The 1,153,433-nt window shown below is 45.9% G+C and overlaps 5 protein-coding genes across 14 annotated transcripts in view; 2 read left to right on the top strand and 3 right to left on the bottom strand.

Moving 5' to 3' along the window:
• Window positions 1–17,564: 17,564 nt before the first annotated feature.
• On the top strand, window positions 17,565–264,330 carry GON4L (gon-4 like). 3 transcript variants are annotated; one of them, XM_085639370.1, is made up of 33 exons: window positions 17,565–17,695; window positions 25,504–25,959; window positions 61,847–61,959; window positions 62,287–62,413; window positions 64,035–64,237; window positions 71,829–71,903; window positions 73,601–73,651; window positions 74,210–74,260; window positions 75,000–75,098; window positions 76,236–76,355; window positions 78,206–78,373; window positions 81,608–81,800; window positions 102,972–103,073; window positions 104,391–104,431; window positions 120,878–120,987; window positions 144,102–144,300; window positions 148,871–148,957; window positions 174,052–174,250; window positions 178,885–179,029; window positions 181,657–181,807; window positions 193,567–193,683; window positions 196,230–198,179; window positions 200,072–200,342; window positions 215,702–215,883; window positions 226,740–226,937; window positions 233,467–233,610; window positions 236,466–236,609; window positions 245,546–245,668; window positions 246,966–247,085; window positions 253,943–254,114; window positions 256,158–258,726; window positions 261,899–262,001; window positions 263,048–264,330. In XM_085639370.1, the coding sequence occupies exons 2-33, from the start codon at window positions 25,527–25,529 to the stop codon at window positions 263,195–263,197; spliced, it is 8,910 nt and encodes a 2,969-aa protein (XP_085495496.1). In that variant the 5' UTR covers window positions 17,565–17,695; window positions 25,504–25,526; the 3' UTR covers window positions 263,198–264,330. The 3 variants fall into 3 exon arrangements, with proteins under 3 accessions (XP_085495496.1, XP_085495495.1, XP_085495497.1); XM_085639369.1 differs by having other exon boundaries at window positions 256,155–258,726; XM_085639371.1 differs by lacking the exon at window positions 74,210–74,260 and having other exon boundaries at window positions 256,155–258,726.
• A 54,455-nt stretch (window positions 264,331–318,785) lies between these two features.
• On the bottom strand, window positions 318,786–385,434 carry MSTO1 (misato mitochondrial distribution and morphology regulator 1). Of its 2 annotated transcripts, none has more exons than XM_085636988.1 (14): window positions 385,128–385,434; window positions 381,493–381,628; window positions 378,410–378,485; window positions 369,052–369,127; window positions 359,446–359,494; window positions 336,237–336,387; window positions 334,796–334,913; window positions 334,581–334,715; window positions 333,972–334,124; window positions 332,544–332,675; window positions 323,925–324,106; window positions 323,010–323,105; window positions 322,712–322,827; window positions 318,786–322,105 (listed from the first exon to the last, which is right to left on the bottom strand). In XM_085636988.1, exons 1-14 carry the CDS (start codon window positions 385,209–385,211, stop codon window positions 321,873–321,875), a joined length of 1,737 nt encoding a protein of 578 aa, XP_085493114.1. In that variant the 5' UTR covers window positions 385,212–385,434; the 3' UTR covers window positions 318,786–321,872. The 2 variants fall into 2 exon arrangements, with proteins under 2 accessions (XP_085493114.1, XP_085493113.1); XM_085636987.1 differs by having other exon boundaries at window positions 359,446–359,497; window positions 385,128–385,326.
• A 30,073-nt stretch (window positions 385,435–415,507) lies between these two features.
• Window positions 415,508–508,872, bottom strand: DAP3 (death associated protein 3). 2 transcript variants are annotated; one of them, XM_085637968.1, is made up of 13 exons: window positions 507,802–508,872; window positions 463,737–463,783; window positions 446,035–446,160; window positions 440,998–441,099; window positions 439,991–440,099; window positions 438,501–438,593; window positions 437,547–437,677; window positions 436,880–436,960; window positions 435,573–435,731; window positions 422,557–422,616; window positions 421,961–422,050; window positions 417,082–417,199; window positions 415,508–416,767 (listed from the first exon to the last, which is right to left on the bottom strand). In XM_085637968.1, the coding sequence occupies exons 2-13, from the start codon at window positions 463,776–463,778 to the stop codon at window positions 416,682–416,684; spliced, it is 1,197 nt and encodes a 398-aa protein (XP_085494094.1). In that variant the 5' UTR covers window positions 463,779–463,783; window positions 507,802–508,872; the 3' UTR covers window positions 415,508–416,681. The 2 variants fall into 2 exon arrangements, with proteins under 2 accessions (XP_085494094.1, XP_085494095.1); XM_085637969.1 differs by lacking the exon at window positions 507,802–508,872 and adding an exon at window positions 487,332–487,390.
• Window positions 508,873–509,044: 172 nt separating this feature from the next.
• Window positions 509,045–1,108,978, top strand: ASH1L (ASH1 like histone lysine methyltransferase). 4 transcript variants are annotated; one of them, XM_085637966.1, is made up of 28 exons: window positions 509,045–509,182; window positions 546,230–546,763; window positions 678,495–682,521; window positions 762,600–762,704; window positions 782,624–783,341; window positions 784,408–784,587; window positions 823,334–823,428; window positions 847,035–847,108; window positions 859,400–859,445; window positions 860,344–860,452; window positions 861,672–861,878; window positions 873,705–873,851; window positions 882,695–882,803; window positions 912,467–912,628; window positions 915,003–915,097; window positions 915,288–915,445; window positions 926,716–926,868; window positions 927,776–927,830; window positions 927,928–928,060; window positions 944,758–945,006; window positions 945,418–945,504; window positions 953,185–953,275; window positions 991,431–991,569; window positions 1,007,339–1,007,511; window positions 1,007,638–1,007,804; window positions 1,053,932–1,053,972; window positions 1,101,168–1,101,469; window positions 1,106,583–1,108,978. In XM_085637966.1, the coding sequence occupies exons 2-28, from the start codon at window positions 546,350–546,352 to the stop codon at window positions 1,106,672–1,106,674; spliced, it is 8,328 nt and encodes a 2,775-aa protein (XP_085494092.1). In that variant the 5' UTR covers window positions 509,045–509,182; window positions 546,230–546,349; the 3' UTR covers window positions 1,106,675–1,108,978. The 4 variants fall into 4 exon arrangements, 2 of the variants coding, with proteins under 2 accessions (XP_085494092.1, XP_085494093.1); XR_014972077.1 differs by lacking the exon at window positions 991,431–991,569 and having other exon boundaries at window positions 1,106,583–1,108,542; XM_085637967.1 differs by lacking the exon at window positions 1,101,168–1,101,469.
• Window positions 1,108,979–1,128,274: 19,296 nt separating this feature from the next.
• The window catches only part of RUSC1 (RUN and SH3 domain containing 1), a 145,486-nt gene continuing 120,327 nt past the window's right edge, over window positions 1,128,275–1,153,433 (bottom strand). For all 3 annotated transcript variants that reach the window (XM_085639441.1, XM_085639439.1, XM_085639440.1), the window contains 3 exons: window positions 1,152,642–1,153,433; window positions 1,150,614–1,150,742; window positions 1,128,275–1,134,147 (listed from right to left, as the gene is read on the bottom strand). The exon at window positions 1,152,642–1,153,433 is cut by the window's right edge and continues 532 nt beyond it. In XM_085639441.1, coding sequence (XP_085495567.1) covers window positions 1,133,979–1,134,147; window positions 1,150,614–1,150,742; window positions 1,152,642–1,153,433 — 1,090 coding nt within the window. In that variant the 3' untranslated portion in view covers window positions 1,128,275–1,133,978. The remainder of the gene's footprint in view (window positions 1,134,148–1,150,613; window positions 1,150,743–1,152,641) is intronic.

Below are 1,153,433 nucleotides of genomic sequence, written 5' to 3'. Positions count from 1 at the left end.
AGATGAAAAGCTGAGTTGGCCCTTTTAGTATTTGAACCAGTGTCCCGCAGGTTAAACTCTGAAGTCTATAGTCGGAGCATTAACTCACTAAGCCATCTTAAAACCGTGGAATCTAAATGCTTTGGGGAAAAACGCTTCCCTGCTGGGTGAAGGTAGGGGATGTTAGGTGCTGACATCAGATATGCATTACTGCAATACAAGTGTATGTAAAACACGCCATGAAACTGCCTTCCAGGGAATACGTGATTTTAAATTTCCCAATAAATAAATGTTTAAGCTATTATCAACCAGAAGTATCGCTGCACCTTCACAGAGAGTTATTTTTTTTTTAACTTAAGTAGCTCAGTGGGTTGAGGCGCGTGCTTCAACCTGCCATTTACAGGTGTGAATCCCAGCCTTGTTTCCACGAGGAGGCTAAAACCACCATGGCTGACTTAGCATTAATGAATTAAAGGTCATTAGTGTGCGCTACACATACAGTTGATATAAGACGCAGAACTTTCTTACCCCCCCCCCCCCCCTCCCTCCCCGGAATTGAAATGAAGCTATCACCTAACCAGAGTCACAGCAGAACACAATACCCAGAACATATCAGCACAGGATGACCCTGGGCCTGTGCGAAGCAGGGGCGTAGATTTCACTTGTGCAGCAGGTGCAGTGGCACCAGGGCCCGAAGGCCTGTAGGGTCGACTGAACCTTGATTCCTGCGATATAATTTATCATTTAAAGAGTAGCCAGTGGGCCCATTTCCTACTTTGCACCAGGGCCCGTGACACAATGGCCTCACTTCCGGTGCAGAGACACCCCCACAGACAGGTGGCAACGCAGTTCTAATGGTGCCTCGTGCACTACCCTGTCACGACTTACGAATCGCTTCTTAGGAGCGCAGAGCAGTCGGATGAATTCCAATTTGTGTGAGAGCAGGTGTTTTTTAATGACTGCAGATGGGAGTAACTTCAGTTTTCACTGGGCCCACTTTACCACGAAAAAAAAATGGCTAAATTCGCCTGGGCAAATATTCAGGAAAAAATGTGACACATTCAGGAATCAAAGAGCAAAACATTGATTCCCCTTCCAGACCTGCAGAACTCGGAATAGGTGGTAATTACCGCAGCCGGTAAATATCAGACCCACTGGTAATGTTAGTTACTGGGAGCAGTTGTTGCCGCCAGTTTATCACTCATGGAACGAGGTGTAAACTGACCAGGGCAGGGAGATGTCATTTTGTGGCTGCTTTAGGCCTTTGGGTTTGTACCCAAACCTCCCTATCCTGTACCCCTCTCATCAACAGACTTCTGTTTTCCTAAAGTATTTATTAACTAACCGCTCCTGGCATGGATTTGCTGATATCTTGGCAACATATAAGGAAAAACTCCCCGCTGCAATAGAAATATGAAGGAAAAAAATGATAAAAAAGAAGGCAGAAGTAATCGACTGGTTATTGAAAATAAAAGGACAGGATTGGGAGGACCCCTGTGGAAACCACTGTAATTACCGAATGCAATAAAGTCCTCTCCCATTGTTACATTTTAGCAAATGAAACCTGACAGAATTTAATGGGAGAAGATAGAGCGGTATTTACCATGACATGCGGATTTTGGGGCAGTAAGTAAGAACATGTGTATGTTATCCCCCCACAACTCAGAATAGATGTGCAGTTTATCACACTGGCTAAAGTCCAGCCCCAGGGAGTCAGCTTTCATTGGATGCGCTCATAACGGGCATGAGAAGTGCCCAATGACAGCCCCGGATTATCACAACCGCGTTGGGTTTGAAGATAACCAGAACCTATGTAAATGATTTCCATCCAGCTTCTTCAAAAATGAACCTTTTTCTCCACGGCTATTCTAGAAAGTGTAGCATTGGTGCAGAGTAGAATTATCATGTATTACCCCAAAAAATAAAAAAAATCGTATTTTTCTTAAGAGTGTTGTTCAACGTAAAATATAGAAGTCTAGGGCTTTAATGTGCATGAGTAGCAGCCAATCATGAAAAATAAATATGAGCAGGTTTCCGAACATTGGAGGCCATCAAAAACTGCAGTAACCATGGGATCCAAACTCATGCTGTAAAACGCGCATTATGGTTTATGACAATTTTTTTATGACATCTGGTAACTGATATCTTCAAGTCAGATGCCACAACAAAATGAAATATTCCCCTGTCACCTCTGGAGAGCAACTCCTCCCGTCCCCACTCACCACAAAAAAACACAAAGTTCTGAGCAGATGAGCGCAAAAGAACATGCCATGATTGGGCAGAGACCAGACAAACTGCAACCCTGGGCCCCTCCAAGGACTGTCCGACCCTTCCAGCCTGGAAGTGCATATTAGGGCCAAACCAGAATTCTCGTTTTCTCTGATACAGACTCCCACGTTCTTCCATTCGTCTACATGTTTGTACAAGGGGGCCACCCAGATGCCCATTATTGGCAGATAAGGGCGCGCTGGCCCATCAAGTCTGCCCATTCTAAGCAAACAAGGATCCCAAGACCCATCTAGCCTGCCAACACTCTGTGAACTGAACTCAGGGTTACGCAGTTAGCCCTTGCAGGTAAGGACCCCAAGCCCTTCCAGTCTACCAGATTCTTCTCTAAGTATGCCTGACAGCGACATATAGTCATTCTTTTCAGATATGGATCCCCAGGCCTTCTTGCTGGTCCATTTCCTTGCAATATGGACTCACTGGCATTGATGTCACTGTGCATAGGTTCTTTGGATCGAAGCCCCATTATTTAGCCAAGTGGGGGCTGGTGGTATAGAGGGACAGAGACCAAGCTAAACACTGACAACTATTCACAATTAAGTAAAAGTAGAGGATTTAATCAGAAACCCCTGGGAGTTAAAAGACATATCACTGCCCTGCTGATGTGCAGTATAAGCTTCACAGTAATTAAACTGTAACAAAAACAATAAGCACAGTTGTTCAAAGTTTTTCTTATATAGCTGCAGTCAGTGCTGCTGCATGTTGTTGTTGCTGAGCACCAAGGCTGCCTACTTTTCGTTCCACCTCATAACATGCTATGCTGTAAAGCACACATTTTCCCCCTTCAGGCATCTTGGCGCTGAATAATGGATGTTTATTCTAACCCAATTAATGGTATTCATTTTATTGCCTTTCAGAGAATGAAAGGCTGAGAGGACCTGCAAGGGTTGAAACCTAAGACCAAGAGGCCAAACCATGATTTCTGAAGTGGATACATTAGTCCACAGGGCCCTGCCCATGCCTCTTTATTCCACCATCCCACAGTTTGTCTCTTTATCTCATTTGTGCATGTTCTTTTGAATCCCTGTATTCTCCCCTTTTCACTGTTTTCAATCTTCCTTCACCCTTTTCTGCCTTTTTCTTGCTTGTTCAGAGTCAAATACGATGATGAAAAATTGGCCCCTATTCCCAACAAGCATTTGCAATGCAATAGGTCTCGCAGTTACGAGAGTTTCAGCTATTGGCATTATAAATAACAATGCCTTTTATTTATGTTTTTAAAAGAAAAACAAAAATAAAAAGTATTATTATTTGCAATGTCAATAGCTCAAACTCGCGTAAATGCGAGACCTATTGCATTGCAAATGCTTGTTACAAAGTAGCAATGTGCTTAAATTAAAAACTATCAATCTTGCTAGTAAAATCTTGGGCAACAAAAACAAACCAAATTAATGTCTGTTTCCAGGGGTCTGTAGGGAGAATTGAAGTGGGGTGAGTATAGGCACTATTAGTTACTACAGGCAGGGTGTTAAGTGGAATACAGACACTGGGGGATCTCTCCACGGGGCGTGGCAAATGTAATTAAGAGCGTGACTTAAAACACGTGAGCTAAGAATCTGTGTTTAGCATAGTGTGCCGCCCAACTGGTATTTTGCTGCTTCTGTCATTGCATCCAGATATGCAATACAAGAAGTAACATCACACCTACAACAAGCCGGGACTATTGGTTTTGTCAATGGCTGTTAGTTGCCTAAAATACATAAGCAACAACTATGGCTTTGTTGTATACAACATTGAAAATGCGTCAGTTTTGAAATGGTGAGACTGGAAGAACGATAACGAGTCTCTTTGAAGGTACCTCAATAGCAGTGAAGGGGCGTACTGCTGCTGAGTTAAGATTTTTTTTCACCCTGAGAGTGAGGACAAAAATGGAGAGCCCGATAGGGACCCGTCTCAGCACATGCTTTTTAGAGCTGCCGGAGCTGAGCACTGGCAAGACCCGGCCCACTTAAAGCCCTGACTGCAGGTAACTCAGGTGCGCTTCCAGTGTGCCCCGGGCTCTTAGCATTGGTGTCCACTGGCCTACAAAGATGCCAATGTCCATAACACTAACTATGGGAGTCGAAGCCTCCCCTCCCGCCACCACCTCACCCGGTGGTGATTAAAACAGCCATCGTCGAGGTACAGGGGACCTCTGGTGCACTGCTCCTGCTTCTCAGACTAGAGCGGGTCTGCCTGCGGAATACTGCCCTGTAGTTCTGATGCTGAAACCCCTCCCCCCGCTCTCCAGGGCTCCAGATTGCAGCGTTTTATGGCTGCGCTGTGATTCACTGAAGGAATGGTTGCACCCCTATAACATTTATGCCCCCCTTTAATCGTGCCCACTGAATGTATTCGAGCATTAATTGCAGCCTTTGAGTGGGTGGTCTCCAGTTAACATTCACGCGAGGCCTCGTTTTACACGAGTCATCCTTTGACGGCAGGTCAGAAGTTCAAATCTCCCCGTGCAGATGGTTATGAAAAGGAGATGGCGGCTAGGTGGACATTGTTAGAAGACATGTCTGCATGCCTAGCGACACGGACTAAGCGTGTTCACAGGCCTGTGCACTGTTAACACTCACACACGCAGGCACGCGCATGCACCGCCTGGCACGGACCCACCTGGAGATTACCGGGAAATTATCTTTTTAAATGCACGAACATTGTATTGAAATTGATGTTTCATTTTTATATAGCGCTTTTCACCCAAAAACAACAGCGTCTGTGGCATTTTATACGAGAATATTGTTTTTAGCGTGAGGAATCCCCCTGTAAACTAACAGGAACTCTTGAGTGCATTTATAATATCAGTGAAGCTCGTGAGACGCCGCCTGAGCCTCGTGCTCTGGTCCACTGGTGGCACGCAGCTCACAACATGACAACTGTCAGTGTTTGGTTAAAGGAGGCCGCAAATGTTGGGCTAGGGGGACAGCTGGAGAGGGGTCAGTCAGTGAAGGACACACACGTATCTAGCCCAGATATTCACTCGGACAACAGAGGCAAGAACGCGTCGCCCTGACACCCACTGTGTTTACCTAGGAAGGCGGCAGAGGGGTTGGCACACAGGGAGTCGCTGCAAGTTGTGATGACAGATTGCCGGTGGGTATTTCTGCACGCCGGTTTGACAAATGCCTCGCTGAAGCCCCTGTGCCAAGGCCGAGCAGCTATGTCTACAGACTTTGTCACAACCATTCCGAGTGCGGCTCCTCGGTAGACAAGCATCGGCCGCACCCGAGCCTCGCGCTTAAAGTTAAAAAAGAAAAGAAAAACAAGACAAGCCCGGCAGAGCGTGGCGCGCGCGCGCTTGGGGCGGGGGAGCGGACCCTTTGAAGTGCTCCCAAAAGGCGGATTGCATGGCGGCACGATGCGCGTGATTGTGCGCGTGCTAGCCATGCAATCCGCTTTTTGGGAGCACTTTTCAAACCCGCTTTCTATAGTCTCGCTTTGCGATCGCTTACGCGATAGCAAGGTCGAGACCTAAAAAGCATGGGCAAATTGAATACGTCTGGAGGTGGATGATCCAAGCGGCCACAGACCAGCTAGTGACTAACCGGGCCCCAGTGCCTTAATGCTTCCAACAGAATGAGCAACACACTGGTACACTTAATGACCAGTTGGCCCCCCGTAAAAGTGCAACTTAAGATCCAGAATGCAAAATACTTTTGTCTAAGAGGCAGGTATGACTGAGGGTGCTCATCACACATGTCAAGACCACTTGGCAGTTATCTAATGGGTTAATAGTTTCTGTCCATTTCTACCTCATAGTCATACACTTACAAATACAGTATATATTGTATCCCTACTGTTAAGTGGGTTTTATTTTCATAAAAATTTCGCCATCAGTCAGGACATGTACAACACTTCTTTCGGTACAAGAAGTTGGAACTACAAATGGAGCAAAAGCATTACATAACGACGAGGAAGCACTGTGAGCTGGTATCCTGCACATACTACTGAAAAGTAGTCCCATCGTCAGGGCCACCGGAATTATGCAGCCGAGGAGGACCAAACTATGCCGCAGATTTGAGTAAATTAAGAGGCACATTTGGTGTCAGGTTTACCTCATTATTACTGGATAATTATTGGATTACTTAATGACAATGAATATTACTACATACTTGTGTACTGACCTAGGTTTTCATGTGTATATACACTCTCAAAAATACATAAGGATCTCCCCTTTCCACTAGGTAGACCCATTATTTCAGGTACTGGAGGACCAACTGAGAGGGTCTCAGAATATGTGGATGACTTTTTACAACAGTTTGTATGTAAATTACCATCTTATATTAGGGATACCAAGCATAGTCTGAGTTTATTGGGTGATTTTATATGGGACTCAGATATGATAATGGTAACTTTAGATGTTGTATCTTTGTATACGAATATTACACTGACAATGGAATCTGAGCTCTTAGACATTTTTTGAGTATAAGACCTATAGACTTGTTGGCTCACACTAATATGTTGATCTCAATGACAAAAATTATACTTGAAAACAACGTTTTGTAGTTTAATGATGACTGGTATCGCCAGCTATGCGGCACCACAATGGGATCCAGGTTTACCACTTCTTATGCCAACCTATCTATGGGTTAGTTTAAGGAAAGGCAGTTCTGGGATCCTGGCGGTGCAAACTGAATTGAACACACATATTGCAGGGGGAAGATTAATCAATGATCTCGTTATGATTTGGACAGGTAATGAATCTGAATTAAAGATTTTTTTAAATATTTTGATAAGATTGATTGTAATATGACTTGTACACTACAGTAAGTTCTGAACACATAATGTTTTAGATGTAGGATTCTACATTAAGGACACTAAGATTCAAAGTAGAATGGTTTCAGAAAAAGATTTCTTGTAATGCATTAATACATGCTTCTAGTTTGCACCCTACTTTTCAAATAAAGGTAATACCATATGGTGAGATGGTTATAGTAAGGTGTAATTGTAGCGAGGAATGTGAATTCCTTCAGACACTTCAAGGTATGGAGCAGAGATATACAAAGAGAGGTTATGGTATTCATATAATTAACTCTGCAATTATTAAGGCTAAGAGATCAGATTGTACACTAAGTCTTTGTACTATTAAGAACAAACATTATTTGAATAAAGTTGGAATGATTAGCAATTACAATGTAGATGTGAGTACATTTTGGAAAACCCTACAGAGGCATTGGCACTTGCTTACTACTGACAAATTACTGAAAGGCCATGTATCCATGCAACCCAGAATTACTTATGGAACAGAGAAGACTCAAAAATATTCTTTGTCCCAGTTATCCCAGATCAGTAGAACTTAATACAAGATTGACTCCCTTATCTGTAGGGCTTTATAGATGTGGACATTGTAGTATGTTCAAGTTGGCCATGGATAAAAAGAGAAACTTTTGTTATGGTGGAGGACAGGAACGTTTGATGAACAAGCATATAACCTATGGTACAAGATTTGTGGTATAAGTACTTGTATGTAAGTGCAATAAGATGTACATAGGAAATACTATTAGACCACTACTGGAAAGAATTGGAGAACATTTTAGGGCCTGGAAGCAGGGTGATGTTAACTACCTCATAGCGGCACATGCAATGAAACGTGAAGCACAAGCGCTACATTATAATTTCTTGTTTCATTGAATAGCTCATGTATTTAAGGTTTCCTGGGGAGGTAACTGTGAATTAAAACTCAAAGTCCCTAGTTCATCCTTGCAGGGCGTCAGGTGGGTTCTATTCTCAGATGGGCATCCTTTCGGCCGTCGCCATTTCCCAGATCCAGGATCTTCTCAAATATCACTGTCTTCTGCAGGGTTTTTAGGTCTCACATGCGTTGCAGCGCAAAGCGCTGCTCCGCCTCCGCGAGAGATTTTGTAGGAGAGGATTTTCAGAAAAGGACTTTAATCCCAGCCCCTCATTTCCATTGGCTGGCGTCACCTTTTATGGTAAACAGTGGCCTGCCATTGGAAATGAGCTTTCTGGGTTGCCTCCCTTTGGCTTTTTGTTCCGGCCCACCCGGACTGGCTCGCCTGCTTCACGGCTGTCGTGAAGACTTTTCTTATCTGCTTGTTTATTTAACAAGCAGATAAGAAGAGTCTTCAGGACAGCTGAGAAGCAGGCACAGTGCTCTGAGGCGCACGGGTTCATGGGGAGGACAGGGGGATCCCAGCAGATTCTGTGTTTTCCTGCCGAGGCAGCAATTACATTTTGTCATACCTAAATGCAGTTGTGCACTGATGAGTATTGGCTTGGATTCCAGATCACAAAAGTACTCATCCGTCAGCATGTTAAATACTCGCAAGCATTAGTTGCAATCAATGGAGCACATGAACCGAGCTTTCAAGTTGTAGCACGTGCATTCCAAAAGTATTGAATGTCTCCTTGCATTAACGATGGCTCAGATTGACCCGAATGCGGACTGCACTCGCAGCTCAACGCGACAATTGGCTCGGGTTGCAGGCAAGCATTGTTTGGTGACGTGACATGTCTTACCTTTCTGCTCTGTGGCATAAACATGTGATAACATAACATAGTATAACATAACATAGTATAACATAACAAAAGATAGTATAACATAACAAAACATAACAAACCATAACATAAAACAAAACAAAAACATAACATAACAAAACACAACACAACCTAGCCTAACACAACATAACACAGCCTAGCCCAGGGTTACTCATAGTACGGCCCGTGGGCCGCTGGCGGCCAGCCCGGTCTTCATTGGCGGCCCGCGGACCTTGTTCGATTACACTATGCCGCAGTTCCTTCCTTGGAGTGAACAGGGAAGATGGCCGCAGGAGCAAATGTTGTGAATACGCTTGAATACATATTCACAACGTTTCCTCCTGCGGCCATCGTCTCTGCTTACTGCTTGCCTCTGATTGGCCTGCCTGCCTGCCTCTTACGTCACACACAGACCCGGGCGCGAAGCTCAGGCCCTTTAAAAGTCAGCTGTAACTAGCGCTAGTTACAGCTGACTTTTAAAGGACCGTTTGGTGAGCTTCCTGTGTCCCTGTTGACGACGTCCTTCCAGCCTGCAGCCCCGGAGAACCTTCACAGCAGCCTGGTGCCCGGAAAATCTTCAGCGTCTCTTCACCTGCACAGGTATGTTTTTTTTTCTTTATATTTAAATATAGCGTTATTATTTATGTGAGATTTGGTTGGCTCTGTTTTAAAGTAGCTTTGCGCGGGAACAAATTTGCACGAAGTAGGGGCATTGATTGATGGCGGTTGATTGATCGGGTTCGGCATCAAGTATAGATATCAGCTGGCATAGAGGACAAAGTTGAGCTACAATGTTTTGTTAAAATTGTCAGAATAAGCAACAGACGATGTAGTATGTGTCAAATATGGCAGGGCCATAATGGTGTGGAAAAGACTTGCAAACTAGGATATTTTCTCATGCATGTTTAAACTGCTCTTGTGGGGGAAGGGATGAGAAGTACTGATGACAGAAACTGCATACCATACTAATCCCCACCTGAAACCAGGGCTCTCGGTCTCCCCTTGTCCACTGCAGGGGCCTGTGTTCTACCTCATGGTCACAGGTTCAAATCCCGGCGGGACCTGCCCTTCATCCATCTGAGGTCGATATGATGAGTTGGGTAGCAACAAACATCTGTTATTTAGCGCCAAGATACATGCGCGTGAACGTGGGCTTTTAGATATGTGTGTGTGCATGCCATTTATTTCAAATCCCTATTGAGTGACATGTGCAGGTTTACCCATTATGTTGTATGTTTAAACAAAACATTACTTTGATGTTGCTCACAGATCTGTTGCGAGAAGTGTTGTTGGTCCATCGGTCGTGACGTAGTATCGGTCGTGGGGTGTGTCGGTTTATCAGTCGTAGGGTGCTGTCGGGCGGAAATCCGATTCCTGGTCCTTGTTACTTATTGTGTAGTAACAAACTAGCTGGAGAGCTCCACAATGGCCTACAGTCCAGTTTCCGAGCCTTGCAAACGACCCAGATCGATCCAGAGCGAACACAGGACCTTCCAGGAAGCATGGGAAGAAGAGTACTTGTTTGTGGAATGCCCAAAAGAAAAAGCCACTTGTTTGCTTTGCAAAGAGAAAGTAAATGTGCTTAAGAGGTATAATCTGGAACGGCACTACAAAACGCGGCACTCTGGATACACTGCAAACTTTCCACTGAACTCCAAACTGCGTTCTGCGAAGGTGGCATCACTGAAGGAAGCCCTTCTATCCCAACAAAAGCTCTTTCTGTGCCAGATGAAAGAATCTGAGGCAGTAACCGAGGCATCCTTCCAAATTTGCTACTTACTTGCCAAACATAAAAAGCCATTTACAGAAGCAGAGCTGGTTAAGAAGTGTTTTCTCTCGGCAGCAGACATTTTATTTGCCAACTATCCTAATAAATCAAACATTATGAAGGAAATAGGTGCATTGCAACTGTCAGATTCCACATGCACACGTCGAATCGAGTCAATGGGTGACAATGTTCTAGCACAGGTCATCAATGAAGTCAAGCTGTCCCCTTTCTTTAGCATTGCTGTGGATGAGTCAACAGATGTAGGTGATGTGGCACAGTTAATGATTTGGGTGAGGTATTTGGAACAAGGAATCATTCCAAAGGAAGAGCTTCTCTGCCTTTTGCCATTGCGTGGTCACACAAGAGGAGAGGATGTATTGGCCAGCATGTGTCATTTCTTTGAATCTCATCACCTGCCATTGAACAATCTTGTAAGTGTCACTACAGATGGGGCACCCTCCATGATTGGACATGAGAAGGGTTTTGTATCTCTGTTAAGAAAAAAACTTCAATCATCCACTTTAATTGATTATCATTGTATAATCCATCAGGAAGCATTATGCGCCAAAATAAAACAAGGACAACTAAATGATGTTATGAAGCAAGTCGTTAAAATTGTTAATTATATTCGAGCAAAAGCACTCAACCACAGACTTTTTAAATTATTGCTGAGGGATGCGGAAAGTGAATATGCAGATCTGTTGTTGCATACTGAGGTTAGGTGGTTGAGCAAAGGTAGAGTGCTAGAAAGATTTATTAGTTTGCTTCCAGAAATTGAACAATTTGTAATCAGCCGAGGGCAGTCCTTCCCAGAATTATATGACTTGCAATGGCTCACCATGCTCCATGTTCTATGTGACATCTTCTCACATTTCAACACACTCAATCTGGCACCTAAGGTAGACAGAAACCTGTGTCCTCAATGATGAGTGCCATATACTCCTTCGAAAGTAAACTGGAGCTGTTCCGAGAGCAGATGAACTATGGTGATCTCACACACTTTCCTAAGTTGCAGGCTTTAACACAGACGGTTGAAAAAGCTCAGGAAATGTTGTTCAGTCTCAATCTGTGTACTTATCTGGAGGAAATGTCTGGAGACATTAAGAGGCAATTTTCTCAGTTCAGAGTTCTCACCACACTTTTCAGGCTTGTAGAAAATCCATGGATGGTTAGTGCAACGAATCTTGAAGCTATTGAACTTCTTGGTTTGAAAAGGGCACAAGCTGAAATGGAACTAATTGACATGCAATTCAGCTCTGTGCTCGAGTCTTCTTTCTTGGGGAAGGAACCAGAAGATTTCTGGCAAAGTGTGCCACCTGAAAAATTCCCTCTTCTTTTTACCTTGGCACAGAGAATACTTTGCATGTTTGGCTCCACATTTGTATGCGAGTATTCCTTTTCTACAATGGGTGCTATAAAAAATAAACTAAGAAACAAACTGACTGATGCACATCTGGATCACCTCATGAGACTTGCACTCTCTGAAAAGGTTCCAGAATACAAGAAGTTAATTGCGGACATGAAATGTAAAATTAGTGGATAAACTCTGCGCCTTGGGATAGACTTTTCCCCCATTATCTTTGCCTTTGTACTTGCTGTTCTACTTTCACTAAATGCCTTCAAATAAAAATGTATTATCAAAATGTGCTCTTTGTAGTTGCATCTGATTGTGAAATACAGCATTGTCTAATGTTTTGAAAGTTTTTTTTTTTTACTCTAGCTCTGCCCCCCACTGATCCCGCCCCCACTGACTCCACCCCTACCAGTGCGGCCCTCGGCCACTAACCACACTGTAATTTTGGACCCCGACAGAAAGTTTGTGAGTACCCCTGGCCTAGCCTAACACAACATAACACAGCCTAGCCCAACCTAACACAACATAACATAGCCTAGCCTAACACAACATAACATAGCCTAGCCTAACACAACAAATCATAGCATATCATAACAAAACATAGCATAACAAAACATATCATAACAAAACATAGCATAACACAACAAAACATAGCATAGCAAAGCACAACAAAACATAGCATAGCATAACAAAACATAGCATAACAAAATACAACAAAACAGCATAGCATAACAAAACATAGTATAGCATATCAATGCATAGCATACCAAAACACAACAAAACATAGTATAGCTTCACAAAACATAGCATAACAAAACAAAGCATAGCAAAACACAACAAAACATAGCATAGCAAAACAAAACATAGCATAGCAAAACACAACAAAACATAGCATAGCATAACAAAACACAACAAAACAGAGCATAGCATAACACAGCATAGCATAGCAAAACAAAACATAGCATAACAAAACACAACAAAACAGCATAACAAAACATAGCATAGCATAACAAAACATAGCATAACAGAACACACCAAAACACAGCGTAGGATAGCATAACAAAACACAACAAAACATAGCATAACATAACAAAACACAACAAAACATAGCATAAACAAAACATAGCATAGCATACCAAAACAAAACAAAGCATAGCATAACAAAACATAGCATAACAAAACAAAACATAGCATAGCATAACAAAACACAACAAAACATAGCATTGCATAGCATAACCTAGCATAACATAACATAAGAAACCATAGCATTACGTTTAATAAACTCATAGTAGCGGGCTAGCTAGCTTTAAAGGGCAGTGACTGTAAGCACCTCCGTCAACCCAGAAGTAGTCACTTGGTCACCTTTGCTCTTGTATTGCAGTGGCTTCGTTTGTTAAACAGTGCCCATATTTATACTGTTAGCACTTTACTTGTGCAAATTTCAGGGCTCACAAATCTTTGATGAATCGAAATTCACAACTGAGGCTGTTAAGTTTGCGCTATATAAAACCCCAAGGATAAATAAAAAACATTGCCATTTACAATGTGAATAGCTCCAACAAATACAAGACCTATTGCAAAGTACAAAACATTGCCATTTACAATGCCAATAACTCCAGCTCCAACAAATACGAAACCTATTGCATTTCCAATGCTTGTTTTAGGTGGCAGTGGGAAGTTTTAGGGGCCAAATACCATTAGTCAACTCCATGATGCCACATCCTCCATCTACCTCTGTTCCAAACCCTCCTGCACAGCATTCTGGGGTAATCCAAAATGGTGGCTTCAAGTTTTCTCTGGAAAGAGCTCTAATGAGGGCCTCAGCTTCACTCCTAGCTGACATCACTGCCTGATCTCTTTCCAACAAAACGTCAAAGACGAGACCCTCTGTTGGCTCCAGATGTCTGACTATACCCCCTTTTGTTCTAGTGGGCCTCAGCTGTCCCAGCCCCGGTTCAGTGTGACTAATTAGAAGATGCAGATTTCCTTCCCACCCCTTCCTTTCCTAGCAGCTGAGTCGGTCACTGATAACTGCTCCTTCTGTGTGGGGAGACCTTTGATCTGATGCTGGGGAGCAAAGCAATTAACTTGACCCAGTAAACTGGGCAAAGGCCTAGAATCTGATTATGAGCTGAGGTGGCGAAATATGACAATTCCTGAAGTCCAATAACGTGTGGATGTGGTGTGCTGAGGACTGCAAATTGAAACTTGATGTGCATGTTTTACCCCAGTTTGACATCACTTAATCCTGTAGGACTTAGTGGAGGGAAACTGCACTTAGAGGAGATTTTGCCTATGTGTATAATACAGTGAAAGCACTACAGTTTTCATTACAAGACTGGAGGCTAAGATTATGCATTATTCCTACAAAAGTCATACATCATAAAGAAAACTATTCCAGAACAGAACCCTCAAGGCACATAATAGGCTCATGCACATTACAATCTGCCTTTTTTAAATGCGGATCCACACAGATAAGTAACTTGTTTTACATCCTCCTTTATTTTCCTTTCTGGTGTTGCATTTTCTTTCTGCAAGCGTCCTCGCCTGTTTTTGCCTGTTGTCCTCCGATCTCCAGAATCAATTGGAGTTCTTTACTCGGGCCTTCGTGTGCTCCTACAGGCTCCTCCGGCCCTTCACGGGCTCTGGCACTCGTTGTTTTGGGCTCTCACTTACATTTGGAGAATTTCCTCCCCGCGCATCCCCGCAAGGCTTATGCTTGCTGGGTCCAGGCGTAAACTCTACAGACCTACACTATGAATGTCCACTCATATTAGAAGGGCTACTCCAGGTCAGCAGCAATTTTTTCAGAGTCCCTTCTGCAACAGGCTACCTGTGTTCAATTAACACAATGTGCATTACGCTAGCCTTACATGTGCAACCTACACACGCGTTCATATGTAACCAGCCAACTGCCTCTTCCCGTAGCTGTGCAGAAGTGACCTTTTAGTCAAAAGTGGACCCCGGCGATTGAAACTCACTCACACTAAAAAGTTTTTTTATTTTTTAAAAGGGGTAGTCATTTGTGAAAACTCTTGGTGGACTAAATGGGCGGACCCCATTTGCTACACATGCACTGTAAAAATTTCAGAAATATCTGTCTGTGTGAGTAATTACACAAATAATGATTATCACTTACTAATGTTTTCAAATTTCTTTTATTGTGCTACTTATGCCAACACTTTTACATTGCACACAAATATTCTACACGGACAATGATTCATAAAAAATGTAAATCATTCTACAGGAATTGTGACAAAAGATAATGTGAATTTCAAGGTATAAAAAGGCATCACATACCATTCATAAAGATAGGCCTTATATGTTAATAGGATTTCGTCTGGAGCAACACAAAGTTCTAATTTTACACACTGTGCTTTGTAGCCGGCCGATTCATCCTCTATACTACTATATACATAGGCAAAACACACAACTCTTCCGCTAGTGCATTAACCACCAACATTATCTTATGGTTATTGTTATCCACTGAAACTTCCTGGGCATATTAAAGATCTCTGCAGCTGATGACTCAACCCTGTAAGATATTTTAAAATTCAACCTGTTTGTGACCAATTAAGTAAGCCATACTAGATTTAACATCAGACTTGTCCTTGTTGCATGTCCTTGTTGCAAATTTCTAGCAGCAGGGCTTTGATAGATACATCTATAGGTTGACTGTCAAACTCCGCTTTTCATGACTTGACTCCACCCCTTTACTGCAATGCCACAACTTAACCCCCAAATGTAACGGATCCCGGAATAATTTTGATCCATTTCCAGCTATGAATTTAATAGAACTTTGTAATGATTTTTATTACTTTTCAATGGAACCCATTTCATTAACCCTGGACTAATAAATGATTGACATATAATTTGCAGGGTACATGTACCTGTTTGATGCTGGTGCCTAATGCACTGAGCTATTTTACCCAGAATGCCACTGGTGACCTTCAGGTAATGCCGCGATCTCAGCAACAAAACATTAACCCAGCAATCGACCTCACATAAAAGAAAGTTCTGTGACATACATGTTATACGCTGCGCTGTGCAGTAGGCACATTAACCATCTGAGTTTTTTTTTATGATGACTGAAATTTGTGACAGGAAATTGATTGCAGACCTCAGGCAGTCAGTCAGTCTGCCTGACTGATTGCAGACCTCTCCTGCAATTACAATAACCATCATAGGTTGACAACTGGTGTTTCTGATACTTACTGGATACATCACCAAAATATCTTACGGTGCAATCTGCTTGCGACCAATTAATTGTTCAAGAATACCTTTGTAATATATGGGATTCTTCAACACCTGTATAAACGCTCGTTTCTAATTTCTTTATGATCGGTGACTTGTGATGCACCCAGGCGCCGATTATAAAGAAAAGACATCAGAAGTCATATGTTATAAGTTATTACAGTTGAGGTCTGATGGCACAAAGCCGTGGAGGTGAAAGGCAGGCCACGGAGCATAATTAAAGCATCTATTTAAAGTAACGAAAACGAAATGCAGCTTTTCTGTCTTCTGTTCTATTTTTCTAGCTTACATTGACAAGCAGAAAGAACATGTTTATTTTTTACACTCCTTAGATATTTATAGAATAATTAGAATCTTTCTACATGTTTCTACACATTCTGAGCTACTGCACTTTAAAATAAATAAATTCTGACTTGTATTGAACTGTTTCTAATATCTTTTTGCAACAAATATCTAAGAGGTTTTTGATGTTTTAGTTTTGCGCTAGAGGTTCTAATTTTATTCTTCATATTTGCAAACAAGCTCTCTCTCTTCCATATGAAAGAGCTACGCACCAACGTTTTAAGAGGGTAGTGGGAAAAGTGATGGTGGGACCATGTATTATATGAGATAACGTACCCCCGGTCGTACATGATAAGGATATTGAAGGCACCTCCGAATTCCATAACCTTATAAAGGAACTGGTCCTTCGGCTTTGTTCCTCTATGTGGTTATGGTACTCCTCTGTGAAAATATCCTTATAATGTACAGAAGGGGGATACTTTATCCCTTATATTATAACATTTATTCTTTTTGCTAACTCTCTAAAAGACAGAATTTGTAAGCTAAAAGTACCTAGGCTGTCTATTATGAGCTGTCCGTTATACTGCTGTACTGGTATCGATTTGAAGCACTGGGCCTCTCGAAACTCTATAGGGGGTGCTTGTGCCAGGGCCACTGGAATTATGCAAATCTGCAGCTGGGGCGATTCCATTTTTGCCTAATTATGTATTTGCCGCATTTACCACATAATCTATCATCTCTGTCACATGATCTGCAGATTTTAACAAAATGTTATTTCAACCTCAAACGGTTCAAAAGTTACAACAACAAAAAATATGGTGAATCGGGTTCCTGAGTACTGGAAAGCTTTTCACAAAGGTTGGCTGTATGTGGGTGCTAGATTGGTACTAATAAGGTAAAATGTTCCCAAGATACTGTTACCAGGCGTAAAAATGACAAAACAATGAAGTAACGATATCACAGAACGTGCTGCATTGTGCCGCATAATTCAAGTGGCCCTGCCAGTAACTCAACCGCTTACCGAGAGCGACAGACTGGGCGGCGGGTTTAGCGAACACTCTGGGGCTTTCACGTGGACGGAGCGTGGTTGCTATGGATTTCAAAGGTACTACTCTAATGGGAACTAATTACTCGCACAGCGGAACCTTCCGTTGCGGCTCCTGTTTCTGGGCGGACCGGAAGTACACTCGACATTTGCGCGCGCTGTATTCTGGGGACAGTGCAGTCTCCCGGTTTCCGTCTGCGGAAGAAAAGGCGATCCGTTAAATGGGAGAGAGGGGTATTGTTAGGTAAGTATGACAAACAACCGGAGAGCAGCCAGCGTTGAGCAGTGCAGGGGCGGTGAGAGGAAGCGGGGGCGCAGCGGAGTCAGATAAATGTAGCACGTCGCGCCAGTGTCCCTTAATTTGTATGGAAGCAAAGTACTTTTCCTGTTTACAATGTACTTACGTGACAATAAACGTAAGTCATGAAACGGATCTTGTACATTTAGGGGAAATAAAAAACAATGCCGTTCTTAGTGCAGTGTTGTGAGAAACGAGGAAGCTAAACCCCAGAAGTCATCTGGCTTAGGAGCTGACAGTGTACAAGGTCTGGTTACTGGGCGTTGGGTCAATATAAATAAATATATTTCTAGTATAGAAGTCACTGTCGTGTTTTTATCAGCTAAGCGTACCTACCTCAGGGACACATAGCTGGCAAGTTTCCGAGGTCCATGCGTGATGTGCTTCCTCAGTCCAGTTTTGTTTCTTAGAATTCTGGGTACTGTAGTCCTGGCATATAATGGCATAACCAACACTACAAGTACCAGAACAAAACAAGCATTGGAAATGCAATAGGTCTCGCCTTTGATTTGCTTTGCTAATGGTATTGTATAGCAAAGCAAATTGCTTCAACTTAATAAAAGGCGAGACCTATTGCAATTTTTAATGCTTGTTCAAGGATGTTGTTTTTTTATTTACAGGCAGCATACTGCTCTTGTGTAGTGCATAATTAGAACTGAGTCGCATCCAAGTGTTTATAACCGGCACAATTGAATTGTGGCTGAATATAGTGTGCGTTTCACTGAATTTCTTTTCGGGGCAAAAAGGTGTTCAGAAATTGTGATTGTTCAATCTTCAGCGCTGCTGCAAGGCCCACAGAGCGATTTTCCGGTATGCCGATTGCCGTTGTGATTCTATGCAAATGTGTGGGATCAGTGGTTCTGAGTACTCTCAAACTTTTCATTTAGGAAAAAGAATGGTAGCATTTCAAGTTGCAGTCTCTGGTTTCCCTTGCATTTGTCCTATAAAGGGGAGCAATGGGTTAGCGTTGTGCATAAAAAAACTTATAGGGAACCTGTTAAGATGCACGACCTTGTAATTTGTCCATGCAGGTGGATTCTGTTGAGACAATTAAACCTTTTATTGGATCAACGCAAACAATCTATGGATTTAACCAACATATGTTAGCTTCCGGGTCTAAATGACCCTTTTATTGGGATAGTGCACTTTCTTTTTCTTTGCCTCACAACCGAAAATCTGAGAAGCGTAGACGTGTCTAAAGAGTGCAATGGAGTGAAGTGGGTAGACGTGCACTCGCTACATTGGGCCCTGTCCATTCGATGGTAATATCTGCAGGCGGGTGAGATGGAGAGGCGTGGGCATGTGTGCACAGTGCCTCCTCCTGTCACAGTGCACTTCTCTGAGAGGGAGGTAATACATGCACATGGTTCAGATTGCTGTTTCCAGGCACCAAGAGGGGTCTGGCAGACTTGCGACGTGCCCTCTTTAGTGCCACGCGCTTCCCATAGGTAGGTGCGAAGCCTTAAAATACCAGATAATAAAATGTGTAATGAAAAGCAAAACCAAACATCATGTTGTTCCATCTACCCCTGGATATTTGAATATTTTCCCAGCTCCAAGCCTTTGTATGCCTTTCACCCTCCGTCGGATTACTGGGGCTCCTTCAGAGGTAGGCACGGCCTTTATACTTTTTACACCCCTATTAAAATCCCAGCCTTTTGCAGCCGGCTCATTTGGCACTCGCAGTCCCAGTCCGGGCACCTCCTTTGATCTTCACACCCTTGTGTGCCACACTTTACTGGATGTTGGACATGCAAACAGACGTTGGCATTAAACATAAATAAAAAGAAAGGGGCGCTTGGGTCCTAGCACTCATTCATTCTGGAGCATGTCATGGGCCCCGGGGGAGGGGGTAGAATGAAAGGGAAGCGCCCCCTGGCTGCAGGCTGCAGCTGTCACCCTATGCGCTTCTATAGGACCGGGACGCACGGGATGGGCAGACAGCCCAAGCTCCCATGAGAAGCATGCCATGTGCTGGGGGTGTAGAGCCAGCTCAAGTCCACATGCCTTTCCTTTAGGTTTGCCAACACACAAGAAAAAAACACAAACCGCTGAGAGGGGAGGGCTGAAAGGGAGGAGGGACGCAGGGGTGGGAAAAACCAGCACAGGGCGCGCACTGTCCCACCAGGCCGTGTGCCGGAAGGGTGGCTCTTCTGGAGGTTTACGTTCTGTGCAGCCTTCCCAACAGGAGGCGTATTTCATGACAATGCGCAAAATGAATCAAACACACACACTTTCAATGTGTCTGACAGCTTGTGCCACCATGACAGCTATCCAAGAAAGACATGGTGCCCCTGGCTCGACTCTGCGCCCAGCAGAGTGGGCATTATTATTAGTAGTATTGTTATTACTACTGCGGTTACTTCTGTTCTCGTTGTTAGTATCTGCAGCAGCTGTACTATGGTAGTAGAGGTACACATAATAACAAGAGTGAATAAAAGCACGGTAGGATGCTCAGCGGTATTCCTTTTTCAGACTGACTTGCGTGCATTGTGTCAGGAATGCATGTCCCAAGAGACCTGAGGCTGCCCGCCTCCAAGGCCCTGTGACCTGGGGATGTCCTGAACCCTCACTGTCACAATGTGTTCTCTGAACGTGCGAGACATGTGGTAAGAAAACCTGCCCTGTCCCTGCTCCTTGAGGCCCTGTGAGGGAGGGGAGTAAAGCACCCCTACATTAAGCACACCGCCCCCTGAAATTAGACTCTAAAATGCATTCTGCCGCGTCAGAAAACTATTGCATTTACTGCACTATGCCCATCCGTGCTCCTTTCATTGAACGGGGCAGGGAGGGCCCAGGGTGCTGCTCGGGCACCGTGCCCACCCACCCATGCTCCTTGAGAAGGGCTCTCCCCAGATAGGGGTGCTCCCTGGGTAAGGGGCGGGCCACTACTGCCCTACTGTAACAACTATGCAGCCATAGGCCGTGCTCGCCCGCACCGTTCCTACTTCGTGCCCATCCATGCCCCTCTCTGGGACAAGCTTGACTGAGGAGGGAGGGGGGTCACAGGACCTCCACCTACCTGAATCATCCGGGGAGGGGGTGAACCCGGACTACAGAAAGCAGCAATCTGCAGTGGGTCAGTCTGCCCGTCCTGTTCCTGCTCCGTGCCCATCCACCTCCCTTTACTGGGCAGGCTTCCCCGAGAAAGAGGACACACAGCAGCTCATAAACAGAAGAGAGGCGCTCTACCCCCGCCCCCTGCTTTCGGACCTGCATCATAAGTAGATCTAACGGGCAAAAAAAGGACACCAAACATTGCACTGATATCCCTTTTATGTCCCAGCTTTCTAAGCGCCGCGGAGCACCTTCAATCCGCACAGCGCTATAGACGAGAACCAGATACAAAAAAATGCATTCCTAAAAGTGCCCCCGCCCTGCTCGTAACACCAGCCTTCAGACAGACGCTTGAGCTCGGACTTGAGGACGATGAAGCGCAGCTCAGTGATCTTCTTAAGCCGCTGAAGAGCGTGAGTATGAACAGCAGTCGCGTGTTTACTTTCATCTTAAAGTGAAAGCGCGATGAGAGTAAACATGCGGCTGACATTTCCAAAGCTGAGTGAGAATAAAAAAGTGCGTAGGGAGTAATGAAGGGGAGAGTGTCATGCCTCTGGTAAAAAATCAAATCCCGGTGGGCGTGGCCAAAAGGAGACAAGGCGACAACAAGGAGTGACTAAGAAGCCTCCTTTACTATCAAAAGCCAGCGTTTTGCATAGAAGCTGACGCTAGCCATTTAAAAAGATGGGCGGGGCTTCAACTCCGCCTCCGAGAGCTTCGAAATCTGTATTGATTCCAAGAAGCTCGCATGCACGCTGCTGCTCTCCAGCCGAGACCTAAAAACTGGACTGAAGCAGCACATCACGCATGGGTCTGGGAAACTTGGCAGGGCTGTGGACATATTTTTCAATAATGAGTCTCATTTTTCCCAAATATGTTGCTTTTCCTTTTTGCTACACATACTCTCAAATCTTCCAGAAAATTAGTAAAGTTAACTAAAGCATTTAGCATAAACTCCAGTCAGAACCGTTATTACATTGCCTAAGTGGTTGCTAGAAAAGCTCACTCTGCTGTTTCCTTTCAATGTTGAAGTTCAGTAACCACACATGGAAAAGTCAAAATGGCTAATAAAAAAAACAAACGTTTTTTTTCCAGTAAAACAACACGATTATGTCCTTTTGTTTACCTGGATAGTGACTATTGCTTTATAGGTGGCCACTATTAACCGTAGCACATCAATGTTAGCTATGTTAAAGAGAGTGGTTAGTGTTTTGAGAACTGCTTCATACCTGACTTTAAGTAAGCAGCAGACTTTTGTCTAGTCCCTATCTAAAGTTACATTTTGTTGTCATTTCAGCATTTATTAATCTCTAAAAAATCTAAGAAAACTGTCTTTTCTGAAAAGTGTCTTTTCTGAAAAGTGAATCGTTAGAAAAAACTAAAATTCCCTTAAATAAATTGCTGTTCGGTTTCAATGATGTGCGTTCTATTCCCATGGATATGAAAAGTAAAATGATCCAGTTACACTGAGGATGCACCTCGCCGTTTGAAGAGACAGTCTCTGGCGCTCAAATCCCTGGGGTTTAGGAGCTGTTTCCCAACAGTTTGAGATTGCTCTGCCCTTAAATCCTTTGCCCAGCACCCTACTGGCAAATTATCGCTCTCAAGTGACACCAGTGTGACGTTTATCACCATAATGAGTGATTCTTAGACATGCTCGTACGCTAACCATCTATATGTAGACTGCAACATACAGATGTTAGACCCCAAAATCCTGTGTATTCATATAAATCCGATCCTAATTGTGGTTATCAGATACATCTTTATTTACTAAAACATTCCTTTCAGCTGTAAATCGTATGAAACAATTCTGAAGACCAGCTGATGGCTAGTGGACGGACACCTAGAGGACCAGTGGTGCTGGAACAATTTTCAGAGTGGGGGTGATTCCATTCATGTTACATTTATTTATTTGTTGAGCCATTTATGTGCCTCAAGTCCTTGGGATTGTGAAAAATCCAAGTGTTGCACTAAAAATAAGTGTAGAAAATATGCCATGCCCATTCAGCATGAGAGTTCTATGGGTGTGGTATCTAGCTGGTGGTGCATTTTGAAGCACTACTGAGGTAACGCAGTGTAATTTACACACAGCGGAATTTCAGTTGAAATGGCATCCAAATTTGCATACACATATAGTTTTACTGGTAAAACTATGTGGCGCTCAAATGGAAATGGGTGGAAATCGGGTTTCAGCGAATGTATATCACTTGCAAATCAAGAAAGGTGTCTTGATTTGTTTTTATCCTATTTAAATGTGCTTACTTTGTGCTTGTCTGATTGATGATATATATTTCAATATGTATAGTTCATTTACAGGTATTTAAATGTTTTGTGTTAGAAAAAACTGACATCCTGCAGGCTTACCCTTCCTGTACCCCAGCAATCTTTTCATCTAGGTCTCTTTTACAAAATCCTCTCACTTTGCAGTCTGAGAAATTAAAGTAAACACCCTTTTCCCCAATAAGCAGCAATTTGTCAGAAGACATAGCCTGACATTTGACCTTTGTCTTTGAACGTGCAGCAAATTTGACTAGATAAACACAATATTTAAAGAGATCATTATTGCTCATTCACCCCCTGTACTCCAGCATGCTTAATTTTGGGGATGCTGCAGCACCCCTTTACCCCTACTACTAACGCCTATCTAGCGGGACTGGGAATATGCAACTCAATAGACACATTTAGATGTGGAAGATGTAGGTGGTGGTGTAGCTGAGAAGTAGTGTGATAGAGTTTGCAGGGTAGGGGAGTTATGGAAGCTACACATGTTATTTACTGGTGTAAGAGGGCCTTTGAAGGACACAAGCAGGTAAAATAATAATGGTGCTGGTGCAAACAGTTGTGCACATGGATATTTTATGGCTGTTCAGGTGAAAGGGGCTGCAAAGAGCCAGGCTAGAGTGGTATTTTAGAAATTAGTGCTTGTGAATGGCAAGCACACGTTAATAGCGTAGGTGTCTGTAAGGGCTCAAGTAGCGGGTGTTCAATAGGAATATGTTTATGTAGCGCAACAGAAGTTGTTAGGTTTTACACCGCACATAAATGCCTATTGGCTGTAAATAGTGCAGGAGATTAAGGCAAGCTTACTGTGTACCCACAAGTTTACACAATGGGGTTGAAAGTCTTGGTATTCCATGATCTTATTGAGCTCAGGTGCTCAATGACCATTGCGCCCCAAGATTGTTTCACAGTGTCCCTTGTTTCCCATGTCAGGGAAGCTTCCATTTAGTATCCCAATAAGCCAATATGGTACTTACTTGGTCTCCCTGTCTGTACTACAGTTGGTTGTTAGTGCCCTCTGACTAGTTCCCCTTTCATTGATTTATCCAGTTTTATTTTTCAGAATTCCTTTTAGGGTTCAGATCCAAACTGCTTTCTCTTTAAGAGGCTTCAAAATGACAAAAGTTGTCATTAATGCAGCGCAGTAACCTTTGAATTGTGCAGCACAATTAATTGGTTATACATCAAAAATGCTCATACGAGTTGAATCAGTCAACATTTGTAGAGTGCAGCACTGCCACCCCTAGGTGTATAAGGGCGCTGAGAGTGGCATGTCTCTGTCGAAAAGCCAGGTCTAGAGTTTCTTTCTGAAGTCCACCAGGGAGGGAGCTGTTTGGAGTTGAAGGGGCATGGGGTTCCAGGTCTTGGCGTCGATGTAGGAAAATGAGCGGCCCCCGCTACGGCTGTGATGAATGCGGGGGTTGTGAGCAAGGATGAGTGAGACAGAGAGCAGGTGTTTTGTCGGCTGGTTGAAGTTCAGTCGATGGTTGATGTAAGATGGTCCTTGATAGTAATGGGCTTTGGAGGTGTGTGTGTGTGAGAATCTTGAACTGGCATCTTCTCTGGATGGGGAGCCAGTGGAGGTTTCTGATGTGGGGGGGGGGTCCATTTGGTGAGGTCCTGGATGAGTCTGGCTGCAGTGTTCTTTATGGTCTGTAGTCATCTAAGGAGCTGGGTGAATATTCCGGAGTAGAGAATGTTGCTGTATTCGAGGCAGCTGGTGATGAGGGCCTTCATGGCAGTCTTCCTAATGTTGATTGAGATCCATCTGAAGATTCTGTGGAGCATGTGGATGGTGTGGAAGCAGGAGGAGGCGAGTGCGTTGAGATGCCATTTCATGATTAGTTGTCTGTCGTGGATGATGCCATGGTTGTGTGCATGGTCTGTTGGTGTGGGTGTTGGTCCTAGTTCTGCTGGCCACCAGCTGTGGTCCCATAACAAGGTGACCACAGATGTACCCGAAGATCAGTACTACTGTTTTGTCAGAGTTGAGTTTGAGGTAGTTGTTGGTCATGGCGTTGCAGAAGTTGGTTTTGGCATTGCAGGGATCCTCGGTGAGCGAGATGATTAGTTTGAGTGTCTTCTGCGTAGGTGATTATGTTGAGTCCTTGGGATCTGAATAAGCCTGCGAGGGGGGAGTGTCAATTGACTAAGACTTAAAAATCACAGTGATTTGAAATCTTGTACATGATTATTTGTTTTCATTATATGTCATTACATTGATTCTCTACTCCCTTTCTATGATGTACTTTAGACTTTCCATACCAGATTGCCTGTGTCTTTGAAGCTCATAATTGCACATCTTCAAGTCCCAGACCACAAGAACCAGTAATGTAATTGAAAATATTTAAAGCTTGAAACCATCTGCGACAAAATGACTGTTCGGTTTACACTAAACTTGCCATGTTACATTTCAGAATAAAAGCCTGCAGTCACAAAGATGCTTCCCTGCAAGAAGAGAAAGGTTATGGAACCCTCAGAGGCAGAGTCAAATCCAAAAGTTCCCCATAAGGGCGAACTTACGACTTCGGACAGAGAACACACGCAAAGTCAGACTATTAAACCAAGTCCAGAAAGAACTGTACAACAAGGAGCATTAAACAGTGATGAAGGCCTTGTACGCACTGCTCTGCAGGAGAGAGCACATGGCTTGAGCTGTCAGGAAAGACCTCAAGACAGCACTGACTCTGGAAACTCCCGAGGGACGTCTACTACGACACAGGATGGTACTTGGAAGACTTTAGGTGGCCTCACTGAAATTTCTTCAAGGATTGCAGAAGAAAAAAAACTTGAATCAGACTGGGGAAAAGACCGACATGAATATCCCTCTCACGCAAAGGAGGCAGAGGCGCCAGCCCAGTGCTCATCAGAAGGTAACTCACATTAAGTGTGTCATTTCTGTCTGTTAGATAATATTTGTTACATTTTAGATCCTCTAACCAGTCAAACACTTGGCCCCTGACATATTTCAACTCCTGCTATTCTCTGACACAGTTCAGGCGAAAGAAACACGTATGCAACTTTGTTACTTTATTTGGACGCTGGTCCCAGAACAACACATGACACAAAGTAATCTACTTTGCATCCTTTTAAAAAGGGCACAAGAGAGAAAACCCTGATGGCTTCCATGGGCTGCAGTTTCGTTTTTAAGTTGAAAAGAAGTGACAGAAGTTAGTGTTAATCAAGAATTGGTAAAACCAATAGGTCTCGCATTTTGGCTTTGCCAATGTAGACCTACTAGTTTGTCAATGCTTTCGATTTGTTGTCACATGTATCTTATTTTATGCAAACTCGAGGATATGACTTTTTTGATCTGAATTAAAAGGAATGACTCATTGGTTTTTCCCGCTCATTCAACGAAATTAGAAAGTAACTTTGTGGGTATTCTTTGAACGAAGAGTATCGTCCTTGTGCAACCCCAAAATGTCCTATGCAATACCTGTGAAATGTCATCAGCCACGTTGGAGTCCATCCAGCAGATGGCCACGTTTCTGGGGAAACATGACAAGAAGGTGTTGGGCACTTAGTCTTTTCATTCTGATGTTTTATTAAGTGAGTCTATTATTAATCATATGTTCAGGTTCGCTGTGCGATATTCCTCAATGTATTATGTGGACAAATAGGACAGAAAAGTTGACTCTCAATCGGTTCACCGTTTTTGTTCTGACTGGGGCCCATTTTGAGCTTCTGCTTTTGTTCTGGTATTCTGGTTTCTGATATAAAGAAGTAGGTGCCAAAGAATAATATTTTATGAGGCTGTTCATTGCCATGTTTAATATAAGCTGTGAGCCTGGCTCCCCCCAGTCAATTATTAAATGTTCCTCTTCAGCTAAACACAAAAGATATATTCTTCCATGTTGGGATAACTGCTTTGGTGTGACATAGGGTGATAAGTGTGGAAAGTGTAACGCCCTGAACGTCTCAGGATCGTTTAACAGACAAGACAATGAGGACGCAACCACTTGTGAAGGGTTAGTTCTTTTAATGAAGGCAAATAAAATACAAAGAACAAACAAAAGTTATAGTCACTGGAATCCTCCAGGCTAAGTACGTTACCAGCCCACAGCACGGATGGTCCTAACCATCCTCTGCATATACGCCGATCCCGGCGTATGCCAACAGAGGGCAGAAATGAAATGGCCGACAATGCCAATCGGTAGGCTGTGAGGGGCACGAAGAGTGTTGGGGAGAATCGAGGAGTCAGGGAAACACCCAGCCGGGGTCTCTACCTGAAGGGAGCAGCCGCTCAACCTCTTCCTCAGACTGCACCGGGACGCGGGGTCACCTCCTGGTGATGCGTCACCGATACCCCAATCACAAGCAAGAAGACTGAACCGAGAGCAGCCGCTCGATCGATCCTGTGGACTTCCGAGTCTGTAACGCGGCAAACACCTCCTGGTGTGCGTTACAGCTGGCAGTCCCTGTGTCTCTGGTCGGGCTGGGAGTTACGACTCCAACCAGCAAAAGCGCCACTGCGCTTGGACTCAGCCGAGTCAAAAAGCGAAGCTCAATGGTTGACCGGTAGAGCTTCCGGGTCCTTCACAGGTGACGATGGGGCAAGACACGGCCCAGGGAGTAACGACTCGACCTACCTCCGTTCTTGCCTTACTGGAGCACCACTCCGGAACACTGCTCTTCACAAAGCAGGTACGTCGGTGTAAACACAATATCCGACAGCCTTGTACCTCCCGGTTCCTCCCTTTATAGGGCGTGTTTTCCTTGAGTTATGTAACAGCTCTCCTGTTTACATAAGGGCGTGTTTCCCTTGAGTTATGTAACAGCTCTCCTGTTTACATAAGGGCGTGTTTCCCTTGAGTTATGTAACAGCTCTCCTGTTTACAGAAGGGCGTGTTTCCCTTGAGTTATGCAACAGCTCTCCTGTTTACATAAGGGCGTGTTTCCCTTGTATGACAGGAATTCTTGACAGTACATCCTCCCTCTCAGCGGCTCCCCACGGGTCCAGCGCTGGCAGGAAAACGCCGATGGAACAAGGAGACCAAGCGCGGAGCATGAACCCCTTCAGCCGGTTCCCATGAATGCTCCTCCGGGCCATAGCCTTTCCACGCAACCAGGTACCACAGCTTCCCCCTGCGCCATTTGGACGCCCGTATGCCCGACACTTCATACTCCACCTCCGACTCCACGCATACCGGCCTAGGTGTCCCAGACGGCTTGGAGGGTGCTGGTTTGAGCAATGATACATGAAAGACAGGGTGTATCCGCAATGACTGGGGCAAGCACACCTTCACGTTCACGGGACCCATACACTTGGTAATTCGATAGGGGCCCATGTACTTGGGATGGAACACACTGTTCTTTCGAAACCTCATGTTTCTTGTGGATATCCAGACGTAGTCTCCAGTGCGGTACAGTGGCCCGGGCCTTCTCTTCCTATCTGCCGCAGCCTTGTATCTTCTCTTGGCCTCTATTAGGACAGCCCTTGAGCGCATCAACGTGTCTTTTATGTGTGCCACCCTGTCCGCTGTGGCGGGAATCCTGTCCTCTCTGAACGGATGTAGAAATGGCAAGAACCTGGGATGTTGGCCATAGTTGCTTTAGAACGGAGATGACTGTGTGGAGCTGTGAGTGGCGTTGTTATAGGCTATCTCTGCAACCCATAGCAAGTCGACCCATTCTTCCCTGCCCTGGTCCACAAAACATCGCAGATACTGTTTGAGCGTTTGGTTCAGGCGCTCGGTTTGGCCGTCCGTTTGAGGGTGGTAGCTGGTGGACAGGGCGGTCTTAACATGCAGCGCAGTGCACCAAGTCTTCCAGAATTGCGCAGTAAACTGCGACCCCCGGTCCGACACGATCACCCCAGGTAATCCATGCAGTCGTACCACATTCTTTAGGAGTAGTGACGCCAATTCCCCGGCCGTAGGGACTCTCTTGCAGGGGATGAAGTGCCCCATTTTCGTCAAGTAATCCACCACCACCAGTATTGCCGTCATCCCCTGGTCTACCGGTAGGCCCACCACGAAGTCCAGTGATATGCTATCCCATGGTCTATCCGGGGTCGGAAGTGGATGTAAGAGCCCTTGGGTTCGGCCATGGTCGGCCTTCATGGTAGCACACGTAGGACACTCCTGTCCCCACCTCCTGACATCCACTCTCATGGTTGGCCACCAGAAATGCCGTCCCATGCTAGCCACCGTTTTTTCAAAGCCCAAATGACCTGCGCATGGAGAGTCATGGCACCAGATGAATGCTTGTTTCCTTAGCCTAGGCGTGGGTATCAATAGGCACCTGCCCTTCAGGGGTATCCCGTCCTTCAGCTGCCATTCTCTGTGACTGAGGAGCCACCTCCGCCATGCGAATGACCTGATCCCTCTCTTTATTCCCCTCAGGAAAGTATCCGGTTGGATAACCCCCAATACCATCCTCGGGGAAATGATGGAACGCTCGGTTGCAGGCAATGGTTCCTTAACTGCAGATTGACGGGACAGGGCGTCCGCCTTCCGGTTTTCCGTCCCCGGCCGATATGTGATGCGGAAGTTGAACCCCGCAAAGAAGATCATCCACCGCAGCTGCCTGGGAGAAAGGTGTCTAGTGGCCGTCATGAACTGTAGGTTCCGATGGTCCGTGTACACCGATACCACATGTCTTGCCCCCATCAACCAATGCCTCCATTCGGTGAAGGCGTCCTTGATTGCGAGAAGCTCCTTCTCCGCAATATGGTAGTTGCGTTCGGCGTCGTTGAGTTTGCGGGACATGTACGCAACGGGATGAAGCACCCCTGTGTCGTGGTTGCGTTGGGACAAGATAGCCCCCAGCGCCACATCCGACGCGTCCGCTTCCACCACGTAGGGGAGATCCGGATCGGGGTGAGCCAACACCGGCGCCTTACCAAAGGCGCTTTTCAGGGCCTCAAAGGCTTTGTTCGCTTCAGGGGACCAGACAAACTCCTTGGACTTCCTCAGTAGCTGTGTGATTGGGGCCACCACTCCTGAAAATCCATCTATAAACCGCCTGTAAAAGTTGGCGAAGCCAATGAAACTTTGGACGTCCTTCACGCTTTGGGGCACCGGCCATTCTTTCACCGCCTTGATCTTTCGTTCTGCCATCTCCTGTCCCTCTGGACTCAGCATCACTCCGAGGAATTCCACGGATGTGACGTGGAAGTCACACTTGCTGAGTTTACAAAACAGCATGTTTTCCCTCAGCTTTTGGAGCACAGCTTTGACGTGGTGTACGTGCTCCTCCACACTGGACGAATAGATGAGGATGTCGTCGATATATACGACCACGTAGATATCCAACTCCTCTCTGAATACCTCATTCAAAAAGTACTGAAAGGCTGCCGGGGCGTTGCACAGACCGAACGGCATGACGAGGTACTCAAAAAGGCCGAACCTGGTCTTAAAGGCGGTCTTCCACTCGTCTCCGTCCCTCATGCGCACCAGATGGTATGCCCCTTTCAAATCCAACTTGGTGTAGATACGAGCTTTCTTGACCTGTTCCAGAAGTACACTGATGAGAGGCAAGGGGTACCGATTTTTTATGGTTATCGCATTCAATGCCCTAAAGTCCACACAGGCTCTCAGCTCCCCATTAGCCTTCGGGATGAAGAAGAGTGGCGAGGCGGCCGGAGACTTGGACGGGCGGATGAATCCTAGCTTGAGGAGTTTATCCAGGTACCCCCGGAGATGCACGTTTTCAGGCTCCGTCAGGGCATACAGCCTGCCGCTGGGAACGCTGGCCCCTGGCACCAGGTCGATCTGGCAGTCAAACTGTCTATGTGGTGGTAGCACTTCCGCCTTCACCTCATCAAATACATCCTCAAAACTGTGATAAGCCTGGGGGAGAGCCACATCTTTTTCTGCCGCTGTAGCCACCGTCTGACTCCCGCTCTCATCTGCGTCAAGGGATTCCGTTCTTATTCCACAATGCAGGATGCAATACGGTGACGTCATTTCGATGCGATGTGTTGGCCAATCCACAAAGGGGTTGTGTTTCTGTAGCCACGGCAATCCCAATATGACGCCATATTGGGGCGCTCGGATGATGTTAAAATCGATTTGTTCCAAATGGTTCCTCCCATATCTCATCGGAAGGACCCCCGTGTGCTGTCCGATGGGCCCCGTCACCAATCGCCTTCCGTCTACCGCATAGACGTCTTCGGGTACTGCTTTGGGAAGAAGCACTAGCCCTAGCCTGCATGCCTCGTTGTGGTCCATAAACATGCCAGTGGCCCCTGAATCCACCATGGCCACAACGGGTATCCACTGGTCATGCACTCCCACGTGCACCGTGATAAACAGGTGTCGTTGTCCCTTAGTGACCGAGTTGGAAAGTGAAGGGATGGATGAGTGACTCCGAGATGCCCCTTCTCTGGTCTTGGAGTCCTCTAGTTTTCCGCCGGTATGTCCACCACGGCTGTTACCGACCGGTTGGCCCGATAACGTGACGTCTTCTGTTTGGCAGGGCATTCACGTACGTAGTGGCCTTTTTTGCCACAATATAGGCACAATCCTTGTTTACGGCGTGACTCTTTCTCCGTGGCTGTGAGGCTCGCTCGTATTGCGCTGATGTCCATGGGTTCTCCCTTGGATGCGGTGGAAGTTTCAGGACTTCCCACCGTCACATAGGATGGAAGGGATTTTCCTTTTCTCCCATGATCCCCCTTTCTTTCACTTAGCCTATGTTCCAGCCGTAATACCAGGTTGATAAGGCCCTCACATGTCTTGGGTTGAGGGTCAATATGAGCCACGGCGTCCTTGAGCTCATCGCACAGCCCTTGATGGAAGAGCACCGTCTGTTTAGCAACAGGCCACTTGGTTTCCGCAACCAGCCTTCGGAACGCGTTGAGATACTGCACCAGGTCGTTGGATCCCTGTCTCAACTCAAGCATTTCACGGTCCGCCGTGTACGAGTCAGCCCTTCTGTCGAATACCTTCAGGAATTCCTCGCGAAAAGCACCCCAATCACATAAGAGGGGGTCGTCCCTGCTCACCAGAGGTACGGCCCATTGTGCCGCGTTTCCAGCCAAATAGGATATAAGGAAAGCCACACGAGCCTGACTCGTGGGGAACGCCTTTGGTTTGCACGATAAATGTAGCGCCACTTGTGTGAGGAATACCTGCACTGTGTTAGGATCCCCACTGTACCTCTCTGGTGTTGCCAAGGGGATGGCTACCGGCATTTCCACTACTACCGCAGGGGTCTGGTTCGTGAGGGAGGTGCTGGGCGTGAGCGGGTCCAATTGGATAGCATCCAGTCTGGCTTTTACATCGGCTGTTTCTTGCCTAGAGGCAGCCACTTCAACTTGCATGGCCGCTAAAGCAGCCAGCACATCATCAAGTGTTGCCATGTCTGTTATCGACCGGGAGACAGTTAGTGTTATTAAGGTCGGATATTTTGTAACGCCCTGAACGTCTCAGGATCGTTTAACAGACACGACAATGAGGACGCAACCACTTGTGAAGGGTTAGTTCTTTTAATGAAGGCAAATAAAATACAAAGAACAAACAAAAGTTATAGTCACTGGAATCCTCCAGGCTAAGTACGTTACCAGCCCACAGCACGGATGGTCCTAACCGTCCTCTGCATATACGCCGATCCCGGCGTATGCCAACAGAGGGCAGAAATGAAATGACCGACAATGCCAATCGGTAGGCTGTGAGGGGCACGAAGAGTGTTGGGGAGAATCGAGGAGTCAGGGAAACACCCAGCCGGGGTCTCTACCTGAAGGGAGCAGCCGCTCAACCTCTTCCTCAGACTGCACCGGGACGCGGGGTCACCTCCTGGTGATGCGTCACCGATACCCCAATCACAAGCAAGAAGACTGAACCGAGAGCAGCCGCTCGATCGATCCTGTGGACTTCCGAGTCTGTAACGCGGCAAACACCTCCTGGTGTGCGTTACAGCTGGCAGTCCCTGTGTCTCTGGTCGGGCTGGGAGTTACGACTCCAACCAGCAAAAGCGCCACTGCGCTTGGACTCAGCCGAGTCAAAAAGCGAAGCTCAATGGTTGACCGGTAGAGCTTCCGGGTCCTTCACAGGTGACGATGGGGCAAGACACGGCCCAGGGAGTAACGACTCGACCTACCTCCGTTCTTGCCTTACTGGAGCACCACTCCGGAACACTGCTCTTCACAAAGCAGGTACGTCGGTGTAAACACAATATCCGACAGCCTTGTACCTCCCGGTTCCTCCCTTTATAGGGCGTGTTTTCCTTGAGTTATGTAACAGCTCTCCTGTTTACATAAGGGCGTGTTTCCCTTGAGTTATGTAACAGCTCTCCTGTTTACATAAGGGCGTGTTTCCCTTGAGTTATGTAACAGCTCTCCTGTTTACATAAGGGCGTGTTTCCCTTGAGTTATGCAACAGCTCTCCTGTTTACATAAGGGCGTGTTTCCCTTGTATGACAGGAATTCTTGACAGTAAGCTGTACGGTGCCAGCTTCGCTGCATCATGGAGGGCAGCAGTTTGCTGAGTCATAAAGGGAGTGTAGGGGTTGTTTTTTTTTCTTCCAGTGCCTAAATTCTGCTGCGTAGATGATCTGTGAGAATTCTGCATGTTTCAGTATAATTGATCACCTTTGTTGTGGTTGCCCATTTGTAGTAGTCTGTCGTTTCAAGTAGTGATACTTTTCTCCTGCAGAAAGTAGATAAAGGGCGATTTGTTTTTTTTATACATTCTTCAGTGATGTGATGTGCGCTGCATTTTTCGCTGCATGCTGTTTTTTCTCATACTGTGGACTTTAGTTTAGACGCTTGTTACAGTTTGTTGGCTCTTAGTATTGACACTTTGGTTCTCTCAATAGTGCCACAGTAAATAGAGCACACCTATCACCAGTGGTGGCCGGTAAGTACAACTTAAGAGGGGTGCCCACATGCAAACAAACTGACTTGCACCCATGCATTCACATGCAGGCACACACACCCCTTCACAACACTCACTCACAAATACGCATCCATTCGTACCTAACATGCACACACCAAACAGTCACTAAAAACACAACACTCGGGGAGAGAAGGGGAGGCTGCACTCCCCACCTCGTCACAGAGTAGATTGGGTTCAGAGAGACTGCTGACCCCACCCACTCTGTGACAAGGTGTCAGTGATACACCTTCAGCCCTGGGCACGTCAGGGCTAAAATCTGAATTACCCAGGTACGAGTCTATCACTGATGCGCCCCCTCGTCAATAGGGAGATGTCCTCTAGGACCTTGCTGAGCTGAGGAGTTCACGCCCACAGGAGCTGTCTTTTCCTCAGCCCAGCAAAGTTCAGCTCTTGCAGCCAGGAGCCTGCGTGTTTCGCTCATGTCTAGCTCCTGGCTGCCTGACTCCTCTGCCCTTAAGGATGGGCCCTTAAGGACGGGCCCTTAAGGACTACCATTGCTTGATGAATATGGTTTGGATGTTTATGAAGGTGTGTTCTTTAACCAGATCTAAATTACTGAGATCTTCGAATGATAGTTGCAAGCCTCAACAAATGGATGAGATGGTGCTCATGCACACTCAGCAGCTGTTAGCATGCTGAAGTATGCACGCACCTGTGTCACGACATAGCTGTTATTTTTTCATTTATTGCTTCAAGATCCCAGCTGTTCATCTTGGAGTATTAAAAAAAAAAAATACAACATCCATCCGTAAAAATGTCTTTACGTAGGAGCAAACCAGCAAAAATAATAGACTAGAAGGGTTGGATGATACCATGGATGAACTGGGAGTTAGGGATAACCAACCAGTTTGAGGTGGAAAGTTGCACACGAGGGAGAGAGCAAGCAAACACATGCACTCACAGCTCCAGAAGAAAAAAATTAGTTCCTTGAATGTGAGCAATGGATGGATACAAGTCCTCCAATCAAAAGGACGGTAAAAACTCAAGTTGAATAACTAACGCCTTAAAATGAAAGCCATCAAATAAGAAGCAAGCAAATGAGTGACAAGAAAACCAACCAGTGATGAGCAACGGGCTCTCTGTAAGCTCATTGTAATTTTTTGCGATGGTTCACAAGAGGTCTGTCGACAACAGGCGGCTAGGTCAGTCAGTGCCCCAAGAACATGCTAGGTGGAATCTTAAGTACTCTAAGATAGGTTTAAATGCTTAAGGAATTAATGTAACTGCTCACTGCACATTATGCAGAAGGTTGCACTTTAATTATCGGACAACACAGGCAGAAGGTGAACTGGTAAAATAAATAGTGGGGGCATGAGTGTAGGTAGCGCGGTATGAGAAGCTCATTGTTTTGTGTAGAGTGTTGTGTGATGCTCATTATCTCAGCAGCATGGAGTTTTGTTGACCAAGATCCTTGAGATATTTGGTCTTTTACTGTACATTGGTGAGCTATTGCAATGTGGTGCACTGAGTGGAACTTCAGTGTTGTATAAATATCATTGCCTCATGTGTACATCATTCATGTGTTGGGTGGAACTGTGGATTTTAGCTTTTGGCAAAATACATATTGTGGAGCTTGATTTGTATTATGTGGGTCTACTGTATTATGTGTCGCTTGTGAGTTATCTTAAACAATGCTGTTGCCTTTCGCATAGATTATTCTTTATTAATTATGCAACATATTGCCTTTTGCGTAGTTTGTTTCTGCAGAGCTCATTTAGTAAAAACGCTTATTTTCAGATCCTCCGACAATGATAGTTGCTCACCAGGGAAATTATTACTTCCTAGAGTTTGTGATGCATTGTTTGTCTTCCCAAGGATCTGTTTGCCATGTACAGGATATCTTTGTGTAGAGTGTTGTGTGATGCTCATATCCAAGCCGTATTTGGAGTTGTGTATAGGATATCATTGTGTGCACCATTTTGACATCCAGTTCACTGGTTTCAGATGTCCCATGCTTGCAGCTGTTGATCCTACTTAGTGGTTGGTTGGTTGGCTGGTTGGAATATTATATGAAACTAGTTTAAGTCTTGGTGCTGTGCCCATTGCATGTCACTAGAATGGTTTAAGAAGCAATGGGTTGACTTTTTTAAGGTAAATTCAAATTTTTAGGAAAAATGGATGTAGCTAATTGTGAAAAAGTAGAGTGCATGGTGTGCAAGTTGTTTAAGTATGGCTATCTTTCAGATACCAAAGATTGAGTATCTTAAAAGAAAATTGACCGATTGTGCCCAAAGTAATTAATTACTAGTGGTTTACAGCTATGCTGGGTTTTCCATCTATCAGTTTTGTGGTGTTTGATAATTCACTTTAAATGGCATAGTTATGCCAAGTTTGAGTCCCAAACATGCTGTTCCATAGAGACTTCAGCTCAACTATCCTGATGAGGCTAGGTAAGGCAGGGACTTGTCCACAATTGCTTGTGTTTCTGGTTAGAAGGTCGCGTTGTAGCAATTCAGCCTGCCCCTTTTGTATTTTGATCAAGACTGATTTGTGGTCCACACCTGTGATTGGACAGGTGAGCTTGAAGTGATTGCGTTGAACACGTTCAGAGTAATTCCTTGTGCTTAAGATTGCTTTAAGCATTAGCATCCTTCCATTGTGTGCAGCCCATTGTTTGCGTGAGCATTGAAACTAAACCGTTCTTGCTTGCAGATCACCAGGCCAGGTGTAGGAAGTTTAAATTGTCTGCCTGATGCTTGATCTTTGACGTATTAGTATCAGCAATTGGAACTCCTTACCACTTGCTGATTTGATCTCCCTATTCATTCAGTTTTTGTCTTTTCAACTAGTTATGTTATAGTTATGTAGAAAGCGTACAAAAGCAAAGTTTCTCATCATTCAGAGGAAAACCTAATTTTCTATTATTGAAAAAGAAAATGGTAGAATTACTGCTTTGAAAGCAGAGTTTTGATCTAAAAATCGCTAGATGGGTTTCTGCGCTGCTGGTAGAGAATTGCACAGTTTCACTGCGGCAATAGGAAAGCACTAGCTCCATAAGTTACCCTTTTGGCTTGGGGTACATTAAGATAAGCTATTTTGCGACTGCTAGCACTTACTTGGCTAATAGAAGTGTAAAGAGTGTACATTTTTATGTCAAAAAGGGAGAATTGTGTTGAACATGAGCAAAAGGCTTTGACAGACACCCAGGAGTGGATTATTAACCAGTGAAGAGATCTTAGTATTGAAATCTGGTCACGCTTTGAGATGCTGGAAACAAAGCATGCAGCAGCATCTTGACAAACTGGAGATAAGGGAAAAGTTTCTCCAAGTCAGCCAGGTATATGGTATTTGCGTTGTCCAATCTAGATTGGATCACGACTTTACCACCAATATGTGCCAGCTGTTATCAGTGGAGGGTAGAAGCTTTCTGAGAGTGCAGATATGACTGAAGCATTTACTGGACACCATTGGCACTTTTGAGTCAAGAAAGGGGTTTGTATTGAGGTGAATGCCAAGATTCTGTACAACTTTTCCTTAAGAAAACAAGGGATATATGGATTCAGTGCAGCATACTATGACCAGGAAGAGGGCTTTCAGAGAAACTAACACCTGTCATTTCTGTAGTGATCTTGAGAAATATCTAGGACAGGAGCATGTTAGGCAAAGCCACTAGCGTTGTACCTTTCTGTTATGAGGATTTGTCACCTCTAATCTTATATAGGCTAAAAAATTTGGAATCCACATTATGGTATGTAATAGATTGACAGTGGAGACTGTGTCATGTGTATGGGTGATAAGAATGAGAGACCAAATCAACCCCGAGAGGGACACTGCAACTGAAGTTTTTGGGAAAGGTTGAAAAGAGGTGTGGGTTGATATAATTTGTTAGTGGTTTGAAAGGAAAGACAATTTAATTGTTTCCTTGTCTGCAGAACCCTTCCTTTATTAAGGTTTGCTTCTGGATGTCGTTGTCTGAAGTGTTGGGGGCTTCTGAGAAGTCTAAAAGCACTGTGTCTTTCGTAAACGCTGCCTTCGGATTCGGTAATAGGCTTGTTAGTCCCTCCTTTGGACAGCCTTGTCTTCATTTGTACCCTCCCATCATTGCGACTGGCCCCTTTACTTTGGTTGTTTCATGGGACCTGTTATTTAGTATGTAAGCACTATTCACTTTATTGAGTTTCTCTAATTGCCGGCCGGTCATGCGCTGCTTCAGCTGAAACCACTTGTGTTTTTTAAGCAGCACGGCGTCCCCCCCCCCCCCCCCCCCCGTAACACGGGCGCCTACTTTCAATCACTCTAACCCGGCATTATCATATGTCCGTTGGACTACTCCCCCCCCCCCCCCAAGTAAAATGGATTTAGAAATGATTAGCGAATTAAGTCATGTGAATTCCAGGTAGCACATAATCCTGTGCTAATAAATGGGCTGAAGCTGACAACAGCATATGTGTTACAAGGTCATCTGTACTAAAGCCACCTGACGGGTTGTTTTCAATAGCCTGTTTTATTAACACCACCACCACCAATACCACCACCATCAATACCACCACCAATACCACCCCCACCGCCAATACCACCACCACCAATACCTCCACCACAATACCACCACGATCACCAATACCACCATCACCAATACCACCACCACCAATACAACACCAATACCACCGCCAATGGAAATACCACCACCAATACCACAAATACCAAAACTACCACCACCACCAAAACCACCACCAATGCCACTACCACTACCACCTCCAATGCCACCTCCACCAATACAACCAATACCACTGTCACCACCAATACCAATACTGCCACCACCACCACCACAACCGCCAATACCACAAATACCAAAACCACCACCACCACCACCAATACCACCACCAGCAATACCACCACCACCAATACTAATACCACCAATACCACAACCACCAATACCACCGCCAATACCACCAACACCAATGCTACCACCTCAAATACCACCACCCCCACCAATACCACCACCACCACAACCAATACCACCACCCATACCACTACCAATACCACTACCACCACCATAAATACCACCACCACTACCATCACCGCCAATACCACCACCACCAATACCACCACCACCAATACCACCAATACAACCACCACCACCAATACCACAAATACCAAATCCACCACCACCAATACCACCACAACCAACACCAATACCTCCACCACCAATAGCACTACCATCACCAATACCACCACCAATGCCACCACCAAATGCCACCACCACCAAATGCCACCACCACAAATGCTTCCACCACCAATGCCACCACCACAAATACCACCACCACCAATACCACCACCCATACCACCACCATCACAAATACCACTACCAACACCACCACCACAACCAACACCAATACCACCACCACCATAACCACAACCACCAATACCACCACCCCAATACCACCACCATCATCCCCACCAATACCGCCAATCCAATACCACCGCCAATCCAATACCACCGCCAATCCAATACTACCACCACCAATACCACCACCAATACCACCACCACCTCAGCGCCCTTTTGCTCACTAGTAATAGCAGGGACACTGTACGAGGCCGAAGCTGCAGCTGAGACCATCTCTCCCTCCTTCCATACCTGCTATAAAGCAGTCGGCCCTGCACCAGGAGGTGAAGCCAGGGCCCTACTACAACTGGAGTGTTTATTAGGCCAAAGATAGCAATGACGTTACGCAATGCCACACTGCACACTGAAATCACGGAGGGGGCAGGAAATAGTCCCCCCGCTCTTCCTCCTGAGCTGCGACAAAGTAATCGCAGACCAAAAGGTGTTGGAGCACTTAGTGTTTATAGCTTAGATCATATGTAACTCTCACTTCACACTTTGTGTCTGTGTAATTTACAACACTTGTACATCTTCTTCCCTGCACTATTTATCACTACTTAGAAGACGTCGCAGGCCGGTCTCTTTCTCTCATACTTACTATCTAACAAGCGGTTGAGAAGGCCCTTTATTGCAATGCAATAGGTCTCGCATTTGCAAGAGTTCAAGCTATTAGTATTGTAAATGACAATGCCTTTTATTTATGTTTTATAACCCAAAACATAAATAAAAGGCATTGTCATTTACAATGCCAATAGCTCAAACTCGCTTGAATGCGAGACCTATTGCATTGCAAAGGCTCGTTCCAAAAAACTGGCAGGTGGAGGGAAGCGGGTAAATTGACCAAAAGTTGTTGGGATCCTGTGAGTCAAGGGAGGCTTTCATTTTGAAAAGGTGCCTTACACTTAAGAACAGATAAACAGTTCAAGAAGCTAGGTTTTACAGAATTGTTTCAATAATTTAGCTGGGCTTGCGTTTTAAGGGGATCTGTCTGGTCGCAGCTTGCAACTGCATGGTTGAAATCTGCTTCATTGATTGATGTTGACGAGTATGATGAGGGCCTAGAGAGTGTGCTGTGATTTGTAAAAGGGAGATTATTTGGGTGTACACTTTTTCCGCCTGAATGTGACTTATGAGCGCAGTGTTATTGATGAAGAATTGGGCAGTTTATGGAAGAATGATTAGATGGTTGATGAGGAAGTGCTATTTGTAGTTTTGAGATTATATGGAATGATCATTTTGATAGATTAGTCCCCTTTCTTAGCCACTCTGATTTTCATTTGTAGATTGCTGGCAACTTAGTATACTCAACTCTGTTTTCTTTTTTTAGCATGGATCTTGTGTTAGTGTATTTCTGCTCTGTACATCATCTTTTATTGGCCCAAAAAACTGATTTCTTTTTCTATGTGAGTCTTGGGTGGTATTTTGGAGCAAAAAATGCCAGACATTAATCTAACAAAGAACAAAAACAAAAAAGTCAGTTTTTAAAGTTGTTGAGAAGAGAGGTGGTGACGATTTTTTAAAATTATGTTAGAATTGGATATATTTTTGTTAAAGCAGGAGCTAGAATGTCCAGGTGCCACTAACGTTATCGGACTGCATTAGTTAAAGTAATCTGTGGTGTGCCAGAGGGAAGGATAATCTCAAAAGCAACGTCATGGTGATCCATGGAAAATAAATAGAATGGGTTCTCCTGCATGAATTATATCATTGGTGGAATGATAGGGTTGAGGACTTCTAATTTATTTAGAAATTTAAGGGCCGAGATCTCTTGAGATTCCCGACACAAATGAATGCCTCGCAGAATTTCTTCATGGGTCCTCGGTGGTAGTCTTCTCAATCAAAGAAGAAAGATTTTTATATAGGCGAGATATGAGGGTGGTAAATCTGAATAAAATTCAGTTTATTGTTGACCAATTAACATTCATTCCCTAGTGTGTGTTGGATTAGTGGACTGTTTTTCCCAGAGTATTCCTTAAAATGTGTTTTGTGAAAATAGTGTCCCATTCTATTGGGGGAATTTGTAGTGTACAGTATGTATTGTATTGTGTGCTGAATTTTATACCCTTCTCTTCATTCTGTTAAAGGGAATATTTGTCCATTGCCTGACCTGAGAACAAGTTGCCCAGACTGGCATCGCTTTCAAATTATGTAGCTTCAACGAAACATATTAAGTACAGTTGGTCTTTAAATTGTATGTTGTTGGACGCCAAACCTGTTGGTTTGAGCTGGGAGGGAAGGCAAACCTGCAAGCGTATTTATGGCATAATGCATTGAAAGCTTGTTAACCTAAACTTTCCAGGCAAAATGTTCTATTAAACCTTTCTCAAAATTATATCACTCAGGGATGATTCATGTGTAGCATCACAGGAGATCGTTCATAGTTTGCCACAGCACTTTGTAACAGCACATGGTTTGACAGGAGGTTTTAGTAATGACATGACAGTGCTCTGCAAGTGTAAAACATTTTAGTATTTTGCAATTCTTTATTTCCAAGGAAGGCAGCCTACTAAGTTATATCTGGGAAAATAGATCTGCACTCAGTTTTGGAAGATTTGGGGTTTTGCCAGAAATCGTGCTAATGGCCGCAACATTCCATGTACATTCTGGCAGCATCCTTTCATGTCTTGAACATAACTTGCATCAAGTAATTGAAGTTTCGACGCAAGTTTGTATTGGTAGGAGACTGGGTGGGCGGCAACAAATTGTACAATTCCTTTATAAGTTTATGTATATTTTGGTGGGAATTAAAATGAGATGAAGGATTGTTCCAAATGTAAGTTTAAGGAGTCTTTTTACTGTCGCAATGCTGCCTTCTTGTTTCTAGCCAATGCATTGGTATTGGTATTTGGGCTGGAAGCGACTAAAAAGAAAATAGGTTCCTTTGTCCTTAGTATAAAAAATGAACTAATCAGACAGTTAAACAAGCTTTAGCAATGCAATAGGTCTCGCATTTACGCAAGTTTAAGCTATTGCCATTGTAAAAGACAAAGCGTAATATTTTTGTTTTTTAAAACATAAATTAAAGGGATTGTCATTTACAATGCCAATACCTTAAACTTGAGTAAATGTGAGACCTATTGCATTGCAAATGCTTGTTTTATCTGCAGTTTGGTAACTTTAGCCCGTTTTATTTCATTATAAGTTCAGGACTGCAGGTAAGAGTGCAAAAAACAGACATGCCTGAAATTGTCACACATGGGATGGTAAAGTTAAGAGCTCTGGCGCAGTCAACTAGCTTTATGGTTAACATCAATGGTGTCATTTTACTTGTAGGGACTGCTTGGAGAAATTCAATATTCGAATTTGCGCGAAATATACTACAGAGAGCAATAATTAATTTTGCTAACGTTGTTTCACTATTTTGCATCAATAATTAAATCTGCGATGACAGGTGAGTCGAGGTGTCATACGTGGGACAAGATAATTTACACAGGTAGAACGTAAAAACTTAAGTGTCACACATTATCAGGCTGAAAACCAGAACAGCTCTGGATATCTGCAAATGTTAAGAGATCCTGAGAATTTGGCTTGGGGAATGCTTCTGGGTCAAAGGCTCTGGCCTGCTGCAAACAGGAAAGGGACCACCATTTTCTTTAAAGAACGCTCGTGTGGCACGACGACTCCCCTTCTGGGACGCCACATGCTTGAAGAAGAACGGCAGCACCAGGGGTGCGTTTTTCCATGTGAGGGCACTCGCGCGCACAAACACTACCTGTCTCCTTCATGGGTGGTGTCTGTTCGACTTTGGGAACCGCGAGCACTGCGGAGACTGTAAATGACAATGCCTTTTACCCCCTGTTGACCCCCAGGTGCCTTGGCAGTCACTTAACTGTGTCTCTCTCGTCACTCACTGCATCAATTCCCAGGTGTCCTGAAAGGCACTGAAGCTGTCTGTTTCTCGTCACTCACTGCATTAATGCCCAGGTGCCCTGGCAGTCACTGAACCTTTCTCTTTCTCGTGCATTATTCCCCAAGTCCCCGGAGCTCTTGGAGTCAATGAAGCTGTCTTTTTCTCGTCACTCACTGTATTAATAATGCCCAGGTCCCAGGTGTCCTGGCAGTCACTGAAGCTGTTTCTCTCTTGTCAGTCACTGCATTAACCCTCTAATCCCAGGTTCCCTGGCAGTCACTGAAGCTGTCTCTTCCTCGTCACGCACTGCATTAATCCCCTAGTCCCAGGTGTCCTGGCAGTCACTGAAGCTGTCTCTCTCTCTCTCTTCCGTCACTGCATTAATCCTCAGTGTGACGAGTGTGAGAGGAGCCTGGCATTAGTCGCTTGTAAACACAGGGGCCACGCACGCACAGCGTCACACCTGTCCCGGCACACCCGCGGGTGAGCAGGAAGGAAGTGGGCAATCACGGGTCCACCGGGCCTCCGGATCCTGCCCTGGCAGGAGGAGCTGTTTGCACTGGACTTCACCTGTGCAGGTGTGTAAACAGGAGCCTGAGGTGGGAGGGTTCAGTGAGGGGGAGGGAAAGTACGAGGGTGCAGTGGGAGAGAGCGAACAGGAGAGACAGAGGTATCGAGGTGGAAAGAGAGAACCCGAGGCAGCCAGCAAGAGAAGAATGAAACCGTGACAGAGTGACGGGGAAAGACAGCACGCACGAGAATTATCGAGGCAGGAGAGACAAACCTAACCTACAATTTAAAAAGAGAATCTACACCTGCGGTAATGCATCTCGACAGCGGCTAAAAGCCCAGCAACCCCAAAGTAGGTTACTGTACAAAGAGCACCTTCACAACCGGGCGGAAGCCTCGTAGGTGCCAACTCGCGGGCTCCGTCGGCAGCGCTCCCAGAGACAAGTTCCTCACACGCAGCCGGTATCTCATCTCACACGCAGAGACTTACCGTTACACTACCAGTGTGTCCGGTGACGGTCACTGCGTGTGCTCTTACATGGTATTTTGCGGTCCCACGGAGGCGCTGTGTGTCTGATCACGGGTCGTGTGCTGAAACGCCGTAGGGAGGGAAAGCAAAAGCACGCCATGCGCGCGTTGAGGGAGACGAGCCATACGCATGCTCACGTAAGCAAGCGGCCTTATGGTGCGAGCAGGCATTGTAATAACGCCGCGAGCTCTACGCGTGCACATTGGCTGTCTGGGCTGAAGCTTACCAGACGCCGTGAGCGTGCACATCGCCTGTCCGGAGAAAGTGCACATCTCCTGTCCCCCTTCCAAACTCAAGTCGACAACAATGGATCTCGCTAGCGACAGCGCTGCGTCGCTGGGCGAGACTTAAAAAACCAGGAGTGAAAATAATACTACGAAAAATAGAGTAAAACGACTCCAGAAGCACCAGGTTTTAGAAAGCCTCGTTATGCCCTTGATGAAAGGTTCAAAGATCAGTATTGAGTTAAAGTGCTTCCTTAGTAAAACTGTGCCTTCTTCTTGGAAAGGGAGCATTTTGGTTCCTTTATTCAAGAAAGGCGATAGGGATAAGCCAATGAACTATCGCCAGATAGCCCTTCTTGATGCTATTGGAAAAGTTTTTTCCAAGTGTCTTCTATCTCTAATTACTGATTGGGTTGAGGTGAATCAGATATTACCCCTCGAACAAACTGGTTTCCGTAAGGGGCATGGCACTTTGGATAACCTTACAGCCCTGCAGGTTATTTTGGATAAATATGTAAGAGTTCGGGGAGGAGGAGTGTATGCGGCTTTTATTGATTTCTCCACAGCATTCGACAAAGTAGATCGCCTTTTGCTGTGGAGAAAGTTAGCAGCTTTGGGTATGCCCCCACCTCTATTAGATCTAGTTCGATCCTTACATACAGACACTTGGTGTCGAGTGCTACAGGGTGGAGAAAGGGGCTTATCACGGGCTATACCATCTATTAATGGATTAAAACAGGGTTGTCTTCTGGCACCACTACTGTTCTCCCTGTATATTGCTGAGCTTCCAGCTTCGCTTGCATCTTGTGTTGGCATAGCCCCGGTAGTGGGGGGCTCTTCTATTTCCTGCCTTTTATATGCAGACGATATTCTTATCCTTGATTTAACTCCTAAAGGTTTAGCTAATCGTCTGCAGGCTTTACATCATTTTGCAGAGACCCAGTTCATGAGGATAAATGCCACAAAAAGTAAAATTATGTGCATTACAGGGAGGAAAAAATCTAAATCTGAGAATTTTGGCTGGTCAGTCGGTGGTCAGAAATTGGAGGTGGTTAAAACATATACCTTTTTAGGAAAAATAATTTCTGCAAACCTGAGTGAGAAACCTCATATCGATAACAATTCTCGTAAAGCCCTGTCCCAAGGTATAAGTTTGAGTGCTCTTTATTCCGCCACAGGGAGAAGACACTTTGCTTGTTTACTCGAGGTTTATAGGGCAAAAATTCCATCAACCCTCCTGTATGGAATAGAAGTGGTCGATCTAAAGCATTGGGGTTTTCTACAGACGGTCGAAGGAAAATTATTAAGGTCTATAACCTCTCTTGGGGGCGTGGCCAACCGGGCAGCGAAATGGCCGCTCTGTGAGCGAGCTCCACCGGCTGCACTAATTAATCCTTCGAGAAATCCTGCACCGCTCGCACTGGGAGTCCCGATCCACACTCCGGGAGACGCCGCGAAGCCCAGTGGTGCATCGACAGCAGTTTGATACCTGGCCGAGACTGGGGGGCTGAGCTATGCCCCTTGGCGTCCCGCGCGTGAAGATCCTGTGACGCGCGCCCGCTGCTGCGGCTGCCGGGGACGGCTGGGAGCGGCCACTGGAGACCGAGGTTGCTTGGGCCTGTGGCGAGAAGGGAAGCTGCGGCCCCCACACTGCAGGTCGCGGACGGAGGGCACAACGTGTCGGGTGGTGCGGATCCACCCGGGGGCCCGGCCGTTGGTCTTCGGATGCTGATCTGGGTGCTCCGTTGCTGATCCCGGCTACCGCTGGCGTGGGGAGAGACGACGCGAGAGGCGGGGACGCCATTTTGTGGCCACTGCAGGAGGCGGACGCGCGGCAATCTCTGGCTGTGAGCTGCTAGATCCGATCCTTGGCGACCCCGTGCCGCCGCACATACGCTGCTGTGGAGCCCAGTGACTGCTTGAGGTGAGCTTGAAGCGCGCTGCAGCCCGAGGTCGAGGGTGCAAGGCGAGCCGTGCGGGGCTGGCCTGCCTCCTGGTACCGAGGATTGTCCCTGCGCTGAGGAGCGGTCGGGGCTGGACCTGCGGGGAGCCTGGTGGTCGTAACACCCAGGAAGTGACAGTCTTGGCTGGTGAAATTTGACTGAGGTCCACAGCGGGGGAGCCGCCGGGGGGGGCCCCGGGCCGCTAGTGTTTGGCGGGGGGCCTGCCCTGTGCGATGACCCTACCTGGCCGGAGGTGATGAGGCGGCGATCCTAGCCCGGCCCTGCGAGCGGAGCCCTGGGAGAGCGGGCGGCCGGAATCCTGAAGCGGAGTTGAGTGGACACATCTAGGGTGCGCGCCCGGCCTACCTATAACGGAGAGGCCCCACTAGCGGACTTGTGGTTGAAATCTGCTGGCCGACGGCTGCATGAAAACCTGAGCGCGTGGCGCCCTGTGGTGGGAAATCTAAGGTGGCCCGACTGGCGGCCGTGACCGGTGAGCTGCAGCGAGGCCCTGGGGTCCTGCCCTCCTGTCCCGCTCTGATAGTGCCTGTGGCATTGCCCGTGCCCCTGCAGGCCCGAGATCGGCGGAGCGACAGCCTTGTGCGAGGGAGACTGGTCTGCCTGGGTAGCGGCCGGGGCCGTTGACGCTGTCGTCTGGACGCGGGGCTGCCTTGTTGATCTCGGCTGGCACTGCCCCATAGCCATGGGAGGGAAAAACGAGGTGAAGCAGTCCAGGCTCACGTTTGAGCATAAGCGTCAGGCCAAGCAGCAGACGGCGGACCTGGAGGCGGCGGAGTCCTCCTTGCACGGGACAGAGCCGGAGGTGGACTACCGAGCGCTGATGCTGGAGGTCCGCTCAAGTCTCAAAAGCATCGATACCAAGCTAGACGCCATGGCCACCCAGTTGGACTCCGTCAAACAACGGGTAGACTCGCACGAAACCAGATTGGACAGCCTGGAGAGTGGGCACGCTGATTGCTGCGAGTTCAGACACGACACCAAGAAACAACTCACGGCCGTGGAAAAAGAACTGGAATTCCTCTGGGCCATAACAGATGATTTAGAGGCGAGGTCCCGAAGATCCAACATCCGAATCACGGGCATACCAGAGACGACGAACATTGGCAAAATGGAAATGTATGTCTCAGAACTCCTCCATGAGCTCTTTGATCCGGCGCTCTCCCCGGTGTTCACGGTGGAAAGGGCGCACCGCTCGCTCGGTAAGAAGCCGCCGGTGGGGGCGGCGCCGCGTCCTATCCTGGCTAAGATCCTGAATTTCCAAGACAGGGACCTCATTTTACGCCTTGCTCGCGAAAAGGGGAAAATTGTACACAAAGGGAATAACATCTCCTTTTATCCGGACTTCACTCCCTTGGTACAGGCAGCCCGGAAGGGATTTTTACCTGCTAAGAAGCTGCTACTCCAGGCTGCCGTCCCGTATGCACTGTTATACCCAGCGAAACTAAGGGTGACACACGAGGGTACCACACACTACTTCACAGAGGCGAAGACAGCGCTGAAGTTCGCCAAGCAGCTTGGGGGGGCTGCGTCGAGACGCAGGCCGCCACAGGTGGAGGTGGACGAAGGGCACTTAAGTGACAATGATTGACCTTGGTGGGAGTGGGTGTTATGTATGATCCGTGTGGGGTGTTCTGCCTGGCGGGTGGGGTGCCAGCCCCGTTCCGTCCACGGTTGCTCATGGTTTACAGTTTTTAGTTGCTAAGGGGATGAGTGGGGCCTGCAAATGTTATGTGTGCTGCACTTGCTGTATTGCTCCTTCAGGACAAGGTCTCCCAAATAGGTATCAGCTTGGATCTAAGTGGGTCGGGCTCAGCTGGTGTGACGCGGTGTTTGCTATAGTGCAGCCACCCTGTGCAAACGGGGGAGTACGCTTGGTGCACCACGCCCCATGGGGTGCATCCCAATGTTGGTGAGTTTGAGTTGCAATCACGCTTCGCGTGATCCATGGGGGGATTTGTCACAACCTGATTGGGGGGTTGGTGAGGGTGGGGGGCGGGGGGGGAAGGAGGGTTGGTTTGAGTTATGTTGGTTCTGGTACGATGGATGTGTATGTTCGCAGATCACCATGATACTACCATATGCATGGCCCTGGTTGAACACTAGGAGAGAGATGCAGTATGTAGACGGGGGTGGAGGAGAATTCACGCAAAATGGCTGGAGTGATAGCAGGCGTTAGGATATTAACGTGGAACATTAGAGGACTCTGGGACTATAAAAAAGCTCGGCTCATGCAGGGGTACCTCTCCCGACACAAGATAGACATCTGCTTCCTGCAAGAGACGCATGTGCAGTCCACCCCCTCACCCAGACTGAAGCGCTCACGCTGGGCATGGGTACATTCCACAGCCTATTCTAATTATGCTAGAGGGGTGGCGATCCTCATAAGAGCCGGGCTAGATTGGAAGGAACACCGCACTCACTTAGACGCAGAGGGGCGCTACGTTATTACCCATGGTGTATTGCAGGGGAGGGAGATAGTGCTGGCGGCGGTGTACGGACCCAATGTAGATGACCCTGACTTCTTCAGGGATCTATGGGCACGGATTCTGCTAATGGACTGCTCCACGATTATCCTGGGAGGGGACTTTAATGTACCACTGGTGGATGCGTTGGACCGTAGGGGTGCGGGAGGTCCCACACACACCAGAGCGAGGCAGGCAGTCCTTGACATCATGGAAGAGGGGTTGCTGTCAGATATATGGAGAGTCAGACATCCGGCGGATATTGTGGGGACATGTATTACGAGCCAACACGCGGCCTGGTCCCGGCTGGACTACTGGCTGGTCTCGCCGGATGTGGCATCCTGGGCGGAAGAGGTGAATATTCAGGCCCGGTCACTGTCTGATCACGCTCCGTGCCTGTTGGTGGCGAGGATGCCTGATGCCCCTGCTCGCGCGTTCTCCTGGAGGCTGCCCCCGTACGTGTTTACCGACTCTGTCTTCACGGAGGAAATTCGAGAGGATATTGTGCGCTATTTCGATATAAACGCGGGTACAGTGGATACGGAAGCGGCCCTTTGGGACGCATTCAAGGCGGTAATCCGGGGCCAGTGCATCTCTAGGAGGGCGGGGGTCCTCGGGGCAATACGCGGCACACTGAGCAGGCTGGAGGGAGAGTTGCGGGACTTGGATGTAAGTTTCTGTAACGACCCGTCGCCCGCACTGGCGGTTCAGATGAAAGCCAAGCTGTTGGAGTTCGGCGAGGAGGCGCAGCGCGAAGTGAAGTGCCTGGGAAGGCAGGCGGAGGCCCGTCGATACGGTGAAGGAGATAGGCCTAGCAGAACCTTGGCGAGGCTAATCTCCCCGCGTGCGCGGTCTGATTTCATAACGTCCATAAGGGACGGGTCGGGTGAACTCCGGTTAGGACATGATGCAGTTCTGACTGCCTTCGCTCAGTTCTACTCGGCCCTCTATACGTCCAGGCAGACTACAGCCCCGGAATCCCTGGAGGCCTTCCTAGACTCCATTGCCATTGTTTGGTTTAATGACCACCACCGTCGATATATGGATGTCCCGTTCACTGTTCGGGATGTCGCGCAGGTGATTAAGAGCATGCCGGCGCACAAAGCTCCCGGCCCCGATGGGTTGACCACTAGTTTTTATAAGACCTATGTTGACGAACTGGCCCCTAGGCTCCTCTCGGTCTTCGCTGAAGCCCAGGAGACGGGCTCCCTGCCGGACTCGATGCGGGAGGCACTGATAATCACATTGCTAAAGCCGGACAAAGATAGCCAGTTGCTCGACTCGTACCGTCCACTATCCCTCATCAACGTAGACGTTAAAATCTACGCTAAACTGATCGCAGACAGGCTTCAGCCCCTATTGCCCATGGTGGCACTGCCCGATCAATCGGGATTTGTCCCCGGCCGCGCCACGTCGCACAATCTAAGAACGATATTCTCAGTACTGCACTACCTACACCCCTCCATCCGGGCGGCGGTCATTTTTCTTGACGCTACAAAGGCGTTTGATTCGCTGGAATGGCCCTACTTGTTTCGGATTCTAGGCAGAATGGGATTTAGCCCCCTCTTTATAAACTTAATACGGCCCCTATACGCAGCTCCCAGGGCGAGAGTGCGGGTGAACGGGCTGATATCCAAGCCATTTGGCATATCTCGCGGGACCAGGCAGGGGTGCCCCCTGTCCCCGCTGCTATTTGCCATTGCCATGGAGCCTCTGGCGGCTCGGGTCCGCCAGCACCACACCGCCCGGGGTATTGGCTTCAGCTCTCGCAGCCTGCTGATATCCTTGTATGCGGATGATGTAACGTTATATGTTGCTGACCCCGCCGAAAACCTGGATCCACTGCTGAGGGAGTTTGTCAGATTCGAGGGACTGGCAGGCATAGCTATAAATTGGTCCAAGTCTGTTGCGTTCCCTCTGACGGATGCCACCCCGGAGGTGACTTCGGATTATCCCTTGCGCTGGGAAACACTCGGTCAAATACCTGGGGGTCTGGATTAGTCACAACCTGAGTGATCTGTGGACACTGAACTATGGGAGAGCGGTGGACTGGCTGGAGGGGAAAATCGAGATCTGGAACAAGCTCCCCCTATCTTTAGTTGCGAGGATAGCCCTAGCCAAGATGGTAGTCCTCCCGAAGTTCCTATACCTCTTTGTAAATCTACCGTTGCCCTTGACTGCGCAGTTCCATGCCCGGGTGCGGTCACTGCTGTTGACGCTGGTCTGGGCCGGAGGCCAGGCGAGATCGTCCTGGGCGCTGCTCACCCTCCCGTTGAGACAGGGTGGACTGGGGGCCCCAGACATGGCGCTATACGCGCTATGTGCGCAAGCACAATTCCTACACTTCTGGGTTTTCCCCACCCCCTACCAGCCGCATGTGGCGGTGGAGAGGGCAGTGGCGGCTCCATTGCCCCTTAGCGTGGCATTATATGTGAGGGCGCCCCGCCCGTCTGGAGACGTGGACACGGTGGCCTTGCTCCGCTGGTCGTGGCGAGAGCTGCAGAGGAGGGCACGTCTCCCTCTCCTGTATGCGCCGGCTGTGCCCCTGAGGGGCAATCCACTGATTCCCTGCCTGAAGGACTGGGGGGGAGATGTCGTGATTAGAGGGAAAGTTCTGCGCACTTTCGCGGACATCTACCCCGACGGCACCTTTGGGGTTCCTGTAGAGGGGGAACCTGAAACACCGGAGACTTTTGCGGATATGTTCGCGCTCCATAAGCTTAAAGAATCCTGTAAGGCGCTATGGCCTCTGTTCCCGGATAAGCCCCCGCATTTCCAGGCGCTGCAAAACTTACTGTCGAGGGCTTCCCCCAAAAAACTTGTGTCCCGGTTATACAACTGTATGCAGGAGCAAGCTCCTATTATGGTGCCGCCCTCGCTGCATGCGTGGAACGCGGAATTAGAGTCCCCTCTTTCGGACGAACAGTGGACCTTTTGTTGTGGGCAATTGAAGGAATTGTCGCCTAACTATAGGCTGCGCCTCGTACATTTTAAGTTCCTACACAGATACTATCGTACACCTCGGTTGCTGCACCGTATGGGCCTCAGGGAAGACGACACTTGTTGGAAATGTGGGGCCGAAAATGCCACTTTTCTGCATGTGGCGTGGAGCTGTCCACGCCTGGAGGAATACTGGTCGAGCATTTTTGTAGCTATTAATCATATCCTCCATAGAGCCGACACGCCGTCTCCACACCTGGGGCTACTAGGTTATGTCAAAAATACTCTACCAAAATCTAGGAAACTACATGCGCTGTTGCTCCTCTATGCTAAGCGACAGGTGGCGGTACGTTGGGGACGCAGATCCTTGCCTAAGTTTGTGGACTGGGTGAAAGACATGGCAACACACAACTTGAATGCTATTGGGAAACAATGCCGGTCACTTCCCGACCTAGGGACATCTGGGAGCCCTTCTTGCAATGGGCCCGTGAGAGGGCGGACTCCCCACGATCCACAGGTTCACTGTCTGGTGAAATATCTGATGATATGGGTTAAGGTTGATCGGGGGTGTGGAGGAGTTCGCATGCGCCGCAGGGCTCTGGACGACACTGTAAGGGGTGGTGGCCGGCCAGGTGAAGGGGAGGTGAAGCTGAGCCTCGCCGTTTGTGGGGTGGAGCGCCAGGGTGGATAGGTCCCCGGGTCTACAGGAGGCGGGGAGGAAGCCCACTTGGGTCCCGTTTAGCTGGGGTGAGTGTCCAAACTTGATTACTATTGCTGTGTGTTCCTCCGAATGAGCTGTTCCCTCTGCAGGAGTCGTTCATCAATCGATAGTGCGAACTGTTTGGTGTTTAATGCCTTCCATCTGTACCATTGTTTGTTTTGGTTCTGGTTTATATGACGGTGAATTTGGGTGTAAAAGAAAACTGATTGTTATATACATGCTACGTTACAGTGGTAGATTGTATCAGAAACTGCCAGCTTTTGCCACGGCTCTGCATATATTTAACTGTAATGTTCTAAATTTGCTGACCTGAATAAACAAAATTGAAAAAAAAAGGTCTATAACCTCTCTTAATTCTGCTTGTTCTGTAGCTTCCTGCAGACTTGAGTTTGGTCTCCGTAGCAGTTGGGTGCAGGGCCTATCTGCCTTAGTACGATGGGTTGCCAGCCTCGCTAGAGGTGAAATGGGGACTCTGAGATTCCTTCTCAAGGGGGAATTGTTGGGAAGTTTTAGAGAGTACTCTCAAATTGTTAAAAATTTCAGAAAGGCTGTGGCTCTTCTTGAATTAGATGAGAGCACTATTTTTGTTATCTCTCCCTCCCAGCTAAAATCTCTTCTGAAACAGGCTTCCTGGACTCTTTGTTTTATGTTGGACAAAAAGTCCATGGTAGCTAAGAAGGGAGGTGTTATTCTGACTAATACATACCTAAGGAAGTTTGTCCATCCCTATGTCATTTGGAATTTACCTCATGGTATTCGGAGATTTTGGTTCCTCTTGAGGCAGGATCTATTGCCACTTAATACTCTTTTGGCAAAATGGTATGGGTCCTCTCCTTTATGCAACTTATGTAATATGTCTGCACAGGATCGTAATCATGTATTGTTTATATGTCCGGTATTGCGTCCACTTCGCTTAAAGTGGTTAAGATCAACATGTTTGCAATTGGGTATCCTGGATATGAACTCTTTTCTGCAGGCTTTATATACTCCTCCAAATGAAATGTTTTGCTTCAATATTTTTAAGTTTTTTAAAGGTTTTTTAGCTATTTATTGATGAAATATGGAGGTCTGTGTCGTAGTCTGTCTTTTTCAGCGGAGAGTGTTGTAATTGTTATTTTATTCTTTGGGAATATGTATTTGTATTTGTGTATTTTGTTTATGAGGCCCTCTTCGGAGTGCCAAAACATAATAAATAAAATTGAAATTGAAAATTGAGTTAAAGTTCAATCGAGGGATACTTATTCATAGAACTGGTTAGCTGCCACTCTGTCCTTTCCAATGTTTTCTCAATTCAAACATATTGTCTCTCCAGTTTTCCAATCAATGGCCAAAACGGAGTAAAACCATAATTGGCAAAGTCAATACGTCTCCTTTACGCGAGAGCCATTGGCTAGTCAATGTTTTTTTTGGCTTTGTTGTTGAGCAGTATAGCTGAAAGTAAAGTTTTTAAAGGGCCATGATGCGGGCTGAACTTTATTTTCTTTAATTTCAGCCATGTTCACATTAGCTGAGCTGCTGTACAACATGACTAAAACACATTTACAAAGCCTCTAGCTCTTGCTTTGCCAATGCTTGTTAATATAGAGTGGTCTACAAATACTCAAAGACACATACAGGGTCGGGATACATTCCCAGTAATTTGCACTCACAGGCACCAGAGTATAGAAATCCAGTGCAACCCATACTTCACTGCTGACACCATTAGACAATAACAACCCAAAACAGGGAATGAATGAGACAATGGCTGGCACCCATTACTGAAGACAGGCACAGGGAAAAGCCATCACTAAGGCACATGGATGCAAAAAAGAAAAAATCAGTCAAAGGAGTGAGTTATGTCACAATAAAGATTCAAGAGCTGCACCAAACATATAAGCTGGGTTACAACTTGAAAACCGGGCTCAGTTGGTTGAGCTTCCAAAGCAGAGATTTACATAATAAATAGCCCGGATGTTGTATTCAGACATGGCCAGCTCACTCTATAATCCTTGAGAGGTCAAAACACAGATAGCGCCGAGACGAGTAATAATTACGCCATGTAATACATAAGTCTTCAGGCGATCTGCATTGCCGAATGCAGAGTGAATAGTCATTATTATAAACACCTTGTCACAATGAATACTGAGGATAGCTTGTTATTTAGAAGTGCATTGCATGTTTTAGTCTCCATGTGAACGTTGTATGCTCTCAAAAGACATTCAGAAAATTAGATATTAACAAAGTGTCTTAGATTTTATCTGGGTCTTGACTCCACAGCATAGGGCATATAGTGAACGTGTGTGTATGAGTGCAGCGCCACAAAGCTGTGTTACTGTCAGAAGCGAATTGCTTCTTGCTCTAAAACTGAAAGTACCTCCACACGAGTGCGAGCAGCGAAAAGACACTAGTAAAGAAATGAATCAGTTCTTGGTCCATGCTCCAGGGAAGGAACAAAAAGACAGTGAGGAAGTGAAGCTGACACATGCTGGACAAGAGAAGCATGGAATTGCTAGTGACAAAGCGAGCCAAAGGTAAATAATGGGCGGGTGCTAAGCTCTTTTTAGGTTTTTTTTTTAAACAAAAGATCTCACAGGCAACAGCGCATGTGCCCTCTCAGACGAGACCTAATTAGAACCTGTTGAGCACATGCAGGCTAGTCAAAGACCTGATAAAGTACCACAAAGACGTATTGGAAAAGCCAGTAGATCTGACTTTGTCCACCAGCCTTTTGGCTTTGCTTTGTCAAGGGTTCTGCAAAATGTTATTGTTGGGGGAACTGTGGGCCATCAACACTATAAAATAAAAAAATAAAAAGCATAAATGGTTTTGGTCTTTAAAAGCAGTCATTGATTTAGTAGTCCCCAGTTATAAAGTAAACTACTTTGCATGTAGATATGCACCCTGGGAAACAGCAGAATACAGATAATTTTGGCAGAGTCAGCCAATGGCTGAAGTGGGCTAACCCATTGCCTGATCCTGTATGCTGTAGTAGGCTTTAGAAAAATGTGAATGACACAAGAATGGGCCAGTGGTTGAAGTGGGCTGGGTGAAAGTCCCTCAAAGTAAGTAAATGATACTTATAATTTTAGTAAAATCAAAAAGTCATGACTAATTCCAGACTTAAAGATATCAGATTCTGGTTAGGAAGGTCTAGGGGTAAATGGTGAAAGCACATAAACAGGAAAATAAGATCACGCAAAAGAGAGGTATATCACAAACTATGAGAGCATAAAAGAACTTTAAAAAAAGAGGCAGATCAGATGAGCGGGAAAACACTGGCTGTGGGAGTAGGACATATACAGAATGTAAAGGAGTGATCGAAATAGCAGCAGGGTGGGCCCACTTTATGATATTTTAAGCCAAATGTAGAAAAACCATGTATCTTCTACAATTGTAAAACAGAAAGCACCATTGTAAAGTGCATGTTTGCATGGGCTCAGAGTCCATTTTACATCTTATTTTGTTAGCGCAACAACTGTTTTAAAGTTTGTACATTATTTTTTTGGGCATGCATGTCGTAATTATATTGCAATGTCAGCCGTTAAGTGTTGGAAGTCTTTTACTTGCTCTGATCCAGGTCACAAAGGCGGGGACTGTGTGCGTTTTTCCCCGTATTGTTTCTGCATGCTGAACATTTCTGGTTTTGGTTCATGCTGCCCTTGTCCAACACAGATTGCCACAATGCAGTGTTAATAGAGCACCTAAAACTCTATTATCGATTCATGTTTAGAAAAAACAGTTGGCTTTGTCAGTTCGTGTTATAAAGCACTTAACATATCAGGCATTTTATAGTTCTAATGGCATATTAAGGCATATTAAGGCCACATCAAATTGGAGAAAGTCAGTTTTTACAGTGTTGGCATGGTTGTGATGGAACTGGTTATTTTTGGAATTGTAGCATGCCAACTTGGAACGCTCTTGGAGAGTATTGATCAGTTAGATTGAAGGCTAATCTCAGCCTACGTCGAGACTGAGTTATAGGTGTGTTATCGTTGAGCTTTGATAATTAAAACGTTCGTGTATGCCACTTGTCGCAAACTATGGAGCCACACTTTTTTGGGGGTTGGGGGAACGAGAGTAAAGTTATGGGCAGTCTAAATTTGCATCCACCCGCTAACGATAACCAAATACCGCAGGGCAAATGAGACACAGTAAGATCAACAACAGGACTTTCCCTTCTTTTTATGAAGATAAGACAATAGTTTATCTTCTGTTTGTCAAGATAGAACCCTAAACATCTTTCTTTTTCTATTGTGCTCTGGGAGTCAAATATATCTTTTTAAAGGTACAGCCTCACACACCCCTGGGTATCATGCTTCATCTTTGGCCATCCTTGCTGAACAGAGAATTTTTCTAGTGGTGGCCCGACTCACTATACGGAGCACTTGTAAATGAAGGATGGGGGTTGGGATCTAGGATTACAAGGGCTAAAGTTCTCGGTGACCTTCAATAAGGAACTACATTTACTCTGTTCTGGAGGAAACTAGATGGTTAAAAGCTACAGCGATATCTAGGAGTCATGATTACTCCTGCATCTGTGGGTCAACATGTTTCAGCCTTTAGCCCCATATGGGGTCCCGTGGCTTACGTCAGTACAAGGGATCCCTCTTTTCCTAGACTGCTAGTATAAACTACTTCACACATACAGCAGGCATTCACACAGTACCATCTGGTATATAGTTCCTTTTTTTCCTGCTAGAGTGAAGGAACACTTCATCAGCATGTGTTTGGGAGGTCCTCTGGTGACCTATATTAACAAGCATTTGCAATGCAATAGGTCTCGCATTTACGGGAGTTTGAGCTATTGGCATTGTAAATGACAATGCCTTTTATTTATGTTTTGGTTTTTAAAACATAAAATAAAAGGCATTGTCATTTACAATGCCAATAGCTTCCTCGCGTAAATACGAGACCTGTTGCATTTTCAATGCTTGTTAGATGAGCTTCAAAGACTTTTGAATGGAAGCATTAAAAGAAAACCTCTGCTAACTGTACCAACAAATAGGTCCTTTTTCTCACCAGGCACATGGCATGCATGATTAGAAGCTGTGTAGAAATAGCGCTTCGCGGTACTATGGTAAACACTAATGTACTGGAATCTTTATTTGAATCCCTTTCGGAGCAGTCAGTAAAAGTGGCAAATATAATTGATAAATTGAGCAGTTAACATGCACCTTTTGGTTTCAATTTTCCAAAATTATCCTACATAAAATCCTACTGAGCAATGTGCTGGGGGTTACTCACTTGGTGCACATGGGGTCTAAGTTTATACTTTTTGACAGGGCTGTTTTAAATTGCCAGTCCGGCCCTGGACGTGTTCCAGAGTCGAGTCAATGACAAAGAAGTGGTCCAAATGCTATGTTCAGAAGGGGGAGGGTGTGGCTTAACGGCCAGTGCAGCCGGCTTGGGCACTGAGAGATCCAGGTTTAAGTCTCGTCGTGTGCTCAACATCCTGTGATACTGGGCAAATCACTCCCCCCCCCCCCCCCTGCCTACGGACAGCGCCTACAGACCCTCATGGGTTATTAGCGGCGCTATACAAATCCAAGTATTATATTATAGTATAATTATTAAGAAGAGAAAGGGGCAGCCAAAAGACGAGGATCAAATGTCCAAGCAAAATGGAAAAAGTGGCCTAGAAGGAGACTAGATAAGAGGGGGGGGGGGGGAATGGCCCGAACGCTACTCTTAAAAGCTGATGAAACACAACTAGTAGAAATGGACAAAGTATTGAGGAACTACATGCAGCCGTTCCAGGTGTTCTGAATTTCCGGTACTGACGGGAATCTCTGTACGCAATTACGAGTTTGCAGACCAAGAAATACTTGGCATGATTCTGCATGGAAAGCTGCATGTTTAAAGCTACAGATCACATTTTTAATGAAACTGCACTACAGCAACAGCACCGGCCCGGATATAATATTAATGGCCGCCGAGCGGCACGATAGCAGCAGAAAGCCTTTTAGGCTCTTACGCAACACATAGCTAAATTAATTATTTGCAGGGAAAGGATCCCATACCCCCGGCAGCCTCCGAGAGATCAGTGAGAGCCAGACTGCGGAGGCGCTCATTAGCGACCCTCAAATGTCAGACACCGGGAGGAAAGAAGAGGCCTGACAGGGAAGGAGATACAGCGACACAGAGATCTGGAAGGGAGGGGGCGCGAGAAAGACCGGGACAGCGAGGTACAATGATGGAAAAGGTGGCGACGGAGCGGGCACAAAGAGGCGAGAGGGCGCGAGGTAGACGGGGACTGCAGGTTAGACAGGGACAGCGAGGTACAATGATGGAAGAGGTGGCGACTCGAGAAAGGGAGCGGGCACAAAGAGGGGAGAGGGCGCGAGGTAGACGGGGACCACAGGTTAGAGATTGGAAATGATGGAAGGCTCATGAGAGAGAGCAGGATAGAATGGGGAGAGCGGGAGAGACAAAGAGCAGTAAATTCAGACATAAGCGAAGAGAGAGAGAGCAGTAAATACAGACATAAGCGAAAGGGAATGGGGTCATAAGAGAGACAGAGGCCTAGGAAAATGAGGGGAGCCAGGTAGAGAACAAATGCGTATTACGAAGAAAACAAGACAAGCCCGGCTTCTAAAGTGCTCCGGATGCGAGCGAGCGCCCGCCGCGCGAAAGTGAAAGCAAATTTGTCACGGCGAGACGCCGCGGAGCGTGGCGCGCGCGCTTGGCGGGGGAGCGCATTCCAGGCGGGGGAGCGGACCCTTTGAAGTATGATGCCGAGGGCGCCAGTGGGCTGAAGCGCTTCCCCAAACGGATTGCATGGCGGCACGATGCACGTGATTGTGCGCGTGCTCGCCATGCAATCTACTTTTGGGAGCACTTTGAAATGCCCCTCTTACTGGAGTCTCGCATAGCGATTGCGTAAACGCAATAGCTAGGCGAGACCTAAAAAGACAAAAGGCAATTTTTAATCAACAAAGACAAAAGAAATATCATAAGGAGGCAGTGCCCCCAAAAGTCCAGATTCCAGCAGAAGGTAAAGAATCTTGCTGTGCTCTTGGATTTATTTTTTGTGTTGTAGTTCAATGCAAACTTGTGAAAAGCACATCTATGAGAGCACATCAGTGAATACTCCGTGATACACTGCATATCGGTGCACAGGTTGTGTGGATGGTGATAGGACACAGACATGCACATCATTTCTCATCAAAGGTTTCTTCACGTAACCTAAACTAGACTAGGGTAGGGCCTCATGGAGGAGATCGAGGATGGCCTTGTAATCACACACTGAAACATTGAAAATGTTTAGAAGGAACTAAGGTACGTGCATTTTACAAACAAATGGTGGCAAGTCCATAAGTGATACTCCATTACTCACAACGTCAGAGGCTACACCCTGCTTTGCCACTTACTTCAGCATCTATTTCCTCCTGATGATGTAATGGGAAGGGAAAACCTGGTAGAAAAAAGGAACTGCCTCTGCATGTCTGTGAGCTATCACCATCCACGCACCCTGTGCATCGAGGTGCAGTTTACCACCAAGTGTTCACTGATGTTCTCTCATAGATGTGCTTTTCATGAGTTTGCATTGAACTACAACATAAAATATGCACTTATTCAACATGATCGCTTACCTTCAATCCAGCCAATTTTTGGGGCACTACCTCCTTATGGTATTTTGTTTGTTTCTTTCTTTGCTGATTAAAAATTGTCTTTTTGTCATGTTACCACAGGACCTCCAAAAAACACTTACAAAGCATTCCTTCACTTTAGCAGGAAATAGAGAAAATATAGCAGATGGTATTGTGCAAATGTATTCGTGCTTTATGATTGCATTAGTTTATACTGGCAGACCAAGGAAAGCTACAGACCCCTTATGAGCTGAAAGCATTTTGTCCCACAGATGCATGAGTAATCATAACTCCTGTTCATCTGTGTAGCTTGTAACCTTCTCATTTCCTCCAGAACAGATTAAAAGTAGTTCCTCACTGAAGATCACAGAGATTTTTAGCCCTTGTAATCCTAGACCCCAACCCCCATCCTTCATCCGCAAGACCTCCCTAAAGTCCCATAGTTAAGCCAGGCCGCCGGAAGAATAATTCTCTGGCAAGCAAGTATGGCTGATGATGAAGCCTGACACCCAGGGGGTGTGTGGGGCCAGAGAACAATAGAAAGAGCAATATGTTTAGGGTCCTATCTTGACAAACAGAAGAAAAACTATTGCCTGGTCTTCACAAAAAAGGAAAAATCCTTCTCCACCACATCCACCACTAAAATCTAGTGTGAAGCAGGTAATGTACTCTCAACAAACCCAGAGGAAGAAGTCTGGTAAGGCAAAAGCAGGGTCTTCCAGTAACCAGCTCGTGTGCGCCCCAAGTGGTATATGGGGTTCCAAATGGCTTTTAAGCCAGATTTGACATAGTAGTGTAAAAAAACATAAACTATGACCAAAGCCCCAACCCTCCGTATTCAGTGGAGTTCAGAAAGACCTACTCTGCCCATTCAGGTCGGCCTATTGTTTGCTCCTGGAGAGCATGTCACACCTTTTTCACACCTTTCAAGGTAGAGCACGGGCCCAGATGTGATGAGGCTTGTGCTAATTAGCCTTCTAACAGTCCAGCCTAAAAGTTACCTTTCCTTAATATTTATTAAAAATCTGACTTCACCATTGAATTGGAATTTTAATAGCTATTAAAAATAGTTGTTTATTTTTCTATCTGGTCCCATTCCCAAGATACAGTATTAGTATTTCTTTCCATTGTTTCTCTCTGGATCAGCCTGCCTTCCTACAGTGAAAATTGCTTTTGTCTGCTATGCTTTTAATTTGTTAAACCTTTAAATTTGTACATGTCCTACTTTTGAATGCAATGTACACGGCCTTGGGTGCTACAAGGTCTGCGTGAGATTGACTTATTAACATATAAATGGGTGTTTTTTGCCTGTCAAAGTGTTTATTTTGACAGTTTGCAGTGCATGTTTTGTACTGTTAGTCAGGGTACACAGAGTAGGCCTGAAGCCAGGCTTGCACTGCCACTATGATGGAGGTCAGAATAGGTGCTAAAGTCCATAAGTGGTATGTAACGTTTGGGCCCTGTGTGCACTTTTTTACGCCATATAATAGGAACTTACATGCAAGGTAACAGTGCCAATCAGGAATAAGCCAACTTAACCATGTTTAAAAGTTCAAAAGTCGACAACGGTATTGGGCCCAGCAATAAGCAAAAAATCGTAAGTGACCACGCAGAAACGGCTGATTTTTTTACTGCAGGGATGTGCCATAAGTCTACAGTGTAGATTGTCGTACGATTACCTACAGTTTATTTAGACAAATACGTTTATTTACAATCTTAGTCGCAACAAATGACGTGTGACGTTCTGTTTAAGTTGAGAAAGGAATGTGTTTGCTTGTCCCTAGAAGAAACAGGAAAAAACGGATTTTGTCTTTCTTTTTACAAGGGAAAAACTCCAAAATGAACAATCCTGTTTGTTCAAGCACAGACTCATTGAAAGATCCCTCGTCCTCCACTTTAAATTCACCAAAGAAGGCAGTGATGTTTAACAGAGAAGAGGTAATGACTGTTGCTCATGCTGTTCATATAGTGCTGTTGACAAAGATATAACCCATTAAAACTGCAAGTTTAATGATGTTTGCTCATAAGACCCTTCGTTGTTGCTGGACACTTAGGTGTTGGTTAGACTTCGAACCTTTTAGCTGCTGAAAGATTTACTACTGGAATTATAATATGCTAAGCTAATTTCAACAGTGTTAAAAGCCCATTTGGTTTCGGGTAACTAGTGCTTTGTGGTGTGAGCTTAGACTTTGTTGTGGTTCTGGGTCTTATGAATACATTTTGTTGTACACTTTAAAAAAAATGTTTTTCCTTGCCTTGAAACAGTTTGCGCCAGTGAGGCGGTCACTGCAGCTGGGGGAGCCCCCATCTTCTAGTGGAAAAATAAAAAGCACTGTGGAGTGTCCCACAGATGAGGATGACATGGAGTTCAGTGAGATGGTGATCACGTTGGGTAGGTAAATCGGGGCACATTCACTGGTAACCCATTAAAAAGTAACCTCTATACATATACAGCTCTAAACCAATTGGATTGTAGAGTCACCCATGGCATCGGCCAATGTTCAAAGGTGGTGGGAGGGAGCAAATGACGCTCGGATACGTGTTTATTTTATAACCCACAGACTGACACTCACCCTAAAATAAATGGTGCCCATACTCCACTATAGCTTAGATATGTATATAAACTGGCCCTTCCTGGTCGTTTATGGCTTAAGAGGTCACAGCTGGATCTGAAGGGCTACTAAGAAGAGAATAACCAAACCTTTTGTATCTATTGCGGACGCATCACTGTGTTCACTGCATCTGTCTGAATGCTGCTGTCTTTGACATTTATGCACTTTTACAGTTTATGAAAGTGCTCTAAAGTGTTTGCTAATCAGCATGTTGGCCCTGAACAAAACACCCAAATAAGACAGCAGCTGCATGTTGAAAAGTTAGAAAATGGAGGCGTGATATTCATGCTCGAAAGTTAAATCATAGGAGTTCAGAGAGCTCCAAGATGTAAAGAACTTTCTCCCCTTTCACTTTCTTAGCTTTACCCACCCACTTAAATATTTACTTGAGCTATCAATTCTGCAGTATCTCTCTTCTTGTACTGCTTCTCAGCCTTTCCTGTTCCTTCACGCTCCTGTCTCTTCAAGCCATACATTCTAGCCTTTTCATTATTTCTCACTCTTATGCTATCTTGTCTCCACATGCCCATTTTGTTTTCATCAATCCCACGTTTTCCACCATTGCACATTCCAATGATCTAGTTTACCTAATTTGTATAGTACCAACTTATTGTCACCGACTAGTTCCCAATAAATGTGAACGATTTTATTTTATCAGTTTCCAGTCACATAAAAGTCATTAGTGCTACAAATATAATTTGCACCTACAGCTTAAAAATTGAAAAATTCAACTCTTCTGCTCTCCGGTCAAGCTTGTTCATGCTTTGCATAGTCATAGTTTTACAACCGCATCCAGTTCAGAAAACCACTCCTGCAGCAATACTTTTTTCTTAAATATATTTCAGGCAATCCAATATTTCCAGTTATTCAGTGTAATTTCTTTGCACATTGTGTTTCGGCTACATTTGTTTAGCATAGACTTTCTTCACAAAAAGCCTGCATTTAAGAAAGCCAGCAAATCCATAGATCTTGCATGATCAGGCTGTCATTGTGTTTTAATAAGTCTGCTTTAATGGTTCCCGCTTCATTCATATCTTGCTCTACTGATCCCTTGCTTGCAGCTGATTGTTGATACCCAAATAAAACATTTGTGACAAGTTTAAATAGAGATAGCTTCATTGCATCCAGTCTTTGTAGTTTTTCACTTCTATTCGAGATTTTAACCTGGAGATTTCCATAATAGGAAGCCCCGAAGCTTCAATTTCTGTAAACGACAGTCCACAAACTTGTACTCATAACACCCTAGAAATATGTTGAAGCAAGATGTTACTTAAACTCTATAAACCAATTGCTTTATTGTTGTGTGCAAGTGGCTTTGTTTTACCATTCTCTAAGTCTGCTAAGTTTTAGTTGTGGCCTTACGGTGTCTTAGAGCCCACACCTTTATTACATTTATCACAGAGGAAGACGAGTCAGATAGCAGCCCAGATCAGAGAAAGAAGAAACGGAAGAGGCCATTGGCCAAACGTAAGCGAGAAAGCAATGGGGAAGATCCAGCCACTGTGCCCAGCAATATTGAGTTGGACAGTGTGCTAGAACACGCACTGGAGGACCGCGCCAAGCTCCATAACCTGACTGCCACCAACGTGCGAAACATTCTGCATGTGAGTATATTCAGGGCACTCACAAAATAACTTTCTGTTCTGTGGGCTGGCTTTAATAACATTGCGGATTTATATACGCACGGGTTTAAGTATAATCGCCTCTGACTGCCTCATTGAAAAAGCACTAAATATATATTTTTACAGGCGACCTTGTACAAGTGTCATCATACAAACTAAATGGAGCTGTGTACCATGTGAATGTCCTGACCAACCAGGCTAAAGGGGATTATAAAATGCCTGACACAGGGCTGGGCAAGTGATAACGTTTGGATGATGGTGCTAAAGTGTGTGGGTTGAGTGTAAATAATGTGAGATAAGTCTCATATGGTCAGGTGAATAGTTTGATGTTATGTTGCCCTTTAGAGTAACTTAATGGTCAAAAAAGATTAGTTCAGGCACATGTGCAGTGACAGCTTTATTGACATTTTGTAGGACAGGGGAAAATGTGGGGGCAGTGAATAGTGTTTCAAAATGGGGGTGCATAATAAAGAACAGGATGCTGTGGGATGAATGCCCACTCGAGAGACGTTGTGTGCCCTGCAGATATAATCAGACAATATTGAGTGAAATATTCTGCCTTCTAGGTCTGTAAATTGATGACCATTTCGTTGTCTCTGTCTTTGCTATGTAAATCTCTCTGATAATTGTTCTGTAATGACAACATGTATTAAGCACTTTCAAGAGGAACTGCTTCCATTATAAGTGGATTGTGTCCTTCGCTGTGCTGTTTTGTTTGCTGTATGTTCACCTGCACATCCAACTTTCATCCTAAGCTACTGCTGCTTTGAGAAGAGGTGTCCACAAAAGTAACTCTCCTGAACTCCTTCCAGGAAACACTTTACAGTATGCCCACCGAGGGTCAACCTATGTAGGCGACATATTCCCCACTCCCACCCCACTGCTTCTTCAGTAGACCCTTCCATGCACTTAGGAGTTAAAAATTACAGACATGAGCTTCAGAATACTATCCCTCGATCTCAACAAGTCCCTGCACCCTCCACATGACCTGTTCTTCACCCATGCTAAATGCCCTTTATTCGCCTTTGTGCTTCTTTTAACTTGATTTTGAATCGATCCCTTGCTTTCATTGAAGCAGCATTAGCAGATTGATGTTATGAACGAGAGGAGGGCAGCATCAAGGAGACTATTGTCAATGTCTTTGAATTTCATCATGAAACCTGCCTATGGTTTCATCTGTTTCAATAGTTTGTAACCCCTGGTCTCTGGATAAAAATATTTGGTGTCTTAACCTTTGAACTGTGTTGGCTTCTGAACAGTCATATATTATGCTTCAAACACATTTGTATCACTAATACCACATGCTGCTCCTTGACCTTTTTGTGATTGAAATAGGATTGTGTCTGGAATGAACCTTCAAACCACTTTTCAGGAGTTCGGCCTTGACAGCTCAGCTGCAGCTGCCAGTAGAGAGACACAGAAGCTAGGGAGTTTTGGTTAGCAATAGAATTCCTCTATCAAGCTCCAAATCCCAGGTGGAGATTTGTATTCTCATCTTTAAATCTGCTAGTTGCTACCTATAACCTCCATGCCTAGAATAAAAGCCAGAAATACGGCAAGAGACAAGTCTGTGTGGAATGTAAATGGTGAAATGCTGCCACTGTTGCGCACTGCCGCTTATGCACCCTGTTACCTACCATTGCCAGGGGTCCTCGCCGTCCATTTTCCTGCACTAGTTGCTCATCATTATCTTCAACAGCAATTGATCCGGTAGCCACTCATTTCCCCTATCTGGCCTTTTATTAGACTTGACTCTAAGCCCATTTCCCTTTAATGCCAGCCCACAATTTCTCCTCCCTGCCTCTGCCGTCATTTGATTATTCCTAGATGTGGCATCACTTGAAATGTTATTGAGGACGGCCTGGCAACAAATGGACAGTGTTTTGCATCTTCAGCCTCTTAATGACTTATCCAGTAATAACCCGACAGCTGTTGCTTTTACTCACTTCTTTGCCCACTCTACCTTCACTTCCTCACCACGTGCCCAATGGATGCTTCTGTTTTTCACAGGCACACCTGTCACCACTGTGCAAATGTCAGCTGGGCACAGCAGTTTACATTCTGCCCACGAAGCCCGCTTCCGCTACTGGCACTGACGCAGGAGTATAAATATCTCTGAATGAGTAAAATCCCTTGGATATGTCCTTTGCTACTGTCTCAGCCCGCCACCCATCCCTCCCTTGGCTTTGAATATCTTTCTTCCCCACAAATCACCTAGAAACACATATGGTACTGCCCCTAGCATTGGCCCTTATCTCCAACCCATGACGAAACTTGCTTTCCACTGGACTGCTGTTTGCTTTTCTTCTCTTATCTGCCTTTGCCAGGCAGCCCAGTATTTTCATCTGATGCATCCATCTAGTAGGATTGAATTAGAGAGGCAGAGTGCGGCGCTACACGCGGCACCACAGCTCCTGCTGCCACGTGAATGGAGAGAGACGACTGAATGTGCCCACAGCTGATGTGCTGACCTCCCTTCCTGCAGCAGATGCTCTGAAAGAAAACGTGCCTAGCAGGCAGCTGTAGAAAGTCACATCCTTCTGGATTTGAAGGATTTGCTGTGGCTGCACGTGCAGAGTTCGCAATACAAAAATGTGATCTTATCCCCTGTTTGCATACTCTGTTCAGTAGTGTTAAGAGCTCAACGTTGAGCTCCTTACTGGGACTGAAGTGTAAGTTTTAAATTCATGAACAATATAGTTATTAATAGTGGCTGTGCAGTCACTGTTCCACAATCTAAATAGTTTTTGTCTATTCATGTTTTTTCTGTTGTTTAACTCAAAGATACTGTTTTAACTTCCATTGCATGAAATGCTAGGATAACCTGCTGTGATTGGTACCGGTGGATTGCAGGCTTGATTTAGGGGTGGGTGATTAGCTGTCTGCTATCTTACCTGTTAAGGCCTGTATGTCGATATTCCATAAGGGCCTGCCTTGTAGTAAAGCAAGATAGTAAACGAGGAAACCCGATGTTTCTTTAGGCCTACAGTCTTGGTCTGCTGCTCATTCTTAGTCTGCAAAGTTATAGTGCAAAAAAATAAATGGCAAAATCAATGTATTTCACTTTGGTGTCTTTTTTCCTCCAAGGAAATGGCGGGAAAGGCATGTACAATGTGAATGGAAATACTCTATTTTTGACCTGACTTTCATACACCAAATCTTCTTTTTCAAGATCCCGGTGAACTAGGGACTAGGTAGGCAGGATGGGTCGTGTAGTCCTTTTTTTTTTTAAAAGCAGAAAAAATGTGCCAGACCTTTCTTTTGTTCTATCCCACCTGGATTACTGCTGTAGCACGTGTACTGGTCTGTCAAACAAATTTGCTTTTAAACTTCCAAAGAGTTTTTAATCTTACACCATTGGTTGTCTGGCCTACAAATCACGAGTGCATCATAATTAAATCGAAATTCCTTCATTGGCCTCCAGTAAAAGAACGATTTAAGTTGAAAAAAAATTATCCTGCTCACAAATCCTTATGTTATTGTTGACTGGACTTTCTTCCCAATTTATTTTCCTCTTGTTTTCCAATTAAAAGTCTAAAGCCTGCACTTTTAAAACTATTATCCGTACGTCCAACACATTATGAACCTCATTATCTAAATAACCTAATTGAGACTAAGACTTCCAACTCCAGCTCCTTTGCAGGTATGTGTTATTTTGATAGCAATCAGGCCAATAAGATGCTTGAGACCAGATGTTGCCTTCTCCATTGAAGGCTACTTTTTAGGTCGAGGGACCATCCGGTCTGCCGAAGGCAGAACCGGAAGTCCGGAGATCTTATGTTTCTGAGAGTGGCTCTTTAGCCCGCCTCTCTTTTTGGCTCTCCTCCATTGGCTGGCTTCCTAAACGGAGGCCAGCCATTGGAGGAGAGAGCCGTCCCTCCAAATAGGCTCCGTCTTTTTCAGATTCGGGGGCGTGTTCCGTGCTGTTCTTTCCACTTTTTAGCCTCGCCCTTTTTCGAACAGCAGGAACACGCCCTCGAATCCGAAAAAGTTTGGAAGCTTCCATCTGCCATTTTTTAGCAATCACGCGAAGCTCAGAGGGCGTTGCGGGCGGCGCCGGGCTCGGGAATCCTGTGCACAGCTCCCAGGTGCAGCCTGCTCCATGCCCGGCTGCCCTGTGCTCATCACAGACCGACAGCCTCCTCCCGAGGATCCCGGTGGCTGCGCTCCACCCTCAGCCCGGCCGCTATCTTCCAGTGTCGTCCGCGCCGCGGCACCAGCAGCAAACAGCTCTGGGATCGTGCACAACCGGGAGCCCCGTGAGCTCCCCCAGAGAAACTATGACTGTCGGAGACAGCCGAAAGAGCACGGAAGAGCCGAAGATCCGGGCCACAGAAACACCCGAACCTCTTCGGCTAACCTCGGAATGGAGGGAGAGGCGCAAGTACGATGCAAGAGGGGCTCTGGAGGATGACATACAAGCTACTACTTATCACTCACCCAAGGCATCTGCGAACTGAGATTTTCACAAATTCCTGTCACATACAGTTTGCGGCTGTAACTGTTTCTGAGCAAGTCTAGTGGGTTTTGTTTAAATATTACTTAATGTTTCTTCTTTCGCTCTGTGTATCAAATATGAAGAAAAAAAAAATCGATAAGACTTCTTGACGTGCCTTTCCAACTCATACATTTATGTTTTTAAGAAACTAGTGTCACGCGCTGTGCAGTGTGGTACAGAAACGTATTCGGGCACGCAGTTGCCTTCTGGCATATCTTTAGCCTTCAGAGTACAAGGAAAATCCTGTGTTGAGAGACGAGAGTTGGAATAGTAATGGATAAAGCAGGACGCAGGAATGCAAATGCTGTGATGATAAATTACTCAAGTGAATGCAGGCTCGTGCATTTGATTATCCCTGCCTTTCAGTAAAATGGCGCTCGTTGCATGTATATACTAGGTAGGGATGACTCAACAGATAGAATCTCTCCTTAAAGACGCCGACTGAACCAGTTAGCTTGGTTTGCCTTGCTTTAACTAAATAAAAGATACCGACAACACATACACACGTGATACCCAAGCATGGTGTAAGGAGGAAGGGCTACAGACTTCTGCATTTACATAATTTTCTATTAAACTTCTACCTAAAGTAAGAAGCACCACAGAATTCTCAACAATTCTTTGCATAGGGATTTAGTGAGTAATATTTTACATATCCTATTTATCCTCGAAGCCGGAAGTTTCTAACAGAATGAAAGCATTTCAATGCACAACTCGTAAACACGGGCAATGGTAATGTTATTTAGACTGAAATGAGGCATCACAAACGTAAATTCATACAGATTTTGATGCAACAGCACATGCCATGCAACGAGTAACCATTCCGACGTGCTATTCAGCTCAAAAACGAAGGGTCCCATTTATCCACTGCACTTTATTCGTGGTAAGCACAATATGTTATATTAATAGTTGGCATCGAAAAGTCATATCTTTTCCAAATGATGACAGGCACCTCAGCGATTGGCTACATTATGCTTATATGGAACATTTGTTGAGAGACTGAAAAATACTTGTTTAGTCTTACACACAAGACATCCATATTTCTGCTAAAGGTCAGCAGACTAGTTTATCTGCCTCTCACAAACGATTCTTCAGCACAAATATAATGAAGTCCATGTTCTCCACTTTAGAACACAATTAAAAAGTAAATGTAAGTACTGTAACACTTATTTGTATTCGTGAATGAGCTCAGAGCAAATGCACTTCCAACTACTTCTCTCTCTAAAAAGATCACTACCTCACTCTCTATATCACAACTTCACTCTCTCTCTAACTCACTACATCACTCACTCTATCTCTCTCTACCTCACTCTTTCTATCTCACTAACTCACTTTCACTGTCTCTTTCACTACCTCTCTCTATCTCACTACATCACAACACCACTCTGCGTACATCTCACTACCTCACAACATCCCTCTCCCTCACTACATCACTGTTTCACTACCTCACTCTCTCACTACATAACTCTCTCTACCTCACTACTCCACTCTATCTCACTACCTCACTATCTCACAACTTCTCTCTCTCAAAATATCACTACCTCACTCTCTAGCTCACAACCTCACAACTTCACTCTCTCACTCACTACCTCAATCACTCTCTATCTCACTACCTCACTCTTTCTATCTCACTAACTCACTTTCACTCTCTTTCACTACCTCTCTCTCTATCTCACTACATCACAACATCACTCTATGCTTATATATCACTACCTCACAACATCCCTCTCCCTCACTACCTCACTCTCTCTATCTCACTACCTCACTCTCTATCTACCTCACTCTCTCTCACTACCTCACTCTCTATTTCAATACCTCACTCTATCTCACTACCTCACTCTCTCTGCTAATGCAATAGGTATCACATATGCAAAAAAAAAAGCTAATGCCAATAGAAATGACAATGCCATTTATTTAGGGATACAAAAATGATAAAAAAAAATAATGAGCAATACCAATAGCCCTACCTATAATATTGCCGAGACCATTGCATTGTAAATGCTTGTTTTAGTTTGACCTCATCCAGGGCTTTATCGTTTTACCTCAAAATCTGTGCAGATGACCACCCCTTCAGCAGGTTCGCTGACTTAGTCCTCCTTCTTATTACCATATGTTCCACTCTCTTGAAGGTATCCAGATCACCAAGAGGACCGGAGACTACCCGCTAGGTGGTGCGCAGCACCTTACAAAACAACACGTAAAATTAAGTTAAAGGTGTAATCGCTAAACAGTCCCACCATCTCTGATTGCAGCTGTCTAGTTGACATGTAGTTTCTGACATTTAAGTATATTGAGACTACACAGAATAATCCAGTTTTAGGCCACAGTGGTTACATATTCTGGTTACTTGTCTGGATCCTCTTGTTAAGGCCACAAAACAGATGTATTTATCCATTATCTGTCCCTTGTTGGGTGTTCAGTAATAATCTTTAGAAGACCCCTGAAAGGGTTGTTTAAGTATTATATCCTTGAGTTCAGTTTAACCATGTCCTTGCTAAAATCTGTTACTGTTGTCAAGATCAGCCTGTAGAAAGTTCATCTTCCCCAGTTCAGAATCCTATGTCTCATTTGCTCAGTAGTTTGGATGTTTCTCGTTCTGCTGTTTTACCAACTTATGGCTGAAATGCAGCCAGTCAGAAGCCCATTTCTGCTACCCTGGAGGATAGATTCATACTTCTTCGGGGCCTTTCCCTATCAAACCATCTACTTATGTTAGAAGCAGACTCGCAGCAATATTGTAAATGTCTGAAAATGCACCTATTCAGTGGGATTATCAAGTGTGCCATGGCTAAGTGACTGAGGCATATGATCAGTGACCTTTTCAGTAAACTGAGGGATTGTTTATTCCAGTAAGAAAGGAAATAATAGGTAGCAGCTGGTTTCACTAGAACCTTTAAAGAGCTGAAGTATCCCAATGACCTGCTTTGCAGTAAATATGGTTCCTTATGTGGGCATGTCCTTCTTCACAGTGAATTTACTCTTCATGTGGGATACAGTAGATGTACTTTACACATGCAGTGCATCTCGACAGAGATGAGAACCGCCCCAGAGCTAATGTTGTTGCTTGTGACTCTGCAGGAAGTGATCACCAATGAGCATGTAGTGGCGATGATGAAGGCTGCTATAAATGAGACCGACGAGGTGCCTGCTTTTGTGAGTATTTATTTTATAGTTTTATAAAGTTCTGCACAACACCTTTCAGATACTTTAAAGCGCTGCGTGTTTATTTGACACAACGGTCAATTTTGTTGTGGGAGGTTAGGAAATATTTGGGTCAGCAAGAAAATAAGTTCAGTGTTATTAATTTATGACCTCGAAGTACTATAAATTTTAGTTCATCGCAAGTAGCTCTTTTTGTCCTTCGATGTGTTCTCGATTTAAAAATGTGTAAAGTCAGGATGTGTTCCCAAGGCTCAGGGCCTCCTACTTGAGCTCTGCAATGTCTGAGTTTGGTTCACTTTCTATTGGGATGATAAAGACGAGCTCGCACACATCATGGTGTTGGGCCTCATATATGCAATACAAGTGAATATAAATGGGGCTCAATAAAATTTTATTTGGAACAAGTTTGCTAATCAAACCACTGTTTGCTTACAACCTCATTCCGCTTGTCACAGTTGCATTACAGAGGAAAACAGTTGAGACTCCACTTGTATATTCTTATTAATAAAATGCTATTCCCACCTGCACGGATTTAAACATGTGCTGTGGTTAAATGTTTAGATATTTAAACAGCATGACACAAACGATGCATGCTGATCCTGCAAGAGTAATATTCTGCTGCTTATCATCACTTAACTCCTCTGCATAGATGAAATATATAATGTAATCCCATTCTCACTGCCCGTCGATCTTTATTTTATTGTATTGCAATGTAAGGAAGATGTCTATTGATTACAATCGCAAAATATAAAGCCCACTTCATTTTTTTTTGTCTGTAAACTCATATTTTCCTCTGTACAGCCTCTTTCTATTGTGAATATTAATATGCACACACCGATGCTATGACTGGAATGTAGAAAGTCTTAAGACCGAGCTACTGAAGGCAAAGGATGTGAAACTATGTATTAGAGTTAATATTTTGACCACAGGGAAACAACCAGAATGGATATAGAAACAGTGGTCTGACTTGATAGTTGAGCTAGCGCAATAGATATGCATACGTTTGACATCGAGTGACACAAGAAATTACTGTAAAACCAGAGGCCTATATTACCAGGGCGTGTTCTGCTCAAGAATAGTCACCATTCAGCTGGTGCTGCTTCTGAGTCCTCTTAAGAAGGTGCAACCACAGTGGCAGGAGCCCATGAGTCGATAGAATACTTGTTGATCTGTATGGAGACTTGGTAACCCTACATATTGCATCTGGCAAATGCAGTCAGTCTTTTACGGGCTCGTGATCCCTCATTTACGCCTAGGGGTGAGATTAGACTGATACAAATGAAGGGTAGTTAAATTGAGAATGGTCATATTTACCCCATCTGCCTGTTTGACAGTATAAAAAAATCTTGTTTCAAGAGGACTGGCAGCCTAAAACCTCACTCTCAAGCAGAGTTTAACAAGAAAATAAGGGCTTTGGATCAGGTCTTTCGTTCATACCCAATGGTAGAAAATTATTTAATGAGAATTAAATAATGCCTTCACTACTGTGAGGTATTCAGAATTTGTGTACCTATTACCTTAGCAGTCTACGGGTAGCTGTTTCATTTAAAGGTTTTTTGGGTTTTGGTATTTGGATCTGACTCCATAATTGTTTGTGATTAAATGGCTTTCGGATCTCCCTGGAATATTTGTTATTAGCTATACTGCTTGCCTTCTTCTAAACCCCTTTCCCTACAATTCACATACAGGAACCGAAAATGACACGTTCCAAGCTGAAGGAAGTTGTGGAGAAGGGAGTGGTAAGTCAATACATTCGGCACGTCTCTGCATACTTGCTCTATCCTGTCAATGCACCCTACAGCAGCATATTTGGTGTTCTTAAAGCAATCTTTGATATGTAAAGCCCACTTTGGTGCCTTAGGAGAGTGAGAGGATTATTTGTTGTGTGTTCCTTGAAATGTGTATACTTGCACTGTCTCAACCTTTCTCACCTGCACAAATTAATCTACCCTCTCTAGTCTGAGACGCTGAGACCATTAATGTTCAGAATTGTGTACCTCATTTCTCAATGTGTTTGACTTGGTGTATTCTGTTGATCTTGGGTTCTAGTGTTTTTAGTCCAAGGATAACACTAAATGTTTTACCAGGTGATCTCATCTCAGTTTGAAAAGTATTTCTGTGGGGAGGTTTAAGTGAAAGTATCCAGTTTGCTCAGCCTATTAAATAATAGCCAGGCAGGAGGTGGGTTATTGTTACAGGGAGGATGGGTACCGCATTAATTCTTCAACTCAGTTTACCACTCATGATTTTGATTTTCTTTTTCACCGCTCATCGCTATTATTTTTCCACCTTCCCAGGTCATTCCATCGTGGAACCTTTCTCCAGTTAAGAAGGCTCGTGAAATCAAGGTTAGCCCCAGAAACCTATACGCCAGTAAATGGCGTGTAGGCCACCTGCGCTCTTAACCCCTATCTTCTACTATCCCACCCTCCTCAACATTTTTAGATTAGACATGCCCTTGGGCTGCTGGTTTCGAACAATGGCACAGTGATTCTTCAGAAAGCGGATGGGAAGTGGCTACTTGAACAATCTTGTCATCCCTTCATGTTGGGTTCATTAATTCATTGTATGTTATATATTGCAGTGCGGAAGTAGCTACGTCAGAATGCTTAAGGGCGCATTGTACTTCAGTGGAACACTGTTGATTGACCCGCCACCATAGGCTTACACATAACAACTTTTCTCATTCATACTTACAACTAGTGAGGATGTTTCTGGGTATTTCAAGTGTATGGACCGATAGTTCATGTCACAGATATCCTTCAGATGAAATGGGGCATGGCAAATGACATTGGCCTAGTCCTTCCCTTATTTGCACCCACCACCCTGAGGCATCACTGGTTTTTCAGCCAGCTTGCCATACCATTCTGGTCATGCTTGCAAGCGCACCATGAACAGGTCTCAGTGGCTTATGCGCTCCCGGTGACTTACCGTATGTATTTAGGTGCTTCTGTTGGTGGGTTAGTTCTCCATACTATTTGCTAGATTTGACCTGTGGTTGTTTGTCTTTAATATCCTTGTTTTCTATGTCCGTTTAGGTGTCTACCTGCATTGAAAACTATTTTTTTTAAATGCTTTTATTTGCAGTTGCTCCCTCAGTTTGTGGATATCCCACTGGCAGATGAAGATTCATCAGATGAGGAATACCAGCCAGATGAGGATGAGGAGGACGAAACGGCTGAAGAGGTAGAGGGACAATTTGTGAAAACCTAGCCATGAAACATTGGTATGGTATAGGACAAACTCAAGAAACATACCTATTTTTGCTTGTCAGATTATCGGTTTATATTAAGTTACTGCTAGTGACTTTGTATGCTTTACATTTGGAGAGCACAGCTGACATAGTAGGTAATTTTCAAACTAGCTGACCATTTTATTTGAGTTGTCAGAAGCTTAAGTCGTCATGGTTTCTGCAGGAAGATGTTTAGAGCAGAATTTAGGGCTACAACACAGTTTATATCAATACTCGGTTTCTCATTGTCTGTGAGCCTTTCTCTTAATACCCTCATGACTGGTTTCATTGGTAATTTGGATGTAGGGAACGTGTAGCATGCAGCTGAAAGAAAGTTTAAGGTTATGCTTTTTCACATCCCCACAAAATCCTTTTATATATTCTGAACATAAGTTCCTGGTAGGAGATATTTCAGTGTAAAGGGCAAGGCCAGTTGTACACTAGAGAAGAAATAATTTTGTGTAAAGCGCCTTGCCAAGCTGGAGACAGAGTAGCGGTGTGCAATATCAGCTGCCAAAGTTGTGGCAGTACTAACTGGTCCCATTGGTCAGATTGAGTTTAGTCCAATTTGAAGAAGTATTTTTTCACATGTTCTCCTAGAATATTCTGCTCCTTTTTACAGTTTTAGATGTATTTTTATACTGTGGCAAACTTGTACAACTGAGATAAAGGTTTCCCTTCCATGTTGCACATTGTCATTGGACTTACGTATTCTTTATTTTTGCCCCAAAAAGGCCATTAAATGCTCCCCTATCCTTTAGGAACCAAGTCCACAGTGGACATAGTACCTCAAATCCCATAATGTCATCCTGAGAAGATTTGATTTGCATAGGTCTGTGTTGTAAGGGCTACAAATGATGAGCAGGGTAAGATGCTTGTATGCTAGTAGAAGACGCTATGCTTGTGGCAGCACCATTCAGAAAAAGTAGATTATCACCATGGATTGAGCCAAATCACTAGAGGCATGTTACTTAGCAGTACTGGCTTTGTTAACTATTAAGTGTGAACTTAGTAGATTTACCTGGATGTTTGTACTTCCATTCTTGTTTGAGATATAATGTTTTTATGTGGTAAATGTCTCCCACCCACAGAGTCTCTTAGAAAGTGACATGGAGAGCACGGCCTCCTCTCCCCGGGTACTGAAGCGCTCAAGGTCCCGCTGCACTTCCGAACTCCCAGAGACCGACGAAGAGGGAGCTGCTGTCCCTGAGGTAAGAAGCCCAGTAAAATATCTCCATTAACATCCTAATTCTTTTTCTACAGATAACAAGCCTAGAATCCAACAACAGCAGATGTTTCTATGTTAAATTATGCGCAAAATTAGTTTAATCCTTGTGCTCTATTTGAGGTGCCCTAAAGTAAGCCATGATTGACCTTTTATTTGCTTGCACTATCCTATGTATGACGAAGATTGGTGGACTTTGAGTTTGTTTTCTCTCTGTGACAAATTCAGATTGACTCTGAAAGGCAAACCATAGTCAGGCTGACGCATTTATGTTATCTTTGTGCTTTCTTATTTTCTGGGTTGTTTTACATTCTTTTGTCTAGTTACACTCTTTTCCAAAATATTTTTTATCTTCAATCATTGCTATCTTTCTTGTTGTCTAGGATTTTTTTTCTTTCATTAATTTTTACTTCTTTATTATTGTGCACATTTGGCCCTTTATTCTTTGGCCAGTGAAGTACCTTAGTGGGGCTTTTACATTCACTGCAGAGATCCACGTGTCAATGAGTCAATCCAGGCACGTAGAAACAGAATGTTTTGCTCAGGTTGATAATTTAGGTAATGGTAATTTGGATGATAGCTTTTGTAATCTCCTGCTAGAACGTTCAGTTTGTTAGTATGCTAAGTACATGTAGTAACTTATTTTATTTCTCTGCTTTTATCACTTCTCCAAATTAGTTGGACTTGTTACATTATTTGATTGTCCCCTTTCATTCATTTTTTTCACCTTTTCTTGTGTCTCTTCCTGGGGAACCTTTTTACATTTTGTTGATCTTTCATTAATTTTGTATAAAAAATTGCTTCTTGTCTACTAGTTAGTTACTTAAGTCCTTTTATAATTTCTTTCTTCTGTTTTAGATTTTTGTTAAATCTGGAAGTCTTTTTACTAAAATCTTTCCTTCTTCTTTTTGGCTCTGTCACATTTTGTCCTTTTTTCTTTCGATTTCTTTCTTTTTGTGTGGTCCCTTACATTTCATTTGCAATATTAATTTTCTGCTGGGTTCTCCCTTCTGATTGGCCGCTTGTTCTCCCTCTTCGATTCATTCTTTCAGATAGCTCTTACATTTCCTTTGCCTTTCTCTGATTTTCTTCACCTTTGTTATTAGCTGCACTGCCTCCAGTATATGCTTGTTCATTGTATTCTGTTTCCACATTATCCAGTGGGTTACTTTCACTCTTAGTGTCTTACTCTGTCTTGTTCCCTAACATGTTCTATTACAACCTGCTGGGTTCATTTAATTAATTTACTTCTCCCATACATCACAGTCAGGGCTTTTTGCAATTCCTCTGTTTGAAAGTAGGGTGAATACTCAGGGTGGTGTGGTACATTAAGCCAAGATTTCTCTGTCCATTTTGCAATAGTAGAAGAGGGTAGATCCTATGTGTAAAAATAAAGGGTTGTATTTCCTTCTACTTTGAGTGTATTTTATTGGCTCCTGCCCAGCACAGCAAGTCTACATTCTTGATTTGTTCGCCTTGTTAGTGAGAACTATTTTACCCAAGCTGCACCTGCCATAACAAAAGGAGCACACTACAGTTTCAAATGCTACAATGGAGCGGTGTCTCAGCCCAGGCTTGGGCTCCAGTTTTAGTTATGTGAAAATGATGTTCATGCTGTGAGAAAATGGTAGCACTGCGATTATGTGAAGATTTTGACCTTTCCGTACTATTTTGAATTTTGTCTCTTCTCCCTCATGTATGTAAAGGTAAATACTGCCCACTTGCTACATAAACACAACTTTTGTTTCATTTATGCTGCCTCACTCTTTTATATCCGTGACCATGCTTAGACCATAGTCGCTCAGACTTTGACTTGCTTGTCCTATCTTTTGACAGGCGGACAAAGATGCAGCCACTTCTTTAAGACACATTAGTGCTGAAGCAGTACCCATGGGGCCCCCACCTCCACCAGCCAGAGCTAAGTCGAGCCAGGATACTGCATTTATGGAAAAGTTACATGCTGTGGATGAGGAGTTAGCTTCTGTGTCTACCGAACCGTTCCAGGTAACTGGGTGTGTGAAAAGGGCCTGAAACACCAGTGTCTGCAGAAGGGACGTTGCTGTGATCTACTTTATTGGCTCTTACAATATGCAGGTGTATGCATCACGTGGACTCTTGGGCTGCTCATTTATTTGTAAATTTGAAGTATTTGATGCCATGAGTACATTTGTGCACTTCGATGTGTGTAAATGACCAAGTGTATTTTATTTATTTTTTAACCTTCAAGGACTTCTATACACAGGGCATTAACATGAAAACATTTTCTTGTTAGCACCTGTCTGCCAAGAAGTTTATCTGTACATATTAGGAACAAAATAATTAGAAGAAAAATGTATTTCCTTGGTAGTAATGTTACTCCTTATTTATTTTTGGGAGTATTACCTCTATTTAAAGGAACAAAGATGTCCCTTTAGGCCACTGATCTAAATTCTCCTCACCATGCCTCACTGGGCCTGAGAATTTGTCAATGTTTGCTAGTAAAACACCTATCGGGTTTAAGTGGTGTCATACGCTCATTAAACATTTTGTTCATGTTTTGAAGCCTCTACCTATGCACAGGTTTGTGTGTGTTAACATAGTCTCAACACTGAAGATGAGAGTAGGCTCTGCGATTGTCTGGTGGGATAGTGGGGTTCGGAGGTCAAGAGTAATATCCCCTATATATAGGTTGGCGATGGAGAGCATTGGTTGAGTTGCGTTATGGTTCTCTATAGACGTAACACTAATTGGTCAGAATAGAAGTGATCTGAACAGTGGCCAGGCTTCCATTAGTCTTTTGGACAGATGATTAGTTTACAAATATTTTATTGCCTGCTGGGTTAGAGTCATGATTCTTGATGAACCAAAGGTCATGGTTTGAGAATGATAAAGGTAAATAGATATTGAGACAATTCTTGTTTACTGATCTGGCTAAATGATTGCCCCGAAAAGTAAATCAAAATATGTTGTGGCTGGAGGGTGCTAGTTAGAAGAGTGTGTTTTGCATCCTGCTTTGAGGAGGAGGAGAAGATGGTAAGGTAGATTCATTGCCTGCCTACAGCTTGCCGAATAAAGAATTTGTTGTGTTTGATACAGGTAGGGAATATAGGTTTGTCTCAAGTCTAGAAACCCATGAACGCTTGTAATTCAGTCCTTCTAATCCTCCTCCTTCACTGACTCCCATGACCCTCTGCGCATATATGTACCTTTGAACACATCTCGCACCATACTCTGTAAATATCCTATTGAAGCATATTTGACATTTGTCTACTTGCCACACTCTCTGGCAATTATAATTATGTTCCCATAATTTTGTTCACTATCTATTTTGAATGGTAAAGCTCTCCAATGCCACTGCGTGCTACTTAAAACCGCAAACTAAATGAATAAGTGTTTTGGAATAACTTTGAAATGACATATATTTTCTTGGCAAGTCTGATAAAAGGCATTTTCTGTTAAAAAATGTCTTTTATTTATATTTTCACTGATGTCCTTCAAAAATCAGGGGTGAATCAACGAATGAATCTGGAAAAAGTGCTGCTTTATCAAATTCATTGCCAGAGGCTTTGCGAAACCCAGTTTGTCTGTATTTTGAGTTGAGTCTGCATCATGATAGTAAGCTCCATCTGTAGAGAGAGATACGTTGAGGGTGCAACACCCCCACCCAAAATAACACCCTTAAGTTGGCAACACTAGATTTCCACCAGTTCGTGTTGAGCTCCTTCTTTGTAAACAATGCTTGCTTCTATGAGTGTTACTAGAGATGTTGTTGTCTGGTTTTGGGAAGTCAAGATATAATCACCTGCATGCATATTGAGCTCGAATTCATGCCTGATAACCTGCAGAAGCTCATAATCTACATGAAACATTAATTTCTAAAGCACACAAATAAAATGGATCTTGTACAAGCATCTATTGCCGACTATAAATATAGAGCTTAGTTGCAGCTAGTTGATCCTACCTCAGAATTAGGTCTGTGTTCAAAATGTATTTGTAGATGTTTATGTAAAACACTTGTAAGTCCTATGCTGCTTCTGCATCCTGTGCCACATGACATACAATCTATTTCCAAGTGCAGTCATTCAACCAGGGATTGAAAATAGACATACCGTTTCACGCGAGGGAAATCTCAAATCCCATGTAGCATGTGGTCACCTTCACTGTTGGATACTGTATTGTAAGGCTAAAAAGCCCTGAATATTAAAATAGTTCCACATTTGGAGTTGGATTGGTTACCGTACATGAAAAGGCACCTGGGGTTGGGTGTTCACCAAGTACTTTGTGGTGCATACATACAACCATCATATGCACACTCCACACAGTCTGTTGCAGTTTTCCTGTTTATTTATTTTACGTTCTATTTTTATTTGTTGACGTTTCCATTCTCAAAGTTCCAGTTTCTCTTAAAAGGGAATGCTTTTGTACTTCAACTTCCCACTTGTGGGATTATGAAGCACGGAAAAGCATATTTTAATGCAATAAGATATGGTTTGGAGATGCAAGAATATTTCCTAAGACGAAGATGCTCAGAAATGTCCATCTACACTCCAGAATTATAGCCTTACCTGATGCCTCTTAGAACTATTTAAATTGATATCTTTGTTACAGGCTTACTAGATGAATGTGTTCTAACCAACACATTAGTTTTACAATAACTGCACTTTAGAAAACATAAACAGGAAATCAAACCTTTGTTCTACATTCCCTACACTTCCTTCCCTTTACTCATTGTCAATGTGCCTCTACCAAGGAACTCCTAGTGCAAAGGCAACAAATTGCTTGGGTGACACTGTCACCCTGCTATGGCCAGAGTGTTTACTGGGGATTTGGTTATCGAACAAGAGTGGTTCCCTGAGTAAGCTGCTTAAAATCTGGGTGGAGAGTGAGTAGGGTGATCGTGTGCATAGTGAATTCTTCTTGGCAATTTTGGGGTAGCTAGTTGGGTTTTTGAGGGAGCTGTTTGACTCTCTGGCTGTCCTGCTGCACATATGTACATGTTGTAAAATTTTGGTTTGTCGTGTGCTGTTCCTTTAACACTATTAATAATGTGACATGATCCTTAAAACCCTTAAATCTAAATAATGGTCATATGTAATTGTAGACAATCTTTTCTGTTTGTGGCCCCCATTTCTTTGGCCTATAAAGCATACTGAGATAATTCAATTATTTGGTGTGCTTGTGCCCTCAATCTAATATTTTAAAATTAAAGTACAACAAGAGTTTTTGGGCAGAGTCTGATTATTCTATCCTTACATGCAGCCTATGTCTGACAGCATCATTGCCTGCCGCACACGCTCCAAGATCACCCTTAAGGACGTGCCTATCGGTCAGCTGGAGGCTGAGCTCTGCGCCCCTGATGCCACACCGGACATGTATGACCCCAACACTGCAGATGATGAGGACTGGAAGTTGTGGCTTCAAGGCCTTATGAATGACGACATGGGGAATGAGGGTAAGATTAAAGCTGAGCAAGGGCCAAGGACAGCGCCTATAAGTAGTCTGTGCTGCTCCTCTAGTGTAAAAAACACACAAGTGGCACTACTAACCAAGCAGAAGTCTTAAAGATCCCTCAACACTACTGTTTACTTATCACTGTAGATCCCTTTACAGGTACTCATTCTTGACTTGCATATGCACAAGAGACTATGTGACAATCTCCCCAACTTGGGCATCCCCAACTTGACAAACAGCAAATTCACTTTATAAAGTGCTATTAGGTCTATGCCCAAATGCTAACCGGCGGTCACAAAATGTTATAGTAACAGTCTCTCACCGTTACGAGACCGCATGGCTGAGATGCTCTATCTAATTCACTCTGTAAGGCACTGTAATTGTGTAGAAGGGCCTTCTGGATATTTCACCACGGGGGTCACACAAACGTTTCAGTGCTCCTCTTAAAGGTTCCCTCAAAGCTGAAGGAACATTCCAGATTTTGTGAAGTTTAGGGGTTGTCCCCATTGTGTATCCAGTTTTATGAGCAAAACGTGGTAAACGTCCCATTGTTGTACTGAGCACAGCACACTACAAACTCCCATTCAGTTTTAACTTCATTCCCAAACTTTTCTGTTCTCTGAATCCCAGTGGATACAATTTTGATTGAAGTGTGAGTTTTGGGTGCCTCGCATATTCGGTCTACTGTGTGTGTAATTAAAGTGAGGGCAGACTGGTCACACTGCAGTGAGCATCAAGGCCCATTTCCATACACATGGCGGTGGCCAACTCACAGATCTAAAAGATGGAAGGCTCAGCCGGCAGAGACAAAAGGTCAATTGGAGTTACTCGTTGAATGTTGAAATTTCATTTGAGGTACTATTGGTTTGCTAATTATTTCACCGGGAATGATGGCACCCAGGCTTGCTGGAATTTGCGGAAAGATTTCTTAGAAAATGAGTTTTGCCTTTTGCATGTTCACCCAGTTTTTAGCTACTCCAAATTTAATTTCTTGATAGGAGTGTTTTAAGTGGAAGGATGTCATCCATGGTGGTTGCCTTATCTTTTTGTGAATACCTGAATTTCTGTGTGTTGAGCTAGAAAAAGTCAATGAATGCCAACTGTATATTGAAAGTGCTTGGCATTTTAGTCTCTGTAAACGAACAGTGTCATCGAATGCTTTGAACGAGCCTATGTAACCATGTAATATCTGCAAAAACAGGGGGGCACCAATCACTTCACCTGTCTCATCCAGCCCAAAACAATTGGGCATACGCTCTCTGGCACAACATTCACCTTTTAGCGCAGTACACAATGGGTGTGGACAACCAACTTGCAAATCTCCTCAGCAGGAGGCAATAACTAGTTCACAAGTGGGCGATCAGCTCACTTGTACTATTCCCATTCTTTCGTCAATAGGGTCACCCACACATAGACCTGTTCGCAACAGCCAAAAACACAAAATGTCTAAACTTCGCCTCCAGGTTTCAACACCCTCATTCCAAGGGCAATGCACCATAGATTAGTTGGTCAGGGACATTTGCATACGCTTACCCACCCTGCTTTCGTTTGTGGTCCGCAAACTTCGACAGACATCTCTAACCTTCATCCTGATTGCTCCCACATGGCCCAGACAACCATGGTTCACCACACTACTAGAGCTATCAGTAGTCCCACATTAGGAACTTCCCAACTGGCAGGACCTTCTAACAGAATCAGGGAGCGGTAAGACAACCAATATATGGATATTCTAAAAGAATCCAGAAGGCCTACAACATGAGCCTGCTACGCAGCAAAGTGGAAATGTTTGCCCACTATTTCCATTTATATAATAGTGACCCATTAACTGCAACCTCAAGATAATATTTGTTCACGTCCATAAAAATACATCTCACTGCAGTGGCTGCATATCTACAAAATAGAGAGCACACCTTTATATTCAGGATTCATGTAATCAAAGCTTTTCTACAGAGGCTCAAAAGAGTTCTATCGCCTAGAGTCTCACCAACTCCAACTTGGAATCTCAACTTTGTTTTAAGTAGGTTAATGGGTCCCTCATTTGAACCTCAACATAAATGCCCCCTCCAATACCTCTCATGGAAGGTTGCATTCCGCATTGCAATCACTTCATTCAGGCGTGTTAGTGACCTTCAGGCATTAGCTCTAGAAGAACCATTCATTCTGCTTCATAAGGACAAAGTTGTACTACGTACCAACCCAACATTCCTACCTAAGGTGGTTTCCCAGTTTCATCTAAACCAACCTATTGAGGTGTCCGTATTCTTCCCTCAACCAGATTCAGTTTCGGAAGGGGCCTTACACACTCTAGATGTGAAAAGGGCAATAATGTTCTATATTCATAGAACTCAGCCATTCACGAAAACACAACAACTTTTTCTGGCATTAAACAAACCGCACAAAGGGAGGGCAATTTCTAAATCGGGCATCCCACGATGGATGGTAAAATGCATCCAGACATGTTCTGCAAAAACTAAAAGAACTCTCTCTATTCCCCCATAAGCTCATTCTACTTTCACAAAAGGAGTTACTATGGCTTTCGTTTGAAACATACCCATGGCTAACATATGTAAAGCAGCTACATGGACTACTCTGCACACATTTACCAAACTTTACTGTGTGGATGTCATGGCCCGTCAACAAGCCCATGTGGTCCAAGGGGTTTTACGTACATTATTTCGAGCAAATACACCCGTCACAAATTAGCCACCGCTTTGGGAGGAGAACTGATTTACAGTTTATGCTAAGCATGTGTATCTGCAGCCACACATGCCATCAAACGGTGAATGTTATTTACCCCGTAAGCATCTCTTTGAGGCATGTAGTGCTTTAGATTCACATGCACCCACCCTCCTCCCCACCAATCTGTATGGGTTCCAATTAAATACATTACACTATACTATCATGGTCTTCTCAGTAGGATACATCATCCTTTACACTCCATCCTCATCTGCCAAGCAGAACAACAATCTAAAAGTGGAGTTTAGGGCCATTTGCACTTTAAGCAAGGGGAGAAGTCACTATACCTTGTGACTCGAAATACTTCTTAAAGAAAAACAACTTGCACACTTTCAATCCCAACACTAAATGGCTGACTTATGCTAAACATGTGAATCTAGAGCACTAAATGCCACACACAGATGCTTATAGGGTACGTAGGGGCTTTCACCAGCCCTTTTCATCCAGTGGTCTGTTATTTTGTCATTCAGTTTTTTTCTGATCCTATAATGCATGTGGCAATTGGTCAGCCCACTTCAGTCACTGGCTAACTTCACTATGAGTGACAGCATTCTTCTCTTTCACAAGGTGCCTATCCCTACACAAAGTAGCTCCCTTCAGTGCCGGACTACTATGGCAATGTGTGCTTTTTGACAGCAAAAATGTTTTGGGTTTTAGCCATTTATTTGTTTAAGATTGAGGGCCCAGAGCTTTCTCCACGAGAACGTTTTTCAGAAACAAACAGTTTTTCCATGTGTAAGAATAATTGTATTTTTTATGTTAACTTCATTCATCCCCCTGTGCGTGTATTCTAGTGGTTTACACTATCTCTCTAGGGAACAGGAACCTGTTTAGAACGCATCCCTCACATTCACAATCCTTCTAGTGTACTGTATTCTCTGCTGTATTTAGATTCCCTTGTATCTAATTTTCCAGTCGTCCGCTCTGGTTTCGTGGTGTTCAGCAGCATCAGTGTTACTTTGCACGTTCGCCACCCAGGGCTGGAGTTTCTCAGAATTTTCATTAGATAATGAATCACTTGCTTCCAAAATGTAATTAAGACATAAAAGCTTTTGCTTCTGGAAAACTGCTGAAGCAATGGTATAACAGGTTGTAATATGACGGCTGAATAGAGCCAGACCTAGGGTTATGTGCTTCAGCGCTGCATGGGCTACTGAGTACTTACAACAACACTCGTGGGGAAAAGAAGCAGTTAGCAACATGTGGTTGGTTTAGGCTGCTATCCTCTATCATGCCTAGCTTGGCTGTGAATCAGTGTTGAATGAGTGGAGGTGAGGCTAAGATACACATGTTGGTCATGTGTTAAAATAGGATACTCTTAAACACGCTTTATCTTGCTTCCAAATAGTTTAGCAAGATCTTCTCTTTGAAGTGGCTTAATTCTCACCTAACTGTGTTTTTTGTTTTTATTTGAAAGTTATTCAATTTTTTTTTATAGCTCGCGTCCTCCCACCATGTTTTGTTAGTGCTACAGAAAAATAAAGAGGAACTGGGTCGCCTTTGTCATTCAGCTCCTACAGTCAGTCTTCAGTTTCTTTCTTAATATGTATGGTACTTACACTATTTAAGAGTTGACTTAAGTAATGTAGGGGCATATCTACTCATGCAGATATGCCGTCACCTGTGGTATAGTGCAGCCTGCCTTAGGGCGGTAAGGCCTGCTAGAGGGGTGACTTCCCTATAACTGCAGGCAGTGCTGGCTGGCATGGCACTCAGGCAGGATGCCATATTGGCTTCGTCGTTTTCACCTCCGCAGCATGCAAGCTGCAAGGGCAGTGGCATGGTCCTAGTGAGGGGTGTCTAAGGGGGCCCTCTGCAGCTCCCAGGCCCTAGGTACTCAGGGTACCATTTACTAGGGACTGGTGGGGGACAGAGGTACCAATTGTGGGTATGTTTTAGGGAATAAGCACTGGCACAGGGGATCTGGTTGGCAGGGACCATGTGCACTACAATCGAAACCACGTCAAAACCATGCAAAAAGTGGGGGCTAATCATGTTCAAAGAGACACTTTCTCACAGTCATTATATCAACCTGCGCTTAACCCCCTTGGAGCTATGGTTCATAGCAGACAGGTTGAACTTAGAGGTAATGTGTAAAATGTTTATGCAGTACTAAAAACAGTTAAAAAAATGAAATGCAGCGCAATAAAAACCACAAACTGCATTAGAAAAATAGCTGCTTCGTCTATCCCTCCGCTACCTTTCTCTGTCCAACTGAATAACACATCCACCACTCAAACTACTTTCATATTTCACTATACTAATTCAGCACTAATCCTTATGGGTTCCAGAGTAGCGTGATACTCACCCAAAAAAAAAATAGCGCTTCAAACCCCATCAGGTGTAGCACGCGCTATATAAATACAAACCTCTTTCCCTCTTCTATCCTGCCGCTACCCTTCTCTATCCAAATAACTGAATAACATATCCACCAATCAAATTACTTCATATTTCACTATACTAATTTTCAACACAAATCCTTTTATGGGTTCCGGAGTAGCACACTACTCGCCAGAAAAGCGATTCAACACCCCTTCAGGGGTAACAAGCGCTATATGAATGCAAACCTTTCTCCACCATCTATCCCTCAGCTATCCTTCTCACTCCAAATAACTGACTAATATCCACCACTCAAATTACTTTCATGTTTCACCATACTAATTTACCACTAATCCTTTATGGGTTTCCAGAGAAGCGTGCTACTTTTAAAAAAAAAAAAAAGAAAAAAGGCGCTTCAGCACCCAATCGGGTAATTATCGCTATATAAATACAAACCTTTTTTCCTCTTCTATCCTTCCGCTATCCTTTTGAATCCACATAACTGACTAACCTATCCACCACTTTAATTACTTTCATATTTCACTATACTAATGCAACACTAATCCTTTATGGGTCCGGGAGTAGCGTGCCACTCGCCGAAAAAGCACTTTGACGCCTCGTCAGGGGTAGTAATCGCTATATAAATGCAATTACAATACAATAAGCAGAATGACATAAACCAAAAATGTGGGCCTGAATGTCTGATAATTTAAAATTTTAAATGGCACCAAGAAGTACAAAGTGCCAATGATAGTCAATGGTCATGGTAGAACTGCACCTAGGCAGATTTTGCTGCAAGCCGGATACACTTACCAGGTACGGCTTGGTTAGAGATTTTGCCTTCTGATTTTTGTCCTTTAAGTCTCAATTCATCACAGGTGTGCACTTTTGAAGCCCCCCTAGAACCTCAGGGGAGGCACTTATAAACGCACAGCATGGCAGGCAGAGGCTGACTGGAGGGTCCAGTCCAATTGCCACTCAGTAGTTGCAGGCAAAGGTCTCTTGTAGCTAGTTGTGTCCCTGTAGCTTTAACAGGAAGTCAGTCTTATGGCCCTTGGAATCCACTCCTATGATCCGGGGTCAAGGGGGAGAGCATGTCTTTTTCTTTAGGTCCCTTCTTACATCTCAGACAGCAGGTTCAGTCCTAGTCTTATCTTCTACATGTCCAGCAGTGTTCCAAAGTGGGTGACTAAAGGTGCCATATTTGTGCCTGGCACGAGATAGTGGGTGTGAATGGCCCCTGGGGACGTGCTAACTAGTGGGGTAAAGGTATCCAGGGCTTTTAACTACCCACTTAAGGCATTGTCAAATCTTAGACACTGAGGTCTGGGGGTGTTTGAGGGAGTGTACTAAAGTAATCCTTGTGTCCCAGTGCTTTGAGCAGACGGTTTCTGGTGCTCGGCACCAGCACCTAATTGTCAACACCACACTTATGACACTCTGCCACATGGTGGCGTTGCTCCTCTAATTTAGAGATGAGCAGAACAACGGTTGTTTATTAATACTATACACACTAAAAATGAATACCTGCCTCCCCAGCCATTCCTTTAGCTTTGTGGACATGGAATAATCTGAACTATAGCACTTGCAGGCAAGAGAGATGGTTAGTAGTTGTTTTGGTACCGTCATTGGCAGAGTTGACGGGCAATGGGTGATGCAAGCTGCAGTGGCCTTCTGGGCAGGGCCCTGGCAGTTCTTATTTTACAAATTGAGCACTGTAATGTCTCCATACCTCTAACAATAAAATCCAGTTTTAGGTAGCACCTCTACCCACAGTAACCTCAAAGACTCAAATCTGATAGAACGAAGCTGAGTTGTCAGCAACCAGATGTGATATACAAGAATTGTTTTGGCATCCTGTCTTCACCCTTTGAAGTGTTCCCCAAGTTTTATATGAAAAACCCAGCAGACTTGTAAAGCAAGATGTGGCATTCCAGCAGAATTTGATGTCATAAAGAGGCCCACTCTGAGGCCTGCCTGGCTGGTGGGACAAAAGAAGGGCCCTGCCCAAGTGTTAGCTAACATTTGCCTGTTATAGGTGAGGACTGTATGAAGTTCATTAAGTTCCTTGTCACGGCCAGTCAACCTTCCAGGGTATCAGTACACCTCCACACACCCAAAGCCGTTTGTCCCTGTCTGGAAGCAGTTCACACCTAACCAATGGGAAGCATCACCTGCCAGTTAACAGTTGGAATTGAACAGATAGGCCTCTGGAGTCCTAAGACAGAGGAAAGGGGGATTTCCAAAACATTTATTACAAATCCAACTTCACCATTGAATTGAACTTGTAATGTATATTTCAAAAAGTCAAAAAAAGGAAATTGTAGCCATTCCCTAGAAGGAGTTTACAATTATTAGAGCAAATATAGTATCCTATTGCTTTCCCTTTAGAACAGCCAACCCTGCAATGGCGAAAGTAGCTTTTAGGGCCTTTTCATTGCAAGGCCAATGTAGGAAGCTGGCTCTTTATATGATATATCAAAATAAGATATATCGTACAAAGAGTCCAGGGATTCCCTTTTGAATGGACAGGGCCAATCCCAAGGTGCTCTTCTAGGAGGTAGTGTGGTCGAGCAGCCTTAGGCTTATCAGAGAGGAGTGTTCGATATCTGCAAATATACACAATATTCAATAAATGATGCACACAACTCAATAAGGAGATCCACACCAATTTATAATAATAACACGTGTATTTATATAGATATATTTAGTCACCAGGGCCAATTAGATGAGGTAAAAGTTGATACGGTGCAATTTTTGGAAGGTGTAATGTTATCCTATGGTTGGAATAACAAGCACTGCATTGAGGTACAGTACAGCGACTTATGGGACCAATTTCCGGGAGTTAAGATGAGTGGTGGACAAGGTTCAAAGCAGCACCAGTAGAACACCACCAGCGGCACTAAGGAAGCTGGGTGCAGGGGTGCAAACAGCGTCTGGTGCCCAATGTTACTTTATAGGGATCAGTCTTTGCTTAAAGTGGCTGCAGGCTTTGACTGGCAGCCAAGTCGGGCTAAACCAACAGGGGTGGCTTCGGACTCATGATGTTCAGGGATGTAGGGACACCTTTAGTCCACCTCTCCACGGCCCAGGGGCGAGGGGTGCAGAGGCAGGTTTTCCTTTCCAGGAGCAGTTGCGGTGGAGGGGAACTGCATGCAGAGGCTGCAGGCGTCGTCGGGGAGTCAAGGAGAGGCGAAACCACAGTGGACTTGGTCCCCGGAGGGCTGGGGGACCACACTGACATAGTTGGCCCACTTCAACTTGGGCTTGGAGCGACGGGTGTAGTGGTGTCTTTAGGCATCGGATTTTTGTGGTCTGAAGTCCTCTCGGGTCTCTTGGGTTGCCTTTAGAGTGCAGGGAAGCAGGTCTGCTGCTTCACTTGAGTACTTGGTTCGTGGGTGAAGTACTGGACTGCCTCCCAAGCTTTAGAGAGATAGCAGCTGGAGGGCAAGTCCGTCCTCTTCTTTCAGGTCGGCAGGATCTGATTTTCTGGTGCGAGAGGCTCCCCTAAATACTGAATTTAGGGGCATTAGGGGAGTGCAGAGTAGTAGCCAATGGGCTACCGACTATTGGAGTCACTATGTCCCCTATATGACCACTTCCTGTGGGAAGTTGGTATAACCCTGTCCCAGAGTTCCTAACTTTGCTAACACACCGATTGCTAACTCTGCATAGTTGTGTCTACCTCACAGTTGCCCACCTTAGGGGTGGTTCTAGCCTGGAGGTGGCACGCCTACCTGACGAGCTAATTTTCCCACCTGTCCAGGTGCCAAGGGGGCTCTGATCCGGGGGCGGCTTCCTCTCCTTTAGGGGGAGCCAGCTTCACATTCCAAAGGCGGCAGCTTCTTTGAAGGTTGCCGGCCCAAAGAGGCTTATCAGCAGGTCATCCTGTGGGAAGGGGTGTTGCACCCTATTCCCGGACAGGCTTTTGTTCTGGGTCTCCTGAGAGCAAAAGGCTTTTACCCTAGGAGGTCAGGACAGCATCCCGGGTGCCAGGTTGGGAGTAACCAGTCATAAGGACACCAGAGGCTGGTAGGTGTTCAGTTGGCACCTCTAAGGTGCCCTCTGAGTGCATGTATTGTTAAAACCGACTCTGGCATTAGTGTGGGTTTACCAATATGAGATGTTTGATACCAAACATCTCTATTTTCAGTGAAGCCATCCTGTAGCTGGGGAACTAGTTTTCACCAGTGTCCAGCACATGTCCTAAAATGGCTTACCTGGTCACTTGTACTGACAGTAATGGAATTGACCAGCACAGGTACATATCTGTTCATGCAGGTATGCCCTCATATGTAGTACTAAGCGTGCTGCCTTAGGGCTGTCAGGCCTACTGTATGGGTGACTTTCATGTATCACATGCAGTGGTAGGATACATGGCACACAGAGATGTACGACATGTGTTTTCACTCTTGTCTTCACCAAGACATGCGTCCTGCAATGGTAGTCTGGTATGTGCTTGGTGAGGAGTCTCTTAGGGTGGCACAATTTGTGCTGCAGCCCTTAGGGACCCTCTTTTAGTACCTTAGGCATTAGGTACCAGGGTGCGACTTACAGAGGATGGTAAAGGTTTTCCCAATTGGGGGAATAATTGTACAGTTTTGGGAAAGAGCTCTGGCCCTGGGGACTTGGTTAACAGGAACCCAGTGCACTGTCAAAATCACATCATATACCAGGCAAAAAGTGGGGGTGGCCATATAAAAAAAGAGTCCCTTTCCTACAGCGATTCCTTGCTTATTGTAAAAAAAAGAAGCCATACAATTGGCATCCCATTTCCTCACAGGATTATGCATCAGTGGTTTGTGACCCTTTCAGCAGTCACAGATTCTTATAGGATGTAGTCATCTGAAAGAGAGTGGTATCCGTCAGCGAAGGGGAAGCTGCTGTGAGAGACCACTCCCTCAATTTGGCAATTCACTGTGGGCACCAGGAAGATCAGACAGTTGTCCATCAGATCAGAGAGTGCTCGTCCTGATGTATCTTTTGCACAGTGCCACTTTCTAGTGTTTTTTTCAGTGCAGGAGCTGTCCCTTAAAGGTATGGGTAGCAGGGACACCATTTTGCAAATGCTGGGTGTTCTTACAAAGTTATATTTCTATATCATTATTATGGAACGCAAACTTATGTTATGGAACAGAGACTATCCGATAATAATAAACGTAGGTTCGATATTCGAGGTACACAGTGATGAGCTCTGTGGTCTGAGGACCCACTGCCCTCTACGAATTGAACTAATATAAACTGTCTCTGAAACTCTATTACAAAAGTATTATCCAATATCAACTATCCCGTCTGAACAGCAATTTAGCAAGGTGAACTGGAAAACAGGGGAAAAATGCACAGGGTTTTGTACATGTAGGTCACAATGTGTGAAGCATTTGAACGTCCTGGACCATCTGTTACGTGACTGCTCTGTTTGAGCAGCAAGCGGCACTGTCTACGCGCGGCTTCTCTGGTTACAAGCTCCTGACGTCGGTGAATGTATGATCGGCCTCATTAGTCCTTATGCCTGTTGTCTGACAAAAGGCCCAGGCAGCCCACTCCTAACCTGCGTCATGATACTTGTACTCAAGTGTTTTTTTTTAATGTATGACACATTTGCATTGTTTGCAGAGCTGACTGAAGCCACAGTTTTCATTTTTTTTTAAATCAGTGAAGTCTCAAGAACTTGTCAAACCTTTTCAATTTTTTTTTTTTTACTAAATTAAATATTTATCGTTTTGGAGGAGCTGTCTGATTTCCATCTGTTTCTTGGACTCGTCTCCCATTTGCTTTGTTGCCCACCTGAACAACTGCCTCATTTCAGGGTAGCGGGGGAGCAGTTTGTTGTAATAACTGTTAAGGTGCAAAGTCCATCCTTGGAAGCTGGGCATCCAGTATGTCCTTTGTTCTCTCATCAGCTCAGAATAGTTATTTCATTTGTAGAAGAGATTACTGTAGAAGAAGTGCATTTGCTGCCAGATGATTTGCTTTGAGGCATCAGCCAAATACCTCTTTAAAAGATGTATGCTGATTTCACACAAGTCGACTGGGCTTGTAATAATTAGTGCACAATCACCAATATCTGTGAGTTTGAGGCATGTGGGCTGCTGAATTCATATCTGTGCATAGATCGCCGCCTAGTGTTGGGTCCGGATGATTGCACATTGTTGTCCTGGAAGAGTCTTCGAAGTATCCTGAGATGGGTGACTCCTCCCCTGGACCACAGTGCGCATGGGCATCCTCTCCATCCCCAGATTGTTTTTTTCCGCCATTGGGTTCGGATGCAACTATCTTAGCTCAACTTCGGAATACTTAGTTTTAGGCCAAAAGGCCTATAGTTTTCGTCGGTACAGTTACCGTTCGGTGTCGACTACTAGTTCTAGTGCTCCACGCCCTCTTCCAAATTTCGGACCGAATTGGTCCAAACTTCGACGCTCGATCGACGATGGAATCGAGAACTACGTTCAAGAGGTGTCCGTTGTGCCACGCCAAGTACCCTCACATCGACGTCCACCCGGTCTGTAACAAATGTCTCTCGCCGGATCACGACGAATCGAAATGCATGGCCTGCGCGTGGTTCCGATCCAAGAAAACTCTACGGACCCGACGGGCGGCGAGGCTCGAGGCGCAGCAGGCAGCGCCCGCACCCACCGACATATTCAGCACCGAGGACGAGGACGCCGAGAGCGTGGAAGAAATACTATCTAGCCCCGCTTCAGGGCATGGTTCCCGATCGGACGACGATGACGAAGAGCTCTTTCGACGTGAAGAAGCCGTCGACGAGGTAGGGGACTTCGACGAAGCCTATGGGGCTGAAGAAGACAGCTCTCCCGAGGAGCTAGGCCAATCCGTCGAAACGGAGGCCGAAATTAGTCGTCAGGCTCTGGTCGAGGGATCGCCTTCGGGCCTTACCCAAGACCTAATCCATGGTTCCTCGGCCCCGCCTTCCGGCCCGGCATCGAACACTATGCAAGAGCCAATATTACCCAAGACGACCGGGTTGTTAAACCCAAACACATCCATCGCTCCAGTCCCTTCAAAATCGAAAGCGAAACTGGTGGTGGTCGGATCAAAGGCGTCGAAACAGTCCACTGCCCCGGCGCCGAAGAAAGTCGTCGGCTCCGAACGCGTACAGAAAGACTTCGGCGCCGAGGTCACCGCAGCAGACGCGGTCGACGCACAAAAGAAGCGCGCCCTCGGGCACCACAAGGCACCGACACCCTCAGCGCCGACACCGAAGCCTGTAACCTCCGCAATCAAAATGGCCGCCTCGGCTACGTCGACGCCTAAAGCACCGATGCCGAAGAAGTCCTCGACTACGTCGACTATCGATGCATCCCTTCAAACCAGTGACCCCCTTCCGACAAAAAAGTCGGGGTCGGCCTCCACGCCTACTACCAAGATGCCCACCAAACCACCATCTCAGTTTGCTGTGCAGCAGGTCTCTGCATCTCTACAACGTATCTGGGACCGGGTAGCCCTCCACTCTACCTCTGGTCCCGACACTACCTCACCCTGTAGAGTGCACTCGGAGCCCACCAACATTACCTTTGGGCTGCCACCGACATCGGCACCAAAACTCTTTCAAATTCGGACACGTGTCCTCCACACACAGTCCACCACCTCTGGCCTAACAGAACAAGACTCTTCAGGGCCACAATTTATCGACACCGACACTGGCAGGCTCATGCTCCACAAGCGCAAAATCACGCCAGTCAGGGAAGAGGTGCCATACAAAATTCCTCTTAAACGCAAGCTACCGGCGGAGCAGGAACCAGTGCTACAAGAACACTTCCATCCCCTCCAACTAGACCCGCAGTCCTTTTCTCCTACCCCTTCTGAATCGGACCCGATGCAGGAATATGGTGGGGACGATACCATCTACCCCGGGGACGCAGATCCCGATGAAACACAAGATCCTGATCAGGCATGGGATGACCCCACAGACCAAAGTGTCACGCCACATACTCAGGATGCGCAACTCTACAATATTAAAACGTCTCCTACAGAGGAAACGGCCGCATTTAATGCCCTTATCGAACGGGCTGCTGCTCATCATGGGGTGGAGCTACATTCTGACGCCATTGAGGAGGACTTCCTGCTTGACACTTTCGCATCTTCAGAAAGGACTGTCAAGACTCTGCCCATGCTTAAAGGGGTTCTGAAGCCTGCCAAAGACATTTTCAAGGACACCACAAGAGCCCGGGTGTTAAACCCCAGGATTGAAAAGAAATATAAGCCTGCACCTGGTGACCCTAAATACATTAGGGGTCAGTTGCCATTAGACTCTATGGTGGTTGCCAACGCTCGCAAAAGAGCCCACTCACAGACAACTGGTGATGCTCCTCCCCCAGACAAAGAGTCAAAGGTCCTTGAAACATCGGGCAAACGTGTTGCAGCGCAAGCAGCCAATATCCTGCGCATTGCCAATACACAGGCACTCCTGGCACGTTATGACAGGTCACATTATGACACGCTCGAGTCACTGCTCCAACACCTACCAGAGGAGTATAAAGAGTCAGCCGAACTCCTCATTAGAGAAGGAGAACTCCTCACTAATGCGTCCATAAAATGCGCCCTAGACGCAGCTGACACAGCGGCCAGGGCAATAAACACAAGTGTCATGCTGCGACGCCATGCCTGGTTACGCATCTCAGGCTTCAAACCCTAGATCCAAAACAATATCCTCAACTTACCGGTTAACACGGAATTTTTATTTGGCCCAGACGTTGACACTACCCTAGAGAAAATAAAAAAAGACACAGATACTGCCAAATCTATGGGGGCGCTACAAACCCAACACTTTCGTAGTGGCTCCTTTCGTCGCACTGGAAATAGGGGAACGTCAAGGGGTCAGGGGTCACAACAACAGTATGCTAAAGGTGGCACACAAACCACCTACGACAAAAACAACAGGGGTGGATATCGTGGATCCAGCACGAAGGGCAGGGGACGTGGATATGGCAACACCAGGTCCTCCCAAAAAACAAACAGTGACGCCCTCTCCCTACCCCCCGACCACTTAACACCTGTCGGGGGACAACTCCAGCTGTTCCTGCCCGCATGGAAGAACATCACCACGGACAGGTGGGTCAGGGACATCATTCAACATGGGTACTGTCTGGAACTAACTTCCACTCCACCCAACATACCACCAAAGCACCGTCCTATGTCAGCCGAACACTTAGATTTACTCCAGCAAGAAGTGCTTGCCATGCTCGCAAAAGGGGCCATAGAAGTAGTGCCCACCGCCCAGCAGGGCACAGGGGTGTACTCTCTGTACTTCTTGATCCCAAAAAAGGACGGCTCGCTCAGACCTATCCTAGACCTGCGACCCCTAAACCTATATATGCTATCGGAGCATTTCCATAGCTCACCCTCCAACAGGTTCTCCCACTACTCAGTCAGGGGGATTTCCTAGCTACGCTAGACCTGAAGGATGCATACTTCCACATACCAATACACCCTTCACACAGGAAATACCTCAGATTCACCATTCAAGGGAATCACTATCAGTTCAAAGTTCTCCCCTTCGGAGTAACAACAGCACCCAGGGTCTTTACCAAGTGCCTGGCGACAGTGGCCGCGCATCTGCGAAGACAAAATATTCACGTCTTCCCTTATTTGGACAACTGGCTAGTTCAGGCCAAGTCAGCACAACAATGTGACACCCACATGGTCCACACCATTCACCTTCTTCACGATCTGGGATTCTCACTAAATTACCCAAAATTAAGTCTCCAACCTGCGCACGTACAACAGTACTTAGGCGCGACAATCAACACTCTGGCTGCCACAGCTCAGCCAACTTTAGTGAGAATCAACAGCATGCCACTGCTGATCTCAAAATTCAAACCTCAACACTCCCTTCCGGCGCGAGTGTTCATGCAGTTGATGGGCATGATGGCCTCCTCCATCTTCATAGTCCCACACGCGAGACTACATATGCGCCCGCTTCAGGAGTGCTTAGCACGTCCGTGGAATCAGGCTCAAGGACAGTTGAAAGACCTAGTGTTGGTGAGCGGTCGGGCATACAACTCTCTGCATTGGTGGAATCCACAAAACCTTTGCAAGGGCAGACCGTTCCAAGAGCCTGTTCCACAAATAATACTGACAGCGGACGCGTCTCTCCAGGGATGGGGAGCTCATGTACTCAATTACACAGTGCAGGGACTATGGACTACACAACAAAAGAAGATGCACATCAACCTTCTGGAACTGATGGCAATCTTCCTGGCAATGAAAGCATTCAAAGTACACCTGTGCAACAAGGCTGTGTTGATCCGGACGGACAACATGACTGCCATGTACTACATACAGAAGCAGGGAGGAACACACTCTCCACAGTTGTCTCATCTGGCTCAGAGCATGTGGAAGTGGGCCATTCAGAGGAATATATTCCTCATGGCGGAACACCTCCCAGGCAAAGACAACCAAATGGCGGATCTGCTCAGCAGACACAGCCGCCAGATGCACGAGTGGGAGTTACACCCATCAGTACTCCAACCGTACTTCCAGCAGTGGGGTCATCCAGAGATAGACCTATTCGCCACAAGGGAAAACGCAAAATGCCAAAGCTTTGCCGCCAGGTTCCCACATCCACAGTCGCAGGGCAATGCGATATGGATGAACTGGTCCGGCAGATTTGCGTACGCTTTTCCCCCAGCGCCGTTGATACCGCTGGTGGCACGCAAACTGCGACAGCACTCACTGACACTCATCCTGGTTGCTCCAACATGGGCACGCCAGCCATGGTACACCACCTTTCTGGAACTTTCCGTGGTGCCGCATCAAAGGCTGCGGATCAAACCCGCGCTTTTGACGCAGAACCATGGAGAAATTCAACACCCAGATCCGCAACAGCTGAACCTGGCAATCTGGCTCCTGAAGTCTTAGAGTTTGGCTACCTAAACCTGCCACCTGACTGTATGGAGATCATTAAGGAAGCTAGGAGACCCACTACCAGAGCTTGCTATGCAGCCAAATGGAAGAGGTTTGTCATTTATTGCAACAACAATCACATTAACCCGCTAGACGCATCTATTCAGAACATAATCTGCTATCTATTACACCTATACCGATGCAATCTGGCATACACCTCAATACGTTTCCATTTAACAGCAATAGCAGCCTACCTCCAAAACAGGCAGCACCTCTCTTTATTCAGAGTGCCTGCCATCAAAGCCTTCTTGGAAGGACTTAAACGGGTGATTCCCCCAAGGCACCCCCCAGCACCGGTGTGGAACCTCAACTTGGTCCTCACCAGACTAATGGGTCCACCCTTTGAACCTCTCCATTCTTGTGAGATTCAATTCCTCACCTGGAAAGTGGCTTTCCTGGTTGCCATCACTTCCTTAAGAAGAGTTAGTGAACTCCAGGCACTAACCATTCAGGAGCCATTTATACAAGTTCACGCAAACCGGGTCGTACTACGTATCAACCCCAAATTCATGCCTAAAGTAATATCGCAGTTCCACATGAACCAAACCATTGAACTGCCTGTTTTCTTTCAAAACCCACAAAATGTCGCTGAGAGGATGCTCCACACACTAGATGTAAAGAGGGCCCTCATGTACTATATTGACAGAACTAAAAACTTTAGGAAGACTAAACAACTCTTTGTTGCCTTCTCTCCACAACACAAAGGCAACGCCATTTCCAAAGCAGGTATAGCCAGATGGATCGTTAAATGTATCCAAATTTGTTATCAAAAAGCTAAACGCACATTAACGATTCCACCACGAGCCCACTCAACACGGAAGTTAGGGGCGTCCATGGCTTTCCTGGGAAACATTCCTTTACAAGAAATATGTAGAGCAGCCACATGGTCCACTATACATACATTTACCAAACACTACTGTGTAGATGTACACTCAAAACAGCAGGCAGCTGTAGGACAGGCTGTTCTCAAAACTCGTTTTCAGACTGCTGCAGCTGGCACGGGTAGCCGCCGCTAATAGGAGGTACTGCTGTGTATTCTATGCACAGATATGAATTCAGCAGCCCACATGCCTCGAACTGAATATGCTACTTACCAGTATGCATCTGTTCTTGGCATGTAGGGCTGCTGACATTCATATCGCCCACCCTCCTCCCCGGCGCCTGTCGCAGCTGCAGCTCTCAGAATTACTGTATAGCATGGTCATCACTTCCTGTACCTACTCCATCACTGCCACAATGGCGAAAAACAATCTGGGGATGGAGAGGATGCCCATGCGCACTGTGGTCCAGGGGAGGAGTCACCCATCTCAAGATACTTCGAAGACTCTTCCAGGACAACAATGTGCAATCATCCGGACCCAACACTAGGCGGCGATCTATGCACAGATATGAATGTCAGCAGCCCTACATGCCAAGAACAGATGCATACTGGTAAGTAGCATATTCATTTTGTGCACTGAGCCTCTCAGAACCCCTCTCCATGGACCGTCAAAAGACGTTGAATGCATAAGATGGAAAGAAAGTTCCCTCCTGTCATGCAACAGTAAAGGTGCTCTCATATGAATGTCTAAGAGCATGTGTGTGACCTTGCAGTGAATATTGCCAAATCCTCCAAATTAATTTGGACCGGGCATGGTTGCCCCAAATATGTAGCCTCCCACACTCCACTAGCAGACTTACAGTGGTACAGCAAGGGCTTGCACTATGTACCATCTCAACAACCAGCAGTTAAGGTTTGGCTGGTAATCTGAAGACTGCAGCGCTGAAGATAGATTTCAGAAGCTGCTACCTTCTTCTTTCTAGGCAGAGTACTTTCCATCACCAGGGGTATGGAATTTAATATAATATCTCCTTGTCCACGGGGCAGGTTGGTTAAGAAATCTACTTGTCCTGTAAAAAAATCCACTTGTCCCTTTGGTGCCTCGTAGCGCAGTGACAAATTATGGCAGAAATCTCATTATATAAAAGCTCTGATATTAGCCTTTCAGATTATGCCAGGAATCATACTTTAGTAGGGTTTGAATTCTGGCAGTTTCTCTATTTTACAAATCTTGCATACCCGTCAATCGGGGGCGTCCCCCCAGGCACAGCTCGATCCCAGTGGGTTCTTTACTTTGTTTTAATTATTCAAAATAAATTTCGCTCTTCACGTTACTTTGCAAAACATTTCTTCATGTTTATTATTTCATTCAAATAATTTCTTATCTTCTTAATTACATCATGCGTTTGCTTGCACATATAGGTTTATATACATTCTATGTTCCGATGCATTTCAGGTACCAGACCCTTGCTCCGGGAACAACCACCTGGAATGTGAAAAAACTGTGTGTCATGAATAACTCATCACGGAGATATTTTACCCATGAATGAGGAAATCGGGATGTATTACTTCACTATTTATAACATTTACCGCCTGTATGAGGGTGTTATGTCATGAATATTGTTAACAAAGTTTGCTCTTAGGTTTCTTGTTTCTATCAGGCACTTACTATAGAACTCAAATGCGTTACACTCCACACTAACCCACAGTGCACACTAAACTTTATAAACTTTTTGGAGAAACCAAGGCTGTGCGCACACAACTACAATATTGATTTATAGAACTTCCGTTCCAAGTGCAAAATACTTTTAATTGAAGATATCTCCCTCCCAAAACTCCAATAGGCACCAAACTGAGTCTGGAAATTTTGCAACACGTGGCCTGCGTCAGTAGGCAGCATCTTGACATCAACAACACATCCCGGGATGCTGTGTCATGGGGACATATATGGTGCCACCTGGGCCACATAGTTCAGTTGCCTTCGTTTGGCCCCCTTTGACATGGATCTGATGTGCTTATCACTGAAGTTTTCTTCTGAAGTTTTGTTTGTGTTACTAGTGCCCTATTTGTTATTTATCTCATTGTTATCCTCTGGGCCCTGCTGGCTAACACTTCTGTGTTCGCTGGCTGCGGCGGACGGTATGTGTTCCTCCGATGAACCATGGGGGCCAGTATTGACTCCAATCTAGTTGACTTTGCCTTCCTTCGGTCCCTTTACATCCATATGGTTAAGAGATGTCCCTTCTGTCTGAGGTCACACTCTACCTCTGGGCAGGTTGTCTGTTCTGAGTTGCCCCTCGACTCGGACCTTGATGGCATCTTTGGCCTAAGGTCCTGCCTGGCTGGGCAGAAAGCTGGCAGTGGTGACTAGCTCTGTGTAAGCAGCATGCCCGGTACTTCTGAACGATTTCTGGCTTTTGTGGGATCTGGTGCTGACCCAGCTCAAGTGGCGGTGTTTAATCAGGCTCTGCCAACGAGGCTTAGGTACTTGGGTTTCTCTTCTTTATTTCCAGCTTCATCCATTATTGTTTTGAAGAATTGTCTGTGAGGTTGTGGATGAGTTCAGTGAGCTGGTTTCTGCTTTGTCATCTTTGTAGGGAGAAAGAGATTGTTAAAAGGTCTTTCATGACCCCAGGGATTGATATTCAGAGCCTAATTGTGAACTCAAATGGGCCACTGGTTTCCCTTCAGATGACTTTTCTTCTTTCCAGGAGACAATGTACAAGGCTGCGGAGATCTTGAATTATCCCCTGCCTGTGGAAAAGGTTATGACCAACTTATTAACTGAAAGTGTCCAGACTAGCTATTGCTCTTCGGAGCTCTTCGTTCCTTTTAAGTAGACTGTGATGGACCCATTAATTGTATTTAGAATTGGCCATACTCTGCTCAAGCAGTCAGTGGACACACAAAGTTGCTGGTTCTCCTGTATTGGGATTGACAGTTGTTTGTGGCTTCGACCATAAGGATGCGGCTGCTTTGTTCCCTTTCTGCACCACCCTTCCCTGTACCCTGATGCTGGAGGGGTATTGTCTGTCTTTGGGGTTTCTTGACACAGCTTGGGGACTTTTCTACTCTGTTTCACCCCACCATGTGAGCCGGGGTAATGCTTACATAGCCATGAATATTGTCAGGGAGAGGTCTTCTTCTCATGTTTGAAAAGGTCTTTTCATTGAATTTGTTCCCGATGTTCCTTTGTATGGTGCCCAGTTTTGCCATGCCAGTCTATGCCATAGATCCTGCCCACTTGGGCTGACATAGAATACCATATCTTGACTTGTTTCTTCTGATTGGTCCTTTGTAAGTTGCTAATCTCTTCCCTTTTGATCATGTAACGTCTCATTGGTAGTGCTGGTGTGTTTTTGGATGGCCTCCATGGATTTTGAGTGACCTATGTTCCTCCGCTCTGGACTGCTATTTTCTGTGGTTGAGGCCTATGTGCAGCAGCGTGGCAGGATCTTATTGAGAGTGCTTGGCTCGCTCCACTGGTGCTGTTGTTTTCCCTCCTGCTAACTGTCTTGGTAGAGAGCACAATACCATTACCGGCTGGATGAGTTGTGATTGTTCTGTGCGCTCGAACTTCATTTAGTGATGCTCATTGTTCCACATGTTTCTGTTTCGTTGTTCAGTGTCTGTTACTTTTATATATATTTTTAACCTGCAGGGGGATGAGAGTACACTGCCTCACATCACAGCATAGTTCGCCTGTTAGCATTATGGTAAATGGACTACAATGTTTGTGCTTACTTGATTATTAGTTGCAGTTTTTCACCAGTGTTGGTGCAGATAGTGCTGATTGTCTCTAGACACATGTTTCTGAATTTTATCCTTCATCAGTAGAGATCAGTAAAAAAAAATTACGTCCGGGATTGCTGAGAATGCTGCCCCAGTCCTCTCAGGTCTTGGCACCTCTCAGTGGCCCACAGGTGCATCTCCAAAAGCTTATCAGTTCGGTGGCTCATGGGAGCCTTTTAAAACACCTTGTTGCACACTTTATTGCATTGTTGATTTTCCTTGTTGCAGTAGGACGTTGCTGGTTATACGCCAGTTGAAGCTAAAGATAACCACAGCTTGCTCTGCTTTGGAAGACTTGTGTATCCAGTTTTCACAGCCTACTAACCTGTAGTTAACAGTCCTGCCTAGGTCTACAAAAATTGCCACGAGTCGTACTGCTCCATCAAATGTGTTAGTTTGGTCTTGTGTATCTCCACCCTTGTATGATAATTTACTTGCATTACAGAAGTGATCCTTAAGTAGATCAGGTGATAATCCGCGAATGTTCATCATCTGTTACAATGTGAGATACTTGTTCAATTCAGATTTCCTTAAAGACACTCTTACTTAATCAGTATTTTCACCCTGTGGTTTCTTTTATAGATGAGGGCGATGATGAGGACGATCCAGAGTACAACTTTTTGGAGGATCTTGATGTACCGGACACAGAGGACCTACGAAACGACCGTGCAGTGCGTATCACAAGTGAGTGTTTCAGGCTACCCGTGCTCAAGCAAATACAATAAAACACCTGGAGTTTACGAATCTAGAGTTCCTGGGAAGACAGCAGACTGGTGGTTTAGGTTGAGTAGGACCATGACTGGTCTTCTTTGGTTTTCCTCAAAATATGTTTTCCTTAAAAAAACAAAAAAGTCTTCTCTTTGTCATGTTTTTGGGGTGAAATGTGAGGCGGGTTATGTGGGTGGGGGCAATAGTATCCTTTTTTGGGAAAGAGAACTGAAAAGTATTCGCTACTACGTGACGGTATCAGTACTTTAGGAGGTATCTGGTTTGTTTTTGAAACTGAATTGAGGAAGGGCAGAGAAAGGCGTTATTAGATCAGAAGAACTACACAGCAGTAATTGAAATAATGTGTAAGGAACCCTGGCAGTCATTGTTTGCTTTGATATTCTGAGTTGAGCTAAATACAGCACAAATGCTGACACTGGAAGGAGAGGATTTGTTTTGCCGTTCATAAATTGAACAATTCTGCGAGACCCGGTACTGTAAAGAGAACTGGATTGATTGTGAGTGGTAGGTTCAGGCTGATAGTGGTAGGGTTTGGTTTCTCAAGGGAGTTGAGGGGTGGGACAAAATATGAATGATTGAAAAGTTCTTTGTGGCAGAGGGTGCAGAGAAAAAAGTACAAAAAACCTAAAGATGTGCCAACACGTTGGAAACATGTTAATGAAAACTCTGGTGATGCTGGTTGGTGGTAATTGCAAATGTGCATTTTCTAAAGTTACATTTAATACCCAGCATTATTATGTTGCATCCTACAATCGCCCAATATGGTCGAGTATGGAGGCAAGGGTTTGAAATCTAAAACCCCAAATTCCACATCAAACAGCATCTCCTCATAATCAAGGTGGGCTACTAGTTGGTTATCTCTAAATTACATATTCCCTTGTTAAAACGGTTTATTAAGAATGAACATTCAGATGCTGGTGCTAGCACATTTTCCTTCTGACAGGAGAGCTTAACAGACCAAAAAAACCAAGTTGATCTTAATCTCGAAGGGGTTGTTAACCATAAATGTTGTGTACACATACCTAATCTTTACATGTTATGGCCTAATCTTCAGTTTTGGCCTGGCTTATACACAACTTTCTATGCCACTAACTAGGAAGCTTTATTCTTCTCACTCAAGTTCTAGCAAAATTGAGAATTAAAGCCATGTCAAGATCTAGCAAGTAAGTTTAATCATTGTGCCAGCATAAAGATGTTATAGTTGTGCAGTTCCGTCCCTGTTGTCTATGTAAAGGAAACACCATTTAATGCACATATTTTCTTTGTCTGCAGAGAAGGAAGTCAATGAACTCATGGAGGAGCTCTTTGAAACGGTAAGGGAAAATGGTCGTATTTTGGTTTTTGGACTGCCAATGGTTCAGTGTTAAGGGACACTGCAAACTTCTGTACTGCAAAGTTGTTTATAAGACTGCGTATGCCATAGGCTAAAAACTAGTACAATTCAACGAGAAGACCTTGTGCTTTGTCGCTGAGGTTTGTGCTTCCAACAGCAATAACCATGAGGTGTGGGTGGGGATATGTTACGAGAAAGCATATAAAACAAGCTAATACACACTGGCTTACAGGGGGTGCCTTTGATTCCAGAGCACTACATGTTAGTGGCTAGGGCCATTCTTCGAACTTTGCACAGCAACATCCATGACAGCCTTCTATATGAACACTACATTAACACAGTTATTTATGTCCTTCCACATTAGTCTCTTGAAGGTATTTGTCTATATTTCAGGGGTAACACTGTTCCCATGTTATATTCCTCCGCTCTGCCCAAGAACATATGTTAGGTCAGTCACAGTTCATGCGCCTCTGAAGGTCTCCTCAAGACTGGATTTCGCAGTTTGTTTGCTCCTTGTCACCCCGTACCAGATGGCATATTTTGTTTGTGCGACTAATCTTGGTTACACCTGTCATTTGGAAACTAAACGCACCTTCCTCATATGGTTTATTTCTTGAAAAGGGCGCAGTTGTGTTTATCTTGAGAATGTCTCTCAAAATGGATCAATTCTCGTGCTATAGTCTCGACCTAATAAAGGAAGACCGTCACTCTTGGGGCCATTCAAATCAGCCTGTCTTTATTTACAAGCTGAAGGGCAAGGGCTTTGCACAGACGGTGCTTTTGGACTCTGCACCCATTGTTAGCCCCCCCCCCCCCCCCCCCCCCCTGACCTAGCTCCCTACATGTACCATGGGGGCTCTTGCGGTATAGATGGAGCCATTTAAGTGAAGCAACACACAGATGAAGGTGGCGCTTCCGTCCAATAGACAATGTCATACAGTTTCTTAACTTACGCTCTGGGGGATGATTTGTGGACTGTGACATCCTGAGGCAGTGTTCTCCTCTTCCTGCTCTTGCTTCCGTTGGTCTTGTGGTTGGTGTTCTGACTCGGCATTGTCGACTCTTTTTTGCAGTTGTAAGCATTTCCGCAGATAGACCTTTCTTTTGGTGACCCCCCATCGCGTCATTCTTCCATTTGGATCTATGATGTTTTCAGGCACCCAGTCATTCAACTGAGTATTAGGAGGTTTGTTTGCATTCAGTGAAAATCGGTGTGCCAATTGCAACCACTTTTTCCAAATGCATTCTTTCTACAGGTATTTGTTATTTTCATTTGTATTTCTTACCATAAAAAGTGTTTTTCTTGACTTGGAATATATTAAGGCCTAGTCTCACAACTGCACACCTAGCTGGGGCACCTGAAATTCATATCTTTATGAATAGGGTTGCGCTGTGTCCTTTCCTTTAGTTATGCTTGCAGTTGTTAGCTAAAAAAAACAAGCATTGGAATAGCCAATAGGTCTCGCCTTTGGGACCTTATAAGTGTTTAGCCATGCAACAGTTAATATTGTTGCACCAAGGATATTGTGCTGCATAATTAAATACTTATAAGGTCCCAAAAGCGAGACCTATTGGCTATGCCAATGCTTGTTTTTTTTATTTCACATGAACCAGAAAATCAGAAATAAGGAGCATCATTCTGGGTACAGCCGATTTAACTATATATTTATGCCTTTTCAGAATATCCTATATTCTGTGGTTTTTGTGATAACAGATAGTAACTAATTCCAAAGTTAGAGGTCACTGCATAGAAGGCTCTGCCTCCTTTATTGAAGTTTTGATACTGAAACATCTACGTCACCTTTTCTGGTGATAAGTGCAAAAAGGCATTGAGGGGGAAGTTGCACATTATCAGGAATGGTGGACCAGGGATTTGGTCGAGGAGCTGCGCCTGCCCATTCAGTGTGCAGTTTATTTCTTTGTGGGCAAGGATCCATTGAATTGCTGTTAAAGCATGATGCGTTTCTGTCTCTGTTGCAAAGCCTGACAAAGAGGAAGCTTCTGCATTCTTTGTTAGAGTGATGTGATAAGGGGGACATTGAGAAAGCTTACCTGGGAAGTGCATTCCAACCGTTGCTTACCATCTGCTTTGTGGTTTGTAACTCACATTTTCTAGGTTTCTATTTGCTGGCTTTATTTGTTTTAGGCTGTCCATCGAGAGTTCATCCCTCTCAGGCAACAAGGCCTTTTCACTGCAACTACCCTTGTCTTCCACAAGTGCGCCTTTCTGTAAACAGGCCTGTAAATCTTGTTCTTATCTTATCACATTTGCTGTGCATTCATAGACAGGTCAAATGTCAGGCTATGTCTTCTGAGGGAGCTTTGTGTTTACTTTTCTTTCTCTGACATCAAAGTGAGAGGATTTGTGTGTCGATCTTGCTGGATGCTTGATGGGGTAGGTTAGCGAAAGCAGGTCATGCGCCGCATTTGCTATTGCGAGTACCTTTTGGAATCGATTCTGCCGAGGGCTTGCATGCACGCGTCTGCATGGACAAACCTGGCTGCTCTTGCCATTTATCCATAGCAAACAGCATGCGCGTGTCAGTAGTCCGTAGGTACTGTGGACAGCCCGACGCCATTTTGCATTTTAGTGTCCTAGCAACGAAAATACCGTTTCCTGTACGGGGTGGAAGGTGTCCTAGCAACGAAAATGGTTGTTATTTATTTATTCTTAACCGTCACGTTTCTTTAAAATGCCGCTTACACTGAGTTTGTATTTATTTTGTTGAAACGTGCGCCGTGTAACTTGGTGCACATTTTTGTGTGTTTTTATTGTTAAAAAGGCTTCTTTCAGTACGCAGCTTGCCGGGGTTTGATGACTTTGAAAGTATGCAGCTTGACGGGGTTTGAAGGGTTTGGAAGTACGCAGCTTGCCACATTTTGGTGTTCTAGCAATGGGAATGCCGTTTCTTGTACGGAGCTTGTCGTAGTTTGATGACTTTGTATTTATTTTGTTGAAACGCGCGCCGTGTAACTTGGCATTGGCATACTACTCACTCTCTAGTACTCACTCTCTACCCCTCTATTACCCCACCCCTCTACTACCCCTCTACCCCTCTACTACCCCCTACCATCCCTCAACCCCTCTACTACCCTACTACCCCACTACCCTACTACCTCACTACCCTACTACCCCTCTACTACCCCACTACCACTCCACTATCCCCTACTACCCCTCTACCCTACTACCCCTCTTTTACCCCACTAGCCCCCACTACCCCTCTACTACCCTACTACCCCCTACTACCACACCACTCCACTACCCCTCTACCACCCCTCTACCCCACCCCTCTACTACTCATCTACCCTACTACCCTACTCCCCCCCTACTACCCCTCTACTACCACCCCACTACCCTACTATCCCTCTTCTACCCCACCCCTCTACTACTCCTCTACCCTACTACCCTACTCCCCCTCTACTACCCCACTACCCCTCTACTACCCCCCTACCCTACTATCCTTACCCCTCTACTACCTACCACCCCACTACCCCTCTACTACCCCACTACCCTAGTACCCCCCTACTACCCCCACCCCTCTACTACCCCAGTGCCCCTCTACTACCCCAGTGCCCCTCTACTACCCCTCTACTACCCCACTACCGTACTACCCCTCTACTACCCTTCTACCACCCCTCTACTACCCCTCTACCCCTCTACTGCCCCACTACCCTACCACCCCTCTACCCTATCCTTACCCCTTTACCACCCCACTACCCTACTACCCCTCTACTACCCCACTACCCTAGTCCCCCTCTACTACCCTACTACCCTTCTACTACCCCACTATCCCTCTACTACCCAAGTACCCCTCTACTACCCCACTACCCTACTACCCCCCTATTACCACCCCTCTAGCCCTCTACTACCCCTCTACTACCCCACTACCCTACTTCCCCCACTACCCCTACTACTCCACTACCCTACTACCCCTCTACTATCCCTCTACCCCACCCCTCTACTACCCTACTACCCCTTTACTACCCCACTACCCCTCTACTACTCCACTTCCCCACTACCCCTCTACTATCCCACTAACCTGCTACCCCTACTACCCCACTACCACCCCACTACCCCTCCACTACCCCTCCACTACCCCACTACCCCTCCACTACCACCCCTCTACTGCCCCACTACTAACCCACTACCCCTCTACTACCCCACTACCCCTCTACTACCCCCTACTACCCCTCTACCCCACCCCTCTACTACTCCACTACCCCTCTACCCCACCCCTCTACTACTCCTCTACCCTACTATCCTACTATCACCCTACTACCACCCCACTACCCTACTACCCCACTGCCCTTCTACCCTACTACCCCTCTACTAACCCACTACCCCTCTACTACCCCACTACCGCTCTACTACCCCACTACCCTACTACGCCTCTTCTACCCTATTACCCCCTACTACCCCTCAGCCCTACTACCCTACTACCCCACTTCCCTACTACTCCACTACCCCCTTCTACTCCACTACCCCTACTACCATACAACCATACTACCCTACTACCCCTCAACCCCACTACCCCTCTACTACCCCTCAACCCCACTAACCCTCAACTACCCCACTTTCCCACTACCCCTCTACTACCCCACTACCCTACTACCACTCTACTACCTCACTACGCCTCTTCTACCCTACTACCCCACTACCCTGCTACCTCTCTACTACCCTACTACCCTACTACACCACTACCCTACTACTCCCCTACTACCCCACTACCCTACTACCCCTCTACCAACCCTCTACCCCTCTACTAACCCTCTACTACTCCTCTACTACCCCTCTACCCACTACCCCCCCACTACCTCCTACTACCCCACTACCACCCCCACTACTCTACCACCCCACTACCCCACCCCTCTACTACTCCACTACCCCTCTACCCACCCCTCTACTACGCCACTACCACCCCTCTACCCCACTACCCTACTACCCCACCACTACCCCTCTCCTACCCTACTACCCCCTACTACCCCACTACCCCTCTACCTCTCTACTACCCCTCTACCTCTCTACTACCCTACTACCCCACAGCCCTACTACCCTACTACCACTCTACTTCCCTACTACACCACTACCCCTACTACTCCACTACTTCACTACCCCTACTACCCTACTACCGCACTACCCTACTACCCCTCTACCCCACCCCTCTACTACCCCTCAACCCTACTATCCCACTGCCCTACTACCCCACTTCCCCACTACCCCTCTACTACCCCACTACCCTGCTACCCCCTACCCCCCTACTACACCACTACCCTACTACTCCTCCATTACCCCACTACCCCACTACCCTACTACCCCACTACCCCTCTACCTCTCTACTACCCCACCACTACCCCTCTACCCTACTATCCTACTACCCCTCTACTACCCTACCACCCCACTACCCCTCTACTACCCCACTGCCCTTCTACGCTACTACCCCTCTACTATCCCACTACCCCTCTACTACCCTACTACCCCTCTACCCTACTACCCCTCTACCCCACCCCTCTACCCCTCTACCCCACCCCTCTACTACTCCACTACCCCTCTATCCCACCCCTCTACTACCCCTCTACCCTACTACCCCTCTACTACCCCACTACCCCTCTACTACCCCACTGCTCTTCTACGCTACTACCCCTCTACTACCCTACTACCCCTCTACCACCCCACTACCCTCTACTACCCTACTACCCCACTACTACCCCACTACTACCCCACTACCACCCCTCTACCACCCCTCTACCACCCCTCTACCCTACTACCCCTCTACTACCCTATTACCCTCCTACCCTACTACCACCCCTCTACTACCCCACTGCCCTACTACTACCCCACTGCCCTACTACCCCCCTACCCTACTACCTCACTACCCCTACTACTCTACTACCCCGCTACCCTACTACCCCTCTACCCCACCCCTCTACTACCCCTCTACTACCCCTCTACCCTACTACCCCTCCACTACCCCTCTACTACCCCACTACCCCTCTACTACCCAACTACCCCCACTACCCTGCTCCCCCTCTACTACCCCAATACCCTACTACTCCTCTACTACCCCTACTACCCCTCTACCACCCCATTACCCCTCTACTACGCCTCCACTACCACCCCTCCACTACCCCACTACCACCCCTCTACTACCCAACTACCACCCCTCTACTACCCCACTACCCTTCTATTACCCCACTACTACCCCTCTACTATCCCACTACCCCTCTACTATCCCACTACCCCTCTACTACCCCTCTACTACCCCACTACCCTACTACCCCTCCACTACCACCCCTCTACTGCCCCACTACTAACCCACTACCCCTCTACTACCCCACTACCCCTCTACTACCTCACTACCCCTCTACTACCCCCTACTACCCCTCTACCCCACCCCTCTACTACTCCACTACCCCTCTACCCCACCCCTCTACTACTCCTCTACCCTACTATCCTACTATCACCCTACTACCACCCCACTACCCTACTACCCCACTGCCCTTCTACCCTACTACCCCTCTACTACCCCACTACCCCTCTACTACCCCACTACCGCTCTACTACCCCACTACCCTACTACGCCTCTTCTACCCTATTACCCCCTACTACCCCTCAGCCCTACTACCCTACTACCCCACTTCCCTACTACCCCACTACCCCACTACTCCCCCACTACCCCACTACTACCCCTCTACTACTCTACCCTACTACCCCAGTACTCTACTACCCCTCTACTACCCCTCTAGTACCCCTCTAGTACCCCTCTATCCCTCCACTACCCCACTACTCTACTACCACCCCTCTACTACTCCACTACCCCTCCACTACCCCACTACCCCACTACCCTACTACTACCCACTACCCCTCCACTTCCCCACTACCCCACTACCACCCCACTACCCCTCTACTACACCACTACCACCCCACTACCACCGCTCTACTACCCTACTACCCCAATACCCCTCTACTCCCCCCGATACCCCACTACCCCTCTACTACCCCAATACCCCACTACTACCCCAATACCCTACTACCAGCCCTCTACCCCCTCTCTAACCCCCCCCCCTCTGCCCCCCTCTACTACCCCTCTACTCTCTACCCCTCGACAGTGGTGACTTTGTTCAATTCGAGCAGAACAATTAGAGTAAAGTACCCATTATGCAAGTCCCTATATCATCTGTCGTTTGAATAAAGAGCAGACCACTCTAGTATAGTACCCTACTGTATACAGATTTGAGTACTCCCAATTAATTACAAGAGAAATAAACATCCATACTAATTATCCCTATATATATCCCCAACAACAAAATCAAAAGAATACAGTCCTAAATATGTTGATCATGAGACATTACCCAGGACCAATATATAGAAAAGGAGATTGTGATTGTTTTAAAAAACATCTAAAACTCCGTGCTCGTAGCTCTTAACGGTAGCAGTGGTGATCATGAGCTCCAAATGTTCAGTATATGGGGAAGAAGAAAAGGAAAGATTTTTTAGAAGTAAAAGTACATGTTCATGTTCTCATTTCAATATTGGATTTCTAAGGTCATAGTCCAGGGAAACAAATCTACAATAGTCTCTGCATTAAAGGTCATCGAAGATTAAGTTAAGACAGGGTGTACATCTCTCTGTTTGACATTCTATATATATCACATGCGTCATATCAACGTGAAAGGATACAAAAAATAAAACATGTTACAGGGATGGGGTAAGTGACATGATGTAAAACAACAAACAAAATAAAATCTAAACTTCTGTGAAAAGAACTTTCTAAAAGGTGCAACAGGAGGCTTCATTCTTCTTAATTATTCATTCTATAGATGTACATGCATCTCTTCATCATTGTTCATCCCAAACGGAGCTACACTACCAGCCCGCAAGATGAACCTTGATTCTGTTCTACGTAAAGCTTGTATTCTGTTTCCACCTCTGTGGTTTTTGGGGATGGTATCAAGGGCAAAGAATTTTGCCTTCGTCCAATCCCCATTGTATTTGTGTATATATATATGCATATGCATTTATATATGTGTGTGTGTATGCATACATATATAAACATATATATACATCTACATATCTATATACATGCAAATATAAATGCATGCATACATATACATATATGCATACATATGCATGTTATGTACATGAAAGTTTGAAAAACACTAATAAAAGCAAAGTTAAAAAGCAACCTAATTACAAACAGAAATGCTTTAACTTAAACGAGGGCGAGACCTATTGCATTTTCAATGCTTGTTTTTCTAGCACACAACAGCATTTAAATAAACTGCAGGTATTTCAGAATTAGGTACAGAAATGAAACACCTTTTTTGTTAATTCTGAAGTGTTTTGGAAACAAATACTTTAATATGATCAGAACAAATCAGTAACTAGGTGAGCCCATTTCCACATATTATTGTTTGTGCACTGTATAGTTTTATTAGTAAAACTGTATGTCTGCCACAGCATGCATACTCCACTGTATTCCACTCCATTCTACTCTGCACCATTCCACGCCACTCCGCTGTACTCTTCACCACTCTACGCCACTGAACTCTACTCTGCACCACGCCACTTTACACCATTGCGCACCACTGCATTCTACGCCACTCTGCACCACTACACTTCTCGCCACTTTACTCTACACCTCTCTACTCTATACCAATACACTGTTTGCCAGGTCACTTTACTCCTCTCTACTCTGCAACACTCTACGCCAATGCGCTCTTGGCCACTTCACTGTACGCCTCTCTACTCTACAACACTCTACTCTATGCCAATGCACTCCGCAACACTCTACTCTATTCTAATGCACTCTTCGCCACTGCACTCTGCATCACACCACTCTACACCACTGTACTATTCAACACTCAAATCTACGCCACTGCATTCTACACCGCTACATTTATGCCGCTGAATACTATGCCACTGCACTCTAGACCACTATACTCTGCAACACTCTATCCCATGGTACTTCTACACCAGTCAACTCTACTCTATGCCACTCCAGTACACAACCCTGCATGCCACACCACTCCACTCTTTGCCATTCCACTGTATGCACACTATCCTCTACACCAGTATTTTTTAGCCATGCTGAACAGCAGTCACACTGGTGTACAGCATGGCTCACTGGTGTACTTACATGGATCGTCCACTCTGATCCACTGACAGAAGTCAGTTGTGAGTATCAGTTTTCCTCATGAACAATCCTTTCAGAGGATCTACCATATCTCCAGTTTCCAACCAGATTTACAGCTTTTGACACATTTAATATATCCTGGAACATTTATGGCATCAGTCAGTATTTAAACTTTTATATGCCTCAAGATGGTCAGCTGCATGTTTGCGACAATAAAAACAGCATTGGCAAAGCCAGAAGGTCTCACCATTGCAAGACCTTTTGGGTTTGTCATTGTGTTTTAGCCATGTTGTACAGCCGCATGGATCTAGTGCGTCATGGCCAAAGGAACGAAAGTCCTAAACAAAACATTGACAAAGCCAATAGCTCTTGAGTAGTTGAAACCTATTACCTGTGCCAATACTTGTTTTTAAAGCACCGAGGAGAATGCTTAGGCAATTTCCGTATGTGCAATACGACTTGTTCTTCTGGAAAGCTATGTCCAATTTTGTTTTGCAATGATTGGTGAACCCAATAAACAAGTGTGCCCATTGCTGCAAAATGCATGGTACACTATTTTAAAATAGTTTGGGCACAATACAGTTTATGCCCAGAGTGCCAAGGGCCCACAGGCTGCCACTCTGGGAGCGACAGTTAAAGAGAACTTTCGCTGGGAAAAGTTCATATAGGTAAGAAGTCCGGAAAGGAAAGTTTTATATATGAGTTGAGCCCCAGCCTGAATAGTGACTTAATAGCAATGTACTAGGCAAACAGGTGTTTCGTTTAATAAATATATACCTTTGAAAAAGCACAGGCTTCTGGGTAAAAATAGCCCTTTGGCGGACATAGAGGGTGATGCCTCCTTTTACATCCTGTTGTGCATGTAAAAGGCAGCGTAATCAAGCAAGGTGACAATGCAGGTGTCGCCTAATGTAGACACTTCAGGGTCAGTCCTAAGTATAAAAAGCACCACCTTAAAGCAACAGTTGTTTCAACAGTGTAAACGGACTCTTCAAAGAAGGAGCCATTTGCCCACAGGCTCTTGAAGGTTTGCAGTTAACAGGGCTTTTTGTAAATAATCCTGATTCAGAATATGAAGCGTTTAGTAGTGAAGTTATTCAGTTTTGAGAAACAGCAGAAGCATTTAACTGGGGCAATGCCTCAATGTGAACCTGCAAGCGCCTGCTTTTGCTTTAGCATCCTTGAGAAATACTTCCAGCCTACTGGGACACTTACTGGTCAGTGGATGATGCTATGATATCCGAGAGCTGCTTGTCTCAGGCTCTGGAGGGTGGGGGGATGTCAGCTGGGGGATGAAGTATTTTGGAAGGTTTCCTCACTATCTCAAGCCTTGCTCAAGCTTGCCTCATGAGCTTCAGATCGTTTTGAAGCTGGAGCTTAGGTTTGCGCCCAGTTGAATTGCTGCAGAAAAGTTAAAGTCCACAACTGTTAAGTAGTCTGGCTGTGCTCCTGCATTGTGGACACTGCAGCCTCACAGCGTTGGACTTAGTGTATGCAGATGGGGGAGAGGATATGGCATTCTGGCCAGAGCCGCCGACTGTGGAACTGGGGAACACGACCTATTGTAACGTAACTTGTGCTCATGTAAAATACTCCAGTATCTTCAGGTCTAGATCGCTCTATATAAACCAGCAGAAAAAAATAAATGCAAGCTGGTTGACTGACCGCTGTAAAGTCTCAATCTCCGTTGAATGGCACTAAACGAAAATAAAGTGGATAGTGGTGGGGAGAAAAGGTGACAGGTGGAAAACAGATGCTCTCCTATGGAGCGCTTCTCAAAAAACAAAATAAAAGTGCCCAAAAAGCAGACACTGGCATAAGCGCTAGAGAAGCCAATCAGAGAAGTGTTAAAAAGGCTATGCTTCATGAGAGGGACAAACGCAAGCCAGATGACCTTTAAGAAATAAAGCCAGTGAATAGATAGTAAGCAAAAGTTTATGACAAAACAAAAAGCCAATGGTAAGCAAAGGGCTGAATGCATTAGTAGGTCACCTCTCGACTTGTCCCCAATATGTCTCCATGGCAAGGCTGCTGCTCTGTCTAATAGGCTTCGACCTAAAGAGCAAGAGCCCTGTAATCTGCCTAGAATACTTAACCAGGTAGTGGCACTTCTGAGGTGAGCCCTGCCATTTTAATTTGAGTTGTCTGCTAGTAGTGCTTAAGTAGCTGTTTGGCCTCAAAACTACTTAAGGTGCCCTCTGTTAATGGAAAGCACCTTGCCTTACGAATCTTTGCAAAGCACTCTGAGAATGCAGGTCTGTATCGGCGCCACCACTCCATTTTGAAGAAAATGTGAGTTCAAGAAGTTGAATTATTCCTGTATTTTGTATTATTGTCCTGTCTCTGATATTTTTATTTCTCTTGCACCTATTGCCCCGCTGCTAAATTCTGTTGCGCTGTCTAGAACTTCATTCGAGACACACCACACTGTGAGAATAGAGTAGATCGAATGCTGTCTGTCAAGTGGCCTCTCAGAGTAATGGTTGGATTTTGTGCATGAAGCCCAGAGTTGTGCTTCATTGTATATTGTCACTGTGCTTATTTGTGAATTCAAGGCAAGAATGGGTGAGTGCTATAAATGCATGAGCATGGTATTGTTGGATTGAAGCATGGTATTGGTACATGGTATTGAATGGACGGGTGGGGTTGGTGTAAGTGCTTTGTGGCTTAAGAAGACAGTATTTTGACGATGTGCTTGTATGACAGAGAGTGCAAATAGTGTCAAAGGACATGTGCTGCTCAGCATGCGCTCGAGGGAAAGTATTTGAATACATGTGGTTGTGGTTTCAGATCCATATCATCCTTGTTGGGATCGATAGCAGTCAATCAATCCACTGTGATTATGAAGCATAGTAAATTGCCCATTTCCAAAGGGTGTTACCAAGAGAAGGTGCAATCTTCCATCAGCTGGATTGTATACAAAGAGTCAAACAGGAGTGGCAGGCAACCTCCCTTAGGAGTGGCCCTTATCCCACTGGTGATGACTTCTACACGGAGGAGTCCACCCAGGAGCGGCCAGGAGCATCCAATAGGAATGGGAATAATACAACCAACCGCATAGGTGTGCAACGTATTCAGGCTCTGGGCCCGTAGTGTCTTGTTTCTCTGTGAAGCTGTCACATGACATCTGATTGTGTTTGCTTGTTTCCATGAATAGCTGTCCTGATATTGGCATGTACCACTGCTGATTTTCATCATCATTTTCTTATCTCTGCATTCCTTCCCCCCTCCCATGAGGCTGCTATGTCTCTCCAGCCAAGTGCATGGCAACTTTTGGTAGGTTACTTTATTGTGTGCAATATTTCGTGCGTTCAAGATAAGAACACGTCCAATTATCTCCGTTCACAAACAAATAATAAAACCCAGCTTTAACCAGTATTTACTGTGGTAAGCATTTAGATTTAGAGACACGTGTGTAATATTTATTTAAAAAAAAAAATACATTTAACCTATATGTTGTGTTGGACTTTCCAGCTACTCTTTCACAGTTTCTGCATATGCCCGTAATTGGAGATTGTGCTAATTTTTATATTTTTCGGCACTAGGAGGAAATAGGTTTACCTTGAATTTCTGGGAACGGTTCATTTTCACTTTTCTGTTTTGTGTATAAATTCTTGTTGCAAAGTTCAGTATTGATATGATGACTCACTAGAAATCTGATTTATTGGACGCTGTACATAAGTGTTTATACAAATATAATTATTTTAGCAACTAAAGCACCATGAAACTTAATTAGGTTTTCTGGTGGGTTGCCTGGCTACCATCGCCTGGGGCTGCAGCTGTGTTTGAATCTGCAGGTTAAGAGCAGGGTGCCCTTTCCAATGCTTCCACTCTATAGCCCGACCTCTGTTAATAGCATGTGGCAGCAGGGTGCTTCTGGCATTCAGCACATTGTAAATCACGTATTAATCATAAGTGGTATGCAGAGGACCAGCATGATTCATTTCAGAGAACAGTGAGACTTTGAGGAGGAGGTTCATGGTGAAGTTTGTTCAAAGTAGGAAACCGCAGCAAAGTGTTTTCTAGTTTGGCAGAAGAGGACGCTGAGTGAAGTGAAGAAAGATGAAACAGAAAGAGAGAGTACAAGGGATTGAACTAAAGACGAGAGGGAAAAGAATGGGCATACACGGAATGGAGGTGAAGATTGGGAAAGCAGTAAAGGTAACACAGTAGGGAAGAGATGAATCGTGGGTTTCATGAGTACAAATGGGTGAGCGGTAGAGGAGAACAAAAGGTGAATGCAAATAAAAAGACAGGCGGAGGAGGGAACATAGAGTGACTGGAATTAAAGACGAGGAAATGTGAAGGTAGCGATACAGGACTTATGGATCTTAAAATAGAGAGCTGCAGAAGAGATCCCATTGTGAATGGAACCAACAGTGTGGACAACTAACACTGTGGTGCAGGGAGTGTAATGTAAGTAAAGATGGAGCGCAAGAGGATGGTACCTGGTGAAATAGTGCAGTTAGTAAGGAGGTGGCATAGCATGAGTGTAATCAAACATGACAGATCGGAATTGTGGGTGGCACAGGGCGACCAACCAAAAATGAGGAGCCTTAGAAGAGGCTGCATATAGTCAAGGTGACTTAATATAGTGAGAGCTGCAGAATAGTTCACATGCTTAATTAAAATAAAGTGGGTGTGAGCTGGAGTAAGGCTGCAATAGAAATAACAATGAGAGGGTCAAAGGATGAATTTAGTTATAGGTGAGAGGGTATGAGATTGGGAACAGGCAAAGGAAGGAAGAGGTTGTGATCTTTGAAATAAAGTGTGGGCAGTTTTCAGAGGTATAATAGTAGAGATTAAGACAAACACACACATAACGTAGATTAGATTGTACTCAGAGAGAGGATGGTAAGGAAGGAAGAGGGTCTTTTGAAGAAAAAGAAGAGTCAACAATTTGAAGTTTTACATCGTTTATTTTATCATTTAGGGTTTTTAGGAATATTGTGGAGGCTTTCTGAGAGAGCATGCACAACTGTCAAAGGAAACAACACCGTTTGGATGTGTGAAAATTCTAATTTGACTGTATGCCATGAGTACCCCTGTGTGTGTGTGTGCCCCCCCCAATGGAGTGAAATAAGTAGGGTGTCATTTTCTCATAAACCGATGTAAGGAAGCCACCAAACAGGAATGTTGTACTTTGAATGTTTGTGCTTGAGATGCTTCCCCGTTCCTTCTGGTGATCAGGAAGCTGGAACAAAGGATATCAGTCTGTTTTAGAGAATGTATGTAAAAGTAATGCTTCTAAGGACAGGTAGCACCGGGCTGCCTCCAGACTGAGCACCCACAACAAAGGCACAATAATGTTTGAGAGCCTGCATCATCTGTTATTCATCCTGTTATTCATCCTTCGTGCAGCAGCACTCATACATGTGAAAAGAAAGGCCCTGCCTAGAAACGTCCTCACCTGAGCAATAGAAATTGCAACCCGCCTTTCACACTTCTCATCTCCCACAGCTGCAGTGCTCAGGAAGAACCAGGTAATCAGCAGCCACTGCCCAACAAGACCCAGTGATGGCTGCAATAGGTTCATTGATTCAGTGTTGCCACTTGGCCGAACCACTGTTTCGAAAGCATCCAGTCTTTTGCTTCAGCTGTGGAAAGTGTACACTTGCAACCTTGATAATGCCACTCTTGTCCACTTAAATCCAAAGGAGTACAGGTTGTAGGGCATGGCGAACAAGAATATGCACAAGTCAGCACGTACACAAAAGGTTTGCAAAAGTTATGGAAAAACTCCACAGACCACGGTGTACAAATTTATCAGATAGATACAAAAACGGCTGAACTCGTATTTGTATCATTCAACCTTTACCTCACAGCAAATTCTTGATTCCTGGACATGCACTGTGCAGCAGTCTATCCTTATTGCTTGAACTAGCCACTGTCTTTCTGAGCATCCATATTTCCTGAACAACCAATGTTCAGCACTCTTTTGTTCAAACCTTGATTCCAAGGTGCTGCTTTCTGATTCCTGCCGTTTTAGTTACTAGTGTGACGTCTGCTTGCTTTCAGCCAAACATTCTCAGTGTTCTGTTCTTTCAGGATAATCACTACTTCACTCTAGCTTGTTGTCTGTCATGGCTGTGTACTGAGTTCCCCACCATTGCTGTTACTTGTTTGCGTGTTACTGCATGATCATTAAGATTCGCGGGCGCTGCTGGCATGGTAGGTGGTGTCTCTCATCCAGCATGAGTATTCTCTTTTAGAAGATCACCAAAGTTATCTGCTCCAAAGATGCTGCCCTTGTATGCATGTCCTAACTATGGATATTTTGCAGACAGTACCTGTAACAGCAGTTCGGCTTGAGAAACGTACTGAGTTTCAATATTACCATATCAAACTCCGTAGTGCTTTAGCTCACATCTCCTTTGGTATGAATGTATGAGTGTTAGTGACTGTCATTTATGAGCTGCGACTTTTCGCTACCTTGGGGACTCCCTTATCCTCTGTCCCCATATGTGATCTTGGGCAGCTTTGTTAACATTGTCTTTCTAGAAGGCGCACGTTTTTGGGACTTAAGTGCTTAAGTTATAGTTTCTTCAGTTAACTATAACCGATAAATTTCAGTTGTCTTTTTTTTATAGTTTAAAATGTTATATTGCAACTGGCGTTTTCACATTCTCTGTCACTTTAACCTGATGTTTTGCCTTTACTTACAATTCATGGACCGCTTCATGTCTAGTATACTTGCTAATCTCTTATGCCATGATCTGTTACTCTTTATTTCCTTGCTTCACCTGCTTGAGTTCTTTAGTTTTTGGACTGGATGGCAATTTATCTTCTGCAAACTCCCAAACAAAGTGATCTCCTTCATCGCAAACTGTTTACTCAAACAGGTTTCTTTGTTGTCATTGTGCACCACTTGACTGCAGTGTTAGTCTTTGTAAAGGGGTTTCTGTTTTCTCTTGTATAAGGTAAAAGAAGACTAACGTTCAATAATTCGAATTTTTGTTTTTGGGGGTTGTGTGGCAGGGGAAGAGGTGTTTGGTTTTGCTTTCATTTTTGCTTCTTCCTGCTTCAGGTCACCAGTTGGTGACAAATAGGGTACTACACACTCTCAGAAATCCTGACTCCTGAAAATAATTTTGTTGTTATTAGAGATTATTGGAATTGTGTTTGTGATTAATTGCTTGTTTTATCGCTTAGTTTTGCGATATCCTAATTCAACGCAAGAAAAGGTTTCTGTTCCGCTAACTTGTCAAGTTCTTTGTTCATATACAGAATACTAGTACATTGCCTCTAACACATATTTAACCAGGCTTGAGTAATGTGCCTTCTCTCTCCAGTTTCAGGAAGGGCCTGGCATTCACATCCGAAAAGATGACGAGCTAGAGGAAGAGGATGAAAGCAGTGGTCCAGAGGCCTCTGGAACCTTCAATACCCCACAAGCAATTCGGTAAGACGTTGTTCGTTTAGTGAGTAGAATGCAGCTGCTTTACATTGATCAATTCACACAGTATACTATAATATTTCTACAAGGTTCTCCTAAAGAGTAAGGGCGCGCAAGAGTGATATATAGCGATTGTAAAGTGCATTTTTGCTATGTACAACATATATACATGTGGCTGATGGGTACAATAGATTGTTTTGAAGTCCACACCCATGAAATGAGTTTTGACATCAAAGATCAAGATTCTTAAATACACTGTCCACATGTTATTTCTCGATGTTTCGACTCCTCAACGTAGGCTTTTAGAACGGGGTCATCATCAGGACGAGAATTATCTAAAACGGAGACACCAAAGGATTGGGACATAAATTTCATCAATCAAATAAATGTCAGACAGTTTGTCCTGGACCAACTTCAAAGTAGATATTTGGTATGCCCTAATTTTCTTTGGACATTGAAAGTCCCATATATGTAGAAGTGTCACATAGTTCCTAAAGACCACTTCAAAATTTTGTTTGCACAACCAAGGTATTCAAAAAATGGTAAAGCTGGATATGACAGTATACCATTGTTTCACCTACAATGGGGATGCATTTAAACAAGCCTCAGATTGCTTCAAGAAAACAAGCATGAGGTAATATTGGGTCCGAAATTTTAAACCAGCGTGAGCAATGGCTGCATTAATCATCCAAAGTGAAGTGAGAGGCCCCTTTTAAGGCGAGCTCTTTATTCAGTTTGTGTGAATGCAAATGAAACGCTGCCCGTGCTCAGCTAAGTAGAGGGGTCGATATGCCGACAAATAACACATGTGGACTGTGATTTTAAGAATCTTGATGCTGGATGTCAACACTCGTTTCATGGGTGTCGACTTCAAAACAATCTGTTGTCCCTATCAGCCACATGTATATATGCTGTGCATAGCACAAATGCACTTTTCAGTCGCTATATATCACTCACTGCGCCGTCACTCTTTAGGAGCACCTTGTATAAGTATGATGTTATACTGTGTGAATTGATCAATATATTTATAAATAAGATATGCATAAATAAATGCACTAAAACGCATTACTGAAACGTACTCGTGAGAGTTTTTTCTACTTTCCCTAAAATAACACTATTGCCATGGTAGTCGATAGCTACACTACCCTTGTAGGGACCAGTTTATTGTTTAGTTATTGTCCATTCCAGGTTACTGGGTTGTTCCTTTTTCTATTTAAAAGCCAAATGAAATAGGCAAAAGGTATTATGGAGGTGGTTTATTTGCTATTCATGCAGTAAGTCTCTTTAAGTGTTAGGGTTTTTAGGATTAAATCTTTAAAAGAAGACTTGTATTATCGGAGTACGACTACTCCTTGTGTGTGATGGAGGAATATGCCAGATCATGTGCTATGTGTTAAATCTAGACTCATTTCTGTCAAACCAGCAAGAATCCATAAGTGAAACCCCTGTCGTTGAAACTGGCTTGACCTACTGGATATAAGTTTGAATTAGGGCAAGTTCAGCTCGCCCTTCCGTACTCCTGGAGTTTGATAAATTGATTACCACTAATTTGATGGTACTACCATCTGTTATTTATGCTGCTTCAAAACAGCTGAAGCGTGTAGTGGAAATTGTGGTGGGTGAGTCAAGAAATTAACAGGGCGATCCAAGCCAAGGGTCTGTCTGGGCTCTAAGAGCCCATGCACTAGCCAAGCCCTAAAATGATTTCACATGTAAATCATGCAACAAAGATCATATCTTCAAACTGTAAACAGCTTTATTTCTTTAACATTGGGGAAGAATGTCACTATAGTGCATCAGATTATATCACTGCAGTTTGAGGCATTTATTAAAAGTTTTTAAACATGAATGTGTACACATCATGTCACCCACCCGGATGACCATGCCATTAGTGCACAAAGAGTTGAGGTGGTAAAGGCAGAGAAAGCCAACTCAGCTTTTCACGCCTTTCAAATACCAACAAACTGAGCGCTGTTAAATTAGGAAAATGATAATCTACTTACTTGTTAGCGCTCAGAAAAAGCAAACTGCTCCACTTTGCGCTACAATAAAAACAAGTTACTTACAACTGCTGAGAGTAGAGTAGACCAACAAAAATCAAATTCCTTTTGCCTTCAAAGCTTTTGAAGTGTAGAGTTCACTGTAGTACTTGTCAATACTAATGGAGCTTTTCCCTTCCCTTCCCCTCCCTTCCTTCTTTTTACTATTGCCCCGCGTTCATGGCCTCCCACCTCTAATTTAACACCTGACTAGATGATTCAGGTGCGGTGGAGGAGACCTGACTTGTCAAAACGAAGGCCCTGCCCCACTCATTAAAATCACACAAGACGCAATCTAAGCAAAGACCAGCCCTGCATATACTGTGCCTGAACTAAAGAGCCTGAGCTGGCCTTATAGGTCGAGGCTAGCTAGAGGCTTGATTCCCAGGGTACACAGAGAATGTTTGATTGGAATCTCTGAGGTCTGACCTCACTAGTCTAGAAGGGGCAGTACATGTTAACTCTCCCCCCCCCCCCCCCCCTCCCCCCCTAGTTTTAAAGAACACAAACTCGCCTCTTGGTACTGGAGTGCTTTACATGATCACCAGTTACATTATACAAGGTCAGATAGATTTTTTTGGGCATGATGAGATTAAGTGATTTGCCCAGAAACACAGGATGTTGAGCCAACCCCGGGACTCAAACTTAATTTCCCATGTTCCAAAGCAGCAGCTGGAAACAACAGCAGGTGCACACTACTTTTCCCTTTTTCTGAAATGTATCTCTCACATTCGTTGGCGGCAATAAGATGTGAGATACATTTCCAACAAAAGTAAGAGTAGTGTGAAAACATGGTGTAAATTAGCAAGCCACTGCACTTTGTCTTGCGGAGAAGAATTAGTTGGAGTCCACAGGGGATGAAAGGTCACTTTGGGAAGGGCCAGGCTTGCCTGCTTTTGGGCTTGAGGGTCCAAGAATACCATGAACCGAGACAGAACCAGGCGTTTCGCTTGAGCCAGGCTTGAGCTTTCAAGTGCTCACCCACCTCTAATGAAAAGCTATACATCTTCCATATGTAATAATGTTATTATGTCAAGGCAAGAAGAATCATGCTGTTATCTTTTTTGGCTGCAGAAGACATTTTGGGTTTTGGAGTAGGAACTAGTCTATGTACGCCATTATGTTACAGCAGTGTGACTTATTAGAAGTTGTGGAAGGAAGATTTTGTGAGTTTTACAGCAGGAGTATGTTTATTTTTGTGGGAATCGTATGATCTTTATTTGCTGGCTGCCGAAGACATATTTGCTTTCTGGACTGAAGAGTTGCATGGATTTTGGGAAAGAAAGTCATATGATGTTGGGGGCAGTACAATGGGCTTGTATTGGGGCATTGAAACTCTTCTGGGGTTTCTAGAGTGTTAGGTTGTTGTGCCATTGAGACTTGTGATACCAAATTGGGTGGCGAGGGGTACATAGAGGCATCATGGGTTTAGAATATTTCTATTATACAAAGCTCCTAGTGTGTTTCATTTTCCTCCCCCCCCCCCCCCCCACCATCAATTTCACCTATTGCAGAAGGGTCTCTATCAGAGGAATGGCCTCATTAACCAGATAGGAGCTCTCAGAGGCCTGCCATATGAGCAGTGAGCACAGGAGGAGCATCAGTACAACTACACAGGTTAGGGTCGAACAATTGAAAACAGAAGTGGATTTTACCGTGCCAAATGGCAAATGAGGGCAGAGAATAGCATTGCACCAGAGGATACACACACAAATGGGGGAGCACCTACAGTTGAGAGAATGCATAGGGGAAAAGATACGGTCTCAGTAATTTGGTCTCAAAGAAGAAGTCTCACATACTTGGTGTGAGTTTCATTCCTTAGTCTTGGAATCTCCCATATTTCCCCAGTATCTCATACCCGCAGTACAGTCTTACTTATTGCCGGTGAGTTACACTTCTTGGAACACCAGTTTACTCTTGGGCTTTCTGATGTCATGAACAGATAAACTTATTTTGTTTGGTGGTGTTGAGCACAATTCCTCGACTATCACTACAATTCCTTGAACATCACTTCTTAAGACAGATGTCATTGAAATCTTTGGGACCTAGGCTTTCTAGGCAATGATGAGACTGCTGAAGTGTCATAAGTAGGATTTCAAAAGACATGTCTACTTGGAATGATCTATGCAAAAGATAATATGTCTACTGTGTTAGACCTGTCAGCCCTTTGGGTGGTCCCTCCTCATCATTATTTATTTTGTCCCACTTTTGCCTCAAACCCTGTTTGAATTTTTCCTTTTTGGGAACCACCAGACTTTTTAGTGTTGCTGCAGATTCAGGGAGCCATTTTAGCTACCCCTGAAACTTCTGTCTGAGGGCCTGGAGCACAAAATGGTGGCCACCTGTGACATCACCAGCATCCACTGGAACCTACTAGCACCTTCCAGAACATTCCAGAACCCTGTGACCGTTGGAGGAGGTTTAGAATGTGGGGAAGCTAAGAGAGAGAGTTGGCAGTTGGAGCTGGCAGTTGGCACCTGACTGGTGAAGAGAGAGGAGCACAACAGTGAAGGAGGAAGGAGTGAAGCAGCAGGGGTGGAAACTTGTGCCTGGAGTGGGGTCCATAAACCCACCCTTGATACTTGTCCCTACTGATGGATCCCAGCCTGTAGCCCTGTGTGGGAAGAAGCCAGAAAAACTCATCCTAAGGACCTGGACAGCAGGAACAGGCCTTAGAAGCAGAAAGCAGCAAGATCCTGACCTGGAAACTGGTTTCCCTGGAGTCCGGCGTCGAGTAGCCTAAGACCTGGAGCCCGAGGTGGAGAAGCGGCGCTGACTGAAGAAGCAGACGTCGTACCCGGAGCCGCCTGAGGTCGTGAGAGGGCGCCGACGGAGGTCGTGAGGAATACCAAAGGTCGAGGAGGAAGTTAACCGAGGTCGAGTGAGCGGCGTCATCGGAGGAGTGAAGTCCGCCTCCGGAGTCGTCGGAGACCGAGGTGAAGTGTACCGGAGGTCGGGAGTGAGGATCGCACTCCGGAGTCGCCCGGAACCTGAGAGGAGGAGCACCGGAGGTCGGGGGTAAGGATCGCACCCCGGAGTCGCCGGAAGTCGACATCGAGGCCAGGCCGGCCGACGTCATCGAAGCCGAGAGCGCCATCGGACCGGAGCCGCCCGAAGTCGACATCGAGTAGAGACTGCCCGACGCCGTCGAATCGGAGGTCGAGATCGAACCGAGGCCGCCGACATCGGACCGGAACCGCCTACCGGCGTCGTCTAGAACTGACATTGTGTCGAGGCCGCCGAGACCGAACCGGAACCGCCTCACGGCATCGACACGACTCCAGCGGCGTCGGAACATCAGAAAAAGGGCAGTAAGTGGAGTAGAGGGCGCCTAAGGCCCTGTGGAGACCTGAGAGACTGCTCTAAGGGGCTAGGGAGGTGCTGGAACCAACCTGACTGTGCCAGGGGTGAACTGGGACTAATCTAGAGAAGTTGTGTGGAGAGAGAGAGCCAGGTCTCTGGTATTTCCCCCCTTTATCTACCTCAGTTTAGGCCTCAGCCTTGTCCCAGCCAGGGAGTAGAACCCCTCAAGCCTTCCACAACCCTACAAGCTGTGCCTGGGCCAAATCAGCCCTTAGGAATTGAAAAGTGATCTGATTACATGAGTGTTGCTGTATACTTTTAATTATTTATTGGGGGCACTGTATTTATTGTGTTTAACCTATTTATTGCTTCACTATATTTATTGGTCCACAGGACTTGTTGGTGCACAATATTTATTGGTGACAGTATTTATTGCCTCAGAATATTTAATTGCCTGTATTACCTGCACTTATATTTATGTCCTTTATATTTATGATCACCCTTATTTATTGAATCTTCAGACAGTATTTATTTGACCTGCACTATTTAAAATTTGCATATTGTGATTGACTTATTTATTTTTCTAATCAGCAACTAAGAGAAAAAGATAAAGAAAGATATTTTCATAATTTTTACGGTGTAGAGTCGTTTTTGGAACGGATGCACGCATGGTTATTGTTTGGGTATGTTGTATGCTTAGCACGGAGCCTGATTCCTGACCACTCGAGCCAAGCTACCACAGTGTGTTCGGGGAGTCCACCACCACCCTGCGGAGTGGGAGTGGGCTGTTTCCAACATAAATTGGTGTTCAGTGGTGGGATAGAGCTGTGCCTACGCATACTCAACAATAACTGTGGGTAGTCCATAGGCCTACACCGGGAGTTTTCTCAAAAGCGGCCTTCCTAATTGTGGGTTTTTGTTTTTTCCAAATTTACTCTGGTGGTGGGAGGAGGTATTATTAAAGGTACCCCCCTCCATTGTTACTGCACAAAACCTGTCCTCTAACCTGAGTGGGCAAGATGGAGTTTGTACTAGAAAATCTAGAAACGTACACTGTGGCCCAACTCAGGGAGTTTTGCCAGCGGGAGGGGGTGTACTGTCCCCCAGGAGCAAAGAAGGGTGCACTCCAAACCAGCTTAAGGGCTTGGGGGGAGGCACGCCGAGAAAGCAAGGCTGAGGAGGAAGACAGGGATGGAGAGCCTGACCCCGAGGGGGCTGAGATGTACCAACCTGAGGTGGGGAACCTGTCAGCAGGGCCCAGAACCATTTCTAGGAAGGGCAGCAGTGCCTCTAGCGGTGGCTTGTCTGAAGTGGAGCTAACAGACCGGAGGGAGAAAAGACAGCTCACATGGGACTTAGCAAGGCTGGAAAAGGAGAAGGAGGAGCAGAGGATGGCCCATGAATTACGACTGAAAGAAATAGATCTTCAGATCTTGAGAATCGGGGCACAACCTGTTCCTAATGGTGGCAGCCAAACCCAAGAGATCACCAGGGAACCTAAACCATACCTGCCAAAGGACATAGTAGCTAGCTATGGAGTGGGCGACGATATCGCCAAGTGGCTAGCGGCCTATGAGGTCTCATTGAGGGCCCATGGGGTTCCAGAGAAGTACTGGGGAGGGGGATTGTACAAGTACATGCCTCCAGCGGGTAGGGATGCTTTATTGGCCCTCGAGGAGGATGAGCAGACCCACTACCCCACCATGAAACTGGCGCTCATCAGAAAGTTTGGACTAACACCTGAAAAGTACAGACAGAAGTTCAGGGGTAGTCACAAACTGGGCACGCAGAATTGGGTGGACTTCCTGGACTATGCAAAGAAGGCACTGGAAGGTTGGATTCAGGGCAGTGAAGTGAGGAACTACGAGGGGTTGTTTGACCTAGTACTGAAGGAACACCTGCTCGAGAAATGTTTCCCTGAACTGCGGCAACACCTGGTGGATAGCAAGCTGACCAGTCCCCGGAAGCTTGCTGAGGAGGCGGACATTTGGGCTAGTACCCGGGTGTCCACAAGGGGGCTGGAGGGGATACTCAAAAGGCCGGACAGGGCGCCCCCCAGAAGAAAGAGGGAGGGGAAAAGAAAAAGGAGTTCTCCAAAGGCCCCCAAAATAACTTCCAAGGGAAGGGAACAGGATTCACCCCTAAGGCTAACCCGCCCAGAAACCCTAATCCTGGCCAGAGTCAGCAGCCAAGGGTTGTCCATTGCTATGAGTGCGGTGGCGTTGGACACTATAAAGGAGATCCGAAGTGCTTGAAACGACCACCCCCTCCCACTGGAGGAAAGACCCCCGGAGTAGCTAGTGCAGTGCTCGGGGAGGAGATGCCCTTAACTAAGGGAAGGGAGTGGGCGGGTGTCACTTTAGTGTCCCTGGGAGAACGGGAGATGGTTCCTAAGATCCAGGTGCCCGCAAATACCGCAAAGTATGGGCAGTGGGTCACCATCAACGGCCAAAGAGGGGAGGCTCTGAGAGACACAGGAGCCAGTATGACTATGGTGCGTAGTCAACTGGTGTCTCCAGAGCAGGTAATTCCCGATGTACTCCACCCAGCCGCGATGGCTGACGGCAGAACAGGTCACTATCCCGTGGCCGAGGTTCCCTTTGAATGGGGGGGGGTTGCAGGTTCACTTCGAGTTGCCGTAAGCCCTGCCGTGCCAGTCGATTGTCTGCTGGGGAATGATATGGAGCACAACGCTTGGAAGGAGGTGGAATACCGGACTCACACCGAGATGCTGGGTACACCTGACTGGGCCTGTGTTAGCACAAGGTCCGCGACTACCCGAAGAGGGAGTTCATTTCGGCTGGAGCCTGGAACAAAGGCCCAGCCAGCTGCCAGTCAAGGGAAGAACCGAGGGCAGGAGGAGCCTGCCTCGGCGTCTCCACCCCGTAGGACGGATAGGCCACCGGAGGTGGTGGACCAGGAGTCTGCGGAGGGGGGCGTTACCGACCTGGAGGACCTACCCATCCCGGCCGAGTGGCACGTGGAGGGAGGCCCGTCCAGGGAGGAATTCTGCCAGGGCCAGAGGGAGTGCCCTACCCTTGAGGGGCTGAGGCGACAGGCCGAAGCCCAGGCAGCAGGGAACGTTGAAGGGAACTACAGTGTTTACTGGGAGGATGGCCTCCTCTACAGTGAACCCAAGGCACCCCTACATGGATCGTCACGAGCCTTGGTAGTTCCTCAACGTTATCGAGCCTTCCTTCTGGAGTTGGCTCACGAGATACCATTGGCAGGACACTTGGGGCAAGACAAGACCTTCGCCCGTCTTGTCCCACACTTTTATTGGCCTCAGATGAAAGTGTCGTCCGATACCTACTGCCGGACATGTGTGTCTTGCCAAGCCAGTGGGAAAACAGGGGTGAAGCTGAAAGCTCCCCTGGAACCACTTCCTGTCGTTAGCACCCCCTTTGAAAGGGTGGGCATCGACATTGTGGGTCCATTAGATCCGCCGACTACAGCTGGTCACAGGTTTATCCTGGTTCTGGTGGATCATGCCACACGGTACCCAGAGGCAATACCTCTGAGGACCATAACAGCACCTGTTGTGGCAAGGGCCCTGATGGGAATCTTTACCCGAGTGGGTTTTCCCAAGGAAGTTGTGTCCGACAGGGGGACCAACTTCATGTCAGCGTACATGCGGGCCATGTGGAAGGAGTGTGGAGTGACATACCGGTTCACCACTCCTTACCACCCCCAGACCAATGGTCTGGTGGAGAGGTTTAATAAAACCTTGAAGGGCATGATCAGAAGTCTGCCTGAAAGCCTGCGGAGGAAATGGGACGTCCTCCTACCCTGTTTACTCTTTTCCTACAGGGAAGTGCCACAGAAGGGAGTGGGCTTCAGCCCCTTCGAGCTTCTGTATGGGCACCCTGTACGTGGACCTCTCAACCTGGTGAGAGACGGATGGGAAAGAACTCCCAGAAAGCTTCCCCAGGATGTGGTGAGCTACATGCTGGCCTTCCGGAGCCAAATGGCTAAGTTGTGGAAGCAAGCTTCTGACAACTTGGAAGCCAGCCAAGCAGTAATGAAGGCGTGGTATGACCACAATGCTCACCCGGTGGAGTTGGAGCCTGGCCAGAAGGTGTGGGTGATCGAACCCGGAGAGCTTAGTGCCCTCCAGGATCGCTGGTCAGGACCCTTTGAGGTGTTGGAGAAGAAGGGTAAGGCTACCTACTTGGTGGACCTGAAGACCCCTCGTCAGCCCCTGCGGGTGCTGCATGCCAACCGCCTCAAACCCCACCACGAGAGGCCCGAAGTCATCTTGATGATGGTGACTGACGGAGGAGAGGACGTGGAAAGCGAGCCTCTCCCTGATTTGTTTGCGTCTCAAGAGAAGGATGGGTCGGTGGAGGGAGTGATTCTCTCCCCATCTCTAACTCCTGAACAGCAGGAGGACTGTCGCCAGGTCCTGGGGCAGTACTCTTCGTTGTTCTCCCTTGTCCCGGGTAGGACTCACCTGTGCGTCCATGACGTGGACACAGGAGACAGCCCACCTGTGAAGTCCAAGATCTACCGGATGTCAGACAAGGTGAAGGCCAGCATTCATAGTGAAGTCACTAAGATGCTGGAGCTAGGAGTGATCGAACCTTCTAGCAGCCCCATGTCCAGTCCGGTGGTGTTAGTACCAAAAGCTGCACCACCGGGTGCCCAACCAGAACTGAGGTTCTGTGTGGACTATCGGGGACTGAATTCAGTGACCAAAACTGATGCTCATCCGATCCCTAGGGCGGATGAATTGATTGACCGGCTGGGAGCTGCCCAATATCTAAGTACCTTTGACCTTACTTCAGGGTACTGGCAGATCTCTTTGACTGATGGAGCAAGGGAAAGGTCAGCCTTCTCCACGCCCAATGGCCACTACCAGTTCTGTGTGATGCCCTTTGGGCTCAAGAACGCACCTGCCACGTTTCAGCGCCTGGTAAACCAGATCCTCACCGGAATGGAGAGTTTCTCTGCTGCTTATCTGGATGACATAGCCGTCTTCAGTAACAGCTGGGAGGATCACTTGCGTCACCTGCAAGCTGTTCTCCAGGCCCTGAGACAAGCTGGATTGACGATCAAGGCCAGCAAGTGCCAGATCGGGCAGGGGTCGGTAGTGTACCTTGGACACTTGGTGGGTAGGGGAGCGGTGCAACCCCTCCAGGCGAAGATCGAGGCCATCATGGCCTGGGAACCCCCCAAGACACAGACTGAGGTCCGAGCATTTTTGGGCCTCACGGGATACTACCGCCGCTTCGTGAAGGGGTACGGTACCATCGTAGCCCCCCTCACGGAGCTCACGTCCAAGAAACAACCTCGACGGGTAGTCTGGACGGAGGCTTGTCAGCAAGCCTTTGAGAAATTGAAGAAAGCCATGTGCGAGGCCCCGGTCTTAAGGGCCCCAGACTTTTCCAAGAAGTTCATTGTCCAGACAGATGCATCAGAACATGGCATTGGGGCAGTGTTATCGCAACTCAACGAAGAGGGTCTGGATCAACCCGTGGTCTTCCTATCCCGGAGACTACTTCCCAGGGAACAGAAGTGGAGTGCAATAGAGCGTGAAGCCTTTGCAGTGGTATGGGCTCTGAAGAAGTTGCGGCCATACCTGTTTGGCTCGCACTTCCTAGTTCAGACCGACCACAGACCCCTTCGCTGGCTGATGCAGATGAAGGGGGAGAATCCCAAGTTGTTGAGGTGGTCTATTTCCCTACAGGGGATGGACTTTCAGGTGGAACATCGGCCTGGAGTGGACCACGCCAATGCAGACGGTCTCTCAAGGTATTTCCGCCTTAGTGATGAGAACTCCCAAGGGGTTGGGTAGCTCTCCCCACTTTCAGCTGGGGGGGGACGCGTGTTAGACCTGTCAGCCCTTTGGGTGGTCCCTCCTCATCATTATTTATTTTGTCCCACTTTTGCCTCAAACCCTGTTTGAATTTTTCCTTTTTGGGAACCACCAGACTTTTTAGTGTTGCTGCAGATTCAGGGAGCCATTTTAGCTACCCCTGAAACTTCTGTCTGAGGGCCTGGAGCACAAAATGGTGGCCACCTGTGACATCACCAGCATCCACTGGAACCTACTAGCACCTTCCAGAACATTCCAGAACCCTGTGACCGTTGGAGGCGGTTTAGAATGTTGGGAAGCTAAGAGAGAGAGTTGGCAGTTGGAGCTGGCAGTTGGCACCTGACTGGTGAAGAGAGAGGAGCACAACAGTGAAGGAGGAAGGAGTGAAGCAGCAGGGGTGGAAACTTGTGCCTGGAGTGGGGTCCATAAACCCACCCTTGATACTTGTCCCTACTGATGGATCCCAGCCTGTAGCCCTGTGTGGGAAGAAGCCAGAAAAACTCATCCTAAGGACCTGGACAGCAGGAACAGGCCTTAGAAGCAGAAAGCAGCAAGATCCTGACCTGGAAACTGGTTTCCCTGGAGTCCGGCGTCGAGTAGCCTAAGACCTGGAGCCCGAGGTGGAGAAGCGGCGCTGACTGAAGAAGCAGACGTCGTACCCGGAGCCGCCTGAGGTCGTGAGAGGGCGCCGACGGAGGTCGTGAGGAATACCAAAGGTCGAGGAGGAAGTTAACCGAGGTCGAGTGAGCGGCGTCATCGGAGGAGTGAAGTCCGCCTCCGGAGTCGTCGGAGACCGAGGTGAAGTGTACCGGAGGTCGGGAGTGAGGATCGCACTCCGGAGTCGCCCGGAACCTGAGAGGAGGAGCACCGGAGGTCGGGGGTGAGGATCGCACCCCGGAGTCGCCGGAAGTCGACATCGAGGCCAGGCCGGCCGACGTCATCGAAGCCGAGAGCGCCATCGGACCGGAGCCGCCCGAAGTCGACATCGAGTAGAGACTGCCCGACGCCGTCGAATCGGAGGTCGAGATCGAACCGAGGCCGCCGACATCGGACCGGAACCGCCTACCGGCGTCGTCTAGAACTGACATTGTGCCGAGGCCGCCGAGACCGAACCGGAACCGCCTCACGGCATCGACACGACTCCAGCGGCGTCGGAACATCAGAAAAAGGGCAGTAAGTGGAGTAGAGGGCGCCTAAGGCCCTGTGGAGACCTGAGAGACTGCTCTAAGGGGCTAGGGAGGTGCTGGAACCAACCTGACTGTGCCAGGGGTGAACTGGGACTAATCTAGAGAAGTTGTGTGGAGAGAGAGAGCCAGGTCTCTGGTATTTCCCCCCTTTATCTACCTCAGTTTAGGCCTCAGCCTTGTCCCAGCCAGGGAGTAGAACCCCTCAAGCCTTCCACAACCCTACAAGCTGTGCCTGGGCCAAATCAGCCCTTAGGAATTGAAAAGTGATCGGATTACATGAGTGTTGCTGTATACTTTTAATTATTTATTGGGGGCACTGTATTTATTGTGTTTAACCTATTTATTGCTTCACTATATTTATTGGTCCACAGGACTTGTTGGTGCACAATATTTATTGGTGACAGTATTTATTGCCTCAGAATATTTAATTGCCTGTATTACCTGCACTTATATTTATGTCCTTTATATTTATGATCACCCTTATTTATTGAATCTTCAGACAGTATTTATTTGACCTGCACTATTTAAAATTTGCATATTGTGATTGACTTATTTATTTTTCTAATCAGCAACTAAGAGAAAAAGATAAAGAAAGATATTTTCATAATTTTTACGGTGTAGAGTCGTTTTTGGAACGGATGCACGCATGGTTATTGTTTGGGTATGTTGTATGCTTAGCACGGAGCCTGATTCCTGACCACTCGAGCCAAGCTACCACAGTGTGTTCGGGGAGTCCACCACCACCCTGCGGAGTGGGAGTGGGCTGTTTCCAACATACTGCGACAAAATCCTAAGCACATCTTTAACTGATGCCTGACTTGAGAGGTATGAGTTTGCGATTGCAGTGAGGCAGATGGTAAAACATGAAAGATGTGTGTCAAATGTGTGAAGTGGAGTGGGGACAGAAGACAACACTCACTCTGATGTGCTAGAAGGCGCAGAGACAGCCTAAGGAGAGGATGTGGTTGAGAGGGAACTGATCAGAAGAAGATAGTAGGGGTATACAAAAAGACTTAAGAGTGCTGCACAATATGCATGACTATCAAAAACAACAAGCAGCAGATGTAGGGGCCTGCAGGCTGCGTTAAGTACACTTAAGTTAGGAAGGGCACTGTTTGAGTAGCACCTGCAGCATGGCCAGTCATGATATTAACAGGAAGTACATGAAGTGGGGTCAGCAGGAAGCAGCAGAATGGGCCAAGTCAATGGTTGCCAAAGTCCGCTTGCGCTATATAAGCAAAACTTCTCTTGGCCTTTATAGGAGACTGGTTGGTGAGAAGCATAGATGTACATAGTGGGGAGTTGATTTTCCTGTGTGTTTTAAAATTTTGTTTTTAGCATGATCTCTTTGAAGGTCAAGGGACTTTTCAGGTGTTAATGGCATGCGGATTGAGTGTAAGGGCATAGCAACTAATTTATCATTGAGGACCTGGAAATTCAGTGGACTGTGGAAGCACTGAGGTGAGTCATGGGCTTTGAAGATTGTTGGGAAGGGCGGTAGTGAGGCTGTCACTGAGAGCTGACATTGCTGGGTCAGAGCATGGTTGAGGTTTGATCATGATGAGGACTCTCTGGTTTCGGAAGTTGAATGCTTGCAGATGACATGTCTTTTGAAAGTGTGAGGTGACCCTCATTGGGTAGATCTTTAAGTGAGGTTGAGGTTTTTTTTTCCTGATGTTGTTTGACCTTTTTTACTGATGTGATTTGATCTTTTTTACTGATGTGATTTGATCTCTAGCTTTTGAAGTAGCTTCAAAGATTATCGCAAAAAGGATTGCAAAGGTCATTATCCGTCTTTAGGGAGGCCGCTGCAGTACAGTCATCTCTATATCAGTATTTCCTGCAAAGCTCCCCATCTGATCCAGGGGATCGATGCTCTTTCTTTTTTTTTCTTCGTAGCCCATTACAGAAATGTCACTGCAGTTTTACAGCACTTGGCTTAGCAAGTGTTGAATTCATTCATCAATAATAACGTTTTAAGTCCATTAGTGCACTTTGTGGAGTTTTATTGGTTCTTGGAAATTCACCAACTTTGTGTGTCCAGGCCATTACCAGGAATTTTACTGCCCTCTGCCGCCATCTGAAATACAACAGTTAAGGCTGGTGATTTAGACTTTGCAGAAACAACAGCAGTTGTTATGCCTCATATATTCAGAGATTTTGCAAAATAAATATCATTTTCTAAGGGCAAGGTGATTCAATTCATTCATAAATAACACAGCAGAGGAGTTATGGAGCATTGTTTTCCTATTGACAGAGATAACGCCAGAACTAGAGGAAAAATAGACGAAAATAAACGTAATTTAAGAGGTGGATGAGTGGGCTTTGGGGGAATAATGGGGGACATAGGTCTTTTATATCAGATTCCCGGAAAATGGGTAACGCAGTGTGAAAGAAGCGTAGGTTGAGCTGAATATAAATTAAGATTCACAGGAAAATATATAAGCAGAACATAAGAGAGGTTATGTTAACACAGTGCACATCTATGTGAGGCCAATTTGTAGACAACTGTGTGTTTCTTATCTGCATGTTGTGCCCAGCTCAGGAGAACACATCAGCAGAAGGATGAGGATTGCCGGAGGGATGTAAACAGGCACCCGAATGGAGTATGGTTTAAGCAACATGCGCTATGCAAAGGCTCATGGCTGTTAACATCTATACTAGAAGAATGAAGTGATATCTAAATATGAAACGAATTTCTAAAAACACACTTTATAAGCAGTTGCACTTTAGATTGCAAAATGGTACTAGAACCAGTGCTTTAAATGGGCCGGTACTCACCGGTACTGAGTACCGGCACTTCTCATTTTTATTGCTCTGAGTACCGGCACTTCTCTGCTGCCAAGTTGAGTACCGGTACTCATCCAAGGTAGGGTCATTGTTGCTAGTGCTCACGGGCACGAACGAGGCTGTCTGACAGCCAAAGCGCCTCTAGCCCAAGCTGAGCCACCTCTAAACAATTCAGCGGGACCACATTTGCATAAAGTCTGGTGTTCACCACCACCTGTGTTTGACAGAGCAGGGTCCATTAAGGCCCTGTGCTGTTAATCACAATCACACCATGGTGTATTTGTGCACACACTCGAATCCAGGCATCCCGCCGACAGCAGCAACAGCAGCAATTTAGAAAGCCGCGGGAGATAAGGAGTGTAAAATGGCCTTTATCCCACCTGAGTCTTGTGTGTGAGTGTCTGTCTGCTTGTGTCGGGGTGTTTGCCTGCTTGTGTGCACATGTTTGTGTGTGTGTGTGTGTGTGTGTGTGTGTGTGTGTGTGAGAAAAGCGAGTGAAATAGGGCGAGAATAAAGACACTAGGGAGGTATTTTAAAGGATATTCTTGGAATGCTTTGTGTGAGCATTGCTGCTTGTTTCTGTGAGTGCGCACTCAAGAATATATAAGTAATCGGCCACATAGTAGAAGTGTCTCATATGTCTTGTCCTTAGCCCCGCCCCTAGCCCCGCCCACTTGTTACACTCATATCTCATTTTAAGAGTACCTGCACTTATTTTTTCCCATTTAAAGCACTGACTAGAACTTACAACAAGAAATCGAGAGTGGCCACCTTATGTTTGTGTGGACTTTAGCCTGCTCGACTCTAGTCCAAATAAAGTCGGACGCTCCTTGAAAACCTAGAAGGCTTGTCTGAGCAGACAAGCCACTTTCTCTCGGCTCAGCTAGTGCGTCCAGAGGCACCCTCTACTTTGGACAATTGGAGACGTAAGCTGTCTGTTAGAACACAAGGCTTTAATAAAAGTTTCCTTAGTAAATCTTTACTTATGTTCTAAAATTGTATCCACAGTGAGATTTGGATATTTCATCCCTTAGGCCCTAGTTAGTACCTTTGTCATGGACACTAATCTTTCAAATTTCATTTCCCAAAACTACCGTAAAGGTATGTGTTCCATGACTTCACCTACTGTTTTTCTACAAACTACCTCAATTTACGTTAAGAATGCAGTGCTACTTTCTGTTGTAGATTAGTTTTTGGGTGTGCAGCAATTTTGGATATTGCCTCCTGATTTCACTGACCAAGATCTTCTTGAAATCTATACCATTAAGAAGTATCTTCTGCACCACCAGGAAGTTCTGCACAGATTACAAACACAAAGAAGATGCACATGCAAGAGAAACTTGATTGGAGTGATATGTCCCTTTTTAAGGCAAGCAGGATAATGTGTGGTAATACGCAGGGCCTGAATCCCTCATAACCTGAATTATAAAATCAGTGTTTCATAAATGCTGTATTGCCTGTCGAACACTTATCACAGAAAAGGATTACCTTTCCATCATTGGACCTCTACCTTACAACACAGAATAGTTCTTCACCCACGTAACATAAATGTTTAGCTACCTTCAATTTTCAGAGTTTTCTGTGTTGAACTTTCACAGCTTTTCATTATGTTTATGCCAATAGTCCATCACCTAATGAGTGCTATCAAGCATATTTGTGTAATCCGATACTAGTCCTCTGCTGTAAAAGAATACTGGTGATCGGACGTCTAGGTGTGATTTATGAAACTTGTGATCTATGAAATATACCAACCCTTGACAACCGTAGTTGAAGGTAGGTTACTTTTTTTCCTACAGTGACTAATGTTATGCTCTTTTGTGATACTTATTGTGCTGTACGTGAATGTTTGAAACACCTCCTTGCTTGTGGGGCAGAGCAGCTCGAGATCAAGCTGTAACTGTTTGGGAAAGGAGGTAGAACAATTGCTGATGAGATCGCAACGTGCCCCTCCAAAGGAGTGTTTTTGGAGTGGGTCTCCGAACTTTCAGCGACACTGTCTACTATGACAATTCTTGTGTGGTTTAAATCTGGTGGGTCAATGTCTTGATTGAATTCTTTAATGTGAGTGCATTATTATAATGTGTAAATACTTTATGTGCCCTGTCTGCTCATTCTATGTACAGTTGTCAAGCAAAATGGACATTTGCTAAGGAGAGCACATTCTTTTGTTCCAATACTGCAATGGGAAGACTAGGAGCCGAGTTGTCTTTGAGGCCTTGAACTTGTAGAAATGTTGCTGCCTCCCTTGCTCCACCCTCTCTCCGCACTCCATTCTGAAAACTTGTTGGCTTTGTACTTCATTCGTAATTTCAATCAGTGAAGTAATAGTGTGGGCCATTTTTTATGAATCTTGTCACACTAGCCATATAGTAGTTTTGGGTATATTAATATCCGTTTAAGAACTGTTTGTTACATTGCTATTGTCCAGAACTCTCCTTCAACAAAAGATGTTATATAATGTTGTATAAAAAATATAGCGCTTGAAACTTCTTGAAAATACTGCAAGTCATTAATAGTTGCCCAACAATAGAACATCCTGCCTTAATTCCACCTCTGCAGTCCTGTTATTCAAGCAGTTAAAATTGTTTAATTGAGCTCAGAATCCTTCATTGCCAATCGTTGATTCCTCCAGGTTCTAACACAGCATTACAAATTGTTGTGAAAATCACCTCAGCCACTCAGTCGAAGACGCAAACAGTGCAGTTTACAAAATGAGCCATCCGTGAAAGACTGTTCTATGTTGCTAGACCAATACTTAGAAACGATCAAGCAGAAGACCTCCTGTGCTGGTTCACACTATATCTTCAAAACATACATCTTGCCTCATATTTGAGCCTCAGTATCCCTATTACTTTAGTACCATTCACTATGGAGTTGGAGCATGTTGACGTTTAATCAGTTTACAAAACAACATAATACAAATACGCTTCATGTGTCTCTTGTTTCTGGACCACTGTTCTACCTGTCTTCAGGTTCCAAATATCACGTACTTCATTTCTTTGGCCTTGTTGCTAGATTTCCTCCTTCTCTAAGCCCACTTTTCTGTGCTTTGATTTTTGATCTAGAAGGATTTTCCCTTCTGAATATATTACAAAGAAGCACAAGGTAGCATTTTTGAATGGTTATGAGCTTCGTCCTTCTGATGGATACTTCTAACCGCAGACTTCTCGCCTTGGAATACTCTACAGGCACCAGAATGGACCCAGAATGTTTTCCTCAGCAGTGCTGCCTCATGCCACTAGGCTCAGTCCTTATGCCTGTTGACCCCTGCCAACAGTTTCCACAGCAGCTCAAAAGGTGTTTAGGTTCCTTCAGAGGACTGCAACAATTTCCCCAACCAGTATAGCAGTCTTCCAAGTGCTTTCGAGGCCATGGATGTGGGTCTTGCAGATTGTAAGACAGCCAGCAGGGACTTAAGCCCTCCCATTCCTCTTTCCCTATGCAACAGCCACAAATCCACATTTGTTTGCCCTTTGTGATTTGTGCCCATCCAAGTGGGGACAGAATCCATACTTTTCTCCTTGGGTAGCAATCCATCAAGTCTGACAGATGCATCTTACAAATTGTTCAACATGGCTATGCACTACCTTCTTTCTGCCATGTCAAATATTCCTTCCACATCATAGTGAACTTCATACGAGCACCTATTTGTTCTTCCACAAGGGATGCAGTGCGGCTTTCCAAGGGTGCTATTCAGCGGTTATCAGAGTCAGAAAGAGGAGAGGGCTGTTACTGTCTCTATTCATTGATTCCAAAGAACTGAGACCAAAGGCTTGTTTTGGTCCTTTGGCCTCCAAATGCAGAAGGACAAATTAAAAATACTCATGCTGGCCCATGTTATACCTGCCGTCAACCTTGGTGACTGGATGGTGTCCTTAAGCCTACAAGTCGCTTATTTTCATATCCCTGTCCTTCAGTCCCATAAACAGCATCTGATGTTCAAGGTAGGCTTGAAGCCTTTTCAGTTTTTCTGCCCTCCTTTGGCCCCACAAGTGGACCTTGGGTGTTCACCAAAGTGATGGCGGTGGTCATAGCGCCTTTTATGAGGGCAAGGATAGTGGTTTTACGCTACCTTGATGACTGGCTGTTGAAGGCGAGCTTGCCATAGTCCGTTGTTATTAACATCCAGAGAGCGGTGAGCCTCTTGACATTATTGGGTTCACTATCAACAAGCCGAATTCGCACCAAAATCTTTTGTATTTGGCTTCCATTAATTTGAGCTGTCCTGGACACAGTGCAGTACCAGGCATTCTTTATACTGCAATGATTCCAAGACTTTCAGGCTATGAACTTGATGTTTGTCTTGGTTTTGAATCGAGGTGAGACAATCTCTAGGGCTTCTTGGCCTCCTGCATCCTCCTTGTAAGCTACGCCAGGTGGCACATGTGGCCTCTGCATTGAAATGTGAAGTTTCAGATGTTGTCCTGATCTTGAGGGAGACCGCTTATGATCTGTATTGGTGGTCGTTCAACCAAAATTGGTCCAGTGACAGGCCACTGTCCCTACCTGACCCACAGCTGATGGTGGTGACTGATGCATCCCTTCTAAGCCTGGCTGCACATCAGTCTGTTAGAGTTACGGGCTATTCACCTGGATCTGAAGGCATTCCTGCCATCCATCACGTGGAGGCTTATGCAGGTCCTCATGGACAACACCTCTGCCGTGTGGTACTGCAACAAGCAGGGAAGAGTGCAATCCCAGATCCTGTGCCAGGAGGTTCTGTGCCTCTGGGGTTGATTGGAGCACCAGGGCATTTACTTGATCGTGAACCACCCATCAAGGTCGCTGAATGCCAGAGTGGAGTAGCTAAGGAGGCAGTGTCCTGCGGATCACTAGTGGCTTGTACATACCGAGGTAGCGTTGGACATCTTTCAGCAAAGGGGATTACCCTAACTAGATCTTTTCGCCACTGTCAAGACAACACATAATCAAAAGTTTGGTGTTCTGGAGTAATCGCCAGTGTAACTGATCTAGAGTTGGACGAATGTGAATATATTTATAGAGCGTTACAAAGTTGGTTGCTCAATTCTGCAAAACCTATAGTGTCTGTATCAAGAACAAGGGTTGGATTAAGTAGACCGAGTTGTTAGCCTCCAAATTAAAACCTGTTCGTGTTCGGAAGACTAGGCGTCTATTTTTAAATTCTAGGTAAGAAGATAACATTCCATAAAACGTAGAGTTGGTGATAGCAGGAAGAAGTGATGGAAGACATCTGTAGGCCATAGTAATTTAGGCGTCCGTCTTTACCCACAGGCATTTCACCACTGGTAGGGGGACAGACGGCCTCAAAACAGCAGGCAAGTGTCGCCCAACCAAAAGTCACAGCAAACCTCAGCCTTGTCTGCATTCAGCTTGAAGATGATGTGCCCCATCTACGCACGCATGAATTAAAGATTTTGTTGAAAGGACAGATAACTCTTCCCAGTTGTCCAAATTCAGAAGTATTTGTCATTGGTGTACATGTACGCTTTGACACAGTGTTTGATAAGCTGAGAGTCTAGTGCCTTCATATAGATATTGGGGTGAGGGCGATGAACCTTCAGAAACACCACAAGAATTGCTCTCTTTGCAAGGTTTAAGTAGCAAGGTTAGTCGCCTGAGAGGGGTCCTTTAAAAATTATTGAAACCACTGCAGTGAGCAACTCTATATTCTGCTGCTTTGATACAGTCAGGTAAAATAGCATGGCCAGTGTTATCCAATGCGTCGGACAGGTCGGTCGGTTGTATGAACTACAACCTTCTCTAATCTCAAATCTTCAAGTGCAGAGACCATAATGGAATCCGTAATGTGCCCCTGTGGAGGGCTGGCTGCATCTTGCAGAGCACCTGGTGAGTCTGCAGATACTTACTAATCATTTTTGCAACAAACGTTTCCAAGACTTTTGCCGCAAACAGGAGTAGAGAAAAAGATCAGTGGGTCTTGAGTACAGTTAAATCCATATCCAGGCTTTTGCAATAGTGGGAATTGTGGGATGATCATTGCCTGGTTGAAAAGCTCCAAGCTCCAAGACTATGCCTCTTTCTGATGAGGAGTTAAAAAGCTGGCAAAGCAGCTGGGCGATAAACAGCACCAAGTGATTAGATATTCATGGGGCAAGGATCGGCTATTGAGGCTGATTTTACCAATTGCATCAAACCCACCACTCCTTTACTTATGAGGTGGGAAAATGGGTAAAACATGGCTCCTCCAACCAGTTGGCAGCCGACTGTTTAATGGTGCTCAGAGCAGTGATTTCTTTCCTGGTACTTTCTTTCTCTACAAAGAAAGTATTATATTATTCACTAATATATTGAAAAGGTGAACCACTCAGTGACGTAGATGAAGAGTCTGTGAAAGTCCTATGGATAGCAAAGGTGTTTTTTGGAAATACTTGGTTGAAGCAGAACAGTAGAGCTGTTGAGCTTTCGCAAAGCTTTTTTTTTTATATAACTCCTTAGCGCATCCTCGAGGAGCCGTTTAGATTCCCGAGTTGAAAATGTGCTCCTGAGAATTCTTAGCGCCTTAATTTAGTTTTTGTGAGCCTTAATTCTGGTGTCAACCAAGGAATAGCTTTTATTTTGCGAGGATGGGTCTTTTGTGTCAAATGCACATGCTTAGCACCTTGTGAGCAGTCCAATCATGGAGAGCCACAATCTGTTTATCTAGCAGTATAGCATGGCTTAGGTAGTACACATTTCCAATGTAACAAGAAATTATCTGACTAGCATACAGATTAATAGAGAAGTCAGCTAGAAGTGGGTCAACAGACCAGAATTGTTCAAGACTATGTCCTGTTACATAGGCATGGGAAAAATATGTGACTTGCTAAATTAATGGATGACTATGAGTGCATAAAGCTTTTCGCGGATGGGTTGTGTATGCTGCACTAATCAAAAGATTAAAATCATCCATAAGTAGAAGTCTGAAGCAGTTGAGAAGTCTTTTACCAATCAGAGTGTGCAAGTTCTCTAATAAACTAATAGGCGCTTTCAATGGTCTGTAAACTAGAATGACCTTCGTAATAATGTTCCTGCACCTTGCCTTAACTGTGACACTGGCTTTGTAATGCGAGACCTCCGGAATCTCAATAATTACATACATGCTTTTAAATATGACAGCAACCCCCACCTCCTTTCTCCCCCCCCGCAGTTTGCTCCTGATATTTTATAACCAAATGTGAGCGCACTAATAATATCTGGACCGGCACTATCTGACAAACGAGTTTCTGCTAAAAAAATAGTTGGTCAAGTTTAAACTTCCCCAGTAGGTAAAAATTAAATTCTGTGCTGTGTTTAGGAAGAGACCGAGTATTGAAAAAAGGCACAACATAACTGTTATATGCCTCTCTAGTCAACAAACTCAGTGAAATTCTTTATGGGGCGGCCTATCCTTCTCAGGCTGGATCAAATAGATCTGCTCTTATGTTCGCATCAATTGTTCCTACATATTTGCAATACTTTAATAGACCTTTGTCTTTGATCACCACAAAACTTGTGTATTTTAAGAACGGAGTCTATTGTGCTGATCTGTAATACTTCATATTTTTCTTGATGGGCCGCAGCTAAGGGCATTTGTTTATATGAACAAAAAGGACTACAGTTGAACGAGTCATTAACATTACACACACATTAGTAATTAAGAGGCTTGTGTCTGTTCCTTGGGATAGATGGAAGGAGAAGCTCCAGTTCCACATGTGCACTTCACTTTTCACCATTGCCTCATCTACACACATTTTAGGATAGTTATGTTCAGATATGTGTTAAAAGCTTAACCTCATGTCAGACTAATGGTCCTTTAATTTCTGCATGTGTGATCTCACCAAGCCTATCAATCAGCAAAACATGCCCTCCCTATGTTCTCCCTGCAACCCGAACAGTTTTATACCTCCTTTTTTTTTTATTTCTTTACTTTGTGATGTGTGATGAACTTTGAGTCTTACGTTTTTTTCTTAATTCCTGCCTTTGTGGGAGGTCTAGCATCTGAAAACTGTCTTTGTTACTCAGATTTGAAGAGCCCCTGGCAAATATGCTGTCACAGCAGCACATGACCGTGAAAAATCAGCTTAAATTGATGAGAATGAAGAGATCAGCCATGAAGCTTCAGCAGGAGATGGATGGCGCTTCTCTTCAGAACGAGAAGCAACCGCATCCACTTATATTGGACGTGGGGCAAAAGAAGAGGCTCCAGCAGCAGATGCAACAGGTTAGAGGCACTGAACACTTGATATTTACCTCCATAAAAGGGAATACTCTATCAATGAGACCACGTTGACCTCCTTAAATGGGTCCTACTATACCAGTGAGACCATTCTGACCCTAGAAATGTGGTCCACAGTATCAGTGAGACCTGAGAGCAATTAAGAATGGTACTCACTTTATCAATAAGATACCTACGCTTTTCGAATGCAACTGCTAAAAAAGGGGAAGTGTCCCATAAGAAATGTTTTTATAGCTTGTAATTGCTTAGATTGAGAGGTCTGTTTACATTGGTCCTAAGGCTTATATTATCTCCTGGGACGTGGGTGTGGTCGCCTCAAGGTTGTCTGTGTGTGTTTAGATCTCTACAGGGGTGTGCAGAATGTTTCATTCTGCCCGTGAAATTTGACGACTCTGCGTTGCTCTTGTATCATGGAGTTCCGGACAAATTCTGCCTATCGCCGCATGGTGGAATTTTTTCCCAGCAAAGCTCTGTAAATGCGAGCTAGATTTGGCGTTCCCTAGCACGATCTTTTAACTGGAGTGATCGTGGTCAGAGGGCTGCTTCTCTAGTAGATTTGCTGCTTCTCAAGTAGATTATCTACTTCTGTCTATTGCTGCATGGTGGAATTTTTTCCCCGCAAAGCTCTGTTAACGCAAGCTAGATTTGGCGTCCCCTAGCACAATTTTATAACTGGAGCGGTTGCGCTCAAAGGGCTGCTTCAGGAGATGATTTGCTGCTGCTCAAGTAGATTTTCTACTTGAGCGGCAGCAAAATCAACTTGAATGGCTGTGCACTCTTACGCATGGTGCAGTTCGCACTGGTTTTTCAGTGCTGTTCGTGCTACTGGCACTAAATTGCTGCTCAGCACGGATATTTTCCACACATTCGCAGAACTCTGCGGAATCTCACAGGGCTCATATGTAACTCTGCGGAGTGGAACTCCTCAATTTCCGCCCATCCTTGTTCCCTAAACTCCCACTAACTGGACCTGCAAATTGGACAAAGGGGAAAGTGATATATGGACCATGGACTTACTGCTGGCACTTGGATATGACTCTGGTCCCAAGAAGTTGAATAAAAGATGCCACCCCTAAAAATTTACACCCTGGTCACCCATCATCCAAACAATTGGGATCCCATCCAACAAAATGTTTTTTAAATGTCTTCTGTGCTCCCGAAGAGTGTTGTCCTGGAGCCCATAATCCTGTTGGGCACCGTATCCAGTGAACTGGAGTGCAAGGATCGGTTAAGCAAGTAACAGGTGGCTATCTCAATAAGACAGATGATTGATGACCTTGATGTTCTGTTTCTGGCTTCAACTTTAATGACCTGTACTTAAAGATCCAACGGCCATCATCAAGATTTCTTGGTGGCGTCCATGGGATCAAATGCAGTCACTATTGACCCAAGTCCCAACTGGCACTAACTAAATTTAGGGTTAGACTTGTCTGAGTCTCTAACCAGCAATATCTCTAGAAATATAAGTGCTAGAAGGATAGTTGGGCAGATGCAGAGTCATGGTAACCACCTCTTCCATCTGGCAGGAAAAGCTTCCACACTGTGGGTGTTTAGGCATACAGTCTCTGATCTGGTTGAGGCCAAAGAAAGCTGTTTATAGGCACCCTACATGCATGAGTTGAGTTTGAGAATAGTGTGTCTCATCCTTATCCATTTTCAAGGCAGTGGAGTAGCTTCTTGTTCCATATGCTGTAGTTTCCTCCTGGGCAGGTAGGCTGCAGCAACTTAGTCCGTCATGCTGATGGACTATTAGGTGAGATACATTTATACATTTCTGGATTAACCTTCTTTTCTCTGCACTTCTGCATTGTTACAGTTTATTAAGTACATTTCTTCCCAAAACCATACCATCAACAGTAAATTAGTGTGTGCCGCATATTACTCTGCAGTTACTGTTCTGTCTGAATCCTGTCTATGCAGAGTTCATTAAAAGGAGTGTATTCTCCCAATTCTTTTTCACAAAGGGAACCAGAGTTAGAATGGGGACAGTGGAAGGAACAGTTTAAAGCTCATATTAAAGAAAGTAGGGGGGCATTTTAACGGTAAAAAAGAAAGTCAGCTTTGCTTAAACATTGTCTGGAGGCTGTGAGGTGTTGCATATTAAAATGTTTGTTCCTGTTGCTGGTAGATGAACAGAAAAAAGAAGAATTGGATTAAATCCAACAAGCTGTGAGTCAGACTTAAATTTTGGAAAGAAAGTCAATGAACCGATTGTGAGGCATGAACCTTTAGGGGCTTGGGCTGGGAGCTGCAGTTTCTGTTGTTCAGGTGAGGAAGTTTCTAGGCAGGATCTGTCCTCCTTTTGTTTGTCTTTGATTTCTGCTTAAAAGAAGCTGATGACCGCCTGATGCAGAGAACTGACACTTTGTTCACCTGTTTTAGATACCCTTGCTGGAGCCAGCCCAATTTCTACCTGCTATAAAAGCCATCACTTTGCAAAAAGGCTGTACCTGATAAGGTGCTTGGAAATGACATTTGAAAATGAACCAAACTGGCCCCAAAGACAAACACGGTAGCTCCATATCGCCGGTCTTGAAAATGCGTGTGCAAGTGGGATCCAAACCATCGCACTTTGTTTCTGTCCCAAGTTCTTCTCGACCAAGGGTCCGCTCCACAACGTACTTGAGGAGTTGCTGTGCTACCAGGGCTGGTGTCTGCCTGGCAGCCAGTCTCCCAAAGGTCAGCGAACATCACCCAAAGTCTGCACTTTCTGCAAGAGGAACTGAGGATCTCCCCAGAAGCCTGCATGCCTGCTAATATGCAAGGAGTGTGCCTGGTTCTTCATGAGGTGAGAGGCCCAGCATATTCCCAATATGAGGAGCACCCAGAGAAAGCAGAGTTGCCTAGAGCACAATGCAAGGAGACCACCTTCTCCAGGCAGTGTTGAGGAGTCCCACAGGTGACTCTGGGCAGGTTTAGTGTAAGCTGCAAGAAGACTCAAAGAAAACACTCCTGTCTTGTAGGAAATTCTGCTGCTGGCTGAGAGTTTATTGGTGCTGATGCTGCAAGATAAGTCCTCACCACTGCAGAAGCAGGAACCCTAGATTGGCCTCAATGCTGCAACTGTGACACCAGAACACCCGTCTAACCGGCCAGGAAAGCCGCCTCCGCTGATGACCGACATTGATACTTAGGCCTGCTTTACCTATAGTCCCTGCAGATATCGTCCCAAGCAAGGCTGTCAGCCTGCACTGTTTGAGAGGAGCCACTGTTGAGGGCTGGGGCGTGCTCTGCTTCTGCAGCACATCCCAGACTGCTACAACAGTCAGGAGGTAAAACTCAGGGTTTAGCCTGCACTGGGAACCAGAGGCTAATTCCGCTGAGACAAGTCTGCTTTATACATTAAGACCTTTTGCCTAAAGGGGTAAAAAAAACTCATTGAACTGAAGTTGCATAATTTACTTGGGAAAGTAATTAAGCTATCTTTTGCTGTGGCTGTTCCTTGCCTGAGCCGGTAACGTGTTTGGAGACTGTGGATGCTTTCCACGACTACAGTGGTAGAATACCGGAAGAAGAGATGTAGTGCCTCACTGTTGACGCAACTTAAGTAAAATCATGTATGTGATTTCTATAGTATCATGCAGTATTTAGTTCTGCTGTGAAATCAAAGTACTTTACTTTTACATAAGATGAGCACCAGGCTGAACATGATCTGATTGTGTCTTTTGGTTGATTGTTGATTTCTGAGCTCCTGCCCCCATACCACCTCCCTGAGAAGCCTTTGACTCCTTGTTCTTACTGCCCTAAGGATTAAGTGTAGTTGACCCAGTTTGCCGAGCCATGATAGGATAGACTCAGGACACCATTGGCGAATTACTTCTGGCTCCACCGTTGTTGTCCAGTAGCCCCAATCTGCCCTGTGGACCCTCAAACAGGTCTTGACATGGGTTAGAGAAGGAGATAAGGTTGAAGATACTTGTTTTTCAGATGCTCTTGTCTGAATATACCAATACAAATTTAATGAAATTTAATAAAATCCCGATCTTATGTCTCAATTGGGAAATGGGATCACTTAAGGAATCTGCAGGAGCTGTCATATCCATCAGAATGAACATTGCCAAAGGCAAGTAAGTTGTTCTCAAGATATGTAGACCTCTGCATGTCATTTGCATATAAAGTGGAATAGTTCTTCAATCCTTTACTTTTCTGCCAGATAAGTTTGCGTTTGACATTTCAGGGTGAGAGAAGTAAAGAACTTTATCAAAGGGCAGGAGTGTTGTAGCGAAGAAGAGTTACTTTTTTCGCTGTTTACATGGGGTTGGATGGGATACCTCAATAACATTGATTTGGTAGAGGGCATCTGTCTTGGCTGCTTGCTTGAGTGAAGCTTCCATCTATTTTCAAACAACGCATTGTAGTACCATGACTTGTAAAGAAGCAACTCTCTAGATTTGGATTACTGATTCAGTGCACGAACTGTACCTGGTTTGCTTTAGTTTGTTCTTGACAGCCTGGTCTATGACCAGTTCAAGATGTGCAGCTAATTTGATAACGTGTGCTTGCAAGTAAAATAATTTTTTGTTGTAAATCCTGATCCCAAATTTTTGTTTTGTAGCACGTTCAGCTCTTGACACAGATGCACCTGCTCTGCAGCATCAACCCAGCTTTCAGTGCAGAGGCCCAGAGTGCCAGCATCTTCTTGGTAAGTAGGTTACAAAGTAAGAAAAGTGTTAATATTCATGCAGAATAGTTTCTTTTGCATGTCATGCTACTGGGAAAAACGCATGTTATAGTGTTTGTGACTCCTTGTGAAATATTGGTTAATTTAAACCAACAAACAAACCAATTCTTCTATAGGGACATATCAGTATTGCATCCCATAATGATCTGCTGTTGCTTATTTGCAGCTACCCAAGATTTCTTCCTCTGTGCACAGTAACTGTGATTGTTTGTGAATGCATTTTCATGATATGTATAATGACTCAGGAGTTAATATTTCAGTTGCTCTTTTATCAATTAGTTGTTATATTCATGTGTAAAAAACATTCACCACATTGATAATTTGTTTCTTAAAGTCTGTTGTTTCGAGTACCAGTCCACAGTCCTTAAGTATGCATTTTCATATGTCGGCTTCATATCAGAGCTCATTAAGATATTGAAGATAAAAAAACACATTTGCAAATGGACTTCAGTATCTGTCCGAAATTAGGTAGTTCCAATTAAAAAAAGAAATATTTGCATTCTTTACCTTTTTTTGGTTTTGCTGCCTCATGGAAATATTGACAGATTGTAGGCTTATCTCAGGATTGTAAGGCCTCCTCAGGGTATTTCAAAGACGTACAAATTAAAAATAGAGCATTGCAGTTCTAGTCTATTCTTTATCCATCATTGCTATAAACCACTCATTTTAGTTAGTTAGTTAGTTAAAAAGTACTTGGTAGAGCGCACTGTGACCAAGCGGCTTCCTGGCGCTAGAGTAGAGGACTGAGGAGCATAGAAGTCTGCCGATAAGAGAATAAGTAGGAGTACGCTTGGGAAAACAGGAAGGTCTTAAGGGCCTTGCGGAAGTGTAAGTAGTCTGGAGTAGATCTAATGGACAGTGGAAGACTGTTCCAAAAGCGGGGGGCTAATACAGAGAATCTAGTCCCGCCGGTCTTAGATCTGCGGAAGCGAGGGACAGTGAGAAGAGCCTGATTGGAGGAGCGGAGGGCACGACTGGGAGTGTAGGAGTTAATGAGAGAGTTAATGAAAGCCGGAGCAGTGCGGGCACGGGCCATGAAAGCCAGACATCCCAGCTTGAAAAGGGATCTCTGGCAAATGGGGAGCCAGTGAAGGGACTTCAGGACAGGGGTGATGTGGTGGGACTTGGGAAGGTGATAAATAAGTCGGGCGGCCTGATTCTGAATAGACTGAAGACGGCGTAGTTCGTAGGCCGGAATGCCCGCATAGAGGCTATTCCCGTAATCGAGACGGGAGAGAATCATTGCCAAAATAATAAGTTTGAGAGCATCGGGGGGGAAAAAACGGGACACTTTCCGAATAATCCGGAGGGAAAGAAAACAAGAGGAAACAACTGAGCTAATCTGGGCCTGCATGGAGAGGTCCCGACTGACTTTAATGCCCAGGGTCTTTGCAGAGGCCGCCGATACTGGCGAGGGGCCGAAGGTGGGAGGCCAAATGGCGGCAGACCAAGGGGAAATGGTGGGGCCAGTCAGGACTAACTCCGTCTTGTCCAGATTAAGTTTAAGTTGGTTGGTGTTCATCCACTCGGAGATGAAAACTAGGGTAGAGTGGAATTTAGGCAGGGAGTCCAAGGGAGAGGAAAGATCAAAGACCAACTGGAGGTCATCCGCATATTTATATACGGAGACCCCCCATGTCAAGAAGAGAAAGAATAAGGGGATAAATGTAAAGATTAAAAAGAAGAGGGGATAGGGAGGAACCCTGGGGGACCCCGCATGAAACCAAGCGGGTGGGGGCAGAAAAGCCAGAGAGATGGACCGCCTGAGTCCGTTCTTTAAGAAAGGAGGCGAGCCAAGAGAGGGCAGTGCCCCGAACGCCCGCTGCGCTGACACGGCCAAGAAGGATGGAGTGATCGACCGTGTCAAACGCAGCGGACAAGTCAAGGAGCACCAAGGCTTGGGGAAGGTTGGAATCTGCTTTACTCTTTAGCTCATCTAAAATGGACAGGACCACTGACTCAGTAGAGTGGGCCGGGCGGAATCCCGCTTGGTGGGAGGCCAAACGATGGTTGTCCTCAATGAAAGTGGAGAGACAAGAAGTGATGTGACTCTCCAAGATCTTCCCTAGGTATGGAAGAAGCGAAATGGGTCGAAAGTTAGACGGAAGGGAGGGGTCTAACCCAGGTTTCTTTAAAATGGGGAAAACTATGGCCGATTTGAAAAATTTCGGGACTAGGCCTGAAGAAATAGGCATTGAGGAGGGAGAGGGGAGGGTCAGGGCAGTGAATGAAGAGCTCTCTCAGAATGCGAGCTGGAACGCAGTCAGCTGGAGAGCCTGACTTCACTTTCTGGAGTAGAGCAAGAAAGGAATCCAAAGAGATAGGGGAGAACTGGTCAAGAAAGGAAGAGGGCGGAGAAAAGACAGGGGGGAAGAGATGGCGAAGAAGCTGAAGGGATCTTGGATTTGATCTTCGCAATCTTCTCTATAAAGAAGTCATTCAGGGATGAACAGAGAGCTTGGGACGGGATGAGATTAGGGTTGGCCCTGTCAGAAGCAACTAAATTGCGAACTATAGAGAAAATCTCTTTGGGCTTATTGGCGGATGATGTGATTTTATCCGAAAAGTAGATGGTTTTGGCTGAAAGAATAGCCTTCTTGTAGTTAGCTAAGAGAGACTTGTATTTAGCTCGCAAGAGAGGACAGTAGTTGCGCCTCCAGAGGCGTTCGGAACGCCTAAGGTCCAATTTAAGAGTTTTCAGCTTGTCCGTGAACCACTTTTGGGCATCATGGGGGCGACCGGCCTTGACTTTTCTGAGTCCACTGACTCGCGCTAGTAGTCAGCGCGCTTTAAATACCATCGGCGGGGGGCGTGGCCTGACGGCAGTGGGCGTGGCCTGTGGGATCAGGGAAATGGCGTCAAGAATGTAGCCCGCGGCAGCGAGAATATCAGCTGCGCGGGGATGCCCAGAGCAAGGTGAACAAGAGTGAGTGCCCGGGTGGGGGGGGGGGGGGGGGGTTTAAAAGTAAAACACAGTATCACAACAAGTTTAATTGCAAGCGTTCTCCCGGCTGCGCCTCAGGAGATAGAATGTCCACTGACATTGAAGAACATCGGCTAACATTCCTCAGGTATTAAATGTATTTCATTATTTCAAGAAACAAAATATAGCTACAATACCCACACATATCTGACCATATATATTATTGATGCTCAATACCATCTCACGGAGCAAATGTGCCTACCATAGAATAATTATATGTCCTGTTTGCATTAGAAAGGCTAAATATCATACCAGTCCCTATAAGGTTGTATGACCTCTTATCGAGAAATAAAGCTGTATCAATCATTTACATTTTTTCATCCAAAATCAGCTTATAAGGGATTTTATATCTGATAAATGATGGTTTAAATGCCTCCAAACAGATCCTTTAGTGTGCCTGAAATCCTTAGACACCATTGTTCGATCCTTGGGGACAGCTGTCACCTAATGCCCCAGCACTAAAATGCCTTCCACAGTCGGCTCTGGACTTGTCATACCTTCTGGACAGCCCACCCTGTAGGCGGAGGTTCTGCTTAACAAAAGGACAATATTGGTGGTACCTGTGGGAGAAGGAAGCACAGGATTTGTAGGAAATGTCCCTTCTTTGACTTTGTCATCCCCACTTTTTGCCTGCTATTTGATGATATTTTGACTGAAGTGCAATGAGTTCCTGCTAATCAGGTCCCCAGTGCCAGTGCTCTTTCCCTAAAACAAAGTAACTGTGCAGTTGCTCTCCAATTGACAAGACCTTTACCACCCCTGTAAGTTAAGTTCCTAGTAAATGGTACCCCTGGTACCTAGAGCATGGGTACTAAAGGGGTCCCTAAGAGCTGCAGCATGTATTGTGCCACCCTAAGGGACCCACCACCACACTCATGTCAACTGGCAATGCAAGCGCGTAAAATGGTGCAGACAAAAGTGAAAACACGACATGACACACTCCCTGTGTACCATGCCCACAGACACTTCATGCACTATGTGTAAGTCACCCCTGCAGCAGTCCTTGGAGCCCTAAGGCAGGGAGCACTATATGGCATGTGAGGACATATGTGCAGGAGCAGAGATGCCCCTGTGCTGTCTAGGTCCATTGCTAGATAATAGAAGTGAACAGAGAAGCCATCTTAAATACATATCCTGGGCACTGGTCATTACGAGTTCCCCAGCTACACGGTGGCTTCACTGAAACAAAATGTGTTTGGTATCAAACACCTTATCTTAATAAAGCCATATTGATGCCAGTAGTGGACTTATTAAAACATACACCCAGAGGGCAACCTTAGAGGTGCCCCCTGAAAACTTACTACCATCTTAGTGTGCTGACTGACTGGTATCATCCAGCCTCCCACCACAGACCTGTTTCTGACCCCCTGCAGGTGAGAGCCTGCGCTCTCTGAGGACAGGAACAATGCTTGCTCCAGAGGCAGATGTTCATACCTCCTGCGGCAGAATGGCTAGTGAATCTGCAAACCAAGGCCAGGGACTTCAAAGCCCCTGCCACCTTTGATATGCAATCCCTGCTTCCCCCAGACTGCCCTGAGGCTCATTTGGCACTAGGACAGGTGGGAAATTAGTTATGCTAGGTGGCGTGGTGCACTACCACTCTTAAGGTGGGCTGCCTGATGTGCTCCACGAAAGAAGGGTTCCGCCATTTTGATTTTGTGGAAATAGGAATTTTGGTACATGGTTACGCCCAGTCCCCACAAGAAGTGTTCATATAGGAGGTGTAGTAACCCCAAAGGTAAGTAGCCATTGGCTGCTACCCTTCTCCTCCCTTAATGCCCCTAAATGCAGTATTTAGGTGGTCCCCTGACACCAGAAACTCAGTCGACCGACTGAAGAAAGGGTAGGACAAAGAAGAGCTGAAGAAGTAAGAACTGCGGGCTGGTGGTGGTCTTTAACGCCAAACTATGCTGGCCTATCTGCACCCGTCTCGAACATTGTGACTCCCAGACTCGTACTGCAGCTGTGCAGAATTCCAAAAGCCTTGGAGGGCCTCCAGCACTTCGCCAAGCCGTCAGCATCTCACTTGTAGTGGAGGAGCCACTTGCCTGCACGTCTGGTTCGCCGTTCTGCTGTACACCGGGACCACCGACGCAGCAGCTGCCCAGAAAGAGGTCACCATGCTCCTGGAGGTCAGATCCATCTGCCCACCAAGTGAGAAGACGTCCAGAACAACTGGAGCCGCCCTGCACCAATACCTGGGGTACCGGACCACTTGCAGCAACCAAAGCTTGTTTGAGTCCAATCTGGGCACTCCCCCACCGCAAAGACCAAGCAGCTGATGAGAGACTACAGCACCGCAGAGGCTAGCACTGAGAGTGGCCCAGCTGTCCTGTTTTGTTCCGCTTTGCATGTCTAACCGAGACCCATGGGTGCCCTCGACGCAAGAGCACCAGTCGACCAAAACCCCCTGCACCCGAGCTCCCCGGGTCCACGACACCCAGCGTTGCTACCCTGCTCCAAGGACCCCCATAAAACTGAGCTCTCTGTCTGTTGGTAGCTCCTGGACTTTTCCCCAAGTCCCCCTCTGCAGCCTGTTTCTACTTTGTCCCCTCTTCACCTATGATGTAGCTAACGCGCATGGCTACCAACCCGTCCAGCCCCTTTGCACCCAGACACGCCACGTCAGGTAAACTTTGAACTACTGGTGATACTTTGGACCTTCTCCCCCTAGCACCCTAAGTCCTAAAGGGGACTCCGGAGAACAGTTTGCAAATACTCTTATGCAGCCTATGCATTTTTCTCCATAGGACAGCATTACAGTGAAAAGACACATTTGAGTGAACACTTTTACTTTCCTGCAAAAACTGATCAAGTGAAAAGTACTTTCTCCATAGCAAAGTTCTTGGTGTTTAAAATAAATATAAGAATTCTAAATTGTTCTCTAGTTTCTCCTTGAGTGTGTTACTCATTTGTTGACTGTGTGTGTGTTCAACAAATGCATTCACACTACCCTCTGATAAGCCTTAACTGCTCGCCCACACTACCATAAAAACAAGCATTGGCATAGCCAATAGGTCTCGCCTTTGGGACCTTAAAAGTGTTTCGCCATGCAACAGTTGCATAACTGAATACTTATAAGGTCCCAAAGCGAGACCTATTGGCTATGCAAAGCAGCCGTGAAAGTGAAAGCAATCGCGGTAAAGCGCGGCGCGCGCGCACATGCACTGTAGCTCTAGGCTGGCCTGGTAGCACTTTTTGGAGCCCTCTCAATAAGTCTCGCCAGACCAGCGCATACGCTGGGTCAGGCGAGACCTAAAACCATTTGGGATTATTAATTTAAGCCCTGTAAGCCAATAATGGTTGTCTGGACTTTCTACATAGTATACCTTGTTTTGGTGTACTACATAAAAAGCTAACTTCCTACAGGATTCTACTCCAATTGCTACTTTTTCTCCAAGAAAACCAGAGGTACGAGGCCCTTATCAACCTTTATCTCCTGAACCTATTTATTTGGCAGGGCAAATTAAATATGCTATTGCGAAGCCATGTCCTGAACGCCTTCAATGCGCTTGGGATTGGCAGGTGTCCCTGGACATCCAGGTCATCTTTTTCCATCTATCAATCCTCACTGCCTAAATTTATTTCTTGAGGTTCTCCTAGAAGGTCCCAGCACTATCCCCTTTCATTATTGCATTTCCACTGTTCTGCCATTCTCATGTCCAGCAATTCCTAGCAGTGGCTACTTGAAAATGTTATTTGGCTGTCCTATCTACCTTTGTGCGCCTTTCTGACCAGCCTTCCCTGTTTTGCACCACTAGTGGCTGTTTTTCTCAAAGGTTGGCTGTATTTGCATACTGTCACTTCCATCATTGTTCCTCATTGAGATTTAAATCCCTAGTTGACTTTCCTCATAAGCATCCGCCCTTAAGCTGGTGCAGTCTCCCAGGCCATTTTCTCAATCTGTTGTCTGTCGTTGTGGTTGCAATGACTTGAACCTGTAGGCTCCGAAAACTTCAGGATCTCTTGTTTGAACCACTACTCACTGATTTCTACCTGAATACTTTTGTTCTGCACACAATACATCTTCATACTAAAAGTGGAATCTACTCTTCATATGGGCCAATCCATTCTCTTCCATCTTTCCTTCTCATTCCATCATGGAGAAGTGGTAGCTTCTGAGAGTGGATGCCAGGTGTGCAATATCCCACAAGGGGACCTCTAGTCAGATTGGCATTGGCAGATCCATCCTTGAATGCATCTGTGCTTCTTGACTCCGCTGCATTGTCCATCCTGCTTCCAGCACAGACGCACATTCTGACTTAACAGCTGGCACGCTGATGCCTCAGGATCCAATTGTACTTTTGGACATTAATTCAGCAAGACCTCGACTAAAGTTGCTCCTCATTTAGCCTCAAATGCAGCCGATGCAACCCCATTCGGATTCGCCCAGGTCTTTATAGAGGCCCGGATGCATTCCTCCTGGTTTCCATTCCTGGCCAACTTGAGGATGAGATGACTGGGTCGAGGCATATCATTATTTTGATAAGGTAAATCTTTTTTATGGACCTTCAGGATGCCAGTAGTTTGGACACCTCCCCGGACACTGGTTGAACTGCTGCCCCTGTCCCACTGACCACCCCAGCCTCTTCATGGAAGAAACTGGCTCCTTTGCTGTAGTTATAAGGTGTACTTCCGAAGCTTTGGACCTCCATCTCTCATTGCACCGAAGTCCTGACAGAAGTCTTTGGACCTGGATAGGCTTCCACAGAACCACTTCTCTACTTACATGGCTCTTACAGACACATTTATTGGCTAGTGGGCTAACCCGTTGCCTACCCGTCAACTGACAGTTGCCAATCGACACAGACCTGCTCCTGAAGACTTTCTTTCTTCCTCCTGAAAGCTTAGTGGTCCAGGTGTGGATAAATAGGTTCAACCTGAATTAATTCCTTACTACGCCTCAAGGCTGGGAATGCAAGATGGCGAATTGTAGCTAAATAGTTAATCTGCTCTAGGTTGGATACCACTGACTGCTTGAGCAGAGCAGTTGGTGCCTTTGTGGTACTTTGGTGCTACCGATGGGTGAGATGCACTGGCTTCTCTAATGAAGTTCAGGCTTCTCTGATGAACAAGCCATTTCATGGCACCCGTCTCTTCATAGAGCTGGCAGACTCTGCCCTGGAGCGCTTCAGAGAGAGCAGAGCCACAGCTCTCTATTAGTCTTTCAGCGCTCATGCAACAGTATCCTCAGCAGTTTTGCCACTGTCAAGGCTTCGGAAGAGGTTTGGATAACAACGCTGAGGTCCACCTCGGTATCGGACACCCCAGATCTTTAGTTTGGGGTTGTGGATCCAGCCATCAATGTCTAGGCCCTCAGGCACAACATACTGTTTTTTTCCTGCCACCAAACCACTTTAGCTTGCCCACTGCAGCACATGGCCATTCCTTTGGCGGCAGGGTAAGGTATTTACCTCCACGTGTGGTAAAACATTACATATGACAGACATGTGCTTCAAATCGTCTAGCATGGATATACTCTACTATGAGAAAGTGCCCCTTTTTGACTTGGTCACCCTCACTTTTTGCTTGATATTTGATGCAGTTTTGACAGAGTGCAATGGGTTCCTGCTATCTAGGTTCACAGTGTCAGATCTATTTCCCTAAACTGTAGAATTGTTCCCCCAATTGGCAATACCTTTAGCACACCCTGACATTCCCTAGTAGATGGTACCCAAGGTACTTAGGGTATGGGGTATGAAAGAGGGTCCCCTAAGGGCTGCTGCATGTATTATGCCACCCTAAGGGACCCCTCAACACCATCATACAAAATGCCATTGCGCACTGCATGCCATGGTGCAAAGAAAAGTGAAGCCACAACATGGCACACCACCTGTGTGTCAGGCCTGCAGACACTGCATGCAGTATAGGTAAGTCACCCCAACAGCAGGCCTTACGGCCCTAAGGCAGGGTACACTGTAGTACATGTGGGGACACATCTGCATGAGCAAATATGCCCCTGTGATATCTAAGTCAATTCTTAGATATTACAGGCGAACGGAGAAGTCATTTTAATTACAGGTGCTGGACACTGATAATTATGAGTTCCCCTGCTACCTGATGGCCTCACTCAAACTAGAGATGTTTGGCATCAAACATCTCATATTAATAAGCCCACACTGATTCCAGTGATGGATGTATTAATACATGCACTAAGAGGGCTCCTTAGATGTACCCCCTGAACACCTACTGATCTCTAGTGTACTGGATGACTGGTGCAGACTATGCTGCCACTATCGATAGGTTTCTGACCCCGTGCTGGTGAGAGCCCACACTCTGTGTGTGCAGGAACAGTTTCTGCTCTGGCCAGACATGTTGTCACCTCCTCCAAGCAGGATAGCTAAGAAATCAGCATTTCAAGGCAGGAGGCTTCAAAGGCCTATGCGGCTTTTGATATGCAACCCAGGCTTCACCCAGACAGGGAAACTGCACCAGGACAGGAGGAAAAATTAGCTAGTCAGGAGGCATGTTCTCTATCAGGCTAGTTTCACCCCTAAGTTGAGTTACCTGATGTGAATACGAAATCTAGAATTCCACTGTAGGAAAGTAGCCCTTTTTGACATGGTCACCCCCCACTTTTTGTCTGGTAACTGATGCGATTTCGATTGAAAGTGCACTGGGTTCCTGCTAACCAGGTCCCCACTTCCAGAAGTCTTTTCGCAAAACTGTACAATTGTTCACTCAATTGGCAAAACCGTTATCATCCTCTGTTAGTCCCTTGTAAATGGTACCCTGGTACCTGGGCTTGAGGTACTAGATAGGGTCCCTAAGGGCAGCAGCACGTTTGGTGCCACCCTAAGAGACCCCTCACGAAGCACATGCAAGGCTGCCATTGCAGGCTGCGTATTGTGGTGCAGACAAAAGTGAAAACACGACATTTCACACATCCATGTGTGCCAAGCACCCTAACACTGCATGTAATATTTGTAAGTCAGTCCCTACAGCAGGCCTGACCGTCATAAGGCAAGGTGCTGAATAGTACATTTGAGGGCATACCTGCAAGAGCTGATATGCCCCTATGTTGATAAGTTCTATTACTGCCAGTACAAGTGACCAGGGAAGCCATTTTAAAATGTGGTGGACACTGGTGAAAATGAGTTCCCCAGCTTACATGATGGCTTTACTGACAATAGGGATGTTTGGTATCAAACATCTCGTGTTGATAAACCCACACTGATTCCAGTGATGGATTCACCAGGATATGTACCCAGAGGGCACTTTAGAGATGCCCCCGAAAACCTGCCAGCCTCTGGTGTGCTCCCGGACTGGTTTCTGCCAGCATGCCACCAAGACACTGTTCTTACCTCCTAGGGTGAAAGCCTTTGCTCTCAGGAGGCCCAGAACAAATGCTTGTCCAGGTGCAGGATATCACACCCCCTCCCAAAGGATGACCTGCTGATTAACCTTTCTAGGCCAGCAAGAGATGCTGCCTTTGACATGCGACTCTGGCTCCCCTCACAGGAGCTCTGGCTCCTGTGCCCAGAGCTCCCTTGGCACATGGACAGGCTGGAGAATTAGCTAGTCTGGTAGCTGTGCCACCCTCAGGCTAGTACCACCCCTAAGGTGGGCTAAACTAAGGAGGACACTATTTTTCAGAAGCAGCCATCTTTGTGATGGCATACTTGGTAATTTTGCGGCTGGGTTATGCCCACATCCAACAGGAAGTGGTCACATAGGGCATTGAGTGACCCCAAGGGTTAGTAGGCCATTGGCTACTACCCTACACTCCCCTAAAACCCCTAAATTCAGTATTTAGGGTAGAGCCCCTGGCACAAGAGGAGCAGATCTTGATGACCTGAAGAAAGAAGACTGACCAGAGTTGCACAGCAAAAAAAGAAGACCCAGCAACTGACTTGGCACCAACCCAGCCGGCCTGCCTACTGATTTCGCCCTATGCACCAAAAGTCGACTTGTCCTGCAGCTGCTGAGGTCCCAAAACCTGGCCAGCCTTCGCCCAGAATCGAAGACCTCCCATTGCTCAGTGGAACTGTCCCCTGCATCCTGCAGACAGCAAAAGAAGGACCAAAAGAGCTCCTGCCCTGCCAAAACCTGATGCCGCCAAGCACCACTGCACCCGAGTGCCCCGGCTCGTGTTGAAGTTGGCCAACGGTGTCAGCGTGGTCCCCAAGCCCTCAAGGTATTGAGTCACGGTGGAATGACTCCTGGTGAACTCCCCGACCTCACCTGCAGCCTCTGTCGGCAGGCCCCCCTTCTCAACCACGAGTGTTGCTGGACAGAGAAACCAGACACCCAAAGATCCTCTGCACCCAACACCCAATCCTGAGGAAAATAGGGCCAAAGGTGTCCCCACGTCACCCAGCATTGCAAGAACCATTTAACGAGCCAGCTTCCAATATCCACCATCTTAGTTTTTGGTGTAATTAGGCTCATTTTGTCAGGCTTATGCCTACTTCCCACAGGAAGTTGATATGGGGGGTGTAGTAACCCTAAAGCTAAGTAGCCCATTGGCTACCACCTGTTACGCCCCTTAATGCCCCTAAATTGAGTATTTAGGAGGCACCCGTGATGCCAGGAGATTAGATTAGTTAGATCCAAAAAAAAAGACCAAGAAGAGCCGCAAAACAACGAGAATTGAAGACTGCTGTGGTGCCAAACCCCGACTTCCTGCACCAGTCTCGCTAATTGTGACTCGTCCTGCAGCTGAACAACTACCAAGAACCCCAGTAGACTGCCAGCCCCTTGCAAATTGCCAGCAATCTACCTCGTAGTAGATGAGCTACTCCCCTGCAGTCCGCAGGCACCGAAGAAGCAGAGGTTCACTGCATTGCCGCTCCCCTGCGCAGCCTGATGCTGCAGCCACCCGCTAAGAGGTACCAGTGCTCCTGGAGGACAGCTTCCTACGCATACCATTCCTTTCCACCCTTGAGCAAAAAACACACCAGAGTGGCTGTTTGTATACCACTTGTCCATCTTACAGAAGGAAGTCCGATTCTTTTGGACAAATGAACCATCTAGAGGGTCCCAGTCCTCATCAGAAATAGGGACTGGATGCTACTCCTGCTATTTCCTGATGCTGAAAAAGGACTCAGGCCTTTGTCCTATTTGAGACCTTCACCATCTCAACTTGTCTGTCAAGAAGGACAAATTCATGATGTTCATGCTGGCTCAAGTTCTGTCCGTTTTGGATCTAGGAGATAGGTTGGTAGCATTGCATTTGCACAAGAAGCTTATTTGGACATCCCTGACCTGTATTGTATTGTAATTGCATTTATATAGCGCTTACTACCCCTGACGAGTCTTCGAAGCGCTTTTTTGGCGAGCAGCACACTAGAACCCATAAAGGATTAGTGTTGAATTAGTATAGTGAAATATAAAAGTGATTTAAGTGGTGAATAGGTTAGTCAATTATTTGGATTCAGAAGGATAGCGGAAGGATAGAAGAGGGAAAAAAGGTTTCTATTTATACAGCGCTTGTTACCCCTGATGGGGTGTTGTAGCGCTTTCTTTTGGCGAGTAGCACGCTACTCCGGAAACCCATAAAGGAGCGTTACCGTCTGTTTAAAGTAGGCCATAAGCATTTTCAGTTTTCTGTTCTCCCTATCGGCATCACCAGCGCCCCTCATTGATGACTAAAGGGATGGTGGTGTTCGCAGCAGATCTACAGAGGTTGGGAATACCACTTTTTCTGTACTTTGATGACTGGCTGCTGAAGGCGGGCTCTCCACAGTCCGTAGTAGACCACCTCCAGATGATGGCGAACATTCTAACAACTTTGTGAGTTCTTGTTCAATGTGGGGAAGTCACACCTGACTCTTGCCCAGAGGCTCCAGTTGACCAGAGCTGGTCTAGAAATGGTGCTGTTTCGAACCTTTCCACCAGCTCAATGAGTGCAGGACATTTAAACTAAAATACCAATGTTGCAACCTCTAACCTTGTTCGACACCAAGCAACCCTGTCGGATTGCTTCCAGGTTTTGAAGGCGGCTGTAAAGTGCAGCAGTGGAAACTGCTTGAACGCAAGGGGACTGGTGGCAGACCCATCTCCTTACCCAACCCAGAGTTGACGGTCATGATAGTTATATCTTTGCTGGGTTGCGGAGGCCATTTGGGAGAGGATGAGATCAGAGGACTCTGGTCTCCTGTGGAAACGCCCCTTCACATTAATCTGTTCGAGTTGAGGGTGATATGCTTGGCACTAAAGGCCTTCGTACCATCCATCTATGGGAGGCTGGTTCAGGTTCTCACAGACAACACCATGTGGTATTGCAAAAGACAGGGTTGGTGGGGATACTAGGTCCTGTGCCAAGAGGTTCTTCAAATCTGGAACTTACTGAGCCGCTAGACCATCTCCCTGGTAACCAACCACCTGGAAGGACGTCTGGGCAAGAGGCTTGACAAATTCAACCTGATGTAGTCTACAAGGTGACGATTGGCAAATACATTCAGAGGTGGGGTATGACATCTTCCAGCAAAGAGATGCTCGATATTTATGCCACCACCAGGCTCACGCAGTGTCAAAGCTTTTGAGCACTGAATTTCCCAATGCGATTCTCTCTCGGAGACTCTACCCCTTCTGCTCAAAGTTCTGAAAAAGATAAAGTACAACCGGGCCCAAGTAATCTTAGTGACTGCAGTTTGGGCCCAGTCTAGTGTGGTACTTTTGGCCATGAACATCTGTCCCCCATCAGATTTCCACTTAAGAAGGATCCTTCATCACAGCAGCTGGGCAGTCTTACACCGGGTTGTGGACAACTTACACCGCCACTCATGGAGATTGAGAAGTGACAGTTGACTACTTTTGATTTCCCTCCTGAGGTAATGGATGTCATCTTAACTGCCGGACGTCCACCTACAAATATATTTATGCTGGATGTTTGGAAGAGTTTTTGGATTGGTGTACCTCTTGGTGGATGAGAGAGGATGTGGTCTCACGTCTAGACTGCCAACCAAGGTTCGAGCATTGTGGTCGACTCCACATCCTGTGATTCTGGGTGAGTCACTTAATCTCCCTGTGCCTACCAAAAAAAAAAAATGAATGTGTCCTTGTGTAACATAACTAGTGCTCATGTACGGCGCTTCAATACCTTTGGGTCGAGTTCGCGCTATATAAATCTGCAAAAAAAAAAAGCCAGATTGTTAGATGAGTTGCTGTTTGTGCAATTGTTGGCAAGGACTGTTGCGGCCACGGTTAATGTTATTGATCAGACTTTTCTGCCTTTTTAAGTTTACTAAATCAACCATTGTTGTTTAAATTGCCTGTTGTGATGGGTTTTCTGAAAGGATTACTCTACTTTTTTCAACCCAAACCTTCTGTGATGTCACAGTGGGACCAGCGGCAGTTTCTCCTCGGGGGCAGAAGAGTGTTGCCTCACTAGGCGCCAGTGCCATAAATTAAGTCTTTTCGCCATGCAGAAGGACTACTGGGCCCTCTGGCTGCTCCGTAGGTACAGCCTGCGGGGGCATGAGGCAGAGGATGGCCAATGGGAGATTGGCAGTGAATGCTGTAGGGCAAACACATAAGTTGACATCCTGTGCGTATGTCAGGTTGGACAGGTCTCGGACTGTGCCCGATCTGACATGCGCACTTCAGGCTTAAAACACAGCTCTCGGTTTGGGAGCCGGAGGAGAAGTAGAGCCCCTCTAGCCTCCTTTGGAGCGTTGTGTTCACCTGCTCCAACCAAACTCTGCTTTGCTCTCATGTAGCTTTAAGTATAAAGCTGCATGAGAACGAAGCCTGGATTGGTTTGTTTTGGGAATAATAGGCAGAATGCAGTGGTAATGTTACTTTGTGCTTCTAGGTCACAGTCTGAAAGAGAAAGCTTAGAAATCGCTGCCCTTCAGCTAAGTTTGAAGGTTAATGGATGTGAGGTCTGGCTGCTAACATGGAGGTTAGCGGAAAGTTCCCTTTCCCTGAGAAGTTCTGCCCCGTTTTGTGGGAGGGCCTGCCTTCCAACTGGGCTTCTGTCCTCACAGCACCTGGTCACTGAGCAGAATATAGAAAGTCCTTTTAATTTCATTTATAAAGGGACTGAATTTGTATTTCCTTTGGGTGCTTGAATTTGCCAGAATTGTGGAAGCTTACTGCCATCCGCTGGATTTAATGTGAAAAGCAGGCTTTACAAATAAGAAGTGGACTTTTCCTCTCACCTGAGATGATAGTGTATGAATTGTACTATAAAATGGCTGATATAACATCCACTGCCTGCAGTTTGAGGTGAAATGTCGCTGTGTGAGGTATATCTGTATGGCAGCAGTTGCTGTATATATGTATGTGGTTTACATATCTTCAGGTAGTAGTCCCTTGTGGGCCCACGCTTTCAAGGAAGCTAGGCGACAGAGGCACACTTCCAGTGGATAAGGCCAGGCCGATAGTCTGAGATGGGATCACAGACCCCTAGGGGTCAGCGGGCCCCCAGTTAAGAACCGCTGGTCTGCAGTGTTCATGACCTCTGTGGCGGTCCTAATCCTTCAGTGTTGCACTAGAGCTCACACAAGTTGAAATACAAACATGTCAGGGGCATAGCTACCAGTAGGGCTGCAGGTGCGGTGGCACCAGGGCCCATATGTGGCAGGGGGCTCAGTTTGAACTGCACTAGCTGAAGTTCTTTTAGACACTGCCTGCTTAGTTTTTAAACACAGAGAGGGCCTGGGGCCTGGCTTTGGAAACGTAGGGCAGAGCTTTGAGTGTCTATTTGCATGTGATGTGTGTAAACAGCGGGTAATTGGTCTAAACACAGACTGAGAAATATACGAGGGAAAGACAGGAGTGAAAAATAAACAGCAGCCGATAAATATGCATAGGAGTAAACACCAACTAAAGTAAAAATGTAGCACAAAAACATATGCATTCCAGACAGGGGCATTCACGTTCAACATCCTGAGACCTTTTTTGACTTCCAGTGTTAAAACAAAAATTAGATTTTTGCATTTCGATATTTTGTTGATAATTGAACATGGAATTTGCTTTATACACTAGTCAAACCAGTTGGCAGATTTTAAGCAGGCAGTGTTAGATCTCCTGATGCTGGGCTCAGACTCTATGACATCCCCCAGACTGGGACTGGCTCGTACTTAACCCGCTTCGACAGGCAGGGGAGGCAGAGGTGTGCTATGGAGTGGAATACAGCCTTTACGGCCTCTCATGTCCAGTGAGCCCCGCGGCGTCACTCACCACTGTCACTCTGAGGCAAGAGGCCACCCCCTCCCCTCACTGCCGCTATCCCACACCCCCTCTCAGCCCCCTCATCTCAGATATTAGAAGGATCTTTACGTTGAGCTCTTGTCAACCCTCTCAGCCGTGTCACGTCAATCACAGACTGAGGAAGACTTAGCCAAAGCCATGTCAGAAACTACCGGGCCATATAGAGGGAAACTGTGATTGAACTCAACGCAGCTGTAAGAGGGGAAAGGAGCTCATTACAGAGTGTGCACGAGACCAGCAAACAAAAGGCAAAGAAAAGTAAGTGACAGAAACGTAATAAATATAAATGCCCAGCATGAGTGGTTGTATGATTGAATCCAGCATATCTCATGTAATTATCATTGTCAGTCTCCAGGCGGTTGGGGCCTGCTAGCAAGGGGACAGATAGTACTCACATTTTTGTTTACACCCCATGATATACCTCTTGTGAACGGAGAAACATTGGCCTTCTCTTTAGAATCTGCATCCCTTGCCGTGCATTGAAAGTCTACTACCTCAACTCTAATACATTAGCAGAACACATTCATACTGCTATATTTATTTTTCTTGGCCACAGCACCCAGCCTTAATTTTAGTTTGTGTGTCCTAAAACAGAACTGCAGAAATCCATACCTTAACTACACATTTTGCTTTGTTAGTGATATGAAATGGCCCTAAACAAAATATTTTCTATGACAGATTTGAGTTGTACCTTTTCTTGGTTTATAATTAGAAGGTATGTGACCGGAATACGTTTTCCCATTATGTTTGCTTGCTTCACTTGCTGCATAAGTCATACCCAACTTTTGCACCTCACCACTTTCAAATGTCACAGGCAGCCACTGAGTGGAACCTTAATTTGGTTCTCACATAATTGATGTGCACCCTCTTTAAGCCAATATATAGCTGTCCGCCACGCCATATGACTCTGAAAACAATCTTTCTCAAAGCGATAACATCATCTTGTTTCATGAATGAGTTGCTGTAGGAAAGTGCTCCTTTTTGACATGGTCACCCCCATTTTTTGCCTGGTATTTGATGCAACTTTGAGTGAAGTACACTGGGGTTCTGCTAACCAGGTCCCCAGTGTTCTTTCTCAAGAACAAGATAACTGTGCAATTGTTCCACAATTGGTAAGACCTTAAGAACACCTGTAACTCCCTAATAAATGGTACCCCTGGTACCTAGGGCATGAGTACTAAAGAGGGTCCCTAAGGGCTGCAGCATGTATTGTGGGATGGCTACTTATCAGCATATCAAGGCAGGAGGCTTCAAAGGCCTCTGCTACCTTTGGTATGCGACCACAGATTCACCCAGACAGGGGAAATACCACCCCCTGCCCAGGGCCCATTTGGCACCAGGACAGGTGGAACATTAGCTAGTCAGGAGGCGTGTTCGCTTTCAGGCTAGTTACATCCCTAAGATGGGCTACCTGAAGTGAACACGAAAAGTAGAATTTCACTGTCTTGGTATTTGGTGAAATTAGATACACTGGGTCAGGGTTATTCCCATTCCCAAATGGAATTGGTCAGATAGGAGGTGTAGGCACCCCAAAGGTAAGTAGCCCATTGACGTCTACCTTACATTCCCCGTAACTCCCCTAAATTGACTATTTAGGTGCCACCTCTGACACCAGGAACTAAGATTCGACAGACACAAGAAGACGAGGACAAAGAAGAGTGAAGAAGCGAGAACTAAGGACCAGCTGAGGTCAAACCCTGCCTGCACCTGTCCTTGCAATCTCGCAACAAACTGACTCGTCCTGCGGCTGTGCATTTGCCAAGAACCCCGGTAGGCTGCCAGCACTTCGCAAATTGCCAGCAATCTCCCTTGGAGTAGAGGAGCTACTCCCCTTTAGCTTGCAGGCAGCAAGAAGCAAAGTCCGGTCCACCATTCTGCTGTCCTCCGGTTCCACTGACGCAGCATCCGCTCAGGAAGAGGTTAATGTGCTCCAGTAGGCCAGATCTATCTCCCCATCAAGAAAAAAGATACCAGGACCAACCGGAGTCACACAGCACCAATACCCGCGGTATCGGACCACTTGCAGCAACCAAAATCTGTTTGAGTCCAAACCGGCCCCAATAACTCCAAGACCGAGCAGCCATCGAGGGATGTCAGCACTGCAGAGATCCACTTCGAGAGTGGCCAAGCTGTCCTGTTTTTGTCCCCTCAACTTCTGAGACCGACAACCGTGAGTGCCTGTGACACACAAGCCCAGCCAACCTAAACACCCTGCACCTGTGCTCCCCAGCCCAGGTTCCTGAGAACCGACTGCGCTTCCTTGCTCCCAGGATCTTCATGAACCGAGTCCCCAGTTGGGAGCTCCCGGACTTGTCCCACGTCCCCTCTGCAGCATGTTTGTAGGAGCCCCCCCCACCTCTCCTTCGGTGTGGTGCACAAAGCTAACAAACCGACCAGTACATCTACACCAGTAAGCGTCAGGGCAGATAAAGACTAACTGTTGGTGGTTCTTTGGACCTTTCTCCCCTATCATCTTAAGTCCTGAAGGGGGTCGTCGGGAACGTTTTGCAAGTAACTGTGCAGTAAATGCCTTTTGTCCCGTAGGACAGCATTACCGCGTAAAAACTCATTTAAGTGAACATCTTGCTTACCTGTAAAAATCAATATCTCGAAAAGAATTTGTATGATAACGATGTTCTTGATATTGAAATTTATATAAAAGTAGGTGCTATTTTTCTAATTTGGTCTCAGATTTATTCTAGAGCGTGTCTCGTTGATTGCCTATGTGAGTACAAAAAATGCTTAGCACTACCCTCTGATAAGCCTAAACTTCTCGTTCACACTACCACAAAAGAGAGCAATTGGGATTATTACTTGTGCTTCTGTCCTCTGTAAACCAATAGGGGTTGCCTCAACACTAGGCACATTGTACCTCGTTTTGGTGCACTGTATAGAGAGCCAGCTTCTCATCTCCAGCAAATATACACCATCTTTTTTCTGGAGAATTTGGTGCTAAGGGCTAGTACGGGATTCTCACCCACCACCTTTCCATATCTGTCTACCCAACAACCTTCCGGCATTCTTTGCTCCACCTGATCCCTTAAAAGAGGAACAAGGGCTCCATTGTTTCGGTCCAAAGAGAACTTTGACCTCGGTCATACAAAGGACCATCGATTGGACAATCAGCTGTTTGTAGGATTCACAGGAGCAAAGAAGTGTAAAGCAGTGAAAACAATAACCCATTTCAAGGTGGAAAGTCCTCTGCATCAAAATCTGCTACATCCTGGCCAAGAAGCAGCCACCAGAGGGCTTGAAAGCTCATTCCATCAGGACCAAGGCTGCTGCCACTGCGTTGGTACTCGGACTGCCTATCCTCAACATCTGTCAGGCTGCAACGTGGCCGTCAGTTCAAACATTTGCGAAGCACTTTTGTCTTAATAGTCTGGTACATTGGGAGAGACGTTTTGATCTTACAATCTTGCAAGACTTTTAAGTCTGAGCCATTCCACAGACCCACAACCTTGGGAGGTATTGCTGCAGTGTCTATTCACAAGGTGAGTAGTCTGAGGTTGGAAGTATCCATCGGAAGAATAAGTTACTAACCTTTGGTAACGCTCGTTTTGGTGGATGCACTATCTAACCACCGATTCCTCAGTGACCCTCCCACCTCCCCATTCTGTGGAATGGCTTCTTTTATCAAACTTTAAAAGTCCCCATTTAGAGGTCTGCACACTATCAAACTTAATCAAACAATGGTTATATGTCCGTCAGTGCATGCAGAGTTCAGAAACAAACTGACGTCAGCATGCATGGCTACGGCAACACTTCGAGGTGTGGCTGAGTTGACCTGGATGACACCACCTACTGGCACGCGAAGGAATTGCTGGAATCCAGTCTGGTGCCTGGGGATATGCACAAAGTGAGGAATCTATTAGATAATGTGTACACCAAAAGAGTGTTACTGTAGGTACGTAACTTGTTTGTGTGCTGTATTCATTGCTATAGTTCATACTGTATGATTCCATTGGTTATTCTCTGCAATATTCAGAGGCAGGCAGAAAAAGTACCAGGAATGCGTAAGTTGGCAATATATACCCGGAAATCATCACATCGGCAATGTGAGGAGTAGCCCCTGAGGCTGCGTGACCCCACTTGGCCACCCTGCAGAGCTTTTGCTAGGGAAAAAGTTTCCACATCCCGTCTGGCACCAGGAGGATAGCCATAAGTTAAGGAATAAGCTGAAAAGTCCTGTATCCTTCAAAAATACACTTACCAGAGGTAAGTAACATTTTCTTCAAGAACATACTCAAAACACTGCTCTTAAAGATGCAGCTAATACAGTAAAACTCCTAGCACTGAAAATCCCTAGAATTAAAAAAAACTATCCAATATGTCTAGTTGTCTGACTTGTTATTGCTTGATCCCACACGCTTGCTCATGTTAAATGATGAGCTCTCCTGGGAGCTGCATTTTCAATTTGAAAGAAACATTGTTACATTGTTATGCCCGGCCTCTCGAGTCCTAGCCAGAAAATGTGTTACCCATTCAAGAATTCTAAAAATTCTTTCTCTGATGCTGTTCATTATAAGATGTGAACATTGACTGACCAGAATAATTAAATGTACCTTAGCCTGATTCTTGAATGTTGGGGTGGATGAAATAGGGGCAAATCTAGCTCGCCTTTTATTTTGGCCCCTGAATACTGCCCATCTTCTTCTCACCCACAGTTACAGTCCACAAAGCCATAGTTGTACTCTGAATACTCGCTAACGTGGTATTGCTTAAGAATTATTGTCCTTTTTCATCTTACCGTTACGAAACACACAAACGTTTTAAAATAGGTCACCATGGCTGTTGTTCATTTTCACAGCCCATTATACCAGCCTGCATTTCTGGTTGATTTGAAGTAGTATTGAACAAAAGTATTTGGTAACAAGTCTCGAAACTGGTGTTCCTCTGACGTGTGTTGGTCACGTAGAAAGGAATCTAATTTATATTGGTTAAATAGTGTCAATTTGTCTCTAAAATGTTTTTTCAGTAACCTCTGCAAAAGTTTGTCTCACTGTCCATTTCTATCGCGCAAAGAAAATCTGAACATTTACATTAATTAGAAGACTTTGATGATTTAAACAATGTCTTTATATTTTTCTTTTGACTTTTGGTGGATTTCATATTTATTTGAGAGATGGCATTTTCGCTCAGAAATATTGTAATAAGAATGTGATGGAGCACCGCATAGATTATATAAGTATAATTGAAACATTGAAAGTACAGGGCAGCTTTGTTTGCGTAGTGCATGCTGATAGTTTCCCTATTGGCACCCGCTTAACCTACTTCTGCTGCTCCTCATGCTCCCTGGCAGCCTCAAACTCAGCATGCTGGAGTTGATTCCAAGTATGGGGCTATAAAGGAGCCTATATCCCCTGTGCATCTCAGACACATGGGAGTGGGAGCCTTGCCCATGGTAAGTAGTTTTTGGCATTCATAGTAGATCCTGTGTAGGACCTTAGACTGGCTAAGGCGTAGACGAGCCTTGATCGCCACCTCCCAGGGATGCATCCGTGCAGCCTCCCAATCAATGTCCTCCATTACGCCCAGATCCTGTGTCCATCTCTCCCTCTAGTGCCCCAATGAGTCCGGTATGATGATCTTTACGGTCCTGTATGTCTGTGATACTGTGCCGCTGCCAAATGCCTCCATCAAGATGCGCCCCTCTAGGGGTATATTCCGGAATGTCAACCTCATCCAAACCCTCCATCTGCCAAGCATGGCGTAATTCAGCATAGTTTAAGAATTTAATATGTTGCAGTTTGTATTCCTGCCTCATCAAAGGGAATGACATAAGCATCCAATTCTCGAGCATATCTCCTATTTTGGAGAGTCCTTTTGTGTTGCAAGTCCCGTGACCTTCCCCAACCATCTACCCCTCCATAAAGGTGTCTCCTGGGTAATCTTGTGAGCCCTTTCCAACGTTTTCATGGCCTTGTGCCACGTCTTCAAGGACACTTGTGTTGCTAATGCAAGAGTATGTGCGCCATTGCCCCCATGTAGATAGTGTAGGTTTGTGCATTTCTCCAACACTGTATGTTCCAATCAAAACGTTGGGTGGCCCTGTGGGTAGTATAGCCAGTCATTGATAGCAATTAAATGACCTGCCCATTAGTAGCCCTTAACATCTGGGAGCGCTAGGCCACCATTGTTTTGGAACCTTTGCAGGGTGGTGACCACTATCCCACAATAGTGTACGTAACCCTCAGTTGACCCTAGTGAACACTGACTGCGCTACCAGATAGTAGGTGTTTTGAAGCACATACAAGAATTTTGTCAGGGTGATCATTTTAATCAAGGCTGTGCGACCCATCAGTGTAAGGGGAGTCCCCTCAACCTGTCCACATCCACCTGGAAGTTCGGGATGACTCTTCCAATATTGCGTTGGGCGCAGAGGTCCCTTTGAGTGGTCATAAAAAATCCCTAAATAAATTAAACCCTCTGTGGAGAGTCGGAGACCCTGTGGTAGAGGCAGGAGTGGTACATGTGCCTGTGGAACATATAGCACTGATTTGCTCCTATTGACCCTATAGCCTGAGTGCGCCCATATGTTTCCAATACCTCGAAAAGGGTTGGAATGGTAATATAGGGTTCTGTCACATAGAGGAGCATGTCATCTGCATACAGAGACAGTTTTTCCTTCGTGGCATCACCGAGCGAAATACAGACCCGGTGTATCTTGGGGTTCTACCTAACTACGCAAGCCAGTGATTCCAGTGTAAGGGCAAATAGTAACGGGGAGAGGGGGCATCCCTGTCTCATCCCTCTTTCTATGGGGAATTCCTCCGATGTTTTCTCAATGAGCCTGACGGAGGCCATCAGGTTTTTGTATAACAGCGCAAATTGCTTCTGAAATTGTGGCAAAAGATGAACTTCAAGAGAATTTGCTCCAGGAAGGGCCGATGGACAGCGTCTAATGTTTTCTAAGTGTCTAATGACAAGAATACATGGGGTGACTAACGGGCCTGTATCGTTGTCATTCAGACGTGTGTGCGTCGCAAATTGTTGCGGGTCGACCTACCGGGCATGAATCCTGATTGGTCGCGATATATTAATGGGATAATGACTTGGATTAGGCTTGTCACTAAAATGGTAGCCAGTATTTTGGTTTCTGCGTTTAATAGGGACATAGAGCGGTATTATTTGCACCTACCCTTGGGTTTACCCTCTTTGGGAATGACCACTATTATTGCTGTCTGGAGGTCCAGAGGTAGCTCTCCTTTCTCTTTGCCCTCCCTAAACAGGTTCAGAAGATGCATGCAGCCCTAGTAAGTTCACATTTCTTTTTTTAGACTCAGCTGGGATGCCATTAGGTCCTGGTGTTTTCCCCATTCGCAGGTTAGCCACCGTATCCTGCTCCTCACCCAACATACGTTCTGCATCCAGGGGCTCACGGTCCTCTGCATCCAGAGCTGGCGCAGTGATCTGGGTCAAGTATGAGGCAATAGCCTGTGAGTCATGAAGCTATCTAGCAGTGTAAAACTGTTAAAAATGCTGTGCGAATTCATCCACTATCAAGATATCAGTTTGAAGATAGTCCCCTGACTGACTCATTAATGTCTGCACCCATACGGCGTCCCGTTCCCGGCGACCCAGCCACGCTAGTAATTTGCCTGCCTTATCACCTGTTTTGAACAATCGGTGTAGGGAGGCTATCTTTTTTTGTTTGGACTTTTCTTGCACCAAGTTCCTGTATTCTGCCTGGTACGCCGCAATCTGCCTTATAGGCAGGGGAACCGTGAGTGAACTCTGCGACCTCTCAAGCTGTAAAATCTTACTCTCCAGTGTGTCTAGTTCAGCTCTTTCTCTCCTCCTTTTTTGGGCAACCAAGTTCTGGGCTCTGTTCCTAAGCACTAACTCACAGAGTGTTCTTTTTTTCTTTGAAGTAGAATTCTGTGTCGACTGTAAGACCCTTTTCTACCTCTCTGTCCTTTAACTCCCATGCATTAAGCTCCTGCATTCTTAATCTTTCAGTCTTTTCGGAAAAACGCCTTTCCTTTCTGTCATGTTTAGTTTGTACCACCGTAGGAGGAGAAATGAGGGTTGGGTTGAGTAAGGTTTTTCTGGCTGAACTTAGGCCTGCAGTACTGAGAGCATGAGGGTTTGGGAGAGAGTGAAAGAGTAACTTCTACTTTTCACCTCACTGTGCGACATCATTCCTTTTATATCCGTTGGCAATGACACCACTTATTTTTGCACACCATTTTTAAATGTTGGAGAACAAATGTGCAGTGCTCATGGTATTGTAAATAAGGATTGCATTGTTCATCGTCCTCCAGCTGGACATTGGTTTCTCAATAAACACCATCTAAATAGGACTGTTTCTTCGGGGAATAACTGCTCAAGCATGATAAACCTTAAACTTCTAAGCCATTAATGCTTCAACCTGCACCTACATCCTATCCAATTCTCCTCATAAAACCCACTTGAAACAATGTGACGCTGACCAAAGTATTGTCAAGGATACTGATATCCATGCACTTTGAAGTGCATTTCTTGTAAGTTCATGTTAATGGGCCTTTTACCAGAGTCTTCAGTATATTGTTTCCTGCGACAGAATTTCAAATCAGTATAATGAGCAAGGATGGACACTTCAGTGACCTTCTCAGAGACATCATTTGAGGTTCAATTGGTGCCTCAAGTAGCAAAAGGTGAGCAAAAGAACAATGGATTAAACCCAGATCTTTGTGACTGGGGGTAAATGTTTGCATTGTGCAGCATTCCGTCCATCAATTTCCCACTGAGACAGAACATTATATTTCTTGTTAACCATTTTTTGTCTGTTCCTTAATATCCTAACATTGATAAAGTCTTTGAATGACTTTGGCACTTAACGTGTCTCCAGTGCTAGCACATTGAGTTTTGCGAGTGGAATGTTGTGTTGCCGCATTGCATTAAATATTGTTTTTTCTCTATTTCCCAGATTGAGTTGTCCTCCTTTGCTACCAACTCACTGCTACTTAGGCGACCATTCAACCCGGATTTCCAGACCGCCTTTCAGACCTGCAATCTGAAGGATGCTCTGCAGCTCGTCCTGGATTTTCACACGCTGGTGCCTCAAGATTGGAGTCCATGCAAAGAGCAGACGCGCAGTATGTCCAAAAGTGGAACCCTCAAATGTGGTGAGTTAAAGACCCGTCTGTAAACTCTACAAATAGCTTGTTGTAGGTGGACACTCTTCATCTACACTCTTTTTGTTCACACTTATGAAATCTTAAGTGTGGGGAACTGTCTTGCACAAGACATGGCATTGAAAATATGAGCCGGGGCCTGTGGAGTCGGGGCTATCAGCACTTATTGCAAGCTTCCGCTCAGAGCAGCATTATGCTTCCTCCCCCCTTCAAGCCATCAGTCAGATTAGTTAGGATAGTCTTTCATGATAAACGGACTGTAAGGTCTTTTCTTGGCTCCTGGGGTAGTCCTTGGTTACTGGTTATCTTTGTTGTTATTATAGTTTACCTCTATTGCTCCATTGCCACGATTCTAATGCACTCTCATTGAGTAACCAAGATATTGCTTTTGGACACTTGACTTTCTCGGCAGAGCAAGGATGAGCAGTAGACAATTACTGTACGAGGTGGAAGAAGTAAAAAAAAGAGATTTAGACACAAAAGATAATGATAAAAATAAACTACTATTCGTTATTTTAGAACTAGAATAGGACTGGAGGGGTAGGAGCCAAGCTGTAGGATACAGAGGATTGAAACCATAGAGCTGAATCACTTCAACAGAGAAATGATCCATGATAGGAAGGCAACCCAGTCAGTACACCATGGAGGAGACAGGAGGATAATCTGAGGAGCAGAAAGAGGTCAACCCTGTAGCGTCTTGTGAGTCTGAGATGACGGGACCCTATTAGGTACCTGACTGACTCCGTAGAACAGTGACGTAAGTGTGTGAGTGATAGAATTCATGATGTAGATTGTTCAGTTAACTGTTACACACTGAGGAATAAAGACGTGTAATACTAAGCTCAGTGTGTGGCATGATCATTTGCATGTACTTGCCTGGGGAGGACGCTACAACTGGCGACGAGATAGGGGATTACGTAAACCGCATGACCCAAAAAACCAAGCGTGCTTGCTCTGAGAGTTTGCCGTGGTCCAGCAAACTGCTCATGCATGCCACATGTGCCTCAGTTGAAGTGAAAATCGATGGTTGGCATATGTGGAGTCAAAGCGGCAATGTAGCCAGTGCAAGGCCTGTGAAGAAAGTGAATGTCTCACAAAAAAGTTTGTTTCTTGTCAGCTAGAAATTTGCTAGTTAAGTCGAGACAAGATGTACTGCGCATCAATGTGACACAGATCTATCATTCATACAATCCGACAATGCTGAAGGCAGTGACAACCAGGTACAGAGAAGCTCTAAAGGCAGGGATAGCCGAATGCAAGAAAGAGATAAAAGTGAAAATATTCCTGCGCAAATAAATGCTAAAGGCAGTAGAAACCATATACAATACAAAGAGGTGAGAAGGGTGAAGAAACCGTGTCGGAGACCAAGCTGCTACCACCGCCAAGGAAGAAGACAGCGCCTCACAGCTGTAGAGCGGGCATGACGACCCAAATGTCAGCACACAGATGACGATGGTGCTGGTACAACCGGGCAGCAGACGCTGCCAGAGTGAGCTCTGCTCCCGACAGCAGAAAGTTCCACACGTTATGATGATGCTGCATTCCTAAAACCACCGCCTCCCTTTGATATCGCCAAATAGCAGAATATTGGTGACAGATGGACTGCCTGAATTTAAATCTTTGATGATTTCATTGATGTGCTGGAGTAAGCATATGACAAAAAGATCATTAAATATCTAAAGAATTTAGCAGGTGAAGGAATAAAAGAAGTGATAAAGAAAATACCACAAGGTTAAACACCAAGTTCATTCTAATGCCGAATGTCGACTATGAAAGGTTAATTTTCAGTCAGGAAAGGCAGAGAGCTGGTGAAATGATAGATGAGTTTCTAGAAAGATTTGATTCGCTCAAAAAGCATTGGAAGTTTAGTGAGTTCAATGATGAAGAGGCCATGCGTCTAATAGTAAGAGATGGTTGCCTCTCCGATTTCCTTCAGATGGCGAATGCTGAAAGAGTCACTCAGATTGGAGCGAGTACTCATTGCTGCCAGATGGGAAGAAAGAGCTGACAGACAAGCAGCTAACAAGGCCCAAAGTGAATCCACACTGAGTATGTAAAGTAAGTCGAAATACAAGGTAGAAGGCCAAAAAGTAATCTCTCCAAAGAAAAAGAAGTTGTGTGATCGGTGCGGATTTTCCTTTCCACATGAAGGTAAATGTCCTGCCTTTGGACAGATATGCAAAGGTTGCGGGAAAGAGAACCATTTTGTAACAGTTTGCAAAGCGAGGGAATGTTCAGGTGCGTCACGTCGAGAAAACAAAGTTGAGTAAAGATCAAATTTGTCATATCAGAAAAACAAAATTGATGCTTGAACGTTCCAGACTCGATGGTCTACGTGCGCGCACAAGGCCCAACAACCACATCAGTTGAGGCAAAAAGAGACTGATCAACATCGATTGTCGTCAAATTCCTCATCTAAAAGTTTGTCACAGTCATTGTCGATAGTGAGGAAGATGGATTTGCAATGTCCATGTTGACTGCTGAACGACGTACACATGTAGGATTACCTTTGTGCAAGGTAGCAGTTTAGGCTTATCAAAGGGTAGTGCTAAGCATTTATTGTTCTCACAGTGTTGTTCTTCCTGTGGGAATTGGGCATAACCCTGACCCAGGGAGCCTAATTCCGCCAAACAAAGATGGTGGAGTTCTAAGTTTGATGTTCACATCAGGTAGCCAACCTTAGGGGTGGAACTAGCCTGATGGGGGAACAAGCCTCCTGACTAGCTAATTTTCCCACCAGTCCTGGTGCCAAATGGGCTTGGGGCGGGCGTGGCATTTCTCCTGTCTGGGGAAGCCTTTGGTTGCATATCAAACGCGCATAGGCCTTAGAAGCCTCCTGCCTTGATATGCTGATTAATTAGCTATCCTGTTTGGAGGAGGTGACAACACCTCTCACCAGAGAAGGCATTGTTTCTGCCTTCAAAGAGCGCAGGCTCTTACCTGCAGGGGTCAGAAACCTGTCTGTGGTGACAGGCTGGTCTACACGAGTCAGTCAGTACACTAGTAGTCGGTGAGATTTCAGGGGGCTTCTCTAAGATGCCCTCTGGGTGCATGTAATAATCCATCACTGGATTCATTGTATGCTTATAAATACAAGATGTTTGATACCAAACATCTCTAGTTTCAGTGAAGGCATCATGTAGCAGGGGACCTCATAAATACCAGTGTCCAGCACATGTTCTCAAAATGTCTTCCCTGTTCACTTGTAATACCTAAGAATTGACTTAGACATCCCAGGGGCATATCTGCTCATGCAGATATGTCCTCACATGTAATATAATGCACCCTGCCTTAGGGCAGTAAGGCCTGCTGTAGGGTGACTTACCTATACTGCATGCAGTGTGTGCAGGCATGGCACACGGGAGGTGTGCAATATTGTGTCTTCTCTTTTCCATGAACTGTGGCACACAGCCTGCAATGGCAGTCTGCATGATGGTGCTGAGTGGTCCCTTAGGCTGGCACAATACATGCTGCAGCCCTTAGGGTTCCTCTTTAGCCTCCTTGCCCTAGGTACCACGGGTATCATTTACTAGGGACTTACAGGGGGTGCTAAAGGTATTGCCAATTGGGGGAACAATTGTACAGTTTTAGGGAAAGAGATCTGGCGCTGGGGACCTGGATAGCAGTGCTTTTCTGTCAAAATTGCATCAGATACCAGGCAAAAAGTGGTGTTGACCATGTCAGAAAAGAGCACTCTCCTACATTTAACCAAGCATTGCAAAATTTACAGCTGGGTGAGGGACAGCCCAATGTATGAAGCTTGTCACTTCAGTGGATGAGGAGCTTGCATTCTAGGGGCAGAAATGTCAGATGGGGTCATCCACACCATTGCCTGTTCTGTATTCTCCTATTCCCCAAGCCTCCCATATTTTATGTATATAAGGTGTTTGTGAATGTCTGACAACACCAGGCACGTTCAGACAGACCATGGATTGATAAGTATTAGCTTTAGAATGAGGCTTACATCCTTTGACGTTTCCATGTGAGATTGTCACAACAAAGGAAATGGTTAATAGCCTAGATGAACCTAGGGAAGGGGAAGCTACAGTGGACAAAGTAAATGGCTAGCAACCTCCCCCACCCACCATATTTGGATGTTCACGAAGGGGAGAAGACGGATGAAAATGAAAGACACACAAAGGAGACAATCATTTTATGCAGAAGATATGCCTGGGCATCTAATGGGCTCCACCATTCACCTGTCTGCCCATAAACCACACATCTTGCACAGAACATGCACCCTTCATACATGCCCCAGGATTAATGGCAGTGGACCCCAGTTGTGAGGACTGGGCCTATTTTACTTAGGATAACCAGTTGCATGTGTGTCTAGAGAAATACAGTTGAAACGCCCTGTGTCACTGGATTATATTTTACCTTATTTTGCCCTATGTCATAAATGCTCACATTGCCTTATCTTTAACTTATAGTCCATTCTATTCCATTTATCACTCGCTTACAATACGTATTGTCTTCTCTTTTACTCGTCTGACCCTCCCTTACAATCACCTCCTTCCCTATATTTTGTCTTTGGAGATGTGTGGAAGGTCAGTAATTACCATTTCTGTTTGATAATCCTACTTTGTCATGTATTGCTTATTGTATTTACACCGCTTCCTTTGTAGTCAATGATGTTGTCTGCCTTCCGAAGCAGCTGGCCTGGATGATGGCAACTAGGAATTTGTTCATGTATCCCGAGCTGCTCCCCATCTGCTCCATGAGGACACAGAAGCCAAATGACAAGCCTGTGTACACCAAGGCAGAGGACAAGTAGGTGTTCAGAGTAAGGGAATAAAAAGCAACAACCCTTCTTTGCCAAAGCAGAGTACGATTGTCTGTTCATTGTATGGAGTGGAATATCAAAAGCGCAGACTTGGTTGAGACAATATATGCGTCGTCATGTCCTAGTTTGAACCAGTCTCTTTTAACAGATGTGGGTTCCCCAAGGAGTTATTGGTCTGTGGTCCACAGTAAAGTCGAAATTCCAGGCTTGTAGAGCCTCTAGAGCCATTGTTGTAGACTTCTCATATTAAAGTCTGCGTTCAAGCAGTTGCGTAGAGTATGCACCCTTGTAATCATGGGCCACTGACTTTCATCCTCTAGCAATGGCACTTGGCTTCAGATGGCCAATGTAGTCTTCAGGTTGTTAGGAGTCTGAATATATAGTTTTGGATATAATGTTAAGCTACATAGTCAGCCTTTAGTCTGTCTAACTGTGCCCCTGCCCCTTCTTGCCTACTCCTGTTGCACATCGCTGTAACTCCCCTTGGTGCTGCTTCCCCCACCATCCTCCTGTAAGCTATCCCACTGCCCTTTTCTCACCCTCTGCCTCTCTTCTGCTTTCTTGGCCCTGCACCCCTTTGCCTCGTTTTTCTTCTCTTTCCATTGTTCTGGCACTTCACCCTTCTGCTTCCTTCAGGTGCTATTCCTCTTCCTGCTGCCAGCATGTTTATTGCCCTCCGCTTGCTCTTTACTTCAGTTTTTTATATGTTTTCCTTCATTCTCTTTAATAAAGGAATCTTCCCCCCAAAGCTTGTTTTGTTCTGCTCCTTCCTCACCTGCTCGCTATCCCTCCACCTTTTGCTAATTTTCCTTCAGTCACTTGCTGATCTTTATACAGTAGGATAGCTTCCTTTTCGTCCTGGGCAACTTTTATTCTCTTTCCACATGGTTCATTGTCCTTCTGCCTATTCCTTCGTTAGTTATCCTTGTTTTTGCTTTTACCCTCTCCTCCTCTTTTTTGTACATCTTGAAGATCCTCTTTTCTTTGCTTCTTTCGGGTCCTTCTTTCTTAAGTCTGTCTCTTTTTAGGTCGAGCACAGGCAGCGCGCATGTGCTGTCTGCAAAACCTGTTACCTCCTTTATCGGATTTTGGCATGCCCATGAATTGCCATTTGTTCATTGTTGTGCCATTTAGAAATCCGGGGGTTTTATTGGTGACTCTCCTGCCTTTGTGTGCTTAGATCACGCCCAGGCGTTTTCTCTTATTGTTTGCTTGCGTTGGCCATCCCAATATGTCCACGGTTCCTCCTGCTCATCCTGATCTGCCTTTTTATTTTGTAGGCTATCAACATCGTTTTTGGATTTTAAGCCGTTTCAATGAGCAATGCTCTGTTCGGCACCTGCAAAGTGTCAATTTCTGTCCGATAGCTGTTGAGCTATGAGTTATTTCCTCCAGCCTCCTTTTCCGTTCCCCCTTTTCTGCACCTTTCTCTCTTTTGCCCTCTTTCTCCCTCTGCCGTCCCTCTTTATCTCTTGCTGATCCCCCTTGCTCCTTTTGTCTCCCTTTATACCCTACTTTCTCCCTTGGCCCCTTCTTTCTTCATCTGCCACCTTTCTCCAATAGTCCTCTTTCTATCGCTTCCGCCTCTTGCTATACCTAACCTAACTTGCTCCTTCCTTAACCCCCTGGCTTTGTCTGCAACCCTTTTGCCTCCTCTCTGGCTCTTTTTGCCCCCTTTGTGGCTATTTTTTGCCCCTCTCCTCTAAATTCTTTTGTCCCGTCAAGGCTCTTTCTGCCCTTCTCCTCTGGCTCCTTCTGCCCCTCCAGCTGCTCCAGCCCCATTGATTCTTCTGCCATCCTCTCTTGCTTTTCCTTCTGCCAGGTTCGTCTTGCTTTTCCTTCTGCCGCTCCCTCTTCGTTTTTCTTTGTACCCCCCAGTTGCTCCTTCAGTTTCTCCGCTTGCTACATCTGCCTGCTTCTCCTTTATTCTGTCTCCTCTTGTTGCGGATTTCTACTACCTTCCCTGTGTACTTTTTTTGTCTGCCTGATACAGTCCTCCTGAGCGTTCCACGCTGCTCATCCTGATTCCACTGAGGGATTCCCAGTTCCTCTCTTACTTTTCCTGGTGTTACATTCTTTATCTCAATTCACATTGTATTCTTTTTGCGCACATCTTCCTCAGTCTCTTGCACTACTTTATCTTTCACCAACTTTCCCTTGAAGCACTTTGCTCCTTTTAAGGCATGCGGTACCTCTTTCCATCAAGCACTGGGTCTCTATCACTAGCCATCTCTGTTCACCTGTTTGCAACAAAAACCTCCCTCAGAAACCACCTAAGGTGCTTGGCATTTTCACGTATGCACTGTATATAACATCTATTTTCCTAGTTTGTGGTGCTATTGTAGGTCTTTGTTTCCGACAATATTCAGGCAGACTCTGTTCAAATGTTGTGTATTAATTCACATGCTTCTTATGTTTCAGTTCTCTTTTGATTAATTTACTGTCCTCGGTTCATTGCTGTGGGTTTAATTTATTGCCTCTCCTACTTTAGTTTATTGGTGTTTAGTTTGTCACTGCATGTCTGATTGTGTGTTTGGTGTCTTGAATGATTCCTTTTTCTCTCTGTCTGAGGAAATCGCAAGTGGGCTGACTAAGTATTTCTTTTCCTGGACAGTTTATTGGCTCTGGGACTGAAACACTTTGAAGGGACTGAGATGCCCAAATCATTGATTAGCAAGTACCTCGTGGTCACAAAGACGCCCCAGCAGGTCAGCGTGAGAATCAAGAACCTCAGCTACAGCAGGGTGCCTGATAACATCATCAGGGTGAGTTTGGGATGGGAGGCAAGGATGAATAGCAGGAGCAGGCTGTGGCTTGACTTTAATGGGGTCTTCAGATCTTGTGTTGCAGGGTGTGGGTTGTGAAGATTGGAAAGGCTTGCATGGATTAAAATTGGGTTGTTAGTCTTCCTTACTATTGACACACTATTGAATTTTTATTGGCATGCTGCTTGAGTGTCTAGGTCTATTGCTGTTTCTTCTGTCATTTCTGCTTTCCCGTGTGAGCAGTACTCACTCACACTATGAGGCAGTTTGCTTGGCAAGCCTACAATCAGGAAAGGTTTGGCGAGAGCCTGGCATGATTTCACTTAGAACTTGATGGTGCTTCAGAGCTACCAATCCCACCAAATCTTTCCTCTCCTAAACTCCTTCACCACGCATTCATGCTCTGTTTCTCAATTTCCTTCGGAAAACTATCTTCAGGTTTACCAGTCTGACATTTGCCTCCAGGTATGTATTATCTGGCTGTCCAGTAAGCAAACTTGTGTGCCCAGTGAAGCACTGCAGTGCCTTTCCTGTGTGATCTATATTCTTACACATTTTTGCCTCTTTAGAAGCTGTATATAATATATAAATTGGTGTTGTGCAGGACGCCCCGTTGGCAGAGTAAATAAAAAATATAGCTTTACTCAGAGCTCCCCAAAAATCGATTCTTGAGATAGCATGTGCTTTTCTGAGGGGATATTTTATTAATGTGTTCTAGTCATAAGCAAGTCTTCCCACTCGTGGTGAAATTCATCAGAGCCTTATGGCATCCCCTTGATGAAATGGTCATTACGCTTGAGGCCTGTTTCAGTGGGATTCAGATATCCCTTGTGCTTGCATTGAGAGAGGAGTGTCATGGTCCCACGCTGCCTCAATCAAATAGCCAGCCTCTTAGTAGAAGTGATTAGACCCAAGAGTGCACAATGTAGCATGATATAAGTTGCCGTTGCACACGCGCGTTGCTGCAGTCACAGCCTGTTCATATTTTATCCGTTTTCAAGATGTTGCTTCTCTTTTTCTCAGTATTCCTTGCTCCTTCATTTTTTATTTTATTCACTATTTTTCATCATTCCTGCTGACAGTAATATTCTATTAAGCCAAGTCCATTGACCAGCAAAAGAATTGTGCTACTCGCTGTATTCGAGCCGGTAACAACATCCTCATGACAGTAGAGCCTGCAGGCACAACGCTGTGTCGCAAGTGGGCCAGCTTTGCTGTGGATCTCACTAATACAAAAAAATAATTGAGCCTGTAACCAAAAATTCCAGGACAGAGTTTTGCTGTTCAAACAGAAGTAGAATGGGCTTCAACTTGGTAATACTCTTTCTATTGTATTTATTTAAAATATGAACAACATTTCTCATCAGTAAATAATATAGAATGCAATTAAAGTGAGCAATCAAAGAGACAAGCCACACTCTTTATGTTCGAGGCATGTGGGCTGCTGAATTCATATCTGTGCATAGATCGCCGCCTAGTGTTGGGTCCGGATGTTTGCACGTTGTTGTCCTGGAAGAGTCTTCGAGGTATCCTGGGATAGGTGACTCCTCCCCTGGACTACAGTGCGCATGGGCATCCTCTCCATCCTCAGATTGTTTTTTTCCGCCATTGGGTTCGGATGTGCTATCTTAGCTCAAGTTAGGAAAAACTTTATCGAGGCCAAAAGGCCTTTAGTTCGCGTCGGTACTGTTTTCTCGATCGGTTTCGATACTCCTTTGTTAGTTAACAACTTTCAGCACCGACTTTTCGCTTCTTACCTGCCCATCAACGACATCGACGATGGAATCGAGGACACCGTTCAAAAGATGTCCGGTATGCAATGCGAAATATCCCCACATCGACGTCCATCCGGTGTGCAACAAATGCCTTTCGCCGGATCACGACGAATCGACATGCATGGCCTGTGCCCGGTTCCGTTCCAAGAAGACTCTACGGACTCGACGAGCGGCAAGACTCGAAGCGCAGCACGCGGCACCGGCCCCGGCAGACATCTTCAACGCCGAGACCGAAGATGTCGAAGAATTGGAGATCCTACCCTCCAGTCCCGTTTCCGAACATGACTCCGGATCGAACGACGTCGACGAATCACTCTTTCGCAGAGATGAAGACGACACCGAGGTAGGAGACTACGATGAGGCCTTAGGGGCCGAAGAGAGTAGCTCCAATGACGAGCAAGGCCTACCCGTTCAGACTGAAGAGAGCCCAGTGCCACAGTCTATGGCTCCGGTCGAGGGATCGCCTTCGGGCCTTACCCGAGACCTATCCCGCAGTTCTTCGGCCCCGCCCTCGGGCCCGGCCTCGGACGTTCAGCGGCAGCCATTATTACCTAAACCGGCTGGTTTCCCTTCTTCCAAACCGAAACCGAAAGCTGCACTGGTTCAATCGAAACCGAAACCAAAAGTGGCGCTGGTCGGATCGAGGCCTTCCACACCTTCGACGCCAGCGAAGCGCGTCGGCACCGAGCGCACCAAGCCAGACTTCGGTGCCGAACTTGAAGCGGCCGACGTCGGAGTCGGCATGCGGAAAAAGGCCTTCGGTGCCAACAAACCTGATCGGTTCCCGGCGTCGACGCCATCGACTCCGACACCAAAGGTCACACTGCCGGCTGCGTCTCACATCGCTTCCACGGCAACACCGAAGCCTCATGCATCGAAGACGTCGACGGCCATTCCCGCCCCTCGACTCGATGACCCGCCGGCGCCGAAAAAGTCGACGACCGCCTCAACAGACCTGGTCGGCGCAAAAGCCTCAAAGACGCTCCAAGTGCGACCTGGTGCAGCACAAAGCAGCAAAACCAAAACGGTCCTCCAGGACACGTCGGGCTCCGGCCCAATAAAAGCTCCAGCAGCCTCTTCGGCGCCAGCCAACATTACTTTTGGCCTGCCTCCGTCCACGATCCCAAAAATATTCCAACTCAGGACACGGGTCGCCCACACCACGACTACACCTGCTGAGGCGTCTCCGTCACATGTCATCGACGCCATCACCGGCAGGATGGTTATCCACGAACGGAGGATAACTTCGGAGCCACCTTTGGACCCTTTCCGGATACCACTGAAAAGGAAGCTGCCTGTGGACTCAGAACCTCTCCTAAGCGAATCTTACCACTCGCCCTACCAAGATCCACATTCATACTCTCCCACACACTCCGACACGGATGTGTTGGGGGATTACATGGATGACCAAGTCCCCTACCACGGAGACATAGAGCCTGATTACCAACAGGACCCTGATCAAACTTGGGGCGACCCTGTAGATCCAGGTGCACCTCTAGATGCACAGGACCCACAACTCTATGGGGCGAAAACATCTCCCACAGAGGACACTGCAGCGTTCAACGCTCTTATCGAACGTGCCGCAAATAATCATGGAGTGCAGCTTCACTCTGACACCATCGAGGACGACTTTCTTATTGACACCTTCGCATCCTCAGAAAGACATGTAAAAACTCTTTCCATGTTGAAAGGGGTCCTCAAACCAGCCAAGGACATCTTCAAAGAACCCACCAGGGCACGAGTGATAAACCCCAGGATCGATAAGAAATACAGATCGGCGCCTGGGGACCCTACTTACATCAGAGGCCAATTACCACTAGACTCCATTGTCGTAGCGAATGCTCGCAAGAGGGCACACTCGCAGACGACAGGTGACGCTCCTCCCCCGGACAAAGAGTCCAAGGTGCTAGAGACCTCCGGCAAGCGAGTTGCCGCCCAGGCTGCCAACATATGGCGCATAGCCAACACTCAAGCGCTCCTCGCTCGCTACGATAGAGCGCACTATGACACATTGGAACAACTACTCCAACATCTCCCTGACCAGTACAAAGAAGGTGCAGAAATTCTTATCAGAGAGGGACAGCTACTCACAAATGCTTCCATCAAGTGTGCACTAGATGCCGCAGACACGGCTGCCAGGGCCATTAACACAAGCGTCATGCTGCGACGACATGCCTGGTTGCGAATCTCCGGATTCAAACCGGAGGTGCAAAATAATATACTCAACCAGCCTGTCAACCCCGACTATTTATTCGGACCGGAGGTTGACACCACCCTTGAGAAAATAAAAAAGGACACGGACACCGCAAAGTCCATGGGGGCTCTCCAGACTCAGTCCTTTCGGAGCAGCTCCTTTCGTCGCCCCGGAAATAGAGGAGCAGGTAGAGGACAGGGGTCACAGCAGACATACAACAAGGGCAATACACAAACCACCTACGATAAAAACACCCGGGGTGGATATCGTGGCTCCAGTACAAAGGGAAGAGGACGCGGCTACGGCAACACCAGGTCCTCCCCCAAGAACAAGCAGTGACGCCCTCTCCCTTCCTCCCGACCACATAACACCTGTCGGGGGAAGGCTACAAAGGTTCCTGTCCACGTGGAACTCCATCACCACGGACAGGTGGGTCAAAGATATTGTCAAATACGGTTACTGTCTAGAGCTAACCTCCACTCCACCCACAATTCCTCCAAGAAACCGTCCTATGTCCTCAGAGCACTTAACGCTCTTACAGCAGGAGGTGCAAAGCATGCTTCTAAAAGGCGCAATAGAGGTCGTACCCGTCCACGAGCAAGGTACGGGGGTGTACTCCCTGTACTTTTTAATACCGAAGAAGGACGGGTCACTCAGACCTATATTAGACCTGAGACCCCTAAACAGATACATTCTTTCCGAGCATTTTCACATGCTCACTCTCCAGCAAGTCCTCCCGCTGCTCAAGCAGGGAGACTTTCTAGCCACACTAGACCTCAAGGATGCGTATTTCCACATACCCATTCACCCATCACACAAAAAATACCTCAGGTTCACTGTTCAAGGACAGCACTACCAATTCAGAGTCCTTCCCTTCGGCGTGACAACGGCACCAAGGGTGTTTACAAAGTGCCTAGCTACTGTGGCGGCACATCTACGGAGGCAGCACATACACGTCTACCCTTACCTGGACGACTGGCTCGTTCAAGCGAAGTCAGCCCAGCAATGTGCCAGCCACATGTCCCGCACCATTCACCTCCTTCACAGTCTGGGGTTCTCACTAAATTACCCAAAATCCCATCTCCAGCCCGCACACGTACAACAGTACCTAGGTGCGACTATAGACACTCTGGCGGCCACAGCTCAGCCAAATTTAGTGAGGATCAACAGCATGCAAATGCTGATCTCCAGGTTCAAACCCCAACACTCACTTCCAGCACGAGTGTTCATGCAGTTGATAGGCATGATGGCCTCCTGCATTTTCATAGTCCCACACGCGAGATTACATATGCGCCCGCTTCAGGAGTGCTTAGCACGTCAGTGGAATCAGGCTCAAGGACAGTTGAAAGACCTAGTGTTGGTGAGCGGTCGGGCATACAACTCTCTGCATTGGTGGAATCCTCAAAACCTTTGCAAGGGCCGACCGTTCCAAGAGCCTGTTCCACAAATAGTACTGACAGCGGACGCGTCTCTCCAGGGATGGGGAGCTCATGTACTCCACTACACAGTGCAGGGACTATGGACGACACAACAGAAGAAGATGCACATCAACCTTCTGGAACTGATGGCAATCTTCCTGGCCATGAAGGCATTCAAAGTACATCTGTGCAACAAAGTCGTGTTGATCCGGACGGACAACATGACTGCCATGTACTACATACAGAAGCAGGGAGGAACACACTCTCCACAGTTGTCTCATCTGGCTCAGAGCATGTGGAAGTGGGCCATTCAGAGGAACATGTTCCTCATGGCAGAGCACCTCCCGGGCAAGGACAACCAGATGGCGGATCTGCTCAGCAGACACAGCCACCAGATGCACGAGTGGGAGTTACACCCATCAGTACTCCAACCGTACTTCCAGCAGTGGGGTCATCCAGAGATAGACCTCTTCGCCACAGGCGAAAACGCAAAATGCCAAAGCTTTGCCGCCAGGTTCCCACATCCGCAGTCGCAGGGCAATGCGATATGGATGAACTGGTCCGGCAGATTTGCGTACGCTTTTCCCCCAGCGCCGTTGATACCGCTGGTGGCTCGCAAACTCAGACAACACTCCCTGACACTCGTCCTAGTTGCTCCTACGTGGGCACGCCAGCCATGGTACACCACCTTCCTCGAACTTTCCGTGGTGCCGCATCAAAGGCTGCGGATCAAACCCGCGCATTTGACGCAGAACCATGGAGAGATTCAGCACCCAGATCCGCAACAGCTGAACCTGGCAATCTGGCTCCTGAAGTCCTAGAGTTTGGCTACCTCAACCTGCCACCTGACTGTATGGACATCATCAAGGAGGCCAGGAGACCCACTACAAGAGCTTGCTATGCAGCCAAATGGAAAAGGTTCGTCATTTATTGCAGTAATAATGACATTAACCCGCTGGACGCATCCATCCAAAACATCATTTGTTACCTCTTACACCTATACCGATGCAATCTGGCGTACACCTCTATACGTGTCCATTTGACCGCAATCTCAGCCTATCTGCAAACCAGGCAGCACCTCTCACTATTCAGAGTGCCTGCCATCAAAGCATTCTTGGAAGGACTCAAACAAGTCATTCCACCAAGCCACCCACCGGCTCCAATGTGGAACCTCAACCTGGTCCTCACACGCCTGATGGGTCCACCCTTTGAACCTCTACACTCATGCGAGATTCAATTCCTCACCTGGAAAGTAGCTTTCCTGGTAGCAATCACTTCTTTAAGAAGGGTTAGTGAACTCCAGGCACTAACAGTTCAAGAGCCATTTATACAGGTTCACGCCAACAGGGTCGTGCTACGTACCAACCCCAAATTCATGCCCAAGGTAATCTCGCAGTTCCACATGAATCAAACTATTGAACTGCCCGTTTTCTTCCAAAACCCACAAACTGTCGCGGAACGAGCACTCCATACACTAGACGTAAGGAGGGCCCTCATGTACTACATCGACAGGACTAAACCCTTTAGGAAGACAAAACAACTGTTCGTTGCCTTTGCCCCACACCACAAGGGTAACGCCATCTCCAAAGCAGGGATAGCCAGATGGATAGTTAAGTGTATTCAAATTTGTTATCAAAAGGCAAAACGCACATTAACTATTCCCCCACGAGCCCACTCAACACGTAAGTTAGGGGCCTCCATGGCTTTTCTAGGAAATATTCCCCTGCATGATATATGTAGAGCAGCCACCTGGTCCACCACACACACATTTACGAAACACTATTGTGTAGATGTGCAATCAAAACAGCAGACAGCTGTAGGACAGGCTGTTCTCAAAACCCTTTTTCAGACCGCTGCAGCTGGCACTGGTGGCCGCCGCTAATAGAGGGCACTGCTATACATTCTATGCACAGATATGAATTCAGCAGCCCACATGCCTCGAACTGAATATGCTACTTACCAGTATGCATCTGTTCTTGGCATGTAGGGCTGCTGACATTCATATCGCCCTCCCTCCTCCCCGGCGCCTGTAGCAGCTGCAGCTCTCAGAATTACTGTAAGCATGGTCATCACTTTTCTGTATCTACTCCATCACTGCCACAATGGCGAAAAACAATCTGAGGATGGAGAGGATGCCCATGCGCACTGTAGTCCAGGGGAGGAGTCACCTATCCCAGGATACCTCGAAGACTCTTCCAGGACAACAACGTGCAAACATCCGGACCCAACACTAGGCAGCGATCTATGCACAGATATGAATGTCAGCAGCCCTACATGCCAAGAACAGATGCATACTGGTAAGTAGCATATTCATTACATTCATTAAAAATGCATTACTGTTTCCCATAGTAAGTAATTCATCAATAATGTACAAAAAGACTATACATAATTTTCCCAAAAAAATGACATAGCCAAGTTCACACATTTTATTGCACAGCCACTTAAGCAATTTTCTCACCCATTAAAGGCTCCCTACTTGCAGAATCTGTTGTAACACAGCCAGATCTCAAAAGATTGGGTGTATGTACTTCTTCCAAGGCCTACAGGGAACAAACAGCAAATATGTGCTTTTTATTCTGTTTAAAAGTGACTTCATCTGCACTAATTTTACAGTTTGAACATCAACACCATGCAACTTCAAAAGAAACATTGGAGTAGAAAGAAGTTTAAATCGAAGAAGTTAGTGGTGTTCAACTAAGCCTGCCTTTTAAAATGGTAGAAGTCCGATAAGTATATTTGACTGCATATCCGAGAACATTCAGTTAGATCGCGAGTAACGGATGATTCTACATTAATAGTCCATCTTAGTATTAAGAGCAGGGGAAGCACTCTCCACAGTTCCAGTTCTATCCCTAGTTCTTACCTTTACACTCCCTTTGCATCTAGCCTATGATTGGCTGGAGTCCCTGCAGGTTTCCCATCCATTATCCCTCATACGGATTATACTTTGTCCAGTTTATGGAAAGTAAGAGTAAAGCCTTCTATATTTCCCAGGGTTTGTGCTGTAATGAAACATCCCTTTGTATCCCCTGTTTTGATTTTTACATTATTTTTTTTCTTTTCTTGTCATGTACATATTGTACATGGTGTTTACTTCTACCGGAGAGACAAACCCTTCAGGTCTGCTCCTTGCACTTACAGGGCACTTATGTGGGCATCTGAGTTCTGTCTGTAACTCTCAAGTTTGTTACCTGTTTATCTGAAGGCCTTGAATTCTAATCTTCCTCCCTGGACCACTTTGTGTGATCCTTGACAAACCAAATTTTTACCTGTCTGCTACGATTTTCTTATTTACTCAAATTGGCACGTTTAAAATTGTGTGCCAATGCTGCACTTAAAAAAATAAAATAAATAAAGTATGATTTCTTTGTATAACTTTGATACATAGTCTTCCTTTATATGCCACTGGACAGGTCCTGGCTGAGCATTGAAATGAGTTGATTCAATTGAGGCAAACAGGCTATAGAACAGCACTCGACCTAAGTATGCAGGCGAGCTGTAACATACACACAGAGTAGTATTGGACAAGAAGTGGCTTTTAACCAGAATCAAAATGGTAACTGATAATGTTTGAATGCATACTTCATCCAGCCAACATTAGAGTACACAACCAATAGAAAATGGCTAGTGAGTGGATCGTTTTTACGCTTCCCCTCCAGAAAGATTGTCTTTTTCAGGATTTAAAATAGACTTCAGAATCTGCAGTTTTAAACCTCATTAAAGGTCTTCAGGGTGCTGGCAATGTTAGTCATTCTAAATTATCACCTCATTAAAAAACAAAACCCTTGGCTGCAAATCCTGCTCCTTTGTTTTCAGAAATAGGAAACATGTTTGACGCTGGTACTGTAGAGAAATAGTTTTACTAGATGGTTTGGGTCTGTCTGTTCTTTTTACTCACTGGTTCAGAAAAAAAAACCCATTGTCTGTTTTGAATAGAGGAAGTTCAAAAACGTAAGTAAGTGCCAAACCTCTATCTCCTTTTTCTGAGCTCTAAAATGCCTTGTCTTAAAAGGGTTGCAGTCACTCACATTCCAGACAGTACAGAAGTGCTGATATGTACAGTAGCATTATCATTACTAGTTTACTGCTCTAGTTTGCCAGAGGTGTTTAATTAAATATTATATTTAATACTTAGATTGATACTGCATTTGGCAAGTTTCAGTATGCTTGTGTATGGTAAGATAATACAGTGACCGTGGTTTGCACCGTCACGACAAAACACCTTAATTTCCCTAAATTCCAACTGCACACCATAGGGTCCTTCAGCTAGGTTTCTCCTTGTGTTGTCTTCTAACTTGAAGATGCTGCTTTTTCAGGATGTGTAAATAGCCTACGCTAACTGCACATATATCTACTAACAAACTTTGAGAAGTATTGTTTTATGCTCTCCAATAGGTGAACTACTGTTACTACATGTTAATACTCAGAACATACCTGCAGAGACCCTTTACACAAATATTATTCATGCCATTCTTGACATGGTAGCTCTGTACCATCTAATACACCTATTTTTTCTCATATGCTGGGCATTGTAGTCTCTTGTGTTAAAGTTCTTCCTATAGAAGATGCCTCATTTATAGTTTTCGAGATGCACGCAGTTCGAAAATATTGCTCACTTACTCGCACTAGTAGTTTATGGTACTAATACAATGAAATATATAATTCTACATGGTAAATGTGAATAACTGGGATGCTTTTCAAAGAGGGGTTCTGAGTGACATAACATAGACATAGAGATCGAAGCTCAAGTTGTCTATAGTGTCACTCAGAAACTATAGGTTCTAAAATAACCTTTATTCATAGGTACCAGTCGACAATGTTATGTCAAACATTGGTTTCAGGCCTGTCCACTATTATGAACAGACTTTTTAAATTGTGGTATTTTAAACATTTAAAAAAACCTTAACCAGGTAGGCAGCTTTCAGTTCCAGGATTATGATTGTTACATCACAGCAGTATAAAACGTTTTTATTTTATTTTACTGTTGTGATGCAATAGAGTGAATAACATATTTCTGGAAAGCCTGTTCAGGAAGGGATGGGAACTGGACTCATAAAGAACGTATAGAATGATATACTGATAACCAAGGGGTTGCTAGTGACAATTAATACAACAATATTTGTCTATGATGTCACTCAGAAAACCAAGGTGAAAAACACCCCCTTATTGACAGTTGTCTAGCTGTAATTTCATCTAATGTATGATCCTTCCATTTCCTCTCCTACTGCTTTCATCAGCTGTACAGGAAGAGGAGAGTCACAGGGGAACCAAATTTGATTCGGCTCCATCAGTGCACCTCCCTGCCTCCTATTATACCTAGTGGCCTGGCACCCACCTCCACCACTCTCTACCCATCCTTCCCATCTACAATCCCAATTTCAAAAACAAAACTTAACATCCTACCACCCTCCGCATTACCCTGCCCTCTCCTGGTTCCCAGCACCAATCCCCCCCCCCTATTTACCATCTCCCTAGAATAAAGGAAACCTGTGCTGTCACCCACCGACACCACTGTTTCTGCAGTTCTTCATCATGCTCAAATGTGTAAAAAGAAAACCTAACCTCCTGACACACACCTCCATCCACAAGATTGAATCTCCCTCTCTCAGTGAGATGCTGGCCTGCACTGATTTTTATTTTCCTGTATAGACAACCCTGTATAAATCTGCTTTGACAGGGAGCTGTGACCGTTGGTGCAGTGTGTGTATCGCTCATGTTCTCAAGCCTCCCTCAGGTCTGTGTAGGTGTGGCAGAGGTATGAAAAAGCAGGGTAGCCCATCAGCCACCATGTTACCCCCTCGTTTGTGTAAGGTGGCGGACCACAACGGAAGCGAGCCCTTCCCTTTGGAACCTCGCAGCAGTGGGAAACAACCTTTGCGTCCCTCTGTTGTTATATCATAGCATTAAATAACCTGATTTCAATCAGGTTTTGTATTCCAATGGATTCCAAAGGAAGCTATACACAACTGTATACATAACGGATAAACTTATAGATGATTAATGATTTTCAATTCGGCATTGTGACTGACACGAAATAGATCAGTTCAGGCATGGGTTGCTAAGATTAAGCTGCAGGATGTTTTGGAGTTTTAATTTCTGTACTTGACTTTAACATGTGACACATTTTGTAATACTTGCTAAGCACTTTGAATAAAGCATTTTATAAATACATTGAACAAAAGTAATATATGCTTGCAGGTAGCAACACTAGTTCACAGTGAGATGGAGAGCAATATAGCTGTTGCATTCTTTCTGAAGTGAATTAGTACCTAGTGTCTTATTTGTTTATTATTTGTATCTGTGAAATAAAATAATAAGAAATTTAAAAAAAATAGTTGACGATCTCTGTGCTGTTTTGTCTCTTCCTCGCAGTATTACAAGAAGACCAAGCGGGTGCCAGTACTCTTCAGGTGCTGTGAAGATGTGGAGCCTGCCGATGCCAAGCCTCCGGTGGAGCGCGAAGAGCACCGTCTGCCCTTCTGGCTAAAGGTAGCTGCTTGTATGAGGTTATGTGCCTTTTCCCTCACATTCACTAAAATACATCGTAGATGGTAATTTCAAAAACTCACATTTGTGTTTGATTTTCTAAAGCCCGACTTGGAGCTCTTATTCGACCTTCTGGTTCTGTATCTTTTCTTTCTTCATATCGTCTGTGTTCAGCCCCACAACAGCTGACATGCTATGTACGAAACGGTATAAATTGTACATCTATGTTTTTAACTATTTTAAACTGAATCGATACAGAGCCTCAGACGATCCAATACATTTGTGGGCTTGTGTGTACAACGCTGGGAAAAGGTCTATATTTAAAAAAAAAAAAAAAAAAAAGTCGTAATTCCAGTCAGTGGAATTCATACATTCAGAACATGCTGTACATTAGCTTTGTACGTCATGTCATTGGCTGTAGCGTGGTCCAAAATAATTGTTTGCCAGGATTAAGAAAGTTGCAGTTACTTGCAGCCAGCAGAATGTAGCTCTCTAGATCAGAGGCATTTTCCAGGATTATGGGGATAAAACGTTTTGCTGCATGATTTTGTAACCTAAGCATTTCCATGATAGTAGATCTCAAGCAGAAATACATTCACCCTTCAATATTGTAGTTATTAATTTAGAGTACACCGTCCAGGACCAGCCACAAGACCTTGCTTCGGCCCAACCACTGGACTAGCAGAAGTCTTGAACTGAGCATTAAATGGTATATTAGCGTATGGAGGATCGAAGTCTATTTAGAATGGCCCTGCTGACCACCAAAATCCAAATCTATGAGTCGAAACGCTCTAAAAGCATGGAGATTCTTAAATGGTGTTTCTCTTCGCTACCCTCTCCTTTAGGGAGTACAATGTTCTTTGGGGATGTGTTTAGCTGCTACCAAATTGTTTAAGGTGGGCCATTTTGTAAGTTGCATAACTTTTTTTCTTTTTAGGTAAAAGGGTTTTATAGCTTATTTTGCCTTCTTTCAGCTTGTGATGCCTGACGAACCTCTGTCTAGCGTGCCTTTTCAGTGCCTCATGAGTGGCAGTCCTTATTGATCAAATTCCTTGTTACATTTGAGCAGCATGCATACGGAGTAGAATTGAGTTTGAGTATGTATAGTTGCAATTATGTGATTTTCAAGAGTTTGAAAATCTGATGGATCACAATTAAATTCTAATTAGTGATGAAGCCAATTAGTTGGTGTGGGTGACTAGTGAGGGTAAGATTCCTAGTTTGTGTACATTTGTAGCCATTTTGTTTCTGAGGGAGGTCACCAGAGTGTTTGAGGATGAATTCAATCAAATCTTAGTTGGTTTCAATCTGAGGGAGTAGGAGGAGGTTATCCAGTTAATGCTTTTCAGCATTGAGCTGTTTTATGGCTTTCGTTGTGTATGCTTGTTGAATGCAGATGTCCTTATCAATTAGAATGGTGCCTTCTAATTCCATATAGGGATAGACTAAATGCAAAGATATAATTGATTCTTGCAGTAGTTTAGCGGAAGTGTTTCAGGTCTGTGGAACTCCGATATTAAAAACTGGGTTCTTGAATTAGGAATAAAAGCAAACCAGCTTAAGACTTTTCTTCAATCTGCATCTTTGGCAAACGGATTCTCAGCATCTATGGGAAGGAGAGATGTCTCTCCTTAATTTGTTCTTGTGGAAATAGTCTTTAAGGTGCAGACTAAACAGTGCTACACCTGGGTGAGTTTCCATTTTACTCTGCCCTCTGAGCCTGACTATCGCTTCATTTTCCTGAGTGCTTTAAATGATGCTTATGCTATTGTTCTTTGTTAATAGAATTTATATCTGTGTTATGGAGTACTTAGCCACAAGTGATGGTTGCATCTGGCAAAGCATATTTCTTAAATGTGTCATTTCTTCAGCATATTGATATCCAGATTCTTCTTCATTTCTGGAGCTGTTTGAAGGCCAGCCTTACTGGGCCTGTTAGCTCAAACGGATGGTGTGCGATAGACTGCCTTTGAAAGCACCTCTAATTCAAAATAGCTTCTTTCAGCGGCACCTGATTGGCATAAATATACAAGTGCAGCAGCTATTATTCAATCCAAAAATTTTTTAGTGTACAGAGGGATAACTTGAGAAAATTTTCCTTCTGAATAAGGTAAAGCTGCGTTAATAACCATGAATACCGATAAGGGAAGCAGAGGAAAATGGCATCTGGTGTAAGACAAGTGAGTTTTTTTCCTCAAGAAAATGGTCAATTCAAATGGTAGCCTCGCATGGGAGGAGTTTTGGCACAACCTGGAATAATGTAATTAGGCCAGAAGCAGATATGTGGACAACAAATTTAATAGGACACAAGGAGGACGGAAAGGGTCTATATTGTTACTGCAAGTAGATTAATGGCTTACCCGGATGGGACCCATGGTTCTCATCCGTAGGAAATCTGCAGTCTGATGTAAACTAAAGAGGAAAAGACTGATTTGAAGTTATCTGTTTTTAGTATCGGTATTACCGTGCATCATATTTTATTTTGAATTCAGATAGTTATATTAGAGGAACATTCTTTTATTTCTTTGTGTCTTATCTTCCCAATTTAGGCGAGTTTGACAGGCATTCAGGAAGAAATGAGGAAGTTGCAAACAGTGGAGCTGTCTGATGTACCAGGTGCTGCCGACTATTCGACCATTAAGGGAACAAAGAATCAAGGCTCTGAACTTGGATCTGATGGAAAGAAATATCCCCTTATAATACCCAAGGACCTTGAACTCACCTTAAAGCCATTAAGAGGTCGTTTTTCTGTGGGATCCTGGAGGCAGAAGAGTTCCTTGTTGAAACCTATTCTCATGAAACCTAACCCCGCTGCCCAGGCTATTTCAAGTGTAACTGCAATGCATAAGTCCTTGTCTCGGCCTGCTGAGCTTTTGGTCACCAACAATCAAGGCGGCCAAATCGGTCGGACACCTTTGACTGCTTTGACGTCCAGTGCTAAGCCTTGCCAGCCAGCTCCTATCTTGCGAGTTCTTTTGCCTGTGGCACCTGTCCCCAGCCTTCCTAAAATGGCATTGCCAGCGTTGACCCCAAGGTACAGAAGGCCCTATAAGAGGCGACCACGCACTCGGAAAAAAGCATTGCCCAATACCACCTTCTTAATGAAGAATTTTCTGCATTCTGCTCCACTTGTCTTCACAGTCCCTGCTGGCGGGTTTGACATACTGAGTGCTGGCAGTGGCTGCAGCATGGTTCAGGCTGTTCATGCACCCATAGGCCAAGGCACTCCAGGGATCCCAGTCACAATGCTGGTGGACCCAAAAAATGTAATGATGACTGAAAAAACGATAACCATGCCAATTCAAGTTTCAGAATTCCAGCAATTTACAAGTGTGGTAGATGGTTTATTTGTAAAGAATGAAAGTTCAGAATCTTCTCGGGATTCCAATCAAAAGACAGCAAATCTAGTGAGTGAGAGCCCAGTCTTCCAGAATTCAGAACACAGCCAAAATGCCTCTATTTTGAAATCTCCATATTCCACAAATATTGAGATCCTGAATCCCCCCTGTATGGATCTCCCAAATCCTCCTGCTGTGGACTTGCTGACCCGCCCTGTCATGGATTGCTCGAGTCCCCCCAAAAGCGACAGCTTGGATTCCCCCAATGCGAAAAAACTAACATCCCATACTAGGGAGAGCTTGAATTCTCCAAATGCAGACACACCTAATTCTCCTAACAGGCATAATCCAAATTCTCTGAAAACAAACCTGCCCAATTCTCCTAATAAGGACAGGTTAAATTACTCCAATAGAGACATTCCAAATTCGCCTGATAAAGACATCCAAAATCCCTCTGACACAACCAGCCTGAATGCCTCCAATACTAACGGCCACAGTCCCTCTAAACATGACAGGACAAATGCAGAAATGGGTCTTGCGTCTCATGTGCAGGGACCTGTGAAAGTGAAGCAGGAATGCACCTGGGATGCCATTGAGGACTCAGTAGCGCAGGTGAAAGAAGAGTCCATTGAAACAATCAAAACTGAGATGGAAGGCTTCAGGGATTCCCTGGAGAGACAAAGCCCTGCCCTTCAGGTGATGCTTATGAAAGACACTTGTGGCAGTAAAGGTGACAAGCCATCTGTTTTGACTGCCGGGCAGGGACAGTGTTTTAAATCGCTGGTGCAACATGCAAGCAAAGATGGGGCAGAAGCAAACACTGAAAGTGCGGCCACATCTGAAGCAGCTGATGGGCAGGTTTCAAGCTCTGATAAAAAGCAGCAGGATCAATGCCCAGCGCCAATGGAGGAGGGTCCTGAACAACTTGGTACTGTTACCTCTTCCAATGACATCAATGCTGCTCTTAGCAGACAAACCAGAAAAACAGATGACTCGTCAACTGCAGATGACCAGTCTGTCAGCTTTCCAGACACAGGTAAAGATAAAGACAGACAAGAAGAGGAAGAGGAGGAAGACTTTGATGATCTCACCCAAGATGAAGAAGATGAAGAAATGTCATCTGCTTCAGAGGAATCTGTGCTGTCTGTTCCAGAGCTTCAGGTAAGCACGAGACAAGCTTTTCCGAAGTTTGTAGTACACACTTCGAGTGTTCGTATTAACTAACACTCCTATTGAGTTCTGTTAGTGAGGCATCCATACTAATTTACCAAATATTGTTGCGTTTAGAACGTAAGTGAAGTTAGAGCATGCAAAGATTATGCATGTTAATACTGTCCTTTTATACACCTCTCTACTCCCTATTCCAACTTTGTAGTTTCTTTCTGTTTGCACATGGCTGTGAGACGGATTCTGTTTACACCTGCATGTGACATCAGCGTTCTGCATTACAGTGTCAGTGCCTACGCCTGATGGACATCTGCCTGAAGTGTATATGTTTTCATAAATTGATGTGAAGTTCCCGAACACATCTATGCCCACTGCAGCGCACGGGTATTCCCTACACAGCTGCTGGAGCTGGGTTTTACAACATTCGATTAGTTATGAGCAACCTGAACCAAAATGAACGAACAACTTGACGATTCATAGATTTTAACTGACTGCAGTTAGTTAGAGAAAAAAGCAGTCCCTGTTCTATCCGAAAATACATTCAAGACACTAAAGTCGAATGCAAAAGGCCACAAAATGAACTTGCAGTTATGGTTCTGTCAAGTTGATCCTCCTGCAACTGGCTCTAACTTGGAAATTGTAGTAGGGGAGTGTGGCTCCTGGCCTTATTCCCCATTCGCTGTGTAGTAATTGATAAAGTCTTCCAATGGTGAAGTCTTTTGTTAGAAATAGTGGACACAATGGTACTCCATTATAAAACACCCCACCCCTTTTCTTTCATCCCTTCTAGAAGGTAATTTGGACCGCTCTTCATATATTGGTTCGTGCAGAAAACTCTGGGTTGACCCTCTTGCTGCATCCCTCCAGCCAGAAGAAGATGATGTCAAAACATGCTGACACTAACTGCATGTTGCTTGCTAATGTGCAGGTTTTTACAAGCCGGCTTTATGGATTATTGTACGAGTTTCAATTTGAGTGTGGCCATCTATGTGTGCATAGCCTGGCAGGCCGAAAGCTTAATAAAAATATAACATTTGCAAACCAAGAGAACAAATGATGCATTAGTTGCACTTCCTTATTTGAAAAAAAGTTAACGGGAAAAGTCTGTACCGGGTGTAAATCCAAAAGAAGGGTCAGAAGCACTAAAGTTCAAAATGACCTTACTGCACAGTGTCCTGCCTTTGCTGGAGATAGGCACCTTAACATCAAAGGTTTTCAAGTGTTCACTATTGTATGTCACAATGCATCATACACAGGGTTTTGCAGTTGGTCTGAAATGTTACCAAAACAAGCACTGCCAGTAGGTATAAGGTCCATGTCAGAGTGTTTCTAAATGATGTCGGTAGTAGCAGTACACCTTAAAAGAAGCACGATACATTTTTACCTTCATATTAACTATTGACTAATCCAAAAAACCACTTTATCAACGTGCACCAAATACAATGTTCTTGCAATTGCACTACTTGAAGATCCCAGCGAAGAGTACAAAATCTTCACGTAGGTAACGTCCCTGCAGCGTAAAGCATGCATTCTTTGAAAAATGCAGAGATGTTGAGAAAGGGGACTCCGCATACACCCACATTGAAGATGATACAGAAGTTCATGGCGTTTGGCATCGTAGGGCAGGTCTTTTGATGGACAAATCACAAGCCTACATCAGTTTATTTTTCACTTAAAAACATTCCAGGTAATATTCTTGACCTGAGTACTGGTTTTCAGGATTATGCACAACATGTGAATTTGTACCATTTGCAGTTAGGCTCTTCTCTATTTAATGCCACTTGATATTGATTTTTCTAAAGCTGCTCCTCCTTGCAATGGTGTCTCTCGAGTTATGAGGTATGTGGTGCACTTGGAAGTAATTGGTGATGATTTTTCTCATTCAGGAGACTATGGAGAAGCTGACTTGGCTGGCATCAGAGAGCCACCTGAGCCAGGAGGGTGAGTCGGAGGAAGAAAATTCTCAGGAGGAGATTTCTGAACCTGAGGAGGAGGATGAGGAAGATGCGGAAGGAGAGGGCGAGGGAACTGGTGACAACTTGCGCAAAGATGAAGAAATGGTGGGCGAAGTGGTTGAAGACACTGTGGAGACAGCCCCATCATCTTCTCCCACTCTCAAGTCTCCTCCAAAAATACAGACTAGCAAGGTGCAGCAGGGTAAGTTTCCCAGAAGATGCTGGATGTGATGTAATGTTTCTGATGAATATTTCTAACCGCAGATTCCTCACCATTAAAATGAATACCCTAACTCCAGGCTGGATCCGGAAGCTTTGCACAGCAGTACTTCGGCGTAGATGTTGCTGTCTTGCTCCGCATTGACTTTGTTCCACCCCAGAAGCGATGAATTGGAGCCAATATAGGCACCACCCATGTACGCTGACATCAGTTCCTTCTTTCCACGCCTTCAGAAGCGGATCCAGAGCTCTGCTCTTCCCTACTTTGTGGGTCTGACAAACTATGGCAAGAACGTCGTTATCAGGTAAGTACTTTTCAAATATTGAACTTCATAGGTAAGTAAACAGTTCACTTGAATGCGTCTTTACGCAGCAATGCTTCCCTATGGGAGAAAAGGCATATGTTGCATACAGTTATTTACGGTTGGTTTCTAGAGCCCTCCTGCTGAACTTAGGGTGATAGGGGCCGAAAGTACCACCAGCAGTTACTTGTTACCTGCCCTGGGGTGTCCGGGTGCAGAAGTGCCGCTCGGGTTGGAAGCTTTGCACGCCATGTCGGTGAAAAGAAGGGTGTCCACCTCGAAACAGGCTGCAGAGGGGGACTTGGGGACAAGTCCAGGATCTTCTAACCGGTGTTCGGGTCGGAAAGGTCTTGGGAACAAGAAGGGACAGCCGGTTCATCAATATCTGGGCTAGGGTACCCAGAGGCAGAGTTAAAAGGGCAGCTGGACTCTGTGCATCCTGGGGCCTAACAGTTGTCTGTCTCGCCGGTTGAGCGTGCCAAAATCAGGACAGCTGGGCCACTCTGGGAGTGGGTCTCTGCTTCTTGGTGTTGTTGGAGTATGGCTTGTTCGCTACAAGAGGTCTGGTATCCTGTGTATTGGTCCTTTATGGCTGCAGTCGGTCCTGGTGTCCTTTCACTCAGTAGAGGGGGAGACAGATCTGACCTTCAGGGGCACAGGTACCTCTTCCTGGGGGGCTGCTGCGTTGGGCTGGCAAGGGAGCAGCAATGCAGTGAACCAGACTCCAGCAGCAGCACTTTCGCTAAGGCGGAGGAGCGTTGCCCTACAGGAAAAATAAAATTATCATAACACCATGTTATTATAATTTTATTTTTCCATACTGGCTCTGTTTAGGGACGGGGTGGAGCTGCCTACAGAGCAGGGGGAGGAGTTGTGGGCGCTTTCTAAGTGTGCATGAGGGTTTGGCCGGACAAACAGTCATGTGCACTTAGCATTTCTCCACCTGGCTGTATTGCTGGGTGTAGAACATGCACAGCCTCCCACCTTCTTTATGTGGGCCGAATCAGGCCGCTCAGACAAAACACGATGCGTCTTTAATCCTGGTGACAGCAGCGTCTTGATTGGCTTAGGGGAGTCTGGGAGACTTGGTGCTTCCTGTTTCCTGTGTCGACCGAAGAGGATGGAGGAGAGGTGGTGGCCAGCAGGTAAGTGGATTTTTCTTTTTCTCCTTTTCTTTTTTCTTTTAAAGACTCCCTGCCCACCACTACTGCCCCCAGCAGCTGCTATTGCCAGTTCTGCTTCTTTGGTGCCTGTGGACTGCAGGGGAGTAGCTCCTCTACTCCAAGGATGATTGCTGACAATTTAAGAAGGGCTGGCAGTCTACCGGGGTTCTTGGAAGTTGGTCAGCTGCAGGACAAGTCACTAGGTCACGATTGTCGAGACTGGTGCAGGCAGGGTTTGGTTCCAGTAAGTCCACAGCAGTCATCAGTTCTTGTTGTCTCGCAGCTCTTCTTTACCCTCTTCTTCTGGATCTGTCAAATTCTGAGTTACTGGCATCAGGGGTGCTTCCTAAATACTCAATTTGGGGTGTTAAGGGGAGTGACAGGTAGTAGCCAATGGGTTACTTACCTTTAGGGTGTCTACACCCTCTATATAACCAGTTCCTGTGGAAAAGAGCATAACCCTGAACCAGTGAGCCTAATTCCACCACAACCAAGATGGCGGAATTCTACATTTCGTGTTCACATCAGGTAGCCCACCTTTTGGGTGGAACTAGCCTGGTGGGGGAACATGCCTCCTGACTAGCTAATTTTGCCACCTGTCCTGGTGCTAGATGGGAAGGGGGTGGCATTTTCCCTGTCTGGGGAAGCCTTGGGTCTCATATTAAAGGCAGCAGAGGCCTTTGAAGCTGCTTGCCTTGATGTGCTGACTATGTAGCCATCCTGCTTGGAGGAGGTGACAATACCTCCGGCCAGAGAAGGCATTGTTTCTGTCCTCAGAGAGAGCAGGCTCTCACCTACAGGGGGTCAGATTCCTGTCTTTGGTGGCAGGCTGGTCTACACCAGACAACCAGTACACTAGTAGTCAGTAGGTTTTCAGGGGACATCTCTATGGTGCTTTCGGGGTTCTTGTATTAATAAATCCATTACTGGCATCAGTGTGGGCTTATTAACGTGAGATGTTTGATATCAAACATCTCTATTTTCAGTGAAGCTGTTGTGTAGCTGGGGAACTCTGAAGTACCAGTGTCCAGCACATGTACTTAAAATGGCTTCCCTGTTTACTTGCAATTTCTAAGAATCGACTTAGCTGCATAAGCAGATGTGCCCCTGTGATGTCTATGTCCCCACAACTAGTATAGTGCACCCAGCCTTAATGCTGTAAGGCTGCTGTAGGGGGGACGTATCTATACTGCATGCAGGGTCTGCAGGCATGGCACACATGTCGGTGTGCTATGTTGTTTCATCACTTTTCTCTGCACCATGTCCTGCAGCCTGCAATAGCAGTTTGCATGAGTGTGCTGAGGGGTACCTTAAGGTGGCATACTACAGTATGCAGTCCTTAGGGACCCTCTTTATTACCCTATGCCCTAGGTTCCTGGGGTACCATTGACTAGAAACTTACCGGGGGTGCTAAAGTTATTGCCAATTGGAGCAACAAGTGTACAGCTTTAGGGCAAGATACCTGGCACTGGGAACCTGGATAGCAGGAACCCAGTGCACCGTTTTTAAAATGGCATCAAATACCAGGCAAAAATTGGTGGTGACCATGTCAAAAAGAGGCACTTTCCTACTCTGAACACCAAAAGAACCTGTGCATGTCCAGCTCCTCTTCGAAGTCGAGAGCATGGACTTGGTGATGTTCCTGCTCCCGCTCTTGAGGAAGTTCCTGGGACAGGTCCTCAAAGTAGTCAAGCAGTAGTTATAGAGGAAACATGCAAAGGAAATCCGAAACACGTCCCCAACATGCCACTATCCCCAGAAAAGTTGTAAGGACGTAAACGTTCCTCTCGATCTTTCTCCTGATCTGCCGAGAAGCTGATTCCGTGATTGAGTCCGGTGTACCGCAAATTTCCTGAGTCATTGGTTGTATTGTAACAAATTGAGGCCTTCTGGGATGATATGCTGCACATATTGCTACTCTTTCGATTCCTTCTGACGCAATCTTAGGGAAACAGCGGTGGCCTCTAGCTGGGTTACTGCTGGCAGATTTATCCTTGGTGCCATCTTTGCCCTTTAGACCTGATTCGGATTCTGCGAAAGCGCCAAAAATCTGCACCAGCCTCTTTGACATCAACACTGGTACTGGTGCCCTATACAGATTTTGGTGTCCGACTCCAAGCCATACTCATCTAGGTTGTGACAGAGGTCATGTCTGGAATCTTCATTGACATTCCAGGTCTTCATTCAATCTGAATCTGCCAGAGCACTGCCCCTGCCAAGGAGTTGCCGTCAAGTGTTCCACCAATTTGTGGTTCAGAGTATGCTGCTTTTTGAAGATAATGCTGCTGGTGCCGATATGATACCCGCTCACTAGGATGAAAACAATTTCTGTATGGACTTGGATAAGGCCAGTGGGCTTTATACATCCGCTGATACTGGGTTGATTTCTCAACCTTGGATCGACGGCAGAAAGTGGTTTTTTGACTGTGGTTATTAGACGTGCAGCAGTGGACTTGGTCCTATAACTCTTCTGTGTAGGTCAAAATTAACGTCCTTACAGGGGTTCTACAACTTGGGCAGGCTTCCTGGGAGCTCTTGTTGGCCCTTAATGAATCCCTGACTGATACATTGATGGGCGTGTGGGCTACGCATTGTTCATGCTCATTGGTTAACAGCCAGGCTGCCAGATGCGAAAGGCTGGCTCCGTGCAACCCTATTTTCCTGACTCAGCATTTCACTGCTAAGAGTCTGGTGACTCAAGCCTCTATCGGCAAAGTGAACCCCATCATTATTTCTATGGTTCCCCAGGACTTAGCGTATTACAGGTTTGAGGCATTTGGGAAACAAATATTCTCATCAACCAGTCTAGCCTTGAGGTCAGACAATGTCCATTGTCTGCTTGGCCAATATACGCATGCCCTTTGGGACATGGTCAGCTGGATCTTGCGGCAGCCACTGAGGACCTTTGGGCGTTAGTGGTGCAAATCATTCAAGATAGCCAGGTTGCAGCTAAATAAGTCATTCGGTCTGCCTTGGACACCACTGATTGCTTAGGCCAAGCAGTCGAAACGAGTGTGGTCCTCTGTCCCATGCTTAGGTGAGTTCTACTTGTCTTTCTGGGGATGTCCTGGCCTCCCTTATGGCAATGGCAGTACCTTTGGGTATATGTTTGCGCTCAATAAATTACTATAACATAGCATAACAATGCCATCTGATGAGCCTTGCCTATTTGGCAAGAAAGTGTATCCTACCCTGGAAGGTTTTAAGGAAAACCGAGCCACTGCACATTTGTTAGACTTTTTGGCTCCTACCAGGTAGTTCCCTCAGCAAAACAATCCCTTTTGGGAATTCTACTGAGAGTTGGCATACAGACCGTGCCAGCAATGTTTCCACCACCTGCCACCACAGCAAACATCTGAGTCCTTTCAGAGCAGAGGGGACAAAGATCAGGCTGGCAACGTTTAGGTCAGTAAGGAATCCAAACCTGTCAGTCCCCCCTAGCCCTGCGGCAGCAGCCTTCAAGCTGCTTCAGCAGCTCACTGCCACCCAGTAGGAAGCTGGATCCACCACCACCTCCTGATTGGCAATAGATTACGTCGGACAGATGGTTTCTCCAAATTGTTCAAGAAGCCATACACCCTTCTATTCCATTTCGACATGTTGTATCTTACTGCAGGCTAAGGGGCTACAGGGAGGGTAATCGCATCTGAAATACGGACAGCTGTTATTCCCCCTATTTCCTGGTGCTGAAGGAGGACGAAGGACTTTGTCCTATTTCAGATCTTTGCCCTATGAATGCCTTCCTGCGGAAGGACAGATTCAGGATGCTCACATCGGCCATGTTCTGTCTGCTCTGGATCTGGGTCACTGGATGGCATCCCTGGACCCGTAGGATAGTTTTTTTATTTCATGGTTAGCTGGAGTTATTTCCAATTTGCTGTGCTCTCCTCCTCCGTACCAGTGCACCTTGTGTGTTCATGATAGTGAGGGCGTTGGTCACAGCAGATCTTCAGAGGTTGGGGATTGGGGTTTGCCCTACCATGATGACTAGCTTTTGAAGACTGGCTTGCCACAGTCTGATATAGATCACATCCATATGACGGTGACCCATCTTACATCTCTGCGGTCCATGATCAATGTGCCAAAGTCACACCTAACTCCTTCACAGAGGCTTCCTTTTGTTGAAGCCATCATCGAGGTGGTGCTTTTAAGGGCCTTACCGCTTATGCAGTGACTTTGACATTCAGGCTAAGATCCTGATTATTCGATCTCAGCGATATGGCTCCTGAGGCTTCCTGGGTTATTAGTCTCCTGCAACCTGCTTGTCAACACTACCAAGCATGGGCAGGCTCTTCAGTGGGATGTGGAGTCTCGGTGGGATCAGCACCAAGGGAACTTATCTGATTCCATCCAATTTTGGAGGAGACTGCAAAAGACTGGAAATTGTGGCTACTCCACTGCATCTTTAGGAGTAGACCACTTATCTTCCCTTCACTGCTTTGTTGTGGAGGGCATCTGGGGAAGGTGACTATCAGAAGACTCTTGTCTCAGCTGGAAACCTGACTCTGTATCAATCTGTTCAAGTTGCAAGTCATCCTCCTGATGTTCATGGCATCCCTGCTGTCCATTAAGTGGAGGCTGGTGCAGGTTCTCACAGACACCACCACCAACATGTGGTACTGCAACATGCAAGGCAGAGTGGGGCGCTGTATCCTGTGCCAAGAGGCTCTTCACCTCTGGAGTTGGCTTGACTGTTGGGGCCTATCTGTGGTTGTGAACCACCTGGTGCGATATCTGAATGCCATGGCAGATCGGGCCTGGCAGTTTACAAATGGTGACTAAAACTTGGGGTGGTGCAGGGAGTCTTTCACTAATCTGGGAGAACCCTAGTTGGATCTTTTCGCCAGCACCTAATACAGTGTCAAAACATTTCTGTGCTTGAGTTCCCAAGGTGGCTCTCGCTACAAGATGCCTTCTGGCTATAGTGGAGCACTGGACTCCTGCACGTCTTTCCACCACTATCTATCCTTCCCGAAGTTCTGAAGTAGATAAGGAGTGGTATGGCCCAAGTCATCCTAGTCTCTCTTTATTGGGCCAAGAAAGTGTGGTACCCTGACCTTCTAGGCATGAACCTTCTGATCAGGCTACAGCTTTCAGAGAGCTTCTGTAAACATTTTCATATGTTTGACACAGGTCCTGAGGTTGTGGATGTTATAATTGCAGTGCAACGCCCCTCTTGAAAATCTGCTTATGCATGGTGCTGGAACAGATTTGTGGCCTGGTGCTGAACCCGCAACACAGCCTTGTTGCTGACTAAACTTGCTGACATTTTATTGTTTTTGTCTTTGGCCCAGCAAGACCTTGCAGTAGGCACCACGTAAGTTTGTTTGTCAGCCCTTTCACTTTGCTGGACGGAAAACATCGTTTACCATGAAAACTTCTCCCCGCAGTGAATTACAAAGCGGTCGTTACAATGCCTGCATTGTAACCATGCATACCATTACTCCTCAAGTTGGAACAATGACTTGCAGAGGGGGCAGAAGGTGTTGGAATTAAAATCCAACACCTTCCCTACTGTTGCGCATACTGGAGTTGGATTAGTAAATGATACTATTCCAACATCCAACGCCCCCCCCTCCGCAAGTCGTTGTTATGACTTGTGGGGTAATGGTATGCGTGGTTACAACGCGGTCGTCGAAACGACCGCATTGTAATTACCTGCGGGGGAAAAGGCACGCGTTAAAAAGAGGTATATTCTTGCTGGACCAGCTGTCCTTGTTTAAGTCACCTATTGTGATAGGTTTGTTGCATATGTTTTCCCCCAAAACCCTTTGTGGTGCCACAGTGGGAACTCAATGACTTTCCTCATGTGCTATCCATTTGACCTGATGCACAGCTGCTCGGTGCGTCTACTCACTCTGAAATCTGTTTTCATTTCTGAGGTGTCTTCAGCCTGCCATGTGAGTGGGTTTGAGGCCCTCTTGATGCAATCTCCCTACACCTCCTTTCCTCCAGAAAAACTGATGCAGAGGACCAGAGCAACCTTTTTCAAAAAGTTGTGACTCAGTTTGGGCAATCCATCACCCTCCCAACATTCTTTGCTCTGCCTCCCCCTTGAAAGAAGAGAATTGACTCTATTTGTTGGATCCCAAATGAGCTTAAAACTTGTAGATCTATCCCTTAAAAGATTATGGATGGACAACCAGCTCTTTATAGGGTTCTTTGGGGTAAAGAATGACAAGGCGGTGCAGAAAAAGACTTTGTCCAGGTGGATAATCTTCTCCGTCAAGATCTCCTAAGCCTTAGCCAAGAAGCAGCCCCCAGAAGGATTGAGGAATTATTTCACAAGGACCAAAGCAGCTATCACTGTGTTGGTAAGCGAAGACCCTCTTCTGGAAATTTGTCAGGCTGTGTCTGGACGTCAGTGTACATGTTTGCAAAGCACTATTGCCTTGAAAGCCAGGTCCGATGGGAAAGGCATTTCGACCATTTGGTTGTGGAGGACTTTTTGGTCTGAACCCACTCCACAAACCCTCCACTTTGGAATGTACTGATTTGGTATCTATTCTAAAGGTGAGGAATCAGCGATTAGAAATATCCATCAGAATAAGAAGTTACTTGCCATCAGTAATGCTCTTTTAGTGGATACTCTATCTAATCACAGATTTTTCACTGCCCTCCCACCTCCCTTTCTGTGCAGTGGTCGTCTTTCCCATCTTAAAATGGTCCCAGTCTAGAGATCTCTACACTGGCACCTCTGTTTAGGTTTTGGCCTCTTCTTCTGCTGCCGTCAGACAGGAAGAAACTGACATCAGTGTATAGGGGTAGTGGTGTCTATCCGTCACATCCAGGGTGAAACAAAGTCAATGTGGAGCCACACACCGCCACTTACCGACTTGCAGAAGCAATGCTGTGAAAAGGACTCTGATCCAGTCTGGTGCCTGGGATTATTCTAGAGGCGATGAAGCTGCGATTAAATAGAGTTTCCACCAAAAAGAACATGGCTAAAGGTAAGTAACGTATTCTTCACTTACCTCAAGCCTGCCCTTACCCTCCCCATCTTCCTCTGAGTCTCACTGTTCCCCCCTTCTTCTATGCGCATTCCACCCACCTCCAACCAAAGCCAGATTTTTTAGGTTTCCATTTAACAATTTTCCTTTTTTTTTACCACAGTCTCTTTTTTTTTTTTCTTTACCCCTTAAATCTTTTTCCATTCTGGTCAAAATAATCCCAGTTCGAGACATGTGGGCTGCTGAATTCATATCTGTGCATAGATCGCCGCCTAGTGTTGGGTCCGGATGTTTGCACGTTGTTGTCCTGGAAGAGTCTTCGAAGTATCCTGGGATAGGTGACTCCTCCCCTGGACTACAGTGCGCATGGGCATCCTCTCCATCCTCAGATTGTTTTTTTCCGCCATTGGGTTTGGATGTGCTATCTTGACTCAAGTTAGGAAACTCTTTTTTCAGGCCAAAAGGCCTTTAGTTCGCGTCGGTACTGTTCTCGATCGGTATCGATAGTATTTTTGTTAGTTTAACTAACTTCCAGAACAAACTTTCGCATCTTACCCGACCGTCGATTCGACATCAACGATGGAATCGAGAACACCATTCAAGAGGTGTCCGGTATGCAATGCGAAATATCCCCACGTCGACGTCCATCCGGTGTGCAACAAATGCCTTTCACCGGATCACGACGAATCTACATGCATGGCCTGTGCCAGATTTCGATCCAAGAAGACTCTACGGAATCGACGAGCGGCGAGACTCGAGGCGCAGCAAGCGGCACCGGCCCCGGCCGACATCTTCAACGCCGAGACCGAAGATGTCGAAGAAGTGGAGAACCTACCCTCCAGTCCCGTTTCCGAACATGACTCCGGATCGGAAGACGTCGACGAAACACTCTTTCGCAGAGATGAAGACGACACCGAGGTAGGAGACTACAATGAGGCCTTAGGGGCCGAAGAGAGTAGCTCCGGTGACGAGCAAGGCCTACCCGTTCAGACTGAAGAAAGCCCAGTGCAACAGTCTATGGCTCCGGTCGAGGGATCGCCTTCGGGCCTTACCCAAGACCTATCGCGCAGTTCTTCGGCCCCGCCCTCGGGCCCGGCCTCGGACATTCAGCGGCAGCCATTAATGCCCAAAACGGCTGGTTTCCCTTCTTCAAAACCGAAACCGAAAGCTGTATTGGTTCAATTGAAACCGAAACCGAAAGTGGTGCTGGTCGGATCGAGGCCCTCCACACCTTCGACGCCAGCAAAACACATCGGCACCGAGCGCACCAAACGAGACTTCGGTGCCGAAGTCGAAGCGGCCGACGTCGGAGTCGACATAAGGAAGAAGGTCTTCGGTACCACCAAACCTGCTCGGCTCCCGGCACCGACGCAATCGACTCCGACCACAAAGGTCAAACAGCCTGCTGCGTCTCACACCGCTTCCACGGCGACACCAAAGCCACACTCATCGAAGAAGTCGACGGCCATTCCCGCCCCTCGACTCGATGACCCACCGGCGCCGAAAAAATCTACGACCGCCTCAACAGAACCGGTCGGTGCAAAAGACTCCAGGGCGCTCCAGACGCGACCCATTGCTGCGCAAAGCACCATCCACGGCCCCGAAAATGTTCCAAATCAGGACTCGGGTGACCCATACCACGATCACGCCTGCCGAACGCTCTGCGGAGACGTCTCCATCGCATCTAATCGACACCGACACCGGCAGGATGATTATCCACAAACGGAAAATAACTTCGGAGCCGGCTTTGGACTCCTTCAGGATTCCACTTAAAAGAAAGCTGCCTGTGGCTACAGAACCAGTTCTTTACGAACCTTTCCACTCACCCTACCAGGATCCACAATCCTTCTCTCCCACACACTCCGACACGGATGCGTTGGTGGACTACATGGGTGACCAAGTCCCCTACCCCGGAGACATGGACCCTGACGGCCAACAGGACCCTGATCAAACTTGGGATGACCCTGTGGACCCAGGTGCACCTAGACCCGCAACTCTATGGAGCAAAAACATCTCCCACAGAGGACACGGCAGCGTTCAACGCTCTAATTGAACGTGCTGCGGCCAATCATGGGGTGCAACTTCACTCGGACACCATCGAGGACGACTTTCTTATGGATACTTTTGCATCCTCAGAAAGGAATATAAAAACTCAATCCATGTTGAAGGGTGTCCTCAAACCAGCAAAGGACATCTTCAAGGAACCCACCAGGGCAAGAGTGATAAACCCCAGGATCGACAAAAAATACAGATCAGCGCCTGGGGACCCCACTTACATCAGAGGCCAATTACCTCTGGATTCCATTGTCGTTGCGAATGCTCGCAAGAGGGCACACTCCCAAACAACAGGTGACGCTCCTCTCCCGGACAAAGAGTCCAAGGTGTTAGAGACCTCTGGCAAACGGGTTGCCGCCCAGGCAGCCAACATATGGCGCATTGCCAATACTCAAGCACTCCTCGCTCGCTACGATAGAGCGCACTACGACACATTAGAGCAACTAATCCAACATCTCCCTGACCAATTCAGAGAAGGTGCAGAGATCCTCATCAGGGAGGGACAGCTCCTCACAAACGCATCCATCAAGTGCGCACTGGATGCCGCAGACACAGCTGCCAGGGCCATAAACACTAGCGTCATGCTGCGACGACATGCCTGGTTACGAATCTCCGGATTCAAACTTGAGGTGCAAAACAACATACTCAACCAGCCTGTCAACCCCGACTATTTATTCGGCCCGGAGGTTGACACCACCCTAGAGAAAATAAAGAAGGTCACGGACACTGCAAAGTCCATGGGGGCTCTCCAGACTCAGTCCTTTCGGAGCGGCTCCTTTCGTCGCCCCGGAAATAGAGGAGCAGGTAGAGGACAGGGGTCACAGCAAACATACAACAAGGGCAATACACAAACCACCTACGATAAAAACACCCGGGGTGGATATCGTGGCTCCAGTACAAAGGGCAGAGGACGCGGCTACGGCAACACCAGGTCCTCCCCCAAGAACAAGCAGTGACGCCCTCTCCCTTCCTCCCGACCACATAACACCTGTCGGGGGAAGGCTACAAAGGTTCCTGTCCACGTGGAACTCCATCACCACGGACAGGTGGGTCAAAGATATTGTCAAATACGGTTACTGTCTAGAACTAACCTCCACTCCACCCACAATACCTCCAAAGAACCGTCCTATGTCCTCAGAGCACTTAACGCTCTTACAGCAGGAGGTGCAAAGTATGCTTCTAAAAGGCGCAATAGAGGTCGTACCCGTCCACGAGCAAGGTACGGGGGTGTACTCCCTGTACTTTTTAATACCGAAGAAGGACGGGTCACTCAGACCTATATTAGACCTGAGACCCCTAAACAGATACATTCTTTCCGAGCATTTTCACATGCTCACTCTCCAGCAAGTCCTCCCGCTGCTCAAGCAGGGAGACTTTCTAGCCACACTGGACCTCAAGGATGCGTATTTCCACATACCCATTCACCCATCACACAAAAAATACCTCAGGTTCACTGTTCAAGGGCAGCACTACCAATTCAAAGTCCTTCCCTTCGGCGTGACAACGGCACCAAGGGTGTTTACAAAGTGCCTAGCTACTGTGGCGGCACATCTACGGAGGCAGCACATACACGTCTACCCTTACCTGGACGACTGGCTCGTTCAAGCGAAGTCAGCCCAGAAATGTGCCAGCCACATGTCCCGCACCATTCACCTCCTTCACAGTCTGGGGTTCTCACTAAATTACCCAAAATCCCATCTACAGCCCGCACACGTACAACAGTACCTAGGTGCGACTATAGACACTCTGGCGGCCACAGCTCAGCCAAATTTGGTGAGAATCAACAGCATGCAAATGCTGATTTCAAAGTTCAAACCACAACACTCCCTTCCCGCGCGAGTGTTCATGCAGTTGATAGGCATGATGGCCTCCTGCATCTTCATAGTCCCCCACGCGAGACTACATATGCGCCCGCTTCAGGAGTGCTTAGCACGTCAGTGGAATCAGGCTCAAGGACAGTTGAAGGACCTAGTGTTGGTGAGCGGTCGGGCATACAACTCTCTGCATTGGTGGAATCCACAAAACCTTTGCAAGGGCCGACCGTTCCAAGAGCCTGTCCCACAGATAATACTGACGGCGGACGCGTCTCTCCAGGGATGGGGAGCTCATGTACTCCATTACACAGTGCAGGGACTATGGACACAACAACAAAAGAAGCTGCACATCAACCTTCTAGAGCTGATGGCAATCTTCCTCGCTATGAAAGCTTTCAAAGTACACTTGTGCAACAAAGTCGTGTTGATCCGGACGGACAACATGACTGCCATGTACTACATACAGAAGCAGGGAGGAACACACTCTCCACAGTTGTCTCATCTGGCTCAGAGCATGTGGAAGTGGGCCATTCAAAGGAACATGTTCCTCATGGCAGAACACCTCCCCGGCAAGGACAACCAGATGGCGGATCTGCTCAGCAGACACAGCCACCAGATGCACGAGTGGGAGTTACACCCATCAGTACTCCAACCGTACTTTCAGCAGTGGGGTCATCCAGAGATAGACCTATTCGCGACAAGCGAAAACGCAAAATGCCAAAGCTTTGCCGCCAGGTTCCCACATCCGCAGTCGCAGGGCAATGCGATATGGATGAACTGGTCTGGCAGATTTGCGTACGCTTTTCCCCCAGCACCACTGATACCGCTGGTGGCACGCAAACTGCGTCAACACTCACTGACGCTCGTCCTGGTTGCTCCAACGTGGGCACGCCAACCGTGGTACACCACCTTTCTCGAACTTTCCGTGGTGCCGCATCAAAGGCTGCGGATCAAACCCGAGCATTTAACGCAGAACCATGGAGAGATTCAGCACCCAGATCCGCAACAGCTGAACCTGGCAATCTGGCTCCTGAAGTCCTAGAGTTTGGCTACCTCAACCTGCCACCTGACTGTATGGACATCATTAAGGAGGCCAGGCGACCCACTACCAGAGCTTGCTATGCAGCCAAATGGAAGAGGTTCGTCATTTATTGCAATAATAATGACATTAACCCACTAGATGCATCCATCCAAAACATTATTTGTTACCTATTACACCTATACCGATGCAATCTGGCGTACACCTCTATACGTGTCCATTTGACCGCAATATCAGCCTATCTGCAGACCAGGCAGCACCTCTCTCTATTCAGAGTGCCTGCCATCAAAGCATTCTTGGAAGGACTCAAACGAGTCATTCCACCAAGCCACCCACCGGCTCCGATGTGGAACCTCAACTTGGTCCTCACACGCCTGATGGGTCCACCCTTTGAACCTCTACACTCATGCGAGATTCAATTCCTTACCTGGAAAGTAGCTTTCCTAGTAGCGATCACTTCTTTGAGAAGAGTTAGTGAACTCCAGGCACTAACCGTTCAAGAGCCATTTATACAGGTTCACGCCAACAGGGTCGTACTACGTACCAACCCCAAATTCATGCCAAAGGTGGTATCGCAGTTCCACATGAATCAAACCATTGAACTGCCCGTTTTCTTCCAAAACCCACAAACTGTCGCAGAAAGGGCACTCCATACACTAGATGTCAAAAGGGCCCTCATGTATTATATCGACAGGACCAAACCCTTTAGAAAAACACAACAACTTTTCGTTGCCTTTGCCCCACACCACAAAGGTAACGCTATCTCCAAAGCAGGAATAGCCAGATGGATCGTTAAATGTATTCAAATTTGCTATCAAAAGGCTAAACGCACTTTAACGATTCCCCCACGAGCCCACTCAACACGTAAGTTAGGGGCCTCAATGGCTTTCCTAGGAAACATTCCTTTGCATGACATATGTAGAGCAGCCACCTGGTCCACTACACATACATTTACCAAACACTATTGTGTAGATGTGCAATCAAAACAGCAGGCAGCTGTAGGACAGGCTGTTCTCAAAACTCTTTTTCAGACCGCTGCAGCTGGCACTGGTAGCCGCCGCTAATAAGAGGGCACTGCTATATATTCTATGCAAAGATATGAATTCAGCAGCCCACATGCCTCGAACTGAATATGCTACTTACCAGTATGCATCTGTTCTTGGCATGTAGGGCTGCTGACATTCATATCGCCCTCCCTCCTCCCCGGCGCCTGTAGCAGCTGCAGCTCTCAGAATTACTGTAAGCATGGTCATCACTTTCTATATCTACTCCATCACTGCCACAATGGCGAAAAACAATCTGAGGATGGAGAGGATGCCCATGCGCACTGTAGTCCAGGGGAGGAGTCACCTATCCCAGGATACTTCGAAGACTCTTCCAGGACAACAACGTGCAAACATCCGGACCCAACACTAGGCGGCGATCTATGCACAGATATGAATGTCAGCAGCCCTACATGCCAAGAACAGATGCATACTGGTAAGTAGCATATTCATTTCTCTCTTGTTCCTACAAAGATCCTGGCTTCCTAAATTCCCCTTACTCATCTGCAGCTGGTACCCACTGACATTCTTCTTGACTCTATTTCTTTTAAACTTGTCTGTTTTAATTCCTATGTCATCTGCCACTGACCTTCCTGCTACTCTCTTCCTAAATGAGCTGGCCCAGCTGGTGCTGGGCCAGTTGGATCCAGCCTTGTTGCTTTCAGTGCTGGCCTTTTGGCCACTCCTCCATCAGCTTCCATGGTTCCTGCAGCCGATCTCCCACATGGCTCAAATGTTACTTCTTTCATCACAGCCTTCCTCCACCATTGGTATAGTCCCACCAAAAATGCAATTTTCCACACAGTATCGTATCTTCAGTACTTCACATCTTATCTTTCTAATTGTTATGGTTTCTGAACCACACCTTCCCTGACAGTCCGGCCCCCTTATTTGTCTGGTTACGTTTTTTTCTCCCAACCGGCGTTCTTAATTGGGCCTTTTTGTAAGTCTGCCAATATTGTGTTTTTTTATCCAGCTGAACGTGGCAAAGGTGCTAGTAAAGGAAGGAACTCTCATCGCACCCGAAGCCAACGAGGCCGAGCACGTATGAGCAAGGACACTGCCAAGCTGCTGCTGCTTTGTGATGAGAACATTCTGCAGAGAGATCCCCTGCGAGATCAGAAAGACATGGCATTTGCTCAGGCTTACCTCTCTAGGGTAAGAAATAGTGACAAGTCTGTAGGAGGAAGCCTATTGTCTTTGTTGTTTTATGTATTCTTGACTCATGTTGGGAAGATTGAAGAGCATTAGTAAATTCAAATGAAATGAATTACTGCACTCATAAAAGATTTGTTCTGACGTCCAGGCTGTATCTTGGGGGCCCTGTATGGCCAATTTGCACAATGTTGGATTCTTTTGCTCCAGGTGGGCAGCTCTGGCCACCAGGAGCATTTTCTTCATTCCTCCTTGTCCCCAAAGGGGCAGTTTTTGTGGGGAGCATGCTCCCTGCACCAGACCCGTCCTCTGCCTGGCTCCTGGTGCTCTCTTACTTGTAGTGGCATCATACGAAGGCCCTCAGTTTCCAACCAGCAGAACACCCCCCCCCCCCACCCCCCGCCATACTCCCCTGACCACATAGCTTTGTCTTGCAGGTCACCTGTGCGTCAGCAGGGTTATTGCTAACCTTCCTGTAAAAACCAATCCACAGACGTCTTAGGGGATCCCTCCAGGATCTCCCTGCAGGTCCATCCCCACAGCTGTTCCTCAGGGGCATTAGTGGTTGTAGGAAACTGACTCTATATATACTACACCAAAATGAGGGATAGTGTGTATAGAGTCCAGGTGACCCCAGAGGTAGGCAGAGGTTAAAGTTAGATAGAACCTTACTCTCTATTTGTCGTAGAGTGGTCAAGCAGTAAGGCAGTATCAGAGGACAGTGTTAAGCATTTGATGTACACACTATAAAAATATATACTGTTGTTTTTTTTAAGAACCAAGCAAGCCTGGCACAGGTAAGCATTAAATACTTTTCAGTAATAAGTCACTGGATATAGACCAGTTTGAAAATGCAATAGAACTTGTACTTTGTTTGATTTACAAGGGAATGAAGCAGGTTGCAACACTTAGCAAATACAGTACATTGAAATCAATAGGCTTTTTCAGGAAATTACAAGTAACAGGGCTCGAAAAATCCGAAAAATGGTACTAGTCCTGCAGGTCTAGTACCTTGAAAAATCTCCTCGACCTAACTGCAACCTACTTGACCTCCGTCTCTGAAAGCGGAGCAAATGTGACAAGTTAACAAGATTTAAAGGCATCTTTATTGCTCATTCGCTTTGTGAGCAATTAAAATGCCTTTAAATCTTGTTATCTTATCACATTTGCTCAGTTTTTAAAGACAGAGGACACAAGTTAGTTTGTTTCCCTACTCACCAGAAAGGGCGAGTAGGACCTAAAAATAGCTCGTCCTCATTAATTCTACCTCGCAAATGCGAGCGGGCAAGTGGAATTGTCGAGCCCTGGGTACGTTACTTTTTACGTTACTTTTCTAACTCAGTGCTGGATACCTAGATTCAGCACTGGGACATTTCCTGTAAACAGGTAAGTAATTACGTTTTGGTTATTCACATGATTTTTTAAGAAAATCTTTAGATTTCAAAACTCCACACTTAGAAACTTTTTGGAAGACAATTGTCAATGTTATCCTATGGAGGAAAAACAGATTATCGGTTCACAGGTAAGTAATGGTCTGTGGGAGTTAAGGTTCTGGGGTTAGACTCCGGGGTCCCCCAGGGTCAGTGATGCACTTTTGTTTCTCCCTCAGCAGCACTAGGGCGGCCGGGTGCAGAGTGTTGAGACCCAATGTTCAGATAAGGGGCCTCCGGTTGGTGGCTGCTGGTAAGCAGGCCACACGGCTGTGGGAACAAAGCTCCTAGGGTTTAGGTCAGGGCAAATCGGGAGCTAAAATAGCACCATAGGTGCACCCTCAGCGGCACTAGGGCGGCCAGGTGCAGTGTGCTGTTTTGAGGTCGGGTGCCCTGTTGTTTTCAACGGAGAACCTCCGGTTTGCAAAAGCACAGCAGGCAGGTAGACAAAGGAGTTCTGGGTGCGACCACCACTTCGAGAGGTGGGTTGGGAAGTTAAGGGTTGGTTAGGCACCGTTGGTTTGGGCGCACAAGGCCGTGGGGCGTCGGGTGCAGGGGAGCCTTTTGGGGTTGGATCTTCTTACCAGCTCCGGGTCGCGGTCGGGGGGGGGCCTTCTGGATTTAGGCTGCAGGCGTTGGCTGGAGGCATGTCAGGGGTCACCGGATCTCGGGTCAGGATCGCCTGGGGGACCTCCTCGTTGTGTTTTTCCACTCGAGCTCGGGCCGGGTTCGGCGGGTGCAGAGTGGGCTGGATTCACGGTATCCAACCAAGCCAGAAGCTGCAGTTTGAGCACGGGAGAAGCAGTCTTGGAAGTGAAGGCAGGCAGGTCCTCCGGGGTTTTCGAGGCTGCTGGCTGCAGGACACAACGGGATTTCGCAGGAGCAGGTTCGAGGGGAGACAGGCCGGTAGGGCTGGGGCCAAGTCAGTGGGCGTCGTCCTCTTGTTAGCTGGCTGCACAGCTGTTCGGTCCTTCTTCTTTTCTTCTTGTTGTCAGGTTGGATCTGGGGAAGCAAGGTTCAGGGTGCCCCCTAAACACTAGATTTAGGGGCGTTACAGGTAGGTAAAGGGCAGGGACCAATGAGCCTCTCCCTGGTTGGCTAGGTCCCCCCCATACTCAAAATGGCGGGACTCAGAGTTGTGCTTCACCTCGCCTCCCCCACCTGGGGGTGGAGTTTGCAGAGGTGAGCACACCTCTTTCCCTCACTTGTTTTTCCCGCTGGTTCTCCCGCCCAAAGTGGGGGGTACAACCAGTGGGGACCAGTTGCTGAAAGTAGCAAATGGTCTGGGGAGGCTCACAAAGGCAGCATGCACCTCGTCACAGGATGTGCATTGTTTCAGGCCCCCGGGAGCAGTAGGCTCTCGACCCAGGGGTCCAGAAACATGTCTGCTGGTGGCAGCCTAAGCAGCCACTCAGTCAGGTCACTGATAGTTGGTCGTTTTTCAGGGGGCATCTTTAAGATGCCCTCTGTGGTGCATTTTACATTAAATCACTGGCGTCAGTGTGGGTTTAATGTGCTGAGAAGTTTGATACCAAACTTCCCAGTCTTCAGTGCAGCCATTATGGTGCTGTGGAGTTCGTAATGACAACCTCCCAGCACCATATACTCTTAATGGCAGCACTGCACTTACAGGGCCCAGGAATGGACCTGAGCACTGTAGGGGTACAGGGCTCGTGCACCTGTACCCTCACCACTGGCATAGGGCATCCAGCAAGTGGGGTGACTGATGTATGCCAGGGCAGTGGTTTGTAGGCATGGCACACAGGGATGTGGGCCATGTCGTCTCTTTGTTTTGTTCTGCACCTAGACACTCAGCCTGTAAAGTCAGTGTGTGTGCGCCAGGGTACAGGGCCTCTAAGGGTGGCACAATTGGTGCTGCAACCCTTAGGAGCCTTCTCTGGTCACAGTGCCCTGGGTACATGGGGTACCATTTACCAGGAACCTACCTGTGGCCAGAGCTGTCAATTGGGTTTTCATTTGACAGCTACCCTTGAGGCGGAAGCCGGGGGTGTTTGCTCAGTAACTTTTAAACCCTGTAAATTGCGCTCTTTGCACATTGCTTACTTTTTAATATTGTGTTGTTGCTGAATTGCTTTTACCTTATTTCTGGTGCTCTTGGGCTGGTCATTTTCCCCGGACTGCTGAGACAGTGCTGGGGTGGGAAGGGCGAGCTCCAAACCGCCATCGCCACCTTCGAGACACCGGGCCATGCCCATCGCAGATTACCACACCCTCTTCCATTCCCTATAAATATGCACACGCCTAGGAAGCGCAGCGGACAAGCGCAGCGGGCACGCCCTCAGCACGCCGAAGACACGCCAAAGACTAGCCCGTCTGTGCCCGTCCGGGCCAGTACGGGGCATGGGGCAGAAGGCTCTGCTCCCCCCGCCCCCAAGAGGCTGGTAAGATCGTCGTCAGAACTTCGTGCGCTACGCCCAATTCTTTACCCAAGTTGCACCCCACTGAATCTTCATAGTACTGGGATTACTTCCTGTTACAAGTGCAAACTCACTACCACTATCCTTCAACCTTTCCCTGATGCTGTCAGGAGACATAGGAAACATAAACAACATCGCATCAGAGAGGGAAAGAAATACGTGCTTTACAGTACAAACTGCCGCTCACTACCCAAGCACAGACTGGACATTTTCAACCTTTTATTGGAGGCAAATCCTAGTGTCCTCTTTTTGACGGAGACATGGTTGCACGACAGTGCGGGACCTGATGTGGCTACTGCCCTCCCTGCAAACTACGCTATCACTAGGATTGACCGGCAAAATCAGTCAGGAGGTGGAATAGCTATCATTTTTTATAGAAAACTGAAGTGTACTTTAGAACAAATTGCCATCCCTGACTGTGAAGCTGTTTTTTTCAAAATCTCCTTGAATCCGAATTGTACGATGTCCGGCATATTGTTATACCGGCCCCCCGGAACTTCTTCCAAATGGGCACCTAACTTAGCCAACTATATCACTCCTTATTATGTTGCATCTAAAAACTTTTCACTCATTGGAGATTTAAATTTACATTTGGAGGATCCTTCCATTCCCGTTTGCGCAAACTTGCTTGATGATCTTAAGGCCCTAAATCTGACCTTAATTAATACTGGTCCAACTCATAATAAAGGTCATCTGCTTGACCCCATTTTTACCAACTTTACTGAGCTCAAATGGCACAATACGTCTCCCATTTGTTGGTCAGATCACTATTTAATAGAATTGAGAATTTATCTTCTTCCTACTGCCTTCACGACACCCGCCATTACTGTTATGTCGAGAAAAAATTGGAAGTCACTCGACATGGCCAAGTTCAATGAGGCACTTCACGAAAACCCTCCTAGGAAGGTCCATAACATGAACAGCCTGGCGGAAGCCACTCACAAATGGCTCAGCGATGCTGCTGACTACTGTCTACCTACCACTTCTATTAAAGGTAATAGACACCGTCTTCCTGCTCCATGGTTCAATGATCTACTAAAAAGTGAAAAATCAAGATGCAAGGCATTGGAACGTAAATGGCGCAAAGACTACGCCCCTGAAGCTAAAAAAATCTATCACGAGGCCAGGAATTTATATCACGCTGCCTGTGCAAAAACCCGTGCAGCTTTTGTTTCCCACTCTATCACTGAAGCAACTAACAAGTCGAAAACTCTGTTTAACCTGGTCAAGGATTTAGCAGGCTCATACACCACAGCCTTGGCCCCCCCACTTAATTCTCAACAATGCCAAGACTTGGCAGTTTTCTTTTCTGAGAAAATTGAGAAAATTATTACGGACATTAACACTAACAATACCGTGTCTCCTCCTCTCATTGATTTGGAATTTGCCTCCCCCGGTGAAAATACCCTGAAAGCCTGGCCCCTTATTACAGTAGATACTATGAAAACTATACTTAAAAACACTAAATCCGGTTCACCCAGGGATCCCATCCTGATTAAATTCCTTAAACAACTTGATGACCAGTCCTTAGGAGTCATCGTTGAGACGCTTCACTTGAACTCTCCTCAGTTCCAACTATCTGGAAGCACGCTATGGTTACGCCATTGTTAAAAAAGCCTTCAGCTAATCCGGATTGTTTGGCAAACTATAGACCCATTTCCCTGCTCCCTGCCTTCTCCAAGTGCCTGGAGAGACATGTCCATACGGCTCTGTCCACCTATGTCGAAAATAACTCACTCTTGCACCCCTCACAATCTGGTTTTCGAGTTGGTTTCTCGACTGAAACCACTCTTCTCAGAGTTACGGAACACATCCGTAATCTCCTTGACAAAAGTCAGACGGTCGCGCTCGTGCTCCTTGACTTGAGCGCGGCCTTCGACACCATATCCCAAGATATTCTCATTAAGACACTGTTTAAAAATGGTGTCCGGGGTAAAGCACTTGAATGGATCCGTTCTTTTTTGGGAGACCGGACCTTCCAAATAACATCCTCTACGGCCTGCTCTGACCTTTTCAATGCACCTCATGGCGTGCCCCAGGGGTCTATACTTAGTCCACTATTTTTTAATATTTATCTCAGACCCCTTGCTGACTTAGCCGAAGAATCCGGACTCTCCCTTATGACTTACGCCGATGACTCCCAAATAATTTTTTCCCTATCGGAACCGGGTTCGTCCTCTTCATCTCCCCTCAAACTCGGGCTTCAAAACATCCTTAATTGGATGACGAGAAACCAATTAAAACTTAATGGAGACAAGACAGAGGTTCTTCTCTTAGGAAAACAGCAAGAACTCTGGAATCCCTCTCACTGGCCTGACCAGTTGGCCGCTTTCCCCACCCCAGTGACGCAGGTTCGCAACCTGGGTTTCATCTTGGATAATGCCCTTTCCATGAGTAAACAGGCCAATAAAGTTGTTGGTCTCTGCCTCACCATCATCAAATGGTTGAGGAAAATTATCTGGATGCTGCCCTCTTCTACTCAGAAGACTGTAGTTAATGCCCTTATCACGTCTCGACTTGACTATGGCATCATTTTGTATCTCGGGTCAAATAAAGCAGTAGTCAGTCGACTGCAACTTGTGCAGAACGCTGCAGTCCGTCTGCAAGATCCCTAAAAACTCAGGGGTCTCAAACTATCGCCGTGAACTCCACTGGCTCAGGGTGGAAAACAGAATTCGCTTTGAAGCCTTGACATACATGTTCAGAATCAAGGCAGGAACAGCGCCTAAATACCTTCTAGCTTTGGCCCAGCCTTACATCCCCAAGCGTAGTCTTCGTTCACAATCACATTCCAATTTTTGTGTTCCGAGATTTAAATTGGCTAGAATGGGGGGCAGATCATTTGCCTACCTTGGTCCATCCCTCTGGAACGCACTCCCTCCTTTCATCCGAAAAGAGGAGAACTATGTCAGGTTCCGAAGGCATGTCAAGACCTGGTTATTCGAACAATAACTTAGAATAGCTTGCACTTCGCCCCTGACATTTTTGCTGTATCTCGGCACCGGGAAACCCTTTTTGGGTAGCTGTTGCGCCTTACAAGTTCAAAAAATAAAATAAAATAAATAAATTTGGGGACGGAACACAGGCCCTGGGGTCCTAATTGGCAGGGCCCCAGAGCACATCAAGTCAAAGAGCATCAGTAGTCTGGCAACAAAGAAAAAAGGGGGAGGGGGTTTACTGCAACAGAAACCAACTTTCTCACATGCATCACAGGAGTTTTTAGTTTCTGTGTGAAGTGCTGGCAGGTCTCTCGGGCTTTTGGGACCTAGCAGCTGCAGAACAAGTCGTCTTTTGGCGAAAATGTCGAAGTCAGCAGGCAGGTCGGCAGGGTCGGCGCCAAGTCAGTTGCTTGATCTTCTGTTCTTGCTCTTGGCAACTCTTCATGCCAGACTTCTTCTTTCAGTGTGGCAGAATAGGGGGTGTACCCACCCCAGGAAAGGGACCCATTGGTACCTGCCCTTTACCTAGCTGTAACGCCCCTAAATTTAGTATTTGGGGGCATCCTGAACCTTCTTTCCTCAGATCCAGCAACCACAAGAAAAGATTCCCACAACCTAAGAAGAAAAAGGACGAAAGAAGACGCCCAGCAGAGGAGACTGCAGAGAACAACTGACTTGGCCCAAGCCCTACCGGCCCGTCTGCAGTTTCCAGAGATTCTGCGCCAACAATCGTCTTGCCCTGCAGCTAGCGGCCTCCAGAGCCCCTGGGAGGACTGACTACCTTCAACAAAGACCGGATCTCCTGTGAACAGCAGCCCTGTTCAAAAGAAACTCCGATTGACACTCCGAAAACAGACTCTGAGCCTGCTGAGAACAAAGAAACCCGACACCTATAACGCCAACGGCCGGAGTTTGAGTGGCTCACTGGTCCCAGAGAGGTCCCTCAGCGCTCCAGAGTCAGAGTCCACCGTGGGTTGACCCCTCCAAGACTCCCCGACGTCGCCTGCCGCCTCTGCATAGAGACCCCGCCAACTGCAAGTGGCCCGGTAAGGTGAAATCCGACCTCAAAAGACACCCCTGCATCCAGCCGCCCTGCGCCCTGGAGGAAAGAACCCGAGGTGCACCTACGTCCCCAAGCCCTCCAACTTACCTGCCCAGCTGTTGGTTCCTCCCGGAAGTCTTCCTGGACCGAGCCTGCAGCTGAAAACCAAAACCGAAAATCTCCATTGAAATCAACAGGGCACCCGACCTCAAAACAGCACCCTGCACCCGGCTGCCCTAGTGCCGCTGAGGGTGCCCCTATGGTGCTAACTTGGTCCCCAACTTGCCCTGAGCTTAACCCTAGGAGCTTTGCTCCCACAACCCTGTGGCCTGCTTGCCAGCCGTCACCAACCGGAGCCCCCCTATCCTCCATAGGATAACATTGGGCCTCAACACTCTGCACCCGGCCGCCCTAGTGCCACTGGGGGTGAAACAACAGTGCATCACTGACCCTGGGAGACCCCTGAGTCTAACCCCAGAACCCTAACTCAAAAGACCGATTACTTACCCGATAACTCATTTTTCCTCATAGGATAACATTGACACTTTTTCTCCCAATAAGTTTTTAAGTGTCGACTTTTGAAAACTAAGAATATTCCTTAAAAATCGCACAAATAACCTAACCGAATTTTCTCAACTGTTGGCAGGAAATGTCCCAGTGCTGAACCCAGGTGTCCAGCACTGAGTAAGAAAAGTAACTTACCTGTGAATTGAATTTCCTTCCGTAGGATAACATTGGGGGTTCTATGTGAAAACGTTTCTAAGTGTCAACTTTTGAAATACAAGAATATTGTTTAAAAATCGTACAAACTGCAAAATCGTAATTACTTACCTGTTTTAAGTAGATGTCCCAGTGCTGAATCTAGGAGTCCAGCACTGGATTACAAAAGTAACACAAAAGTAACTTACCAGCTAAGTGAATCTCCTCCTGTAGGATAACATTGGTGATTCTATGTGAAACAGTTTTTAAGTGTCAACTTTTGAAATACAATAATATTCCTTAAAAATCATACCTTTAACCAAAACGCATTTACTCACCTGTTTTCAGGAAATGTCCCAGGGCTGAATCTAGGATCCAGTCCTGTGGTTAATAAAGTAATCTGAAAAGTAATTAACTGCATTTTTCTTAAAAAGCCCTTTCGATTGAATGTACTATACCTGCAATGTGTTGCAATCTGCTTTCTTAAATCTGTAATCAAAACCAGTACCAGTTATACTGCAATTCTGAACTGTGTTCAAACAAGACAGTTTCTACTGCAAAGTATTTATATGCTTACCTGTACCAGGCTTGCTTCGTTCTAGAAATAAAACAACAGTATATTTTTTTTATACAAAACAGTTGGCCTAGAGTTCAGTTCTTGAGTGTGTGAGACCATTTGCTGACTGAGTGTGTACATCAAATGCTTTACACTGTCCTCTGATACTGCCTTACTTCTCGACAAAGCTACCACTTTAGAGAGTAAGGTTCTATCTAACTTTAACCTCTGCCAAACCTCTGGAGACTCTTGGACTCTATACACACACTGTACCTCACTTTGGTGCAGTATATATAGAGCCAGTTTCTTACAACGCAGCATACCTGCTTCCCTGCATCCTGCAGGCACCCAAAGATATGTGAGAGGACTTCAAAACTGTGAAAACCCGGCACCTAAGGACACCATTGCACCTGTCGCTCCAAGCCCGAGTTGAAGTGGGCCAACAGTGGCAGCATGGTTCCCCAGCCTTCCAGATACAGAGTACACTGTGGTTTCGCCTCTCATGGACTTCCTGATGTTGCAGCCTCGCGCAGCCGCGACTGCTCCCGGTAATGAAAACCCGACGGGTAAAGACACCTCTACACCGTCACCCCTGGCCTGTGGAGAGTAGGCCCAAAGGTGTCCCTACGTTCCTGAGCATCATGAGGCCTGAGCCTCCCTTTTGGTTCAGCCCGACTGGCCTCCCAATCAAAGCCTGCAGCCTCTTTACGCTAGGACCTATTCCCAGAGACTAGTATTGGGCACCCCACACTGTTTTGCACCCCTGCACCCTGCTGCCCTAGTGCCGCCGGTGGTGTTCTGCTGGTGCTGCCTTAGACCTTGTCCACCACTCATCTTAACTCCTGGAGATTGGTCTCAGAAGCTGCTGTACTGTACCTGAATGCTGCACTTATACTAAGCACCCTACCTTGTGTGCTACAAGGCCTACATATGGGTGACTTGTTAATATTTAATAGAAAGTTTTTATCTGTCAGCATTTTATTTTTGACAGGTCACGGTGTATGTTATCTGCAAATGTATATTAATGTTACTCAACATCTGCTAAGGGTAATTACATATATCATGATACTGCCTGCAACTCTGTTCAAGCATGTGAATCTATGAAAGTTACCCCAATACTTGATTAAAAAAAGAATAAGTTACTTACTTGTAACTGCAGTTATCCAGCATTGGTATCTTTCATAGATTCACATGTGACCCACCCTCTTTCACTTAGAGGCTCCTCTTATAGATGGAATATTACCGACACTTGTGTTGGAAACTCTGAGCCTCTCTTGGAGTGTTATAAAGGCTGCTAGTAGCTGATTGTTATAGTTTATACTTTGGTCCTTTTTCAAAAAGATGCTGTTAAACTGATGGCCTATTGCCATTATAGCCTATAATATTTTTATCATACTGCTTGATTATGGTACCATGGGACTCCCACTTCAACGAGGAATCATTCAAGCATGTGAATCTATGAAAGGTACCAATACTGGACTTCTGCAGTTACAGGTACGTAACTTATTTTCTTTTCTTACCCTGTGTATGCTCCTTAACCTCTCGGTCTTGAGAGATTGACCTGCTGATTGAGAGCCGCCTCTTGTACCCTATCTTCATATGCTGCTCAATCAATGCATTGTGGTCCCTGAGACCTGCCTTCTTCTCATATTCAAATCTACACTTGCACCTCAAAAGATTGACAGGCCTGTTTAACAGTCAAGATGCAAATATTTTTCCCACCTTTGACTTGACCTGTCCTGCTGTTGTCTGTAGGTTCGAGAGGCCTTGCAGCTTGTGCCAGGAAAATATGAAGCCTTTCTCCGCATTATCTATGAGTTTGAGACCAGCAAAAATGAGGCGACAGCCGTGGAGCTGTATTCCAGCCTTCAAGATCTGCTCATCGATTACCCCCAGCTGCTCAAGGACTTTGCTGCCTTCTTGCTGCCAGAACAAGCGCTAGAATGTGGACTGGTAGGTGTGTGTGTGTTTGTCAATTGGGGGAGCAAGCATTTATTAATTAACACTTTTGGGCAATACTCTTTTTCAAATCCAATGCAATCTGTACTTGATTACTCATGGGTGTGTGTAGCATGGAATGAACCATTTCTTAATGAGCTTTCAAAGCAGTATATTGGCAAATCCGACTAAATAATTAAGCATTTCTGGTGGACTGAGCTACTTGCAAAAGCATTTGCCTGAGCACAGATTTTATTAAAAAAATTTCTTTGTTGTTTTTCTTCAGAGCACTACACATAACCATGTAGTGGCCTCAGAGCAGTGATAGTCACCCAGGAATCTAACAAACCCCCAGCCTAAGTGAGAGAGATTTTTTTGAGTTTTGTGCATTCATGTAGCACTTACTACCATTCGTAGGGTCATGTAGCTATTTTGAATATTGCGTTGTTTATTGTTCTAGGCTAGGGTACTCATTAACTGTAGCTGGAGTGGGCTGTTAACAGGGTATTAGATTGTGGTTAGCAAGGTTAAAATATAGACTTGGCCAGCTGGATCCTATGCTTGATGAGCATTATGTACATAGGTTTGCGTCATCAAGGCTTGACATTTGTTTTGTTCTGCTGGGATTTACAGTTGCCCGTTGCCTAGTTTCAGGTGGCTCTTACGTTTCAAGACAGCCTTGCCCATTATGTAGTTTGTTTTCTGTGTGCTTAAGGGTGTGGTTTAAATCAACATATTGTGGATGTTATATTGTTATATTGATTTGTGTAGCCCCCTAATCACCGAGAGGATATCCAGGTGCTTGGGCAGGTGTATAGGTGTGTGGTCCCCAAGGTGCTTATACGAAGAGCCAGGTCTTCAGCATCTTGCGGAACTCAAGAAGTGAGGAGGAGGCTCTGATGTATTGAGTGAGGTCATTGCATGTCTTGGGTGGCCTTCAGTTTTGCTTTTTCAGATGCGAGAAATGTGTGCAATTGAGAGTGAGGCAGAATGTAGGTGTCTGGTGAGTTGGTGAAAGTGTATGCAACTGTTCAGGTATGCTGTAACTGTATTGTGCATGAGAAGTTTGAATTGGCTGCGCTTGTGAATGAGGAGCCAGTGAAGCTTCATGAGGTGCAGTGATGTGGGTGCGGCTCGGGAGGTCGACTAGGAGTCTTGCTGCGGTGTATTAGATGGTCTGGAGTCTGTGTAGGAGTTTAGATTTTCCAGCGTAGTGTGCGCTGCCTTAATCCAGCCTGCTGGTGATGAGTGCTTGCGTGTCTGTTCTTCTGAGGCAACAATTTGAAGTATTTTCACATAATGCTTAGGATGTGGAATCAGGAGGTGCACACTGCATTGACTGGAGCCACCAAGTTGAGCTTGTCGTCTACTAGTATCCCTAGATTTCTTGCACGGTCTGTGGGTGTTGGTCCTAGCTCAGATGGCCACCAGGTGGAGTCCCATGGGGAGGTCTTGTTGCCAAAGACCAGTGCTTCTGTCTTATCGGAGTTCAGGTGCAAGCAGTTGGTTCACATCCAGTCTGCTACAATAGTCATGCAGTTGGTGAAGTTGGTTCTGGTGGCGGTTGTCTTGTCCATCGATGACAGTAATGTTTTGTCAGCGGATGATATTGTAGGAAAGGGCCTCTTTTGACATGGTCACCCCCATTTTTTGCATGGTATTTGACGCTATTCTGACTGATGTGCACTGGGTTCCTGCTAACCAGGTCCTCAGTGCCCTTTCCCTAGAGCAAGGTAAAATGTTAAACTGTCCAAAAATTGGCAAGAACTATAGCACGCCTGTAAGTCCCTAGTAAATAGTACCCCAGGAACCTAGTGCCTGGGTACTAAAGAGGCAATGTTGACGAGCGGTGTCATATATATGTTGAAAAGGTTGGGTCTGAGGGATGACCCATGTGGTACTTCGCATATTAATTGTTTGGTCTCCTATGTGAAGAGTTGCAACCTGACCCTTTGGTTCTTCCCATGAAGAAGGAACAGATTCATTTGAGAGCAAATCCTTGTTTGCCAATATTGTGGAGCCTTCTGATGCGGGTTTAATGGGAGACCGTGTTGAAGGCAGCAGAGAGGTTGAGCAGAATGAACGCTGCTGTTTCTCCTTAGTCTAGGATGATTTGAATGTGATCGGTGGCTGCGTTGAGTGCTGGTTTGGTGTTTTGGTTCTTTCTGAATTGTGACTGAGTGGTGGCTAGAAGGTGGTGAAGTTCAAGGTGGGTTGTGAGTTGCTGGTTGATTGCCTTCTCAATCACTTTGGCTGGATCGGGGAGCAGGGTTGGAAGTTGCTTAGTTCATTCCGGTCGGCTGTAGGCATTTTGAGGAGAATGTCGATTTCTGCAAGTTTTCATTCATCTGGGAAAGTGGCAGACGTGATGGAGGAGATGTTGATGTGAGTCAGGGTGGTGCTGATTGATGATGTTCCCAGGTTCTAGATGTAGTGGTGGCATGGGTCCATTGGGGCCCATGAGTGGAGGTCCTCATGATTTCTGCGGCATCGTTTCTGGTGAGGGTTGTCCATTCGGTCAGGTGGCCGTCTTAGATGGTGGTTGGTAGGTTAGCAACGAGTTCTCTGAGGTTGGGTTGATGTGCGAAGTTCCTGTAGATGTTTACGAATTTGCTGTGGAAGAAATAGGATAGGTTGTCACAGAGTTGTTGGGAGGCAGCAATGTTGTTGACAATGGCTGAGAGCAAGGTCAAATCCTTAATGCTCGAGAAGCTCCCCGTGCAGCTGTTGGAGCTTCCTTCGATAAGGTCCACTAGTGCTTTTTTCTTGGTGTCTCTGATATTATTATTACCGCTTATGAAGCGCACGGCTACAGCAGTTTGGGGAACGGCGTCCCGAATCTAGTACCCTAAGGAGTGCTGCGGAGTATCGCTGGGTGGTGATTCGACCAGTGTTCCTGGCGCTATGCCTGGACAGGGTTCAGATGGGCTTGCCTTTGGCGCGTCCGTGTTGCAGCTACCATTACGTAGGTTTTGGGAGTGGGAAGGAGTGCAGGGTACCGTGATGTCATTTCCTGTGGTGATGGGAAATGAATTCTTATTGCTTGGCTTCTTTTTTAAAGACTGTTTTGGCGGGAAAACAAGTAATGTGACTTCCTGTCCAGATGGATGATGGGAAATTCCAGTGATGTCACTTCCTGTGTAGGTGCATGATGAGATACAATGGTGTCACTTCCTGTGCTGATGGATGATGGGAAATTAAGTTCCCATACTTGGATTCTTCTTTTAAAACTGGATGGTTGATGTGTAGATTAGTGAAAGGATATCAATTTGTTGTTGAGGAGGCACTTAGTCAACTATATTGCTTGGTATCCTGCTGTACATGTCTCAGTGCCAGGGCTTGTGTTTAATGTGTATGGTTGACGGAGAGCAAGGTGCAAACATAAATTTATAAGAAAGGTGCAGATTCTTAACCAACTACATGACCAGGATGTTTTTTGTGTGCATGATCATGCCAGAAGTTATGTCTAATTTGTACATTTGGTGTGAGTATAACTTATATAAAATGCCATTGAGGTGGAAATGTCTATCCAGCTATATGACTTGTAGATGTGCTGTGCACATGATTTATATGGATTGGAAGTCCTGAAAGGCATTGCTAATTGTTTTGTCCTGCTGTTGGTGCTATTTTCCAGTTTTCAGCTTCAAGGGGCAATTCGTTTCAAGGCACCTCTGCCTGTTATGTAGCATTGGTGTTATGTGCCTGTGGATATAGTAACTTTGTTAGCTCCTTCTGAATGGTGATATCCAGTTTGATTAACTGATATAAATGTGTCATTGAGGTGCCATTGCTTTGCCAAGCATATGTTTGGATTAGTTTTATGAATATGATGGTGGTGGGGTTTTTCTAATGTGTACTCTTGGTGTTGGGTTATTTGTTTGCTCTGTGAACCTCTATTAACTGAGGACATAGTAGATAGGTGCCTTTGTATTGTTTATCTGTTGAATTGTCCAGAAGGAGAAAATATGTGTACAGCGTACAGTGGCAGGCTAATATTAATTTTATAGATAGATACGTAATAGGTAACCTTTCACTATGGTCCTAAATTTCCATTGTGATGTTCTAGTATTCCCAAATGGTTTGTATGTGTTGTGAGAAATTGTCTCTTTTGCATGGTTAGCCCCTCGCTTTTTGCCTGCATTTGATGTGGTTTCAAATGTAGTTCATAGGTCCCTGCCAACCAGGTCCCCTGTGCCTGTGCTCCTTACCTAAAAACAAATCCCTAATTGGCACCTGCCCTCAGTAAGTCTCTAGTAAATTGTGCTCTGAGTTCATAGGTCCTGCCCCCCCCCCCCCCCCCCCTTCACTGGGACCATGCCACTGCAGCTTTCCCCTTTGAGGGAGAAAACGACAGTTGACATGGCACCCTGCCTGGGTGCCATTCCAACTAGCACTTCCTGCAGGCATAGATATGTCACCTCTCTAGCAGGCCTTACAGCCCTAAGGCAGGGTGCACTATACCCCAGGTGAGGGCATATCTGCACGAGCAGATATGACCATACAATATTGGGGTACATTTCCAAATATTGTAAGCTCCAGAGAAGCTCTATGGACTGGAAACTTGACAACTCGAGTTCCACAGCACCATGATGGTTTCACTGAACATAGGAGTGTATGGTACCAAGTAACTCCTCACAATAAATCCACACTGATGCCAATGTGGGATTTATTGTACCATGTATTTGGAGGGCACCTCAGAGGTGTCCCCTGAACACCTACCAACCCTGGTGTGGTCCCTGGCCGGTTGTAAGAAGCCAGCCACCAACAGACATGTTTCTGGACCCCTGAGTAGCGAGCGTAATCGGAGTGGCGCCCTTTGGCTGTGCTTTGTTTCGTGGCACTTCACGATATACCTGCACCTCCATTCACCTTGAGAATCCTGCGCAGTGTTTATTACGCCTGACCCATTAATTTAGCTCACTCCGTCCGTCGTGCAGTATGGTGCACCCACCTCATTTCACGAGTATCGCTCTGGTGATCTATGGACTTTTTTTTAAGTCTTCTCAGTGTTTGCCACTAGTATGTGTCGAGCATGTTCTTTCAACACACATTGTCTTATCAGTGCCACTCCGATTACGCTCGTGCATGCTCCCAGTTAGCACCGACCTCACGGTGCACTGGGATGTTCACGTCCTGCACATATGAGTTTACATTACTCGACAACTATGGCATGACGATCTCCTGTTGTTTTTTTCTCCCCCCCCCCCCCTCCTGTTTGTTTTTTGTCTCCAACAGGCCACACACAGGGTACACGCATAACGGCGTGTCCCACCCCTAGTACCTCTAGACCATACCCTATAAGAAGGACTCATGGGAATATAGGGCGTTCTTTTCCCCATTCCCATTTCTAATACCCTTTCCTCTGGTCCTGATGAAGTGCTCTAGGATCCACTAGGGACCACCAATTTGCGCGAAACATGTCGACCCCATGATACATCTATACACTTTTTCTGATATTCACTACACGGGTTGAGAGAAGTGGGATCTTATTTGTTTAGCTTCCCCTCTCAATTAGGCAATAATTTTGCATCTCCATCCCCGTGATCTTTTTTTATCCAGACTCAAAGGACTTCTTCAATAAACTGTTAGTGTCCTTTGGCTCTTTTTATCTCACCCATCACCACCTCTTTGACACCCACACACCCCCATGCACAAATGCGGCAACTCCTAAAAGATCTCCACCAGAGAGCCCCTTGAAACAGGCCCGTGAGGGACTGCAGCGCCACCCCCACGAGGAGCATCTGCCCGATGATGATGCTAAACACCCGCAAGGGTGTGTGAGGGCACTTCTAGATCCACACAGGAGTACTCTTTCTCTTTCTTGGCACACTCAATTTATTTGGAGACACTTGACATTTTTACAGCTTACTTGGCTGTTTATATATTCTTCCCCTTCTCCTTAGGAACTGACACCACCCATATTGCTGTTATAAGAGGATTACATCTTTGTGGTACAATAGAAACACATGAATTAAGCTTTTCTGCCATTAGACCCAGTTGTTTTATTATGTCAGTTGCTTACTATGGAATCATGTGAGACAATAAGTATTATTTAGAGCATCTATACTAATGAACACAAATTGACACCTTTATTAAGTAGTGGAAAGGTCGAATTAGTATCGGGCATGTATGGTTGACTGAATGAAAGTAATTAATCGGAGTCCATTTACAAGTGTTTGGGTGACCACATAAATGTATACGTTCGTTAGAGGCTTTTACATTTCACATTGTATCAGAGAATTGAAGGACCAAACACGGTAATCTTGGGCGATTACACATTGGTGGTGTAAGAAAGCTGGTCCTGTACAGGTGGGCAGTCTAACATTGCTCTTAGTTCAAATTATTCGCGAGTGCTACATTTATACTTATGCCACACTGTTTTGTGTCATGATCCCCTCATAATCTCCACCATATCTGCGGCTGCTTGTCCATAACACAATGCATTAGCATGCTACAGTTAGTTGATGTCATGTTTTATCCAGGTGTCACTTTTTTACCCAGGCTGAAAAGAGTGATATAATATTGCCTTTTTCCTCCTTCACAGTTTGAAGAGCAACAAGCCTTTGACAAAAGCCGCAAGTTTCTTAGACAACTGGAGATTTGCTTTGCTGAGAACCCTTCGCATCACCAGAAAATCATCAAAGTTCTCCAGGGCTGTTCCGAATGTTTCCCAGAGGAGATTGAAGAGGTATCTGGGCATGAAACTTATCACATTTTCCCCTTTCTTTCTACATCTTTAAAAATCTCCTATATTTTCACCCTCGTGCCCATCTTTGCATCTAGGTTTGCTCACTTTGAGCATCTTAGCAGCTGGTGCAAGGCTGTTGCTTTTCCCTTCAAGCTCCAAGCATGCCTTTACTCCCTGAAATGAAGCTTCAAGTTGTACATTCGCTTAAGAAAGATAATTGCAAGGTTAGAGTTAAAAATCCTAATTTGAGTAGATTTCACATAAACACTTACTTCTGGTTCTCTTGGCACCATGACACACTCTTCAGGAGACCACCACTCTTTGCAGTATGAAGTTGTAGTGTATGGACTCCCACCATAGCCCTGAAGCTTGCAATAAAATGTTTTAGTGGCTAAACTCTCATATTACATTACAGTTCTGTCCTCCCAAAGTCTCTGCACTCCTGTGGGCCAACTCTGCAGTAAGCTGCTTCCACTGCTGTTGGATGTACTAAGAGAAAATAGCTCTCCAGGGATACTTTTTGAATACTTTTTGAAGGCTTAACTCTATCACATTAACCTAAAAGGAGCCATCCGGTGCACAGGAAATAGGCTAATAGTCACCATTTATAAACTTTTCAGAATGTTTTTGTCGGCTTAGGTTTTGAGATCTACTGAGACATCATTCACTGCATGATCCATTAACCTCTTGTACCTATTCATGGCCGGGAAACCTCAAACACTAAAAGGCAAACCTTCTCTGGCCTTGCATAAAAGGAGCCCAGTGAGCCTTATTTAAAAAAAAAAGAAAAAGAAAAACTTTAAATTGTCCATTTCTAGCTATCAACAAAGAACTGATTTCTACTGCTAGCTTCTGAGTGACATCTTTGAAAACGCTGATTTACTCAGAGGGTTTGGATGAATAATATCGATGTCAGTGATGCTTTTGTGTCTTCAATGCGATATGCTATTATTTTGAACCCAAGTACAGAAAATATCAGGGGATATTCTTTTAACCATAATTTAGAGGACATTTTTCAAATGTGTAGGAAATGACCCCAACTGATGACCTGAAAGAATAATGATTTAACTGGCCATAGTCTCAGAGCAAAACATGTTACTCTTGCTTGAGTTGGATACAGAACTGACGGGTGATCACTCCAAGAAAGTCATATGAGAGAGCACCATTCTCTTTAGGTATTTCAGCAAACTCCCACAGTTATGTGGTACAAAGTGGTCTAGCAAAATTGATCAAAAAGGTTCAGAGACAGAGTAAAATTAAAGTGACCAGGCAAAGTTAGGCATCTTTTACTCAGGTATTGGATAAAAGAAATATTGAAAAATGTGTTGTTTAAGCTGCTATTCAAATCATCATGACTTATGAAACACACTAGCCACAATTCAAAACACATCCAATTGATTTAAGAGTTTTTCAACTTTTAATTCTGAATAGTTATTTAAAGCAAAATATTCATTTTATCAAAGGTCCCATCTTCCCTCATTTTACTGTCTGTTGTGTGGCTATAATGCTTTGGCTTGTCTGCCTGTACCACGATGTTAGTAAAACGCTTTAATATCCCCGTTGGGTTGTAAGCTTCAAACTGTGAATGCTTGGCTGGATGAAATTGTCGGAAGCCAGCATCTTTATGACCGGGTCTAGCAACAGTCACACTGCAGTACAAAATATTTGGTTACAGTTATTGGATTCTCCATTAATTTTCCATCCTAAATAACTTGCTTCATAAAGTACAATAAACTGTGGAAAAACAAATGAGTTGAGTGGGCACAGCTGTTCAGCTTGTTGCTTTATTTCTAGTGTTTGGTCTTCACTGTTTATTTTAATCTGTGAGAATTTAACCTGTGATAGTAAAAGGTCTTAGCTTGAAATAAAGTCAAATAGTGAAGACTTACGTGGCATGTATATCAGGGATTAAACACCATACGTTCGACTAGGTTCTCAAAATTATGCCTCGGGGTATCTAGCACTTTGTTCTTCAGTGTGAAATGGGATTCATCTCCACTAACAAACTAATCTCTCTGGCCCACCGTCCACTGTTCTGTCAACCTCCAAAGCTAGCAAACATGGTGGCTATTATCATTGTTCATAATGATTGAGACTATACATGATTCCATACAATCCATGCTGGATTAAGCAACTCCAGGATGGCATGCTACATATGGCAGTACCTCATATACCACACTTTAAGTATTTCTTTTCTTTCTGGCCCCTTTGTCCCCCACTAGTTCCCAAATGTAGCAAATCTTATTCAATTTCTCAACTGGTAATTTATGTAAATGTGAAATATTTTCAATAATCATCACAACTGTATTTGCGTTCATGAGAGTGGTAAAGGCAAAGACTGAATGAACATGATTCAAGTTAAGGTTTGGAGGTGCAAGAAGAGAGCAAAACATTTTTGCCTAATGTTAATTCCAGTGTTCATGTAAAGGCTATCACTTGTTTCCCTTTTGTAAACATGGGCTTGTGTTGCCTAATAATTTCTGGAAAGAAGAACTCTAAAGGGTGGCGATCAAATAACACTGGTTTTCTCGCTGGTGTTTTTCTCTCTCGTTTTTCTTTTCTCTTCAATCTCCTACCAACGCTGGTTACAAGCTAGTTACATCTATTTTGAATAAGTAAATTTTTCAAATGAAAATTATGCTTGTAACACCTGGGAGCCACTTAGCAAGAATAAGCATGAAGGTTTGAGTTATGTTGCTTGTACTCGTTCATCTGCTGATGCTGAGGTGTACGAAAAGCTGTCAATATGTGATGAGAGATGCATTTGAGAAAGCTCTAAATTGGTACATGTCAGTTTATTTCTCTCAGTAAATAGAAACATGAATGTGATTGTGATTAATCTGCTGTGCCCCCAGTTGAAGACACAGATGGGGATGTTGCTGAAAGGACATGACCACTTGCAGGAGGAATTCTCCATGTTCTTCGATCAATTGCGCCCACCTGCCAGCCGAATGGGAGACTTTGAGTTCATCAACTGGACAGAGGAGAAGGAATATGAGGTACTAAAATTCTTTACTTTCCTGAAAAAGGAAGTAGTAGGGGAAGCTGAAGAGTGTGTGCATGTGTGTGTATGTCTCCAAGGGGTGAACGATTATAAGACAACATGAATAAAGGAGTGTTGATTTTATGGGCAGACATAGAGCACCTCTTATCCACATTATCCGTTTTATCATTGTCCTTCTGCAACAAAGAACACAGATTATTCGGAACGTGAAATTTCTTTTTTGATGCTGAGCACTGGCAGCTAATGTTGTGCCCAGAACAATGCAAATCAGTTTTCTTAACATCTTTATTTCAGCATCAGGCATGACTTGAATGAATCATTATTACTTGACCCTGAAACCCACAGTGCACTCTGGACACAAACTCCACCTCAGATTTGTTTCTGTTGTATGTTACTAGGAGCCTTTATTACATATTAAGTGACTTTTTATTGGGAGTTCAAGTTGAGGCCATCCTATAACTGTTGGTTAATGCTGCCTGGCTGCTTCCCTGTCATTTACTTGCTGCTTTTCTTGTTCTTGGTGTCTCCTATTCGCACTGCCCATTGGTTGGATGAATTTCGCACTCATGTGCAGAACGCTTTAATAAGTGATTTTGTGAAGGTTAAATGATAGAATATGTCAATTTGTGATAATCCTGTGATGGTTGATAGGACGGATAAGTGCATCTGTTCATTTTAATGCTTGCGTCTGCATTCTCCAGCAAAAGAAAGCAAAGCAAGGTTATCAGGTTGATGTGCTAAGTATTGTGTTACAATAAAATCTTCCCCTATACACAGTATTCAGAGAGCAACATCAGGCTGCCACTTTCTGTTGTGATAGATTTACACATGTTGTGGACAACTAGATAAGTATTTAAAATGTATTGCTGCAGTGCATGATGTAAAAAGTGTGAATACCGAGTGGTTAAAGTCATTTCACATGTAAAGTGTACATTTTACACACTTTGACAAGTGGTTGGGTAGTAGTTTATTTGCTGAATACTCAACGAATATGGGGAAAATTGAAAGGGGGCAATTTGAGTTTACAAATTAGGGAGCAGAGCACCTCCTAATATAGTTAACCAGATTACATGTATTACTACAATCACATTGTTAGCAGCCGGAACCTAGAAATATGATTCAGGCTATGTAGTCACCGTTTCCCAATCCATGTTGGACCAAAGACAGCATGGCTATGTGCTGGATGTTTCTTCGAGTCTGTGTGACCTATTTCACAATATTGTAGCTGAAATAGGGCAATATCAATCCCCAAATGTGATATATTGATCTCATTAGCCATGGTACTCCCAGTTGAAAGAATTCCTGAATATTGAATTAATGATGACGATTTAGGCACCTGGTGAAGCAACACAATTGAGCATGATCTATCAGGTTGTGGAATTTCAATTCGGTTATCCTCTGACCCCATCAGAGAATAGAGGGAAAACAAGGTGATAAAAGAATGTTCGAGGCATATGAGCTGCAGATCACACACTGAGGATAAGATCGCCATCTGGTGTTGGGCTCGGATGATTGCAGGTTGTTGTTGTCTTCGGAAGAAGCCTTTGGTCACGAGGTTGGTGACTCCTCCCCTGGACAACAGTGCGCATGGGCATCCACTCCATCGATTGTTTTTTTCCGCCATTGGGTTCGGATGAACTTTTCCGCTCCAGCAGAAAACTTCCAGCAATCGATTTAACTCTTCAATCTTCATTCTATCGACATCGAAATCAACTCGGACCGCTTCCGGAAGCGGCTGATGGACAGGACACCCTTTAAAAAATGCCCCCAGTGTGGAGCGAAGTTCCCCCACAGTGACCACCACGAGGTTTGTAACCTCTGCCTGTCGCCGGAACACAACGAATCGACCTGTCCAGCTTGTGCCGCTTTCCGTTCCAAGAAGACCCTCCGGGACCGAAGAGCTCGACGCCATATTATGGCCGAACCAGCTCCAGAACCAGAGGACATCTTTGCTCAGGATGTTCCTGAAGATGACACCGAAGATCTCGAGATCGTGTCCGAGGCCGACGATTCCGATGACCTCATCACTCCAGGGCAGCGTGTGAGTACCACTGCCCCTGCCCCATCCAAAAAGACATTGGTCAAGACTCCGCCAGCTGGGCCCAGTCGCAACCGGAAATCCTCTTCGGAAGCCCCGCCCTCGGGCCCGGCTCCGAAGACATCTAAGCCTGTAGGTGGCTCGGGCTCGAGCAAACCTCATGTGATTGTACCTATAACACCTTCGGCACCGAAAAAACCACTGTCGGCACCGAAACAGGCTTCAAGACCAAAATCTCCTTCGGCACCGAAACGTTCCTCGGCACCGAAGTCTCCACCGGCGCCGAAACGTTCTTCGACATCTATGCCTAAAAGTCCCTCGGCACCGAAGCCATCGGCGCCGAAACATCCATCGGCACCGAAAACTCCATCGGCTCCGAAAAAACCATCGGAACCGAAACATCCATCGGCACCGAAAACTCCATCGGCACCGAAGACTCCATCGGCACCGAAAACTACGTCCACACTTAAAAAAGTTCATAAAGACCCGAAACGGCCATCACCGCCACCACCTTCGGAGCCGGATGAACTTTTTCGCCCAGATCCTACTCAAAAGCGGATCTACATCAATCCCGAAACTGGACATGTGACTGCCGTCCCATACAAGAAACGGAAGCTGGACATCACACCTCCTCCAGCTCCCATACGGAAAAAGGACTGTGCTACTTCACCACTTCGTCCTTCCTCTCCTGTATTACCTCCTAACCCGTCCCCCCCTCCTCCTCCTCCTTCTCCTTTACCTTTACCATCTCCCTATCATTCACCTCCTCCACAGGATGATAATGATGACTTAGGGGGAGGGGCGGACCCTGATTTATTTAATGATCCTGTTGATCCAAACGACCCTTTTACATTTCCAGACACAGCACCAGTAGATGACTGGTCTTATCCAATGCCTGACATGCCTGACCCCACTACCTACTCTTCCAAGCCCTCCCCTCCTGATGACCATTTGGGGTTTGGCCAACTAATAAATAGGGGAGCAACATTCCATGGCGTCACAATGCACACTGACCCCCTTGAAGAGGACTTTCTCCTCAATACTTTTGAGCAGTCACAAACAACTGTTCACATACTGCCCATGATTAAAGGGGTTATAAAGCATGCCACTGAGGTCTTTAAAGACCCTGTTCGAGCTAGGGTTCTCAACCCACGCATCGAAAAAAAGTACCGACCAGCCCCGCAGGACCCTGCATACATTAAAGCCCAGCTCCCTTTAGACTCCTTGGTCGTATCAAATGCCAGGAAGCGCGTTAACTCACAGACAACTGGAGAAACGCCTCCCCCGGACAAGGAGTCTAAGCTTTTAGAGGCCTCAGGCAAACGAGTCGCCGCACAGGCGGCGAACCACTGGCGTATTGCCAATACCCAGTCCCTGTTAGCCCGGTATGATAGGGCGCATTATGACCAACTTGAGGACCTTCTGCAACATCTGCCTGAACCCTTTAAATCTCGGGCCACTGACCTCATTCAAGAAGGCAAGTTAATATCTAATGCCTCCATTAAATGCGCCTTAGATGCGGCAGACACTGCTTCTCGGGCGGTCAATACTAGCGTCTTACTCAGACGACATGCCTGGCTCCGTATTTCCGGTTTTAAACCGGAGGTTCAAACCGCAATTCTAGCTCAACCTTTTAACCAAGAGCAGTTATTTGGCCCTGCAGTGGACACTGCATTAGAAAAAATGAAGAAGGACAATGAGACTGCCAAGTCTATGGGAGCACTGCAGTCTCCTCAAAACCGGGGTTCCTTTCGTCGCTCGTTTTATAAAGGAGGCTCCAAAAACACGGCAGCTGAGACCACGTCCACCTTTAAAAATTCTGGACAAACATCCCCTAACAGAGGTTATTTCCGGGGAGGTTATAGGGGAAACAATAACAAAGGTCGAGGGCGGGGCAACAACAACAACACCCGCACCTCCCCAGCCACCAAACAGTGACTTGCCACCACTCCCCCCAGACCATTCCACTCCGGTCGGGGGGCGGCTCCAACAATTCCTACCTGTCTGGACTTCCATCACCACAGACAGGTGGGTAAGACAAATTATCCAGTCTGGCTACTGCTTCGAACTCATACAATCCCCCCCAAACATACCACCCAAACAACGTCCAATGTCCTCACATCTCTCTCTCCTCAAACAAGAAGTTCAATCCCTGTTACAAAAACATGCGATAGAACCAGTCCCTCTTCAACATCAGGGAACAGGGGTGTATTCTCTATACTTCCTCATTCCCAAAAAGGACAAAACATTACGGCCCATACTGGATCTCAGACTACTAAACCAGTATATACATTCGGATCATTTTCATATGACCACCCTCCAACAAGTCCTCCCACTATTACAACAGGGAGACTTCCTTGCCACGTTGGACCTCAAGGACGCGTACTTTCACATCCCTATGCATCCCGCTCACAGAAAATATCTACGATTTGTGGTAGATGGGCAACACTATCAATTTACAGTTCTCCCATTCGGAGTAACAACAGCACCCAGAGTGTTCACCAAGTGCTTAGCAGTCGTGGCGGCGCACCTCAGAAGACAACAGATCCATGTCTTCCCCTATCTGGACGATTGGCTCATAAAAGCCAATACTCACCAAAAATGCGTTCTCCACACTCATCGCACAATTCAAACTCTCCACAATTTGGGATTCACTATCAACTACCCCAAATCCCATCTACAACCTTCCCACTTACATCAGTATCTAGGGGCAACCATAGATACATCCAAAGCCATTGCTTATCCCAGCACTGCCAGGATAGCCAGTATACAAAATCTCATCTCTCAATTTCAAACTCATCCATCTCTTCCAGCAAGAGTGTTCATGCAGCTCCTAGGCATGATGGCGTCATGCATCTCCATAGTCCCACACGCACAACTTCAAATGCGTCCCTTACAGGAATGTCTAGCACAACAGTGGAACCAAGCTCACGGACAACTTACCGATCTGGTGTTGGTGGACAGTCGCTCACTGAAATGGTGGAACACCATCAACCTGTCCAAAGGGCGGCCGTTCTTAGAGCCTCTTCCACAAGTTGTGCTAACTACCGACGCATCTCTCACAGGGTGGGGAGCCCACCTCCTTCACCATACCACTCAGGGCAGATGGACCAGTCAACAGAAACTGCTCCACATCAACCACCTGGAACTCTTAGCAGTGTTCCTAGCACTAAAATCCTTTCAGGTACACCTAAAGAACAAAACTGTCCTCATACGCACAGACAACATGACGACAATGTATTATATACAGAAACCGGGAGGGACACATTCTCTCCAACTGTCCCAACTGGCACAGCAAATCTGGAGATGGGCAATTCCACAAAACATCTACCTGTTAGCAGAACATCTCCCAGGGATCCACAATCAAGTGGCCGACCTCCTAAGTCGCCACACGCAGCAGATCCACGAATGGGAATTACACCCCAAGGTTCTACTCCCCTTCTTCCAAAAATGGGGACAACCAGACATAGACCTGTTCGCCACACCCGAAAACACAAAATGCCCAACCTTCGCCGCCAGGTTTCCACACCCACAGTCGAAGTGCAATGCCCTATGGATGAACTGGTCAGGCAGATTTGCGTACGCTTTTCCGCCTCTCCCACTAGTTCCATTTGTGGTACGCAAACTGAAACAACAGTCGCTAACGCTAATACTAGTAGCTCCCACTTGGGCACGTCAACCGTGGTTCACCACACTTCTGGAACTATCTTTAGTTCCACATCAAAGGCTACGCCTCTCCCCGGATCTATTAACCCAGAACCATGGAGAAATCAGACACCCAGATCCTCAAACACTGAACCTAGCGATCTGGCTCCTGAGGTCTTAGAGTTCGGATACCTCAATCTCCCTCCAGACTGTATGAATATCATAAAGGAAGCTAGACGACCTACTACTAGAGCATGTTATGCCGCAAAATGGAAACGATTTGCCATCTACTGCGCTAATAATGACATACATCCATTGGATGCTTCCATCCAAAACATCATTTGCTATCTACTACACTTGCAAAGATGCAATCTAGCGTATTCCTCTATACGCTTACACCTAGCAGCCTTGGCAGCCTACTTGCAAAATAGGCAACACCTGTCCCTTTTTAAGGTACCAGCCATCAAAGCGTTTATGGAAGGTCTCAAAAGAATTCTTCCCCCAAGATTGCCACCTGCCCCAGTGTGGAATCTCAATGTGGTTCTAACAAGACTTATGGGTCCCCCCTTTGAACCTATGCACAAATGTGAATTACAATTCCTAACATGGAAGGTAGCTTTCCTTATCGCAATCACTTCCCTACGCAGAGTAAGTGAAATACAAGCCCTTACACTAGAGGAACCTTTCTTACAACTACACCGTAACAAAGTGGTTCTTAGGACAAACCCTAAATTTCTTCCAAAAGTGATTTCCCCTTTCCACCTTAACCAATCAGTAGAGCTACCAGTTTTTTTCCCAAACCCAGACTCCGTAGCTGAAAGGGCCCTACATACCTTAGATGTCAAAAGAGCCTTGCTTTATTACATCGACAGGACAAAGCCTTTTCGAAAGACAAAACAACTCTTTGTTGCTTTCGCACCACCACATAAAGGTAATCCCATCTCCAAATCCGGTATAGCCCGGTGGATAGTTAAATGCATCCAAATATGCTACCAAAAGGCTAAACGTACACTTACAGTTCCCCCTAGGGCGCACTCCACGCGTAAAATAGGGGCTTCTATGGCCTTCTTAGGTAACATTCCCTTAGAAGACATTTGCAAGGCAGCCACGTGGTCTACCACGCATACCTTCACTAAACACTACTGTGTTGACGTGCAGGCCAAACAACAGGCCTCAGTGGGCCAGGCTGTCCTAAAAACTTTATTTCAAACTGCTGCAACAGATAGAGGCGACCACCGCTAAGGGGAAGCACTGCTGTATAATCTATCCTCAGTGTGTGATCTGCAGCTCATATGCCTCGAACGGAATATGCTACTTACCAGTATGCATCTGTTCTTGGCATGTAGAGCTGCAGAGTCACACACGCCCGCCCGCCTTCCCGGGACCTGTATCTGTTCCAGCATCTGTCTTACTTAGACATTACACATGGACATCCTTTCTTTCATTCCTATACACTCCATCTTTTCCCATCATGGCGAAAAAACAATCTGACGATGGAGTGGATGCCCATGCGCACTGTTGTCCAGGGGAGGAGTCACCAACCTCGTGACCAAAGGCTTCTTCCGAAGACAACAACAACCTGCAATCATCCGAGCCCAACACCAGATGGCGATCTTATCCTCAGTGTGTGACTCTGCAGCTCTACATGCCAAGAACAGATGCATACTGGTAAGTAGCATATTCCTTCATTGCACCAAGTCTTTGGCAATATATTGAATATTTAAAGAGCCCTAAATCATTTAAGTTAAGATCCAACGAATACCAGATATAAAGACGTTTGTGGTTTGTTTTGTTTTCTTATACTATTGTCATTGGTATATAGCTCTCTAAAATTATTATTGCCCCTTAATACTTTTCAGATCTGGTGGAGGGTCTTCCAAAACAAAGGCGATCACTCAAAAGGCAATATCTTGTTGGATTTTCTGCTGCTTTCGACAGTGCTATAAGACAGGCAACAAAATGTTTTCACGGGACATTACATTAAATACCAGGAACAGAGCAGCAGAGTAGCTGTTACTTTTTCCTTGAAAAAAAAACCTCGTGATTAAGATGCTACAACTGATTCTGAGTTTAGAAGTTCAGTGGTTCAGCAACGTTGGTAGATTTTTCTTATGTTGGCTAAGGCTCTATCATCCAAATTGTAAATTATTGCTAGTGGAACTTTCTAAAGAATGATAGTCAACAGAGCGAGTCGTTTCTGTTAGTTTAAATCTGCGGCACTCACAAAATAGCATTGACAAAGCTGTTAGGTTTTTCCAGGTTGTTCGCTGAGCTAATTGTAGGAATAAGTACAGGATGGGTGCCACTAAGACTGTGGAGGAAGTGTCAATAATGTGTCAATAAAGAAAAAGTCCCCAGTTAGACATGGGTTTAACGAGAGCTTTAAATGACTATGTGGACCAGTTGCGTAACACAAGAATGTTTCCTGAATAACGTTTAATTACTACTTTTAATAAAAACTATCACATTGAATACCATACCTCAATCCACTTGTATGTTTATTTAGCTAAATGTTGCACGTCACTTCCATTTGTAGTCCTTCCTTTAAGCTGTTGAGTTCCACCTTCTGTTGATTAGTGAAGAGACATAAATGCGGTTGGATGGATGTAGGATGCATAAGAAATTGTATTATGTGCTCCTTAGTAGTTACTAACAGGCTGAAAAACTTTAATTTCAGAAATTTCTCCTTTGTTTTTAAGCTCATTTTAATTTTTTTGCTGTACACTATAAGGGCCTTTGTGTCTTTGGTGAAATCCAGATTTCTAGTGCCACTCTTGTTAAGGGAACCCTTTATTCAAATTTTACAGAATGAGAACGCAGCAACCCGAAGACCTTTCCTTTAAATAGTGGACAGGGGCATAGAAAATACATATCTGTCCCAGTGATGAGATGTTAATTGTTGGATTAATAAAGGAAGATTGTTATTTGATAGGTTGTGGGCGAAGGTGGAGTGAGAGACAACATCCCTTCAGCACATTTAGCACCAGATTAGGGAAGGGAATGAGCTCCAGGAATGATGTCATAGATCGTACCAACCCATCATGAAATTTGATAGACAACAATACACATCTGTGCAGCTACTGTGTTTGTCGCAATATTTGCTTGGCTATTCAGATTGACTGTGCTAACTTCTGGCTAAAATGTCTGATCCAATCGTATTTTGTATGTTTAAACTGATGGCATTGCAATTGTGTTGAATTGGTCACACTAACTAAAAATGAACACATTTAATTGTTATTTACTTTTAGTTTGATGGTTTTGAAGAAGTTATGCTGCCAGATGTTGAGGAAGAAGAGGAGCCACCCAAGATGCCTCCGCCCCCAAGAAGCAAGAGGAGGAAAGACACTGGAGGAGGGCGAAATAATGAAAAGGTTGGGTCACGAGTCTTAGGCGACACAAAAGTGTTAAACAACGGATTTCCTACATGCTACATGTCTAATTTCCTATCTTCGTTAATCCTTTCCCATTCTACCTTCTTTGCCATTAGCTGCGTGGCGAGGAAGTAGAGTGTCATGATTTCTGCCCTTATAATTTGCTAATTAAAGATGTCCAATGTTGGGCCCTTGGTGTCATGCATAAGTGGGCACCCTCTTTTCCTATGTTTGTGCACCATATTCGCTCCAACCTGTCTCATTAGTGCGTCTGGTAGTACCACAATTCTTTTCCACTGGCTAACAGTAAGCTGTGTTCCTTCTTTCAGTTTGCAAGATAGTAACACTGTAACCCACCCACATCACCTTTTGGTCAGTCTAGTACTTCACCTTACCTCTAATGGATGGCAAACACAGTATGGTCCTCACATAGGGTTTTTTCATTTTGGCAAAATGCCCCGCATCCTCCACCCATTGGTTAGGTCACAAGTGTCACTATGCTCATTGCTTAGAGTTTGTCAGACATGACTCTGCATCTACCCCGTGGTGATTGACTACATGCTAGTCCACCTTATTTGGTAGGGAGTGACACCATGCTTTTTCTTCTGACTGGTTACTTGATGTGTTGCTCTTACCATGTAGTTGGCTGGTTGGATCCCTTACTCTTCCATACCTGCCTTGGCAAGTACTGACCCCAGGCTCTTTCTATGGATTTAGCTAGTCATTGACATCATGATGTTCCCTTTGGTTGAGCGGTAGTGGCACCATGCTCCTGATTTTTTGGTAGTAGAAATGTCATGTTCAGAAGAGTTTGGCTTGTTTGTTTCACCGTCCTCCATCTCACCAGTGGGTTTGACTAGTAGCAACAACATGCCCCCTTCCCCTTTTATGTTTTGGCTTGTGTTGATGCTGTGTTCGAGCTTAAGGTTTGGCTGGCCCTGGAAACATGCATCAAACTGCATTTGACAGCCAGTGATTACATGCATCTCTCATACGCTTTAGCATATAGTGATTCAGTGCTCCTCCCCGAGGTTGGCTGGTCAGTTGACACCATGATACTCCCTTGGGTTTGGTGGTAGTGATGACACCATGCTTCTCCCCTGCTTTTTGACAAGTGGTAACACCATACTCCCCCACTAGATTTGGTAGTATTTACAGCATTTCCCTTTCCTATGTTTGTCAGGTAATGCTCCCGATTTAGTTCAACTCGTAATTCTTATTCTGGAGTTGTCCCTATGCGTGTGATGTTTCTTTATGCTCAGTCGATTAAGAGCATTTATTTTGCTCTCGTCTGCAGGAGATGGATTCGACTGACGCTGTGGGAACCAAAGAATGTTCCTGCTCCTGTCATGAAGGTGGTGGTGAGCAGAGGCTGAAAAAGACCAAACGAAGGACCTGCAGCCAGTGCAACTGTAAGGTAAGTCCAGGTAGTAGTAACGGACTTGTATTAATGGGAAATATAGGCTCGTGGACTAAGATTCTGAAAGTGGAAATGAAGCCCAGTGAAATATTTTTGTTATTTTTTACCCCTAATTCTGAAATTGAATTATTAGTATAGGACTGTTGCCAACAGAGAATGAATGCATCTTCTGGGAAGGTGGGCAGTCAACCAAAGCATCTGTGCAGGTACCAATGATTGAGCAGCGTAGTAAGTTTTATTAGGTCACAACAATGATTTCCATTAGAACAAATCCCTACCAACGAAAAGTCAATACAAAGAAGGGGTCAAGTAACTAATTAAATATTTGTAAGGGTTGCTATATGGGTGGAAGGTTCTGGACTCGCGACGCTACAATCGTTAAGGCCCAATTTTATATGTGGCACAGTCCTTGTAAATGGCTACACCCAAGAGCCATTGAAAAGTTAAGGTTAAGAAGCGATGGAGGGTAGTGCCTTCTTAATTGATCCACGTCAGTGGATAATCAGCATGAACGACACTGCTCGAATGGAAATCATTAGTGTTATTTTTATTTGTATTTTTATCAAGGAAAAACAAAAGCCGACACGTGTTTCGTCCTAGTGGCCCATTGGCCGTGGGCTTTTTCAAGGCGGTGTAAATTAATCATCAAAGTCTTCCTGTGAAAGTGGAAAATTCAGTCTCTGTGGTCTTCGGGAAAGTTTTGCTGATTATCCACTGACGTGGATCAATTAAGAAGGCACTACCCTCCATCGCTTCTTAATTAAATATTTGTTTTGGTCTGGCTAGCTAGCCCAGCTATCGTTGAATCTGGTGTCATCAACAGAAAAAAAACGTCAAGAGGCAGTGCTTAGAGATGTGTTAATTTTATTCTTTAGGCTGTTTAGATTTGGAAGAAGGCATGTCCTTCCACTGAAAAAGAGGGCTTGTTTTCCCTTCATGTTCACCTTTTAAGGGTCTCTTTTCATTAATTTCCTTTTTGAGTGCCTGGCAGTTATGCAGATAGTTCTACCAGGCTGCTTTCTTGGCACTAATTTGATCACAGTGCACAGCATCCTACTGCTTCTAAACCGAGCAACCATCTTAGATTGTCAGTGTCCACAGTGCCTCATTGTTTTACTGTTCCAAGGTGGCAGTCACCTTTAAAAGCAACATCTTGACCCTATTGGGTCACATTGTACACAGTAGCATCCCAAGATGCCTCCCTGTAGTTAGAGGAACTATTTTTTAATGTACTTGTGTGTACTGTATACTTATTTTACCATTCTAAGGAGGATGGCATGTTACTTTTATATATTTTCCATCAGCTGTGTTTAATATTTTACGTATTTTTTGTATTACAAGCAGTTGACCACCTGTTGTAGGCGGTGACATTTTACATTTTTCTCTACTTTATTCTCTTAATTGACCTTGCATATGTTTATTGAGTTTGTGCGATTTATTGTGGCTGGTGCGTGGGTGAATGCAAGAATGAGTCACATAGTGGATGGTTGTATGGATGCTAGGATGAGTGGTATGATGCGTTCTTGAGTACCCAGCCTCACTAGTGACTGTAGAGGTACTTTATCATTTGCATTGACAGTGATTGGAAATATTGATCTCATTGGCACATTGAAAAGTATTGCATTGCGTAGGACTGAACCAGCTCAAAGGGAGGCCACATAAGTATAATAATTACCACACTGAGGTTCCATGTAGGGACTGGTGGTGGTCTATTCTCTTCAGCCTACCTCCATGAATGCTGTGGTGACTGGAATTCTAACTAGGGAAGTGTATTGCCTGTTTGAATAAAATAATGGGGCAAGTTGGTTATTTTGACTTAACAGAGACGAACAAGCGCTGGAGTCCTTACTATTGTTCATTAAACTTATTTTTGCTTTAGAATGACTTTGAGGGAAAAACTGGGTTGAAAACTAGAAGGGATCTACATGGATGTCACTGTGTATTGCTGTCTGTCATCAGAACAGGCTTCTTAGTCTGCAGATTTTTGTTTTTGTATTTTCAACTTTATTGGTGACTAGAATGAAGCTTCATTGTGAGTGATTAAATCCAGCTTTATACATACCTTGTTACTGAAGGCAATTGGTTTGGCTTGATTATTAGAAGGATGCGTTTACGGTCAAGTTAGGTGTAGGAAAGTTTCATGGTCACCCCCACTTTTTGCTGGTGTCATTCAGTTTTTCTGACTGTCTGACTGGGATCCTGCTAATCAGGACCCCAGTCTCTGTGTTTCTCCCCTAAATTTGACATAAGTACTTAGGTACACTCCAGATTGGCTACTGGTGTACCATTATAAGTCCCTAGCATATGGTACTAAGGTACCCAGGGCTTAGGTACACCAGGGGTCTCCCATGGGTTGAAGCATGCATTATCCAACCCATGAGAGACTACTCAAATTGTGACTACAGGCCTGCTATCGCAGCCTGTGTAAGCTAGCACCACTTACGACAGGTATAAGATTCCTTATATATGGGGTCACTGCACTTAAAACCTATAAGTCACCCCTAAGGCCGGCCTTTCAATCCTGAAGGCAGGGTGCTCGGTTCTAAGTTTGAGGGTGCTTCATGAGTAGGACACCCCTACAATCCACCGAGTCCATTTTCACGGGTTGTAAGTTCATCGGCTATTGAGACATATGGAGTGGCCGTGCGTCATTATGCGATGACCATCTCTAAACTGGCTGTAACGAACCCTGTTGTGTTTGATATCAAACATGTGGGAATCCTACCCCCATGCCGTATTCGGTGTGGGAGGTGTGATTCCATGCACTGTAAAGCTCCTCCGGGAGGCCCTCAGTGTTCCTGGTACCAGTCTGATAGACCCGAACAGCAAACTATGGCTGTTGCCGACTAGAGAGACAATTCTGCCCTCCTGCTGCTGAGCCAAGCTCGAGCAGAGGCAGGAACCTCCAAGACAGGACTTAGTGTATTTGGACATGGTGTGGGCGCTTGCCAGCGTCACTCCGTCTGCTTGAAGGGCATTTTTGGTGCCTCCCTTCTTTCATACCAGCCGTTGGCTCCTGCTCTGGTGCGAAACTGGGCAAAGGACATGGGAGTAACCTCTCCACTGTCCAGCCCCTCCTCTGGGAGGGACCCCTGAATCGTTCCAACCCTTTTCTTAGGGCACTTAAGGCCTTATCTGTGTGTGGGTGTAGAAAGCTGGCTCTGTATTTATAATCTATACCAAAATGGTATAGTGTGCACAGAGTCCAGTGGAACCTCAAAGGTAGGCAGAGGTAAAAGTAGATGGCACCTTACTCTCTATTTGTGGTAGTCTGGGCGAGCAGCAAGGCTTTATCAGAGGGGTAGTGTTAAGCATTTGTTGTACATACTCAGGCATGCTGTTGGTTGATTTACGGGTAAGTCAACAGTTCGAAACTACTTTTCAGTTACTTTACAGACTACTGTGCATGTTACTTTTTAAATTACTTTTGTTAGTTTTGACACATATGCAGTTTTTCAATGTTTCATACAAACCAACTCCACACTTAAAAGAATTTTCAAGGAAAAGCAGTCAATGCAATCCTATGGAAGGAAATGAAGTTATCGGTTTGCAGGTAAGTACTTACTTGTGGGTGTTGGTTTTCTGGGTTTAGAACTAGGGTTCCCCGAGGGTCAAGGATGCACTCTCAATGCACCCTCAGCAGCACTAGGGCGGTCAGGTGCAGAGTGCTGTGGCCCAATGTTATCCAATGGGGGATAGGGGGCCTCCGGTTGGTGGCTGCTTACGAACAGGCCCCAAGGTTGTGGGAGCAAAGCTCCTGGTGTTAGGCTCAGGGCAAAGGGGGATCCGGTTTAGCACACATAGTGCACCCCCAGCAGCACAGGGGCGGCCGGGTTTAAGGCGCTGGTTTGGCATCAGGTTTCATTCAATCCCACCCTGGCATCAGTGTGGGTTTAATGTGCTGAGAAGTTCGATACCAAACTTCGCAGTTTTGAGTAAAGCCATTATGGGGCTGTGGAGTTCGTAATGACAAACTCCCAGCACCATATACTCTTGATGGCATTACTGCACTTACAATGTCTAAGAATTGGTTTAGACACTGTAGGGGTACAGTTCTCATACACCTGTACCGTTACCACTGGTATAGTGCATCCAGCTAAAGGGGTGGCTGACCCATGCCAGTGCAGTGAGTTGTAGGCATGGCACACAGAGATGTGTCTGAAATACAGAGAGAGGGGCCCCACAGACCCAAAGGGACAGGGCACCGAATAAGACTTAAATGTCAAGTGTATAATTCCCTTTGGATGCGCTTGTCTTGCAACCACTCCACAGCTACTCACATACGTGGAACTAAACCCAACAGAAGCACAGATTTGTAGGATATCGAAACACTTATAAATTCAATTTAATAAAAGCCTTTAATCACATGTACATAGTATTAAGTATAAAAAATTCTAAAACACATAAATCAGACAAATTTGATAATTAAAAACATAATACAGATACATTTGATGATATAAAATTCGGAAAGGACTCTAAAAAGACAATCTCATTTGTCATCAGAACATTAATTCATAAGAGTACATAAAAACCAACACCAAAACACGCAGCCTGCAATGGCAATATGTGTGTGCAAAGGTACAGGGCCTCTAAGGGTGGCACAATAGGTGTTGCAGCCCGTAGAGGCCTTCTCTGCCCGTGGTACCTATGGTACCTTTACAAGAGACTGACATGTGGCCTAAGAGTGCCAATTGGGTTTTGTTTGAATGCAGTTTTAGAGAAAGAAAATAGGTCCTGGTTGGCAGGAGCCCAGGGCACACTCAGTCAAAGTACATCAACAGTTTGGCAAAAAGTGGGGGCAACTATGCAAAAAGAGGGCACTTTCTTACACATGGGTCCTTAGATTCATTGTGGGACAAGATTCAGATCCAACACCACTTCAACTTCGACCGTCTGGGCACTCTGGACATCTCTGGACTTTGCTTTTGGGAACTGAGACTGCAACTGGGAAGACTCCTGCTGTACCTGGCATCGTCGTCCTGCAAGTCTGCTGCAACATCTGTGCCTGTGCTCTATATAGGTTCTCCACAAGGCCTGTGGACATTCAAGACACCCGAAGGAATCTCCCTTGGAGTGAAGGAGTCACTCCCCTGCATCTGCAGGCACTGCAGCGAAGCTGACCGGTCTGCTGATCCTGGGCTCCGGCGGACTCCGGAAGGCTCAGCAGCACAGGTGGTGGTTCTGCCCCTCACTTGAGGCCTGCACTGTCTTCCTAGCAAGTTGGAGGTCAGTATCCCTCGTCGGAACGGCTGGAGCAGTTGCCCTATGCACCGCACCGCGTTGACTTGCTGTTGCCAAGGCTTGTTGATTCTCTCCTCCGGAGATCTTCGGACTCCAAGAAGCTCCACCCTGAAGCATCTCCTGCAGCCATGTTCTTCGCCTGCATCGCATCCTCTGCACCGTGGGCCTTCATCCTTTAGTGAGCTGCTCGAAGTCCTCTTGCAACTCCTGTGCCTCCGGCCTGTGGGTCCTCTCGAGGGTCTTCTTCGACTCCAGTGGGCTCCCCTTCTTGCTCGGGGCCTGCTCTGACATACCTGCTTGTGATGAGTCACTTGGACCTTGATGGTCCCGACACTGCACCTTTTTTGTCGACTACGTTGTTTGCCACTGCCAAGGCTTGTTGGTGCCCCTGCCAGACACTGACCCCCTTGGCTGTTGACATCCGACAGCTCGTGAACAGCTCCTGGTCTTCAACAGCATTGCCTGGCCCGCACAGCTGCAACTTCAAGGGCACCGTCAAACTGCCCTGCATCTCCGACACATGTGGGCATTCGTCTTCTGTGCCTCCTGGTCACTCCTGAGTGGCATAGACTCTTCTCACCTTGAATCCACCTTTGGGTTCCACCAGACTCCTTTGCCTTCTTCTCCAGCAGCACCTTTTCTGAAGTCCTCCAATGTGGTCTACGGCGGTTTCCGACGTCACTTGACACATTTGCATTTGGCTTCCCTGGTGTAGATATCCTTGTCCCTGGGGTATACACTCCAACCTTTCATCTTCCATGGGGTTTCTTCAGGGTCCGCTGGGAAGGGTCCCTCTTCTTTAAAACTGCAACCGTGACTTACCCATAGACTTTCATTGAGCATGCAGTTGTGTTCCCACTCTGCACACGACCTCCGTGGGATTCCTAGACTCTCACCTCAGGTGGTTCCTTGGGTCCCCGACACTTCTACATCTTCTGGGTCCACTCTTGTCTTGAGTCGTGGTTCGCATTCCACTATTTTATTATATGATTTGGTCTCCCCCTGGAGAACACTTGTGTATTCTGTGCTATTCACTAATTCTATTGACAAAGTATTGTGTGTTTTGTGTTTATATCTCCGGGTAGGAGATACTGCAATGTGTTAGTGAGTGTTTATAATAAATACATATTTTTATAACTATAGTGTGTGGTTCTTTTTCACTTAACCTATACCATACGATTACGTATTGGTAAAACAAGCTGCTTTACACTTCTTCTGGACCAAGCCTGACGGCGGCGCTCCACAGCTACCACTTAGAGAGCTTTCTAAGGTTGTCTAAGACCACTAAAATCACCATAAGGGTTGTCTGGATTAGTGCAGGGTGCTACACTTACATAAGTGAGCACCATATACTAAGCCAGCCTCTCACAGTTGGAAATTCAAAGTCTAAACCTGTTGAAAATTTGAGCAACACATCTTTTACTTAAGAGAATCTTCCATACAGAAATAATGATTTAAACAAGGCTCATCTTTGTAACATATGTCAAAAATGTGTCCTACAAATTAGTGATAATGAGGATTCTTTTTAATTTTAAAGCCTAATAAATCTGAAAGACTGGGAGAGTTATGATTCAGACAGTGACTGGGGAAGCTCTTTCCTTTTTGTCTCTTAGGTGTGTGATGGCAAGGCAGTGAAGTCCAAAGATCTGCAGGAGGTGGCAAGTGCCAATCTTCAGACTTCTTGTGAAAAGAAGGATGCTGGGATCCGCCGCGCAAGTGCAGAAGAGTTACAGAATGAGAAGATGGATTCAAAGGCCCCTCAGGGCCAAGTGAAGACTGCACAAGGTTTGTTTAGCATAGGTCTCTGCCATGGACTACAGTTTCTTTTTTGTTTTTGTCATTTACCGTATTTGGGAAGAATGTGATAAAACCCCAGTTGAAAACATCAGGTGTAACTCGGGCTTAACAAAACGTAGTCTGTGTAATTGCAATCTCTAGGACATGGCTCTTTTTAGAGCCATTCGCAGTTTTCTGTCATTCAGATGAACTGTACACAATTTATTTTGGCGGCCTTCTTTAGCATCCGTAATGAAAGCCAATTATTTTCCAGGTAGTTTAGACTCTCTCATTCTACGATGATTAAAAAGCTATTTTATGGCTGTTTAACCCAATACTCAATAATATTTGCATCAATTTGATGCCTTTCTAAGACATTACACAATTCTTTGTTTTCATAGTTGAGCATTGGATGGTTCCTCTTTGACTCATTCATATTTTAGTATGGGTAACAAGTCGTCATTTTGAACGTGTGTTCAGTTTTCCGCATAGGTAAAGGAAACAACCTGTATTTATGTGAACTGGATGAGATTTGAACATCAGATAACACTGGCTTGTCTTCCTAAACGTAACCTATAAAAGGTCTATGTAACGAAAAGCTTAACAGAGAAAGTAAATAGATGTACGTTGTCTCCCTTTGGAGTCTGTTGGAGGATGGACAAAGGCTCGAGTGCAGTTACCCTCTCGCCTTTAGTGAACTCAGTGCAATGACTGTGATTGTGCTGCTCTGGCAGATCTCCTACAAAGAAGAGGCTGAACTTCTCGATTGCTTGCTTATTGCGAGGTGGACTCTTTCAGAGCGATATCTGGAGTGTATGTGGAACTGTGGTTCACACAGTTATCTGTGATGCCGAAGAAACTCCTCCATTTTTGTCGTTTTTACCTCCACAAAAATGATTGATCCCTTTGGTGTCAATTGTGTGAAGTTTGTTTTATCAAGGGCACCTTTGTGTAGCATTCAGACCCACTATAAAAACCTATTAGCAAAACTAGCCTTGTGTACATGGGTGGCTAGTCTCAAGCATGAAATATATATTTCATTTTAATGATTGTCCCCCATGCAAAGGCATCCAAGTTCCACCAACTTAACCACTTAGTAACCGACTCTACTGTCCTTGGCATCAAGGGTCTCTTCTACGCAAAAGAAATGTTCTGCACCATCACTACGTGGAAACAGTCACGCTATATAACTTTGTCAGTTTGCTGTGTGGTCTCATTTTCTATAACTATCAATGTCTGCATTTAGATTCCAAGGCCAATGCAGAGAATGGCCATGCAAACTTCAAAGGAGGCCTTCTTACTTCCTTGCTCCAGGGGCATCCAATTTACTTTTTGTTACAAAGAGTGTAGTAAGGATGTTCATAGTGAAGAAATATATCACAAACTTTGTCCAATCATTGTGCAGGATGACTCGCATTTGCATACTGTGTTCATGTCAATCATCATTTGATTTGGTTCAGAACATCTTCCTGCTTTTCTCAAATGAAACTTGATATCCGCAGACCCAAGCGTGGCAAGAATAGTAATCTGTGACATCTGAGTGCAGCCCACAAAGCACTACAGTTGGGTGTTATTTTCATAATATGTATTTGCATTACATGGAATGGAAGTACTGGGCTCGGGACATTTGGAGAAAAGCACAATTAAAGCCTCACGTGCTGTGAAAGTTTACTTAAGATCAGATCATGCTTTATGGGTGGGAATGCGTAGAGGATGTCCTTAAATCCACACTGCATAGGACACCAACACAGTTTTAGATTATATTGTTCTCGAACATGAGTGTTCATGAAGAAACCATACACAACCCTTCTTTGTGCAAGTTTGATAGAGGGGAGTTTGCTAATACTGTGTTTGCTCAAAAAATAATAAATGATGCTTCTATAAATAGCTGAACCACAGACCACGTATCATTTCATTGGCTCACATGAATCCTGTGGTGGGCATGCAGTAACCTTTTAAGTGCCAGGAACCTCTCCGACGTTAGCCACATTGAAATTCCAAAACAGTGGATATGTAGCAATCCTTAATGTCTTATCTGTCTTTTTTCAGTAGGTTGTCAAACTGTGGGAACATCCTCTACAATCCAGGAAGAGCTTGCAGACGAGAGAACCTCACCAGAGAAAGAGAACAGTCAAGTTTCAAACATCAGAACCAGCAGCCCAATTCAGCTGCATAACACTGGCGAAATCCAAGCTGGCAAAAGACTCACAGATACTGTGCACACACAACCTTCTAGAGACAGAAATGTTGTGGACATTCCCCTAAAGCCGCCAGATCCAGAAGCTCCTCGGCCCAGCCAGAAGAGTGGTCTCGCCCTTGCTGCCAGCAGCAGTAGTGAGGCAGAGGGTCCAGGCATTCTTAAAGGGTGGGAAAAAGGGTCCAGTAGTACAGTGATTCTTCCAGCCCCTATAGTAGCACCAGAGCGACATAGTTCAATCTTAGGTAGCCAAACAAGTTTGGACCTCAGTCGTTCCTCTATCTGCCCTGGTCCCCTGGTTCAGCCAGATAGTAGAGTGATGGGAGTAAGGCCATATGACGGCATCAGCTACCCTGCAGAAATACCCAGCAGTGTTAGTTATTTGTGTGGAGCCCAGAGTAATGCTGGTTCTGTACACAAATCATTGGACAGCTCACATGAACTTTCTCCTTCCTTGACCATGCCAGTTCACCCTAGCTCGCTTGGCACTGTACCAGCCCCTTCTGCCATCTTTGGAACAGTGCCAGTCCCTTATGCGGCCCTTAGTGGCATATCAGTACCTTCTGGTGTCCTCAGTGCTGTGTTGGTACCTTCTGCCATCCTTGGTACAGTACCGGTTCCTTCTGCCAACCTCAGTACAGTGTCTGTCCCACCTGCAGTCCTTGTTCAGGGTCAGGTCCCCTCTGCTTCCCTCAGCACAGGGCCAGTCCCTACCACCGCCCTGAGCACTGTACCTGTATTTTCTATTGCATCGGCTCTTCCTTCAGGGCCAGTCCCTTCAGCCTCTCTTCCATCTGGGCCACTTCCACCTGTCACCATGCCAGTACCTTCTGCAGCTCTCAGTACTGTAAAAGTATCTTCTGAAGCTCTCAGCACCACATTAGTCCCAGCTACCACACTGTGCACTTTGCCAGTACTTTCAACTGCCCTCGGCAGCTCAACAGTCCCATCTGCCCTTAAAGAAACAGATCCTTCTTCCACCCTGCGTACTGAGTCGCTCTGTTCTAACACTCTCAGAACCACTGCGGTTTCTTCTGCCACCCTCAACACTGCCACCCTTGGTGATATAGAAGCGGTCTCAGCTACCACTGGCACCATGCCAGCTCCTGCTGCTCTTGCAAAGCCAGCCCCATGTACTTCACTAGGTGCTTCATCTGTCAATTCGCTCATGGTCAATAGCCAGCAGGGACACTGTTTTGGGCTCTGCAGCACCCAGGTACCATTTGTAGGTTTTGGCAGCACACCACTATTACCTAAAGATGTGAGTGGTACCCAGGTTCCATCCATGGGTATCAACCGATCCTTTGGGCAAAGTGTTGAGCTGAGCAGCCCTCCAGTGTCATCTGCGACCAATAGTAGCACACCTGTGGCCTTTAGCAAGTCATATGCGTCTTCTGTAGCCTTCAGCAGCACACAGCTACCAGCTGCAACTGCAAGCAGCACTCGTGTGCCACATGTAAGCCTCAGCAGCACTCAGCTGACATCTGTAGGAGTGGACACTACCCAGTCTTTACCTGTAGGTATTCCTAACACCCAGTCTTCACCCCTTGATCTCTCCAGCACTCAGCTGCCATCTGTAGGGCTTGGCAGCAGCCCAGCACCACCTCTATTTCTAGGCAGCACCCAAGTGCCATCTGTAGTGGACAATACCCAGGTGCCATCCGTCATCCTCAGCAGCACCCAGGTGCCATCTGTCGGCCCTAGCAATGCCCCGGTTTCACCTGTAATTCTCAGTAGCACCCAGATTCCATCGGTCGACCTTGGAAGCATTCAGGTCGATCTATGCAGTACCCAGGTAGCCCCTCCCACCTCCTCCTCAATTGTCCCCATTGCCACCATCAGTAACTTGCAGGTTCCATCCCCAGGTCTCGGGCCCCAGGTTCTTTATGCTACAATAAGCAGCTCTCAGACCGCACCAGGTGGGGTTATAAATTTGAAGATACCTTCTGGCACATTCATCAATTTCCAAGTGCCACCCGGCAGCCTCAGTGGTTCATGGCAAGCCCCCAGCAACCTCTGCAGCCCACAAAAGACTTCCAGAAGCTCCAGTGCCATGCCAAAATCCTCTGCCTGCCACAGCACTACACAAGACTTACCTAGCAGTCTTAACAGCTTGCAGAACAGTCAAATGAATTTTCCTAAACCTGCTCCAGATTGCCTTGGTTCATCCAACCTGGATTCGAATACCTGTTTGGAGGCATCCTCTAGCAGAGCAAGCTGTGAGATGGGCTCAAGGACAAGTTTAGATATCAGTCCTAGCCGCAGTGAGCTGGTGTCTGAGATGGATACTTCCAGCTTAAATGAAGAAATGCATTTACACCAAGAAAACACCTTGAGGCCTAATGACAGTGGAGCTGAGCTTCCAGTGTGTGCCAAGAACAGCAAAGTGAGCTCCACCGGGGAGAAGGTCGTGCTTTGGACCAGGTATGACTCTTCATTGGTTAATGGTGTATGAAATGGCATGTTCGTGATGCTGATTCTGAGGTAGAAACATCATAGGGAACCATAAGAGAAAAACATACCACAAGTCGGTAAGAGAGAGTTTCAGAGAAACCAAAATCCACAGTTTACATCAAGGCAAAGAACCACCTCATCCATTAGTCGCCCCTCAGGAGAAAACTTCCATAGGTCATTCTGGTTACTGACCCTCCATAAGCCGCGAAGACCCATCATGACCCCAGGGAGAGAAGCTCATAGTAACCTCCTGTGAGGGGCACAATACTAGACTCCACAGAGAACCTACAACATAAACCACCAAACAGTGAAACTGTGGAGTGCATTTAGTGAGGATGACATGCCCCTGTGCCGAAAAAATACATAGTTGCCATTTAGGAAGAGAACACCAGACATTCTTAACAATACTCTTACCAAACATATGTCCTAGAGATAGCTTACATCTATAACTCACAGTGACAAAGAAGCAATACCATGGTTTACCCCCTGGTAGAGCAGAGCCATATGCACCACCACAGGAGCTCCCTCAAACAAACCACCAGAGTTACACCTTTGTAGGAAACACAAAGCAAGACTAAGCAAAGGTCACCCACCGGGGGAGAACAATGTAGGAAGCCATTTAAAACAGAGTGAAACTGGAGGTAACCTTCACTGTATGTAAAACCTATAGGTACGCTAAATAGAGATCACAGGCTAGCCCCACAAACAAATAGTGCAAGGACCATACATAATTCCCAAAGGGAGTTCACCCTTAGGCATACTGCTGAGAGAGGAGCACCATGGATTGCCCTCAATGTGGAAAACTATGGTGTAATCCTAGCAGCAGAAATTAGAATACAGCATTGCAAAAGTATCATAATGCAGAACACCTGCTGTACAAATCTCTGTACTGTAACATAAGTTAAACTCCATAACAGCTTGTACACCCACCTCACAATAGGCACAACCCATGGGTAATGCATATGGTACAAGATAACTGTAAGTTAACCACTGTAGATTACCCCAAGGGAGAGGTGGTCCATGAGTCCAATCTATGTAGGGAGGCCCATATTTCCAGTACCCTCTTTAAAATACTGTTTCCAAACTTGGTTTCAAGATCAAAGCAGGGAATGGAAAAGCCCCAAAACACTTCCCAGCAGGGAGAACCCTTGGATCTACTGATAACATCTCCTGAGTTTACCAAAGAGTGTTAAAAAGAAAGCTAACGGCAGGGCCTTTCTGCCCTGTGGAATGGCAACCCCGATGATTTAAGATTGACTGATAAACCTCTCTTCCTATTGGTTTTAAACAGTGCTTTATACCTCTGATGAAGTGCTAAAGCACATTCACATATAGAAAGCAGACTAATCAGTAACTCCACGGAGCTATAGGTGTGCGTGTCGTGCTTGAGGATCTTAGTCTTCTCATGTTTTCGAGTCTTGGGTGAATCTGAAATGAAAATGAGCATGTGATAGGGTGCTTACGCGTTAAGTGCTAATATGTCGATGTGTAGGAAGAGTGAGTCATGGCCTATGTGGAAGTATTTGGTAGCGACTTCTCAGACAGTCTGTAGAGGAGTGTAACTGTGCCTGGGCATAGGAGTTGCAGAAAGTGTGAGAATAGACGCGGCCATGCATGCATGCATTGCATCTGTGCGGATATTCTGTGCCAAAGACGATTAAGTGTTCTATATACATTAGAATACTTCCAGTATGGGAAAGGAGCAACCCATGTGAATCGGCATTATGTAACCAGCCATGGTGGATGATCAAAGGATTTCCAAGGGTAGCAAGGGGCAATTCATAGGATTTGCCAGGATATGACTCCATATTGTGCATGATAACATCTCTTATTCTAAGGATGTATGCACGAGAAAAATCTCTAAAGAAATAGAACCAGCATTGAACCTCTGTACAAAAGTGAACCAACTTGGGAAACTAGGTGAGAACCAAATCAACATCGCACACATTTGTCATAGGACCCCACGGTCAGAGAACCAAAAGTAAGAGGACCACAATACATCACCTCAAGGAAGAGGAAATCCACAGAAACCTTTAGTTTGAGAATTAATAGGAAACACCAGGTATAGAATTACCAATTGGGCCTCCAGAGAGAGAAAAAATACAAAGAGTACTTATGAGAGACCCACAGTCTCAGTCTCCCCAAAAAGAATGACCTGAGGACCGCCAGGAAGAGAGGGCTATCAGTGAAATTCTGCAAGGTGAGAACCTGTATGAGAATGTCAGGCAAGAAAACCATTATTAGAACTGAATGGGATAGAATCATCGGAGGCATTCCCTGGGAGGGAGTTAAAGTTGGAATCTCTAGAGACAGTGAAACATCCGAGGCACCTCTACAGACAGAATTGGAACATCCAAAGAGAGAAGCACAACAGACACCCCCAGGAAGAGACATACTATGTGACGTTCAAGGGAAAGGATCGTTGTATAACTCCCCATAGAAATATCTTTCATAAGAATCCTCAGGGACACACCCTCCATAGGAATTACCATGGAGAGAACCACCTCCCAGCAAAAGAACATAACCGGAACCTACAGATATAGAGCCCCACAGGATAAAATTACAAACTTCCCACCTCCACACCATTCCATACATGTTGATACAGTTCACCAGCACCAATAAACATCACCCATAGGGCAAGCACCTACGTAAGCCAGTATCAGGGGGACTAGCACAGATACTGTGGGCACACAATGGCAAGCCACAAGTGCTAATTGTATAGGTGTAATGCGTTACGCTAAATCAGGGATATTTCCTAGGTATCTAGAGATTTTTGAGCGTCAACCACTGCTCCCCGCTAATATAAGCTCAACACTTTTTAGGATAAATTCCAGCTAGAATAATTCTTCCTCTGGTCAACTCATTTTATTCAGTGCCTTCACCATGAGAATGCCGAAAATGGAGCATGTTTCTTAAAATGAGTTTTTGCACATATCCTATGATAGTGAAAAGGAGCTAAATGTACCAGTGCATTAAGTTCAGCTCTCTAATAAAAGGTTGCCTGATCAGGGTTTATTATCGGAGGCTGATGCCACTTCACAAATGGTCAGCCAAGAGAAGAGGGATAGAAAATGTTTGCTCGTATAGTGTCTTCCAATGCTCCTAGAATATTAATGATTGCTTCTTGTTATCTCCTTTCCAGGGAAGCTGACCGAGTCATACTCACTACCTGCCAGGAGCAGGGAGCCCACCAGGAGACTTTCAGTGCCATCTCCCAGCAGCTGGGACACAAAACTCCCACTGAGGTATAAGACACGGGCTAATGCAAACTGAAGAGTTGGGTTGTTGAGAACCCAAGACTGGAAGAAAGATTATTAACAAATCTATTAGTCCAGCATATACGCTCCCTAGAGAGAAATGGCTTAAGTCTGTATGTAAGCAGTTAGGAACTCGCAACTATGATGAGGCTTTGCAAATTTTAGGGACGGGTCCAAGACCGCTGGTGGCATGTTCAGTCCCTATGTGGGGTATTAGGAGAAAAGTGCAAAAGTCTTTAATTATTTGTTTTTTAATTGTGCTAACTGTAACCATTTATTTTTTATTTTTATATGGTGTCTTAGCTTGGGAAAGCATTCTCGGTATTTTTAGGATATGTCCTCTGGAGAACCTAGACAGCATAGCTGACCCTTTTTTTGCCCACTTTTAGGTCTTTTTAGAGGCTTTTGCTGCTATTAGTTTTACTTGGATAATTGGAGGAAGGCCTGATGATGTTGGCTGTCACTTGGTATTAGCTAACTCTTGACAATTGTTCCTTGTGTTTTGAAATATAGGAATTTTATTATGTATTTTAACTAATTTCATTATGTACTGTTCATGTTGCACTTTTATGGTAATTCAACCAAAATAAAGTTGATTGATTGACTATTAAATCACAGGGGACATTGCTAGAGAGAGGACAACCTTGGATGATGAGGGATCCTCAACACTAGGTGGAAGTAGACAAGTTGGACGCTATACTTGGAAATAAGTGTTGGGGTCTGAAGCAGGCTTAGATTAGATAAACTGCCAAGAGCAGTCTTGCAGGAAGATGAGAATTCATATCGTAAACAACATCCACAATGATACATTTAATGTGTAGGAAACGATAGAAGAGAATTGAATAGTGGTAATGTGAGACTTGTTTCAAACTAGAGACTGTTGGTTCCTCAAATAGAAATCTTCAGCACAAAGGAAAGTGGCATAGCAGGGAATGCAAAATGGATGAGAGTGATAGGCTATTGACAGGGGGGGAATTGGCGAAAGAGTTTTTAAGTTCCTTGACTGACATCTTTGTTTCTGTTCCATCCTCCAGATTTCCCGCCGGTTTAGGGAGCTGATGAGACTATTTCACACTTCATGTGAAGTCAGCTCAGAGGAGGAAGAAGATGCAACAAGCACTAGCAACACAGACCAGTTATCAGACCGCGATCTGGCACTATCCGAGGAGGAACAAGATGAATGATGAGTGCAAAGGTGATTTGAATCCATTGATGGCATGGTACCGCCTTAGATGAAGGAGAAAATGAACACACTGGCACAGCGCTGGATTGATGCCCACCATCTTTGTCAGTGAAAAGGCCCTTGTACAAGTGCAAAGAAGCACACCACTTGTAGCCTGGGCCATCTGTCTACATCTAATGGGTACAGCAGGGACAGCTCGGAACTGGGTTCAGGGTGAATGAGCAATGGGGACAAATTGCTGAATGAGCACTGGGGACAAATTGCTGCTGAACAGAAAAAAAACATTGTGCAGTATAGCCCATTTGCAAAGCATGCATCACAAACATCCTGTGGATGGACCGAGGAGCTTTGTTTCTGTGGAGAAAAATTCCCTCGTCATGAGCTGCAGGCTTCTCAGGCAATTGAACCACTAGCTCTGCAAAGGTCACCTCATTGACACATCCTTTAACAATATATCGCAGAATGGATGTTTATCCTCACAGCGATTTCCATGTTCTTAGCAGCACAAACCATAGGACATCTGATTGTAGTACCGAAGACATGGAGGGTCCTCAGAGACGCAGGTCGTGGTAAGACATGGTCTGCATTCCTGGAACCCAGGAATTGCTGATGAATAGTGCAGAACATGATGAAGACTGCTCTGCATAGAACGTATGCACACTTGAGAAGTTTTGACTGGAGCATGCCGACACAAGGGAAATGGCTTATGCTTGCCACATAAGGTCATCAGTGAAACATAAGATGTGAATCTTTGAGTAAAAGTTAAGTTTCCTTCAGCTGGTAATTTGGGAGAAAGGGTGTTGTCAGTGCCCTGTAGTGCCCAAGAAACTTTTCTATGTTTGAAACAGCTAAAGAAATCAAAACAGGTTGACATTTCTGAAGGTGAAATATTTCACCCATCTGTCTTCTTCTTTCCAGTATGGCTTCACATCCAATCTGGATCTTCTAGAGGACCTTTCCAGCTGCACCGAGTAAATATGTAAATAGTGCATCAGCACAGAACTGTTGGGAGCAGAGAGGGAGTTACTGACTTTGTAATATTTGTAAATGTTTAAGGGAGTTGTGTTTCCTTACAAAGGAAAAGAGCACAGTTAAGTTTGTACTTTTGTCCTAATAAAAAACAAAAATGTGCAACTTGGTTTCCAAAGCTATGGTACTCAGCCTGTGAACCTACTTCTCTTCTCAACATTTCTGTAAAAGGATCATGGCCTTTATTGCACTGCCGTGGAGTTACAGCCTTTGAAATAATCCTGTGACCTAACTACAGTCTTGGGGGTTTCATTGCAGATGGTTGCAGAGCATAAGGCAGTGCTCCCGACCCTCCCTCATTATTTTAGTCCCCATGTGTGAACCAAAGGAAGCATTGTCATAGTTGGGCATAGGAGGCGGACAGAGAGGGAAGAGTGACTGACAAGTACAAGACTGTAGGTGAAAAACCAGAATGTTCAGGCCTGTTAGACCTAAGATTGAGTAAAGTATAAGAGAAGTCCCAGTGTTGTTGATTGTCAGACATTAAGACTATGTAGGGCTCACTATGGTGTATTCCAACTCTTTCTTTTCCATCTTGGTTCTAACTAGTTATGCGTGCAGTGCTTTGAGTAAAGTCCATGCTAACACATGCTCTTTTTGACCACTTTTATGTTTGATTATGTTATCTTTACCTTTTTTCTCACAAAGGTTACATTTTTCCCTAATACAATCTGCTTATTTAAGCAGTGTGAAGTGCATTCCTGGGTGTGAAATCAGCTCGAAAACCTTTAATAAGAAACAAGTTGCTTATGTGAGTAAAGCAGTGGGCAAGTTTGCAGCAAGAGGTTGTTCTAGATTCACATGCTGGTTGGACCGTAAAAACATGCATGTCTGGATAAACATCCTAATTTGGGTGTCGACTATAGGATGAGTCCATGGGCCCCTTAAAACTTTGTCCGTATGTCCATAATATTCCATTGTGTGACCACAGTTTTCAGGTAATTGTTTTTGGGTCATTGGGATATTTTCAGCATCGGGAAAGGTTCAGCATTTTGAGTGTAGAAGGTTTAAGATTTGATTGATAAGGTTCAATTTGTTTATCTACTGTGTTCTCATGGATGCCCCTGCGTTTGGTCATGGAAACAGTGTTTAGGTTTTGCAATTGGTAAAGACCTAGGTATCAATTGGTGCAATTAATGTCGCCCCATTGAACCACATTATAACTGGGTGTGAGGCTTGTGTGGTTTTCAGCTGAAAATATAGAAGGAACAATAGGAGAAAAGGTGGGCTTATCATGCCATGGCATTAAAAACTGATCTACAAACGCACAGAGTGTCAAGGAAGGAGATTTTAGGGACCCAACCAACATCTCTCCCAAATACACAAAACACAACCCCAAATACACAAAACACAACAATAGGACAGTGTGGGGTCTGTTTGGAACAGAAACACAAAAGTGGTGCTTAACTTAGAATAAAAACGTAGGCCCAAAAAGAATAATCTTTTAAGAGAAAAACCCTCGCCTGCCCTTGGGTGGCATGCTCATCGTCCAGTCCCTCCTAATAACACTAGCAAATGTAGTAGTGGAGTGGGCTACAACTTTTCTAAATCAGGCAGAAGAAGAGCCACTATGAACACTGTGACAGAGGTTACACCAATGTGAGCCAACTGGTGTTGGGGATAGAGTGTAGTGCCAAACAAAAGTGTGGGGGGTGATTAAAAATGCCTCTCTACTTCAGTCAGTCAGATTCACTTTATTCGGTTAATTAAAACCATAAAAGCATACTAAGAATAAATAAATACACAATACAAATATTTCCTTGGTATTACAGTATCTGAAAGAAACACGTTAGTTAGATTCCTCACCTTAGAATATCCCCAGGCCTCAGGCTGGATCCGGAAAGATTTTTCGTCAGCAATACCCCTTGCGGGTCGCTAGGCGTCGTCTGAGGCTCCGCGTCCGTCGTCGGCGTCGTGCGCCGGAATGACGTCGTCGGAGTACTTAGACGCGGCCCTCTCGCGCTGACGTCAGTTCTTCTTTTTCCGCGCCAGACAGTTCCGATCCGGGAAGAGCTTACCCCTTAGTCAATTTTTGACTAAACATTTTGACTCTTTTTGGTCTTTTGTCGACTCGACTCTGGTGCCGGTAGGATGCCTGGATTTAAGGCCTGTGACGCCTGTCATCACCTGATGTCGGTGACGGATCACCATCGCCGGTGCCTTTACTGCCTGGGGGCCGACCACGACTCGGAGTCGTGCCCCGATTGTCAGGCCTTGACCTCGAAGGCTAGGCGGGAGCGGTCCCGTAAGCTTCTTGAGCTTCGGCACTCAGCTCCGCTCACGGTCCCGGTCCAGGAGGAGGTCCAAGGACCGGTCGCGGAGCCGAAGTCACCATCATCGCTCGTCGGGCTTGAAGTCTTCGGGTAAGTCGAAGCGATCAAAGAAGTCCAAGAGGCGACACTGCTCTTCGGACTCCCCTCGCCGGTCGCGCGACTCGGCCGAGGGTCAGGGTGGTCACACCCCCGCGGCTTCGCAGGAGCCGCGTCCGTCTCCATACCCGCCGGTCCCTGGGACTGACGCGACTCCGGCGGAGGTCAGTGCCTTCCTCGCGGTCATGAGGGGCCTGGCTCCGCCGTCGACGCCTGCCGGTGCGCCTTCGGGCCCCGCGGGCTCGACTGGGCGACCTCGTGTGCCGGCGGCTCCGGCCCCGGCGATGACTTTGGTCCCGACGCCACAGGTCCCCGAGGGATCCAGGCCTGGATCTCTGTCGGCGCCGGTCGACCTCACGACGCCTCCTCCGCTGGCGCCGACACCGGTCCCACCTCCGGCGCCGTCTCCGGACGACGCCGTTCCACAGTTTAGCCCCTGTCCGGACCCGACGCCGGCACGGCGCCGATGGATGACCGTTTCATCTACCGTCCGGCTCCGATCGTTCCTCCTGTTTATCAGGAATCTGATGACGGGAGCGACTGGGAGGGGTCTGAGGACCCTATGGCCCTCCAGGGTCAACTTTCACAGGACTGGGCAGACGAACTGGGGGATGCCAGTGGTCTGGACATTTCGCCGGACGGTGGCTTCGGAGGAAGGTGCAGCTTTTTCAGTGGTGCTGCGCAAGGCGGCCGAAGCCCTGGGGCTCGAGTTGCCTGCTGTGGCCGTGAGGACTAATATCCTCACAGAGGTGCTTCAACCGTCAGCAAGCTCCACAGAGCCTCTGCTGCAGTTCAATGAGGCCCTCATCAACGTTCTGCAGGGCACTTGGTCCAAGCCCTCCACCGTTCCTCCTGTGGATCGGAATGTGGCCCGGCGCCACCGCCCTGCTCGGGGCGACCCCAGTTTCCTGTCCCAACACCCCACCCCCGAGAGCCTGGTTATCTAGGCCTCCACTTCCCAATCCTCCTTCCCGTCTGCTCCTCCGGATCGGGAATCCAAGAGGCTGGAACAGTTCGGAAAGAAACTGTTCTCTTCCCTGAGTTTGGGCCTGCGGTCTTTGAACACCGCTTGCCTCTTGGACCGTTTCTCCCACTCTCTGTGGGATGCGGTGAAGGACGTGCTGCTACTGTGTCCGGAGGAGGCCCGGACATGTCTCTCCCAGGCACTTGCTGACGGGCGAGATGCAGCGCGACATGCCATCCGGTGTGGACTTGACACCACGGACTCGCTGGGTAGGGCGATTTCCACCACAGTGGCGCTCCGGCGCCACGCCTGGCTGCGGTCCACGTCTTTTTTGGGGGGATGTCCAGAGTACCCTCATGGATATGCCCTTTGATGGCGCTCGGTTTTTTGGTGAGAAGGCGGATAGTGCGCTGGCTCGTTTTAAGGACTCCCGGGCTACAGCCACGTCTTTGGGTCTCTCGGCCGCACGCTTCCGCCTTTCGTTGCCAAGGAAGGGGCGCCTCCTCACGTCCGCCTAGTCACCGGCCGCAGAACCAACCTGCACGCGGTTGCGGACGTGGGTTCCGCCGTGGCGGTTCTAGAGGACCACGCAGTCAGTCCACATCCACCCCGGCAGCATCCGCCTCAAAGCCCTCCTAGTCCGAGCTTTCAGGCCCATTCCACGCCAGTGGGCGGCAGAGTTCGCCATCACCTGCTCCACTGGCGCAACATCACTTCGGACAGGTGGGTGCTGCAAATCGTCCGAAGGGGCTACTCCCTCCCCTTCGAGGCGACCCCTCCAGCCATGCCACTGCAGTGCCACCGTATATCGGAGGATCACTTGAATCTTCTGCGGGAGGAAGTTACGGCCCTCTTGGCCAAAGAGGTCGTCGAGCGCGTTCCTGGTCCAGAAGTAGGCCGTGGTTGCTATTCCCACTACCTTCTGGTTCCCAAGAAGGGCAAAGGGGGCCTACGCCCTATCTTGGACCTCAGGAGCGTCAACACCTTCCTCCGGAAGGAACGGTTCAAGAAGCTAACTTTAGCTCAGGTTCTGGCTGCCCTCGACCCTGGAGACTGGATGGTAGCGTTGGACTTGCAGGACGCCTATTTTCACATCCCCGTCCTGCCGGCCCACCGGCGTTACCTGCGGTTCACGGTGGGTCAGAAGCACTTTCAGTTCACCGTGCTCCCCTTCGGCCTCACCAGTGCCCCTCGGGTGTTCACGAAAGTGATGGCGGTGGTCGCAGCTCATGTGCGCAGATCGGGGGTTCCAGTCTTCCCCTATCTCGACGACTGGCTGTTGAAGGTGGGCTCGCCCCAGCAAGTCGTCTCCTACCTCCAGACTACTGCCGACCTCCTGCATTTGCTGGGGTTCTCCATCAACGTGCCGAAGTCACACCTGAGTCCCTCCCAGAAGCTCCTCTTCATCGGAGCGGTTCTCGATTCGGCGCAGTTCCGGGCTTATCCTCCGGAACAGCGGGTCCGGGATATTCAGGCTCTGATTCCCATCTTTCGGCCTCTATCCTGGGTTTCGGTCAGGTTGGTGCTGCGGCTTCTGGGGCTGATGGCCTCCTGCATCCTGTTGGTGCATTACGCCAGGTGGCGAATGCGGGCTCTGCAGTGGGACCTGAAGTTTCAGTGGGCCCAGCATCGAGGCAACCTGTCCGACCATGTCTTGATCTCGGAGGGCACTGCGAAACAGTTGCAGTGGTGGCTCACGGACCGCGATTGGTTCAGCGGCAGATGCCTCTACCTACCCCAACCGGAGCACATAGTAGTGACGGACGCCTCCCTCCTGGGATGGGGTGGCCACATGGGAGAGGCGGAGATCAGAGGATTCTGGTCTCCAGCGGAGACTCACCTCCACATCAACCTTTTGGAGCTGAGAGCGATCCGGCTTGCACTGAAAGCCTTCCTTCCCTCTGTCCAGGGAAGTGTTGTGCAGGTGTTCACGGACAACACCACCGCCATGTGGTATTGCAACAAACAGGGTGTGGTGGGGTCGTGGACCCTTTGTCAGGAGGCTCTGCATCACCCTGGTGGTTCAACATCTGGCGGGCTCTCTGAACGCCAGAGCAGACGAACTCAGCCGCCGATGCATGATGGATCACAAATGGCGTCTGAACTCGGACGTGGCGCAAGGTCTCTTTCTGCAGTGGGGAGAGCCTTGGTTAGATCTATTCGCCACCGAAGAGTACGCGCAATGTCAGCAGTTCTGCGCATTGGAATTTCCAAGGCAGCACTCGCTCGGAGACGCTTTTCGTCGCGAGTGGAGTTGCGGTCTGTTGTACGCCTTTCTGCCTATAACACTTCTGCCCAGAGTGCTGAAGAAGATCAGGCGCGACCGGGCCCAAGTTATCTTAGTGGCTCCGGATTGGGCACGAAGGTTCTGGTATCCCGAGCTACTCAGTATGTCAATCGATCCCCCGATACGACTGCCTCTTCAGGAGGACCTTCTGTCGCAGCAGCAGGGGACGGTCCTCCACCCGAACCTGTCCAGCCTCCACCTCCATGCGTGGAGATTGAGCAGCGGCAGTTGATGCCATTTGACTTGCCTCATGAAGTCTGTGATGTCATTCTGGCAGCCAGGCGTCCCTCCACAAAGACGGTATACGCCTGCCGGTGGAACAAATTTGTGGCATGGTGCACAGCAAAGGTTGTGGATCCCCTTTCCGCCCCTCTTTCTGAGGTTCTACTCTTTCTTCTTTCTTTGGCCCAGCAGGGCTCTCCTTTGGGCACCTTGAAAGGTTATCTTGCTGCAATCTCTGCCTTCTTACGGCTTCCTGATCAGCCTTCTCTTTTCAAGTCCCCTGTTGTTTCCCGTTTTCTCAAAGGCATTACTCACATGTTCCCTCCTGTCCCCTTCGTAATGCCTCAGTGGGACTTGAATCTTGTTCTGACTTTTCTGATGTGCGCTCCTTTTGAGCCTCTTCACAACTGTCCCATTCGTCTTCTGACCCTGAAAACTGCGTTCCTGGTAGCTATCACCTCGGCTAGACGGGTGAGTGAGCTCCAGGCTCTGTCATCTAAGCCTCCCTTTCTTTCTGTTCATCCGGACAAGGTTGTCCTCCGGCCTCGTCCTTCTTTTCTACCGAAAGTGGTGACCCCCTTTCACCTCGGGCAATCTGTCACGTTGCCCACCTTCTTTCCGCCTCCGCATCCTTCAAAAGAGGAAGAGAGGCTCCACCGTCTGGACCCAAAACAAGCGCTGTCCTTTTATTTGGACCGCACCAAACAGTTCCGGGTGGACAACCAACTTTTTGTTGGATACGTAGGAGCTAAGAAGGGAAAAGCGGTACACAAACTGACCATCTCACGGTGGGTCGTGTTGTGTATTAAGCTTTGTTACTCTTTGGCAAAAAAGAACCCTCCTGTTGGGTTGAGGGCCCATTCCACCCGGGCCACAGCGGCTACTACTGCCCTGGGCCGAGGAGTTCCCTTGCGGGACATCTGTCAGGCGGCGACGTGGGCTTCACTGCATACGTTTGCCAAGCACTATTGCCTGGACAGCCAAGTCCGGAGGGATGGCTTCTTTGGCCGTTCTGTTCTCCAGGACTTTCTGGTGTGATCTTGGTTCGCAGACCCACCACCGGGGTTGGTATTGCTGGGGTATCTATTCTAAGGTGAGGAATCTAACTAACGTGTTTCTTTCAGATGAACAAGTTACTTACCTTCGGTAACGATGTATCTGTAAGAAACATCAGTTAGTTAGATTCCTCACCGACCCACCCATCCTCCCCGTTCTGCGAACTGACATCTAGGGTTAAGTTTATCCTTTTCAGGGCCCTTATTTGGGACCAGTGTCGGTCTCTTGCATGGCTCTGCGTTCCTGGCGCGGAAAGCTATGTACACGAACTGACGTCAGCGCGCGAGGGCGGCGTCTAAGTACTCCGACGATGTCATTCCGACGACGGACGCGGAGCCGCAGACGACGCCTAGCGGCGCGCAAGGGGTATTGCTGATTAAAAATCTTTCCGGATCCAGCCTGACGCCTGGGGATATTCTAAGGTGAGGAATCTAACTAACTAATGTTTCTTACAGATACATAGTTACCGAAGGTAAGTAACTTGTTCCTCAGATGCATCTCAAAATATCAGAGAGGTTCTAATTAATCAATTTACACTTGATAAAAAGGGAAATAAAAATTTCATACAATTTCTAACAGGGGTACTAATTTTCCTTTCCTCCTTAGCCTGACCGCTCTCTACTTTAAAAGATTGGTCTAGGTCCAGAAAATTACAAAGGCTTGCAGAGTCGAAAAAGATACACATTTATTTGAAAGTCAAAAAAAAGTCAAATGCTAGATGATAAGAAATAATACTTTTAGCGAAGCAATGAAGACTTAAATGATTCTAAAAGGGACACACAAAATACCAAGGGGAGATAGTGATGGCATTGAGGAAAGTCAGGGATATTTCTCCGTCATGGCAGTTTCAGTATCTTACATGAAGAGGGGGAGGATGTTAGTTAAGAGTATCTCTGGGGTCCTCTTAAAGATCCTCTTAAACAGGAGGGTGTGGGAGTAGAGAGTGATAAATTGGATATGGGGGCACTACTCCATCATTATCATGAATGATATCCTACTAGACCATCTCTACATGCATTCAGAACCAGATTCCCTAATAGTCTCAACTGCTAGGATTAGACTGTTTAATCCAACAGTAAACTCAGGCCCACCACCTTACAAGGAAAATAGGAAGGAAAGAGGTGATAGGCAGGTGCTAAGAATATAGTAAGTGGAACCCCAAACGTAGGCAGAGATAAAAGTAGATAATACCTTACTCTCTATGTGTGGTAGTGTAGGTGAGCAGTAAGGCTTTATTAACCCCTTGCCTGCTCATGACGGAACCACTCCGTCATGAGCCACGGGCACCGTGTGCTCATGACGGAGTGGTTCCGTCATGCTGCGGCCGTTGGCGGCCGCTCCGCCCTCGCGGCACTGATTCCCCGCCTGTGCGGGCGAACAATGCAAGTGGGCGGAGTCGTGACGGAACCACTCCGTCATGAGCACAGCGCGCCCGTGGCTCATGACGGAGTGGTTCCGTCACGAGCATGGCGGCGCCGCTAACACCCCGAACCCCCCCAGCGGCGCGGCAAAATTCGTGCCGCGGCGAAGGGGTTAAAGCGCAGTGTTAAGCATTTGTTGTACACACTCAGGCAAGAAATGATATCACACACTCAGACCAATTATTTTTTTTTTTGTAGAAAAATATTATTTATTTGTATTTATTTTCTAGAACCAAGCAGGTAAGTGTAAATGGTACTTTTAAAGGCAGGTTGAACAGTACAAGCAAGTTTTTGTATATTTGCAGTTTCTTTGAGTTTCATACAAACCAACTCCACACTTGAAACAATTTTCAAAGAATAGCTGTCAATGCAGCCCTATGGGAGAAAATGAAGTTATCGGTTTACAGGTAAGTACTTGATTGTGGGAGTTTGGTTTCTGGGGTTAGAACCAGGGTTTCCCCAGGGTAGAGGGTGCACTCTCAAAGCACCCTCAGCGGCACTAGGGCGGCTGGGTGCAGAGTCCGGAGGCCCAATGTTATCCAAACGGGGATAGGGGGCCTCCAGTTAGTGGCTGCTTACAAGCAGGCCACAAGGTTGTGGGAGCAAAGCTCCTGGTGTTAAGCTCAGGGCAAAGGGGGATCCGATTTACCACACAAGATGTACTCAATGCGGCACAGAGGCGGCTGGTTGCAGGGAGCTGGTTTGGCGTCGGGTGCCCTGTTGATTTCATTGGGGATTCTCTGGTTTCAACAAAGACTGCAGGCTCGGGGACAAAGATCTTCTGGAGGCGACCACCAGTTGGAGAGGTAAGTTGGGATGCCTGGGAAAGCTGGGTCACCCAAAGCCTTGGGATGTTTGGTACAGGGGTGTCTTTAGGCGTCTCGTTTTTCTTACCGGCTCTGGTCATGGTCGGGGGATCCTCCAAAAAGGGGTTGCATGCATCGTTTGGAGATTCGAGGCAGGTCAGAGATCACCTGATCTCAGGTCAGGTTCGCCTGGGAAACCTCCCCGTGATGTTGGGCCACTCGAACTCGGGCCGTGGGCGTCGGGTGCAGAGTGGTGCAGACTCGCAGATTTGGCCAGAGTCTGTGGGTGAGCAAATCCGGTGCTCACGGGAGACAGTCTTGGTTTGGGAGGGCAGGTCCTCTGGGTTATTGGGGGCTGCTGGCTGCAGAACTTGGCGGGATTTCTCTGGAGCAGGTTTGAGGTGGAAATCAAGTCAATGGGCATCCTCCACTTCTTAGTTCAGCACAGCTTCTTCGGGACTTCTTCTTCTCTTTTCTTGTCTGAGGGAATGTTCGGGGTTGCCCCTAAATATTAGATTTAGGGGCGTTACAGGCCGGATCCAATGTGTCCCTTCCTTGGGCTGGGCACACCCCGTTATGCCACCCTCCATTGGGAGGGGGGCATAACCCTCACTCTGGTTGGCTTGGTCCCCCTGTCTGCAAGATGGCAGGAACTGAGAGCTGTGTTGCACCTCACCTTCCCCACCTGAGGGGTGGGGTTGGCAAAGGTGGGCACACCTCTCCTCCTAACTTGTTTCCCGCTGATTCTGCCACCCAAAGTGGGGGTCAGAACCAGTGGGGGCCAGAACCGGTGGGGGCCAGCTCGCAAAGGAGGCAAGCCTTTGAAGCTTCCCCTTCGTGGACTCTGCCCATCCTAGGGGAGGAGGCTTGGCACATTGTCCCAGGATGTGTATTGTTTCAGGACCACGAGAGATGCAGGCTTTCCACCCAGGGGTCCAGAAACATGTCTGGTGGTGGCAGCTGGCGAACAGCCACTTAGCCAGGACACTTGACTTAGGTGTTTTTTTAGGGGGCATCTCTAAAATGGCCTCTGAGTGCATTTTTTATTAAATCCCACACTGGAATCAGTGTGGGTTTAATGTGCTCAGAAGTTTGATACCAAACTTCCCCGTTTTCAAGAAGCCATTATGGTGCTGTGGCGTTCATAATGACACACTCCCAAAATCATATACTCTTAATGGCATTACTGCACTTACAATGTCTGAAAATTGACTTCGACACTGTAGGGGTACAGGGCTCATGCACCTATACCCTCACCACTGGTATAGTGCACCCAGTTAGGAGGTGGCTTACCTATGCCAGGACAGTGGTTTGTAGGCATAGCACACAGGGATATGTGCCATGTCGACGTTTCACTTTGTTCTGCACTAAAACACGCAGCCTGCAATGGCAGTGTGTCGGTGTAAAGGTACAGGGCCTCTAAGGGTGGCACAATAAGTGCTGCAGTCCTTAGAGACCTTCCCTGGCCACAATGCCCTTAGTACCTATGGAACCTTTACAAGGGACTTACATGTGGCCAGAGAGTTGCCAATTTGGTTTTGCAACAGTACAATTTAGGGAAAGAACATAAGCCCTGGGTACCTGATTGGCAGGAATCCAGGGCATACTCAGTCAAAGTACATCAACAGTTTGGCAAAAAGTGGGGGCAACCATGCAAAAAGTGGAACTTTCCTACATTACACAATTGCTCATTTTTCTGCTCTGTTAAGCAGATGTGGATAACAGCAGTGGGATAAGTTGGAAGAATTAACCCCAACACCTTCCAGAAGTGTAGTGAAGAGCTCATGCTTTGGTTCAAGAGTGATAACCCTCTCCAACACATATAAAGTCTGTGCTGCATACCAAGGACAAGGCCCACCTTCAGCTAAGCACAGGTTCTGTCATATGAAGAGATGACTAACTGAGAATGAGGTTCAGGCACGTATAATTTTTTCAGTATAGTAGCTTTATTCTTTCAGAGGCACAACCTTAGAAACGTAACAATAAATAATGAAGTTAAAACATCATAAAAAACAGCATGACCTTTGTATCACTTATTTATGTACAATAACTAGCATTGGCAAGGCCAATAAATCTGGCATATAACAAAATGGTTACTTACTAGTAGGAGTAGTTTTGCTGCCTGAAGAGTTTTCTGGATTCACATACTGTACATCTATTCTGCTACTAGTGTTTGGGTCCTGAATTGTGTTTGTCCTTCATCTCTCCCTCTCTTTTAGGTCTCGCCTGACCCAGCGCATGCGCTGGTCTGGCGAGACTTATTGAGAGGGATCCAAAAAGTGCTACCAGGCCAGCCTAGAGCTACAGTGCATGTGCACGGGCGCACGTGCCGCGCATTTGCGCGATTACTTTCACTTTCACGGCCGCTTTGCATAGCCAATAGGTCTCGCTTTTGGGACCTTATAAGTATTTAGTTATGCAACTGTTGCATGGCTAAACACTTATAAGGTCCCAAAGGCGAGACCTATTGGCTATGCCAATGCTTGTTTTTGTTGCTGTTTGGGCGTCGTCTACCACCGTCGGTGATAAGTCCATCCCCTGTATAACATCAGATGGCGCCCTGGAAGTTCCTCTGCGTGGTCACCATTTTCAGATTCTTTTTTCTCTTGGCATCTGACCCGGTTGCAATGTTCCTTGCTTTGTAGTGTTACTAAACTCGCCTGTTTGCTCTTACGCTTTACGGGGAGGCGGTGGGTCGCATGTGAATCCAGAATAAACTCATTAGGCTGCAAAACTACTCCTACTGGTAAGTAACCATTTCATTTTGCATCATGAATCCTTCTCTGGATTCATAGGCAGTGCATCTGATTACGTAGCTGTGTTTTGTTGCTTGGATAGCTTAGGTTGAAATGTGGATGCAATGGCAAACCGGTGTTGCAGCACACTATGTCCTACCTGCGATTCCTTGTTTTTTTTTATAATCAAATTTATTGGTTTTTAAAACCGTGGAAAAAAACAGCATTTATCAAATACAGCATTTCGCAGCAATTGTAGGGCGTCGTCATGTTACCCTACAGAGAAGGCCCCTGGAGTACATGATTACAAAGAAGATGACAAAACAAAGTCTCGCTCACAATCCCACGAATGAGGTATTATTATTGTAGTGGCCCCAACCATTTGCCCCAGACTTTGCGATATTTCGCCGGACACCCTCTCACCTCGTACATAGGTCTCTCCTGTGCTGCGCACCAATTCACTCCTCTATGCCATTTCGTTATGAGGCAGGATTCAACCAGTTGGCCGAATTGTCCCTCCATCCTGGCTGTATTTAAAAATAATTTGTCGGCTCTAGACCCGTCCAACCCGTCAGTGATTCCCAGGAGTACATTTAACAGCTCATGTGGGCCCTTCCAGCCCAGAACCTCTGTGAGCTCCATCTCTATGGAGTCCCAGTATCACGTGATGACGGGGCAGTTCCATACCATCTGAAAGAAATCTGCCTGATCCTGATTACAGGGTGAGCATGATGCATTGGCTCGTAGCCGTGCGCTGTGGAGGCGTTTTGGTGTTAGGTAAGCGGTATGTAAGTAGTATAGCTGGACCAAACGGAGCCTAGCGGAAGTGGTGACTGTTTTGGGTACCATCAGTGCGTCTCTCCAGTCTTCCTCCTCCAGAGGCTCGATCCATCCCTCCCACTGATCCCTTAGTCTGTCTGACGTGTTGGGGTGTTAAGGATCAGTAGATACGGGAGATCCCTCCCTTCCCCAAGTTACCTGTCATGCTTTGCGCCTCTGGTGCACTGTATTCCAGTAGTGAGGTGCCACTGGATATGTGGCTGTGGAGGGCGTGGCGTAGCTGCAGATACCTGTAAAACTGAGAGGAGTGTAGGGAGTATCGGGTTTATAAGTCTTGAAAAGTGCACATGTGGTCGCCTCCCCATACGTCTCCGAGTTACGAGATGCCAATAAGGTCCCAAGCCCTGAATCCTTCTAGGCTGCTGACCTCCCGAAGTCAGGAGCCTTGCCAGAGTGGCGTGTATTGGGTTAGCTTGTTCAACCACTGGGTATGGCGCAAGGAGGCGCGCCAGGCCAGGAGAACCCCCTGTGTCACCATGGGCAAAGATCTAGAGACAGTCCCCCGTACATCATCATCTCCTGGATCCTGGGTAGGCCCAAGATACTGAGTTCCACCCTGTATGCTGGATCTGACCAGCCTCCGTTGAACCAATCGTGCATCGTAAGTAAGCGGGTCGCCAAGTAATACAGGTATGGGTTAGTCATGCCCATTCCTCCATTGAAGGATGGGATCCGGCATTAGGACAAGACCAAGCGACGTCTCTGACCGTTCCAAAGGAACTTGGTGGCCAGGCTATCTAGTTCCTTAAACCAAGTTCGTGGGAAACAAAAGGGTGTATTTTGAATTGTGTGTAAAAACCTGGGCAGTATCATCATTATGAAGAGAGCGACTCTTCCCAGAGGGTTCAGCAGCAACATCTGCGGAGGTCAGCTCAGGCTCTCCTCACCAATGGGGTCACGTTAAGCGACCACGCAAGGTCAGGAAGCAGGGCCATCCAGATTCCAAGGTATCTAAAGCATTGCCTCCTAAGAGGTATTGTGGACTGCCAATCGAAGCAGTCTGTCGAGACATGGAGAGGAACCAGGACGGATTTGGTGGGGTTTAAATGGAGGCCGGAAGCCAGTCCAAAGAGATGCAACGCCCAAAGACAATGGGGTCCAGACTGGGCCGGTTCAGCCAGAAAGAGCAGGACATCGTCTGCATAAAGGGTGATTTTGTCCTAGTCTAAACCTGGCCATTTCCTTCCCCTAATTCGGTCATCGGGTCGTATGAGGCATGCTAAGGGTTCCATCGCTAATGTTCCCTTTCTAATAGGTAACGGCTCTAACAAAGCCATGTTAACAAGGACACGTGCCTGCGGTCTGGTGTATAGTATCTTAATTAAAGTACGGAAGTGTTGCCCCAGGCCCATCTCAAGCAGTACCTCTTCCAGGTACCACCAGTCTACAGAGTCAAGAGCCTTCTCAAAGTCAATGAGGAGAAGTACTAAGTAAGGGGTCACTGACTGGCAGTGTGCTAGAGCTAGGTGGAGGCGCCTGAGGCAGTGCCTAGTGCTTCGGGATGGCATAAACCCACATTGGTCAAGGTGGACTGGTTTGGCAAGATAGGTCCTCAGTCGATTGGCTAGGACCAATACAAATATTTTAACTTCCGCATTAATGAGAGAGATGGGGCGGTAGTCGGAGCATAGCACTGAGGGAGGCTGGGATTTAGGAATCACCACTATGGTGGCGGCGTCCGTTTCCGGCCGGAACAAGCTAATCTCGACCACTTCGGCGTACATCCAAAAGGCGGGGAACAAGTGTTTCCCTATAAGCCGCGAAGCACTCCTGTGGGGACCTATCAGGGCTTGGAGTTTTGCCTGATGCGGTAAGGGATATGACGTTATTGATCTCCTCGAGTAATGAGGAGGTCCAGGTCAGCCCTTTCTGCTGTAATGAGGCGAGGGAAAGAGATGCGCTCTTGGTGGAGCAACTCGGGGAGGGGGAGGCTAGGGTGCTGCTCGCTGTAAAGCCTAGAATAGTAGGCAGCAAAAGTCTGGGCCATCGCTGCAGGTGAGCAATGGATAATACCATCTGGGTCTTTAATCTCTGGGATTATGTGATTAGCCATGGGGTATGTGGCCAGTCGATGTAGAATCTTCCCGTTTTTGTCCCCCCACCCATACACCCTAGCTACAGATGATCTCCATAGTAGCCTAGCGGCCTCCATAGAAGTCTGCCTAATCTCATCTCGTAGGAATGCCAGTGATCTGTCTTGTGAGTCATCTCTCTGCTCTGGTGCTCGGTTTTCAAGGAGGGTTGCCTGGGCCTCCAGGAGAGTGATATGGGAGTTCTGTGCTAGCCACTTGATCTTAAGCTGGCCTTTGGCAAAGCTGCGAATGATGGCCTTGCCTGCTTCCCACAGAGTGCCCGGGGAGGAGACGGAGTCTTGGTTAGTGAGAAAGTATTGCTTGAGTTCTTTACCTGCAGTTTTCTTAAAGTCCTTGTCTTGGAGGAACCAGGCATTCATCCTCTATATCAGGCGCAGAGTGTCCCGATGGTCTCCCACTCCCAAAAACATGGGCGAATGGTCAGATATACCCCAAGGATGGATGGTAATGTCTCTAATTTTCTGACAGTTGAGGGCGGGTATGAAGATGTAATCAAGTTGCGCATGTGTAAGGTGCGCGGCAGATGTATGTGTGAATGGTTTGCTCTGGGGGTGCCAGACCCTCCAGGTGTCACAGACTCCCAGGGTGCTTGCCCAGTTTGCCAGAAGCTTAGCATGGGTGGATCTTGTGGCAGATGGGGTGTTTGCGGTATCAAGGACCGGTTGCATTACTGCATTAAAGTCACCTCCAATTATTGTTGTCTCGGAGGGCAGAGAGGCGATGAGGTCTGCGGTGCGTTTGAGGGTAGGAGCAAGCAGTGATGGCGGGGAGTATACAGACATTAAATTGAGGGCAGTGCCTCCTATGGTTCCTCTCAGGGCTACAATGCATTCCAGGGGATCATTAGTGACTTTGGTAAGTACAAAAGGGAGACTGCGCTGTGAGAAAGTGGCTCTGTATATACTGTTCCTTAATAGGTACAGGGTGTACAGAGTCCACAGACCCCAAGGGTTTAACAGAGGTTAAAGTTAAATATAACCTTACTCTCCAAAGTGGTAGCCTGGTCGAGCAGTAAGGCAGTATCAGAGGACGTGTAAAGCATTTGTTGTACACACTCAGTCAGCAAATAGTTCCACACACTCAATAACTGAACTCTAGGCCAATGGTTTGTATATAAAAAATATATGCTTGTTTTATTTTAGAACCAACACTTGGAATTAAAATATACTTTCTCGACAAGAGATGTTTCATAAAAATACTTTTGTATATGCGATAGACTTTTTAGTAAACAGGTACAAATAGTTGCAGTAGGCAACTCTATTTCTAAACACAATACATTGAGCTCAATGATAAATTCAAATTATATGCAACAGATTACTTTCAGATTACTTTTGTAATTCCAGGCTTGGATCCTAGATCCAGTCCTGGGTCAGTTCTCAGAATCAGCTGTTGAAAGTCGACTTTGGTACTGTACTGATTTTTAACTAATATTTAGCTATTTCAAAAGTGAGCACTTAGAAAATATTTCAGAGCAAACAATCAATGATTCCCTATGGAAGGAAATATAGGTTACAGGTACAGTAGGTTATCGTTACTTTTGTAATCCAGTACTGGGTGTCTGGGTTCAGTACTGGGACATTTATCCAAAACAGGTAAGTAATTACGTTTTCAGATGTTATACGATTTTTGAGGAATATTTAGAAATTGTAGAAATCAACACTTAGAAGAAATTTCACAGAAAAGCAGTCAATGGTTTCCTATGGGAGAAAATGGGGTTACTGGTAAGTATAGATGCGAGTATTCTTCCGAGCCAGTGCTGGGCACCAAGATCCAGCACTGTGAGCCCACCTGAGAACAGGTGAGTTTTTGCGTTTTTGTCGCTCGGCTGATTTTTAGTGAATATTTGAAGATTTGAAAAGTCCACACTTAGACGAAATTTCAAGAAAAAGCCAGTCAATGTTACCCTATGTAGAAAATAGAGTTAGCGGTTTTCAGGTAAGTTCTCGGCTGGCAAAGGTGAGGTTCTGGGCATAGACTCAGGGGTCCCCCAAGGTCAGATAAGCACAGTTAGTTCACCCTCAGCGGCTCTAGGGCAGCCGGGTGCAGAGAGAGTTAGGCCCAATGTTAGCCTATGAGGAATAGGGGGGCCTGGTTTGGTGGCTGCTGACTAGCAGGCCACGCGGCTGTGGGAGCTGGGCTCCTGGTCACTCACTCAGGGCAAGTGGGGAAGTAGGCTAGTGTACTGCCAGGGCCACTCGGGCGGCTGGGTGCAGGGTGCTTTTGAGCCGTCGGGCGCTCAATGGAAATCAATGGGAATGTTCCGGTTAGGAAAAAGGCTGCAAGCTCGGGGACGAGAATGCTTCAGGTGCCACCACCACTTCGAGAGGTAAGTTGGGTAGTTGTAGGTTAGGTGGGTACCCCGGGATTGGGCACAGGGGGCCGCAGGGCGCCGCGTGCAGGGGTGCCTTTTGGTGTTGGGAAATCTTACCCTCTGATGATCGCGGTTGGGGGGCACCTTGTTCCGAGGCTGCAGGCTTCTTCCGGAATGTCGAGGAGGGTCCTTGGGTGCCGGACTCGGGGTCACAGTTGCCGTGGGGTCGTCCTCAGGGTCTTTGTCCACTCCGGTACTGGCCAGGCTTGGCTGGTGCAGAGTGTGCTGGGTTCGCGGTTCCGGGCTGCTGCCAGGGGTTAGGAATAGGTTTCTGAGTAGAGCCTCTACCCATGGGAGTCCCAGGGGCTTAGAGCCAAAAGGTAGCCAGGTCCTCCGGGGTTGGTGAGGTTGCTGGCCACGAGAGGTGCCGCGCTGGTGCAGGTTCGGGAGTCGACAGGCCGGTAGGGCTGGGGCCAAAGCAGTTGGTGTCTTCGTCCCTTTTTAGCAGCTGAAGGGCAGGTCTTTGTTCTTCTTGTAGTTTTTCGAATCTGGAATCTGGGGAAGGAAGGTTCAGGGTGCCCCTAAATACTAGATTTAGGGGCATTACAGGTAGGTGAAGGCCAGGGACCAATGGGTCCTTGTCCTGGGGTGGGTACACCCCCTATCCTGCCTCTCTCCTGTGGGAGGGGGGCAGTAGCCTAATCCTGATAGGGTAGGGCCCCCCATCTTCAAGATGGCGAGAGCCCGGAGATGTGCTTCACCTCGCCTCTCCCACCTGAGGGGTGGGGTGGGCAGGCTGGCACATCCCCTGTCCTTGTATGGGGTTTCCGGCCAAGCTTCCCGCCAGAGTGGGGGGTTGCAGTGGCCTGGGGAAACTCCAAGAGGCGGCATGCCTTTGAAGCTTCCCTTTGCTCATCCTGGGGGAGGAGATTTATCTCCTCACCCAGGATGTGCATTGTTGCAGGCCCGGGAGAGCAGGGGCTCTCCCACCCAGGGGTCCAGCAACGTGTCTGCTGTGTGGCAGCCTGGGCAGCCTCAGAGCAGACGTGGATTGTAGGTTAGTTGTAAGGGGGCATCTCTAAGATGCCCTCTGGGGTGCTTGGTACATTAAATCCCACTCTGGCATCAGGATGGGTTTAATGTGCTGAGAAGTTTGATACCAAACTTCCCAGTCTTTAGTGTTGCCATTATGGTGCTGTTGAGCTCGTGTTTGACGAGCTCTCAGCACCATGTACTCTTAAATGGCAGCACTGCACTTACAGTGCCCAGGAATGGACCTGGGTACTGTAGGGGCACAGGGCTCCTGCTCCTGTGCCCACACCATGGGCATAAGGCACCCAGCCAGAGGGGTGGCTGATATATGCCATGGCAGTGTGGGTGATGGGCATGGCACACAGAGATGTGTGTCATGTCGACTCTTCATTTTGTCCTGCACCCAGACACTCAGCCTGCAAAGGCAGTGTGTGTGTGTGTAAGGGTACAGGGCCTCTAAGGGTGGCACAATGAGTGCTGCAGCCCTCAGAGGCCTTCCCTGGTCACAAGGCCCTGGGTACCTAGGGTACCATTTACTAGGGGCTGACATGTGGCCAGGGTTTGCCAATTTGGAGTTTGTGTGGTTTAAGGAAGGAACATAGGCCCTGGGCACCTGGTTGGCAGGAGTCCAGGGTACACTCAGTAAAAGTACATTCAGCAATTTAGCAAAAAGTGGGGGCACACCATGCAAGAAAGATGGCTTTTTCTCACACAACCCCCCCCCCCCCCCCCAACGAAAGGTGATGAGACTAACCTTGTCCTATGGAGTCTTCATTGTCTAAGAGGAAGAACCTGGAAAGTCCATCTGCATTGGCATGGGCAGTCCCTGGTCTATGTTCCACTTCAAAGTCCATTCCCTGTAGGGAGATGGACCACCTTAATAGCTTTGGATTTTCCCCTTTCATCTGCATTAGCCATCTGAGAGGTCTGTGGTCAGTTTGAACCAGGAAGTGAGTACCAAACAGGTATGGCCTCAACTTCTTCAGGGACCAAACCACAGCAAAGGCCTCCCTCTCAATGGCACTCCAACGCTGCTCTCTGGGGAGTAGCCTCCTGCTTATAAAAGCAACAGGTTGGTCTTGGCCTTCATCATTGGTCTGGGATAGGACCGCTCCTATCCCTAGCTCAGAGGCATCAGTCTGCACTATGAACTGCTTGGCATAATCTGGAGCTTTTAGAATTGGTGCTGAGCACATTGCTTCTTTCAGGGTGTCAAAAGCCTTTTGGCAACTAACTGTCCAGTTCACTTTCTTGGGCATTTTCTTGGAGGTGAGTTCTGTGAGGGGAGTCACAATGGACCCATACCCCTTCACAAACCTCCTGTAGTATCCAGTCAAGCCAAGGAATGCCCTGACTTGGGTCTGGGTTGTTGGAGCAATCCAGTCCATGATGGCCTGGATCTTAGGTTGTAAGGGCTGTACCTGGCCTCCACCTACAAGGTGGCCCAAGTACACCACAGTGCCCTGCCCTATCTGGCATTTGGATGCCTTGATAGTGAGGCCTGCATTGTGCAGGTCCTCTAAAACTTTCCCAAGGTGGATCAGGTGATCCTGCCAGGTGGAGCTAAAGACAGCAATATCATCAAGATAAGCTGCACTAAAGGACTCCAGCCCAGCCAGGACACGGTTCACCAGCCTCTGGAAAGTGGCAGGGGCATTCTTAAACCCAAAGGGCATCACAGTAAACTGATAATGCCCATCAGGGGTGGAGAATGCTGTTTTCTCTTTTGCTCCTGGGGCCATGCCAATCTGCCAGTACCCTGCAGTTAAGTCAAAGGTACTGAGGAATTGGGCAGCTCCTAATTTATCTATCAGTTCAACTGCTCTTGGTATAGGGTGAGCATCTGTCTTGGTGACAGAGTTGAGCCCTCTATAGTCCACACAGAACCTCATCTCTCTCTTTTCACCTTGTTGATGAGGTTTGGGGCCAGAACCACTAGGCTGACCCAGGGGCTCTCAGAGGGTTCAATGACCCCTAACTCCAGCATCTTGCTGACCTCCGCTTTGATGCTCTCCTTGACCTGGTCTGACTGTCGATAGATTTTGTTTTTGACAGGTGCATTGTCACCAGTGTCCACATCATGGGTACACCAGTTGGTCAGACCAGGGGTCAGGGAGAAGAGGCTAGCATACTGCTGCAAGACTTGCTTGCAGTCAGTTTGCTGTTGGGCAGAGAGGGTGTCTGATAAGATCACACCATCCACTGACCCATCCTTTGGGCTGTAAGAGAGGAGGTCAGGGAGAGGTTCACTCTCTGCTTCCTGCTCCTCATCAGTCACCATCAGCATGGTGATGTCAGCCCTGTCATTGTAGAGCTTGAGGCGGTTCACATGGATGACCCTCTTGGGTGTCCTGCTAGTACCCAGGTCAACTAAATAGGTGACCTCACTCTTTCTTTCTAGGATAGGGTAAGGGCCACTCCATTTATCTTGGAGAGCCCTTGGTGCCACTGGCTCCAAAACCCACACCTGTTGCTCAGGTTGAAATTCAACCAGTGCAGCTTTTTGGTCATACCAGTGCTTCTGAAGCTCCTGGCTGGCCTCAAGGTTCTTGGATGCCTTTTCCATGTACTCAACCATTCTGGACCTTAGGCCAAGCACATAGTCCACTATGTCTTGTTTGGGTTCTTGAAGAGGCCTCTCCCAGCCCTCTTTTACAAGACAAAGTGGTCCCCTTACAGGATGACCAAACAGAAGTTCAAAGGGTGAGAAACCTACTCCCTTCTGTGGCACTTCTCTGTAAGCAAAAAGCAGGCATGGTAACAGGACATCCCATCTCCTTTTGAGTTTTTCAGGGAGCCCCATGATCATATCTTTCAATGTCTTGTTGAATCTCTCAACAAGGCCATTGGTTTGTGGGTGGTAGGGGGTAGTAAACGTATACTGCACCCCACACTCCTTCCACATGTGTGTTAGGTAAGCAGACATGAAGTTGGAACCTCTGTCTGAAACCACCTCCTTAGGAAAACCCACCCTGGTGAAGACACCCAGGAGGGCCTTGGCTACTGCAGGAGCTGTAGTAGTCATAAGGGGAATTGCTTCAGGGTACCTAGTGGCATGATCCACTACCACTAGAATAAACTTGTTCCCTGAGGCTGTGGGTGGCTCAAGTGGACCCACAATGTCCACTCCTACCCTTTCAAAGGGGACCCCCACCACTGGTAGTGGAATGAGGGGGGCCTTTGGGTGGCCACCTGTCTTGCCACTGGCCTAACAGGTGACACAGGAGCTGACAAACTCCTTCACCTTTTGGTGCATCTGGGGCGAGTAGAAGTGACTCACTAGCCTTTCCCAAGTTTTAGATTGCCCCAGATGCCCAGCTAGGGGGATGTCATGAGCCAAAGTTAGGAGGAACTCCCTGTACTTCTGTGGCACTACCACCCTCCTGGTGGCTCCAGGAGTGGGGTTTCTTGCCTCAGCATACAGTAATCCCTCTTCCCAATAAGCTCTGTGGGTACCACTGACATCTCCCCTGGCTTCTGAAACAGCTTGCTGCCTCAGGCTTTCAAGAGTGGGACAGTCTCGCTGACCCTGGCACAGCTCTTCCCTAGAGGGTCCCCCTGGGCCCAAGAGTTCAACCTGGTAAGGGTCAAGCTCCATGGACTCAGTTCACTCAGGGGTATCCAAATCCTCTCCCTGGGAAGAGGGGTCCTGAATGGTTTGCTGTGTAGAAGCTGGTTCCCCAGTCTTCTTTCCTTTTCTCTTGGTTGGCTGGGCCATTATTCCAGGCTCCAGACCTACTTTTTCACCCTTCCTCTTGCTCTGTGCTCTGGTTTGCACACACACCAATTCAGGGATGCCCAGCATGGCTGCATGGGCCTTCAGTTCAACCTCAGCCCAGGCTGAGGTTTCCAGATCATTTCCAAGCAGACAGGCAGCTGGCAACTTTGGAGAGACCACTACCTGTTTCAGGCCAGTAACCCCCCTCCCCCCAGCCTAATGTTACCATGGCCATGGGATGACTAGTGGTGACACTGTCAGCGTTGGTGACTGGGTAAGACTTCCCAATCAAGTATTGCTCAGGGGAAACCAGTGTGTCTTTCACCATAGTGACACTGGCACCTGTATCCCTCAGAGCTTCTACCCTAGTTCCATTCACCCAGGGGTACTGCAAGTATTTCTTTAAGTTGGGTGGCCACACAGCTACAGTGGCAAACTCCACTTCCCCCAAGGAGACTAGACTGGCTTCAGTGTGTTCCCAGATTTGCTCAGGGTACACCTCTGATCCCATTTGTATGCTTGCTGCCGCCCCAGGAGTAGCTGTACTGGGTGCCTTAGGGGCTTTGTTTTGGGGGCAAGCTACAGTTAGGTGTCCTTGCTTCTTGCAGGTATTACACCCGGCCTTTAAGGGATCAAAGTTCTTCCCCCTATATGGTTGGGGCACATAGGGAGTAGTTTGGGTCCCACCCACCTGAACAGGTTTTTGGGGCCCTTTGGAAGACTCAAAACTTTTTATCTTGGGGGTTCTCACCACCTTTCCCCTGGGGAGGTTTTGGGACCACTTTCTTTTGGTCACCCCCAGTGGTTGTCTTAGTCACCCTAGTCTTGACCCAGTGGTCTGCCTTCTTTCCCAATTCTTGGGGAGAAATTAGACCTAGGTCTACCAAATGCTGATGCAACTTTTCATTTGTGCAGTTACTCAAAATATGTTCCTTCATGAATAAATTGTACAATCCATTAAAATCCTGCACACCATGTCCAGCTAACCAACCATCCAGCGTCTTCACTGAGAAATCTACAAAATCAATCCAGGACTGGGTCTGGGTTTTGTGAGCCCCCCTGAATCTAATTCTATACTCCTCAGTGGTGAATCCAAATCCCTCAATCAGAGCTTTCTTCATGAGGTCATAGGATCCTGCCTCTGGCCCAGAAAGGGTCAGAAGCCTGTCTCTGCAGTTACCAGAGAACAGTTCTCACAGGAGTGCCCCCCAGAGAGGTTTCTTTACTCTTCTTATTTCACAAGCCCTCTCAAAGGCTGTGAACCATTTGGTGATATCATCACCTTCCTCAAATTTAGGGACAATCCCTTTGGGGTTTTTAAGGTCAGAAGTTTCCTCCCTATCATTATTTTTATTATTGCTGCCACCATTGATGGGTGCTAAACCCATCCCTCTCCTTTCTTTTTCTAGAGCCAGGAGCCTGGACTCTAGCTCTAATCTTTTGGCCAGCCTCACAAGGCTGTCCTCCTCACTGGGGGGTCCCCCAGTGTTCTCTCTGGGACCAGAGCCACCTGTGTAGTCTCTAGGTTCCCAGATGCTAATCCTTGGATTGGAGGGTATGGGTGCCCTCTCCTCCCTAGGGAATAGCATAGAGGGGTTGTTGTCAACCTCCTCTGCTTCCCTTTCCTCATCTGACTGGCCATCACCATGTTCAGATGGGTGGATGCAGGCCCATTTGTAATTTTTTAAGTTTGCATAAGGACCTCAATTCCTTGAAAGACAAGTGTAAGTAAGGTGCGAGGTCGAGCTCCTCCACCAGGTCCATGTTATTATTATCACTAATAGCTGGGTTTGTTTGAGACATTCTAACCTGACAGTTCTAACCCTCTACCCTGACTATAGTGACTTTTATTTTTCTGAAATTCTAATGGGACTTAAGCAAGGCCCTAGCAAGACTTTTAGTAATTTTGGAAAGACCAATCAGAATTCTAAAGGCAATTTTTAGGAGTTCTGTCGTGTGGTCAGATGGTAACCAAGTAGTCCAACAAATGCAAGTTTGTATCCCACCGCTGATCCACCAATGTGAGAAAGTAGCTCTGTATATACTGTTCCTTAATAGGTACAGGGTGTACAGAGTCCACAGACCCCAAGGGTTTAACAGAGGTTAAAGTTAGATATAACCTTACTCTCCAAAGTGGTAGCCTGGTCGAGCAGTAAGGCAGTATCAGAGGACAGTGTAAAGCATTTATTGTACACACTCAGTCAGCAAATAGTTCCACACACTCAATAACTGAACTCTAGGCCAATGGTTTGTATATAAAAAATATATGCTTGTTTTATTTTAGAACCAACACTTGGAATTAAAATATACTTTCTCGACAAGAGATGTTTCATAAAAATACTTTTGTATATGCGATAGACTTTTTAGTAAACAGTTACAAATAGTTGCAGTAGGCAACTCTGTTTCTAAACACAATACATTGAGCTCAATGATAAATTCAAATTATATGCAACAGATTACTTTCAGATTACTTTTGTAATTCCAGGCTTGGATCCTAGATCCAGTCCTGGGTCAGTTCTCAGAATCAGCTGTTGAAAGTCGACTTTGGTACTGTACTGATTTTTAACTAATATTTAGCTATCTCAAAAGTGAGCACTTAGAAAATATTTCAGAGCAAACAATCAATGATTCCCTATGGAAGGAAATATAGGTTACAGGTACAGTAGGTTATCGTTACTTTTGTAATCCAGTACTGGGTGTCTGGGTTCAGTACTGGGACATTTATCCAAAACAGGTAAGTAATTACGTTTTCAGATGTGATACGATTTTTGAGGAATATTTAGAAATTGTAGAAATCAACACTTAGAAGAAATTTCACAGAAAAGCAGTCAATGGTTTCCTATGGGAGAAAATGGGGTTACTGGTAAGTATAGATGCGAGTATTCTTCCGAGCCAGTGCTGGGCACCAAGATCCAGCACTGTGAGCCCACCTGAGAACAGGTGAGTTTTTGCGTTTTTGTCGCTCGGCTGATTTTTAGTGAATATTTGAAGATTTGAAAAGTCCACACTTAGACGAAATTTCAAGAAAAAGCCAGTCAATGTTACCCTACGTAGAAAATAGAGTTAGCGGTTTTCAGGTAAGTTTTTGGCTGGCAAAGGTGAGGTTCTGGGCATAGACTCAGGGGTCCCCCAAGGTCAGATAGGCACAGTTAGTTCACCCTCAGCGGCTCTAGGGCAGCCGGGTGCAGAGAGAGTTAGGCCCAATGTTAGCCTATGAGGAATAGGGGGGCCTGGTTTGGTGGCTGCTGACTAGCAGGCCACGCGGCTGTGGGAGCTGGGCTCCTGGTCACTCACTCAGGGCAAGTGGGGAAGTAGGCTAGTGTAGAGATTGCACTGCCAGGGCCACTCGGGCGGCTGGGTGCAGGGTGCTTTTGAGCCGTTGGGCGCTCAATGGAAATCAATGGGAATGTTCCGGTTAGGAAAAAGGCTGCAAGCTCGGGGACGAGGATGCTTCAGGTGCCACCACCACTTCGAGAGGTAAGTTGGGTAGTTGTAGGTTAGGTGGGTACCCCGGGATTGGGCACAGGGGGCCGCAGGGCGCCGCGTGCAGGGGTGCCTTTTGGTGTCGGGAAATCTTACCCTCTGATGATCGCGGTTGGGGGGCACCTTGTTCCGAGGCTGCAGGCTTCTTCCGGAATGTCGAGGGGGGTCCTTGGGTGCCGTACTCGGGGTCACAGTCGCCGTGGGGTCGTCCTCAGGGTCTTTGTCCACTCCGGCACTGGCCAGGCTTGGCTGGTGCAGAGTGTGCTGGGTTCGCGGTTCCGGGCTGCTGCCAGGGGTTAGGAATAGGTTTCTGAGTAGAGCCTCTACTCATGGGAGTCCCAGGGGCTTAGAGCCAAAAGGTAGCCAGGTCCTCCGGGGTTGGTGAGGTTGTTGGCCACGAGTGGTGCCGCGCTGGTGCAGGTTCGGGAGTTGACAGGCCGGTAGGGCTGGGGCCAAAGCAGTTGGTGTCTTCGTCCCTTTTTAGCAGCTGCAGGACAGGTCTTTGTTCTTCTTGCTCTTCTTGTAGTTTTTCGAATCTGGAATCTGGGGAAGGAAGGTTCAGGGTGCCCCTAAATACTAGATTTAGGGGCATTACAGGTAGGTGAAGGCCAGGGACCAATGGGTCCTTGTCCTGAGGTGGGTACACCCCCTATCCTGCCTCTCTCCTGTGGGAGGGGGGCAGTAGCCTAATCCTGATAGGGTAGGGCCCCCCATCTTCAAGATGGCGAGAGCCCGGAGATGTGCTTCACCTCGCCTTCCCCACCTGAGGGGTGGGGTGGGCAGGCTGGCACATCCCCTGTCCTTGTATGGGGTTTCCGGCCAAGCTTCCCGCCAGAGTGGGGGGTTGCAGTGGCCTGGGGAAACTCCAAGAGGCGGCATGCCTTTGAAGCTTCCCTTTGCTCATCCTGGGGGAGGAGATTTATCACCTCACCCAGGATGTGCATTGTTGCAGGCCCGGGAGAGCAGGGGCTCTCCCACCCAGGGGTCCAGCAACGTGTCTGCTGTGTGGCAGCCTGGGCAGCCTCAGAGCAGACGTGGATTGTAGGTTAGTTGTAAGGGGGCATCTCTAAGATGCCTTCTGGAGTGCTTGGTACATTAAATCCCACTCTGGCATCAGGGTGGGTTTAATATGCTGAGAAGTTTGATACCAAACTTCCCAGTCTTTAGTGTTGCTATTATAGTGCTGTGGAGCTCGTGTTTGACGAGCTCTCAGCACCATGTACTCTTAAATGGCAGCACTGCACTTACAGTGCCCAGGAATGGACCTGGGTACTGTAGGGGCACAGGGCTCCTGCTCCTGTGCCCACACCATGGGCATAAGGCACCCAGCCAGAGGGGTGGCTGATATATGCCATGGCAGTGTGGGTGATGGGCATGGCACACAGAGATGTGTGTCATGTCGACTCTTCATTTTGTCCTGCACACAGACACTCAGCCTGCAAAGGCAGTGTGTGTGTGTAAGGGTACAGGGCCTCTAAGGGTGGCACAATGAGTGCTGCAGCCCTCAGAGGCCTTCCCTGGTCACAAGGCCCTGGGTACCTAGGGTACCATTTACTAGGGGCTGACATGTGGCCAGGGTTTGCCAATTTGGAGTTTGTGTGGTTTAAGGAAGGAACATAGGCCCTGGGCACCTGGTTGGCAGGAGTCAAGGGTACACTCAGTAAAAGTACATTCAGCAATTTAGCAAAAAGTGGGGGCACACCATGCAAGAAAGATGGCACTTTCTCACATGCGCCGCATAAGGATTGCCACATCTCTTGATCCCCGACTGAACCCTGAATGCCAAACTCTGTCATAGCCGTATCATGCCAAAAAGGGGCAGTTTTGCAGCGTGAATCTTTCTGGATTCACTATGCTGTGCATTATTCCGCCATCTAGTGGTTGGGTCCGGAATTGTTGTATTTCTTCTTTTTTTTTTTTTCGTGGCCCAGGTGGGCATCAACCATTTGGTGCCTCTTCGTGACGTCGACGTGCTTCCTCCTGAAGCTCCACCTTTGGTCGCCATCTTCAGATTCTTTATTTCCGCCGTTGGGTCTGGATCGTCAGTGAAGGAGCTCCACAACTTGGAGAGAAGAATCCAAGTGAAAACAACAGGAAAATTGGAAACTCACCTTAGAACATACCGGACTACGAGTCAAGCAGCGGGGACGACGAAGAAGGAGAAAAACTTTGAGAACTTCGACATTCCTAGGGAGAATGCGCACACGAGGGGCTCCCTGGGCGTGGTAATGGACAAAACACCCTTTAAATTCTGCGTCACCTGCCACCACAAGTACGTGCAGAAGGACCAACACCCAGTTTGAAATCTCTGTCTGCCGCTTCACCATCGAAGCGAGGACTGCAACGCCTGCGCGGCATTCACCCCGAAGACCCTCCGAGTAAGAGAGAGGCAAAGAAGGGCAAACTACAACATGCAGGGAGTACCTCCATCGCTCCGAGACTTGGGCCTCTCCAGTGGAGAAGAGGACATCATCGCCGAAGGATCGGAGGACGTCACAGTCGTCGAGGTCCAAAAGAAAACGCCGAAGGAGGAAAGAGAGTCGTCGAACCCCAGGCACTCCGCTGATACTCGAAAGAATGAGCCCAAGTCCTCGAAAGGAGCATTGCCGTCGAAACACTCGACATCCGCAAATGCATACAAGGACAATCAGGTTCCTTTGACAAGGACTCCCAGACAGCAAAACCCCAACATAAGGCAAAGGCGTAGAAGAGCAGTCCAGAAGGGGACCCTTCGACCTCAAAAAATGAAGGGTTGAAATCGGCTACGACTTCGCCGACAACCGCGAAGAGAAAGGCCAAAACCATCGACGCCAAACACGCGTCCCAGATGGAGAAGAGGCTCGAGGCTGAAATGGCGAGCATCTTGCAACGCAAGAGGGACTTCGACGAAAAGATGAGGCAGTACACTATGCCGCCAAAGCCCACCGCCGAGGCCCAAGGGTGCGTCGAGGACCTTCAACCACCGACTACACCAGAACCAGTCGAGGAACAGGAGAAGGAAGACCTGTATTATGGCGATGCCGAAGGTGAGAAAGACGAACTGACTTACCAGGGCTCGACATCCTCGGAGGCGCAAGACTTACAGTGGCAGGATCTCGACGCCGAATCCCCAGAAGAGGGAGTAGAATCCTATCCTTTTGAGGCCTTCGCCGCCGGAGTACATAGGAATCTATAACCAGGTCGTTAAGAGGGCTGCAGACACGTATGAAGTGCAGCTGATGGAGGAGAAACCTCAATCTTGCTTCCTTTTGGAGACCTTGTTATCATCCGAAACAAGAAGCCAGTTCCTACCCATGCTCCCAAGTGTGCTGGACCAGGGGAAGGAGGCCTTCAAGGAAACTGCTATGTGTAAAGCAGTAACTCCAAGGACTGAGAAGGAATACAAACACTCTTCCAAGGACCCTATGTATATTAGGTGATCAGTACCAGCGGATTCAATTCTAACATCCACTGCGAGGAAGAGGGCCAATGTACCTACAAATACAGGACCACCTCCAGACAAGGAAAGCAGGAGAATGGACCTAATGGGGAGGAAAATGGAAAGGAGTGTGGCGATCCAATGGCACATCGTCAATTCAAATGCGCTCATCAACAGGCACGCATACCAACACTGGGAGGAACTGGGCGAAGTTAAAACATCTGCCAGAGCATTACCAGGGAAAAGCAGGGCTAATACATGTCTGAAGTCGGCCCTGGATGCAGCGGAGGCATCAAGCAGGCAGATGATGATGGGGGTAACTGAGAGAAGGCATGCCTGGCTAAGAATTTCAGCCTTCAAGGCTGAAGTACAAAACATCCTCCTCAACACACCCTTCAACAGGGAACAGCTTTTCGATGCCCCAGTTGACAAGAAACTCAATCAACTCAAGAAGGACAATAAGACAGCTAGGTCCATGGGGGCACTACAGTTCAGAGGCATGCGAAGAGAAACACCTTCAAGAAGACCAGCAGGTAGGGGGAGCCACTAACCTGTGGCACCACACCAAACCTTCCAACAGAGGTATCAAGGAGGTAACCAGAGCCGTCAGCAGCATCAAAACTGGCAGTACCAGCCCCATGGGCAATCCTTTCGAGGGCGCGCATGAGGAAGAGGAAACGGACAGAGAGGGGGTCAACAACCCACATCCAAGTGACTCCGCTGTAAGACCAATGCGCACCCAGGCAACAACTCTACGGGTGCAGCAAAAAATAAGACAAAGACGAGAACTAATTCAAGACCAACAACAGTTCCTCCAGCATGTAACACCAGTAGGGGGCGGGATAAAACACTTTTTCCAGGAGTGGAGGAAGATCACATCAGACAAATGGATACTAAACCTCATACAATACGGTTACTGTATAGAACTAGAAAAACCACCTCCAAACAGGAAACTAAACAGCAAAGTACACTCTGCAAAGGAGTTCTCTCAGTTGCTATAAGAAATACAGGAGCTTCTAAACAAAAAGGCCATAGAAATAATACCACACAAAGAACGGCATAATGGTGTCTACTCCACCTACTTCCTCATACCAAAGGTGGACGAAACCTTATGACCAATTCTGGATATAAGGTTCTTAAACAAGTTCATATAAACTCAAAGATACAAAATGACATCTCTTCAAGAAGTAATACCCCAAATACGGGAAGGGGATTACATGGCAACTATCGACTTAAAGGACGCTTACTTACACATCCCAATCAACAACAAACACAAAAATCTACTAAGGTTTATGATCAACAAGACTTACTACCAGTTCACAGTGCTGGCATCCGGACTCAAATCCGCACCAAGGGTTTTCACAAAATGCCTGGCAGCAGTAACAGCACACTTAAGGAGACAAGGAATACATGTATACCCATACCTCCTCGACTGGGTGGTATAAGCAAGCTCATACAACCAATACAAGCGACACATGCAAGAGTTTATACAAACACTAGTTCAACTAGGGTTTTCAATCCATTGGGATAAGTCATCAATAGAACCAGAACCAAGATATTTTTAGGAGCAGAGATCAACCCATTACAGAGCAAGGTGTTTCCGAGCACAAAGAGAACTTTGGCAATATTGAAGGAGACACATCTTAACCGCAAGGGGCAAGCTCTGACAGTAGGACAGTGGGCAAAATGATGGGAATGATGGCGTCATGCATACATTTGGTCCCAAATATCCGCCTCCACATGGGACCATCCCAAGAATGGATCCAACAACCATGGTCACAGGCAACAGGGAGTTGGTGGAAAGATCTAGTGGTTGTCATGCAAGCAGTACAGCAAGAAATAGTGTGGTGGAACAAGAAAAACATAACACAAGAGAAACCATTCTCATAACCAACTCCTACAGTGACCATCACAACGGATGCCACCCAGCTGGAAAGGGGAGCACACACAAACACCCTCAAAGTAAGGGGATTGTGGTCACAACTGGATGCGATAAAACAAATCAACTACCTAGAGCTGAAGACAGTGTTCCTAGCCTTGAAAGCCTTTCAGAAACAACTGTATGGACACAGAGTACTAATCCAAACAGACAATACGACCACCATGTTCTACATCAACAAACAAGGAGGAACACAATCAGTGACACTATCAGTGCTAGCACAGGAGATATGTAGGCGGGCAATTCCAAGGCAAATAGAATTGTTAGCAATACATCTGCCAGGAAAGGACAATGTGGAAGCAGATCGGCTCAGCAGACAGACGTCAGCATCCCACGAATGGGAAATCAATCAACAGGAAATCCAGAAGATATTCGAGAAATGGGGAACTCCGCAAATAGACCTATTTGCATACACCAAAATGCAAAATGCCAAAACTTCGCATCCAGACAACCGTGCAAATGGTCCCAGGTGAACTCGCTATAGATAAGCTGGTCAGGGACATTTGCCTACGCTTCTCCACCGATACCAATTGCTACACAAGGTACTAGACAAGTGCAGAACCAGCAACATAACGCTAATACTGATAGCACCTCAGTGGGCCAGACAAACCTGGTTCTCACAGATTATGGAAATGGCACAAGCACCTGTACACAGGCTCTCCACAAGAAAGGACCTGTTAACGATGCAAAACGGAAGGGTGCTACCCCCAGAGCCAGAGAGCCTCGGCCTAGCAGCATGGCTCCTGAAGACTTAGAGTTTGCACACCTCAAACTACCAGCAAGCACAATGGTGGTGCTGAGAAAGTCGAGGAGGCCTACCACAAGGAAGTGCTACGTAGCAAAGTGGAATAGATTCTCCAACTGGTGCATTACGGAAAAATTTCATAAAAGGATTACCAAGGAGTCAACAGTACTGAAGTACTTAACACATCTACTACAAAATAAACTAAGCTACACATCACTAAGGGTGCATTTAGCGGCAATAGTGGCATACACAAGAGTAGAAACAGGGAAGAGTTTCTTTACTTCCCAAGTGGTAAAGAGGTTTCTAGAAGGCCAAAAAGGACCGCACCACCAAACAGAATGCCACCTCCACCAGGAAACCTCAATGTAGTGCTTACTCAATTGATGAAGACACCATTCAAGCCTATGCATAAAGCAACACTGCATATGCTCACCCTAAAGACAGCCATCCTAGTGGCTGTCACATCACTACGAAGAGTAAGCGAATTACAAGCGCTAACACTGCAAGAGCCCTACCTACAAATACACAATGACAGGATTGTAATGAGAAATGACCCGCATTTCCTGCCAAAGGTGGCGTCAAGGTTCCACATAAACCAGACAATACAAATACCAAGTTTTCTTCTAAACACCAACCACACACACAGAAAGGGCGTTACATACACTGGACGCCAGGAGGGCAGTAATGCACTATATAGAAAGGACAAAAGAATGCAGGAAAACAAAGCAATTCTTTGTGTCTTTTTCCAGCAGTTTTCTGGGACGGCCAGTTACCAAGAATACCATTGCATGATGGATTGCACAGACCATACAATTCTGCCACAAACCGGCAGGGCAACAATTAAAAGGAGCAACACACGCTCACTCAACAAGGAAGAAAGGAGCAACAATTGAGTTTCTCGCAAATACTCCTATTCAAGACATTTGCCAAGCAGCAACATGGTTCTCAAAGCACACGTTCACTAAGCACTACTGCGTAGATATTCAGATGAACAAGTAAGCACAAGTGGGACAAAAGGTCTTAAAACACATATTCAGTAACCAATGCTCATCTTCCACCCAGCCACCACAAAACTAGCAAACCGCTACAAAGTCTATGCACAGCATCATGAATCCAGAAAGATTCACTCTGCAACGTATAGTTTCTTACCTGTCGGTGTAGTTTTGCAGCTTGAAGACTTTCTGGATTCACTAGAGATCCCACCCTCCTCCGCCAGAAAGATGAGACAGGAGGAAGACTATAAAAAATGTTTTTAAAAAGAGTCCGAAGATGGCGACCAAAGGGGCACCAAATGGTGGTATGTCGACGACCACCTGGGCCACACAAACAATTCCGGACTCAACCACTAGATGGCGGAATAATGCACAGCATAGTGAATCCAGAAAGTCTTCAAGCTGCAAAACTACACCGACAGGTAAGAAACTATACATTATTACCTCGGACATGGGTTTCTTGGAGCAGTAGTATGTCAGCTGAATGGCGCTGCGCATAACCCGGGACTGCTGTCCTTTTAACTCTGTCCAGTAAGCCATTGACATTCCATGATATTATACGGAGCAGTTCCCTGCCATTACATGTGTCTGTCATGGTGGGTGGAAGTGCAGATGAGGACCCACGGGAAGAGAGTGAAGTGCAGGGAGCACTGATCTGCGTGCGAGCTGTGGGCTACAAGAGCGTCTCTGCAACTTCTGCTGTATGTGCGAGTGTCATAATGCTGAAGAAGAGTTCTGGTGTAGCAAACAAGGTGTACTAACAAGAAACCGGGACAACGCCCCCCCCCCCCTATACTTTGGGTACAGAAGCATCTGTCAACCCTAACAACCAATGCAAAATACCAAACTGAAATGCATGAGCGTGGAGGACCCCACCTCACATAAAGGATATTTTATCACAGCAATCAGAAGAACTGGAGTTGCAGTAGACACGGCTATCGGCAATAAGCCACGTCTTATGTTTCAGGCAGTCAGCCACGGCGCAGAGTTAGCATTCAAGGAGTGCTGGACTCCAAGAGAGGTCCGAGTCCGCCAAGTCCACTGGAGAGGTTCGACGCGAGGCGCCCCCAGGATCTGAATGGCCTGTTGAACCAGCTTGCCGCGACGAGTAGCAGTTGTTCAAAGGCTCCTGCATTTTTGGCTGCAATCCAGGACCCAAGGCCGATTCCGATCTAGCCCTGCGCATTCCTCATCCCTTGCGTATGCGTCTGTTGCTTGGCTTAGGCAACCTCACCCAAGCGTCCTCGTTGGGCCTTGGGGCATCAATCTGAGGCGTTCAGTGGCAGGGGGCGCTCCTCTGCAGCCATGTCCAGGCCGCCTCAGGGGACTCAAAGAAGAGGGTTTTGTTCTGGAACACCAATCGGAGGCGGGCTGGAAAAAGAAGTCTATTTTGGAGGTCCAAGGCACAGAGTTTTCGTTTAACCTCCACAAATGATCGTTTGGACCTCCCATGTGTAGTCGGGGGAAGATCATTATTGTGTGGCCCTGGTACGTTGGGGATTTTTGCTTGCTTGCTTCGGTGAGGATGGAGTCTCTATCTTTAAAAGTGAGGATCCGAGCAATTATCGGTCCAAGTGGTGCACCCGGTGGAGGTTTTGGGGAGAGGGAGTCTTTGGGCATCCATGAGTGTACCCAGTGTTCAATGAAGCTGCTCATCTGCCCCTGTTTTGAGCCCCCCCGGAAATCCTACCAGACGGAGATTATTGCGTCACAACCTGTTTTGCGCATCCTCTGCTCGCTTATGCAGTTCTTTAGTGTGGTCTGCAGACGCACGACTTGGTCTTTTAACTAGTGGACATCGTCTTCTACTGTGGAGATACGGGACTCGGTTTCTTAATTCCGGGCCATCGCGTTGTGGAGGTCCTCCCGGAGGAGGGCCATGTCTACTCGTACCTCACCAATTTTGTTCTCTACTGAGGGTTGCGAGACATTGATTGCTTGAAGGATGGTGCTGAGGTCGGCGACTGTGGGGGCATTCTTTTCCATGGATCCGCCTGTCGCTCCGGTCTCTGTGGTAGTGTATTGGTCCATTTTGGTCTGTGTTCTGGGAGGCTTCGGGCCTCGGTCCCTCACAATAGCAGCGGGTAGATGTTCGCCCCCTCAAAGACCAGCACCTTAAGATGTTCCCAGTAACACCAGAGGAGGAGAAAGTGCCTCAGGTCGTGAAATGTGGGTGAAACTGGGGAGACCAACCGGGCCCGGTAGTCAAGAGTCTGCCCCTCCGTGAACATGAGCGGCAGGTGGATGCAGGACAGGCCGCTCTCCCATGGCCCACTTGGTTCGCCCCACCACTGCGTGATTCCGCAGTCGACCTCTCCACAGCCTAGCTAAGTGTTGCTGCATCTGGTTGTTCAAAGGGGTCGGTTGGCCGATCACCCCTGCACGTTGTCGCCACCCACACCCACCAGGCCGCAGGAGGTCCAGGGACCGCAGGCTTCTTGTAGGATGGCAGGTCGACAGGTCTCACTGGGCTGTCTTATGCCCACAGGATCAGGCAGAGGGGGGGATGCTGCCTTTGAGCCCCTCGCTGCTCAAAATGGCAGCCGACCCCTCAGCCCCGTCGCACTCGCCCGTCAGGCGTGTTCACCGCAGACCCAGACCGTTCCAGGAATCCTGTCGGCAAGTCACTCCTCATCAGGGATTTGAGGCCCAGGGTTCAGGTCACGCCCGTACCAGCGACCTCCCAGTGACAGCGGGGACTTCCAGGAGGCTTGTTCAAGCAGACAGAGGGCCCAGGCTCAGGGTCACAGTGTCTACAGGTAGGGTTGTCCTCTGGCTGGTGGGCCTCTAGGCCGCAGGACACAGGAGCAATTTAAGGTGTGCCGGAGCTTCCATAAGCAGAGGATGAGGGGAGGGGGAAACCTACGCAGAGATTCCCGCTGCCCAATAGAGACAGCCGATCTGCCCTGACTCAGTTTCTCCCCCCCCCCCCCCCCCCGCTGTGGGCCCGAAAAGTTGCATATTGTTGGGGACATGGCTGCGGTTATTCCCGGCCCGAGGGATGAGCTCCGGGCAGGCCTCTTCCTCCTCACAAATCGCGGTTCCCTCACTCACCAGGCTGCATGAGGCTTGACAATCGCATGCTTCTCCGTATGCCAGCGGGACCTCAAAATCGTAGGGCGTCCATGGTCCAGCACCCCACGCAGGCCCCGGCAGCTCAGGCTGGAGCTCGAGACCGCCCTGTGCCTCAGGATCTCAGCATATAGGGTGGGGTAAACCAGTCTGCAGGACTCTCGCTGCCTGCTGCCCGAAATAACAGCTGATCCCTCACTCATATCCCACCCAACAGCTGCCGCGGGCCCGGCTCGCGCCCCAGCTCCGGTGGGGGGTGGGGGGGGCGGAGCTCTTCTTACTCGGTTGCACGGAGTAAGGTCATGCCGCGACTCCACACCTCACCCACAGCGGATAAGTCACTCGGTGTTCAGCCCGTCAGCTGGCCATGCCGGAGGGGGCCCTGGTCCGCCACAGGGGCACCCCCACCCCACCAGTCCCAGCGTCCAGGCGTAGGCTACGGCAGCAAAGCATAGTGAGTGGGTGCCGCCATCTTAAGTGCGGCGTGGCCCTGAGGTCTGGATACACGACTGGCCGCCGCTCCCAAGGTCACAGTTTTTTGGCTCCAATAACCGGCACAAGTTGTGGAAGGATGCAGGCGGCAGGTTAGCGGGGTGAATGATTGCTGATTGTGGCGGATTCTGGAGCAGATACCGGAGGGCTACGGACCACTCTTACAGTACGACCGCCATCTTGACGCTTCAAGCCACGCCCTGATTCCTTGTTTATCTGGATGTCCTAGCAGTAGGGTTTTGTGAAGGTGTGGGGATGATCACGGCACAGCCATGCAGATGTCGCCAATGGGTATGATTGCTAGGAACCCTAGGGTTGCACCCTTCTTCCTGGTTGAGTGTGTGCTGGGGCAGGTGGGTAAGGTTTTTCCTGCCCTTGTGTAGCAGGTCTGTATAGTTTCCACTATCCAACATGTGATGTATTTTTAGCCACCTGCAAGGAGTCATGCTTTATCTCTACTTTCCTCCCACAACTATCTACTTATGTCTTCCGTAACTCGTATGTAAAGCGCTCTGATACCCACTTGGGTCATGTTCGCGCTATACAAAACTTTCAATGAATAAATAAAATAATCCCAAATAGCGCTCCCACAGGTGTCTTTAGAGAAAGTTTTAGAATAGTAAACTTGTAACAAGGCACTAATCGACTTCCTACCCATTAACCCATACGAATGGTATGTCTAAGGTACTCTGGGGATACCTGTGACCACCGTAGCCTCCTCCCTTGATTACTGGGCTTCAACAATCCCCTAGGTCCTCCAAAGGTCTGCTTGATTGCCTCACCCCAGCTTAGAGAGAGACAGTTAGGGTTGTGATCACTGAGCGGACGGCACTCTATTTTAACCTCTTAGATTTGTGAGAAAATAAGAGGCGAACAAAGATCAAATCTACAAATGAGGCAGACCGTCTACCAGTAAAAGTTGGGAACAGCTCACCACCTGTGGAGTAGACAAGTGTATAAAGTGCGAAAACTAAATCATGCTTATCAAGAATGTAATTTAGTAAGTTCCTTTGTGTGGAATGATCCATATGCAGACCCTCAGGCAATTCAGCAATTAAGAGGCTTATAGGTAGTAGGGTCCTCACACAAGTGACAATTAAAGTTTCCTGCTAGTATGATGTTCGAAACCTCTTACTTAGTCCCCTCCAGATGGCCAAGAAAAGAGACCAGGGCATAAATATTATCAGTATCCTGCAAGGAGTTTTTTGTGTTATAAAAGTTAACATCAAGGTTTTGGGCGCCCCTGGAAAAGAGTAAGAGTGCTTGTAGAGAGGTGTGGCGCCGCGGCCAGGGCGACTGACGCTGGAATCTGGGGCTCACAGTTTGATCCCCGGCACCGGCGGCAGGTCAGCCCAGCACCATATAACTCTGGGCAATAGCTTGCTTAATCTTCCCGACGGCCCCCAGTGCCAGGATGCCTTCGGGTAGCTGTTCGCACTTTACAAATACTGGATTTTATTTTTGTAGTTTGAGAGACCCTGTGTCACAAATCTCGACATCCCCTTAGAACGCAAGTGATTTAAAAACAACCAGACCACCCTTCGCCCGACCCTTATGAGATTCACGTACGGGTATAATTGTACCCCTCCAAATTTGCAACTGACTAAAGCCCAGTTCTCCTGTAAACGTTTCACTGCAAACTGTTTCACACAATTAATCCAAACGGGATCAATGAGTTTAGATCAGAGACCCGCTATATTCCAGCTAGTAAGTCTGATAACTTTGGGGGCCTGATTGGTTACAGCAACCAGTGGTGGAGTACATGCCCCCGGTGTAGACCTCGAGATGGTATCCTACTAAATCAGTTAATGACACCAGTCCAGGGAACTAAGCAGCAGGAATCGGTTTGCAGTGTCCACCTTAAATGGTTCCTCTAACCACATATTTTGACTCAGAAGAGAAGAGGGAATGAGTTGTCCTATAGTGGGACACTTGGCCCCACCTGTAGAAACAACCCAAGGGCAAGATTGTTACGGCTGTTTTCCTGTCGGGTCTAATAGAAGCAAGGACGCGCCCTGCTATATCAGATCTGTTTAAGTTAATAATCGCACAATCCCTCGAGAAAGCCTTTGGGGTGCTTACAGTCCAATGCACACGTCTGACCATGTTGATCTGGGCACTGAGATGCACTCTCATGGTTGTGTAGGTGCCCAGCCAATGCATCTCATTGTTCTTAAGTTGTATATGGTTCTCAGAAGGGTCTGAGTGGGGAGGGTAAACATTCCTCAGTAACACCAAATAAGGGGTCACCTCTAGGGGCAGGTTGATGGTAACTTTGGGGATCTTGGACCTGTCAAAGAGTTCATTCTGATTAGCAGGAAACTGGGCGGTACTTAAATTCTCTTGTGACATGGATTGAGGGTGTTCCACATGTGTCTCCCCTTTTGGTCTTCCCAAGGTAGATGGCCCACCTGCCTCTTTTGACATCAACTGACTCTGTCCAGGAGCTAAATTTGAAGCCGGAGCAGCCCGAGTCTAGAAAGCCCTTGGGAGGGTACTGCGTACCTGGTTAGTAGTGCCTGCATGTCTGACCTGTCGATATGCCCCCCTGAAGTGATTAACGGTGGGGTAGCTACTTTTGATGGTGCATCCCCTGTTCGGTCCTTAATCAATTGTTCAATAGTGTCCAAATGCAGAGAATTGGTGTAGGAAACTGGCTCTGTATATACTATACCAAAAAGAGGTATTGTTTGCACAGAGTCCAGTAAGTCCCCAAAGATATAGCAGAGAATAAAGTAGATAATACCTCATTATCAATTTAACGGTAGCTGGGCTGAGTAGTTAGGCTTACTAGAGGGTAGTGTGAATACATTTGATGTACATACTCATACAAGGCAGGAACACACACAAAGAATAACTCCAGGCCAATGGTTTGTAAAAATATTACTTTAGTTACTTTTAGGAACTAAGTTGAACTCAGTTACTGGTAAGTAGGCTTTTCAGGTATGCAATACTTTCAGGTTATTACAGGCAAAAGTTTGTATAGCATCAAACAATACTTTACATGTGCAGGTAATGCTTTTTAATGTAGGAAAAAGATACTTTGTATTTAGGAAGAACACTTAGTACAGTGACAGACCAATGCAATCCTATTGGAAAAAAGACAGGCACGTAACTTACAGGTAAACTACTGTTTTCAGATTCAGTCTCTGGGGGTTTTGGTCAACACTGGGCAAGGGTTGGACCAAGGTGGGAACTGCACCACCAGCGGCACTGGGGCAGCCAGGTGCAGAGGTCACTGGGCCCAATGTTTTCCTACGGAGGCTGGGAGCACCTCGAAGAGGCACCGGTTACAGGTAAGTACCTGTGGATCAGCACTGGAGGGGCCACCAAATAGCAATGAGACTGCACCGGGGCGGCCAGGTGCAGAGTGAAAAAGAGGAGTTGGGTGCTCTGTAGAAACCAATGGAGATCCTTGGTTGGAGAAAACGGCTGCAGGCTTGGGTCAGAAGGCTGGTTGAAGGAATCCAATGACTGGAGATGTTGAATAGTGGGGGGATGCCGGGACACCGTCAGTTGGGCACACCAAGGCCTAGGGGCTGCGGGTACAGGGGAGTCTTTAGGCATCGGGTTAGTCTCACCAGATCCGGTAACTGTGATCCTTCAGGTCGCGGCTGCTGGCGTTGTGGGGGAGGTCATCCAACATTGGATCCCAGGTCAGGAACGCTGGGGTGACATCACTGGATCGGTGGGCCACCTGGACTTTGGCCATGGGCGACGGGTGCAGAGTGGTGCAAGGTCCGCTGATCCGCCTGGATCCAGAGTCCTTGTTAGAGGTTGCATTTGCTGGACAAATCGGGTGTCCACGGGAGAAACGAGTCTTTATTGAAGGCAGCTCAGGTCTCTGCAGTTGCAGGCTGTGGAACACGCAAATTTATTTGAGCAGGTTCGTTGGAGGAGGAGACAGGCCAGTAGGGCTGGGGTCTAGTTAGTTGTCGTCTTCTTCTCCACTGCTGCACAGCTCTTTGTTCCTTTTTTGTAGGTCATCGAATCTGAGGAACAAGGTTTAGGGGAGACCTTAAATACTAAATTTAAGGGCGTTACTGAGGTTGGGGGCAGAAGCCAATGGTTACTTTCCCCTAGGGTGACTACACCCTTTAGGTGCCCCTCCCTTTGGGAAGAGGGGCACATCCCTGTTCCTATTGGGCCTAATTCTCCAACTCAAGATAGAGAATTTGGAAGAGTGGGGTTCACCTCAGCTCCTGGCCACCCTAAGGGTGTGTCAAGCCAAAGTGGGCACTCCTACACTGCTGGCTAATTTTTTTGCCAGTCCAGCCTCTAGGAGTGGGGCTGGGACGGGGGTGGGGGTCGTACAGGCATTTCCACTAGTTGGGGCTGCCAAAATCTGCATGACACAAGGTGAGAGCCTTTGAAGCTCACCGCCAAGTGCTGCTGTTCCTGCAAGGGGTAGGTGTAAAACACCTCCACCCAGAGCAGGTTTGGTTTCTGACCTCCAAGAGTACAAATGCTCTTACTGTATGAGGTCAGAAACCTGTCTGGTGGTGGTTGGCTGGCAGGGACCGGGGTCAGCCAATACACTGGAAGCTGGTCGTTTTTCAGGGTGCATCTCTAAGATTCTCTCCGAGTGCATTTTATAAAAAATTCAAAACTGGCATCAGTGTGGGTTTATTATGCTGAGAAGTTTGATACCAAACTTCTGAGTCTCCAGTTAAAGCCATCATGGAGCTGTGGAGTTTGTGTTGACAAACTCCCAGCCCATGTACTCAAAGTGGTTTCACTGCACTTACAGCCTCCAAATATGGACTCAGGCACTGTAGGGGCATATTGCTCATGCAGCTATGCCCTCACCTATGGTATAGTGCACCCTGCCTTAGGGCTGTAAGGAATGCCGGATGGGTGACTTACTTTTGCCACAGGCAGTGGTGTGTAGGCATAGCACTCAGGAATGTGTGTTGTGACGACTCTTTTAGTTTAGCTACATCACAACACATATCTTGCAATGACAGCGTGTATGTGTGTTGTGGGGTCCTTTAGTGTGGCACAACCCATGCTGCAGGGACCTGCTCTGGTCACAAGGCTCTTGGTACTACTGGTACCTTTTACAAGGGACTTATGTGTGGCCTGAGGGGTGCCAATTGTGGAAGCAATGGTACAGTTTAGGGAAAGAACACAGGCACTGGGAACCTGATTGGCAGAGATTTCCAGTGCACACTTAGTCGAAGTGCATCAGAAATCTGGCAAAAAGTGGGGGGGTTTCTACAACAGAAACCCACTTTCCTACAAACAGGCTCTAGGAATTCTGTGATGAGCTTCCCTATCTTCAAATAAAAACACTCAAGGAGGGTTAGTGAGCAGCCAGTCCCCTTGGCCTTATCTACACCGCTAGGTGGATATCTTGTCACCTTACGAGGAGACAGAACACAGTGTCTAGGACCATATTTCTTTTTTCTCTTCCGGGCCTTCAAGGTCAGTTCGGGTGAATAGGGAGGCTGGTGTATAAATGCTTGAGTCTGAAGAGTACCGTTGGTGAAAGTCTCAGTGTTTGTGCCCTGCTCTGGGTGTATTGTGGTAGCAACAGGGGCAGGATCTGGGATAACATTCTTGGGCTTCATCAAGCAGGTGTAACCATGAACCCGGGCTTGAGAGGCCAGATCCTCCTCTACGTTGACAATTTCTTCTGAAAGTGGCCCCACGGATGAGGACAGATACGTTAGGATAGATGACTTACCCTGTGCCATTCTGGGTGCCGTCCTATCCTTATCCAAGGTGGCCTCTTTAACGGGACTTGCTTTCCTTTTGCCCATGATAGCGTGCGCCTGATGTTATATCCAGAGGACTGCTAGGTCAGAGGTGGGGACCGGGAACGGGCACAGATGGGCCTGTCCTTGGCTCAGGGTTTGCCTGTGCACGTTCCGCACTGCGGGAAATGAAGTGCGCTTTTGTAGCGTTTCATAGTCACAGGTGATGCTCATTGCAGGGCTCTTCTGCCCTGATGGTTACTGGGACAGGTAGTCCCTCTCTGTCGGCAAATCGCTGCTCCTGCGCTTTGGGACACGAAGTGTGCTTCACAGTCCCAGGTGAGGCTTGTTGCAGGGCTACTCCTCCGCCCTGATGATTGCCGGGACAGGTAGTCCCTCTCTGTCAGCAAAGCACTGCTCCCGTGCTCCGGGACACGAAGTGCGCTTATGTAGCGCTTTGCAGTCCCAGGTGAGGCTTGTTGTAGGACTCTTCCTCCGCCCTGATTATTACTGGGACAGGTAGTCCCTCTCTAATGCACGATTAGGTGCACTATATAATAGAACAAGTTGACTGCTCCTAAACATATCAGTGTAAATAGAGTATTAATGTGTATATATATATATATGTATGTGTCACATAAACACTCTTAATTGTGTATATATGTGTGTACATAAGAGGTTTTAAAAAATTGTATGTTGTCTATGTTTTGTAGCTCTGAAGAAGTCCTTAATTAGGACGAAACTCGTTGGCTACCTGTGAAGAAAAAATAATAAAAGCATAAAGACTAAAGAAACTTGTGAACCAATTTACTTGGTGGAACTAATTACTTGCGATCAATGTGTGCGGATCAAATCATTTCTGTAAATTATTGATGTGAAAAGTATTTTACATACTAAGAAACTATGAGGTCTTGTTTCTTTTGATCCTTGCACCATATGTTAATTTCCCAAGGTACAAATAAGTGCGGTTTATAATCCAAGACCTCTTTTGTAAATCATTTTAGGTAGTCCCTCTCTGTCGGCAAAGCACTGCTTCCGCCCTGCGGGACATGAATCGCGCTTTTGTAGCACTTCACAGTTCCAGGTGAGGCTTGTTGCAGTGCTCCTCCTCTTCCCTAATGATTACTGGGACAGGTAGCCCCTTTCTGTCTGCACTTCGGGTGCTCCACACAATGTCCCGGTGTTCCTCCCCTCCAGACACCTGCACTCGCACCAGGATCTACTTGAAGTTACCTTCCGGATCGCTTTCCACTTCGCAGAGAGTGCAAAGCCTTGGCCATACCTTTCCAGGAGTCTTTTCACTACTAGGAGTGCAAAGATGCTGTTCTCTGTTACTCCTCTGGCATTGGCTATTATGGTGGTTAGATGGACCTTAAGTGATGGGTAGGTCAGGTCGCTGTCTAGTCGGTAGGTGAGGTATGTTAGTAACATATCGTGCTCTATCCTGGTCTCCATTTTTTGGGTTGTCCCTCTACCAATGGATGTATCTGCTCCAATTGTCTGTGTGGCACTTCTTGAGAGAGGCTAGTAAGCCAAGAACTAGGATTTCCATTGTCCTGGAGTGAGAAGAGGGAGGGAGGGGGGCAACTGTAGGTTTCCAAACTCAAGGTATTCAGGAACGACACTGCTGGGCTGAGTGTGGCTTGTTCCACGTGACACAGCCTTCCGTTTTGCATAGTTAACAGGTCCTGTTTTGCCTTGAGTTGAATCATCTGTCCTCTAGACATTTCCAGTAGGTCTGAATACTATGCCACTGCAGGGCACGGAGAACGACTGATGGTCTAGGTTGATTTGCCTTGTCCAGGACCCTTGGGATCAGGAGAATAGGTGGAAAGGCTTATGCAAATCTCCTTGACCAGTCTCTCAACACGGTATTACCCACGAACGGGTTGTGTGGGAACCTGGACTTAAAGTTTTGGCTTTTTGCGTTTTCTGGACTTGCAAATAGGTCTATTCTTGGTTTGCCTCAACATCTGAACACATCGTTCAGTACCTGCTGCTTTACCTCACATTTGTGGGAGGTATTTTCCTGTCTGCTCAATCTACCTACCTCGATGTTCTACTGTCCTGGAAGGTGTATTGTTACTAGGGTCGTGTACTGCTGGATTGCCCATTTCTATATCTCCTTTGCTAGTCTTGACACTGGGAATGACTTTATTCCTCCCTGGATTTTGAGGTAGAACATCGTTGCTGTGCTGTCTGTCACGTGTGCCCGGAATGCTTTCAGTGCTAGGAAGACAGTCTTTAGTTTCATGCAGTTTGTGTGCTTCATGGCATCCACAGGACTCCAGAGTCTTCTGCCCTTCAGATTGTCCATGTGTGCTCCCTAGTCCTTGTGGGATGCGTCCGTCATTATGGTGACTATGGGAGCAGGTAATTTAAAAGGTCTCCCTATCCTCACGTTTGTCCGGTTCCACCGTTCTATTTCCTTTTGTACCCTTGCTTGACAACCACTAGATCCTCTCAGCTCCCCATGGCTTGTGACCGTCTGTTGCAGATCCATTCTTGTATGGGTCGAATATGTAGTCTCGCATGTGGTATGAGGCTGATCCATGATGCCATCATGCCCATCAATTTCATTAAAGCCCTCACTGTCAGAGACTGCCCCTTCTGGTAGAGGCGAGCTTGTGCTGCTATTGCTGACACACTCTTCAGGACTGGGTATGCCGTGCCGTTCTTGCATCTAAGCTTGCTTCCAGGAATACCTTCACCTGCTACGAATGAGTTAATGATTTCTTGAGGTTTATAGTGTACCAGAGGTGTTGTAGCGTGACAATGAGTGTTTGCCTGTCATTGTAGCATATTTGTTTTCACTTAGCCTTTACTAGCCAGTTGTTGAGGTATAGGTAGACGTGTGTACCCTTTGTCCTCAGGTGTGCTGCTACTGCTGCGAGGCATTTTATGAACACCCTTGATGCGGGTTTTATGCCAAAGGGTAAAACTCTGAATTGGTAGCGTTCCTTGTCCAGGACGAATCTGAAGAACTTCTCACGTCTCCAGTTCATTGGTTTGTGCAGGTAGGCGTCCTTTAGATTGAAGGTAGCCTTGTAATCTCCCTTCTTTAGCAGTAGGATTACTTCTTGTAGTGTTGTCATTTTGGAATGGTGCGGTGCGAATGAACTGTAGATATCGGAGGTCTAGGATCGGCCTCAATGTTAAGTCTTGTTTTGGTAGTAGGAAATAAGCTGAGTAGACACCCCCGCTTGCCTCCCTTGGAGGGACCGTCTCTATGGCTCGTTTTTGGTTCCTTGACCTCTTTTCGCAATAGTGTGAGTTCCTGTTCCCTTAAGGTTCTTGCTCTTGGAGGAACATGACGTGGTAGTACAGTGGGTTCTATGCAGTAACTGTGTCTTATGTTTAAGATCCAATTGTATTAGGTGATTGCCCTACACTCATGGAGGAAACCTCCTATTCTGTTCCCCACTGAAGTTCTGTGGTGGTGCTGTGGGGCAAGGGAGTTGCTTGTTTGCAGGTCTCCCTCTTTTTGGAGACTTTCCTCTTCCTCTTGTCCTCTCTCAAAAGTACTATCTTTCTGAGTGTTGCCATTGTTGTTGTGCCGCCTGCTACGCCACCTGTTGGCTGAAGTTTTGGTGTTTTTGCTAGTGGTGTTGGTAAGCCTGCCCTCTCCGCTGTTATCCTTGCTTTTGCCCTTCCTAGTCTGAAGGGTCCCTTGAATAGTAGTGCCCCCCCATCGCCTTTACAGTGTTATCCTTTTTGATCTGTTGCAGTGCTACATCCACTGCCTGTCCGAAGAGGGCCTCGGCCATGAAAGGCATATTGATGAATGATGCTTGCACTTCCGGGTTGAGACCTGAAACCATCAGCCTGGCATGTCCTCTGCGTATGATGCCTTTATACTCTGCCTGCTGGGTGTCTGCTGCATCCAACTCAGACCTGATGTTGGAGATGTTTTTTCTTTGCTGGACTACGACTGGCTGTCTTATGGAACTCCTCTGGGAGGTGTTGCTTCAGTCCCTCAATATCGTCCCACTGTTGGTGGCTGTATTTGTTGAGGGCATGGAGTTGGCTATGCCCCATTGTGTGGCCACCTCTCTTTCTTCCTGCCCACCAGATCCAATCTCTTACTCCCTTTCTCTGGTGGTGGACGCGTTGATGTGGGAGCGTTGTGCCTGCGGTTGCCACAATTATAGAGTTATGCAGAGACATCCCCCTTGATGTATTGGGGATCCTGTGTGGAATGTTTATACTTCTCCACATGAGGTGTTAGTGCTTTTGCTGCAGCTGGCTCTCTGAAGGTTTGCTTCCCCTGATCAAGGATGCTGGGAATCATGTGCAGGTACAGATTAGCCATCTGGAAAGGCATGAGAATCTCCAGTAGGAATGAAGAGTCTTCCTTTTCTTCCTCCAAATGGACACTGTATTTGTCTGCTGCCCTTTTGATGAGGCTGTTGTACATCGACAGGTCATCCATGGTTAAAGGCCTCGATGGAAAGTTATCCACACCTATGGGCGACTTGGCATTGAAATCCTGCCATATGTCCTCAAACTGACCATGTTCCTCAAACATTGCTGATTAGTCGGCCTCGAACACAAAGAATTCTTTTTGTTCTTTCTCGTGCGGCTCTGGAGTCATGGGTACCTGCTCTTCCCCTATCTATGGGAAACTCCTTCAGGGTGTCATCAAACTCTTTTTTCCTATCTGAATGAGAGCTGCCATTTTGGCCCTAAGCCTCAGTTTCTTTCATTCAACCGCAAGCGCTCTGTTTGGCATTGAACGTGGAGGGAGTTTTTCTTTTCGGTTTGGCGGTTCTCTCACCTTTGGCTCCTTGCCTTTTCCTTCACTTCCTCTCAAGCGGCCACTTGCATAGAGGGTTTGTTTGAAGCCTTTTACCCCATCAGTGTCTTTTGGTCGGTTCTGGTGCGGCTCCTTATGCTTGTGCTGGCCTTCAGTTGACGGTTGTTTCAATACTGTGGCTACTTTCAAGGACTTAAAATCCGAGGATTTAGTATCTGAGCCTTTCTGCAGGTTTGTTACATCGACTTTTTTTTTGGGCGTCTCTCTCTGCTTTTATAGTCCCCTCCAAATCAGCAGGGTTGTCGTTTGGTGTTTTCGAATCCTCTTCTTGCGTTGCTTCGGCCTCCTTGTTGGATAGACCCAGGTCTTTCAAGAAGTCCTGCATCTTGTGGGGACTAGCCATGGTGTGGTGGGCTAGCTGTTGTCGGATTCTTGCCTGAGTATCTTTGGCACAAATTCTGCGCAGACCTTGCAGTCTTCATGGTCTTTAGGAAGGCACAGGTTGCAGACCTCTTGTGGATCCCTCTGCGCAAATTTGTGGTGGCAGTTTGGGCAGAACTTTAATGGGGTATTGACCCTCTTCTGCCTCTCTCCTCTTCATTCTCCAGCCATGTGGGATTCGCTGGCAGTGTCGAGAAGGCTCCCCTTCTTGGTTCTTCTGTTCATACCGTGACTCCAGTGTTCTTCTGTGTTTTCTTGTGGGAAAACTACTGCTTCTAGACCCTACAGCGGAAAAAATTATCTGATGATGACGACCACGCACAGGAACTTTTGGGGTAAGAGAGAAGACCTTTTGAGCACCATCGATCAAGCTGATGGGCCTGTAGTTGGAGGGTAATGAACGGTCACTCTTCTTAAAGACCGGAATGACTTCAGCTCCCTTCCATGAGGGCGTTATTAAAGCTCCTGCGGCAAATCCATTGGCTAGTGCCCAGATGTATCTATACCAATTGACAATGTCATTGAGGAAAACATCGCCAGGGCCACCGTCAGGCCCGGGGCTTTATTCCTAACAACAGAATTGATACTGTGCATTATTTCGGCTAGAGAAAAAAGCCCGGTGGTCTGGGGGTGGGAGTATTCAGGGATAGGAACATCCATAGCAGAATCCCCAGATCCAGTATATACTGAACCGGAATGGTCATACCAGGTGGCAATGTTGTTAGTGGGTGGCCCTGGTCTTTCTGCATCTCCCCTGGTGACTAGGAGCCAAAACTGTTGGGAATCTTTCCTCTGGCAAGCATCACTGATCTTGAGCCCACGCTTCGCATCCCATTCTCTTTTGGCTCTGGCCAAAGCGGTGTTATAGGATCTCCTTGTTTCTCTTGATTCCACAATATTATTTGTTCTAATCTCGGTGGCCAGCTTCGACCTGAGGTTCCTACACTCTGTTAAAACCAGGAGGAGTATGGGTTGATGGATTGTGACATACCCTGTGGCATTCTAAAGTGAGACGCTAGTTGGTCAAAAAAACTTGTGTAACAATCCGTGATCTTTAGGAACCCACCCTGTCTCTCAAGTAAGCTACATAACTCACTGGTGCTCTCTAGATTACATTTTATGGCTTCTAGTTTCTCAGTGTCGATAGCTACTTGTGCCCATTTGAGTCGCCTGTTGTCAGTTGGGCATAACTCCCTGGTTGTAAGGGGTGTACTTGTGAGGCTAGGGTTTTTAGCCCAAGGTGATGTTGTGGCAAGCTCATGGGGGTTATGGTCGCTGTCAGTGGTGGGCCCCACTAGCATATCCATCACTCCAGGTCACAATCTAACATCTAGTAGAATGTAGTCAATGTGGCTCATACTCCTAGTTCTATTGTAAGTGTTCGACCCCATGTTGTCGGATTCAGTTCGACCATTGGCAGCCCTTAGTCCGTACTCGAGGGTTAGGGCATGAAGCTGTAATGCTGTTCGTGTCCATTTTTTAATAGCTGGTAAGTCAAGGGGAGGAACGTGCCACATCTCGTCTACCTTCTCACTATCTGTTACATCTTCATTGTCTAGGGGTTCAAAGGTGACATTAAAGTCACCTGCTATTATTAATGGTGACTGAAGCTCCCTTTCCTCAAGACAATCTTCCAACGCTTGGATCATTCATTTTTCCACAGACTTTAATACTAATTACATTTTCCAGAATGAAGAAAAAGAATAAGATTCCAATTTTGTATTTTGCTAATTCCGGGCCCCTTATTTAAAAAAAAAGAAAAGGTACAAAGCTTTTCGTGATGGAATGCCAAGCTTAAGCTATGCACAGAATCATAGCGGTCTAGAGATTGGAAAAGCAGTTCTAAATATTTTAGACTCTAAGTCCCCAAATTGCATCTGGTCAGCCATTGGTAACAGTGTTCAGCAGAATAAGGCCAATAGTACATGTTTCCTCTTAGTGCCCTTTAACAGTGGGCTAACTGGACAGCCATCTAGTCTGGTAATGGAAGTTTTGATTACCACCCAGTAAACTTAATGCTGTTTCCTAGATACCCTTGAAGGGTCTATCCAACAGAGATTTATTGTAAATAACATGGCTGAATATTGGAAATGCTATGTCAAGCTTGGTCTCCTCCTGCCACCAAGATGCTTTCATCTTTTTTCAGCTAGATTATATGCGTATTAAGAACCTGACATGAACTTTACCAATTTTAGAGGAAACCTGATGCAGGGAGATGAGCCGCAAAAGAGGTTGAGGTTAAAATACACTCTAGTTGCGGTCTATTTCGAAATGCTTATGTTACAGTGTACAAATGTAACAACAGATAGAAAGCCCACCCTACAATAATGTTATTAATTACAATTCTTAACAGAACCATTAAATCAAACACTAGATCTGTAAAAACACATTCCACCGCTGTTGGAGGAGGGGCAGGCCCTATTAGAACAAGCACTGTCAATTGCAATAAGTGTGGCTTAGAAACAAAAGTGCCTTTTTGATGAATTTAGGCACTCGTACGCTGATTGCAATGTCACACATCCTTGCACTTAATGCACCCATTCATCCGCTCACTCACATTCTTGCATTCACCGTGTTACAGAACCACAATAAAAGCATAAAAATAGGAAAAACATTTCTGCTCAAATATGGAGGGCCTATTGTAGCAAAACAATTACAGCTGAAGGTGGACCTCTTGCAATGGTATTGTGCAATAACTTATTGCTGTTTTAAACTTTCAAGATGGCCACACAGTTGAAAAGCAGGGTGTTGGCCATCTTGAAGGGCTAAAACAGTCATACACTATGCATGATACCGTCTAAGATGGTCACCGGGATTAAAAGCAGTGGCTGCTCCAGATACAGCTCTCTGCTGGTGAAATGAGTGATCCTTTAGCACTGACTTGGGAAATACAATCTGCTTTAAATAAAATTAAAATGAGAAATGAATGAAACAAAAATGGTGATCTATGTAAAGAGAAATTTGAAAACTAAGGACTGGTCCAAAATCCTGGCATTGAAATGCACTCCTTTTCAGATGTGCGTGCCCTTGAGATCAGAAAAATATTGTATGTAGTCATGGATGGAAGCAGATTGCAGATGATACTCACACACACAAAAATGATAGAAGGGGGCTGAATCAAAACCCCTCTCTGTATGTTTATGTAGTATATATATATATATATATATATATGTTCCCATCTACATAGAATTTTTTTGATTTGCTAATAACTTTGGCTTCATTTGACCAATCTTCACAAAACTTTCCACAAAAAAAGGTTAAGCCTACTCAGTGCCTTCCTGTAAGTTTTCGGGGTGATCCATCAAGCGGGGCCAGGGAAAATGGGCAGTGGGGGTCCCAAAATGCATTTTACCCACTCAAGGAAGCCAGGCGCTACGCCCAACCCCACTCTTTCAGCCATGAGTGCTGGGGGTCTGAACCCTACATATTCACTGAAATAGAACAAAGGTTAAAGTGATGTTACAGTTAGGTGGATCTGTCCCTCACAAATTCCATTTTAAACTTAATAAAGCCCTAACATTCACCAGTTAGTTATCTAAAGTAAGTATAAGTTGTGCGCTAAAGTAACTATAACTCACGCCCTCTCTATGCACTGCTGGTGCCCTCACCTATTACATCACTCATGACATGTCCATAACATTCCTAATGGCATCATTTAATATACGACTGTGCACGGTGTGAGTGGCTTCTCATAATAACAGACAAATTGGTCTTGAATATTATTTAAAATAGATGTTCCCTTCATGTCCCCGCCTTCCTCTATTCCACCATGGGTACGCACCGGCTTATCAGCAAGATATGCTACAAAAGGAAGTTAACATGGTACTACAGAAACATTATGTGGAGGAAGTTTCTTTTCAACAAAAAGGATTGGTACTTTATTCCTGATACTTTCTGGTTCAAGAGAAGAGTTCAGACCCATTCTCGACCTCAGAATACTGAGCAAATACAATAGACAGACCCGTCCAGGATTTTACGATTTGCAAAAAAATCATGACATCAGCACTTTTGTAAAAATGCTGCGATTTTTACAAAAGTGACTGCAAAATATATTTAAAAAACAAAACAAACTGGCATTCACCCTCTCTTTGCTGGCTCGGTGCTGCCACTGAGCCCAGTAAAGGGAGGGTGAGCAGCAGGCCAGCAGAGGTTAAATTCTTCTGAAATGCACCTAGTCCCCTCCTGTACAATTAGCCTGCAGGCTGCCTCACACGGCTGTGTGCCCCCTGCGGACCCTTGAAAGGCTCTCCTGCACCCCACCCTGCACTTCTCTCCCTCGGCTCCCCACTGTCTCCCGTTAAACCCTAACCTTCCCCATGTCTCCATGTTTTTTTTTTTTTACACATACCCTCAGCCTTTGCTGCCCCCTCCCCCCCGCTGCCCTGCACGCATAGGTTGTCTGATGCCCAAAAAAGCAGGTTTCATATTGTAATCTGCTCTCTTTGGCATCAGGCACCCTCCGATCAATCAGAATCTACATGCACTACAAATGGGCACTTAGGAACGATGAACGTATTAGAGAAGAGAACGACACAAATGAAAAGCCCTGTAATGCACTAAGATGTAAGTATATGAACATGCATTGTACAAAAGGAAATAAAATATGTGTACAAAAAAAATAATAATCGGGCACCCTCCGATTCCAGACACTGCGCTGCTGGAGACTCTGCAACGTTGCAGACTGTGGCACAGTCTCAGCAGTGACAGAGCACAAGCATTCAGTATTTTTGTGATGGTCAAGTGAATTTTGAGGTTTTAGGACGCAACTTTTGCTTTTTTGGGGGCCACGAAGTTTGCTACCCAAAGCCACAAAATCCTGGGGAGGGCTCAATAGAAAAGAACATTTCATGATGCTTGCATTCTACCAGAACTACCCTCAACTACATTGAGGGGACTGGATGTGCGCAGTAGATCTCCAAGACGCCTATTTTCTCATTCCAATAGTAAAGAAGCATTGAAAAGGTCTCTGCTTCATAGTGGGTACCTGGCAACTTCAAAACAAAGTTCTACCATTCGGCTACAAATGATCTCCTAGAACTTTTGCAAAATGTTTGGCTGTTGTTGGTGCACACCAGAGGAGGCAATCGTTTTTTGTCTATTGTTAGCCAGGTGACTGGCTAATAAAAGGCTCCTTATCAGACAAGACTTTGAAATACTTTCAAATATGCCTCAAAAACCTTTCCAGTCTCTGTCTTCGAATAAACCTCACAAAGTCAATGACTTACTCAGTCCAGAAGATACATGACCTCGATGCGATATTGGATACCCAATCCACAAAGGTTTATCCTTTGGAAGAAAGACTATCATCTATCCATCTGAAGTGTTGTACTCCGTAACAAACCACTCACCCAACGGTACAACAGATATCTCTTCTAGGATTGATGGCATCTTGTATATTTCTGATTTCCCAAGCCAGGATTCACTTGAGACCTCTATAACAATGGCATTGGAGACACTTCTCAGACAGTTGATAAAAGAGACTGACTCTTTCACAGTTGGTAAATCAGTCACTTCTATAGTGGATCCAACCAAATAATGTAAAGAGAGGGAACTTATTCCATCAAGATCTAACCGCTAGTCACAGACGCCTTTCTCCGGGATAGGGAGCGCATATGGGCAACTTGCGAACTCGAGGGATTCGATCAGACAAGGAAAAGACTTACCATACCAGTCTACAACAGTTAAGAGTGTTACCTCTGGCTTTTAAATCCTTTCTACGATCAATCACAACAAACCCCTTCTTGCTCAAACCTGACAATACAGTGACTATTTATTATCATTCAAGGCTGCCGTCTCGAGAATTTCAAGCCAAATGAAACTGGCTCATAGCAAGAAATCTGACCATCACAGCTGTCCATCTTCCAGGCATTTAAAACATAGAAACAGACTCCCTTCATCTCAAGTTTCAAGCAAACACTGCTGGGTTCTAATCGATGCAGTCTTAGAAAGCATTTTCCAGGATTGGGTCCATCTACAAATAGACTTGTTCGCAGACGCACAAGAAATGTCAAGATTACATCTGCCGGTTCTATCAGCCAGAGTTGAAGGAAATGCCCTTTTGACAGCTGGTCAAAGAAATTTCTCTACGCATTTCCCCAATTACCCCTCATACCATCAGTTCTGATCAAGTTGTCCCATTCCAAAATAAGAATGATAATATAGCGCCGGAAGCGCCCCACTAATGGTGTCATACAGACCACCTTCTACATCTATCAAAGCATCCACACAAAAGAATATTGAGCAGGCAGGAACTCCTGTACGAGTTTTTGGCCAGGTCCTGCATGCCAACGTCCATGTTTAAGTTTGACAACCTGCCTCCTGAATTCCCGCAATCTGAACATCTAAATTTACCGCAGGACTACATGGACAATTTGTGAGAAGCCAGACATCTTTCAAGAAGAACACCCTATGGCTTCAAGTGAAAAAGGTTCTGCATTTGGTGCATTCAAAGCAACAATGCTTCCACATGTGAAGAAAACGTGGTGATCCCTCACTTACTGCATTTAGAAGGTCTTGGCAAAAAATGGCATCTATTGAAGTGCAACTTGTAGCAATAACTGCCTATGGGAAACCTCACTCACAAGCCTCCGTCTTAAAAATACCTGAGATTGCAATTTTCTTAGAAGGTATTAGGAAAGTATTTCTTCCTATTAAGTCTATGCACTGCAAGGCATAAATGTGGTACAATTAAAGAGTACCCTCTTGCCAATTAAATCTTTTCACATGCATCTATCTGGATTGGTACTGCAACTGTGAATGGACCATACCACTGGAGTGCTTTACCTGAACAAATACGGGGGGGGGGGGATGAAGAAAGAAAGAAAAAAAAGAAAGATGAGTTCTTTCCACTCCTAAAATTATCAAAGATTAGAGTATAACCATCACACGGTAGTATACAAAGTCGCAGGATTTGAAAACATGCTACCACACACATTAAGCAGACAAACATGATTCTCACACAAACAAGAAATGCATCAGCCATTGATTTTGGAAATTTAAAAAAATTGAGATTTCCACACCCAGTCATGGGGAACTGAACTGTCAGTGGCTTGGTCTGGGTCTTTGCTCTGACTTTTCCACCAATCCTATTCATCCTGCACAAAATCAACAAATTATTGTGCTTTGTCATGACACTCATTGCAACATAGGTTTTCCAGCATCAATGTTTCCTGAGTTCACATGCTGTGCCTTATTCCCCCATCCAGTGGCTAAGTTTAGAATTATTAATCTTTGTCTTTTCTCTGGTTTTTTGTACGTTCATTGGCATCGTTGTGTCGTCTACCATTAGTTCTATTGCCTCCTCCTCTATTGATGATATTCGCACACCCTGTTATATCTTTGATGCAGTGCACATCTTCAGATTATTTTTCCCACCATGTGGTTAAGAAGTACAATCCCCTGCTGTGACTGAAGCGGTCATGCCATAATATGCTTACCCCTCTCTCCTCCCCCATCCCCCCCCCCCCTCTTTGACAGGATGGTGGGGATCACCACCATTCTGGCCCGGTGGATCAGACACTGTAGGCAACCATTGTGGACCCCCCGCACGTCGCCAGCATCTCCCTAGACCTCGCCATTGCTGCTCTTCTCACTTTCACAACGTATTGGCCCTCACACTCCCCCACACTCCCCCCTACGGTGTAGTTTCCACATGCTACAGATGGCGCTCTTTTGTGTTTTATATTTCTTTATTGTTAGTTACAGTTCACTTAAATGGACATCGTCAATTGACTCTTGCCACTGGCATCACGTACGGAGATAATGTGAAACACTTATGACGTAGTAGCAACAGCGTTCCGGTAACGCTGTCACTGTAGCACATACATCATTATGATGCATTTTGTCCCCCCCCCCCTTTTTTCACAACTGTAATGCTGTTTGATAATCTCAATACTGTTATCACATGATTGATATGAAGTACAATATTTGAATACTGTGCCACCTATATTAGAAGTAAAATTCTTTCAATATAAAGATATTTTTTTAAAGAAATGGGGTTAAGAAGCACAGTCAGGGGCTATGGCGCCAGAGAGGAAAACAAATTCACTGAAAATGGTCAAAGACCCACATAAATTACTGGCTGACGTCAATGGAACACTAAACACTGGAAAAGACCGAAAAACACAGGTTTTTTTTGGCAAACAAGATCCAGATCAACCATGAGGTTTGGACAATGACCAAGGGGCATGTAGCATACCGCTTTTAGGTTTTGCCCCAACTACCAACACAGGTATGCAAAAAAGTGCAGCCAGGGTGTCTCCAATCTGCCTTTTTGAAGAATTGCAGGTCAAAGAGGTTGGCTGCATATTTGGAGCTCCAGCACACGACCCTCCGGTCAAGGAAAAAGCAAAGGTGGGCACGCTACTACATGGCTTTGTCCAAGCGCCAGCAGCTGCCCCTCAAGGACTTAGAAGTGTCAGTCAAAACAGAAACAATTAAAGACACCGAGGTGGCCTGGGGGGAACGTCCCGGCATCGAAGAGTTTGTCTAGGCATACAGAGAGCGAGAGGGAGCGAACAACCAAGATGTCAAAAAATGGTGAAACAAAGAAATACCGGGGAACTCACTAAGGGTGCACAGCAACCAAGATGAAAACCTCAGACTCAAAGCACACCAAGTCAGATTCGACACCCAAAAGGTGCATAGTTTGAGACGGGTTCACTCAAAAGGATACCTCCTGAAAGCGGACACTTAGAAACAGCTTTGGCACTGAAAGACGATTGAGAGTGCGGGAGGAAGTCTATAAGGACCAAGTGGTTCTGAGAATCCTAGATTTATCCAAAAGGTGCCACTGTTTTTTGATCCAAATCGCCAGGCAACGTTCCTAATCATCCTTTTTTCCTAAACCTTACAGCGACAGCAGAGAGGTTATTCCAGTCTCTAGATGTCAAGAGATGCCTGAAATGTTATTGTCCGCAAATAGAGAGCTTTTGTAGATGGAAAAACGCTTTAGTGACTTTTGTATATGTTGCTATGGGAAAACATCTGTCTAAACAAGGATTTTCCAAATGGTTTGAATCCTATATTGTTTTGGCTCATAAGACCCTAGACAAATTTATCAGTGGAAGAGTTTGAGTTTTTTCTACAAGAGGAATGACTGACATAGTAGCTCTGTTTGCTGGGATTGTACTGAAAGATATATGTAATGCTGCAACAAGGAAGTATACATGTGTGGTTGCCAGACATTAGTGTATTAAGATAAAGTCTAGATCTGCGATGGAAGTGGGACGAGTGCTATTACGGAGTGTGTTCGCATAATGGTTGCCTCATTCTTGCCTTCGGATATTTATTTATGATAATTTCACTGCTTGTAAAATCTATATTCAAGCGTGTTAATTGACAAAAGTGTTGAATGACAAAGGGTACCTACAACTAACTGCAGATCTTCTGGGTTGCTATCTTTCATAGATTCACATGAGTTTCTTCATCCTTACAATGAAACTCATGTATGCAAAATCTGATGAGCTACAAAATAATCTGAAGTTGGAAACTATGAGGGAAGTAGGGATGGGTGCATTTCCCTCTGAATGGCCAGAGTGAGGATCATACAATAAGGAGGATAAGTTGTGTGTTATGGTTGAAGGCCTTAAACAAATCAATGCGGATATTAACATTAACATAACCTGAGGTGAGTATGATTCTGCTTTGTCAGAAGAGACTTCCACTTCCACAGTTAGGGTGTGTTGGGACTAAAGTATTCGGCACGGCTTTGAAAAGGTGTGTGGTTCTGCTCTGCCATTTTTTCAAATGATTCACTGTCTGAGACAACAGACCATCTCTGTTTAAGTACAGAATTTAGTACAACATCCCTGTATCCATCAGGAGCGCCCCAACCCAGCTCATATTTAGGAAGGCGAGGGGCACATACTACAGACGCAGTGCACCTCCACTATCAGAACCCTGCAACCCTTTCAATCAGGTGTCAGTGGTATCTTCGCCCTTTAACCGTGCTTTGCTGCCACTTGGTTAGGGTCCCACTACTGCAAATACTGCATGCCTCTTGTGAACTTAGGAATCACCCACATCTCTTTGCACTGGGCCTCGTCACAACTGTGCTCTGGCAACTGTGCACCCCTAAAGAGTACCCTATTCTGAGAATTGGTGACCTTCCCAATCGGATGGCCGAATAATGCCAAGCATGTGGATAGTAATGGATGTCAAGATGGAAAACTTACAGGAAACTACCCATTATATGCTTCTCTATGGAAGAAGTATACATTTATTAGCTCCATGTCATAATTTTTTCTGATTTTCCTGGGTTGGCATTTTTCAGTCCATCAAATAAAAGCGTGTTAAAAAACACACTCAATGCACAGATCTGATAATTAACGACACTGAAATCTGGGATGGTGGCCCCAATTTTCAAGGACGGTTTGGTCTCAGGCTGTTGCACGGAATCACATTTATATGCTACATTTGTTCCCCGCTACTTCCTTGTTTGCCACCACTATTATGAAACTGAGGCAGATGAAAAAAGGCTGTCTGCCAAAAATATTCATTTTATTAAAAACATGTACATTGAAGAATACAGCATTGGCAATTCTGTAGTAAGTCTGAAGGAGGGGGGTTTGACTTTTTCTTAGCAGTGAATCAAGTCGGGCAGAAACAATGTGGGCAGCCCAACATGGTAATAAATAAAGAGGAAACACATGCTCTTTGGAGTAGTTACCCAGTCACTGATTCTGAGTGGATTCCTTTTTTAAGTACCTTTCATATGTCCGGACCAGCCTATTGAAAGAGGCTTCTCCAGTGAGCATCAATCGCTGTCCTCCGCCGACTCGGTCAGGCCTATGTTGTCCTTGTAACATTGCGCCAGAGTCCTCAGTTCCTGTAGGGCTTCAAGATAGTCCTCTTGCTCAAGTCCTCTTGTGAAGTAGCTGGCCCAGCGCCTCACATCCAGTTTACTGACATCATCATGGAGGGCCTGCAGAGTGCCTTGTAGCACAGAGGAGGACTGCAGGGATGTCAAGACTGGAATGCTCTCCACTGCTGAAAGAAGAACATACAGGTCAATTAAACTCACTTTAATTAAAGAGAAGCTTTTGAGATGGAGAAACAATGTGCTATTATCCAACCAAAGGCATCAAATTATTCGCTCCTTTACATTAGGGGTTTCTGAGGTTACAAAGTTTTTCTCTCGAGAACCTCCCATAATTCTCTCAGATACTGAACTTACTCTATAGTAATTTACAAACATTTTTGTACGCGATTCTTTTTGTACTAAATTTAGGTCTTTCACTACCCCCCAATTTTTAAGTTGATGCAAGAACGGGGTTACCAACATCCAGTTTTAAAGTTACAAGCAGAATGGTTTTGTCGTTAACTCACGAGAAAGTGACGTATCCGTAATCGAACCAAGCTGGCTCTCACAAGGAATTATTACCAGGTAATATGGAAAAACGATGGCATGTCTAGATGCAGAAGCAAAACACTTTGCCAACTGTTAGAAGGCCAATAATAAGGATCTATGCAATACTTCACCCTGGCCCCATAAGCTTCAAATTCCCATATTCAGCAGTTAATACAGAAGCATTTACCAAATAAGCAACTGCTCCCTGGTGCATGACTGAGTTGAAAACTAAAGGGAAGCCTTACTTGCTGGGGGGTTGAGAGCGTGTTCGATGATAAAACCATTTTGATTTATATCCGGTGAGAAGAAATGCGGGAAGGGTGGTCGCACCCGGACAGGACTCTGGACGACATGTGAGGCACTGCCAGAAGACAAAATACTGTCACTTGTGGCTGCCAGAAAGATCAAAATAGACATCTTAAGAGGTCATTAGAAGAGCTGTTCTCCAGGAATAGAGTAAGACCAAGAAAGAGAAACACATTGTATCCCTACACAAGAGATACACTGTAGTCAGGAAATATTCAACAACAGACCAGTACTAACCTCAATGTTTGTGGGTATAGAGAATGCAAAAACTCTTCCAGGAGCTCCTCTTGTGTTTGGTACATGCTTGATGGATATGTCCCTCGCCGGTGAAAACTACACAAAGCGAGTACAAAAAGAAGCTCAAAGATAAAGTATTTCCGGCAACACATTCAGTACAAAGCATAGAAATACAGGGCAGGGCCTTGCAGGGTCTAAACATCGAGTAGCACACAACCCAACCCAGGGTGTGAAACTGTGGACATTGGCACAGAAAATGCACTTGGATGGCTGCTACAATAATCAGTCAATCTGGGGCAGAACTTTCCTTCTTTGAGCCAACGCCCTAAGGAGAACATCTAACCTTAAAGCTGCACCTCGCATCTAGGATTTCAAAGATCTTTGCTTCCAGCTGCTGTGGCCTTCCAGACGCCTGCACACTACTGGGTCTCGCTGCTCCATGCCAATGAAAGTGATTGCAGGCCTTTTAACAGCGCAAGATCATTCCAGCCTACGTACACTGAAGACATTTCATGCTACTGAGAACTAGATGACCTTCCAGTTCCTAACATTCTTGTACTGGAAGATGCAAACAGGAAGAGCCCAAACTATGTGGCTCAGAGATCCAAAATGGTTAGATATTTGCAATTCTTGTCAATCAGACCAAATGTTTTCCATGTTCGCGTTAAGCGGTGGCATGGAAAAATGGAAGTTACCTTGTGGCCAAATCACCTGCGACTACAAGAACTGGGTGGAGGTCTAGCTATCCAGATCTCGCCCCAAATGGCCGTACCATTAGGTTGGAAGATGCTTATGTAATCTAATGTACACATTTATTCTGGAATGCAATCTCTATGAAACTTCAGTCAACAAAGTTGAGAAATTAACAAATTGTGGGAAAAGGAGAAAGAAAGATACAACTTTTACCCTGCTTACCTGCTCAGGCTCTCTCTTCTGATCCCCCTCAGCACCACCGATTGAGCAAAACACTGGCTCTCGGTCTGCTGCACGCAGGATAATGGCTGCCATGGAACTTTTTCCCGGATGCTTAACAGCGCCTCTGCAAGGGAGCTAGACTGCTGGATGGGGAACGGCATGGAGCCCCAAGCAGTCACCACCTAGGATAATGCATACAAGTGAGACAAAAACACTAGGGTTCACACTCACACTCACCCTTCCTGGGGCAATGAAACATTGCAGTGCTGACCCCCGCCACTGCACAAGAAGCGATTGCAGTTAATATGTAAACTTTCTAATAGCGCTAGCTCACCTGGATCTGAACGTCTGACTCAGGGGTGCTTGTTTCAATGACTGCCAATGATCAAATGCGGTGTCTGACCTTGACTCAAATATGTGTCTCACAGGTATAATGGTGTTGTTAACCCAATGAGTAAATCTTGATGGAACCAGAGTCACCAGGAGCTCCCACCTAACTTTCAAAGCGTACAAGAGTTCTTTGTAGCCGAATCTATCAGATCACATTCCCAAATTTCCTCCAGCTGCCTCTTCTCTTCCTTGCCATAATCATGCACACTTTCATTTTGTCCATCCCTGCCAACCCATTTGGTTTGCTTTCAGTCTTTTTCTTCCTGAGTCTCTCTGCAGGCTGCATCCCATCCTTTTGATATCTACCACCCGTGTTCCAGTTTGGACATCTATATCCATGACCATCCTCAAGACGCTCCATAAGCTCAGTCTTCACGAGCGCTTTTACTTTTTGCCCGAACTCCACTTCCACAATTGCGTGCTTTGTCTAGAACTTTATCCATACATCCCACTTCTTCTACACATCCCACTTCTTTGCAGGCCTGGCCCATTTCCTTACATGCTGCTTGGTTACCTGTTCTGAATAGATCTACTTGTACAGCTCCACAGTCTGCAGAATCGCAGCATGAAATAATCTGAATATTGAGATGGGGTGGCGGCCGGGCTCATGTTCCCCTTCAGTGCCAAGTCTATTGTTGTGAATAGCGATTTCGAGCGCCTAGAGACCTGCAGGTGATTGGGCGCGATATAAATCCAATATAACAATAACAGTGGGGTGGGCACCTGGGACGAGGTATGATCGCCCCCGTAAGATGTAGTTGGGGGGGTCCTACACTCCCCGAGCCTGCGCTGCGCCCCGGTTCCGGGAGTCCCTTGCACCACATATACACAGGCACCTTTGTAGCGGTGCACCCACGCGCAGCGACTACCACTCGCCTGCCCCCTTAGCCACAATTGGGCTTAGTTACGCTTTGTGAGCATTGTCTCATGGTTTGGACGAATACCCGTAGAGGGGTTCGCCCTGATGGTTATATTGGCCTGTTTGGCTTGTTTATGCACACGGTTCCATGTTTGTGCGTTGATGGGTTTACGTTGCAGCTCACTACATAGTCAGGCGAAGGCTCACCGCTCCCCGCCCTGGAGGGGCGCCCCTAGCCCCCGCCACAGACTTGCACTTAGGATTTCCGCATGGCCGTTACAAATGTAGTCACATGGAATGTTCGAGGCATGCATACGCCAGCGCGTAGATACTCCGTCTATGCATACATGCAGCGACACGCAGTGGCAATAGCTCTCCTGCAGGAAACACACATGACGTCGAGGAAACTGGGCAGGCTGCGCGCGCGCTGGAGGGGGCAGGTATATGGCACTACATGCTCGGCGCACGCTATAGGCACGCTGATATGGGCGAGGGCGGGCACCCCATTTGTCTGTTTGCAGGCGCTGGTGGACCCAGGTGGGAGGTACACCTTAGTAAACGGGAGAATTGATGGGCAGCAAGTGCTGCTGGGGTCCCTTTATGCGCCAAATGTAGAACAGCCATCCTACCTGGCCAGTCTGTCGGCGGTACTGGCGCCGTTCGCGGGCCTCCCTTGGTTCTTGGGGGGAGACTTTAATTCCGTACTTGATGTACACATGGACCGCTCCTTCCCGCCCCTGTGGGGCACGCAGGTGGGGACGAACGCCAGAGCCCTTACCGCCTGGTTGTCACATTGGACTCTAACTGACCTGTGGCGGAATGTCCACCCGGACGACCGCGTGTATTCATACTACTCAGCGGTTCACAGCCTCCATGTCCGGTTGGACAGGTTGGTGGGCACCCATTCGGTGCTTCCGTGGGTGATCCGTGCGGAATACATGGGCCGGACGCATTCGGACCACAACCCCCTCATACTGGGGCTTCGGCTTGATAGACCTCCGGTGCCGACATGGCGCCTTCAGACGGCGGCTCTGGAGGATTCGGAGTTCCGAGCCTCCCTGGGCACAGCGATTGAACAGTATTTTGACCTTAATGAGGACTCCACTGACAGCGAGCTGATAGAATGGGACGCTCATAAAGTGTATATTAGGGGGCACTGCTTGGGCGCGACGTGGAATATTCGAAAGCAGCTGGCGTGTGCTCTTGCCGCCTTGGAGTCCTGCCTCCTCTCGCGCGAAATACGTGGAGAAGGTGGGGGTGCGGACTCGAGTCGCTTACTGGAACTACGGGCACGCCATGCCGAACTCCTAGACCGGCTCCGTTGCCTTAACTATGCGGCTCACTCGGCCCGGGTGCACGCTGCATCAGATAGGGCCAGGCGACTCCTGGCTTGGCTGATTAGGCAGGAGACGGCTCGTGCTCCAATAGGTGCCATTGCTGGTCCTGATGGTACGCTGGTCCACACACAATGAGAAATCCACCAGGCGTTCACGGCGCATTATACCTCTCTGTACCGGTCCACAGGACGGAGGCGTGCGTGTGACCTAGACGAGTTCTTGGCAGCGGTGGAATTACCCGTGGTTCCGGAGGCGCATCATGCAACCCTGGAGTGCCCCCCCACAATAGAGGAGATAGGGGATGCCATCTCCTCTTTAGCTTCGGGGAAGGCGCCGGGGCAGGACAGGCTTCCAGCAGGAATACTACAAATCTTACAGAGAGTCACTGATCCCAAAGCTCCACAGCCTCTACTTGACCGCCCTAGAGGACGGCACACTACCAGCATCGCTGAAGGAGGCCTATCTGATTTCCCTGCTTAAGCCAGGACGAGACGCCACTCAGCTGGGGTCCTACCGCCGCTCGCCCTGCTCAATACGGACTATAAAATCTTGGCGAAGATACTGGCGGAGAGGCTGGCGCCACTGGTGCCCACGCTGGTGCACAGCGATCAAAATGGCTTTGTGCCCAAACGCAGCACCTCTCTTAATCTGCGGCGGTTTTTTCGTCTAATGGAGGAGAGTACCCGACACTGGCCCAGGGCAGGCTGCCTGGTCTTGGACCTGGAGAAAGCCTTTGATTGTCTGGAATGGGGGTACCTGGTGACGACGCTGTCGCGATTCGGACTGGGGATTGGCTTTCTTCAGCTTGCAGCTCTTTTGTACAAAGGCCCTACGGTGCAAGTGTGCACTGGTCCGTATGTCTCGGACCCCATCAAAATCGGCCGTGGCACTAGGCAGGGATGTCCGCTGTCGCCCCTCCTGTTTGCGCTTGCAATGGAGCCGTTGGCGGCGACGCTCCGTAGGGATTTGGCAGATGGCATCCCGCTGGGAGATGCGACACACCAGGTGTCCCTTTATGCGGATGACCTCCTAGTCTTTATTAGGGACGTGTCTTCTATCCCTGCGGGGCTGGAACGCATCCTGTCCACCTTTGAACAGCTCTCGGGACTCCGAGTGAATGCAGCCAAATCCTGCCTGTACGCCTTCACAGACGACACCCGGACTACCGCCTCGGCGGGGTGCGGGTACAATGGCAACCGGACACCTTTCGCTATTTAGGTGTCCAGATCTATCGCCGACCGGCGGATTTGGTGGAGGGTAACCTGGGACGAACCGTGACGGCGATCCGGACCCAGATGACATTCTGGAGCACACTTGCCCTCTCGGTAACCGGCCGAATAGCGCTTGTCAAAATGGTAGTGCTGCCCCGTCTGTTGTACTACTTTGCCAATCTGCCGGTGTACATACCAGCGTCCTTCTTCACGGCCTTCACGCGCTCCCTCCGCGACTTTATATGGGGAGCGGCGCGCCACAGGGTCGCGTTGCCCAAACTGTGTCTCCCTGTAGGCCAGGGCGGGCTCGCGATGCCATGTCTCGAACATTACTATCTGGCAGCGCAGTTGCAATGGGTGGCCCGGTGGCTGGCGGACAGATGTCGCGAGGACACTGCGGCGGCAGAGAGCCCCCCGCTGGCGTTGGCTGAGCTCCTTAGGATCTTTCATCCGACGACGGGTGCACTACGGCCCAAGCCACTGCTGTTAGTGGTGGCGTGTAAATGCTACCGTAGAAGTCTCCGGCTTACCAGTATCAGGCTCCCATACGCTCCGGCTATACCTCTGGAGGGCTCCCCTTGTGGGCGGGGCACGCTTGGGGCTGCAGAATTGAGGGATTGGCATGCGGCTGATATCCACACTTTGGAGGACCTATACCATGAGGGGGGCCTTCTGCCATTCACGACCCTTGCGGAGGAGACGGAGCTGGCACAGGGCCAGTTCCTCAGCCACCGGGCACTGATAGAGACGGTGGCGGGTCACTGGGGAGACTTGCGGGAAGAGCCGGAGCAGCACTTAGTGATGCAATACCTTCATGTCATGGGCCGAGGGGGACACCTGATTAAATGGTTCGCCGCGGCCTTGCGGGCACATGCGGCGCCGAGCCTAGGGGCATTACGCGAGAAATGGGAGGGGGACCTTGCCCGCCCTATGGTAGATAAAGAATGGGAGAGGGCGCTACAGGGACCGAGGAGGGTACCTAGAAATATGAGATTCCGCCAAATACAGTTTTTCGCCCTGCACAGGGCCTACCTTACGCCGGCTGCCATTAACAGATATTTCCATCGTGTGGATGCACGCTGCCCCCGTTGTGCGGAGGTTGATGCCGTGCTGTGGGGCTGCCCGGAACTGCATGTATACTGGCAGACGATACACGGGGCGCTCCGCAGGTGCACGGGGCGGGAGATTCCCTCTGAGTGGACCACTTACTTGTTGCACCTCTTTCATAGGCCGCCCCCGGCTAAGGTTGCCTCTCGTTTTATAGATCTGGGGATCATAGTGGCAAAGCGACTTATCACCAAGCGCTGGAAGGCGGACGCTGTGCCGCATGTGCGGGCATGGCGCGGCTCTTTTCTGGTCTGGGCAAAGGCGGAGGAAGTGGCACTTCGGCGAGAGGAAACACTGGGCCTGAGGGTGACGCCAATTGCATCCCAATGGGGGGAGATGCTGAAGGTCCTGCTACAATCGGAGGGGGTGTCCCTGGAGGGGGACAGTGGTGCGCTGCAGGAGCTACGCTAGACGCTGGGGTGCTGTCTGCCCTGTCGAGGCGTCACGACGCTGGGTATGACTACCTTGACAACGATGACAGTGCATGCCGCGACTCGGATAATAGTGCATGAGGTACTCCTGGAGGCGGGGGCCGGGAGGTGGAACCCGACGGGAGAGGGGTATGAGGGGAGGGGCCTCTGTACTAGAAACTGCGAGCTGCTGTTGGAGGTTGTTTTAGTTGCTACGCTGTAGAGGAGACAGCTACCCAGTTACAGAATGGGGAGTTTAGCACTGTTTGAATATCTGTTTAGGGATGCACTGGGAAAAGCACACATTTGGCGACAGACGGCGATATGATGATCTCCACAAGGGCTGAGGTCGCAGCATCGTGCGTGGTGATAGATTTACTCATGGCCCCACAGGTTGCAACTTTGGACAATGCTACATGCCACTCATTTGGTGTAACATATCCAGATGGAAATGCGATGTGTAATGAGACTTTACCATATGATTGATGTAACTATGCTCTCTGCTAAACTGAGATGTACTGTATGATTCTAACTGCAAACTCAATAAACAGATTTCTAAATGAAATAATCTGAATATAATATTGTGGGGCTTCATATATCCGCGTCCGGCATTTCTCCATGTGATTGGGAGTGGAATAAACCTCATTCCTATGCAAGGGCATCCTAGCCTAGTGCTCTTTGCAGCTGTATGACACTATATTGAGTATCACCTACCAGTACATTGTCAAAGTAAGGGCATATTAACTATTCCTAACTCCACATCTACATTCTTAGACTTACCTTGGGATGTTGTTAGGCGGTTGCAGTGGATATGAGATTATGTTGTGCGAAAGCATGTAATATAATGAGATGTGTACATACATACCCTCTTATCATCTCAGAAATGGCACAACAGCTTGTTTTAGTAACAAAAAAGGGGCTATATCCTGAGAATGTTCCACAATGATCAAATAAAGTTCTTAATGAGTATCAGCACCGGTAATCTTCTTTATCTTCTTTATTTTTTTATAACTCTTCAAAAACAGTCCTAGCCATCAACACGTGTTTTATCGAGCGTACTACAGGAATTGCCTTTGACCACGCTGCTTTTTACATCGGTTACCAGATGGATACTTGATACACAAGAGAAATTGGATAGATTTCACTTTTGTCTCGTGGATCGGGACTTTTATAAGCTCTTGGAAACACGATAAATGAATACTCTTTAAAACTTCGAATATTGCCATTCACTTCGGAACATTGTGAGATTTTGGCCCTGAGGAAGTCTGTGGCTTACACCACAAAGAGACGAAACACGTGTTGGCGGCTATGACTGTTTTTGAAGAGTTATAAAGAAATAAAGAAGATAAAGAAGATTACCGGTGTTGATACTCATTAAGAACTTTATTTGATCATTGTGGAACATGCTCAGGATATATCCCCTTTTTTGTGTATAATGGTGTAGATTTGGTCTACACTTCTGGTAATTGGTGGGTGGCCATTACCTTATCCTTAGAGCAACCAGATATTTTGAATTGATTACATCACAACTCTGCGCAATCGATACCCAACCATCCGTTCTTTTGTAGCTTGTTTTAGTAGCCCTTGTTAACTAAACTTCCATACCTGTAACTGTAATTTTGGACATTTCATCGAATCGGTTAATTTGGACAACACTGTAAAGTAAGGAGGACCTTCAGTCACTGGAAATCAGATGTACCTATCAACTGCTACAAATCAAAATTATTATGGGACACTAGCAATTACTCATCGACTAAATACCAGCTTCACCCTTAACGGTAAATTATATCAGTATAATTTCCACAACATCTTAATATTTGTCATTATTATATGAATCCTCAAATCAGGAGACAAAAAATCCAGCTCACTCTATCATAAAGTTGATATTTTCAAAGGACTAATATAAATCGGATATAATTTAAAGAATAACTGTACAGATATATACATATATCTATAAGCAAGAGTGTGAACAACATACTAGTAGACTGTAAACACTGTAAATTCTTCTCTTCTGATGTAAGAAAGAAACTGTTCTTGAATATTTAATCTTATCTGTTGAAAGTTATTATATTGGGGGATCATATTCATTTTAGTTTGGCAGGGTTTAATACGTTATCTATTGGTGGAACAAGAACAGGACTGTGACACATTCACAAATTAACTTCCTGGCTAAACCTGAAGGAGGGAGTGCAGGAACAAAGAGCACCAGACCCAATATGGAAGTAATTTAAGATTACTCTCACCTCCTCCTTCCTAACCAGTGGGTGGGAACCTGATCCCGCAGCCCCAAAAATATCAAGAGAGATTGTTTTGTAATTGCATTTATATAGCACTTACTACCTCTGATGAGGCATCAAAGCGCTTTTTCGGCGAGTAGCACACTACTCCCAAACCCATAAAGGATTAGTGTTGAGTTAGTATAGTGAAATATGAAAGTAATTTGAGTGGTGGATAGGTTAGTCAGTTATTTGGATTCAGAAGGATAGGTGAGGGATGGAAGAGGGAAAAAGGTTTGCATTTAAATAGCGCTTGTTACCCCTGATGTGGTGTTAAAGCGCTTTTTTCTGCGAGTAGCACGCTGCTCCGGAACCCATAAAGGATTAGTGCTGAATTTGTATGGTGAAATATGAAAGTAATTTGAGTGGTGGATATTAGTCAGTTATTTGGATTGAGATGGATAGCGGAGGGACAGAAGAGGGAAAAAGGTTTGCATTTATATAGCGCTTGTTACCCCTAATGGGGGGTTGAAGCACCAGTCTAAAAGCAAACAAGCCTGACATAGCAGAGATGAAGGGAGTGAACCCAGGGTCATCTTTAGACCTAAACCTCCGCACCCCACCCATGGGTGAATCCCGCTGGCAGAATCGTCTGCTTAGACTTCGCTACATTGACAATGGCATTGACGCATTACTGTTAAGGGTCAAGTAATAGTTCGGATTAGAGTTAGGCTAAAATTTGGTGTTCGGATTAGGGTTTATTAGTGGTAGATTTAAAAGTCGCGTACGGGTCAGTCAGAAGCAAAATAAAAATTCAGAGTGGAGTTTGACTTGGGTTCAGCGTTTGGTTTCGGCAGGCAATAGGCTAAGAGGTGGATTTAGGTGAAGGTTAGTGGTGTTAGTCTAAATGCTAAAGTTAAGCTTAGGATAATGGGTAGGTTTAATGCATATTTACAGATCATGTTTTGGTACTGACAGTTGTTAACTACATTATTTGGCTTAACTACATGAAGTGGCTTCTATGCAATGGCATTTGATGCAGAAATGTGAAGCCCACACACATTGTGCTGTGGAGGGAAATACACTCACCTTCCTTCCGGAGAAGTTTAGTCCGTCGGCCAGCTGTCCCATGGTCAACAGTGAATGGTGTAGTCGGTATGGGATACTGAAATTCTCCAGGGCAGCGGCCAGCACTGCGCTGCTGTGGTAGTTTAGTGATGCCTGCAGGAAAATAAGCGCCTTGTTATGAGAGGGCAAACTGCAGTGCAGGAAATGACGTCATATCCGGTTGTCTGACTCTAGGAAGGAAAATAATTCCTCACTGGGTTTATTTATGCAGTTCTAGGGGTATGAGCCAGAAAGAAGGTAAAGTAATTTGGGCTTAAAGTAAAGTCAATGGAGAAGATATTTCTTGCCTTTTCACTGGTATTTAAATTATTAGCCAATGACTCCACCAGCCGTGGCCTGTGCAGATAAGAGCGGTGGAGCTGGGGTAGAGGTGTGGGTGGGGGGCAAAATTTTGACAGACGGTAACAAGGGAAAGTTAATTATTTATTTAATTTTCCTTCGTCATCGTTCGTTGAAATCCCGCCGCCCCCCCTGGCGCCACCGCTCTTACCTGTACGGGCCGCGGCTGGACTCCACCCAGTACCAGATTCTGAAGGCAGGTGGAAAGAGTAATTGAAGATGGCGGGTGACTCTTTCCTGCCTCTTGTGCACCAAATCCTAGAGGGAAAGCCTGATGGTCTTGGCCAACCAATGTTATGGGATAGATCTGTATATTAAAATTTTACTCAGAGTAGCAGCACACGGAACCTTTATCTTTCTAATACACTGTAGACCTCTCAAATGAAGACAAGAGCTAAAACCTTAAAATATTCTAATTATGTCTTTGTACTACAATCAGATGAGGGTCCCTTTCTATTTCACCCCGCAAGGGGTAGACTTGCGTAGATTCCACAGCATTAAGCTACTCGAGATCTCTGCGGGTGAACGGCACCATCTATAGTGCACACTAAGCACCCCAGTGTCCTGCACGTTGGATGTAGGTGTTCATAAGAGAAACCGAGTCCAGTGATATCAGAGGAAGTGACATCAAGCCATGCCTTCAGGCTAACGGAGAAGTGTAGTTGCCACATGACTACCAGATCCCTGATATCCTGAGATGCGACAAATGATCGAAAGGGGATGTGACAGGAAAAAAGAATGTGGTTGCACAGTGTAGGACCCAGAGGATGATCCCATAAAATAGAAATTTATTTTCAGTCTCACAGGGTAATGAAAGTTGGGTTTGGTGTAAGTATTTAAGCCAACCAGAACAAGTTATATTTGTGTTTTTTCCCCAGAGTAACAGGAGCTGGTGCATTTATCTATTTAGATGATCATGTTTTCCCTCCATCCGTTTCAAGTATTAACTATGCTGTCAGTAACTGGCTCGGGGGAGAGCACTGGCTGCTATAGGGGTCAGCAGTGGTTCATCTATTGCTGGACTGCATTCATTACCAGCCTCCTACTTACATCATACAGCAGGTGAGGGAAGAGAGGAGATGGTCCCGGCCTCCGCCCAAGGCCTCCTGCCAGCGACAAAGGGCAGAAGAGAGAGCTGTGGTTGGATAGTGCGACGGTGGCCAACACTCTGTTCAGTAACCGGTACACCTCCTTCACTGGACTCTGCAACGAGGAGGAAAACAAAGAACAGGAGTCCAAGAGGACGAAAGAAAAATTGTCCGGTGGAGTAGGCCCTTTTACAATCCTCAGCACTCTGATCGAAAGTGGAACTCTAGTTCAAAAACGTGCTAATCACTCAAGGAAACTACTAAAGAATCCAGTGGATGGAGCCACAGTTCTTGACTGGTGCGTCTGAAAGACCTGGGCACGACAGGAGTCAGAAATACGTCAGACTAGGATTGCCAGCTGTCCAACTCCGTCTCATCCTTCTCAAATTCATAATGGCTTGTGCTTGATCACACACACCAGGGCAATCTTATATTTCTCTATACCAGTCCTTTTCTAAACATTTAACATCGTCTATGGCGTGTCCCTGCTTTTAGCTAGAATTGCCCAAACCCCACTAGTAACAGAACACAGGTTTCATCATTCTCTGTCCCGTATGTACATCACATTTACCTTTTCCGCATGTACCACTGGGCTCGTTCCAAAGGTCAAGATCCCTTTCCCGGGATACTCGTCGTGAAGGATTTCCGCCACTTTGGCTCCTACTCCAGAGAAGCCATTGTGGAAGTCACACAAAACCTGGAATCCCTGGTGAAAATTGAGAGAGGAACAATGTCACACCTGAAGGGTGCACCACAGCCACGTGCACGCGGACACACTGCCCTCACCTGCAAGTTGTCGCACTCTTCCACAAAGAAATGAAGTCGGTCTTCCAGCTCCTCCAGGTAAGTTGGGTCCTCCAGAAGGCTCGTACCCTGAGAAAAGGCTTCCAGGCGATCAGTACTCCTGAAAAGAGACCTCTGGATAAAATGCAGTAGGGTTTTCTTGACCTTTGCCAGCTCTTTGCTGTAACTTCTCATTGGCAGCAGAGGGACGTTAAAACTATTATACTTTGTTAAATGTAATCCTTATAGGTATCGGCACTGATTCTTCCAGACACCTGATAGCGCACAGGCAGTATGGGGTACAGCGCTTTTACACAGCGTTAAGTTTAAAAAAAAAAAAAAAAGATTTATTAAATAAAATCACTTTAACCCAGATTCCTACAAAGAATCGGCTTAGGTCCCCAGACCATAGTTCTTTTTCTCGTCTGCAAATTCACCTTCTAAGGATAGGAAGTGTTGAAAGGTCCTGTCGCCTGTGTCACACTATACTACAACAGCAGTTGTTGCAAGGCCTTCACCATCCTTCCAGTCCCTTAATAAGTGTGTATGGAAAAAGACGTGGGCATAAATAATTAAAGACTTGTGTATGTGCCACACTTTGTGCCAAGAGTGCTCCAGATAATCCCTACTGCCATCCCAAATAGCTTTCGGATTTTAGTCCAGCTTGAGAAACAAATGTAAGGGAGTTTGGAAACGCTGGAGTGTGTATCTTGCGGCAGGGTGTGAACTTCACTCCAATCCAGTAAATGGCGTGCGCAAGTCATCCACTCCTACGCCTGGGGTTTCGAGTCTATGTGCCCCATTCCAAGCGTCCTGGGAATCCTGATCTGGGAGCACATGGGAGTGTGGCAGCCCACATTTAGTAGACTTGGGTTTAGATTGCATACCTGTGCAATTTGCCTTTGATGCATTTCCCTATGAAACTGCAAGTTCTATGAGTCGAGGATGCGGAAAATTACAGATCTGCCTCACTCTGACCTCATTATTGTCTCAGAATGATGCACACTTGGTAAATACTACACTCTATGGTCATCTGCACACAAAATAACATGCATCTCATAATGAGGACCTCGGCATGAGGATGAAGAAAGGGTTGTCGGGTACAAGAGACACCAAGATGAGTTACTGGCACCATGCCCATTTCCCAATTTCTGCAGCTAGGTCTACTCAGGCAAAGGCAGAAGTGAGTTGCCCAGGGTCACACCATGTGATTTACTGAAGACAAGAACCAGATTCCTACTTCAACAGTCAACATCTTAACCACAGACCACCATCTCTGCAAAGATCCGTGGAATGATTGTATCCTGGTGCTATTTACTGGCCAAAAGCCCACGGATTGTCGCTCCCTTCCTATCCCGTGATCAGGGTTCCAGCTGCTAGACCTGGGGTAAGCACGCCACTGCCCTGAAGCCTGCTTCAGAAGTGTCCCCCCTTCACAACTCACCCCTCATGCTGATACTGATGCACTGTGAGAACCGTCTTTGGGTGCAGATGGAGGCGGAGGTAGTCAGACCAGACGCGCACGTGGCCCTCCAGGTGGTACGCCTTTCCAGGAGTGCTTGAAGCTTCACCTTGAGGGTGGCTGAGAGAGAGTGCTGGAAATAGAGAAACATGCATGGCAGGGATATCAGTGAATAATAACACTGCACGGGCATCTCTGAAGACTGGTGTGGGAGCTACCAAGCACTTTGGTGAGGCAACAAGGTGGCAAACGAAAGTAATCATTCAAGGCGAGCATATTGCATACGTGTTCTACAAGAACAGAAAAAAACAACTCAAAACCAACCTCTTCCAACTGGCCTTCAGCACTACCTAAACCCTATCCAGCACCAGCACTGTCCTGCTCACTGGCTCCACCCACCACCAAATCCAAATACCAAAGGATGTTCTGCCTCTTACCCACAAACCCCTGCGAGCGAGCGTGAAGGTTGAATCTACGCTGTATATACCATAAGATTTTGCTTCCACCATAGACACCACATATGCATTGCAGGGTGGTTTATAAAATGCAAACAGAAGACTACAAAAGGATGTCAGAGAGAGAGAATGCTTCATGTTTTATATTGAAACGTCTTAAACATGTTTCCCCAAACATCCTTCCTTGTTTCCATCTCTCATTACCAGACCTCTTTTTTTAAAGTGACTTTTTGTCTTCCCACTTACTTCGTGTAGCTTTTGTTTAAGACAGAAAGAGAAAGCGGACTACCACAACCTAAATAGAATTTTAAATTCTTTTGTAACAAAATCTGATGGTTTTTTTAAACTATTTTTTTTCATTTTTATTGTTGGTTCTTTTCAAGAGTAATTGTAAATAACTTGGCTTTGTGACTCCCATTCAAAATTCCCACTTCAATTGATTCTGCTTTTTACATAAAATGCATCAAGGTTTTCTACAACGTAACTTTTTTTTTCAAGGCTGGATTACTTTAGGTTATTTTGTTCATTTTTTTTTTGTGTGCAGCAAACATAATCCCATTTTATGATCACAAACACAGAGCGCCTGGGCCCTTGGATTTCACTATTATAACATATAGCACTTGTACTGTATTTTTTTTTTTTTTTAAATAATCAAATTTTATTGATTTTTACAAACATAGTAAAACAAAGGCAAACAGCTCTATATAGCATGGCCGCCAAACAGGATGCACCCCAGTTATCACATGCAAAATGACCCATTGTTCAATGATTTAAGTGTCCATATAGCAGGGCCCCTGTCCCTTTCTTATTTATGAACCCATCAGCCCCAGCCATTTGCCCCAAACTCTCTTGCATTTAGCTGGACAGCCCGGGGCTTCGTACACGGCTGTTCCTGCGTGGCCCACCAGTCAACTCCTTTGCGCCATTGGGCGACTGATTGAGGAATAGGGTTTTGCCACCTGGCTGCTATATCTCTTTTGGCCACCATGGTGGGCGCACCCAGGAATGCCCGATCACTGCATGGTTGTTTATACAGCGCTTTCTATATCCCTTGCGGCATCGAAAATGATTTTCGGGTCCCACACAACTCCTGAGCATGTTACTGCATTGGTTCTTTTTAAACCTTCCAGGTTTTTTTTTCTCTGGACATCGAATACCGACCCCTTGCTTACATTGTGTTCTGACTATAACACTGCTACAGTGCTTGGGAGCCCAAAGGTGAACTTCTTGACGCTTACCATGGAATAGATTGCGAACCAGTTGGAGTAGGCATAGCTTATCCCGGAGACTAGTTCCCTAGTCATACATTTCTATAATAAGAACGATAACTTCTTTTTTTATAGCGCTTCATAGTCACTTCTGTTGGTTCTGTTCGCTTTAAAGACTCTGTCACCAATAACCGATGTATTTGTACTCTAGATACCAACCTCGCAAGGATAGAATCCGTGGAGGGCTGTGATGGACTTGTCAGGATTCAAAATGATGACCCACAGAGGTCACAGCATATGTCGGCAGCGAGCGTTAAACCTCTTGCGCCATCTTGTCGATTTCAAGACAAATGACAGTCTGCTGCACAATTTGTGAAATGAATGTCTTTATTGTAGAGCGTCATCACAAAATAAAAATGATGGACGGAGTGTTGAAACTTTTCAACCACTCACCCCCAGTCAAAGATCTGGGTTTAATCCATTGTTATTTTGTTCACCATGCCACCCCTGTTTGGACCCAGCCATATGCAAATCAGTCTTGACCCTGTGCTTCATGGGAACAGTCCAGCCCGAACTGCCAAGCCAGGTCTTCCCTGGACCGGAAACAAGCTTCCCAGGACTGATTTCAAGGTATCGCCCCATTTCAGCCAGGCCAGCTTGAATTCAGTGGAAAGTGAGCAAGGGACCCACGTCTGGGCATACTCTAAGCCACTTAGGGCGCACATAGCAACATTACAAAATAAAATGATGGCCGGAGTGTTGAAACTTTTCAAACACTCACCTCCATTCACAGATCTGGGTTTAATCCATCGTTATTTTGCTCGCCACATCATCCCAAGTGGGACGGGTATGCTCAGACGTGGGTCCCGTGCTCTCCATGCCACTGGAGTCAAGCTATCCTGGCTAATGAGGGGTGATACCCCAAAGACAGTCCCAGGATGCTTGTTTCCAGTCCAGGGAGGACCTGGCCTGGCTGTTTGGGCTGGACTGTTCCCATCAATTGTTATTTTTGCATTTATTGTAGAGCATAGCACTCAAAATGCTACATAGTTAATATTTTTAATTGGTGGCACCTGGGCCAAAGACAAATTTTGCTCCTCTAGTCTTGACTGATTACTAGAGGACAGCAAAAGCCTCATACAATGGGAAACGTACCCCGCAAGACAACCTTTAGAGTTGTTTAACTGCTCCACCCGTGGCCCTTTCACCGTAGGTGGCTTGAGAGATTCAACGTCTGATTGCGATTGTTTATTACACACAAAACAATGTAAAGAACTAACACTTTATGTTCTTTCACACGCAGTACCACGAGCTAGGACCACACAACATTTTTGTCACAATCTGCAATTTGTCGAATTCATGCAATTTTGCATTAAGAGAGCTACATAAAAATAGGGACTAATTACGATGTCTTGAGGACCGCCCCTCAGCCCATGCAGTCGGTCGGACCCTTGTGAGACGGGGCACAGAACACCGCCTCCGACATATTCTACAGATCCGGACGGGGCAGCAGTCGGAATAGCAATCCCTAATGACGGTGGTGCAGAGGGAGACACCGCCGTCGGGATCATGATGTCACTTTCCAACAGCCTTTTCATGGCAGTTGGACCGCCATGAAAAGGATGTCGGAAATGGACTCTGGGGCCCCCAAACAGGGCCCCCGTCCCTTATGGGCAGTGGAAAGTGGCCCTGGTGGCATCCATGTGTGCCAGGCACCACATGGTGCATGGCACACAGTGCATGGATGTGCACAAAGTACTCTTTTACACTGCTGCTTATGCTGCGGCCCTGAGTTATGCCCTCGAGTTCAATTTTCTTTTTTTTTTTTTTTTTTTTTTTTTGGAAAACCTTTATTTAACAGTATGTGCAGACAAATACGGGCCTACAACCCTCAGGCCGGCCTCGACAAAAAGGGCACATCAGCAAGCAATTATACGATTCAGCAGCATATCAATACAAGCACGAATAGACCAGATTACGTTATACACAATTGTGCCGCCGAGCGCCAGGATGATGAGGTTTAAGTTTTATAAAGTTTTGAAATAAGTCCATAGCGACAGGTCTGGAAGGATCCGAATCAGAGCAATGCAGTTAGGACTATAGTGGGCAACGATCATCAGAAGAGTCAGCAAGCATTATCCGTAAGGTAATCAATCGCACTCAATAAAATCAGGATAGAAAAGAAGCATATCACATGACGATCCCCAAGCACTACCCACAAGTTCCCAATCCTCCCCTCGACCCAAGAAATAAGAAAGGAAAGAACAAACGCGAAAGGTAAAGAGTAGAAAGGGAGAAGAGAAAGAGAGAAAAGAAAGAAAGAAAAAGGAGGCCCATAGAAAAAAAAAAAAAAAAAAAAAAAAAAAAACAACAAGGAAATATACCCCCCACCCTACACGCATGCAGAGGCTACGGCCTACCCCCCCTAGCAGTGTGTCTGTCGCCCCAAAAGAGTACCCGAAATGTAGGAGAAGAGAAAGAGAAGAAAAAGAAGAAGAATGTCACGGTTGATCGGAGGAGGGCCAAGGATCTATTCAATACAAGCAAAATCGTTACCCGCGGTCACCCAACCCCAGGCCCCTACCTAACACCCTGCTACATGTACCTCCAACAGTCACAAGTCCCAGTCCCAGCCATATACGTATCAATGTGCAACAAGAAAAACCCCCTTCCTCAGCCTTGGCCCCTTCGAATCTGCAGTCCAACAGAGTCCAATTGCAGTACAGCCAACCTGGACGGGATGGGCCACCATGGAGTCCGTTGCAGCAATCGAGGGGTAAGAGACAAGTCAAACTGGAGCGAAGCTCGATAGTAAAGGACCACAGAATGCGCCACTGCTATGCGGTGGCTAGCACAACAGGGAGCAGGACGATGCATAAATCCCAGAGTAGCGGCCGACCGATGTACAGGAAGCAAGTCCAGGAGGACGCTCAGAGACGTGGCACCAAAGGACAAAGGAGATGGGCAAAACGGCGGCTGAGGCACAAGCTCCGGCCATACCAAGGGAGCAGGATTGTCAGACTCCTCCAGGGCAGAGCCGAGGAGTACCGCAGCGGGCACTGGGACACGTCCCCCCGTCACCGCCACATACCTCAACTCGAGTGATCCACCGACAGTCGACTGAAGACGTGGCTTAACATGCCGCACTGGAGAGTCATCATGGCCAGCTGAAAAAGTCCGATCAAACCGGTCCTCCAAACCAGTGGCAGAGTCGCGGAAGGCCAACCACAGGTCCTCCAGTGCTGCCAGGATGTCGCGAAGCCCCAGCGGTGGATCAAGGATGGAGGGTGCTGTTGCTTCCGCCATCTTAGGCAAGCAACCATCGAGCGCCCCGGGAAGCAAGCCCCCCTCACCAACCATCGGTATCTGGAAGGTGATAAGCTCTCTGCGGGGCCCCGGTGGTGCAGGAAACGTGGAGGCAGCCGGTCGTGGAAAGGCTTCAAGGACAGGGGAATCTGTGGTGCAGGGAAACCCACCGGCGAGACCAGGGCTTCCGATGCGGAAGATGGCGTCCGCTGCTGTAGGCTGCAACAAAGAAGCGATCCGGGCCCTCTCCCAGCTGGGCCGGGATACAGTGTACGGGAGCTGGATACAATGTTGCGAGCGGGGCGCGCTGGGCAGCCGAGCATGAAAAAGGCTGCTGTGAGAATCCCAGCGCCGCGCTCCAGGTCCGGTGTACCGGCTCCTCCCTCTCCACAGCGGCCGCTGCTATCGTTGTCGCCGCCGGCCGTCCCCACTAAACAATGGCCCGGCTGCGACCGCTTGGAAGGCCGGAATGGAAACCGGGGCCCAACTCCGCCGGGGCAGCTCCGTTTTCGACCGGAGTCAAAGTATCGTGGTCAGGGACGTGGCGCAGGTAAGCGTAGGGCTCGGAGGCGCAGGATTCTTGCCAGGATATCGACGAAGGGCGAAAGGGTCGGCGGAGCCGAAGAGCTAGGCGGCCATCTCGGCTGCAGGCTAGGCTCCTCCCCCTCGAGTTCAATTTTCAAACAAGATGCCTTTAAATATATTTTACAAATGTTACGCGTAATTTTCTGGAATTTTCTTTTCTTGGTTTTTAAAAATGATGTGCTTTTCCACAAATCCAGTGACCACCTGTCTAGGAGGTTCTGGCTCGGTCTGTTCTGCCCTGATCTGGGGCCAGAAATAAGCACGTTTCTAAGCACGGGGCAGCGAGTTCATCTCTACGTAGCTACGCAGCTGCCAGGGAACCGACGAGCACGTCCAGGCCGAGGCCTTGGCTTCCCGCCCTACAGGTGCCTTGTTTGCTCGGTCTCCATGAAGAGGTTTTAATGGGGCAGCTTTGACCGCTTTCGCATGGGGGAACATGCACATATAATCAGGGCTCGCGCGGAGTACAAACAAAGGATGACATTTTATGGTTAGTGCCTCGAGAACTGGAGTCACGGGGCGCCGCTGCCACCTGCTGTTCTGATAAGGCAGTGCAGCTCAGACGAGAATGCAAGTTCTTACAAAACTGTGTGCAACTAGAGTCCAGGGGTTCGAATCCTATAGAGACCGTCATCCTTCGGAGGTCGATAAAATAAGATGTAAGGCTGGAGACGGGTCAGTCACGTCAGGGTTGCATGTCGAAAGAAAGGTATGTCTGGGGCAAAGTCCGACACACACCAATAGGAGTCACGCTGCTGACCTATTATTTATTAATTAATTCATAATTAGTTATTCATGGTCTCTTAAAGGTTGGCAGGACCGGAGCAGGGTCAGTCACGTGACTTGTATGTTGGTGCAGTTGGGAACAAGTGAGCCACATTTAAACTCAATTAACACAAAGGGAATATTTTGCTTAATTTGGGACAAGGGCATCAACCGGTAGTGGCGCGTGGCACCTGTGCACACCAAGAGGTCTGATTTAGGGGCTCCTGTGATTGGCCAGGATTAAGAAATGGACAGTTTAGACGTTTGCATTGTTAATTCTGGCCAGAGTAAAACATCAGATGGAAAAACAGAACTCTGAACAGAGGTATGTTTATTCATTAAGGTAAGCTGTCCTGACCCCTAGGAAGTGTGAAGTGATAATTTAGTGTACTGTGGGCACAGGATGTGAAAGCACAGTTTTTACTTATATACTATATATTACCTACTGGCGGTATTTATCTGTAAAAATCAGTAAAAACGGAAAACTGGGCGCCTTAGTTATAGTTAGGACCTATTTTCCATAGGAAATCCGCAACATTCTATTCCCAATAACTTTGGCGCCGGTTGACGAATCTTCGCAAAAGTTTCCAAACTTTTGGCCAGCTCCGGTCCGCTCCTATCCTGAAAGTCTCAAGGTGATTCGTCAAGCGGGGGCCGAGTAAAAAGGGGGGTCCCAAAACGTGTTTTCCCCATGCAATTTTCCATAGGAACCTTTAGTCGCAGCTACAGCCCGAACTGCTGAACGGAATTACATCAAATTTGGCAAAATGGTAGCCCCAAAAGGTAGCCCTTGGTTCAGAGTTGTGCCTTTTGGTTAAATGGTGTAAATCCGTTCAGTAGTTCCTGAGAAGATCAAAAGTAAAATCACATATATATCTATGGGAGCGGTGGATCTGCGCACCCTCCCGATCACGAGCTGTCAACACTCCAAACCAGGAAGTGTTGGCAGCCATTTTGTGCCTCGGTAGAACCGAGGCACAAGAAATCCTTGAAAAAAGTGCGCAAAACGCAAAAAGGGGGCAGCGTAGAAACACCCTGACCCCCTAGGTCTGCTTAGGGTGTCCCACAAGGACACCCTAAGCGGGAAGATGCTCTCAGGGTGTGCGGAGCCTGCCGATTTAAAAAAAAGAAATAAAAAAAAAAACGAAGCGCGGCCTCCCGCGTTTTGTTGGTAATTAGCCCCCGGGGGGGCCAAGCCCTCAGGACCACCACCCCACCAGGGCTTTGTAAGTGGTGGGAGGGGGGGCTGCATGGACCCCCTCCTGGAGCCCTTGATGGCACTGGGGACCGCCACCCCCCAGGGCCGGCTCCTGCAGTGTCCCGGGGTGCCCACCCCCGGTACACTGTAGTTTGCTATGGCAGGGTGGGAGCCTCGCGGCTCCCGCCCTGCCATAGCAAACTTGGTTTGGATTTTGAAAGAGAGAGCGGGGAATCCTGCTCTCTCTTTCAAAATGCAAACCAGATTGCTTTTCCATACGGGGAGCTGCATGTTAGCAGCTCCCCATGTGGAAAAGCAATGTCGGCTCCCGAAGGAGGCGGGGAGCCGGCTGGGACCATGGGGGCATTGGGGCTCCCCCCACGGTCCCCAACGTTGTATATAGGGCCCGGGGGATGGGGTCTCCGGGGAAAATAGAAATTAGTGGTAGATGCAAATTTTTTTTTTTACGGTAAAATTATGAGTCGCGCACCCAACGCGTCGAACACGTGTATGACGTCACACGCAAGCGCGCAAGCATCACGTAAAGTAATACGTATGTGTTGCGTATGCGCCTGGAGTCGAGTACCAGTCGCATAGCAATCGCGCACGAAAAGACTCACCCATCGCACATCCTACGCGGATCCTACACAACAATCCTAAAACGGCGGCTACGTTCCGCGCAGTGATCGAGAAAGGTACGCTTTGGGTGCGCGACTCCCAAAAAAACCTGAAAAAATAATAATAAAGAAAATAATATACAAAATACATTTAAAAAAATATACAAAACAAAAAAAAATACGTTTTTAATATAAAAAAAAAATCGATTTATATAACAAATATATAATGTAATTTATAAATTAAAATAAGTAAAAATAATTAGTTAAAAAAAATGTAGAAAATCAGTAGAAAAAAAATAAATATAACTATTATTACATTTAAAAATTAACATTTAAGAAATCTTTGAAATTCACTGAAAAAACCATTCATTTTCAGTGAATATATATATATATATATATATATTGTACAAAAACTTCAAATAATGACGCTCACTCGGGAGTCCATTGCAACCATATGGTTGCAATGGACTCCCGAGTGAGCGTCATTATTTGAAGTTTTTGTACAATTTGATACCGGCTTGGGTCACTACCGGAGGACGCTCCACCTGGCGACGGGACTGATCCCAGAAGGACCCACATTGTGTATGGAATATATATATATATATATATTTTTTTTAGACAAAGGACGCGGCACTCAGAACTTGGCTTCTTAGCTTCTTTTAATGCAATATTTACCACTCAGACCAACGCGTTTCAGCCTGCTCTCGGCTTTGTTCACGGTAAGTGAGTAATCGTCTGTTTCTACTATATATATATCCCATATTTGCCTCAATGTGGCATTATGGGAGTTGTAGTACATATTTATAATTAATTTAAATAAAGATAACAACAAAAATTATTACTTATTTGAGTATTTGGCGTATTAGCATTAACTTTATGGAAGTTTATGCGTAGCATTGTCCGTTTCACAAATTAATGGTATAGTACCTGTATTATTTGCGCATTTACCAGTGCTCTTTTATATGCACTCTATTTCGCTTGACGCTATATTAAGGCCAAAAATATCCACCAACATCACAATCACTACATGGTCAAGGTAGGTATAGATGTATTACTCTCAACTCTACATCTATTTAATTTGATGAGGAACTAGTCATCAAAGTAGTGGGCACAATATTTTGTCACGCGGTAGAGTGGTCGTCCCACCCAACAGATGCCTCTGCATTTAAAGTGAATAAATCATAAGCCAATTTTGTTACTGGCATTTGCCTAGCGCATTTCCGCCATTATTATGGCCTCACAGCACTTTTGGACATCTGGGGTTATCTTTTTGCCTGGCTGTAGATCTTCCCACTAACATAAGCCACATTGTTCAGATATCTTTTTATCAGGTATCCGCAACAATGGCCCCGTTTGTTGTAGTGCTTTGTGGCTGTTTTATTTACGGTGGTTGTGTGGGTCCGACCGTGTCCGAGCTGGCTCGGAGTCCTCGCAGGGAGTGAGTGTCGTGTGAGAGGGGTCACCAAAGGACTTCATTCACTGCTTCGCTCATTCCCTGATAGTTGTCGTTGCCTGGAGGGTTGGGTTGTTGACGGTAAATTGTCTGCAGCACTGAGACAGCTCTCATCGCCGCCACAGACGACATCAGACGCCAACTGGACAACGGCGAAGCATCAGCCCTCATCCTCCTGGACCTGTCAGCCGCATTCGACACGGTCTGCCACCGCACCCTAAAGACACGCTTCCAAGAAGCCGGAATCCAAGAGAAGGTCCTTGACTGGACCACGTGTTTGATAGGAACAAGGGTACCCCAATATACGAACCTGGGGTGGTACAATGTGGAGAGAGACACAATGGTTCTAAATGGCCTAGAAAGGTCCAGAATAGAAAAACCTTGAAATGGGTAAGCGTTTAAATAAAGGTTTTTAGAACTTAATTTTTGAGAGAGAGAGCGATAATTAATATAGAACAGGGATAAGAAGGTCAAGGTATGACAGATATTTATTATACAAGGAAGTAAATTCAAGTGCTCACATATTCAGTGACAATAAGCGTGACATAGAAGGTGAAAGTGGACTTTAAAAGAAGACATTGCATTGACAACAAGAGTTGAACCACTTTCTTTTTCCCAGCGCAAAGCAGCACTCAAGCAGGACTCGCTCTACCCCACCTGGAGGCTCGCATTCAATGCATCGGTATCGGCCAAATTATTGTTTAAACTCGCCCGGGACCTGAACTTCTGCGGTTCCGTCCAAATGAATTCATAGCGCTGTTCAAGCCTCCCGCTATGACAAAGGGCCTCACTATGGTGCAGTAATTTGCACATTAAATTTTCGTGGTCAGTAACTGTTGGAAACCGGGCAACGGGGTTAGCAGTCACCAGGTTCCCAGCACCGTGGTAGCTTGGCTCGAGCGGTTGGGGTCAGGCACCGTGTTAAGCGTACGTCACACCCTCACAATAACCATGCGTTCATCCGTTCCAAAAACGACACCACACCGTAAAAATGATGCAAATCAAGTTGAAAATATATATGCCTTTATCTTATTTTCTCTTAGTTGCAGGTTTCATTACATAAATACAAGACAATAAGATTTTCCTTAAAAGAGCAGGTCAAATAAATAATACTACATTGGAATTTCAATAAATAGGTGCAGGTCATAAATACGCAAGGAATAAATAGGGTGCAATAAATACAGATGGCAAATAAATACAGTCAGACAATAAATATAGTGCAGGAATAAATTAGTGGATGACCATAAATAAAGCGCTTCCAATAAATAAGGTAAAACAATCAATGACAGTGACAATTCAAATCATTTACATGAGGTCACTTGGTCTTACTTTGCCCATACACACTTAAGGACACTTGGATGGCATGGGGGTGTCCCACCTAGATTGGTCAAGGCTGGGGCCTACCCTGAGGCAGAACAAGAGTAAACTACAGATCTGGCCCTCCAAACTACACAGCTCTTTATGTAGGTCACTGTACCAGTCTCAGTTCACCCCTGGCACTCCCAGGCTGGTTCTGACACCCCTTTAGCCTCTAGAATGGTCTTTTAGGGCTCCACAGGGCCTTAAACGCCCCCTCTACCACTTACTGCCCTTTTCACGATGATCGGCTCCGCTCGGCACCGTGTCGACGCCGTGAGGCGGCTCCGGTTCGATGTCGCTGGGCGGCCTCGACTCGATGTCGCTGGGCGGCCTCGGCTCGATGTCGCTGGGCGGTCTCGACTCGATGTCGCTGGGCGGTCTCGACTCGATGTCGCTGGGCGGCCTCGGCTCGATGTCGCTGGACAGCCTCGTCTCGATGTCGCCTTCCGGCGTCGCAGGGTCTCGGACTCCCCACTTCCTGGTGTCTCCGGAGTGCGATCTCCACTCCCGACCTCCGGCGCGCTTCACCTCAGGTTCCGGCGACTCCGGTGGGCGGACTTCACTCCCCCGTCGACGCCTCACCTCGACCTCAGGTGACTCCCGACTCGACCTCCGGCGCCTCTCCACGACCTCCGTCAGCGCCCTCACTCGACCTCTGGCGGCTCCGGGTACGACGTCTGCTTTCTGTCAGCGCCGCTTCTCTACCTCAGGCCTCAGGTCTCCAGGCTTCTCGACGTCAGGACTCCAGGAGGACACTGCTGAACAGGTCAGGAACTTGCTGTTCTTCTTCTTTAAGGCCTGTTTCAAATGTTCAGTCCTTTAAGATGGTTCTTCTGGTCTTGGTCCCACACAGGGCTCTAGGCTGGGCTTGGTCAGTAGAGACTAGCATCAAGGGTGGGTTTCTGGACCCCACTCCAAGCACTGGTTTCCACCTCTGCTGCCTTACTCCGACCTCCTTCTATCTCTGTCCTCTCTCTTCTCCAGTCAGTTGCCAACTGCCACTCTGAGATGGCCTCCCAACATTCTAAACTGCCTCTCACTGTCACAGGGTTCTAGAATGTTTCGGAAGGTTCTAGAAATCTCAAGTGGGTTCTGATGATGTCACAGGTGACAATGGGTGGCCACCATTTTGTGTCTCAGGCCCTCAGACAGAAGTTCCAGGGGTAGGGAAAATGACTCCCTGACCCTGCATCAACACTAAAAAGTCTGGTGGTTCCCAAAAAGGAAAAATTATAACAGGGTTTGAGGCAAAAGTGGGACAAAATAAATAATGATGAGGAGGGACCACCCAAAGGGCTGACAGGTCTAACACGCGTCCCCCCCAGCTGAAAGTGGGGAGAGCTACCCAACCCCTTGGGAGTTCTCATCACTAAGGCGGAAATACCTTGAGAGACCGTCTGCATTGGCGTGGTCCACTCCAGGCCGATGTTCCACCTGAAAGTCCATTCCCTGTAGGGAGATAGACCACCTTAGCAACTTGGGATTCTCCCCCTTCATCTGCATCAGCCAACGAAGGGGTCTGTGGTCGGTCTGAATTAGGAAGTGCGAGCCAAACAGGTATGGCCGCAACTTCTTCAGAGCCCATACCACTGCAAAGGCTTCACGCTCTATTGCACTCCACTTCTGTTCCCTGGGAAGTAGTCTCCGGGATAGGAAGACCACGGGTTGATCCAGACCCTCTTCATTGAGTTGCGATAACACTGCCCCAATGCCATGTTCCGATGCATCCGTCTGGACAATGAACTCCTTGGAAAAGTCTGGGGCCCTTAAGACTGGGGCCTCGCACAGGGCTTGCTTCAGTTTCACAAAGGCCTGCTGACAAGCCTCCGTCCAGACTACCCGTCGAGGTTGCTTCTTGGACGTAAGCTCCGTGAGGGGGGCCACAATGGTCCCATACCCCTTCACGAAGCGGCGGTAATATCCAGTGAGGCCCAGAAAAGCTCGGACCTCAGTCTGAGACTTGGGGGGTTCCCAGGCCATGATAGCCTCGATTTTCGCCTGGAGGGGTTACACCGCTCCCCTACCCACCAAGTGTCCAAGGTACACTACCCGCTTTCCACGTCCTCTGCTCCGTCAGTCACCATTAACAATATGACTTCGGGCCTCTCATGGTGGGGTTTGAGGCGGTTGGCATGCAGCACCCGTAGGGGCTGACGAGGGGTCTTCAGGTCCACCAAGTAGGTAGCCTTATCCTTCTTCTCCAACACCTCAAAGGGTCCTGACCAGCGATCCTGGAGGGCGCTAAGCTCTCCTGGTTCGATCACCCACACCTTCTGGCCAGGCTCCAACTCCACCGGGTGAGCATTGTGGTCATACCACGCCTTCATCACTGCTTGGCTGGCTTCCAAGTTGTCAGAAGCTTGCTTCCACAACTTAGCCATTTGGCTCCGGAAGGCCAGCATGTAGCTCACCACATCCTGGGGAAGCTTTCTGGGAGTTCTTTCCCATCCGTCTCTCACCAGGCTGAGAGGTCCACGCACAGGGTGCCCATACAAAAGCTCGAAGGGGCTGAAGCCCACTCCCTTCTGCGGCACTTCCCTGTAAGAAAACAATAGACAGGGTAGGAGGACGTCCCATTTCCTCCGCAGGCTTTCAGGCAGACTTCTGATCATGCCTTTCAAGGTTTTATTGAACCTCTCCACCAGACCATTGGTCTGGGGGTGGTAAGGAGTGGTGAACCGGTAGGTCACTCCACACTCCTTCCACATGGCCCGCATGTATGCTGACATGAAGTTGGTCCCCCTGTCGGACACAACTTCCTTGGGAAAACCCACTCGGGTAAAGATTCCCATCAGGGCCCTAGCCACAACAGGTGCAGTAATGGTCCTCAGAGGTATAGCCTCTGGGTACCGTGTGGCATGATCCACCAGAACCAGGATAAACCTGTGACCAGCTGTAGTAGGTGGATCTAACGGACCCACAATGTCGATGCTCACCCTTTCAAAGGGGGTGCTAACGACAGGAAGTGGTTCCAGGGGAGCTTTCAGCTTCACCCCTGTTTTCCCACTGGCTTGACAAGACACACACGTCCGGCAGTAGGTGTCGGACGACACTTTCATCTGAGGCCAATAAAAGTGTGGGACAAGCCGGGCAAAGGTCTTGTCTTGCCCCAGGTGTCCTGCCAAGGGGATCTCATGAGCCAATTCCAGAAGGAAGGCTCGGTAACGTTGAGGGACAACCAAGGCCCGTGACAATCCGTGCATGGGTGCCTTGGGTTCACTGTAGAGGAGGCCATCCTCCCAGTAAATATTATAGTTCCCCTCAACGTTCCCTGCTGCCTGGGCTTCGGCCTGTCGCCTCAGTCCCTCAAGGGTAGGACACTCCTTCTGGCCCTTGCAGAATTCCTCCCTGGTCGGCCCTCCCTCCACGTGCCACTCGGCCGGGATGGGTAGGTTCTCCAGTTCGGTAACATCCCCCTCCGCGGACTCCTGGTCCACCACCTCCGGTGGCCTATCCGTCACACGGGGCGCGGATGCCGAGGCAGGCTTCCCCTGTCCTCGGTTCTTCCCTTGGTCGGCAGCCGGCGGTGCCTTTGTTCCAGGCTCCCGCCTAAACGAACTCCCCCTCCGGGTAGTCGCAGACCTGGTGCTGACACAGGCCCAGTCTGGTGTACCCAGCATCTCAGCATGAGTCCGGTATTCCACCTCCTTCCAAGCATTATGCTCCATGTCATTCCCCAGCAGACAATCGACTGGCACGGCAGGGCTTACGGCAACTCGAAGTGACCCTGTAACCCCTTCCCATTCAAATGGAACCTCGGCCACCGGATAGTGGCCCATTCTGCCGTCAGCCATCGCGGCAGGGTGGAGTACATGGGGAATCACCTGCTCTGGAGACACCAGTTGGCTACGTACCATAGTCATACTGGCTCCTGTGTCTCTCAGAGCCTCCCCTCTTTGGCCGTTGATGGTGACCCACTGCCCATACTTTGTGGTATTTGCGGGCACCTGGATCTTAGGAACCATCTCCCGTTCTCCCAGGGACACTAAAGTGACACCCGCCCACTCCCTTCCCTTATCTAAGGGCATCTCCTCCCCGAGCACTACACTAGCTACTCCGGGGGCTTTTCCTCCGATGGGAGGGGGTGGTCTTTTCGGGCACTTCACATCTCCCTTATAGTGTCCAACACCACCGCACTCGAAGCAATGGACAACCCTTGGCTGCTGACTCTGGCCTGGATTAAGGTTTCTGGGGGGGTTAGCCCTAGGGGTGAATCCTGTTCCCTTCCCTTGGAAACTATTTTGGGGGCCTTTAGAGAACTCCGTTTTCTTTTCCCCTCCCTCTTTCTTCTGGGGGGCGCCCTGTACGGTCTTTTGAGAGTCCCCTCCAGTCCCCCTTGTGGACACCCGGGTACTAGCCCAAATGTCCGCCTCCTCAGCAAGCTTCCGGGGATTGGTCAGCTTGCTATCCACCAGGTGTTGACGCAGTTCAGGGAAACATTTGTCGAGCAGGTGTTCCTTCAACATCAAATCAAACAACCCCTCGTAGTCCCTCACCTCGCTGCCCTGTACCCAACCCTCTAATGCCTTCTTTGCATAGTCCAGGAAATCCACCCAATTCGGTGTGCCCAGTTTGTGGCTACCCCGGAACTTCTGTCGGTACTTCGGGTGTTAGTCCAAACTTCCTCATGAGCGCCACTTTCATGGTGGGGTAGTGGGTCTGCTCATCCTGCTCCAGGGCCAATAATGTATCCCTTCCAGCTGGAGGCATGTATCTATACAATCCCCCTCCCCAATATTTCTCTGGAACCCCATGGACTCTTAAAGAGACCTCATAGGCTGCTAGCCACCTGGCGATATCATCACCCGCACTATAGCTAGCTACTATGTCTTTTGGCAAATAGGGTTTGGATTCCCTGGTGAATTCTCTTTCTTCGCTGCCACCATTAGGAACAGGGTGTGCCCCGACCCGTAGGATCTGGAGATCTATCTCCCTGAGCCTCAACTCGTGAGCCATCCTCCGTTCCTCCGTTTCTTTCTCCAGCTTCGCCAAATCCCATGTGAGCTGTCTTTTCTCCCTCCGGTCAGTGAATTCTGCTTCTAATAAGCCGTTGCTAGAGACACTGCTGCCCTTCCTTGAAAGTGTTCTGGGCCTCGCTACTAGGTTCCCCACCTCAGGTTGGTACAAACCAGCCCCCTCGCTGTCAGGCTCTCCATCCCTGTCCTCCTTCTCAACCTTACTTTCTCGTCGTGCCTCCCCCAAGCCCTTAAGCTGGTCTGGAGCTCACCCTTCTTTGCACCTTGGGGACAAAACACCCCCTCTCGCTCACAAAACTCTCTGAGTTGGGCCACAGTGTAAGTTTCCACATCTTCCAATACAAACTCCATTTTGCCCACTCAGGATAGAAGACAGTTGCTTACAGAAGCTATGCAGGGGGGTACCTTTTGTAATACCTCCTCCCACCACCAGAAGTAAATTGGAAAAAACAAAACTCAAAATTAGGAAGTCCGCTTGGAGAAAACTCCCGGTGTAGGCCTATGGACTACCCACAGTTATTGTCGAGTAGATGCAAGCACAGCTCTATCCCACCGCTGAACACCAATTTTATGTTGGAAACCGGGCAACTGGGTTAGCAGTCACCAGGTTCCCAGCACCGTGGTAGCTTGGCTCGAGCGGTTGGGGTCAGGCACCGTGTTAAGCGTACGTCACACCCTCACAATAACCATGCGTTTATCCGTTCCAAAAACGACACCACACCGTAAAAATGATGCAAATCAAGTTGAAAATATATATGTCTTTATCTTATTTTCTCTTAGTTGCAGGTTTCATTACATAAATACAAGACAATAAGATTTTCCTTAAAAGAGCAGGTCAAATAAATAATACTACATTGGAATTTCAATAAATAGGTGCAGGTCATAAATACGCAAGGAATAAATAGGGTGCAATAAATACAGATGGCAAATAAATACAGTCAGACAATAAATATAGTGCAGGAATAAATTAGTGGATGACCATAAATAAAGCGCTTCCAATAAATAAGGTAAAACAATCAATGACAGTGACAATTCAAATCATTTACATGAGGTCACTTGGTCTTACTTTGCCCATACACACTTAAGGACACTTGGATGGCATGGGGGTGTCCCACCTAGATTGGTCAAGGCTGGGGCCTACCCTGAGGCAGAACAAGAGTAAACTACAGATCTGGCCCTCCAAACTACACAGCTCTTTATGTAGGTCACTGTACCAGTCTCAGTTCACCCCTGGCACTCCCAGGCTGGTTCTAACACCCCTTTAGCCCCTAGAATGGTCTTTTAGGGCTCCACAGGGCCTTAAACGCCCCCTCTACCACTTACTGCCCTTTTCACGATGATCGGCTCCGCTCGGCACCGTGTCGACGCCGTGAGGCGGCTCCGGTTCGATGTCGCTGGGCGGCCTCGACTCGATGTCGCTGGGCGGCCTCGGCTCGATGTCGCTGGGCGGCCTCGGCTCGATGTCGCTGGGCGGCCTCGACTCGATGTCGCTGGGCGGTCTCGACTCGATGTCGCTGGGCGGTCTCGGCTCGATGTCGCTGGACAGCCTCGTCTCGCTGTCGCCTTCCGGCGTCACAGGGTCTCGGACTCCCCACTTCCTGGTGTCTCCGGAGTGCGATCTCCACTCCCGACCTCCGGCGCGCTTCACCTCAGGTTCCGGCGACTCCGGTGGGCGGACTTCACTCCCCCGTCGACGCCTCACCTCGACCTCAGGTGACTCCCGACTCTACCTCCGGCGCCTCTCCACGACCTCCGTCGGCGCCCTCACTCGACCTCTGGCGGCTCCGGGTACGACGTCTGCTTTCTGTCAGCGCTACTTCTCTACCTCAGGCCTCAGGTCTCCAGGCTTCTCGACGTCAGGACTCCAGGAGGACACTGCTAAACAGGTCAGGAACTTGCTGTTCTTCTTCTTTAAGGCCTGTTTCAAATGTTCAGTCCTTTAAGATGGTTCTTCTGGTCTTGGTCCCACACAGGGCTCTAGGCTGGGCTTGGTCAGTAGAGACTAGCATCAAGGGTGGGTTTCTGGACCCCACTCCAAGCACTGGTTTCCACCTCTGCTGCCTTACTCCGACCTCCTTCTATCTCTGTCCTCTCTCTTCTCCAGTCAGTTGCCAACTGCCACTCTGAGATGGCCTCCCAACGTTCTAAACTGCCTCTCACTGTCACAGGGTTCTAGAATGTTACGGAAGGTTCTAGAAATCTCCAGTGGGTTCTGATGATGTCACAGGTGACAATGGGTGGCCACCATTTTGTGTCTCAGGCCCTCAGACAGAAGTTCCAGGGGTAGGGAAAATGGCTCCTTGACCCTGCATCAACACTAAAAAGTCTGGTGGTTCCCAAAAAGGAAAAATTATAACAGGGTTTGAGGCAAAAGTGGGACAAAATAAATAATGATGAGGAGGGACCACCCAAAGGGCTGACAGGTCTAACAGTAACCAAATTCCTTGTTGATAAACTCGACCCCTACTTTATGTCTACACTGACAATTATAGCTGCTCACTATTGTCCTGAAGATGAACTCAACTAACTGAGTTCGAAACGTCGTCGACCGCTTACAACATGAACCCCTCATATTAAGTTTAAAAAGAAAGTGGTTCAACTCTTGTTGTCAATGCGATGTCTTCTTTTAAAGTCCACTTTCACCTTCTATGTCACGCTTATTGTCACTGAATATGTGAGCACTTGAATTTACTTCCTTGTATAATAAATATCTGTCATACCTTGACCTTCTTGTCCCTGTTCTATATTAATTATCGCTCTCTCTCTCAAAAATTAAGTTCTAAAAACCTTTATTTAAACGCTTACCCATTTCAAGGTTTTTCTATTCTGGACCTTTTTAGGCCATTTAGAACCATTGTGTCTCTCTCCACACTTGACTGGACCACGTCCTTCCTCTCCGGCAGAACCCAGAGCGTCCGCCTCCCACCTTTCTGGTCAGAAGCCACCGATATCATCTGCGGCGTCCCCCGGGGCTCATCCCTCAGCCCGACGCTGTTCAACATCTACATGGCCCCCCTCGCACAAGTGGCCCGCCACCACAACCTCAACATCATCTCCTACGCCGACGACACCCAGCTCATCCTCTCCCTCACCAAGGACCCTCACACCGCCAAAACCAAAATCCACGAAGGTATGAAGGCCATCGCCGACTGGATGAGGAGCAGCCGTCTGAAAGACTTGGGTCCACCCCCTCAGCCTGGGACGACTCCTGGTGGCCGACCACTCTGGGGACAGCACCGACACCCACCGACCACGCACGCAACCTAGGATTCATCCTGGACTCCTCCCTATCCATGTCCAAGCAGGTCAACGCCGTCTCCTCCTCCTGCTACAACACCCTACGCATGCTCCGCCGGATCTACAAGTGGATCCCGACCGAAACAAGAAGAACAGTGACACAGGCCCTCGTCAGCAGCAGACTGGACTACGGCAACGCACTCTACGCAGGAATCCCAGCCAAACACCAACGGCGGCTACAACGCATCCAAAACGCCTCCGCCTGACTGATTGTCAACGCCCCACGCCGCAGCCACATCACCCCCCTCCTGAGAGACCTGCACTGGCTCCCCATGGACAAGAGGATCACCTTCAAGCTCCTCACCCACGCACACAAAGCACTCCACAATGCCGGACCAGCCTACCTGAACAGCAGACTCAGCTTTTACACCCCCACCCGCCAGCTCCACTCCGCCAGCCTCGCCCTCGCAGCTGTCCCCCGCATCCAACGTACGACCGCCTGCTGCAGATCCTTCTCCTACCTCGCCGCCAAGACCTGGAACACCCTCTCAACCCACCTATGACAGACCCAAGACCTACTCGCCTTCAGAAAACTCCTCAAGACCTGGCTCTACGAGCAGTAGCGCCCCCCCCCCCGTCACCCCCCCCCTCCTCAGCGCCTTGAGACCCTCACGGGTAAGTAGCGCGCTTTACAAGTACCCTGATTGATTGATTGTTGCCAACTATATGGCTGCTGTGAGCTTGAGGGTGGGTGGAGTGCCTAAAGTTTTCTGTTGCTGCTTTGATTTCATGTGATTTAAGGGATTTCCTGTCCTAAAGGATTCCTTGTAACAAAAAATGATGAGGAAGGTACAGTGTCTTCTTAAGGATTTTTGGGGACTCTAGAAAGGCATATTTTGGGGGTCCCTGTTCAGAACAACTTTGAATGTTTATAAACCAATTTTCTGCTAATTCAAGGCGTGCCAGGAGTCCAAAGAATCCCTTAGATGGCACTGGATATGGCAGGACAGAGGCAGAGTTGAGCAAAAAGGGCGAGGTTGGCATACAGAAATAGGCAGAGTTGAGTGAAAGTTCACTTTCCCAGCAGGCCCTTTGGAAGATGGGGACACTGGCAATTGCCCCCTTTACCCACGCCTTAAAAAGTCTCTGGGCAGAGAAAGAGAGAGACAATGGTGTTGGTGAACGGTGTGGATCAGTGATGCTGAAGGAAGGCCAGCAGATACAAAGGTAATGGAAGCGATGACTATTTTTTACATTATACACCAGGGTCGCCGGAGAGGCGAGGGGGGCTTCTGTTGACACACTTTTGTTAAAAGACTTGGGCAGAAAGGGGGACCTGATGACCTTGGAAGCTACCGAAAGAACAGATGATGGACGAGATGCTGAATTAATCAAACATTCACTCCCAGTCACAGATCGGGGATAAATCCATCGTTTTTTGCATGCCACACCATTCCAGTTTAGACCCAGCCATATGCAAATCAGTCTTGACCCTGTGCATCATGGGAACAAGCCAGCCCGAACTGCCAGACCAGGTCCTCCCTGGACCAGAGAAGTATCCTGGGACCGGTTTCGGGGTAACAACCCTCATCAGCCAGGCTAGCTTGTATCTAGTGGAGTAGCGAGCAAGGGACCCACGTCTGGGCAGACCCTTCCCACTTAGGGCAACAAACGCAAAAAGAACAGATGATGGACGGAATGCTGAATTAATCTAACATTCCTTGGAAGCTGCAGCAACTTTTTGTCCAAGGGCAGTGGTGAAGCTGTGATCATCAGCACAATTCTGCAGAGCGGGCACCGCTACTAGGCATGGCAGAGGGGTGCCATTTTCAGGCCTTCTCCATTCTTATGAGTGTGGTACATCATGCAGGACTATGTAAATTGCAGAATAAAACACCTTCAAGGATAATACTCAGTACAAAGCGAATAGTTTTACCTCTTCAGAGATAACAAGACCGATGGCACTGAGGGTATCGCCTGGGTGAAAGCTGCGATAAATGCAGTCCACCTTCTCCAAAAAGAAATTTGCCAGCTCTTCACATTGTAGGCTAGAGGATATGGTGCTGCCTAAAGCAGAGAGGGATGTAACAAGGTCCTTCAGAAGAGAGAATATTGTTTTACTGGGATTATTACTCATGGTAATCAAATTTGAGTAGTATGCAGCCCTAGTTTTGCGGACCAGTTTGTGATATGCCTTAATCGCATGCCTATATTGAGTTTTGGCCTGAGGGTCATAAGATCTCCTCCAGGCTCGCTCCAGGACCTTGCAGTTTTTCCTGGCCAATATCAAAGACTCACTGAACCAGACATTGGTCCGTGTACTTTTAGAATGTGTAAGCTTGAGCGGAATGCATGTATCCAAGGCTCCGATGACCCAGCCATGAAACAGCGCATCAGACTCTTCCATATTCAAGAATTTTCCTGAATTTTGCCGGGTCTTGCTGCATTGGTAACTGTACATGAGCCTCGCCGCCATCACCGGAGCCCTGCATTCAAGCGTGAACCTTATAAGAGTTTCCGTGTCACCAAGACCTGTCTGAGAATAGAAGAATCTGTTGAGTCCATGACGGTAAATGCTATGGAAGCGGGTAAATGGGCATGGAAGAGAGAAGAGGGAAAGCAACCTATCATGTTGAGAGTTAACAGAGACAGAGAGTGGGGCAGACCTGTGGTTACACTCAGAGAGTGTAGGGGGCGATAAAGTCCATCCTGATGAAGGACGTTGGAAACAGCCGAGTTACAGACCAACACGTTGTTGAATGAAGTATAGTAACAGGTGGATCCAACATGGCGTCATGGATGGGAGAGGGATTAGTAACTCAGAAGGGAGCAAAAAGGTGTACGATGGTGAAGGGGGTAGGAGACGGCATGGGTACAATCCTGGCTTGCATAACTGGAACCAACAAATAATTTGCACAAAATAGACTTTTCGCTTGGCAGTCTAGATTCATGAAGTCAACACACATACCCAAGTATCCATTATGGACCAATTTCTTCAAAATATCCGCTAGCAGGGTTGTGTGGCGAGAGTGGACTAACCAGCTGAGAACCTCATTGCCACCACCTTCCAAACCGACTACTTTTCCTTTCTTTTTAATTTACAATGAGGTGAAGTAGATCTTTGGTCACTCTAAATTGGCAATGTCATCACCTTCGTTTCTCTACTCTGGAAAGGTCTTTTCCTCTTTATTTTTATCCTGTTAGAAGATGCTAGACTCCTCCTCACATTTCGTCTACTCTTAATTCAGCCAACTCCTCTCCCGCTCTCTGCCTCAAATGTTCTCCACCAGAACATTTCATGTTTTATATTGAAACCTCTTAACATTTGTTTCCTCAAAAATCTTTCCTCCTTCCCATATCTCATTACAAGACCTCTTTTTATTTTAATACTTTTTGTCTCCCCACTTACTCCTTGTAGCTTTTGTTTGCGACAGAAAGAGAAAACGGACTACCACAACCTAAGTATAATTTTAAATTCTTTTGTAACAAAATGTGATGGTTTTTAAAAACATTTTTTTTTTATAGACAATTGTTAATAACTTGGCTTTGTTACTCCCATTCAGATTCCCACTACAATTGATTCTTTTTTTTTTTTTTACTTAAAAGGCATTAAGGTTTTCTTCAACTTTTCCAAGACTGAATGACATTAGGTTATTTTGTTCATTTAGTATTCACAATTTTTTGGGGAGGGGCAGCAAACATAATCCCATTTCATGATCACAAACACAGAGCGCCTGGGCCCTCGGCTTTCAATAATTTAACATATAGCACTTGTACTGTGTATTGTATTGTTGTTTATACAGTGCTTTCTATATCCTTTGCAGGACCTAAAATGCTTTTCGGGTTGTTGAATAAGTAGTTACTTCATATTTATCAGTTATATAGCACTACACAGCCTAAGAATATTACTGTAGCACTCGTTATTTGCTGAATTCCAAAGTACCCCAAGTATACCCTTACTACGTGCACCCCTTTGGCATGTCACCCTTTTAGGTGGCGGTACAGTGGAAAACTTGAACAACACACAGTTACCTTGAGCAGATGACCTCGTTGTCAGAGCTGTGTTGTTCAATCTGCCACCCTGCTAAAACAAACACAATAGTCATTGTTAGCTTAGTATCTTCCCATTTTAGGATGGGATCCAAAGGTCAAGAGATAAGGCGTAAAGCTGAGAGTCTGGTACGAAGCTGGGGAAGAGAGAGCAAACAACAGATGTGATGATATAACCTATATATATATATATATATATATATATATATATATATATATATATATATATATATATATATATATATATATCCAACACACCTCCTCCCAGGGAAAGAGTGGAAGCCACACGGGGGACAGTCAGGAAACAATTTAATCGGGTAAAATCAGCATAATGCATTTCGGCCTTCACTGGCCTTCATCGGATGCTTCAAATGTTCAGGTGGCTCTGAAACAACAAATTTGAAAGTCCTGCCACTTCCCCATTGGTGGGGATCCGCTCCGCCCCCTTTCCCTCGTGCTTGCTCACCAACACCGCAATTTGTAGAAACTGCAGGTCCCAGGATGCACCAGGTAGGTGCTGCAGGGGGGATAGACTGTCCAAGTGGAATGGCGGTATTGGCAGGGCATCCCACGTTGTAACAGATTGCCAATAACCTGTTTCAAATAATTCCGCTATGTCTCCTTGTGTCCCCAAACACCGCTGCAGCCCCGGTGTAGGGCCGACATTTGGTGGTGACGGCAAAGGGACACCCATTAGAGCGCGCCCATTAAGTAAATTTGTTGTTCTTTTCTATTGTTCAACATACATTTTAATCTTAACTAGGAATGCATTTCTAAGCGCTATCTTATTTTTAACAGCATTAATCAGATTGGCTTTTAAATAACATTTTTCAACACAAATGTTTTAATACTATACCATAGAACCAGCTTATGTTGTGATACTTGCATCTTGATTTCATGAAAACATTTCACACCCTAAATCAATACACCAGACCACACAGGTTTTCTACAGAAACATCCTTCCTTCATAGAGTCCTGGTACATTTTCAGGTCAACCGTGACATAGTGTTCCCTTCTCCACACTGGATTTTAATTGCTGCCCTTCGGTTTCACCTTATAAGTATTATTAGTAGTGTATCAACTTTAGTAACAAACATCCTTTCACCTGAAGGGATGTTTGTTACTAAAGATGGATGCACTCCTGAGAAACAGGCTTTCAAGACTCAAGACCTGGCTCTTCATCTGAACCGCACACCCCCTCAGTGCCTTGAGACCCTAATTGGTGAGTAGTTGCGCTTTACAAGAAACCTGATCGATTAAAGACTCCAGTTGCTTTTTGCGTGGTCTCCTTCATTGGAGAACGTTTGCTGGTTTCCTTCTTCCAGGGGGAAGCCTCTGTCTGTTGCCTTTCGCCTCTACTGACCCCCAGATCTGATCCACGAGGCAGCCACGAGAACAATGCCACATTGCAGTGCGGACTGACAGTTCCTACTGGAGCATGACCAAGGCTCATTGGCATGTGCTGGTCTCTATCTAGACTGGTGCAGTGGGCAAAAAGCAATGTACAGGAATGTGGTCCGGACGATTACCATTGGCTAAGATTAATTCAGGCATTCCACGCATCACCCTTTTGTTTTCCTTAGGGCAGGGCACTGAGTGCAGCGAGTATGCTCAGCCATGGATTCTGTGCTCACTGTGCACCAGCAATCAAGCTGCCTCTCCAAGATGAGGCCTAAATCGACCACATCCGGTCTGGGCTTGTTTGTGTACATATCTGGGTGGGACCTGGCTTCGCTGTTTGTGCAGGAGTGTTCCCATTGTGACAGGACCAAGGCTGATTTGTAAATGGCTGTTCTCTCTCTAAAGAAACATAGAGGGCAAAAATGATGGACTGGAATGAAACTTGAGTAATTATCATAGACTAAAGGCCCGAATATGACCCTAGTGGTCTGGAAACCGCGGTCGCGTTTTGGCGGTTCAACCGCACGCATATCTGGTAGCCCAACCACTGGATTACGAAGCAGGCAGCAAGACTGCCTCCACCGCCAATATCTGGGCTCCTGCGGCAGCGGCTGGAAAGGCAGAGGCGGTCAATGGAGGCGGTGCCTGCATTGGCACCACCGTGCGCATTATGACCCAACTGTCCAAAGAACTTTTCTTGCCGGGGCGACCGCCATGCGAGGGTCAGCATAAAGGCAGGTTTTGGGGTGAAAAACTGTCTCCAGGGCCAATATGCCCTTGAGATATGCTACTGGTGTCATCTGAGTTTGCCCCACGCCATTGGGTCGGTTGCGTGTACCGTTTCTCTTGCAGAACGTGCTGCAGCCAACAGTGCACCCGTCTAACTGGAGGCAGTGCAGTATGGCCGGCAACGGCCTCAGACTCTGAAGCAGAGCCGAAGAGAGCCACCGCCATTTCTCCGCAAGACACACAATGCCAGCCCCACAGTGAACTCCTGATGCGGAGGGTGAGATGCTGCTGGCTTGGCGGCGTTTCATGGAGCGCCACAGCTACGGGCTGACGGTCCTCTCGCCAAACTCGTAATCAGGCCCAAAGATTGATTCAGGCATTCCACACATTACCTTTTTGATTTCCACAAACTTTACACTAAGTTCATCAGCTCATGTGTCCAGATTAAACGAAATAACTTTATTGTCAAGACTCTAGGTTTTAATGATACTGCCTTGCAAGTTTTTCTATTCACATACCCCCGGAGAGTTGGGGTGGGACGCACCAGTTTTTATGAAAATGATTCCTGTCTTTGTGGTCTATTGCGCTCTTCAACCTCCAGATGTCTCTGCCACCATTACTGTCCTTGCATGTTCCCTAAGGTACGGGGGAAGCAAGTGGGCTTAGGGATCACACACTGCGGTATGCATGAGCTGGGCTCCCACAACTTTAGCTCTTTCTGTGCAGGCTATGCTACCTGTCTAAGCCGGTGTTGGGGACATCCCAGGAGTCTAGAGTAAAAGCAAGGGTAGATTTGGGGGACCCAGAGTATGGATTAATAGTGGAAGGGTCACTAGACCGGGCAACTTGTACTTTTTCTTAGGTCTCTGTTTAGAGGAATTATTAGCTATATTTCATCTTCTTCTTGAATATTTTGTGTTTTAAATTTAAAGGGACTTAAATGTAATCACTCGTAACAACTGTTGATGTTCCTCAAACCTCGGCAGACATATTTGGCAAACCTAATTCACCACAGACAGAGTTGTCTAAAACCTTTAACATGCCTTACTGGTTCTGCTTTGACAATCAACTTAAATGTGGATTCTGAACTCAGCTTACTGAACAATAAATTCCAAGCTGTTTTATGAACCATTTTCTTAGAACTCCTTCACAAATTCTCCCCCAATACCCTTTTGGCTAAGCTTCTCCTGATATCCCCATGTGCTCACAGAACCTCTAATGAGGGCATCCAACGTAACCTTTGTCAGACCCTCTCCTGATGCAGCCTTCTTCTAAACACCCTACGCCCCCTCATCCCCAGATCCAATCTCCAAATAATATCAACTTTCCCTGTTCTTCTCAGAAGGCCCACTTGCTCTTTCAGGACTTCTCCTAAGGTCCCTTCCTCTCTTAAGCCCACTTATGATGCTTTCGCAAATTGAGTCGTTCCTGAAACCCACTTCCTCGTCCAGACCTTTGCCTGATGCCCATTTCTGCTCGCAAACCCTCTTCTGAGGCCTTTTTCTCCCCCAGGACTTCACATTATGCCTCCTTTTTTGATGCCTTCTTCCTCTGCACTTTTTATGATGCGTCTTCATAGGCGCTCTATACTTGCATCCTATCCATTTCCTCTCGTGATGTCCTCGTATTCCCTTATGATACCATCTGCTTCTTGCACAACCTCTTCAGGCCCTATTAAAATTATCTCTATTGGCATATACAAGGGGGTCCAACATTGGACCAAAAGGAATAAATCCTTAACAGATTTTCAGGACAACAGCTGTCTAGGGAAAAGATCCATTTTGATTTATTGTAGGAAAGTGCCCTATTTGTATGGTCGCCCCCTAACGTTTAGCCCCAAAGCTGGTGGTTATGACTCTGAAAGTGCACTGGAACCTGCTGCCCAGGTCCCAGTGCCAGTGCTCTCCTCCTACAACTGATCTGTGTGACTTGGTAGCCCCAACTGGCAGAGGGCTTTAACCCCCCTTATAAGTCCCTAGTATATGGTACCAGTGGAACGCAGGGTATGGGTGTTAAGGGGTCACCAGTGCCTGATGCACTGTTTGTGCCTCCTTGAGTGACCCAAGTATACTACTGACAACAGACCTGCCATTGCAGACTGCAGGAGCAGTGCAAACTGCTTGAACTCGACTTTGCCCTCACCATGAGTGACAAAGGTAATGCACTATTTTTAATACATGTCACCCCTACGGAAGGACTCCTAAGCCAAGGATGCAGGGTGAATTATATTAAAGGTGTGGGCATGTAAGTGCAAGCTTGCATGCCCCTATAGTGGCCTTTACCATTAAAGGATACAATAAGTGATAGACAGTCCATAAGATAACATGGGCTGGCACCTGGGAAAACCCAAGGTTGGCAGCTCCATTATGGTACTGCCTACATATGTCGTGTTTGGTATCAAACAATGTGCCTCATCATCACGGACACAAATCTCGTGTCGCGCACGATGTGGCATGCACCCAGGTGGCCACCTTAAAGGTGGCCCACCTGGTTGTCCCTAGCCTTGCCTGTGCTCTGTCTGCCAGCCCACACTTGCTGCTGCCAAGACAGGAATCTGACCACCTGCCAGAAGGTGCGAACTCTCCAGGAGTCAGAAACAATGACCTGGACGGGAAGGAGGTCACATTTCCCTCTCTGACAGGATGGGTAGTGAAGTGGCACATCAAGATGGTGAGCTTCAAAGGCTGCAACCCCTGTGATATGCAACCAGGGTGCCTCCCAAAGCAGGAAACAGCCCTACCCTTGCCCCCAGGCACATTAGCACCCAGGCAGGTGGGAAATTAGGCATTCAGGAGGTGTACACCCCCAGAAGGCCAGCCACACCTCTAGGGTGGGCTACCTGGTCTGTACAGCTAAAAAAAAAGACTTCTCCCATTTTTAAAACTGGTAGAATCGTGTGTTCTGGGTAAAAAAGGTGACCTACACCCCCTCATGTGGTCACCTCAAGAATGGATTAGCCGCTGGAGCTAGTAGTCCATTGGCCACTTGCACACACACCCCTAACGGCCCTAAATCTAAGATTTAAGGGCTACCCCCGACACCAGAACCTCAGTTCTGATCCGACTTACAACAAGGACAAAAGAAGAGACTTATATCTGCAACAACAGGAGCTGAAGAAACCAACAGCACGACTGCGACTCGTCCTGGACGAAAGTTCAGTTCACCCAGACAGAGGGAACCTTTTGAGAGCCAAAGGCATCACCAGACTTCCCTGGGCTAGTGGGACTAGTCCCCTACAACCGAAAATGATGTACCCGAACCAAAGGAGCACTGGTCATCGGGCCCTCCCAGAACTAGATGGTCCAGTGCTTTGTGGGAAACATAGTCCTGACCTCCAAAACGTTTCAGGCAGCTTCAGTGTTCCCCCAGACCTCGAATTAACTTTCTCCTGTGCTTGCAGCTGCCAAGGCATGTTGGTCACTAGTCCAGCAACCACCCCGTTTACTCGCCGCTGCATCTCAAGGGAACTCCGCAAAACCTTCATCAGACGTCAGCAGTGGCTTTGGTGTTGACTTTTTGCACCATGTTCCCGACTAGCATCGTATAAACAGTGAAACCAGCACCCGCCTCAGTACCAAGTACAGCCAGGACAACTCTGCACCCGGGCTTCTTGAGCCAGGTAAAAAAAGAACTGACAGTCGTGACTTGGTCCTGGGACCCGTATCACCATTATCCTCCTTGGGTTCCATGCAACTCGACTTTCAGGTGACCGATTGTCACTAGTGCTTTTTCCCATTAACCGCAACGATAACGTTTTGCAGTATAGTTTTGCACGTATTTAATATTGCTTCTAAAATCCATAACTCTGGTTATACTTATCTGATTCGCTTCATTTTGGGGTCTAAAAAATTATAAAAATCTTCTTTCTTTTTCTTAATTGGGTCAGATTACTTTTGTGCAGTGTAAATTACTTATCTTCCATGTTGGTACTCTGAAATGCTTAACATGTTCCTCCAGTGAAGCTCGACTGCTCTTTGCCATTCTACCAGGACTGAACTAAGTATTTATTAATGTGAATCCAAGGACCATCTTGGGGGTATTGTGAGAGTATTGCATAGTGAAGTCTAACCAGCATCACACATAATACTTCACCTTCCTACATTTACTGTAAGTTAATTTATCCATTAAGATATCCAGAAACTGTCCTGAATACAGAGATTATGGTCCAACGTTGGATACTCACTCCATGATGAATGAATGAATGAATGAATGATGGATTTATAGAGCGTGGACTCACCCCCGAAGGATTATCTCCGAACTATAAATGGAGGTTAAGAGGCCAGAACAGGCGATCACTTGTTAAAGAGTTCAGTTTTCAGGAGTTTCCTGAACTTTGGAAAATTCAGGCACATGCATAAGTGAACGGGGAGCGAGTTCCAGTATCAAGCGGCAATATGGGTAAAGGTTTGCCACCAGCTCGGAGTTTGTTAAACCGAGGGACAACAAGCAGAGCCTTCTCTCCTGAACACAGAGATCTGCTAGGTAGGTAGCGAACAAGTTTTTCAGCAAGGTATATAGGACCCCTATCATTGACTGTTTTGTGGACCAAGCAGCAGATTTTAAACGTAATTATTTTACGAAAGGGGATCCAGTGAAGGCGTCTCAGCATTGGGACAGATGCAGTTCTAGGAGGCATATTAAGGGCCAGACGCGTTGCCGTGTTCTGAACCACCTGCAACCTGTTCAGCACAGTGCTGCTCCCAAAAGGGCATTACAGTAGTCGAGGCAACTGACTACCAGGGCTTGAATCAGGGTCTTACATACTGATAAAGGGAGCAGGTGGAACACTCTCCGTAAGAGGTTCAACATATAGAAGGAGGTGCCTGAGGTAGTTACTATCTGATCTCTCATACATAAAGAGTGGTCCAGATAGACACCCACGTTTTTTGCCTTCGTAGTAGGGGTGGGGGCCGGCCCAACTCTGTTGGCCACCAGTCAGGAGATCACAGTGTTTGTGCTTTGCCGAACAGTAGTATTTCCGTTTATTGGCATTAAGCTGGAGAAAATTATAAGTCATCCAATCGGAAATAGCTTGCATACGTCCAGCAAAAAGATTTTTTGTCACGACCGATCTGTTATCAAACAAAAGAAGGAGTTTGGTATCGTCCGCATACGAAAAGGGAACAAATCCATGATCTCTGAGAAGTTTTGCAAGGGGGACCACGTACACATTAAACAGTGTGGGACTGAGACACAAGACCTGTGGCACCCCCTTCGTAAGAGGCTTAGCACAAGAACAAAAAGGCGCCAGATTAAAGGTCTGTGTGCGCAAACTTGAAAGCCATTGAAGGGTGGGCCCGCAATACTAGTTTTAATGAGTCTTTGAAGTAGCTTATGGTGGGCTACAGTATCGAAGGATGCGGACAAGTCCAGCACCACTAACGATACTGCCTTATTAATGTCTACGGAAAGTTTAATGAAGTCTGTGACACCTATGAGGGTGGATTCAGTAGAGTGTTTTGGTCTAAAGCCAGACTGTGAGGGGTCATGACATGCTTGGGATTCTAGATATTCCATAAGCTTCGAGTTAATATATCCTTCCAGAAGTTTTCCCAAGAGCGGAAGAAGTTAATGGGACAATAGTTTGATAGCTCTGCTGAAGGTGCACTGGCCTTTTTGCAAATCGGAAGCACTTGAGCTGCCTTCCATACATAGGGCAATTTCCCCTCTCTCAAAGATAGGTTTAATAAAGCGCAGACGGAACGAGCAAGATGTTTAGCTAATAAGGCAAACACTCTAGTCGGCATAATGTCGATGGGGGAAACGGACTTGGCTGTTTTTAGTATCGCCTCCACCGTAGAAACCTGCAAGGATGGAAAATTTGCTAAGACAGCGTCATTCATTCTGGGAGCTGAAAAGAGTGGAGTAGAGGTGTCTGGCGTGCCGGAGTCCCTAGAAAATTTGTTGTATATTTTATTTTTTCTTCAAAGAAATTGGAAATATTGTCACATAAGACTTGAGAGACGGGAATTTAATTATTGCAGGCAATCGGGGATGTAAAAGGTGTATAAGAGTATTACAAAGTTCCTTGGTAGAATTGCCCACTTGGCTTTGTTGTAAAGAGATACATCTTTTCCAAGCTCTCTTAATGTTTTTATGGTAGGAGGTTACAGCCATTTTGTAAGTTTCTCTGTCCACAATTGAGTTTTTTGCCAAATCTATTCCAGTTCTTTTTAATTAGATTTCTCCCTACAAAGTTCTGGAGTAAACTAGGCTGCATGTTTTCCTTGGTAGTTAAACTGTCGTTTCTTAAGTGGGGCCAGAATATCCATAGCTGCTATTATAGCTTGATGGAATTTGTTAAGCTTTGTATTAATATCTCCGGGTTTCTCAAAAGTAGGAGATCTAGACTCCTTTGAGAAAGCGTCTTCTGTAATCTTGTGCCATTGTCTCTTATAATTCCTAGTGGGAGGGATAGGGGTTCTAGCCAGTTGAATACTGTTAATTAAAAAGACGGAACAGGGGCGTCAGAGTGAATATGAGATGTGTTAGTAAGAAAAAGATCTAGGGTGTGAGCTGCAGAGTGGGTGGGTCCTGTATTAATCTTTTCCAAACCTAGAGAGGCCATGTCTGCCAGGAAATGGGCAGCATCCATGTTCTCACTGCTTTCAATATGAATGTTGAAGTCCCCTAATAAAAGAAATGTTTTGGAAGAGATGACGTGGGGGAGCAATACTTTCCATTAATTTTAAGGAAAAGTCCTTAAGCGGCCCTTGAGGACGATATACTAGGGCACCTTTCCAGGAATCCTGGGGTGTAATTTCAATCTTGAAAAAACAGATCTCTATTGTATCATCCAAGAAAGTATCCGTAATAGCAATTTTTAGAGATGATTTATAAACAATAGCGATACCCCCCCCTACTTTGCTTGTCCCTATTTGGATTGAGAATATGATCCTTTTCTGGGAGCGCTAAAGTAATAGCCAGAATAGAGAAGGGTTTCAGCCATGTTTCTGTTAGAAAGCCTAGGTCGGGAGTGGGAATTCATTAGATCCCGAATTTCAGTGGCATGTTTAGGCAAAGATCTTACATTTATTAAAAAGGCTCTCCAACTATGAGTAGGGCTCAAAAGAACCTGGTTACCTGGATTCAATGGGAAGATTGATTCAGGCCCAGAGTCGTCTAGAAGGCCTCGGAGAGAGTAAGTTGCACACATTCCCTTGGTCTTCCTTTAAGACTCTTGAAATGACAATGTTTTCAAGAAAACAGTCCTACCAAGTTAGGAGAGAAAACGTTTGTGTGACAACTATTTACGACGCCTACTGTGTTCGCCAGCTGGCTGATATGTTTGAGTTCGGCCACAGAATAGATATATCTAGGTAGGGGTCTGTACTGCAAAGGTCAGGGGTCCTGGCGACGGCTGGAGCCAGGAGCCCTACTCATACCTCCTCTGGCCTCTATCTGTACCCAGTGCCTTTGGCCAACTCCCAGGTATCAGAACAAACCTTGGAGTCTTACCTCAAGCTTTGTAAGGTCTTGCAGGAATGGGTTGGTCTCATAAGGCTCTTCTTGGTGAGTCGTCACGATGCCCTGCCTGAAACAGACATGAACTTGTCAGAATATTTGCTCAGCCTTCAGGAGACTTTTGTCAATTAGCGAAGACTCCATCATTACCTTGAAACTCACAGCCCTTCAAAGGCTCATTCAACCTCTGAGAGACCCAGAAAATTACCGGAATGACCACACTTGTGTTAATAAACTAGCACATCTTCCTGGAGACACACAAGTGTCAAACTCGGAGTCTCTTGGATTTTCCATTGTGGGTTCACACCCCAGAATCTACCCATTTAGCCCTTTTATGTGGTTGTCTCTGCATCACTGACACCGTCGGAGCTGAAGACAAAAGACCCTGGACATATAGACTAGGTTCTCTAGGAATGTATATAGGCTCACAGCACGCCTCACCTGGAATGCAATACTCACAGGTTGCCTTCATCTGCAACCAAAGCCCTTTTACACTCTCCCTGTAGTGCTGTCCTAACTCCGACAACTAACAGGCGAGCCACACCTGCTCCAGAAACATACGCAGCCATTGGAAACTCACAGAGGCTTCTGGAGACTTGGCCATCCATCAGATATGCCCTCCATCCAGCCCCATCAATGCCAGTGAGCTACACCCAGCAACACTCACACTTGCCAACACTGGTTTTGTGAACATTTGTCCCAGCTTGCACCCACCCTAAGCAACATACAAAACTGATTTCCCAGTGGCTAAGTAATGCTATCAGATTAACTCCTGCACAACGATTTGAATAAACTTAACTTCACTAATACCCATGTTTGTCACGCCATATATATACACTTTTAAATGTGTCATAATATTGTTGGAGGTATTAGCTCATTGGATTGAAAAGCTTTACACCATGGCTTCAGAAAATGTTGTTAATTACGATTCGTTCCATTGCTAACCCCTCCGCTCAGCGGTTTAATGACTGTACAGCTCCTCCATTAATGTGCGGCCTCTAATTTTAACATTTTTCAGTCGTGTTACACCTGCAGGCCATAAATTACTTTTGCAGCTCAGAGAGCAAGGATTGTTGTGCATCTGAAGCATGGTGCTGTGAGGTTTCCTAGCGGTGAAAATGGATGCGGTGTTCCACCCTGCAGCTGAATATAAAACATACCCTCAGCACTCACAACATCACTTTTATTGTGTCATGGGGCATTACATCATCAAAGATAAGGAAGAATAAATTAGGTACGGGTGAGGGTTATTGGGTTATAAATAGGGCATGGATAGCAATTGAATCTTTTTTATATTTTAAAGTGGATTTTAGACCAAGATGATGTAACGCCTCATAAGGTCATGTAGGCGATGCAGTGGTCAGGTGTGTTAGTGGAATAGGAATAACCCAAATCACTCCTCAGAGAGGAGCTATTCTTTGACCTAATACGTTTAAAGAACAATGGTTCAGGGGTGGCCTCAAAGGTCCAAAGCAAAAAAGGTGACCCGGAGCAGGGCACTGTTTGAATGAAATTAATTTTCAGAACGAAAATGGTGACCCAGAAGGGGGTACTACTTATTACATGTATGAGATTTAAATTCAGACAGGAGCAGAAAAAGATTTACAAAAGGTCATGTATGTCAGAAAATGACGGACATTTATTTGTCAAATGTGCTTAGTATTCAGGTGCTCACACATTAAGCGAAAGAAAGCGTCAAGTGAGTTTTAAAAAGACATCGCATTGACAACAATATAGTTGAACTCCACAAATAATTTATACACAGTGAGTGGAGTTCATGTTGTAGAGTGGTCAACGGCGTTTCGAACCCAATTAGTGGGGTTTATCTTCAGGACATAGGTGAGCTAGTTAATGGCGAAAAAAGGATCTGTTAATTCCACAGATACCCTCGGGTAGACTGATGGTAGTTCAATTCGTACCGGACGCTACCGGTTTCATGGTTTCAGGCCACCATTCATTGCCCGGTCGCCAAGATTAACAAAATTAACACTGCCATCGCGTATCTCTGCACCGCCCTGCAGTACAGATTCCTGAAAATTGCATCACTAATCGCTAAAGAAAATCTATGCCCAACTGCCAGACCTTCCACCAATTTCGTGCAAGCTCCGAGCACGCTATTCAAATTGAACTACCATCAGTGTACCCGAGGGTATCTGTGGAATTAACAGATCCTTTTTTCGCCATTTACTAGCTCACCCCTTCTGGGTCACCGTTTTCGTTCTGAAAATTAATTTCATTCAAACAACAGTGCCCTGCTCCGGGTCACCTCTTTCGCTTTGGACCTTTGAGGCCACCCCTGAACCATTGTTCTTTAAACATATTCTACTACCCCAGGTTCACATATTGGGGTCTCCCTTGTTTTATAAAAACAAATTCTTTGACCTAAGACACACACTAAGAGGTCAATGGCAAGCTTGCACTACTACAGAGCCATGCATGGTTGGCGGGGGCACTATAGCATTCCATACATATTGTTGATTATGTATTTTTATTTACTACACACGTAATTCGTGCAACTGCTGTGCTAACTATGTAAAACTATATATATATATATAAACATATCCTATTATCTTTCGTACACTTTGTTTACATACTGTCACTATGTATCTATATTTACCCCATATGCAACTCACGTAAATACAGCTATGCTAACTCTGTGAAGTTCTCTGATACACTTGGGTCTAGTTCGCGCTATACAAACTCGATAAATAAAGAAATAAATGTGTAAGCAGGGGTGGTAATAAATCTTACTGGGCAGAGTCCCTGCCTGCTGTAAAGAACGCTGTACAACCTGCTTTTTAGGTCTCGGCTGGCGTAGGCTGCGCGCATGCGCAGTCTCGCTGGCGAGACTTAATGTTTACGGGTATTTTTGGTAAAGGGCTTTAAGCCCCACCCCTCTTTTCCATTGGCTGGCGTCACAGTTTATGGTAAACGGTGGCCAGCCATTGGAATAGAGTTGGTGAAGACGTATTTGCTCGGCTTTTTGAGCCGTCCCATTTGGACGGGCTCGCCTGCCTTCCTTCTGCTGCAAAAGGTTTCTTATCTTTATGGGGCCAAACACATGGCCCGATAAAGATAAGAAACCTTTTAGCAGGCGAGGTCGTCCAAGTGGGACGGCAGAAAAAGCGAAACAAAAACGTCATGGCGAGCGCTTGTCTTTGATCTCAGCAAACAGCATGGGAAGAAACGTCACTCGGGAGGAAGAGACGGGCCGCATTCCCAGCCGAAGCAGCCCCGGAAAGCGCGTTAGTAAGCTGGTACTGATGCTTCATTGAAAATGCCGGAACACTGCTGCTTGCATGTCAACACAATTTTGCTGGCACAAAATCTTGATTTTCGTCCAAGGGAGACATTTTCTTTTCAAATAAGTCTCCCGCCAGTATCTCCCATGACTTTTTTTTGGGCACGAGATATGCCCTCATGTTCATCTGTCACGCAGCCTACTGACAAGTACATATTGTGACATTTTTGCTGGAATAAAAGTTATTTCACCCAACCGTCCCTGGTAGCTGAGGCAGGGCAATGTTATTAAAAGGGTAGCAAACAGCATGGAAAGAAACGTCACTCGGGAGGAAGAGACGGGCTGCATTGCCAGCCGAAGCAGCCCCGGAAAGCGCGTGAGTAAGATGGTACTGACGCTTCATTGAAAATGCCGGAACACTGCTGCTTGCATGTCAACACAATTTTGCTGGCACAAAATCTTGATTTTCGTCCAAGAGAGACATTTTCTTTTCAAATAAGTCTCCCGCCAGTATATCCCATGACTTTTTTTTGTGCATGAGATATGCCCTCATGTTCATCTGTCACGTAGCCTACTGGCAAGTACATATTGTGACATTTTTGCTGGAATAAAAGTTATTTCACCCAACAGCCCCTGGTAACTGAGGCAGGGCAAGGTTATTAAAAGGGTATCACAGATGGTTTAGGCATTAGTTACATTTAGTGAATGGCGGTGCTGTTACACATGTTATTTATAACAAGAGCTTTTACCTTCTGAGGAAACTGCTTATTTTTTGTTTGTTGGTGAAAGACACACGTTTGGATTTCCTGATTTATGTAACTTATTTTTCAGTCTACTTATTGAAACAATCATAATTGAGGTGGTAGGGTTTTCCCTCGATTCACTGATGTATTTAGCTCTTGCCATTTCATTTTGCAGGGGGGTTGACAAAAGATGGACCAGACTAAAGGGTTAAGTCGATTGCACACAAACTTACGTTTGATCCTAGACACTTCTATGAACATAGAGAGTACAATTAAATGATTGCCTGCTTTTTGTTTCAAATTGCAGAATGGGAGGTAGTGGTTCAATATTTGCTATTCTTCTTCCATGTGGCATTTGCACCCATGATTTGACATGTTTATAGTTTTCATAATTTGCGTTTCATAGTCTAAAACTAAATTATGAGCAGTTTTGAGTGCCTCCTTAGTTCTTGGGGTTCGTAAGGATTAGAACTAAAACAAATTGCTTCAAATAACCCCAGTACAGTAAACTCCAGAAACGTTCATGTCTGTAGGTATTGTCTAGAGCTGAAGAATACTCTCCACTATAGAAAATCTTCAGCAGAAATCTTGATGCTTGTGTGCCAGCCTAATGCGCTGCAAGAAGAGAGGGGGCATTTTATGATGGGCAGAACAAAAGTGCATTGTATAGAGCCCCACCACTTAAACCATTAATGTTCAACACGTTCCAGGGCACCAAATATCAACTCTCATCCAGAAGCATTCCTATTTCTTCAATAATCTGGTTCAGGCTCGTCCCTAAAATAAATAAATAAATATATATATATATATGTGTGTGTATATATGTATGTATATGTGTGTGTATATATCTCAACAAGGGTGCCCAAAGCATCAAGAAGGCACTCGACTGCACCCTCGCCTTCAGGCATATCCATGCAGCTCACCGGATTTCACCATTATCATAATTATTGCCGACGCGTTTCAAGGCATTGAGCCTCTTCTTCCTGGGCTGCCGAACAAACCATCGGAGACTCGCATAATTGCATTTGCTGACTTTTATTTATTTCCATGACCCCCCATGGGCGTATGCTTAGTGCAGAGTCCTTGGTGCATTGTGGGGCGAGGAGTCTCAAATGCGAGTAATTAAAACTTTCAGTAAGTTCCGATGTGCAGTTCATATTAAAGCATATTTTTCTTTTAGTAGGGTTAGGATCCTTACGGTGAGCTTTTCTCCGCATATGGGGCGCAGTGCTGAACGGAGTTGATTCGTTCATCTCCAAGCCTCTTGTTAATTGTCCAAGATGGTGCCCTCTCCACGGCAGGACGGCCGTGTAAGAATATCTCAACAAGGGTGCCCAAAGCATCAAGAAGGCACTCGACTGCACCCTCGCCTTCAGGCATATCCATGCAGCTCACCGGATTTCACCATTATCATAATTATTGCCGACGCGTTTCAAGGCATTGAGCCTCTTCTTCCTGGGCTGCCGAACAAACCATCGGAGACTCACATAATTGCATTTGCTGACTTTTATTTATTTCCATGACCCCCCACGGGCGTATGCTTAGTGCAGAGTCCTTGGTGCATTGTGGGGCTAGGAGTCTCAAAGGCGCAGTGCTCTTCATGAAAATCGGATTGCGAAACGTGACACTACTCACCAGAGTATGAAATAGAAGCATTAAATCAAATGTAAATTCGAACTTACTTAAAGTTTATTGCTGTTTGCATTACGGACTTCAAGCCCCAGAAATCACCAGTTGACATTGCACTTAGCTACGCTCACCTGGGGGGTTTGTCACAATAAAAGAGCCGGAAATGAGCAATGCAAGCCTTTGAGTTTCATTTGAGCAGCCCAGGAAGAAGATGTTTTTACATCGAAACGTGTCGGCAAGATTAATCAAGTGAAACGTGGATGCAGTCCGGAGCAAAGAGCTGGATAGCAGGGCACTGTCGAGTGCATTCCTAAAGCTGAGGGCAATTTGGAGAATAATATATATATGTGTGTGTGTATATATGTATATATGTGTGTATGTATATGTGTGCGTAATAAACACATTTTGAATATCCCCTCCTGAGTGCTGCGTCAATGGTTTTGAGATATATATATTTGTGTGAATATATATATATATATATATATATATATATATTCACTGAAAAAACCATAGGTTTCACACATGTTATAGTTAGCTGAACATTTTACTGATAAAAAACCAATGAAATTCCCCCGTTATAGTTAGTGCAGGCAACTATAACTCACGCGACCGCAATCCTCTGCTGATGCTAATACTGTATTTAGACAATTATTTGCCCATGTCTTCTTCCATTAAATTTTAGCTATACATATATTACAAATATTTTTTTTTCATAAAGACACATATGTCATCAGCAGAGGATTGCGGTCGCGTGAGTTATAGTTGCCTGCACTAACTATAACGGGGGAATTTCATTGGTTTTTTATCAGTAAAATGTCCAGCTAACTATAACATGTGTGAAACCTATGGTTTTTTCAGTGAATTTGCAAGGTTTTTTAAATGCTAATTCCTAACTATAACGTGTGTGAAACCTATGGTTTTTTCAGTGAATTTGTACGTTTTTTTAAATGCTAAGTTACTTTACGCCATTCGTGGCGTGCGCGCCCACTTAACGCAGTTCGTTCCGTGCGCGCACGGTGCGCTTCGCGCACCGTGCGCGCACAGTGAGCACGCGGTGCGCTTCGCGCACCGCGCGCCCACTTTACGCAGTTAGTGCCGTGCACGCTGGGTAAGCACGCGGTGCGCTACGCGCACCGCGTGCCCACGTTACGCTGGATGGGCCATGTACGCACAGTGCGCTTCGCGCACCGTGCGCGCATGGAGGACATATTATGCGCTTCGTTGTGAAAGGTATTGTTTGATTTTTTGTTGTGCTATGGAAGGGGTGATAAGCCATGCACAAATGGTGCCCTTCAGGCTCCATTTGTACACGGGGTGTGGAGAATATGGATATTTTTTTTTTTTGCAGTTTTTTTACCGTACGCGTACGGTAAGCGTAATCGGCGATTTTTCGAAAAAAATTAAAATTGCATTTTTGCCCTTGGGGGTTCTTTGAGGACACCTCCATCAAGGATAGGTGGTTGGGAGCAGTCTAAACAGCCCCTTTATATGTTTTTTACATTTGTTTTTCTTCCACCCCCTCAGAGTGCAAGATAGAAAATGGCTGCTGCCGCTTCCTGGTTTCGACCGATTTGAATGTTTTCTAAGATCTAACAGCCAATCAGAATCGCGCACGTCACCGTACGCGTACGGTAAGCGCACGGTAAGCGCACCGTAAGCTGGCTCAGATATATATATTGATTTAAATGCTATTTTCTCAGGAACTACTGAACAGATTTACACCAGACCTACAAAAGGCACTTCCTTGACCTGAGGACTACCTCTCTGCCAAATTTCAAGTAACTCTGTTCAGCCGTTCGGGCTGTAGCTGTGTCTAAAGGTCCTATGGAAAAATGCATGGGAAAAACGTGTTTTGGGACCCCCCTTTTTTCTCAGCCCCCGCTTGACGAATCCCCCCCGAGACTTTCAGGGTAGGAGCGGAGCGTAGCGCCCCACCTATTTTGAAAATTTCGCGAGGATTCGTCGACCGGCGCCAAAGTTATTCCAAATAGAATGTTGCGGATTTCCTATGGAAACGTGGTCCTAACTATAACTATCTACTGGCGACCGCCAGTAGATTATATATATATATATATATATATATATATATATATATATATATTTGAAACAAATATACTGCTTTCTTTATGCCAATTAAAAGAGAAAGTAAAATGTAGTTCAGCGAGGGCCAGAGGTCTGCCAACATGTAAAAGGAGAAGCTCCTTGTGTGGAGTAGGAGACACATAAATGTAATACTTTTTTTATACACATGTTATTTATCTTTATTTGATTATTCATTGGTTTATCGATGCCTTTTTGTGCATGTGGTCACATAAATGTTCAGTCCAGATAGCATTCATTTGTTTGTTTTGCATGTTTGTCATCTAGGGTTTGGAGCTCATTCCTGTCTTCTAATATAAGCATAGTAACTGTGTAGATGACGTCGGAGATTCTCGGAGTAAACTTGATGCCTCAGACCTTCTGGCATTTGTTTGCACATACTCTAAACAAGCATTGACAAAAGCTTGCATATTGAGTTCTGACTAAAATATTTTTAAAAAGCTTGCTGCAATTATACTATATGTATTCTTTTGTAAATTTCAATAAAAAATTGAAACACAAAAAAAAAAAAAAAAGCTTGCTGCAGTGAAAACAACAAAACCAAAAATAATTGCTTTCTGTATAAAATACATCTATGATATCAATTTTATGTGCCACTAGTGTACTTGGAGGTGTAAAATAGTCCCACGTGCATTGCAATGCTAGAATTCAATGAGGTGGAACAGTACACCAAAAGCCAACCACATGGAGTAAGATGAATACTTTTCTCAGTAGAGGCCACTCCCTCTATATGTATATTTTAAAAAACGGGTAACAATGGGGCTTGCAGACAGGTGTGCTGTCAAGATGGTCCTAAAATTGGCAATCCCTGGGTATTTATTTCAACAGTATTTTACTGGTCGATCATCTGTGTTGAGTACTATGAACATCCATATAAAAGATTCAGTAGCATCATGTCAGCTATTGACAAACTCTGTGGATTGTATCCCTCATCTAGTTTATTACAGACATAACGTTCTTTTGGGTCCTAAATTCATGTATCTAGGAAACCATTGTTTAGGTTGTAAAGAGCAATGTTCCTCAACATACCTGATAAATGATAACTAATGGACTTGGCAACATTATGCATTTACTTGAAACTGTTTGCACGCAGCACCATGGTATCCAGGTGGGCCCTAATTAACCTGGGAAAAATGTAACCCATGAACCACCAGACTTTTTCCTAGCCTAGTGTACCATATGTTGCTGTTTCTGCACAAAATCCTAACAGTCGAGAGGGAGGGACCCTTTGGGCATTTCATATCAATTCTGCAACTGCTCACCAGGAGTCTGGTGTGCGTGTAAACCATAGAACGTGGGATCTTGGAGAGCCCAGACTGGTAATAACAAACATTTAAAATGCAATAGGTCTCGCCTTTCATTAAGTTAAAGCTATTTGCTTTGCTATACATTACCATTAGCAAAGCAAAGGGCTTTAACTTAATCAAAGGAGAGACCTATTGCATTTTCAATGCTTGTTACAGTTGGTATCTGGGCAAGACTGCCAAACGTTTCATCCTTCAGGGGCTGATAAAAAAAAGCATAAAACTGAATTGGGGAATCCTAGAATTTATTATTTAGGCGCTTAGAGACAACTCAGTCTGTGGCGTGTGCTGCATGAATGATTGATTCAATAACATAGAACGCAGTGCTATCTCACCATGTATCCACCTGGCTGGCCTTCTCATCTGTACACGTAGACACGCTTCCTTCTTGACTCAGGGAGTTGAAGCTTCCTGCGGCAGAGAACAAAGGGTTGGTCAGAGGGTGAGCGGGAAGTTCACCACTTGCGCAGACAAATGACATGTTGGGTTACTCAGTATGTCATATCTAGGGCTACTGGAATCATGAGGCAGGGGAGGAACAATTTACGAAGCAAGAAAGAGAGATTATACAGCATAATTCAGCACATTACGAGATAGTATCACTTCATTATTTTGCTATTTTTACACATGTTGTAACACTCTCTGGTCAAAGATTTCATCTCAGTAGTTCCAGTTTAACACCCATATATAGCAATAAGCAACCAATAAAAATGAACAGTCAACCTTTACAAAGGGCCTTCCACTGTGCGGGCACTCGTCGCTACATTTTCAGTAACTTTTTATCAGTTTGAGCTAGAAATTTTAGTTTTGTTAAAATCTGCACATTATGCAACACTTACATTATGTGGCAAATACGGCACGTCCATAATTATGCAGAAAACACCGTTACTGCAGAATTGTGTAATTACAGTGGCCCTTGTCACCCCTCTTCCTGCTTCCCAAACTTAGGCTCACTGGATTCTGATCCAATTTGAGATGAGAAGTAAACTAGTCAAAATATTCTAGAGTTATTGCTTCAATATGACTTTACCCCAGGTCCATCCATTCCTTTCTAAGTAAGAACTGCCAGTCCAAGTGGAGGACCTAAGCTAATGCAGTATGTCCATTATTCTTCACCAAGACCAGAAGTTCACATGGCACCTAGTACCCCACTCCTCCTGAGGTTAGAACAAAAGCAATTCTCTCTCTTTCTTCTCTCGTAGGTTTCAGGACCGCTACACTTTTTCAGACCATGAAGACACACACACTGAGCGAATCAAGCTCTTGTTTTCTCAAACTAAACTGATCCTTAGTAACAAAAGCTGGACATGACGCTCAACATTACCAACCTACCATATCTAATAATCCTAAATATAGTCATTTCATTTTTTGGCTCTAATACATAAACTTTAGCCAGGTATAAATTTGGAACTGTGAATATATATTTAATGAATTAAACAGTATAAGTTTGTGAACTGGTTCGGGTAAATACAACCACTGAAGAACGAAAAAGGTACAACCAGAGTCTTGTGACAGAGAACATTTTGGGGGTGACCCCGATACATGTATTTTGAAGCAGAAGGTCCCAAAGGAATTGGTAAAAATCCAGAGGTAGTTTCAAGTAGCACTCAGGGAATGCTCAAATACTTATGGCTATGTGTCATGAAGAAAATACCACCAGAGACTAACAGATTTTCATATATAAGAACATTTATAAGCTAAGACGTTTAATAAGACTTGGACATACTTTATACAATTTACCAATATAACCAGTTGATTTGTTTATATAAGAATAAGAAAAAGAATGGGCGGTCGGTCTTTTTCTTGCCTGGGCCCCTTTTTGTGGAATTCTCTCCGCTTGTCACTACGTAACGAAACCATCTATGCGAATTTCCGTAAGTGTTAAAAAACGTGGTTATTTAATCAATAGTTCCCTTTCTTCTCTGTTCGTTTCAGGCGGCGCCGGGAAACCTCTGGGTAGCTGTGCGTCTTATAAATTTAAATAACAATAACAAACACACAACATGAACTGAATGAATTTAGAAATTTTGATTTGTTTACATTTTGTAATATGATACGATTTTAACTGGAATTTGGAACATAACTACCAGGAAAAAAAGACTTTGGCATCAACCAATAGCATGTGAATGACATGGCTTTCTAGTAGTGGGTGTATGATTGTTGTGGGTCTCACCGAGGATTCTACGCAAGGAGGACCCTGCATTGGCAGATGAGCAACATGGAGTCCTGCAGTTGTGCGAAGCAGTGATCCAAATCATGCTTTAAAGCGGAATTGTTTGTCTGCATTTCTGTAAGTAAAATTATTTTTACCTAGTAATAAGTTAATTCTCATTCCTTTTTTCAATATTAATTCACGGGAAATGCCTTTTTGTATCTGGAAATCCACAAAAATGTAAATATTTAATTTAACCTTAATGGCCTCTAGACTTCAATAGTGGCGCTCCTTTTTGGGGATAGCTTATGTAGATAATTTACTGGAGAACCGTGGATGAAAGCGTGGACAGCATCCTTTGTATCAGCTTCTCCCCTTTTTTAGGTCGAGCATTCAAGACCTCTTGTAATAATAAAAATAAATAATAAATACTTTAGTATATACTTATATGTGTATGTACCTTGTGGGCTCTGGAGATCAGCCCTAGGACTAGTCTGCTTCCGCTTAGGGACTGTTTTTTTCTGTTCAACTGCCTCTATTTAACTGTCTTGATAGAAAACGACCAGCAGAGGTCAGCAAAATACCAGAATTGCTTTAGAATTCTCTAGATTCCAGTCCATAGAAATTGTCTTCCACAAGCACCCGTAGAAAATAATATCTTTTTCAAATCTTGTATTTTCAGTGATATGACCACCGAAGGCCCTGATTTTATATTAAAAACAGAGCTTTGGACTATACCATTTCCTGTTGAAAGGCAATATTTCTCTCCATGTGTTCCCATACCTGGCGTGTCACGTATTTTGGTGCTTATTTTCCCTCCATGTTAAAAAACAGTAGATGTTTCAGCATACAGGCAAATTTTTTGCATAGCTAAATACATATAGGGTCCCACAGGCGTGACCAATTGCATTACAAATGCTTGATTTCTGTTGGGGATAATTTGGCTTCTTGTATAAGTGAAAAAGACCAGTTCGTACTTGCGTAGCGGGCTGGTCACAGGGCTGCCACTGGAGTTGTGCATGTGTATACCTTAGGGCGCATCAAAAAATGGTGCACTGAAGATACCAACATGTTGTAAATGACGGGGTTCCTTTAGTCTAGTTTGTGTGACGAGCACTTCATCAGTGGTGCATGTGAGACCAGTCCCGTGGGTTGGTGTGTGAAGGACAGGAGCCAATGAGAAGGCATGTGTGTGAAAAGATGCTGCCAGGGCATGTTTGTGACAGTGGTGCTTCCAGCCTTGCATGCGTGATAGGCCACAGATACCTTTCAGGTCCATGAGGATCAGTCGGGGGATGTAGGTCTCCTGTCTGCTGGTTGTCACTCCAACACGGAACATGACATCGTGGCAGATCTCCGGGTCTGGCTGCTTGGCCTGAGAGTCGTAACAGAGGGCAGCATCCTGTACAGAAGACACGGGCATCAACAACTGCTTCATGACAAGTACATCAACCTCAACTGACACAGAGTTCCTGCTACTAAAGTGACATAAACTTTTTCCTCTAAGGCCAATCACCAATGGCTGGCTCCTCCCTGACAGAGACAAAACCAGTCTCAATGCTGTACCATGGTACAACCTCTGCTCAACAATATGGAATCGCCTTCGGAAAATTACCCAGCCAACAAAATACATATCTGCTATGCTCCTATGAGCCCCGGCTTCACAGGATATACATCAGCTTCCCACATCCACACTCCCGCCCCAAGGAACAAGTGCTGCCAATGTCCTGCAACAAGAATTTCTCAAAGACCCTCAGTACCTTTCCTAAGTGCCATCTCACAACAATGTGCTTCCATGTTGCGCACTCTAAGACCTTTTTTGTTGTTGGGTCCCATCAGAGAACCAATACAAGCCACAGTTCCTTAACTGCATGGATGTAGGAAATGCCCTATTATTCAGACTCCCCACTATTGTAGCAGCTCTTCTCGAGGTCACAAGCTGCTCCGCACCATTTCTAATCAAAGCTATAGTTAAATCTGAACACATTACTCATATTCTGAGACACCTTCTGGCTTTCTCTTGGAGCTACAATAAATGTCAGAATGTCTTGCCCTTCATCATTGCCTATCCTACACTGATAACAAAGCATTGTTATTAGCTGATTTAAACCGTCTGGTGCATAGGAAAAATGAAAGACAACTCACAGACTGCACAGCCATCATTCTCACTCATCGAGTGAGACTCAACATTTGGAGGGGGGGTTAAGGTCTCTAGGTAGCCTAAACGTCACACCTGCAGGTAAGGGCTAGAACCTGAACTCTAAATGCACCTCTGTTGAGAGCTCTCCATGGTCCTAAGTGGTTCCTGGGAGCTGTAAAAGCTCCAGGATGCAACAACACTTCTGTGGGTGCCCTCCTACAGACTCCTTCATTTGAAGGGAGTAGCCTTCCTAGTCACACTGAAGTGCTACTTAGCGATGTCAGTCGTTTGTCTACCATAGTGACTGTAGGAAGGTGGCTCTTTATATAGTGGACCAAAAAGAGGTACCCTGTATAAAGAATCCAGGCAATCCCCAAAGGTATTACAGAGTCACAAATGACACCCCAAATACTCTCTTTTGTGGTAGTGAGGCTATCAGAGTAGTTCTAAGCATTTATTTTACACACAAAGGCAGTAAGTGAGACCACACTCAATACTGAAATCCAATACCAATTTATAAAAATAACACATACTTTTATCTAAATTTAGATACCAAGATAATCAGAATTGGGTAAGTACTTTTTGAGTTCTTAATTTTTACAGTTTTCAAAAATGGGCAGTGCATGTTCTGGATCTGTATGCCGATGGAGGAAAAACATGTATTGCGTTTGGGCACTTGTCAGCGACTTACGGGACTGTTTTATGGACTTACGGTAAATTTAGGAAATGGTCCAAGGCCACAACAACAGGTCACCTCGGGGGGCTCTGGGGCGCCCAGGTGCAGAGATGTGTCATGGCGTCAGGTGTCCCATTCACTTTAGTGGGACAACGGCCCGGTTATAAGGAGGCTGCAAGCTGGGACTGGGGGACCAGTTTGGGGCAACCCACAGGGAGTCTTGACCCTTGAGATCCTCAGGCACACAGAAACACCCTTAGTCCACTTCTCCTTGGGCTGTGGGGCTCGGGTGCAGTGGTGTCTTTTGGGGTCAAATTCTCTCATGGTTTGGAGGGGTCTTCAGAAAGAGGCTGCAGGTGGTAACTGGCAGTCTAGTCCGGGCAAAGCCAAGCGTGAGCTTTGCTCTTGTGGGTCTGGGGACCCAATTGGCACTATCACCTCCCTCGGACCCGGGCTTGGGAGCATAGGTGCATATGTGCTTTGAGGTGTTGGTCACAGACTTACTACTTTGTCTTTGTTTTCTGCAGGAGGGGCAAACAGGACAGCTGGGCCACTCACTATGTGGGTCTCACTGTCCCTGAAGTCCCTCAATGTGCAGGTCGGGTTTCCTCAGCGTTGGTGTCCTGACTAGACACAACAAGTCTGGGCTGCTGCAAGGGGTCCAGTGCCCGGGTATTGGTCCAGTGTGGCTCCGGTTGGTCCTGGTGTCCTCCCAATCGGTGGGGAGACAGAAATGACCTTCAGGAGCACAGGGTCCTCTTCCTGAGGAGCTGCTGCGTCGGGCTGGCCGGGGAGCGGCAATTCAGGAACAGCACCCATGCGTCTTCGTGCCTGTGGCTGCAGGGGAGTAGCTCTTCTACTCCAAGGGGGTTTCTTCAGGCACTGTCAGCCCTCTGGGTTTCTTGGGGACTGCACAGCAGCAGGACGAGTTTGCTTCTTCCACAATTATTGGGGGCACCAGTCAGGCGGGCTGGGTTGGCACCAAGTGAGTCGTTGTGACAGGACCCTTCTTTGCCCACTCCTTCTCTTGATCCTTCGAAATCTGAAGTCTTGGTATCAGGGGGTTCCCTTCATCATTGCTTTCTCACCTGCTTGCTTTTTCACCGCACCTTGTGCTCTTGCCCATTGCCCCAACAACTCTCATTTTGCTTCCCCCCACTGGTACCTTCATTGTGTGACCGCTGTAGATAGAATTATAAAGGAGACACCAGGAATGATACCCATCTCTTTTTTTCCCCACCCCCTGCGTTGCTTCTGTCACTCCCCCACCATGTTGCTTCTCCCCACCCATGTCTCCTTCTATGACTGATGACCATTGCTCATCCCACCCGTGTGACCCCCACGCATGCCCTGCATATAGCTCCAACCCACACCCTCCATTTTGCTCCCCAAGCCGCACTTAAAACAACAACAAAAATCGGCTTTCGCACATTTTTTTTCTTTTTGTTAACCACCAATCCAACTCCGATTACCTTAGGCTCCTCCCTCCCCCGTATTTAGGCATGCTGCACAGCATGGCTAAAGAACCATTGACAGAGGCAAGAGGAGTCAAAGGAAAGACCTATTGGCCTTGGAAATGTTTGTTAAGGCCCTGCTTTAGCCAAGAGCTTTTGATTTTCAAAATTATATGTTTATATATATTTATAGGGACTTTCAACCATCTACAACTATTTGTCTGTTACAGTGTAGTTCACTTTTTTCTCCCACCCACAAAAGCATACAGCATGGGGCTGTGGATAATCCAACTTCACCCACTGGTTAACTTTACTATGAGTCACCACATTCAGTCATTTCAGAAGGTGCACAGCCAGAGGTTCTCTAACGTGGCACAGCCAGTATCATTTTGTATGACTGATCAGGATCCGACAGCTTCTCCAACAATAAAGTTTTGCAAAGCAAAACAAGCATTAACAACCCAGACCTATTGACTTTGCCAATGCTTGTTTGCGATTGGCTAGCCCCGCCTCTTTTCATAATCACTTCCTGAAAGATCTCTTATGCTATTGGCTACTCCGTTACCTCTTTCTTCTATTGGCTGAAGAACACATTGTCCGGACGAACCCCTCCCCCCACGAACATCCTCACCTGCACATTCCACCAGTGAGTCCCCACGCAGTTGGCGTAGTGTCCGAGCTGAAGGGTGAGCACCTCCCTGTGTGCGCGAGCCATTGCGGCGTCCGCACCCCAACTCTCACCGCAGGACGCAGTGGCTGCACCAGCTGCATCAGCATAGGCCGTAACGTCCGTGGCGGGGAAGGGGCTGAATAAGCGTCTGATTCGCCCGTCAGCCTGTCACTGTATTCATTGAACCCAATTATAACCACGAGATGTCTAATTTCTACTGTTATTGGCTGTCTTTGTGGAGGAGAGGCGTTTCCTCCGTCTCAGGGCCTCGGGAGGCGGGATGTAGAGGAGGAGGCGGTGTCTGAGAGGACAGATCACGCTGCTCACGCATTGCTGATGTAAGGAAACTAAAAGCGTGTTTAGTCTGGTTATGGGTATTTATGATGTACGTTTAGGTTACCTATGGAGGTTTATGAGTCTCTACAAAAATATATGGTAATGGTCATTGGATGGAGTTTGTTTCCGTCGACCTGGATATACGATTATATTGTTGGTTTTTTAACTATATCAATAATATATGGTTTTAGACGCACTAGAGCCTAGATTTAGGATGATTTGGGTTTCGCATTTAACAGTCACAAAAATCTGAAGTCTTGAGTCATTACGTTTATATAAATAGCATTGATCTAATGAGGGACAACACCTGGTGGCCATCTGCCCTTGGCAGCCCTCCCACCCCCACGGACCACACCTGAAACCTCAGCATCGTACTCAACACCTCCCTCTCCATGACCTGATAAGTCAACGCCGTCACCTCCAGCTGCATCGACACCCTCCGCATCCTCCGAAAGACCTTCAAATGGATCCCCCTCAAATCAAGAAAGATTGTCACCCACGCACTCATATCCAGCAGACTGGACTATGGAAACGCCTTCAACGCCAGGATCAACAGGTCTCTGCTCCGCAAGCTCCAGACCATACAGAACACAGCCAGACTCGCTGTAGGCATCCCTCGACACAAACACATCACCCAACACTTGCGTGACCTCCACTGGCTTCCCGTCGAGAAAAGAGTTACCTTCAAGATACCTACCCACGCCTACAAATGCCTCCACAACACTGGACCCCAATGCCTCAACGAGAAAATCACCCTCCACGTACCCAAGAGAAACCTCCGATCCGCCAACCTCGCCAAAACCCTGCGCATCCGCAGAGCCAGAACAGGTGGAAGAACCTTCTCCTACATCGCAGCCAACACCTGGAACGAGCTCCTGACCAACATCAGACACACCCCATCCCTGAACATTTTCAGGAAGACATTCAATCTGGCTCTTCGACTGATTGGTGCTTCATATGCACCCCGAGACCCTCACGGGTGAGTAGGGCGCTTACAATTCCCCTGATTGATTGAGGGGCCTACTGTTACATTTGGGTTTATCATTTTAATGAGCACTGAATACATGACTCAGTGTAGGAAGCTGGCTCTCAATACAATATATCAAAATGAGATATATTGTGTAAAGAGTCCAGGGGTTCCCTTATGAGTGGACAGGGGGCTTGCTATGGCAAACCAAGGTGCTCTATTAGGGGTAGTGTGGTCGAGCAGCCTTAGGCTTAACACGGAGGAGTGCAAGACATCTGAAAATACACACAATGGTCAATAAGGAGATCCACACCAATTTATAAAAATACCAAGTATATATATATGTGTTTAGGCATCAGAAGAAAATCGTTCAGGTAAGTACGTTTTTAATAGAAATATTTTTCAGCTCAAAAAGTCGACAGTGCAATTTCTGAGTTCTGCAATGTTAACCTATGGGATGAAAATCACTTGTGGTTTATCGGTTCTTGTCAGGGACTCACGGGACCCTTCTCCTGAAGTTAAGGTGAGTGGTGGGCAAGGTCCAAGGCAGCACCAGCAGAACACCGGCGGCACTAGGGCAGCAGGGTGCCAAACAGCATTGTGTGCCCAACGTTATCCAATGTAGGATGGTCATGTTAGAAAGAAGCTGTAGGAGCGGACTGTGTGACTTGTCCAGTGAAACCAATGAGTGGCTTTGGTTTTTGCAATGTTTGGGGGACACCTGTGGTCCTCTTCTCGGGCGGGGCGTCCTGTTGCAGAGGGTCTTAGGGGTGTCAGGTTTCACCATCCAGCAACACTCACAGATGAGGCGGCCAGCCAATAGAGGCTGCAAACGACATTGGGGAGCCCAGAAGGAGTCACTGCACAATGGGCTCAGTACCCTGAGGTCTTGTTGGCCCACTTCGACACAGGCTAGGGGGCTTGGATGAAGTGGTGCTTGGCTGCGTTGGGTTTTGCCGTGGCCAGAGTCCTCCTGGTCTTTCTTTTGCTGTCTGCAGGGGACAGTTTCTCTGTCCCTCAAAAGGTCTTGGTTCCTAAGCGAAGGCTGGCAGGTCTCATGGGTTTTGAGGACTCAGCAGCTGCAGGACAAGTCGACTTCTTGTGCAATAGACGAAGTCAGCAGACAGACCCGCAGTGTTGGCGCCATATCAGTTGCTGGGTCTTCTGTACTTGCTGTGCAACTTTTCTTGTCCGTGTTTTTTTCAGGTCCTCAGGATGTACTCTTCTGGTACCAGGGGCTCCACTAAATACTGAATTTAGGGACATTAGGGGAGTGTAAGGTAGTAGCCAATGGGATACTTACCATTGGGGTCACTATGCCCCCTATATGACGACTTCCTGTGGGAAGTGGGCATGACCCTGTCCCAGACTTCCTAAGCATGCCATCACAAAGATGGCTACTTCTGAAAAATCGTTTCCACCTCAGTTTAGCCCACCTTAGGGGTGGTACTAGCCTGGGGGTGGCATACCTACTTGCCGAGGTAATTTTCCCGCCTCGCCAGGTGCCAAAGGGGGCTCTTGACAAGGGGTCAGCTTCCTCTCCTGTGAGGGGGAGCCAGATTCGCATTTCAAAGGCGGCAGGTCTTTGAAGCTTGCCGGCCTAGGAAGGCTAATCAGCAGGTCATCCGGTTGGAGGGGACGTTACACCTTCCCGAACAGGCTTTTGTTCTGGGTCTCCTGAGAGCAAAGGCTCGTACCCTAGAAAGTCAGAACATTCTCTCGGGTGACTGGCTGGCAGAAACTAGTCAGCAAGCACACCAGAAGCTAGTGGGTTTTCAGGAGGAACCTCTAAGGTGCCCTATGGGTGCATGCATTGGTAAATCCGACACTGCCATCAGTGTGGTTTTACCAATATGAGATGTTTGATACCAAACATCCCTATTTTCAGTGAAGCCATCATGTAACTGGGGAACTAGTTTTCACCAGTGTCCAGCACGTGTTTTAAGATGGTTTCCCTGGTCACAGGTACTGGCGATAATAGGACTGACCAGCACAGGGGAATATCTGCTCATGCAGGTATGCCCTCACATGTAATATTCAGCAACCTCCCTAAGGGCTGTCGGACCTACTGTAGGGGTGACTTACAAATGTTACATGCAGTGTTAGGGTACATTGCATACAGGGATGTGTGACATGTGTTTTCACTTTTGTCTGCACCAAAACTCACAGCCTGCAATGGCAGCCTTGCATGTGCTTGGTGAGGGATCCCTTAGGTTGGCACAATTTGTGCTGCTGCCCTCAGGGACTCTCTTTAATAGCTCAGGCCCTAGGTACTAGGGGTATTATTTATTAAGGACTTACAGAGGGTGCTAAAGGTTTTGCCAATTAGAGAAACAATCGTACAGTTTTGAGAAAGAGCTATGGCACTGGAGACCTTGTCTGCAGAAACCCACTGCACTTCCAGTCGAAATCACACCAGTTACCAGGCAAACATGGGAGTGACCATGTAAAAAAAGGGCTACTTTCAACACCCAGCTCAGTAACAACACACATTAGTGAGCAAATGGCTATACCATAATAAATACACAGTACTGTGCAATCATGGCAACATTTGGGAGGATAAAAGACATTTATATATAAAAGTGGGAAAGGGGAATCACACCAAAAAGTTGCGTTGAAGCTTTTAAAGATTTAAGTGGGGAAAAAAAAGCAGCTTTGGCTTAAAAATTAGAGAAAATCTTGCCTACAATTGGTAAGTAGGCAAATTACACAAAAGGCAAATCCATCCTTAAGCAATATATTTTAGGGTTAGATGGGTCCTGGTAATTTTTGGATGCAGGATGACTTTTGAGGTAAAATGAACAACAGCCATTCGCATTCTATTGTTCCTGTACAATTAAGATAAGTTTTTCCATGAATGTTGTGTTTGTGGTACATTTATCGCAAATGGTGTTTAATTACACAACGTGGTGCAATTTTAGGAATTTCCCATATTACGCATAGCTCAAATTCCCCGATATTACAGAAATAACAATAGGATCATTTAAATTTTGTGCAGCCCTAGTTTGCATATTAGGTAAACATGCTTAGGAGATTCTGACAGATGCCCTACTGAAAATATATTTACTTTTCCCTTAACAGTGTTATGACTCTCTCCAGCGCCTTAATTCTGGGCATGTTTTCTGACACAAACCACTAGAAGGGGCGTGCTACATACAGTCATGATGGCGTGGCATCTCCTCTCCGCACCAAACTATATCTCAACTTACAGTGATTTGTCTATTCCTATTATAAACCTTCCTGAGCTTTTTGGCTCATGGATAGGGATTCGGAATTGAGTGGGTGAGGAAAGTGACCTGGAAAAGGAAGGGATAAAGTCATCAAGTGAGGAGTTTTGTTCAAACAGTTTGTCATTACTGATGACCTTTCATCCAATGAGAGCTGATGTGCAATGCAAATTTCTCATCTGCATGTCCATCTCTCCCCACCATGAGCTGATGAAGTATGGCTGAGTACCTTGCAGGTGCTTTTTTAAAGTACCAGATCTCCTTGACACAATATATGTTGTTTTGATAATATCCTACATGGTTTATCCCCATCCTTCTGGGAGTCCTACAGTCTCACCTGCTGTGGACTGCCAGGGTTGGAGATATAGCCCGTGGATGCCAAAGCTTCCTGCCAAAGAGCTGCGCAGATGATTTTGAGAAGATCTCTTTCCCAGTGTCACGGTAGTCCCTCAAACCTGCGTAGTACACCAGAGATGTCGATGAGCTCTGAAGGTGCTTACACACATCATCAATTATAGTTCTAGGTGGGGATCAAACAGCCGGTGCTTCGGGTTTCCCAAACCATTATACAATTATAAAAGGCACATTATACAAGAGCACAACCATCTTCTACAACAATTACCAGAGTTTCTCTCACTTGTTTGAGTATAGATCACAAAGTGGAAAGGCAATGCAGGATCAGTTAAAGCAGTGCAAGGTCTTACACTCCTGTGTCCCATGTATTTCCACTGATTGAATGGGGGTAATTCTGGCTTGGAGCAAGGCTGTGTACTTGGTCTGTAGCCCGGCCCACTACCGGCAAATGAAGATAGATCCCATCTCGGTGGTATTACTAACTGTAGTGACTTGCCATGCATCACATACAGAAATACTACGTACCCAGGTTGCCAAGAGCTCACTTTCATCTCCAGTGTTTATATTATTCTGCAGAGATAGCATGCCAACCAGGAGTTCCTAGGAAAGCTACCATTAGGTAGCTTAAATCTGCCTTTGTAACCAGGCCGACCCACGATTCCACAAGGGGGTTCCCATTCACCTCTTAAACCCCTCTGAAGGCTGTGGCACTTCAGACTCCATTCTCTTTCACACCCTCATTTGTGAATGTTGGAGTAAAACTAAGTTATCTGACTGACAGAATTGACAATTCCAAAAACAGTCTCTCAGCACCGGTGATACATAACCACCACTCTGCGATGTTCCATCAATAGACACCCACAATCACCATCATTCACCCCCCCTACACAGTTTGTGCAGCATTCAATTGCTTAGTGAGTAATTTTTGCAATGATTAAAGACTTGAACCAATGCCCTTTACATGGGGAAGGGAAAACTCCTAGCATTTTAAGGGAGCATCCTTGATTTGGTAAAGTTTATTGGAGGAAGCAAAACATCTCCCAAAAAACATTACTTGATAATCTTCGTAATCACCCTTCTTAAAGGTTAAGAACTTCAAATGCAAGATCTAAAATAATCTCTGTGCAAATGAGTAAAGACCCTTGACCTCCCTCTGCCACAGGCGTAACATTGCTTTTGAGATGTTTAGATTCTCGGAGGGCTTTGGGGATAGATGTTTCTGTCAAGAATTCCTGTCATACGAGGGGAGGAAAACGGTAACCAGCGAAAACGGACTACATCTCCCAGGATGCTTAGCGGTTGAGAGGTTATGTAAACAGGAGAGCTGTTACATAACTCAAGGGAAACACGCCCTTATGTAAACAGGAGAGCTGTTACATAACTCAAGGGAAACACGCCCTTATGTAAACAGGAGAGCTGTTACATAACTCAAGGGAAACACGCCCTTATGTAAACAGGAGAGCTGTTACATAACTCAAGGGAAACACGCCCTTATGTAAACAGGAGAGCTGTTACATAACTCAAGGAAAACACGCCCTATAAAGGGAGGAACCGGGAGGTACAAGGCTGTCGGATATTGTGTTTACACCGACGTACCTGCTTCGTGAAGAGCAGTGTTCCGGAGTGGTGCTCCAGTAAGGCCAGAACGGAGGTAGGTCGAGTCGTTACTCCCTGGGCCGTGTCTTGCCCCATCGTCACCTGTGAAGGACCCGGAAGCTCTACCGGTCAACCATTGAGCTTCGCTTTTTGACTCGGCTGAGTCCAAGCGCAGTGGCGCTTTTGCTGGTTGGAGTCGTAACTCCCAGCCCGACCAGAGACACAGGGACTGCCAGCTGTAACGCACACCAGGAGGTGTTTGCCGCGTTACAGACTCGGAAGTCCACAGGATCGATCGAGCGGCTGCTCTCGGTTCAGTCTTCTTGCTTGTGATTGGGGTATCGGTGACGCATCACCAGGAGGTGACTCCGCGTCCCGGTGCAGTCTGAGGAAGAGGTTGAGCGGCTGCTCCCTTCAGGTAGAGACCCCGGCTGGGTGTTTCCCTGACTCCTCGATTCTCCCCAACACTCTTCGTGCCCCTCACAGCCTACCGATTGGCATTGTCGGCCATTTCTTTCTGCCCTCTGTTGGCATACGCCGGGATCGGCGTATATGCAGAGGACGGTTAGGACCATCCGTGCTGTGGGCTGGTAACGTACTTAGCCTGGAGGATTCCAGTGACTATAACTTTTGTTTGTTCTTTGTATTTTATTTGCCTTCATTAAAAGAACTAACCCTTCACAAGTGGTTGCGTCCTCATTGTCGTGTCTGTTAAACGATCCTGAGACGTTCAGGGCGTTACAAAATATCCGACCTTAATAACACTAACTGTCTCCCGGTCGATAACAGACATGGCAACACTTGATGATGTGCTGGCTGCTTTAGCGGCCATGCAAGTTGAAGTGGCTGCCTCTAGGCAAGAAACAGCCGATGTAAAAGCCAGACTGGATGCTATCCAATTGGACCCGCTCACGCCCAGCACCTCCCTCACGAACCAGACCCCTGCGGTAGTAGTGGAAATGCCGGTAGCCATCCCCTTGGCAACACCAGAGAGGTACAGTGGGGATCCTAACACAGTGCAGGTATTCCTCACACAAGTGGCGCTACATTTATCGTGCAAACCAAAGGCGTTCCCCACGAGTCAGGCTCGTGTGGCTTTCCTTATATCCTATTTGGCTGGAAACGCGGCACAATGGGCCGTACCTCTGGTGAGCAGGGACGACCCCCTCTTATGTGATTGGGGTGCTTTTCGCGAGGAATTCCTGAAGGTATTCGACAGAAGGGCTGACTCGTACACGGCGGACCGTGAAATGCTTGAGTTGAGACAGGGATCCAACGACCTGGTGCAGTATCTCAACGCGTTCCGAAGGCTGGTTGCGGAAACCAAGTGGCCTGTTGCTAAACAGACGGCGCTCTTCCATCAAGGGCTGTGCGATGAGCTCAAGGACGCCGTGGCTCATATTGACCCTCAACCCAAGACATGTGAGGGCCTTATCAACCTGGTATTACGGCTGGAACATAGGCTAAGTGAAAGAAAGGGGGATCATGGGAGAAAAGGAAAATCCCTTCCATCCTATGTGACGGTGGGAAGTCCTGAAACTTCCACCGCATCCAAGGGAGAACCCATGGACATCAGCGCAATACGAGCGAGCCTCACAGCCACGGAGAAAGAGTCACGCCGTAAACAAGGATTGTGCCTATATTGTGGCAAAAAAGGCCACTACGTACGTGAATGCCCTGCCAAACCGAAGACGTCACGTTATCGGGCCAACCGGTCGGTAACAGCCGTGGTGGACATACCGGCGGAAAACTAGAGGACTCCAAGACCAGAGAAGGGGCATCTCGGAGTCACTCATCCATCCCTTCACTTTCCAACTCGGTCACTAAGGGACAACGACACCTGTTTATCACGGTGCACGTGGGAGTGCATGACCAGTGGATACCCGTTGTGGCCATGGTGGATTCAGGGGCCACTGGCATGTTTATGGACCACAACGAGGCATGCAGGCTAGGGCTAGTGCTTCTTCCCAAAGCAGTACCCGAAGACGTCTATGCGGTAGACGGAAGGCGATTGGTGACGGGGCCCATCGGACAGCACACGGGGGTCCTTCCGATGAGATATGGGAGGAACCATTTGGAACAAATCGATTTTAACATCATCCGAGCACCCCAATATGGCGTCATATTGGGATTGCCGTGGCTACAGAAACACAACCCCTTTGTGGATTGGCCAACACATCGCATCGAAATGACGTCACCGTATTGCATCCTGCATTGTGGAATAAGAACGGAATCCCTTGACGCAGATGAGAGCGGGAGTCAGACGGTGGCTACAGCGGCAGAAAAAGATGTGGCTCTCCCCCAGGCTTATCACAGTTTTGAGGATGTATTTGATGAGGTGAAGGCGGAAGTGCTACCACCACATAGACAGTTTGACTGCCAGATCGACCTGGTGCCAGGGGCCAGCGTTCCCAGCGGCAGGCTGTATGCCCTGACGGAGCCTGAAAACGTGCATCTCCGGGGGTACCTGGATAAACTCCTCAAGCTAGGATTCATCCGCCCGTCCAAGTCTCCGGCCGCCTCGCCACTCTTCTTCATCCCGAAGGCTAATGGGGAGCTGAGAGCCTGTGTGGACTTTAGGGCATTGAATGCGATAACCATAAAAAATCGGTACCCCTTGCCTCTCATCAGTGTACTTCTGGAACAGGTCAAGAAAGCTCGTATCTACACCAAGTTGGATTTGAAAGGGGCATACCATCTGGTGCGCATGAGGGACGGAGACGAGTGGAAGACCGCCTTTAAGACCAGGTTCGGCCTTTTTGAGTACCTCGTCATGCCGTTCGGTCTGTGCAACGCCCCGGCAGCCTTTCAGTACTTTTTGAATGAGGTATTCAGAGAGGAGTTGGATATCTACGTGGTCGTATATATCGACGACATCCTCATCTATTCGTCCAGTGTGGAGGAGCACGTACACCACGTCAAAGCTGTGCTCCAAAAGCTGAGGGAAAACATGCTGTTTTGTAAACTCAGCAAGTGTGACTTCCACGTCACATCCGTGGAATTCCTTGGAGTGATGCTGAGTCCAGAGGGACAGGAGATGGCAGAACGAAAGATCAAGGCGGTGAAAGAATGGCCGGTGCCCCAAAGCGTGAAGGACGTCCAAAGTTTCATTGGCTTCGCCAACTTTTACAGGCGGTTTATAGATGGATTTTCAGGAGTGGTGGCCCCAATCACACAGCTACTGAGGAAGTCCAAGGAGTTTGTCTGGTCCCCTGAAGCGAACAAAGCCTTTGAGGCCCTGAAAAGCGCCTTTGGTAAGGCGCCGGTGTTGGCTCACCCCGATCCGGATCTCCCCTACGTGGTGGAAGCGGACGCGTCGGATGTGGCGCTGGGGGCTATCTTGTCCCAACGCAACCACGACACAGGGGTGCTTCATCCCGTTGCGTACATGTCCCGCAAACTCAACGACGCCGAACGCAACTACCATATTGCGGAGAAGGAGCTTCTCGCAATCAAGGACGCCTTCACCGAATGGAGGCATTGGTTGATGGGGGCAAGACATGTGGTATCGGTGTACACGGACCATCGGAACCTACAGTTCATGACGGCCACTAGACACCTTTCTCCCAGGCAGCTGCGGTGGATGATCTTCTTTGCGGGGTTCAACTTCCGCATCACATATCGGCCGGGGACGGAAAACCGGAAGGCGGACGCCCTGTCCCGTCAATCTGCAGTTAAGGAACCATTGCCTGCAACCGAGCGTTCCATCATTTCCCCGAGGATGGTATTGGGGGTTATCCAACCGGATACTTTCCTGAGGGGAATAAAGAGAGGGATCAGGTCATTCGCATGGCGGAGGTGGCTCCTCAGTCACAGAGAATGGCAGCTGAAGGACGGGATACCCCTGAAGGGCAGGTGCCTATTGATACCCACGCCTAGGCTAAGGAAACAAGCATTCATCTGGTGCCATGACTCTCCATGCGCAGGTCATTTGGGCTTTGAAAAAACGGTGGCTAGCATGGGACGGCATTTCTGGTGGCCAACCATGAGAGTGGATGTCAGGAGGTGGGGACAGGAGTGTCCTACGTGTGCTACCATGAAGGCCGACCATGGCCGAACCCAAGGGCTCTTACATCCACTTCCGACCCCGGATAGACCATGGGATAGCATATCACTGGACTTCGTGGTGGGCCTACCGGTAGACCAGGGGATGACGGCAATACTGGTGGTGGTGGATTACTTGACGAAAATGGGGCACTTCATCCCCTGCAAGAGAGTCCCTACGGCCGGGGAATTGGCGTCACTACTCCTAAAGAATGTGGTACGACTGCATGGATTACCTGGGGTGATCGTGTCGGACCGGGGGTCACAGTTTACTGCGCAATTCTGGAAGACTTGGTGCACTGCGCTGCATGTTAAGACCGCCCTGTCCACCAGCTACCACCCTCAAACGGACGGCCAAACCGAGCGCCTGAACCAAACGCTCAAACAGTATCTGCGATGTTTTGTGGACCAGGGCAGGGAAGAATGGGTCGACTTGCTATGGGTTGCAGAGATAGCCTATAACAACGCCACTCACAGCTCCACACAGTCATCTCCGTTCTATAGCAACTATGGCCAACATCCCAGGTTCTTGCCATTTCTACATCCGTTCAGAGAGGACAGGATTCCCGCCACAGCGGACAGGGTGGCACACATAAAAGACACGTTGATGCGCTCAAGGGCTGTCCTAATAGAGGCCAAGAGAAGATACAAGGCTGCGGCAGATAGGAAGAGAAGGCCCGGGCCACTGTACCGCACTGGAGACTACGTCTGGATATCCACAAGAAACATGAGGTTTCGAAAGAACAGTGTGTTCCATCCCAAGTACATGGGCCCCTATCGAATTACCAAGTGTATGGGTCCCGTGAACGTGAAGGTGTGCTTGCCCCAGTCGTTGCGGATACACCCTGTCTTTCATGTATCATTGCTCAAACCAGCACCCTCCAAGCCGTCTGGGACACCTAGGCCGGTATGCGTGGAGTCGGAGGTGGAGTATGAAGTGTCGGGCATACGGGCGTCCAAATGGCGCAGGGGGAAGCTGTGGTACCTGGTTGCGTGGAAAGGCTATGGCCCGGAGGAGCATTCATGGGAACCGGCTGAAGGGGTTCATGCTCCGCGCTTGGTCTCCTTGTTCCATCGGCGTTTTCCTGCCAGCGCTGGACCCGTGGGGAGCCGCTGAGAGGGAGGATGTACTGTCAAGAATTCCTGTCATACGAGGGGAGGAAAACGGTAACCAGCGAAAACGGACTACATCTCCCAGGATGCTTAGCGGTTGAGAGGTTATGTAAACAGGAGAGCTGTTACATAACTCAAAGGAAACACGCCCTTATGTAAACAGGAGAGCTGTTACATAACTCAAGGGAAACACGCCCTTATGTAAACAGGAGAGCTGTTACATAACTCAAGGGAAACACGCCCTTATGTAAACAGGAGAGCTGTTACATAACTCAAGGGAAACACGCCCTTATGTAAACAGGAGAGCTGTTACATAACTCAAGGAAAACACGCCCTATAAAGGGAGGAACCGGGAGGTACAAGGCTGTCGGATATTGTGTTTACACCGACGTACCTGCTTCGTGAAGAGCAGTGTTCCGGAGTGGTGCTCCAGTAAGGCCAGAACGGAGGTAGGTCGAGTCGTTACTCCCTGGGCCGTGTCTTGCCCCATCGTCACCTGTGAAGGACCCGGAAGCTCTACCGGTCAACCATTGAGCTTCGCTTTTTGACTCGGCTGAGTCCAAGCGCAGTGGCGCTTTTGCTGGTTGGAGTCGTAACTCCCAGCCCGACCAGAGACACAGGGACTGCCAGCTGTAACGCACACCAGGAGGTGTTTGCCGCGTTACAGACTCGGAAGTCCACAGGATCGATCGAGCGGCTGCTCTCGGTTCAGTCTTCTTGCTTGTGATTGGGGTATCGGTGACGCATCACCAGGAGGTGACTCCGCGTCCCGGTGCAGTCTGAGGAAGAGGTTGAGCGGCTGCTCCCTTCAGGTAGAGACCCCGGCTGGGTGTTTCCCTGACTCCTCGATTCTCCCCAACACTCTTCGTGCCCCTCACAGCCTACCGATTGGCATTGTCGGCCATTTCTTTCTGCCCTCTGTTGGCATACGCCGGGATCGGCGTATATGCAGAGGACGGTTAGGACCATCCGTGCTGTGGGCTGGTAACGTACTTAGCCTGGAGGATTCCAGTGACTATAACTTTTGTTTGTTCTTTGTATTTTATTTGCCTTCATTAAAAGAACTAACCCTTCACAAGTGGTTGCGTCCTCATTGTCGTGTCTGTTAAACGATCCTGAGACGTTCAGGGCGTTACAGTTTCAGACTACAGAATGAAAACAAGTTTGGAAAAGCCAATAGGTTTCGCCTGTTTGAGCTGTTAGCTATGCCAATGCTTTTAGTCAACGCTGTGCAGCACTGGGGGAAAAGACCTGAGTCTTTATCCTATCAATCACGCTAATATGGCTAGATCCATCCTGTATTGGCATAGACTCTGGTCTACAGAGGAATTGGAATCCTACAGAACTTCGATTAAGGTATGTAGGAAGCAGGCTCTGTATATACTATACCAAAGTAAGGTATAGTGTGCACCGAGTCCAGTGGAGGCTTAAGTAGATAATACTAAAAGCGATATTTGCGGTAGTGTGGTTGAGCAAATAGGCTTATCAGAGGGTAGTGTTAAGCATTTGTTTTACACACTCAGGCAAGAAATGATTGCACACACTCAAAGACTGAATCCAGACCAATTGTTTCGTATGAAAAGTTATTACTTTATTTTATTTCTAGAACCAAGAGGATCTTATTTGCAGGTAAGTAACAGTGTCAAAAGCAGTAATACTTTTCAAGTACAGTAAGAAAAGTTTTGCATGGCAGTCGAAAACGCTTTACAGTATTAGAATACTTTTGATATTTGTCAATCAGAAACAGCAGCACTTGGCAATAGATAAAATACAATGCAATCCTATGAGAGGAAAACTGTGTTCTGAATTAGCAGGTAAGTACTCAACTTAAAATCCCAGTCTTGGGGGTTTTGACCAACACTGGCCAAGGTTGAGTTTCAGGTACGTACTGCACCACCAGCTGCATTGGGGCGGCCGGGTGCAGAGGTCACTGAGCCCAATGTAAATCAATAGAGGCTGGGGGTACATTGAAGAGGCAACGGTTTGCAGGTAAGTACCTGCGGTTTTCGGGCACAGCCCCAGGGTTTAAGATCAGCACAGGGGAGGAGGGGGCCACAAAGCAGCACCAAAGCTTCACCACCAGCGGCACAGGGGCAGCCGGGTGCAGTGTGCAAAATCAGCATCAGGCGCCCAATGCGTTTCAATGGAGGTTGTTGGTTGCACAAAGAGTCTGCAAGCTCGGGCCAGCAGACTGGTTGAAGGTGTCCACCAGCTGAGCAGGTTAGTTGGAGGGCTGGAGGAGGTCGCGGCACCCTCGGTTGAGCTCCCCAAGGCCGAATTGCTGAGGATGCAGGGGTGCATTTTGGTGTTGGAGCCGTGCATGGTCAGGGGGACCCTTCGTGTATAGGCTGCAGATGACTTCATGGGGTCCAAGAGAAGTCAGCCACCGATGGAGATGAGGTCAGGATCGCCAGGAAGACTTCACTGGACAGGCGAACCACTTAAACTCGGACCCTGGGTGCAGAGTGGGCAGGGGTCATGGATCCGGAATCCTTGGTGTTGGAGTTTTCTGGACAGGGCCGCTGTTCTCGGGAGATCTGGTCTTTATTGAAGAGTGGCAGTCTTCCTGGGGTTCTTGGAAGTCACTAGCCATGGGACAAGCATCGTCTTTTACGCAGGTTCGAGAAGCAGGAGACAGGCCGGTAAGGCTGAGGCTAAGGCAGTAGGTGTCTTCTTGCTTTGCTGCACAGCGTCTTCTTTGCCTGTCTTCTTTTTAGGTTGCAGGAATCTGAGGATCAAGGCTTGGGGGTGCCCCAAAATACTGGATTTATGGGCGCTACAGGCACTGTGCCCACCAAGGTGCGCGCGTGAGCGCGCGCGCACGATGGTCATCCGGAGCGCGCAGTGTCCTGGATTTGGCGCGCACACTGCGAGACATCCCTACGAGACCGTTCGCGCCGCCGGTTTTAAAACGCGAGCGGCGCGAAATCCATGCGGGATGCAGAGATATGGTGTTGCAGGCGCGCAAAGCCCATTGTGCTCACAGGGCTTCAGCTTCAGCCTCGCCCCCCTTCTCCCGTCCTGTGGGGACCCCCGGGCTGAGACAGCTTCCCGGTCACAGAACAGCCGCACTCGAGTACTTCACGGGTCTTTAAAAGACCATTTGCACGTTAATGAGCCTTGTCATTTTCACACCCCTTCTTAGAGCCCCTGCATCTCCACACTTCATACTGATGGAAGATTTAGCTGTCCCCCCTTTCTTCCCCCCGTCTCAATGCTTGTTTGGTCGGCCTTTCTAGAAACATGCTCTGCTGGCAGCATTAGGAACATTGCTGAGAGAGGGTGAGGAGGTAAAGTTTGCAGGCACTCCGCACGTAATTCCAGCTGGTCATTTCTTTGGGGCAAAAACATTGTTTTTCCTGTGTTCCCTCTCCCCTCCAATCCCATCCCTCTCCTTTCCTTACAGGTTCCCTTCCTCCCTCTATGCTTGTAGCTTTTTCCTATCTCAATGCTTATTTGTTCAGCCTTTCTGGAAACACGCTCTGCTGGCAGCATTAGGAACAAAGGTGAGCGGCGGGGGACGGGTGGGGAGGCGAAGTTTGCTGATGATCCTGCATGTAACTTCTCTTTTTTCCACAGGAATAATTAGGGGACTAGAAGTAACAATGTCAAGAAATAAAAACACCACATCCTAATTTTTGAGAAAATGTTCAATGTATTCCTAAATTCGAATTTTCCAATCTCCAAAGTCTTCTTTTTAATTATTTTGTGGTCTCCCATGTCCTTTAATATCTTCACATATTTTTAACATAGAACAATTATATATTGCTTAAAAATATTAATAATAAATTAAAAAAGGAAGCATTTCTTGAAAGTTAAGCCCAAGTAATGTTTGTTTTCTGGGGCTTCCGGTTGCAGAGCTAGATCCCCCATTAATAGTTCATTATTTCTCAGTGTCAGTCTGTTCACCAACATGTTTATTATGAACAGAAATGACTTACGGTAAAGATATGACATATCACACAGATCACCATCAAAAAAGGTGGTCGTTTCCGGCGAGCCACTTTAAACCTTTTTTCATCCTTTTGCCTGTTCCTCTCTCTGGGCCTGTCCTTCTGTGTTATCCCAGTCCTGTCCCTCTGACTGTCTATGGCCATGCTCTTCTCCTGGCACCTTCCTGCCTGTGCCTTTATCTCCATGGAACCATCTTACTTCTGCCTGTCTGTCCCGGCTTTGGCTCAGAGCATATTTTTCTTTTTCAGCCTGTGGTTCTGTTGACCTCTGTCCTTCTACCCGTCTCTGATCCTCTGCTTTCTGCTCTTTGTTCCTTTCTCTAACTCTGTCACACTGTCTGCCTCTGTCCTTCTATCTTGATTTTGCAGCCCCTCTCCATTCCACTGTCTCTGTCACATGGTTTGCTCTTGTCTGTCTCCTCATCTTGATTTCTGTCCCACCTTCTTTGTCTCACTTTATACCCCTGTATGTCTATCCTTCGGTCTGTCTCTATTCTCCTGGCCTCTTCATGCCCCTCTGTTTGCAAACCCTCTATGTATCCGCAGAAGTTCCCCTGTATCACCAGCCCAAGCTGAGGCAACTACAAATCCCATATTCCTCGCCCCTTGAAGCAGCAGTGCACCCTGGAGCAACTTCACCTTCTGGAGCAGGAGCTACCGCGGAGCACCCCCAGCAGCGGGCAAAACTGGAACACCCTCAGCATCTGGTGCATTTATCACCCTGGAGCTCCCATCACCTTGTATGTAAAGCTATATTTTCAGTGAGCAAGAGTTCAGACTGTGTTTGTAGAATCGCAGATCAGAGCCAACTGTACTCATTTCTAGAGCCAGGATTCATCAGTTAAGACACATTGATACCCATTTATTAACTGATTTGTACAAACTTAAACAAAAAAAACTGGACACATTGTGTCTTCCTCTCTTAAATTGTGTTATCAAGCAAGTTACTTATTTCACAAAAAATCTTTTTTGTTTCATTATCGCATATGAAAGCACTCCCAGATATCTGACTTCAGACTAACAGTTATACACAAATAAAGTTTTAAGTACTTCTCAATGCAGTGCTATAATGTACCTAGAACTGTCAAAGCTTGCACATTAAAGAACAGTAGATGTAGCACTCAGTTTAATATGCTGTATGGCTAAATATTTATAAGGTCCCAAAGGCGAGACCTATTGGCTATGCAAATACTTCTTTTATATTGGTATGAATAAGACAAGTCAAAAAATTCAAAGAAAAAAAACCTGTACTGGAGCAGCACATCACACATAAGCCTGGGAAAATTGGCTGTGGTGAGTCCTATATCTTTTCATTACAAACGTTTTACTCATGGTACACTGAATATTTGAGTTTTCATTGATTTATGTTTTTGTACATGCAAACTAAAACGTTTGCTTTGAAAGGCCTTGGTGGTTCCTAATGATCCTTAGTTTGGCCAGATGGGTGTGGGCCACTGTTCCCACTAAGATGCGCGCACAGGTGCGCACACATGATGGTCACCCGGAGCGCGCAGTGTCCTGGATTTAGCGCGCACACTGTGAGACATCCCTACGAGACCGTTCGCGCCGCCGCTTTTTAAACACGAGCGGCGCGAAATCCAGGCGGGAGGCAGAGGAAGAGACATGGTGTTGCAGGCGCGCAAAGCCCATTGTGCTCAAAGGGCTTCAGCTTCAGCCCCCCCCCCTGTCGTGTGTGGACCCCCGGGCTGAAACAGCTTCCTGGGCACACAGCTGCACCCGAGTACTTTACGGGTCTTTAAAAGACCATTTGCACGATAATGAGCTTTGTCGTTTTTTCACGCCTTGTTAGAGCCCCTGCGTCTCCACACTTCCTACTGCTGGGAGAATTAGCCACCCCCCTCCCTCTGCCCCCCCCCCCCCCCGAAATTTGGCTCTAGTTGCGCCTCTGGTGCTTTGTAAAGGGAGGGGAGAGAGACAGACAAACAGACAGAGAGAGATTTTTGTTATATCGTGGAATTTGTAGGCATATACCCCTGACTCTATGCATTGTCATATCATCTCTTAATACAACAGAACACTGCAACAAACACTTTCTGTTTAAATCTCTTTCCAATCTTTTTTAATCTCGAGGTGTTAGAATTGAAAGGCTCTGGGCAGGTTTAGGAAACCGACCCACCCTCCTCTTGTAAAAGACACTGGTTTACGGACCTCCGGCCTCAACAACACCTGTTTTGCCTCCTCGGGCGCACATACCAGCATTCCCAGCCTTTCAGACACATCACATGATAATGTTTTAATCCAGCCTGGGCCGCCTTAATCCATCTTTAATAGTTGCTTTTGTTTTGACTTTTACCATCCTTACCTAAGTGATCAGAAATGAAACACATAAAATGTTTCCAACTCTGTGTAGTTTAAAATATAGCGTGCCATGTTTTTAGTCATCGAGGGAGGGTAAGCCTGGAATGTGGAGGTGACACAACACTTTAAAGTCTTGGCTGCCATACAAAGAAAAAGTAAGATTTTTTAAAGGTTTGACGTAACTCCTAAACTTATGTTCAGCTGACTGCTAAAGTCTTACACGGTTGCATTGCTGTTATCCACCAGAAACACTGTCAACATGACTCTGGCCTTCGGACCCTTTAGCTGCCTTTCTTTCTAATCCAACACAGAAAATATTGCATAACTGCCAATCCACTCATTCCTCAAAAGTCAGATTCACTATTGAATCCAGATCAACAGTCCTGCATAAGTCCATCTATGAATTTAAAAGTAACAGCACCTGGAAACAGTGAAATGTCAGTGGATGAAGTTATCATTCTTCAGGCCCAGGTTCACGCACCAAGCTATTCTTATTCAATGCCAAGACCTCACCCAAACAAGCGCTATCCGTATACAGACAACTCCATCATTGACTCCGTAGAGGAAGCGGAAAACTCCTGGCTGCTCTCAATTATACTAGCAAACCATATAGATCTAGTACAGGCAATGGAAAGTTAAGACCATCAATCTGGTTTATGATCCTGTAGGGCATGAGCAATCTGCTACTTAAATCTCAGATTCATCTGAGCAATTAACCCAAGAAGAGCTAATTAATGAACATAAGTCTGCATTTAGCGACCAAGTAACATTAACTCTGCCACAGCCAGAAGACATCAACAGAAATACATTTGATGGCCCTTCGTTGAACGCAATTAGGAAAATAAAGAACCCACATACTGTTGTCTTTACTAATACGAATGTATTTCAACCCAAACCAACCCTTTTTACCATCATTAGTATAGTGAAAGATAAGGAAAAAAAACGTAACTCTTTAACCCATACCATGCAGTTTGCAAGCAGCTCTTTGACACTTCATAGGTTACTGTCCTATATCATAATTGTAACTTATGAACTGCACGTAACAAAAGGTTCGCTTCAACAAAAGCAGTAACCTACTGAGCTTTCCACATAAAATACAGTTCTGTTATGTGTATGGTACACATTTTTGATACAGGCATATTACCCCTCTGTACTACTTTATGATGAGTCAAAACTGCAACCAGACAAACATCTCTCTCCAGCAGAAATATTAATCACAGGAAACCTCCTTTACCTCGTAGTCTCAACAACGACAGACATTTGCAAAGCATTCACTACCCCGACTGCGACTTTACCACAAGTTACTTTAACCCAGAAGTTGTTACGACGACTTGCTGTAGGGGACTCGTTTTTGGACTGGTGACAAACTATCTCTGACGGGTTATCCAGACATTTCTCCGTAGCTTGCACGTCTAATTATAAATATGTTATGTAATTGTGTAAATATGTGATCTTGTATAGGCTTCCAACATTCCCCACCCTATGAACAGATATTGAGCTGAGGATCTTCAGTAAAATCTTATGATGATACCACCATTGGAGTCCTGTGCTTTTCTAAACCCAAAGTGTACTTCCCTGTGTAACCAATTCATGTGATTTCGTGTATATCTAAATTGAAAACCTGCCTTAAGACACTTCATGTGGCGCTACATGTGTGGAAACGCACTCTCTTTTCGCTTTTTTAAGCAAAGGTTTGGAGTGATATTTGGCGCTGCACCCACATATGCAGTCTGGTTCCCGGCGCACATAGCCTTAGTTGCAGCGCACAGAGACCTTATACTGCCGCACACAGAGGAAAAAAATTAGAGGGAACATTGGCTACAGGTACTGGCAGATGGTAGCCAATGGGCTACTTGCCTTTAGGGTGACTACAGCCTTAGAATGTTCCCTCCCTTTGGGGAGAGGGCATCCCTGTGAGGAGGAGGCCTCCATAGCCGGCATACCCTTCCCAACCTCCCTTATACAACAGCATGACAATGGTACGAGACGGCTGGGAGGGAATGAGTTAATCGTTTCCGCTGACTCTTGTGTGCAGGGAGGAGCCCCATCACCTGGATCGAGCCAGAACCAATGGACTGCGAGAGAGGCGGGACCCGCCGAGTATGAAGGGAACCCGGAAGAACGTCAGGGGTGGGTGGAAACGGCGGAGCGAGGAATACGGCCACACAGAGAGGAAGAGAAACGCGAAGAAGAGGATTCGACCAACAGCTTAGGAGAAGAGGAACCGAGGCCGACCGTCGACTCGGAAGAAGCCCCAGACTCCGGAGAGGACGAGAACGAGACCTGGTCCGAGGAGTGGTGGACACCCCCAGGAGGACGCTGACAAGCCGCCGCAGCTCCGGAGAGTTGCGGCCAACGCGGTACGTGACCCGGGCAAGGGGAGGGATAAGTGGGGCTCAGCTAATCACCGGGGTATACAAATGTGTGGAAGTTTGTGGTGAGAGCAGCTGCCCGAACACACCCCTCCCTCCGTGTACCACCTCAACCCCGCCGGGTTAGGAAAAGTCCTGCCTTGCGTATTTTGGTCCTTTTTTTTGTTTCGTTTATTCTCGGTAGAGTGTATACCCCAGCCTTAATTGAATTTTCCCAGTCTTAGTGTAAGACCCCGATTCTTTTACCCGTCTTATGCCTAATGACACCACTATTTCGTTTGTCCTACCTCACAACGGGTGCTTCTTCAATCACTGGTGAAGGGTTCCTCTCCAATACACCTAAACCACAAAACTGATCGCCTTCTCTCTTTTCGCTTTCCGAGGCAACCTGGGGAGGAGTCCGACCACGACAGGATCCCATCACCAGACGGAAGACCACTCGGAAGAACCACAACTAAAGAAGACCATCACACCTAAACCTGTTTTGTGGACTGATTTCTTGTATCTGATTAAACTTCGTTCACTATTGATCGACTAATCCGGCCTCCTCGCTTTTCCTTTCGACCCTCCCTCTCACAATCCCCCTAACTGATTGGGTTGAATCCTTCCATTTAAGATAAAGGATTTCCTAAGGAAGGGGTCACCTTGGTCTAGGGCACCTTAGGGGTGGTCTTGGCAGAGAGGGGACACACCTCTCCTGACTACTAATTTTACAGCTGACCTTGCCACCAAAAGTGGGGCCTGGTCATGGGGGGTGGTCATCTCCTCTATCTGGAGAGGCCCTGGTTAGCATATCAAAGGGCAGGAAGTCTTTGAGGCTCACCGCCCTGAATGCTGTTCCTGCTTGGGAGTAGGTGTGAAGCACCTCCACCCCAAGCAGGCTTTGTCCCTGGCCCACGAGAGTACAAGGGCTCCCACCTCAGGGGGTCAGAAACATGTCTGTGTGTGGCAGGCTGGTGCAGACCAGTCAGCTGGACACAAGTGAGTTGGTTGTTTTTTAGAGAACATTTCTAAGATTCCCTCTTAGTGCATTTTGTAATAAATTCAACACTAGCATCAGTGTGGGTTTATTCTGCTGAGGAGTTTGATACCAAACTCCTTAGCATTCATTAAAGCCATCATGGGGCTCTGGAGTTCGTAATGGTATCTGTGCCCCTCACCTCTGGTATAGTACACCCTGCCTTAGGGCTGTGAGGCCTGCTAGAGGGTGACTTTCCTATGCCAAAGGCAGTGGTAGGTGGCCACTGCAACCACGGATGTGTGCCATGCCGACTGTGAAGTTTTGTCTGCATCAAATCACACACAGTCTACAGTGGCAGATTGCATGTGTTTGGTGAGGGCTCTCTAAGGGTGACACAATGCATGCTGCAGCCCTTAGAGACCCTCTTTGGTCACAGGGCCCTTGGTACCATTTTACAAGGGACTTACATGTGAGCCAGATTTTTGCCAATTGTGAAAACAGAGGTACAGTTTTGAGAAAGAACACAGGCACTGGGAATCCGATTGGCAGGGACCCAGCGCACACTCAGTCAAAGTGCATCAGATATCAGGCAAAAAGTGGGGGGTAACCATGCAAAAAGGGCCATTTTCCTACTGCACTCCTAAATTCCCTGGGTGGGAAAAGATCACCTGGCTTGTTCACATCAAGTCCTTGCTTCACGCACTTGGTATTTCCTCTCTTTGGGCCTCACCTTGTACAGCTAAGTCCATCCCTCGCACCGTGAATAAAATCGCCTAAAGGAGCACTTGTGGCTGAGGGAACTGAAAAATGTCAATGCAGGGAGCATGACTGATTACGTTTTGGACATTAAGATTAAACCTGCCTATCGACTGTTTCTTGACACTCTCCCCAGCACTACCCCAGTACAGCTCTTCCTAAAATGGAGGTATGGGATCCTCCCGGTAAATAGTTTCAGCGTGAAGTGGGGCGCAAAGTATTGTAGCTTGAGCATGTGCCCCTCCTCTAACCCGATGGAAGAAACCCTCCATCCCTTTGCCTTCTTTTGTCTCACTTATGCCAAACCCCGTAAGCAACGGTTAAAACCTTTGGGCAGATTCCTGGGCTTCCTGCAATATGCGCCTGCACTTTGCATCCTGCATTTCGATGCTACCGAGATAAATGTGGTTGCGATGACCACATTTCTTATGCTGCCTGGCTTTCCCACATCCGTAGAGTCCAACAATGAAGTATTCATTTTTGTGCGTCTCCGATTGGAGCATTTTTGATCTGTACTGTGGATCTAAAGTTTTATCGTTATTCACCTTTATCACATCAGAACTTTGCTGCTCTGTATTTTACTCTTGTGTGCTAATGAAGTAATGTGGTATTGACTCTTCTGTATGCATTGGCTGCTAACTACCATTTTCAATTCTATAAATGTTTTAATTCCGCACCTATGAATTGTAGATGTATGTGTTTTATGGATTTTTTTTATATCCGAAATAAACATTTGATGATGATGAAAAAGCAAAATAGCTGGTGGCTGTGTGGCAAAACAAAAAAGGCTCCATGACTCAGCCTATTCCATGGATGCGCTTATGTGTGATGACATGCCCACACATATGTAACTAAGAATGTGCGCAGCTACAGAATGAGCATGCACCATTTTGTTTACTTATTTACCAATTCAAGAAGGCGGACACCACTGGTATCAGTAATTAAAGAAAAAATAAATTTTACTTGTGTAAAATAGCTTTTTGACGTGGAGCAACCCAATAACAAATGGTAGCTGTTGATCCCTCCAAAATGCTTGAAAGGTCCACAAGGTGTGGTGGAGCAACAGAGAAGGCTCAGGAAAGGGGTGGAGAAGCAACAGGAATAGGCGGGGAGCAAAGAAGGTGCTTAACCCCTTGTATGCCCATGACGAGCTGGACTCGTCATGGAGCACAGTCGCGCTGTGCCCATGACGAGTCCAGCTCGTCATGAGGCATACCCTAGGGAATCCCTCTGTTGCGGGCACCAGAGGGATTCCCTTTCTGCGAAAATAGCCTCGGGAGCTGGGGAAGAGCTTCCCCAGCACCCGAGGCCCCCCCCCCTTTCACTGTAATGCCGATCGGCGCGCACGTCGCGCCGACGTCATTACAGTGAAAGTGAAACTGAAATGAGCCAAGAGGCTCATTTCAGGTTTCACTTTGTACGTGCTCAGGGGGCTATCTCAGCCCCCTGAGCACGTAGAAAGACGGGAGAGGTATCGTTGGAAAGGGGAGAATCTCCCCTTTCCAATGGTACCCCTCCCCAGTGGATCCCTGCTTGGGGATCGCCACAGGAGGGCGATCCCCAAGCAGGGATCCACCCACTAGACACCAGGGAGGGGGGAGCGGCCCCTTGGCAAGGGCCTTTGCTCCCCCGTGTTTATTTTTGCGAAATTTAGTCTTTTTGCCCCCCCCTGGGGGGCAGATGGGGGCATTAGCCCCAAATCTGCCCCCCCGGGGGGTAAAGAGCCCACTAGACACCAGGGAAGTTTTGTATAAAAAAAAATAGGGGTGGGGGCTGCCCAAAACGGGCATGCCCATGCCCCCCCCCAATTACTGCAGTCTTTCTGCCCCCCCGGGGGGCAGATGGGGCATTGGCCCCTAATCTGCCCCTCCGGGGGGGGCAGAAAGCCCACTAAACACCAGGGATTAGTTTTTAGTTTTATTTTTAGGGTGGGGGCTGCCTGCAACGGGCACGCCAATGCCCCCACCCACCCGCCACCATTACAGCCTTTCTGCCCCCCAGATGGGGCATCGGCCCCCAATCTGCCCCCCGGGGAGGCAAAAAGCCCACTAGACACCAGGGACTTGTTAAAAAACTAAAAAAGTAGGGGTGGGGGCTGCCCAAAACGGGCAGGCCCACCCCACCCCCCAATTATTACAGTCTTTCTGCCCCCCCGGGGGGCAGATGGGACATTGGCCCCTAATCTGCCCCTTCGGGGGGGGCAGAAAGCCCACTAAACACCAGGGATATTTTTGCGCAATTGTTTTTAGGGTGTGGGCTGCCCGAAACGGGCACGCCAATGCCCCCACTCTCCCCCCCACAAAAATGTCAGTCTTTCTGCCCCCCAGGAGGCAGATGGGAGCTGTAGCCCCCAATCTGGCCCCCCCTGGGGGCGCAGAATGCCCACTAGAAACCATGGATTTTTTTGTTTTATTAGTGTAGGGGTAGGGGCTCCCCAAAATGGGCATGACAATACCCCACCCCACCCCCAGAGAAATTCCAGTCTTTCTGCCCCCCCCGGGAGGGCAGATGGTGGCAGTGGCCCCTGATCTGCCCCCTGGGGGGGCAGAAAGCCCAGTAGGCGCCAGCGAGTATGCAGGCTTTTTTTATGCGTGGGGGTGGGGGCTGCCCAAAATGGTCATACCAATGCCCCCACCCCCACAAAAAATAGCCACAGTCTTTCTGCCCCTTTAGGCAACCTTCCTACCACCCAGCGTTCCCCCGGGTCTCCCGATAAAAACGGTGCCTCACTCATGTGGGAGGCCCAAGTACCCGCGACAGGCAAGGGCCCAAAACGTAGTGAGGCGCACTACGTTTAGGACACTTGCCTGTTGAGGCGCACTACGTTTTGGGGCCTTGCCTCTCGCGGGTACTTGGGCCTCCCACACGAGTGAGGCACCGTTTTTATCGGGAGACCCGGGGGAACGCTGGGTGGTAGGAAATTTGTGTCAGCCCGGTGATGCCTCAACTTTCCCACACAAAAACGTGTGAAAAAGGGGATTTTTTTTCAGCTAAATTTGAGGTTTGCAGGGCATTCTGGGTAAGGAAACGTTGGGGGATCCACGCAAGCCATACCTCCCTGGAATCCCCCAATTGTCTAGTTTTTAGAAATGTGTGGGTTTGGGAGGTTCCCCTAGGTGGCCGCTGCGCACCGGGCCAAAAACCCAGGTGACCCCCCTTGCAAAACCAGGTCGTTTTGAGGTAGGCAATTTTCACGTCGCCTCAATACGTTTTGGGGCCTTGCCTGTCGCGGGTACTTGGGCCTCTCACACGAGTGAGGCACCGTTTTTATCGGGAGACCCGGGGGAACACTGGGTGGTAGGAAATTTGTGTCAGTCCGGTGATGCCTCAACTTTCCCACACAAAAATGAGTGAAAAAGGCGATTTGTTCAGCTAAATTTGAGGTTTGCAGGGCATTCTGGGTAAGGAAACGTTGGGGGATCCACGCAAGCCATACCTCCCTGGAATCCCCCGGGTGTCTTGTTTTCAGAAATGTGTGGGTTTGGTAGGTGCCCCTAGGTGGCCGCCGAGCACCGGGCCAAAAACCCAGGTGGCCCCCCTTGCAAAACCAGGTCGTTTTGAGGTAGGCAATTTTCATGTCGCCTCAATAAGTTTTGGGGCCTTGCCTATCGAGGGTACTTGGGCCTCCCACACGAGTGAGGCACCGTTTTTATCGGGAGACCTGGGGGAACGCTGGGTGGTAGGAAATTTGTATCAGCCCGGTGATGCCACAACTTTCCCACACAAAAATGTGTGAAAAAGGTGATTTTTTCAGCTAAATTTGAGGTTTGCAGGGCATTCTGGGTAAGGAAACGTTGGGGGATCCACGCAAGCCATACCTCCCTGGAATCCCCCGGGTGTCTACTTTTCAGAAATGTGTGGGTTTGGTAGGTTCCCCTAGGTGGCCGCCGAGCACGGGGCCAAAAACCCAGGTGACCCCCCCTTGCAAAACCAGGTCGTTTCGAGGTAGGCAATTTTCATGTCGCCTCAATACGTTTGGGGCCTTGCCTGTCGCGGGTACTTGGGCCTCCCACACGAGTGAGGCACCGTTTTTATCGGGAGACCCGGGGGGAACACTGGGTGGTAGGAAATTTGTGGATCCACGCAGATTCCGGAACTTTCCACCACAGAAATGTGGGGAAAATGTGTTTTTTTTGTCAATGTTTTAGGTTTGCAAGGGATTCTGGGTAACAGACCCTGGTGGGAGGCAGTCAAGTCACCCCATCCTGGATTCCCCTGGGTGTCTTGTTTTAAAAAATGTATAGGTTTGCCAAGGTGCCCGCAGAGCTAGAGTTCAAAAACTACAGCTAGACATTTTGCCAAAAAAGGGTCATTTTTCACTGCGAAATTGATGCGTGACCACGTTGTGTTTTGCGCCGTTTCCTGTCGCTGTCACTAGGCCGACCCACACATGTGAGGTACCGTTTTTCTCGTAAGACTTTGGGGAACGCGGGGTGGGTGGAAATTTGTGGATCCACGCAGATTCCGGAACTTTCCACCACAGAAATGTGGGGAAAATGTGTTTTTTTGTCAATTTTTTAGGTTTGCAAGGGATTCTGGGTAACAGACCCTGGTGGGAGGCAGTCAAGTCACCCCATCCTGGATTCCCCTGGGTGTCTAGTTTTCAAAAATGTATAGGTTTGCTAGGTTTCCCAAGGTGCCCGTAGAGCTAGGGTTCAAAAACTAGAGCTAGGCACTTTTCCAAAAAAGGGTAAATTTTCACTGCGATATTGAGTTGTGACCACGTTGCATTTTGCGCCGTTTCCTGTCGCGGGCACTATGCCTACCCACACAAGTGAGGTACCATTTATATCGGGAGACTTAGGGTAATTCAGTTTTGTAAAGGAACTGTTATTATCTATTGACTTTCGATGCATTTCTGCCTTCCAAATGAAAGATATTGTGTAAAAAAGAAGTCATTCTAAAAAATGACTGATAATTCTCATGCTAGTATGAGTATTCCCAATTTCAGAAATGTGCAAATATCTACTGTTTCTAAACTCTATATTTTGTTCCCATTTCAGAAATACATAATTGTCTTTCATACCGATTTTTCCATGTACACATTTTTACAGAGTAATTACTATATACCCGGTACATAATAAAAAACCATTGCAAGTTGCTGCTCAGTTTTTGGCTCTGGGTTCGTCGGGTTCTTGGTGAACCTACAAGTCCTATATATCCCCACAACCAGTAATGTCCAGCGGATGTAATGGTATATTGCTTTCAAAGAGCTGTCAAAATAAGAAGAAGTTACAGGTGAAAATGTTGACACAAAAGGCTTTTTTTTTCCAACTAATTTTCAATTTATCCTATATTTAACTGTTAGTTTCTATAAAAAAACCTTGATGGATCTACACAAATGACCCCTTGCTGAATTCAGAATTTTGTCTTCTTCTCGAAAATGTATAGCTTTCCAGGATCCATTATTGCTTTTGTACCCATTTGTGCCATTAACTGGAAGGAGGTCAAAAGCACAAAAAATAGCAAAATTAGGCTATGTCCCAGAAAAATGCCAAAACTGTGTAAAAAATGTTGGGTTTCTGACAAAAGTCTGGTATCCCCGAAAAGCTGGGAAATGGTGATTTCAACCCCACAAACCCTTTTTCGATAACATTTGCAGGAAAAACCCAGATGCTTTCATTTGCAGCCCGTTTTTTCCAATTTTTCTGAAAAAAAACAAAATTTTGCTGTATTTTGGCTCATTTCTGTGACCCCTCTAGGAGAATCCACAAACCCGGAGTACCTTTAGAATCCCCATGATGTTGGAAGAAAAGGATGCAAATTTGGCGTGGATACCTTATGTGGTCAAAAAGTTACAGGGGCCTCAGCGCGCACTACCCCAAATAGCCAAAAAAGGGCGTGGCACAGGAGGGGAAAAGGCCTGGCAGCGAAGGGGTTAAGTCTAAGGGAGAAAAAAAAAGGCAGAAGGGGTGTGAGCAAAGCAATGGAAACGCTTGTGGGTGGGTTAGGGAGAAATACGGAGTGCACTCATGAGTGGGTGTTGCTAATGGGGAAGCAGCACACAAGAGAGCTAGAAAACCTCTGCATTCTCATGGAGTACTGAAGAAGAATAAAAAAAGGTAAAAGTATAAATGTGAACAGTGGAAGGATAAAAGAAAGCCAATGCAAAAATAGTAGAGGGGCTCGGCTCCTGGAAAGGGACAGGCATAAGAAGAGGAAGGCTAGCCATTGCGTAAGAAGCAAGCAAATGAGAGGGCCGTTCAACCTAATCAATGGTAAGCGAAGAACAAGCATTAGCCAAATGTACGTTTTTGGGATTGTCCACAACATGTCTTTTGCAACCTGATAGCTAAAAGCTGTCTCGTAGAGGAGACCCAAAAACTGGAAAACATGTTTCTCCCCAAAATATTATCTTTTTTTTACCCGTGGCGACGAGGGACGGGCCACTTGGTCTCAAATTCTTTTTTGTAATATGTCAAAATATTACTCCATGACCTATCCATATTCAGCTATTCCTGAATTATATATATTTGTTGTGTTGATTTGGTTACAAAACAGATGTCAGTTCATTTCAAGATCTAATTTATTTTTGAGGTTCCTTGGCCTTAGAGAAATGCAGCGAACGTATTGAATTTTAATCCCAAAACCTCATGTCTGTGCTGGCAAGACTGTGAGTGTATGCCAGTCACCGACATCTGCAGTGATCTGAAGGTCATCATTTTTAACTCCGTGAAGGCAGTCTCAGCCTTCCAAGGTCAGTAAATTAACTAGCCTTTATTTGGGAAATAGCAGCATCTCTTATTTATAGACAGTATAAATGGCAGAATTATGAATTCTATTAAAATACTGTTCCATTGTAATTCAAGAAAGACATCCTCAAAGAGCATGGCCATAAATAGCTGCAGATTAGATCTCCCTTTCCCCTTGGAACGCCAAACCACATAATATTGGCACTTCAGTTCAGCTCTGCTAACTCATGTGGCCTCTATTTAGGTTGAGCATAGAGCCAGCGCGCATGCGCTGCGAGACTAGTGGTGGAGTAGTGAATAGAAGCTCAGCCCACTCTCCGCCCATATTTGCTATTGGTTTGTGTCATTGTCTGTCCTAAATGCTGGCTACTGATTCGTAAATAAGCTTGTTAGTCCCTCCTTAGTACTGCCTCCTCCTCATTTGGCACCTCCCATGGCGACTGGCCCCTTTACTTCGGTTGTTACACAGTACGTGTTATTTAGACTTTGAGCACTATTTTCTTTAATGACGTTCTCCTACTGCAGGCACAACATACTTTGGTGCCTTCTTTACCCCCCCCCCCCCCCCCGCCCTCCCATCTCTTGTCCGTGCCTTCTTCCCCGCGTACGACCTCCCTCCTGTTGTCCGTGCCTTCTCCCCCACCCCCTTTCCTGTTGTCCGTGCCTTCTCCCCTCACCTCCGTTGTTTTTGCCTTCTACCCACCCCGCCCGCCCGTTGTCCGTGATGTTAACCATTTGCAATACAATAGGTCTCGCGTAACTGCGAGACCTATCACATTGCAAATGCTTGTTAAGAAAGGCAATAAAGTCAGCTTGTTGACTTGATTGCAGAGCTCATTTTTATTCACACTATCCTCATGTGACCATAGTCTTTTTTTGTTTTGGAGTTTTATATAGCACAAACTCGAACCAAAGGTATCAGAGTGCTTTACATGAGCACTAGTTGCGTTACAGATGGACACATTCATTTTGTTAGGCACCAGGAGATTACGGGATTTGCCCAGATTAACATGAGGTTGAGCGTCCCTGCAGAGACTAGAAGCAGTTTCCCCAGCTTCGAGGTCGGCCGCTCTAGCCATTAGGACACATCCTCTCCCCTTTCCTTCAAATGCATTGTTCCATTGGTTACGTAAGAAATCTTTTCTCTAAAATGCGCAATTTACTGGTCCTGCTTCCAATTTCTTCTCAAATGGCCATGTGCCAAGTGGTAATGATCTGAACAGACAATCTGAAGAAAATATTAGCAATGTCATCCATATCCTGATCCTTCTCAAGTCCTCTATAAGTACAGTATTGTGATCACACTTGTCTTAAGTCTTGTGGAAGAGACCATTGCTTGTCTTGTTTGCCCTGATAGATATTTTGTTTAGAAATATGGGCTGCGACCAGGCACTGTGCTCAGCATTCCAGCCCACAGTACTCTCGCTATACATACAACATGGCCTCTGGCTGCGCCAACCATGCATTATACAGTGAGCTAGTAGAAAATACAATAACATCATGCCTAAGTAAGGCTCAATTAGTCATATTCAGAGCAACAAGAGGGAGATTATTCGGAGAACTGTCTGTATGTCAGTCCAGCATTTACAGTTATTAATGATTAAAGTTGATCACAATCCTTCTCTTTAAACAGGAGGATGCATTCACCTGATCAAGGAAGCTCATTTTTAATTGTACATTGACAATGACAAACCAGTGACCTTACTGTTGCATAAACACCCAAGACATTCTGAGTACCACACATTGATTCAATCCGCTTCTACGACATAGAAGCAGCAGTAATTAACCATGTACATGACGCATGACACCCTGTCGTTCAAGAATGAAAGACAACTTTGTACAGACATCCTCACCAGGTTGACTAAGCTGCTTAACATCTTTTCACCTACATTTTTTGGATAGGTCTGTGGAGCAGCTTGTTATTTCTCTGAAGAGAAGAAAAAGATCTAAGAGAAAAAACAGCAAAGGTCCAAAGTATACTGCAATTAAGCTCTATAAAGCCTTGTGGGAAAATATAGAAGTTCCATCACTGAATTCCATGGAAACAACTGAAGCCCATACGTTGTGTATCAGTTTCATGTATTTAGTTCATGTTTTTTTTAATGGGGCGGACACGACAACTGGAGACCATTTAACGAAACGCTTGACAGCATGAATATATATAAAATAGCATGTAATGTAATAGCAAAGAGAGCACCAGGGCAGTTCTCTTTTGGGTATCCGGGTCAGTGCGGCTGTGTTCAAGAATGATCTCCTCCAGACTTTAGTGACGAGTGGTCTCATCAAACCCATGGCAAGTCGAAAGAAATACGTACATTCTCTCCAGTGCTTGGAGCTGGGAAGCACTTCTAGCCAGCTCAAGCGACTTACTGGAATTCTCTCAGTGGTGTGTTATGAAGACTAACTTAGCACCAGAAGCTGGCGATAAGCATCTCAGAACAATGAAAGACAAGATACTCAAGTTCAAATTAGTTTTTACACTAACAGACTCAGATGAAATGAGGAAGACAGTGCTGCTTCCATCACAAATGTAATATCCCTTTGCAATGGAAACATGCCTTCACTGCCGAAAAGCTGCTTGCAAATTGTACTGTACAGGCAAAGGGTCCCGTCATGTCCAGTTGTAAATCGTGGACTGCTGAGTTCCGATAACATGAATGCTTCTGTGAGTACCAGTAGGCTGCCTCTTCCTGTGTCGTGGCCTCCTCCCGGCCATGACTGTGCCGGATAGAGTAAAGAGGTCCATCTTCACCATTGAACTCAACCAGAAAACGTTCAACGTCCTGCACATATCAGTCTAGATTAGCCTTTGAGGTGTTTGCACATCATAGAAAGGCACAGATCTTATCCAGCTCCCGGGGGTTCCAGTTGCTGAGGAACTGCAGCTCCTTTTTCCCTTCTTCTGTACGAGCTGAAACACAGAATGGTTACAAAACAATGAGATGGAACTGCCATTGGTGTATCTCTACTACATGTAATCATGTGGCACATGGCCGGTCGGGCATCAACCTAATGCAGTGTAGAAACGGCAGAGTAGGGCCACTCATTGGGGAGCTTTTATGATCCCAAAGTTACCCACTATTGCTACTACTAGTACGACAACTGTGACTGCTACTACGATGACGAATACGACTATTTCAATGGGCTGATGTATCTTCTAAAACAGCTGAGTGCTACACAGACACAGTATGCTGAGGCAAAGTTGAGGGCATTTACAATACTTACCTCTCTCGTGCTGAAGCCAGTTGCGCTCAATATAGTACTGATAACAACTTTCAAACTCCAGCTCGTCGTAGTTTGGAACCTGGATAGGGATGAAAGGGTCCAGGGCCTCAAACCCTGCCTGTCGGGAGACAAAATGAAGACACTCCAGTAAGAGTACGGTCAACAATGTCAAGAGGCAGTCTTCAGTGCAAGAAGCATAATAGTCGTGTGCGGTCTATCTGACCATTCACTACCAGCATCTGGAAACAAGTGGAACTTTCGGTCATAACAGAGTGTATGCGCCTCACCAGACATGAGCAAGTCAGGGGAAAAAGGATAAAGTACTTTGTGCGGTTCTACCAGTACGCACTTGCAGACTGCCCTTTCCGTGCGCTGCAATGTTCTGAGAGACAATCAAAAACTCTTCCATGGCAAAAAAAATACAGATGCTCAGCCCAAACATCGTGTGAACGCGGCCTATCGATCAATCAAAAATCTTCAACAAACAGAAAATGCCTTAGTGCCTATGTCCCAGTCCCAAAAAGTTTGTACCAAATTTATCGATCTGGGACTTCTGTTGGCCAAGAGGGGTATCGCTCAAGCATGGACGTCTGCAAGAGCCTCTTATGTGAAGAAACTGAAAAGAGAATTGGTACATTGGGCGAGGCAGAAAGCATGAACTTACATATGGAATGCAGGAGGGATAGCACACAGGTACACATCCACAAACGATGGACACAAGAACATGCCCCGAAGCAAAGCCAGAAAAATGACAGACTTGAGAAGGCTGAAAGATTGATCGTATGAACTTAAAGAAAAAGAAGCCATTCTGTAAGTGAGGGCACAGTACTTACATGGGCACAGCACTCATGACAAGATGTGATGAAAGCAACATTCTACAGTTCCAAGACTTCCTGGTCCAGCCTAACACTGAACATGGTAGAAGAGAAAGAGAAGCTGGCTAAGTATATCCACTCTCTGGCCCGCCACCACAAAAGCGCCCCCCATTTTATACAAGCCGAATATGCTGTAACCACTCAGATGCTGCCGGAAACCAGACCTTTTTGTCTTATTGTGGTTGGTATTTCCCTACCATTCCGTTTCACTTTCTTTAATCTTAGATAGGGGTTGTTCTGCACCTGTGGACTGTTCTGTATTAGTTGGTTCTCACCTGCAGGCAGCTTTTAGCTGTGTTTTGTCGAATACCTATTCTATTTAAAACCAACACTTGCAGTGGGCCATGAGCCAGCCCACTTCCTACCATTGGTTTTCCTTCTTGTTTATATAATTTGCTTGGTTTCCATTTGATGGCTTTCTTTCCTCTTCTAGTGTCTGTCAGTTCTTTGGAGCATAACCTAATTACCACTCTTTTGATCAGATGACTTTTAATTCATTTTTCTTTTGGCACTCATGGGAGTGTGGTTGTCCTCCTGCGCTCTCTCCATTCACATCCCTGCCTCTTCTGCTGTCCAAGTTGCTCTCATTCCCCCCAAATCTGTTGCTTCCACACCCCTTCCCCATTTTACTTGCTTTCCACTTCCACTCCGCACCCCGCCTTTCCCATCCACAATTTTGAAACCTCCCAGTAGGTACTCCATGTCCATGTGTTCCCTATGCTACTCTCTCTCTGCCCTGCATCTGTTTCTCTACCTTGCATCTTTCTCTCTAAGCAAAGGGAGCAGCTGGAATGATCTCCACTTAAGAGGGTGAGGGTGACAGTGCTTGTCGGCAGGCGTGGCACTGCCTCAAAGAGGTACCTTTGCTTGCATTGCAGCTGCTGTCAGCTCCATGGCGGCTGCTATGAACGAGGGGTGAGACTGGGGAGAGGGGGCGGGGGAGTAGAATGAAGGGGGAAGAAAAGCACATACTTGAGTACTGCCACCGTCTCTTCTCCATTGTCTGTCCTCCGTCCTTATTCTGTCCAGGAAGTACCCAGGCTCCCCTAGACAATCACGACACTGCTGTTACCAGCATGACAGCAGCGTTGTGATTGATCTGAGCACCATGGTTCGTTGCTCAGACAGGGACTGGGACAGGGAGCCTGTGCATGTTCTCCACCCAGGCTGTGCAATACAGCTGGGTGGTGGAATGCTAAGTGCGCATGACTGTTTGGCCGGCCCAAGATGGCAGGCCAAACCGACATGCGCACTTAGACAGTGCCCACCACTACTCCCCCTGCTCTGGCCAGCCCTGCCGAGCAATGCACATAAGCCAGTACGGAACAATAAAACGATAATAACATTGCATTATTATCATTTTATTGTACCTTTTTGAACTGCTCAGAGAGCAGTGGGGTGACGCTTAGCGTAGGGGCCGCCGCTGGTCAGCTCTACCAGTCGGCTCCTCCACAAGCCGTCCCCTCGATGTCGGGAGGCAGCTCCTGGCCAGCAAATTCTTCAAGACACATAGCTGCTCTCTTTAGCCTTATTGAAAGTCCTCCTTTTTTTACCCGAACATAGGAATCCACAGTGCATGCTTATACTTTTCCAATATTTCAAATGATGGCACAGCGTGTCAGAATGTAATAAGTCTGTTTGTTTCTCCACAAGAGAATATGTAGGTAGATAGTTATATAGTCTGTAGTTGGCAGAATGTTCCTGGGCCCAACTCAGAACGTTGTTGATTTTCAGATATTTCTTTTATAGTTCTAATAAGTGATCTTTTAGGATCATAATTGGAACAAACAGAGGAGTAAAATCCAGCTGTTTATGGACGAGGGCAGGAAAGGGGGCGTACGTCAGTATTTACAAAGACAGTCTCGTCCTGGAAACACTTGCAAAGATTCTTTAAAAAAATGTGGTGGTAACTCAGTTGCAAGGGTGGAAACTGCATAGCCCCAAATTTCATGAAGTGTAGCAGGTGGGATTTCTCTATGGGGACTAATATTAGGGCAGAGTGGCAGCGAAGAACAATAAGATAAAAGAGCTAAATGTGCCAATACACATTTTTGCTAAACTTATGGATTCTCCACCTGTTGGACAATCTGTGTGTCTAGGTGGAAAGGTGTTTTTTTAGGTAATATTTACAACTTGTAGCTATATGGTTTATTTAATTAAGGGATCATAATATGTTTTGACTGTTATTACAGAATACAATAACAAGATTTTCCCTGATGAGGAACCACTGTATGGGCTAAAATGCTTTGGGGCCATTAACAAACGCATGCATGAAAATTATTTGTAATTTGGAATCAAGATTTATTAGATTGCATTGGATTAAGGTTAACAAACGGAGAGCTCATTCAGCAATATCACCGATAAAACATACTAATATTAATAAGGTGTGAAGCATGGATTAATAAATCAAGACATTAAGCATATACTGTGCGGAACTCAAGGAAACAGTGGTGGAGAGTGGGACATCTACACGGGTTGCAGATTTCTAAAAGTATGTCTTGTTTTTTTTTGGGGGGGGGGGGGGGGGGGATTACTGTAAAAGCTTTAAATCTACTCCATGAAAAAGTCATTCCCCCCTCCTCATTTTTCATCTCAATTTGGAATTTTTCTGCAGCCATTTAAATGTCTGAATTGCAAATGGCCTGAAGTTATGGTGGTGAAACATACTTGCTGCACATTTCTTTCTCATATGGAGATTCTACTTACTGACTCCATTCCCATCATTTAAGTGCATCTCCTCTTTTGAAAGATCATCTTCTTGATCCTCATTTGGAATGCGTTGCTTCTTGCGATATTTGATGCTGCCTCATGTCCAGTAATGGGTTGGATGCTTTTCTCTGCCAGTTTCTACACCTTAGTAATGCTCAGCTAAACAAATATCCAAGCTGTTCCCAACATTCGAAAGCCATTGGCTTTCGCAATTACACCGCTGACAATTCTGGTGCTGGAAAACCATACCAGTTCCAACATTTTTGATTTTTTGCCATATTAAATCATTTGTAATTGATAGTTTCCAGAAGGGAGGGGGTGCAAAGACGCGGAGAGAAATACTTTGGGGCCCATTCAGACATCATATTTCTTGTGTGTGCTTCAAAGTGTTGGTTATTTAGCTTTATTTTCGAAAGGCTATGTTAGTGACTCTTTGAATAGCACCCACTTGGATTCTACCTGGACTAAAGATGGTGATTATCTCCACAACGCCTATTTAATTGACTTTTTTTCCTCAGAGTTTTATATAGCGCAAACTTGACCCAAAGGTATCAGCTATCAGAGCGCTGTACATACCACCAGTTGCGTTACATAAGGACACATTCATTTTTGTTAGGCACGGGGAGATTAAGTGACTTTGATGTTGCCTTTATCAAACAGCCATTGCCAGATCTAAGGAGGTAAATATGAATTGAGTTATTGGAGAGTCTTTCCACCCAAAAATTCTTAAACAAAATTGCACGTTCTCTCTACACCCTGCTCGTCTCCTCTATGACGGAGTGTGATGCTGGAAAATAACAATAACGATGGCACAGATGGCAAGGTCATTTGTGGAGCATTGGTGGTTGCCTAAAGGCCATTTGTGGAGCATCGGGGTGTTCTAAAGGCTCTCAGCGCTGCTTTGCCATATTGGCACACTGTGCGGTATGAAAGCGCCACGAATAACTGACACTCCCCTGGTAAATAGCAACAATGAAAACTTTGATAAGAAAAAGTTACTTAATGACTGAAAATTCTCAGACTCTTATAAGAAAAACACTAATAAGCAATACAGTGGATGGATGTTGCAAAAGGCATTCAATTTCCACTTTCCAATTGATATCTTAAGTACAAGCTGTTGAAATATGATATCATACTCTATTCAAACAATCAGAATACATGCCTAATTATAATTCAGGACAAATTGACATGGCTTTCACACATCATTTTAATGAGTTAAATATGTCAATTATTGTTGAATCTGTTGTTTCAGGTATCTTTACTAGAATGCTTACATTTCAGTTTTCATTGCTCACCTTTCCCAGTAACTCATGAGGGAGATATGCAGAGACGGGCATGAAAAGGGATCCGGTCTGGGCCACAGTCATCACAATGGCCCCTCCAGTCTGAAAAACAACAGTGAAGTCACTTAAAATGTTATTCAGCCAGTGGCCAAAACGGCCTATGAATCAGTTGTAATACTGTTTTCTTTCTCACCCACTCTCCTAAGAGAATACTATAATTTATTTTCCTCTCAATGGTGGTAGCTCTGAATCCTTTATTTTTAATTGAAAGACAAGAGTTGGCTGCTATTGGGCAGATCTAACATGTGTATGCCACATGTACACAAATCTCTCCATGGCCTGGAATAAAGCATCCAAGACTAGAGAAGGGTGCACACATCTCAGATGCTTCAATTAGGAGTTCCTGCTACAACTGACATGCCTTAAAAAATTAATATAGCAGATCACGCTAACGTCGTCCACCCCTCTGCAAGTACCTGCATTCATCCATTAGTTTGGCAACCATCGAGGAAGAACATACATTCATACATTAGCTCCTCTCACATCAGCCATTTATTCAATCATAGGTGTGCCTAGAACTCTCGGAAACACATTGATGTCAAACTCACCCAGTCATTGTGAACCATCTTCCTCAGGTTATGGACCAGCGTAAGCTCTTCTGGCTCAACCTAAGGGCAGAGGAGCAAGTCAAATTCTATCAGAACATATGCCTTAAATGCCTAGTGATAGACACAAAATCCCGCGGCAACTTTTCTTTTCCAAATGCGCTCATCAATCTCCTATACACACATAACTGTACGGCCCAGAAGGTTACGTTTTATTGTTTATCATTTTATTCCTATTTTTAGTAAAAATATCTGCAATTTCATCAATTCTTTTTCAATATATTCCCATTGGTTTCATATCTCCAGGCTTCCTATCCTGGCTGTTCTAAATGCAGGTCTACTTAAAAACATGAATAGTCAATCTTAAAAACACTTCACTCTATACACGTTCATACCTCATACATCCAGAAACATTTCATGCACCCATACACATACTAAAACAGCTTCTTATGTCAATATCAACATAGGTCTTGAGTGTTTTCATTATTTCATTTCATGCTTTAACTTTCTTCAATTGTCCTTTATAAAAATGTTCTCCTTCTGTACATGTCGAAGTATGATGGCCCAAGTTCAATTTTCACCCTCTACTGTGGCTTGAATTTAATATCTTTGATGCGTGTTTTGGCGTGAAACGACTTCTTCAGGAATGCCACCAATCAAGACCCCACTCTGCTTCCAGAAACCACCATCGAGAGGGATACAGTACAAATGGTCCTCGAGAAACAATTTACAGCTAAACATCCCAAGGGGACCGGGTAAAGTCCTTCCTGTGCAGTACATCAAAAGCAGCACAATGCGTTCTTCTAAAGCTTCTTTGTATGGTGAGAACAAATTCCGATAGATGTGAAGGTAATTTATTCGTGTTCAGTTTACATGCTACACTATCTTGCGCAATCTCACGAGACACAGCCTCTTTCAAGCCGCCAGCAACGGCCAATCCTAGCTCCCTCTTCACTAAATGCCTAGTGTACATTTCAGGAGTTTTTTGTCTTGTTCTAGGTTCTAATATAAATTACTGCGAAAACTTAAAAAGGCCCAGAGGTTTGGAATTGTCAGTTCCTCTGAAAGCGATCTGGTGGACCAGTCAGTTAACATACAATATTATACTTACAATCTTATGCTGATACAAAAAAAAATTGCACGGTGCCCAGTAAACATAACTCTTTCAGACACCAATATGGCTGATTGTTTGTTATAATACACGCAACCAGTAGATAAAGATATCAGAGTTACAAACATAGGAGGCGAACAAGAATGATCATTTATCAAACACTTGCCTCATACAGAAACCATGCAGAAGCCGATTGACATGTATGTAGTAACTCAGTCTATTTCTCAACCAATCGTGGTTCTGAGATAGATAACCTCAGTACTGGCTAATTACAATTATGAAGCATAATGAAACCATTTAGTTTAATGATTATTCTGATTAATACTGTCATGCAGCGTATTAAGTTTGAAGCTGTGTAAGCTTCTATAACATCACAAGGGAAGCTGTTCCCAAATGGATCGAACAGGACTTGCAGAAATGTTCAACATTCTATTCTTTGATATGTTTTCCTACAAGCTGCTCCCCCTATTTCCAGTATGGCACATGGAACAGTACCTCCAAATCAGCCCCAAACGTGTACCCAAACACTGAGACCTAGCTTGAGTTCCTATATTTAATGGTACTCTTCCCAAAAACAGCAAATTGCAGCAGCAGAGTTATATGTTACCAGTCAGTATAAGTGTCTCTTATAACACTGTGAATTTAGCAGTTGGATAAGAAAGAAATGTTATTAAGTATGTTACTTTAAGTCTGGTTTGGTTAAAACAGTACTTGATTTAATCACCTAACGAAAAAGTTGTTTGAGAGCCGCACTATCACTACTGTGGTGTAAAGCCGAGTAGCATCAGTGCAGGAGCTGCAGTATAGACTATTAGTGGAGATTACAGTTAGAAGGGGAACATGCAAGGTTAAAATTCAGAAGCTTTACAAAAAAAAAAAAAAAAAAAAAGAGTTCACAAAAAGCAGTTTATTAGAAGAATGAAAGCATGTTTGGTGACACTTCAGTCACAGCCAGGCGACGCTTTAATTCAACAGAACCAAATTTTGTGAGGTAACCAGCTCTCGTTCTAATGTAGGTACATCAGAAGGTCAAACACCAAAGAGGCAAAGCAGGAAGGAGTGGAGAGAACATACAAAGGGTACAAACGTGACAGAGAGCGGCTAATGGGGATCTGCATGGCATCTTATGAACAGAGATCTGAACTCAACTCCTCTTTCCTCGTTGGGGAAACTGGGGAATTTTAACACTAGTAACAAGATCATTTGGCTGGATCAACAGCCAAAGCACCATCACATCCGTAAGGTTCCTCATGCATGCCCTGGTTCTTCATAACGCATCCCAGCAATAGACAGTTTACAAAACAAGTAGTTTACAAAGGTACCATTGGTGAGTCAACCTTTGCAGTGAGCCGGTGCCTCAACGTAACAGATCCAAACTCGAAAGGTAATCAGCAAATGTTCAAAGGTTGGGATATCAAGGAGGCAAAGTGGAGAGGGAGAGGAAGGAACACACTAAGGGCATAACGGTGATAGAGAAGGGATATAGAGAAGCTTATGGCATCATAAGAAATCATATAAACAGAGAACATATTATAACACGAAATACTCAACAGTGTGGGACTAGGTGAAACCGCAAGTGCTCTCTCGAAGTTTCTGCTTAAAAACAGGCAGGACAGCTTGTTGAGAATGGTCCGTTAAAAGTGACTGGTACCTGATCACTGAGTCTATGAGACACCCGTTGCAAACCAAGTATTGTAACAAGGCTCTATAGTGCCATGAACCACACAGAGGGCCTGCGGGACCAATAAGTAAACACACTGTTGGACCTAACGTCCTTGGGGTAGCTTGGCTCAGGCCAAAGGGCTTTTATTCCAGTAAGGCATATCGTGCTTGCATCACACCCAACTCGCAATCTAACGCAACACCACTTAAAAATGACGCTACACCGAATTTTGATGAAGTTTAGAAGAAGTCTTTATCTTTCCCTCTTCAACATGACTAATCAGTTTCTTTTCATCCAGCACATTTCAGGGCAAAACATTTCATTACATTTGACTTGACAGTAACATTCCCCTCGTGTTTTACTTTGGCACAGCAGATACTTAAACACTCCCTGAGGCTTCCACCCTGCCTGGACTCTGGAGTGCAAATTCAAATCCTCACAGACTGCGCTCCAAAGAACATTTACATAATACACGACTTCAGATGTTCATCTCAGTCTATACGGCGCTCTTCTGATAGATGGTTTCCCTAACTGCTATACTTTCTAAACCTTATAACGTCATTAATAATCAGCCCTTTACATATTGAGGTACATATTGAGATCAACAATGCTGCTGGCAGTCAATTAGGCACATCAAGGCAATTTACTTGCAGGTTACTTTCTCACCAATACGGTTCCATTACAGTTAAGCAGTACATATAACTTATTCTGTTGCTAGACTTCAAACTGCTACCTCCTGCGGTATGCTTGAAATCGTCAATGCGTTAACTTCAGTCACACGTGGGGAATTTTACCAAAGTGCCGGTATTAATAGCTTGAACCGGTATTTCTCCAAGGGACCAGTAACTGGGTTTAACAGGTCATCCTTTGGCCTAAAGTGTGTACTCTCAGAACCTTCCCCCTGTTATCATGCCCAGCTTACTGTGTACACCTGGAATCCTCCTCACGAAGCGGTGCTCGCTTGTTGGCCAAGAGGGAGACTTCCTTAGTGGGGTTGAGGACAGTGCACACCCACGACCACCTCCCATAAGGGCTTCCCCGTGGGGTGATTTCCTCAGTTGGCGGGGTCCTCGCTCTCCCGCCAACTTACCCGCTGCCGCTCCACTCTTTAGCGGACTCCCAGGCCAGGCGCCGACTCGACTCCGCTCCACTTCCTCAGTCAAGCGCACCCGCCAGTAGCAGCGCGGCTTGCGGGGGCGCGGCCTCCACCCTCGGCTGGCAGCAGGGGGGCGGCGCTTCGGCGTTGGCCCTGCTCACGTGACTCCAGGACGTCGGCTTCAAGGCCGGTCCCGTCCCGTGCTTCCTGGATGCAGCTTTCTCCTCAGCCGACAGACGCGATGCTCGCTGGCTACACCGAGGAGTCCCGACACCTCCCCAGACCTCCCGGCGATCTTAGGCCACTCCCTGGGGATCTCAGGCAATCCCACAAACCCGGAGCTGCGGCGGTGAGGGTACCAGGTAGAGATCAGTGGAAGGGGGGGGGGGGCAGAAATTAAGGGTGCAAGGCTCACATTAGAGCAGTTGAGTAGGCCCGCCAGTCTTTGGATTATTGGGCACGATCCCTTCCCCTACAGCCAGGGAAGGTGGACAGTCGCTAGGGCCAATTGGGGTCAAAATCCCAGGCAACAACAAGGATGAGGGCAAGGTAGTCCCAGACGGCGATTCTTCCCCTTGGTCCTACTTCAGGGTTTCTGACCACGCTGAGGGCCCCAAGATGACGATGACCCCCAGAGTCATTGGCTGTGTTCAGCGACCGGTCAGAAGGTTGAGGGTGGTGTCAGCTGATGCGGGAAGTTGCGCAGACCCGAAGACCTGTCAATTCCCTATCTAGCGCAGCCACCTCCCCACTCAGGTGCCTTACTCCTGACTTCCTCACAGCTCAACTAAGTCCTAAAATGGCCGACCCCCCCCCTCACCTCTATTTATAACCTGGGGCCTGCCTGGCCAGAGTGGCCCATAAGGTTCCGGAACCTCTCATGGCAGTCTATGGCCCAGGTTCTGAGGCGACAGTTGGAACCACCATTTTGTGAAACTACCCTCCCTCTTCCTTCATTTCTTCATGGAAGCACCTTGCGCCTCTCCCTCAGATAGTGAGAGTGGGACGCCCGGAGCCTCTACACCAACACCAAAAAGAAGTTAGTGGACAGGAAAAAAAATGAGGGGGTAAAGGGAAAAAAATAGAATGAGGAGGGAACAGCCAAAGGGCTGACAGGTCTAACATGCGTCCCCCCCAGCTGAAAGTGGGGAGATCTACCCAATCCCTTGGGAGTTCTCTTCACTAAGGCGGAAATACCTGGAGAGACCGTCAGCATTGGCGTGGTCCACTCCTGGGCGATGTTCCACCCTAAAGTCCATTCCCTGTAGGGAGATGGACCACCTCAATAACTTAGGATTCTCGCCCCTCATTTGCATCAGCCACCTGAGGGGCCGGTGGTCGGTCTGAACCAGGAAGTGCGAGCCAAACAGGTATGGCCGCAGCTTCTTCAGAGCCCACACCACCGCAAAAGCCTCCCTCTCAATCGCACTCCACCTCTGTTCCCGGGGGAGTAGTCTCCTGGACAGGAAAACCACAGGTTGGTCCAGACCCTCCTCATTGAGTTGCGACAGCACTGCCCCGATACCATGCTCCGACGCATCCGTTTGGACGATGAACTCCTTGGAGAAGTCAGGGGCCCTGAGGACAGGCGCCGCACACATCGCCTTTTTCAAGGTGTCAAAGGCTTGTTGACACCCCTCGGTCCAGACTACCCGTCGAGGGTGCTTTTTAGAAGTGAGCTCAGTCAAGGGAGCCACGATAGTTCCATACCTTGACGACGCGTCGGTAGTAGCCAGTGAGGCCCAGAAAGGCTCGGACCTCCGTCTGAGTCTTGGGGGGTTCCCAGGCCATGATGGTTTCAATCTTGGCCTGGAGGGGTTGCACCTTGCCCCGACCCACCAAGTGACCGAGGTACGCTACCGACCCCTGCCCGATCTGGCACTTACTGGTCAGACCCGCTTGCTGCAAAGCCTGAAGGACAGCCTGAAGGTGACACAAATGGTCCTCCCAACTGCTGCTGAAGACAGCGAGGTCATCCAGGTACGCAATCGAAAAGGCCTCCATCCCGGAGAGGACCTGGTTCACCAGCCGCTGAAAAGTGGCAGGGGCGTTCTTGAGCCCAAAGGGCATCACACAGAACTGATAGTGACCCTCGGGTGTAGAGAAGGCTGACCTTTCCTTTGGTCCGTCTGTCAGGGAGATCTGCCAGTACCCGGATGCAAGGTCAAAGGTACTTAGATATTGGGCAGCTCCCAACCGGTCAATGAGCTCATCCACCCTCGGGATAGGATGAGCATCGGTCTTTGTCACAGAATTCAGTCCCCTGTAATCCACACAGAACCGGAGTTCTGGGGTGGTGTCCGGCGGGGCAGCTTTGGGTACCAGTACCACCGGACTGGCCCAGCGACTGCTTGAAGGTTCAATCACCCCCAGCTCTAGCATCTTGGTGACTTCTCCATGGATGCTAGCCTTCACCTTATCCGATAAACGGTAGGACTTGGACTTCACAGGTAGGCTGTCCCCTGTGTCCACATCATGGGTACACAGATGAGTCCTTCCCGGGATAAGGGAGAACAAGGAGGCATACTGCTCCAAAACCTGGCGGCAGTCCCTCCGCTGTTCGGGAGTTAGGGATGGTGAGAGGATCACTCCCTCCAACGACCCATCCTTTTCCTGGGACGCGAAAAGATCAGGAAGAGGTTCACTTTCCTCTTCCTCTGATCCATCAGTCACCATCATCAACGTGACCTCTGGTCTCTCTTGGTGGGGTTTGAGGCGGTTGACATGGAGCACTCGATGGGGCTGCCTGGGGGTCTTAAGGTCCACCACATATGTGACCTTACCCTTCTTTTCAATCACCTCAAAGGGGCCTGACCAGCGATCCTGGAGGGCACTAAGCTCCCCAGGCTCCATAACCCACACCTTCTGGTCAGGCTCCAGCTCCACCGGGTGAGCATTTCGGTCATACCATTCCTTCATGACCGTCTGGCTGGCTTCTAGATTTTCGGAAGCCTGCTTCCACAACCGAGCCATTTGGCTACAAAAGGCCAGCATATAGCTCACCACATCCGGGGGAAGTTTTCTGGGAGTCCTTTCCCATCCATCCTTCACCAGGCTGAGGGGTCCACGCACAGGGTGTCCGTACAACAGCTCGAAGGGGCTGAAGCCCACTCCCTTCTGTGGTACCTCCCTGTAGGAAAACAGCAAACAAGGTAGGAGGACGTCCCATTTCCTCCGCAGGCTCTCGGGCAGACTCCTGATCATGCCATTTAAGGTCTTGTTAAACCTTTCCACCAGACCATTGGTCTGGGGGTGATAAGGGGTGGAGAACCGGTAAGTGACTCCACACTCTTTCCACATAGCCCGCATGTATGCCGACATGAAGTTGGTACCTCTGTCCGACACAACTTCCTTGGGGAACCCCATCCGGGTGAAAATCCCCATCAGAGCCCGTGCCACCGCAGGTGCAGTAATGGTCCTCAGAGGAATAGCCTCTGGGTACCGGGTGGCATGATCCACCAGAACCAGGATGAACCTGTGACCGGCAGACGTTGGTGGATCTAATGGCCCAACAATGTCGATGCCCACCCTTTCAAAGGGGATGCCAACGACAGGCAGTGGTTCCAGGGGAGCCTTCAGCTTCACCCCTGTTTTCCTACTAGCTTGGCAGGTTACACACGTCCTACAAAAAGTGTCGGACGTAATCCTCATCTGAGGCCAGTAGAAATGAGGAACAAGTCGAGCAAAAGTCTTATCCTGTCCCAAGTGTCCTGCCAAGGGTATTTCGTGAGCCAATCCCAACAGGAAGGCTCGGTAACGCTGGGGAACTACCAAGGCCCGGGATGACCCATGCACCGGAGCCTTGGGTTCGCTATAGAGGAGAACATCTTCCCAATATATGTGGAAGTTCCCCGAATCGTTACCCGCTGCCTGGGCTTCGGCCTGTCGCCGCAAACCCTCAAGGGTAGGGCACTCCTTCTGGGCCCGACAAAGCTCCTCCCTAGTAGGTCCTCCCTCCACCTGCCATTCTGCAGGGGTAGGTAAGCCCTCCAGGGAAGTCACATCCCCCTCTGTAGACTCCGGGACCACTTCAGTCGCCCCATCCACCTTCTGAGGTTCAGATGCCGGGGCAGGCTTCCCCTGTCCCGGTTTACCCTTTCTGGCAGCTGGTTGGGCCTTTGTCCCAGGCTCCAACCTCTGTGAACTCCCTCTTCGGGCAGTCACGGACCGTGTGTTGGCACAAGTCCACTCAGGTGTCCCCAACATCTCCATGTGAGCCTTGAACTCGACCTCCTTCCATGCCGTGTGTTCAAGGTCATTTCCCAGCAGACAGTCGACCGGCATGGCAGGGCTTACCGCAACTCGTAGAGGACCCGCAACCCCTTCCCACTCAAGGGGAATCTGGGCCACCGGATAGTGACCCTCTCGGTTGTCAGCCATCACAACCGGGTGGACTATGTTGGGTACTACTTGCTCCGGGGACACCAGCTGACTCCTGTGTCCCTCAGAGCCTCCACCCTCTGGGCATTGATGGTGACCCATTGCCTGTACTTAGTAGTATTCGAGGGCACATGGGTCTTAGGAACCATCTCACAATCCCCTAGGGACACTAAGGTTAGCCCTGCCCACTCACCTCCCTTATCTAGGGGCAACTCCTCCCCGAGCACTACACTCGCCACCCCAGGGGTCTTTCCTCCAAGGGGAGGGTGTGGTCTCTTGGGACACTTGGCATCCCCCTTGTAATGCCCAATCTCGCCACACTCATAACAACGGACAACCCTAGGCTGCTGACCACGGTCAGGATAAGGGGGATTGTGGGGGCCAACCTTAGGAGGGAATCCTAATCACTTTCCTTGCGAACTCTTTTGGGGGCCTTTAGGGAACTCCTTCTTTTTGTCTCCCCCCCTCTTTCTTCTGGGGGGCGCCCTGACCAGCCCCTTGGAAATTCCCTCCAGTCCCTTTTGAGGATACCCGGGTACTTGCCCAGATATCCGCCTCCTCTGCAAGCTTCCTAGGATTAGTTAGCTTGCTGTCCACCAGGTGTTGACGCAGCTCCGGAAAACTTTTCTCGAGGAGGTGCTCCCGTAAAACCAGGTTATACAACCCCTCGTAGTCTTTCACCTCACTGCCCTGTACCCAGCCCTCCAAGGCCTTCTTGGCGTAGTCCAGGAATTCCACCCAATTTTGGGTGGCCAGCTTTTGACTACCCCGAAATCTCTGCCTGTATTTCTCAGGGGTCAGCCCAAACTTCCTAATTAGGGCGACCTTCATGGTGGGGTAATCGGTCTGTTCTCGCTGTTCCAGAGCTAAAAGGGCATCCCTCCCCACCGGAGGCATATACCTATATAGACCACCCCCCCACTGAACTTCGGGGATCCCATGGGCTCGTAAGGAGACCTCATAGGCAGCCAACCATTTAGCAATGTCATCCCCGACACCATAGCTGGCGACTACGTCCTTTGGCAGATAGGGTCTGGGCTCTCTGGTGATCTCTCTATGTACGCTGCCACCAATGGGACTGCTGGGGGTTCCAAGCTGTAAGGCCTGGAGATCCAATTCCTTTAAATGGAGCTCATGGAGGAACCTCCTCTCCTCCCTTTCTTTCTCCAAGCGGGCTAGATCCATTTTGAACTGCCTCTCTTCCCTCCTGTCAACTAAATCAGCTGAAGACAGGCTCCCCCCCGAAGCGCTACTACCCGCTCTTGAAGGGGCACTAGGTCCTACATCCTTGTTGCCGTTTTCAGGGGGAAAAAGTGATTCTGTCCCTTCCGTAGTGTCCGGTCCTGGCCCCTCCTCCTCCCGTTTTCCGCTAGGGTGGGCCATAACCCAGGCTCTCAAGCTAGTTTGGAGTTCTATTTTCTTCGCCCCCTGCTTGAAGAATACCCCCCTCTCCTGGCAGAATTCCTTTAGCTGGGTTACAGTATACTCTTCCAGCCTACCCAACTCAAACTCCATCCTACCAGGTGGGCCCCAACACTGCAGAGAAGAACTTCACGATAGGAGACCCTTCCTTTAAGAAGAAGTACACCACAGGACAGAACAATTTTGAAAAATTCCAATTAGGGAGACAACCTGGAGAAAACTCCAATAAAAACAACAATCAGGTGTAGGTTGTGGCGCGCGCCAAACTGCCAATGAATGGATGCAAGCACAGACTCAGTATCCCACCGCTGAACACCAACTTGTTGGACCTAACGTCCTTGGGGTAGCTTGGCTCAGGCCAAAGGGCTTTTATTCCAGTAAGGCATATCGTGCTTGCATCACACCCAACTCGCAATCTAAAGCAACACCACTTAAAAATGACGCTACACCGAATTTTGATGAAGTTTAGAAGAAGTCTTTATCTTTCCCTCTTCAACATGACTAATCAGTTTCTTTTCATCCAGCACATTTCAGGGCAAAACATTTCATTACATTTGACTTGACAGTAACATTCCCCTCGTGTTTTACTTTAGCACAGCAGATACTTAAACACTCCCTGAGGCTTCCACCCTGCCTGGACTCTGGAGTGTAAATTCAAATCCTCACAGACTGCGCTCCAAAGAACATTTACATAATACACGACTTCAGATGTTCATCTCAGTCTATACAGCGCTCTTCTGATAGATGGTTACCCTAACTGCTATACTTTCTAAACCTTATACCGTCATTAATAATCAGCCCTTTACATATTGAGGTACATATTGAGATCAACAATGCTGCTGGCAGTCAATTAGGCACATCAAGGCAATTTACTTGCAGGTTACTTTCTCACCAATACGGTTCCATTACAGTTAAGCAGTGCATATAACTTATTCTGTTTCTAGACTTCAAACTGCTACCTCCTGCGGTATGCTTGAAATCGTCAATGCGTTAACTTCAGTCACACTTGGGGAATTTTACCAAAGTGCCGGTATTAATAGCTTGAACCGGTATTTCTCCAAGGGACCAGTAACTGGATTTAACAGGTCATGCTTTGGCCTAAAGCGTGTATTCTCCAGAACCTTCCCCCTGTTATCATGCCCAGCTTACTGTGTACACCTGGAATCCTCCTCACGAAGCAGTGCTCGCTTGTTGGCCAAGAGGGAGACTTCCTTAGGGGGGTTGAGGACAGTGCACACCCACCGACCACCTCCCATAAGGGCTTCCCCGTGGGGTGATTTCCTCAGTTGGCGGGGTCCTCGCTCTCCCGCCAACTTCCCCGCTGCCGCTCCACTCTTTAGCGGACTCCCAGGCCAGGCGCCGACTCGACTCCGCTCCACTTCCTCAGTCAAGCGCACCCGCAGCCGCCAGTAGCAGCGCGGCTTGCGGGGCGCGGCCTCCACCCTCGGCTGGCAGCAGGGGGGCGGCGCTTCGGCCTTGGCCCTGCTCACGTGACTCCAGGATGTCGGCTTCAAGGCCGGACTCGTCCCGTGCTTCCTGGATGCAGCTTTCTCCTCAGCATACAGACGCGATGCTCGCTGGCTACACCAAGGAGTCCCGACACCTCCCCAGACCTCCCGCCGATCTTAGGCCACTCCCTGGGGATCTCAGGCAATCCCACAAACCCGGAGCTGCGGCGGTGAGGGTACCAGGTAGAGATCAGTGGCAGGGGGGGCAGAAATTAAGGGTGCAAGGCTCACATTAGAGCAGTTGAGTAGGCCCGCCAGTCTTTGGATTATTGGGCACGATCCCTTCCCCTACAGCCAGGGAAGGTGGACAGTCGCTAGGGCCAATTGGGGTCAAAATCCCAGGCAACAACAAGGATGAGGGCAAGGTAGTCCCAGACGGCGATTCTTCCCCTTGGTCCTACTTCAGGGTTTCTGACCACGCTGAGGGCCCCAAGATGACGATGACCCCCAGAGTCATTGGCTGTGTTCAGGGACCGGTCAGAAGGTTGAGGGTGGTGTCAGCTGATGCGGGAAGTTGCGCAGACCCGAAGACCTGTCAATTCCCTATCTAGCGCAGCCACCTCCCCACTCAGGTGCCTTACTCCTGACTTCCTCACAGCTCAACTAAGTCCTAAAATGGCCGACCCCCCCCTCACCTCTATTTATAACCTGGGGCCTGCCTGGCCAGAGTGGCCCAGAAGGTTCCGGAACCTCTCATGGCAGTCTATGGCCCAGGTTCTGAGGCGACAGTTGGAACCACCATTTTGTGAAACTACCCTCCCTCTTCCTTCATTTCTTCATGGAAGCATCTTGCGCCTCTCTCTCAGATAGTGAGAGTGGGACGCCCGGAGCCTCTACACCAACACCAAAAAGAAGTTAGTGGACAGGAAAAAAAATGAGGGGGTAAAGGGAAAAAAATAGACTGAGGAGGGAACAGCCAAAGGGCTGACAGGTCTAACACACACATATTATAATTTTGTCAAATGTGTATTCTTTCCAAAATCCTGTCCCACTCTACTGAACTGTCCTATCCTCTCTTCTAGAACTACTGCCAGAATTTCACATCACACTTCAGCCTTCAGTTCGACTCTTACTTCCTCCTACTTCATTTACCAGCCTGCCAATGCTTCTCCCAACTGCTCTTCAGTTTCCCCCTGCAACCCTAGCCTACTGTTCTCTTCCCCAATAGGAACTCCAATAGGATCATCTTTCTCCCGGACTCACTCACCCTTCCGCTTGCCCTGATCTACTGTCCAAGGTTTCCTTTGACTCACTGCGGTCTTTCACCTCCCAAGTATTCCCTTTCCAAAGTAATGCCTTGCCACTTCATTTTCCCATATAGCACATGCCTTCCAAACCCACACTTTGCCATTTGCTGTTGATTGACCCCAAAAGTTCCTGCCCCTCTCATCCTCAGACTCAGTTCCACTGCCCCACTTGGCCTTCTGCCTGTCCGATGACTTGTCAACTCTAGCGCATTTTCGCATTCTAGTATGCTAGCTTCCCTTCTGCTATTGCCCCGGCATTTCTTGCCCCACACCAGTGTTTTGCTGCAACTACGCCTCACCTGTAGGTTGTGGTTCTGAAAGTCATGCAGGACATGTTTATGAACTGCCAGGTTTTTCTACCATGCCACAGCATGGACATTATCTGAGCCACTGTCTACGCATCAAAATGGCTGTGTAATTTTGCAACATGCTTCTTTATTCAAGCATACTATGATTAATTCTCTTTTAGATATTCAGCATGTCCGTGACTGTTCCACAAGCCCCAAAGATGTTTTTCCCCGTAGAAAATGATGCAACAACAAAAATAACAAGTAAATTTGATTGTTGAGTTAGTTTTAGTTGATCCACATACCGGACTTTTGTCCTCTTTTTTCAGGGATGTCTTTCCCCAGAGAGCGTTCACACCATCTATGGCCACAAGCATCCTGAAGGAGCCGAGGGGAACTTGTCTCTTCAGTTCCTTTAACACTACTCCGATGACATCTGAAGCACTTTTCACTCTTGTCAAACCCTTGCAAAAGGAGACGGGAAAGAAACAGGCGCAGTTACTTCTAAAACAATGTTTTTTTTTTTTCATGGCTAGCAACAGTGAAGGAAGAAAGCAACATAGGATCATTTTACATCGAGTCGTCTGTCTTCCTGACAGGACTACCAAAACACAGGATATGGCGAGTGAGACAAGATATAACAATGAGTCCAATTCTCTACTGACTTCGTATGATTACACTGTTTTAAGGGGTCAACAAAGACTGACTTTGCTTCATTCAACACCAGGTTCCTAGACTAGATGTAGCTTAAGAAATGCCTACCTCATGTCTAATCTGCTATTTAATGCACATGTACTACCAGAAAGTTATTTAGGCGCCCCTTTCTGGGTAATATGAGACATGTAGCTAAATACCAGATAGTGTAACGGTGTAATATACGGAATTATCCCTAAACCTTTTTTTCCACACTCCTTTCTTCTACTCTTTACACCGATACCTTAAACTCTAGCTAGACACCGGTTAGAGTAATAAGAGGTATCCTGGTCCTGATGAAAGCCCTAGTTTGCTGGGCAAAAGTGGCTGAAATATGTTAACCTAACCACTTGAGAGGAATTTTTAAGCTACAATCTTTTTTAACCTTAGTCGCAGAAGGACTCAAATAAAATTAGTTCATCGAAACAATACGTTATTTCAACTGTGATAATGGTCCTTTCACTGCCTCATATCTACAGATACCTTAGGACAATAAAACAAAATGGAAAATACCCATGCTTAAAATTCAGACATCTTCTAAACTTTCATGAACCTCTGTCTAAAAGCTACCATTTGTAGACCCAGCTTTAAAACCATGGCGAGGAACTGTCCTGATGAAGAATTATGCCACATAGCTAGGGGGATGAGGATTGCCATAGCCAAGGAAATCCTTGGTAGAACCCTTTAAATAGTGTAATCACATTATCTCTGTACAATGTCCTGATCGTCACTATTTTTCAATCGCATATCCTTTCTGTTTCACTACCACAAGGATGTACATATTAGTGAGCTCTAGTAGGAAGCTGACAGATCAGCAGAAGCTCGCTATTCTAGATGGATATCCGCACAAATGCAAACTTTGGATGTTTGTAAACTCTTGGTAAAAGAAGCAGACCTTAATGAACTTGCTGTCGCTCACCTGATCTACAACTTCACCTAGTGGTCTGCCTTCCTCAGTCGATTCTCGTTTGCTCCATGTATACTTCTGCTGCGTTAGGATCTGAAACAGACACAACAGAAAGAAAAATTGCCCACGCTCGCTAGCAGACTGAAAATAGAGGCAACTGCTGTCATCTTCCTAACACCAGTAAAGTAAAAAAATATATATAGTTTTTGAAATTTGTGATACCACTTCAATATTCAATGAAATCCACACTTGATATTCTGAAAGTAAATTACCACACACTGATAAACTAGCATGTCTCAACCCCTCCTTGCAATTGTTACTTCGAAGGCCTTTCCAGGTCATTGGTTTTGGATTTCACATGTCTGATATACAAGCACCTGGAGGTGATTTCCAATTATGTGATTGTTAAAAACGTTCTATGTTACAGTCCTGACTAACTTATATGCTCATACAGACAGGCAAAAATTGAAACAGGGATTACCCGGTGTTAAATTGTGAATCCATGAAGATGTTTAAAGTTAGATGTTCAATACGCCACGGAATAAAGGGTGGTAAAAAGTATTGTGCAAATATTACACTGATTTTCATCCAGTGCTCACCTCCATATCAATGTCTGCAGATAATGACAAGCACTTGTCTCTCGCTTGATCAACAAAAAACCCAAAAGGCTCCTACTTACCCGATTCAAAAAGCGCTCGTTAGTGATCTTGAAATTCTTCAGCCAGGTGGAGGCTTCGATGGGCTGATCAAAGCGGTCCTTGTGATAGGACGATGGCATGAGCTCTTTGCAATTCTTCACCAGAAGATGTGCTGCAATAATATAACATACTGAATAAAACACCCACATGCATGTATCTTCATTCTTTTCATCATCATCCATGCCACAGGTCTTGATAACTCAATCCAGGAGCCACGAAGTGTCTTGAGGCCTCAGGTTTATCTTACCTTTAATATACAGTGCTCAGTCTTTTCAATTCGACTGTCCGAAAACTGCCTAAAGTGAATCAGAGTACTCTGAAGTAGGCATAAACTGGCACATTAGCAATAGATAAAATACCAATACAAACCAATCAATCCAATGTGAAGGCATGAGACCAACTGAAATCCCTAATGAAAATAAAGCGCATAATTTTTTCAGTCTGCACGTTTATTCCCTTTTTTATGTTAGTTTCTTGTGTTTCATTTTTTTTTTTTTACTAAATGCCTATATTGTTGGAACTAAAAACATTCCCTCTTTAAAGGTACCATGCACCTGGCCCTTTTTATACTGAAAGTATAGGTACTGCAGATTCTTGTACCTGTATACAGCTACATAACAAAGAGTATAAGCGGGCATCTCAGTGCTATTGCTTACGTTTTCAGGTCTTTGTTCCAAGGCGCTAGAGTCCAGCTCTGAAGCTTGTTGAATGATTTCTGGCTGTTAGAGAGTACTCAAAGGCCCAGATACCCCAATTCGAAAGATACTGGCAAAGAAGTTATCCACAAACAGGGCAATGGGTATGTTACAAGATTCACATTAAATGCTCAGTCAGGAAATAGTCCAATACATATGTGAAACTGGGAGCCAAGAAAAGAGTGGTGGTGATCACAGGTTCAGTTCCTGCTTGACTAAAAATAACAGATAAACTCTTACCATCAGGAACTTGCAATAGCAGCCAGTCTTGCCGCCCACAATAATGAATCGTGTGGCACAAGGTGAGGGATTTCCCAGTGCCCCTCTGCCCATCTCGCCGCAAATGGTCAAGGAAAGGCATGTCACAGTGTAGAAATGCACATCAAAGGAGAAACAATTATACCCACTCTTCCTTTATTCTAATCATGGATGGTTGTAAATGTGTGGCGCTGAACTTACGGGGTCACATTCTTCCATTTTGGTGATACTAATTTAGATCCAATCAACAATGTCTTTTGCACTGCGACAACACACACAACTACCACTGTATCAATCCTAACTTAGAGGACAGTAGTTCAATGGGAATTGGCACAAAACTACACTTTCATTCCTTATGTTTTCCCCGGCGATCAGTGTTTGCATTAAGGAAGCTTGCACTTCTGAAGAAACAGAAGCTTTCGCTGCTGAATGAATTAAATGAAATAAAAATGTATAATAAACACGCACTACTACCCTAAGGTGTCTAGGCGTGCAAGCTTGCAAACTGGGCAGTACCAGGTTAGGTGCTGCTGAATGTGCTTGTACTGCTAATGAAGGTCACAGGGCAGGGTTGGCCTATTTATGCCAGGGTGGAGGAGGCTTATACGGCTGCTTGTGCCAGTATGGAGGAAGCTTGCTCAGCTGCTATCTGTTTCAGAGTGGATGGACACTTTCAGTCCTTCCCGGTCTGGCAGGGGACTGCTGCTGCTTGTGCCTACGTAGTGGACGCCTGCACTATTCCTGCCTGCGGTGTAGCAGCGGTGTAGATATCAATGCTGCCACAGGTGCAGCTGCCCTGGGGCCAATGAAAAAGATGTCCACTGCACCAAAATGGTGGCTATCTTTTACTACCCAACTAAGGGCCATTTTCCTTGCTTGTAACAAGGACCATTTCACCCATGCTATGTCACTATTCTGTAGCGCCCCTTTGTTTGAGGGAAGATCAACCTGTTCCATCTGATAAACCAGTTCAATGTTTGAGTGAAGTTCTCTTAAATTGTGCTCAATATTCTAAACAGATACTATTAGAGAGGCAGACGTACCTACTGCACACTATTCATATGACTAAGAAGAAAATTGATGTCCAAATGTGACCTACAGCAGGGAGAAGGGGTTGAGGTGGCCAATGAGGGTGTACGGTGGCGGTGTGTGTGCATGTGGTCTCCATAATGCGTGGCAGGGAGTCCCTTCCGCTTGGTGCTATGTATTCTGTCTGGCCAGACGTCCCATTGGTCGAACACTCACTGCAGTAATGAATGGTCTTTGAACAGGTCTTGTTCTTAAGATAACTTCAAATTACTGGCACAAGCCTACACAAGATCTTGGTCACTCAAAGGGCTACCAGTTATCCCAATGATCGATCAGCTTGCAGAAAATACTAACATACATACTCAGGGTTTCAAAGGTTCCTTCCATTGACACGGGCGAGTGCCCGGCAGATCCTGGAAAAGGAGGAATTGCGTGAAGGATACAAATAACATAGCGGACAGCTGGGTGGGAGAAATCTGTGTTTTTGATGCAGCTGATGATTTCAAGAGCGGGTCTCCGCACCATAAGGCCTGCTTCGTTGAAGGTTTTTACCTGGAGAAACACAGAAATGGAGGGTAAAATATCGGGCCTGGTCTTTCCTAATGGCTTTTAGCAATCCATATAAGATGCACTCACTCTCTATGTAAACTCTGGACTGTGACAGGCCCTTCACCCTTATTCAGAAAGACCCTAAAGCACTGACAGTAAACAAATACTGGCTCTGCAGACTGGGTCTTGCTCATACTACCACCCATCTCAAAGGACCTGCCACCTGATCTTTCACACAGTAACCCATCCACTACTGGCACAGTGATTTAAATAAAGTTTTTCAGTCATTGTTGTTTTTCACAGTACTTAAGAAATTTCTGAGCTGACTAATCTAACACATGCATGTTTTGATTACACTCTGGTCCACTCGCATACAAAATGAGCGTACTCAAATCACGTCAGCTATACATTTGGAGAGTCTGTTGCTGCTACTGAGGTATATTCTATTCAGAGTTCAAGGCTTAATTGATCAAGGATTGCTTCTTGTTCGTAATGACTCAATCTTGTCATTGCAAAAGACCTAAATAGCGTCCCTGCGCTTTGAAAGTGCTAAGGCTTGTCTGGGTACCACGGAAGCTATGCCCTTCCGAAGCTCTGCAATAGGTTTCAGACCTTCAATATAGGAGCAGCGCCATCTGATTTCAAACCGTGTAAAAACACAAGTCCCTCTTTGCATAATGGACTAACCCAATGTACTCCTCATGATTTCACCTCACTCCAGTTGTGAGCCGTTTGCCGACTCTCACATTGAGCCTAAACTCACCAAAATATCTCAAGACAGAAATAACTTCAGAAGAAAGACCCTGTAGGCTACCACTAGCAGCCTCCCTTAGACCAACCCCTTTTCCGCCAGTAGAGTAAAACCAAAAGCACCACCCTTATCCCACATGACACTAAGCACCTGCTTCTGGAAGCGTCTGGGAAGTCCATTGGGAAACAGTCTTTTTAAGTCCTCGGCTGGGATGCTGTAGTGTTGTCCTCTGTGCGCCTCTCTATGCTGAGCCTGCAGTAAAAAAATAAACACTCAAAAGTGATTAAAGACCCTGAAACTAAAAAAGTGGATATGAGAAAGGGCTTGTCATCTCTAACAAACGTGATACACGTTACTGCAGTCCCTCATCCTAGAATATCTTTCAGGGTGCCAAATACAATGCGAAAAGTCATAGTGATGCAACCCGCAAGCCCTCTTGTGCAAACATAGAAGATTAGGACCTGATCATTTTTGTGAAATCATGCTGTATTTCCCAAAAAGATGAATTAGTTTAGAGAAACATTTTGTATTGCTTCCACAATCCAATTGTGTATCCACATTTGTGAGTATTCCTCAATGTGAGTACTTCTAAAGCAAGTATATTTCAAGTCTACACTGTATGAGGTTTCGCAGTCCAATTGTAACTTGAGAGATCTGGTTCCTAGTGGCCTATGCAAATCTAACACAATTACACCTGCAAGCAAAGATACTGAACATCACCTTTCTTAACCTAACCCACTGGTGCCCAAAATGTCTTCCACATCCATAAGATTCAGTGGCTCCTATCCATTCTCTTTTTCCCTTCTTCCGTAACCAAAGTGTCAGTTTAATGATTTCTTTTGTGTTCACACGCATTTATCACGCCCAGACCAATCAAGGCCTGCCCTGCATCTTACATCCGACCACTATGCTCACCACTCAATTTTCACTTCTTTATGATCTGCTGCTACTGTTATTGCTCGCTGTAATATTGTATAATATTAATATATATGTAATATTATATAAAACTACTTATACATTTACATTACATGGATATACTTTCGGAAATAAACCATTTGAATGAAACACAACAGGCTATTCCTATTGCCATTAAAAGTTCTTACATTGTGGTTTCGTAAGACCCGGAAAAAATCTAGCCTTGGGCATTTTGCATTCACCCATCTTCTACCATGGCAGCATCCATAGATGCCTGCATTGCCCCAACTGCATTATTGTAAGCCAAGTAGCTCATTCTTGGCCTCCAGGCTTTTGTGTCTACTCTACTGAAATTCCTGCCTCTAGGCTGTTAATGTCATTTAAATTTGCTTAATTGGCAGAGGGACAGCACACAGAGTGTGTTAAAAATGTTCATTCCAGAACCTGTCATCTTTTAATGATCAGGGAAGCTGTTCATCCTTTCAACATAACCGCTACCTTCCAGATGAAGACAGGCTCATGTGTTTAATCCATGAAGGAATAGATCATCTCAGGCGTGGATGTGGAAAAACTGTAGCCGGACACCCAGAACTTTATTGTTTGGGGCCAAGAACAGCAAGCTTTCATACTTATTTGTTCAAATGGAAAACTAAGCCAGACCCAACTTCCTTCAGCACAAACCCCTTGGCCAATAGTCTACACTCCCACAATATGGTTGCAGGAAAGAGAACATTCTGTCACCAAGAAACGATTTGTATCTGTGCGTATAAGTTGTCCAAAATTGTATACACAATTCATTCATTCTCATCTTTAGTATAAGGGGAGGGCTCAAATGAATGCAGTAAGCTGTATGCTTACTTTGCATTTGTGTCAGTCGTTTCAATGTGAAAATATGTATACGTTTACAAAATGAGTGCGCCCTGATTATATGTTAAAAGCCACAGGAGCACAATAGCAAGATTTTGATTTTCAGCTTTCAAAATAAAGCTGTATAGAAAATTTGAGACTTGAAAAAAATGTTTTGGTAAGCTTTTGTGCAACTTTATATACCAATTTTCTGATACATCAGTTAAGAAAGCGTGTTTATTAAAAACACAAATAGATTTCGAGAATCAGTGTAAACCCATTCTGGGCAACATGAACATACATTTGGGACCCCATTCTTAAAGAAAGCCACAAACATGGACCTGCATGCCTTTGATCCTGCATTGCTGCAGATTTACTACTTTCAGGAACTCACAAGAGTTGGCAGATTATACCTGGAAACTGTACTCCTAGCAAACGTTTGTGAATTCCATTTTCGTATGAGCAAATCTACATGCATATATCTGTTCCTGTGAAAATCCAATGGGGGTGGGACTGCAAATTCACTTGTTAATTTTTTTTCTCAAGGTTAAAAAAAATATGTTCACTGACTCAGAAACCTGTTTTGCCTACACACCCACCTCTTTTAATACACTGGATAAAGATTTACTCCTGTGTCATCTCAAGCACATTCCGACCTTTTTTAGTATGGAAACAGACATGAAATTGAGGTCTTACAAGTTGTTCTTGGGGAGAAACAGGGAAACTGCTGTTCTCCAGGAAGAATTCAATATTCAAGTGTAAGCAGTGGATACCAGGGAAAGCTTAGGATAGGACCAAGACGGTCATGTGCCACCCCATAGTTTGGTAGAGCGATGGGGCTGCTCTTGGGTATCTGACTAAATTACAGCATTTTGGTGCTCCCATCAATCAATCGGGGGTTTATATAGCACACTATTCACCCATGAGGGTCTGCTCCGGATCAGTCGAAGACCCAGTTTTTGGGTTCCTTCCCAAAAGTGTGCAGGGTTGGGGAGCGTCTGATGTTGACGGGGAGCTTGTTCCAGGTCTTGGCAGTGATGTAGGAGAAGGCTCTCTCGCCTTTTCTGTTTCTGCGGAAGCAGGGGACCTCTGCTGGGGCGAGGTCGGCAGAGCGGAGGTTCCTCTCGTTGAGGTATTTGGATCTGATGTTGTTGAGGGATTTGTAGGCATGGGTGAGGAGTTTGAAAGTGGCCCTCTTCTCGAGGTGGAGCCAGTGGAGGTCTCGTAGGTGTTGGGTCATGTGTTTGTGACGTGGAGTCCCGAGGACGAGTCTGGCCACGGCGTTCTGGATGGTCTGGAGTCTGTGTAGTAGGGCTCTGGCTCAAAGGTGAAGTACTCCGTTAGGTATTGGAGAGTCTTTTTGAGGTTACAGTCGCTAAGTTGAGTTTGGTTTTGCAGGAATGGGATAACAAGAGTGAACCACATTCTCCAGCCCCAAAGCGTACCAGGATAATGTTCTGTACTGCAACTGTGTGTTCCACCTTCCTATATCCATCTCACTGGTTCTAGCCCTTTATTATTGTCAGTTTGTTTCTAGGGCTGTCTTTGTTCAACCATCACAACAAGTATGTTATTCATTTTTTAAGGGTCCATACTGTTCAAGCTATCTTGCTAATGGCTGCACATCTTTATAGTGTATGTTAATTTTGTGCCGGAAATATTAGGACAGCTTGTCCTGCGGAAAGGTTAATGTTGGCTAACATTTAACTCTAAACAACTAAAATACCTCAGTTGAATGCAAATGCACGTCACCGCTTGCGCAACATTTGAGTGCCTCAGGGTGTTATTTTTGCCATCCGCAGGCTTAGCTGCTTGTAATGAAGATTGCTTTTCACCATCCACAACACAATGGCATTTTTTTAGTTAACAGACTTCTGTTCCACCCCCAAAAAAGTGTATTCCAAGTTTAAATTTGAGCTGTATTTGCTCATAATCACTTAACTACCCACAAACTAAATATATTTCACATAACATCCACCCAGCTGAACCATTACATACCAGAGACACCAGTTTTCACATTCCATTAAGATACTCAAATCTTACAGAATGAAAGTATACGTGGTTTCTCCTGAAAGATTGCTGCCGGTTCTACACTTAGGTGGGTTGATGGAAGAACATTTTTCTACAAAGTTAAAGTGCAGTTAGCACACACGTAGCACAATAGAAATGACGTACTAAAATTAAGGGCCAAGGGTTTTACTAATCGAATTATACGAATAGTATCTGGGAAGTCTTACGATAAGGGCTCCTAGTTGTGTCGTATTTAGTTTTTCACATTTCAATCTGCATTTATTCATATTCCTTTCTTGCTTCTCTACTCTGTAATTATTCAGATTTAATTTTTGAATTATGTAAGGCTATTTTCACATTAGTTTGATTCATTATTTATAGTTTTATTTATGAATTACATTTATTTGTGAAACGTTCACTTACCCTTAATTGTCAGAAGGGTTTAAATGCTTGTCCCATAACAAGAAAAGGCAAGCCCCCAAGGTACGCAATTCCAAATTATATTTATTTAAAAGAAATCCATGATAGCCCACATCAACATGTTTCGGTGTTCTTACACTTTATTCACGAAGGGTTTCAAAGCTATATAAAATCTACTTAAATAACTCAGATCAGTTAACAATGTAGTCCAAATATCCATATCACCTATATAAGCTTCATAAAGAAATTGCCTGTCTTTGTAATAAAAAAAAAAACACATACTCTCTTTTTTTTTTTTAAACCCATGCTGTCTATCTGCATCTGCCAGTCATGATTCAAAGACTCCGGGGTCCAAAAAGAAACTGTACTTTCTACTGCTTGCGTTTTTAAAAATAAATACAAATAGACTGGTTTTCTGTCTGTTGTTCAGAGTAAAAACAGTGAAAACTGAAAACCCAAAGCCTTAGTCATGAACTACCATCAGTTTAAAATCCTTAACATAAGTTTTTCATTGTTGATTTCAAGTTGTGAGATTGCAGACACAATTAGTGGGAATAAAATTAAATAGATTTTTAGAGTATGGTTACTTTCATTTAAATAAAGTTTTCCAAAAGCCCACAAACTGTTTGAGACAGTGCCATGGATAACCCTGCTGCTTCCAAGGTTGACACAGCAGAATAAGTGCTGCTTGAGTTCAATATGTTAGTGCATTGTTCAGTTTGATACCATGACTATGGAAAATACTTTACCAACTTGTCAAGGAGACCCACCAGAGTAGTCAAAAAATTAGCCGTTCTCCTATAATCGACTATTATGGTCATATTTATTTCATAGTCCACTAATCTTGGAGCGCTGATAGGTAATAGTAAAGGGACTGAATTTAAGCTTACCACAAGTGAACTGCTTCCCAAAAACATTACAAGCTGATTCTGCCTCGTAATGGACAGTCTATAGGAGTCTGATGCTGCACTACAACCAGATGTTGTGGAAACTCACCGGGTCACCCTCATTGGTTCTGAAGATGGCTCGCGGCATCTCAGCGGAGGCTTCGGTTCGGAGCGAGGCTGCGGCATTGGTAATCCATGCCCTGGCAATACCTGGCAGTGTGTGTCTTGACTCATGCTGCAAAGGAGAAGAAAATGCGAAACCTATGAAAACGCTGCTAGTTATTTTATTTCCCAATTTACCTAGCGACAGTTAGTAGGCTCTTAGGTGCTCTAGCTTGCTTTGAACCTATATAAACCTAAACCGATAGAAGACAAACACTACAGGACTTAATGAAATAGGCAATCATGGGGAGCAAAGGGTTTCTTTGGCAAGTCCCAGAATATGACTTGTTTCTTTGCTGTACAACATTTTTAAAGAAACCAATTTTTACACATAGCCTCGATTAATTAATTAAATAATCAAACAGACCTAGCCAAAAGGCAAAGTACTATACATTTACAGTAACAGAGGGGCATCCTGTGTGCAGTAAACATTTAACTTAAAGGCAATATTATCACAGGATGCCTTTCCTTCTTTGTCAACGAGAATTCAGTGATTCCAACACTCAATTTGACCTTACCAGCATAACGTGAGAGACCACGTCCATGACAATTTCTACATTACATTTCTCCATTAGGCTCCAGACAGTTATCTTCATAGTACTCAATCCTTGTAACCCTTCGTGTCGGTATTGCTTCTTTTATTTACAAAGTAAGCAATTCCTCTAGCGCTCTCCAACAGTGTTGTTCCTGCATCGCTCTCGCAGGGGTTCGAGTAGTGCTTCATGTGTTTGTGGCTTGATACGTCTGTCTGGGAAGATACCTCTGGCAGACTTTGGCAGAGTTGCTGCTGCTTGTAGATCTAGAATATGAGGTCATTACCTCTAGAGCACAGGATTTCCCTAACAATCTCAACAGTGTTGCATATTGTATCTTTACAGAGCTGCATCCCCCAATGTTCCTATCGGTGTTGTTTGCTAATCCTCTACTGTTCTATTTATTTATTTTTATTTATTTTATACAAAGTGTAAAGCGCGCAAATACCTGTGGGTGTCTCGGCGCTATGAACGGCGAGCAAGAACCAGAGACTATAGACTATTGCCTGAATAGCCATGTTTTTGTCATTTTCCTGAAGGCAAGTAGGGTCGGGCTAGACTTGATGTGGATTGGAAGAGAATTCCACAGCTTGGCCGTGGCGACGGTGAATCGTTTGTCACCCCATGAGGCTGTCTTGATGCGAGGAACCCTTAACAAGTTCGCTGGGGATGACTGTAAAGCTCTGTTATGGGTGTAAGCACCCAGAGCTTCCATCAGGAACAAAGGTCCAGTATTGAGGGTAGCTTTGTACGAAATGCAGAGGGCCTTGAATTTAATTTGGCTTCTTATCGGAAGCCAGTGATACTGTAGCAGCACTTTTGAGATGGATTTGTACTTGGGGGTTCCTGATAGGATTCTGGCCGCTGAGTTCTGGACCAGCTGTAATTTATTGAGGATTTTACTCTGTGCATTCATGAAGAGGCCGTTACAGTAGTCAATTTTTGACATGACTAAGGTGCTCACCAGGGTCTTTCCAGCAGTGAGTGGAAGGAATGGTAAGAGGTTTTTTTATCATTCTCAGTTTGTAGAATGATGATGAAACAACTGAGTTTACATGAGATGCGAAGGACAGCTTGTCGTCAAATATGATACCCAAGTTTCTGACCGTAGATACAGGGAGTGGAGGAGGTCCCAATATGGTCGGCCACCAGGAGGGGGACCACCCTGGGGATAATTTGCCAAAAATCATTACCTCTGTTTTTTCAGAGTTAAGTTTTAGGAAATTATTAGCCATCCATGTACTGATGGCCAGCATGCCTTCCTGGAAATTGGCTGCTACTGTCCCTCCATCGTTGTGCACTGCAAGCACCAATTGTGTGTCATCAGCGTAGGAAGTGAGACCTCTCCCGTGTGCTTTGATGACTCTGGCCAAGTCCGACACATAGATATTAAATAGTGTCGGACTCAGTGATGATCCTTGTGGCACGCCGCACGGGGAGGCGAATTGTGGGGTGTTAAAAATGCCAAGACTCACTGATTGGGTGCGGTTGGTGAGAAACGAGGTTAAAAGGTCTCTGGCCGTGTGTCTGATACCTATGTTTGTGACACGGTCGATCAGGGTGGCATGGTTGACCGTGTCAAATGCCACAGACAAGTCCAAAAGTATCAGGGCAGCAGCACCACCTTGATCCAGTATCGTCCTAATCTCCTCTGATGCCTTAATAAGGGCTGTCTCGGTTCCATGGCCCTTCCGGAAACCAAATTGCGTGTCATCCAGTAAGTTGTTGTCTTCAATGTATTTGGATAGCTGGGAGTTCATAACTTTTTCGAAGATTTTTGCTGGGAATGGAAGGCCAGCGATGGGTCTGAAATGTTTTGTATCAGTTGGGTCAAAGCTGTGTTTTTTAAGCAAAGGCTTGATGATGGCTTTTTTCCATATGAGCGGATAGATGCCTGTTTTAAACATCGCATTACATATGTTAGAGAGGCTGGGAGCTATAAGATCGGAGATAGGTTTTAGAATAGAGGGTGGGCAGGGGTCGGTGGCGGATCCTGATTTAACGATGGAAATTAAGTTTGTGATCTGATGCAGTGAGATTTGATCAAATTCTGAGAAAGAGGGAGAGGGTTCAGAAATGTCATGATTCGAAAGCTGATGGTCTATCTTGGGTTGAGAGGAGACGTTGGCATATATGTCATTGACCTTTTCGAAGAAGAAGCTGGCAAGCGAGTTGCATAGGGATTGTGAGGGAGCTATGGTGAAGTTTGATGTTTGCCCTGATAGCTTGGCTACTAACTGAGTTGTTATAGTTGTTTGTTAGAATCTTGAGCGGATTCAATCGGTCTAGTGTAGTATTTAATTTTCTCCTGCACAATGAGAAGTTTATATTTGATAAGTGCGTCTTAGTAGCGGATTTTTTCATTGTTGCCGTAGTCTTTCCGCCAATGCCTCTCGAGGTTTCTACATTGTTGCTTTTCTAGTCGGAGAGCCTCTGAGAACCATGAAGCAGAAGGAGTAAGTCGGTTTTTGGAGGCTTTTTTTAGTGGAACCAGGGAGTTCTATCAGCACTGCTGGTTATATCCGTATCTTAGGAGACTACTCGCTTGTGCTGCCAGTATTATTTGTTGCATCTGAAAGATTGCGGAACTCCCTTAGTGCTTTCTGCCACTATTACTTGTTGTGTTTCCGTACCATCGCATTCCTCCAATGCGCCCTAGAATTGTGGTTTATAGAATTACCATATTATAGACCCACTCTCCCAAATCTCCCTGTTTTGCTGTTGCATCTTTACAGTATGTTTCTTCCTGTGACAGTTGTGAATTGATTGTTATATCTCCATCGTGCTGGTTTCTCTACCACCCCCTCGGTGCTCCTGTGTGCACACACTGGCTAGAAACTCCTCCAAAGTTCTGTCTGTGTTTCGTGCTGCATCTACTTGGAAAGCGAGTCGTCCAACACTTGCTGCCAGTATTGCTTGTTGTGCCTCCCTATAGCAGTATTGTCCACTGACAGTCCCGATCAATGTTGTTTAATGTACATCCATAGTGTGGGATTCTCTTTCCGCGCTACGCTGTGAGATCAGCTCTGCCTCGAATTCCTCAAACACCTTTTCCTACAGTGATAAATGGCTCTCACCTTCTCGCGAAGCAGAGCTCTCTGCGCTCCATAAATCGCTTCAATTACCGCGGGATTAGTGCAGAGCTCCCCGCCACTTGATATCTATAATTAAACTGCACTGTAATGATTTTCTTGCTCCGTAGGATCTGGAGCGCAGCAGCTTCCATTAGCGAGCCACATGAATGAAGTCTTAAGATACTCTGGTAATGCACTTGGCAGAAAAGGCTTTGGATTCTTCTTGCGAAATGGGTGGTGGTAGGAGCTGGCGTAGGGATGTTTGAACATGAGCAAGAAGTAAAATAACTGGGTTTTGAAACCTATGCTATGGCCAGTGTCAAAGGTCCCTGCCTAAAGGGGTCAACTCAGCCACTGATTGTGCATGGGTAGCTACAATAAAGATCAGATATAATGTAATATCCTTGTCAGTGAAACTTCTATAATATATGTATGAATGAAAAAAAAAAAATCAATCAAAGCCACAAATTAATATTATGTTATGAGAAACAAAGTAAAACACAGACAGTAAAACAGGCCGCTCTGATTGCCTCTCCTTTGGTGATGTTCTCCTGTACATATAAGCCTGTTTTACTGTTTTGCAAGAAAAGGCGATTGGCCCCTGAAATCCTGTTGTGCTGTTGATTGTTAGCCCCAACACCTTTTTGTGGTTTCCTAAAACATTGTTTTGCTAAGTCTTTATGGGAAATATATAAAGGTAACAAAAAAGAAATAGCATTTAAATGGTTGCCATATAAGGCCCCCACTCTGCTAATGAAGTTGGCATAAATGTGTGGTGCCAGCTGGCATGAAAACAATGAACTTTATGTGAGAATGGAGAAATTTAGAAACAAAATATAAATTGGGTGTAGGACTCAGCGAAGCAGGAAGGCACTGCTGCAGAGATCAGAGGGTCATCTGTATGTCAGATTTGAACCTCAGCAAAGCTAGCTAATTTAGGTGCTGTGCTGTAAATCAATGCCAAAATACTCAAATCCTCTCTATATATGGCAAGATCTCTGCCTTTGCCTCCCTCCCACTGCAATCCAAGAGATGGAGGTAGGGTTGCATGCTGAGGTCATAACCAGTCCCTTATCTTCAGTGCTTGAGGTATCATATAAAAAGCAAGATATTATCGTCCAAACGACCAAGGGGCCTACAATATGTAGATTCTTACTGAATGAAAAAATTGTTAAGCATGAACAGCTGCCCAAACCGGTCGTCATAGTTGACAGGTTATTGGCAAGATCCTTGTGGTGTCTCCAGGAGGCCGGCTGTCTCCCCACTCTCTTGAGAAGAACACTACAGAGCAACAAGCATAGCATTCCGAAGCTTGGGCATTCCATGCTTTGGCTTAAAACAACAAAATTTTCCTTTTCGCAAACATCATCTACAGTTCCAACTCCATCGGAAGGTTGGCTAAGTCTATGGATATCGGTTGCTTGCTGGAAACATGACCTCATAATGCCTTTTTCCCCCATGCGCTCCATTCTGCCCTTTCTTGTGTGACAAAATCCTCCTCAATTTGTACACATGTATTTGTGCCGCCGTATCTAATAAATATCTGTACTCCCCTTGTTGGCAGTGTTTTCAAGTCAATCTTTGGAACATAAAGCCTTGCTCGTGGGTATTTGCATTGTATAAGCAGGACACACTATGGGATTTACATCAGCTGACGGTGTGTGTATACACTTTATTCCACCCATGGGTTCAATATGATCATGAACTGTAGTGCTTGCTAGCAAAGACATGCATGGATTAAATATGCAAAAAGTAACCCCTCTTCCAGGTGTTTAACAGTGCCTACTTACGTCCCGCTCAAGTTTAGGCCAGGGAGCTAAGGCTTCTGTAAGTATCTGATGGCAACATGTCCTCTTATTCATAGCAGAGCAGTAGTCTGCCCTTCTAGAACCTTTGTTTCTCCATTGGGCATACTTGCTTCCATTTACAAATTTTAACTCTTTGAAGACACAATCATAATCTACTGCTTTAAACTATGGCTCAAGAATGCTACATTTGTTGCCAAAACATTTATGCTAAAAAAATAATGTGTTAAGAAAAAACCTGAACAATCAGTGGAGTTGGGCATGGTGTTACGTGAGCGTCTTTCTTGTGGTGGGTCAATCTTTAGCGTACATATGGTTACGAAGGCTAACGAGGACAATGAAGGGTCACGTTTTGGGATGGAAGTGTCGATTTTTGATAAACAGTTGAGTTCCCGGTGCTGGTCTACCATGTACATGGCAAACTCCAAGTCAGATTCCTGCTTTGTTCAAACAATGTAGGATATGTGGAAAGGGGTGTTAACTTCACTGGGATTTGCAAAGGTATTAAAGTCATCAGTGTTCTGGGCAAAAATCAAAAAGTGGTACCAAATGCGAACGGTTTAAAGTTAGTAAATGTGCAACTGCTCTGATAAACCTATAAATTGACAGTAAAAATCAGGCACTGTGTGTTCTAGTGCTCTTTATTTAACCAAATACCAATATTTCTAGGATTTACTAGATAACAAATTGAGATATACAACACTGTAACTGTTTGATAATCAACATAGTGTGTGTGTCATGGGTTTTAGATTATACTTTATTTTTGGAAAGATTTTTCCTTCTAGTATAGGCACATGTATTGCGTACCTAAATTCGGAGAAGCTAGTTTTTGTGAAGACAATAAGTAAACTCAAAATGATTCCAGACCATTGAACCAACCAACCAGTTGTGTTAAAACTGCATAACGATGAAGCATACAGTGTACTGAAAGAAGTCGCTTTACTTTGCTGCTCAAGGAAGAAGACATGCCGCAGAAGTGGCCAACAGAGACGTGACCGCATTGGTGCCAGAAAAACATTTTTGTACAATACACTTAAACAGCGGGTGGTGGTCTGTGGGGGTAAATGACACAGTAATTTTCACACTGAAAACCTAAACAACATACCATAGCTAGAAAGCATTAAAAAGAGACAAGATAAACAAAAACGCGACACAAACATATGTAAAACTGGGTGGAAACGAACACAGAATACCATAGATCGAAAACAAATAGCTGGTTTCGAGTTTTATAAAATCTCATTATTGCAGGCAAAGCATAACAAGTGCTTCTATTACCAAACTTGAAAATCATTACAGGTTTCAAGATGTCATTCTTTCTTAGGAAAAAAAGAAGACTAGACCTTCTGTGGGAAAACTTAAATGGAAAATTCACTTTGAAACATAATTTTACTCCCCCTTAAATGGCTTTCTGCTCAGTTAATAATAACAAATGGATAAATATTAGTCTGAATTCTTGTGCTCCGTGAAACACAATAAGATATGATGAAGAGTAGGGCAGAAGCAAGGCAGTAAAATTGAGTGTAAACAAACTTATTTAATTTACAAAGAATAAAAAGAAAAAACACAACATCTTCATTAGTTAAAGAACTAATAGGGGTACAGGAATGAAAGGACTGAGGCATCAAACATTTTCCAGAAATCCCCACGTCCATGTAAAGCCCCAAAATGTGCACTCCTTGGGGAGTACATCCCAACAGGACTGTAAGCCTTGGCAAGAAGCAGAGTACGCCCCTGAGCAATCAAGACAGAATGAACGAGCATACATAGTTACTACAAGAAACAGGCGCAAACATTTGTCAGAGGAAAACAAGTGTGAATGATACTGGTAAGCACTCCGCGTAGATCCCCGACAGGCTGGATGTCTGATCGAGATGAAAGGGAGAAGTTATTTAGACATATATACACCACACTGAGGAAATATGAATTTTGTGATCAGTTATGTCCCCTATCGTAGACCCCAACGGCTCCATGTGCATGCTACAAGTACATGTATGTTCCCTCCAGTTCCAGCTTTGAAGACGCAAATATATGTGCGTCCACCGTCAACATGTCCTCTTTCAGATCCGCCATGAATGGGTCAGATATTCCATTCCTAAGTATGAAAGGCCACCGACTTTATGTGGTTCACTTTCCACATTTTACAGATTCAGGCGAGTAGGCCCTGAATTCTGCCATCAAGCCTTTTCCTGCCTTCTGCCTCTGAAAGCTCCAGTCCGAGCCTGCATCTGTATCCATGAACTTTGTCCTACTCCCTGCGCAGCTAACGGTGCCTGATCCAGCCTGTTGCCTGCCAAAAACTGTATTTTACCTTCAAGATTATCTGCTCTGCTCCTCATCCGATGCATTCCTGTCTAGTAGTTTAGGTAAACATTCTTCCAGCTACCATGCAAAGGGCCAGGCCTCGCTGTCCTCGTGCAAATAATTCATAGCCCCTGTCACCATGGAAGATTCCTGCCCCCTCGCATCTCATGTAGACACTTAGACGCTTGTACACGCACTAACAGTCAGTATAGAATAGATTCTATCTTAGAGACCTTTCCTTTTGGATAACACAGTTCTTTAAACATAGGATATTAGATATGATTTGGGATTAGGTGGACATGACCCCCAGACTTCGGTCTCCACATGTAGAGCTAAATGTCAAGTCCCCTTCACCCTCTAGTTGCACGTCAATCACACGTCATGCGGCTGCGCGCGCACCTCTGCCAAATATTTCTGCTGACACTGCAGGATTCTCTTATGGATCCACCCACTTGTGACATCATGTATAATGACGTTTTATAAGTTACGCCTATATGTCCGCCTTTTTAGTTACGTATGCCTATTTTATCTGTATTATCAGCTGTTACGCTTCTTGCATCTGTCTTAATGTAATGCTTTCCATATAAATACCATTACCTGTCAATAATGTATGCCCCTTCCTTCCTGAACTCTCGTGGTGATGGAATTTGAAGCCTGCAATTCGAATTGTATTTCCTTTGTCGAGGAATAAAGCCTTTAGAACCTCTAATACCACGGATTCTGCCTCTTATATTTACTGAGTTATTCTTACCAGATTTTACCGCATAAAAAATAGTACCGGTAATGAAATATTTACCACATAAATTGGCGCCCGAACAGGGACACTTTCTCATCTCACGCGCCGGCGGTGCGTTGCAGGCCCGGTCTCCTGCTACAGCTGAACGGACAAAAACGCGTATCTGCAGGATTTCCTGTATCTCCCTCCGGCCAAGCGGGGACGACTGAGGCTGCGATCAACACCCAGACGAGGCGGTGAGAAGTGCGAAGTATCCCGACCAGAGCCTAGCTGAGAGAGCAAGATCCGAGGTATACAGAGGCCCACCAGGTTCCGAAGTTCCGAGTCCAGTCGAGTCGAGTCCAGTCCGGTCCAGTTTCAGTTCCGTTCCGAGGCCTTCCGTTCCGAGCTACCCGGTGAGTACCATTGCCGGGGAGGCATTTAACGTGCACATAGTCTGTGCCGGTCAAGACGGGTTTGGGTACACAAACCCGGTCTGCACTGTTTCAGCAGTGTATCTGTACTGTTTAGCAGTATATCTAGTATGTCTTGCATATAATTAAGTATTATTTAGTGTTACTATTATGTCAGTAACTAGTTTCCTATTAGTCATCATTATTCGTTAAATGTTAAATGTTGAATGTTTTAATACGTTCTACATATTGTGGTGTGAATGACTGTTCATTATTGTGTTTATTTGTATTAAGTGTGTTTAAGATTAAGTAACCAGATCTAAAAATGCCGCTCTTTTCGAAATTAAGACAGATCAAAACTAGAAAAGGGGTACTCGAAGAAGCTGTTCCCATTCCACCTAGGGATACTCCAGGATACTTTATGTATCATAAACATGGCCTAGATGCCGTATTATTTCTTGATTTATGGGTGGACTACACCAAGGATTTGCCAGAAAGTCAGAGATGGCCCGCAGCGGGGACCTGGGATGCAGATTGCATCATGAGAGTAGAAGAAGAATTATGGAAAAAGAAAGCCAGACAGTCACAGAAAGATGCCATTGAATTATGGCGTAAAGAATCATATAGACGTACAGAAAAAGCGCTCAGACAGGAAGAGAAAGGTAGGGAGAATTCAAATAAAACCCGAGAAAATCTATTAATTGAGGAAGGTACACGAGTAAAATCAGAACAAGCAGATAGACAAAGAAACACTCTTATGAATGGTATGTATCCTCTTCTGGCCGAAGGGTTACCTAAGGCTACCCCGGAAATACCAAAAGACTTGACTCCTCCATTGCTCCCGATAAAAGCACATCCCAAAACACATCCCAAAACAGCAAAGGACGTTTTCCTTTCCTCCTATTTAGATGACGTAGTTCCCGAGTATGCTAATACCATACCACCCACACCGCTTGCCGATGGTGTTCAACACCAAGAGCATCCGTCTGTATCCCCGCAACAACAAACTCCTACACAAGTTCCCACAGGTCCGACCGTTTCTGCTGTTTTTCCCACATCTACGATTTCTATCTTACGTCCAACGAATCCTTTCTTGCCTAGCACTTCAGATGGTGCTACAGGAGGTACGACAGACATGTTTGCCACACCGCCGCGAAATAAACAGACCCTTAGAGATTTAGCACTCCAGCGTACACCCCAACTAGCGACATCCGACATGTTTAAAGAACAGCTTGTGGATTGTAGATACGATCCAGTACCAGGTAAACAGGACAAATTGCTCATATCATCACTACGTATACGACGAGCTACATTGTATTTAATGACGATACCAGGGATGGTTGAACACCTAGACGATATATATCGCTTTGTCCTAACAGGGCGAGGTCCAGAAAGTATTAACGAAGCTATGGAATACCAGAAAGTGGATGTCCAAAGACAACTACTACGTTTTTTTTTAAACTGAGTGATTAGGAACCAAGACAGGCCTGGGGCAGATCATGATACCATGCAAAAACTTGTCAAATGGGGTCAGAACATATCAGACGAGAAACATGATAAACAGTCATGCATAGTAGTTATGTGTCGAAAGATCCGCAAGGAAATAGAACGAATACATAAAGAAAGACGAAACCCAGACAAGACTTGACAGATATCCCTTTTTCAGATCCAGACTTGACATTGTATGTAGATGGTTCATGTATGAGAACAAGTACAGGAGAGTTAGTGGCCGCTTACGCAGTCACAACAGACACTGAAGTCATTGAAACAAATTGTATTAACACTTTGTCAGCTCAAGCAGCAGAGCTCATCGCTCTGACACAAGCCTGTATTCAAGCCAAAGATAAGAAAGTCAACATATACACAGATTCACGTTATGCATTCAGAGTCGTCCATGACTTCGGCGTACTGTGGCGAGAGAGAGGTTATTTAACTTCTCACGGTGCCCACATCCAACACGGACCCCTCATTCAAGCCCTATTGGACGCGATTCATTTACCTACTGCAATATCGATTATGAAATGCAAAGCCCATACAAAAGTTACCGATATCATTTCTCAGGGTAATGACCTAGCTGACAGAACAGCTAAACAGACTGCTCAGAATCAGACTCACACAACTGACACGACAAAGACAATAGTTCCGACACCAACACATTGCATGACAGTTAAGGATCCCGCCCTTGATGTAATTGACATACAGACACATGCTACACCAGAAGAAATAAAGAAATGGACTGAATTAGGAGGGATCCAAACGGATCAAGGATGGATGACGAAGGAAAAATCTATATGGTTTCTTCCCGACTCCATGGTTCAAGTCATCATTAACACAATACATAGTCCAGCGCACCTAGGAGAAAAAGCTATGCTAGACAGTATTCAACACATTTGGTTCAACAAACACTTGCGAGCAGCAGCCAAACAGAAAGTTCGTACCTGTATGATATGTTGTCAGTTTAATCCAGGTAAAAGCATCCCCGTAGAGCAGGGTGGATTTCATTCTCCCGATCATGCTTTTGAAGTCCTCCAGATGGATTATATCCAGATGGAACGATGTCGAGGATTCAAATATGTTCTCGTAGTTGTCTGTGCTCTTTCCCGTTGGACAGAAGCCTACCCGGTTTCAGATTACACTGCCCCGACTACTGCCAAACAGTTAGTTCGAGAATTCTTCCCACGGTACGGTTTACCACGTGTTGTCTACTCAGATAACGGCCAGCCATTCTCATCCGAACTAATGAAACATGTTTCCCTTTTGTTAGGCTACCAATGGAAATTCCACTGTGTCCGACATCCCGAGGCAGCAGGTCTCGTGGAACGCCATAATCAAACTCTGAAAATTAGATTGTCCAAAATATGTAGAGAAAAAGGTGTCGATTGGATAGTAGCCTTACCAGTTGCGCTCTTTTACATGAGAATGGTAGCACATTCTCGAACAGGGCTATCCCCGTACGAGGTGATCTTCGGTAGACCACCAAATATGTGGGGGACGCCTATACCTCGCAAAATCACTGATGTTGACTGTAATATGCTGACAGATTACCTGGCTTCCTTGATGTCTGCACTACAATCTTGTCGTTCACAGGTAGCTGCAGCTTTTCCCGATAATACTGAGGTGAAGCCCCATGACGTGGTTCCGGGCGACCTGGTTCTGGTCCGGAATTTCGATCGGAAGACCCAACTGGAGCCTAGGTGGAGATCGCCAAAGCTTGTTCTACTAACTACAAGGACAGCCGTGAAGGTCGAGGGACGTAAAGGGTGGTTGCACTCGAGTCATATCAAGAAATTTTATGGACTACCATCCAGTGTGAATACTCAACCCTGCATTCCCTCACAGACAGACTCTAAGCTCCCCTTGGTTGAGCAGTCAAAAACGGAACTTTATAAACTAAAATTAAGATCTAGCAAGTCAGACAATTTGATTGTTTAAGTCCTCTCCAAGGTGAATCGGTTGAATTTGTCTCTGACATGTATCCTCTAGACCGGAATAGAGAAAGAAATCAACAGATGCAGCATAAAAAGCATGCGTATTGTAAATCACTTCGTAGTCACTGTACAGTAACCTTATTAATTTTGTTTTTTCTAAGTCTTCTGATCATCATTTCCAGTATACTATTGCACATGTATTACCCTATTTTTAAGCGTGCTTACAATGTAACTGCAGAACACTCTTTTAGCGAATTACCTCCGCATGAGTTGTCCTATAGATTTGCGCTGCACAACAACACATTCATTAGTATGTTACATCATTCCCACCAGACCAGCAATGCCACAAATTGTTGGATATGTGGCCGACTCCCTCCCTATCAGAACTATAAGGGAGTTTTGCCCCTCTTTCCATATCCGTTCACACACAATGGCTCCTGTGGAGCATGGTTTAGTTTGATTAATTCCCTAGATTCAAATTCCGCAGTTTATCAAGACAACTGGGTATGGGGAAATCTGAACCTAGTTTTGCTTAAAGTCTGCTACCCTAACAAGGAGGGACTTCCCAAAAGAACAGGAACTGATCTAGAAAATGAAGTATATGGATTAGGTAATTTTACACTTAACCTCATGATCCTGAACGTTGAATCTGAAGCTACACCAATCTTGCCCGCCATGTCAGTATTCCCAGTAAAAGGGGAATTATGTGTAAGAAAGAATGGTTCCATACACATGGGCCATAGTAAATGCACCACTGTAATAAAATTCAGTGATCAAGGCAAGTCTACATTTAGAGCTTCCCGTCATTCCTACTTCATATGTGGCCAGAACGCATATATACGCCTACCTCTAGATTGGGATGGTACCTGTTACATAGCATTCCTTCTGCCACCTGTCTTCCTAGCTCCTCCTGATTATCATAGAAATACCCATTTAGTACACCATAGACAGCAGAGAGATCTCCCAATTGTCGATTACACTGAAACAGCATGGGAGCAATATACAGATTTCAATAAAGGTTTCTTTCCCTATATAGGTACAGTCACTAATAGTAAGCTGATACGTAGATTAACTAGAACCCTTGAAGCAGTAGTGAACGAGACTACTTCCGCCTTAGGCAATTTAACAGAAGAGCAGTCTGCTATGCGGATTGTTGTGCTTCAAAATCGTCTTGTCCTTGACGTCATCCTGGCCGATAGGGGCGGAGCTTGTAGGGTCATCGGATCAAGTTGCTGTATTTTCATACCAGAAAATTCGCCGTCAGTATATAAAGCCATAACCCGCCTTCATAAGATTATAAGCCAGATACACCAGAGTCCAGGCACCTGGACTTGGTCCGGTTGGTTCTGGGGCGTGTTGTCCGCCTGGGGATGGAGGATCCTATCCTTCCTAGGTATTGGCTTCCTCATACTATTCAGTTGCTGCTTATGTCTACAATGTGGGCCAGCGATTTGCGGCCTGTGTGCCACATCGTGTATCCCACCTCCAAGTTTTCGTTCAAAATCCCGGAAGAAGAAAGAAGAACAAATGATGCTATATGAACAGATCGATGGATTGATGAAGATCGATATCACCTGAGGGTCCGTAGGGGACAAGGAGGGAATGAGGAAATATGAATTTTGTGATCAGTTATGTCCCCTATCGTAGACCCCAACGGCTCCATGTGCATGCTACAAGTACATGTATGTTCCCTCCAGTTCCAGCTTTGAAGACGCAAATATATGTGCGTCCACCGTCAACATGTCCTCTTTCAGATCCGCCATGAATGGGTCAGATATTCCATTCCTAAGTATGAAAGGCCACCGACTTTATGTGGTTCACTTTCCACATTTTACAGATTCAGGCGAGTAGGCCCTGAATTCTGCCATCAAGCCTTTTCCTGCCTTCTGCCTCTGAAAGCTCCAGTCCGAGCCTGCATCTGTATCCATGAACTTTGTCCTACTCCCTGCGCGGCTAACGGTGCCTGATCCAGCCTGTTGCCTGCCAAAAACTGTATTTTACCTTCAAGATTATCTGCTCTGCTCCTCATCCGATGCATTCCTGTCTAGTAGTTTAGGTAAACATTCTTCCAGCTACCATGCAAAGGGCCAGGCCTCGCTGTCCTCGTGCAAATAATTCATAGCCCCTGTCACCATGGAAGATTCCTGCCCCCTCGCATCTCATGTAGACACTTAGACGCTTGTACACGCACTAACAGTCAGTATAGAATAGATTCTATCTTAGAGACCTTTCCTTTTGGATAACACAGTTCTTTAAACATAGGATATTAGATATGATTTGGGATTAGGTTGACATGACCCCCAGACTTCGGTCTCCACATGTAGAGCTAAATGTCAAGTCCCCTTCACCCTCTAGTTGCACGTCAATCACACGTCATGCGGCTGCGCGCGCACCTCTGCCAAATATTTCTGCTGACACTGCAGGATTCTCTTATGGATCCACCCACTTGTGACATCATGTATAATGACGTTTTATAAGTTACGCCTATATGTCCGCCTTTTTAGTTACGTATGCCTATTTTATCTGTATTATCAGCTGTTACGCTTCTTGCATCTGTCTTAATGTAATGCTTTCCATATAAATACCATTACCTGTCAATAATGTATGCCCCTTCCTTCCTGAACTCTCGTGGTGATGGAATTTGAAGCCTGCAATTCGAATTGTATTTCCTTTGTCGAGGAATAAAGCCTTTAGAACCTCTAATACCACGGATTCTGCCTCTTATATTTACTGAGTTATTCTTACTAGATTTTACCGCATAAAAAATAGTACCGGTAATGAAATATTTACCACAACACATAAGAGGATGTATCTTGATGGGAGAAAAATAATCTGCTTTAATGTGTGGGATTAATTGATTGACTTTGAAACCCCATCACAGAAGTTTATCAGACACTAGTTTTGCAGTGTTTGAAAAGGCAGGCGATTTGAGCTGTATAATAGTAGGCTATGTAGCCCATGATGCACCACCCGTTTAATTTAAAATCAAGTATTTGCTCCTGCAATGTGGAGTGGTTCAAGGAGATCCATTGTATCGACTTCGCTTACTCATTATGGGCTGTAGAAATCTGTATTTGAAGTTAATTTTGGGGATGTTTGCAAAGCCTTACAGGAAAGGAATCTATGAAAAACAGTCTGCGGCAGGACTAAAGATCTTGTTTATGTAATAACAGTTATGGGGCCATATAACATTTTACTGCTTTTCGTTTGAAGACATAAGAAAAACATATTTGCATAAGGTAACTTGCTCAAGAATGAATGAATGACCTTGATAAACTTTCCTCCTTTACTGTCTGGTGCTTCTTCTAAAATGGAGTTGAATAGGGTACTTTTTAGGTCTTATGATTTATTTCCTAATTAGATGTACTATAAATACAATGCCAAATAACTGTTGTAATCTTTCTACAGGAAAGCTACACAAGCTAAATATAAATTAGTGAAATGTGGTAGTATTAAACAGGGAAATTATGTTAGTGTGTGCAGGATAAGAGGCCACCAATCTGGGCTGAAGCGAGTCGACTCATAAAAAATGAATGGACGTAGAGTAGGGGGGCAAATCGGAGTGAAGGCCTCCCCGTGAGAAGGTGAGGCTAGTACCATACCTGGGCTTATGTAGGAACAGCGGATGGGACACCATGTAAAATGTAAAAGCTCCAGTTGGATTTTGCCCAGTGATTTAAGGGAGATGAAAACGATGTGGTCTCTGAAAGAGGCATTGCCAAAAGGCATAACTAGGAAGGTTTTCCAAGCGGCATGGCCTATGTAATTATGAGCATGGCCTAAAACACGTGAACTAATATCTGATGCTTCACACAGTGTGCCACCTGGTCAGCATTAGGGTGCCTGTCTGTGAATTTTCTGTTTTTACACCCAGACATAGCACATAACAATAAACATATGCCTACAACCAGCTAAGCCTGTTGGCCTTGCCAATGCTGGTTAGCGGTAGCTGATAAGTAACAATGATGTTATTGTGACTAACTAGAAATGAAAAATCTCAAATCTGAAAATAAGAGACTGTAAATTAAAGGTCTGTGGACTGGGTTGTTGTCATCTTCAAAATGTCTCAGTCACTTCAGGTCTCCCCGGAACCCCGCTTTCCTCTGCAGTCGCTTGCTGTTAGACACCTGCGCTCATTTACTCCCCCCTACATCATTCTGAAATACTCCATCAGTATACCGCACCCTTTTCTAAAGACAATTTTCTAAAATCCTCCATCTGTAAGTCTCACAGGCCGCCACCTTCCTCTTCATCCCAATTATTTTACTCTGTCCTTTTGCATGTACTTCCTTGCGTCACCTCCCCTTTGCCAAACCCTTTAAACAATTGTATACACTTCCTAAGTACACATTGCCATAAAATTGTAATTACAGTTGACACATATGCTCTATGTACTATGCAGAGAAGCCAAACACATTTCTGACTTACTTACAGACACTGAGAAAAGCACACTGTCTTCAGCTTCTTCTCCAGAGCTCATACTTATCCAAGGGGTTTCAATGTCTTTGGAGAGAAACTGATCTTTGTTTTTGCCAGTAAAGTTACAGATGTGAATAAAGGGACTGGAATGACCCTGATTCACTTAAAGTGCTGGTTTTGCCTATCGTTGTTTTTCAATTCTCTGTTCTCATTGTCTTCCTTAGAGTTAATGAGAGAAAGACGGTCAGGAGGTTTGGGGATTTTCACATCCTCAACTCTCCTGCTTTCACCATCCCTTCTCAATGCTCCTTTCTTCCGCAGTCCTCGATAGAGCGCTCACCCCGCCTAAAGCTTTCCGGACCTCACACCAAAACATACGACACCCTTTACTAAACACTCCTTCAACAGCAAATATTCCTAGATCCTACAGCCATCCAAATGTCACCACTTACACATATTCTCGCCCCACTACCTGTGCAAGGCATACAAGCACCTACCTTCACCGTCTCCTCAAAACTGCATCAGATATGCTATAGTCACAAAAATATAGAGATCCTAGGCACAAAAATACAGATCCTACACCAAATCATTCAACTTTATAAACCAGAATCCCTCCACCACCATAACTCACACTCAAAACACCTGAATTCAGCAGGATCCATAACACACATCCCACTAAGCCAACCACGTAATCAGCAAGCACAAATACACTAGGGTCTAAAACCAATCTTGCCAGTTGCACGCATCACCTTCACCAACCAGAATCACTTTTACAGCACATCATAAGCCAATGCAGACCCCAACAAATTTGCACAGAAGCCCATAACAACATAAAACATCATAACTTCATAATAGTCTATGTTTATAACCTAGATCAGAGATGTGCTATGCTTTAAAAAAAAGATTGTGATGCTGGCAGTGTGACTGGGGAGTGGTGGAGGAGAAACAATGTGAAACTCACCTGTGGGCACAGAGGTAACCATGTCCTCAGTGTTCTGAACATCACTTCTGTAAAAGACAAAAGATGGAAATTAAGCGGGTGTGAATAACAACAGTCTAAGAATTAACAGTGGTTTGAAACAAACGACCATCCTAGACAGAACGTCTAACTCCACAGATTGAATGCATGGCTCACCTACTTGCTAGATGTACCACCTAAATACAGAATAAAGGATCTCTTTGATGGGCAGGGCAGTACTCTTCAAGATGATGACCCTCCCCTGCATGCTATACATCCTCCAGAATACCCTTTACAGGGTGCTGCAGCATTTTTTCACTAAAGTCAACAGTGAGCGATGCACACTCCTCTGGAACAGAGGTAGCTCGTGCATATCCCTTAGGAAATTATAACAGGGAGTGTTCGAGGGAGGATTGGCGGTACCTGATCTCCGTGCCTACTATTGGGCCGCCCAACTGATGATCATAATGAAATGGGTGTTTGGGGACAGGGAGGAATCAGCCTACAGGGAAGATCACGGGGCTATGGGCGACCAGGTGGGCATGCTCCTGAGTCACACTCAGGCAGTAGTGATAGCATGGCATGAAGCTAACAGGCACCTAGGGTGGGAGGGCAAACTGACAAAGAAATAAATTGAGGGGCCACATTAGATGGAGTTTGATAGGGATAGACAGGCTGGGGTAAGTTTGGAGGAGGGGGACACTTCTGTCCTTTGAGGACCTATAGGTGGAATAGAACATGGAACATGGGGAGAAATTCAAATACTTACAATTGAGGCATGCATTGAGGTGTCATCTGCCCGAAAGGGGAACAGCTAATGGAATCCTCGCCAACAGAGGACCAGTTGCTATTAGACCCAACGCCGACTAAAGCGGTTTACCTGGTATACCAGAAAATAATGAATAATTCACCAGATCACCTTTGCTCGCTACGGGAGGTCTGGTAGGGCGACATAGGCTCATAGAGGACGATGACTGGGTGGAGGCTGTTCAAAGCCCCAGGGAAATAGCCATAAGGGCCCGTTTTCGCCTTTAGCAATAGCGCATACTACATAGTTCCCAGTCGTGGCGTGCATGACTCGTGGGTGATGGGTGCTGGTGTGTGGGGAGTGTGGGGGTTCGCACGGGGATGAATTTAAAAATAAATGTAAAAAAACCTTTACTTACCGGATCCCGCGCCGCTTCCGCTAATGGCCGGGTCCCGCGTCACGAAGCAGGCATCCTCCCTCCCCTCCCCTAAGCCAGTCACAACACTGCAATGGCAGCGTTGTGATTGGTGCGGATGGCGCCCAGCCGGGCACCTGTGGGGAGGCCATTTTCTCTATATAGGCTGCATGCAGCCTACATAGAGAAAATCCAGAGTGCGCATGACTGGTTTGGTCGGCCCCAGAGGGCTGACCAAACAGTCAGGGTACTCAGAGTGGGGAAGCCACTCCTCCCTGACCCGACCCGCCCTCAACCAGGCATACCATTCTACTTTCTTGCAGTGTGAGAAGCAGAAACATAAAATGGTATTTAAAATACCATTTTATGTTTCTGCTTCTCTCACTGTGAGAAAGCAACGGGGCGATGCTCCTCCACCCTAATGGAGGAGCCGCCCCTGATAGATCTTACTAATCTCTATCCAGGTTGCACCACATAGGCCGCTGTGACTCTGCTTTCTGCGCAAGTGAATTTGGCGCGGTTGGGACCTTTTCCCACACAAGTGCCCTCAGACCCAACAATACTGGAGGGAGGTCCCAGCTGTCATGGCCACCATTACGGGTCTGGAGGTTTCGTTGAAGGCTAAATGGCTGATACTGGGCATCTCCGAATAGATCCAGATACCATAAACTGTGGCAGGCACTAGCAGCAAGAAGCTGCAACCACAGCAGATAAGAGCAGTAGGGCCGGGTTGGGGGGGATTCGACAGACGACCGCGAGGGAAAATAAATAATTAATTTTCCCTCGTCTGTCGAAATTCCCCCTCATCCAGCCCCACTGCCCTTACCTGCACGGGCTGCAGCTGGCAGAAAGGGTGGCTAAAAAGAACATCGCTAAATCATTGGGGGGCAAATAGACCCCCGAATATCCAGTACTGGAAGATGGACTTAAACTGGTGCCAATTGGCGGAACATGAGGTGTACCAGAGCCGGGACTACCTTGTAAATACGAGAAAGTATGGGGCAACTGGGCTCATTGCATGGAGACCTGAGGAGGGCTTGGGGGTAGGGCTAGAGGGAGGGTTAGGGGATACTTCTCGTCGGTCCTGCTCCTGGTAGAATACTGTGCCTGTGGCAATGCGAGTGCAATATATTTGATAATGCAATCACTGTTGGAAATAGTTGTGGTCTGTATTTCCCAAAATTGACCTGCTATTTGTATCTTTCATTCTACATGTACTGTTGTATACTGAACAACTGTTCAATAAAAAGATTAACCCCCCCCAAAAAAATACAGAATAAAGCAAAGACATTTTTTACACATAAGGGCCCTATGAAGATGAACGGCAAATCCTGGGTGTTTGGACACAGAATTCCTAGAATGTTCCTAAATTTAACACAGTAAATGGAAGGTCCAGAGTTTAATGGTGATGAAATACCAATCAAAAAATGGAACCCCAAAAATATGCTCTCTAATATTCAGGCAGTCATCTGGAGTTTTTTAGAAGACCCAAGAGACAACCAGCCAAGAACATAAGTCATGCACTATGAATGCCGTTTACCTTCCTAAAGCACTTGCGTGCACCCTAATTACTCCTGCGGATCCGCTGCCCTTGAAATGGGCTCTCCTCAAGAACTAACAAAAATCAGCCCTGGTTCACGTTAAGAGACTGGGCCTCCGTTTGCAGAGAAAACTCTTCTTCTGTAGAATACCAAAGAACACTAGTTTAAGAAAATGGATTTGCCAGAAAATGTATATTCCCAAATAAAAGAACGCCCTGAGAGAACAGGATTGAAGGCTAACAGAAAGGGAACAAGCATTGGCATAGCCAATAGGTCTCGCCTTTGGGACCTTATGTGTTTAGCCAGAACTTTTGGCTATGTTGTAGAGCATTGAGGCTGCTGTGCATTATGTTGAAAAGTTATATTAAAAAGTGTGAAGCATTTTTGTTACCTTTATACAAACGAAGATGACATTAAATACAACTGAAAAACCCGATTAAAAAAATATTTTAACATAAAAAATGTCTTCTACTTTTTTGAACTTGCACTGCTGGCAACTTTTTCCTCCACTGAGTGGTATTGGGTGGAGTGTATGTTGCATTCAGTAGAGTGTAATTATGTGGCGTGTAATTATGAGGCACTGAGTGGTATTTGGAGTGTTTGTTGTATTGAGTGCAATGTAATTATGTAGCATATAATTATGTGGCACTGTGTGGTATTATGTGGAGTGTATTTATGTTGCATTGAGTAGAGTGTAATTAAGTGGCGTGTAATTATATGGCACTGAGTGGTTTTATGGGGAGTGTATGTTGTATTCAGTAGAGTGAAGTTATGTGGCGTGTAACTATGTGGCACTGAGTGGTATTATTTGGAGTGTATGTTGCATCGAGTGCAGTGTGATTATGTAGCAAATAATTATGTGGCACTGAGTGGTATTGTGTGGAGTGTATGTTGCAGTCAGTAGAGTGTAATTATGTGGCGGGTAATTATGTGGCACTGAGTGGTAGTAGGAGTGTATGTTGCATTCAGTGCAATGTAATTATGTAGCATATAATTATGTGGCACTGTGTGGTATTATGTGGAGTGTATTTAGACCTATTGCATTGCAGATGCTTGTTCCTTCTTTCATTACTGGTGTGCAGACCTACGTACGTATGCATCAGTTGAGTCACAAAGTGGCTGCGAAGGAGCAACCCTTGCGTCCGGCTCCTGTCAGGCTGTCATCACCTTAAGGCGATGACGTGTTCTCTAGTGCTTACTTTTCTGTGTCTATGGGGTCTTACTCTGCACTTCTGAGATTGTAGTTCCTGCGACTGAGAATTTGGAGACAACCAGAGAAAGAGAGCTACAGCCTGCTCTGCTGCTGAGTAACGCTCACCCAGAGTGAACCATTTTTCATTGACTGGATTTTAATTGCATTTATATAGTGCCTTGTAGCTCTGCGGGTTCTTCCGAACGCTTACCGCAGAGAACGAGTTACGGAAGCAGGGTAGGGGGAAGAGGACTTCTGGGTGAGTGCGAACTCCACCCGGCGGGTTTCAAAGCGCTAGTTGGAAAATGATAAAAGATTCTGGATGAGTTTGAAAGTGAGACAATGCCGAAAGGGGGAGGAAAAATTAAGAAGGGGGAAGAGAGAGAGAGAGATTTACAGATTTAGAGAGCGAGAGAGATATTTAGGGAGAGAGAGAGAGAGAGAGAGAGCGAGAGAGAGAGATTTAGAGAGAGAGAGAAAAAGAGCGAGAGATTTAGAGAGCGAGAGATTTAGAGAGGGCGAGAGAGAGATTTAGAGAGAGGGCGAGAGAGGGATTTAGAGAGAGATTTAGAGCGAGAGAGAGTTTTAGAGAGAGCGATTTAGAGAGATTTAGAGCAAGAGAGAAAATTAGAGCGAGAGAGCGATTTAGAGAGAGAGATTTAGAGAAGGAGATTTAGAGAGAGAGATTTAGAGAGAGAGATTTAGAGAAGGAGATTTAGAGAGAGATATAGAGATTTAGAAAGAGAGAGAGATTTAGAGAGAGCGAGAGAGAGAGAGATTTAGAGAGAGAGAGAAAGAGATTTAGAGACAGAGAGAGCGAGAGGGAGAGAGAGAGAGAGAGAGAGAGAGAGAGAGAGATTTAGAGAGAGAGAGAGAGAGAGAGATTTAGAGAGATTTAGAGAGAGAGAGAGAGATTTAGAGAGAGAGAGAGAGAGAGAGAGATTTAGAGAGAGAGAGAGATTTAGAGAGAGAGAGAGATTTAGAGAGAGAGAGAGAGAGATTTAGAGAGAGATTGAGAGAGAGAGAGAGACATTGAGAGAGAGAGACATTGAGAGAGAGAGAGAGAGAGAGAGAGAGAGAGAGAGAGAGAGAGAGAGAGAGAGAGAGAGAGAGAGAGAGAGGGAGGATTGGCTTTTAAGGAATCAGCAATGAACGGGAAAGTAGGTGCTTGCTCGGGACTGTGCATAGGGGGCCTGGCGGGGGAGGGGCTTCACTGGTCAGGACGGTGCATTGAACATAGGTGGAACCCTTGGATTGCCCACAAGAGCTAACTGCTCAAAATTCTGCACGGAACACTAGGGGCGAACTGCTCAGGAATGTGCACGAAACAGCAAACTGACGTATCAGGATCGTGCACCTAGCATAGCGGGCCGACTACTCGGGATTGTACACAGGTAGGGAGAACATTGCTTTGGATTGGGCACAATTAGATGGGTGAAAACTATTCAGAATTTCGCACAGTTTGTTAGGGAGAAAGAAGCCTGCTCAGAATTGTGCACAATTAGGTAGGGAGAACACTGCTCAGGACTGTACATACTCGGTATAGAGAAGCAGTTCTAACAGTTAAGCCACTAAGAGGGGGGCATAAGTGGGCACACAGCAACCCTGCCTACCAAGAGAGGGATGGGCTCCTTAAAGACGGGACGGGATGAATACTCATTGCAAATTCACCAATTCCGAAACAAAACATAATGGGCAGAGTAAAAACACAAAAAACCAAAGTAAACTAACGAAATCCAGCCAAATCTGTGACGCCTGGTGTAGTCTCCATTCTCAAAGACTAAAACTTAGCCCGAGGCAGTGTTATTAGCCAATCGCGGGGTTATAGCTACCACAAGGTTCTTTCTTAAGAGAAACAAAAAAACAAAAAAAGAGCACCATCTGTTTCCTATTACTGCCAACGTGATAATTGGAGACAGATAAGGTTGAAGCTCTCACCTGTGGATCCTAGGTTATCCAACAAACAAGGCGGGACAATCACCTATCTTGCACCAATTGCGTGCTATGTTTTTAAAAAACACACATGCACAAGCCAATTGCGGGCTCAGAAAAAAAAGCACATGCACGAGTGTGTGTTCGGAGCTCAAAAGCCCTTACTTAATGCCTCGCAGAGCAGCGCATGCACGCTGGCTCAGGCGAGACATAAAAAGGCTGGTCGAGCAAGAAGAGTCATGATAGGGTAAGGGTTTGCCACCCATCACCCTTCTCTACCTTGCTATGAGTTAGAAATTGAAGACTCACCAAGGTTACCATAGCGACATCGAAAACATCTCCAGCTTTGGGATTGGCCTAATACTGGAACTACTGAAAAAAGTAAACAGACGGCACACCAGCTAGGATGTTCAGCAATTACTGTTGCAAATGAAGGAGTAACGACTCACAGGTTGGCGATGGTGGTGGTGGAACGGCACCTAAGCACTGCCCAGTGGAAATGTCAGCCCTCCACCACAAAGGCTCTTAGTGTGAAGAATTACCTCAAAGGAAATATGTTCAAGCCTGAGTTGCGAACCCCTGACTGAGCACCATCACTTTAACACTTTAAAAAGAACACTTCTTTTTTTGATAAACACATTTTTATTGATTTGACAGAAAGCACCAACCATACATTGTTGTAACGCCCTGAACGTCTCAGGATCGTTTAACAGACACGATAATGAGAACGCAACCACTTGTGAAGGTTTAGTTATTTTAATGAAGGCAAAAATAATACAAGGAATAAACAAAGGTTATAGTCACTGGAATCCTCCAGGCTAAGTACGTTACCAGCCCACAGCACGGATGGTCCTAACCGTCCTCTGCATATACGCCGATCCCGGCGTATGCCAACAGAGGGCAGAAATGAAATGGCCGACAATGCCAATCGGTAGGCTGTGAGGGGCACGAAGAGTGTTGGGGCGAATCGAGGAGTCAGGGAAACACCCAGCCGGGGTCTCTACCTGAAGGGAGCAGCCGCTCAACCTCTTCCTCAGACTGCACCGGGACGCGGAGTCACCTCCTGGTGATGCGTCACCGATACCCCAATCACAAGCAAAGAAGACTGAACCGAGAGCAGCCGCTCGATCGATCATGTGGACTTCCGAGTCTGTAACGCGGCAAACACCTCCTGGTGTGCGTTACAGCTGGCAGTCCCTGTATCTCTGGTCGGGCTGGGAGTTACGACTCCAACCAGCAAAAGCGCCACTGCGCTTTGACTCAGCCGAGTCAAAAAGCGAAGCTCAATGGTTATCTGGTAGAGCTTCCGGGTCCTTCACAGGTGACGATGGGGCAAGACACGGCCCAGGGAGTAACGACTCGACCTACCTCCGTTCTTGCCTTACTGGAGCACCACTCCGGAACACTGCTCTTCACTAAGCAGGTACGTCGGTTGTAAACACAATATCCGACAGCGTTGTACCTCCCGGTTCCTCCCTTTATAGGGCGTTGTTTTCCTTGAGTTATGTAACAGCTCTCCTGTTTACATAAGGGCGTGTTTTCCTTGAGTTATGTAACAGCTCTCCTGTTTACATAAGGGCGTGTTTTCCTTGAGTTATGTAACAGCTCTCCTGTTTACATAACCTCTCAACCGCTAAGCATCCTGGGAGATGTAGTCCGTTTTCGCTGGTTACCGTTTTCCTCCCCTCGCATGACAGGAATTCTTGACAATTGTGACACCATAATGGCACAGGAATATATGCAACGTTCTTGTTAACCCATCTGACAGAGAAGGATGGACACAAAGCGATCTATGTTCAACCATTCCCGGTGAGACTAACCCATTCCCCCCAACCACTACCCCCAGACCCCTCAGTATTTCTTGGGACACCCATGTGCCTCGTATATGGTTTTTTCCTGCGTGGCGCACCAGTCAACCCCGGCTCGCCATCGCCCAACATTTGGGGGGGGGTCAGGGCACTTCCAGGAGGCCACTATGTCACCATTGCAGTCGTAAAAAAAGGTTTCTTATTTCTAGACCCATCCAGCCCGTCTGTGATGCCTAGAATCGTGTGTTTTGGGTCATGTGGGATTTCCCGCCCTAGTATTTCAGTAAGTTCCTCCTCAATGTCCCCCCAGAACCGCGTCAAGCATGGGCAGACCCATACCATATGGAAGAAGTCGGCTGGCTAGTGGCCACACCTAGTGCAGGCGGGGGTCGAGCAAAGTCCTGCTCGATGAAGGCGCGCAGGGGTCAGGTAAGCTACATGTAGGTAGTATAGTTGTACCATACGCAATTTGGCAGAGGCGGTGACTGTCCTGGGGGTCATAAGGGCGTCACGCCAATCTTCCTCCTCCAGTGTGCCCGCACAGTCCTCCCATTGCACACGTTGGCGAACTAGATATGTTGGGGTGTCATTGATTAATGATCGGTAAATGCGAGAAATAACGCCCTTCCCCAGATCCCCAAACAATCTGTGCCTCTGGCGGACTATTGTCTGGAAGCCGTGTACCCGTCGTGAGGTGTACTTGAAGAGCATGGCGCAGCTGTAGGTACCTGTAAAACTGTGACTGGTGCAGGGAGTGTCTGGTTTGAAGGTCCTTGAAGGAACGCATTTGGTCACCTACCCATACGTCACCCAGTTGTGAAATTCCTATAAGGTCCCGGGATCGGAAACCCTGCAGCCCGTTGACCTCACTGAGCCAGGTACCATGCCACAGGGGCGTGCATTGGGTCAGTGTATGTGTCCATTTAGTGTGTTGCAATGCGGCACGCCAGGCCAGCAGTGTGGAACGCGTCACCTCAGGCAATCGGGACGGAATAGGTTCCCCGTGTGAGATGTTGGCCTGGTATATGCTGTCCACTAGTTATAGTGGGCACCTTGTACCAGTCCAAACAACCCTTATTGATGAATAGGTTTAAAGACAACCTTTATTGAAAGCTATCCTAGTGGTAGCTATGGAGAGCAGCCTTCAGGCTGAGTCTTGAAGGAGTGTAAAGTAGCTTGGTTTACCAGATTATAACCTCTTGAATAACTAAATTAAAGGAGAACCACACAAGGTATATATAAAATATATGTATTTATTTCTAAACACTCACTACTAACCTCTTTATGAGATTAGAGTCCAAGATATACAATAATACAGTTCTATAACAACAGTAAATAGCACAATATACAATGGGCAACGGGGGGGGGGGGGACCAAACCGTACACTAAGAAAGTGGTATAAGACCCACGACTTGACTAGACACAGTGCCTAGAGCACGTAGAATCGCTAGGACCCCAAGGAACCACCCAAGATAGTGACACAGGAGACCCACGGGGACGTGTGCAGTGTGAGAACACAGGCGCAAGCCCCATACTATTCTATGGGAAAGTCGCGGTTGGAATTTTAGAAGTTAAGGACACTTAGGAGAGGACTTTGAGCAAACCCCTTTAGATTTAGGGGGTTCTAGGGCCAACACCCAAGGGAGCACCGGAGTACTCGAGTTACCTCACCCAGGGAAGCCGGGTGCATAGGTGTCAAATGGTGTCGGGAATCGGCGTTGATTTCAATGGCTATCTGCTGCAAGGTGCTGTTGCCGGGAAGAAGAAAAGTGTCAGGTGTGCTCCAAGCCTGGATCGGAGATCAGAAGAACCTGAAAGCAGAGGGGACAGAGTCTGGGTCACTTGCCAGTGACCAGGGGCACGATAGACGAATGCCCACCGATGTCGGGTGTTTCAGGTGCGAAGAGGTGAAGTTTGACTCTGCAGCCATGAGGACCAGGAGGCGTCGACGACGACCAGGAGCTGGATTCGAGCTGTCCCACAAAGGATGTAGAGTGCTGCGGTGTCGGTGCTCGGATTGAACCCAACAAGCCTTGGCAACAGCAATCCACGCAGGAAGAGAAAAGATGCTTCGGTGCGGACCAGCAAGGTCCTGGGGACTCCCCAAGCGATGGAGAGTCAGGGCACGTCTGGAGCAACCAGGTAAGCCCAATTAAAGTTAGAGTTGCCTTCACAGGGACCCACCAGTCGACGGACCAGGGATCGCGAAGGGACCTCGAGAGGAATCACACAATACCAGCCCACGGGTCACTCGGTGAGTGTAGGCCAGTAATCTTCGGTGGAGACACTGCTCGGGTGTGGACTACAAGTAGCCCAAAGCACAGCCTCAAGGATCGATGAGAAGCATATGCACTTGCAAATGTGCACGGTGTCCAGGGGTTCCCGTTCCACGGTCCCCACAAGGGCTACGGGTCTCAGCTTTGCTGGGAGCTCGGGTCGGCCTCTGGGAAGTCTGGGAACCCACCTCCTGTATTGCAAAATCTTCGGAGTCCGGCGGGAGCTTCGGAGATGCAAACTGGTCAGATGCGTCTTAGGTGCCTGCCTTGCAGGGGAGTAACTCCTTTACGCCTTGTAGATCGTCGAAGTTCCAGGATTATGCATCAGAGTTTTTTCCAAGTGTAATCTAAAGTGCTGTAGCCAAGGCTTCCTATCTTATACCCAAGGAAGGGGTGGGACAAACTCTAGGGACCCACCTATAGCAGGGTCAGGAAAGAGGGGTGGGTACACACATTTCCTGTGTCCAGTTTCGCGCCTGAGCAGGTGCTGGTAGCCCCTGCAACCGGTTTGAGCTGGACTATGCACAGGGACACCAAATGTGCCTCCAGTGCGGACTTCAAAGCACTCTTGGAGTGCACCCACCCAGCCCCAATACACTAAAGCCTGTCTGTGAGGCGGTGAAACCTCCCGGTGACAGGAAACCTATTGCCCAGGTCTCCCCTGCCGGCGTTTCGTCCAGCTGCAGGAGGGCAGACTCGTGTCTGCGGCTTGCAGCATCCACTTTGTGATGCCAGGGCTTTGTTAGCTGGTATTGGGTATACCGGTGCGGTCATGTCTCTCCCTCTAGAAGGGTGGGATCATACTCCCACACCATTTACTGGTGTGGGGGCATGATTCCAAGGTGTTTGACACCAAACACAACATGTTTCCATGCAGCCATTCCAAAGTTAGCATTTACCGTGAGGTTATAAGGCCTTAAGAGTATATGGTTTGACTGCATCACAAACAACCCCGGAATAAAGGTTCCGAAAGCTGCAGAGGGGCTCTGCTCATGCATGGGCACCCTCTTACATGAAACCCAGCACCCTGCCTTCAGGTTTGTTAAGGCATGCCATAGGGGTGACTGATAGGTTTACATGTGCAGTGATATGGAGAGATATAGGTAAACTATATCTCAGTAAGGGGTGCATACACCACCTTACCCAGGCTGCAGTAGCAGACCTGTGGTGTCATTTTGGAAGGCTTCCCAGGGGTGGCACAATACATGCTGCAGCCCCTGGTAGGCCTCTGGGGTACCTATGCCCTGGGTACATAGTATACAATATACTGGGGACTTATAAGGGTACCACAGAATCCAATCTGAAGTGTACCTAAAGTACTGGTAATCAATTTAGAGAGGAAGCAGCTAGGCTGGGGTCCTGGTTAGCAGGGCCCCAGCCAGACTAAAGTCGAAAAACAGTGAAACATCAGCAAAAAGAGGGGGTAACTATAAGAGGCAGATCCTACTCTCATACACCCTGTATAGCATCGACTGAACTCTGGTCAATCCCAGCTCACTCAATTCAAGCCTGTATGCCAGATCAGACCAACTCCCATTGAACCAGTTGTGTAGAGATAGTAGACGCATGGCTAAGTAATATAGATATAAGTGGGTCATCCCCAGGCCTCCGAAGGGATGACCCACTTATATCCTAGTGACACTCAGAGCCAGGCGGGCCCTCCCTTTCCCCCAGAGGAACTTAGAAGCTGTGCTATCTAGGTCCCAAAACCAGGCCCTCTGGAAGCTGAAAGGGGTGTTCTGTAGACCGTAAAGGAACCTGGGAAGAATCATCAATTTAAATAGAGTGACTCTCCCCATGGGATTCAAGGGCAGTGCTTGCCACTTCTGGAGGTCTACCTTGGCCTTCTTCACTAGGGGAGTAACATTGAGGGCCCAGCTGAGTTCAGGGAGTAGAGTCCCCCATATTCCAAAGTATTTGAACGAGTGGCGGCGGAACGGTATGCTGGACAGCCAATCAAAACACTCCCTAGACATGTGGAGAGGGACCAGGACCGACTTGTCGGGGTTCAGCTGGTGGCCTGAGGCCTGCTCAAACGAGCACAGGATATGGAGACTATGAGGGCCTGATTGCGCGGAGTCTGCTAAATAAATTAGGACATCGTCTGCATAAAGGGCGATCTTGTCTGTCTCTGTTTTGGGCCACTCCCAACGCCGCACATGTCCACTCCAGCGTATCAGGGCCGCCAGGGGCTCCATCACCATAACAAAGAGCAGGGGGAAAAGGGGACATCCCTGCCTCGTTACTCAGCAGATCGAGAAGGGTTCTGATAGGGCCCCATTCACTAGGACCTGTGCCCTCGGGCGAGCATATAGAACGCGGACTAGACCCCGAAAGCGGGGTCCAAAGCCCATCGCGGCCAGAACGTCTTCTAGAAACCCCCAGTCTACCGAGTCGAAGGCTTTCTCGAAGTCGACAAGGAGGATCGCTAAATAGGGGGTAATCAAGTGACGATGGGCCAGGGCCAAATGCAGCCTCCGGAGACAGAGCCGGGTACCACGCAAGGGCATGAACCCACATTGGTCTGAGTGAACCAACGTGGGTAAGTGGAGTTTGAGCGGCTGTGCGAGAACCGTGGCAAACAGTTTCATTTCAGTATTGATAAGGAAGATGGGGCGGTAGTCCGTACACCGTGGCGAGGGTGGCTGGGATTTGGGAAGGACCACTATGGTGGCCATATCCGTCTCAAGAGGGAAGGAACCTTTCTCAGCCGCCTCAGGGAACAATCTTGCAAGGTAGGGAACAAGGGTATCTCGATATAGAGTGTAGTATTCCTGGGGGAGGCCGTCCGGGCCCGGCGTCATGCCGGAGGAGGTAAAGGTGATCACCTCCCCAATTTCTTCTTGGGTAATAGGGTGGTCCAGGTCCTCCCGAACAATGGAGTCCAGGCAAGGTAGGCAGTCGTTCCCAATCCCCAGCAAACCCGAGAGAGAGGGACGGAGTTTTGGCAGCATATAGCTGGTGATAGTATAAGGCGAAGGAGCGAGCCATCTCTGCTGGGGAGCGGCACACTGAACTCTCTTGAGTTATGATTTCAGGGATTATGCGGTTTGCTCCAGGGTAGGTGGCTAGCCTGTGGAGAAGTGTGCCGTTTTTGTCCACCCAACCATATACCCTGGCAACGGATGAGCACCAGAGGAGCTTGGCCGGGTCCAATGAGAGCTGTCGAAGCTCCGCGCAAATATAAGCGAGGAGCCTCATTTCGGGGGCGTCTGAATTCTGATCGGAGGATTGTTCAAGGCATAGGGCCTGTGCCTCTCGCGAGGTAATTTGCTCCAACTGGGCTTGCCTCTGGAGCTTGAGCTGGCCCTTGGCGACTTCCCTAATCGTGGCCTTGCTAGCCTCCCACAGGGTGCCCAGTGAGGATACAGACCCCTCATTGGTCTGAAAATAATGTTTGAGTTCCTGTCCCACCACCCTCCGGAAGTCCCGGTCCTGAAGGAACCAAGCGTTTAGCCTCCATATCTGACGCATTGAGGCAGGAGGGGAGCCCGTAATAAGCATCACCGAGGAGTGGTCAGATATACCTCGAGGGAGGATGGACACACCTTGGATCATGAGACAGTCGGTCAAGGGAACAAAGATCGTGTCGATACACGCCTGCGTGTGGTGAGCTGCTGAAGTATGTGTGAATTGCTTGGAGCGTAGATGCCAGGTGCGCCACGCGTCGCATAAACCCAGTTATTCAGACCTATTCGTCAACTGTCTCACCTGCACAAGCCTATTGTGGGAAGGGGGGCCTGTTGTGTCCACGTCAGGGGAGGAGACCGCATTGATCGCCCCCGAGGAAAGTAGAGCCCAATGGCAAAGAAGCCAGGAGGGTTGCGGAGTTAGCTAGGGTCATTGTCAGCATCGATGGGGGAGAGTAGAGGGATACCAAATTAAGGGGATCACCATTCAAGGTGCCAGACAGGGCCACAAAGGAGCCCTGGACGTCGTGGATGACACGTGCTGCCACGAAAGGAAGGGAACATTTCACCAAGATCGCCACCTCACAAGAAACCCGAGTGCCATACCCATAGCGCGCTAAAAAGGGGCAGTGATTACCCATCAAGTGTGTTTCCTGTAACAGTAGGACCTCTACCCCAAAGCGTTGCGCGTATCACAGTACAGCCATGCGCTTGAAGCGATCCAGGAGGCCATTGACATTCCAGGACATAACGCAAAGGGAAGCGTTTAGGAGCGGTGTGTCAGGCATAGTGGGAGACGGTCTCAGTGGCTGGGTAAGGTCCCATATGGAAGCTCAGTCAGAAACTGGGTCACCAGGAGGCAAGGCAGGGTGTCCAGAGAAGAATCATTGTGTAACACAGCGACATGTGCAGGGCGTCATGTGAGTGCTGGTGCGACAAAACAAAGAAACAGCAAATAACAAAGAAATGGAACTCGGGACAACAGTCTCCCCGTCCTAACCCGCCCCCTACACTTCAGGAACAGAAGCATCTGTCGCCCTAACAGGAAAGAACTATCAAAAGACCAAACTAGAACGCTTGGGAATGGGGAAGTGTGGAGGACCCCTCCTCGTTGCCGGATGTACTTAATCAAGTCTGTTGGGAATGAAAACAGTGATGAGCCGGTACGCCGCCTCCTGCTGAGGAGCCAGGCCTGGCAAGCAGAGACGAATTCAAGCTGGGTCCCTAAGAAGCGTCGGGCTACGTGAAAGGTCTGTGTCCGGGAGGTACAGCAGTGAAGGGTGAGGCATCCCCTGAGTTCAGATGGCCGGAGGTGCCAGAGCGCCTTACAGGCAAAGGTTCGCCAGGGGGACGCATAGGCTGCAGAGAGGGGCCCAACAGGGAGTCTAAGTGGGCTCGCCACTGGCCACAGCGCCTACGAGAGCTGTTGCGCTGGGGCCGGGGTGCAGGAGTCTCTGGGTGGGCGGATCCACCATCCGTGCCACCCGGCGATGGGTTCCGGCTGTTGGCCCAAAGGGGACGCTCCTCCGTAGCACAAGTCCAAGCCTGCTCAGGAGAGTCAAAGAATAGGGTCTTGTTGGAGAACACCACTCGTAGGCATGCCGGGAAGAGGAGTCTATATTGTATGTTAAGGGCACGCAGCTTTTGCTTGAATTCGCCAAATGAGCGGTGCTGACCCTGGACCTCAGGAGTGTAATCTGGAAAAATCATGATCGTGTGATTGTCATATCTAAGATTCTGTCGTCTGCGGGCCTCAGCCAGAACAGAATAACTGTCCTTGAAGTTGAGAATCCGCATTATGATCGGTCTGGGTGTTAGTGGTTTTGGCGCAAGGGAACGGAGGGCCCGCTCGATCATGAACCATGGGGAGAGTGAGCCGTCAGGGATCCAGGATCTCAACCACTTCTCCACAAAGTCCACGGTAGGGCCCTGCTCTGCCCCCTCCGGAAAGCCCACTAAGCGAAGGTTGTTGCGGCGAGATCTGTTTTCTGCGTCTTCGGCCCGCCGGTGCAGTTCCTGGGTGTGCGACTGGAGACGCGCGACTAGGTCTTTAAATTGCTGGACAGAGAGGGAGGGAGACAGGGAGGGAGGGATGGAGACAGGGAGGGAGGCAGACAGGGAGGGAGGCAGACAGGGAGGGAGGCAGACAGGGAGGGAGGCAGACAGGGAGGGAGGGAGACACAGTGAGTGAGACAGAGGGAGACAGAGGGAGGGAGAGGGAGGGAGGGAGACAGAGAGAGGGAGGGAGGGAGGGAGGGAGACAGAGAGAGGGAGCGAGACAGAGAGAGGGAGCGAGACAGAGAGAGAGAGGGAGACAGAGAGAGAGAGGGAGACAGAGTGAGTGAGACAGAGAGGGAGGGAGACAGAGAGGGAGGGAGACAGAGAGGGAGGGAGACAGAGAGGGAGGGAGACAGAGAGGGAGGGAGACAGAGAGGGAGGGAGACAGAGAGGGAGGGAGACAGAGGGAGACAGAGAGGGAGTGAGGGAGACGGAGAGAGAGAGATAGAGAGAGGGAGGGAGACAGAGGGAGAGATAGATAGATAGATAGATAGATAGATAGATAGATAGATAGATAGATAGATAGATAGTGGACAAAGGCGTCCGCTGCAGGGGCCTGTGTTCAACCTCATGGTCATAGTTTTTTTTTGCTCTAGCCCCGCCCCCTCCCCCACTGCCCACGCCCCCACCGGTGCGGCCCTCAGCCACAAACCACACTGTCAATTTGCCCCCGAGAGAAAGTTTGTGAGTACCCATGGTCTGGGGTAACAAAATGGCAGCAGGCGTGTTTGAGTTTACAATGACATTGATAAAGGCTTCAGCCGTCTTGGATGGAGTACCACGACCTTCTATAAGCACTCTGGAAAAGTAGTCAGCAGAGTTGTGATCCTTCCCTGGACGATGCAAAATGTTAGAATTGTACTCTTGTAGTCCCCATTGTTCAATGTGAGGAGGCGTCTTGTCCTTTGGATTGCCAAATATGGTTAGTAAAGCTGGATGATCAGTCACCAGCTTAAAAGGCTTTCCGTAAAGGAATACATGGAAATGTTCACAAGCCCATACCACTGGTAAACTTTCTTTTTTAGGCTGTGAATAAGTTTGTTCTGTTTGGAACAAACTCCTACTTGCATATGCCACAATATGCCTTTGAGCATTCGGGTGTCCTCTATGCTGTGGGGACGGCAACTAACCCCACTGGGCTGGCGTCAACAACACCTTCTGCATGAAGGCTCAGATTGAAATATGCCATGTCAGTAGTGTTCTCAATGGCTTGTTTGATTTTCTTAAAACTTATCTCACATTCGTGTGACCAATTAAATGAAACATTCTTTTTAATCAACTCTCTTACAGTGGCAAAGTCTTGTATATATCTAGAACAGTAGCTGGCCATGCCAAGAAACAAACGCACCATAAAAACATCTAGTGTGTGGGGATGGGGGACGCATTTGACAGCGCTTGTACTTAATTAAGCAGGATCGGGTGTCATACCCCCCGTCAGAAAAGATATGGCCAAATAATTTTAACTTTGTCTTGTGGAACTCACATTTATCTGAATTCAAAGTCAAACCTGCATCCGCAAGTAAACAACATACTTGTGCGAGAGCTTTATCGGGCTCTTTTTGTGTAACTGAAAACTAATATGTCAACGCTATAATTAAACGCATTCATGATAGGCTGTATAATATGTCGAATGACGTCTTGAAAAAGTTCTACATCCAATGACACATCAACACATAGTCTTTTATATAGCGAAACAGACCAACATGTGTAGAAAAGGATGCAATGTACCTGCAATTTTCTTCAAGTTCCAACTGATGACCGCCTTTATTCAAATCAAGACAAGAGAAGACTTTTGCACCATTTAATTGAATTATCATGTCTGCAATGTTCTGGCCTGGATGTCGTTCTCATTCAATTGCCTTGTTTGTCTGGGGAATGTCAATGCATATGCGTACAGTTCCTTCATGGTCCTTTTTGGGCACTACCACTATGGGAGAAGCCCATGGTGTGGGACCAGTAGATCACTCAATAATATCATGCTTAAGTAATGATTCAAGTTCTTTTTGAACAGTGTCTTGTAAGTGAAAAGCAATTTGTCTAGGTCTTTGAGCAACAGGACGGATGTCCTCATTAATATGCAGCTTTACTTTCATAGTCTAAAGCTTTCCTAAACCATGAAATAATGAAGGGAATTGACGTTCTATTTCGTGGTGAGTATTCATGCTATAGTTCACGGAAATCAGTACCATATCAGCAGCTGTGCTAAAATTGAGTAGATAGGCACTTGATGTTGTACCTTGAAGCACATGGCTAGGTGCTTGCACTTTTGTTTTCTTGCGTTTCATTGTTGCTACAAATGAACCTTGACTTGACTTTTTAAGGGTGTTGATGCAGCCCATGTATGCACTTTGGTTTTCCATGGCGTCAGTCACGGTAATGGAGACAAGTGATTATATTTCTCCTCAGGCAGAATGTTTATTGAAGCACCACTATCGATAACGAAAGGTATCAAACAATCATTTGTTTTCAGTGTAATCTTTGGACAACGTTTGAATGACTTCGGTGCTTCAGCATGTCGACTTTTCCATGACTGACATTTTTCTTTACAGTCCAGTCCAACATGCGCACGCTTTTCTGAGGTAAACATCGACATGGCACAACCATCTTTTTCACTTTCCCTTGCTACTGATCTAGAAGACCGTTTGACGATGATCGGTCAGTGTCGATTTGTCTTAACTGATGTTGCCGCTTGGCCTAGTGGGTGCGCATCAAATGTTGCTTCTGGAACATTTCGGTGGCCATTTTGTCACACCTTGACGCACTGGCTTTTTCCTTTGCTTTGCAAATGATCACAAAATGGTTCTCCTTCCCACAGCCTTTACATATCTGTCCAACGGCAGGACATTAACACTCGCTCCAAACTAAGCGTTTCTCTCAGCATTCGTCGTCAATATTAATCTTTCAAGCATCCATCAAGAAGATGTATAGCTTCTTCGTCATTAAATTCATTGAACTTACAGTGTTTGATGAGTGTGTCAAGTCTCTCCACAATTTCATCAATGGTTTCACTACCTTTCTGACATTCTTGATTGAAAATGTATCTTGTTTAATCTACATTTGGATAAATTAAAGTTGAGATTCAAAGTTTCTTTAATCTGACAACATGTGATTTTTTCGTCAGTTTGAGGCATCTTCCTTATGACTTGTTTTACACCAGCCAGATTTTTGAGGAATTTTCATAATCTTTTTGTTATCAGTCTCTTCAAGTGCATCAATGAAATCATCAAATGTCTCTCTCCACGTAAACCATCTATCGCCAACATTTTGATTTTTTGAGGTATCAAAGGGTGGTGGAGGTTTCAGGAATGCAGAAGCGTTGTAGACCAGTGTAGAACTTAATGACAACCACTAGTGGATCACTGTGACTTGGTTTAGGCGACTATTCTGTGAGACCTTGCGACGTACTGGCATCTGGATAATCTTTAGTGATAGCTGGAAACTTGATATCAGAAAAATGTCACTATTCTGAGAGTCATTCTCGGTTCTTTATTCTTTGAAGATCTGTGAAGTTGTTCTGAGCCCCACGCCTCAGTTTTGGTAGCTGGTCATTTTGAATATGGACGGCTCGATAAGCACAACCATGGGCCTGTCTCCTTGAGCCACTTCAAAGCAGTCCGATGACTCTTGTTAATGGTTTAGATAAGTTAATTAGGTCACCTTTTCTAAATGTGAAGTTGTACTTTCTGACACCTGGTTTATCTTCCGCTGGCAACGCTTCAGTTCACAGCATTATTTTGTAATTGTAAATATCAATGTCTGCTCTTTGAAAACCTGGTTGCATTTGCCTTCAGCGTGAACACTCTGTATAACATATACCTTTATTTGGCATGGCAGCGCAGTATCGTTATGTATAGCCTAACCAGCAGGGTCTCGGACAACGATGTGTTGATTCTGCAATGCTTTTATTGTCAACTGCTTCACAGCGGCTGGAGCTACACTACACATATGCATCAAGTGTTGATTATGCAGTCAGCATTGTCCGAGGTGTCATCTGCTGGCGTATAGTGCGGCGGGTGGAGCTGCTGATCCGGAGAGGGGAGGCTCGGGTTTCAAATGTACTTCTGATATGCATTGCAGCATCCGAAAATAATATATTAGGAGGCACCTGTGCCACATCGCGTCCCTCTCCACTAAAGGGGCAGCTCTTCTCCAGTTTCTCCGGGCTCAGGGTGCCCAGGCCTTCTCCTCTTCCTGGTACCGGAAGCGAGCCTGGCATGCGCAAGAAGACGGATCGCCTTACCTGGACTAGGACAACAGGCGGGGAGCCTGGCAGGACAGCCGCAAGTAGAGATTGAGACAGCAGACTGCCCTTATGCTCAAACTGTGTGTTACAGAAGACACCAAACCACCTCCCTGCGCACCTGTAAACCTTGTAGGAGACACCAAACCACCGCCGTGCACCTGCACACCTTGCAGCCTTGTGGTAGCAGACACCAAACCACCGCCCTGCGCACCTGCAAACCTTGCAGCCTAGTGGTAGCAGACACCGAACTACCGCCCTGCGCACCTGCAAACCTTGCAGCCTTGTGGTAGCAGACACCAAACCACCGCCCTGCGCACCTGCAAACCTTGCCGCCTTGCGGTAGCAGACACAAAGCCACCGCACTGCGCACCTGCAAACCTTGCCACTTTGTGGTAGCAGACACCAAACTACCGCCCTGCGCACCTGCAAACCTTGCAACCTTGTGGCAGTAGACACCAAACCACCGCCCTGCGCACCTGCAAACCTTGCCACCTACACAACTGACTGCGAGATCCAGAAGGGGATTTTAAGCCCCAGAAAGCTTTGCCCTTCGTGCCTGGAGGCACCGACGCCGTTGCTGAGCGCCCAGGGGGCGTACTTAATGACTCACGGCACCCGCATCACGGGAGCCACTTCGCCACCTACACAACTGACTGTGGGATCCTGGAGGGGACTCTAAGCCCCAGAAAGGTTTGCCCTTCGCGCCTGGAGGCGCTGACGCCGTTGCCGAGCGCCCAGGGGGCGTACTTAACGACTCGTGGCACCCGCTTTGCGGGACGCACGTGCCGGGCGAAGCCCGGGCCAAGGGCGGGCCCGTCTGAGCCCGTCAGAGTTCGAAGGGGACTGGGCTGGGCCCCCGCTCTGTCCTTCAGCAAACCCTGAGGTTAGTCCCGCTCACTTATATATTTATAAATCAAATTACACAAGTGTTCCCGGCATCCCTATTTTGTTATTAAATTCCAGCACCAAGATGAATAAGCGAGAGGGAAAGGGTAAGAGTGTGCATCCTGGTGGAAGTATTGTGGGGACATTAGACCAATTTTTAACTAAAGCAAAATCTGTCCTTGAACAGGAGATCGAAATAACGGAGCGTCGCCTATCACAAGAACCCCTACGGCATAAAAGATCTTCTCTAGGTGGTATGGCACCTAACATAATCCCTGACCACCGATTAAGTACAGATAAGATGATCGAACTTACACCGGAAACATCAACTAGACAACCATCTGGCGAGACAGAGCCCGAGTCTGTCGCAACTTGCACCACACACCGAACTTCCACTAGGGCTATGGGTCTGACAAAACCCTCTGGATTAGGATCGACTCCAGACCCCGCAGTGAAGAGAAAGAGGGGAGGGGGCCCGCAGAGACTGAAAACTGCAAGATTAGCCAGGACGAACAAAAGTGGAGGGAGGGGCATAACAGACACAACCAATACAGATGAAAGAGCTTCACTCAATGTCGGAACGCCGAACCCCGACCCAATATGCATCCCGTGCCCTGCTACAAATGAGGCCATGTGGATGAGACTGGAAAACTTAGTCCTCACATCTCTAAACCCTATTATACAAAAACGGAGTCAGATCAAAGAAAGATTAAACAGCTCCAAATCCCTGGCCGGTCAAGTCTAATATTCGTGTATTTGAGGGTCTTCTAGTTAAAACCAAGACGACGCTAATGCCACTACCCAACGGGAAACCCCAGCCCATGCATGCGATAAGCAAACCTGTTCCTGCTGTCCAACTTAGCAAACTACCTGCAAAGAAACCTTTACCTTTAAGGAAGACTTCTTCTATAGTTACTAACTCATCCGCCATTATGGCTGAGGACAACCTCGAGACAGCCAATACATCAAGCGAATTCGCCCAAACAAATGAGTCATTTGGGCGACAGAGCTCCCAACTCAGTGACAGACGTAAATAACACACTAAAGGTCAACTCTAATACTAACTGTGCAACAGCAGGGCAGGATAGTATTCCACCAGCGAAGAGCGGCCCAGGAGTTAGCAGGAAGTACAGAAGATCGGAGTATGGTACTTCTACAGCGGGATCACAGACTTTACACCTGCCCCCTGCTGCTGCTCCCCTGGTGGTGGTCCTGGGGAACGTGCCATTATTGCGGGAGGGACAGGTTGAATCTACAGTCCAATTATTGTTTAAAGTTATGCATTGGCTGGATCAACGATTGAAGGGTGTAGGGATTCTGGACGGGGGCATACAAAACCAAGTAATTATGGCCACTTTCAGCTGGGGGGGACGCGTGTTAGACCTGTCAGCCCTTTGGGTGGTCCCTCCTCATCATTATTTATTTTGTCCCACTTTTGCCTCAAACCCTGTTAGTATTTTTTCCTTTTTGGGAACCACCAGACTTTTTAGTATTGATGCAGATTCAGGGAGCCATTTTATCTACCCCTGGAACTTCTGTCTGAGGGCCTGAAACACAAAATGGTGGCCACCCATTGTCACCTGTGACATCACTGGAACCTACCAGCACCTTCCAGAACATTCCAGAACCCTGTGACAGTGTGAGGCAGGTTTAGAATGTTGGGAAGGCATCTCCAGGTTGGCAGTTGGAGTTGGCAGTTGGCACCTGACTGGTGAAGAGAGAGCAGCAGAAACCTGAAGGAGGAAGGAGTGAGGCAGCAGGGGTGGAAACTTGTGCCTGGAGTGGGGTCCATAAACCCACCCTTGATACTAGTCCCTACTGACTGAGCCCAGCCTGGAGCCCTGTGTGGGAGAAAGCAAGAGAAACCATCTTAAGGACCTGGACAGCAGGAACAGGCCTTAAAAGTAAAGAACAGCAAGTTCCTGACCTGGTTACTGGTAACTTCTTGAAGTCCGACGTCGAGAAGCCTGGAGACCTGGAGCCCGAGGTGGAGAAGCGGCGCTGACTGGAAAGCAGACGTCGTACCCGGAGCCGCCAGAGGTCGAGAGAGGGCGTCGACGGAGGTCGTGGAGAGTACCAGAGGTCGAGGAGGAAGTCACCCGAGGTCGAGTGTGCGGCGTCGACGGGGGAGTGAAGTTCGCCCTCCGGAGTCGCCGGAGACTGAGGTGAAGCGTGCCGGAGGTCGGGAGTGGAGGTCGCACTCCGGAGTCGCCGGAACCCGAGGAAAGGAGCACCGGAGGTCGGGAGTGGAGATCGCACTCCGGAGCCGCCCGAAGTCGACATCGAGCCAAGATTGCCCGACGTCATCGAACCGGAGGTCGACATCGAGCCGAGGCCGCCGACATCGAACCGGAGCCGCCCGAAGTCGACATCGAGCCAAGACGGCCCGACGTCATCGAACCGGAGGTCGACATCGAGCCGAGGCCGCCGACATCGAACCGGAACCGCCTACCGGCGTCGTCAAGAACTGTCATTGCGCCGAGGCCGCCGACATCGAACCGGAGCCGCCTCACGGCGTCGACACGACTCCAGCGGCATCGGAGCTTCATAAAAAGGGCAGTAAGTGGAATAGAGGGCGCCTAAGGCCCTGTGGAGCCCTAAGAGACCATCCTAGGGGCTAGAGAGGTGCTGGAACCAGCTTGATTGTGCCAGGGGTGAGCTGAGACTAATACAGAGGGGTTGTGTAGTGTGGGAGAGCCAGATCTCTAGATTCCCCCTTGATCTACCTCAGTTTAGGCCTCAGCCTTGTCCAAGCCAGGGAGTATACCCCTCAGGCCATCCAAATCTCTACAAGCTGGGATTGGGTCAAATCATCCCACAGTACCTCAGGAATGTGAACTGATTTTCAAGTGTCACTGTTGGCTTTTATTATTTATTGAGAGCACTGTATTTATTGTATTCATCCTATTTATTGCCTCACAGTATTTATTGTTTCACAGTATTTATTGTCGCACAATATTTGTTGTCTCGCAGTATTTATTGCCTCATAATATTTAATTGCCTGTTATGTAATGCACTTATATTTATGCCTTGATTATTTATGATCTACCTTATTTATTGAATCGTTGAAGTAATATTTATTTGACTTACCCTTCCACAGGAAAAGCCTTGTGTACTGTGATTGTATTATTATTTATTGAATCAGCAACTAAGAGAAAAGAAGATAAAGAGATATATTTTCAGTATAATTTTTAAGGTGTAGTGTCGTTTTTGGAACGGATGAACGCATGGTTATTGTGTGGGTATGACGTATGCTTAGCACGGTGCCTGATCCCTGACCACTCGAGCCAAGCTACCACAGTGTATGTCTGGGAGAACACCACCACCCTTCCGGTGTGGGAGTGTTTTTCTAACATAATTGGTGTTCAGTGGTGGGATAGAGCTGTGCCTACGTATACTCGACAATAACTGTGGGTAGTCCATAGGCCTACACCGGGAGTTTTCTCAAAGCGGCCTTCCTAATTGTGAGTTTTTGTTTTTTCCAAATTTACTCTGGTGGTGGGAGGAGGTATTATAAAAGGTACCCCGCTGCATAGCTTCTGCAAATAACTGTCCTCTGACCTGAGTGGGCAAGATGGAGTTTGTACTGGAGAATTTAGAAACGTACACTGTGGCCCAACTCAGGGAGTTTTGTCAGCGGGAGGGGGTGTATTGTCCCCCAGGAGCAAAGAAGGGTGCACTCCAAACCAGCTTAAGGGCTTAGGGGGAGGCACGACGAGAAAGCAAGGCTGAGGAGGAGGACAGGGATAGAGAGCCCGACTGTGAGGGAGCTGGTTTGTACCAACCTGAGGTGGGGAACCTGTTAGCGGGGCCCAAGACACTTTCTAGGAAGGGCAGCAGTGCCTCTAGCGGTGGCTTGTCTGAAGTGGAGTTAACAGACCGGAGGGAGAAAAGACAGCTCACATGGGACTTAGCAAGGCTGGAGAAAGAGAAGGAGGAACAGAGGATGGCTCATGAGCTGAGGTTAAGGGAGATAGATCTCCAGATCCTACGAGCCGGGGCACACCCTATTCCTAATGGTGGCAGCGAAGAAAGAGAGTTCACCAGGGAACCCAAACCCTATTTGCCGAAAGACATAGTGGCTAGCTATGGTGTGGGCGACGATATTGCCAAGTGGCTAGCGGCCTATGAGGTCTCATTAAGGGCCCATGGGGTTCCAGAGAAGTACTGGGGAGGGGGATTGTACAGGTACATGCCTCCAGCTGGTAGGGATGCATTATTGGCCCTAGAGCAGGATGAGCAGACCCACTACCCCACCATGAAAGTGGCGCTCATACGAAAGTTTGGACTAACACCCGAGAAATACAGACAGAAGTTCCGGGGTAGCCACAAACTGGGCACACAGAATTGGGTGGACTTCCTGGATTATGCAAAGAAGGCATTAGAGGGTTGGATTCAGGGCAGTGAAGTGAGGAACTACGAGGGGTTGTTTGATTTAGTATTGAAGGAACACCTGCTCGAAAAATGTTTCCCTGAACTGCGTCAGCACCTGGTGGATAGCAAGCTGACCAATCCCCGGAAGCTTGCTGAGGAGGCGGACATTTGGGCTAGTACCCGGGTGTCCACAAGGGGGACTGGAGGGGATACTCAAAAGGCCGGACAGGGCGCCCCCCAGAAGAAAGAGGGAGGGGAAAAGAAAAAGGAGTTCTCCAAAGGCCCCCAAAATCATTTCCAAGGTAAGGGAACAGGATTCACCCCTAGGGCTAACCCACCCAGAAACCCTAATCCTGGCCAGAGTCAGCAGCCAAGGGTTGTCCATTGCTTCGAGTGCGGTGGTGTTGGACACTATAAGGGAGATGCGAAGTGCCCAAAACGACCACCCCCTCCCATTGGAGGAAAGGCCCCCGGAGTAGCTAGTGTAGTGCTCGGGGAGGAGATGCCTTTAATTAAGGGAAGGGAGTGGGCGGGTGTCACTTTAGTGTCCCTGGGAGAACGGGAGATGGTTCCTAAGATCCAGGTGCCCGCAAATACCGTAAAGTATGGGCAGTGGGTCACCATCAACGGCCAAAGGGGGGAGGCTCTGAGAGACACAGGAGCCAGTATGACTATGGTACGTAGCCAACTGGTGTCTCCAGAGCAGGTAATTCCCGATGTACTCCACCCAGCCGCGATGGCTGACGGCAGAACAGGCCACTATCCAGTGGCCGAGGTTCCCTTTGAATGGGAGGGGGTTGCAGGTTCACTTCGAGTTGCCGTAAGCCCTGCCGTGCCAGTCGATTGTCTACTGGCGAATGACATGGAGCACAATGCTTGGAAAGAGGTGGAATACCGGACTCACACTGAGATGCTGGGTACACCTGACTGGGCCTGTGTTAGCACAGGGTCCGCGACTACCCAGAGAGGGAGTTCGTTTCGGCTGGAGCCTGGAACAAAGGCCCAGCCAGCTGCCAGTCAAGGGAAGAACCGAGGACAGGAGGAGCCTGCCTCGGCGTCCGCCCCCCTTATGACGGATAGGCCACCGGAGGTGGTGGACCAGGAGTCCGCGGTGGGGGATGTCACCGAACTGGAGGACCTACCCATCCCGGCCGAGTGGCACGTGGAGGGAGGCCCGTCCAGGGAGGAATTCTGCCAGGGCCAGAAGGAGTGCCCTACCCTTGAGGGACTGAGGCGACAGGCCAAAGCCCAGGCAGCAGGGAACATTGAAGGGAACTACAGTGTTTACTGGGAGGATGGCCTCCTCTACAGTGAACCCAAGGCACCCCTACATGGATCGTCACGAGCCTTGGTAGTCCCTCAACGTTATCGAGCCTTCCTTCTTGAGTTGGCTCACGAGATCCCATTGGCAGGACACCTAGTGCAAGACAAGACCTTCGCCCGTCTTGTCCCACACTTTTATTGGCCTCAGATGAAAGTGTCGCCCGACACCTACTGCCGGACATGTGTGTCTTGCCAAGCCAGTGGGAAAACAGGGGTGAAGCTGAAAGCTCCCCTGGAACCACTTCCTGTCGTTAGCACCCCCTTTGAAAGGGTGGGCATCGACATTGTGGGTCCGTTAGATCCGCCTACGTCAGCTGGTCACAGGTTTATCCTGGTTCTGGTGGATCATGCCACACGGTACCCAGAGGCAATACCTCTGAGGACCATAACAGCACCTGTTGTGGCTAGGGCCCTGATGGGAATCTTTACCCGAGTGGGTTTTCCCAAGGAAGTTGTGTCCGACAGGGGGACCAACTTCATGTCAGCGTACATGCGGGCCATGTGGAAGGAGTGTGGAGTGACCTACCGGTTCACAACTCCTTACCACCCCCAGACCAATGGTCTGGTGGAGAGGTTTAACAAAACCTTGAAAGGCATGATCAGAAGTCTGCCTGAAAGCCTGCGGAGGAAATGGGACGTCCTCCTACCCTGTTTATTGTTTTCCTACAGGGAAGTGCCACAGAAGGGAGTTGGCTTCAGCCCCTTCGAGCTTTTGTATGGGCACCCTGTACGTGGACCTCTCAACCTGGTGACAGACGGATGGGAAAGAACTCCCAGGAAGCTTCCCCAGGACGTGGTGAGCTACATGCTGGCCTTCCGGAGCCAAATGGCTAAGTTGTGGAAGCAAGCTTCTGACAACTTGGAAGCCAGCCAAGCAGTAATGAAGGCGTGGTATGACCACAACGCTCACCCGGTGGAATTGGAGCCTGGCCAGAAGGTGTGGGTGATCGAACCAGGAGAGCTTAGCGCCCTCCAGGATCGCTGGTCAGGACCCTTTGAGGTATTGGAGAAGAAGGGTAAGGCTACCTACTTGGTGGATCTTAAGACCCCTCGTCAGCCCCTACGGGTGCTGCATGCCAACCGCCTCAAACCCCACCACGAGAGGCCCAAAGTCATTTTGATGATGGTGACTGACGGAGCAGAGGACGCGGAAAGCGAGCCTCTCCCCGATTTATTTGCGTCTCAAGAGAAGGATGGGTCGGTGGAGGGAGTGATTCTCTCCCCATCTCTAACTCCTGAACAGCAGGAGGACTGCCGCCAGGTCCTGGGACAGTACTCTTCGTTGTTCTCCCTTGTTCCGGGTAGGACTCACCTGTGCGTCCATGACGTGGACACAGGAGACAGCCCACCTGTGAAGTCCAAGATCTACCGGATGTCAGTCAAGGTGAAGGCCAGCATTAACAGTGAAGTCACTAAGATGCTGGAGCTAGGAGTGATCGAACCTTCCAGCAGCCCCTGGTCCAGCCCGGTGGTGTTAGTACCAAAAGCTGCACCACCGGGTGCCCAACCGGAACTGAGGTTCTGTGTGGACTACCAGGGACTGAATTCAGTAACCAAAACTGATGCTCATCCGATCCCTAGGGCGGATGAATTGATTGACCGGCTGGGAGCTGCCCAATATCTAAGTACCTTTGACCTTACTTCTGGGTACTGGCAGATCTCTTTGACTGATGGAGCTAGGGAAAGGTCAGCCTACTCCACGCCCAATGGCCACTACCAGTTCTGTGTGATGCCCTTTGGGCTCAAGAACGCACCTGCCACGTTTCAGCGTCTGGTGAACCAGATCCTCACTGGAATGGAGAGTTTCTCTGCTGCTTATCTGGATGACATAGCCATCTTCAGTAACAGCTGGGAGGATCACTTGCGTCACCTGCAAGCTGTTCTCCAGGCCCTGAGACAAGCTGGATTAACGATCAAGGCCAGCAAGTGCCAGATCGGGCAGGGGTCGGTAGTGTACCTTGGACACTTGGTGGGTAGGGGAGCGGTGCAACCCCTCCAGGCGAAGATCGAGGCCATCATGGCCTGGGAACCCCCCAAGACACAGACTGAGGTCCGAGCTTTTCTGGGCCTCACGGGATACTACCGCCGCTTAGTGAAGGGATACGGTACCATCGTGGCCCCCCTCACGGAGCTTACGTCCAAGAAGCAACCTCGACGGGTAGTCTGGACGGAGGCTTGTCAGCAGGCCTTCGTAAAACTGAAACAAGCCATGTGCGAGGCACCGGTCTTAAGGGCCCCAGACTTTTCCAAGAAGTTCATTGTCCAGACAGATGCATCAGAACATGGCATTGGGGCAGTGTTATCGCAACTCAATGAAGAGGGTCTGGATCAACCCGTGGTCTTCCTATCCCGGAGACTACTTCCCAGGGAACAGAAGTGGAGTGCAATAGAGCGTGAAGCCTTTGCAGTGGTATGGGCTCTGAAGAAGTTGCGGCCATACCTGTTTGGCTCGCACTTCCTAGTTCAGACCGACCACAGACCCCTTCGTAGGCTGATGCAGATGAAGGGGGAGAATCCCAAGTTGTTGAGGTGGTCTATCTCCCTACAGGGAATGGACTTTCAGGTGGAACATCGGCCTGGAGTGGACCACTCCAATGCAGACGGTCTCTCAAGGTATTTCCGCCTTAGTGATGAGAACTCCCAAGGGGTTGGGTAGCTCTCCCCACTTTCAGCTGGGGGGGACGCGTGTTAGACCTGTCAGCCCTTTGGGTGGTCCCTCCTCATCATTATTTATTTTGTCCCACTTTTGCCTCAAACCCTGTTAGTATTTTTTCCTTTTTGGGAACCACCAGACTTTTTAGTATTGATGCAGATTCAGGGAGCCATTTTATCTACCCCTGGAACTTCTGTCTGAGGGCCTGAAACACAAAATGGTGGCCACCCATTGTCACCTGTGACATCACTGGAACCTACCAGCACCTTCCAGAACATTCCAGAACCCTGTGACAGTGTGAGGCAGGTTTAGAATGTTGGGAAGGCATCTCCAGGTTGGCAGTTGGAGTTGGCAGTTGGCACCTGACTGGTGAAGAGAGAGCAGCAGAAACCTGAAGGAGGAAGGAGTGAGGCAGCAGGGGTGGAAACTTGTGCCTGGAGTGGGGTCCATAAACCCACCCTTGATACTAGTCCCTACTGACTGAGCCCAGCCTGGAGCCCTGTGTGGGAGAAAGCAAGAGAAACCATCTTAAGGACCTGGACAGCAGGAACAGGCCTTAAAAGTAAAGAACAGCAAGTTCCTGACCTGGTTACTGGTAACTTCTTGAAGTCCGACGTCGAGAAGCCTGGAGACCTGGAGCCCGAGGTGGAGAAGCGGCGCTGACTGGAAAGCAGACGTCGTACCCGGAGCCGCCAGAGGTCGAGAGAGGGCGCCGACGGAGGTCGTGGAGAGTACCAGAGGTCGAGGAGGAAGTCACCCGAGGTCGAGTGTGCGGCGTCGACGGGGGAGTGAAGTCCGCCCTCCGGAGTCGCCGGAGACCGAGGTGAAGCGTGCCGGAGGTCGGCTGTGGAGGTCGCACTCCGGAGTCGCCGGAACCCGAGGAAAGGAGCACCGGAAGTCGGGAGTGGAGATCGCACTCCGGAGCCGCCCGAAGTCGACATCGAGCCAAGATTGCCCGACGTCATCGAACCGGAGGTCGACATCGAGCCGAGGCCGCCGACATCGAACCGGAGCCGCCCGAAGTCGACATCGAGCCGAGACTGCCCTACGTCATCGAACCGGAGGTCGACATCGAGCCGAGGCCGCCGACATCGAACCGGAGCCGCCCGAAGTCGACATCGAGCCAAGACGGCCCGACGTCATCGAATCGGAGGTCGACATCGAGCCGAGGCCGCCGACATCGAACCGGAACCGCCTACCGGCGTCGTCAAGAACTGTCATTGCGCCGAGGCCGCCGACATCGAACCGGAGCCGCCTCACGGCGTCGACACGACTCCAGCGGCATCGGAGCTTCATAAAAAGGGCAGTAAGTGGAATAGAGGGCGCCTAAGGCCCTGTGGAGCCCTAAGAGACCATCCTAGGGGCTAGAGAGGTGCTGGAACCAGCTTGATTGTGCCAGGGGTGAGCTGAGACTAATACAGAGGGGTTGTGTAGTGTGGGAGAGCCAGATCTCTAGATTCCCCCTTGATCTACCTCAGTTTAGGCCTCAGCCTTGTCCAAGCCAGGGAGTATACCCCTCAGGCCATCCAAATCTCTACAAGCTGGGATTGGGTCAAATCATCCCATAGTACCTCAGGAATGTGAACTGATTTTCAAGTGTCACTGTTGGCTTTTATTATTTATTGAGAGCACTGTATTTATTGTATTCATCCTATTTATTGCCTCACAGTATTTATTGTTTCACAGTATTTATTGTCGCACAATATTTGTTGTCTCGCAGTATTTATTGCCTCATAATATTTAATTGCCTGTTATGTAATGCACTTATATTTATGCCTTGATTATTTATGATCTACCTTATTTATTGAATCGTTGAAGTAATATTTATTTGACTTACCCTTCCACAGGAAAAGCCTTGTGTACTGTGATTGTATTATTATTTATTGAATCAGCAACTAAGAGAAAAGAAGATAAAGAGATATATTTTCAGTATAATTTTTAAGGTATAGTGTCGTTTTTGGAACGGATGAACGCATGGTTATTGTGTGGGTATGACGTATGCTTAGCACGGTGCCTGATCCCTGACCACTCGAGCCAAGCTACCACAGTGTATGTCTGGGAGAACACCACCACCCTTCCGGTGTGGGAGTGTTTTTCTAACAGTTATGCATTGGCTGGATCAACGATTGAAGGGTGTAGGGATTCTGGACGGGGGCATACAAAACCAAGTGATTATGGCCAGAAGAACTGGCTGGATAGGGCCCACTAAGAAAGAAATGGGGGCGGGGGGGGGGGGGGGAATTGTGTGGTTGCACATTTCAACAATGGGTCTATTGTTCGACTTCTTTTGGAGTACTTGGGAAATAACTTAGATAGTCACTCTGATACGATTACTGTGCTACCACTGGGCTTTTTCTATAGGTCTCACTCCCAACTCCTAATAGGGAGTGGCCCTCCTTGTGTGGTGAGACAGACATGGGCAACCCCAAGAAGTTTATCTAGATTTACAGATTTAAGTCTTGTTAATAGATTTGTCCCTCTAACCGACCTAGAAGAATGCGACTGACTGCAGCTAGTCCTCCCAAACCCAATAGAGAGCAGTGCCACCCAGTCCATATCTGTTCCTGACATCGATGAAGGATTACAGCTAATAAATTCCAATCAATTAGTGTGCAGTGAGATTCAGACAACTCTGGTATCAAATGGCAGGCCGGCTTGTTCCCCATTGGCTTTTATTTCTTGGAACATTGCCAGCCTACCATCTAAGATTGTGTCATCAGACTGGTCATCCTTTATAGAGGGGCACAATATCTGTGCCTTTCAGGAAACATGGTCACATAACTTGATTTTCCGCCCAGGCTACCTGACATTTGGTAAATCGGCCATCATAAGACAAAATGGTAGACCCTCTGGGGGGCTTATCATCTGGGCAAGGCAACACTCTGACTAACAGGTTAAAGAGTTATTAACGGACAGCCCTGACATTTTGGCCATTATAATTCGATCGAAATACAATTTAGACATAATAGTGATCAACGTGTATGCGAGAGGGATGGCGGGCGGGAAATGATCAACTACAGTCTCCCAGTTAGATACTTTTATCGAGGCCCATAGGGGGAAAAAGCATATGGTAATCGCAGGTGATTTTAACTGTACTTTTGTGCCCCTTGGATATGAAGATTGTGGCCTTAGTAGTTATGAGGACTCAAATTGGGGGATCCCACTGTTAATGTTACCTCCAATTAAGAAATGGACTGAGGCGGCACTTCAGCTAAAAAGCGTGTGCCTGGAGAAAGGCATAAGTGCTGTAAACGGGAGGTCATTGTCAGATAGCGAAGGCCAGCACACTTATAACAATGGAATAAGAAGTAGTCGAAATGATTACTTTCTCATTAATTTAGAATTATGGCCCCAACCTCTGGATATGACGATCTTACGAAGAACCGAGAGTGATCACAACCCCCTACTGTTAACTCTAGAGATAAGGGGAGTGGGACCACAGACGGAGCAGAACGAGATAGTAGCTGCAGATGTAATTGTGACAAATGATATGCGTAGGGTAAAATGGGCAGCGCTATTAGAAAATGACAACACCCTAGATCAGATAAAGATAGCAGTAGAAAATACACTAACAGCTATCTCAACCCTAGATATTCAGGAAGATACTGTTACTGTCCTCATGGAAGTACATGAGGAGCTGTTCGCTAAGCTGAAAGCTTTTTTTACTAAGAATAAAAAACCTAGCAGTCGTGAAGTTCAAAAGTCAGCAAAGTGGTAAAACTCATCCTGTAGAGTCGCATATAAACATCTCTCCCAAGCCATTAGGACGAAAGCAGCTCAGGAGGTTAGAATCGCACGCACTGCGTATAAAAAAGCCCAATTTTGGCAAAAAAGGCTTTCAATGAAAATAGATGGAATGATCTAGTTCAAGCAAGTAATGCCACAAACATGCAGAAATTTTTGCAGATAGTAAAATGGGGAAGTGGTGAAATTAGGCCAGTCCCAGTTAATAATGTAGCTCCAGAACAATGGGTCTCGTTTTATCAGACCCAATTTGCTGCTACACCAGGCACCCCCATGAACTACCCTGAAATAGTTCCTGACACCTTATTAACCTTTGGGATAGGGGAGATTGCATCTGCCCTGGATGTGGCCCCTACCGGAAGGGCCCCCGGCCCGGACTGTATCCCGGCTGATATATTTAAACATGATAAAACTAACTGGCTTAAATATATTCACATATTATCTAACGCCATAGCCAGAGGGGCCCCGATTCCCGAAACTTGGTGTGGCGCAGAAATAATACCTATATATAAAAGAGGGAACCACGCTAGCCCAAGCAACTATAGGCCAATAAGCTTAATAGATACAACACAAAAAATCATGGCCAGGCTTGTGCTGAGCAGAATTAACACATGGATAGATGACCACGACATCCTTTCTACCTTTCAAGCAGGTTTTCGCCCCCATGTTAGTGCTATCGATCAAGTCTTCAGGTTTATGATGATCTACTGGAGTACTGTAATTATAGCTGGGGGGACTTTATAGGTAGCATTCATAGATTTAAAATCAGCGTTCGATCTGGTCCCCCGAAATAAACTACGAGATACACTAAAGGAATTAGGGATGCCTCTGGAACTTTTACATATTATTGTTAAACTATATGAGTCAAATTACGCCCAGGTACGCTGGGGCAAACAGGGCGAACTAACTGATCGTTTCCCAGTAAGCAAGGGGGTCCGACAAGGGTTCGTCCTCGCTCCCACCCTTTTCTCCTTGTTCATTAATAGGGTTGTTACATATTTTACTACATACCCTACTGATGCACCCATACTTGCTGGCTTGAAGGTACCATTACTAATGTTTGCAGACAATACTCTAATTCTGTCCAAAACCCAATCAGGACTGCAACGAGCCCTCGACAGATTTACGGTCTTCTGCTATGATCATGAGCTAGTAGTAAATGTTGATAAAACGAAGTTCATGGTCCTACATAAACACAAAATAGTGAAAGGGAGAGTGATAATGAACAAAGCTCCATTGGAACAAACTGACTCTTTTACATATCTGGGTGTCACTTTAGGTAAGAGGTTGAACTGGAAACCCCAGATAGATCTGGTGGCCCTCAGGCATAACCAACTTGCAGATGCCCTACGGAAAGAGCACCGACTTTCCCATACAAAACCTGTAGGGCCCACAATAACGATTTATAACGGAAAAACCAGGGCATCGATACTCTACGGTGCTGAACTCTGGGGCTTCAAATATTTAACTCCATTAGTCTCAGCCCAAAACAAGTTTTTGAGATCTTTGACTGGTCTTCCTCAATCCACTCCCCTCAAACCACTACTTCTTGATCTGGGATGCAATGTATTTGAGGAGATTGCCCGCTTCAGACCCCTAACGTACTGGAGAAGGCTCTGGACCATGCTGGAACTACAACCATATGCAAATGCATTAAAATATATAAGAAAAGTAGATACGTCAAGCAAAATTAAGTGGCTACAAAAGATTAACTGTACACTGGTTGATATGGGGCTTAGCCATCTGTGGGAGGATCCAGTAGGTAATCAGTTTTCATCAAAAAATGATTATAAGGCATCATACTGGAACATGGTCAACCTTAAGTTCATGTCACTGGTGAATAATACCTCACTAACAGGCCTTTTTCTGGAGGACAAGTACGAATCTAGGTCTGAAGCATATTGGGATTTTATTGCCAGACCTGGTGACAGGAAATTGTACCACCAATTTAAAGTTGGCTCTCTCCCCATAAAAACGTTCACGTTAAAATGGCGGAATGCAACAGATACTAAATGCTCCTCGTGCCCAATGATGGATGAGTTCATTATACATATACTGTTTGTATGTCCTGCATACAAGTGCCCTAAACATAAATGGCTCAAGCCGATTTGTTCAAATCGCGGCACAAGATCATGCAAAATAGCGCTCCGTATTTTGGGAACCGATACTCACAAAGACATAGTAATAGCAATGGCGAAGTTCTTGAGTTGGATGTGGGACATACGAAGAAATAACTTGGACGCCATAGCTGTCCTTGCTCCCCAATAATTTGCTAGCTAATCATTTAGATTATGGGGAGTTCAGTGAGCACCAATCCTGCATCATATTATGTTGGTGTCCTTAAATGCTTTTGATATAAAATGACGGGATTATTTGTGTATTATCATTAATTGTTAATCTCTTAATGTTTTAACATTTTTTGTATATTTAATCATACACTCTTAACACATCTTTTTATTTTTGATGTTTGTTTTTAAATAAATTCTAAATTGTATGTTTTTTTATGTACTGTTGCTGTGTCTTTCATGATTGAAAAAATATCGAAATAAAGACTAAACACACACACGGATTATGCACTTTGAAAACGGCACAAGTGGCACGCACAAGCAAAATCTCTGGGAGAGCACTGTTAATCTTTGGGTTACTTATCCCCCATCTTGACGCCAGTCGTTGTGTCTTACCGAACCTGGGGACCCGCCAGTGACTACGCCATACATGGAGCTTATTAGTACACATCTTTATCCTTCTGCATGTAACTGTGAAACCAACATTCTAAAGAAGCCTTCATTGCATACCCCTCTTACACCTACGTCACAGCTCTACGGAGTCCTTCAGGAGCCAAAAGTGTTCAGTCATTGCTAACTCACAAGACAATACACAAGGCAAACAGTTATTCTCTAAAATAATCCAGAAACTGCCTTACTCTTTCCTCAAACCGAAGTCAGATGTGCTTCAAAATTATCTGTGTCAATGAGGACTAAAAAATGTACGAGTGTTGGTGGTCTTAACAGGTAATCTATGCCAAGACTCGGCAATAAATGCATTTTGCAAACCTCAGTCGTACACAAATCAAGGATTATCGATTCCTTGAGTGTAAGGAGCTGAGAATGAAAAAAAAGACTGCTGAGGAGAAACTTGTTTTCTCCCAGCTCAATTCCGCTCACCACAAAACTCAAAAGAGAAGTAACTTTGATTGAGTTCTTGCTGAGGACATGTTCAAACACAAAACAATGATTAGACACTTCATCTGGGTATATACTCCACAGGGAATCCATCAAATACAGAGTAAGAGAGAACCTACACTCTGTGGCAGGCTTCTTAAATGAGTAGTTTGTGAGCTACTGGTAGTGCTCCAGCTTCCTGCAAGTAGCTCTCCTGTGTGCAGCCTAGTGAGCTAAATTAGAAGCTTGTGCTTGGTTAAAATAATATTGGTGTACCGAAACCATGTGTATAGGTTTCATAAGCTGAGGTGTGGAGAAAAAGGGTTGCATTTTCAAAATCGACTTACAGCTGATATTTGAGTGAAAAAATCAAATGATGTTGGAGAGGTTTATTACTAATATTTCTTTGGGGCAGAGTTATGGTGGCATAAACCAGATAAAGACATTGGGCTGATTAGAACACTTTCATCAGGCAGCTAGTGAGCCTTCCCCCAGTACTCCATTAGTCCTGCTTTGTCAAGATATAGGAGTCAGACCTACCTCCGAGGAAATTGGTCATAGATTCCTCCTCTTCTGGAGAAGAATCTGGGCTACTCCAGAGTTTGCATTTTATAGACTCTGTACCCACAGACGCGCCTCCTCCCTGAACATCTTCAGGAATACCCTCAAAACCTGGCTGTTCGGCTAAACAGAGCTGCGGACCACCCCCCCCCCACCCCAGTGCCTTGAGACCCTCACGGGTGAGTAGCGTGCTTACAATTCCCCTGATTGATTGATAGATAGACTCGCATTGGAGGCGATACTAGGGCTACCTGGGGCAAAATGGCTATCATGGTTCTCTTACATTAGGGATATCCTAACTAGCACTGGCAAAGTGGGTCTATGGTGTGATCCGGCAGGTCCAGGTACGACCTTGTGAAGTACTTTAATGGCCACAAGTTCTCTTCCTTGTGGAGGAGTGCGCCCCTGGGTACTTTGACAGATAGATTAATTGGGATCAAAGATACCTATAGTCCACAGGGTTTTTTAGAAGAAATATAGCCAGAAAATTGTATATTCAATGTTGGATCCTTTCCTCTGTGTTCTTTTACTAAAAATTGGAGAGGGGACATGAATAAGAAGTGTCCATCCTGTGGCGCAGTAGAGGAATCTGAGTCCCATGTTCTTTTTATCTGTCCAGCTTATAAAAAACACAGGTCTAAATAGCTGGTTCTGATATGTAGGACTCGAGCGACCTTGTGTTGACAAACAACTCTCAGAATTTTGAAATATGGTACACATCAACCTATTGCCTTTGCTGTTTCTAGATATCGCTTTCCTTTTTGATGTTTATGAAAAAAGTTTTTATGATTACATTTATATGCCCCAGTAAGGTACTCTATAATTGTTTTTCGTCCCCAGACAATATGTGGCAATAAGGGACATATTGCCCATGAAGATTCCTGAGAGTTCCTCTATGGAATTTTGGTGATTTGAACATAACATGTTATTATTTGTACAAATTAAAAGCCCAATTTCTATTTAAACTAATTGTCAAGGTATCAAACTTTTGGGTTTTACTCCCAATACAGCCAGCGCAATTTTAGTAGGCTAGCATGTCAAGCAAGACAGGCGCTTTAGAGTATGATTCTAGGTTTTCATATACTGAAGATTTGTATTATCAGTATATTTTATACCATGCTGACCTGTTTTAGTAGTGATTTTTAATGAGCATTTTACTGATTTATTTGTATTTATGTACTTTTATGGTTTTGTAACCAAAATATTATTAATTTGGTGCCAAGGGCATTGCACCCATGGCAGTTTATGTATTACCCACGTAGAGGCATTCCAAATTGAGAAAGCATTTTTACAATACTACTAGCAAACTTACCTGATACACTTCAGTGATCACTTGAGGCCATCTTTACATATTGTGGTAATTTATGTAATCTAATCTTTCTATTGTGGAAACTGCTACATCTCTAATAATATTTGTATCTCAGGAGGATCTTCATTGAACATAAGTAGCTCTTACAACAGAAAAGTTTGGAGACCCCTGCCTACAGTGACGTGTGCAAATAGGCACACAAGCTTGTAACTATTGTACAACCAGTGACAAGGAATGGAAGGCATAGACGGACACTGCACTGGCTATGGCCATTAAATCTATACTTCAAAGATACTGGCCCATAAACGCACGCTTAACATGTACACTGTTAAGATAGACTCACGCTTGGATGAAGCAGAAAGATCCTTTTATTAACATATACCAACACATGCTCCGACAGGGAGGAGCGAATGACGACTTGCAGTGTCGGCGATCAGCTGTCAACTGTCAGTGGAACAGTTGGACAGCTGATGACCTCACAGGTATGGTGTCCGCGCAGGGACACACAGTAGCAAACTAGAACGGTGTCCCAAGTGGGACATAAGAGGAACGTAACACATCTTCCCCCTTTGAAATCAACGTAAAAGTCTGGAAACTATGGAAGGGTTGACAGGTCTCTATGAAGTAAGAATCATTCACAAACAAAGTCCTTGAGCTTCATGGGTGCCCCCAACAACCTTCCTGCACGTGTTCTGCGGACTTGCGGTAAATCTCCTTCAAGCGGTGTGGGTGGCAACTTGCGCCGGTTTTCCTTAACGGCCTGAGTGTCGTTTATCGTTATTGAGGGATCCATGGTGGTTCTAGTATCGCTTCTTCCCACAGTCACGGGTGTTGCAGGGAACTCATAGTCAGACTCGTAGTCCGAAAAGTCCATGGATGTTTTGTTGTCTTTGGCGGCAGTACCTTGATTATCCCCGTAGCTTTCCAGAACGGGATCCTTCTTGGACTCAGCTTCAGGGTTTGCTGGATACTTGTACGCTGACAGTGCTGACAAATGCCACACTCTTCCGTCGCTCAAACGTGCTGAGTTGCCATAAATGTTCCTTACTGACAAGGGTGGGGTATATCTATTCTGCGTTTTCCCCACGTGACCACTCCTTCTCACCTTGACAAGATCTCCCACTTTGATTTCTACTTCCTTGCATCCGTGCTTTTTGTCATAGTAATCTTTTGTTTTGTGCTGGGCTTGCCTAAGTCTCTCTTGGATTGCTCTTGCTGACCACTCCACTCTTTTGGCAGCATTTATCCACCCCACGTTGTCTTTTGATAGTGGCGTTCTGCCGCGCATAAGTTCAAATGGGCTATGCCCCGTGGTGTCACTTGGTGTAATGCGGTAAGCCCACACAGTTTTCAACACTTCTTGTTTCCAGTCGAGATTATTGTTCGCTGCCAGTTTGATGGTCCCCTTCAACACTCTATTAAATATTTCGACTGCACCATTGGCAGCGGGGTGATACACAGATGTGGTTTTATGTTTTATATTGTGTTTTTGTATATAATTTTGAAAAATGTGAGACATGAATTGTGCCCCATTGTCACTAATAATCTGCTTGGGTAGACCTTCCCTTGTAAATGTCTCGTCCATAAATTTAACAAGGTTGTGTGCATCTGGCTTACTGGTTATTTTTACTTCCGGCCATTTGCTGAAGTGATCCTTAATTACTATCACATACCATTGTTCCTGCGCTTCCGTGATGGGTCCCATCACATCAATCCCGATTCTTTCCCACGGCATGGTGGGTGACGCAATGGGTTGTAATGGTGGTCTAAATGGGACTTGTGATTTGTCTGCATCCATGCATAACTTGCATTCTCTGATTGCCCTTTCAACGTCTTTGCTCACGCCTGGCCACCAGTACATATTTTTCACTCTGCTCTTAGTCTTGGCAATACCCAGATGCCCTTCATGGCATATGTTGAGAATTTTGGTACGTAATGATTCCGGTGGTACGAATCTTCCGTTTCTGATCAAAAATCCATCCTCCTGGCACAATTCGTTCTTGACTTCCCAAAAATGTTTTAGTTTTTCTTGTAGCCTATTTCTTGCTGGCCACCCCTTATTAATTTTTTCCATCACTTGAACGATGGTGTCATCTTTCCTCTGTTCGGCGAACCATTCCTCTTTTTCTAACCTGCTGTCCTCATCAAAAATTTTAGCAATGCACATTTCTTCATTTTCCTCATCAGTCTGCTCCCTGTTCTTCAAAGGCATTCTGCTGAGATAGTCAGCTACGACATTCTTCACACCTGGTATGTAATGCACCTTGTATACGAAGTCAAACAAGCGTACAGACATTCTCGCCAACCTTGAGGATGCAGTGTATAATCCCTTGGTTGTCAGCACTTTGACTAGTGGCTTGTGGTCAGTGCAGAGATGGACCATCCTTCCCCAGATATACTGCCGGAAATGCTCCAATGCCCATACACACGCAAGTGCCTCACGTTCAATCACGGAATACTTTTCCTCCGCTGGAGTTAGTGATCGTGAAGCGAAAGCCACAGTGTTCTCATTGCCCTTGGAGTCTTTTTGGGTTAGGACAGCACCAATGCCTTTGTTACTGGCATCAGTTGTCAAATAGTTTTGCAAGGTTGAATCGTATCCTTGCAATGGTAACGCCGTGCACATGTCGTTCTTGAGGTTTTGAAAAGCGGTTTCACAGTCCTTGCTCCATTCGAATCTGTTCTTTGTTTTGAGCAGTTGTCTAAGATCGTAAGTTTTCAATGCAAAGTTTTTGATGAATTTGGAGTAAAACTCCACCAGTCCTAAGAACGATCTTACTTCATCCTTGTTGGACGGAACAGGGGAATCCTTAATTGCCTGTAACAATTCCATTTTTGGGCTAATACCTTCACCTGTTATCTTATGGCCCAGGTAATTTACAGATTTACATGCAAATTTGCACTTGGAATGTTCTGCGGTGAGACCTTTACTTTCCAGGATTTCGAGGACTTGCTCAACTCTTACATCGTGTTCTTCCTTGGTCTTCCCCATAATCAGGATATCATCCTGAAATAGTAAAATTCCTGTAATTCCCTTGAAGACATGGTTCATAAGTCTTTGAAACATAGCTGCCGCTGAGGCCAAACCAAAAGGTACTCGGGTGAACCTGAAACAGCCATGTGGAGTAATGAAAGTTGTCAACGACCTGCTGTCACGATGTAGTGGCACTTGGTGGTATGCAGACTTCAAGTCCACTGTTGAAAACCATTTTATACCCTTGGTTGCAGCTAACATTTCGTTTATTTTTGGAAGTGGGTACTGTTCTACAATTATGTTTTGATTGAGGTCTCTCAAATCGACGCAGAGCCTCAATTTTCCGTTGGCTCGTTTGGCAATAACCAAAGGTGCGACCCATTCAGAGGCATCGATTCTTTCAATAATTACTTCGTTTAGGAGTTGGTTCAATTGAGATTCAACCTCCTCTCTGATGGCAAAAGGGATATTTCTTGATTTATGTATCACGGGTGTGTTAATAGGTTTAAGTTGTATTTTATGTTGATATCCCTTGAGCTCTCCAACAGTCCCACTAAATACCTTGGGGTATTTTTTGAGCAAGGAGTCTGCGTAATTCTCGTCATCAAAAAGGCTTAGAACGGGATCCTCTCTGCTCGGATCAAGGATGATTCCCAAACTTCCCTGATCCATCCACCCCAATACAGATGGACCAACTTCAGAAACATACAGTTTACTGTCGGAGTCGCGACTTTTATATTTGAAATTGAGTCTCTTGTAACCACATACCTCAATAGGCTCTCCAGTAAATGACCTTATTTTTATATCTGGTTTCTCTAGGTCATTTCCCAGTTTAGATTCGAATTTATCCTTCCATACTTGCTTGTTGACTATGGTGTATGGAGACCCAGAATCTGCCACAATGTCAATATTTATTCCTCCAATCGTCATGTGACATATAGGTTTTCTTGTTATGGTTATTTTTTCTGTGGTGTTTATTACATCTACGTACTCGCCCTTTTCTTCTTCAATGTTTAGTACATACATGTTAACGTCATCATATTCATCTTCACTATCACTTGAGTTCCCACTGTACTCAATCATTTTAATTTTTTGTGGTTTTCTTTTGTTGCAAGCTTTCACATAATGCCCTTTAACCCCGCAATGTGTGCATTTAATTTCTTTGGCTGGACATTTGGGATCATTGGCCAAGTGAGATGGGCTCAAACATCGATAACAATGAAATTCAGTTTTGGTATCATTTTTCTTGTACACTTTTCTATTGTTTTTTTGATGTACATTGGTTTTGTTATAGTTCTTTTTATCAACCACCTTCCCCACGACATCTCCTTTATTTTTCTCTTTCGTTTCTGCCAGAACTGCCTTGGCGCAACGCCCTGTAAGTTCTGCCTTTCTGGCTATATCAATTATGTTCTGTAAAGGATACTCTCCCTTAGCCCACAGATTGTCTTGTATGTTGGAATTAGATCCTTGCATTACTATCTGATCACGTATAAGTTCATCATGCAGGTCTCCGAAACGACAATTTAATGCTAGGTTTTTCAATACAGACACATAGTCGTCAATAGATTCATTGTCACCTTGTTTTCTGTGGAAAAATTTGTATCGGTCCACACCGACGCATACTCTGGGTTTATAGTACGTATTGAGGTCGTCAATGGCATTACTGAAAACGTCGCCTTCATTTTCGGCCCTAATCCTTTTGTTTATAGCATTATACACTTTTATGCCACCAGCCCCCAATGAATGCATTAGTAACTTATACTTCCTTTCAGGTTTAACTTCGTCATCTTCTTCTAGTGTGGAGATGTAGTTTAAAAAGTAATCTCTCCACTCTTCCCATTTGAGAACTGGTTCATCCCCTGCTCTTAAAAATGTCTCGGGTGGTGCGAGATTCCACACGTATCCAGATGCCATGGCACAGAGTTATGTTAAACAGGTTAGTCAAAGTACAATAGTGAAGTGAGGAAAGTACACGTTATAAAATAGTGAGGGTGATTCTCATAGTAGACGAAGAGGGAAAAAAAAATATGCTTAATAGTGCAGAGAATCACAGTATCTGCCAACCCATGGGGAGTGAGAAGGGTTTATACTGCCCACAACATGCCAGTATTATAGTCAATAAAAGGATTTTTGTGAAACTCTTACTAGTGGTGAAGTCCCAAAGGAAAGTCCTGGTACACCGTGTAGTTTCCCCTCGAGCGCGCGCTGCACCGGTGAAAGTTAAGTTGCTAAATCCGGTGCGCGCATTGAAATTGACTGGAGGAAGGAAGATTGCAGCGTGGTGCGTCGTGGCCAATGCGATCGTCAGCAGGGAACACTAGACCGCTAAAAGTTGGAAGAAGGGTTTTCCAAGATGGCGGCACGTATCACGTAGGAGCGTGATGACGTGTGGAGCAGCTGAGAGGCGAGTCTTTTAATGTTGACAGTTGACGGATGACAGTTCAGATGACAGTTGAGGCGGTTGGGAAAACCGTTGAATGTCAGTCAGGGAAACTGAGGTTTTCCTCACAATCAGCCACTGCTCAATTATTAAATCAGAACGTTTGAAATCGCCACAACAGTTTCTGTTATTTTTTTAACGAGAAAGCGTTAAATTTGCAAATATTCACCTCAGGAGGAGCGGATGTTCTTTGTAGAAATTTGTTTACACTCCGCTGGGCACGACAAAGGAAAAACGAAGTCCAATGATATGAAAGCAATTGCCCCAAATGCTGGGTGATGTCCTGTCGAAATTCACGTATCAGGAAGTCCGACTAATGAAACTGCAAGCCTCTTGTCAGGAAAGAATTATATTTTCTTTCTTTGTTCGACGAACGTGGGTTCCGTGTTGGCACTCGTCGCCAAGTTGTTAAGATAGACTCACGCTTGGATGAAGCAGAAAGATCCTTTTATTAACATATACCAACACATGCTCCGACAGGGAGGAGCGAATGACGACTTGTAGTGTCGGCGATCAGCTGTCAACTGTCAGTGGAACAGTTGGACAGCTGATGACCTCACAGGTATGGTGTCCGCGCAGGGACACACAGTAGCAAACTAGAACGGTGTCCCAAGTGGGACATAAGAGGAACGTAACATACACCCCCGTGTGCTCTGTCAGAAAGGTCGCACGTCATGTTAACGAGCTCAGATAGGGAGGGGGCTTTCATCGTTGATGGAGAAGCATACAGATGCGAACCTGTGGCTGTTAAAACAATGTTCAGGGAGCCGAGTCAAACACTTGTAGGTGTTGGGTTACCTAATATATAGTTTAAACCCATACATGATGACATTACTCACACACACACATGTGGATCTATGCCACAAAATAACACACGGATGCACAGTCGTTTGATCCACAAAGTGCCCGGGGGAGGAAGATTGTATACGGACACACGGTCCTGGAGGAAGTTAAATGTCCACCTCCCCATTCTGTAATTCCTGACCCACAGCAAAATGCACCCACGAGCATCACTCACCACTCTTGACAGCAAGTCAGCTCCACGATCATCCGAACTCTTGAGAATCACTGGCCCGGAAGTGGAAGTACACTCGACATGGGCGCCGCCATCTTACTGCAGCACAAGTGAGGTCATCTGAACCCGCGCTGGTAAAATCATAAACATCACCTCCTTTCTGACATAAATACGCGTCTCAACAACTATGTTGGTCCTGATTAAGTGGGCAGATAAAACAAAATATGGTTCCTGTCATTTGATGGCTCTCGACACTACAGCTCACTCAGGTTCACGTAATCAAACCTGGCCATCTTCGAATGAAAAGATGTCCTGTTCGTTACAAGGGCTTCAACTTGACTAAACTGAAATCTGAAGTTATGGAAGTTGTAGTCAAATTAATGCAGGCGTGGTGTTTCCCCTAATGAGCCTGCGAGTGAAAATGTATATGCTTTTTATATCTTAAAAATAATGGCTTTCAATTTTCTGGCAGGCCTAAATATCTTATGTCTGTCTTAAATGAAAATATCGTAAATATTAAGGTATAAGGAGAAGCTCGGATTAATTTTGAGTTTCATCTTCCCCATGGCACACTGGACGACAAATAGCAGATAAAAGAGCGAAGGCAGATTTCACTGGAGTGTAGGCGAGTATCAAGAACAGAATAAGTTCCGCAGAATGGCCTTCTATGGTGACTTACGAAGGGAGAGCAATATACAGTACAAAAGGAGGCAGTGTACCAACTGAGTGTGTGTGTAGAACTGTGTAAAATGTCTTGTTTAAAATCAACGGCCACTCCTAGGCTTGCATGCTAAGCATGAGCAAGTGACAGCGTCCCTCTGCCTGACCATAATATGACCGCCAATTACGACGCTCTACTTTTTACGCCTGCGCTAACTGCGCCTTTAAATTTAGAAGTTTACAGTCCGCTGTACCAGGCAAAGAGGAAGGACTAAGCTGTCTCAGTCAGTGCTTTCGCTTACGTCCTTGTTTTACAGGCTTGTGAGTCCGCACGGTGGCGCTGCGGAGTGAAGCTACTGGGGCCGCGGGGTATTGTGGGCTCCGCTTGCGCTGCTCAGGCTCGCGCTGGCTGAAGGATGGGGGCGCGAGGGCAGCAGCTGGGTTCGGGCTCGCGCGCCACCGCTTCGCTGCCTCTGTGACGTGTGCGGAGCGTGTCGTGCAGCGAAGCTTGCGGCCTGGCGCCTATCGGACTTCCCGGTGGCGCGCGGGACTGGGAGCGTGAACGGCAACAAGACACCCGCCGCGGGCGGGGGGGCGGAGGAGGGGCCGCGGGGCCGCCTGGCCAGGCTCCCGGGACTCCCGAGGGCCGGGACCCCTAGCCGCCATCTTGTGATATTATTATCAGAGTCGAGAGGAGGGGCTGGGCCTGGAGCAGCAGAGCACGGTGAGCTGGGGAGAGGTCGAAGGGGAGGGGTGCGTGTTATTCGGAGTTCTCCCACCATGCCCTTCCCTGCAGTCCAGCATACAGCCTGAAAGACCTAATGTCACCTGACAGCCACCCTGTTACTCGACAGCACCTTGTGATACACCTGCCACCTTTCTGTGTGCGTCATCTGACTACCACCCTGCTACTGGGTCTGCTGGTCCATTGACAGCTCGTGTTTTCCCCTTCTTACTTCACCGCCGTTTAGTATACAACCTCATACTGGTGTCACTGTGCATGTGGGCCACCTGCTCCCTCGCCTCCCTGCATGACCAGCTCTCTGTGCTTGGTGTACCACCCTGAAACGCCAGTGTCGCTCTGCTTTTGACCTACATGCTAGCTTCATCATAAAAGCCCCCTGACAACTATATGCCTCTTGAAAGCTCTCTGTGCCTATGTTTATTTGGGCTGCCGTTTCTACTTTAATTATGATAAACTCGTGTATCTGTCAACAACCACAACAGTGCCACCTGTCACCATTGCCCATCTTGGTAATCAAAATATGACGTACCACCCGTACATCTAGCTACCAGTTCCCTAGTGCTTGAAGTTAGAAAATAGAAGTGCAGATAACCAATGCCAGAGTACCTGCTGTCTTACGAGATGCGGCGGTACTCCACTTAAAAGTTGCACTACTGCTTAGAAGTGCAGGTACTCTCTCTCAAAATAAAGTGGTTACTCTGTACTTGAGGAAAAATACCTCCATTTAGAGCCCTGCCCTTGGAACCACGTGTGTTCTTACACATTGCCCCTGCAATTCCACTTGAACAACCATAGGCAAGCTAACGGTCCGATATCACGTCCTTGGATTCATAAAGCATCTAACGTGCCCTTCTCTCAAGGAACGACCTCTATCACTGGCTGTCATCAGCTACCCTGTCCTTATGGTGTCTGTCTGCTCCAACAACACCTATTAGTTGTGTGCTTCTCTGCACTTTTGGCTCCCTGTCTCTGTTCCTCATGCACCTCCATGCGCCACCGCCCCCTTTATGTTGTCACCACGTGTACCGGACACTCCCCCCTTCCACCTCTTCCTTTGCCGTAAGGTCTCCTGTCCATCCTGTTCCTGCGTGTCGCCCCCTATACCCGAAGTGTACCCCCGGCTGCTCACGTGCCCCCTGACCTCCACCCATGCACACATAACAAGTGTGCTAAGTGCATGTCGCTTCTATTTCTTCCTCTGGATCACTCACCTGTATGACCTTTGTCCCTTATGCAGTTTGATCACCACTGTTTTGCTGGGTGACCCATTATTTACATGTCGGCCTCCTAACATCCCTTTACGGGGTTTCGATTGTTTATCCACCCTTCTTATTTTCTTAGTTAATATAGCCCCCCTCCTCGTAGTAGCTGACTGCTTTGCCACACTTGCCTCCTGCTAAGCAATCAACACCTCTAATTTGTCGGCAGGGTTGTCTCTGAATCGTGGGCACTGCTGTGTCCCACGGGGTCGTGAAGGAGTTTACGGTGTTGCTGTCTCACCCTTTTATGCTCTTCACTCTACTCCCCCCCCCCCCCCCCCCCCCCCCCCGTGTTACTCTGGTGAACCGTGCGAAGCCTTATTTTGTGGAGTTTTGAAACTGTATTCCACCTATATACATGGTTGTTGTTTATACTTCGTTACCGCTAGAAATTAACGTTTTAGAATTTAGTGCGACATGGTGGTCCTCTGCTGACCCCTGTTCTAAGAGTCACCCGTGGGTGCATGCCTATTATCCGGCACATATTTGGCATTCTGCCGAAAAGCCATGAGGGTCACCTGTCCCTCTATTATTTTAAGCGGCTCTGGGGGCTGCCAGAGGTCGGTGCTGACGCTGACTCCGAGTCGTGTCTTCACCAGGCTCCGATGCTCTGGATTGGGCCTCGGGTCCCGCCCCTTGGCAGTGTCAACACTGCACAGATACCGAGCCGAGTCTCCAGGGGGAGGAGGGGAAACGGAGAAGGTAAACAAGCGCTCCAGCTGCCCTCGTCCCTCCCTCCCCGTCAGGCGCTACCCTCCAAGCGTGGTGTAAATACACCGATGGCCTTCTGTCCAACCCTCGGGGGTCAGTTCTTCGACGTCCCCACGGCTCGTCCTGTCATTCGGGTGCTTGTTGTTGCCGAAGCAAGCGAGCAACGACATCGCATCCATTGGGGCTGCAGCTGCCGTATCCTCAACGCGGGCTGCGCTTGTTTTGATTGGTGCTCACACCCCCTCTACTTGTAGTGAATTCAGGGCATTACGTAGTGCCAGCCGCCCCCGTCAGTGGCAGTGAGTTCTTTGCACTCGCAGCCCTTTAAACCAGTGGCTGAGGTCTAAACGCTGGAATCTAGTTTGTCATCCACTCTCCCCTCCTGTGTCCTTTACCGTTCTCCCCCAGTGAACGGGACTCCGCTCACAATCGAGCCCATTTTTTCCGTGCAGTAGCTTCTTTGCCTCCTGCAAATAATTTAAGAATTTAACAGCATATTCCTGAGCCTTGCTTTACTCCTCAATCAGTCCTTTATTCTAGTCTACTCTACACACAGTTCTCAGTCCGTGTCCTTAGAAACTCGTGTCAAGTGCCTCTCGGCTTCTCCACACACCAGTCTACTCGTTGTTACAGCTGATTGTCTGTTGAACACTTCACTCTCACGCTCCTGCTGCAAGTCTCGAACATTAAAGGGACAGTGGTGCAAAGTTCATTCTGAAAAATGTATCTTAAAATACCAGCATTTGGTAAACCAAACTTTCAGTCTTGTGAACAGCATCAAACGATATTTTTTGCCTGTTTAAATATCTCCCATATGCTTTCATAAAGGGGCGGGGGATCTTAATTTAAGGCTTACTCTTATGTCCAAATAGTTACCTGCATTACATATTTATTCTGCTTCAAAAGCCTTGGGAATTAATGCCTTTTGCTTTTAAACTATCAAGGTGGTGGAAGGCATTTGCACGACTGTGTAATAGATTTGTATATCAAATAAAATATTGCACTATTTGTGCACAAATTACTTACAGGCAGGCTCTGAATTACCTTGGTCCGTAAAATAATACGTTTAATCGTCATTATTTTAAACGAAAATACAGAAGTGCTGGTACTCACTTTTCGGAGTACCTATTTGCTCCTGAGCAGTGCAGTTCCTCTCATTAAATGTACTGCAGCAGCGCTGAGCGGCGTAGGTACTCAGTGCCTACCCCTTTAAAGCACTGCTTCACCTTATAACTGGCAGATAGCCAGTCTGTTATTTGCTCGTGATGGGACGTTGGTTGTTGGTATGGCAGATGGTGCAGAGTTAATTGGCTGCAAAGTTTAACTCTCCTGTCGCAGGGCAGGTGTACTCTCTGAGAACCACATTGAGGCTGTTACAATAATCCAGCATGCTTATGAAAAGTGTGTTATGCAGAGTGCAGTAAATTGCCATGGTTTGTACAGCCTCGAAGTGCGGATGGAATCCAAGTCTACTATACAGTTGTGGGATATTTGCGGAGCAGAATGACCACCATCTCTTAATAGTCTATGTGGGTTGGATTCACATTGGTTAGGTGCAAGTCATGTTGGAATGTGGACGATAAGATAGGAGTAGATTACACTCATTTAAATGATGGATTGTATTGAATATTTCATTAACCTTTTAATGCGCAGAAAATGTCAGGAGTTCAGCAGATGGCAGCTAGCGGAATTCATGTGAGTTTGTGTGGAGCATTATGTGCATGAATGTGGATGCCGAGGGGTTGGTTAGTTCTGCTAGTGTTTACAGCTGTCCATTGCTCTGCTTCTTGTGGTTATGTTTATTGGAATCTTTGCTGAACTCTGTGTGGTTTGAGTGTAGTAAGTATGCCAGAAGTTATTTTGTCTTGAGTACTGTTCTTGTAGTGCAGTATAGCTCGATCTGTATATGCCATTGAGTGGGAAACACTTAGCCACGCAGGCTTCTTGTGGCTGGAGTGTGCATATGATGCCGCCAATTGTTGCGTAGTAGCTGTTCTGACAGCTAAGAGCTCGTGAGTAAAGAGTTGCCCCTTGGTAGAGAGGCATAAGCAGAGGTATTGTAAAGTGTACAGTCACAGATCTCACAGGAAGTCATTTGGTTAAGCTCCAGATATTGATGGAAGGTGTTATGTATTAAATTGGTTGCTCTTCTTATGATGGTACTTTAAGGGAAAGGAAACACGGAATGCAGAATCAACCTGGAGGAGAGGCATGTCTTGCATGGGGTTCTGTTTTAATAGAAGTGCGGTTGCTCTGTAGCTCAACTCTTTGAGGTGTGCCTTTGTTGGAAACAATGTCTGTATTGCTGCATATCTAGATGGTGGCATTTTGGCTCGAGGGACTTTGCAGCGCTGAAAGGTGTCACCCCCCATTGGGATTCCACATGAGGAATTCTTACCAGAGGTAGTGATATCTGGCATAAACATCTAAAAGACTAGTTCCTCCTCATTCAACCAGAGTTAGTATTGTCAGCATGAAAACACAAGTAGTGCAGTGGAGGTAAGGATAGAAAAGGAAGAAAGTAAAGAGTAGATGAGCTGGAAGAAGTGTGAAAGGAATATGATTGATATGACAGTAGTGGAGGTGGACAGAAATGATGGAGTGGGAGATTTTGGACAGAGGGTAGGCAAGAGAATGAGTGGAGGGGAAATGAGAGAATGGGGAAGGCAAGGAAGAATTAACAAGCATTGGCATAGCCAATGGGTCTCGCTTTTGGGACCTTAGAAGTGTTTAGCCATGCAACAGTTGCATATCTAAATACCTATAAGGTCCCAAAAGCGAGACCTATTGGCTATGCCAATGCTTGTTTCTGTTTATTACTGCTCTGTAGTAATGGCGGCGCAGGGGTGCTACCATTACTACATAGAAGTAATAAACAGAAAAAAACCGGCTCACGTTGAACGTGAAAGTGATCACATCAAAGCGGCTGTGCGGCCGCGAAAGTGAGGCGCACATGCACTGTAGCTCTAGGCTACAGTGGTAACACTTTTTTGACCCTCACAAAAAGTCTCGCCAGACCAGCGCATGTGCTGGGTCAGGCGAGACCTAAAAATTACAACAGACCGAGATATGTATGATGATCAGGATGAGAGACCATATAGGTCTTGTCAACTCAGCTGCAGAACTGCTGCTAGCTGAGTGTTCATAAAAGGACCAAGAGCGTCCTTGAGCCTTTCACTAATGTTGGGGATGAGTCATTGTGAGAGAAAGAAGACAGTGGTAGTCTTGCGCCCCCCCCTCTCTCTTAATGTGATCTTGTAACAGGTGAGAGAAATTTAGGCACATACGGATGGGGGAGAGCGCAGAAGCATATTTATTCTTACAACTTTCCATGTTAATGTGGATTGTTTACACGGTTCTCATTCAACAAGGGTAGGCTATGGTGTTTTTAAACGGGATCTCCACACCTCAAATTGGTTGACTGCTGAATTTATTGTTTTGTATTTAAAGGTCTGACGGGTGGGGTTGTCTGGGATTGTGGGAGGAGAGTCTAGTAGGACAAGTACTTTGTGGGGCACACAACTTGTGTGATAGAAAACTGAGTCCTGTTAATGGACTCTGTCCATACAACATGCAGATTTGGTTTCCTCTACTCTGTGTAGTCTTCCGTAATCTGCCCCAAAGCAAACCATAGCATACTGATCTGGTCTCCCTGAACTTCTCAGCAGCAAATAACACCGAGCCATTAGCAAGAAGCTGGGGTGTCCATTATCTCAGGTGTGTCGCTTGGCTTCAGCACCTGAAAAGTCCATAGAGTGCAGATCTGCCTAGCCTGTCTCCAAATGTAGATCTTCCTCCCACCTAAACCGTGAGAGAACCATAGCAGTAACATCCCTTGCTCTCTCCCTAGTGTCTCATCCATCAACCCTTTACTTACAGCTCAGGTTTTCTCAACAGCCTGCCTGATGTAACCTTTAAACAACATAATTGACATATGACTTCCAAGGGATGATAGATGCAGGGCTGTTCTTCTCAAGTCAGGCAACCTCATTACACTAAGTTGTAATGAGCCATATGGCCCGTAATTGAGATGTGTACAATCAGACCAATTTCCTCAAATTTGACTCTGTATACCCGTATTACTGCTCCTTTGGAGGGCAATACAGAACATGAATTGCACAGTGGTTACTCACTAACGTTAGATTTCTGCACTAATGCACATGTTACTATTCCGCAGTATGGTGCTGAAGAGTGATATGAGGCATAGAACACAATAGAATCTGGGAGAAATATTTTCAGGTCACTTGGAGACATAAGTGACTCGGAAGCATAGAGTGGGAGGTAAAGGCTAATATTTTTAATATTAAACTGTGTGAATCTGACTGTAGTGCTTCCAGAGGAGATAAATGATTCTCCACACCATTTCAAACTGACTTGCGTTGTGAGGCAAAGAATTAAGGGTGATCCAGAGGTAAACACATTTGCCAGGGTAAAAATTAGGTTTGAACAATTCTGTGAAGTAGAAGGTTTCAGTTTAGGTTAGAACCATAAGCTCATGTACTAATATCCAGTGGTACGTGGCCAACCGGCAATGACGATTTGTGTGGAAATGAGACTGATGGAAACTAGAAGAGAATGCGTATCATCTACCAAAGATGATCAAGAGAAGCAGATTAATGAGGCAATGCTTGTGCAAAAGTGATCTAGAGTGAGAAAGGTAGATTGCGCAAAACCAGATGGAGGGCAATGTCTACAAAAGGGAGGGTCAAGATTGAACTTGGCATAAGGAAAGGGAGGCGAGGTTGGAGGGAAACCAATTGAGAGCTATGCAGCCATTAATTTGGATTGAATTATTTAGTGTGCCGAATATGGCAGAAAGGCAATTGAGGACCATAATAAACTAAAAGTGACCGTGTTGTCATAAAATAAGAGACTTGTGATGGCTCTGTAGAGTGCATGGAAGCAGGATTAGATATGGTGAATACATTTTTCAAGGAGCGATATTGAGTAAACCTAAGACCAACCTTTCTGCTGGAAGAAAATTTGAGAGGCAGGGTAATAAATGGCAAGACTGATCTTCTCTGTTGGTTTGTTTATACTAGTTTGTATATTTGTCAAGTCTGAAATACATCTTGCAATATTCACTCAATACATTTATTACTAATGTGCAGAATTCAAAGTGAATTTTAACAAAATATTACAACTCTGCATACTAACCTAAATGGAAGTAAAATCTCACTGGAACCAGCCCACAAAGCACCATAAAATTATTGTATGTCCCTGCAGCTTGTGCTCTTGTTCTGGTCAAGTCCCTTTTGTTTTCAACTTGTACACATGGAAATAAACAGCATATAAACCAGGTATAAGGTTCAAGACTAGAAAATTGAGTTTTTTTTTTCTTCGTTGGAGCGATGACGTGCCATCTTGACCCTTACTGAGTCATGGCCACTCCTCCACTGTCCCATCAGTGTATGTAAAGAAGTGGTAATACAGTAGCCAGTATAACAAAACTCCAGAGAAATGCCCCATGGGACCCACTTCACATACAGTCCACAAGAAGCTGGGCTGGTATAACACAACACAGTTTACCCCACTCTGGGAGATCGGGAAGTTGGGCGGGCTGGGCAGTTCAAAGGGTTCAAGCAATGGGACTTAATAGGAATCTTGAGGGTCAGCGACCTCTGGGTCAGGGGGAAGGCTATTCCATTTGCACAGCTTCAAGAGAAGTATGAAATGGCATCCACTGAAAAGTTCCACTATCTCCAAATTCGTCATGCACTCATGGCCACTGTTCCACCAGAGACCACCCTCCCAGAGGCTTCACCATTGGAGGATAGATTACTCTTGGAACGTATTGACCGGAGGGCTATCTCCCTAACCTACCAGAAATTAATAAATAACCAACCAGACCCCACAGTGAGAGTCCGTGAGAAGTGGCAGGCAAACATTGGGGAGCTAGACTATACGGATTGGCAGGAAGCGCTAGAGTCCCCGCGGGTAGTGGCAATATTCTCTAGATCGCGACGTGCAGCTCAAGGTGTTCCACAGGATGTATTTCTCCAGGCTGACGCTAACCAAAATGGGGAGAGCTGATAGCCAGCTCTGTTTGCAGCAATGTGGGGCTATAGGTACATACTTTCACACGATATGGGACTGCCCAGACATTCAAGCATACTGGGAAGCGATCATGAATACAATAACACGAGTCAGCAGAGTTCTGGTACCACCAGAGCCCAAATGATGCCTCCTAAACATATGGGAAGCCACGGGCCTCAATCATGCAGCCCAGGACTGGGCGACACTGGGCATGATAATAGCGAAATGCAATATTGCCAAACTATGGGGAGTGCAAGCTGCACCAACACATGCAGACTGGTGTAACAATATGGACTGGGTCATGGTGCCCGAAAAGGCAGAATATGTAAACAGAGGCTGCCCCAAGAAGTGGGAATGGATATGGGGAGGGTGGAACAAATTAAGGGGGAATATTTGTTAGATTGCCGTTGAAGGGATCTGCACTGGAAAACAGCTGAATGGTGGATTGTAATAAAGAGTGGGGGGGGGGGAAGAAGGCTACAAATGATGTTGTTCTCAAAATGAACACATGGTTGGGGAAAGTGGGGTGTGATGTTGTTTTCAAAATGAACACCTGGTTGGGGAAAGTGGGGTGTGATACTGAAAGTCAATAATAGATTGCATGTACAAAATGTATGTCGGACTATGCTTTCAGGCCATATATCTAATAAAAAGAGTTGGAAAAAAAATAATACAGTAGCCAGCACTATGGTGGATTTACACTGGCATGGATGGAGAGCTAAAACAATTTAGATACAGTTGACGACACTGGAAAAGAGACAAAGATTTATCTCTTCATGAATTGAAGAAGTTTGCGGTTTTAGTTTTACATATCTTAATTAGCAGATTTGTAAACTTGTGTAATCTGTATCAAACATGGTCTATCAAACTTGCTTCTTGTCCGTTGGCCTGTGTTGATTTATCTTGTTCTTCTTTTGGTCCCTCCCTTGGAGTGTATCCTCTTTTCCATCCCTATGATTGGCTGACTTATACTCTTCAACTACTCACATTTAGGGAACTACAGTTTTTTTTCTTCCTTTTGGTTAACTCCATAAGTGTTCATGGGTTTACCAGTTCTTTTTCCCCTTGGGCTTCCCTCCACATGCTACGTGTTGAGGTCCCCCTCATGTGCTGCTCGCGCTCCCTCTTGTCATTTTCTCCCCGTAACCCTTCGTCACTCCACTCTGTTGCTCTGATTTTGTGTGCTTCTCCCCTCATACCAGTTTTTGCTCTCTTCTGGTGTGCTGCTTTTCCTGCCTCCCCACAACTGCTCTTTTTAATTTTATTCTGGCTAGTGCCTACTCCTTTTTTGATGCTAGACCATTGCCCTAAAACTGCACCTTCATGCTGCTCCAATATCCTATTTTAAATTTACTTATCCATCTTGCATTGGTAAAAAGTAAAACAAGACATTTTGTGTTATATTTTTTGAGATGTGCTCATTCGGGGTGGTACATGCATCTGTGTGTTTGAGTCAAGTGTTCGTCCAGTAGCAGTCATGTCTTTGCACCTTTTTTCCTTTTGGCTTATGCTGCGAAGTATTGCCAAAATGCTTTTGTAAAACTAGTACGTATCAAATGTGAGACCTATAGGCTTTGTGAGCCTAAGACTCTAGTGCCTGCCCGGCTCTTTATAGCCACCACATCTTTTTGGGTAAGTTTCTTTTGACCCACCAAAACTTGGTAAAATGTGTCTTTATTCTCAATACATATGTGCTTAAATTAAAAGCTCTTGTCTGATATGTAACAGTTTGTTGATATATGCCAGATGGTGCGTTACTTTGGCTCTAGGACATCGCTGGTTGCAATCCAAAGCAAGTTGGCTGTGTTGAGAAGCCTTCTCATATTGGCATCTGTCCTGAAGTGTGTGTAAAATCCCTCACGTTTGTTCTCAGAGACCATGCAGCACAGGCTTGCTCATTAAATCGTTACTTCTATTTAGGTCTGGCTATAGTTAACTTGGTATGTCTTGCCAGTATTCATGTCCTACTAAAACTGTAGAGAGATTTGCCTTGATGCTGCCCGTTTTTTGATTAGCCTTTCGTTGTAGTGAGTAGTGCTTCCATTGCAATTGCTCCTGGAGCACAACCCAGACTGCTGCTGGATCCCAGCACTGACTGCTGTAGTTTTTCAGAGTCTATAGCAGCATGATGAGGCTGAAAACCACAGAAAGAACTTCAGCAGCACAGCAGGTAAAGCTTTGGCATGGCAGGGAATGTAGGAGGGTTGTCTGCACAGTGGATTTAGCAGGGAAAGGCCCTACCAATAACGCCCTAATCCCTTTTGATTATGAAACTCGCATAACATATGCATGGTCACAAAACAAAAAAACACAATACAGCCATGTAGGGTCATATATAGAGCGGCAAACTCTTTAATCAGATTTATGTGGCCAAGCCCAGGCCATGGGAAGCACCACCGCGAGACCCGAGCGGGTCCGATGTTTTGTATTTTCAGAGCAAGTGCCGAGCTGGAGGGGTCAATTATACGGAAGGCGGCACAATGGAACATTGTTTGTCCCGTATGGATATTTTAATGACATTTGTAAGGCAGCGCCCACTCGGGGTGTAAAGACTACCAGTCCCATGGTGCAAGCTGTTGTTACTCACCTGATTTACATCGAGGTCTCAACTGAAAATAAAAGAGGGGACTTACTGGTAGGCTGTGGTTGCCTTTCTTGTACCTGATCCTGACCAGAGGAAGGGAGTTTTCCCGAAACGCGTCGGCAGTAAAGATGGGGAGATGTCATGTGTGCGCTGCCTTCTTTCCTGACTTCACCTCTAGTAAGTGCCTCCCAATAGAGCGGCAAACTCTTTAATTTTTATATATATATATATATATATATATATATATATATATAGTTATAGTTAGGACCCTGTTTCCATAGGAAATCCGCAACATTCTATTTGGAATAACTTTGGCGCCGGTCGACGAATCCTCGTGAAATTTTCAAAATAGGTGGGGCGCTACGCTCCGCTCCTACCCTGAAAGTCTCGGGGGGGATTCGTCAAGCGGGGGCTGAGAAAAAAGGGAGGTCCCAAAACGCGTTTTTCCCATGCATTTTTCCATAGGACCTTTAGACACAGCTACAGCCCGAACGGCCGAACAGAGTTACTTGAAATTTGGCAGAGAGGTAGTCTACAGGTCAAGGAAGTGCCTTTTGTAGGTCTGGTGTAAATCTGTTCAGTAGATCCTGAGAAAATAGCATTTAAATCAATATATATATCTGAGCCAGCTTACCGTGCGCTTACCGTGCGCTTACGGTAAGCTTACCGTACGCCTACGGTGCCGTGCGCGAGCGCGATTCTGATTGGCTGTTAGATCTTAGTAAACATTCGAATCGTTCGAAACCAGGAAGCGGTTGCCGCCATTTTCTCTCTCGCACTCTGAGGGGGGGAGGAAAAACAAAGGCAAAAAACATGTAAAGGGGCTGTATATACAGCTCCTAACCACCTTGCCTCGATTAAGGTGTCCCAAAAGAACCCCCAATGCAAAAAATTAAATTTTATTTTTTTTCGGAAAAACGCCGATTACGCTTACCGTACGCGTACGGTAAAAATTTTTTTTTTTTTAAAAAACTATCCACACTTTCCCCACCCCGTGTGCAAAACGTGCCCGATGGGCACCTTTTGTGCATGGCATATTTTTTTTTGTAAGGAACATTGAAAATATTACATTTCACAACGAAGCGCATAAGTCCTCTATGTGCGGACGGTGCGCGAAGCGCATCGTGCGTACATGGCCCATCAAGCGTAACGTGGGCACGCGGTACGCGTAGCGCACCGCGTGCCCACCGTGCGTGCACGGCACTAACTGCGTAAAGTGGGCGCGCGGTGCGCAAAGCGCACCGCGTGCTCACTGCGCGCGCACGGAACGAACTGCGTTAAGTGGGCGCGCACGCCACGAACGGCGTAAAGTAACTTAGCATTTAAAAAACCGTACAAATTCACTGAAAAAACCATAGGTTTCACACACGTTATAGTTAGGAATTAGCATTTAAAAAACCTTGCAAATTCAGTGAAAAAACCATAGGTTTCACACATGCTATAGTTAGCTGGAGATTTTACTCATAAAAAAACAATGAAATTCCCCCGTTATAGTTAGTGCAGGCAACTATAACTCACGCGACCGCAATCCTCTGCTGATGACATATGTGTCTTTATGAAAAAAAAATATTTGTAATATATGTATAGCTAAAATTTAATGGAAGAAGACATGGGCAAATAAGTGTCTAAATACAGTATTAGCATCAGCAGAGGATTGCGGTCGCGTGAGTTATAGTTGCCTGCACTAACTATAACGGGGGAATTTCATTGGTTTTTTATGAGTAAAATCTCCAGCTAACTATAGCATGTGTGAAACCTATGGTTTTTTCACTGAATATATATATATATATATATATATATATATATATATATATATACACACTATCAGGGGAGAACTCCTTTCTGGGCAAGAACACTCACCCAAAGGTCACATGCTCAGTCATTGGGTTCCCTCATCACACCTGGACTGCAAGGCCCATGGTGTGGGCTACAACTTCCTTGTGGGGGAGGAGCTAAGGCGTTTTGAGGATGAACAATGGTATAGGGTCAGTGAGGGGCAGAGTGCAAAAGAAGTGGTAGATAAATCATCTCCGGAGGGCCAAATCAATTTTATTCTGTGGTTCTCTGGGATAGAGTTAAAAAGAGAAGACTCTGGGTTTAAGTCAAATATACCCCTATTGCTGGTCAACATGTTTCTGCCCATGATTCACTCCAGCGGGGTCCAAGGGCATTCATCAGTACCTGGTAAATTAGTCACTCTGCTCAAAGTTGTGATAATAAATAAAGGTATACTGGCCACCAAAGTATCAGAATGGCCAGGATGGCGATGGCCTGTGTATATTCTGGTGAGTGAGGGTTCTTACCCTGAACGTAGTTCTCCCCTGACAGCTCTTACACACACATGCACTTGTATTTAGGGCACTATATGGATGTATTGTGGAGCTTTGCAGAGATTAGGAGCAAAGAGAATATTGCAGGAGCTGAGACTCCAGGAGTACGGCAAAGGCTAAGAGCATAGGAGACATGGCAGTGTCGCAGCACACACTGTAGAAACAGATTGTAGGCAGGATTGCACTGTGTTGGAGCAGAGCAAAGACTTCATGACCGTGTGCTTTAGGAGCACCGATTAAAAGTGATTTGTGGAGGGCTATGGAGCAGACAACAAGAGCATTAAGGACAGGAGCACAACAGCAATGAAAGAAACTTCAGGCTGAGCTCAACGTGGAATGCTTCAGGAGCCAGAAACAGTGGAAGACATGACAGAAGACCACAGAGAGTTCGCAACATCTCTGAGCTTTGCAACAGTATGTTCTAATATTTCCTCCTAAACCTTTCCTGGCGTGCTCATTTTAACCTCCTCCACTGTTTTTTCTTTTTCTGGTCTGGATAGAAACCGTGTTAACTACTTGACAGAGCTCTTGTTATACCAGAGAAAACAAAAGGAGTATATAGTGAGTGGCCTGGGCTCTCTTTGTTGATCAGTCTCTTCACAACTCAGGCAGGAGGTAAGGCAGTCTGCCTAAGCACTGCTTTCATTGTAGTGCATGGATGGAAGTGCCCATGAACTCCAGTGGAAGCATACTGTTTTCAAATGTTTCTGCTCTACTGCAACATAAGAAAAGGCCATTGCTGATGCTATAGACATAGTCTGCACCCCAGCGACCATCCTTCAGAGTGAATAATTTTTAACCTCTTCTGTGCCCATGACGAGATGGTCTCGTCATGGAGCACAGTCGCGCTGTGCCCATGACGAGACTATCTCGTCATGACACCCACCCACTAGGGAAGCGCCAGGCACAGGAGGGGGAAAAGGCCTGGCACCCAAGGGGTTAATAGTCCAGCAGCTACTCCCTGGTGGCGTGGGATGGCTCCAGGGGACTTGCCCCCACCATGGTCTACCACATCAACATTAGGATGCCTCTAAGCAGTTCCCCTACTGCGGAGGTACAGAGCAGGCGCTTGGGGCTACAGCAGTCATTCATGACATGTATATTTTGCACATAGATATGGGCTTTCTTCTCAAAACATGGCCAACCAGATAACCTTTAAAGAAGATGTCTTTAAACTTAAGAAACACATTTTCTAGTTAACTAAGACACTAATGGCATTTCTGTATCATGTGTGCTCTTGAAAATCCAAGCTCTGGAGCTGGATAAATAAAACTAGCACAGCTGTGTGGAGGGAAAGCAATTGTTTTTGAAGCACGCAATTTCTGCCCAATCAAAACGGGTACTCCTGGCTCCCAAAATGTGAGTGGAGCCAAATACCCTCTCCTGGTGATCCTCGCATAATTGTCTGATCTCTGCGCTATCAAGCCAAACCATATAGATGACCGCTCCAGCTAGAGTAGCCTTTTATTCTAAGAATAAGGGTATTCACAAACCACTGAAGTAGTATGTAGGCATTGGAGATGCTTGTGGAGATTGCACCTCTTTGACTATGAGCCAACCATGCTGATCACACCTGCCCACTACGGCTACACTTTTTATTTTAGAACACCTCTCTGCACATTGAACTGGGGTAGCACTGCCAGCAAATGTCTGCTACCTTTACACAGGACATATACCAGTAGTTCAAACTTTTACCTCACAGAAACAGTCGGTACGGTTATAGTGATTAGGAAAAAATATGCAGGCTTCTCTGACACACAGATTAAAAACTCACATAACAGCAAAGGCAGCTTTAGTAAGTTTCACACATTCTGAACAGGTAAACTTTGCAGTAGCTGTTCAGTCTTCTCACACTGCGCAGAAACTGTTGCCAGCAGGATTCCACGTACCTCTCAGACACACACCAGACATAGCATGGTCTGCAGCGGTGAAAGGCCTGCATGCACTCTCACTCTCGAGACGCAACACAACCATCAGTGCTGCGAACTTTGCCCTGACAGCATCAGACTGCCCCCATGATTAGGATGAAAAGTTGCACACTCAATGTGTCCTGGGTTAAGGAGGAATAATTTTCCATGTTTGCCTTGTATAGTCTATCATCTGCAGCTCTGGTTGAGTAAAACGTAAAGCAAAGGTACAGGTCCCAGAGTGCAGTTTAAGCAAGTAAGGGCAGTTGGCATGGATTATAACTCAAAGTACTTCTTCAATAATTTAACTTGTGTGGTTGGTGAATGGATTAATACAATAACGAGTCAATGGATAATTGAACAGGTGTGCAAGAGTGACTGAATGCATGGATTTTGAGTGCATTGACAAAGGAGTGAATGCATTGATAGAAGCATACAAGCAGTTTCATTCATTAATTGGGGCTATTTGCTTTGCCATTGATTGTTTTTTTATGGCTTAAGCAAAGATGTGTGAATTTCAGGGATGTGACCCAGCAGAGTTGACCCCTCATAGATTATTCTGGTGCTGGTCTTGCTGGTATTCCTATTACCCTTCTCCTCCCATCCAGTGATGCTTATGAAGGCTTGATCCTCTCCTAGTTCATAATATATGCATTGCTTTGAAAACCTCTCCCTCTGGTACTTCTTGCCTTTTGTCCAAACCGAGATTATGCACGTGACCCATGCGCCTGAATACTGATGTAATTTGATGTTGTTGCCAACATGGTACTCCTGGGCCGAAAGCCTTTGTAAGAGAGCCACATTAGGTAAACGTGTCTGGCAATGAGTCGACTCACTGTATTCGGAGTTAGGCACATCGCATCACAAGTGGACTATGAATAGTTGTCATTTTGTGACCGAGCGCTAGAGGATACAAATCTGTTTCAAATGAAGCCCCCAAATTTAGAACATAATTTCTGCAAAGAATTGCTAAACAAGAATGTATCTAAGATTCAGCGGAAGCTTTTGATGCATTGCCAGATACATGAGGTGGTGAGTTTTCTTACTGTACTTATTGCCCTTCAAGAGTTAATGGGTTCCATGAAGTGAAGGGGCTTATTTTTTTTAATCTCAAACGTACTGATGCATTAGTTTGCAAGCAGACTTTGTATGCAATTATTGGTAAACAAAAAAGGCAGAAACCCCACATCATACCTGCTATTAAGAAGTATATGTGATTGATGATTTATTTCCTTTCTTAAAGTAGACGCACATATCTGTGAAGGACAGCTGTTGGACATTATTGGGTTGCTGATTAATTGGAACAGAAATGTAAACTGTGGAACGAGGGGAGCTCCTGTTAAGTATTTGTACCTGCTGCAGAAATGAGGTTACATCATGAGTTTGAATCCACAGGTCAATAGAGAAGCATCACAAACGATGCTTGTCTGCTGAAGAGTGTGATGGCACACTTGCCGCATCTTTGTGGTTTGAGTATCCTGCAAAGCATTCTGGTATGTGAAATTGGCTCCATTACATTTCTGCACATGGGTAGAACTGGAGAAAGGCACATGAGCGAAACACTGTTTTTACTTGATCAAGGATAGCATGTTGGTACAAATCACCTTCACAAAGTCCCTGCCATGACAGAGGGCATTGTTTTCATATTTATTAACATATACAGCCTTTTATAGTGCGCGGACTGAATCGAACTCCGGATTCAGGGTGTTTCTCAGTAAGAAATCAAAACAAAAGGCCAGCAAAATGCCGAGCTTGATAGCCTACAGTTTATAGTCACAAGGCAATAGGGTAACAATAATAGCTTTTTAAAACGAGAGAAACAGGTTCTCGAAGAATTATACAATACGAGGCAATATAAATTGAGGCAAATCGATTTCGAAAGTATGGTCCGAAATCTAATTTTGGTTGCAGATAAGTGGAGGAGGTTCAACGGAGCATTGATTAATGATGGCAAAAATGCTTTTTTGGCCATGCAAGGCATTCAAAAGCACACACAGTCGCATGTTGACATAATTATAGTGACCTATTGTCAAGGTAACACAAATAGGGAGAATTAGTTAACCTTGAAAGTCAATTATATAAAGGAAGAAGTCGTAATATATTCTAGGAGATGGACTCTACGTTTTAGAAGACTAAGTAGTTAATATAGATAAAGAAGGTAGTCTGGAATAGTAGCGGAGGAGGGTATGAAAAGACCCATATAGGAATTGGAACACAGAGAACTGGGAGCTGCACTACCATGGTACTCCTGAGCAGTAAGATTAAACAGCCAGGTGCAGAAGTTTCCCAAGAAACTCATTATTTAGAAGGGGTTTTAAAACTTAAGAAGGAGATATGAAGAAGACGGGCAGTCTGAATTCAGCGAGCAGTGCTGGAGCAGGATCTGCAAAGCATGGACTTCTTGAAACGGGAAGAGGAGAGCGATATTATGCATTTGCAGTGTAGGGTACAAAAGCCTACAACTATGGACAACGTCTGGAGAGAGGTTAAGGAGTTTGGAAGCTCAAAGCTGTATTGATGGGGCAAGCGGTACTTGCACAGTAGCAAGCTTCAAACAGGAGCCATTTACGATAGACAACTGTGGGCGGATGTGATCCACCTACTAGAGTTTGAGAAACCTAGCAGCATCATGAAGAATAGCTATGAATGAGATGCCTCCAGTGTCAAGTTGGGAGATTACCTCATCCTCAATTGCTAGCATCTGATCCAGAGGGAAGAGGATGTATTTTAACTTATTGACTTCATGAAGGAGCATTCTGCATACATAGCCATAGCTTAGATGTGCCCTGTGAGGTTTATTTTGCGTTGAGAAGGCAACGCAACAATTTACATCTAAGTAGATAGTCTGCTGGGTCAGACTTTGGGAAAAGGAGGTCTTAAAACATTTTAATTGATTTTGCTCCATCCATTTATGAATGTTAAGCAATGATGTCATCTTTGAGGTGGATTTAGGACACAGATAATATTTTAAATGTTACCTGTTTATTAATGAAATGAGGTAGCAAGACCTTCCAGAAGTTTACTAAAAGGTTCAATACGAGTAGGATGAATGCTAAGAGGAGGACTAGTGGACACTACTAGAAATAGGGTGAGATTTTTCACAGATTGGAAGCACTCTGAGAGCAAGAGTAAAAATAATGTAAAGCGGTTCCCTTCATTCTTATCCTGTTTTTCAGATTGTTCAGGATGATTTTATGGTCTGCAATGTCGAATGCTATTGTCAAATCCACTAGGATGAGAAGAAAAGGTGTAATCTTTATCAGATTTGCATGGGATGTGGCCATGCACCAATAATGTCTCAGATTCGGAACATTTTCAAAATGGAAATCAGGAACTCTATTTCCAGCCATAATAATTACCCCTGCAGAGCCTAAGAAACTACATCTTTAACAGGACCTTTAGCCATGCCAAAACAAGCATCTGCAATGCAATAGGTCTCACATTTACACAAGTTTGAGCTATTGGCATTTTAAATGATAATGCCTTTTATTTATGTTTTGGTTTTTAAAACATCAATAAAAGGCATTGTCATTTACAATGCCAATAGCTTCAACTCTCGCAAATGTGAGACCTATTGCATTCCAAATGCTTGAAGGCATCGCTGAGTTCACCCTTCTGTCTCCCATGCCCCTGAAGCGCTTCCCATTTGCTAAGAGTTAAATAAACAAGCCAGTGGTCACAACTGCGCACGAGAGACCCTACTGCAGTAAGAGAAACTCATTCAAGAAAATAGCGCTTACGGAAAAAGAAAACATACCGTGTAACCGAAGTAAAAAGGCCAGTCCTCATGGGAGGTTACAAATAAAAACAAGGCGGTAGTAAGGAGGGACTAACAAGCCAAATAACAAATCGGAAGCCATCATGTAAGAAGGACAATGACACAAGCCAATGACAAATAGGGGTGGAGAGTGGGCGGGGCTTCAATACAGCATGGCTCGCAGACCAGCGCATACACTGCCCAGGCTCGACCTAAACAATAAATTGTTTGTGTTTGCATGTGTAATGGGACGCTGTTCAACCAAGTGATGGACCCTGTAAAGAAAGAAGCGACTGCTTTTTAAAAGAGCAACTTTTATCCTCATGAACAAAACTATGCTAATCCTTCAACGGCAAGCTTGGAGAACCAGAGGGTATGCTTTGGGCCTTACAGGCACATAGGTCTTTTGCTTTAAAAATACCCAGCAATCTGTATGTATTGAAACATGCTTGCAGATGCTGCTACTCTACCTTCTGTATGCACTGTAAAGGATTGAAATGGAAGAAAAGTCCTATCAAAACATCTACTCTTGACCTTTGCTCTATGCGGACGCATAGTATTGAGACTGGGTCCATATTTTTGGTGTATTAAGAGAGTAAATGTATTTTAGGTATGGATAACACATTATCATTGTATAAGCACTAACATTTACAGATGATCAGGTTTATACGGAGTGACACTCAACTTTCTGTACTTTGCAATTCATGACATGAAATACAACTACTATTTCAACAAAATCATAATGTGGTCCTCCGAAAATGTGGGCAACGATATTTAACACCTTCTGGTGTTTAAAGCCTATAGAAGTGCAGGACAGATGTCCTCTTTAATTGAACATTTTTGTATATTGTGACCTGACTCAATACAAGGTAACGCTTAACAGTATGTTCATAAATGTGCAGTGTATATTAAATTGTCAGTTTTCTGTAACATGATGTACACACATAGAAGGAAAGCAGACCTGGCATCCATATTGTTAGGCTCAGCTGTTGTCCGACATAGCAGAGCATTGTATGAACCTGATAGAGAAATGAGAAGAGTACTTCAATGATCGTTAATTAGTGCAGCAGTGTCAGTTTATCGGCTCTCTTTGAGTACCCCAGTAAGTACATGTTCTTTGTATGCTGTAGAATGGTTGTGCTATAATCAGCACAATGGTGTTGGCGAATCACAATGGTCTTCAAAGGGTTGATGAGTCCTTTCTATGAAGGAGAGCTAGAAGTGTGGATCAAAGACTGAAGGCCAAAGTCAATCTATGATGGTGCTTTTTTAGGGCCCGTGCCTGCATTGCAGTGCGCAGCACTGCTCGCACAGCGAGAGCCCTTTTGTATGGGGTTCTGAAAGCTGCTCACACGTGTGGTTTTGCTTTCCGCGGCTGCCATTGGCTTTCGCCTGCTTTATAAAAAAAAAAAAAAGAAAAAGCCAGCACGCAATTGGGCAAAGGCGGGCTCATGTCCCGCCTTTGCTCCGCCTATTCCCGTCGGTGGCTAGCACGCGCAGCAGCGTGCTTTCGCCTCGCTGCCGCGCTCCCTCACCCCCGCTCCTCTGTGGTGCGCGCACACCACTGGTTGAGCTTGTGTCATTGCGCTGTCGCAACCGTGACACTTTCCTTTCCTTTTTATTAAAGTAACAACTGCCCCTTTTCCAACTGAGAACACGCAATTTCTTCTGAATTGTATCATCTGAGACTTTTAAAATATACACCAGATTTTCATGACGTTGTTCATGAAAGTTTAGGTTCCAATTCCCTTGTTTAAATTATTTAAAGAAAAAAACAATGTATTGAAAACTGCAGCACTGATTTAGACCTCTATACAGTTTCCCTGATCAAAGCGGAAATAACGAAACAAAATATTGAAATACCCAACAATCAATATGCATATAGAAATATTCGTAATGTATATTCTTTATCCGAGTTTCAGTGTTTTTTATCGTGTGAAAAATACTACGAAGGTTTACTCTGGTTACTTGTGTATCTTTGTGATGTTCCGGTGTCTTGGAAAAAAACAGCAACATCCACAACTTGTTTTTCCTTTTTTTGTTTTTTAATTTACAGGAGCCTAAAAATCAATGTTTTGCAGTTCTTACTTCCATGTACGGTAACGCTTACTGAATCGGCCTCAGAAAACAAAACTTTTTAAAGAGGAGTGCAGAAATACCCCCACTCTAATGTAACTTGAATGGTTCTAATCAAATCGATGGTATTCTTTGCGCGCGGTTGGGGTTATGCAGTAGCTCGGAGTCAATGACCCTACGGCGGCAGGGGTATCATTTGAAGACTGAAATTTCCAGAGCATGCACTGTTAACCACGCTGGCCGAACCTGTTACGGCTCTGAAGGGAATTGTTTGGCTCGCATTAGATTTCCACCGCGCAGCCATAAGTGATAAATGTACTGCTGTACTCACTGTCAAGTTAATCAATGCTGCCAACGTTTTGTTGACCTAATTGTAATCCATAAAGTCAAAGCATTTTATCCATCCCTCTGACAACTCAGTCCACAGCGGGAATAGCAAACCAGACTCTCCTACCTAGAAGTGAAAACATTCCGCTAAACATCAACCTAAAACGAACCTTCTCTAACACGGGAGAGGCTAAAAGGAATGTAGTGAGAAGGTGAAAGACCTGGGAAATTGATATGTACATGAATATTAAATCCCAACTAAGGTGAAAATAACAATTTTACAAGAAAAGAGAATGTTATTTCTTCACACAAAATAGATACTTTTCTCTGTACAATGTACTTGTAATTAGAGCTGTCTGTGCTTGTCCAGCAATCGCACAGTCAGGTTTGAAATGGCTAATAATCCTGTAAATTATTTCCACTGAAAAATATATGTGTAATTTGGACTCTTGTACATGAACTTCGGATATTAAGAAAACGTGACTAGATTCCACTATTCGGTGACTCGACGAGACCACCCGTGCAGCTAAAAAAACGACGGTGCACACATGGGGTTAAAGAAGAACGTGGAAATGTTGGTTTTTCTCATCCAGATGAGTGAAATTCTTGATTTTATGAAACTGACTAGAGACAACAGCTAAAAGTAACAACATTGCACTCACTTCCAGCCTACATCAATCTTGCTAACGCCTATTTATGTGGAGATACTTCTGCGATCAGTGAGCCGCAAAAAAATTACGAAATTGGAGGGATGTCCTGGCCATATATTGACATTGTTGGGAGTTTTTAGAAGTTATCATCTTTATTGGTGCTGACTGCTCAACATTCTCACAGATAAAGTTGAGAGCATCATTGTTACTCTGCCTCGATATACATTATCCTTCAATTCAAACATACCGCATTCAGTGCAATAGACATGGCAAGACAAGCAGAAACAAGCATTTGCAATGCAATAGGTCTCGCATTAGCGAGAGTTTGAGCTATTTTTATTGTAAATTTCATTGCCTTTTATTTATGTTTTGGTTTTTGAAACAGAAATAAAAGCCATTATCATTTACAATGCCAATAGGTCAAACTTGTGTAAATGCGAGACCTATTGCATTGCAAATGCTTGTTGTCTTTGAATATGTCTAATGGTGATAATGGAGACTGCTCCTAACAAGGATTAGAGATTTAAGGTCTGATGTACTTAGGGATGTTGCAGTTGCAAGCCTTGCGATCAGCAAAATCGCTGTTTGCGACCTTAAATCCCCCTTTTTAGGTCTCGCCTGGTGTTAGCAGCGCGCATGCGCTGCTCTCGCCGTGCATGGGCTTCTTGTAATAGATAAGATTACAGAAGTGGAGTGTAAGCTCCGCCCCTTATTTTGATTTGCTAGCGTCATTCTATATGCTAAACCCTGGCGTCCTATTCCTTGTGATGCTTTTAAGTCCCTCCTGGTTACCACCCTGTCCAGTTTTAACCCCGCCCATCTGGACTGGATGCTTTACTGGCGGCGTGACACTCTTCCCCTTTATTACTTGGTGTAGGAACTTTTTTTGGGGAGAAAGCGCAGCTCCTGAGTCAGACTGCTGTCTCCTTCTGTCAAGACGCCTTGTTGTTCCTGCGTCTTATTTCACTTCCTGGCGTGCCCATCCCTTCCACCACCTCATGCCCCCCTGTACTCCGTTCCTCGCGTGTTTAAACTTCTTCTTAAAAACACTTTTAAAAGTGTTCCGTTCGATAAAACCGGCCTGCTCACAAAGAGCGTCATGTTATCTGAATACTATTTATCGAAACATGAGCATTTACTGTGGATGTGCGTACTGTTCTCTAATTGGAAACTGTCCTGCAGCTCAGATCTGTGACCTCCGGCGCTTACAGCCGCGGCTGCCTCGGAGGCAATAACATGTCACTTGCTGTAGTCCCAACCGCCAGTAGTAGTAGAACAGCCTTTAATTGAATCCGGACAGAGGTACCTGGCCCTCCCCACCCATGCAGTGTCACTGGCAGTGACATTCTAGCTGCCATGTATTTTCAGGATTATGCCAAGACTGTGATCGAGTGCAGCACTCGCAGACCTGCTAGGGCTTTTTTTTTGTTCCTGCATGTCATTCCACTTCCTGGCTTGCCAGTCTCTCCCACGACCTTCACCCCCTGCATTCTCTCTTTCCCTGCTCTTTGTGTTTTTACCTTCTGCTTAGAAACACTTACCGTCCCGCTCACAAAGAGCTATTTCCACTCGCACCGCCAGCCCTTGTAGTGTCACTGACAGGGACCTGGCTGCCGTGGGCATCCTTGCAGATCACTGTTTTTTCTTTGGTGCCTGACACCAGCCTGACGCCTCTCAGGGCAGTGCTGATGGACACTGGACAGGCTGCCACTATCATGCCAGTCTGCACTCAGCACAGGTTGTGGCAACGGGATGTTTTTAATTTTCCTGCCAGTCCAGGCCCCCATGTACTGCTGCTGTAAATTATGCGACAGTGTCCGCCCTGACCTCACTCGTGTTGCTGCCCTATTATGTATAGGAGGAGTGGCCGGGGGTAAGTGTGTCTAGTCATAGTGAGAGCAGAGCCACACAGCACAGCTCTCAAGACAGCGTAGCCACCACTTCAAGAGCTCTGTTTTGTTAACACTACAAGGCAGGGGCATCACAGATTATTCATCAAGCTGATCTTTGCCCAGCCTGCTTCTGAGTCAACTCTGGGTATCTCTCAGCAGCCCACTTGGTCTCTGTAAGCAAGCAGTGCTTTCATTGGCCAAATCATGATGCAATAGGCATGATGCGCCTCGCATGTTTTGCGCAAACGCATCCCCCACGGGTGAACAGTTGCGCACACAGACAGCAGATTTGCAGCTGGCAAACTCAATTGTTGCGCCCTCCATGAGCAGACAAGCGATTTTACCGCACTGTGCTCACCCTACTGTGGCCATGTTGACCCCTCACAGTGTTCTCCCTTCTATGGGGCAGAGTCATGCAGAGGAATACTGCTGGGTCAACTCGTTCTCCAGCCTGGGCAGACATCGCCCGGGCCCACTGTAGATTGTGGACAATCCTACGATCATACACTTCATTGAGCATTTGCTAAACTTGGAAAAGCTTGTGACAGTTCACAAGATGGCCTGCGCTCTACGCAGAGTGTGGAGTATACTTCTTTGGGCACGGATAGTGATTAGTTCCCATTCCTAGCAACAAAGCAATATCATTTGTTTTTTTGTGCTTTGTAACTCTACACCTAAGAACGGAATTTGGAAAGCAGAGCAAGTTCTATGTTAAGTGAGTTGTATCCTCCACTCGTTCCGGTAGGAGCTGCAATTATGCAATGTGATTTCGTATGATGACTCGACTTCACCGATAGACTTTGCTTCAAGTTAAATAAGACTCAGGGATCTTGTCTTCAGAGGAAGGAGTTGGGGAGTAGGGTTGGGAACTCGCCCTCAGCGCTCCTCCCTGTGAGCACGGGAGGCAGTTCCAACTTCATTTACAAAGCACCTCCAAGCCATCCCAGGGTATTTCGCTGCTACAGTGCATACAGCATAACCCTTCACATTTGGCGCAGTTTTTGGACAATTATAGGTAAAATACTTACAAATATTTCAAAGTTAAGAGTTGATAGATTGAGAAGGGTTGTACCAGGCTTTAAACCTAAGAAATTCAAGCTGTTGCACCAAAGATGGCCTATGATACATTGTGTTGCTGTAAGTAGGATTCATGGCTGATAGAACAGTTGTTCAAAATAATAATTCTAATGAGTATTTACTCGTCATTTAATCTCTGATAATATTGGGCCCACTTGACTATAGGTGATTTACTTAAGTTGATGTTCAGTCTTATTCTACGTCTTGTCACCTTGATTTTATTTTGTAGGAGTATTATTGAGCCTCATAACTGCTGGGCCACTAATGTATGTACCTTAAGGAGCCACAGATGCATGCAATGAAAGAAACTATGGATGCATGTAATGTAAAGGGGCCACTGATACATGTATTTTGAGTTACCTCTCATGGATGTACTGCTTATGGCCACTGATAGAGGTCCAAGGGGGGACTAGATGCTGCATGCACTTCATCTCTTCTTAGCCTGGAATATCTTTACATAGAATGAATGAAGTGATGCAAATGTAAAGAGTCGCAGTTTTGTAACAACAGCCCATATGAAAAGTGAAACAGAATGCATTTCACACTGTTCGCTAGAAAAGTCAGTTTTCATAAACCTACCATACTGGTTTCCTTTTTTTTTTTTTCTTTTATTTAATCATTTTATTTGTAACTTAACAATCATCACTTGCATATTCACTGCAATATACATTATTTTACATTTTGGAAATAGGCAGTATTGTGTACAGTATTACAATCAAACATTACAGTTCAGTGGCCCTTCTTTGTGAAATTTCTAATTCCACTGTTTGCGAGATGCACAGTTCCAGCATTCTAGGTACACTATTTTTTGTCCCACTTTTTAGGTCAGCCTCTAGATTTGTAGACCTCCTTTTGGGCTACCATGCATCTGTCCATTTCCACCACCCATCCTATTAGCAGTGGTCGTCTGCTGCCCCCCATTTCATAGCAATGGCTCTTTTAACCAATGTGTATCCCAGGGTAGTGAATTGTTGCCCTGTGTCCGTGAGATCGGTTGCTTGGACACTGGGACACATTTCCTAACTGGGGATCATTTTTGATAATGTGGAATTGAGGTCTTGAATGTCGTTGTGGTGAGCTGTGCTTGCGTTATGTTCACCCCATGTAAGGTGGCCCAATTGAGAACCATCTGATGTCAGTTAGTGCTAGTGTAGCATGCAATTCTGACATATTTTTCCCAGGCCTAGCCATGCATATACACTCCCATCATCATACTGTGAGTAAGAAACAGAGTGGAAGTAGGTGAAATAATTTGCATAAGCTGTTCAGTTGTGAGACAGTTGTTTTGAGACCATTAGATGAGCACAAAAGGAATTATTTCAGAAACATCTCAGGGATGTAACTGCTATTTTCTGTTCTTGATACAGTGTCACTCAAAATGTCTCACAAATGCCACCGCAATGACACACGCAAGAGAACTTCACACATAAACAACCTGAAAGCTTGCCAGCTATGAGTCTCCGGGCTGGGACCTCTCCTACAGCCTAGTCCCCTTCCATTTCTAATGCTTTGCAGCAGTTTTAAGATCTTAGCGGTTCTGGTTGCACAACTGAGTGAATTTTTGATATTGATATTTTTCCCACGTCTTCATTGCTTGATTTTGCTCACGAGAAAGTGTCACTCATTATTGTTGAATGTCACTCATAATTACACTGAAATTATGAAAATGTATCTTCTGTGGGAACAGGAGATTACACTCCTACTCTTCACTTTGTTTTGCAGAATTCCGCTTTGTTAGACATGTATTTTTGCCCTATCTGTATCTAAAATACTTTATCTGCATTTCTTGCATGCAATGTTCGTACTTTCCTTCACTGTTTTCACTGTCCTACAGGTACTTGTGCATGTATCTCCTTGTGTGCTCTTTTACCATGCCTGCTGTCATAAACGCACCAACTGTCTGACCTATAAACACACAGTTTTCTGTGTAGTTGTCCATAATTTGTCAGCTTTGTACCTCCACGCACTTTGACACAAAATGGTAATTCCCATTGGAAAATAAGTGATCGTTGCTCAGTGAGCTATGCTTTGAGGTTTAAGGATTGGATGAGCACATAGTTTCAACACCTCTAAGATGCAGTTACAGGCACTGTGAGAAACTCTTTACTTGCCTCCAGCCGCAGCTCCAGAGCTCTGTCATGACTATGGACACAATACTTTACCTCACTCATCCCTAGGGGTCAGTTTACAGCATACGCTATAAAAGTGCCACTTAAAAAGATAGAGACACCAAGCCTGGAAAAACAGAGTTTCAGGCCATGCAAGAAGACATGGGATGCTTTTCTAACGCGTTAAAATGTATTAATTTCTCCATGCTAAAATCAGTGCCTCCTTGGAATGGGTTAGTATCTCCTCTATGGTGTGTTGCATGCGCAAATGTTTGTTACATGAGGGCCACACCTATTGGCATTGCCAATTCTGGTTTTACACGCAGCTGTCTGCTCCTACTTCGCTGCTTCTGCCATTCAGCAATGTAACCCTCTCTTCCCTCAGCCCCTTCATTCTTTTTCCCACATCTTGCTTTATTATAAATTTGATACAGGGCTCCTCCTTCGTTCAAAAAAGAAAAAAATGTTTAGTGGCATGCTCTTTATAGTTTTTGTTTTAATATAGCCCTCCAAGATAGATGTCTAACCATCTTAAAATGGTAAATGAAAATAAAATGGACACCATGTCATGGTGCAATTGCAATTATATATACTGAAACATGAACCCCTATGTGTTTGTCACCACGCAGCTGCCAGTCACTTTCCTGAAGTTCACAGGTGCCACTTTCTATGTGTGCGTTTTTTTTAATATGCATTTTTATTAAATAAAAGGTAGGCCCTGTCACCTACTTTGCATTCCATTTTACATTTTAAGATTTTTTTTGTATTTGTATTCACCCATTTACACCCCATTGCGTTAACATAGCTATAGCTTTACTGTACAGTTGCTATAAAAGCTTATAGTATGGTATAGTGTGCACTTTTTTCTTCAAATTATCACTCCACTTAAAAAGCATAAATAAAAAACATTGCCATTTACAATGCCAATAGTTCCAACTCCAACAAATGTGAGACCTATTGCATTGCAAATGCTAGTTATTTACTGTACCCATTTCCAAGTCAGTAACGTTTTACTGACTTGAAATATGGATTTTAAATGGTTACTAATTCGCAATTTTGGAAGCGGTTTGTGTGGTCCTTCCTAGTTGTGAATCAATACTAGATGTATCAGTGGTCTGCAGCTGTAATTCTGGTCGCAAAAAACTGAACAGTGTTGGTGGACTCACAGGTTGGGATGAATTGCAAAGGGAATCAGTGACCGCTTCATAAGGTGGTTGGCAGTGGCCTTTTTAGGTCTCGCCTAGCTATTGCGTTTACGCAATCGCTATGCGAGACTCTAGTAAGAGGGGCATTTCAAAGTGCTCCCAAAAATGGATTGCATGGCGAGCACGCGCACAATCACGTGCATCGTGCCGCCATGTAATCCATTTGGGGAAGCGCTTCAGCCCACTGGCGCCCTCGGCATCATACTTCAAAGGGTCCGCTCCCCCGCCTGGAATACGCTCCCCCGCCAAGCGTGTGCGCCACGCTCTGCCGCGTCTCGCCGTGACAAATTTACTTTCACTTTCGCGTGGCGGGCGCTCGCTCGAGTCCGGACCACTTTAGAAGCCGGGCTTGTCTTGTTTTACCGGGTGGACGCCGTCCCCCCTGCTCAAATGCTGGACATTCAATGATGTTGGCCCCCCTAACTTTCTCAGCGTTTCATAGGCAAGAAATGCATCAGCTGAGCAGCCGATCTCATCTGTAAAGCACTGCCCGGGGCCCCAGAGGGTTGCAGCGCAATACATAAACACCGCGGACAAGTGTGATTCCAACATGGAACCACGTCCAGCTGTAATATGTCATTCGGGCATCACACAGAATACTTGAAGCGTTTATAAACACCAGCAGCCTTGAGATATACATACAGATAGTAGCTCAAACGCCCACATAATCGGTACAATATGGAAAAAACGCAGGGGCCCTCTTTAGCAAAAATACCTGCAGGTTCGCAGCCCATAAAAGACACTCTTTGAAACGCTGCAGTGAGCTGATGAACCCAATCTGCAAATGCTGGTGAGTATACGTGGTGCAATCTAGGTGACGTGATACACGTCAAACGCTGACAAATGTTCGAGAAACACTTCCACATACCCAAAGGTTTATAGAAGGTGAAGACACCGACTTCTGCTCCACTTTTCCAACAATGAGCCGGTGAGAGACAATGGAACTCTTACACACCCACGTGATTATACAGGGTGAAAATCAGCAAGTGACCGGGAGAGCCAGCAAGGCGCGTGCGTGCCGCATCTCTGTCTCATTCGCAGCCGCAGCCATTGCCCCTGCCTCGCCTGGGCGTCCTACTGTGCCGAGGCTGCGGCCTCGCCTGGGAGTCCTACTGTGCCGAGGCTCAACCCCAGACGGCTTCGACATTTGCGGCTGGTTTGACATCTTATGCTATTATTATTCTGACCATTATCATCTTGTGCCCATTCCTTTAAAAAACATACCCGTTTTGTAAAAGGATGGAACTGATGCGATGCCCCCTGTGCTATCCGAGTGAGTTCATGCGGAAGTAACAGCTGTAAAATGCCATGGCGAAAAAACCAAAATAACATTCTCGTGTTTCCATTTAAACAACAGGCATTCAGCTTCTTACATCTCCTAACCAGATTTATGTATTAATTCCATCTCCTCCAAAACAGATTTAGTAATAATTGAAATTGGGAGGTGGAGGGTGATTCCCACTCGTAGGCGGTCCCTCTTCAGAAGCACACTACCTGGTCATAGTATATTCAAGGGTACCACAGGCTGTCACAAAACAGGATTTAGAGTTGATAGAAGTCCATGTTCATTTTGAAGGAACTAAGCTGATCTTGTCTTCAAGAACCACACAGGCTAGTGTAAACAGGCACGCAACGCCCATTGGGCTCAAAGGGCTTCAGCCCCCGGGCCCCCTTTCGTGTGTAAGCCCGGGCTGAGACAGCTTCCCCGCACACACACAGCCGCACCCGAGTACTTCACAGGTCTTTCAAAGACCATTCGCTTGTGAATGAGGCTTTGTTGTGTTTTCACTCCTCAAAGTGCCTGCATCTTCACTCTGCCCACTGCTGGAAGAATTAGCTCCCCCTCTAATTTCACTCTAGTTGCGCCTCTGATTGTAAATGTACACCATGCTGTTCAGAAAGTAACAAGCATTTGCAATGCAATAGGTCTCGCATTATTAAAGTTTGAGCTATTGGTGTTGCATTATTTAGCAACACCAATAGCTCAAACTTTAATAATGCGAGACCTATTGCATTGCAAATGCTTGTTTTGTTTTGTTTTAAAGCAGACAAATTTATTTTATGAGTGCGATTGTAGCTAATCATAGGTGGACGCAAATTACGACCTGCCTAATTCATTTTTATTAGACAGTTCTCTGTGCAACTCCCTAGGATTCCTTATTTTGCGACCGAACGTATTAGTACTTAGGTCGGCTCACAAAATTAGATACTGGTCGTAAAAAATCTGGTGGCAATCTGCGCCCACATTTTTGCAACCAGTAACTTAGTACATCTGGCCCCAGATTGCCTTCTAAATAAGGCAGTTATTTTTTGGAGAGAGTTACTTGAGCGTCTTATAGATATTGAATCTTGATGTGCCTCTATGGCAGCCTTTAGCTAAAATAGTGTAACCCAGAAGAAATTACCTGCGTGTTCCCTAGGATGACACAGAATTGCACTAATTTTGATTGCCATTTTCATATTTAATTGACCAATGACTTTTTCATACAAGTTGGCGCCAGGGGATTGCTTTAATTAAAAAAGGCAACAAATGCAATTTTTTTGTTGCACACAAATTTACCTGCACTTTGCGCTTATCTTTGTTGAAATGTAATATTTATAACCTTCAAGCGGAGGTGGAATTTCTTTACTCTTCTTTTATTGCTTAACCAAAAGCAATTTATATGTGAATTCGTGGTTGTAGTCCTGCCTGCTGCTCGTTATCTTCGTCTGTCCTGATAGTAAGCTGTGTAAATAGCTATAAACGTCTGTGGTCTTAACTACCACCAGTTTCCTTCAGTTAGGAGCAAAGCAGCCCTGACATCCTTAAGCAGACTTCCGTGAAAAATGTGTGTAAAACAGTTTTGTGATCTTAGCACAACATGAATTGTAAGAGAGGACTTACCAGGTTCCAGCTTCGCATCAGTGGTTAATGTCAAAGATAGAGTTTGCAGCTAATTTTCTGTTGGGATATCCGTGATGGTTTAACTATTCGAGAGCTTCTATTTCTGGATGGTATATCTCAAGTGGAATCTGTTAGAAGAATGCTTTAGGTAAACCATTGTTTGCGTATTTCGTACTTTAGAGAGTCAAAGTATTTAGAACTCTTTGGGCCTCAGTACAAGTCTAGGTGTTAGTTATCGCACATGATAAATAGCATTACCACAGGAGCGCATTAATAATCGTGTGCAATAAATAAAACCTATTAAGAGTTTGTGGGTAATAACATGCAGATTTTGGTGTTTAATGCACCAAGATCCACAGGATACAGTAAAAACTGTACAATTTCCCCTATTACATTCCTGCAGGTTTGACCTGCCAAAATGTAACAGAAGTTGAGGTATCTAATGCATCCGATAGTTATCAAATGCATTAAATAACACTGAACTCGTAATTATGTCGCCTGTGCAAACAGGGTGCAGGAGTCTGATATTAACGACCCACTTGTAATCGGGTCCTGTATCTCTTTAAAATAACTTTATTTAACTCGGTAAATGATTTGTATGCAAACCACTATGTGCTTAGCACTCCATTGAATGAAAAGGTCACGAGGAAATGGAAACACTTATAGTAGCGCAAATTTAACATCTGTGTATTGTGCTGGATTGCCACACTACACCCAGTTTTACTGTACTAAAACATTTTTTTTCTCTTTTAATATGAATATTTTACTATGAATTCTAAGAGTCATTTTGTCAAGATAACAAACAATTAAAAGTAGTTGACACAGCCTACAGGACACAAATTCCAAATCCGTTTGCATGAAGTGTGTGAATAAACAGGTCACAATATTATATTTTCTTTCTCTATTTCAATATCCTTTTGGTCTGATCCTCCTTTAGTTAGTCATGTGGTCAAAAGATAGGATCCGTTAATGCAGTTTTCTTCTTTAACCAAAATGTTTCTTTTTACAGTGCTCTTTTTTTTTGGGAGTGGCACATTTTATGGGTTTTAGTGATATTAAGGCCACAATACAGCATATAAAATTTCTACAAAGGGGCTGTATCCCCCACCCCACCAACATACACCCCCCCTATTCCATCCTCACTCAATACTTGTAAGGCATTCGCCCATCCTACATCAGTGCCTCTGACCCAATAGATATGGATATTTATTTGTTTTACTCCGAATTTGTTTATTGAATTTTGCACATGACAAAACAATGGCATGAGAAGGCGTAAAGCGAGTCAGCACCTTGGACTTGTAACCCAAGCCAGAAAGATGCATAGGCAATGATTCAAGGGTTATATCAGATTAAACAACAGCAGAGTCAAATTGACATATCACACTGAACAATTCTAGGAAACATTTCTCGCTGGTAGTGTGGCATTGGAGATCAGGGTGGAGGACAGTCGGTTGGTGCAAGTCTAACCCCAAAAAAGGAGATGAGTGTCAGCAGTGATGCCTAAATGAGGCACAAGTGATAGCAAAAGGGTATGCCATGGAAAAGTGAAGGGGTAGAACTCGGTGTAAATGACCCCCGGAAAGCAAAGGGTGTGGGAAAAGGGGAGGGAGGGGCACGTAGGAACGGTGGGTTGCCCAGTGCCTGAATGTATAACTGAAACCGGGGGAGTGGAAGGAGAACTAAGGGAGCGTGTCCTAGGGAATCCCTTAGAAGCAATTATGTTAAGGGAAGGAGGGAAAAAGCTGAAGGTAGGGAAACTCAAACTGTAGGTGTGAGTTAATCCCATTGTAGATGTCCGTGAGTGGTCAGCAAATTAATCGAACAAGCGAAGTGCACTGAGTCTGGGCGGTTGGAAGTATAAGTGTTCCAGCCTGGACATGTAGTTGATAAGAGGTTGCCAAAGGAGCGTAAAGGTTTTGTCCAAGGCTGACAATTTATGGGTCAAATCCTCGTATACCAGGATGCTATGGGCGGAGTATTGGGGGACTTCCAAGTTAGGGTGATAAGTTGCCTCGCTGCGCCAGTCATATGTTGTCTGCTACCAGTCTGCACGTGTCATCGCTTTAAGCCCAGGAGGACAGATTCTCAAGATAACATTGCAGTAGTCTGGAATCGGGTAGCCCAGGGTGCTCTTTAGCTGTACAAAATTGCTCATCAATTCGAGACGTTAGACTACTGCGGCTTCTTAGCTAAGTCATGGCATTATAGCTTGGTTCTTTTTTTTAAAATCATGTTTTTTTATAAGCTGCATAGAGCAATATGAAAGTGCATTATTGAGCTAAATAGTTCAGTTGAGAGTTCATTGAGATCCTACTCCGTGAACCCCACCACAGCACCTGTAAAAAAGACTAACCCATTGGTAGGGTGGTTTTGATAAGCAGGATTCTTTTCTGAGCAAAGGCGGCTTAGGTTCTTTTTTCATTACCTGAAAGGAAAATTGTTTTCTTATGTTGCAGTGGTCAAACAGGAAATTCAGTGCCGGAGGATGGGCACAGCACAGGGAAAGGTTAGCTGGCAAGTGGCTCCTACAAGTAATGTGAATGGGTTCCCACTACCCCACCTTTTCAGGTCGAGGGACCGTCCGGTCTGCCGAAGGCAGAACCGGAAGTCCGGAGATCTTATGATTCTTAGAGTGGCTATTTAGCCCGCCTCTCTTTTTGCCTCTCCTCCATTGGCTGGCTTCCTAAACAGAGGCCAGCCATTGGAGGAGAGAGCCGTCCCTCCAAGTAGGCTCCGTCTTTTTCAGATTCGGGGGTGTGTTCCGTGCTCTTCTTTCCACTTTTTAGCCACGCCCTTTTATAGGCGTGTTTTTCTCTCCTCCAGCCAATGGCAAGAGGAGAGAAAAAGAAACACGCCTCCGAAAACGCCACTGCGTTTCTCCGAGGCATTTCTGCTTCGCCTCGGAGAAAGGCGGTGGTGTCTCCTACCTACTTCCCCTTTGAAAGACTCGTTTCCACCCTGTCGGGCATCATCAGCGAAGTGCGGCGTGAGGTCAGTTATTTAGGACTTGTGCTCTGGTTAAGATCAATGCGCACAGACTAAAGACATCTGTGCGCTAGAAAGGGCGCGAGGCACACCAAGCAACAGTCAACGTAGGAGTGCATATCTGACTATTGTCACGAAACAAAAGAACTATCAATTTTCAGTAAATACTAAAAACGCAACATATAAGAAGTACCACTCCGCATCTAATCAGACGCCAACCACGCCCCGTGCCCAACCGGACTAGAGTCCCAAGACCGTGAGCAGGAGCCACCGAAATGATTTCCCAGACGGAGTCAAGTCAACGCTCACTGTGACCATGGGAAGCCCTACTTCCCGCTCCCCTTCCTTTTCCTCTGTACCCTTAAAGAACATGCGGCAGCTACCAAGCCTAGCATGTGCGTAATTAACACTCAAGGGATAGACATAGACACAGCCAACTCAGGCTGCCAGGTCATTTTAATCTGAGCGGCAAAGGACCCGCTTTCGGACGACTGCACGGACAGAGGCATGTAAATAAACCGCAGCCAATCAAAGCTTCGGAATTCTGAGCGGCACACTAGAATTGGCTGAGGTGGAACAAATCACAGCCCCCCTTACACGTTAGCAGTCCTCCCAATCACAGAGGACTCCAAGAATGTTGTTCAGGCAGAGGATTGGTTTTTCTGCGACCCGGAAGTGCTAAAAATACGGACAAATTGCATGCGCCTTTGGAGTATCTATGCATTAGGTTACCGACATTTCCCAGGAGAAGCTTACAGACGGTGCTAGTAAGTTTATACTGTCAGACTTTTTGAGTTTATGCACTGCCTTTGCGTGATTTAGAGTTCGTGTTTCGAACTCTGTCCAGATTTTTCAATCCGATATACCTCCAGTCCTTATCTACGTATGTTTCGTACGTTTAGGTTGCCCCACTGTATTTGTTACATCACTATTTGTATACAGCCCGAAACGTGTCTCTCCCAGGCAATGCCGCGTGAGCAGGTGCCACTTGAATGCGTATTGCTATTCACTTTCATAGGATTCTAATAGTGAAATATAGATTTGGAATGAACATACATAGCTGTAAAACTAGATTATCTATTAGATTTGTGTAATTTACACAGTGGTGGGAATGGAAGTAAACAAATTACCCTAATCCATACATTGATCAGTTGGTGGCTTTCAGAACAAGCATTGAAAATGCAATAGGTCTTGCCCTCGTTTAAGTAACGCAATTCTGTTTGTAATTAGGTGGCTTTTTTGCTTTGCTTTTATTAGTGTCTTTCAAACTTTCATGTACATAACATGTATATGTATGCATGCATTTATATTTTGTTTTTATATAGATATGCAGATGTGTGTATACATGTTCATATATGTATATATATACACATATATATAAATGCATATATATGTGCATATGTGTGCGCGTAGAGAGAGGTAGAGCGAGAGGTAGCGTAAGAGGGAGAGAGAGGTAAGAGGTAGAGAGTGAGTAGTAGAGACTAGAGAGTGAGTACTAGAGAGTGAGTACTAGAGAGTGAGTACTAGAGTGTGTGTGTAGGAGTAGAGTGTGTAGGAGTAGAGTGTGTAGAAGTAGAGTGTGTAGTGTGTAACAATGCTGTTTCTTTAACCCCTTCTGTGCCCATGACGATATAGTCTCGTCATGGAGCGCGGTTGCGCTGTGCCCATGACAAGACTATCTCGTCATGGACCCCGCCCGCTAATACAATGCCCGGCACAGGAGGGGGAAAGAGCGGGGCACTCAAGGGGTTAAATGTTTTAAAAACAAAAACATAAACAAAAAGTAATGTCATGAGCAATGCCAAGAGCTCTAACTTTAACAATGCCGAGACCATTGCATTGTAAATGCTTGTTGTTTTTTCACTTTAGGAGCTTTATGCTTTGCAAAGTTCACCAGTTTTTTAAAAATTGCAGTTGCCAGTCCATTGACTATTGCAGCTTTCCACGCCACTCGTCAGTTCTGACCCGTAGAGTAGAGCACACTCTCCCAATACTCCTAGATGTACAGTACCCCATTCCAAAAAAAGCTACCCAACGTGTGAGATTATGTATAGTGTTCACCTGCCCTCAAAAGACTAAATGCAGGAGCCAGTATGGAAAACGTTTGAATGAGAAGCCACAAATGGCAATAGAAACCCAATAGTGCATAGTCATTGTCTCCCTGAAAAGCACTGTTCACTTGCAGAGATAGGGGATTCAAAACGCTGACAGTGAATGTTACTTTCAAGTACAGATAAAAAACAAGCATTGGCATAGCCAATAGGTCTCGCCATTGGGACCTTATAAGTGTTTAGCCATGCAACGGTTGCGTAACTAAATACTTACAAGGTCCCAAAAGCGAGACTTATTGGCTATGCCTTGCGGCCGTGAAAGTGATCGCGATTGCGATCGCGATCAACATCAAAGCGGCCTTGCAGCCGCGAAAGTGATGGTAATCGCGGTAAAGCTTGGCGGGCGCGCCCGCGCACATGCACTGTAGCTCTAGGCTGGCCTGGTAGCACTTTTTGGAGCCCTCTCAATAAGTCTCGCCAGACCAGCGCATGCGCTGGGTCAGGCGAGACCTAAAAAGTAATAGCAGTAAAACCTACACATTTAATACTGTTGTGTCTTGTAGCTAAGGAGCTCTTTGCTGCAAACAAGCTGGATTAACTGTACTTCAAATCTTCACTAATTTAACCATGAACTTGTAAAGGTCCGAAGCAGATCCATTTCTCACATCTGTCTTGTTAAACACTTTCTTTGTAAAGGGATTCAAGAAGCTGCAATCTTAAGCTTGTTTCTTTGTATACTATGTTTTTCTCTGTTATGGCGTGTATCTCTCAACAGTGTGAAATAGGCGTTCCATATGAGAGAATCTTGCTGCCTTCGGTTATGTGGAAGTTTTGGGTTTTCAAATTGTAAGCACAATTTGAACTAGATTTATTAAAAATAGATTTTTTATTTTTTTATTTTATTTCCATGCCTGTACAATAACAGTTAACCTTGCATGCACTTTTGGCACTTGACCCCTCATATCTTAACCCCCCCCCCCCATCCCAATCTACGTCCTCCCTTCTCCTCATGGAGTCAACCCACAGAGTAGGGCTTCCCCCTCCGCCTCGACTTACATTTTTTTGTACTATGGAAAATGTGTAATAGTTGTGCCTAGTTTGTTCAAATTCCTCATTTGGCAATCCCAACATTTCCAATAGTGTGATTTTGTTTTCTGTCTCTTTTTTTTATTTGTTTCACTATGCAGTGACCCTGATGCAGAGTCTTTGTGTTGGGCAGCAGCTTCCTAATCCCCCATCCCCTGGCGGTAGATGGCACAATAAATCACCCAAGGCATTTCTTGTGTTGATGTTAACAAGCCCTTGTGATGGACCCTAGAAGTACTGCTATGTTAGGATTGGGTTCCGATTCGGATGGGTTTTCTGGGAAGAGCCCCTCTGTGGTCAGCACTGGTACAGCGGTAAGCACCTGGCACGCAGAGCCAGGGAGTGGAACCAAAGAGCAAGGCACCGACGGCAAGAACTGCAACCCAGACCTTAAGGGAGCCGATGCAGCAAAGGAGACTGATGACCAGCACCAGTTTTCGGTCAAAGAATCCAACTTTTCTGAGGGGAACCTGAAATTGAAGATTGGAGTTCAGGCTAAAAGAACTAAGAAACCTCCAAAGAACTTAGAGAATTATGTTTGTCGCCCTGCTATAAAAACAAGCACCAGACACTCGCGGAAGGTGTCAAAGAGCGGGAAAATGACAGAGGATAAAAATGAGCTTTCTTCGAATCGGGTAAGTGTCTAGTAATACAGTTACATTTAGACTGGCTTGCGTCTACAATTCCAAGCTATGTTCTTTTCTGTAAAGGTTATAAAAGTGTACTGTAGTGAAAAGCTATTGTTGTTCTGTCACTTGACAGATGCAATTCTGTCTTTTTGTTTGGGAAGCCATTGTAGTTCACTTTAAACAAATATTGCTCCTTGAAATGTATTATTATTATTTTTTTTTAATCTTGTTATGAGCAGGAGTATAAAAGTATGTGTTAGGTTGCAGTTTTGGAGGAGGGACGCTTTATTACTAGCGCATGAGTTAAGAATACAAGTGGCAAAGTTGAAGGTGGGGGCAGGCTGTGATTGCATGCTTTTTAAGCTCCTTTAGTCAATAGAGTGAGCCTAAAGTGCATAATAAAAATTGTAAAATGCCACCTACGGATTCCATGTAGCTGAGGCATGTACTTCTTAACCAAGAGTCAATAGCAAAACCTGAGGACTTGGTTGGCTTTTCGTGCAGGACTGGCGATAGAATAGTAGTTTCTGCTACTCTTATGATCCCAGTACAGAGAGAGCCTGGGAGAAGGCCATCACACATGTAGGCTGGTTAACTAAACCAAATTCATTTCTCTAGTACGTTATTAAAATGTACATTTTAATGTTATTTTAAAGCACTGTTGCTCATTCAAAATGAGTAGTCTCCAGACATTGGAACTTTTGTGGTCATATCTGTAGCAGTACAGCATAGATAGTGATTTGTGTACTGATCCCCAGTAGTGACTTTCTTCGTTAAAAAAATTGAGATAATGTAAAGTAATAGGTTTTATAATGTAAAGAAAACTGTCAACGCCCATTGTGGAGCTTACCTACCTGCTTTGTGTTTTATGTTTTCACTGTACACATACTTAGCAGTCACTCTTATGTGGCTGCCTTCTTTGTTCAGAATATGATCATGGCATGTGATCGAAATCATGTTTGTTGCATTTACATTGCTGTTGTGCAAGCCTCACGTTGAACAGATAAATACAATTACACATATATATCTTTCAGTCACCCCTCTTCATTCATTATTATGTCCAAGTGCCATTCACAGTTTGCTTCTGTCCACCACAGCCTACAGTGTAGGGCAGTGAGAGGGCCAACTTCAACCATTAACTCTGTTCACTGTAAGTGACAGCATTTTGCTATTCCACACATCCTAAAACGTAGTTAACTTAAGTGCCAGCACTGGTAGGCCACTTTCTGCTATCATTTTATGTGTTTTTGTTGTTGTTGTTGTTTCTTACAACGATTCACTTTGTACTTGTTTTTTTTTTCGCCATACAAGTCACTTTTAGATGGCAGTAATTTTACCTTTTCCCCCCTTAATTTTTAAAGCCTTTTTCATATGTTTACATAAAAAAATAAATTCTAGATCTTTCAGGGTTTCCAAGACCAGACCGACTGGCTATGCCAACTCTTGTGTTGTATTGCCAAAAGCCTTTCTGCAGTTTAGTGAGTCAGCACAAAACTTTAGAAGACAAAAGAAACGTAATCCACTATATATAAAGTTGTGTAAAGATTGATTACAGGGTGGGAAAAAAAAGTTTGTCCCAAAATGGAAGGGTCAGTGAGAAATCCACATGTTAATGTTTTACTTGCAGACAATGTAGTTGTGACTAACCTGAAGTACACCAAATTACACATGCTTACAGAGGACATTCCTTGCATATATATGCCTGTCCTTATTTGGTGATATTATGTTCAATAGTTTGCCGAGTTATAAAGTTAACATTTACATATAGGGAGAAGCACAACAATATTTTTGAATGTTCATGGAATTTACAAGGTAGTGAATGGAATAAATAACCTGCTCTGACAAGCAAATTAGATTCCAGATTAGGTCATAACATTGTGATGATGTATGATGCTGAAAGATTTCTGGGTGGGCACATCATATTCCAAATAAGGTTTGAGGGAACATCATAAGGGTAAAAAATACTCCTTAGTCCTAAACAAGAGTATCTTTTAACGAAATGATTTACATACAATCCATTGAAAATAGGCACCCTTGTCTTTGCAAGGAAAGTTTGGGTGACCACTTTGCCTTCCGGGTTGATTTGTAAAGAAAATATGGATTGATTAGTGAATCATTGTGTTCGGTGTGGTGATATAACTGTTTATATTTCAAGACTTTAATCATTCAATATAACCACACCAGTCTATAATGTATTTGTTAGTAATCTATACATCTCACTGCGTTAGATGCCAACAGCGTCATGTTTTTCTCTTATTACAACTGTGCAGCACTCAATGAGTTGTGAAGGCTAGATTTGTGTAAGGACGGATGATGTGCTATTCTGATGTGATTGTGGTTAAAATGGCCCACCCAGATTAGCACACCCTCTCACATAGCATTTAATGTGATGCGAAATGTCGCCTGAGTGACATGGCGAAGGCTTTCTAAATATGTATTGTGAACTTTTTGTGGCACTTAAACTGCTAAACCTGGTTGTTTTCTGTATTGGTGGAGTTTTCTTTCAACATTTAGGTCACTCCATTCAGCCGTATTCCTCCCAAGAAATTGGAAATCTCTTGGTGTAAAATGCAATCTACTTTGTAGTTCTGTGTAATGCAGTAAATAATCATTACAAGTAGGGTGCAGTAACACCTTCACTCCACAAATAAAGTAGCATAATGCATCATAGAAGGGCCTTTTCTCCTATTGAATGATAGCCACAAACATTTCAAATTTGAGTCAAATCTGCTTACCACATTATTTTCCACTAATATGAAGGGGAAACTATTCCAGTTCTAAACCTGATGTTTGGGTACCTTCAAGGCACCACCTCCTTCCTGTTTCGTGCAGCAAGAAAGAAATGATGGAACTAATGGTCTGCTGTCATGCTTTTATAATGCATGCATGAATGAATGGTGAACTTAAATGTACAGGTGGACTGCCATTAATGTTCACTAGTCACGTTATGTTTGACAGTAGAGAGGAACTATGGTGTAACTAGTTGACTTGTACTTGCTAAACATGGTAATTTGCTGGCAAGTTATCCTGCATTTCCATTGTGTTGGACATAGAGTATGATACACAAGTATTTCAGTTAGAGTTTTTAAATATTGAGAGCAAGTGGCAGATTAGTCTACTTTTATGAGCTAGTTGATTGAAGCTCATGATGGCTAGAGGTTGAGAAGGGGTATTGTAATAGCCCAAACTAGAGAGCATGAGCTCTTGAGTAGAGAGTTCTGGTGTGGTCTTGTGACAGGAGGAGTTACAAGGAGCTAGTTTTCTTTTTGGGTGGGTGAGTTTGAGATTGAACTACAGCGCCATAGATTTTGCCTGCAGTCTGATTTCTAACATTTGAGAGGAATGTTGTAATTTGATGAGTGTTATTACATGTGAGTACTTTTGACTTGTTGGTCACGTAGTTAAGAATTGTCTTTTATATCATTACATAATAGACAGTTGGTAGAAACTTCTTTTTATCATTGGGCCATGTTTGCAGTCCATGGCCATCTTAAGCAACCCCTCATCCAGAGGAAAAGTTGAGCTAATAGTCGTTTCTCGGCTCAAGGTTGGGTTCCCAAGCAATGAAACGGAGGCATTGATTTTTAGAGTGCAAAATATTGCATATTTGGGAAAGCTATAGCAATGGACTTTGACATTAGGGCTGAGTGCTACCCATTTGATTGTGTTGTAAAAAAAAGTAACCCTTGACAGATGACTAGTAGAACCAATATGTCATATAGTACCTGAAAGAGAAATGTGTTGTCGATTGCATCAGTGAGGTCTAGTGCAGTGAGCACTACTTCTTTGCAAGAGTTGTTAGTGGTGAAGGGTACTCGATTGAGTTGAGAGGGAAGATGTTGGATTGTTAGTTATTGTCAACTTTGTGGAAGAAATAGTGGTGTTCTGATTTTGAGGGTTAGCCCATTGAGGAATTTTTACGGAAAAAGTGGTTGTTCATCGGATAGCACTTTGAAGATCCTTATTGTTTCTTGAGCACCTTTGGTTACAAGTTCTTGATTGGACTCTCTAGAGAGACTGGGTGCAGAAATGTATTGTATTTTACTTGACAAACATCTGGAGTGTTAGAACAGTTAGGTAGTTTTCTTAAACTTGATTAATGTGGTCGTCTGTTATGTAAAATGCAAAAGAGAGGCAGAGGTGAGATCTTTTGGAGCAATTATTAGTTTATGTGGAGTTGACTCGTATGAGGTGCTATTGGTTTAGATGGTGATAGTGACAGAAGAAAAAGAAAACTCTATACACCTTTCTTTCAAGGGAGAAAGTTGCGTTACTTGTACAACGTGTCAGTAAAATAATGGATAATAGTGAGCCATGGAGCGGGAACATAGAAGAGTGTAGTTTGCTCGAACAATATGCGTTTCTTTTGAAGGGTTTCCTCTCTACTTGTCTTTGGAAACATACTGTTTGTTTGAAGCCTTATTACCGGGAGAATACCATGGGGACTAGTGTATATGTTAGGTGAGGGTTTCTAAGAGAGGGGCAGGTAGGGATGGTATGGTGCAGTGGATTGGGGGAGGAGAGGTTTTCAGAGAAGTTGCCACAATCGCCAAAGTGAAGTCTTAAGTTTTGAAGATCAGGTTGGTTATTGATGTTGAAATATTTGGTGCGCTATGAAATGGTTTATGGGTTGATAAGGTAAATAGGCAAGTATTTAGGGTCCCAAGAGTGGTCATATTGCTCAGAGCATTAGTATTGGATGAACATTCCCCTGGTTGATGGGATTGTTTACGCTGAAGGGTATTGATTGTGCTTTTGGGAGATGGATTCCAGCTGTTATGTTCAATATGAGGTTTTCCCCAAAGATAAGAGCTTGCCACAGGTACAGCTATAAGCAACAAAATGCTCGGCAAAATTGAGGTCTCAACAAACGAAGCAGTGCTTTTGTAAGGTAAACCTCCAGCCTGATCATGGCCTGTTTTAAAGATGGTAGCCTGAATTACAAGGTGGGCAACATATCTGTGATGTCCAGCCTGGGTTTGCATTTCTGTCAGTGACCTGATATTAAACTTTCTCATTAGCTGTGCTTTGATCTTGAGGTCATTTTGGGTTCAGAGATGAATGAGGGATAGGCCATTCTGGATCCTCATGTTTGCTGTATAAAGATTCAAAATAGACTCTACAGATCTCACCTTTTGGAATTGCAAATAATGCCTTTATCTTTTAATTATGTCTCGGAGGCTAAAATGGTATGGTTTAGTTGTTTTCAGAGTTCTTTAATCTACTGTTATGTTATGTCCATTTACATTTGTAAAGCGCCAAATCACCAACGGTCTCTAAGCGCTACAAACCATAAACCCAAGGGTGCCATGATACTTGCAAATAGAGCAAAACTTGGGGTAGGCTTATCCAAACGCCTCAGTAAACAGAATGGTCTTTAGTTTCTTCCTGAATGGGAGGAGTCTCACCTCACCACGCAGACTCTCTGGGAGCTTATTCCAAAGCTGGGGAATCACAACCAAGAAGGCACGTTCCCCTAAGTTTGTTCTATTAAAGCGTGGATAGGCCAACAGGTGTGCTTCTGATGAACGAAGACAACGACCAGGCACATAAGGCATCAACCGGTCTTTGATGTAGCTGGGCGCTGCTCCATACTTAGCTTTATGTGCAATGCACAGGCCCTTGAATCTGATCCTCTGCTTAATAGGGAGCCAGTGTAGCTGCTGTAACAAGGGTGTAGCGTGTGTTCTTCTCGGCAATTTGAGAATCAATCGTGCTGCATAGTTTAGAACCACCTAGAGTTTCCCCAGAAGTTTATCGGGGAGTCCTATATACACTGCGTTGCCGTAGTCCAGGCGTGACCGAATCAAAGCCGACACCACGGTACGCATTGTCTCAAATGGCAGCAAGGGTACAAGTTTCCCTAATTGCCTCATCAATCCCACACAACTTCCTACTACCGCAGCTACCTGCTTATCCATCACTAACTTTGAGTCTAACCTAATACCCAGGCTCTTCACAGCTGGCACCGGTATCTGAGTGGTGCCAAGCTCTTGCGGCCAGAAGAGACTGGACCAGGGGTTAGCCCCTGTAGCGATAGCAAGGACCTCCGTCTTGTCCGGGTTTACTTTGAGTGAGTTCAGTCATCCAGTTAATGATAAACCGAAGGATGTTCTGTACCTTAAGCTGTGCCTGAGAGGAATTATCAATGCAAATGATTAGCTGGGTGTCATCGGCATAATTATACACCTGACAATCCAGTTTGGCCAATGCTTCTATCAGAGGCTGGAGATAGATGTTAAAAAGCAAGGGGGACAACGCAGAGCCCCGCGGAACCCCACATGGCAAGGCGCCGTGCCTAGATACACATTCCCCAATTTGGACTTTTTGGGATCGATCCTCTAGGAAGGAGACAATCCATTGGAGGGCTGTCCCAGTAACTCCCAGCTGACGGACATGGGCCACCAATTGTACATGGTTCACTGTGTCAAATGCGGCTGAGAGGTCCAGTAATATCAACACCGAGGGAAACTTCTTATCAGCTGTTAGCCTTAGCTCGTCCAATACTGAGAGGATCGCCAACTCAGTGCTATTGTGAGCTCTAAATCCCGCTTGCTTATTATGTAGCAGCTGATGCTCTTCCAAAAAAGATGAACGCACTCTAAACACATGTTTCTCAAGCACCTTGGCCAGGTATGGCAGTCTGGAGATCGGTTGCAAGTTTTTCACATTCTTAGTCTGCCCCAGCTTTTTAGGTCTCGGCTAGCGAAGGCTGCGCTTGCGCAGTCTCGCTCGCGAGATTTAATGACTTTGAGTGACTTTTAGAAGAGGGGCTTGCTCCCGCCCCTCTTCTCTCCTGTTCTCCATTGGCTGGCCTAGTAAATGCTGGCCAGCCATTGGAGAAGAGGTCCCGTCACTCCGATCCTGCCCCGTCCTTTTCGGATCGGGGGGCGTGTTTTTTGCGAGAAGTCTCAGGGAGGAGACAACAGCAAAACACGCCCCCCAATCCGAAAACGAGGCTGCGTTTCTCCGAGGCATATCTTCTCTGCCTCGGAGAAAGGCGGTGGTGTCCCGGCGTTGCTCCCTCACCTGATCGCCTTGTGTAGGACTTGTTACTGGAGCTGTGAACAGAAGATTAATTATGTTGACTAAACAAAACAATGTATGCATTTAATGCAGTTTGATATAGCGCAGACTTTACCCAAAGGTGTCAGAGCGCTTTACACTAGAACCATATAGTACGTTACATAAGGAGATTTAAACAATGGTTCAAAAACAATGGTATTTGTAGTCGGAGTGTCAATAGACCCTGGGGGTCAATGAGCTGAATGTCCCCAGCCTCACGGGGAGAAAATAAGGTTTAGTAATCAGTGCAAACAGCCGCTCCACGTGCATTTCGAAGCGTTTCAAAACACGCAGCCATGCTTTCCAAGACAAGCATTTTTGTTCCTGATTCCCTGTTTTAGCAGACCGCACGTAATCGTCCGTTTACACCTGGTGTCCTGTTTGGAGAAAAACACACAAGGGGGCGACTTCGCAGGTCTCCTGCCTACAGCAGGCACTTCAGCTGAGCTCCCGTTTCCCCTCCCCCCAAATTGAGCGCAGTCTGCGCAGAGCGCCCCTCCCCTGCCTGCTGCCGTTGTAAGAGGCGGAGTGCGGGGCCAGTGAGTCTGGGCCGCCTGGGAAAGCGCACGCATAGCTCGTTCCGGCCGCCATTCCTCTGTCCCCGGCGACACCTGTTACTGCAGCACCGGAGCGGACGGAAGGTAAGAGTCCGGAGCCCGCGCGCCCGCTGCACCGAAGAGCACTGCGGAAAGGGAAAGTGCTGGGAGCCGAGGCATGCGGGAGACCCATGTCCGTTTAAAGGTACAGGCAAGCGGCTGAGCTCGCCCTCCCCCGCGCTGAAATGTGAAACTGGGCTGACCCGGTGGAAAGGGGACTTGTGTAGATTCGTGGTGCTGCACACTTCCCTGTTCCCGTTAAGTGTCCGAGTAGAGTCCAGTGCAGGTTGCTCCGCGGTGATGCCGTTCGTGTCTTCTGCCTTGGTAGCTGGTTGTTGTCCCTGCTTTGCGCTTTTGAAATCCTCCCGCGTGCAGTTTTGCTTTTGCTTCCGCGGCTGGGATGCCTCCGTGCATTCCTGCCTGCTTGGGAAGCCTCTGTGTTGTGGTCTGTGATATCCATGGTTGCTGCTTGTTTACCGCCGGAGTCTGATCCCTACATGTGATTCTTGTGTGCTCTCCCCGCAGGGTGTGTGCACTAATGCCCATGGCTCTGTGCTACGTTCTAAGGGCTGTCTGTACACCGTTGCTCCTGCTTTTGATGTCAGTGTATGGGGGCAGCCTCTTTGATGCTTCTTTTGCAACTGCCTGAAATATCTTGAATGTTTTGTTTCAGTACTAGTGATGGTTGTGTGTTCGTGCCTTTGGTGCTTGTGTCACACTGCCTTTTCACTGCAATTCCTGAATTTGGATGCCCCTGTCTGTATGCAGCTCCTGCACGTATCTACGGCATTTTTCATGACGGAGGTCCATATCTAGGCAACCAATTGCCCTGTACTGACGAGAGAAACACACGGTGTGCACAGGGCGCAGGTTCTACTTTTTGCCTCACCTGCCATGGACCCAGCCCCACACACCCTTTACTGTCCCTCCGTTTTTGTGCGCCTCCTACTGTCAGACTATGCTTCTTTGCACAGTGGTATATCCATTCCCAGCAGCAGGCGTCCAAATGAATCTGGTGGGTCAGTTAAGCGCTGCTCTCGAATTTAATTGTGGCTTTGTAAATGGAAACCCAAACATTCCACAGTTTTGTTTGTGCTGTGCTTTTTTTCATGCTTAACAATCCTTATCACTGGTGTTCTACCATACATCTAGAACAAGTCTGCTCGACAAGCCGTGTAAACCTGACAATTTACACCCGCGTGGTGTCACTAAGAGGACGTTGTTTTGCTACTTGTTGATTCAAAAATCACAATTTGATACAGTTATGTTAATCAGTAATTTTTGTCAAATTCGCTCACTTTTTTAAACGACTTTGCAACACTGGAGCTGTTAAACAAATCGAGTGATGGCAAGAATTACAGATTACAAATCTGCCCACTACTGCTGTTCACCTAGGCCTAATTTTAGGGAAGAAACGCCATCTTTGGTGTGGGGAATGTAAGGTGAAAGTCTTGTCTAGTCATTACAAGCCCCTTTCCGACTCTCAGGCGCCTCTTGAACAAATGGGTTATTACCCGTGGTTATGTTACACTTATCTACCATAGTGTAGGCTTTACTTTAATCTGTTTATTAATTATTCCGTGCGTTATCGTGTTAGTGATGCACTATTTTACGAAGGGATGAAAGTTCATGTGGGAATACGAACCTTAAACCTGCTGGCTGCTCTTAGATTTCTTAAGCAAGCTCGCAGCCCAATGGCCAGCCTTGGCTCCTGTAAGAAGGGTGGTGTTGGTGACAGTGCTATTTTTAGGTCTCGGCTAGCGATGGCTGCGCTTGCGCAGTCTCGCTCGCGAGACATAATGACTTGTGGTGTCATGCGTTGTAATGGTATGCGTTGTAATGGTATGCGTTGTAGTGCCATGCGTTGTAAAGGATGTTCCGTTGTAATGCCTGCTTTGTAAGTGTAGTGCGATGTAATAGTTGCGTTGTAAAGGTTGTTTCCCGTCTGGGAGGAGCGTCACCGCAACCTGTGCTGCTTTTGCCTTTAGTCTTTCACGTCTTTAGTCCATGATTTCCTCAATAGCCACTCTAAGATCTGTGTGTGTGTGTGTGCTAGGCTGTGTGTGTGTGTGTGTGGTAGGCTGTGTGTGTGTGTGTGTGTGTGTGTGTGCGCCTCTGTGTGGTTGGCTTTTTTGGTAGGTGGCTCTATGCGTGGGTGGCTCTGTCTGTGGGTGGGTAACTCTGTGTGTGTGTGTGTAGGTGGCTCTGTGTGGGTGGCTGTGTGTGTGGGTGGCTTTGTGTGTGTGGCTCTGTGTGTGGGTGCAAATGCAATAGGTCTCGCATTTGAGAGCGATTAAGCTATTGACATTGAAAATAACAATGCCGTTTCTTTAAATGTTTTAAAAACAAAAACATAAACAAAAATAATGTCATGAGCAGTGCCAATAGCTCTAACTTTAACAATGCCGAGACCATTGCATTGTAAATGCTTGTTTTAGCAGTGGGATTACCATGGCTCCCTTAAATTTGTGTGGGACCTTCCCTGTTGCTAGGGACATGTTCAGTAGGGATAGTATCTCTGGTCCTACCTCTGGGAGACTCATTTTAAACACCCTAGGAGGGCAGGGGTCTTCTGGTGACACAGACTTTTCTTTGGCCATGATATGGGCCAGACCGTTTAAATAAAGTACAGGGGAAACGGAGAGTATGCCTCCCTGATAGTCTGGTGGATCAAGCACTGGGAAGGGACATTGACTTATGCGAGTAATGCCTATTTCTCTGATGATATCTCCGACCTTGGTTAGGAAGAAGTCCTGTATCTTATCACAGTCCGCCTTATTAACTACCGTCCTCAGTTCCTTCTTTGTACTCAGCTCCCCGAGTACATTAAACGTCTCCTTTTGAGTGTCAGTGGCTTCCCTAATCTTCAAATCATAATATGCAGATTTTGTGGCCATCAATGAGGCTTTATAGAGGGCTAATTTTATTTTATAATTTTCCCGAGCCAATGGCGCATATGATTTACGCCAGTGCCTTTCGCACTGGCGAAGGGCCTGTTTTTCACTGCTCAGTTCAACAGTATACCAAGGGGCCCCTTTTGTTCTATCCATAATCCTTTCACGTCGGGCGGGGGCCACCACGTTAATGGCTGTTCTCAACCGATGAGTGAGTTCTTCATACACTAGATCCGGATCCCCAGAATGTGTCTCTCGGTGAGCAGTCTCGTTTAGTGCTACCCTCAGACTACCATCCTCTATCTTACGCCAATTCCGAACCAACCGCCACACTGGAGAGGAGTGATCTGGTCCACAGCATGCGGGCAGTTCAAGGCTGATCAGATAATGATCTGACCAGCTACAAGGTCTACACTCTGTTAATATCGTAGATGAGGAAGTAGTCCAAATAAGGTCTAAGATATGGCCTTTCTCGTGCGTAGGGGTGTCCACAATTTGTTTCAGCCCTATCATGGTCATTTTATCCCCAAACCCACTAGCCACGCAATCTCTTGGTATTGAATCCCAATGATAATTGAAATTCCCTAACACAAGGATCTGTTGGTATTTTGTACACAGATCACTGACTTCTTCATGGAATAAGTCATTAAACAGCGGAGTAGACCGCGGAGGACGGTATACCACCACTATTATCAGGCAGGATGAATTCAGCCAGAGCTTAATCCCTAGGACCTCTGGCCCATGAAGGCTCTCCTCCACTACCTTCTCAGTGGTCAATGCCCTTCCGAAAAACACTGCCACCCCACCCCCTCTCTTATTCCCCTGTCGGTTATACGTCAAAATGTCATTCTCCTGGGGAAGAGATGCCACTATGTCAGGGCCAGAGGCATCTAACCATGTTTCCGTTAATGCGAGGATGTCGGGTTTCTCCTCTTGGAGCAGCGTGAACATTTCTAAATGATGTTTTTGGAGGGACCGAGTGGTTAACAGAGTAACCTTTAGACAGGGTAGCTCATTCGGACCCACCGCTCTGCTCCTTAGGACCTGCGTGTCGCCCGTCTGAGGTTCCCCATTGTCCACCAACAGATTGTCCAACATGAGTTTCTCAATTAAGGAGCCTGGGAGAACCGTCCTGTGGGATGAACTTTTAAAGTCGTAAAGGGCTTCCATGGAATAGGTCAGCAGCTGACCAGGGTTCCTGGCCCCTGGGCCCAGTTGGGCACGGACAGGCACAGACTGTCTTGCCTTCAGCGCATCTGCTCAGCACCCCGCTTCTTGTACATATGGCGCCCGGTCCCTAGAGCGCATCAGAGGGAAAGTGAAGTCACTCAGGGCGCCGAATGCAGAAGTAACCACAAGTCCTCCCGGAACTAGCAGGCAACACTCCCAGTAAGTTAGTAGTTAATGAGTTATTTTGAAGGTGATAACCCTCATCTAAATAGTGGCATAGTTTTAGGATACAGGACTGGTTAAGTTCAGTGAAACTGCAAGATACAAACACAACCTTCATTTAAAAAAAGCTTAGCAGCCAGGAAAATTCAATTTTAAAAAGTGACAGTTTCAATTGAGGCCAGAGAGAAAAGCAAATTCCTCGTATGAGCAGTTCCCCCAGATGTGCAAAAGTCGCAATAGAAGGCAAGTTTAAAAGTTTGAAACCCAGGTTCAGGTCAGGCGCGTCCGCACAGCGCCCCGGTTTTTATACATATGGCTCCCGGTCCCTAGAGCACATCAGAGGGAAAGTGAAGTCACTCAGGGCGCCGAATGCGGAAGTAACCACACGTCCTCTCGGAACTAGCAGGCAACACTCCCAGTAAGTTAGTAGTTAATGAGTTATTTTGAAGGTGATAACCCTCATCTAAATAGTGGCATAGTTTTAGGATACAGGACTGGTTAAGTTCAGTGAAACTGCAAGATATCTGCTTTCACATTACAGTTTTGAAGTGTCTATGGTAATTTTATCAGTTTCTATTTTGGATGTAAGCACTATCAGGAGAAACTCGTTTACTTGCAGTGCCATCTCAAAGTTTTCTTTTTGGCTCTGCCAGTCATCCAGGACACTAATGAATTCATGTACCCTTGTGTTTGGATGAAGAGCTACTTGAGGCTGAACCTTATTTAGTCCTCTGTAGCTTCCTGGAGCTTTTTGTCCTTGATATCGACAGCCACTTCTTCATAATGCAACCTAAACCTCTTCTGAATGACACAAAGGCATCTACATGGGCCCCCTCGCTGCCATCGCCAGACAGCATGGACTCCGCATAGTATCCTATGCCGACAACACCCAGCTCATCCTCTCTCTCATGAGGGAACCCGACACCACCAGGCTCAGCTTCCAGGAAGGAATGAGAGACGTTGCACCCTGGATGAACGGCAGCTGTCTGAAGCTCAACTCGGAGAAGACAGAAGTCCTCTTCCTCGGACCCCCGCCCCCCTTCCCCCCCCTTCCAGCATGGGACAACACCTGGTGGTCCTCCGCAGCCTCCCCTCTTCCCATGGACCATGCCTGGAACCTCGGCATCATACTCCACTCCTCCCTCACCATGACCTAACAGATCAACGCAGTCCTCCTCATGCTTCAACACCCTCCGCATTCTTCGCAAGACCTTCAAGTGGATCCCCCGCCCCCCCGAATCCAGAAATACCGTCACCCACGCCCTCATAACCAGCAGACTGGAATATGTTAACACCCTCTACGCCGGAATCAACATCCCTGCTCCGGAAACTCCAGAACACCACTGCCAGGCTCAGCCTCTGCATCCACAACACAAACACATCACCCAGCACCTACGAGACCTCCACTGGCTCCCCGTCGAGAAGAGTGTTACCTTCAAGCTACTCACTCACGCCTACAAATCCCTCCACAACACTGGACCCCAATACCTCAACGAAAGTCTCCTTCTACGCACCCAAGAGAAACCTCCGGTCCGCCGACCTCGACTTCGCCGAAACCCCGCGTATCTGCAGAGCCAGAACAGGTGGAAGAGCCTACTCCTACATCTTGCTCAACATAAGCCATCCCCCCCCCCCCCCACTCTGCACCCCTTCAGCCTTCAGGGAAAGCCTCAAGACCTGGCTCTTCGGCTAATTCGAAGCTGCTGCCCCCCCACCTCCGCCTCGAGACCCTCACGGGTGAGTAGTGCGCTTCACAAATCCCTGATTGATTGAAAGGCTTCAGTTGATTTACACAAAGCAGGACATCGGATGAATTCCTATCATCTTGAAAAGGTCAAGACTATAAAAAGTAGCTCCTATTTTTCTGCCCAAAAAAAGTCTGGTTTTTGGTGTGTGTGAACTCTGGGACTTGGAAGAGTTTTTTTCTCTCTGTACAATTTTTGATGACCAAAAAGACTCCTGATCCCCAGCTTGCAAAAAGCAGCATCAACAACTTGGGTAAGGTGATCACTGGAGCCCAGAAAATAAAGCATTTATAATTGAAGGAGAAAATGTGCATTGGCTATGAGCTTCTCACCTCAGTTGGGGCAGCATCTGTGACGTTTTAACTAGCTATCTCTTGTCTGCAATCTATGTAGATCTGCTGGGTATTCAACAAGCTTTCCATATGCATTACTTCGGAGGACTATCAGGTGCTCCAGATCAGTTTGTCTTTGTTTAAAGCATGACTCTTGCCTTTTTTTGGGATGGAGGCAGAGAAAGGAGTAAGACAAATTCTCCTTTTTGGCTGTTGGGTATTATAATAGCTAATTTACCCACCCATCTAAAAACGCAGCCAAGAACTACAAATATAACCTATTCAAACGTCACTCGGAAACGCTCATATTGGACACATAATAAAAAAAAAAAGCCATTGTGGTTAATGACTTGATCTCCACTAGCCGAAGAGCTAAATGGAGGAGAGCTATAACCTCTGATACGAATCAACATTTCTAGGAAAACACCACATGGGCTACATATCTCCATAGTACCATCTCCAGTATTTAAGGCCGAAGTAACAATCTCCCTTTACAACAATGAGAACGTTCTCATCCCGTCATCCAACCAACATCTTGAGAGGTTTGATGAAATCTTCATAAGGCTCTAAATACGGTGTCTAACAATTTATCCACTGGCACTTCAAGTCAACCAGTATCCCCCAACTCCTTGTCTGAAATGCTGTCACCTTCCAGTCCGACTAGTGCACTTCCACCGATACCGTTAATGTATCCTAAAAGGACTCTCTTGGAGAAAACTACTGATTCAGATATCTCATACTCCATTGTCTTCACATTCACACATTTCGTAATATAAATCTAGGATAATTGTATTTTGGGTTTCCTCCTAGACTAATATTACGAAATGTGTGAATGTGAAGAAAGTGGAGTATGAGATATCTGGATCAGTTGCTTTCTCCAAGAGAGTCCTTTTATGATACATTAACTGTATAGGGTACCCTGTCTCTTGGAGAAGTGGAGCTGCGCTCCTTTCTTTGACACTTCCACTGATACCACCTCGAGACCATTCTGGGGCCAGATCCCACTCTCCCAGTGATGACTCTTACCCTTCCCCCTCATTCCACCCAGCTGACTTGATCTCTACCTTAGCACATAGTGAGGTGAGATCTAATGTCCACTGCCCGATAATTGACAACAGCCCTAACACGGAGGCTTTCGGGGACTCTAATCGCCTTTTTTCGATCAAGAGCCCCCTCCTCAAATACCCCATAAGCGACCCAAGGGATGACTCGTTTGACTTCTTCGACCTCCTTACCTGCCCTCCCGACTGTACTTGAGGCCCGTCGCTGGCACTCCTGGGAGCTCTCCTCCTACCCCGACCAATTATCACTTCTACTTTACCTTTCACTAGCCTTAAGCCTCTTAACAAACTCTCTATTGCCTTCCTCCTCTCCCACGACCCTTCCAGTGGGTTGCCCAAATTCCCGGCCAGATGGGATTGCACTCGCCTCCTGCTCCTAGATCACTCTACATTCCCATCTGTACTGCTGATGCACCTTCCCTTGGGGACAAACTCGCTCATCTAAAACAAGACCTTGAGTTAGTTCAAGCCGATCTCCAAGACCTTTTACACTTAACATCAAAGTTTGAGAAGCTCTGTACTCTCAACCTGACACCCAAAGCTAACAGTATCCCTCACACATTACATTATTATCCACCCACAAGAGGTAGACCAATCTACTCCTGGCATGGGTCAGCGAGGATTGAGAATCCTCTTTGCATTGGAGATCCAGTCCGCATCCCAATTCCTCCTCCTGAACCCGGAGGATTACAGACTATTTATCTGAGACTGAAATTAAATCCCTTCAGTTACCATATTTTGCGACACATAAAGACTTGTTTTCTTCGTTCACCATCCAAACCATTTCCTCCAGCCCGCTCCAAGAACCCAGTCTCAATCATAAAACTACGAATAAGCACAATCTTTTGCATGTCCCCATAACACACCAAAAGACTTTAGTAACCAAAACTCACATCAGATATGTGCTTCTTAACTGAAGATTAGCAGTAAAACCTGCTTCTGTTATTGCTGATCTTATCCTTGCACAAGATCTTGACCTCCTAATCTTAACAAACGTTGCTGAATGATACCTCCTCATCCATTTGATACATTCTACTTCCCCCTATTATCAGATTGGACTGATCTGAAATAGCTAGGGCAGCATAACATGCATTTTCCTCTCCATTCTTATTCTGAAACGGACACAAACTCCTCCTTTGCCTGTGTCTGAATACCTGGGTCTCGAAACTCCTCCTTTGTCCGTGTCTGAATGCATAGGTATCGTAATATGGAAAGACGACAATATGTGCGAACTCCATACGATCTACCACTCCCAGGAAAAAACACTTCTTTCATCAAACAAATATTAGAGGCTATGGCCTGTCATATAGACAAACACATCAACCACATCTTCCTTGGGGACTTCAATATACACTGGAACGACGCTAATGACCCCTTACTGAACACCTTCAAGACCTTCCTTTCAGACCTCAACCTCACACAGTCCTGTCCTGGCCCAACCCATAATAGAGGTGCCACCCTCGATGTAATCATAGCCATGGTTAATGCCATACAGTTGGAATCCCTAGTCCCCTGTGATTGGTCGGATCACTACCTAATCTCCTTCCTCATCCTGAAAAAGGTATTGAGACAGGGCTAACCCCTTAAACCCAGACTGGTCCAGAGACTTGAGAATTCTGAAAATAACCTACCTAACCTTTGTAAGCAACAACCTCCTACCTTCCCCCACAAACATGATGAATGTGAATGATCTTACCAATCATTACATCCAATCCACGTCTGACCTACTTGACAATATTGCCCTGAAGCAGCTAAAAAGAATACCCAGTAGATGCTCCAAATCTTGCTTCAACCTCAATGTGGAGACTGTTTGCAGAGAGATCATTGATAAGCACTCCCTCCCTAGCTCCCCTCAAACACTTAAGGTCGGCAAGAAGCACTTACAAAGAAAAAGAAAAAATTTGAAGGTCAAACGCAGAATACATTAGGACGCAACTTGACAATGCTAAAAACGGACTGAAAAAGATATTCGAACTCTTAAAAAAATAAACAATTAGCAAATCTAGCTACATTTCTGTAGACAATGGACCATTACCCACCGTAGATTAATTCTCGACCCACTTCATTGAAAAGACTAAAATGATTGAAGCTTAATTGCAACTTGCCTCACAGCATCTACTCTGCCAGGTCCAGCCCAGTCTCCTCCCAGTACATCTCTTTGTTAGTTTCCATCTGACAGGTCATTCTACAATATATAACGCTACTTGGAATACCTTCAAATTGCCAGAAGTAACCGAGGTTCTCCAACATTATTCTCAATCAAACCCTCTACCCACTTCTATGATCCCCTGCTCACCAAGCTCAATTGGGTCCCGTATTAGACTGCTTTGCCTCTTTCCTACATAATAGAACACAAAGAATTAAAGTCAACCAAACCCTTTCAGATATTGCTCCAGTCTTAATTAGAGTACCTCAAGGATCAGTGCTCTCACATACGTTATTCAACTTGTTCATGGAACCTCTCATCGAAATTCTGAAACACTCAGTACCACATGTACGCAGATGATGCACAACTGTACCTGAAAATTTCCTCTCCAGAAGATATCCAATCTCTCATTTGCACCCTGCTGAAAACCCAGCAATGGCTAACCTGTAATCACCTTATGCTCAACGGCATCAACATTGAATTCCTCTTGATGGCCCCTCACACTCACACAAAATCCCATTGCTGAATGGCTCAAACAACTTACAGCTATCGACTTCACCCCCCACATCATTGATTCCACAAGATCACTAGGCATAATTCTGGGCAAACACCTGAATATGCAAGACCATATCAGTGCAACCACAAGGGGAGTCAGTTACCATATGAAATCATTGGGGAAACTCAAAACCTTTTTGTCTCCTTATGACCTTCAGTTAGCTGATCAATCCCTACTCCTTTCCCGATTAGATTATGGGAGTGCTACTCTGTTGGGCTTACCTAAAGCAAGGCCTAGCGCCGCTAGTGCCACCCTGAACTCTGCAGCCAGGCTCGCCACTGGATCCAGTAGGTTTGACCACATTTCTCCAGTTCTAAAACAGATAAACTGGCTCCCATTGGAAGCAAAAATCCAGCTGAAGTTAGCCTGCATGACACCCAAGGCCCTGCACCAGAACACTCCAGTCTACTTGACGAAGAAACTCGAACTGTCGAGTGATAGTTGCTCCCTAAGAAGCACCAACTCCCTACTGTTGAAACCTTAGAAGTTCAACAAAAAGAAAACTTACAACCGCTCATTCTCATGTCTAGCCCCAAGAATTTGGAATAAACTGCATCCTGCAATCTGGTCTAACCCCTCGACTTTCTCCTTTAAAAAAAGCAGTAAAAGATATCTGCTAAATAAATTCCTTCAAGAGAAGCCCTGAAGCCTCTTCGCTTTACTACTTTCTTCGGCATATCTGGAGCTTAATTAAAGTGTTATATTGTATATGTTTTCATGTTAGTTTTGGATTCCTTCCTTGTAAGTATAACTTGCCTGCTATTTGTACAGCGCTCTGATACCCTAATGGGTCATGATTGCACTATATAAAACTCCAAATAAATAAAATGGGAAACGATGGACAAAAATAAGGCCCAAATTGCGCACCTACTTCTTAAGAATAGAATCAGATTTTGCTGACCGACCTATATACTAGGTCAGTTTGTTAAATCACCATTTGCATTCATTGTTATTCATTAGTCCGGTTGCAATTGGTGGACCTCTGCGATTGGCTTTAGTCACATGGATGGTGACTTGCAAAGTGCAGCAGACCACCATCCCTGTGATTGAATTCCATAGCAGGTTTTTTTAAAAAAAACAATCCTTGTTTGTCAAGGGAACTGTTGATGCTTCAAGAAAAAAGTTTCAGTTTTGGAAAACTTCACCGGGAGCAGTAATACCTCCTTTTAGGAGTTGTTACTTTTCAGCGGTTTGCAACCGGAAATGTGGTCACAAACCATTATTTATTTATTTATTTAGTGTTTTTTAGAGCGCGAACTTGACCCGTTAGGGTATCAGAGCGCTTTACAGGGGTCCTAGAGTTATACAAAAGGCTTAGCATCACATAGAATACATACAGTGCTGGAAATATAATGGATAGAAGGACACGTATGCACAGTTTATATTTACACTTACACAAGACAGGGCCCCAGGTATCTTGGGGGGGAGACTAGCATTCAATCAATCAATCAATCAATCAGGAAATTTGTATTGCGCACTACTCACCCGGAAGGGTCTCAAGGCGCATGGGGGAGGGGGTCTGCTACTGCTCGAACAGCCAGGTCTTGAGCTGTCTCCTGAAGGCGAGGTGGTCCGGGGTCAGTCGCAGGTGGACGGGCAGGGAGTTCCATGTCTTAGCCGCCAGGTAGGAGAAGGATCTTCCTCCGGCGGTGGTTCTCTGGATGCGAGGGGCGAGGGCGAGGTTTGCGGATCGTAGCTGGCGGGTGGGCGTGTAGAAGGTCAGGCGGTCGTTGAGGTATCTTGGGCCAAGGTCGTGGAGGGATTTGTGTGCGTGGGTGAGGAGTCTGAACGTGATCCTCTTGTTGACGGGGAGCCAGTGCAGGTCTCTCAGATGGCTCGAGATGTGGCTGCGTCGGGGGACGTCCAGGATGAGTCGGGCGGAGGCGTTCTGGATACGTTGAAGTCTTTTCTGAAGCTTGGCTGTTGTACCGGCGTAGAGGGTGTTTCCGTAGTCTAGTCTGCTGGTGACGAGGGCCTGGGTGACCGTCTTCCTGGTCTCGGTCGGGATCCAGCGGAAGATCTTACGGAGCATGCGAAGGTTGTGGAAGCAGGCTGAGGATACGGCGTTGACTTGTCTGGTCATAGATAGGGAGGAGTCCAGGATGACGCCCAAGTTGCGTGCGTGGTCCGTAGGCTTGGGTGCGGTGCCTAGGGCCGGGGGCCACCAGGAGTCGTCCCATGCGGAGGGCGATGGTCCCAGGATGAGGACTTCTGTCTTGTCCGTGTTCAATTTCAGGCGGCTGATGTCCATCCATTTGGCGACGTCTTTCATCCCTTCGTGTAGGCTGGTTTTGGCGGTGTCGGGGTCTCTGGTGAGGGAGAGAATCAGCTGGGTGTCATCGGCGTAGGAGATGATGTTGAGGTTGTGTTGGCGTGCGATGGCAGCGAGGGGTTTCATGTAGATGTTGAAGAGAGTGGGGCTGAGCGATGATCCTTGCGGGACGCCGCAGATGACTCCGGTGGCCTCAGAGAGGAAAGGAGGGAGGCGTACTCTCTGTGTTCTGCCGGAGAGGTATGAGGTGATCCATTCCAGGGCCGTCCCTTGGATGCCGGTGTCGTTGAGGCGTTGGACTAGGGTGCGGTGGCAGACAGTGTCAAATGCTGCGGAGAGGTCTAGGAGGATGAGTGCCGCTGTTTCACCGTTGTCAAGCAGGGCTCGGATGTCGTCGGTGGCTGCGATGAGGGCGGTCTCGGTGCTGTGGTTGGCTCTGAATCCGGACTGTGATGGGTCGAGGGATCCGTTCGACTCGAGGAAGGCGGCCAGTTGCTTGTTGACGACCTTCTCGTGACTTTGGCGGGGAAGGGAAGGAGCGAGATGGGGCGGAAGTTCTTGAGGTCGGTCGGGTCCGCTGTTGGTTTCTTCAGCAGAGCGCTGAGCTCGGCGTGCTTCCAGCTTTCCGGGAAGGTGGCTGTGTCGAAGGAGGTGTTGATGATGTCTCGGAGGTGGGGTGCGATGGTGGAGGCGGCCTTGTTGAAGACATGGTGGGGGCACGGGTCTGTCGGCGATCCGGAGTGGATGGTGTTCATCATGCGTGTTGTGTCTTCGGGGGTCACCTTGGTCCATGTCTGGAGGATGGCGGCGGGGTGCGTAGGTTCGACCGATGGGTGCGGGGGTGAAACGCCGAAGCTGTTGTGGATGTTGGCGATCTTGCAGTGGAAGTACGAGGCGAGGGAGTCGCAGAGCTCCTGTGAGGGAGTGATGTCGTTGTTGCCGGTGCTGGGGTTAGAGAACTCCTTGACGATGTTGAAGAGCTCCTTGCTGTCATGGGCGTTCTTGTCCAGTCGTTCCTTCAGAGATTTCTTCTTGGTGGTGCGGATGAGCTGGTGGTGTCTGCGGGTAGCGAGTTTGAGGGCGGTCATGTTGTCGGCGGTCTTGTCGAGGAACCAGGCCTTCTCGAGGGTGCGGCAGGCCTTCTTGGAGTTCTTGAGTTCGTCGGTGAACCAGGGGGCCTTGTTGCTTCTGTGCCTGGTGAGTGGGTTCTTCAGTGGGGCGAGGTCGTCGGCGCAGGAGGTCAGCCACTGAGTGAGGTTGAGGGCTGCTGTGTTAGGGTCCGATGTCCTGACAGGTGGGTTCTGACTGAGGGAGGTGGCGAGCTGGTCGACGGTGATCTTGCTCCAGTTCCTGTGGGGAACCCGCTTCGGGTGGTGGTGGACCGTGTTCTTTTTGAAGCTGAAGTGGACGCAGCTGTGGTCAGTCCAGTGAAGTCTGGTGGAGTGGCTGAAGGTGACGTGCTTGCTGGATGAGCATTTGGATGAAACCTCCCTTTCTCGCCTCTTCCAAATTGCAATTCGGTATTGGTCGCAAAATCCATTTTACTAGTCAGAAAAGGTTTTCTGCCTCACAAAATGGGGTTCGTATTTTACAAAAAAGGATTTTGTGGTAGCAAACCTAATGATATTGCGAATCGGAGGGTTGGCAAATGCAAATTCTTTTGGCCATCTGGCCCTAGGTAAGTTAGTCTGCAGTATATGTGTGGGGGGTGGGGAGGAGGGGTGGAGGCCACTTTTAAGGCGCTGCTAAATTTTCAGGGCCTGGCCACCAAGGAGTGGTTGATTATTTAAAGGAGTCAATGACCATGCATTACCAATTGGTTTGGCAAATGTGAGTTGAGTGGCAAGTGAGATATTACATTGTTTCATTTGCCTAATATTCTATTTTCATAATGAACGATCTTCATGGCTTGGAAGTAAATGTTGAATTTAGCTGTATCACACTTTCTTGTACGTTCTTCAGGGGCTAAAAGTGTAAAGACAGATCAGTCTAAGAAAATGCTGTCTTTTAAAACTGCCCATGGGTGGTAATCCTCGGTCAGCAACAGTAGGCGTGCTTGTCCTATTCCTCAGCAGCAGCTGGTCACAGCTCGGAATGCGGTGTCTTGTCACATGCAATCGGTGAGCTACTAAAGAAACCTCCATGCAGACATTGGTTTTATACAAATGGTTTATGCGCTTAACCCAAGAGAATACTTCACCTTTAACTGGAGTTTCTTGGGGTTCGTCTGGGTGTGTTGATTTTTCATCTCAAAATGCTGATGGAATCACATCAATCTTTCTGGTCTGTAGTGCTGTACTACGGTACTACCAAACAGTCATTCTTTTTCCTGCCTGAAGCGCTTCAGGTTATAAGAGCCAGGCTCTAGGCATAATTTCAACTTATTTATTTGTATTATTTGTCGCGTGGTGCATAGGAACCAGGAAGCCTGTGGACACCAATTTAATTTAAAATTCATATGGTTGAGCTCTGTTTCTTAACCTATGGTCTGAGAACGCCTGGGGGTCCAGGAGGCCTATTCAGCGGGTCCACGACTGTTTTACCAAATCAATATTACAAAAATCTTAAATTAATAAAGTATATGCAAATAGGGAAGCAAAAATTAAAATGATTTTTTTTTTCTATACTTGATAGTGAATTCACAAAATATTTCAATATTTGTGCACTTGGTTGGTGTATACATTTTTTGTGTGTGTGTGTATTGTTTTGAGGTCCAAATCATAGACCTTGCTTATGCCTGGGGTCCCAGGTTTCCATAATGATTTTGTTGTTGTCCACAGAAATCAGAAGGGTTCAGAACCACTGTTCTAGAGGATGCAGGCTTGTTGGAAATGCCTGTTAATTTTTCAACCAAATACATTTGTTTCACTTAAGTCGAGAAATGGATGACAGGGTCGTAGTCAGTGTGCTATGGGGATTCTAGCTATTTGATTCTTGCTTCTACTACATCTGTGTCCTTGGCACAGCAGCTTCAAAAACGAGTAGAGAACAGCCATCCTACTGATCATGTAAGCCCAACCACTATTTAGTAAGACTTTTTGCCAGTGAGTATACATGTGTGCCTTTGCAAATTGTTACTGAGGAAATTGCAAGCAAATAATGTTGTGTACCGCCAAGCCATGCAAAATCTGCATAAAACTAGAATTACTTTTTCACTTAAATCAATTTTACAGTTAAAAGATAGCTTTGTCCGGTATGCACTTGCTTTGGACATTTTTACCAAATGTTACCAAGCTTTTTTCCTTTAAGTATTCTCTTTTGTGAATAGAAGTTGTGGAGAAACTTGTTCGGTCTGCATGAAGTAAAGGGGACATAGCCTGGGGAAAAAACAACGGCGTTTTCGTGAATGTCCTCTATAGCCTGTTGTGTTTCCTACCTATGAAATGCTGTCAGGGCTGTACTTGAAACTGGTAGTCGGCCATTCTGGATGGTGACTTTTTTCGTTCCTTGAAAGTTAGTGAACGAGTCTGAGGGGTTAGTTGCCTGTCTGGTGGTAGCCAGGTTATACAGGTGAGATGCAGCTCAAAACCCTGCCTATAACCTCTCATGGAACTTGTCTCTTTTATCGACCTTTCGGATTTACAGGAAACAGTGTTGTAAAAATAAGTCTGTGGGTCTCGGTTTTTTTTGCTAAATAATTTGCAAGGGTTTCACAACAGAATTAGATATGGCTGCTCTAGTTCATAGTTTCAAAATTGGAGCTATTTGCTAATGTGGACCAGGTTGTTTCCACTCAGATTTTGATATTGAGGATTTTTATAGTACTATACGCTGTGCTAAGGTCGCTTCGAAGTGCTGGTGGGATTGAGGGGGCAGGAGAGGAAGGAAGGGGGCGAACGATGCATATCTTCAAGGACAAACCTTGCAAATGCATTGCTTTCTACTGAATACAAGCGTCCCATAGGACAGTGCAATGGTGCGTTGAGGGTAACTTGTTGTAACCATTTGTCTAGCAGGTAGTGCCTAGGGGAGGTAATAGAGAGCAGGCGAGGTGAGCACGTAGATTTCAGGGGTAAAGATGATTGAAAATGATAGTGGTAAACAGTGTGAGAGATGCTAGGAGAGGCCAGAGCGTGCTCAATGGCAGGAGACTACCCCTTATACACACTCTACCTTGTCTCAAGTCCCACTCCTTATATATCCTCTCCCAGATTAATATATTTTCCTGTGGGTCTACTTCTGAAGAATGAACTGAAGGAAGGAGATTTGGGGATCCATAGTTTATATACTCTCTAGATGATAGACTCGTTCAGATTAAGAAGAAAAGCCACCACAGTACTTAAGGTTTAGGCCTTAGTACTCCCCTTGTGGGTGCGGCTTCCACTACTTAAATTGTGCTGAACAAACGTCAAACTGGTCTGCCAAAAGCTCGCCCATTAGTGCGTTGCCCATCGCCCCCCTTACTCCCCAGAGGTTCTGAGGTTCCAAGTATCGCAGTGCACAGCGACATTTTATCTTAAATTATTATGGTATCGTTGGTGGTGCATATATGCCGGGTTAGTGCGTTTTTATTGCAGGCCTTTTCCCGTGAAAGCTGCTTTTTCTGTGTGGCCTCTTTCTTCAGATGACGCACATCAATAAAGGAGACTTTTGTGCACCACGTCATCATATCCGCTCTCTGGCTCCAGTCGAGAATGTTAGCAGGTTCTGCCTCTAGTTAGCAGCTTGCGTTCTCGGACGATTTGTCGCACTTGTGCCTTTAATAAACCGTGAAATTATTCTGATAACCTCACAGTCCATGTGCATTTTGTTTCTGAAATCCTGCTTAATTCTTGCAATAGTGTTCGGGTGGGATGAATTGCGCTCTCCCTTTTAAGTCATTATTACTTTAGGGGATATCTATAGAGCTGTAATGAAGATTTGTTTTACAGTAAAACGTATACGTATGCAACTTTTCCCGGTTGCTATGGTTACTGTTGACCTAATTCAGATGAATTGATAGGAGTGGTTACTTGCAGGCCTGCTTGGCAAGTACAGCGTTTGGTTTTATATTTCAAGGTGAAAATGTCCCTGCGAGCATGCTATACTGAATAAACACTAACGGCGTTCGCTGCATACTAATGGGCTTCTGACTCATTTCATTTTCAAGGGAAGGATACTTTGGGAAACTGACTGCAAGATTGTTAATCGGAATTCTTGAAGCAAAACGGACATGTCCCTTTATGAAGGCATTAGAAATGGATCCGCGTCCACGTAGCATCTAAACTTGTTGTGTTCCTATATACGTGTATGCCTTGTACGATGATAAACTGGAGTATTCGGTATTTTCACAACAGATGGGGCCTGGACGAAAGACACTCTGAACGGCCAGCTTGGAACCAACAAATTAGTAAACGGGTCATGCCAAGCCATACAAAAAGGACCACATTCAGAAAGGATCACCAAACACTGGTGAGCCCTGGAAAAAATCATTGACTGCTGAAGCACGAGCCCTCAGTGACAAGATGATATCTACTGCGTTTCAAAAGAAGGGGAGTGATTCTATTAAGGACATAAAAGGCTGGAAACCGTTAAGCAATACAATTATCAATTGCCTCTTGGACCATCGAAAGTCTCTTTTTTTTACATTTGCGGGTCTTTTATGTTACCATACTAGAGAGATTATGTGTAGGACACTGGTAGGGTAGGAAAATGGGCAGGTTATCCCGGTGTCAGGAAAAGTATTAAGGTAAAAGTACAGTGTGCTTGTTCGCTTATGAGAATTACCCATACTTAAGTGCCATTGTGTATCTTTTCCTGGCGCAATAATCCAGAAGACGTAGCCCTGAGGAAGACCTTCTGAAAATCCTCACGATCCCCACACTAAGGTCGAAACGCGTCAGCACACCCCTACACTGAGGCCAAGGGTTTCCCTGTTTTGAACAACCAAGTTCCTAAAAGACCCTAAGCTGGAGCCAGACGGCTTAGATACGGACTTCTACAGGTTTTCTCTGACCTAAACACTTTGGACCCAATAATAATTTATGTATTGGAGGTATAAATCAACAGGGCCCGATACATCACAACTAGAGTAGGACTATTTAAATTGGTATGATGGTCTGTGTAATGTATGTTATGTTTTGATGTGTCACTGTATATAGAGTTTTATGTACAAGATTTGCTGAAGAAAGTATATATTTTTTGTGTTTGTATAATTGTTTTGTCATAAGAGAAAGTAAACAAACAAAGTGAAAAATGCACTTTTTGATAAGACGAACAACGTATTAAAAAGTTTTGATTTCTGGGAAAATGTTTGTTTGATAGCTCTCACTCCTCCATATAAAAGAAAATGAAGTAAACAAAGTTTATTAACATAAACATACTCGTAGGTACTAATAAAAGACCCGCTAATTAAAAAAAAAAAAAACAGAATATAGATATCTACAGCACTTTTCACTTGTTTAGCAGATTATATCCATTTCTGATGGCCTCATCAGGACACCTACATTGAGTTTTGGATACTGTACTAAGAGCACATGCGACTGATGTGGATGAAGGGTCACATTCTTGGAACAGCACATACTAATTGGTTTGATTAGTAGCAGCAGCCGTCGTCAATGACAGTCCTGTCTTCCTTGTCATAATACATATTCTATAAGGGTGAGTCTGCATCCTGAAACAGGCATGGGCCCTTGACTTTCATTAATGCATTCATTCCTTGTACAAAACTAGGGATTTTTATGATAATAAGGCACTTTTAGTCCCTCTCTACACCTGTTCGAAAGCATATCATCTCATCTGTTATGATGTGTGTAGTAGATTAACAACTCGTGTGTATAGGGCAGCAAGAGCTCCCCAGGGTTGAGGAATAGAAAGAAAGGAGTGTGGCAGAAGGAGTTACTCAAAAGAACGATTGCAAACTAATAATCAGAACAATAACCTCTTATCTGTTTTCTTTATCAGTTTTTAGGTCTCGCCTGACCCAGCGCATGCGCTGGTCTGGCGAGACTTATTGAGAGGGCTCCAAAAAGTGCTACCAGGCCAGCCTAGAGCTACAGTGCATGTGCGCAGGCGCGCGCGCCTCGCTTTACCGCGATTACTTTCACTTTCACGGCCGCTTTGATGTTTGATCGCGATCACTTTCACTTTCGCGGCTGCACGGCCGCTTGGCATAGCCAATAGGTCTCACTAATGGGACCTTATAAGTATTTAGCTATGCAACTGTTGCATGTCTGAACACTTATAAGGTCCCAAAGGCGAGACCTATTGGCTATGCCAATGCTTGTTGTCTTTGGCAGATATAGCAAACAATCCACATTCTCAAATATGCATTCACCAAAACCATCTGGCACAAATAACCGATGCAAACATCAATGAACCTCCACAGATGAATGGACAGTCTTTGCAAAGAACTCAGAATCATGGTTCTGTTCCAAATCCTTGGTGGACAAACGTGTGATTAAAGTCTATAGTGGCATTACAATTGTTAGTGGGGGGTGTGGCCAGTCCGAGCACCAAGATGGCTGCTCGACCCTGCAGCTGTGGAGCCACCGCTTAGCAATCGCAGCCATGCTCTGCTTCATTGGTGTCCCTGCAGCAGCTGAACAGACCCACAGATGCCCGCTAATCGGTGGAGCGACCCAGGCCACTTGGCAGTGAAATTTACTGGCCTCTTGGAGACGCGCTGGCCCTCACCACCTGCAGCCTGACGAGCCATCTGCCATCTGAGGCCCCTCGATTACAGGGTTCGTGGGCAAGCCTGAGGGCAGGGCCGCATCAAGCTGAGCGACCGTGTAAAAATCAAGGCCTGGACGGAGGGGGCATACCGGTGCGGGGCGAGAAGTACTGCATCGCCGCGCACTGCCATCTGTGGACCAGCAGCGGTGGTGTGTCTCCACCCTCTCCTGTGTTTGTGCTCTTGTGCCATCTCCCGGGCTCCGGCTGACTCTGCAGGCCTCTGCCTGCACCCAACATGCAGACTGGGGCTGCTGCTGGGCACACGGACCGAATGGCTGCGAGAGGCACTGTATGAGACGCGGGCCTCTCCCAGACTTTCATCAGAGGTTACATCTAGAGACCATTGCCGGTTTACTCAAAATGCTGGCTATCTAAGAACGGTTATGGCAAGCCCTGCCTAACTTCATTTACGCTGTGAGCAGGCCAATCTAACTGAATAGAAATCATCACCTGGGACTGAAATCCACACCCATATCGCCGCTGCCCCCGTGAGTGTGGCATGGTGCCTCATTATTAGTATATTTCGAGACTGCAGGGCTGACCCTCATCTGTGGCCCCCTCTCATGATACACGCCCAGGAAGCTGTCTTCACGCTTTGGTGGTAATACTTGCACACTGTTTTTAACCTGCACTATGGGGTGTGGAGACCCTACACAATGGAGTTTATCTTTGACACAACTAAGACCCCCAGGCGCGAGGAAAATGAGGGCCCCACACGCCGGATGCCCTCTGGGTTCTTCTTGTCCCCCCCCTGAGTTGCATCTCCCTTCCACGGATGGCACCGCGGCTATTATGTTAGAACTGCGGGCTGGCTTCAAAGCCATCGATGCACGGTTAGATGCGCTGGAGGCCAGCCTGGATGATATGAACGGCTGCATCGAACAACAAGAAGCCTGCATTGATACCGATGAGCAGCGCATTTCCGATATAGCGGATACACAATCGACTGTAATCAAGCGACTGGAATGCACCGAACAGCTTCTTAAGACGACGGCAGCCAAGGTAGAAGATTTGGAAGCCAACTCGTGCCAAAATAACGTTTGTATTGCTGGGGTGGCTGAATCCACCAACCCTGGCCCCATGGAAGCATATTTGGAGCGGCTTTTGTTGGAGTTGTTTGGTAGGGAGATCTTTTCAACAACATTTGCAATTGAGTGGGCCCACAGATCACTCTCCCCCAGGTAGTCTCCTGATGCTCCGCCGCGACTGATCATAGCCTGACTCTTGAACTACCATGATCAAAATGCTGCTCTTTGCATGGCCCGTGATATAGGAGAAATTCAGTATCGGGGCATGTCTCCTTCTTTTCCGATTTCACTCCTCTTGTTCAAGAAGCCCATATCAAATTTCAAGATATAAAACGGACCCTGTGGGGAGCAAATATCGGATACGCCATGCTGTATCCAGCACGCCTGTGCCTTCAACTCAACGGAAAGACTCATATTTTTGACAGACCCATCGATGCTGCAGATTTGTGGAAGCATCAGAAACCGAACTCTAATTGTCCTGCTGTAAAGTGACCCGATGCCTCCTTTCTTTCAGCCCTTGCGGCCATATGAAACCGGATGTTCTACTGATTGCTACTCTAGGTTCAGTTTTCTACTAAGTGCCAGATACGCCTATATATCCTTCTATTACAAACCTCTATTATTGGCATTGGCTGTACATGTTCTTTCTAATAACGCTTCTATGGCGGCCTCCTTTTTGGGCGTTGCCTCCCACCTAGGAGTTCTCCTGCTGTTTGAATGGGATGCACCAGATACTGGATGGGTTAGTATCCTATGTGTCAGGTTATAGGTTGTTCTATATTCTGAAAAACATGTTTGTTATATGCAGGGTGTTGAATACATTAGTGATCTGCCTTGCACATATTCGTACAATGGTGCCTCTCCACACCTCCATGCATGGCTGCAATGACATGGGTAGAAATCCTGAAGAGCTGGAGTTGAAGTGTATGTCCTGGAATGTTAGGGGCCTGTCTAACCCCTGTAAAGTTAGGCAGGTCTTATCTTGCCTTTCCCGACATGCTGTGCAAGTAGCTTTCTTACAGGAGACCCACTATACTCCTGCCTCAGACAGTCGCTTTGCCTCTAACTGGGGTATTAATCGCTTTTTTGCTAACTATAGTACCTACTCATGAGGGGTATGTATTTTTATCCATAAGGCAGTTCCATTTCAGGCACACAAAGTGGTAAAGGACCCTGAGTGTCGATATCTATTGGTAGCTGGGCGTCTTGGTGCAAAGCAAATACTACTGATTAATGTATATGCCCCTAACATAGATGCACCTGACTTCTTCCCTAACATCTCCACACATTTCTAGTTTTTCAATCGACTCTATTGTGCTGGGGGGCGATTTCAACCTTGTGCTATAACCCACCCATGACACTACAGGTCTACGGATCACCAAACCACATTCCACTAAAGCACTCCTAGCCCTGTTAGTCTTATCTGCTGACAGACGCCTGGTGTCATCAACACTCCATGGATAGAGACTTTTCTTTCTACTCAGCGCCTCATGGTACAAGGTCCCATTTAGACCATTGATACTTATCCCCTGATCTTCTAATCCACACACTTTCTGTAGATTATCTGGCCCGTACCCTATCGGCTCATTCACCAGTGCTGCTGACTCTCACTGTCGCCAGCATTGCACAACCATATATGCCCTGGCGATTCCCATCGGAATCCATACTCGACCATGTTTTGAGGAGCGAAGTTAAAGAGGCCATAACTGAATATTTCCAGATCAACTCAGGCTCGGTAACTCATTACGCCACTCTGTGGGAGGCCTTTAAAGTCTACATACGTGACATACGTATCACCAAACAGGCTGGAGTGCTACGCTCCATCCGCAGTGAGCTTGATGCGATGAAAGGGCACTGAGGGAACTTGATGCATGCGTGAAACTCTACCTCCTCTCTGCATCTGAGGGCAAAACTCCTTTGGGAATTCCAAGAGCTTGCAGCTCGTGAAGCCAAAATTACCTAGGCAAATATGTGTGCGCAAGGATACATGGAGAAAGGGAAAGACCGGGTCGACTATTGGCCGGGCTACATTGCCCCGACATCACTCCTTTGTAACGCAATTGCAACTGGACAATGGCACATCTATCACCCAGAGCTCTGATATCTCTTCTGCCTTTCTAGCCTACTATTCTTGCTTGTACACCTCTTGTTCCCCTCCAGCCGATACCGTCTTCACCGACTTTCTGTCTGAAGTGGCGATGGTCTGGATAGAGGAGAGTCCGCGTCAATTCCTGGCCTCACCGATAACTGCAGATGAGGTCTCACAGGTCATACATGACCTTAGTGGATTGCGTGTTCCCGGTTTGGATGGCATCACTGGTATATTTTACAAAACAAAAAGTTCCTCATCATCTTGAAGTGTATGCGGAAGCACTCGAGTCTCGGGTGTTGCCCCCCACGATGCGTGAGGCCCTGATTTCCTTACTCCTTAAACCAGGTAAGCCACCCTATCGATGCGCCTCTTACAGGCATCTATATTTGCTGAATCAGGGTTATAAAATCTTGGCCAAAGTTCTCACGACACGCATTTCACTTCGAGTGGATCAAATTATATCTCCGTTCCAGACTGGGTTTGCAAACACCGTACGGAGATTGACCAACATAGAACAGTTCGGGAACTATTCTATGCTGGTCAGTCTCCGTACGGTGTTTGCAATACTCAACCAAATAGAACCTGACCTCTCTGCTGCTGCAACACTATTAGACGCCGAAAAGGCGTTTGACTCACTAAAGTAGCCTTTTCTATATGCAACACTATGTAAACTGGGCTTTCCTCGGTGTGTCTGAGATCTCATTCGTCGCTTATATACAAACCTGGTGGCCCGGTTACGAGTGAACGGCAAACTCATGGAGCAATTCACTTTGAGGGGGACCAGACAGGGGTGCCTCCTTTCACCCCTACTATTCATTATTGCCATGGACCCCCTTGTGTGCCATCTCCAAGAACGCCATATGCAGCGGGTCTTATATTTCACTGCTGCCCACTATTGGCCTCGCTCTATGCAGAGGATGATGATGTATTATTTGTCCGTGAGCCCGACACAAATCTCCCTCCACTCCTTCGGGAGGTTGTGCAGTTTGGAGTCTTTTTCCGGGCTGGTTCTAAATTGCTCCAGATCCGAAGTTTTCCCATTGACCAATGCCACAACCCGCTTTACACTGGACTTTTCCCAACGCTGCAAACCTCCCCCCCCCCCCCCACCCCACCCCACCCCCCACCCTCTGTTATCTTGGTATTATTTTACATCGTACTTCATCGGGGGTCATCCGACTAAATTATGGTCCCGCTATTGATTGATTATCATCCCAAATAGACCAATGGATAAAGCTCCTGCTATCGATTTGCCATTATAAAAATGGTTGTATTGGTCCACTTCCTGTATGTTTTCCTTAATTTCCCCATTACAGTCACGTCTAAATTCTTTGAGACTCTTCGGAGCATGCTTATGAGATTGATCTGGGCCGGCGGGCAGGCACGAATTAGTTGGCAGACATTGACAATGCCCTTTCAGTATGGAGGATTCAGTGTCCCAGACTTATGCTTGTATTTAGTCATACAGGTACACTATGCACACTTTTGGTATCATCCAGATGTGAGGTTACCATATCTTAAACCTGAGTGGTCACAGGTGCTCCCCTGTTCCCTCTCGATTTATCATCCCTCACAGACTTACGAGATCACCCACAGAGATAAAAACACTGCATACCACATACTGGGCCTGGAAGAAACTATGCCGCTATCTACATGCGGAGTGCCTTTACTCTCCACATTTGCTGTTATTAGATAATACATGGCGATTCCCAACCACCGAAACATTGACTAGACAAACCTTGTCCTGTTGTGGGCTGCACATTGTGGGGGACCTGTTCCGTGATACCCAACTGTGAACCGTGGCGGACCTCGCTGAAGGGCACAGTGTATCCTTGATGGACAGATTTCTTCTACATAGAACATGAGTTTCCGCATATGCCACTCTGCGTTCCTCGATAGCAGAGCTGAAGGAATTCTCCCCGCACTCTCTTGTCATCACATCAGCTAGCAGCGCACATATGGTTTCTCTACTATATCATTCAGCTCAGAGACTTTGACCCCAGTGGGGGGAAAGGCACGTACAGCATGGGAGAGAGATCTGGGCCAACCCTTATCGGACACGATATGGTCATATTGTTATGAGCAGGACAGCTTCATATCTAATAATTATAGACACAACCTCCCCCCTTTAAAATATTTGCACAGAACCTACATCACGCCTAACCTGCTTGCCAAGATGGACCCCTCCAAGGTGCGCAGCCAAGTCAGCCGACTTCATACACTTAGCATGGAACAGCCCACCGATCTTGACCTACTGGGAGACAATCTTTTGACAACTTGCATTAATGATTGAATCTGAGATAACCCCCTCCCCACTGATGGCACTGTTGGGATACGTCAAAACATTGGGCGCTGGTGTTTGGCGTTTCTCTGCTATTGCCCTACTCCTTGTAAAGAGGCAAATCACCAAACACTGGGTTAGCCCCGCTGTTCCATCAGTTAAGGCCTGGATGAGGGATTTAATGTATTGCGATACTACCAGCGATGCATATGCAGCACTACTGCCTCCCTCCTCTAGGCCCAAAAATATTTATCAACACCTCCGTTCCTGCCTGTTGCTTCACTGCGAGGAGACTGACTGAATTTGGGCACTCCTGACTCGTACAGTGATGTTAGTCTGTGTTGAACCACCATTATGGAAATTGTCACGCAGAGGCCTGCAACAACTTTGGTTCATGATGTGATGTTGTCATGTCGCTGTTGCTTTCACTATGTAGTCAAGTTGTCTGGCTTTATTATTTCCCCTTTCTTATTGGGTTGTTTTTAGTCGTGTCACCTCACTGTTTGAAAAGTCACCATGTTTATGTGCAGTTGTACGCTAATTAAGATACTATAGCCGATACTTTATTATGATATTTTTTCTTATTGCGCACCCCTGCATTGTTAATTTAGTTTTTGTTTGTTCTTTTTTTTACTTCTACCAGAAGCTGTTTGATCAAATCTTATCTGCTATTGTTCTTATGACTTATGAGCTGTAGTTATTTGTTGAAAGAAATGCAAAAAAAACTAATTTAACAAATGTTAGTTAGTGAGAACCCCATGCAGTCCCACCCATGAAGTTGCCATTCATCTAGTTCTTGCCTAGGTTTTGTCACCCTTGCCTCTTCGTAGCCCTGTGATGACTAGGCAAGAAAAGTAGAAAAAGGTTTCTAGCTCTTACTCTCAGGTCATAAATAATTATTTGGATCCTCATCAAAATCTTACTATGGATATGTATTTCCAAACTATTTAGAAGCAAAAGCTTGGACATTTGGGAAAATTAGGGTATCATAATGTCTTGTTCTTAGTAGAACTAAACTACCTTAGTTTAGATTACCCCAGTATTGGAACTTTCATAGATTCTCATGCTTTGTATCATTCCCCGTCGTCGGAATGGGAGCCTCGGTAACAAAAATATATATATATATATACACATATGTGTAACCATAGAAACAAAAGAGAAAAATAGGCCTAGGCCTCGTCTCATTTTGTAGTATATCACCCTCTTTGTGTAAAAGAGCCCAAACTTTTGCCAGGGCCAATCAGCACAGCCTCACCCTCTGGAACCTTCCTGAGAGAGCTCAGAGCCTCAGATTTTTCTACCGCACGTTGTGCTAGGGAGTCTCCACTGAGCTCTGCTCAGTTTTTCACAGAGTTACTTTTGGATATCTTTATTGCCATCTTTTGAGACAGAATGTCAGAAAAGGAGAAGAAAGCTTTATTTAGAGCTTGTGCCTCTTGTGGGAAGAAGAGACTGTTTGTGGAAGACAGGCATGAGAACTGCATATACTGCCTGTACCCGGAACACAAGGCCACAGACTGTAAAATCTGTCGGACCTTCTCGACCAAGACCTTGAGAGACAGAGAGGGGCGCTTGCTGACGTGGCTGCAGAAGATAAAGACCAGGGAGGTCATTTCTTCGGATGAGGAAGAATCTATCTCTGGCACCTCCTCCAGAAGATCGAAGAAGAGGGGTAGGTCATCTCCCTCCACTTCTGCGGAACCCCCTCTCAAGGTTCCTCTTAAAGCCCCTCACGGGATCTCTGACAGGTCTGAGGAGGCTGGTCCCAAAAAATCTCCTCACGACAGTGTAAAGGAGAGGCAGGGACGGGCTACTGTGGACATAGCCCCTAAGGACAATAAGGGGGTTGCTACATCTACCCCTCCGTCCCAGAAGGAGAAACCTGCAAAGAAACAGGCTGCAGAAACTCCTCAGTCAGTGCCACTGAAGAAACCGCGTCCGTCGACGCAGGCGGCAGCAGGTACGTCGACGACGATCTCCTCAGTTAAGCCTATTTCCACGGGATCGTCCACGAGACCGTCGACAATATCTACTTCGTCGTCCTCGGCGGCGGTGTCGACGACGAAGACCACGTCGACGATGACGACGACGACGACGAGTTCGTCGATGTTGATGACTACAAGTTCGTCGACGAGACTGTCGACGGGTGCTCCGCCGACGATGAAACATACTCCGTAGACGAAGAAGAAAGCTCCGTCGACGATTGCTCCGTCGACGACTGCTCCGGCGGCAACTGCTCCGACGACGACTGCTCCGACGACGACTGCCATGTCGACGTCTGCTCCGTCGACGAGGATTACAGAACTGTCGACGGCCTCATCGTCGACGACGATTTCAGCTCCGTCGACGACAGTTGCCCTTCAGTCGACGATGTCGTCGTCGATTTCGTCGACATTGGTAATCCCGTTGCCACCGACTCCGTCGAGGAGACCGCCGACGGGACCGTCGACGACGAAAAATTTGGAATTTTCAACCCAAAGATTAGTGATTACACCGGACATGACTTCCCCTAGGCGGGTCACGCCTTTGCCACCATCCATGCTTCTCGAGGACTCGGAAGAGGATGAGGAGGATGGGCAGTTTGGGGACGCATACAGCCCTTCAGACCTGAATGTCAAACAGCAGGACACAGATACGGAGGAGTTTTATGATCAAGAGGGGCAGGAGGGACACCAACAGGGATTACGCCCCCGCTCTCTAAGGCAGGACCTAATTGCCTTGCCAGTGGCTTTAGTGTCGGATTTGCAACAGATGCTGCAAGACTATAGATCTCGTTTTCCGACGTTGCCGGATCGCACTCCAGTGCGTCCTTCTCCATTGGAGGTGCCACGTGACATGCCAATGGACTTGCCACCTCTACCAAGAGAGGTACCTCGGTCCATTTCACCAGTGCTGCCTTTAGTGGTTCCCCAACCTTCAGGTACGGAACCTGCTGATGATGACGCAGACGATGGAGATACGGACGAAGACGACGAGGGACAGGTGATCCCTCTTACAGATCCAGGGGATCCAGATGGGGACCCTGATGATACACAGGATCCAGATGCTGTAGGCCGAGAGACAAATATATCGCCTCCAGTGGACATTGGTGGTTTCCATAATTTGATGGAACGGGCATCCAAGAGGTTTGGTTTGCCCTTTACGGTGGAGCAGTCCGACTGCTTCCTATATGACTTTAAAGCCCAATATAAGAAGTCTGTAAGATCAATTCCCATTATAGAACATGTCTGGGATGAGGGACTGAAGACAATGCAGAATCCAGCAACCGTCATTCCGGTTCTTCCCCGGCTGGAGAAGAAATACAAGGCACCAGAGGGCAGTCCTGCGTGTCTTCTAGGACAACCTAAGCCGGATTCCGTTATTTCACAGGCTGCTCAAAGTAAGTCAAAGAATCCGTCCACTCCATTAACCACGCCTCCAGATAAAGAAGGCAGAAGACTGGACAATGTGGGTAAAAGATTCTCCACCATGGCCAGCTTGTTGGTGCGTGCAGCTAATTCTCTGGCTATTCTGGGTAGATACGACCGCCAGATGTGGTGTGATATGGAACCATTCCTGGACCAGCTACCAGAAACTAGTCAAGACGAAGCCAGACAGGTGCTGATGGAGGGAGAACGATGCTCTTCGGAAGTCATCGACTGTGCGATGGACATTGCCTCAACTGCTTTCAGGGCTTTGGCAGGGTCAGCCGTCTTGCGCCGTCAAGGCTGGTTGAAAGCGACCTGGTTTCGCCAGGAGGTCCAGAATAAGATCTTGGACCTCCCCTTTGACGGAGAGATGCTTTTTGGAAAGCATGTGGATGACGCCCTCCAAAGCATTAAAAAGGACACCGATACAGCTAAGTCCTTAGGCTCTTTGACCTACCGCAAAGTGCCATTTAAAGGGGCACGTGGTCGGGGGTTTTCTAACTACAGAGGAAACCAACAACAGTATTCCACTCAATCTGGACAGTCCTATAAAGGTCAATATTCCAGCTAGCGCCAAGGACAGTCGGCGTCTTTCTCTCGGCAGGCCCAGAGAGGACGTCAGAATCGTCAGGGACGAGACAACGCCAAGAGGCAATAGCGGCCTCCTGGCTCTGGCTACTGTTCCTCCCCTGCCACAAACACCGGTCGGGGGCAGGATATATTTTTGTCTGGACAGCTGGGTGCGTTTAACATCAGACCGGTGGGTCTTGAATATAGTTCAGAGTGGCCATACGTTGGAGTTCCAAGATCTTCCTCCAACAAGAGCTCCAGACGCCCGTGCAGCTAAACATCTCCGACTATTACATCTCGAAGCCTACCAGCTTTTCATCAAGGGGGCGATAGAGCCCGTGCCACTTTCACAAAGGGGCAAGGGGTTTTATTCCAGGTTCTTCCTGGTTCGGAAGACGGAGGATACATGGCGTCCTATACTAGACCTCAGGGAGCTCAACACCTATCTCATCAAGCTCTCTTTCAGGATGGTCACTCTCCAGGATATTCTACGACTACTCAATCCGGGAGATTTTTTGGCGTCCCTGGATTTAGAGGATGCTTACTTTCATGTTCCAATCCACCCAGCTCACAGGCAATATCTACGCTTCACAGTAGGCAAGAGCCATTTCCAGTTCAAGGTGCTCCCGTTTGGCCTTCGGTCAGCACCCCGCATTTTCACGAAGATGCTGGCACCAGTCGCTGCTTTTCTGAGGAAGCAGTCCTTGGAAGTGTTCCCGTACTTGGACGACTGGCTCATCAAGGCTCCGTCGTTCAGGGCAACGTCTCAGGCTGTGTCAACTTGCATAAGATTGTTCGCCCATTTGGGTCTTCAGCTCAATGTGTCCAAGTCGGAACTGATACCCTCCAGGTCAAGGAAGTTCCTTGGGGCAATTCTGGACACGAGACGATGCACGGCTCGTCCGTCAGAGGAGCGTCAGGGCAAACTGGCCACTTCCGCTCGTCTAATACTGCACAAGAGACATGTATCGGTTCGACAGTACAAGTCCTTGCTCGGATCAATCTCATCCTGCATACCTTTGATACCGCATTGCAGGCTACATATGCGCCCTCTACAGGAGGAGCTGGACAAACAGTGGCGTCAGACAGAAGGATCGTTCAACGACAAAGTATGGATAACACCTGCCATGCGCACGGCCTGCGAATGGTGGCTGGTGAAGGAAAACATCGCAGGAGGATTAACGTTCCGAATCCCTCCTTCTCCTATGGTGGTGACCACGGATGCTTCCCTAGAAGGGTGGGGAGCTGTCCTCCAGGAGCTTCAGGTCAGCGGTCACTGGAGTCCAGCAGACAGACTGCGCCACATCAATCTTTTGGAGCTGAGGGCCATTCACTTAGCCTTGCTGGCGTTCCTTCCCAGACTTCAGAACCGTGCAGTGCTGGTCCGGACAGACAACACTACGGCCATGCACTATATAAACAAGCAAGGGGGAACGAGATCGCGGACGCTGTCCAAAGAAGCTCAGGTGATCTGGGAATTTGCCATCTCTCACGGGATCACTCTGCGAGCCGAGCACCTGGCGGGGTGTCTCAACATCACAGCGGATGCTCTAAGTCGGCAGACGAAGGGGACACACGAGTGGGAGCTGGATCAGGCCACACTGGAGGCAGTGTTCAAGAAATGGGGTACTCCGACCATAGACCTCTTTGCGACCCCGGAGAACGCCAAGTGCCGGTTTTACGCAAGCAAGGTTCCCCAGCGAGGGTCTCTGGGGAATGCCCTTTCGATTGCTTGGTTCGGCGCATTTTGCTACGCCTTTCCTCCGATTCCCCTCATTCCTCGAGTTCTCAGGAAGGTCAGGGCAGAACCATGCAAAATGATCCTCATTGCTCCAGCATGGGCGCGGCAGTTCTGGTACTCGGAACTCCTACTTCTCTCCCAAGATCGCCCGATTCGCTTGCCACTGATTCCATCTCTGTTATCGAGAAATCAGGGGCAAGTCCTCCATCCGGATCCGGAGTCACTTCACTTGTCAGCGTGGCTCCTGAACACAGAGAATTCCGCCATCTGAATCTGTCTAAGGAATGCAGGGATGTTCTATCTCAGGCACGGGCACCAAGCACTAATAAGACCTACAGGGCAAAGTGGAAGAGATTTTGCCTTTGGTGCCAGAGTAATAAACTCCATCCTTACAAATCCCTGCCACATCAGATTCTGCCCTACATCCTGTCTCTGGCTAAATCAGGTCTGGCGCACTCTTCGATCAAGGTGCATTTGGCTGCCTTATCCCGCTTTCGACGGAAGACATCGGGGCCATCTCTATGGTCTGCAAGAATTGTTAAGCAGTTCCTTAAGGGGTTATTTCGGATGTATCCTCCGGTCCGGCCACCTCCGCCTATCTGGCAGCTTAACCTGGTACTGGCTCAACTGATGAAAGCGCCCTTTGAGCCGATTCACAAAGCGGACTTGAAGTTCCTATCTTGGAAACTAGCCCTTCTCCTAGCATTGACTTCGGCTAGGAGAGTTAGTGAACTCCAGGCTCTCTCTATAGTGGAGCCTTTTCTACAGTTCAAGAGGGATGTCATGATTTTGAGAACCAACCCAAAATTCATCCCGAAGGTGCCTTCGGAGTTTCATTTGAATGAACCCTTAATTTTGAACTCCTTTTTTCCGCGTCCTTCCACTCAAGCGGAACGAACATTACATTCTTTGGATGTCCAAAGATGCCTGAAATTCTATCTGGAGCGCACACGCTCTTTCAGAAAGTCTACTCAACTATTTATCGCCTACAGTGCACCACGGAAGGGGTTACCGCTCGCCAAGAGTGGCATTTCCCGCTGGATCTCCAGTGCAATTCAGTACTGTCATCAGGCTGCGGGCAAACCTTTGGATAAAAGGGCCCGGGCGCATTCTACGAGAGCGATGGCGTCTTCAGTGGCTCTTTTTGCTGGAGTGGCGATTAAGGACATCTGCAGGGCAGCAACGTGGAGCAGTGTACACACCTTCACGAAGCACTACTGCCTGGAATCGGTGGGACGAGCTGACGCTGCTGTTGGTCAAGCAGTCCTCCGGAATCTTTTTCAATGAGAGGTGAGCTTTCCCTACAATCCCTCCATCCTGGTAAGCACATTTGGTTTCAGTAATGGTTGTTTTATCATGTACACTGAGATGATTTTGTAAAGCCATGTAATTACCGAAATGTGCTTGTAGTGATCTACTGCTTGCTATTCTGATACAAAGCATGAGAATCTATGAAAGTTCCAATACTGGGGTAAGAAAACAAGTTACTTACCTGTAACTTTGGTTCCCCAGTATTGGTAACTTTCATAGATTCTCATGCGCCCACCCACCTCCCCTGGGAAAGCTCTGCAGGTTTACTAAGGTAGTGGCTGTTGGCACAACGGCTACGAAAATCTGAGGCTCTGAGCTCTCTCAGGAAGGTTCCAGAGGGTGAGGCTGTGCTGATTGGCCCTGGCAAAAGTTTGGGCTCTTTTACACAAAGAGGGTGATATACTACAAAATGAGATGAGGCCTAGGCCTATTTTTCTCTTTTGTTTCTATGGTTACACATATGTGTATATATATATATATATTTTTGTTACCGAGGCTCCCATTCCGACGACGGGGAATGATACAAAGCATGAGAATCTATGAAAGTTACCAATACTGGGGAACCAAAGTTACAGGTAAGTAACTTGTTTTCATATGGAGTTATTCATTACACTGCCATAAATGAAAGATTTTTATATAAGGATTCTTGTGAAAGCACCACAGTTTCCCACTCCACTGGTTGAGTTACTAGCTGTCAGAATGGACAAATTGGGAAAGGGAAAAGCCATAGACCCTTTTTGCCCTGGTCCAAAGAATGAACCAACCACCGCCCATTCTTCCTTTCAGGAGGATGCAGAGAGTCCTTTCACAAACGTGCCTTTCAAAATTTCCAAATAGAGAACAGATTGGAACAAGTTGAATGAAGGCCATTCCCTGTCCATTCATATACCACCTCATAAAAGTGACAGTGGTGCAGAGCTATAAAAGAGAGGGTATGGTAGAATAAAGGAGAAATGACCAAGGATGGGTAATAGTGAGCCACTGGGGAAGTATCGCTAGGCACTACAATGGAGACGTGAGGATCAACTGTACCTTTCATCCTTGAACTTTAGCTGATCTTCAAGGCAGTGCCTCGTCAGGGGTAGATAAAGTACCTTTTAGACAGGAGATAATATTCTGTCAAACCACAAAGGGACTGGACACACTTACCCCAGATAGCTTGCTACCTCCTGCAACCACAACCCTGAGCGACTCCAGTAACTCTTGGCCATCCAATTACTGCTTGCTCTTAAATGAGTGTTGCATGTTTGTGTGTGGTACTTAATTATAAGATTGAGAAGTCTTCATCAGAAATGTCTCTTGAACAAACACACCAGGGAGCCCCATGTTTCTCAGTAAACCAGCAGAATTGTCATCACTTCTTACAACATCCGAAAGAGTAGGGATCACAAAGGTCCCAATCTGAAAATGTGTGTATCTTCCCAGCAGTTAAGGCACTTGCAGCTTTGTTGGGTTACTAATACTGTAGCCTCATAATCCTGAGAAAGCCAGTGTCTGCTAAAGAGGCAAATCCATGATGCCTAGGAGATGTGAGTATTTGTTATTTGGAACAAAATAAAAATTGCAGATAAAAGTCTCTGAGCAGGATTTAAACAATGTAAGATGTGTATTCACCTTCCCGGCTCAATACTTTAATAGCGGCATTTCACCTTTTAAAAGCCTCTTCTAGTCTGCTCGGTCTGTGGCAAGAGCTTACCTCAAATCTGTAGAAGATGTACCAGCTTTGAAGCTTATATAAAGTTTGCCTTAATTTAGTGGGGAGAGTCAAAACAAAATTGTCCAAGATGTAGCGTTTAGCAAACCAAGCCAAATACCGACCTGTATGCTCGTGCTCATCATACCTCTTTTGCATTATTGTATTATGGCTTAATATCTCCCTGGAGGCAAGAAGCAGATTGAAGTGACTGGACCATATCTGTCTCCCTTTTCCTTAGCTCTGCCTGGAAAGCTATTACTTCTGATCCCAAAAAAAAAATAGGCCTTTGATACACTCAAAATTGCAAAATCTGAGGCAGTATCCATATTACGATCTAGAAAGGCCTCCAAAGACTAACTCATTTGAATAACCCACTGCCCGTTCACCAACAGTGATTCATCGACCACCCATCTGGGGTTCTCATTAAGACAGCCTATTGTAGGAAGATTTAAAATCATCACTGAATGATCCGAAAAGTGGTTACAAATTATTTCTGACTCTGCCCTTTGAAGAAGGTGTAAGATAAAAAAAAAAATCAATACGTGAAAAGGAATGACATCTTTTTGAATGGCAGGTAAAAGGCTTCTCCGCACGGTGGTCGCTCTGCCAGGGGTCTACTGGGGTGTAGTTGCTCACTAGAGCACGGGGATACTTGATCAATTTAGACTTGCTCCGTGGCTTATTAAATCTGGAAGAGTCTGGGGCTGTTCGTGAGAGTATTAAAATGTCCCCCAATTACCAAAGGACCTGAATCGCCTTTTGCATAATTATACAAAGATTCCAAGGTCTGAGGTGAATCTTTAGTTGGGCATAGAAGCTATAAAATTATAAAGCAATCTTAATTTCTTCATTCTCACCCAAATCCATCTTGCACTCAAGTCTTAGTGCACCTTGAGGACTTCGCATTGCACTTCTTTGCCCACTAATATTGCCACCTCACGAACTGCTGCATTAGAAAATGTATAAAATGCGTGCTGCACGAAACTGGGGACTGTTAAAGGGGGGGTGCCATGCTTTAAGTGTGTCTCCTGGAGAAGAATTATATTAGCCGGAAGAGATTTAAACAATGCGAACATTACCCGAGATTTCACCCTATTATAAAAACCATTCACATTGCATGAGATCACTCTTAGCTACCTAAGAAACATATATATGTGCATTCCACCATACTTGGAACTCCATCTCCTGTTGCCATCGAGAGGGTACCGCCATCAGAAGTAGGTTGTGGTTGTTATTCCACTCTTTTCTGGTGCCGTCCTATACTATAATCTATGCCCTCTCAACTACTTCCTGAACAAGGAGAAATTCAAAACGCTCATGTTGGCTCAGGTCCTGTGCGACCTGGATTCTGGAGATCAGATTTGAGCTCTGGACTTGTGGGGTACATATTTACATGTACCCGTCCTGTCAGTCCACAGACATTACCTGCGGTCACTGTAGACCGCAAACACTCAGTTGTTGTACTCCCCTTTGGCGGTACCAACACCCCTTGGGTGTTCACGAAAATAATGGTGGTGGTTGCACCCCTCTGTGGAGGTTGGGGTTTCCAGTCTTCCCCCCTACCTTGACGACTAGCAGTTGAAGGCGGGCTCGCCTCAGGCAGTCGCCCACCTCCAGACTACAGTGAATCATCTGCATTGGCTGGGGTGCACTATAAATGTACCAAAGTTATGCATGACTTCCCCACTGATGCTCCCTTTCATTGGACCCTTTCTGGACACAGTGCAATTCTGCGTCTATCCTCTGGAGTAGCGAGTCCAGGATTTTCATGCTATGATTCTGATGTTTCAGTCTCTATCCTGGATTTTGGTGAGACGGACTCTGAGGCACCTCTGCCGCCTAGGCTCATGCATCGACTTGAGGAATGAAGCATTCCCGCTGGCATATGCGGGCTCTGTAGTGGGACCTGAAGTCTCAGTGGGCAGAACATCAGGCGAATTTCACTGACCTGGTCCAAATACCAGAGGGTACTGCAAAAGATCTGCAGTGGTGGCTGATGGACTGCGATTGGGTCAGCGGCAGACCCCCCTCCCTTTCCCATCTAGATCTCTCAGTGGTGACCGATGATCACTACTGGTCTGGGGTGTCCATTTGGTAGAGGCAGCAGGCCTTGAGAAATCTACTCGCCCACTCGCTATGGTGAGACAGATTTTATCAACCATTTTTAGGGCATATTTGCATGATCAGTAAGATGCCATTAAATCTTGATTTTTATCTGGTCACATTTGCTCCGCATTCAGAGACAGAGGTCAAAAGTCAGTTTGTCTTGCTACATTAGCTTTTCTTTCTCGGACTGTGAAGTTAGAGGATTTTGTAAAGTGAACTGCGTGACAATCGTGATGTGAGAATGTGAAATGAAAGGCTGTAAGATGTCAGGCTCTTTTTATAACACATTTAAATGGCTAATAAGTGAAGTGTACAAACATTTAAAAATATTTCAAAGTATTTATGAAGGCACCACATATGCGGTGAAAAAATATTTTTATAGGATGAAGACAAATCAGAACACTTGACTTGGTGATGTGCAAATGATAAATATTTTTGCTGGAATCCAATTTCCAAACATTGTTTGTATGGTGTAAAACTGGATGTTGGTGGGAACGTTTGTGGCCATTTCAATGGAAAATGTGCTGTCTTTCAATGACACAGCACTATCACATCATGCTGTAGTAGTATTAAAAGTGAGTTTTTAAACTTGAACTGAAAATCATACCTGCCCCCGCCAAGTCAGGGGTCATGTGTATCCTATATGTAAGCTTGATTCTTATTATACATGGAGCAAACGTTTAGTCTATTAAATCGGAAAAAGGTGTATTTTTGTACAGCAGAAATGCTGAACTCTCATATTTGATGGTGCTCCTACATTTGATCATGAAGAAAAGGGTGACTCAATAAATTAATTGCATAGAATGACACAATTTGAGACCAGTCTACAGGTCAAGCACTTTACAATTAGGTTGAGTATAATATTCATGTTTCTAGACCTGCAGTTCTAATAAGTTTTATTTTTCGAAGCCTGGGTGGTGATCAGAGGACTCTGGTCTCCTGTGGCGTCCCAGCTGCAAATCCGCTTGTTGCAGTTGAGATCGATTCACTTGGCATTGAAAGCTTTTCTCCTATCCATTAGGGATGTTGATTCAGCTGTTCATGGACATCACACTGGTACTGCTACAAAGGGTGGAGTTCGGTTGTCCATCATAGGCTCTGCGCCTCTGGACATGACTGGACCGTCAGGACATTTTTCTGGTCGTACAACACCGGGTGGGCTCTCTGAACGTCTTGACAGACAAGCTCAGCTGTCGATGCCTTGCGGATCACAAACGGCATCTCCAATCTGAGGTGGTGCAAGGTCTCTTCTGCGACTGTGGAGAAACTTGGTTAGATCTATTGGTCACCCCCGAGAATGCACAATGTCCGCACTTCTGAGCATTGGAGTTTCCAAGGTGTCGCTTGCTTTGAGACTTATAGCGTCTTGAGTGGGATACAGGACTCCTGTAAGCCTTTCCACCCATGCCACTACTACCCTCAGTTGTGAAAAAGATCAGGACAGACCGGACCAAGTCATCCTAGTGGCTCTAGATGGGGGTCGGAGAGTATGGCGCCCTGGACTCTTGAGCATGAGCATCAATCCTCCTATGAGACTGCCCCTGCGGAGCAGTCTGCTGTCAAAGCAACAGGGCAGGGTCTTACACCCGAATCTGTGCACGCTCCGCCTTTTATGCGTGGAAATTGAACGGCGGCAGTTGAGTCTTCAATCTCCCTTCCGAGGTATGTGAGGTCTTCCTGGCAGCCAGGTATCCATTGACCATAACTACTGCGAAACAAATAGATCCACTTTCTGCACCCATATCCGAAGTGTCGTCGTTAGTTCTATCCTTAGCCTGGCAAGGGCTTGGCATGGGCACAGTTAAGGAGTATCTTTAAGTAGTTCTTACTGCTATATTGGCTATTGTGTGGTTACCGTAGGTAAGTAACTTGTTCTTCATTTATTTTAACTCCTTGATCATTTTCCTTTCTCTTTCTTTTTAACTTTTTCCTTTTATTCCTGCTTTGATTTTATTTTCACACTTTGTATTTTTTCTTTTTCACGTTCTTTGTTTCCACTCTTTCTTTCATCATTCTTTTGTGTTCTTATCTGCTCTTAACTTTCATTCCTTTTGCTTTTCACTTTCTTTTTTCTTCGTATTTCTTTTCTTTCATATTTGTTTTCTCGCTTTCTTTTGTTTAATCACAATTTCTTGTAATGACTCCTTTCGCTCAGCTTTTGTTGACACCTTTCTTCTATTCTTTCTTTAACTTTATTTTTCCTTCCATTTTCTCTTCTTCCATTTTATTTCCTTTCTCTACATTTGCCATTTGTATAATGTCTTTTTCTCTCCCTCTGTTTGTCTATGTCTGCTGCTGTACTTACTGTATTTCAGTTTTCTTCTCCATATTTGTCAATTGCCTTTCATATGTACTTATTTTCTTTTCATTAAGAACAGTTCAAAGGATTTGAGTGATCCAGAACTGCGAAAGTGTTCACACTAGTCTTTTCTGGCCTATTGGCAAACTGTTGCTGCACCGTGGACTTCACTGCGTCTTTGTTTTGTGAATGAGTTTCTGCAACATAATCTCAATAAATAATTGATTAATTGGGGAATCGCAATGAATAAAGCTGGACATCTAGATATGTTTTAGAATCTCTCAATTGGACAACTCTGGATGTAACCCTTTTGAAAGAAATTATTTTCAGTCTTCGAGATAATGAGGTCTATCATTCATACTTAAGAGTCTGTGTTGCTTGTGGTAAGAATCATTAGACCTCTCCATATGAATGATTTGAACTGCAGCTAGAGCGGAAAACACCTCACAGTCAAGACCATCTATGTGAGCCACACATTTGTCATGTTCCCCCTCCCCCTTAAAAAAAGCTTTTAATCTTTGTGGACAAGACTTCAGAATTGACTAAATAGATTGAAGGCAAGAGGAAAAGGGGCATCAGGAGCTTAGTTTGTTTGCCACTTGGGAATTTGCCCTTCAGAACAACCTTTTTCTTCCTGTTGCATCCCACCTGAAATGAATTAAGTATGTGGAAGCATATATTCTCAGCAAGCTATGTAATGCCTAACTCAAAGAAAAGATAAACAGTAAAGAGTTGCTTTCCATCTTGACATGTTGGGATTACTCGCGGATAGTTCATTTTTCTGGTTGAAGGACTTCTCGCCTTCTTTCACTATGCAGATACGTTTTTTTAAAGACACACTTTCCCAGGTTTCATTTGTCGAGTTTCTTTGTGTTCCCTTCTCTTAACCCAATTCGTTGAAACCTCCAAACTAGTTACCAAACATATTGCTCATACTGCAGAGTGACCTTGCTTTTCGAGATATTTGTCCAATATGCGAGGTCAGTTTGTCACCCCTCTTTTCTTTGCTCATCTTGATAGCCTGATTCCTGAAACATTTGTGGGCAACAGAATGTCTTGGACAAAACATTTGAATCACATGCACAGCTAGGAAAGATCAACCAGCAAGTCACCTAGGTTATGTGTATTGATCTCAATCATCTTAAAGTTTTCCCTTAATGATTAATTTCCCATTTGTCCAACATGGGTATCTTGATAGACTTTAATCATCGCCATCTATTATTCCTTGTGGTTATCTTGATTCATTTTGAAAGTAATGTCTCATATCTTCTTTTTAAGAGGCCACAAATACATTAGGTTTCAAGTTCTTGATTCATTGAGATTTCATTATTTTTGGGTTCTCTCATTCATAAACCTTTCCGTTGTGCAGCTTCATAGATGAGCTGACATGAAACAGTGCATTTTTTTATCATCACATTTACCTGGAGTATCACTGAGCTTCCAGCTCTTTTGTCTGAAGATCAACATTTAATTGTTAGACTTTACCTTACTTTAGTGCAAAGGTTTCAATAGAGGTTGACCTTATTCTGAAATAAATTCTTCCTGTATTTTATCCGAGACCCACTGTTCATCGGCTGAGGAAACTTAAAATTATATTGATATTTCTACAGCTTTGTAGTTCTATCTGTAAAGTGAAAACCACTTCAGAATTGCTGACCAATGGTAACTTATCTTTTGCCTTCCCCAAGCCATAAATCATATATGTCCACTATTTCGAGCCAGATAGCCTCCTGCATTTGGAAATCAAGGTAATGGAATAATGTATGCCCCTTAAACTTAACGCTCATTCCCTCAAAGCAAAGAGTATTTCTGTTTTTATAGGTCCGTAGCGTGGCCACTTTCCAAGTATTAAATAAGGGAAATATCATAACTATGTATCTCGGTCATCACTTGGAATGGATCTGCTACCTGCGTTTAAAACCCCCTAGTACAAGAATAGTTAATAGTGAAAGAGTTAAAGACAGTGTTGAATGTGATAAATTCCGAACAAGGAAGGAAACTCACCTCATGTGAAAAACATAGTTGTGTCTTATCAATGTTTAGCATATGGTGTTTAGGTGCAGAAACTGGATGACTCAAATCCACTCTCATTGCAGAGACTGCCTGGCAGGAATTCAGATGTATTCACCCTAGTGTTATATGGGTGACTTGTCACTTTGTTGTATGTTGCAAGCTTGATTTGCGGTTTGCATATCCTGTTGATAGGAAGTGGTTTCCCACTCTCCCATATTGCTCGATAATTTGCAGTGCTAGTCACCATCAAGAGGGAGAAAGTGACAGAAGGGGAAGGGAAGCATTTTGTCACAGTGATTGTGGTTTCCGCTAACATGAAGTGGTTTTCATTAGAAAGCTCTGGGTGTAGAACCTAAAAGGAAACCCAAAACAGGTTTGTGTCAATAAAACACCTATTGTATTTCCACAATGAAATCATTCACTCTGTGTCTACAAAATGTGACTGCATGTGCCCTTTAGATTGCTAATCCATGTGTATTCAAATCGCTGATTTATATTAATGACCAATAACCTAAACTTGGGTAGTGCTGAACGTGTTCCTCTCTTCGATGCTATTATATTCCCTGTTAGGCCAACGTGATGGTCAATATTGAAGTTCAGAAATGAGTGGTCTTTACAACTGTTTAGTTTTGATGTGATACATTTTGATTTAATTTGCACTTTAATTAGATTTCTTAAAATACAAGCCTCCTAAAACCACATACAACCCAATTAAAATATGAGACAGTCTAATAAAATGTACAGGTTTGGAAACCTCACCATTATTGTACAAAAATAAAAACCTTTATAATTGCTCACATCAAACCGTTTACTTTCCATCCTGGATTTATTCATATTCTCCATCTGAATAATTCATGTCAAAGTTTGTTTTTCAGAAATTGCTGCAAATATTTTTGCACCCCTCTTTGCCTCATCACTTCTGTCAATGAACAGGATGTTTATTCTTCTAAGATAACTAAAATCCTGAAATAGGGGCTACCTTTTAAATTCGGCATTCTTTTCAGGGGAGACTGCAGCAAACTCTGCCTAATGAGAGTGATTGAAGGGTAAATTCTTGCTTCCTTGGACTCTGAATTAATTGAACCAGCCGATGTGATGGAAACCTGAAGCTACTATTCAGGCTCTGCAATAAATCAGTAGTTCACCTTTAGCTGAAATCTAATGGCAGGGAGCATCGCTTACTTTGGTAGGCCTAATGCATCCTCCTAAATTTTATCTTCTATAGAACAAAAATATAATGTTCCTACCATTACCAGCAAAGTGCCTTCATATAACCTATAGTTTCAAATTTGGAGGCCCCCTTTGAAAGCTACTCAGGCGGACGCAACATAAAGAGGCATGCTGGTTCATTCCTGTTGTGGAGGAAAATCAGTTGGTGGATCCTTCTCCTTGATTGCAATCCTCCCAAAAATGTTTTGCTTCCAAACCCTAAATGAGGCCATCTGTTCTTTTCTGTCCTTGCAACATGGTGGTTTTGAGATTCCTAACCTTAACAAGCATTTGCAAAGCAATGGGTCTCGCATTTGCGAGAGTTGAAGCTATCGGCATTGTAAATGACAATGTCTTTTATTAATTTGTTTTGAAAATCTGCAACCGGTGCATAAACACGCACTTTGTACGTATAGTCCTTGCTTACGAAAAGCAAAGCTGACAATAAAACAGACTGCCAGCCTTGCTTCTTATAAGCAAGGACTATAAGTACAAAGTGCTTGTTTACGCACAGCTTGCTGGTTTTCAAACGCATAAATAAAAGGGATTTCGTTGGCACCCGGCGTTTTCCCATGGAGGAGATGAGCAAGGCCTCCGCTATCTCCCTCGCTGTCAAGGGTTTGTCAGGTCGGTGGCTGTTAGCAGCAGAGAGCTGTGGCATTAGTATCTCCTGTATAATGGGGTTGGCACATTCTGCGGGAGGGGGGGATCCCTGACTGCGCACAAGGAGTCACAATATTGAGCAGACTCCTAGGCAATCTGTTGAGGGTCTGTCATGTTGGTAGCTCCTGATTGAAGGTGATGAATGACGCGAGTGTTGAAAAGCAAAGCCCCAAAACTACTCTTGGACAGCCCAGCATAAATCTTTCAAGAGAGATACCCAGCTGTGAAACACTGCTGTGGATAAAGGAAACAAAGATCTGAACAGAATCTAGTTGGCGATGAATACAATGACGAAAGGGGATTACCATCCTTCTTAGCCTCCCTGCTCCCAGGCGTCTCTCACTGATCTGCCAATCCAGCACTCAGTAATGCTCTCGGACAATTCTGCCATTAGTGGGGATTCCGCCAAACAGGTGTGACCCGGAACCCCTAAGTCTTATTGGTGGCGTGGCAACAACATCCTTATAATGTGCCGGCGTGAGAGACAAAGTCCTGCCGCCTTCTCTTCAGCAAACATTCTGCTGCCTCTGGGGAGTTCCATTCAGGGATGTAGGAGATGTTTTTTACTCTAAGCAACATCAAAACCAAAACAATCATTGCAAGACTAATGGAACTGTGGCCTGGTGTCATAGGTGAAGCCTGCTGACTTTGCCTATGATTTTTTTGGGTGGCCAGCAAGAAGGAATATGGTAGTCTACTGTTTTAGTTGGTATGATGTTCAGTCCTGCCTGAAGGTTTAGCACTGCTGCAGGCACCTTATTTCTTCCCAATGGCCAAGTCTGGCTCTTGGCACTGTTTGTTGCTGAGTGTGTTAGGCAAGTGCCTTAACCTTGCAGAGGTTGTGACGCATCTTGTGTGAGAGTGCAGGTCCACGGAGAGTGGAGACATTGTTCCAGTGCTCCCTCAAGCTGCCTCCTTAGTCTCTCTCCAAGCCATGCTGCTGAGTCAGTGCTGCTGCTTCAGCAACAGGAAGTGATGCTAAGGTCCCGCCCTAATGGTTCCAAGTTCCTCAAAACACTGTACGGATAAGCCCGTGGTGCATAGAGATGATGAACCCTCCTGGCTGCAGCTTCTTAGGCAAAAGGTTGGAATACACGGTTCTTTGACGTATTTTCCTGGAGGAATCCTGAGGAAGTGTGCCACAAGAGAGAGGACAGACCCGAGTCTTCTCTGACGTACAGCAAACGCTGCCCCGGCTGCCCATCCAGAGTGGTTTGCAATATTGATCGTCTGAGGTTTCAGTATTACACTAACGGCAGAGCCAGGGAACGCTGTTATTTCGTAGGATTCCCCGACTTCCGGTTATCGATTAGCTGCAACAATATGTAGTGTGATGTGCCCAAGATCGCATAACGCGCCAGTAGTTTATGCAGGATTTTATGCTGTATGTTCTGACTTTAAACTAAATACCGGTATCATGTATGCATCAGAGTGGGAGTAGTGAACATGTAATTGGTTAACAATAGTTATGTCCGGCATAAAACATATTAAATCTATATACCAAACAAATTGGTCAGTTAACTGAAGCAAATGCTTTTTACACTCATCTGGCCTGCTGCTCTTTGTTGTCGTACAGGAACCACACAGACACTTACTTTCCTTCACCAAGTTCTTATAGAATATCAAGCAGCCCATTTAATTTAAACCTTTGCATTCCTAGTGCATTTTAAAAAAAAGTTAATTGCGAGAGGGGGAGCAGGTCGTGAGCCCGCAAGTGGTGCGCGCGCCACAGCGAGCCATGTGATTTCAATTATTGCACCTGTGTCTGGGCACGATAATTGAAACCACATGGCAGCGGTGCGCGTAATAGACACCAATAGGCCATGGGCGGAGCAATGCGCCCGCCTTTGGAAAATTGCGTGCTGTCTTTTATAAAAAGACGCACGCAAAGGCCAATAGCGTGGGCCAAAAGGAAAAGCACACGCACGAGTGTGTGCGATTCATAGGTCTGTTTTGAAACCCCCTATAAGAGGTCTCTCGCTGCGCGAGCAGTGCTGTGCACTGCAACGCTAGGCGTGAGACCTAAAAATGACCACTCTGCCTTTTCTTGTAAAACTTCCAATTTTTTACATATTGCCGGGGAAGAAAATGGTCAGTGTTGAGTTATGCTAGAGATCTTCAGACTTTTTTGTGCTAGGACCCGGCAAACAAAATATTTTTGAAGTTGGGCACCCCTTCAAAAATGTATGGCAAGGTTTGGGGAAGCAGCAGGGTATTTTCTTGTCATTTCAGGGGCACTTTTCCTGTAGGTCATAATCCACACTAAATATGAGACTTGGAAAAAGAACATATGCAACAAACAAAAGCATAATTGACCCAACAAAATTCCTGCTTTCTGTAATTGGGGTGTTGTGAGTCCCTGAAACTCCTAGGCACCAGTGCAACTGAGAATGATCGCTGTGGCCCTGAGTATAGGGCTGTCTCCTCTGCCTCATCTGTTGCCTACAATGCCTGGCCATAACTCCAGCCTTCAAACAGGCTCCCTGTCACTTTCAGAAAAAAATGAGCTCTGACATGTTGCTCCCCTCCTGGCAGTGAGGGTGCCCTCTGCCCTAATGCTAGCAAGTAAAATGAGCCAGTTCCATTTTCTGTATATTAGGATAGGTATAATTGTGATGCAGTAGGCCTCTCACACCTCTGGGCGCCAGTGCCAGTTACCTGCTTTATTAATGATAGCTACCACTTAAGAAGAGGACTGTTTCATCTGCCTTTTGTTAAAAACTTGAGCCCCCATCTTGCCCTAAATCTCCTCCCAGCCATCTCTGAGGTGTTTCCTCTGCATGAATTGTCCCTTTCTTTGAGCCCCTGCTCCGTGACCCAAAGCTACCCTGGTGCAGCAAGTGTGCACTGGGCCTCAAAGCAAGCAAGCAAGGAAACATAGTAAAACAGTCATAATTGGTATGTAGTTGTTCCCTCACACTCCAGGGCCCAGTGTTACTGCACCTACAGCCTCTGTGACAGCTGCAAAGTGGACTGTCTGCGCCTCTGGGCCATCACTCCTCAAACGCACCTGCCTGCCTCTTTGAATGAACAAAAGCTGCACATCTCGCCTCCGTGTCGCTCGGGCCCTGTTCCTTGCACTGCACAGCAAAGGTGACCTGAAGTCTAATTCTAATTGAAGTAATTCTAATTCATTGAAGATGGGTTTGCACGCCCCTTCGTGGTAGTAAGACAGCCATCTTTAGGGTGCAGTACCCTCTCATGCCAGTGGCTCAAGCTATTGCACCTGCTGCCCTAAATTAAGTAATGGCCCCCCTTTTTCTTTTTTTTTTACAAAAAAGAAAACAATGAGCCTCCCATATTTCGCCCCCTTCCAGGGGTCATCTATCCGAGGAAGCTCTGTTAATTTGTGAACCAAAAAAATTAACCCCCACATTTCACCCCACCTCTGTGCCATCTCTGATGCGATCCAAGATTCTCACTCCTTTTGTCTTTCTCCTGGGCCATTACTCTCTGGCCCCCCAGGGTCCGGAAAATCGGAGCTCTGCATGTGAATGTGAACCTGCTAGCGTCCTCCCTGCAACCCGCTCTACGCACCTGAAAGGATAGCTGCATGTAAACAGAAGTTGAAGTTGGCGTGATCCGGGGGGGAACAGAATTTCCATGCTTTTTTAATTTTACAGCAACAGTTGCCACATTTTTGTTAAAAACCCAACTGTGCCTGAACGGTTAATGCTGACCTTGAAGTGCCTTTGTCAAAAGGGGGAGGATGGACCCCTGGCTGTGAAGTGGAGGAACAGAAAACTAAAGGAGAGATGGGCCTTCTCACCAGGGTTCTTGCTACCTGAAAGAAATGTAAATGTGTGCAATTGGGTAATCAGCAAATGTAGAGGCTGCTTTAGAGCCAGTGTGGGCTCTAATGATGGAGTTACTTGAATCTTCATGGAGATAAAGATTTATTCTTCTTGAGAGGTGGTGCAAGTGTGCTGCCAGCTGAGTTCTGGAGTGCATGCATTTTAGTGGACGCTCATAGAAAGCATTTACACGAGGTACATCCTGATTGCGCTTTACTAAAATGTTTATTTTGAAAGCACTTGTTTAAGATAATCCACTAAATCATTTGTAACAGCCTTTCTTATACTGTGTGTATCACAATGTTCGAGGCATGTGAGCTGTAGATCACATGCTTTGCATAGCCCGCCATCTAGTGTTGGGTCCGGATGTATGCACTTTGTTTTTGTTCGAAGAAGTCTTTCCCCGTCACGAGGTAGGTGACTCCTCTTTTCCCGTGATAGTGCGCATGGGCATCGGTTCCATTGTTAGATTGTTTTTTCTCCACCATCGGGTTCGGATGTGAATTGCTGCCCTTCGGTTCGGCACAGTTTCTCGGGTTCCCTTCGACACGCAATCTATTGTTTCGACTTAAAGCACTTCGATTGGAAAACTCGTGGATGACCGTTGGGCCTACCTGCGCCCGGCTCGCTGGCAGTCGATGAAACCGACTCTATTCAAGCTCTGTCCCGGGTGTCGTGCCAGGTTTCCATGCACCGACCTAAACAAAGTGTGCAACCTCTGTTTATCCCCAGAACACAACGAGAAAGACTGTGATGCATGCCGGTCGTTTCGATCAAAGAAGACGCTCCGTGACCGTCTGTCTCGACGTAACGAGATGCAACACCAGGGTGGCTCCGTACCGGCCATCTTTGAAGATTCTGACCAAGAAGAAACACAGGCTCAAGGAGCTGAGGAAGAAGAACACATCTCTGTGTCCGAGGCCGACTCCGACATGGGAGAAGAGGAACAAGTTAAACCGGGTCAGCGTACCATGAGTACAGAAGCCTCCTTGCCCCAACAACACAAGACCAAAAAGGCTCCGGTCCTTCCTCTGCCTGTGGGCCAAGGTCGGCACAGTGAAAATGATTTAAGCACCCCAGGCCCGGTGCCAAAACACAAAGGGAAGCCTTCTGGCTCGGGCTCGAGTCTGCCCCATGTCAGCTCCAAACCAAAAATCCTCGGCCCCGAAATCCAAGCATGTCATGGTCCATGTTCCATCTTTGGCGAAGACTTAATCTTCGGTACCGAAGAGTTCGGAGCCGAAGCTTTGAACCCTGAAAACGACAAGTTAAGATAAAAAGGCTCTACCAAAAGAGCCTCGGTCCGATGTTCCACCTTCGGATCCAAAACAGAAAGAACTGGTTATTAACCCAGATACTAGACATATTCATGCCAAACTGCCTGAAAAAAGGAAACTGGGCCAACAAGATGAGCACCACATGCCCCAGAAGAAAAGGAATGTGGGTACTAACCCTTCACCACCTTATGTTTCACCTCCTTCACCTACTAATTCTCAATTATTTATCACACCCACTAATTCACCACCACCGCTATCACCTGACCCACAGGATGGAAGGGGGTGGGTATAGGAATGAGGATAGGGCACAAGATATTGACCCATGGGAGGATTATGACACTGACCCACACATGGATACTGACCCTGACTTATACCAATCCAGGCCATCACCGCCTGACGACAATATAGGCTACATTGAACTTCTTAACAGGGCTGCTCATTACCATGGGGTGGAACTACATAAGGAGGCTTTAGAGGAGGACGTCTTGTTTGAGACCCTAAGTTCCTCTAAAAAAACTACACGTACACTGCCAATGCTTAAGGGAATGCTTAAACATGCAGATGAGGTTTTCAAAGATCCTGTGAGGGCAAGAATCCTCACACCCAAGGTGGAAAAGCAATATAAACTAGCATCTACTGACCCTGCCTACATCAAGGGTTAGCTGCCCTTAGACTCTCTTGTGGTTTCTAATGCGCGCAAGAGAGCTAATTCACATACCACAGGTGAGACCCCTCCTCCTGATAAGGAGGCAACATTAATTGATGCCTCTGGCAAAAGGGTAGCCTCACAAGCAGCTAATCACTGGCACATTGCCAATGCTCAGGCGTTATTAGCCAGATATGATGGGGCTCATTAAGATGCGTTAGAAAAACTTGTGCAATTTCTGCCTGATGAGCATAAATCTAAGGCAAATGATCTTATCCAGGAGGGCAAACTTATCACCAATTCCTCCATCAGGTGTGCCCTAGACGCAGCAGACACAGCAACTCGCGCAGTAAACACCAGCATACTGCTACACAGACTTGCATGATTGAGAATTTCAGGGTTCAAACCTGAGGTACAGGTCTCCATTCTCAACCAGCCATTTGACAAGGAGCACCTCTTAGTCCAGCAGTTGACACCTCGCTGGAAAAAAATTGAAGAAAGACATTGAGGTCGCAAAGTTCATGGGGGTTTTGCAGTTACCTGTGAATAGGGGTCCTTTCGGCGCTCCTTTTACAGGGGTGGCTCCAAAAATATTTCCACAGAAAATCCCTCCTCCTCTTACAAGGGTAACAACCAATCGCCCTCATCAAGAGGATATTCCTGAGGAGACCATCTGGAGATGGGTTATACTTCACAAAATGTATATCCTCGCAGAACACCTTCCAGGGGTAAACAATCAGATTGCAGATCTGCTCAGTCGTCAAAGACAACAGATCCACGAATGGGAACTCCACCCCCAAGTTATCCTCTAATTCTTCCAAATGTGGGGCTTTCCGGATATAGATCTGTTCCTCACAAACCTAAACGCAAAATACCCAAGCTTCGCATCCAGGCATCCATACCCATTGTCCAAAGGCAATGCACTATGGATGAATTGGTCAGGGATATTTGTCTACGCTTTTCCTCCTCTCCCACTCATTCCATTAGTAATTCGGAAGCTCCGACAGGCGTCCCCGACACTAATCCTAGTTGCTCTCACATGGGCCCAGCAACCCTGGCTCTCACTCCGAGCCATACAGAGGTAAGACATCCAGATCCCAGTCATCTCAATCTTGAGATCTGGCACCTGAAATCTTAGTTTGGCTACCTGAATCTCCTGCCAGGCTGCATGAACATCATCAAAGAGGCTAGACGTCCTACCACAAGAGCATGCTATGCAGCAAAGTGGAAGCGATTTGTAGTATACTGCAATAATAATCAAATCGATCCGCTGGACGCTTCAGTTCAAAACATAATTTGCTATTTATTACATCCGCAGCGTTACAATTTAGCGTTCTCTTCCATACGCTTACAGCTTGCTGCATACCTACAGAACAGACCACATCTGTCTCTCATTAGAGTGCCTGTCATTAAAGCATTTATGGAGGGACTTAAAAGAATCATTCCTCCAAGACTTCCACCTGCTCCACTGTGGAATCTTAACATTGTCCTTACAAGAATAATGGGTCTACCCTTTGAGCCATTGCATTGATGTGAACTGTAATTTCTCCCTTGGAAGGTAGCTTTCCTCATAGCTATCACATCATTGAGGAGAGTAGGTGAGCTTCATGAACTAACCATAGAAGAACCACTTTTACAAGTACACCAAAACAAAGTGGTTCTTCCGACCAACCCGAAATTCCTACCAAAGGTAATTTCTGCCTTTCATATTAACCATTCTGTTGAGTTGCCTGTGTTCTTCCGTCAACCGGAATCTGTGGCAGAACGTGCTTTACACAATTTAGATGTGAAAAGAGCACTACTTTACAATGTAGAAGGGACTAAACCTTTCCGCAAGACAAAGCAACTTTGTCGCATTTGCGCCACCACGTAAAGGCTATCCTATATCAAAATCGGGTATTGCACAGTGGATAGTCAAGTGCATTCAGACATGCAATGCAAAATTAACACTAACCATTCCCCCTAGAGCGCACTCCACACGCAAACTAGGGGCTTCTATGGCATTCTTAGGGAATATACCCATTGAGGACATCTGCAAAACTACAACATGGTCTACACCTCACACATTCACAAAACACTATTGTGTAGATGTGTTAGCAAGACAGCAAGCTAGTGTGGGCCAAGCAGTTTTACGTACATTATTTCAGACGACTGCAACAGCTACTGGTTAGCCAACACTTTGGGAGATAACTGCTGTATAGTCTATGCAAAGCATGTGATCTGCAGCTCACATGCCTCAAACGGAAAATGCTACTTACCCAGTATGCATCTATCCTTGACATGTGGAGCTGTAGAGTCACATGCACCCCCCCCCCGGTACCTATACCTGTTGCAGTAATATCTTGCCTAGATACATACGTACATGGACATTTCTTACTAACTCCATTAGCACCTTCTGCGGCAAACATTCTAACAATGGAGCTGCTGCCCATGCGCACTATCACCAAAAGGAGGAGTAACCTACCTCGTGACTGGAAAAGACTTCTTCAAACAAAAACAAAGTGCAAAGATCCAGACCCAACACTAGATGGCGGGCTATGTAAAGCATGTGACTCTACATGCCAAGAACAGATGCAAACTGGGTAGTAGAATTTTCCTTTAAAATATTGACTTGCATATTCACAGTTTTTCTGTCACAGGCTGGAACCTTGTATCACCATAAGTACACAGGTCACTATTCCCCATTGTGCCAATCAGAATCCGTGACTCTCTGGTCACACACTCCGACAACTGCAGTGACCTTAACCAGTTGAGGTTTCGTAGGTAAAAATAGGGCATTTATTTCCCAGGGATGAGTTTAAATAGAATTAATTTTTCATGTAAGGTGTGTGTGTGTTAACAGCACAATAATTGCAGAATATTTTGTGGTTTTTTTTTTTTTTAGCCTTGTATTTTATCCGGTCACTAAATTCACTGACCTGGTCCCAGTGGCACACAGCATCACAGTTCGATTTTTTTTTTTTTTTTTTTTAAACAGACTTTATTAGGTCACAGAACAAAATGCAGTCAATCCCCATCCCCAATATTCCGCCCTCCACCCAAATCAGGACGTATTGCAGTGATCACCCCACCACATTAAATACGACTGTACAGCATTCACCCCAATAGTATCCGTGCTACAAGGTAGTGCATCCACAAGAGTAATCCACAGTGAGTGTGCGATACAGCCAAAATACCCCCCGCCCCATCCCCCAGCAACCCCCCTAACGAACCCCCCCACCCTACCCACCCACCCAAGCATGTCGCCAGTATCTTATCAGAATTACATGTACATGAAAGCCTCATCCACCACACGTCAGGTCCGCCTCCCAGCAATCCCAACAGAGAGTACCTCAAGAGCAGAGGGGGAAGCCTGTTACAGGGCGCTCAAGGAACCGGGGTCCCATCATCCCCCACCGGATCGCCCCCATCCCCCACAGCCGAGCGTTTGAACAAGTCCAGGAGCGCCATCCATGCCCGGGCCCATTCGTGCGATCTTTCATTTTCACTGCGTCGAGCCAGACACAATCTATAAGTCCCCTCACTTCTCGCCCATTTCTCCATTTCCCTAGCCCACCGTAATAAATTAGGGCCTTGCCGCGCCTTCCAATGAGAAGTAATCTCCCGCTTGGCCAGGACCAGCCCTAGATCAATAAACCTACTGGTGACCTTAGTCTTTGCAGTATGCGGAAATCCATGTAGCAAGCAGACCCCCGGGCCTACCTCCAAGTCCCTCTCTGTCACCGTCAGGAGTAACGTCGCCACTTCCTCCCAAAACCCTGTCACCTGCGGGCAGTCCCAGAACATGTGAAGAAAATTCGCCCCACCATGACCACATCGGGGGCAAGCATCTGGCCCACCAAAGTACTCAGCTATCTTGTGAGGGGTAAGGTATGCCCTATGAAAAACATAAAACTGTATAAGCTGGAAGCGTGCATTTCGTGTACACTTCCAAGGGCGCTCCATGATTTCCTCCCAGTTTTTGTCCGTAATAGGTGCTCCCAGGTCCGCTTCCCACTTGACGCGCAGGGCAGCCAGGGGTTTCCGCATATCGCCAGTAATCCGCCTATAGAGACAAGTCACAGCATCACAGTTCGATGACCATATTTTATGCACTTCTACACTGCATGTAAATGAAGACAGCCTGGCGTCAAGTAAGCAAGGTTGCGCTTCTAGGCCATCTTAAATTACAAGTATTGCTAAGGCATTTACTTTTGCTTAATGTGTAAGTTTTTTGCAGTTTTATATAGCACGAACTAGACTCCAAGGTATTGGAGGGCTGAACATGAGCACCAGTTACATTACACAAGAAAACATATGCATGTTATAGAATTGCATTGAGGAGTACTTATTTAAAGTGTTATTTTTGTATAACTGGTAGTCTGAACTTGCATATCTGGAAGTGCCACACTTGTGTTGTTTGAATGCGTGTGTTTAGGCTTGTTGGGCTATTGAACTAGATGCTGTTTTTGCATGTTCCTCCCGCGCCATCCATGCACACGTATTGGCCACTGGGTGCCCACCGCCATCTAAGGGCAGCAGTGGGGGGTGGGGACTAAATGAAGTTTCTGAAAAGAAAACAAATAAAACAGTCTCGCGCCTCTTCTGGAGATCAAACCCCAGGCAGGGGCAGAGCTGGTACCAACCAGTGACAGACTTTCTGAGCCCAACTAGGAGGGCAGCAGCCAGGAGTGGCGCTAGGGACATCCTCATGCCTTCATTGGGTAGAGTGTCTTACATGGAGGATGTGTGGACAAGCTGTGTCTCAGTGTGATGTCTCTGTGTTTGCGTCTAAGTGACTGTGGTATGTGTCTGTCTCTGGTGTATATTTTCTATGTAAAAGTCTGATGTTTGGGTCTGATGTTGAACTCTGATGTTTGTGCGCTTTCTGGATCTAACATCTGCGCCCGTTTTTGATGTCTGATGCAAATGTCTGTCTGACTCTGAGGTGTGTGCCTGTTTCTTATGTCTGATTGTGATGTCTGTGTCTGATTCTGTTGTTTGTGCGTTGTATCTGCACCTCAGTCTATGGTCTGGATCTTGATGTTTGATGTGTGTGTGACTCCGATGTTTTCAGATGTCTGTGTCTGAAGCAAATGTCTGTGTTGGATTTTTAAGGTTGTGTCTGATGTGTTTCTCTGAGGTCTGTGAGGGGTGTTTGTGTGTTGTCTCTCTCTGCTATAATTGTTTGAAGTCTGTGAGTGGTGCCTTTCTCGGATTTCTCTTTGTGCACAAGGTTGCATGACCTAGATGTTATGACCCTGTGAGAGAAGTTTGTGTGCTAGCCTGCACGGGCTGGGTGGCAGTGTGGTGTGTCTGGTTAATGGTGCAGTGTGGTACCTTTGTGTGTTGCCTGCATAAGCTGGGTGGCGGTTTGATGTGTTTGTGCTTGATGGTGCTGATTGGAGCCTTTATTTATTTAGTTGGAGTTTTATATAGCGTGAACATGACTTGTTAGGGTATCGGAGCGCTGTACAAATAACAGGGTAAGTTATAGTGGTTGTAAGTTTTCTTTTTGTTGAGCTTCTGAGGTTTCAACAGTAGGGGTGTTGGCGCTTCTTAGGGCACTACTACTTCAGACAGTTCAAGGTTCTTCGCCAAGTATAATGGAGTGTTGTGGTGCAGGGCCTTGTGTGTCATTCAGGCTATCTTAATCTGGCTTTTGCTTCCAACGGGAGCCAATTTAGCTGTTTTAGAACAGGAGTAATGTCAAATCTACTGGATCCAGCAACTAGCCTGGCTGCAGATTTCAGTGTGGCCCTTATCGGCGCTAGCCTCCTTTTTAGGTCTCGCCTGAGACAGCGCTTTAGCGCTGCTCTGGCGAGACTTATAGTAAGCACTTTTGGAAGTGCAAACGAGTGCTTTCAGGCCGCCAACTACTGTGCATGTGTGCCGGGCGCGCGCACCATTTGGCAGCCTGAAAGCACTCGTTGTCTTTCACTTTCGCCGCTTTGATGTTTTATCGTGATCGCGATCACTTTCACATTCGCGGCCGTACGGCCGCTTCCCTTCCTACTTTAATGCACTGTTAAAGCAGAATCCACGCGTCGTAAAGCATGCCCGCCCCCACTCCCCCCTCCCACTCCCTCCTCGTCAGCTTCAAGACCGGGCATTCTAATCTTCCCTTTCATTCAGTGATCTTAAGGCTGCCCTGAGACTCGGGGACAACACACTGCGTGTGATTTACTGGAGCAAACCGGAACATCAAAGCCCCTGAAACACATGGGGAAAGATCGTTCGCTTTTGTTTTACTATGGACGCCTAATTACTTTTCTACATGATACACTAGGTGCATGGCCGGTGAAGTGCACATGTTCTACATTCTTCTTTTCAATGCACGTGTCTCCGTAAAAAAAACGGAATAGTAGCGGACTGATTTCTAAAAAAAAAAACTTTGCCAGAGTCAGTAGGTCTGGTCATATGAGGATTCATATTTTTTCTTTATTAGACGCATATACACCAAAAGTATTGGACCATTAGCCATGGGAAAATGCTATTATTCACAGTGCAAGAGAGAATGCTGATCCTAAAGATTGTTTATCGATTTCCGTGCTTTTTGAGCACAAAATACAGAGGTATCAAAACCGATATTTCACAGTGAACCGTGAAATATGCAAAATATTTCATGGTTCCCTATGAAATAAGGATTTCATCATCTTGATGACTGCCATCAAACCACTCGGCAGAGGCTTACCATTGTCAGAAATACTAGGGTTATTTGGCAAGATTATTCAAGTTTTTTTTATAGACTTCCTTATTGATTTTGTCAAAAGGTAGCAACAACAGTTCCATAAACAATAGTCATCCACTATTATGTCACGGGAAGGTATGGTCTGCACAGCTCGTATCAAACGATTTCACTGGAAGATTATTAAAAAAAAAAAAAGTGTGTGTGTTAATTATATATTGTGCATCTTGGTGATTACAGTAAGATTGTGACCATGGTATTGCATACGGTTGTAAAGTGAGCCAGCTCTCTGAGAAGAGAAAAGCAGCACACTCTCTTCTCCAACCCCCCCCCCCCCCCCCTGGGCCAATGAGATGTATGTTGTTGGCACTAGGCGCGCCCCCTTAAGTGTTCCAAATGAAATTGTGTTACATTACGCGGCATTACGTTACCTGCTAACTAGGAATGGGCATAACATGAGGTCTGGAGGGGAAGTACACCGCGGTGGTTGATCAAGGAGCCCGGTGAAGCAAGCAGGTACTGTGATAATGACACAATATCAAATTAAAATAAAAGAGGGGTGGTTGGCGCATCCAGGTGTGGAGAGCATGCTGACAATGAGCACAGTAAAAGGCAAGGGAGAATACATACTGTGGGGGAGCTTAAATGTGGCAGGGGCATGAAGGCGGTGAACGGAGCTCTCCTCAGGGAAGAAAAAAATAAACGAGAGAAAGTAAGAATACACACGCACTCTAACAAAGTGGTAAAAGAACAGCAGGATGTTGTGGTGAAAGAGGATGTCACGTCACAATCCCGGAACGCTGAAGTCCGGATTTAAAGGCGCAGGTACTGGTCCATTGGAGAAGCGGGCCGGGAGGACATCATGCAAGTTAAAGGGACGGTGAGCTGCTGACCATCGGAAAGCCATATAGAATCTTTTGAAAGTTGAGTGAGCCACGCAGAATAAAAGAAAGATGTGCGGCCGCCATTGTAAAAGTTAAAGGGTGGCATGGTGCGCTGCAAAAAAACAATATTAATATTTTAAAAGTTGAGTCGGGCGAGTTGCAGAGAACAAAAGAAAGGCAGGCGGCTTCCATGTTAAAGATAAAGCGCGGTGTGGTGCAATATATATATATATATATATATATATATATATATTACCTACTGGCGGTCGCCAGTAGGTAGTTATAGTTAGGACCACGTTTCCATAGGAAATCCGCAACATTCTATTTTGAATAACTTTGGCGCCGGTTGACGAATCCTCGCAAATTTTTCAAAATAGGTGGGGCGCTACGCTCCGCTCCTACCCTGAAAGTCTCGGGGGGGATTCGTCAAGCGGGGGCTGAGATAAAAGGGGGGTCCCAAAACGCGTTTTCCCATGCATTTTTCCATAGGACCTTTAGACACAGCTACAGCCCGAACGGCTGAACAGAATTACTTGAAATTTGGCAGAGAGGTAGTCCTCAGGTCAAGGAAGTGCCTTTTGTAGGTTTGGTGTAAATCTGTTCAGTAGATTCTGAGAAAATAGCCTTTAAATCAATATATATATCTGAGCCAGCTTACGGTGCGCTTACGGTACGCTTACCGTACGCGTACGGTGGCGTGCGCGAGCACGATTCTGATTGGCCCTTAGATCTTAGTAAACATTCGAATCGGTCGAAACCAGGAAGCGGCGGCCGCCATTTTCTCTCTCGCACTCTGAGGGGGGAGCTGATAAACAAATGCCAAAAACATATAAAGGGGCTGTTTAGACAGCGCCCATGCACATAACCATGTTAGTTGAGTCTTCAAAGATCCCCCAAGGCAAAAAACGGTAATTTTTTATTTTTCGAAAATTTTGCCGATTACGCTTACCGTACGCTTACCGTACGCGTACGGTAAAAAATTATTAAAAAAAAAAAACCCACTCTCTCCACCCCGTGTGCAAATGGTGGCCGAAGGCCAGCATTTGTGCATGGCATATAAGAGCACAGCATTTCCCCCAAAAATTTCAACAGATACCTATCACAAGGAAGCGCATAATATGTCCTCCATGTGCGCACGGTGCGCGAAGCGCATCGTGCGTACATGGCCCATCTAGCGTAACGTGGGCACGCGGTGCGCGTAGCGCACCGCGTGCCCACCGTGCGTGCACGGCACTAACTGCATAAAGTGGGCGCGCGGTGCGCAAAGCGCACCGCGCGCACGGAACGAACTGCGTTAAGTGGGCGCGCACGCCACGAATGGCGTAAAGTAACTTAGCATTTAAAAAACCGTACAAATTCACTGAAAAAACCATAGGTTTCACACACGTTATAGTTAGGAATTAGCATTTAAAAAACCTTGCAAATTCACTGAAAAAACCATAGGTTTCACACATGTTATAGTTAGCGGAAATTTTACTGATAAAAAACCAATGAAATTCCCCCGTTATAGTTAGTGCAGGAAACTATAACTCACGCGACCGCAATCTTCTGCTGATGACATATGTGTCTTTATGAAAAAAAAATATTTGTAATATATGTATAGCTAAAAATTTATGGAAGAAGACATGGGCAAATAAGTGTCTAAATACAGTATTAGCATCAGCAGAGGATTGCGGTCGCGTGAGTTATAGTTTCCTGCACTAACTATAACGGGGGAATTTCATTGGTTTTTTATCAGTAAAATTTCCGCTAACTATAACATGTGTGAAACCTATGGTTTTTTCAGTGAATATATATATATATATATATATATATATATATATATATATATATATATATATATATATATACACTGAAAAAACCATAGGTTTCACACACGTTATAGTTAAGAATTAGCATTTAAAAAACCTTGCAAATTCACTTAAAAAACCATAGGTTTCACACATGTTATAGTTAGGTGAACTTTTCACTCGTAAAAAACCAATGAAATTCCCCCGTTATATTTAGTTCAGATAACTATAACTCGCGCGCCCGCAATCCACTGCTCATGACGTCACATATTACATCACTCATGACATGGTCAGTGGCATCGCTCATGACATCACTGATGACATCATCCTTTTGATAGAGTGGCGGTCGCGCGAGTTATAGTTATCTGAACTTTTAAAAAATTAAAATGTTTTTTTCTGCTTTTGTGGTCATTCAGGGACCCCCTGACAAAGGCTAGGGGGTCAGGAACTCTCTACCCTGCCCCCTTTTCACGTTCGCCACCTTCCTTTTTCACTCTCGCACTCAAAACAAACAAAATGGCGGCCGATACTTCCTGATTTCGACCGATTCGAACATTGACTGACATGTAACCACCAATCAGAATTACGCTCGCGCACGTTAGGGTGCGCGCACCGTGCACGGCTATAGATATTTATGTACTTTAACTGCAATTTTCTCAGGAACTACTGAACAGATTGACTCCATATATGCAAAAGGCACATCCATGACCTGAGAACTACCTCTTTGCCAAATTTCAAGTAATTCTGTTCAGCCGTTCGGGCTGTACCTTCGACTAAAGGTCCTATGGGAAAATGCATGGGGAAAACGCGTTTTGGGACCCCCCTTTTTTCTCGGCCCCCGCTTGACGAATCCCCGCGAAACTTTCAGGGTAGGAGCTGAGCGGAGCGCCCCATTAGTATTGAAAATTTCGCGAGGATTCGTCAACCGGCGCCAAAGTTATTCAAAATAGAATTTTGAGATTTACAATGGAAACACGGTCCTAACTATAACTATCTACTGGCGACCGCCAGTAGATAATATTAATATATATATATATATATATATATATATATATATATATAGTTTTAATGCAGGCACTTTTACTGAGCCGTGCATGCTAAGCAACTAATACAAAACAACTTTAACAACAGGAACAGCGTGTTGGGTAAATGCGGTTGGGGAAGTGCATAGCTGTCGTGCCTGCAACTCCAGCTACGATGAAGAAGTCATTAAGAATTCAGTGCTCGGAAACTGAATATAAAAGGTACAGAGTAGAGAGACATGTAACAGGGGCAGTCCTTGTGGGAGGTTACAACAGTAGAAAAGGAGGGACTACTGAACAAACTAACCAAAGAAATGAGGCATTTACAAAAAACAGTTAAAGAGCCAATTGAAAACATGGGCGGAGCTTAAAGCCCATATTTTGAACACAGTATGTCTCAAAGAGACAGACAGCGCAAGCGCTGCCTAGCCAAGACCTAAAAAAATAAAAAAATTAATTCATGTACGATTGAGTTGATGGTAATATTTTCAGTGTTATTCAAATTCTTCTTCTGTGTACTTTTTTTTTTATTGAAGCTCACTTCATGGAAATGCACGTTGCAGCTGAATACAGGATGACATAAAAGTAAGGAATAGTTGGTAAAATAAAAATAGACATTTAGTCAGTTGATCATTAATTGTATTCAAACATTAAATATGATCATAAAAGCAAATACATAATTTTAAAACCATAAAAGTATTAACATCAATTAATGATTGACTCTTGGCAGCCTGCAATGAGCATGTGCCGCTCTCCAGATTTTCCCTTGCTCGTCGTATGGACGCCCATAGGTGGTTCACGGCGGATTTTAAAAAACAAAAATTGGAATTGCGCCAATTTGAGAGGAAATGAAGGCTCGGGTACTCAGCTGAGGACAGAGCGTTATACACGACGGCCCGTAGGAATTATAAGAACTCCATCCTAACTACCAAGGCTGCTTTCTTTTCTGAGAAAATTCTAAATGCACACAACAAATCTAGAGAAATTTTTAGGGTGGTGAACGATCTCTGCAATGATGTTAGAACCTCCCCCCCCCCCCAAGCCACCACACAAGAGCTTTGCAATCAGCTCAACAATTTCTTTATGGACAAGATAGCCACCATAAAAGAAAGTATCGTGGAAAGGCCCCACATGGTGGCCACCGAGGACATCTGCAGAAATCCAGCGGAATTTGAGGTCTTTCCCCTGATGAATCAATCTAGGTTAGGGGAATTGATGAATCGCGTGAAGTCTGGTTCACCTAACGATTGCTGCCCCCCGCACGTCCTAAGGGACGTTTATTCAGCCCTCCCGCTTGGCATGCTCTCCCTCTTGAATGAATCGTTAGCTCAGGGAATAGTCCCCACTTCGTTTAAAAACGCAACGTTGGTCCCGGTGATTAAAAAACCAGGTGCTGACCCGGCTAACCTCTCTAACTACCGTCCCATCTCCCTTCTCCCTTATGGAGCAAAGATTCTGGAAGCCCACGTCACTAGCTGCATTTCCAATTTCATTGAAACATCGGAGTATCTGGAGCCTAACCAAGCCGGCTTCCGCCAGGCGCACTCAACCGAAGCAGTGATCCTTGCAGTCCTGGACACAATGAGATCTAACGCCGACAGAGGTATACATCAGGCCTTGGTGCTTCTGGACCTGTCGGCAGCTTTCGACACGGTGGATCATTCCATCTTATTACACCGTGTCGAACAAGCTGGTCTGCGAGGATCGGTCCTCGGTTTGGTGAAGTCATTCCTGAGCAATCGGATTCAGGCAGTTAAACTTGGGAACTTTATAGCGCCCAAGTTATCTACCACCTGTGGCGCGCCGCAAGGTTCGTCACTATCCCCCATTTTATTTAATCTATACCTTAAACCCCTCCTACTTTCCTTAAAAGGCAGGAGGGTTACGATCTATAATTATGCTGACGACCTGCAGCTTATTTTCCCACTGGACTCTACTGACTCCGCCGTGGAATTTCAGGCAACTATGTTACAATTTCAGGCAACTATGTCCAGAGGTGGATGGAGTCGAATCATCTAAAACTCAATCCTGGGAAGGCCGAGTTGGTACTCCCGGGTAGAAGTTCGATTAGCTGGGGCCCTCATTTTTGGCCGCCAACTATGGGATCTCCTTCTTCTCCCTCTTCTTCGGTGAAAAGCCTCGGGATTACCATTAACTCTGACCTCTCCCTGAATAGCCAGGTAGGAGCATTGATCTCGTCCAGTTTCCATCATTTGCGCAAAATCAGAAAAATTGCTCATCTACTTACTCACTCTGCCCTCATTCACGTGGTACTCGCTTTGGTTCTGTCTCGATTAGACTTCTCTAATTCTATTTATTTAGGCCTCCCCTTGTTCTTGCTGAAACGCTTGCAGATAGTGCAAAATCAAGCGGCCAGATTAATCTTCAAGACCCGCGGCAGGACCTCGGCGAAACCATTGTTGGTTACTCTTCACTGGCTTCCCATAGCCCAACGGGTAATATTCAAAGTAGGTTGCTTGGCCTTCAAGGCTCTTCACGGGAAAATCCCCATGTTCATTAACAACTTAATATGTAAACATAAGCCTGTCCGCAATCTTCGCTCCGCTCATCAGTCCCTCTTTACTGTACCCTCCTTCAAACTGAAGCGCCAAGGTGGGAGTCGATTTGCCTTCCTTGCCCCTAAGGTGTGGAATTCTTTCCCTCTGTCGCTCAGGTATTGCACCAATCTCATGGAGTTTCGGGGAGCTTTGAAGACTTGGTTATTCAAGCAAGCTCTGAGATAGGTCACTGCCTCTCACTCTCTCCTCATTTCAGCGCCATGAAACCTCTGGGTGCCCGTGCGCTTAATAAATTCTGAATAACATAATTTCTGATTAACATAACATTAAAATCCCGGCTTACATCTTTGATTCGAAAGACCATACGACTCCTAACACGAAGAGAGCTTTTAAGAAATGAGTTAACGCTAAAACAAATTACTAGTGAGCTCTGCCTCTGTAAGTACAATAGGGCAGGCCTACATTTAGTTAGCCTTGAGCCCCTCAATACTGGGATTAAGAGTCTTGTAAAACAAGAATAAAATCCACAAAAAACACTAAATCAACAGATTCTGTGGAGAACTATCTTTGCATTGGCAAACAAGGATGGAAGAGGATTCATATTGCCCAAGAAGAAAACATAGCTGCCTTCTAATATACACAAGCCTGAATCTAGTTAGAGAACCCTGTCCCAAGTGCTAGTCACAGCCTCCAGAAATAGCTCGAGCCCTAGGGTGGTTTGGATTAAAATGTATTCCTTATTCTGGGTCTTAGTTCCTTCTACCACTTCCCTTTTTCGCTCTCATTTTGAAAACAAATTGTTCCAACTAAGGTCTGTTGTCCTTGAGCAGCCCTTTGTGTCTAAGGAAGCAATTCGGCCTACCCAAAAAACCTCACATCTGATTGACGTAAGCCAGCCACTTAATTTGGAGACCCACACTGCAAGATAAACCGTCTTCAATAATATCCTGATTAAGCAGAGCTTGAGGATTGCTCCATACATAGCACCACAGTAGAAATGGGGCCAAATTAATGTGATTCTTAACATACTCTAAGCCAAGCTCCTCATGCAATATAAAACTTGCGCTACGTGGCGGGAGGCCTGCATACTTTGTTTTTCTCCGCTTGGAGGCTAGGCTCTTTTTTGTAGTCCCCATATGCTGGAACCATAAGGTAAAAGTGTGAGACATTTCCTCCTATAAACTTATTAAAAAAAAAAAAAAGGGGGCGGGGTCAGTGGGTTTCCTGCCAATGAAAGAATCCAGGTTAGACATAAATCCAATACAATTAAGAAATTGGATTCTTGCCCTGGATACACATGCCAATTAGGGACTCTATGTAACAAAAGTGATTTCAAGATAAGACAATTCATTAACTCTTGATATTTGTTTGCCATCTATGGTCAAAGTCAGTATTTTAACATTTCATGGTCCACAGGCCATTACAAAAGTCTTATTAGGATTCACTACCAACTTCAAAGAGGCCATAAAAGCAATGTAGCCTTCTATTAACAATGTTAAGGTCTTAGGACTTCTCGAATTAGCACAGCATCATCTGCATAAGTTAAAGCAGGGATAGCGGTATTCTTGATCATTGAATTGCCTACTCTTTTGGCCACCCGTGCCTCCTTTAAGCCGCTAACATACAAAAGGAAAAGTATTGGGGCAAGGACATACCCGTGACGCACTTTGTGGCCCGTTGCATAAAGATCGATGCATTGACCACCAGGTCCATACCTGATGGTAGCTGATAGATTGTAACATAGTGACTCAAGAACTCTACGAGGCACTTATCGATCCCTAAGCTCTCCAGTTTAGCACATAATTTGGACCTCACTGCGCTATCAAAGGTGCAAGTGAGGTCCACGAAGGCTAGAAAGATAGACCCTTGTTTCGCCACAGTGTATTTGACAATTATAAGATACAAATTGAGGCAACGGTCCATTGTCTCCAGCCTGGCTCTAAACCCATAATGGAGTCTGGAAAGAATGCAATATTCTTCTATGCAAGCTTGCATTCTTTCCAAAATTATCCTTCCAACTATCTTAACCGCGGAGTCTATAAGAGATATTTTCTGATAATAGTATTACTTCGAGACCCCTTTTTAAATAGTGGGGCAATTATGGCCATTCTCCACAGCTGTTTTGCATGCCAAATTATTAAAATTCGTAATAAGATGGGCCCATAATTCCACATTTAACCTGTATAATTCCATCGGGACTCCATCAGGTCCAGGTGCTTTATTTGCGGGTCTGGCGTTGATTGCCTCAATAACGTCTTCTAAGGAGAACTCAATTTCCAGCAAGACGTTTGGCTTATATTGATTCGTACCCTCCTCACCTTCATCATCCTGGCTATACACATGGGGGAAATTATCTACCCAGTTATCAGGGCTTATACCTTTGTCCAGAGTTGATTTACTACCATTGGAATTTTATTTACCATATGCCACAACAAACTGGCAATTTTAACCCTGCACACAGTGACTAGGTTGTCCCATACTTAGTACTGATATTCTATTTGGTACTGATTTTCTACTTTCCATTTCCGCAGGATTAGTTTATAGACTTTCCTGCAGCAGCCTTTTTTTAGCACTATCTCTAGGGATAGCTTGAAGGCCATGATGTAGATGGGTGCAGATTAGTCTACACTCCCTATCAAACGAAGGCTTGGATCCTTTTTCACTAAGCCTAACTTTTTGTCAAATCATATTTAATAACTTGCCGTAACACATGAAAATCCCATAAGGACAGAGTAAACGTTTGCTCATTTGAGAGACATTTGATTACCAGGGGCAGTTGATCAGTACCTAACCTACGCACAATCCTTGGGAAGTCAGCCCCTCTCCACAGTAGCCTTCGGTTATTGTCTTTAGAAGTTAGCTCCCTAGTGCCCACCACCATGCCTGTCCTTTTCTCATCAGGGATCTTCATAGTAATTATTAGGGGGTTTTGATCACTATAGTTGCTGAGTTCAATACTACCTGCCCCTAACCGATTCAAAAGATGTCTGGAGACTAAAATATAATCTGTCACCGACTGGATCCTTATAGAGTCATGGGTGTAAATTCTGCATGGGGAGGTGTTCAAGAACCCAATAGCACTGTAGAGATTATAATCAAGTATATAAGGGAGCAGCAAACTTCCTCGTCTATCAATCCCCTGGGTTGGCATTTTTCTTTCACCCCCCTTTGAAGAGACACAACGTGGAAATATTACAATGACTAACTTGCCTAGCATTGAAATCCCCCGTTAATACCACATTAAAGTTTGCACTCTCTGGAGAGGATGCTTTAATGTGGTTATCTATAAAATCATAGCGCGGAACACAATTTGGGATGGTAGTTACAAAGAAATTGTCATTATAAAAATTAATAACAATAAGGCTTGGAATAAATTATAATTAGTAGTAATTGGCTTTGCAGAGCACCCCAGTATTGTTTAGAGCCATGAAGTCAGACCTGCATGCGCCTGCCCTGCTGGTGAAGGGTTTGCAGGCGTGGTAAAACATACATAACCACCGCAAACCACCTCATGAACCTCCCATGTTTCCTGGAAGAGAACTAGGTCATGTGAATTATCATATTCCAGTCAACTGTCACCATCAAATTTTCCGGCTTTCCCTGCGATAATCCAACTCAAGATTATTATCTCTCTAAGCACTCGCATTTAGATTGACAGACTCCTTGGACTTGGGACACAACATGCAGGGACTTGGGACACAGCATGCAGACACTTGGGACGATAAACCCAAAAAAACACTTCCCGTAAACAGGTATGCTATAAAAAGGCAAAAAAAAGGAACTCAAAACTCTTAAAGTAATCCTTTGACATGTAGGAATCTTCATCTGTACGGCCCCTGTTTCACTCAGGGGCTCTGAATTCCTCCTCCATGTGCTAGTTTTGTTCTTCGAGCTTTGTTTTCCTATCCTTTCCTCCTACTCTTTCCATCCCTTTTCTCCTCCCTCCCCTCCCCTTCTTGCAATGCAAGGACACCATAGTGACATGTTGATGGATTATACATCAAATACATTATCATGTGATATTCATCTACTCCTTGGGAAACCTCTGATACTTCAACAGGAAATGGATGCCAGACTAAAGTACCTTTCCATCCACCTAGTAATAGGCAGGATCTCAGTGAAACTGCCCCTGCTGCCACCTCCAGAACCCCTTCCTCAGAAGAGGAGACTGGCCTTTGAGGGGGAACTGTCTTCCTGGCCTCCCTTCCCTCAGACCGGCACCAAAGATTCACAGGGACATAGCCACAATGTCTCTTCCTCTGCCAGACAGCCCACCACTGCGACTCCCATGCACACCTTTTACATTGCCTCTACCAGAGTCACCAGAGGGGCCCACCCTTTCCTATTCAAAACCAGGCAGTCACTGTGGCTCTTTTGGCCCTTAGGACCCGGAGTCAGGCAAAGGCCCTACTGAAATTTCTCTGACTCCTACAAATTCATACCAAGGGAAGGCCTCACCCCTGATGACAGCAGGAGGTCATTCAGAAAGCTGAAACCTTTCGCAAGGTTAACATGCATGTCCCTTAAGAGGACAAGGACTTTCTCTTGACTACACTTTCCAAATCTGGGTGCACTGTCCAGTTCCTCCCCATGCTCAAGGACCTGTTATAATCCACATCTGACAAGTTGAAGGAGCCTTTTAATGCTAAGATATTAACCCCACGGGTCAAAAAGAAATGTAAACCCTCTCCCAGTACCCATACTCCCTGGTGGTGCACGCTGCCTGCAAGCACGCGTCCGTCCAGGCCACTTGCAATGCTGCTTCTCAGGACAAGGAAAGAAAAAGAAATAGGCACATAGGGCAAAAGAGTACAGTTGGAGCGGCAACCCCTTGGTTGACTGGCCCTCCTGTCACAGTATGACAGCGACAGTGGAAGGAGATGCAAGAGCTCCTTAAACAGCACCCAGAGTGTTACAGGAAACTGGAGGAGGAGTTAGTGTTTGCGAGGTAGGCCATACACAACGCAAGCATTTCTGCACATTGGATGCCACAGACACATCCTCTTGCTAGGGTCCGAATTAGACTCAATCACAGTGACAGTTTACGCCAGTCAACAAAGAGTCACAGCTTTTCAGCACCTACTTTCTCTTTTTTCAGCCCAGTTGTCCGCTCACAGTATGCACTGTCATGTGCTTTGTAGGAATGATAGTCTTCTGTCTCGCCATTATTTCTCAAGATTGCTTCACATGGCCCCTCCAACTGACTTGGCAGCTTAAATGCTCTCAAGCAAAGGGTCACTGGGAGGATCTAGTGTTGATACAGGCGAAAGCGGACCACTCTCTGCTGTGGTGAAACAACAACCTTTTCTTGCAAGACAGACCTTTTGCAGACCCTGTACCGTAAGTGCCATTACTACAGACGCCTCTGAAATTCACTTAGAGCCACAAATTACATGCACTTACGTACATGGATTTAAACTGGAAAAAACACTGAAAATGCTGTACATTAGTCCACCTAGTGGTTCGGTCCAGAAAGTCCTCTTAATTTTTTATTTTTTTCTCTTGGGCATTGACCAGTATGTAGTCATACCCTTCCCCCTCTCTGATTTCAAATGCTCCACCTAAAACCTCACTACATGGCTGGCATCATCAGATTCTTTTGTCTACAGTTGGGTAAGGAAGCAAGGTCTGCTTCTTCTTCAAGTCATTGACACCAAACATTCAACAGAAAACTGAAAAACAGAGAAACACCTAGAAAAAAAGCATTGATGACAAAGAAGAGATCCAGCGCAAGAAGTAGTTACTGAAGAAAACCTTTGAAAACCACATTTTTATCCCCCGTACTGGGCTTCGACCATATGGTTGCAGAAGGCACACTAGAATGTAAGGAAGCCTGTGGACAAAAGTTCTTCCACCCTGCCCCACTGCAAAGCACACAACCCACCATGGTACAGGGATCTAGCACCGCATGGCAGTACCACCAGTATGAGCGGCAGCTCTTTCGAGGGAGGGCACAAGGTTAAACTAGGCCCATGTGGTTGTCAGCAACCTTCAAGTGACTGTTCAGGGATAGACTTTGTATCTCTAACACCACTAGCGGGAAGATTAGGGAATTCTTCATGAGTGGTGGAAGATCTTTTCTCACAAGAAGGAGGTTTCATAGAATTGCACACACTAAAAAACACCAAACGTAAAACCAAAGAAAATATTTTTCAAGGGACAAGAACTCAAACTCCTACAAAAGAATCTGAAATAACTGTTTCTAAAACATGCCATAGTAACTGTCCCTCCTGGAGAGCAGAACAAGAGGATGTACTCTGTACGTTTTAGTCCCAAAACAGGATCTGAAGTTGAGGCCAGTTAAATGCCTCAGATTCCTCAACAGATTCACAAAAATATAAGATTTATTTATTTATTTATTTATTTACTTATTCACTAGTAACCCCTCACAACATGGATTTTTTTTTTGTTGGATTTTTTTGATTTAATTTTTTTTTTTAATTACAAGCATGTGGTTGCTGCATTTAAGTGGCTGACTCTGGTTTTCATTTTTTTTTTTGCAATCAAATCTTTTTTTTTTAACTTAGCCATTACACCACCATGCAAATATCAGACCTTATTGCTTTGCCAATGCTTGTTCTTCAGTTATGGTCAGGATTTTTTTTTTTTTAAAGTTAACCCTTTTGCAGTTGATACCAAAGGTCTAGTATCCCCTTTATCTCTTGTGATCATGCAGCCAATGACTGTTAGGCTCAGCATTCACTTTTTAAAGGAGAACATCCGTTTCTGCTCAGCATTCACCATTTATATTTTATGTCCATAGACAGCCATCACACCCTTCCATGGGGCCTCTATGCTTAGATTACGGCCAAAAGTTAAAAAAAAAAAATGTATGTTCTTGCATTCTGGCAGTTCAAACATTTTCCTGCGTTTATTGTGCACTGTACTAGATTGTATAAAGAGATAGACTGCTTCGCGGTCTAACAATGAAAAGCTTGGAAGAAAAAGGAAACAAGCTTTGGGTAAGCCAATAGGTCTTGCCTATGCAAGAGCTATTTGCTTTGCCAATATGTTTTTGCCATATTCTACTCCAGCATGACTGCTGTTCAGCATGTCTACACGTTAGTGGGGCAAAGGAGAGTGGAGTGTCGTAAAGTGGAGTAGAGTTGAGTGTTACTGGGGCATAGATTGTTGTGGATTGGCGTAGAGTGGTGTTGAGTTGAGTGGCATAGATTGGAGTAGTGTAAAGTGTTGTGGAGTGTCATGGAGAGAGTAGAGTGTCATAGAGTCGAACGGCATAGAATGGAGTTGAGTGGAGTAGAATGTCAGTGGAGTAGAATTGTTGTAGAGTGGAGTGCCATAATGTCGTGGAGTGGTGTAGAGCAGAGTGGAGTGGCATAGATAGTGTTGTGTAGAGTTGAGTAAAGTGTTGTAGAGTAGAGTGATGTAAATCAGAGTAGATTGTCGTAGAGTGGAGTGGAGTAGAGTAGGGGAGTGGAATGGCAGAGTGACGTAGAGTGATGTAAAGCCGAGTGGCTTAGAGTGGAGTAACATAACGTGGCATAGAGTGGGGCATGGAAATGGAGTAGTGTGATGTAGAATAGAATGGAGTAAAGTGCCATGGAGTGGCGTAGATGGAGTTGTGTAGAACGTGGAGCAGTGGCATAGAGTGGAGTGCAGTAGAGTTTAATGGAGTAGATTTGGCCATAGAGTGGAGTATCGTGTAGTGTTGTGGAGTAGAGTGGACTTGAGTGAAGTGGCATAAAGTACTGTGGTGCAGAGTAGATTAGTTTAGAGTGCGTTGGTTGTGAGTAAAGTGGTGTAGAGTCTATTGATGTGCAGTGACATTGAGTAGAGTGGTGCAGAGTCAATTAGAGTGGTGCAGTGGTGTAGAGTAGATTGTTTCAGAGTAAAGTCTCTCCCAATCATTAAATCAAAGCATAACAGAAATCCCCCTTTTGCCCCAAGGAGAAATTCAGATGTTCCCAAAAAGCATGCACTATTAAACACACTATTTTATCTTGAGATATTGGCTTTTTATTTTTAGTAAATACAAGTTTGAGCCACAAACATCAGTGTGTCACAGATTCTGCCTTATATGCACGCCAAGTATTACCATTACCAGTAGTGTCTGGGTAGATGCCATTGTGCCATGGAGAACTGTCTATGTCAAGAGTTACAGCTACTATGTTAGGGCAGGCATTATACCAGTGGTGGTTTCACCATGTCCTTCCGTCCTACATTAAAGCAAAACTTTCCTTGATGTTACCAGGGGTAGTTTTTTGCCAAAGCTGTGTACTATTGTGGCATATACCGGAGACCCTCTTCAAACAACTGTATGGAAAGCCCTGTGAAGAGGGTACCTGCCTACCAGAAGAGAAGGTAGATCATTTTTAGATAAAAGAAGACAGGGATTCGTTCTCCCAGAACATGCCTACAAAACAAATGAGGGTATCCCTCTGACTAAACAAAACTAGAGTGCACTACACAGATATACACCACCTTTGCGAGGAAAGAAAATGGAATATGAAATCAGTAAGGAGGGACAACGGAGGACATAATGTCCTATGTCCTATGGCCCTGGTTGCGTCAACATATTTCTACCCTACGGCCGAAAATAGTCCAGGGCATTCGTCAGGACAGGTTCCATATGCTGTCACTACCCCGACCTATGAATCTCTTTTCACTGCATCATGCAATTCTAATTAGCATGCAAGCTGGGCAAGTGCGGAACCAATTTGGGACCCTTTAAAACTGTCTGACTACAGGGCCAAACCTTCCTCTGTGGGGTCTGACAATATACCTGTATGGGTACCACTTATAGGTCAATCGGTACCACACATTGATCAGGTGAGTATAATACTCCCCTCAGATACTAATTAGAATTTTCGGCCATAGAGTACGTCAGAAACATGTTAACGCTTGAGGGTCATAGGACTAAACCAGGGTGGCATGGTGAGCAAAAGAACAATGAATTCAACTCCGATCTCTTTACTGGGGGTGAATTTATGATTTATTCAGCATTCCGTCCATCATTTGTTTGTATAGCACTTATCCCCCTAAGTGGGATGGGTATGCTCAGACGTGGGTCCCTTGCTCACTGTGCCACTGGATTCAAGCTAGCCTGGCTGATAAGGGGTAATACCCAGAAACCGGTCGCAGGATGCTTGTTTCCGGTCCAGGGAGGACCTGGCTTGGCAGTTCGTTCTGGACTGTTCCCATGAGGCAAAGGGTCAAGACTGATTTGCATATGGCTGGATCTAAACTGGGGTGGCATGGTGAGCAAAAGAACGATGGATTCAACTCCAATCTCTAGACATGGGGTGAATGTATGATTTATTCAGCATTCCGTCCATTTGTTTGTGTAGCAGGTTCCATATGCTGTCACTACCCCGATGACGACCTGTGAATCTCTCTTCACTGCATCATGCAATTCTAATTAGCATGCAAGCTGGGCAAGTGCGGAACCAATTTTGGGACCCTTTAAGACTGTCTGACTACAGGGCCAAACCTTCCTCTGTGGGGTCTGACAATATACCCGGACGGCTACCACTTATAAGTCGATCGGTACCACACATTGATCAGGTGAGTAGAATACTTCCCTCAGATGCTAATTAGAATTTTCGACCATAGAGTAGGTCAGAAACATGCTGACGCAACGAGGGTCATAGGACCACTATATCCTCCATTGTCCCTCTATACTGATTTTATACTGTGCCATCCACCCCACTAATAAACGGATACCTGGGTGTGGATGAGACATTTTTATTATACTTCGCTTCCACCGATCACCATAATATTCAAAGAGTTCCCTGGAACACAATCAAACCCATCCTGGCTTTTAGGAGCCAGGATGAAACCGATGATGAAGCATGCCACTACTAGAGTAGGTGAGGGTTATACATAGAAAGAAAAGGACTCCTTTTTCTTTGTTCACAAAGGTGGTGTATATCCATGCGGTGCACTCTAATTTTGTTTAGGCAGAGGGATACCCTCATTTGTTTTGTATATACCAGAGACCTACAGTATCGCAGAAATCATCACTATTATTTTGTTATTAGCAAATGTAGAACACACTATCTGGCATTAGTATGATTATGTTTGACAATACGTCACTCCAGGACTGGGAACATTTGTGCCGTGAGTCTCAAAATGCCAATAACTACCAGTTATTCTGTGTCTAGCACTACATATTGTGGGCACCAATTTGCCCTTCTGTTCCTATTTTTCGTCTGTCCCTATTCAGAATGGAGATATACGATTTTCAGACCTATATTTGATATATTTGTATATATTTTACTTCCTTTCCCTACATAACTATCCATTGTGCCCAAAATATTTCAGTTGGAATTTGGAGCCTGTTCCTCTTTCTTGCAGACTATCACTCTTCTAAACTGTCCATTGCTGAAAATGGTGGCGAAATATCAGGCTGTTCTTCTTTCTTAGGTTTGGAAGGTTTCATTTGACCTTTTTATGCAGTAGTGCACATATGCATTGAGATTCATAAGTAAACGCCATCACTGCGAGATGCGTAAGCAGAGGTTTTAATATTACCCAATTCAAATGAGCTAATTTAGCAACCTGGCAAGGGTAAAAGTATGAATTGGCTTATGCAGGAGTCATACCTGTGAACCTTCAGCGGTTTCTATAACCTTCTGTACTACCTTGTCAGAGAAAGCCATACACTTCAATTTCCAATTGAAAGGTGATAAGTTCTTTTTATTTTTAAGAGTTCTGTAGGATTCTTAGCAATTAGGAGGACTATTTCCAGTGGAGGACAGAAGTAGATTGAAGTGTGTGAAATCACGTAAAGGTGCATACTGTAAGTCGGAGAAAAGGAATGGGATATCTTTCCACCACCTCAGTCTTGAACTTTTTCCTATTTCGTGTCACCACCATTCCTGCCTTTTTCACATATCACCAATCTCAGCACTGTTCACCTGAGCTCCGATGAAGTGTGTGCCTTGGTGCACTCAAAGGTGATCGGGTTGCGGGAAGTGAAGCTAGCTATAAGTTGATGAACATAAGAAGAGGTTGCATTTGAAACAGCGGTCCTGCTCCAAATTACAGTGCAACTTATGCTCTAGATCACAAAGCCGGCCCTGTCCTAAATCTCATTCCTGTTCAAAGTCCTTAGGCAAGATTAAATCCAAATCACACCATAAACAAAAGAAGGCCAAGTGGGATATGATCATTTCTTGCCACTCTTAGAAAAGTGTCTACCATCTCCAAGCCTGTTGCACAGTTACTTGTTCCTACCATGAACTGGCATTGACCCATGCTAGACCTATGCAGAGCTACCAAATCACTAAAGTGCGTCCTACTGTAATTGAACCTGAATCCCAGCCTTGACCCTTTATTGGCATTGACCCATGCTAGATCTGCTGCTCTACTACATCACTAAGGTGCGGCTGACTGTAATTAGACATGAATCCCATTCTCTTTCACGGTCTTATTGCAGGGACTAGTTGAAAGGGGTAATGAGCAAGAAGAAGGGAGGGGCCCAGTTGCTCACCCCTTCAAATATTGTGTGGGAAGGTCGGCGAGCATACCATAGCCAAATTGTGATGATAGCCTGCATTCCTCACATGCAATGACCCAGGCCTGATGGAATGATGATGGTTCCACTTTTCTTATTTTGATTGTTTGGTTACTTATTATGTTATATTTGCGCCAAGCTGTATTCACGAAATGGACAATGAGGTACAAAAGACCATGAGAATGCCGGATGGGCAAACAGATAAAACGACAACATCGGGGTAGGGGAAGGCAAATGTACTGTCGCCTCAATGGACATATGGATGCGACTCATATAAAATATAAGACCGATACTATGTAATAAAATTACAACACTGTGTACACTTGCCCGATATACAGAACTGGTATTGGCTAAATCTTATTATGTATGAACATATGCATGATAATGTCTGTCACACCTGCTGCTGATAGCAGATCCCTTCCTCATATATGTACATTGTTACTTAAATAAAAAATGCAAATAAAGATATTTATAAAAAATATATATATATTGCAGGGACTAGAAGTTCCAATTTGTATGTTATCCCAGGCTTGCAGCATGTTCCGCACCCTGGTAATGATGATGAGGAGGCAGATAAACTGCTCCTACTCGCAGCACAGATGAAGGGCTTTATTTCGATCTGCAGAACACAAGTGGGTTGGACACCTCTCCAGAGACTGAGCTTTACTCACCACCTGGCCCACAAACTGAAGCAAGTTGCAGTTGCGCAACTCAAAGCAGTGGAAGTGCACAACCAACAGCTGTTTACTTTAAAACTAAATCACATTTTCTGATGTAAATCTTCCAGCCAGGGCTGGCCTACACTGAGCCCCTGTTGCCCTTCAATGAGACACTCATGAAAACTCTTACAGCCACTTAGATGAAACCATGCTCAGCACCTGCATGCAGCCGGCTTGTCGCCAGACGAAATAGAATGGCTCCTAGTGACCCAACGTTCCTCATGCAACATCTGACTTGAGAAAGTTTGTGGTACATGCCTCAAACCGTAAGATCAATCCTAATGCTTTCCCTCCAAAGAGAATTTGATTGCAGTGGTGCCTTTGGGTAAAATTATGTTTTCTTCAGCCATACTAACGTTATGCTCACTAAACGCAGTCTGGCTGCTGGGCAGTTACACCCATGTTTTGTGGGACATGGTGTGTGAAATCCGGTTATCACACAGGACCTCATACACCAGATTATCGAAATCCTGGACAGGACATGTCAAAGTATGTGGTGCCTGCTGGCCTTAACTCCAGTGACTGTATGTGTTGCACCATGAGCAGGTGCATACTACTCACGCAGTATGTCTAGTTGTGTGCAGCTGGATTTTCAGGGAATGTCCAAGAGTTCTTGATGGGACTTGCACTTCAATGGTTCGGGACTCCTCTGGGAGAAGGCTGACGTTAGAGATTGAAATAGTACCATGTTATGACACATTCCGTGGAGTTGCTTTTGCTGGTCCAGCAATACCAGAAATTTCAGGGATTCTTGCGAGATGTGGCATACAGGCAGCAACAACGTTCCCAGCCAGTACAGCAACCGACCCAGACTTTGTGGTTCCAGAGGCGGCAGTGGTGGCCAAGGCAGTGCATATCAGTAGGGACAGCAGTCATCTTCATCTCCTGCTGCAGTGACGGTCAGCTGCTCTGGTTTGCCCAGTGTGGGCCATATCCAGGCATAAGCATAGGAATCGCTTTGACCTCCCTATCTAGAAATCCATCTAATCAGATTAATGGGTATTTCAAATCGTTCAAAAGGGATTTGCTCTTATTTAGACCCAAAGGTATCCTTCCTTATGAGGACAAGTCTCTCCAGACCATGCTGCAATTTTGATGCAAGAAGTTAGCCTTCTTCTGGCCAAGATTTCCATTGAGCAGGTGCTGGAAGCAGAGAGAAGAGAGAGGTGAGGGATGTGATTCTTAGTAGTGCCCAAGAAGATGTAGCTCTCGCACCCATCCTAGACCTTTAGCCTCTGAGCACCTTCCTCTGGAAAGACACATTCAAAATTCTCACTTTGGTTATGCCTACTGATTCCCTTTATAGGGACTATTCTGGATCTAGTGAAATTCAAGGCCATTCACCCACTGCAGTGAGTCCAGGTTGGGTCTGGCTCAATATTGAGTCTTGATGAGTGTGATTCTAAGGGTTCTGGGCTCCTAGCCTTGTGCATCCTCTTTGTTCCATGTGCAGTGGATCCTCCGGTTTCAGTGAACTCAGCACTAAGGGCAGTCTGTTTGACACTACCCACATCTCAGAGGAGACAGACTTGGACCTTCAATGAAGGCATGTGGACTCAAACCGGACTCGTGGCAGGCCTCACTCCCTACCACATCCTCAGCTCACAATAGTGACAGGTACATCTTCTCTTGGTTAGGAAGGTCATCAGGGGGACATGGAAATCAGAGGTCTGTGATTTCCATGTGAGTGCCGGTTTTTCAGTATGTTGGAGCTTCGGGCCACCTTCTATCAAAGAGAGGCTGGCTCATATTCTCAAGGATAATACAACCACCATGTGGTGCTGAAACTAGCAGGGCTGGGTAGGGTCCTGGACCCCATGGCAGGAGGATCTGCGTTTTTGGAGGTGGCTGAGCCTGCAAAGAATCTTCTTGGTGGTCATCCACTTGTCTAAGGGTCCCTGAAAGCTAGAGCAGACGACTGCAGCAGGCATCAACTGTCGGGCTAAAAATGCCATCTCTATTTCAAAATTGTTGAAAACTTTTTGAACCAATGGGGTGGAGCTCTTTTCTCCACCACCGTTAAAATGCAGTGATGCCATTATTACTCTGCACTAAAGTTTCAACAAAGAGGTTCTCAGGGAAATGGGTTCTGCAAGTGTTCCGGTTATTCCCGTTCCTGCCTCTATGTCTGAAGAAATTTGGGACAGACAGGCCCCAGTAATTTTTATTGTCTCATCTTGGGTTGGGAAAGTGTGATGGCTAGACTTTTTAGGTCGAACCTGGGCAGCTCATGCGCTGCTCTGCGAGGCATGCTGTATTCAGGTATGGATTTGAAGCTCTGCCCACTCTGTCTATATTTTTCATTGGCTAGTGTCATTTTCCACTGTAAACTGTGGCTTTTCATTGGTCAGTGGGCTTAGTAGTCCCTCCTTAGTACTGCCTTGTCTAATTTTGTAACCTCCCATGAGGACACCCCCTGTTACCTGTGTTGTTACTCGGTAGACTTTAATTACAGCCTCTGACCACAGTTTTTGTCAAATAGCTTTGTTCTTCCTGCTGTTGCAGGCAGGGCACGCTCTCTCCTAATGCTTTAAAAAAAAAAATCTTTATAGCACGGGCGCCAAACGCATTTCCAATGCAATAGGTCTCGCATTTGCAAGAGTTTAAGCTATTGGCATTGTAAATGACAATGCCTTTTATTTATCTGTTTTAAAAACAACAAATAAATAAGTGGCATTGTCATTTACAATGCCAATAGCTCAAACTCTCGTAAGATGTGAGAACTATTGCATTACAAATGCTTGTTGAGCCTGTGCACTAGCCATATAATTTGGCAACCTCTTCAGGAAAACTCCTGTCCCAGCAACCACATTTTGCCAAACACATCCATGCACATCTAAGCAGCTCTGATTTGCCACTTGAAGTTTTGGATGTAATCCTTGCATCCAGATGTTCTTCGGTCAAGTCTAGCTATTGTGGACGCTGGGAAAAATGTAGGGCTTGGTGGAGGGACTGTAATATTGATCATGTACAGGCTAAACTTTGTAATGTGTTATTTGTTTTATTTTAAGCCTAGCAAGTCTGCAGTGAGCACCTCTAAAGGTCACATGTCAGCCCTTTTGGCTTTTTTATGTTTGCTGTATTAGTCTTCCTTTAATAAATCACCAGTTGTGAAGCATTTCCTGAAAAGCCTAACTTATATCTTCCCCTGAAAATTTGCATAATGCGTCATGAGACCTTAATTTGTTTCTGATTTTCCACTTGTGGATGCCGTTTGAGCCTATTCCCAATTGTTCCTTGCTGCTCTCTAATATCAAGATGGTGTTCTTCATTGCATTAATCTCTGCATGTCTCATTAGTGAGCTGCAGGCGTTTTCAGTTTAGCTTCTGTACACCACCTTCTTTTGAGACAAACTGGTACTGAAGCCCAAGTTTACTTCCTACATAACCTGGTATTGCTCTTTCAAATAGGATGATTCATTCTACTGGCTTTTTTGTTTTCGTCTCATCTCTAAAAGAGGTGGGGAGACATCAACAGCAGTAGAGTATCACATGAATGATCAACTCTTTTGTGGGTTTGCTGGTGCTAAAAAGGGAAAGATGGTAGAGAAGAGAGCTCTGCTGTGGTGGATCTTTATATATCACGCTGGCCAAGAAGGAACCCTCTGAAGACCCACAGGCTTATTCCGCCAGAGCTAAGGCTTCCAAGATGGCATTGGTGAGGTGTGTTTTTATTTCAGACATCTGGAGGCCCACCATGGACGTGAGAGTCCCATTACCATTCTCAAGTGGACACTGAGATTCTGGAAGGACAAGGTGATGAAGGTTCCTCATATTAGATATGGTAAATAGAGTGGGTGAGCATTTTCTTACCCTTAATCTTTGGAACAAGCTGCCTGAAACTTTTAAGAAGAGAATTTAAGGTTTTTTTCATCAAAGTTTATACTTAGCTCTTACTTTAAGCCAAATCTTGGGGCTATGACGTCCGGTTCTTGCCATGTTAGGATCAGCGCTGGGACGCCCATTGGGTAGCTGTCCCACTCAACAAATATTTAATGCATTTATTCAGTGCACACATTCACCAACACTTCTGCCCTGAAAGCGAGATCCGCCAAAAAAAGCAGAGGTTTACTCAAGGTAGTAACTTGTCCATATTATATATCACACAAGCCATTGTGCAACTATGGTCGTTATTTTCTCTCTTACTGACGTTTTTTTTATTTTATAACTTTGGTGTCATTTTAAGAATTTGCACAAACTTTCCAAACAATGAATACTAAGTTTTGCGCTGATCCCTCTGGGTAGGAGTTGAGGGCTGAGAGAGGTGAGGATGTGGCCAGGTACGGTAACTTGCATCCTGTGTTCCTGCTGTTCGGGATGACCAGGCTTGTGACTTCTGAGGTAGATGGTTCGAGTCCCCCGGCCAATGATGGTGTCATAATCGAAGATGTGAGGATGTGTGCCAGCTAATAAAGAGTGCTCAAATCTCTTTGTATTCAGTGTTAATTCCTGAAGGGAAACTCTGAATTTTGCTTCATCAAAAACTGCTAAACAGAGTTGTACCTATTTTGGCAAGAAACTAGAACTTTACTCAGAGGTGTGCCTTTGCTTGCTTCAATGTAAATCCGTTCCGTAGTGTTTTTTTCGAAATTAGTGTTACAAAAAGGTGTTGGGCAGGCTTAATATAAGAAAGACTTTTGTGTATCTTGATCTTTAATTTTTAGACGGTTTGCAAACCCAAGTTTGCGAAGTGTCCAAGCACAAAAGTGAAAAAAAAAGAAGAAAAAAATTACGCCACCAATTAAACAAGATCATATTTACCTATTGTGTGTGCAATGTGGGGTTGTAAATCTACTTTGAGGAAAGGAAATTGCTGTTGCTGCCATAACAAAAGGACATAGAGCTCAGTCCTCGCATCCTGGGTAATAAAATAGCTGTAAAAGAGGGCAGGAGGAGCATCAACTGACCTGCAGGCCCATGTGAAGGGACCCCAAAGGGTGCCCCCCTAAAGTTTAAAATGGAAAAAATGCATTTATTTACATTGATTTCGAAAGGTGTATTTGGACATAGGGTGTGGTTGAAGGCTAGGCCCTTATCGCAAGCTCCTCTGTGCATGGCCAAAGGCCTTGTATTATTGTGGTGGGTATCCTGCAGCAGATTGCATGCAGGGCTTGTCCGAGGAAATAAGGCCATCCACACCGGGTGTTTGTTGCTGTGGTGGCTTGGCAGCCCTGTGCCCAACCCCAGCTGCAGATAGCTAAAGACCACTCAATGCTTGAGGTGGTTGCCCGCAGTGGGAAGGGTGCATGGTCTTGTTGAATGCCATGCCCTGCACTCAACCCAGACTGTGCATTGCTGACAGGTAACCTTTCAAAGGTGAAGCACAGTACAGACTGATCACCTGGGACAGCAGAGGCACAGCTTCTTGCAGCTAGTGTGAGGACATACGTGTGGGCCTGCTGCCTCCTGTTCTCGAATTATTCTATTGTTACTCTCTATGCCTTGTTAACTGTGTACTTGTTGTACCTGTTGGCTGTCCTGCTATAGACTATGTTGCTCTTTTTCAATTTGTGACTTTACAGGATCATGAAACTGGTGTGTGTGCTATGAAGAAATAAAAATGTAATCAAAATTAGAGAAGTTTCATTTAGATCCTATAAAATATGGTTCTTGATATGCATGCCCACCGATGTGATCATTCATTATATTTAGTCGGATATTTTAACGTATTATAGCTCTCATAAACTCAATTGATAAAGGAACATTAAGTCAAGTGTTCCTTTAAAAAAATAATGCCTTTAGTTTGTTGATTATCTCTAATTTAGCCCATTTGCTGCTAGGCCCCCCCCCCCCCCCCCCGTGCTAAGCCTTTTTTTGGCTATTGGGAGTAGTTCGCGCTTATGCCCCTGTAACATTTCGTCCACATAAGGTATCCACACCAAATTTGCGTCCTTTTCTTCCAACATCCTGAGGATTTTAAAGGTAACCAGGGTTTGTGGATTTCCCTGGAGGGGACCCAGAAATTATCCAAAATACAGCAAGATTTTGTTTTTGGGAGAAAAAGTGAGAAAAGGTGCTGCAGAAGAAAGCGTCTGTTTTTTTTTCCTGCAAATGATATCAACAAAGGGTTTGTGGTGCTGAAATTACCATCTTCCCAGCTTTTAGTGACAGACAGACTTTTGTCAGAAAACCTATAATTTCTACACAGTTTTGGCATTTTATTGAGACAGCCTAATTTTGCTATTTTTAGTGCTTTCAACGCCCTTCCAGTTAGTGGTAGAAATGGGTGTGAAAGCAATAATGGATCCTGGAAAGCTATACATTTCAGAAAAGAAGACAACATTCTGAATTTAGCAAGAGGTCATTTGTGTAGATCCTTCAAGGTTTTACTATAGAAACTAACAGTTGAAATAAAAAAAAATTGAAATTTAGTTGAATAAAATCTGCAGTTTGTGCCAACGTTTTCACCTGTAACTTCTAATTATGGCAGAATGTTTAAAGAAATATACTGTTGTGGCCACTGGTTCCTTCTGGTTGTGGTGATATATAGGACTTATAGGTTCACTAAGACCCCGAGGTACCCAGAGCCAATAACTGAGCTGCACCTTGCAATGGGTTTTCATTGTGTAGCAGTTGATTGGGAAAGTATAAAGAGTGAAAAAAGAGGTATCAAGGACACCTATGTATTTCTGAAATAGGAACAAAATATAGTTTGGAAGCAGTAGTTATTTGCACATCTCTGAAATTGTGGGTACCCATACTAGCATGTGAATTAGAGGACATTTTTCAAAGTGACTGCTTTTTTACACCTTGTCTTACATTTGGAAAGCAGAAATGCATAGAAAGTCAATAGGTAATAACACTTGTTCTACAATTCCGTGTTTCCCTAAGTCCCCCGATAAAAATGGTACCTCGCTTGTGTGGGTGGGCCAAGTGCCCACGGCAGGCAAGGGCCCAAACCGTATTATGGAGACATCAAAATGACCTATCACAAAACGACCTGGTTTTGCAAGGGGGGTCAGCGGTGTTTTTGGCCCGGGCTCAACGGCCATCTTGGAAAACCTACCAAACCAAGACACTTCTGAAAACTAGACACCCACGGGAGTCCAGGGATGTGTGGCTTGTGTGGATCCCCCAAAAGTTTTCCTACCGAGAATCCCCTGCAAACCTTAAATTTATCTGAAAAAAATCAAAAATTTCTCCCAGTGAGAAAGTTTTGCTAATACTGGTCTGACACAAATTTCCTACCACCCAGCGTTCCCCCAGGTCTCCCGGTAAAAATGGTACTTCACTTGTGTTGGTGGGCCAAATACCCACAACAGGCAAGGGCCCAAAACGTATTGTAGAGACATCGAAATTACCTATCACAAAAGGACCTGGTTTTGCAAGGGGCATCACCTGGGTTTTTAGGCCACGGGCTCGGCAGCCATCGAGGGAAACCTACCAAACCCATACATTTCTGCAAACTAGATACCCCGGGGAGTCCAGGGAGGTGTGACTTGCGTGGATCCCCCAACGTTTTCCTACCCAGAATCCCCCGCCGACCTCAAATTTAGCTTTTAAAAAAATGTTTTTATCTAGAGACTTGGAACGCTTGGTGGTAGGAAAATTGCGGTTTTTCTGGTACCAGAAGATTATGGCAGAGTAATGCAAGGAAAACGTGTGACTATAGTCCCATTTTAAGGTTTACATGGCATTGTGGGTAAGAAAAGTTGTTGCGATCCATGAGAGGCACACCACCCAGTACTCCTCAAGTTTTTAGTTTACAAAAATGTCTAAAGTTGATAGATTTTCCCTAGATAATATTTCTGCCTATCCACCTGTTCCTTAAGTACACACACATACTGGTTGGATTTGGCACAAGGGTGAGTGAAAGGTTCAAAATGTATATGTTATTAACAAGAGATTTCACAAAAAGGAAATGCACTGTTAATAATTAAAAGGTTAAAAACCTGAACCAATTAAAAGGTTAAAAACCTGAACCAATGACTCACAGCTCGTGAGATATAAAGCCACATCAAGGCACCAATCTCTTTACAGGCCATTCACACATTTTTCATACTTGACACACACGTTCACAGCCTGAGCCGCGGGCCCAGCACATTACAACACTCACATCACCAGACAATGTAGAGACAATGTACACCCTGGCAGAGAAAGACATGAAAGACAAATATTTCTTCACAACTAACTATTCTTTAAGTACACACACATACTGGTTTGATTTGGCATGAGGCTGAGTGAAGGTTCAGAGCGTAAAATGTTATTAAGAAGAAATTTCACAAAAAGCAAATGTACTGTTACTAATTAAAAGGTTGAAAACATGTACCAGTGGCTCACGGCTTGTGAGGTGTAAAGCCAGGCAAGGCACCAACCTCTTTACAGGCCATTCACACACCTTTCATACGTGACACACACAAGACCATTCACACCACCTGCCGCAGGCCCAGCACATTACAACATTCACATCAACAGACAGCGCCATTCAAGGGCCTATAACTTTCATACGCCCACCTGACTGACACTGGAATCACAGCGGCTGGCAGTTGACATAGTGTGTGCAGTGGTGTTTGGCTAGCAGTGTGTGTAATGACCAGTAGCAAGTCACTACTCGCACAGTGCCAGCCAAGCGTCAGCCCACGCACACCGCCAGCCAAGCGCCAGTCCATGCACACCGCCAGCCACACGCCAGTCCACGCACACCGCTAGCTAAATGTCAGTCCAGGCACACCACCAGCCAAACGTCAGTCCACGCACACTGCCAGCCAAGTGCCAGTCAACGCACACTGCCAGCCAAGCGCCAGTCCACTCACACCGCCATGCCAAACACTAGTCCATGCACACCGTCAGCCAAGCACCAGTCCATGCACATCGCCATACCAAACGCTAGTCCACGCATACAGTCATCAAATCTTTTTTTAACGAGAAAGAAAACACAAACCAATTGGAACTAGATACAAAACTATAACTACAAACACAATAGCGGTTACTAAATACATCATACTAATGCCAACCGTGAAACAGAACTACAAATATAAAACAATACAGACCAGGCAGTTCACTATTAGACTCACAGTTGCTCCCAAAAACTGTTTTGAGTGTTATACAATCTGAAACGTGGTCACACACAGCCCAAGATTAGAAGGACAATCGGCACAGTTCATACGAGTCTACTTCCGCATACCTCTTCGCAAACAGACTCTACACCTCTTGCAGGGATTGTGTTTTTTGGCCATGGGAGGAAATGCATCAGGAAAGTGGCAATCTTTCAATCTAGCCACATTCTCCACCACTCCAACTCTAGGAACACTTGCCTGTTTCACTACAACAAGGCTGCCTATTACAGACTCCTGAAACTAAACAAATGTCATCCTTGATGCTGGAGAACACTCCTTGAACACAACAAAAGCATTAGAAGTTGGTAAGTTAAAGAGATCAATGGCCAACTTCTTATACCAAATGTAAGCCTTACGAACAGCAGTGTAAGGTTCCAACCTCTGATCTACTCTATCAACACCTTCCATGTGCTTATTGTAGTCTACTATGCACACATGTTTGCACCCTTCAGCAACCTGACCCCTAACAGTCACAGGTAAAGTACTTTCATCATGGATGGTAGTCAGCATGTAGACATCCCTCCTGTCCTCAAATTTCACAGCTAGCAGTTCATCACTACGCAATGCACTGCACTCTCCCTTCTGAAGCTTTTTGCAAACAAACTCTTTTGGGTAACCTTTACGGTTAGAGCGGATTGTGCCACAAGCAAGAATGTCCGCTTTGAACAGTTCCTTAAACAATTGCACAGCAGTGTAGAAGTTATCTAGATACAAATGGTGACCTTTGTTAAAAAATCCTCTACCAAGTTCCCTACACAATTTTCTCTGACACTCAAAAAGTGGATGGACAACCAGGGGGGTCAATAGTGGAATCCCTCCCAGTGTACTCCCGGCAATTATAGACATATCCTCTCCTACTCTCAGACAACATATACATTTTAATTCCATAACATGCCTTCTTGCTAGGAATGTACTGCCTAAACACCAAACGGCCCTTGAACAGAACCAAAGACTCATCAACAGCTATTTCTTTCCCTGAAGCATAGATCTCTGAAAGTCGATCTACAAAGTGATCAAGGACTTGCCGAATCTTAAAAAGATAGTCACAGTCAAAGGGATCTCTTGGCAATGCTGAAGCATTATCAACAAAATGCAGCATCCTAAGCAAAAGTAAATACCGATCGTGACTCATAATTGCAGGAAATATGGCTTTTGCCATCGAGGGACTGGTAGACCAATATGAAGACAGGGACGGCTTCCTGATCACGCCCATCAAAAAAGGTAAACCCAAAAACTTCTTCATCTCATCCAGATTTGTGGGAGTCCACCAGGTAGCTCTAGAGCGAGGCCTAAGTCTGCCACTGTTGTCCCTCAAATACTGTTCAGCATACAAAGTCTGTTTAACAATCTCTGCCAAAAATAAATCATCCATAAACAACTGAAAAAACTGTATTGGCAAAAAAAAACACAATTCACGCTACACTTCTGCATCACCACTAAAGGCAGGCAACACCGGCTGTACCATGTTTGAATCAACCCAGAGTCTAGCACCTCCAATGGGGATCCTTGCAGCCCTAGGCTGCAATCTAGATGCCTCTTGCTGCACCAGAGGCACATCAGTGTCCTCCTCTAATCTGCACTAAGAGTAGCTTCATCATCAGATGATTCCTCGTGGACACAAAACTCACTGCCAGATTCTTTCACTTCCTCCTCTGCCTCAGATGCACTGTCAGTCTCATAATCATGGTCGGAGGAAGATTCAAAAAGCATACCAACCACCTGCTGAGCAATAATCATGCGGCTAGCCATAATCCTGATTAATAAAGGTAACTGACAAACAAGTCAACAACAACAAAAACTATGTACAATAAGTAATAAACAAAATTAGTAATAATATCCCACTAAAAAAGAAAAAGAAAAGAAAATTACACGAGACAGCGCAATACACATCGTGCACAAATCCAAAAATTATTTCACACTCAGAACATAAACTACATTTTTCAAACATATTTTTATTGGAATCTAACTTACCGACAGTGATACATACATATTATAACAGTGCTCTTGGCATAGTTCGAAAGACATTGTAATACAGAGTTTTGCAGTGTGAATCCTTTTCTGGATTCACATGCTGTGCATCATTCCGCCATCTAGTCGTTGGGTCCGAGAAGAGATCGATCAACGATGCAGTCGTAGACAGAAGCAGAGCGGCCCTTTTTTCAACACCAGAGGACTGCTTCGGGCCACAAATGGCGAGGTAGGGTCCATGGAGAAGACCCCTTTTAAATTCTGCCCAAAGTGCCATCACAAGTACGCACAGCATGATCCACACACCATGTGCAACCTCTGCCTACCCAAGGATTACCAGGACAAAGACTGTGAGGCCTGTGCAGCGTTCCTGCCGAAGATTCTCAGGACACGCCAAAATTAGAGACCGGCCCACTACACCACGATGTCGCTGCCAACGAAGAAACCTTCCATGAGGGAGATGGGGTTTCTCGAGCGATGAAGAGTAGCATGCAGCTCCTGCGGAATCAACACATGAATGATCAGATGTCAAAGTTATAGAAAAAGACGCTGATAAAAGACGTGCCGAAAAGGAGTCGAAGAAGAAGATAGAGAAGGTAAGACCTAAAGATCCATCGGAACCGAAGGGCCACGAACCAAAAACAACCAAGGTAGCCCGACTCCGAACAAAAAGACGATCGTAGGTCAGCCGCGAACAAAAGAAACCCAACCAAGGGTTGACGAAGAGGGAAAGTCGCACAAGACTCCAAAGCCAAGGGTAGACGACAACGAACCCGCGAAAAAGCCCTTGATGCCGAAAACTAACGTTACGCCGAATAGAAAAGGAAGACCCCGGCATCCGACGCCGGATGGGCCCTCAATGACGAAAAGGAGACTTGAGGAAGAAATGGCTGCGCTATTACAAAGGAAAAAGGAATTTGGCGAATCATTAAAGGAGTATCGAATCACTAAGTCACCGGAAGTCAAGCCGGAAACGTCGACGCTGAAGACGCCGAAGAAGAGGAGTGTACTATCCTCTAATCCCCACCAACTCTGAAACCTCGAGGCGAAGATACAGAGTAATATGATAACGTACCAGAGGAGGAGGAAAACGAAGAAAACTTCGAGGACGAATGGAACGATCTCGACACCCAGAGTCCAGGGGAGGAGATCTGCAGCTATCCCTCGAAGGCATCTCCCCCAGATGACAATTCTTCCTACAATGAAATCGTAAAAAAAGGGCTGCAACCAGTTTGGAATGCCCCTAGAGGAAGAAAAAGGGGATACATGTTTCCTGCTGGAAACCCTAGCACCTGCAACAAAGGGAACACAATGTTGCCAAGTATTCTGGACCAAGGCAAGGAAGCCTTCAAAGAGCTAGCTTCTAACAGGGGGTAACTCCTAGAGTGGAGACAAAAAATATAAACCCTCTTCAAAAGACCCAAAATATATACAGGGAAATGTTAGGCCAGATTCTATCATCGTAACAACAGCCAGAAGGAGATCCAACGCAGTCTCCAACACAGGACCTCCTCCAGAAAAGGAGAGCAAAATGATGGACTTGGTGGGCAGAAGAATGGAGAAAGAAGCAGCAACGCAGTGGCGCATTGCCAACTCAAATGCCCTGCTGAACAGATATGACCACCAACTGTGGGATGAAATGGAGGAGTTCATAAGCAAACTCCCAGAGGAGGACAAGGAAAGAGCAAGAGCGGGGGTCCAAGAGGGAAAAAATGTATCAAATACCTGCCTAAAATCTGCACTAGATGCAGCAAATACCACAAGCAGGCAAATGTGCACGGGAACCATACTCCGAAGACTTGCCTGGCTCAGGATTTCTGGATTCAAACCAGAAGTTCAGACATCAATTGTCAGCAGGCCCCTTAATGGACAAGAGTTATTTGGCAAGAAAGTAGAAGAATCCCTTCAACAGATTAAAAAGGATAATGAAACAGCAAGGACAATGTGGGCCCTACAACAAAGAGGATCTTTCAAAAGAGGAGGGTTCTCTAACAAAGACCACAGCTTCGGCCAACACTAGCAGATACCGCAACAGTCTCAGGGGCAAAACACAAATCAACAAATTGGTCAACAATCTAGTTACCGGGGCTGGCAACAACAGAAGCAGCCCTTTCGAGGGCGAGGAAATGGCAGAGGAAGAGGCCAAATCTCAAGAGGGAGAGGTAATACCTCTGACTTCCACACAAAAGAGGACCCACACAAAACACCAGTTGTGGAAGAATATCCTTTTCCCACAACCAGTGGCAATGGATCACAACAGACAAATGGATATTACATTTAGTACAACACAGATATTGCATAGAGCTAACAAAGACACCACCTGCAAATCCACCAAGGATAAGAAAATTATCCAAATCAGAACAGACACTGCTAAACGCAGAGATCAAAGAACTGTATCTAAAACAGGCAATAGAAACAGTACCAAAATAGGAATGGCACAAAGGAAACCACTCACCATACTTCCTTGTACCAAAAGAGGACCTAACCCTGAGGCCAATTTTGGACTTAAGATTCATGAACAAGTTCATACAGACACAACACTTCAAGATGTGTACCCTTCAAGAAATAATCCCACAAATCCAAAAAGATTTCCTAGCAACAATTTGCCTCAAGGACGCCTATTTACATATTCCAGTGAACAAAAAACACAGAAAGAACCTACGATTCCTACACAACGGAACACACTACCAATTCAAGGTACTTCCGTTCGGAATAAAATCAGCTCCACGGGTGTTCACAAGGTATCTGGCTGCAGTGGCCGCATACCTAAGAAGAGAAATATCCATGTATACCCCTACATTGACGATTGGCTAATAAGGGGACGCACAAAACAAATATGCCACAATCAGGTTCAGAAGACAATTCAAACACTGCAAAGTCTAGGTTTTTTAATAAACCACAAAAAATCATCAACAAACCCAGAAAAGGAGAACACTTTCCTGAGGGCAAGACTAAATATAAGGGACGCAAAGGCTTATCCCACACAGAACAGGATACAAGCTATCTACAAAGAAACAGCCCTCTACCAGAAGGGACAGTCTCTGACAGTGAGGAAGGTAAACTTATGGGCATGATGGCATAATGCATCCCGCTCACGCCCGCCTACACATGCGACCATTCCAAGAATGGATCACCAACAGCTGGTCACAAGCCACAGGGAGTTGGGAAGATCTAGTGGTTGTTGCACAAAGGATACAAGCAGAGACACAAGGGTGGGCCTCCAACAGCATAGTACAGGGGAGAACTTTCAGGAACACAACTCCTTCTGTGACAATCACCACGGATGCATCCCTCAACGGTTGGGGAGCACATCTGAACCAGCTACAGGTTCATGGTCGATAGAGCGAAGAAGACTCCACAAAACACATCAACTTCTAAGAAATGAAAACTGTTCTTCTGGTACTCAAAGCATTCCAGAAACAGGTCCTGGGGAAGACCATCTGTCACAGGCCCCCTAGACTTTGTGCATTCACGAGAAGGCAGAACCCAAAATGACCAGGAGGAGACCAAAATATACTGCGAGGTGATTCTTTTCATTCGAGCAATAAGGGGGGGTCCAAACAGAAAACAACGGCCACCACTTTCTTCTGGTGCCGAGGGGGGGAGGAGCAAAAGAAAATCAAGAACAACAGTCTCTTTGCTGTCCGAGGGGTTTCTGGCGGCGAGGATGGCTTCTACTTGCTTCCGGCTCCAACAGTAAACGTCCGGTTGGTTCAAGGGAAAAGAAAACAAACAGAACCACAGGTCAGTGGGCTGAACACGGGAGCCACAAGATGAAAAGGAAGGGGTTGTGCGAGGGGTCACCCAGACTGCCACCACGTGTGTTTAGTGAAAGAAAAATGGTGCCCACCCTTGCTAATCTACCCGTTCCCTCCCTGTGTGAAAGAAAGTCCCGGTAGACGCTGACGTACCTGCTCCAGCCACACTCCTCCTGGAGCGTGGCGGGGCAACGCATAGTGTCGCTGGCCTCCCGACGTTGTTTCCTTCCCCGACGTCTTCTCCGGGACCCCAGGACCTCCGGATATGTCAGAACCCATTGGCAGCTCCTCCGTCACTCCTCCTCGGGCTTCCTCTTCGGCTCGACCTCCGGTTTGCGCTCTTCTGGGTTCTCGTTCCTCCTCTTTAGGCGTGGAAAGGCCTCCTGATAGGCGGAGAGGGTCCATTTTCCCGGCTCCGGACACGATCTCTGGTGGTTCCCAAGCGGAATTTAAAGGGCCAGTCCAATCCTGTATGTGAAGGAGGTTTAATGCGTCAGTCAGGCGTGGCTTGCGGCACCCACTCTCCAGGGACATTGTGGCACCATCCTAATACAAACAGACAAAACAACCACAATGTTTTACCTGAACAAACATGGTGGAACGAAGTCCTTCCCCCTGAGCAAACTTGCGCAAGAAATCTGGCAATGGGCAATACAACTGCAAATCAATCTGCAAACAGTACATCTACCAGGGGTAGGCAACGTCACAGCAGTCCGGCTAAGCAGACAAAACAGTTGCTCACACGAAGGGGAGCTAAAGCAAACTACAATATCTGTTCAACATCTGAGGAATGCCAGTGTTGGAACTCTTTGCAACAATGCAGAACAAGAAATGCTGGAACTTTGCATCCAGGTTTCTACACCACCTGTCAAAGGGAAATGCGCTTTCACTCAATTGCTCTGACGTTTGTCTACGCCTTTCCACCAATTCCCCTGATGCAAAGAGTACTACAAAAAGCAAGCAAACCTGGAACAAATATGATTCTCATTGCCCCCCGTTGGCCAAGTCAAACATGGTACTCAACTCTCCTAGAACTTTCCAAAGGAGAGATGATCAGGATCAAAGCAGACAAAGACCTGCTATCAATGCAACAGGCCCAAATCTTTCACCCAGAACCAGCGACGCTACAACTAGCGGCCGGGCGCCTGAATACATAGAATTTGGACACCTCAAACTACCGTCCAGAACCATGGAGATTCTAAGGGAGGCAAGAAAACAGTCAACAAGGAACTGCTATACAGCTAAATGAAAGCGATATACCACATGGTGCATCGCTAACAACAATACTAATACAATAAATACACAGGAAACAGTAGTCACATATCTTACCTACCTTTTAGACAGCAACATCAATTGTTTTCCAGCCTAAAGGTACACCTCACTGCCATAGTGTCGTACACAAGTAGAAAAACATGCAAAAGCTTCTTTACTAGACCACTCATCAAAAGATTTTTAGAAGGAGCAAAAAGTATGGCTCCACTGAGCATTAACTATACAAGAACCCTATTTACAAATCCACAAGGATAAGGTAATCTTAAAAACTAACCCACAGTTTTTACCAAAGGTGGTAACTAAGTATCACTTGAATCAAAACATCATCTTGCCAGTTTTCTTCAAGGAACTAAAAACTAAAGCAGAAAAAAGTCTCCACACCCTGGAAGTGAGGAGAGCTCCACTGTATGATCTGCAAAGAACAGAACAAGTAAGGAAAACAAAACAGTTGTTTATTGCTTATTTACATACCTACACAGTATCAGCTGTCACTAAAGCAACCATTGCAAGATGGATAGTACAAGCTATACAACTAAGCTATACCAATGCCAAAAAAGAATTAACAATACAACCAACAGCTCACTCCACTAGGAAGAAAGGAGCAACGCTAGCTTTCATGGGAAATGTACCCATCGATGCCATTTGCGCAGCAGCAACATGAGCATCACCACGCACCTTTACAAATCATTATTGTGTGGCTATATAGATGAATAAGGAAGCTCAAATTGGACAAGGGGTGCTTCGACACCTGTTTGCCAAGTCTTCCTCTCACCACAGCCTCCCAAACACGGCAGAAACTGCTACATAATCTGATGCACAGCATGTGAATCCAGAAAAGGATTCACGCTGCAAAACGAAATTGTTACTTACCAGTAGGAGTAGATTTGCAGCTTGAAGAGTTTTCTGGATTCACATGTGACCCACACAGCCTTCCCCTAGAAGGAACACAAACAGGTGGGGGAAGCAAGGTACAACATTAATAACTCTAAATAAGGACCATCACAAGGATTAAACAGCATAAAAACAGAAAAATTCTGAAGATGGCCACCGCGCACGTTGACCTCCAGGTTGCCATCTGATGTCATACAGGGGACGTACCTGACACCAAATGGTTGTCGACAGCGACCAAAACAAGAAAAGAAAAAAAACCAAAGCCAATTCCGGACCCAACCACTAGATGGCGGATTGATGCACAGCATGTGAATCCAGAAAACTCTACAAGCTGCAAAACTACTCCTACTGGTAAGTAACCATTTATTTAGGGGAAAATTCCAGTCCCATCCTATATCCACCACCCCCTAAGGGTACCATATGTGATGTAATGACATTACAGTGCATTCCCTACACTTACAATAAAGGTCATGGTGCTGTAATGTATAATTTGTGTCTCGTGTACCGTTACATTTTCATGTTTGATCAACCCAGCTCGTAAGGGGCTCACAAAGTGGCAACTGTTTGATGATTAACAAAACTAAAACCAATCAATCATAAGAATTCATACAGGTGGGTAGTTTTTACTATAATTCAGGAGGTTAATCGGGGGTTAGATCATAAAGGTGGGGAGTCAAGGGGGGGGCTCTATTTATTCCCTGCTAAAACTATGCCCAATGGACACTACCCGTCGCATTGTTGTGTGGGGGAGAGTAGAGAGGTGACAAGTGTAAGTGTGGGCACTCCATCTCTCTTCGCTATCGTCCCATCCAACTCTCATAATTGTCGTGTCTGTTATTCTCACAATATATGGGTATCACTACAAGGGGTAGTACTCACCAGGGGTTCCTAGGCCACATCAGTGTCCTCTCTCACTGGCTTGTTCCCGTCCACACTCCCCTCTTCATCACCGTGAGCCTGTGCTGGGTGCTTTCACATTACCAACACTTCTCTCTACTGCTCAGCCATGGGATGACTCTTTCCTGACTAGAACCCTGCCCTCCGCCCCAGCCCAATAAGTTACGTCTCGTTTCCAAAGTCTCACCATGGGCCTGGTAGGAAATTTCCAGGACAGGGCTATTCTTCGTTTAGCTAGTGCCATGGGCAGATCAATAAATCCATTTCCCACTGTCCGTTTAGGTGGTCGGGGAAAGAGCCCCACCAAAAAAACCTCAGTCGTGAAATAGAGTGCGCACCCCAACAAGGCGCTTATCTCAAACATAAACTAAACATGCTGCTATTATGACACCACTTACAAAAAATTCATTCATGCATGGTATGACAAAAATACTCATTTGGAGTAAACACAACGAATATGTTTTTCTTACTACACACATGCAACTATTCGAACTGCAGATCAACCACTGCTAAAATCGCAAACAGGAATCAAAAGCTTTGCACTAAAATAAAAAGGAGAAATAAAACATTAAAATCACGTATACAAATAAGGCATCAGTCCACACACAATCCACCAGCCAAGCTGGGGGGGGGGGGGGCAGGTGGGCTTAAAAGGATAAGGCCTATCTTCCCCTAAGGGGGGCAGAAACAGCCAAAATAATCACCCTCTAAAAGGCGAGCGACCATTGGCCAAGGGAACATTCCCCAACAACATTAAAAAATACCCTGTTGTTTAGTGGCTTCTCCCCCCCCCATCCCCCCCCCCATCCGGGCAGAAACGGGCAACATAATTTCCCCCCAAACAGGAGCGACCCTGCTCCAAGGGGCTGCTCCCCCACATTTCTGAAATTGATCATAAAGAAACCCCTGGTGTCTAGTGGCTTCTGTCCACCTTGGGGGCATACGGGCCTAACAACATAAGGCCGATCTGTCCCCCTTGGGGGCAGAAATGGGAACATAATTGCTCCTCAGAGTGGAGCGGCTCTTCCCCAAGGGGCTGCTCCCCCACATCACTGAATGGATTATAAACAAATCCCTGGTGTCAAGTGGCTTCTGGGGCAGATGGGCCTAAAAACATAAGGCCGTTATGCCCACAAGGGCCAACATAATTGCTCCCCAAATGAGAGCAACCCTTCCCCAAGGGGCCGCTCCCCACCATGATGAAATTGTTAATAAAAAAATAAAAGAAACCTGCTGTGTAGTGGGCATACCTGCTGCACAATTGGGCCCCATCTGCGATCGTGCGACAGGAATGCTCCAGGAGAAAGTTACCTTTCAGCTAGACGCGCTGGAAACAAATGGCTTCTAGCCCGTCCAACTACATTTAATGACGCTGATGCGCGGCGAGCGCCAATGTCATTAGATGACGTGGAGGATGGGGGTGGGGGGGTGCAGCAGAAGAGCTTGCTCCGCTATCCCTGGTGGGGGCAACCGGAAGGGCGGCCCACGGGGGAAGCGCCAGCGCTTCCCCGTTGGGTGCTAGGATTGCCTGGAGCCTTCCAACGCACACACTGTGGCGCACAAGGAGTTAATACCTTTAGAAGGAATTATTAATTTAAACTCAACCAATAATAGTGCATGGGGGCATTAAGTAAAAATTATTTCAAACAAATTCCTACTGTCCTTTCTTTAGAGAAGTTATAAGTATTTTGTCAAACCAAACTACAAAAACTTGGATACAGCTATTTCCCTTTCAAAATGTACTCCAGTAAACATAATCACTTATTCAGAACGACTCCTGGTATAGATTGTTCAAACATCTTTGAATAAATGGTTTCAAATATCTTTAAATCCGTTTTTTTTTTAACTTGTTTTATTTAGGTTCAAAGCGCAGTTGATTCCCGTTGGTATTTCTTGGGTGTTCTTGAGTGCCTTAATATTGCCAATGGTCTGCCAATGAAATTCTGATTTGCTGCAAACCAGGATTACTAATAATGATCTTAGGCCTTCGGATTCTCCAAGTTTAACTGTCCCACAGTGTGTTCTTGCAAGAATCTTCAGTTTCATTGACATATTAAAGATTAAGTTTATTATATGGCTACCTTTCAGTACTTGTGTCCTAGTTGGAAGACTCTAAAATGCAAAAATCTCACATGAATGGGACCTGGATTCAGGAGTGTTGAAGCTTACATGGCTTGCCAAATAATGAGAAAAGGGGATCACGCAGGGCCTTTTTTTTTTTCTTGTCCTTGAAAGGATACCACACAAGTGTTTTATTATTTTTTTCTGAATTCCTTTCAGAAATGGCAAATACAGGTTGCTCATTAGCCAGTAGTAATTTGAATGTGAATATGCACAAAAATTAGCCAGTTGGAAATTCAATCTTGCACATATTGGCAGAGTCATTTCAAATTGATCCTCCCTTTTCCATTCTCTGCCTTAAACTCCCAACTTCTTTGTAGGTTATTTTGCTTGTTATATCTCCACTCACCAATCCTGCTAATCGAACTGCCAGGGTTACTGGAGCATCTTTCGCGTAAGTTGAGGCATTCAATCCACTATTTTAGTTTTTATTTAAAGAGCAAAAACGTTTTTGGAACATGAGTTCTGTTTCCTATAGTGTCTATTGAAGCTGTGGGTGGCCATTGTTTGTTTCACGTCTTTTATAAGCCTTGATTTGGGTTAACACACATTCTCAGATAGTGCAAATCTTGAAGAAAAATTCAAAAGGAGCCAAAACCCAATATAACTAGATGTTAGTGCTCTAGTATGAAACAAAGTGAAGTGCAGGTTAGTTCCCTTTATTGTTTAAACATAAATGTGTTGGTGACATTTAAAATATACTTGCTTTTGTTCTTTCTTAATGCGGTTATTACCTGTTTGGTTCTTCATTTTCAACATTGTTAGCACTTCTTTAGAATGGATCCAGTGAAGTCTCAGATTTAACCACACTTGTCCTTTCAAGTGTGAGGGTTGCCATCTTGGTTCTGGTTTCTTAGCCATCGATTTAGTAGGAGCAATTTTTGAGCACTTTTCATTTTCAATTAGGTTGCAATGTTTTGTTTCTTAGTACTGAATGACTCTCTTACACCAAGCTAGGTTGTGAAGATGTCCCTGAGGGATGCTTCAGCCAGACTACCACCCTGTGACAACTGAGAGCCATGTGGGGTTGATTATGATGCATTTGTGATTTTCGACTCTTAAGATGGTCCTGAACACTTGATCTTGACTTATTCCCCGCAGCAGAAAAACGGATCATATCACCCTAATTTTAAATTATTTGTATTGATTGTTTATTCTAGAAAACATGTTATTTTCCACTGGGCAATACATCAATCCTCCCATGATTTTATGACTGCCAAATGTGCTCTTTATAAGCCCAATGTACTTTGCGATCTTCTGTTTGGATCTGGGTTTGTTGTGACTTTTTGCCTGGGGTTTCAAGCTTGACCATTTCTGCTATTAATTCTCCAGTAATGAAGGTTATTTACAAGCCTTTGATACCCTCTCATTTTGACATGGACCTTTAATAATGAAATTGAGTACAGATTTAATATTTGTAACTTTTCCTTTTCCTATTCCTAATTTTCCTTTATAAATACTGTTTTACATCGCCTATATTGGAGGGAGTGAACTATTACTGTGTTCTTATACTGCAATTAGGGTTATTTCATTTATAGTTGACGTTTGGCATGGTATATTATTAACGTTCAAGTTATCAGGGCAGTGGTTCTTCACATTTGCCAGAATATTATGACCAAAAACTGTTATTTGTCTTGTTCTTGGTGATTCTTAACATAGCATTCAACAGTCTACAGCATCATCCATGTCTTTCCATGCAGGCATTTCTCCGCCCACTGATAAACAGTTATGGCACAGTAGAAAACAAATGCAGAGGCTGTAAAATCAGTATTTTTAAAACACATTTACATGGACCTACTGAATATATTAGAACCAGGTTGCAGTCTTGTACGTTCAGCACCATTACTGTTCTTATTTTCCATAACACATGGCAGTCTATCCATTTTAGATTCCTTATATAGAAATAAAGGCTTCAACTCCGCCTTCTCCTGCCAGGAAGCAATAAATAATCAAAACTGGACTTCCTTGTTTTTGATGTCAGAGCAACTGTCCTTAACATAACAATTTCATTTGGTGAGCCAGAATGACATCAATAGCTTAGATGTGACTCGATTGTTATTAGGCCTATTCCCTCCACCCCTGCAAAGATTCTAGAGGGCAGAGAGGCGTCTTTTATGGAGCATTCGCTTTTTTGGACTGAGGTAGGCCTTGAGTATAGACTGTAATTTCAGTATCCTTGGATAAAAAAAAATACGGAACCAAAGGAGAAACATTCAATTGTAATGTGAAACTTATCAGGCAATCAATAGAACTTGCTATAGGAATGGAAAAGGCACAGCTCTTCAAGCTTAATTTCTTCTTAGTAAAGATGATGTGTTGTGGGAGAACCAAAATAAGACACCCTAGCTGAAGGCCTCAGTTTTCTTCAAGCAGATTAATGTCATAGTCTCTGGTCTTATTTTACAAAATATTAATATGGTCATTCTAGACTCATTGATGGCCTTTCTTCCTCCATAGGTGGGTTAGGAATGACCAAATGGACTTTCAAAACAGCAAGAAGCTGTGAGATAGCTGTTACAAAACCACAACATAAAGATGGATGCAACAGACAGAACCTTGACTGAGTCTCCATGCTCAAGAATGTTTGGTTTAGTAATGGGCTGGCTTTTGATGGAAATACTTTATTTTCTCTGCGAATGAGAGACGACCCTTTGAAAAATGCACAACTACTGGCAACTAAATAAGTAGCAGCAATTTCCTCAAACTCTTTAAAGAGGGTAGTTCTCACCTTTCACAGGCTTTAAAGATTTCAAAGCAAGACAGGCTGTGAACTCCTCTTTCAATATAAATCATATTTTTGTACTTAAAACCACTACTGAAAATGCCAGATCTTCCCAAGACTCAACTAAAACGTCAAGCTGACTCCTTTTAAAATGTTGCTCTCGTCACTCTGCCGCCCCTTAGAAAAAGGACTTCAAATAGGTGGAAGACTTCATTCTGCTACAAGTGGGTGCCAGTAGACAAGCAAGACCACTACAGGCACTCGGCCCATAATGGATCTACATGGTCTCATCCAGTTTTTCTTTGTGGACTTTTTTTTATATGGTTTCCTGAGCCTAAAGTCTTGAAGCTCTATAGTTGAATTGAATCCAGTTAGTAGATCTCCATGATTCATAGGTATTTCCACCATCTTTTCTGGAAAGAGCCTCGTTAGTTTTCAAGGTCACTAGGGTTTTGGCTTTATCAGTACTGGTGCCTGTGCTTTTAACTTATCTGATTTTCATTTTCAACTATGCTTTCAAGGTTTTTTTTAGGTCTCGCCTGACCCAGCGCATGCGCTGGTCTGGCGAGACTTATTGAGAGGGCTCCAAAAAGTGCTACCAGGCCAGCCTAGAGCTACAGTGCATGTGCGTGGGCACGCGCGCCGCGCTTGACCGCGATTACTTTCACTAGCCAATAGGTCTCGCTTTTGGGACCTTATAAGTATTTAGTTATGCAAGTGTTGCATTGCTAAACACTTATAAGGTCCCAAAAGCGAGACCTATTGGCTATGCCAATGCTTGTTTTCTATGGTAGTCTCATCTTCAGCTACTGGGTGTTCAACAGTCTGTGCCCAGTCTTCAGAAATAGCCTCTCTGGAATCTTTCTGTTTGAGAAACTCTCCAGTCTGCTCTGCTCTTTCAGCCAAAAGAATTCCTAACCAATTCCTTGCCAAAAGTTGAAGTTCATAGGATTCTATTTAGACACTCTTCTTCGACTGTCCTGTACTCTTTTGAAACAGTGTTGTCAGACAGAAGCTATTTGATTCTGAGAATAGCATATTTCCCCAGGTGGCAGTCAGTCTTTTTGGACTGCAGCTTCTAGTTCTCATGTAGTTGCTCTTGCCACCATGAAACATCAAATAAGTCTTTTTTTGGGGGCCAAAACTGCAAACTTTGGTCGAAGAAACTAGACACTATTTGTCAGATTTGTTTTTAAAATCACTGCCAATATACTCCAGATAGTATGATTTTGTGTTCATTATCCCGATCTGCAAACTCTGAGGTTTTGGTCAGCTCAAGACACGACCTTCCATATCAGCAATCTAGAGCTCAAGCTAATTTTTCTTAGTACTCATATCTTCATCCTCTCCTCCAGTGGGAAGTTGTTGGTATGTAATCAGACAGCACAGCTGGGGTGTTCGTACTTCAACACGCAAAGAGGGAACTGATTTTACTCATTTTGTCAACTTGAAATTGTGCTTTTGTGCTAGGTTTACTTTAAGGCCATTCTTCGTGTTCCATTCCTCCAAAAAATAAAAATGTGGATGCAGTTATCTTGATCAGGCTGCCCCCTTTTTGTTTTGATTGACAACTGAATTTTACAGTTACTCTGGTTTGCCAGCCCTAGTATTTTCTTCGCATACATAACTTTGTCTCATCAATTATCTATGGTTGAAAAAGCAATTTATTTGGTAATGCTGTCATTCAAAGCAGGTTGAAGAATTTCGACTTTTCTTTTCACATTTCGTACTCGTTCTACTCTGCATAGGTTGTGTATGTCTGGAAACCCAAAGATGGAGATGATCCCAATAGAGTACCTTTTGGTCTCATCATATCTGGTATTCAGATCTCGTTCACTTGTCTCGATATATATAATTTTTGAGTTTCATAAGGTTCCTGATCACCTAGTTAATCAAAATCGGTAATGATCCTTTGCCCCTTAGTACCATTGGGGAACATAAACCCTGGTCCTTGTTAAACTTGTGTCTACACAATTGTCATTTAGGATGGCACTATTGTTGTGTGTGCTGTTGTAAAGAAGTCTACAAGGCAGCAGTACCAAATCAAGTGAAGTCCGTTATACTACTAGTCTCTTATAGACTATTGGCTCCTTTGTAGTCATACACAAAATAGGTAAAGGTGCTGAAAAAAGTATTTTGGATAAGATTTAGTATCAGCGCCATCTGTGGATTTTTCTTCAGTCCATAAAAAGAAACACACTGAGTCACGGACAAAATAGAGATGAAACAAATGATTGAAGTGAAGAAACTGTACCATTCTGCATAAGAACTGAACGCCTCTACACCAGTGATTCCATTACCACAAGTTGGTATTGGAGTTGATATTCTAACACTTAATCATACCTCCAACAACTGAACCTCTTGTGTGAACCTTGGGTGCCCAGCCGGCATTTCACTGTTTATCCTGTGGAGCTCTTTTTACATACACCATGGGCCCTTTCATGCACCTGTCTTTTCTTGAAGGGCTGTTTTTTTCAAAATGTGGACTCATTCCTCTAAAGTCTCTTTATCACTTCACTTTTTGATTTATAGTCAGGTCGTTGGACCTTTCCTATTCAATGTTTACAACATTATTGTTTTTTAAAAAATGCATCAGACTTGTCATACTTTGTCGTAATGTAGAACCACGTAACTACGCCACTAGTAACGCCGTAATGGGGATCTGTACAACAATTTAGTACAATCTATGACAGTGCAAAACGTAACTTATCCTGTTTTTAGTGGCATTCTTGCAGACATGTTCTTTGATGTTTTGGCTATCCAAATTTAGACAGGGATATATAACACCTTATCTAGATTAATCTACCATGCTAGATCTCCTGCCACAAGCTACATGACAATCTTCTGTTCTTGATGTGTCTCCACTCAGAGTGGATTCTGATTCTGATTCAGATGCTGAAACTGTGACACGACAATGTGAATCCAATCCATCACGATAGATTAATTGTGTTATTTTCAAGGTTGTGAAGAGTTTGGATTAACATTCCTGATCTTCCATGTGTGCTACACCTAATTCTTTAAAGCTAGTTTTAGTTGTGAAAGAGTCCTTATTAGAACATTAATTTCTACCTGGACAAGTCCTCATTCTGGTTCAGCAGTATTTCCACTATCTGGCGTACGGCCTTTTTTTAGGTCCAAGCCTACCTGACAGCCCAGCTGTCTGGTTTGCTAAAGACGTCTTGGGGACATTCAGAAAGCTGACCTAGGAATGCATTCTGCCTGTTGCTTACCATTGGCTTTGTGGTTTGTACCTTGCGTTTTCTAGCTTTCTATTTGCTGCCTTTATTTGCTTTAGGATGTGCAGCTTGAGTTCTTCCCTTTCGTTGCCCAATCCTTGTTTACTGTTTTCTTCCAGAAACTTTCTTTCTGTAGACGGGCCTTTAAATTTTGTTCTTATCTTGTCAAATTTGCTGTGCATTCAAAGACATACATCAGGTGTCAGGCTCTCTCTTTCAGGGAGCTTGTTGTTCATTTTTCTTTCTCTGACTTCAAAGTGAGAGAATTTATGTGACGATTCTGTGGAGTACCCTTGTAAGAGGAGAGGGTCTAGGATGTTTTTTTTCTAGCACACAACATAAAAATGAACTGTGCTGATGATGTTTCATAATTAGCACAAATGAAGCAATTTGTTGTGTACTTTTGAAGAGTGGTTGAAGCAAATATTTGAATTGCGATCAAAACACATCAATACTGGGTGATGACATTTGCACACATTATTGTTTGTGTGCAGTAAACCCGTATTTCGGTACGAATGTAATGGTCCTTTCAATTGAACATTTGTTGTCTGTATTGGCAGTGCGCTGCCACACCATGCATACACCTCACTACGCTACTCGACCCCACTCTGTTCCCTTCCACTCTATGCTGCGCCACTCCATTCTACATTGTAAGACACTCAGCAACATGCCACTCCAATCTGTGCCACTCACTCCATGCCGCAGCGCACCACTCCCACCCTTACACTCCACACCACTTACCCCACTCCACCTCACTATAATCTGTCCCACTCCACACCAATGTACCCCAGTCTACCCCACCCCACACCACTTTGCTGCAATCTATCCCAAACCACTCCACTCTTATTTACTCCACTCCAACCAGTCTACCCCAGTCCACCCCACTACAATCTAGCCCACCCAATTTAATCACCCTACTCTACCCACAATACTCCAGTCTACCTCACTTCAATCTACCCCAGTTAAACCTGCCCCACTCTAACCCAATCCAACCAATACCACTCTAATCTACCCCAGTCCACATCACTATGATAGTCTGTCCCACTCCACTGCGATGTACCCCATTTCAATCTACCTAATTCAACTCTACCTCAATCAACCTCACTCCAGTCTACTCCACTCTATTCTATCCCACTCCACGCATTCTAGACCAATCCACCCCACCCCATTCTACCACACTCCACTCAAATCTACCCTACTCAGCTCTGATCTACCCCACTCCACTCTACCCCAATTCAACCCGCTCCACCAACTCCACTCTACCCAACTCCACTCCACCCCAGTCCACTTTGTCCCTTCTCCATTCCACTTTACCCCACTCCACTTCAGTCTGTCCAGCTCCTCGCTAATCTTCCCCACTCCATCACAATCTACCCCACTACAATCTACTCCAGTCCACCCAATATACCCCATTTCACTCCAATATACCCCACTTCACTCTACAACACTCCACTGTACCCAAATCTACCCCACTCCACTCCGGTCTGCCCCACTCTAGCCTACCAGCTTCACTCAAATCTACCCCACTCCAATCTAACTCAATACACCCCAATCCTTCCACTCCAATCTACCCCACCCCACCTTAATCTACACTTTCCTAATCTATCCCCCCAATCTACCCTACTCCAATATACCCCACTCCATTCTACTTCATTCCAGCCTACCACACTAAAATCTTCCCAACTTCACCTAACTCAGCCCACCCCACCCCGCTCTACCCCATCCCATTTCATTCCAATGTACACCACTCCAAACGACCCCACTTCAATCATCCCTCTTCAATCTACCTTACTCTAGTCTACCAAACTCCATTCCAATATACCCTGCTTTAATCCACTCAATCTGCCCCACTCCACTCCAATCTACTCCACTACATTCCACTCCATACATTCCACTATTTCCCAATCTATCTTTCTCACTCCCTTCCAATTTACCCAACTCTACTCCACCCCTCTCCAATGTACGCCACTCGACTCTACCCCTGCCTATCACTCTCCATTAAACTCTACCCAGTCTACCCCACTTCGCTGCACTCTACCACAAGCCACTCAAATCTACTCCAGTCCATTCTAACCCACTCAATCCCACTCCAATCTACCCTACCACACTCAACCCTAAACTACCTACTCCAATCTACCCCATCCAGTTTGCCTACTCCAATCTTCCCAAGTCTACTCCACTCCAGTTCACCCCGCCCTAACCCAATCTACCCCACTCCAATCTACCCCCCAAATATACCCCACACCACTGTATCCAACTGCACTACAACCTACTCCACTCCAAACTATCCCACTCCACTCCAATCTGCCCCAGTCTTTCCCACTCCAAACTACCCCACTCCTATCTATCTCACTCCAATCTACCACACTTCACTCGAGTCTAACTTACCATAAACCACCCAATGTACCCCACTCCACTCTACCCCAATCCACCCCCTACAATCTACTACGTTAATCTACCCAACTCCTCCACTCCAGTCTACCCCACCATACCCCAGTCTATCCCATTCCACTCTACCCCAGCCTACCCCACTCCACACCACTAATGTTCAGCCATGCTGAACATGAGCCACACTGGTGTACAAATGGGAAAAAAACATTGCGAAAGCCAATATCTCTCACATAGGCGCAACCTATTAGCTTTGCCAGTGCTTGTTAATTTAATGACCAGTATCCTGAACAAATTTGATGCGTCCATGGGAAAAGGTAAAAACTCTGTTCCTCTTGCCTCCATGCTAGATAAAAAGGCTAAGGCCTAGGAGAATCGGAGATAGAAAAGCTACCTGCTAACGGCCAGATATGTGCACCTTAGTTTGGTGATACTTTTGCTACACAGTAAACATAAATGTGGCTTGTTTCGTTGAGCAGATTTCACTTCTTGCTGGTCACACTTGTAACAAAACTCTCATACATTTGTATCCATTTAAATCTTATTAACACAGCAACGTTATAGAAACTTACAGCTAATAAAAATTCGGGTATCCCTCTTGTTAATTGATGTAGTGAGGTGTGAAAAGAGAATTTTGGCATGTGTTTCAAATTTGAATGAAGTCAAATAGCCTGAAACACTGTGTCGTCGTAAGCTAGGTAAATGTGCAGTGCTTCAGCAGTTTTTTCAATGGAGAAATTATTGTATTGCATACACCTGGGGAAATCCACTATTTGTTATGTTTATGGCTATTAAATAGTCCAATAAAAATGCAAATATATATATATATATACACAAAGTTGGCCAAATATAACATGAACTCAGTGTGCATACCAAGTACTGTATATGGCAAACCAGATCCGGGGAAACCAGTGGACATATTGGGAAAGGTAGATAATCATTCAGAGTGACAATTGTCACTCTGTCAGAGCAGTGCTCAGCAGAATAGCCACCATGTCAGTATAGATTCCAAGTTACTCCTTAAGGTGGATAGAAATCGTCAGATCCAGGTTATTATAGGTTATTTGACCATCTGCGGTGCCAGATTAATTGAGTAGCCAGTATTAGCACCAAAATGGATTGATCAGACTCCTTGTGGGTGAACACTGGTGTTTTTCCATTGCAGGACAACTTGAGTCGAGCCGGGTGGCCAACTGTTATTTGTAGTACCATGATATGCACATTTTCTTAATGCTCAAAAGCATGTTTTCTTTGTACCATTGTGGGTCACGGACCTGCAGATATATATTGACCATAGATTCCTTGAGTCTGTGATATAGCTTAGCTGTCAATTTCAGGATGTTTATGACCCAGATGACTTTAGTACCAGAATCACTGTCCTGCTGCCCTTCTTTCCATCATTCGGTGCCCAGATGGTCAGCCTGGGAGATCTGCTCACAATCACGGCTTTCACCCACTCCTTACCACTTGGCAGTCCTACTTATACTGTGACCACCATATCCATACCGAGTCAATATTGCTTCAGGAGCCAATCCCATTTTCCAGATTTTCAGCCCCTTTATGTGCATTCTCCGGAGTTTGTCAGGGATGCTGTTTGGATAATAGAACTTAATGGCCTCCCTATTGTGGATTCATGTGCTGAATAGGAAAGTGGAAAAGGTTTCCATCTTGCCTTTTTTTATGAATGGCATGTCCCTTGGCCAATGCCTTCCCTAACAGGGATTCTAGTTTAGATTGAACAGATGTAGTTACCTCTCTTCTCACTATGTAAAAAGGTAATCCCCGATTACTTTAAGGTTCAAGAGGGGGGAAAGAGTCAAAAATATTGAAATATGGACCTCTTAACCAACCTATCTTATTTACTTATGTAGAAAAATCTCTAAATCTATGTAACAAACCCCCCAGTGTTCCACATAAATATACTGTCTTCACAACATAGGTGCTTTTTCTTTGTTTTTATTATTCAATCAAAAATAAAACATGATTTTTTTTGTATATATTCTTATAACGTTTTCAATTTTGCTTTTTTGTTTTGTGATTTACATGAGTTGACATAAAACAAACATGTGCATAATCAAACAGTGTAAACAGTAATTTAATCGATGCCTGAAGCAAAAATACTGCTAAATGGTTGACAGTGCCCCTCACAGAACAACAAAAGAAATTATAAACATAAAAGTTTGACTGCCTAATCTCACATACCAACATCCATACCACATACTACATAATATACACAAAAGGGATTGTAAAACATATGTTTAACAACTGGAAATGTTTTTCTTTTAATTATTATCTATCAGTGTATTCTGTTGACATTTTTCTCAAAGTGACTTTTCCTTTATTTCATCGGTTTTTAAGTTGATCCATATGAATTTATTTTCCAGCTGTCAAAACAGTCGGTCTGGTCTACGCACGTTTCGGTGAAAAAGATCACCTTCCTCAGGACCATCAAAGAGTTAAAACCATGGAGGGGCTACTTTTGTTCTGAAAAAGCAAGACCACTGTGTGTTAGATATGGGGAACATGAGGGTATTTAATGTATTACTTAAAAAAATTTTTATTCAAAATTACTTCAAATATGCTGGTTCATGCAAGTCTCAGGTGGACAGAAGAGAGAGAGCTGTTAGAGTGAGAAAATTGAGGATTATTTATAGCCCTTCTCCAAAATGACAAGAAATGCGATTAGTTGTGGAAATGACCTAGGAGAGAGTTTATAATGTGCCTATGGATTGAAACAAAACATAGAACCCTTCTCCCGGTGCTTAACACAAGATAACACGATTTTATCTAGAATACCTGTTTCAACACAGATTGTGTAGTTGGATCGCTAGGCTAGCGCCTATGTGGTGACTATATAGTGAAACAAAAGTCCTTGGTTCGTGCACACTGCACGAAGCTAGAAAGGCAATGAGAAAGACCAGTTGAAAAAGCTAATCGCATTTCTTGTCGTTTTGGAGAAGGGCTATATATAATCCTCAATTTTCTCACTCTAACAGCTCTCTCTCTTCTGTCCACCTGAGACTTGCATGAACCAGCATATTTGAAGTAATTTTGAATAAAAATGTTTTTTAAGTAATACATTAAATACCCTCATGTTCCCCATATCTGACACACAGTGGTCTTGCTTTTTCAGAACAAAAGTAGCCCCTCCATGGTTTTAACTCTTTGATGGTCCTGAGGAAGGTGATCTTTTTCACCGAAACGTGCGTAGACCAGACCGACTGTTTTGACAGCTGGAAAATAAATTCATATGGATCAACTTAAAAACCGATGAAATAAAGGAAAAGTCACTTTGAGAAAAATGTCAACAGAATACACTGATAGATAATAATTAAAAGAAAAACATTTCCAGTTGTTAAACATATGTTTTACAATCCCTTTTGTGTATATTATGTAGTATGTGGTATGGATGTTGGTATGTGAGATTAGGCAGTCAAACTTTTATGTTTATAATTTCTTTTGTTGTTCTGTGAGGGGCACTGTCAACCATTTAGCAGTATTTTTGCTTCAGGCATCGATTAAATTACTGTTTACACTGTTTGATTATGCACATGTTTGTTTTATGTCAACTCATGTAAATCACAAAACAAAAAAGCAAAATTGAAAACGTTATAAGAATATATACAATATGTTGTGAAGACAGTATATTTATGTGGAACACTGGGGGGTTTGTTACATAGATTTAGAGATTTTTCTACATAAGTAAATAAGATAGGTTGGTTAAGAGGTCCATATTTCAATATTTGTTACCTCTCTTCTCTCCATTATGAAGTCAGATGTTCTTCCAAAGAAATGATTGAACACATCAGCAAGCTCTCAACTTAGGCAGCTATTGATCATCCCTGATGTCTTCCGCCATCATACTTTTTGTGGCCTCTTTGTGCGTAGCTTAGTAGCTATTAAAGATAAGTGTCTGCTCCAAATCTTTCCCACTTGTGTTTCCGACATTTCAATCACAGCTTTTCCTTGCTACAACCATCAATGAAGTCACGTTTAGGCTTTCCCAGATAGGCACTACTGCAACAGGAATCAGTGGCAGTCCAAAGAACAGTAACAGGACTGTCATAGCAGGTGCATCTTCATAAAGCTTAAGACTTGGAACACTCCCTTGGCACAAGTCTAAAGTCCCAGCTTAATTCCTCCATTGCACCGTCCTCCACTTCTGTTGTACTCTTTGTTGTGCACCCCAGGGCCTATGCTAGTCCTTTAGCAACTTCAATTATGCCACATACTGCGCTGGCTGTGCTAACATTCATGCACTCCTGTGGTTCCTAGTCTGCTCTGCTGTAGGCTCTCCGCGTTCTGGTCGGTGCTCACCTTGTGAACACTGTCTTTTTAGGTCCTATGGATGCCTAAGGTAATAATGGACGTGGTTCAGACTTGGCTCAGCATTACAGCACAAGCAAGGCTGACTGCCACCGCTTTAAGGTCCAGGGCACACAGGGCCACCATGATAACGGATATGTAGAGTGGAGCTCCAAGGAAGGCAAAGGAAAGGTACTTGATTCAATTCTCAGGAACTTGATGTGACCTATCGTGGTATGAACTAGGAACAGAACTATCATTTGATAATTGAAAATGATCTCGTCTGATCCAGGATTCATGAGCCTAAGACAGAATAATGAATCCCAGCGGGCTATGTGGTAGACCTGTAACTCTGGAGGCGGCGGCCTGCATTTTGACTCTGCCATCCTTGTGACTTTGCTGGTATCCTTTGGCCGTTCCCCATCCACCCGATGCCATTCAATACTCCTACCTTTCTCCAGAATGTGGGACTCCTGCTCTCAGTCTCACAGTAGGCTCAGTGCATACTGGATCACAGTGGATCCTAGCCACCCATAGCGCTTCACAGCATATCATGCACATTTATTGCCACATGGAAATGGTTTTATTGCATCATTATTACGTTAAATGTAAACCGGAGGCAAAAAAGTAAATAAACCCGAAGTCCTCAGTTACATAGAAAAACATTCGGTCTTTGTAGAAATCCGCCGAGTTCGCAATGTTTTCCATGTATTGTGGTGTTGTGCAAAGTAATTGGCGCAGGTACATGTGCAAAGATGATAAATGTAAAGAATATTTGATTACCCTAATTTTGAAAGTTGGCTCAGTTGATTGTATTTTGCTGGGACTGATTAATAGTCACACGTCGTTTAGGCGGATTTTACGATGAACTGTTTGTGTGAGGTGGGCTTTCGAGTATTCCAAGCTGTCTGTTTGGGATGCTTTGTAGACCGTATCAGTATGTCCAGACTGTCCTCTTCCTCAATACGCCAGGCTGATGACGCCAGAAAGGCTGGAATGAAATCGCATACTGCACTGTCCACTTGATATGTAGCTCCAACAAGAAGCGCTTCGAAATTGAATTTTGACGAGTAGCTTTGGCAAAAAAATATATTCCCGTATCAGAGCTGAGCGAGACGATGAAGATCTCGATGACAACACAAGATGGAAATCCTTCAAGGTGGATGGAGTGTGAAGTGACAACCTTTGGTTAGCGCTGTGCACAGCTGCAGCCAGATGTTGGTATTACTGACTGACGTTAGAGGGGTCAGTGACTGCCGCGGGTGCTGAAAGGCATTCAAGTGCTCTTGTCGGGAGGCAGTGACAGCCATCTACACTTCCTCGACTCGGGGAAAGCTAGCGTCTAGAGTGCCAGTGCGATATGTGTGTTAAGGAAGCTTGTTTGGCTGGAGGTGTTTTGTAGTAAGGCAGAAGTTGGCAGGCAGCCTAGTTTTTCCCTGGCAGCACTGCCATTATGCAGATTTTCCTTTGAGCTTCGCATTCCACTGAAGCTGTTTTTTCTTGTTTCACAGAGCAGACCTCTGAAAAAGGCAGCCATGATCCGCCCTACAGCATCAATAACAAAACAAGCCGCTGCCCCGCTTTTTCTCTGACTAGCCAGCATGTGTAGAGGGTGGGATTTCCTACACCTCAGCATATTCTTTCTCATTCAGACACCCCCTTAAAGCTAGTTGTCTAGCTGTATATCCACACACTCCTCTCTCTCTTTCTCCTTTGTCTCTCTCTCTCCACACAAACACGTGTGTATATATATGTGCGTGTGTATATGTGTGTATATATATATATATATATATATATATATATATATATATATTCACTTAAAAAACCATAGGTTTCACACATGTTATAGTTAGGTGGATATTTCACTCGTAAAAAACCAATGAAATTCCCCCGTTATGGTTAGTTGAGATAACTATAACTTGCGCGCCAGCAATCCTCTGCTCATGACGTCACATATTACATCATTCATGACCTGGTCAGTGGCATCACTCATGACATCACTGATGACATCATCCTTGTGATAGAGTGGCGGTCGCGCGAGTTATAGTTATCTCAACTAACTATAACGGGGGAATTTCATTGGTTTTTTACGAGTGAAATGTCCACCTAACTATAACATGTGTGAAACCTATGGTTTTTTAAGTGAATTTGCAAGGTTTTTTAAATGCTAATTCCTAACTATAACGTGTGTGAAACCTATGGTTTTTTCAGTGAATTTGTATGGTTTTTTAAATGCTAAGATATGTATGTATTATTATTTTTTTATGTTTATTTTTCAATAAACTACGTATTACATTTTTTTTTAAAAAGATGTTTTTCACCGTGCGTGCACCCCCGCGATTCTTTAAAAAAAAAAATGAAATGTTTTTTTCTTCCTTCGGGGTCCTTTAGGGACCCCCTGACCAAGGCTAGGGGGTCAGGAACTCTCTACCCTGCACCCTTTTCACGTTCGCCACCTTCCTTTTCCACTCTCGCACTGAAAACAAACAAAATGGCGGCCGACACTTCCTGATTTCGACCGATTCGAACGTTGACTGACAAGTAACAACCAATCAGAATTACGCTCGCGCACGTTAGGGTGCGCGCACGGTGCACGGCTATAGATATGTATGTGCTTTTTAATGCAATTTTCTCTGGAACTACTGAACAGATTGACTCCATATATGCAAAAGGCACATCCCTGACCTGAGGACTACCTCTCTGCCAAATTTCAAGTAATTCTGTTCAGCCGTTCGGGCTGTACCTTCGACTAAAGGTCCTATGGGAAAATGCATGGGGGAAAACGCGTTTTGGGACCCACCTTTTTTCTCGGCCCCCGCTTGACGAATCCCCCCCAAGATTTTTAGGGTAGGAGCTGAGCGGAGCGCCCCATTAGTTTTGAAAATTTCGCGAAGATTCGTCAACCGGCGCCAAAGTTATTCAAAATAGAATTTTCAGATTTCCTAGGGAAACACGGTCCTAACTATTACTGGCGACCGCCAGTAGATAATATGTATGTATGTGTATATATATATATATATATATATATCAATGCTCTTGAGGTTTGCCACGTATGCAGGAAGCACTCGGACAGCAGGTAAGGTTAACCTCTCAACCTTTAATTATCGGTACAGACGGACTTGACATGCAAGAAAACGAGCAGTCCCAACGCTTTGCCTTACGCGTTTCAAGTTAATCTCTTCTTCAGAGGCTGGACGTTGATGGTTGCAATTGCGGACACTCCCCCACAATTAATTGGCACTATGACACGCCCTCGATGGGCCGCCCAAATGGGTTCCATGATTGCTGCCTTGTGGGAATGAGAGTCCACTTACTTCGCCGTGAATCGGTGCTTTATTTATCTGCCGTTTGTCAAGGCTCCGCATGAGCCCCTCGCTTGCCAGTTTGTCCTCATCCACAGCCTGTTGTCCCACAAGAGGACGAGTAAAGACAAGTCCTCAGCGGCCCCCATTCTTCGTAGGGTGGTGCATTCCTAGCGGCTGGGCTGTCGCCTATAGATCAATGCTCTTGAGGTTTGCCACGTATGCAGGAAGCACTCGGACAGCAGGTAAGGTTAACCTCTCAACCTTTAATTATCGGTACAGACGGACTTGACATGCAAGAAAACGAGCAGTCCCAACGGTTTGCCATACGCGTTTCGAGTTAATCTCTTTTTCAGAGGCTGGACGTTGATGGTTGCAATTGCGGACACTCCCCCACAATTAACACGCCCTCGATGGGCCGCCCAAATGGGTTCCATGATTGCTGCCTTGTGGGAATGAGAGTCCACTTACTTCGCCGTGAATCGGTGCTTTATTTATCTGCCGTTTGTCAAGGCTCCGCATGAGCCCCTCGCTTGCCAGTTCGTCCTCATCTACAGCCTGTTGTCCCACAAGAGGACGAGTAAAGACAAGTCCTCAGCGGCCCCCATTCTTCGTAGGGTGGTGCATTCCTAGCGGCTGGGCTGCCGCCTATAGATCAATGCTCTTGAGGTTTGCCACGTATGCAGGAAGCACTCGGACAGCAGGTAAGGTTAACCTCTCAACGGCGAAGTAAGTGGACTCTCATTCCCACAAGGCAGCAATCATGGAACCCATTTGGGCGGCCCATCGAGGGCGTGTCATAGTGCCAATTAATTGTGGGGGAGTGTCCGCAATTGCAACCATCAACGTCCAGCCTCTGAAGAAGAGATTAACTCGAAACGCGTAAGGCAAACCGTTGGGACTGCTCGTTTTCTTGCATGTCAAGTCCGTCTGTACCGATAATTAAAGGTTGAGAGGTTAACCTTACCTGCTGTCCGAGTGCTTCCTGCATACGCAACCATCAACGTCCAGCCTCTGAAGAAGAGATTAACTCGAAACGCGTAAGGCAAAGCGTTGGGACTGCTCGTTTTCTTGCATGTCAAGTCCGTCTGTACCGATAATTAAAGGTTGAGAGGTTAACCTTACCTGCTGTCTGAGTGCTTCCTGCATACGTGGCAAACCTCAAGAGCATTGATGTGTATTTATATCACCCAGTGGCAGTTGCCACTCCGTAGTTGTAGTTAAAATTGTGTTTTTATGTTTGCGCATGGAAAGTTTCAGGGTGATCTGTCACGTGGGGGTCGAGAAAGAAAAGGGGGGTCCCAAAAGGCATTTTCCATCTTAATTTTCCCATAGGAACTTCAGACACACCTACAGCCTAAACCACTGAACGGATTTACACCAAATTTGCCAGAAAGCTAGATCTAGGTCCAGAAAGAGTGCTTTTTGTATTTTGTTGTAAATCCGTTTAGTAGCTTTTTAGCAATTGGTGAACAAAGAACTTTGTTTATATAGGGATGTGGAGGCTCCGTGGATCTTGGCAGATCTCAGAATGAGAGTATGCATAGGGGAGGGGGCCCCTAGAGACCCTATCCCCCAGGGCCGGTTCATAGGCTATTTCCCGGTTGTCCGACCCCCAGGGTATAGCAGTTTCCCTGCCCGCACTGGCAGGAAAATCTGTGTTTGCTCTCGCTTGATGGGAGCAATTTAAATCTCCCGCCAAGCAAGAGCAAGCGCAAAGTCCATTCCCAGCAGGCGGGAGTTTGAAAAATGCTCCTGCCTGCTGGAAGCTGACTTTTCATCTGTTTCCTTGCCCACAGTGAAGCGGGTAGGGAAACGGATAAAAAGATTGCTCCTGCCTGCAGGGAGCAACATTTTTAGGTGCTCCCTGCAGACAATGCCTGCTCATGCTGAATGCGGATATCAGCAGGGGCTTTGGAGCTCCCCCTGCAGCCTCCAATGAAAGTGTGGTGGGTGCCCTTAGGTGGGCACCAGGGCACCCACCCTTTGTTGGCCGGGCATAAATTAGCCTTAGGTGGCATATGCCCCCGTAAATATAGTGCCGGGGATGAGGTCCCCCGGGTGGCAAAATAAGCATGGGATGGGAGGCCACGTGGCCAATCCCCTGCTATACACAACCAAACGTCCTGTGGAGTGTGGGGTTGGCTGCATGCTTAGAGTTGGCCCCATCCCACAGCTAACCCCCTGCGGCGCATAGCCGAGGCCGTTCGCTGCAGAGGAGTTGAATTAACATATGGTAATTAAATATTACTGTATGTAAAAAAACAAACTAGAAATTCACTGAAAAAAACAAACGTTAAAGTAACATTATGTTTTGGTGAAATGTTCCGTTTTAAACTCTGGAGACCACTCAAAATTAATAGTTATAGTTAGTCATTTCAAATAACTATTGCATGTGTCCCAAGGTAACTATAACTTGCGCTTCGCCATGTACTACTAATTACCCTACACATGACATCACTCATGACATCTCCCTTGACATCATTGATAATATCACTGTGCATGGCAGGGCTGCGAGTTGTAGTTACCTGAGATAACTTTAACTATAATTAGTGAATTTCAGTGGCTTTTAGAGTTTAAAACTGAACATTTCATCGAAATATAACAATACTTTAACCTTTGTTTTTTCACAGTTATTATAAATATATATATATGTGCACATGTTTATATTTTGATTGTATTTTTAGTTAATTAGGTCTCACCTACCTATCTAGTTGGATAAAAGTGCTATTTTCAGCTTACAGGGGGCTTAGAACCTGCGCATTGCCTCCCATTAGGTAACTTTATTGTCCTTCTCATGTGCTTGATTTTCATTTCTGTGGGCTTTCCGTCCTCCTTGTGTTCGTCCCTCCCCTAGGACGTACTAATTACTTGTGTCCTAACACTGCGTACTTTTCAGGCACTACTTTTTAAAAATGTATTATGGTTAAGTATTCCACGAGAAAGCCTATGTTTTCCAGCTGTCTCCCTCGTGTGCTTCTCTCCTCTCCATTATCCAGTGTTGCTCTCTCTCATCCATGTGCTTCTTCCTGGCCCCTTTGTGTTGCGCTGGCTATGATGTGCTTATCCATGGCGTTCCTATCCTGCTTGTTTGCTTCTCCTTCAAGTATTGCACTCACCTCTTTCTCTCCATTTCTGCACCATCCCACCACAAGCAGTCTTTTTTAATATATTTTTATATTTTAATAGGGGGGATCAGGCAGCAAATTACTGCCAGCCCATCTGCCTTAGATATGCTTTTGCGCTATTTCTATTTCTTTTTTTAATTTAGTGAACCATCTTGGATCGATTAGTGAAGAAAAAGAGGCTCCTGTTATTTTGTAGGCGCATATGCGTAATAGAGCATGAGCACGCCTACAAAGTGATACAGACTCCTCATGGTGCCTTTTTTTCATCTATCTCTATATTTCTCTCTCTATAGCAACTTGTCAATGCTGTATAGCCTCGCTAAAAAGTATTGGCAAAGTCAATATGTTTGGATTTGCTAAAGATTTTTATTTTTTATTTGGGGATAAGCCTCACCAACCCCCTAAAAGTAGAGACAAAGAAAGAAGCCTTCTAGAAACCCTACCTCTAACTGATCTTTTTGGTACCATTAATATAGCAGTGTCTATCAATACACACCCACACACACTTATGATGCTGTAAAAAGTCCAGCAGATATGTCCTCTCACGGCCTTGCTAGAGCAAATGGACACTGCATTGCTTTCACAGTAATGACAGGATGATTGTGACCACACCCTACTAAGCTGTTAACTGTTGAGTACCAAAACCACTTGAAGTCACAAAAGGAAAGAACAATTTCACCTCACCTCACTGTGGGCCTTTTTTTTTGTTTCTAGTCATTTAACCACTTTCTAGAAATTAAGTAGTTTATAGAACATCTAAACGGTTCATATTTGTAACAGTGAGCTGGTTTTGGTGTAGCCTGTGTCCAAAATTGTGTTCTCCATGCTGCAGAAAGTGGTGGCTTGGTTATCAGTGTGTCTAATGTTTTCTTAACTTTTCACCAACGTTGTCTACATTTCTAAACTGAGTACTCGTATGTCACACATGAAGCATGAATTCTAGAGAACCTTTTTACAAATCCCGGCCCCCTGATATACGTCCGCAAAAAAAATTGTTGTCCAGAGATTTTAATTTTTTAGCTGTGTTTTTGTATCATTAAAGAAGTAATTTAGCTTGAGTTGACGTTGCTGATTCAGCTCGAATTTTTCTGGATGACATTTTTTAAAATTTCGGATGTTTTGCAGTGATGATGTAATATATTTTATGAACCATAGGTCACATGCCTCAAGGTAGGATTTTGCGAGTCCTTACTTGCGATTATTAAGGAATCGCAATTAAGGACTTGCAAAAGCCTATGCATGTAGGAATCGCTATAAAAATAGCGATTCCTATACATTCCTTAATTGCGAGTCACAATTAAGGAATGGCTTCCCATTCATTCCTATGGGCCTACAGGCCCATAGGAATGAATGGGAAATTGCATGCGCAATTTGCAAGTACCAATTGGTACTCGCAAATTACGCATGCAATTTCAAAGGTGCCCGGGTGTCAAAAGGACACCCTGTTGCACCCCTGAAATTGTACCATGCAACCATGTTGCGCACACACATGCCCCAAGGGCATGTGTGTGTGTGTGTGTGTGTGTGTGTGTGACATGAAACTTTGAAAAATGTTCAAGGTTTTTGCAAATTACGGTTTTGTTTTATTTTACGGTAATTTGCGGCCCCAAATAGCAAAATCGCTATTTGAAAGTGCTTCTTGCATTGCTTTTAAGGAATCGCATATTTCGGTTCCTTAAATTCAATCGCAATTTGGGAAATTGCAAAAAATTGCGATTACCGAAATTGCGTATGCCATATTGTTTCATGCATCGCAAAAACCCATTTTGCAATCGCAAACGGACGATTTTTGCAAATCGCACCGTTTGCGGTCGCATAAAGCTTTGATGCATGTGCCCCCATGTGACCGATATACTTCATTTTGGTGTCAAAACATGGGTTTTGGGGGTCAAGTAGTCTTATAGAGCCAGAAAATTACTCCTCAGATCAACCCTTCTGCCATTTTCCAAAATGGCAGCTATAATAGAGAAAATAGAGACATATATAGAATTAAACAAATAATAATGGTTTTTCGATCCTTTTATGTTTATTTATTCATTCTGAGATTTATATAGCGCGAACATGACCCGTTAGGGTATCAGAGGTCTGTATACACCAAACAATGTTTATGCTCTGAATATGAAAAAAGATCAGGTTTATCATCCTATTTTAGACACATAGTTCACTTTGTTTCGGCAATTGCTTGTAGTAAATTTGCATAATGGTGAACATTTGAGAAGAGCATATCGACAGGGGCATCATTTTGTTCCACAGGTTTTACAAGTACATGTAGGTTCTGTGGATAGAGGCTTTAGAAATTTCGTAGATTTTGGCACCCCATCAATATCTTCCCAACCAAATTCACATCGATCTTTCTCTACATATGCATGATCCAAAACATTTACACATCTACTGCTCAAGTAGAACGCTCTTTTAATGTGTCCCAGCACAGAATGACATCAGCGATAGGTCACTTAGCGGGACTGATCACTTGAACTCACTGTACCGAAGATAGTCAAATGTGTGACAGTCAGAACTAGTTTTCCACACAAGTTATTTTTCTGTGTCTTTAAAATCACATTCTTCTTCTGTCTCAGCTAATCCTTTTAGAAACTTCACAGGTTCAGCAGTTAAAGCTCCAAGCTTTGTTCCAATTTCACTCATAGTGTCATCACCTGTTAGTATATGTGCCTTGATAAGAACACTGGGCATCTCTGGGTCAAGTTTCTTGTACAGAAAATGAAGTGGGATTAAGTGTCTTGTCGCCTGTTCCATAACGCTGACAATCCTTGATTTAAGAACATTGCAACAAATCTAAGTAGCACAATAATATCTGTGTCATTTGACAGTACAATGACTCGATAGAGCCATTTCGAACAGCCCACTCAACATGTGGCACAACACGAAGATCAGCTTCCTCCAGATTGCTGTTAAGGTCTTGAGCAATATGGCCAGTGCCTTTCCAATATCTCTCTACAGGCACCAACTCCTCATTGACGATAATTGCACTTGCAATCATTGGAAATTCAGGGTTCACTGAAGCATCAGCAGTGTTCTGGCGAGTTAACTTCACCAAGTTCATATTGTTGGATGTTGATGACCAAAAGTTATGGAGTCGCCCAGGTATAGGTGTCAAATGTTTGATGCAGGCAAGGTAAATTGTTCCACTTGTTGACATTCGTCTGATTCTCTCACATTCTTTGACAAATTGTTCAAGAGATTTGTCAAAGACATTGTGCAGTTCTTGCAAGGTGCACATTGACTTTGATATCTGTAGAACAGTCTGAACGACTTCTCCGAAGTTTTTCATGGATGAAGTCTTGGCCATTCGCAATTGTGACATAAAGTCCACAACAGAAGCAGTTTTAAATTAGGACACCTTTTCAAATTGAAATTCTTCAGGTGAAAGTTTTATTGCTGGCTCTTGTACGAATTTGTGCTTCACTGGTTTGATTGCAGCATTTTCATCAAATGATGCGTTTGTAGGAAGAATATTATGCGACAATGTCTTTGATAAATTCACCCCTTTCTTTTGCTACATCCATCTCCCTAGGTGCATGCAAAAGTTGTTTTTTTGTAACCTGTTTTGGGTTTACTGGTTGGACGAAACTCTTACTTTGGCAATTAAAGCGTGGAAGTTTAGCTTTAGTGATTATATCTAACAGCTTTCTCTCTTTCAATACAAATTTCACCTGCTTCAGTTCTGCGTATAGTTTCAATCCATGTTCCAGGACATCTAGTAGACCTGTCTTTATATCTTTATCCACATATTGTTTGGTCACTAAGTTGTGTAGTTGCACAGGCTCAGTAATTTCTATGGGGTTTCCTTGGTGCTGCATGAAAAGAAGTCTATCAACATGTTTATTAAAACGCTCTCCTCTCTTTCCCACAAGTTTGTGGTGAGGAAATGTTTCACGATGGTTCATTGATTTGAACTTGTCATCTCTCAGAAAACATTGCAAATAGAAAGGACTTCATTGTAAACTAGCTGCCATTGAGTAACATAGTCACTTTTACGTGTCTGACCAAGAATTCCCTCTGAGCTTTTCTGTAATCTTTGGATTGTCTGTTACAGTTTCATATCTGGAGCCACTTCATTGAACCTTCCCTCTCTTTCACCACAAAAGGATGAGTTTTCTGTAGAGGTACGGTGATACACCTCTAGCTTATTCACGCTTTCCAAATACCAGGATCCATATCTCAGGTAGTGTATGCAATTGAATTTGCAAAACACAGTAATCAGTGACTCCACAGTCTTCACAGGCAGCTCTCAATCACCTTCCCGATCACCAGGTACCAAGTTTTTCACTAGAGCCATCATGTGTAAACCATTTCCCCAGCACTTGCCAAGTTATTTTGATATTCCTTCACATTCTTTGAAAAACTCTACGAACTTAGTCTTCATTTATTTTTTATTTTTAACCTAGTGTATTGAACATTGCCTGGCTTTGCATTATGTCATTTGAATGAAGTGCACCCTGTGTATTGGTCACTTCTGAGATAAGATAGTCAAAATCTAATTTGTCATTCTTTTTCCAGAAAGCATTCCAACGCATTGTTTCTATAGCCTCAGATATAATGAGCATACCATGTAACGAACGAACATGATGAGTTTCCCTTAATACTAAGTTGACAGTTCTGCTTCCATAGATTTCAGCCTCAATAAGTGCATTGTGTATCCCACATCCCTTGAGATAACTTCCTGTACACCTACACCGCAACCCAACTTTTTTGTCTTGTGGAAAACAGCCATCTTTGGATAAAGATCATCAAATTCTACTAGAGTGCTCATAAAAATGTAAGCCACAAATCAGAAAACACCTTCATTGTGGAAAAGTGGCAAGATAGGCTGGTTTTCAAGCTGAGCACGCTTATTTTGGACATTTTTAGAGCTGTGTATACTGTTGCGTAATTTGTGATTGGAGATGGTATTATGGGTATAAACCCAACCTTCTTCAGTAGTACGGTATTCTGGGAGATCAGAGCATGATTTCCAGTCCACACCGAATAAGCAATATGATCAATTCAGTTAAATCAGCTTTGCAGACTGCAGCATCAGGTAGAAGAAGATCCATGTTCTCAGCCACTTTTAAACTTTCTGGTAGATTGGGACGTGATGCCTTGTAGTGATTTTGCACACGTTGGCAAGGCAGTGGGTTATACGTTTGCAGCTTAGTTTGCTTATGCCTACAGCTGACAGAGCTTGTTTTCCAAAAGCTACTTCATTGGTACAGTCTTAAAAAAACACCATAGTAGTATCATGTGTGCTTGATGTTGCAGACAAAGAAGAGTTGTTTTCAAAATCAGAATTATCAAGAGCAGCAATTGTAAATCCTTTCCTGGTAAAGTGACCTGGAAGTGGTGTGCTGTCGGCTTCACAAGATTTTACAGGATGAGCTGCTAACAAGTTCCTGCTCCGTACTATGTCATTATAACTTGTTGATACACCAATCCTATTAATTGAAGTGATTAGCTCTCTATGTTTGCACTTGTCATAGATTGCGTGGGCAGTCATCGTGTGTAGCAGAGTTTTCTTTTTGCCGTGAAGTAATTCATAAAACATGACCTTACATTTGCACAGCATAAGCCTGTCAGTTCATGGGATTGTCTTCCACTTCTTCGTTTATATCTTTGAAGCCATCATCAAAGTTGTGTTGTTCTGTTCCAAACTGGAGTGCTTTAGTTTGTAACAGTTTTGCTTTGCTGAAATTAAACAATGATGTAAAAAAATGTTAAGACAACATCAGGCATTCTTGTTGTCTCCCATGATTTGCAGAGGTCTGGGGCATCACAAATTTTGTCATTAAGAGCAAAATCTAAAGCTTTCAGGACATTTCTTAAAATGATTCCTGCAGAGTTTACTGCATCCTGTGATCTTATTTTGGCAGTAAGAAATTCAGGAGTCCCATCCAGTGAGAACACCATAAGTGGCTCATTCTTTTTGTTAGACTGAGAAAAAATAATTCTGTCATTGTACTTTCTCACCAGACAAATCTTTTTATTTCATTACTATGGATCAATACGGTTTCATCAATGTTGACCATTATTTCTCTGATCTCACTGAGTGTGAACCCATAGCCAGCATTTAAGAGTGGCTTTAAAGCTTCATTTGCTTTTTCAAAGAGTGCAAACTTAACTGAAGGCTAGCGGTTACGTTGCTGCTAGGAGGTCATTGTACATTCATATTTTCAAATGTATGCATGCATGCAGTTCAGGTGGGCTTACAAATCTGCTGTAAATTCATTCACCTCGCTGTTCAGATCAGCTACTCGCTTGAAAACGTCATCTTGGAATAAACTAGCTACAGATAAAAACATTTTTGCCCTTTGGGACTCACATACTTTATACTTTGTTCTTTCATCAATCCCTTTGGCTCTTGTTCTGACTAAACCACAGATAACACATTGAAGATCTTCTGCTTTCTGATCAGTTGTTGGAGGTAGATGAGGTGTAGCAACCGATCTTCTAAGTGGATGGACAGTGGGTTTTGTTATCGTTGCTTTCTCAGAAGACTTGGTTTTGTGTTGTGATTCACTGGTTTCTGCTGTTTTTGACTAATTATTTTTAGGCTTTTATCCATTGTATACGACTTGTTGCACTTGTTGTTAGAATTATAAAATATTTGATCCTCTTCTCCCATCAGTTTCAATCTTTTGTGAACTTAGTCTTGCCGTATTTTTGCAGCATCTCAAACTCTTTTTTCCAGTCGCAGTTGATATTAGATTTTCTGTTGGATTAGCTTGGCGTATGTGGCACTTGAGAAACAACAACTGAGAGCTTTACATCGTATATTATGATTTTATTGATTTTTAAGGGCATACAGGTGCGTCTTTCTTCGTCCATGCTCCTTATCTTCAGGGCTGGGGTTTGGTCCTTCCTGGTGTCCTTGTGTATGCCGTCCGTCAGAGAAAGAAGAGAAAACTCTATGAGAAGGTTGTCCTTCCTTCATTTTAGTAGGGGAATTAGGAGTGGAGGGAGGTGTACTAATCACCCGGTTTCCTTCAACAGCGTCGCGCTGCATGCCAGCTTCTTATGCCGCCGATCTATACCAATTCGCATATTTACGCAGGCCGCTGCACAGTCTCCACCATTAATTAGCCTCAACCCCCTCTCTTCTCAGTCACAGACATGCTACCATCTAAGGATCCCTTCCCGAATAAGCCTCTGAGGCCACCATGTACCTCAGAGAGCCACGCTCCTTCGGGAGTGTGGCAGGACGGCTCGTGGCGCCGGATGGGGTCTGGCTCCCTCCTTGGCTCTGTGGCGGGAATCTTTGGTCTGACCTCCGTCTGCTGCTGGTTATCAGTCCTGGACTTGGGAATTCCTTCTCTCTCGACGTCATCTCAGGGCTTCTCCCGACATCCGCTTGCGAGTACTCCTCCAGGCTCAACTCATTGCCGTCCTTACAGTGGGGAAAGCCGCATATCAAGCCGGACGCAGCGTAAGCAGGGATTCCAATTGGCTTATGTGATCTCGTATCGTGAGCTGAGGGGAGTCCAGGAAGTCCAGTATCTTAAAGGTGCCCTCCAGGTCCTGAATGCTCGAATCCGATGGAAACTGGAAACAGAGGAGAGGAGAGTTGTAAGTGGTGAATACATCCTCATTGTCCTCTTCACTCTCGACATGTCCAGGTATGTCGTGACAGCATATGACACAGTTTTCTTTGTTGAAGGAGTCCTCAGATTTTGTAGTTAGCAACACTCTGCCAGGAGGAGAGTAAAGATCCTATGCTACAACCTGCTTTGCTCATGGTTACGAATTTGTATCAACCGAAAACCTGAAACAAAAACAATATTAAAATAAATCAACAATATGATGGTTAAAACACATCATCATAGAGCCGCCATTTTGGAAAATGTCGGAAGGGTTGCTCTGAGGAGGTATTTTCTGTCTGTATAAGTCTACTTGACCCCCAAAACCTATGTTTTAACACCAAAATGAAGTATATTGGCCTCATGGTTCCTGAAATATTACATCATCACTGCAGCACATCCACCATTTTTAAAAATGTTGTCCAGACAAATTCGGCCCAGATTTGCAATGTCTACCCAAGCTAAATTACTTCTCTAATGATACAAAAACACAGATCAAAAATGAAAATCTCGGCAACATTTTTTTCCAGAGGTATATAAAGGGGCCAGGACTAAACGAGGTAGCCAATGTTGTGCCACTCTGTAAAGGTCGTCCATCAGAAATACCCCATTCCTGATATTGACTATCCTCAGTATCCCAATAACAAACAAATCAGTTCTGGTAGGTGATTCTTCAGAGTAGGCGCGGTACACATGTTGAGCATCTGACCACAACTGACCTCTTGGCATTCAGAATATTACTCGAGGTATGTCTGTTTAATAAATATTTTTTCTTTATGGGCATTCATTATGTGGGATGCCTAGAAAGAAGGGAAAGACCTGGCAGACCTATTTTGATGACGGTGAATGTTTACAGAGATTTTCACAGGAAACCATTACCCTCACTCTGCAGAAGTGGCTCCAAGACACGTGATATTGATTAGTGGAAGCATTTTATCAACTGGCTTCCTGGTATTTCCTCATGCTGATGTCTGTGGACTACCCCCATCATGGTTTCTGCAGCTGCCATAACTATGGGATCACCAAGTAGCTAAGCGCAATTATAAATGTGCTGTAGAGAGGCATTTCAGGCCCATAGGTTTTGTCTAGGGAATAACCCCTTCCATCCTTTCTCCAAGCGAGGTAGGATGCATTTGGCCCCACTCTTCACTCCCAGCGTTGGCCATTTAGGTTCTCACACACTCGACCTCTGAGATGGGACAGTGCATACCCTTCACAAAAAAAGTAGACAACTGCCATAATGTCCATTCCACAAACTGAGTTGGTGGCCTTGGTGATGACCTGCTTGTCTGTACCACTTACTGTTCTCTACCCGTGTCTCAGCACTGTCCTCTCCATGTCCCGGTTCATTTAGCGTTTTGAAATGGTTTGGAAGCGCACCATGATGGGCTTTCCCACCACCATTGTTTTTCTTTACCAGTGTGCACCCCACTTGTTTCTGTGTACCTGTCTCACTACAGGCAGCTGCTCGCTCCAACACTCTAAATTTCAATGAACTCAATCATACAATGATATCCTAGATCATGCAGGTTTTTGAAGCTGTGTTTTGACAGTCCAGCTTTGCCCGTATTGAGAATTTAGACAATCTTCACATTGCTAGGAGATACCTATGAATAAGCACTTCCACTTAGGGCCCTGTAGAGCAGTGCCACCCATGGGGTCACTGAGCATGCAACTAGCTCACATTTGTAAAACCAACTCTCAGATTGTTGACCTGGTCACTACAGCCACTTGTGTCGGACGGACACCTACCTACATTAACAAACGCTTCAGACTTCGAATGCGGTGTCACTCAGGTTTCATTAAAATTCATAGCTTTTTGTTGAAAATAGTAATGGTCTATACAGTGTCCTATTGTGCATACATGAAGGCTACCATTGAAAATGTACCTTATGATTACCAGGGAAGATAGTATTGATTTACACTGATAACATAGCTGCATTGTTCTAGTTGAACAAGTGTGGTGGGTTATTAGAGTAGGGTGATATCTTACCAACATAGAATTTTTGGAAAGCATTTTAAAGTCTACGATTAGTGAGATTTTGAGAGAATTCTTAAAGGTGACTGCTAGACCTCATCCTGTCCTTCTGATGCCGGTCCTGTGGATAATACCCTATTCTGGAGCATTATGGCCATTTCCTTTGGAAGCTGGTGGACCAGAGAGAAAATTCACTGAAATTAGTAACTCAGAACACAATGTGCAGCAGTTGCGTCAGATAACAGACAGTCCAGATAGTGCCTGAAAGTGGCCTTGGTACCTAAAACCCCTTTGGAGGGCTATTGGCTGGTGTAGAGAAGATTTCTTTAGTATTGGCCCACTGCTTCAGTTCTCACTACATTGTGGCGGCCTACTCCTGGAGGATACACATCTGTGAGCCTTCCTGGATTGTGGTGACTGACGATGTAGGGGTGGATTTTTGAGGGGCGTGGGTTGGTTGGCAACTTGAAGTTGGTGGTAATTTGCGATTCCTTATGCCAAAGTCTCACAACTTGGGTGCTTCATGCATCACATTTAAGGAATCGCAATTTGCGTTTCCTTAAATGCTATTGCAAAAAAGATAATCGCAAAGTTTCTGATTCTCTATTTTGCGATACCCTTTTGGGAGGATACATCCCAAAAGTCCTTTTCCCTTTTGCAAATGGGCTGATTCTGAGAATTGTCCCGTTTGCGAACGGGAAAAGAGCTTGATACATAGGCCCCTATAAGTGCTTTTTTAAGTTCGAGCCTGGGCAGCGCATGCTCTGCGAGGCATGCTGTATTGAGGTAGGGACCTGAAGCTCTGCCCACTCTCCGCCCACATTTTTCATTGGCTTATGTGATTGCCCACTGTAAACTGGCTGTTCGTTGGTCAAAAGGCTTAGTAGTCCCTCCTTAGTACTGCCTTGTCTCATTTTGTAACCTGCCATGGCAACACCCCCTCTTACTTGTGTTGTTGCTCGCAGGTTTTAATTACAGCCTCCATGCCCTATTTTCTTAAATTGATTTGTCCTGGCTGCTATTGCAGGCAGGACACGCTCTCTCCTATTTCTTTTTAAATGTTTTATTACACACATTTGCAATGCAATAGGTCTCGCATTTGCGAGAGTTTAAGCTATTGGCATTTTAAATGACAATGCCTTTCATTTATCTGTTTTAACAACAAACCATATATAAAAGGCATTGTCATTTACAATGCCAATAGCTCAAACTCTCATTAATGTGAGGCCTATTGCATTGCAAATGCTTGTTGCTGACTGGATACGAGAATGTCTTGATAAATTGCTTGAGATTTTACCTGTTGGAAAGAGAAAATTAACACATGTATTTAGTGGCATCCAGGGCTCTGAGCAGAAGTGGAAAGAAAAATTAGCCCAACAGATTTGATATAAAACACATTGTTGTTCTTTGAAGGTAGTAATTCTTTCTCATTCCTGAAGCATGCCAGTATCTTGTTGGCATTTGGCATCTTCTGGTTAAGACAAGGGATGACTCCTTATTTGTGGATTTGGATCTTTAGAGCATTTAAGATCTTTCAGTAGAGCTGTGCAACAGTTCCTGCTCCAAGACTCTCTTTTGGTATACCCAACATCAACTATTATCGCTTTTAGTTTATTTTCCAGGTTGCCAGCTAAAGATGATGGCTCCATATCCTCTTTGAGATTGAATATTTAACTTCTGTGTGTATGGAATTTGTTGCATGTCGTTTTGTCCCTTTTTTTAGCATCACGGTTTAACTTGTGGATATTGAAAATCCATTTTTGTTGATTTGGATATTGCATATGTGACATTCCTAAATCCAGTGCTTGTTCTACTAAATTGTCGTTGTGAAAGTAAAGTTTGAATGAGTTCATAAGCAGATGTTTAAGTAACTGAAATGATTTGTCCTTGAAAAAGGCCAATTGTTTTCAATTTCCGTAGCAAAAATAATGTACATTTCTGAATGTTTTATGAAGCCTTTCTTTTTTCGTATAAAAAATATGTACTGCATGGTCACCGGAGCCCTTAAGCTACTTTTGCTAAGAACAAAGGATGTTTCCTTGGATAAACTAAAGAAGCTCCTTTTAATACCACTTCTTTTTCTGAGATGATTGCCATGTTGGGTCCATTTAGCAATGTTAGACTAAAGGGAAATCACCAACAACTGCCTTGTGAGAATAGATTGTAACATGTCACGTTAACAGTGTTTCTAAATCATTATTTTTTGTTTGTTGTAGGATCCATCAAAGCTACACAAGAAATCTGGTGATCAGCATGATGAGTCTCAAAACAAAGGAGGATCACCACCTCGTTCAGCTGAAGCAATTGTTCCAGCGCTCAAAAAAAATTCCTCTGCTCATTCCGAATTAAAAGAGAGCTCAAAATCGTCTCCATCAGTTGTCCGCGATTATCCTGAACATGATCCGAAGGACAAAATAACAACCAATGCAGCCCCCAGCGTGACTGAAAAACTGGCTCAACTGATCGCCATCTGTCCTCCTTCAAAGTCTTCCAAAAATAAAACTAAGAAACAGACAAGCATGACTGCAGGGTGTGGTGGTACAAAGGATTTGGGTAACCAAAGGAATAGCTCTATAAGTAATGTTACTGACCTAGTTAAATCTCCTTCCAGTAAAGTGATCAGCAGTTGTATCGTGGAAAACCAGGAGGGTGCAGAAATGTTGCAAGCCAACCTGAGCAATATTAAAGCATGCGAAAAGAGCACTTTGCAGCCGGCTAAAGGTAGTGTCTCGGATACCTTTCCTGTTATTAAGGAAGCTAGCCTCCAACAAACTGATATGCATGCTCAAAGTATGTCTAAGCACCAGGATGCTCTGCTGTCAAAAGAGAAAGGAACTTCAGAAATGTCTAAGCAAGAGAAATCGGCAGTTTATTGCACTTCAGTAGAGTTCAGAACAGGAGGTGCTTCAGATGCCTCTTCCACAAAGTCTCCCTCCAGTGCTGTGGGTGAGGGGAACCTTCCATCTCCCTCACCTGCTGCATCTGCAGTAACCTTAAACAGAAGTAGTCCCACTTCGAAGCAACTACAGTTGGCTTCAAACTCAACATATTTAAGTAGTGCTGTACGAGAAGTCTTAGACAATAGTGCTGTGAAAACCAGCAAGAGCCAGTTTTTTTCAGACACTTCCCATCTTAACCCAGAGTGTACATCTGTAAATAACCGTTTGAAGAAGGACACCATGGGAGATAGCAAAAGTCCTAAAGATTTGAAAGCGACTCGTTTGGCTCCGACCAGAACGTACTCCTCAGAGAGGTCACATTCTGCAAGTAAACAACCAAGTCTAATAACTAACCTGGGCAACCGCACTACATCGGACCATTCTGTTGTCAGCTTTGCAAGTTTGCTTCGTAGTAAGCAGTTGTTTAAGGTAGGTACAGTGACTGCGGCAAAGAAACAATTTCATGTGCCTGTCAGTCTAAACACAAGTCAACAGTCAAAGTTGTTAAAGAAGAAAAAAGGAAGGAAGTCAAGATGGACTAAAATGATTGCCAAATGCACTGATAGCTCATCAAAGGTAATAGATTCCGAAAGATCAGAAAACTTTCAAATAAGTAAAAGCAGTTCATTATCCAGGAGTGAATCAGAACCATCCAAGCTAGGAAACAACAGTGGTCGATCTTCCCTAACAGAATGTGGAGTTGTAACTCCTGTATTGCCAAAGTTAAGCAAAACTACTTCGAGCCAGGCACCAGCGGATCATAAATCGGATAAACAAACATACAAGAACTGTGGTACTCAGAAAGTTGTTTCTCGATTGTGTAATTCAAACTCAAGGTTTTCAACTCACAAACCCAAAAGAGGGAGGCCCAGAGGCAAAGAAATGCCACATTTGGAAGGTCCTCCAAAGGGCACTCCTAAACTCTGTTCTTCCAAAGTATCGTCAATGCAGTCAAAAGAAGAACAAGAGCCCCCTGTCCTTCAGCCTGAAATCGAAATCCCCTTTCTCAAGAGAACTGCAACAGTGCAAGCATTTCCTAAGAAGAGAGGAAGGCCTAGGAGGGAAATCTTGTCGCCGGTGAAAATGCAACCTCCTGTTTTGTCAGTAGCCCCATTTGTCTCTACAGACCAGTTAAACAAAGTTGAACCTGAAAGGTACCGAAATGAGGATTTCTCTAATGCAGGGGATTTCTCCAGAGATGAGACACATAAGTCTAGTGTGTGTGGCATGACAGATCGATGCTCAGAACCAGAGCGAAAACCTGTGAAAAGAAGCAGTGGGCAATTCATGAAAAACATCATCCGTAAAATTAACAAAATGAAAACTTTAAAGCGAAAGAAACTCTTAAGTCAAATCCTCTGTCCACCTGTGGAACACAACAAAGGGAAAGTGCTCAGGAAACTGCAAAGCCCAGAGTCCTCTCTTGCTGCTACGTTTGGGTCAAAGCTAGGACAACAGATAAACGTAAGCAAGAAAGGAACTATTTACATAGGAAAAAGAAGAGGAAGAAAACCAAAGGCAGTTATGGATTGTATTTTAGGAGGCAATTCTGCCAACTTAAGTTTAGAAAAGCCTCCTCAGCCTACACCCCCTCTGCTGTCCTCGACTGTAAATGAGGTTCTGCCTTCTCCAATCTGCTCCCAGTCATCAGTTGCAAGTGGAGGTCAGAGCCCAGTGAGTAGTGATGCAGGATTTGTGGAGCCTAGTTCAGTACCGTATTTTCACACGCACTCCAGGCAGGGAAATGTATTTCAGACACTTGCCATGAGAAAGGCATCAAAGGGGAGAAGGAGATTATCCCCGCCCACCCTCTCGCCCTCTCATCTAAGTGAACTCACATCCTTGAAGGAGGCTACTCCTTCTCCTATCAGTGAGTCTCACAGTGATGAGACTATTCCTAGTGACAGTGGAATAGGAACAGACAACAACAGCACTTCCGACCGGGCAGAGAAATTCTGTGGACAGAAGAAGCGAAGACATTCTTTTGAGCATGTTTCTCTTCTGCCTCCGGAATCTTCAACGATCCTTAATAGTCTTAAGGAAAAATACAAACACAAATGTAAGCGCAGGACTCATGATTACCTGAGCTATGACAAAATGAAGAGACAGAAGCGAAAACGGAAAAAGAAGTATCCACAACTCCGAATTAGGCAAGACCCAGATTTCCTTGCTGAGTTAGAGGAACTTATAAGCCGCTTGAGTGAAATTCGTATAACCCACAGAAGTCACCATTACATCCCACGAGATCTTTTACCAACTATTTTCAGAATAAACTTTAATAGTTTCTACCCCCATCCCACCTTCCCATTAGATCCTTTGCATTACATCCGAAAGCCTGACTTAAAGAAGAAGCGAGGAAGGCCTCCTAAAATGAGGGAATCAATGGCAGAAATGCCATTTATGCATAGCCTTAGCTTTCCTCTGTCCAGTACTGGTTTCTATCCATCCTACGGCATGCCTTATTCTCCCTCTCCCCTTGCAGCAGGTCCCATTGGATTAGGGTATTATGGAAGGTACCCCCCTTCTTTATATCCTCCACCTCCATCTGCATCATTTACTACACCACTGCCTCCCCCTTCTTACATGCATACTGGACATTTGCTTCTAAACCCTGCCAAATACCATAAGAAGAAGCATAAATTGCTACGCCAGGAGGCTTTCCTCACAAGTAGTAGGACTCCACTTCTTTCTGTGAGCACTTACCCCAGTGTTCCGCCTGAAATGGCCTATGGCTGGATGGTGGAGCACAAACACCGCCATCGCCACAAACACAGAGAGCACCGGTCTTCCGAGCAGTCGCAAGTTTCCATGGACACGTTAACATCCAACAGCTCTTCAAGGACAGTTTTGGAGTCTCTAAAGCGTTACAGGTTTGGGAAAGACATTGCTGGTGACAGATATAAACATAAAGAGAAGCACAGATGTCACATGTCCTGTCCTCACCTTTCGCCTACAAAAGGCTTGCTGACCAGACATGAGCAATGGGTCAGGAGAGAACCCTCAGAGTCGGGCTCAGTGGCTTTGGGATTGCAGACACCGTTACAGATTGATTGCTCAGACTCTTCTCCTGGCTTGTCCTTGGGGGGATTTACCCCCAGTTCTGAGCCTACCAGCAGTGATGAACACACAAATCTTTTTACAAGTGCAATAGGCAGCTGCAGGGTCAGCAACTCTACGAACAGTGGCAGCCGTAGAAAACTAAGTGATAGTCCTGGACTCTTCACAGCACAGGACAGTTCAGTCAGCCGATCGCTGAGAAAGGAGCCTGTACCTTCCAGTGAGAGGGTTCCACAGACCCAGTCAGGTAGGAAAGTTACTTAAACCGTTCTTTCATATCTGAGTTTGTATTAGTAAATATATACACATGTGCCATAGTTTTGAATGTATTTAAGAATAATTTATTAATGCTTTCTTGACATGTAGTTTTGGACTGAAAGTTTGTATTATTTTCTTTGAAGGCCATAACAATGCCAAGTATTCACAATAATGACTTGAAATTGTACTTCAGTATTCCATTTGTAACTTAATTGTCAGCTTTCACAGATCCCAAACCACCACCAAACTCCCTCATTGAAATGAACCCTTCCTTTCTTGATGCACAAACCCACCTTCCTCCTATGCATTGATATATGTTATAGACTAGACAAAGGATTCAAGACCAGCCAGGACTTCTCAGTCTGTTGTTAGTCAATGGTCTTAAGTTAAAATGAGGTTTATTTTAGAATTGTTTCATTTGGCTGATTACTTCGTAAGTCTTTTTACTTCAAGTCTGTCATGGTAGTGCCAGCATCTTTTCCCACTGCTACAGGGAGCCTTCTTACTGTTTGTCAATTCTATCTCTTCTATATTAGTAGGACCGCTAGGGGGAGGTGGTGTCTTTATGTGCTACAATAGGTAAGATTGCAGAGAGTATCTTAGTGGACTCTCATCGAACCTCTGGACTGAAAGCCCAACATATTTCATTTAAGACCATTCTCTCAGAAGGACTGACAGTGATCAAAAATACCATCACTCTCCCACATCCGAACGATATGGAGCTTTCAGGTGTTCTGTTCGGTTTAAAGGTGCTGAGATCAAGGACATTTTAAGATTAGCATCCCTTTTCTACATAGTTGTCTTAAAAATATTATATCTTTACAGTTGAATATTTCAAGCAACCTTATGCACATTGATCATGATGAAAGTCTGTGGCTTGCAGACCAGGTTTGGAGGCTTGAGCTATAGGTTGTGTTGTTTTTCTATTGGGTTTTGTTAGTTTAAAAGCTCACAATATTTGAGCTTACACCCACAAGCTTTCTAGAAATTAAAATTTGCTAACTGTGACTGGTGCGTTTGGATAGTTTATCTTCATGGATGGTAATTTGACCCTTGATATGGATCAGTAGTGTTGATCTATACAAATGTTTAGTTTTTAAGATTCAATTTGTCATGTTTAACACCTCAATAACAATGCTTATCAGTGTTTGTTGCTGTGTCGAAGCTGGGGTACTCGTTACATCATGAGAGTTTGTAGTTGGCACATTCCTGACTATTCATGTTTTAAATCGTTCTTGGCATGCACATTTTTATTAATTTTCTCAGTACAAGAACGTTGTGTTTCTGATCACAACTCTTTATCCTCCTTGCTTTGTTTGCATGGGGACTCCTCCTCCTGAGGTCCGGTCTGTAACCATTATGGGACATAAACTCCCTTACTCCGGCTCAGCAAAAGTTACTGATTCTATTTCTCATTATTCAGTTCAGTCTCTGTTTTGTTTCCCCAGATTAAAAAAACTCGTTTACATCGCAGCCATTATTTTGCAATAGAACAAATGCTTTCTCAAATTATGGTCAATCTATCTTCAATTCTTAGTTGTAGATCATAATTTAATACCCGTGTTCAGTTCTCATGAGCTTCTATATGCAATGTCTGCATCAAAGTTTTAGCGCATTACAGTTTCCAGGTCTCTATAAAGCGGTACCTCACTTCTTTGCTTCATTTCTACTCATTGAGTGACTTGAAGCCCTTGTTTTCTATACCATTACCTTTTCAATCCAAGTAGTACACTGTTCATTTTTCATTTAGGCCTTTTTGGGCGACTATCTGTAATTGTGAGTCTACCATGCCTCTCCTACTGTAAATGTTTCTCCTTATTCCCCCCTGATGTCCGTTTGGACGATTGCTCTATTATTTGAAACTTAAGTTATAAAACGACATGATTATATTATCCAAAATATTTCACCAAAGGTAATAATATATTATTCTCCATTATGCCTTTCTACTGTCTGATTAGTATGTTTACTGGTTTAGTTTAGAAGTATAATCTACCTGGGCATTTGATACAGAATATGCAGAACTATGATGTGTATGTAGCAGAGACCTTTAATTGAACAAATTCTCCATTGTATTGGTGTTTTATTGTACTTGCTATACTGACAATGAAGAATTTAGATATAAATATACCTATGAAAATGTATGTGAACGGACCAAGATAGATATATTGTTTCTAACTAAGAATAGAAGATTAATATAATGTGATATCAAATGGATTGCTACATAAAATGTATTTGTTTGATAGCAAAAAAAATAATACATCCCTAAAGAAGGGGAATTGAGCCCCAAAATGCATTTGGGCACAAAAGCTGTTGAGCTTTTTCTGCAGTGTAAAAGAGCTTTTCATCTGTGATACTCAAAATACAGATTAAAATGAATGATAACTAAAATCACTAAACAAAGCTGAGCCTGTGTTTGACAGTTTATGATTAAAGAGGGCAGACCGGACATGAGGGTGAAGTTCCTCAAGACATACAGAAAGGAATGGTTACATTGACTGTGTCTACTGCTTTGCGCTTGGCAACACTGTGGCCAGAATATTTATTTTCAAGCCACAATTCATGTTAAGACAATCAAACATCTGGGTTTTCATCTCTCCTCCCGTTTCTTCCCTGCACTGTGTCAACGTTTTTCCAAGATTAAATATTGCAAAACCTTAAATATATTTTAAGGGAATGTAAAATTTCCTAGCTATCGTAAGGGAAAGTTACAATTCTATTAAGGGTGCGAAGGCGAAGATTACACTGTTCTTTCTTCACTTTTATTACAGCAGCCATTATAAAAAACATTACAACAGACTTCATTTCCCACAACCTTTGGGGTAAAAGTCATAGTTCAAACTTTAACAATGTCCAATCATTTGTCCCTCCACTGTCTCCATAGTCCTTTGTCAAGATCTCCTCTTCCTCTTTCTTTCTGCAACTGCAGACAGGTAGTGACCTTTTCAATCCTGTTCCGACCCATCAGATCCTAGGGGAAATAATGGAGGTATATGAATCATATATGGAATATGGTAATAGTCCAGTATAAAGCCAACCATATAAATTAGCAATTCGGATTGTAATCTGTCAGAAAATACATAACCCACAAGAAAAAACGTATACAGAACCAGTTCAGAGAATAAAGCATACTTACTGTTACCTGGTCCTTCCGTACCGGATGTGAGTAAATTAACCAGGTATGTTAATCCTTGCCACCGTGTCCTTAATAGAATTTAAACTTTCTGTTACGGGTAGCTAGGAAATTTTACATTCTATGTCTGGACCGGTGGCGAGGATTACACTGGTTTATAGCTTCTCCACAACCAGCGAACCCAGACACTGAACTGTTTTGATATAGAATCTCTTAAAGGTAGAGTCTGAAGACCAGTCCGCAAGGTAGAGTCTGAAGACCAGTCCGCTGCATTAAGGATATCCTCTAAACGGGCTCCGAGGGAGAACGCCTATGAAGCCTTAGCCCACCTGGCAGAGTGAGCCCCAAACAATTTAATATCTTTGCCAGCCTCTTGCATGATCTATCAAACCCATCTGGCAATAGTGGGTGAAGAAACCATTCTGAATGGCTTCCTGAGGGCTATCAGGAGCGCTCTCTCTCCGTGTGGACGGATATCTGCCGTCATTGACTTATAGCTCTTTATACACCGTACTACATATAGCTTTGGGGAATCTGGAAAGGAATGATAAGTACCCATGTGAGAATTACACTTTGTACGCCTTGAGATGTGGAAAGTAACCTCACCTGGGGTAAAACATTACCTATCAAGCCCAGAGTCCTTGTGTCTGAGACTCGCCTGCAAGAAACCAAGCAGAGAAGGTGGCTAGTTTAGCTGAGAGTTCCTTCCTCAAGAGATATTTGTTGGATTTCCAGTTCCAGAGAAAGGAATAGGCTTATGCCAGTCAACAGTTTACACACAAGGGGATGCTCCCCAACTGGATGGTCACCCACTGGTGAATGGCCTGCCGAAATTGCCGACCTATATGTGTTAATGAATCTGTAGGCTAGGCCGTCTGACGCCAGAGATGCAAGGAAATTTAGAATATGGACAATGTCTGCTCCCACGGGATCCAGATGTTTCTGATGACACCAGTCCAACCATCTAGACCACTCCAAATCTGTAGTGTTTCAATGGTACTTTCGGCCCATGCTCTCGAGAAGAGAGCTGCAGCCTGTTGCGAAAGGCCTGGGACATTCCAATGTTCCCTGTAATCCTCCAGGTCATAAGCAACAAAGATCATTGAATGATTAGATAATGGGGATTCACCTCTGGGTCCTGTAGGAGTCCGGAAATAGAGGTATAGGAATTGGGAAATCCCAAGAAAGTTCCAGTAGAACTGGATATCATGCTTGTGATTTCCAAGTCACTAGGACTACTTCCGCCTTCTGTTTCCTGGTTTGCGCCGAAAGGCGCATGATCATCGCAAAGGGGGGAAAGGCATAACTTTGTTTGAGTTGCCAGTTTTGCAATAAGATATCCGTGGACGCTGCCTCCGGATCCGGCCTCCAACTGAAGTAGAGTTGGTGATCCAGGTGGGAGGCGTAGAGGTCCCCCAATAACTGACCCATCTATCGTGATGGGCCTGAAACACTAGATGATAAAGATGCCAATGGCATGTCTTGAAGGTAGCCGGAGTGCCAATCCACTACTTGATTGGCCACACCCGAGAGATGTTCCACCGTCACAGAGACCTGATTCTCCAAACAATAGTCCCAGAAACTGCGAGCGAGATCCAAGAGATTCTTGGAACGGGTTCCTGCAAGATGAATTATGTACTGCACCGCTGCCACATTGTCCACCTTGAGGAGGACACAGCACTGCCCTCAGTCTTTGGTCCAGCATCTGACCGCAAACGACCCCGCTAGAATTTCGAGACAGTTGATGTGCATGGATCTTTTTTGTGAGGACCATTTCTCAACTGTGGAGAACTTCCCACATCTTGCCCCCCAGCCTGAGCTGCTTGCATCGGACTCTATCACTAGGTCAGGCATTGAACAGAAGATCGATCAGCTGTTCCATGCCTCCATATGGGCCAGCCACCACTGGATCTCTTCCTGAGCAGCCTCCTCATTGGAAAAACCACCTGAAAGTAAGTCAAAAATTACCTGAGGTGTAATACCTTTCAGACGCTGAAGGGCACTATAGTGAAGCCTATAGTGAAAAATGGCCTGTATGGAGGATGACCTGAGTCCCACTGCTCAAGCGATCTGCCTCAGAGAGGTGGATGTCAGAGGTGTTGCAGTTCGTGTTTTATCTTGGCCAGATTCCTTGAAGGGAGGCTAAGGGTGGCTCGGACACAGTCCACCACAAAACCTAGAAAGATCAGGGATTGCGAGGATAGTAGGGTCGACTTGTCTTGGTTGATAATGAACCCTAATGACTCCAGAAGCAAGACTGCTGTATGAAGATGTAGAGACAGACCGATGGCATTGGTCCATACAGAGAATGTCGTCGAGGTAGATTAACACATATCCCCCGGGCTCTCAGGAATTCCACGATCTGGCGCATCCCCTTGGTGAAGCATCACGGGGCGTAAGACAAACCAATGGGCAGCGTGGTGAATTCAAACATGTCCCTGCACCACTGAAACTGGAGAAAGTGACGATGAGGCGGAAAAGCCGGGACGGTCAGATATGAACCTTCAGTTTGAGACACACCATCCAGTCGGGCTGAAAGAGGTCTCTAAATGGCGGTAGACCAACCACTTGTTGATCTCCTTGAGATTGATAACGGGCCGTTGGCCCCATCCCGTTTGTCCACCACAAAGAGGTTTTTTAAAAAAAAACTTAGATGCTGAGTTGTGCGAACTATCGGCCCCTTGTGCAGTGCAGAAGCTCTGCTACTTCTACATTTACCAGCTTGACATGTGCGGGTGAAAAGATCAAGAGTATAGAAGGACTTTCCTGGATGGATAACTCTGTGGAACCCTAATACTGTCTGGAGGAACCAAGCATCGGAGGTAAGGGACTCCCAATTAATGATGAATCCCTGAAGCCTGCCCCCCTCCACCCCCCCCCCCCCAAAAAAAAGAATAGGCGTCACATGAACTCTCACCTTGATTGGAACTTTGGTGGTTGCCGCTGCAGTGTCCTCTCGCACCCCGGTGTAGATGGTGACCCTTGGAGGGATAGAAGTTCCCAAATCTGGAGAAGTCCCGGTGCTTACCTTCTTTTGGGATATCCTCTGCTGGAAGCTAAGTGTGGCTGCGTGAGCGCCCCCTACCTCTGCCAGCACCAGAGAAAACCAAGGGTGTAAAAATGTGTTTAATAGATGCCTGGGCTTTGTCTACTGAGTTAAATGTCAGTACGAATTTGCCCAGCTTCCGGATGAATGGGTCTTCGAATAGCCCTCCTTGGGCCAAGTGACCTGCTTCAGAAGTGGCCTGTTCCCTAGCTTGGGGTCAGACTTAATAAAGAGCGACCTATGCCTCTCCGTGGAGAGAGCACAGTTTACCTTCTCTAGAAAGATGTTAAACTGCTGGGCCCATCTTGAGAGGACTTTGGGCAAGGTCAGTGACCCAGATGCTTTGGCATCCTCCGCCATATTGAGGATGCGGTTCCAGGGGCCTACGATATCCAAGAGCTTGTCTTGGCATGCTTGCAAGGACCCATCTATCCCCTTCTTGGGATCCCGTACGTACTTCTCGAGAAAGGTGTTCATGCGCTCATCTATTTCAGTGTTACGGGCTACCTTGTGCTCTAGGGAAGGGAGGGACGAATTCCGCTCTCATGCGTTTGCGGCCTTCCTTTTCTAGGGTCTTGCGAAGGTTCCCTGTGACGTAAGATGCCACCTTCTCTGCGGGTGTCCATTCTGAGGAGCGGGGTGTACCAGGGTGTCTGGGTCTAACATGTCAGAGAGGGCAGGGTCTTCTGGGGAAGTACCTGACTGTGTGTCCTGTGAATAACGCCATGGGCGAGAACCCGATTCTGGTTCCGCTTCGGAACCTGAAGGAGAATCCAAATCCTGGGGGAGACTGGGCGTGGGTAAAGGTGACCGGGGTAGAATACCAGAGGGGCCCATGGGTTGGAGCCCTGAAGTGCCAGGTTCAAGGGGGGAGGGGCAGTGAGGTGGCCTTCAAATATTTAAAGAAGATGCGCTGCAGTTTCTCAAAAGCGTTCAGGTCTACGCCTGAATCTGTGTCTCTTTTGCGCTTAGGGGGCGGCGCAGGTGGTGCCATCCTACCTGGAGGTGCAAGGGGTCCAAAGGCTCTTCGATCGAAGGGAAGGGTCTGAGGCAGCGTACTGCAGTAAGGTCTTCTCCAGTGGGATACCACCTGCAAAACTGCCTTAGATATCGAGGCATCCATAACTTTGCTGAAGTGGTCATCTATGGGAAGGTAGGTAATACTATCTTCCTCCACATTTGACTTTTCTGCATTACTCATCTCACTCAAGGACTGGAGCAATACCTGGTGAGAGCATTCACCAATGCTGGAGTTTTGCAGCAGTTATCAGAGGGGCATGTAAGGATGGAGATCTCCCAGTCCTAAATATCAGCCTAGAAGGGGAAATGCAGGGAGCCAGGCCCTGCTGACACCAACGCCTCTTGCACTATGGGGTCAAAAGAAGCTTGCCTGGGCTGGTGTCGTTTATGATAATTAAGCACGTTCAACGATTCCAGGCAAATGGGGCAGAACTCGGTCAGCTAAGTACTCGACCAGCCCCACTGCTTGATTCTCCGTGAATCTGACCGCGCGAGCACTGAGGTAAGTCGAGCCCTTCTAATGCGCCTCCCTCTAGCGGTCGGAGCACCACGCCGCACATGCCCCAGGTGCCGCAGCACATAGTAAACTCTCAAAGCGGTCCCGGAGGAGCGAATAGCATTCCTTCGGCCACACGACTTACATGGCAATAGAAGGCAGTAAATCCGTTTACAAAACACTACAATTGTCAAATAACACAATTCCAGACACTAGAAACCTGTAAATTACAACAGAAAACGAAGAAACAGGCCAAAGGCCAGGGCACTTAACTCGGCTGCTGAAGCAGCAAAGAAAGAGAAGGTGGAGATAGTGTGAAAGGACTATGGAAACTTGCAGGGCCAAATGATTAAACATTGTTAAAGTTCGAACTATTACTTTTTCCCCAAGAGTTGTGGGAAATGAAGTCTTTTGTAATGTTTTTATAATGGCTGCTGTAATTAAAGTGAAGAAAAAACAGCGTAATCGTCGCCTACATAGAATTCCTTTTTGGCTCCATATTCCACCATGGCAGTATTTGTTGCTGGTAACTGTGTGTTGTGTGACCCTGTGTGTACCTCTGCAACTTATACTCTTTTCACATTCCCTTTTCTCTTTAATACCCGAGGAAGGATGCAATAGTCCCTTATTTAATAGTCCCTTATTTAATGAAAGCTAAACAGACCATGTAAGTGCTGCTGTCATGGAATGTAGTCTGGACAACTTGTTTCAACAATCATTTGAATAAGGCCGACATGCTTGTTTCATATACTTCACATTAAGTTCTGTAATGCTTTCATTTGCCTTGATTCGTTTTTAAAGTACATTGCTATTAGTGAATGGATTGGGAGATTGACATTCTCAGTTTCTTAAGAAAGCCTCTTTTTAATGGTCTACCTCGGTACTGTTGACCCCTATTGAAGATTATTGATCATGAAATTACATGCAAGCTACAGCAGGTAGCAAGTTCAGGAACATCTACTGTCCAAGTAGACCAAACCTTTTGAAAATGAAACGAATTGCTTGAGGAATAAGGTGTAGCTTTGTCCATTGGTTTTCTTTCATTCTCAATGAATGTTGTAGCATATTCTTTCTAAATGAGACCCTCGCTCCCATAAAAAAAAAATTCTGACGGATATGTTATCATAAAGAACTGGCTTCACAGGCTCTCTCAATTTGTCAGGTCAATTCTGTAATGCAAGTAAATGTGCATTAACCTTTACGAGAGTCCTAATCTTGCGTGCCCTATCTTCCTTCTCCCGTTTGAATTCTGCAGCCATTATCATTTTTTTGTAGTTAGGAAGATGTGTCAATTCAACCTGGAATTTCAGGTAAGAGTTATCATGGAAGTGATTGTTCTTCGTGCACGGAGCCATTTAATTGATCAATGACCTTTGCCGATCTACTAACTCCTAAAACAATCTGTGAGAGTGAACCCAGGCTTACTTTCATTACAAGGGTTGATGTTTCCCATCTTTACCTTGTATGTAGGTGCAGTAGAGTTTATATGCAGAACAGTGTTCAGGAGATGAGCGTTCCTTCGTTATATTCGGAATAACAGTATGCGTTGTGAACTATTGAGCCGGATGTAAACAATGTTTTCCTTCAGCTCCTCACCTCTCATCACAACATGCTCTTTTATCTTGGACATTCCTGTCACATTTGCGCAATACAAAATTATGAAATATAGATTGCATCTTATTTTCGTCATTTTAAAAATGACAAAAATATATCTTTTATAGGACTATTTATTTGTTATCGGTAGATTAACAACATGAATTGAACTACAGCCTCATCTCAAACACCATTGATCAATATGTTTGGAGATTCAGAAGTGTTTTCCTGGCCATTAACCGTAATGAACACAGATGTGAAATTTGCATATGCAAACGTACAAAAATTGTCATCCGCTATGAAGTAATCCGTCCTTAATATTGTTTATTCTTTGTAGCAAATGTAGTTGGGTACGGTTTTTAAAATTCTAGCAAAGAACAAGGAAGTGGTGCTCTTCCAACGTCCAGAAAATTTGAAGACTTATTGGTGCATTGTCATTATTTTTTAATGATGTTACTTTTTAATGTAATAAAACAAATTGTGATGAAAAAATGTTTCTAATTGATGTTTTTATTTTATTTGCATATCTAGTCCTTATTAGATCTGATGTATGCTGCTATGTAGAAAGTATTGTAGTGGCATTACAGGAGTTAGCACCTAGCTGAAAGCTGCAGTACGCTTCTCATTTTCTTCCACTTCAAAAAAGTTCACCCATTGCTGTGAGTTAAGTTGTAATTTACACTGGTGTAAACATCCTGCCTTTACCCTTTTTTAAGAACAAGCATGGTTCCTCGTGGTTTGCTGGATAGAACTTAGGATGAGGTGTTAGTACACCACCACCCTATTTTAATGCCCACCTCCTTAGACCTAAATCACCATCTAACCTTGTTCCTTACTTTACCCACATCATGACCCAACACCTTACACATACACATCACGTTTCTACCAATAGCAGCACCTCACTACCTACACCACCAAAACCTTGCATTTACTCCACCTGTATCGAACATCGCAAAAAATCCCCACCTACATCCTACCTAAACACTTGGCATGCTACACACAGCCACCTAAACTCTACTTGCTGCACCACCCCACTCTACATTTATCCCAGCATTCTGTACCACCACCTACCCTACTACCTAAATTACTTAGCATAAGTTGTTTCTTCCCAGTGCTGACCATTGCTCACCTCACTGTACAGTGGCTGTTGCTTTTTTTCACTTCTTTACACTGACCATTTGGATCTCCGATGCAGCCTTGTCCAGACTGCAACTGCAGTCATCTTTCTGTTAACATGTTGCTCCCTTCTCCTCACTCACCTAGCCACCACCTTGGCTCAGTCATTAGCCACATGTTACATGCTGCTTTCTCACCATCACTCTTGTTACCTACCCCACCACAATGTTCAACAGATCCATACCACCACAAGCGTATCTTCTTTTAAAACGTGTAATAGAATCTGAGTTTCATGAAACTGTGTTACACAGCACTGTATTAATTTATAATGATTTCAAAATGGTGACAAGCCTATTGTCACCAAAACAATCGTCAAGAAATTCCACCTCCCATTTATTTATTTGCCAGATTTATCTTTTCTGCATTTCAGATAGAGGATCAAATGCCTATGGCAGTGTGTCTGGTGCAGTATAGCTGACCCTGCAGTGCCTATGGATAAGGATGGGTACATAGGGATATGTTTCATGAACCTGCTGTTAAGGGTCACTATGTTTCTGAATAGCATTCAAACTTTGGTGTGGCTTGATAGGTAACAACATAGAGTGAAAGGGCTTTTTTGTCAGTGGCTTCTGCCACAAGCCATGGATTCCATAGAGTGAAGCAACAAAAGCTCTTCTGCAACACTGGTGGAATTGAACACAACCACCAGCAACACTGTTGTAAGCATTTAGTCCTTTTTTCCTTACTGATTCATTAGACCACTATTGGTTGCTTTCTTTCCCCATGTATGCTGGGGAGCAATTAGCCTTGTTATTTTTGACACATCCACTTTCTGTTTGTGCTTTCTCCCCAACATGTTGAGGAAATCCTTAACTACTGTTGTATGTGTTGCAACATTGCATAAGAAAGCTTGTAAGACTGGCATGTTGTAGACGCCTATTCTTCTGCTAACTGCGATAAATCTGTCTGCTATAACCGGAATACTTGTGCACTGCAATCAATACTGTACATATGTATTTGAGATCAATGTTTGTATTTCTGATATCTGAAAGAGACAATTAGTTATAGATTCCTTACCTTAGAACTACCCCCAGGAGTCAGACTGGATCCGGAGAATATTTCTATAGCAGTACCCCTGCGCGTCGGTAGGTGGCGTCGGTCGACTTTGCGTCCGTCGTTGTCGCCGGGATGACATTGTAGTGTCTACTTAGACAGCGCCCTGCGCGCTGATGTCAGTTTTTTCAGCGCAGATCCAGAGAGAAGCTTGCCCCGTAGTCATTTGTTGACTAAACTTTTTTCGACTTTTGTCTGTCTTTTTTGAGTTATTCGACTCCTGGTAGCAAGAGGGTTGTCCAATCGTCGGACCAGCTTTAAGCCTTGTGACTCCTGTCACAAATGGATGTCCGTCATGGATCCCCCACCTCGTGTGCCTCTGGTGGCTGGAGCACGACCATGACCCGAAGTCATGCTCTGACTACCAGGCAATGAATCTGAAGTCTTTGCGGGACCGGTCCCGAAAGCTTTAGGAGACTCGGCAGTCCGATCCGCATTGTTCAAAGTCCCGGTCAAGAGGAAGGTCTCTGGACCGGTCGGGGAGCCACCACCACTCGTAATCGTAGTCTTCGCACTTCTCAGGTAAGTCAAAGCACAAGAAGAAGGTGAAGTAGCAACATCGCACTTCGCCTTCTCATCGGCCGACGCGATGCGGGACACAGAGCGTCGTCGCTCTCCGGCTCCGTCTTCGGAGCCCGCTTCTGGGACAGCTCTGCGCTTTCCTCCCTGTTTCAGAGCTGGAGCGTCCTTTGCCCAGCTTCGAGCTTTTTACAAAGCGCTCCATAGCATTTATGGGCATCTCAACCCTGCTGTGGGCCCTGGGCCTTCAACCTCACAGTACCTACCCCAGCACTGGTTCCAGTGAAGACGCCCCCGACGTAGGTTGTGCCACCAACCGGCGTCGACCCCAGTCTCACCCCTTACTTGGACACGGTGCTGGACTGACGTTGAGTGACACCGGTGCCGGAGGGTACTTTTGTACCGCTGTTCATCCCTGGCGTTCCCTATCGCCTTCAGAGGCAGCCAGAGGAGGGCAAGGAGGACTGGGAGGGGTATGTAGACCCTTAAGCCGACCAGCTTGACGAGCCGGACTGGCGAAAGGAACTGGGTGATGCTAGTGGTTTGGATATCTCCCCAGACCTTGGCATGCTCCCCCCTTACCGTGGCTACGGAAGAGGGAGCTTCGTACACAGTGGTGTTGCGTAGGGTGGCTGAGGCCCGTGGCCGGGAGCTTCCTACGGTGGCAGTCAGGACTAACCTCCTGACAGAAGTACTTCAACCAGCAGTGGCCTCTCTGGTCCCCTACTGCCTTTTAATGATGCCCTCACCGACGTCCTTCTGGCCCTTGGTCCAAGCCCATTACAGGGGCTCCTGGGGACAGGATGATTGCCAGACGCCACTGCCGGGCGACCCGATTTTCCTCTACCAACACCCTACCACCGAGAGCTTGGTGGTCCAAGCCTCGTCTTCTAAGGGTTCATTCCCTACTGCTCCCCCAGATAGGGAATCCAAGAAGCTGGCCCACCTTGGGAAGATGTTTTTTTCGGCCAGCTTAGCGATGTGGTCGGACAACACTGCATGCCTCTTGGGCCGTTATACCCATACGGTGTGGGATACGGTTGTGCAGGTGCTACCACAGAATCCGGAGGAGGCCTGGGCCATTCTCACCCATGCAGTGGCAGAGGGTCGAGATACAGCTAAGTTCACCATTTGCTGTGGGCTGGATATCGTCGACTCTCTGGGTAGATCGGTTTCCATGTCAGTAGCCTTGAGGCGCTACGCCTGGTTAAGGACGTCTGATTTCTCTGGGGATGTCCAATCCACCCTTCTGGACATGCACTTTGGTGGCCGTCGCCTGTTCGGTGACAAGGCGGACTCCACGCTCGAGAGCTTCAAGGATTCTAGGGCTACAGCCGGATCCTTGGGCCTCGCGGGCACCTTTCACTCCCCGCAGTACGTCTTTCGTAGCTATGGAAGGGGCGCCCCACCACATTTCACCCAATCTGGCAATAGGGCCGCGCAAGCTACCCAGACTCTGCGTGGCCGCAGACGTGGGACCCGGTGACGCGGGTCTGAGCCAGTCCATCCATCCCCCCCCCTGCAGTGGCCTCCAACCCCTCCTAGTCTGACTTTTGAGGGCCACCAGAGGCCAGTGGGCAGCAGGATTCGCCATAACCTCCCCACTGGAAAAACATCACGTCAGACAGGTGGGTTTTGCAAATAGTCCAAAGGGGCTACTCCCTCCCCTTCGAGACTACCCCTCCCTCCATGCCGCCACCACTTCATCGCATGTCGAATGATCACTTGGCCCTTCTCCACCAGGAAGTTGTAGCTCTCTTGGCCAAGGGAGCTATCAAGAGGGTGCCTGTGTCAGAGGAAGTTCATAGTTATGCCCACTACTTTCTGGTACCGAAGAAGGACAAAGGCCTCCGTCCTCTCTTAGACCTCAGGGCCCTCAACCGCTTCCTCAGGAAGGAGAAGTTCAAAATGCTCACGTTGGCTCAGATCCTGTCTGCCCTCGATCCCGGAGACTGGATGGCAGCATTGGACTTGCAGGACGCCTAATCCACATCCCCGCCCTGCCAGCGCACAGGCGTTAACTACGGTTCGCAGTAGGCCACGAGGATTTTCAGTTTACCGTGCTCCCTTTTGGCCTCACCAGTGCCCCTTGGGTGTTCACGAAAGTGATGGCGGCGGTTGCAGCTCATCTGCGCAGATCAGGGGTTCCAGTCTTCCCCTATCTCGACGACTGGCTGTTGAAGGTGAGCTCGCCCCAGGCTGTTGTCTCCCACCTCCAGACTACGGCGGACCTCCTGCACTCGCTTGGGTTCACTATCAACGTGCCGAAATCACACCTGATTCCCTTTTCAGAAGCTCCTTTTCATCGGAGCAGTTCTGGGTACAGCGCAGTTTTGGGCATATCCTCCTGAGCAGCGAGTTCGGGATATTCGGGCTATGATACCGATGTTTCAGCGGCTATCCCGGATTTCGTTGAGAATGTTCTGAGGTAGCTGGGGCTCATGGCCTCCTGCATCCCGCCGGTGGATCATGCCAGGTGGCATATGCGGGCTCTGCAGTGGGACCTGAAGCTCCACTGGGTGCAGCATCAGGGGAATCTTTCTGATGTCGTCCAGATCTCGGAGTGGACTTCATATCAGTTGCAGTGGTGGCTCACGAACCAGGAGTGGGTCAGCAACATATCCCTCTCCCTTCTCCACCCAGAGATCACAGCAGTGACGGATGCGTCACTCTTGGGATGGGCCAGCCACCTGGGAGAGGCGGAGATCAGGGGTCTCTGGTCTCCGGCGGAGTCTGGTCTCCACATCAACCTTTTGGAGCTCAGGGCGATCCGTCTTTCACTGAATGCATTCCTTCCTTCTGTCAAAGGAAGAGTACTGCAGGTGTTCACAGACAACACCACCGCCATGTGCTACTGCAACAAACCAGGTGGGGTGGGGTCGTGGACCCTATTTCAAGTGGAGCTTTGCCTTTGGTCATGGCTGGAACATCAGGGCATAACCCTGGTGGTCAACACCTGGCAGGTTCTCTGAATGCCAGGACGGACGAACTCAGCCGCCGGTGCATGATGGATCATGAATGGCGGCTTCACACGGAGGTGGTGCAATGTCTCTTACGGCCGTGGGGAGAGCCTTGGCCACCGGAGAGACCACGCAATGTCAGCAGTTTTGTGTGTTGGGATTTCCAAGGCGGCACTCGCTCTGCGATGCTTTTCGGCGCAAGTCGAATTGCGGCCTCCTATACCCCTTTCCACCTGTACCATTTCTGCCCAGAGTGCTGAAGAAGATCAAGCGCGACAGGTTCCAAGTCATTCTTGTGGCTCCGGACTGGGCAAGAAGAGTCTGGTACCCTGAGCTCTTGAGCATGGCCATAGATCCTCTGATCAGACTGCAGGGGACGGTCCTCCACCCGAACCTGTCCAGCCTCCACCTCCTTGCGTGGAGATTTAGGGGCGACAGTTTTCAGCTTTCGACCTTCCTCTCGAAGTCTGCAATGTCATCTTGGCTGCCAGGCGTCCGTCCCTCCACTACAACAGTGTACGTCTCTATATCGAACAAATTTGTGGCATGTTCCACAGGAAAGGCTGTAGATCCCCTGCTCTGGACACTCTTAAAGGCTACCTTTCGGCCATCTCTACCTTTCTGCACCTTCCTGATCAGCCTTCTCTTTTCAAGTCTCCGATTGTAAATAGATTTCTAAAGGGCATTACTCATCTCTTTCCTCCCTCTCCTTTCGTAATGCCCCAGTGGGACTTGAATCTTGTTCTTACTTTCCTTATGTGTGCTGGCTGAAGAGGGGTGAAACCCCGAATCCTGTCCTAGGATGCTTGTTTCCAGTCCAGGGAGGACCTGGCTTGGCAGTTCGGGCTGGACTGTTCTTATGAGGCACAGGGTCAAGACTGATTTGCATAGGGCTGGGTTCAAACTGGAACGGCATGGTGAGCAAAAAAACGATGGGTTTAGGCCCAGATCTCTGTACTGGGGTGAATGTATGACATTGTTCTGCATTCTGTCCATCAGCTGTTGTTTTTGCAGCTGACTTCGAGCCACTACATAATTGTCCTCTTCGTCTTCTTACCTTGAAGACCGCTGTCCTACTTGCCATCACATCTGCACTCAGGGTGAGTGAGCTTCAGGCTCTTTCCTCTAAGCCTCATTTTCTTGCAGTTCATCCGGACAAAGTGGTCCTTCACATTAGGCCCTCTTTTCTGCCCAAAGTGGTTACCTCTTTTCACATAGGTCCGACCATCGCATTGCCCACCTTCTTCCCACCCTTTCAAAGAGGAGGAGAGACTCCACTGTCTGGACCCAACATGTGCGCTGTCCTTCAACCTTGACCGCACTAAAGAGATCCGGGTGGATGATCACCTCTTCGTGGGTTATGTGGGTGCTAAGAAAGGTCGGGCCGTGCACAAACATACCATCTCTCAATGAGTTGTCCAATGCATCAAAATCGGCTATTCTTTGGTGAAATAGGAACCTCCAGTAGGACTGCGCGCCCATTCTACCAGGGCGACGGCAGCCACTACTGCTTTGGGACGTGGCGTCCCGCTCATTGACATCTGCCAGGCAGCCACGTGGGCATATTTGCACTTGTTCACCAAACATTATTGCCTAGATAGCAAAGTCCGAAGAGACGGCTATTTTGGCCGTTCTGTTCTCCAGGACTTTCTGGTGTAAATTTGGTTCGCAGACCCACCTCCGGGGTTGGCATTGCTGGGGTAAATATTCTAAGTTAAGGAATCCATAACGAATTGTCTCTTTCAGATGAACAAGTTACTTAACTTCGGTAACAATATATCTAAAAGTACATATATTAGTCATAGATTCCTTACCGCCCCACCCATCCTCGCCATTCTGCAAACTGACTTCTAGTGTAAGGGACTCCTTTCAAGGCCCTAGTTTTGTGCACCAGTTGTCAGTGTCTTGCATGGCTCTGTGCTTCTGTTGTGTAAAGTCGTGTTAGAACTGATGTCTGCCCGCAGGGGGGGGCATGTAAGTAGACACCGCGACGTCATCCCGGCGACCACGATGCTGGCGCCGGGTACTGCTACAGACAAATTCTCCGGATCCAGTGACCCCTGGGGGTAATTCTAAGGTAAGGAATCTATAACGAATATATGTCATACAGATATATCGTTACCGAAGGTAAGTAACTTGTTCGTCCGGCTGTACCTGCTCAGTTAGGACTAGTTAAGCTTGAGAAATCATCCTGAGAAAGCATTTTCAATATAGTGAGACTATTGCCTTTGCCAAAGCTGCCTAGTCTAGCTGACTGAAGAAACTAGCATTGGCAATGCCAATAGGTTTATCCTATGTGAGACCCATTGGTGTTGTCCATGTGTTTATAAATCGGTTGCTCAGCAGCCCGAGCTGCGCTTCAACATGGCTTAAAGTAAATAAAAACAAAGCACTATGGCATGGTTAGCGCTGACCGCTTCATAGCGCTTTGTTTTTAATTACTTTAAGGTGTGTTGCACAGAAGCCTGTGCAAAATTCCTGAAATCAAGGTGGGGCTGGGTTAGGGGGTGCTCATGCAAAGTGCTCTCTTGGGTGGAGTTAGGGCTATGTAAATCAGTAAAAAAAAAAAAAAAACTTTTAAAAGCAACCTGAGGGAGGAGGGTGGGAAATAAAGGTGAGGTGAATGGGTTAAAGAGAGTGATGTCTGGGGCTTGGGTGCTAAAAACTAAAAAAACAACAAAAAAACTGAAAGAGCCTGCAGCCAGTGGAAGGGCACTTTTTACAGGAAGCTATACTTGCTCAATGGCATGGACAAGAATTTTGAAGCGAAGGAGGAAGCCGGAGGCACCAATCCCTATGAAGCAAGGAAACTAGAGTGACGTGGGAAACAACCACTGGTAAGTAAAGTAATAAGCGGGCTTTAGGGCCCTTTTAAGATTCTTTTTTTTTTTCACAAGAGATTTCACAAACACAGCGAAAGCGAAACCTAAAAATAAACTCCTTTATTCTTAAAGACTCTGGTTCTATTTGATCGGTGTGCTCCACCATCAACTATCAATTTCCTTTGGTTACTTTTTTGTTATGCATGGTTATGCATTGTTGCAAGATTGAGTCTCCACACAACATGTTCATCCTGCCTTTATGCCTCAAACTCTGCACCCAACTTTTAATGGGTAAGTCTACAAGACACTTCCAATCATGCACCCTAAGGCGTCCTACCGAGCAGATGATAAATCAAAGTGCTTCTGTAATGTAGTAGAGCCATGAAGCACTATATAAATTATGCAACTAGAGTAGCTCCTTAACAATTGAGAAAGTGTTTTAGTCATCACAAGGTGCATGTAATAGAATGCAATGGCTAATTTCCTCTATGCTTTTAGATCACATTATGACCAGTTGCCATTGTCAGGTTAGCACACCATGCCAATTTTCTAGCACATCAGTTCTTATTTCTATTAGCACATTGGATCCATTTTAAAATGTACCTGCTTAACACATCATGGCCAGGTTCTATTATGCTAAATTGTCATTGCCACTTTCCACTTTTAGCACATAATGGCAAACATCATTACCCCTGATTATGATCCACTGCCGGGTTTTGCAATAAAGAGCATTGTAGCTTAAGAGTTCTTATTATTAAACCTTTTATTTATTTTTCACATGAAGGACAACATGACTGTGTTCGATCACCACATATTTAACTTGCATTTGTCTGGCATTGTACACTCCCAAACCACCCGCAATACTAATACATCTAATGATGACTCCTTATACAGTACATAGGCATAGTAGATTGCATAATCAAGTCTGAGATAGTGACGACATCTTTGGAACATCAATGGTACCATACTGCACACATGTGCCAATAACCCAGTTGTAGGATCCCGGTTGTAACTTAAGAGTTCCTCTTAGAATCCCACTTGTCTACCCATCTGAATTGTAATAACAAATAGAATTATCTCCGGAGCCAAGGGAAAAATGGGGTAAGGGAGAGATACTTGATAAGCTGGGTAAGGACAGACACTGGATATCGGCTCAGAGCCTTAACAGAACCATTGCTTGGTACTCTTTGAAAAGGAAGACATTTGAAATAATCAGTAGACTCATAACACAAATTGCCAATGTGTGTTATCTTATGTTCCTTAATAAACATACCCTGTACTTAGTGTGGAGAAACAGCAATATACTCTGTGTCCAACTTAGAACCAGCACCGTAGCCCCTGGATTCTGAGAGATTGTAGCCATGCTAAAATGTAACCCAGTAAGCAATTGAAGGTGAATGGAAAGTCAAGGTAGGGTCTAAAAGGAAAGTGAGATGAACCAAAAATTAAAAAAACACAGCAAAAGGGCAGCAATAAAGTCAGTGATGATCTAAGCAGTAGCAAGGTAGGAAAAACAATGAAGAGTTTTACTAGACACCAAGCTAGAGCACATTTTTTACTGCTGCTACTTCTCTTGACCTGGAAGTCTCTTCTTAGAACCCTGATGTGATTCTCACTAAGTCTAACTCTGCCTAATGTACTAACCACCCCACCTAATGAACCAACCACCAATCCCTGTTGTGCATTTTCTCTAATCTGATGGAGGCTTCTATCCACAGATTCCTTATCTTAGAACAGTCCCTCCAGGCATCAGAATAGATCCGGAAATGTTTTCGCAATCCTCCTGTGCACAAGCAGGTGGCGTCTTGCCTCCCCGTGTTGAGTCAGCGGCGTTGTTCGCACCGGAAATGACATACGTGGTGTCTATTAAGCCGCCACTTCTGCCCACTAACCTCAGTTTTTTCTTTTCTGAGCAATCAGCGTGGATCCAAACAAGCTCCTCACTGTCTTTTTTTTTTTTTTACTGGGTTTTTTCGAAGTTTTGTCAAAGTCAAAAGTGTGCCCCTTTTTTCCATTATTTTTATGGAGATGTCCCTGAAGAAACCTACAAGGTTCAAGCATTGTCGTCCCTGTCACAGGTAAATGTCAGTGACATACCCCTCTTAGTGTGTCTGTAGTGCCTAGAGTGGGACCACAACCTCATTTCCTGAATGAAATGCAAGACCATGAACCCCAAGGCCATTCGCGAGTGGGTTGTGAAACTCTTGGCCTTTCGTCATGTGATTCCACGCAACTCCAGGTCCCACTCATGAGGTAGATCTCAGGACTGCTCCTTGAGTCACTTGTGTCAGTCTTCCTCACGCTCTAGGGCTTCTTCCGATAAGTCCCACAAGATGACGTCCAAGAAGTCTAAGCGCTCTTCGACCACTATACGTCACTCCCATTTTTTGGACGACGCAAGAGAACGACTGCACAAATCTAGGCCTGTTTCCAGGGTGTTCCTGTGGAGCTGGCATCTGACATTGGGTCCGCTCCATGCTTTCCTGCGTTTCCTGGAGCCGGAAAGACCCTTGCCCAACTAAAAGAATTTTATAAGGCCATGAACCTCATTTTGAGACGGTCAAACCCCTCTGGTGTGTCTTCGGGCCCCATGGGTTTGGAAGAGTCTCAGCCTGGGACTTAACTGGTGGGTCCATCCTTGGTGCCAGTGGGGCCCTCAGGATCCGTTGGTGGATTCAGATCGTTCCCCCCCACTGTGACTTTGCAACCACCTTCAGAAACTATTTTAGTGCCGGCGCCGATCCCAGTATGATTCCTGACTTTGATACTGAGCCGGACTGGTGTTGGATAGGGTTAAGTGGCCTGATTTGGATATGGAGCCCTATTTACTCGATGGGCCCTCTTAGGAACACAAATGGAGGGGATCTGAGAATCCCTGTGACTGTTCAAACTCCCTAGCCGAGTCCATGGCCAATGATACCTGGTACGAGGACCTGGCTTATGTTAGTGGTCTGGATATCTCGGCAGACAGTGGCCTCCTCTCTCCTGCCACAGTGGCTACGCAGGAAGGGGATTATTTTGCGATAATGGTCTGGAAGGTGGCTGAGGTCCTGGACCTGCAACTGCCCACGGTAGAGGTCAAGACCAATATCTTGACAGAGGTGCTTCAGCCCGGGGTATCTTCATCAAGAATCAATGAAGCCCTCAGGACCTTGGCCAAGCCCTGCTCCGGCACAGGACCATCTCCTGCCGTCATCGCTCTGCTCCTTGGGACCTTGCACCCCAACTTCGAGTGCCTGGTGAGCCAAGCATCAACCTCCAGGTTAAATCCCTGTGCTTTCTCTACCACACCACTGGTTATGGAATCCCAAGTGGCTGGATACCTTCGGCAAGAGACTTTTTTTTTGTATGTTAATTGGTCATCCTTTTACAAGGGATTTTTAATACAGTCTCTTTTATTGAATACCAAAGTAATCCAATGATTGATTGTGATCAGAAATGATCTCATTAGCTGATTCACAACTTCTCCTATTTTAAAAATCAGCCAACACGTGCTCCTTTAATGACTAGTTCGCCTGAGGCTTTTTCAAGGCTATTTCATACAAAAATTTGTCGCATAACGGTTCAATTTCACATAATATCTTAATGTGAGATGCTCTCATTGTGAACTAAAAAAGATCCAAAGTGCTTTTCACCATGTGTTTCCCTTTAACCTGGTGTGTTTAAAGGTCAGAAAAAGGTGATTGTGAGGACCAATATTGCTCATACTATTATGTTAATGAGGACAATTAAGTTTATTTTGCATGCTATTAATATAAGGTCATTACCATTGGTGCACTGGCATGCTCATAATAGTTTTTATGATAGTATCTTTATAGAAATATTACTTGTCATAAATTAGTGTGCATGTTTTATATAAGAGAAAGATTAGTCAGATGTAATAGTTTTTATTGTATAATCAGTTACCGTTGTTGATTATTGGAGTCTAAATACTCTCCTGTTCATGAGGCACGACCTATAGTTAAAGCAGTACATTGTCATTGTCCAGTAATATTTAATCCAATCATTATTACCCAGAGATTATTTATCGTACTCATAACAAGTGTGGGTCTGCAATAATGCTCCACAGAATGTGAACTAAAGATTACTTACAAGTGGACCCGATCGACCGCCCAGTTACCAACAACGTTAGAATATCCAAAAAGTAATTTGTTAAAGAAGCCAGAGTATTCATAGGATCTTTTACCTGACTTTTCATGGGTTCAATCCTAATCTCAGTAACTGTGGTCCGATTGATTGCCACGAGTCCCGTTCACTATCGGCTCAATGACGTTTCGGGTCGATGCCATTTTAAGTTCTCAAAAGGACAGCGGTTGTTATTGTTTAAATGGCGGCCGCCATATTTTTAAGGTGAATTTAACATCGTTTAATTAAAATTCAGTCAAAAATATTTTGTTTAGTGGATTATTGAGATACGAGGTCAAGTCACCTGTTGAGCATTCCTTTTATTACATTGATCATTTTACAATTTTTGTTTTCTATTTCGTTTTTGTTTAGTTGTTACCCCAATTGCACATCAGGGAAGAGTCTTTCTTTCGTGTGTATATCATTGGCTATTTTTTCTCTTTATTTATATTATTTAATTCATGGTTTTATTACCTTCGACTCATCCCACAGTAATGTTGTTCTCCTACAATCTATTCCAAAAATACTTGATTATGTGATACACCCTCTCTAGATTATTCATAGATTTATATTAATGGTGTGTTAAGGAGAAATGATTTCTTTTAATAATTGAGTGATGTTCAATATCGTTATCATTCATCAGGGAATAGTTTTATACTTGTACCCATATTAAAGATTTTTTTTTAACATGCCCAGTTTACAGTTGTTTTAACTAACATGATAGTATTCGATCCATTCAAACTATGTGTTACATATATAAAGTAGCATACACATCGAACACAACCGTTGAATATTGCAGTAGGTTAAACAAATATTAAAACATATATATGACATATTACTTTGTTCCGGGTCTTTGGAAAATAAAGATTTATTTTAAATAGAATTGCCGGTACCCTAGGTGATGGTCAGACAGTTGCTTCCAATCAGCCTTCGCATTGCCTTCAAGAGAGCCAGTAATGGAGCTCTGTATCTTTATTTATTCCTTGATTAACAGTATTGAATTTTATAATAAGTTTGCTTTCACGTTTCCGAAGGTTCAGTTCTGAGTTAACCACTCTTGGGTGTTGTTTCAGTTTCTGAAATCCACAAAAGCGATTGTGTGTTGATGAGGGTGATTTACTTCATAATGCTCCACCAGTGGTAATTTCTTGTCAGACTTATGAAAATTGCAACAGTGTTCCTATATCCTTTGTTTAAGTAGTCTGATGGTTCTCCCAGTGAAGTTCATGTTGCATGGACAGGTGGTATTGTATAATAACGTAAGTACTAAATCAGTTGATCCACTGATAAATGTTGTGGTGTTGACCATTTATTTGAATTTATGTTTTCCTAATTTGCAAATAGAACAATTTCTACAGTAAAGAACCCTATTGGTTTGTCTAAAAAGGTGCTTTTGTCCTTCTTCTGGTCTGGGGGGGGGGGGGGGGCCCAGATGGATACAATTTTTAATTAAGTTTTGGGGCGCTCTTAAAGCTAAATTGAGAAAAAGTTTGTACAAAGTTTGTTGTTCTCCTTCACAAACGCATCATCTCTAAGCGTTAAATGAAAAAAGCATACATTTGTAGAGTGTCCAGCAAAATTCTTCTAGGCACGCTGGAGATAGTGCTCATGGAGTAACTTCGAAAAGGTGTGAATTCCTTTGCAGCCGATTCATATGCTCTTGTATATTTAGAGATCTATGCTGACTGTCATTCCGGGATAAATCTTTGGTGAGTACACCCCAGATTTTCCAAAAGTGTTCTTTGCAACTGTCCCTTTGAATTTGGATTTCTTCCTTTTAAGTAGTTTTCCTCCATGTCATTTTGACGATTTGTGAAAGGGGTTTAACTAATAGACATCGTTCTGCGGGTATGCAGATCCATAGCACAGTATTCTGTGTACATAGAGCTCCTCTTCTTCCTTTCATGTTGAAACCCATTTGATTTATTAGCCGGATGATCAACTTACGTTCCACAAACCAACCTTTGAGGGATGATGCAGAGGATGTATATGTTTACTTTTTTGTTTGCTTTATGTGAAACTATGGAGGGAAGGAGGTTTTCTTGTGGCGAAGGCTCATAAAACCTTGAATTCGTGATTCGGTTTTCGAAGTGGTCTGATCTGCCGAAATGATCATTTATCAGCATCGCAAAATCGAAATCGTACAATTCCTTTGGAAACGAAAGTTTTAGGTCCCAGGAATAAACCTGCCTTTGAAGTCAAAACACTTGAGAGTCTCAAAGAGTACAGAAAAGCACTTTCAGGTCAAACAATAAAGTCGCTTATATGGGTAAATTAAAATAGATTGCCTCCACTGCGATTCATCTTGAAAGATTGACTAAAGTGGAGAAAGCAAAAGGCCTCCTTTCCCCTTACCACCCACATTGAGTTTCGACTTTACAGCATGTATTTCAATTTATTGCCTCGTTTTGAAGCTTTGATAGAAAATGATGAAAAATGTTAACTTAATACACCCAGTTTCTATGTTTTTTATTTTGGCTGTATACTCATGAGGAAGTTGCCCCTTCACATCTCAGCTGGGCTGGCTCTCTAAGCTTCCCTACATCATTTAAAAAGTGAGGTTATTAAAATATGGAAATATTTACCTCTGCAGTTTAGACATTCTTCATCAACTGCCAACATACCAAATATATGCCAGTTCATAATTAGTTTTCATTCTGCCTTTAGAAATTTGGAAATTTCATGCAGCTGATTGTACGGCTCTAGCAGAAGAATGAACTCATTTACAGCGTTTAGTGTTTCACTATAAAAGGTTCGAATAACCGATGTCATTCAACTCTGGGTTAAACCTACCTGTATCAGTATCCGGTAAGTCGTCCATTACGTTAAAGTTTTTTCTTACAGCAGTTGTTATTTTCTGGCTTAGGCAGTTAGTGTTACACTGCTTCGGTGTCTCAAGCTCCACTATTAGGAAACTTATGTTTGAAGATCACTCCCACTTGATCTAACATGATACACCGAGGGCTACCTTGGCTTTTAAATGCCCGTTCCACGTGTGATAGATAGCTCAACCTGCAGGCAGAAGGCTGTAAAGGGAGGAAGGTGGGCTGCCATTCTACCCATTGAGGAGAAATTTCTCAATCAAGCAGGGGGAAGCAGAAACATAAACGTTGAAATAATTGTGCAAAGGACCTTTGCCGACCATTAAACAATACTGAACTATTTCTGAATCTACCAATATGCTATTGCTTTTGTGACGTCAGCACAATTAAAAGTACTACTGAAAGTCATAGTTGGTAATATCACTAAACACGTTTTACCTATTTATAGAGAAATGTCATCTTCCCCAGGGAGGGGGCGATTGAAAATGGATACTGGGAGGTGAAAGGCTTGGAACACCGCTCTAGTTGACGTTCAGCCACTTTGGTTTAGAGCCTTTGGTATTACAACGCATGCAACTGCCCAATGTTTGGAATGAAGAAGCCCCCATGTCATATTCCTTTGACCCATTATATTGCACTTTCACTTTTTCTAACTGCTATAAATAGCGAATGTTACTTTTAACCCAATTCAATGGGGTCGTTCTACGTGTCTGGTAAAGCCCTTCAACACCCCTTCAGGTTTACTAAGTGCTATATAAATGCCACTCCAGTACAGTGCAACTGCGTGTACTGACCGTGAAAGAATGCAAGACTGATTTTACCTTACTGGAATTGGGCCAGGTTACAAGCATGTAAACCATTGTGTCATCATGGCAGTGTAGACGTCTTCAGCAGACCGCATTTTGCGAAGGAAAGCTCTATAGCACTTTTTCCTGCTGACTGTCTCTAGAAGAGGACAACAATCTAGAATTTCAGGCATCATCAGCTTTTAACCTCTATTCAGTTATTTGGTTCCTGAAAGCAAATGTTTCCCGCACTGGCTTCATTCTTATGTGCTCTGTAAAAGTTCTAAACATGTAGAAAAGATACTGTAATAGGAGAACAATTTCATGGCCCTGTTGCAATGTGCAACCACCTTAGATTTCACGGAAGTGTTCTGAATTGGAGTTGTTGCCTCTTGTGTTCACAATCTCTATTTTCCATCGCACCTGACTGCTGTAGTCCTCAAACAGATAGTAACTCAAAGTACTTCAGCAGCACTGTGCTTTAAAGCTGTTAACTACTACCTTAACCTGCATGAAATGGGAAAGATTGGTTTTCTGAAGGTGGAGCCCGGGAGATGAACTCATTTGTTATCGAGTCCGGGATATCTACTTAGAGATTTCTATTAAAAACGAAATCTCTGTGTTTTGTTGCCATTGTTAGGTGGGACATTGCAGCGTCCTGTATTGCTATCACTGCAGAGAAGTGCGAGCACAACCGTGATGCACTTTGAGGCTGCTGTGTAGGTACACTACTGGAAAATAATCCAAAGTGCAGTGTTGCTAATGTACTATACCGCAGAGCCTCTTCAGGTCTAGTCAAATGCTGCATACCCCGCTTATCCACTGCAGTGAAGTGTGGAGTCCAGGCACAATTATGAGATTCGGTTACACAGTGCAATGCTCTGATATTGATTATCTGCAAAGATTTAATATCCCACAGAACATATGCAGTGGATTGTGCCTTTGTGCATGTTTTTGATGTGCCAACATTGTATGCTGAGCAATCAAGCCACAGTGTTATGTGGATTCTTTCCACTGCTGACATACTCTACCTAGGATAATATGCACGATAATCCGATCCCTCTCCGCTAGATGACCTATCAGAGCAATATTATGTGGTAAAATGAGCAACTGAAACGAGTGGAATGCAGTTGGAAGAAAAGGAAGAGTCATGCTTCCTGTTAGAGTTTTCAGTGACTCATTTATATTCTTCCTATATTAACAGCTGTGGTGCAACAAGGGAAAAGTGTTTAAAACTTGTGCAGCTACTAAGTCTGGGATGACTGTTATAAGGAGAAAACACAGGTCTTTACCTAAGACCCTATGTATACCAAGAATGTAGACTGTCTTATTGAAGCTTCGGCATGTAAAAGATCAAACAATGTAGCATCTACTGGGCCATCACAAGTTAAAGCTAGCAAAAGAGTAGATGCAGTGGGTGAAAGTTGATTGCTATTCAAGGACACATTACATAGTTGGCCTCATTTTTAGGTCTCGCCTAGGAAGCGCATGTGCTGTCTCTCAAGACAAGCTGTATCTACTGGATGGGCTTTCAGTTCGCCCATCCGTTTTGATTTGTCCCTTCATGTGCCTTTCGATATTCCCTTGTTTTTGTTGTTGAATTGTTTACATTTGTCTCTCCTTTTGCTGTTTTGGTCACACCATGGAGATTGGCCCTGTTACATGGATCACTTCACTATCAGCCATATAAGTTACTTTCAGCGCACTACTTTTTCTTTTGCCTGAGCTTATTTGGCTTTCCGAACGCGCTCAGCTGCAAATGATGTCCTTATCTTGTTTTCCACTGTCTTTGTTTTCATGACCATGCAGAAGCTATGTTGTTTTTCATCCTCTCACATTTATGTAGGTTCATTAGCTCAGATGTCCAAACCTTAAATAATATACTTACTTAACTGAAGTGTAGTCTAAGAAGATGGCCGACAGTAGGATCCACCTATTTGCATTGTGCTTTAGACAGCATGATTATTTGGATACGATTAAATAGGTAAACCTGCTGTTATTTCTCTGTTTTCATGAAAATGGAAGTAGCTTTCAGTTGCACGCTTTCAACTTTAATGCTTTTTTGTTAGATTTCCCATCATTGGTGAAATAAAACCAATATCAAGGGATGCCTCCTCGTGCTCTCCATACGCGGCATATAATGTGAGGTTACTTAACAATATATCCTACAAGTAGACAGTGCAACACCACCTCAGCAGCATCAGCGTAGCACCGGTCAGCGTCACTCAGCACCACTTCAGCATTACCACCTGAGTATCACTCGTACCTGAGCATCACCACAACACCAGCACAGCACCACCTTGGCATCACTCGACCCCAACACAGCATCACCTCAACACCAGCGCACCAACTCAGCACAGCACCACCTCACTACTAGCACTACTACCTAAGCATCAGTGCAGCGTCATCCCCCCAGCTTCAGTGCAGCACCACCACTGCATCACTCAGTACCAGCGCATCTCCTTAGCATCATTCAGCACCACCACAGTACCACCTCCACATCAGTGCACCACCACCAGCGCAGCACCAACTCCGCACCAGCGCAGCCCCACCTCGGCACCAGCGCAGCACCAACAACTCAGCACCACTTTTGCATTAGCACAGCACCACCTCAGCACCAGTGCAGCATCACCTCAGTATCAGCGCAGCACTAAGCATCTATTAGCACTACCTCAGCAATACCAAAGCCCACTCAACACCACCACAGTATCACTCAGCACAAGTGCAGCACCACCTCAGCACAGCACCACCACAGCATCAGCACAGAACCACCTCCTCCTCAGTGCGCCACCACCACTGCAACACCAACTCGGCATCAGCGCAGCACCGTCTCAGCACCAGTGCAGTACCACCTCAGCGCAGCACCACCTCAGCATCAGTGCTCCACCACCTACGCAGCCCCACCTCACCAGCAACTCAGCACCAATCCATCACCATATCAGCACAGCACCATCCTCGCATCAGCGTATCACCTCAGCACCAACTCAGCATCACTCAGAGCCACCTGAGCACCGGCGCAGCACACCACTTCAGCATCACACCACAACCACCACAGCACCATCTCAGCATCAGCACAGCACCACCTCAGCGCAGCACCACCTCCGCATCAGTGCACCTCCACCAGCGCAGTACCACCTGTGCACCAGCGCAGCCCCACTTCCAACACCACCTCAGCATCAGCGCAGCATCACTCGGCACCACCTGCGCACCAGCTCTGAACCACCTAAGCACCAGAACCACTTCAGCATCACTCAGCACCACCTCAATATCACTCAGCATCACCTGAGCACCACCACAGTACCATCTAAACATCAGCACAGCACCACCTCATCAGTGAACCACCAACAGTGCAGCACCATCTAAACATCAGCACAGCACCACCCCCACATCTGTTGACCACCACCAGCGCAGCCCCACCTCAGCACCACTGCAGCCCCACCTCAGCTGCAACTCTGCACCACCGCAGGATCACGTCAGCACAGCACGAACTCCGCATCAGCGCAACACCACCTAAGCATCACTCAACACCACCTTAGCTTCAGCGCAGCACCACCTCTGTACCAATGCAACATCAGCACAGCACCTACTCCGCATTAGTGCACCACCACCAGTGCAGCCCCACCTCCGCACCAGCGCAGCCCCATCTCAGTAGCACCTCAGCAACAACGCATAACCACTTCAGCATCAGTGCAGCACCACCTCAGCGCAGCATCACCTCATCACAGCACCAACTCGGCCTCAATCAGCGTCACCTGAGCATCAGGTAAGCACCACCACCTCAGCATCACTCAACGCCAGCACAGCATCACTCATCGCAACCACAGCATCACTCAGCATCAGCACAGTGCCACCTCCGCATCAGTACACCAGCAGCTCACCACCAGTGCTGCCCCACCACAGCATCAGCGCAGCATCACCTCAGCACCACCGCAGCACCAGTGCAGTAGCAACTCCACACCAACACAGCACCACTTCACCATTAGAGCAGCACCACCTCAGCACAAGATCAGAACTAACTCAGCATCACTCCGCACCACCTCAGTATCACTCAGCACCACCTCCACAGAAGCACGCACCACCTCAGTATCATTCAGCACCAGTGCAGTACCACCTCCGCCCCGCATCATCGCACCACCATAGCACCACCTTAGCATTTGCACAGCACCATCTCAGCATCTGCACAGCACCACCTCCTCATCAGTGTACCACCACCAGCGCAGCGCCTCCTCAGCACCAGTGCAGCATCACTCTGCATCAGTACACCACCAGTGCAGCCCCACCTCAGCAACAGTGCAACCCCACCTGCAATGCAGCACCAACACAGCACCTCTTCAGCATCAGCGGAGCACCACCTCAGCATAAGCGCATCACCTCAGCACAGCACCAGCGCAGCACCACCACCTCAGCATCTCTCAGCACCACCTCAGACTGCTTTCAGTATCTGGCATCTGTTTTCTCACCTAGTGCCTTCTGGTGCTCTTGTTGCAATTCAGGTTTTATTTCCCAACCTCCACGCTCCAGCTGTTCATGTTCCCCAACCCTCTTTATTAAAAAAAAAGTTACAACAAACAAGCATTAGAACAGGCAGGAAGAAATTGTCAGCATCGCAAGGACAAAAACCTAGAAGACATTTTTTATGTTAATTATTTTTATAATAGGGTCGGTCAGTTGTACATAATGTCTTATTGGTTATATATATATATATATATATATATATATATATATATATATATATATAGTAACAACAAATGCTTCTAACACTTTTTTATTATAACTTTTCAACATGCTGCACAGCAGCCACAATGCTCCACAACATAGCTTAAAGACATTGGCAAATCCAATAGCCCTAACTAAACTCTTATAAGGTCCCAAAGGAGAGACCTAATGGCTATTCCAGTGCTTGTTGAGTAGATGTGTTCACCAATAGTGGGATCACATAAAAGCTTCTTTAACACATATGAAAAGATCAAAGACTTCAATGCAGGAGGGAAACATTTGATCTAATACTCGTCTGGAATCTTAAGTCTTCATTCGGTACGCTGTTTAGGCTAGTAGACAACTCTGTACTGGCTCTCTTTTTAGTATGCATGTATGGGTACACATTTCATGTTTCAATTCATCATTATGGAGACATAATATATTGAAGAACTCTTTGGTCCAATTGTTACCAACTCTATGTTGAAAGTGAAAAAGGACAATGGCATGATGAAAGCAAGGGGAGCTTTGTAACCAAGAGGTACCTTTCTTCCGGTGTACTCCTAATCAGAGATAAGGGTGCAAGGTAGAAGGTTTTAGTCATAAGGAGAGTAGGCATCACAACAAGAAGATAGTTGCATCCGACAGCACCATTGCAAACATTCCATGCCAGAAACTATTTTTTCAGAGTAGAAGCATAACAGAAGGCAGAACTCAAGAGATTAAATCCCACTTAATAAGTGACTTCATTACACCATGCCCAAACCATCCAACACTGTTAGGGTAAGACTGGAGAATTATCCAATACAGTGGGAAACTATAATTTTAGACAAATTAGTGTTAATTATCTAACACCGCGGCTACATAAAGTCAATAAGGATCCACCTACAATACAGACACATATACAAACACTATAAGCTTTTGCAGCTATGATCACTGTAGCACTCTTGTATCACTGTGTATTCCAATTCTTTCCTTTCAATGCTTTGCATCCGTGTGATGTGGAGGTATACCCCTTGATTTGGGGTATTCATTCACTTTACTGTTGCACCATTCTCTCTCCTTGGAATTGTTTACTCCAGCAGCACTGCTATTTTGGTGCCTGGTGGCTTGTCTAAGGTGCACTGTTTAACAGTAGTACACATAGTCAATCCCAGACTCCACTGTAGGGACATCCGACATGCAGCAGCACGACTCATCCAGGTCCTGAAGAAATATCATCAACCCTGTTCTGATGATAGTCCATTGGCTCCCCTTGGCGGCCTGCACCATTTTCAAATTGAACTGCATTATTTACAAAGGTAACACGACCAGCAACCCCACTTATCTTGCAGACAACCTCACCATCTCTTGTGGATCTCGGCACACCCGCAGCCAAGACACCAACAGACAACAGGCTAAAAAGTATAACTGGATCGACATCCCCTATCCATCAGGACTTCACTAACGCTGCTCCAATTTAGTAACAAGTTGAAGGCTCTTTAAAGAACACTACATTACAGTGCATTAACCATCCACAACTCAACTTCCTCTCCTCTTACTCACTGACTTTGACTGTCTTTGACCATGTACAATGCTCTGTAGCTTTATGGCTAGGTCCGCAAAAAAAAAGACAAAAAATAAAGCACTAAATACTTCAGGAAAAAAGCAACAAAAATAAAGCACTCATCCACCAACCCAGGTACCCAAGCTGCTGCACTGTATTTGATTTCTTATTTTGAGCATGTGAGAAGGTAAATTGCCATCACTCATAGTGCAAGACAGCCAATGGCTAAGGTGGGGTGAGGGTCTATCGCATCACGCTGTAAGCTAAGGACGCCAAAATCCAAATGTGAAACTCACTTTAACAGACCACTGGATGTGGTGGGCTAGCAGAAAGTATTTGTGTGTGTATATATATATTTATTATTTTCATCATTACTTGAAGCGCCACAGCTAAAACGATCTCTATGCCAGACCTAAAACGTAGAACCATATCGTGTCTATGATTTAGCTAGAGCCGGTACCTGATTTCTGCGACTACAGATAGGAGATTCTGCCTTTGAGGAAATTCTGTTTCTCTTCGTGGGAGCTGAAAGATTTTGAGGCCGAACCGTCAACTGTGTAAAGGCAAAGCAGTGAGTAGAACATCGGTCTCCCGCCTCATTAGATTAGACATTGCCTTAATCAGGGCGGTTACAGGGCAGGGGTACTGTAGGGCAACAGTCGCTAGCACACATCTGAATGCTGGACACCATGGAAGAGCCTGGAAAGAATATAATGAATTGCATGTGAAGAAGTAGAGGTGTGATATTTTCCATTTAACACGCATTAAATCGGGTATGCACCTAGCTGAAACTGAAGGGACATAGGGCCAGATATACGACCCTTAATTGCACTAACCCATTTGCGCATGCAAAAACGAATAGGGCCATGTACAATTCCTATTTAGCGAATCGCAATTTATTTGCGACTCGCTAAATAGGAATTGCGACTCGCTATTAGGGAGGGGCGTTTCAAGGGCCTCCCTTCCTAATATCGAGACTCTACCCCATGTATGAATGTTTTGCGACGGCAATTGTGGTCGCAAAACACTTGCAATTTACCTCCCTCTTCAAGAGGGTGGTAATGCACTTGAAAATGGGAAGGAGTCCCCAGGGGACCCTTCCCCTTTGCAAATGCAGGGGAAAATATTTTTTAGGGGAAGGCAGTGGTCCCAGAGACCACTACCTGCCCTTAAAAAATTAAACAAAAACGTTTAATTTAATTTTTTTAAAGGCTTTCCGTTTTCCTTTAAGGAAAACGGGCTGCATGTAAGAAAAAAAAACTGCTTTATTTGAAGCAGTCCCAGACATGGTCTGCTGAGCCCAGCAGGCCACCATCCTTGAGAGGGCCAGCCATTCCCAATGGGGTCCCGAATTGCGAGTGCCTCATGAATATTCATGAGGCATGCAATTTGCGACCCCATTGGGAATCATAAAACAGTGTCTCAGACACTGTTGTACATGGCATTTGGCATCTCGCCAAAATTGACTCGCAATCGAGCGCAATGTGCGAGACGCAAATTGTCATGGTCGTATATTTGGCCCATAGTGTATACAGCCTCGACTTGGAGCATCTGCTGTTAGTACGGCTCTTGACTGCACAACATCACGGCCAGAAGAACAGATCCACATCTTAGCTGCTACAGACTCTATTTGCAACCGGAGTTCAACACGGATTATAACATTATGCTAAAATGTAATCTTTCTTTTTGAAAGTGCCTTTTTACTTCATCTGTTATTAATAGCCGCAGCTTAGGCAGCTGAGCTTAGCAGCCGTTTGACCTTCATTAAAGAAAGACGCGCTCTGTTCAGAAGGGCCCGCCTAATCCTTCATGCCTGAGATCACAAAAGGCTAGTTAAAATGAGGTGGGAGGGATATCTTGCACTAGGCCAGCTATTCTTGCGCGACCAGCAGCAAATTAAAGGGTTAAGTGTGAACATGAGTTGCGGAAAATTGATTGTGGTTGTTAGTAGAGTTCTGGGAATTTCCTGAGGAATTCCATTACAGTGAAAGATATGACTTGAGCTTTATGAGAAACAGCCTAATTAGAAGCAAAGCAGAGACGTTACGGGACGCGGTGCGGGCTCTGAATCACTCTCGCTTTCGTAGCGCCATTACTGGGTGAGTCACGGGAAAGGATGCTTGGACGAAAGTGCATTTACCTCAATTGGAAACAGCTGCCTCAGCGTGGGCCAAGCTTCTTCTCTCCCGCGACTCATTCACAATATCCTGCTCCGGGCTGGACCACTGGGGCTCGAACAAGAATAAAGAGTCATTTTCGCGGTTTTATTTCATAACATGCACGTGAGTTAATTCTCAATGCTTTCCAAAACTTTGAGAAAAGAATACATCCAATGTGCATGCTTTCATGGGAGTGTGAAGTCCTCTTCTGCAATGAAATATGTTCTTCGGAAGGAAAGGTTTAGGACAGTGAGCAGGCTGATGAAGGCATGTTTGATGGCCCACATGTGCCTCCCATTACTGTCACAAAGACGAGTAGGTAAAACACATTGTATTGTATTGTATTGTAATTGCATTTATATAGAGTTTACTACCACTGACGAGGCGTCGAAGCGCTTTTTCGGCGAGTAGCACGCTACTCCGGGACCCATAGAGGATTAATGTTGGATTAGTATAGTGAAACATGCAAGTAAATTTCAAGTGGTGGATAGGTTAGTCAGTTATTTGGATTCAGAAGGATAGAAGAGGGGAAAAAAGGTTTGTATTTATATAGCGCTTGTTACCCCTGATGGGTTGTCGAAGCGCTTTTCTGGGGGGGGGAGGGCGAGTAGCACGCTACTCCGGAAACCCATAAAGGATTAGTGCTGAATTAGTATGGTGAAATATGAATGTAATTTGAGTGGTGGATATTAGTCAGTTATTTGGAGTGAGAAGGATAGCGGAGGGATAAAAGGGAAGAAAGGTTTGCATTCATATTGCACCTGTTACCCCTGATGGGTTTTGAAGCGCTTTTCTGGTGAGTAGGACGCTACTCCGCTACCCAGAAAGGATTAGTGTTGAAAATTAGTATAGTGAAGTATGAAGTAATTTGAGTGGTGGATATGTTATTCAGTTATTTGTATAGGGAAGGATAGGTTGCGGGATAGAAGAGGGAAAGAGGTTTGTACTTATATAGCGCTTGCTACCCCTTGATGGTGTTTTGAAGCGCTTTATTGGCGAGTAGCACGCTACTCTGGAACCCATAAGGATTCCTGTTGAATTAGTATGGCGAAACATGAAAGTAATTTGAGTGGTGGATATGTTAGTCAGTTATTTGGATTGAGAAGGGTTGGAGAGGGGTAGAAAAGGGAAAAAGGTTTGCATTTATATAGCGCTGGTAACCCGGATGGGGTGTTGAAACGCTTCATTGGCGAGTAGCAGGCTACTCTGGAACCCATAAAGGATTAATGGTGAATTAGTATAGTTGAATATGGAATTTAAGAAGTGAACATGTTAGTCTGTTATTTTGATTGAAAAGGATAGTGGAGGGACAGAAAAATTAGATTATTTTTTTTCCTGAGGTCATAGCAGTAGGAGGAGGCTTTTTGATGAGTAAAAAGGGGTTTTTGAGGGGGAGAGTCAGAGGGGAGAGTTTATAAAGGTTTGTTTGCTAAGAGCGCGCCCTGTTGATGCTAATGAATTGCGTGAAGCAACAGGGGCCCCTATTGTGTTCAATGGGCAGTCCCTGGCTGAGCAGTAAATGGTTGCTAAACACAAACCTCTCCGTACCTACCCCAGCTCACCTAAATCGTCCATAGCCTAGCTGACACGCTAAGGGTGTTGTTGGTGTGTGTCAGTGCGGGGCGAGAAGGTGAAGGGAGGGCAAGGAAGGGGGCTAATAGGGTGTGAAAAACGGCATGATAATGAAAGACCAGTCTAAGTTGGCAAATCTGACAGAGAAACGAGTACGTAGGGCCAGGGACAAGGCTGGGGCATGATGAGGGGCGCTGCTATTTGCATAACCTTAATGCACTCGGCTCCAGGTGCCTCCCAGAAGATTGGCGCCCTAGGTCTGCGCCCAGCTTGCCCATGCCAAAAGCCGCCAGCCCTGTATGCAGTTGTAGAGGGCTGATTACTGACGGGGTCAATAAAATAACCCATCAATGACGGCCCAGCATGTTGGAGAATACCCCCCTAAACCGGAAGTGAAGTCACATGATTAAAGAAAGCCCAAAAAGAGTACTGTGTGCGAGAACATGTTCAAGAGCTATCAGTCCAGTCTTTTCTGCAGTTCCGCTCAGTAATTAATTTTGTATGAGGGTAACATAGTTTGATGTTTTGTCGAGATCTTTTTCAAAGTGCTATTTCTAGGAAACAAAAGTAAATGTTGGTGACAGCTGACGGACATACACCAGCAGCCCATCAGGTGCCAAGGTAAAAGAGTGACAGCTTAAGGATGCTGAATGTTTTGGCCTGGTAATAGCCTACGGCCAGCAACTATGACCAGCATCCACTTACATCAGGTGGGTGGACATATACTCCAGGGGCAAAAACCACCCTCTTTTCCCACCACATAGCCACTAAACATCCTCATCAACAAAGTATAACAAATCACTCTACATTTTCCTTCGACCCAATTTGAAATAAAGATGTAATCATACTCCACATCCTACTTTTCGCTCCCTATCTCTTCCCCTATGCTTTCATCCACCACCAAACACCCATCTCATGCTTATCACCCTTGTTTGTAAACCAACTAATCTAATCTTGTAAGCCACTTCAGTAGCACCAATCACCCAGGACTACCACATATACCTCCTTATTCTACCCTACCCCCACCACCAGCCATCCTTCACCATGCTCACCTTTCTTAATTTCTTCTTACACCAACGATGCTAAACCCATCTCTAAAATATCACCATCCTGCCAACAACCTTCTTATCTACTCTCACCCACCACAACACACAACTCTCCCAATGTATCCCCACACTTGCCATGCACATCCCCATAACATATTTGAACTCCTGTACTATCGCACCTCTTCATGAGCTCTTTCTTTCCAATATACTCTATACATATTACCATTCACTCACCGTCTCCTTCCTCACCTGACACCTTAATCAATCAGAACGCCACTACAGCTCACACATCCACCAGCCACGCCTCTCACAGCCTCTTTACTCACCTGACACCTTAGTCACCCAGAATACCACTCAAAAACCCACCCGTCCATGCTTCTCATCAACAGCTGAATTTAGGGCACTAAAACTAGACCCTTGCGCTATTCCACCACCTCTTACTCACACCCCATCCTTTGAAAAAAAGCACAAAACAAAAATAAGCATGACCACTCTCATATCCAGTCCTGCAACTCTATAGCTTTCGACTCCATTTTATTACAACACCAAAACAATCTTACACCAACAAAAAATTCACAAACACACTATCACAAACTGTGCATCTCCTGTGCTACAACATGACAGCTTTCAACTCAATTTCAACACAATACCAAAACATATTCCTACATCAAAATTAATTTCATAAAGAGACAGACTCGCCCTCCCACAAAAACTCACCTATCAAATCTCTACTAGGCTTGTTTGAGTAGGACAGGGATTACAAGGTAATCCACAATGCTAACGCCATTTGTTCATCGGCTCTACCAACTTCCTCACCTTCTCAAACACGAGGATGGAATCGCGCCAAACAATTGTGACACATCGCAAAGGTTTAATGGATGACATCAACGGCAACTAGGATACAAAACCCTCCTTCCACAAAAGAAAACCACTCTACCTACATTTTTCTGCTTATGAATGCCTGTTAGATGAGCAAAAGTGGATACATCATTTTTAATCTAGTTATGGATGGAACCAAACAAACTTCCTCACAGGAACTTGGTTGGGGAAAGATATTGCTCCAATATTTCAGGGAACTATTGCACCTGGATATCTAGCCATTACACACAACAGAGATAAGAAAGGAGGCGGTTTGGCTAATGTCTTTAAGGACGGCCACCAAGATGGAAGAGGTGACAAAACTATGTTATGAAGCCCTTCTTACTAGATGCAAACCTAGCATCGTTTTTAACTCCAACTTCTTCTTGCTCTACAGTCCACCACCTAACAACGCAACCTTTACAGATGCTTTCTTGGACACAATATCAGGTCTGTCAACTAAACTCTCCAATATATGTATACTTGCTGACTTAAACATTTGCTTTGATAAATCAAAGTTGTCTAAGATAAATGCCATTGTATCTGGCTGAAACAACACAATGTACAACAGATCGTGTCGGGAGCTACCCTCATAGCAGGTCATACATTCAATGCCTTCTTATTCAACACAGAGCTCGTCAATATTCAAGGAATGTGTCAGTCACAGGGACTGACCATCACATCACCACTTTCATTTCAAAATCCCAAATACAATATCAACTGAATCCTGCCATACCAAAGCAACTTACAAATGGAGCAAATAAAATATGCATGTGTTGGAATCTCAGATAACCTCAAACACACAATTTGAGACAATAAACTAAGAGGGGAAACTTTGAATGGATGACAGCAAACGTTGACATTTCAATCCCAAAAATGCACCACTCAAGTAGCCTTGACAATACCAAATGCACAGCCAAGGGGGAGTCACAAAACCAGAATGTAGGAAATCTTGCAAGCAGTCTACTCTCCACCCCAACTTGAAAGCACTTTTGCTATAAGCTGGCCACACATTATGTAACTAATGCAGAGACTTTGGATTATATCTAGCTATCAAGAAAAGCAATTGCACCCAAAGTGTACAACCAAAAACCATCGCAGCAGAAGAAACTATATCCATGTACATCGCTGTTTCAATAAATTACAGCCTCACATTTTGAGGACTTGGTGAAAGCCAGCAGCCCAGCTGGAAGCCAGCAGCCCAGCTGGCAATCCATTAGACTCCTGTACATCACTATTTTTCAAAGACATTCTTCTATCAACTTCTGAAGCTATGCCAGTCAGAAATATTATCAATACAGATAATAGAATCAACATGTACTCTTTCAAGCACTGTGTGCTGGTCGACGGCTAGGTGAAAGTTAACAGACTGGGATGGTGGCCAGTCATGGCACCTCATTCTGTTAGTTTAGTTTATTTGAAGTGCACATCAATGCAGGGATGTGTGCCCTACTGCAAAACGAAATATTTTAACACCACAAAGAGAACATGGCCCTTACCTGCAATTCAGAATGCAAAGTCAAACATAACAGGGACCAGGGAAGGGGAGTCCTGAAGGAGCCCAACAACTGTGCCTGTTTGCAGAGCACAGCAGGTTTGTGTTGGCTATGGGGCAGGAAATTACGTGGTGGGGGAGAGGGTTCCATGACAGCAGTTGCTGCCTGGAGCTTAGTCTTGATAGGGTGATTAAAAGTGTTCCAGATTTAATGTCTAATCAAGTGAGGAGAGTTTGAGTGTTGATTATGCTGGAAAGTTTCCAGAGGTCTGAGGCCAGGAACGTCTCACCAAACCTGTGCGCACTAGATTTCTGCCTTGCAAATCCAAGAATTATGTAATGTTACAGTTTATAGGTATAATCGCAATATTATTTGTTGATGTAGATATTTTAACATTCAGTACGGTCAATTGTGTTTTATTCATCTGCAATGCCTATATCAACATATTATCTATTTTTTTTCTCCATCCTTACCGTTATGTACGTTAATTTTTATTTATTATTTTTTTATTGTTGAGTTCCATATTCTAACTATTGTTACATTTTGTTAATGTTTGTTTTTCTTTGGTCATCTGAAGGGAGGGGGATGTGTTTGGTATGGGGCAGGAAATGATGTGGTGGTAGTATCTTGGTGAAGGAGAGGGTTGCAGGATGGCAGTTGCTGCCTGGTGGTGTTGATGTGAATAAAAGTGGCTTCTTACCTCCACGGCCTCGTCATCCTTTCAGATTGCTTGCACAGCTCTTCACAGGTTTGTCCACGTGCCTCAAGTGTCTCTCATTAAGGTAGTCTTGGCTTTGTCCATGTCAGCCAATCTCCAAACTCTATCCATTTGTCAGAGCTGCTCACATCTGATACTAACATTGTCTATCCAGTGCCTGTTCTAGGCTACATCACACTGTTTGTTCATATACACTAAGCTCACCTTAGGTCTGCCCATGAGTGACAAACCTGTTCATGGTCTCTCTATTCACCCTAGTCATCCTCAACGTTATGCCCTATCCATCCCTGAAAACTATTTTCTGCAGTAAGATAAGGAGAGAACCACAAAGCTAGATGTCTAGCCCATCGAACAGTGAGCAAGGGTGATAATAGAGGAATAGCGCTCATGCCTACACCATCAGATTCATAAAGAAATCACTGGGTAGAAGGGGATGCACCAGGAACACATTCCCCACACCGGACAGCCCTAAATATTGATTCTCTAAACAGTTAATTAGTCTGTAACACTAGTGTCTAACCACGGGGTGTGCCAAAAGAAGAGATTGACTGGTGCAACTGAATATAAATTCGAACATAAAGTGCTGCATTTATATTGCTGGAGCATGCACTGGTTGAAGCCTTGCCAAGGGAAGGAGTAGGGGGTTCCAGGAGCAACGGAATCCGTCTCGCTGGAACTCTGGCCGTGTCCGGGCAAAGAGCCAATGTCACTGAAGTGCTCCAAGCACAAAGGGAGGGTGGGGGCTCAACACAGCCTCGTGAGTTATCCTCAAGTGCTTTGTATTTTCCTCCTACTCAGGAACAAATCAATGCCAAAACTTGTGTGGTAAAGAAGGCCAAACAGAAGTGCTTAGATCAACTACTCCTTACTCCCACAGATTCACGGCTTCAAGAGTAGAATGTTGTGCCAGGGAGCCAAGCTGCTACACTCTGTTCAACCTATCAGGCATTTCTTTGTAAACATTCTGTCAGTTTACAATCAGGACTAGCAGTAAAGGGTACTTTTCGAATGCACAACATCAAAAATCTTTTTCGCACGTTGCTCGGAAGTTAACAAATTATGATTCAAGGTGCTTGCCCAGAAATGTGCTTTTTTCGATTGTAGCATGTTTAGACATGTCCTGTCAGTGTCATCACAATACCAGGCAGCTGATTTTATTTTTTTGTTTATATTTGTTAATTGTTTTTCCATTTTATGCTACGCATCAGATCAATAATTACATCACACTGCAATTTTTCCATCAATAATTAACTTGAGCGACCGTACATCTAAGTATGCTTGCATTAAAACTTTAAACTGTTTTCAACATATCATTGATGTAACAGGATGAATAGCACATTTATCCCTCCACGCAAAGCTGAAATAATGATGGTGGCGCCTCGTTCTGAACTTCGTATAACATATTACCATGTTCTTATCTATTCACATGTGTGGCACTCATAACTATGCGTTTCTTTAGGGGTATGTCTCTGCTGAGGTACTCGCTACATAACCGGTATCTGCCGTGTGTTGTGTTGTTTGGCCTGGGTAAATGTTAGTGGGGGGCACAGGTCCCACTACGCAGCGCATAGCGCCAAGCCCATGATGTGTGTACTAGTTCGACTTGCGCACTTCGTCCAACACGCCAGATACTAGCTAGCCGCTTACTCAGGTGCGCTATCCGATTCCTCGGGGTGATTCTGCCATATAGCACGAAAGTCTGTCATAATTGCGTCCCATTCCGTCACCATCAGCTGTTTCCGAATACCTATCGAGTCTTCCAGATGCAGTGCTATGCTCTCTGCTTGCGCCCAGCAAAGTAGCGGCTGGAACCATGATTTCGCCAGTGGAGGTTCCGGGGATTTCCATCGCCGCGTGAGTATGCGCTTGGCTACTATTAGCACTAAGTCAATATAACTGGATGTCACCTTATGCTTATTAGACCTCTTGCATAATCCCAAGATGCACACTTCCCATGACCAGGTAAGCATGTGCTCTGTGCACTGTGCTAGACTTCTGGTGACCTCTCTCCAATATGATTCTATGGATGCACAGGTCCATAGTATATGTAATAAGTCCCCGCCTGACTCACCACATCTTGGGCAGCTGGCATCAGTTCGGTTGAAATATTTATTTATTTTGGCTGGGGTCAAGTAAGCCCTGTGTACTATATAGTTCTGGATAAGCCGGAACCTGGCGTTGCGGGGGATACATGTTTTTCTCTTGAGGATATCCTCCCATTCACGATCAGTGCTGGGACGCCGCAGATCCGCATCCCAATGGGCGCGAAGGGATCCCAGTCGCGACGCTGTGTGTATCCTTAATGATTCCACAACCCATCTGACTAGATGGCAACCCGCGCCTAGTTCATGCAAATATTGCATAGTCAGATGCGTGGCTGGCTCCTGTGTGACATTACCCCACGCTACTTGTAGCACATGCTACCGCCGCATGTAATAAGAACTGACCCAGGGTAGACCCGTGTCTTCAGCAAGGGTATCGAACGGCAGGAGCTGTCCATCGCTATATAAGTCCCCTAATGTTAGAATCCCTCATCCTCCCATGGGGGTAGTTCCGCACTGGTGACAGCTCTGTGTCTTCTGGGTGTGCCTAGAATGGGGAGAGGCGGCGCATACAGGGTCACATGGAGCGTGACTCGCAGGCTGCAACGGAAGCAGTGGTGGGCCACCTCCACCAGTAACTGGGCAGATGGTCTGCCCTTTCTGTTGAGGTGGAACAGCACCACTATCTGAGAGTGGGTGAGCCCCGGGGCATGAGTCGCCAAATCCTCCAGGTAGCGCGTATCTAGCCACCTCGCCACCCACTGAAGCTGCGCCGCAAGATAGTATTGTTCCATATTTGGTAGGGAAAGACCTCCCCTGGTCGCCGAAGGGTACATCTTGATTAGTGCCACCCTGCTGCGCGACCCGCCCCAAATGAACTTCTGCACATCCAGCTCTAAATTTTTGAACAGCGTTGGTTTAAGGCACAGGGGCACATTTTCAATGTGGTACGGTAGTCGTGGGAGTACCACCATCTTGAGCAGTGCAATCCGCCCCTTGACCGTCAGAGGTAGGATGCCCCAGAAAGTCATATGTGCCCTTATCGCAGTGACGGCTCGGACCAGGTTTCCCTTAAGTAGGTCTGTAGGCTCTCTATAGATAAGTATCCCGAGGTATCAGAATGTCGATAATTTCCGATGGACTGGCTTGCAGCTAAGGGACAGGCGTGGGTCCAAAGCGGACTCCGAGAAGGGGTACAGACGCATGATTTGTCCCAGTTTACACGGAGCCCTGAAACGTTAGCAAATTCAAGTAATATTCTTTCTATCGATGTATTAGATGCCCTAATGATTCTGAGGTATATAAGCAGGTCATCCGCGTATAACGAGACGCCATGCATGCCATTACTTAAGAGGATCCCCCACTCATCAAGTGTTTTGCGCAGTGACTCGGCCAGTGGCTCGATGGCCAGCGCAAACAATAACGGCGAGAGCGGGCACCCCTGTCTGTAGCGGTCTAGTTGTTGTCGCGTCACGTTGACGTGACGTAGGCGGCCATGTTGGCGCCGGGGTGCGCGCGCAGGCATTAGCGCGCCGAGATCCCAGAGGAAGCAGAGTGCCGGCCGGCGCTCCTCGGAATAACTACATATGTACACTAAATAAATATAGCGGTAAAACCACACGTGCCTCGAGTGATTACTGACAACTTTACAGTGGCGACGAGGTCGGGACGGAGACCAGACCGACGCGGGAGCACAGGAGAGGGCAACACTCCACGTGGCCCCCACGAGGCGAAGGAAGACACGCAAGCAGGTCAGCAGGCCCAAAACGGAACACCGGACAGGCCTGCCTGGAGCGGTGGAGTCACGGGAAACGTCCTAGTCAACCACGTTGGACGACCCAAGGTACGGAGCAACCGAGGAGCGTGGCAGTGCCACAGAACAGCACACGAGCTGCATATAGGCCACAGGGACGACGCTATCCACAAACGCCAAGAGCACACGCGCCACCTTCACACGTAACCACGTACAGAGAGCGCGGCGCTGGCTACCAAAGAGGAGGAAGTGGGGTCCAGTGACAAGAGCCCCCAGAGAATCAAGCACACAGGAAACAACGACAACACCCCAGGCAGCCCCCCGAGCAAAGCCGCCGACGGAACGAGCACCAAGGAAGTGAAGATGAGTACCCCGGCAGGGTATGCGATTGCACCCGTGCAATTCCTAACGAAACCCGGAGACCCACTGATGAAATGGGAGGACTGGAAGGAATATATAGACAATTTCATAGGGGTCTTGGAGGACGAAAATGAAGAGAAATTCACTCCTCCGAGGAAAAAACGCATCCTGCTACTAAATCTGGGCCCAGAAGGACTGAGAATATACAAGAGTCTAGTACCAACGAAGAGAGAAGACACAGACGACGATGTGTATGCGCATGCAGTGGAGGACCTAGATGAGCGATACCGCCCCACCATCTGTGTTTCAGTGGATAGATATAACTTCCAGCAAAGGAAACAAAAGGTGGGGGAATCCATCGAAGAGTATGTAGCGGCGCTGAGGAAGCTAGCAGCCCCGTGTAAGTACGCACTGTGGGAAGATGAATTCATAAAAGACCAGGTGATCATGCACACCACTAGTGCAAATGTGCAAGACAAGTTGTGGGCGAGTGGGGACACCACACTCAAAGAAGTAATGGTCATAGTGAAGAGGGCAGAACTCTCGAAGAGGTGCGCCGATGCTACCAGAAAAGAGACGGTCACCCCAACCATGGTGAACAGGATACAGGAGGGAGATCACCGCAGGGACCAGAAAAACAAACTACCCATAGCCAAAGGGACCAGCAGATGGCAAGGGAAACAAGCGGACAGTGAGAACAAGAAAACGTGCTACAGGTGTGGAAGTTGGTCCCACGAAGCCCACGACAGACGTTGCCCGGCATTCCGAGCCAAATGCCTGCACTGCGGTATCATGGGTCACTACGAGAAGGTGTGTCGGAAGAAACAGAAAGGAGTGGTGAAATATGGTGACCAAAGCGCAGAAGACCTGGAAGAAGCCACGGAGGAAGAGGTGGTCACCGTCTTATGTATATACGATCAGGTACTGAGCGTAGACGACAAGAGGTCAACCAAACCAGTCCTAGAGATGTCCATGGGTGGCATCACCATTTCAGTAGTGGCAGACACCGGATCCCCATTTACCATTATACAGAGAGCAGCGTGGGAAGAACATTTCCAAACCAAGTTGGGCCCTGATCTGGAGAAACTAGACATACGACCAGTAACCTATAATGGGGATCGCATTCCCATGCTAGGCTTCCGACGTCTACTGTTCGAGTTCAGAGGCAGATCAGCGTGGTGCAAACTGTATGTGGCCGAGAAAGGACCCTCCGTCCTAGGATGGTTAGACCAGGGCGACCTAGGCATAAAACTCGACCCAGGAGGGAAGGAACAAATTCTGCTCACAGAACAGGAGGAATGGCCGGACATGAACAGATGGAAGAAGAACTACCCAAAAGTGTTTGGGGGCACTGTAGGGAAAATGGAGAAATTTCAACATAAAATAGTGCTTAAGGAAGGAGCCACACCAATAGCACATAAAGTGAGGAATGTGCCCATTGCGGTAAGGGAAGCCGTCCAGACAGAACTCCAAGATCTGGAGAAGAAGGGCATCATAGAACCCATTACCTGCGCCGAATGGCTGGCGCCCTTGGTGGTCGTGATGAAACCCAACGGGAAGGTCAGGCTCTGTGTGGACCTGAGAGAACTCAATAAGAACATAGTGGTGGAGAAATTTCCCCTTCCCAAGATAGAGGAGATGTTGGCAAAAACCAGAGGAGTTCAGTGGTACTCCACCATTGACCTTACATCAGCTTACCACCAGGTAGCTCTACACCCGGACAGCAAAAGCCTAACATCGTTCATCACCCCGTTTGGGTGCTACAGATTTTGTCGCATGCCGTTCGGGCTAGCCTCGGCGGCAGCCGTATTTCAGAAGATGATGCACCAATTGTTCAGAGACTGCAAAGGTGTACAGTACTTCCAGGACGATATCTTAGTGATGGGGAGAGATAGGAGAGATCATGACCGGAAACTAGAGGAAGTACTACGAACACTGGAAGCCAAAGGTCTCACGGCAGAATGGTCGAAATGTCGGTTGGGACTGCAATCGGTAACCTATTTAGGCCATGAAATAGGGCGACAGGGGATCACACCCAAGACGGAGAACGTGAAAGCCATTGTTGAAGCACCGCCCCCCAAGAACAAGGAGGAAGTCAGATCGTTCCTGGGGATGGCGGAGTACTATAGCAAGTTCGTGGTACATTTCGCATCCAGGACCTACAACATGAGGAGACTGACCAGAGAGAGCACGGTGTTCCAGTGGACACCGGAAGCCCAAGCGGAATTTGAAGTCATCAAAAAGGGAATCATGGAAGCCATACCACTCAAGGGGTACGACCCACAAGGCGCCACCATACTCATCACCGACGCCAGCGACAAGGGGTTAGGCGCTGTACTCATGCAAGACCGAGGAAGAGGGGACACGGAGACGATCAGCTTCGCCTCCAGAGCATTGACGGAGACAGAAGGCAAGTACAGCGTCATCGAGAAGGAGATGTTAGCGGTAGTGTGGGCCATGACGAGGTTCCGGCAGTTCCTATGGGGTACCCGATTTCTGCTCAAGACGGACCACAAGCCGTTAGTGAAGGTATTAACATCGTGCGGGCACGCCAGCGCCACACCCCGGATATCGAAGATGTCCTTAAAACTGTTGGAATTCAGATATGATGTGGAGTACATCCCTGGAAACAAGAACCGAGTGGCGGACTACTTGAGTCGAGCGGCGGCCATGGAGCCGGGAGAAGAAGACCCAGCGGACAGAGGAGAGATGGTAGCTCTCATAGAGGACCAAGAAAAGATAATCAGCATACAAGAGTGGACCGAAGCCTATGAAGAAGAGTCTGACCTTATGGAAGTAAAAGCGCACATCACACAAGGGTGGCCGGATAAGAAAAAGGTGAAAGCCAACCTCAAACCATTTTATGACGTGAAAGAAGAGCTGACTGTAGGAGACAAGGGCATATTCATCTACCGGGGAGACAGAGTAATCCCCCCCACGAGCCTCATCAACAAGCTGCTGGACTTATTACACGAAGGCCACCTTGGCATAGGGAAACTCAAGGCCAGATCGAAACAGAACTACTGGTGGCCAGGTATGGACATGAGAGCAGAGAGGCATGTCAGAGAGTGTCCCCAATGTCAAGGGGCCGACAAAACATTGAGACCATTACGTCCAGCACTTGGAAAATTCGACACTCCCTCAAACCCGTGGGAAGAGTTGTCAATAGACATTCTAGGACCGGTGCTGGATGACCAGAGCATACAGAAATATGTGTGTGTCCTCATCGACCGTTATTCCAAATGGCCAGAAATAAAAGTGAGCGAGTCCATGGACACGGAGAACATCCTGGAGTTTCTATCGGAGACATTCACCCGAGAAGGAATTCCCAAGTCCATCTTAAGTGACAATGGACCACAGTTCACATCAGAAAGATGGAAACAATTCATGGGGAGAAATGGCATCTCTGTAAAGCACACGGCCATATACCATCCGGCAGGTAACGGTCTGGTGGAACGATTTAACAGAGTGGTGATGGGGGCCATACAAGCGGCCATCACCTGTAATAAAGACTGGAAGAAAGCGTTGGAGAACATGGTATGGGCCTACAGAATAACGCCCACAAGCACGGGGTACAGCCCGTTTCAAATATTGAGAGGACGAGAACCCTTCACGCACGACAACAGAATCTGGAAGGAGAAGGTGGTGACCAGCGAATGGTCTCCGGCGGTAGTAAGAGCAAATCTGGAGAGAGCACAAGCCATCTACACCAATAACTACAATAAGAGGAGGAATGTGAAGGACACTCATTTAGAGAGAGGAGAATGGGTGAGAGTAAAGCTGGCTACCCTACAAAGAAAAGGAGACAGCAAGTACAGCAAGCCGATGCAGGTTAAGGAAGTTTATGATCGAGCGGCCCTGCTCAGTGATGGGAACGTGTGGTCGCAGGACCGCATGGCCCGGTGCAACAAGATATTGAGATGGGAACAGTGGTGTCCGGAAGGTGAAGACATGGAAGACGTGGATGAAGAGAATAAGGTGGGCGGAAGTGGAAAAATGGAAGAAGCAGGTGCAGGAGAGGAGCAAGAAGGTGAGTTAGGGGGTGAGACCCCAGTGGTAGAGATGGACAGGCCGAGAGGCAATATGAACAGCGAAGGAGCGATGAATGGAGGAACAGAAATCGAGGAAACGCAGAGCCAAGGGGCTCGAGGGAACATTGGTAAGGTGACCAGGAGCGGAAGACAAGTTGTAAGGCCTTCCAGGTTCCAAGACTTTGAACTGGACTGCGAACTGTAAGTGACTGATCTTTGGTTTGGTGAAAAGGGGGAGATATGTAGCGGTCTAGTTGTTGTCGCGTCACGTTGACGTGACGTAGGCGGCCATGTTGGCGCCGGGGTGCGCGCGCAGGCATTAGCGCGCCGAGATCCCAGAGGAAGCAGAGTGCCGGCCGGCGCTCCTCGGAATAACTACATATGTACACTAAATAAATATAGCGGTAAAACCACACGTGCCTCGAGTGATTACTGACAACTTTACACTGTCATGTACCTCTTTCGATTGGGATCCGATCTGACAGGTGCCGGCCAGCCTTAACTGTAGCTACTGGTTGGGTATAAAGAAGTTGGACGAGGCTTAGGAACTCTTCCCCAAGGTCATATTTATGTAGCGCAGCAAACAAGAAACTCCACTCTAAGGTGTTGAATCTAATACTAGGCATTTAAACTGGTCCCAGTCTCCCCAAGCGTAGTCCGTTTTTCCTTTCAATGCTCCTATTTTCTTCTTTGTTAGCAAGACAAACGTTAATTGGTCAGCATTTTCCGTCTTGTCTCACCAGGGCGTGTTCTTAATGAAGGGTGCTGATTGGCTCATACTAGAGGGCGAATTTCAAAATTAACTTTAGGTTGAGGAGCGAAGGAGTTCGAGAAAGAAGCCAATAAACAGTTGCGTGGGGGCCCGTGGGCTACAGAACAAGGGAGCGGTTCTGAGGGATTTTCTGTGGTAGTCGAGATCAAGAACCAGGTCGGTAGGAAAAGGATTAAATGGGAATGGTCATGACAAACAATGTGTGTTTCAGCCGTTACTTGTTCCCCCCGTAACGAAGCTCTCGACTGTTCTCTTTACTCTTCGACTGGCTAAGTCTTCTACTTTTGGTAGAGCCCAATCCAATCAATGGAGGTTAATATGCTTGAAGAGCATTGCCGTTTTCGTATAAGCGTAACATGTTTGAAAATCTCCGGAAGTTTTTTTTTTGTGCAACGTCTAGGCTGCACTTTAGTAATGAAGTGCCTTCACAACTTTACGCTCTAACTTCTATTTAGCGGCAGAAGACGCAGGCGTCGAAGGCACATTATGAATAATAACAAACGGGTAGTTCGAGTCTTCAATTACTCTGGCAACTGATACATGCGGAACCCTCAGAATATTCAATGAATGGCACATTTCCGACACACTACAGGACATGTACCTTCCCTTTTTCGGCAAAACAAAGGCATCGGGAAAGCCCTACCAAACTAGAACCGGATTCTAAAAACCTTAATAAAGAACACGCCAGTATCAAATGTACAAAAGAGAGTGTGCTATGACGTCATCCCACTTTTAACCTAGGGTTTTTGCGGCCGTGAAAGCGAAAGTCATTGCGATCCCGATCGCGGTGAAAGCGATCACGCGCTCTGTGCTAAGCACGCGAGGGATGCGCGCGCAGCATTGAAGAGGCGGAGCGAGGCGCGCGCGCGCGCTTGTACGCGTGACCGCAAGCTGGTGGCCGCTTTGGTAGCACTTGCTGTAACTACGTGCAATCACAAAATTAACATGCTACTCACTGAAAAGCGCTTCAACACCTCGTCATGGGTAGTAAGCGCTATATAAATGCAATTACAATATGCAAGCCCCATAAGTCAAAACAGGTAATCATTTCAGTTTATACATTTCTAAGGGGGCTAATAAAGGTTTGCCACCAGCTTTTTGGGACACATCAAATAAGGCTCCTATAGAATGATTACTACGAAGCCAGCAATTGGCAATGCAAGGGAAAACAATACTACAGGAGTTGAAGGTCAGCCCTAGGTAGGGGAATTCAGAAACCCCTGAGAGTTTTACCCTTTTATGGAAATGAGTCTGACTTTTATGTTTTTCCCATCACACATCATATAGTGAGTTTTAGTTATGTTGACGTGAGAGCACTGCATACGGTCTGGAGATTAAGGTACCAAAAATGAAAAGCACGCTGTGTTTTGCGTTGTTAGTGCACTGCACACGGTCTGGCAGAGGAGCTTCTTAGAGCTGTGCAGTAGTGTGCAATGCAGGCACGATTCTCATGGTTTGGTGGATTTCACCAGTAAGCCAGCCTTACCAAATAATCCACAGTCCACAGCAACGAAAATGCACAGCTGCAATGGGGTTTCACCACTCTGCCTGCAATCTACAGTGCAGTCCATTAAATTTGCTTCAGGCTGTCAATCTAAACTCACCTTTATTCTTCTCAAACTATCAGCGTTTTAGAAACAGCTGTTAAATCAATTCTCAGTTCCAACATTCTTATCTCTTGGAATCATTGTCACAACTCTTGCATGGCAATCACACCACCTCTCAAAATGCATGTACACTTTTGCCTCGTCTCCCTTCTTTAGTCATCATGATGCTCCCAGCTCTATTCTCAGCCCTCTTCCGTTTCTCTTGGTCATCTATGCACCTCCCTTAAATATGCACATCTCTTCTTTAAATGTTTGTTGTCATATTTACGGTGACAAACCCCAATTATTCCTTTCCTTTTCCTCATTCTCCCTTCCATTTCATATTTCTATGTCTTCTAGTTACTCCACAATCCAAGCCTAAGTTATAATGTGGTCCCTTCATCTCAACTTCAGCCTAACAAATATTATGCTTATCCTAGTGTCCACTAGCAACACCTGCCTTTCACCTCCTTAATTTTCACTTCTTCATTCCCATCGTCCATTCTAGTCCTTCATCTATTCTATAGGCATTGACATCAATCTGTCTCTCATTCTCCATTACCTTTCCACCATAGCAAATTTCTACAGATCCCAGTTTCCAGCTGTGAAATACACCTCTTTCTTCTTTTTCAAAGAATAAGAGGCAATTTACTTGCCTGTAACAACAGTTTTCAGCTTGAAACTCTTCTACATTCACATGCTTCACATTACTGTGTCGTCTAGCACTTGGGTCCAACATCATTCTTTGAAGTAAATCAAATTTTATTTTGGATCCTCAACACAGACCGAGATGGCATTGCTCACTTTGACATTGATGGTTAACCCACAATGCTCCATCACAGGTTGGCAATCTTCAGATCTTTTTTCCTGTATTGTCTGTATTATCTTTTTTGACTTGCGGGGACTTAGTATAATGTAACTTTTTTATCCCCTTACTTTTATTGGCAAATTTCTACACAGCACTCTGACGTCAAAGTGTGCATAATGCATGACGGCCTTACTAACATCCAAAGTTACTAAAACCCTAATAATGGCCTACTTGGAAGTTCGATAAAAAGAAGGCAGGATAATCATTTTATTTACATTAATTTAGATGCAGCCTTTGAAATTGTATTCTCATGGTCACATTATCTGTACTTTTAAGTTATGTTGTTAAAACTTTTATCTTACCAAACCTTCATGAATAAGTAATTGAAATTAAAAGTACTGCCTTCAATGATAAAGATTTTAAACTTGCTTTGTTCAGTGGCTCAAAAAGACAACTCATGAAATCGGGCATAAATGTTTATGCTTCAAATTAATGTCGGCTCCATTTGAGGAAGCCATTCTCTTAGTCTCTTTAAAAACCTTTTAATAACTGTATAGCTGTATAGTAAACAACTGTTTACCACTAAATGGGCTTCTTCAAGCAACAATAGCTGAAAATTACAGTTACAAAAAAATATAGGTTAGTTATCTGTCAAGTAAATGCCAGAGTTACTGATTTATGGCCTCCTTTTCTGGTTATATTTGATAGTTAGGAAGCAGACATCACCTCTGAGTATCTCCATTTTGCCACCTAACACTCTCCATATACTGGCCGTCCTTTATATTGTCTGTATTATAGAGGCAAATTAAAGGCAGGAATATACATTTAAATTCATGGGTTCTGAGTGAAAAACATTTGCAGCCCCCCAATCTTGGGACAGTCCCGTTTAGAAGATGTTAATTTATCTCCCACTCATGAGAAATGACTGGTAAACTGCTCAACATGTCTACATAGTCATTTTGTTTGCCTGATAAGCGGAGAGACACCAGTGAAAACTGGAGTTAAATGGTCCAGGGTCAAAATGTCCAGGTGACAAACTAGGTGTAAAACACAGAAGTAAGGCTCTCTATCTAAATTATCACTATCATCTGGCCACAAAAAGCTTTTAATGTAAGGAATATCGTCCTGAATTCTAGAAAACTGATAGATTTACCCACGTCCTCTTCTGACCTTTGACATCTGATTTGATAGCTTTCCAGACGTGCATCCCACCACCGTGTGTGAGGTTTATGCAGTAGCGGCCCGTCCCCTATCAAAGTGACGGGGCGGGCCGGGCCTGAGGAGGGTGCTGGCGTAGTATTAGGGAGCAAAATAACAACAAAAAACATAATAACTTACTTGATCGCTGCCGTCCACTGCATTGCACTCTTCTGTGCACAGGCTCTCAGAATGCACTGTGTCCAAGCCTTGCGCATGAAAGCAGCATCAGGATTGGCCTGAGCACTGAGATTTTGTGCTCTCAGGCAGACTGGGATGCTTTCCCCAGCAAGCAGCTGGGGCTGGAGGAAGCTTCTCTGCACATGAGTGTTTGGCTGGCCTGAGACGGCTGGCCAAACCCTCATGTGCAGATAAGGGAGTGCACTACCAGCCCCCCACCACACTGTCATCCCCCGGACCCGTCCGTCCCCAAGACGCGTCATAGTCCTGGGGGCGGGTCCAGGGGGATTAAAATAAAACGACAATAACATGGGTTCAAAGCCCGTTTTATTATTGTTTTATTTGCTGGTGGTGGCAAGGGGGTGGTTCTCCTCCACTCTAATGTAGGGGCCGTTGCTGCTAGCAGGCAACCATCTTGGATTGGTCTTCTACGTACTTTGTTTCATCATTCCAAGGTGGCCAACTGAGTGCTTCTAAATGTGGTAGGCATTCTGGAACAATAAACAGATGATGAAGGCTTCAAAATACCATTCTAAGTTGACCTCCAGCTGCAGTAGTTCTTTTCCACGTATTTTTCTTTGCAAACATATGCCGACCATCATAGATAACAACTTTTTTGATGTGTTAGTTTGTAATGCATATGCTTGAAAAAAGGATAAAAATTACTTGCCAATGTCAAATCTATTGCCTTTGTCATATTTATCTTCACAGTCCTTGGATATTCCTCTGCTCAATGATATGGCCACTTGAAATCATGAGAGCAGTCTCTTGGTAGTTAAGGCAAGGCATGTTTTCTCTTATGTTGACTTAAATTTAGCACTTAGGGTTTAACTTCTTATTCGATAAAACATCTGGAGGGACTTTATTTACCATGGACCATGCCAGCATACACCTGTCAACACTTTTGACAACTTTGATATTTAGCTTAGACAGCTTTTGGGAAAATGTAGGATTCAACCTCAATCTAATTCAACTAGCACCTGGATACCTCTGTTATATTATGTAGACTATGAGTGAGTGAATTAATTTATCAGCTGTCTTAATACATTAACACAGCCTTCGGAAAGTCAAGATGCCTGTTGAACAGAATATTAGACAATAGCGTATTATAATTTAAAGCTCCCAGTTTCCCTTTTTACTGATTTTGTTGTTGTTGCATATATGGAGAAGAGAAATGCATATATTACACCTCTACAGGGTAGATAAAACAGTACAATTCGATAGGAGACTGAACACATATCAAAAATGTCACATTGTTAGATAATCTGTATTATCTCTAAAATGACACCGTTATGGTAAAACGAGGGAAGTATAAAAAAGAAAGCAACTCATGCAAATAACTTGTTAAAAGTTAACCTTGTCGTCATCCTTTTCTAGTTGCCTGAGTTTTTAGCATATATCATTTTCATGTTTTGTTTGCACATTCAAGGCTACAATCCCATTTCTATGCTGCATTCCATTTCCAAAGTTAGAAATGTTTTTTTTTTTTTCAGCAGTCCACGTTGAATTCAAATGATTACGGTTTGAGTTCTTTACTGTCCCATAGTATGCTGACTCACACATGTATGGCACATGTTGTAATTGAAGAAATGTGGGAGAACCAGTTGTACAGTTGTCTACAAATTCCAGTGTTTTATGGGCCTAAATGTGAGGAAATTGATTGTTGAGCCATAGTTTGACATTGGATTTTTGATCAACACAAGCCACACATGCCTGGATTCTCCTGGGTCGCTAGTATTTCAGAAATTGTTATGACTGTGGAGTTCCACTGGTAGCTGCCCACTGCATACTGCAGCCAAGTTCAATTTATGTCCAGGCATGACTTGGTCACGGTTTGGCACTTTCTTCTCTATCACAATAGGCCCACCTACACACTGTTAACCAGAAGAAGGCAAAATAATAACACTTAATCCATGGCAGTAAATTCTGGAGTTTACTGCTAAGTAAATGACAGCAAATAACGTGTTTTCACAATACTTGCTATGCAGATGGGTAAATAGAACTTGGCGCATTGCATCCAGGACCAAAACCTGTCTGGTATCCAATGTTATTTCTAACTCTTTGATGTGGCAGAATAGTGGATAATGCCTAACTCAACTACCCCACCATCAGAGAGCTTAAAGTCTGATGTGTAATGTGAGGAAATAGGGCTCTATTGCATGGTTTAGTTGTGCAACCTCACCATGTAATACACTTACCAACCCCATTAGGACCCTTAGGTTTCTTTGGTCAAAACACCAACACTGGGTAGCTGTGGCAATGAGCAGCAAGGCTTACACAGAGGAACAAATGTAAAGCATTTATACAGCACCAAAATAATTGAAAAAGAAATCGACACAACACTGGAAATCCAACATGAATTTATAAAAATAGACTGTATGTTTATAAGAATTTAGACAATAGAATAAAAAAGATCCACCGGAGGGTTCTGGAGATATAGATTTTGCAAGAAATAATAAGTCAGAGCAATTTCACTCAACTGGGAACAAACCTTGGCAAATTAAAATAATTTGACACTTAAAAACGTTTTCAAAGTAAACTTAGAAACTTTTTCAAAGAAAACTTGGGTAAGTGTCAGCACGTTCGAGTAGAAGTACTTGGGCGACCAACTCCTGCATGAATCTAGTAAGGGAGACCAGCAAGGTTCTCAAGAACAGTAATCTTCACAGAAGAAGCAGTCCTCAAGCAGGCCCAGGCACTTTATCTGCATTACAATTGGGGCTCCCGGTTTTATGGTATTTATTTTTTTGCCATTTCCGTCTGTATTTATCCATATTTATTTTTTGGGCATTTGTTCCGTATTTATCCGCATTTATTTTTGCCACAAGCAAAAGACGACGCTACAGCTAGTATTTTTCCACATTTATTTAAATTTACAAGGCACACCTGGGCCCGGTTGTTATTGGTCAACACAATACATTCATCTGAAAACTTTATCATTGTAGTACAAGCACATGTGCATTTCAAGAGCCTTTGAGGACATTGAGGCTCTTTCTGGTTTGTTAATGAAGTGAAGACCACTGAAAACCCGTTCAATATTTGCTGATGATACTGGAATGGCCAAAAGATTCAAAGAAGGATTACACAGTGTTGGCCATTCTTGCTTCTGAGAACGCCAGTATGTCCTTGCACTGATGTCTTTTTGTGGGATAGGGTGCATTACATATTTCTTGAATTCTTCTTCTACAACATTCAGAGGGAGGACATTGTGGAAGTGTTAGGTGTGCGATAGCGCAGTTGTTGAGGGCAAGAAAGTGCGGGTGTTGGAGAGCGATGGTGTGGCGAAAGTGAGTGCCAGAGTGCTCTAATGTTGTGAAAGTGCTGGGTGCCCGAAAATGCTTTTGCTATTAGAGTGCTCGTGAATAGACCGCTGGGTGTAACAGCATCAGGCGTGAGAGTGCTCTGCATACATCCAACATGTACAGCTCTCAGATCCAGATCGGCTCTCTAATACTGCGTGTGAAAGTGTATTGGGTGAGAGCGCTGTACTTGTGTGTGTGCGGGGAGACTTGGACCCCTTGCCCTGATCCCCGCCCCCACACACACAAACACTTACTCGCATATTTTTTTGCCCAACCTATCTCGGGTAGAACTCTGAAATTCAATATTTACAGCAAAGAGTGCTTTTTTTCCAGCAGACATGTAGGTACGTCCAAAATTTGATGTGCGCAGAGAGGACAGTAATAGGTGAGGGCTGATGGGCTACAGGGTGCTAAGGACACTTCAGCATCATCAGCAGGCTGTGCCTGCTACTCCTACCACTGTCCACCAGTGCTTAATTCGTAAATAAATAAAGTGCGAGGGCCCTCGTCAGGAGGCCACTGCAGCTTGCGCCACCCATTGCCCCTACCAGTGCTGCCAGGGACATTTCTACCAATCTACCTTACGTAAAAGTATGCTTGTTGTGACTGGGGAGTAAGCGGTGTAATAAAAGAGAGGATCCCCGCTGACTTTATTACTTGTATAGGATTACAAATACAATCTGTAACACCCTTTTTCATTTATACGACACCACAAGACACCAAAAGACAGGGGTTACGGTGCGGCAGCCAAGCAGATCACAAGAAAAACGACAATAAACATGGGGGATGCGAACAGCTGGTGCTGCCACTTCATACGTGGGGTGGGAGGGCAGGAGCCCGAGGCTGCAGAGGGACAGAGAGAGGCAGGAGCGGCTTTTAAGGCGTATCGATCTGTCCCCTGAAGCCACATACATAGGGCACATACACGTACCTTGGAAGTACAAATGGCGGCGGGCTGGCGCAGGCTAACTTGGGCAGTGGAGTCCTGGATCCCTGGAAATGCCAAACAGGAAGGAGTCGTCAAACGTGGTGGTCCGCAGTGCAGGCAAATAGGAAAAACAGGCAGGTGAGCCCCCAAAATATAGGGCATACGTTGCCAGGGCGGGGCTGTAGGTATTAGCACGCCCACACTGTGACGCTTCGAAACAACCAGGATTGGCTCAGGGTCACTTAAAGACCCTGAACCAATAGGTCCACAGTACGTCACTGGAAGGCATTCCCATCATCGGAACAGGGGCTTGGCACGGTAACTCTGAACCAAGGCAGCGCAGCAAAAGTTACTCGTATTTTGCTGTTTCTACATATAAATACAGACAAAGGAAAAATACTTTTCCGTCTGTATTTATATGTAAAAATCTGTAAAAACTGAAAACCGGGAGCCCTAATTACAATTGATTCCTATGGAATGGTTCTGATGCAAGGGATGAAGGATGCTGAAGATGCTCCAAGGATGGTGTGAATGTGACGCGGTCTATGGTACTTCTCGATCCACGAAGATGGTATGGGGGTCCTGGTTGCATGAGGTCACTCCGGTCTAGCCGAAGTCCAGTTACCATTAGACTACCAGTCGCCTGGTGTCAAGGTTACAGGCCAATTGGATTTGGGCTTAAATTCTCCATGGGAACAGAGGTCACATACAAATTGTAACTCGGAATCTGTGATCTATATGATAAAATGCCCCTGTGGACTGATATATATTGGCATGACTAGTCGTAAGATCAAAGTTCGCATCAGCGAACATAGAAGCACGATACGTAGATCAGTCACAGCAACTAGGCTTACTGCCCATTACCAGGAGAAACAACATAAAGACACAGAGTTGAAGGGGACAGTACTAGAAAAGGTCACTACTATGGGGAACAACTTGCAGCAAAAACTCTTAGAGCATGAACAACGATGGGTCTACCGTTTGAAGACCCATGAGAAAGGGCTCAATGATTGTATACCCTGGAACCAATTGAACAAATAGATATAGCACATCCCTCATCATCATCCCTCTTGCATGGGTGACTAATTATCTTATGAGATTCTTCTATTTGTCATTATCCCCCCCTTTTTGGAGATTGTGCTCCACCATTACCGTACGTAAACCTTAAGTTTCGTGTAATAAAAATTACTACATTCCTTTTAACGTCCACTATCTTCCTATTGTGCAATGCCCATATCTATATACTATACCTGTGTAATGTCTCTTGTGACATTTCTGTCACCCAGTGTAAAAATACCTTTTAAAACACTTAATAACACTCAACACTTGATGGAATCAAGACTAATGAATAGCGCTGTCTATGTTTTTTACCGGGTATTAGTTATATTACAATCAGTAGATAGATGAACTACATCTCCCATCAGCCATCTGAATTGGTTACGAAGTTCGCCCTCGATACTCCACGGACAAAGTACACACGCTATGTAATCCCGGGTCCATTAGTAATTGTACATTAATCAAGAATATGAGCCCCCAACTATGTATACTACATTCCTGTAGGCTATTGAAATAAGGACGCTAATATGAATATACGGATTAAAATCCACATCCGTTTACTTCAGCGTTGTTCCTATTTACGCTCTTTCCTATTGGCTGACACCTTGGGTCACAGGTCGCGGCTGACCTATCCCGTTCGGGAGACGTCACAAATCACATGCATGCACTGACCTATCCTAACGTCCCCTTTAAACAATACGGAAGTATAAACTTCCCGATCACCGTAACACGGCGCGAAACGCCGGGGATCGGGTCCAAGTAGGTGGTGAAGCGGAGCAGGACTCTTGACGAAGTAAGTCTGTCTCTTTAGGACTATCAGCGTAGCATTTGGTCCCCCTCCAGAGAAGGAATCATCTGTAAATATGTTTGGTCTTGAATGCCCTAACCTGATGATTCTCAACCACTCCTCTTCATATTTCCCCTGGGGCAAACGTCAGGGTTTGACTACAGAGCTACTCCATTAGCCCTTCCATCCCCTGAGAAACGACTACCATTCGAAGTCCGGGTAAGCAAGCATGCAGGAGTGAGAGATACTTTCACAATTACCCATAGGTTTTAACAGTCACGCAGGTTTTTAATGCTGTGTTGAATCACAGATACGGTGTGAATGATGTATGTGTGGGAAGATTTTACGAGAGTTTCTTTTCATTGATAGCATCCACTTTTTTGGCGACTGGTTCCAGATAGAATGCGAGCATAATCGCCACCGCACAATATATCTGATACGCCGATTAACTGTACACAGATACAATTTTTGAGTGACACACATGTGGATATAGCTGCACACTATTATGCCTCTATGACCACCTGGCACATATAGGTGTGGCTCTGAATTCCAAACACGATTTTGAAACACGCCATTTTGGAAACACCTTGATGCAAACCGATTTGTATAAGTTGGATATGTGTTTCTTTGTGTTTTCTTTTACAGATGGATGTACAACGCAGGACAGATTAATTAATCAGTCTTCCACACAAGGAGTAGCTACTCTACCCTTGTCCAAAAAAACAGAATAGGGAATTCCCCCTTCTGAATCCCAGGGTGGCCTCGTTTGCCCTGGCGAAAGTCCTGGACCTTTATGGCCACTCTGGACTGAAACATGTTGGCAATAGGGTCATAGGACCATAATACTCCTATATATACCCCTACTCTTATTAGTTTTAATCAACCCAGACAGACCCAAAAATAAAGGGAAACTGGGGATCTGCCTGAGGTTTTTTATCTTATAGCCTCCCTGGTCTGCAATTTCTTCAAAGCGCTCCCAACACTGTGGTCGAGCCCACCCCGACTATTAGGCGTCGGGGTGACCCGATGATGAAGCATGACACCACTAGGGTGTGTGAGGTTACCTTAATTAAAAGGAATTGCTTCCTTGCTCACCTAGTGGTGAAGTTATAAGTTCCCCTGTTCATCATATCATTCCATCTAGACGTAACATTAATGACCATTGTATGGTTAGTTGGAGTAAAATTATTTGTGTATTTGTGTAACTACAGGCCAATCCATCCTGGGTCAATAAATCGCCTTCTGAGGGTTCCAGCAACTCGCCACTGCACTCCCGGGCTCAGCGAACTCTGGTGCAACTCTGAGCGTTTGCTCTTGGTCCTTGGTAGTGCACAGCTGCGGTGGTAGCGGCTTGGAGACTTTGGGCTACCAACTAGCCCCAGCAGGCTTCTTCAGCTGTTGTGTTCCTGTGCTGCAAACAGGAGGCCAATTGGCTGGTCCTTGTAATCTCTTGGCTTCACCAGGCTCTGGAGACAGCTTCCCCAGGAAGCTGGGCACGGCAGGCCCAGTCCCTCTCTTTGCTAGCCACCAGGTGCAGCAGGTGCTGTCTTCGACAGTGCAGCCTCTTTGCTGGTACCTCATGCACCAGGGTAGCCCTTCTTCCAAGTTGGTTGAGGTCTGAGTTTGGGATGCCAGGAGTGCCCTTTTTATCTTCAGAAAATGCCTTCAGGTAGGATGAGGTTGGTAGCTAATGGGCTACCAGTTTCCCTCTCTCCTGATGACCATTTCCTGAGAAGGGTGGCATCTGCCCACCCCAGGATGCACCATTCTGCCCACTCCCGACATTATGAGAACCCTCGCTTGACACTCAGAGCTTCTTAGCACACTACCAAGGCACTACACGGCCCAGGAAAAAACGGTTTGGCAACTGCCTTCTTCTCTCCTGTCCCCAGTGCCAGCCTGTCTGCCTAAACAATAGTGTCCCTCTACTATATGTTACCCATTTGCCCTTTAATGGTGGCTTGTCCCTTTGAAGCTTGCCGATTTGACTAACACCCGTGTGGCTTCTGCAGGAGGGAAGTAGCACCTCTCTCCCATGCAGCCACCTATTGTGTTCTTTCCTGGGAGTTGTTGCCATGTCTCCCCTGGAGGGCAGAAAACTGATTGCAAGACAAGCCTTGTGTACATCAGTAAACGTGTACTGGAAACCTTGAGCAACTGAAGTTGCACTTTGCCCACCAGTGACATTAAATTCGAATTAACCATTAAATCGGATTTCATGCACTGATTCTTTTGATACCAAACAGTACCAACCATAGTAGTCTCACTCAGAAGTTAGCTGGGCTGGGATGCCAGCCTGTAGCTGTATTTGTAGCATGTTGGCTGCAGATACATACGCATGCTATGTATACTTCTGCCATCTAGTGTTGGGCCTGGACTCTGCAAGTTGTTTTTTCTCAAGGAAGTCGTATGATCGGTCTTCGTGAGTCATCTCTCCATCCCCTCGAGGTATTGCGCATGTTCAGCGGTTCCTTCGTTGCAAAGTTTTTTTCTTCCATCGGGCTCGGACTGCATCGAACTCTTTAGCATTCAACGCCCACACGGCCTACGGTACAGAGAAAACGTGACCGGAAATCCAGTGAATGACCAAAGCATCCTAGAATCCGGGAACTTACTGCCCAGTGATAGACACACACGCCCATCGAGAGTGCCCATCTCCGAGTGACGGAGACAAAGAAGGACATCTTTTGAAGGTGCCCTCTGTGCGGGGCCAAATACTCACACTCCGAAATACACAAAGAGTGTAATTTGTTCTTGTCCCCAGAGCACAAAGAAGATGGGTGCGTGGCCTGCGCATTATTCATGAACAAAAAGACACTTTAGACCTTAATGGATCGATGCCTAGTGAACACCATGTAGCTAGCGGCCGAGGCGGAGTTCTCACAGGACAGCGACACAGAGTGAGACAAATGCTCTGGTAGGAGGCGGAGTGGTCATTGCCAGCCCCTACTATGTTGCTTCCGAGTCATCCTTCGGGGACGAACATGCTCCGGTACATGGCGAGGAGCCCGCAAAGCCTACGCCGATTCTTGTGTCTGAGCCAAGGACCGAGACGACGCCACATACCGTTCGTACTGCTGACCCACGTGCAAAAAAGCTCTTGCCTCCACCACCACCACCACCCCCGCCATGGTGCACCACAGCCTTCGGCTCAGCTCGGCATCGCGAGCACGCCTCAGAGCCGAGAAGGGAATAGAAAGTTCTCGATCCCAAATGGGCGCAAGGCCAGAGCACGGGGCATGTTCCAGCTCTGCACCAAAACGCAAGTCAACATCGACAGACACATCGGCACCCAATTGCAAATCGGCACCGACAAACACACCAGCACAGAAGGATGCCAAGCAAGCTGTGACCCCTCTAAAGTAATTGGATCCGAAGAAACGCTCCGCCTCCAGCATCTCGAAATCTAAACAGCCCTCAGCTCCGAGGACTGAAAAACAGTTTGGGCATTCTTTTGGCCAGAAGAAAAGTCAGACATCTGGGGTACCAAGCCTCACAAAGTTTCTAAGGACATGCCACCGGTTCCAAAGAAACAAAAGACTGAATCACAAAAGCCAAGTGTGGAACAAGGCATTGTCTATGAGGGACTTCAACAATTTATGCAGGAAAAACACAAAGAGGTTGCCAAGAGGCAGGTACAGTAGCAAACATTGCCCCTGCCTCTACTAAAAAGGGTGGCACAAGAGCACAGGGCCACAAGCCCAATGACTTCCAGCCCCCCAGAGTCACCACAAACATACTTGCCCTCTCCACAAGAAAATGACGAGGGGGAGATCCAGGACACAGATTGGCAGGGAACACAGGATACCCAACATACCGCGGACCCATGGGATGACTGTGATGTGGTCCTGACGGCCCTAGACATGGCGCTGCAAGTTCAAATAAAAGCGTCTCCACCAGATGACACATCCTCATACCACAGTGTCCTACAAAGAGCGGCAGAGTACCACAAGCTCCCAGTGCACACCACTGAGGAGCAAATAGTCTTCCTGGTAGAAACACTTTAGCGCACACAATGCACTGTTAAATACCTGCCAATGACAGGATCCGTACTCAGCGTATCCAAGGAGATCTTTAAGGACGCCGTCAAATCTAGGGTCCTGGCACCTTGTATAGAATATGAATACAGGCCATTGCCAACTTACTGACTGGGTGTGAGTGTTTGATTGGTTCTGATGCTCCGTCGATCACCACCCCCTTTTGTACCGCATTGCCAACTTACCCCATTTACATATGTGGGCACGTCCCAGGAAACTCCCTCGTTGTCACCCCTGAATGGAAAAGTGCTACAGTACAGGGCTTCGGAGGAGGGCCTCCTCCAGAGAAAGAAAGCAAAAGTATTGGTGCTGCAAACAAACAGGTGGCAGCAGGTCCTTCCAGTCACTGGAGGCTTGCCAATTCAGTTGGGCAACACTCCAGATATAACAGGGCTACCTGGTACGAAATGCAAGAACTCATGCAACATCTCCCAGGTGAATATAAGAAGTGAGGGGGAAGACCTGGTAAGCGAGGGCAGCCAGATATCTAATACAACAATCAAATGTGCACTAAATGGAGCAGACAGTGCTGCGAGGGGCATCAACACATTCATCATGCTCCGCAGACATGCGTGGCTGCACATATCAGGGTTCAACCCCGAGGTGCAGCATATTCCCATTGTCCCATTCGATGGGGGAAAACCTCTTTGGGCCCGCTGTGGATACAGAACATGAAAAAATCAAAAAAGACACTGACAGAAAAATAGATGGGTGCCTTACAAGACCTCGAAAACAGCAGCCCTTTAGGGGTTACCAGGGTAGAGGGGCAGCTAAAGCATGTATCCCTGAAAACACAACCTATCAACGCCAGCAGCAACAGTACCACCAGCAAGGCCATGAATACTATAGAGGCACCCACAAAAATAGGGGCAGAGGTACCCTCAATAAGGTCCTCTCCACTCCGCCAAACAAATGACTTACTCACACTCCCCCCAACCACAAAAGCCTGTTGGGGGAAGGCTGCAACAATTCCACCAGTTGTGGCCAGATATCACATCAGACCAATGGGTATTACGAATAATCAAACAAGGACATTGCCTAGAACTGACCCAACAGCCACCAAATATCCCACCATAACATCACATCTTAAATCCTCTGCATCTGCTGAAGGAAGAAGTAAAGGCATTATTGCAAAAAGGTGCCATAGAACTAGTCCCATACAAACAGCACAACAAAGACATCTACTCTTTTATTTCCTCATACCGTTAAGGCCCATTCTTGAACTATGCCAACTCAATCAATACATACTGTCAGAACACTTCCATATGGTGACATTGAAAGATGTGATACAGCTAATCCAAAAGGGCGACTTTATGACTGCGGTAGATCTGAAGTATGCATATTTCCGCTTTCCAATCCACCCTGCACATCGCATATACCTACGGTCTGTGGTAAGTTCAAGGTCCTATCATTTGGGGTAACAACAGCCCCAAGTGTATTCACAAAATGCTTAGTGGTAGTAGCTGCAAAATTACAAAGAGAAAACATGCATGTTTTACTTTTTCTGGATGATTGGCTGATCAAAAGTTCAACCAAAGCCAAATGTCTAACAGACACACTGGACCACTATCTTCAGAAATTTGTGCAGAACTGGTCATCATATATTAAAGATACGACTGATTTCCTCATCAAATTGGACAACATTCAAACAAATATTCAACCATCTTGGCTACTTTGTACGATTGATGTTGTGGCATTATACACCTCAATACCACACATGGCAGGGATGGAGGCAGTTGAATGGGCAATTCTACAAAGAGACGACATTGAAGCCGATAAAGTATTTTTTATTACAGCTTCTACACTTCTGTTTACACCACAGTTATTTTAAATGGGACGAAACATACTACGCCCAACTCTCAGGAACCTCCATGGGTTTTTCGGGGGCACCGGCGTATGCCAATATCTTTTATGGCGCTTTTTTGAACAGGAATACATAATGAGCAACCCCCAGTGGTGGACTAACATTCATATATATTGTCGCTACATTGACGATATTTTTCTAATTTGGAAAGACTCCAGACAACAATTAGAGGAAATGGTTGAGACACTCAACTCACATAATCCCAGGATTCAATTTACCCATAAAATCCACGCACAAACCATTGAATATCTTGATGTTACCATTTCTAAATCAATTGAAGGTCACAGCTTAATTACATCTATTTACACCAAACCAACGGACCGGAATAATGCACTGGATCATTCAAGTTTTCACCCAACTTGTCTCATCAATAATCTTCCTTATTCTCAATTTATCAGAATCAAACGTATCTGTTCTGAAACACAAGATTGTACAGCAAGAATTGAAGAGTACAAACAGAAATATCACCAAAGAGGATACCCAGAATTTTTTTTTACAAGAATGTGCGGAAAAAGCCATGAAAAAACAACGCAGGGAACTCCTCACGACTACCATGGCACCCGAAAGAAATAATGTAGTATTCATATCTAAATTCTCAACAAGCTCTCCAGCAATCAAGAAAATAATTAACAGGAGATGGGAACTTTTGACTCATGAACCGGATTTTAACAACATTTTCCAAGAGCTGCCACTACATGCCTACACAAGAGGGAAAAACCTTTGTGAACTCATAGCGCCTACGAAAGCAACAAAAACAATGACATCCCCTAAAGGCACTTTAAAATGTCAGAACTGATCACATTGCAACAATGTAATTTTGGGAAATGTTTTATCACACCCAGCTACGGGCAAAGACATAATATTGAGACACACAAGCGACTGCCATACGAGCAATGTAGTATATGGAATCAAGTGCCCCTGTGGCAAAATGTATGTAGATAAAACGGAACGCAAGATTCAGATCCGGCTTACTGAACATAAAAGTCGAATCAGAACCAGGAATCCAAATTCCTCATTGGCCACTCATTGGGTTGAAGCTAATCACTCCATATCTTAGCTCAGATTCCAAATAATTGAACACATTTCGATACAACAAGGGGTAAACAACCATCTTAAACTATTACAGAGGGAAGTTTACTGGATAAAATATCTAGACACAATGCTTCCTAAGGGAATAAATGACAGGTTAGATATGTCGTGTTACATATAAATTACAGGCAATGACATAGCACCACGTTGATAGATGCACTGTACATGCATATCCTCTAGGGCCCTGCTTTATCCTTATATTTACAATGTCAGCAATTTGCCTTGAATCATCAGGTTTCTTATGCGAGCACGTCCTTTCCGTTTTTCAGTATATTGTCGATGACATGTACATAGCAGCTACCATGCGATCATATCATTTCTTTGACGCACAGCATGACATACGTCATTTTTTTCATTTATTTTCATTGGATCTTCTACATTATTTTTCTTTTATGAATAGACGACCTCTCCGTGATGTTGACAAGAACAGCTGCTGCATCACAGTTTCAGCTCGTTATAATATCAACAGAGCACCGCAACACCATTGGTCGGATATCCTTACATTCACTCGTTGATCTTTTTTCGTTAGGACCTGTAGTCCATACATGATCTTCAGGATTACGATTTGTTATTACCTGGCATTACCATAAAAACCTCTCCGCGCACATTTATTTTTAGTGTTGTGACTGTTTATGTTATTTGTATACCCCTTACATGTATCCATTCACTCGTGTTTTTTAACGTCATGTCCACAGTTCATACTCTAACAGCACCTTATATCTTTTCTATTACTAGGCATCTTATTTATTATTTTTTTGGTATTGTACACCAATTTTAAATTTGTAGTATCACTAAATAGCAGTCCTCAGTGTATTGGCACTGAATTTTTAGCCGTCCCAAGATGGCGCTTATGGGTTTTCTCAATAGACTACTACTGCACACGAAGTAGTCTCTCTTTTGTTTTTCTTTCTTTACTTCCGGATTGGTATTCACTTAACGCGCGTATCGCGGTTCACCGTATTCGTATCGTTTCGGCGGAGCACTTGGTCAAGCTCTTGATATCCTTGTTATAGGTAAGGCAGAATTAGCAGTATATTTCTAGAGTTGGTCTCCATCTCTTTAAATCAGCAGTTTACACCTTTTTTCTTCCTGTTTTGATTCACAGTACATCCGAACCTCACATCATTGAGGTAAGAATTTGGTGTCAGTGTAATTCTTCGCTATTTATTTTGTTTAATTCCTAGCTTTCTAGACGCATTTTTCGTTGACATGTCATGCTGACATCTTGCGTGCTATATTCTTTTTATCTTTACACAGAGAGCATTTTACCAACATAAAGGTAAGCTCAGTTCTTTATCCTCTACCGCATCCCACACATCCTCACTACAACATAATAACGCCCATTCCTTGTTTATGGTTTTCCTTAGTGTGCATCGCACAGAAAGTCATCACAGGTAACACAAAACATATCTTTAAGAAACACCGCTGCATTATGATTTTGAGCCACCAAGCATACAATCATTTATGTATATGTTTGTTTTTGTTTCAGATTTGCCCATGATGAAGGAACCGAGAGGTTCCGAAATGCATTGGGCATGCGCATATATGATGTTATAAATCTGTGAAAGCTAAATGTATCTATATGTATGTTCATGAAAGATAAATGGACAAAGTTTACTATGATCATTCAAAATGTTAAAACTTTATTCAGAAGTACCGTTTGAGATCATTGTAATGTATTTTCTTTGCACATGAGAAACAAATTGTGTTGTATCTTTGAGAAATAAAAGTACAACGTGATACACAGATATTTATTCAGTGTCAGTCCTGACACCATGTGAATAGTGCGCAGTTACACACAAGTCCTCATCTTGTTATTAACTCTAACAGACACACAAAGCATAGTCGACCTACTACACCAATTGGGCTTCACAATAAATGCGCCAAGTCCCATCTCCAACCTCTCCAGGTTCAACTATACCTGGGAGCAATACTCGATTTGGTCTTGGATACAGCTTGCCCCAATGCATAAAGGGTTCTCTATCTCCAGAATCAACTGGATCTTTTTGTGCCACTTCGTCACCTACCAGTCACAAGTGTGATGTGCCTTTTTTAGGGATGATGGCATCCTGCATAGCAATAGTACTGCATGCAAGACTAAGCATGAGACCTCTCCAAGAGTGCTTAGCATCGCAATGGTCACATTGCTCTAATGTTGGTATCACCCAAGGTCCATCAGACACGACAGTAGTGGAACACCTCAAACATACTGAAGGGAAGAGCCTTCAGAGACCCAATCCCGCAAATACCAATTTCAACTGATGCATCCTCGTGGGGTGGGGTCCTCATCTGAAGGATATTGTGGTTCAGGGACACTGGACCACACAACAACAGAAATTGCACTTCAACATATTAGAACTCTTAACCATCTATATGCTCTCAATATTTGCCTGCCAAACATAACAGGGAAAAATCTCCAATGAGCAGACAATATGACTGCAATGTATTACATTCAGAAACAAGGAAGGGTCCATTCTATCCAGCTGCCACAGCTGGTTCTGACCATATGGGAATGGGCAAACAGCTACAAAACACTACTCCTGTCAAAATATATACCAGAGTGGGACAACTCCATTGCAGACCTTCTCAGCAGGACCTACCAACAAATTCATAAGTGGGAAATACACATTCTGTTAATACAATGATACTTCCACCAGTGGTAAACCCTCACAATAGACCTGATCGCCACTGCCAAAAACTCAAAATGCCAAAGCTTTGCATCCTGAGACCCACACCCGCAATCCAAAGGGAATGCACTAGTGATGAACTGGTCAGGGATATTTCCTTATGCATTTCATCTTCTCCCACTCATTCCATACGTGGTCAGGAAATGCAGACATACTTCATTAACCTTGATACTCATAGCTCCCTCATGGGCTCGGCAGCCATGGTATACACTACTAGAGCTATCCCTAGTATCTCACGAGAAGCTATCCAACCCTTCTCACTCACAGTGCGGGCAGGGTGAGACATCCCAATGTTCTCTCCTTCACCAGGAGGTTGCGTCTCTATTCTCAGAGACATGGTGGTATCTGTGCAAATAAGTGACTTCAAATTGCTTACTGTTCTCTAGGAATAATACTTTTAATTCAAGATAAAAGAGGAACAGTCGCAAGATTAAAAATCAAAAGGGATGTGAACAAGACTATTAAGTCGTCCTACACATCTAACCAGTGATGAAAAACTGGGAGGTCGACATGTTTCAGCCAACTTACACCCAACAAGGGTTGGCTTTTTTCAGGACCAGCTTATGTATAGCAGATCTCCACAATACCTGGTAGAACTATTTGTCCCCCTGGAACCTTTTATTGTAGTGCAATTTGCGCATACACGGGTAGAATCTTCATAGCCCCTGTTTTGATAAAATACTCCCTCCCCTGGTAGCCTGAGAAGAAGGAATGTGTGAAACAACTTTACTAAGTCGTAGCACGTTCTGCGACTTAGTAAAGTTGTTTCACATTCCTCCTCCTCGGGCTGTGAGACATTTTTATCCTTTATGAGTGAGAATTTACTTTAAGGCGACAAGACTGGATGAAAATAAGCATTACACAGATCTTAATCTCAATCGGTAGACAGCGGACATATCCTACGAGTTATGCAGATCTCACGGGGTGAGCGACTAGAGGTACTAATCAGGTTATAGATACATTTATACAAATACTGTATCCCTGTAGTTACACGAATCTTGTAGGATGAAGCATTTGACACCAGTAGCAATTAAGATGAGAAAATCTTTATCAATATAGATGACAAAATACTTCCACAGGATTCAAGAGCTAATGGACATAGCAATAAGTGCCATCTGACACCAAGAAATAAGCATTTGCAATGCAATAGGTCTCGCATTTGCCAGAGTTAGAGCTATTGTTGTTGTAAATGACAGTGTCTTTTACCCATGTGTTTTGGTTTGGAGTGGAGGCATAAAAAATTAGTGTAAGCAGATGACAGACCACTTATGAATCTATTTTGTCATTGATTGCTTTAAGGTCTCCAGTCACATACAAATTATAAAATCTCACCCGAGAGTACCCGCACTAGGGAAGGCAACGAGATACACTTGTGAACTAGCATTGTATTTATGGCCCGCGGAGGCGGGTGGCTATCCCAAGGTATGGCGAACGCTGTGCCAGCGCCCCCCCCGACATCTGTTTCCATTTTACACCCCCAGAACCACTGCATAGTCGGGTTAAAACAAGTCGGGTTTAAACAAAGGGATGACGGACCAGCAAGCATGTGTGTACGCTTTGCTGCAAACCTGTACAATTCTGGGACCACAGCTGTACGGTTGTACATTAAATATACACACGGAAGGCCGCTGGTGATGGAATTCGAATGAGAAATTACCATTGAGACCAGAAAAGGAGCTGCAGCACTGTGTAGAGGACTAGAAATGAGAAATTACCACTGAGACCAGAGACGCGGCTAGCAGCACTGCCTGAAGGACTAAGAATGAGGGATTACCACTGTGACTAGAGACACAGCTGCAGCACTGTGTAGAGGACTTAGAATGAGGAATTATAGATGGGACCAGAGTAGCAGCTAGCAGGACTGTTTAGAGGACTTAGAATGAGGAATTGCCACTAGGACCATTGAAGTAGCTGCAACACTGTCCAGAGGAATTAGAATGAGGAATTACTGTTGGGACCAGAGTAGCAGCACTGTCTGGAAGACTTAGAATGAGGAATTGCCGAAGGGACCAGAGTAGCAGCTAGCAGCACTGTCTAGAGGATTTAGATTGAGGAATTACCACTGGGACCAGAGAAGCAGTTAGCAGCACTGCCTATAGGACTTAGAATGAGGAATTACCAGCGGTACTAGAGAAGAAGCTAGCAGCATTGCCTAGAGGACTAAGAATGATGGTTTGTTACTGTCCTGTTAATTTGTGCATAATCACAATGCCGAATGTATATCGTCCTGTGAATTTGTACACAATCCGCTCTTAAAGTTCCCTGAAACAATGTCCACTGTAGTGTAGCACTATACAAAAAAAGGTCACTGTGCATAGACACTTATTTAAAAGATATGAGTTGCCTATTAAACACATTCAACTGTATTTATGGACTGGGTAGACAGGGATCACTTGTGCGTAAAAAGGCCAACATTGAACTGTATAAAAGCGATTTAAAAATTCTAATCACTGAAATCATATAGGAATACTTAAAACCCACAGACAGTGAACAGTGCACAAAGTAGGCTGCGCTTTATGAAGGGACATGGAATACTTAAAACCCACAGACAGTGGACAGTGCACAAAGTAGGCTGCGCTTTATGAAGGGACATTTGTTGAGCTAGGGCCTGCTTCTATGCGACTGGACAGCTGACTTTGCACACAATCAGAATAGTTCCTTTTTCCATAAGCAGGGATGTTCTTTAATGTCAAAACACATGCCAGGAGCTCAGCTGTGGAAGCAAATGTGTTAGTGACCCTTGGATTTGTTGTTGTTGCCCTCCTGGGGCCAAGGAGGCTCCCAAACTGTTGCAGGTCCCATTGTGCAGACCCCAAAATGAACATGCCTATGTGTGCTGGTAACGAACAAAAGTCACGACCCGTTGTAGGCCACAGTGGCTGCTTGACACACAACATGTTTGTTTTGTTTAGGCGCTAGGAGACCATTTAATTTACTGAATGACCAAAATTGAAATACAAGTTTCAGAAAGGGGTGGGGGTTGGATAAGAACAATAAGTGGACTGGCTCCTCAAATTGAATCCTTCAACTCAAGTAGGCCCACTCACACAGGAAAGTTCCCATTACCAGGCTCCAAATGAGCTGATATGTTTCTAATAGCAAGTGGACGTTACTGCGCCGACATGGTACAAATGGGGACTGAAAGCACAGTAGCAATAATGAAGGTTTATAAAGCGGCTGGAGCGGTGGTCTGCATGCCGTTTTTCATACAACCCACTATACACACCGGGACCCCTTTTAGAAAGATAATTCCAAGAATATGGAAAGGTAAGAAGGGAAAAGTTGATAAATCCTCTTGCAGTGAACTTGATGGACAGTCAGGCTGCCATCAATAATTGTGTAGCCTTTGTGTGTAGAGAGTGATCTGAGCATATCCTGCCATTTAGACTGAAGACCGTCCTTAAAGATTCTAAACCTACACATGGGCACCGTCCAGGCCTCTGCCTGGCATAGGCAGGCGGGGGCAATCGGGGAGCAGGGGGGACTATCGGAAGGGCTTTGCGGCCTGGGGAAGCCATTTAAAAGGACATCGCCTCGGCCTGGCATAGTCAGGCGGGGACAATCGGGGAGCAGGGGGGACTATCGGAAGGGCTTCGCGGCCGAGTGTGAGAAAAAAGTGCTTCCACTGTCGGAAGGGCTTCGAGGCCGAATGGGGAAAAAAGTGCTTTCCGGCTAATTAAAGGACATAGTATAACGCCACAGGTAAAAGATCCAGTCTGGGGGGCCGGGCCCAAAAGTGGACAGAACGGTCACAAGGAGGGACTAAGATGCTTCCATTACAATCAGAAGCCAACGTTTCGCATGGAAGATGACGCTACCCAATCAAAAAGATGGGCGGGGCTTCAAGTCCGCTTCCAAAAGCGTATTGATTACAAAAAGCCCTCGCAGAAGCGAGGAGCGCATGCGCGCTCCAGCGCTATGTCTGCAAGACCTAAAAAGCCCAAGTGACGTTGGTTATCGAAAAGTGCAAAAAGGGTCAAATAAAATACAAGCAACAGAGAGGGAGGCACGCATGGGAGGCAGCATTAACATAACTGTGGCATTAAGAGGAGGAGGGAAGGAGGAATGCTATATTTACATGTAAGCATCTAAGGCACTGAAGCTGAACACAGACAAACAGTAACAGAGCAGGAAACCAAGAAATAAACAGTTCCCCCAAGGACAGATAACGAACCATAGCGGAATGAGATAGTACTCAGTCCCTGCTGCCTCGGAGGGACGGAAGAGAAAAAGGAGGGACAAAGAGGCCAGACTGACCATTAGCAAGAAAGGATTCTTAAACCACACTCAAACAAACAAATTGAAAGGAGGGGAATGACTGTAAGCCCTCAAGAGAAGTTACAACAGGTCTTGAATGCTCTTTCTAAAAAGGGAAGTGTTGTTAGTGATCTTCTGTTTCAGAGCTTTTGGATATGTTTCAGTGCCTTTTCTAGAGCTCCTCAAAGCGCGAAAGAGGGGTAATTTCTTTTTGTCTCCTTAGACAAATTTTATTGCTTGATTTTCCTCACGTGAACGTGTCACTTAAGTGTCCCACATTTACCAAGAGTGTCGCTCATAGGCCCAATGAAACCATATAAATGTCACTCATAAGTTGCCTGAAAACTTGGCAGCTACAAAGATATTTGTTAGAGCTTCTCATTAGTCAAAAGGGTATAACCTCTGTTATTTATCTCTTTCAATACCCCTGACTGCTTGAGTTTACTCTCAAGAGAGTGCCACTGTAAGTGTCACACATTTGGTTTTGAATGTCACTCATAAGTCCCCTGAAACCATGAAAATGTTAACACATAAGCAGTCTGAAAACATATCAGCTATGTACCATACGGCACTCCGTTCTAGAGCATAAACCCCCTGACGTCATCCTATCCCCCCACCCACCTGTTTGCATGAGTTATGGGGGGGCGGGGGGCTCTAGCCGCGAGGACGGCTGATGGGCGCGGCTCCATAGTGGATCCTGGCGATACACGGCCCCTCTCACCGATGTGAGTTTCCCGGGGTACACTATATACCATGTGCCATGAGGATAGACGCCCCGGGTACTGTGCTTATACTCCTCCGTCACTAGCGCCTCCGGGAGACTTCAGAGCGATGCCTTCTGAGCGTGGCAGCTCCGTCGCACAGTGCGCGTTCTCGTGGACAGCGTGCTAGTGTCCACGTAACGTGACCACCATCTTGGAACACCACCTTTTCATCACTATGTGGGACACGCTCCTAAAAATACCATCAGTTAGCCGTCGACCTTGCTTTATCTAAATTAATAATACGTGACTAGAAATATAGTTTACAATAAATATTGGAACTACATGTTTTTTAGTTTGTTTTATTTTTTACCTGAATTTATAGGCAGGGCAAAACCAAACACGATACGTTGCAAGTAATTTAAATTTCCTATTACTTTACATACTTTTGATTTCGCTCACAGTACTGTGACGGATCGTGGCTGCAGACAGAATCTTCTGATATGGCAACAAGAGTCACAGAATTAAACAAGCATTTGCAATGCAATAGGTCTCGCATTTACGAGAGTTTAAACTATTGGCATTGTAAATGACAATGCCTTTTATTTATGTTTTGGTTTTTAAAACATACATAAAAGGCATTGCCATTTACAATGCCAATAGCTTAAACTCTCGGAAATGCGAGAACTATTGCATTGCTAATGTTTGTTTTGTGTTACATTTTAGACATACTGTAGGTTTAGGGCCTGCCCCCTGGGATGTTTTAACCTTTTGACAAATTAGGAGGCTTCAATACATTGTCCTGTCTCAAGAATATCCTCTCTTATTTCCTCCATCACTCCCGAACCCAAAATCCTCGCCTCCTCTTAGCCCTCTTGCCTTTAATAAATTTGAAGATGTCATATAATTGGTCTTAAGCACATTAAGTAGAAACTTGCAAGTGATTATATATTAAAACAAGGAGGGTGTTCTACACCCCTCATTTTTTTTCTTTGGCTGGTAATAGAAGAAAGACCAGTTTGCTCTGTCTCTGTATCCAAACTCTGCGTGCTTATTTCTAGTTGGCCTTTCTCTGCATCTGAACTTTGGGAGATGTGTCCCCTCCTCCATACAAACGTTTCAACATCTGACATGGCTGTAGCAATAATATTTTGCTGTTGGTGGGGCTTTTCTCCATCTTCCTACACCCGCAGCCATGTAGGGTCTGCTGGTGGGCTTGGGCTGCTTAAAAACCTGCTCTTGTTTTTCTCCCACAGCCGGGTCTGTTGTTGCTAGGCCTAGGCTGTCAATAGGTCTGCTCCGCATGTCCTCTCTACCAACATTGTTGTGATGAGGAGTCGGTCTAAAGTGAACAACCTCACTCACCATCTAGATTACGTGCTGATGACCAGCGTACTGCCAGACTGGGATTTTAAAGGTGTACTGCCATTGAGTCCATGCGAGACTTAGGCTCACTGTCGAGCCTGCCAATATTTATGTCTTAAATATCAGATTGAACTGAATGCCTAACTCAATACCTAGCTTCTTCACAAGGGATGGTGGTAGCATGGGGCGGGTATCAGAGATAAGCTGCCATTTGTATTCGCCTCATTCCTTTACGTTTGCATCAGTACACATCTGGTTCCCATAAATGCCATACACAGGTCCTTGACCTGTGACTTTGTAATGGGCTTTTCTTTTTGCAAAGTAGGATCTGTTTAAAGAACGCAGTTAAAAAAATGCAGTCACCCATACAAAGCACAAAACATAGTACTGGAGTGACTGGCATAAGACTGGGCCTCCTTGCGTATACAAGACTAGTGAATGCCTTGTACGTGTAGCAATGCCTTGTGCCACTTTACAAAAGTAGCACTGTGTCATGTGCCTGGCTTATACAACTATCTAGCATGTATGAGCTATTCAGATGGCCCTTGTAGCATGTTTTCGGTTAGCAGTTTGTTTTGCCAGCTTCTGGTTCTATGTATTGATTAAAGCTACTAAGAATGCTCCATACTTGTTCAAACTATTTCCCATAAAACAATGTTAACCCAAACCATTTCCTTCCCACTTACTGCCCTTTATAGTTGGGTACACTACGGCGCTTGTGGGAAACCTCAGTCTGACTCCCTCCCCCGAAATATATTACTGACTAAGCTACACCCCTGCTTAACCCTAAGCAGTGCTTTAAATGGGCCGGTACTGTCCGGTACGGAGTATCTGCACTTTGTTATTTTGGGAGGAAGAGTTCCGGCACTTCTCAAGAGAAATGCTATACTTTTAATTGGAGAGTACCGGCACTTCTCAGTTCCGGGTAGATAACCAGATCTTTTTGGCTACGTGGCACCAAGAAAGGCCGAGCTGTGCAGAGGCGGACTATCTCCCGATAGGTTGTCTTGTGCATTAAACCCTGTTACTCTCTGGCTAAAAAGGAACCTCCGGTAGGGCTGCGCGCCCATTCAACCAGGGCGACAGCAGCTACTACAGCATTGGGACGCGGTGTCCCCCTGCAAGATATCTGTCAGGCAGCCACGTGGGCCTCGCTGCATACTTTCACTAAGCACTATTGGCTTGACAGTCAAGTCCGGAGAGACTGCTTCTTTGGCCGGTTGGTCCTCCGTGACTTTCTGGTGTGATTTCAATTCGCAGACCCACCACCGGGGTTGGTATTGCTTGGGTATGTATTCTAAGGTAAGGAATCTATCACTCACGTGTCTCTTTCAGATGCACAAGCTACTTACTTGTGTAACGATATATCTGTAAGAGACATTAGTTAGTGATAGATTCCTTACCGCCTGCCCATCCTCCCCGTTCTGCGAAATGTTCTCTAGGGTTCAGGTCATCCCTTTCAGGGCCCTAGTTCTATTGCACCAGTAGTCGGTCTCTGGCATGGTTCTGCATTCCTGGCGTGGAAAGTAGTGTACAGAACTGACGTCCGCGCGCGTGGGCGCATCTGTGTAGCTCCGATGACGTCATCTCTGCAAATACGACGCCAGCGACGTACGCGGAGCCGCACGAGGATGCCTACCGACGCGCAGGGGCACTGCTGACGAAAACTTTCCATATCCAGTCTGATGCCTGGGGATGTCTAAGGTAAGGACTCTATCACTAACTAATGTCTCTTACAGATATATCGTTACACAAGTAACTAACTTGTGCATCAATGCAAGTCACACCGCCCTGGCCTATCTTGGATGTCTAGCTTTCAAAAACGCCTTTGATTGGTTTCCCTGGGTAGTGGCCAGTCCCAGGCGTGGACCCCACTGCTGCAGCTACCCACATCATCAGAACGGATCTATTTGCAAGGCAAATATTTTGATATCTCTATGTTGCCTTTTAAGGCCTTTCATTTTGCAGGGGTTAGGGCCATCCACATAAGCGAGATACCGTTTTTATTGGGTGAAGTGGGGGAATACAGAATAGCAGTCCCTTTGTCATTCTCTATTGTATTTCTTTCCATTTTCGTCTTTTAAATGTAAGCCATTGTGCAAGTAAGAACACATTTGCGAAATGCCATCTGAACCATAAGACAGTATGGGTACCCCAAATTCTGAGTTGTAGAAATAACTACTATTCCTGAACTCAGTGTCGTGGACAAATTTTTAAAAAATGCATACGTTTCCTTAATATACATTTTTCGTTCATTAGCTTTTGCCATATCTTTTGCTGCATGTTTGTTGCACAATGAAATGTTATTAAAACATGCAACTTAGTTGTTGGTTCTAGTTATCAGGTGTTTTTGGCTAAACAGCAAATACTTGATATCCCTGTGACCAGAAGGGTCAGATGGATGTAACAGTATATCACTTATGTTAATTGTTTTTTGGGAAAAGAATTACAAGTGAAAACATCATCTCCTATGTCTATTTTATCGTGCTTATTTCCATTATTTTTTCATTATTTAATTATTTCATCATTCACAGATTGGTATATTTCAGAAAACCATGAGTGATCTACACAAATGGCCCCTCGCTGAATTCAGAATTTAGCCTTGTATAGCTTTCCCCAATCACCTGTGCTTTTTATACATTTCCTTCACAAGCTGCACATAAACAACAAGCATTTGCAATGCAATAGGTCTCGCATTTACGCGAGTTTAAGCTATTGGCATTGTAATGACAATGCCTTTTATTTATGTTTTAAAAACAAAAATAAAAGGCACTGTTATTTGCAATGTCAATTGCTCAAACTTGTTTATAACATGTTCTAGATAAGAGGCCACACTGCTCAGAAGACTCTTAAGTATTACAGTATTTCACGAGTGCCCATTCAGAAAGGTCATAAACAGGTAGCTTATAAATCAAAGGGAAGTGCTTCTTACCACGCAGGTTTGTGGAGACAGAGGAAGAGAAGCCCTTACAGATGGAATTGCGGTTGGAGGTGGGATTGTCAAAGAGAAGCAACCCATAAAAGAAAGGTGGGAGGGGCAGAGCCCTCAATTGAAAGATGTGACCGGTCTGAGAGGAACACATAGCAGATGTGTCACAGGGAAGAGTCCCACTCACAGACATGTGCAGGGTCAGAGGGATGAAACCCCAAAATAAAGACCCGAATTATTATTGTTCGGCGCACAACACTAGAAGCAAGACGTCTCGGTCACTCTATACCTGGACAAATTAATGACTCCCTGTCAACAAGAATGCGGTGCTCTAGTGCAGCATTTCCTTTTAGCAACATAAATGACTTCTGGGAGTTGTAGTCCTTTATTTGTGCCAGATGAAATAATAAAAACATTGTCGGGTAAACCAGGAGCATGGCAATGTTTCTGTGCAGAGTGAAAGAGAAGTTCCATCTAATATGACCTGTTGAGTACTGTTGACTCAAGTCTAGTATGTTTGGGTACATAAACAGCTTTCCAATTCAATTCACATTTAAAACTCAAAAAACAACTCAACAAAGTTCTTGGCATGAAGCTACAATCCAAATATAGCTACTACTGCATTTCCTGATTACACCTTGCCTGGCATCGTGCCTGCAAGGCGCTCATCAACGGTATGCAATTGTTTGTCGTGTTAACAACACCCACTTCCAAAGAGAGACTGCAGAAAATCTCCCAAGCAGCACTGCTGTATGGGCCACAAACAGAAATGCAGCATTGCAGGTAGGAAAACTCATGAGTACAGTGAAAAAATAAATAACTGGAGGCCTATAAATCACGAGCTCCCACTCCTGATGTGAAATGTAATGGATTCGGCGTTGAGATGCAGGAAAAGCTGTTTAAAATTAATCTCCCCCTCTTAAAACGAATTAATACGCATGATATGTCCGGCGGTATCAGAATCAGATTTTCGTGTGTTACCTTTGAACTACAGAATCCTTACTTGTAATCACAGAATCAAGAGTTCGTTGAAAAACAAAGATGTGAAATGCAGTACTTCTAATGACTGCAATAGCATATTCTGAAACAAAAACATAAAAAGCTTTGTTCGGACTCCTCGTCTGATTGGGTTGCACGCATCCTATAGATGAAGACAGCAAACTCAAATTTCATGAAAATAATGTCCTGCACATAAATTAACTACCAATAAACCTGACCAAATGTCCACTCAAGCGGAAAGTTGGGGAATAAAGCGCATGTATGTAATATTATTGATAATAGTAAAAGATTTTAATAATTTTTTAACAATAATTGAGATTATCAAGAAACAGCGATATATGGTATCTTCAATTTAACGTGTCTAATTTGGAACGTTTGGGAAAGGATCAACATTTGACAATCATATTAGTGGGAAAGGATTAAATGCCCAATCAGTAATTATCGCATTATTCGTTTTTAGTGGCAATGCACTTGGTCGTGTGCTCGTTGTGCAGACCCGAATTATTATTGTTCGGCGTACAACACTAGAAGCCTAGACGTTTCCGTGGAGAGGTGTGGCTCACTGGTTAGAGGCGGCAGACCCGTAAGCAGAGAATCGGCCAGGGACCAGGGTTCAATTCCCGACGCGGCAGGGTCGTGGACCAGGGTCAAAACGGACTCGATAATTCTCGCCTCGGTACCTACTCTAACCAGGAACACACTCGGCAACTCTGGGCATTAAGCTTGCCTCATCTCTACAACGGCCCCCCACAGACGCCGGGGATGCCTGGTTTCACCTTGGAGATACCCAGTAAGGGACCATCTCACAGGGATAGCCAGGACGGGTTCCCCAGCGGTCTACAGCACAGGGACGCCCCGTTGCTGGGGCAGCTGTGCGCTTTACAAGTCTACAACATTTACAACATTTACAACATTTACATTTACTTTATCCCTGGACAAAATAAAGACGAACAGAACAAGCATTGGCGGCGCCGCGAAAGTGAAAGTAATCGAGGCTGTAGGGGTGCCCGTGATAGGGCGCCCGTGCTCGTAAGTGCCCGCGCGCTACAGCAAGCTTTAGGCCACCACCAAATGTGTGTGATAGCATTTTCTGAAGCCCGTTTACAAAAAGTCTCGCCAGTGCAGCGCATGCGCTGGCTCAGGCTAGACCTAAAAAAACGACAAATAATTGGAAAAAGTCAACTGCAACTTTGAAAAATGCAAACACTGTGGCAAAAAACTGTTTTGTTTTACACTGTTTATGTTCCCGAAAGCTGGGAAGATGGTGATCTCATCATAGCAAACCTTTGTTGATTCTATTTTTTAGAAAAAACTAAACATATGCTTCCTTGCACACTACTTTGTCCCATTTTTTCAAAACAAAATGCAGTATGTTGGCTATATTCGTGGTTCCCCTCAGTTGAATACACTAACCCTGGGTACTTTTTACAATCCTCAACATGGGAAAATCCTCAGCAGTTATGGGAATACAAGTTGCTGAAATTTGAACACCTTTAATTGAAGTAAAATATGTTATTTACAGGTGGTTTTCAACTGTCCCTTTTTTTTATAACAAGATGGATATTTCCACCCTCTGCTCTTTCCGTATGGTATTATTACTTTTGCTGTTGTGTTATGTACCTCTACAGACTTTCTAAAAGATGGCTACATTTTGTAGATCTCAATGAACTGTTTGTTCCTCCCCTTTATGTCCACTGCAGGGACCCAACCAGTGCATGATCGGCCTCCCTCACAGAGACAGTCTGAGAGCACAAACTGTAGCCCTGCCAGGAGGAGGACTGCAACAGAGAACGTTTTATCTACAGGTGAGCCAGGCTTTCATCTAAGATAATATGTGACATTCCAAAAGGAACTGACCTTGCTCATATTGGTAATCTGTTTGCAAAAGTCACCTGTGCCCTTAATTAGTCTTTAGAAACTAAATGATGTGCATGTCCTTGTACTTAGCTCCATGGCAAAAGCTATCATTGGACTTTTTTGGGGCAATATTCCTGACTTTCTTACCTTTGTTCTATTTGATACCTTTAGGCTAACAGTGGAAATAGATACCAGCCAACGCTTGTTTATGGAGGCACACTGCTTGAGCTGCTGCCTGCATTCAAGACTGTGATTTTATGAGTTTAATGATTATGAATCACATTGGGTGCCAAGCCTGAACCAGTGCCAAATACATCCTGGTCCCAAGCAGTGACTTGGTGTCCACAGGCGCCCTTTTTCTATAGTTCTTTTGAGAAATGCATCAGACCATGACCACTCGGAAAGTAATCGTAGCCATGCTCTGGATTCTTTGAATTAGGATCTCATAGTTCATGTGTAAAAGTGCTTTATTCAGGACAGCTTGAAGTCCTTTCAGTCTACCAGTCGCGTGTTGACTGTTTGCAGAGGTTGAATGTCCAACCTAAGGGAAGGTTCAATATTAGCTTGGAAATTGGGTGATTGTAATGCCAAGGCATGTGTGAAGCTGTAACAGTAGCTCTTTTAGAGTATCGGGTGCTTGTGGCCCTCCTCTATAGGCCTTTCATTTGTTAGGCACATAGTAGACCTTGATTTGGGTTCATTATGAACTGCTTTTAACAACCAGTCAGTATATTGCCCTGGGGTACAGGTCCTGATCCTCTTCGTTTAGAGGGCAAGTGTCATTTCCTGATTTGTGATATATTGAAGGTAGTGTTGGGCAGAGATTAGAGATGGGTCTGGTTTCTGCAGGATGGGTGGTATCTGGTCTTGACAGTTGTGAGAGATATAAGAAGTAATGCAATTGTGCTGGTGTTGATGTGGGATGTCTCAGTTTGGTAAGATCTGGTGCTTTGCTGCATTGTCTCAGTGTTGAAAGCGCTCCAACCTCCCCCCCCTCCCCCCCCCCCCACCAAAGACACACATATTGTGTCTAGGCTCTGCCTTTTATAACCACGAAAACTAGAATATTGTTAAAATAATTTGCCACCAGAAGCAGCAAAAAAATATTTTGTCAGCTTCTGAGTCCAGTGGAAACTTTCCTTAAGTGATTGCAAGTCAATAAACATAATGTGGACCCTACAGCTAAAGCTATGAACGGTGTATGCACAGGTAAGCGTGGCCGAGGGTTATATTTCTTCACTTATACATTCAGGACAAAGCTGTGAGTATGCCCAATAATAGTGAGATGATATTTGTCCCTAGATCTTCAGAAAGTTAAGACAAGAATAATGATAGATAAGTACCTAAATGTGATTAGTACAACGCAAGAAGAGGGCATTTATTAAACTTTAAATGGTTTAAAGGTTTTTAAGAACGGGCAAACTTCCAAAGGGAAGCAGTCATCTACCCATAATACATCTTCCAGAATATGCAGATATCATTCCAAGCGTAATCTGCTGCTCAGTCTGCCTGTTTTACTTACTCAGCCAACACATGTGCATGTATTTCTTTTGAACAGCATAGCCCATTTTGTCACCAATGATCAAGGAACACCCATTCCCTGTAGAAGGTAGTCGTCACCTTACAAGAATATTGATTCTCCATCACCTAGTATTAATGAGTACTAAAGATTATGCTGAAATGCCATCCATTGGCATTTTCCCAGCATCCTTCTGTTCTCCAGAATACGGAAAATCTCCAGCGTTTCTACTTAGGTTTCAGATCATTTTGTCTCTAAAAAGCTATTAAAATGGTTGCTGATCAGGAGAAGAGCCTGGGGTTTTATTGTTCACTGCCTGTACTTCATTGCCCCAAAAATGTCTGTACAGTTTGAACTAATTCCTTTCCTTTGAGCTAGTGGTATTTGGTAACTGTGGAACAATTCTTGGAAGTGGCTTGCATCTATAGACCTCCAGGAACTTCCTTTCATATTCTATTTGACAAGAGTATCAACATTTGCTCTGACTTGCCAATATGGTCACTTCTACGAATAAAAGCACCTGAACTGAGTGCCAACATTGTTTTCTTAAGTATTGTCTCTCTCCTCCTCCTCCTTTCGTCATCCTGGGTTTCAAATTTACCTTAAAGGCTGGCTGAAAAGGGCATAGTCTTGGGAGGAAGCACGGAGAAACGTACAGTTGGTGTGCAACATCTTTCACATCTTGGGTCTCGCCTTATATATCAAGGTGACTCTTCTCCTTCGCAGAGAACTTCAGTTTATACAGCCTTTTATTTGATACTACTTTGGGAATGCCCACCCGTCCACCAGGGAATCTAGAAGCTCTGAGACAAACCATTCCAAACTGCATGTCAGCATCTCCGGCAACTCAACTATCCATTTGATTCCTTTTACCCAATGGAAAATAAGTGGTGCAGCTCTCATCCCATCACTGGGAGCAGACAACACAGCTTGCAGTTCAAGAAATTCTCTCATAGTGGAGTCACAAGGCAAAGCTTTGAAAAGGTCAGCCTTTTCAGCAAAATGAAAATAACAGCCTACCCATATGATCATGAATGGGGAGGTGAAAATGCATAGCATAAGATCAGCCCTTAAAATGAAACGGCTGTAAGCACATAGTTTCAGAAGTTGGTAACCGTCCCAGGATACAGTGCACGGTCAGTGGGGCAGTCATTTTTTCCAGTTCACTGAGGAAGATTCCAATACACTATTGCCTTTCTTTAGTCTATAATCGACTGAAAACTCTGATTTCTGCAGCGTTTTTATCTCCACTTGGCATCTTTCAGTGTTTTGTATACTTTGTTGCTCTTTCTTTGTATTGTTACTCTCCTCGTCTTTTCTGAGTCACTGTGCCAGCTGTCTTTGACAGGTGTACTTCTTGAATAAGAAAGAGGGGCGATTGTCATATAGGAGACTCCTGGATAGGGAGGGATGGCGCAGCAAGGTGAATCTGGTCGCTCATGTTCACAGACCACCAGCTCCAAGAGTCTAAAGGATCAGTCACCATAGGTTTGAACACTTCCACAATGCAAATGTGTTAATTTTTGTATAGAGTTCTAAATGTATGTTGTACCTCATGTTGTATTTTGATGTTCTATTGCGTATATTAACCTATTGCTGTTGTACATATGTATTAACGCAGTCATGTACAGTAGTTTACCTTTGAAGGGCGCCCTGATGCTTTCAGATCTTGTACAAGCTGTATAAAGATGTCCAACAAATAACTTTTATCAACATGTTGAAATACATTTGAACACTTCCACAATGCCATAGAGTTTAAAGGCCCTAATGGCACAATTAAGACAATTTCCTTCATATTGGGTATTATTTATTTTTGCTCGATTTATTTTGGATGTGTCACTTGTCAAAAATTGTCACTGTTATCTTGAGGTAAAACGGGTTTACTGGCCCTGCATTGCACGATAGGAAGAATAGCTGCTTCCGGATTTCTTAAAGGTGCAATTTCAGACTTGCACTGGTTCGTTAAGGCTTTTGGAGCTCTTGTTTTGCCTTTAGGTGTTTTGCTTGCATGAAGAGGGAGCGCATTAAATAGCAAATTAAAACAGATATTGTTGTAGTGCTAATAAAGGATCATAGCCGGTCTTGTTTTCCTTTTAAGAATGATTTATTGTGGTTTTATGAATACATGATTACTAAAGAAAATGAAGGGAAGAACTTAACTTTGAGTCTTGGCTTTAATATGCAAGGTCAAGATGGCTGTTTCCCCGTGGTTGAAGAAAGAGAGATCCTCAAGAGAGCTGACATCATAGGCTTCTTTTGGGAAAATGGACAAAAAAGATGCGTGCCTTTTACTGTAAATCTGCACTGACATATAATTTTTACTTTTATATCTGCAGCCAGATTGGTTGGAATCTGGAGCATTAATTCCCAGGAAACCAAAGATTTACACAATCCCATCAGGCTGCTTGCAAAGATGAAGACTGCAGCATGCACAATTTTACTATGAATAGAAATATAGCTCCCTGTTGGCCAATGTGAGCTTCCATCCCGGGATGGGGGGTGTTGGTGGTGGAGGGGGGGGGTTAACAAATAAAAAACAATAAGGAGCCACTGCATTTCTGCACTTTTAAAGTCTTGTTTTTTAAATAGCGGATCATATTTATATAGGACTATTTAAATTTAATTTGTATTATGCAGTTAAAGTCTAAAAGCTTACCTACCAACAGCCAAGCCATTCGAACTCAGTTATTCCATGATGGTAATAGAAATACGATGTACCTTATGTCGTAGTAGCAGCTCACTATGTTGCCAGTTTGCATTATAGTGCCCCATTACCAGTGATTTTATATTGCATTTTCAGTTTCTCCAAAATGATTCGTTTTATGACTCCAAACATTATCTGTGGATGAGTTATGTGTATCATGGTGTGAATTGATCCGCCATTGGTGAGTGTCCTGAATCAAAGAAATTGCTAAATAGTAGTTGTGTTTCCTAATTGCTCTAGCAACTGTTTTTATACAATATAAAATGTTAAATAGATTTCAAATTGAAGTAATTCAGTTTGCTATTATAGCTACTTTCCTTCTTATGTTATAAAGGGAGTTGTACCGGTGATGCAGCTCAATTGGTGAAGCACCTTCTTCTGAGAACTTATTGTTATCAGTTAAAATCCTAGCAGGTGCGCTCAGACTTTCAACGTTTGATGGCTTATAAAGTTTTCATTTGGGAGTTCTGATAATACTATCATTCTATGTACTAGTCGAAAACTGCAAACTCTTGTCTGTACGTTCAGTGTAAGTGATACATTATTATTTAATCTGTTGCGGTATTCATTATTTGCTTTACCCTTCCTATGTGACGTGTTCAGACACAAAAACGATCCCATTTAGCCCGATTTGCAACCTTGCATGTCCCGTTGAGTCGATAATTAATCCTCTGCACTTGCTGGACATTACTTCAAGGGTGTTGCTGCTATAGTTTTTACTTTTATCAGTCTTCATCTTGGTTTGTTGACCTTATGAAAGTTAACCTGTCAGCAGTTGAATCTGTCAAGGTTGAGCACAGATTGCAATAGCAGATGTATTTATCCTACGCAATGTACAGGATACAACTCACCAGTAAAACTGAGTGAAAGCCACTTACTCCTCCTTCCACATGTCTTGCTTACTCCCAAACTCTGAATATTGTTTAGAGTCTGTGGCTCACACCCCCATGTGTGGAAAGAATCCCTTGTGCCACACTGCTTTGTAACCTCAACAGTTCTTCTTTTCAGTACCATAATGTGGAAACATGTAGGATGAAAGGGAAATAAACGTTGTACCTCATGTTGTATTTTGATGTTCTATTGCGTATATTAACCTATTGCTGTTGTACATATGTATTAACGCAGTCATGTACAGTAGTTTACCTTTGAAGGGCGCCCTGATGCTTTCAGATCTTGTACAAGCTGTATAAAGATGTCCAACAAATAACTTTTATCAACATGTTGAAATACATTTGAACGCTTCCACAATGCCATAGAGTTTAAAGGCGCTAATGGCACAATTAAGACAATGTCATTCATATTGGGTATTATTTATTTTTGCTCGATTTATTTTGGATGTGTCACTTGTCAAAAATTGTTACTGTTATCTTGAGGTAAAACGGATTTCCTGAGAAGGAATGGAGGGATCCCACAACGCGGGTCCAGGAGATAGCGAATGCCCTAGAAAGAGAAGGATGACACAAGAATCAAAGGGTAAAGGAAAAAGGGTGTAGACAACTCTGAGTAAGAAGGGGAAACTAAAAAAGGGCTTGTTCTGGCATGAAGGGGAAGGAGGAGACAGAAGTATAGGCAGAAGCTTAGGAGAGTGCGGCGAACAGAGCGAGAAAGGATAAGGAAAGGCAGAGAAGCTCAAGGAAGGTGGAGAGGGGAGGAGCAGTGAGGAACACTGAGACAAGACCTTGGAAGATGCCGAGTAGGATGAGGAGGCTTGGATTGAGGATTGGTCAATGCCGCCGGTAGACGCCTTGCATCCCACCACAGCCCAGGAGGGTTGTAGCCGCCTGGGGGAGCGTTATTGAGACTGTAAAATCTGTTTCACACTTCTATTGACCACCAGCTTCTTATCACTGGGCAATTCTTATTTTTTGTTGGTAGGGATATTTTTGCCTGTATGTTTTTTTAACACTTTTTACATTGTCCCTTACCTGAAGGAAGCTGGGACATTGCGAATATTCAAGTTCTCAGACCAGGTGAAACAGCCTTCAGGGAGTTATAAAGAGTGAGTGGGTTTACTGGAATCCACAACGAAGTGTTCCTGATGAGCCAGTCAAAAATCAACACTAACTATAACTTGCACAGCTTTTGCCTTCTATTCCCTCTGCTGATGGTGGGGTTCTTTATGGCATTCCTGTTGAAACTGCAACATCATTTTGATTTAGGGCCCACTATATATCACGTATCGTAAGCCTTGGCACTACCCAGATAAACGTAGAGGAAAGAGACAAAAGGAAAACCAGCAATAGGGAGAGAGAGGAGAATAAAAAGTAAATGCAATAAATTAAACTATGTATACTTACCTGGGTGAATCTCCTTTTTTCCGAGGAATGTCGGTGGGTCCACACAAAGCCCTAGAGAAGAGGAACAGAATAGAGAAAGGTCACTGGAATAGAACTTCAAGGAAATATTGAAGACACATCATTATATTATTTTTGTGTGAATAATAAATCATAATTCGGCGTAACACAGATAGAACGTCGCCAAAGCATTTCTTCTGCCAATCCCTCCACAAATCACTAGTTGTTGTGGACTGGATTTAGCTTCTCCCATCCTGGGCAGGTCCAAACCTTGATATCCATAAGCCACGTTTCATTGGTCTTCTTGCTTTTCTATTTATTTATTTTTTACTCTCCTTATGTCCGCTCAGACAACTTAGTGCACAGACCCTGGGAATTCAACCCACAAGCACCTTTGCAACAGCAACTGCTCTGCTGCAAACTAGATCACAGTTGACCTTATACTACAATAGACGCTTCTTTAATTTTTAAAAAGAGAAGACACATGGGCTGCCATTAAGAAGGCTGCCCAGATCTTAGTTTACCTCACTTTTTGCAGGGATGAAGTCAAATCTACTGGAGGAAATCCAGTAGTTTAGTAGGTGCCTGCTGCTAAACCACTGCTCCTCTTTTAACAAAGCCTTGTTGGATCCTGTCATGGCAGCTTGTGAGAAACACATTTTTTTGACTGCATAGACCAGTAGATAGTGTAGAAGACATGATAGGCTGGCTCTAGATGATCCCAAATTTCTATCTTTTCAATTGTTCCTGGAAAGTCTTTTAGCAAAGGCCTCATTTGCTAAACTTAAGGTCAGTGCTTTTCTAACTTCACCTCCTGACAGTAAACCGGAAAAGGCCTGGGCATTACAGGCCACTAAGCGTTTGCACTAGCATCTCATTGAAGCATTTGCAAATGCTGCATGCTTACTAACAACTCACCCTCCTGCCGTGTGGAAAATGGCAGATCTTATTTTTGCAACTGCTAATTTGCAAGACCATATAACTTGTTGTTCGCATGGTTGGTTATGGAGGTACAGGATGCTGTGAAACAAATATTCAAAACTGCTCTTGATCTTGTTGAATTGGACTGTTTCAATGTAACTAGGCCAGTTCTGTGACTGCACACATTGTTGTGCTGTAAGAAGGCTCATCAATCTTTCAAGCAAAGTAGAGCCACTGCAAGATTCTCGGGTTTGACATCTCCTGTCTATCAATTTCACCAATAGTATCACAAGTTTTGCAGCTACTCCAGGATCCAAATATTAGTTTGCAAGTACTTGGCCTGGCCTCTGGTACACAGGAAAGACAATGCAATCCTCCTATAGCTCGGTTTACACCACTACTATAAAACAGCTTCAATTTGTTTTCCAAGGAGAAGATTGCACAATAGGTGGATGAGTTGTTCCTGGAACACTGGAGGGATATTATTACCTTAGGCTAATGGATCTTGCCAGATCATGATTTTTTTTGTTTTTTTCCGCCTCTGTTTTCCCCCACTCGATCTACAGTAGGAGGTCCTTGCTCTTCTATAAAAAGGAGTGATAGATTAGCTTCCTGAAACATAGAGAGGTATGAGTTGTTACTCCAGGTATTTTCTGATTCTTAGGAAGGTGGTGGATTATAACCAATGGTGCTCAGGCTTGACACTGAATGTTTGAGAAACAAGACATTAAAGTTGCTGCTCTTAATATAGGTCCTGTAGTCCTTGGGTAAAGAGGATTATGTATTTGCCTTGTATCTTCACAATGCCTTTTTCCATATTCTTCTATTCAAACCACAAAGGCACTACCATTGGTTTGTAATGGGAACAGGAACCCTCCAATTTAGCAGTCCTTTATTTTGCTTCACATTGACCCACTGATCTTCACAAAGGTCCTGCCCGTGGCTACTGCGCTTCTGCAGAAACTGGTGCTCTCCTTTGCATAAACAGCCAACTGGTTGATAAAGACCTGTTCGCCTCAGCTGCTCCAGCCCGACATCTTTTTGGATCGACTGAGTTTGTCTGTCTACATTTCAAAGTCCCGTTTGACACCCTCTTAAAGCACCTTTTCTTCATCGTTGTGGAATTCAAACAGCTTTTTTAAAGTATCTGAGGACTTGAGACACTCCTGTTATGATTCCAAGGTTTCAACCTGTAGGACTTCTGTAAGTACTCAGGCTCTTTAACCCCTTCCCCGCTCATGACGGAACCGCTCCGTCATGAGCCACGGTTGCCGTGTGCTCATGACGGAGCGGTTCCGTCATGCCACGACCGTTGGCGGCCGCTCCGCCCACGCGGCGCTGTTTCCCCGCCTGTGCGGGGGGACAACGCAACTGGGCGGAGTCATGACGGAACCACTCCGTCATGAGCACAGCTCAACCGTGGTTCATGACGGAGTGGCTCCGTCATGAGCACAGCGCCACCGCGCTGCCCCCCCCCGCACCCCCCAGCGCTGCGGCGGAATTCCCGCCGCAGCGAAGGGGTTAAAATCAGAGCAATTTGCCTTTTGCTGGGCTCTAAAACGAGTGGGCAGATGAGGTCACACAGTTGTACCAGTGACACCTGTGGTTTCAGCATTCAAGGAACCAATTGGATGGGCTGTCTACCATTCTATATCAGCAGATCTGCAGTAATGTGTACACGTAGAGAATCCGACGGGTAGCTAGCTCTTTATCCTCCTCATTAGTTGAGATTGGTGATAGGGTCCAATTCCTGTGGTTGCAAAGTTCATCTGGAGATCTGAGTGATTAGTGAATAGTGGTCACCAGTAGATCTATATAGAAATCTACTGGAGATTTGGGCTTTTCATTTGATATTGAAGGCTTTCGTGTCCTCTTTAACCTCTTTAGTGCGGTCGCTGGGTAGCGGCCAACGCCAGCACTACATCCCCAGTACAGCCTTCGGCAAACTGCACACTCTGGGGAGGCTTTGAATGGAATTGATGGTGCAAGCACTGGAAGGTTGCATTTTTTCCCAAAGCTTTAGGGTGAAGTGGAATTGCTTCCGCTTAAACCTTCTACCATCCCCTGCCCGTCGGTGACACCTGCACACTGTACAGTGCACTGTCCACTGGCTTCACTTCCTGTTCTATGCCGGGGGCATAACTTTGCCTCCCCTGCACTGCTCAGTATGAGAAAGGCATGTTGAAAGGGAGTGAAGATCCCCTTTCCAGTGCGTTCTCTGCTCAATGGATCCCTGTTTAGGGATCACCCTGAGAGGGCAATCCCCAAACAGACATCCACTCCACTAGACTGCAGGAAATTCTTTTTTGTTGGGGATTGCCCCACTGGGGCATGGGCCATTGCCCCCCTACCCACCTGCCACTAATAGTCTTTTGCCCCTCCTGCAGGGCAGACGGGGTTACATACTCCAAGCTGCCACCCTGTAGTAACTAAAAGCATGCTAGACACTAGGGGTTCCTTGATGTACATTATTTAAAAGAGTTGGTATATTCAAGCATTGGGCCATAACCCCAGGCAAAGAGTGCAATATAGTCTTTCTGCCCACCCCCACCACCTGAGATGGTTTTGCGGTGTTTGTCCCCAATCTGGCTGCCTCTCGGGGTGTGGGTCGAGATCCCACTAGGCATTTTAAAGGCAAATGATTTGCTCCCACCCAAATGAGGCAATACAGTCTTCCTGCAGCCAGGGTGTTTCTTCCCCAGTCTGCTCTGGATTTTACAGTGGGGCAAAAAAAAAAACAACGTTGTGGTGTCCCACTCAGGCATTGGGTTATGACCCCTCCCCAATATTGGCAATACAATTTTTCTGCTCCCCTCAGAAATAGGGGGAGTTTACTGCCAAACCTTTTGTTGATAACATTTAGAGGGGAAAAAACATGCTCATTTTTGAACAGTACATATTCCCCATATTTCCTACCCCTCAAAAATTGCTATATTTTGGCTATTTTCTCGGTCCCCTTTGGGGAATCTACTAACTTCACAATCCCCAGGATGATGGTAAAAAACGACACATATTTGATGTGGAAGCTTTATATGCAAATATGTTATAAAGGTGTTTAGCGTGAAATGCCCCAAATATATTTGATTTTTTTTATTAAAAAAGGCTCAGCACTACTGTAAAAAAGCCTGAGCAGCTAAGGGAGTTAAGGGGAAAGCGGTTCAAGTATTTACAACCAATATACCTGCAGTTTACTGTGTAAACAAACTGAGTGGAATGAAGTCCTGCGTTTTTTGTATGGAAGCTCCTAGTCTTTCACATTGATCCCTTCTGAATCCTCTTTCCTTGGTATTCAGTCACTTGGCAGAATCTCTCAATGTGTTAGAAGGTCATGAATGACGGACCACTTCCACTCTGACTTCCCCAGATTCCATTGATTTCCCCTTTTCTCCAGAAAATGAAGCCGGATTAAGCAAAAGCGATCCTCATTGAACGAAATTGGACAAAGGGGGTCTGCTGTTAAGAGCTGTTGGCAAACAGAGTGCTCCCTGTCGCTCTCCACAGACAGGGGATCTTCTCTTGCAGCGTATTGGCCAGGTGCAGCACTCAGATCCAAGGGGTCTCAATGTATGTGCCGCAAAGGAACTGAGTGGGGGGATTACATTTTTTAAAAAGACAAAAATGCTAGATGGGATAGGGAGTGGGAGGGGAAACAACATCTGAGTTTAGTGGGGGCTAGCATGGAGAGTGTGGGGTCAGCAAGGATGTTACAGGAATTAGGACATGGGGTAGCAAGCATAAAAACACATGCACTCCCGTGGAGTGCTAAAAGGAAAGGAAAGTGGTTCCCTGAGTGTCAGTGGGATGAAACAAAGGATGGTGACTAAGCTCTGCTCCATAGAGGGACAAACATGAAAAGGAAAGCCACTGAATAAGAAGTAAGAACATGGGTTTGAGAAGAATGCCAACGATGAGCAGGAGACTGATCCAAAGATCATTTTTATTGATATTGTCCTCCGTAGTTAGTTTGGCGACTGATTGGTGTAGGTGAGACCTAGTGAAGTCTGTAAAGGCGAGCTGAGCAGTTCTGAATTTCAAGAACAGTCAAGCGTTGCTGTCTCTTGACTAACAAATGACTTTCACAAAATCGTTTTTAAATGTTGTAATATATTTTACTCTAGTACCTGTAGAGATTAGTTGAATCGATTAGTTGTCGAGTTTTGACAACTAAATGGTGCCTTCATTCACCAATCAGCTTTTTAAAAGGTTGGTTTAATCCACAACATTTGTTTTCCTTTGCCTGCACGGATCCTGTGTTTCCATATCTTGGCCTCCGACAGCTGGAATCTTTACTTGTAAGAGATCACCTTAAAAGAACTCATTCCATTATGCACGAAGGGACTCTTCTGTTCTTGTATTTAATTCTTCAAATGTTTGGAGAATGCAACGATGTGTAAGCCTTGTCTGCACACTATACAAACTTACTAAAGTCCGACCTTAATAGAGACGTTAAATATGTCTTTACCCTTTCCACATGGTTAACAATGCAGCCGTTATACTGAAAATGACTTTTCCACCAAAAGAGGCGCGGTCGCTGCGCGAGGGTATCCATGCTTGCGTCAGTCGGTTTCAGCAGAGCTGACGTCCAGCGGTAGTACACACTGTCTCTGATTTCCAAGAGACACTTCATTATTATTTTCCACAGGAAAAATCTAATTTTACAACTCTACCGGGTCAAGGAAACTGAAATTTAATCTGAGGGAAAAGCACCAGCCATCTAATTTAAAACCACTACGCACAAAAGTGTCCCACATTTCGGGCATTTTTCCGTAAGAGAAAAACAGCAACACATTGGAGAAAATTATAGTGTCGATTTCAAGGCAGGCCGCATACAGACGGCAAAGTACCCTTCTGAATGTGTTCTTTACAGCCCAGAAATAATATTTACACAAACCACATGGGCGTAACTGCCACCAGCCAAAGTGTTTGAGAACTAGAGCAATGACAGGAATCCGCTTATGGGGTGTCCCATTCACTTCCACACAAGTCCAGGAGGTACAGATATTCTGCTGGAGTGAAAGAGCCTGTTGAAGGGCGGCTAAAGTCTGCCCATAATCCGGATGTGTTTCCAGGCCCTGACCTTTGGCAGATCGCGGAAAGCACAATACCTTTAGGGTGAGTTTTTAAAGTAATCCCATCTGTTTAGTAACTGGAGAAGTTAACAGCTGCAGCGAAACGGCTGCTAATCACTCTGTCCAACACGGCTCTGGACCCGATGTCAGATGGCCTGCCCTTGAACTGCCGAGCCTCGGGATCAGGCAGGCAGCGTATATGATCCCGGTGACAGCTGCGGCGCTGCTCACGCATGCCTGGAGCGCTGCGTAACTCGGCGCGAGCGGCGACAGCCCCGGGCGGCCAAACCCCAAAGCACTTAGTGTAATGGGCAGAAGAATCCACAGACAAGGAGGGGACGGTGGCCCTTGGCCAGCGCCAGGGTAAACGTGCCCTTCACTTTTGTACCTGCACTCTCTCGTAAGGGGATACGGCGAGGCTCGGCGTCCTCTTTTCTGTCTGCTAGGCCCCAGGCCATAAGCAGGTACAGGAAATGCTCAGGTTTCACCTGCCTCTTCTTGCAGCAGCGCAAAACCAAACGGGAAGATGGACAAAGTGTTGAACATTGCAAGCACTCGCCCCCAGTCAACTGATCTGGGTTTAATCCATCGTCATTCTTTAGCTCACTCCGCCACCCCAGTTCAGACATGGCCATATGCAAATCAGTCTGACCCTGTGCCTCATGGGAACAGTCCAGCCCGAACTGCCAAGCCATGTCTTCCCTGGACCGGAAATGAGCATCCTGGGACCGGTTTCTGGCTAATCAGCCGTCATCAGCCAGGCTAGCTTGAATCCAGTGGCAAAGTGAGCAAGGGACCCACGTCTGGGCATACCCTGCTAACTTAGGGCGAACAAACCAAAACCAACGGTGATGATGGACGGAGTGTTGAAGATTGCAAGCACTCACCCCAAGTCAACTGATCTGGGTTTAATCCATCATCATCCTTTAGCTCACTCTGCCACCCCAGTTCAGAAATGGCCATATGCAAATCAGTCTGACCCTGTGCCTCATGGGAACAGTCCAGCCCGAACTGACCAGGGCAGAGAGGTAACGAGTCTCCGGCCTTCTACCCCACAGCACTAGAATTTCTAACGCTGTGTTTCTCAGTGTGAGCTTATCCTTAAGCAACGTTTAAATGATAGTTTCTGCGCAGAAAGCTTAGCTTAACATAAAGCCAGACATCCATGCAGTGCCATCGATTTGTGAACTTTATTGAAAGATAACTTAATGGAACTGCTTATATAGTGCATCCTGCTAAAATGATGCGTAAGCTGTACTAACAGATTTCCAATCCTGTCACTTCCCTGATAGTAGTTGAAGCACCTCTAAAACTATATAATAGGAAGTGTTTAAGGTCGCCTTTCTTGAGTTGCTGATGCAAAGATGCGGTGTAGTCGGCAACACAGCATAGGAGCTGTGGTCTCGGCACTCATCGCATACCCTGGCCTTTTTGTTAGTAACGGTAGTGATTGTGGTAAACTTTGGACTCCAAAGGCTTGAGAGTTAGCGCTATAGTTCTGTGGATACTTCTGCTTGCAGATTCCTCACCTCTTGAATATCTCAGGCTCCAGACAAACTTCTGGCATACCTCTCCCGCGCCAATAGGTGGCGCTGACTCTTATCTTGATGCTAAACATGGAGTGGTGGTGACATCACTGGAGCCAAATTCCCCCTACCTTGGCCTCTTGAAATTAATTTACTTTTTTCCCCATGTATTTTGATGAAGAGAGCCTCTCCTTCAGGTTTAAGACTGTATCATTGCTCTCCAAATCGTTTATCTCTTTTTTAGTGCAGTGCAGTAGAGATTAAACCCAGTCACAAGTGCAACGGACAGATGTTGATCACTCACCCCCTTGAGGATGGATTATGGTGCCTGGATCCAAGACATAATTCCAGAATTTGTGACCTAGAGAGAATCAAATTCTTTGTCTGGTGCCCAAGAAGATCGTCTGGGTCTGTTTAGGTTGAGATCTGACATCAGATCTAAATCTGCCTCCCACCCGTATCCATTATCAAATTCCTCCAGGCAGAAGGGAAAGAAGCACACAGACACCTCTAAGAATCAATCGAGGCTGCAGGGTAAATCGCCACCACTCTCTTCTCCTCTGGCCCGGTTCCACTAATGCCACCTAAGGCCACGCTACCACTGCCAGTGTCTTTGACAACATCAACACTGGGCTATCCAGAGTTCTCAGTGTTGGGAGCTGACTCGAACATTTTCTTCCATGTGATGGTGGAAATGTTCAGACTTATTTTGGTCAGGACTGTGGTCTGTTCTGAAGTTCGTCAGCTGGTCCCGCCTCTGTGCCAATGTCTCCCGGAACCATATATTGCCTTTTCGATGCAGAACCTTGGTCAGTTCTCCTTGTACCGATGATGATATCGGCGCTCACTTCCTTCACCCAACAACTCCCGCCGCCTCTGAAAAATCAGCTGGCCCCAGACTTGCAGTCCAGAAGGGAGTTTCAGCACAGTAAACGCTGCAGGAACTTTATACACCGCCACCCTCAGAGTCTACACCTTCATGTGTGGAGATTGAGAGGGGTACATTGTTGATCTATGCATTTCCATCCTGCCGTTTTGTGCTAAATGAGTCACCTCAAATGGTGTTTGTATACCCAGCGGTGGCTCCCAAGCTCACTGTGCCCAAGGTACTCTATCTCCACCTCATTAACGAGTCCAGGCAAGGCCAAAACGACTCTGAGGTTGCCTTTGTTACCATTTTTGGACGATGTGGTTCACTAGTTTCGGATGGAGTGTCCATTTTTTTGGACGGAGCCACGATTTGAGTTTTAAATGATTTGTTCTAGTTAGTAAATATGAATGGAAAAATGATAGGGTAATAAGTATCTCAAATTAATTAATTTATTTTCATCTCTCACTCTGATTTTATTTGTGTTTTTGCATGACTGGGTAGATATTGTGGGGTGTTAAAAAACTTTGCCACTTTTTGGATTATGGTCTACAATTGTGCTAATTAAAAGAATGCATTATATGTATGATGATTTTCAAAGAGTCAAACATGTATTTTAAAGTCCCACAAAGAAACCTACCAGGGACTAAATGTAGGTGTCCGTCTACTCGCTGAGATGAATAGCTATATCGAGACTTGCTTGGTCTTGCCCTCTGCTGGGGATTTACACTCATAGATTAAGGAATTAATGTTTTTGGTGTCTTTCATTTTAAAAAGACCACATAACATTAATTTTTCAAATCGCACAAATAAGCAATTTCAAAATGTCAAACAAAAACATTCTGCCCAAACTATGAAGATAATTACAAAGACGGGGTAAAACATGAAAGACACGTTTTACTATACCCCTTGAGGTTTTTGACGACAAGTTAACACATAGACTCTTGTGAACATGTGTCCATAATGGAGTGGCACACAAAGTAAAAAAATCCTGTCCCAGGCAAGGTTGTTAGTACAGCCTTGAATGGATATTACGCAGTATGCTATTTCACTTCGGGCCGTACCTTGAGATAATATGAATGACCCGTCACTTACTAGAGAAGTGTGAATTACATTTTTCATATTTCCCTATCCTCTTCCTGAGTAGACTGTCTGCTTTAAACAAGAGATTTGTTTGTCCCGATTCCAAAAAGAGAGCTTGTTTCTCACATGCTTCTATGTTGTTTGTTGATGCATCCTCTTTAGGGCCCTTCAAACAAAGCATACTGATCATGTTTGGCTTGAATTGTGAGTTTGTACTGTTGTCCTGGATGAGACTTTCCCCAAAGCATCGTATGTGTGCCTCCATTCCTATGACCGAGGTGATAATTCTCTGATATGGGTGCAAAAGATGCCCAGTTCCTATTCATGATCCATGGTTTAGGAGACCTGGCATGGCTTGGGTTTTAGGGTTCAAAGGGCACTCCTAAAGGAAGATCTCTTCTCTTTATTAGCTGTGAAGGGAAATGTTGCAAGAGAAGCTTGCTGTTATTTCATCCATGTCGTCCACGCGTCAGTGCACGCAGGGAATGTCGATGGAAGGTGAAACAACTTAGAGAATTATAGGTGAATAAGGGGGATGTTTTTCATTGAGGGGTACATAATAGACAGCTGGATAACAAGAGTGAAGCTTATGTCACTCAGAACACTGAGGTGAAAAACATTCCTCTTATTCACTGTTTAGACAGCTATAATGTTGCTATATGTGGCTTCCAAGTCATCTCCCAATGCTTCCAGGACATATGCCGGGCCAGAGGAGTCATGGGGGAGTCATATGTAGCATGGCTGCCCTCCAAACAATCTCAGGCGCATTATAACCCTCATTCCCCAGCCTCTCTCTAGTTTTAGAAGACTCGAGAGAGGTAGAAGGTGGATGGGTTGGTCATCTAGCTGCCTTTCTGTTGCCACGCTCTGGTCTCTTGTGACCTGCGAAAGGCAGCAGAATGAAGGGGAAGTGAGCACTTCCCATGGTCATGTCACATCAGTGGGTAACCAGTTTGGTTAGCCACTGTTGCAGCACAGAATTGAATAACTAGATTTCAGTGTGGTTGTTCATGTTAGAGGCTGCCAGTGGAAGCATTATAATAATGTTTTAAAATATAGTTTTTTATTGCAGGTAAATACCATATGCCTGAGGACACCATTTAAACGAGTCCCCTTCCTTCAAAGGTTGTCTTGCTAGAGTTGATGTGAGGAAAGAAATACCCTAAATTTGGGTTAGAGGTCCATCTAGGTTAAGGAAGGGATGAAAAGAGAAGGAGATATGGCTGACAGGTGTCGGGGAGTGGCCTGTCCGTGCATGGGACCCCCACACCAGGCTTAGGGGGCAGGGTATCCCTACCCTGCCTCCCTATATATTTTTTATGAATTGATTTACAGGACAGGATACTGACTCCTTGACCTCACTGTCGTATGCAAAAGTTTGCCGATATCTATGAGAAGTAAACTATTTGTATACAAAATTTCAGGCATATGATGCACACCCAATGACATGTAGGCAAACAAAAGACCATTATATTGTGGTATCGAGAGAGCTGTAATTAAGTTCAGTTTAATATTTCAATGATCTGAAAGAAGCGACAGGTATCCGTAACAAATGATGGATGTTCCTGGCCAGGAAGATGTTTCATGTATGCAAGACAGAACTACTGGGCCAGAGAAACTTTCAAGGATGACTTTTGAAATCATTGCATCCTGACAGAATATAAGTGACAGTGCCACCTAGTTATTACATATCTAAACAGTTGCAGGTCTGTATTGATTCTACATGCCAATTAAAATCTTCACTGATGATGCTTTATGAAAATCTAGCACTATCAGAAAGCAGTCTTGTTCAGCCTGAGCAAAATTGAAGCTGAAACATTGTAAATAAAATATATTTTTACTCTTCAAGCTCATCTGAGGGTATTTTATTTATTTATTTTAACTCATTGTGTCCTTTTGAATCCAGAATTTTGCTCTACCTGTGTTATTTTTCTTGTATCCATTGCATGGTATACTACATTTGCTGTATGACTTGAGTAACAGGACATAATTCAAATTCAGTCACCTCAAAATGCTGCTTTATCGACTATGGGTACAGGTAATGATAACTTTGAAAGAAAGTTTTATGTTTGACTCTAGAGGTGAAATATGTAATGTTTTCTAAATCAAAAGTTTTGCTGCGTTTCTGAAGTGGAGAACGTTAGAACATTAGTGGTGGGAAGTAAAACAGTACTGAGTACCAGAACTTAGTGGCTGGAAAAAGCACCTGTCTTTTACGAATCAATGTGCTGCAAGACCATAAGAAAGAAATAGCAAGATCAAGTGTACATTTGGGTTGTGGTGCTACTGTGTAATTCTGTCCAACAGATAGATTGAATTTTTGTACAGGGATTGTTATGAAAACATTGACTAATGTATTTGATTTTGTCTTCGTTTGGCAGGCACTGAAATTATGTGTTAAAAATAGTTTTTCCAAATCTCAGTTATTAGTGGGGCATATGATAACACAGCTCAACACTCTTTTCTGGGATTTTATAGTCTTGAGAAGAAGTAGCCACCATATTAAAAAAAAGTTACCCTTCACTTTAGTACCTTTTGTTATAACAGAATTGTTACTCAAGGCTCTTTAAAAAATACCATAAGTACTGTAACAATTACCGTGTCACAAACATCTTAGCAAATTTAGTCATTCATATACTTTAGTGTTATAACAAAGAAAGTATGAGCCTTATATTTCCTAAATATTTATGTGGTAACTGTTGATTCTAAAAGAACACTTTGAGTTCAGAATTGTGGGAATTAAGACCTAGGGAATGGGTGAAATAATGCCGTTAAGTAAGCCTCAGAGTACAGGTGAGTATGACATCATGAGATGTACAGGCTCAATTGGCTCTATTAAGATTTTGCAAAAGACTGGGTCTGGGAGAGGCCCAGAAAAGGTCACAATGGTGTAAAAACAAGATCCAGCATAGTGGCCGAAAATGGGCCAAAGAGGTCAGAAAGAGATTGTGTTCTGTGTGTGACAACCTAAAGGTGAGAATTGGCCAGCAGACATTACAAATAGAAGCAACAAAGAGTGAACTCAGAACTCTAGGGAAGGAATAGTCCAGGATGGAAGACGTGGAGTATCTGAGAAAGAAAACATCAGTGCAATTTATGATAAATAGTTGGTTGAAAGAAACCTGGTACCCCTATTTGGATACATTACCTAATCAATGGCTCAGATGTATTACGATTGAGAATTGATATTAAGCCCAGTATGACAAATGGGAGAATAAAAATAAAAAAGATGCAACCTGATGGCAAATGTACATGTAAGTTGGGCACACAATGCAATACTCTACACATACTAGTGGATTGCTTAAAAGTGTTAACTCTGCGGAAACAGTTCTTACGCCTCATCCTTTTAAAATACGGTACCGAATCGCGTGCACAACCCATTGAACTTCTTACAGATATGCCAAACCTTGAAGTTGCAATAGCTATTGGGAGATATATGAATGCTGTAAAAAGGTTTCTTATGGAAAATGAAGTGGACGACTGAAAATTATAATGGAAGTGGGTTTTAGATAGTTTTATTTGATATACATTTTTAGAAAGATAATTTATAATAGGAACTTTTATTACTTTTAAAGTAGCTATGTTTATAAACAGACGGGCCTATGATCTATATATTGAGTATTGTGCAATTCTGTAATGAAGTGTATGAAAGTCAGCCTATTGTAATGGCAAGTGTTGATGAGTTTGCGATGATTTGAGGAATATTTATATAAAGTGTTATTTTTTGATGTTGTTTAAAGACCTGCAGTCTAAATAAACATTACTTTGACTGACTGACAGCTGCTTTAGACCTTAAGAGTGAGGCGTTTGTTTATTAATTTCTTGTATAAAATGGAACTCAATTAAAACACTCAGACTTTTAACAGTAGTTTCTTTCTTTTAGTGTCTGGAATACACACCCGAAGTACAAGACATGTGGTTTCAGGTGAAGAAGCGATGGACAACCTACTGCAGCGAATGGAACCAAGTGAGAACCAGGCCCCCATTGAGAGGTCAGGAGATTCTTCTCATGTCTCCGCTGCAGCAAGCCCAAGCAGAATCCACAACAGGGAGCGGTCTCAAGGAAGACAGGAGAGTCCTTTAGCACCCTCATCTACCAGTGACCTGCCCAATGATGGCATGAATGTACTTAGAGGCCATTTGCCCAGAAGTAGCTCTCCCCATCATCTCAAGAGAAGTGTAGTGGAAGCTATGCAGCGGCAAGCTAGGAAAATGTACAGTTATGACAAACTATTGGCCACAAAGAAGAACCTTGACCATGTCAATAAAATTTTGAAAGCTAAAAAGCTGCAACGGCAGTCACGGACTGGAAACAACTTTATAAAGCGAAGACCAGGTCGGCCGCGGAAAGACCACCTGGAATCCCTCCTCTCCATGGACAACTTGCAGGCTGCTCAGTTTGTAACTTGCAAGCTCCGTAGCGGAGATGAGCAATGTTCCCCAGGGGACACAGTCACTGATGTCATTGAAGCAGTTGTTCAGGGTGTTAACCAGAACATGGAACATGGCGAGGGGTGGAAGCGCAAGCGACAGCCGGTGGAGGAGCATTCAAACAAAAGGCAGAAGTGCCCGCAAGGGGAGGAGCAGGAAAATATGGCAAGGTAACTTTTGAAAATTTACAGTGCGCAGTCTTTAATTTAGAATTTTTAGACCACCAACTCAGGGAGACTGCTCCCACTAATGACATTCATAAATCAATTTCACACAGTGTTTTGATATATCTCATTTCAAAAATGGAATTTGCTCCCCAATGTCCTTAAAGGGGAGTCAGTCCATCTGAAGTTTAACAGAAGGCTGAAGATCTAACACTGGAGGTGGCCCGACACCCTGGTAAAGACAGTAACTGTATACCTAGCAGTAAAGAGGTTAGGTATGGGAGCTACTGTGGGCTGTCTTATTACCAATTGTTGTCAATTATGGACATCATCAACTGTATGAAACAGGAGAACTCTTGTAGTACCTTGTTGAAAGCAATATGAAAAGGGCTCCAGAAATTGTAGTAGAAGCGAATGTTATTATTTTTAAGAATAGTATTAAGTGCGTGTAGGATGACTTGCACACTGCCCATTCACAGCTCCTAACTAGCACCCAACAAAGGAGAAATGCTTGAGTTCAAGGGTTTAGATTGAAACTCAGAGTTCAGCAACATTTGTTGAATGTAGCATTTGATCGAAGTATCTCTTTGGCCAGCCAATAGATAAGATGCCTAGACAAAAACTAAGAGGAAAATAGAATATGCTATGTCTGTACTGCCGTTACACTAGCTTAAGCCTTAATACAAAAGGTAATCTGTCAGGCATCCTCCTTAAGGCACATCATCAACTTGGCCAATCTCATTAGGGATTCCAGCCTAAAACACACAAAAATGCATTTTCTTCCGAGTTAGCATTACACACGTAATAATTGTTTGGGCTCCTCAAGGACCAGTGCACAACGATTTAATTAATGCAAAGACTTGGATGTCATTTTTCTAATATAACTAATTATGCTATCTAATTAGCAGTCCTTGATTGGATATTGTATTGATTTGAAAAAGTGACTCCTAGATAGAGGTATTTGAAATGTTCTCTGTACCGTCTCACACATTGTATTTTGCAAGTAGTGGATTTCGAGGAATTTTAAGGAGAATTGCTTTTTCATTGAAGTGGTGTTTTAACTTTCTTCTAGCTTTTCTGAGATGGTAGAGGAGACGCCCAATCTAGACAAGGCTAGACAGAATCTTCAGCCATCAGAGAGCACCTTTCAGCTTTTACCTGCACGTACCCAGCGAGAGAAAAAAACTCCACGACCTCCGAAAAAGAAATACCAGAAAGCAGGACTCTACTCTGATGTGTACAAAACAACAGAGTAAGTATAATTGGTGAAGATTTGCTGTGGTTAAGTAGATATTGGCAATTAGGAACTGAACAATGTAGGGAGCTGTACTGATGAATTGTTTAAAAAAAAAAAAACGGTCAAACGTAATTCAAAGTGCAGAGCAATATAAGCAGGGCCACAGGAATTATGTGATTCAGCTTCGGCTTTTTCCTGTGTAAATTTGTCATTGCCTTATAATACATCATCTACTGCATCAGTTGTAATTTTATTAAACAAACAGTTCTAATTACACTAGGTCAACATTTAGGAAAATTGATGCACAAGGGGTGCAATAACAGCTTTCTGCTGTTGAGTTCTATATTTAGGCGTTAAAACTTTAAAGCAGTGACTGTGTTGCGTATGTGGTGTTAACATTCCAAAATTATCAGTTTGGGGAAGGGTAGCAAAGAAGAACCTTACATACATACTTAAATCTAGTTACAACATGGTGGAAAGTATGCTTCCTTATTTGTTGTTAACATTTTGCCATTATTCATTCAAGTTCATGTTTAAAGTACATACGTTGTTCTTAATTCTAGTTATTTCAGGTCATATGCAGCGTTTAGAAGATTCACAAACATTTTGCATCATGTTTTAAGGTCTTGAATCCTAAATTGCTTTCAAGATCCCAATAGCGTGAACCTAGGGTAAAATCTATGCTAAGATTCCCTATCATCGGAATGTACGTAAACCAGAACCTGAAGGCAAGTTTGAAAAAAGTAGCTGATTCTCAAAATAGAAAAGGCAAACATTTTATTACGAGTGCCTTCATTTAGCCTTGATTTCTGCTGATTGCACACAATTCACGTTTTACAGTAAATATTGTAGTTTTATGGGTAGAAAGGACAGTGTTTTTCTGTTTCTAAGCAAGAGAAATGTATTCTTTGTTGATGACTAACATTTGAAGAGGATCTGTATGCACTTATTTTTTAAGAAACCTGTGTACTTTATGGAGAATTAGGATCCTTTTGACATCACCTCATAGCTGGATAATGGCACAAAAAGTGCCTCATAACTTAACCTCAGACGCATGATATGCCACTTAAGGTGCCCTTTCCTATGCCATATTTTACCTTGCCTTTGCCGATAATTTAGCCACTCCTGTGGCTATGTTGCAGAAACGAATCTGGGTTTAGTGTTGACAATCTGAATTTGTCTTAATTTTTTAGGTCACAGATTGGCCTGTGTTCCTTTTCAGGCCATTGTTGTGGACTAAGAAGTTTTGACTGTAAATTTACTCTTAGCGAGTGTACTTAGGCACTCCATTGATTATGCATCTTTTGTAAAGTGGAACATTACAAAACAGCTTGTCGTAGTATTATTTGGCCCTTCCATGTATTGTATTTGAAGAAAGCCAAGTACTGAAGTTGCAGTCACTATTTGTCACACCAATCAGTACTGGAATAGAATATAGTATATCCCTTCTTTCCCAAGCCCATTTCCTGAAATAGCCACGTTTGTCTTCATGTGATGCATCTTTTCATCTACATGACCTTCAAAATTGTGTTGAATGTAAATGGAAGGTTTACCACCTGCTGTGCAGTAGGCTATAGGCCAATTAGTTGTAGATTTGCAAAGTGTCACATGGAGTCTACATGAGAATATCCGTAAGCTAATAAGGAATGAAAGAAAAGGTATAAAGTGGAGCTCCAACACGGACAGCTATACAGGCCTGAGTCTGCTCATTGTAGTGAACAGACCGCTTTTGACCTATTCGAGAACTAAGACATGGATTATTTTAGTTAAAGATGAGGATTGATTGTTCCGGTGTTTAGTACTGAGATTGAAGGCAGCATGGCCACTCAGATGCATTTCATCAATTTTTGTCAAACTGAACAGGCAGCTATGTTTGAACACAAAGCATGCAAGGACAAATGTTGAACACACATTTGCGGAAGGACAGTCTGGGCGCCAAAGACAGCACAATGACAGATAAAGAGGGATTTAAAAATGTCCCCTTTAGCAACAGGAAAACAATGCTTCTCCAACATTGGATCTTTTGTATATTCACATTCTTGAATCATTTCCAGTCATCAAGCTGGGAATCCCTAGCACATTAAAATAGCAGTATGCAGTGTAAAATATACAGCATACAGTATATAGTGTAAAATGGCAATAAGCCTGAAACAACATAGTATGTTTAGTAACGCATCTACCTCATTTGAAAGAACCCATACTTAGCCGATGAGCTGGAAGCTTAAGCTTTCCTACTCTCCCTAGAAGACACCGTAGCTCAGATTTCCATAGCATGTGGTGTGTGAAGGAATCCGCTGTCAGAGCTTTGCTCTAACCGTTCAGTGAACCTTAAATTGTATCTATTTTGGTCTGCCCTGAATTTGAACCAGCCCTGTCTTCAGCACTACTGTACTGTGAGTTGTTTTTAGGGGAGATTGTTAGAATTTCTGGCCCAGGGAGATCATTTGGTCCAACAGTTTACTGTCACAAACTGTTGCCATGGCTGACTAAAAGAAGAAATCTCTATTTAAGTCTTGTTCGTCTTGCGACAACAACAAAAATTACTCTGATGGCCCACACTCTCAGTGTATTTATTGTATTTATCCTAAACAGTAGTCAGCAGATTGCAATACTTGTAAGTCTTTCTCAACTAAGAGTCTTAAGGACAGAGAAAGGAGGTTGGCATTATTTCTTATTTATTTTCCTCCTTCTAAAAGATTTGCCCCCTCTTCAGGAGAAGATTCTGTGAGAAATGTCCCTACAAGCACTTCTATGAAGGCAGTGCGCAAGAGGAGACTTCTACAGTTTCCTGTGCATTATTTATTTGGTACTGTGCTTGCAGTCACCTCCTCTGGTGACAAACCAGATAAATATGCATCTAAGTGCTACAGAGATTCACCTGTTTTAAATACGTTTTCAATGCACTCTTCTTCAAAGAATACCTCATCATTGATGAGGATGTTGATGACTTTTACTCTGTTGTCGACAGCGAAGATACCGTTGATGACGAGCATTTTGTCGTCAGCGACACTTAGGACTTTTAGAGTATCGCAGATTTGGGACGTCTACTTTTTGTGGCTCATGAAGATCACAAAATTTCAGAGCAGGATTCAGTCAGAATGCAGGTCATGAACTTTCATATTATGCTCAAAGACAGTCATGATACGTTTAAGGATACTTCTTTAATCAAAACCAAAGACAGTCTTACGGGAGGTCTTCAGGAAGGAAGAGAGGTTCTTAACAAGCATGAACCGATGACAATCGGAAAAAGGGCTGGACTCCCAGCTCGCACCCCCTGCTCCGTCTGGTCCTCAGAAGTTGGGTGGGCAGAATTTCTCTTTTTGCTCCTGCATGGAAAAACATAGTCAGATAAATGGGTGATGCAGATTGTCCAAGCAGGCCTTACATTGGAGTTCATCCAGAGACCCCCATTTTGTCCACCAAGAAAGGAGCATCCTCTTCATTTGAAGGAGCTGCAAATTAATATTCTCATGCTTCTCTTTAAAGGAGCTATAGAAATTGTCCTCAAATCGCAAAGGGACCAAGGTTTTTATTCCAGGTTCTTCCTAATCAAAAAGAAGAGATGTAAATGGGGACTAATACTGAATTTGAGCGAGATGAACAAGTTTCTAAAGATACAGTCATTTCAGATGATTAGTTTGCAAAAGTCCTCCTCATGATGCAATAAGCAGATTTTTTTTTCTTCCCTGGAGCTTCGGGATGCAAACATCCACCTACCTAGTCATAGAGAAAACAACAAGCATTTACAATGCAATGGTCTCGGCATTGTTAAAGTTAGAGCTATTGGCATTGCTCATGACATTATTTTTGTTTATGTTTTTGTTTTTAAAACATTTAAAGAAACGGCATTGTTATTTACAATGTCAATAGCTTAACCCGTTCGACGCTCATGACGGAACGGTTCCGTCATGAGCGTCGGTTGCGCTGTGCTCATGACGGAACCGTTCCGTCATGACCACGCCCGCGCAAGCAACCGTCAGCACCGCGGGGGAACCCGCCCCGCATGGAAGGGGTTAATCTCTCTCAAATGCGAGACCTATTGCATTTGCACCCACACACAGAGCCACACACAAAGCCACCCACACACACAGAGCCACCCACACAGAGCCACCCACACAGAGGAAGGAAAATGTGTAACTAACTAAAGGTACCCAGCTTAAGTGTAAGGGAAGCAAGTAGCTTATGTGGAGGATGCAAAAAAGTCAATTGAGGATGACATCGGCTGAGAGGGGCGGGGGTCAGTTGTGTGATATGCGTGGTTCTACTATGTTTGAACCAGTTCAGGGCTTTAAGTGGGATGAAAAACACAAAGGGGGGGGGTGGTCTCTCACAGGGGCGTGGCCGATGTAATTAAGGACGTGGCTTAGAAATAAGTAAACTGAAAATCTGTGCTTAGCACAGTGTGCAGCCCGACTGGTATTTTGATGCTTCTGTTATCGCACCCAAATATACAATACAAGTAACAAGCCATGACTATTGGTTTTGCAAATGGTTGTTTGATACATAGATAAGATAAATAAGCAACAATCATGGCTACGTTGTAGAGCATATTGAAAATGTGTCCGTTCTGAAAAAATGAGACTGTAAAAGAACTATAAGAAGTTACATCTAAGGCAGCTTAGGGTCGTACTGCTGCAGAGTTAATATTTATTTTTTTCAACCTGAGGATAAGGGCAAAAACGGACAGCCCGATAGCGAACCGTCTAAGCACCTGCTGTTAGCACCGACTGGACCCGGCCCACTTAAAGCCCCGGATCCAATGTACCTCTCCACCGCCCCGCCCGGAACATACCCCCAAATAAAAGAACGCTCATCTGCCGCTCCCAATGTTTACCATAATAACAGACGACACTGTGACACTTACTCCCCAGCCATTTGGCTTGGCTCAGCAGCGCCTCCTGGTCATCGGGGTCTCCCAGCCGCTGAGGGTCTCCGCTCCCCTCCTCCTCGGGCTGCTGCCGCCGCTGCTCAGGAATGTCTACCCCACTATTAGACTCTACTAGACCCTGACTTTGGGCAGGGTGCTCCTCCGCTTCTAGACCGAGCTAGCTGCCCAGACCCCGCAGCATCCCTGCGGTTTGTGAGCGCCGTGCACGCTCCTGTTGCTGGGTCTTGTTGTGGTTGTTATTGTTGGTTTCACTTCCTCATTCACAAGCTCTCTGTGTATATGACGCGACAGCCGGATTTAGGAAGTCACTAGGAATTGAACAGTGCAGTAAACAAAGAAGAAGGACACGCGTTGAAGCGAACCGCTCTGCGTCCATATGTCTATGTAATCTGGTGGCGACCATCTTAGAAAGGCAAAGTTCAATAGCCTACAATGACTTTCAAAGAAGATCCAACCTTAATACTATTTTTTTTTTTTTTTAACTTTAAACAGCTCTCTTCTTGTTATGACTGCTAATTTTAAACTGCGATTTACAAATAGAAGAAATGTGATTACACTTCGTAGAAGCATAGACAGGTCTCATTCAGCCTGAGAAATTAATATCTCGCTGCATTTTATTTTTAAATAAAGCATTGCAGCACTTTTCATGAGCACCGGTTACGAGACATTCAGGGACGGGGAGATTAAGTGATTTGCACAGGATAAGGCCCGAACCTTGGTTTCCAGCACCAGAGACGGCGATCTAGCCTTCAGACCATGTGAGATGGAAGCGGCGTTTTCGGATTCGGGGGTGTGTGTTTCTTTATCTCCTCTTGCCATTGGCTGGAATGTTTACATTCCAGAGGAGAGACAGAATCGAAAAAACACGCCCACGAATCCGAAAAAGACGGGGCTTGTTTGGAGAGACAATGCTCTTCTCCAATGGCTGCCCAGCATTTAAGAGGACAGCCAATGGAGAAGAGGAGAGTAGAGGGGCGGGTTCAAGCCCCACTACTCCAAGTCATTAAATCTCGCGAGCGAGACTGCGCAAGCGCATCCTTCGCTAGCCGAGACCTAAAAAGTACCTTTGATTTTCTGTAGCAGGTCAGCACTACTAGTTCAAGGCCCTCCCTTTTAGTCTCTGATCAGCGCTGCGAATATTCAACAAATGTTATCACCAGGTGTTCCCATATCTGAACGAATGGTTAGTCAAAGCTCCATCCAGGGAAAGAGCAAAAGCTTCCACGAAAGCATGATCAATCTCTTCCGAAGATTAGGTCTCACTTTGAACGGGGAAAAATCATTGTTGGAACCCTAGACAAAGATCCAATTTCTGGGAGTACTCGACACTCGGTTGGTAAAAGCTTATCCATTGGCGGAAAGAGTGAGAAAGTTACAGACAATGGCAAAGACTATATTGCTGGAAAACAATCAACTACAGAGAGGCAATACAAGTCCCTGTTAGGCCTGATGGCATCATGTATAGGCCTCATTCCATTTTGCAGGCCACGTATGAGACGTGTTCAGCAAGAGCTGGATTTGCAGTGGAAGCAGATAGAAGACTCATGGGAAGATATCACCCATATTTCAAAGTTTATTAAAGCAAGCACTAATGTGGTGAAAGATTTCAGCCAACCTAAACGCAGGTCTTTCTTTTCTGTCAATAACAGAAATGTTAGTACTCACCATGGATGCGTCCATGGACGGATGGAGAGCCCACCTGCAAAAGCTTTCAACCAGAGGCCTCTAGTCAGAGGCAGAGAAGAGGCTCCACATCAATGTGTTGGAACTCTGTCATACAAATAGGTTTAGACGCTTTCTGCTCCAGATTGGCAGGTCAACCAGTCCCAGTCAGAACAGACAACACAGCATCCACGTTCTACATAGCTAAGCTAGGAGTAACATGGTCCAAGATCCTTTCAGAGGAAGCTCAACTACTGTAGAAGCAGGCCATTTCTCACAGGATAGAAGTTGCTTTGGAACATCTGCCTGAATGATCAGGCTGCAAATGTTGAATTATTATGAGTCGGACCTAAAACAGAAACCGGTAGATTACATTTTTAATCAGTGGGGTCACCCCCAATGCACCTGTTCGCTACTCTGAGCAACAGGAAGTACCTGTGCTTCACAAGCAGGTTTTGGCACTCAGGGACGATGGGCAATGCTCTTTCCACCAGTTGGTCCAAGACATTGGTATAATTTATATATTCAAATGCGACCTACCCTCCTCCCCTGCCACAGGCTCATCATATTTATGCTTACACTTGTGCTCTAAAATCTGAGCTATATTGGCCTTTAGGGGGAGTAGAAGACCTTAAGCTTCTACAGGCTTTTTAAAAATCGTAAATATGTTACTCAACCTGCAGGGCTAGTGACTTAAATAATCTACTCAACCTAATTGTAATGTTCTTGACCAATTAACTGGTTTCAAATTATGTGATCCTGGGCAAAAAATGTAATTCACTGAGCCACCATTTTCTTCTTTATCACATATGAGAGCACCTTCAAATATGCGAGTTCAGCAGGTCTGCTGTACAAAAAACTCTTGTTTGATTTAATAGACTAAACGTTTGCTCCAATAGCCACATATAATGATACACATGACCCAGTAGTGGCTGCTACCGTACAGGAGTGGTGGGACAGGGGTGGGGCAAGAATAAAAAGGACTTACCTTAAACTGACGAACGGCCACCTCTCTTCCATCCTCTTCATCTTCCAGTCCCGACCGGCCGGCAGCAGGCTCTCCTGAGCCAATCACAACGCTGCAATGCAATGTTGTGATTGGTCTGAGCACCATGGTTCGGCGCTCAAACGGGGACAGGGAGTCTTTGTTTGTTCCTCACCAGGCTGCGTAATGCACCCTAGTGGGGAACATGCAAAGCGCGCATGAACTGTTTGGTCGGCCCCAGTGGGTCCACTAGTGCAAACCACTCCTCCCCTGCTCTGGCAAGCCCCGCCCTACACTGCACACTGGCTACTGCCTGCATGCAATAGGAAAAATAAAATGACAATAACGTTACCTTATTGTCATTTTATTTTTCCTTTATGTGCAGTGGAGCAACACTTCTCCGCCTTAGCGGGGGAGCCGCCACTGACATGACCCCCTGACTTGCCTTAGTTCATTAACAGCATTGTCATCAGGGCGGGGCAGGAATGTTTCTGAAATCATGTTTAAAAACTATCCCTTTTAATAAATACTTAACTCAAGCATGAAGTAGCAGCACACGGACGTTTGTAATCAACAGATTTTACATTGAAATGGACACAAAAGTTCCCACTTACATGCAGTTTTGCTGATAAAACTAAATGATGTACAAAGAATGTTTGGAAATAGAGTTTCTGCAAATATTTGTCATTTGCACATCACCAAGTAAATTGTTCTGATTTGTTTTGCTCCTATTTAAATCTTTGCATCACACTTCTTAATTACAAAAAAGGTGTGCTTCAATATCTGATATAGGCTTGAAATATTTGTACTATTCATTTACAAGCAATCTAGATCTTATGTTAAGAAAAAAACTGACATCTTGCAGCCTTTTGTTTAACAATAATTGTCACACAGCTCACTTGACAAAAACCTCTAACTGTAGTAAGAGAAAGAAAAATAGTCTATTCTCCAAGCAGCAATTACCAAAAAGAAATGAGGTGGGGCGAAGCAACAGACGAGGGGGAGTGGGCAACACAACAGCATTGGGGTGTGAATATGATGGGGGAAGCAGTACACAGTGTAGAGAGCTAGAAACAGCATGCACTACCATACAGTACTGGAAGCAGCGGAAAAAGTAGTCCCTGGTGATACATTTAAAAAGATGGTAAAGAACATGATGATGTAACTAAGATACACTAAGGAAGTGTGAACTGGCTGCCAGAGTTGCAGGGCTGTAGGAGTTCACATTCATACTTTAATTAGATGTCATTTTGTACAGTTTGGAGTTTCTCTGAAGCTTTGTCTTGCTTGGAAGGATTTTTTTTTTTTTTTACAAAAGTTTGTTTTTAAGATTGTCAACAAATACAGCATGTGTCTTCTGCACTTCGTGTTATTTTAATCAAATGTTTACATTATATGTCAATTAAACTGTTACATCAGTCCCTCCAAGAATAATTCACACACATCTCAATATTGCGATTAATGTGCTGATGTTAGCATTCAGTTCCCTTGCGATACCCCAGTAGTCCACCCAAACCTGCCACCCCCTAGTTTGTTTCATGCTTCAATGTGATTGATAGATTGGAATCCCAAGTGCCAGTCTGTGATTCATTGGTCGCACCCAGCGCTCTAGGGTAGAGGAGTTTTTGTTCCGCCACTTTTGTGCAATGTTACGCTTTACGATTACCAAATCAGGATATATCAATCTTAATTTGTATTATTTTGTGTCTAGGTCTAGTGGTATATGAAGGAGCAACAGGTTTTGGTACTTCGCCATTTGCCAGCTGGTTATTTCAGTTTCTGTACCCAATACCCTGTCCTAGAATGACCATACCTTCAGGCCTCTCAATGTGGTATGCAGCAGCCTCCAACCGCGTTGTGGCGTCTGACACAGTCCGAGGATTCAATTTTCACAAACTGCCAGATTTTTTGACAAATCGAAGTACTATGCAAGAACTTCAGGTCAATCCTTGGGTACTGGGTTCCCTCGCGTGGAGCCACCATGACTTTCTGCCATTCCTCATCTGAGAGTGCAGCAACATCGTTTTCTCTTTCCATCCTAAGGGTGTCAAAGATGTCTGGTGGGGATCATCAACAAGCAATACAGCAGTGATATTTTATGCATTCTCATGTCTCACAACAAGAGTTTGGGTTAAAGTCAGGGAGGTCTATCATGTCTTTAATATGTGGAAACGAGGCATGTGTTAAATGCAGGTATTTGTATGTTTGTGCAGGTCTGTTGTGGATTAAAGGTGCATTAAGAAGTGTATAGCGTTGCTGGTCAGGACTTCTCCTAACTTGGAAATGCCAGTACCTGCCAACCATTTAACCCATCAAAGCCTCTGATATCTCCAGGAGCAGTTACCACCAGAAGCAGGGTCTCTTTCGTGAGTTGGTTGTGCCCCCTTATATCCCTCAGCATCCACCCTCATACATTGATAACAATGGTTGGGGTAAGCAGTAAGTATGATGTCTACCCCCTGCTTTATAGGAAATATAAGGGGTGAGTAGCTCATATCCCTATTTTTGCAATGTAAACGGTGTGGTCTTTCTGAAGATCAACCAGCCCATTAAGTGTATGTCGCACAAGAGTATGTCATGACGTATGCCCCACTGATTTTTCCATGATACGGGTACTTGTAGCATTTGGACTGAGCAATGAATAGAGACCTACCTGCCAACAAGAAGGATTGTACCATGGCCCTGATGCGGTTAAAGGATTGGCACTGTATACCACATGGGTAGTTCTGCAGCTGAAAGATCAGCCTTGGTAACAACATGATTTTTAAAATGACATCACGTCCTAGCAATGATAGCAGAAGAGGGGGCCAAAATGTGAGGACACTCTGTATTCTCACAATCAGGGTAGCTAGATTACCCTCATAGACCCCCAGATATTGGAACCCATAGAAGAAATCGTTAAAAAAGCCGCCCACTGGAGGTTTGGCGCCTCTGGTCTCACTGGCAATATTACTGGTTTTATCAAGTTTGGACACTGACCCTTATGTTTCCTGAATATTTGGAGTACCTGTCAGGCCCTGGTCCAGGCTCTTCCGACCTCTGAAGGAACAACTGTGAGAAAGTGCCATCTTTCTTGCATAGGTATGCCCCACTTTTTGCTGAATTGCTGAATGTACTTCGAGTGTGCTCTGGGCTCTTGCCAATCATGTACCCAGGGCCTATGTTCCTTCCCTAAAAACTGTGCTGAAACCTAAACCCAAATTGGCAAACCCTGGCCACACGTCAGCCCCTGGTAAATGGTACACTAGGTACCCAGGGCCTTTTGACCAGGGAAGGCCCCTAAGGGCTGCAGCGCTTATTGTGCCCCCCTTGGAGGCCCTGTACTCTGACACACACACACACACTGCCCTTGCAGGCGGAGTGTCTGGGTACAGAACAGAACAGAGAGTCGACATGGCACACATCCCTGTGTGCCATGCCCACAACACACACTGCCCTGGCACACATCAGCCACCCCTCTAGTTCGGTGCCCTATGCCAGTGGTGTGGGTACAGGTGCATGAGCCCTGGGCCCCTACAGTACCCAGGTCCATTCCTGGGCACTGTAAGTGCAGTGCTGCCATTTAAGAGTATATGGAGCTGGGAGCTCATCAACACGAACTCCACAGAACCATGATGGCTCCACTGAAGACTGAGAAGTTTGGTATCAAACTTCTCAGCACATTAAATCCGCACTGATGCCAGTGCAGGATTTAATGTGCAATGCACGACAGTAGGCATCTTAGAGATGCCCCCTGAACCTAACCTACAATCTACGTCTTGTCTGAGGGGCTGCCTAGGCTGCCACACAGCAGACATGTTGCTGGACCCCTGGGTAGAGAGCCATCCGCTCTCCTGGGCCTTCAACAATGCACATCCTGGGCGAGGTGCTAGGTCTCCTCCCCCAGGATGGACAGGGGAAGCTTCAAAGGCATGCCGCCTTTGTGAGCTTCTCCAGGCCACTTGCTGTGCTCAGCAACTGGCCCCTGCCGGTTCTAAACCCCCACTCTGGCCGGAAACCCCAAGGAAGGACAGGGGGTGAGCCAGCCTATGCCAACCCCACCCCTCAGGTGGGTGAGGAGAGGTGAAGCACATCTCCGGGCTCTCGCCATCTTGAAGATGGGGAGCCCTACCCAATCAGGACTAGGCCACTGACCTCCCTCCCACAGGAGAGTGGCAGGATACAGGGTGTACCCACCCCAGGGCAGGGACCTAGTGGTCCCTGCCCTTTACCTACCTGTAACGCCCCGAAATTTAGTATTTAGGGGCACCCTGAACCTTCCTTCCTTGGATCCAGATTCCGAAATAGCAAAGAAGATCAAGAGACAAGAAGACCTGCCGTGCAGCTGCTCACAAGAGGAAGACACCAACTGCTTTGGCCCCAGCCCTACCAGCCTGTCGACCCTCGAACCTGCTCCTGCTAAACTCCGGCATCTCCAGTAGCCAGCAACCTCTCAAACCCCGGAGAACCTGGCTACCTTGTAACTCTAAGCAACTGGGACTCCCACGAGCAGTGGTACTGCTCAAAGCAAGTAAGTGACCCCTGGCATCAGCCAGGAACCGCGAACCCTGCACTCTGCGCACCCGCCAAGCCTGGCCTGTGCTGGAGTGAACAAAGACCCCGAGGACATCCCCCCGGCGACTGTGACCCTGAATCCAGCACCCAAGGACCCACCTCGGCGCTCCTGATGACACCTGCAGCCTCAGAACCAGGGACCCCTCCAACCGCGACCAGCCTAGGGTAAGATTTCCCCACACCAAAAGGCACCCCTGCACCCGGCGCCCTGCGGCCCCCTGTGCCCAACTCTTGGGTGCCTACCTATCCTCCAACTACCCAAATTACCTCTCGAAGTGGTGGTCACATCTGAAGAATCTTCGTCCCTGAGCTTGCCGCCTTTGTTAGTTTTTGTGCTTCTCCATTGCAATCCATTGAGCGCCCGATGGCTCAAAAGCACCCTGCACCCAGCCGCCCGAGTGCCCCTGGCAGTGCAATCTCTACTCTACTCCCCCATTTGCCCTGAGCAAGTGACCAGGAGCCCAGCTCCCACAGCCGTGTGGCCTGCTAGCCAGCAGCCACCAACCAAGGGCTCCCTGCCTCCCATAGGATAACATTGGGCCTAACTCACTCGGCACCCGGCTGCCCCTGTGCCGCTGAGGGTGTAACTACTGTACTGACCTGACCCTGTAAGACCCCTGAGTCTATGCCCAGAACCTTAACTCTGCCAGTCGAGTACTTACCCAAAAGCTGATAACTCTCTGTTCGAGGCATATGAGCTGCAGATTGTACACTTAGCATAGATCGCCATCTGGTGTTGGGCCCGGATGTTTGCAGTTTGTTTTTCTTCTTGGACAGTCTTTGGAAGTCACGAGTTTGGTGACTCCTCCTTCGGTCCGTACTGCGCATGGGCTTCGGCTCCATCCTCAGATTGTTTTTTTCCGCCATCGGGCTCGGATGTGATACTTCGTGCTCCGGCTTCGAACTTCTACGGTTCCAGCCTCGACGGAAAATCCTCGTTTCTTCGAGTTTCTTCATCATCATCTTCATCTCTCGAAGCGGCACTTTTCTCCATCCCGTACATCGGCACCGGCCTTCGGGCCCTCCTCGACTCCGGTCCCGGCCGAAGGAAAGGACTCCGTTCAAAAAGTGCCCAAAATGTGGGTCTAAATTTCCCCACACCGACCTCCATCAGGTGTGTAATCTTTGCCTCCTTCCAGAACACGAGGCCAGAGACTGCCCCGCCTGTAAGTCTTTTCGATCGAAGAAAACCATCCGGGATCGAAAAGCTCGACGCACCATGGCGCACTCATCGTCTGCAGCTCCACCGGACATCTTCGGAGACGGCGCCGAAGCTTCGGGGCAAACACACACCGAGCAGGAAGAAGACGTCGTCAGTGCTTCCGAGGCCGACGACTCCGACGTGGAGGACATCACACCGGCGCAGCGGGCCGTGAGTACTGTGCCCCCTCCCACCCCCGTGCCCAAAACCAAAGAGACTCAGGTTACTCCCTCGCCTGCCGGCCTGGGCAAAACCAAGACCAAAGCTCCGATCACCCCACCTTCGGGCCCGGTGTCGAAGCCTCCAAAGTCTCACGGCAGCTCGGGATCGAGCCAGCCGACGCCCGGTGTCGAAAAACAGCATCCGGCACCGAAGAAAGCAATATCCAGCTCGACTCCGAAGCCACCGGTGCCGAAGCCTGGACTCTCGGTGCCGACCAAACACAAACATAACTGTCGGCACCGACGCTCCGGCGCCGAAAACTCCTTCGACGCCGAAAAAACAGGAGGCCCCAAAAAAGCATGGCGCACACAAACCATCGAAGTCCTCGGTTCCGAAATCACCGGTGCCGACGGACGATTCGACGCCACTGGCTCTGTTTACACCAGACCCTCTACAAAAGACTCTGTCCAAAGATCCAAAGACTGGACTATTGACTTTAATTATCAAGAAAAGACGCCTTGATACTCCGGCTCCTCCTCCACCACCCAAACGGAAGGACTCTGCTACTTCTCCCCTCAGAGTGCCCTCCCCACTACCACCTCCCCTACCTCCTCCACCTCCTCCACCCCCTCCCCCTCCCAGGTCTCCGCCACCTTTACCTCACTACTCTCCGGCCCCGTCCCCAGATCCGGACGACGGGGACCCGGACAATTATCCGGCGGACGCCCCAATGGATCCCACTCCACCAGGGACCCCAGACCCGTGGGAGGATTACAATAACCCTGATGTACCCGATATTCCTCAGGACGACCTATACCCATCCAGGCCGTCTCCTCCAGAGGACTCCTTAGGGTTCCATCATTTATTGCAGAGAGCAGCACACTACCATGGGGTGGACATGCACACTGAACCAGTGGAAGACGACTTCTTACTGGATACATTCGACATACAGGACAAATCCACCTCTATCTTACCCATGCTTAAGGGTGTCACCAAGCATGCCGCAGAGGTGTTCAAAGACCCTGTCAGGGCCAGGGTACTAAACCCTAGAATAGAGAAAAAGTATAAGGCGGCACCCACAGACCCTGCATACATTAAGGGCCCTGCTCCCTTAGATTCCCTAGTTGTCTCTACAGCTAGAAAGCGGGCTAACTCCCAGTCCTCAGGAGAAGCCCCACCGCCAGACAAGGAATCCAAACTCCTAGACGCGTCTGGCAAGCGCACCGCCTCTCAAGCTGCAAACATGTGGCGCATTGCAAACACACAAGCGCTACTTGCCCGCTATGACAGAGCACACTACGATCAACTTGAGGCTCTTATGCAGCACCTCCCCGAGAAAAACAAGCGTAGGGCTCATGAGCTAATACAGGAGGGTAAACTCATTACAAACACCTCCATTAAGTGTGCCCTCGATGCAGCCGACACTGCTTCTAGAGCCATAAATACCAGTGTCCTGCTTCGTCGCCATGCCTGGCTCAGGATCTCAGGGTTTAAGCCTGAAGTCCAGGCGTCCATACTCAATCACCCCTTTGACCAACAAACTCTCTTTGGGCCCAAGGTAGACGAAGCGTTGGAAAAGATGAAAAAGGACACAGACACAGCAAAGTCTATGGGGGCACTCCAAACACAAGCGTCTAAACGTTCCTTTCGACGCTCCTCCTTTCGTGGCATAGGCAGAGGCTTCTCCACCGATAGCCGGGGCAAAAAGGAGAGAGTTTCCCAGGTGTACCAAAAGGGACCGGGTATGTAAGATTAAACAAAAGAAGCTTCCCTTTTGTATTTACTTAATATATGCCGATAGTCAGTTTAGATATTATATATTGTGAACCCGAGACCTAGAATCTACAGACCATTACACTTCAAGTATCTAGTATGATAGTATTTATTAAAAAAAAAAAATTTCCTCAAATTTATTTAAAATTATTACAGTCAATGTCACTATAAGTTTAGCAATCAACATTAATTCATAGAATTCATATAATTATCAATCATAAAAACACATATTCAACAAAAATAATCACAGTTACATACAATTAAAATGAACACTCAATAGATCATTTGAATTAACTAAGCATAACAAAATTACAGTAATAGAAAACAACAACAAATATAATTTGTGTCCTCTTGTCGACGCGTTTCGGTGCAATATCTAATATGTAACACCTTCTTCAGGACCAACACATTAAACAGCTCACAATACCGATTAAAAACAATCTATAAAAAAGGAGGATAGATACAATTAGTGTTCATGGTACTGTCTCATTCTCTTTCGTTCACAATATTATATTATATTCATAGGTATCTCATATGGCCCATACAGTAATTTCTATTATGGACCACTTTTAAAATAAGAAGAAGGGACCTATGTTATGACGTAACTCTCATTGGAGGGAATGAATAATTGTCCACCCACAGAATATAAAAAGGGGGTGTTTCAATCACGCCGTCATGATATACGGGGGTCTAATGAACAGTGTATACTCCTTCATTTGATATTACACTCTCTGCTCATAAATGAAGAATTTTAAAGAATTTTTGAATAGAAAGGCCCATGTTGGGATCAATTCAGTGATTGTACTTACACTGAAATGGGACTTCAACTCCAATAACAAGGACGACCATAGGAGAGTGTATCAATTCACTGCATGCCTATACAGCAAGACAAACGTATAGTCTGAATTCTGGTCATAGTTAAATAACTATCCAGGTATTAAGCTGTGGTCATTTAGTTTCTTTTTGTATTAATGGGGAGTACGCTTACCCAGGTTGTTGCTCAAGCGATTAAGTAAGACGACTCTTCAGTACTTGTGCTTGTGCTATTTAATTCTTTGTTCAAAAGGCTATGTTAAAATACAGAAATTGTAGGTATTAATCCACTCTGTATGTTGATTTTAGCAATATTTTAAAACCAAGACTCTTAATGGAACTCACCATTTGAACTTTAGTTGAGTTTCATATAATTATTCATTCTTCTTTAAAACTCAGTGTGTTGCGTTTTTTCCTTTTTGTATGTCGCAATCACTATGGTTCTTGGCTTTCAATTAAATTCAAGCTCAGGCCAGTATCTAAAGTTAGAAACGAAAATACGTGCTCTCAGGTTATGTAACCCTAATATTTTAAACATTCAAATCAGTTAATTCAGTACTTTATTTCACTAAACTGCGCAACTATTTTATCATTACCATTTGAGGGGAAATTTTTTTTTTTTAATAAATACTATCATACTAGATACTTGAAGTGTAATGGTCTGTAGATTCTAGGTCTCGGGTTCACAATATATAATATCTAAACTGACTATCGGCATATATTAAGTAAATACAAAAGGGAAGCTTCTTTTGTTTAATTCTCCACCGATAGCACCTCTACCTCCTACAAATCCCCTCCTCAAAATACCTTTTCAAAGGGCAACCAAAGGGGTGGTTACAGAGGCAACAACAATAAGGGCAGGGGCAAAACTAACAACACCCGTTCTGCCACCCCGCCCACACAATGACTTCCCTCCGCTCCCCCCAGACCATTCCACTCCGGTCGGGGGCTGACTACAAAACTTTATCCACGCATGGGAGTCCATAACATCGGACAAATGGGTGACCCAAATCATTCGGTCAGGGTACTGTCTCGAGCTAACATCTACCCCACCCAATATCCCACCAAGGCACCGCCCAATGTCTCAAGAACATTCCACACTGCTCAAACAGGAGGTACTCTCCCTCCTCCAAAAACACGCTATAGAGCAGGTCCCCATCAATCAGCAAAATCTAGGGGTTTACTCCCTATATTTCCTAATACCAAAGAAAGACGGGACCCTCAGGCCCATTCTGGACCTCCGGCCTCTAAATGCCTACATACATTCAGACCATTTCCATATGGTCACCCTACAACAAGTCCTCCCGCTCCTCTGTCAGGGAGATTTTCTCACAACATTGGATCTGAAAGACGCATACTTTCACATTCCAATACACCCCTCTCACAGGAAATACCTCAGGTTCGTGGTGGACGGGCAACATTACCAATTCACGGTTCTCCCCTTCGGGGTCACCACCGCACCACGAGTGTTTACCAAATGCCTAGCGGTAGTAGCAGCACACCTCAGACGTCAACACATTCACGTCTTCCCTTACTTAGACGACTGGCTGATAAAAGCCGCGTCTTACCACCAATGCGTTCAGCATACAAACAGCACCATCCAACTGCTCCACCAGCTAGGCTTCACGGTGAACTACCAAAAGTCCCACCTCATACCATCTCACACAAAGCAATATCTCGGGGCCACTATAGACACCTCCAAAGGTATTGCCTATCCAAACACAGCCAGAATCACAAGCATTCAAGCCTTACGCAAAACATTCCTTCCCCAACACTCTCTTCCAGCAAGAGTGTTCATGAAGCTCATAGGAATGATGGCGTCTTGCATCTTTATAGTGCCCCATGCAAGACTACACATGCGTCCACTTCAAGAGTGCCTAGCACAACAGTGGAACCAGGCCCAGGGTCAGCTGATGGATCTGGTGTTGGTGGACGGCCGCACACATCACTCTCTGCAGTGGTGGAACACCACAAACCTTTCCAAAGGGCGGCCGTTCCTGGACCCGGTTCCTCAGGTGATTCTAACAGCGGACGCATCGCTCTCCGGCTGGGGAGCGCACCTCCTACACCTCACAATGCAAGGTCTATGGACGCCACAGCAAAAATTGCTCCACATCAACCATCTGGAGCTCTTAGCGATCTTTCTAGCCCTAAAATCTTTCCAAAAACAGATTTTGGGCAAAGCAGTCCTCATTCGCACAGACAACATGACTGCAATGTATTATATCCAAAAACAGGGGGGGGACACACTCTCCCCAGCTCTCCCGCTTAGCCCAGAGCATATGGAGATGGGCAATTCCCCAAAACATCTTTCTCCTGGCACAACACGTTCCAGGCGTACAAAACACCATGGCAGATCTGCTCAGCAGACAAACGCAACAACTACACGAATGGGAACTGCATCCGCAAGTTCTTCAGCCATTCTTCCAACAGTGGGGGCATCCTCAGATAGACCTCTTCGCCACCCACGAAAACAAAAAATGCCCAAGCTTCGCCGCCAGATACCCACACCCATTGTCCAAGGGCAATGCGATATGGATGAACTGGTCAGGCAGATTTGCATACGCCTTTCCACCTCTCCCACTAATTCCATTAGTGGTCAGGAAGCTACAACAGCACTCCCTCACACTCATTCTGGTAGCTCCGACGTGGGCCAGGCAGCCGTGGTACACCACGCTACTACAACTATCAGTGGTACCACATCAAAAACTGCACCTATCCCCATGCCTCCTAACCCAGAACCATGGAGAAATCAGGCACCCGGACCCAGCTCAGCTCAACCTGGCGATCTGGCTCCTGAAATCCTAGAATTCGGATACCTTAACCTTCCCCCTGATTGCATGAACATCATCATGGAAGCCAGACGCCCTACCACTAGAGCATGTTATGCCGCAAAGTGGAAAAGATTTGTTATTTACTGCCGTAACAATACAATCAACCCTTTAGATGCATCCATACAGCACATCATATGCTATCTGCTCCATCTTCACAGGTGTAACCTGGCATATTCATCCATACGCCTACACCTAGCAGCGATCGCTGCTTATCTACAAAACAGACAGCATTTATCTCTCTTCAGAGTGCCCGCTATTAAAGCCTTCATGGAAGGCCTTAAACGAGTAATTCCTCCCAGGGCACCACCTTCCCCTGTATGGAATCTAAATTTAGTTCTTACACGACTAATGGGTCCGCCCTTCGAACCAATGCATAAATGCGAGCTACAGTTTCTCACCTGGAAAACAGCTTTTCTCGTAGCTATCACTTCCCTTAGAAGGGTTGGTGAAATACAAGCGTTCACTATACAGGAACCCTTCATACAAATACATCACAGCAAGGTCATACTTCGCACAAATCCGAAGTTCCTGCCCAAGGTCATTCCCCCCTTCCATCTCAATCAATCGGTGGAATTACCTGTCTTCTTCTCGCAACCTCAATCTGTTGCAGAAAGAGTCTTACACACACTCGATGTAAAAAGGGCCTTGCTATACTACATACAAAGAACGCAACCCTTCAGGAAGACTAAACAATTGTTCGTCTCCTTCTCTCCACCACATAAAGGCAACCCCATTTCTAAATCAGGGATAGCTAGGTGGATTGTAAAATGCATACAGATTTGCTACCAAAAGGCTAAAAGAACATTATCTGTTCCGCCTAAAGCCCATTCTACAAGAAAGTTAGGGGCTTCTATGGCCTTTCTAGGGAATATACCCTTAGATGACATCTGCAAAGCAGCCACATGGTCTACACCGCACACCTTCACAAAACATTACTGTGTAGATGTGCATTCCAAGCAGCAAGCTAGAGTGGGCCAGGCTGTACTAAAGACACTATTTCAAACCACTGCAACGGATACCGGTGGTCGCCGCTAGGGTTGGGTACTGCTATATAATCTATGCTAAGTGTACAATCTGCAGCTCATATGCCTCGAACGGAATATGCTACTTACCAGTATGCATCTGTTCTTGGCATGTAGAGCTGCAGAGTTGTACACGCCCACCCGCCTCCCCGGCTACCTGTATCCGTTCCAGTACATCTTATTTAGATACTACACACATGGGTTTCTCACTGTGATTACCAAGCTCCATCATTTCCCTGTTGGCGAAAAACAATCTGAGGATGGAGCCGAAGCCCATGCGCAGTACGGACCGAAGGAGGAGTCACCAAACTTGTGACTTCCAAAGACTGTCCAAGAAGAAAAACAAACTGCAAACATCCGGGCCCAACACCAGATGGCGATCTATGCTAAGTGTACAACTCTGCAGCTCTACATGCCAAGAACAGATGCATACTGGTAAGTAGCATATTCCTTTCTTCCATAGGGTAACATTGACTGGTTTCACTTGGAAATTCTTCCAAGTGTGGAGTTTCTAAACTTTAAAATATTCACCTAAAATCAACCGAGTAACGAAAACGAAATTACTCACCTGCTATCAGGAGAGATCCCAGTGCTGGATCTCGGTGCCCAGCACTGACCCTGAAAAGTAATTACAACCATGCTTACCGCTAACCCAATTTTCTTCCATAGGAAATCATTGACTGTTTTTCTGTGAAATCTCTTCTAAGTGTGTATTTTTGCAAACTACAAATTTTCTTTAAAAATCGCACCAACCGTGAAAACGTAATTACTTACCTGTTTTAGATACATGTCCCAGTGCTGAACCTAGGAGTCCAGCACTGGATTACAAAAGTAACCTACTTTACCTGCAACTTGAATTTCCTTCCATAGGATAACATTGCCTGTTTTTTGCTGAAAAAGTTTCTAAGTGTCGATTTTGCAAACGTACAAATATTCGTTAAAAATCGCCTGTATAACCAAAACACATTCTTTCAACTGTTTACAAGTGGTGTCCCAGTGCAGGATCCAGGATCCAACACTGAGTTAGAAAAAGTAACAATAACCCCACTTACCTGCTAAGTGAAATTCCTCCCATAGGATGACATTGGTGATTCTATGAGAAAAAGTTTCCAAGTGTCAACTTTTAAAATACCAAAATATTGCTTAAAAATCACTACTGTAACCAAAACGCTTTTACTCAACTGTTTACAGGATATATCCCGGAACTGAATCCAGGATCCAGTCCTGTGGTTAGAAAAGTAATCCTCAAAGTAACTAATTGCATTTAGTTAGAAATTCCCATTGAGCTCAATGTATTATTGTGTTTGAAATTGTGTTGCCTATTGCAACAACTGTGTCTGTTGCATTCAAAAGCCTACTGCATATTGAAAGTATTTATATAAAGCCTCTCATTCAGAGAAAGTATATTTTGAAATCTATTGTTGGTTCTAAAATAAAACAACCATATATTTTATACAAAACCATTGGCCTAGAGTTCAGTTCTTGAGTGTGTGAGACCATTTGCTGACTGAGTGTGTGCAACAAATGCTTTACACTGTCCTCTGATACTGCCTTATTGCTCGACTAAGCTACCACTTTAGAGAGTAAGGTTATATCTAACTTTAGCTTCTGCCAAACCTCTGGGGACTGTGGACTCTGTGCACACTGTACCTATTTGGGAACAGTATATACAGAGCCACTTTCCTACAACAACAGCAAGTCATCTGCATACAAAGAGATCCTGCCTGCCACTGTGGGTGCCAATCCAGGTCCTTTGGGCCCTTCTATTAAAGGTTCAATTGCGAACAACAGCAGACAGTGGGTCCACCACCTAGTTCCCTTCTCATCTGGGAAGTCCACCAACATCGCTCCACCTATACGGACCATTGCCACTAAATCTCTGACTAAGAGAGAAACACAACATAGATATTTTGGCCCATAGTTGAGCTTCCCTGAAGCTCAAAGAGGTAGTCCCACTCTGGCGAATCAAAAGCTGTCTTGCTGTCTACCAGCAGCAAAAACCAAAGGAAGTGATGGACGGAGTGTTGAACATTGCAAGCACTCACCCCCAGTCAACTGATCTGGGTTTAATCCATCACCGTTCTTTTGCCCACTCTGGGCTAAAGAATGGTGATGGATTAAACCCAGATCAGTTGACTGGGGGCGAGTGCTTGCAATGTTCAACACTCCGTCCATCATTTCCTTTGGTTTTACCAGCAGCAAAGCCAGAGGGCTCTCTATATGGTTCACTAAGGCCATGGTGTTGTGCAGCACCGGATATTGTGACTTGTTGCGCAGTGGGGCATAAAGCTGCATTGGTCTGGGTGCACCAGTGAGCCAATCACTACAAGAAAACGGGTGGTCAACACCTTCCAATAATTTTTGCCTCAATAGTGATCAGGGAAAATGGGCAATTTGAGAAGTATAACATCTGTGGATGGCTTGATTTATATATAACTTCTATAACTGCGATTCATAAGTCAGGGGGGAGTGCTTTGGCACCCATAGCCTCTCCCAGTGTCGCTGCATTGAATGGTGTAGTGACTGAGGTGAGATGTTTGCAAAATTCTATGGAAAGACAGTTGGGGTCCAGGTGTTTTACCCCTCTGACTGTCTTGCATTGCCGCAATCATTTCCTCTTCGCCTGTCTCCTCTTCCCTGATGTCCTTTTCAGATGGTGATAGCTGCCTTTTTTGGTAGGTCTCACAGGAACTCCTGCAGTTAATGTGTCTCCGAATTTGCACTTTTAGTGTATACCTGCTGGTAGTATTCCTCAACGGACAGTACAATAAGGCAGTGACCAGGTAACCCGTAGCCACATGGGTGCTGGATTTGGCAGTTCTTGGTAGGGGTATCCGTACTCTGGCAAAGTTCATGCTGGAGCTTACTCGCTTTATTGCCCTACTTATACACATGGCTTTGAGCTGCGACCGAGGCAGCTTTCGCATCCTTTTATAGAATTTATGTCAATCTTGTTTTGTGATGCTCGCTATTTGAAAGTAACAGAACTGCCACCCCCTCTCTGCGCTGGCGGTGTAAACCAGTAATGTGATTTATAATCTTACCCCATGATAAAATATTTTAGTGTTTCCCAGAACTTAATCTGGGAGACAACTGAATACAATTCCGTCCCCACCCCAGCTGCCCAGTGACTATTGCATTGAATGCCCAGTACAAATTCCATAGGTGCATGGTCAGAGAGGCAATGTGGGAGAATGTGTGCCCGTTCAACATCATTTAAGTCTACATCAGGCTTAAGGAATTAATCCAGCCTCGAAAATGTCTTGTGGACTCCAAGAAAACGGGTATATTCCCCATGGGTCTGATGCTGGCCACGCCTAACATCAGTCAATGCAATGGGTGTTCGGAATTTAGCGAATACCTAGGGCCCACAGGGGTATGTGTGTTTGTCTAGTCTTGTTAATGTTTGGGTCCAGTAGTTCCATTAACTGAGTTTCCTGCAGCTGTTGAAGGTCAGGTAGAATGTGCCTACCCTTCTTGAGTAGGACAGCCTTTTTAATTGTAGTTAGTAGACCGTTTACTTTCAACAACACTATACATACAGGTTCAAGTTTGGCTCTCCCTATGTTTGTGACTTTTGATTTTGTGTGCCCGGCAAATATTTCTTTATGCGATTTTTGAGACGGTGTTGTAAGTGATGCAGTTTGCCATTCAGGGTACTGACTGGTTAATTACAAGTGTTAATTTAGATCCCACAGTTAGCCAGTCATTTTTATCAGCCCAAATTGAAATTTCAGATGGCACCTCTAATTCGCCTGTTTGTGTGAAAGGACTGCGTGTCACGTACATAGTGCAATTTCACAGAAGAATAGCAGCACACGTTGCAACAGATTTGTTGAATGTAATGAAAAAAATGCATTCCTAGAGATTACTGTTCAAGGGAGACTAGATTTTGAGGTCAAACTGATCTTGTAATGCCTACATAAGACCACAGTACACCATTATAGCCGATCTCCTTACTAGCTCTCCCATAATTAATGTTAGTTTTACTTTACGTTTAATTATGCAGTATGAAAATCAGACTGTTTAAACTACGTGATTTGTGAGGAAATGTTTCAGGACAGTTTTTGTACCTGGGAGGAGACAACTCTGGGTTTTCTGACAGTAGATATGTTGAAGTATTTTCTGAGTGTGCTGCTATTGGTTAGGGCCTCGGCCTGGTGAATGAAGACTTCACAAAACAATTATCGAGTAACAGTATGAATGTAGGAGCATTGGCTAATTGTGTTTCTTGCTGTCACGATTTTTCAACCATGGTTTAAACATTGTTGGAAAACGTATGCTTTAGAAAACCGCACTGTCTTCAAAGTTAAATGCAGAAGCACGGCAGAAAGCAATCTATTGAGTGCAGTGTTAGGAAGTAGTAAGAGCAGAACAAGATCTAAACGTACATATGGGAGATCACAAAAAACTCTTTTAAACATACCCAGTCTTAAAAAGTCACTTCTCGGCTGTTTGCCACACTAGTTGAAACCCATGGCTTAACAGAGGATGTAGCCTTACGGCTAGAGCGGTTGACTTCGAAGCTGGGGATCCGGGTTCGAGTCTTGGCAACGACGCTGAACATCCTGTGATTCTGGGCAAATCACCTAATCTCCCCGTGCCTAACAAAAATGAATGTGTCCTCATGTAACGAAACTGGTGCTCATGTAAAGCGCTCAGATACCTGATGTCTCGGGTCTAGCTCATGCTATATAAAACTCTAAAAAAAAAAAAAAAAAAAACATGGACAATGGACATAGATAGCCATTACTTTAGATTTAGAAGATGGTGAACTAGTATACCAGTTTTTTTTTTGTTTTAAACAATCCCATAATCTAGGCCTCTATTAGTTATTACATACCGGAATTATATTGACTTGGACAATATGTACTCTGATTCTTGGTGAAGGATGGACGATTGAACTAATGGTGAAATGATGCCTCATGCAGAGATTCCAACCTCCATCTTCCCAAGTGGTTACCTCCTGTGTGGCTCATCAAAGCAGTGGTAATCATGCAGTTATCAGACTGATGAAAGCAGTGGTAATCATACAGTTATCAGACTGATGAAAGCAGTGGTAATCATACAGTTATCAGACTGATGAAAGCAGTGGTAATCGTGCAGTTATCAGACTGATGAAAGCAGTGGTAATCGTGCAGTTATCAGACTGATGAAAGCAGTGGTAATCGTGCAGTTATCAGACTGATGAAAGCGGTGGCAATCATGCAGTTTTCAGACTGATGAAAGCGGTGGCAGTCATGCCGATTTAGTGACTTACAAAGCAGCAGCACTCATGCAGATTTTAGTGGCTTCTGGGAGGTCATGCAAAGTTCTGTGACATCAAAGCAGCGGAAATCATGCAAAGTTATGTTACTTAACAATGCGGTGGAAAACAAGCACAGTTATGTGGCTTATCAAAGCAATGGAAATCATGCCAAGGGATGTGACTTGTCAAAGCAATGGAAATCATGCAAAGTTTAGGTGACTTATCCAATCACACAAATTGCTGTCTGTTATTGATATGATCTTTTACAGTCCTCGTGCTGCAGTTGATTTGTTTGGTCTCTCATTAGACCGTAGGAGAGCTATGGAGCACAGTTTTCGTCTCTGTGCCCTGGGCTGCTCCAGTTTGTAGCGTACCGTTGTGACTGGCTGTGTCCCACGTGCTGTGTTCACACTGAAACCATTGATTCGCTGGATTTTCTCTCCAAATTGAGACCTGTTTCACGCGGAAAGGCAAGGAGAGAGATTCCTAGCTTCAAGATCACCCTACAGAAACGCTGCTGTGGTAATGTACTCTGTAGCCGGCCTTGTTTTCGCATTGCGTTGTCGTGGCTTGTAAACAGCTTCCTTTGCCTGACTCCGAATCCCTTCGGGATGTTCATGCTGTGGTGAAAACGTGTGAGCTGTGTGTCCTGTGCGGTAGTGTAGGTGTGCGTGCGTGCGTGAGGACGGGAGTTCTGCTCTTCACGTGCTGTAGTTGCTGCGCCTACGCATGAGATTGAAACTGAAGGAGTGAAGGGTAGACCACTGGTGCCAGATGGTGCCGCAGTCTGTCAGGCAGGCGGTCGCGCATGCTTCGAGCTTCAGGGTGACATACTCATTTTAAGAGTATTGACACAGCTCTTGGCATGTTCCGTTGGCATGCGTCACTCGCTCGAAACCTCAATTCTCGTGTAAAATGTCTAGTTTGTTCCCAACCAAGTTTGAATGCTATCACTATTTAGCTCAAGGCTGCTCCTTAACATAAGTGCCTGCTGCGTCCACCCCTCTGTGACTCGCCCAGTGCCTAAATGCACGATCCCTCCTAAAGCGACTGCAGAATAACACAGCATTCGCCAGTCGCTGTTAACTGAAAAAAGAACCGATTGCTGTCGCTAGACCCCGCTTATCACCTAAAAATAGTTTTACGTTCCTTGTCTAATCTCGTTCTTGTTGTTTATTCTGCGAACGCGGACGATTCTTTTACATTCTGCATGGATGTCAGAAAGGAAAGCCCCGTTGTCCCTCCGAGCGCCTCCTGCGCGGTCTCTCGGCGCGGAGGAGGCCGGCCTCAAGCATCCTCGACACGGAGCCCTGCCTTCCTCCCACGCCCCTCCCCTCCCGCCGCCAGTCCATCGGCCGTGTCCGCCCTGTGTGTGGGCACGCCGCCGCTGACACGGCCGGCACGCTTTGGTGATGTATAGTGCCATTCAGGCTGCCCTTTGAACTGGCTCCCTTCTGTTTACACACAGGAACATGAGCTCCCAGCAGTCATGGCTTCCCATCGCTGACTTCACGCCCTGGCGTGTCATTAGCGGGGCTTAGCCTCTCCATTAAACACGGCTCAGCCCTCTGCTCTCTTCAAGCCGCGGAGGCCTGCGCGCGGGCGCTCCTCTGCGCCGCACGAGCCAGTGTCAGAACACACTTCCGGCGGAAGCCCACCCTGCATGAAACTGCGCTGCTTCCAATCATTTTTACTTAACAGCCTGGCTGTCTTGGGGAGTTTGTCTCATACCTCATTGACCCCCAATATTGTAAATGTGAGCATTTAGATTCGACTCAGTTTGAGAGTGTCTGATAAATAAACACTTCCCTGGACGAGGGGTGGTGCAGCTCGAAATTTAGTTTCATGAACCCGGTGCATTCTTTCTTGGGGCAGCCATGAAGCTAAATGTTTTGTTGCAGACCTGACCCTGTGCTGTTCAGTTGACTGGATCTTCACAACCAGAGACTTTTCTTGAAAGCGTTTACTTTGTCATAAAGAATATAAAAGCCCCAACAAAAGATCATATCTAGTTAGAAATTGTGTATCTTAAACAGTGAAAAGACGTTCATGGTCTTCAGAATGGAGTCTAAATCCCGATTTTGTATGTTCACCAGGCTTTAAACGGGACAAAAGAAACCAGATGGAATGGCTTTGCTTGTTTTCTTATTAAATAACTATTTCCAATTACCTGCACGAAGATCAGTACATCTGATGGATGTACGCTGCTATGAGTATACCATCCACAACATTGGTTTGCCTCTAACCAGTGGCCCTATGTTTAGGTAGTAAGGCATTAGCATCCTCATCTAAGTGATTGAGTACTACCCAACACCAAACCAGACCCATTCTGGAGCCATTTGATATTTCATGTTCATTTCAAGCAAAGGCGGCTCCTTTTCAGGGGCTCCAAGGCACAGCCTCCCTGCCTCCTGCGAGCCCCCCCTGTTCTGCACCTTGCGTCTGCGAGTCCTGACACTGTGCATAATTTAATTTAGTAGTGTATATGAAAAAACACGACCTTCGTGTTTTCATGAACACTGCCATTGCACTGGTCATCCTTGTCTCCAGGCTCCTGATGACAGGAGGAGGAGGGAAGTTGAAAGGGCTGATGTAAGATCCAGTCACACAGATGCTTCTTAAAATACAACAGTCTGTTGGTGGATGTCTGGTTTGCGCATGTTTGAGGGACGTAGTTCAACTCCGGTCGCCTCACACGCACAATCCATTTGAATTAGCAGGCATCCTGCGCATGCTTCAGGCTGTACAGTATAACTGCTAAAATTTGTCTGTCCGGCTTCACGTCGGTGCATCCTTGACGCCAATGAGAAGCCACACAGTGCAACAGGACAGTGTCCTAAGCTCTGTCCCAGCTTCTTATAAGGCTCGGCTTCCAGCCCTTTCAAGAACCTGGAAGAGGGATTAAGATGGATCTTCCCTCTTTTCAAACCTGCGCTTGCTGCTTTAGCTGGCTCCTCATTGAGAATCCTGGCTTGCTGGTTCCAATGCCCAGCACCAGATTCCTGCTCTCCTTCCAAGGAAGCAAGGCAAGTAATACAAAATGTTGTTTCTATGTTCATGTATGTATGTGTTTGTGAGTGACTGAAAGTGAATGGGTTTCACTGAAAGTGCGTGTGTATGTGAGTGCCAATGAGAGTGAGAATCAGAGTTTGAGTGTGTATGAAGGACTGTCAGTGCTTTAGAAGGAGTGAATGATTGGAGATTGTGAGAGGGCGTGGAAGTGAGTTAGGTGTACCTATCAATGGTGCAGCTGGTACAATTGCACCAGGGCCCAGAGTCAGTGAATTTTAAGTATGTGTGTGTGTTTAAGAGTGTTTGTTCGTGAGAATGAGAAGAATGTAGTATGAGTACGTTTGTGTGTGAGTAAAAGTGAGAGTAAGGATGAGTAAGTGAGAGAATGTGAGTTGGAGTGAGTGAGGGGGAAGAGAGTGAAAGTGAGTGATTAAGTCAAATTTTGAAAACAAATGGGGTGAACTCCTGGCAGGTATTGCACCCCACCACTTTCAGAGGTCACCAGCTGCCGTTTAAAGCTTTATTTGTTAATCAACAAGAGGGGATTAAGTTAACGTTGTTCCCAACTCAAATGAGTGAAGCCGTGTGTGCCTGCAGTCGTGGTGGTACACTGCACACAGTTTAGAGTTGGGCGAGCCGGTTAAAGCTCGAGCCAAATGCCTGCTCTGGCTAAGCTCGAGGTTCCCAAGAATATAGAGTCCAAAATGGGGCAAGCTTTCAAGGGAGATAATGTGGCCTAGTGGCTACAGCTGCCGACCAGACAACATGGGGAACAAGGTATGAATCCAGGCCGTCCCATCTCTCTCTGCCCCCCCAAAAAATCCTAAATAGTGCGTCTCTGTTGGCAAGTGTGCTTATGCCCTTGGAGAAGGTTCGCACTATGCAAAACTGCCAAAAATACTTGGATTCTGTTTGTCACTCATACACTAATCTCGGACGCCAACAATTAAACACTGATGTTAAAAGCAGATACCCAGCTAGTGGCCGAATTGCACAGTGTGAAACTGAAAAAATAGGGATCAGTCTTGGCTTCCCTACTCGATCAAGTTGTGGGATCTTGTGCAAATACTTTATTTCGCCTAGCCTCCTTATTGTTTGTAAACACATATGAGACCCAAATGCATGAGTTCAGGAGGATGTGCATTGTACAAAAAGCCTCTCCTTCGATTTAATAGCCTAAAATGCTTCTTCATCTATAATATGAATTTAAACTACAAATAGCGTACACAACAACTAATTTGCCTTTTATTTTGCTGGGAGCATTATCGTCGAGTTTTGGGAGGAGCAAGGAAGTTGCTCAGTTTATGCTTAAAAACTCTATTTTAATAAATAATTTTTAACGCAAATATGTAATTTGATGTATTAAAGTGAAACGCCTCTGCTTGTTATTGTTTAAGAAACTTATTTTTCCTGAGATGTGAAGACACGTTATCATATTGGCTCAGCTCTGCTCTCTCTTCTAATTTGCTGGTTTGCCCACCTTTAACATCGTTCGAGTAGATACGTCTACAGGAGCAAGGTCTTGACTCTAGCAAGTCAGACACCGATGGCTTGGTAGCTGTTGAATAATTGGGTTGGGTTACCTTGAGGTTGGTCAGTCCTACACCTTTGAAGACCGGCGTTGTCACAGACAGCAGATTTAGCTTTGATGTAACACTTACACACAGACGCACAACACGGTAACCAAAATAACACGTACATACACAGACAGCAACAAGTCCATGCATACATCTACCAATATATTTCCAGTCACTCCTTATTTATGCAGAGCACTAAACAGGCATGCTTACAGATCGCCAGATATGAAGTCCCTTATGCACACAGAATTACATTTATAGCGGTACCCATATTAATAGACCTACAAAGAACACTTAAAAACAGACCACCACACTTGCATTCATACAAGTCACCAGAAGTTCATCCATTCATGCTCACAGACCAACAGCTCTGTAGTTACTTATGCATGCAAAGTAGCACAGAGGCATCATGTGCTCACGCTCAAAAGATAGACTTGCATAGAGTTCCACAAAACACACACTTGTTTAGGAGGGGAAGGCAGTGGAATGGAAAGACAGAACAAAGGGACATGAGCATTTATGCTGCTGTGGTGCTGGGAAGAATAGAGCCCTGTGTGCTTGAATATTTAGCCCCTGTGCAGAGGAAATCATATTTAGGGTGGAGAAAGCAGTAGAGTGTTTACATCCACTAAATGCATGATATTTTCTTGGGCAAATACCTGTAGTGGTTGATCGAGGACTTCAGCTAAGCTTCCTTCCCTTCCACTCGTTGCCATCTTTGAGAAGAAGAGCTGTGTGAAACAATAGAGTGCAATCTGAATGCCCATTCCATTCTTGGTGTGTTATGACGATACATATGTGACTTTGGTGTTCATTACCTGCATCTTTCTACTAGTGACAGATGCTATATTTGTGACTGCTAGATCACCATATTTAAAACAAACACCATGCATACATCCAGTCCTTTACTTTCTTTTTGCCAGTTGATTTCTGTAGGCTTAGTAGAGCTCATTTGTTCAAATGAAGCCAACAAAACAACTGCCAGAATACATCGATTTGTTAAATAAAACACTGGACCAGAAACATGGTCCTTAGTGTCAATTGAAACATTTGAGAATCCTAGGTTCTGTAGTAGGGGATCTCTGTGTATAGTCATAATCATGTGAAGAGTCCCGCCCATGTGCGTGGACCACGGAGCACTTCAATAGATATATAGTCTCTTAAGCTGTCTTCTTCTGCAGTCCTGCATAGACACTTAAGAGATAATAAAAGACAATAATGCAGCCTGAAAAAACTAGGTTACTCTGGCCATTACTTCATCCTGAAGTGAAAAGGATAACCAGGTAACAGTTACATTTAACTTTTTCACTAAGTTTCACACATATAGAAAATTCCCTTCACAAAAATCCCTCTTTCATGATAGAGATGAAGGGTTGGACAGACAAGCCCCATAGGCTGCCATTATATGTCTGTAAATGGGTACCGTGCCTTTAGGAATCCTTCCAGAGACCCTTGGTATCCCATGATGCACAGCCAAAGGCCAGTTACTTTCAGTTCTTTTTTCTGGCTCCTGCTAGCAGGACCCTGGAGCATTGAGCTCTACCTTTATGGTATATCTTTCGATTGTTGAGCTTTAAAAAGTTAGTTTGAGTGCTTTACTCAACGTCTTTGGCCTTTCCCTTCCTTTTGCTGTCTTTTTTTGGGCAGTTAGCCCACTTTTTTCTTGTCAAAATGCAATATTTATTTGACAAGTGCCCTGAGTGTGGCAGGAAGAAGGCCAAGTCGGACTCCCACAGAGTTTGTATTCTCTGTCTTCCATCATCACATGTTCCTGAATCCTGTGCCATCTGCAAATCCTTCTCCAGGAGGACCCTGCGTGACAGGGAGAAGATTCGTCTTCAAGGCCTGGAGCAGAGAAGACAACAGGCTGCAGGTGGGAAATTTGGGCAAGGAGAGAGCTTTTCCTCTTCCACAACCCATGTGTCAGCCTCTGGGGGGCTCCCCAGTCGAAAAAAGGCTCAAAAACGACGCCGGTCCCGGTCAACGTCAAAGGCGACTTCATCGACGTAGAGACCAGGTATGATGACGATATGCTCCCCGTCCACTCAGGGCTCTGAGTCTAAGCGACGTCGTCGATCGACGTCAAGGGGCAGGATGTCGAGACCTCGGCCGAGGTAGACGTCGAGGACATCCCAGTCAACGTCGACTCATCATCGCCGTCGATCTGGGTCTCGAAGCCATCGCCGTCGATGCGACACCGCTGCTCACCGTCGACGCGAAGGTCGGCGTCGAGGAGACGAAGATCGACGTGAAAGAGAAACTCGACGTCGAAAAGAAGAGGTTCGACGTCGAGAAGTGGATGGTCGGCGTAGATGAGGTTTCATCGTAGCTCGACGTCGAGAAACAGTTCTTCCTCTGTGATCAGCATCTCAACGTCAGCGAGTTCTAGTTCACGTCGGCGCTCGCCGTCGAGGGGCTCATCCAGGGCTCCCTCTTCAAGGCCAGCATGCAAACCGAGGAGAGAAGTAGCCACCTCAGACTCTGAGTATTCCAGGACCTATTCTCCAACAAGCCACTGGAACCTGCTCAGCCGGTGTCTCCACGTCCATCGCCTCGGCGACCCAGGACTCCTATTCCCCTGCCTCCACCGAAAACGCTTATGCCGCCTCCACCTAAAACGCCGCCTCCTCCCCCTCAGCCTATTCCTCCGCCTCCTGCAGCTCCACCTGTGCCTGTGATCCCTGCAGAACCGAGAAGGCCAAGATAACGGTCCCAGCCAAGAGATCGCCCTCGCAGCAGGCACCGTTCCTCCACGAGGTCTCGCTGGTGCCATCGCCACGAGAGGTCACGGTCTCGATATGCTAGGGACACAACGTCCTCTAGTGGATTGAGATACTCGCCCATGTTGTCGGACTCTCCACCTCCGAGAGTTTCACCGGTTGATGACATTACAACGTTTCAGGAGGTTCTGGTGAGGGGAGCAGCGAAACTGGGCATTGCGCTGTCGGTGCCCACGCCGACTACATCAGTGATCTTTAAAACACTGCAACAGAAGCAAACCTCGCGTCCTCTGCTTCCTTTGGTGCCCGGGTTGGAGGAACCGGTGATGGAACTGTTCCTTACGCCTGCCTCGGTGAAATCGGCTCCTTCAAGGCTCCAAAAGAAATACCGTCCCCCGGACTCTGACCCTGCATTCCTTCGGGCGGACCTCTTCCCGGATTCAGTCATTGTGGTGGCGGCGAAGAAGCAGCATGCCACGGCTCCTTCGTCTATGGTTCCTCCAGACAAGGAAAGCCGAAAGCTGGACTCTGTGGGGAGTAAAGTCCGCAGCACTGCAGCCACATCAATGAATGCCTGCTAGTTCAACTGCCCTGCTGGGCCGTTACGACCGTTCCTTGTGGGAGTCTCTTCACCAGTTCATGGACCTCCTACCTAGGGACAAATGTGAAGATTTCAAAGAGATACTCCACGAGGGGCTGATGGTATCTAACCAGATCATCAGTGCGGCAGCGGACACCTCTCTCCTGGCAGCCCATGGGTATTGCCATGGTGTTGCTCTCCGACGGCATTCCTGGTTGCGTCTCACCTCCCTAAAACCGGAGGCTCAGCAGCGCATCGCAAACCTCCCTTTCTCAGGTACCACCCTCTTTGGTTCCCATGCAGACGAGGAAATGGCCCGCATAAAGGCTGAGACTCTCAAGGCCGTAGGCTTGGAAAAGCCTAAGGAGCAGCGTAGGAATTTCCGCCCTTTCCAACTGCGTTATTCCACTCAAAGATTCCAGCGCGGACAGGGCCGCCAGTCTGGACAACAACAACAACAGTTTCAACGGCAACCGTTTCAGAGACACCAGCCGAGAGGAAGGGCTAACCAGCAGTAGACACCAGGGAATAAGGCCCCAGCGGGTTCCAAGCCCTGAACGGTTACTTTTACCTCTTCTGTTGCCCACTCCGGTGGGGGAAGCATTCAAAATTATCTGGCAGAGTGGAAAAAGATAACTCAGGACAATTGGGTGCGGAATATTTTTCGCAGTGGATACTGTCTACGTTTCACCAGCCCTCCTTTATCAATACCACCAGTTCGCTCACAGTACCGGTTGCGCGAACTTTAGGTGGAAGCCGATACCTTGTTAGGAAAAAGGGCGATAGAACTGGTTCCTCCGGCCCAGAGGGGACAAGGTCTATATTCCAGGTTCTTTCTTGTGCGCAAGAAAGATCAGAACAAGTTCAGACCCATTCTCGATTTGCGACAAGCGAACAAATGGATCCGCAGAGAAAAGTTCTGCATGTTATCCTTGCACCAGATCTACCCTCAGTTGCATCAAGGAGACTGGCTCTGTGCAATAGATCTGCAAGACGCATATTTTCATATGCCCATAGCAAGAAAATATTGCAAGTTCCTACGGTTCCTGGTTGGCACCAATCGCTATGCAGTGCTTCCCTTCGGCCTGAAGTCGGCACCCAGGACTTTCTCAAAATGCATGGCGGTAGTCTCAGCACACCTTCGGAAGAACAAAGTGTTTGTCTATGCATACCTGGACGACTGGCTGATCAAGGTAGCCACATTTCAGAAGGCACAACGACATTTCAACACGACGTCCGCTCTGCTGACTCGCTTGGGTCTACGCATCAATCTGGCGAAATCGGTCCCGATTCCGGTACAGTGTCTGCAGTATCTGGGAGCCTCCATTGAAAAAACGCAAGGCAAGTGTGTGTCCTTCGGAGGAGAAACGCTTATCAATCCTTCGGAAGGCTCAGGCTCTCATGACCATTCCCTCACAGACGGTGAGGACGGTATCCTCTCTCCTGGGTTCCATGGCGTCTTGCATCTGCCTCACTCCACATGCACCCCTCCACATGCGGCCTCTACAGCAATGTCTGGAGGATCAGTGGGACCATAGACGAGGGAACTGGGAGGACAGGATTCAGCTGTCGCAGCACGCCCTCCAGTCCATCAAGTGGTGAGTGGTGTTCGCCTCACAATCTTCTCCAAGGGGTTCCGTTCCACAAGGAGATACCGGCTCGGACCATTGTGACAGATGCATTTCTCCACGGCTGGGGAGCGCATTCGGACCAGCTTCAGATACAGGGGACGTGGTCCCAGATAGAGGCTACGTATTGCATCAACTTCCTGGAACTCCGAGCGGTTCACCTGGCGCTGAAAGCCTTCCAACCGTCCTTTCGCACCAGTTCCCTGCTTGTCCAGATGGACAACACAACAACGATATACTATCTCAACAAGCAGGGGGGATCGAGGTCGCACACATTGTCTCAGGAAGCGCAGTCGATCTGGAACTGGCTGCTGGCCAGGGATCTGACCATAACGGCGACCCATCTGCCAGGTGTGCAGAATGCGCAGGCGGACGCTCTAAGCAGACTCGTTCAGGAAAATATCACGAATGGGTCTTACACGACGAAGTAGTAGGAGAAATCTTCGGAAGATGGGGCACTCCAGACATCGATCTGTTTGGGACCACAGAAAACAGCAAATGCCGAGACTTTGCCTCCAGGTTCTACCAACCAGGGACGCTGGGGAATGCACTGTGGATCAACTGGTCGAACAGCTTTCTCTACGCTTTTCCACCCATTCCCCTGATCCCGGCAGTGCTGATCAAGCTTTCCCACTCCCGGGCCAAGATGATCCTCATTGCTCCGGAGTGTCCTCGTCAGTGGTGGTTCACCGACCTATTACACCGGTCTCTCCTGCCGCACCTTCGACTTCCATGTCGGCCGGACCTTCTCACGAAGTTCGGGGGGCAGATAGCGCATCCCAACCTCTTGTCGTTGTATTTGGCAGCATGGCTCCTGAGCTAGTGCAGTATGGACATTTAAATCTCCCTCAGAACTGCATGGAGATACTAAAAGAAGCGAAAAGACCATCTACACGGACTTCCTATGCATATAAATGGAAGAGATTTTCCATCTGGTGTGCTTCTAAGGATGCAGAGCCTACTTCCTGTAAAGAGGATGTCATTCTCCCTTACTTGCTGCATTTAGCGCAATCTGGCCTTAATTTTCATTCCATTAAGGTTCACCCAGCCTTAACTGCGTATAGAAAATGTCCTTCACAAACTTCCTTTTTCCAAATCCCTGTCATCAAAGATTTTCTGGAAGGTTTGAAGAAGGTGTTTCCTCCCATTAGGTGTCCTTCACCCCGTGGGAGCTTAATGTGGTGCTGTCTAGACTTATGAGGGAGCCTTTTGAGCCCATTCATAAGGCTTGTCTTCAGCATCTGTCATGGAAGGCGGCTTTCCTTGTAGCCATAACATCAGCTCGCAGGGTGAGTGAAATTCAGGCTCTCTGTCGTCATGAGCCTTACACTGTGTTTCATTCTTCTAAGGTAGTCATGAGAACTCACCCTAAATTCCTTCCTAAAGTGGTGTCAGAATTTCATGTGAATCAAACTATTTCTTTGCCCACGTTTTTTCAGCATCCTTCCTCTCCTGCTGAGAGGTCCCTTCACTCTCTCGATGTGAGAAGGGTGTTGAAATTCTACTTAGACAAGACTAAGGAGATCCGTAGATCGGATCAGTTGTTTGTTAACTATGGCTCTGTCAGGACTGGTCTTGCTACCTCTAAGCAATCCATATCTAGGTGGATTGTGTCCTGTATTCAGTTGTGTTATCAGAAAGCCATCAAGACTCTGAGTAGTAGACATAAGGCTCACTCTACCAGAGGTAAGGCTGCTAGAGCGGCTTTACTACATAACGTCCCTATTGCGGAAATCTGTAAGGCTGCCACTGCCTTTGCCAAACACTACTGTGTGGACTCTGATGCCATGGCAGATGCTCAGGTTGGGCAGGCTTCTATTTGCACAATAGTGGGCATGCTTGTTTCTTCCACCGCTGGGGTTGTTTTTTGGGGATGGGCTTGCTATTCTATTCACATGATAATGACTATACACAGAGATCCCCTACTACAGAAGGAGTAGTTTATTACCTGCAACTCCCGTTCTGTAGTGGGGTATCTCTGTTATAGTCATAAGCAACCCGCCCTCCTCCCCGGTGGATGAAACAGTGATATCCTGAATGCACCAGGCCTTACTTTATACGCCTTCAAAAAGAACTGAAAGTAACTGGCCTTTGGCTGTGCATCATGGGATACTGAGGGTCTCTGGAAGGATTCTTAAAGGCACAGTACCCACTTACAGACATATAATGGCAGCCTATGGGGCTTGTCTGTCCAACTCTTCATCTCTATCATGAAAGAGGGATTTTTGTGAAGGAAAGTTTCTATATGTGTGAAACTTAGTGAAAAAGTTACATTTAACTGTTACCTGGCTATCCTTTTCACTTCAGGATATAGTAATGGCCAGAGTAGCCTAGTGTTTTCAGGCTACATTATTGTCTTTTATAATCTCTTAAGTGTCTATGCAGGACTGCAGAAGAAGACAGTTTAAGAGACTATACTATATATCTATTGAAGTTTTCCGGGGGCCACGCACATGGGCGGAACTATTCACATGATTATGACTATCACAGCGATCCCCTACTACAGAACTGGAGTTACAGATAAGAAACTACACCTTCACTCTAGTTTGTCTGCATTAACTGGACCAAGTTCCATTATACTTCTGGCATTACCAGTATTGACAACAGCTTAAATTAATTTTGTTCTTATTTCTCATGGATTACAATGTCGTAACACAATCTACACAGGTGGTTAGTAGGTGCCCTATGTAATAATTCAATATAGTGGGCTGTTAAGAGGGTGTTGAAAGGCATGGCTGGTCAAGACAATCAAAGTCTTAATGCTGAAAGTGGTCTGCACACCTGCTATGTTACAGCTTCTACCATGCATTCTTATCACTGCTGTCCTTCTTTCTAACAACAGCTCCAATGACAACTGCAGATGCCACAGGAAGAAGATGGCGCAGAAGTCAAACTTTGTTGTTGAATCATGACATTTGCATACCTTTCTCTTCTTAACCAAATCTCAAAGCAGGCACTTTCACAAACCAAATCCTGAGTCCTTATATCCTCTGTGAAAGATTTTTGCATATGAATATGTCAAGTGGATTTCATTAAGCCAAATCCCAAAAGGCTCGAGTGTTTTGTCAAAAGGCGTTCTAAGCATAAATCTTTCTAAATAGGATGTTTTTTGAAACAGCTGTAAATGTGTGGCAGCTGAGTGGGGCATCTATTACTGGTTGCAAAGTGTACCAGAGTGTTGGTCACAGAACACATAATGCTCCTCACTGCGATTCTTCCTTCTGTGCATCTTTGGGCACATCATGTTCTCTCAGCTGCATCTGAGGTTTATGGTGGGGGTATGTATTGTGGGCCTAGCTAATGTAGGTATCCCGAGACTCTCCTCTGCCTTGCTTTATATGTTGTCCAAAGCCCCTTTCAATTCATTGTTAATACCACTGGGTGCAAAGGGCGATGGGATCTTGCTTTTTCTGATGGATACTCCATTCTGCAGATTCCTCACTTTTCGAATCCCCGCACTAGCCTGGATCTGGAATTTTTTCTCAGCAGTTGATCTTGCACTTCAGTGTTTGGTGCTATTGGAGTCTGAGGTGACCTTGCTTTTTCTTCAGGATGTGATGGCACAAAGCTGCACATGGGCACGCCACTGCAAGATGGCATCAGTTCCTTCTATTCCGCCACTCTTTGGTGAGGCTCTGGAGCTGCACTCCCAACTTTGTCTGGTTTCTCTGACGCCAACATGCTGTTTTTTAAAAATTTATTTTGTTATTAAAAAGATAGTATACTAGGGAAGCGTTCCCCACAAAACCCACAGTCTTTAAACCATGCTGCGACTGCCTGAAGCAGATGACAATCACAGATCCACACCGTGTCTGTCTGCAGTGTCTAGGCTCTGGGCATGACTCAGTCATGTAACAAATGCTCCTTGATGCACCCAAATGCAATCGGGGAGTGGAAGTCGAAGTAGATGTCACTGAGCACAAAAATTGAGGCAGATCGCATTCAAAACTGTGCGGCCGCTGCTATTGCAGGTCTCTGTCTTGCGACAGGTGGGCATTGACTACATGCTAAGAACTATTTAGATTGTGTAAATGTTGGTTCTTTTACTTAACAGGCAGCGTGCATGAATCCTGTCCTCACCAGTCCTTTCTTTTTCTCTCAGCCCGAAGAGTCGTCTAATGCAGTTAAAGAAGGAGAAGCTGGAGTACACCCCCGGAGAGCACGAGTATGGCTTGTTTCCGGCCCCTATTCATGTTGGTGAGTATGAGTGCAAGGGTCTTCTGTCTCAAGCACTTTGGGCACAATTTATGCAGCGCCTGTTTTATTTCATTTTTCGCCATTATATGTTGGAAAGGGTTTCAAATGCTTCACAGCGCCAGCAAATCCTGCGAGAAGCAACATTCACACCCACTCAACATGCACCATCTGCTGTGTGCGCCAATATTGCCACTTAGCATATTTTACCTCTTAATTATCATTTTTTTAAGTTATGATTCCAAACATGAGTCTTCAAGTCCTTCTCACTAACCAGAACAGTCGTAGCATGAGACACACAGCAGTCTACGGTGGTGAGCAGAATTCACCTTTTGGCTTCTAGCAGAGGTTCGCCAGATGATCACTTATTTAATCCAACTAAGACAACGGACAGTGAACTGAGACAAAATGAAAAAAGATAATACTTTTAATAGGAAGATACAATGTCGAGGTAAATGACCCCTACCACAGGTCGCTGGAGTTTGTTTATTGATGCAGTACACGTGGCCAAGAAGTTAAGTGGCCAGATGCATAATCCAGCGACATGAGCCATATGAAACAAGTTCCACATGTGACTACATTGGTTGGTTTTGTTCATATCGTTTTATCTTTCTGTAACTCGGACTGCTTATCTGCCCAGACTGGGCTAAGTGCAAAAGTCCTTTGTGACCATTTTTTATCTGCTCTGTGCAAAAATAGTGATCTAAAAATGTCTACTCAGATTGTTGAAATAATATCAAACCAGTAGTATTGAAACTAAAAGTTTTCAATCTTTTTTCCCCAAATTATGTAAGTGTAATGAGATTCTTCCTACATCTTTACTCAACCTCTATGTTTGCCCTATTTCTGTTTCATTTGCTAAATTCATTGATGCCAGATGAGCATGTTCTTTGCTTCTCAAATTTAACATATGGGGAATTCCCTTTAAAGATAGTTTCAAATAGGCTATTTTGACATCTACCTCATGATTTACTATAGTATTGGTGGATATGCCCCCAGTTTCTTTAGACACTGCCATTTTTATTTGAAGCTATGGACTTTTATCTCCTCCTGCTTGTATAGAGTAGGTGGGATATCAGGTAAGAACTCTTTGAAGGCAGTAGACAGACAGTGGGAACAGGCTAGCCGGAAGAAGTGTGACACTCTGTGAGAATCTGGCCTGGTATGCTGTCTACTAATTAAAGTGGGCACCTTGCACCAGTCCAAACGACCCTTATGGTGATTAGGTCAAAGATAACGTTTATAGAAAGCTATCCTAGTGGTAGCTGTGGAGAGCAGCCTTCAGGCTAAGTCTTGAAGGAATGTAAAGCAGCTTGTTTTACCAGAACAGAACCTCCCGAGTGATCAAATGAAAGAAGAACCACACAAATGGTATATAACAAATATTTATTTATTACTAAACACTCTCTACTAATCTCTATATGAGATTAGAACATAAAGCACACAATACTTAATCAATAGAACTTCGGTAAATAGCACAATACACAGCGGGCTCCAGGGGGAGACCGAACCATATACTAAAAAAATGGTATAACAACAACAACTTCAATAGACACAGTGCCTAGAGCACGTAGAATCGCGGGGACTCCAAGGAACCACCCAAAGGAGTGACACAGGGAGCCCACGGAGGACGGGTGCAGTGTGGGAACACAGACGCGTGCTCCGTACAACTCTATGGGAAAGTCGCCGTTGGAAAATTACAGTTTGACACTTCGGCGAGGACTTCAAGCAAACCCTTTGGAACATAGAAGGTTTAAGGCCAGCGCCCTTGTGAGTACAGAGGTACCCGTGTTACCTATCCCAGAGGAGCCGGGTGCATAGGGGTCAAGTGGTGTCGGAAACCCTCGTTGTTTTCAATGGTGTGATGCGAAGAAGTGCTGCTGCCGAGAAGATGAAGTGTCCGGTGGAATCCAAGCCTGGATCCGAGGTGAGAAGAATCTGAAAGCAGAGGGGACAGAGTCTGGGTCAGTTCAGGATTTCCAGGGGCTCGATAGACGAATGCCCACCAATGTTGGGTGCTTCAGGTGTGAAGATAGGATGCTTGACTGTGCAGCCACGGGGAGACGTTGACGACGACCAAAGTCCGGAGGTGAGCTGTCCCACGAAGGATGTCGAATGCTGAGGGGTCAGTGTCCGGATTGAACATCAACAAGCCTTTGCCAAGTCAACCCACGCGGGCTGAGCAAACAGGTTACAGTGTGGACCAGCAAGGTCCAGGAGACTCTCCAAGCTATGGGGAGTCAGGGCACATCTGGAGCAACCAGGGAAGCCCAAGGAAAATCAAAGTGACCCTTGCCAGGACCCACAGGCCAACGGACCAGGGATTGCGAGGGGACCTTGAGTGGATTCACAAAGCACCAGCCCACAGAGCACTGGTGGAGTGGAGGCCGGAGATCTTCGGTGGAAATGCTGCTCGGGACTACAGGTAGTCCAAAGCACAGCCTCGGGGATCGCCAAAAAGCATATGCTGCTGCAAAAGTACACGGTGCACAGGGGTTTGGGTTGCACGGTCCCCACGAGGGATACTGGTCTCAGGATTGTTGAGATGGCAGACCGACCTCAGGGACGCTCGGGAACCCACCTCCTGTGTTGCAGAAATCTTCGGAGTCCTTAGGAACTCGGGAGATGAAACCGGTCAGATGTGTTTAAGTGCCTGCTGCTGCAGGGGAGTAACTCCTTTACTCCAAGGGAGATTCTTCTGTTGTCCAGTGAAGTGTAGACCGTCGAACTACTTGGTTTCTGTTGCAGAGTTTAGTCCAGGTAAAATCTAAAGTCCAGGAATCAGGTTTCCCACTTTATACCCAGGGAAGGGGTTGGCTGACTCTGGGGACCCTCCTAGGGAAGGGCCAGGATAGAGGGCTGGCTACACCCATGTCCTTTGTCCAGTTTCGCGCCAGAGCAGGAAGAAATGGCTCTTGGAATTGGTTTGAGCTGGACTATGCATGGGGACACCAAATGTGCCCCCAGTGCAGACTTTCTGGCACTCTGAGTGCACCCACCCAGCCCCAACACACTAAAGCCTGTCTGGGAGGTGGTCACACCTCCCTGTGACAAGAAACCTATTGTCAGGCCTTCCTCTGCTCGAGTTTGGCTCAGCAGCAGGAGGGCAGACTCTTGGCAGTATCCATTTTGTGATGCCCAGGTCGAGAAAGCTGGTACCGGGTAGACTGGTGATCCACATAGGTCCCTGTAGGAAGGTGGAATCATACCTCCCCCGCCAGTTACTGGCAGGGAGGTAGGATTCCAAGGTGTTTGACACCAAACACGACATGTTTCTAAGCAGACGTTTTAAAGTTAGCCTTTACCGAAAGGTTATAATGCACGTAAGTATATATCGTTGGCTGCATCACAGACTACTCCGGAGAATAGTTTCCGAAGGCTGTAGAGGGGCCCTACTCATGCAGGGGCACCCTCTCACATAAATCCCAGCACCTGTCCTTCAGGATTGATAAGTCATGCCATAGGGGTGACTGATAGGTTTGTGTGTAGTGATTTAGACTAGATATAGGGAACCTCGATCTAAGTAAGGGGTGCATGCACCTCCTTACATAGGCTGCAGTAGCAGACCTGTAGTGTCAGTTTGAATGGCCTTTCGGGGTGGCACAATACATGCTTCAGCCCCTGGGAGGACTCTGGGATACCTATGCCCTGGGTACATGGTGTACCATATACTAGGGACTGATAAGGGTACCCCAGTATCCAATCTGGAGTGTACCTAAAGTACATGCAATCAATTTAGAGGAGAAAGCAGATAGACTGGGGTCCTGAATAGCAGGATCCCAGTCAGACGAAGTCAAAAACAGTGCTACATCAGCAAAAAGTGGGGGTAACCATAAGAGGCAGATCCTACTCTCCTACACACTTCATACACATCGTGTGTACTCTTCAATATAATTTTTAAATAATTCACTGTTAAAGAACTTTTGACTTGCTAAATTGCATTCCATAAGATGCTCATCCTCTTTGTCAAGTTAAAACAAGGGAGATTTTCTTGTGAAATACTTTTTTTTTCCAAACTATACGTTTTTTTCAACATCTACCCGATGGACTAAAGAGCAATCGGCTCTTTGCCAAGTCCAGCCCATGGTAGGTTGGGTTTCACTCCTTCCAAGACCTTTGATACCTTGACTGGGCCGGGTGCCGCTGCACTGATGGCCAAAGAAAAAGATCTAAACCTATCTGTGGTACACATTACTGACCTCCATACAGTAAGCAGGAATGAAGTATTCTTGCAGCACGAACCCATTCTAGATTCATACGTTGTATACAATTCTGACTTCTAGAAGTAGGACTCGGAGCACACGTCTTATTACAATTAGATTTTTAGGTGTTGCCTCATGGTGACTCGAAGTGCCCCACAAATTTTCTCTATCAGAGTTGAAAACAAACACACAGTTCTGCTTTAAATGTGTTTTGAACTACCAAAATACACAGATTTTCCAGTTTTAATATTGATAAAAGTATTGCCATCGAGGAAGCATTCGAGGTGCACATATTCACATCAGGTTGTAAGATTCTTCAGGTGAAAGCTGAGGTTTCATAGAAGGCTGCATTGGCACATTTCGTCTGTGGGGTTCTGGGGTGTCGCTCGAAAGGACGCTTAAGGCCGTGTTTTCTAGTAGACATTTTTTTTTTAACACTTAATATACCTAACGGTGCTCCTGTGCTGTGAATTCTGTTTCCTTCGCCGCCTCCCCTGGCAGCGACCTCTGGCAGATTTCAGATGCACTCTTCCTTCCACACCAGCAAGGATGGCGGACAGCTTTAATTACTCTCAGTGGGCTTCACGGGCCGCGGTTTATCTGCACAGAGCGGCGCTCCGCGTGCGATTCTGCTCTACACCCTGTAGATGACTTTAGCAGGATCCGCCTAATGAGGATAGAAAAAGTTCCACACTCCCCAGGCAGGCTGCCAGGGCGCTTGAATCAGCCTTTTGTTTTGCCCGGTGAGGTCATTGAAGTGAAAGTAAATTCCCAGCAGATTTAGCTCTTTCCTGGAACCTGCTAGGGATAAATACGCTTTTCAAAATAAGCACAAATTAGGAGTAGTTGTAAAGAAAACATTGCATTTCGGGTTTTCAACTGGCGGTGTTGAGAGCTGAGTCTCCCCCCCCCTCCCCCCCCCCCACCCCCTCTCTCTCCGCCCACCCCCGTCCCTGGGACTCGCAAGCTACTAGTGTGTGGACTCCGATGCCCCTTCTTTCACAGTTGTACAGGCGCCAAGGCATGCCATGGCTGAGGCCAGCCCTCGTGCGTGCAGCAGAGGGGCACCGCCCCGTGAGCAGCGTGTGGACAGCCTCTAAGCAGGGGCTTAGCTTGGGGGGGGGGGTTGGGTTGTTAGCGGGTGTCACACCCCCTAATAAATGTATTTTCTGATGAATAGTTGGGTACTGGTGCTTTCAGTCCCGTATGGTGAGATGTCTGTCGGATTGCACCATGAATATTTACATACACACAGGCAAAAACGCACCCAATCTCTCTCTCCCTCTCTTAAAAGGCTTAAAATGTGTTTCTTTTACTAAAGATTGTGGTTTCTCTCACTTAAGACTAGGGTGACCACATTCTCAAAACAAAAAACGGGACAGGTCATAGACATAGAAGTAGGACTACAGTTTACAGTAACCATCAACATAAAGTAGGACTATTTGACAGCTGTCATTGACATAGAAAAAGGACTACAATGACAGCTCCCTCCACAGACCGAGATGAAGCATTACAGACAACAAATCCGCGGTCTTTTATTAGCACCCCTCTCCTTTACACAGCAGCATTAGTACTTTTTATTTCATTTACACTTTTAAGGACTGTAGCATATATTTGCGATAAAACATCACAGGCTAGCAAACACCAGATTTACTAGCTTTATCAATGCTCGCTTCTATAGCTGCGCGTCAGCACCACGTAAAGTACAACTCACCAATGTTGCTTAGTTGCTCATGACAGAAAAGCATGGGAGGTAAACTGCGGAATGCTAAATTGCCAAAGGGCAGCCATGGACCAATGTAAAAAAAAACACTTCTCTCCAGGTATTACTGCCTTAGGGTCTTAAGGGTCGCAAAGGCTGGCCGACCACACAGTCCTTCCACATTTGCGTGGTCACTGCTGGGATGTCATGTTACCTTACTGGGGTATGTATAGTGCATTGGTATCATCTCATAGTGCAATAGTGTGAAGACCTGAGCAAAAAGCTCGAGCAGCGCTGCTCGCCTCTCCCACAGGCGATAACCCTGCTCCTTTAAGTCCTTTCCAGCTAAACAGTTTGCCGTGATCTGAAAGGTCAGTCAAAAGGTCAAGTTATAGCTTTGACATGGAGAACACAGAGCATGCATCAATTGGTTATGAATAAAACATGCAATGAGCAATGCATTAATCCTTGCACGGTATGCATAAGGGCTACTGAAAAGTTTGTATGGCTATGAATACAAGCTACAGGACGAAGAAATATTGTTTTATCCAAAGTAGAAACTTTGGCTGGCACGATGACGTAGGTAGCGCTGCGTTTAAAATGTCTCTCTTCAAAGGATTTCCCTTGTTGCTACAGCGCTCACCTCAGTGACTACACATGCCGTAAACAGTGCAAAGAGAGCATGCGCGCGCATGCTCAACCGGAACAATGAAAAACAGGGACATTTCTGTGTTTAACCTGGACACTGTTTGAAACCAGGGACATTGGAGTCACTTGGAGAAAAGTGTCGGGACACTTCTCCAAAAACGGGGACCGTCCTGGGAAAACGGGGACGCCTGGTCACCCTACTTAAGACCCATAGGCATCCGTATTCCTCTCCCTTTCCACTGCCCCTTAAGCCCCTCTCCTGCTTGTCGTAAAACTTATTATAACATTATATGATTGTTGGGAAATCTGAAGCCCCCCATCTTACTGACCAAGCTACGCCCCTGCCAGTAAGTGTGACGTATAGTAGAGCATGTGAAGATGCTGTGTTTTCAAACTCTAACTTGGGGACTTGACAACTTCGTGTTAGACACCCAGTCTGTTCTAGTGAACCAGAGAAGCTGAAATAATAATCTGTTAACCATCCATGAAGCACTTTCCCTCGTTAAATAAATCCAAAGCTCTCAATTGTATCATCTTTTCTTCCTTTCACCACATTGGCGGTTGAGCTTGCCGTGATATCAACCAGTAAGGGTCAAATGTTCCTACTTGATCTTTTACCACTGCAGGTATATGTGAGAGGCAGCCTTGTAAGAGAGTCCCTACTGACTAAACCCTGCCCACGCTTTGGTTTCAATTCTGAAAGATCTTGCAGCATCTTTTCCTTCTCACAAACCAGCACTTTAGCAGTAACCTGTCAGCGACCTACATTTGTAGGGGCGCCTATGACCCACCTCACATTGGCCAGGAACTTTTTCTACAATTTCACAGACCTTTTCACAGCTTTGGCCTTGAAGGCCGATGGACTGTGCAGCCGCATTCGAAAATGAGACGTGCATTTCCAAAACATTTACTTTCTGCCCCCGTTTCCAGACCTTGCGGCACAGTTTCTACCCCACCAGCAATCAACCAGATTCTGAAGGACCACCTCCACTGCACCTTCAGTTTTTGTGGTTCTTTCGGGTACGGCTTTGTGCATCCGATTAATAAACTGCAGCCTAGCCTTATCAGCGGACATGCACTCTGCTTCTCCAAGCGATTCCACCACCGTTCTTTTCTGATTCATACTGGATGCAGCAATGTGAAGCAGATAAAATCCTCCTACTACTCCAGATCCGCAAAGTTGCCGTCTCGTTGCCTAGGCCACAGCCTTCATCAGCTCAGGTGGCATAACATACTGGGCACAACGATGTGTAGTAAAAATGTGATTGTAATTTCTGGATGAATGCCAGTGTCAGCGCCAAGCCCCGATTCAGCCAGCTAGACCTGCGTCTGCTGATGTGGGGCTACAGCGGGACTCTTTTGCCCTTCATTGATCATGACTGGAGCTCTGCCGGCTACTTCAGCTTCCCACTCATTTCTTCAGAAACCAAAATGGAATCTCTGCACCATTGTTAAGGTGCTCAACTCGGAGATCTGCTCTCTCCTTCTCCTACCTTCTTGGTATCTCCACAGGAACCAGTGCTTCCATACACATTCAACCCCAAAGTCAAGAGCAGCGGCATGGCCAGAGCACCGCCACTGGCACACTGGAGTCACGAATGTACTCGCAGCAGGTCGCCGCGCCACCCAATGCCAGAAGGGAGAGCACATCAGGCTGTTGGGCTTAAACAGTGACCCAATGAGAGGGTCTGAATGTCACTGCGGTCTCTCACAACTTCCCCTGGTTGTGAAGCCATTCCAGCGGGCATGGGGGCCACCCCATAGGACCACAGAAAGCAAGCAGGTCTGGCCAGGAGCATGGACTTTTTGAGCTCTGCTTAGCTATGCACACCAGATAATCCAATTTAAAAACTATATTTTAGTTGTGTTAAGCACACAAATAATCTCCCTAAAGGTGCTAGCAAGTAGACCTAGTTCCAGAGGTTAATGGAGGGCTGACATACACACATATGTTCATGGCATGTGTAGCTGTAGACATACATGCTGTGCATACTAATGCAATCTAGTGTTGGGCTCGTATGTGTGCAACTAGTTTTTCTTCGAAGAAGTCTTCAAGTCACTGTGTATAGTGACTCGCCTATACCCGCCTCTATACCCCTCGGGTGATAAGCGCTATACAAATCCACATACCCTATTGGTGATAATGCGCATGGGCATCGACTACATTGTTAGATTGTTTTTTCTGTTGTCGAGGTAGGACATGTTTGTCCTAGCTCCAGGTTGATGCCTTGGGTGTGATCTCCCGACCCATTCGGGTCCTTTACCCACATCCTATTGTACAAATGTTGCCTTCTCCTTCTCCTTTCGGTTTGTTGCGCTCCTATCATCCGGTTCGACAACCAAGACTTCTACAATACCCTGCTCGAGACTTTTCACCTCGGGAGCTTTTTTCCAGAAAGTTTAACGCATGAGAATGCCCTATGCATAATGGTAAGACCTCCATACGGAAACTGCCCAGAGTGTTGTGCTAAGTACCCATGGGCAGACCAAGATGTGTAACCTTTGCCTATACCTGGAGCTCAAAGAGTCCTTCTGTGAGGCTTGCCTTGCTTTCCGCAGCAAACAGACTCTCCGTTACCATCAAGACTGGTGACTGACATCTGTCTCCATAGTGAAACAAAACCGCAACGGCACTCCAGATCTGTTCGGTAAACAGGACATTGAAGTCGATTCCAAGCATGGGACACCTGCCACAAAGGCACAGGTTTTCTCACCTGAGGCATGCTCTAACACAGTCGATGAACCGCCACCCGCAAGAGAGTCACCGATGGAAGACGACTGGCGTGAGTACAACCTCCCTCCTTCTTCAAACTGGGCACCAAACAAAGGACGGGCACCGCCCTGAAGAAGGTTGGGCATCGAGTCCCCGAAGCCAGACACTGGGCTTCCGGTCCACCACTGCCTCAAGGCCTTGGTCGACACTGACACCATGCTTCAGACCTGGCACCGAGCCAGCTCCAGCCCTGAAATAAATTCTAAAGCCCTGCTCCTGGCGCTGACGGCACCCTCAGCGCTGCCATCCAAGACTCCTTCCAATCCCTCTTCTGATCCGAAGACTTCGGTGCCAGCAGCACCCAGACACTCTTAGGTACTAGAAAATTCAGCAACCAGGGCTCCATCTTCCGTCTGCTCTGATGAGCAGGAACAGCCCGTCCTTGAGTGGCTGCAGGAGGAACTTGACGCCTGGCTATAGCAGATACATATCCACCCTGAAACTGGTTGGATCTTTGCTCATTGGCCGCCTATGGGCAAGGGTTCAGTTCTTCTAAAGCGGAAACTCACCTTTGAGGAGGCCCTTGACCTGCAACCAGAGCCGGTGACTAAGATGAAGAGGAGGCATGACAAGGCTACAAGCCCACCACCTTCGCCTCATCCTTCCCTCCACCGTCTCCTTCTGTGCCTACCATCAATGGAGCCACATCAGCCAAGCAATGACTTGCTTGCCACTTCCCCTGACCACATCACACCTGTCAGTGTATAACCCCAAGGTTTCTTTCCCACGGTGGGTGGGAATCACCTCAGACCAGTGGGTCCTCGACATTATTCAATAGGGTTATTGTTTGGAGCTTACTGCCCCTCCCCCAAACATCCAACCCCATAAGCACATCCTCTCCCCTCAACACCAATCCCTCTTTCAAGATAAAGTAGACGCTCTCCTTTTAACGGTAGCCATAGTGGCTGTGCTGTTACACCAGCGAGGCAAGGAGGTACACTCCCACAACTTCATGAAGGATGGGTCCTTCAGACCTGTACGTTACCTGAGGTACCTCATCAAGTACTTCCTGGCAGAACTCTTTCACACAATCACACTCCAGGATGTCATCCCACTGCTGCAGCAACGTGGTTTCAGGACCACCCTAGACCCCAAGGACACCTACATTTACATCCTGATTCAACCCACTCACCGTCGGTTCTTCCGGTTCATGGGAAGTTGTCAGAATTATCAGTTCAAAGTCCTGCATTTTTGGGGGTCACCAATACCCCGAGAGTTTTCATCAAATGTCTTTCAGTCGTGGCCACGCACCGGCATCCACGTCTTTTTTTACCTCAACGACTGGTTGATCAAGAGTACAACCCAGCCACATTGCTTAAACCACACCCAGGTCACCATAGACCTAACTCACAGTCTAGATTTCCCCTTCAATGTCACAAAATCCCTTCTCCAGCCCCTACAGATCCAACCCTTCTTAGATGTGTTCCTCAACCCTGTAGTACAGCAAGCCTTGCCCAGCCCAGCAAGAGTTCAAGGCTTCCAGGAGTTGCTCCCTCTCTTTCAGCCAGATCGTCCGGTAACCATCGGAACAGGCATGTGCCTCCTCTATATAATGGCTTTTCGCATTGCCATAGTCCCTCATCCCATGTTACCTATGCTCCCTTTGCAGGAGTGCCTTGCAGCACAGTTGTCACTAGCAGCGGGTCACTTTGAGGATCTAGTGTTGATCTCAGGCCGCATTCATCTCTTTTTGCAGTGGTGGAACATCAGCAGCCTATTGCAGGGACAGCCCTTCATCGATTCAGTTCCACAGATTACCATCACAACGGAGGCTTTCCTCTCCAGGTGGGAGGCACTTTTTATGAGCTCACTGGCCAGGGTCTGTGTGCACACCCCACAAACAGGATATCCACATAAACTAGCTCAAGCTGTTTGCCATCAAGCTAGCTCTCAAGATCTTCCTCTGTCGCATTCACTACAAGGTCATTCACACCAAAAACATGACCACCATGTACTATCTCCAGAAACTAGACGGGAATCATCTCACCAGAGTTGTCAGTGCTAGCGCCGCACATTTGGCAGTGGGCACTCCATCACAGAGTGCATCTAATAGAGGAGCACATTCTGGGAGTGGACAACGACTTTGCAGACCTGCCTAGCATGATGCAGCAACAAGTCCACGAGTGGGAATTTCTTCTCAGGGACGTCCGCATTTGGGGATTTCCCTGTTGTAGATCTTAGTCATTCCTGAAAATACAAAATGCTCAAGCTTAGTCTCCAGGTACTCACACCCAAAGTGCTTGGGTCATGCACTATAAATGAACTGGCAAGAGACATTGCCTAAACTATTCCTCCTCTCTCACTGGCAGATGTCCCTGACCCTCATCCTAGTGGCTACCAAATGGGGCAGGCAGCCCTGGTTTACCACCCTCCTCGACCTCTCTGTGGTCCTGCATGAGAGGCTCCCCAACCAACTGAACCTCCTCACCCAGAATCACAGAACAGTCAGGCACACGAACCCTAGGTAGCTCAATCTTGCAATTTGGCTCCTGGGGTCTTAGTGTTTGGTTACCTTTACCTTCCTCCGGAGTGCATTGTTATCCTCAGGAAAAGCACAAAGACCTATTACCCATGCTGGCTATGTGGGAAAATAGAAAAGGTTTGTCTACTACTGTCTCCACAGGCACATTGACCCTCTAAATACAGTCGTTCAGGACATTGTCTGCTTTCCCTGCAGACGTCAGGCCTCACCTTCACTTCTGTCAGGCTCCACCTGACAGTGGTTGCCTATCCTTCAGAACAGGGAACACACCTCAGTGTTTAGGGTTTCCATCATCAAGGCCTTTAAGGAGGAACTCAAGCAGGTCATCCCACCTAGGGTGCCACCGCTCCCCGGTGTGGAACCTAAATATTGACTGTACAAGACTCATGAGCCTCCATTCGAGCCACTACTCTCTTGTCCCTGTAAATTTGTTTCCTGGAAGGCAGCCTTCCTTGTAGCCATCACTTCCCTCAGACGTGTTAGTGAGCTTTAGGCTTCAACTCTGGAAGAGCCTTTCTTCCAATTTCACAGGGATACAGTGGTCCTCTGAACTAACCCTAGTTCTCTCCCTAAGGTGGTTTCCTTTTTCCACCTTAACCAGACTATAGACCTACCAGTGTTCTTTCGTTCTCCAGATTCAGTATCCAGAAGGGCTCTTCATACACTCCGTTTCAGAAGGACCCTCATGTACTATGTAGACAAGACAAAACCCTTCCATAAGTCACAGCTGCTTTTTGTCTTTTTTTCAAAATCACACAAAGGCCATGCTCTTTCCAAAGATGGTATAGCACATTGGGTAGTCAACTGTTTTCAAACCAGATACCACAAAACCAAACAATGTTTGTCTATCCCTCAGAGACCCCACTCTACCCTTAAATAAGGGGCCCTAGGACTCTTTTTTTGGGTAACTTTCCTATAGCTGACATCTGCAAAGAAGCTATGTGGTCTACTCCAGGAACTGATGTCATTTTGTGGGAATGGTGCTTGTATAGGCTCCACACATAATTTCCATAGTGTAACGGCGTCAGTGTGGAGCTGCATGGTGCCACCTATTGGCGCACAGAGGTAGTGCTGAAAAATGTTTTCAGACCCAGTGTCATGCCTGGGGAGTATTCAAAAGGTGAGCTATCTGCTATTAGAAGTCTCTTATCACCAAGGGCATTACCAAAGGTAGGTAACTTTTTCTATTGTGCCAAATGTGTGTGCTTACACTAAAAAGACTGCTTGCATTGCACTTTTTGGCCAATGGTCATTACTGTAGGACTGATCTTTTTTTTAACGAAATGTTATAATAAAGGTACTAAGCCTAACATGTTTATTGTGAAAAGGATATGTTAAAACACTAGGCATTTAAGTGTGGAGTGTTGTTACTCTATATTAAAGCCTACAGATACGTATTTTGTTGCATGGAATCTCACAGATTACCTTAGAAGAAATGGTTTTGCTGTTGGTTATCCTGTGTGACAAACCGTGGATATAGACGGTTTGCTCTATGAGAATCCTTGTAAGGGCCTATTAGGAGATATTAGTATATAGCTTGGCTAACTGCATATATTTCTAATTTTATGATCTGATGGTGATGTGTCTGATGGTTGCCTCGTGGAAAGCTTGTGCTAAAAAGGATAGGCCACAGTTGGTTTAGTGACATGCTATAGACCTGATTGGCGCACTGGGAAACATTATGTCCAATGTCATATGTCTGGTATACTTATCATGACCGTTATGATGAAGGTAGTTGAATTATGTTATTAATTGTGAAAAGCATTTGTTAACGTCCGTAATAGTTGGTTGTTATCACATTGTGTTACAGACTGTAGACAGTTGCATGTAATTTCACAGATTACTGTTGTAGGCAAGGGTTGTGGTGGTGGCTTCCCACTCTTTTGACAAAGCCGGAGGGTTTTCACAGTGATGATTCTTGTTAGGCCCTGTTGAGAGAAGTTGAATATTGTTTTGAAGACTGTATTTGTCTACATATTTATAATTTAAAACAATGCATGATGGTTGCAAGTTATTGAGCAATGTGAAAGTCCAGCATTGGCTAAGGTGTAGAGCAAATGGTAAAGGCTTTACCAATTTATTCGGAAAAGTCATGGCAGATTTCATAGGCTGGATCTGTTTATTAGAAGTATTATGACCAGGCCAGTAGGCCTGGCCTACTTATTGTGAAAAGCAAGTGTTAAAGACACCTTTTAAAGTTGGATTGTTATTAAGCCGTGCTAAACGTGTATGCAAGTTATTTTGTTAGAGAGAATTTCACAGATTACCGTAGTAAGCAAGGGGTTTAGTGCTGGAGATCCACCAGAACAAACAATGGTAGTTAAAGGTATGCACCACAATAATCCTTGTTAGCGTTTTGCCTTGCCAACTGTAATTTTGTATATGTGTGTACTTATAATTTTGTATGCGGGAGAGTTGCCTTGTGGAAAGCTGTAATGCTCAGTACAGTAGGTTTGAGTTGCTTATAGTGACAAACTGATAATAAAGGCTACATGTCTGATTGTTTTTATGAAAAGTTACAATAACGGCAGTAGACTTGACCTATTGATTGTGAAAAACATATATTAAAGTAAATAGGCATTTAAGGGTGGGTTGCTATTACTCTCAGTTAAACCCTACAGATAGTTTTTTTGTTACATGGGATCTCACAGACTACCTTAGTTGGCAATGGTTTTGGTGATGGTTACCCCTTCTGGCAAACCATGGATATAGATAGTTTTTACTGTGAGAAACCTTGTTACGTCCTGTTAGGCAAGATAGTGTATTGCTTTGCCAACTATACTTGTGTACATAATTGCAATTACATTTTATGACTGTATGCTTATTGTTGCCTTGTGAGAAAGTTCACTCTCAATACAGAAGGCCCAAATTAGTTATGATGACAAGCCAATGATAATAGCTATAGGCTTTTTTGGTGTGCAGGGAAATGTTATGCCAGATGACAGATTACTGTAGTAGTCAAGGGTTTTGGTGCTGGTTGTACCCTCTGGCAAACCGTGGGTATAGAAGATTTGAACTGTCAGAATCCTTGTTAGGCCCTCTGAGGGGAGATATTTTGCTTTGCCAAATGCATTTTTTGTATGGCTTTTGTTTTTATGGCTATGCCTGATGGTTGCCTTGTGGGAAGACTTAAGCTCAGTATAGGAGGCCTGAGCTGTATTTTTCTCCACAGCCACCACTATTTCAATACTCAAGTTGTGACCTTTGTGTGGTAATAAAAGATGCTCTGAAAGTGCAGAATTCTACACCAGAAAATGGCTACAATTACATTAAAGGACCTAGAAAGATTTTGCCTTATTGGCAGGTAACATTCTATAACCTTAGTAGAGTCTGCTCTAGGTGGGTCTGTGAATACAGTAACGGCTTAGGGGAGCAACTGCCTTCACCTTAGCAATGGAGAAACAGTTGTGACATACCTGGCACTCCTAGCAGCAGTCCCCATCATTGGCGTTGCAAAGAAGAGGATGTCCACCTCGACGTTAAGGCATTCTGCATCAAGGTACATGGCCTTAACAAAGGAGGAGAGAGTGGACGTTATGAAACAGTTTGACTTCTGAAGAAGTGCAAAAAATAGAGCTGGGTTTTACATTCTTGAAAAGAGAACTTCATCTAGTTTCAGTGAGAGTGTTTGCAGTCAATGACAAACCTGTGTCGCGTCTGCCACTTTCCTGTAAACAGTGAACTCAACAGTACTTCTGGCTCAGTGTGGAAAACTGCAAGAAGATTTGCAATCTCTAAAAGGAAAACTAGATTTTTCTTAATGCATGTTGCGGACTAGCTCAGTTTGTCCTCTAAAGATATTTCCACCAAAGATTCATGAGGTGGTCATTGTGGTGGTGCTTTAAAGATCTGTAAATAAACAGATTTGGTCAAACGTACTGAACAAGGAAATGCATAAAAGTAAAGGCAGGGTTGTAATGCACAAAGCTGTAGGATTATAACAAAAAAATTATAATATTTGAAACACTATATATAGACTGAACAACACTACCACTGTCAACAGGTTCATCACTGTTACTGGAAAGAGCCAGCTCAATAGTAGCAGCAACAGAGATTTCGATTGCATTACCAGAAGTATTCAAGGGGAAAAGGAATACAGATACCTGTGGCCGCTTGAGAGAAACTCAGCAGCAGGACCTTAACAATGATTCCCAGACTCCACCTTCAATGTTACCCCGCTCTGAAAGAGAGATGAGGCTGTTAGTTATGTATTGTCAAGATTGGATATATTTGAGGCTTATGACATTGCCTCTTACGAGCTGTTTAGTAAAGTTCAAGGAGTACCACATTGAACACCTGCTACGGAAAGTTCACCTTTTACAAAAAAACAGGTTATAGAACGTTTTCACAGGTCACACAAAATAGAGGTACTAGGTGGTTATATAAAAAGACTTCAGGACTATATTGAACCTAAGGGCAATGAAAAATTCAAAATGTTGGCTCTGCTTTAGATTTTTTTTTTTTTTAAACGATCCGATTTACTGCATGATGCCTATTTTCACAATCTGATAGGGACTTCTAGCCACCGATTTATTACCCTAGAATTATTTCACAGCATCAGACTGGATTCATACATTTTTCATGAGCAGTACTCCTGTGCTTCGATAGGTTGGCGTCATCTGTGCCAGAAGTGACTTGCTTGATGTGTATATATGTGCCACCCTAGCTCGTTGACGTCCGTTCATTTCTTTCTGCGCATATCCAGAGAGAGCTAACCACAGTCACTTTTTGACTGACCATTTGGGATTTTTGTCTACGTTTTTTTTTCTCCACTTAGCTCCTGGTGTGGCACGGATGTCCACAAAGAAGGCTGGATTCAAGCCCTGCGGCGCCTGTCACAGGCAAATGTCAGTGATGGACCTGCACCTAGTCTGTCTCTGGTGCCTTGAGAGCGACCACGACGCCAAGACCTGCGCCATGCACTTCTAGGCATTGAGGGAGCGATCCCTCAAGCTCCCTGCTGCTCAACGTGGGGTGGTCTTGATCCCAGTCAAGAGGAAGGTCCCGGGATCAGGAACAGAGCCACAGATCTTCATCACAGTCAGATTATCCCACAGAAAGAAAAAGAGCAAGAAATCAAGAGGTCTTCAACATCACCCTGTCCGTCAGAGTCATCCGTCGGGACGGAGGAACGTTGTCACTCGAGGCCTGTCTCCACAGTTGAGCCTGCGCATGAGCCGTCTCCGTGCCAGAGTCAGAGCGACCCACGCCTGACTGAGAATTCTATAGGGCCATGCACCTCATATTTGGGCAGCCTGTCCCCACTGAAGTGCATTCTGTCCCGTGGGTTTGGGAAGAGACCCTAATGGTTTACTGCTGGCTGGTCCGCCTCCAGTTGGGCCCCTTGGATCAACAGATGGATCCTGACTGGGCCGGTCATACAACCTTGATCTCCGCCGACCCCGGTCCCATTGTCGATGCTTCTGACTCTTCCCTCCGGCGGCGACGTCCCCATTTTTATCTCCACTCAAACACGGAGCCAGTAGGGCATCATCCAATGCAGACTCCAGTGCCGACTGGAGCCATTCCCTCCAGGCAAGGCCTGAGACCTATTCTTATGGGCTAGGACTTGGGGAAGAGTGGGAGTAGCCACTGGATCCTGAAGAATACCAGCACCTAAACACAAATATGCACTGGTTTGAGAAATTGGTGGATGCCAGTGGACTGGACACCTTCCCAGATACTGGCTTGGTCTCTCCTCCTACCGTAGCTACAGAAGAGGGTGCCACGTTTGCTGTGCTGGTGAGGTGGAGGCTGAGGCCCTCGACCTTCAGTTGCCATCCGTGGCTCTCACGACTAACGTCTTGACAGAGGTGCTTTAGCCGGTAGTCACCCTTCAGAACCGCTTCTCCCATTTAATGAAGCCGAGGCCTCTTTACTTTGCTTTCAGACCGTTATGGGTTACCAGTGGGCGGCAGGACACACCTTCACCTGCACCACTAGGGGTCAATAACATCCGACTGCTGGGTTCTCCAGATTGTCCTAAGGGGCTACTGCCTCCACTTCGTGACTACCCTTCTACCCATGCCACCCACTTACGACAGGCTGACGGAGGACCATCTTTTCTCCGCCAGAAAGTAGTGGCTCTCTTGGCCAAGGGAGCCATAGCGAGGGTGTCCGCATCAAAAGTAGGTCATGGTTGCTATTCTTGCTACTTTCTGGTACCCAAGAAAGATGGAGACGTTCGTCCTATCCTAGACTTGAGCCCTTCAAATTTGTTCCTGAAAAATGGGAAATTCAAAATGCTCATGCTCGCACAGGTCATGTCTGGCCTGGACCCAGGAGACTGGATGGTAGCGCTGGACTTGCAGGATGCTTATTTCCACATCCAACATCCTGCCTGCACACAGACGCTACCTGCTGTTCACGGTAGGCCGCATGTACTTTCAGTTTGAACTGCTAACCTTTGGCCTTACCAGAGCTCCTTGGGTGTTCGGCAAGGTGATGGCAGTGGTTGCAGCTCATCTACGGAGATCAGGGGTGCCAGTCTTCACCATCTTTATAGCTGGCTGTTGAAGGCAGGCTCGTCCCTGGCAGTCATGTCCCATCTCTAGAGATCGGAAGCCTCCTGCACTCGCTGGTGTTCACTATCAACATGCCAAAATCACACCTGGCCCCTTCTCAGATGCTTCCTTTCATCGGAGCTGTTCATCTCAAATGGAGCTCAGGTCTCCTGTATGCCATTCCGCCCATACCACTCCTGCCTAGAGTTCTCAAGAAAATCAGCGACGACCGGGCTCAAGTCATTCTTTTGTCTCTTGACTGGGCTCTGAGAGTTTGATATCCTGATCTGTTGAGCTTGACAATCAGTCCTCTGATCAGGCTGCCCCCTTAAGGAGGATCTTCTGTCGCAGCAGCAGGGGTGGGTTCTCCACCTGAATCTGTCAATGCTCCGCCTTCATGCATGGAGATTTAGTGGCGACAGTTGACAGCTTTCGACTTTCCGCCCAAAGTCTGCAATGTTATTGTGGCAGCCTGGCGTCCCTCCACCAAGGCGGTATATGCCAGCCGTTGGAATAAATGTATGGGATTATGTGCTGAGAAACAGACTGATCCCTTATCTGCTCCCCTTTCCCAGGTTCTTTTGTTTATCCTTACCATAGCCCAGCAGGGCTCTGCATTGGGCACCTTGAAGGGTTATTTATCCGCCACCTCCACCTTTCTGCAGCAGTCCGATCAGCCCTCTCTCTTTAGGTCCCCTATTGTAAATAGGTTCTTTAAAGGTCTACAACACGTTTTCCCCCAGCTCCCTTTGTTATGCCTCAATGGGACCTTTATTTGGTTCTTACTTTCTGAATGTGTATTCCCTTTGAGCCACTTCATTCATGTCCGCTTAGGCACCTGGCCATCAAGACAGCTTCTTTGGTGGCCAATTACATCTACCCGAAGAGTCAGTGAACTACAGGTACTGTCCTCTCAGCCTCCGTACATCTCCTTTTTCCCCGACAAACTGGTCCTTCCTACTCGAGCACCCTTCTTGCAGAAGGTAGTTACCCTGTTCCACATAGGCCAAATCATCACTTTGCCTACCTTTTATGCTCCGCTTCATCCCTCTAAGGAGGGGAGAGACTCCACCGGCTGGACCCAAAAAGAGCATTGTCACTCTACCTTGACCGCACAAAACTGTTCCGGATGGACAATCAACTCTTCGTGGAATATGATGGGGCCAAGGTAGGGAAGGCCATGGAGAAATGGACCATCTCCTGATGGATCATGCTCTGCAAAATCTGTTCAGCATTGGCCTAGTAGCAACCCCTAGAAGGTTTCCAAGCTCATTCTATCAGAGCAAAAGCTGCAACCACTGCATTAGCACACAGTTCCGCTCCTGGGCATCTGCCAGTCAGCAACATGGGCCTCGCTGCACACGTTCATCAAACACTACTGTCTGAACAGTCAGGTCCGTCGGAATGGGCACTTTGCCTGTTCGGCCCTGCAGGACTTTCTAGTTTAAATCGTGTTCGTAGACCTACCTCTGGGAAGGTATTGCTTAGGCATCTATTCTAAGGTAAGAAATCTGCTGTTAGAAGTCTCTATCAGATGAACAAGTTACTTACCTTAGGTAACGCCTTGTCTGATAGAGCCTCTATCTAGCCGCAGATTCCTTACCGACCCATTCCTCCTCCCCGCTCTGCAAACAGATTTCTATGGTCAAGGCTGTTCCTCTTTCAGGGCCCTAGTTTCCCACAGCAGTGGTCAGGGTTCTTCATGGCTCAGCACTCCTGCCATGTAAAGTTGCGAAACAAAACGACTGTCAGCGTGCTGGGGTAGAAGCTATATAGGCAACACGCGCATCACTTACGGCAAGGACGAAGTCAAAGACACCATGCGGTCCCGAAGTATGCTGCCCACCAGTGCGCTGGGGTACTGCTCACAAAAAATGTCCAGATCTTCTCTGACGCTTTGGGATAATTCTAACATAAGGAATCTGCAGCTAGAGTCTCTACCAGATAAGGTGTTACCTAAGGTAAGTAACTTGTTCTTCCAGTCCCTCTGGAGCTCAGAATGTTTTTAAGACTGAGCGACTGTGAGAAAAGAGTACTTCATCTCAAAACTCCTACAGTTTGTCCAGTGACTCAGTCTTCAGTGCATCTCAGCAGAATAAAAGGGATTCACTTCTATCCATATCTAAACGACCAGCAAATCAGTAGTCATTGCTAAGAGGCCCTAAAAGACATTAGCAGAGTTATCACAGATCATATACGCGATCAGATTTTCCTCTACTAGGAAAAGACTGCAGAAAGATCGTTGGCCACATCACAAAGTACTAATTTACAAGACTCTGTCGGGATACTATGAACGCAGACCGAATGGATATGCCATCTTGATTGGAATCTGTTCAAAATGTATCCAAGTTTGGTCATGGAAATGGACGTTTTCCGGTGTGAACCTGTTTTAAATTCACATGCTGTGCCTTATTCTTCCATCTACTGGTTGGGCCAGGATCCTTTCTCTAAAAATACCAAAAAGCTTTTCTTTGGACCTTGATACTATGTATGCAATCACTTCTGCATTGAGGGTAGGCTCACAATGTCTCAGTACTTAATTTCCGTCTTTGGAGTCCATTTCCCAACTTTGGATTCAGTAGTAAAAATGTGATTTCTTCACCCGTGATTAAAATTAAAGAAAACTCTTAATCAGCATTTAAGTTGGTCACTGGAGGGAAACCTCAGCGATCGACACCCAAGAAAAGCCACAAAACTGGAAGACTGATTTTTTTTTTTTGTTTTACAACAAAAGGAGAGTTGGACATTGCATGGTTAGTGGATTTTCACCAATCTTTGGATCCCTTAAGTACATAAAGGTTTATTAAAAGTATTTAAAAGACTGTCTTTAAATTCTGCGTTGTCATCGGAAATGGCCAAGAAATAGGAACACAGAGTTTATCACTTTTGTTTCACTAAAGACCATAGATCCCAAGGATGTGATTCTTGACCGAGCTAAATCAAAAACCTTAAATATCAAACAACATTGAGCATATTGATCTATGTCGCAAGTTAAACAGCACAGTTTGGCATTATTGGATTTCTCATATGAAGATGGTTTGGCTGGATTCAAGCATTCCGTAGAGGCTGAGAGAGAATGGATCCACGAGTCGGATGTCGAAAACACAACTCTGTTATATTGAAACCTACTAAAGGACAGGCCAGAGAAATCTTTTTGATTAAAAGAAAAAAAAAAGCTTAGGTTATATATGACTCAGGAGCATAATTCTTCAGAGTGAGGGTTTCAGACGCCACGTCTAAAACACCATCCATCAAGCCAAAATCCTCTTAGTCAAAGTCAGCAACATCAAAAAGAAGTACCAAATAGATACCAGTGTGGCAAAGTCTGAGGCATCTAGCTCGCGTTCAAAAGAGGATTGGGATGAAAGAAAACCTCAGGAGAAAATGCCTCTTGCTTCAAATAAATGCATCTCATTATTGGTTGATGTAAAACGCAGGTCATTTACTAGAGACATTACACCAGTTATGAAGAAGGAATTCGCTCCTACCCATGCAGTCTGAAGTTTTACAACAAGGCAAAGGCGTCTTTCAAGACTCAGCATCATGTAAAGCAGCAATGCACATAGTTGAAAACAGATATAGAGCTTCTCCCAAGATCCAGTTTATTTACGGAATCATGTCTAACCAAATTCTGTGCTAGTGCGGCTCATACCCCAGCAACCTTGTGAGCACCTCATGATAAAAACTGTAAAAGATGCTGAGAAAAAAATGATGAAAGCAGCCGCTACACAATGGAGAATTGCCAACTCAAATGCATCGCTCAGTAAATGTAGACATCAACAGTGGCTTGCCGTGGAGTAGATTCTACAGCACCTGCCTGATGGGTACAAAACAGAGCCACAAAACGTGATGCAAGACGAAAAGACTAGTGCTCGACCCAGTGGTTACAGTCAGTATATAGCTGGGCGTTCTGCAGACTTGCATGCTTGTGAATTTTGGGTTTTAAACTTGCCGTCCAATCAAATCTTGCCAATGCTGCATAACTGGAGAGAATCTTTTTGGCAGCCGAAGAGGATGTCGCTGGAAAAGAAGAAGCACCTAAAGCTGCAAAGGCAGCCGGGAGGAGCTTTACAAGTTAGAGGTACCTTCTGAAAAAGGTCATCAGGCTTAAGATGTCCTTTCTCAATCTTTCTCTTCTCCAGACACCAATAGGGCGGCCGGGGTACTATCAAATCGCAGACACTGCAACAATTGCAACACTGCTCTGCGCTCCAACCCAACACGCCTTTTGTGCCACAGGTAGAGGGAAAGACAACCAACTACAGAAAAAGTGCAAGCTAAAAAAACACCACAAAAAAATCACTGCATCATGCAACACCCACAAGAGGAGACGTCAGTTTGAGGGCAACATTAACGTCTTCTTGCAAAGGTGGCAAAACCCACCACAGACAAGAGGGTAATAAATGAAACCGGGCCATTCCATCTTTACATAGTGTGAAAAAGGGCCAGAAGGGTTATCTGAGTACTTCACCCAAGAAAACATTAAAGTGGTTTTGCACCTAAATATGATTTGAGCTTTTAAAAGCATTTCCACACTCTGATGTTGTCCTAGTGGGTGTTTTGTACCAGATTGTCCTTTTGGACTTCAATCTGGTCTTCTCCTACCACAGAGTTGTTTTCTTTGTACCAAAGAGGGTTTTGCGCCTCACTATGAAATTGCTCTTAATGGTGACTTGTTTGTGCTAAAAATGTATCCACACCATTGCTGATATTGGCCTCGCTGGTATTTTTGTATATATTGGCTAGAAAAAAAAGCGTAATTCTGTATTTTTCCCCTATGAAACAGCCAAGCCAAGAAGTCACTTTAACATATTTAAGACGTGTCAATTATTTCTTAGTGGTTAATATAGTAAACATAGGCGTTATTTGTCATGTAAAAAAATATATATTATTGAAGATTTCAAACAAATTCTGTTATACCTATCACCTGTTTGACCATTATAGTGTATCAAAACAAAGGCAGACAGACGTCTGGTATTTTTTTTATTAGAAAAGAAGACAACCCTAACCTTGTAAGGATGTAAACCCAAAAGTAAAGTGAAAGAGACACCGTGTTTAATCCAGCACGTGCTGTGTACTGCAGCAGGTTGTGGCGGCCCGCAGGGACGGGGTACCAGGGATGGGCCGTCCTCTGCCTCCTGCACACAGGCCTGACCTTGTTATATGCTATTTGTGTCTGTTGCTGATGTTTGTTTGACTTGCGATGTGCCGGGAATGTTCTCGCCACCTGTCCCCACTCGCGAATTCCTGTCTTTCTTCTGAGCATGTGTTGATTTCTGGACGTTTTGTTCTATTTCAGGCAAGTACCTCCGACAGAAACGGATCGACTTCCAGCTGCCTTACGACATCCTCTGGCAATGGAAACACAATCAGGTACGCAAGCAGCGGCCCGTCCGCGCCCGCCAGGGGGCGACCTTTCCCCCGCGGGGGCGTGCTACTGCTCGGTGACAGATCCCCCGCCTGTGCCCAGAGAGGACGGGCACCTTCATTTGCATATACTGCCAGCACTAGAGCACGCCGTCACCCCGCGCCTGCAAACAGCAGGCCGGCGTGGCGCAGCGGCCCCCGCCTCCTTCCGCACCGGACTCTTATTTTGGAGGCGCGCGCCGCCGAGCAGAGATCCTCTTTTAGATGGGCCTCCTGAGAATTCGTTTGTACTGCCAACTGCACGGAGAGATTTCAGGCCTTATTTTTCTTGGATCCCTCCCAGCAGAGTGGAATTTACTTTTCACTTGCTCCATGAAAATTTCGTACTAGAAAACGGATTTTTCTTTTTACAGTCACGTTCATTTGTTAAATCGTTTCTTACTACGTTGGAAAGAAAACAAAAATGTAGGTGGGGTTTTGAATTTTGAAAGCCTTCTTGTAGGGTTGTTATGCCTAATCTAGGGCTGCTATAGAAGTTGCGCACATGTACACCCAACTTGGATACATGCGCACGCACTGACACTGCGTTCTCATTCTGCATAGAGAACGCACGAGACTGCACGTGTACACATACAACGCATCGTTGTTACATTTGTATAGCGCTTGCTGCTCCCTGTGTGGGGTGTTTGCGCTCTTGCACACCACACCTGTGGAGGGTGTGTGGTCGGAAGGATGTGGTCTTTGGTTTGATCCTGTGTGGGGAGTGGTTCCGTGTTGGGTGTGCTGATTACTGAGGTGCGAGGATCGTGTGCAGTGGATGGAGGGATGTGAGAGAGGCAGTTTATGGTTTTCTTTAAGCCTGCAGCTTTGAACAGCTCTGCAGGCCCGCTGTGGTTTTTGTTATAATCCTACTGCACTTCGCTGGTTACTGCACCGGAATGTCCATTCTGAGATATTTTGTTTAAAGTGTATGGCCCTGAGCCAGCGGAGGCTGGACGAAGGCATACTGGAGAGATCGGCTGGGATGGCCTTTGGTACCATCATTCCCATCTCATCATCATTGTGCGTGATTTACTCATTTAAAGAGCTGTCTGGGGTTGGCCAGCTGCATGTGGCAGATCTCTTCAGTTATTCCATGCCTGCCCAGTCCATTCTCCTCAGCTCGGAGTAGGGTTTTCTTAATAGTCTCCCAGTTATTTACTTTCCTCAAAGGTGAGGACTTTTAGTATTAGTGACATGGACGTCTAGTCACCAAATTGCAAGCGTAGAGCACGTCACCCTTTAGATCCCATTCACATTCACGTCGTAACACAAGAAGTGACCTCACATAACCTTTAACCCTGAAGATATCATAGGAAGTGACATTGTGATCACACTACTCGCTTCTTTCAGTTCACATACAAACATACAGACCTACATAGATGTGTGTTTAGATCTAAGTACATACACTGCATAAATGCACTGCTGTTTGGAATATGGAGACTATAATCTCAGCTCAAATACAGGAAATCAATAAAATCATGGTTGGCCCCATTGCTGGATAGATTTCACCTTAAGTCCATCCATTGTATACAAAGGCAGACTTTACCTGAAACAGAGAAAACATATCTAATGAAATGAAAGAGACATAGAGCACATGGTTACCCGGGGGGCATCCAAGCGCTAATAGCGGTGCAACTTCGACCACGAACGGAGTTTAGGGAAACAAAAAGGTCTTTAACTGTTTACGAAAGGTCAGATAATTCGGTTCAAGGTGGATACAGAGGGGCAAGAGGTTCCACAATTTAGCTGCATTATACGCGAAGCGACACCCTCCACTTCGTGTTTTTCTTATTTTTGGGAGTGCCGCCAATTGCTTGGTATCTGACCTTAAAGACCTATTCAAGCGATAAGGTCGAATAATAGACCTAATGATTGGCGGGCGATTGCCTGAGAGTGCTTTGTGTGTTATACACGGAGCCTTGAACTGGATTCTCTCTTGAATCGTGAGCCAGTGTAGCGAGGCAAGCGCCGGTTTAGCTGAGAGGCGTTTAGAGGTATTCGTGAGCAGACGTGCTGCGCAATTTTGCACAATCTGCAATTTTTTAATGGTAGTAAGTGGGGTTTCCAGATATAGGGCGTTAGCATAGTCAAGGCGTGACAAGATCAGGGCTTGGACCAGCACTCTTCTTGCAGAGAAAGGTAGCAAGGGGTGGATCTTTCTTAACTTTCTTAAAATCCCATAACAACAAGCTGCAACCTTGCGTGCTTGCTCCTTAAAATCAAGATTGCGGTCCAGCCAAACACCGAGACTCTTAATTTGTTCTTTTGGCGAGGGTGGTAGCCCCAAGGAGCTAGGCCAAAATGAGCTTATGCTCACTAAGGTGGGATTACCCAAGAGCATCAGCTCTGTCTTAGCTCCATTAAGTTTTAAACAAGACCTGTCCATCTAACTCGAAACCTTTTCAAGGCATAAGGCCAATCCCGAGCCTGAGTTATCCAGTTGATTGAGTGAGACCACTAGCTGAGTATCATCAGCATAGGTCATGATCTGAATGCCAAAAGGTGTTAACTACTTCCGCCGTCATGTAGACATTAAATAGAGTGGGGCTCAGGGAAGATCCCTGAAGAACCCCACATCTAAGAGGCATTTGCTTTGAGGTGGATTCTTCTTCGAAGACTACAAAGGATCTGTCCTATAAAAAGGACTGTAGCCAGTTTAACGCTGTTCCAACTACTCCTACATTCCTCAGTCTTTAAATTAACAGATGATGGTTCACCGTGTCGAAGGCTGCCCTGAGATCTAATACGATAAGAGCAGCGCAGCCCTCTCCATCCAGAACTTTTCTTAGTTCTTCCACTACTGTCACAAGTGCAGTTTCTGTGCCTTGCTGTGGTCTGAACCCAGTCTGTGAGGAATGAAGACGGTTATTATTTTCCAGAAAGGTTGAGAGCGTACGATTTCCGTGCTTCTCAGCTATTTTACCAATTCTTGGTAATAGTGAGATAGGGCGGTAGTTTGCCAGCACGTCAGGATCTAGATTTGTTTTTTTTTAACAGAGCTCCCACCATTGCCTGTTTCCAGAGGAAGGGCACTGATCCCGTTACTAGCGAAGTGTTTATCACCTCTAAGATCACTTGTGATAAACGGTCCCAGAGACTACATTCAAGATATGAAAGGGGGCAACATCTGTAGGTGCTTCAGATTTAAGTTGACTTAAAATCCCTTGAAGCGAGGTCAGATTCAAACGGGGGGGATTGCCTCCAGTAAACAGTCCTCACAATGGGCTGTCGAGTTAGGTGAAGATGAAGTATGTGGGCCCATTGCCAGAGGAAAGAACTTATAAATAATTGGTATTTTATCAAAGAAAAATTCTGCAATTTGGTTGCAGCGTAGAGTGGTGTAAAAAAAACAACAATAGGGGCGCAGGAGGAGTTAAAAGTGGTTTTGCAATCCTAAAGATTTCTCGTGGGCAGTTTGCCGCCAAAGTGATTTTCTCTGCATAATTGAGGGCTTTGGCAGCTTTTATTTCAAATTTATAGATCCTTATCGCCTCTCTATTTAATTTTGTTAGTTACTAAGAGGTCCTTTCTCCAGGTTCTTTCCAGCCTCTTACTGGACTGTCTAAACTCCCGAAGTTTAGGTGTATACCAGTTATTATGATTAGCTCCTGCTTTATTGTGAGTCCGTTTCTTTGGGAGAATAGTATTGAGTGACGACTCTAGCCAACTATTGAGTTTATAATTTGCAGTGACTGAATTAGTATCGAAAGTGGGGATGGTGTCTTCCAAAATAGTCACCCACGATTTTGTTGGCAGTTTTGACCAAACGCGTATGTGTCTAATGCTTCTCGCAGCCTGAATAGAGACATCCTGCACTGTCCATATAAATGGAATTAGAGAGTGGTCCGTCCAAGGCATTGGAATAGGGTCTTTAACCACAAGATTAGGAATGTTTGAAAAAATGGGGTCAAATAAATGACCTTTGCAGTGGGTGGGACCGCCAACTAATTGCGTAAGCTGGAGCATCTCCAGCCCCTCTACTAATTCCAATATAGGTGAGAGTAAAGTCTCATCAAAATGGAGATTGAAGTCCCCTAGTAGGGTAAAATTAGGAAGAGAGTTAGCCAAACTGGCTACAATATCAGGAAGATCCTTACAGAAGTTGCCTAAAGGGCCTGGAGAACGATATACCAAAATCCCTGAGAAAGTGCTAACATGGGATATGCCAATAGTAAAATAGATGCTTTTACAATCGGGTAGAGGATTCATGGTGGTGCGGCAACTAAATTTAGACCTGGTTATGCTCTACTATATTCAGAGGAAATGTAGGGTGTAGCAACTTCTAGGCCCTACAACTATCTGGAGGAGGTTCTAGCAGTTTGAAGCGCTAGCCAATCACTGGTGCTTGACAAAGAGAGAGAGAGAAGTTCTCTAGTGCACACCCCTGCCTCTACATCAGACCCTCGATAGGTGTCATTACTGGAGTAGGTCCCACATATAATGGGATAATAAGATGTGCTCTATTTACCTCTGCGTTGCTCACAGGGGCTTTTAGAGTTTGTGACATTTCAGCATCATCAGGGCTTGGATGTTGAAAGTGTAAAATTTTGAGATCATTTCAGGGTTTGATTTTTTTTTTTTTGTACCTCAGCTACTGTTTTGTTCTCTTTTGTAATGTTTAGATTAGGTTAGTGTATTTAACTTGGATAGCACAAACCATGCAAAAACAAGGCCGCTTCAAGGCACTTGAAAACAAAACATCACCTCTAAAACAATAACATGTGACCAGACTGATATCAAAATATAATATATTACATTTCATAAGTCCCCAGTAAATATCTGTCTAAAGCAGCTGATACACCTATCTAGGAACGCGAGTTGAAGAAAAGACATTCAGTTTACTCTTAAAACATTGAAAAGTCAGTTGGCTAAATTTACATTGGTAGCTGATTCCAAAACATGTGCCAGCCATTCCAAGTTTCCTACAGCCCAGCTACGGTTGCGCCGCTTAGGGTCAATAATACGGGCATTTAGGTATTCTTCTTGATTTATACATTCGAAAATGTGTTATAACATATCTGGGAGATTTATCATGAGCGCGTTTCCAAGTCATGCAAGGCGCTGTCATTTCGACTTGTGTATTTCATTGTGGCCTGTCAAGTTTGAGTTTTGTTTAGAATGATCGATGTTCAAATCAAATGTCCTTAGGCCATTAATTATAGGAACTACCATTCCAAATGCCATATCAAGATGTTTAGATTTGTCTCTGCACGGAAATAAAGCAGCTATTTCCCATTCTATGACTCTTTAGGCATACTCCCCACAACCTGTAAATAATCATGAATCATAATTCTAGATCATGGCCCTGTACAGAACATTGTTGGCCTTGTAAGTTTCACGCTACCACCACCTACCTGTACAACCATGCAATAACACCTTGAGAAACCATCACCTGAACTAGATTTGTTCATAGAGCAATCAATAGCAGGTTTTCATTTGTACACTGATTAAATAGGTGGTAATTTGCTAGATTGTCACCACTCTGATGGCTGAGTCACAGATGAAACTTAGATTCCGTACATCACTTGGTGGTTCATGAGTGGGGCCCACAGACCATTCAAAGGCTAATGTTCTTAGGGACTTATTACAAGATTTCAGTTTTAAGCCCCAGCTAGTTAACTGGCATGCAAGTCTTAATGTCCAGGAGTTGGATAGTAATCGAACTGGAGTGAGTCACACTTCTGAATACTCCAAAAGGATCTCTGTTTCATCCACATTTGCAATGGTAAGCCATGGGCATAGACAGTTCAAGCCAGTGGTATCCTGTTGATTTTGAACAGTAGGGCAAGAGGACTGTGACCTGTAGGCACTGCATGTTTAATGGTTAAGGCAGTGAGGAAGAACTTGCCTCTGCTGATTAGACACAAATGAACCAATCCACTGTAGGGTCTAGTTGTGCCCTGCCAAGTCTGGATTCAGTCAACTATGCAGTAGTCCATTGTCTAGGGTATCAAAGGTTGTTGAGCTATCCAGTATGCTGAATGCAGGAGTTTAACTATCATCAGGTATCTCTAGCATCTGTTGCCTTCTGACCAAAGCGTCTGAGGTTTGAACATTAATTTACCAGGAGATAATCCAGTTCTTGCAGAAATGGCATACTAGAAACAGGTCTGTCTGTAATCTACCTATTCCCTACATTTGGAGTGGCCAAAGCCTGCTTCAGTGCATCCACATTTATCTCAATTAACTAAAATACATTTATCGAAGAAATTGTCTCCTACGAATCATGTGATATTAACTTTGAGTGAAGCCTCAAAACCATCAAATATAGATCCCGAATGACACTTATTAGCATTTATGCCACTTACATCCAAAGAAACCAGTTGTAATTAGGGAATTTCTTTCACAAGTTGTATCACTGAAGTAGCTACATCATAGGACATTAATCTAGACAGAAGGATCACTTTACACTGTAGCTCAAGGGGCTGTGATATATATGTTTCTATTTTTGTTTTAAACATAAAGATCCCTAGTATACGTACTTGTAATATCTCTGTTGTTTAAAAAGTAACTTCTAGGTGGACGTACATGCTATATTTCTGTGTGCTGCGAAGCAATCGCTCTTTGTAGGTCAGATTGTTTTTTTTACAGAGGCAATAGTGCGCTTTACAGACCTGTCAGATTTTGATTCTCGACCCTAGCTGTAATTCTTCATGCATTACAAGTACACTTGCAACCCAGCGGTAGGTTTGCTTCCTGTGATAGGATTTTGGGTGTTTCAATCAAGCCACCACATCGAATATTATCTGACATTTAGTTTGGCATTGTCCAAAAACATCAACATAACTTTTACCTAAATCCAAGGCTCTAGATGTTGAAACAAAAGGCTGATAAATGGTCTCCAAGGGGCATGAAGATGGGTTATGCACAGTCTGCAATCATCCACAGCACGGCTTTGGCGTTTCTAAGGTATTTGCTCCTACAAGTCACATAACAGTGCACCAGCCTGGGGTTCTGCTAATGGTTTCTCAGAGCACGAGTGGACCTATTTGAAATCAAAAGCAGACACAGATGGGCAAGTAGTGTGTTTAACATCACATTTAGGCATCTCTATGTTAGAACTACATCCAGATGGGAGCAAAGATAATTGTAATTAGGAACAGTATGTCATTAGCAGATTCACACTGCAGTAGCTCGGTATCTTTATCTGTTGTAGATATATACCGACCCCCTACCTCCACCATCTGTGGTTGTGCGTGTCATAAACTGACACGAAAACAACCTTCAACACAAGAGTTTGTGCAATTTGACATTTTCTGTCCATGGTCGATAACCACAATTGTAAGACTTTTGAGAATAGTAAGAATTTGCAGATTCAACCACTGGATCGCAGTATTAGGCACAACGCAATGTATAGTAATCAACCAGCCAAATTAAGGGATGCTGTTATCAAAAACACCAGACTTGAAACTTGGTTGTCCAGTGTTCGGGCGTGACAACAGTTTTGTTTTTTCACTGCTTTCCCAGGTTGGGAAGCAGTGAACGGGTGGACGTTGACCGGCTGCCTTCATTAGGTCTCCTGAGGCTTGAAGCAGGCAGTGGGATGTTGTGATGGGCTACCATATCTCCTATCTTCCCTCGCCTCACTTGTGGGGCTTGCGTTTGAATATAGTTGGGGGACTGAGAAGTACTCTGACTCCAGCTGGCTCCTAGGTCAGTAATTATCTGTGACAGATCTCTGTCTGCCTTGACAGTTGCTCCGAAAACGCAGATACACGCAAGGCTCCTCCTGACCGAGAACTTAGCCCATAGCCCTCTCAATGGGATCGAAAGCCCAGCGGAAGGGTGGTAGAAATACCAGGTATTCGCTTTGACGTGGAGTAGGGTGAAGAAGGCCATGTTGTGCCTGCCTCCCGTTGCCTTTATCAACAGGCACCTTTAAGGCAATGGATCAGCTTAAGGTGGGAAGGCGTTTATTAATTTGGGGGCATAGACGACCTAAGATTTAGGTGGGTTGATCTCAGTAATTGTGAGATTTTCACGTCAGTGCTCCAAGTCACATCATAGACACCTTTGGCTTTGCTTTCATTGTGTAGGAAGTCCCGTAGGTCCACCTGGTGGAAAACGACCACAGCTACTCATCGATAATGCCATATGTTATTGAAAATTGAATTAATTATGGTCATTGCATAGGAAGTCACTGGTGCTCTGGATTAACTTTACTATAACAGCTTAGGGTTTTATATATGGCTTTTAACTGCAGATTACACTTCTTGGTAGCAGTGTGAACAGTCGGTTTTATTTTTACCCAAGTAGATGGGACTTGCTTTATTGACATCATAAGGATGAATGCCTGAGTGGGCATCACTAGAACTGCTGCTTATGCCTCCAGGGCTGGCAGGCAGGCACACACATACATACACAACAGCTGGCCCCTTTCCCAGAGATCATTTAATACAAATGTATACAATTATTCGAAAAATGGAAAAAATAAAAGTGTCTAAAAGACTGCTCTTCTTTTTCCATTTTCCTCGTTTTTAAAGAGGGGAAACATGAAAATGCTTTGCTGAACAGCTGATTTTATTCAAAAGGTAATTTCGACTACTGGGCCTCAACCGTGGTGGCCGAGGTAGTTTGCTACTGGTGTCCTGGGTCAGTCCTGCTGTGGCTGTGCAAACTGGGCAAGTGCAGCCCTTTTTAGGTCTCGCCTGACCCAGCGCATGCGCTGGTCTGGCGAGACTTATTGAGAGGGCTCCAAAAAATGCTACCAGGCCAGCCTAGAGCTACAGTGCATGTGCGCGGCCGCGCGCGCGCTTTTACCGCAATTACTTTTGCGGCCGCATGGCCGCTTTGATGTTTGATCGCGATTTGCGATCACTTTCACGGCCGCTTGGCATAGCCAATATGTCTCGCTTTTGGGACCTTATAAGTATTTAGTTATGCAACTGTTGCATGGCTAAACACTTATAAGGTCCCAAAGGCGAGACCTATTGGCTATGCCAATGCTTGTTGCTCTTGCCTCTGAGGGTGGCAAGGGTGAGCAGTCTCACCGGCTTCTCAGAGAGCTACTGGGGGCAAGAGCACAGAACGCAGCAGCCAACTCACAGAGAGAATAGCAAAGTGTTCGAGTCCAGTGGCTATCATTTATGAAAACAAGAAAATCACACAACAGAACTATAAGACTACTTAATGGAAGAGACGAACATAACAACTACTTTGTGATAGATAATGATCTGTTACACCCCTACTTCCTTGCGTCTTTCCTGTGTCCCCCTTTGATAATGCTGTGGTTGAGACCTGCATCTATAGTCCCCAACACACTGAGTTTTAGGCCTAATATCTCTCATATGTGAATTGCTCAGAGTCAGTGTCTCTGTACCTCTTCTTAATAAATAATCTTAGCAAGCGCAGTAGACCTACGGTGGCCCTGTAGCAGGTCGGGCAGCCTGTTAGGAGCAGACCGCCTCGTTTCCTCAAGGCATCTGCTGTTTTCAGGTGTGGGCCTCGCTGGTAACCTCACTCAGGACAATAGTCTCAGAGGTAATCAGTACAGTGGGCTGTGCAGCAACGTCTGTTTTGAGCAGTAGCAGTCCTTTTAGCTGGTTTTGGCAATGCCCTGGTTTGGCGGTTTCAGCCGTCATGACGATTGATCGCGATGGTGTCCTCTAGCAAGTGCTGTCTCTTGGCTGATTAAGGCTTCTCACTTGACCATGACTCGTCCCTACCTCACCATGTAAGCAGTGGCAGGATCACCGAGTCTGCTAGGTGACGCAGGTAGTTTTTAAGGTACAACATTAAATGCAGCTTACTCAGAAACAAAGCAGGGCAATTGGGGGGGTGGGGGGGCTCCACGACACAGGAACTTCTGATTTGTGCTGTAGAAAGTCAACTTTCTCTAGGTGTGCCAAATGCTAAAATTCTCCCCCTGGCCAGGCTGTCCTTCAACAGAGCCAGGCACACTCCCAAGGCAGGCTTCTAGGCACTTGAGGCCCACCCTCAGCTCTTGCAGCAGAATGTGTAGACTTGAGGTGATGCCCCCTCATCTATGAAAGTCTGACTCTCGGGAACACCAGCCATGATTGAACAGCAGCTCTTTAAGTACTCGTTGGAGCACTCCCTTCTTGGTCAAGAAGAACTCAAAACTGGAATGAAGTTGAGTGGTATGGTTCCCACTATACAGATATTCTAGATAAAGGATGTGGATCCACCGCCCAGTTCTTCAGAGCTTGTTTGGGTTGGTTCTCTTTCAAATGCCATTTCCAGGTTGCACTCCATACCCATCCTATGTGCAAAGCGGTTCTTACAGCAGGTAGCAATGGTGCTGGCTCCAAGGAGAAGTTTCCAAAACAGGAGCACAGTGACCGGCGTGCACTGGGTCTCCCCTGGGAGACTGGGAAGGTGGGGGCCAGTTTTATTGCTGGGCTGCGTTGTTGATGCTGGCTACCAGCATGCATGTGCTCTCTTTCCATTCTGGGTAGGTTCTCTCACTGCAAGCAAAGTTATAAAGAGCAGACTCTTGAGGAGTGGAATCTGGAAGAGGCGGATCACTGATTGTTTTGTCCGTAGGTAGCTCAGTGGGTTACGGCTTTTGTTGCAGAAATCCTGGTGTGACCTGGTGCCACATGTTAGTCCTTGAACAATAGCTCAGTAAGTTGTGAACTGGCATCATGGAGCTGCAAGCAAGCTGCAAACCATAAGTCTAGAACTGAAGTGTTTTTCATCAGTCTTTTGTTATTCTTTGTTTGCTAAAAGGAAGCAGTAAAGGTGTATTAGTAAGTGCTACATAAATGTTTTTAAAGTTATTACTCATATATCCCAGATGCAGCTGATATTTTTTACAGCGTGTGCATATCTCTTGGATTCAAAGCTTAAAAAACCGCAAACAAAACTGCACCCAAATTATAGTTTATCTATTTATCACTCTCAGACTAGCAACTTAATTGTCTTTGTTTACTGGCATAAGGGTGATAGGCTTCAGCTAACACCGTTTACCAACAAAATTAGTTCAGATTTGTATTAGGCCTAAGTGGAACTGCTATTAAGAAGCCTCCCTTTCCCACTGCAGGTTGATGTGCTGTGTAAAATGCGTAATTGTGCCATCTTTTCCCCAAATTCTTGGGGAGAGAGCCCCCCACACCCGCTTGGCCAGGTCAGACTTGTTCGCTGCACACCCTCGATACATGCATTATGGGTGCTGGTCTGATCAAATCTGCCAGGGCTGCCTTTGGGTTCCTATCCAGCCATGCGCAGTGAAGTGTGAGATGCAGTAATCGGAGACGGACAAAAGGTGAGGCTTTGCCTAAAAACGGCCTCACCTTGCACAACAGAAACTGCAGCTCCACCCGGAACACCTACTATGTATCAAACATAGTGCTCAGGAAGTACTAATCAGCAGCTTTTTGCTAGCAAGGCCCTCATTGAATTTCCAAAGAAAGTCCATCCTCCTCACTTGGCACTCCTTCCTCGCGGCACAGGAATGTAGGCTTTGACCTTCTGGGGAAGATAATCTCATCCTCTGTCTTATGCCATGCTAATCCAGGGGCATGCAGAGTGGATACCACTGGCCCCAGTTCTCACACTGTTTCTCACCCCCCCCCCCCCCCCCGAGACACACACACACATGCTACTTACACATGCACTGTACCCACATACACTTGACATGCACACAGGATGTTAGCGCAAGGTTCTGGGTTTCACTATACAAAGCTGGGTTTCACTTTACAAAGGAATGGGTCAGTAAACTGACCGCTTCCTGAAACAGACAAAAAGGGTCTGGTTACATTTTGGATTCTCAAAACACGGTACACTGCCACCACTGCTGTAGGTGATTTGCCAGGGGGAGTGGTGCGCATTTGCAGGCCACAGGACAGTTCATGGACCTTGCCAAGTCCTCTCTTAACACACTAGGCTAGTGTGACGCCAGATCCAAAATAAAAGCCAGGATACCAGTTTCACACACAGTTGAGCGTTTAGGACGACCTTTTACCATGCAGGGGACATTCTCATCCCAACGCTCACACTGTTTGAAAACTCAAGCAAACATCATCTAAGGATGCGAGATTATATAATACACATTGTTGGTGGTTGTTGGTGATGTAGGACTGGATAAAAACTGTGTTTGTTTCTCTTCTAGATGACACCTATAACCATACTAATAGTTCAGTTTACAAGCTGAACAAAATACAAAAGTTGTTTTATATGGGACGCTTACTCAATGTAGAAACATGTTATCACAACTCTAGTGTGGCAGTCTATCAGGTTGACTTTTATTGTGTCTGGTAGAAAGTAGTGATTTTTTTATTTTATTCTCTTCAGTTGTATAAAAAGCCAGATGTACCGCTCTACAAGAAAATCCGTTCCAGTAAGTATTACTGAGCATTGTATTTTCCACAGGATATCTTTTTAAATGTCCATGTGCATTTGACCTCCCACTTCTCATCATCTTTATTCTTTTAGTGTCTCAACCCTCACTCGCTCTCATCCTTTTACTATTTCTTTGCACCTTCCCTCCATCACAGTGAACTTCTTCACCTTCACTACAACGTATGCAATGTCTCACCTTATTTTTTCATTGTTCTCCCATCATTGCCATTGTTTTTCTCCCTATGTCCCCTGCTTCCCTCATCTTTTTTTTACCTTTTTCTTGTCACATCCTATACATCTTATTGATCTTTCTCCTCGTAGTCCTCAAATTATTTCAGTCGGTCACTATTTTTACTCTGTACATTTGATCGTTCTTCCTGCATTCCTGAAATCCTACATGCGTTTGATCTTTTTTTGTGTTCCCTGAACACTTTTGGTATATTGGTACAGCTGGCTGGTATGGTTTATTTTCTCCGTCTTCTATAGATGTTTTGCCACCTATCCAGCATACTTTGTCATTCCACGTGTTTAAAGCATGCTTTGCATCTTACACACTGTTGTGTCTGTGCCACCTTCCTAGCATGGATCTCTTCTGTACCATCTCAGCATGCTTTGGTTCTGGCTTCCGCGGATTTTTTTGTCCCAAACCCCTCTTCTCAAAATGCTTTATTCTTGCCTTCCTTTGTTACACGCAGACTGTCGTTATCTCTATACTCCCTTTATGTTTCATGTTTTGCCCAACTTCTTTCATGCTTGAAACTTTTCCTTTATCCTTCACGCATGCTTTTCTTGCACTCTGCAGTCACTTTTGCATTAAAAGGCCTTTTAGTGTAATAGATCACACCCTTTCAACTATGTTCTTAGGCGTTGACTGCTATTTCCATTTTGTCTCTAAGATGTCTATGTGGATGTGAAGCCTTTGTCAGGGTATGAGGCCACCACATGTAACTGCAAGAGACCCGAACATGACAAAGAAAAGGGTTGCGTGGATGATTGCCTGAACCGGTGAGGGCACCAACAATCATTGTGATAATGTGACTTTACTTCCTACTCACTGTTGCTCTTGTACATCCTACAGCGATTCAGTTTTTTCTCTTTGTCAGGCTGTAAAGTGCACATTTACCCTTGTGGTTAAGCAACCTCTTGGAATATCATAAATAAATTAAATTAATTGCAAGGAAGGATAATACATTGGTCAATAACATGCTTACTTCAGGTATTTAATACTATATAATACTGGAAAAGGAGCTAGTAATGGCTAACAGATGCATATTGGACAAAAACAATATTGGCCAGACGGAGTCCTGCTCTAGCCATGGATATGTTCATTTATAACCAGCATAATGGTAATTTGGAGCCATCGTAAATGCACTAAAACGGGAAACTATTACAGATGACAAACTGATCGGTAGGGTTGTGAAATGACTTCCCTGATACCGTAGGGTGAATTACTTTGTTATATGAAAGTTTTGTCACATGATCTTTAAAAAGCCTGATTTTTAGAAGGAGGCTGTGACTTGGTAAAATTGCAAAAGGAGAGTTTTGGAACTAAAATAACAGCAGAGGAACTAGAGAGCACACCAAAGAAACTGGGCAAGCCAAGCCAAACACATTCCTGCCAGTTCAGGTGAAATACTGCTTCATTGTTTGCAAGGCTGCTGGCCAGCCACCAATATTTTCTGTTCAGCCCCAGACGTGTAATTTTATTGTAAGAACAATATTGCCTTGGCTGTCACTTCTCTTTAGCAGTAGAAGTGCTTCCTGCCTAGACGAGGGGCTACGCAGTAATAAGAATTAAGGTTTGTGGTGTGGAAGACCTTGCCAGAAATGTAGACGTGCTTCAATGGAATTTAGCAAAAGCGGGAATGGAGAAATAGTCTTAAAAGTAAAAATGAAGAGTATTATTTGTGAACTAGGTTGTGGGAGGGAAGCTGTTATGAAGGCATCAGTGTTCAGGAAACCCTCAGTAAATTGTTAATACTTTTCAACAACTAGTCAATTTATTGGAGTACTTGATGTTACTCTCTACCTCGCTGTTCTCTGTACAGAAGACTTAAATTAGGAATGCACTTTCAGCCACTCGTGTATTTTGTGAAGAGGTCGTGAAAGACACGTCAACTGAGTGTTAAGGTTTTGTAATGATTTTGTGTGTGAATTTTAATTTTGCATTCTTTAGTGTGACTCATTTCAAAGCTTAAGCGCAACTCCTTGTTCTCTTTTGAAGGATGATCTTTGCTGAATGTTCCCCGAATACCTGCCCCTGTGGAGACCAGTGCCGTAACCAGAGGATTCAGAGGCATGAGTGGGTGCAGTGCCTAGAACGCTTCCGAGCCGAGGGCAAGGGATGGGGCATTCGTACCAAGGAACCCTTAAAGTCTGGTCAATTCATCATCGAGTATCTGGGAGAAGTCGTCAGCGAGCAGGAGTTCAGGTATTAAATGACTCTGTTGTTGAGTTTGAATGTAAGGTATGGAGTTCTAAATGTTAAGGTGGGCTGTTGCTGCATTAAAGTGCAGATAGAGCTTCCAAGTGGCCAGAAGACTTCCACAGTGCGCACAGTGGCAGAAAGGATTGCTTCTCATAGTGTGATGTGAGCCTGTCTTTACCCTCAAGGACCGGTTGCTGGAGATGTGTAATCTGTTATGACTGTTAATCTATATAGTGGGGAGCCTCAGGCTTACAACATGCTTTTTATTTAGTCTTCATTGACGATGTGGGAAGCTCTCAAAGCTATGGAGACACTATTTTGGATCTTGTATATATTTACATATTTCAGGCATTCCCCACCATGACGATGGGGAATGATTCAGGCATGTGAATATATAAAGACACCAATGTTGGAGAACTGGAGTAACTAATTTCTTAGTCTTCAGGACTGGTCTCACCCGAAACCTGTCCCTTGAATTGTGTGGAATAGTGCTCATTGGAGTGTATGTTCTTGGCATTTTGTTTTTGTGTAGCATGTTGCACCGAAAAATGCAGAAGGGACCTTTCAGGTCTCTTGCACAGTGGTTACATACGGTTGCTGAGCTGTGATAATGAAGATTTTGGTCTGAACCTAATGGAGTGCCTTAAAGAAATGATTTTTTCCCCCCAGTTGCTAATGTGCGTTACAGTGCAATCATCCCTGGAAGGGGAGATTGTGTTGATAAATAGCAAGATTGAGCGATGATGGCACGCTTTTATGTTATACCGACACCTTGCTTCATATGAAAAATATATGAATGTCATGAAGTTCCTAATTCAACATATTTCTATTAGGAACTGACTCATTAAGCTCCTAGATGTGAAAGCTGACATATAATGAAATTAGTTATCCCAATAGCACTAGAGCCTGGTTTGATAAAAGCCCATTATCTATTATTAATGTATTAAATTAGAACAATACTTCTTAATTAGAAATCTTCTAACTTGGGTTTCCCACTCATAGTAAATATAACCCTCTTAGATCCAACACTTCAAATCCATCCCAGCAGACTGTGTTTCAGATTAAACCACTTGTATCAATATGTATGTATTTGAGTTGCATATCTGTGACCTTGTATGCATTGGAGCATAGATGTGTTTGTTCATGAAGTGAGGGAGGGATATATGCTCGATCTAACTGCGGTAGGACCATATTTCAGGAAGCTATTTGAATCATGTACCTGTTCAGCACTAGAAATAATTCGGTCCAGGGTTGCAACTTGAAATGCTGAGCATTGGTAACCTTGTGACGTTGTAAGAGCCTCTTGTGGTTTGCCTGCTGTCAGTTCAGCTTATTAGTAGGTTAATGTGTTGATGTAGTAACCCAGCCAGAAGCTCTGTGCAGCTCTGCTTCTGAAGCTGCTTCTTAGTGTTTCCTGCCAGCCTGTTCTTTGGTGAGAAGCAGAAGGGATGTGACACAGTCAGTCAGAGACAGATGGTGCTTAAAATAGCTCAGATGTGGAGTGAAAAAGTAAAATTCTGCAGCATAAGATGCTTCTAGATTCATATTAAGAGATGGTGAATATAGGAAGTATCCCACCCTGGAATTAACAGTGACATAATAAAGTAAGACCTCCTTCTAGAGAGACTCGTTCACTCAAACTGTGGCCGATGCCAGGCTTGCTGTAACCCTAATGCAATATTTTATTGGACGTCTGATCCTGGGGATATTTGCAGAGCTGAATAAGCAGGTATTGCCACTGTTCGAAGTCATTCCTCCATAGTCATAGTCGTTTGAATCGCCGCCCAGCTAAGTTGTGGTGCTTTGTGAAATGAGTGCAGTGGATCGCACTAGTTCTGAACACGTTTGGTATGTCTCATTCTGCATTAATTAGTATGATCTTTGCGGACTAAAAGTATAATCATCTGTTTGATTCCGAAAGTGGATTTAGTTATACCAAGTGGAGAGACCAAAAATACAATAGCTATTGATCAGCAGTCCTTTCTTTCCTTTCACTAAGAATCTTTACATTGCACCGTCTCCAATCAACAAAGTACGAGACACATAGGGCAGGCAACTTGCAATTGATCCCAAAATGCGAAGTACATTATCCAAGAACCATCTGAGATGTGCATGCTGTGGCAGTTTAATTTCTTTAGCTGCTTTTATGTCCATGGAACATTAAATGAAATATCTGAAGTAATTCTGGAGATAGTTAAAAAGTTGCATCTTCAGTCACTCTTTCACAAGCATTGTTCACCGGTTTCTCTACTTGGGCTTCTGTGGTGGTCATAAATTTGGCACTATATATAATACACTTGACCGAAGCACTCAAAGAACAACAGGAATCTGGTGTAGGCCCCGTAATGCTCAGCGGTGGCAGTAAGGCACTCAATTTTGCCTCTCTGTGAGCCTTGAACACCCCACTGCCTATGTAACTTGAAATACAATGTTTGATCCATCAACATCCTGGGGCATCAATTATGTGGTGCGCCATTTTTTTCATGTCTGAGGGATGTAGTCTGGACTCAAAAAGATCTATGGGCCTGTCTCTTGAGGGTACACCCCAGGCAGAAGGGCCAGCAGAGGTGGCAGAACTTCCTCAAGCTCACCAAGTTGTTACTAAGAGAAATTGACCCATCACAGACATTTCTGTTCATATTTGACATTGAGACATAAGATGGCATGGCTCACGGGGTGGAGGGCATCACTGGCATCCAGATTAACATAACAGCACCTTTTGCCACGGAAATAGGGTTCACCATTGAAAGCTTCAGTGATGAGGCAGACTTTTCAGGCTTGCCAAAGCTTAGCATCGCAGTCATCTTAAGCATCAAGACCACCAATTTTGCGAAGCATGGAATTATAGGGAAAGAAAAGGCATTGATATGTTTGTTACGACATAGATAGTATCCTGCAGAAGGCATAGACAGTTCGAGGCATGTGGGCTGCTGAATTCATATCTGTGCATAGATCGCCGCCTAGTGTTGGGTCCGGATGTTTTCACGTTGTTGTCCTGGAAGAGTCTTCGAAGTATCCTTGGATAGGTGACTCCTCCCCTGGACTACAGTGCGCATGGGCATCCTCTCCATCCTCAGATTGTTTTTTTCCGCCATTGGGTTCGGATGTGCTATCTTAGCTCAAGTTAGGAAAAAATTTTGTCGAGGCCACAAGGCCTTTAGTTCGCGTCGGTACTGTTTATCGATCGGTTTTCGATACTCTCTGTTAGTTTACTAACTTTCAGCACCGACTTTGTTCGCATTTACCTGTCCATCAACTACTTCGACGATGGAATCGAGGACGCCATTCAAAAGGTGTCCGGTATGTAATGCGAAGTACCCACACATCGACGTCCATCCGGTGTGCAACAAATGCCTTTCGCCGGACCACGACGAGTCGACATGTATGGCCTGTGCCCGGTTCCGTTCAAAGAAGACTCTGCGGAATCGTCGAGCGGCGAGGCTCGAAGCGCAGCACGCGGCACCGGCCCCAGCTGACATCTTCGACGACGCGGACGACGTCGAAGAAGTAGAAGTCTTACCCTCCAGTCCCGTTTCCGACCAAGAACCCGGATCGGACGAGGCCGACGAGTCACTCTTCCACAGAGGTGAAGACGACACCGAGGTAGGAGACGACGAGGAGGCCTTAGGGGCCGAAGAGAGTAGCTCCGATGATGAACAAGGCCTACCTGTTCAAACCGAGAATTCACCAGTGCCACAGACTATGGCTCCGGTCGAGGGATCGCCTTCGGGCCTTACCCGAGACCTATCACGCAGTCCTTCGGCCCCGCCCTCGGGCCCGGCCTCGGACGTTCAGCGGCAGCCATTACCGCTTAAGCCAGCTGGTTTCCCTTCCACGAAACCGAAACCGAAAGCTGCTCAGGTTCCTACGAAACCGAAACTGAAAGTGGCGCTAGTCGGATCGAGGCCTTCAACACCTTCGACGCCGGCGCACCGTGTCGGCACCGACCGCACCAAGGGGGACTTCGGTGCCGAACTCGAGACGGGCGACATGGGAGTCGACAAACGGAAGAAGGCCATCGGCGCCGAAAAACCTGCTCGGTTACCGGCGTCGACGCCACCGACACCGAGGGCCGTCCCGCCTGCTACGCCTCGCAGCACTCCCTCGACGACACCGAAACCTCACGTGTCGAAGACGTCGACGGTGATCTCCGCACCTCGGCTCGATGCACCACGGGCGCAGAAGATATCTGCAGCCGCCTCGACGACCCTGGCGGGGGCCCCGACCTCTAAGGCGCCCCGAGTACGGCCTGGCGCAATGCCAGGCTGCAAAACCAAGGCTGCCCTCCAGGACCAGTCGGGTTCGATCGATCCAGCGGTTTCGTCGGTGCCGACCAGCATTACCTTCGGCTTGCCTCCATCCACAATCCCGAAGGCGTTTCAACTCAGGACACAGGCCACCAAAACTGCGGTTACGCCTGTCGAGCCGTCTCCGTCACGCGTCATCGACGCCGACACTGGCAGGATGATTCTCCACGACCGAAGGATAACTTCGGAACCGCCATTGGAACCTTTCAGGATCCCGCTAAAGAGGAAGCTGCCTGTGGACACAGAACCTCTCCTGTATGAACCCTTTCATTCACCCTACCAGGATCCACACCGGGCCTCCCCCACACGCTCCGACACGGATGCATTGGAGGACTACATGGGTGAACAAGTCCCCTACCATGTGGACACGGACCCTGATGACCAGCAGGACCCTGACCAAACTTGGGGCGACCCTGCAGACCCCAGTGCACCTCTTGATGCACAGGACCCACAACTATATGGGGCAAAAACGTCACCCACAGAGGATACTGCGGCGTTCAACGCTCTGATTGAACGGGCGGCGAACAACCATGATGTACAGCTTCACTCTGATATCATCGAAGATGACTTTCTAATGGACACCTTTGCATCCTCAGAAAGACATGTAAAGACTCTGCCAATGTTGAAGGGGGTCCTTAAGCCAGCCACTGACATTTTCAGGGAACCCACCAGGGCACGAGTGATAAACCCCAGGATCGATAAGAAATACAGGTCAGCACCTGGGGATCCTACTTACATCAGAGGACAATTACCACTCGACTCCATCGTTGTGGCGAATGCCCGCAAGAGGGCACACTCGCAGACAACCGGTGACGCTCCTCCCCCGGACAAGGAGTCCAAGGTGCTGGAGACCTCCGGCAAGCGAGTTGCCGCACAAGCTGCAAGCATATGGCGCATAGCTAACACTCAAGCGCTCCTCGCTCGCTACGATAGGGCGCACTATGACACAATGGAGCAACTCCTTCAACACCTCCCTGACCCCTACAAAGAAGGTGCAGAAATCCTTATCAGAGAGGGACAGCTACTCACAAATGCTGCCATCAAATGTGCACTAGACGCTGCTGACACGGCTGCCAGGGCCATCAACACTAGCGTCATCCTACGACGTCACGCCTGGCTACGTATCTCAGGATTCAAGCCTGAGGTACAAAACAATATCCTTAATCAGCCCGTCAACCCCGACTTTTTGTTCGGGCCTGAGGTTGACGCCACCCTCGAGAAGATAAAAAAGGACACGGACACTGCAAAGTCCATGGGCGCCCTACAAACTCAGTCCTTTCGGAGCGGCTCCTTTCGTCGCCCCGGAAACAAGGGAGCAGGCAGAGGACAGGGGTCACAACAAACATATAACAAGGGTAATACGCAGACCACCTACGATAAGAACACCCGAGGTGGCTATCGTGGCTCCAGTACCAAGGGCAGAGGACGTGGCTACGGCAACACCAGGTCCTCCCCCAAGAACAAGCAGTGACGCCCTCTCCCTTCCTCCCGACCACATAACACCTGTCGGGGGAAGGCTACAACGGTTCCTGTCCACGTGGAACTCCATCACCACGGACAGGTGGGTCAAAGATATTATAAAATACGGTTACTGTCTGGAGTTAACTTCCACTCCACCCACAATACCACCAAGAAACCGTCCTATGTCCTCAGAGCACTTGACGCTCTTACAGCAAGAGGTAGAAAGTATGCTTCTAAAAGGCGCTATCGAGGTCGTACCCGTCCACCAGCGGGGCACGGGGGTTTACTCCCTATACTTCTTAATTCCAAAAAAGGACGGGTCGCTCAGGCCTATATTAGACCTGAGACCCCTGAACCAGTACATTCTTTCGGAGCACTTTCACATGCTCACTCTACAGCAAGTCCTTCCGCTTCTCCAGCAGGGAGACTTCCTAGCATCACTGGACCTCAAGGATGCGTATTTTCACATACCCATCCACCCCTCACACAAAAAATACCTCAGGTTCACTGTTCAGGGGCAGCACTATCAGTTCAAAGTCCTTCCCTTCGGCGTGACAACAGCGCCCAGGGTTTTCACAAAGTGCCTAGCTACGGTGGCGGCACATTTACGGAGACAGCACATACACGTCTACCCCTACCTAGACGACTGGCTCGTTCAAGCGAGATCAGCCCAGCAATGTGCAAGCCACGTGTCCCGTACCATTCACCTTCTTCACAGTCTGGGATTCTCACTAAATTACCCAAAGTCTCATCTCCAGCCCGCACACGTACAACAGTACCTAGGTGCGACTATAGACACTCTGGCGGCCACAGCTCAGCCAAATTTAGTGAGGATCAACGGCATACAAGCGCTGATCTCCAAGTTCAGACCCAACCACTCGCTTCCAGCGCGAGTGTTTATGCAGTTGATAGGCATGATGGCCTCCTGCATCTTCATAGTCCCGCACGCGAGATTACATATGCGCCCACTTCAGGAGTGCCTAGCACGTCAGTGGAATCAGGCTCAAGGACAGTTGAAAGACCTAGTGTTGGTGAGCGGTCGGGCATACAACTCTCTGCATTGGTGGAATCCACAAAACCTTTGCAAGGGCCGACCGTTCCAAGAGCCTGTTCCACAAATAGTACTGACAGCGGACGCGTCTCTCCAGGGATGGGGAGCTCATGTACTCCACTACACAGTGCAGGGACTATGGACGACACAACAGAAGAAGATGCACATCAACCTTCTGGAACTGATGGCAATCTTCCTGGCCATGAAGGCTTTCAAAGTACATCTGTGCAACAAGGTCGTGTTGATCCGGACGGACAACATGACCGCAATGTACTACATACAGAAGCAGGGAGGGACACACTCTCCACAGTTGTCTCATCTGGCTCAGAGCATGTGGAAGTGGGCCATTCAGAGGAACATGTTCCTCATGGCGGAACACCTCCCCGGCAAGGACAACCAGATGGCGGATCTGCTCAGCAGACACAGCCACCAGATGCACGAGTGGGAGTTACACCCATCGGTACTCCAACCGTACTTCCAGCAGTGGGGTCACCCAGAAATAGACCTATTCGCGACAAGCGAAAACGCAAAATGCCAAAGCTTCGCCGCCAGATTCCCACACCCGCAGTCGCAGGGCAATGCGATATGGATGAACTGGTCCGGCAAATTTGCGTACGCTTTTCCTCCAGCACCGTTGATACCGCTGGTGGCTCGCAAACTCCGACAACACTCCCTGACACTCGTCCTAGTTGCTCCCACGTGGGCACGCCAGCCGTGGTACACCACCTTCCTCGAACTTTCCGTGGTACCGCATCAAAGGCTGCGGATCAAACCCGCGCATCTGACGCAGAACCATGGAGAGGTTCAGCACCCAGATCCGCAACAGCTGAACCTGGCGATCTGGCTCCTGAAGTCCTAGAGTTTGGCTATCTCAATCTGCCACCTGACTGTATGGACATCATCAAGGAGGCCAGGAGACCCACTACAAGAGCTTGCTATGCAGCCAAATGGAAACGGTTCGTCATTTATTGCGGTAATAATGACATTAACCCGCTGGACGCATCCATCCACAACATCATATGTTACCTCTTACACCTATACCGATGCAATCTGGCGTACACCTCTATACGGGTCCATTTGACCGCAATATCAGCCTATCTGCAAACCAGGCAGCACCTCTCTCTCTTCAGAGTGCCTGCCATCAAAGCATTCTTGGAAGGACTCAAACGAGTCATTCCACCTAGTCACCCACCGGCTCCAATGTGGAACCTCAACTTGGTCCTCACACGCCTGATGGGTCCACCCTTTGAACCTCTACACTCATGCGAGATTCAATTCCTTACCTGGAAAGTAGCCTTCCTGGTAGCGATCACTTCCCTAAGAAGAGTTAGTGAACTCCAGGCACTAACCGTTCAAGAGCCATTTATTCAGGTTCACGCCAACAGGGTCGTACTACGTACCAACCCCAAATTCATGCCCAAGGTAATATCGCAGTTCCACATGAACCAGACTATTGAACTGCCCGTTTTCTTCCAAAACCCACAAACTGTTGCAGAGAGGGCATTACATACACTAGATGTACGGAGGGCCCTCATGTACTACATCGACAGGACTAAACCCTTCAGGAAGACAAAACAACTGTTCGTTGCCTTTGCCCCACACCACAAAGGTAACGCCATCTCCAAAGCAGGGATAGCCAGATGGATAGTTAAGTGTATTCAAATCTGTTATCAAAAGGCAAAACGCACATTAACTATTCCACCACGAGCCCACTCAACACGCAAGTTGGGGGCTTCCATGGCCTTCCTAGGAAACATTCCCCTGCATGATATATGCAGAGCAGCCACATGGTCCACTACACACACATTTACAAAACACTATTGCGTAGATGTGCAGTCAAAACAGCAGGCAGCTGTAGGACAGGCTGTTCTCAAAACACTTTTTCAGACCGCTGCAGCTGGCACGGGTAGCCGCCGCCAATAGAGGGCACTGCTATGTATTCTATGCACAGATATGAATTCAGCAGCCCACATGCCTCGAACTGAATATGCTACTTACCAGTATGCATCTGTTCTTGGCATGTAGGGCTGCTGACATTCATATCGCCCTCCCTCCTCCCCGGCGCCTGTCGCAGCTGCAGCTCTCAGAATTATTGCAAGCATGGTCATCACTTTCTGTATCTACTCCATCACTGCCACAATGGCGAAAAACAATCTGAGGATGGAGAGGATGCCCATGCGCACTGTAGTCCAGGGGAGGAGTCACCTATCCAAGGATACTTCGAAGACTCTTCCAGGACAACAACGTGCAAACATCCGGACCCAACACTAGGCGGCGATCTATGCACAGATATGAATGTCAGCAGCCCTACATGCCAAGAACAGATGCATACTGGTAAGTAGCATATTCATTCAACATTTGCCATCGTATTGGAGAGGGGCAATTCCAGCATTAATGTTGTAGGCTCGATATCCTAAGGTATGTAAGGAAGGATTCCCTAGGCACCGTAACCCCTGATAAGTCAGCATTGCAGAGTCAGGTCTCCCAGCCGAGAAATGACTCCTCACCTCCTATAGATGTTTTGCAGGGTTCCAGCACAGGAGGCACAGAGGCGTATCACGCTGGAGAAAGAAACAATCTCAACTATTTTTTCCAGACTGAGGAGTGTGTCCCTCTGTCACCATACCACGAGGATTTCTGTGGTAGACCACAAATTCACATTTAATGAGTCTACTAATAAGCAATGAAGAAACATATTAGTCACATTTCTGGCTTGCATGCTCAATACTTGGTGTTTTCTGAAAAATATAGTTAAAACGCACAAGCTAAGCCACTATAACCTGTTGCCTTCAGGCTCTTACAACCAACCGTGAAGGTGTTTTTCATGCTGGCTTCTGAATGTCACCGGTAAGAGGAAAATCAAACTGTGGATACATTGATTCTTCTCTGTTTGCAAGAAATTCCACCCATTTCCATCATGTTCAATAGGTTTAGAAAATAAGAGCAGATCGATTAATTCTCTCCGACAAAGGCTTTCCAGACAACAGTCACACTTTAAGGAAATTCTTAAAAAGGCGATGGTCATCTCAGGCCGTATGCCCAGTTCCGCTTTTGGTTCACAGATATTGCCACGGCGTATCTTTGAGGCACTCTTCATGGTTGTGAACTCCCTTAACTGACCCCAGGGACTTAGCATGATGTCCATGACTTTTTTAAAGTGGCTTTTGCTCTCATGCCAATGAGGATATTGAAAATATGAAAACGAAAGTCGAAACATTGGTATCAGTTGGCTTACTGAAGGGAAAGTATTACGGTTACTTTAGTCCAATGGATAGACCTCTCAGACAAGAGTACCAGTAACAGCAGTGACAACAGCTCTTGAGGCGTGTGTCCTACCAATAAGTAAAGGCAAACATATAGGGGTAGGGGAGACGGGAGAAGGGCCAAAACAATATTTATTTTTCTTCTGATCTTAGACATTAATACCAGAACGGGAAATTTCAAAAGGGATCATTTAGAATGCTTTTGCTCCACCACAGTAGCCCCCACCTGCACCAAGGGTATAAGTTATTAGTAGATTGATTTAATATATACACCTGCACATACTAAATATCAGAAAACACAGGACGTTTGTTCAACCAGCATTATCAGTTTGGGCCCTTCCTTATGGTTTAAAGTGTGTCCCTTCCACCTTCTGCAATTGCTTGGCAGCTGTATCGGATTTATCGAGGCTCTAGCAAATCTTCACATTCCAGCCATGGACAAAGTGTTGGTCAAGGCACCCTCTTGGCTGAAAGCACTGCAAGACCTACAGACAATAGCACCTTCTGGTGCCCTAGATGAACCTCAAAATGTAATACACAGTTATCACTGGGGTCTCTCAGTTTGTATGGCAGTCAAGCATGACAAACGTGCACTTTAGTCATTATATATTTACAAAGTACCTTAGATGAAAAGCTCTTTACGATCTATCGGACAGCAGGCGGTGATGGGAGAGTTTTGTAAAGTTTGGCTAGACTAACCATCAGCAGATACTCTGATGCTTCAGGTTGTGCCAAGGGGCCTGGGCAGCAATGGGCACCCGGCAATCAACATATATAAATTATCCAACCACTTTGCCATACTCCCGCTGTTGGGCCTGGCAATAGGAATGCAACTGATTAGTACAGCATTAGCCGATGTTGAATGCGTCCTGCATACACACCCAGTATCCTCCCAAACGTGTGCATCTATATATGAAACCGAGGCGAGGTCAGGCAATCATCATTCAGGGCTTTGGCTGTGAGAAGCAGTCTCTAGTCATAAAGCTAGGTTAAGTGTGACCACCAGGTTCGGAGGAGGCCAGCTAGAATTTAGGGTGGGTACTTTCCTTCTGGCTGCTACTGTGACAGTGAGCAGCTCTTGTATAGTGCTGATGCTAGTCTTACACAAATGTTACAAATATAACTGCACTTTGCAGACCACTGAGGGATCTGCACTTTGTAGACCACTGAGGGATCTGCTTGGTTTGTGTGTATCTGTAAAACGTATTTGTTGTTTGTGTGATCCAACAACAGGTGTCTTCACCTTACCCTAATGAGATAAAGAATCTAATTGTCTTTTTGTGTGTTTTTGAATGCAAATTAAATGGAGTGACACCTCTTATTTATTGCAACACAATGGTATGAAGTGCTATGTTAAAATCTAAGTTATAAAATCAAGATCCTTACCCTTTCTTTTAACTATTCATTCCTTCCCTCGTTGTACTAGCACTTTTCCTTTATCTTCCTGCCATCATCTTAATTATATTCATCTGATATTTTTACAAATACAGTGGAGTTCGGCTTGATATCCCAGCCATACACCTCTTGTTAACTATTACCAATATTTGTAGGTTTTGCTAACTTGGCCCTATATATATATTGCTGTTATAATCAGTGGCATGACTGAATCTTTATAAGTCAAAGTGGGGTTTGCCACATTAGAAACAAAGGACATATTTGCAAAAAAGCTTTTTGATTAACAGGTTTGTTCAGAATAGTTTTTTTACTGGTGAACGTCCGTAACATTTATCCTTTCTTGTCTCTGCAGGAACAGAATGATTGAGCAATACCACAATCACAGTGACCACTACTGCTTGAACCTGGACAGTGGCATGGTGATCGACAGCTACCGCATGGGCAATGAGGCACGCTTCATAAACCACAGCTGTAATCCCAACTGCGAGATGCAGAAATGGTGAGAAGCGATGAGAGCCAGAAGCACCTTTCCATCCAAGGAGCTCTCAGTGGAGTCAGACTGGTTTAGCTCAGTCATCTTCACAGGGAGAAGGAGACCGGTTCTTCCTAGAGTTGAGCTCATCTAGCTGATTCTCCTCTTTAAAGAAAGGTTTATTTAGTTTCAAGTAAGATCAGACAGTCATTTTTGGAAATTTATAGACCTGCTTCAGTTTTTCTTGAATTCTCTCAAATTTGCTGCTCTCCCAGTAACTGTAGCACACATTCCATTCAGTCATTTATGCTTCTTCTCAGTTATGCTGCAAGAATTCGATTGAGCTTTTTTATGTCCTGTTCTGAGCTCACTAGAAACCTGAGAAATCATATCAATATCACTGTTTAAGTCTGGGTTAGATATTGACTCTGCATTTGAAGAAATTAACTCAGACGGAACTGCCCTTTTTATCTTGTAGAAATCTTAATCAAACCTATAAACATTTGAATATCCCTTCCCACCCACTCGATCCTGGACCACCTTATTCAATATAGGCAAATGAAATAAGTATTTGTTAACTATGGAGTTGTCTGTTTGAGTATGGCACTTACAAAAATCTATAGCTAAGTAGATAGTTTTGTGAATTCTCATATGTTAAGAAATGCAAAGAAACCACTATTAAGTAAGCATAAACTATATTCCACTAGAGGAAATGTGCCTATCCCAAATAATGTGTGGGTCTGCTACCTGGGGATCAGTTCATACTTTTGCTCAGCACTTTGAATTGATTCTAATTCACTAGCTTATGACATAATTGGTCAGGACTCTATTGGTAACGTATTTGCCTTAAGTAGTAATCACTTCTTCCTTCCATGCTTTTGGATCCATCCTCTGGAGCATTGCATTTATTTAGCTTACTGCTCTTTTTATGGATATCGGAGTTGTGCAGCACCCAATGTGAAATATTTTGTGCTAACCTTGACAGTTGTGGAGAAGGTGTACCACCTTCTTTCTATAAGTAGCACATAGGAGTTGTGTTGTCTGTTCAAATGTGTACCATGTGTATGTGGTGGAAGAATATGGGAGAGCACGCCACACCTGAAGGAGCTCCACTGGATCCCCATTAGCAAACAAGGCACAATTCAGTCTCCTCACCTACACTTTCAAGGCACTATAGAACACTGTCCCCGCATACCTCAACAATCACATCTGCTTTCGCAAACCTTCCAGACATCTCCGCTTGTCTGGGCTCCTACTTGCACAAATCCCACACATACAGAAAGCCAGATCTGGTGCTCGATCCTTCTCCTACATTGCTCCTAAAGCTTAGAATGACCTGCCACTGCACTTAAGAGCCTCCTCCTCACTTATTGAATTGCGCAAGAAGCTGAAGACCTTGCTTTTTGAGTAGTCTCACTAGGCCTTAGATGTGCCTACACTAACACCTGCTCAGCGGCAGAACACCTTCCCGGTGAATAATGTGCTCTACAAATCTGCATAACATAACAAGATGGCTGGGGCAGCAAGTTGACTATGGAGGTTGGGAGGGAGAGTTTGAGGAAGAGTGGGTCGGATGGGCTGTGACAGCAAGCTGACAATGGAGTGGCAGGAGGGGCTGTGGAGCACAAGGACAACAGAGGGCGGGATGGAGGAGCCAGGGCAGTAAACTAACAACATAGGGTGAATGTAAGGCTATGGGGCGCACACTGACACAGGAGAATGGGTGACCAGTTGATCACTTGGGTGTCTTTTTTTGTTTGTTTTGCCTCGCTGCATCCCTAAAGTGGAACAGGCCTTGACCCATAGAGGAGGCTGAGTTTTTACATTGATTGCACAAAGGTAAATCAGGTAGCTATCAAGCTCTTCGTGGGATTTTCTGAGGCATAGAATGTCAAGGTGGTGTAGAAGTGGCCCCTTTCAAGGTGGATAGTCCTCTGCTTCTAAGTTTGCTACACATTGGCTGAGATCCAGCTGTCTGAAGGCTTGTGGGCTCATTCTGCTAAGGTGCGACAACGGCTTTGGCACTACAGGGCCTGTTCTAATGATGTGCTACATTTCCACATAGGCATCAGTGAATACGTTCACAAAACACTACCGCCTTGATAGTCAGAACTGGTGGGAAGGTGACTTCCACTGCTTTGTTCTGCAGGACCCTTTGGTCTGAGTAGTATTGGCGGAACTTGAACTACAGTAATATCTGAAAGTACCTACAGAGAGTAATACCTAGTAACCACAGACTGGCACAGGACCATAGGAGACTACCTCAGAGCACCTCTTTGAGAGATATCTGCATTGGGCAGGTGAAGACCTGTTTAAAGTGGCACTGCGTTCAGATTTAGCATGATTCTGTATCACAGAGTCTAAAGATCAGGAGTTACTCATTACACCTGTTCATGTCTACATGTTCTGCCATTATTCTTCTGTTATATGCATTTGTTAGTGCTGCTGAGAGACTGTTTGTCTTTTATATTACCACAGCTAATGCTGATTCTCCAGCATTGGATCTTTGATAGATTCCCATGCTTGAATCACTCCCTGTTGACAAGCTGGTAAACATTGGTTAGAATGTTAAGATAGCAGTGTTTCCGTACACTGAATAACACCTAAATTTCTCAAAGACTCAAGTAACCTATTTACCTTGTTATTTATGAAACAAATTGCAGCCAGTCAGAGACCAGCACCCTCACGGGCTCCTCTGCCCAACACGTCCTACTGCCAGATTTTTCACCACACATCACAGTGAGGAACCCTCAGGAGGAGCTATTTGAAAACATTTCTTCAATCTTTTCCTTGTTAAAAGCAGTCTTAGAACAACAGGACGCCACATCTCAAGTGTCTTTACTGCCTACATCCCAGCCACAGTCCAAAGAAATGTGAGATATGTCTCACTTTCTCTTCAGACTCTAAAAGATCATGAAAGAAGATTGGCTGTAGCCATTCTTGAGGAGAAAGTAAAAAAAGCCACTCCTTCTGGTGAAGGTAAGGACCGGCTTATAAAGAGAAGTCTGTCAGCAAGGCTTTCAAGATGGCTTCAAGACCCTCTGATGCTGCTTCTAAGGGTCAAACATATTCTCTGCGGCTATCCAATACCTCTTCTAAAGATTTGGAAGCACCAAAAAACACACAGAATAGTCAAAGAGGAAAGCGGAATCAAGTAAGGACAATTGCACTAACAAAAAATTAAAGTGGCCCTTCAAGAAACGACACCCAGAAAGACATCCCTTGAGAAACAAAAAGAAACTTCAGGTACGTTGCCTGGTAAGAATTCAGCCTCGTTGCTGACACCAGTTTCTAAAGTGAAAACTAAAGAGATGTTGACGAAAACGTTGTAGACTATGGTGCAGGAATCCTCCAAGACACATTTGTTGACAAGGCCATCAACAGTATCGCCGATCAGCATGATGGAGCAAACATCGTTGACGACTTCAGCGTCGACATTTACATACTTAATCATTGACTGGCTACAACGCTGAAAAAGATGTCATGAACGATAGTAAATATAACGCAGAAAAAGACACAATTTACATAGCCATTACCATCACATGCTTTTATGTCTTCAGGGCGTCTATAACCATCCAGGAAGTACCTACAAGATGTCTCCTCAGGCCCGGAGGTTGATGGTGATGAAAATAATAAGGAAGAAATTGAAGTCTTTTTTTAGTGAGGAAAGTGACCATGATAATGATTAAGAGATTAATAGAGCATCTGACCTTAAAATTGGATATGTGAACTCAAACAGCAATCGAGAACCCTGAACACTGCATCGCAAGGAACTTCAAATATGTTCACCCACATTGCTGGATTTTGGCCAGCACAGTAGTAGCTGGCAACCTCAACCACAGGTGGTACATATTCTATTATCTATGCTTAATGATTTACAAGAGATGATTAAAGACATCTATCACAGGCACCTAACACCATCAAGTCCAGGATCTGAACAGTTGTCCACACCACAACTTCTAGCCTTACCTCCAATACTTTCCAATCCAACAGAATCAAGACAATAACCCATTCCTAAACCCAAGACTCCAGAAAAGAGTATACTAGCAGAAGATTTACATTTGCCGGTAAATATATTGAAGCTGATCTATCAACATCAGATCAGAATGCCCAGGACCATCGAGTGTCTTTCATGCATCACAAAATACGTACAACACATCTTTGCAACATTTGCATCAGTGGAATGATGATGACAATGATGGCTCTCATCAACAGAATCCAACATCTTTGATAGGGGACCCAGACTGGAATGATTTTGGAATTCCAGAGGATGCAAGTCTTGATCCAAAACCAAGAGACTTCCCACCCGATGATATTGGGAGATTTCATGCTTTTATTGAAAAGTCTTCCCAACGCTTTACCATACCAATTTTGTCAGTTGAAAAATTGTGTTTCTCTTTCGACTTTAAAGAAAAGGCACAGAGAATTTTAAGAACCACGTCAATACCTATATTAGACCATTTACGGGACGAAGGCCTGGTAACCATGCCAAATCCAGTGACAGCTACTATTATTCTATCAGGGATAGAGAAAAAATACAAAGCTACCAATGCAACATCACCTTGTATACGCAATCAGGCTAATACAAATGTAGTAGTCTCTGCGACAGTCCAACGAAGGTCATGTAATCCTTCCACTCCTTGCTCTGCACCCACTAACAAGGAAGGATGTAATCGGAACTCTGGGTAAAAGAGTAAACGCACTAGCTGCTGATGCAGTTAACATTTCTAATTCCTTTCGGTTCGTTTTGATCAACTATGGAGTGACATCTCTATTAATATACAAGCTGCCGGAAAAAGCCAAAGCAGTAACTAAAGAGGTAGAACAAGCTTCGGCCTATCTATTTGACACAGCTATGGATGCATCCACCCGTGCTTTTCTTCAAATAAGCAATGTTCCCATTATTAGACTATGGTTGGTTGAAGAGTAAGTCCTTTCGGACTGAAGTACTGTCCAGAGTAATGGACATTCCTTTTTGCAGTGCCAACATCTTTGGGGAAAAAAGCGGATGAAGCTCTTCAATCAATAAAGACTGATACCTAAACTGGTAGCTCTTTGGGTGTCTTGCAAATCATACAAACCAAAGAATCATAGGAGACAAAGAAGAAGATCCTATAGTCCAGTATTTTTTTTTCACTCCTATAGACAATATGGATCAGATTGGCAACAACAAAAACAGCAAAACAGTGTCGCAAATAGCAGAGGACAAAGAAGAAGTCCTCTAAATAGGTCTCTAAAGGCACACAAGCATGACTTCCCAGTGGAAGGATCCTCCTTAACCCAGTTGCCAGTGGAGGGCAGTATAACACTATTCAAGGAAAACTGGCAGCATATAACATCAGACAGATTGGCTCTAGACATGGTTCATCATGGTCCTACTGTGTAGTTTGTAGAGAAGCTATCAGTTGTTCCATTACAGAAAAACCTCACAAACTCCTCCCTCAGTTACTGGTGGAGATTGAGAAACGCTTAGAAAAGGGAGCATTAGAAGAGGTGCCACCTGGAGAAAGATCTCCGGGGTTTTACTCAAGATTTCCTCTCATTCTGAAAAGATCAGGAGATTGGTGACCCAATACTGGATTAATGGAATCCCAACAAATATATGAAAGCGCAAGGTTTTCGTATGGTCACCCTACAAGAGATTTTGCCTTTTTTAAAGAAAGGGAACTCCCTAGCATCGATAGATCTGGAAGATACTTATTTCCACCTACCTATACATGTCAAACACAGGAGATTCCTTTCCTTTATTAAAGATGTCTCTATTTCAAGTTCAAAGCTTTGCCTTCTGGTCTGAAATTGGCACCAAGCGTCTTTACGAAAAGCATGGCTCCAGTCACAGCGTTCATAAGAGAAAGCAGGGGTGAGGGTATACCTGTACCTAGTCAAGTGGCTCATGGGCAACTACTTTTTCTCAGGTGATGGAGGCTGTCAATCTCAAGAGGTTAACTCTATTCAGTCTGGGTCTAGCTACCAACCACAAAAAGTCTCCGCTAACACCAAGCAGGAATATCATTTTTCTTGGAGAAAAGAATTCCACACATCTGGATATGCGTATCCCTCTCAGGAAAGAGGCAAACAATTGATATGGCAATCTATCTCGTGGCAAACAAAAAGCCTCCCAACAGTGAGAACACTAAAAGCAATTTTTGGAACTATGTCTTCCTGCATTCTTCTAATCCCTTATTGTCATTTGCAGATGATGATTATTCAAGAACAATTGAACTCTCAGTGGCAACAAATACAAGGAGATTGGAGCGATGTTCTCCAGGTGACTTCCCTGATAAAAAACCTCACTCAGATGGTGGTCGATAATCAACAACATTTTCAAGCGCCAACCATTAAATCCAACTAAGCCACATATATTCTTGACAACAGACACATCTCTCACGACAAGGGGCACGCATCTCCAGGACATTGAAATTAATTATGTATAGTCGACAAAAGAGTGAAATCTGCACACGAATGTCCTGCAATCAAGAGCAGTACGATTCCTAATACTGGTCCAGAATGCTCATGTCGGGGTTCGGACAGACAGCACTACAACAATGTTTTATATCTTGAAGCAGGGAGGAACCAGATCCCTCAAACAGTCGAAGAATCACAGAATCTTTTGAATTTGGCCATTCATTACAAAATATATATGTCAGCAGAGCATGCCCCGGGAGTGCACAACATTGTTACAGATCACTTGAGGAGGCACTTAGATCACAACCAACTGTGTCCTATATTTCTGTGATTGGGTTTTCCACATTGGGACATGTTCGCCACAGAGGAGTGGTCCAGAAGTATAATGCTATAGAATTGTGAAGTGCTCTGATACCCAATTGGATCATGTTTGTGCTATATAAAACACTGAATGAATGAATAAATAAATAAATAAATAAATTAATAAATAAATAACAGCAAGTGTGCCAACTTTGCCACCAGGTGGCACTGCCCGGGATCCAGCTGAAATGGTTTTTGAATGGATTGGACGGGAAAGTTTATCTATGCCTTTCATTCAGTACCGCTCACCATAGAGTTATTTGCAAGTTGCAAATGAAACAGTGCAAGACCATTATGATAGCCCCAGCATAGCCTCAGCAAGATTGGTTCCAAGAATTGTGGAACATGTTGGTACATACACCGACCCAGTTCAAATAGGACCCACACCTGGTATAAAGAGAAGACGGAAAAAGCCTACATCACAATCCAAGTTCTCTCAAATTGACAGCATGGCTCATTAGCGCTTAGAATTGTGTCACTTGCCTATCTTAAAGAGTTGCAAAGAAGTCTTGAAAGCAACAAGAGCACCTTCTACTGGCAAAACATATAACGCCAAGTGGAAAGGCTTTGTTATGTTGGCTATGAAACAAAAGGTAGACCCACTTCAAATGTTACCTTACAAATGTTTGCCATATCTATTAAGTCTGGCAAGCAAGGCTTTTAGATTGTCTCTATCAAAGTACATCTAGGTGCAATTTCTACAATTTTGAGGAAATCTAATCAATTATCTTTATTGTCACTACATATTACTAAGTAGTTTATGAAAGGATCCTTTAGACTCTGTGCCCCTTCTCCAAGATTGTCTCCGGCAGTTGAATACAGTTTTGACAGCTTTGCTAAGGCTAGTGTTTGAACCAATCCACAAAGCAAGTATCCACCATATATCTCGAATGTTAGCTTTCCTGCTAGCTATTTATGCTCTAGAAAAGTGATCTAAAAGCTCAATCTTGCAAACAACCATGTTTACATTTTGCAAACTAAAAGGTAATATTAGTAACCAATCCAAAGCTCCTCCTGAAGTTACCATCAACTTTTCATTTGAAACAAAAAATAGTGCTTCCTACCTTCTTTCTGGAGAAAAAGACTAAAGTAGAAAGATCATCACGCTCCTTGGATGTCATAAGATGTTTAATGTTATATTTATTTGCAACAAAGCTTTTTAAAAAACGGAACAGCTATTTGTAGCCTTCGAAACAATAAATAAAGGAGGTCCAGTTGCAAAACAGACTCTTACAAGATGGATAGTTGCATTCCTCTTGAAATCCTGTGAGCTCGTGAATAAGTTTATGACAAGATCAGTAAGAGCTCATAATACAGCAGTCGATAGGGCTGTGCTCCAGAACCTTTTTAAATAAGGTAAGTATCATGGCCACCATTCACTGATTTCACTTTGTGTACTGCTATGATAATCTAATCTTAATTCAAGCATGTGAATCTATGAAAGCTCCACAGCTGGAAAAAGAAAAAGGTAACTTAATCTGTAACTCTGGTTTTCCAGCATTGGCATCTTTCATAGACTCACATGCAATCCACCCTCCTACCCTTGTCATGAAGTTTCTATTTATCCTAATTTTATGTTCTTGTACCAGCTAGAAACATTTGGCAGTTGGGAGATTCTGGCAGGGGAGCACCTCGGGATGCTGGTCTCTGTTTGGCTGCAGCTTGTTAAATACACAATGAGGTAAATAGGTTAGTAAAGTCTATGAGAAATTGCACTGTTTTTGAGTGTAGGGCCTACACTGCTATATTATTATTCTAATGGAGGGTTACCAGTCTGGTGACAGGGAATGATTCAACCATGTAAATCTATGAACAATACTAATGCTGGAGAACCAAAGTTACAGGTAAGTAACTATTTCCTTACCCTGCAAAAAGCCATAGTTAATGTTTGTGGCTGGGACCTGTTGGGCACTGCTGGTAATGTCTTTATAACCGAGTAACGTGCAGCCTTCGATCCTTCGAGGATTGGTCAGTACATTGGCCTATAGAACCATCTGTTATTTACAGCACTAAGAAATGACAGAAGTTTGATATGAAGCATGAAGGTAGTACTATTATTATAAACCATTGGATAAAAAGTTATAATGTTTCTGTTTTCTTCCGAGGTCTGTGAATGGTGTGTACCGAATTGGTCTCTATGCATTGAAGGACATGCCTGCCGGCACTGAACTAACGTACGACTACAACTTCCACTCTTTCAATCTGGAACAACAGGTAACTGGGACAAAGTTGGCTTCCATTTAGAAATCGACTCTTGACATGACCTTCAGTTCATATTATTGAGTAGGGTCTCATCCTACACTGGCCTTTAATCTTAATGCCCCCCCCAGTGAAGCACATTGAAGGCAGCTTTCTCCCCAGAAGGAACTCGGCAAGCACTCTTTGATACTGAAAGTCTTATGGTCAAACCACATAGAGTTCTTCATTGTTGTGCATATGTGATATAATGATTGCATCTCTTTTGATTGCATTTTTCAAATCAAAATAGTTTGTGTATTTTGAGAAACACTTTCCATAACCCAAAATTAGGAGTGTTACTAAGCATTATTTGTCTAAAGAAGCACTGCCTAACAGTCTAAGCAGCCTCTTTGTTTTTACTGATTTGTAGGGCACTCCCTTCGACTGTCAGTCTGCTACAGAATGCATCATGTCTGTTCCATTTGTTAAAAAAGAAAGCCAATGTACCAAAAAACGGAAGTAAATTTAGTCCCCCGTAAGGGGAAGTTACAGATATTTTTGCGGGGGCACTTGATGACATGCCATTAGAAGATTGGTTCTCCAGCATTAGATCTTTTATATATTTACATGCTTGGATCATTCCCCATCGTCATGCTGGGAATCCCCGGTATATTACAGTATATAATGTAAAATGGCCACGTTTGCACCTGCGCCCAGCGAGTGGTACTGAGACCTGAGAAGACCTTCGGCAGCATCTCTAGCACCCCCCCAAAAAAAGTGTTACTCTCTACTGAAGAAGGACAATTATCCTGAAATACGTGTCTAGAGATACACCGCACTGGCTGCACCAACAAGGATGAAAAACTAAAGCTTAACACCGAAGAAAGTGTTATCATGCACTGCATTTATTATGATGCATCGGGGCAAACTGAGTGCTGGAGTGTGAGGCAGTGTGCGCCCACCCCCCTCCTATTTAAAATGGCCATAGGCCTGAATCAACAGTTTGTTTAGTAGCACATCCATCTCATTTGAAAGTACCCAAATTGAGCTTTGGGATTTGGAAGCTTAAGCTCTCCTACTCCCCCTGGAGGCCACCATAGCATATATTTTAACCGCACATTGTGTGTAAAGGAGTTGGTGCTCTAATCTTTCATTGAACCTTTAATTGTTAACATTTTGGTCTACCCTGGAATTGAGCCAACCCTATCTTCAGCACTTCTGTAGTGTGATTTGTTTTTATGGAAGATTGCTGAAATTTCTGTCACCATGGCTGATAAAGAGATCTCTTTGTAAAACCTGTTTTATCTTGTGGCAGCAAGAATATTTACACTGATGACCCGAATTCTCAGTGTATTTATTGTCTTTATCCTAAACATAACAGACACAATGTAAGATTTGTAAGCCTTTCTCAACTAAGGGCCAGATGTACGACCTTCCAAATAGCGCCTCCTCGCAAATTGTGTAGCATTTGCGACTCGCAATTTGTTAGGCCCTATTTGGCATGTACAATAGTGTGTTTAACACTGTTTGCAATTCCCAATGGGGTCGCAAATTGTGAGGCTCATGAATTTTAATGAGCTTCTCGCAATTTGCGATCCCATTGGGAATGACAGGCCCTCCTAGGGATAGTGGCCTGCTGGGCTCAGCATACCATGTCTGGGACTGCTTCTAAATAAAGCAGCTTTTATTTATTTATTTTTTTTATTTTTATTTTTTTAATGCAGCCCATTTTCCTTAAAGGAAAGCAGGATGCATAAAAAAAAAATGGAACATTTTCGTTTCATTTTTTAGGGGCAGGCAGTGGCCCCTGTGACCTCTGTCCTCCCTTAAAAAATAATATTGCATGCATTTTTAAAGGGGAAGGGGTCTCCTTGGGACCCCTTCCCATTTGCAAATGCATTACCACCGACTTGAAGTAGGTGGTAATTTGCGAGTGTTTTGAGACCGCAGTAGCCGTCGCAAAACATTGGTAAATAGCTTTGCGGTTGCTATTAGGAAGGGGACGCCCCTTCCTACATCTGGCCATTGGACCCTTAAGGACAGAAAAAGGAGGTTGGCAGCATTTCTTATGAGTAAAGAGAAACTACCTCCTTCTAAAGGAGATGCCCCCTCTTCAGGGGAAGATTCAGTGAGAAGTGCCCGTCCACGCACTTCCATGAAGGCATCACACAAGATGAGACTTATACAGCTTCCTGAGCATGACTTATTTTGTACAGCACTTGCAGCCACCTCCTCTGGTGTTAACCCAGATTCTAAGCGCTCTAAATGTTCACCTGTAATAAAAAAAAAGAAGTCTTCAAAGGAAGCCTTGTCGACGACTTCAACTCCCATCGTCGCCAACGGGTATTTAGTCAACAATGACACCGTCAACATCGAACATTCAGTGGACGACCCCAATACCGACGACGAAGACCATATCATCGACAATGGAGTCACTGTCAACAGCATCACAGTTGAGAACCACGCAGCCAATAAAAGACATGGAAGGAAATGTTTTTTCACATTTAAGTGTGATGGATTTACCTCCAGTATAATTATTACAGTCAGATCAATAAGAAGAGGCTAGTAATTATGCCTCACTGGCAGCTTACAGCCCAACACAATTGGATGTGAGAGATGTCCTAGAATTTAGAGAGGAAGTAGTGGACTATAAGTCCTACAGTGAATATGTGTATCAACATGAGTACAAGTCTGGGAGTACTCACATTTATTTAAGGCAGAAACCACCTAAATATTATAAAGAACCAGATGTAGGTCAAGTGCCTATGGCCGCCTTATCAACATTGCAACCGATGATGGATACCTTTAATAAGTCATTACCGCAGCAACCAACTAATAATCCTAAAATTGGACTATGTACTGCACCCATCCTCTCACCACCTCAACCTGTTTCTTTACAAGTTTCAGCTCCTAGGCAGCCATCACCGCTACCACCTCCTCCAATGTCAAGGGAACCAGTCGATGGAGAAGATATGGATGATGTTTATTCTAATAGGTCAATAGTTATCAGAATGGGAGTAGTTCCTCCTAAGCCAAGTGGATACAACCAGTTTAATCCAGTGGCTTATGAGTGGGTCGCTGGGAGATCTGGAAATCAGATCTTGGTGCCTTCACACACCTGTTAGGGTGTTATGCTTCATCATTGGGCACGCCTCGTCTGGCCGGCGCTACAATTCCTGACAGGCCTGGTGGCTTCCTAATCGGAGATCTTTTGATCTGGGGATGCCGTAAAGATGAATGCAAGTGAGGGAGGCAAAGGTTAGTAAGTGGATCATAACTAAAATAGACTCTGGTCCCCTAAAATTTATTTTTAATGATTGAGAAAGATTACCATGACTACAGTAAAAACAAAGGTGCTATCATGTGGTCTTCAGGTACCAAGATATCTATTAGACTAGTGTAATCACCACCACAGGCCACAATGCAACAGCTGACACCAACTGCTGAGCAAATCATGACCACCCTTTTCCTCCCATGAAGGTGTCCCTCCTTAATTCAGAGACCGTCAGTTTGTCCACTGAGAAAGGAACACCATCTTCATCTGAAGGAGCTACAAATGGAAATTCTCATGCTTCTCAATCAATCAGGGAATTGTAAGCACGCTACTCACCCGCGAGGGTCTCAAGGCGCTGGGGGGCAGTTCCGTTCAGTCGAAGAGACCGGTCTTGAGGGCCTTCCTGTGTCAAGAATTCCTGTCATACAAGGGAAACACGCCCTTATGTAAACAGGAGAGCTGTTACATAACTCAAGGGAAACACGCCCTTATGTAAACAGGAGAGCTGTTACATAACTCAAGGGAAACACGCCCTTATGTAAACAGGAGAGCTGTTACATAACTCAAGGGAAACACGCCCTTATGTAAACAGGAGAGCTGTTACATAACTCAAGGAAAACACGCCCTATAAAGGGAGGAACCGGGAGGTACAAGGCTGTCGGATATTGTGTTTACACCGACGTACCTGCTTCGTGAAGAGCAGTGTTCCGGAGTGGTGCTCCAGTAAGGCAAGAACGGAGGTAGGTCGAGTCGTTACTCCCTGGGCCGTGTCTTGCCCCATCGTCACCTGTGAAGGACCCGGAAGCTCTACCGGTCAACCATTGAGCTTCGCTTTTTGACTCGGCTGAGTCCAAGCGCAGTGGCGCTTTTGCTGGTTGGAGTCGTAACTCCCAGCCCGACCAGAGACACAGGGACTGCCAGCTGTAACGCACACCAGGAGGTGTTTGCCGCGTTACAGACTCGGAAGTCCACAGGATCGATCGAGCGGCTGCTCTCGGTTCAGTCTTCTTGCTTGTGATTGGGGTATCGGTGACGCATCACCAGGAGGTGACTCCGCGTCCCGGTGCAGTCTGAGGAAGAGGTTGAGCGGCTGCTCCCTTCAGGTAGAGACCCCGGCTGGGTGTTTCCCTGACTCCTCGATTCTCCCCAACACTCTTCGTGCCCCTCACAGCCTACCGATTGGCATTGTCGGCCATTTCATTTCTGCCCTCTGTTGGCATACGCCGGGATCGGCGTATATGCAGAGGACGGTTAGGACCATCCGTGCTGTGGGCTGGTAACGTACTTAGCCTGGAGGATTCCAGTGACTATAACTTTTGTTTGTTCTTTGTATTTTATTTGCCTTCATTAAAAGAACTAACCCTTCACAAGTGGTTGCGTCCTCATTGTCGTGTCTGTTAAACGATCCTGAGACGTTCAGGGCGTTACATCCTGAAAGCGTTCAGGGAAGAGGCGAGCTTGATGTCGATCGGGAGCTTGTTCCAGGTCTTGGCCGCGATGTAGGAGAAAGCTGTTCTCCCTGTTCTGGCTCTGCGTATGCATGGGGTTTCTGTGATGATGGCGGATCGGAGGTTTCTCTTGAGTGCTTGGAAGGCAATTTTCTTGTTGAGGTATTGGGGTCCGGTGTTGTGGAGGGATTTGTAGGCGTGGGTGAGTAATTTAAAGGTGATTCTCTTCTCAATAGGGAGCCAGTGAAGGCTCTGTAGGTGTTGGCTGATGTGTTTGTGCCGGGGGAGACCGAGGACAAGTCTGGCGGCGGTGTTTTGTATCATCTGGAGCTTGTTGAGTAGGGACTTGCTGATGCCGGCGTGGAGAGCAATTCCGTAGTCGAGTCTGCTGGTTATGAGGGCATGGGTGACTGTCTTCCTTGACTCGGGGGGGGGGGGGGGGATTCATTTGTTAGTCTTGCGGAGGGTGGTGACGGTGTTGACTTGTCGTTTCATAGAGAGGGAGGAGTCGAGCATGATCCCGAGGTTTGTGGCGTGGTTCGTGGGGGTGGGAGGGGTGCCGAGGGCGGTGGGCCACCAGGTGTTGTTCCATGCTTATGGGTTGGTTCCGAGGAAAAGAACTTCTGTCTTCGAGTTGAGCTTCAGGCAGCTGTTACTCATCCAGGATGTGACGTCCTGTGTTCTTTCCTGGAAACTGCGTCAGGTGGTGGTGGGGTCCTTGATGAGGGAGAGGATGAGTTTGTTGTCGTTGGCGTAGGACACTATGCTGAGGCCGTGCTGTCTGACGATGACGACCAGGGGGGCCATGTAGATGTTGAAGAGGGTAGGGCGAAGCGATGATCCCTGGGGTACTCCGCAGTTGATTTCCGTGGGTTCGGAAAGGAAGGGTGGCAGTCTGATCCTCTGGCTCCTGCCGGTGAGGAACGAGCGGATCCAGTCGAGGGCGATTCCTTGTATGCCGGCGGAGTGTAGTCTGGCGGCGAGTGTGCGGGGAGAGATGGTATCGAATGCTGCTGACAGGTAGCGTAGGATCAGGGCTGCGGTGTGGCCTTGGTCGAGGAGGGTGCGGATGTAGTCTGTGGCAGCGAGCATGGCAGTCTCGGTGCTGTGGTTGCTGCGGAACCCAGATGGAGAGGAGTCAAGGAAGAGGTTGTCTTTGAGGAACCTGGTTAATTGTGCGTTCACTGTCTTCTCAGCGACTTTTGCCGCGAAGGAGAGGAGCGAGAGGGGCCAGAAGCTTTTGAGGTCCGTAGGGTCTTAATTCTGGTGTGATGGCGGTGGAGGCCCTTAGGTAGATGTGTGGTGGGCAGGGGTCTGTTGGGGCCCCTGAGTGGATGCCTTTCATAGTCGAGGCGGTCTCTCTGGTCGTGACCGGGGTCCAGAAGGAGACGGTAGGCTGTCTGGTGCTGTCGGAGGACGGGGTGGCTGCTGAGTCAGGAGTTTGGTTGTTAAAGTTGTCATAGAGGTTTTTGATCTTCAGGCGGAAGTAGGATTCAAGCTTGTCATAGAGGTCCTGGGAGGGGGTGATGTCCGTGGCTCCGCTAGGGGGGTTGGTGAATTCCTGGATGATGCTGAAGAGTTGCTGGAGTTGGCGAAAATTTTGTTGTGGATGAAGGTTCTTTTGGTGGTTCTGATGTGTTGGTGGTACTCCGTCATGGCGTTTTTGTAGGTGGTGTGGTTTTCAGGTGTCTTGCTTTTTCTCCAGTTCTTCTCGAGGCGTCTGCTGGTGTGTCTGCCTTTTTGGAGGTCGGTGGTAAACCAGGTGGGTTTCCTGTGGCGGTGTCTGTCGGAGTTGTGTAGCATGCAAATTTGTCTGCGCCGTTGGAGATCCACGTTTGAAATTCGCTGGCTGCGAGGTTGGCGTCGGTTGCAACGGTGAGGGTGTTGCGGTTGATGAAGGAGTTGAGCTGCTCCTCGGTGACTCTGCTCCAGTTCCTTCGTACCGGGCATGGAGCGGGATTGGGCGGTATAGGTTTGTCGACAAGGGAGTGTACGCAGTGGTGGTCAGCCCAAGGGGGTTGTGTGGTGTGGCTGATGTGAATGTTGTTTCCTCCTGAGAAGATGGGGTCGAGGGTATGTCCTGCCTTGTGGGTCAGCGTGGTGACGAGTTGTTTCAGTCTGATGTCGGTGAGGTTGCCCAGGATGGTGGTGGATTTGAGGTCGCAGGGGTTGTCGAGGTGGAAGTTGAGGTCTCAGATGAGTGTGTAGTCCATAGAGGCGATGGCGTGGGGATGAAGTCTGTGATGGTGTCGGTGATGCTTCTCTTCAAAGGAGTCATAGAAATTGTCCCCACGTTGCTTAGGAATCAATGTTTTTATTCCAAGTTCTTCCTAATCAAAAAGAAGTCAGGTCAGTGGAGACCAATAGTGGATTTGAGAGAGCTGAACAAGTTTCTAAAGAATCAGTCATTTCGGATGCTTACTTTGCAAGACGTCCTCCTGATGATGCAGGAAGGAGAATTTTTTGGCCTCCCTAGACTATCGGGATGTATTCTTCCACATACCCATTCATCGAAAGCACAGATATTACCTTCACTTCTCAGAAGCGGGTCAGCACTACCAATTCAAAGCACTCCCTTTTGGACTCAAATCAGCGCCAATAATATTCACCAAATGTCTTGCTCCAGTTGCCGCTTTTCTTAGGAGAAAATGTCTCCAAGTGTTCCCAAACCTGGACGGTTTGTCAAAGCGCCATACAGAGAGGGGCAAAAGCTTCCACGAATGCTTGTATCAATCTCTTCTGAAGATTAGCTCTCACATCCAACAGGTAGAAATCATTGTTGAACCCCAAAGATCCAATCTCTGGGAGCAATACTCGACACTCAGTTGGGAAGGGCCTTTCCTTCTGCAGAAAGAGTAAGAAAGTTACAGACAATGCCAAAGCCACTTGCTGGAAAACAATCAAATACATTGAGGCAATAAAAGTCCCTGATAGGCCTAACGGCATCATGTATAGGCCTCATTCTATTTTGTATGCTTCGTATAAAACCTGTTCAGCAAGAGCTGGATTTGCAATGGAAAAAGGTAGAAAGCTCATGGGAAGATATGATCCGTGTCAACAAGGCGCTTGAAACAAGCTCTAATTTGGTGGAGGATTCCAGCAAACCTAAATGCAGGTCTCTCTTTACTGTAAATAACAGAGAGGCTATTACTCACCACAGATGCATCCAACCAGAAGCCTCTGGTCAGATGCAGAGAAGAGGGTCAGATGCAGAGAAGAGGCTCTGCATCACTGTGTTAGAATAGAACTCTGCCCCATAAGACTAGGTTTACAAGCGTTCCTCCCCAGATGGGCAGGTTAACCAGTCCTAGTCCGAAAGGACAACACAACATCCATGTTCTACATAGATGAGCAAGGAGGAACACGGTCCAAGATCCTTGCAGAAGATGCTCAGCTGCTGTGAAACTAGGCCATTTCTCAAGGATTGACATTGCAGTTGAACATCTGCCAGAACGATCAGGTGTATGCACTCAGCCGGCAATTGTCAGATTGTCACGAGTGGGAACTAGAACAGAAACGGGTAGATTACATTTTCAATGAGTGGGGTGGCCCCATAATTGATCTGTTTGCCACTCCGAACAACGGGAAATACCCGTGCTTCACAAGCAGGTTTTGGAATCCAGGGACGATTGGCAATTCTCTTTCGATCAATTGAGCTAAGATATTTTCCTGGTCCCCAGGATGTTGAAAAAGGCGAAGATCGACCATTGCATCTTTTCCTTACTGTTCTGGCGTGGCCTCGCCAGAACTGGTACAGCAACTGCACTGCAGTCGCTGTCACGTCCAGCCATTCCTTTGAAGATTCATCCAGGCTATTGCCCAAAACATCATGTAGAGATTCTCCAATACGGTTCCAAGTCACTGAACGTGACAGTATGGTGCCTGACCATCTAGAATTTGGCCATTTTGTATCTATTGCATGAGTGTAAACAGATTGTGGAGCAGGGTCGAGCTCCAGCGACTAACAAGACATACAACTCTAAATGAAAGTGTCTGGTGCAGGAATAATAGTCATCATCCACTTCAAATAAACCCTTCTCAAATCCTTAGATATTTGTTAAGTTTGGCCAAGAGTGGTCTCAAATACTATTCAGTCAAGGTCCATCTGGCTGCAGTCTCGACATTCAGAAGGACTAACACATTGACATCTAATCTGTTTTTCCAAAGGATCATTGAACAGTTTATGAAAGGGCTCTTCAGAGCATTTCCACTCCTTCTGCATTCTCTGGTTCAATGGGAGCTTAATACAGTCCTCAGCCAGCTGATGGTTTACCTTCTTTTGAGCCTATACATAGAGCAGACTTTATTTCTCATGTAGAACAGCACTACACCTGGCTCTGACATCCACTAGGAGAGTGGGAGAGATTCAGGCATTCACCATCGGAGAACCTTTTCTCCGGTTCACGAAGGACAAAGTGATCATCAGAACCATTCCTAAGGTGCCTACTGACTTCCATCTAAATGAGCCTGTTATTCTTAGATCCTTCTTTCCCAATCCATCTTCAACAGCGGAAAGTTCATTACATTCCCTAGACTTTGGTAGATGTCTCAAATGCTACACAGACAAAACAAAGGACATAAACACATTAGACCCGCTATTTGTGTCATTTGGTCAAATAGGGAATAGGGAATAGCTCATTGGCTGTTAGCCTATAGTGCTTCCTATCATGCCAAAGTCAAATGTCCTCTCCAGGGAAGAGTGAGGACGCATTCCACCAGGGGCATGGCTTCAACTGCAGCACTCCATGCTGGGTGCCTTTGAAAGACATCTGCCCTGCAGTCACCTGGAGGAGCAGACATACATTCACAAAGCATTACTGCCTAAATGTGGATGCAGAAGCTGATGCCGTAGTGGGACAGGCAGGCCTGATAAACCTGTTTTATTCGAGGTTAGCCTGCTTCCCGCTTTATTGCGTTTTTTCATGTGTACTGCTTTCTATTCTGATTCAATTATGTGAATATATGGGATCCAGTGTTGTAGAAGAAATTAGTTACTTATTTGTAACTCCGGTTCTCCAACATTGGTACCTTTTGTATATTCACATGTGACCCTCCATCCTCCCCGGTCAGAAACTCATCATGTTTGTTCTCACACTTGTGCTTTGAAAATCTGAGCTATGGTTGCCTCTAAGGGGATCGGGATAGCTTAAGCTTCCACCTCATTGGCTGATGGTTGGGTTCTTTCAAATGAGGTGGATGTGCTACTAAACAAACTATGTAGTTTCAGGCTTATCGCCATTTTATATTATATACTTTATATTTTACACTGTATACTACTATTTAAATTTACTGTGGATTCTCAGCTTGACAACGGGGAATGATTGAAGCATGTGAATATATAGGATACCAATGCTGGAGAACTGGAGTTACGGGTAAGTACCTAATTTCTTAGGGCGTATAGTATTCTGGTTTGAACGCTGACGAGCATGAGCTTTTTTTTGTTGCCATATGAATATATTTTGCAATTCTTGGATGTGAACTGGCAATTATGATGTAAGAACAAACCAGAAGGGGACACTGTGTCCACCTTTGCATGTTGCACGTGTTGACATACTTGCTTAAACAATTTTGTGACTGTGGCTGGAGTATGGCAATCTTTCCTTGGTTTTAAGTACTTTAAGTACTGTCTGCTCATTGTTTAGGACTGGTTTTCCAACGGTTTTGATTGTACGAACAATCCAGTACCTCAGTGTCATCTTAGATTTTCTTTAGGAGCAGGGACAAATAGGATTAAGGATGCCCTTGAGTAATGGAAAGGGAGGGTTTAGTGGGAATCTGTAAATATTAATTGGCTGATCAGGTACTTTGTATATCAAAACAGGAATTCCGTATGTTCACAAGCCAAACTAAATAGATTACCAAGCCATAATATTCAAATAGAGCAATGTACCTATCAGTAATCTCCCTATCTAAATGTGTGTCAAGTACATTTGAGAAAACTTGTTAGCACTGGAATTCATAGTAAAGCCAAGTGCACCATCTAGCTTTCAATGTGCTCTCCCAGGAAGGACCTTTTTTTTGCTTTAAATGAAATTATAAACTAGTCCCCTCCACCACTGACAGAACATCACTTCGGCCAGGTGGGCTCTACAGATAGTCCGAAGGAGCTACTACCTCCCCTTCAAGACTTACCCTCCCTCTATGCCTACAACTCGCAACTAGCTGACGCAGGATCTCCTAACTTTGCTTCAGGAGGAAGTCATGACTCACTTGGCCAAGGGAGCCATAGAGAGGGTTCAGCCGCCAAAAGTAGTCAGTGGTTGTTTGTTCCCACTACTTTCTGGTCCCGAAAAAAGACAAAGGTCCTAGTCCTATCCTAGATCTGTCAGCCTTCAACTATACCCTCAAAAAGGAAAAGTTCAAGATGCTCACTCTAGTTCAGGTCATGTCTGCCCTTAATCCAGGAGACTGGTTGGTAGCGTTGGACTTGCAGGACGCCTATTTTCACATTCCTGCCCTGCCTGCTCATCGGAGCTACCTGCGATTTATGGTAGGCCATGAGCACTTTCAGTTCACTGTGCACCCTGTTGGCTTTACCAGCGCACCTCGGGTGTTCACCAAGGTGGTGGCGGTGGTCGAGCTCATCTGCGCAGATGAGGGGTGCCAGTCTTCCTCTATCTCTAAGACTAACTGTTTAAGGCATGCTCACCCTAGGCTGTCGTCTCCCCACCTCCAGACTACGGCGAACCTCCTTCATTCGCTCAGGTTCACTATCAACGTCTCAAAGTCACACCAGACTCCCTCTTAGACGCTCACTTTCTTCTGAGCTATTCTGGATACAATGCACTTTCGGGTCTATCCTCCCCTGAATGGCATGTCCGGAATAGTCATGCTATGATACCGATGTCTTTGCCTCTATCCGTGATTTTTGTGAGAATGACTCTGAGGCTGCTGGGCCTCATGGCCTCCTACATCCTGCTTGTGATACATGGCAGGTGGCATGTGTGGGCTGTGCAGTGGGACTTGAAGTTCCAATGGGCGCAGCATCAGGGGAATCTTTCAGACATGGTTCAGATCTTGGATGGAACAGCACAGGACCTGCAGTGGTGGCTAACCAACCGGGTCAGACGCAGACCCCTGTCCCTTCCCCAACCAGACCACACAGTAGTGACAGATCCTGGGATGGGGCGGCCATCTGGGAGAGAGGACTCTGGTCTCTGGTGAAATCCGAACTCCACATCAACTTGCTGGAGTTCCAAGTGATTTGCTTGGTATTGAAAGCCTTACTTACTTCAATCAAGGGAAGTCTGGTACAAGTATTCACGGACATCACCAGCGCCATGTGGTACTGCAACACACAGAGCGAGGTTGGGTTGTGGACCCTTTGTCAAGAGGCCCTGCATCTCTGGGCATGGCTGGAACTGCCGGCATATCCCTGGTGGTTCAACATCTGGCAGGTTCCCTGAACACCAGGGCAGACAAACTTAGTCGTCGATGCCTAGCGGATCGAGAATGGCATCTCCATTAAAGGTAGCCGAGGTCTCTTACAACAGTGGGGAAAGCAGTTTTGTACGCTGGAGTTTGCAAGGCGGTTCTGGCTCGGAGATGCTTTTCGTGTTGTGTCGAGCTAAGGCCCCCTATACGCCTTCCCTCCCATACCACTCCTTTCGAGAGTGCTCAAGAAGATCAGAAGCAACTGGGCCCAAGTCATTCTTGTGTTTCCGTACTGAGTACAGAGAGTCTGGTATCCCGATCTTCTCCAATTGAGCATCGATCCTCTGATCAGGCTGCACCTTCTGGAGGTGTTCTGTCGCAGCAGCAGCAGGGAAGGGTCCTCCACCCGAACCTGTCAACTCTGTCTATGCCTTCTTGCATGGAGATTGAGCGGCAGCAGTTGATAGCATTCAGCCTTTCTCCTGAAGTTTGCAATGTTATTTTGGCGGCCAGGCGACCCTCCACCAAGACAGTGCAAGCCTGCTGTTAGAAAAAATTTGTAAAATGTTGTACAGAAAGGTCTGTTGATTCTCTTTACTCTTCCCTTTCTCACATTTTGCTTTTTATTTTAACCCTAGCCCAGCAGGGCTCTGCACTGGGCATTCTCAAAGGGTACCTTTCGGCCCTGTCTGCCTTTCTGAGGCTGCCAGACCAACCCTAATTTTTTTAATCTCCCATTGTAAAAAGATTTCTCAAAGGCCTTGTGCATATGCTTCCACCTTACCCTTTCTTTATTCCTCAGTGTGACCTCAATTTGGTTTGCACCTTTCTAATGTGTGCTCCGTTTGAATCCCTGCGCAATTGCCCCCTGCAGCTGCTTACTATCAAAACAGCCTTCTTAGTGGCAATCACATCTGCCGGGAGGGTGAGTGATTTGCAGGCTTTGTCATCCAAGCATCTTACCTGACCATATTCCCTCGTAATTTGGCGCTTCGCGCTAGGGTGAAAGTGGTAACACCATTCGATGTGGGGCAATCTGTCACCTTGCCCACTTTCTACGCTCCTCCGCACCCCTGTAAAGAAGGGGAGCTACTCCACCGTCTGGGCCCAAAAAGAGTGTTGTTGTTCTATCTTGACTGCACTAAAGCGTTCTGAGTGGACGACCAACTCTTCGTGGGGTAATTTGGAACAAAGAAAGGTTGTGCGGTGCAGAAGAGAACTATCTAGCAATGGGTTGACCTCTGCATAAAAATTTGCTACGCTCTGGCCAAAAAGCAGCCTTCTGAAAGCATAAGGGCTGATTCCACCAGAGCTAAGACTGCTACCACGGCATTGCAACGTGGAGTTGCAGTCCTCAACATTTGTCAGGCAGCAACGAGGGCATCCCGGCACATGTTTACCGAGCACTACTGCCTGGTCAGTCAAGTCTGCAGGGACAGCCTTTTTGGCCGCTCTTTCCTGCTGAATTTCCTGGCCTAAACTTGTCCACAGTCCCTCCTCCGGCGATGGTATAACTTGATATCTATCCAAAGGTAATGAATCTGTAGCTAGATGTCTCTATCAGATGGACAATTTACTTACCTTCGGTTAAGCCTTATTTGGTAGAGACATGATCTATCAGCAGATCCCTTACCAACTCACCATCCTCCCCGCACTGAGGAGGGATGGCTACGGTCAGCGGCTGATCCCTTTCAGGGGTCTAGTTGTTCAAAACACACCTATGCCAGTGCTCTTCAAGGCTCTGCGCTTGAAAAGTAACTGACGTCACTATGCCGAGGCGGCGATGACATTACGCGGAGCCGACTGACGCCACCTACCGATGCACAGGGATATTGCTCGAAGAAAAATCTTCCAGAACCAGCCTGAAATTCAAAGGTAAGGAACCTGCAGCTAGGTTTTGTCCCTACCAGATAAGGCATTACCGAAGGTAAGTAACTTGTCGTACAAGTCTAGTAATTAATCTTTTCCCTTGTCTAGTTGAGAGTTAGAGCATGGTATTGTGAATCTTGAGTGTACACAAACAAATACTCTGTGGTTAGGTGACACTGGCGTCACAACGGCTCAGATGGCGTCATGCGTAGACGATTTACGCCACCTACCGGCGCGCAGGGGTATTGCTCAAAGCAAAATCTTCCAGAACCAGTCTGACGCCTGGGAAATTCAAAGGTAAGGATAAGCGATTCTCCAAATAAAATTCCAAGAGGATCTGAATTTTATTAAAGACACAGAGGCTAACTTTATGCATTATTCTTTAATGCCACCCCACGCAGCACTTGAAAGAACATTACATCATAAGACAAAAGCAATCTAAGATAGAACATTCACACAGTATGAGTAGTCCATGCATTGAACAATCTTCCTCTTTAAAATACTAAACGTATTCCTCTTTTCATTTTAAGCGAGGATTGAGAAAACAGCAACGGTGTGACTTCTTACAGCAACTGTGTAACTCCTTACAGGAACTGTGCCATTGAGTAATATCTGAAAAGATTAAGAATGTTAAAGTCTCAATCTAAACGAAGCTTTTAATAAAAACATTTAAATGCAAAGATAACCACTTACACGCGCAAATAAATATATCACTTTCTCTATACTTTATTTATCGATTTTTGTTTTATTAAAAATGTATAATCAAGAAAAATGGGTGAGATAATGTTAATCTCCGTGTCTTTAATGAAATTCAGAGTCTCTTGGCATTTTATTAGGAGAATCGCTATTTCATTACAAGACCGGAGGCTACCATTAAGGTTGTTGGTAGCCCTCTAATACCACATTAGACGTGTTCAACTGGCATTAGAACAATCTGTTCTCATAATATCTTTAGATTTCTACTCCTTCAGAAGGTTTGAGTTGCCAAAGAGCATGAGCTTGAACCTTTTGCAAATTAAAACCAGTCTGCTGCATGGAACATTTCACCCATCTTTTGATAGAAACTGTGGTAACTGCTTAAAAAGGTTTCAGAAATTAAATCAAAAATGTAGTCAACACCATCAGGTCGATACTCACTCATTTGAGAATGATATTGTCTCATGCAATCCACTACATACAATTTCTTGCACGAATCAACTCTTCAATAAAGTTATCCTGAAGGGTTCATAGCACCGGTTACTTACCTCCAATGCCTAAATATCTGAAGCTCAATGACAAGAGTTTAGACATAAAAAAAGAGGATAGTTTCCTAATGAATTATTTCCAATCTAAATATCTTTTCCCTTGTCATCTAGTAAATGAGGACAAGAACCAAATTGACATCCCACAGGGTTTCCTATCTAGGTCTAGGAGGTCTGCTTAATCTGATGCTCTTATGGACTCTGCAAACCAAAACCTAATACCCTACACTCTTACCATTAATCTGAATGTGACCCACAGAGACTGCTAATCTGTAATAGATAAAAGCTCTATAACTTAGGCCCCTTAAAAACTTGATCTATCAAGAAGATATCTACTTCAGCTATAGGACCTTCCATGGGATCCATCTTCCTTTTCATGCACCAAGGTAACCAAATTCTTATATATCTGTAAAGGGGTCCTGGACCCTGACATCTGGGAAGATCTCCTTTTACTTTCCATGCAAGATAGTTCACTGTGCCTGACTGTACCAGAGAACGTCCCTCTCCATTTGTGTCTTTCAACAGACCCTCTATAGCAGGAAGAAGAAAAGTGGAATGTCACAAGCAAGTTCCAAAATCAATTGAAACCACACTTGAGTAGTCCAAAAAGGGGTTATCAGTATAAATGAGCTTCTCTCTTGTCTCACTTTCTGAAGGACGCTTTCAGTTATTGCCAAGTGTGGAAACGCGTAACCGTTTGTTCTCTTCCAACTCTGAATGAATGCATTCACCACTAGGGACCCTAGATCTGGTATCCTACCATAATACTTGTTCAGTTGAAATGTCAGTCTGCTCGCAAAAAAGGGTCTACCTTCAGAGGACCCCAAAACCGAGCTAATTCCCTGAAACAAACCTTGTTCAGTCTTCATTTGCTGTAATCCCTCAAAATTCTTGGATTCCAGTCTGCAGATACATTTGCCTTTCCAGGCAATTACGCTGCCCACAAACTGATTTTGATTTCTAAGCCAAAAAATCCAAGGTTTCTGGGCTAAATCTGAAAGATTCAAGGATTATTAGCCTCCTGAGCGATCTATATAAGCCATCGCACCAACATAGACCATTCATAATAATACTGCTCTGCCTTGTAAACAATGTCTGAAACTCTAGGGAGGACAAAGACCTGCTGTTAATTCCAAATATTTTAAATGATACTATCTTTCTGAGTTTGACCATGATCCAGCAGTTTTCTGTACACCTCAACCAGTTAAACTCTTATCCGATTCAAAAATGAAGTCTAGCGAACATCCAAAGATTGCCCGTCATCTAAATTCTCTAACCACCAAACCAGTTCCTCCTTTTCCTCCTGATCTAGAGATATCTCGTCTCCATACCATAAACCTCCCCCGAAGGACCCTTGCCTCATCTTTACACAGCACAATAGTGTAACAGACCACGAAATATTGCCTGAATTAAAGAGGATAGTAGATTTAGTAGCCTTGCAAGCCCTTTAGAGTTGTAGCCTGAAGCAGAACCATGTTGATCGTACCTATTGTGAACCCTAAAAACAACTAGAAAGTGTGAAGGGGAGGGTGCCAAGATGGCGATCGGGACGGCAGCGTAGGCTCCCGGCTCCGTGAACCTCCACATCCCGCACAGATATCCTGCATGAGATCCTCAGCCTGCGCTACATGCCCGTGTTGGTGGTTGAGAGCGGCGACCGATCGTGTGCTTCTGAAGTTTCTGGCGGCGGTACCGCCGGAGAAATGTTCATTTGAAGTTTGCGGCCTGTGCAACCCTGGAACCGGGACCTCGGGTGGACAACATGGCCGGGTAGCAGTTCAATAACAGCGGCCATTGGTGACTGGGTGGAGTCGGAATACCGGAGCGGTGGGAATATTGGCCTGAATTTCGCTGTGGTCATTCCTGCCACTGAGCGTAGCGGAACGAGTGCATGCCCGAGGTGGCAATTCCAAGATTCTTCGGTAATTGCCTGAGCCCTCGCCAGTGAGCTGCTCGGACGCTGCCTGTAACTCGTCCCGATTTTCGCGGGCTACTCCCGAATTTTCGCGGGTACTGGTCCAGGGTGAGGATGGCTGTTACCTGTGACCACACACTGGACACATATTTTGCCTGCCCCCGGAACCCTGTTTGCAGTGACATGGAACTGGATGCGCTTGTGCCTGAGTCCCAGTCCCAATCTGGGGTGGAACTACCCTGCGGCCATCTTGATAGGATGGAGTCTATCATCCTGTATACTGGGTCTCAGCAAGATTGGGAGTGTGTGGCGAAGAGGAGCGTAGCGGAGCGGGCGCGGGGAGCTGTGCTGGGGTACGGTGACCTTCTCGAAGCTCTCGGTGCCCTTCATTCCACCCTGGTTCACGGCGCCCGGGTATTGGGGAGAAAGCTTGATGGTATCGCGTCAGCGTCGGAACAGTTGCGATCTGCCTGTCCCCAGGTACACAAGGATTTGTTTCACTTTACACAGTAGGAAAGTGTCGTGGCCGCCCCTGTGAATAAGGGAAAGCTGGAAACTTCGGACAATGTGGCAGCGTGTGGTCGGCTGGCTGTGGGTTTGGTCTGTTCCGGAGGTTTTAGATTTGAGCAGAAGGTGGTGACTTTGTCCCACGCACGGCCTCCGGCGACCCAGGCAATATTCAAGCAACGGTCGCCTGCTCTGGCTGATTCCTCCTTCCTGGACCTTGTGTGCAACGCATGTCCTGGGGCAGTACCGGGAAAGATGATCCTCCATGATGATGACTGTGTTGGTATTCAGCGACGTCCACACTACATGTGTGTGTCGCTTTCTGGTCTTTTTTGGACGCTCCTCTTCCTTGTCACATTAGACATGGCAATGGGTCGAGGGGTATGCATTGGTGGATTCGCAAAGAGAGGCCAAGGATAAGGCTGATTCTTCAGAGGTTGTCATGTAATAGGCGGGCGGGCACGGGGGATGCGTGCTCTCACGGCATAACTAATAGTGTAGTAGGTGAATAATGCTCCCCATTTCTCTTTGACATGGTCGATTTTTGTTGTTTACTGTTTACCTTGGGGAGGAACATATTGTGCGGGAGGGAGAAGCCGGGGGCATGTTTGAAGGCCCTCCTCCAGTTTATTAATAATCTCTCCATTTACCCGTCAGGTGGGGTTTCCTTTCTTTCTCCTTTTTCTCTGTTTCTTCTATATTTCGGGTCTGGTTCTGGGGCGACAGGCACACTGCTGGGGGGGGGGCCGTAGTCATTTGCAGGGGTGCAGGGTGGGGGGTTGGGGGAGGGGATTTTTTAGTTTTTACTTTGTTTCTATGGCCTCCTTTTTCTTCTCTTATCCTTCTTTGTCTTTTCTTTTCTGGGATCAGTACGGTAGGTTTCCTTCGCTGTCAATCACTGCTTTTTCATCTGTGCCTCAATTTCCGTGGTGTTTTCTGGGTCTTAGGGCAGGGGACTGCAGGCGCAATTGCTCGTGATATTCCTCCACATCCTGAACCTCCTGTTTCAGCGCCATTGACTTGATCGATTGCTGTTTATTGTTGACGTTTACTATTCTGCCTGCCATTTTTCGCTCCTGGGAAATTGTTTGGCACCTGATCCTTCCATCCTCTATTATAAAATGAAAACCTTTTATATCCTGGTTTCCTACTAGTGCTGTTCAGTGGCCAAGAGTATACTAGCATGGAGAATCTGCTCCCCGAGGTGCTGCATGTGATTAAAATTTGCTTTCTGTTACTCTAACTGCTTAGCGGCCGGCCCCGGGGGTTGTAGGCCCATACTTGTCTTTGGTTGAAATGTCAATAAAGGTTTTAAAAAAAAAAAAAAAAAAAAAAGAAAGTGTGAAGGGATGAGGATCAATTTCTCTGTGCTCACTATGTACCCCAAATTTACCTGAAGGCTTTCGTACAATGAATGAGATTGACACTGGGACATAAACAGAATATCCTCCAATTAAGAAAGCCATGCATACGCGCCTTTCTCTCCCTCATAACGTTGGCGAAGCACCACGGTGCTGAAGGGAGGCCAAATGTAAGTGAATAAAATTGGTAAGGTCCATTCCGCCTAGTGAACTGAAAACAAGGTTGGTAATCCTTCACCCATGGGGATTGTAAAAATAAGCATCCTTCAGATCCTACTTACCGACTAATTCTCTCTTCAGCAACATGCCTCAGAAAAGATGACCTCTTCCATCTTGTAGTGTCTGTACACCAGGAATTGGTTCAAATCCCATAGGTTTAAAACAGATCTTCTTCCCCTGTCATTTTTCTCTACTTGGAAAAGTGTACTTACGAAAACTGTTCTTTCTTTGCGTACTTCTACAATCTCTCCCTTTAAAAACATAGACTTTACCTCCTTGTGTACTACTTTGTGTTTAAGTACCCGTGGCCGCTGCCCGGTGGAGCTGTCCTAAGCAGCTATAGAGGAGTCTGGCTCTGGTTCACCCCCGCGGCCGTCACCTTCCCAGCCGGACATCGTTTCTCACGGTTTTATCTGTCTTTCTCTTCAGCTGCTTTGACTGCTTTGTTCCCTCTAAATTACTTACCCCCTTCCGGTCTACCTAACTCTATCTGCATTCCTCTCCCCGGTTTACCTTCCCCCCACCTTCCTTTCCCCATAAGACGCATGTCTTGGCTATGCTATGCGCTAATAACTTATATGTTCGAGGCATATGAGCTGCAGATTGTACACTTAGCATAGATCGCCATCTGGTGTTGGGCCCGGATGTTTGCAGTTTGTTTTTCTTCTTGGACAGTCTTTGGAAGTCACGAGTTTGGTGACTCCTCCTTCGGTCCGTACTGCGCATGGGCTTCGGCTCCATCCTCAGATTGTTTTTTTCCGCCATCGGGCTCGGATGTGATACTTCGTGCTCCGGCTTCGAACTTCTACGGTTCCAGCCTCGACGGAAAATCCTCGATTCTTCGAGTTCCTTCATCATCTTCATCTCTCGAAGCGGCACTTTCTCCATCCTGTTCATCGACACCGGCCTTCGGGCCCTCCGCGACTCCGGTCCCGGCCGATGGAAAGGACTCCGTTCAAAAAGTGCCCAAAATGTGGGTCTAAATTTCCCCACACCGACCTCCATCAGGTGTGTAACCTTTGCCTCTCTCCGGAACACGAGGCTAGAGACTGCCCCGCCTGCAAGTCTTTTCGATCGAAGAAGACCATCCGAGATCGAAGAGCTCGACGCACCATGGCGCACTCATCCTCCGCAGCTCCACCGGACATCTTCGGAGACGACGCCGAAGCTTCGGGGCAAACACACACCGAACAGGAGGAAGACGTCGTCAGCGCTTCCGAGGCCGACGACTCCGATGTGGAGGACATTACACCAGCGCAGCGGGCCGTGAGTAATATGCCCCCTCCTACCCCCACGCCGGAAACCAAAGAGACTCAGGTTACTCCCTCGCCTGCCGGCCTGGGCAAAACCAAAACCAAAACTTCGATCACCCCACCTTCGGGCCCGGTGTCGAAGCTCCCAAAGTCTCATGGCAGCTCGGGATCGAGCCAGCCGACACCCGGTGCCGAAAAACAGCATCCGGCACCGAAGACTGCAAAATCCAGCTCGACTCCGAAACCACCGGTGCCGAAGCCTGGACACTCGGTGCCGACCAAACACAAACACAAATCTGTCGGCACCGATGCTCCGGCGCCGAAACATCATTCGACGCCGAAACACCCGGAGACCTCAAAAAAGCATGGCGCACACAGACCATCGAAACCCCCGGTTCCGAAATCACCGGTGCCGACAGACGACTCGACACCATTGGCTCTGTTTACACCAGACCCTTTACAAAAGACTTTGTCCAAAGATCCTAAGACTGGGCTTTTGACTTTAACTACCAAGAAAAGACGCCTTGATTCTCCGGCTCCTCCTCCTCCACCCAAAAGGAAGGACTCTGCTACTTCTCCCCTCAGAGTGCCCTCCCCACTACCGCCTCCCCTACCCCCTCCACCTCCTCCACCACCTCCACCTCACAGGTCTCCGCCACCTGTACCTCACTACGATCCGACCCCATCCCCAGATCCGGATGATGGGGATCCGGACAATTACCCGGCGGACGCCCCAATGGATCCCACTCCACCAGGGACCCCAGATCCATGGGAGGATTACAATAACCCTGATATACCCAATGTACCTCAGGACGACTTATACCCATCAAGACCGTCTCCTCCAGAGGACTCCTTAGGGTTTCACCATTTAGTGCAGAGAGCAGCACACTACCATGGGGTGGACATGCACAGTGAACCAGTAGAAGAAGACTTCCTACTGGATACATTTGATATACAAGACAAATCCACTTCCATTTTACCCATGCTTAAGGGTGTCACCAAGCACGCTACAGAGGTGTTCAAAGACCCTGTCAGAGCCAGAGTACTGAACCCTAGAATAGAGAAGAAGTATAAGGCGGCACCCACAGACCCTGCTTACATCAAGGGCCCTGCTCCCCTAGATTCCCTAGTTGTCTCCACAGCTAGAAAGCGGGCTAACTCCCAATCCTCAGGAGATGCCCCACCGCCAGACAAAGAATCTAAACTTCTGGACGCGTCTGGTAAACGCACCGCCTCCCAAGCTGCGAACATGTGGCGCATTGCAAACACACAAGCACTGCTTGCGCGATATGATAGAGCACACTATGACGAACTAGAGGCTCTTATGCAGCACCTTCCAGAAAAATACAAGCACAAGGCTCATGACCTGATACAGGAGGGTAAACTAATTACAAACGCCTCCATTAAGTGTGCCCTCGATGCAGCCGACACTGCTTCTAGGGCCATAAATACCAGTGTCCTGCTTCGTCGCCACGCCTGGCTCAGGATCTCAGGTTTCAAGCCTGAAGTCCAGGCATCCATACTCAATCACCCCTTTGACCAGGAAACACTCTTTGGGCCAAAGGTAGACGAAGCGCTCGAAAAGATGAAGAAAGACACAGACACAGCAAAGTCTATGGGGGCACTCCAAACACAAGCCTCCAAACGTTCCTTTCGACGCTCGTCCTTTCGTGGCACAGGCAGAGGCTCCTCCACCGACAACGCCTCTACCTCCTACAAGTCCCCTCCTCAAAATACCTTTTCAAAGGGCAATCAGAGAGGTGGTTACAGGGGTAACAACAATAAGGGCAGGGGCAAAACCAACAACACCCGTTCTGCCACCCCCCCCGCACAATGCCTCCCCTCCGCTCCCCCCAGACCATTCCACTCCGGTCGGGGGCAGACTACAAAACTTTATCCACGTATGGGAGTCCATAACATCGGACAAATGGGTAACCCAAATCATTCGGTCAGGGTACTGTCTCGAACTAACATCTACCCCACCCAATATCCCACCAAGGCACCGTCCAATGTCTCAAGAACATTCCACACTGCTCAAACAAGAGGTACTCTCACTCCTCCAAAAACACGCTATAGAGCAGGTCCCCGTCAATCAACAAAATCTAGGGGTCTACTCCCTATATTTCTTAATACCAAAGAAAGACGGGACCCTCAGACCCATTCTCGACCTCCGGCCTCTAAATGCCTACATACACTCAGACCATTTTCACATGGTCACCCTACAGCAAGTCCTCCCACTCCTCTGCCAGGGAGACTTTCTCACAACCTTGGATCTGAAAGACGCATACTTTCACATTCCAATACACCCCTCTCACAGGAAATACCTCAGGTTCCTGGTGGACGGGCAACATTACCAATTCACGGTTCTCCCCTTCGGGGTCACCACCGCACCGCGGGTGTTTACCAAATGCCTAGCAGTAGTAGCAGCACACCTCAGACGTCAACACATTCACGTCTTCCCTTACCTGGACGACTGGCTGATAAAAGCCGCGTCCTACGACCAATGTGTGCAGCATACAAACAGCACCATCCAACTGCTCCACCAGCTAGGCTTCACGGTGAACTACCAAAAGTCCCACCTCATACCATCTCACACAAAGCAATATCTCGGGGCCACTATAGACACCTCCAAGGGTATTGCCTATCCAAACTCAGCCAGAATCACAAGCATTCAAGCCTTACGCAAAACATTCCTTCCTCAACACTCTCTTCCAGCAAGAGTGTTTATGAAGCTCATAGGAATGATGGCGTCTTGCATCTTCATAGTGCCCCATGCAAGACTCCACATGCGTCCACTTCAAGAGTGCCTAGCACAACAGTGGAACCAGGCCCAGGGTCAGCTGACGGATCTGGTGTTGGTGGACGGCCGCACACATCACTCTCTGCAGTGGTGGAACACCACAAACCTTTCCAAAGGGCGGCCGTTCCTGGACCCGGTTCCTCAGGTGATTCTAACAGCGGACGCATCGCTCTCCGGCTGGGGAGCGCACCTCCTACACCTCACCATGCAAGGTCTATGGACGCCACAGCAAAAATCGCTCCACATCAACCACCTGGAGCTCTTGGCGATCTTTCTAGCCCTAAAATCTTTCCAAAAACAGATTTCGGGCAAAGCAGTCCTCATTCGCACAGACAATATGACTGCGATGTATTATATACAAAAACAGGGGGGGACACACTCTCCCCAGCTCTCCCGCTTAGCCCAGAGCATATGGAGATGGGCAATTCCCCAAAACATCTTTCTCCTGGCACAGCACGTTCCAGGCGTACAAAACACCATGGCAGATCTGCTCAGCAGACAAACACAACAACTACACGAATGGGAACTGCATCCACAAGTTCTTCACCCATTCTTCCAACAGTGGGGGCATCCTCAGATAGACCTCTTCGCCACCCACGAAAACAAAAAATGCCCAAGATTCGCCGCCAGATACCCACACCCATTGTCCAAGGGCAATGCGATATGGATGAACTGGTCAGGCAGATTTGCATACGCCTTTCCACCTCTCCCACTAATTCCATTAGTGGTCAGGAAGCTACAACAGCACTCCCTCACACTCATTCTGGTAGCTCCGACGTGGGCCAGGCAGCCGTGGTACACCACGCTACTACAACTGTCAGTGGTACCACATCAAAAATTGCATCTATCCCCATGCCTCCTAACCCAGAACCATGGAGAAATCAGGCACCCGGACCCAGCTCAGCTCAACCTGGCGATCTGGCTCCTGAAATCCTAGAATTCGGATACCTTAACCTTCCCCCTGATTGCATGAACATCATCATGGAAGCCAGACGCCCTACCACTAGAGCATGCTATGCCGCAAAGTGGAAAAGATTCGTAATTTACTGCCGTAACAATACAATCAACCCTCTAGATGCATCCATACAGCACATAATATGCTATCTGCTCCATCTTCATAGGTGTAACCTGGCATATTCATCCATACGCCTACACCTAGCAGCGATCGCTGCCTATCTACAAAACAGGCAGCATTTATCACTCTTCAGAGTGCCCGCTATTAAAGCCTTCATGGAAGGCCTTAAACGAGTAATTCCTCCCAGGGCACCACCTTCCCCTGTATGGAATCTAAATTTGGTTCTTACACGTCTAATGGGTCCGCCCTTCGAACCAATGCACAAATGTGAGCTACAGTTTCTCACCTGGAAAACAGCTTTCCTTGTAGCTATCACTTCCCTTAGAAGGGTTGGTGAAATACAGGCGTTCACCATACAGGAACCCTACATACAAATGCATCACAGCAAGGTCATACTTCGCACAAATCCGAAGTTTCTGCCCAAAGTCATTTCCCCCTTCCACCTCAATCAATCAGTGGAATTACCTGTCTTCTTTTCGCAACCCCAATCTGTTGCAGAAAGGGCCTTACACACGCTCGATGTAAAAAGGGCGTTACTATACTACATACAAAGAACGCAACCCTTCAGGAAGACTAAACAATTGTTCGTTTCCTTCTCTCCACCACATAAAGGCAACCCCATTTCAAAATCAGGGATAGCTAGGTGGATTGTAAAATGCATACAAATTTGCTATCAAAAGGCAAAGAGAACATTATCTGTTCCCCCTAAAGCCCACTCTACAAGAAAGTTAGGGGCTTCTATGGCTTTTCTAGGGAATATACCCTTAGATGACATCTGCAAGGCAGCCACATGGTCTACACCGCACACCTTCACAAAACACTACTGTGTAGATGTGCATTCCAAGCAGCAAGCTAGGGTGGGCCAGGCTGTACTAAAGACACTTTTTCAAACAGCTGCAACGGATACCGGTGGTCGCCGCTAGGGTTGGGTACTGCTATATAATCTATGCTAAGTGTACAATCTGCAGCTCATATGCCTCGAACGGAATATGCTACTTACCAGTATGCATCTGTTCTTGGCATGTAGAGCTGCAGAGTTGTACACGCCCACCCGCCTCCCCGGCTACCTGTATCCGTTCCAGTACATCTTATTTAGATACAACACATGGGTTTCTCACTGTTATTACTACGCTCCATCATTTCCCTGTTGGCGAAAAACAATCTGAGGATGGAGCCGAAGCCCGTGCGCAGTACGGACCGAAGGAGGAGTCACCAAACTCGTGACTTCCAAAGACTGTCCAAGAAGAAAAACAAACTGCAAACATCCGGGCCCAACACCAGATGGCGATCTATGCTAAGTGTACAACTCTGCAGCTCTACATGCCAAGAACAGATGCATACTGGTAAGTAGCATATTCCTATTGTGTAATCTTGTGTTTTTCTCCTAAGCCTATAGTTGTAACTGTAACCGATGTAATTTATGTTGACTGTAATCCGCTGATCCTCATGTAAAGCGCTCTGATACCTCCGGGTCTAGCCAGCGCTATATAAAACTCTGCAAATAGAAAAAAAAAAAATAGACATGTAGTTGGTTGAATCACAGGCAAGTCAATAATCAGAATTACTTTTCAGTTACTTTGTAAATTACAGTACACGTTATTTCTTGGATTACTTTTTAAGTTACTTCTGCTAATAAGTGTTATTTGCCTAGATATCACACTGAGACATTTCCTAGACAAAAGGTAAGTTATTCACTTTTGGTACATTTGCAGTTTTTCAAGTTTTCATACATACCAACTCCACACTTAAAAGAATTTTCAAAGAAAAGCAGTCAATGCAGTCCTATGGGAGAAAATGAAGTTATCGTTTTACAGGTAAGTACTTGTTTGTGGAAGTTGGTATTCTGGGGTTAGAACCAGGGTTCCCAAGGGTCGAGGAAGCACTCTCAAAGCACCCTCAGCGGCACTAGGTTGGCCGGGTGCAGAGTGTTGAGGCCCAGTGTTATCCAATGGGAGATAGGGGCCCTCCGGTTGGTGGCTGCTCACGAGCAGCCCACAAGGTTGTGGGAGCAAAGCTTCTGATGTTAGACTCAGGGCAAAGGGTGATCCGAGTAAGCACACAAGGTGCACGCACAGGGATGTCTGGGTGCAGGGTGCTGTTTTGGCGTTGGATGCCCTGTTGGTTTCAATGGGAGTTGCCGGTTTGAGATTTTGGCTGCAGGCTCGGTCCAGGAAGACTTCCGGGAGGAACCAACAGTTCGGCAGGTAAGTTGGACGGCTCGGAGACGTAGGTGCAGCTCGGGTTCTCTTCTGCAGGGTGGATGCCTTTTGAGGTCGGATTTCACCTTACTGGCCTCTCGCGGTTGGGGGGGTCTCCGTGCAGAGGCTGCAGTCAACGACGGGGAGTCCTGGAGGGATCAACCCATGGTAGACTCAGACTCTGGAGCTCTCGGTGACCTTGCTGGGGACGGTAGGCCACCCGGATTCAGGCCGTGGCGTCTGGTGCAATGGTGGTTCCAGGCATCGGGTTTCTTTGTCCTCAGCAGGCTCCAAGTCTGTCTTGGGAGTTTCTTTTGAACAAAGATGCTGTTCACAGTAGATCCGGTCAATGTTGAAGGCAGTCAGACCTCCCAGGGGCTTTGGAGGTCACTGGCTGCAGGACTAGGCAAATTTTGGCGCAGGATCTCTGTAAACTGCAGACGGACCGGTAGGGCTGTGGGCAAATCAGTTCTTTTCTGCAGTCTCCTCTGCTGGGCGTATTCTTTCATCCTTCGTCTTAGGTTGCGGGATTCTGTCTTCTTGGTTCAGAGATGCCCCCTAAATACTGTATTTAGGGGGTGTTTTAGTGGTACTCGAGGTCAGTAACCAATGGGCTACTGACCTTAGGGTGACTACACCCTTGGTGTGCTCACCCCACGTGGCCGAGTGGGTACAATCCCTGACCCTGATTGGAGAGTATCTGCAAGATGGCGGGCACTGAAGGGTGGGCTTCACCTCGCCTCCCCCACCTGAGGGGGGGGTTGCAGAGGTGGGCACACCTTCTGGGCTGTTCTAATTTTTTTCCGCCTGTCTTTATGCCAAAAAGGAGGGGACAGGAAGGGGGCCTGCTCCTGATAGCAGGAGAGGGTGGGGGTTGCAAAGTCGGCAAGGCCTTTGAAGCTCCCCTGCCACAGATGGCTGTTCCTGACCTGGGGAGGTGTGAACACCTCCGTCCAGGAAAGGCTTTGTTTCTGGGCTCAGGGAGCGAAGGCTCCCACCCAGCGGTCCAGAAACATGTCTCATGGTGGCAGGCTGCTGTCTACCAGTCAGGTGGCCCAGCAGAGGTTGGTCATTTTTCAGGGGGCATATCTAAGATGCCCTCTGAGTGCTTGTATAATAAATCCCACACTGGCATTAGTGTAGGGTTATTATGCCGTGAAGTTTAATACCAAACTTCTCAGAATTCACTAAAGCCATTATGGTGCTTTGGAGTTCGTAATGAGAAACTCCCTGACCATATACTCTTTATGGCTTTACTGGCCTTACAGTGTCTAAGAATGGACTTAGACACTGCAGGGGTACGGCGCTCATGCACCTGTACCCTCACCAGTGGCATAGTGCACCCAGCTAGACGGGTGGCTGACCTATGCCATAGGCAGTGGGTTGTAGGTATGGCACACAGGGATGTGTGCCATGTTGACTCTTCACTTTTCTATGCACCAAAACACGCAGCCTGCAGTGGCAGCGTGTGTGTGTTAAGGTACAGGACGTCTAAGGGTGGCACAAAATGTGCTACAGCCCTTAGAGGCTTTCCCTAGTCGCAGTGCCCAGTGTCGCAGGGACTTCTATGTGGCCAGAAAAGTGCCAATTCTGGGTACGAAGGTACAGTTTTGGGATTGTACACAGGCACTGGGAACCTTATTGGCAGGGACCCAGGGCACATCAAGTCAAAGTGCATCAGAAAACTGGCAAAAAGTGTGGGTGGGGGGTTACTGCAATAGAAACCCAGCTTCTTACAACAGACAAACTTAAATGGGCAGCCAAACGACTAAGAGCAAGCTGCTGATTGAACACTTATCTAGAGCCATATTAAGGTTGACAAAAAAGCGAGCTCTCACTCGTTATCCCGAGCACTGGAGGTCTAACAGGCAAAGGCGCAAATCGCCGCTCTCTTTGGTGCCGAGAGATGGGGTTGCACTGACACTCACAAATTGGCACTGCAGAGAACAACTTTGCACCGCAGTTGGTTTCCCTACTGATCACCGCCTCCCTTACCCCACTTCTCTTTGATGTAGGCGTAAAAAGAATTGACGAGCTGGCTCTACTTTAGCCCCTAGCGTACTGGGTCTGCCTTTGGTCTACACCGGAACTCATTGTTTACAGAGATTTACTTAGGGATCTAGCTATTAACACTAATGCAATGCGTGGTACCTGGCAAAATTATGTCCATGAATGGTTTCATAAGCTAGCCTTGTTGAAGACTGTGGGATGAACCGAACTCCATACGTAAATCTGAGCTTGAGGGCTTAAAGTCTCGCTTTTGGGCACACATTTACGAGCATTATGTAGGCACTGTGGACAGGGATGACAAACAAATATTTGGAATTTAAGATTACTCCTTGCTTTGGGCCACTTTTGCATGCAATCTCTCCACCTTTAGATAAGAGCTTTACATGCGCTTCCGCCTGGGCATTCTCTTGCGGAGATCTTTTACAAGCAAATGGGAAAAAAAACTGGTGTCGAGCCTGTGCCCAGCCTGCTGTTTGGATCTTGAAACTGAGGTGCATGACCTGCTTTTCTGCCCGGTGTACTTGGGCTTTTGTCAAAAGTCGATACAACTAATTTATCCAAATCTGGGGGTTACTAGATACTTAGTAGCCCAGAGAATCCTGAAAAGTGATACTTCTCCTTTGATTGTGTTTGCAGTCAGTCACTTTCTAGCAAACGTTTGGTACAAGCTCAGTAAGAACGTGCAGTGATCTACCTCATTAATTTTAATGTGCTCTAACATTACCCTGCTTTCTGTGTAACGTTTTCCACTTGCAAAGAACTCTTTGGAGCTTAGAATGTGATATGCACTTTGCACCTGGTTTTTACAATTCATGTAGTCATGTAATTTTTTTATTGGAGTATTTCCTATATTCTATTTTAAATTAATTTTATTACGACATAATGTTATTAAATTAGGAGAGGTAGTTGTAGTATTACAACTGCACAACAACCCCCGAAAGTATACCTTTTATGAATTGCAACTGTTTTACTTATATTATATATGTATTTTATTGTTTTTATGTATACTTTGATGATTTTTGTACAAATGTATGAAGTATTTTTACCTCTATAAATTAATGTATTTACATAATAAGGTAAATCAAAACAGATATGAGTTATCTTTCTCTGGAAGGTCATTGTTCCAGTTTCTTAAAATTACATTTTCTTTTTAAGCAACTCTGCATGTGTGGGTTTGAAAAGTGCAGAGGTATCATCGGTGGGAAGAGCCAGCGAATGAATGGCCTTCAGAGCAAATCCAACCCTCTTCTGTCCTCTCACAGACGAACAGGCCGCTCCAAAGAAAAGAGGAAATCCAAACACAGGCTGAAAAAAAGGGTAAGTGTTGCTAATTGCCCAAGAAATGCTAAGAAGCAAAGTGCTAGGTATTTTTATATCTGATTACATGATCAAAACCATCTGTGAACATTTCACTGAATTGATGATTCTAGATGATTTTAGCATGTTAGCAGAAGTCAGCACTCTAAACAACTGCCTGCTTCTCACTGTATTTAGTCTTTTCGCTTCAACCTGTTAGTTATCAACCTTTCTCATAAGACCGCTCACACACTGGATCCTACCTTTAGTAACCACAATAGGATTGATTGCATTTGTTGCTATATCCATACCTGGGTTAATCATAAAATAACAGAGTTTCAGGAATACACTAAACATAGTATTTCTCTTTCTGTTTCCATGAAAAGATCCATTTCATGAAACAAACAATGACATACGACGGGAAAAGGAACATAAAATAAGTAAGTAAAACCACTTACCTTGCGCTCACCGCATCGCCGACTCAGCGATGCGGCGAGTTCAAGGTAAGTGGTTTTAATAATTTATTTATTTTATATTCCTGATCCTGTCGTATGTCACTTTCACCACCCCACCGCGCCTACCTGCACGCACTGCCCCTGCCCACAAGGACTGTATAACTGCCTGTACCCTTAAGCATAAGGTAAAAGACTAACATACGTCACACCTTTTCAACTAAATGTTTGAAAGAGAAGGAGGGGAAGCTTCTTCTGTGGCTGAAAAAAAGTTAAATCTAAAAGATCTCCTAGATCTGAGTAAGACAGTGACACCTCTTCAATCTCTCAGAGAAGGTCACATAAGAGGGAAAGGTCCCATGATCAGGGGATTTCAGAGGAGTCCAGGAAGGCCATAAAGCAGACTCGCCATGAGTCTGTCAAGGACCGTTCCAAAAAATCTTGTCAGAAACTGCTAGGTCTGAGCCCTCCACATCCTCTGTGAAGTCTGGAGTTCATCCTCCAAAATTCTCCTCCGAACCATCGACGACAAAGCCTAAGACTGCTTTAAAAATCTTGACGACCACCGTCTCACTGTCGAGAACACCATCTTCGACGAAGGTTACCACAGTGACGTTGATGACTGATGTGGTGCATCATGGGAGCAAGGGGTCTCCTGCAGGTCTTAAAGGCACGGTACCCCTACTCTAATGCCTTAAAGGCAAGGTGTCCGTCTTCTTTGTTTCTTAGTACTCTGCTGCAGCCTACAGGCAAATGCCTGCAATTACAAGTTTGCTTTATGGCAATAAAGCATTATTGTATGACAATTGTTTAGTGCTTCCTTTTTTCCTTATGGGTTAGGAAGGTAGGGGTACTACAATGCAAACCTATGTAATTTCAGCATTTGTGCCATGTTGGAAACATTTTAGGCTGCATGTATATGTTTTCACATATGCATATATATATATGTATATATATGTATTTTCTATATGCTCCGGGATCCCGCACATGGGCGGGGATTATTCATAGATTATGACTTTGATTAGTATACCCCTGGATGAGAAATAGGATTACAGGTAAGTAACTAATCCATCTTGCGTCACTAGAACTATAAATGAACGGAAGAGACATACAGCAACATAATTACCCAGGTTAATGAACAAAAATCAACAGGCCACACTGTTAAACCTAGAAAGAGAGGTAACCAGTTTTATAATTGTGATGGTCGCAACAAAGAGGTCTCTTCTTGCTATGCATCACATCTATACCTATACATAACTAGCTCTAGTGTATCATTATAATAGCAGCTCCGATCCGCGTATATGTGGTATTACTACTATGAATGTTCCTGGCATCCTTGGACCATTCACTACAGTGCTTGATCTTGACTTACTTTGAAGGTAGTAAATTCTGTACTAATTCTTAACTGGCTAAGCGCTGTCCAACTCACCTTTGGCCTTCCCTTCTACTATGCCAGCTTCTGGGTCTTTGTAAGTGGTGTGCTCCAGAAGCCGGGACGGAGTCCCTTCTGTGCTTGCTCTGCTAGCTGTGGAGCATCGCATGAATATCAGCGCTGATTGGCTATCTCTCCTGCTACACTGCAAGGCTCTTTGTAAGGAATTTCTAGGGAAGATGGTTGTATTACGGAGTTACCCATGTCCTTTCTTTTTCAACTAAATGTGAAAGAGATCAGCATATCTAGCCCTCCAAAACAAACGTGATTTTGATCTCCCCCTGGCATTGCCAGTGTGATATATATTAGGAAAATGTTTGAGGACCTCAAATCGGCGGTACCACACAGTGAGTGTGTTTCTACGACTTCACTGTCTATCCTTATGTGTTCATGAAGTTTGTATACCTTATATTAATAGACATTTAAAGTCTGAAAACTATATAAAGGCAGTCTAATAACTTTATTAAGTCTACATCTATTTACTCTCACATATAAATTATCTATTTTACAGAGGGGGCACTTGCCAGAAGAACCCAGTGAAAGTATCAGCACCCCAACCCGGCTGAGTCCACAGTTGCAGATAAAGCCGATGTCCAACAGGGAAAGGTAAAAGAGGCATGATGTTGTAGTTGCTCAATATATTTGATCGCCTGTTCCTTTTCTTGAGGTTGTGCACTTGTACTTTTAGAGAGTGTTCCAGTGTTCATTGCAGTTTATTGGTTCTCCATCAGTAGGACTTTCATGTATACTTCTTTCACATGCATTACAAAATCTTCTGTTCTTTTATTGGGTTTAGAAATTTTGTTCTGAAACATCATGTTTTTCTGGTGAGAAATTGGGAGAAGATCCGACAAAAACAAGAAGAAGTGAAGCATGTAGAAGACAACATTCACTCTGTGACGTTATACAGTCGCTGGAATGGGATGTGTCGGGATGATGGCAATATTAAATCTGGTAATTCTAGATGATGCATTCATTATTCCACGCACTGATAATTCTCGTATCATGTTCTGTATCCTTGCTGTTGGATTGGATTTATTTTAATGATTGTTCAGAAGTTTTGTATATATTTTCTGTGGCCATAGCCTTCCACTTCTCATTCCATAAATCATTCATTGTGTAAGTTTGCAGAAACTATTTGGGCTTGCTTACAGTGCTCTTTTTACAGCATGGGATTGCTGGTACTTTGCCTTGCTTAAAAAGTATTCATTTGTCAAGCTCTGACCTAAACATAACCTACACCCCTGTTATGTCTGCTCATACGTTTACTGCACTCAAGTCTCTTTTCTCCTCTTAAAAGAAGTTGGACTCTTATTGCCTAGCTGAGGAATCCCTTTGCTCATCCAACTTTCAGACAGTTGCATACCTTTACAATGTCCCTCATGGAATATCAGATTATGGGGCGTGGCCAAGCCGGTGACTAAAATGGCCGCCTGGCTCTGAAGCTCCATTCGGCTCTCCAGCTTCCCGGCGTGCTCCTGAAGCCAGCGCCGACATCGCACTGCAAACGCGATGTGAGGGATATCGGAAGGGAAGCTGATCCCTCCGATGCAAGAACGGATCCGCTGGGTGCCCGGGAACAGCCGCTACGGAGGCGGGAGGACGTCGCGGTGCAGCCGATCAGCTGCAGGCTCCACGCTCTGTCTCCTTCCGCGTGCAAGGCCTGAACCGCCCGGGACTGACCTCGACTGCCTCCGTTGCCGGTGAGAGCCTCTGCGCTCCCTCCCTTTGCTGACTTCCTCGCGGCCCCTATCAACTGCCTCCGGCCGCCGGGACAAACATCGCTACCGGCAGCATGGCCGATTCCTGCGACACACACGTGGCATGCGGGGGGAGAGAAGCGTAATGGAACGACGCGCGGCCTCACCTTTGCTGGCCGAAGTGCATCTGCCACCACACGCGCACATAGAGACGAGCATGAAAGCGGGCTGTGGCGGAATGAGGAGCGACGTGCTCCAAGCGCTCGTGCCGGTGATGACGATGGTTCGAGGACGACATTTCCGCCCCAGTTTGCTGCCTTTGCATTAATCCGCTGGTCAAGTCTTCGCACCCTCCATTTCAGCGGGAGCCAACTCCTTTGTGGGCCCCCATCCTGCCACGCAGTGGGCTCTTGGAACTTGCACCTGTACACAGGGCTCACAAGACTAAGCCTCCTCTCCACACCAACTGCCCCGTTCTACTACGCCTGTTCTCCCCTGAGGTATATGGGGTCTGCCTTTGACCAGATGCCGTGACAGCCTGGTCACCAACAGCAGGAGTGAGGAGTTCCCTCTTTTTCCTCTTGTTTCAAGCTACTGGGGTGGCGCCTCTTCTAACCCCCCCCAACACCCCCCCTCCCCCCCAAGTCCTGGCGGGAGTGATCGAACACGTTGGCAATACCCGCTGAGGGGCCTGGTGGGTCACGGTAACATCGCTCTGCGCGGCATGGGCCGCAAAGACCCAAAGCAAAGAACTCTTCCATTTGAGAAGCTCGCGGACACCACCCCAGCACAAGATCCAGCCATGGAAGAGTCTGCGCAGAACTTAGGCCAGGGAGACGGCTCCTCTGACGTGGCGCCCTCTCTGCTCCAAGGGATGAGAGCGGGCTTTAAAGCATTAGACAGCCGCTTTGATTCACTTGATAAAACTATCTCCTGTCTCGGCTCCAAAATTCAGGCTCATGACAGAAGGCTAGATGTGGCATCTCCAACATTGAAGATGGGACTGCTCAATCTGCTAAACGTCTAGAGCGAGTAGAACGCATTTTGAAAGAGGTTGCCATAAAAAACAAGGACCTTGAGGCGTGCAGTCGCCGAAGTAACATACGCATTCTTGGCGTACCCGAAACGACTCCTACAGGCCGCATGGATGTATTTGCAGAGACTGTTGATGGGATTGTTTGGAAAAGAGGCATTCACTCCAGGCTTTGTCATAGAGAGGGCGCACAGATCACTGGACCCTTGCCCCAACCCCGGTCTCCCCCCCCCCCCCCCCCCAGGCCCATTGTGGCACGCGTCATGAATTTCCAAGATAGAGACACAACACTCCGCCTGGCGAGAGAAAGGGGAGATGTGGACTGGCTAGGCTCCAAGCTGTCCTTCTATCCAGACTTTACAGCTATGGTTCAGGAGGCTAGGCGTAAATTCAACAGGGTTAATGCCACCCTAAGAAACTTGGGACTGCGCTACGGTATGTTATACCCGGCCACGCTAAAAATTGATGTTGATGGCAGGGCCCGCATCTTCAATAGTCCAACGGAGGCACAAGAGATCTGTCGTGCCTACAAACAAAAAACAACTCTTCGGTCAGAGCGGGATCTGGCTCTTACACCCCTCACAGCGGTTCAGATGCAAGTGCGGAACTGTTTTCAAGTGCTGGCACGGGATGATCGGACTACCTAAAGTACACCATCTTGTGTTTAGTTTTGATAGGAACACGTTATATAATTTTATATTGCTATTGCATTTAGCTGGAGGCTTGCCGGGGCGTTGCTGCCCCCCATGGTGTATCCTTTGTGCATGGTTTAGTTCACTTTGGGGTACTGCTTTTTGCGAATGTCAATCCAGCATAAAGCAATTTGGTACTTCACGGCATTATCATTTGGGGTATGGCCTTACCCCGGATGGGGTTTGTCTGGGTGGGGGGAGGTGGGAGGGTATTTTCACTTGTAAGTCAAGTTTCTTTAGTACAGTTGAATCGTTCAAGATTGATCATTGTTGTTCGTAGTCGCTCTAATAATATGATGGAAATGTTACACCAGATGGATGGCCAGGTTCGGTAATGCCGTTGGTTTTTCTAACTGGTGACTGTCCAAATATCTTTGTAAACTGCATCAGACACAAGTTTCGAAATTATGCGACAATTTATGGCTAAAAAATGATGAACGAGCATACATGTGTAATTCTTTTGTTTTGAAGAAAACGGAAAATAAAGTTTAAAAAAAAAAAGGAATATCAGATTTACAGTCACCATTTCTCCTTCACAGAAACACACAGATTACACTTGGATTCATTCAATTCTCCATAGCCCATGTCGTGATATTCATGTGATTCTTTTGTGATTCTTTCTGTATGAGTTCTCAAAAATTAATTGCTTTGGTGGTGGTAGGTGGTGTCTTCAGTTTGTATGCCATGACCATTTAAGGACTTGTCGAGAGGGTGCAGCATATGAAAAAGTAGTGTTAATCTCTTTTTGCAGCAGCTTTTTTTCTTCCGAAAATGTCTTGCTGGTTGAGGATCATTGTATGATTCACCTTAGCCACCCTGTGAGAGTACGTTACCTAAAGGGACTCTTGGCTTTCCAATTTAGAGTATCATGTAACATCAGTGGTAAATTACGATTCTTGTAAAGATAATGCACAGAAAAATTCTGACTTCCCCTAGGGTACCAAGGTACACTGGACTAATGTTTACTTCAGGAAGTGACGGAATTCGAAGCTCCAATTGCGTTTCTCAGAGTAAATAAAATTCCAAAATAATGATTTTGAGTTAGTGATGCATGGAGAAAAAGGATAGTACTTTTATTCCTAGTTCTATAGTATATGATCCTTTATAGATTCTCATGCTCAAATAAGCCCCGTCATCAAGCTGTAAGTCCTACGGTAATATAAAAAGAACATCTGAATGTTAAATATTGCTTAAGAGGCTGTAAACAGACGCCCCTACCCTTCATCAAAAACATTGAAGGAGGGGCTTTTTAAGTCCAAGGCTAAATACACTATCTCTTTAGTCTTCACAAGTGCATAAAACAGTTTAAATAAGGGAGCATTTTGAGCACTTATTCTTCTGTAAATGTTGAAGCCTTTTCATTATGTGTAACACATTAAAGAACCACCACAAACATTTCCCAGACAAATGGAGAAGAAAACATTAAAACACAGTAGTCCATCACCTTGGGTAATTAATGTGGGAAAAAAGTGAACACGCTGTCACCTAATTATATGTTTAAGAAGTCCATAGCAGATTACCCGTAGGACTCTCCACAGCCTGGAAAGCATAATTTGGCTGTCTAGCCATCTTCACACTTGCACCATTAATGATAGTCCCACTGGCAATGAATGGTCCGGGGGATGGTAACACCACAAGTGGCAATATCGGTAATGCAGGACACTATTGACTGTCAGCAAGGACATCATGGAAGTCCATTATGACACCGTTTAACACCACTGAAAACATACTGTTTATGAGACTCCCAGTGAGGTGGCCAGCTCCTATTATCAATTCAGAGTTCTTTTGACAGTTCTCTCTGAAGACTTGGTCACCAAGTGTTCTCCTAGTTAAACGACTGATAAAATGAGTCATCTAAATTTGATATAGCATCCACAGAGGTTTCCCTAAGGCTGTTGACAAGCAGGGCTTTTCTCTCACCAAAGAAAAATCATGTTTGCGTATCTTTGCTCCTTACAGATGGATGCCGTGCATAGAAAGAGTCTGAGATCCTCAAAAGGGAAAGTGTTTCCCTCAGATGTCCACATTCATTGGTCTGAATCTAACCAACCAACTTCAGAGAAAACATGATTTCATAGTTTCTTTTCAACTGTTCATTAGGTCTGATAACATCTTCAATTTTTCAGAAGTCATTTTGCCACCTGCTTAAGAGACAATAGCTGGAAGATGTGACTTTCAACATCTGCAGTGAGAGTCAGTGAATTTTGAGCTTTAACAATAAAAAATCTCTAATTTTGCAAACATAGTTACTTTGGGAGCAGTTCCTAAAGTGGCAACTCATTTTCACCTCATGGGACCTGTGATATTAAAAACATTTTCCAAGACCTGCCCAATGTCTTTGAGAAAAGGCTGCACATTTTATATGTAAGAAGGTGCTTAAAATTCTATACAGAACAAATACTTAAGTCTACTTAGTTGTTCGTAGCCTTTGATAATCCTCAGAAACGACAATCCACATCAAAGCAATGCATAGCCCTCTGGTTGCCAGTGGCTGTAACATTCTGACATTCCAAGGCAGGCCAACTTCTCCAAGGTCCCTTTGTGCTGCACTCAGCAAGGCGTGTTTCTAAATCTCCACATCAACAGCTCTCGAAGTGACAGTACAAAAAGACACTGCAGTGGAATTCCATCATCTTTTTCAGTAAGACAAGTCTAATCTGGTCTACCCATCATATACTGTTATGCTTGTGTAAGACTGCATTATGCAGCTTGTTATTCAGATTCATTCACATGAATGTATGAATGATCCATTACTGAAGACGACAAGCATTTCTGGCCTGTAAAGATAGTTTTAAAGCATTGGTATCTTTCATAGATTAATATGTGACTCACCCTTCTCCCCACATAAGTTCCATTTTGAATCAGTTACACTCCTTCTGCAAAATCTGATTGATTGTAGGACCAAAAGGCACTGGTCTTCATTGTGCTCTTGCCTCATTGGCTACCAGTTGAGGTCAAGATTTTCCAGTGGCTGTGTACTTACAGGAACTAGCGGTGCACCTATATCAGATAAGGATGTCAACAGAGGACACTGGACAGTTCTGGGTTAATCTTAAGTGCAGGTCAAATGATGCGATATCTGAAACTAGAAGTGCTAGAAAAATGATTCAAATAGTTCCGAAATCTGGATGATCTCCTCCAGCCAGCGGATGCAGAAGCCTTACCCGAATGTGTAGACTGGCTGTATCCTTGTTTCTCTGGGGCTGAAGCAGGGGGTAGACGGATCAAACAAGCAAGCATTGGATGTGTTGGGACGATGTGCGCCTACCCTTTTGGATCAGCTAGTTCAACGATGCAGAAATCCCTCTTGATTCTCCTGCATATCTGGTCTGGGGTGGGTTCCATGTGACTCCTACCCAGCCTCAGTCATACAACCATTCTCATGCAGAACCTTGCACACAGCAGTGGCTGTGTGCACATTTTCTGGTTTCAGCAAGGCATACTTCTCTCCTCCAAAGTCACCTAAGCTATTCTCTCTCTTCCTAGGTCACAGGAGCAAGGCGACTCTACAGGTCATAACTAGATTGTCCAATTGGGCTGCAACACCATTTTGACCATGGGACATTAGTGTTATACAACTATACCCACACAGAATACTGGGTTGGAACCACTCACTGCCTTAGAATATCTGGGAAAAGGCCTTAGAGACTAGAATAAAAGTGTGTTCCTGCCAACCCTCATTTAGTAGACTGTAGTGACACCTGTTTATTCTAATTTCAAATGCAGATGATACACCTTGGCGATAGGCACTGCAAATCTGTTTTCTAGTAGCCTTTTTTGTTTCAGTATGTATTGAGACACATAGGGAAATCATGCACATTCTGCAAAGCAGACTTCAGTCACATTTAGTACAAGATCACTAGAGATTACAAAGAGGGCTGGTTTATTTTGTAAGCAAATCACACAATTTCTGGGTTAAATATTGGTTTCTGCTATATAAACAAATCAAAGAGTTCCATAGTAGCCATAGGGCCAACTGGAGAAAGAGTGGGGGCAGCTGAGCGACAAATGATCCACAGAAAAGATACTCTCAGACAGTAACTACTCAAAAGACCACCTCCCCCTCTCTTACAGAGGGCAGTCCCGAGACTAATTCGTCCCCAGACATTAGCTCGACCTGCAGGAGGGACTGCATTCCTCATTCAGTTCTCGCCTTTTCCCAAATTCACAAAGAATAAACATGTCTTGTCTCGCCCCTATGAGTAAATATATTTTTGACCCCTAAGAGTAATTTAAAATTTCAGATAGCCCATAGAAGCATTGGCTCCCTTGTCATAAAAATCCTTCTTCACCATCATTAGTTCTGTGTTTTTTTTCTAGCCAGGCTACTGAGAAACAAGTCTAGGTAAAAGGATGCACCAATTGCTGCACACCACAGCTAATAACACACTTTTACGGACTTAAGCTAAATAATGGCATCAGAGTTCAAACTTGACTGGCATTGACACACGGCATGGCCTCATTCATTTCCTAGCCACCCAGTGACGCCTATAGCTCTCTCATCATGTTTGTTATCACTGTCGCAAGCAATTTGGTATAATTGGTGAGGGTACACCCAGCATTCTCTGCATTGTTTTACGTGTAGTGCTTAGTTTATAAAAAATAAATAAAAGAGGCCAGGGCCTTTGTCAAGAGGTCACTGTAGTTTGCTCCACCCATTGCCCCTGCCAGCGCTGCCAATGGCAGTACCAATACAACTACTAACTATCACACTCCTACAAGTCTGGCAATTGAGACTATTTCAGGCCCCCAGGGGTATAAGACAGGCATTGACGGTAGGTATTAGTCATTTTAGTGTGTATATATAATTAATAATACATTGTTGTGCTTATTTCTTAATTAGACAAACAGTTCCACCATGTGGCAGACTGTTATAAGTGCTGATATTGATAATTAAGAGCCGGTGCCGAGCACCGGAAAACACCGGCTCAAATTGAGCACTGGTCTCGTGTTATCAAGTTGCTCATATTGTGTATCCAGTTGCACAGTACTAGTTCTAGCACAGTTATGAACGTCCAGGTAATGTATGCGGGATCTCGTTCCTTCCAGTGTTTGCTGCACTTTGTTTTAAAGTCTGCACAATCCCTCAAGTTTGTCCTTTAGTGCCTTTATCGCTTCTTCTATATTAATAGGCTTCCAGTGGAAGTTTTCATGAATTGATACGATTGTGCAGGTGTGGCTGAGAAGAGTCATCTTTACCTTTCTTTATTTAGGCCACTTTCACTTCCTTATACCACACTGCAGGCTGCAAGGCGAGCAGGCCAATTTCTGCACAGTTATGCAGATGGGCATATGCATCTACATTACAAGCCTCCTTAGTCCTACAAATCCCCCATCTTTGGTTGACCAAAAGGAACAAGATCAGCCAGGCAATGGGGAAGCACAGCCCTGAAAATGTTCAGTGATCGCACTGAGGCCTTGCAGCCAGTGCCTCCACCGGTACATGTCACATGACTGCCAAATGTCTCCATGGCACACATGCAGCTCACTAAGTCTCGAGTCACAGTTCTGATGCTTCTACTCGGCTTTTCTCCCGTGGCCGTGTTTACCCTGCAACACCTTCTTATCTGATAGAGATATCTAGCCACAGATTTCTTACCTTTTAATTTCCCTGGTGTGAGACTAGATCCAGAAGATTTTTTTTTAGCAATCCCGCTGCGCGCCGGTAGGTGGCATCTGTTAGCTCCGCGTTGCGGCGGCGACGTCTGCACCATTGTGACGACTTCGGTGTGCTAATGTCAGTTCTTTTCTTTCTTCACAAGTGAAGCGATGATCAGTGAAAAGAGCTACCATGTGTCACTTTTTGACAGAATTTATTGTTACATTTTGTTGACCCTTTTTGGTGTGTTAGGTTTTTTGTCATGTTGTGGAAGACTTCGGGTTTCCAGTTTTGTGGCACCTGTCACCGTGCCATGTCAGTTACGGACCCGCACCTAGTCTCCCTGTGGTGCCTGGAACGCGGCCACGACTCAGTCGTGCTCTGGCTGACGGGCCATGGCCCTGAAAGCTTTAAGGGAGTGGTCCTTAAAGCTACTTGTGGCTTGGCAGTTAGCACCGCGTGGTCCTTTGTCCCACTACAAGTCATCGGGACACTCCGGTAAGAGGCGCAAGAAGCATAAGAAGTCGAATTGTGCTTCTACTTCTCCCCGTCCGTCGGCCAATGCGATGGAGTAGTCTTGTTCTAGGCTTTTTTCTTCGGAACCTGTGCCTGGGTTGGCTCCTCGCCTCCCCGATTTACCGGGAGCCGGACCGACCCCTGCCCAACATCGTGATTTTTAAGAGACCATGCTCCTCATTTTTGGGCGGCTTGATCCCACCTGAATGCCTTCGGGCCTCGCAGGGGCAGAGGGGGCGCGTTGGTTTTCGCACCTGCCGCTCAAGCTCCAGCGTGCCATTGCGACCTTCCCCGTCTTGACACCGAGACTCCCGAAGGCAGCGCCAGCCCCAATCTGATCCCCAATGACCCAGAACCGGATTAGTGCCTAAAGATGCTGATCCTGACAGAACCTCCAGGTCCTAGGTCATTTCCTCAGCTCTATTCTGAAGGGCTAGGAATGGAGGAAGATTGGGAGGGGTCGCCGGTTCCTTTACAAGACAAGTCCTTATCAAGACATGGACTGGTGTGAGGAATTTGATGAGGCCAGTGGACTGGATACCTCTCCAAATTCCGGCTTGCTTTCTCCCCCTACCGTGGCTACGAGTTTGGGAGCATCATATGCTATGGTGGAGCGGAAGGCGCCTGAGGTTCTGGACCATCGGCTCCCTTCCGTGGCGGTCAAGACAAATATCTTGACAGAGGTCCTGCAGCCATGTGTCTTCTCTTCGGAACCCTTGCTGCCCTTTAACAAGGCCTTAACAGATGTCCTACTGGGAACCTGGTCGAAGCCTAGCACAGGGGCTCCTGTGAATAGGACAATCGCTCACCACCACTGCCCTGCACCACACAACCCAAATTTCCTCACCAATCACTGAGAGCTTGGTGGTCCAAGCCTCTACCTCCCATGGCGCGTTCCCTGCCGATCCCCTGGACAGGGAATCCAAGAGGCTGGAGAGCCGGGGTAAGAAAATGTTTTCTTCTGCAAGCCATGCATTGTGGTCGGTGAACACCCCATGCTTTTTGGCTGTTACTCCCTCTCTCTGTGGAGAAACTTGCGCAAGTGCTGCCTCAGGTCCCGGAGGAGGCCCAGCTGACCTCACCCAAGCAGTATCAGTCGGGAGACATGAAGCAAGTTCACCATTAGTTGTGGTCTCGACACGACTGACCAGTAACTTGAGACCCTGTGTACTTCTAGGAAGTTAAAGACGGGTAGTAATCCAATCACTAAGCATCTCTTAGAGCTGCTTATCCTTGATGGTCTCCAGAACCCTGACCGGTCAAAAGATCAGGACAAAGTGGGTGGGGATGCTCCAGAATATGGGGCAGGAGGGGTAACCCCCAGTGGCCCTAATCCTGAGCATGATCAAGAGGAGTATGAGGACTCCACCTTGATGAACTCTCATCCAGGGAATAGTGCAGATGGCACAGAGGGTGTCCCTTGGAGTAGGTCCCCCTTTATTCCGCCTGGGAGGGTTCAAAGCAGGCAGAAGAGATCTCTTCGGAGACCAGGCAGAAATGGCGCTGGAGCGCTTTAAGGACATAAAGTATGGGGCAGGTGATACATATCAGGGAACAGGACACAAAGCCAAATGAGAAAGGGTGCAGAAGCATTGCTTTTTTAAAGATGAGAACCCTCACTCACCCTAGGGTGACATGCTTCATTATTGGGTCCCCTCTTCACACTGGGACCATGGGGTACCCAGTGTGGGCTACAACTGACCCTAAGGAGAGGAGCAAGAAGGTTGTTTTTACCAAATCTTCCCAATTCAGAAGTCTATAGGGGAGAGAGGAGCAGAGTGCATACAAAAATTATATAGTTAAAACTACCTCTTGGTGGGTAAGGTCAACTTTATTCTGGCACCCCCAATGGATAGGATTACAACCAAGCCAAGTGATACAGGGACATAGATATTCTCCTATTTCATATTCTGGTCAACATGTTTCTGCCTTAATCTGCCCATCAGGTGCATGGCATTCGTCAGGACCAAGATTATGAGTCGCACTGCTTGTAAAAATAAAATTGAAAATTATACTTTCAATAGTCTGGTCTCTTTCCCGTGGTACCGACATCTAGGGGGGTCCACAGGGTGCATTAATGCCTAAACAACTATCCCGCTTTCAACAGTGTCTTCATGGCGGGTCAGAGATAGTTCCTCTCGACCACCGCATGTATGAAGGGGTGTTCCACCATGGAGGGACTGTTGAAGGTGAATAAAGATAGCTCTCCTCGCTGCGCTCAGGGCTGCCCAAGGAGGTTCTTGAGAAAATGGGTTTAGGGTGCCCAACTTGGGCCAAAGACAAAGAAGCCATCTTGGACTGCTGTCTCTGTCTTTTATCCTTAAATGTTCCTTGTGATTTTCTTTAAGAAGGTATTTATGGTATAGACATATGGCATATCCAAACAGAAGCAAGGTTTCCTTTCACATCCTTGATGTGGCAGCTGTTGCCTAAATGTAAATGCCCTTTACAGCAATATCTTCATATTTATTATGTTTCTTTAACTTGTATGATATGACTTGTCACCGAATTGGTTGAATAATTCTGCTCCTTATGATAGCACATGTTAAGGATTCCAAATTTTGAAAATTCCAAATTGAGAGAGCTCAATCCTAAACGTAACAGAAATTCAAAGAAGAATCATACCAGTTTTGCATAGAAATACTCCTGATAATGCCATTCAGTGTTCCTGTTGTTTATTTCAGATGTCTTCATGACCCAGTTCTCAGCACTGCAGACATCAAGGTCGGTACGAACTAGGCGGTTAGCAGCTGCTGAGGAGAACATTGAGGTGGCCCGAGCTGCACGCCTGGCACAGATCTTCAAAGACATCTGTGACAGTATCATCTGCTATAAAGGTGAGTGACCTCCTTATCCTAGCCTTTCTTTATCGTCTTCAAACCCACACTGTCTGCCAGGTAGTCAATTATCAGTGGAGTGAATTACACACCAGGGTCTTCGATATAGCATTATCCTATAGCCTCTTGCCATACAAGAACAACAATCTGCTTTCCCTTTATTGTTTCCCAGACTTTATCCTGCTATTACATGTTCAAGCCTTGCTAGATATGTCTCGCATTTAAGCTACGTCCTTCACCCAGCATTTCCACACACAACCTGATACTCTTTGTTGGCTCCCATGCTGCCATCAGTGAGCTTTCCTTTTCCCTATCACAGTCTCAGTTCCATCCATTACCAAACCTTTTGCTCCTTAAGGTCTTTATTTTTGGACACTCCAACAGCCACTCCTTTCCCGCCCATAACATTTAGAATATGAATGTCACCTCTTTTTCTAGTTAGCCTGTGTATGCTACCTCATTTCCCAGCTTACTATTCAGCACTGATTCCACTTCTCCTGTCTAATTCTTTTTCAGTCTGACACAAAATGTTTTTGTCCTTCAACCTAAAATCGCTTCACAGGTTAGACTTACTTTCCATGCTCATATTCAAGTGCGAGCAATCAGGTATGAAGTTTGTTTGAATCACCCCAAACCCTACCACACAGTGGGTCAATAAATCTGTTCAACTTCAATCGGGTAATTGTGATCAGTCAAGTGAGTGGTACATACAATTATGAAGTATTTGTATGATATTTTGAAAAGAAATCAGCATTTGTTTTGTGGGTGCCTAAAAAATAAACCAATATTGGATATTCCAGTGCACTGGCTGACACTTTTGGTGTATATCTCCAAATACATTGTTTATTATTGAGCGAATGAATTCCTTTGCCCCGAAACTTTTTGTAGCTCTGATCTTCTCTTTTAGATTCCTCAGACCAGATTCTTGCTGCTCCTTTGCTGAACCTTCCACCCAGAAAAAAGTAAGTTGCACTTTTCCTCTGGTGAGTTTTACTTAGATTTTATTTTAAGCAGTTTGACCAAATATTAATACTCACATTTTTTTCTGCTTGTTTTAAGAAATGCAGAATATTATGAAAAGGTCTCGGACCCACTTGATCTCATTACCATCGAGAAGCAGATCCTGACAGGCTACTATAAAACTGTGGAAGCCTTTGACACAGATATGCTAAAAGTTTTCCGTAATGCTGAGGTAAATGTGTTGTAATTTGTGATTCTGGGGACTAGATGCTGGGTTGGATTGGTGAGGTGGGCATACGGGCATTCGTTGATGGGATGTGGCTAAGGGTCAGCACGGGAAATAAAGTCCAAGCTAGTTTGGGTGCACAGAACAAAGGCACACTGCACTGCCCCAGACTCCAGGACCTGCACTTGCTAGGCAGGCTGAATATGTGGTTGGCTGCTCTATAGCACAGCACCCCCACCCCACCTCAGAGCAGATCAACTCATGCTTCTTGCTGGCCAAAAGGATGCAGGAAGCATAGCTGTGCACAAACACACACTACACTTCAGGCCCTTAAGACTCAGCAGGTTAGTCTTGCAGCGTCTTTTCATTTCACTGACTTGCTGCATCCCCCCCCCTTACCAGTTACTCTTCAACTTGAGGCGAGGCAATTTTGCAGAGACTGTCTGAAAGCCTCCAAAATGTGTTCTCTTCCCTATTGATCAAGAACACACATGGTTAGCAGGTATGACATGTTTAGCCTGTTCTGGTCTCACTTCTCTCATAGTTTCCAGGTCCACCATGTTGTGACGTAGCTTACAAAGTCTGAATCCAAAAGATCTAATATCGTATGGTAAAATGAGAGACCGTTCTGGAGTCAGTTGGCAGGAAAAGCACTTCAGTGAAATCGTTGGGGAGTTAGAACAGCCCTTTTCTAATAGCAGATTTATATTTACTCCAGTATTGGAGCTTTCATAGATTCACATGCCTGAATCATTCCCCGCCGTCGAGACGGGAGTCTCCGGTACATAAAAAAGCATTGCTTAGTAGTATACCAAACTGAAAAAAGGCCTAGGCCCATATTCCTTTATGTAAAAAAGGACTAAACTTGTCTCTGAACCAATCAGAACCTCTCACCCTCTAGAACCCTCCTGAGAGAACCTTTTGCCCCTCAGATTTTCTACCGCACGTTGTGCTAGGGATTCTCTTTTGAGCTCTGCTCAAATTCTACAGTTTGGTTCTAGATTGAAGAGTTTATTCAACTGATTTTTCATCATCCACTTCTGGAGAATGGCTGACAATGAGAAGAAGCCTACAGAGGTCACTAGGATTGTTCGAGGAGTTCTGTCTAGCCCGTGGGCTCGAAATTAATGTTTTAAAATCCAAATTTATGTCTTTTAATCAGCCAAAATCTGCTAAATGTAAGATATTTATGAATAATTTGTTACTGGACCAGGTCCAAGATTTTACCTATTTGGGCATTTGTATTCAGCATGATCTGGGTTGGAAAAAGCAGGTGAACCTGGCATCTCTTAAGCACTCCCAACTCTCTGGTGCATTAAGCAAAGAACATGCTAAATCTTTGACTAAACCTATTGATCCTGCACTTCGGGTGTATGATGCCAAAGTGGTTGGAGCTGCACTTTACGGAGTTGAGCTGTGGGGATTTGAAAATGTACATAAACTATCTTCCTCTGAAAATAATTTCTTTCGAAATCTAACCAAACTACCTCAGAGTACTCCCCTTAGTCCCCTGCTTTATGACCTTGGTATGAGACCAATAGCATTAATTGCCTCATTCCGCCCTATCCTATACTGGCGGCGTTTATGGGTCACCCCCGAACTTAGGCTTTTTGCTCTTGGCCTAATGGACATTATCAAATTGGACATTTGTCGCAAGGTCAAGTGGCTCCGCAGGATCTATGAGTCGCTTCGGGACCTGGGCTTAAAAAAACCTGTGGGAGGATCCTCAAAATGCTTGCTTCCCCACTAAACAAGTACTGAAGGCTTTGTACTGGGAAATGGTAGCTTCCCGAGTTTTCAGATCTACAGCACCGCTTTCACTATCTGGCATCTTCTTGGACTTTAAGGACACTATTTCCTTGGCACCCTTTTGGGACGATATTACCAATCCTTTGGACAGGAAGCTTTATTTTCAGTTAAGAGTTGGTAGTCTCCCAGTAAGAGAGTTTACATCTAGATGGTCTACAGAAAATGTGCTTAATTGTCCCGGTTGTACTGCACCTATCGAATCTGTTAATCACTTTTTGTTCCAATGCCCTTCCTATGTAATTCCTCGACAGACCTGGCTTAAACCAATGTGCCGGACCTTGGGTACTAGAAACACCAAGGTGGCAGTTCGTATTTTACGGTCTGCTGAAATTTCACTTGTTTACATATCTGTTGCAAAGTTTCTTGGAAGGGCATGGGTGATTAGGAGCAAAGTGTTGTCCTGATTAATTTCCCCTCCCTTGAATTGCTCAATTATTCTGTAAATATCTCTATTTATTTATTGTTTCAAACTATTCTAAAATATTTTAAAAATGTATTGTCTTGTAAATGTATGGAATCTGTATGCTTTTATGACAATCGTCGAATAAAGCTTTCTTGACTTGAGAAGAAGGATTTATTTAGAGCCTGCGCCACCTGTTCAAAGAAAAGGTTATATACAGACGACCCTCATAAAGATTGCATATACTGCCTTTACCCACACTTTCAGGCGAAGGAATGAGGGATCGTGAAGGTAGACTGTTAATTTGGCTCCAAAAACTTAAGACCAGGAAGGATGTTGCGTCTACTGACAGTGATGAGGCGTCAACAACTTCAAGGAGATCTCAAAAAAGAGGTAGATCTCCTTAGGCTCATACCTCCGGGGAAAGACCTGAGAAGGCTCTTAAAAAGATCACGACTGGGTCTTCAGAGCGCAGTCCCTCAAAATCTCCTCAAACTATAGAAAAGGAGAGCAAGGGTCATGCTTCAGGGGTAAAACATTAAAAAAAGACGAGTTCAGAGCCTTCAAAATCACCCCTTAAAATTAAACATTCACTTCAAAAGCCAGCCTCTACATCTCCTGAAGAGAAATTAGGAAAATCTACGTCGTCGACGGGATCGTCAACGAAGAAAGTAGCGTCGTCGACGAAGAAAAGTGAGGTAAAGATCACTATTAAACCTATACCCTCGTCAACGATGGCGTCGTCGACGGGCAGTGTCGACGACGAGAGCGTCGACGGCGGCCACATCGACGACGACGACTACGTCGTCGACGCGAACATCGACGACAGTGACGGCAGCAGCGGCGACGACGGTTTTGTCGGCGATTTCGATGGCAATCTTGTCGACGGGCTCGTCGACGAGAGAAAAAACCCCAGAAAAACTGGATTTTACCAGGAAAAGGAGGATTACCCCAGATATTACATCTCCAAGCAAGGTAACACCTCTGGTTCCATCCCACTTGTTAGAGGAAGAAGACTCGCAGGAGGAGGATAATGATGGTCCTTTTGGCTACGCCAGTAGCCCCTCACAATTACATGTTAAATGTCAGGAAGATGACTGGGAGGATGATTATGGAGGATTTCAAGACCGTCCCCAGCAACACTATCAGGAAGAAATGGTGAGCGTTCCATCTTCACTGCTGATGGATTTGCAGTTTATGTTGGATGACTATAAAAGGAGGCATCCTTTACCTCATTCCCAAAGGATACCAGTGACTACTTCACACTCTGTTCCATGTACGCCGGTGCAAAGACAAGAGGTACCTGTGTCTTTGCCTATATCACCATTACCACAACCGGCTCCAGATACCTTTGACGATGAGGAGCAGGAAGAGGGGGAGATAACGGATGCTAGTAAAGAATGGGATGATTATCTCATTCCGTCCCCTTCATCTCCTTCACCGAGGCCTGTCGACTCTCCTCCGGAGGACATCGGGGGGTTCCATAATCTTATGGAGAGAGCTGCACAGAGATTTGTGCTCAACATGTCATCGGACAAAACAGAGTGCTTCTTGTATGATTTCAAGGAGCCGTTTCGCAAGACAGTTCGATCTCTCCCGATTGTTAGTCATCTATGGGAAGAAGGTCTCAAGGTCATGGAGACGCCGGCAACGGTTATTCCAGTACTCGCCAGGCTGGACAAGGAATATAAAGCGCCCTCGGATGCTCCTGCTTGTCTACTAGGCCACCCCAAGCTGGACTCAGTTATAACTCAAGCGGCTCAGCAAAAATCGAGGAATCAGTCGGCTCCAATCTCAACACCTCCCGACAGAGAGGGTAGGCGCTTGGACAATGCGGGGAAGAGATTTTCCTCCATGTCTGCCCTTCTAGTTTAGGCTGCGAATGCCCTGGCCATCCTGGGTAGGTATGATAGGCAAATGTGGTGCGACCTATCGCCTTACATAGACAGCATTCCTGAGGCTGACATACAGGAAGCCAGGAAAATCCTCCAAGAAGGTGAAAGGACTTCGGCTGAAGTCATAGATTGCGCAATGGACATTGCGACCACGGCCTTCAGATCTTTGGGTGGAGCGGCTGTTTTGCGCCGACAAGGATGGCTAAGAGCGACAGCTTTTAGGCCCGAAGTCCAGAATAAGATCTTGGACCTTCGCTTCAATGGAGAAGATTTGTTTGGGAAGCACATTGACTAGGCCTTGCAGAGTAACAAAAAAGATACAGAAACAGCTAAATCTCTGGGAACATTGCAATATAGGAAAGTTCCTTTTCGAGGCTCAAGAGGTAGGGGCCAATCCTCCTATAGAGGGGGTTACCAACAAGGCCGGTATACTTCTTACTCCACCTCATCTCAGCCATACCGTCAACAGTATTCGCAGCGACAAACAGGAGGTTACACGAAATCTACTCCTAGAGGTCGAGGAGGTCGTCAGGGGAAAGACAACACCCGGTGACGATGACAACTTTCTGACTCTGGCTACACCTATTCCTTTTATGTCACATGTTCCCCTGGGTGGAAGAATTTCTTATCATCTTCAAGATTGGCAGCAAATAACTACGGACCAATGGGTCCTCAACATAATACAATTCGGACATACTCTAGAGCTTCTGCAAACCCCCCCTTGTACACCACCAAGAGGTCAAATATTTGCATCAGACGCGTCAAGAAATTCAAACAATGCTCCGAAAGGGAGCAATAGAACCGGTACCGAATTCTCAGAGAGGAAGGGGATTTTATTCCCGGTTTTTCCTAGTCAAGAAAAATGTTCTCCAATGGCGCCCTATTTTGGACCTCAGATCCCTAAATACTTACCTCAAGGAACAATCCTTCAGAAGGATTTCCCTCCAAGATATTCTGCTGCTATTAAACCCAGGAGATCATATGACCAAATTGGACCTACGGGATGCGTACTTTCATATCCCAATCTATCCTTCCCACAGGCAGTACCTCGTTTCATGGTGGCCGGAGAACACTACCAATTCAGGGTACTGCCTTTTGGCCTGAAATCAGCCCCGGGAATTTTTACGAAATGCCTGGCTCCAGTGGCAGCAGTTCTAAAGAAGCAGAAACACCAAGAATATCCTTACCTCGATGACTGGTTAGTCAAAGCACCATCATCAGCGTCGGCCCGGTCGTCAGCAAGGGCTTGCGCGGAACTGTTTGCCAGATTGGGTCTGACTTTAAACGAAGAGAAGTCAACTCTTCAGCCGACATGAGATATCAAATTCTTGGGAGCAATTCTAGAAACAAAGCGTTCCCCTCCAAGGAAAGACAGCTGGGAATAATATCTCTATCTCAGGCTTTTATAAAAAAGAAAGTCTCTTTCAGTACGCAAGTACAAGTCATTGATGTGAACGATGTCATCTTGCATTCCCCTCGTGCCTTTCTGCAGGCTAAGGATGCGTCCGTTGCAAGAGCAGCTAGATCTTCAATGGCATCAAGCGACAGGATCCTTCAACGATTTACTCAGGGTAACGTCGACCATGATCCACGCGGCAACATGGTGGACCCGGAAACGGAACATCTCGCAGGGCCTTTCTTTCCTGACTCAACCAGCCCCATTAGTGGTTACGACAGATGCGTCCTTGGAAGGCTGGGGAGCATCCCTTCAGGACCTGCGAGTCAGCGGTCGCTGGAAATTGAACAAGCAGCATTTGCATATCAACCTCTTGGAGCTCAGAGCCGTCCGCTTAGCATTGTTGGCGTTCCTACCAAGGATTCGAGGTGCAGCCGTGTTAATAAGAACAGACAACACAACAGCGATGCACTATTTGAACAAACCGGGAGGAACAAGATCACTCTCCCTGTCTCGAGAAGCCCAGTTGATATGGGAGTGGGCTCTACAACACAGAATATCCATTACAGCGGAACATCTTCCAGGGGATCAGAACACCAAGGCGGATACTCTCAGCAGGCTGAAGTCTGTCACGAATGGGAGATCGACCAAGGGAGTTTAAACAACATCTTCCAAAAATGGGGAAGACCGACAGTAGACCTCTTCGCGACAAGGGAGAACAAGAAATGCCAGTTCTTCGCAAGCTGGCTTCCCCAACGGGGATCTTGGGGGAATGCGTTTTTGATGGCATGGTCAGGCATCTTTGCCTACGTCTTTCCTCCAATTCCCCTTCTGCCGCGGGTTCTTATGAAGATCAAAAAAAAAACATGCAGGATAATCCTGATAGCTCCATGGTGGCCCAGGCAGCATTGGTTTGCGGAGCTTCTACTACTGTCGGAGGAACGCCCGATTTGCCTCCAGCCGATACCGTCCCTTCTGACGATGTTCCAGGGGGAAGTACTTCATCCGGATCCGAAATCACTGCACTTGGCAGCCTGGCTCCTGAATACTGCGAATTTCAACATCTGAACATCCCATCGGAGTGCAGGGACATTCTATCTAGAGCCAGGGCGGATAGTACAAACAAAACATACCGGATGAAGTGGAAGAGATTCTGTTTATGGTGCATAAGATCTAACATTCATCCTCTGCACTCGGTAGCTCACGAGATTGTTCCATACATCTTGCTTTTGGCAAAGTCCGGTTTGGCTCATGCATCGATAAAGGTACACCTAGCCGCAATATCACGCTACAGAAGGACTGCCTCTGGTCCATCTTTGTGGTCCGCTAGAGTCATCAAACAATTTATGAAGGGATTGTTCCGGGTTTTCCCTCCAATAAAACCTCCACCACCTCTCTGGCAATTGAACATTGTTCTTTCCCAGTTAATGAAACAGCCCTTCGAGCCAATACACAGGGCAGATCTGAAATTCCTATCGTGGAAAGTTGCGCTTCTCATTGCGCTCACTTCAGCCAGGAGAGTGGGGGAAATTCAGGCTCTCACGGTCCAGGAGCCTTTCTTACAATTCAAAGAGGACAGAATGATACTCAAGACTAATCCAAAATTCATTCCAAAGGTACCAACTGATTTTCATTTAAATGAGCCATTAATTCTCAAACGATTTTTTCCTCAACCAACAACAGCGGCGGAAAGGGCTCTCCACTCGCTGGATGTCCAACGCTGTCTAAAGTTCTATTTGCAAAAAACTAAGCCTTTCCGCAAGTCTTCACAACTTTTTGTTGCCTTCAGCGCACCCAGGAAGGGGTTCCCTTTGTCAAAAAGGGGAATTGCCAGATGGATTTCCAGTGCGATAGAGTATTGTCATCAGGCAGCTGGGCGACCTCTGAATGCACGAGTCCGTGCCCATTCGACAAGAGCAGTGTCCATCTCTACTGCTTTATTTGCGGGTGTGCCGATCCAGGATACCTGCAGGGCGGCGACCTGGACGAGTACGCACACCTTCACCAGGCATTACTGCTTGGATATGGCCACAGGAAGAGATGTGGCGGTGGGAGAAGCGGTGCTGAGGAACCTTATCCAGTAACGGTGTGCCTTCTTTACCATCCCTCCTTCCTTTTTTTTGTTTACATTTGCACATTTTATTGTTATTTATTGTATTTGATGCAATTTTGCACAAAGTATTTTTGATGTGTGTATTTTGGTTTAGAAATACCGTTATTATCACACTATATATGTTTCCTTGTTTCAGGATATGGGTAACAAAAAATGTGCATTTATCTACTGCTGGCTATTCTGATTCAGGTATGTGAATCTATGAAAGCTCCAATACTGGAGTTACTTACCTGTAACTGTAGTTCTCCAGTATTGGAGCTTTCATAGATTCACATGCAATGTGAGAGTAGTGAACAATGGGATTAACAACAAGCATTGGCATAGCCAATAGGTCGCGCCTTTGGGACCTTATAAGTGTTTAGGTATACAGCATATTATCCTGGGTGCTGTACCACATGAGATTGAAGAGCTATAGGAGAAAATTCAGTGAGCGAGAAAGAGTCAATTAATGGGGAGGGGAAGACGGAGAAAGAGAGAAAGGTAGAGGAAAACAGAAATGAAGAGAAAGCATTTGTGGGAGAAGGAAAGTGTAAGGTGGGACTGATGAGATGCAAACATAAGTGTCTCGAATGCTCAACCTAAATAACAGTCAAGTAGGAGTAAGTGACCCGTTTATCTACAGACAGACACTGCATCACGGGTAAGATATACCTTTTGAGAGAGGAAAGAATTTCTGTTTAGAAAATTGCTATACTGTACTTCAGTTTCCAACAGACCGAATGCTCCACGCCGTAGACAAATGGAGTGGACAGTGTTTCTTATATGACAAAATGCTTAGTAACTGGACAGAATGGGGGCACGAGCTTTCAGAAGTACAGGATAGATTTTTGAGGTCTAATGAATATATATACCTGTTCGAGGCATATGAGCTGCAGATTACACACTATGCATAGATCGCCATCTGGTGTTGGGCCCGGATGTTTGCACTTGTTTTTGTCCTGGAAAGTCTTTGGAAGTCAGGAGATAGGTGACTCCTCCTTTGGATCATAGTGCGCATGGGCATCGGCTCCATCCTCAGATTGTTTTTTTCCGCCATCGAGCTCGGATGTGTTTCTCGCGCTCCAGTTTGAAACCGTTACCGTTTTTTTCTTTCGATGCGCAATCCTTCCTTTTTCGGCGGTATTGTCTTGATCGCGTTTTCCTAATCCACGCGACTCTCAACAACTTCGAAGTCTTCGATTCCGGTCGTAGACGAATGCCTTCGGGCCTACCTGGGCCTTATCTGGCTCATGGAAAGGACGCCAGACAAAAAGTGTCCTCGATGTGGGTTGAAGTTTCCCCACACCGATCTGCATGAGGTGTGCAACCTCTGCCTCTCACCGGAGCACGAGGCCAGAGACTGTCCAGCTTGCGCGTCCTTCCGCTCCAAGAAGACGATTCGGGACCAACGGGCTAGAAGAACCATGGTTAGCTCGTCGTCTTCGATCCCCGGCAACATCTTCCAAGAGGGCGTCGATGTGCCAGAGCAGGGGCAGGTTGAAGAAGGCCTCGTCAGCGCCTCCGAAGCCGGTGACTCCGACGTCGAGGACATCACTCCAGCACAGAGAGTCGTGAGTACAGACGTCGACACCCCCCCCCCCCCCCGACAAAAAAGGCTTCGGTCACACCTTCACCTTCGGGCCCAGGTGCACACTGAGAGACTGCTTCCCATGCCCCGCCTCCGGGCCCGGTAAAGAAGCCTACTAAGCCTTTAGGTGACTCGGGCTGGAGTCAGCCTACCCTCGGTGCCGAAAAAACATCCACAGGCACCGAAAAAGAAGCCGTCCTCCTCCTCATCCACGCCGACCGCTGCTTCGACATCCAAGCACTCCGAGTCGAAGACTGGCACCGGCTCCTCGACACCGACAACACACTCGAAGCCGACCAAAAACTGCCACCAAAGGGCCCGACTCCCATGCTTCGAATCCAAAGAAGACCTCGGAACCGAGGAAACAACAGGTTCCATCAGCCAAAGACACTGCAAAACCACACGGTTCCAAACCCAGAACCGCTACCGAGTTGGTGCCGAAAAAGCCTACGGAACCAACACCATCTGCACAGAAGGATCTGCCTCCCACAGAAGAACTGTTTCGCCCACATCCTACCCAAAAAACTCTTGTAAAGGATCCTAAGACTGGTCACTTGATGCTTAGCTTCAAGAAGCGACCAGTAGATACGCCTGCACCGGCTCCACCACCTAAAAAGAGAGATTTTGCTACCTCTTCATTAAGGATCCCTTCTCCTCTTCCTCCTCCTCCCCCACCACACCGCTCTCCTACACCATCCCCTACTCAAGTAGATGATGATGATGATAACACCTCGGATGATGCAGGGGGAGGTGCGTACGATCAACCACTAGGGGACCCTAGTCCTACTGGCTTCCCAGACCCCTGGCATGATTATAGCATCCCAGACGTCCCTTACATCCCACAAGAGGACATCTATCCCTCCAGGCCTTCCCCCCCCAGAGGACACTATCAGCTTTAACCAGCTCCTCAACAGAGCTGCCCAGTACCACGGGGTTGACCTACACACAGAACCCGTGGAGGAAGATTTTCTCATGGACACTTTTGACACCACACAAAAGTCCACCTCAATTTTACCCATGCTTAAGGAGGTCATTAAGCATGCACCAGAGGTCTTTAAAAACCCGGTCAAGGCTCCAGTCATCAACCCTAGGATCGAAAAAAAGTATAAGGCCGCCCCTACAGTTCCAGCCTACATTAAAGGCACTGCACCACTAGACTCCCTTGTAGTCTCCAATGCGCGAAAAAGAGCAATTCCCAATCATCAGGTGACGCACCACCACCAAATAAGATAAACGAACGGCGTCACAGGCGGCAAACATATGGCGCTTTGCCAATACTCAAGCGCTGTTAGCTAGGTATGACAGGGCACATTATTATGAGCTTGAGTCCATAATGCAGCACCTCCCAGACAGGTATAAAAATAGGGCTAATGAACTCGTACAAGAAGGTAAAATCATTACTAACACCTCCATCCGTTGTGCCTTAGATGTAGCAGATAACGCCTCAAGGGCAATAAACACCAGCGTCCTTCTGTGTAGGCATGCCTGGCTACGTATTTCAGGTTTCAAACCTGAAGTCCAGAGTTCCTTTCTCAATCAACCATTCGAAGAGCAACACCTATTTGGCCCTAATGTTGACGTATCCCTTGAAAAAATTAAGGATACCGACATAGCTAAATCTATGGGAGCCTTGCAGTCGCAAGCTCCCAGACGTTCCTTTCGTCGCTCATCCTTCAGGAGCACGCCCCAGAGGCTACTCCTCGGATAGCCCCTCCACTTCTTACAAGGCTCCCAACCCAATCCACCTTTACTAGAGCTTATCAAAGAGGTGGTTACAGGGGGAGCAACAACAAAGGCAGAGGCAAAACCAACAACTCCCCCTCTGCCTCCACCCCCACCCAATGACTTCCCTCCACTTCCCCCAGACCATTCCTCTCCAGTCGGGGGAAGACTCCAACAATCCCTTCCTATCTGGACCAACATCACCTCAAACAGGTGGGTGCAACAGATTATTCAATCAGGTTACTGTCTCGAACTAACATCCACCCCCCAAATATACCACCCAAACAGCGTCCAATGTCACAAGAACATTTGTTACTGCTAAAGCAGGAGGTAATCTCCCTCCTACAAAAAAGTGCAATAGAACCAGTTCCCCTGCACCAACAAAACAAGGGAGTTTACTCCCTGTATTTTCTCATACCAAAGAAGGACGGCTCTCTAAGGCCTATTCTAGACCTCAGACCCCTAAACCTATACATACACTCAGACCATTTCCACATGATCACACTCCAGTAGGTCCTTCCTCTGCTTTCACAGGGCGACTTCCTTGCTACCTTAGACCTCGAGGACGCCTATTTCCACATTCCCATTCACGCCGCTCACAGGAAGTATCTCAGATTCGTAGTGGACGGTCAGCACTATCAATTCAAAGTACTCCCATTTGGAGTCACAACAGCACCACAAGTGTTTACCAAGTGCCTAGCGGTGGTCGCAGCACACCTAAGAAGACAGCACATTCACGTCTTCTCATATCTGGATGACTGTCTCATAAAAGCCAGCTCATACAATCAGTGTGTACAACACACTCACGCCACTATCCAACTACTCCACGACCTGGGGTTCACAGTAAACCACACCAAGTCCCATCTGCAACCGTCCCACACACAATACCTCGGTGCCACAATAGACACCTCAAAAGCGTTAGCCTATTCCAGTCCCGCCAGGATAGCGAGCATGCAAGCTCTTCTCACCAAATTCCAACCGCAACACTCTCTTCCAGCTCGAATGTTCATGCAACTCATAGGGATGATGGCCTCTTGCATATTCATAGTGCCTCATGCAAGACTCCAGATGCGTCCTCTCCAAGAGTGCTTAGCACGCCAATGGAACCAGGCTCAAGGTCAGTTAACAGATCTGGTGTTGGTAGACGGTCGTACTCATCGCTCTCTGGAGTGGTGGAACACCAAGAACCTTTCCAAAGGGCAACCATTCCTAGAGCCAGTTCCAGCTGGGGCGCTCACCTACTACATCACACCATGCAGGGCAGGTGGACACCTCAACAAACGTTACTCCACATCAACCACCTGGAGTTACTAGCCATATTCCTAGCCTTAAAAGCATTTAAAAAACAAATATCAGGCAAGGCTGTCTTAGTCTGCACGGACAACATGACAGCCATGTACTACATACAAAAACAAGGCGGGACACACTCTCTGCAGCTCTCTCAGCTAGCACAGACCATATGGAGGTGGGCTATACCTCAGAACATTTTTCGCCTAGCCCAACATGTCCCAGGAGTCCAAAACACCATAGCCAATCTGTTGAGCCGTCAAACACAACAGATCCACGAGTGGGAACTTCATCCCCAAGTTCTTCAACCATTTTTTCAAATGTGGGGGCAACCACAGATAGACCTCTTCGCCACCCACGAAAACACCAAATGCCCAAGCTTCGCCGCCAGATATCCACACCCATTGTCCAAATGTGAGAAAGTGCTATCTTTCTTGCATGATATGCCCCCACTTTTTGCTGAATTGCTGAATGTACTTTGACTGAGTGTGCCCTGGACTCCTGCCAATCAGGTGCCCAGGGCCTATGTTCCTTCCCTAAAACCCAAATTGGCAAACCCTGGCCACATGTCAGCCCCTGGTAAATGGTACCCTAGGTACCCAGGGCCTTGCGACCAGGGAGGGCCTCTAAGGGCTGCAGCACTCATTGTGCCACCCTTAGAGGCCCTGTACCCTAACACACACACACTGCCCTTGCAGGCTGAGTGTCTGGGTACAAGACGAAACAAAGAGTCGACATGGCACACATCCCTGTGTGCCATGCCCACCACCTACACTGCCCTGGCATTCATCAGCCACCCCTCTAGCTGGGTGCCCTATGCCAGTGGTGTGGGCACAGGAGTATGAGCCCTGTGCCCCTACAGTACTCAGGTCCATTCCTGGGCACTGTAAGTGCAGTGCTGCGATTTAAGAGTACATGGTGCTGAGAGCTCGTCAAACACGAACTCCACAGCACCATAATGGCAACACTGAAGACTGAGAAGTTTGGTATCAAACTTCTCAGCACATTAAACCCGCACTGATGCCAGTGTGGGATTTAATGTACCAAGCACCCCAGAGGGCATCTTAGAGGTGCCCCCTGAAACCTAACCTACCATCTACGTCTGGTCTGGGAGGCTGCCTAGGCTGCCACACAGCAGACATGTTGCTGGACCCCTGGGTAGGAGAGCCCCTGCTCTCCTGGGCCTGCAACAATGCACATCCTGGGCGAGGTGCTAGATCCCCTCCCCCAGGATGGGCAGGGGGAAGCTTCAAAGGCATGCCGCCTCTGTGAGCTTCCCCAGGCCACTGGCAGGCCCCACTCTGGCGGGAAGCCTGGCCGTAAACCCCAAATAAGGACAGGGGATGTTCCAGCCTGCCAACCCCACCCCTCAGGTTGGGGCGCTCACCAGCTTGAAGATGGGAGGCCCTACCCAATCAGGACTAGGCTACTGCCCCCCTCCCACAGGAGTGAGGCCGGATAGGGGGTATACCCACCCCAGGACAGGGACCCATTGGTCCCTGCCCTTCACCTACCTGTAACGCCCCTAAATCTAGTATTTAGGGGCACCCTGAACCTTCCTTCCCCAGATTCCGAAATCCGAAGAAGAGCTAGAAGAAAGAAGACCTGCCCTGCAGCTGCTAAGAAGAGGATGACACCAATGCTTTGGCCCCAGCCCTACCGGCCTGTCGACCCTCGAACCTGCTCCAACCCGGCATCTCTTGTGGCCAGCAACCTCACAAACCCCGTAGGACCTGGCTACCTTTTGACTCTAAGCCCCTGGGACTCCCATGAGTAGAGGCTCTACTCAAAATCTACTTCTAATCCCTGGCAGCAGCCCAGAACCGCGAACCCAGCACACTCTGCACCCGCCAAGCCTGGCCTGTGCCGGAGTGAACAAAGACCACGAGGACGATCCCACGGCCACTGTGACCCCGAGTCCGGCACTCAAGGACTTCCCTCGACACTCCTGAAGAAGCCTGTAGCCTCAGAACCAGGTGACCCCCCAACCGCGATCAACAGAGAGTAAGATTTCCCGACACCAAAAGGCACCCCTGCACCCGGCGCCCCGCGGCCCCCTGTGCCCAATCCCGGGGTACCTACCTATCCTCCAACTACCCAACTTAGCTCTCGAAGTGGTGGTGGCACCTGAAGAATCTTCGTCCCCGAGCTTGCAGTCTTTTTCTAAACCGGAGCTTTCCCATTGAAATCAATTGAGCGCCCGAAGGCTCAAAAGCACCCTGCACCCAGCCGCCCGAGTGGCCCTGGCAGTGCAACCTCTACACCTATCAACTTCCCCACTTGCCCTGAGTAAGTGACCAGGAGCCCAGCTGCCACAGCCGCGTGGCCTGCTAGCCAGCAGCCACCAACCAAGGCCCCCCTACCTCTCATAGGATAACAGTGGGCCTAACTCTCTCTGCACCCGGCTGCCCCTGTGCCGCTGAGGGTGAACCAACTGTACCTACCTGACCCTGGGAGACCCCCGAGTCTATGCCCAGAACCTTAACTCTACCAGTCGAGTACTTACCTTTAAACCGATAACTCAATTTTCTCCATAGGGTAACATTGACTGTTTTTTCCTGAAATTTCTTCTAAGTGTGGACTTTTCAAAACTTAAAATATTCACCAAAAAACCAGAGTACCACCTTCACCTGTGTGGAATTTAAACATCGTTCTCACAAGACTAATGGCTCATGGTTAATTTGCCCCATGATGTGAGCATTATCTAATCTATTGTGAGCAACCCTGGGCGATGCGCTGTTGCCGTCAGTCGTACTGTTTCCAGCCCATTCCTGCACACAATCACTGGATGGACGCGCTTTGCTAACAATCCCTCTGGCTGACTCAAACATGTGGAATTACAGGGGTGAGGATCTCGCACATCTGTCTCCACGGTTCTTCGTGAGGACTGGGTTGGTGGAGCTTGGAGACGTAGGCAGTGGTGGCAGACAGACCTAGGTTGGGAGGACTGTGTTGCTTGTTTTGTGGAAGCCGTACCTGTTCAACGGTGTGCTCCATGGGATCCTAGTCCTTTTAGCTTTGGTTAAATTATTCCTGCTAGATATAAGTAGGAGGCGAAAATCATACTGCTGTGCTGCATCCGCTCTAGATGAGTCTAAAGGCATATTTCATTTTCTTTTAAATTTGGAGTGCAGTTTCTCACGCTTCAGATGTCTTTTGCTCAATTATATATCTGTGTGATGTAAATTTAGCTGCGCACAAGATTCAGGTAGTTGCATCTCTGTTTGTGTTGCATGTGAATTTGTTGGCTTTCATTCTAACTTCAAAATCACACTGGCAATAATTGTACCTTAATTGCCTTGATGCTAAATGAGCTGATTCCCATAGTTTCTTAGGCGGACCTAAATGTCATGGTAAACAAGTAGGCATGTGGATCGGTTCACAAAGGGGGAGAGAGATACTCCGCGACTCAAGGCCACCTTCAATTATCCGCAGAGCACCTGCTCTCTGACTGAAAGCCCTCTTCAGACGCCAGCAGCGACTCTCAACCTCAGTTGTTTCAGCAATGCCGGGTTGTGTTACATACAGTATGCATTTACCGAGTGCTGATAAACACCGGAAGGAGTTCTGTTGTCACATTCAAGGGGAATACATGTTGCAATGTCTAGATTTAAATGTTGGAGAAAATCATGAAATAACAGAATGTGCCTGAAAGAGGGCGTGGAGGTTTGTTAGTCGGCAACACTTCTATTGTGTTAGGTCCGTATTTATTTGTGCATTTGTTTTTCTTCTGTTCTAATTTGTGCTATGTTGGGAGACAAGGGTGTGATAGGTAGTTAGTACAGCCTTTGTCTCGGCTCTTGAATAATGTGTATAGTTCCGTGTTCAGAGCTATTCCACAGGGACAGGTGCTTTTAAAGGGTCCGACCGATTCATGTCTCCTGTGTCTCGACTCAAAATATTTTATTCCTTGGCTGGATGTTTTTTTGTAGTCTGTAAGAACGTCAAATGAATTTACAAATCATACATGTTATGTTTTTGTCTGGGCTTCAGTGGCTACTTTAAAAAGCAAGCATTGGCATAGCCAATAGGTCTCGCCTTTGGGACCTTATAAGTGTTTAGTTATCCAGCACAATAGCTTTGATGCAACAACATCAAGTGTTGCATGGCTAAACACTTATAAGGTCCCAAAGGCGAGACCTATTGGCTATGCCAATGCTTGTTTACCATTCTTGCACAGTTTTGCTACTGACAAACTAAATCATGCGGAACGGGGCAAGCAAGAAGATTCTATCTCTGAGGTGTTTCATTTTACGAACAGAAAGCATTTAACGCGTTTTCACTGAACTGTTTGTGCAGCTTATTTTGTAGGCTGTTATTACTGAGTAAAAAATGTTATCAGATTGCAAGTACGAGGGCAACACTGTAAGCCACCTGACCCATAGCTATTCCAGGGATGAGCTCCTTCCAAATATCAAGGCTCTGTAAATCTTCTGGTGTCACTGCTTCCTTTATTGAAGTTCATGAATGTAGCTTGATACTTGTCCTTATTTCCCGGTTATCTTTTTACCCAGAGGTTTTATGGCAGAAAGTCCCAAGTCGGACGTGGCGTTTGTCGGTTGAGAAAGGCCTATTACAGTGCCCGGCACGAAGCCTCAGCGCAGATTGATGAGATTGTGGGGGAGACAGCCAGTGAGGCTGACAGCAGTGAGATATCCCTCTGCGAGAAGGACAATGGACATGAGAAAGATGACGATGTGATCCGCTGCATCTGCGGCCTCTACAAGGATGAAGGACTAATGATACAGTGTGAGAAATGCATGGTGAGAACCAAGTCACTCATATTATAAATTAAGGCTCTGTTTTGTGGTCAAACATGTTGTACCACTTGCATGTAAGACACTCAAAATGATTTTTGGTAAACTTGAGCTTGACACCCTCAGAGCCTGGCTTTAGGTACTGAAGTGGCAGAGGCCAACATGGACATTTTTGAATCCCATAATTAATGTAAGGATACAGGTAGGAGTGGAAAAAGAGTCATCTTCTGTGCCATAGGAATCTGTAGTGACTGATATGGCTATTGAAGCATGCGTGCATTTTCTACTTCCTTGTGAACTAAATGCCGTTTCTTCAACACCACTAGGGGCTTTGGCAGCTTGAGAATTTAGATAGGGAAATACTCGTATTTTACAATATGATTACAAAATGTAGAATACTTTTGCATTTCATTACAGGTCTGGCAACACTGTGATTGTATAGACGTGCACTCTGAAGTTGGCCACTACTTGTGTGAACAATGTGACCCGCGGCCAGTGGATAGGGTGAGTCGTCTTTGTTGTGGATTTCAAATAGTATGGTTCTCTTCAATTAAGAAATCTGGGTGGTGGAGCTGCTGACCATTATTTACTTTGCAACATCTCTTTAGTTTAGGGGTTATATTATGTGTTTCTCAGCATATCTTACATTTTTCTTGACATAAAGGAGAGTACTTTTTTCAGCATAATTAAAAATGAAGATTCTCCAACATTGGAACTTTAATATTTTCACATGCTTGATTCATTTCCAGTTGCCAGGCTGGGAATCCCCAGTACAATAAAATAGCAGTACACAGTGTAAATAAAACAACATTGGACATTTAGTAACACTTCCACCTCATTTCAAAGTATCCAAATGTCAGTCAATGAGGTGGAAGCTTAAGCTCTTCTGTTCTAACTAGAGACCACCATAGCTCAGATTTCGACTGCATGTCATGTGTGAGGGAGTCGTTTGGCAGTGCTCTGCTCTCACTTTTCACTAAACCTAAAATCTGTTACTTTTTGTTCTGCCCTGGATTTGACCCACGCCCTGACTTCAGCTCTGAAATACTGTGAATTGTTTTTAGGGAATATTCTATTAATTATTGGACCAGGGAGAGTTTATATCTGACAGTCAGTTGTCACCAACTGTCACCATGAATGGCAGAGAGAAGTAATCTCTTATCAAACTCTGTTCATCTTGTGGGCACAGGAGGTTTATACTGAACACCCTCATTTTCATTGCATTTGTTGCCTTTATTTGAACCATAAGGCATCAAGCTTTGATATGTGGAAGTCTTTTGAAATGAGGTAGGCATTTTTTCTTATGGCTTAACAGAATGTTCATCCTTCCAAAGGATGCTCCCTCTTCAGGGTAAGATTCTGTGAAAAGTGCCATTCCAAGCACTTCCACGAAGCCAGTACAAAAAAGGAAGTTTTTTTAAAGTTCCCTGAACTTGATTTGTTTGGTACAGTGCTTACAGCCACCTCATCAAGTACTGGAAAAAAAGTTTCTAAGCATTATAAAGATCAACCAGTTTTTTAAAAGAAGAAATTATATAAAGCCTTAACTTCAAAGGTATCTTCATCAACAGTGACACTGTCAACGGTGACACCATTGATGATGACTTTTCTGCCATCGCCCATAACCCTGACATCGAACCTACTACCTACAACTCCGATGACTATAACATTGCCATTGACATCGAACCTACCATCTACAACACCATTTACGGCACCCCTGCCGTCTACAACATCTATACCATTAACACAATCAAGGACTACCTTACTGTTGGCGGCTTCCTCAACGGCAAAAGGATCCAGTCCCTCTTTTGAAACAACCCTCAAAGACCAAAGCAATCCTCACGAGGTCTAGAAATGAGATCTAAAGGATAGTAGAGAAAACCAGGTACAGAGACTTTCAGACTAAACATTTATTGCTCCAGCGTCGCTGGAAGACCCTACATGACATTTTTGGTTCTGACTCGCAATAAATCTCAATGCCGGAATGCGTGCCTCATGATGACGATGAGTGACAGCAGGGAGACAACTTGCTACCTCACCCATCTTCAGACACTTGCTGACAGCCTGATGTTGCAGATTGCTAGTGGGCTAGACACGTCCGTGGAGTTGGGCATAAAATGACCATCAACCCTGGCCTGCAACCCAATAGAACCCAGACTAAACTGAAGTGAAATACTGGATGTTGTCTCATTTGCAGACCACGTACTTCCAGATAACAATCTTGCAGTCACAATGGAGGTACTTGCGGTTTGAAGTAAGGTCAATCCACTGCCAGTTCATGGTCCTCATTTTCCAACTAACATTGGCTCCCCCAGTCATCTGCTAGGTCTGCGACTTTCCTGCATACTACTGTTCATATATGCCTACATCATTAGTGTATTCCAGTGATGCTTTCCTCAGCAATGCTTCCAGCACAGAGGAGATCTTTCTGACATCATGATATCCTGAGACACTACGGCAGACTTGAGCTTGTGGTCTTAGGATCACCTTATGGTATCATCTTCTACCACCCCGTAGTAGTGGCCACAGTAGATCGAAGGGACTTTCGTCTTCAGAAGAGCAGGTCATTCACACGTACTTGCTCGCTCTGCTGATGATTCACCTAGCCCTAAAAGCTCTCCTCCCTGCCCTTCATTTCCGGTCAGCCCAGATCATGGCAGACAGTACAACTGCAAATTGATATGTCAACAAGCAGGGAGGAGTAGGATCTCAACTTCTCTGTGTAGAAGCTTTGAGACTCTGGGCTTATTCACATGCACATGGGATCCGGCTGGTGACCAACCCTTTGGCAGGCTATTAAACCCCAGAGCCTTATTCGGTGACATCTAGCTGACCACAAGTGGCTTAGTCATCAGGAGAAATGTTTGCCCTTGTGGGTCCACCTAAGGAACACTCCTCGCCACTCTTGAGAATGCACACTACCCACAGTTCTGTGCCCTATAGTACTCGTTTCAGGGAGCCTTGAAGGACATGTATTGGTTGAGTTGTAATTTTCCACTCCATTATGCATTTGTTCAGATGCCGTTAATTCCTCAAGTCTTGAGGAAGATTTGTCAGGATTGGCACAAGCCATTCTGATGACCCCCTACTTTTCAAGGATGGTGTGATGTGCACTCCTGTGTCTACCTCTGAATTGGTCTCCTCCCAGTCTGATGGGCAGGTGCAGCACACCATCCTCCAGACCTCTACCTTCATGGCAGGAGACTAAACAGGAACACTTAAGCTCCTTTCAACTGCTGCCATTCCACAAATTCTGTTTACTCTGAAAAGGTTAAGTGGATTTGTCACATAGTGCCGGAGCAGAATGGGAATTCTCTTAAAGCATGTCTAACAGAGGTCCTTATTTTACTTTGTCCCTAGCCCAACAGGGTTGTGTTTTGGGCTGTGTTAAAGGGTATGTTGCAGCCCTGCCTGCATTTATCTACCTTCCTTATCAGCATTCTTTATTTATGTCCCTGGTTGTGATCGGGTTTTTGAGAGAATTCACTCATGTTTTGTTCCACACTCTTTGTAATACGCAAATGGGATCTGAATCTTGTATTTGCCTTCTTGAGGTGGATTTTGTTTGAACCCCATCACAGTTGCCAGTTATGGTTACTAACATTTAAAGCTGTTTTTCTTGAGACTATTACTTCAGGGAGGCTTCTCAGCGAGTTGTAGGCACTGTGTGTCCGCCCCCCTTTGACATGCTTCTACCCAGACAAACTGATCTTGAGGAGTTAAGGGGCCTTTTTACCTAAGCTGGTTACACCTTTCCATCTGGAAAATTCAGTACCCTGTCATTTTCTTCCCACCAGCCTAATTGAAGAAGAGGAGATACTACAATGGCTGGACCCCAGTTGGCAGTCAAATGTTATATCGGACAGACAAAGGAGATCAGGGTTTGCAACTAGCTTTGCGTTCGGTATATAGACAGCAAAAATGGCAAGGCGGTGCTGGATCATGTTGTGCATCAAAATGTATGATGCTCTTGCCAAAAAGAATCCACCAGAGGGAATCCAAACTCGTTTCACCAATGGCCTTTGACCTTCTTACTTGCCAGGTGGGTCCCTGTGCCTAGACGACATAGCCATTATTTCACACTTTCATAAAACACTTTTGCTTAGATTCAGAAGTGAGATGGGATGGCGAATTCGCTTTTCCGCATTCCTCCACTTCCTGGTCTGGCCAGTCCTTCAGACCCACCACTTCGAAGAAGGTACTGCTTTGTATACACCAGGAAGGCGAGTAATCTGAAGGTAGAGGAAAAGGTTACTTACCTTCTGAAACAATCTTTATGGTGGAGACTCCACTCCATTTCCTCACCGATCCTTCCCACCTTATGGCTCTCAAGGATGGCCATAGGTCACGAATACTAATAAGTTCCAAGTTAGTTTGTTGCACTGCACTTCCAGACTTAACCTGATGCTATTCACTTTTCTGACTCTAAGGGTATAAAAAATGGATATGGAATTGACACCAGTGGATCCGTTTGAAGCTGTGTGGCTCTAGCGACATCAAACATGTCCCGTTTGCGGCGCTGGGTTGGAGCCAGCGCCACCCTTTGCCGCAGGAGAGTAATGGAAAGTTTTGTGATCCAGTGCTGATAAAAACTCAGCATGTTCACAAACACCATTTACTGTGTTACGTTTTACTATACAAAAATTAATGCTTTCCATTTACACCCAGAATGAATGCATGGTTTAGGTATGAATACATACATTTCATGATTGTAAATGATTTCATATAAAAATTATTTCATCATGAAATATCATTACTGGGAAACCATTTCATTTAAACGGTTTAGTAGAAACTTGCTGGATGAATGGCATTAACTGTTTCATAGATACCAACTCAGAGAATGTCTTTTATGTCGAAATTGGGTTATGGATGCTTCTTTCTTTTTTAAGGTGTAAATATTGCAGGTCTTATTTTCAGAAACCTTTTTGTCTTGGGTATTTGTTTCAGTGCGTTACTTCAGGGGACATAACTTCGGTTTAATATTTTTATGTTATTTACTTTGGATGCTTTTAATTCACTGACCCCTCACCTCCTCTAAACACTGTCCATAACTGAACCCCTAATAAACCATAAACATGATCCATTTGTGTCCCCTAAAAGCCCCTCACATTCCTAAATACTCCAATCCCTAAACCCTTAACACCCATCACCACCTTAAATTCCACCCATTCCAAACCCTAAAACTCTTTCTGCTCTTAAATTCACCCCATCCCCAATGCCTAAAATGCCTCCCTACCCTTAAACTCTACCCATATCTGAACCCTGAAACATAAACTGTATCCATCATGGAACCTTAAAAACCCCTCACCAACACTAAACTCTAAACATCTGTGAACCCTAAAAACCCTCAACACCCCTAAATTCCATCCATTCCTGATCTCTAAAAAAAAACCTCACCACCCCTAAACTTCACCGATCCCTGAATCATAATAATCCCTTTCTATTCCTGAACCTCACCAATCTCTCACCCCTACACCACCTCATCACCCATACGAGAACCCAAAAACCCTTCTATACCCTAAATCCAATTTTGATGCAATTTTTTCCTTAAAAATGTGTTTCCTTACAATTGGTCTTCATGATTTGGTTTCCTCAAGTTAGGTTTCTAAGTTTTCGTTTTCCATTAGTTTACACACACATCACCATTTCTTGGTGCTTAATTTGACCACGTCGTTGCAAGTGAGGCCCACCAACACTCATTTTTGGGGACAGGCGCTTATTTTTCCTCAACATACTTTGATGCAGACTTTTGCTTACTCCCTACCCACTTTCTGGTTTGATTGCACCAATAGCATCGCACCTCCACCGATATCCCCTCTCTTGATTTGTCTGTTTGACTTTTGATGTATTTACTTGGCACTAGAAAACTTCATTGCCACTTTTCACCTTTTTTGCTGTGGATCACAAGTGGGTCCACACTTGCCTTTTGTATCGATTACACCATCACTGATTATTACACGCACACATCCTACTTTAGTCTGCCTGATGTTAATGTATATATTTACCTATGTCAGTTTTCCATCCTTAAAAAGGCCACAGTTCTGCGCCTTATTGCATTTCTAAAGTTCCTCTACAAAGTCTCTAGCATCTTGGCTTCATTGTAGACAAATATGGCTGTACTTGCAACCATTTATACTTCTGGATACACCATCAGCTGCCTGTTTATTACTGTTATTGATGCATTTTTACTGTTGACCACATCTATACTTGAAGACATTTCTCAGCTCTACAGATAAAGAAGGTATTGCAGGAGGCAGGGAGAGTCCTGTCCCAGTACTGTCAGCCACTCTTATGGCCCATTGATAGCATGGACAAGTAGGATATGGTCATGCATCACATTGTTTTGGTGCCAAGTATGGGCCATTAAGTGTCTGTTTTCAAGCCTGCATTGCCTCTGTCATCCACTAGAGAGCATTGTAATGCAAGCCATAAAGAATTTGGAGCCCTGGTGGAACTGCTAGTGCGTTGGAGACTTATATTCAAAGCTGTAGAGGCAAAATACAAGAATCTAATTCAGTACATAAAGAATTTTTGCTGGAAGCAGGTTTTGTTAGGTATTCAAAAAAATAAATACGAGGAAGGCTCCTAAAACAAAATACATCTAAGAAGTCAGTTGGTATTTCTCTCTTCTGACTGAATTTGACTACCCAAATATATTCCATTTTACTAAGGAATGTGTATTAATTTGAACACAGTAACTATTCTGATTATTTGGCAAAGCAAATCTATTGTGGGTCAAAACTGATCTCTCCTCTAAAACATTTATAGAATATAGGTAGACAAGTCCTTTAGACCTCTTGGCTGCTTCTATGCCCTTTTATACCCTGCTCATACTTACTCAGTGTGAGAAAGTGACTCTTTTGCATGGCTAGCCCCCCACATTTTTCGTGGTTTTGATGGGGTTTCAAATGTAGTGCACAGGGTCCCTGCCAACCAGGTCTCCTGTGCCAGTGCTCCTTCCCGAAAACAAGCCTCCAGTTGGTACTTCTGCCTCCTGTAAGTCCCTAGTAAATGGAACCTTGGGTAGCTGGGGCCTGGAAGTTGAAGAGGGTCCCTAGGGACCCCCTCACGCGACTGGTTAACATTGGACAGTTTCAAAAAGTTTCTAGGTGTCGATTTTTGAAAGTGAAAAGTATTTTTAATTAAAAACGTACTTGCCAAGTTACGAAGACCTGGGTCTTAAAGTAAAGCAGAAACAAAGTATAATTTTATAAAATTGGTCTGGATCTTCTTCTCGAGTCGTGTGTCCATTATTGATCATGTGTGTGCAATACATGTCTTACACTCCTCTGTGTTAGACCTAAGGCTACTCACCCAAACTACCACTAATAGAGCACTTTGGGTTTTGCATTGAGCCCTGTACACTTTTGGGAAAGCCCTGGACTCTGTGCACGGTATTACCACCTGGTGGCAATATCATATACAGAGCCAGCTTCCTTCACCTGGGAAATTCAAAAGAAAGGAATCTTCAGCAAAGCGACAAACAGACTGTTATACAGAGACAATAAAGTTTATCTTTCCTAATTTGGGTTTACTATTACATTAAAGATATAAGATAGTTAAACCTTTAAAAAGGAATTCCACCACCCAACAACTGCCATCCAAGCAGCCAGAGTATGACCATAGGGCATCTAATATAAAAAAAAACCGGTCACATAGGGGAAAAGTATGTTGAAAAGGTGTTTAATTGAAGCAAACCTTTCAAAGGTATCTTAATTACATTAATAAACATTAGGTTATCTTTATTTCTAATGAGAAATGTCACTTTACAAAAACATTTTAAATATTGCAAAATATTTTCTATCTTTATGAAAGCTAAATAGAATAAAATTTGGCTGCAAAAAGCAACTTGTAAATTGTGACCATTAAGTAATTTTTAACAAAAGGAAATAAAATAGAAAAAAAGCTGAAAACCCATAAAGAGGAAGATATCAATCTTGTCTTGTGTCATTAAAGATTGTATTAATGGACAACTTGCTTACCTTCGTTAACGCCTTATCTGGTAGAGACATTATCTAGCTGCATATTCTTTATGATATGCAGGCAAATGATCTTTTTGAAAAATCCCCTTTTTAAAAATGTTCCACTTTTGCTGTTCCCTCCATCATTTAGTTTTTGTCTCCTAGAATACTTCAAGTTGTTTACAAATGTTTTTCTAATATATTGTTTTCTCTCTTGTGTCAGGAGGTTCCCATGATTCCTCGACCCCACTACGCCCAGCCTGGTTGTGTTTACTTCATCTGTCTGCTGCGGGATGACTTACTGCTACGTCAAGGTGTGTGCGTGTGTGTATACATATTTTTCAGTGAATTTAATTTTCTTTATGATGTATTACTTTTTCAACCCCCTTATGCCCTGCGCAACAGGGTTTAAGTGAAGGGCCCAGCCTGATCCAAATAGCTTTGAAACCGTTAGAGCATCCTGATGAAACTTTGCAAAAAAAGTATATCCTTGTTGAGTTGTTCATGGTATAGTTCATGCAGTTCCAGTTATGGCCTAAAAAAAAGGTGTCTTCCACGTGCCATCCCCCATTGTAATTCCCATAGGTTCCTTTGTTACTCAATAAAGATTTGACTCATCTGAAATAACCCTAACTTCTATGCAAATAGCACTTTACTCAAGGAAGTGATTTTACTTAGTTCTCATCCAGGGGATACTCATCAATAGTCATAATCTATGAATAATCCCCGCCCATGTGCGGGATCCCGGAGCATATAGAAAATACATATACATACATATATATGCATATGTGAGAACATGTACATGCAGCCTAAAATGTTTCCAACATGGCAAAAATGCTGAAATTACATAGGTTTGCATTGTAGTACCCCTAACCCATAAGGAACAAGCATTGGCATAGCCAAAAGGTCTCGCCTTTGGGCCCTTATAAGTGTTTAGCCATGCAACAGTTGCATAACTAAATATTTATAAGGTCCCAAAAGCGAGACCTATTGGCTATGCCGTGAAAGTGATCGCGATCAAACATCAAAGCGGCCATGCGGCAGCGAAAGTGAAAGTAATCACGGTAAAGCGCAGCGCGCGCGCCCGCGCACATGCACTGTAGCTGTAGGCTGGCCTGGTAGCACTTTTTGGAGCCCTCTCAATAAGTCTCGCCAGACCAGCGCATGCGCTGGGTCAGGCGAGACCTAAAAAAGGAAGCACTAAACCAGTTGTCTCACGACAATGCTTTATTGCCATAAAGCAAACTTGTAATTGCAGGCATTTGCCTGTAGGCTGCAGCAGAGTATCAAGAAACAAAGAAAACTGACACCTTGCCTTTAAGACATTAGAGTAGGGGGACCGTGCCTTTAAGACCTGCAGGAGACCCCCTGCTCCCAAGATGCACCACAGGGGACAGTTAGGTCAGTTCTTTTTTCCGGCTCCTTCTAAGAGGATCCTGGAGCTTGAGCTCTTCAGTTTTTTGATTGAAAGTGACTTTTCTTCAGATTTTTTCAGAAAACTTGACATTTTCTGACTCCTTAAAGCTTATTCTGCTGGTTTTTTAGTTAAATTTTTTCCAGTCAGAATGCCTGCCTTATTAAGGAAATGCCCTTCCTGAGGCAATAAGATGGCACTGGCAGATCCACACTCTGTGTGTATTGTGTGTCTTCCATCCTCACACAATCCTGACCAGTGCCCCCACTGCCAGAAATTTTCCAGGCGCACCCTACGCGATAGAGAGCGCATAAAGCTTCATGCCCAGCTGGAGAAGGAAAGAAGCCATCATGGAGGCGACCATGGACCCTTCAAACCACCCTCTTCAGCCAAACAACACCGAAAACGGCGACATACCACCTCTCCTGAGACCAGGAAGAAGAAAGTTCCAGGAGATTCTACGTCGAAGTCGCCGTCGAAAAGACCCAGACATTCTTCGGCGTCAAGAGAACCATCCCGACGTCGAGAGTCTCCGCCGCATACAAGTAAGTCGGCGTCGAAGCACAGCACTTCAGGCTCAAAGGCTGTTGGTCCTATGCGACCTGGAAAGTCTCCGTCGAGGCTTCCGTCGACGTCGAGACACTCTCCGCCACCCTCAAGTGGGTCGGCGTCGAGAGTAGCGACGGCAAACATCTCGCCGCAGGTGGTCCTGTCGACGTTGAAAGCATCGTCGAAGTCCCATCATTCGACGTCGAAAAGATCGACACCGACTCGACGTCAAGGAAGGTCGGCGTCGAAAGCGCCAGGCCGACGGCAAAGGTCGACGTCGAGATCACCAGGCCGACGGCGTAGTCGACGTCGAGATCTCCAGCCCGACGGCGAACGTCGACGTCGAGATCACCAGCCCGACGGCAAAGGTTGAGATTGCCATCGAGAGCGGAACGGTGTTCCCAGAGCAGATCTCCTCGGTCGACGCCGATGGTGACGCAGACTTCATTAACGTCGAGGCGTTCGACGTCGAGGGATAAAACTGCAGCGGCCACAGAGGAGACCCGGGCTCGGACTACTCTTGCACGTATTCGCACTCTAGAGTCTCCCCGCGGAGAAGCAAGTCTCCTCCTGGTAGACCAAGATCGCCTTTCACACTCCGATCATGGTCCAGAGATCGTTCCTCTCCTCCCAGAAGGCCAAGATCACCTTCTAGACACCGATCAAGGTCCAGGGCTCATAACAGCGGCCGTCCCCACAAGAGACGGCGCACCAGATCACCCACATGGTCTTCCTCCACGAGGTCCTCGGTCCGGGACTATTCTTCGACCTTGTCCTCAACTCCTCCATCGCGGGTGTCTCCCATCGATGACATCGCTACCTTCTCCGATGTCCTGGGTAGGGGTAAGCAGAAATTGAACATCACGTTGCACACCCCTGTGGTTCCCACATCGATTATATTTGACACCTTACACCATCGCACAGCTCCCAGACCACTGCTTCCTTTGGTGCCAGGACTCTTGGAGCCAGCTATGACCACATTTCTCACTCCTGCTACGGTGGGCTCCGTGCCTTCCAGGATCGCCAAAAAGTATAAGGCCCCAGCTGAGGATCCCTTATTCCTAAGAGCGGATCCACCAGCGGACTCAGTTATTGTGGCAGCTGCCATGAGGTCGCACTCTGCGTCGGTGTCATCTTCTGTCCCCCCAGAGAAGGACAGTAAGCAGATGGACTCCTATGGCAGGAAAATGTGCAATACAGCGGCTTCATACATGAAAACTGCGAGTGCCTCAGCCCTTCTAGGGCGTTATGATCGATCTCTTTGGGATTCCCTCTCCAGGTTCGCTGAAAAGCTCCCTAGAGAAGACCGGCAGGATTTCAACTAAATTCTTCTTGAAGATGGGCTTGTAGCCTATCAAATCATAAGTGCGGCAGCGGATGCTTCAGACCTCGCCGCTCATGGTTACTCCCATGGCGTCTGTTCTCGGCGCTCAGTCTGGCTGCGACTAACAGGCCTCAAGCCTGATGCGCAGAAGAAGATTTTAAACCTGCCTTTTAACGGATCTTCCTTGTTCGAGGTTCACGCTGATGACGAGATGAATAAAATGAAAACGGAAATGGATACCGTCATGGCTGTTGGGCTGGAGAAGCGCAAAGAATATCGGAAACGCTTTCATCAAGGCGACAAACGTTCCTTTCAACAGAGGGTTCAAACCCCTCAATGGTCCTCTCAGAACCAACAGAGACCCCAATTTCAGCAGAGGGGTTGTGGCAGAGGAAGAGGGAACGCCAAGCAGCAGCAGTCCACCACGAAGCAGCCTCCCAAACAGTGAGGCCTTACTACCTCCGCGCCCGTTCGCCACTCCGGTAGGAGGAAGTATCCTTTTTCACCTGGAAGAGTGGGAAACCATTACAAGAGACAAATGGGTACTGAATATTGTACAGCATGGTTACTTGCTAAGGTTCAAGTCTCCCCTTCCGCAAGTACCCCCGCAATTGAAGCACCTTCCTCAGTTTCAAAATCGGCTTTTACTGGACGAAGTAGCTATTCTCCTCTCCAAGAAAGCCATAGAGGAAGTCCCACCTCTCCAAAGAAATCAGGTAGTATACTCCCGCTACTTTCTAGTTCAAAAGCGAGGAGTGACCAAAGAGTACAGACCTATCCTCGACCTGCGCCTGCTAAACAGGTTTATCAGGAAGGAAAAATTCAGAATTCTAGCCCTGCCCTGCATCAAATCTTTCCGCACCTTCACCAGGGAGACTGGATGTGTGCCATCGATCTGCAGGACGCCTACTTCCACATTCCTGTCTCAGTGAAACATCGAAAATTCCTTAGGTTTCAGGTCTCTCGTCACCACTTCCAGTACCGAGTACTGCCGTTCGGCCTCAAATCCGCCCCACGGACATTCTCCAAGTGCATGGCGGTGGTGGCTGCCTTCCTCCGCAGGCGGAAGATCTTCGTCTATCCCTATCTAGACGACTGGCTCCTGAAAAGTTCCACACCTGTACTACTTCAGAGCCATCTCTCGTACTGCCTCAACCTGCTACAGTCCTTGGGATTGCAAGTCAACTACAAGAAGTCGGCCTTCAATCCCACTCAGCGGATACACTATCTGGGCGCCACCCTGGACTCCGCAGAGGCAAGCTGGTGTCCTTCGGAGGAGAGGTTATCATCAATGCTTCTCAAGTGCCACACTCTTCTGCATTTCCCACAGCCAGGCAAGTGTCTTCGCTACTGGGGTCGATGGCCTCATGCATTTACATTGTACCCAATGCGCGCCTTCACATGCGGCCTCTACAACAAGCACTCGAAGATCAATGGTCGCAGAGGTCAGGTCGCTGGGAAGATCGTGTCTCTCTCCACCAAGCTGCCAGGGACTCCATCAGATTGTGGATGAAAAGTTCTCATCTGCTGCAAGGGGTTCCTTTTCATCAGACGCCTCCAACACAGACATTGGTCACAGATGCCTCAATGCAGGGCTGGGGTGCTCATATGGGCCAGCTTCAGGTACAAGGTCTCTGGTCCGACATAGAAAGAAGTTATCACATCATGTTCTTGGAGCTACGAGCGGTTCATCTGGCGCTCAAATCCCTGTATCCGTCTCTTCAATCCAGCCACATTCAGATTCAGACAGACAACACAACAACTATGTTCTATCTGAACAAACAAGGCAGCACCAGGTCATGAGTCCTGTCTCTGGAAGCCCAATCAATTTGGCAGTGGCTGCTGGCGAGATACCTTTCAATCATCGCAGTCCACTTGCCAGGAACCCTGAACGTGCAGCCAGACTGCCTCAGCAGACTTCGTTGAAGCGCACGACTGGGTGCTCAACGAAGACGTCGCTCAGGAGGTCTTCCGGCAATGGGGAGTACCGGACATCGATCTGTTCGCTGACGCACCAAATAAAAGATGCCCCGTCTTCGCCTCCAGGTTCCCCCAGCAGGATTCACGGGGGAACGCACTTTTGATCAGCTGGTCGCAGACATTGCTGTACGCTTTTCCTCCTCTCCCTCTCATCCCAGCGGTCATACAGAAGTTCTACAGGACCAACACAAGGATGATCCTGATAGCACCAGAGTGGCCACGCCAGTGGTGGTAACCCGGATCTCCTCCAACTGTCAGAGGTGCCACACCGGAGGTTGCCCTGCCTCCTGAACTTATTGACCAAGAACCAGGGGAGAGTGTTCCATCCCAATCTCCCCTCCCTACGGTTGACTGCATGGCTCCTGAAATCATCCAGTACGGGCATCTAGATCTTCCGGCTGACTGTATGAACATTCTTCGAGAAGCAAAGAGGCCCTCCACTAGAAAGTCTTATGCCTTCAAGTGGAAATGGTTTTACATTTGGTGTAGGGATAACGCTCTTGATCCGACTCAAGGTCAAGAGCAAGTGATTCTCCCATACTTACTACACTTGGCAAAGTCTGGTCTTAAATATTCCTCTATCAGAGTCCACTTAGCTGCTATCACAGCTTATAGGAAGTCTCCTACCCAGGCCTCATTCTTCCAACTGCCTGTAAAGATTTCCCAGAAGGGCTTAAGAAAGTGTTTCCACCAGTGAGGTCCCCTTCTCCTCCCTGGGAGCTTACCATCGTTCTCTCCAAATTGATGGGTGCTCTTTTTGAGCCTATCCATAAGGCATCTTTGCAGCACTTGACCTGGAAGGCTGCTTTCTTAGTAGCCATCACCTCAGCCCGCAGGATAAGTGAGATTCAGGCCCTGTGCTGCAAGGAGCCTTACACTGTTTTCCACGCCAATAGAGTGGTGCTACAGACTCACCCGAGCTTCCTGCCCAAGGTGGTCTCGGATTTTCACATAAATCAGGTTATCACGTTGCCCACTTTCTTTCCTCAGCCAACCACTCCCCCGGAGAGAGCCTTGCATTCTCTCGACCTGCGGAGGGTATTGAAGTTTTACCTTGCTAAAACCCTTTCGCTTAGAAAGTCTGACAGGCTCTTTGTCAATTATGGTTTAACAAATACCGAGCTGGCTGCTTCCAAAAGATCTATTTCTAGATGGATTGTTTCCTGTATAGCCTTGTCTTACGCACTAGCCCACAAGGTTCTGCAGGGCAGACCAAGAGCACACTCTAGCAGAGGGAAAGCATCTACAACAGCTCTCCTTCGCAACGTTCCTATATCTGAAATTTGCAAAGCGGCTACATGGCGCTCGATACATACCTTTACACGCCATTACTGCCTAGATTCAGACGCACAGGCCGATGCCCAGGTGGGGCAGGCCTCTTTGAGGAATTTATTTGCATAACTGCTGTTTGAATGTGATTTACTGCATTTTCTATATGCTCTGTGCTCGTCCGTGAGACTTTAGGTATGGGCTTGCTACTCTATTCGTAGATTATGAATATTGATGAGTATCCCCTGGATGAGAAGGATTAGTTACTTACCTGTAATCCTAGTTCTCATCCAGGGGTATACTCATCAAAGTCATAAGCGACCCACCCACCTCCCCGAACGACGAACTTTCTCTTTGAGTTATTGTTTATTGATTGCAGATCTACTCATGTGCATGTGCATGTGCACCGTCAAAAAGAACTGACCTAACTGTCACATGTGGTGCATCTTGGGAGCAGGGGGTCTCCTGCAGGTCTTAAAGGCACGATCCCCCTACTCTAATGCCTTCAATGCAAGGTGTCAATTTTCTTTGTTTCTTGATACTCTGCTGCAGCCCACAGGCAAATGCCTGCAATTACAAGTTTGCTTTATGGCAATAAAGCATTGTTGTGAGACAATTGGTTTAGTGCTTCCTTTTTCAGGTCTCCCCTGACCCAGCGCATGCGCGGGTCTGGCGAGACTTATTGAGTGGGCTCCAAAAAGTGCTACCAGGCCAGCCTACAGCTACAGTGCAAGTGCAAGTGCGCGGGCGCGCGCGCGGCGCTTGACCGTGATTACTTTCGCTTTGATGTTTGATCGCGATCACTTTCACGGCCGCTTGGCATAGCCAATAGGTCTCGCTTTTGGGACCTTATAAGTATTTAGTTATGCAACTGTTGCATGGCTAAACACTTATAAGGTCCCAAAGGCGAGACCTATTGGCTATGCCAATGCTTGTTCCTTATGGGTTAGGGGTACTACAATGCAAACCTATGTAATTTCAGCATTTTTGCCATGTTGGAAACATTTTAGGCTGCATGTATATGTTCTCACATATGCATATATTTGTATATATATATGTATTTTCTATACACTCCGGGATCCCGCACATGGGCGGGGATTATTCATAGATTATGACTTTGAGTATACCCCTGGATGAGAACCAGGATTACAGGTAAGTAACTAATCCTTTGGTGTAAATCTGTTGAGTAGTTTCCGAAGAAATTAGTATTTAAAAAGTGTTCCAGTCTGCGCATCAAAAGGGTACATTTTGGATGTTTCTGGACCATGAATTCACCAATCTTTTGTTTAAAACAAAAGGCATACCATTGGACTGGGGAGCTTTTTCCTCCAGTTGTCCAGTGCAGATTTGCATATCCTACTGCTAATTTGCAAGTTTTCCTTGCTCGGATTGTCAGACAATCACTGAAAACTGTCTTTTTGCCAGCACCATTACCACTCTTTGTGCATCGACCACTGTGTTGTGAAAAAGAAAAAAAGAAAAGGTGTAAAGGGCCGGGTGAACGTACCCTAACTTCAAGGCCCATGACAGGGAGTGGGGCTATGTGATCTAACCAGCAATAAAATCAATATAAAAAATATATACATTCTTAACACTGGACTCACAGAATGTATCCCAGTAAGCAACACCACCTAAATGCACAGCATAATTAAATAGCAGTGCATACTCAAACCAATAATGTCTCTTTCATAGTGTTATGGATAATATGATATTTAATCTCATATATCATTATATATATAACATTAGTAATTGCATCAGTTACATCAACGGTGAGGTCAGGAGTATGGCATCCGAGTTATGGCTTGCCGTCCTAACCTTAACTTGCGAATTTCAGTTGATTTTCGGTTTTAAATCGCCACAGCAACTTCACTTTAACTGGGCTATTTCAATAAAGGTCTTAAGGATCTTTCTTTTTTTTTATAAATATGTTAATGTATTATAACCTGCACTTTACATTTTTTTTGTAAGTGAACATATATATTGTGATCTTGAATGTTTGCACTAGTTAAAAACATCATATAATTACCCACATACAGATGTACAGATTGAATGAAAGAACAACTACACTTGAAGATGGTGGACTTTGATTTAGTAATTTTATTTTTATATCGTTTAGCATCTTAATTAAAATGAATGAATGCAGGCACATATCTGTGCATGTGCAAGATCCCAGATGACTTAAGCAAAGTTCTGTAATCTTAAAGAAATTTAATGTAAGGCAGCAATTTTCTCTTTAAATATTTTTCATTAAAGAAAAAATATAATAGAGGTCCACTAGACTCTGTAGAAGCCTTTGACATTGAATGGTTTCTCCAAGTCTAGATGGCTCTTGCCATTAGGAGGGTCCTCCTTGTCATAATAGCCTTGATGCTATAAAGGGTGTAATGTCTTGAAGCCCTCGTCTTTATGAAGGCCTTAAGTCAGAAGGGTATTAATGCAAGGCAGTGTACCTTGAAGTCTACTAGAGATTGAATTATCCTTCGATAATGGCTACAGAGATGTCTTACACCATTGAGGCCAGGTGGTTGCAGTCCATTAGACCAGAACAAGAAGCACTGATGTGGAGCACAAGTATGCCCCTGAAGAGCCAGTACCACAAAGAACCGGTGGCCACAGGGATATGATGCAAAGGTTGATATCAACACTTCGCTGTGGCACTTTAAGAATGCAGTTCTGAAAGCTACTCCATTCATGTGGGGCATTTGCTTCATTTTTAAACAGCACATTGAAAGGCTAACCCTAAAATCAAAACTCCCTTAGGAAGGTTGATAGCCTCAGATGACCACTTTCTAAGCAGATCCGATTTACAGGAGAACAGCCTTCCAGGTGACCAGTTTGCCAGCAGGTTGCACTGTGAAAGGGCCACACGTTTGATCTAGGACGTTAGATGTTCACAGTCCTTAAAAAAGCAATTTATGCAGTCTTATGAAGTACCCCTAGTCCAAGGGCTACCATTGGTACTTGAAATAATATGTTCGAGGCATATGAGCTGCAGATTGTACACTTAGCATAGATCGCCATCTGGTGTTGGGCCCGGATGTTTGCAGTTTGTTTTTCTTCTTGGACAGTCTTTGGAAGTCACGAGTTTGGTGACTCCTCCTTCGGTCCGTACTGCGCATGGGCTTCGGCTCCATCCTCAGATTGTTTTTTTCCGCCATCGGGCTCGGATGTGATACTTCGTGCTCCGGCTTCGAACTTCTACGGTTCCAGCCTCGACGGAAAATCCTCGATTCTTCGAGTTTCTTCATCATCATCTTCATCTCTCGAAGCGGCACTTTCTCCATCCCGTACATCGGCACCGGCCTTCGGGCCCTCCTCGACTCCGGTCCCGTCCGATGGAAAGGACTCCGTTCAAAAAGTGCCCAAAATTTGGGTCTAAATTTCCCCACACCGACCTCCATCAGGTGTGTAACCTTTGCCTCTCTCCTGAACACGAGGCTAGAGACTGCCCCGCCTGCAAGTCTTTTCGATCGAAGAAGACCATCCGAGATCGAAGAGCTCGACGCACCATGGCGCACTCATCCTCTGCAGCTCCACCGGACATCTTCGGAGACGGCGCCGAAGCTTCGGGGCAAACACACACCGAGCAGGAGGAAGACGTCGTCAGCGCTTCCGAGGCCGACGACTCCGACGTGGAGGACGTTACACCGGCGCAGCGGGCCGTGAGTACTATGCCCCCTCCCACCCCCGCGCCGAAAGCCAAAGAGACTCAGGTTACTCCCTCGCCTGCCGGCCTGGGCAAAACCAAAACCAAAGCTTCTATCACCCCACCTACGGGCCCGGTGTCGAAGCCTCCAAAGTCTCACGGCAGCTCGGGATCGAGCCAGCCGACGCCCGGTGCCGAAAGACAGCATCCGGCACCGAAGAAAGCAATATCCAGCTCGACTCCGAAGCCACCGGTGCCGAAGCCTGGACACTCGGTGCCGACCAAACACAAACATAAATCTGTCGGCACCGACGCCCCGGCGCCGAAACCTCATTCGACGCCGAAACACCCGGAGACCTCAAGAAAGCATGGCGCACACAAATCATCGAAACCCTCGGTTCCGAAATCACCGGTGCCGACAGACGATTCGGCACCATTGGCTCTGTTTACACCAGACCCTTTACAAAAGACTCTGTCCAAAGATCCAAAGACTGGGCTTTTGACTTTAATTACCAAGAAAAGACGCCTTGATACTCCGGCTCCTCCTCCTCCACCCAAAAGGAAGGACTCTGCTACTTCTCCCCTCAGAGTGCCCTCCCCACTACCGCCTCCCCTACCTCCTCCACCTCCTCCACCCCCTCCCAGGTCTCCGCCACCTCTACCTCACTACGATCCGGCCCCATCCCCAGATCCGGATGACGGGGACCCGGACAATTACCCGGCGGACGCCCCAATGGATCCCACTCCACCAGGGACCCCAGACCCATGGGAGGATTACAATAACCCTGATATAACAGATATACCTCAGGACGACCTATACCCATCCAGGCCGTCTCCTCCAGAGGACTCCTTAGGGTTTCATCATTTAGTGCAGAGAGCAGCACACTACCATGGGGTGGACATGCACAGTGAACCAGTGGAAGAAGACTTCCTACTGGATACATTTGACATACAAGACAAATCCACTTCTATTTTACCCATGCTTAAGGGTGTCACCAAGCACGCTACAGAGGTGTTCAAAGACCCTGTCAGGGCCAGAGTACTGAACCCTAGAATAGAGAAGAAGTACAAGGCGGCACCCACAGACCCTGCATACATTAAGGGCCATGCTCCCCTAGATTCCCTAGTTGTCTCCACAGCTAGAAAGCGGGCTAACTCCCAATCCTCAGGAGAAGCCCCACCGCCAGACAAGGAATCTAAACTTCTGGACGCGTCTGGTAAACGCACCGCCTCCCAAGCTGCAAACATGTGGCGCATTGCAAACACACAAGCACTGCTTGCGCGATATGACAGAGCACACTATGACGAACTAGAGGCTCTTATGCAGCACCTTCCAGAAAAACACAAGCGCAAGGCTCATGACCTGATACAGGAGGGTAAACTAATTACAAACACCTCCATTAAGTGCGCCCTCGATGCAGCCGACACTGCTTCTAGAGCCATAAATACAAGTGTCCTGCTTCGTCGCCATGCCTGGCTCAGGATCTCAGGGTTCAAGCCTGAAGTCCAGGCGTCCATACTCAATCACCCCTTTGACCAGCAAACTCTCTTTGGGCCAAAGGTAGACGAAGCGTTGGAAAAGATGAAAAAGGACACAGACACAGCAAAGTCTATGGGGGCACTCCAAACACAAGCCTCTAAACGTTCCTTTCGACGCTCGTCCTTTCGTGGCACAGGCAGAGGCTCCTCCACCGATAACGCCTCTACCTCCTACAAGTCCCCTCCTCAAAATACCTTTTCAAAGGGCAATCAAAGGGGTGGTTACAGAGGCAACAACAATAAGGGCAGGGGCAAAACCAACAACACCCGTTCTGCCACCCCACCCGCACAATGACTCCCCTCCGCTCCCCCCAGACCATCCCACTCCGGTCGGGGGCAGACTACAAGACTTTATCCACACATGGGAGTCCATAACATCGGACAAATGGGTGACCCAAATCATTCGGTCAGGGTACTGTCTCGAACTAACATCTACCCCACCCAATATCCCACCAAGCACCGTCCAATGTCTCAAGAACATTCCACACTGCTCAAACAAGAGGTACTCTCACTCCTCCAAAAACACGCTATAGAGCAGGTCCCCGTCAATCAACAAAATCTAGGGGTCTACTCCCTATATTTCTTAATACCAAAGAAAGACGGGACCCTCAGACCCATTCTCGACCTCCGGCCTCTAAATGCCTACATACATTCAGACCATTTTCACATGGTCACCCTACAACAAGTCCTCCCACTCCTCTGCCAGGGGGACTTTCTCACAACCTTGGATCTGAAAGACGCATACTTTCACATTCCAATACACCCCTCTCACAGGAAATACCTCAGGTTCGTGGTGGACGGGCAACATTACCAATTCACGGTTCTCCCCTTCGGGGTCACCACCGCACCACGGGTGTTTACCAAATGCCTAGCAGTAGTAGCAGCACACCTCAGACGTCAACATATTCACGTCTTCCCTTACCTAGACGACTGGCTGATAAAAGCCGCGTCCTACAACCAATGTGTGCAACATACAAACAGCACCATCCAACTGCTCCACCAGCTAGGCTTCACGGTGATCTACCAAAAGTCCCACCTCATACCATCTCACACAAAGCAATATCTCGGGGCCACTATAGACACCTCCAAGGGTATTGCCTATCCAAACTCAGCCAGAATCACAAGCATTCAAGCCTTACGCAAAACATTCCTTCCTCAACACTCTCTTCCAGCAAGAGTGTTTATGAAGCTCATAGGAATGATGGCGTCTTGCATCTTCATAGTGCCCCATGCAAGACTCCACATGCGTCCACTTCAAGAGTGCCTAGCACAACAGTGGAACCAGGCCCAGGGTCAGCTGACGGATCTGGTGTTGGTGGACGGCCGCACACATCACTCTCTGCAGTGGTGGAACACCACAAACCTTTCCAAAGGGCGGCCGTTCCTGGACCCGGTTCCTCAGGTGATTCTAACAGCGGACGCATCGCTCTCCGGCTGGGGAGCGCACCTCCTACACCTCACCATGCAAGGTCTATGGACGCCACAGCAAAAATCGCTCCACATCAACCATCTGGAGCTCTTGGCGATCTTTCTAGCCCTAAAATCTTTCCAAAAACAGATTTCGGGCAAAGCAGTCCTCATTCGCACAGACAACATGACTGCGATGTATTATATACAAAAACAGGGGGGGACACACTCTCCCCAGCTCTCCCGCTTAGCCCAGAGCATATGGAGATGGGCAATTCCCCAAAACATCTTTCTCCTGGCACAGCACGTTCCAGGCGTACAAAACACCATGGCAGATCTGCTCAGCAGACAAACGCAACAACTACACGAATGGGAACTGCATCCACAAGTTCTTCACCCATTCTTCCAACAGTGGGGGCATCCTCAGATAGACCTCTTCGCCACCCATGAAAACAAAAAATGCCCAAGCTTCGCCGCCAGATACCCACACCCATTGTCCAAGGGCAATGCGATATGGATGAACTGGTCAGGCAGATTTGCTTACGCCTTTCCACCTCTCCCACTAATTCCATTAGTGGTCAGGAAGCTACAACAACACTCCCTCACACTCATTCTGGTAGCTCCCACGTGGGCCAGGCAGCCGTGGTACACCACGCTACTACAACTATCAGTGGTACCACATCAAAAACTGCACCTATCCCCATGCCTCCTAACCCAGAACCATGGAGAAATCAGGCACCCGGACCCAGCTCAGCTCAACCTGGCGATCTGGCTCCTGAAATCTTAGAATTCGGATACCTTAACCTTCCCCCTGATTGCATGAACATCATCATGGAAGCCAGACGTCCTACCACTAGAGCATGCTATGCCGCAAAGTGGAAAAGATTTGTAATTTACTGCCGTAATAATACAATCAACCCTATAGATGCATCCATACAGCACATCATATGCTATCTGCTCCATCTTCACAGGTGTAACCTGGCATATTCATCCATACGCCTACACCTAGCAGCGATCGCTGCTTATCTACAAAACAGACAGCATTTATCACTCTTCAGAGTGCCCGCTATTAAAGCCTTCATGGAAGGCCTTAAACGAGTAATTCCTCCCAGGGCACCACCTTCCCCTGTATGGAATCTAAATTTAGTTCTTACACGACTAATGGGTCCGCCCTTCGAACCAATGCACAAATGTGAGCTACAGTTTCTCACCTGGAAAACAGCTTTCCTTGTAGCTATTACTTCCCTTAGAAGGGTTGGTGAAATACAAGCGTTCACCATACAGGAACCCTACATACAAATGCATCACAGCAAGGTCATACTTCGTACAAACCCGAAGTTTCTGCCCAAAGTCATTTCCCCCTTCCATCTCAATCAATCAGTGGAATTACCTGTCTTCTTTTCGCAACCCCAATCTGTTGCGGAAAGGGCCTTACACACACTTGATGTGAAAAGGGCGTTGCTATACTACATACAAAGAACGCAACCCTTCAGGAAGACTAAACAATTGTTCGTTTCCTTCTCTCCACCACATAAAGGCAACCCCATTTCGAAATCAGGGATAGCTAGGTGGATTGTAAAATGCATACAAATTTGCTATCAAAAGGCAAAGAGAACATTATCTGTTCCTCCTAAAGCCCACTCTACAAGAAAGTTAGGGGCTTCTATGGCTTTTCTAGGGAATATACCCTTAGATGACATCTGCAAAGCAGCCACATGGTCTACACCGCACACCTTCACAAAACACTACTGTGTAGATGTGCATTCCAAGCAGCAAGCTAGGGTGGGCCAGGCTGTACTAAAGACACTTTTTCAAACAGCTGCAACGGATACCGGTGGTCGCCGCTAAGGTTGGGTACTGCTATATAATCTATGCTAAGTGTACAATCTGCAGCTCGTATGCCTCGAACGGAATATGCTACTTACCAGTATGCATCTGTTCTTGGCATGTAGAGCTGCAGAGTTGTACACGCCCACCCGCCTCCCCGGCTACCTGTATCCGTTCCAGTACATCTTATTTAGATACAACACATGGGTTTCTCACTGTTATTACTAGGCTCCATCATTTCCCTGTTGGCGAAAAACAATCTGAGGATGGAGCCGAAGCCCATGCGCAGTACGGACCGAAGGAGGAGTCACCAAACTCGTGACTTCCAAAGACTGTCCAAGAAGAAAAACAAACTGCAAACATCCGGGCCCAACACCAGATGGCGATCTATGCTAAGTGTACAACTCTGCAGCTCTACATGCCAAGAACAGATGCATACTGGTAAGTAGCATATTCCTTACCTTGTCAGAAACCATTGATTTGTGAATTTATTAGGACTCGTACCACAATGTGGACACATGCATTTAAATCTTAACTTCAGGAAGGGTCATAGTAGAATGGTGAGCCACGTCACTAAAAAGCCTTGTAATAACTTAGCCATGTCAAAGGTCAACAAGACAGTAAAATATATCCTCAATATTCATGGTATCAGGAAAACTAAGATTGAAACAGGAACCCATACCATCATAAGAGCTTGAAAATGTTCTCTTTGGACTGAGTCTCCTTACAAAAGAGCTTGTCAGTTTCAAGAATGTATTGGGTCCATAAGCAGTTTTTATACTCCTAGCCTGCACGCAGGCACTAGAATCCTGACTCAATCCTTTGCCTTCTTCCTTTGCCACACATTATGGGAAAAGCCCACAGATGTTATCCCAATGATGTCTCAGTGCATCTACTTCATGGACCACTCATCCTTTCATCTTCCTGTGGTTGATAAAGTGAAGACCGTTGACTTGCGTGGGAATCGGCATTCTTAAATCAGCGTCAAGATAACCATGAAGGTGCATGCATCTTACTGATACATACGAAAGGGGCATGGCCGAGCCACCTAAGATGGCTGCCTGACTTGGGACCTCGATCCTCATATTTCTTAGTTTGTGAGATATCAAAACCAGAGTACATCACAGCTTCAAACTCTCTCCTGGAGCAATCTGCGCACGTCCCTTGAGGTTCAGGGTGCTGTCACCTGAAAACTGCTGAGAATTTGCCTTCTTTGCATCCTGGCAGGCCGCCTTTATGTTCCAGGGGATTCACCCAGAAGCCTAAGAAGGATGGTGGCCCATTGCAAGCAGTGCTGCTGAATCCTGCAGGGGCCCTTTTACCTGAAACCCCACGTCGACAGTCTTGTGGGACTATAACACCACACCTCAGACCCGCCTTAAAGAGCGTCCCAGATCCCTGCTGCTGGGATCGTCAGACAAATGAGGGGCCCGGCATGTTGACTGCAGGACGGCCAACGGGGTCAAAAAAGCAGAGTTGCCTTGTTATCTATTGACCAATGTCCTGACCACCATGCTCCAAAACAACAATCCTCGGACCTTAAACCTGATTCAGAGTTAAATATCTGGCCATCTACAAGGAGGACAGAGGAGCATAGGCACATATCCTACCGCCACTAAATCCCATACAGAAAATGTATGACCCACCCACATTGTCTATTTATATGTGCCTATACTAGAATCACGTTAAGTATCAATGGGGTAACCCAAAATGCTACCAGACCCGGATCAGAACTTCAGTACAGTAGGGAATTGGTCAAAGTAGCAACAATTTCAAAGTAGAAATGATGGCATTCACAAAACCATATTTACAAGTCTGCAGTGCATGCAGTTTATTTTCAAAGCGCCAATGACTTACTAAAGACATCACAATTGTCTATACATTTGAGCAAAATTAGTAACGGTGCTCAGGTGGGGGGGAATGAAGTGCTCAGGATCAGTGTGTGTTTGTGAGGGTTGTAGAGAAGGGAGAGGTAATGTGCCATATATATACATTATATTAACATAGTAATTTGCCTGTTATAGGCTGGACAGGGTTTACTAAGACAACGACTCATTGCAATATTGGGACGCTGATAATACATTTCAGTTGTCAGAGCTTGGCTTAAGGAGAGCAATAGTCAATGTTTCGACTCCTTTCAATGTTCAAGGTTGTTCGGTCCTTAGCGTGGGGTCTTCATCAGGACAGAGAAGGGGAGCACCTAAAAGCAATTGAATACTGTGAGAAAGTGCCATCTTTCTTGCATGGTATGCGCCCACTTTTTGCTGAATTGCTGATGTACTTTGTGTGTGCCCTGGGCTCCTGCCAATCAGGTACCCAGGGCCTGTGTTCCTTCCCTAAAAACTGCATGAAGCCTAAACCCAATTGGCATCTCTGGCCACATGTCAGCCCCTGGTAAATGGTACCCTAGGTACCCAGGGCCTTGTGACCAGAGAAGGCCCCTAAGGGCTGCAGCACTTATTGTGCCACCCTTAGAGGCCCTCTACCGTGACACACACACACACTGCCTTGGCAGGCTGAGTGTATTGGTGCAGAACAAAACAGAGAGTCGACATGGCACACATCCCTGTGTGCCATGCCCACAACACACACTGCCCTGGCCTACCTCAGTCACCCCTCTAGCTGAGTGCCCTATGCCAGTGGTGTGGGTACAGGTGCATGAGCCCTTTGCCCCTACAGTACCCAGGTACATTCCTGGGCACTGTAAGTGCAGTGCTGCCATTAAGAGTATATGGTGCTGGGAGGTCGTCAACACGAACTCCACAGCACCATGATGGCAACACTGAAGACTGAGAAGTTTGGTATCAAACTTCTCAGCACATTAAACCCGCACTAATCCTAGTGTGGGATTTAATGTACAATGCACGACAGAGGGCAACTTAGAGTTGCCCCCTGAACCTAACCTACAATCCACGTCCTGTCTGAGGGGCTGCCTAGGCTGCCACACAGCAGACATGTTGCTGGACCCCTGGGTATAGAGCCATCCACTCTTCTGGGCCTGCAACAATGCACATCCTGGGCGAGGTGCTAGGTCTCCTCCCCCAGGATGGGCAGGGGAAGCTTCAAAGGCATGCCGCCTTTGTTAGCTTCTCCAGGCCACTTGCTGTACTCCGCAACTGACCCCCACTGGTTCTGACCCCCACTCTGGCGGGAAGACTGGCGGGAAACCCCAAGGGAGGAAAGGGGGTGTGCCAGCCTCAAGTGGGGGAGGCGAGGTGAAGCACATCTCTGGGCTCTCGCCATCTTGAAGATGGGGAGCCCTGCCCAATCAGGACTAGGCTACTGCCCCCCTCCCACACGAGAGCGGCAGGGTAGGGAGTTTACCCACCCCAGGTAAGGGACCCATTGGTCCCTGCCCTTTACCTACCTGTAACACCCCTAAATTTAGTATTTAGGGGCACCCTGAACCTTCCTTCCTCAGATCCCAATTCCGAAACAAGCAAGAAGAAGACCTGCCATGCAGCTGACACCAACTGACTTGGCCCCATCCCTACAGGCCTGTCGACCCTCGAACCTCCTCCTGCTAAAACCCGGCGTCTCCAGTGGTCAGCCACCTCAAAAACCCCAGAGGATCTGACTGCCTTGTGACTCTAAAAAGACGGGGACTCCCACGAGCAGTGGTACTGCTCAAAGCAAGTAACAAGCCTCTGGTGCCAACTAGGAACCGCGACTCCTGCAAAGTTTGCACCCGCCAAGCCTGTCCTGTGCCTGAGTGGACAAAGACCACGAGGACGTCACCCCGGCGACTGTGACCCAGAATCCAGCACCCAAGGACCCACCTCGACGCTCCTGACGACGTCTGCAGCCTCAGAACCAGGGACCCCCTCCAACCGCGACCAGCTGAGGGTAAGATTTCCCGATGCAAAAAGACACCTCTGCACCCGGCGCCCTGCGGCCCCCTGTGCCCAGCTCCTGGGTGCCAACCCAACCTACAGCTTCCCAACTTACCTCTCGAAGTGGTGGTCGCACCTGAAGAATCTTCGTCCCCGAGCTTGCAGCCTTTGTTTGTCACTGAGCTTCTCCATTGAAATCCATTGAGCACCCAACGGCTCAAAAGCACCCTGCACCCAGCCGCCCGAGTGCCCCTGGGAGTGCAACCTCTGTCCTATTTTTCTTCCCCACTTGCCCTGAGCAAGTGACCAGGAGCCCAGCTCCCACAGCTGCGTGGCCTGCCTTCTAGCAGCCACCAACCAAAGGCCCCCTGCCCGCCATAGGCTAACATTGGGCCTAACTCTCCCTGCACCTGGCTGCCCCTGTGCTGCTGAGGGTGTAACAACTGTACTTACCTGACCCTGGGAGACCCCGGAGTCTATGCCCAGAACCTTAACTCTGCCAGTCGAGTACTTAACCAAAAGCCGTTAACTCACTTATCTTCCATAGGGTAACATTGACTGGTTTCACTTTAAATTTCTTCTAAGTGTCGAGTTTTTAAACTTTAAAATATTCACTAAAAATCAGTCGCTCAACGAAAACGAAATTACTCACCTGCTATCAGGAGAGATCCCAGTATTGGATCTCGGTGCCCAGCACTGACCCTGAAAAGTAATTAGAACCGTACTTACCAATAACTTGATTTTCCTCCATAGGATAACATTGCCTGTTTTTTCCCAGAAATTCTTCCAAGTGTCGATTTTTGAAACTTACAAATATTCACTAAAAATCGCCTGTGTAACAAAAACGATTTCTTTCAACTGTTTACAGGAAATGCACCAGGGTTGAATCCAGGATCCAACCCTGAGTAAGAAAATCAAGTAACTGCAACTGCACTTACTTAAAAAGTCCCATTGAGCTCAATGGTATAATTGTGTTTGAATTGTGTTGCCTGTTGCAACAACTGTATCTATTGCATTCAAAAGTCTATTGCCTATTGAGAGTATTTAACTAAAGCATCTCATTCTGAGAAAGTATATTTTAGGATACCTGTTGTTGGTTCTAAAATAAAACAACCATATATTTTTATATACAAACCATTGGCCTAGAGTTCAGTTCTTGAGTGTGTGAGACCATTTGCTGACTGAGTGTGTGCAACAAATGCTTTACACTGTCCTATGATACTGCCTTACTGCTCGACCAAGCTACCACTTTAGAGAGTAAGGTTATATCTAACTTTAGCCTCTACCAAACCTCTGGGAACTGTGGACTCTGTGCACACTGTACCTATTTGGGAACAGTATATACAGAGCCACTGTCTTACAAATACTCAGTTTTAATTATGTGTGACCTAATGGAGGGATGCGAATGCTGATGTAAGCTGAATGTAAATTACCCATTCTAGCGACAGCGAGGAGAATCACGCTGTATAGTAGAGGTAGGCGGGCTCCTTAAATGTCCTAAGTCAGAGGAAACGAACATTAGGATATTGTGTGACTAGGTAAAATGTGACAACAAATGCCAGACCTAGGTGAAATAAATATAACTTACTCGGTAAGTGAGTCGGGGCACGGTCATTCGCATTCACACAACCGTCTAAATTATATATGTGAGTCTACAAATCCCACAATATCTCAAGGCGATCCTCGTATACAGAACTACATTAATGGAGAGAAAATCATGGTCTGAAAAGTACGCAAACAATCGAACAATAAACTATCAAGAGGTGGTATTACACATTAGCACAACAGGGCGCGCTCCCACTCACCTACTGAGTAAGTTCTTTTTATATCACCTATATCTGGCATTTGTTGTGGGATTTAGTGAAAATTGCACACAGAGGGCACCTTAGAGATGCCCCCTAAAATACAACCTAACACTAGTGTCCTGGCTGATTGGCTGCTCGCCAGCTGCCACCACCAGACATGTTTCTGGATCACTGGGTCCAGAGCTTGCAGTTCTCTGGGGTCTGAAACAAAGTACATTCTGGGATGAGGTGCAAAGGCTCCTCCCCCGGGATGTGTAGGGTCCACAAAGGGGAAGCTTCAAAGGCTTGCCGCCTTTGTGAGCTACTCCAGCCCGTTGCTGCTTCCAGCAGCTGGCTGCCACCGGTTCTGACCCCCACTTTGGGCAGGAGAATCAGTGGGAAAACCAAGTGAGGAAGGGAGGTGTGCCCACCTTTGCCAACCCCACCCTTCAACTGGGGGAGGCGAGGTGAAGCACAACTCTCAGTCCCTGCCATCTTGCAGATGAGGAGACCCAGCCAACCAGAGGGAGGCATATGCCCCCTTCCACTAGAGGGTGGCATAATAGGGGGTATACCTACCCCTAGGAAGGGACCCATTGGTCCCAGCCTTTCACGGTGAGGATGTGATAGCTCCAGAGGGAGCTGAGCCCATGGAACTTGACCCTTACCAGGTTGAGCTCTTAGGCCCAGGGGGACCCACTAGTGAAGAGCTGTGCCTTGGACAGGAGACCTGTCCGACCCTTGAGAGCCTGAGGCAGCAAGTGCTGCACAGGAAAAGGGAGATGTCAGTGGTATCCACAGAGTCTGTTGTGAGGAGGGACTACTGTACACTGAGGCCAGAGACCCCAACCCTGGAGCCAATAGGAGAGTGGTATTGCCTCAGAAGTACAGGGAGTTCTTACTCACTTTGTCTCATGACATTCCCCTAGCTGGACATCTGGGACAAACCAAAACTTGGGAAAGGCTAGTTAGCCACTTTTAGTGGCCCCAGATGTCTCAGAAGGTAAAGCAGTGTTCGAGGCATATGAGCTGTAGATCATATGCTTTAGCATAGATCGCCGTCTGATGTTGGGCCCGGAATGGGCATCCACTCCATCCCCAGATTGTTTTTTTTTTCCGCCATCGAGTTTGGATGTGTATTGCTGCGCTCCGGTTCGCTATCGTTTTCGAACCCCTTTTACGCGCAATCCTCTACCCTAGACGGTATTGTCTTTCGATCGCGGTTTCCCATTCAACGCAGATCGCGTAAAGTCTAAAAACCTTTGATTGAGAACTTCGGGGTGGGCTGTCGGGCCTACCCGTGCCGACCACGCCAGCAGTCGGTGGAACGGACTCCATTCAAGGTATGTCCCGGATGTCATGCTAAATTTCCAACTTGCACGAGGTCTGCAGCCTATGCTTATCCCCAGAACACGACGAGAAGGACTGTGAAGCGTGTCGATTGTTCTGATCCAAGAAAACCATTTGTGACCATCGGGCTCGACGCCACGAGATGCAACGCGGCAGCGGCTCCGTTCGGGACATCTACGGTGAAGATTCCGATTTCCACTGCCCAGCCACAGAAGCTGAAGAATGAGAACCGGTCTCCATGTCCAAAGCCGACCCCGACATGGAAGAAGACCTCAGCATCACTCCGGGTCAACGTACCGTGAGTACATGTGCCCACTGAACCAAGGTCTAAGGCTCCGGTATCACCTTCGCCCTCGGGCTCAGGTCGGCACGGAGAGAAAGTTTCAGATGCCCTGCCCTCCGTCCCGGCTATGAAACATAAAGACAAGCCCTCGGACTCGAGCCAGCCCCGTTCCTGTGCCGAACCAACTCCGAAACATAAAACAAAACATGGGCCAGCCTCCACGCCACCGGCACCGAAGACACCTTCCACACCGAAGGTCTCGGAGCTGAAACCAACTAAGACAAAAGTTTCGGAGTCGAAATCCTCCAAAACAAAAGATTTGTAGCCGAAATCTTCCAAAACAAAAGATTCGGAGCCGAAATCGTCCAAACCAAAAGCCTCGGAGCCGAAACCATCAACACCTGAAGGCTCGGAAACATTCTGCGAAACCCAAGCATTCAGATCCTGAACACTCTGCGCCTAAAGACTCTCAACCCAAACCCTTGACCCCGAAAGCACTTTCTAAAGAGAAAGACACTCCATCCAAGAAGCCTCCAACCAAGGACACCCCTTTGGATCCGAAACAAAAAAGACTCAGTATTGACCCTAAAACTGGTCACCTTTTGGCCACTCTTCCTAAGAAGCGAACGCTGGATCTCTGAGGATTCCCCAATACCTCTGAAGAAGAAAAAGGACGTGGACACCAACCCTTCCCCCCCTTACATTCCTCCCTCTCCTCCTCCTAATCCCAATTTTAGACATAACACCATCACATTCACCGCCACTCCCACTATCACCTGACATACAGGATGAGGATTATGGGGATGAGGATGAAGAGCAGGATGTACCACAAAATCAGGACATAGCACAGGACACTTATCCCTGGGAAAATTATAATAAAGATCCAGAGCATGACAATGACCCTGATCTGTATCCCTACTGACCCTCCCCACCTGACGACAATATTGGCTATGTGCAGCTCATCAACAGGGCTGCTCAATATCATGGAGTAGAGCTTCATACAGACCCTCTAGATGAGGATTTCCTTGTAGAAACCTTTATCCACTCACAGAAATCTACGAACACCTTGCCAATGCTCAAAGGCATGCTAAAACGTACTGATGAAGTATTCAAAGACCCAGATAGAGCCAGACTACTTACACCTAGAGTGGATAAAAAATACAAGCCCGCTCCTACAGACCCTGCATATATAAAAGAACAGTTGCCCTTAGACCCTCTTGTTGCATCGAACGCCCGCAAGAGAGCTAACTCTCAAACTATCGGAGACGCCCCTCCTCCTGCTAAGGAGTCTAAACTTATTGATGCCTCTTGCAAGAGAGTGGCTTCGTAGGCTGCTAGCTATTGGCGTATTGCCAATGCGCAGGCGCTGTTGGCACGCTATGACAGGGCTCACTATGATGAGCTGGAAAAGCTCATGCAACATCTGCCAGACGAATACAAAACCAAGGCCAACGACCTTATTCAGGAAGGAAAGCTTATTACCAACACTTCCATCAAATGCTCATTAGATGCGGCAGATACAGCTTTGCGTGCCATTAACACTAGCATACTATTACGCAGACATGCGTGGCTTCAAATCTCTGGATTGACGTAGTATGTACAGTCTTCCATACTTAATCAGCCATTCAATAAGGAGCATCTTTTTGGACCAGCGGTCGATACCGCCCTAGAAATGATGGAAAAAAACACAGAGACTGTAAAGTCCATGGGGACCTTACAATTGCCTTCTAGCAGAGGCTCCTTTCGCCGCTCATTTTACAGAGGTGGCTCAAAAACACTGTCCTCAGAGAATTCCTCCTCCTCTTATAAGGGAAACAATCAATCTACCTCCTCCAGAGGTTATTTTCGAGGAGGTTACAGAGGAAATAACAATAGGGGACGAGGCAGAAGTAACTCCACACGCACTTCCCCTGCCAATAAACAGTGACTTCCCTCCGCTACCCCCGATCATTCCACTTCTGATGGGGGACGTCTCTCGCAGTTCCTACCTGTCTGGAATTCAATCACCTCAGACAATTGGGTATTACCAATTATCCAGTATGGTTACTGACTGGAACTTACCAGCACTCCCCCAACTATTCTTCCAAGAGAATGTGCAATGTCACCAGAACATCTCACCCTCTTAAAACAAGAAGTTCTCTCACTGTTACAAAAACATGCAATAGAACCAGTCCCATTACATCACCAAGGGACAGGAGTGTATTCCCTGTACTTTTTGATTCCAAAAAAGGACGGCTCTTTCAGATCCATATTGGACCTCAGACAGCTAAACCTATACATTCAATCAGATAACTTTCACATGGTCACACTCCAACAGGTGCTCCCATTACTTCAGCATGGCGACTTTCCGTCCACTCTGGATTTAAAGGACGCCTACTTCCATATTCCCATTCACCCAGCTCACATGAAATACCTCAGGTTTGTGGTGGATGGACAACATTATAAATTCAAAGTTCTCCCGTTCGGGGTAACTACAGCACCCAGGCTCTTCACCAAGTGTCTGGCCGTAGTTGCAGCTCACTTAAGAAGACAACATATTCATGTCTTCCCTTATCTGGACAACTGGGTAATAAAAGCCAAGTCGCAACACAGCTGCATACACCACACTCACAAAACAGTTCAGCTGCTTCACAACTTGGGGTTCACTATAAACCTCACCAAGACTCATCTCCAGGCCTCCAACATGCAAGCGTACCTGGGAGCCACAATAGGCACTTGCAAAGCTCTAGCATACCCCAACCCAGTCAGGATACGCAGCATGCAAACCCTGATATCACACTTTCAGCCCCAACACTCATTACCAGCCCGAGTGTTCATGCAATTGATCGGCATGATGGCTTCTTGCATCTGATTGTACCTTACACAAGACTCCAAATGCGTCCCCTACAGGAATGCTTAGCACGTCAGTGGAACCAGGCTCAAGGTCAGTTAACCGAACTGGTGTTGGTGGACAGCCGCACACATCGCTCTCAGCAGTGGTGGAATACACAAAACCTTTCCAAGGGGCGGACATTCGTCGACCCGGTTTCACCGATAGTGCTAACAGCAGACGCATCACTCACTGGTTAGGGAGCGCATCTTCAAAAACATACCATTCAGGGCATGTGGACCCCACAACAAAAACAACTACACATAAACCATCTGGAGCTATTAGCAATAATTCTGCCATTGAAAGCTTTTCAACTGCATCTAGTAGGCAAAGCTGTCCTAGTTCGTACAGACAACATGACAGCAATGTACTACATACAAAAACAGGGGGGGGGCACACTCTCTACCGCTTTCACAACTAGCTCAAAGCATCTGGAGATAGGCCATACCTCAAAAGATATATCTCCTTGCGGAACACCTCCCAGGAGTAAACAACCAAATTGCAGATCTGCTCAGTCGTCAAAGACAACAGATCCACAAATGGGAACTACATCCTCAAGTTCTCCTCCCATTCTTCCAAATGTGGGGCTACCCAGAAATAGATCTGTTCGCCACACACCTCAACGCAAAATGCCCAAACTTCACGTCCAGGTATCCTCACCCATTATCCAAAGGCAATGCGCTATGGATGAATTAGTCAGGAAAATTTGTTTACGCTCTTCCACCTCTCCCACTAATTCCATTAGTGGTTCAGAAGCTCAAACAACATTCCCTGCAATGATCCTAGTTGCTCCCACATGGGCTCGACAACCCTGGTTCACAACCCTGTTGGAACTATCAGTAGTTCCCTCACCAAAAACTACACCTCTCCCTCAAGCTTCTCACTCAGAACCATGGAGAGATAAGACATCCAGATCCCAGTCAACTCACCCTGCGATCTGGCACCTGAAATTATAGAGTTTGGCTACCTTAATCTTACGCCAGACTGCATGAACGTCATTAAAGAGGCTAGATGCCCTACCACAAGAGCATGCTATGCAGCAAAATTGAAAAGATTGCCTCTATGGCATTCTTAGGCAACATTCCCTTAGATGACATCTGCACAGCTGCAACATGGTCTACACCACACACATTCACAAAATACTATTGTGTAGATGTGTTAGCAAAACAACAAGCTAGTGTGAGCCAGGCAGTTTAAAGAACACTATTTCAAACCACTGCAACAGATACAGGTTAGCCACCGCTTGGGAGATACACTATACATGGACATCTCTATCTACTCTTACTAACTCCATCATCACCCTTATGGCAAAACAATCTGTGGATGGAGTCGATGCCCATGCGCACTATCACCGAAAGGAGGAGTCACCTACCTCGTGACTACAAAGACTCTTCTCCGGGCCCAACACCAGTTGGCGATCTATGCTAAAGCATATGGCTCTACAGCTCTATATGCCAAGAACAGATGCATACTGGGTAAGTAGCATTTTCCTTGTCAGCTCCTGTGTCACCTGTCAAGCCAGTGGCAAAACAGGTGGACACTCAAAGGCCCCCTTAACTCCACTACCAGTGGTTGGGGTTCCCTTTTTAGGTCTCGGCTGCGAAGGCTGCGCTTGCGCAGTCTCGCTCCGAGATTTAATGACTTTGAGAAGAGGGGCTTGCACCCGCCCCTCTTCTCTCCTGTTCTCCATTGGCTGGCCTCTTAAATGCTGGCCAGCCACTGGAGAAGAGGTCCAGTCACTCCGTTGAAGCCCCGTCCTTTTCGGATCAGGGGGCGTGTTTTTTGCGAGAAGTCTCAGGGAGGAGACAACAGCAAAACACGCCCCCAAATCCGAAAAGGACGTGGCGTTTCTCCGAGGCATTTTCTGCTGTGCCTCGGAGAAAGGCGGTGGTGTCCCGGCGAAGCTCCCTCACCTGATCTCCTTCGTCATCAACGATTACCAGCCCGGAGGCTGCATCGTCTCGCACCTGGACCCCATCCACATCTTCGAAAGGCCCATCGTTTCTGTGTCCGTAGCAAAATGTACCTCTAAGACGGCCGAACGTTGCGTGAATGAGGACGCAATCGAAGAGCTGAAACTGCAACGGTGACCCAATTGCGGCAGTTAATTCACGCTATGACGCACGCAAGCATCTAAAGTCACTTACAAGATGGCCACGTTAAGTGCTCAATGTGGTTGTTGAAGAGCTGAAACAGCACAGCGTTTAACTCACTGGCGCAGCCTTCCCAAGATGGCGGTAAAAGTGCGCGGCCCTTACGGAAACAGATGTACAGCCGAAACAAACCGTGAGGCGATCTGCGCACAAGTCTTCACTTAAATATTCACCAGCCGAAACACAGGTGAAAGTAAGGTAATTTGGAAATGCGTGTTGGTCTCCCACTCACCAGACCACCTGCAAATCAACGAAGCTGAAGGTACGCAGCAAAGCTGAAGCTTGAAAGGGAACACAGCAGGATGACGAGATGAACAACAAAAACACTGCGCGAGTATAACGTTGCCAAAATTGTTATGCAATTCCTCCGGGATATATTATTTACTGAAGTACTGAAGAGGTAAGGAAACAACACGTCCAGCAACCAGCAGGAACCGCTTGTCACAACCGTTATAGAATCCCCGCACTAGACCCATAATGACATATCAACATTCCTGAGAGGGCGGGTATGAGTTAACCATGCACCCCCATGCCAACTAAGTATAAACACACAGCCTTCTGAGCCAAACGTACAGCGACGATACACCTGTACAGCAGAGGAATCACGTAAAATAGGTACGCAAGACACCACACACCTGTACTCACGCCCAACATAGCATATACGTTGTACCTTGAGCAGAAAGCCACCTAGCGCCTGTTTCAACTTCTGCTGGTGCTTCTTGCTGTAGGAGTGTCCCTTGCCAGTGAAGGAGGTCTGTCGGCAAACCGGGCAATAGTGCACCCCCATGACTGAACCTGGAGGGCAGGTTGTGCGGCGGCCGTCATCACCAGTCATTCCCTGGCACAGCCAGGGCCGCCATCTTCTGAAGATTAAATAATTCTGAACTTTGCTCCGGGGTCACAGGTCATACCAGTAGCTACAGTCACCCGTGACTGTAGCTACACAATCAGAATGTTTTATCGTTATTTATTGTTTTAACAAGATTGCAATTTTAAAATGTGACTAATCCGGTATTTTAAATAAGCCATTTCATCCCGTTCGAAGATGGCCGCTACCCTCACTCCCAATCGCAAGCGATCATTTCGTTCACCCGCCCCTAACACAGCCAATTGACTTAAGAAGGAGACGCCCATTACTTAGAGTAATGACTCGTCTACGCAAAGCCCATGTTCGAATCAGAACAGTTCATACTGCCTTTGATTGGATCTAAGAAATCCGACCAATAATAACGCATACATGCCAACATTTCAGAACACCAAAGTGGGAGATTTAAAAAAAAATCGGGAGAATGGGGCCTTCAATCGGGTTTCTGTCATGTATGGACTTTGGAAGTGTGCTGCTGCAGGATCGGACATTTCAAAGCAAATCCACGTGTTTTTTTTTAGCACCTTTCAGAAGCATGGAGCACAATGGCAGGCAGAGAAAGAGAGGGATGCAAGAGTTGTGCACTGGCCTGGCAGGTTGCGGTCAGTGCATACACCCTCCTCCGTCAGCCCGGGCTGAAACAGCTTCTGGGCACACACACAGCACCCCTCCCCCCCAGTACTTCACAGGTGTTTAAAAGACCATTCGGTTGGTAATGGGGCTTTGTTGGTTTTTCACCCCTTCTAGAGCCCCTGCATCGCCATTCTGACTATTGTCTGGGTTGCTCTATGGGAATAGCTCTGTGTAGGTGGCTATGTGTGGGTAGCTCTGTGTTTGTCGGTGGCTTTGTGTGTGTGGCTCTGTGTGTGGGTGCAAATGCAATAGGTCTCGCATTTGAGATAGATTAAGCTATTGACATTGTAAATAACAATGGCGTTTCTTTAAATGTTTTAAAAATAAAAACATAAACAAAAATAATGTCATGAGCAGTGCCAATAGCTCTAACTTTAACACTGCCGAGACCATTGCATTGTAAATGCTTGTTAAAAAAAGGGTCAGTGTGGACATAGTGGGTCCACTTTTACTCCCACCACAGCATTAGGAAACAAATTTAAACGAATATGGCTCATTACATCGCCATGTATTACATTGCGTGCTTTTACAACGCGGTCGTTACAACGGCCGCGTTGTTATTATGCAATGCATTTACATTGCAAGTCATTACAACGACTTGCACTAGGGGGGGGCGCTGGACTTAGGAATAGTATTAATTACTATTCCTACTCCAGTTCGCGCAACAGTAGGGAAGGTGTTTGAATTCATTTCCAATACCTCAGCTCCCCCTAGTGCAAGTCGTTGTAATGACTTGTGATATAAATGCATCACGTACTAACAACGCAGTCGTTGTTACGACCACATTGTAAGGGTAGCGCGATGTAATGACAGCGTTGTAAACGATGTTTCCCAATTAAACTATTGGTAGTAGATCATGCCACTAGGTATCCTGAGGCAATTCCACTTAGGACTACTACAGCTCGTGCAGTAACCAAGGCTCTCATTGGTTTCTTCACCAGGGTAGGGTTTCCAAAGGAGGTGGTTTCAGACAGACGGTCCAACTTCATGTCTGCTTACCTAATACACATGTGGAAAGAGTGTGGAGTGCAGTACAAGTTTACTACACCCTATCACCCACAAATCAACGGTCTTGTTAAGAGGTTTAACAAGACATTGAAAGGCCTGATTATGGGGCTCCCTGAAAATCTCAAAAGGAGATGGATGTCCTCTTACCATGCTTGCTTTTTGCCTACAGAGAGGTGCCTCAGTAGGGAGTAGGATTTTCCCCCTTTGAACTTGTTTGCCCATCCTGTTAGGGGACCAATCTGTGTTGGAAAGAAGGGTTGGGAGCTTCCTCTCCAAGAACCCAAACAAGACATTGTGGACTATGTACAAGGCCTGAGGTCCAGAATGGCATGGAAAAAGCTTCCAAAAATCTTGAGGCCAGCCAGGAGCTCCAGAAGCACTGGTATGACCAAAAAGCTGCACAGGTAGAATTTCAACCAGGGCAAAGGGTGTGGGTTTTGGGGCCAGTGGCACCAAGGGCTCTCCATGACAAATGGAGTGGACCTTACCCTAATCTTAGAAAAGAAAAGTGAGGTCACCTACCTGGTTAACTGGGCACAAAAGGGTGATCCATGTGACCCGCCTTAAGCTTTTCCATGACAGGGCTGACATCACCATGCTGAAGGTGACTGATGAGGATCAGAAGACAGTGAATGAACCTCTCCCTGACCTCCTCTCTTACAGCCCCAAAGATGGGTCAGTAGATGGAGTTGTCTATTCAGACACTGGGGACAGTGTACCTGTCAAGAACAAAATATATCCACAGTCTGATCAAGTTAAAGAGAGCATCAGAGCTGACGTCAGCTAGATGCTAGATCTAGTGTTTATTGAACCATCTGAGAGCCCCTGGGCCAGCCCAGTGGTTCTAGTCTCCAAACCTCATCCACAGGGTGGAAAGAGAGAAATTAGGTTCTGTGTGGACTATAGAGGGCTCAACTCTGTCACCAAGACAGATGCTCACCCTATCCCAAGAGCTGATGAATTGATAGATAAATTGGGTGCAGCCAAATTTCTAAGTATCTTGAATTAATTAACTGCAGGGTACTGGCAGATTGGCATGGCACCAGGAGCAAACAAAAGAGCATTCTCCACACCTGATGAGCATTATCAGTTTACTGTTATGCCTTTTGGTTTAAAGAATGGCCCTGCCACCTTCCAAAGGTGGATTGGAAGCCTTTAGTGCAGCATATCTAGATTATATTGCTGTATTTAGCTCCACCTGGCAGGATCACCTGATCCACATGGGGAAGGTTTTAAAAGCCCTGCAAACTGCAGGCCTAACTATTAAGGCTTCCAAATGCCAGATAGGGCCGGGAGCAGTGGTAGACTTGGGCCACCTTGTTGGTGGTGGGCAAGTGCAACCCTTACAACCCAAGGTCCAGGCCATCCTGGAATAGGCAGCTCCAACAACCCAGCCCCAAATCGGGGCATTCGTTAGCTTGACTGGGTACTACAAGAGGTTTGTGAAGGGATATGGGTCCATTGTGACTCCCCTCACAGAAGATGCCCAAAAAGTTAAACTAGACAGTTAGCTGTCAAAAGCCTTTTGACACCTTGAAAGAGGCAATGTGCTCAGCACTAATTCTCAGAGCTCCAAACTATACCAAGCAGTTCATAGTGCAGACTGATGCCTCTGAGCTAGGGATAGGAGCGATAAAAGCTGAGATGATATCTAGATAATCTGGTGGTCATCGACCCAGAGGTAAACTTTATGGGTTACAGCAGCTTACTGGTTGTCTGTCAGTGCTGCTGAAGATGTTAGCTGAGGCAGGAGTGAATGTTAACTTTGGTAGCATTTAGGGGCAGGTCCTAGGAGAGATGGTATGGGTTCACAATGGTACAAAATGAGAACTGGATTGCAATGTAATGTTCGGTTGTTATTTCTACCAGGGAGGGAGGTTGGTTGGGGGCACACACACACTCACACACCCATGCATTCACACACATCAATTCACAACACTCACTCACAATTACACTTGCGTTCATACATACATGCACAAAACATTAAAAAAAAACTCAACAAAAGGATCACCTTCAAGCTCCTCATCCACGCACACAAAGCACTGCACAATACCGGACCCACCTACCTCAACGACCGACTCAGCTTCCACGCCCCCACCCGAAGCCTCCGATCAGCCAACTTCGCCCTCTCCACAGTCCCCCGCATCCGGAAAGCCACCGCCGGCGGCAGATCCTTCTCCTACCTCGCCGCCAGGACCTGGAACACTCTCCCCACCATCCTACGACAGACCCAGGACCTGTGGCCTTCAGAAGACTCCTCAAGACCTGGCTTTTCGACTAGTAGCACCCCCCCTCCCCAGCGCCTTGAGACCCTCTCGGGTGTGTAGCGCGCTTTACAAATGTAATGATTGATTGATTGATTGACCTTCACTGCAGTTCTCTGAGAGGGAAGCCTTGGAGATCCCAGGGGGAATGGGAATGCTGCCTTCCCTAATTGGTTGACCTCAAGTCAGCCAGTGAGGGAAGGCAGCAGTACCTTACTCGTCACAGAGTGGGATGGGTGTCAGTGAGACTGCTGACCTCACCCCACTCTGACAAGGTGTCACTGATTGACACTCTTCCCTGGGCATTTCAGGGCTTAAAACCGAAGCACACAGGTCCAAGACAACCAATGACGCTCCCTCTCATCACAAGGAGGAGGGCCTCAAGGCACTTTTGTCAGGCTGAGGAGTTCATGCCCATAGGGCTGTAAAATCCTCCATCTGGCAAAGTTCAGCTCTGGCTGCCTGACCTGAGCAAGAAGAGTGTCTGTCTGACCTTTGTTCAGCTAGACATTGCCAGGAAAAAGGTGGGGGTCATGGTGACCCCTCAGCCCATACTGACGGACCGCAGCTGTCGCAACAACAAAAGACTGGCCTGTTATAGAAGAAAGGCTGCTTCAGGTTGGGGAGCGCAACTGGTGCCTGGAGTTATTCAAGTATCCGTAATGATCAACCACGTGGATTGCAGTAGCTTAATAGTTGCCAAGCAATATGGGTGATGGCCGAAGGAGCTGGGAGAGCAAGGTGTGTAAACATTCAAAGACAGATTGCAGTTGGTTTACAGCAGTGAGCCTCAAGTAAGAATAGATAAAAAGGCTGGTACATGATGTTTGTTTTGGCACAACCCTCCTCACAGATGTTCCAACATCCTTGTTAAAGTGTGAGCATGAGAAGTAATTCTGAGAACTTTTGGCCTTAAATTTGTGCTTGATAATAATCTGCTAAATACCCTGAGAAAAGGCAATGCTGCTTACCAGTGCGCTCTAGATCTGTCCTGGTTCGTATTGCTTATTTCCCTGGCAAGTTTCCTTATAGTCCATATGCCCCATTTTTCTACCTATCAACTGCAGATAGACCAGACCTGTTGGTCATTCTTTTACATCATGTTCGACTTACAGAAACATGTAAGCTCAATGTCGCATAAAGGTAAGATTCTCTGGCTCTCCCTAAAATGGGGTTACCTCTTCTCTGGAATAGTACAAGACTTGTAAACTTGGATTAGTCAGATCCAAGATAAAAGAAGTAATATTGGGGGGAAAGTTAATGAGGGTTTTTTAAGGAAAATAGAGAGTTTTTTTCCTCTCTACATAAGAGAGATGATCTGATAGAGACTACTAGCCGCAGATTCCTTCACATAGAATTATCCCCAGGCGTGAGACTGGATCCGTAAACTTTTTGCCACAGCATCCCTGCATGCCGGGGGCGGGGCGACATCACGCAACTCCGCCCAGGCGTCGTCCGCGTACGTGACATCAGCGAGGTCACATAAGACCCGCCCCGGCGTACCCACGTCAGTTTTTTCCTTTTCCACGTGCAACGCGGATCCGTTCCTTGCTGCGGGCCTGTTTAAGGCCCTCTTTCTTCCATTCTTTTTTGGTAGAAAAAGTGTGCGAATGCCTTCAGGCTTTAAATCTTGCACGTTTTGTGGGCGTCTTATGTCGGCGACGGACCCACACCTCATTTGCATGTGGTGTTTGGGGGAGGATAACGGCTCCTCAGATTGTGCGGCGTGCCAAAAGTTGAAGCCGAAGTCACGGCGGGAGCGCTGAATGAAAATTCTCTCGGCGCATCTCTCCAGGTCGACGTCCTCCCCTCGGTCTGCTTCGGCGGACGGCTTCAGGTCCGGCCGTGGTCGTCGTCCTCACCTTTCTCCGATGTCACGTGAGCGTCGCTCCCCGGTGGGTGTCGCAGTTCGTCCCCGGGGGCTGGTTTCCGGTCTACCGGGGGCGTGGACTCTCCACGAGTGATGCGGCCCCGCGTGTCGTCCTATCCACCGTTGTCCGGTGTTGGGGCATCGAGAGTCCAGATGGAGACTTATGTGGCGGCTTTGCAGGCCTCGCGGGCGTCTCCTCCTCCTTCCCCTCCTGGGGCGTCGACGGATCCCTCGCCTTGCGCAGGGCCCTCCGCGGCACCGCCGGTGACTCCGCCGCCGACTGGGACGGATCCAGGCTTGGAGGATGTGATGCTGTTGGGGTGCGGCTCCTCTGGGGCACCTCCTTCAGGCCACGGCGTCTCAGCCTCGCCGCAAACCCCCGCGGGGGTCCCTGTGGTGTCGCGGGAGGTCGCCGGGGCTCGGGTCGCATCCCCGAGCCCCTCTCGCTCCCTTGGCAGGGTGGTCCTGTCTAAGGCCGAGGTGACGCCGCTACGGCGCCGGCAGCAGCTGTACCGTGCAGAGCCACAGGGGTCGGTGGACTCTTCTCGTCCCGCTCCGAGTAGAGGTCGGACCCCTCGTCCCTCTCCGGGCCCCTCTCATATCTCCTCGCAGGCAGCTGCCTCGTTGGAGGGCGAGTCGGAGGTTGCATCGCCTCTGGCGCCGCCACAGGGATTGCCGGGTGACCTTCGCCTCATTCTGGGCCGCGGCCGGCGGAGGGCTTCGGGCCCCTCCCCGGACCCATCCCGTTCCCCCACGCAGGTGGTTGCCTCGGCGGGGGTCGGGCCAGCGCGGCTCCAGCTCTTCTCCGGTCCCCGCTGCGGGGTGACTTGGAGGTCCCTTGCCCAGCGGCGCCGGTGGCCTGCCTCACGCAGCGGACTCTACGGCTCCGCGCAGGGGTCGTACTGCGGATTCGTCTTCGGGCGCTCCTTCTTCTCCGGAGGCTGCATATTGGCATCGTCCTCCCCGGAGACTGGTCGCCGTGTGGTGTCCTTTTCACCGACGTCGAAGGGTGGCTCCCCGCCCTTCCTGGGACAGGGGTGTTCGTCGGTAGAGTGGCAGGTCCCTCATTCTTCGGCTCCTCCTGACTTCCAGGTCTGGCCCTTGCCCGCCCCACTTGGCCTCGGGGACGGCCGCCTTGGTTTGCAGCCGTCGCCCACAGAGGAGCTGCTTTCTCCACCGCGGGGCCCTATGGATGCGGCCTTCGCTCACGCGGTATCCACGGCTGTGGGCATTCTACGCATGGGTGACCCGATGGCTCACTTTCCGGCGGACCATCTGTTGGAGGTCCTCCACCAGGGCTCTGATGGGAGGGAAATCTTGCTTTCCTTTGATGGTTCGCTCCTTTCTGCCTTGACGGGGGCTTGGAGGCGTCCTGCCTCCGGGTACCCGGTGCCTCCGCATCTTCTGCATCGGCACCTTGCGACGCCGCGTGACCCGCCGTGCCTGTCCATTCACCCCTCGGACGCCAGTCCCCTTCTGCGGACTGCTTTTCCCTCCCTGCCGCCCCTGTTAGCTCCGCTGTCCAGAGAGGCCCGCTGGCTGGAGACTTAGGGGTGCAACATTTTCACCTCGACCAGCGCGGCCCTGCGGGTCCTTAACACCTTGTGTGTGCTGGCTAGGGCCTCCTCCTGTTTGTGGGACTCGGCTGAGTCTCTGGGGTCTGCAGCGTCCCAGGAGTCTGCTCAGGTGGATTTGCGGCACCATGCATTGGATGGCCGGGAGCTTGCGGCGTTCATTCTCCGCTCTGCTCGGGACATCTGAGGCGCTGGGCCGGGCCATGACTTCCTCAGTCGCTCTCCGTCGCCATGCTTGGCTTCGGGACGGCGTCTTCCCCGAAAATATTCGGGAGAGGCTCATTGATCTCCCATTTCATGGCAGTCTGTTGTTTCATGCCCCGGCCGACTCTGCCATCCAGAGGCTCTTGGCAGGGCTCCGTCCTCCTCCTCCTCCGTCCCCTCCTCAGTGACTTCTGAGTTAGGGTTGCTTCTGGGCCTTCTTAGGCCTGCGGTTATGGTTGTGGAGTATGTTTTTCTTGCCGTTTACGTCCTTCCTTGGGACTTTGGCATTGTTGGCTGCTGGACGGCCCCTTTGTTGTTGTGTGTGAGTTCTGCAGGAGTTGTTGCGCAGACTTGGCCCTGAGATTGGGCCTTCTGCTTTGTTTGGACTGCTGTCAAGCCTGTAGCGGGAGTGCTTTTTTCCCCCGTGGTTCTTTTGTTTCTTCCTCTGCTGCGGAAGTTCTTCCAAGGAGGGTTCCCATATATTGGGACTTCACGTGCCCTATGTGGGGTTATGGTAGCTGTCATATGGCTTGCGCTTTGCTGGAGGGTTCTGGTCGCCTTCGGGTACCTGTTCTCCATGGTGTTTACGTAGGTTGCTTTTGCTTCCTGAGGTCGTGTGCGCGGCCACTCGTGGTGGTGGCCCGGGCCTCTCCCTGCTCCCGTTCTGCGGTCTGGGATGTCCCTGTGTTTCCCCTTGCCAGACGATGCCTACTTGGTCTTCCTGGGGCATCGGGCTGTTCTTCTTGCTTCTGGCCTTGACTGCCGGCATTGTTCTGGCTAGGAGGCTGCTCTCCATCTGGAATGGGCTCACCTTCTTCTCCTTGGTTTCCTTGGGACCTCTAGGCTTCTTCTTCTTCCGTCTTCCTGTCTTGGCATTTGGCGGAAGCTATGTTGCCTTGTCGGGAAGTGGGGTGCTTCGGCCTCTCCGTCCTTACCCTTGGTTCCTCTGCTGTGAGCGTACGACTCTCTTCAGCCTTCTTTCCCTCCTATGTCCCCTTGGGGTCGGTGGGGTTCTGCTTGTGGGGGTTCCCTTGGCCTGGCAGGGGCACGGTTCTACCTGGTCCACAGATCTGGTCCCCTGTGGGGCCCTCTGTTCCGCTTTGCTGGTGGGGTCCTTTCGCAGACCCTCCTTCCCAGGGGGTATTGCTAGGGTATCTATTCTACATTTAGGAATCTGCGGCTAGTAGTCTCTATCAGATGTACGAGTTACTTAACTTTGGTAACGATGTATCTGGTAGAGACGATTCTAGCCGCAGATTCCTTCACGGCCCACCCTTCCTCCCCTATTCTGCGAGGACCCTTTGGTTGGTCTTCGGTACTCGCCTCCAGGGAGCTGTGTCTCCTGTGTGTGCCTTCCTTGTTCTTGACGGATGGCTCTGTATGGGGGCGGTTCATTCCTCCCTTGGTTCTTTGGAGGATGGGGTTTTGGTACACCAGTGCCCTGCTGCTCTGGCTACTCCAGGTTTGGGGGGATTGCTTCTATCCTTGTCCTCCCTCCCCTCCCTTCCTTCCATTGCTATCCTCTGGCTCAGGATAAGAGGGGTGGGCTTCCTATGTGTGCCATGACTTTTATGCCTGTTCTTCCCTTCGGGGCACAGGGATGGGAGATTGTCTATGTGCGGGCAGGGTGGCTGTGCAGGTTTCTGCTTGTTCTTCTTTTTTCTTTCCCTGCCCTAGGGGTCTGCGGTGTTGGCACTACCCTGGTGGTGGTGTTAGTCACCGTTTCTTTCCAATTGTTCTGCTCTTCGCACACTGTTTCCATGCTCCCACAGTTTTTTATCTGGTGGTTCCGCGTTGTGGTGCGGAAAAGTTCTCTGAAGAAAACTGACGTGGGCGCGCCGGGGCGGGTCTTATGTGACCTCACTGACATCATGTACGCGGATGACGCCTAGGCGGAGTCGCGTGATGTCGCCCCGCCCCCTGCACGCAGGGATGCTGTGGCAAAAAGCTTCCGGATCCAGTCTCACGCCTGGGGATAATTCAACGTGAAGGAATCTGCGGCTAGATTCGTCTCTACCAGATACATCGTTACCGAAGGTAAGTAACTCGTACTTTCTGTATAAAGAAAATTATATTCCATCCTTATGTATGTTGGGAACACACTCATGATGTAGAAATGGTGTTCCAGGCAAGGATCTTTTTTCTTTGGATACCTGAACATCTGCCTTTTGTAGTGGACAGTGCTCAGAAAATATAGTTTGGCACATCTTGTAGTTGGAGAATTTGCTCACACAAGCCTGTAGCATTTTGTGGGGGTGAGTTCACTGAGCACTGGAATGACACCTCAAGAAAATGGTTTCAACAGCCCTTCATCGAACTCCCTATGACACCTTAAAGGTTTAGCAATTTTCTGCCCAGGAAGCCCTTCCAGTTCTGCACCACTTCGGCGACATCTGGAAATGAAATAACTTTAAGTTCTCATTCCATCAGATTACAGTCACTCTGTTTCCAAAAAGCGAGTCCTTGTAACACACTGTATTTGATGCTTGCACAGGATTACAGTGATCTTATGCTCACATCTCTGAGCTCAACATGACTGAGTAATAATGAACAGTCTTGTGGTTCTGTATATTGAGTCCCAATTCATAGTTTTGAGCCACTATATACTAATTTGAGTCCCAATGCACATTTCAGACTTGTGCCACATTACCTTAAATTTTGTTGGCCTTGCCTTCTGATGGACTTGTAAGACAGACATTTAAACTCCTCCTTGACATGATACTCACTAAAGTATGTTGCATTTGGAAGCAAATGCAGAGAATATTTTTTCCACAAGTTCCACTGAAGATGATTGACAGTGCTGTGTGTTTTTGCTTTGTGGTAGGTGAATCTGTATATCTGATGAGGGACAGCCGACGAACACCTGATGGCCATCCAGTAAGACAGTCCTACCGACTGCTGTCTCACATCAACAGGGACAAACTGGACATCTTCCGAATAGAGAAACTTTGGAAAAATGAGAAGTATGTGTTGTTTTCACTCCTGTTTAGCTGATCTCTTCAGAGACAGCAGCAGTAACCACGGTTGAGAGCCCAAAGAAAATAGAAAGCAGCAAAAAGGTCTGGCGTGCGGGGTAGGCGTTGAAATCCTAACACCATAACCAGCTACTGGTTTTCAGGTTTCATGTGTTTTCTCCACATGTGTTATAAAGTATTGTACATAAAACTTTGTCAGAGCCCTTTTATTGTGTCCTAGTACTCAGAATGTGTGCCCAGGATATCAAAATGTGCACCCAAGATACCAGATGCAAGAGCTAGATAAATGGCCACTTACAATTTGTTAACCCTCCAAAGAGGTGTTGATTCATATATGTATGACAGGGTACCAGAGAACTCAATTTCTGCTTATTTCATTGTATTTGTTCTTTTGGTAACTGGAAGATCTTGCACTATTCAATAGCAATGACATCTCATAAAAAAAAGTATATTACTGTTTTCTGTCACTATATCACTGCCACATCAAACTACTATGTGTTCCCATCATGTGGGCCTTAGTGTTGGAAGCTCTAAACTATGAGGGTCTGTGCATGACACATCCTTCATGCCTTAAACTTCCCCCACATATCCATAACACCTTAACAAAATGTCAAACCCTGTTTTTAATTTATTTACAGCCAGAAATAAACTCTTTCTGTGTGCACCCAAAGCATGGGGCAAACTCATTTTCACATGGCATTATTTGATCAAGCCTTTTGCATGCATGTAAATATTACCTGCGGCTTTTGGGTCCCGCATTCGTAGTAACATTTTAAAAAAATACTGTTCTAGGCATGTGAGCTGTTGATCACATGCTTTGCATAAGTCTAGTGTTGGGTCCGGATGTTTGCACTTTGTTTTGTTCAAAGAAGTCTTCTCCAGTCACGAGGTAGGTGACTCCTCCTTTCGGTGATAGTGCACATGGGCATCGACTCCATTGTTAGATTGTCTTTTACCTCCATCGGGTTCGGACATGAATTGCTGCGCTCTGGTTCGACAGCATTTTTGGGTTCCCGTCCGCGCGCAGTCCTCCACCCTCTACGGTATTGTTTCTCGATTGCGTATCCCTATCTTCACGTTTGTATCCATTCTAAAACTTTGATCGGAAAGTCTTGTGCAGGGCCCTTGGGCCTAGCCGCGTCAACCGAGTTTGCAGTAGATAGAACAGACTCCATTTCAATTCTGCCCCGGGTGCCACTCTAAGTACCCCCGCACCGTTCTACGCGACATGTGCAATTTGTGTTTATCGCCTGAACACTACGAAGAAAATTACGAAGCCTGTCAATCGTTCCAATCGAAAAGACTCTCCATGACCGTCAGGCTTCACATCACGAAATGTGTCAGCAACACAGAGACTCCGCACCAGATCTCTATGGAGAAGATGTTGACAAAGGGATCTTCGAAGGACAGGGAGCGGAGGCAGAGGAGGAACAACACATCTACATGTCTGAGGAAGGCTCAGACATTGAAGAAGACATCACACCCAGTCAGTGTACCGGGAGTAAAGATACTCATCTGTCCCAAAAGGTACCCTCTAAAAAGGCTCCGGTCCCTCCTCTGCCCTCGGGCCAAGGTCAGCACCAAGTTAACATTCCAAACGCCCCACCTTCGGGACGGCAGCGAAACACATATCACAGCCTTCTGGCTCGGGACCGAGTCGACCTCCTTCGGGGATCGAACCCAAAACTTTGACATCGAAAGACAAGCCAAGTGATCCCTCGAACACTTCGGTACCGAAAAACACTTCAACACTGAAACACACTTCGGCTCCAAAATCCTTGGCACTAAAATCTTCCACACCGAAAATTCTGACCCCAAGAGAAACAAGCATTTACAATGCAATGGTCTCGGCATTGGTAAAGTTAGAGCTATTGGCATTGCTCATGACATTATTTTTGTTTATGTTTTTGTTTTTAAAACATTTAAAGAAACGGCATTGTTATGAGCAATGCCAATAGCTCTAACTTTAACAATGCCGAGACCGTTGCATTGTAAATGCTTGTTTAATGTCCTTGCGAAGCTTGCTCCGTGTCACTTACATTTGCATGCAGGTGAAGTGACTGCAGGCTCGTTCATCTCCGGCCGCACATCGGTACAGTCAGTCTAAGAACACTGACATCACCCTCTGCTAGTGCCCACCCGCTCCACCTGTGCTTCTTGGACAGAGAAAGTTGTGGGTGTAAGTGCTGTGGTGGTATTACTTTTAACCACGCTTGTGGTGGTGACGTGGGAGGACTTAGGAAATCACAGTACTCCTTCGCTTGCACCTGGTTCCTATGAGGATGACATCAACGGTGACCTCTAGCTCACGAGGTCGAATCTTTTACAGGGCCAATTTATGCTCTTATGCTTCAGAGGTCGGCAAACTGAATAGCGTTAAATCGGATAATAGTATATTGGCCAGCGCACAGCACTTTCAAATGGGTAAATGTGATATTAAGAAGCTACCTAAACTAATTATTGCATACTGTGACCTTTATCAACCTCGGAGGGCGTGTTTATCTAGCGTACCACAGTCAGTCTAAAAACACTGACACCTCCCTCTGCTAGTGCCCACCCGCCTCACCGGTGCTTCTGGGGCACACACAGGGTGTAAGTGCTGTGGTAATAGTACTTTTAAACACACTTGTTGTGTGGACGTGGGAGGATGTAGGTAAAACACATCACGCCGTCATTGCATGGTATGATGACATCAGCGGTGGCCTTCACACTTCTCGGGCTTTACCACTTCTACTTGTGCACACGTTTATTTTTATTCAGTTTTCTATAGCGCGGACACTATAGCAAGGACAGGTAGTTAAGTGTTTGTCTCTTCTGCTGCACCGGAAGAAACAAAACTGCTCCGCCTCCGGATGAGGTTACCCAGCCTCACATGAGCCACAAACAGGACGGTCCCACGCCCACTACAAGCGCCCCTCTCAGCTCTTTGTTCCTCGGTGTGCTAGAATTACTGACGCAGCGATACACATAGTCGGCAGAATTCAAATGCTTCCATTTGCGGCTATTATTCCCTTAAATCGACCGCTAAATAGGAGGCTTCAGACAGACAAGTGTTCATCAAGCCAAGATCACGACGTGACATTTCTGAAAGCGCTCTGCCGAGTTTCCCGGGCCTGGGAGGCTTTCTGATGGAATATGAAGCTATATAACATGTATTGAGCGAGGATGCTTAAACTCACACTGCAGTTTATTTCAATCAATATTGCTGTTTTATGCTGAAGGTCCTCGCGCAGTGCTCCTCTCTAACAGGCTGTAACGTGTGCAGCATTAATAAATGTTGGCATTTGCTCTGATTACTCCTTCAGCGCGAGCGCCGGGCATCGAGAGACTGCCAAGTCCTATCACTCGTCGACTCAGTAACTATCATAATTTAGTAGCAGGCAACGGAGAATGTCACTCAATTACACTGAAATTATAATAATGTCACACATAAGCAATCTGAAACCTTGGCAGCTATGCTGAAACTTGTAGATTAGGTGTTAAAATTGAATGCCCAACACGCCTCCCATGGCTTTGGTTTAAAAAAAAAACAAAAAAAAACAGGGCTAGTTGAAATTGTCACAAATGAAGAGTTATGCCATTTAACGGGTATGCATTTAGTCGCTTGTCATCCAACCCCAACTTGACGGCACAAGGGTACTCAGTCCCCACGCACTCATTCTGGTCTCCGCCAAAACGCTTTAAGAAATACAGTGCACTAATACCCTGCTTTAAGTATCCAGAAATATTTTTGCACACCTGGTTCATAAGGTCGGGGTGAGATACGATTCCGCGCAGGTCAAAGTAGGCTGGGGTGAGGAGGCCACTCTTAAGCTTGAAGCTCCCAAACTTAACAGCCTCGATCTCAAAGAGTCGCAGAGGCAGCGCCTCCATGTCTGAGAGTCGGGGATGAATAAATACGAAAAGGATGCGAGCGAGACACGCCGCGTTTCAACAAGCCAATCACCAACCATAGCCCAACCTCTACTAATAGGCGCAGCGTGATGGCGTCACCCCCATGGGAGAATTAAGCAGTGACGAGAAATAATAGGAGTTATAAAAGAAATGCGTATATCCTTATCGTGTATATATTCTTGAAATGGCGTGCATACATGGTTAACAGATTTCCTTTGAAACAGCCGATTACGTGTTTGCTTTGATACTGCATGTGAAAACTAAAGGCAGGAAATCAAGAATTATCGAAGCAGCCATGTTCATGCCAGGCAAAGCAATAACAATATAAACCCAAATGGAGATGGAAATGGAGGCTCGGGTGTATACCGTAAAATATGTTGTCTACGCTGCGTGACCTTAAATGACTGTCTCCCAAGACGATACAGGAAACTCTCGTTTTTTTGCCTTCATTTGTGCCAAGGTGGAGGCGCCTTTCTGATTGGTACGACTACGCTTACAGCTACCTCTCATTGGTTATTGCAGCTCTCTGCAGCTATTGCAGACTCGAGCAAGGGCAGACAACTCCGCTAGCCGAAAGATTGACATCGTAATTTAAACTGGAAAAACAAGGCAGAGCAAAAGGCACACCACCGCCTTTCTCCGAGGCAGAGCAGAAATGCCTCGGAGAAACGCAGCGTCCTTTTCGGATTCGGGTGCGTGTTTGTCTTTTCAGAATGAGACTTCTTGCAAAAAAACACGCCCCCCGATCCGAAAAGGACGGGGCCTGATCGGAATGACTGACCTCTTCTCCAATGGCTGGCCAGCATTCAAGAGGCCAGCCAATGGAGAACAGGGGAGAAGAGGGGCGGGTTCAAGCCCCTCTTCTCCAAGTCATTAAATCTCGGAGCTAGACTGCGCAAGCGCAGCCTTCGCAGCCGAGACCTAAAAACTGCTCCTACACCATCTAAGGAGCCTTGTTTGGATGTTCAGTCTGCCAATACAGACCCTAAACAAAAGGAACTTTTTATTAATCCTAAAACAGGACACCTTAATACAAAGTTGCCAGCAAAAGGAAAACCAGAATTGGAGGATTCTTATCATATCCCTTTAAAAAGTAAGAGTATAGCTACTAACACTTCTCCACCTCCTCATTCACATTCTTCACCTTCTCCACATATAGATCCTAATTTTCTCATAACACCCACAAATTCTCCTCAGCCACAATCTCCAGATCATCGAGATGATGGAGATGGGGATCAAGATTGGGACAACCGTGGCGATGTGCCACAAGACAATGTTCCAGACCCATGGGGCTATTATAACACTGATCCCATTAATGATAACGACCCAGACCTATACCCATTTAAGCCTTCTCCATCAGATGATAATGTGGGGTTCATTGAGTTGCTTAATAGAGCTGCACAGTACCTTGGAGCACTACTCCATAAGGAGCCTCTTGAAGAAGATTTTTTATTTGAGACACAAAGTGCATCACAAAAGACTACACATACATTACCCCTGCTCAGAGGTATGTTAAAACATGCAGATGAGGTATTCAAAGATCCAGTGCGGGCTAGGGTCCTCACTCCTAGAGTGGACAAAAAATATAAAGCGATACCTACAGACCCAATTTATATCAGGGGCCAAGTGCTATTAGATTCTTTAGTGGTATCAAATGCTCATAAACAAGCTAATTCTCAAACAGGAAACGCCCCGCCTCCTGATAAAGAATCTAAATTAATAGATGCCTCAGGCAAAAGAGTAGCTGCTTAAGCAGCCAATCAGTGGTGCATAGCTAATACACAATCACTCTTAGCAAGGTATGACACAGCTCATAATGATGAGCTGGAGCAGCTGATCCAATATCTGCCTGATGAGCATAAAGCTAAAGCTCCTGACCTTACCCAGGAAGGGAAGCTCATTTTCAACACCTTGATCAGGTGTGCTCTTGACGCAGCAGACACTGCTTCACGCGCAATTAACACCAGCGTCCTACTTAGACGTCATGCATGGCTAAGAGTATCAGGATTTAAACCGGAGGTTCAAGCATCCATTTTTAAATTTACCATTTTACAAGGAACAGCTATTTGGCACAGCTATTTGGCCCTGCAGTCGACACTTGGTTAGAAAAAATGAAGAAAGACACTGAGGTAGCCAATCAATGGGAGCACTACAGAAACCATCCAACTGTGGTTGTTTTCGCTGCTCCTTTTACCGGGGAGGTTAAAAACCATGCCTGTTGACGGGCCCTCTACCTCGTATAAAGGCAATAGTCAATCACCCTCCACCAGAGGTTGTTTTCGAGGTGGATTTCGGGGAAACAATGGCAAAGGAAGAGGAAAAGGTAATACACTCCGTACTTCCCCATCCACAAATAAACAGTGACTTGTCTCCCCTTCCCCCAATCATTTAACACCTGTTGGGGGACATCTCACTCAATTTCTCCCAGTCTGGACTACCATCACATCTAGACAAATGGGTTTTACAAATTATCCAATCTGGTTATTGCCTGGAGCTTACCAACAACACTCCAAACATTCCAACACGATCATACAAACTATCTCCAGAACATATACTAACCTCGGTATTCGATAATATTCGTGTTCAGGTTGATGCAGGACACTCTATGCGGTTGGTTCTCCTTGACCTGACCTCAGCTTTTGATACCCTATCTCCTTTGTTTGAGACTGGTGGAACGGCTCAAGGAGATAGGGATTGGGGCATGGACCTCAAGCTTCTCACCTCCTTCCTCTCTGATCATGCTCAGATTGTGAAAATGGGTCAATTCTACTTGGCTCCTAATCCTCTGTCATGCGGAGTCCCGCAGGGCTCCTCCCTGAGCCTGACCCTTTTTAATATTTATGTCGCCCCACTGGCAAGGGTTGTAAGATCATTTGGATTGGAGGTATTGTCCTATGCCGATGACACGCAAATCATGGTGTCTTACTCACAGCATTAGGGAATCTGCTACTAATTTTAAAAACTGCATGCATGCAGTCTCCTCTTGGATGGTTGAGAACTACCTTAAACTCAAAGGGGAAAAAACAGAGGTCCTGATCTTTGAAAACCAGCAGAATATCTGGTCTAGTGACTGGTGGCCAGATATGCTTGATTGCTGTCCTTGCCCTGTATCCCATGGTAAAAATGTAGGGATCATAGTGGCCAACTCTCTCTGTCTGAGTCGGCAGATTAATAGAACGGTTTCCACGTGCTTTGGGATCATCCGGATTCTCAGGAAAATGTCCCATTTCCTTTCTTTCGCCTCCCGAAAGCAGGCAGTGATTGCCTTAGTGATGTCCAGATTGGACTATTGTAATGCTCTCTATCTGGGCATTAACAAGGGCCTTATCCATCGGCTGCAGCTGGTGCAGAATGCAGCGGCCAGGCTGGTGATGGATCTTCGAAATACCATTCTGTCTCGGCCTCCCTCAACAAGCTGCATTGGCTTCCTTTAAATCGAAGAATTTCCTTTAACCCTTATGTCTTACCGACAATGCTTTATATGGCCTAGGCCCGGATTCTATTGAAGAGCTGTTCCTGCGCTATGCCCCCACCAAGCAGCTTAGATCAGTTAGTAACAATCTGCTGGTAGTTCCAAGGTTCAAGAAGACTAGATGGGGAGGCTGGGTGTTTTCCATTGCCGCTGCCAGGCTATGGAATTCCCTCCCTGACGATATTTCTGGACAAGCGTCTCACTCTCTTTTCCGCAGGGCTCTTAAGACCTGGCTCTTTACAGAGACATCAGCTTGAGCTCTTCTTTTACGCCTGTATGACAGTCCCTCCTGCAGCGCCTTGACACCTCTGGGCTAAGTTCGCGCTTTAGAAGTCTAATATTCATTCATTCGTACACCTACTCAAACAAGAGGTTCAATCTCTTCTGGAAAAGGTGGCTGTAGAGCCTGTCCCATTACAATATCAAGGGACGGGTGTATACTCTCTTTACTTTCTAATTCCCAAAAAGGATGGTTCTCTTAGACCTATATTAGACCTCAGAGAATTGAACCTATACATACAGTCTGATCACATCCATATGGTCACTCTCTAACAGGTGCTTCCTCTGTTACAACAAGGCGACTTTGTCCACTCTGGACTTGAAGGCTGCGTACTTCCATATTCCAATACATCCTGCTCATCGCAAATACCTCAGGTTCATGGTAGCGGGACAATATTACCAATTCAACATGCTCCCATTCGGGGTCACCACTGCTCCCAGAGTATTCACCAAATGCCTGGCGGTAGTCGCTGCACATCTGCGAAGACAACAGGTCCACGTCTTCTCATATTTTGACGACTGGCTCATCAAAGCCAGCACTCACAAAGTGCATTCAGCAGTCTAAAATAACAGTACACCTACTGCACAACCTTGGATTCACAGTAAATCTGATGAAGTTCCATCTTCAACCTTCCAACATGCAAACGTACTTGGGGGCCACTCTAGATGCACAAAAAGCTCTAGCCTGTCACAATCCAGCCTGGATCCACAATATTCAAGTACTAATTTCCACATTTCAACCCACCCACTCATTACCAGCTCGGGTATTCATGCAGCTACTAGGAATGATGGCATCTTGCATCATGATAGTTCCGTATGCACGACTTCAAATGCATGCCCTTCAGGAATGTTTAGCATGTCAGTGGAATCGGTCTGTGTCGATTAACGGATCTAGTGTTGGTGGACGGCAGCACACATCGCTCTCTGCAGTGATGGAATCCACAGAACCTTTCCAAGGGACGGCCTTTCATCGACCCAGTTCCACAGATAGTGCTAACAGACGCATTACTCTATGGTTGGGGAGCTCATCTCCAAACACACACAATTCAGGGATTGTGGAGTCAAAAAGAAAAACAACTCCACATAAACCATCTAGAGCTGCTAGCAGTCTTTCTAGTGCTCAAAGCAAATTCACCTTGTAGACAAAGCTGTCCTAATACATACAGACAACATGACAGCCATGTATTACATACAGAAATGGGGGGACACACTCTCTCCAACTGTCTCACCTTGCACAAGCCATTTGGGGATGGGCCATTCATCAAATATATCTCCTAGCGGAACACCTCCCAAGAGTAAACAATCAGATCGCAGATCTACTCAGCAGACAGACAACAGATCCACGTGTGGGAACTTCACACCCAAGTGATCCTTCCGTGCTTTCAGATGTGGGGTTTTCCAGACATAGATCTGTTTGCCACACGCGAAAACGCGAAATGCCCAATCTTCGCCTCCAGGTGTCGACACCCATTGTCCAAACGCAATGCTCTATGGATAAACTGGTCAGGGATATTTGCTTACGCTTCTCCACCTCTCCCACTCATTCCAGTAGTGGTTCGGAAGCTCAGGCAAACATCCTTCACACTAATCCTGGTAGCTCCCACTTGGGCCCGTACTACCCTGTTGGAACTCTCAGTAGCTCCTCATCAAAACCTACATCTCACATCCAGTCTCCTCACACAGAGCCATGGAGAGAAAAGACATCCAGATCCCAAACCTCTCAACCTTGCGATCTGATACCTGAAGTCGTAGAGTTTGGTTATCTGAATCTTCCACCAGACTGTATGAACATAATTAAAGAGGCCAGAAGACCTACTACAAGAGCTTGCTATGCAGCAAAATGGATATGGTTTGTTATTTAACCCCTTCGATGCTCATGACGGAAGCCTTGGGAGCTGGGGAAGAGCTTCCCTAGTTCCTGAGGCCCCAAACCCCCCCCCCCCCCCCCCCCCCCCCCCCCCCCACCCCCCGGCCGCAGTTTCTGTGATCTGACGATCAGCGCACAAGTCGCGCTGACGTCATTTCACAGAAACCGAAACTGAAATGAGCCTTTACGCTCAATTCAGTTTAACTTTCTACGTGCTCAGGGGGCTATCTCAGCCCCCTGAGCACGTAGAAAGACGGGAGATGTATCATTGGAAAGGGGAGAGTCCCCAGTAGATCCCTGCTTGGAGATTGCTCCAGGAGGGCGCTCCCCAAGCAGGGATCCACCCACTGGACACCAGGGAGGGGGGAGCAGCCCCTTGGGCAAGGGCCTTTGCTTCCCCCATAGACAAATAAACATAATTCAGTCTTTCTGCCCCCCCTTTGGCGCATTTCTTTTTAGGGTGGGTGCTGCCCGAAATGGGCACGCCAATGCCCCCAACCCCCCTCCACCATTACAGCCTTTCTGCCCCCTGGGGAGGCAGATGGGGGCAGAAGCCCCCAATCTGCCCCCCATCAGGGGGGCAGAAACCCACTTGACCACAGGGATTTGTTTTGCGCATTTGTTTTTAGGGTGGGGGCTGCCCGAAACAGGCACGCCAATGCCCCACCCCCATTACAGCCTTTCTGCCCCCCATGTATCCCCCCGGGGGGGGGGGGGGAGAAAGCCCCCTTGACGCCAGGGATTTTTCGTTGCCATATATAATTAGGGTGGTGGCTGCCCCAAACGGGCATGCCAGTGCCCCCAACCCCCACCACCGTTACAGCCTATCTGCCCCCCCCCCCCCGGGGGGACACAGCCCACTAGGCGCCAGGGATTTTTTTGGGGCAATTTTAATTTGGATGGGGGCTGCCCAAAACGGGCATGCCAATGCCCCCACCCGACCGCCAAAATTACAGCCCACTAGAAACCAGGGTTTTTTTTATATTCGTGTAGGGGCTGCCCAAAATGGGCATGCCAATACCCCCACTCCACCCCCAGAGAAATCCCAGTCTTTCTGACCCCGGTAGGGCAGATGGGGGCAATGGCCCCTGATCTGCCCCCTGGGGGGGGGGCAGAAAGCCCATTAGGTGCCAGCGATTACGCTGGCTTTTTTTATGCAAGTGGGTGGGGGCTGCCCCAAATGGTCATACCAATGCCCCCACAAAAAATAGCCAGTCTTTCTCCCCCCCCTTGGGGGCATATCGGGGCGAACCCCCGATTCCCCCCCCAGGGCGGCAGAAAGCCACACTAGGCTCCGACTTTTTTTTAGCAATGTGCCTGTGTGGATTTTGGGCCCTGGCGCAGCTGGCACGTAGGGAAACCTAGCAAACCTGTAAATTTTGTAAAACTAGACACCAAGGGGAATCCAGGATGGGGTGACTTGTCTGGCTCACACCAGGTTCTGTCACCCAGAATCCCTTGCAAACCTCAAACTTTGTAAAAAAAAAAAAAAACACAAGTGTCTCACAATTCTGTTGTGGGAAAGTTATGGAATCTGCGTCGATCCACAAATTTCCTTCTACACAGCATTCCCCCAGGTCTCCCGATAACAATGGTTCCTCACTCATGTGGGAGGCCCAAGTACCCGCGACAGGCAAGGGCCAAAAACGTATTAAGGTGACATCAAAATTGCCTATCACAAAACGACCTGGTTTTGCAAGGGCGATCACCTGGTTTTTTGGCCCCGTGCTCGGCGGCCAGCTAGGGAAACCTACCAAACCCACACATTTCTGAAAACTAGACACCCGGAGGATTCCAGGGAGTTATGGCGTGGGTCTCCCAACGTTTTCTTACCCAGAATCCCCTGCACACCTCAAATTTAGCTGAAAAAATCACTTTTTCCACACCTTTTTGTCGCGGGCACTAGGCCTACACACACAAGTGAGGTACCATTTTTCTCGGAAGACTTTGGGGAACGTGGGGTGTGTGGAATTTTGTGGATCAACGCAGATTCCAGAACTTTCCACCACAGAAATGTGAGGAAAATATGTTTTTTTTGTCAATTTGTTAGGTTTGCAAGAGATTCTGGGTAACATAACCTGGTGAGAGCCAGTCAAGTCACTCCATCCTGGATTCCCCTGGGTGTCTAGTTTTAAAAAATGTATAGGTTTGCTGGGTTTCCCTAGGTGCCGGCAGAGCTAGGGTTCAAAAACTACAGCTAGGCACTTAGCAAAAAAAGGGTCATTTTTCACTCTGAAAATGTGGTGTGTCCACGTTGCGTTTTGGGCTGTTTCCCGTCTCGGGCACTAGGCCTACCCACACAAGTGAGGTACCATTTTTCTCGGGAGACTTAGTGTAACACAGAATTGTAGAGCAACTGTTATTACCTATTGACATTCGATGCATTTCTGCCTTCCAAATGAAAGACTGTGTAAAACAGAAGTCGTTTTGAAAAATGACCTATAATTCTCATGCTAGTATGGGTACTCCCAATTTCGGAAGACAAAAGAGGTACGGTGTTCCTGGGTGGCAAGTTGGCCAGCTGGTGAGTACTCAGAGTGGTGGGGAGGTAGTGGGGAGGCTAGTGCCGGACTGCTCTGAGCGGGAGCAGCGACACTACGTTGAGTGTCCATATACTCCGCTGCGGTCTGATGAAGCCGCACTTGAATCCTTAAGAGGTTGGCTGCTTTTTTCCGGGGGAACATCCTACAGAGAGAAGAAGTGGTATGTAGAACCACACCACACACTGTAGATAGTTTTCATTTAGTCACTAGGTCCTGAGGAATCGCCAACTGATCTATTAGAGGCATTTTATAGGCGAGAAACATGTTGACCACTAAGGGGTAGAGCGTAATTTTGGTCAGATTAAAACAAAATAGTCACCTTCCTTCTTCTTTTTACTTTTTAATCAGGTTGTGACCTCTCCAGAATAAAAATAATTATAGAGGATTCCCTTACCTGTTTTAACCCACACACCACATCTACATCTTACCAGGCCCCTCACACCCACGGCACCTATACGGCAAGGAACAAAAGATCTCCGATAAAGAGCCCCTTTATGGGTGCCCGTTGAGCATTGCAGCGCCGGCTCAATGAGGAGCAGACCCATATGATGAAGCATGACACCTAGCTTGCTGGGTGTGTGAGGGTCCTAGTTCCGAAAGGAGGTATTTCCCACCTCCCCACCACTCTGAGTACTCACCAGGTGGCCAACTTGCCACCCAGGAACACCGTACCTCTTTTGTCTTCTAGTTCTACCCAGGGCAAGTACGGTGGACCTTTATCAAGCCCTCATTGTCCCCCTTGTTGTTTACTAACTACTCCCAATTTCGGAAATGTGCAAATATCTACTGTTTCTATATTTCTATATTTTGTTCCCATTTCAGAAATACATAGGTGTCTATCATACCAATTTTTCCATGTATACATTTTCCCAAAATAATTGCTATATACCCGGTACATAATAAAAAACCTTTGCAAGACCCTGCTCAGTTATTGCTTCTGGGTTCATCTGGTTCTTGGTGAACCTACAAGTCCTATATATTCCCACAACCAGAAAGGTCCAGCAAATGTAATGGTATATTGCTTTCATACAGCTGTCATAATTAGAAGAAGTTACAGGTGAAAATGTTGACACACATGGCTGTTTTTTTCAACTAATTTTCAATTTTTCCTACATTTAACTGTTAGTTTCAATGAAGAAACCTTGAAGGATCTACACAAATGACCCCTTGCTGAATTTAGAATTTTGTCTACTTTCCTAAAATGTATAGATCTCCAGGATCCATTATTGCTTTCATTCCCATGTCTACCATTAACTGGAAGGAGGTTGAAAGCACAACACATAGGCTATGTCCTAGACAAATGCCAAAACTGTGTAAAAAATGTTGGTTTTCTGACAAAAGTCTGCTTGTCCCTGAAAGTTGGGAAGATGGTGATTTCAGCACCACAACCCCTCTTTTGATACCATTTCCAGGGGAAAAAACAGACGCTTTCATCTGGAGCCCTTTCTTCCCATTTATTTAAAAAAAACACCAAAATTTAGCGCTATTTTGGATAATTTCTGAGTCCCCTCCAGGGGAATCCACAAACCCTGGGTACCTTTAGAATCCCCATGATGTTGGAAAAAAAGGACGCAAATTTGGCGTGGATACTGTATGTTGTCAAAAAGGTACAGTGGCCTAAGCGCACACTACCCCAAATAGCCAAAAAAAAGGCTTAGCACAGGGGGGGAAAGGCCTAGCAGCAAAGGGGTTATTGTAATAACCATACCAACCCGCTTGATGCTTCAGTTCAAAATATCATCTGCTATTTACTACATTTACAACGCTCAAATTTAGCGTACACATCTATACGCTTACATCTCGCCGCAATAGCCTCTTATCTTCAAAATAGACAACATCGGTCTCTTTTCAGCGTGCCTCTTATTAAGGCTTTCATGGAAGGACTTAAAAAAGTTATTCCTCCCAGACTTGCACCTGCCCCAGTCTGGAATCTTCATATATTCCATACCAGACTAATGGGTCCACCCTTTGCGCCATTGCCTAGATGCGAACTGCAATTTCTCACTTGGAAAGTTGCTTTCCTCATTGCTATCACATCACTGAGGAGAGTGGGTGAGCTTCAGGCATTAACCATAGAAAAAACATTTTTACAAGCACATCAAAACAAAGTGTTTTTTCGCACTAACCCTAAATTTCTACCTAAAGTTGTTTCTGCCTTCTCCACATCAATGACTCTGTTGAGTTACCTGTGTTCTTTCCTCAACCAGATTCTGTGGCAGAACGTGCTCTACACACCTTGGATGTTAAAAGAGCATTACTCTATTACATAGAGAGGACAAAACCATTTTGTAAAACTAAACAACACTTTGTTGCTTTTGTTCCACCACACAAAGGCAATCCCATTTCTAAAGTAGGTATTGCATGATGGATAGTCAAATGCATTCAAACTTGCTATGCAAAAGCAATGAGAATGTTACCAAATCCCCCTAGAGAGCATTCCACTCGCAAACTAGGGGCTTCTATGGCTTTCATAGGAAACATTCCCATAGATGACATCTGTAAAGCTGCAACATGGTCACCACCAAACACATTTACAAAACACTATTGTGTAGATGTGTTAGTTAGACAACAAGCTAATGTAGGCCAGGCAGATCTACGTACACTATTTCAATCGACTGCAACAGCTACAGATTAGCCACCGCTTTGGGAGATTAATGCTGTATAGTCTATGCAAAGCATGTGATCTACAGCTCACATGCCTTGAACGGAAAATACCTACCCAGTATGCATCTGTTCTTGGCATGTAGAGCTGTAGATTCACATGCGCCCACCCACCTCCTGTACCTGTTTCATTACTATCTTACTTAGATACATACACATGGACATCTCTATTCTACTCTTACTAACTCCATTCTCACCCTCTGCGGGAAAACAATTAACAATGGAGTCGATGGCCATGTGCATTATCACCGAAAGGAGGAGTCCGCTACCTCGTGACTGGAAAATACTTCTTCGAACAAAAACTAAGTGCAAACATCCGGATCCAACACTAGATGGCAGACTTATGCAAAGCATGTGAATCTACAGCTCTACATGCCAAAAACAAATGCATACTGGGTAAGTAGCATTTTCCTTTTGCAACTCCTTTTGACACCCAATTTCCAAGCATAAGCTTTTCAAATTGTACAGGGAATTCAATACTTGAAACAGAGAGACATCTTTATCCAGTGACATCAGAAGAGTGGGTGGGTAACGTCCATCTTTCCCATTAGAAGGTATATATTGAATACTCCGTATAATAATGATCTTATGATTATTGTATTAGAGGATTTCTTTTAATCTTGTATGTACTCTTAACTCTGCAGAAAATGTTTATATGTAGAAAATGGTGGTGTTATGTCTAACTTTGTAATCATATGACCCTTACATAGTTTCATAATTTTTTTTTTTTTTAAGTGGTCAGTTTGTGGGCTTGACCAGACGATGGCATCTGACTAAAAAGAATGACTGCTCGGTATTGGGTAGATTTTTTTTATCTTTTTAAACTTGTGATCATTTGATCTTTTACATTATAATAAGGGTATTGATGTCCTTTGCAATTAGGATAGATATATATATATAACTGTAAAGCTCGTTCTGTTGTAGGCAGGATTAAGAAAATGTGATAGTTGTGATTTTTGTAAAGACTGAGAAGGTGCATAAGACTAGTTGAAATTTGCTGTTATACTGCTAAAAAATATTTGCTTGTATTTTGTGTTACAGAGGTGAACGGTTTGCATTTGGTCATCATTATTTCCGTCCACATGAAACACATCACTCCCCATCAAGAAAGTTCTATCATAATGAGCTTTTCCGCGTTCCATTGTATGAAATTATTCCATTAGAGGCAGTGGTTGGAACTTGTTGCGTGCTGGACCTCTATACTTATTGTAAAGGTAAATTGGCTCTGTTATCATTTTCATCTTCAGGGCCTGCTTATTTCAAGGGAAAGAGAATTATTTTATGCAAGCAAGAAATGTGTCTTCTACAATCACTTTGTTGCTTATTGTTTGGTATAACAGGAAGGCCAAAAGGAGTAAAAGAACAAGATGTATATATCTGCGACTACCGACTTGATAAATCAGCACACCTTTTCTACAAAATTCACCGGAACCGGCATCCTGTCTGCACTAAATCATATGCCTTTGATCACTTTCCCAAGAAACTTACACCCAAGAGGGATTTTTCGGTAAGAGAAATTACTGTAGAATTACGTGCTTCACCGCTTGCGCAAGTTGTATTTGACTTTACTAATAGTATTAATATTACTCTGATATGTGATTATATACAACACCCTTGCTAGATTATTACAAAATTCAGTATTTGTGTTACCAATTTGTGGGTGATCTACTGTGGTTGCTTTGTTGTTTTTTAAATCTTCTTCATGTAATGTTCATATTCAAATGTGCGGCCTTATTCTTATATTTATCAGTAGTGCCATTTGAAATAATAATTACAACTCCCTTTTTTTAGACATTATAGTAAAACAAAAAAAAATGCACCTAGATACTGTGAGCCTTATTTAGAGTTTGGCGGATCGACATCTGCCACTTTTTGGTGAATGCCCCACATCCACCCAACTGTAAGGGCCTGGTCTCAATGAGTCATGTAGAGTCCACAAAGGTCGATGCAGAAAGTAAAAGTTTTGTAAATAAATAGTTATGGACCAAACTATTAGATAGCAGAGTAACGCAGAGAATGTGAATCTAGAGTTTGAAGCTACAAAAGTATTCTTACAGTTAAGTAACTGTTTCTGTTGTATGGTATTTTATTGTAATTGCATTTATATAATGCAATACAACAGACAAGATACTTAAGACCTTTAGTTGATGCATACTGCACTACGCTGTTGAGTATTTGATGGAAAGACTGTTAAATTGCAGTATGGCCTTTGTGGAAAGCTTTTTGTTTTCAGATGTGTAATGACAAGATAGGTGCTCTTGTCTTGCTTTAGATTGCAGCGCCTGTGCTTGTAACAGTGAGAAGAGATGTGAGAGACAGAATGCAAGCACTTTGCATTATTTTGACTGTTGTACATGATTGTGCATGTCTCTGTAAAATGCAGCAAGGAATATGGTGTCCCAACCAGATAGAAGCAGCAGCACTTACTATTAACACATGTATCTCTAAACCTTTGAATTATACATGCACTACCCCCTAACAAATACACACACACTTTAACCTGTGGCTCCAGTTGACTATAACAAAGGGAATAATAAACACATTATTTCCTTACTGATGCCTCTTTAGGCACAATTCCATAGAAACTTTGCAGAGATTGAAATGCGCCTTTCTTTCCGTTCTGTGTAAGGTTTAGAGGGCACCCAGTGAATGTCACAATAGGTGGCAAAACCCTAGCAGTAATTATCAAACATAGCAGCATTTCGATTGCTGCTGTTGGGCAATGTTAGAGATATGGTGCTGGATAAAGAAATGTTATATTCGTAGCATGTGTTGGCCTTGTACACATATGCTTAGCATACACATGCCATCTTGTGTTAAGATCAGACGTAGCAAGTTGTTTTTGTTCGAAAAGTATTTTGAGTCACGAGGTATAGGGACTCCTCCTTTATTCTGTATTGTGCATGGTCATCGGCTCCTTTATTAAATTGTTTTTTCCGCCATCCGGTTCAGATGTCTACTTCAAATCTCCAGGATCGAAGCTTTGACACAGTTTATCGACCCTTCTGTGACTGATCTACATCACCCAACAACTGAGACGTGCAAGAAAACTGACCGATTACTGCTTTCTTCGACTTTCCGCCCACCTGGCCTCGGACCTAGCTCGACTTCAACAATTCAACCAGAAGAATGCAACACCCACGAAGAAGCAGAGGCCCAAGGAACTCCGATGGACATCCCCATTTTTCTCGCCAGCAGCAGTGAAGGGTCCAACTCCGACCAGGACATTGAAGAGGCCCAACACATCGCTTTGACAGGACACGTAAGTACTGTTGCGAAAGCCTTGCAAACACAAACAAAAGTGCAGGCAAGAGCTCTCAGAACCCCACAGCCCTCAGCCCATGGAAATGTCCAGCATAAAAGAAAGGAGCAGACAGTCATCCCTCCGCCCAAACTAGCCTTAAATGCAATCGAAAAGACTCAGGCACAGACTCCTTCCGAGTCGAAGCCAGTCTCGGAACCTGCATCGAAAAAACATACATCAACGTGCGAAGAAGCCTTCGGAGCTGAACATTGGACCAGACAAACCCGGAGCATCTTCCAACTTGAGGACACTGCCAGGGCCGAAAATACCCTCAACTCCGAAAACAACATCAGACACCAGGTCACTATCAGTGCGGAAAGACCCGTCTGCATCAAAAATGTCTTTGGCATCTAAGACTTTGTCAAAACCCAAGACAATCTCAGCAGCGAAAACACCGCAATCCCACATTGGCCTCAAGGAGCAGCCTTTTAAGCCTATTTTGTCCAAGCTACAGCTCGATGCCAGGCAAAGGATTCTGGCCATAAAACTCAGATACAGGCAAGGTGGTAACCAAACCATCTCTCCCACCTCCAGGTACATTACCAAAATGCAAGAAAACGTTTGAGGAGGAGATTTTTGTACCTGAACCACAGCAGCCCCGCGTAAACAATTTAGGGACAGGGGCATCAGTCCCATGCATTTCCCAACTGAACCTCCTCTACCACCTACTCCTCCAGTTAACCTACACCTCCTTCGCCACCTAGTCTTCCGGCAAAGCCATCCACACTTCCACCTTTACCAACCTCACCGCAACGCTCCCCTCTTGTTCATCCACAGGGGTCACCCATCACCTCTTCACTTGTGGAACGCAGCATTGGGCAAAACATATACCCTCTACTACAATCCATATTTACCAGACCCACGCGGACCCACGCGGTGATAATGATACACTTGATGAACCCTGGAATGACTATAATGTCAACCCACAAGGGTATACAGATCCTGATCTTTACTCCTCCAAGCCTCCACCACAAATTATGAGGTACTGCGCAGGGCTGCAGAATATCTTAAAGTTGATGAAGACGATTTCCTTGTAGAGAAACTATCGAAGACTCAACAAAACATCCAATTGTTACAGATGCTAAAGAACATCCTCAAACCCACAATGGAGATATTTATGCCACCCATCAAATCAAGGGTTTTAATGCTTAGGGTTGATTAAACAAATATATAAACCCTCACCAACTGACCCAACATATGTAAAGGGACTTGTCCCTCCTGATTCTCTTGTCGAACACACGGAGAGAAAATGAGCCACCTCTCAAGGGACAGGTGATGCTCTCCCACAGACAAAATGAGCAAGAAATGTGATGCTGCAGGTAAACGAGTTGCAGTGCAGACAGCAAACCATTTTAGAATCGCCAACTCAGTAGACCTTATCTCAAGGTACAATAGAGCACAGTGGCATGAAATTGTAACGCCCTGAACGTCTCAGGATCGTTTAACAGACACGACAATGAGGACGCAACCACTAGTGAAGGGTTAGTTGTTTTAATGAAGGCAAATATAATACAAAGAATAAACAAAAGTTATAGTCACTGGAATCCTCCAGGCTAAGTACGTTACCAGCCCACAGCACGGATGGTCCTAACCGTCCTCTGCATATACGCCGGTCCCGGCGTATGCCAACAGAGGGCAGAAATGAAATGGCCGACAATGCCAATCGGTAGGCTGTGAGGGGCACGAAGAGTGTTGGGGAGAATCGAGGAGTCAGGGAAACACCCAGCCGGGGTCTCTACCTGAAGGGAGCAGCCGCTCAACCTCTTCCTCAGACTGCACCGGGACGCGGAGTCACCTCCTGGTGATGCGTCACCGATACCCCAATCACAAGCAAGAAGACTGAACCGAGAGCAGCCGCTCGATCGATCCTGTGGACTTCCGAGTCTGTAACGCGGCAAACACCTCCTGGTGTGCGTTACAGCTGGCAGTCCCTGTGTCTCTGGTCGGGCTGGGAGTTACGACTCCAACCAGCAAAAGCGCCACTGCGCTTGGACTCAGCCGAGTCAAAAAGCGAAGCTCAATGGTTGACCGGTAGAGCTTCCGGGTCCTTCACAGGTGACGATGGGGCAAGACACGGCCCAGGGAGTAACGACTCGACCTACCTCCGTTCTTGCCTTACTGGAGCACCACTCCGGAACACTGCTCTTCACGAAGCAGGTACGTCGGTGTGAACACAATATCCGACAGCGTTGTACCTCCCGGTTCCTCCCTTTATAGGGCGTGTTTTCCTTGAGTTATGTAACAGCTCTCCTGTTTACATAAGGGCGTGTTTCCTTGAGTTATGTAACAGCTCTCCTGTTTACATAAGGGCGTGTTTCCCTTGAGTTATGTAACAGCTCTCCTGTTTACATAAGGGCGTGTTTTCCTTGAGTTATGTAACAGCTCTCCTGTTTACATAAGGGCGTGTTTCCCTTGCATGACAGGAATTCTTGACAGTACATCCTCCCTCTCAGCGGCTCCCCACGGGTCCAGCGCTGGCAGGAAAACGCCGATGGAACAAGGAGACCAAGCGCGGAGCATGAACCCCTTCAGCCGGTTCCCATGAATGCTCCTCCGGGCCATAGCCTTTCCACGCAACCAGGTACCACAGCTTCCCCCTGCGCCATTTGGACGCCCGTATGCCCGACACTTCATACTCCACCTCCGACTCCACGCATACCGGCCGAGGTGTCCCAGACGGCTTGGAGGGTGCTGGTTTGAGCAATGATACATGAAAGACAGGGTGTATCCGCAATGACTGGGGCAAGCACACCTTCACGTTCACGGGACCCATACACTTGGTAATTCGATAGGGGCCCATGTACTTGGGATGGAACACACTGTTCTTTCGAAACCTCATGTTTCTTGTGGATATCCAGACGTAGTCTCCAGTGCGGTACAGTGGCCCGGGCCTTCTCTTCCTATCTGCCGCAGCCTTGTATCTTCTCTTGGCCTCTATTAGGACAGCCCTTGAGCGCATCAATGTGTCTTTTATGTGTGCCACCCTGTCCGCTGTGGCGGGAATCCTGTCCTCTCTGAACGGATGTAGAAATGGCAAGAACCTGGGATGTTGGCCATAGTTGCTATAGAACGGAGATGACTCTGTGGAGCTGTGAGTGGCGTTGTTATAGGCTATCTCTGCAACCCATAGCAAGTCGACCCATTCTTCCCTGCCCTGGTCCACAAAACATCGCAGATACTGTTTGAGCGTTTGGTTCAGGCGCTCGGTTTGGCCGTCCGTTTGAGGGTGGTAGCTGGTGGACAGGGCGGTCTTAACATGCAGCGCAGTGCACCAAGTCTTCCAGAATTGCGCAGTAAACTGCGACCCCCGGTCCGACACGATCACCCCAGGTAATCCATGCAGTCGTACCACATTCTTTAGGAGTAGTGACGCCAATTCCCCGGCCGTAGGGACTCTCTTGCAGGGGATGAAGTGCCCCATTTTCGTCAAGTAATCCACCACCACCAGTATTGCCGTCATCCCCTGGTCTACCGGTAGGCCCACCACGAAGTCCAGTGATATGCTATCCCATGGTCTATCCGGGGTTGGAAGTGGATGTAAGAGCCCTTGGGTTCGGCCATGGTCGGCCTTCATGGTAGCACACGTAGGACACTCCTGTCCCCACCTCCTGACATCCACTCTCATGGTTGGCCACCAGAAATGCCGTCCCATGCTAGCCACCGTTTTTTCAAAGCCCAAATGACCTGCGCATGGAGAGTCATGGCACCAGATGAATGCTTGTTTCCTTAGCCTAGGCGTGGGTATCAATAGGCACCTGCCCTTCAGGGGTATCCCGTCCTTCAGCTGCCATTCTCTGTGACTGAGGAGCCACCTCCGCCATGCGAATGACCTGATCCCTCTCTTTATTCCCCTCAGGAAAGTATCCGGTTGGATAACCCCCAATACCATCCTCGGGGAAATGATGGAACGCTCGGTCGCAGGCAATGGTTCCTTAACTGCAGATTGAAGGGACAGGGCGTCCGCCTTTCGGTTTTCCGTCCCCGGCCGATATGTGATGCGGAAGTTGAACCCCGCAAAGAAGATCATCCACCGCAGCTGCCTGGGAGAAAGGTGTCTAGTGGCCGTCATGAACTGTAGGTTCCGATGGTCCGTGTACACCGATACCACATGTCTTGCCCCCATCAACCAATGCCTCCATTCGGTGAAGGCGTCCTTGATTGCGAGAAGCTCCTTCTCCGCAATATGGTAGTTGCGTTCGGCGTCGTTGAGTTTGCGGGACATGTACGCAACGGGATGAAGCACCCCTGTGTCGTGGTTGCGTTGGGACAAGATAGCCCCCAGCGCCACATCCGACGCGTCCGCTTCCACCACGTAGGGGAGATCCGGATCGGGGTGAGCCAACACCGGCGCCTTACCAAAGGCGCTTTTCAGGGCCTCAAAGGCTTTGTTCGCTTCAGGGGACCAGACAAACTCCTTGGACTTCCTCAGTAGCTGTGTGATTGGGGCCACCACTCCTGAAAATCCATCTATGAACCGCCTGTAAAAGTTGGCGAAGCCAATGAAACTTTGGACGTCCTTTACGCTTTGGGGCACCGGCCATTCTTTCACCGCCTTGATCTTTCGTTCTGCCATCTCCTGTCCCTCTGGACTCAGCATCACTCCGAGGAATTCCACGGATGTGACGTGGAAGTCACACTTGCTGAGTTTACAAAACAGCATGTTTTCCCTCAGCTTTTGGAGCACAGCTTTGACGTGGTGTGCGTGCTCCTCCACACTGGACGAATAGATGAGGATGTCGTCGATATATACGACCACGTAGATATCCAACTCCTCTCTGAATACCTCATTCAAAAAGTACTGAAAGGCTGCCGGGGCGTTGCACAGACCGAACGGCATGACGAGGTACTCAAAAAGGCCGAACCTGGTCTTAAAGGCGGTCTTCCACTCGTCTCCGTCCCTCATGCGCACCAGATGGTATGCCCCTTTCAAATCCAACTTGGTGTAGATACGAGCTTTCTTGACCTGTTCCAGAAGTACACTGATGAGAGGCAAGGGGTACCGATTTTTTATGGTTATCGCATTCAATGCCCTAAAGTCCACACAGGCTCTCAGCTCCCCATTATCCTTCGGGATGAAGAAGAGTGGCGAGGCGGCCGGAGACTTGGACGGGCGGATGAATCCTAGCTTGAGGAGTTTATCCAGGTACCCCCGGAGATGCACGTTTTCAGGCTCCGTCAGGGCATACAGCCTGCCGCTGGGAACGCTGGCCCCTGGCACCAGGTCGATCTGGCAGTCAAACTGTCTATGTGGTGGTAGCACTTCCGCCTTCACCTCATCAAATACATCCTCAAAACTGTGATAAGCCTGGGGGAGAGCCACATCTTTTTCTGCCGCTGTAGCCACCGTCTGACTCCCGCTCTCATCTGCGTCAAGGGATTCCGTTCTTATTCCACAATGCAGGATGCAATACGGTGACGTCATTTCGATGCGATGTGTTGGCCAATCCACAAAGGGGTTGTGTTTCTGTAGCCACGGCAATCCCAATATGACGCCATATTGGGGCGCTCGGATGATGTTAAAATCGATTTGTTCCAAATGGTTCCACCCATATCTCATCGGAAGGACCCCCGTGTGCTGCCCGATGGGCCCCGTCACCAATCGCCTTCCGTCTACAGCATAGACGTCTTCGGGTACAGCTTTGGGAAGAAGCACTAGCCCTAGCCTGCATGCCTCGTTGTGGTCCATAAACATGCCAGTGGCCCCTGAATCCACCATGGCCACAACGGGTATCCACTGGTCATGCACTCCCACGTGCACCGTGATAAACAGGTGTCGTTGTCCCTTAGTGACCGAGTTGGAAAGTGAAGGGATGGATGAGTGACTCCGAGATGCCCCTTCTCTGGTCTTGGAGTCCTCTAGTTTTCCGCCGGTATGTCCACCACGGCTGTTACCGACCGGTTGGCCCGATAACGTGACGTCTTCGGTTTGGCAGGGCATTCACGTACGTAGTGGCCTTTTTTGCCACAATATAGGCACAATCCTTGTTTACGGCGTGACTCTTTCTCCGTGGCTGTGAGGCTCGCTCGTATTGCGCCGATGTCCATGGGTTCTCCCTTGGATGCGGTGGAAGTTTCAGGACTTCCCACCGTCACATAGGATGGAAGGGATTTTCCTTTTCTCCCATGATCCCCCTTTCTTTCACTTAGCCTATGTTCCAGCCGTAATACCAGGTTGATAAGGCCCTCACATGTCTTGGGTTGAGGGTCAATATGAGCCACGGCGTCCTTGAGCTCATCGCACAGCCCTTGATGGAAGAGCGCCGTCTGTTTAGCAACAGGCCACTTGGTTTCCGCAACCAGCCTTCGGAACGCGTTGAGATACTGCACCAGGTCGTTGGATCCCTGTCTCAACTCAAGCATTTCACGGTCCGCCGTGTACGAGTCAGCCCTTCTGTCGAATACCTTCAGGAATTCCTCGCGAAAAGCACCCCAATCACATAAGAGGGGGTCGTCCCTGCTCACCAGAGGTACGGCCCATTGTGCCGCGTTTCCAGCCAAATAGGATATAAGGAAAGCCACACGAGCCTGACTCGTGGGGAACGCCTTTGGTTTGCACGATAAATGTAGCGCCACTTGTGTGAGGAATACCTGCACTGTGTTAGGATCCCCACTGTACCTCTCTGGTGTCGCCAAGGGGATGGCTACCGGCATTTCCACTACTACCGCAGGGGTCTGATTCGTGAGGGAGGTGCTGGGCGTGAGCGGGTCCAATTGGATAGCATCCAGTCTGGCTTTTACATCGGCTGTTTCTTGCCTAGAGGCAGCCACTTCAACTTGCATGGCCGCTAAAGCAGCCAGCACATCATCAAGCGTTGCCATGTCTGTTATCGACCGGGAGACAGTTAGTGTTATTAAGGTCGGATATTTTGTAACGCCCTGAACGTCTCAGGATCGTTTAACAGACACGACAATGAGGACGCAACCACTAGTGAAGGGTTAGTTGTTTTAATGAAGGCAAATATAATACAAAGAATAAACAAAAGTTATAGTCACTGGAATCCTCCAGGCTAAGTACGTTACCAGCCCACAGCACGGATGGTCCTAACCGTCCTCTGCATATACGCCGGTCCCGGCGTATGCCAACAGAGGGCAGAAATGAAATGGCCGACAATGCCAATCGGTAGGCTGTGAGGGGCACGAAGAGTGTTGGGGAGAATCGAGGAGTCAGGGAAACACCCAGCCGGGGTCTCTACCTGAAGGGAGCAGCCGCTCAACCTCTTCCTCAGACTGCACCGGGACGCGGAGTCACCTCCTGGTGATGCGTCACCGATACCCCAATCACAAGCAAGAAGACTGAACCGAGAGCAGCCGCTCGATCGATCCTGTGGACTTCCGAGTCTGTAACGCGGCAAACACCTCCTGGTGTGCGTTACAGCTGGCAGTCCCTGTGTCTCTGGTCGGGCTGGGAGTTACGACTCCAACCAGCAAAAGCGCCACTGCGCTTGGACTCAGCCGAGTCAAAAAGCGAAGCTCAATGGTTGACCGGTAGAGCTTCCGGGTCCTTCACAGGTGACGATGGGGCAAGACACGGCCCAGGGAGTAACGACTCGACCTACCTCCGTTCTTGCCTTACTGGAGCACCACTCCGGAACACTGCTCTTCACGAAGCAGGTACGTCGGTGTGAACACAATATCCGACAGCGTTGTACCTCCCGGTTCCTCCCTTTATAGGGCGTGTTTTCCTTGAGTTATGTAACAGCTCTCCTGTTTACATAAGGGCGTGTTTCCTTGAGTTATGTAACAGCTCTCCTGTTTACATAAGGGCGTGTTTTCCTTGAGTTATGTAACAGCTCTCCTGTTTACATAAGGGCGTGTTTCCCTTGCATGACAGGAATTCTTGACAGAAATGCAGGAATTATTACAACACCTTCCTGCTCAATATAAACAAAGAAGAACAAAACTGGGAGAAGAGGGAAAAATCATCTATATCTCAACAATCCAGTGTGCTAGGGAAGTTAACACTAAAATTATAATCAGACACCACGCGTGGCTTAGGGTGTCGGGGTTTAAAACCGATGTCCAAGCAATATCTCCTCAAATTACCTTTTGACGGAGAACACGTTTTTGGGCCACAAGTGGAAGAAATGCTAGAAAAGATTAACAAGCATTGGCATAGCCAATAGGTCTCGCTTTTGGGACCTTATAAGTATTTAGTTGTGCAGCACAATATCCTTGGTGCAACAACATGAACTGTTGCATGGCTAAACACTATAAGGTCCCAAAGGCAAGACCTATTGGCTATGCCAATGCTTGTTTATGTAGTTGTGGAATGGTCCAGCAGTCGCGGCAACCGGGTACGTGTTCCGGAACACAGAGGAAGAGCGTGAACCACCTCTACTTCCGCACGGCTACGCTGACGAGGTCCATCCTTTAGCTAAGGAGGGCCGCATCTAGGGACACGCATAAACGACGTGTTCCTCTTCTACTTTTTCTACAAGATTTCCTAAAATATAGGACTATTGGGATTATAGGGCGTCTTTTCCCGATTCCCATGTTGCACATTCTTTCTTAAGGTCCTGATGAAGCGCTCTTAGATCCATTAGGGACTCATTAAAGCGCGAAACATGTCGACCCCCTATATCCACCTTCTTCACTACACGGGTGTGAGAAGAGGGAATGTATTTGTTTAATTTCCCCTCTCACATAGGCAACTGACCTTGCTTCTCCATCCCCCGTGACATATCTTAACCCCTTCCATGCGGGGCGGATTCCCCCGCTGTGCTAAGCGCTGCTTGCGCGGGCGTGGTCATGACGGAACGGTTCCGTCATGAGCACAGCTCAACCGACGCTCATGACGGAACCGTTCCGTCATGAGCACCGAAGGGGTTAACCAGGCTCCAGGGACATCCTCAATAAATTGTTAGTGTCCTTGGGTTCTTTTTATATTTCACTCACCACCATCACTTTGTCCCACACACCCCCATGCACAAGTGCGGCAAACTCCTAAAAGATCTCCATCAAAGAGCCCCGTCAAACGGGCCCGTGAGGGACTGCAGCGCCACCCCCACGAGGAGCACCAGCCCGATGATGATGCTATACACCTGAAAGGGTGTGTGAGGGCACCTCTAGATCCACACAGGAGTACCTTACTCTCTCTCGGCACACTCGAACTCTTTTGGAGACATCTCACACTTCCCTTCAGCCTACCTTGCTGTTTATTCGCATCTCTTTGCCCATAGGAACTGTTACCATCCTATTTTGCTATCGTTGTGAAACCGAACCCATATCTTGTCGAGTTTGGGCAATGTATCTCACGTATGCTTGTGTTCAGCAACCTGTTTTGAGTAGTGGTCATCTCCTGGTTAATTTCAGTTCTTTTCAGTATTGCTCGGTAACTTTACATCTGGAGGTTTTACTACAGGGGTGTAACTCAGGCCCCTGCAGTGCAAGGGAGGGAACACAAGCATCCCTCAGTAACATAAACAGCATGGAATGCATTCTCATGCACAGTGGCTTTGGAGTGCAAATAGTTTGTGTGACATCACAACCAAGCATCCACTCCTCTCACCCCACAGGCTTGGGTCAGCCCTCCATCTCTTTCATTCGCCCCCACTCCCTGTAGTGTCTCCCTTTTGCAGCGAGCCAGAGATTAATTATGAGCTGTTTTGCTTGCCCTGGCAGAAGGGATGGGAAAAGCCATTAGGGCTTCTGCGTCATGCTGTCAGTGGGCCAGGATGCAGGGCAGAGGGGCACGTCCAGGGCTGCACTCCCTCCCTTTAAACCGGAATAAATGGGCCTCCTCTTTTGAAGTCGGGTGGGGACACGGAGGGGGGGGGGGGGGCGCAGCGGGCTGAAAGGAGAGAGAACAAAGACCCAAATATCTGATCAGAAAACGCTTTATAAATAAAGCCCTCAGGAGGGCAGAATTACACATGACAATAGCCCCCGACCTCTGTGTGTGTGTGTGGTGGGGGAGGACAACAGATGCCCCCTCAGTATCTTGAAAGGGCAAATATTACTCATTGGGCGGCTGTGCTAACGGGAGGTGCTGGGGTGCCGAGGAGAGATGGCACGGGAAGGTCTCGGGGAAGTTCTAGGATTACCCACGGAGCTTGGCCCCTGGTGGTCCGATTCTTCCACACAGATAGCTTCTGGGCCCGAGGGGGTATGAAGGAAGGAAGAGATGGGTGTGAACTAAGGAAGTGACGTCTGTGAAGGAAGAGAATGGAGTGAAGGAAGGAAGTGACGGATGTGAAGCAAGTGATGGGATGCAGGAAGGAAGAGATGTATGTGAAGGAAATACGATACAGATGTTAAGGAAGAGACGAGCGTGAAGGAAGAGATGGGTGTGGAGGACAGAAGGGATGGTTGAATGTGAAGGATGGAGGAGGGGGATTGAAAGAAGGAGGCGATGGTTGTGAGGAAGGAAGTCCTAGGTAAAAAGTATGGAAGAGCTGGATGTCAAAGACGGATTAAATAGAGTGGTTCCGAGGATGGATGGAAGAGATGGGTGGGAAGGACCGAGAGGAGGGTGGGTGGCAAGGACAAAGAAGGAGGGTTGAATGAAAGAAGAGTCGAGATGAAGGACGGAAGGTACGGGTGTGAAGGATTGAAGAAGTGGCTGGGAAAGAACATCCATTGCACATACAATATTGAGGAGGGGACACACACATATTGCACAGGCTTTACCGACATGCATACGCGTGAAGCTCACACTGCACATACACACAGTGCAGGGACATGCACAGGCACACTTTTTTCTGTAAATATAAACCTTGCACACGCACCTAAACTTGTTGCACAGACAAATGCCTACAGGAATTGCGCAAGCGTGCGCACACACACACACACTTGATTCGCCTATACACGCGGAGACGGGCACATAATATGACTGTGGTTTTCGAGATTAAAGAAAGAGCTAGAAATTAAATAGATTCTGTGGTGTGTTAGCCGACTGGGAAATAGAAAGAGTTCATGGGCATGTCGATCCGCTTCCATTGATAAGGTCTTGGGCAACGTTTTGTGTAGACAGCTGCTTTCTTGCAGTCACCGACAATGTCAAGAGAACACTTAACACTCCTGCAAGAGGAAGTTCAAACTCTGCTTCAAAACAGAGCCATAGAGCAAGTCCCAAAGCAATACTAGGGACATGGGGTGCACTCATTGTATTTCAGACAACGCCTTAAGGCCCATATTAGACCTCAGACCAATCAACAAGCTCATCTTGTCGGAGAACTTCCAGAATGTTACACTATAGGAAGTCATGCCACTGCAGCAGCAAGGAGACTTCATAACAGCCATAGACCTCAAGGATCTCTATTTTCACATACCAATACACCCAGCCCATCGGCGCTACCTCTATTTTCAAGTAAGTACCCAACATTATCAGTTCAAAGTGTTGCCGTTTGAAGTAACTACTACACCAAGAGTATTCACAAAATGTCTCGCAGTAGTAGCTGCTCATCTCAGAAAGGAGGGGGGCACACCCGTGCTCCCATATCTAGACGATTGGCTGATCAAGAGTGCAAGCTAATGATAATGTCTGCAGGACACTCAGAAGGTAATCAACCTGCACAGCCTGGACTTCATGCTCAATGTTACAAAATCTCACCCGCAACCCTTACAGATGCACCCGTTCCTCTGCGCATTCCTAAACTCCATCTCAGTAAAGGCTTATCCCAGTTCTGCAAGAGTACAAAAGGTCCAGCTTGCATTGCCTCTTTTTCAACTACATCGTAACTCACAGTCAAAACAGTGATGAGCCTTATAGGTATGATGGCCTCATGTAGTACAACAATAGACGCATTCTTACACGGTTGGCAGGGGCGCACATGCAACATCTCACAGTGCGAGGGCAGTGATCCAAAATACAAAAATACCTACACATCAGTCACCTAAACCTTCTTGTGATTCAAAAAGCTCTCAAGGCTTTTCAACTTCTTCCCCACAGAGTGGTACGAGCCCGCACCGACAACATAACCCCCATGTGTTAACAAAAGCAAGAAGGCATGCACTCCATACAGCTTTCTCGTATAGCGCAGCGCATATGGCATTGGGCCATACATCTCAACATACACTTCCAAGCAGAATACCTCCAGGGGTGGGCAACGACTTTGCAGATATGCTCAGCAGATTGCAACAACAGACACATGAGTAGAAAATCAATACAACACTACTCCACTCATACTTCAAATGGTGGGAGACCCTAGAAATAGATGTTCGAGGCATATGAGCTGCAGATTACACACTTTTGCATAGATCGCCATCTGGTGTTGGGCCCGGATGTTTGCAGTTTGTTTTTCCTCTTGGAAAGTCTTTGGAAGTCACGAGGTTGGTGACTCCTCCCTTGGATCGTATTGCGCATGGGCTTCGACTCTATCCTCAGATTGTTTTTTTCCGCCATCGGGCTCGGATGTAATACTTTGCGCTCCGGTTCCGAACATTTCCAGTTCTACGATCGAAGCGGAATCCTCGCTCATCGCGGTATTGTTCAGATCCAGATCTCCTCAATCACCTTCTCTTCGACACATCTTCGATTCCAGTCGTCGACGGCGGCCTTCGGGCCTACACAAGCTCCGGTCCCGGCTGATGGAAAGAACTCCTTTCAAGAAGTGCCCTCGATGTGGGTCCAAATTCCCCCACACCGATCTTCATGAGGTGTGCAACCTCTGCCTCTCCCCTGAACACGAGGCTCGAGACTGTCCGGCCTGCAAGTCTTTCAGATCCAAAAAGACTATTCGAGATCGAAGGGCCAAACGAAACATGGCGCACTCCTCGACCTCCGTTCCAGTCGACATCTTCGGGGACGACGTCGAAGATCCGGCACAGCAGCACACCAAAGAGGACCTCGTCAGTGCTTCCGAAACCGACGACTCAGATGTGGTGGACATCACCCCGGCGCAGAGGGTCGTGAGTACTATACCCCCTCCCGCACCCGCGCCCACACCCAAAACTCTTCGGTCACGCCTTCGGGCCTAGGCAAGTCCAGAGACACTGCTTCAAACACCCCACCTTCGGGCCCGGTGAAGAAGCCAAATAAGCCTTCCGGCGGCTCGGGCTCGAGCCAGCCCTCCAGCGGTGCCGAGAAACACACTTCGGCACCGAAAAAGAGACCGGCCTCTACTTCGACACCGAGCTCCGCACCAAAATCCTCGGTGTCGAAACCCAGCCTTTCGGTACCAAACCCCATAAGGCCCTCGGCACCGACACTTCTACGCCGAAGCCCACCTCGGCGCCGACCAAGAAATCTGAGGTTCCCAAGCCCAGTGCTAAGCACGGCACGGACAAGCCTAAAAAGTCATCGGCCCCGAAACCTTCGGCGCCGACGGAACAAACATTGTCACAGGAACTGTTTACACCGGATCCCTTGCAAAAGACTCTTACCAAGGATCCAAAAACTGGACATTTGGCACTCTCTTCTAAAAAGAGACATTTGGACAAACCGGCTCCGCCTCCACCTCCAAAGAGGAAGGACTCTGCTACCTCCCCTTTCAGAATGCCTTCCCCACCTCCTCCACCCTCTCCACCTCTGCCCCCTCCACCTTCTCCACCCCCACCTCATCGCTCCCCGACCCCGTCTCCAGACGATGATGATCAGGGGGACCCATATTACGATCCAAGGGATGGGCCCCAGGATCCCCAGACCCATGGGACAACTACAATAATCCAGACATTCCAGACGTCCCACAAGATGACCTTTACCCTTCCAGGCCATCTCCACCGGAAGACTCATTAGGTTTCCACCACCTACTTCAGAGGGCGGAACATTTTCACTTGGGTAGAGCTACACACTGACCCAGTAGAGGAGGATTTCCTCCTCGACACCTTTGATACCGCACATAGGTCTACCTCCATACTACCTATGCTCAAGGGGGTGATAAAACATGCGCCAGAGGTTTTTAAGGACCCAGTCAGGGCTAGGGTCATTAACCCACGCATAGAGAGAAAGTACAAAGCTGCCCCCACAGATCCTGCCTATATCAAAGGGCCAGCGCCACTAGATTCCCTAGTGGTTTCCACTGCACGGAAGAGGTCAAACTCCCAGGCGTCAGGCGAAGCACCACCACCTGACAAAGAGTCAAAGCTACTGGACGCGTCAGGAAAGCGCACTGCGTCACAGGCAGCCAATATATGGCGTATCGCCAACACTCAAGCTCTATTGGCCAGATACGATAGAGCGCATTATGATGAATTAGAAACCATAATGCACCACCTCCCAGAAAGATACAAAAATAGGCCCAATTAATTAATTCAGGAGGGTAAGACTATGACTAACACCTCCATACGCTGTGCCTTAGACGCAGCAGGCACAGCCTCCAGGGCCATTAACACTAGCGTCCTCCTCCGTCGCCATGCTTGGCTGAGAGTATCAGGCTTCAAACCTGAGGTACAGGCCTCCATCCTAAATCACCCCTTTGACCAAGAACACCTATTCGGCCCAAAGGTAGATGAGGCCCTCGAGAAAATGAAGGACACGGATACGGCGAAATCTATGGGAGCCCTGCTGTCACACCCTCCTAGGCGCTCCTTTCGCCGCTCTTCCTTTCGGGGTACGGCTAGAGGCTACTCCTCAGATAGCGCGTCCACTTCCTACAAACCCTCTGCTCAGTCCACCTTCACAAGGGGTTATCAAAGAGGCGGCTATAGGGGCAATAACAATAAAGGCAGAGGCAAAACAAATACCGCCCGCTCTGCCACACCGCCTACCCAATGACTTCCCCCCGCTCCCTGCAGACCATCCCACTCCAGTCGGGGGCAGGCTACAAAATTTCCTTCAGGTCTGGGAGACAAATGGGTGACCCAAATTATTTGCTCAGGGTACTGCCTAGAATTGACATCTACCCCCCCAAACATTCCACCCAGGCAACGCCCAATGTCACAAGAACATTCCACATTACTAAAACAGGAGGTAACCTCCCTCCTACGAAAACAGGCAATAGAACAAGTTCCCGCCAATCAGCAAAATTTAGGGGTCTACTCCCTATATTTCCTAATACCAAAAAGAGACGAGACTCTACGACCTATTCTAGATCTCCGGCCTCCAAACACATACATACATTCGGACCATTTTCACATGGTAACACTTCAGCAGGTACTTCCGCTCCTCTCCCAGAACGACTTTCTCACCGCACTGGACTTGAAAGACGCATACTTTCACATTCCGGTACACCATGCTCACAGAAAGTACCTCAGATTTGTAGTGGACGGGCAACACTACCAGTTCAAGGTGCTCCCATTCGGGGTCACAACAGCACCAAGGGTATTCACCAAGTGCCTAGCGGTAGTGGCGACACACCTCAGAAGACAGCACATTCACGTCTTCCCATATTTGGACGACTGGCTGATAAAAGCCACGTCCTACAACCAATGTGTACACCACACCGCCACTACAATCCAACTACTTCACCAGCTAGGCTGCACGGTGAACCACCAAAAGTCCCAGCTAACACCATCCCACATAAAGCAATACCTCGGTGCCACCATAGACACCTCAAAAGCCATAGCCTACCTCAATCCTGCCAGGATTGCAAGCATTCAGGCTTTGCTTCAAAGATTCATACCTCAACACTCTCTTCCAGCAAGAGTGTTTATGCAACTCATAGGGATGATGGCCTCTTGCATTTTCATAGTGCCTTACGCAAGACTCCAGATGCGTCCACTCCAAGAGTGCTTAGCGTGCCAATGGAACCAGGCCCAGGGGCAACTGACAGATCTGGTGTTGGTAGACGGTCGCACCCATCGCTCTCTGCAGTGGTGGAACACCACAAATCTTTCCAGAGGTCGACCGTTCCTGGACCCGGTTCCACAAATAATCCTGACAACAGACGCATTGCTCTCCGGCTGGGGAGCTCATCTATTACACCTCACAGTGCAGGGCACATGGACTCCGCAACAAAAGTTACTCCATATCAACCATCTGGAGTTACTGGCAATCTTTCTAGCCCTAAAATCCTTTCAAACACAGATTTTAGGCAAGGTAGTCCTCATTCGCACAGACAACATTACGGCCATGTACTACATTCAAAAACAAGGTGGCACACTCTCCACAGCTCTCTCAACTAGCACAGAGCATATGGAGATGGGCAATTCCACACAAAATCTTTCTCCTAGCCCAACATGTCCCAGGAGTCCAAAACACCATGGCAGATCTGCTCAGCAGACAGACGCAGCAGATCCACGAATGGGAACTTCACTCACAGGTTCTTCACCCGTTCTTTCAGATGTGGGGGCATCCACAGATAGACCTCTTAGCCACCCACGAAAGCAAAAAATGCCCAAGCTTCGCCGCCAGATACACACACCCATTGTCCAAAGGCAATGCGATATGGATGAACTGGTCAGGCAAATTTGCGTACGCCTTTACACCTCTCCCACTAATTCCATTAGTGGTGCGAAAGCTACAACCGCATTCCCTCACACTGATCCTAGTAGCTCCAACAAGGGCCAGACAACCGTGGTACACCACGCTGCTGGAACTCTCGGTAGTACCACACCAAAAGCTACACCTCTCACCATGTCTCCTAACCCAGAACCATGGAGAGATCAGACACCCGGACCCAGCTCAGCTCAACCTTGCGATCTCGCTCCTGAGATCCTAGAATTCGGATACCTTAACCTTCCCCCTGACTGTATGAACGTCATCAGAGAAGCTAGACGCCCTACCACTAGAGCCTGCTACGCTGCCAAGTGGAAAAGATTTGTTGTTTATTGCCATAACAACACAATCAATCCTCTAGACGTATCTATACAGCACATCATATGCTACTTGCTTAATCTACAAATGTGTAACCTAGCATATACATCCATTCGGCTACACCTCGCAGCAATTGCCGCTTACCTACAGAACAGACAGCACCTATCACTTTTCAGAGTGCCTGCCATTAAAGCCTTCATGGAAGGCCTCAAACGAATAATTCCCCCCAGAGTACCACCCTCACCTGTGTGGAACTTAAATATAGTGCTCACAAGGCTAATGGGACCGCCTTTTGAACCCTTGCATAAATGCGAACTGCAATTCCTCACATGGAAAACAGCTTTTCTTGTAGCCATCACTTCCCTTAGAAGGGTCAGTGAGATACAAGCACTTACTATACAAGAACCTTTTCTCCAAATGCACCAGAACAAGGTTGTTCTCCGTACCAACCCAAAATTCCTACCCTAAATCATTTCCCCCTTTCATCTAAACCAATCGGTAGAATTACCGGTATTTTTCTTGCAACCTCAAACTGTTGCAGAAAGGGCTCTACACACGCTAGATGTTAAACGGGCCTTACTTTACTATATCCAGAGAACACAACCTTTCAGAAAGACCAAACAACTATTTGTCTCCTTCTCTCCACTACACAAAGGCAACCCCATCTCAAAATCAGGGATAGCTAGGTGGATTGTAAAATGCATACAGATTTGCTACCACAAAGCAAAACGAACGCTATCTGTTCCCCCTAAAGCCCACTCTACACAAAAGATAGGGGCTTCTATGGCTTTTCTAGGGAAAATCCCATTAGATGATATCTGCAAAGCAGCTACATGGTCAACACCTCACACTTTCACCAAACATTACTGTGTAGATGTGCAAACCAAGCAACAAGCTAGTGTGGGCCAGGCTGTACTAAAAACACTATTTCAAACCACTGCAACAGATACTGGTGGTCGCCGCTAAGGTTGGGAACTGCTATATAGTCTATGTAAAAGTGTGTAATCTGCAGCTCATATGCCTCGAACGGAATATGCTACTTACCAGTATGCATCTGTTCTTGGCATGTAGAGCTGCAGATCTACACATGCCCACCCGCCTCCCCGGCTACCTGTATCTGTTTCAGTCTATCTTAGTTAGATACAACACACATGGGTTTCTTCACTGTTATTACTACGCTCCATCTTTCCCTGCTGGCGAAAAACAATCTGAGGATGGAGCCGAAGCCCATGCGCAATCCAATCCAAGGGAGGAGTCACCAACCGCGTGACTTCCAAAGACTTTCCAAGAGGAAAAACAAACTGCAAACATCCGGGCCCAACACCAGATGGCGATCTATGCAAAAGTGTGTAGATCTGCAGCTCTACATGCCAAGAACAGATGCATACTGGTAAGTAGCATATTCCTTCTTTGGTACGCAACAAAATGCCAGAGCTTCGCCTCTAGGTTTCCCCACCATCAGTCCAAGTGCAATGCCCTATGGATCAACTGGTCAGGGATATTTGCTTCTGTTTTTCCTCCTCTTCCGCTCATTCCTTTACTGGTTCAGAAGCTCAAACAAACATCCCTCACACTAAATCTGATAGCCATAACATGTGCTCAACAAGCATGGTTCACAACTCCACTACAGCTATAAGTTGTGCCACACGGGAAATTACCAATCTGGCCCACCGACCACACCTTCTAACTCAGGATCTGGGCCTGTTCGGACACACCAACCCCAAACAACTCAATCTAGCGATTTGGCTCCTGAAGTCTTAAAATGTAGATACCTAAATCTTCCACAAGAATGTATGACCATTATAAAACAAGCCCTTAAGCCTACCACACGGCATGCTACGCAGCGAAATGGAAACAATTTTAACACTGTTTTTAACTAACCAGATCCAACTGCTCTCCCACACGGTACAGGACCCTGTTTACTTCCTGCTCCATCTATAACAAGCAGGTATCCCATACACCTACATTTGGTTACACTTAGCAGCACTTGCTACATATATGCAAAACAGATAAAACGTTTCCTTGTTTAAATTTCCAGTCATCAAAGCTTTTATGGAGACCTAAAAAGAGTTATTCCAACCTCTATTCCACCAGCCCCTGTCTTGAATAGCAATATAGTTTTCACCAGACTTTTGGGTCCACCCTTCGAACCACTACATTCATGTGATCTACAGTTCCTCACATGGAAGGTAGCCTTCTTGGTAGCTATAACATCCCTTAGACGGATCAGGGAACTTCAACCCCCACTTTGGAAAAACACTTTAGCCACATCTGTCCTGATGAATTGATGCTAAGAACAAACCCCAAATTTCTCCCTAAAGTGGTTTCTTCTTTTCATGTAAATCGGACCATTGAGCTACCAGTTTTCTTTCCAAAATCTAACTCCGTAGCAGAAAGAGCTCTACACACGCTCGATGTTAAAAGAACTTTGATGTGTTACATCGACAGGACAGAGCCATTTTGTAAAACTCAGCAGCTTTTCGTAGCCTTCTCAAATCCTAGCTCCCTAATCTCAAAATCAGGTATCACAAGGTGGATTGTAACATGCATAAAAACTTGCTACTATAAAGCCAAACAAGTGCTAACTGCAACTCCAAGAGCTCATTCCACCTATAAGAAGAGAGCCTCTATGGCTTTCTTAGGCAACATTCCGCTAGTGGATATCTGTAATGCAGCCTCATGGAATAACCCACATACATTCACCAAGCATTATTGTGTTGATATCTTAGCTAACCAACAACCTAGAGTGGGTCAAGTTGTATTGCAAACACTTTTTCAAGCGTCTGCATCAGCCATTAGCTAGACAGCGTATTTGTAGAGCATTGCTTTATATTAGATGCTAAGTGGCATCTATATAGGTGCCGCGGATGTCCCTTCTGGCGTGGACGGCGCCGATGACGCACGCGGAGCCGTAGGACGCAACCTACCGGCGTGTCTGGGTACTCCTGATGAAAAATCTTCCGGGTTCAGTCTGACGCCTAAGAAATTCAAAGGTAAGGAATCTGTGCTAGACTTGATCATCTACAGCCAACACATGCTACCAATTGAATATATTACTTACCCTGTAAGCATTCATTCGTAGGGTGTAGTGCAGTAGATTCATATGCACCCACCCTTCTCCCTGGAAGCTGTGACTGACAAACACACCATTGTACGTAACATTTACATTTCTCAACTATAACTTGCATCTTCATCTTTACCAGCTAATTTCCTTCTTAAATCCTAACTTCAGCAGATGGGCCAAAAACAATCTAACAGAGGAGCCGATGACAATACAGACTATAGGAGGAGTTACTAAACCCCGTGACTTGAGAGAGTTTTTGAACAAAAACAACTTGCAACATCTGAGCCCAACACTAGATGGCAGGAGTATGCGAAGCATATGAATTTACGGCACTACACACTAGGAATAGATGCTTACAGGGTAAGTAACATATTCCTTTCCCTACACTGGATTGTCTTGTTGGAGAGGGTGTCCTTTTTGAGGGGGGAGGGGGCTGTAGCAGGATCAGGAACGTGTTGTGCTGACAGGTAGCAAAAAGAGGAAATGGAATTCTTTATGAATGTCTCACTATAGCATCCCCATTCATAACTCTCTGCTACCCCTTCTTAAAGTAGAACTGTTCTGTTTGTCATGAGTGCATCATCCATTCCTGGTTTACACTTTACTTTATGTACTTGTAGTTTCGTTTTTTCAAGCTACAAGTACCAAAAACCACATAAATATGAAGCGTGGGTGACTTGCTAATTTCAGATGAGGCACAGTTTAATAGGTCATTAGAAATTCTTTATTGTGGTATGAAAAGAGCTAATGCTGGGCTAGGAAGCCTATGTGGTGAGGTAGCTGAGGGATTACAGACACATAGAAGATGCTCGCATTTGAGTTTATAATCTGAGGAAGGAAAACCACTACAAAATATGAAACTGCTCCTTTTGCACATGCACACCTAGAGAAAATGCTATTGTATTGTTACCCAATTTCTTAGTCCCACCCTTCAACAGCCATTGCTGCTAATTAACCCCCAAGCCCTGTCCCTTAATTATGCCTACCTTTTTGGTGACTACATGCACTTCGTTTTCTTGATTGATACAAACAGTAAACCTAGCATCTGAACGAAACACGTAGTGATAGATTGCTTACCTTAGAATTACCCCAGGCATCAGACTGGATCCGTAAAGTTTTTATCAGTAGGCATCGTCGTGCGGCTCCGCGTGCGCCGTTTGCGTCGTTGGCGCTGGGAGGACGTCGCTGGAGCTACTTAGACGCGCCCACGCGCGCTGACGTCAGTTCTTTCTTTTTCCGCGACGGGAAGAGCAAGTACTCCCAGTCACTTTTTGACTGAGTTTTTTCTAGGCCTTTTGTCTCAATTTCTTTGAGTCAATCGACTCCTGGTGTCGTAGGGATGCCCGGCTTTAAGAACTGTGGGGACTGTCACCGCATGATGTCGGTGACGGACCCACACTGCGTGTGCCTCTACTGCCTGGGGCTCGACCACAACTCCAAATCGTGCCCCGACTGCTTGGCCATGGCACCGAAAACTTTGCAGGAGCGGTACCGAATGTTGCTGGAAGTCCGGCAGTCGGCTCCGCGCTGCTCAAGGTCCCGGTCCCGTGGGTGGTCGAGGGACCTGTCGCGGAGCCGTCACCATCAGTCCTCTAGATCTAAGTTTTCACACTCGGGGTCAGGTAAGTCGAAGCATTCCAAAAAGAAGTCGAAGAAGCGTTGGTGCTCCTCGAGTTCCTGTCGCAGTGCCACCCCCCACGGCTCGGGCGGAGCCTGCGACGTCGCCGCCGGCCTACCCACCCTTTCCGGGTCCGTCGGCGACTCCTGCTCAGGTGCAAGAGTTTCTTGCTGCCATGGCCCGACTCTTTGGGCCGTCTGGCCCCGCCAGTGCGCCTAAGGGCCCGACCGGGGGTCCTGTCCTTCCATCGCCGGCGGCCCCGGCACCGCAGGACTCTCCGGGATCAGACCCCGGTCGACGCCGGTTGACCGTATAACACCTCCACCAACGTCAACCCCACCGGCACCACCTCCGACGTCGCCCGCTCCTCGGGACGACGTCGTCCCCAGTTTCAGCCCTGAACCGGACACGGTGCCGGATCGGCGCCAATCCCGATGCCGATGGGGCCCTTTTTCCCTATGTCCATCCTCCTTATTTTCAGCCTGTTTAGCAGACTTCGGAGGAAGGGGAGGACTGGGAGAGGTCTGAGGACCCTCTCACACAACAGTGTGATTATGATCCGGACTGGGTAGAGGATTTGGGGGATGCCAGTGGTCTTGACACCTCTCCTGACCTTGGCATGCTGTCTCCTCCTACCGTGGCTACGGAGGAGGGAGCCAGTTACGCAGTGGTAGTACGTAGGGCAGCCGAGGCCCTCCACCTCGAACTCCCTACGGTGGCCGTCAGGACTAACCTCCTGACAGAAGTGCTTCAGCCGGCGGCAACCTCTTCGGAGCCCCTGCTGCCTTTTAATGACGCACTTTCTGACGTCCTTTTGGGCACTTGATCCAGGCCCAACACCGGGGCTCCTGTGGACAGCAACGTGGCCCGCCGCCATCGCCCGGCTCCGGGCATCCCCCTCTTTCACTCCCAACATCCCACTGAAGCTGTTTACTTCTTCCAGCTTAAGGCTGCGGTCGGTGAACACCGCATGCCTCTTGGGCCGTTATTCCCACTCTTTGTGGGATACAGTTGCGCAGGTGCTGCCCAACTGTCCGGAGGAGGCACGGACAGTAATCTCCCAAGCTATTACAGCTGGTAGAGATGCAGCAAAGTTCACTATTCATTGTGGGCTTGATACTGCCGACTCGCTGGGCAGGGCAATTTCCACGACGGTGGCATTTCAGTGCCACGTCTGGCTGAGGACAACTGGCTTCTCAGGGGATGTCCAGAACATTTTGGACATGCCCTTTGATGGCATTCGCCTTTTTGGCAATAAGGCGGATAGTGTGTTGGAGCGTTTTGAGGACTCGCGGGCTATGGCCAAGTCCTTGGGCCTCTCGGCCACTGGCCCTCCTCCGCCTTCCGCTTTTCGCTCCTTTGGTGGCCACGGTAGGGGTGTCCCAACACTTTTGTTCCAGAGCCACAGGCCTGCGCAGCAACACCCTCAGCGCGGACGTGGGAACCGTCAAGGCGATTCTGGGGGTCAGCGGGCGGGTCAGTCAACCTCCAACCCTGCAGCATCCACTGCAAAGCCTTCCTAGTCCGACCTTACAGGCCCATCAAACGCCAGTGGGCGGCACGATTCGCCTTCCACTCGCACAGGTTGGTGCTGCAAATTGTCCAAAGGGGCTATTCCCTCCCCTTCGAGACTTCCCCTCCAGCCATGCCACCTCAGTACCACCGCATGTCGGGGGACCATCTTGCGCTTCTTCAACAGGAAGTCACGGCCCTCTTTGCCAAGGGGGCCATCGAGCGCGTTCCTGGGCCAGAAGTAGGTCGTGGTTGGTATTCCCACTACTTTCTGGTCCCCAAGAAGGACAAGGGCCTGCGTCCTATCTTAGACCTCCGGAACGTCAATCGCTTCCTTCGGAAGGAAAAGTTCAAGATGCTCACACTTGCTCAGGTCTTGTCTGCCCTTGACCCGCAAGACTGGATGGTAGCGTTGGACTTGCAGGAAGCTTACTTTCATATCCCCGTCCTGCCGACCCACCGGCGTTACCTGCGGTTCACGGTAGGCCACGAGCACTTTCAGTTCACCGTGCTCCCCTTTGGCCTTACCAGCGCCCCTCGGGTATTCACGAAAGTGATGGCGGTGGTCGCAGCTCATCTGTGCCGATCAGGAGTTCCAGTCTTCCCCTATCTCGACGACTTGTTTTTGAAGGCGGGCTCGCCCCATGCAGTCGTCTTTCACCTCCAGACTACGGCCGACCTCCTGCATTTGCTGGGGTTCTCCATCAACGTGCCGAAGTCGCACCTGATTCCCTCTCAAATGCTCCTCTTCATCGGAGAGGTTCTGGACTCTGCGCAGTTTCGGGTTTATCCTCCCAAGCAGCGAGTCCGGGATATTCGGGCGATGATTCCGATCTTTCAGCCTCTATCTCGGGTTTCGATCAGGATGACCCTCCGGCTACTGGGCCTGATGGCCTCCTGCATCCTGTTAGTGGATCATGCCAGATGGCATATGCGGGCTCTGCAGTGGGATTCTTGAAGGGCATTGCTCATCTTTTCCCTCCTTTTCCATTCATAATGCCTCAGTGGGACTTGAATCTGGTTCTGACATATCTGATGTGTGCTCCCTTTGAGCCACTTCACAACTGTCCTCTTCGTCTTCTCAATTTAAAGACCGCTTTCCTGGTGGCCATCACCTCTGCCAGAAGAGTGAGTGAGCTCCAGGCTCTTTCTTCTAAACCTCCTTTTCTCTCTGTTCATCCGGACAAAGTGGTTCTAAGGACTCGTCCATCTTTTCTGCCGAAGGTTGTCACTGCCTTTCGTATCGGGCAGACCATCACTATGCCTACTTTCTTTCCGCCTCCGCCTCCGCATCCCTCAAAAGAGGAAGCGAGGCTCCACCGTCTGGACCCAAAACGTGCGGTCTCATTCTACCTGAATCACACACAACAATTCCGGATGGATGACCAGCTCTTTGTCGGCTACGTGGGCGCCAAGAAAGGTCGGGCCGTGCACAAGCGGACCATCTCTCGGTGGGTCGTTCTGTGCATAAAGGCTTGTTATTTTTTGGCTAAAAAGGAGCCTCCGGTGGGGCTGCGCACCCATTCTACCAGGGCGACAGCAGCCACCACTGCTTTGGGACGGGAAGTTCCCTTGCATGACATCTGTCAGGCAGCTACATGGGCCTTGCTGCACACGTTTACCAAGCATTACTGCCTGGACAGCCAAGTCCGGAGAGATGGCTTCTTTGGCCGTTCTGTTCTCCAGGACTTTCTGGTGTGTTCTTGGTTCGCAGACCCACCACCGGGGTTGGTATTGCTGGGGTATCTATTCTAAGGCAAAGAATCTTATCACTACGTGTTTCTTTCAGATGGACAAGTTACTTACCTTCGGGAACTATATATCTGTAAGAAACATTAGTAGTGATAGATTCCTTACCGCCCCACCCATCCTCCCCGTTCTGCGAACTGATTTCTAGGGTTAAGGTCATCCCTTTCAGGGCCCTAGTATCATGGCACCAGTGGTTAGTTTCTTGCATGGCTCTGCGTTCCTGGTGCGGAAAGTCGTGTACAGAACTGACGTTAGGGCGCGTCTAAGTAGCTCCAGCGATGTCATTCCGACAACTCCAACGACGCACGCGGAGCCGAACGACGACGCCAACGGACGCGCAGAGGTACTGCTGACGAAAACGTTCCGGATCCAGTCTGACGCCTGGGGTAATTCAAAGGTAAGGAATCTATCACTACTAATGTTTCTTACAGATATATCGTTACCGAAGGTAAGTAACTTGTGCTATATTTTCCTTGTTTGCCACTAGAAGGGCCAGGCACGCCATTTTCTGCCAGGCACCCATAAAACGTCTCCTCTGGAAGCAGAAATAGTGGAAACCTCCCTAGATCATTTACTGTGGTTTCTGGGTACTTCTTGGGTTCCACTTTCACCAAGCTTGAATGAACATATTTGACCCACATGCAAAGTTGCAAGTTCACCTCAATTGGAGCATACCTCCTGGCCTCCTGCACAACACCAAAATTGCTCCTCATAGACATTAAAAAACACACTCTAACAATCACACACACAAAACGGGTTCCTCACTTCCTCGACATAAGAGCTCTTTAGGAATAAGCTATGTGAATGCCAATACTATACAGCACACTACAGACTAATTTGCCGATGTGCATAAGACAAAAGACCCATTACCTTAAACTGGCACATACGTGATTGTTGTCAAAGACTCCTCTCCTCGTCCAGTTACTTATAAAACCATTTTAACAAGCAAATAAACCAACTCTCCTTAAATAGGTCATTTTGGGAAATGAAGCTCAGAGATATTTTTGAAGTGGTTAATTTTTAAATTAACTACTCTAACCAGCTGTCACAAATTTACAGTTTCTTCTACACTGGACCCGCTGCCCCTATTAGCCATTATCTGCATTATTTAATTATCTATTGGCACCTAAGTCACATCAGTACACACAATCCCATGTATCCGTCATGTACACTGAACCATAGAGAACAGTTACTGCGTCACTCTTGTCTGTATGGTCTCCCCTGTATTGTTCCGGCTCTGCTGTGGAGAGAAAACGTGAAGAACTAATTTTGCATTACTACTTGCAGACACTTATAAACATGAAGGCAGCATATTCCCACTTATCGGAATGTTGATTTCCAGGATAAGAAAAGTACTTAAAATCTGTGTTGGGAAAACTGTTCTTTGCGTGGCTAGTGAAGGTGAGCCACACTGAGCCTCTATATTTCTGGACCGGCCTCTTTGTTTTTCCCCACTGAGCTCGATAATCATGCAAGCCCGCTCAAGTTACTCCCTTTTGTTACAATTTTGGGCACCCAAATTAGAAAATATTTGAGAAAGACTGCCTACTACCCTCTTCACCATTGCTAGGTGAAAATTGAGAGCGGTGGCAGCCTGATTATAATTGAGGACAAATGGCTTTTTAGCCACACCCCTGTGGATAGACTTTCTGCCAGCTGCTCCTCTAAAAGATACCTGTTCAAGCCCTATGGTTGGTATCCTTATGCTTCATCATGTCTGGGACACATATGTAATGATGTCTCTGTTGTTTCTGGCGTGTGTGTAGCAAATGGACTGGTAAGTGCTCAGATTCCCTCCCACCCCCCAAAATGTCTGTGGCTGTACAAGACAGTGGCTACCTTTGTGCTAGGCTGCATGTTCACACCTTTCTGTCTCCCTCATCAAAAATGGTGTATCTGGAAAGTGAAGAGGTAGTCAGTCCATTCAGTTTGTTTGAGCGGTCTTCTACCTGATTAAAACCCACCCTCCCCCATTTCCTGTGTTGTGGTCTTGGTGTGGACACTAAGCAGGTGAAAATAAGGCAAGCAACAAGACACTCCTACAGGATAAAACACACCTTCTTATAGGTTCTGGCAATCCGCCATGATCACCAGAAAGGTTATATGTGTTGTCTCCCTCAACCAGTGTTTGTTTAATCTTTGCCACCTGGACCACTAGGTGGTTTAGACATGTTTGTAAGGAAGAAAGTGAATGGACCAGCAATGGGATTTCTGCTGGAATAATAATCTCCCCCAGACTGGGCCTAAATCTGAGAAAGCCTGTTTAGTTACCATCCCATGTGGGTGTAGTGTACGTTTTGGCTACTTGAAACCTACCTCTCCCCAGTTTCAGGTATGTAGGCCATCTCCCCTGACGGAGAGCCTCTAGATACAGGCCAATCCATATTACACCTGAGCCACTTCAAGCTAGTTTCCTTTTAGGCACTGAGGAGGAGGTGTATAAAATCAGACAAACAAAATCAGAAAGTTTATGCCTCCAGGACTGGAAGAGCCTTTCAGGTTATGAGGAGATCCTCTGATTTGCTCTGGTAACCAGATCTAGCTACCAGATGCCAGCTCTTGTTTAATCTTTTCCTAGCAGACACCAAAGAAGATGACTTACCGGTATTGGGGCCCAAATACCTTTGGACCAGAAGTGGAACCTCTACTGAGTTGCTGTACTCCCATCAAACTTGACTGAAGTCCCATAATCCTCCAGTCATCTTTCTGCTTGACCTGAAAAAAAAATAGGTAAAACGTACATACATGCTGGTACGAGCAGCAAGACCGAGCTTGTCAAGAAGAGTGTTTGATTCTAAGACAATAATAGGCTCAATTAATATTATGACCAACTTGAAAACCGATCAGGATCAGCTCAGCAGTCACAAGGTATCTCTAGCCCAGGTACTCCAAAGAAACAGACGGCATCCAGGTTGAGGAACTACTCCATCGCCTTCAGGAATTGTGGTGGTGTATCTGATTTGTCTTGGCCCAACCCATGCCTGTTGGGTACCTATACTTACTCAATTCATAATGACTGGGGCAAGCACGGTTGCTCTTCACCCCCTGACATGGGGTTTGGTCCATTAGCTAAATAGGTTATTGAAGATCTTCATTAAATAAAGATGCACATCAGAGATACAGGTTCATTTTTTATTCAACACCTCAGCCACAGGTCCTGACTCAACTGACACACAAGAACCTTTTTTTGCACCACAGCATCCTAAATGGAATGCAAAGCATATAACAGATAGTAGAAGAGAAAAACCATGGACAGTGTTCCACTGCACCAGCGCTAAACATGAAGGCGCTGTTAGCCTGAATCTGCAATGGTTTTCACCATCATTCTAGCCCTCACAATTCCAGAGATCTTGCTGGTTAAAATCACTGCCACTCTTTCCCTGATTGTACCCGTTGGCCACTGGTTCCACAGGGACTCTTTTGGGTGCCCCAATTGCCAGCATTAAAACTGTAATGCAGCCATCATATTTCTAATGATATGCTTCTGCACCAGAAACCCATCTGTCCAGCATAGTGGGGACTGACCCACTATGTTGTAAACTGTCTTAATCAGAAAGATAGGGCCTAGTTGGGCCACAGCTGTACTCTGAACTCTAGTGAGCATTACTCTATCCTCTAACTGGCCTTTGGGTCACCCAGAACATGGCCAGGACCGCTTGAAACATTTCTTAAGGGTGGCAGTCACTTTCTTGGGGTGGTGGATTTTTGCTTTTTTGATGTCCCTCGTCTTATTTCAAAAAGTAAAATAAAATTTAAAAACGCACTATGAGGCGGTCAGCATCGACTGTGTCAAGGGCTTTTTTTCCCTTTTTTTTTTTAAACAGTTTAAGCCATGATGCCCTAAAGCTCAACTGCTGTGCAACGTTTAAAAAAAAAAAAAAACATTGACAAAGTCAATACATTTTGCATAGGTGAAACCTATTACCTTTTCCAGTGCTTTATACAAAAATATTTCTTAAATCATGTTCGTGAATGCATGGATGTGACGCAGAGTATGGACAGATGGCCTAGAGAAGTTTTGTCATCCTGCACTATTAATTTTTTCTAGTCTGCCTTACATTTTTATCCAGCAAAATAGAGGATATGTAGGCGCACCGCAGGTGCTCCACATTTGACCAACGTTCAACAAGAGCTTGCACTCTGCTTACATGGCGCAAACCCAAAGTATTCATATTAGTGGGGTTGAGATTTTTTAGGATATGGCACGAAGCATAAAGAGAAAGCAAATGTGGCTCTAGGTACATTACCAAGTGAACAGTGAGTCAAATGCACACAGCCTAGATTCCTCACAGTAGCGCAAATCCCGCTGATTGGCAAGAGTCTAAGACCTTGAAGCCTAGTCTGAATCACCTGACCGCCCATAAAATTCAATGAGAGTCTAGATCTATGCGCAGAGGCTTATTAGAGATGCCTCACATGTGGAGCACCAGTTCAGACACTGTGTGTAAGCCTCATGTCTTCAACAGCCGTACTCATTAAGTGTAATGCTTATATTGGAACTTTATTATCTGCATAAAGAGAAGCGGTGAGGGAAGTGTTGTGTGCTGCTCCTGACTGCTGATGTGTGAATGGTATGTAAATAAATGTGTTTGAGGTTCTTTGGGAAATCACTGAAGGAACCACTTCAAAACATTTTTATTTTGAACGTTAAGCACATTTATTTTGTTTACCAATGCCCAAGTCATGTCGGCGTGATAGCCCTTAACAGGATATATTTTCTTAAACTCTGGTAGCCGCTATATAAATACAATTTAAACTTGCAGCTTGAAGTGTTTTCTCATCCCTGTGTTGTGTGCTCAGACATCAGGGTGAGCTGGCATCGCGCAAACACACTTGGCCCCAAGGCTTCCCGGCACATAATCCCAGCAATTAATGTTGCTTCAGAGTTAGAAATGGTTTGAAGCACAGCATAAACACAGCCAGGGAAAAATAGAACGGTGTAACCGCATAATGAGCAATCTGAAAATGGTAGCAAGGCAAGGGAGTCTGGGCAAGAAATTAGGAGAGAGAGGACGCAATAGTGAGTGGGGAGAGGGTGCCAAGAACAATGTGAGAATCAGCAATCTGAAAATGGCAGCAAGGCAGGAGAGGTTGGGGGACGGGCAATCAATGAGGAGAGGAGGAAGGATGCATTAGCAAGTGGGGGTGCCAGGAATGATGTGGGAAGAGCGCCGGGAAGTAGAGGAGACGACCTGCAGTTGCACATGTATGAAGTGCTAGACAGCAGATGAAAATAAACAGTACCTTCCACGTGCATGGCCTGTAGAAGGGCACTGGCCAGTGACCGGAAACTGTACTTGAATCATGCTCCTCGACATGGACAGGCAACGCAGGAAGACGTGCAAGGTGAAAGCAGACAACTTGCTATCCAGTCAGAAGCATGTAAATTAGAGCTACGTTGGAATCAACGAATGGTAAGTATTGGGCAAGTTCTAAGTCCCTTTTAAGATTTTTTTTTTTTTAATATAAGAGATTTTGCAAGCACCGCGCAAGGAAAACTTACAAAGGGAACTCAACACATGGCCCTTCTGAGCTGCCTTGGTTGGCAGCCTGAATCCATCTACCTTTGGGTGCCATCAGGCTCAAGTATGCAGCAGTGCATGTGATTCCTCAACCAGAAGGGTGTTTAGTTTCAGGTTAATTTCATTCAGCAGGCCGGATTAAAAGCATGCCTTTTTAATGCTAATTATCTATAGTTTTTTTCTCTTTTGAAATCCTCTTGGACACTTCAGGATCCAGCCACTAGATAAACCAGCATTTGCAATGCAATAGGTCTTGCATGAACGCAGGTTTGAGCTATTGGTATTGTAATGACATTGCCTTTTATTTATGTTTTGGTTTTTAAAACATAAATAAAAGCCATTGTCATTTACATTGCCAATAGGTCAAACTCGCGTAAATGGGAGACCTATTGCATTGCAAATGCTTGTTTCATTTCCAAACAACGCTGAGCAGCATAGCACCCCTACCCACGGCAGCGGACACAACAAACTGGCGACGAGTGGGTACTTGCCCGCCCACCTTCGTGCTCCTGCTCCTGGGTGCCGTGACTGCCAGGCTCCTGCTGGTGACCCGCAGAGTGTTTGTGGCTGCTCTACTGATGTTGCTGCATCCTGTTCCAGCCGCAGAGCATCCCCTGCTGCTTTGCTGTCCCAGCTAAGGCCTGCTCCTGCTGTGCGGCCTGTTCCGGCCATTCAGCCTGCTCCTGCAACGTGCTGTGCACTGGCATGTTCCAAGTCTCATTGAGGGAGGAGGGGGTGTGCTCTGCCTTTCTCCCCTGACCTGCCTGTCTGCAGCGGTGCCCATAAGGCCAGGACCACACGGCTCTTCATGCACCAGGGGCCAAGTTGCAGCTTTTCAAGCTCTACAGTTCATGGTAGAGATGTCTGAACATCAGCCACACCTCTGTTTTTACCCTGGGATCTGAGGGGTTGCATACCTGCCACAGCACTGGTTCTTCACCCTGACTTTGGTGCTATTCTTCAGGCATGGAATGGCTTCTGACCTGCTGGTCTGCACATCTGGCTGCCTAGTGAGTCATGCGACGTGTACCTGCCACCCCTGCCTGCACATGTAGTGCCCTCATCACGTTCTCACCTAAGGCACGCTTGTCAAGCACACATGATACTTGCCCCACCCCTGCACTGACCATTGGCTATCTAGGATCCAGCGCTCCTGGGACATGTGCATCACGCCATAGGATGGTGGGCTTGGCATCATTTTCCGTCACTAACACCCAATCGAGGTGTGCTAGTACCTGAGGAGGATTACCCACTGGCCAGATGTACAAGGAGCCAAGGCTCCTCGCCCCTGCCAACACGCTCTCCAGAGGACGGTGAACATCCATTGCCCTAGTCCAAGTCCAGCGATAGGGCAAGGGAGGACAGTTCAAGTCTGCACTATGATCCTGAGGTCTGTCACCCACAAGAAAGGTTTGGAGCCAGGGTCGAGACTCCCAGGTGGCAAGGGACTGAGAGGTACTCCCTCAGGCCATGTCCAATATAGTCCTCCCATTTAAAAGACTTTGTGGTAAACTGATGTAATGTGCCAACATTATAATCTAGAAAATGTTGTCTCACATCTCTCTCTCTCTCTCCATCACCTCATCAATGTTGAAATGCCATGCACCATTTTTCTCACTGTGCATTGCTCAAGTGTTATCCAACTGTTTATGTTTGGTGTTTTGATGTCTGGGTAAAGCAGGAATGTTATATCTGAAAGAAACACATAGTGATAGATTCCTTACCTTAGAATTACCCCCAGGCGTCAGGCTGGATTCGGAAAGTTTTCGTCAGCAGTACCACTGCGCCCCAGTAGGTGGCGTCGTGCGGCTCCGCGTCTGTCGTTGGCATCTTGGCCGCCGAGATGAAGTCGGGTGGGTCTACCTAGCCGCCCCCATGCGCGCTGACAGCAGTTCTTTCTTTTTCCGCGCCAGCAAGCGCAGATCCAGGAAGAGAAGGAACCCCCAGTCAATTTTTGACAGACTTTTTAAGGCTTTTTTGTCTCTAATTTTCATCGGGTCTTCGACTCCTGGTGCATTTAGGATGCCCGGTTTTAAGTCCTGCGAGGACTGTCACCATATGATGTCGGTGACAGACCCCCACCGTGTGTGTCTTTTCTGCCTGTGGCGTGACCACAACCCCAAGTCGTGCCCCGACTGCTGGGTCATGGCGCTGAAGTCTTTGCGGGAGCGGTCCCGAAAGCTGCTGGAGGCCCTGCAGTCGGCTCCGCGTCGTTCGCGGTCCTGGTACTGTGGGAGGTCGAGGGACCATTCGCGGAGTCATCACCATCGATCTTCGGGATCCAAGTCTTCGCACTTGGCGTCCGGTAAGGTGAAGCACAAGAAGTCGTAGAAATGTCATCGTTCTCCGACTTCCCCTCGTCGTTTGCGCGACACGACTGAGGGTGCGGGTGGTGCCTCCTCCGTGGCTCCGGTGGAGCTCGTGCAGTTGCCCCCAGCCCGCCCGCCCTTTCCGGGTCCGTCGGCGACTCCGGCCCAAATACAGGACTTCCTGTCGGCCATGGCTCGTCTTTTCGTGTCGTCGGGTCCCGCCTGTGCGCCTTCGGGCCCGCGGTCCCGACTGGGAGTCCTCGCCTTTCATTGGCCGGTGGCTCCGGCGTCGCTGTCGGCACCGGCCTCGGTGCCGCAGGACCCCTCTGGATCCAGGCCTGGATCCCGGTCAACGCCGGTTGACCTTATAACACCTCCACCGACGTCGACCCCACCAGCACCACTTCCGACCCCAGTTTCAGCCTCGAAGTGGACGCGGCGTCAGCCCAGCGTCGATCGATGCCGTTCTCGACGCTGCTCTGGGATTTCTATCCCCATGTCCCTGCTCCTTATTTTAGGCCTTTAAACCAGCCTGAGGAGGAAGGGGAGGACTGGGAGGGGTCTGACGACCCTCTCGCAGCTGATTGAGAGTATGAACAGGACTAGGCAGAGGAGTTGGGGGATGCCAGTGGTCTGGATACCTCACCAGACCTTGGCATGCTGTCTCCTCCTACCGTGGCTACGGAGGAAGGTGCTAGTTATGCTGTGGTGTTGCGTAGGGCAGCCGAGGCCCTACACTTCGTGCTCCCTACTGTGGGAGTCAGGACTAACCTCCTGACAGAAGTGCTTCAGCCAGCAGCTACTTCTGCGGAGCCGCTGCTTCCCTTCAATGAAGCACTTTGACGTTCTTTTGGGCACCTGGTCCAGGCCCACCTCAGGGGCTCCTGTGGATAGGAACGTGGCCCGTCACCATCGCCCGGCTCCGTGTGACCCCATTTTCCTCTCCCAACACCCCTCCCCTGAGAGCTTGATTGTCCAAGCCTCTGCTTCCCTGACCGCCTTCCCTTCCGCACCACCGGATAGGGAATTCAAGAAACTGGATCAATTCGGGAAGAAGATTTTTTCTTCCGCCAGTTCTGCGCTGCGGTCCGTGAACAACGCTTGCCACTTGGGCCGTTATTCCCACTCTCTATGGGATACGGTGGTGCAAGTGCTGCCTCAGTGTCCGGAGGAGGCCCGGACAGCTCTCTCCCAGGCTGTTGCAGAGGGGAGAGACGCAGCTAAGTTCATGATTCGTTGTGGCCTAGACACCGCAGACTCACTTGGCAGATCGATTGCAATGACGGTGGCACTCAGATGCCACGCCTGGTTGAGGACAACTGGATTTTCGGGGGATGTCCAAAGCACACTTATGGGCATGCTTTTTGATGGCAGTCGCCTCTTCGGCGCGTTAGAGCTGTTTAAGGACTCACGGGCTACGGCCAAGTCCTTGGGACTCTCTGCAGTCCGCCCTCCTCCGCCTTCTGCTTTTCGCTCCTTTCGTGGCACCGGAAGGGGCGCCCGCAGTGTTCGCAACAGAGCCACAAGCCTGCACAGCAACAATCCCAGTGCGGCCACGGACTCGGGTTCTGCTGTGGCGGACCAAGGGGCCAGCGGGCGGGTCAGTCCACCTCCACCCCGGCCACTAATGCCTCCAAACCTTCCTAGTCCGAACTTTCAGGCCCATCTAACGCCAGTGGGCGGCAGGCTTTGCCATCACCTCCCCAACTGGCGCACCATCACATCGGACAGGTGGGTTTTAGATATAGTCCGAAGGGGCTACTCCCTCCCCTTCGAGACTCCCCCTCCAGCCCCATGCCACCTCGGTACCACCGCATATCGGGGAATCACTTGGTGCTTCTTCAGCAGGAAGTTGCGGCCCTCTTGGCCAAGGGGGCCATCGAGCGCGTTCCAACGCCAGAAGTAGGTCGTGGTTGCTATTCCCACTACTTTCTGGTACCCAAGAAGGACAAGGGCCTGCGTCCTATCTTAGACCTCTGGAACGTCAGTCGCTTCCTCCGCAAAGAGAAGTTCAAGATGCTCACTCTGGCTCAGGTCTTGTTTGCTTTCGATCCACAAGACTGGATGGTAGCGCTAGACTTGCAGAATGCCTATTTTCACATCCCAGTCCTGCAGGCCCACCGGCGTTACCTGTGGCTCACGGTAGGCCACAAGCACTTTCAGTTCACCGTGCTCCCTTTTGGCCTTACCAGCGCCCCTCGGGTTCACGAAAGGTATGGCGGTAGTCTCAGCCCATCTGCGCAGATCAGGGGTTTCAGTCTTCCCCCTTTCTCGACGACTGGTTGTTGAAGGCGGGCTCACCCCAGACAGTTGTCTCCCACCCCCAGACTACGGCCGACCTCCTGCATTTGCTGGGGATCTCCATGAACGTGCCAAAGTCGCACCTGATTCCCTCTCAGAAGCTACTCTTCAACGGAGCGGTTCTGGACATGGCGCAGTTTCGGGTCTATCCTCACGAACAGCGAGTCCAGGATATTTGGGCTCCGATACCGATCTTTCAGCCCTTGTCCCGGGTTTCGGTCAGAGTGACCCTGAGGCTGCTGGGCCTCATGGCCTCCTGCATTCTGCTGATCGATCATGCCAGATGGCATATGCAGGCTCTGCAGTCGTGTGAGAAAGTGTCTCTGTATATACTGTTCCCAAATAGGTACAGGGTGTACAGAGTCCACAGTCCCCAGAGGTTTGGCAGAGGCTAAAGTTGGATATAACCTTACTCTCTAAAGTGGTAGCTTGGTCGAGCAGTAAGGCAGTATCAGAGGACAGTGTAAAGCATTTGTTGCACACACTCAGTCAGCAAATGGTCTCACACACTCAATAACTGAACTCTAGGCCAATGGTTTATATATAAAAAATATATGCTTGTTTTATTTTAGAACCAACAATAGGTATTAAAATATACTTTCTCAGAATGAGATGCTTTATATAGATACTTTTGCAATATGCAATTGACTTTTGTAGAAAGTTACAAGTGGTTGCAATAGGCAACGCAATTTTAAACACAATAAAGCATTGAGTTCAATAGAAGTTTCAAGTTATTTGCAACAGATTACTTTAAGGATTACTTTTGGAATTCCAGGACTGGATCCTAGATTCAGTCCTGGGTCAGGACTTGGAATCAAGTGATAAAAGTCGACTTAATTACTGTGATGATTTTTAGACAATATTTTGCTATTTTAAAAGTTGACACTTAGACAATATTTCATAGAAAACAGTCAATGATTCCCTATGGCAGAAAATTCAAGTTGCAGGTATAGTATGTTCTCGTTACTTTTGTAATCCAGTACTGGGTGCCTAGACTCAATACTGGGACCTTTATCCAAAACAGGTAAGTAATTACGTTTTCAGAAATTATACGATTTTTAAAGAATATTTAAAGTTTGCAGAAATTGACACTTAGAAGAAATTTCACAGAAAAACAGTCAATGATTTCCTATGGGAGAAAATTGGGTTACTGGTAAGTACAATTGTAAGTATTTTTCAGAGTCAGTGTGGGGCACCAAGATCCAGCACTGGGAGCTCACCTAATAGCAGGTGAGTGTTTTCGTTACTCGGCTGATTTTTGGTGAATATTTTAAGTTTTGAAAAGTCCACACTTAGAAGAAATTTCAGGAAAAAACAGTCAATGTTACCCTATGGAGAAAATTGAGTTATCGGTTTAAAGGTAAGTACTCGACTGGTAGAGTTACGGTTCTGGGCATAGACTCGGAGGTCTCCCAGGGTCAGGTAGGTACAGTTGGTTCACCCTCAGCGGCACAGGGGCGGCCGGGTGCAGAGCGAGTTAGGCCCAATGTTATCCTATGAGAGGTAGGGGGGCCTTGGTTGGTGGCTGCTGACTAGCAGGCCACGCGGCTGTGGGAGTTGGGCTCCTGGTCACTTACTCAGGGCAAGTGGGGAAGTAGATGGGTGTAGAGGTTGCACTGCCAGGGCCACTCGGGCGGCTGGGTGCAGGGTGCTTTTGAGCCTTTGGGCGCTCAATTGATTTCAATGGGAAAGCTCTGGTTTAGAAAAAGACTGCAAGGTCGGGGACGAAGATTCTTCAGGTGCCACCACCACTTCGAGAGCTAAGTTGGGTAGTTTGAGGATAGGTAGTTACCCCGGGATTGGGCACAGGGGGGCGCCGGGTGCAGGGTTGCCTTTTGGTGTCGGGAAATCTTACTCTCTGTTGATCGCGGTTGGGGGGTCACCTGGTTCTGAGGCTGCAGGCTTCTTCAGGGGTGTCGAGGGAAGTCCTTGAGTGCCGGACTCGGGGTCACAGTCGCCGTGGGGTCGTCCTCGTGGTCTTTGTTCACTCCGGCACAGGCCAGGCTTGGCGGGTGCAGAGTGTGCTGGGTTTGCGGTTCCGGGCTGCTGCCAGGGATAAGAAGTAGATTTTGAGTAGAGCCTCTACTCATGGGAGTCCCAGGGGCTTAGAGTCAAAAGGTAGCCAGGTTCTCCGGGGTTTGTGAGGTTGCTGGCCACAAGAGATGCCGGGTTGGAGCAGGTTCGAGGGTCGACAGGCCGGTAGGGCTGGGGCCAAAGCAGTTGGTGTCTTCCTCTTCTTAGCAGCTGCAGGGCAGGTCTTCTTTCTTCTAGCTCTTCTTCGGATTTCGGAATCTGGAATCTGGGTAAGGAAGGTTCAGGGTGCCCCCAAGTACTAGATTTTGGGGCGTTACAGGTAGGTGAAGGGCAGGGACCAATGGGTCCCTGTCCTGGGGTGGGTACACCCCCTATCCTGCCTCTCTCCTGTGGGAGGGGGGCAGTAGCCTAGTCCTGATTGGGCAGGGCTTCCCATCTTCAAGATGGCGAGAGCCCGGAGATGTGCTTCACCTCGCCTCCCCCACCTGAGGGGTGGGGTTGGCAGGCTGGCACATCCCCTGTCCTTATTTGGTGTTTCCGGCCAAGCTTCCCGCCAGAGTGGGGGGTTGCAGTGGCCTGGGGAAGCTCACAGAGGCGGCATGCCTTTGAAGCTTCCCCCTGCCCATCCTGGGGGAGGAGATTTAGCACCTCGCCCAGGATGTGCATTGTTGCAGGCCCAGGAGAGCAGGGGCTCTCCTACCCAGGGGTCCAGCAACATGTCTGCTGTGTGGCAGCCTAGGCAGCCTCAGAACAGATGTGGATTGTAGGTTAGGTTTTAGGGGGCATCTCTAAGATGCCCTCTGGGGTGCTTGGTACATTAAATCCCACACTGGCATCAGTGTGGGTTTAATGTGCTGAGACGTTTGATACCAAACTTCTCAGTCTTCAGTGTTGCCATTATGGTGCTGGGGAGTTCGTGTTTGATGAGCTCTCTGCACCATGTACTCTTAAATGGCAGCACTGCACTTACAGTGCCCAGGAATGGACCTGGGTACTGTAGGGGCACAGGGCTCCTGCGCCCACACCACTGGCATAGGGCACCCAGCTAGAGGGGTGGCTGATGTATGCCATGGCAGTGTAGGTGGTGGGCATGGCACACAGGGATGTGTGCCATGTCGACTCTTTGTTTTGTCCTGTACCCAGACACCCAGCCTGCAAGGGCAGTGTGTGTGTGTAAGGGTACAGGGCCTCTAAGGGTGGCACAATGAGTGCTGCAGCCCTTAGAGGCCTTCCCTGGTCACAAGGCCCTGGGTACATTAGGGTACCATTTACCAGGGGCTGACATGTGGCCAGGGTTTGCCAATTTGTGTTTTAGGGAAGGACATAGGCCCTGGGCACCTGATTGGCAGGAGTCCAGGGCACACTCAGTCAAAGTACATTCAGCAATTCAGCAAAAAGTGGGGCATACCATGCAAGAAAGATGGCACTTTCTCACAAGTGGGAACTGAAGTTCCAGTGGGTGCAGCATCAGGGGAACCTGTCCGATCACGTCCAGATCTCGGAGGGCACTGCACTGCACGACAGTTGCAGTGGTGGCTCACGGACCGCCATTGGGTCGACGGCAGACTGCAACAAGCAAGGCGGGGTGGAGTCGTGGACCCTCTGTCAGGAAGGAGGCTCTGCGCCTCTGGACATGGCTGGAACATCAGGGTGTTTTCCTAATGGTTCAACATCTGAACGCCAGGGTGGACGAACTCAGCCGCAGGTGCATGATGGATCATGAATGGCGTCTTCACTCGGAGGTGGTGCAAGGTCTCTTTCAGCAGTGGGGAGAGCCTTGGTTAGATCTATTTGCCACTGAAGAGAACGGGCAATGTCCTCAGTTCTGCTCGTTGGAATTTTCCAAGGCGGCACTCGCTCGGCGACGCTTTTCGTTGCGAGTGGAGTTGCGGTCTGTTGTACACCTTTCCGCCTATACCACTTCTGCCCAGAGTGCTGAAGAAGATCAGGCGCGACCGGGCACAAGTCATCCTTGTGGTCCCGGACTGGGCTCGAAGAGTATGGTATCCCGAGCTACTCCGTATGAGCATGGATCCCACGATCAGACAGCCTCTTCGGGAGGATCTTCTGTTGCAGCAGCAGGGGACGGTCCTCCACCCGAGCCTGTCCAGCCTCCACCTCTTTGCATGGAGATTGAGCAGTGGCAGTTGATTCCTTTCGACTTGCCTCCTGAAGTTTGTGATGTCATTCTGGCAGCCAGGCGTCCCTCCACTAAAGTGGTATACGCCTGCAGAGGGAACAAGTTTGTGGCATGGTGCACAGCAAAGGCTGTAGATCCCCTTTCTGCCCCTCTTTCCGAGGTCCTTTTGTTCCTTCTTTCTTTAGCCAGGCAGGGTTCTGCTCTGGGCACTATCAAAGGTTATCTTTCTGCCATTTCGGCCTTTCTCAGGCTCCCTGATCAGCCCTCTCTTTTCAAGTCCCCTGTTGTAAATAGATTTCTCAAAGGCATTACACACCTTTTCCCTCCTATTCAGTTTGTGATGCCACAGTGGGACCTGAATCTGGTTCTTACTTATCTCATGTGTGCTCCTTTCGAGCCCCTTTACAACTGTCCTCTTGACCTTGAAGACTGTCTTCCTGGTTGTCGTCACCTCCGCTAGGCGAGCTCCAGGCTCTTTCTTGTAAGCCTCCTTTTCTGTCGGTCCATCTGGACAAGGTTGTGCTCAGGCTCCGTCCTTCCTTTTTGCCAAAAGTTGTTACGGCCTTTCACATTGGGCAGTCTATTACCTCGCCCACCTTCTTTCCGCCTCCGCATCCTTCCAGAGAGGAAGAGAGGCTGCCCCGTCTGTTCTCAAAACATGCGCTCTCATTTTATCTCAACCGCACACAACAGCTCAGGGTGGAGGACCAACTCTTCGTTGGCACCAAGAAAGGTCGGGCGGTACACAAGAGGACTATCTCCCGCTGGGTCGTCTTGTGTATCAAAGCCTGTTACTCTTTGGCTAAAAAAGAGCCTCCGGTGGGGCTGCGTGCTCATACCACTAGAGCAACTGCAGCCACTACTGCATTGGGGCGTGGTGTCCCCCTGCAAGACATCTGTCAGGCAGCCACGTGGGCCTCGCTGCACACGTTTACTAAGCATTATTGCCTGGACAGCCAAGTCTGGGGAGGCGGCTTCTTTGGCCGTTCTGTTCTCTGGGACTTCCTGGTGTGATCTTGGTTCGCAGACCCACCACCGGGGTTGGTATTGCTGCGGTATCTATTCTAAGGTAAGGAATCTTATCACTATGTGTTTCTTTCAGATAAACAAGTTACTTACCTTTGGGAACTATATATCTGTTAGAAACATTAGTAGTGATAGATTCCTTACCGCCCCACCCATCCTCCCCGTTCTGCGAACTGATTTCTAGGTTTAAGGTCATCCCTTTCAGGGCCCTAGTTTCAATGCACCAGTGGTCAGTATCTTGCATGGCTCTGCGTTCCTGGCGCGGAAAGTCGTGTACAGAACTGATGTCAGTGCGCGTGGGCGGCGTCTAAGTAGCGCCCGCAACGTCATCTCGGCGACCACAATGCCAACGACGGACGCGGAGCCGCACGACGCCACCTACCGACGCGCAGGGGTACTGCTGACGAAAACTTCCCGGATCCAGTCTGACGCCTGGGGGTAATTCTAAGATAAGGAATCTATCACTACTAATGTTTCTTACACATATATCGTTACCGAAGGTAAGTAACTTGTTCGTTTGAAGATCGACCACCCCATTGTGAAAGACTGTGTAGGGGTGTTCACGAGCTGGACCCCATGAATATGTAAGGGGTGGTCCTGTCCCGGCTGTGACGACATGGCAGTGGAAGCAATAAAGAGTGTCAGGCCTGACCCTGTGGTCTTTAGCCAGTGTTTAAACATATCAAGCATGTGCGTCCTTTTTTCATTTTCAAAGAACGCCGAGTGGCCTAGCGCCCCTACCCACGGCAGCTGACACAACAGACGCTGAGACTTAAACCGGATTCCCCAGTTCCAAAGTAGGCAGCTCTTGTTGTTACGCCACATCTTCCCCCATGTCACTAATAATGTCTTCTTCTTACCAAGGGTTATGTGACCGCTTTGAATTGAGAGGACTTCATACAGCAACACAAAGTTATGTTCTCAAGAGCAAATGTATTCAGGGGTGCCTGCCAGCGGTATGGGCGATATCCATATTTGTGGTATGCTTGGACTGCGATGTCCCATCGTAAAGGCATGTCTGTTACTTATTCAGAGTAACTTCAATAAAGAAAGATGCCAAATGACTTCACGTTATTAACCCACGCAAAACATTTTTATGCACTTCATAGATAATATCTTTAAGGAAATCAACGGGGGCATCGGAAGCGTACTTTACTCCCATGAAGCACTGGGTAGGACACGTGATCTAATGGACTGAGCTACAGACTTTGGAACTAGGAAACTAGGTTCAAGTCCCGGTGTTCTGAGATCCTGTGCAAACCACTCATGGTTAAAACAAAATGTCTGTCTACCCTTCTGTAAAGTAATCTAGTGCTCCAATGCCCTCGGGCGAGTTGGCGCTGAATAAAACTGCACAAAAAAAAATATTAATTCCTTGCTTCGCGGGTGAAAGATAGGACACAAATGTGTAACATTTTCTGAGCTTCTCAGCCCCGGTGTAATTTTTCCAGTAAAGGAAGGAGCACCCCGAGGCCCTCCCACCTCTCCTGCGTCAGTCCGCCAGCACCAGTAATACCAGGATCTGCTTCCCAATTACATAAAGAACAACACCGGGCCCGCTGCGACCACTCCGTCTAACCTTCTGTAAAGTAATCTAGCGCTCCAATGCCCTCGGGCCTAGTTGGCGCTGAATAATACTGCACCAAAAACAAAAACATTAATTCCTTGCTTCGCAGGTGAAAGATGCGAGTCAACAGTTCGAAATTACTTTTCATTTACTTTACAGATTACTATGTACTTTACTTTTTAGTTTACTTTTCAGATTACATATGCTAATCAGTGTGATATGCCTAGATATCACACTGAGACATCTCCCAGACAAAAGGTAAGTAATTCACTTTTAGTACATATGCGGTTTTGCAATGTTCCATACAAGCCAACTTTAAACTTTGAACAATTTTCATGGAAAAACAGTCAATGTATTCCTATGACGAAACAAAAGTTAACTGTGTAAAGGTATGGGAGTTGGTATTTTGGGGTTAGAACCAGGGTTCCCCCGGGGTCGAGGATGCACTCACAACACCCTCAGCGGCACTAGGGCGGCCGGGTGCAGAATGCTGAGGACCAATGTTATCCAATGGGGGATAGGGGGCCTCCGGTAGGTGGCTGCTGACGAGCAGGCCACTGGGTTGTAGGAGCAAAGCTCCTGGTGTTGGGCTCAGGGCAAAGGGGAATCCAAGATAGCACCCAAAGTACACCCGCAGGGACGGCTGGGTGCAGGATGCTGTTTTGGCGTCGGGTGCCCTCTTGTTTTCAATGGGGATTCTCCAGTTGCACAAAGACTGCAGGCTCGGGGGCGAAGATCTTCTGAAGGCGACCACCGGTTGGAGAGGTAAGTTGGGATGCTGGGACACCGTCGGTTGCGCCACCCAAGGCCGTGGGACGTCGGGTGCTGGGTGTCTTTAGGCGTCAGGTTTTCTTACCAGCTCTGGTCGCTGGGGTCCTCCAGAAAGAGGCTGCAGCCGTTGTTTGGAGAGTCGAGGCAGGTCAGAGATCACTAGAGCTCAGGTCAGGATCACTGGGAGACCTCCTGGTGGTGATGGGCCACTCGATCTCGGGCCGTAGGCGTCGGGTGCAGACTCAGGGTTTTGGCTGGGGCGAGAGTCTGTTGGTGAGCAAATCCAGTGCTCACGGGAGACAAAGTCTTGAGTCTGGAAGGCAGGGCAGGTCCTTCGGGTTCTTGAGGCTGCTGGCTGCAGGACACACCGAGATTTTGCTGGAGCAGGTTCGAGGTGGGGACAGGCCCGTAGGGCTAGAGCTAAGTCAGTGGGTGTCCTCCTCCTCTTAGTTTCATCACAGCTTCTTTGGTCCTTCTTCTATTCTTCTTGGTTGGTTCTTGTCTGCGGAGGCAAGGTTTGGGGTTGCCCCTAAATACTAGATTTAGGGGCGTTACAGGGAAGTAAAGGTTGGAACCAATAGGTCCCTTCCTTGGGGTCGGTACTGTACTACCCTCCAGTGGGAGGGGGGCATATGCCTCTCTCTTGTTGGCTGGGTCCCCCCATCTGCAAGATGGCAGGGGCTGAGAGTTGTGCTTCACCTAGCCTCCCCCACCTGAGGGGTGGAGTTGGCAAAGATGGGCAAAGCTCCCTACCTCACTTGGTTTTCCCGCCGATTCTCCCACCCAAAGTGGGGGTCAGAACTGGTAGGGGCCAGTTTGCTGGAAGCAGCAAATGGCTGGGGTAGCTCACAAAGGCGACAAGCCTTTGAAGCTTCCCCTTCGTGGACCCTGCCCATCCCGGGGGTGGAGGCTTGGCACCTCGTCCCAGGATGTGCAGTGTTCCAGACTCCCAGGAGCAGCAGACTCTCTGCCCAGGGGTCCAGAAACATGTCTGGTGGTGGCAGCTGGCGAGCAGCCACTCAGCCAGGACACTAGTGTTAGGTCTTTTTTCAGGGTGCATTTTTCATTAAATCCCACACATCAGTGTGGGTTAAATGTGCTGAGAAATTCGATACCAAACTTCCCAGTTTTCAGTAAAGCCAATATGGTGCTGGGGAGTTAGTAATGACAAACTCCCAGTACCATATACTTTTAATGGCATTACTGCACTTACAGTGTCTAAGAATTGGCTTAGACACTGTAGGGGTACAAGGCTCATGCACCTGTACACTCACCACTGATATAGTGCACCCAGCTAGAGGGGTTCACTTTGTTCTGCACCAAAACACGCAGCCTGCAATGGCAGTGTGTGTGTGTAAAGGTACAGGGCTTCAAAGGGTGACACAATAAGTGCTGCTGCCCTTAGGGGCCTTCCCTGGCCACAGTGCCCTTCGTACCTATGGTACCATTTACAAGGGACTGACCTGTGGCCAAAGAGTGCCAATTGGATCTTGTCTCAATGCAGTTTTAGGGAAAGAACATATGCCCTGTGTACCTGGTTGGCTGGAACCCAGGGCACACTCAGTCAAAGTACATCAACAGTTTGGTAAAAAGTGGGGGTGACCATGCTAAAAAGGGTATTTTCTTACAGTCTGTGACTGAGAGCAAGCTTAAAGTATTGGCAATGGAAGCATTTTTGTTTTCTATCAGGATCTCTCTCTCCTCAGTTTTTTATTCCCATCTATATTTGCTTGCTGTGTATAGGGCAATAGTAAATTTTCCTTTTGCTGGTTTCATTGTGTCAAAATTCTGACCTAATTGTTATTTGCAGAGTCACGACCTCTTAAACAATATGCCACCAAGCATGTTGCATTTTTGTAATTGATAAACTAGTCCTTTGAGTCTCCAAAGGGTAAGTTGAAGACAGCAAACAAGTTGTAATGGAAGGAACAGAAAAATTGTATACTAATATTTGCTCGTTGAAAAACAGTTTACATTGTTGATGTGCCATATTGAACTCTGGTACACATAAGAATTTAGTATTTTTTTTAAACTGTCCCTCATCTCTATCTTTGATTTTGAATTGTATCTTCATTTATTTCTAGCCTCATTATGTTCCGGACAACTACAAACGTAATGGTGGAAGGTGAGTTGCATTAAGGGGTTTAGTTAATGCCACTATATTCTTTATCCGACAGAAAAATAATAGCATGTAAATGAGATTTACTTTCCATATTCTCCAAATGTTTCAAAAGATGTAACAGCCTCACTTTGTCTTGCACAATATGCAGTTGACCTTTGATATATTAAGTGACAAATCACCACAAATTCTCTTGTGACAACAAATGCAAAGTTTTCAATGCAGTAGATCTGAAAATATAGTTTGCCAGCATAAAGAAGACATTTCCAGGTCATTTGTAAACCACCATACACCCAATTAGAACATTCCAACACTATACAAATAACTGAAGTCCAGAGAATTACGACATAGACGGCTGGACTAGGAAGATAGTCACGTTTCCTAAAAGAAAATATCCTGACTTTACAACTGTACCGCACTAGCCATAAAATAATATGCTTCAGTCTGCTTCCATTTTCACTTCAGGTCATGCCACACAGTGATTACTTCATCTGCCTAACCTCCTATCCCTCTGCTGACGACAACTGTGCAACCATTCAGTAATCTGGAGAAGGCTAAACTGCATAATTTGGTGTCTTTAGTTCAAGTCTGTCAAACATTGATGCTGTATTGTCAAAATACCCGCAACAGTTAAATGTACACGTTATTCCAAATTAGATTCATTTACATATTCAGTGGCTGTCCTCAGTGTTTTGAATGATGGTGGCCCTTGTTGGCCAGAATAAGACACCACTGCTTGAACTTATCTTTCGGAGGGAGACAGAGGTTAGTGAATGTTTTAATATATAAACTATTCCCTCTGTGTGAGAAAGTGGCTCTGTATATAATGTTCCCTAATAGGTACAGGGTGTACAGAGTCCACAGTCCCCCAGGGGCTGATAGAGGTTAAAGTTAGGTATGACCTTACTCTCTAAAGTGGTAGCTTGGTCGAGCAGTAAGGCAGTACCAGAGGACAGTGTAAAGTATTTGTTGTACACACTCAGTCAGCAAATGGTCTCACACACTCAATAACTGAACTCTAGGCCAATGGTTTATATATATAAAATATATGCTTGTTTTATTTTTAGAACCACAAAGGGAATAAAAATATACTTTCTCAGAATGAGAGGTTGAATATAAATACTTTTGCAATAAGCAATGGATTTTTGTAAATAGTCACAGTTGGTTGCAATAAACAATCCTATTTCCTAAACATAACAATGCATTGAGCTCAATGGTAAATTCAGGTTATTTGTAATAAATTACTTTTCAGATTACTTTTGGAATTCCAGGTCTGGTTCCTAGATCCAGCCCTGGGACAATATTCAGAATCAAGTGGTGAAAGTCGACTTAATTACTGTACTGATTTTTAAATAATATTTAGCTATTTCAAAAGTTGACACTTCGAAAATATTTCAAAGAAAACATTCAATGGATCTCTATGGCAAGAAATTCAAGTTGCAGGTAGAGTACTTTATCGTTACTTTTGTAATTCAGGTCTGGGTACCTAGACTCAGCACTGGGGTCTTTATCAGAAACAGGTAAGTAATTACGTTTGCAGAAATGGTACGATTTTAAAAGAATATTTCAAGATTGCAGAAATCAACACTTAGAAGAAATTTCACAGAAAAGCAGTCAATGGTTTCCTATGGGAGAAAATTGGGTTACTGGTAAGTATAGATGCGAGTATTCTTCCGAGCTAGTGCTGGGCACCAAGATCCAGCACTGTGAGCCCACCTGAGAACAGGTGAGTTTTTTTGTTTTTGTCGCTCGGCTGATTTTTAGTGAATATTTGAAGATTTGAAAAGTCCACACTTAGACGAAATTTCAAGAAAAAGCCAGTCAATGTTACCCTATGTAGAAAATAGAGTTAGCGGTTTTCAGGTAAGTTCTCGACTGGCAAAGGTGGGGTTCTGGGCATAGACTCAGGGGTCCCCCAAGGTCAGATAGGCACAGTTAGTTCACCCTCAGCGGCTCTAGGGCAGCCGGGTGCAGAGAGAGTTAGGCCCAATGTTAGCCTATGAGGAATAGGGGGGCCTGGTTTGGTGGCTGCTGACTAGCGGGCCACGCGGCTGTGGGAGCTGGGCTCCTGGTCACTCACTCAGGGCAAGTGGGGAAGTAGGCTAGTGTAGAGATTGCACTGCCAGGGCCACTCGGGCGGCTGGGTGCAGGGTGCTTTTCAGCCGTTGGGCGCTCAATGGAAATCAATGGGAATGTTCCGGTTAGGAAAAAGGCTGCAAGCTCGGGGACGAGGATGCTTCAGGTGCCACCACCACTTCGAGAGGTAAGTTGGGTAGTTGTAGGTTAGGTGGGTACCCCAGGATTGGGCACAGGGGGCCGCAGGGCGCCGCGTGCAGGGGTGCCTTTTGGTGTCGGGAATCTTACCCTCTGATGATCGCGGTTGGGGGGGCACCTTGTTCCGAGGCTGCAGGCTTCTTCCGGAATGTCGAGGGGGGTCCTTGGTTGCCGGACTCGGGGTCACAGTCGCCGTGGGGTTGTCCTCAGGGTCTTTGTCCACTCCTGCACTGGCCAGGCTTGGCTGGTGCAGAGTGTGCTGGGTTCGCGGTTCCGGGCTGCTGCCAGGGGTTAGAAATAGGTTTCTGAGTAGAGCCTCTACTCATGGGAGTCACAGGGGTTTAGAGCCAAAAGGTAGCCAGGTCCTCCGGGGTTTGGTGAGGTTGCTGGCCACGAGAGATGCCGCGCTGTTGCAGGTCCGGGAGTCGACAGGCCGGTAGGGCTGGGGCCAAAGCAGTTGGTGTCTTCTTCCCTTTTTAGCAGCTGCAGGGCAGGTCTTTGTTCTTCTTGCTCTTCTTGTAGTTTTTCGAATCTGGAATCTGGGGAAGGAAGGTTCAGGGTGCCCCTAAATACTAGATTTAGGGGCGTTATAGGTAGGTGAAGGCCAGGGACCAATGGGTCCTTGTCCTGGGGTGGGTACACCCCCTATCCTGCCTCTCTCCTGTGGGAGGGGGGGCAGTAGCCTAATCCTGATCAGGTAGGGCCTCCCATCTTCAAGATGGCGAGAGCCCGGAGATGTGTTTCACCTCGCCTCCCCCACCTGAGGGGTGGGGGGGGCAGGCTGGCACATCCCCTGTCCTTGTATGGGGTTTCCGGCCAAGCTTCCCGCCAGAGTGGGGGGTTGCAGTAGCCTGGGGAAACTCCAAATGGCGGCATGCCTTTGAAGCTTCCCTTTGCTCATCCAGGGGGAGGAGATTTCTCACCTCACTCAGGATGTGCATTGTTGCAGGCCGGGGAGAGCAGGGGCTCTCCCACCCAGGGGTCCAGCAACGTGTCTGCTGTGTGGCAGCCTGGGCAGCCTCAGAGCAGACGTGGATTGTAGGTCAACTGTAAGGGGGCATCTCTAAGATGCCCTCTGGGGTGCTTAGTACATTAAATCCCACACTGGCATCAGTGTGGGTTTAATGTGCTGAGAAGTTTGATACCAAACTTCCCAGTCTTCAGTGTTGCCATTATGGTGCTGTGGAGCTCGTGTTTGACGAGCTCCCAGCACCATGTACTCTTAAATGGCAGCACTGCACTTACAGTGCCCAGGAATGGACCCGGGTACTGTAGGGGCACAGGGCTCCTGCTCCTGTGCCCACACCATAGGCGTAAGGCACCCAGCTAGAGGGGTGACTGACATACGCCTTGGCAGTGTAGGTGATGGGCATGGCACACAGAGATGTGTGCCATGTCGACTCTTTGTTTTGTCCTGCACCCAGACACTCAGCCTGCAAAGGCAGTGTGTGTGTGTAAGGGTACAGGGCCTCTAAGGGTGGCACAACGAGTGCTGCAGCCCCTAGAGGCCTTCCCTGGCCACAAGGCCCTGGGTACCTAGGGTACCATTTACCAGGGGCTGACATGTGGCTAGGGTTTGCCAATTTGGAGTTTGTGTGTTTTAAGGAAGGAACATAGGCCCTGGGCACCTGATTGGCAGGAGTCCAGGGTACACTTAATCAAAGTACATTCAGCAATTTAGCAAAAAGTGGGGGCATACCATGCAAGAAAGATGGCACTTTCTCACACAACCCCCCCCCCCCCCCAAACGAAAGGTGATGAGACTAACCTTGTCCTATGGAGTCTTCATTGTCTAAGTGGAAGAACCTGGAAAGTCCATCTGCATTGGCATGGGCAGTCCCTGGTCTGTGTTCCACTTCAAAGTCCATTCCCTGTAGGGAGATGGACCACCTTAGTAGTTTTGGATTTTCCCCTTTCATCTGCATTAGCCATCTGAGAGGTCTGTGGTCAGTTTGAACTAGGAAGTGGGTGCCAAACAAGTATGGCCTCAGCTTCTTCAGGGACCAAACCACAGCAAAGGCCTCCCTCTCAATGGCACTCCAACGCTGCTCTCTGGGGAGTAGCCTCCTGCTTATAAAAGCAACAGGTTGGTCTTGGCCTTCATCATTGGTCTGGGATAGGACCGCTCCTATCCCTAGCTCAGAGGCATCAGTCTGCACTATGAACTGCTTGGCATAATCTGGAGCTTTTAGAATTGGTGCTGAGCACATTGCTTCTTTTAGGGTGTCAAAAACCTTCTGACAACTAACTGTCCAGTTAACTTTCTTGGGCATTTTATTGGAGGTGAGTTTTGTGAGGGGGGTCACAATGGACCCATACCCCTTCACAAACCTCCTGTAGTACCCAGTCAAGCCAAGGAATGCCCTGACTTGGGTCTGGGTTGTTGGAGCTATCCAGTCCATGATGGCCTGGATCTTGGGCTGTAAGGGCTGTACCTGGCCTCCACCTACAAGGTGGCCGAAGTACACCACAGTGCCCTGCCCTATCTGGCATTTGGATGCCTTGATAGTGAGACCTGCATTTTGCAGAGCCTCTAAAACCTTCCCAAGGTGGATCAGGTGATCCTGCCAGGTGGAGCTAAAGACAGCAATATCATCAAGATAAGCTGCACTAAAGGACTCCAACCCAGCTAGGACATGGTTCACCAACCTCTGGAAGGTGGCAGGGGCATTCTTTAACCCAAAGGGCATCACAGTAAACTGATAATGCCCATCAGGGGTGGAGAATGCTGTCTTTTCTTTTGCTCCTGGGGCCATGCCAATCTGCCAGTACCCTGCAGTTAAGTCATAGGTACTGAGGAATTTGGCAGCCCCCAATTTATCTATCTATCATCTGCTCTTGGGATTGGGTGAGCATCTGTCTTGGTGACAGAGTTGAGCCCTCTATAATCCACACAGAACCTCATCTCTCTCTTTTCACCCTGTTGATGAGGTTTGGGGACCAGAACCATTGGGCTAGCCCAGGGGCTCTCAGAAGGCTCATCAGTCACCATCAGCATGGTGATGTCAGCCCTATCATTGTAGAGTTTAAGGCGGTTCACATGGATGACCCTTTTGGGTGTCCTGCTAGTGCCCAGGTCAACTAGATAGGTGACCTCACTCTTTCTTTCTAGGATAGGGTAAGGGCCACTCCATTTATCTTGGAGAGCCCTTGGTGCCACTGGCTCCAAAACCCACACCTGTTGCCCAGGTTGAAATTCAACCAGTGCAGCTCTTTGGTCATACCAGTGCTTCTGGAGCTCCTGGCTGGCCTCAAGGTTCTTGGATGCCTTTTTCATGTACTCAGCCATTCTGGACCTTAGGCCAAGCACATAGTCCACTATGTCTTGTTTGGGTTCTTGAAGAGGCCACTCCCAGCCCTCTTTTACAAGACAAAGTGGTCACCTTACAGGATGACCAAACAGAAGTTCAAAGGGTGAGAAACCTACTCCCTTCTGTGGCACTTCTCTGTAAGCGAAAAGCAGGCATGGTAACAGGACATCCCATCTCCTTTTGAGTTTTTCAGGGAGCCCCATGATCATACCTTTCAATGTCTTGTTGAATCTCTCAACAAGGCCATTGGTTTGTGGGTGGTAGGGGGTAGTAAACTTATACTGCACCCCACACTCCTTCCACATGTGTGTTAGGTAAGCAGACATGAAGTTGGAACCTCTGTCTGAAACCACCTCCTTAGGAAAACCCACCCTGGTGAAGACACCCAGGAGGGCCTTGGCTGCTGCAGGAGCTGTAGTAGTCCTAAGGGGAATTGCTTCAGGGTACCTAGTGGCATGATCCACTACCACTAGAATAAACTTGTTCCCTGAGGCTGTGGGTGGCTCAAGTGGACCCACAATGTCCACTCCTACCCTTTCAAAGGGGACCCCCACCACTGGTAGTGGAATGAGGGGGGCCTTTGGGTGGCCACCTGTCTTGCCACTGGCCTGACAGGTGACACAGGAGCTGACAAACTCCTTCACCTTTTGGTGCATCTGGGGCCAGTAGAAGTGACTCACTAGCCTTTCCCAAGTTTTGGATTGCCCCAGATGTCCAGCTAGGGGGATGTCATGAGCCAAAGTTAGGAGGAACTCCCTGTACTTCTGTGGCATTACCACCCTCCTGGTGGCTCCAGGAGTGGGGTTTCTTGCCTCAGCATACAGTAATCCCTCTTCCCAATAAGCTCTGTGGGTACCACTGGCATCTCCCCTGGCTTCTGAAACAGCTTGCTGCCTCAGGCTTTCAAGAGTGGGACAGTCTCGCTGACCCTGGAACAGCTCTTCCCTAGAGGGTCCCCCTGGGCCCAAGAGTTCAACCTGGTAAGGGTCAAGCTCCATGGACTCAGTTCCCTCAGGGGTATCCAAATCCTCTCCCTGGGGAGAGAGGTCCTGAATGGTTTGCTGTGTAGAAGCTGGTTCCCCAGTCTTCTTTCCTTTTCTCTTGGTTGGCTGGGCCATTATTCCAGACTCCAGACCTACTTTTTCACCCTTCCTCTTGCTCTGTGCTCTGGTTTGCACACACACCAATTCAGGGATGCCCAGCATGGCTGCATGGGCCTTCAGTTCAACCTCAGCCCAGGCTGAGGTTTCCAGATCATTTCCAAGCAGACAGGCAGCTGGCAACTTTGGAGAGACCACTACCTGTTTCAGGCCAGTAACCCCCCCCCCAGCCTAATGTTACCATGGCCATGGGATGACTAGTGGTGACACTGTCAGCGTTGGTGACTGGGTAAGACTTCCCAATCAAGTATTGCTCAGGGGAAACCAGTGTGTCTTTCACCATAGTGACACTGGCACCTGTATCCCTCAGAGCTTCTACCCTAGTTCCATTCACCCAGGGGTACTGTAAGTATTTCTTTAAGTTGGGGGGCCACACAGCTACAGTGGCAAACTCCACTTCTCCCAAGGAGACTAAACTTGCTTCAGTGTGTTCCCAGATTTGCTCAGGGTACACCTCTGATCCCATTTGTATGCTTGCTGCCCCAGGAGTAGCTGTACTGGGTGCCTTAGGGGCTTTGTTTTGGGGGCAAGCTACAGTTAGGTGTCCCTGCTTTTTACAGGTATTACACCAGGCCTTTAAGGGATCAAAGTTCTTCCCCCTATATGGTTGGGGCACATAGGGAGTAGTTTGGGTCCCACCCACCTGAACAGGTTTTTGGGGCCTTTTGGAAGACTCAGACTTTTTATCTTGGGGATTCTCACCACCTTTCCCCTGGGGAGGTTTTGTGACCACTTTCTTTTGGTCACCCCCAGTGGTTGTCTTGGTCACCCTAGTCTTGACCCAGTGGTCTGCCTTCTTTCCCAATTCTTGGGGAGAAATTAGACCTAGGTCTACCAAATGCTGATGCAACTTTTCATTTGTGCAGTTACTCAAAATATGTTCCTTCATGAATAAATTGTACAATCCAGTAAAATCCTGCACACCATGTCCAGCTAACCAACCATCCAGTGTCTTCACTGAGAAATCTACAAAATCAATCCAGGACTGGGTCTGGGTTTTGTGAGCCCCCCTGAATCTAATTCTATACTCCTCAGTGGTGAATCAAATCCCTCAATCAGAGCTTTCTTCATGAGGTCATAGGATCCTGCCTCTGGCCCAGAAAGGGTCAGAAGCCTGTCTCTGCAGTCACCAGAGAACAGTTCCCACAGGAGTGCCCCCCCCCCCCCCCCCCCCCCAGAGAGGTTTCTTCACTTTTCTGATATCACAAGCCCTCTCAAAGGCTGTGAACCATTTGGTGATATCATCACCTTCCTCAAATTTAGGGACAATCCCTTTGGGGATTTTAAGGTCAGAAGTTTCCTCCCTATCCTTATTTTTGTTATTGCTGCCACCATTGATGGGTGCTAAACCCATCTCTCTCCTCTCTTTTTCTAGAGCCAGGAGCCTGGACTCTAGCTCTAATCTCTTGGCCAGCCTCACAAGGCTGTCCTCTTCACTGGGGGGTCCCCCAGTGTTCTCTCTGGGACCAGAGCCACCTGTGTAGTCTCTAGGTTCCCAGATGCTAATTCTTGAGAGGGAGGGTATGGGTACCCTCTCCTCCCTAGGGAATAGCCCAGGGGGGTTGTTGTCAACCTCTTCTGCTTCCCTTTCCTCATCTGACTTGCCATCACCATGTTCAGATGGGTGGTCCTTAGCATACTCAGCCAAGAGCTCCTGGAGCCCTAGTTTGGTTGGATGCAGACCCATTTGTAATTTTTTAAGTTTACATAAGGACCTCAATTCCTTGAAAGACAAGTGTAAGTAAGGTGTGAGGTCGAGCTCCTCCACCAGGTCCATGTTATTATTATCACTAATAGCTGGGTTTGTTTGAGACATTCTAACCTGACAGTTCTAACCCTCTACCCTGACTATAGTGACTTTTATTGTTCTAAATTCTAATGGGACTTAAGCAAGGCCCTAGCAAGACTTTTAGTAATTTTGTAAAGACCAATCAGAATTCTAAAGGCAATTTTTAAGAGTTCTGTCGTGTGATCAGATGGTAACCAAGTAGTCCAACAAATGCAAGTTTGTATCCCACCGCTGATCCACCAATGTGAGAAAGTGGCTCTGTATATACTGTTCCCTAATAGGTACAGGGTGTACAGAGTCCACAGTCCCCCAGGGGCTGATAGAGGTTAAAGTTAGGTATGACCTTACTCTCTAAAGTGGTAGCTTGGTCGAGCAGTAAGGCAGTACCAGAGGACAGTGTAAAGTATTTGTTGTACACACTCAGTCAGCAAATGGTCTCACACACTCAATAACTGAACTCTAGGCCAATGGTTTATATATATAAAATATATGCTTGTTTTATTTTTAGAACCACATAGGGAATAAAAATATACTTTCTCAGAATGAGAGGTTGAATATAAATACTTTTGCAATAAGCAATGGATTTTTGTAAATAGTCACAGTTGGTTGCAATAAACAATCCTATTTCCTAAACATAACAATGCATTGAGCTCAATGGTAAATTCAGGTTATTTGTAATAAATTACTTTTCAGATTACTTTTGGAATTCCAGGTCTGGTTCCTAGATCCAGCCCTGGGACAGTATTCAGAATCAAGTGGTGAAAGTCGACTTAATTACTGTACTGATTTTTAAATAATATTTAGCTATTTCAAAAGTTGACACTTCGAAAATATTTCAAAGAAAACATTCAATGGATCTCTATTGCAAGAAATTCAAGTTGCAGGTAGAGTACTTTATCGTTACTTTTGTAATCCAGGTCTGGGTACCTAGACTCAGCACTGGGGTCTTTATCAGAAACAGGTAAGTAATTACGTTTGCAGAAATGGTACGATTTTAAAAGAATATTTCAAGATTGCAGAAATCAACACTTAGAAGAAATTTCACAGAAAAGCAGTCAATGGTTTCCTATGGGAGAAAATTGGGTTACTGGTAAGTATAGATGCGAGTATTCTTCCGAGCTAGTGCTGGGCACCAAGATCCAGCACTGTGAGCCCACCTGAGAACAGGTGAGTTTTTGCGTTTTTGTCGCTCGGCTGATTTTTAGTGAATATTTGAAGATTTGAAAAGTCCACACTTAGACGAAATTTCAAGAAAAAGCCAGTCAATGTTACCCTATGTAGAAAATAGAGTTAGCGGTTTTCAGGTAAGTTCTCGACTGGCAAAGGTGGGGTTCTGGGCATAGACTCAGGGGTCCCCCAAGGTCAGATAGGCACAGTTAGTTCACCCTTAGCGGCTCTAGGGCTGCCGGGTGCAGAGAGAGTTAGGCCCAATGTTAGCCTATGAGGAATAGGGGGGCCTGGTTTGGTGGCTGCTGACTAGCGGGCCACGCGGCTGTGGGAGCTGGGCTCCTGGTCACTCACTCAGGGCAAGTGGGGAAGTAGGCTAGTGTAGAGATTGCACTGCCAGGGCCACTCGGGCGGCTGGGTGCAGGGTGCTTTTGAGCCGTTGGGCGCTCAATGGAAATCAATGGGAATGTTCCGGTTAGGAAAAAGGCTGCTAGCTCGGGGACGAGGATGCTTCAGGTGCCACCACCACTTCGAGAGGTAAGTTGGGTAGTTGTAGGTTAGGTGGGTACCCCAGGATTGGGCACAGGGGGCCGCAGGGCGCCGCGTGCAGGGGTGCCTTTTGGTGTCGGGAATCTTACCCTCTGATGATCGCGGTTGGGGGGGCACCTTGTTCCGAGGCTGCAGGCTTCTTCCGGAATGTCGAGGGGGGTCCTTGGTTGCCGGACTCGGGGTCACAGTCGCCGTGGGGTTGTCCTCAGGGTCTTTGTCCACTCCTGCACTGGCCAGGCTTGGCTGGTGCAGAGTGTGCTGGGTTCGCGGTTCCGGGCTGCTGCCAGGGGTTAGAAATAGGTTTCTGAGTAGAGCCTCTACTCATGGGAGTCCCAGGGGTTTAGAGCCAAAAGGTAGCCAGGTCCTCCGGGGTTTGGTGAGGTTGCTGGCCACGAGAGATGCCGCGCTGTTGCAGGTCCGGGAGTCGACAGGCCGGTAGGGCTGGGGCCAAAGCAGTTGGTGTCTTCTTCCCTTTTTAGCAGCTGCAGGGCAGGTCTTTGTTCTTCTTGCTCTTCTTGTAGTTTTTCGAATCTGGAATCTGGGGAAGGAAGGTTCAGGGTGCCCCTAAATACTAGATTTAGGGGCGTTATAGGTAGGTGAAGGCCAGGGACCAATGGGTCCTTGTCCTGGGGTGGGTACACCCCCTATCCTGCCTCTCTCCTGTGGGAGGGGGGGCAGTAGCCTAATCCTGATCAGGTAGGGCCTCCCATCTTCAAGATGGCGAGAGCCCGGAGATGGGTTTCACCTCTCCTCCCCCACCTGAGGGGTGGGGTGGGCAGGCTGGCACATCCCCTGTCCTTGTATGGGGTTTCCGGCCAAGCTTCCCGCCAGAGTGGGGGGTTGCAGTGGCCTGGGGAAACTCCAAATGGCGGCATGCCTTTGAAGCTTCCCTTTGCTCATCCTGGGGGAGGAGATTTCTCACCTCACCCAGGATGTGCATTGTTGCAGGCCCGGGAGAGCAGGGGCTCTCCCACCCAGGGGTCCAGCAACGTGTCTGCTGTGTGTCAGCCTGGGCAGCCTTAAAGCAGACGTGGATTGTAGGTCAGCTGTAAGGGGGCATCTCTAAGATGCCCTCTGGGGGTGCTTAGTACATTAAATCCCACACTGGCATCAGTGTGGGTTTAATGTGCTGAGAAGTTTGATACCAAACTTCCCAGTCTTCAGTGTTGCCATTATGGTGCTGTGGAGCTCGTGTTTGACGAGCTCCCAGCACCATGTACTCTTAAATGGCAGCACTGCACTTACAGTGCCCAGGAATGGACCCGGGTACTGTAGGGGCACAGGGCTCCTGCTCCTGTGCCCACACCATAGGCGTAAGGCACCCAGCTAGAGGGGTGACTGACATACGCCTTGGCAGTGTAGGTGATGGGCATGGCACACAGAGATGTGTGCCATGTCGACTCTTTGTTTTGTCCTGCACCCAGACACTCAGCCTGCAAAGGCAGTGTGTATGTGTAAGGGTACAGGGCCTCTAAGGGTGGCACAACGAGTGCTGCAGCCCCTAGAGGCCGTCCCTGGCCACAAGGCCCTGGGTACCTAGGGTACCATTTACCAGGGGCTGACATGTGGCTAGGGTTTGCCAATTTGGAGTTTGTGTGTTTTAAGGAAGGAACATAGGCCCTGGGCACCTGATTGGCAGGAGTCCAGGGTACACTTAATCAAAGTACATTCAGCAATTTAGCAAAAAGTGGGGGCATACCATGCTAGAAAGATGGCACTTTCTCACACTCTGCAGATTCTTTTAAATAACCCATAGAGAACCAGCAATATCTGAATATTATTTCACACTGCCACAGCACTGGAGCACCATTTTAATTTTAATTTAACTTGCTTTTAGATTGTCTGTGAGAACCTAGATCCTTGTTCCATTAATACAACTGTACCATACAAACTTAAACTTTAGTATCTCATCCAGGAACCTCATTTTTTGACTTGCTTAGTCCAAGCCAATATGTAGATGCAAGCTAACCTAAGTCCTTTCAGGGTTTCTCAGATTCCTTCATCACACATTTAGTGAGAGAGTTCTTGGTAGTGCTCTGCTCGTTCATTCCAAATCCAAGACTTGAATGGGAAAACATTTGCTTTTAAAAACTGTCAGAATTCTGGGACTTCTCAACGAAACTACTTATCCTTCTTTAATTTGTTTTTAAATTGGCGCCTCAGGTGCTTTAAGGTAAGCTTAAAGCACAACTCAGGTGAAAAACCTTAGCCTCCTAAAATGCCTATAGTGATGGAGAACATAAATGTATATCGGGAGGAGGAAGAAGACTACATTTATTTTACTGTCTTTGACATGTGGAGGATGATAAAATGTCCCATAGATTTTCCAGCACTACAAAGAAATCTATGACCAAGTTACTGCTTCATTTTCACCAAAAAGGCCTCCATGTTTTTCCTGACAACGACATACAAGGTATGTCACCTCCTTCTGACATATCTCTGTTGCCAGTGGAACAATAGGGAGAATCTGAAAGAGACACATTAGTGATAGATTCCTTACCTTAGAATATCCCCAGGCGTCAGACTGGATCCGGAAAGGTTTCGTCAGCAGTACACCTGCGCGTCTGTAGGCATCATTGTGCGGCTCTGCGTACGTCGCTGGCATCGTAGCCCCCGAGATTACGTCGTCAGAGCTACTTAGACGCGCCCACGCGCGCTGGCGTCAGTTCTTTCTTTTTCCGCCCCAGCAAGCGCAGATCCGAGAGAGAGCGGTACCCCTAGTTAATATTTTAACTTGGTTTCTGAGAACTTGTTTCTCTTATCTTGTCGAGTATTCGACTCCTGGTGCAGTAGGGATGCCCGGGTTTAAGTCCTGTAGGACATGCTGTCAGAACATGTCTTTAGCGGACCCGTACGACATGTCTCTTCTGCTTGGGGCACGCCCATGATCCCCAGGCGTGCCCTGATTGTCAGGCCATGGCGCCGAAAGCTTTGCGGGAGCGTTCACAAAAGTTATTGGATGTCCGACAATCGGTTCTGCGCAGATCGAGGTCCCGCTCGCGTGGGAGGTCGAGGGCCCGGTCGCAGAGCCGTCACCATCGCTCGTCTGACTCGGGGACAGGTAAGTTACGGCACCATAAGAAGTCGAAGAAGCGACGTCGCTCTTCGTCTACCCCTCACCGGCCGTGGGACGCAGTGGAGGGCGGTCACTCCCCCGCGGCTCCCATGGAGCCTCCGTTGTTGCCTGCGGCCTACCCGCCCTTTCCAGGCCCGCATGCGACTCTGGACCAAATACAGGCTTTCCTGTCAGCCATGAGCCGTTTATCTGGCCCATCGGGTCCCTCCGGAGCGCCTTCAGGCCCCACAGACCCGTTGGGTGGGTCTGCCCCCATGCCGCCGCCTTTGGACCCGGCTACGCAGGCAAAATACCCTATAGCGCCGCCACCTCCTGCCTCGGTGCTGGGCACAGCGCCGCCGCTGGCTCCGGGTGCGGGGCCGGATGGCGCAGAACCAGGGTTGGTCTATTATCCCCCGGTTCAGTTTCTCGGTGGAGAGTTTATCCCATTCCCCCGGGCACCTCGTCCCTACCGGCCTCTTCAACAACCGATGGACGAAGGGGAGTACTGGGAGGGGTCTGAAGACCCTCTCGCAGCTCAATGCGAGGATGAGCCAGAATAGAAAGGTGATACGGAAGGTCCAGTGGATCTGAATTTCTCTCCACATCCTGGTACACTGTCCCCCCTCTTCAGTGGTTACAGAGGAGGTTGGGACTTTTTCTGTAGTGTAGCGTAGGGCCGCTGAGGCTCTTAACCTCGAGCTCCCTTCTGTGCCTATCAAGACCAATATCCTGACTGAAGTACTGCAGCCAGCGTCCTCCTCTGCGGAGCCGCTGCTGCCCTTCAACGATGCCCTTACCGACGTCCTGTTGAGCACCTGGAACAAACCCAACACAGGGGCTCCTGTGGATAAGGGTGTGGCACGCCGCCACCCCACGGCGCCGGGCAGCTACAGCTCTCTCACACAAAACCTGACGCCTCAGAGTCTGGTTGTCCAGGCCTCTGCTTCGCTGAGCGCATTCCCTTCTGCCCCTCCAGACAAGGAATCTAAGAAACTGGAGCAGTTTGGGAAAAAGATTTTCACTTCTGCCAGTTCAGGGTTGCGGGCGGTGAATACTGCATGCCTGTTGGGCCGCTATTCACATTCTGTGTGGGACACGGTGGCACAGGTGCTGCCTCAGTGCCCTGTGGAAATTCGAGCGGTGCTCTCCCAGCCCATTACCGAGGGGAGAGATGCTGCTAAATTCACTCTCCGTTGTGGACTTGACACGGCAGATTCACTCGGCAGGGCACTTTCCTCTACGGTGGCGCTCCGCCGTTAAACTTGGCTCAGAACAACTGGCTTCTCCGGGAATGTTCAGAACACTTAGTTGGACATGCCCTTTGATGGCACAAGCCTCTTTGGTGACCAGGCGGATAGCACCCTGGAACGCTTTAAGGACTCTCGGGCTACGGCCCAGTCCTTTGGTCTCGCCATCATGCGCACTCCCTCGGGGCCCGCTTTTCGCTCCTTTCGAGGTAAGGGTCGAGGCGCCCAATCGCATTCCTTTCAGTCCCGCAGGCCTGCGCAGTCTAAGCGCAGCCGCGGATGTGGGACCCAACGTGGTGGGTCCCGAGGCCAGCGAGCAGGTCAATCCACCACTGCTCCTGCAGCCACCGCCTCAAAACCTTCCTAGTTCAGTGTTCCAGACCCACCGGGCGCTGGTGGGCGGCAGGATTCTCCATTAACTTCCCCACAGGCACACCATCACTTCGGACAGGTGGGTATTGCAAATAGTCTGAATGGGCTACTCCCTCCCCTTCGAGTCTACCCCTCCAGTCATGCCACCTCAGTACCACCACATGTCGGGGTATCACTTGGCACTTCTCCAGCAGGAAGTTGCGGCCCTCTTGGCCAAGGGGGCCATCGAGCGCGTTCCGATGCCAGAAGTAGGTCGTGGTTTTCTTGGTTCCAAACAAAGGACAAAGGTCTGCACCCTAGCTTAGACCTCCGGAACGTCAGTCGCTTCCTCCGGAAGGAGAAGTTCAAGATGCTCACGCTTGCTCAGGTCTTGTCTGCCCTAGACCCACAAGAGTGGCTGGTAGCATTGGATTTGCAGGATGCTTATTTTCATATCCCCATCCTGCCAGCCCACCGGTGTTACCTACGTTTCACGGTGGGCCACGAGCACTTTCAGTTCACCATGTGTCCTTTCGGCCTTACCAGCGCCCCTCAGGTTTTCACGAAAGGAATGGCGGTGGTCGCAGCTCATCTGCGCAGATCAGGGGTTTCAGTCTTCCCCTATCTCAACGACTGGCTGTTGAAGGGGGGCTCGCCCCAGGCAGTCGTCTCCCACCTCCAGACTACGGCTGACCTCCTGCATTTGCTGGGGTTTTCCATCAACGTGCCGAAGTCGTACCTGATTCCCTCTCAGACGCTCCTCTTCATCGGAGCGGTTCTGGATACGGCGCAGTTTCGGGTTTATCTCCCAAACAGCGAGTCCAGGACATTCAGGCTATGATTCCGATCTTTCGGCCCTGGTCCTGGGTTTCGGTCAGGAAGACCCTGAGGCTGCTGGGCCTCATGGCATCCTGCATCCTGCTGATCTATCATGGCAGATGACATATGCGGGCTCTGCAGTGGGTCCTGAAGTTCCAGTGGACACAGCATTGGGGAAACCTCTCCGACTACGTCCAGACTCGGAGGGCACTGCACTGGACTTGCAGTGGTGGCTCACGAACCACCGTTGGGTCAGCGGCAGGTCTCTCTCCCTTCCCCAACCGGAGCACACAGTAGTGACGGACGTGTCCCTCCTAGGACTCTGGTCTCTGGCGGAGTCTAAGCTCCATATCAACCTTTTGGAGCTCATGGTGATCCTACGTGCACTGAAAGCATTCCTTCCCTCTGTCAAGAGGAGAGTAGTGCAGGTGTTCACAGACAGCACCACCGCCATGTGGTACTGCAACAAGCAGGGCGGGTGGGGTCGTGGACCCTATGTCAGGAGGCTCTACATCTCTGGACGTGGCTGGAACGTCAAGGCATTTCCTTGGAGGTTCAACACCTGGCGGGTACCCTGAATGCCAGGGCGGACGAACTCAGCCGCAGGTGCATGTAGGTTCACGAATGGCGTCTTCACTCAGAGGTGGTACAAGGTCTTTTTCAGCACTGGGGGAACCTTGGTTAGATCTTTTCGCCACCGAAGAGAACGCGCAATGTCAGCAGTTCTGCGCGTTGGAATTTCCAAGGCGGCACTCGCTAGACGACGCTTTTAGTTGCGGTCTGTTGTACGCCTTTCCGCCTATACCACTTCTGCCCAGAGTGCTGAAGAAGATCAGATGCGACCTGGCCCAAGTCATTCTTGTGGCACCGGACTGGGCTCGAAGAGCTTGGTATCCCGAGCTACTCAGTATGAGCGTGGATCCCCCGATCTGACTGCCTCTTTGGGAGGATCTCCTGTCGCAGCAACAGGGAAAGGTCCTTCACCCGAACCTGTCCAGCCTCCACCTCCTTGCGTGGAGATTGAGCGGCGACGGCTGATTCCATTTGACTTGCCTCCTGAAGTCTGTAATGTGATTCTGGCAGCCAGGCGTCCCTCCACTAAAACGGTATATGCCTGTCAGTGGAAAAGATTTGTGGCATGGTGCACAGCGAAAGCTGTTGATCCTCTTTCTGCCCCTCTTTCTGAGGTCCTATTGTTCCTTCTCTCTTTGGCCCAGCAGGGCTCTGCTCTGGGCACTATCAAGGGCTACCTTTCTGCTCGTTCAGCCTTCCTTAGGCTGCCTGATCAGCCCTCTCTTTTCAAGTCCCCAGTTGTCAATAGATTTCTCAAAGGCATTACTCACCTTTTCTCTCCTATTCCTTTTGTGATGCCTCAATGGGACTTGAACCTAGTTCTCACATACTTAATGTGTGCTCCCTTTGAACCTCTTCATAACTGTCCTTTGCGTTTATTAACTTTGAAAACTGTCTTCCTGGTGGCCATCACTTCCGCGCGGCGAGTGAATGAGCTCCAGGCTCTTTCCTGTAAACCTCCTTTCCTGGCGATTCATCCGGACAAGAATGTGCTTCGACTGCGTCCCTCCTTTCTACCAAAAGTAATGTCTGCCTTTCATCTCGGGCAAACTGTCGCTCTGCCCATTTTCTTTCCGCCTCCGCACCCTTCAAGAGAGGAGGAGAGGCTCCATCGTCTGGACCCAAAACATGCGCTTCCGTTCTATCTCAACTGCACACAACAGTTCCAGATGGATGACCAGCTCTTTGTTGGCTACGTGGGCGCCAAGAAAGGCCGGGCTGTGTACAAGCGAACTATCTCTCAATGGGTTGTCTTGTGCATTAAAGCATGTTACTCTGGCTAAAAAGGAACCTCCGGTTGGGCTGCGCGCCCATTCTACCAGGGCGACCGGCTACTACAGCATTGGGACGCGGTGTCCGCCTGCGAGACAACTGTCAGGCAGCCACTTGGGCCTCGTTGCATACTTTCACTAAGAACTATTGCCTTGACAGTGAGGTCCAGAGAGATAGCTTATTTGGCCGTTCGGTTCTCCGTGACTTTCTGGTGTAATCTCACTTCGCAGACCCACCACCGGGGTTGGGATTGCTTGGGTATGTATTCTAAGGTAAGGAATCTATCACTAACGTGTCTCTTTCAGATGCACAAGTTACTTACTTGTGTAAGGATATGTCTGTAAGAGACATTAGTTAGGGATAGATTCCTTACCGTCCACCCATCCTCCCCGGTCTGCGAACTGTTTACTAGGGTTCAGGTCATCCCTTTTAGGGCCCTAATTCTATTGCACCAGTAGTCGGTCTCTTGCATGGCTCTGCGCTCCTGGCGCGGAAAAGTTGTGAACAGAACTGACGTTAGCACGCGTGGGCGTGTCTAAGTAGCTCTGACGTCATCTCGGCGGCTACGACACCAGGGAGCCGCGCGATGACGCCTACCGACGCGCAGGGGTACTGCAACGAATACTTTCCGGATCCAGTCTGACGCCTGGGGATATTCTAAGGTAAGGAATCTATCACTAACTAATGTCGCTTACAGATATATCGTTACAGAAGTAAGTAACTTGTGCATCACTCTTCGAAAAAGTTAAGTCTTAAAAGAGAGGTTGGAAAGCTTGAAAGAGTTGAGTCTGGCCCTTATTGGTGAAAAAGCCCCTAGTAACTTTCCATGACTTGCCATGACAATGACAAATACAAATATTCTTGGCCCTACTTCTTCAGCCCATAATTTCTTGCTGGCTTGTTCCCAAGCCAGTGCTACAACAGGCACTCCTAGCCCCTCGTCATAATGTATTGCTCCATTCGCTGCCCACTTGTAAAAAATAAAATCTGTACTCAAATCCACTTTTGATATCTTCTATCTTCAAGTATGAAATATTTTCATATACAAGGTAATTTCTTTTTAGAATCTGGATTTATTGGCTGCAGTGCCAGTGGCTATTTTTGAGGAAGACCTGCATAGCATGACTGTGGATTAACTTCTGGATTGAGTGTCAGTAGAGTATCTGCCAACAAAACGTTTGGGCACTGGAAGATGCCCCCCTTCTTCAGTCTCTTCTGCTTCTCCTCTGAAAGAAGATCTTAAGCTGAAGGCCTTTGGCAAATCGAAATAAAATGTTAGCTTTGTTCACACTGAGGGCAGAAAATTATTTGGACTTTATTTTCATAGATATTGTGAAGTGACGTGGTGCGGTCTTTGGTTGGTGGTGTATTCCTTCATGTGCAGCAGAACTCTGGAACTGTGCTCCAAGTCATGAATAATGTGGTTAGCTGAAAGTTTGATGCTGGTTGTGGCAGAGGATCCAACAGTGTTGTTCCCAAGAGATGTTAGGATTATACCCTGCTCATCTGCTATTTTTGTGCTTATGAGAATATTTCACCTGCACAAGTACTGCACATAGAATTTAATATTAAGTTAACGCTGAAGTTCTGCTGTGTCTGGGACAACCTTTAGAAAGCCCTTCACTCCTAAAAGATCTACCACCTGTTTGGAAACTATGTCCGTAGCCAGTGTTGCTATAGATACACATGCTGTGCATACTCCTGCCGTCTTGTCCTGCCGTCTTGTGTTTGGCTTGGTCTTATAGAAGCCTTTTTTCTTCAAAGAAATCTTTAGAGTCAAAAGATATACAGTGATTCCTCCCAGAGATGGCAAAGTGCATGGGCAGTGACTTCATGTTAGATCGTTGGTTTTTTTTTTTCCGCCATCTGGATTGAATGTGTACCAACATGGCTCTGTGTTGGGTGACTTCTGACGCTTTCCTACAAGCCCACTGACCATTTTGACTTAGGCATCAATAGAAACTTGACCCAGAAGATTATCTTTCGTTTTGCTTCATTCTTCAGAAGTTGTGCCACAAATACTGGGCCTCCCTTCGATGCCTAACCGCCAGGGTCTCAGGCTCTTCCCGGAGCTCTGTGCCCCTCGCCTCAAGGACGTTGTTGTGGAGAATGCACTCAGAGTAATGGAAAGGACGCCTTTTCAGTACTGACCCCAGTGCCACTCGAAATTCCCATTGACTGACCACCACTGTGAAATCTCTGCTTCGCCTTCCTGTCAAAGAAGACTCTTCAATACTGATGTGACTGAAGGCGTGCACATCAGAGAAATCGGAGCCAGGAGTTCTTCAACACCCAGCATCTTTGAGGAATGTGACGTTGAAGAAGGATGGTGAAAAGGCCAGTTAGTTCCTCTGGTGCTCTGCCTCTCAAGTCATCGCCAAGCCTAGAGGCGGTCTTCTCTGCCAACTCTGAATTTCAGGAGGAAGAACATAAGGCCCTCAGCACCTCCCAGTCACCCAGGTCCTGGACGAAGACTTCGACCAGGACTATGGTTGGCACAGAGACCTCTATCAGGGCTCCAAAACATCCTTGACTTGCGCCAAGGGGGGTCAGGTGTCAAGTCCTTCCCACAAGACTCAGCTCTCTGGACTACCACCACCTTTGGGCACTGGAGGGCACGGACTAAAAGCTTTGAAGCCCCAAAGCTCCTGCATGTGGACACCAACCCTTCTCAGCCGTACGGCCCAAAGATATTGCACAAGCCTTGGTCCCCTCTAAGCCAAGGACCTCTACTGTGCCTGCACTGAAGCCAACAGCAGCACTGTGGTCAGTGTCGGCTCTGAGGCCCATTTCAACATTGAAGATTCCATTGAGTTGGATGCCAGACAAAAGCATGTATCACTTCATCTGCAGACAGGCAAAATCTCAACACAGCTGCCTTCTACACCAGCACAGACATTGCTTCAGAAGTGGAATTTTACTTTTGAAGAAGAACTCGTCATGGAGTCTCCTACAGTCCCAAGCACAAGAGATGTATGGACAGGGGCACCCGTCCCATCCCAGATACATACCATCCACCAACTCCTCCTCCTCCTCCTCCTCCTGCACCACCACCACCACCGTCCTACAAGTCACTTCTTCCATATTCGCCAGAGGGTTCCACCCAACATCTCTTACGAAGAAAGCAGCCCATCGCATCCAGCCAATTACACACCGTCTGACCCGGTGCCCACTGAAGGCATGTGAGATGACTACAATATCGATCGCTCCGGGGATCCTGACCCATTTCTCTACCTGGTTAGGGCATCACCCCCAGACAATACCACAGCGCATTATGAGGTGATACTGAGGGTGGCCACTTTTCACAATGTAGATGTGCATGTCCTACACGAGGATGATGACTTCCTCATGGAGACGGTGTCCAAGACAGTTCCTCCCCTTGTTAAGGGGATGTTAAAATCCACCTCAGACAACTTCAAGGAATCTGTTAAACTGAGGGTGTTAACAGCCCGGGTGGGCAAAAAATGTAAAGCATCCCAAAACGACCTGCCATATGTAATGATTCATGTCCACCCATCTACCCACTCTTCGTAGGCCATACTGTGCGTAAGCGTGCAAACGCCAAGGCTACAGGCAGTGCTCTTCCGACTGACAAAGAGAGCAAGAAATTGACGATGCAGGGGAAAAGATAGCAGTGCAAGCATCCACCCGCTTGGGAATCACAAACTTGGTTGGCCTGTTGTCCTGATACAAAAGGGCACATTGGGATGAAATGCAGGAGCTCCTCAAGCATCTTCCAGATGATCACCGACAAAGAAGGGAGCAGTTGGTGAGGAGTGTAAGATGTGGCGGTCAACACTGCCCTAGGAGTCAAGACCAGTATCCTGGTGATACGCCACGCCTGGCGGTTTGTCACAGGTTTAGATCTGAAGTACTGTAGCATCTGTTCAACCTGCCCTTCTATGGCGAACACCTTTTCGGTTGACCAGATTCACGAAATGATAAAAAAAGGACAAGGACACCGCTCAATAAATGGGTGCCCTTCAAACATCTACACCTATGGGCACCCAGAGCCCAAACGACTCAATCTAGCGATTTGGAAGCTGATGTCATGCCTAGACTACACCACAATATGGCTACATCTAGCAGTCTGAATAACCTATATGCAAAATGGGAACACTCCTCCCTCTTCCGCATACCCATGGTGAAAGCCTTTATAGAAGGTCTTATGAGGGTCATTCCTCCTAGGGTTTCACCAGACTCATTAGTCGCCCATTTAAGTAGTTACACTTCTGTCCTCACTGCTATCTCTTAAGGAAGGTGGCCATTCTCGTTGCAATAATTTACGCATGATGCATTCATGAGCTGCAAGCCCTCGCACTGCAGGTTATTCAGGTTCACAAAGACAGAGTAGTACATAGGACTAATCCTACGTTCCTCCCTAAGGTGGTTTCTCCTGTCCACCTTAACCAGAGCATAGAGCTCCCAGTCTTTTTCCCATCAATCAGACTCAGTAGCAGAGAGCTGACTGAACCAAGCGTTTTCCTGGGGAGACCATCTGTTTGTTGGCCCATCTCACAGTTTGTGAGAGAAACAGGGTGCCTTTTGTGATGCCTACAGGTTTAAACTCTGTGGATCTTGTGACATACAGATGTCGAAAACAGATCCTCATACAATCTGTTTGTGGTGCCTGGGAGACCACCATGAGTTGAAGTAATGTGCTTCCTTTCGGCATCTTCGGCCAAAGGCATTGAGAGAGCATCGGATGAAACTTCAGGCGGTGTGAATTTGAGGGACCGTGGGGTTGTCATTCCTTGTCGAAGTCCAGAGACCAATCGAGCAGCTGTTCAGTTGAGAGGCCGTCTCCGTCGACATCAAGAGAGACTCCGAAGCGCAAACGGTTGAAACATAAGTTTGTTTCCAACACCGCCTCCCAACCTTCGGTTGCGGAGCATGCTCAGGAGTCCACCCCGAGCCTCCCTACATATCTTGGAGCTGGTGCGACTCTAGCCCAAATGCGGGAATAATATATTTCTCTACATAAAGTCTTTGGGCCTCAGTTCCCCTCTGGCAGGCTTTCTAGCCACAAAGAGATCTGAAGTGCCCCGACTGGATTCTCGCCGACAGGTTCTCCTTTTGTGCCTGACGGGCCCTCTGCATCTGTTACCGGATTGAAGACGGTGCCGGTGCACAGCCCTTCGGGGTCTTCACCTTTGGAATTGGATCAACCAATGACGTCTGTGGCGCCAATCGATGCCACACGACTTAAATTTCCCAACGTCGACACATTGCCAGACGGAGTTGGATGCAGTGCCGATGGAGCCGTCCGCTTTTGCCAACTCTCCATCTGCCCCTATACAGCCTGTTTCTGCTCTTCCTATGGGAAAGCACAACTTAGGAGGCGACAGGGAGAATATAGGGTGTTTAAACCCTTTGGGCAATTCTGTCCAGCCTCCCTTGGAAAAAAATTGGCTGAATGACCTGGGTGAGGCTAGTGGACTTCATTCTTCCCCAGTTTCAGATCTATTTTTTCCACCTGTTCTGGCAACAAAGGTGAGCTCCTCTTATGCTGCGGTATTAAGAAGGGCAGCTGTTTCTTTGATTGCCAGATTCCCCCTGTGGAAATATCCACAGACCCTTTGGTGGATGTTCTTCACCAGGATAAAACAGTGTGGAGCCCTTACTTCTTTATGAGTCTATACACAACATATTGTTAGAGGCTTGGGCAAGACCAGTAACGGGAATCCCTGTAGACCAGGCTATATCCCATAGGCATCGGCCTGCCCCTGGGGATCCTGATCATCTTTTAAAACATCCCTCCGCAACAGGTCTGGTTGTGCAAGTAGCTACAGTCTCTGCGGACTCAAATATCCTCCCTCTGGTTCCACCAAGCACTGAGTCCAGATGGCTGGAAAGTTGTGGGAAGACATATTTTCTCTTCTGTTAGTGCAGCATTACGGTCTTTAAAGACTACCTATATTCTCTGCAGGTTTTCCCATGCGTTATGGGACTCAGTGGAAAGTTTGCTGCCATCTCTTCTAGAGGAAGCCAAAAGCGAACTGCTACAGTTAGTGCAGGGTGGCCGAGAGCCTGTGAAATTCACCATAAAAAGGGATATGAACACCACTGATTCTGTGGGTAGGGCTATGGCTCAGTCAATTGCACTGCTCAGACATCAATGGCTGCATCACTCTGGGTTTTCAGAGCCTGTACAGAATAGCCTGAAAATGATGCCATTTGATGGTGTATATTTATTTAGTGTACATGCTGATTCAGCCTTACGGCGATTTCGAGCTGCACATGTCTTTGAAGGATCTGCTTGCATTCGTCTTCCTTTCTTGTTTGGACAGAATTGTTTATAAATGACTGAGTTGCAATATGTATTCATCTAGTTGCAACTGGTGTGGTGTTGCTGCTTACTATAGGAGTTTAAGGTTGTTTAACTAACCTTGCAGTTCTTTACACGTTTTACCTGACCCTTACTTCGGGTCAGTTACTGATAATAGTGCATTTATTCAGAATTTTTTTCAGTACAGTTGTTTTCTTTTCAGTATATTCCACGATATGTGGCTTTCTGGATTACTATTTACTACTTGGCGCATAAATCGTGCCTTTCTCATTCAACTCTGTCATTATTTCAGTTTGGGTGGTGATTGAAACCTTATATACAGGTCTTGCAGTTTGCTTTACTCTGCAGTAGAGAGTTGATGCCTTCATGGTACGCTCTGTACTCTATGTGGAGCATCTTTGTATATGGTATGTGAGCATTTTTAAATATATATATATATATGCTGAGTTGGGATTCTCAGCTTGTGCACTATGACACCCTAACTTGGGGGTGCAGAGTTGCACCCTCTGTGTCGAGCTATTTTTCTAATGTACAATATCACACATTTGTGAAGTTTGGTACCGCTTGCTGGGTTCTTTTTATATTTGTACCTTCATGGGAGACTCACTTTACATGATCATTGTTGAGCACAAGATTACCATCTTTAGTGCCTTAGAACACTCTGTGTTTTTCTCTTTAGGTTCGTTCTTATAGCCATTACTATACTTCCACCCCTTCCTGTAGACATGGTTGGTTTGTACATGTTCCTTGGTCATGATTATTTCTTTTCCTGGGATTATGCCATACTATTATTTGTCTCCAGGGAGATCTGTTTCTCCGTTGATTCTATCCCTTCTATTACGAAGGGTATTTAACATTGTTGCTTTTTTGGGGCTGTTATAACACTTTACAATATTTCTAAAGAGGTCTTCTTTCTGAAGGTCACTCCCCTCTAATGATGTACCTTTTCCTCTCTGAAGGTATTCCTGCACGTGGCATGAGGGGACTAGGCGTTTGCCTCATAGCTTCTACTTTTTGTAGATGGCTTGTATTATTTTCTTACTGGACCGTTGCCTTTCTAGGGGACAACCATTTTCATCATTTACCTAACTCTAGTTGTTTGTAGTTAGGTTTGCACTGGTCTCTAGATGGCATATATATAGTGATGTTAATTTTATAGATCGCTCTGATTCTTTTCTTATGGAATACTTTAAAATTCTCTAGTTTCAGTATGAGGGATTTTTCTACATCTTCTGTAGATAGGTCTCTATTCATGTTGTAAGATCATATACTAACCTTGGGTTTCGCTAGCTTCAAGATTTCTATTTCATACTTTATATCTTATTAAACTTTATATTCTATTGCTTGCTGATGTTGTCTCAGGCAATTTGCATTACGCGGATGTCTGTTGTTTTCCTACGTGGCATATTGGCCTTTATGGTTTCCATACTATTATGTCAGATTGCCTGACTGATTATTCAGCTTTACTTTCTTTCTATGGGTTATATTTGTCTTTTGTCTATTGTAAGAAACTGGCTCTATATATACCGCACCAAAGTGAGGTACAGTGTGTATAGAGTCCAAGGGTCTCCAGAGGTTAGATAGAACCTTACTCTCTAAAGTGGTAGCTTGGTCGAGCAGTAAGGCAGTATCAGAGGACAGTGTTAAGCATTTGATGTACACACTCAGTCAGCAAATGAATTCACACTCTCAAGAACTGAACTCTAGGCCAATTGTTTTTGTATAAATAAATATACTGTTTTATTTCTAGAACCAAGCAAGCCTGGTACAGGTAAGCATATAAATACTTTGCAGTAGTAAATTACTTGTATGAACACAGTTCACAATTGCAGTATAACTTGTACTGATTTTGGTTACAGTTTAAGTAAGCAGTTAGCAACACATTGCCAGTATGCTACATTCGAATGAATGGGCTTTTTAAGTAAAATGCAGTTAAGTACTTTTCAGATTACTTTTACTAACACAGGACTGGATCCTAGATTCTGCCCTGGGACATTTCCTGAAAACAGCGTTTGGTTAGAAGTACGATTATTAAAGAATATTATTGCATTTCAAAAGTTGACACTTTGAAACTTTTTCACATAGAATCACCAATGTTATCCTATGGGAGGAAATTCACTTAGCAGGTAAGTTATGTTAACAATGTGTGTGTGTGTGTGTGTGTGTGTGTGTCAGGGTACAGCAATACAATAAGTGCTGCAGCCCTTAGGAGCCTTCTCTGGTTACAGTGCCCTGGGTATCTATGGTACCATTTACCAGGGGCTGACATGTGGCCAGAGATGCCAATTGGGTTTAGGCTTCAATGTAGTTTAAGGGAAGGAACACAGGCCCTGGGTACCTGATTGGCAGGAGCCCAGGGCACACTCTGTCAAAGCACATCAGCAATTCAGCAAAAAGTGGGGGCATACCATGCAAGAAAGAGGGCACTTTATCACATCTATTCATAGGTGGTTATTTATTTTTCTTGTACGGCAGTGTATTTCTTGGAGATACCCTAGCGGTCTTTGTATTATCTCTCTAGGGATATGACTGCTTCTATACCACTAGTTGCTATTGTTGGTTCTGATGGCTTAGTGGACTATGCGTCCAATGTAGGGGCCTGTGTTTAACCTTATGGTCACAGGTTCATATCTGCGCTGCTCAGCCTACATCATTCTGAGGTCATTAACACGAATACCATTGAGTAGGGTAACAGTAAACATCTGTTATTCGCTGCCAAGATACCCTTGTGGTGAGGGCGCGCTTTATGAATACACGTTATGTATGTTGTCTTCATCTATTTTTAGGTCTCGGCCTGACGAAAGCAGCTCATGCGCTGCTCTCGTTATACGAGGGCTTCTTGGAATCGATACGATTCCAGAAACTCGCTTTCTGCTCCGCCCGTGTTTTGCATTGGTGCACGTCATTTTGCGTCACCAATTATTCAAAACCAGGTGTTCTGATTGTCCAGGAGGGTTTTTAGTCCCTCCTGGTTACCACCCTGTCTCCTTTTGGCCCCGCCCACCGGGATTGCATCTTTTACTGGCGGCGGGAGACAGTGTCTCCTAATTAGCCGCTAAGCACATTTTTTTGGTATAGCTTTTCTCCGACCCTCGCTGATCCTCAGGCTTTGTTTAACGTCCCCCCCTCACAAACGCCCGTAAGTCGGGCTCCTACATAAGACCGTGCTTGTTTTTCCATTGCTGTCTTTGCGCTCACCCCCTTGCAGTTTAACTAAGACTCGGTTGCTTTTCAGCTTTCGCCTTGTGAGACTTGGATACATTGAAGCTGAGATCTGCTTGAGAGCGTTCAAGCGAGTGCCCTGTGGCGTTGGGAGAACACAGTTCGGATCAGTGAGCGCTACGTAGCTTGGAGCTGACATCTGGGCTTCTGTGAGCTGGAGTGAGTGCAATGTGGCACTGGTAGCAGACGAGTTGGTTCAGTGAGGCCTGCTACCATTCAGCCAATATCTAGGTTTCGGTGTTGCTGAAAATACACGGAATGCCTTAATGAGGCGTGTGTGCCTCGGTGCTGATAGCGGGACTTCATTGCGATAATGCAATAGTTGTTCTGACTGCATACGAGGTGGTTCAATGAGACCTGCGTGCCTCGGAGCTGATATCTGGGCTTTGGTGAGCTCGAGTTAGTGCAAAGGCCCTGGCGGCACACTGGGGGTGCTGTCCACAACAGCCCTCTGCCCTGAAGCCATGCGTCAGTTGTGACTGCGGCTCCTGCCAGCTGCCTTCCCTCACTCAGCCCTGCCCGGCTAACCCAACAATTTGTCGTGACTCGCGACCGACGGAAAGCCTTGACAAGGAAGGAGAGTGGAGGCTCGTTTTATTGTTTATTACCGTGTTCTGCTGACCTACTTACACCCGCCCCCCCCCCCCCCTCCCTCGTAACCAGCGGGTTCTTACAAACGAAGCTTCTTGTCGTGTTATGATCTCCCGCCATCAGACTTCACCGGAAGCCCCAGTGAGACAGATCATGCGAGTCTGCACTTGGTGCTAGAGTCGGCAAAAGGGATGGGCCAGTTGCCAGGATGTACGTAATAATTGGTAGTAGTATTTTGGTGCATTGTTACCTGGTGCACCTACACTTTTTGGGGATGGTGCGACCTCAGTTCTGATTGTTTGGCTTTGTGTAGATCTTTACACGGCTGTTCCCTGCTTAATCGGTGGTGTCTCTTCAGGAGGTTCTGAGCAGTGGACCAAAATGACACTTGGGAAAGCTACTGTCATGCTTGCAAGTGAGTGTCGTACCTGCTAGGGCCACACTGATAATCAGTTGATTAAAAAAAAAAATAATAATTCGATCTACTAGCACACTGAAGGACAGGTGGGAGTTAGTACACATCAGGCCGCCCGAGCTGTCAGACAGCTGCCCTCTGCTTTCTTGACTCCATTTTCTGCACAACAGTTTGTCTTTAGCTCATGGGGGATCTTTTTACTCTGCTGATATTTCTTGTTGCTAAAACATTACCAGTCAACAACAACCATGTCAACGAGGAGCAGAGAAACTTCCAAACTAAATGGAAGTCTAATATGAATGCAATCCTACCTATTTGCATCGGCTCGTGCCCAGCTCGCGCTTATTTAATGTGCCTCAATTTTTTTTCTTCTTCAGTGCTTGTTTACTTTATTTCGGAGCCGTGCGAATGAGGTGACTACAACTGTAGATGGCGTCGGGCTTTGCGCTCACCCCCTTGCAGTGTGACTAAGACTCGGTTGCTTTTCAGATTTCGCCTTGTTTATTTGTATTCTCCGACCCCTTTAATTATTCCCTCTCCCGTTATCCGTGTTTTCCATCCTCCTCCCTACCGTTAAAAATGCAATAGGTCTTGCCTTTCATTAAGTTAAAGCCATTTGCTTTGCTATAAAATACCATTAGCAAAGCAAATGACTTTAACTTAATCTAAGGCGAGACCTGTTGCATTTTCAATGCTTGTTTATAAAGCTTTTGTTATCCTTTCCCACGGGTGATAGACCGCTCTCGCTGTTACAGTGCAGGTCTGGCTCGGGTAGACCTCTATATGGCACAGATGTTTTTCCTCAGTGGCATCACCTGCTGTCCGTGTCGCACAAGTATCCAACACAGTGCTTGAGTCTGGATATCTGCGACAATAGCTTTGTATTAAATAGTTATTTGATAAATTGTCCTATTATGGGTAACCTTCTTACCATGCCTTCTATGTCTTTATGACCTTTCTTACTGCGGTTCCTTATGCAGTGCTTATGCGGTAAACATGTATTGGTTCGGATCCCCTTAAGGGTGCAAGTAGTTTTTTATTCATCCTGTTGGTTGACTTTTACGACAGTTGTCATGCTAACATGGAAAAGTTTATTCCCATGCTTTTTCACTGTCTTGTGACTTCACCTATCTGTGGTTCTTCCACATGTTTTTTAAATTGGAAAGCATGTTATTGCTCACCTACATTGGTAAGAAGGTCCAGTCTTTTTCTTTTGTTCTACTTAGAGGATTTTAGTGGTCTTAGTTCGCAGTCCCTTCTCCAGGGCTGGTATGCTTTGATATTTGATTCTAAAGTAAGGAATCTGCGGCTAGATGTCTCTATCAGATTAACGATTTACTTACCTTCAGTAACGCTTTATCTGGTAGAGACCGGATCTAGCAGCGGATTCCTCACGGCCCCTCCCATGCTCCCAGCTCTGCGAACTGAGTCATCTTTGGTCTAGTTAATTTAGTTATGAGACTTCACATACTGAACTTAGTGTTTATTTGGTACTGAGTCCTCTTTCTTCTCAATGTTTTAGGTATGGTAGTCACATACTGAATTATAATTCATTGTTTTTTTGACACAAAGGTTTTAGCACACTGTTTCAATGGGTAGTTTCTGTATGTGACTCCACGTTTTGAGCATGGAAAATAGTCACTGAAGAAGCTGACGTCGGAGAGGGGGTTATATGGACTCCCTCAACGTCATATCACATGATGATGTTGATAGAGTTGCGCTGCACCCTCTTCGATCGCACGGACGTGCTGTGGGGAAAAGGTTCCGGATCCAGTCTCGTGCCTGGGGGAGGATTCTAAAGTAAGGAATCTGCCCCTAGATCCTGTCTCTACCAGATAATGCGTTACCAAAGGTAAGTACCTTGTTCATTTGGTATCAAACATCTCCTATTGGCAAACCCACACTGATGCCAGTGTTGGAATTACCAATACAGGCACTCAGAGTGCACCTTATATAAAGATACTTGCTATGTTTATAAATTGGTGTGCATCTCCTTCTTGAGTCGTGAAGTAATTTATTTATCCTTGTGTGTATTTTGCAAATGTCTTGCACTCCTCTTTGTTAAGCCTAAGGTTGCTCGACTAGCACCCTCTGTAAGTCCCAAGTAAATGGTACTCTGGTACCCAAGGCCTGGGGTACTAAAGATTTGATTTGATTTCTTATAAAGCGCAAACAAATGCCCTGCGGCTTCCTGGCGCTGAGACATAAGGTAGGTGGGAAGTCCATGGCCATTAGTTCCTAAAGAGCCAAGTCTGTCAGGACTTAACAAAACCTTAAGAGTGGGAGCATTTTTTATATCAAGAGGTAGCAGGTTCCAGTCCCATGTAGTGCAGATCACAAAGCTCCTGCCTTCACATGAGGAGAATTTGAAAGATGGTACCACAAGATTGCTAGCTGACCTGGAACAAAGTGTCCTCAATGGGACAAACCCTCTGAGTTGATTTGAACCCTGCACCTGGCCGCCCTAGTGCCACTGGTGGTGTACTGCAGGTGTTGCCTTGGAGCTTGTCCGCAACTCACCTTAACTCTGGGAGATTGGTCCTGTAAGTCAAAGTATTTACTGTACCTGTTTGCAGAACTTGTTGTTCCTTCTGTAGGATAACATTGCAGAACTCAAAAATTGCACTAAGGGTCCATTTTTTAAAGTGCAAATAAATTCTCTTCGAAAACGCACTTACCTGAACGATTTTCTCTCATGCCTAAACGTATATAAAGATACTTGCTAGTTTTATAAATTGGTGTGGATCTCTTTCTTGAGTCGTGAAGTCATTTATTGATCCTTGTGTGTATTTTGCAAATGTCTTGCACTCCTCTGTGTTAAACCTAAGGCTGCTCAACCACACTATCCCCTAATAGAGCACTTTGGGATTGCATAGCAATCCCCTGCCCACTGATAAGGGAATCCCTGGCCTCTTTACACGATATATCAGATTCTTGATTTATCACATAAAGAGCCAGCTCCCTACAGAAGGGTCCTGCTTTACAGTCTATGCAGAGCATGTGTATCTACAGCAGCACAATGTACGAATCGAAAATGTTACTTACACTGTAAGCATCTGTTAGTAGCGTGCAGTGCAATAAATTCACAAGCGCCCACCCTTCTGCTCGGACATTGTGGGTCTGATCGCACATCTCTTCTTGCTCTTAATTACATTATTCTTTGAGCAACACACTTGTGCATCATATTGTGTTCACTCACTACTCCATATTACCTTCAGCCACTGTGCGAAAAACAACTACCATGGAGTCGTCGTTTCTGCGCATTACCAACTAATGAAGGAGTCAGTGTATACCTTGTGAATGAAAAGACTTCTTTGAAGAAAACCAGCTTGCAAACGTCTGGGTCCAACACTAATTGCAGTAGTATGTAGAGCATGTGACTCTACAGTACTACACGCTACAAACAGATGCTTACAGTGTAAGTAACATTTTCTTTGTGATTGGTGAGAATAGGGTACAGTTTGCTTGTGTAAATCAAGAAAAAATAGAAAATAAGGAAGAGCAGGATAAAGACACTGGTGACAATGTGAACCTTTTCATGTAGGTGGATGAAGGAAATTTAGAAAACTTAACTGTAAAGTTCTTATGGGTGGATATCCCTCAATGTTTAATTGCATACCTTACAGGGAAAGGATACATGTGGAAGGTCAGATTTAAGAATGCAGTATTAAAACAAGGTTGTTTGCAGGTTGTTTGATACAATTTTTGGATATGAAGATGAAGCATATGCCATTCAGTGATCTGAAAACTTAGTGTAAAGAAGATTTCACATTTTTTAAAGGAGGCATTAGAGACAGCGTTAAAACCTAAAAGTAAGTTTGATGGATTCTATCATTTAAGGACGGTAACCCTACGGTAAGGATAAAGTTAAATCACTCAGTAGGGGTGGGGACTGCAGAGTATTGTTCAAAGTTTGTTGAAGATTAGAACAGGTGTCCTAAGAGTTTGGTGTTGTAGGTGTTTCTTGGACCTATTTAGTCTTTGTTTTTTTGGGATAGTGAATTTCAGGATTTCCTTGGAGGTCGCCTCTTCAGAAGTTTGCTTTCTCTTTTGTGCTGGATTCCAAAGAAAGTGGAGCCAGTCCTGAGATTGTGCCACAATGTGGGCCACATCTGTGTCGATGTGTGTCCTGTGATTCTTGTGCTTGCACACAGGAAACTTTGTTTTCATAGGTGAAGACTCCCATGAGATTGAAATTGATTGGCATTATTGCCCTGACCAGATTGTGCAATGCAGTATGAATATTTTCTTTATTGTGTAGCATGCTCTTTGTCCCAAGTCGAGCTCTCCGATGCCACATCTGGTAGTCCTCTTTTGTAGTCTGTTGTTTCCCATGACTGTAGGAAAGTGCCTCTTTTTGACATGGTTACCCCCACTTTTTGCTTAATATTTGATGCAAGTTTGACAGAAGTGCACGCGGTTCCTTTTATCCAGGTCCCCAGTGCCAGATATCTTTCCCTAAAATTGTACAATTGTTACCCCAATTGGCAATACCTTTAGCACCCCCCCTGTAGGTCCCTACCCCCAGGGCCAGTACTTCTCAATGGCACCCACGCATGGTGCTGTTGGAGCGGAATTGCCAGGGCTGGTTTAGTTTCTCAGTCTGGCTATGCCTGGTACCTACGGTAGGAAGGATAAAGAGTGTCCCTAAGGGCTGCAGCATGCATTGTGCCATCCTAAGGGACCCCTTAGCACACTCATAAAACGGCCATTGAAGGCTGCGTGACATGGTGCAGAAAAAAGTGAAGACACGACGTGGCACACCTCATATGTGCCATGCCTACAAACACTGCATGTAATATAAGTAAGTCGCCCCTACAGCAAGCCTTACAGCGCTCTAAGGCAGGATGCATTAATTTACATGTGAGGACGTATCTACAGGAGCAGATATGCCCCTGTGATGTCCATGTCGATTTTTGGACATTGCCAGTGAACAAGGAAGCCATCTTGAGTATCTGTTCTGGGCATTGGTGATTATGAGTTCCTCAGCTACAGGATGACTACACTGAAACTAAAGATATTTGGTATCAAACATCTCGTATAAATAAGCCCACACTGATTCCAGTGATGGATTAATAATACATGCACCCAAAGGGCACCTTAAGGTGCCCCTTGAACAACTGCCGATCTCTAGTATACTGGCTGACGGGTGTAGACCAGCCTGCCACCACAGACAGGTTTCTGACCCCCTGCAGGGGAGCTCCCACACTCTCTGAGGTCAGAAACAATGCCTGCTTAAATTGGTGGTTTTGTCACCTCCTCCAAGCAGGATGGCTAAGTAATCAGATTATCAAAGAAGGAGGCGTTGAAGGCCTCTACTGCTTTTCATATGCTACCCAAACTCCCCCCAGACAGGGAAATGTCAGCCCCTGCCAGGGGCCTATTTGGTACAAGGACAGGCAGGAAGAATAGCTAGTCTGGAGGCTTGTTCCCCATCAGGCTAGTACCACCCCTAAGGTGGGCTACCTGAAGTGCACACGACTAGGAAAATTCCACCATCTTGGTTTTTGGGTGGAATTAAGGTACATGTGCTCCCGAAGGTCAGATCTGTCCCCCCACCGAGTGAAAGGATACCAGGACCGACTGGAGCCACACAGAGCCAATACCTGGGGTACCGGACACCTTGCAGCAACTACTTCCCTTTGAGGTACTGTCATGTGATTTGATACAAATTTCTGCAAAATTCTTATGGGAGTTCTGTATGTTTCCTGGTATCCCTGGCCCTGTAAATCTATCTCCTCCTATTACTTCTTTTCTTCAGTACGGTTCCACCTCTTTCACACTACACTGGCAAACCGGTCCAAACCCAAATGTTTGACTAAAATAACCTAAGATGGACTCTTTGAGCATTGTGGGGTTCAGGAGTCAATATGGGTAATTTGTGACTTGCATACAATTGAAACTAAACTTTGAAGAAAAACAATTTGTTATGTTGCAAATTCAACTTTAGATGACAGGAGAGAGCACAAGTCACTCAATAGCTCTATAATTTGTAAACCCGGTGGTACAGACGAGTAATGTTTTTCATATGGAAATACGGAGAAGTCGGTGATGAGGCAGATGAAGAACGATGTGTATTTGAATTTGCAGTTCCATTTTTGCAGACTCCTGCTCAGGCACCTTCACACATTTTCATCTTCAGCTGTATCTTTATCTTTCCTCTGATGTGTGGCTTTGTTGTTTAGATCCCTCCGTACCAAACAGGTCACCAGGATCAATGAATGAAAGAGCTTTTCTCTTCAGCTGATACACACAGACTTCCTGAAGCACTTGGATACTTAACATTCCACTGTTGCACCATTTGTGATTTCAGTGGCAGTGCTCAAACACTGACTTAATTGGATGGGGAGATTTCTTCTACTTGTGTGCCCTTTTGGGGCTTTTAGAACTTTGATGGAAAGAAGCAAAGTAAAACCAATGTATTATACCAGTTTTCTTCACAGTCTATTACTCTAGGTGTGTTGCTTTTTCTAGATAAACTGTCCCAGTCAGAGTAATGGCTTCTATTGTACTGATTAGCCACATATTTCCACCCCACTGAACTCAGAGTCTGTCCCCCAGGCTTGCGTTGTAGTGCATGTTCGTCCTAACACGGGGGCACGCCTGTGGTGCCCATGCACTCTTGACCGTACAATGTCTCAGTGTTTCTTAAACCCAACACCAAGTTAAGATGATCTTTGAGCCTTATGCCAACCACCGTCTAAGTACTGATTGTCAGTAACACAAACCAAAGTAGTTCCATAACAATTCTACAACATAGCAGTCGCTTTATGAGCAGGAACGGATTTGAGACACAAGCTTATAGCTCCAAGACAGTCTCTCTTGAGATTACAGATTTTAATTTCCTTTGAAATGCTTGATTCACCATAGGTTCTAAAAAAGAACTGCCTAGTTTCCATCTGCCTTGATGAGTTCCTTAAATATGAGACACTCCTGTGACACTGTATCGTCCCTCAAGGTCCTTAGCGGGTTATATTTCAACAACTTGGTCCCATGCATCCAAGATGCTTTTTCCTCCAGATTCAAGTCTATCTTTAGGCTGTATTGAACAGAGAGAGGCTTTTCGACCTCCTTTTGGTAACCTTTCCTTTGTTGTTCAGTTATCTAGTTACCCAATTCTGATTTGAGCCTTTTCGTGGATCAAGGTTTCCGATGCCGAAGTAGAGCTGCAGCTTTAAGCACTGCTCAGTGAGGCTAACCATGTAAATACTTTGCACAGCTTCTTGCAGCCTGATGCAATGAAGGTTTATTTTTGAGCTGTGATCACTAGAGTTCATTTTCAACTTATAACAATGCCTCTACTGTGACTTCATACAACTGGACCATTGTTTACCTGAATCAGGCTCATGTTAACTCTGCTACATGCAGTAACTTGTATAATGAGCAGAGGCTTGAAAAGAAAAGACGTTCCAGTCATTATGGATGATGTAATGTTAAGAAAACCTGTTCCTCAGTTAAAAAAAGGGTCTTATTTCTGTTAATCAGAGAGGCAATAGGTCAGCATACCTTCCAATGCCAGACGAGATGCTTAAGAATTCTTTGTAAGTCTGGAAATATTTGCACTGCACACCAGTCATGAATGAAGGTATTCTTTAAAATTGCAGTGGCTTCTTAGACAAACTTGTCTGTTTCCTCAAACCCGGTTTCAGTTTTGTATGATATGAGCAGACTTCCAATGAAGTGAAAGCTATGCTGCCCTTACGTCATGTCTTCTGTAGGCAGCAGTCAGTTTCCCCAAATACACACTCTAACCGGTTCTATTGAAATGCTTCCTTGCATCTTCATTGGGTAATTGTGACTGACTAACACATTGTAACCATTGCATGTTGAACAAATGTATGAATATGCATTCTGAACACCCAGCAGCAAACAAAATAATGAATTAACTGTATAAATATATGCTATCTGAACACCCAGCATAAAAAAATTAATGAATTAACTGTTAAGTCTGTTTGACACCAGCCAATGTTTTCTTCTTTTTATTCTGTGTTCTGTCAAAACCCATTTCGACAGTCGTTAAATGCATGCCACCTCAAGGATTTGTCTGTTGTGCACTTATTCCACGTCTCACACTGACACTGGAGAAAGTGCTTGACCTTCACTTTAGAGGTATCCCGCTGGGACACCTCTACAGAGGTAGCTGTGCGCTTTACAAATGTCAGGAATTTAATTTAATGAAAAGGGAGATTTGTACTGCTGACTCTATATGCCTGCTTATTGTAAGGTTAACTCTGTGCCAGCAAGATCACAGTAAGTTAGTTTAAGGCTCCATACATCAATTCTAGATTCACTACAGTGCATGGTTTGAGGTACTATCAAGGATTTTGAAGCGTCTCTACCTAGGAAACTAGACAGGATATATCCCAGTGAGGTCAGGTAACTGACAGATGTGGCCTGCAAAGAGATTGTTTGCCGTGGCCTGAAGAGACTCACCGGTTTCATAGATCATCTCTCTCCTATAGGCAGGACACTGCTTTCACCCCTCTTTAAGACGGGTTACAAAGGATCTTTTGAATAAGACATGAGTTCTGACTCCCTCCACTGTATCTTTACCCCTCCCAACTTCTTGTCAGATGTTCATCTGGTGTCCCTGGGCACTCTGGCATAGATCTAGAAACTTCTAGAGTTTGGAACTATTGAACTAAATGTTTACTGGCATAAATCAATCATTGGTTTTACTTAAGCTTTTTGTCCACAGGCAGGAGAGCAACATATGTTTTTATAGTGGGGGATGAACTCTACCAATATTCATAGTTCACTCCATTTGTGATGGAAAGCGTTACTCAGTGTGTCTCCGTTTCATGGCAGCAGTATATTTTCCAAGCCATGTAATGCACATGTACACCTGTTTGAATGGCTTGCTGATTGTAATATCTCCTAACAGTGCAGGATTCTCTTCCTACCTTGTGAACTAGCAGTGTGATGGAGCCCAGAAATTCTTTTACCACATTTTCATCAGTGCCTTGCTGGATTTGTAGGAAAAGGTAAACACATTTGCAATCTCACTAGTGTCAAAGTATGGTGGTTCATAGAGTGTTGCAGCTGGTCTTCAGTTAAGTTCTCTTGATCAGCTCAGAATGCTCAGTTCGTAACTTTATCACTTAAACCTGATATACTTCTTCAGGGAATTGAAGAAAAAATTGGAATGGTGGACCCTTTATAAGCAGACTGTTGTGCTCACCTTCTGCCTATCTTGAACAGGACATCTGTGAGCCACTCATTTGGTTTCAGTTCAGCTGTTAAGTGTACAGGTTCAGCCGGGTAAAATGTACCTATCCTGTAGAAGTGCTGTGGCCTCTTAGTATGAGCAAAGTCAGATGTAGTCCTGTGCATTGATATTTATCATTATTTTTGTTAGACTGGAATGCACTTCGATTATGATGGATACTTCTAACTACAGATTCCTCACCTTTATAATATTTTCAGGTGCCAGACTGGATCCGGATATTTTAAACAGAATTGCCCCCAAGCACCGTTAGCCGAATTTAAGTGCCACCCCGGCGTGTTTACATTCAGACCTGGACATGACCTACTGTTTTGACAGAGTAGCAGGCCCCAGCATGTTGCTTTGGCATCATGCTTGCATGAGGTCCACAGGCTTCTCTGGTGACATGCAGGCCTCTTTGATGTATGTGCAATTCGAAGGATCTTGTCCATTTGGGAAGAAGGTCAGTCCAGTGTTGGAGCTCTTCGAGGAAAGGTGAGCCACAGTGCGTTTCTTAGGCCTTCTGATCCCTGCAAGACCGCACTGTCAGCAATTTCACCACCTTCAAGTCTGCACCAGAGGGCTGGCACACTGGCAACGCCGAGGCTCACCGCCCGCTCATCAACCACCCCAGTCCTTTCAGGGGCCGGAATCGAGCAGTCAGTGGCCAGGCTACCACAAGCTGCATCCTTGCCAGTCCCCAGCCCCTCCAGCATTTGTCTCCAGGTTACTTTAGTTTGCCCTTACTGGCACATGACCAACCTAGGGGGGGGGGGGGGGGCAGGATTAGATATTTCCTTCAAGCGTGGCAAACTATAAAATCCAACAGATGTGTCCTTCAGATCATCCAATGAAGATATGCCCTGCCTGCCTTTTTGACCTGCTGCATTTTGCAACATCAGAACATCGTTTAGAGAGGCACCTGTCCATCTTGCTAATTGAAATGCAGGCTCTTTTGGTGAAAGGAGCCATAGAGAGGGCCCCGAAACCATACTGAAGGATAGAAGCCTTCATCCCATTTTAGATCTCCACACTCTGAACGCCTTCTTTGTGGAAGGAAAAATTCAAAATGTTCAAGCTGGCACGGGTACTGTCTGTCCAGGATCCAGGCAACCGGATGGTCAATTAGGACCTGCAGCATTCCTGCTTTCATGTACTTGTCCTGCAGCCCCTCAGACGCCTCTTCCAGTTCAAAGCAGCCAGGGGCATTTTCAATTTTTCATGCTACCCTTAAGCCTCCCCAGTGCCACCCCGGTATTCACTAAGGTGATGGCAGTGCTCGCAGCACTCTTTCGGAGGTTCGGGATTCCAGTGTTCCCCCTACCTCAATGACTGGTTGTTGGAGAGCTTGCTACAGTCAGTCGTAGACCATCTCCAGACAACAGCGAACCTTCTGATATCTTTGGGGCTCACTGTTAACATGCTGAAGTCACACCTGACTCCTTCACAGAGGCTCCCGTTCATTGGAGCCAACTTGGAAACAGTGTAGTTTCTAGCCTTCCCACCACCATAAAAGTCTAGGACATTCAGGCTATGACTTCAAAGTTTTAGCCTCAGTCCTGGGTCTCAGAGTGACTATTAGACTTCTGGGCTTCTTGCCATCCTGGGAAGCATTGCTCATCGACAATTGCCATGTGGCATATGCAAGCTCTGCAGTTTAATAGTCTTACTAGCCCAGTTCCAGGGGAATCTGTTGGATTCCATCCTGGTTTTGGACAAGATTGCAAAAGACCTCCTGTGGTGACTCGACCACAGTCAGACTGGAGCCAGGCCCCTTTCCCTGTCTCACGTAGAAACTGACCGTGGTGATGGAGGCATTACTGCAGGGATGGGGAGGAGGGTATTCTGGGCAACGTGGAGATCAGAGACCTCTGGTGTTTGGCAAAGACCCATCTCCAAATCAAACTTTTGGAATTGCAGGCTACTCACCTGGTGCTAAAAATCTTTCATACCACCCATCAATAGTGACCAGTAACAGTTTTGGTCCACAACACCGCAAAGTGGCACTGCAACAGGAGTAGGAACCTGGCTCTTTATGTGATATATCAAGAATCTGATCTACTGTGTAGAGTCCAGGGGTTCCCTCATGAGTGGACAGGGGCATGCAATGAAAACCCAAAGTGCTCAATTAGGGGGTAGTGTGGCCGAGCAGCCTTAGACTTAACACAGCGGAGTGCAAGACATTTGCAAATACATACAATGATCAATAAATGACACACACGACTCAAGAAGGAGATTCACACCAATTTATAAAAATAGAAAGTATCTTTATATATGTTTAGGCTCTCGAGAAAAACCGTTCAGGTAAGTAAGTTTTTAAATATAAATTCTTTTCACTTGCAAAAGGGGACACAGTGCAATTTCTGAGTTCTACAACGTTATCGGATAGGAGGGAGAACAAGTTCTGCAAACAGGTATAGTACAGCAACGTACAAGACCAATCTCCAGGAGTTAAGGGGAGCGGTTGCCAAGGTGCAAGGCAGCACCCACAGAACACTACCATCGTTACGAGGGCAGCCGGGTGCAGGGTGTAAAACAGCGTCAGGAGCCCAATCGGTTTCTATGGAGATCGGTTGAGTAGGGCCTGCATGCAGAGGCTGCAGGGGACGTCGGGGAGTCCACAAGGGGTGAAACCACGATGGACTCAGGCTCTGGAGGATCTTGTTGACACTGGTGGCTCACTTCAACTTGGGCAAGAGGCAATGGGTGCAGTGGTTGGGACGGAGGCGACCGGTGCAGTGCTGGCATCAGGTGTTGGGTTTTGGCGGTTCCAAAGGCTTCAGTCTCTCTTCTTTTGGAGTTCCTACAGGATGCATGGAACAGTTCCGCTGTTCTTCCGGAGGTCTTGGTCTTTATTAAATTCAGGCAGTCCTCCCAGGTTTTGGAGGCACACAGCTGCAGGACAAGTTGGCTTTGGCGCAGGTTCAACAGAGAACAGACAGGATGACACTCTTCAGACTTCAGCTGTTGCAGCTCTTCGTGTCCTTCACAGGTCAGCAGGATCTGTCTCTCTGGTGCCAGAGACTCCCCTAACTACTGAATTTAGGGTCATTAGGGGAGTGTAGTAGCCAATGGGCTACTGACCACTTCATGTGGAAAGTGGGCATAACCCTGTCACAGAATTCCTTTGTATGCCATCACAAAGATGGCTACTTCTGAAAAACTGTGTCCACCTCAGTGTAGTCCACCTTAGGGGTGGTAGTAGCCTGGAGGTGGCATGCCTACCTGACTAGCTAATTTTCCCACCTGTCCAGGTGCCAAGAGTGTCCGGGACAAAGGGGTGGGCTTATTCCTCTCCTTTGAGGGGAGGCCGATTCGCATTCCACAGGCGACAGCTTCTTCAAAGCTCGCCAGCCCTAGGAGGCTAATCAGCAGGTGTGAGAAAGTGCCATCTTTCTTGCATGGTATGCCCCCACTTTTTGCTGAATTTACTTTGACTGAGTGTGCCCTAGGCTCCTGCCAATCAGGTGTGTGCTAAAACCCAAATTGGCAAACCCTGGCCACATGTTAGCCCCTGGTAAATGGTACACTAGGTACCCAGGGCCTTGTGACCAGGGAAGGCCTCTCAGGGCTGCAGCACTTATTGTGCCACTCTTAGAGGCCCTGTACCCTGACACAAACACACTGCCCTTGCAGGCTGAGTGTCTGGGTATAGGACAAAACAGAGAGTCGACATGGCACACATCCCTGTGTGCCATGCCCACAACATACACTGCCCTGGCATACATCAGCCACCCCTCTAGCTGGGTGCCCTATGCCAGTGGTGTGGGTACAGGAGCATGAGCCCTGTGCCCCTACAGTACCAGGTCCATTCCTGGGCACTGTAAGTGCAGTGCTGCTATTTAAGAGTATATGGTGCTGGGAGATCGTCCAACACGAACTCCACAGCACCATGATGGCTCCACTGAAGACTGAGAAGTTTGGAATCAAACTTCTCAGCACATTAAACCCGTACTGATGCCATTGCAGGATTTAATGTACAATGCACGACAGAGGGCATCTTAGAGATGCCCCCTACAATCCACGTCTGGTCTGAGGGGCTGCCTAGGCTGCCACACAGCAGACATGTTGCTGGACCCCTGGGTAGAGATCCATCCGCTCTCCTGGGCCTGCAACAAGGCACATCCTGGGCGAGGTGCTAGGTCTCCTCCCCCAGGATGGGCAGGGGAAGCTTCAAAGGCATGCCACCTTTGTGAGCTTCTCCAGGCCACTTGCTGTACTCAGCAACTGGACCCTACCGGCTCTAAACCCCCACTCTGGCGGGAAGACTGGCCGGAAAGCCCAAGGAAGGACTGGGGGTGTGCCAGCCTCTGCCAACCCCACCCCTCAGGTGGGGGAGGCGAGGTGAAGCACATCTCCGGGCTCTCGCCATCTTAAAGATGGAGAGACCTGCCCAATCAGGACTAGGCCACTGCCACCCACCCACAGGAGAGTGGCAGGATAGGGGGTGTACTCACCCCAGGGCAGGGACCCAGTGGTCCCTGCCCTTAACCTACCTGTAACGCCCCTATATTAAGTATTTAGGGGCACCCTGAACCTTCCTTCCTTAGATTCCAGATTCCGAAACAGCAAAGAAGATCAAGAAGAAAGAAGACTGCCGTGCAGCTGCTAACAAGAGGAAGACACAACTACTTTGGCCCCAGCCCTACCGGCCTGTCGACCCTCGAACCTGCTCCTGCTAAATCCTGGCATCTCCTGTGGCCAGCAACCTCACAAACCCCGTAGGACCTGGCTACCTTGTGAACCTTAGCATCTGGGACTCCCACGAGCAGTGGCACTGCTCAAAGCAAGTAATTGACCCCTGGTATCAGCCAGGAACCGCGAACCCTGCACACTCTGCACCCGCCAAGCCTGGCATGTGCTGGAGTGGACAAAGACCCCGAGGACATCCCCCCGGCGACTGTGACCCCGAATCCGGCACCCAAGGACCCACCTTGATGCTTCTGACGACGCCTGCAGCCTCAGAACCAGGGACCCCCCCCCCCCCCCAACCGCGATCAACAGAGGGTAAGATTTCCCGACATCAAAAGGCACCCCGGCGCCCTGCTACCCCCTGTGCCCAACTCCTGGGCACCTACCTATCCTCCAACTACCCAACTTACCTCTCGAAGTGGTGGTCGCACCTGAAGAATCTTCGTCCCTGAGCTTGCAGTCTTTGTTCGTTCTTGAGCTTTTCCATTGCTATCCATTGAGCGCCCGATGGCTCAAAAGCACCCTGCACCCAGCCGCCCGAGTGGCCCTGGCAGTGCAACTTCTGCTCCTACCTACTTCCTCATTTGCCCTGAGCAAGTGACCAGGAGCCCAGCTCCCACAGCCACGTGGCCTGCCAGTCAGTAGCCACCAACCAAGGGCCCCCTGCCTCCCATAGGATAACATTGGGCGTAACTCACTCTGCACCCGGCTGCCCCAGTGCCACCGAGGGTGTTACAACTGTACTTACCTGACCCTGGGAGACCACTGAGTCTATGCCCAGCACCTTAACTCTGCCAGTCGAGTACTTACCCAAAAGCCGATAACTCACTTTTCTTCCATAGGGTAACATTGGCTGGTTTCACTTAAATTCTTGCAAGTGTGGAGTTTCTAAACTTTAAAATATTCACCTAAAATCAACCGAGCAACGAAATCGAAAATACTCACCTGCTATTAGGAGAGTTTCCAGTGCTGGATCTTGGTGCCCAGCACTGACCCTGAAAAGTAATTACAAGCATTCTTGCCGCTAACTCAATTTTCTCCCATAGGAAACCATTGACTATTTTTCTGTGAAATTTCTTCTAAGTGTCGATTTTTGCAAACTATAAATCTTCTTTAAAAATCGTACCAACTGTGAAAACGTAATTACTTACCTGTGTTAGATAGATGTCCCAGTACTGAGCCTAGGAGCCCAGCACTGGATTTCAAAAGTAACGAGAACTTACTTTACCTGCAACTTGAATTTCCTTCCATAGGATAACATTGCCTAGTTTTTGCTGAAAAAGTTTCTAAGTGTCGATTTTGCAAACTTCTAAATATTCATTAAAAATAGCCTGTATAACCTAAACGCATTCTCTCAACTACTTACAGGTGGTACACTAGTGCTGGATCCAGGATCCAACACTGACCTAGAAAAAGTAACCATAACCCCACTTACCTGCTAAGTGAATTTCCTTCCGATAACATTGGTGATTTCATTAGAAAAAGTTTCCAAGTGTCAACTTTTAAAATACCAAAATATTGCTTACAAATCACAACAGTAACTAAATTGTATTTACTCATCTATTTCGAGGAACTGTCCCAGGACTGAATCTATGATCCAGTCCTGAAGTTAGAAAAGTAATCCTAAAAGTAATCAATTGCATTCAACTTGAAATTCCCATTGAGCTCAATGTATTATTGTGTTTGAAATTGTGTTGCCTATTACAACAAACTGTAACTATTACATTCAAAAGTCAATTGCCTATTGCAAAGTATTTAACTAAAGCATCTCATTCTGAGAAAGTATATTTTGATACCTATTGTTGGTTCTAAAATAAAACAACCATATATTTTTATATACAAACCATTGGCCTAGAGTTCAGTTATTGAGTGTGTGAGACCATTTGCTGACTGAGTGTGTACAACAAATGCTTTACACTGTCCTCTGATACTGCCTTACTGGTAAGGTTATATCTAACTTCAGCCTCTGCCAAACCTCTGGGGACTGTGGACTCTGTACACACTGTACCTGTTTGAGAACAGTATATACAGAGCCACTTTCCTACAGCAGGTCATCCAGTGGGAGGGGGTGTTACACCCTCTTCCCGGGCAGGCTTTTGTTCTGGGTCTCCTGAGAGGAAAAGGCTCTCACCCTAGGTCAGAACAGCATCTTGGGTGGCAGGCTGCCAGAAACCAGTCCGCAAGAACAACAGAGGTTGTTAGGTTTTCAGTGGTACCTCTAAGGTGCCCCCTGGGTGCATGTATTGATAAATCCTTCACTGGAATCAGTGTCGATTTATCAAAACGAGCTGTTTGATGCCAAACATCGCTATCTTCAGTAAAGCAATCCTGTAGCTGGTGAATTCGTTTTCAGCAGTGTACAGCACACATGTTTTAAAATAGCTTCTCTGATCACCTGCACTGGCAGTAATAGGACTGACCAGCACAGGGGCATATCTGCTCATGCAGGTATGCCTTCACCTGTGATATTCAGCACCCTGCCTTTGGACTGTCAGGCCTGCTATGGGGTGATTTATAAATATTACATGCAGCGTTAGGGGACATGGCAAACAGGGATGTGTGACACGTCGAGTTTTCACTTTTGTCTGCACCAAGATACGGTGCCTGCAACGGCAGCCTTGCATGCGCTTGGTGAGGGGTCCCTTAGGGCGGCACAATTCGTGCTGCTGCCCTTAGGAACCCTCTTTAGTACCTTAGGTACCATTTACTACGAGTTTACAGAGGGTGCTAAAGGTTTTGCCAATTGGGGAAACAATTGAACATTTTTAGGGAAATAACACTGGTACTGTGACCTGGTTAGCAGGAACCCAGTACACTTCAGTCAAAGATGCATCAAATACTGGGCAAAAAGTGTGTGTGGGGGGAGGGGGCTGCAACACAAACCTAGCTCCCTACACAGGGTTTGTAGGGTCCTGGTATCTGTGCCAAGAGGCACTTCATATCTGAATCTGGCTGGAGCGTCTGGGCGTTTCCTTGGATGTAAACCACCTGGGAGGATCTTTACGCGCCAGAGCGGATGACCATAGCAGCGCGCCTGTCAGAACACGAATGGTGGTTATAACCAAGGAATCTTCCAGCAATGAGGAGAACCCTGAATAGATCTTTTTACCACACCTGAGAATGCTCTATGTTAAAACTTTTAGACGCTAGAGTTCCCAAGAAGGCTCTCAGAGATGCATTATGGATAAAGTGGAGCCCTTCTGCCTCTGCTGCCCCAAGTTCTGAAGATCAGGAACGATCGGTCTTCCTAGCGGATCCTCGGAAAAGGAGAATGTGGTATCTGCAACTTCTGGGCATGAGCAACTGTCCTCCGATCAGGCTACCACTTCAGGAGGATGTCTTGTCACATCAACATTGGGGGGATTCTGCACCCAAACCTGGGCAATCTGCACCTCCATGTATGGAGGTTGAGCGCCAGCTGCTTACAGTGTTTGAACTTCCTCCTAAAGTTCTGTATGTCATTCTTGCCATGAGGTATCCCTCCTCAAAGTCAGTTTATGCCGGGTGCTGGAACAAGTTTGTAGCCTGTTGTGACACAATCAATATGGACCCTTTACAGGCCAACCTTTCTGATTCGTTGTTGTTTATATTATCTCTGGCCCAGGAAGGACTTGCAGTGGGCACCGTGAATGGTTATTTGTCTACCTGTTTTACATTTACTGGACCAGCAGCTTTTTTTTAAATCATATGTTGTGATGAGGTTTCTAAAACGTTGGACTTGTATGTTTGCTCTCAAACTTTTTGTGATGTCACAGTGGGACCACAGTTTGGTCCTCGCCTTCCTCATCTGTACTCCCTTCGAAACGATGCACAGGTGTCCACTACAACTCCTGACTCTGAAGACTTTGTTCTGGTTCGCTGCAACTTTCAGTTGTTGCGTCAGTGAACTCCAAGCTGTCTTGGTGAAGCCGCCTTACACCACCTTTTTCCCAGATAAGGTGGCATTCTACGTTGGGGATCCATCACTCTCCCAAACGTTGTTCTCTGCTCCTCACTCTACAAAGGAGGAGAGACTCCCATCAGCAGAACCCCAAAAGAGCTTTGAGCTTTTACATTGAATGCATTAAAGACCATTGGTTAGACGATCAATTCTTTGTAGGGTTCACTGAGGCAAATCAAGGCAAGAAAATGGCTCTTTCATGATGGATAGTCCTATGCATTAAGAAAAGCATTGGCCAAATGATGCCTCCAGAGGGACTGAGAGCCCAGTCTGCCAGGGCCAAGGCTGTTGCCTCTGCGCTGGCATGCAACGTGCCTGTCCTTGACGTTTGTCAGGCATTGACGTGGGCATTAGTGCACAGGTTCCGAAAAGCACTCCTGACTTTACAGCTGGGTCAGATGGGAAGGGCATTTTGTCCTGTCGGTCCTGCAGGACGTTAGTGGTCTTTGCCATTCCACAGACTCACCACCGTAGAACATACTGCTTTGGTATCTATTCCATAGGTGAGGAATCTGTGGTTAGAAGTATCTATAAGATAAAGAAGTTACTTAACCTTCCATAATGCTTTCTAGTGGATACCGTATCTAAGCACAATTTACTCAATGCCCATCCGGCTCCCCATTCTGTGAAATGGTCTCTTTATCCATGTAAGAGGGTCTCACCCCAGACACCTGCATGCTGGCACTTCTGATTGTTGTTGGGCTTTGTCCCGAGGGCGCGGATAGAGTCAAGAAAGGAAATTACGATGTGCAAGGTAGGCACTATTACTCAGCTCCATTGTCACTTATGTGGTGGAACGAAGTCAGTGCAGAGCCGCATGGCGCCACCTACCAATGCGGGGGGCATTACTGATTCAGTCTGGCACCTGAGGATATTCTAAAGGTGAGTAATCTGCAATTCGAGTATCCATTGCAGATACATCTTAGTGTTTGGATACTCTTTTTTTAAAGAAAAGGTGGAAGGTTAGTAAAGGGACGAGTTGGTGGGGTTTTTCAAGAATTGGGTCTTTCACAAATTAACATAATGTAATTATTGATCTCTGGCTTCAACCTTTGGCCCTCATCTGACAGTGAGGAATAATTAATCACAACATGTGAATGTATGGATGACACCAACACTTGAGTTACAGTGGTTACAGGTCAGTAACTATTTCTTAATCTTATTATTACTTTGGTGAGAGACTGTAGAAAACATTTCGTCTAAAAGGTCCTGAGCCTAAAACTTGTCATTTTGTTCAAGGCACACTGACCATTATACCCCCGTTTTACCCTTGTTAGGTCATCTTGGAAAGCAGAACGTACAAAACCACCAAGCAAAGAGATCAGCCAGGATGAAGACCACCTGCCTCTCATGGAGGAGGTTTTGGAAAGTCAGGAACCTGCACCGAGTGAAATGCCTGTCCTAGATGAGTCTGAGCGAGACGTGAGCTCCCTGGAGATCTGTCACGCTGAAAAAAAAGTGGAGGAGACCAGCCTTATTGCAAGACGATTGTGCACTCCAGAGGAGAGAAGGCAGATTCAACGGGAAAAACTGAACCAAATCCTACTGAATCTCCTAGAAAAAATCCCAGGGAAAAACGGTGAGATCACAGTTTTCTCCCTATGAGGTCTGGGTGGGGAATCTCCTCTGAGGGACGGCCTTGACACCCCCTATAAGTACCGGACAGAGAATCAACTCTGTGTGGCTGGAGCACGAGATACCACTTTAGGGGAATCAGACCTCAGCATGAAGGTTTTACGTGGTCTTCATCTAGTCATTAAAATCACCATTAAACTGCATTTAGGTTCCCATCAACCCTTTCACATAGATTGTACAGAGTGGCAGTGTAAGGACTACAATTTTTACCTAATTGTCACTAAAGATTCTACAGTTTATTGTAAACATTTTGTTGTTTTGGAACTCATTAGCAATATAATTTAGCTTAATTATTTCTTTCCTTTAAGCCTTAGTGGAAACTCAACTGAGGGTGTTTTAAAGTATTTACTTTCATCATAGCTCATTATACAGTTGTGCGTGCCTTTCGAAACGGCCTTGATATTATAATATCCTTAGCCCTTGCAACAAGCCCTCCCCCATGAGATAGTCTCCATTACATATATACTGCACTGCAGCAGATAGTTCTGAGAGACATATTTGTATTGCATATATATTTTTGGCTGTTTTGCATTATCTTTTAATTGCACAGCCTGTGGATAATTGTCTCTCTCCCAAATTATTTTTGTTTTTCAGTTCTTGTTGGAATGTCTGCTGCACATATTTGCCAATAGATAGAGGAGTGTGTTTATAGTAGGTAGGTGCAGCAAGTATTGTCAGAAACAGAAGAGGCAAGCAGCATTTTAAGGCGTGCAACCAGAAGACCAGAAGTCTGAGCTATAAAATTGTGGAAAGTTTTATTATCTCAAGCTATTCCTAACGACACCAGCAAGGAATTTACACTCTTTGGAACCGGCCACTGATTACAGCAAAACAATGTTTGATACAGTTTTAAAACCCAAATCTAAAAAAGTTAGTATATTTTAGATACAAAAGTAATTTCTAGATCTAGCCAAGATCAGGTCATTTCGGTGATCTTGGCAAGGGTCCAAAATGATAGAAAAACTTGTGCCAAACTCACTCTATTGGGGCTGTCATTTTAATGCCCTGTTGCAGCATTCATTAATTTAATTTGCTAGTCTATAATATTTTAGATGGGAACCAACCTAGTGAACACCAGAACAAACCTGGACCAAAAGATTCGAGCCAAACTGATTGGTTACATGCCTTCTGCTTTGGGGAAGAAGCAACCGCAGAAATGTATTTGCCATATTGGATTTTGGTTGAAGAGAGATGTAGCTTGAATCACTGCACAATGCAAGCAAGGAATCTATCTTTGAATATATCTCCTTCTTAGGGCAATTCAACAGAAGTCAGTAAATACATAAAAGCCCTTGAACATGAGTCTTAACTACTTATAATCATGTAGGTCTTCAGAGCAGTATTCCATTGCTATTTAGCTCGTCTTTCTCAGAGTTACTACTGATCTGCCAATGACCTTAATCAATAATGAAAGTTCTTCCTTCCCCAAAGCTAGGTACAACTGAGTATGAACAACAATACACCACTCAGTCCAACAATATTATCCTTGCAACATTCCCTAAAATGGTTGGTGTCTATACTTTGATTCGGCATTTGCCAATACCAGAACATTCCAATGTCTTAGATATTCAATGAAAGTAAATGGAACAGGCCATTGTAAAACATTCAGTAATAGGAATGTTCTTGCTCCCCAGATAGGAAAAAAACAATTTGTAGATACCTACATTGATTTAAATTGGTACTTCCATCGGCAACTTGCAACCCAGCTTATGCTCCAAGATAATTGGGTTCAATGATAGAGTAGGATATAAAAAAGGGTGACCCTCACTGAAGCAAAAAACTGAACTATTCAGTTAATAGTAACTATCGGTAATGTGGCTCCCTTTCTGACGTGTGTTTGATGAGAAGAAACTTTACAGTCCATATCAACCCTGGTGTTAACCCATTAGGTTTCTGGTTTAGTGAGATATGTTTTTGGCATAGGTTTCATAAAAAAAATGTTTTATTACTGATATAGCTGCCATAATGACAGTGCCCCTTTTTGTGCTTATTCAGTAAGAGTAAGTGAACATGCTATTCTGGCCCTTAAATCCCTTGCAGAGTGGGCTAGAGGCACAAAGAAAGAAACCCCGAGACTAGTTCACCATTTCCAGAGGATAAACTGCAGTGAACCAATCGATGTTTGATAAGAAATATTAACCTACACCACCGCCCTGGAAAAACCATTGTTAGTTAGCTTGTTCACAGTTTTCCTAGCCATTGTCAGCTCTCAGATGACATCTCCTAAGACATTTTAGTTGGAAGGAAAGCGAGAATAAAAAAAGATCATTCCTCACTTGCCTAAACTTGAAAATGCCTCAAATTAATTTGATTATACATGTGGTATTCTCATCTTGCTGTAAGGGGTAGGGTAAGTTGCTATGGCAGCTGGAAATCAAATCCATGTCATACTTCATTGTGATCCAGAGAAACATTTAAGACTGATATCCAAATGATACCTTAGTCGGATCAGCAATTGTACAGATTCCAACTGGTATGCCAGTATTGGGCAGAGCTCTTCTCACAAGGCTTTCCTTGCTCTGTGGAGCACAGGCTTGCCATATTTTATATCTCAGTAACATGGGCCTCCTGGAAAGAACTCTGTCCATTTTAGGTATAAGGTGCATCATACACTATGCCTAATGATGCTTTTTAACAATGATTGGCTACATTTGCAACAAAACTGAAAACAAACAAAAATAAAAAGGGACTTTGCAGATGAAACTTAGGTTCTTAATTGTTTTGGATTTCAAAAGTAACAATGTTGGCTACCGATTGCCATTTCCAAGCATCTTGGTCAATCCCGTGGTATGAACATTTCATTGTCAAATATTGCTCACCTATAACTAGCATTCAAGCACTCTAGTAACTGCTCAAATTATTCGAGCGGGGAACAATGATAGTAGAAATGTACTTTAAAAACCCATTTCCCAACACTTTTCACATGATCCTCCATGATCATAAAAGGTAAGGGGTTCAGCTTCTGGGCTTAGGCTCTCCAATGTAGACTAGACCGATCCATGTAGCATATGTCCGTTCCAAAACAGATGTACTTCTCATAAGATACAGGTCTCAGGAAAGTGGTGCCTGTTAATATCTGCTTGTTCTCTCTGTTGTTCTTTACAACTTAATAACCTGTTCAAAGAATGGTGAAGGTACAAGACAGCAACAGTGTGATGGGTGAAACAGCCCAATAATGCTTGCATAAGCCTTCATTCATCACTGAGCAAATTCTGAAAGGAAGATGTAAAGACAGACTGCCTGAGTCGAGGATAGCTGAATGAGATACTGGAAAACAAAGGGGAAGCTAGTGTGGCCCCCAGGAGATACACTGATTGCCTCAGTGAAGAAACATGTGCCAAGTGGTCTTATTTTGAAGTACAAGAAAGGCCTACAACGCATATGTATTTGATCATTCCGACCAATTCCATTTCAGAACATATGCTGTGAAAGCAACAAACCTCATTCTTAAGTCTGTGTGCAAAGATAGTATCTCACATTTTGCTGTTCTCTCAGCTGCACCGTTTCTATGTAGAATGCACATGGTTTTAAAGGTGGCAGCTCTTACCTTTTTGGATACCTGGTTATTGCTGATGGTCATAGTGTCTTCTTTTGAGACTCTGCAACTTAAGTGTTCTGTAGACTTCTTTTGTTGAGCTATATTTATTTTCTTACAAGGATTGACAGATTTTTTTAGATATATTCAACTTCTCTCATTCTTTCTCAGTGTGCCTTTAACCAAATAGTTGTCTTGCCAGTGTATTTCTCAGGCCCTCTTATCAAGACTGACTGAGTAGTATGTACGTTGGAAGCCATACCTGCTCTTTGCTTCTACAGAGTTCTGCTAAGCTGAAATGGCCATTTGTTAATTTGACACCCTCTGCAGTGGGAAGGGATGTTATGTTTTACGATATCTGCAGAGTTTGTCTTCTGCATTTCTTACTTGCCGGTTAAACTGACATTATTGTCTTTAGTCTTAGTAGATTGGAGCGAAACAGCCTCAGTTTCCTTTTCTGACAGCTCGTCTCATACATGGTAACCCAAACAAGACTGGCAGTGCTGTAAACTGGTGTTCCAATATCACGTTCCAAAAACATTGTTGCCTACATTTTTGTGTCTCACAGGCAAAATGCTAATTATTTTTTTATCTAAATAGTGTCCTTTTTAGCTATCCTCCTTTCTGCAGTATGAATACTTTACCTAGATGGCTGCTATGCAGAATACGTTACTTTCAGAGTTATAGTCCTTCAATGATAGATCCTCAGTTTAATATGAAATATTACTTTTCCTACATAACCTATCTCAGTTAAGGTTTACTGATGTTGACCAGCATTGAGAGTATTCATTATTTGCAACGGTACCAGGGACATACATTTAATAATAAGTCTTCTGATGCTGAAGCAAAACACAGATCACACTTGCTATAACTGAGGGGAATCTTGAAAATTCTTTTTCAAACATCTAGACTTCCCTCATTTCCTTATTTTCTTTGACTCAGTGGAAGTGTGTGTGAACTGTCATTCTATTGAAAATGCAGAATTGAAGATTGTGTGTCTTTTCTTAGGGTAAAAATTAGCAAATCCAATCATTATTGTACTCCATATGTATGTTGACATGCTTTACATTATGAAGACAGATGTGTAAGTTACATGTCTGAATGCTCAGGGATAAAGTTGACTACTCTTTCATATTGAAACAAGTGTATTCTGACAGCTAGAAGTACTTAAATATAGTGCTTGTCACTTTCATTGGAAAGAAAGCAAAATAAAACCCCATTTACATCATATCAATATGAAAACCCCAGCTTGAGCTGTATGCCAGTGTCTGTAAGATTTGTATGGGTGGCAGAAATAATTGTCAGTTATTTCATCTCCAGAGATTGATTTTTTGGGTATGCCCTTCAATGAGAAAAGCCAGTTCAACTGACTGTACCCCCTGAAGATGAGATAAGGGAGGTCCACAGATAAAAGTGTTGGCCAGAGGTGTGCCTTAATTAAGTTACTGTAAATGGTAGCCATGAGGCGACTGATGTGCTTAGTTAGCCCATCTGTTTATTAAACCACTTTATTTTCTTTCAGCGATCGATGTCACGTACCTGCTCGAGGAAGGATCAGGCAGAAAACTGCGAAGGCGCACACTGACAATCCTAGAAAGCAGCTTCAGAAAGTGACATTGTAGAAAGTGTCATAACTGGGAAATTATCCGCCAGATCTGATGGTGACTGAGCAGTAGGCGGCTACAACCCTGTCCGTGTTTCTGTACATAAATCCAGGACAAAGAGGACAGAAAAAACTGACAAAGAGATCGAGAAGTGGTTATTGCTTATATGCGGAGGAAGAGGGCTGAGCAACCTACTCCGATCTACAGTGCACTTATGGTTTGCGTGTTGTTGGGTGTGCCTTGTATTAATGTTAGGTACTGAGGAAAAACAAGTTATTAAATGTCCAAGTTGTTTAATTATTTATTTTGCTCACACTCCCTGCTGCTCAGTGAGGAGGGGTGAGAAAGCAATATAGGGAATGAAAGCATGGCTTGGAATAAGCTAAGAATGTGTTAAAAAGGAACTAAACTTACCGATGCAATTGTAAGCATGAATTGTTGGCATTTCCATTGACCTAGCAAACGTCTTTAGTTTAGGAACTCCTGAAGGCATATCGCTAGGGTCTGCTTTCCCTTGTCAGGGACAGCCCGCAGTTTGCACAAGCCCAGAGAAGCTGAGGAAATGAGGCGAAACAAGGCAGACTTAGAAAAGACTGCCAATAGCCTAATGTACAACGGTTTATTCCTGGATGTAGCCTTGTTCCATACGACAAAGAGAAAACCCTCCCAGAAGAAACAATAACTGATTGTATGAAGCACTTGTACAGCATCCTCAAAACATTCAAAGTGGGTGTTTACACTTTTTTCCGCAGATTTTTTAAAGAAGATATATCTGACATGAAGACATTGCTGATGTTTTCTTCCTGTTTTTAATATTATAAACTGTGTGTTTTTGTGTGTCCAGTGCTGTGAGAATGAAATACTTTAAAAAAAAAAAAAGAAAAGTAAACACAAAAACTCTTCACTACATGAAAACATCAAGCAGTGTTCAGATCTATAGAGTATTTGTTGTGAATTGTAGAATATAAGAACTGATTTTACGAAAACACTATTCGCGTGTTCTAACTGTACAGCTAAAATGTCCGTCTCTCAAAGAGATGCCGTATTTTACCTTCCCATTTTGTCACAAACTTTGCCCCATTACCCCAGAAAAGTGTTATTCGCAGAAGCTTCAGCAGAGTCATTAACTACAGAACGCATGGATTTTGTGATTGCAATAGTTTTTTTACTAGTGTTGTATTGGAATTTAATACTTTACAACATGTATCGTTAGATAACGGACGCTGTGAAGCTGCCCTCCTTGCCAAGTGTACCACAAACATTATCCAAGGTTAGTCTGGCTCACTAGTATGGCAAAGGGGAGGGGGGAGGAAGATGTGTATAACCTGCCCTATTTAAGAAGACGCTTTGCAGTTTTCTTTTGTTAGGTTTTTCAAAAACATACATATGCATATACAGTACTGTCTTGTTTTAGATGTTCCTATAAAGTGAGGGGGGAAACATTTTTTAATAATGTGCCAAGTTGTATATATCTGCTGTGTGGATGTAAAGCAATACGATCGTTACAAGCTCCTTTATAAATGGACCAAGTTTGTCCTAATGTACATTACTGTTATCATGTTATGGTATTAATTTCAAGTGGAACATGTCTCATTCCATTATTCTTTGTCTTGATTTAAAAAAAACAAGGAAGGAAAAACATTTGAGAAATATTTTATTAAAAAGCAAATAAGAAAATTGTTTGGAATATTTTCTTACTCTAGAGACCCCTGTACAGTTCACAAAATCCTGAGTATCAGATACTCCCATGCTTTGTTGTACTCCTGTCTAAAATCTTCAGTTGTTTCATTTGGGTTATATTAAATGCAAGTCCTTGTGGGGTGGGAGGGGTTCCAATGGTGTTAAACACTAAAAAGTTTTTAAAATAAAGAAAATATAGAAGAGAGACACTTTCTCTGTCATTTTATCTTTCTTTTGTTGAAAGGCAAAACACAATTGTTTTAGACAATCAACTGTGTAGGTAGATGCAAGAAATCGGTTTGAAACCAGTGTAGAAAGTAGTGCCTTTTTTATTTTTGGAAAAATGAGTGTCACCAGCAAGGAAGAGTATCAAAAGACAAGGAAGCACTACATTATGGCAACTGGATATGATCTGTTAGTCTGCATGGGTGTAGGCTGCGCAATTGTTGCAAAGTAAATGCTGCTAATATATTTCCTTTTTACAAAAATATATCTAAATAGACCTTTGTTTTGATGTTAATCTCTGTAAATTATGTATCACTATTTTTACCATTGGATGTAATTGCATAAAAAGCTTGCACCTCAATTTTTGAGAAAGTCTAGTATTAAATGAAAAAAAACGTTTTCCTATTTATGAGTTGTGTTTGTTTCTATTTTTATTTCCTTGGTTTTCATTGGTTTCCCCATCATTTTAGTTTTTGTTAGCATGGACCTTACTTTTTTTTTTATATAAAACACCTTCCCATACATTTCACCTGGATTCCATCACCCGTCTCTTTTGTTTTTATATTTGAGATAGTATGTGTATAGTGGAACAGAAACACACACCCTTTTTCACAATACATGATACATCATAGTATTGTTTTACCAAAGACACACATTTGTGCTTCTTTGAAAGAGTTCCTTGTAATTACTGACAGTTTTAACCCAATCTGAGATGCCCTTGACACCCATCAATGAATGAGTTCATGCCATTGAGGTTAGCAAATAACAAGTATTCCATGGTTTATAAATTGCAATAGGTTGTGTGAGATGGCCTGCTTCACGGACTAATAGAGATTATCTCAAGGGTCCTGTTATACATCCTCTTTCCAGCTGATGAAAAATTGCTTGCACCATCAGGCTCAGAAAATATTTGAAAAGAAGGTAATTGCATTAAAAAAATCTGATGTCCACCCTCCCCCTCCAAACCCAGTGCCCTGCCTTATCAGTGCATTACCAACAGTCTCACCAGTTGACTGCATTTTCCACATATTTGACAGGATGCAGAGATGTGGATCTGCGGCATTTCCTTTAATGGGCAGTCTGTTAATTATTTTACTCTCTCCATCTTAAAGGAGGTAGTTTTTCCTTTTCTTTTTTTAAGTTAGCTTATATAATAATGAGTCAACCAACTCAAGCCCTGCTTTTCGTGATTGGCAAACTATCACCTTGATGATTCCACTTTGGAAATTATCCAAGGTCTCTGAAAAATATGTTTGTCTCCAAATCAAAGACGGTACTGCTGAAAAATGAGACTGAACTTTGTAGCAATACAGAAATTGTTACATTTGTATACTAGTGATACTGTACCAGGTATAAGAAGTGGGTTTGCAGTGCCCACAGGTATAGTTCGGTAGATCACCTCCTTCGTACCTGGTACATTGGTTTTCTTATCTATGATACTTCATGATCTGTTTGGTAATCCTATCCCAGAGATAGAGTCCGCAACCCTTTAGTTTCACTGAATGTCTTGGACCCGTCTTCTCTAGTGACTCAAACTTTTCTTTTTTCCAGACAGGCTCCTCGTCTTTCTACGCTGAAGATTGGTGACAGCCCCCCAGATTGCCTAACAAACGTGCCATGACCTGTGGGTTTTACCATGTGTCATAGCATAACACCTGTTACATTCGTACCGGGATCTGTGCACAGGGCAGTACCAATAGCTTACCAGGGACTGCCTGGGTTGAGAAGTAGAAGAATAATATCAGCCTCGCTCCATCAGAGTGTTACCAGACACTTGCTTAGACTACTGGTGAGGCCTTTCCCACGTGTGTTGTCAGAAGAACTTCTTGTGGGTATTTCAGTGAGCTTCATCAAACATAACTGGCGGAAGCAGGATATCGGAATTCTTTTTGGTACGCAGAATGTCAACCCTGCGGTTCTTCATAGTCTAACAGATGCCATGAGCAAGAAAGGGGTGGAAACAGGCATCATAAATATACTTTAGGTGGTCTATCTGTTGCTGGATGTACAGATTTTCCACATCAAGATGTTGCAGAATCTTTTCCCATATATAAAGGAGGCTTTTTGGGAGAAAGATGCATTGCAGCGCATTTCATTACCCGATTTCTTTATTCAATCTTAGCCCTCGCTACTATTTTAATCCTGATGTTTGTTTCCAGCAGCTTGGATCATTTCCCTACTGGGTTCATCTCTTGGTATAGTCTGGCTGCTTGATCCTTCCTGATGTCAGGAGCATTTTGGTGCCTTGAAGATTTGTCCAGTGTGATCTTAATCACTAGTCAAGAATTACAAGATTGCCAAAGGAGGCATTTTTCCATTTATGAATATTTCCTCCCAACTGTGACCCTCTTAAGTAGACATTTGTGATCTTTTACATATATTATTTCTGTACAATATTGCACTCTGGCTACTGGGAGGAGTAACCCCTTCTTCAGGCAATTAAGAAGGTTCATCTTATTTCCTCAGAATCCAATGTTTGACAGATTAAGATGAAACCTAACTTATAACAGTTGTGCCTTGAGTATTCTCTTAACCTTGGTGTCATGGTCTACAGATATCTGAATAGTCACTTCGAGTGCCCCACATTTGTCCTGAGGATGCACACAAATTAAGAGATTGTTTGGATGGTTTCTCTAGTGGGTCATTTTGCTTTTTGCCTTGCACCGTTTAATCAAGATTAATCCAAGGTGGGTTATCTGATTAGTTGCTTTATTGGATCAGCGTAGAGTTGGTCAGCTTTATTAGTAAACAACTCAATTGCCTGTTTACGTCTTAAGATGTCTTCCTATCAGCTTGTAAGAAGATGTTTGAATGATCTGAGTTAGAGTACTCTACTGAAGATGCCTGGTGTGACATTCATTGAAGAAGAAAGGATATAATGACCTGCTTGTTTTTTTTAATTTTTTTTATCAATTAGCAGTTGAAACTACCAGAGTTAAAAGAATTTAGATGATATTGTTTTGGCATGGTTTGAAAGATAAAATTAATGAGAAATCCATTTCATCACAGCATCCTACTTCTGTTCTTGAATTTATTGATTTAGCACTTTTTATTGCATATAGAGAACAAGAGATGAAACAAAGGAACTATTTTCTTAGGACGTCATACTAATTTCCCTAGAGTTCCTTCATCTGGTCAATCAGAGACTTCTATGTACCATTGTCTCAAAAAGAACCTATAATGGTTGAAGGATTGAGCGGTCCTTTAGGAGTGTGAAAGAGCACCAGCGTAAGGTAGGCTTAAGACCATATTGTGGTGATGGTGTACATATGATTCAGACTTTCCGTAAACAGCATAAAGATGGGAGTTTCCTGTCCGCTCTTTAGAAAAAGAGAGTAGTGCATTGCCTTCCCTATTTTGGATAGACTTTAAATAATGCTGATAATCATTTGTTTCTCTTGCCAATTGTGATGGTAATAGAGAAAGGGAAGGTTGTTTATACCTCTGCTTTATTATATTAGTTAAAGAGGCATAACCCATATGTCATCTGGTCCCTCTTAGTCGTCACAGTTTTGTAATGATTATTGCTGTGCTTCAGGACGTTATTGCTCACCGACTGATGAGATAAAAGATAACACATCCAATTTATTGATAGTTAACTTTAGTTCTGTGCCATTGTAGTGCTGTGTCTTTTCTCCAGTTTTTCTCATCATTAAGTCTGTTTACTTCCTTCTCATGGGGAATTTGATTGCACTATACCATCCGAACCAGATGCCAATGTTCTATTTGGAGATATGTATTCCACAGGAAAGCAAACGAGATTATGCTTTTTTGCAGATTTTTTGCAGATTAATTTAGAAAAAATTGATTATTTGTGCCATTTGATCATCGGCTTGGGCCCCTTTGTTTATTGTATCCTTGAAAGACCCAGATTTTTTTTTACCATTTATTGATTGTAGAGGCTTAAATAAGGATATTCTTTGCCTCTTTTAAAGGACATCTTGGAGTCAGTCCATTAAGTACGAGTCTTTATTATTAATACTTGACTAACAAGTCGCTTATCTGCTCTTTCCATCAGTGGAAGACTGATTTTTGTACCTACTTATATGCATATTTACTATAGTGTGATGCCATTTGGGATGTGGAGTGCTTCACTTCATGGATTCAATATTCTCTAATGTCCTGATGTTTAACTTGATATAATGGAGGATATTTTGAGGTGTTTTCAAGGACTTTAATGTCAGTTAAGGGGTATCTTTCGGCCATAACGACGTTCTCTTTCAAGTCACCTGTTCTGGCACGTTTCCTAAATGGTCTTCAACACATGTTCCCTCCAAAGCCTTTTGTTATGCCTCAATGGTACTTTTATTTGGTGTTGACCTACTTGATGTGGTCCCCTTTCAAACCCATGCTTAGTTGTCCTCTCCAATTTATGACACTCAAGACTGTTTTTTGGCGGCCATCACATCAGCCAGGAGGGTCAGAGAGTTACAGCCTCTGTATGCCCAACCTCCATGTACCAGCTTCTTCCCATATAAACTAGTTCTTCACACTCTTTCCTCCTCCTTACCAAAGGTAGTGATGCCTTTCCATGTCGGCCAAAGTAGCACACTGCCAACCTTCTGTGCTCCACCATACTCCTCCAAGGAGGAAAAAGACCCAAAAAGAGCATTGTCCTTTCTTGATCGTACCAAAGAACATTGGGTAGGTGATCAGCTGTTTGTGAGGTTCATCACACGAAGAAAAGGAAATCTCCAGATGCATTGTACTCCGCTTTAAGATCTGCTATGCACTGGCTAAGAAACAACCTCCTGAGTGCTTGCGTGCTCATTCTACCAAAGCTGTGACCATAGCTCACTAAGTCCTTGTCCTGGATATCTGTCAGGCTGCTAAATAGGCATGCTTGCACACGTTTACCAAACACTCCTACCTTGACAGTCAGGTACATTATGATGGGCACTTTGCAAGTTCAGTCCTCAAAGTCTTTTTGGTCTGAGCCAGTTTGCAGGTCCACCTCCTTTCAGGTATTGCTTTGGTATCTATTTTAAGGTAAGGAATCTGTGGCTAGAAGTCTCTATTGGCTGAACTTGTCACTTTACTCTGGTAAAGCCTTATCTGATAGAGACTCTATGTAGCTGCAGATTCCTTGCTGAACCTCTCAACTTCCCCATCACACCCGTTCTGCTAAATTGTTTACTCAAAAGGTCCTTGTAGGCCCTTAGGATCTGCACACTAGTCAACCAGCCTTATGTGTCTCCCTGCCACTGAAGCAGAAATAGTCACATAAAGAATGAATGTGCTCCTCATGTAATGCAACTGGTGCTATGTAAAGTGCTCTGATACCCGATTCGGGTCAGGTTCGCGCTATATAAAACTCTGTGGGGGAAAAAACAGGTCAGCGCGTTGGGGAGGCACCTGTTTAGGTACCACTCACATCACTTCTGGCACGGCCGACACGGGCCGATCGGCACCACCTTCCGGCACATAGAGGTACTGCTCAAGATTTCACAGATCCAGTCTGATACCTGGGGAATATTCTAAGGTAAGGATTCTGCACATAGTCTCTACCAGATAAGGCATTACCGAAGGTAAATAACTTGGTTCTTAAGTCTTTACTTGGATTTACAAACTTATATTGTCAACTCAGTAAGAATTTTCAAGAGCTAACTGGCAACTTTTTCGAATTCTTAAGTAGTAGAATATAAAGAAGGTGTTCTTGCTAGGAAAATCAAGTTGAAAGAGCTTTCAATACAATAAAACATGCTTGTTTGGGAGTCTATTTTTTCTTATCGTATGCTTAAAAGAGTTTTATTTTGCAAGCAGACACCCAGGAAAGAGCAGTCATGTCGTGAAGATGGCCTGTAGTGAAAAGAGACATTTTTTGATGGGCTCTTGTCATATTGTTATCTATAGTTATCACTGACTTATGAACAACCTGTAATTCCTCTTCTACATGTTGATGAATAGTTCAACTTTTCTACATCGAATCAAAATGAGACAAGTACTGGTGAGCCTGAAGGAGTTGAAAGCTCCTATCTAAAGACTCCTTTAATTTTACTAAAATAACTATATCAGTAAGCAAGCTTTATCTTCTACATAGCATTCCCAGTCTAATAGGATAACAGAGCAACTTAATCAAAATCGTAAGCAATATCTACAATGATTTTCAAGACAATTGGGCTATTTAATGACCATTTTCAGATGTATTTAGTTTTTTTACAGTAAAGCTACTTGTAGTGCCTACAGAAAATCATGCTTCTTTTTTATGCAAACTTTTCCTGCAAGAGTTGTTCCTTCCTTCTCCTCATATTGATCATTTGATTCCTATAGTTACGGACTACTTAAGCCAGATCTGGAAGCATACGCAACTCTTTTCAAAAAGTGTACATCATTCTGAACTCAAGGTGAAGAAAAATGCTCATAAATTAAGATCAAATACTAGTTCCTTTTTCCCTGGATAGACTTAGGTGATATGTTGTTATCTCCCGGTTAACACATTACCATTTAAATTTCAACTACATACTTGTGGCCTTCTGGTTGAAGTTGCCTCATACTTGGAAGTTTCATTCTGTTTTCCTATCATATATACCCTTATGTTCCTGATCTCTCGCATCGTTCTTCCATCAGAACCTCCACCAGCTGCGGAACAAGGACAGCCTAAAAATGAGGTCCAAGGAATTATGATTCCTGCCAATTTCTATGTCACCGTAAACTTACAATCCATTGAAGTCATAATCTTACCCAGTGGCTGCTTCCTCAGATTATGCCCTTTTTAACAGTTGAGCATTACTTTCGGTCTCATCGTGATAAACCTAGGGTTTGAGGATGATGGCATACTGTTGCTTAGTGGGAGCTATACAGAGGACGGTACTAAGAGCTTACCAGAGACTGCCTGGGTTAAGAAAGAAAGAAGCATGGTATGTGCTCTACATCAGCAAACTGTCCTGCCTACATACAGGCTCTCAAGGCACTTTTTACAAAATATAAACAATATGCTTGTCTGTGAAAGTTGTGTTTTTTTTATGAGCAATAGTTTTTACAGTCTAGAAATTCCTGTAATGGCCTATTTTCTCCTATCTTATTCAAAAAAACAATTAAAATCATGGGAAACAGTCACTATATTCAGGATAGTGACAAAGAAACTCTTTTAAAATCCTATTTTAAAGGAAGGATGAGAGAAAACAGAAACAATACAGCCTAAAAGACTGAAGCCTGGAATGCAGAGAAAACTGTTTCTGCCCACTTAAAGTAATAGGAAAGGCTAACCTGTTATGCCAGTTTGCACTGGCTCCTGGTGGCAGGAACATAGAGCAGTGAGCTTGACAGAGTCGTAAAGAATCACTGCCTGAAGGATCTGGAGAGGATGCTCCCTCTACCACTGATTCTTCCACCATTTCCAGGAATCCACTGTGAGGTAAATACAAGGAAAGGTCCCAGGGGTAAAAGCACAGATGCTTCCTTTTGACGTCCGGATCTATAACGTCAAAGGTAGGATCAGTGACGACATGCTCGCTGGTGGGGTTTGACATTGAAGAGAACAGGCATGTTGAAGTTGGGAAGACAAGTTGACTCTCAGGCTGCAATCGACTCTCTTCATTGGTGGTGTCAATCAACCAATCACCTAAAGAGTGTTCCTTTCAATTCTGATAAGCCTTCCAAAAACATTGTGATGGATGCTTCTCTTTTAGATTGTGGAGCTCACATGGATAGGCTTGAAGTTCAGGGAATGCGCAACAAAAGCAGCGACATCTGAATTACTACCAGACTTGTAAGTAAGCAAAAGGAGAGGTGGCCATCAAACTTCAGCTGCCAGAGAAAAACCCTCGGATCTTTGACTCTCCGCTCCTCCCTCTTTCGTTAGTTACTAAGGTGGGGTGAAGCATCGGCAATCACCAGGAAGAAACGGACAAATATTGCTCAGGATGGCTATTTTCTAAAGTTTTGTTAATCTCCTCTATCCATTCCTCCAAAGAAAACATCTCAATAGCATTGTTACTCCAACTAGAGATCAGAACCGTTTGCCCAAAAGGCAGTGGGACTGGTCTCTCATTCCTTAAAAGGAAAGGAAGTTTACTTCAGTACATTTCTGGTTCAAAAGAAGGGACAGAGCAAGAAGATAGAACCATTCTTGATCTGAGATTAGCAAACAAATGTATATATAAAGAGGAGTTTTGCACGTTATCTACCCCCAACTCCATTAAGGGGATTGGATGTGTGCAATAGATTTTCAGGCTGCCGAAATTGACATCCACAATTACCAGTAATGCCTGGTGAATCTTTTAAGTGGTGGAGCATAAATATGCATCATGAATTGCACTGAATGAGGAAACCACATGAGCCAGTCTATCTGATAGACACTTCTAGCCGCTGGTTCCTTACCTTAGAATTATCCCCATTTGTCAGACTGGATCTGGAAATCATTTGTGAGCAGTTCCCCTGCATGCTGGTAGGTGGCGTCGTTCAGCTATGCATGGTGTCATCAATGTCAGAAATGACGTTCACAGTCCCTCAGTAGGCGCCACCCAGGCAACGCTGAAGTCAGTTCTTTTCTTTCAGTGCCGGTCAGCACAGATCCGGGAAGAGCCACTAGTCACTTTTTGGCTAAGCTTTTCTTTGAAGTTTTATCAGTCTTTTTTTTTTTTTTAGGTCTTACTTCCTGGTGTGGCAGGAATGTCATCAAAGAAGGTTGGCTTCCAGCCCTGGGGAGCCATCGACCTGCACCTTGTTTGCCTATGAAAATGACCTGAAGGTCTGTCACAACTGCTGCGCCATACATCCAAAGGCCTTGAGGGAGCAGTCCATCAAGCTCCTGGCAGCTCTAAGCACCGGTCGTGGAGTCAGAGTTCGTCATCCTACGCCAAGATGAGGGAGCATCCATCGAGGCCTGGTTGAGCCTATACCTGGGCCAGCTCCACACCTCCCGCATTTCCAGAAGCCAAAACAACCCTTGCTCAAATTCAGGAGTTTTATGAGGCCATGGGCCTCCTATTCAAGTGGCTCATTTCCTCTAGTGTGCATTCAGGTCTTGCCGTTTCGGGAGGGGCACCTACTAGATCCACGACAGCTGCTCTGGCGCCAGTCAGGCCCCAAGGATCTACAGATGTATCCAGTCAGCGCCGGTCGTGCCATGTCAATCTTCCACAGCGCCGAGGCCGATGCTCCTGGCAGCGCCATCCCCAACTCCGACACGGAGGGACGTTGTCTGATGCCGGCTCGGACTAGAGCCATGCCTTCCAGGCCTGTGTGCTCTTCCTATCGGCTAGGGCTCGGGGAAGAACTCGAGGGGTCACTGGAACTTGAAGAATACGAGCCTTATGACTCCTTAGACTGGTCTAAGGATCTGGGTGAGGCCAGTGGACTGGACACTTCTCCAGCTATTGGCATGCATTTCTCCTTACCGTGGCTACAGAGGAGGGAGCTTCATTCGCTTTGGTGGTACGAAGGGCAGCTGAGGTCCTGGACCTTAATCCGCCCTCGGTGGCAGTCAAGGCTGATGTCCTGCTTGAGACCTGTTCCAAGCCCAACACAGGGGCTCCTGTGAACAGGACAACTGCCCACCGCCTCTGCTCCAAGTGACCCTAAATTCCTCAAGGAACACCCTACCCCAGGGACCTTGGTGGTCCAAGCCTCCACTTTTCATGTAAATCCTGGCGTATTCCCAAACGTACCCCTTAATCAGGAATCCTAGAGGCTAGACAGTTTAGGCAAGAAGATGTTTTCTTCCACCAGCATGGCATTGCGGTCAGTGAAAAGGCATGCCTTTTGGGGCGCTACTCCCATACCCCGTGGAATACAGTTGTGCAGGTGCTGCCAACGGTCCTGGAGGAGGCCAAGACGTGCTCTCCTAAGCTGTTGCCAACGAGAGGGATGCAGCTAATTTCGCCATTAGATGTGCTATAAGGCGAGTTGCACACTGGCTCTAACTAGCACACACAACCTGACCCAAAACAAGTTGTGCATTAATGCAGCAGCTGAAAAAACTGAACAGAGCAGACTGTGTCTGCTGTGCACAGTTCTAGTCAGTACAAGGGCAGGCAACTCTATTAGACCACATGCGTTGCAATTTTTATTTATTATAGCAGCTACTAGGCAGTATTTGCTCGACGCCTAAGGAAGCTGAATATTTTTCTGTATCCCTACTTGAATGATAGGCTTCTAAAAGCATAAACATCTCAGGAAGTCCAGTGACACTTAAACATAAGTCTCTGTCTTTCAGCCCCTGGGTCTCAGAGTAAATCATTCCAAGTGTATGGTTTTCACAGTTCAGTCCACCCATGACCTTAGAGTGGTCCTACAAACACAAATGGCAGGAGTGTATCCTTCGGGGGAGAAACTATATTCCATCCTTCTGAAGTGTTAGAAGCCTCTAGAAATAAGGCACATCATGGTCTGCCAAATCCTATCATTTCTGGGCTCAATACTGAATCCTAGTAGCGAACGCCCACTCACAAATAAGACAGCTGAAAGTAGCTGGAAGACTAGTGGTGCCAGCTCCTAGGGAGTTGGGAAGACAAGTTGACTCTCAGGCTGCAATCAACTCTATTCATTGATATAGTCAATTTCCCAAAGAGTGTTCCGTTTCTTTTGGACAAGCCACCCAAAAACTTTGTGATGGATGCTTCCATTTTAAGTTGCTGAGCCCACATGGATAGGCTTCAAGTTCAGGAAATGTGGCCAGAAAACAGAAGACTTACTATATAATTCTGCGGGTCTTGAGGGCAGTCTATCTGGCCCTCAAGTCTTCTTTACTGAGTTTCAAACCAGCATTCCTGCTTGCATCAACAAACAGGTAGGCACAAGACCCAGGTATGTGACTGTGGAAGAAGCAATGTGTAAATAATTGCAAGGGATTTGTGCATCACAGTAGTCCACCTACCTGTTGTCATCAAAAATGCGAAAGCGGATTCTCATAGCAGAACAGTTCAAGAGAATCACAAATGTGTATTAAAGAATGCAGTGCTGCACAACATTTTCTATGAATGGGTATTTCCACAATATTGCCATCCAAGAACGCTCTTTTGCTTAGTTGGTAGAAGAAGTTTGTATATGCATCTCCTCCGACCCTGCTGATTCCATCATAAAGTATCAAAGTAATGAGTCATCATTCCAGAGTGGTTACAGTGGTTGTGGTAGACAAATGTATTGGAATAACCACAAAGGAGGCCGCCATGCAGATCACGTGTTCTGCTCAAGGTCATGGGCCAGATGTTACATCATAACCTTCAAACATTAAACTTGGCAGCTTAGCTCCTGAACACTTGCAATATAGGCATTCTGATCTTCTGCAAGATTGCATGAACATTTTTAAAGAACTTAGATTTGCATTTGAGAACACCTTACTCTTTCAAATGGCGGAGGCTCTGCATCTGGTCTGTCCAGAAAAACTTGGATCCGACCCAATGTCAGAAGGAAGCAGTACTTCCATCTCTTCTTGTTTTGGCTGATGCTGGGTTGCTGTTTTATACAATAAAATGACAACTAGCAGCCGTTTCTGCTTATAGAAAAAGTCTTGAACGCACCTTTCTTTAAAAATTCCAGGTGTAAAAGACTATATAGAAGAAATGAAGACAGTTAATAGACCGTTTCCTCTGGGAGCTTAAGGCGGCTGTTAGAAGCTGGGTTTCTGTTGCAGTAAACCCCCCCCAACACACTTTTTGCAAGACTACTGATGCACTTTGAGTTGATGTGCAGTGGGTCCCTGCCAATCACGTTCCCACTGTCTGTGTTCTTTCAAAAAACTGTACCTTGTACCCCCAATTGGCACCTCTCTGGCCACATGTCAGACCCTTGTAAAAGGTACATGGGTACCAAGGGCACTGTGGCCAGGGAAGACGTCTAAGGGCTGCAGCACTTATTGTGCCACCCTTAGAAGCCATGTACCTTTACACACACACACACACACACTGCCTTTGCATGCTGCGCGTTTTGGTGCAGAACAAACTAAATAGTCGACATGGCACACATCCCTGTGTGTATTGTCTACAACCCACTGCCCTGGCATTGGTCAGCCGCCCCACTAGCTGGGTGCACTATACAGTGGTGGGAGTACAGGTGTATGAGCCCTGTACCCCTACAGTGTCTAAGCCAATTCTTGGACTTTGTAAGTGCAGTGCGGCCATTAGGAGTATATGGTGCTGGGAGTTTGTCATTACGAACTCCACAGCACCATAATGGCTTTTCTGAAAACTGGGAAGTTTAGTATCAAACTTCTCAGCACATTACACCCACTCTGAGGCCAGTGCGGGATTTAATGAAAAATGCACTCAAAGAGCATCTTAGAGATGCCCCCTGAAAAACGAACAGCCTCTTATGGGTTCCCTGACTGGTACACACCAGCCTGCCACCAAGAGACCTGTTCCTGGACCTCTGGGGTGGGAGCCTTAACTTCCTGAGCCCAGAAAGAAAGCCTTTCCTGGGGGGAGGTGTTCACACCTCCCCCAGTCCAGGAAGAGCCATCTGTGGCAGGGGAGCTTCAAAGGCCTTGCAGCCTTTGTAATGCAACCCCCAGCCTCTCCTGCTATCAGGGGCAGGCACCCTTCCTGTCTCCCCTCCTTTTCGGCTGGAATAATTAGCCAGCCCAGAAGGTGTGCCCACCTCTGCCAACCCCACCCCTCAGGTGGGAGAGGCGAAGCCCACTCTTCAGTGCCCGCCATCTTGCAGATGGAAGGCACCCCCCAATCAGGATTAGGGATTGTGTTCACTCCCCATGTGGAATGAGCACACCAAGGGTCTAGTCACCCTAAGGTCAGTAGCCCATTGGCTACTGACCTTGAGACCCCTAAAACACCCCCTTAATACAGTATTTAGGGGGCAGCCCTGAACCAAGAAGACAGATTCCCGCAACCTACGAAGAAGGACGAAAGAAGATGCCCAACAGAGGAGTCTGCAGAGTAGAACTGAGTTGGCCTCAGCCCTACCAGCCCGTATGCAGTTTCCAGAGATCCTCACCAAAAGTCGCCTTGTCCTGTAGCCAGCGACCTCCAGAACCCCTGGGAATACTGACTGCCTTCAACAAAGACCGGATCTCCTGTGAACAGCAGCTTTGTTCAAAAGACATGCCTAAGACAGACTCTGAGCCTGCTGAGGACAAAGAAATCCGACGCCTGGAACTAACACTGCACCCGTCGTCTACGGCCAGAGTTCGAGTGGCCCACCGGTCCCAGCAAGGTCCCCCAGCACTCCAGAGTCCAAGTCCACCGTGGGTTGACCCCTCTAAGACTCCCAGACTTTGCCTGCAGCATCTGCACAGAGACCACCCCAACCGCGAGTGGCCCGGTAAGGTGAAATCCAACTAAAAGACACCCCTGCATCCAGCCGCCCTGCGCCCTGGAGAAAGGAACCTGAGGTGCACCTACTTCCCGAGCCCGCCAACTTACCTGCCCAGCTGTTGATTCCTTCCGGAAGTCTTCTAGGGCCAAGCCTGCAGCTAAAAACCAAATCCGAAAATCCCCATTGAAAACAACAGGGCACCCAACTCCAAAACAGCACCCTGCACCCAGCTTCTGTGAATACACTTTGTGTGCTAAACCGGATCCCCCTTTGCCCTGAGCCGAACACTAGGAGCTTTGCTCCCACAACCTTGTGGCCTGCTCGTGAGCAGCCACTAAACTGAGACCTGAGGTCTGAGAATATACACGGTACCGGCCTACGAGTCCCCGGATCCCCTATTACTTGATGAGTGGGCGGAGCATACCGCTGAGTCTTGCAAAGGGATGCTACAAATATTGGTCAAGTTTGCCTGGAGTGACCGCAATAAGGCTCTTAAAGATATCGAGGCCTTGGAAGAAATACTAAAAAAAGAAGAAGATCAAACTAAGATTAACGAATACAGGGAGCAAATGAAGAAACGTCTGAAAAGCTATGAAGAAAAGATCAAAACGCGGAAGCAGAGCAAATTCGACCGCGATGAAAATGATTACGCACAGGGAAGAGTTCTGACTTTTGCAAGAAAATTTGACAAACCGAGAAACGATCTCCGAAGCAACAACAAGAGACCTACTCAAGCAGAAGCAGAAGTACCAGTGACGTCAGAATCAGAAGTCACTGAGAATGAATCTTCGGAGGATGAGAGAAGCACTGCCTCTGGATGCGGTCCAGTGCATACTCCTTTTCGGGAGGAATTCAAACTGATCCGCCAGTCTTGGCAGAGAGGAGGCAGAGGCAAACCCCCGGAGCAAATGGGAAGAGGAAGACTAGGAGGGGACAAGGGGGCAGGAAGAGGCAATGTATCCCCACCGGCAACGCGGAGCAGAACGGCGTATACCAGGAGAGCCTCCAACAGGAGATGGTAATGAAACCCAAAGAGGCCAATCTTACCATCATTAACCTAACGACCAAACACTTGACGAAAATCGAAAAGTCTGTCCTCGAATTAGGTCTCACTTTCTGCCCCCATAAGACTATGGAATTTACGCAGACGCGTATTGATCTTTTCAAATTTACGCGTAAATTAAAACTGCATAAGTACTTTAAGATCAAACCACCTACTACGAAACCCAAATCCCAAGCCAGCATGACTCCGGCTCCGGATGAACTCGCAAGTGGGGACCTCAATGCTATTATGGTTTTGGAGGAATTAAGAACTGAAGCGGAAGATGGCACTTTAACATCTTTGAGACAATCACAACAATTAGCCATCACTGGCATAAAACAACAAGGTGGACTAACCAAATTCAAACCCGTGTCACAATTCCTACCGCAAATGGCACCTGATGCTATTGAGGTCTTTTCGGAAGCAGTCACGAAGGATTTGATACAGCTCCGACGTAAACAAAGATTCAAAAAAGCCACAATAAAGGAGAGCAACTTCTCTTTTAAACAACAAAAGGCCCTTGAAGATCTAAGGAAGGATAAAGGAATTGTATGTAAGCCCTCTGACAAGGGAGGCAACATAGTATTGCAAACCAAAGCGAACTATGATAAGGAAGCGCTTCGCCAACTTTCAAATGGACAGACATATATTGCCATTGATACGAACTTCTATCATGAAAGTATGGAGAACTATTACTCCCTCATTTCCAGGTGGCACAACAAAGGTCTTCTGACAATAGATGAATTTCTATTTCTTAGAAGGCTGAACCCCATCATTCCAACCTTCTATCACCTCCCAAAGGTGCATAAGAATAAAGAAATACCACCTGGGAGACCAATTGTGGCATCCCAAGGGAGTCTCACAGAGAATATGTCTATTTATGTCGATTCATTCCTCTTGCCCCACGTGAAAAACCTGAAATCCTATATCAGGGACACGAAAGATCTGTTGGGACACATTGCTGTTCTGGAATGGAAGGAGGAGTATAAATTGATGGTTCTAGACATTACCAGCCTATATACCTCTATAGCGCACTGTGTTGGATTAAAGGCTATGGAATATTTCCTTAAGAAACGCCCACTGAAATATCTTGAACATAATGAACTTTTAATTGATTTTGCCAGATTCTGTTTAACTAACAACATCTTTCTGTTCCATACACAGCTATACAGGCAGATCTCGGGGACAGCCATGGGTACCTGCTTCGCCCCCAGCTATGCGAACTTGTTCGTAGGCTGGTGGGAGGAGCAGGTAGCCTGGGACACATCGAACATCCAATGGACAGAAAAGGTGGTCGTGTGGTACCGTTACATAGATGACTTGTTCATCGTGTGGAACGGTTCACTCGACACTGCTAGAGACTACATAAATGTCCTGAATACCAACACAGTTCATTTAGAATTCACAGGAGAAATTGATGCTGTTTCAGTGAATTACTTGGATGTGAATATCTATGTAGACAAGGGACAATTGAAAACTAAACTCTTCCGCAAAGAGACAGCGGGGAATTCTGTCCTTCATGCCTCTAGCAGTCATCCTACGAATCTGGTTAACAGCATCCCCTACGGGGAACTGCTTCGTATAAAGAGGAATAGTTCAGATGACAGTGAGTTTCTAGTGGCAGCTAATGAAAGCATCAGACGTTTTGAAGCCCGAGGGTATAGCAAAGGGGTTCTTGATAAGGCTTTCGGCAAAGTTAAAGCAATTCAAAGGACTGATTTGCTCAAAAATACAGAAACCATGAATATGGATGACATCAAGGGGGGCAAATTCAGACTTATAACTACCTTTTCTAGGGATGCAGGGAACCTCAAAAGAATTATGCGCAAAAACTGGCACATCCTGCAAACTGATGGTGTGATAGGGACTGATCTTCCATCCTACCCCCTCATCACATTCAGAAAAGCGAGGTCTATTAAGAACGACCTAGTGTGCAGTTATCTGAGGGACGCCCCCAAATCACCCTTTGGAGCTTTAGGAGGATTTTTTCCATGTGGAAAATGTAAAGCCTGTAAAGGAAGCAAAAGAGTGCTTAGCTATGACATTCCCGTTATAGGTATCAATAAGACAATCAGGAAATTTTTGACATGCACCACACCTTACACTGTTTACTGTTTGGTATGCCCTTGTGGCTTACGCTACGTGGGCAGTACCATCCACCCTACAAAAATCAGAATCCTGGAACACATGCGGGCCATCAGTAAGGGAGACGAGACCTACCCCGTAGCACGTCATTTTGACAAAACTCACAATCGCAATCGTGATGAGTTGAGCTACTTTTGTTTGGATCATGTACCATCTAATCCTAGAGGGGGAGATAGGATACTGAAACTCCGGAGATTGGAGTCACGGTACATTATCGATCTCCATACCAAAACACCTTGGGGCCTTAATAGTAGTGAAGAGTTAGCTGTACACCTAGGGGAGTGATATTCTACACTGACTTCCCCTCCTTCACTTTACTATATCATGAGGACATTGGATGATGCCACTGTACACATTGTAAATAATGTACATAATGAACACGATTTTGGTATCTGTACATATGCGGGTGGGATTCACATGTGCATAATTGATGTATATAATTGCTGTATATACATGTATAATTGGGTGTGTGCATATATTGGCGGGCATTCTGAATTGCATTTGAACCCGAGCAAGGATCCGTTGCGTTACCTTGGTTGCTTCCTGTATAAACATCATTTATGGTAAATTGTATTATATTGTATATAGTATCTTTAGATGTATAGGCAAAGTGGTTCGCTCTCCCACTCAGTGTTTTATTATAAAAATATTTTGCATTTGTAGAATACCGTAGCAGTAGGCAGCCCTAGCCATGTTTTATTTTTGTTGGAGAATGTCTCCATGTGTATGCCCATCCAGGGCCTGATTTACGTGATTTACGGTTAAATTTTCGATTCTCCCCCCATCCCTATCGCGTTTGCGAGTGGAGTTTGCCATTCTGGCATGTGGGCTATCATACATTACAAGATGGCGCCGATAGTGGGGTAGGAATGTTAGAGACCAGAATATTGATGTTGGTCCTTCATTTGTGTTAATGTACATTTCGTTGATTTAAAAACATGGCGGGCGAGCGCTTCGGTAAACATAGAAGAAGGTTGTTACCGAAACGCGTCTGTTTATTTTCGTGAAAGTTTCCACTTAATAAATTTTGGAAACGGCCCCCGCGAGTGCTGTCTTTCTCTTTTGGATGGTGGTTGTGAGAAGGAGAGTTGCAGCAAATATTAATTGCGGGTACACCCCCGCATGAAGAAGCACCCGCCTGAGAGTGCACCGGATTGGTGTTTTGTAGCAGTGATATATATATATATATATATATATATATATATCCCCCAAACCCACTTTTTATGAAATAAAAAATATATAGACAGAATGCTTTCATTAGAAAATCCTTACCGAGAAAGCATGCATTTATTATTTTTGATATATTTTATAATTGTTAAACTTTCTTCCCTAAACTGGGCTTTGATATGGGATACACTGCAGTTTAAATCTTAAACTGAGTGTGTGTTTAAAATCACTGTTCTTTTTAATTTATAAGTATAATAAAATAATATTGTTTCGATTTTTCTTTTTTTTATTTCATGTAGGAAACAGCATTTAGGTACTGAATATTATCAGTAGACGTTAACTTCGGGCCTATCTTCAGATACACCAAGCCTTGAAAAAGTCCACAGAGGACAAAACATATGTGGCTTATGGTATTGCTGCAATTATATTTCTAGAAAAGGCAAAATAACAATAAAAAAGCGAGGTTGCATTAAAAAAACTGGCTCCATGTCAAATGTAGATAGAGAACCTACTAAGCAACTTTGTTAAATCATCTCATGGTATATACATGACAATCTGTAAAAGATTGTAGAGACTGTTCTGCACAAACTGGAAGCAGGTTATGGTAGGTTTGCATCCACAATTCATTTATCAGAGATTAACTGTGAGATTTAACTAGAATAGGGTGAATTTGTGGTGCGCACGCTTATGTACAACACTGTTACCAGCACTTTCTGTATGTATCTCTCTTATGTATCGTATTTGAGTGACACACTCGCAAGAACACAGGAATGCGTATGAGAGACGGGTATTGCATAAGTGTGATGATCAACAGGGATTGTAGTGTATGCAATGGGTCAAATGCAGTTGTTCAAGGAATTTGTTAACACTGATCTCATAGGAAGGTAGACACATGGCCCTTATGCAGGACATAGAGGCCGATCACATAATGTCTACTTATTTAATGTATAATAGCACTGGCATGTGACAAGACGACGCTTTGTAGCGCTGGACCTTCAGAAAGTCTAGGGTTTACTTTTTCAGGGCTTCAAGCGCCTGCAGTCCCTCAGCTTTGGCACTGTGTGATGGGGTGTAGGCACTCCTGTGATGGGGTGTAGGCTCTCCTGTGGAGGGTGGATGTGGCCGTTTCCTCATCCGGACACAGTAGATGGCCCTAAACATCCTTATCTGGAAGAAATAGGTTATATGAGGAAAAGACAACGTGGTCTGGATGGATTACCTTGTCATGAAATGCATACCTTAGTGCCAAACAATTGCGTAGATCAAATTTGGCAGGGTGAACCGTAAAAAGTAAACCAGCATTGGCAAAACCAACCGGTTTCACCTTTGAGATCTATTGGCTCTGCCAATAACTTTTGTTCATGCTGTACAATACTGGCAAAGCAAAAGGGAAAAAAGCCACAAAGGTACGGCTGCTTCCGGGCCCGTGACTTTGTAGGCATGTGGATGCATCATGATGAATGTGTGACGAGCGCCATTTGTTTTTTCATTTACAGATCTGAGAAGTATGGGTTAATAAAACAAAATATGAAAATGAATTAGCACGAAAGTACTTTTTATTCATAATGTGGGGGTAACAGGTGATGAGAGAAAGGGAAAAGAAGCACAGAAGGGAGGGAGCAACAAAGAATGGCAGGAGATGTACATGAGGGGTAGGCAACATGGAGTGTGGGGAGAGAATCACACAGCCGAAAGCAACACTGAGCACAGGGGTGTAGAAAAGCACTCGAGGGAGACAGCTGGAAAACACATGCACTTTCAAAGAGTGCTTAAGAAAAAAGAGGTTCCATTAAACGAAGCAGTGGAAGGACACAAGTATAGAGGACATGCTGCAGGCAGGGGACAAACGCAAGATGGACAAGGTAAGCCATTAAATTAGAAGCAAGCAAATAAAGAGGACAATAAAGCCGACCAATGGTTCGCAATGGGGTGGAAAGACTTTAAGCTTACAAAAGCACTTTTGCAACGAGACATCATGCACTGACTGGTGGGCTCGACCTAAAAAGTAAAACACCTCTTTTGTCCCGCAGATACACAATGTGGCTCAAAGCAGTTGTTGTATTCTCCAAGCCTCTGCGTGACCCCATAATATGTATCAGTATGTCCCTCTTTGCTCCTCGACATGGCATAATTACTACAAAGTTGTTGTGTTTTTTTTCATCTTTTTATTCCATCAGATTTGTAATCTGTGCTCGTGCTGCATTTAACAATACAATCATCCGACATTCATTGATAAATATGTATTAATTACAGTATTTTTGAAGTGCCTGTAAACAAAGCCCTCTGACAAGCAAATATATGGCCCTTTCACCTGGGCTCCATATACTGGGTATTATATACAATAAACTGCATTGTGCATAAGAGATTACAGTCCAGAAGGAGCTCCTCAAAGAAGTGATCCAGGAGCCACAAATCATACCCATCGACTGTGAGTCAGTGTGCTATCCTGTATTGCCCACTGGTGCATATAAAGCCCAAGCCAGACTTCCTCCAAACATGTCTCCATGTGTCAAAATGGAGCAGGACTTGGTTTAGATGAAGCACAAAGCACATACTGTGAGGGACTAAATCAAGAAAGAAGCAATGAAAACGATACTCCTCTAAAACGTCTGAAGACGGATCAGCAGTAGGTCGCTGCGATTCAAAGCTGTTGAGTGAAAAGCGATGTATCGGGGCACAGACGTTGAGGGGAAACTACAAGGTAGACATGAAGGTAGGGGGGCCCATGACACACAGCAGGGTCTTGTGGTTATCCGAAACATTAACCACAACTCCAACCACAAAGAAGATATCCTTAGGTGCAAGTAGCTGATCAAATCTCCTTTATACTAATCTTAAACTGTCCAGGCATCACTCGCTCAAGTAGTCCTGTTTTTTTTCACAGGGCGCCCTTCATAAAATTTGTAAGTAGCTAATCCTTATGTCTGTTGTTAGCCAAGACCTTCTGATAGTTCTAAATTATATGTATGATATACTTATTGATTTCAGCCAGCCCCCTTCATACATTGGTCTGTTACTGTGTCATTCACATCTTTCTTCCGCCCACTACAGCATACATTGAGGGGCATTTGTTGAGCCCTCTTCAGCCATTGGCAGCATTCTGCCGTTGCACACAGAACACATCCACACATAAAGTAGTTCCCTTAAATGCCAGGGTCTACCATTGCAATGTGTGCTTTTTCAGATCAAAAACATATTCTTCTTCAAGCTATTTTTTTCTAACATTGATGAGGGCCAGGCATCTTCCCCCAAAAAACGGTTTTGCAAAAACCATTACAAGAGAAAGCAAGCATTGATGAAGCCAAAAGGCTTGCAGCCAATACCAGACTTACTAACTTTGATAGTGTGTGCTTTTCTAGCACTCAAGTTGAATGCCAGGAACTCACTTCCTCGCAGCCTGCGTCTGGAATCCTGTCACCTCCTCTTTCGTAAAAGATTGAAAACTTTCCTTTTTCCCAAATAGTATCCCTCCCCCTCCCCTCAGATCTCCACTGATCTCATAGCGCGGGGATGCCTCTGGGTCACCAGGCGCTCTATAAATCGCTAAATAAATAAATGAGTTGTTGATCCAGTCCTTTATTTCTAGTTCCCAGGCTGGCCTTACCAAGCTCGCGCTCACCTAGTCCTTATCTCTTGTATATTGCATGGTGCCCCTGGTGAATTTTGATAAGTTGAACAAGAAACCTTTCTCTAGCTCACGGGTTTCCCACACTGGTGTCATAAACTGCACCCCAAGCACTAGTAAAAGAGAACACATAAGTACAATATCTACTATTATATGGAGCTGTTGCTCGCTTCCACCATGCTGGTGCTCCTTCTTGCGCCACACCATTCTTAGTAACATAGCACAACGTTGCGTTTGATGTCTAGCATAGGTTTTTACTGGACCCCTTCCCCTTTGAGAATATTTTAAAAAAACATATTTTTTAACACAGGTAGTGGTCCAACAGACCACTGCTCACTCTTAAAAAAAAAAAGAATTTTTATTTTTAAACGCATCCTGTGTTCCTTTATCGAAAACGGGTTGCATTTTTTATTTAAAAAAATACATAAAAGACTGCTTTTTTAAAAAGCAATCTCAGACATGGTGGTCTGTTTGACGCCAGCAGGCCACCATCCCTGTGATGGGTGTGATTTCTAATGCGTCGTAAATTGTGACCTACCTCATTATTATTCTTGAGGCAGGTCGAAATGTGACCTACTAGAAACCGCTATTTGGGGAATAAAAGTACTTCATACATAAGGAAGTGCTTACAAATTAGGCCATTATCTTTTACCACATGCCTAATTTTAACTCTGATCCCCGTTTTAATTAATAGTACATTGACATTTTTTAATTTGGAAAATATACAGCACTTCAATGCTTATTGTTATGCCTTGGTTATCAACTTTCTTCTTTATGGCATTTTTGTATTGTGGATTTTTTTGTATTTGATGCTTATGGTTACTTAATTTTTACATACAGTTGATCAGTAATGTCACACACAGCTGACAAATCTTATAAAATCAGTGTTCTGACAGGGCGGCCTCTAATGCAAGCCTTGGGTTGTAATCAGTCCGAGGGTGACAGAAAAGTCCCTAGTCTTCAGCTCAGCCTTTCAATTAATGGCAATTTGTTACTGTCTGTCCATACCATGCACTGTAGTGTTCTTTCTCAGCCTCTCCTCAACAACTCCCATCTCAGGACCCATTGTTGTAGAGACAGGTCCGCCCTGAAATTGGACACCCCAACCACTATATTTACATCCATTACTTATGTTCTTTTGTTCCTCCAAACTGAAGAGTTAAGCCCTCCCACTTATTTTGGTAATTTTCCAGACGCCGATCTCATATCTTCTAGGTAGCTTACATCTACCGCTAACATTTTGGAAGATTATGTGTTTTTCATTTATTTAGCTTTGGACAAAAAAATCTCACAGTAATTATATTGGTTGATTAAAAACAAAAGAAACTAAAATATCAGGAAAAAAACATATATAGACATTAGGGGTTAAAGTTATAGGGGGGGGGAGGACACATAGATTTAGGGAAACTCCCTTTCATGTTAATTACATTAATTTATATTGTATTTTCAATCCATAACATTAATTGCCACCTACATCATAGGTAGGAATATTGTAGTCAATTAAGAGAGAGCTGTAGCTGTTTGTAATTAGAGGGCAGCCACTAATGTGAATTATGTTATCATAGTTTCTCATTAATAGACAATCAATTATTTGTACTGAAATAATAATTTTATGTGCTTTTGAAAGAAACCTTTCTATACACAATTTGTGTGTTGGATGGCTTTTTTCTTAACATTTTTATGTATATTGAAAATATTGTTAGTCTTAATTCGCTGTGAACAATAAACTTGGACCAAATCTTTATAATTATTAAATAGGCAAAACAATAAAAAGACTAAGGAAAAGGAAGGGAGAAGGGTAAAAAAGAAATAATAAAAAAAGAAATACTTAGGAAAAACAGAACTCCCAAATGTAATGCCTCATGACCTAGAAGAGTCCCCGTAAAATAAAGACATTACTCCAAATACACGAAAACCCCAATTTCTGAAAAATTCTTACCTCTCCAAACAGACCCACTACTTGAGAGGAGGCCTGAGGAATTGGGCACACTCCCCTAGATGTTTCCTCAAGAACTCCAGGATATTAACAATATAGCCTGCAGCACTGAACACAATACTGCAGATGTCACCAGAAGAGATGGAAAAGGTCTCATGATAAGCAAGCCTCCTTGTGAGGCCTTACCATTGACGCATACGGTGGTAATGCGGGCTAGTAAATAAGTGGGAAAATAAGACGTCTTAGGTGCACAGGTGAGTACTTTCAACATGATCGTTCAAAGGCCAACTGTGGTCCATTATCCAAATTTTTCACTCCATAATCGAACAACACTAAGAGCTGGATTTAGATCTCGGAGAAGGGGTTACTCCGTCACAATAGTGACTGATATCTCACCACCGAAATATAAATCCTATGATATGCTGTGGGATTTATATTTCAGCCGACGGGATATCTGTCATCGCTGTGATGGTTAACCTGTCCGCTGAGATCTAATCAGGCTCTAGGAATGTGCGTGTGCACCTTATCACGCAAACGGGTGAGATACCTTCCATTTTCTTGATGGTTGTATCTCTCCACTCACAAAGCACCCTAATAATCCTCTTCTTTCTGGAATGCACTCCGGCATATCCTGGCTCTTTCCATGACCTTGAGAATCCACTTCCCAACTTTAGCAGATGTATCATGTAGCCCCATGCTAGATACACATGAGGATCACATTCTATCCGGTTTCTGTGTAGATCCCAGGTTGGCCCATGCCAGCTCATACGTCTTGTTTTTTCTAGACCTTTCATTGACCATATCAAGTATGAGTAGTTTGTCCTTGTATTTTAAATCGCGAGCTGGCCTATATCAGAAGACTGTAGCTCATCCAGTCCTTAGTTTTCCAGAGCTACAGGGATCCCATACTATATGTCACTCCCTCGTTTAGTCCTTGTTAAATGCCGCAGCCACAGTTTTTCTGAACAACATATTTTAACTCTTTGAAAAAGCTTGCAGCCTCATGTCGGATGATACCGGCTGATTGTAATCTACATTTCCGAAAGAAGATCTTTCTCTACATAGGCTACCTTCTAACTGAAGTCTTTATGGGTCTGTGTGTGTGTCGTAGGGCACAGGATGGAGTAAGCTCCTATTTTTTAGAGTTCTTTAGCAGCGACAGGGTACTACCGGGAGGTCCTCATCCTGCTAGAGTTTTATAGCAGTGGTAGGATACCGCTGTCGGAAGCTCCATTGCTGGAGTACTTAAGTGCTGGCAGTGTACAGCTGGATGGAACTTCTCTGATAGCACCCTATAGGGTAGTAGTGGAAAAATCTTGCAATACTCATAAATTGTAGCACTCACAGGACCATGCACCAGTACCACAATGCTCACACTGCTTGAGTCCTGTAGTACTTGCCAGGAACTGCAGCTCATGAGCTCACACTACTGAAGTTCTATTGCAGCAGCAGGGACAATGATAATGGACGCTCACACTACTGGACTCCTATTGCACTTTCACAGCACTGCCCAATGAACCACACTCTGATAGAGGAGTAGTAAGCACACACAAAAGGATTACTATAGCTCTCACACTACGGCTCGTAGAAAGCTTATACTACTCAAGTACTACAACACCTACTATTGGTTAATGTTCCCACCAATGAGGAGTATAGTTCTGACCTCTGGACCTCTACAGCACTGAGAGGGAACTTCTGAATGATATTCTTTACATTTCATGGTGGGATTGTGTAGCACTGGCACAACACTACTGGAGGAAGCAAACACTGCTTAAATCCTGTACCACTCACATGGCATTGCTTGGGGACACTCCTACATCTAGACACCTATAGGGATGGCAGGACACTCTGAGAAGGAAGCTTGCATGGCCGGAGGCTTGTAGTGCTTAGAGAACACTGCTGGAGGAAGTTTGCACTGTTTTTGTGACACTCATTGTAGTACTTAAACTGAGTTCTCAAGGTGTATATTTCACAAATAGTATTATTACAGACACAATTCACTAAATTCTCAATTTCTTAAAACATTCTAAACATATCAGCACACTGCAGTGCTCTCGCCTATCCAGAGGTACACTGGACTTCACAGCAAAAACTGCATCTCTGAGGAGTCATAAAGGCTGTGGCTGGGCCAGTCAAACGCTGACCTTTCTGAGGCAGCCCAGCCAGACAGGTGGCTGAACCTGCCCCACCAAGAGGACTGTTTCCAGCTGCTTGGGCACCTTCTTCTATGTTTCATGCATATTGTCTCTGGACAAAGTGCGTCTGTTTCTCCCAAGTCGTGTATCTCATAGGATCAGCGATGTGTAGGCTACAGGCACCAGACCGGTGTTGCTCCCACGGCAGCAGCGGATCCAGTCGTCATCCACTGTAGAAAGCAGCTGTAAAACCTCGTCCTTCTGGAAGCTCAGGTGGGACCCCGAGGATCCTGTGTGGTCGCAGATGGCCCTCACGGTCCTGACAAAAGCAAGGAGAAAGGGTGTCAGAGTGGGCAAGGTACCAAGGCAGAGGTTATCAGATCACTCCCATGTTATGTTTTTGCAAGATCACTACATATAGTCATGATACCATGTTTTCAGTCCTATGCTTTCCTTATAGAAATCTTTGTTACAAGAGGGCTATTTCAATGGTCCCATTGAAGGAAACAAAGCAAACTTCCTGAGTGTGGTAGTTGGTTAAATGAAAACGGTGAGCTTTAGAGTACCGCCATTTTGGGAACCCATCTTCTCAACAAATAATTTACAACTGATATTTTAAGTCAGCAGCTGTTGGTGATTGCCTTCTGAATTCATTGCCCAAGTTCTGTTTGTGGAATAGACCTACTCAAGTCCAAGGGAAAAGAGCAATAAAATATTTGGTAAATGGGCATTTTCTCTGAATTTATATATTTTACGTGGCAGGGAAATTGGCATATTTGAGATCTGTAGCATTGTATTGTATAGTAGTAGGTGTGTTGTGGTTACAGTGAGTGCAAGGATCAGTGGTATCCATTTTGGATGGCGCCTGGTTTGGCATGACCTAGGATGGAGAGCAGATTCAGATTCTCCAGTAGAAGTGCATCGACTACATTCCTGTGGCTGGAGGTGGAGACCCAGACACAGAAGTAGAGGAGGCTATAGACAGGGACCCCACCAAAAAAAAATAAACGAGGACCTTGTTATCAAAGGGCTACTGATTTGTTCTTGCAGAGCACTGTAATTTGATAGAAGGATTGGCTGGGGCTACAGTCTCTGTTGTTTAAGGTCAGGAAGTTTCTAGGCATGGCCTCTCCTTTTGACTGCCTCGGATTACTCCTTCAGAAAGGCTGTCAGCTCAGTAAAGTGCAGAAACTTATCACTTAATCATGCCCTTGTTTTGGAGACCCCTACTTGAAGCCAGCATCTTTGCTACCTGCAATCAACTTGCACAAAGCCTGTGTCTGAGGATTGTCAGAAGAAAAGAGATTTGAAATACAACCACCCCAAACCAGTTCTGAAACCTCAGTGAAGACACATCCATTTGTCTGTGGAATGTGTACAAACGTAGAATCCAAATCACCCCACTTTGTTCCGTTACTAAGTTTCAGGTTCTTCATGACCTAAGTAGGGGCTGCTCCTCTAAGCACCCGAAGGATTGCCTTGTGACCAAGGCTGGTGTCTGCATGACCGCCAGTCTCCCATAGGGGAGTAGGCCTGCCTGAAGTCTGCTCTTGCTGCTGGAGGATTTTAAGGTCTGCCAAGAGCCTAGAAATGTGCCTTCTGAGAGAGGGAAGGAGTGTCCCTTGCCCTCTAGGATGGATGACTATCCAGGAGGAGATGTTCGGTATTTTCAAGGTGTAGGGAATCCCTGGCAAGCGACCATGTGGCTAAGAACCACATTTAGAAGACTTCTCTAAATATCATGTGTGAGTGTTAGTCTGCTGTGTCTAAGAGACTGGTTATCTGCTGCCAACGTCAAAATGCTACGTAAACACAGAGGTAGGAGCCTCAATTGGCGGAGAGGGTATAATTATTGAAGACCGCCCCAATATCAGGGTCAGTGTGGAGGCCACATCAGCCGTACCAGTGTCCCATCAGCAACCTGCCTATGTAGGCTGCAACGGCAGAAGGCGAGAAATACTAGCTGAGCTGATGCTATTGTATAATATGGCTTGGCATTGAACAGTATATGGTACGGTCCATCATGTAATAGTATGGTATGGCTTCTCGTTGTATTTTGTCAGTCAGTCAGAAAACTTTATTTCGGCTAAAAGCCATAAAAGTTCATACCACATAAAACAGTACCAACAAGGTTAAAAAGGTTAATACATAGTTTTAAATATAAATGTTAAATAAAAAGAAAAAAACAATGAGTAGAATAGTTAATAACACATGGATTGCCTTAATGTGGTAATAGTCGTCTTCTAATCAACCACATTGAAAACAAGAATTTGGCAATCACCGTAACATATAGGGGAGAAGAATAGTACTTCAGCAGCCTGAACAGATCCCTGTAATTCCTAGCCCCCGTGTTATTTGCGAGTTGGATAATCCATCTTTGACGGGGGACTTTATAGGCAGGACAAAAAAGTATAGCGTGGACCTCGGTTTCGTCAGAAGCACTACACCCAGGACAGGGTTTCCAAACAGAGCCAGCCCACTTATTCGTTCTTTAGTGGAGCGGGAGAGAACCATGCCTGAATTGCAAGAATAATTTTTTGGCAGTAACCGGCTGGATCAGATCTATTACTGGCTCAAAGCTATAGGCAGTTTTTATCTCGAAAAAAGCAGAGGTCAAATTAGCAGTATTAACTGATCGAATAGCCTGGGTCAGGTTATGTTCCTCCAAGGTTTTGCCAATGATCTTTTTGAAACAGAAGGGCAACAGTCCTCAGGTGTGAGCCAGAGGTCCTCTCTTCCTATCTCCCTCAGCAATTTTTTTACGTAGGCTAGCCAAGGGATGGCACCTGCCTTTGGTATCAACAGGATGGATTTTATTTCCTCCTGAAAATTTGCGAGTTCAGGGGTGCTCCATATTCGGCGCCAATACATTACTGGTCTGGAAGCGACCAGGTCTGCAATGGGATTAATACCTAGGTCCATCCTAAGCGGCTGGATGGGAGTACTCCTTGGGAGTGCAAATAGTTGTCTTAAAAATTGATTTTCTGACTTGGATAAAATCTGGGCTGAGTTATGGCCCCATAGTTCAGCTCCATAAACTACCACCCCCCTAGCCTGGGTTTTATAAATCTCCACCAGAGGGCTAATTAGTTTTAATTTACTATTTTTATACATCTTTGTGATTCCCCCCTGATATCTGCGCAAGTTTAAAATTTACTTTTAAAATCTGGGGGCCCCAGGTCATTTTATTGTTGAGTGTCAGGCCCAGGTAGTCAAAGAGGTTCACCCGTTCTAAGGGCAAACCGTCCAATTTTGGGATAGGGCGCTTAATAGTATCTGCGTGGAGGACCATATATTTGGTCTTACTCACGTTAATGACTAAATTCCTTTTCCTGCAAATGTCGCAAATCCGTCCAGGACTCTTTCCATCCCCATGGGAGTCCTGGAGAGAAGCAGAGTGTCGTCTGCAAACATTAATGCAGGAATTTTCCTACCTGCCAGCTTAGGAGTATCTATGTCTCCTAGAGCCAGAATATCCTCAACCAGCCCATTTAAGAAGAGGGAGAAAAGAGTTGGGGCTAAGACGCACCCCTGTCTGACTCCCTTCTCAACTCTGAAGGGGTGCGTAAGTTCTCCATTAAGTCCAAACCTGACTCTAGCAAAAGTATCTTTATGTAACTGCTCGAGTAGGTCACAGAGATAAAGAGGTGCTCCCATCCCTTTTAGTAGCTCCCACAACTGGCTACGATCCACCGTGTCGAAGGCAGACTTTAGGTCAACAAACGTGAGATAAAGGCTGCCCCCTTCTAGAATGATAGTTTTCCAGTGGATCATTTGCAGCCTAAACAGTTGGTCCACAGTTGACATTTTGGCTCTAAAGCCCACCTGCAGAGGGGTTCAAATATTAAAGTCCTCCATCCAGGTTTGCAGTCTCCCCAAAAGAATGCGCGCGAAAATCTTCTGGGCGACGTCAATTAGGCTGATGGGCCTATAGTTTGCCGGATCCAGGGGAGAACCCTTTTTGTGTATTGGTATGATCTCGGCACCAGCCCATGTAGAAGGTAGCGGCATTCCAGTTAGGATTGCATTAAAAAGACCATATAGATATGGCACCCAGATGTCAGAGATCGCCTGGGATCTTGTCTAGACCTGGCGCTTTGTTTGGTAGGACTTTACTAAGAGCCACTCTAACTTCTCTAAGGGTGCACCTCTGGGCCAGACCCGAAATAGGGGATGGACAAGCGTTAGGGTTGGGAAAGAGATTGTTTGCTACCGGAGGCTTAGAGGCATACAAGGCTTCAAAGTAACCACGCCATATTTCTTCCCCAAGATTAGGTTGAAAAGCTTGGTTAGGACGTGACGATCCTGTTTTCACTAAACTCCAGAACGATCTTGAGTGCCTATTCTTAAGTGCTAGAGAGATCTCCTCCCATCTACTTATTTCCCATTCTTTTTTTGCTTCCTTGGTGATTTTCTTAAAGTAAGCCCTCGCTTCCTTAATTAATGGCTTGTCCCCATTCTTAATGGTTATCAGGAGCGATGACTTTGCTTCCCTGCAAGATTTGTTAAACCAGGTGATGTTCCCCCTCATAGATGCCGGATTTCTCCTGATGTCCCGGTTGAAATGGGTTTCTAGGGTACCACAGAGTTCTAGATGGGTTGCTCCAATCAGATCCAAATCCATGTGAGCCTTTGGCAAGTTGGCTTCTCTCATAGATTTCTCCGAAAGGGGATAAATATCAGTGTACATGGCACAAAGATTCCTTTGGGATTGGGCCATCTTTTCCCATCTAACTCTTCGAGCACCACAGGCTATAGCCAAGGGTGCTAGTATGGGTAAATCATTTACGGAGACATGGCAATTGGTGAAACACTCCATGGTTACAGCAATGGGATTGTGGTCACTTTCGCAACGTTTATTAACTTGAAAGTCCATAATCCTTGGCCACAGGCCCATGCTGAGCATAATATAGTCAATAATGGAGTTTTGGCCATTTCTTTCGAATGTTGGGTTACCTGGGTTGTCTGCTGGGAGCCTGCCATTACATGCCCGCAGCGAGAAGTTAAGTGTAATCGAAGTGAGCTGGAGAACCAGTGGAGTCCAAGCCTTCGTGGGATAGGTGTTAGCTGGAGATATTGCCCTCACTTCGTCCTCTTCCTGAGATACTGGGGTGATCAACCCATTCAAGGGTTCAAAGTGGCAGTTGAAATCTCCACCAATTATAAGGTGATCAGTGTTGGTAATTGTGGTCAAAAATACCTCTAAACTAGTCAAAGCAGGGGACACTTGGCCATAATTCACTGGACGGGAATAGATGTTTATCAGGCACAGCTCATGGTTATCCCGAAAGGTGATAGCTAAGCACATAATGTCCGGAGAGTCAGTGCTAATTTTCCTGGTAGAACCTCCCGATGGCCTTCCCCCATTTGGCCTTACAGCGGGTTCCCAGAAAGTAGCAAACCCTAAGCGATGATAAGGCTTCAGTGCCCAGGTTTCCTGGAATAGGCAAAGGTCATGTTTGTCAATGAATTCCCCCCAGTCGGGGACTTCTAATAGACGAGATAATCCCGCCACATTCCAGGATAGAATTTTTAGCCCCTCAACCCGAATGGTAGATGGTTTAACGGGGTGTAGCCGATGGGGGGTAGATACAATTCCCAGGGTAGTGCTTGAATTGTCCTTAGTATTGTCTACTAGCCCTAATTCTATGGGAGGCTCAGGAGGTAACGTGTTGGTGAGGGAAATAGCAGGATAGGACACAGTTGTCTTAGAAGGTAATGTCTCCGCTGGCTTCAACTGAATCTGGTGGGTTATCCCTTTTTTTTACAGCTTCCGCCCCAATAGGGAGTCGAGGTCAAAGCGAGGGAAGTTCTCAAACCAACGTCTGATCTCGAGGTGTTCCCTTCTTTATGAGACTTTCGACATTCAGGAGTTGCTACAGACAGTCTTGCGGGTGCCCCCCCAACTTTCAAAGCATTCCCAGCTTCCCGGGTCCTCCAATTTTCATAGCCCAGGGATACTTGGGGGTATGGAGAAGGAACCCGACTCAACCTAGGCTCCATCTGCGTTGGGGCAATATGCCCATAATCAAGGTCGGGCATCAGTCAATCAATGCAGTCCAAGAGGCTAAACCGGTTATGGCAAGGAATATTATAACGTATGGAATATGTATCGGCCTCTTTGGTTCCACTGGGGCCAGGTCCCATCCCGCTCTTCCCCATTGAGAGTTAGCTATGTCCCTCCTAAGATTGGATACTCCTAACGGATAAAAATAGGATAAAAAGGGAGTATGAATTCCATCAGCCATATTAGGCCGCCCCCCCCCCCTCCCCCACATATTTTACCACCCTAGGGTCTCTAAAATTTACAACAATGCAATCTCCCCTTGTGGTCTTCACACCCCGGCCTACCCAAGAAACTCTTCGTACCATCAAGATTTCCCCATTTAGATTGGGTGGCAAAGGTCTATTAGCATTCAACCAATGTATTACCTTATGTTTCAAGGACAAATAAGGTTCAACTCTATCTTGGGGAAGTTCAGGTACACCTGTTAAAACCACCACGTATGGGCTAGAGTCTGGTGGTAGGTCAATTCTTGAAGAATTCCTAGTGTTAGAAAAAGTATCAGAGCTGGGATTGGCCGGGGGAAGGAGAGGGGGTTGGGGTGGAGGCCCTGCCACACAGCCAATTTTGCTTGATACTTGAGCCTGTTGAGGGAGAGGAGGAGAGGCAAGCCTACCGTCTGTATTAATTAATGGGTCCCTTTCGGTTTGAGCTTGATTGTGAAGGGAGGAATGATCGACGGCCTGCTCGCATGGCCTATTAGAAGATGATATACCAGGTTGGTGACAGGATATCTTCAAGGCTGGATATGCTGTTGCCACTGTATTGGGCTGGATGGTATCTATTAGCAGTGATATTTTACTTTCCAATGAAGATAAGCGCTTAACTAAAGGAGATAGACTCCCATCGATAATCGCGGCCATTCTATCCCAAAAAGCGCTAGGAGTCAATCCCCCCAGAGCTTCCTCACATGTGGCTGTGGAAATGGGGGATACTACAGGTTCTCGAATGGGGATATTATGTGTATCAATTACTTTCGTGGGGGTTTTAGGGTCTGGATTAGGGAGTGGCGTTATATTTTTATGTTTTTTTGGGGGGGGACATCTCGTTGGAGCCCCTTCACGCTTCTTCCCTTTTGTGGCTGATGGGTTCGCCCCCAAGCGTTTACTTCTGACAGACCGGTCCGTCATGGACCTTGTTTTTGCACAGTTAAAAATAGAAGCTGGGAAGAGATGTTCAACTAATTGTAAATCAGCCTCAGTTGGCCTTTCGACCGAAGAGTTAATTAGTGTGGGGGTGACAGAGGAAGGTGACTCACTTAACAAAACCTCACCTAGCGGGCAAATTGAAGACTGGGGAACAGATTTGTCAGGAGAAGGAATGGACATAATGGCTCCCAATGAGGATCGTTTCCCTAGCTTAGGGTCTAGGGATAGTCTACGTTCTGTGGCAGCAATCTCATAAGCCAAAACATTACTAGCCCGGGTTATAAAATTGTCCAAAGTCCCCACAACGTTACACCCCTAAGGGGCCAGCCTCAATAGTCCAGTAGCCATAATGATATTACCTTTGGGAGCGTGGCAGCCAAGAGGAGAGCCCTACCCTACCTCGTACAGTCTCGAACGGCCCGCTCTTAGCCCGGTCTTCGACCCGCACGCGTCCCGCTGACGCGAGAGAGTAACTGATTCCTTAAATAAGTGGATGAAAGTGGGCGGGAAGAGGACCCAGCTGCGCCATAGGTGGGGATGCGCAAAGCAGTCTCACCCAGCAGGAGTCAGGAAGGGTTCGTAACAGCCACCAGAGTTCACAAGCAAGGCGGGTTTTATATGCGGCGAGCGGCACCCGGGGGCCGCGAGTCGTTGCTCCACTGATACAGGAGGGGGGCGGGAAGAGGACCCAGCTGCGCCGTAGGAAGAGCAGTCTCACCCAGCAGGAGTCAGGAAGGGTTCGTAACAGCCAACTTTCGTGAGTGTGCCTCTAATGATGGAATTTCCTGGAGGCAGGACGGTAAAGGCAGTGCTTGCACCCCCGAAAAAAAAAAAAAAATACAAGGAACCGGCTGTCAGAAAGAAGCTGTGAGGAAGGGGGACACACTTCAACCCTTCACCCCTCACTCCTCACCTCTCGTGCCTCCTACGACGGCTTCCACTCACCAGAAGCCTCCTTTAATGGTCCTTTAGTTGTCCATCGGCCTCCAGAGGAAGCTCTCTCAGGCTCTGCCCGATTCTTGCCAGTTCTTTCCCAACGGGGCTTGGGTCAAACTCCCTGTACTCCTTGTGCTCCCTCTGCTCCTCCCTCTTGTTGTATTAATAAGGAAATGCGAGTTGGAGGAGAAGGAGGGGGACCGCGGGGGCTCCAAACGAGCCGAGCCGACAAACAGCCGCGAAGGCCCAAAAATGGCCCCCCACTGATTAGGACAGCACGGCACGGGAGCGGCACGGGAGCAGCACGAGAGTGGCAGCAGCAATGGAACAGCAGGACAACACCCGCCCGTTCACTCGTTGTATTGTATGATATGGCATGTCACTGTATGGTATGGTATAGTATGACCTATCATTTTATAGTATGGTATGTCATTTTATAGTATGATATGGATGGTATGGCTTCTCATTGTATAGTATGATATGGCCTATCATGGTGTGATATAGTATGGCCTGTCATTGTATAGTGTGGTATGGCCTGTCGCTGAATAGTATGGTTTGTCATTCTTTAGTATGGTTTGGTATGAACTAACATGATATAGTATTTGTATTGCATGGTATGGCTGCCCTTCTATAGTACGCCATTGCCTGTCACTGTATAGTATGGTACAGCCTGTCCTGTCATTGTATATTATGGTACGGTATAGTACGCCCTGTCATTGTATAGTATGTTACGTAATGACCTATCAGTGTATGGTATGGCCTACCACTGTATAGTATAGTACGGTATGGTATGCCCTGTCATTGTTCAATATAGTATGGTATAGTATGCTTGTCATTGCAGAATATGGTATGTCTAGTCATTGTATGGTATGGTCCAACAATATATAGTATACTATGGTATGTCCTGTCATTGCATGGTATGGTATGGCTTGCCATTGGATAGTATGGTAAGGCCTGTCATTGCATAGCATAGTTTGGCATGTCACTGTACAGTATGGTATGCCATGTTATTGTATAGTATTGTACGGTATGGTATGCCTGGTAATGGTATAGTATGGCTTGTTGTTTTATAGTATACTATAGCCTATCCTTGTATAGTATGGTGTGGCTTGTCTTTGTATAATCTGGTTTGGCCTGTCATTTTATATTATAGTATGGTATGGCCTGTCATTTTATTGTATGTCATTGTATGATACCATATGATATAGCCTTTCATTGTACGGGATGGTCTTTTGCTGTATTGTATGGTATGCCCTGTCATTTTTATAGTACTGTATGGTATTGTAAGGCTAGTCATTGTATGGTATGTCACTATATAGTATAGTATGGTATGGCTTGTTATTTTATAGTATGGAATGATATGGCATGTTATTGTAAAGCACGTATGGTATAGCATGGTATGGCTTGTCATTGTATAGGATGGTATGGTATGGTCTGTAATGGTATGGTATGGCCTCTCATTGATTATTCGGGTCTGGTGGCTTAGTGGACAAATGCGCCCACAGTAGGGGCCTGTGTCTGACCTCATGGTCACAGGTTCAAATCCTAGCGGGTCCTCGCAGCCTTTCATTCTTCTGAGGTCGATAAAATGAGTACCATTGAGTTGGGTAAATATAAACATCTGTTATTCAGCTTTACAAATACACGTTATGTTATGCCCTGCCATTGTATGGTATGGTTTAACCTGTGATTTTATAGTAAGTTATGTTATTGTATGGTATGGCCTGTCATTGTGTGGCAACGTATGCTAAGGCCTGTCGTAGTATAGTAAGGTATGATATGACCTGTCATTGTACAATATGGTATGGCATAGTATGGTCTGCCACTGTATAGTAAGGTATGGCAGTCATTGTATACTATAGCCTGTCATTATATGGAATAGTATGATTTCTCACTATATAGTATGGTATGGCCTATCATTGTATAGTAACGCCTCTCATTGTGTAGTATGGTATGGTCGGCCATTGTATAGTATTGTACGATATGGTTTGGGGATCCCATTATAAAGTATGGTATGGCCTCTTATTGTATAATATGGTATGGTAAGGCATGTTAATGTGTAGTATGGTATGGTCGGTCATTGTATGGTAGTGAATAGTATGATTTGGTATAGCCTGTCACTGTATATTATAGTATGGCCTTTCATTTTATAGTAAGGATGGTATGTTATGGCCGGTCATTGTATTGCATGGTATGGAGTGTCTTTGTATAGTATTACATGGTATGTTATGGCCAGTCATACAGTATGGCCTGACCTGTCATTTAATAGTATGGATTGTCATTGTATAATAAGTTATGGTATGGCTAGTATGATATGAAATGGTATGGTCTGTCATTTCATAGTAATGTATGATCTATGCTTGTCTAGTATGGTATGGCCAAACCTTGTAAGCTATGGTGTAGTATAGAATTTATGTTATGGCCTGCCGTTATAGAGTACTGCATGGTCTGTCATCATATTGTATAGTATGGCATGCAATTGTCTTATGTGACTTGGTGTGGCCTGTCACTGTATAGTAGTATTTTATAGCCTGTCATTGTATGGTAATTTAAGGTGTAGGACCACTGAAATAATGCAGTTGTTTGGCTACGCAATTTTCGCATAATTGTAGATTTGCTGCATTCCCCACAAAATCCAAAATCTGCAGATTTTAACAACATTTAATTTTGTTTCTGGCTCAAATAGTTCGAAAGTTACTAACAACACAGGAACACATTTGTAACTTATTGCTATATTTGGGTGTTAAGCTGGTACTAATCAGATGCAACTAATGCCCAGTCAGTGTTAACAAGTTTAAAAATGGCAAAGCAATGATGTAATACTATCACAAAATGTGCCACATAATTTGCCTTTCTTGCCGCATAATTTAATCCACCCTGCTGCTAATTTTGCCCTCCGCTGTCACCTGATTCTAGTGGCCCTGGGTATAGAATGATATGGCATTGCCTGTTATTCTATAGTATGGTACAGCCCGTCACTGTAACTCTAGTATGGCCTCACGGTGTATACAATGTTATTATATAGTATGGTATTGTATATTATGGTATGGCCTGTTATTCTATGGTATGGAACGGTATAGATTGCCTGTGATTGTATGGTATAGTATGGTATAGTATTGCATGTCATTGTACAGAATGGTACAGCCTGTTATTGTATGCGGTATAGTATGGTATGGCGTGTCATGGTATGGTGTGGACTGGTATGGCCTATCATTGCATGCTATGTACAGCCTGTCATTGTGAAGTAGGGCATGGCCTGCCATTGTATGGGTGGTATGGAAAGGGTCTGTCATACGTATGGTATGTTATGGCCAGTCAATGTTTAGTATGCTATGACCCGTCACTGTATATTATAGTATGACCTGTCAATGTATAGTGTGGTATAGTATGGCTTTTTATTGTATAGTACGGAATGGTATAATGGTGACGCCCGTCCTGTATGGCCTCTTATTGTATAGTATGGTATGGTATATTATGGCCTGTCATTGTATATTATGATATGGTTTGTCATTGTATAGTATGGTGTGGCCAGTCATTGTATATCATATTATATGGTGTGTCATTGTACAGTATTGTATGGCCTGCCATGGTATGAGATGGTATAGTATGATGTGTTATAGCCTGTCAATGTTTAGTATGGTATGGTATGGTATGGCCTGTCATTTTATAGTATGGCATGTCCCATCGTTGTATAGTATGATATAGCATGTCATTGTATGGTATTTTATGGTAGGGTATCATATAGTATGGCCTGTCATTTGTATATTTTTGTATGGTATGGCCTGTCATTATACAGTATGGTATGGTGTGTCATTATACAGTGTCGTATGGCCTGCCATGCTATGGGATGGTATAGTATGGCCTGTCACTGCATGGTATGGTATTGTACGGTATGACCTGTCATTGTATGGGTATAGAATGGTCTGTTGTATAGTATGGTCTGTCAATGTATCGTAAGGTATGGTATCACCTGTCATTGTATAGTATGGTATGTCCTATCGTTGTATAGTATGGTATGGCGTGTCATTGTATTGTATGGCATTTTATGGTAGGGTATCATATGGTATGGGCTGTCATTTGTATATTATAGTATTGTAGGGTATGGCCTGTCATTATACAGTAGGGTGTGGTATATTATGGCCTGTCATTGTATTGTACAGTATAGCCTGTCATTGTATAGTTTGATATGGTAGGCTTATCATATGGTACGGCCTATCATTGTATACTATGGCATGGCCTGTCATTGTATTTGGTAAGGTATGCCACTGTATAGTAAGGTACAGTATGGTCTGTAGTTATATAGTATGTTATTGTATAGCCTGTCGTTCTATGGTATGGTAAAATAGGGAATTGCATGTCACTGAATTGTATCGCCGCTCCTCATGTACTATATTATGGTATGGCATTGTATAGTATGGTATGGTATGGATTGTCATGGTAATATATAGTATAGTATGGCCAGTCACTGTATAGTATGACATGGTATGGTATGGCCTGTCATCGTATGGTATGGTAATCTTTGTTACAATGTACACATCAAGCTACAGGAGGAAGCACAATACGAGCGGCCAAACAAGCAAAAAACTGTTTACCAATATAATGTTCTTTTCATGCTAGAATGCTCTATCCAACACTCAATTGTGCAAATATAAACCAATTTAAAACAAGCCCTGTTTCTTTGCATACAACATTTTAATCACACCAAAGACATACAATAAATCATGAAACACACACCAAAAAGCTCTTTGTTACAAACTAAACAACTGACTAGGTAATAGCCCAAAGCCATTAATGTATTCTGAAATCATTGTTAAAAGCAATGCTAACAACATGTGGTAAGCTGGTGGTGTTATGCTAAACCAAAGAGTAGAAGGGGAGGGGATGAAAGTATAAGGTAAAGAGTAAAGGAAACCGACTGGTGAAAGCAACAGTGCAGAGCAAAACCAGGAGAAATGCAATCTAAACAAGCATTAGAAATGCCATAGGTCTCGCGCATTTTTTTGAGTTAGAGCTATTGGCATAGCTCAAGAGCTACGGGATAGAAATTGCCACTTTGCAGGTGCTGAACAGAGCATTGCTCCATGAAACAGCCTGAAAGCCTAAAACAATGTTGATTGCCTACAAAATAGTAGGATGTAGGATGGCCAGGAGGAACCGCGGACGTATCGGGATGGCCAACGCAAGCAAACAATGAGGGAAATCGCCTGGGTGTGATCCAAGCTCGCAAAGGCGGGAGAATCAGACCCAATGCAGCAATAAAAACCCGTATTTCTACGACAAACAAATGGCAATTCATGGGCATGCCAAAAGCCGATAGAGGAGATAACAACAGGTCTTGCAGACAGTGCACGCGCGCTGCCTAGGCTCGACCTAAAAAAGACACTTTACAAAGTGCTGCAAGTAGAAGAAAAAATAGCCAGAGACAGAAAGCAGAATCAGCGAAAGTACACTCCTAAAAAAACTGAAGCAGTACTTGGTCCATACTCCGGAGACAGGGGAAAACACAAAACAAAGTGAAACCAGCACACACTGAACCAATGGGAGCCAGCACATTTGACTGACAATGAACCCAACCAATGCTAAATAATGCGAGGGCTCTAAGCCTCTTGTAAATAAAAAAAATGTCCTGCAAGCAACAGTGAATGCAGCATCTTAGATGAGACTAAAAAACACTGTCAGCTTACAAATCTCAATAAATCGGCTAGTCAAATAACCTTGATAACAATGTTAGGTTAATAACACAGATAAATAGCTAGCCTAACGACCCACATATGACTGTCTGTCTAACACAATACGACTGAATTTTTAACAATCAAATTAACACTGCTAGCCTATCAACTCAACTAACATATTAACAACTACTAAACACTGCCTGCATAAAAATCCCAAGAACACAGCAACCTAAAACCCCCCAGTACAATGCTGGACTAACAACTTCAAAAACATAGCCAATTTAATAGCCCACAGTCTAACAACAGTCTAACAACCATGATAACTCTGCCATTTTAGCAATCACTTTAACACTGCATGCCTAAGAAACCTGATAACAATGTTCAGCTAACACCCCTGATAATACTGCCAGTGTAACAACCCCAACAATAATAATTTTGGAATAAGAATTATAATAACACCATCAGCCAATATCGTCAATACAACTGACAACCATGATAAGTATAAACCCTAACAACCTAAATAACACTGCCAATAAGTAAGCCTGACAACACTGTCAGCCAAGTGTCATCATATTAACACTGATAATGGTAACAGTATAACTTCCTACATCAACCTAACAAGGACAGCTAACAACTCTGATAACAGTCTCAGCGTTACCTATGACAAGACATAAGGCCATATTAACAAGCCACAAAACACCATTAGCTTTGCAACCTCTATAGGACAGGCAGACAACACTGTCAGATTACCAACCCTATCAAAGCTGCCAACCTAACCATCCTGACAACACTCAGAGCCTAACAGTGCACAAAATACTGCCACTGCACAAAGCCCCGTTATCAGGAGCCTGATGTACGAACAGCAAATTGCAAGCTATGATCTGCAGTTACGTACACAAAGGTCCCACTACAAAATGTCCAATCGTATAGAGTCACAGAATGGCCTTCCTAATGAATATTAATTAGCCACATCACAATCTTTGACCGAAAGTGATAGCCTGCAAATGAGCCATTTAAAGCCTACGACAAACAGTAAACCTCAGCCCCTGCAACAGTATTTGCATTCCCAAATATGGAAACACCTTTTAGGTCTCGGCTACAGGTTTAACTGTCTGTTGAAGACCTATTGCTTCCAATACATAGCATATACTTAAAGTTGGCTTCTGGTTAGCCCCCTGCTCATGACTGAATGGTTTTGCAGTCCCTCTCAGGTCTCTGCTCTTGATTCGATGTTTTTCATTTCTATTCTTATAATTGTCCCACCCAAGAGCAGTTCAGCCTCACAGTGTTCTGATTGGATGAGTTGAATCCTGCCGCTGCTGACGAGGGGATTCTTTTTTCCATGCCAAAGCCCTCGCCACCCTGCATACTCTTCATTTACTACTTATATGAAGCATAATACCACCAAAACATAATTACTGCTGTTTGTCAAGTACAACAAGGAACAACTAGCCAGAATCAGGCTCAATCCCATGAGAGAGAATGGATTCAACTTATAGCTTTAACCAGATGCCAAGTCTCTCTGATTCACCATGGACACCGATCTCACCCTTAAGGAACACATCACCAAGACAACTAAGACGGTCTGGGGTTCCAGATCACAATACTAAAGCAAATTAAACAATTTCCCCCAAAAGGCGACTTCAGAACTGCAGTTGAACAAATTATTCTCTTGTATCTTTGTTGCCAATTTGCCTGGTGTCCTAGACACCACAAATGGCCTCTTACTGTAATCCTACATATAGCAGCAAGCCATACCGAGAGCTTGAAGAAATAGGACTACTTGACTTCCACCATGATGGAACTCCACTGGCTACCACGCCCAGTCAGCATCATCTTCAAAACCAGATGCATCATCTACAAAAGTCATCATGTACAGCCTCCTGCCTAACAGGCACGCAAGCTCACCATCCCCAGTGGATTTCGGTATGCCTGTAGCCGGAACATCATCAGACCAGAGGCAATGGAGTGCAAAAAATAAAGCAACAGGCCTTCTCCACCTATGATCCTAAGATCTGCATAAACATCCCCAGAAGGGTTGCCCCAACCCTGCTCGAATTTAGGGAAGAGCTTGAGACACAACTTTTTAAAGAACACTGCATCACGATGGAGTAATAGTGGACTCTCAGAAATCAGCTACCCATACATTCACACATTGACGGTACACTGTACAGTCCTCTGCTGCCTTCCGACGAGATCTGCCCTGTATAAATAGCATATACAAACCAACATACAATGCTTGTGTTTTTAAAGCAGCCATGTTTATTAAAGTGACAGGTGTTGATAATAAAAAAAAAATATTCCTGTTTTGCAAGTCATCAGAGGAAGTGGAAGTCCACTCCCTACTCCCCGAGTCACCCCAATAAGATTCCCATAGGGAAAGCCATCCCACGGGGCAGCTTACTCTTTGCACATGGTATAGCAACCAAATCTAGATGTTGGTATCTGATCAATGGTTTGCATAGGCAAATACCATCACAAAACACTGGTATACTGGCACCATAACCCACCTTAAAAACAGTGTATCCGAAACCTCTCTCATACTACCAGTCAAACAAGCATACTACTACTGACAGCCTGACACTGTAAATAACACAGACAACCTAAAAGAACTCGACAACACTCAAGTCTTAAAAACCTCTAATAACACTGGAAGTCTAGCAAGCCAACAATACTGCCTAACAGCAACCTCATAAAATGGACATCTAAGAAACTCTTTACACTTCCAGTCTAAAATGCCCCATAATGTGACAGTCCAAGTCCCTTCCAGCCCTAACTATACTGCCAAACAATAATACTGGCATAAGTAACCGATTATGGGATCTCCTTTCGTCTCTCAGTTGGGAATCCCACATGGGCATTTGAAGTTGGACAGCCCCCTACACAAGTGTGTTGGATAGTCTGTGCTTCCTGGAGCAGAGCATTTGAAAGGATTGGGTTCTTATGTCCTTATATGGTGCCATACCTTACTGGCTTTTGGACATCCTCTGAAATTTTGCTAGACTCTTCTTGTGGGACATTCCTCTCAGGGGGCACCACTTTCCTCACCAACTCCAGGACATCCATATTTGGGGGTAACCAACTGGAGGGTCTCCTGTAATGGAAGAAAGTAGAGGTATGCAACTTCCAACAATTAAACTAGAATACATTGCACTGTGCTGCTACAGGTACACATTTTGCCCACTGGAAAGCACCCAGCAGAGGTGAAAGGAACCCACCAGACCGGGGCGGATTCATGTACCAGCTCTCTAAAGAGGGGAGGGGCATGGTACAGACACCTAGTAAAGGGGGCATATCCACAAAAATGTATAATTTGTGTTAACAGATGGATGAAGTAATGGAGGTGGATGCTTGGAACAGCACCGAATAGATGAGGCGAGTACAGGATAAAACTTTGAGTACGTGAACTGGATACATTCAACAGCCCTCAACAATGGGTAGGGAGTGCATAGGAAAGCCTTTAACAAAGATGGTGGTGATACCACAATGTGTGAACCAAGTAAGGCAACAGAGGAAGAGCAACTTTACGTAAGTGGGTGTGTGTGCGTCTGTCTTACACAGAGGGCCTTTAGGTGAAAGGGCAGCTGTTCTTGTATGTAATACAGTGGGCATGTGCGTTGCATACATGTAACACTATGTTTAAAGTGTTCCACTCTGTTCTTCTAAAGGAAGAAGCTGCTTGGTGTCCACACTGTGTATGTGTTATCTGCTTTCCTTCCCCGATCTAGTGTAGGTGATGTTCCAGAATGCTGATTCTGTCAGTGTGGAATATAGAACGGTCCAGATGGTGACAAATCTGTTCTTTGAGTGTGATGTATTACTGTCATATCTACAAATGCGTAACATAATGGAGAAAACTGCTTTTCATACAGTATTGTCCAATTAACTGGGAAATTGTTCTGTTATTTCTAGAGAGTGTCACTTGGAAGGCAGGGGTGTGGACCTGTGAAACGACTTGCAGTAGTGGCATCTTTTAACCATCAGTGCTGCTGCCTTCTCATGGATCTGGGATGGAATCTGACCCAAACTCATTCTTGCTCGTTAGTCTCCCCTATCGGGGACCCAACTTGACACACAAGAATGAGGCGAATCCATCCTACCTACATGTTCGCCTGCTCCAGAAGTCACAGAATGAAGTTCCAGTGCACATGTTTTCGACACTGAAGAGATTGTCAGCTCAGATCATGTGTAAAACCTTTTTAAATGGTAGACTCAATGTTCGTACTGTAAAGTCAGGAACCAAATTCACTCTGGGTGTCAATCGAAATATATATATGTTGTAACGGAGTTCATTCTAAGAGGCACCTCTAAGAAGTGTTCTCTCTCCTCCCGCTGTAGCACATACAATCGCAAATAAATGCATGCTTTGGGTAGAAGATGAGGGAACACTGATTAATTGTAATTCTGCTCTCGATGCTCTCTTCATCACCAATGTTCGAGAACGTAGGGCTTGTTTTCAGATGTCTTGCAGTATGAGCCGCTGTAGTAGATAGGGGGCCTCTGGCATGTTTGATCAGTGGCATGGTATCCACTTGTGGAACACTTTCAGATTAATTACAAATATTTTGGTTACATAATCATCCTTGTTAGACTTTCCTAGCCAGATATGGACCCTGATCTAAATGGATTAAAGTGTTGGTGCGATTTACGGTACATCAAGACCTTTTTGACTGATACTTTTTTATCTAAAGAAGTTTGCAGCTCCTGTAAAATAAATCTGTATTTCAATTGCTTTCTTCAGTGTGTCTGATTTCTGGTTTCTTGTACCAATATGGGGTTCACCAGGTAAAAAGGTATTCACTCGTTTTCAGCAACTTAGAGTTAAAGAATTCTTTGTGGCCAAATCTTGAGTGGTGAAGAAAGAGAGAGGGAAAACAGCAGACCAGATAAGGTAAGAAGTAGACAAACAGAAATAGGGTGAGAATTTATGCATTTCACCTAAAACAAATATGCCTGTCCCTGTTTTGTGCAAGAAACCCCTATCTGAACTTACCTAGACTTAACTCCATTTGTTTCCACATCATTAGGGGATCGTTTGGTTGATGAACATGGTGCCCCAAACAAATGTCCTAGCCAGATTCCCCTGCCACTGCTGGGGGATTCTGCTTCTCCATGATGGGGATCTTTGTGCAGCCCGACTTCTGCAACTGTGCCCCGATCTTCTTTCACTTGAGAATTCTGTGTCTTGGGCCCTTGAATATTTCTATCAATCAGCTCTTGTGGTCCAGAAACATGTGTCCCTTCATCATGCAATTTGTGAGACCTCTGTGCCTCTCTATCAGATAATTCCTGTGTGAGAGGTGTCTCATAGTCGGATGATTCATGACACTCGGATGTCTCATGGCGAAATGTTTCCTGGATCCCTGGAGTCCCTTGTTCTGGAGCTTTCTCCAGCCTGGGTTCTTGGTTCCCTTCCTTGTGTGTTTCCTGGTTCTCCTTCTGACCTTGATCAGGTGACTTCTGGGTTTCCGGACCAACTGTTTTTTTTGTCGTTCGGTCCAATGTGGAGGAAGTGTCTCCTGCAGAACCCTTTTCATCTTTTTCTTTGGTTTGATTCTTCTCAGGACTCTCAGACTGTTTCTTGTGGTGAGTGACCTTCCTGTCTGATTTTATTTTCTCAGCTGACTGGTTAGCAGATGCAGCCGGGAACTTGTCCACTGCTGGCATCTTTATCTTGGTCCACCTGGTGAAGGAGAAGCCCTCACGGTTCAGAGTACTGTAGACCTGCGACGCTTGGCTCAGTTGGCCCCACCATGTTTTGGGTTTCACATCAGTGTTTTCTCTG

This window comes from Triturus cristatus, chromosome 12 (genome assembly GCF_964204655.1).
Source record: "Triturus cristatus chromosome 12, aTriCri1.1, whole genome shotgun sequence".
In the NCBI taxonomy this organism is placed as follows: domain Eukaryota; kingdom Metazoa; phylum Chordata; class Amphibia; order Caudata; family Salamandridae; genus Triturus; species Triturus cristatus.
This window is presented reverse-complemented; position numbering and strand designations above follow the sequence as displayed.

What these genes read in the sequence shown, in the direction of transcription:
- GON4L (XM_085639369.1), top strand. Translation starts at nt 25,527, where the DNA reads ATGCTTCCCTGCAAGAAGAGAAAGGTTATGGAACCCTCAGAGGCAGAG. An exon ending in ACGTGCGAAACATTCTGCAT is followed by an intron (nt 64,238 to 71,828) that starts GTGAGTATATTC and finishes GTGACTCTGCAG; the next exon opens with GAAGTGATCACCAATGAGCA. An exon ending in AAGGTCGTGCTTTGGACCAG is followed by an intron (nt 258,727 to 261,898) that starts GTATGACTCTTC and finishes TCTCCTTTCCAG; the next exon opens with GGAAGCTGACCGAGTCATAC.
- MSTO1 (XM_085636987.1), bottom strand. Translation starts at nt 385,211, where the DNA reads ATGGCTCGCGCACACAGGGAGGTGCTCACCCTTCAGCTCGGACACTAC. An exon ending in GATCCTCATGGACCTGAAAG is followed by an intron (nt 378,486 to 381,492) that starts GTATCTGTGGCC and finishes TCTCTGCCGCAG; the next exon opens with GAAGCTTCAACTCCCTGAGT. An exon ending in TCCCTCACCTGCTGTATGAT is followed by an intron (nt 332,676 to 333,971) that starts GTAAGTAGGAGG and finishes ATTTTCCTGCAG; the next exon opens with GCATCACTAAACTACCACAG.
- DAP3 (XM_085637968.1), bottom strand. Translation starts at nt 463,778, where the DNA reads ATGTTCAGAACACTGAGGACATGGTTACCTCTGTGCCCACAG. An exon ending in GCTATTGCAAGTTCCTGATG is followed by an intron (nt 437,678 to 438,500) that starts GTAAGAGTTTAT and finishes ATATTATTGCAG; the next exon opens with CACATCTTCTGGTGAAGAAT. An exon ending in CTGGCTTCAGCACGAGAGAG is followed by an intron (nt 416,768 to 417,081) that starts GTAAGTATTGTA and finishes TCTGTGTTTCAG; the next exon opens with CTCGTACAGAAGAAGGGAAA.
- ASH1L (XM_085637966.1), top strand. Translation starts at nt 546,350, where the DNA reads ATGGACCCTAGAAGTACTGCTATGTTAGGATTGGGTTCCGATTCGGAT. An exon ending in CCGATGTCCAACAGGGAAAG is followed by an intron (nt 915,098 to 915,287) that starts GTAAAAGAGGCA and finishes TATTGGGTTTAG; the next exon opens with AAATTTTGTTCTGAAACATC. An exon ending in ACCCGCGGCCAGTGGATAGG is followed by an intron (nt 945,505 to 953,184) that starts GTGAGTCGTCTT and finishes CTCTTGTGTCAG; the next exon opens with GAGGTTCCCATGATTCCTCG.